The following is a 1,153,433-nucleotide window of genomic DNA, read 5'->3' on the forward strand; positions in this document are numbered from 1 at the left end:
ATAAATCATACTAAGAAACGACACTCAGGTACGTTCCTTCATAATCTAGTTTTTGGATTCGGTGGAACGGAGAATCTTACGTATTCTTGTCGTTTCGTTGACTTTTTCAAATAGATTCAGACAAAATGTGATTTGGGACAGTCGAAGAGATTCTTCGATTTAAAGAAACCGTGAGTAACTTTGAACATTAACATAAAGGAAATTGGATACTTCTGAATATTAAAATACCTTGGTAGCTTGTAAACATTAAAATACATTGGTGTGGCTGTAGCTACTTCTCTTGAAAACAAAAAAAAAATAAAATAAAATCTTGCATCGCCCATTCCGTTCGCCAGATTTAGCACCGTGTGATTATTTTTTGGCGTTGCGACTTTATATAATAACGCAAGGGAAACGTTATAGCGATATTGAAGATATTCGGATGGTTGATGATGGATCTTCAAAGGCATTACATAAAAGGAGGTGCAAAGATTATCCGATGCATTAGCTAACAGTGCAGTTCATTATAAAATCGCAGAAGGAACGTGATTCAAATCAAATAAAACATTTCCCCCAAAGCTATGCCACTGATCTGTCGTTACAAAAGTTCGGAACTAAAAATTCTGTTATTTGTGATAGCAATGACGAAATATAGAATTTGATATCTTTATTCTGCTTATTTCAGGCTTTTGATCATTCGTTGGCGATAATGATCCGTTTCATTATTTTATCATTTGGATATACATACATGTAATCGTTTCTATTAATGCTACGAGTACGATTCTCTTTCAAATTTTAATCATCGTTCGTGTTTACTTGTTATCACTCCAATTCTTTCGTTTCCAATCCCTTCGCTCGTATTTGCTGTACAATTTAATAATTGCTTGATACGATAATTTATAATAACGATAGTACGAATTGGTTTATTATTAGCTAGGCCGAAGAAGAATCGCCGAATTGATATTAGCGTAAAAGGAGGAGGAACTAAGAGAAAAACGATGGAGATTCTGGGAGTGAAATTCGCTCCGTTAAGAGTACCATTAAATCGAAGATTAGAAACGCTCTCAGCCGCGCTTTGGATCCTAATTTTCCTATCTGGATATTTCGTGGGATATATTCTCACCGCCTATTTTCTTTTCTTCACCCAAACCATGCGCTACTTCGTATTGCTTTACTTCATCTGGATGTATTACGATTGGAACAAGTTCGATTTAGGCAAAATACGGTAAGTTTAAAACATTTATTTATTTATTTATTTATTTTATTTGCAAGCTTCAGCCCTATGTTACAAAATGAACAAAAGGAACTACGTTTTTAAACGTAGGAGTGAAGGAATAAATACGGAAAATAATGTATTATAATAACTTGTTAAGAGTTACATTACTGCAAAGCTTGTCGATGAATATTCAAAAAGAACCAGAATTGGAGTTGGCTAGAAATACCATCACACGTCTGCGTCTTCTTCTAGATATTCGAAGATTTATATTAAGATCTTATCATTTGATAAATGTGATTCAGATATCGAATCGATAATATTCCTTCTTGTTACATAAACGAGTAAATAAGAGAATTATAGAAAGAATCGATTAAAATCAGTTACATAAATAGAATAAACATTTTACACTTTTGATTAGATAAATCTTGGTTTATATTAAAGATTCATAGTAATAAATTTATCCATAATATATGCGGTTCTTGTGTGAACTTTTTGCAATGAAAATTTCATTTGAATACTGAAGCCGTTTATTTATACAATCATTGGCGGAGATGTGACTTAACGAGTTGGATTTCTGTACTACAGGCGAAAATTCCTGCAGTGGATTAGAAGCTGCGCGTGGAACCGATACTTCTGTAACTACTTTCCTATAAAATTAGTGAAAACCACTGATTTGGATCCGAACAAGTTGTATTTATTCTGTAGTTTCCCGCATGGGATCCTATCGACAGGTGTTTATGGTGCATTCGGAACAGACATCGTCGGCTGTAGAGAACTTTTCCCGGGTCTCGAATTTAGGGTGGTCGTACTTGATCAACTTTTTAAATCGCCGCTTTTCCGCGAGTATTTGCACATCAACAGTATGTATTATTCACTAATTATTATTTCACCACAGACTGTAAACGCATACACATGTACTTACGCCATTATTCATAAGTATTGCGATACTCTGTTTCATTAACAGCTTTGAATTGTATCACAGTGTATATGAGGATAATTAATTAATAATTCAGCAAGCAGTATTCGTTATCTTTTATAGAATCAATAGATTAAAAACTTTCGTTAAACATTGAGAAACATGGCAATAATGATTCTTACTATTTGTTATATAAGGTACACATTTGGTACATTTAAATTTACATATAAATACTTCTATTTGGTATAAACAGATGAAAAATTTATTTTACTTAGTAATATACACATATACTTTCTATTTGTTCCATATATCTATGCAATACTGCATGGCTCTACTGTTTAAATATCGTTGCTTGAATTTTCATTCACAACCTATCTATTAATTTAGAAGAAATTTCTCCGTCTGATTTACAATTCAGAAATTAAAGAATCCGGAAGGAAGCAGCTTGCCAAGTAACAATATGGTTTTTACATGTTTTAATGATTTCTAACGTTAATTTTACTATTGGATGTTGCATCTTAAATCGAATCATAATATCATTTAATACGAAGAGTAAAATCATTGCACCCTGTCTTGCAAATACATCTCGTCTGAAACATGTAAATATCTGTTGTTTGTTAATGACGATCACTTTTGAACGCGATGTGTATTTTTTTGAATCTGTTTGTGCAAAACAGTGATCGCCACCGGTATAAATTGGCTCTAGCATAAGGGATATATTTTATAAATGAAATACTTTATTGCTGCGTAATTTCCGTTAATGAAATGACAAAATCATAAAACACGAAGTCCAAGTTTCTAACTTTTCTTAAATCATCATACCAACTTTTCAACGATTTCTTTTTGGCGGTTGACTTCTTTAACTTTACATCTCTGCTATTTTGCTACCAAATAACTATTATAATTCAACCATTTAATTATGACTCATTTGAAATCGGAAAATAAATAGGCGCTCTTGCTAGCAGTGCAGAGTGTATAAAACAACAACTATCGACGAGACCTTCGCCACCGTACACGGGAAAGGCGACAGTTCTGATCCCCGGCGGAGCGGCAGAAGCATTCGAATGTAAGCCGGGCACTTACCGCATCCTGATAAAAAGGAGGAAAGGCTTTGTAAAGCTCGCGCTGCAAAATGGGTCGGTATAATCTTTCTTTTCGATCACTCGAATCTGAATCTTATGAGAACTTAAAACAGTAGAAACCTCGTCTCTTTGAACATCGTGCCCGTACACAAATCTGATTTAGCGTGCATGAAGTATAGTCGTGTTAATGTCCTTCGATTAAAATACTCTATTATACTTTGTGTCCTATGCTGTATATGGTAGAAGTATCTCATAGAGAAGACTATAGAAGACCAGATAAAATCCACCCTAAATCGTGCATCGTGATTAAAATTTTGTGGTCACGACACTGCTGATATTCACGCAAATTCGTACTTTTATAAAACTAATTAAACGAATGGAACCTAGGTATAATTTTAGTCAATCCACTGCATTATTATATACCTTCGATATTTTGCATATTCTTTCATACTATGTGACATATTGTGCATTATTGCAATTGTTCCTTCCCTATAGAGGCATAAATATCAGCGGTCTAATCGTGAGTATCTGTTACTTAAAAACCGATGTGACAATGGTGGAATTCGTTGGTTTCAGAAATCCTCTGGTTCCCGTTTATTCATTCGGGGAAACGGACATTTACGATCAAGTGACTTGGCCAGATGGCTCATACATGAAGAGACTACAGGAGTACATTCGTAAGAAAATCGGTATAGCGCCGATTCTACTGGTTGGTCGAGGATTCTTCCAGTACACTTTCGGTCTTATCCCTCGACGGAAGGCAATTACTGTCGTTGGCAAGTATTCAAAGCTGAGAAATATCTTGCTCTATAGTACTATAATCTTTCGAGAAATATAATTTTACGGAAGAGACTTTGGTGTTTGGAATACGTTTGAAAATTGTTATTTTCTCATAGAGAAAATTCCAAGCTCCTTTAATGCTACGTAATTTTTTTTCTCAGTCGGCAGTCCGATGGAGTTACCAAAGATAGAAGTACCAACGAGAGAACAAGTCGAGGAATATCACGAGAAATTCGTCAAGCACCTGGTGAACTTTTTCGAGAACGAGAAACACAAGTACATCGAAAACGCGGATTCGGTGCATCTTGAGTTCGTATAGTCATATCACGAAATAATCATCATTTATAACGGACCAGCGCAGTGATTGTTCGAAGAACCAAGAAATTGTTCAATTATAAACGCACAACGTGTATTTATGTATTAAATAAGTTTTAAGATGAGAAATAGTTGTGCAGAGAATGGACAATTGTTAAGCGATGTAGTCAATTCGATAATTACGTGTCTTAAGAACTTTGCATAGAAAAGAACCAATAGAGTTATGGTATTATGAATAAGAACCGAAGAGCTATACAGTATGTCCAGCTTAAATGTACGCACGTTACCATACCTTCAGTTGTTAGAAATACGAATAAACTTTTGTATGAAGGTTTTATTGTCGAAGAAAACTGTCCAAATTTTGTTCTATCTATTGCTTTGAATCCATCGTTTAATTCATCATCGAATGAAATAACTTTTATACGAAGAGTACGTTTGCATTTTTAATAGTTGAAGAAACAATAGCATTCAGATGTATGTATTTAAACTGAACATATTCCATATACAATTATACTTTTTCCATATGTAATTATATTTTTATATAAGAACATATATATTTTATGAAATGCGGTCGTTGATACTACAATAATTGCACATATGCATAAAGCAGATAACAGAGAATGTAAATTAGAATAGTTGCTATCTACTCTGTGCATGTGATTTGGTGACAAACCTGTAGTGTCTACTTTTTTGTAATATTCATAGAATCTTACGTGACTTCTAAAACGCCCTATTTCTTTGGGCTTCTAGGAAGATATACATAAATGCAATAGAAAAATGCGTTTGCACGAGGTGACAAATAATCACACACATAGCATGTAAGCCTCGTAATTGTCAGTAAGCAAAAAATGACTGCGATCTTTCGCAGTATGGCTGATAAACATATGTACAAACATATTTGTTGATAAAATGAAATGGACCATTTCTTGTATATATAGCAACCTTTGTTACAAACAAAACTGAGTCTTTTATACAAAACATTTATTGTTAGAAATTGTTAAAAAGATTCATACAAATTGTTATGCACTACAATGTGTTACAGTATGTGCACCTATTCGATTCAGTGGTTAAATTAATTGAAGTTGTCGCGATGATAATACAGTAAATACAAATAATTAATCGAGGTATATTTTTCTTTCGGTATCGGTGCACTCTAATAGATGTACACTTTTCCCTTTGGCCCGTTTCTCTTTTCTTTTTTATATTTATATGTCGGAGATGAAAGGACACCGGAGCCTTGCCTCTGGAACTTCGGGAAAATCCGTAAAATTGTAATTATAGTTTACAGTCGTAATTAAACAATTTGCCGTCATTCTTCCCAATTGTACTTGTTTGCGATTTGTGATAATAAACTTGGGCTCCAGGCGACCATCAGTCGCCGAACGTAGCCGCGGTCAACGGGACGGGCGCTTCGTCTAGCAAAGATGTGGAGTTATAGCATGATCCTCATTAAAAGAAATACCAATAGAGGTACTTGACAGTAAAACATTCCAACGGTTCCTTCGGACAATGAATACCAGATGTTGAGGCACTTACACAGCACAAGTTCAGTTAGCCTGAGGACCTTCTATAAAACCTGGGTTTTTTGGTAATTGAGATTTTCAAACGGACAGGCAGTCTTTATCCCAAATTGACCAATTTACAGCGACGTCAATTTCCCTTACTTTCGGAACGAGGGCTAGACTCGACGAAACCGATGATCTCGTGTCTTTGAACACACCCCATCATAGTTTTCTTCTGTGGCATCATTGGGACGAAAATTCATTCTTTCTGGAGATCTCATCGACGAAGGGAGTAGCGCCTTACGATCCATGAGTAGTACACGTTTAAGTTAGAGTAAGTGTATCTTTCATCCCGTTGACCGTGGATTCGTTATCGAACCTAAGACCAACGTCACTAGCATCGCAAGTGCCCAACCACCGCTGTTAATCGTCGAATCGGTTCATACTCGTAGTATCAGGCCGTATCTTCGTTATAACACAACGATGACTAACTCCAAGGGAGGTCTATCAAACGCCCACAACCCTGTTCCTGACTCTTCTCCGACATATATATGTATAATTATTGTGCAATAAACACATTGCCTCAGCAGAAGAATTGTTTGATACGCTTCTGGTACACGCGACGAGAAGTTTGACCTTTTCACTGGAGATATGGAAGGCAAAAAAAAGGGAAAGATATGGAGTACGATTATCTTATTGCTAAAGATATTTTTACTCTACTGAAGCTCTACTCAACATGTTTAACTTTCCCTCTTTTGTTTCTTCTCCTTAAATTAACTAAAAAAATTCATAATATCGGTAATGGAACAATTGATATCGCTGTTATTAGCTTAAGAGATCCTTGTCTTCCTTTTCGCATTTCCTTCATGAAAAATTGAACCACGCATAAATGTTCATATTTTGCAGAAAATTGCTCTACCTATTAACTATCATAATAAGTATTACATTTTTATCTATCACGTAGATAAACATTGCGTACACCCTCCCATCCACAAATTCCGATAAACGCATACACATTCTCAGTCCACTTATCATAAATATGAAAGCTAAATCTAGTAATCCTTAAAATCCTTTCCCCAACTCTTCCGCCCATAGTGTGTTGCAGGCGCCCATTACTCACCTTTTGCAACTACCACCGCCCAGTCGTTCGATCAGTTGGATCAACGGATTATCGATCGATCGGATCGATCGGGACTAAACTGCATCAGACTAGCTGGCATCACTTTTCAACATCTCACTCCTACAGAGGAAGAAAGACGGAGCCTTCTCCTTTCACGTCATTAATTCACCCCTTTTCAAGAAATGCTGCTTAGCTACCGAGAAACACGTGATTGCGTTCGTGAACTCTTGCAAACGCCGCTCAGAGTATACAGCGTTACGCCGAGCCACGAATTTCGTCGCGAGCATTTATCTTCTTTCCGTCCTGCCCTGTGTTCTCTATTTCAACAGTGTTCTCGCGGTGGAAGTCTGTCTCTAGTATCACAACGCACCATAACTGTGTCGTGAACGAGAATCGCCGAATTCGCAAATAGGCAGAGGCTATTTGGCCGTCACTGATAAATCGTACTAAGAAACGACACTCAGGTACGTTCCTTCATAATCTAGTTTTTGGATTCGGTGGAACGGAGAATCTTACGTATTCTTGTCGTCTCATTGACTTTTTCAAATAGATTCAGACAAAATGTGATTTGGGGCAGTCGAAGAGATTCTTTGATTTAATTAAACCGTGAGTAACTTTGAACATTAACATAAAGGAATTCGGAAACTTCTAAATATTAAAATACCTTGGTGACTTGTAAGCATTAAAATACATTGGTGTGGCTGTAGCTGCTTTTCTCGAAAACAAAAACAAAAAAATAAATTCTTGCATTATCCACCCTGTTCGCCAGACTTAGTACCGTATGATCATTTTTTGGCATTGCGACTTTATGTAATAACGCAAGGGAAACATTATGGAAGCCTTATATTCAAGACATTCGGATGGTTGACACTGTCATCAAAGACATTACATAAAAAGAGGTGCAAAGATTATCCGATGCATTAGCTAACAATGCAATTCATTATAAAATCGCAGAAGGAACGTGATTCAAATAAAATAAAACACTTTCCCCAAAGCTATGCCTCTGATCTGTCGTTAAGCAAGTTCAGAAATAAAGATTCTGTTATTTCTGATAGCAATGATGAAATGTAGAATTTCATATCTTTATTCTGCTTATTTCCGGCTTTTGATCATTCGTTGACGATAATGGTCCGTTTCATTATTTTATCACTTGGATATACATACATGTAATCGTTTCTATTAATTTTATGAATACGACTTTCTTTCAAATTGTTAATCATCGTTCGTTTTTACTTCTTTCACACTAATTCTTTCGTTTCCAATCCCTTCGCTCGTATTTGCTGTACAATTTGATAATTGCTTGATATGACAATTTATAATAACGATAGTACGAATTGGTTTATAATTAGCTAGGCCGAAGAAGAATCGCCAAATTGATATTACCGTAAAAAGAGAAGGAACTCAGAGAAAAACGATGGAGATTCTGGGAGTGAAATTCGCTCCGTTAAACGTACCATTAAATCGAAGATTAGAAACACTCTCAGCCGCGCTTTGGATCCTAATTTGCGCACTTGGATATTTCGCGGGATATATTCTCACCGCCTATTTTCTTTTCTTCACCCAAACCATGCGCTACTTCGTATTGCTTTACTTCGCCTGGATGTATTACGATTGGAACAAGTTCGATGTAGGCAAAATACGGTAAGTTCGAAACATTTATTTATTTATTTTATTTGCAAGCTTCAGCCCTATGTTACAAAATGAACAAAAGGAACTACATTTTTAAACGTAGGAGTGAAGGAATAAATACGGAAAATAATGTAATATAATAACTTGTTAAGAGTTACATTACTGCAAAGCTTGTCAATGAATATTCAAGAAGAACCAGAGAATTGGAATTGGCTAGAAATACTATTACACGCCTGCGACATCTTCTAAAAATTCGAAGATATATATTAAGGTCTTACAATTTGATAAATATGATTTAGATAACAAATCGAAATAAATAAACATAAATAAATAAAATAAACATTTATAAATAGAATAAACATTTTATTTTTTTCATTAGACGAAATTTGATTTCTATTAAAGATTCATAGTAACAAATTTTATCCATAATATATGCTGTTCCTGAGCGAACTGTCTGCAATGAAAATTTCATTTGAATACTAAAGCCGCTTATTTATACAATCATCGGCGGAGATGTGACTTAACGAGTTGGATTTCTGTACTACAGGCGAAAATTCCTGCAGTGGATTAGAAGCTGCGCGTGGAACCGTTACTTCTGTAACTACTTTCCTATAAAATTAGTGAAAACCACTGATTTGGATCCGAACAAGTTGTATTTATTCTGTAGTTTCCCGCATGGGATCCTACCGACAGGAGTTTATGGTGCATTCGGAACAGACATCATCGGCTGTAGAGAACTTTTCCCGGGTCTCGAATTTAGGATCGTCATACTTGATCATTTCTATAAGTCGCCGTTTTGCCGCGAGTATTTTCGCTCCTGCGGTACGTATTATTTATTATTTTTTATTCGATCACACAGTGCATGTACGCTTACGCTATTATTCATATGTATTGAAACATTTTGATTTATTAACGATATTTGAAATTAATCACAGCGTAGATGAGGATAATTGATTAATAATTCAGCAAGCAGTATTTTTTAGGTTTTGTAGAATCAATGGATTAAAAGTTTTCATTAAATATTGTGAAACATGGCAATAATGTTTCTTACTATTTGTTATATATGGTACAAATTTGCTACATTTACATTTACATATAAATACCTCTTTTTGGAATGAATAGATGAAAGATTTATTTTACTTAGTAATATGCACATATATTTTCTACTTGTTCTGCATATCTACGCAATACTGCATAGCTTTACTGTTCAAATATCGTTGCTTGGATTTTCATTCACAACTTATCTATCAATTTAGAAGAAACTTCTCCGTCTGATTTACAATCCAGAAATTAAAGAATCCGGAAGAAAGAAGCTTGCCAAGTAACAATATGGTTTTTACATATTTTAATGATTTCTAACTTTAATTTTACTATTGGATGTCTTAAACGAATCATAATATCCTTTGATACCAAGAGTAAAATCATTGCACCATGTTTTTGCATATACATCTCGTCTGAGACATGTAAATATCTGTTGCTTATTAATGACGGTCATTTCGGTATAAATTGGCTCTAGCGTGAGAAACATATTTTATAAATGAAATACTTTGAACTCTTTGTACAATGTACCTACTATACAACTGTTAATATGCATACTTTATTGCTGCGTAATTTCCGTTAATGAAATAACAAAGTCCAAGTGCCTAACATTTCTTACATCATCATACCAACTTTTCAACGATTTCCTTTTGGTCGTTGACTTCTCTAATTTTACATCTCTGCTACCAAATAACTGTTATGATTCAACCATATGATTATGATTCATTTGAAATCGGTATATAAATAGGCGGCCTTGCTAGTACTCCAGAGTGCATGAATCAACAACTATCGACAAGACCTTCGCCACCGTACACCGGAAAGGCGACGGTTCTGATCCCCGGCGGAGCGGCAGAAGTATTCGAATGTAAGCCGGGCACTTACCGCATCCTGATAAAAAGGAGGAAAGGCTTTGTAAAGCTCGCGCTGCAAAATGGGTCTGTATAATCTTTCTTTTCGTTCACTCGAATCTTAATCTCATGAGAACTTAAAACAGTAGAAACCTCGTCTCTTTGAACGCCGTGGCCATACACAAATCTGATTTAGCGTGCATGAAGTATAGTCACTTGTACATTATTGCAACTGTTACTTCCCTATAGAGTCAGAAAAATCAGCGGTTTAATCAAGAGCATCTGTCACTTAAAAATCGAAGTGACACTCGCGGAATTCGGTTGTTTCAGAAACCCTCTGGTTCCTGTCTGTTCATTCGGAGAAACGGATACTTTCGATCAATTGTCCTGGCCAGATGGTTCGTTCGTGAAGAGACTGCAGGAGTTCATTCGTAAGAAAATCGGTATACCGCCGGTTCTACTGGTTGGTCGGGGATTCTTCCAATACACTTTCGGTCTTATCCCTCGACGGAAACCAATTACTGTCGTTGGTAAGTGTTCAAAGCTGAGAAATATCTAGCTCTATAATACAATATTCTTTCGAGAAGTATAATTTTAGGGAAGAGACTTTGGTGTTTGGAATACGTTTGAAAATTTTTATATTCTCATAGAGGAAATTCCAAGCTTCTTTAATGCTAATTAATTTTTTTTCTCAGTCGGCAGTCCGATGGAGTTACCAAAGATAGAAGAACCAACGAGAGAACAAGTCGAGGAATATCACGGGAAATTCGTCAAGCACCTGGAGAAGTTTTTCGAGAACGAAAAATACAAGTACATCGAGAACGCGGATTCGGTGCATCTTGAGTTCGTATAGCGATACTAGTAAATAACGATCATTTATAACGGGCCTTCGCAATTGTTATTCAAAAAACCAAGGAACTGCTCAATTGCTTACACTTGTACGGACTTCTGGGAACTTATATATAAAAGTGATAGAGATAAGCGGTTAAAAGGGGTAGTAAATAATAATCACTTGCATATCATACAAGCCTTTTACCTTTCAATGAGCGAAAAATAGATGAATTCTGTCGCGGTATGGTTAACTCTGTACAAGCATCTGTTGATATCATGTAATTATACATTGTTTGTATATATATAGTAAATTTTGTTAAAAAGGAAACTGAGTGTCCTGAATAAGAAGGTGTTAAAAGTTATTAAAAAAATTCGTACAAATTTATATGCATTACAGTTCATTACATGTAAGTACACGACTTATGCATTAAGATACCATCGGTCAAAGTATTAATTATAAATGTTGTCACGATCTAATTAATCTAAGTATACCTTTCTCTGTACCGGTGCACAGCGTCTGATAGATGCACACCTTGTCCTCCCGTCTATCTTTTTATAGCAGATCGTAATCCGTATATGTATTACTTCCTAACTCAACATGTTTAGCTTCCTTATTTCGTCTCTCTTTCTTAATTTCATTAACAAATCTATAATCTGACTGATTCTAAGGTTGATACCACTGTTTCTTATTAGCCTTAGAGATCCTTGTCGAATTTCGTATTTCTTTCTCAAAAAACTCAATCACGCAATAATGTTCACATCTTGCAGAAAATTACTTCACCTACTAATTATCATCATAAGTATTAAAATATTAATACTTCCTACATTTTTATCTGTCATGTATATAAACATTCAAAATTTTCCATAAATACATAAACATCCTCGGTCTACTTATCATAAATATGGTGTCTAAATCTAATAATCGTTAAAATCCTTTTCCTAACTCTTCCGTCCATAGTTTGTTGTAGACGCCCATTATTCACCCTTCACAATCTGCACCGTCTAGTCATCCCATCAGCTAGATTCGTGGATTATCGATCCAGAGAAGGTCAGTACCAAACCGCATCAAACGAGACAGCATCAACTTTCTTCAGCGCGTTCCTGGAGAGAAAAAACGATGGATGCTTTGCCTTTTTTGACATTGATTCCACTGCGAGAATGCCTGCGTGGCTACCGAGATTTATGAGATCACATTCGCGACCCCTTGCATACGACGCTTACGCGCTGGACAGCGTCACGCTGCTACGCTGATCAACACAACCTGCCAGCATTTCGTCGTGAACATTCATTTTCTTGCATTCGTCCTGCTCGGATCACCTCAACCGTATTATCGTGTCGTAAGTTTGGCTTCGAAACGATCAGTCTTAGACGATATCCAGAGCGCGACCAGATCGTGTCAAAATTGGAAATCCCTGGGCCAGCAAATAGAAAGAGGCTATTTGGCGATTACTGATAACTCCTGCTAGGAAACGACACTCACGTACGTCTCTCGGAGAAAACGTGATTGAGAAGAGTTACAGAGAGTTGCATGAAAAAAATTCAACGTATCTGTAGTTATCAAAATGCGAAATATCTGTAAGTAAAGTTTCTCGTGCATTAAATCGTGTAGAAAGTTTCATTCTTTGTTGTATGCCATATTCATATAACTGATGCGACTTTACATTAAAGTGTTTTGAAAAGGATTATTTCTACGTGTCTTCTTAATGTAATTAAAAAGTTTTCTCGAAGTATTGGAATTGCTTCTCTCTCAGTATATTTCTTACTCAACACGTAGACAAATTCTTAACTACCTTCTCGAATTTTTGGATTTACGAACTATCTACTGTTTGCAAAAATCTAATATATGTTTGTACGCTTTGTTATTCAAGAAACATCTGAGATAAAACAATTCAAGCATTTTCTTCGTTATTTCAATTCTACTCTTTGATCAATGAATCATACAGTTCATCAACGTGAACCTTAACGAGCCGTCAATATGTTTAACTTTTCAACTATGTATTTGTATTCATCTGTATATTTCGTTCGCTATTAAAGAAAAATCTATCTCAGAAAAACACACCAAAAGTACGATAATTTCATAATACTTATATTCTAATAACAACCACTTAATTAACTTCGTCAAAGAAGATATGAATTCTAATTAATACAGAACGAGAACTTGACAAACACGTTCATTATGATATATTACCATACATTATGTATATAATAAAGCTACACGTAAGGTAATGACTACATTATAACATATGCTACTATATTACAATAAATAAATAATTTCACATGAATTAAATAATAGTACTAGAACTATAAATAAAGAATATATTAATCTTAGAATAAACTGGGGCATCAAGCTCTGAGAACAGGCTTAATTAGCAGTTACAATACGGTGCCCCGTAGGATAAGGTATTCTCACTTCTGAATGTGTTTAACGCTAATTGAAAACGCTTTCAGATTCAATTGCTTTCGCTTTCAATTGCTTTTCTATAAAGTAATCAGAACATTTAGAGAATAAAAACTGACAAGAAATAAAAGACCTATCTGTAGAGAATGATTCATTCAAATACAGGAAGTCTCATTTGTTTATACGCTTCTACATTTTCATAAGCTAACATTGACAAAGCTAAAGTCAAAATATTTTTTAAACTAATCGTCTTCAGACAACTAATCATTTCTATATCCAAAAATAATTTTATAATACATTTTACAATTACATCGTTGCGAAATATAAAAAAGTAGGTTTCCTATATCATTTAGGTGCTCCCTATAACATTCTCATTTAAGTTCAGTTAAACAGAAGATACGGTTTCTTTGAGTTGTAAAAATCATTTATTCTACAAAATCGTTCTACTTCGAAATAATGAAAAGAGGCGTGCTTACTCTACTCCAACGAGTCGATTCTATTTCTTCTCGCGTGCGTAGCTTTTATAAATAATTCGAATGCATTGCGCGAACGACACGCGAATAATGTACAGTCATTTCGACCTGAAGACATAAATCATAATTTTTCTCGAGTATAGCGTGGAGTTTGCTCGCTTGAATATCATTAGAACCTACGTTGGTTACGGAGCAGCCGGAAGAGAATGGTATCGGGCGTAAAATTTGATCATGAAGCTAGCTTGCCATAGGAACTCGAAATCAATCACTTTCTAAGTATGGCACTGTGTCGAAGGATTGTGTTAATATTACGTATTCTCGATTGTGTCCATCGTGTACTGAATTTCTATTTTTAGAGAGTATCGTCCACCAGCTGACGCATTGAACGTCATTAAGTGGTTGAAAACATACAGATTTTTTGGTAAACCTTGATCTCTAGACACAGCTTATCCGAATTAAAGATTCTGTTGTTAATGATAGCAATGATGACATATAGTATTTGATATCTTTAATCTGCTTATTTCACGCTTTTGATCATTCGTTGGTGATAATGATCTGTTTCATTATTTTATCACTTGGATATACATACATGTAATCGTTTCTATTAATTTTACGAATACGATTCTCTTTCAAATTTCTAATCATCGTTCGTGTTTACTTGTTATCACTCACATTCTTTCGTTTCCAATCCCTTCGCTCGTATTTGCTGTACAATTTGATAATTGCTTGATATGACAATTTATAATAACGATAGTACGAATTGGTTTATTATTAGCGGGCCCAAAGGAGAATCGCTGAATTGATGCTACAGTAATAAGAGGAGGAACTGAGAGAAAAACGATGGAGATTCTGGGAGTGAAATTCGCTCCGTTAAACGTACCATTAAATCGAAGATTAGAAACGCTCTCAGCCGCGCTTTGGATCCTAATTTGCGCACTTGGATATTTCGTGGGATATATTCTCACCGCCTATTTTCTTTTCTTCACCCAAACCATGCGCTACTTCGTATTACTTTATTTCATCTGGATGTATTACGATTGGAACAAGTTCGATGTAAGTAAAATACGGTAAGTTCGAAACATTTATTTATTTATTTTATTTGCAAGCTTCAGCCCTATGTTACAAAATGAACAAAAGGAACTACATTTTTAAACGTAGGAGTGAAGGAATAAATACGGAAAATAAATAACTTGTTAAGAGTTACATTACTGCAAAGCTTGTCAATGAATATTCAAAAAGAACCAGAGAATTGGAATTGGCTAGAAATACTATTACACGCCTGCGACATCTTCTAAAAATTCGAAGATATATATTAAGGTCTTACAATTTGATAAATACGATTTAGATAACAAATCGATAATAATCCTTCTCGTTACATAAACGAGTAACTAAGGAGTGAAACGCAACTTGATACGTACGTTGGACGAGAATCATAGAAAAAATTTAATCAAACCAGTTCTCGTGCGACTTGTATGCAATGAAAATTTCATTTGAATACTGAAGCTGTTTATTTATACAATCATTGGCGGAGATGTGACTTAACGAGTTGGATTTCTGTACTACAGGCAAAAATTCTTGCAGTGGATTAGAAGCTGCGCGTGGAACCGATACTTCTGTAACTACTTTCCTATAAAATTAGTGAAAACCACTGATTTGGATCCGAACAAGTTGTATTTATTCTGTAGTTTCCCGCATGGGATCCTACCGACAGGAGTTTATGGTGCATTCGGAACAGACATCATCGGCTGTAGAGAACTTTTCCCGGGTCTCGAATTTAGGGTCGTCGTACTTGATCAACTTTTTAAATCGCCGCTTTTCCGCGAGTATTTGCACTTAAACGGTATGCATTATTCATTAACTATTATTTCACCACGCACTGTAAACGCATGCACATGTACTTACACCATCATTCATAAGTATTGCGACACTTTGTTTCATTAACGATATTTGAATTTAACCACAGCGTAGATGAGGATAATTAATTAATAATTTAGCAAGCAGTATTTGTTATCTTTTGTAGAATCAATAGATTAAAAGTTTTCATTAAATATTGTGAAACATGGCAATAATGTTTCTTACTATTTGTTATATAAGGTACAAATTACCTACATTTACATTTACATATAAATACCTCTTTTTGTAATGAATAGATGAAAACTTTATTTTACTTAGTAATATACACATATATGTTCTACTTGTTCTGCATATCTACGCAATACTGCATAGCTTTACTGTTCAAATATCGTTGCTTGGATTTTCATTCACAACTTATCTATCAATTTAGAAGAAACTTCTCCGTCCGATTTACAATCCAGAAATTAAAGAATCCGGAAGAAAGAAGCTTGCCAAGTAACAATATGGTTTTTACATATTTTAATGATTTCTAACGTTAATTTTACTATTGGATGTTGCATTTTGAAACGAATCATAATATCCTTTAATACAAAGAGTAAAATCTTTGCACCATGTTTTGCAAATACATCTCGTCTGAGACATGTAAATATCTGTTGTTTGTTAATGACGATCATTTCTGAACGCGAGGTGTATTTTTCGAATCTGTTCGTGCAAAAGACTAATCGCCACCGGTATAAATTGACTCTAGCGTAAGAAACATATTTTATATGATAAGTGAAATACTTTAAACTGTTTGTACAATGTACCTACTATACAACTGTTAATGCGCATACTTTATTGCTGCTTAATTTCCGTTAATGAAATGACAAAGTCATAAAACACGAAGTCCAAGTGCCTAACATTTCTTACATCATCATACCAACTTTTCAACGATTTCCTTTTGGTGGTTGACTTCTCTAATTTTACATCTCTGCTACCAAATAACTATTATGATTCAACCATATGATTATGACTCATTTGAAATCGGTATATAAATAGGCGCCCTTGCTAGTACTCCAGAGTGCATGAATCAACAACTATCGACAAGACCTTCGCCACCTTACACCGGAAAGGCGACGGTTCTGGTCCCCGGCGGAGCGGCAGAAGTATTCGAATGTAAGCCGGGCACTTACCGCATCCTGATAAAAAGGAGGAAAGGCTTTGTAAAGCTCGCGCTGCAAAATGGGTCGGTATAATCTTTCTTTTCGTTCACTCGAATCTTAATCTCATGAGAACTTAAAACAGTAGAAACCTCGTCTCTTTGAACGTCGTGGCCGTACACAAATCTGATTTAGCGTGCATGAAGTATAGTCACTTGTACATTATTGCAACTGTTACTTTCCTATAGAGTCAGAAAAATCAGCGGTTTAATCAAGAGCATCTGTCACTTAAAAGTCGAAGTGACGTTCGCGGAGTTCGTTTGTTTCAGAAACCCTCTGGTTCCTGTCTGTTCATTCGGAGAAACGGATACTTTCGATCAATTGTCCTGGCCAGATGGCTCGTTCGTGAAGAGACTGCAGGAGTTCATTCGTAAGAAAATCGGTATACCGCTGGTTCTGCTGGTTGGTCGGGGATTCTTCCAATACACTTTCGGTCTTATCCCTCGACGGAAACCAATTACTGTCGTTGGTAAGTGTTCAAAGCTGAGAAATATCTAGCTCTATAATACAATAATCTTTCGAGAAATATAATTTTAGGGAAGAGACTTTGGTGTTTGGAATACGTTTGAAAATTTTTATTTTCTCATAGAGGAAATTCCAAGCTTCTTTAATGCTAATTAATTTTTTTTCTCAGTCGGTATTCCGATGGAGTTACCAAAGATAGAAGTACCAACGAGAAAACAAGTCGAGGAATATCACGAGAAATTCGTCAACCACCTGGTGAACCTTTTCGAGCACGAGAAACACAAGTACATCGAAAACGCGGATTCGGTGCATCTTGAGTTTGTATAGTGATATCACGAAATAATGATCATTTATGAAAGGAAAGTAGGACAAGATATGGAGTACAATTATTTTATCGCTGAAGATATTTATAGTATTTAAAGGAAAATAAATTGTATAATATTTTGTGATACTTTGAATGTAGTTAGTGTTTGGAGACACTGTTATGGGGATATTTATTGGTTTAATAATATTATCTATTAAATATGTTCTAGAAATTTTAGTGAAGAATTGTATGAAGAATTTGATTAGAGAGTATTGAATGTGTCATTTTTAGCTGATATATTTCGTAATTAATATTTGTTAGTACAGAAAAAAATAGTAATAAGTGAAAATGTTAAACCAAATTTACAAATAGACATTTACAAATAAACCAAATATATAAATAATTAATTAGTCCTCTGTAATAAAAAAGATAGCAGAAGAATTAAAATTTGTATGGAACTTAAACGTATAATTCATTTTCTAAGGACCCTTTTGAAAGGATCGCCATAATATTAAACGATAATATCTTATTGCAAAAACAATGGACACACTTCTACATTCAGGTAATGGTACACTTTATTTATTTGTATTCAATAGGAAATGCTCTTTCTTGCAAATGCGTCAACTACAGGAGCCGCCAGTATTCCAAAAATCAAGAACAGTGTACACCAGCCAGCCCTGCGTACGATCTATAAAAATATAATTCTTTCTTCGCATATATATTTTTAACAATATTTACAACTGTTATATATCTCCTTGATATTTTTATTAACATTTCACCTTGTCTTGCCATTCCTTGTTCGCGACGCAGTCGCGAAACTTCATCCTTGAAAAGTGAACCGTATTATAAAGTGGTATCCATGTATTTGGAATTTGTCTATACAGGAACGTGTCTAATCTTTTTCGAAGAAGGAACGATTTCCTCGTTACCAGATCTCTCATCTGAAAATTTTTTACACCTGTACTTAATCTTTATAATATCTGATATCGTTGAAATCAACTTTAATCGATTAACAAATTTCCTTTTCTCCGTTAAATCCTTTAAATCTTGCTACTTCTACCGTAACTATGACATTATTCGAAACTAAAAAAACAAATACACTTTGCATTATTAAAATCGACCTTAATCAATTAAAAAATTCTATTTCCTTCATTAAGCCTCGAAGCTTTACTGCATGAAATAAACATTCGTATGATAATTAAGAATTTCAGAAAAAAGAGAATCACTGTAGGAGGTAAAAATTATTTTTCACTTCGATAGCATTTCAATACGAGAAAAATACCTCGATATAATTGTATATGGCTAGATCGGAACTAGCTTGTGCGTCCTCGCATCGAAGTTCCGTGAACTTTGGAAGAATCAAACTGAAATCTGAGTCGTAGCGTTCCATTAACTCATCCAGTAATAAAATATCCTCGAAACCCTGGCAAAGTAAGAAAATAATTTATAAAAAGACTCGTGAGACCATTAATAACGATGGTTATTTAAGTAACAGGACCAAGATTATGGAAGATATCTTTTATGAAGCTAAATAGACGTGAAATCGAATGAAACTAACCGTGTTCATTCCTTGGGCGTAGAAAGGCACCATGGCGTGAGCAGCATCCCCAACGAGAAGCGTTTTTCCAACGTGATATGGTTTGCACTACAGCGTGTTTACAAAAAATAGAAAGATAAGATAAATTTAATTAAGACTAAATAGATGGTTATCATTCCAAGTACGTATGTACTTGATTAATCATAATTCGACTACCAATACTCATGCGTATTTAACTTGGATAAAAATATATCTTATCTTCAAAATGTGGTAATACATATTTTATCCTTTGTAATTTTTATACCTTTGCTCATCTTTATATAGCTTGCCATGTTTCTTACTTATTTATTAATTTCATACTTATCATAGATATAAATGAATAAACGTTTCCAGTCTAACAGCAACGATACTCGAATGGAATACTATTCCATACACACACTGGATGTTATTATTTAATCAATTCCATACATTTATTTTATTTATTCCGATTTTGTCTGAAATAGTCCAAATGACTAATTCGAATCGCAAAGAAGAGACTGGATAAATTATTGGAACTGGAGTATTAAAAATATATAATCTTGCGTAATTTTCCATTTCAATATCTTAAATATAACGAAACAATCCAAAGCTTTGAAACGTACCTTAATAAGATAAAAATCATCTCAACTAACGCCTCCTTTCCAATTAACAACAAATCCACCCAGACTCACCTTAATAGTAATCAATGTCTTTGGTTCCTTGTCGAAATAATCCTTAACTATCTTCTCCCTTCCAATTAATTGCAGTAGGTCCGGAAATTGCTCTTCGAAGAACTTCAAGAGATCCTGCGGCGTCTTCAACTTGTCCAACGTCGAGAAAGGGGCGAATATGTCACCAGTGAATGTATGGTCGTCATTAGGCAAGGCTATCATCATGAATTGTCCCCGTGGCCAAATATGAAAATGCTGACCACTCATCGCAAACTTGCAATCCAAGCGAGGTTTTCATATTTTCGAGGTTTCGTGAACAATGTCAAATGACTCGTATCTATTCTATTTATTCGTTTCTTTTCTTTTTAAATTATTGTACATGGTATCGAAAATTAGAAATCTAATAGTATGGAAATTTCCAAGCAATATTTTTCAATTCTCTTCAGGATTAAAAATCCGTTTTCCAATTTAAATTCGATTAAGTAAAATCGCATATAGAGGAAATTAATTGAGATGTGTAAAAAAATTGTGGAAAAGAAAAATTGCAGTTACCTCGTTATTTTTCCCAATGGGGACGAATAATTCGACGTAACCATGTTCAATGTATGTTTGACTAAAGTTGAACAGCGGCCTCTTCGCCATTACTCTTCTGATAGTCGAGTAAGCACCATCGGCGCCGATTATCAAATCCGCCTTTACCTCTTCTGTTTTTTGAGTCTTCGTGCTACAAAATTCAACGAGCTATACGTAACGCAAAATAATTTTCTAAATTATTTTATGAAGATATTCTTACTCTAGTATCTTCAGCTTCCCATTATCTAAATCCGCATCCACCACTTTCTTGTTGAAGAAAAGATTCACTTCTGGGTATTTATCGGCAGCTGTTCGACGAGGCAAAATTAAAAAAAAAAAAACGAAGAAAGAATGAATAAAGGATAATTAAGTGTCGAGTTTTGAAATGTTTGATTTGTAGAAAATTTAACATCATTTTCTATTCTTTATCAAATCGAATAAAAAGAATTCCTATCATGTTCATTAAATTCAAAAAATTCGTAGCGATATATTCTACATCTTAACATTTTAATGAAAATCCAGTAAAAAATACAGGGTGGTTGGTAACTGGCGATACAAGCAGAAAGGGGGTGATTGTACGCGGAAAAAGAAGTCGAAAATATAGAATAAAAATTTTTCGTTTGAGGCTTTGTTTCCGAGAAAATCGACTTTGAATTTTCGCTCGGTACGCGTGCGGTGCGTTATAACGGATTTCACTGTAGATCGTTGTCACGATGGAAAAATTAAAAAAAAAATTTTTATTCTATATTTTCGACTTCTTACCACCAGTTACCAACCACCATATATATATGAAGCCATAGCTCGAATGTCCGACTCAACTCGGCTCGTTCAGAAATTTGTTTTATCATTTCATTATAACTTCTTTTAATTTTTAGAAAACATTGTTTCCACCACAAGAAATTAAATACTTCAAAATCCTGCCTGTAAATATTAGTAGAAAATATTGTTTAAAAAAGGCATATCTTTTGGGAAAGCAATCACAAAGCTACTTAAACCTACAGGATTTTTGACAACAGATGGTAGAAGATTTAAAGGTGCTTGTGCAAACCAAAATAAGATAAAAATGCTGAATAGAAAAGGTCTAATGCCTCGTCGATTAATTTAAAGCTGTACGGATTAAAGAATAGAATGCGTAGACATTATCTTGTATGGAAAGTTTCATACGTATTCATGTACATATCAGATTAAAATGGCACTGGGGCGTTTTACGCAGAAGATCGTAAGAGGCACGAGCTAGTAGTAGCAAGAAACTTGACACGCTCGAATTCTTGTGGCTTCACGCACCGCCGCGTTATCGGATATCCAGTCATTTTTCTTTCAACATAAGAGCATCTAGTGTTCGTTCGCGATTCTTTTAAATCAAGATCCGATTTTTATCAAAATGATCGATCCTACAAAATCTTTTGGTTAAATTTAGATTAGAGTTTTGACTGATTTGCCGACTATCCGATTAATCGGTTCTCAAGAAGTCTACACATCAGCTGATTAGTAATCCGTGACGATCATTTTCAAACGCAATTGCTAAACCATCTTTATGATTGTATAATATTACGAAAAGAAAGCGAGAACTTTCTCACATTTTTTATTATACTTATCTTGTTACGTCTTGTTTTTTGTTTTAAGCAGCGTTTTCTTATCACAAAATTGAGAAATAACGAGCGAAGTTCCTAATTAGTTGGTACTTATCTGGATTGTTTCAATAAATGTTAGTTATTATCTTTATCTAATTATTTGAGAGAGAAGGATGTACGTCAATGAATTTCTGAATATTTACTTACCATTTAATAGAACTATGTTTAAGCGCCGTCTGCTGACTGAGTAAATGCACTGCAAAGGAGAGAGAGAGAGAAGGTGCCAGAAACATTCAAAAGTGACTATTGCCTTTTAAATATTATACATAGAAACTGTCATAGAAGAGTAGAAGTTCTAAAAAAATTGCTCACATTTCCGTTTACAATATCGTAAGGTATGTCCTTCAGGGTACCATCCTTGTTGTGGATCATTCTACCATGCATAGCAATGCCATGACTGATCACTGCCTCTTCAAGACCAACTGCCCTTAAAGCTTCCCGCCCTCGGATCGACACAGCCAAGTCAATGCTCTGGCCTCGAGAATACTCCACTCTGGTGTCTAAATGATGACAAGCGAATTTTAATCTTTGCATCTCTATTATATTTCTAAAAAACAAAAAAAAAATGGCAAACACGCGATATTTATTTATCGTAAAAGTGAATACGCGTATGGAAGAATATGAAGGGATTTTAATGCTCCGAAGTCACTTCTATCACAGCAACCGAACATTGAATAACAAGAAGGAAAATACAAAAAGCTTCTCGAAAGCATCGTGATTGTGAGAAATATACGTTTAGAATTGAAAGTTATTAAACAATCCTTGTAAAGTAAAGGAAAATCGGAAATTATCTTAAATACATAAGAAAGCAAGTTATATGCTAATTTAAAATTAAAAAGAAGACACAACAGAATATATATGTATATATAAATAGTGAAAATTCTTAAGAAGTTCACCTGCGCGATACTCGTAAATGTTCACAGAATGGCCTCTTTTTGCGAAATAGCAAGCTGCCAGAGAACCAACCTAAAAGATCAGACTCACTATATCAATTTTCCGCACGAGCTATCTTTGAAATATCTAGTAAAAGCTTTTCGAAATATTATTTCTTTTGCAAAAAAATTATTTTCGAACGTCAAAACACGTACCAAACCACCCCCGACGATGGCGATTCGCGACTTTCGATTGGTGGCCGCCATGGTATACCGTTCTGCACCGAAGCCGCTGACCAACTACCTGTCCTAGCAAGATCCTCGTCTTACCGTACACATTTACTAGCGTACATGGCGAGCTACGTAATACTAATCTCAGATATCGTTGTGAATTTTCGACAATTCCAAGAATTTTGGGAGAAACGCAACTTTTTTTCGGAGGTGTAGAAGGTGCAAGGATCGATCAGACTTACCGTGGATCAAAGTAGATCTTTATCAGAGACAATTTTTAAGTTTCTGAGTTTTGGGAAGTATTTGAGAGTTTAAAATAACTTGTTAGTGGAAAAATGGTGTCTTGAAGTGTATCTTTGGAAGAGATAAGATACAAGAAACTTTGATCTTCGCCAATGTATTTTGCGAAGATATGATTAAAAGCAGGTGTGTATATCTGAAGATATCTTTATATCGATATTTATATCGCTCTAATATCTTTCTCTTGTAATACCTTTAAAATTTAAAGATCTCGTTGTCTTGTATTTCATACGTTTATCGTATAGATTATTTTATAGATTGTTATGTCCTCTTTCTCTTCGTTAAATGCATTCAGAGGTATTAATGGATTATCAGGAGATCATATTTTAATACGACTTGAATTCTGACACCGTTCTCAGTGGAAACTAGTTGGTTCAATCTGACCTTCGCGTATCTATTCAACCGAGATACTATGGTTTTATATACGTAGCGGAGTTAAATCACGAAACACAGAAATTCTCAAATGTCTTTTTAAAATCTTTCGCAGAATCTCCCAACGTAAGAGAAAAAGGAAAGAAACGGAGACTTATTCGATGAAGAAGATAAGCCAGATCATCGTAGGAACTCCGAACGCAAAAGGAAAGAAGAATCATTATAGATCACTCAACCCAAGGAGACCAAAAACCCACCCAATAATTTCCTATAAAACTGAAGAAAGAAAAATAAGAAATTATTCCAATAGAAGAAGAACGAAGAATTCTAAAAAATCATTCCAGAAAAAAGAAAACTGTTAAGAATCTTAAGAAATTATCCCAACGCAAGGAAAAAGAAAAATCCAAAGAAATTATCCGAAATCGAAGAAGGAAGAAAAGTCCTGCTATAGTGGGCTACATTTTATATAGTATACGGTATAGCGTAGTTATAATAACATAAGCTTTGACCGAGTGCGCGGTCCATTATGATTGATCGCAGGTCACAATTTCCTTGAACATACCCACTCGCTGATTGATGCTAACTTTTTATTTCTGCTTGCATTCCGACTTTACGTTGATTTCCATTTATACTATATGGTAGAATAATAACCATAGAACTTATACATAATAAAAAAAAAAACATACATGTTACACGAGAACAATAGACATAAACTTACTCATAAACTAAAACGCATACGTAAGAATCGGTATAAGTGGAAGTGCAAATCCACTTTGACCAATCTTTTCCTTCACGATTACCCCTATTCCTTTTGTTTTCTGCTCTGGCCAACCGCTCCTTTGCGTGGACAGCTAACCGGACGGAAAAGTTCTCTGCTTCGATGCGCTCCCTTGTGGACCAACTGCACAGAGACTCCGAGGATAGACCAATAATCAACCCGAGTTCCGCGCATAGTCTCACTCGGTCGACATCCGTCGGCCAAGTCTCGCATAATCTAACCTTGTATCACTTGCACATAATTGTACATAAAACTGCAAGAATAAAAGTTCTTGCCACACTACTAAATTACCTCAACGCAGAAGAAAAGAAAAATCCTTAAAAGACCATCTCAACGCGAAGAATAAAAAGGGAAAACCCTGACCCAGTGGAACGCAACAAGCCCAAAGCCCAAACAGAAACATAAACCATAATAAAGAAATAGACGCGCGAAAAGATTCTCGCTGGCTCATAGCAGAGATTCGAGGTGCTCCTGGCCGGTCGCGCCAGGGGGTAGCGCGATGAAGCTGAAAACGGCGACGAACGTGGCGTGCCCGTCGTCGTCGTCGTCGTCGTCGTCGGTTTGCTCTGCGGCGCTGTCCGAAAAATCAAAAATAGCCGGTGTGCCAGTCAGTGCGGCGATGTCGACGGCGAACGACGTTTCGACGGTACGGTTCGGCCGGTGGTGGTGGTGCTGGCGGAGACGAAGGAGGAATACTACCTACGGGCCAACGACGATGCCGACGGGATACGCGAAGACGATCGTCCTTCTCGGTGTTTTCGCGGTGTTATGCGCCCTCTTAGGCACCGTGGACGCCGTCGCGAGGACGAAACCGGACGAGCCTCGGTCCAAGGGTAGCCACAAGGACGCCGAGCCTGTCATCGAGGAAGTTAATGCCAAACAGCTCGAGCGACTCCTCAACGAGAAGGACTTTGTTGCCGTGTATTGGTGTAAGTGTTCCTCTCATCCTGGGACTGTGGATGTTTTCGTTTTGATTGGTATTCTTTTCTAATAAGAAATTTCGTGCCAATTTCATTCTAATTTGGTTCCAATTTAGTTTGAATTGCCATTTTCCAACGACAGAAGTTTCGTGGAGCGACTTGGATTCTCTGCTTTGGCAAGAGGGTGGAGCAAGACGATGACGATGATTGCTGTCCCTCCTTCGTTCTAGCGATGTTTTCTTAGTTTCTGGAATCGTAAAATAATTGATTCTGAGGATTTGTCTTGTAGATGCTTGTTGAGGTTTTGCGGAACTTTTAGTAGTTCTGACTTCGATAATTGGAGGGTGTTTGTTGGAGTTTTGAAAAGATGTAGTTCTGAATATTAGATCGATGGTTAATATCTTGTATTTAGGTCCTGTCTTTTAGCTCCGGTATTTTAGGCTGATATTTAGGTTCTATAGTTTCGGTTCTCTATTTGTGATTCATACATTTGTGGGTGTAAACATTTGTGAGAAATCTTAGATTCTATATTTTACGATTATGTAGAATGTTGCGTTGTTAAAGAGACGTTTAAAGTATTTCAAACACAATATAGACTAGAATATATTTCACTATGAACACGTGTTACCTCATACACGCCATCAATAATTCATGAACAGTCTCAACAGAATTAATGAGAATAAAATACTACTTCAAATTTAACCCTCAAGTATCTTATCGTGCTATAACACCCTCCACTCTTTATTACTTTAGTCACAAGCAGGCTAAACTGATCAGCTTCGTCATTTAGTTCCTAAACTATAGTCATTTAATCTCTTTTAATTAAGATAGAATATAGATGAAATATCACCAGATTAATTAACATTGAACAGATTTAAGCAATTCTACTGGCTATATAATCCTCGAAGATCATAGTTGCCAGTGAACAATATTTTCAACGATGTTCCATTCATTTTCAAAAACTATTTAAAGAAGAATGACGGATTACAGACTTTGAAAATTGGAAGATTTCGACGTTCCAGACTTTTTGAAAGGCATTAGGTTTGTCGATTGCGAAAGTGAACTCAGGAAGTACAGAAGCAATGCGACGTCCGCCGACACGTGGCAGCTACTCAATCTTACATAACCCGTTTATAGCCTCAGCCCTTTTGCTTCTGGTACGGCCAGCAAATTCTTCGGGGTACCTCGTGCTGTATGCTCCATCCCCCTTTCTCTTCCCTTCTCTATTTCACTCTCCATTTTCACTCTTGCATTCCTCTCGGTTCAGCGACTCTAAGGCGAAGCTGGCTCTCGATCCTCCTCCATCGCCTTCCAACTTTTTCGCTCCTCTAAAAGAAATCTGGGTTGGAATCGAAATTCTTCGAGAAAAGATTATACTAAATTAAGAAACTACGTGCTTAACGTAGATATTTTATTCTCAGAAATTGGGTTAGAAATGTCCGAGATATTTAACGTGACAGTGATATCACGTGACACACAAATAATTGCTCTATAGTGATAATAATATTTCGAAATTCAATGAACACAATTTGGAATCAACTTCTACGAATTTTCAACTGTCTTTGTTATCAATTAGACAGTAAATCAATCAATCAATAGAAATTTCCTTTACTTTCGTAGATTATTATTTGAAGACATCTATAACATATGAAAATTCTAAACTGACTTCTTCTATCAATTATTACATTTAAATGCCAGATACTTGACCAACAGCGTATTTTTGAAGATTGATGGAATTTATCAGACCATCGCACGAATATTTGTAAAATTTTCTTGGCTGCAAGACGCCTGTTCCACCCTTCCACGTTCTTCGTCCTCTTCATCTTCTTCTTATTCTTGTTCTTCTTCTTCATCTTCGAATTACATAATCCGTGGCGGTGCCGTAGTGGGTGTCGATGAAAGCCAGAACTGCAACACGCGATTCGTCATTGAGATCGTTTTGCGTGCAAAAGACGACAAGTGAGACGTCAATACGTGCACGGTTTAATGTACCAAGGCGGGGACGCGCGTTCACGCGTTATAAATAAATCTCTCGGCAGGAGATTGACGCCTCTGTTTCTCGTTGAAATCGTTGGTCTCGACCATCTTTACCTTTTGTCCTCAACGAATCTCCAGAATGAACGATCATGCCATTCCTGACGATCATGCCATTCCTGACGATCCAACCCGTTGCTGAATCCATTTCGCTGCCTCCATTACAGCGACGTTAATAATCCGCAAAATTGTTTCTTGCGTTATTTTTACCGATAAAAAGTAGAAAATCGAGGAACGTTATTGCACAAATAAATTTATACTCTTGTTTGTTTCTTTCCGAATGAAAAGTCTTCGTTTCAAGTTTTCGACTTCATCGTGCGAGTGCGTTGGGGTTGTTGATAGATCATAGTATTCGACATAATCAAAATCAATATTTAAAGAATCAGTTTGTCGTAATAAGTAATTTGCAAAGCAATATTAACGTCTCGTTTAATATTATTTTTACGTAAAATTCTTCGCAAGGGGTTAACAATGGATGAAATAGATTTTTGAAGAAGACGATTGTACATAAATTCAGTGGTTTCCTTTCAAGGAGATTTTTCATAAGTTCGATGATAGATAGATTTTCAAGAAAATAAATAGATAAATTCGATGTTTTCTTTTGGTCTCGAATTTCAATTTGGGAGAACGACGTTGATGGAGTGTACAATTATATATAGGAGGTAATATACACGTTATTCACGCGGATTGCATTCGCATGACAATTAACAAGTATTAAATTCTCTCCCTTTGCCAAGTGGAGTCGACTCAGTAGGACAAGCCGTCTCGAGGTAAACGCGAATCTTCGCAAGCGTCTGCGTCTGCAATTGAAATAATGTGACTTTAATAATAATTCTCTATCAAACTGTACGTTATTGTTTTTCCATCATTCGCCGTTTCGTGATTACGTCATTCTTTGGTATTTTTAACAAAACAAATGTCAAAACAACGGAAGAATTTTTGCTGTGAATCAGAAAATTATTCCCGCGGTCGAAATATACAGGTTGACGAAAATGTATGAGACAGTAAGACAGGAAAGAATTTTCTAATATTTTTCTATCTAGAAATATATATATATATATTTTATTTATAAATCGTCAAGGCTCTAAAAATAATAAAATCGTAAGAGAATCTTGAAGAATTACGACTTATAATAGTAGAAAAACGAATTACAATTCTCGCATGTTTTGACATCAGAAGGTTATCTTATGTATATTCAAAAATTCTTACCGTAGTAAAATGATTATTCGATAGGACACAATTTTTATGTCGTAACTTTGACCTGTTCTTTTGCGAATTTTTTGCCAATTATTTTCTAACTCTGTGAAAATCCGTAAAAGTGTAAATTTACAAATACCCTTACTATTTTGTTATCTCAGAATCTTAACTCTATATATATATTTCTAAATTTAAAGTATCGGAAAATTCTTCTCATCCTATGATTTCATAGATCTTCGTTACATCCTCTGCTATGCAAATAATTTTGACTTCACACGCTGACTTATTTATCTGTGAGGATAAAATGTACCCAACAGGCGCCGAACGAATTGTTGATCCTACAAAATTTTTGGATACAGCATGTAAATATAGAAGCTGGGAACAGAAGCTGGCACAATAGAACGTTTATCAGAACATGAACAAACAAAATCGTTTGCACTTTCTATATAACACGAAACGCAAGGTAAAACGTTTACATAAAATTTCCAATGCGGCATCCAGTGGATCTTTTCAAGTGGATGAAACTGATGTAACGATTAGACGATGAACGTATCGATTTTGACACTTGGTTCGAGGACAACCGCAGAATCTTTCATTGATACTCCGTCCGCAGTACGAGAACGTAAATTTAGACGCTCGCAAGGTGGCTCGGTGCAATGGAAGTTTAACGAATGCATTAATCACAGAATCATTTAAAATCGTAGTTAAACGCGTAAATATAGAAGCCAGGGTTACCTCGGTACAATACGTGAAGCCTGTATCGAAGCATTGAAACGTGGGATATAAACAGAGTATATGAAAATAGCTGGCACATTGCGTGGATGACCATAAAGTTTTATGACGTTTTAAAGAGAATACTATACTCCTATGTATATTATGATAATTTTGAAAACAGAAAAATATTTGATAGAGTTGCTTTATGATGTTTCAAAGAAACTACTACATTCATATAGGTGTACACATATCAAAATAAATTTGAAAACAGGAAGAACTTTATAGCAAATATGATAAGGTACATGATGACATGATGTGTGATTAATTAACTGAAAAATGGAAAGATAGAAATAACAATCTATTAACCATCGCTTGTTAGACAGTTATGGCACGAAAGCGGAAGTGAATGGTAAATGGATTAACCTTGTACGAGAAATTGAGTGAAAGATAGTGTTACGGCTGAGGCGAAAGCCGATGGGAGTTTATGAAGTTAGTCTGGCTGTGATTTTGTTGCTCCAATGCAAGAGATACGCCGGCCACTGACTCACAGTGTCGTGACGCACACAAATGTGAACGGGTGGCGATCGCGACATATCAAGATGTGTTGCCAGCCGTTCGTTTAATTCAATCGATAGAACTCGCGTACATCGTGCTCATAATTCAACGACGAGACGATGAAAATCGTCGGGTCAAGGAGCTTTTTCACGTATGTAATTGCAAGACAATTCGTTGTAACATGGAGTATGACAATTTAATTAACATTGACAGACGAGATATTTAAAGAAGATGCGTAAACGTTGAGTTTAAGTTTAGAGAATTATTCATCTCTCTGAAGGAATCGAGTAATTAGAAATGATTAATCAGTCAAATTATAAGTCAAAGCTCTCATTATAAATTCAGGACAAGTGTTCTTTGCTCCATAAGCTTAATCTGTCCGCTATAAACGGAACTTTGATGAACAAATTGTAATTTCTTATAAAAAGAAAACTAAATTTTCTAAAATATTATATATTTCTTAAAAAATAAATCCAACAAATTAGGAACTAAAATGTAGTTAATACACCGGTAACAGTGGTTCTATGACGTGGTGTAACAGCTATGCAAGATCGACGTTCTAAAGAAGCTCCCAGTTCTACGATTAATTTTAGTAATTTACCTCGAATCATCTTGCTTTATTTTTTATCGCTATTTTCACATTCAAGATCGAGAAGCTCAGACGAAGAACATTAGAAGAAAAGAGACACAGATTGAAAGGCGCTGGCTGGTAAAATGGTAAAGTGGAGCATGACGAAGTGGCACATGTAAAGATAAACTGTCACCTGGTCTAACAAGGGTTAAAGCCTTTCGAAGGCAGGAGGTCACTGGTTATCCTCTTCGCCTCTTGACAACCTGTTCTTAGTGTATACTCGTGTGTCACGTCTCTCACGTATGTCGCATTCTTCTCGAGACTCTCCCCTGAATCACGTTTTCATAATACCTCCTGACGTAATAGCTAACACGCTAAAAGACGAACAAAATAACCAACAGCAACGATTCACGTCGAAATATCTCGGACGATTGCTATCGCTCTTTGCCAACAGCGAATGATCATGCGAAATCAGATAAAACAGCAGTTTTTAATTGTAGAACTGCGATAAAGTATACAATTTAACGGATAAGATTTATCAACTCTTTTGCTAGGAAATATATATACAAAGTGTCCCATGCAATTAGGACGAGCTATATCTGTAAAATATTCGAAATGACAGAAAATTTTGATAAGTGAAAAAGCATTTCATTTTGAAGAATATCATAACAATTGTATTAACCCCTTCGCTTTATCAAATTCGACCAAATCGCAAGTATGAGAAACGCAGCAAGACATACCCCAGCCAGAAAGCAAATTCCACCAATTAAGTAGAAAAAGAAGCACAACCGAAAGAATCCAAGCCTAAACCCGATTATTTCTCTTCCATCTGAAAAACGGGGCTTCTTTGGCTTTTTCCTCGACTATCTTCGACATCGTTTTCATGACGTAACGGAGTTACTCTGAAAATACACCGGCGCGAAGTCGAGGAGGAACGTTTCGTTGCGGCTCATCCTCGCCTCTGTTAGCCTCCTGTAAAAATAGTCTCTCGAACATCACAAAATCTCTCCCGCACTCTCCCTCTTCTTTTTTCTTTCTTTTTTCTTTATTTTTCTCGTGACGTGGACGCGTAATTATTTATTCGGTGAACTTTTATAGAAAACTCCATTGGCCGGGGTTCTGGTCGATCGGTAGGGAAGGAAGAGCGACACCTCTCCCGAAGCTTACCGTAGCAAGGCCGGCGCTCCGGTAGCCGCCACTTTTAGCACACGTTCGAGTTATTTTAGCGCTTGCCGCCAAGCCTATCACTATCGTCTCGACTGAAAACATACCGTCCTCGACCACCCCACAACCAAGATCGTCCTCGAGTCAACAGTGTTGAGATCGTGCAACTGGAACCACCTCCAGGTAGACGAAAATCTTAATTGGTTCGAGGGATAACATGGTTAGGATGGGGGATAAGGGGCGAGACTTTTTTAACAGAGTCGCCGTGAAGACCCGGACGACGAGCTCGAGATGCGGGCCTATTTCCAGCCGCCGTGTTCTCGCGGCTTCTTTGCCACGTGCACGCCGCTTTTTCTTCTGATTATTTCGTTAAGTTTGACAAGATAAAGAAGATAGGGAGAGCGAGAGATCGTATTTCGAAATTTTTCGATAGAAAACTGAATTTTCTGTTTCCGTTTTTCGAGTTTTGCTTCGACAGAGTTGATTTGGGTTACAGGTCCACTGTGCATTTTTATACATTTGTAGGAGATTGAAATGTTGCGATGATGGAAAAATGCGTAAAAATACACAAAATATCTCAAGTATTGTAGGATGCTCGTTGTTGCATGTAACAGGTAAAACAGATCGCTGATTAGAATTTACTTCTCTAAAATAGAAGCACGTAAAAATATCGATTCGCATAAACATTCACAGTGTAATTATAGTTGTCTATTTATAGTTGTTTTTTTGCACAGTCTATTAAGTCGGTATTCTATTCGTTGCTCGTGTCAAACATAATTACGTTTCATAAAATCATGAGGTTTACGTGCCACTCTTGCACACTAAACTTTCTTTCTACTCCGTTGCAAAACGATACTTCTGATTTATTCTTGTACAAGGTATCATTATTTCCTATCCTTTCTGCGCAGATTTCGTCCGGACCTTGTATATTACGTTTACTTTTTGGTGTTTAATGTAGTAGAATTGTTTAGGTTCTTTGGTAGAGGTTGTTACGAGTTCTTTGATGAAGTACTCTATGATCGAGTGATGTTAACAAATAAGCGTCATATAACCTAATAATAATAATCTAATAAAGAAGTTATTTCGCGTAAGATGAAAACATCGTATTAAAAACACGCGATTTTTACCAACGGATGTATCTAACAAGCGAAAAGGGTTTCGAGGCGAGTAGAAACGATTATGAAAGATCAGACGCGTGTCAGAAGACAAGTGCACTGGAAGAGATATTTCCAGCCGCACTGCCTCGTTTCGAGCTTCCTGAAAGACGAGCTCTTTCCGCCCCGTCAATTAAGGAGAAGATTCCTTGTCCAATCATGTCGATCGTTTCTGTCGCGTCATTAACACGGAACAATTACCCTTTGATCCTCCTCCGAAACTCTTCGACAAGGTACCATTTTATAAATAAACGTTAGAACCACGTAAGTCGTGATTTATGTGCAAATGGTATGAAATCTCGCGATTCATCGATGATTTAGTAGGAATGCATCGAATGAAGAAGGAAAGGTCGGACTAGAAACAGGTAACATTGGCTTAGAAACACTGTTCGCTGAAGAAAATGGCTTTGCTATAGCTTTCGTTCCACTAATAAACTGTTCTGTTTTCACAGCCGCGTGCAACCGATTCGACTGTCGTCTCGAATTTCACTCTCATTAACCTCGAGATTGCACGAGGAATCTGGAAATTTTCGCTCGTGGTAACGTTCTGTTAGTTTAATGGATTTACGATTAAGAGAAACGTGAGAATTGTAACTCCGCGCGATTTACGGCCGCTGAGGCTAGGTCATCGTTTTCAAGGCCGAATATCGCGCAAAGATCGCTAGGAAGGAACGTGGAGCATCTTTCGAAGATTCGACTAGGATCTAAAATTGTTTTACATGACGGTGCTTCGATGATCTTCCTCTTCCGCGTCATTTGGCAGCGCGAGACGGTTGAAGTAATATTTTCACCTGTACGACTATTCTCTCTTTCGTGAAAATAGGAAATAAAGTGGCAGGAATTTACTAGAATATTGTATTCAAGGAACATATTTATTCAAGATGTAGATATTATCATATAACATTTTTTTAATCCCGCGGTGGACGAAGAGAGAAGTGACCGGAAAATTGATCCTCTCGCTAAAGAGAAGAAAACAAAAATGTGTAATCTAAGTTAGTTAAAAATTTCGACACTTTTTATTTGGAGAAACGATACAAAATATCATTGTGTAGCATTTTTATAATTCTTTGGCGAATAAGAAATACAATAGCTGACCCAATTAACAAATAATCTGAGCAATCTAGCTAAACATTTAAAGTTGAAAAAGTGACAGATCTAAAGGTAAAAAATCAATCATCCCCAAAGGAAAGGGCATTTAATCGACATACGTATAGATAATTGAAGATAGCCAATGGGCTTTTTACCCCTAAGAAATAAATAAAACAGCAGGGAAGGGAATTATAAGTTAGATTTTGATCATCCGAAGGTATCGAATAGTTGGCCACCTGTTCTGCGGGTTAATTTAATTATCGCGCTGCCAGGAAAAAGTGAGAATGAGAAAATTGCTAATTCAATGATAAGCACCACTGATCCTTTGCCAACTATTCGCGTTGCTTGGATATATATATATATACTTGCGATACTATAGGTTGTTTATTCAGGAGTATAGATAGTCGGTGGTATGTTTGCTTGAGCATGTCGTCGCTACTTTAATCATAGACTTACCGCACAGTTACGTTTTCCCTGTAATAGCTTTATAGTCTACTCCCGAAGAACGACCGCGTTCTCCTCCGCGTTGTTGCCTTGAAACCTCATTTAAAAATAATTCCACTCAATCATTTTGTCCAAAACTATTCATCTCGAATCATCGTCCCGATCTGTGAGAGATTCGGCGTGGTAAAAGTAGAATTGGAAAAGATGTACACCATAATCGAATATCTTAAGGGATACTTAAAAGGATGGAAAAATGAAAAGAAATGTGTAATCTAAGGGATTCTTAAATTAAAGGAAGGATAGAAAGGAAAACGTAACCTGGATACTTCAAGACACGCTTGGAGGCTTCGAAATGAAAAGGAAGAGGAAATATTTCGCTATATAGAGAACTATGAAATTTATGGTCTTGATGAAAATGTTGCTTTGTAACAGGTAATTCCATGTTTATCCGGCTCGTTTATGATTCTCCGAGATTATTTAATGTCTAGGAGTACAAGTCGGTAATAAAACGATCGCAGACATGCAAAAGATTCATTCGAAACCACATGCTACGAAGGAAAACAGACAGAAATTGGTAAAAAAAACAGACAGAAATGTGCCAAACTCGACTATAAAATATGGCGAGACAGCCGTAAAAAGAATTGTCGGGTAACATTGTTCCTTTGCGCTGGTTAGGGACCATATTGCTTGTACAGGTCACTGCACCTGGTTATTATAGAACTTGACCACGAAATTTTCCATTGATTCATACTCCAATTTTTTAGAATCTTTTTTTATTTGCAGTTCCACTAAAATCGTACAACAATTAAAAAATCCAGAAAGGTATTAAGAGCACACTTTCATTTATAGAATTTAGTTTTTAAATACTAGTTACAAATAAATTTCTGTTTTCTTTCTCCTGATATATATATATTAAAGCCCTGACTTCGTAAAATTTCACAAAGAATGTAAAAATGATAGTTAGAGTATTTTAAAATTCTCGTCTTATTCTACTTCAGAGTTCACAAAAAGATCTGTTTCTATATAAATCAAAGTCCCTTAATTTAATAATAAAATTTTTTTATGCGCACTTATGCTTCTTCGTAGATTATTTGTTCACTAAGTAAAACAGATAAAATATCAACTATAGAGGCATTTAGCCTAACTCTTTCAAAACATTCACAACTCGACCTTGCTCCAATTCAAATACAACGAAGACAGTTCCCCAATTAGAATCTCGATCCATTCTCGATTTTATCTCAGCGAGAAAAAAAAATTAAACGAATGATTTCACACGCGTGAACCGCGGTATCGAAGGAAAATAATCGCGGCACGTGCTGGAACAGCCCCAATGGTGGATACTCGAGGATCACGCATGGGTTTAACTGTTCTGCGGCGCAAACTCGAAGCACCCACGCGATGTCCCAAATCGTTGGTTCATCAAAAGCTCACCAATACCAACACAATCGCGACCCACGCGTCTACGCGAGACAAGAAATACGGCCGATTGAGTAGCTATCTTTAGAACCGGACTGGGACCCTGAAGATATGCTTCGAATGCTTCTTCCGGTATAAATAAAACCATCGACTGTACGTTTCTTTCCCCTTTGCTCGACTAAGATCATTATCGAAAAGATCGTTAAATTTTCTATATACGTTTCTCCGTATCAACTGTTCCCTTTAGTATTTTTACATATTTCTTCTCTTAAAAAATGGTTATGTATGTAATTTATAATTTTATACAATAAAGTATCATATAGATACTTCCAATTCATTTCTACATTACATTGAAAATTATTTAATTCTTCTGTAAATCACGTTGCTCGCTTTTGAAAATTTCCCAAAGGCTTTTAGTTATTTATTATCTCTTAAATTTCAATATTCTATAATTTTACAATTTCGAGTTATCAGACTTCTATAATTTCATCTTCTGTTATTTTCCAAAGTTCCATTTTTCTCCACTCTGAATTTTCTATTTATTTCTTACCCATTTTTTTAATTTTAATTCATTTAACATCATTCGTCAATTTGGAATTTTCTGTAATTTCAAGGTTGCAATTCGCACCATCTCGTAATTTTTAACGATTCATCTAACATGTTAATCCTTAACTTTTCCCACCATCTACCACAAAACTAAAAGGATCACCATCGCGTTTCACAAAGTATCTACTAAACTCCAGAAATAAAAGCCATGAAAACCTGCTTTGAAACAGTACAAAACACACGTTAACTTAAAATTAACCTAATCTCCAGTTTAAAAGCTGGTTTAGAGGCACTCGTACGAATCGCAGCGGTTGTTCATCGTAATCAATCTCGCCTAATCGTTGAGAACAACACATCTGGCCGAAGCACGTCGATCTACAAACAGTTACTCGCTAAAAAATTCAAACACCCGTAGCAATCTTTTATGAATATACACGTTATACATTTTATACAAAACATTGCGGAATCCTAGCATGATAAAGTCCGATTATCACGATTATAGCGACAAAGGTTGAAACAAATGTAAAAACATACATAGAGGCTACGAGATATTTAGTACAAATATAATCACAGAGTAGTACATATATATCATAGAGATCAGAAAAATAATTAAAACAGTCAATTATTCATTGTATTGGTAAACCACAATGTTTAGCGAGCCATTCAAACTGTATATTAATTTCTTGTTAACTATATGTGGTCAATAAATATCTTGTAACTTCTATATACGGTTTCAAACGTTTGCAATATTATCAAGACGGTCGTATTTCATTACTAGACAGAGAGATATTTATGCAAAATCATATTTTTATGAATATATTTTTAAAAATTGAGCCGAAGTAGAGAATCGTTTTACTCGCTAAAAATTACAACCAGTACTATACTTTCGATGTTTCACATATTGTTTTATATTCTGTGCATTCTTGCGCCATCAGATTTTTCATAAATGTATAAAAATCCACAGCCTATTCGTTACGGTGCAAATTTCAAATTATTTTATATATACAACACATACGATATATATATATATATATAATTTTTCTATAACAAGTGTCCACGTACTTTCGTACTCGATCAAAACCACGTATCTGTGCCCTGAAAATACTTGTACATATCAGCATTACAACACTCGATCTTTCTTCGAATGGAAATTTCTCCGATATAATCGCGTCTGGTCCACGTGCCACGTTCTTCGACGTTTCAAGGTGGCGAAATCGCGGAGACACTTAAGCGAGCGCGCGCGCGCGCGCTTCTTCGCACGCAAGAAAAGATAACCCCTGCTACAACGAGAAACAGAGACGACTAGATCGAACGGCGGCCAGTGCCTAGTTTACGAGCCACTAAAAATACAAGAACGAGCGGCCTCGCCGTCCATCGCGACGTTTTACTTTACATTTCGTCTGTGGACGTCTTTTCGCGAGCACTTCTCGCCTTGGGGTGTAAATGGGTAGAAAATTGATAGGTGAAACGTGAGAAGGAAATCTGAAGCAAAAAACAGGATGAGTGTCGTATGGGGGCGACAGAAGTATGGTAGAAAATTGAGAGTCAGAAAGTGGCAAAGAATTACTAGAAAATTAGGCTGAACAGAAATTGCATTTGAGGAAATAATCAAAACTTGCATTATAGAAATCCGATAATTTAGAATTTCGAGAAACCACGGAGGATTGAAAGTTGAAGAATTACGAGGAATTAGAATTGGGAAGAGAATAGACAACTGAGAATTAAACAAAAAATTTCCAAAAGTGCTGAATAATGCGATAAAAAAGAGATTAGATAATATCTGGTATATGGAATTTTATACGAGTGTTGTTGTAGAAAATCTAGAAGCGTGCCCAATTATAAAATCTTTACGATATCACGTCTTTCCAATTACAGCAAATAATTGCGTTCAATAAATAATTGAAATAATTAAATATTAATCTGTGATTGTTTCTCTTTGTCGTAGAAGAAATTAGATAGAGGATAATGTGCTAGAATTTCCAGGGCAGTAGTATCTATGATTCATGATGAGCGAACCGCGATCATCGATACGGTGAGCGTGAAATCGAATTCTAGCATATCGCTTATTTTTCGTTCTCGATTCGACGATCCGTTTAGGAGTGGAACAAGTGGGTGGACACGATAGGAAATAAAAATAGAATTGTTTTGTGTCGCTCTATTTATATTTGTTTGCAAGTCTCTGTTTCACCGGGAAAATCAGTTCGAGATAGCTTTCGTATTCGATGAATCTGAGAGGATTATCGTAACTCTGCATTATAATCCAAACAAACGATTTATCCAAAGGCAAAACTTAATTCACTATAACCATTATTGACCTCTTCTTTCGCATTCACGATTATTTAATTAATACAAAAATCAAATAAGAGTTTAATACGACGAGTTAATCTTTAAGAGTTTCAGATTGCATGTAAAAGTTCTAAGCAATTCAATTTATTTCTATTCAACGTTTATTTCAACAAATTTAATACGCTGATTAACCAGCAAGAAATTCTCTAATGTAACCATCGTCGTAACTATTACCGCACAATTTCTCCCAACTTTCCACCAATGCACAGACAAAGCGAATGGAATAGATCCAATTTAATTGGCACATGTACTTCAACGTCTCGGCTGCTCTTTCTCTCTCTCTCTCTCTCTCTCTCTTTTTCTCTCTATCTATCTATCTATCTCTCTCTCAGACTGCATTCTGCCAGTCTTGCACGCGGAGGTGTCTGCAAGCAGCCTTTAAATCTGCTCATCTCAACGACATGGATCTAACGTCCCAACGAGAAGGAAACGTAAAAGGACAAAAGTAAATAAAACAAACGAAAATAAATAGAAGCAGACAAACGAGGGTGAACCGACCGAGAAAGACAAAGGTAACTTTGTTTCTTCCGTTGCTTTAGATAAGCCCTGCTAGCCACCGCAAAAATAGAATCGAACACGGGAACGCAGTAGCGTATTCAAGCTGCGTGAGAAGAAGCAGTCAGAGCAAAGAAAGAGAAAGAATGAAGAAGAGAGTCGAATCCACCTCTCACAGCCTTTGTGGCTCTATTCTGAGGACGTGGTCGCCAAAAATGGCGACGTCCACCTGTTCGTTCGCTTCCTTCTTTCATGTTCCCTTCCTTTTTCGCGATCCTTTTTGTCTGGACGAGTTTAAATCGAGATCTTGATCTCCTTAAGCGTCAAGATCGGTGAGAATGGATGGAGAAACCATGCGATGGGATACCTTGGTGTCCATATCCAATGATTGTAACCCAACACTCGCGTAAGTTGGTCGCTGCGACGACGAGCAGAACGAATCAGAGCCGGCCAAGAACGCTTGGAACTGGCAAGCCAATGCACGGCGATAAGCATAAAACTCGTGCACGAAGGATTAATTTTCCTTCTTCTGTAATACAAGGCCACTATCCAAGGATTCGTACTGTCCGCAGGGAAATGATCGTTAACCTCCCGAACACCTGCCTCCTACCAACTCACTTCTGACGCCATTCGAACATTGTCGAGACGATTTTTTGGTGAAATTATTTCGACTGTCGATGTTGCTTCGAGGAGAGTAAAATGGTACACGTTTTACCAGGCTAATTTCTTTGCAGGTGGTGAATCGGACGACTTCAATGCTATTTGAAATGTTTAAATGTATCTTATTATACTATGAAAGAAGATCATAAATATTCAATCTTTGCAAATTGGAAATTTAACCATTCGGGTGACCTCTGAACTTTCTAATAAAGGTTTCGATGACCCTTCATTTATAGGAAGATACGATACAGGTGTTTTTAAATAAATATATGTATATGATAAAAAGTACATTGTTCAAGGTAAATATTGAACCTTCGAGCCATCTTCAAATTACAAGTCTAATGTCCCAACTTTCCATTCAACGACCAATATCTTAATTGTTTATCTCCCGGAAAAAAGATTCTTCGTGTGAAAATAAATATTAAGTTTTACGATAAACGAAGGATCTTGGAGCGAAGCCTTCGAAATACCAGTCGAATTAAGAATAAGTGGATACAATTGTCTTTCAGATGCGAGAAGTTGCTTAACATGCGATAAGGTGCTGGCCGAGCTGGAGAAGATTGACGACGACACCGACCACTTCGGAGTAGACTTCGTCAAGATCAACGATAAACGACTGGCCAAGCAGTATGGCATCAAAAACTTCCCCGCCCTTACATATTTCCGCGAGAGAGAACCGATCATCTATGAAGGTTAGATCTTTAATCAACAATTTATACGTTTTCCACATAAAATATTAAATTGTTTAAGAAAAACTGAAAGAAAATAAAAAACGGAAGCTCCTTTTACAAGATGTTCACGCGTACGACGAACAAAAGCGGATAGTAATGATTCCTAATGGCTGAAAGTTCGCCAAACTTTTATTGGAATCCGGCCGCGATCTCGGTAACCTTGCCAGGTATGAGAAACAAGGTTCGAGACTCGCCGCAGTATAGTACTTGACCCAGAATCCGCAGAACAATCGTCGGGGTTCTCGAATTTTCGCGATTTAAACATTCTGTCTGGTTCCAGTAGAACAAACCCGCTATAGTCAGACGTCAACGTCCTATTTTACTGCCTGCTCTTTCTTCGCTTTAAATTTAGATTTCTACTAATTCTAACCCATAATTCTTTATTGTTATTATAATAATATTCCAATAAATACAAAGAATCACTAATATAATGCTACTTCCAAAAGAATTCATATGAAAAGTACTACAAAAATATAAAGAAAAGCAGAAAGAGCTCGTTCTATTATATTCATCCTCTTGCTCTTTTAATCTAAATTTCTACCAGTTCTAGACAACAATTCCTCATGCTATAATATTAAAGTATACTAAATACTATAATAATCTCTTCAGTGCAATATTTATAATACTAAAATACCATATATAATGCTATATATATATACAATTCTATGCAAACTATATTTCCACATTTTCACAATCACACCTCTGCAATAATATCAGAATTCTGTAACAATAAACTAGAAATAGGAACCAAGAAATAACGATCGCAGTTGCATTAAGTTCGCAATGAATCAGATTTTCGCGAAGTCGAGTAGTGAAACGTTGCACTGGTCAGACCACCTTCGTGATCTGGCACTAATCCCACGCGTTGGTATTTGGTGAGGTTAGCCTTTGTAGAACAGCGACGGCCGTGTGCTCGACTTTTGTTCGACATAACCACCCCAACGCGATGCGAAAACCGCTGATGTCGGTCTGCGGAGATCGCCGGCTGGGAACGCGATTCCGGTTGGCCGGTGACACGAGAACAGCCGGCTAAGAGAAATTAATAGGATACATCAAGGAATGCGCGTGTTACGTAACCAACCCGATTACAACGTCGGCGCGTACTGTGACTAGCGGTTTCATTGAGCCGCTCGCTATCTTGAAATCGGTTCGAACGTCATTACAAATTGGTCAGTTGCGTCGAAATTTGTCGCAGGATATGATTCTCTTCTGGAGACATTGCTGAGGATTCGGATCGAATAGAACCGAGAAATCAGTTCCAACGACACGATCATAATTGTATCAGGAAATTTTGTCGCACAGGATGACTCTGAAAATATTATTAGGGGATGATACGAACGTTATATCTTTGATGTAAAATTGATTTTTCAAGGAGACACGGCTTGTAGGGTCTTATGTTAATTGTTATGGTAATTAAGGAGTTTAGTTACCGGGGATGATGTTGATGATTTTTATTAGAAACTTTCAGTGAAATTTTCTAAGACTTTTGTATATTTCTTGTAATGTCGTGTGTTATGAGTTATACATTGTGTAATGCATATATTATACATTCAATGAGTTGTTGTTATAATTGCATATGTACGCTGTAATCTATAAGTCTTCAAGCACTCGGTACATTTAGGATGGAAATAAATAGCTGTTGTTCTACTATGTTATAGTAGATAGGCCGAACTGTAACTTTCTATAATTACTTGCATCGAGTTTATTACGAAAATGACGCGTTCAAGTTTAAAACATTTTATTTTGTGCAGTATAATATACCTTATTTTATGTAATTTTTTCTTCTATGGAATAATATTATGTTCTTTACTGGGCGATATTCTTTATTCTATAACAGCATCGATACTCGTTGATACATTTGTATAATACGTTTGATTAGCCGACACATTTTTCACACACATCATCATACATTCTTACGAATCACTACAAACACAAATGTAAGAAAGTAACAAAATTTCCATCGACTAGAAATAATACGAATAAGTCTAGAAAAGACGATATCCATCCGAGGTCAGGAGAGAACTTAAAAATCGAGCAACTATCTGCTTGAAATTCAATATTCTGCGACTACACGAAACATCCGATCGATGAAAAAGACCGAAACTAAATTATTCGACGAAGAACGATATTCGTCAGAAGCGAGAATTAAGCGGGTCACATTAATGAAATCGGAGGAAGAAGCTCGGAAATTGAACGCGGTTGGACAAGAAACGCGAAAGCAGACCAAAGGACAGGTGCGATCATCAATCGTGCTACATTGTGATCAACAAAACCCGCATTTGGCAACGCAACCTTGTAGATTTATTAAGTAAATGCGCGAGATATAACTCGGCCGTCCTCTTCGAAATAAAACAAGATTGGGGAAAAAAGAGGACCTCGATAGAATTAGTTTTCACCCGGAACCGTTTCGGCTTGATTTTACCTTCGATGATGTAACGACAAGTTGCATCTATTTCCATTGTGGCTAGTGCAACAGATACTATTTTCGACGTTACCAGATGGTAAATAAAAGCGACAGGAAGTCACGATCGAAGATACATGTTATGAACCGATTTATTCTACGCGTAGAAGCCGCGTAGAATTGGTACAGTGTCAATTGATTTATGCAACGGACGTCTTAAGTAACTCTTTTGTTTTGCGAATGAAATGTATAGCTGTGGAACTGATTTTGCAATAAATCAATCATGTTATTTAAACCTGTCCTTTTGAAATATTATCGCGTAGAATTCTATTTACGATTCGAAACTATCCGAGATGGAAAAGTAATTTTCTAGATATAATTGTAAGAGCTTTTTATTTAGAGTCTCTAAGGATGCGAAACCTCTACAGAGATGAACTTTTTGCACCAGAGACTCCTCCATTTAGAATTTTAATAATTGAAAGTGATAAAAGAGAATTTTTCTGTATTAGAGATTTCATTCTGCTATTTGAATCTTTGACAAAAAAAAAGCAATTTGGAAACGATAAAAGAAATAATTTTTCTATGTTAGAGATCTTAGTAAGTGAAGAGTACTGACGACTAAAAATGAATGGAATCAAAAATAAATTTTCTCTCTTAAAAGAAGGTATACATTCTATGTAGATCATTGACGATTGCAGAGAATACAAAATAAATTTTCTACATTATAAGTTTACACAAATTTCCTTCGTCATTCGTTTCGCTTTTTCAGGTGACTTGATGGACGAAGAAAATGTGTTAGATTTCTTAACGAGCCTAGAAGCGATGGATCTACCCGATCGTATCGAGGAAGTGAACGCAATGATTTTAGAGAAGATCGTCGAGGAAACGGACTTCGTGGCAGTCCTATTCTGTGAGTTCTCTTTCCCTCGTAACTCCAACATGTTCTTCTGTCAAAAAAATCATCTCTCTCTCTCTCTCTCTCTTTCTGTCTCCCTCGAAAGCAAGTTTACATACATTTCCCTTTCATCAGGAAGAATGTAGAGGAATCATAAAATCATCTCGAAGGTAAAACGAATCAAATATATTTTTTCAGTCTGCATAAACACACTCTTCTGTACAAAAATAATAAAAATACCACCGGAAATATTTTGATTTCAGCCATGTAAATAATTCATTATCGAATTACGTGCTCAAATATATATGTAAATATGTGTATATCGATATAAACAACTCGTGTACATAATATGCAATATTTTTTCTTATTATTATTTTATTGTCTGACTAATACGTCTGTGCAGACGCTCTGTCAGTGTATGATTACGATTAACAGAGCTTTCATCAGTGTCCAAGCAGCTGAGAAGCTCGGTCGCATTAACATGTCTCGTCTCAAGCCGATTTCTTTGGTTTTATTTTCACTGATATTAACGAGGAGCGAGATTTTTTTTTCAATGCAATGACACCGTTTCGTGATATCGAAATATCATTACAGCGTTACTTTGTAGATACGTTTTTTACCTCATCACGATGTTACGGACCACCGTACATTTCCTTTCCCGCCTTAACGCTCTCTTTAGCTTTTAATACGAAGAAGAATTTTTTACATATCGTATAACAAATCTTTCTTCGAAGTGTTGTAAAAAAACTATACAAATTCCTCTCTATATAAATATTTTTACGTTTTCTTGGAACGTTGTACAAATGCGCGATAAAAATGTTTTTTCGCCCATAAGAGCGCTATGAATGTTCTTCTTTTGTTTTTTCTTTTTTTTTTAACAAAGAAAAATATTTCACGTATCGCATAATCATACCGTTCCCTCGAAACATTGTGGAAACGAGCGATCAAAATTGTTATTTGTCCAGAAGAACTTCGTAGCTGTTCTCTGTTTATTTCATCGAAAAATTTCCACGTACCGAGTAATCGTTTTGTTTTCTCAAAATTCTGCAGAACATCGCCATTAAAATTTTCCTTCGAGAGAGCATTGTGTGAACGTTCCTCTTTTATTGCATTGCGAAGAAAAATATCTTACGTGTCGAATAACAATCTCTTTGTCCCTCGAAACATTGAAAAAATGTACAATTACGATCTTTTATTCGTTCAAAGAAGCATTGTGAATACCTGTATATCGTGAACAAAATTTTTCTTCGTTGGAAAGAGCGCAGCGAAAGTTCTCCTTTTATACTACCGACTACCATCGATCCTTTGTCAGTATTCGTCTTTTTCCTATTCGTCTGTAAAACTTTGTCCGTTGTGGTATAATTAACGCATCGCAAAGATGGATGAATTAATTGAATTTCAAATACAAGAAGCGTAGATGGGTCGCAAAAGAAAACTAACTTTGTACTTTTATGCTTCGATGAGGGTTTCCGGCAATTCGTTCCACTTTGCGATCCGATCACTTACAACATACTTGTAAATAATACATATATGTGAAACGTTCTTGTGTGTGTTGATATCGATAGGTCCGGATACGCAACGATGTGCTGGCGCCGGTTCTAGTAAGTACACATTTCAATGAAATCACTGCTATGAATGTCGCTCAGCTTTCTTTTCGAATGCTTGTACACACACCGTGATGAATCAATTAGAACGTTTGAGAAGAAAAGAAATATCTTCTTTGATTCTTAATGATTGACGATTTAACGTCAATTCGTTTGAAATGAAGTTTCAAACATTTGTATAAATATCAATACTTTTCATCGATGGATGATGGTATAATGATTTAATACAGTATAATACAGAATATTGTGCTCTATTTATCTGAGATTATTATTTTCACCGTAGGTAAGTGTGATATTCCCACAGCGAAATTCTTTTTCCTTGGCTCTTAAGGGTCAAAATTTGTATGTAATAAATATAATAATAAAGCGTATTCTGTATCATGAAGTAAACACTTTGTATTCTTTTTAAACGTATTGGTTCGTCACTAACGCTTGACTATATGTTCCCATATACGTTTTCATTCCTCCGATAAACATGCTTAACCAACTTTCAAGTAACACCGAAGAACGACTGCATTACTTTCAGCGGTTATTCGTCTATCTATTCACTTTAATAAGAAGAATTGAAAACCTAGAGGGAAAATGGTGACAAAGAAGCACGAGTAAAGACGATAACGTGGTGAAGAATGTAGATATATTTCTTAAATTGGAAAAGCTATACTTCCTAGATTAAAAATCAAATGAAATATATGTTCAATTTACTAATTTGTGCACTTAAAGATGGTCACGATTTGGATGTTAGGATGTGTATCATTTTGCATCCCTCCTGCCCCCTTAGAATAGAAGGAATGCGTATGATGACTAAGAGAAATCTTGTATACTAATTCCCCCACAAAATCCTTGCGTTATGAAAAAATACTTGACATAGAATAATTTTTATTCTTAAGAATTACAAAATATTCCTATAAATTATCGTTTGACTTTTTTCAAGTTTCTATTAAATTCGAAAGAAGGAAATGTAAGAGGAAACCTGATTTAACCCGATTTGACCCAGAAACTACCCGACTCTATCTTCCATATGTAATAGCCGAAAGAACCACGAAACCTGAATAACATTGTCCTTTATTTCAAATGGGACAGACAAGCCTGACTGCAAAAAGTGTCTCAAGGCCCTTCAAGAGCTGGAGAATATCGACGACGAGGCCGATCAGTTGGGGATCGGTTTCGTGAAGATCGCGGACGAACAGCTCGCCGACGAGTATAATTTAGGTCCTCTTCCGGTTCTGGTCTACTACAGGCACCAGATTCCTATAATTTACGAGCGTAAGCATTGACGATTTTAAAACAAGCAAAAGTAAATTAAAAATATTTGTGAAACGTTTGAATTTCTAAACAATTGAAAAAACGTATTTTAATAATTTTCTTACCTTGAACAACACGATACTGAAATTATCAAAATAATTTGCGTATCTGAATCTCTAGATCAAGTTAGATTTAAGTTGGAAGATTCTTTTTAATTACATTTTCTTGTATAATACAGTGAATATATTAATATAAATTTACTAATATTAGGACGGTCGATGTTATCATGTAACTGAAAAAAATAAATCTCGATAATTTACTTGCCATGATATTAATCAAAAATTTGTACAGACGAACTTAGCAAAGAGGAAGACGTGTTGGAGTGGCTGGTGGCGAACAAAAGCACAGGAGACGAAGAGGACGTAATCGAGGATGTAACTGCGAAGACTCTGCAAACCTTGATCGGAAATATCGATAACCTAGTCGTTTTATTCTGTATGTAACTTTTTATTCGTCATTTATACTCCATGCTATAATAATCTACAGTAATATCAGTTCTAAACTACAACTATTTATGCAAATTCATATTATTGCAAACGCAATTAAAAAAATTAAATTTCAGCAAAGATTTATTTCACCTATTAAATATTACAGACGCATATGTATTTTTAATAATAGATATTTTATATATTTTTACATGCTTACGCCTTTTATACATTTGTACAATCTTACACATATGTTCATATGTGCATTCTGTGTATTATTGTATGCGTTGTATCTTCGAATTTCTCACAAATGCATAAAGATCTGCTATCCAGTAATCATTTCTTTTTATTACACCGATACTATCTGTTATCCTGTAAAACTTTTAGACGACCACGGTGACGAAGATTCGATGCAGGTGCTGAACGAGCTGGAGAAGATCGACGACGACTGCGATAAGCACGGGATCCAGTTCGTGAAAATTGACGATGACAAGGCTGCGAAAGATTTTGGCATCGATTCTCTCCCAGCGATCGTGTATTTCGAAAAGCAAATCCCGAATCTTTACGATGGTGGGTAGGTGGGTGGAGCAATTGGGCAAACCGACGAGGACGAAAGAAAAGAGAACTGGATATATGATTAGAAATTAAATGAAATGAAATTGGATGATCGTAGGGGATGTCGAGAATGAAGATGAAATTCTGGAGTGGTTGCTGTCGCAATTGGAGAAGGACGAGATCGAGGATGTCACCGACGAAATGTTGGATCGTCTGATCAAGGATGGAAAAACCCTTGCCGTGCTGTTCTGTAAGATTTTTCATTCGCACAGAATCCATTGATTAACTCTGCTACATGTCTCAAATTAATTTTCTTGTCCAATTGTATTTTTCTGTCATTTACGTTTGGGAATAATATGAAACAGATTACGAGATTTCTTCAAATTTTCAACTTTTCTACAGTTTAGATGTTTTATATTAAAGTGCTTCTCAAAGCATTGCAGGTCTTTCTTTTTAATTAATTATGGACGATTGCATGAACCACTATAGGAAGTTATTACGGACTCGGTTGAAATCATAAGTTTCATTTGTTAAAGCAAAAGTGAAATTGAGAAAAGAAAAATTCTAGGACTATAGCAGAGTTAAATTGTACAAAATGATTTAAACACGTAGAATAAATTTTTAATTGATTAAAAATTAATTATTTGATAACAGAACTTAATAATACTCTTGCGTACCTTTTGTTTGGAAATCAATTTTGTTTAAGATTAACTAATTTATAAAATTAATTTTCTGTATAATAAATCGAATAACAACGTTTTATAAATTGCAAATTATCCTTAGACGACAACAACGACCGGAAATCGCAAAAGATTCTCAATGAACTGGAGAACATCGACGACGAGTGTGATCAGATCGGGGTGATCTTCGTGAAGATCGACAACCTAGAGGAAGCAAAGGAATATGGTATTGAAAAAATTCCCAGCCTGCTGTACTTCGAAAAGGGAATACCAACGTTGTACGAGGGAAATCTAGAGGATGAAGAAAAGGTTCTAAAGTGGTTGGAGAATCAACAAAAAACCGATCAGATCGAAGACATCACAGATGAAGTGCTCGATATGATCATCGAGAAGATGCCTCACGTAGCCGTCCTCTTTTGTCAGTGATTAATTTCTTTTTTATTTGAAGATTTATTTACGCGCATTATATAAAATAGATATTTATATGAAATATCATCTTATGCATTGAATTTATTGGATTATTCCTTTAACAGATGACAAGGATCAGAAGAAGAGCCAGAAAATCCTTGGTGAATTGGAGAACATCGACGATGACTGTGATCAGCACAATATAGCGTTCGTGAAAATTTCTGATCTGGAGGAAGCTAAGGAATATGGCATCGACTCTCTGCCTACACTGGTATTCTTTGAGAAAAGAATACCACACGTGTACGAAGGTACTTCGACAATTTTTATACGTTTCCTAAAATTTCCCAAATTTTATATGAGTTGAAACAAAAGTTATCGCGTCCTTTGTAAAGATTCTCGCAGCTTTGTATAAATTTAAGTAAAAAATTTCTTATCATCTTTGAGAGATTCGAAAAAGCGAATAAGAAGAGAGATAGAAATTTCGTGAAGTTTCAAAGAAAGGAATAAAAATAAACTTAAAAACCTAGCGCGTCTTTCAAATAAAAATTATATCCCTCGTAAAAAAGCACTGTATAATATATAACATGTCAGATGAAATAAAAATTACACATAGAAAGCTCCTTGAAGGACTCTCATTCACAATCATAGGCATTCTCATACTCTAGATTAGATGAAGACTAAAAAAAATTGCAATAAATGATATTTGAATTTTGCAGGCGATCTGATGAACGAGGATCAGCTGCTCGGATGGCTACTGCATCAAAAGAAGCACTCGGAGATACCGGAGGTGACCGACGAGATGATGGAGAAGCTGATTGAGACCTCGCCGTACTTGGCAGTCCTGTTTTGTAAGCGATCGATTCGTCTTTCTACCTCCTTTTAACATTCTTCCACTGTTACCGGTTAGGTAGGTGCTGTTGGTCGATCGCGAGCGAAAACGAGACACGAATTGATTCCTTTCCGTAGACGATAAAGACGACAAGCAGGACATGCGTATCCTGAACGAGTTGGAGAACATCGACGACGAGTTGGAGAAGGAAGGAATCGTGATCGTTCGTATGGACAACGATGCTGAGGCGAAGGAGTACGGTATCGATCACCTTCCGACTCTGGTCTACTTCGAGAACAAGATCCCGGCTCTCTACGAAGGAGATTTATTGAACGAGGACGAAGTTCTTGAATGGCTGATCGAACAAAAGAACACTGCTACCATCGAGGAAGTCACTGATGAAATACTCGTCGATTTGATCGAAGAACACGAATACGTCGTCGCATTCTTTAGTAAGTATACTCCTTCACTTTGTTAGTTTATGTTCGTCACGAAAACACAGTTTCGTATAGAGATCAAGTATCGTATAGAATTCCTTTTCATTTTATTACAAATAGAATAAAAGAAAATGTGAAGTGAATAAAAAGAATGGTAAATTTGCACGTTATGAATTATTTTCAATATATGTATCTTTATTTTTAAATCTTATTTTGGTACCTAAACTACCTGTGCAACGTCTAATAATAAAAATTCTTTCATTTATTAGGTGGAGATTGCGAGGATGGTGACGAGTGTGAGAAAATCCTCAAAGAGCTCGAGAATATCGACGACGAGCTGGACGAAACTGGAATCATCTTCGTCACTACAGAAGACACAGGATTCGCGAAGAAACAAGGAATCAAGAATTTCCCTACACTGGCTTTTTTCAGGAACAAGGAGCCTTTGATCTATAAGGGCGACATCGAGGATGAGGACGAGGTTCTTTCGTGGATCACCGATGAAGATACTCTTGAAATCCCAGGGAAGATTGAAGAAGTGAATGCCAAGATGTTGGAGAATATTCTTGAGGAGAACGATTATATCGTTGTTTTCTTTTGTTAGTATTATTACTTTTTGAGAATTAATAAATATAATATTTAATATTATATTTAGCAATTGGTAAAGCAAAAAATTATTAAATAATTTCTCGGAATTCAAATTGAACGATACCACTTTTTATGTCAAATTTATTATCTAGGCATGTGATTATTACTGTGATTAGAAATTAATTTTTATATGTTCATTGATCGTAATCAGATGGCACGAATGATCACGGAAATACTTAATAAATAATTCAAGACAAATGTTTAAAAATATTTAAATCATTTTTCTCTATTCTATAATTTATGGAGTTGATCGATATAGCTTCTGAATGACCAAAATAAAAAATATCTTGTCTACACTAATGTTTTCCATTCCAGATAAGGAAGGAGACAAGAAGAGCCAGAAGATCCTCCAAGAGCTAGAGAATATCGACGACGAGTGCGAAGAAAAGGACATCGACTTTGTAAAGATCTCAGATGAGGGAATCGAAAAGGAATACGATCTTCCTGGTCTACCAGCATTGGCGTTCTACAGACACAAATTCCGTCAGGTTTATTCAGGTGATATGATGCACGAAGAAGCGATTTTAGAGTGGATATTGGAACTTCGAAGTCAGGCACCGGATGTGATCGAGAACGTCGATCGGAAGACGCTACAGGTGCTGATCAACGACGTTGAACATCTCGCTGTATTCTTTTGTAAGTCTGTTATAATGAATAGTTTTATATTCTATACATTTTCAACAGATCTTTCTCTATAAATCTTTTAAATCTCGACTGATATCGTCAAGTTAGAACGCTTTACTTTCATTAGGATTATTTATTTTCATCCCATACTTTTTATTTACTAAAATAATTCGCATTTAGTTTTATTTAGTTTTCTATGTTTTATATTTAAATTTATTAATAACGTGAATAAATTTTCTTATTTCTTAATAACAGCATTTATAGCTATATATATTATAAAATATAGAAGGCCAAATAAAACTATAATTCATAACATTCTAAAATTAAGAATTATAATTCAAATTGTTATGCTTACTTATGACCCAACAATACTAGTTGATGCTTAATTAGATAAAATTAACAGATTGTAGATAACAGTAATCTAAGAAGCTACATTTCCTAAATTAAAGTATCTTTTAGAAAATAAGACATTTCTTTTAAACAGACGATGATAAATGCGAAATGTGCCCGGAAATACTCGCAGAACTAGAGACCATCGATGATGACACTGACAAGCACGGTATACAATTTGTTAAGTCGAACGACGCGAAATTAGCTGCCGAAATTGGCGTCTTCTCGTTCCCAGCGCTCGTTTATTACGAAACTGGGGTGCCCATCATGTACGACGGTAAGTCTCGATTGCTTAATCCTTGGCTTGTTCAATCGCGATCAAGACCCGCACTCCCTTAGTTAGATCGTCTTTGTTTTTTTCTTTCTTTTTTTTTAGTGGTTATTTTTTATATTTCTTTTTGTTTGTTAATATCGTTGAAACAAAGACACGACGAAATTTCTGCTTTACATTCCTCGTAGATATTCCTCTTTGATCTGCATTGTTGTTCTTTCATTGAACTCTCAAGAAAATTTCGATCAATTCTAATTGGATCATATCATATGATGAAAAGTCAGTTTCAGATTTTATTCTTGGCTAAGGTTGAGAAACTAGATCGTGAAACCCCGGTAAATCAATTCTAAGGAAATTGATTCATCGCACAGTAAATATTGTTTTCATTTGAAACAAATTACCAAACGCTTGAATATCAGAAAAAGATAGATAGTATAATGATATTTTCTCAAATTTGTACATCTTTTGCCTCAAATAGTTATCCTTAATTATTAATTAAATTAGAATATTCGTTATCATCACTTGGAAATAAAATTAAAAATAGAGAAAATAATAAGGAATTTCTTTTTGGTACTGAAACAATTTTCAAAGTAATATTTGCAATGATACAAACACTTTCGATAAAGATCACGTTAAATTAAAAAAAAGTAAAAGGAAGAACAACTGACACTATCCATCCCACAAGGTACCCCGCGACCAAAAACCTGGCGACCCCTTCGAAACTATTTTAACCCCCTGCAACCGAACAAATGAAATCTCGGTACACCAAGTGACTGAGCTGATCCTGATATGCGTGTGTGCCTTTTGTAGGTAATCTTAAGAACGAGGAGAGAGTTCTGGAATGGCTAATCGAACAGAAAAGTAAGGAGATTTCTAGGATGATGATTATTATTACTGGTGTACTGTTCTTTGTGACGTTAATCTCGGTCGTGACCATACCACCGGGCTACGAGTACAATACTCGCGCCGTGGTGATCACCCCGATCACTCTGCCACAATCACAATCCCCATAACCGCGTGTTCAGAAAGAACAACTATGATAATTTACGTTTGCAGTTTCTTTCTACGTGTAATAATAACGCTTGAAGTGCTTAAAGTGTATGGTTTTTTCGATTTTTTTCTTTTAAACCGATCGATATTATTTCGATCAAGGAAAATAGAGGTTATTTACTGATAAAATTAAATTATTAGTTATAAATTATTAGTTACTATAATTAAAAATTATTAGTCGTTACATACGAACTAATAATTATTGTATAGAGATATTTGAGGTTTAATTAAACTTAATTGATGAGTTGTTCTTTAAGCGATAAGGGCTTAAAAGATTGGAAGAGGATCGGCGGTGTATGGACAATGAAACAAAAATTGATTGCTCGGTTTTGAGAAGAACAAGAACGAAAAAAGAAAGATCTCACAAAGCTCGGTGAAAAAGATTTATTGAAAATGTCGATTCATGATATAGCTTCTAACGCGCGCGCAAGATCGCTCTGACCAACTGACCCGTTCACAATGCATTTAAAAGCCACACCCGTACAATGCGAATTTCCACTTTTTCTCTTGCCTCCACTTTTTACTGTCTATCTCTTTTTCTATCTTAATGATTATCTTAAGTATCTGTTTTTATGACTCGTTTATTTACTTATTTTATTCGTCACTGTTCTCCATTACCACTCCCTCTATCACATAACCAGCATACAGCAATTTATACACATACGCTCATTTAAACATCTGTCTCGGCGAGAGCGCAACTTTTTCGATGAAAACATGGGAACAGAGCGTATAGCTACTATTAATATGTAATATTCAGTATTATAATATATAATATAATATATAATATATAATATGTAGTATTCAGAAGAAATGAGAATTGATCAAGCTTTTTTTTGTTTAAAAACTTACGGACACGCGATATCTAACCGTTTTGTGATGCAAGATCTTTCTTTCACCGCGTTTCCATTAAACTGTTTCGTCGTTAATCGATCAATAAATATCTAAGAAAATTTCGAAAGCTGAATAATAACATTCGCTTTGCACTTTCGTGGCTACGTAAATGTAAAGACACTTTCAAGAGAAAATCAATCTTTTATTTTATTTTCTTTCGATAATTGATGCGATATTAACCTCTAATTTAAAAAAAAAAAAGATCGCTAGCGACGAAACAGTGTAAGAAGAAAAGAAAAGAAAAATCGAAGGAACTTCCATGAATGCACACAATGATACACGCGAACATGCAGATTGTTGCCTTCGTTCGTACGAAGTATATTACTACTAAATGTATGTTATGTCGCGATCATCCATGTCGGAAACGATATCGATAACAAATTCGTACGTGTTCGTTGTTATAATACACACGTAAATAACGTGATTCATTTTAAGTCGTTAAACGCATGCAATCCCTTGGACCGAGAGGCCGTATCGATCACAAAAAACGTAGGTACACGCTCATTTCCGGCCGCGCAGAATATTATCGATGGCCCTGTTAATACGCAGGTGATGATGATGATGATGATGATGATGATAGTGATGATGATGATGATGATGATGATGATGATGATAGTGATGATAATGATGATGACGATGATGATAATGATGATGATGATGACGATGATGACGACGATGATGAGGATGATGATGATGATGATGATGATGATGACGACGATGACGATGAAGACGAAGACGAAGACGACGACGACGACGATGACGATAACGACGATGATGAAGATGATGATAACGAAGATGAAGAGAAAAATAAGAAATTAGACAAAGCTCTGAAGAAAATCTTGGACAAAGGTAAAGGTAGGACGACAACTGAGGAGGCCGAAGAGGATTTCACGTGAGAGATCAAAGTGTGACGGGCTTTGCGCTGCGCGATATAAAGAATCACAAAATAAAAAAGCAAATAATATACCATATACAATGATATCCCTGCAGAAAACAGAACGTAGAGATACATGTATATATTTACCATCTAGAGCGATTCGGGTTGGCCGTAACAAATAATCTAAAATGAAAGATTTATTTAATTGAAGACATGGCCGTCTGCTCGCCGTTTACGGTCGAGCCAGTGGCCGTAGGGCGTACCTGCATGGAAATTAAAATTCTTCTATTTCTTTATATATTTTTTTTAATTCTTTCGTTCCCTTAACTATATCAGCCTGAATCCTCTCTCCCTCTTATTTTCTGCCCTCCACCGTCTAGAAGTCTTGAATTTCCCTCATTTGCATGCCACCCTTGTGACATCCCTTTTGTCGATGGAGCTACGTGACCAAACACAATGGCCATTTTGAAAATTCTTATCGTACGACTACTGTAACTCGCTGTTTCGTTCGTATATTCATTTGTAATTAGTAGATAGATTACATGCACTTATCGATACGGCTTTCTTCGTTGGTATCAAACTTATATTTTATTTATCTATGTTTCATTTTCTTCTTTTTTTTTTATAGAGGTAAGTAAAGTTGTTGTCGTTGGTTGTTAGAATGATGGTACCGTAGCTCCAGAAGACCTCGATCGCACTTTTACAACCCAACAAATGAAATAACAACAAATTTCTCCAAAGCGAGCCGATGGTTCCTGTTGTAGTTGACAGCTGTCGTCTGCAGCGAGCTCCGAGTCGAAGAGATTCGGACTGGCCTCTGCTTGAAAGAGCGGGGAAATAAAAAAATAACGCGGAGGGGGTTCATTCGGAATATCTCACGACCGATAAATATCGGCGGTGAAGCATGCCAATAATTCCATTGCTCGCGGGATTTCAATAACTTCAAAAGCAGAAAACTCCGATTCGCACGTGTAGATACTTAGGAATCGGATAAAAACATACATAAACTAGTTGGAAACTCAACATAGAAACTTTATACGAGTAATTTAAAATTTATAAAAAAAAAGAGGTATTTAGCGATACGATTCAATAAACTCAATATGATTAAAATTCGAATAATTTGAAAATCATACGAGAAACATGTCACAGTATGTAAAAGTCATCTTTTCTTCCCATTTAGGATTTCATTCTTTTTTATAATTCGATAAAGATTTAAGTGGAGGCTGGTTCACGCTAAAATGGCTGCCATAAAAGAGTCGTCGACTCGCCGCGAGATATTTTCGTCTGTGAGAAATATGCACGTTTGGCTTTTGCTGCGCAATTGGGGTTGGAGTGACACGTTCTCTCTGCACTAGTCACTAATCTCTTTGTTTCTCTCTCTTTATTTTCTCTTCACATCTTCTTCTTTTTTTCTTTAATTTTTCAACCCACCCCATCCGTATTAACTCGTGAAGAGACGAATCAATCAGCCGTAGGCTAGCCAATTTTCTTACCAACTTTTGCTCTCTTTTTTTGCCACACATCTTTGTCTGGAATCAATCTCTCTGTATCTGACTCGTTGTATATTTGCTTACTGCAGGCGACGGCTGTTTCTACATCGGCATGGGAGGTAAAAGCGCGAAACCCAAGATTCCCTCCTATCAGCCCTACCAGTGCTGTCCTGCCAAGGTCGCCCACGGCACAAAAGTCGCCAAAGTGACAAAAGTCGGCCCGGTGACCAAGGACAAGGGCAAAGTGCATGAGAGGTCCGAAAAGCTGGGGCTGCCCGGCCTGAAGCCGATTAACAAGCTCACCGCAAAGGACAGCAGAAAAACTGCCACGGTGTCATCGGGGGTTAGCAAATCGAGCGACCACAAGGCCAAGAAGGGATTCTTCGGAAGCGGTAAATATGTGAACTGGCTGTGGTAATCGCGGAGTTAAATCATTGCCCATACATATCCAGAATCTGATTCAAAGTGACTCAAATCGAATCGACGTTCTTCACGGAAGATTAGATTTTGATTTAATAAAGATGATAATCCATGAGGAATTATTTTGAGGAAGAAAAGGAACATAGGGTGTTCTACGTAATTGGGCAAAACTAGTTTTCCAAGTAAGGTAGAAGATAGAGATACATTTCATGATGCAAGATGAAGTATGTCCAATCTGAATGTAGAGGTGTTTCAAGAACTTCAAAATTACCCCTATTTTTTTTAATTGAACTGCATATTATTTTATATACCACGCGAATTTTTGTTCCCTGCAAAAAAAATATTAAGTCATTTACTATTTTATATTTTCACTTTGTTAATAAAACTAAGTTTGATAATGAAGTAAATGAAGCTACGCAAAAAATTTTTACAAATTGTGGACTATTTGATTATCTTATTGGACAAAAAATTACGAAATCGTAAAAGACAAGTTTATAATTCGCAACTGTTTAGTTTACTAACGTTATCAGCTAGTAAATTATTGTACCTACAAGTAGACGGTTCTGGTCGTGCATCGCCCTAAATTATTTAATTTTACCCCATGAACATTTTTCTACTTTCTATTCCTCAAAGCTACAAGATTGGTCCAGTTGCGTGGAACACCCTGTGTACATAATATGTATTATGAGTGAACTACGAAGCTGAAGGAAATTAGTATCCACGTGGAGAGTGGGCAGTGATTTAATTGGCAACGTAGGAAACACATAGTAGAGGGTATTAGATGATAGAAAAACGAAGTGACAGCCGATCTGTGTGAAGACGGGGGCTGGAAAGAAACGTTGAGTAAGAAAAGGGCCGGCTGACGAAACGTCTTCGTATCTGGAATACAGGTGTGTCGCGCGGTCCATGAAGAAAATCACGAGCCGCAAGTTCTGGACAAGCAAGACGATCCAAGAAACGTGCCTAGGAAAGCCGGTGGGCTGGCTCCTCGGATTCCTCGAATCGTCGGGATAACAGTTTCGCGAGAGTCTCTAGCCTTCTAACACAAGTTCGATCGAACATCTTGTAAACGTTCTAGAGCGTCCGCGCACCGGATATAATATACGTAACTATTAAAACGATTCAACCGCGACGGAGCTATAATTTACAATCAATTTTTAGAGGATGGATCCTAGAAGGATTTTCTAGAAGTTCATTCTGTAACGTGTTTAATTTACAAATGGATCGTTGAGGAATATTTTTTGATTAAATTTGTTTGAGATGTTAGATACGTTTGAATTTTACCGAAGTGATTCGAGAATTACAATTATAGCTCCGTCGAAATATCTACCAGATCCTTTCCTGCTTCCTACTACATTGTGTGTGTCTGTCCAAGAACCTTGTAATCGTTGATCGAATCCGTAATGATAGGAATAAATAAGGGTTGTTCACACGTCGCGACTCGCCGAACTGTATATATACATAGTCGGCTTTGAAGAGAGAAAAATGAAAAAAAAGAAAAAGTAAATGTACCGCGGTAATGAAGAATGTAACTAAACTAGGTAATCTATAAACGAAATTGTACGGGAAAAATATGCCGCGATGAGAAAGGATCGTGAGGATATAGTTTTTCTACGTCTCATTGAGAGTTGGGTCGGGGGTTGTGGCCTGTTGCAGTTGTGGCCGGGCTTCCGTACATCATGAAAGTCTAAAGAACGAGCAGAAGGAGGTGGAGATGAAGGACGAAATTGGATCAGAGAGTAAGAGACAGTAACCGATGAATCGAAGGGAAAAGGAAGATAAAAAGGGAGAAGAAGGGAAGAAGAGAAACCAGAAGAGAAGAAGAGACGAAGATACGGATGAAGAAATATAGATTGTAAAAAAAGATACGAATGTTTCGTTCGTTGAACAAACTTGTTCCTGAAACATGTTTATCGTCATTTTGATTCGTCATCGATATATCGAAGTATCATCATCATCGACGTAATCATCTGTCTGCCCTACGCTCATCGTCGCGAACAAAATATTTTAAAATCTCGTCGCATATCTATAAATCGGCATCGATCATCGAAAAAATCATGCGCCCTTACCCTCATTTAACATATCTGTAATCCCCGAGACACCCTCCTATATTTTTCACAAAAAGATATAGCCAAATACTCACGTGTAAATTTTTCGTAACTAAACTTTTCGTAAAAACGAAAGGAAAAAGAACTGCGAATATAAATCAGCGAACTCGAACAACATCATCGTCACGCACAATTCTTGATAATAAGCGTTCTTAAATCATATCAAAAAACACAACAACAAAGCGCACACGCTTCTCGAGAAACATAAGACTTGTTCAGTCTACGAGGCGATTTTTAGTAGTCGATTTTTAAAAAGAAAGAAGGAAGGATTTATGTGTATATATAATATACATATATAAATAAGAAATCCACATGCATTTCTCGCGCGAACAGAGAAAATCTCGATGCCCGCGTGCGCGTGAATCAAAGAATGCGTTCTAATCAAATAATGGCCGAAACCGGCCATACACTTCGATCGTCCTGCCATAAATTAGTCTTGCGTATCATTGTTCTATTGTTATATCGTCGCGACGACACGATACCGCTGTCCCATTGCATTTTTGATCGGTAACGCTCGCGGAAGAACGGGGTAGGACTTCTTTTTTCTTGGTCGCGAAACGATCGATCGAACGAACGATCGTCGACGATCGAATGGAAGATGTGGCTGTTCGCTCTTGCCGAACGTTTCGTAGTGTTCTACCTAGATCTCGCGGTATAGGTTGTAGCGACGAACACTTTCTCGTTTCGTTTATTATCTTCTCTCGTTGGTTTTAATCCTGGAACCTGAAGACGCTATAGCGATTATTAATTAATATTGTCGCTAATGCAATTATCGTTCAGTCTTCATTTAATCCTTTCATGATTGACATTGATGGATGAAGATTCATCGCACAATCTCTTTTGAAGGCGTCGTGGTTCGATTCCAGGATTAAAATGAATTATTCTTAATTATATAATTCCTTAATCAATCAGCAGATCTCTCAAGAGTATGTTTATGTCAAGTGCAACGCGAGCGACATAGGTTTGTAGCAACTTGATGATCATGACAATCGTATATTGATCTGGAATAAACGACTGCTTGATCCACCATTCGATTTTTCTTAGTCTCATTTCAGACTCGAGATTAAGCTTGCTCCTTATCTCGTTTCAGATTCTGCGCCTACGCGAACCTACGCAGTTAGGGTCTGCCAATCGAATTTACAAAATATTCGTGATTTTTCTTTTTCTTTTCTGGGGTCGCATCCCCTATTTTCCTTTCATTCTCGTTCCTTTTCTTTTTTATAATATACACTGCTACATACACGCGCGATACGATATCTCGAGTTTGTACATAAGTATCATAAATTTTATTATCATATCATAAAACATATGGAAATCACGCGGGAAAAGCATGATAAGTTTATTTCTGGAGATCTTTTATTGACTGATAACATATTGAATTTTACGATCGTTCTTCGATAAAAGAATAATTGTTTAAGGGTTTAACTTGTCATGTTTTTCACCTGTGGCTTTCATATACCTAATAGTACATCGATACACGATGCTGTTCTTATCCTTAGTGCTACCATGATCGTGGCTGCGACATAAACATACCTTCTTTGAAATATTCCTCAACAGTAAAACGTCGAGGAACACGTGCGTTTCTTGTTACGCCAGCTATCACTAATCGCTTTAATCGCTTACTGGGCCGCACGAGCCAGCACTAAACAATATCAAAATCACAAAAAAAGTATATAAAATAAAATAAACGATAGCAGAAGAAAAATCGAAAAAAAAAGGAGTAAAAAAGAAACACATCGAGAATTCTTGTTCTTTTTCTCCCCTTTCGAACGGTTCACCGATGGTTCCGAACGAAAGTTAGGAAAAGGAAAAATCGAAAAAAAACATGCTCACCTTATTTATTTATTTATTTATTTATACGAATGTTTTATTTGTTGAGTTCTGTATTCACTGTGGTTCTCATCGGACGTCAAGTCGAAAATGCCGATAATAATCTGTACAAAAGCTACGTTGATACAGAAGTAACATCGCGTAGACACTGTACTTTTATCGTGGTCACCGATCCACGAGCGCGATAATTAATCAGTAAATGATAATTCGCAATGTGAATTTATAACCCGAAAATTAAGAACATAGATAAAAGTATGAGGAATAGAAACGAATAAAAATACATATATATAGGATATATAAATAAAAATTCGAGCAACAGAGATCAAATATATTAATCAATTTCACACGAGAAATTTAGTCAACAGAGAGGAATTATTTGATTATCTTAATCATCGCGCTGCGTCTGTGATCGTGATTATCAAGGCATGGAATTATTTTACTGCTCGTAAAACGTTTTTGCGCACTTTCTGCCGTACGGCATCCTCGTTAATCGCATAAGAGCAACATGTACAATAATAAAACTCGATAATAAATATGTTTCCTAGTACCAATTAGTATCCTTTTGTATTTGCTTTGCCCGTTACTACTGCTAATGATAGACGTAGAATTCCTCCCTTACCTATAATTTCTCCAGAAATAGATTATTAAAAATCGAAAACGTGTCTCGTGAACGTCCAACGAATAAATGAAACTACACTGTTTCATATGTGACACTTGTATAATAGTTTCTCACGTTGTCCCGTTTGTTTCTATTTAGAAGCTTATCAGAGTATATATGTATATGATGAACTAAAAGCTTGCACTCGACGAACACAATTCACGATACTCCAGCCACACGGTCATCAAATACTCATCGAGGATTTTCAACGTCATCCTTCACAAAAATAAGTGCCAGATAAAAATGCACACTTAAAAAGTGTTTATCAAAATTGAAAAATTATCGTCAATAATAGAGGGAAGAATCGTAGAGTCTTTATCATATCTGAATCGTAAAGCGAGCGATCTGAGATTTATCAGTAAACATTCTCTTTTAATTCCGACATCGATCGATGAACTATGTAACGACTTGTACACGAAGGGTAAGTTTCCTTGAACATCTAGAAATCTCCAGAATTTATTTAAAAACGAAGAGAATAGCCATTCCAGATCTTGAATAAAATGAAATCTATAAAAATCTGAGAGTTGGTAGTTTCTTTGACTAATTTTTTATTTAATTACGTTTGATAACGATGAATAAAAGTTCGATTAAAGATGATAGTACATTCGAGCAACCTTATGATAACTTAGGTAATCTGCTAGACGAGAACGAAGTGCTTGATTGGATGGTGAAGCAGAAGACAGACGAGAGCATCGAAGAGATCGATCGTGACACCCTGAGCAAATATATCGAAACGAAAGAATTCTTGGCTGTCGTTTTCTGTAAGATATTTTTTCTACCAAAAAGATTGCGAAAATGTGCAAAGTCGTAGATTGTTCGCAGTAAGTCACATAATTCGTAAGGCGAATTGTTCGTTTCAAATATAATCGTTATATGGGGTAAGTAAGAATTATCGCGTAGTCGGTAAAATTAAATAGCCAATCGAACGATCTAAAATCGGTCCAACACCGTAAAAAACACAAGAAAAATTTTGTTATATTCGTTTCTTAATTATCCATCCCTCAAATTCTATTAAAATCATAACTTGACACGTTTCGAAAGTTAAATTCATCTTTTAAATGATCGAGTAACAACTTCGCATCGTCTCTTCTCTTATCGACCAAATAACATTTCAAATTTAGAAATCTTATGAGTAAATTACGTGTGTTTATGCATCTGGATATAGGTAATTCAAATGTGCAAAAATATATAGAAATCGCGTGACATAAAAATATACAAAATATTCACAGTAAAGTAAATACACGTCATAGTATTTAAAGAATGAGACAAATCTTTACTGAAATTTCATTTCCTTATTCATAAAAATATGAATGTTCATAAAAATATGAATTTGAATAAACATGCATTTAGTGTACAATTTAAAAGTAAATATGAAAATTTACAAAATGCATGTAGTATGCAAAAATATGGGAAATTACTGGCCGTGATATTTAGCATTTAAAACGAACTTCTATTTAAGTTCCACTTCTTTAATTATATTCGCAAAGATAAATTTGCATAAACATGTCCAGTTTGCTCGTAAATTTCTCCCATAAGAATGTTAAGAGGTTGATATTACGTCGCCTCGAAACGAAAAAAGAAACATCTCGCTCCCGTAGACAAGGAGGAAGATCCAGAGAGTCCTAGGGTGCTCAGGCACGTCGAGTTGATCGACGACGAAGCTGCTGAGTACGGTATAAAGATCGTAAGGATGAAGGATCGATTGATGGCGAAGAAATATGGCTACCGGAATCCACCCGGTATCACGTACTTCCGCAAGGGCAAGAACATTAATTACGACGGGGATATCGACGACGAGGAGGAAATCCTCGATTGGCTAACCAATCCAGAGAACATGGAGCTCACCGATCATATCGAGAGAATCAATAAGAAGATGTTTCACAAGATACGACAGACCACTGATTATTTGGCTGTGTTCTTCTGTGAGTATAGAATTTAAGGAGAAAGTTCGAAGAATATCTTTTAAATCATATATGATAATAATAAAATGTTAGAACAAGAATTATAAATCGAATCGAATGTATGTAAAATTGGGATTACGGTGTTTATTCGGGTAAGATGAAGACGAGAACATTTTAATCGATACTTCGATGATATTTAAATTTGATATCGTAAAAGAAATTTCAACCTATTTGGAAAGTTTCCATTTTATTTCGTTTTATTTCAACCCTCGTGTGAGCAACCAAAATGTTATCGAATAAATTGAGAATCACGTTCGAAGCTTTAATGTTTAAAACGTTTGTATAAATTTCGGCATAAAGATATCCAAGGAATGGAGGATGCAGAACGGTTTTGTGATATTTTTACTGGAAAATAGGAAATTGTTAGAAGGTTGCCCACATTTCGGATTAATACAGTGTGAGAATGGAGAAATTAAAAATCCGGCAAAATAGCTACGATTATTATTTAAAAAACGAGACTTTCGAGCATATCGAACGCGATGGCGCGCGTATGTTTAGACAGCAACGACTGCAAACAGTGTGGCAGGGTATTGGTGGAAATCGAACACATCGATGACGAAGCAGACAACGCGGGAATAAAGTTCGTGAAGATCGACGACAAGCAATTGGCCAAGCACTATGGCGTCTTCGCATTACCCGCTATATTGTTCTTTAAAATGTCCTCGAAGGAACCAGTCATTTATGCAGGTATATTATAAATTAAATTAGCTCGCAAATAAAATGAATCCGAAGTCTATAATTAATTAAATTTTATCTTCGGCCAAAGGCGATCTGTACGACGAAAATCAGATACTGCAATGGTTATTAACACAAAAAGATCCATCCGGAGAGGTAATCGAGGATTTGGAGGGTGAAGAACTTCTGCATTTGATAAGAGAATCGGAATCGTTAGCAGTGTACTTCTGTAAGTCTGACAGTCCTTCAGCTACGGCCAACTGCCAAGCAGGAATGTATCTCTAGCCTGTTGCGTGGCTCTACTATATTTCTAATATTTTTATACTTTTATACTTTATCCCGCTCTTCTTCTATATTTGATTGTAAATATTGTAAATATTATCATTCGGATATTCAGATATTCGTATCCACATTTTGCTTCATCGATAATAATCGATAAAGTCGAGGATCATCTCAGTATAATTCTTTAGTCTCTACAACTTGACCATTAACGCTAGAACTACCAAACATGATTGATCCAATGATAATGAGTTCTGGATGTTCTATTTTCACAATTATTAAAAATATGCAAGTGCTCTTAACAGGATTGATGTTGATTTTTCTGTTTTTCTTCCTTTTTTTTCAATGGACAGCAGTTTTAAAATTCAATACAATTAATGTCAATTTAATGGTAATGTTAATTAATTGTCAATTAACCTCATGCTGTCGAGATTGTGTTCTTATTTAATTCTACAGCTAAACATGTATTTTTTGCATCCTATTCATAACTCAAAAAATTCGTTTGACATATTATTAAAATATTATTTGTCTTAACATATATATATATATACACCTTTGGCTGGACCCAACAGGTTCTCCCCATCTTCGGCTACTTTATATTAAAATATTCCTTTTTAGCCACAATGTGATATTAAAATCAAAAAATCAACATAAACGCACTTATCGTGTTTTTCCTGTGATCTGTGATTATCTATGTGTGTTATATGTATTATAAAATATCGAAGGTAGTTCTAGTGTTAATACCACAACAAGTATACTACTACACATCGAGCGGATTTCCTGTTATCCCATTCTCCTCTTCCCTTCACGCCACGCTATTGATCATATTTCTTCGCTAAAGAGAATAACAACTGACCGCAGCCAGCAACTTGTCTGCGTTATATTAATTCCTGCTCTGGTAGCAACAGCCCAGAATTTCAAAGCAACAAATTCTCGTTCAACTCGGATGAAACGCGACTCGAAACTATACTATGTACATATATACATACATACATTACCGCGAACTTTTGTTACTTTGTACTTGTCTACAGTTTACGCTTAATGTGTCGCAACGATTAACCAGATTTCGTTTTTATTATTCTAAGTTGTCCGTCGTCCTTGTTTTTTGATCTTTCGTTTGATTATACGTTTCGTCACGATCATTGCTACTTGGCCTGTCTTTCTCTTTTTTATTCGTCTTCTTGTCCGTCCATACGCTGTACACGTTGTCTACTAATGCCGCAGGGAACAGAACGCTTTGTGACTTGTGTCAGGCAAAATATCAGCGGAAGCAGAGCCGCCACAAGGAGCGCAGGATCGTCGAACACGAAGCAGCCGAAGAACTCGATGGTACACACGTGAAGACAGACAAAGAGAACAATTGAGTTGCCGACCCGATTTCTTTTTTCTTTACCGTTCTACCAATTTAGAATATGTTGCAGATAGTTCATCCAAGATATTCATGTTCCGTGTGCACTACCCAGAACTCCAGCACCATTCACATACATTTTTGTCCATATTTTTGCAAATACAATTTTGCCAGTGAAATACAACACCGTACATTTTTATCTAATTTCTTTTTTAAAGTGCATGATTTTTTCAGATGGCCACTGCGATATTTTTTATTCGCAAAAAAATTTTAATTCGTTTAATCGCCAAATAATCTAACTACTAAGTTTTAAACGTACACGTGTATATACGAACTTTCATCAACGTCACAATTTTTCCAGGCCAATTTTTTCCCTACATTTTATTACACGTTCACACTGTCACACAGGTGTACCTGCACGATTAGATAGCATGAGAACACTATAGAAACAGGAGGCAGAAACCACCATAGTTACCACTTAGAGACGACCAGCATGCTAACCATTTTGTTTGTCCGAGTTTTATTAGATTTAGTATACGATCGCGAGCTGAAACCATACGAATCTGTTCATCGTTGTTATTTTTTCGTTAGAGCTAGTTTCCCTCCCATAGATAAGACCCGGAGAACGCTTTTTTAGATGATCCAATCAGTTCAATCGATCGATTCATCTTATCATCATAGATCGCTGTACTTCGAGTAGATATCTCTTCGATCTGTTCGTGAATTTTATAACGATATAGTCTCCCTTTAGATGCCGAAGACTGCGAGCAATGCATGGGGATTCTCGAAGAATTGGAGAACATCGACGATGATTGCGACAGACACGGTATTACGTTCGTGAAGACTCAAGTGAGTATAAAAGTGACTGAATAATTTCTTTCTGGATACATAAAATATTTCGTTAGTATAGAAAATATAGAAGAATTTATATTGGAAATACATGTACATAAAATATATGAAATATTTTAGAAATTTGGGCTTCCAGTCGAGATATAAATGGAAAATTTTTATGACATTTTTGTAGGATTACAAGGTGGCAGAAGATTATGGTGTCACGGAATTCCCAGTATTGGTATATTTCGAAAATCAAATACCAAATGTGTTCGAAGGTTCGCCACTTTCTTGTTAATACAACACTACGTTTCTTTGTATTATATCATATTATTTGAGATATTCGTTTGTAAAGGTGATTTGAAAGTGGAAGAAGAGGTTCTGCAGTGGTTGATTACCCAGAAAACAGAGGATCGAATAGAATTAATTACCAGAGTAATGTTAGAGACGTCTGTTGAAGAGACTCAATATCTCGCGGTCTATTTCTGTAAGTTCTAGAGTATTTTTTATAATCATTTAAATAATATACGATACAATACATAAAATTAATGTAATATTCATATAGAGCGAAAACAAAATTACAATGTTACGTTGTAGATAAAGTAAACTGCCATATATGCGAGGAGATTTTGGAAGGATTAGAAAAGATCGACGACGAATGCGATGTATTTGGTATTCAATTAGTAAAAATTCAGGATCCTCAGCTGGCCAAACGGTATTCCATCAAAACCTTCCCTGCCTTAGTTTACTTCAGAAATGGCAATCCTCTTTTGTTCGAAGGTCTCTAAAATTTCCCTTGCAACATTATCAATTCGATTAAACAAAATCGTTTGCATCTTTAAGAATTCACTATTGCATTTACCAGGTGATTTACAAAACGAGGAATCAGTTCTCGAATGGCTGATCGATGACGATAACCGAGAACTAGCGGACGAAATTGAATCTGTGAACGAGAGGATGCTGGAAAGACTTCTCGATGAATCACCATTCTTAGCTGTTTTCTTTTGTAAGTATCACAGAATTTGGTAAGTTTTGACGAAGCTAGTTTCACTTGAATCGTTTAATTTAATCAGACGACGAAGACTGCCCCGAGTGTGACGAAATTATGGAAGCTTTGGAAAAAATCGATGGTGAAGCGGACTTATTCGGTATTGATTTCGTGAAGGTTCTTAGTACGGAAGCCGCAGAGAAATTTGGTATTCTGAACGTTCCGTCTCTGGTTTATTTCCGCAAAAAGACGCCCCTCATCTACGATGGCGATCTCACTCAAGAAGACAAGATTCTACAATGGCTAACTTCTCAAGATGTGTTCGAAATTAAAAATGAAATCGAAGAAGTTAACAAGAAGATGCTGGACAAACTGTTAGACGAGAACGAGTTCCTTACTGTCTTTTTCTGTGAGTAGAGAAGGAACATCCTTGTATTAGATGATGTTCGTAATATTCCCAATTTGACTTCTAGATAAAAAAATCATATTAATTATTCTAGATGAACACAATAGTAAAGAGAGCGAAGAAGTGAACGAGAAGTTGGAGAACATCGACGGAGAAACAGACAATTTGGACATCACGTTCGTCAAAATGGCTGATCCAAGATACGCCAGGAAATGGGGCGTTACCAAGCTTCCTGCCATCGTTTATTTCCGCAAAAGATTCCCCAGTATCTATCGAGGTAAAACTCTTTTTTCTATATCAAGAAGAAACTATGAATATTTTCAATTTCCAATCACAGCTTTTCTAAACAATTCTCCCCTAACCAGGTGATCTACACAAGGAACAAGACGTGTTGGATTGGCTGCGCAAGAACAGGTACCGTCAACCGGAACTGAACATCTACATGTATATGCTGATCGCGATCACAGTCCTGTTTGCCATGTACACCGGCTTCTTGTTGTCCTGTTTCCGGTCAGAACCAGCGGCGCCCACGCCGCATCCGAAACAAGCGTGATAAAAGAAAAGAACGTGATAGGAAAAGAAAGAAAGGAACGAAAGAGTTGAGACTCATGAATTGTTGCTGCTGCGCGAATGTGCGTTGTTGTTGTTGTTGATCCGACTCGCTTTACGTAAGATTGATTAGCGGCCGTTCGTCCGGAACGAACGACTCGTACCAAAGCTCGACGATTCTACGGGGGATGACGATGAAACCTGTCTATGTACTTCTCTTTTTGCTTAGACGATGAACGAACGATTTAAAAGAAATAAATAAATAAAATAAATAACGTATACTTTGCACCGTAATGGGTTCAAGTTGTCCGTGAATTCCGTGAGCGCGTGGTATGCTTGCTCAACGTGGACCAAATCCATCGATTTTCTATAGGAGATTTTAGACCTCTGTCAAATTGAAGAAGGCGCGAACGTGTTGCGAGCGTACACGAGGCAACGTTTCGCGGGAGTTTACTCGACTATAATATTCCAAGCGAATTACCAATTATGTTAGCGTATAAGCTATATACAGTTATACATTATAAGTATACGTTTGCCATAATGTCTCTTAGTTCGCGTGCAAATTACCGTACGGCGACAACGTTGTTTGATATTCTTTTATTGTATTGCTTTGTAACGATAGAGATATTATATTGTATCGTATTCCATTTCACTTTGTATTAACTTTTGCTGACTCGATGATTTTTTGCTGCGTTTTTAGAGTGAATAAAACTGATCGACACATGTGTACACTGTTATTTTGCTGATGTTCATGGAATGTTGCTAGCCAATTCGATCGACAAGCAATCTGTGGTTTCTTTTATTTCTTTCTTTTTCTTTTTTCGTACGTGTTCTTGTAACGTTAACTGTCACCGTCGATTAGTATTGACAGTGGTCTTGTTCTTTGTCTCGAGTGATCACCTTTGGTCCACGTGTAATTAATTGTTCGCGAAGATGATCATCGATAATCCGTACGTCTTTTTGACGATGGATCGCCGTCGATATCTTCTGAATAAAACGAAAGGATAAAGATGTACACGAGACGGGTGAATATTGCCTATCGATGCTCATATAGTCAAGGAAAGGCAAACAATGTTAACACGATCATCAGGAATAAAGATCAAATCCTTGGACCAATTACAAACTGCTTAAACTGCTACTTCTGTCTGCCAATTGTACATAATATAATAGTGTGAACGACGCATTATATAAAAAAAGAATACGACGACTCTTTTCCTTTTACTTTATGTTTTATTTTCTTCTTCTTTTTTGTGCTCTTGTTCTTTTTTCTGTTCATGAAAATCTGCATCTTATTAATCTTGAAACTCCTTGATCTTAAAGTCACATATTTTTCTGTTTCCAACTTATGGATTTTGATCTAAGAAAGTTTTAAGATTAATTAATTTCCGGAAATTAATTTTTTTAAATATATCTTTGAATTAGAAACTTCTGTAATTAAGGCATATATATATATATATCTTTGAGAAAAATTGAATTTTTTAAATATAACAGGGATCACATTAATTGTGTCGTTGCGTAAATTAATTGCCCTATAATTATTTATGCCATTCATGTCAATTATTACAACATATTTACTGTTAATAGTACGAAAAGCAAAGCGCTTTCAAGGTAAATTCAAATTTCAAATTTCCCGCCTGTGCATTAAGTAGCAAGAATTGCAGTCAACTTCAAGCTTAACTTTTCAACAGTTGTGAAGTGATCAACGATCGAGAATTTCTTTACATTGTGGAAGGATGGCGGATACGTAAGTGCTGTTCAAACTCATAATAAAATCTAAAAACATCGATAATTAATACCATCCTAACATTTACGAAATATATTATTAATCATTCTTTTGGAGTTCTTTGTTATATTTATATTATAGTTTTTGTTTTTTTGCACAAGAATGAAAAATTATTACTCGAAGCTGACAAGTCATACCGTTGATCAATATAAAACAATTCATATTTCATCATACATATTAAAAGTTATATCAATTCTTTAATGAAACATGAATTGTTATCTTGCATCAAATTAAATATCTATTATAATTATAATAATAGTATAATAATAGTTATATTTCTTAATAGCATAACCTATATTATAGCTTAACCTAACTTATTATATCCTAAGCTCTGTATATCATGCGACTTGTTGAAATTTATGTGAACAAAATATGTAATTTCTAACTTTGGTTAATAATTTTGTACATAGGAAGAAGGAATCTGAACCCGCAGCAGCTAAAAAGCTGCCGGCAGTGCCGGAATCAGTCCTTAAAAGAAAGAAAACTCGTGAAGCAGTACGAGCTGCGCGTCTTCAAATATCGATTAAGGTAGTTTTTGGAACTGTACTTTATTTTTTTATTAAATGAATGCTTAAATTAGTGGAAATGATTAAATAAATTTTTTAATTCAAGCAACGCGCAAGTCGATATCTGAAAAGGAAACTAATCTTTAAGAATGCCGAAAAATATGTGAAGGAATACCGAATGGTAGAAAGAGACCAAATTAGATTGGCAAGACAAGCTAAGACTCATGGCAACTATTACATCTTTAACGAAGCACGTCTGGCATTTGTTATCCGTATTCGGGGGTAAATATAATTCCTAGCACACTGAAGTTATGATTAAAAAATATGTATAGCACAGTAATCATTTTATATTATTTTAGTGTGAATCAAGTTTCTCCTAAAGTACGTAAAGTACTTCAGTTGTTCCGCCTGAAACAGATCAATAATGGCGTATTTGTGAAACTGAACAAGGCAACAATTAACATGCTTCGCATCATTGAACCGTATATCACATGGGGTTATCCAAATCTAAAATCAGTTAGAGAATTGATCTATAAAAGGGGATTTGCTAAAATAAACAGGCAACGTATTCCTATTACAAGCAATTCAATTATTGAAAAGAAACTTGGTTAGTATTAGTCTAATTTATTGTTGTCATTAAAAAATTAGTTAAAATTAATTCATTACATTTGACAAGTCCATGGGAGTTGTATTTCTTACTCTATTGCTCCCTTCCATCTTGTCAAAAAGTAATAGAATCTTTGAAAAACCTTTTCGTATTTTTTACGTTTAGGTTTGCAACGATTCATACATTTTATAATTACATTAAACAATTCCTTTTTTCAATATATACTGCGATAGTAATATGCGAAATAAATTATTACAGGTCGCTCTAGTATTATTTGTATAGAAGATTTAATCCATGAAATATTCATGGTTGGACCAAAATTCAAGTTTGCAAGCAATTTCTTGTGGCCATTTAAGGTATATACATTTCTGACTGCTCAAATGTCGACATAGGCATGGTTGTGGAAATATTCATTATTCTATTAACCTCCTACTATGTCGTAAAATAATACGAGTTTCTCTTTATGGAACACATGTAATTTTGCGTTCCTTAGTCAAATTCAAACATTTCATTTAATAATCGTCTATGTTACATTATTAATGTCAACCTTCCTGCCTTTAGCTCAACACACCTAGTGGTGGATGGCGTAAAAAGACTAACCATTACGTTGAAGGTGGCGATTTCGGTAATCGCGAAGACAAAATCAATGAACTACTCAGGAGAATGATTTAAATTTATAAAGATCTTGATAAATAAAAATTTAAATAAAACCTGTTATATCGTGTCATATTTTACCTATTGTCCCCTTCTTGTAAACTTATTTGTGTGTACACACTTATTTGTGTACTAACACAACTATAGATATATGTACTCCTTATCCATTAATTATTTATCTGATGATTTTTATATTTTAAATAACGCGTTAGTACAAAGGATTCCATAATGTGTAAATATATAAATGTGGTTATTATTTATTGCTACAATCAGAAAGTTTTCTTCTTGAGAACGTTAAAACAAACGCATGCGCTAAAATATATCGAATAATCTGTGATGCTCTATGAGAGATGGCTCCATACTCATATCTTAGTACAATGTGAGAATGGTGTGTCAAGGCGAAGTGCACTGGTTCGAATCTTGTTCCAGAGATTTTGGATAAAATATTTTATTTTCCAATAAAATATCATTTTCAATGTAGAAAAAAAGTTCTTTAATAAATACTGGTAAGTGCGTTACAGAAAGATTGAAAAATCATTGAATGTTACAGTTAAGTGACAAACTTTCTCGCATATAGTATTAAACGCCTAACCTTATCTTAACATTAATAAAAGGGTGTGATTAATAATAAAAGAATAAATTTTTATATCATTATAATCAACATTTCATACGAAATTAACAAGTCTGTCCCACGTGTGTGTCTCGAGGAAATGACAGTTTTTACGGGTTTTCGGAATAGATTATAGAAAGTGTATTTCACCGTCGCACTTTCTATGTTCGAATCCTGCCCATATCAATTTTATGTTAATAAATCATAGACATTTTTTTCATATTGTAAAATGTTCTAAAATAATAACAAAAAAATATATAGAATGTTAAATATAGAGTTCTAGAAGAATATAGAAAAATTTATTGATCTAATACCCTTTTGGTCCTATACTGTATAATATTTAAAATTACATAATATTTTTCAATATTTTCTATATTTTTAATATTCAGTTAGATCATATTAATAATGAGCAAAAAGACTGTGGATTCTGACACTTCATCTGATGATATGAATTCAGCTATTACTAAATCTATTCATTCAATATCTGATAATACAAGGAAGTTAATGGTTTTTCCTAATATATTACAAAATATTTGTCTCAGTGATTCTATAGGAAAAAGTAAGTTAATCATTACCACAATTTAGAATAAAATAAGTATCTTTTTATTTATAATTTAATGTTCTGTTGCAGATGGAAACATAATGCCTGAATCAGAACTTATAAAGGAAGAACATAAAGATTTTGGGATTTCCACACCCACTGGATATCCAAACTCAAACACTGTGATAAAACCAATCACTGTCATAAAAATTAATAAAAATAATCCAGCAAATAATGCAGATAACGAAAGTTTAATAAATGCAACAGAAGTGCCTAAAATTAATACAAATGAAGAAAAATTAGAACCAAAATCAAATTACATAAAGAAAATGCAGAATCTTAATAATAGTAGAAGGGAAGAGAAGGGTAGCATAGAAGTAAGTAACTCCATAAATATTTCAAGAAATCAGAGAAAATCACAAGAACTAAAATGTACTGCTAAAACCTTAGAAAATAATCAAACTACCTCAACTGATGTACCAAAGTCTCAGAGAGATGACATAAAATCTGAACAAAGTACTAGTAAAAGATATTTAAATAAAAGTTTAGAAGAGAATAAGGAGACAAAAGCTAAACATGAAATTGATGGAAATTTACTTAATAAACCTGAACATGTTTATAAACAAACTAAATATGATGATTATATTACAGTATATAAAAAAGAAATTTCAGACAAAAGAAGAATGAGTACTTGTAATACAGAATCAAAACAAGCAGTAATTTCTAATACTTTATCAAATAAAACTGAAACAACTGATGTTGTTCATCACATTAAATGTAAAAAACAAAAGCTTGAAAATGAAGCTGATGAAAGGAATATAATTACACTTGATTCGCATAAATCTTCTACTTCTGTTACACCAGTTGTGACAAAAAGTTCATTGCCTTTGAATTCCACTAACACTTTTGGAAATTATTCTAATGTTATAAATAGTGAAGGAATAATGAAGGAGGATTATAAAAATGAAATAAACAATAAAAATTTGGAATGTAAAAATTTAGAAAGTGTGGGGTTGAATCATAAGAATGATAATGAAGTACAAATGAAATCAATGAGTACCTCTGTGCTTAAATTTGAAAATGAAGGATCTAGAAAATTAGGAGATGAAAATCTAAATGTTAAAAATACAAGTGTTAATGAAGATAGAATCAATTCATCACTTATAACATCAAATACTTCATTAAATCAAGAAACTTTAAACACAGATTCAATATGTCAAAATAATAGCAATCAAACTTTGATGGTTAGACCAGTACTAAGAAAAAGAGGAAGACCTAGAAAAATTCTGCTTACAGTGCAAAAAACTGCAGACATTTCAAATAAGGAATCACAAGAAAACTTAGAGGTTTTACAAAAAATGAATGATATCTCTACTGAAGAAACGCTTGTTCATAATAACAGACATAGTGAACAATCATATAATTTTAGTAATAACGATGGTATAGATGATAATAGCAGTACTGAAGGTAACATTCTTAATTCAATTACTATTAAAAAAAGTGATAGACCATAAGATACATCTGCAGGTAATCCAGATACATCTACAAGTAGAGGAAGAGGAAGAGGAAGAGGAAGAGGACGAGGTAGAGGTAGAGGTAGAGGTAGAGGCAGAGGTAGAGGTAGAGGTAGAGGTAGAGGATCATCTTATTCTGCATTAGATACTGAGTATATAGAAAATTCGAAGGGACCAATTACTATTGAAAAAGACTCAGGTGAAAATAGTACTGTAACTCATGCATCAGAAGTAAGTTTTATATAAAATATTGGAACTATATGTCATTCTCAAATTACATAAATATATGTTTTTCTATTTCAGGAAACTTTTGTGACTTGTGCCAAATGTGAAATAGATGTATTAAAAGTCAATTGGGATTCACACAATCTGCGCAAGCATAATTATATGAGTTGGAAAAAGGACGATGAACCTATTGTAAATATAAGATTAATATAAATAAATTTGTAAACTTATTATCCTATTTATTAAAGAATTTTGTTTTCAGGACTTCGAAAATAATATTAAACTATGGAGAAAAGTATTAATGACTGCTATTCAAAAAAGAAGGGGTCAATTGTCGTGCGAAAAATGCGGCGCTGTAAAGCGTAGTGCGAATGGTTTTATATCTCATATGCAATTTTGTGGAAAGTCAGAAGAAGTATGCAATTTTTCAATTAAAATTTGAAACATAATGCAATGTAACTATACATACAATAATTTTTTTTACCAGGAAAGGCAAGCTTTGATGGTAAGTTGCCCTATCTGTGGTGCTGTTATGATGCCATCTTCTATGGAAATGCATGAAAGGGTACATAGGCAAACAGCACAAAGTAAAATAAATGAATTGCAATTATATACTGGTACTAATGAAAGAACAAAACGTAAAGCTGCAGAAAAGTAAGTTTTATAAATTGGAAGTTTATTAAAATTTAAATTAAATAAAAATATTCATATAGCATTATAATTACAGAGCAATTTCAAAAATTTCTGAATTTACTGAGCTTGTCAAAGATAGTAATTTACCGCCTGAAAAGAAAATGAAGCCTGACTCTTCTTTGCTGGTATATTACTTTTTTAAAAATATCTTTTTGTAAAAAAAAACCTAATTTATCAAATGAATAACTATATAAAATTAACATTACAGAAAAGTTTGATCAAAATGCCTGAACATAAAAGACCTATACCATCTGTGTGGAAAGGCATGTGGAAGAAAGCATTATCTTCAGGGGGAACAATAAATTGTCGTCAAGTAGGCTGTACTTATACATGTTCTTCTCTTGAAGATATGTGTGAACATGTTTCTATGTGTAACTTCACTCCTGAGGAGGTATATATTACAATAATACTAATTTTATTTCTATGGCATATCTAAAATGCTAACTTTAGTACATATTTAATTTTATTGCAGAGTTATATATGTAAAAAATGTAAATTTTCAACTACCTCTGATGAAGATATAAAGAAGCACGTACTAGAAAAGCATGCAATAACAGACGAAGTTGATAAATATTCAGATTTTGAAGAAGAAGATTGTAGTTCAGATGAAAGTAAGGATAAATTTTATTATAAAATAAGAAGTTAAATTGTTAAGTTCCACACATGATTTTTATTTCTAGAAACATCTACAATGAAATTTTTGTACAAGGAAAAATTTCGTAAAATCAAATGGAAAGAACCGTATATGCTCGGTGTGCAATGGTCTATGGAATTGTAAGTATCTATATCTTTTAGAGTTAAAATATATAATTCTTTAATATGTTTAAGTAACAATCCATATTATTTTCTTTAACAGCGAACAAACAAATTACGAACTTTGTCTATTTAATGACTATTTTCCAAATCAGTTTACTTTATTAAACAATTCCGATATTCTTAAATATTTGCCAGAGCTAGAAATTTCCATGCGAACAAAAAAAGAAAGTGTGTCTAAAACACTGTGTAATACAGAACATACATGGAAGCAATGGAAACGATTTGAAGGTGGTTCAGATGAAGGTAATTACCTAGTGATAAAAACAAGTAATTACTTACATACGATTATTTCACAATGTTCGATATATTAAATTTAAAATAATTTTTCAGGCACTCCAATATTTTTTACTGGTGGACCAGTATGGTCATTAGCTTGGTTACCTATTCCATCACCAATGTATTCTAAGGAACCTTGTCAATATATCGCGATTAGTACTCATCCAAAAATGACAAGTGAATATACAGTAGGAAAATCACACTCTGAGCCTAATATGATACAAATTTGGAATGTCGGGCCTTTGAATCACGAGTTAGTAACAAAAAGTAGAATATACTAGTATCAAATTTCTTCAAAGTAAATTTTTCTTTTCTTTTAGGATTGATAGTAAAACAGAATCTCCTACTTTGTCATATGCTATTGTACACAACAGTGGTACCATATGGTGTTTAGAATGGTGTCCTTCCGGATGTTATCAAGATGAAAGTTTAAATAATTATAAGAATGAAAACAAAATACCCAGTAATCTTAAGCGAATGGGTATGCTTGCAGCAGCTTGCTCGAACGGAAATGTAAATGTTTATTCCTTACCTTTTCCAGAAGAGCTTAAATTTAAGGAGACTACAGACAATGGGTAAATAACAAATTCATCCAAATGGATAAATTCCTGTGCGTGTGTTGCTATTATGAATATATGTTATTGTAGTTGGCCTATATATTCCACTGATCCAGTAATAACACTAGTTGTAAATATTTCAATATATGATAACAATGATCAAAATTGGCAATGTACCAAGTTATCATGGACGAAAGAACACGGACATAAGTACAATTCTTTCACTATATTCTTATCCGTTTCCTAATTTTATAATAACTGACTTATACAATTTCTTTCGTTTTTGCAGTACAATTGCTGCAGGATTTTCAAATGGCTATATAGCTTTATGGGATTTAACATATAAATCACCATTATCAATGCAAAAAAGGAAAAACACATATTTCATAAATGCATTTCAGCATTTTTATGCTCATGGTAATGCTGTGAGTAGTAAGTATATACATATATATATATTTCTTTCTTTTTTACAAAGTAATATAAAATAAAATAACAAGTTCAACAAGAGTATCATTTTTGTAGTGCTAGCGTTAATTCCGTATAATAAAGGAAGATTTCTAGCTTCTGGCAGTTTAGATAGATCATACAAATTTTGGAATTTAGAAGACATAAATAGTCCTCAAATTAGTATGCAAAAGTCTATTATAGTAAATGGTGCATGGATGACACACTGGCCATGTGCTGTTGTTACTTTTGATGATGCACTGGGGTAAGGACCATAAAAGAATATTTTCAATTGATGAAATCTATTTTTTAATATTATATTATTCTATTATAGGTACAACCATACTTATACTTATTTGATTTCATTAAGAGAATATGAATACAAATACTACCCTATTTTACAAACAAATTCTACCACATATGTAAGTAATTTTAGAAAGCATATTTTAGATATAATTAAAAAGTAACCTTCTTTATTTAAAAATTTTATAGGCTGTAGCCACTTCTGACTATGCAAATAGCATTGCACATGGCACACTAGCAGGAGAAATACAAACAATCTTCCCACATGGACTTATATATAATAGAGATATTGATAAAGCTTTAACGAAGAAAAAAATGGTATATCTTTTTGTGTTTAACGTGCTTAAATATTGTTGATAATTTAAACCATTTCTTACAAAGTTAAATATAAATAATTCTCCTAGGTGAGTTCATTTGTTAAAATAGTGGACTTCTTAGGAAAAGAAGATAGTAAAGATGATAAAAAGCACAAAAAGAATTCGAAAGATTATTGTTACATGCCAGAAACTTATGATGAGTGCCAGGATCGATTCGGTATTATTTTTTGTGATAAATTGAAAGTAAGTAGTCTCACTGCGTAATGTATTTTATTTTTTATTGTTTTCAAATTACTATTTTATTCTATTATATTTAAAGGACGTTAAACGTGATGAGCAGGAACAACAGAATGAGGAGGAACTACCAGAAGTTCCGCTTGAAGAATATCCATTCATGTCTGTAAACCGAGTACGTATATCACAACTGTTTTCATTTAATTGATATTTTTATTCGATACTGAAATTAAATAATAAATTCTAGATGTCTTGGAATCCGAATGCATGGAGTTACCTGTGGATGGTAGCTGGTTACCAGAATGGTTTAATAAGATTACTAAACTTCAGATCTATGTCTGTGCCGCGTGAACTAAAAATGTTATTGCCCCAATATGTAAAGTCTATGCTTCATAAAGCAAAAATTACAACAGAAAACTGTTGTTAACGCAAAGAAAAAGCAGTCTTTTATAATAAAATCAAGTATTATGAAATTAATGGCGAATGCGCCTACTCGTTGTATTGTGTAGCAAATTATTTTTTACAATTTTATAGGCCAATTTTATAAAGATTAGCATGCCAATGCTTCAACAAGATTCATTGTTATGTATATATTAAAAGAGCTATGTAAAATTTATTGAATGTATTTATCTTAGTCCACTTGAGAAGCGTTTTGTATAATATGTATATCTGCACGTTTTGTAATTTGTAATATTTAAAATGTGAAACTTCTAATTAAATTATGTTAATAAACGGGATTTTTTACAACCTTGAATAGTTATTAATACAAGCGACCTCAGTTTATATTATTTTTTTACGCTTACTCTAAAGTGTGTGATAATTTTATATAATATTAATATATTACTCTTTTGGCATATTAGTAACGAAAAATATTTTAGTAACTAAAATAGTTTAGATGATCTGTTACATACTAAATAACTGTCAAAACTCGAGGAATCATCCTTTAAAATTAAAACACTTACCTGCATTCATCATTCCAAATTTTTGAAATTCGGCTATCGATATTTTTCAATCTAGCCGCAGAAGTTTTAATACTTTTAAAATATGTAGAAAGGTGGATAAAACATTGTAAAATATTATTACATACTTAAAATGTTTGTTAAATGTTCTATCGAGTTTTAAAATATATTATGCTCCATTTCGCGCCATTAATCACATCATTTGGTACAGTTAGGTTTCGTATATACCTATATACCATTGTCGTGTATATACGCATGCACATTAGTTTGATAAAGAGGTGGGGCTACAGAACCACTAGAGAAGGTAGTAGGGATCACATGTATATACAATCAAACGACGGAAAACGTCGTGGCCAAAGCTAAAGTAGCGGAGGGAAATAGAACATTTTGTAGCGAATTGTGAAGCAGTAACTACTTCAACATTCTTTCTTTGATATTTGAAACGAAGGCAGTATCATTACATATTTAGTTTATCTCGCTGGCGGAAGTTCACAATATCAAATACATACATACAAATTCAATTCGTATAGTAATAAAAAACTATAATTTACTCGAAAACTGCTTTTGTTTCATTTTCAATAAAAAGGAAACCGTTTTTATTTCATTTTAAATATTTGGTGCAAGTAAGTGAGGAATACCTTCTTTTTCTAGTTTTTAAAAAAGTTGTAATGTACAATATGAGACATTCTTTATTCGTTTCGGATGTTTATATTAACAGCACGAGTATGATAATTGTATGTGTCAGCAAGTATAGTTTTACTTCTATATTGTACGTAAAAAGATTTTTCATAGAATTATTATCATGCTACAAAATTATTCTTTTAGAAATGGGTATCAATCCAATGAAGTGGAAAACCAGAAATGTACTGTATACTATTTTAACACTTTTTATCTTTTATGTTCTCTTTGTATATAAGAAAAAACATCATGTACTGTTCGAAGGAATAATAAAAAATTCAAATCCTATACATGTATGGGAATTCGTTGCGGATTTTAGTAATATGAAAAAATTAAATCCAACAATGTATGTAAAACGTTTCTCACCACAGTCTTTTTCTTTCTCTTTTCTTTTTAACTTTTGTTAATATTTACAGAGAAGATTTTAATATTATCGCAGAAAGCGGCAATTACGATCATTGGAAATATTCGGTCGAATATACTGAACATTTGAGTCATATACCAATTATACGAAACATAGCGCATGGACATTACGCCATACGTGAAGATAATAATGGTTACTTGATTACTTCGAAACATCAAACGTGTTTCTTCCCCAAATTTGGATGCTGTGAGTGATCGTTTCTATCGGGGAAAAAAAAGAAGTTCCTTATGAAATTAGAGACCAGTACCGACACCAAATGAGACTTTCAAATGATTTTAATCTTAAATTCTGATTTTCGTTTCAGTGGAGTCGATCTCGCAATTCAGATTCGATCGAGATGGTGCAACGGATACAAAGTGTATCGAAACCGTACAATATGAATGTCCAATTGCATTTTCACCGTTATGTTACAGAGAAGTTATGTATCAACGAGAAGAAATTATGAAAAGATTGAAATTAAAATTCTCAGAGGCTAAAAATTAAAAACAGTTAATATTGTCATAGATTTACTTTTTTGATCTTAAAAAAGTTAAAATATATAGTTTACGCTGCTTTTAAATTCACAATGTACTTATAATATATTTTATATAAAAATAATAATTTTTATAATGATTTTTGTACAATATTTTATATATCGCGCTGTTACTTTATATATATATTTAGTATGACCAACATCAAAATGTAAAATCTCCGATAACAAAGTGACAAAAAAGAAAATAGAGGGGGAGATCAACAATTTATCGAAAACATACACATGAGAGAACCTGTGAAAAGGAAACAGACATTGAAAAGTCTTTCTATTTTTATTTGTATTTATTGAAATATATATCATTCATAGCCTTTAAACAATAGATTTATATTACAGCGTGAAACATGTCTAATAAATTTGAGGCGTAAGTGAAACTAGCGTTCTTATTTGTCGTGCCTTTTTGTTTAGGCTAGTTAGAGGTTAGATCTGTTTTAAATAGAAATCAAAATTCATTGATATACTTTCTTGTTTAACGCCCTCAGCGTGCTTTTTTTTATACATTTAATGGGTTAATTGCTAGCTTGCGCACAGTATTGTCTAACTAGTTCAAAATAACAAAACACGTGATATACCTTGACATTTGTCAGAATCTAAATACACCTACGTCTATTGAATTTTCGATTGTTATTTTTATTATTTGTTTTTGACATTTTGATCAATTACCAAATAATAATTGAATTCATTTTTCTGCATACGACTATATAGAATCAATAATCATATGTTATAATTTATAAGAAACAAATGTATAAAGTCTGTAGCATATTGTTTTCTGAATAAAAAATTACATAAAATATTATAAAGATGATTTAATAACAGTATTTGTGAAACTCATGTTGTAAATTATAATAGTACTTGCAGGTTAAAAACTAATGAAGACAATGGGAATGATGAAACACAATCAAAAGATAATAAAAAAACTGAAAAAGATTTACTAGTAAGTAAATAGCGTTGTACATTCTTTTCATTCAATTGATATGCTCTAATTAAATAGCACATATTTATTATAGCCTTCTATAGAAATTAGTCCAAATGAGCATAAATTACAATATGCATATGCGTTATGGTATAGTCGACGCAGTCCTGGTAAACAATCAAGTATACAAAGTTACGACCAAAATTTAAAATTGGTTGGTAGGTTTGCAAGCGTGGAGCAGTTTTGGAGTCTTTACAGTCATTTAGTCCGGCCATCAGAGTTAACAACATCTACAGATTTTCATCTTTTCAAAGTTGGCATAAAACCAATGTGGGAAGTATGTGTTTAGTGCCTCTTGTACTGTATAAAAATTTATTCTTATTGAGTAATTTTGTTATAACAAATGATCTTTTCTCAGGATGAGGCAAATCAGAAAGGTGGTAAATGGATAGTACGGTTAAGAAAGGGTTTAGTTTCTAGATGTTGGGAAAATCTTGTATTAGCTATGTTAGGAGAACAATTTATGGTTGGAGAAGAGATATGTGGAGCTGTTGTATCTATTAGGTTTCAGGTATGGTAATTTTTATTACCTGAAAATATTAATCTATATATATGTATATTGCGAGTCATTAGGTATTCTTATTTTTAACAGGAAGACATAATATGTGTATGGAATAAGACTGCATCTGATTATGCGACAACAGCACGTATTAGAGATACATTAAGGAGGGTCTTACATCTTCCAGCAAGTGCCTCAATGGAATACAAAACTCATAATGAAAGTTTGAAGAATGTTCATCGGCTCTAAAGTCTTGTGATGCTAACTCAGAGATTCGAGTTCTTTGTCGACTTTCAGGTAAATTATATTCTATTATTATAAAGAAAATCACAATGAAAAAATATGTGTTTATAAAACAGCACTCTTTGTGTATTTCTATATTTAGCTCATAGATACTTGTGAAAAGATGACATTTAGGTGGAAAATATTTTACAACAACAAAATTTAAATGGCCATCTTATTTGATAACACATTTGATTCACAAGTATCCCATTGTAACTTATGTAAATAATAAATACATGTTGATAATAAAAAAATAATCTTATTTGCAAAATGTATATGTGAAATTTTTATAATTATCGTTTTTACTATATATAGTTGGATTATGTTATAATTATGATGTTATAATTATAACAATAAACAATCATTCTATATGCCAAATACTTTTATTTAAGAGTACTTAAAATTTGGAGCCCATTTTACATAGGATATTTATACATTTTTACACGAGATCACATACATTAAAAGAATAAAAGATTTTATATATGTCAATAAATATTTGCGTTAGCGACAGTATATCGTCATGATTTGTTGTGTTTAGACTAGAATCAAGTATATTCAGTAAAAAGAAATGAGGCCCAATGCCAAGAAAACCTAACGTTAATTGTGCTTTTATTTCATGATTCTAATCATTATATAAAACTTTTTTTGTATATATAAAGACAGAAATTAGAACCTTAAAGTAATAATTGTAACCATACCTGTAATAAATGAAAAAATACTGTTTATGTTTTCTTAACCAAAACATAAATAATGAATACTTACCCAATACAAATGAAAATATTAACTTAAAGTTTATGGAGAGATGAAGATAATCAGGCACTCTATTATTCTGCTCTCCTTCTGTAGGTAAGAGCAATCCAACTATGGAAATGATTCCAGCAATCAGTGCTATATAATTTGTCCCTCCTAAAAGTTATTAAAATACTTATTAAAATACTTTATTTTTTATTTAAAATATCTAATTTTTTATTTTAAAAGCATTTATTTTTGTACTTATAGCTTACTAGGAGTAGTATGCAAATTTGCATATAAAAGAATTTTTTAATTAAAATAGATATACTAAAGAAATTTATTCTTATCAGATATATTAAAATTGAATGGCATTAAAAATATGGAGTATTATATGACCTCAAACTAAATAACTAAATATCAAGCTGGTATTAAATCAGCTAGTATTAAATAGTATTTAAATCCAAAAACTAATTTTAAATACTAACTTATTAACCTTTATCCATAACATAATTCATATCTGAAGATAAGTAAATTTCTGTGTTCTTATTTTGAATATTTCCACGAAATAAATCATGTTTTGATCTTGGTGGTTTCAGTGTGTATTCTGTAATTGTAAATAATAATTTTGCCATTCAAAAAAATGTATCATGCTGTTTATAAAAAAATGATGTACATTATAATAATGCATAATAAGTAACTATTTATAGATATTTTTGACTTACTATTAATGGCTCTATTTTGAGCTATAAGAGCATATGATTGTTGCTGTCTAGTTTCATTTATGGGAAGCTGTTGAAACATTTCAGGATCTGGTGTAGATCTTCCAGCTGCTTCTGTTGTGCCAGGAAGTAATTTAGCTTCAACATCTCTTTGTCCTATGGCCTATTAATTTCCAAAGAGTATAAGATTATACTATTTTGCTAATGGAATTATATTTACTCTTATATTTAAACATAATCATTTTATTACATGTTTAATTACCTGTTTAGTTGGATGTTCTTGCATTTGTATTCTAAATTTGTCAACAACATTACAATTACTAAACACAAGAGCTGTATGTCTGACAACAATATCAATACAATATCTTGCTTTTATTGTTCCTTCAGGCTCAACAACTTTATATTTATTTGGTGCAGTACATAATACTGTAATTATAACGAATTATGTTGAAACTTTTACTTGACTATTAGCTCACATAATAACAATATATACCTTTAAATCTTATTGGAAAATCATATGGGTTATACAAAGTTAAGACTTGTTTGTGAGTAGACTGATCGTCTAAAAAAAAAGTGATATTTTGAGGAAATACAAACACTGGTAGTTTTCGTGGAGTTGTAACTAATTGGGGCTGCATTATATTTGTTTAACTTTGTGTCGTCCATGCACCTATAGAATTATATTTGTCATTACACAGATGTCTAAATTTATTGCTTAAGTTTATGTTATAATATATATACAAACTTTATTATTTTAAAACATTCTAAACATTTACTTTATATATTTTAATTTGATTTAGTAGCACAAACTGTTTTTAATGTGTGCTTGATTTGTTATATTTCAATATTGGAAAATTTGTAATAGATAGATAGTTATAGTTAAATGCTTAATATGACTTACCTAAAAAAAAATTAAGTACTTTGTGGATTATTGAAATTAAAAACTTATGTACCACCAAATTTTCGGAATTAATAATAACAATTGCTCAAAATGAATAAAAATAGAAATATATATTAGAGCGTATTTAAACAAACTTTTAAAAACTGATAATTTCTATTATAGTAACTACACTGATAACTATGTAAATGTCCAATCGTGCTTCGTTTAAAAAAGATGTTTAGTTATTCTGACAAATGACTTAAATGACTTAATGAGTTGCGTTAAACACTTAATTAGTTGTATAACAACTTCTGTAAAGTACAATATTTACAAGCTTGTTAGCATTATAGGTCCATTTGGTTGAATACTGCACTGTTGATCTTCCTAGTGAAACAATTATTCATAGTATTATGGTATTCGTCACTCGTTATACATCACTTTTCATTTTCATCACCAACACTTACTATTGTGCGTGTGAACAAGCTGGTTGTGTGATTTTCTCGTCTTTCCCTAGCTTATCATTACGAATCAGTTGATTAATTTCATCAGTCTTGTTAAAAGATTTAAATGGTATCAAAAATCACTTTATCATTCATACGTCATTTCTATTCAAATCAATCAATCGATTTAGCAATAAGGAAATGCAAATACATACTTAAAGATTTTAATACGTGAAATGGTTATAAATGTTTTGAATAACGTTAGAAATTTAACTGATGAAAACTAACGATAATATTAAAAACGACCTATTATCGCCCAGTTTTCTTAAAATTTTACTTAAAATAAAGAATTTTATCTGAAGATAGATTTCATGACAGATTTCAGTAGATTTCCTAAAATTAAAACTTTCCTAATAACAACACATTGCCTATACAAAATTCGGCGATAAATCAATCGTGTGCTGATATAGGGGAAAAAAATACTAGTACGTTTTGTTGGTAACCGTGAGTACGTAATATATTGACAATGCTCCCATGATTTCAACAATATGGCATCGGGTGATCGGGTTTATAAGTAATTGCGTCCGTGCTTACGTTGATCGAATGAAGATATTATCGCATTACTATAATAACGTTGTGCTGACGTATAAAAAAATGATTGATATACTACTTAGATTTTAATAAATAGGTAGTGTACTAAGTATCAGAAGTAATTGCGCAAAGCGATTCTAACCTTTTTCCGGAACTTTCGGTTTCTGAATTTCATCAGTGTTTTTATTTTTCAACATCACGGTAACAATCTATTTTTCCCATAAATATATTTAAACATTATATTATTGTGAATCACTTCCAAATTTGATTAACACATTTCTAAAAAAACATTTGTAATCTTCCAATGAATTAATAACTTTTATTATGTTTTGGATGATATTTATAACAAGCATGGATTTTATTTTCTTTTACATTTTCAGGAGTATACAAAAGAAGAAATCATGGTTAATGTTAATCCCAGAGTGTTCTTTGATATAGAGGTGGGCGGTCTCCCAATGGGTCGAGTGGTATTTGAACTCTTTGCAGACATTTGTCCGATGACATGTGAAAATTTTCGTGCCCTATGTACTGGAGAGAAAGGACTTGGAAAAACAACTGGCAAACAATTGCATTATAAAGGAATTGTTTTTCATAGAGTAGTTAAAGATTTTATGATTCAAGGTGGTGATTTTTCAGTAGGTAATGGAACTGGAGGAGAGTCAATTTATGGTGGAACATTTGCAGGTATATTTACATAAACAGATATATTTTAGCTATTATAATTAAAAATAAATATGATTTATTTATAATAATATTTTTCAGATGAAAATTTTGTTATAAGACATAATAAATCATTTTTATTATCTATGGCAAATCGTGGTAGAGACACAAATGGTTCACAATTTTTTATGTGAGTATTTATGAAAAAATAAGTATACAAACTTTAGTAAAATAATATAAAAATGTACTTCTTAAATAGCATAAAGTAATTGATTAGATTTATAATAAAAAAAAAGTGCAGGATGGTGTAATATGTGTCTTTAAAAGTTATAAGATATTAATGCACTATATTGTTTTACTAAACATTTATTTTGCATGTACTATTAACAAAGATGATCAGCTTAAAGGTTAATACTTATACTTGCAAAGAGAATTTTTGTTTGTGTATGAATTTTATTTTTTAATATTTCTACTGGCTTAAAATTATGTTTCTCTGCTGACAGATGTATACTTTGTCAACCTCAAAGGTAAAGGTAATAGGAATTTAATATACATTTATTTTCATATCTCAACATTTTTCCATGCTAATATATTTTCAAATGTACCCCAACTAAATAACAGGTGATATAATTAAATAAAAGGATAATTGGGTTTGTTAATTTTAGCAAAGAATTTGATTATCTTCTATCACCTCTTGATGTTAATCATGTCATTGTAAAGTTGTTTGGTATTTAATAAATTATATGAAACACTTAATTTTTCCGGCGAATATTGAAAAGTATAGAAGTAAGAATATCTTTGAAGGAATGAATAACTTAGCTATATTTCTGTGTAGTCGTGAGGGAAGGGTCTGCACACCACTACTACAACACAATGACCAATGAAAGCTGGCTCTTTCTGTTCATCTCTCATCCCCTTAATCATATTTTGTTGTTGTAGTACAACACAACCAGCGCCTCACCTCGACAAGTAAGTAACAATAAATAATGTTTTGACTATTAAAAAGATTCTTAAACACTGCTTTCAATATTTAAACGTTAAATTTCTAGTGTCCATGTGGTTTTTGGAGAAGTAGTATCGGGCCAGGAAATTGTTACACATATTGAGGGACTTCCAGTAGACCGCATGTCTCGTCCGTTACAAGATGCGAAGGTTGTAAATTGTGGAGAACTTGTATTGAAAGTCAAAAATAAAAGTATGTTTCAGTTGCTATAAATTGTTATATTAAGAGAATTAATGAGATAGTTAAAATTAACTATATTTATGTTTACAGCAAAGAAACGTGAGACAAAGGATAGCAGTTCGTCTGATTCTGATTCTGATTCATATGCAGAGAAACCTAAGAAGAAGAAAAAAGCGAAGAAAAAGTAAAGTGCATTCAAGCCTTATAATTAAATTAATATTAAGGATATTGCATCTATTATAGAAATATCTGCACTACTTGTTTATATTACAGTAAAAAAAGAGCAAAATCAGAGGATGGTGAAATTCATGATTCAAATGAAGATGACCTTGGACAACCTCATCCTCTTGTTTCGGTTACAAAAATCGATCCTGATGAAATTCCGGAAGTACCAGCAAATAAATTTTTATATAGAGCAGGACCTACTAATAATGCAAATCAGAAAGAATTTAGGCAACACTACGGGAGAGACCGGGTACGATCACATAGAAAAACTGGTCGCATTTTTAAAGGAAGAGGAATATTTGTAAGTATTTGTATGCAAAATACAACATATGGTATGTATAAATTTTGTGAATGAATTTCATTATGATAAACCACTTCTTGCTTTTAAAACTTTCTAAAGTTAAAGTAAAGTAAATGAATAAATAAATATATTTTTAGCGATATCATACGCCTTCACGTAGCCGTTCGAGAAGTGTCACACCACCTCATTGGAAACAAGCTCAAAATCGTACTATTAAGTTACATGAATTTCAGGTATGTGTAGTATATTTAATTAAATCATAATTATATTTTTGTATATTCTAATTTATATTACAGAAATTAGAGAAAGAACGCTTAAAGAAAGAGGAGGAATTAAAGAAACGCGAAGCCGATAGGATTAAAAAATTTACTGAAAATCCTGATGAAGATAACCAAGTAGTGGACAAATTTGATGTCGAAGCACATATATCTGAAGAATTGGAAAATAAAGAAAATGATCAGACAGATGAAAAAAAGAGTGCCAGTAAAAACGCAGACCAGGATCAAGATAACGTAAATGCTAGTATAGATATTAACGATGCTATCACAAAAGATAAAGTAGATGGGAAACATAAAAATGAAAAGGTAATTAAGCGCGACTTACATCGATCGTATGGTGATAGATCGTCACGGCGAGAATCGCGTGATAGAAGCAAAAGGCGTGGAAGTGGTCGGTCCAGATCGCGAGATCGACGGAGATCTCGAGATAGAGATTATGACCGTAGAAATAGTCGTGACAGAAGAAATAGAAGAAACTATTATCCTCGAAGACGAGATTCATATAGGATTAACAGGCCTGGCAGAGATAATTATAGATATTACGATAGACGCAATGATTATAGAAGAACAAACAATTCTAATTCTAACTACGATATGGATATGAATTCATCCCGTTATGATAAAAATCGAAGAAAAAGTGATAATACCTCAGACTCTAACATTCAACCAAAATTTAAACGCCGCTCACGTTCAACTAGTTCTAGTAGTCAGCACTCCAAAGACTAAATTCAATATTTCCTTATTACTTTGTCTGCATAATACAGAAAAAAATATAATTTATGAAGCGAATTTCAATTATCTTTTCAAATTTTCTGCTAGAATTTGTTTCTTTACAGGATCTATGAATTTATGTATAGAAAACACTGATTTAAATTTGTAATAATTAAATCATAATATTGGTTATGGTGTTTAAATGTAAATTTTAATTTTCTTATAATTAGAATAATTAGTATAATTTTTGTACTTCTGCAAAGATGAATACAATGTGTTGAAAGCTATAATTGTTTGATTCTTTACTTCTATACGTTTTTCAAACGAACATAAAGCTGAAATATTTAATACCAAGTATATCTTCTATTTATATAGCATCATATTGTAAATTAAAAGTACTTTTGTAGTTAATGTTTAATATATACTTATAAGTTAAATTTGAGAATGTTTTTTACAAATGAATATCCTATGCTATAATTTCAATATTTTTTGTATGTAATCTTAGAAAATATCTAATCTTACAAATGGAAGTACATATATTTTACTTGGTAAAGCTATTTTTAGCAAGTTACGAAATTTAGATAAAATGATGAAAATATAAATAATTATTGAACAATTATTAATGCCACTTGCATATGATTTAAACGAATATATTAATATATTGTATAATCATTATTCAAAATAAAGAAGAGGTATTATATCCTAAATAAAAAATTCTTAATTTATCACTGCTATCACAAATTCAGTTGCCAATACAAATTATGTATATGTGAAATAAGTCTCCAACGTAGTGTATAAGACATCCTTACAAATTTCTAACTATACTTTTATATTGGTACTATTAATACTCTGAAGGTAGCTTTATATGATGGTAAGTTTTGATTGGCTTTCAAATCTTGTTTACGTTAAAATTTGTGAGTTCAAAAGTGATGTGATTGACAGCGAATAATTAGTACTTATCAGTGAACTTTTCATAAATTTATTAAGATGGTACGATATGCTGCACTTAAAGGCTTGTACGATTTGGAAAAGACCATCGGTAGCGGAGGTTTTGCTAAAGTTAAACTTGCCACGCATATTGCAACCGGCGAAAAAGTTGCTATCAAAATAATGGACAAAACATCATTGGGTGTAAGTGACTTTTAAAATAGTATACATTTATGAAAAGCGCAATAATAAAGTCTAATGAAGTTGCAATAAATCTTTTATATTCCTAGGACGACTTGCCAAGGGTTAAACTAGAAGTCCAGGCATTAAAAACTTTATTACATCAACACATTTGTCGATTATATCAAGTTATAGAGACAGAAAGTCATTATTTTATGATAATAGAATACTGTTCAGGAGGAGAATTATTCGATCATATTGGTAATATCACATATTAATTTAACTTTTTACTTCTTCATCACTTTGCTACCTAAAATTAATAGCACCATAAAAAAATTATAATTTTGTTTTTATTTACAGTTGAAAAAAATAGGCTTTCTGAAACAGAATCGAGAAAATTTTTTCGTCAAATTGTATCTGCAGTAGCGTATTTGCATAGTTTAGGATATGCTCATCGTGACTTGAAACCAGTAAGTTTTACTCCTTTTTTTTATTATTCAATTCAATATCTGTATAAATGGCAAACATTATTATGTATCCAGGAGAATGTCTTGTTAGATAGAGAAGAGAATTTAAAGCTCATAGATTTTGGATTATGTGCAAAACCAAAAAATGGGATAGATTCACATTTACAAACATCCTGTGGCTCTCCAACGTATGCAGCACCAGAACTTATATTAGGAAAGAAATATTTAGGTACCACTTTACTATTCAAGCTTTAATTTGACAATGTTATATTGAAAATGAAGTTAATGTTTGCTTTATAGGTTCAGAAGTAGATATATGGAGTATGGGAGTCCTTCTTTATGCACTACTTTGTGGCTTTTTGCCTTTTGATGATAACAGTATAGAGAATTTATACAGGAAGATCCTTGTAAGACTTTTCAGTTTTCATTAACATTGCAGAAAAAGTGATTGATAATAAATAATTTTAGAGTGGTAAATATGACGAACCATGCTGGTTATCAAACAGTAGTAGGAGATTGATACGAGCAATGCTACAAACAGATCCAAAAAAAAGAATTACTATTCAAGAACTGTGCAATCACCCATGGGTTACAGCAGGATTTCTTAATCCCGTTACATTTGTTCATAAAACTAATGTATATATTTTTACGGTAACGTACCTGTATGTAATACTAATTTTAATTTCAATAAGCAAATACATTTCTAGTTTGAAAAAGATGATGATGTACTAAGTACTATGTCTGCAATATGCGGTGAACATCCTTCAGATATATGGAGAAAATTTATGAAAAGTGATAGAACTGATTATAAAACTGCAACATATCTCTTACTTTTGGATAGGAAACTTCGTGGACTATCACTTCGAATATCATCTTCTGCAAAATCTCATCTTAAATCTGAGGTAATGTATTGTGGTTTAAATATATTTTTGAAAGTTAGCAAGAATTGCTTCATGTTTTTTTACTATTTGTAGTGTGAGGAAGAAGGTAATGGTATTATAACTAAACTTGATTGCTCTCCAAGAAGCAAATCTGTTAGATCACCAGTAACAGATACTATCTTCAAAAGTTTGCCAAAAACGCCCGAGACTAGTAAGTTACATTCGTTTTCGTATGTTTTAAATTGATATATTATGTAAGTGTTATTGTATTGTTTTTTATATAGCTAACGATTTCATGGAACCACATTTGCCTGGTAGAAAACGACTTCGAAGTAAGGAAGGAGATGATGTATATTCTCCTGGTATGTTTCATAAAATTACATTTATTTTTTCATTACCGATACATTTTTTATTCTGAACTCCTATTTATTACGAAAAATTTGATTTATAATATCCATCTCTTTCCATTAAAGAACTTCCAGAACTTTTTGTGTTTTATTGTAGCCATATTGCCTAGTTTTATATGTTTTCTAAAGTTTACTTCTAATTAGGTGGCTAGCATCACCTAATTAGAAACTTTAATTAAAGTTTCCAAGTGCCATAAATTGCTGTAGTTGTGTGAAAAGCAGATAATTAGAGGAGAGCAACGACTTGTGAACAAACACAATTTGGAGTTACAAATAGCTATGTGTAAGAACTCTTTATCCCATTCCTTTCTACAAGATATAATACCTTCTTTACTATTCCTTATCTCTTTTCTCCAGTTCCTCCCAATTTCTAATTATCCATGCTTTTTATATGATTTCAATTTCTCGTGCAACTTATATAACGATTAATAAAAAATTGATAACAGTTCCAGCAAAGAGAATTGCAGAAAAAGATAGGCTTCTTTCTACTCCTACCAATACTCCAGTGTTGGACTCAAGGTATTTGTGTCATAGTAATTATAACAGCAAAGTAATAGCTAAGGAAAGTATTGAGAAAAAAATATTTAGGGGGTCACAGTCGTCTACACCGGGAAGTGCAAGAAAAGTAATAATGGGCTTGGAACGTGGTTTGAATCGTGTACGATGCGTCCTTACGCCAAAGAGACGTGTGAAGAACGAAAGTACTGATCCTGATCAACCTAATGTACTTTCCGGAAAGGTACATACCTAACTCCTTATATAACCGATAATTCTGAATTGAATTTATTATGATGATTTTCTTTCATAAGGGTCTTTGTAATGTATCATCAACGTCCAGTGATGACCCTAAATATGTTCTTTCGCAATTACGTCGTGCTCTTCGTCGTAAAGGAATTATGTGTCATCAAAAAGGGTAATGTCTAGAAATGCTAATAATATTTAATATTTTTACTATAAAAATATTCCCATATAGGTTCATTCTACAAGGAGAAACGGAAGATTGTACAGAAGATTATAAAGATACGATGCGACCATTCTCATCAAGAAATGCTTGTTCTTTCGAATTAGAAGTTTGTTTGTTGGAGGGTGTTTCAAATGAGAAATTAGTCGGTATTCGAAGAAAACGTTTAAAGGGTGATGCATGGGTTTATAAACGAGTGTGTGAAGAAGTTCTCGCTCTGGCAGCTGAAGATCTTTCTACGGAATCAGAAGGTTCGACAGAATCAAAATGTCCTATATAAAGTCTTCCTGATAATCATAACTTTCATAATATAAATATATATTTAAAATAATACATCATGGAAAGTCAATGGGACTATTCGTCTATACTCTGATCTCTACTAATTATATTAAATAGATTTAAAAAATAAGCCAGATGTAAAGAATATGAACGTTTGTATCTATAATTTCGGCAGATATTGTTTACGGCATCTTTGGTAACTACAAATATATCTGCATTGTACGTGTCTTAGAATATAGTTTCTTCTGAGAAGAAACGGGAGAAATATTACGAAAAATATAAAATCTGTAGTAAATATTTCGCCGGTCTTCGAGCGATATAATGGACTTAAAGTCTCAGTGATTATTACAATCATCAATTGTGTAATATTGTTTATACAGTATAAGAGAATTACAAAGAGATTATATTTCTTACGATCTTTCATTTAGAACAGTCCAATAGGAATAAAGTAACGTTAAAAGTAACTTTTAAACATTAAGAGTATTCATGTATTATTAACTGTATAAAAATAATCAGACAATAAAATTGAAAATATATATATTTCTACAAATGAAAACTATTCATATTAATTTAATCAAAGCGGCTGTATAAAATACTAAGAACAAAACGGCATAGTTCTTACTAGACTCAAGTTAGCAACACGAACGGCGATTTCATCTTCGATCGTAGCACAAAGAAATGTCTTAAAAGAAAACTACGAACCTCGGCCATTTGCAGCGGAATATGTAAAGCTCCATTTTGAGTTCACGCCGCAGATATAAAGTATCGCGGCTCGTTTGAACCGCGGCATCCGCACGGGAACTGCTATGGACAGGCAAAGTTATAAAATCACCACAAATCGATCAGCATAAAGTGGAACCGCGTACACTTTGCTTTATGGCAGTCAAACCGACCTTTTATCTTTGGCCGCTCAATAATCGTCGGTACTTGTTCGTAGGCAGTCTTGCCAAGCTCTATTCCGCCGAGGTTCGATTGGCACGCTCTTTTTTTCTCCCTTAAACATCGATCGAAACAAAGCGAGATCCGCAGAAAATCGAGCCGTTTTACTGAAAGAAAGACGTAAACGCGGGAATAAAGGCATTATGATCACGCTTTTGGCACTAGAAATCGCTGGAACGACAGTACAAGCTTCGAAGGTAGTAAATTCGATATTTACATCGCAGACATTTTTACACAATTCCATTCATATAATACGTCTAAAATTAATTTTAGATTGTCTTCATTTTAGATTAGTCGGCGATCTCATGAAATTCTAACAGAATATTTAGAAAACCTTCCTCGTAAGTCGCAATATGCTGCAGTTATTTTTTCGTTCAGAAAAGAGTAATATTTAAAATATCTACATTTTCTTTTCTACCTTTATTTACCTCACAGTATCGTAAACGCTCAACAAATGCAACAAATTGACCGCATTAGATTGCAAACATCTTATTGCGGAAATTTTGACATTTAAATCTACCATTGGAATCGTCGAATCGCTACGAGATTACTTAACTAATTTTCAGCGGAATCGATCGATTTTTCACCACGAGAAAATCACGAGTCACGAGGCAGCAGCCTCGATCCTATAGGCATCGCCAGACGTGTCCCTTCGTGTTGAATAATATCTCGGTGGGGTGCGTGTTTTATGAGTCGGTTGCCGATTAATTAAACGGTTTATTTCGCGAAATTAATCAGACGGTACGGAGACAAAAACCGTGGACGGTATAAATGAAGCAACCACTCGAGACGCGGACCTAAGTCGTCTCTGGGCATAAATTACAATTAACCGTAGCATGCGTGCGCGTTCGCGTGAGCGCACGCACGTGCAACTTACGGTATTAAATTCATCCTGCATTTTATCGGGACGTGGCGAAGAGCATCGCGTTAGACGAGGAACGCCATCGGTGGTTATACTCGATTCCTCCTGTAAGTTTTTTCGTCTGATCCAATCAAAGATGTTTCCAGGCTAATAATTAAGCTGTCTAACGATTATTACGACGGCATTTGCATATCATACGGTAGCCCTCGAGTAACGTATAATTTCTGAGAAAGGAAAATTTCGAAACGATCGATTTACGATATCGATATTTCGAGCGAATTAGATAAAAAATTAGAAACCAGTCTTTGACAACTGCTCGCGTTATTTCACAGAATATACATGTATACGATCGTTATAAATGGATTCCATTCGTTTGGCCTTTTTTTATCCGGCGGTGAATTAATGACATTGATTGGATAATTGTAAAATAACGTTTCAGTAAGAAATCGTTCTTAGACGTACGGAGAATATTAACTTTTTGAAGGTGAAATTATGTTCGCAGTGTATTAGTTGAAAATTCTATTTTCGTGATGTCATGTAACTAGGCGGGTCTGATATATTTCATTTTCCGTCATGAATATAACGGTAAATGATTTCTCGGAAGAAGATGGTTCCTGGTAAATGGAAATAACGAAGCAACAATGTGTGTTTTATCTTTTTCTAAAATTCAGTGATTTCTCAAGGAATTAAACTTTAGATTTTGAAAATAATGTTTAATATATACCATACATTCGAACAACCAATTATTTTTCACCGCTTTTATTTTCTAATTATTCATTCTTATTTCTAATGAATTCTATTGTCCAATTAATTCTCCAATGTATGGAACTGGTTTTACCATCTTTCAACAAGAAAATAAAAAATAGAAATTTAAATCTCCTAATAAGAATATCAATACTTCTTCGACGACGTCGTTCATACCGCGTCTACAGGCTACTACAAATTATAATATAAACTGGACGCACGCAAATAAATATCACCGTTTTCTTATCTGTCCATCGAATTACCTCACGTTCGATCGTTACGGTTGTTCGCAGGGAAAAGAAGGACGCGAGTCAGGCAGTCTGTAGTTGATGGACGTGCGTTATTCACCACGTGCCCTTCGTTCTCGCCAATGGATCGGGTGTCGTACACCGGCTCGTACCAATTACCGTCTGGCCGTCGGTTAATTAAGGATTGGGGCAATGAGGCCCAGCGATGCAGTTTCCGTGATAATGATTATCTGCGACGGTAATTGAGCGAGCTGTTACGCCAGCAAACCGAGACACCATAGAACGTCGGGAATAAAGAAGCAGGAAACCTCTGATATTTTGTTTTTGGAAGATCTTGAAGAAGAAAACTTCGAAACCGGAGAAGAAGAAACGACGAAATTAGTTTTCTTCTTTTTAGTTTGAATATAAGGACGGTCCAAAATAACTGAAAACAAAAATATAGAAATGTAAAAATGATTCTATATTTGTTATAAATAATTGATATATATATATATTGGAACAAATATACTTTTATATTTGAGATATATAATCATTTGATATTTTCCCTTTAACATTGTTCATTTTGTAGTCCAAATTTATTTGACCCCCAAACATATGGAGAATATCCAGGCGAAGAAGGATAAAAAGGATTCTATGTTGATCTTCTGTTTTACATTACTGAACTCTGTAATACTTTGGTACTTTAGTACTTTCTTCGATGCTTCCAGTGGATAATTCATAAAAATTTGTTCTTCATTTGTTTCACTTTAACAAGTCTTCGTCTAAAGATTTCCCTAAAGCATTTAAATTCCAAGTTACATTCTCTTTTAGTCTTTTGTTCTCTTCTACGTAGCAAGTACTAATTCCAAGTTGGTGTATCGTCAAATTAAATCCTCTTATTTATAATTCACCTTTGCAACAGCCTAGACTAATCGTCTTTTCTTTATCTGAATACGTATGTTCCTGAAGCAGGAGAGTTAGGTGAGTAATTCTAGCAGGAAAGAGGGGAACCTCGTGGATAGCCGCGAAGCGAGCCTGCAGGCAAAACGACTGGACGAGATCGGCGTGGATGTGTGCGGACACGAACAGGTACGTTCATAGACGAAGAAAAGGTAAGGGTGGCACGCGCGGCCCGCTTCTATCGCTTCCGGGCATCAGCGTGCTCGCGAGCCGCGGCTAATTGCTCTTTAATGCAAGCGAGCGAGCGAGCGAGCGAGCGCGTTGCTTTTCTTAGACGCCGAGGGAAACTGACCGCCGTCCTAGACGGCTGTAAGAAGCAGAATATGCGAGATTTATGCCGGCCCCCGGACTTTTCGTTACGCTTTGTTTGGAACATGGTTCTAGTTTTGAGAAAACTCTCGGTGCCTCTCTTCCTTCTTTTTAATTGCGACGGATAACTGTGCCTCTGATATCGATCTACAGCTGAATACTTAGATTACAATATCGCTAATAACCGAGGAATACGCGTAGAGATTGAGAAATATCGTAGAAAGTTTCTTGTTTCGATTTAAATCGTCACGATGTTGAGTAATGGTTTTTTCAGAAATATTTCAATCGTGTTACGTTGATGATTTGCAGAATTTTGTCAATTCCTATCCCCACTCAGTTTAGCACTGTTGTAAATTCTTTTATAATATATCTACATACACGTTGACCATGTGCGCTAACCCTCCGATTCTCATAAGCACCAACAGGTGTTCCCTTTTATTCGTTTGACAGCATAAGCAAATCGCTGGCTTATGGGTTCTAATGCACGCTAATGACTTTATTTTAGTATCAATTTCAGTGTGTTAATTTATAGTAGCGTTGACACGGTCTTTGGTTACAATAACGAGATATGGTAAAAAATAATGTATTTCACATGTATTTCCAAACAACTTCTGTGCTCCGTTCGATCTCAATTTTCTTTAAAATCATGTCAAAAACCACAAAATCTATCCATAAAAATAAAGATCGAGTGATTGGAAAAAATTAATCAAAGATAGCAGACTTCCTTCCGATCAATGATACAGAACAGAGTCCCATCCCCTTCTACGATATGTATAGCGCAGGAGACTCTCGAATAAGTCTTAACAAAATCGTTAATGTTTATTCCCCATAAATAGCTGAAGGTACGTGTTTTTATATCTGCCGAGGAAATCCAAGAATTCTCGACGACAAAGAAATAATTATTCTCTGAATCGTATGCCGTGAATTCTTTGACGCTTGATTATACCGTCAAAGGGTCAATGAATCTTTCTACTATCAAGCTGACTTGAAATCGTGTTCTTCTCGTGTTTCGCCTTACGTCGATTCTTACCGTGGAAAACGTGGTTGGTCGCAGGGACCACATCTGCCGAGGTGGGCTAGTTAACGTGCGCTCGGTTCGCGGTAGAGAATGGACGACAGAAAAGTACATAATACCTGGCTGGGATAGTAAATTTTATAAAATAATACCCTCTATGGGGCTGCATATTCATTTTTCCGGAGGGTCCTCCCCACGGTTCCCGGTGTCCGGCCTGAGTCGTCTACATATGTATGAGCTTCTGCTCGACTCCGTTGGTCACGCCTCGGCGAATCGAGCTTTCTGCCCTTCATTTTTCCTGCCTGTGTTATACCCCGTGTACGCGGCCCGCGACCGAACAAACAACCGAGGCTGACCCGAAAAAAGCCGGGTAAACCGGATGATTAGCACTCTTCGACTTCCTTCCTTCCTTCCGTGTGCAAGCTGCATAACGACGCTCGATTTTGGATGGCTTCGAGCGCTCGTAATTTCTTGCGAATGCACGCCGAAGCTGAAGAAAGCTTTCGGTGCACGTTGCTTCTCGTATTGTTTCACTTTTTTTTTTAGTAAGAATTTTTTATTGCCTCGTCACTGGACTACGGATTTTCTATCTTTGCGAAGAGAACGAAAGAGGTGTGATCTATATAGTAATTTGCTTTGCTTAATAAAAGTAGTAGAAATTATGACGACAGCTTCTGACATTTTATATATTTTTCTGCATCATACGCATCCCTTGGATTTTCACAATTTTATATTTATTGCAGACGCGAAAAAATCATCGATCAAAATTCTTATGACGTTATGCGATTAATATAGTATAATACTTGTTATGCCACGTTCATCGTCTGTCTTAATTAATATTAGATAAGAAGAAAAGAAAGAAACATTAGTCCACTCTAATACAGCAAGAAAGTAAAAATCTGCTCATTCACGATTTTGTCATATGGCAGGTGATATGTGCTTCGGACATTCTGTATCGTATTTGTTTCTTAACAAAATTTCATTTTCCTAATTGTTCCAGACACGACGTTTTTTTTCTGGTAACACTTATATAACGATATAAATTTCCAGCTCCAACCCTGTACAATCTTTCACTTTGTTCTGTGTGAAACTTTTCCAATTAAATACACCATTTATGATCATTTTCACACCATGACGTACTTAATACCTAACAATCCACACTTTTAATACCTTCGCAATTGTTTAAACTAACTTTCGATCGACCTCTCCGTATCCTGCCGTGGCGGGAACTTTGACGAGGGTCTAATTGCGGATCGGTTGGTACACTGGCGTCTTCCTTTCGTTTTCGTGGAGAGTTTGCGGCGGAGGGGCGGCCGCTTCTATAAAATTGTAGCCCCTTATCGTCGCAGAGGAAACGAAACATTAAATCGACTCCGACGGAGGGGGCGGGCTGTTTCGGTGGGTGCGTCCGAGATTTCCTGTGCAGACTCTGGATGCTAGGAAGGATGACTTCCTACCTAGCGTACAGGGCGCGTCCATCGCTGCGCGCTGGCGTCATCGAGCTAGATTTATTCGATACAAGGAGGGAACGCGTAACAAGAATTCTCGCGCTGGCTCATCTTATTCTTGCAACGCACGCGATCCAGCGTTGCTTCTTTCCATTTCGATTCCAACTTCCTGCCATGATTCTTGATTGGACTATCTTTTGATATAGCACGAAGTACATTGCGCCTACGTTTGTTCGTACGTGTGTTCGTTCGTGGGTTTTGCGAAGCTCGTAGATCTCGTACTTCGTAGATATCTCTGGAGAAGGAGAACGATGAAATTATTACAAATACTTTGAGATACCTGGTATTTTTGGAATGTTTTATGAATAATCAGAAATCTTCCGTTACTTACGATATTCCAAGAATCGTTCTGTGATTCCAATTTCTGAATTTTATCTTGTACTTATTGTTAAATGGACATAGAAAAAGAAACATTATTTTTAACCTTCGTATTACTCATTTTTATGAAGCAGAAAATGTTATACAACACGAGCTCTGTATAAATTATACAGAAACTCTGTATAAATTGGAAACCAAGGAACTGGAGATCTTCAAGTTTACTACTATCCTTTTATTAGTCTCATTTATCTGATGGTAACTTTACAGATAGTAGAGATATACCTCATAAAGTATTCTGGAATGCTATCCAATATATTCAATCAGAATACAATCTCAATTTCTCCAATCATAAGTAACTTGAACGCTTGTATTAATCAAATCTGACCAAAATATAGAACATACATTGTACGAAGTAGATTAACCAGGAGATCAACATCCGCAATCCTCTCAACACATCTAACAGTAGAATCAGACGATCCGTTTCAGACAGCGCTACTAATGCCTGTACGCACTCGTCGATGACACGTTCCACAACACATGTTTCATATCATCGTCCGCATAACGCGTCCACTGCTCATGACGTCTTACACGCAATCTTTTCTTGCTTTTCTTTTTCTTATTATTATTTTTCCACATAAGCTTGCTCGCAATATCGCGATATCTAAACAAGTTTATCATTAATGCAGCAGTAGTGGCGCATTACTAGGAATTTGTATATAATGGTGCTATGTACATATGTAATGCGCCGGCCCACACATAATGGCGATATCATAAGATACGAACTAATAGCGGCAATTGTATGGAAATATGTATCTATGAATGAAGACACTTTCATTTATGAAACCAGATACTTATGTACCGGACACGGGCGTTGTAACATCCTGCTATTATGTGTCCTTACCTACTGCTCCTCCCTCCTCCACGTCTTTCCTTCTCCGCTTCGCTATCGTCTACCTCGCCTCCTCCCTTCGTCGAGCCACCTTCTGCTACCGTCATACGCTTTTATAGATTGGCGTTCGTTCGATGCTCGAGTTTATGCGCATATCGATGAGCATCGTTGCCCCTTTCCTGTATTAACTTGCATTCTCGCTGGAAAATCCGGATAAATTGGCTGTAACTGTTATCGCGAATCGTTATTTTTCAATTTACTTATCAGATATGTGGTCATTTGTTATATAAATTTCTGGAGGAGATGGTCAGAAGATTTAATATTACAAGGATTCGAAAGTAAGCTTGCGAAAAATACTTCGAGAGATTTGCAGGAGACGATAGCCAGAAAGTTTAACTCGAGGCTAACTTGAGATCAAAGTACGGGAAGAATCTTAGAAAAGAGAAAAGATTTGGGGAAGAATTCTTAAAATTTGGTACAGATTCGAAAAGAAGCGTAGGAGAAAGGTTTATATTGGAGGAATTTCTGGCTGAAGGAAATATACGGAAAATTTAATTTGATAGAAATTGAGGAAGAATCTTAGAAAGAAAGAAAATATAGAAATAAGCTTTGAAGAATTTCTAAAGGAAGAAGATGTATAGAAAGTTTGCGTTCGTAAACATTGGAAAGGAACTTTTTAGAACAGAATTTGAAGGAAACATTTTTGGGGGAAGAAGGTCGTTAGAAAATTTATTTTAATAAGATTTCGAAAAGAATCTCGCGAAAAGAACGTAGGAAAGACACTCGAAAAAAAATTGCTAAAAAGCGATTTTTATATCCGAGTCTCAGTTCATTCATACATGATGTGGTCAGGAGGTACGAGGATTCCTCTGGTTCGTAGATCGTCAAGCAAAAAGGGACGAGCAAGCAACCCTTCATCGAAGGAGGTGGTGGAGGAGGAAGAAGGCTGGCGAAAGAGGCGAAGCCAGTTAGGGAAGGGAAAGGAAAGAACGAGGCTGAATGCGGTGACTGTGACGCTTTCCGGTCAGGTGCCGCCCTGACGATCCTTCTCCTTCCAACTTCCATTTAGATCCACTCATTCACTTACTTTTACCCTCCTTCCTTTGCCTTCCCCTCGATCTCTTCCTCCTGAATCGTCCTCCTCGTCGTAAGAAGGAAAATAGAGTGCACGCAGAGGAAAACAGGAAATTAATCCTTTCTAAATCGAGATCGCGAGTCTTGAAAAAGAAAAAAAAAAAATAGAAGAGAAAATACAGAAAAGACGATGTTTACAGAGTCAAAGTAATCGATTTTAGAAATTCAAATTTTTCATCGGAATTCTATAAATTTGCAAATTGTTGCATTCATGGGTATTCTGATAATTCTTTGTTAAATATTTTTTCGTGTACCAGTCGTTTTGATTCCTTTTATCAACAATATGTACGTATTAGTGGTCAGTAATATTAGCTGAGCACACTTTAACATTCCTAATCACTCGAAAATCTTGCAACAATGAATTAAATAGCCTCTGTGTTAGATTCAGATTTTATTTCTGATTCTCAGTGTGTTGTGAATCGAGAATGATGGATAGCAGGAAACAAACGAATTTCGCTGGTCAGTAATATCCGACAGTTCGCATCAGAAAAGAAGATACCGAACGTTTCTTTCTATTTACCAGGTTATTACCGGTGTAATTATCGCGCTGCCTCGGGAGGCCATTGTCACAATGGGCGTCCGGAGTTTCCCTACGATTATCGTACCGAAAATCTCTCGCTGGCCAACCAACTCCTCGTCAGCTTCCTGCCTGCGACGGACAACGATTATTTGTCGCAACAGCACCGTAAATTCTGCCAGAGAGGAAGGAAAACGGAAAATTAGTCGAAGGAATGACAGCTTTCCATCCTGGTGATCGTCGTTTACCAGACGTGTTGAATGTTTAAATTGAAACGGTTTCTTTTTATAGAAGAACGAACAGGCAGATACAGTTTAACATTCGTCACTAGATAATGTTGAATTTTCGTTATTTTAGGTATCCTGAATTTCGAATACGATCGATTAATTCTATTAACTCCAATTATTACGTTTCATTTCTACTTCTTACGAATCCTCAACCACCACCAACCACCACCAACCACCACCAACAGGTGCACGATTTACCTTTAATTAATTTTCCAACAAACTTTATCCATCTAGATATTTCGATCCTATTTTTCCGTCATATATCTTACATATCCCAGCGAGTTTACTATATCCAAGCACTTTTCAATATTCTCTAAGTCCATCATATTTAGCTATTTTTTAAATATTCCACCCGAATTTTATATTCTGCGATTAAAATACCCACGCTATCTATCTTTCTAATTAATTTGAACTCAGCGTAGCCTAAACTTAACCCGCTCAACCCCCGAACAAACTTCATCCACCTAAATATTTCAACCTTTCCCTCGAACAGAGGGCCCCTAGAACAGCTATAAAACTTTGCACATTAACGTCCCTTTTCAACCCCATCTCTCGCAACACAAAACACACCCTTAATTATAGGACCGTGCGTTGTTTTCGCAAAAGCGGGGCGACGATAATCTTGCACCTCGTTGTAGTTTCTCCATGATTATCCTACCGAAAAATCTCCTTCTCTCGTTTGTGTGCACCGTCGTTGGTCGGCGTTGACTTCCTGTACCTGCCGGGTGGACAATGACCAGCACTTGCCGCAATGGCAACGGGGCAGACGCGCTCCTAATATCTGCTCGGCCGATCTAGTTCGCGGAAGCCGACGATACCTGTGCATAAACGTATGTAGGAACGTATGTTGGTACGTGCACGCGCTCAAACCTTCTCCACTACATACGCAATACGCGACCATAAGCACAGTGTACGTATGTGCATGCGCTCCACTATTCTTTCTTTCCTCTCCTTCCTGTCCCCTTCGATTCGCGTGCGTTCCACGGATACGCTGTTTTTTGCTCGCTTGAATTTCTATCGTCGTCTAGGAATTTCGATGTTTCGGCTTTTATTTTTAATTATTATAGATGAGGTGTGTTACAAATATCGTTTAGAAACTCCAGTTCTATTAAAACGCAACCCTTAACGCTCTCACTGGTCTACGAACTTCAACTTTCCATAGTTGAATATTTCACAGTTGATCACGGTAATTTGCCTGACTCCACATTTAGTTTGCGTTTTATCTTATCACCGATGATTTATATCGCGTAAAATAAGAAGTACGAAATAAATATTACTTATTCTTAACTCAAATACCTAAAATATCGCAAAGTCTGATACGTAATTAATGGTCCAACGATACCAATTATGGGTAAAAACAAGTTCCAAAGTTTTCAAAAACTGTGAAGAAACCTATCCTAAAATTAGTTAGTTTCATTGGATTTGGTAAAAAAAAAGTTCAGTATCTAATCCTAAATAACTTTCACGATTACTAGTAGCACAACAATATTCAAAATCCAGCACCTAATCCAAACCTAATCAACTACTCTCACAATCGTCGATCCAGATCAAACGATACTCGTTAAGGATTAAGTAAATTTCAAAGCTACCAAAAAATCGGAAAAATCTCGACGAAACCTGTTCCAAAAATCACCTGTCTGGTTGGTCGCAGACTCGTCCCAGGTGGTCAGGTTTGCATGCGTCTCTTCCACTTCCTAGAGCGTGCATCCCCACGCGGCTACGGACACGCGTGACGCGTACACTCACCAGGAGGACTCGTGCTCTCTCGCGACGACCGGGGGGAGCACCGATTTCATCGTGGACGAGGGGTAGACGAGGAGGCGGAGGTGGAACACCTCCGGAGAGGGTTTCTGGAAGGAGGATATGATGGCTCGTGGCGTTATGCTCCGCGAACTGTTATGCTCCTCGGGCACCACCGGACCATAAGCTAGGCTACTTCGCTCCCGTACGCTCGGCGCAACAGCCGCCACGTTTCTTGTTATATTAGCGCATCGGCGTCGCCCGACTAAAGCCAACGAATCATCCTCGAATCATCTTCTTCCATCCAGTTCACCAAGTCCTTTCTCATTCTTCTTCTCTATAGTTTTTGAAATAATTCTTGCTCCTCTGTTCCTTAGTTTAGTTGTGCAAGATCGAAAATTTTTCATTTTCTGGAAATAGTTGGAAATGGTTGAATGTTTTCTACGAAGCTGTAAGTCTTTAATTAAGGTTCTATGTTGATAGTAACTAGGTAATATTTTATTCTATATTTACTTGTATACATGTCTGATATTCTTTAAGACGTCTTTATAATTCCGGCGCGATGATTTATAGTATTTGTTCATACGTGATATTCTCTGCGAAATAGTATAATAATTAATTAGGTGTATATAGAACCGTTTAGAAACCAAACTAATCAACTCGATCAAATCTCGTTAACGTTAGATCGTAATCAGACATTTTATACGTTACAGTCTAATAGCGTCTAATTCTACAGAATTCTATTTGAAATATCCTACTTTATCCGGTAGGATAGTCCATTCTACTTACATTACCGAAACATTGACTTTGAAATATTTTCATGTAACTAAGTCGAGCTATGAAAACATATTTACGTAAAAAAGTCTAATATCCAATGCTTCCAGTAACATAATTCCAATAACAATTCAAGTATTTTTACATAAAACTATTTTTATATAACAGCTCGAGTTAGTTATATAAAATCATTATTATTAAATATTTAAAAACGCCCAGAATCCAATGTTTCGTTAATATAAATGTGATAAGCTGTCTTTCCAAAGTAGAATATTCTGGTGAGCAGAATTCAGTAGAGGCAGACGCCAATGGATCTAGGCACGAGCCACGAGTCTGCGTCGAATATGCCTCGCAGTCTCTGACCCGCAGTTCCTCTCTGAGGTACAGTGTTCCGGGGAGGCGGAGGTGGACGAGCATCACGATGAAGAGGTGGAGGAGAAGGACGATGGAGAAAGATGGCGCGGGAGGAGAAGCGGAGGAAGGAGCGTGTTCGTCGTTCAGCATGCGTAAGGAGCGCTGTGTGGCATTATGCACGGGCCCGTAAGGCTGGCCTGAAACGAGCGAATAAGAAAGTAGTTAAGGCCTCGACTGGCGGAGGTGGTTGCACGGATCGAGGCATTAGTTACCGGAGGAGGAGAGGGTCGACAGGGGGAGAGGCCTGCTGCCACGCGCTACCTGTCTCTCCTCTCTCTTCTGATGCGCTTCTCCGCTTCTCCTCCACCTCGTCACTTCCTCCTCCCTCCTCGATCCAAATTTTATACACTCGTTCTAATATACATTTATGTCTTTGGCTGTTTTATTCAAATCCTTTATCGTCGATAGAAAACTTTCTTCCATTTTTCGCTCCACTCTTTTCAATACATTTTTCCTCCTTTTTTACTCGTTTTTCGATTATTCATCGTTGATAGAAAACGTTGATCTTCCATTTTCTTTTTGCCCGCGTTAGACCGTCTTATTCTACTTCTTGAACGTCTTCACGATGTTTTCCTTTCTTGCGTTCTCCATATTTGAATGACTCGAAAAATCGACAGACACGGCTTAGATAATTCAAATATAAAACACGGTACAATCTCTAACCAATAATACAATGAAAACAGTGTTCGTCTTCCCAATAAAGAATGTATTAATAATAACGGTAAATCGTAATTACACTTGAATTTTATATCAAGCAAGTTCCATATGAGGATTAACAGTAGCGATGAATCTCTTCTTAGCTTCTACAACAGAAATGAAGTAAATTATCAAAGGTACGTTAGAATAGTTATAAGTAACATATAACATATACAACATAAGTAATACAATAGTTACAACAATTATAATAATTATATTATAAGTCAACTATAATTACCGATTGAAAAATCTTCTACATAGAATCGTTCCAAATTTCTATCCAATTGATAGAAATACAGCATTTCGTCGTCACGAAGCTTCTACGCTGTCTTTTTCTCTCTTCTCGAAGTCCCCTACTCTTTATGATTCCCGCAACTCTTCCTCCCCGTTCTCCGTGCCATTCCTTCATCTAGCTCGAGCGATCATCCTCCGTGCCGTAATGTGTAACAACGACTCGTCACACTCTGCTTGCCGGCGCACACGATAATTGCCCTCATTATAGTTATTTAAAAAGCGCTGCCGCCTCCTCCGCGGCGATCGAGCCGCGATATAAGGACGCGAGTGCTCGCGCGCCAACGCGAGTTAATCGAGACGATAGTTAAAAAGAAGGGATAGAGAAGAATCGAAAGGAAAGAGGGAACGAGGCAGGGTAAAAAATAAAAGAAGAAAATTGGCCGCGTATGGTCGTGCGCCTTCGTTGTACGATCGTAAGTCTGTCGCGTTACCATAGGCAGTTTCAGTCAGTTTCTTTCCTTTTTGCTTTCCTCCGCCATCTTCCTTTGTCCATCCTCTATCCTCCTCGGTCGTTGCTTTTTTCCACTATCCATCCAGTCAGGCCATTGTTCCGGTTTGGAGGTTTTAAAACGAACACAGTAGGCTCTCTCGATTGTCGGTCGTTCAAGAATACCAGATAAGGACGTGACTTTTTGTATTAATTTGTTGCCTTTTTTATTCTCGCTTCTTTGTTTTCTTTCTATCGTCCGCTTGTACGTCCAGCCTGTTGTATAACACGGGGATGATTCAACGGTAGCTCCGTAATAAGAGATTAATGGGGTTTAATTAGCAAGCGGGATCGCAATTATCATGTGCAATGAAAGTTTCCCGTAATTGGGGAATTAAATGCGCCGCGGTAGATAAATTGACGGAGATTGTGTACCGAGGGGGTTGCGGCCTTTTCGTCCGCGGACACGCGCGAGCCAGACCGCTCGTTAAATCGCGCGAGTCTCTTCTACGGCGACCCTCGATTTATTCATTTCTTTCTTTTTTGTCGTTAACAGTATTCATCGAATCGTCGTGCTACTTGAAACGTTTCTTAAGCATCTTCGTTAGTACAATTGTTTGTTAAGTTTCTAATATTTCTGAATCTTCGTCTCGTTGCTAAGATAGAGCGAAGATGGAATTTAATGCCACGAAGAATATTGTAATACGACACAGTCGAAGAAACGAGTAACCTGATAGATTCGAAGAAACAACCATTTTGAAAAGAGATAATAAACTCGCAACGTTTTCTAGCAAACGTATAATGTTACTTCAATTGTTGCATTATCTTAACTCGATATTAGCTTAACTCGATATTAGCGTGACAAGAAACGCTGTTAATATAAAATGAAACGAAAAGATAGTTTCTGACGTAGGATTGATCGATAACGTATTAAATTCTAAAATTGTTCTTTCACAGAAGACGAGAAACGTAACATGTTCCATTGCTTCTTCGTCTGCGACTTCTATCTATTATATCCGTTTCACATTTGTTACAGTCGAAGAATATCATTTAACGCTATTTGAAGACATTAATGCATTTCTATGCAACATTGTAGAAACCAAGTCGGCCATATTTAATATCTATCCGTTCGCGTCAGAAAGAGGCAGAATTTACTCGACGGCCGGGATGTTCGTGATTTTATGGTCCGGTTGGAACGCGACGGTTGCCACAGCGTTACGAATGTTGCAGCTTTTAGACACTTCGCGCGTTATTAACGGTTTGCCGCGAATCACGAGCCGTGCTATATTTGTGTATACACGGAGCGCCGCCTCTAACGGTAAACGGCCGAGCAAATTCTAGGGTGGGTGATAATTAAACGCTGCACATCGTCTCGGGTCAACCACGTTTTCCTTCTTACGTTTTCCTCCACCTTCCCGCGTTGGATTAGCAAGCAACGTCCACCACGACATCCTAACGACTTCGGTCATCTTTGAAATTATGTCAATTTCCTCGTCAAACCTCCAAGAGATCCTTTCCTACGATTTAATTGCTCAGTGGCGTCGAAACAACCAACGAATGTAAAAATTGTAAATTGTTGATTGTAAAAATGGGCCTCCGTGTCAATTTCCTTGTCGAACTTCCGAGAGATCTTTTTCTACAATTTAATTACTCAGTGACGTCGAAACAATGAACAAATGTAAAAATCGAATACGAATGGGGCGTATCAGCTGGCTGTTAATAACTGGAAGTGGTCCTTTAAGAATCTTCGTAATCGATATCTTCAACGTTACTCGACACTCCATTGAATCTTCGCTGTTCGCTAACATACGCCTCGCATAAATTATTCACGCAGTTTGTGAAGCGAATCTTCCATTCGACTCTAATTTATAATATAACGGCCGGCCGTTTTACCGTTGCTTCATCCAGAATATTAGCCAGCTTTTCCTCGCCTTTGGCGAACGTTTCTTTCGACTCTCTCCTCGTCTCAACTTCGAAACGAGCTCTGGATTAATGGTCAGCAATAATGAAAATTTCTATTGGATCATCAATCATTCGTCTCGTTCGCAGTGCGACAAGTAGATCGTGGATGTTTATGCAAATTTGTATTTTTATAGACGTAATTGAAAGAATGGAATTTGAGCAGAAAATTATTTCATCCATTAAGAATCGTCAAAAATATTATTCGAGTCAGCCAGAAAGCATTATATTAGAATTAATAAGATAAACGACGGAATAATTTTCCGAAATAAAATAATGTACACACGACGATTGAATCGTGACAATTAATTACAACCGAAGATATTAACATCGACCGAAGAAATTTGCCTTTGGATAAGTACAAGCTCCTTCGAGCGCAAGTCGCTTAAAAATTGTTCAGAACCGAATTTGGGAATTATCAGGCAAATTATTTACTCAAATAATTCTACCTCGCTGTATGGCGGCTTCCTTCGGAGTGATAACTTAAAATTTATCTGTAATATTAGTCTCAATTAAGATCGTTCAGGAGAAAGGCTTCCCACGAAGATAAGAGTAAACGAATATTCTGGATCCAGATCGTCGTACTATCAAAGGGAATATTTCCGCGTTCACGACTTCCGCGTTGCTATCTGCAAAAGGAAGGTCTTATCTGGTCGGCATCGTCCTCACGATTCCGACGGACGCGACGCGTGCGATGCATTTTTACGGTTCAGTTTCTTTCCAAAGACTAGCGAAAAATTCCCATTACAAAGACGATTAAAATTACGATTACTCGAGAAAGAGAAACGGAATTGTTAATCTTTGTTCGATCGATCGTATATTATCGTCTTCGAGATAAAAACTATTTAAAGAAGTATAAGTCGTTGCAAAATGAAAATATTTGATCAAACAACGCTGTAACAGGTCGACTACGACGGTGGTCGCCGGTGGCCCACGCTAATAAATTTTTTACATCGATCGAAGCAAGACAAATTTCATGGATCAAATGAAGTTGGACGGTGTGAATAATTTAGATGACATCGCGAGAAAAAGACGTGCAAATACGATATTATATCTTGCAAAAACGAAATGGTGTGGTTTATTTCAATCTATCGTGGCTTCCAGGTCAAAACGTATAAAAATCGCGTGGCAGTCAGAACATTGTATCGATATAACATCACGTGTCCAGTTGAAGGATTAATCTGTATCTAAATAAACATTAGGAGGCAAAAGGAGAATCGAACGTGAGGAGCAAAAGGGAAGCGAAACTGAGCCGGGGCACGGTGAAACTGCGTTTAGCCACGACACCGAAAGAAGCGGGAGCAGCAGCATTCCGCAGGGCATAACTTAAGCGAGCCCTGAGCTCACGAAGAGAAGAGACGGGTCACGACGCCATGTGTGCGGCCTACCAACCACACCCACCACCTATTTATTTATGTCTACCTCACGGCTTTTTGTTCGTACCATCGAGCTTTCATTGCGCCGTGAACAACGCGAACAATCGAGGAGAGCCGCTTGCCCTACCGGAAAAATCCCCTTCCCGAAGGAATCGTCCTTCGAGCCAGCCCGTTTCGAATTATTTGTAAAGCGGCGCACAGAACGCTCTTCTTCTTCTCTCTCCCGGAGAATGGTGCACGCGAACGTGCTTCGGATACAGAAGGAATAACACGATAAAATGCGTTTTGCTTCTGCCTTCAGCTTTGTTTCAGAGTTTGTCTTGGATATTATGCAATGGAATTGGAATTATAGCAATATTGGGATTGACCCTTTCCATTTGCCTTCGTAAATCACTTTTTTCTTCCGTTGCAAGTATTTTAAAAAAGATTCTCGATATCTCCCACATAAAACTGTTCCAACGTATCACTTAGCATCGTCCAATCTGCAGTGCAAATCAACTCTCAATACAAATTACCTGTAAAAGATAACTTTCCCATTCGAATGCCTTGAAAGGTACAACTTCGAGAGCAATCCTTTTCATCGTAGCAAATCGCTCTTCTCTGTCATTAAAAATATCCTGAAAATGAATTCCCAATATATCTTATATAAAATTATATATTCGACTATTCTGTAACATCCAATCGTAATGAAACTATTAGGTTGTTCGAAAAGTGTCTTTCTTTTACAGACCTGTCTTTTACAACGATGCATCTTCATACAAACATGAAACCTAATCTGTCGAACGTTGTGATCTTTATTTTGATAGAACAAAATGGATCATACGTAATTCGATAAAATAATATAAGACGAAAAATGTTGTGCATCCATTATTTCCTTATAAAACGAAAGAAACTTTTCAGACGATCTAATACCATCAAAAACTGTAACTTCCCATTCGACTTTTTAGCCGAAAATACGACAGGAGTACGATACTTGCAAACTCTTCCTATCCTGCTTGTCGTCATACATCGATGTTTCCTTCGTCAAGAAGCACGTTGAGAAGAAATCAGCAGCGATGCCTGCACGATATTTTGCTTTTACTGTCGAGTGGTTCGGGGATCTCGCGCGAACATAAAGTCGATCTTCCGTTTCCGGCGAACATAGAGGCCATTGCCGTGATTTTTCCGTGAAGGAGCATGCTTGACCGGGGTCAGGTCCCTGGTTCTATCGAAGCTACGTGGCTTGGACGTTTCTAAGGCCGCGTGCAACGCCGTTCATGACTTAACACGGTGCTTGGGTTCGGCTGTGCTTTGGCGGTTCAGCCTGCAGGGACAATGCCGCATTGTTTCATCGTCGTAGCTATCTAGTCGGCACGGTAGCGGGCCCGAACGATGTTTATTATCCTCTTGCGCAACAAAACAAAATGCCCTCGGTGTTATATTATCCTCCGGTTCGTGGTCGAATCAGTTTCCCATATAAAATCCACCTGAGATGCCACGGACTTCGTCGTAACTTCGAACTGGCCACGACGAGAGTCTGCTCTGCTCCTTCAGGGTGTCCTTGGTGCTCGTTCAGCACCAAGTGGACTTCGTAGGATTATGTGGAAAATTTAGATACACCGTGGAGAGCCTTTCTTAGCCCGAGGATGTGCCTTGAAGATTGTTCAACAGTGCTTGGACTTCGTTTAATCTTCGTTTTATGTTTCGAAAGTGTTTATGATATCTTGGCGACGTTGTGCATGTTATTGAGACGTTTTACTTATGAATTTAATTATTTTAGCCGCTGGATTTCAAGAATTCAAGCTACGATGTTTTATAATAACATATATACATAGGTGCAAGTAAAATATATAGTATGGTTGAAAGCTTGAAATCGTTATACGTTAGATTAGAAAAGTGTTCAGTTAAGGATCTATTGAGGAAAATTACCATTCGTTTCATTTGAAGAAGATAATGTTAGTTTATGTGGTCTTTGCACGTTAATTAATTCATTCGGCAATGTACATTCGCAATAACGTTCATTGTATCACTTGCGATCACAGTTGAATTAATGAAAAATTAAATATCAAAAAGATCAGGTATTTCTGTAAGGTATGTGCAGCCAAGACCAAACACCTTACGTGCAACTTTTCACAATCATTTCCTTACAATCAATCCATAAATATGCGATTTTTCATAACCGACACTGTCGCAATCGCGAAGATTGACTTTTTCAGACACGTAATCCTCGCAGAAGTTACAAAGATAGCAAGAAAACTACGTTGCAAGCAAAGATTTCCATCGTATCTATTTTAAAACTCGCAATAACGCGGGCCTCGTACAATCAACAATTACCATCGCCCATGATAAATAGTTAATAAATAATTTCTAATTAGCCGGTTTGCACGTTCGTGTTTTCGCGTTTAGCATGGCAGCTAATTAATTAAGGAAACTCTCCTATATCTCACGCATCCTAACTGGCCGCGAGTCCTCCGGAAGATAAAGAAACGAGGAAAGAAAAACAAAACGCCGAAGGAAAATAGAGACGGGCAAGGAAACAAAACAAATTAGAAAAGCTTTAGTGGCCATTGTCCGAGCTGGTGAAAGCGAACCGTTTCCAGATTTGATCTCCGATTAGCCTTGGCACGATTCGATGGATATCAACGCGCGTGTTCCCTCTCCTCTATGCCATATTATCTCGTCACATCACGAGGAAAAAAAAGAAGAAAAAAGAGAAAAAAGAAGAAAAAAAAATACAGCCAGGCAGCAGAAGAGTCAAGAGAATAGAAACGCAGGATAGGAGCGTCGGCCCCCGCGGTTTTCTTATTTCCATGAAAATCGCTCGCGCCGATCCCGACGACAATGCCATTCCGGTGTTTTAAATGCAAATCCGCGAAAGGAAAAACCGTAAGGGCATTATAATTTATATTACTACATGTGGCAGCGGCACTTCCGGCGAGAGAGCATAGGCGCAGTTCCGGTCAGCTCGGCCTGGAGATCCTACATCGCCAGATTATGAGCCCATGCCGCTTTTACAATGGATCGTCTGCCCTGACTCATACGTCAGCCAGAATAATTTCGTTGCCATACGCGTATACACACGTGTAACCCAGGCAATGTCGTTGTCGACGGAGCTAAAAAAAAAAAAAAGCAGAATATATATCGTACGATCTCTCCTACTCGAGTAAAAGTTCCTGGCACGTGTTCTCGATGCTCCCGATAGATTCACAGAGCGTCTTCAATGATTGATGTAAGAAAGAAGCTTTCTGTGGCTTCGTTGTGCGATCGAGGATAGATCGTTGGATTTTTGATAGATATTTTTCGATATTTTTACGAATTGAGGATTAATTTACGATACGATATTTTTACGAATTGAGGTAAAATTTAATTATTAATTGTTTTGCGGTTAGACTTTCGAGTTTCTTCATGGTTAACGATCGAAGAAGACGGTGTTTATATTTTCGATGGGTTTTATGTGTTTCACTAGGTTCGTTGAAATTTTTATCCGCTTGATCGTTTAGATATTTTTAACAGCTGTTTCTTTTTTATGATGTATCGAGGAACGAGCTACACGTGCCAAGGATTTTTGAAATTTGTAGACGTTTCGAAATTTTGATTTGATTATTGGAAATTTCATTTACTTAATATCTGCAATGTATCCGTTTGCCAGATGGTCTAGATATTTTTGCAAATCGATGATTCTTCCGTGGTAAATGGTGTTAAGGTTAATTTTATTTAGAACCTCGGAATTATGTATATTTAATCAAATCAATTGAAATTCATCTATGAATTATCCTGTCTACTTTCTCTCGTTTTTTAACATTTTTAAATCTCTTTTCGTTTAATTCTTTTTATTACTTCGTAGTTATTTCCTCGTCAGTTTTAATCGAGTTTATTTTACAACTTGCTCATACCAAGGAATAAATTTTTTTTATAAAAATAAATTCATACTTGACATTTTTAACAACCTTTATACTCCTACGATGGAAAATTGTATCTAAACAATAAATTGACCATTTTTTATAAAGTCTACGATCTTCTGCACGGTGTTCTGGAACCTGGCGAAGTTTACTTTGGCTTCCTCCGAGGATTTCGATTTGTAAATGGCAGTGGTGTAGGCGGCTGTCAATTCAGTGACCAATGTTTGTGCTCTTTTGGCGGCGGCTTCGATCGAACCTGACGGCGTTTTGATGCTGTGCGCTGTCCTTACGATTTCCTCTTTGATGAGCTTCACTAGCTGCTCGTCGTCCTTCTTGCTCGACGTCTCCGTGGAAATAATATGAAAAATCTGTCTGATGGCCTCGTCCGCTATACCTGAAATAAAAGCTTCTTGAAACAACGAATGATTCGATTTTCCTTTGTATTGATTTCCCTCGTGCAGCTTTAAAATTCGCCGAAGTAACCTTTGATTCTCTCGCTTTATTCTTCACAAGTTACTTCTTTGATTTACTGTTTAGAAAATTTGGCAAGGAGGAACTTCTGCCAGTTTCATATTTTATCGTTTCTTGAAATATTTGGTATTCGACCTTGAATAAATTAATTCTAATGAGATTCAACCTACAAAATTAGTGAAAGCTATACTCTGTATACGCTATTGATCAAAAGATATTTGCACAAATCTGCGCAGTCTACTTTTGAATCATTACCTTCGCAGAATCTGACAGTTTAGAAGACAGTTTTAATTAAAAATCTAGCAAAGTAAAAAACATGTCTATTGATATGTGTAGTACGTATTTCACTAGAATCGAGGAAATTACAGCAGTTTTTTTTTAATCGATAATGTATATAAAATACTGACTGCACTTATTTTTCAAAAATACCGAGAAATTCATTGTAGAAATTCTCTGACAAAGAAATAACTATTGCAATTTTTCCCTGATTCGAAACCATTTGAAACTCCTTCAGTAGAAATTTAATATTTCACGATTTTGACATCCAAGAATTTTAATCTTAATATCGTACAACTTTAATTTCTCTGTCAACCTTAATACTATTCTATCGATATTACTCTGAATTTTGAAAAACAATTCCACTCTTCTACTCTTAATCCTATATTTTGTATTTCTTTAAAAACACGTTAAGAAGACATCTCCAAATAGTTAACCTTCCAAAAATTCCCAATATATTCCAAATATACACAATAGAAAAAGAATCGAAAGATCTTTACAAATCAGCGAAATTTCTCTTATCGTTAACTTTACGAAAGAATCTCATGGATTATCGAGGAAAGAATATATCGTTCACCTGGTGCCGCTATTTTGCCCTCGATCGATCCACGTGGATCAATCCCGCTGGATCGCGGCACGCTGCAAGTTGCAAGAACGATCGTGATCGTTGCGAGCTTTGCCATCCTTGAACGTTCCATCGGTCGAAACTGCGGGTCGTACGACATTCGATTTTCTCTTTTTATACTTACAGCTAGCCACGTTGTAGTTCGTGTGCATCGTCGTATGATGTAAATTGTAATTTCTCGTTCGTTGTCGGAACCGATTATTACGAACGATCCCGATGAGTGTCATTAAAAGGAAAAGACAGAAGGGAAAGTGGAGCAACGTGACGTAGGAAAGTATATTGTTTCGCGGTTTACTTTGATTTTCATGGTGATCCATGGAGGGAGAAGAAGCTACTATACTGGGGAAAATTGCAGCCACGTGAAAGCGCCAAAGCGGTTTGCAACAGTCTACGGCGCGTTTTCGTCGAAACTGCTATGCGTTTTGGATGCTACGAATTGGATTTTAATTGAAACTGATATTTATAGATTTTAATGAGAACAACGCTTTGCCTTTGAGTTAAAATTCTTTTTACATTCGTGGCCAAGGATTTTAATTTAGGATTGTTAGACTTGTTAAACTGTAATTTTTACTAATAACATAATTTTTTTTACTAATTAAAATGAAGCGATTTTCGATACAATTTAGATAGAATATTATTTTAGTAATGTAATTCTAAATAAAGATTAAAGATGCAGAAACAATCTTAGAACAAAAGAATTGCGAACAACTTTATAAAACAAAGAATAATCTTACTCTATTGTGTCATTTAAGTAAACCCAGCAAAATAACCTGAATCTAGAATTACCAGACTCATCAAAACGATGGACTCCAGATTCGTTGATCTTCGAGCTGAAAATTGAAAGCGAAATGGTGGCTTCAAATTCTATCGCGTTTCTTACTGCAACCTCCTGTAATATCTCGTTTTAGTTTTCCTCTTTCAAATTAGGAAGTAAAATTTGCGCGAAATTCTTACGAAGTTTTTACGATATGTCCAATAATCCAGTCGACTTTCCTTCTGTCATACTTCATTCTAGATTTTTTCCTTCAAAAATTGTGACATGAAATTTGTGCCAAGTTATTTTTGTATAATGTTATTGTGTAAAGATTCTATAATATTTCGAACGATTCAGGCGACTTTCCTCGGTTAGGACAACGGGCTCAACAGGTCGTCGGTTCCCCCTCGAAAAACGCAGAACCAGTGCCGATGCTAGCCGGCGGTAAAAGTGCGTGAACATAGGGAGGGAGTGCATCCAGCCATGATTCCTCTTCACCGATTTTTACCCCCTTCCTGTCCCCTGTATACCATACTCCCCCATTGAAACGGCGGCTCGATGGCTCGCGATTAAAGTCTGCAGTGGTTTCCAGAATTCGTGTTTCGCAAAGGACGATCACTTTCACCAACGACGATACACTATGGACTATACACGAAACCATTCTATATACTTTGATTTATCTGTTTTATAATTGCCACTGCACAGTTAAAACTACGTGTTTCTTCGAATTAGTTATAGAATATTTCAATTGTATATTTGAAATGTCGTTTGACAACGTTTGAAACGTTTGAAAATTCTCCGGAGCAAGCTAGGAAATTTTCTGCTAGATTTTTATTCAACCATAATTTCACAGATTCTATGGCTAACTGTTTTTACGTAAAGATTTCAATGAATATTGTGATTTTCATTTAACAGCAATTTCGATAGATCATGGTAGCTGTTCCTGTGCGATGTATATCTATGTGATCTAATTATTTCTATAATATTAGGTTGTCCGAAAAGTTTCTTTCGTTTTATGAGGAAATAATAGACGCACAACGTTTTTTGTTTTATATTATTTTGTCGAATTACGTACGGTCCATTTTGTTTCGTTGAGATAAATACCGTGACATTTCACAGGCTTGGTTTCATGTTTATATGAAGGTGCATTGTGGTAAGAAACACGTTTGCGAAAGAAAGACACTTTTCGGACAACCTAATACAAGACGTGTGATAGAAATTCTAAGCAACTTGGAGATGACTGCAGATTCAAAAAATTGAAATATACAGAAACATAGAGAATGCATGTGACATGCAAAAGTATCGAAAATATCCGAAGTACATTACTATTTGACAATATCTAACGAAATAACGAATCGAATCTGTATTCGTTCTAACAAATCTATTTCACGTTTCCCTAGAAATTCTCATCGAACTTACGGCAGAGAAATTACAGCGAGCGCAGTAAAAATTTAATCTAAGAATGTAATTTAAACCGTTTGTACGCAATTATCGACCAGTTTCGTAATACTATCGGCTACCATTCGAGGAATCAATTGCATCCGAAAGATTTACCACACGAGTATAAGAAACCCGCCATAGAGGGAAAAAAAGAGATTGCACGTGGAAGGCCGAGCGAAGAAACGCAATTTGCACGATCATTTTCCTCGATAAAGGCATCGAAACGTTGATTTCACCGCGTTTGCCTTGTAATTTCCAACTTTTCGACTCGGTTTGCGCAACGAGACTCGCCTCCTCGTACGAGACACAAGAGTGTCCGCGGCTGGGAAAACGCGATACAGTGTCCGATTAGCGTTTGCTGTCGCAATGTCTCGGCTAGGAAAAGCTGCACGCGAAAGGAGACGCCGCAGGATGTCGGGATAATACACATTATAGGCCGGCCATTATTACGCAGGAGCTCCCTGGCTCTTTCTACGTGCGCAACGCCGAGCCGGAAGGCCGACTCCCGCGTGTCTGCTTTTCCTGCATGAATGAAATGTAATTTAAGCTTACTCAAGTACCCGTATTTCCATTCATCCCACATTCGCGTGTTGAAGACTCCTACGTTTGATCGCCATGGGGGATGCACTCGCTCACTCAAATCTGTCGGAGTTTTCGTTTGAATATCTATCGTTTGAATCCATCTTGATTTAGACTTTTTACGTTAGATTAGATTTTTATCAATTTTAAGACAGAAGGTTCGATATCTTTTTTTATATTGTGAGATGCTCCATGCATTTTAGAATTTTTATAGGTCGAGGTACAATTTGGTTCGTGAAAAGTAGTCGGGATTTTGTTTGAACACCTACGCTCGATCTTCGATTTAGACTTTTAGCGGATTTTACGTTAGATTAGATTTTTATCAATTTTAAGACAGGAGGTTCGATATCTTTTTTTATATTGTGAGATGCTCCATGTATTTTAGAATTTTTATAGGTCGAGGTACAATTTGGTTTGTGAAAAGTCGTCGGGATTTTGTTTGAACACCTACGCTCGATCTTCGATTTAGACATTTAGCCGATTTTACGTTAGATTAGATTTTTATCAATTTTAAGACAGGAGGTTCGATATCTTTTTTTATATTATGAGATGCTCCATGTATTTTAGAATTTTTATAGGTCGAGGTACAATTTGGTTTGTGAAAAGTCGTCGGGATTTTGTTTAAACACCTACGCTCGATCTTCGATTTAGACTTTTAGCCGATTTTATGTTAGATTAGATTTTTATCAATTTTAAGACAGGAGGGTCGATATCTTTTTTTATCTTGTGAGGTGTTGCATGTATTTTAGAATTTTTATAGGTCGAGGTACAATTTGGTTTGTGAAAAGTCGTCGGGATTTTGTTTAAACACCTACGCTCGATCTTCGATTTAGACTTTTAGCCGATTTTACGTTAGATTAGATTTTTATCAATTTTAAGACAGGAGGGTCGATATCTTTTTTTATCTTGTGAGGTGTTGCATGTATTTTAGAATTTTTATAGGTCGAGGTACAATTTGGTTTGTGGAAAGTCGTCGGGATTTTGTTTGGACATCTACGCTCGACTTCCGATTTAGATTTTAGTCGATTTTACGTTCGAAGCTTTATCGAAGATAGGAAGTTTGGAAACTTTGTCATTTTCTGCCACGTTTGACGTATTTTACAATATTTCTGCGACGAAACACGGCTTAGTTTATGATTATTTGTCGAAATTTCGCTCGATATACACCGCAATTGATTTAGAACTTTAACGAGTTAAGAAAGTAGAATTTATTGGTTTTAGGTTGAAGTTTCGTGAGAAACAGAAAGCTTAATCTATTTTGTCCGATGTTCACAGTATTTTTCAATTCCTGACAATGGAATACATCTCGGTTTATAAACATTTTCCACGTACAGAAGTTACACGTTATTCTATATCGTACAATGAATTTGTTTCCAACAGAGTAATATATTTACTTACATGAAGATATACATCTCCGTCTAAGAAGAAGAAGAAGAAGAATATCTCTCAAAGACAAATAAAATAAAAATACAAATCGTCTCGTCCATAAAGAAATACCAGGATCCTCGAGAAACTCTACTTCCGGGACCCGATCCACTTCGTGTCTCACGCACCGAACTCTCGTTTCTCGAGGAGCAGACCGAGGAAGAAAGGGGTCTAACAAAGAAAGAAAGAAAGCAACGAAGAAAAAGAAAAAGAAGTAGCGAAGGAAGGGGGAATGAGAAAATCGGCGCACGAGTACCTCGATAGACGGGGTCAAGCCGACTTCGGTGGAAAAGAATGGCAGCGTTTAAACGGGGCTTAAAGTCATCGCGGACGTAATCGGCCCTGTCGATCTTCGGTGGCCCTCTCCGGTACCATAATCCCGCACCGAGAAGCGGCGTCCATTCAGCGGCTCTCCACACAGCCCGATTGGCATTGATCATTGTGTCTCACACGATCGGCTCATAATAGGCCACGTCGTTTCCATCGTTCCCCGTTGCTGATACGAGAATAAAGAGTCTCGATCTTTTCGGCCTCGTTTCTCCTTTACTCTCGTGTTTCTTCTCCTTCCCATTTTTGTATCTTCGTACGTGTGTACTCTTGCGAGTGTGATCGTGAGGACCTGGAACATCGACAGAGTATTCTCCAAAGGGCGTCATCCCGAGTCTTGCAACGGGGGTGCCGCTGATAAGATCGTGATCGATGGTACGAGAGATCGATATTTCGTTTGTTCGGTTTCGGCTGGAGAAATCGAGGATTTTTCTGATTCTGGCCTCGTCTGGATTTTCTCGTATAGTAATTTAACAGCTTAGTAATATCGGCGAATCGACAAGTGACAAACTAAGAATGCAGAGGAGGAATATGACAGATACATTTCCCATTTCTTCATGGGGGAGAAATTATAAAATGTACAGTGGCAAGTAGTTCTGTGTTGTCTAAATTGTTCTTTCGGTTATTTTACTCATTTTGGTTTTGACACTTATTAGATACGTGTGATTCCATTAAAATATTGTTTGTTCCAATAGTCACAGCTTTGATTGTCATCAAACTTTGTCGTCTATATATTCGAATCCAACGGTTTCTTCTCGCTTATGGTCTTTTTCTATCAAAATATTCCTTTTTAGTCATAAAGTGACATGTAAATGGGAAGATTAACCGAAATGTACCGATCATATTTTTCCCTTGTGATTTTCAAACGTACAGTGCGTTATAGATTTCTGTTGCATAAACAGTTCCTTATAAATTTTACAGTTTCACGTGAAATAGAACGATCAATTTGTATAATTTGCAAAATTCGATGATAAATTGTTATTTCGTTACCAAACTTGTTACTGGAATAAAGAGGAATTTATTGACACTGGTAACTTGACTGACTCGTGATTTCTAAAATATCGCTGATAATTAGTTCAATCGTGAAAGATGATTTTGGTGTTGGAATTTTGGGAAAGTTGAAGTCGATTATGCGCCGCAATTGCAGGCTCCCGACGATCGTAGCATCTCGTACAGAGGATTCGTTCTCTATCTTTATTTTCCTTTCTGTGAGAGCCGTTTTTCATTCCTTAGTGACTTTGGATATCAGGAATCTGAGAATGTTGGTTAAGTTTTTTTCGAGTTAATTAATTGAGTCGCGTCTCTGATTTTGGTCGATAATGATCAGACGTCGGCAGTTCGGTCCCGTTCTGTGAGAGAACAAAGATTTCTATATCTAGGTAATCCCAGCTGCTTTCGATTCACCGTGAAGCGAGCAAAAAGGCCAGTGACTCAGCTCTGTAAAGAGAAATCAGGCGACAAATCGATCGCCGGACTTAATCCTACGGTTTCGTCCACCTGCCTCTCAAATCTATTTTCTATATTATCCTTACATCGGCCGAGAAATCCTTCTGGCAATCTTTTACAGTAATTACGTCAATTACAAATCAATATTTACGTTGTACACAACAGCAGAACCTTTGTTAATAATTTCCATACAAGTATATAGATAAATAGGGAATAATTGAGAAGAACAATAACAGAGAATAATTGTTCATTTTTTTCCAGACAAACAAAGCATCACTCTAGCATCTTTAATTGTCGAGTACGTTCGAAATTTTTCTAAACAAGATATTTATCATAATTTTTATATGCGTATCCGTAATTATGTGGCGGAAGATTTACATGTAATTGCAATAAATCACCAACTCGCGGATATCGTGGTCAAAGATTTTATAGAACCGGTTAATTTTCAAATTCAAAAATAAATCTGAATGTAGATTTTTTACAAGGATCCCATGATGTTGCGATTTTAGCTCCCAATTACTATACGGAATGCATTATAATTTAAAAGGTTGAAAAATTTGACAATAGTCGTTCGATTGTGCAATTTCGTCAATTTCAAAATATTCAATGGAATAAGTGAAAGATTACCACGGAGATATCAGTTTGATAGAAGTTTCAGGAATGTCGCTATTTAGCGAACAATCACTATACCACCATAGGTGGGCAGCAGTGAAATAATTTTACAAATTTCATGGCTCCTTTTTCTAGTGGGAGGTCCTGGTGGTTTTTTGTGACGATTAACCCAGTATCGTTGAAACCCATGCCGAATTTCGTCTTCCTGTCCCACTATTTCGAATTAACTCAGCAAAATCCCGTTTCTGTCAGCCCTGCAACGCAGTGCCGTTCTAATGCCTCCCTTTCACTTCTCTATTTTACTCTTTCTCTCTGTGCACGACTGTATATTGTTATGTAACATATATTGTATAACCAGTTATCCAACGTGCGCGAACTATGAATATTAATGGTGGACGGATCATTTGCGAAATTAAATTGCCCACCAAAATGCTCATCCTATAATTAGCCGTGCAGCTCGAGCGGGCAAATTGCAGCTGGTTCGTAAGAAATATCGATCCTCTACCAAATTTTTATCGAAGAATTTATCTTTTCTGAAGATATTTTAGTATAGAATAAATCTCAAAATTTTATCTCTTTCTCTTGTCTTTAACGATTATTAATCGTTTTGGCAAGTAAAGCCAAGGTTCATTTGAATTTCAATCGTAAATTCAGCTGTTCAGAAACTACACTGATTAACAAGTTCGTAAAGTATAGGTTGATAGGCAGAAAAAGGTTTTTAAATATATCTTAGAATTTACTGTTATTCAACTGTTTGTAAAATTTTACTATTCAATTTTGCAACAAGTAAACTTATGGGAGTAAGTCATTTGTTTCTTGAGAATCGAATATTTATTTATTTAATTAATCGTGTATTTCTTGAGACATTGGCAACAAGTGGAGTTGATCAAATTGGTTTCTCGATTGATAACAATACACGTATATAATACTAGAGAAGCAAGGTTTATGAATTTTCAATTCCAGCCTTTGCTCGTCGACTACTTAAAATCATCCACTAAACAACGAGTTAAATTGGAATAATAAATTTTCTGAGAGATTAAAAACAAGAAGAATTGATTTCAATATCGCCATGCTCGTGGTGAAAGGCTACACAAGGAACTGAATGTTCTTTAAAGAGATTCGTTTGCTTATGAAACGAAATTAAATACCTGTTCACTATCGCCCAAGGGAGCATTCGTTAGCGTGGCTTAATGGCGTTGGGGCGGTTCGTTCTCCATGGATTATGGCGTTTGCATCTTCACCCGTCACGAACGAATTAATAAAGTCGCATGGACCTGCGAGTGTGGTCTCGTCTTTCTCGCGTACGTCGATGCACATCAATGAGCATTCGTTACGAGTATCGTCGTTCTCTATTTTCGTTAACTATGCTGATGAAATTCGGAAGTCATCGAATTAATGAATTCCGAGGATGAGTAGAGAACGAAGGGTAATGAGATGGTCGAACGATAAATTACAAAATAATTCTTAAATATTGTCATAAGATCAGATGGTTATTACTGATACTCTGGTACTGATGTCTGGTACTGATAATCGCGGTATTAATTGCTCTGTTGCTTTTATACAAAATTAAAACAAATTTGTTTTCAATTAAGTCGGATTAAAATACTCTCTTTTAATCCTCGAATGATATAAAAATAAAAAAATCGTTATACTTTTTTCGTATGGTTCTCGCACGGAAAGTTTGAACTCCAATACAGTGATTAAAATTTGTCTTTCAGAATTTCTGAAACTGTACTGGTTTTTTAACCAGTTTCCAAAAATCTGTACGATATTATAACGATCGAAAAAAAAGGAACGATTGGAAAGATATATTGGAATATATTAAAAAAAAAAAAATGATTCACCGATAGAGAGATTTATAAATGCAAGTTGATGAAGAACAAGACGAACAAACGATGAAGTTACGTAAATTTGCTTAATACGACAGCTGCACCGTCCACGGCCATTCTTCATCTCGCGTACGGGCTGTTCTTCTAGAAGTCCAGTCAAACCAGTGTAACACGAAGAACGAAGGCAAAAAGTACAACCATTGTTACTAGTTCCTGTTACCGTCTCCCGTCCACAATACCACTGCACGCTTCCTTTGCAACCGTGAAAAATAATCCGGCTTTGTCTATGATGTGCGCCACAATGCGCCACTGGTGCAAGCTATCGTATAGTCGCGGTTGAAATGCCTTTTCAGGGTAAAGTCGCGTTTTTACAAACGTACCAGACGACAAATCACACGTATATATGCATTACGTTGCACGTTGAATCGCGTACAAACGAACGATCTTTAATGACGCTGCTCTGTTTCATTCTGATCGTGGTCCTTTTTTTAACAAGCACCGAACTGAGATTTTAGAGATCTTGGTTCTCTTTTAAAAGTATCCCGATTACGAATTAAATAATTTAAAAAATTAAGATACTTTTTGTTTGCAAAATTAATTAAAATATTTATAAGATAATTATACACGCAAACTTCGTTTTCGATTTATGAAATATGATTTATTCGTCAATTTGCCAACTGTTCCCTTAAAATTACGAGACACTAGGGATAAACATTTTGGATTGCGCGTAAAAAAGAAAATTCCAAAATAAAATGGGGAAGTTAAAAAGTATGGACTAAAATTGTATAATCCTCAAAGTATAAAAGATCAACCACTGAATGTCGATGACAGGAGCGTAACAAGACGCGACCGATGTAGAATGTCTTAAACCTTCATCCACTTCCTTCTTACAATAAAACAAACCGCAACAACCATAGACAAAAAGAAGAGGGGAAAAAAAGGAATAAAAAGGATTTCAGGGAAATCCAAAGTGAAAAATACAACGATCGGTAAACCAGTCGATTCGAGGACGCTTATACATCGATTTATGTCAGGGCTAATAACGCGGAATCGGGGATAGATAAGACCAGAAGCCGTATTGAAAAGCTCTTATTTAATCCGGTCGGTTCGGGTCTCAGCGTATACGAGCCGATTCAGGGGCGAATTATGGGCGTGTGTGAGGGGATTAATCACTGGACTGCGAGATACACGCGACACAGACACGCTTCCCTGCACCTACACGCGCGATTTACACGCGTGGACACGGCCCAAGGAGGTAGACACGACCGTGCAATTTCGAGCCACCACGCACTTACGCAGCTCGTACATTGATCGACCCGATTCTACGATTTGTCACGCCTCTTGTTCCACACCTAGCTTTCACTGCTTTGCGGATCAGAGGGGGCGGACATCGAGTTATTAGCCTCTAACCGCGATCGACCTGAAAAGCGGGGAAAGAAAAGTTAGAGGGAACGATAGAGAGATGGGTTTGTGTCCTGTATGTTCGTTCTTCGATTTTGTGTACGCGTATTTTTCTGATTTCATAGTAATTTTATTATACGAGAGTTTCGTATAGTAAGAAATACCTTTGTTCTTTCATTCTGTTAACGTTTCTCTGATTTCGCGTGTACGAACTCTGTTTTAGGGTTTCGTTTACCGAGAGATATTCGTTCTTTCATTTTACGGATATTTTTCTGATTTTGTACGAGTTTTATCGTACACTTTTGTTTGCTTTTACTTACTCTTACTTGTACCTTTTTACTCACTGTATAGCTTTGTTCTTTGATTATACGGTATATATGTTTCCTGATTTTCTGGTAATTTTATTTTATAGTCTCGTGTGATAACATGAAGTATTGGTGATGACAGTTTGTTAGGAGATAGCTATTTCTCGTTTATATCGTAGAAAATCGAGCATTTCTTATTAATCTGTCTCAATGTTTTGGAATGAGATTCGATACGGCAATATAACGAGGGATGTTGCGAATGTTGATATCGCGAACCTTGAATGAGCTCAAGGTGGAAGTAAATTAAACATATCCAGTGTTAATATGTTTGGTACTTTATTTGCACTTTTAGTATATGCGAAGAGTTTCACGTTCTGATCACGATGGTTGTACGATCTTGTTGAGACTGAATACGGTGTAGTAGGATGCTCTGATGAAGATTGTCGTAGGATGCTGTTGCTACTCTTCCCCGAAGCTCCGTCTCGTCCATATATACCAACTTTCCAAAGTTTATTGTTCCAAATTGTTTATTGCCAATTGTTTACCTTTATCCTGATCCATCGGACACTTAAGGTGTTTTTTAGCCTCTTTATTATTCCCGTGTATTTTACCAAACAATATCGTCAAAATCAACGCTTTTCAATATCTCTTATTTCGAATGTCAACCACGTTCCACCATCCAGATGAAAAATATCCTACATGTAAACCCCATAAAACACTATGGACAAACAACTCAGCACGGAAATCTGAATAATCAACTCATTGGTCGTTTCCTGGTAATCCAACCGCGAAATCGCCACGTACCATGAAAGCAAAAGGGCAAAGGCATTGGAAAAGTCATCACGACAGATATTGGCCAGTAGCCTGAATTCACAGATGGCGAGATAAAGACGAACGATAAGGTAGAAACAGAGAAGAGGAGAAGGAGAATGGAAACGAGATTCGTTCGTGAAAACCATCGAACCAACGTTCGACTATAACCTCTTTATTAATACGAATTGAAACGCGGGAATTGCTCTCGTGCCCTGGCAATTTGCGTTCAAGCTGGTCGATCGATATCCATCGGTCGTTTTTAACAATGGGCATTAATATCGATCAGTCGTAAAGACAGTGCGCGACCGTGTTCGGCCGCGCTTGATAAACCCGTTGAATTATCGCCTTTACGACACCTTAACGCTTGTCGCCGATACTTTACTGCAGCTGTTTCCCTTCTGTTATGCAGACACGTTCCTGTCATTATCGTGTGCGCAAAGAATGATCAGGATTATTACTCGTTCCTTTGATACTTCGCTCGTATTTGTTGTAGATTAATTTGTATTGTTTGTGACAGTCTGTTTCTGACTGCCTGTCGCTTACGTGTATTTTCGTGCCAACTATATTGTGAAAGGAACAAAGTATTCCGAGAATGAGATAACCAGACCGCGGATTTTTATGCAGAGCTACGTTTTTGACGATATAATTGGAAAGATAGAGCCTCGATAGAAATTTGCTCCTATTCAATGTTATAAAAAGCGCACTTTGGTTATTTTATACATTTTTCCATGCTACGTACATTCTGTGTAATTTTGTATTTTTTAATGTGGTACAAATTCATAGAAATCAGTGGTATAGAGATAACTCAAAGCTTGTTAAAATATTCCTGAAGTATTTTTAATTACTCTAAAGATTTAAGAAACCTATGAAATAGAGTGGCTGCAAAGAACGTCTAAAATATTTCTGAAACATTAGCTAACTTCCTTTTACCCTTATATTGCTTATTTAATTTCTTTAACTGTTTTTCAACACTTTCAATTTTAAGAGCAAAAACTCCATCGATTTTCAGCTGAAAGAATCAGTCAGAGAATTTAACAGCGAATGATCTGAAATTGAAACTTTCAGTGAGCACGTACACAGTAGAATTAGACTGTGGTCGAACGTCGCAGTGCGAAGCTAAAATAAAGTAAAGCATAGTTATACTATAGTAGAATACCCACACAGAAAGCTATACTATACTACTATACTACTTCTCAGTTTCATTGCCCCATAAACTCAATAGCAATTTTCCTTTCCTCTAGACATTCTACTTCCCTTCTTTATCGAACCAACTCTCATATTTTGAACTTTATTGTTCGCAAGAAACTTCACGTTCCCTTTGTCTCTTCTTCGTCTTGTGCCCGAACACTTTAAGTTCGAACGTGTGCCATAAAGAAAGCACAAATGACACGAACCTCATCCAGGGCCAACAATCCGTGTCAACTCGAAGTTCTCGAGCATTGATACAGGCCGATAGTTCAGCTCTGATTCGCCGTGGTTTACGGTGCAGTGGGCCAGCGGGAGGCTGCGATACTTTCTCTTAATTTATGATACAAAGCGTGGTGATAAGGGCGCGACCATAGAAATGTCGCATTTCCAGTCGGCGACACGCGAAACGTGTCGAAAGTAAGAGTCGATCGACCGACCATTGATACATGTAGCCGCTGAGCCAATTTTCGTTTCGGTGTTTCACCTTTCCAGAAACTCGTGGTTGATTCATTAAGAAACGAATTTCATTCCGTATATTTAGGATAATAAGTTCGGTTCGTGGATGTGATGACTTCTTGTGAGAAATTTGTAGGAAGCAAATTGCATTTTGTGCGACGGTGATTTCTTGTGAGAAATATCTGCGAAATAAATCTCATTTTGTGGGATAGCGAATGTAGCGTGCGGGATACGGTGATTTCTTGTGAGAAATTTGTGGCAAACGAATTTTACTTTGTCGGATAGCGAATTTGGTTTGCAGCGTATGGTGACCTCCTTATGGGAAATTTATTGAAAACAAATCTCATTTTTGCGGGACAGTAAATTTAGTTTGTGGAATGTGGCAATTTCTCGTAGATTGTTTGTGGGCTGTGTTTTACGTTTTATGGGGGGAAATACTTCTTGCGGATATTCCCAGTTTCTTCTGGAAAGGTGGAATTATTGAACTAAAATGTGGAAAGGGGAATGTGATATACAGAAGAAAGGATGAGCGAATGCGAGGAATGAAGAAATGTGTGGGTTGGAGAATATCAGAATTGGGAAATGAGAAAGGAATATGAATTATGAAACGTGAGAAATACAAGATACCTCCGTAATCGTGATACGACCGGAACAGAGGTGATTCCTCGTACAAAAGTAATTTGTAAAAATACTCTGTTGATTTTTGCACCCTTAAACTTTCCATAAGCGTGTAACATCTCGAGTTCACTAATAAGGTCGTAAAGAGTGGCAAGTTTTTTACCTGGTAGGTTGTAAATCACGACGTAGGTGAATTCACGACGAAGAAGTTCTTGCTAGACATCGATGATCTCTTGTTAACGCGATAAATATCGGCGTTTTGTCAATTAACGCAACACTATCTCGCATAGAAAACACCATAACAACGAATAATTACATACAGGAAATCAAGGTATAATATAAGCTCGAGTCGATGTAGATAAACTAACAGCCGGAAGTAACGCGAGACATTTCACGCGGATAAAGTTGAAATAAATATTGCTAAGGTATAAACCGATTATGAACATAGGTGGAAAGTTGCAATGAAAAAGAAATTGTGTAATACTAGTTTCTGTCGGAAATAGAACATCGCGATGTTTGAGAAGGAAAGGAAGAATAAAAAAGAGGAACTGGATTGGATCCTGTTTTCTGTCCGATGTAACTATAACTTTGATGCGTAGGTTGATACATCCGGTTATTTTATCAACATATTCAAAGACTAAGTGCATACTTGATTTCAAATAGAATGAATAAAATTAAAGGGTGCAAAAAGCGAATGAGGAACTTTAACGGATAAGTCTCATCCAACAAAAAGAAGATAATTAAATATAAATCCCAAAATACGAATATGATAGAAAAAGCGATAAGAAATCCTAATTACGAGAATTAAAGAATTAAGAATTATATGACTTTTGAGAAACACGAGAAGACATAGAACATTGCATCTATGTACAAAAATTACGAAGATATTTCTTTTTCCCTTCATTCAGATGAAATTTACAAGCTTCGCCAAGATCTCTATGCATCTGAATTTAATACCGGAAACGAATATTGAAATACCAAGCGTCGAACTATCGCGAAGCGGACAGGAAGTGGCGCTGGTAAAAAAGCTCGTAGCTTTTTCAATTCCGTCTCTGTTGTTTGCTCGCGACGCCCTCGAAACTTCCGCAAGAAGCTGTCCCGATAATTTCTTTGGAATCCGGTTAATTTTTCCGCCGGCGGAGAAACACCACGGCCGTACCAACATCCACGTAATCCCGTGGCCGAGGTTCTTCCTGTGACCATCGGAATCAGGCGTCCTCGTCTTTCATCCCGCCACTTTCTTGCGTGCATTCCGCTCGGCGCGAGCACGCTGTGATCGTCGCTCTGATCGGTAAAACCGAGTCTAACAACCTGTCCACCGTCCTGTCAATCTATGCCACTATTATGTCGAAAGAATTGTTGGATTTTCGTCATTTCATCATTTACCTATCGGCTTCGCCTTTGTGTTAATCTTAGCGTTTTTACTTTTGATCGAAGGACGAAAAGATCTTATTTCTTAATGTTTTCCGATGTTATATCTATACCGGTTCAGAGATCTTGAGATTCCAAAGTAATAAGAAAATAATCTTTAAAGTGATTTCGTGACCTATTCAATGTAAAGTCATCGAATTAATTTGTAAAGCTAATATTTAGATATCTGTCCATAGAAATATACAAACTAAAATTTCTATTTCCAATATCAGTAAAAAATACGCCTTAGTTAATTTTCAATAGATAATTAAATTTCATACAAATTCCTCGTATAAGTATAACGTTCATATCGTTTGATTTTTCTTCGGAATCTTCAATATCTACACATTTATTCCTTGCAATTGTCAAATATAATTCTGTTTGCAACACGACGCCGATATTTCGTACCATTTACGTACAAAATCTTTTTTTCGGGTAACATGGCCTTCGAAACGCTTCGGAAAAATTCGACTGCAAAATACGGTTTACTTTGATGACGTTCTTAGAATCTAGAACTTATAATCGGGTATTTCATCTTCGCGAAACATCGTTAAATCAGAAGCCACGAGAAGAAGCTGCTATCGGTGTTGCGGCTGTTAGGATCCCTGGATCCTTTATACCATGTTTCCGGTCGCGCGGAGGCCGCACGTGACTTCGATACTCTTCGCTTCACCTCAGCTTGCTACCTGTCCCAATTTAATCTATCCGGGGTCCCGACCAGTGGCGATTACCACTGCTGCAGCTCACAACCGCAGCTCTGTTTCGTCTACACGTGTAAATAATACAGCAGAGGGAATGCTAATATCGATATTATAATACGACGGGTTCATAGTAGCGCCCCGAATTATGCCCCCGTTCGAAGATCGATCAAGATCTCACACCTGAAATCACTTTCGGTTACTCCCGTGTGATTCGTGATTCGATCAGCCTTCCCTTTTCGACCACCCGTTGCACCCTTTCGTCTTTTTCTTCCACCGTTCTGGTTATTTTTTGCGAAGAAACTGGTTTATCTGCTCGAATCTTCGATATCGAAGATTTCAGACTTATTCTTTTATTTTATTTTTAAACAAATGTCAACGCTGAATATAGAAACAATAAGTTGCAGCAACAGCAAAGGAAATAGAAATCCGTGTGGACGGAGAAACGAATATGGTAACTTTCGCGAAGAAGCTTTGCATATCTTTTATCTTTGGTATTTTAGGCAGAGATAAGAATCGAGCGGAGATTTTCTATACGATCGAACGCGGCCCGTTAAAGATGATTATGCAATCTGAAACGGGGCAATTTGCATCGGGAAGCTATTTAGCCGGTGGCAAGGCAACGAGAATAACGGGTTAGGGAGGACGCGCGATGTCGCCGTGGATCGTGACTATGCTAATGACGGATCACTGGGTTCATTCATAAGAGAAGAAACTCGCTGAATGGACGAAAGACCCTGGCTTGGCCTCGGTAGTACAATGTGTCTTGAGAACCGTGACATACAGTGGTGGACAGAATGGAAGTTTTAACGATGAAACGAAGAAGATATTTTAAAAATACAAATTTTACAAAACTGAATTATTATAGTTATAAGCAACGAACGAGGCAATGGCACGTAGTAAACTGACATCCACGAGGAGTTACTCAGCTGAAGGTGTGGTAGCTGTAATTGATTGCGTCGTAACTGTAAAATTAATTGTTCGTTCAAGCGGAGCATGTAGCAATAACGAATAAATAGTATAATATATCACGATTCTCGGCATGTGATCGTTTTCTTTTTTTGCCATTTGGTGCTTGTGCTACTTTGTATCCTTATCAAATCGTTACATCGTCACTAAGAAACAGATAAAAATTAGAAAGCAATTGAATTGTGTTAAACAAATACGTATAACATACTTTCATCACTTTTGATTAATCTTTAAGAATAAGGTAACAAAATGATAATTAATAAAAAACGAATTGTGTCAGACAATTATATATAAAGAGTGGTTGGTAACTGGTGGTACAAGCGGAAAGGAGGTGATTCTACGCGAGAAAAGAAGTCGAAAATATAGAATAAAAATTTTTCGTTTGAGGCTTTGTTTTCGAGAAAATCGACTTTGAATTTTCGCTCGGTACGCGTGCACTTTATCACGTCTCGTTATAACGGATCTCACTGTAGATCGTTGTCTCGATTGACGTTATTTTTTTAATTTAAAAAATTTTAAAATTTTTTAATTTTTATTCTATATTTTCGACTTCTTTTTTCGCGTAGAATCACCCCCTTTCCGCATGTACCACCAGTTACCAACCACCCTGTATATGTATTTAATATAAACAAGAGTCTAAATATAGGGTATCACGATATTAATCGACAAAATAAAACACAACTAGCTATCCCTTAGTATGACTGTTTTACTTGCCGAACCAAATGTATCTGCGTGTAGTCGTGTCTTGTCGTTTCTCACAGACTGTAACATTAAAGCATAAAGTGCACACGTATATTTATATTTGCAATGCATGGCGAATAAATCTCAGCAAAATTTTGAAGAAAACACATCTTCCACCAAAAGAATGTGCAAAACCCACGTAACGTTTCTAAGGTTCATGAAAATTCAGCATATAAACACCGAAATAAAAAGATACACTCTGCAAACGGTACAAACTCTATTGAAACGTACGACAAACCATAGTAAGTCGAACGCGCGACGATTATTGTAGGAAATGTTCGTTTTGTACGTTTTGTCCGATGCACCGTCCTCTTTGTAGCGAGACGAGATCGAAAGTTTTATTGAATAGATCGTTTTAATGAAAGAGGAGAGGATCGTGGTCGGTTCAACAGGTGTTTCAAGCCCGGCAATCGATCGTAGCGTCGACGAAGCTTTCTGCTTCTGGCCATGTCCGAGCGAGCCGACCTCGTAAAAGATGTAGTGAATCGGTGGTCGATAATTAAAGCGACGATCAAAGGAATCGCTTTTCCAGCCGTGACACACCGGTGATTGGCCAGCTGGTGATTAAACGATCTTGTGTCACAGCCACGATTCTTCGTGCTGTTCATGCTCAACCACGTTTCTTATCGGGGCGGACCGAATTGTCCGCGCGAAAAATTGCGCGCCGTGTCACGCTTCGTGAAATCGCATCGCCATCGTGTTCAACGCTTGTTTTTGGACGAGGCCAGCGGCAGCCGACAATGGGAGTTTCTTCTCGAGTTCATCGAGGAATACACTACGAGTTCCAGTTATTCTTCGGGAAGGAACACTTTGCTCCGCTTCAGGTGCGTATTACGGTTAGAAAAATGGAAATCGAGGCGTTTCGATTCTTTAATTACCCCCGAGTGGTTTAAAATCGTTTTCTAGCTGAACAGACAGAGGGGCCGTGGGATTTTCAGATAATTTCACGGTAACATAGAGACTTTAATGAGTAATCGCCGAGAATAAAGCAAGGGCACCAAGATCGACGAAAGTCGATGCCGTTCCCTTTCGACTGCGTCCACAGATCAATTGCAGTAAAATTGGCCGACTGTAAGTTCTCGAATCCTTCAAAAACTCGAGTTAAGATTTGATAAAACACCTGAAATAAGGGCAACAAGCCAAAATTAACATTTTTCCTATCAATGTAATATGCTTGATAAATGTAATGCAAATTATTCTAATTATTTAACCTAGTATATATGTATTACAAAGGGAATAATGATTAATTGTTACATAAACCATCAAATTTAAAACTTCTATAAAAGAGAAAGACATAGATACAAAAATAAAATCCGCTAAGAATAAATTCCAGCTAAGATAAAATCTATTATCTATAAACTCTAACAGAAGCGAATCTCGTTATTCCTATCAACGGTTATCAACGTTTTCAAAATTGCAACACTAAACACTCAGTCCGGCTGTCGAGCTAAACGATATCACAAACGTTCATTGTTCACCGGCTGTGGGGAAGCAAGAACGATCGAATCTATGCGATCGATCGCAGGGTGGAATCACGGGACGTCGACGACGTTACCTAGAAGCATGCAGAGAGCTGTTCGTCACGGTCCAGAGACCGCAACCCTCGGCTCTCGCGCCAGCAAACTGAACAGACTTTGTCGAACCGACGTGAGACAGGTGCGACCGAACACCCTCGTTTCAGCCTTTATCGCTGTTTCGTGCCACTGGAAACGATACTCTATCGTTGCCACCTGCGGACAATCGCTGCCCTTTTCCATCGATTTCCTGTGGATCATGCTCGCCTCGTGATCTCAGACAACCTGTTGAGATGTCTTTTCTGGTGAACTCGTTGGAGAGAGTACTTCTTCTTTTTGCTTACGGCCTGGTGAATTGCAACTTTGTTGCAGAGGATGAGTCGAGAAGAACGAGTCGGATATGTTGGAGCAAAAATGTGTTTGTAGTTTGCGGCTGAAGATCGTTGACTGAGATGCTTCTTCACGTTCGGCTCTTCCTTTTTCAGTGTTTGTTGCCATGGGTCGATTCTTTTTTCGTGCAATTCTTAAGTGGTATCGTTGGTTAAGCCGGTTGCTTCGATTAGATTTAATTCCTCGTAGGCAAATATTTTTTTTTAAATTACGATATATATTATAAATAAAATAAAATTTTCGTATATTCATGCATATCTTTGCTACACTTTATAATAATTCAGTTACATAGACCAGCTAGTGTTTAAGATTGTTTAAATAATGATATCACACAGTATTAAACTCTTCGTTTTAGAACATCTTATAAAACATAATCCTTGTGTGTATATTTTCTAATCCAAAAGATGGGCTAGTAAAGACAATATTAAAGTCATCGCACGATACTGGAGTTCCCGTTCGAAAAAAATTCATGAATAAAACAAAATCAAGGAATCTCGAGAAAAGCAAGGATAAAATAATCTTTGCCGATCTACGATACGATTCCACAAAATCTCCACACAATGGGCGCCACCGACGTAGCTAACCTTCGCTTCCGGTCATCTAAATCATCGAATTCGGAGACGATATCTTACATCTCGCTAAACAAATACCTTCAACGTCCGGTAAATTTGCTTTCTCCTCGCACATCGTGGGTCGTGGATCGTGGACACGCGTCGCCGACGATCCTATCGATGGACAGGTGCGACCAGGTGCAAAGTTGTTTTCAGAAGCGTGCCGACTACGAGCTCCTAAACTTTATCAGGCTGTCCCGGGGCCGGTTGAAACGGGAGCGAATGCGATCAGACCGATTCCTATCTGAATTTGTTGCAATAACTTGTTCGTGTATCTGGTCGTGTCGCGATCCCTACAGATAAATGTCGCCTGCCGGAATTCACAACTCGTAAAGTCGATGACGAGGCGTTGGATTTATCGAGCCTGTTGTTAACGATCACACGATCTTCCAACGTGATCGTTTACCTGAGTTTATTGGCTGCCAATTATTGGCCAACCGACACGCGTGTGATTTTTCGAATGATACTTTATTATGGATATTAATTTCATTAATTTTAAATTATTAAAAATTCTTTTTTCAAATTTACGAGATATTTATTCGTTAATTTGTCAGCAGTGATTTTGATAGATTAGATAGTGTTTCGTATTACATTTATGAGATGTTTCTGAGAATTGGTGTTCTTATGAATATAAAGATATGCTTCATGGTTTAGTTATCACGATAAGTATCTTATCCTGGACTTAAATATTTTTCTTTTTTTCCATGGTTAAATGTCACATAAATGCGTAAACATTCGCAGTTTAGTGATTTCCTTAGGAGATCGGTATTTGTTTAATACTTTGATACACTGAAAATAGGCTAGTACCGAATTTCTGTACCGAGGATTGATAAAATATGGTTTTTTAAATAAAATAACAAATAATTTAAAGAACGTGCAAGTGGATAAATAAACAGTGGATTTAAAAAAACAGAAAACAAGCCTGTCTAGTAAAGTACATTCATTTTACTATACAATAAAATATAGAAATTAGTAATTATATAAATAGCGAGTACAATTACCATTCGATATTATGAAAATAACATCCGATCTTCTCTCTATAACTTTTTATTACATTTCACGATTATTACCCAGGAGAAGAAATCTTCTAAGAATTCTGATTTACTAATTAAAAAGAGTACGACCAAGGGACATTAAGTATCAACATTTCCTATTATCATCGTTCTGATTCTCACAAATTCCTTCGTGTAATAAGATGATCGCCGTGGAGTCTTCGTTGGCAGTAAGTTTAAGCGTTAGGTAATTTTCTTTCGACACGGTAATAACGTCGATGACAACTGAGCGCTTCCCAGTACGACCGATGCTTCTCGGTTGGTTTTGCATCGTTGTTTGCCCGTTTGTCGTGGTCATCATCCGTTAGGAAGAATCACAATTCGCTAAGATCTTCGCCGTGGGAGAGTCGTTCGATCTGGATCACCACGAGAAGAATCGCTTCGGGTAAATCGATCCCGCGGCGCGTACCACCGGGTCTGCGAGGTGTGTCACGGTTACTTGGCCAAGAAAACGTTTAACGCTCGACGAAATCGATGAAAACAAAGTCCATCGTGTTCCGGACTCTCAGCAAATTTTTCATCTCCATCGACCGAGTTTAATTTAATTACGATTCTATTCGAAACCTTATGACTTTCCTAAATTTGTTAATTCAGTAAGCGATCGCTTTATTAATCACGAAATCAAGGATTAACAGTTATAAATTGATTTTAGTTTCACATCAGCTAGTTCCAACGTGAGAGTAACGTAAAGATGGTTACCTGGTCTTAACGTGAGAATAAGGTAACTTACTTTTTTACAGAAATGGAAGAATATACGCTACAGTGGAAGGATAAATTTTTGGATCAATAAATTGTTATGTTATAAAATTTAGATGTCGTTGGCGAAAGTATGAAGAGAAGAATTAAAAGCAGAAGAAGGACTTTACTAACTATGTTGATTGTCGAATGCTCTCGTTGGCTCATAGCATCCGCCTGAAACGAAAGTAGGATGATGCGTCTAACGCTGGGCTATCATTTATACAGAAAACGGAGGTGGCCGAGCACAATTTTCACTTCGTTACGGGAGTGAAATTTCTTTTGCATGCGCCGCGCTATTCCGCGCGGAATCGCGTGCAAACGGTCGCGATGCGACCCGATAAATTCGCTTCGGACGACTCGCGCATGTGCGCCGCAACACCGGCGCACGCGAGTCTTCTGACCGGACGTAATTTCACGTTGGAACGTCTTCAATCTTTCCCTTCCTCGTCGTACGTTCTCCGCAAATAAATTCGATAAATCGAATCCCTTGTGTTGACGATGTTTGCCAAGCATCGGCGACGTTTGAAAAATTGTGGCATTGGAAATTTTATATTTTAGGCAAGTTGGTTTTATACGATTTGCATGATAGAGTGTTCAAAGCATATAGATTCAGTACAGAGAGTTAACTTTATGGTATCTTGAAGATAGAATGGTGTCATGAAGTAAGATTTAATGTTATAGTTCTCGAGTGGGAAGCTTGATCATTCGACATGTTTGTAGACATTACGTTTACGAAACTTTATTGCGACAAATGATGGAATATTCTAGTAGAAAAAAACAGATATCGTTCAAGGAACGACGTCTATCATATTTTCCTAGATGGTTTTCTATATAAATTAATTGATTCCTGGAATTATTAAGTTTGTGATTAGAAATGAAGAATCGATCAACGAAGTAGTTAAAATATTTTAGATCAGTTTAACATATCTATGACAGGCAAGATTACTTTATTAATTCAAATAACTGAGAAAGTTGCTTGGAATTGCCTTAAACATTATCCATTAAATTCAAACTTGAGGACGATTCGAAGAAGATGGAAGAAATTGCAAGTTGAAGTCTGCTTATCATTAAATTTTGATATTAAGACTAAAACTCTGTGTACCTACAACGATCTGTATAATAACTAAGGCGTGCTCGATCAACCAGGTAATTAGATACTACCATTATTTTCATATCCAAGAATCGTTTCTTCAAATCAATCTAAAAACTCACTAAACTCAACAACAAGAAGACCAAAGAACAAGCAACGTTCGAACCGTGGGGTCCACCTGAAAGCCCCATTTGCTTCCACGTAAAAGACCGTTCAACCCAGTAAATGGCAAAGGATACGGTGCCGAACAGGTGCACGAAAGATCCGCCTAAAAAAACCCGTTCAAATCAGTCCGAACAGATTTCGAGTGGTCACATCCTTTATCTCCTTAATCGCTCCCCTCGGCAACGTGTTCAACCTCGAGGAGATTCATCCGAACTCCATCCCCGGATCTGCGTCGTTTCTGAAAGCGGAAGCGGCCATGGTGGCGGTGGCCAGGCCCGGTGACGAAAGGGAGCCAAGGTGAACGAAACGTAAAGAAAGCAGAAAAAGCTCGGAGAAACAGAGAGAACGAGGAACGTCGCCGCCAGGCAACGAGGGGGACCAACTTACGAGGAAGGGTTCTCGGGGGCAGCGACTACGAGGACTACGATGCAAAAAAAAAAAAAAAAAAAGAAATGGGGAACGCGATTCGAAAAAGCGAGACGGAGAATCGGGCCCCGGATGAGACGAAAGAGGAGAAGAAAAAGGGGGAAGGAGAGAAAGAGAGAGAGACGAGGAGAAGCGAGGTGTACGTTTCCTCGGCAGGGAGCCTGGCCAATCGGAGCACGGTGGGCGCCGCGGGTAGGAGGAGACAGTTCCGCGCCGACAGGCGACGTAATCACCCGCGGCCGTGTTCGCCGTTGCTCTCTGGCCCCTCCGGGCCCTCTTCCCTCTCCCTCCGCCCGTGGTTCGGGCCCCTTCAGCTCCCTCCACGAACACGACACGAGAGTGACCCCACCACGGACCCCGAGGAGCTTACGTAGCCACGACGGTCACCGACCAGGTCGCGAACTTTGATCGCGGCTTCTACTTTATCCTTCGATTAAAATGATGCCTCGGCAGGTTCCTTCATTTATGGCTGTAAATGGGATCGTCAAATGTTTGTGGAACGTTTGCAATGGTTACATTGGAGATTTTCATAGGGTAGTTTCAGAGTTCGGCAGCTTCTGATAATGGGTCCTTCATTTATGGCTGTAAATGGGGTCGTGGAATGTTCATGGAACGTTTGCAACGATTATACTGGGATTTGCATAGGTCTGTTTTAGAGTGGATTTGTGAAACAAGTGGAATTGAAAGGATGTTGGTTTAAAGTATTTAACTAGTTGTTTGACGTGGTCTTTAGATGTATGCGGAGAATCGTAGTATTATTTTGGCAGGTTACGTAGGTAGGATTGTTTTACAGTGGTATTGTGAGATTGCAATTATTGGAATAACATTGGTTATACATTTGTAGCAGATGTTTGAGAAAGTCTTTGGACGATGGTTTTAAATCAGTGAATTGCTGAAGAGGTTGAGAATGATAGTAATTTTTAGATATTTGTACGATGCCGTGGTGGTTATTTTGGAGAGTTGTATAAGACTGTTGCATAAGACTGTGTAAGATTGTTTTAAATTTGGATTATGAGACAACAGGAATTGCGATGATATTGCTTAGAAGTTTGAAGTGGATGATGATCGAGGGTTGGTGATTGGTGAAAACTGAGGGAACGTTTAATAATATAGTTACTGATAATAATTGAAGTAAATCGTAAATCTACAGCCTAATGCGGTATCATAAAGATTATAAAGAAGCGTAATAATATATATCAGGATGATACATTTAAAACGACTCTCGATAAAACCCTGTTAAATACTTATTCACTGTCGTTAGCTACCGAGGATTTGATATATGCGTATCAAAAAACGATCACTGATATTACACATGAAGAGACATACGCGTGCTCGTTTACGTCATGTCGTCTTGTGCAACACCTGGGATCAGTGTCCACTATAAACGTAGCCGCGAGCAAGAAACACTCAAGTGTTTGGTCGATTGATAGGAGAGACAGGTTGGTTAAGAGGTCGTTAGGAGGCTAACAACGTCTTTACGTTTGACACTTTAACCAGAAGAAATGTACAAGCTGCTCGTTATTCAGGATTTATTCATTAGCGAAACGCTGTTCCTGTTCCTTCTTATTTACGACGGAGAAGAAATCCAGACGATTTATGAAACTCAATCTACGATTCGTAATATAACTAAGCTAATTAATTTGTAATTTCGTATTTACAATTTTCTTTTGCTTCGGTAGTAATCAATTTTTATTGTAAAATATTACGAAACTTCTTTAAATCTTGAAGCTTAACCGCTTAAGAATCGAGATGATCTCGCGCGCACTGCATCATTCCACTTTATACATTCACGAGGCTGTCTCGTTTCTCAATTTCTTATCCGTTTATTTATAAATATTTGAAATATTTGAAAAGATTCGAAGACTCATCTAAGGCTTAAATATTTTGCCTATTTAAATAATTTGCCTAGAATTATCTAAGGAAAAGTTAGCCAATTAGTATCCACAAGCATCTGGGCCATTTCTATTCTATTTCTACTTTTCCATCCTTGTAGACGTTCTTAATTTTCGCCTAACATATAATTATGAAATGCAATGAGCTCTTAAAAAGAAAATTTCCTGAAAGTTGGGCAGCCCGTTTACCGGCCGATCAATTAAAAATTCTGGAATTTCGAATAAATTTCAGGCAGCTGCCAACGAACGCCGAGACCTTCCTCAACTTCCTGTTCGCCGCGCCATGCCGCTTGAAAATCCGGGGACCGAACGTGGCGGACCGGTTGGTGCCACGCTCGATCGGGGTGTGTAATTTCGTGTTATTTTCTCATTACACTGAAGCAACGACGAAGATGGGATGTTGCCAGCGGCTGCGTAATCCAGTGCCAAAAGATACCGATGAAGGCGTTGAAACGATAAGTAGCGTACCGTCGGACCAAAACGTGAAATGGGACCACCGCAGTCACACTTTCATCACAACGTGAACTCGTCCTTAGTCGATCCTTTATTATTTCAGGATAAAAATGACGGCATTGTTTTAACACACTCGAGACCGATGTATTTCTTACAAAAATTTGTCAAAAATATTTCTGTATAAATATGGAGTCGCGTTCTTCACACCTTCATCACCTGAATTCGTATTTAGTCGATTCTTTGTCACTTTGCGTTAGAAATTAAGAAATTGATGTAATACATTTGAGATCGATGTATTTTTAGACGAATCTTTGTATCTTTTTATACAACTATGGAATTACGATTATTCACACTTTCATCGTCCGAGTTCGTCAGTAGATATTTTATTATTTTACGTTAAGAATTAAGAAATTGGTTTAATACATCGAAGATTGGCGTATTTTTATAGAAAATTTCATATTTTTCTCTATAATTATTGGATCACAATATTCACACCCTCAAGTCGTGCGAACTCACCGTCGCTCGACCTCCTTTCAGCTCACAGTCAAAATTAAGAATTCGTATTAATACACTGGAGATCGATCCAAAATATTTTAACAAAAATCTTTCTGCGTTTCTGTACAATTATGACTAATAATTACGTATAAATATAAAAATTTATGGGGATTACAGAGACCAGTAGTTTCTGAAATCTCCAACTGTGTAAAAGATCATTAATTATTCTTTATTATTCATATAATTCGAAGTACATTATATATATCTTGTAAATAAAGAATAATAATTGATAATGAAAGCAGAATTTTCAATGGATCGTTCAGTTTGTACTTAATTTTTGTAAAAGTTTTTCAAAAATAAGATCTCATGTATTAGATCTGTAAAGGTGACTGTTCACAATGTTATCTATAACAGATTCTAGTTGTCGACAGTGACGACACGGTTTTTCTACTACTTTCTCGGTCGAACCAGGTAAGCCACAAAAAGGAGATAATGGAATCTAATCGATTCAATTCCCGTTCGTAGGAAATTGTTTTCTCGTTGTCCCGATCATACTGCATCGCGTGGCTCAGTGATTTCGTAGCGAAACTGTTATTCTACGCTCTGAATTCACCGATCTTCTCTCCGGTACTTTCTCATCCAACCAACTACTCATTACGCTTACCTATCGGTGAACGGATGAATCAATTTTGTCAATAGGCTAGTTTCAAAAAGTATTAATATTCTATCCAAATGTTCTCAATGGTATATACGTCTTCCATATCAATTAATTTCTTTGATGCTCTATCGATCTCGTTAAAGATAATTCCAACATTTCTCAAAATCAATTAATTCAACTTTCTGATTTCAAAACTGTCCAATTTTTGGGTTCGAACATCGCGGGTTCAAAGCGTAATCATCAATTCATTTTTGCAATTCATGCGTACAGTTTCCGTCAACTTTTATCACACATCTTGACCTGTTATTTTGTTCGGATACTTTTCCTGATAATTTAGATCGATTATTGAACCCCATACGGAAGTAGCAGGTGCCCTAATACCTTTGAACGACAATGTATGTATACACTGCACCTTTAATTTTAACAGCAACTATGTATACTAATCTTCGCTATTAAAACATAATAATAGCTTACGCTTCTCGATTTTACTAAAACAAATAAACATTGCAAACTTTTCGAGGTCCTAATTCGATATCCGTAGTCTGTATATAAATGGCCACTCAATTAAGCTCTGTCCCATGAATTTACATTCCCCTATCAGTCACCAATTATCGGTAGCTAACCACATTACGCCGTGGAACAAGTATAATTAATAAACCGGGCTCGCAGATCCGGGGATAAGAATTCTCGCGAGCTGCTAGATGATAATGAATTCACGTACGAGGTAAGAAGAGTAAAAAAAAAAAAAAGAAAAGTGGAGAAGGAGAAGGGAAGGGAACGGGAAAGGAAGAAAGAACGAGTAAAAAAGGGGAACGTAGTTGGATACACGAGGCTGGCTTGAAAGACATTACCTACCCTACGTCCGGCAGGGCTGAAAGAAAGAAAGAGGGGAAAAAAACGAAAGGAAGAAAGAAAGAAAGGTGCACCTGCTGGCGGTGCTACATTTGCTGACCTACGATTACATCGACATTTGCTCCAGGAATCGTTTTCCCGGTCAGATATCGATCTAAGCGGTTCACTCTGGCTCGCGACGATCCATTTTCTGCTAATCTGCGATCGAGAGTTTTCACGTAATTCGACACCGTTTCGTGCTGTTCTATCGTCGTGAGCAACGCGAATATCAGACATCTTGATGCTGTTTAAGTTATGCCGGGCAGAATGGCGGCTCGCTCGCGAGAGATCCTTCTTCGAGGGATTGATTTGGCTGTTTTGGATAAGGTTATAATGGCTGGTGGAGCCTAGAGGAATTTTGTTCGATGAAATAAAAGTTCTGGTGTACTGATAAGCAACTGTAATCAACTGGAGTAAGAATGTTAGTTGAAATTGTCAGTATTCAGAGTTGTGTTTGAAAAAAACAATAGTTTATATATCGGAAACTGATCACTGGTAAGAAGAGTGGTTGTAATTGGTGGTTTGGATTCGGAATTAGAGTTGAGGGTACGAGGCAGTTAATGTAATTAGTTTGAGCGAAGAATGGACAAGGGTTTTTGAAAGGAAGGTTTAAAGAGTTGAAATTCGAATTTTCAAAGCTTAATTAACCTTTAAATTTCCTTCTCAATCTTATTCATTTTCATATTAATTTCTCGTTTAGTTGAAACACCGTGGATTCTGTCCTTCCGACGATCCAACGATTCACATCGACGCGTCAAAACTTCCATTCCACCGCAAATGAAATGGCCTGCTTTCACTCCAACAGGTACTTCCAATTTCTATTTTCTACTCCTCACCGACCACTACCGCTACGAACATAATCGGCGTCCACAGGGCACATCGTCCACCACCGGTTCACGCCCCTTCACAAACCCAGAAAACACTTCTCTTATCTCTACTGACACGCCAGCAATCAGAATCGATACTTGTTGTCAGGATTTTTCATTCTCTGTTCTGCTGACCGCTTCATTTACACTATCAACAGGGCAATTGGCACGTTCAGGGGCGAAACAACACGTTGCACACCCCTGCGAGCGTCATTTTCCCCTGTCTCATCGAACGTGATGCGTTTATCTCGTCCAGTTGCAGGACCCCTCATCCTCTCAGGTGGCAATTCACGCGTTCACATCTCGCCTCGAGCGTCTATTTCGATCCTCAGCCTATAAACGATCTCTATCCTCCTGCTCGAGCCAACGGAATTATCTCCTCCCTGCGAATTATCCCCGTGTTCCGATGCTTAATAGCCGCGTCCAACTGCCTAATTTGCTAGACGATGTGGATTCGATCCATTACGGACCGTTCGAGAAGATTTACGGGTTGTCGGAAATCGAACACGCTATGATCGGAAAGATATCGCGCTATATTCTTGTGTATTGATTAATCGCGATGACACACGTACGGAATTCTTTTTCCATTAAATATTTTTCATAAAGTAGTTACATTACATTTTGGATTAACTAAGAAAACTCGACGACAAGGTGTTCAAATTCATGATTTCTATTCTAATTGGGTAAAATGAAGCTCGTATAAACATAGTATCGTTGATCCTGAACTTCGGTTGACGATCTTCCCAAATCAAATAAAAAATTCACATATTTGGTAAAACATTTTCCAAGAGCATTTAAACGTATTGCAGGCACCTAAAAAGTGCAATTTCTATCGAATTCCAGAGGACTCGTTACCAGATTGCGGGTATCTATGCAATTTTATAATTTTATCAACATAACTAGAGAGGTACTTAAATAAAAATTGCTTCTGCTCTCCAAGTATCATAACTAATTCCTCACATTTTATATGCTTTCATATATCATTTGTATTCTTACACATCTTTGCATCAAACTTTGCGCCAACTATTCGCAGTCTATTCAAATATCCTCTCGCTATTCACTCATCGAAAACCATCCATCCATTTCCTATTAGATTGTTTCTTCTTAGATCTTAGATACATTTATACAGAAATATTTATTATATCTAGATAAATGTATTCCTAAAGACCTACTTAAAGGCGTCCTTTCGCTCGCGAACGGTCGTTGTCCCTTTATCTTCTCCATATCTGACTCAAGAAACAGAAAGAACCATCCGATAAGAAAGGGAAAGAACCATCGGACAAGAAAAGGCTGTGGCTACCGGTGTTGCGTGGAACGAGCCGGCGACGTGATCGTGACGAAAAGGGACGAAAAGGGCCCCGCCCCTGGCCTGGCCCAACTCGTTACAAGGCGTCAGGTGCCCGGGACCGTTGACGCGGCCGTTACTATCCATCCCCGTAATAACGCATGCCGTTAATAAGAGCACACACCGGGGAAGGAGGAACGTGCGTGTCTTCGAAGGAGCCCTTAGTCGTCGTACGAGCCATGTGCTCACCTTCGCGAACGGTGAAGGGCGTTTAACGGTCGAACATGTCTCGATAGTTCACGGCGAACACCAGCTGATCCACGTGTTCCTCCCTATGGTACTTTCGACCATGTGTTTCCCGCGCTTCCACCCCCGGAAACTTTACGATCGCCTCTAATGGACGATTCTTCCTTTTTTGTTCCTGTTTTCTTTATGAATAGTTTTAAGTCGATGGACAGAGGGTTTATTAGCGAGGGGTTAGAAGTTAAATTAGGTTGTTCGTGTTTTACAAGAGACTGCGGTGTTGGGCATACTTGTAACTTCGTAGTGGAAGCGTTCTTCATGGATATTTTATACGTACGGGTTTGACCGGTCTTATTCATTTCGAGCGGGTAAGATTCCGTGGAAGACGAAAAAGATAAATGTTCTTAACGTGGCAGGGAAATTGGCTTAAAGCAGCCATGTTGCTAGAATTGATCGCTGCCAAGTATGAGTTATATCTAATAGGAATTACATCGCCGATGTTTCGTTAATATATCACAGGTAGCTTCTTCAGGAGTCAAAGAACGCGCTGATATTGTGGAATATGCTCAAAAACCTTAAATTGGAACGATTCTATGAATCCAGGCTGAGGAAACCTGACTGATTATTATCTATAGAATCTTTTGATGCGTGACCTATTTCTTATCGAAGGCACAACGAAAGCAATATTCGAGGAATTCTCGAATCCCACGGCTAATGACGTTTGATAACTCGCGACAAAGAAACCTAGCGAGTAAAGAAACGAAAATACATCTGCGAATGTATATCGCTGAATTCTTACACAGCGATCAATCAAGCCTAACCACATCTCATCTGAAATAGTCCAATGATCGTTCGAATCTAAGTTGAATTCTCCAAATATCTTCAATTTCTTCACACTATTCGACGAATGCGTCTGAAGCTAGTAAAAAGCTATTAGAGTCGGAGGAAAGGAAACGAGCAGAGGTTAGCATTAACGCGGGACCAATCGTCTATTCCGGATATTACAGGGTCGAACGAGTGGAAACGCGACGAGGGAACGTTGCACCTTACACCGCCGCCACCAGCCAGGAGGAACAGGTGCCACAGCTGTTTCAGCAAGTGCAACGAACAGCGGAGGATAGAACGCGGCGGCCGCTATTAGAACTGTTGCAGGCTGGCCGTCTCGACCAAAAGGGGTGCATAACTATCCGAGGTGTTGCGAGCATATACCTTTTTACACCGGCGACCGTTGAACCAGCCGGACAGGATGCGTGTGCTCGACTTTTCATCTGGTACGCACATCGTTAAATAGCCGGCCGAGACGTTTTAATATTCTACGAGGCCTGTCTGCCATCGAGTTTCGGGGGCAAAACGAGGCTAATGTTTCCTCGAATACGTTAAGAATTAATTACGGATATGTTATGTTCCAAGTAAGTCTCGTCTTTATAGATCGTAGCACATTATGGACGTTTATGGAATATTTAAGAATATTCATGGAATATTTTCAGTTCTACGTATATTTATGGAATATTTTCTATGGAAAGTATTCTGGGCAAGATTTTTTTATATTTTCTGCAACGATTTAAGAGCGCAGGATTGTATGAATCAAGAGCTTTCTTTTGCTTCACGTTTGAGACATATATTATCGTTCTCTTGCTTTTTCTTCTTTTAAGATAACTGAAAGATTTCATTGTGCTCTTTCTTTAATGAATTTTTCTTTAATTTGATTTTATTAGAGAAGAATATAGATTTAAATATGTGGTTCGAAGAGTTTTCTTTTTGAAAATTAACATCTCTTTATAATATCGCGTCACAGTCTAGTTGTAATATGAATTATTATTTCTACTCAACAAAGACAGGTTGTATATGTAATATACCTTAATTTGAAGCCTGAAATTGAGAAATATGTATAATACTTGACAAGGAGTTATTTTAAAAATCAGTTAATTACCGTTTAAATGACTACATACTGTGTTGCGAAATTTTAAAAAGTTTATAAAACGAGTGAAAAAAATACATGTTTACCTCAAACTTAAATAAAAGAACAATTTCGATGACACAAAATTGGCGACATAACTTTCAATTACTCACAGCTCCTTTATCGTTCGTACTTGTAAAATGCACGCATACAGAATAATTAATCGGAACCTAATTTCAGCGATAAATTCTGCACGCTGTTTTTAAATTAAAACCATGGACATCACGAGTGGAGAACAGAAAAGATCGGCGGCAGGATATCGTCGGGATATCGCGTTTCCGCAATCGAACTGCCACCGGTCATATCCTGCGCGTCTCGACAGTTTGCCGGAGAAATTTATACAAAAATTCAATGGCCTTCCGTTCGATCCGTTTCACACGCCCACGCGCTTCGTTAGGCTCGATGGACGAGCGCGTTGATTTATAAGCAGCGACGCAGGAATATAAACGAGAAGCAGCGACTTTGGCCAAAGTCCAATTTAAACCGTGAAGGGAGGGAAGTTTTGTACTGTGCACCGAGCGTGGTTCCGCTTTGTTCCGCCCATAACGGTGACGGTGTGAACAACTCCGAGTGGACCTCCCGATCGACGTCGAATTTTGGACACACGAACGTCTTTGATGCAAACTTCGAGCGATCAAACGTCTCTTTTTTAGTCTTATTCGTTCGATCTTCGGTAACTTTCCTACGTCTAACAATTATATTTTCTACGATTTTTAGATTGAACAAATACATTTCTATGACGAGGGGTTGCAGAAGGATATTTCACACGACAGAGTTTACGATTAGTCTTAATGAATATTTTAACAGAGCGACGACAGTTGGTCCTTTGATGTTGTGCCTCGATAAAGAACATAAGATTCGATCTGTGGATCTGAGTCATTTTATTACGCAGTTAACTACATATTCGCGGATCACAAACTCCTTGCAATAAAATATGTCTAATACTTTTTCCAATTCAATGAAATATCTATCTGCCTACTATAATACCTAATAACCATGTGCCTACTAATAAGGCTCGTCACAATTCAATATCGAAGTTTAGCATCTTAAACAGCATCAAACATTCCAAAAACATTTTCCAACCAATTCTTATCACAAACGCTATTGAATGATCCTGAAGACAAAGCTGCACAACTGATCACTCCAATTCAGCAAACCAGTTCCAAAGTGTGGAAACCGCGACGAGAGAAGAGCAGCAAGCGAAACCTACCAACAATCATCCAGAAAATTAAAAAGCGGGACAATCCTCCGTTTCGTTCTTCGATTATCCGTATACTTCGTTGTGGCGTCAGCAGACCAGCTCCAAAGTGTCCAAACCGCGTCGAGAATAGACCAAGCTCTCCACACCTCGCGCGGCGGCGTGTGGGGGCGTCGTGGTACGAGCGTCCACCAAAGGACTTCAAGAAAGTTGCAAGAGAGGGGTCGTTTTCATCATTACCTTCTCCCTCTGCCCCTCGACTATCCTATCTTTCTCTCTCCTTGTTGCTCTCTCCCCCGTTGCGGGCTCTCTTTCCCTGTCGGCCCACTGATATCGCAGAGAGGTCGCGGTAGAAGGGGAGACAGAGAGACAGGTAAGCCTCGGTGCTCCGTTCGAAGGCTTACGCGAACGAAGCCAGCCGGTCGCCAGGAGAAAGAGAGCAAGAGAGAGAGAGGAAGAGAGGCAGGAGAGCTCACGTCCAAGTGGAGGGAGGCCGGTGAAGCGGAGGTGAAGCGCGACCGGCCCTCTCTACTCCAGGGGCCCAGGCTAGTCCAGTCCGGGACAGCACGCCTCCTGCTGCACGCTCCACGAGGTAGAACGGCGAACGTAGACACGAACACGTAGGACGTAAGCGCGGGACCAGGCGACCCGATCCTGTGCTACCACGCTGGCTGGTCTCCCTTCGCCAGGATAACCACGAACAGACATCCTCTGGGATCATTTGTCAACTGGGTCCTTCCTCATCGATCGTCGTCACCCATTCGATCCTTGGTGTCGTCGACTCTTATTAAGTCTCGACAAATCATTGAATAAATCTAGATAAGGAAAGTCTGGATAAAGGAGCAGGATCTCTCTGGTCCACGTCGATTATCACCTCGTGCAGTTGATTATTTCTTCGTGGCTCAACATGCTTCGTGAACTTGGTTCGGGTGTCGCGGGATTATTCCGACTATGTTGATCTGTGGACTGTTCTTGTGAATTCCAGTTTCGAGTTTCGGCGTTGATATCGAGTTGTAAAAAGGGTCGTTCGAGTTCGTCGAATCAGTTCGGAGAACGATACGGTTCAATTTTGGCGATAGAATTCTCACACTTGTCAGCTGTTCGCGCGTTTCTTGGTCGAAGAACCGTGATCGATCCTGTCAGTGGATTTTATCGCCATCCCCGACGGCGATCATCGCTGAACGCTTCCTCTTTCTAACCACCACCGCCCCCACCCCTGACATCACACGCGTCCAGCCACGCGATCACCGGGACCAGCGATCCGGAAGGTTTCGCGCAACGGTGACCAACGAGCCGGTCACTCTTAATGAACATCTGATCCACGGTGATTGAACATCTCTCTCGTTTGGATGTGTCTACGAAGCGTCACCGGTGTCGTCCTTCATCGACGTTCACCGACGGATGCGATGTATGGAATTTGTCCAATTTTTCCCGAGGAAATCCACTAAGCCGTGGTTCATCGATTAAAATAATTGGTGAACCAAAGAAGACTCCAGGATCTGCATAATTAACAGGGCAGTTGTACAAAGTTGGATAAGATCGCAACTTGCATTGTGGATAAGGTATAAAGAAATCGAGTTGAGTTTGTTAGATTTGTTTAATTGCGAAGAACGGTGCTACTGCTGGTTAGAAACTTGAATGCGAATGATCAACGAAGAACTTGCTAGATAAAAATAGATAAAATAAAAAGGCGAGATTTTGTTCTTGTGATCAGGAGAATCTGTGCGGGTATGACAGACGACTGTGAACGGTGCGACGGGCCGCGCGAACGGTGAAGTGTTGCCGCGGTGTTCAGTGAATATTCAGAGACTTCGACGCGCGGTCAGAAGGTAACCGAGGGATACAGGCAGACGGCGAACACGACCACGACGACGAAGCGGTTCGAATTCGGGTGAGTTTGTCATTTTCTCCCGCTCAAATTCCTCATTTCAGACACCTTATTAATTCCTTATTGATATTTCCAAGTTCTAAAGTAGTTAATTAAATTAGAGAGACTCGATTCAACGCGACGAATAATATTTTCTCTATAAGCATCTCTTCTGCTCTTCAACTCGATACGATAGCTGACTGAATTTTCTGATAAGTTTAAGTCAAATATTAGTTGGAATAAGACGATGTACGTATATTTTAAATGATATTTGGGATGCTTGAAGTTAAAGTTTAACGTTAAAATCTCGGAAAATATTAAACGTAGAAACGCAATATATCTGCATATGTAAGAATACGCTGAATGGAGCAACGATAGTTGCATGCACGCAATTCACACGCATAAACGGGCACACATAGGCTGGCACACTCTGTGTTTACATTCGCCGATTATAGGCAACTGCTCGCCTACGTAATAATGATAGATCTATGGACGCGGTTAATGACTGACAAGCTTTGACAAGTGGTAAGGACGATTTTCGAGAAACAGATGCTGAGATGAGTATTCATCGACGCTATTGAAAACGTTACTCGAAAGATATACGTATAATGATTTTCTCTCTTTGGAGGAAATTTTTCTTTATTATCAAAAATGAATCACGAAGCTTGAATATTAAATGAATACTAGAAAATTTGGGGTCGTAATAAGAAGCGGAATTCCTTTATATCCTTTATATATATGTACAGTTACCAACAGTAGCCATTTCCAACGCAATAACTGTTATAAAGTGCAAAAACGCGAGGTCCGCGAATTCATGTTTGTTAAGACCTTTTTTTTCGTAATCTGGATATGTGAAATGGGTCTATAAATTTTCAGGCGTCGTCACTGAATCACTTGGTGCGAGCTTCCCGTTTTAGTTTATCTCGACAGTAGCATATTCAGCGCGGTAATAAGTATCAAGAACAGCTTCGTTGACAACGTTTTTGAGCGCATTACGGCAGAAACTTCGAGATTCAGGCGTTATAATAAACGCCCAACGATCCTGTCCCGCGAGACACAGGCTATTCAAACGGCTTTACAACCTGCTGAATTAGCAAAACACACGGTCTATGGCTTCCGTTTTAATTTGTTGGACGTTTCATACTTTTGAGACGGAGCATTTTCAAAATGAAATTCCGTTACTGAGATTCGATTACTAAGACTGTCGAGGAGAATAAATTGATCAATAACGAACGTACGCTTTTATTCGAATGCGTTGGGCGTTTCATCTTTCTAAGGCGAAAAACCTTCGAGATGAAATTTCTCAACTAAGATTCCATTATTGAAATTGCTAGAGGAAAACACACAGGTTGAATCTTCTTCGCAAAGGAATTTTCCACGAATGTCCACTTTTAATAAAATATCTAACTCGTATATTTTTGGATTTCTTTATTTTTCAAACAATGTCATTTTTCTCCTATCTGAAACACAGATTGAATTTTTGTATCATCGATTATTATTAATCTATGATCCAAGTAGAAAATTATAAAATAGATACAAAAATTATTCCTCATCTACCCTGAAATTGACGCACACCAATGAGTAAAATTCTATCATCGCATTGAACTAAAAGATCTTAGCACGATTTTCAAGTTAATCTTCGTTCTCCGAATAGTCACGAAATAGTTAAACTTTTCGACCTTCTCCTCCACAGAATTATTCGCCGATGAAATTACACAAAACAAAATTAATTGCACTGCACATCGGTTGTGCGAGCTTTTCCGACGATAAGTATACCGGATTCAATCTATAGATATCGTGTACACTGGCCTCTAACGATCCTCTCCAATCGTCGATTTATCAAATGAATATTCATGTAACCGAGCGCGAGATACGTATACTCGCAAGAAACTGCTCTTACCAATGCTCACCGGCAACATCCTCGACTTCCTGCGTCCTCGCCGACTAGACTGTATCTCGGCGCGTCATCGAAAATTCGAACGCGATCAGACAAAACGGATAACGATCGCGAGGTGAGGCGGCCGGTTTCCTTCAACCGGTTCCCATTATTCTCGAGAAATTCGTTTCTAATCGCGAGCCACCCGGGGCATCTGTCCTTTTTCCACCCTTACCAGACTTTCCAAGGCAACTGCCATCTCCGAGTGAGGCAGTTGTTGCGTCAGGTGGTGGTCGTTAAAGACGGACGTTGTTCGCGTTTAAGGGAACAAGGGTTGACAGACGATAGGGTTCTCAAGGGTTCCCGGAGTCTTCGGTGCCCTGGCTTCCGTTAGAATTGATAACAGACATTAGGGCGAGCGATTAAAGTGATTAGTCTACGAGGGGGATGACCGATGTACTACATTGTGTCGTGATGTTCTGTTATAACGACACTTGGATATTTGGATATTTGGAGGTTTTGTAAAGTTGAGATGTTGCAAGCATCGGTAAGTCGTTTTGCTACATTTGCTATATTTCTGATATTACAAAACTCGTATTATTTTAGAAAATTTAAGAGTAATGCAGTGATTTTGTTTTTTAAATTTTGCAGATGAGTGTAGGGGTTCTTGTAGGTTTCCATGCGTTGCTTCTAATACATGTTACGATAATGTTATATTGGTATTAGGATTGTATAATATGGATAATTTGTTAGTCAATGGTATTGCAAAATTCCTATCGCTTTAGAAGAATATATCGTGAACCGAATGAGTTACTGAAATTTTCAAGTGTAGAGGAGTCTTACAATTTTTTATCGTATTGCTGAAAAGTGATTTTATTATTAGTTGTCATAGTTACTGCAATTCTTCGCTGTATTATTCAAAGGCGACTTTGCCATTTGATATCACGCGTAACTAAAATGTTGAATTGTCAAAGAATCGTTGCAATCGTTCACGGTATTATTCAGCTTGACTTTATGTGCACCTGATGGATTATTATAGGGTCGCTGCAATTTTTCACCACATTATTGAAGAACCACTTTGTTGACTCATTTGAGTTATTTCACTTTGTTCCTAGTCGTCGCAGGCTTGTTGCTTTATTGTATTCTTTACGAGTAACTTTGTTATATGACTTAACATGCAACTGAAATATCGAATTGCAATTTCTCATCGTATTACTCAATTCGACTCGATGTGCATTCGTTGTTATAATTTTTCATTATATCGAGCAAGAAACGTCTGGATAACGTTTAGTTTTGCATACAAAGTTCGATTACAAAGATCCAATCGAATTTGCTGATCGTTCATGATCTTTTATTAATTCTATCTTATTCAGTTTCTCTCTTCGGGCTGTTAATGGTCTTATCGATCGCTGCTGCACCTTAGGATTAATAGGTTGCACCGATCGTACAGCGTCATCGTGCATTACATCGCTTAACGATACTTACAATTCCACCGTTTGGATTTTTTAACGCGCCAACGATATTCATTTTGCCGTATATCTTTTCCTCGGAACCTGCGCCACATAATCTCGATTTTCCAATCGATGCCTACCTAACGCACCGTTCCGCGTTACTCTTCCTTTTTCCTCCAACGAAACTTTACTTTTCTCCAACGTAACGATATTCTTCTTCTATATAAGTATTTTCGTAATGAAAAACAATACTGCAGTATTTTGTATGTGGGAACGTGAACAAAGAAGCCAAAGAATTGCAAAATAAAATCGAAGAAAATGAAATATAAATTTCCAGCTATCTATATCTTTTTGTTTTAAAAGAAATTCTTAATTTCCAGAATGTATTTCAAACTATCGATCGTTCAATAAAAGTCCACAGAAATGAAAAAAGAAGACGAAGAATCGTGTCACTTTTATTCATCTTTTGAGTAGATTTTTATAAAATTGAAGATAAAGAACAAAGAAACTTCAATGAAAATCAAGATATGTATAAGAAAGAGAGCAGGTTCCTAGAGATTTTCTTTCTCTTTGAAAGAAAAAACCTTGATGATAGAGTTCCAACAATCGATTATCCGATAAATCAGAAAAATTTTCTAAAGAAACGGAGAAATTCCAACGAAAATGAACCGATAGCGCAAGTTTTTAGCAATTTTCTTCATCTCGTAAATGAAAAATTGAAACTCGAAGTCGTGGAATTTCGGATTACCGATTATTCCGTTTGTCTCGCTTCGTAAGCGTTCAACGCTCGTAATAAATAATGCCCGTCAGCACGGTGGTGCGCGGCAAGTCGCTGGAAACTTTAACCAATCACACGGCAAACGTTCGCCTGACTTGAAGACCATTATCTCAGCTGGACATCCGAGTAATTCTGTACTGTCATTTCGCATCGAACTATACAATTCCTCTCGTTGCGAGTCCGCGACACCGTGCAATCCGTCAAACCTGCTCGTAATCGATCGATCGAGGGTCGCACCTGTTTATCTTCCCGCGACCCGATCGTGTAATTAGATTTCACAATGATTTTTATTCCCGTGTGCTTCTCTATCCATTACCAATCTATCGCTGTGCTTACACACGTTACATGTACACGCATACATTTACACCTAACGTAAGAAAGATTAAGCCACAACCATGATAGATTCCAGAGATTCCACTTAAGAAAAGATACAAAATACGCGCAGTTCCTAACTTTCTATCTATTAATTTTAAATACACGGCTGACCGATAAGAACATTGCAAATTCTTTAAAAAACTGCTCGGTTATTAATGACAGGTATAGGTTGTGTGGACGAGTTTCTTCCCACTTGGACTTTTCTTTCTAATGGAATACCATCCTCGCTTAACTGTTCAGCAAAACCCGTGTTTCGCTATTCTCTAAATCTTCCTGCCTCTCATTTAATAACATTTGAGAATGATATTATAATATTTTGTTCCGCTTCGCGTATCTACGCAAATTTTCCCAAGAAAGAATATCGTGAAAAATTGTTTGAAAGGTTAGAACGATGGCGTAACGTGGCCCGATCAGTACGGATAATCAATAGTCGAGGCTAATCGTGCGATTTTTCGATAGACGCTGCCGATAGCGAAGGCCCATGCAACTTTAATGCGTCGTTTTCTCGAGCGACGCGATCGTTATTGGAAAATTTACGTGCGTCTAGCGGCTTAACGATTCTAGCGCGTCGAGCTCGGCTTCATGCGAGGAGGCCTTCTTCCTGAAAATCCTCTCTCGCCGCACGAGAAATTACACGGGATGGCGAACCGTGGTATTACGCACCTATTACGTGTCATGCACGGGAACCGGAATGCGGTCCCGCCGGTAAAACCGTCTCGAAAACTTCGACTGATCTAATCTGACGTCCATCAGACCGTTCCATAGACTCATTCATCGGCTACAAAGTGATATTAGCGGTATTCCTGGTATGCGTCTAAGGAAGCGATCACGTCGAACAACGACCGCCATTTCTCGAGATTTTGCCATCTTTCTGATATCGGTGAGACTGAAACGCGATCATCCGAGCATTCAGCTAGGATCACTAAGATTGCTGTTTTAATAGGGTTCAAGGTGATGAAGTTGCTCTTTAAGTTTATGGATACTCGGCAGATATCGGTGATTTTTTCTCACTAGCTATCGAATTTGTAGATAATTTGAAAGTGCTTTAGTTTATCTTGTTTGGTTTATAGAGACGTAAGTATTTCTAATCTTCGCGATGATACGATAGTAGGGTCGAACGAGACGATAGTAGTAGATACTTGAGATATTACGCTCCCTTTATATTGTTTCTTTAATATTTGCTTATGAGACATTAATCTTGATCAATCTTAAATATGCGTACCGATTTAAAATTACAAACTTGTTTTTTTCCATATTTTTTGTCCGATTGTAGATTTAATGACAGCGGTTATTCTCGTAATTAGCATTATTTCTCTGGTAGATAATCTAACTCTTATCTAAACGTTATCCTAACATATATTAAATTATAATTAGCCAACAATAAAAATCCCAATGAAAAACTGGTAGAAACATTCCATAACTCTTTCGCTATAGTTGTTCCTTACTTCGTGCAAACCGACATCAACTTGTCTCAACATCTCACTTAAACTTTTTCTCAATTTTCAGACAAAGACCCTCCGAATTACGTTCCAATTCTCCTAAATATTTCTAAATTTCTACCAAAATCCCATCCAATTCAACCCACTCGAACTTAAAGCAACCCTACAAGAAAAAGTTCTTTAAACCTCGCCCAATGTCCTTAAACGTTCCCAAACGCTTTCAAAGTCGCTCCATTCCATCCTAAAATCATTCCCTCGCAATAACGAAATCGGCAGCAGAGAAGCGTCAAATCGCAAACCGTCGGAGAGTGTTCATCGGTTGTCACCGTGGAGCAGGAATGCGGTCTAGGTGGTGGCTGATTCGATCGCGGCCATGTCAAGGATACGGCGCGGGTGCTTCTTCGCTCGTGCTTCTCTTATTTCGTTTATTAGCCGCTCGACCGGCCAGTTGTCCGCTGGTTAATTGCGGCGGCTCGCGCGGCGTCGTGCGGTTATACAGTTAACCGCGTGTGCTCGCCGCATGTGGCACGCTACATCGTCGCCCTGCCCGCGACTCTACCGGGCCGAGAGCGTCCACAGGTAGCTCGAGGCTATTTATAGTCGCCGCTGGTACATACACGCTCGTCGATCTTGCCGTTTTCAATCTTGACCGTTTGCAGATTTTTGCGATTTTTGGAATTTTAGTTGTTCGTTTATTTTTAAAGGATCCTTTTATGGGCCCTCTTGTTCGTTTCATGGAATATTTTACAGTAGTTTTGTCACGGAGAACGTGAGATCGTAATTTTTAAATGATAGTTTTACACAGAATTGATTAGGGGGTTGATGGTGTTTATTTGCGTTGACGACACACATGGTCGGAGAATTTCGTTATTTAAAATCGATTTTAAACGAAGGTTTGCGGCTGATTCTGTTGAGATGGGGTAGTTAAGAGAGTTGATAGTTTTTATTTGGCGATGGTCAGAATCCAAAAAGAATATTATTATTTAGAATCGACTTTGTCATCGCTGTAGTTTCTGTATCATTGTATTCTGGCAAACATATTTACGATTCATATCGATTTTATGATAGAAGCAGTAGATATAATCGGCAATCATTTTGTTCATGGAAATGGTAGATTTGCTACCAGCATGTTATCGCTGGTAGGTGTTTAACTTGTAACACCTACTTCATTTTCTAATTGGAAGGTGTAAATGCTCCATTACAGTCACACATGAAAATGTAAATGCTACGCTGAAATATATCGATAAACATACTTATGATACATAATACTCAGGCTGGATATCACGAGTATCTACTTTATTTATGGAAACAGCGTGCTATGCAAAATCACCTTCGTCTGTTAAGAATTCTAACTAGCTACAGAACGTAAGTACAACGAAAATTCCAAGCTTCGTACATCAATATAGCTAGCCCTAATCTCATCTTCCGCTACATGAGCGCCGGCTGCTGCAAAAATCCTGCAAGAAGAAAGTAAATACCTTCCGATCGAACAGAACCAACAAACGCTCCGCTTTATCTTGGCTCTCCAGCTTCCAGCATCAGGCCGAGCCACACCTGGCCCCGATTGCGTCCCACCTATATATCTATTCCACTTGCAAACCTCCTCAACTATGCGCTCGTTCGGCCGGCCTGCTGCTGGCTAGTATATCTGACCGCGTACTCGCCAGCTACTCGCGGTATCTAAGACGCGGCTAGACTCGCCAGATGGATTTACTACGGGCTACAATCGGTTTTACTGTTGCTCCATGACGCGGGATACCTTTAAATTACTCCCTCCTCTCGTTAACCTCTACTTGTCAGCGACAGTTCAATGATATCTGAAAATGGTATCTTAAACTGGCGGACATTGGTATGTTTTTTGCAATATGTCCACGTGTACGTGTGCAGAAATTAATATCACGTGCAACTAGGGACGAACATCACATATAACTGGAAATATTATATTTGTTCATTTTGATGCAGTCTTGTATATTCTTATACATATATAGTCTTTGCTATGTACTATAATCAATAGTAACAGTAACGTTATCGCGTCCAGAAAGATTCACAACGTTTTTACTCTTTTCGTTCGCCTCAATGTATTTTTAATACCCCGTCAACGTTAGCCTGGTAGTTGAAGTTCCAAGTGATATTTAAACTTTATTTTTCCTTCTTATTTATTTCACTGATTACTTAATGTTTTTATCCATTGCTTTATCGTTATTCGTTGCTATAGCGATTGCTATGGGTTGATCTTTTATTTGTTTATATTCTAACGTAGACTGGAGACATTCCTAACAAATGTTTTTAGTTCTACGATCTACGAGTGTCTGAAATCTAACCAAGACACGTTACTGAATACACTGCGACCAATAAGATTCTTTCCGTATCTGCACTTTCTTTCACGAAATTCCCAATTTATATACTTTCCGTCCCAAAACTGGCGATTCGGCCTTGTTTTCGCTTCGATCGTTTCAAACCGAAAGACGGCTTCTTACCGGGCGTTCCGGTCGTTTTGCTCGCGTCTAATTAGACGTTCGGCCGACTCGCGTTTCTTATGCATTCCTCTAGCTCTAGCTGTTTGCCCAGACGGCTTTTTCTGGCAGGGAACACGCGTTTTCAGCGGAATTACTGTTCTTACCGTTCCAAGAGCGAGATAAATGCCGCTTGATGGACGAATCATGAGGTTTTAATGGCGCCCCGCCGGTCATTCGGATCACCGCGTGGTTATTGCTCTCGCCTCCGACTGGCCGGGCCCGCCGCCGTTTCTAAGACTTCATCTCTCTGTAGAACAGACGTGTTCCGATGGCTTTCGAACCGGTGGCTATCGTCCCTTTGAGTGATCGCTCTTGTTTCGTCCTAGCACCGCGGGAAACGATTTGATGCACGGCGACCTGTTCATTCAGAAAAGCGAAGATTCTTCTTCTTGCCAGAAAATGTGGTCGAGTGGTTTTGCTTGATGGATGTCGTGCAGAGATATTTTTGTAGTCCATTGATGACCGAGCAGTGAAATAACGGACGAAAGTTGCGCGAATGCAGTATTATCGATCGTAGTTTACCGATATTTTTCCTCAGTTCTAACGAAATTTTCAATTTACGTTATGTATCACGAGCGTGCTAATTCACAGATGTCAATTTTCTGCCAAATTAACTTCATAAATAAATTAAATAGTTTCTATATGCCGATATACTTTACGACTTCACTGAAACTTCCAATTTTCTTGCTACATAGAATGTAGTTGAATATACTAAATACCAATATAACACATACCGATGTTCTATCAATTTAGATCCAAGGATTATCTACTTTTAATTCTACTTGGGCTTCGATTCAAAATCCGCAAAGTTAAAACGATTGATGATACGAGCAACGTAATACGTGAAATACAATTGTAATAGTAAAGAGTCTCAACAATGTAAGAAAACGCGGAAAGTCGTAGCATACGGATACTTCAGAGACAGTTTTATCGTAGAAGAGTAAGGCAGGAGGGGCGAGAGAGTCGGAACGACGGTATACTCGCAAACCATTCGGTCGCGAATTAGAAATTAGCTGTCGTGCATTTACATACTGCGCAGGTGGCCGCTTGCAACCAGACCAGTCACTGTTTTCAGGGTAAAACGAGTTCCGTCGCGGAAAAAGGCGGCTTCTCGGCCGGCACTCGAAACCGGTGCAATAAAGATTCATGATCTATAATGTCGTGATATTAGCCTGCGCAACGAAAAGCGTCGAGTTAAAAAATTCGATCTGTTTAAAAGCCACCTGTCGCCCTCTCCACCTCCACTACGATAGAAATGGTTTTCAGAAGCGATATATCGCGAAAGCTGATAAACAGTCGTTGCCTTTGTCGATGATACTAATCTGTTAAAGCCAATGATACTCATCTGTTAAAGCCGATGAACCGATAAACCCTGCACACCAAGTAATTTCTGAGTAATTACGATTTATCAGTTGCTGCTTGGAAGCTATTACCAAGTATTACGAAGGTTTAACGTCGTAAGTTTGACGGACGCAATTGTAGCTTTTGAAATTAAAGAACTTTCCGAGAATTCATTAAAAATTCTTTTAATACGACGTTTACGTACAATAGATTCATACAACACGAAAGAATTGTCTTCGTACAACAAGACAAAATTATCTTCGACCTGTTCGTGCAATTTTCTTCGTCCACTGAATATTCTAATAACACACGCATTATACAAAGCTCCAATCTCTTCAGCTTTGCACGACGACGGTACTCATCCATCACCCCCAAACACAAGCGGAATCCGAGGAACGCGAAGAACGAGGAAATTGTCAGAATACACCATTACAACGCTTCACGATCCCTATTAACGTCACATTGATCGACCTGTTCCCTACAAAATTAACTCTTCGACTCACTGTCAGGCTACTTCATAAACCACATTCATCCTCCCCTATACATATAATTCCCATAGAAAATCAATTCAACGTAGGGTCTCTGTCGACGCTATCGCGTTTCACGGTATCACGACACTGCCATACACGAAACGGAGGTGCGTTTTGCGACGGTTAGGAGAACGTGGAAACGTTCGAGGCCCCGTGACAGCCGTATGAGTAGCATTAATGGCGCGGAGGAGCCGTTTTTCCGCGGTGTTCAACAGGCATCCACGGGGATGCGCGAACCTGTTCTCGGGTGCCTCCTTCCGCGGGGCCCACACATCAGTCGGATGTAGTCATCTGTATCAATCAGGGAGCCGGTACCAAGCCGCTATACACTTTCTTGCGCCGCGTGTTCCACGGGCACGCACACCGCGCGCAGTTAACTCCAATCAGGCTCGATTGCATCGGACAAGTGGAATAATTATTGCCCGGCGTCGCGTTATTGAATTATTAGCCACGAGCGCGGGTCCGCGATTCGCTTCGTAAATAAGCCGCGCCTCCACCACGACGTCGATACCCCCGATTTCTTTGCAGGATGGCGCTCGTAATTCCTTCGCGAGGGAAAAAGTGGCCGGGCAATAAATAAACTCGGGAAACGAGGCGACGATTCGCCCCGTTGCAGACTCAGGTTTATGTACAGGTTCTTGGTGTTCTTGGTTGGGGTACAACGCTTTATTCTTTCGGTTTTTAATCTCAGTTAAATATAGTAGAGGTACTTCGTTCGGATGCAGCACTTTATTCTTCGTGCTTCTAATCTCGGTTACATGTTATTCAGATCGGTGACGTTAGTTCGTTCGAATGGTAGCGACGGAGAGTCGAAGCATATCGCATGCATGTCGAAGCATGAGCAACGAATGAATATAAAATTTTGGGAAATACAGGTAAGTTGAATCTAACTCGAATTGATAGTGTTAGTTATGACCGAGTGACTATAGTTGAGAGATTCAGGTCAATAGATGCCAGGATGATTTTTGGTAGTCAGAAGAAAGTCTGTTGGAATTAATATTGTTCTTCGGTTTTTGATTCTCGGTCTCCTGCAAAGATCCACTGGTTGCCCTTGAATTTTTACTCTTCTTATACAGTTATTATTCTACTCAACTATTAATCCGCCACTCTTTTCTCTGCGTTAACTGTGAAAAACGAGGCTTTTTCGCTGTAGCAAAAATAATACGTCTTCATCCGACAATCGTTAGATCGTCTTTATGTCAACGATTGTATCGTCGAATCTAACGCTAGTAATTGAGTAATAAAATTACGAGTAATCACGGTACGCCGATATCACGCAACGATCAACGAGACCATAGATCGGTAGAACGAAACGACGATTGTAAATCTGCCACCAATTTCTTGCGGATTTAATTAGACACGGCTCATTGAGTGGTAACAAGAAGGGGGTTCTGGTTATCCATATAGGTATATCTGTAATAGATCTACGAACGAGCAATCGACGTGTGTTTTCCTGACATTTCAAAATCATTTAATCTGTCCTCTCACCAGGAAATTATAACGAAAAATTAGCGGGAAAATTCTGGTCGTTGGTTTCGCGATTGCAAGTTTTAAGTGCACGTATTTGCGAAATTAAATGGAAGCACTGCGCGAAGTCAGTGCTGCCACTGTATGAGACGAGCGTAAATATTCGCTTTTAGACGTCGATTTTATTTGCGCGCTCACGCGGCCGCTAAGCGAGTACCACGGCCAATTGAATCTCGTAAATCACTCGGGCAGACGTTATGAAAGCGAGGATGACTTAATGCGCTGTTACGGTAATGAGAGGCGAGAGACGTGTTCTCGTGCCGCTAAGCAGCTCCCATGGTGTGCCTCTTTGTGCACGCTTTTGGGAAGAGGAATCGCCGTTTGATGATCTCGGATGTAGTTGTTGAAGATTATTCTGAATATCTTTTTGGATTGTAATGAGCAATAATTTTGAAGAAATTCTGCTTGCAACAGGAGATCGAATATTTTATAGTATAAAATTGTGAATGTAGAATGTGCAATTGCGTTCTGAATAGATTTTGTAGATAGAGTTGAATATTTTTTAAACATAATATTTTCATTTATATTAGACATACAGCGAAGAAAAGGAAGTTTAACATCGATACTCGCATGTGTAATATACGAGTATTGTATAATAACATTTGCGATATAAATTTTTACGATCTTGGTAATAATTATTTGTTCTGGAATATTTATTACATCTATTCATTGCTCTCGTCGAATATAAATCCGTTTGTAAAATTGTTCCTTCTAACATTCTTTGTGTTATATTCAATGTTTCTTTTGTCCACTAAATTAAAAACAACTTCGGTTCATTTGCGTAGAAAATTGTTGAATCTAGAACCTGTACTCTTTGAAGTTACTCGTTGATAATCAATGTAAAATTTTCCGAATCTGTCCAATTTTCATTGCAAATATAATTTCTAAACAATCTCACATTTCTAAAACTACTTTACTTTTTAACACTTTTTAAAATAAATATGTATCACAATTTGTCTTCGATCTACTTTAACTTTGCAATCTTGACTATCGTATCATATATATCAAACGTCCAACAAGCACATTAAAATTTCCTTTGAAATCCGATGAAGCGTGTCAGAAATATCTGTCGTGCGCGCACGAGACACGAAAATCGCGTTAATTCCAGTGCGGTCGATTTTAATTAATGTCCTGTTTTAAAAAGCCGACCGCGGCATGCGATGCTTCACGCGGTGCGGCGTAGAATGCACACGTGTCAAACGTGATATATTCCCGATGTTTCGATCTAAAACTGTTTACAGCAACGAGATAGCGCGGTCTCCTTCGTTGCGCGCTATGTCGTTGCACCGGCGTCGACCCGTCGATCCATTAGAGATCATAAAAGCGTGTCAATCACGCTGCGCGAGACAGAATCGACTTCCTATTGCGCGAATACGCCGTTCGAATCGCGCGCCGCGCCGCCCGATAATGAACACGTTAGTCTCCTGTCCACGCGTTCAAGTCACCGAGAATCCGACTGTTCCAACTCTGACTCTCTACATTCTCGCTATTTATATTTCAAATCTTTTTCTCCCTTAGTGGTGTATGTGAATATTTGTGGTCTCAAAAGTTATGTAAATTCCACAATTGAACTTTCTGTTGAACGTTTGGAGATTAAGATAAGATACCATAATAGATATTACATTTTTCGATGGTTGTTTTAACGATCTTTAGGATATGGTAGTCCTTTGTTATTTGTACTTTTCTAACTTTACCTTGTTCAGTGGATACAAACATTTCATTTAATCTCTCTAGTTACGTATATAATATAATAAAGTTTCTTACGTGTTTCATCGAATGAAACCCTGACTGCAATAAAAAAATCAATCTGAGACTTCGTCTACGTAAATCAGTCTCCACTTTTACGTAAATTTCCTCGTTGTAAGATATTCTGGATATAAAAATATTTCCACTTCTTTTCATTCCTTTAAACTTTGTAGGCAGTTCGTGCAGACACTTTGATGGCTTGTTAGAAGGAACTTTGAGAGAAGCGGCGCGTTTCGAGAAAGTGTTACGGCGCGCTGTGCGGCGCGACCTTGGCACGGCGCGGAGACGCGCGTCGGAACGTTTCGCAAATTGCCGGAAATTTCCGTGGGAAACTGCGCGTATTCTGCCTGAGAGTGTGGCGACGTGCGCGTAACAAGCAACCAGTATCGGGTGTGCATGCCGGTTAGGCGTATCCCCTGACATGGTCCTGCACTTAGTAAACGTTTCTTCGCTGATTTCTGTCTCGAAGAACAAGCATACTTCGTCTCAAATACTTATAATCGTACCGTGGTACTTTCTAAAAACATTCTCGCTCCATAGCTCCTCTCTCTCCCCATAGTCTCTGAGTAAATTCATTTTTACAACTATTCCAGGACTTTTGTTCTTCATAAATAAGGATAAGAACGTCTTGCGGGCGTCTTCAAGATGTCTGAACATTCTATAAATGTTTCAAGATACCTTCCAAATATTCAGAGCAAGATTCTGTATTCGCAGAGCTCTTGTATTCTGTCAAACTCGCTAAAATATTGATTTCTAATTGCGTCATTGGGAGAAGTAATTACACGTTAGAAAAGTCTAAGTTGAAACTTGTAATGTCCTTTAAAATCCTCGAATCGAACATGTTTGAGATATTCAGATTCGCCTGTAAGAAGTTCAGACTTAAAATAGCTGAGAAATGAACGTATTCGAAGCAACGTGCACTGCGTTGGCATTAAAGATCGTACACCGTGTTATTGAATTCCATGTTATCATTAAAGTCTCGACTTTTACAAAATCGTAAATGAAACCCTATTCTTTCTGAACCTACAAAGGAGTTTAAATGCAGCAGATACAACTCGCAACTGAATCGTTAAGAGGAAGCGCCGAGTTCAAAAGGTAACAACCGTCACTCGATTCAATTACCCTCGTCAGATTTCAGCCAACGAACCGTCCCTCATTGACACCAAAAAAAAAAAAAGAAAAAAAGAAGGAAAGAGAAGGAAAGAGGGGAAAACGAAGGGAAAGAAGGGAATGAGAAAAGGGAACGGCTCAAAGGGGGAAAGGACGTAATTATTTGTCGGGAGGAAGTGACAATTTACATTCCTGGTCGCGCGTCACCGTCTGAAACCCCTATTTGTTGGCTGGCAGCAGGTGTAACGCTCACCCCCATAAATGACCGGATATTTTCCGTGTCGGTACGTGCGTCACCGTAGCGTATGAAACGGTCACAGTACGAATTAGTGCGATATAATGGCAGGTCGTGCAACAAGTGCAACTCATAGGTATCAGGTGCATGCACCATTGGACGAATATGGTACGTTGAACGCGGCCGTTAGAGGATCGGCTTAGCACGTGACTGAGACTCGATTCGAATATACCAGGGAGGATACCTCTTGCGTTTCGTTGCGGTTACGCAAATGAAACGGGAAACGAAAGGGGCGATTCGTATGAAATTATTTGACATAAAGATGAAAGGTATTTGGTATTTGCTGTACTGAATGTTTCTATAGTTGCAACTTTCGTATCTTTTATATTCTACTTGCAAGCGTTCAATGTGTTGAATTACTGAAGGTGAATTTTTTAAGACTTTCAAATCTCAAAGTTTCGAACTTTCAACGACCCTAGTACTTAATTTTTCAAAGCTTCGAATCATCGAACTCTCTGTTTTCTAAATTCCCTCATCTTCCTTCAATCTCCCGCGCTCTTTGAATTCTCCAGTTCTCGAACGTTCAAATCCCAAAAATCCCTAACTTTCGAATTTTCAATTCCATGTTACCAAACTTTCAACTTCCTTTAGTCCTGACTTCTCATTTTCCGTAATTTCAGTGCGTTGAAAATAAATCTAAAAATCTGCCGAAAAATAAAACTTCCCTAATATAACCCGGTGAACCTTATCACGTATAAATACACAGTGAAATCAAGGAAAACCAACGAGTATTTAGAAATATACCGTCCGATACCGTAAGATCGTAGAAGCGGCTGCAGGCTACTATCTTGCTCGTAATTATCAGCGTAACAGTATTAGCAGTTGGAAACGCAAGGGGGTCCCGATAAGGGCGAAGCGCGGAAACGATGATCGGGCGTTAAAGCAAAGCGAGCTGAAGGAGAGAACGAGCGAGAGAATGGTTCGATGCATCGACACTCTCGTGGCCGGTATCAGGTGCAGGGCGTAGGATAGGCGCACACGGTGAACGCAGCCGTTGCTCCGGCCGGGCACGTGAATGAGGTCTATTCTCTCGAACGTATACACGATCGGTCGAACGTCGATCGGGTATCGCGCGGCATGCAAGGAGGCGGGTCAAGATTTATCTAGCAAATAACCTCCTGTTGCTCGCACGTACCATATGTGGCAAAAGTTTCCAGCCGTTGCAACGGCTACCCTCCTTCTATTCGATATCGCGTGTTCCTTTTTCTTAAATTGCTGAGTTTGGAGATCGAGCATTGAGCAATTGGTGAAGAGATTCTAGATTTCTATTAGTTATTCGAAATACGAATTTTTGAATGCCGGATTGATCGAAGTAGAAATAACTTTTGTAAGTTTCCAACGTACCGATTTTGAAGAAATTTTTAATTCTGATTTAGAAGTGTGCATTTTCGAACGTCGAATCGGCCGAATTAGAAATCGTTGAAGTTTTAGTAAATTTTACATCTCGTCTTTTTTTTTAAACGACTGTCGATTTTGCAGATCGAATAAAGTAGAATTTGATAAAATGTTCGTGGAGTATAGATTTTAAATTCCAGATTTGTTAGTTATTCGAGACGGTATTCCTAGATACTGGAGTTCGCGGATTAACAACTTCTGTAATTTTGAAAGTAATGCTTGAAATAGTCAACGTACGAGTGGTTACGAGTTAATCTACAGCTTTGAATTTCAATCTTTTATTTAAATCTTCCTATATATTTCTGTTAAATTATGTACCATTTTTACGAGTATAATTATTCCGCAGCGTGCAAGAAGAGCAAACAATCAATAAAACCGGGCTGCTATTAGCAGGATTGTTCGAACCAACTCGCGTTCCAACGATTTTCTAGAACGGGCAATAACTCGAGCAATAACTCGCGTCCGCGCGAACACATTCTAGGATCGTCTCGAACGAAAGTGCAAGTAAGAACTGTGCAATTAAACGACCCCAGGATCCCGTCGCGAAGTCAGAAGCCCCGTGTGTACACGTGGGAACATTTTCTAACTAAAATAGCTCGCGACAGCCTGTTTAATTACCATCCTTGAAACGGTAACAATCTTTCTACACGCATTTAACTCTTCGTTGGTTCAATAAAGTTCTTTGGTAAAATTTTATGAATATTCAAACACATCCAGCACGATTAAGTGTAGCAGATACAGTATATCTATTGTAAAAGCATTAATATTTATTAGGAACCTTAAAAGAATGTAAATTGAGGTATTTAAAAATAGAAGCTAGAGGGGAAACATTTTCAGAGTATGTATATTGAATTTTCGAAGTTTCGAAACCGCAATGCGTTGAATTTCTACAGTTTCGAGATCTCGATGCATTGCGTTTTCAAAGCTTCAAGCTCGACGAATCGAATTCCTAAAGTTCCGAATTCCTAATGCATAGAATTTTCGAAGCTTCGAGTTCTTAATGCATCGAATTCCCAAAGCTCTGAATTCTTAACGCATTGTATTCCTGCAGCTGCGAATTCTCAGTGCATGGAAGTTCCGAAGCTTCAAGTTCTCAACGTATCGAATTCCCAAAGCTCTGAATTCTTAACGCATTGTATTCCTACAGCTGCGAATTCCCAATGCATGGAATTTTCAAAGCTTCAAGTTCTCAACGTATCGAATTCCCAAAGCTCTGAATTCTTAACGCATTGTATTCCTGCAGCTGCGAATTCCCAATGCATGGAATTTTCAAAGCTTCAAGTTCTCAACGTATCGAATTCCCAAAGCTCTGAATTCTTAACGCATTGTATTCCTGCAGCTGCGAATTCTCAGTGCATGGAATTTTCGAAGCTTCAGGTTCTCAATGTATCGAATTCCCAAAGCTCTGAATTCTTAACGCAATGTATTTCTACAGCTGCGAATTCTCAGTGCATGGAATTTTCGAAGTTTCAAGTTCTCAACGCATCGAATTCCTAAAGCTCTGAATTCTTAACGCCTTGGATTCCTAAAGCTCCGAATTTTCTATGCATTGAATTCCAAAAGCTTCGAATTATAAACGTGTCGAGTTCCGAAAGCTTTGAATTCCCGACATTTCGAGTTCTCAACGCTTTGAATTCCTAAAGCTCGCATTCAATCTTTAAAGCTCCGAATTCCCACCAAATTGAATTCCGAAAAATTTTGAATTCTCTAGGCTCCAAGTTCTCCGCGTACTGGATTCCTAAAGTTTCGAATTTACAAAGCCAGCTACAGAATGAAAAAAGTTCGAAGTATCGTGACGAAACAGTGGTGATAGGTGATGAAAATTTCTCACGGCGGTTTAAGAGTGGCTAATTGGAAGTGCACGCCGCGACAATACGATCGATCGATAGAGGCACGGGCCTCGAATAAAGGTTCCAACAATGACTCACGGAACCTCGAGTTACAGAGACGCTCGATTCGATCTGTTACGACGTCCTTTACCAGATTGAGAACAGCCGAGGTTTGACAAGGGGCATTGAGTATGACCTTATCTTTCGTTACTATATTAATTAGGATCCTTTGTTCGTGCTCCGCGAGACTTTTTTTTAGCTTGGAAATATCGAGATTGATCGGTGAAGAGTGTTCTGAATTGAGGCTATGTGTGAGAGTGGTTTAAAGTAGAGAAGGTTAAAGTCACGATTTGATGAGAGTTGAGACACATTCGTCCAATGAATGCGATTTTGTACAGTTTTATACTTTCCATGTTGATTATTAATTATAACTGGTACTTTAGAATTGTATCGTAGAATTTTATACTCATGGCCAGTTAAAATTCACATATTCGTAGAATTTTGTAGCTGAAATATTTGTAATATTTTATTCACACGACCTTCTAGAATAACACTCATTATTTGAAATTGGGGCATTCCCACAAATCTATACGTTTTATATTATAATTCGTATATTTCTACAACTTTATATTTAATATACAGGGTGGTTGGTAACTGATGGTACAAGCGAAAAGGGGGTGATTCTACGCGAAAAAAGAAGTCGAAAATATAGAATAAAAATTTTTCGTTTGAGGCTTTGTTTTCGAGAAAATCGACTTTGAATTTTCGCTCGGTACGCGTGCGATACGTTATAACGGATCTCACTGTAGATCCTTGTTTCGATGGAAAAATTAAAAAAAAAATTAAAAAAAAATGTTTATTCTATATTTTCGACTTCTTTCTTCGCGTAGAATCACCCCTTTTCCGCTTGTATCGCCAGTTACCAACCACTCTGTATACAGTACTAACTAAAATCAGTATACAGTATACATATTAAAATAAAGAATAAAAGACCTTTTAATTTACCAGAGACATATTCTTGCGAATTCATACCTTCGCTCTCGATATCACGCGAATATTTAACATCTCTCGGCAAGAAAGAAATTCCAAGTTTTTCTGGAATCACCAAGAACCGATTAAAACGAACACGTAGCAGCACGTTTCAAGCGCAGAAAACATACCATAAACTCAGCCTTCAAACACTTTAAACAACTCGCTTCTTAATTGAAGCTCTCTGAAAGAACCGAAACTATTATCGCAAACCACGTGACAAAGTTTGCTTCAACCATACGTTGTACCATTCGTCACGGTGTTATTAAGATTTCTATAATTCGTTGGACGCGTGGGTGATCTTTCTTTACCCCATGGCGGATATTCTGAAGGGGCTCTAACGAGGCGCGGTCTTAACAAGGTTGAAAGGAAATTTAGTGCTCGCTGCACATACCGGTGCTCGTGCATGCAAACTATGGCCGTCTTGGCAATCCTCGCGAGATACAACCTCCGCCACGGTTGCCATCATTAGAAGGTAACTCGTTTTGCAACTCGTCGCGCTCATTTTCCTCTTTTTTTTTTCTTTCTTTCTTGCCTCGGTCGTTTCAGCATTTCCAGGTGTCTTTCGATCATAAGAAGTACACCGTGGCGCACGATCGAGTATTTCGTTATCAATGCAGGTCCCCTTGGCACATATAATGTAATTTCCAACGAGGAACTTCCTCTCGCGGCTTCTGCCGAGAAACCGGCGATCAGACTTCCGTTGTCCACTTCTTTCCTTTTTTTTTTCTTTTCACCTCGGTAGCTACTCGTTTCTAACGGTTTGATGGAACGGGACCCTGGCTCTCGTCTTCCGTAAATAAACTGGATTTTATTATTGGAATTATTTCTGGTATTTTGCGGCATGTTACGTAGGTTGAGGGTCAATTTGTTTGGATAAATATGTGTTTGTAATTTGTAACTTTCAGACGTCGATCAGTAACGTAGCAAGCGAAGCGGAAGATATCCGAATTTTACTTTCCTTCGACTTTCTCTTCAAAACTTTCTCGTCCGTTATCAGTCCCATAAACGCGAGTTATTTTTTGTAGCAATAGAAGTTTTTAACGTCATTTCCATCTTAAATCAACTTACACAAGTGTCTAATTACTATCTTGTTAATCTATATAATATTAGATTGAAACGATATAGCGTCATAAAATCAGCATCACCTGCTGTCCTCGGATCTACATAACTCAAAATGGGTTACGTTATATTTCAACAGACGTTACTAAAATATAGATAGTTTTTAAATATTGGTTAGTGAATACAAATATTTATTCATAAGTATTCCCTAACCAACGTTGTTCTTGTACCTATCGCGTATTTCACGCTTTGCACGAATAAAATAGTTCAGAAAGAAACCGGATATCTGAAGAGATACAAACGCGAAGAAGTGTGAACAGCAGGTTAATTCAAAAAACATCCAGTGTTTGAAGTTCAAACTTCGAATATATCGTTCGAATTAAACCATTGTTTAAATAAAAAAAAAAAAGAAGAAAGAGCGAGAGGAACAAAGAAGAACGTACGAGGAAAGGAAGATATTTCCCTTGTTAGATTTCGCTATGGGAAGAAGCCTGTAGTGGGAGAGGGCAACTTACAGCCGCTACGGGGGTTGTATATCTCCACTTGGAAATTCTGTAGCGCTCTTAACGAGGTGCCGCGCTACGCGAGTTTAGCGCTCGTGGCACGCACCATTGCGCCAAACGGCCCCCTATATAACCAGCCGCTTGTTTAACAATCATTATTTGCGAGATACCCGTTACAATCCGACACACCGGTATCGGGGACAGATCAGATCGAATCTCTTTGCGGCTCGATTCGACCGTATTGTGTTCCTCCCCGCGATCGATTCTCATGGACGACAGCCACGGTTCTGAGAGATCGCCCCCACATAAAACACCCTATACCTCGTTTTTCGGATGCGGTTCTCTGGTTTATAACGGTACGATTTGGTTTGCTTGATGGTTTAGCGGAGACAATTTTTTATATCGAAGCAATTTTCGGGGAATTTAAATAAATTTTATGATAGTTGCGAGACTGTAGGATTGAAGGGATGAGATTTCTTTTGGGAAACTACAGTTCCGTATGAGGGATTTTCCGGAAGATTGTTATCGAAATACACATGATGAGTCCTTAGATTTTTGATATAGAAATGTAGCGTAGGAAAAGTTAGTTTGTTAATTATTTTACGAACGTTGAATTATTCTACTTGCGAGAGATTCTGTCTTTCTCTTAAATACTCGAAATAAATATTTTATTCCTACGTAGATTCAAGTACTAAATTTCAAATTCGTTTAGAAATGCGAGAGACTTTTTAACTGCTGAATTACTTTTCCAAATCTGGAAGATCCTCAACCTAAACCAAAGCCTCCACTGTCTCTGCAAAAATCTTCTCAAGCTTTGGATACTTCTTTAAAATGCTTTGTACCACTTTTCTAAAAAATTTTCCAAAACACGCTGAAAGTCACAAAAGTCATCCGTCGCGTTATGTTCGGTGAAAACGTGTTTACGGTAGCCAGGTCTCCTTTATCCGACGACCTTCGTCCAGTATCGTTATTCTGACCGTCGTCGTCTGGACGACGATAATGGACGAAACAGACAGCGACGAACGAAACCGTCAAAGCGACCTGATTTTCACTCAATTACGCCGTGACGCCGACCGGATGTCGAATGAAAAAAAGAAGGAATTTGACGTCCGCTCGGTGCATCCGGCGCGGGGAACCCGTGACGCAATCGTACTCGAGAGCGAAAGGGAAAGGCTTAAGCGATGCACGATCGAATTTAACTTTGAAATCGATTTATGTATTTCTTACGAACCGAATAAGCTTGGTTCAAGCTTTAGTATTTTCCTACGTTATAACTGACATAGTTATTAGCAGCTAAGCTCTAGGAATTTTTATCTCTGTGGTAATTTGGAAGTTATTCGCTGTATCCGTCATTCCCCGTAATTTTTTAAAAGAAACCATGATGATGGGTTTCGCTATACTATCTAGGAGATCTGAGTTAAAATTGATAGCAGTCAGGTACAAATACGAACACAAATAATGAGGATGGAATAATTTCAATGGATCAGAAGTTTGTAGGATTCAGTTGTGTAGGATTACACGTAGTTTGTACTTGTATGGTGATGCATGGGAGGCATTCATATACTGGAAAGCATGCCCTTGATCGGACTGTCTAATTGCAACCTTCGTATCTCAATTATCCATTAGATATTACCACGAACTATTATAATTTCTTGCTGTAATTATATCGAATCCATTTCATCACACGTAAATTTGAAAAATATTTCGCTAAATAATCTAGCAAATGTTTTACCTTCTACCGAAAGCAACTAAATTTTAAATAAAATTGAATTATACTATATATAGTGAAACGTTGTTTATCAAGAATAATATTCTACTACTATAGAAAACTGACACGAATAGAAACACGTTAGGAAATTGAAAAGTTCGAAATGTTTCTCAACCGAATAATATAATAATTTTGAAGGCCAAAATAAATCTAGGAGAATTCGTTCGCCGACTTAGCTATTTAGTCGAAGCATCAACGAGTACCGGACACGATAAAAACCTTGTCGACTTCCTGTGCCACCCGCCTTCAAGCAAGGTCGCCTTATTACGTGTCAGATACTCCTATCTTACGGGCTAATCAACCTGCCAAGGCCACCCAAAGGGAATCGTTTCTCTTCGATGTAAATTAAAGAACTTCTCATCGTCTAGATCCCATAGAATTCGACCGAACAAAATCACCTGTTTCAAGCAATGATTTTCAACTCGATTTTCCAACAATCTTCACCGTCTTACTTATTGTCGCTTAGACTCGAGTTCAGAATAATTTTCCACTCTCAAATCTCCAAACTCTTAACCATCAAATTTTCTAAACTGTAAATTCTCGAATCCCCGAACACTATAACCTCCGAATTCTAAAATTTTCAAAAATTGTACTTTCCTAGATCATTCTGAACTGCGAACACTTTAATCCCCTAAGTCTCCAAATTGTCAAAGTTCTGAATCCCCGTAGCTTTAAATTCTCAAAGTTTCGAATTCTTAAATCACTGAATTTTGAAATCCTTCATTTCCCAGAGTTCTGAATTTTCAAGATTTCATACTTTCAAATCTTCAAATTCCACTAAGCTAGCAAATTCTTCGATTTTCAAGCCATCTGCATCTCCCTCCCCGTCTAAATTCCATAGTATTCGATCGAGCGAAACATTTTATTTCAAAAAACCATTCTTATTATTATCATTGAAACGATAGTCCCTATCTTATTATTATTATTACTATTATTACTATTATTATTATTATTATTATTATTATTATTATTATTATTATTATTATTATTATTATTATTATTATTATTATTATTATTAGTTAGACTCGAGTTGAGAGTAACTTTTCACCTGAAAATACTTGACTGTTGAGTCATGCCACTTACGTTGCATGGAGCTGTTCTTCTAGTAATTACAACGTCCTAAGGCAGTACTGTGGCAAGGAACTTACGGTAATAATTGATCATAAAGGTGTTACAGAGCAGCGTGATAATACGCTCGTCCAGCTGAAAGCAGAGTTTGTTTTCTCGAGGATAACTCTTCTGGAATTATAAGTCGAGATTGTGCAATGAAAAGTTGTACACATTAATAGTTTTAGCTCTTCTTTCCTTTGGCCAAGATTCTGGCATCCAGTTTAACGCAGGAGATATTTAATTAGAGAGCTCGGCAAATTCTAGTCGTCTATTGCATTAAATTTACCACGACGGCTTTTAAGACTTTTGCAACTTCTTTTTTTTTTTTTTTGGAAATTTATAAGCTAGAATTTTTACCTCTTCAGGATATGAACGTCTTTTATAATATAATTGATAATTCCTAATTCCTCGTATCTTCACTCAAGTCGCTATAATTTCACAAAAACGTTTCCTACTTCGAGACTATTTCCAATTATAAATATGAACTCTCAAACTATCGTTTCAGAAATTTCCACTTTAATCTAATTCCCCACATGTTCCGTCCCCGTAATACAATTCCTCGTATTTTCACATAAATCGCCATAATTTTATGAAACTCCTCCTTTGAATTGAAACTATCTCGATCAGAAATAAAAATTTTGAAGAAACCCTTTCACAAATTTCACCTCAGCTCAATTTTCCAAATTTGATGCCACTACGACAGTCAACTAAACTTTGAGTTAAACTGAATCCCTCAACGTTCTAACTTTCGTATTCTTAAATCTTCAGATCTCTACATTGTAAAATCATTGAAGTTTGAAGACCTTAATTCCCTACAGTTCTCATAATTCTTGAATCACTTTAATTTTTCGGAGTTTCGTAATTTCTTAAATCCTTAAATTTTCCAAATTTTCAGTCCCTACAGCTTAAAATTCGCAAACGTCTGAATTCCCAAATCACTCGGAAATTCTTAATTTCATAAATTCTAAATTTTCGAAATTCCGAGTTCCTACAGCTTTAAACTCTCAACGTTACGAATTTTTCTAAGTCACCGAACTCCGATGTCTGTTAATTTTCTAAATCTCTGAATTTTCAAAATTCCGAGTTCCCAAACTCGACTCTGAGGGCCTTAAATTTCCTAAATCTCCAAATTTTCGAAATTCCGAGTTCCTGCAGCTTCAAACTCTCAACGTTACGAATTTTTCTAAGTCATCGAACTCCGATGTCTGTTAATTTTCTAAATCTCTGAATTGTACAATTTTCCAATTGCCTTCTACGAACACAAACTCGTGAAAAATAGAAAAATAAAGAAAAGATCCACGTTAGAATCTGATCGCAGAGCACGTTGTCCCGTTGGGTCGCGACAACTGCACGCGACCGTGCGAGCGTAATGGAATAGTAATTGCCAGCGGGACGAACGGTAATCGCACGAAGTAACAGCCGGTCGTATTGTCAGGAAGACGAGACGAGATCTCCGGTATCGATGGCCAGAACTCTTCCTGGTATCGAGCGGCGACCGCCACAGGCGTACAGGCTACGAGAACGCGCGTTAACGCGTACGTACGCGGAGCGGATCGGTGGCGTGGCCGATCGTGGCACACGTGTGTTACCGATACCTTACGTGCATCCGTGTCTTTCCACGTGTGCATTAACCTGCTCGTGCGTGCGTGCTTGCGTCTATTTATACTATCGCATATGTTATAGTATACGTATAGCGGTTACACATGTATATATCGTAATTGGTGAATTGATAAAGAGAGGAGTTTCCTGAGTGACGGGTCGTCGTCGTCCTTTCTAGCTTCGAATATGTATAGATTGGCTGTTTCATGTGCTGCACGTGTTCATTAGATGGTTAAGCAGACACGAGATAAAATTAAATTTCAGTTACTAACAATTTTTTATCAATGTCTATTTCTCTAGACATTGGATATTTTTTAAAGCGCTACAAACTTTTGACCAGTTTCACACGTACGATCATTCACATTCGATCGAAAAGATTAATTTTAAGATAGAGAATTTATTGACTTGAAACCTACTTGTCATTAAAAAGTGTTACAAATATTTCGTAAAAAGAAGACGATTTTATTGATTATTCAAAGAAAATATTTTAGTGGCTTGAAATGAACGATTCGTTTAATATAATATATAGACGAAGGATATGATTTATTTTGACACCATGTTATTCATTAAGTGTCGATTATTGTACGTGTTTGATTTGTATATGCTTGATGGAAGGAACAGCATGAATTGACACGTAGAGTGAACGTAGAGGTAAGGAAGCAAGAATGGGAATGCATGAAGAAGAAATGGTAACTGACTGAGAAACCAAGAGGAACTATACTTGTAATTCTGATTCCTCTTTGCTTTCCATTTCGATCAAGTTGATCGAAAACTGATGTATCGTAGATACTTGCTTTGATAGTTAATGGCCATTGCAAAATGTAATTCTGTTTCTAATCAATAAATTAGCCGATCAATGTATTCGAGGTTACAATATCGCGTAAACGTTGTGTAACGTTGTTCAATAATATTCACAACGCAACACACCAGTTTCTGCTTAATCATCCAAGTCGATGCACTTTGCACGCGGATATGTACTTGCTCAAGTAGCTCTACTTAACAACCGCTAGGCTTTCTTATATAATATATAATAACTCGAGCAATCAATACCGTACTCGATATACATAAATAATGAAAATAATAAAATAAGTAATAAAAGAGATAAGTGTAACGATAAATAAATATGTAGAAAGTATACAAATTTCGAAATTTTGTTTATTTTCTAACGAGATTCGACTATTTATAATTTTATCCGAAAACTATAGCAGAAGAATAAGATAAATTAAATGTCCTATTTTTCACAAAGAAGCAATTTTAAAGTCCAGTACATTATCAATTAATTGCACGTTATCAAAATTGTCTCTTTATTTGGTTTTTCCATACCTTGCAAAATTTTTAAGATATTTCTCGCAATATTAAGATACTGCTTGTTTTTTTAATTATATCTTTGATCTTTTAATTATCTTAAATCTCTGTCAACGTATTTCTAATCTTATTTGTAAATCTCTGTCAACATTTATAGGAAACCTGCCATTCGACAGATTTTTCTTCTTTTCGATTACGTCATAGCAGAATCGTCCGGTTTAACCATGAAATAACATTAAAATAAAAATATATACTTATCGCGTTCTTCTGCTGTGCTTTTCGTTTGTATAAGCGCAAATCAGGCTAAAGATATCGATCGGAGGAGTCGAAGCTCGTAATCAACAAAGAAAATACTGCTTCATGTAGAATTAACGTGCAGGATGAAGGAATTGAATCTCGTAATGGGCGAATCGATGAATCTCATCGGTTGGTAAACGACTGCTCGTCCGCGTGTCGTGGAATTAAGATATCGATCTACTGAACCGAGCCTCGCGATTGGGGAATTGCCGAACGAAACTACCTGTTCGCAAAGTATAATATCGTCGTATAAAATCGATCCTTTTGCGTCTTTTTACCGCGTCGCACGTGTTCATTACGTGGTTGAATGATCATCAGCGAGGAAAAGTTACGACGATGCGTATGTTACTTCGTTTTAGTCGAACGATTAGGGGGAATGAGTGATAGGCGGTTCAGATATGAAGCAAGGAAGCTGACGTAAGGATATTTTACGCGGAAGATTGATGACGATCTCTCATCGAGTCTATATTTTTCTATTGTGTATAGTTAACGAAAAGACGTAGGATCTAAGGAAATTTCAAAAAATATTGTAGAAACTATTAAAAAAAATATGGTCCTAAAAAGATCCTCCTATCTCAATCACTGATTTTCCTATAAATAATTCCACAAGTAAGTATAATTTCCGTAATTTTGGAAGTCGAACGTTGCGCATATATTTCCGAAAGTGTATTTAAAAAAAAAAGAACCCGAAAGTAAGAAAGATGGACATTTTTAATAAAATACAGCAAATAGAAGGACCGTCGGATGCATGAAAAAGCTGCGATGCGATTAATCATAGCGGAAAAGGTGTGTAAAATCAAAGATTTCGTACGTGGTCGCACAGACACGTCCCTGGATCGGAATCTCGCGCAAGACAAGACGCGGTCGATTGCGTTAAAGCGTAAAAATAATGGATGTTTTGTGATCCATCCGCCCGTCCGTTCACTCAACCCGAAGCCTAGTTCCAACCTGGTGCGCCGGACACACCACCTCCGCCTTCGTCCTCTTCCTCTTCTATCGTCTGCTTCATTCCATCGAGCTTCGTTTCTTCGTACTGTACCTGACAGCCTGGAGCTCGGCTCGTAAGTAAAATAAGCGTTTCTATCCGTTGCGAGGGCGGCCACCGCCTGTCTGACGGTCCCGTTCAACGCGTACACGCAACGCGCGTCACTTTTGCAGAAGATACTTTTGATGAATTTGGAGAAAATTGGAATAATAAATTCTGGAAACTTATTGGCTTGCTGGTGATCAGGAAATTTGGATATTCGTCGTTTGAAAGAGAAGCTTTGAGGTTGCCGCTCTTTGTGTATTTTATTACTGTATTTTGTAGGATTCTATATTTATTAAGTTATTTTATTCGTTTTGAAATATTTGTGGTACGAGTATGTTTCCTAAGAGGTCGAAAGGAAAGTTTTTAGAAGCGAAGTTTCTCATGAAACGAATGTTCTGAAAAATCGCCGGTAGTAAAATTTAGCTGAGGATACGAAAAATATAGAAGATGGGTAGTCATAGTATAGCAAGATGTAGTCATATTTTAAATTATTGACGTTCCTCTTTATCTCTTTCTACCAGCTTTCTAGCCAATCTCATCCCTTTTGAAATGAAATTGATGGAAGCTGCGCGAAGATTTCTTCATTTTTAACCAGCTGGTACGTTCAGTGGTTTTCACCGACGATTTCGATTGGTTCTCTTTAAAAAGAGATATTTCTGAACATTACCGAAACACGTATAGATATATGTGCAAAATTCTCATTGGAAACATTATACAGATTCTCGATAAAAAAAAAAAATACCGCGAAGGAGACCTAAAAAAGAATACTTTTCACCGTCGTATTCATTAAAAGCTCCTCTCTTCGATCATCATCATCGCCAGAGGAGACTCGATGATCGATCGAAACTTATCATTACGCTGCGTTCGGTGGCGTTCAAAGTAGAAAGGAATTCGAGGCGAACAGTAGCTAAAGAATGAAAAGGAAGAAAAAGAAAAGAAGCTGTGGAAAGAAATCTCGATCAGATAGATAGATAGCCACGATCTATGCAACACCTATGCGGAACAATCGCGGCTCTGGTGGGGCAAAAATAGGCACAGTGACAGCTTTCTTCTCGCGTGATAAATTTACGAGAGACATATAATGCGTCGGAATGGCTGCCTAACTGCACGTATTTCTGCCGCGTCCAAGCTCCACGGCAGCTTGCTTGGAAACTCGACACCTTTGTTAGATTCGTCGTTGTCTTTATAAACTTCTCTTCAGAAGTCCAAAGGCCTGCGTGATTCGCGCGAGTTTCCAAGTCGCGATCATCAACGCTAGCGCGTCGTTGTTACATCATTCGCGGCTTGTTTTCTAATTTGTCGAGCACTGAATCAACGTAATCGCGGAACAGTTTCATGTCAGACGTTAAAATACCAGTGGAAGAATATTTTGTAGATTGCGGCATACGAATGATCTTTCTTCTTCTAATTTGCGATATTATATCCTTTTCGTCACTCGGTTCGAAATTCTCGCAAAGGATTCTAGAAATTCAATTCTATATTTCGTGTAATAGTTTCGATTATTAGTTTAGACTTTAGGCTATTTATTTCACTAATCGTATTAATTATTCAGAAAACCTCGAAACTTTTTTAGCCTTCTAGAATAAAAAAAAAATCCTTATATTATATTTTATATATTCTTTTTATATTCTTCTCAAGATGTCTCCGTTGCATGAAACAATTTTTCGTTAAGCCAAATATTCGAAACCTCTTTCAATGAGCGATTTAGGTAACATTGTCGGGAGAAAGTGCGCAAATACAGTCCAATATTTCGCAAACATTAAATGTCACGGTGAAGTATATTTCAATCTATCGTGGCTACCAGGGTAGAATATGTAAAATTCGGATGGCAATCAACGTGTCGATTGATTCACCGATTACTTCACGTAGCAGCCATTCCGCCGCAATTCGATTAAGTAAGAACTGAGCCCGGGGACAGAGAGAAACGCACAGAGCGGCGTTCCCGTTCCCATGAGCGACACAGCATCCGGCGATCCAATAAATCCCAGAATAATAGAAACAGTCGATAGAGCGGAGTCGATATCCTTCCTGGTGCCGCAGGAAACGATCGCGGGCCGTCGGTCTGCTCTCGAAGTCGGTCATCATCGCCGGCGAATCCAGTTACTTCTCGCGCGCCGACCACCAATCGATTCGTCTCCGTCGGGCATAACCGATCCGTCGATATATCGGTCTTTCCTGCGTTTAGACACATTCGTGAACGCTTCACCTGCGTGCACACCTGGTCGCCTCCGATACCTCTTTTTAGGTATCCCCTCTATGACTGTCGGTACCCTTTGATACTTAAATTTCAATTGTTTACAATCGTACTCGTTTCCTTTTATTTCCTTATTTTTCTGTATTTTATTTTATCTTATTTAGATTAGGGAGGATCGTGAGAAATTTAGTTTGTGAAGATGTATGATATTTTTGGTTCACAAGATTTTTCTGTGTAATTTTACGTTCATTCTATGGACTACATAACGCAGGATGATATTCAACTTTTTAGATCATTTCGACAGAATCGTACGTTTCTGAGAAGATGTCTGAAATTCAGGGAACAATCGTTCGATTATATAATATTTCTCGTTTTAATCGTATGCCAAGGATTTTTTTGAAAAAGTTAGAAGCTTTCCTTGCGGTCAAAATATCAAACTGCACCGGGATTAAACACGTGTATCAAAGACTCGAGGATCGCAAACGAGTTTAGGATACTCTTTGTTTCTCAGAAAATAGAAATTTGCTTGTAGCAAATTCGGTTCGCGAAGGTTCGTTTACGATGTGCAGGAATCGTCGAGTGGAAAATGTTCCCACGGAAGTGAGATCTACGTTCCACTGATCTGTTATAATATAATCGATTTGAATGTAGCTTATTTGGAATTATCGCAGGCTAGGATTTTGTATCGGATCGCGTAGGTTTAGTCACGGTCTGACGCGATTTGCTTGTTAATCGTCACGCAGAGATGTGGTAATTTCATGGGAAAGAAGTTTTTAGGATTTATCTGTGACAGGTACTGTTATTCCACTTCTATATCCACTATTTCTCTGTGCAAGAAAAGAAATTCGCAGCCTATTCCAGTTCGTTTCTAATCGTGTCTTACACGCTTGCCCAATTTGCTCCATTTTTAAATTTCTCTCGTCACGATTCGACACAGTTCGCTGTTTTTCTCGTCCCGAACTTCGATCCATTTTGATGATAAAACCATCGAATAAATAAATAACGATAAATCTGAAAATAAACTCGAAAGATAATATTTATAACATCGTCGCATTTTTATATCCCTCAAGGCATGTGCCGGATCAATATAATTTCTGAGTCATTACTTCGTTCCCTAATCGATCTCTTCCAAACGATTTCGCGTAAACGGAACGGTACCTTGAATCGATCGATCGATATTAGCTTCCAATTCACAAGGCGGGACGATCGTGAAGAAGGGACGAGGGGAGAGGAATGGAAGGTGAGAAAACCTTTGAATGGAGAGGAGAGGTGGACGAGCACAAAAAGTAACAGAGGCCTGCGGTGGACGACTTTCCTATGAAGCTCAGGGTGGAGGACGCGGGGCAGGATGTGCCAGGACCAATCAATTGTACACGCCGGTCTCCTTCTTCTTTCCCCCTCCACCTCGATTTCCTAACTTTTTTTCATCTTTTTCTCGCGGCTCCTTCCATCGAAACGTCAAGCGAACGAAGCCTTTGTTTTTGATCGTCGTCGGTTATTGTCAGAGCTGGCGTAAGGAATTTTCGCGGATGCGAGAAGATTTTAGTACGAGTTTTGTACTTTAAGACACGATGTTGAGATGGTAGGAAGTAACTGCTTGTGAATTATATAGTGGCTTTCTGTTTCTGAGCTGGGTGCAACAGTGTTGGGCGTGGGTGGATGAAACGAGAGTCGCCGGTGGAAACGAAAGGATCTTGATGCGTAGGCACAGGTGTTTTAATGCTTTCAAAACGTGACCTTGCGGAGTAGAGATTTGCGAGGCAGAGGGAAATTCCTATAATGTATCCTTTGCTTCGAGATTTTCTTACCCAACTGGAGATACTTTACAAAGTGCACTATGGAAAAACCAACAGTTTTTTATCTGCCACGAACTTGTAACAAACTCGTACATTATATTTCGAAATTGTAATTTCAATTCTTGAAAAAGAAATAAAAAATGTTTCAACCAAACTACCGCTCTGTTCAACCTCATCTCTAGAATCCTCTCTATCTTTACTTGAACCATTAACCATAGCCTACGCTTTTCTTTCGAAATCTACGCCAATTCTCTATCACGTGCAAAAATAACGGAAACCCAAACCCAAAACTTATCTTCGCATGATCAACCGAACAGAACCTGCGTCGACGTCTCGGCCTATGCCAACCGTAAAACTCCGCACTCACCACCGTTCCAACCAAAGAAGAAATCCTTACTGAGAAATTCTCTGTGTGTTCTACTGCAAAAATAAGAAAGAACGACTTCCAATGCAATATTGCGTTCCCTTGCATCATCGACAGCACAGTCCATTTTTCTAATCATGGATTACGATCGCGATCCAGGAAGGTCAAGAGAAGCGTGCCAATCGAAAGTGTTTCGTATGCCAAGTCAGTATGCGGCCGAACCCGTCGTTTCCTAGCCTGGAAGATCGTGAAAGTGTAAGAAACTGCGTTGCAGATCCACCGCGTGCCGTTTATCGGCCAGGCATCGATAAAAATGCAAGGTGGCACGCGGCCTGGACCTTCACTGCCTGTGCAAGCGGCACGGTGGGCGGACTAGCAACGACCAAGGCGACTGAACTGAACTGGACTAGCGAGATACAACGGGTTCCGATTCCTTCAGGCGCCACGCAACCAACGGAGAAACTGTTTCCTGCGATCGATCGTTGCGCCAATTGTCACCTGATCGTGGCCCGGCGATCATATTCCGATTTTAACGATTGCGGTTTGCTGAAAATTTCCGAGTTTCGCGTTCCGAGGTTGATCTTGGAGTGTTGAAAGGATTTTGCAATTCATTCGGTCAAGGGTTGGTGATTTGATTTGGCGGAGTTTAAGTAGAAACTGTTGCATCTGCACTACTTCGTAGACTAAGAAAACTGAGTTTGAGATTGACGAAGTTCGATATTATTGCGCGAAGAAGCTAAAAGAATTGAATGTTTGTTGAAGAACTTTCTAAGCAGAATTGCATTGTGACGCGTTTGTATTCTTTGTACTAATGAAATATACGTGGATTGATTAACTGCGTTTGTTTGAGAGATGAAGTTAGAACGGTTTAGAAGCAGCACGATTGGAAATATCTTGGAGCTTAGTAAACGATTAAGAAATTTTTAATCGTGACTTTACGAGTTCTGATGGAAATTTGCGAATTTTAGTTGTAGACAAAATTTCCATCTTCGGTAACGTGAACATTTAGAGGTTGCAATTTTATACTGATTTTACTCGAAGCTTCACGAGTTCTGAGAAAGGTGGACAAGGTTCTGTGAATCGTCGAATATGAACAGTAAGAGAAATGGTGTGATGATCAGCAAAAATATATTATGGTAACTACCTTTTTTTACGAATATAATATAAGAAGAATATATTAATAAGTATATTTAAGTGCCGTGGTGATTAATTATCAAGATGGTATATTAATCTTGTGCTCAAACTAAAGAGATAAAATCTACCGCCTGCTCTAAGCTAAAGACGAATGAATCGATGTACGGTGACTTAATTAGACAAAATTAAGAGCAGTCGATTCTCATTTAGAATCCTCTATCTAACCGAACGGAATGAGAATGTTGCATGCATCGAATGTCTTTTCGCTGGCGAGAAACTGGTATTCAAAGTGGACGGGATGGAAAATAGAGGAAGAAGAAACAGACGCAACCGGTCCTTTTTCTAGGCGGGAAAAACTCAGTAGGAAGTCCGCGATATTACAGTTAGCCACGTGTATAATCTACCGATTATCCACCTGATCCCAAGCCTGATCGAACCATTGTATTCGATCGGTCGAAATCTCGTCGACTACAATGAATTTCTGTTTCGTAGCCTTACCGTTAATGCACGCGAATCGATAAAAAACAAACATGGCAAAAATCCATGTCACGATGTCCGTTTCACCGTGACCAGGAAACAGTAGCAGATATCCTACGTAAAATAATCTTTAATCCGAAATAAAAAATATTATTTCTTGTAAAAATATCGTGTTTTCACTTTGGACAATTTTGCTCCTCCGATTTTCACGAAACAACGAAATAACGATGCTAAAGTTTAAAAATTCGTACATTTCTCATGTTTTAAGGCGTTAAAACACGTTTAACGATTGTCTTTTCTTAACAATTATCTATTTGCGTTAGTTATGTAAGAGCGAGATTCTTTCATTATTTTCGAAGATCTTTCAGATTCTTGACACGAGTCTATGGCACTCTACTTGGCTATAATAATCATTGAAGATTCGAATAGATCGAAACATACAGAATGTTTGCTCGTCGTAGTAAAATTATTTTCGACCGTACATAGAAATAATTCTAGATATTTCCGGTAAGATGTACAATTTTAATCCGGATATACTAATCGTTTCAGTGGAAACAAAGTCGTCCGACACGATGTTTCCCGTAAACGTTAACAGGAACGCGACATATATTACACATACATATGCAATTAAGGTTTCTTCTTCATTCTCGATGACGAGGGTAAACGAAAGCCTTTTTTGTTTCATAAACTGGCTAATCAGTGAACGATATAAAGACGCGCAATAATTGAATAACAGCTATAACAGGAGAATAAAAAGAATCGAGCAGAGGATTTTTAATTTACGCCTTTGGATTCCTCGTTTGCTAGAATCGTGTGCAAAGAATATTCGATTGGATGCATGAAACAATTTAACGGGTAGAACGAAGATAATGCCAGGTTGTCGTTAGCCTGACTTTTTCCATAGTTAATTTTACGTTGAGATGCTTTTTACAGCACATCAGGGATGGTCGTATTACGTTGAACGTGTGTACTGTAGTTTGTTTAAGGTTTACAGAAGATACAGAAAGATCGTATAATTGCACGAAATGACAGCGAGTAGGTTACAACGTGGAGTTGCACGAGTTTGCCTTGGACGACCTTTCATTACTGATCGTTAAAATCGTCTAAACGATCACCGTGCGGCCGACGATGAAAAACTGTACCGTTCCGTTAAAAGATATGAGGGTGGCCTTGAAATCTGGCGTACGCCTTCATTAGCATAGAAATCTGTATTGTTTCCTGTGTACCTGAGTGTTTCTGCAATTATCACGTACACAATATATCACAATATACAATGCGATCGTAAAACAGTGTCCTGCGTTCGTTATCATGAAAAACTTTTCCAAGCATGAAAACGTATCGTATGAAATTGTACGTTATACAGCAGAACCTGGTGTATCCGAACAGGTTTGGACACAAGGCAGTTACAATTGTATTCTCCTTTTTTGACACATAAATTAATTTGTATAAAAACAAAAGATATATTAATATACTCGCTATAAGAATATGTGTTTGTGTTGTAGATTCGTATTGCGAAATTACGCTTGATCGTAGTTCGGCGAATTAAATCGATATTAACTTGTCGATATAAATAAAGTTTTACCGTATATGAAATTAACAGAACGATACTTTTAAAAAGTTGAAACGTAGAGGCGACGAGCTTGAAATGCTAAAAATCTTGACCTACGCCACTGTGATTTTCAGCTGAAGATTCGCGGAAGGGAAACTCGCCCGTACGTGTACGAACTGTAGAGCGGAAAGCGCGATTTGGCGGCAGGTATCGAAACGAATCGCGTCGCCCCGGCTCTTTCATTTCTCTTCGTGGCAGATACGTGGCCCCGTCGCGTCGGTTCCACGAGACAAGCGCATAGATGCGACGATCGTGCTTGAAGATAGAAAAGTTGCATAGCTGGTCGAGGGGCTCGGGAAACGGGTCGCGATTCGTTGCGTGCAGAAACGGTCTGGCGCGGACCGCATTAGAATACGTATTCCAATCTGTATCGAACGTTCCGCGTTACTCATATCGCGCGGCTGTAAACGCGTGGGCTATGCCGTATGCTATTTAGTAATTTTCATAACGGCCACAGATATCGTTCCTTGGATGAAAAAAAAAAAAAAAAAAAGAATGGAAAGTGTATCTACGTACCAGGTGTCGAGAAGTGATCACGCAGCGGAGGCTGTTTCTATGAATATCAATACGATTTTTCAACGATAAAACACACTATAGGAATTTTACGGTGGTATTGTGAAGGCTGACACGATTTTATTACACGACTGTATAGCAGATATTGTTTTTCAGATAAAAGATGTCGATACGTACGACTTATACTAAAAACGAAAGTTTTTAGCACTGCGACTATCATCATATATCATATACGTGGATAATAATAATTGAAGCAAGAAAAATGAATAGACAAATCATTTTTCTATCTTACAATTACTAGAAGTTATGGTTCATTTTTCCAATAGCATTTCTTAGGAATCGTAGAATCAAACGTCTGGAATCCATCGTTTTAAATCGCCAAGGTATTGTGTAAGTTTATTGTGTTTGTAGCTGCTTACGAAGCTTCCATGCTTTTTAAATGGCAATTTGATTTTATATTCGAGATTTTATTCACGTAAGGAAAAATATCCCAAATATTTTGTTACTTGAAAACACATCATCGTTATTCGACAGAAATAAAACACAGTCGCTTTAAGAAAAAATATTCAATACTAGGTGTCCTAATGTATTTATAGCCGATAACGTAATATGGTTGCCATTTTATCTTTTTATACCAACGATGCACTCATCTGTAATTACCCTAAGAAAATCGTTCCTAGTCATTTTTATTTTGTTTGTTATCCTCGATCCTAATTTTTTCTGCGCTCCTTTTATACGCGTTTCGGTTCACCTTGAGCCCGTGAAAAGGTAGAAATTCGCAGCCGAAGCTTGTTCCGTGACGTCTCTCGCGGTTTCGAGAGACGTCTACTCTGGTTCAGTGAGCAAAAAGTCAATATTAATTTCCGGTAGCTCTGATGGATTTGTCATAGTTCCACCTCCGGTCACGAACGCCTCGTAAACGGCTCGCCTCGTCCCTCCTCTGTTCGATAAATGGGTGACTGGACCGGCCATTACTGAACGAGATCGCTGGTTCGATCTACGATCGACTTTGTAATTATTTAGATCGCCTGATCGATTTACTATCCAGCCTTTGATACCGTTTTTCTTGTTTTACGAGGTTTGAACTAGTTCGAGATGGATATCCGTGGGATTTCTTGTTGGAGATTTGGTTTAAAAGATTGAGATCGCTGGACGTTAAGTGTTTGAGAGTACAGTATGGTTTGAAAGGAAACTGACTTCCAGATGGAAGTTTCTTGAACAGAAATACCGTTATCGGTTAATTAATCCTTTTGTAGCATAAACAGCATTTGATATTTTATCGCAAGAGTTTTCGTAAACGTTTTCGTAACCAATAATATATCTGTTGGAAGATGGAGATCGGCAAGTACAGTACGGCTTGAAAATAATTGTGACTTCGATCGAAAGTGGGAGGGTGAGGTATCGAGATCGAGCGACTAATCGAGCGTATCAAGTTGCATTAGTTATTGTTCCATTAGACGGAACTCGTTCTCCAAGCAAGCGTTTGCTCTCCGAAACGATAAGTGACATGTCAGGAACGACGTTGGTTTTGCTAATTTGACTTTCGCTCGCACCCGTGTTACGTGCCTGTTTAACGGGTTATTAGTCCGCTGCGATTGCACCGGCGCGTTCGCGTTACCGCTGAATTCTAACATTCAGGGAAACAGATATTTAAGATAACTTTCGAATCTTTCCCTTACCGATATTGTTATTTTAAAACGAAGTTACGAAAATCGTTGCATAGATTGTTCTACCACTTACCGAAGAGTCCATACTAGCAGATCTTGGACGAAACACTCACTTTCTCTCTTCTCTCATTGTGTCTAAGGTATAAGTCTGTTAAGTGAGCCTTACTGAAGAGTCCATACTAGCAGATTGTTTTACCAAATAGTAAAGGAACGAAGACAAACAAGTTAGCCTTTATAAAAGCAATTTAAGATTATTATTGTGAAAATTATACTATTATTTATCCATACACTAATGAAACAAGGAGGAGACGAATTATTTCTCAATATAAGATCAGAATATACAGTTTCTTGTAATTTATCAAATAATCAAGAAGAAAATACAAAAGAATCCGAATTATCTCTCGAATATAAAAAATAATAGATTTTCTACACAATAAAGTTACTAACAATAATTCACAATAATCGATTGAGTAACACATTCGGAATCATTGCGCGTGTCACCGATGACAAACGACGGACGAAGTGTGATACCTACATTACCTGCATGAGAACATAAATCTTCTCATATTTTCACCAGGAAGAATCTTGTCTAGCACAACGTTTAAAATCCAAAAACGATGCGTACAATCTCAACGAGTTCGACCAGTCTCCACCCTTCCGTGTACTTAGAAAGCCATTACTCAAGAAATTCCAAGCCGTCCGGCAAATTCAACCGATCCAACGGTAGATCCCTATCCGTGATCCTCTAGCTACCGTGGATCTCAGCTTGCCTCTGTCCACTAAGAAAAAGATCAAGCAGAGCCGAGTTCTCGATGAAGATAGAAACGTTCGGGGTCAAGGAATCGGCAGATGAACCAGCAGATAATCACGGAACCGGCGTTTATATAGAATGTAGATGTAATCACCGGGCTCGCAGCACTCGAAACAGAGGAGACTCTCTCGAACGCAACCCAGGTTCTGTATCTCTCTCTTTCTCTTTCTTTGGGAAACGAGAGGCCAGATGTTGATCCTTGCCAACGTTGGTGGGATGCAGCTTGGTACCTGTTACCTGCTACCTAGCGTTGCACGATGGGGGATGAGAACGAAACCACTCATGGGATTAGAGCGTGCCACGTGCCACTACTTCTACAGGTGGCTCTTTAAAACTCACTTATCCGCCTCCTTCTCCGAGTCACTCCCTCGCACGCGTCTCTATCCCTTGTGGCGTGCGTTTGCAACGAGAAAAATTGACAGGTATCGGTCAGGAAGATTAATCCTTTGTCGTTGGACCGCCACGGAGGAGGCGCTCGAACTTTGTCTTCGATGTCGAATGACACAGCCAGTGTGACTGCGGTGAATATTTACGTTCGCTTCGACCAGAGTTGGTAGTAGCAGTAGAAAAATATATCTACAAAGGGTTAAAGAATGGATGTTTCGGTCATTTTTGGAAGCTTACGTGCAGTAACATCGAGGAAAATTAGGGATCCCGCGTTTCTTGAGTTCTTCTGTTAGCGACGAAGAAATTGAAAGGAATTTCATTTGTCTAAACTTGTTAGACGACGAACAGTTCCCGTAACAGGATATCGTCTACGTTTATTATATTTCCTCTCTGTGTAGAATGTTTCATTCGACTAATAAGAGTTGACGTTCGGATAAGTGGGGAAATCTATTTACTCCAATAAAAATTTCGCTGCAATAAGTAAACTTCTACTTTGCAACGGTATTTATAAAATTGGCAATCGACGGAACGCTACTTGAGCCGACAGTTTTCCGACTCGTAGACGTGTGGGCCCCTGTAACGCAAAAAAGTAAATCGATCGGCTGAGAGATCTCGTAAGTCGATCCGCTCAAACGAGCCAAAAAAGAGGAACCAGTGGAAAAATCGTTTGATCCAATTTACCCTTTCTCGCAGAAAATTCATTGCTTCTTACTTAGAGGCGTGCAAACCATTAGAATTCCAGAAAAAACACCAAGAAACGGGCGTCGGTATAAACAGGTTCCCCGCAAGGTTCGCGTTTTTACGTAATCGAAAAATCGACAGGAAACCTAATTAAGCGGTATGCAATCGCGAGTTTGCGAGTCGGTCGACGAACCACAATCGCGTTCCGAGCCAAACGATCCACGAAATGATCGTTAATTCTCGTTGCACGTGCAAAGTACCTATCTTTTCAGATTGCTAATCAGATACTAAGGTGATAAGGTTGACGCTGCTGTCGAGATTCACGCGATTAATCGTGCAGTGTGCATTACAATCCTTACGAGCTTAATGTCGCCGATCGTCCCTTGAAATGTGACTTTGTATACCGGCCAATGAAATCTCATACGTTGCGTGTAATAAGCGGTGTGCTGCAGGTTTATGGCACGCGTATATCAGTGAAAGAGATAGTGAATATCTGAAAGTGATATTTGTCATGGTCTTTCAGTAGCAGAAAACCGGAATCAGAGCACAGAGCAAAGGCTAAGAAGAGTTGACTGAGAAATTCTGAAGAATTGGACGAGAGTTACAGTTGCTTTATCGAGCAGAGATACGTACGATGGTGTGATTGAAAGTTCCGTATATCGTTTGATGTGATGTTCTTTTAGGTTGGTTGTATAACAGACTCGAAAGTTTATTATTTTGAGAAGCTTGTGACAGTAGCATCTGTGTCTTTAAACAGTTTATAGTAGCTCTAATTTGATATTGCTTGGTTGTTAGAAATCTATAATGTCAGGAAGTTGTACGATATCTTTAGTTTGGTATTGAGTAGATAAAAATTGAATTGTGTGGCAGTAGATAACGTGGTTTTTCCTGATATAAGATACCGCGAATTTTACAAAGACGCATTTAAAAATGTAACTCTAAGCTTAATTTTTCCAAGAGTAGATATTACTTTAAAAGGGTTGCTATCGAGCTAAATAACAAATTAATTAAAGAATTCCATCATAAATTCTAGTTCGAAAGTGACACAGATTTGTAAAATTATCGGTAGAAGAAATTATTCCATAACGAAGGTATTACATCAAATTCCAGTGAATTCTCCTTATCAAACTCAGAATATCCCGAATAATCATCGAAGAATTCAAGCCATCTCCAAATTTCTCCTCAGATTTAAAACAATCCGTATCAATCGCCAAAAGAATAATTCAAGAAATCGACAAATTTCTGCATCCTAAAACAACTTCACCCGTAAGCAATCTACAGACTCCCTTCCCTAAAATTCAAAACACCTTCGATATAACATTACAACGTGAAACAACGCCTCTACACTGCACGCTATCTGGTCGTTGCATCGGTAGAACGAGGCACGAGATTCTCGATGGAAGTCTCGGGGGACCCGATCGTGCAAGAACGGCCGTGAACGGCACGTGCCACGGCTGGCTCATCCGGAACCGGTGATTCGCGAAACCAGGCGCGTCTTTTCCCTTTTAGCTGGTCCACCGGCTGGACAGGAAGCTGTGAAACCGGAATCGAAGCTCGAACGGTGCCACGTCGCGACAGACGACGCGAACGCACTTACATACAGTACGTATCTGTCACGTGGGCTGCCGCCTCTCTCGCCATGCTCCAGTAGGCTCGTGGATTTTTGTTCATTAACAGGACACCACGCGCCACCGGATTGTCGACCAGGTCGAGCCAGCATCGACGTACAGCGCGCGATAACAATTCCTAGGATTTACGAGTCGATTCCTGATAAACCGTGAAACTACTCGATTCGTCTACGATATATCACTTGCACGATCGATCGATGATTTATGACGTTTCCTGGTGTTAGAGTTCGAAGGTGGAGCGTGCAGTTGCAGCAGCTGTTCCAACTTCGATGGGACATCGTGCAGATTTGCAGGGATTGGCTTGCGAAGGTTAATTGATTTGGGGTGTTCAGGTGTATCGGTAGTGAAGGAGGCAGTATTCGTTAGATAATCAATTTGTGGTTCATCAATTTTGATAGATTTAGCTATTAGCATTTTAAACGTTGACAGTTTACGATATAGTTACTAATTTTCTTGCTGTGATTATTATAAGTTGTTCAAGGGTGGTAAGTATATCCAGCAACTTTAGCAGAATTTATATCTTATTAAAATGTAATGTTAGTTAAGTAGTTGCAATTATTCAAAGAAATTATTCGTCTTACACTTGTTTGTATTCTTAGAAAGGAACACAGTCTTTACGCGTTTTTGCATTTATTGTCTTTTTCCACAGTTGCGCATTGTAGGTTTTGCGCGATTAAGAGATTAGATTTAGTATGCGCCAAGGCAGTGGTAACAATTAATGGAAACTATGCTGTGATGGATATTTTATTCCAATGCAGTCACTGTAATAGTAAACATTTTCAAACAACTACTGCAATTTTAACAAAGTATAGACAAAATTCCTACCTGCCAATGGTTTTTCAAAACCTACGCATTTAATCTTAAAATTGTTACTTGACTTAAAAAGAAATATTGAACTTCTAACTAGTACGAAGACCTATAAATAAATCATGATATTGAATTGATAATATTTATGTAATTTCACGTTTTATGAGCACATCTAAGGAAATAGAATCTAAATGAAGTACCTCGTTTCATCTATTTTGTTTTTACACATTACGCAAGTCTCATAATAATCCAATCGCAATTTAACACTGTAAAGCAAGTTCCCATAAACTCGTGTAATTTAACAGTTACGTTATAACTACATAAATTCTCAAACTTTCAATCTGGAGGAACGATCGGCAGCTACAGATTCGTGTTCGGTTCACGTTGGTCACTGTACCTCGCTATTAATGTAGATATATGCGTTTGTGAATTGCTGGTGTACCTGCACCACGTGCGTCGTCGCTGTGGCCAAGTACGGGTAATGAGGCTAATGAGCAACCACAGTGATCTTTTTGTTTGATGAAAGCTCGACCGAACGCCGATGCTAATCCCTCGCACGCTCGTAGATTACGTCGACGAGCAGGCTACGCCTCGACTGAATATTCATGCGGGCCATCGAGTGTCGCGCGATCATCGTCGCCTCGATATGCCCACGACCATCGTCTCAACTAGCGAACATTGATGATAAGGACGAACGAGTTCGTGAATTCTTCGATCTTTATGAATTATTCAATTCTTCGATCGTAATTCGCTACCCCATCGTTAGTGCAAATAATCGTGGTAGACCCGTTCATCCGTCGATTAAAGCTTCATAAAGCTGCAGTTGAGAAATTATGATGTTCCTTGTGTTTCATCCGAATAATACGCGAGTTGAAATTAAAATATCTTTTGATGTACTAATTTCTTTATCCCTTCACATTACTAAAATATAGAGGTGAGATACGTATAATAACGAGAGGATTCGATTTATGCAAAAGAACCATTTCTATTAACAAAAAGAAAAGAAATGTAGTTGTTGGAAGTACATGTAACATTGTAGATATTAAAAAATATCGTTCTACAAATGTGATACTTCTTAAGCTGTTCATCTTCTACCTTCGATAATTTTCTCTAACTGCACTGATAACGAAGTTATCATTCGAAACGATTATGTGCATCACCCACATGATAAAGAGGAAGCTAATATTTTTTATTCGCCCACTCTTCGTCCAAAAATGTAACCTTCTAACTTTCAAAATCTCTCAATCGCTCCACCTTCATCCTTCCTAACGTCGAAGAGAGCCAGAGAGCGTAAAGGAAGTATCTCTCGAATTTCCAGGAGAACAGCGGCGATGATCGCGCGCTTACGTAAACAGTAAATAGTGGAAGGCGATGTTGGCAGCTTAACTAGTCAGCCACTGGATAGCCTTAGCCACCGGTAGTAGTCGTCTGAACGCTACCTTTCTTCCTGCTCATCTTTCTTCGCCGGCAGCTCGATCCTCCTTGACTGGCGGTAATGGCGGTGCTCTCGGCGCTTAACAACGCGTGACAATATGCATCAAGAAATTGCCCGAGCACCCTGAACGTTTCACAATGGATCCATACCTTGCCTGTTCGCGGTACACCAACGTAGAAGCACGTTCTGAACCGATTGCAAAGCAAAAGCTGAGGAGTCGAAAGGGAGAACTGTGGCGAGTCTCACGCGAAAACGCCTATACATTATGCAACCAGTGGAACCCATAAAAGAACGTTCGACGTTTGGGATAGAAAATGGGATTCTGGAAAGTATTCATCGCTTCTGGAACGTATCCCATGGGATTTCGAGGTTCGGTAGACTCTATATCGACGCCTGGATTATTTTCTTTTCCCTTGTACTATGGTTCGTCGGTCATGTTTATTAATTTATTCGAATCGTCCGGTGGAATCTCTGGTATTCCAGCGATGATCTATATGGCGAAGCGTTCCACGAGGATTCTGTAACTTCCGTGTTGCATTCTTTCTCACGTTAGCCAGTTCGATCGTAAAGCCGGAAATCGGGCGTCGGTTAATACGGCCATCTTTTCCTCTACCGGTCCGGCCAGGTCGATCTGTTTTTAATATTGTTCATGGTGGAATATTAAGCGCTACAGGTTCTAGTTAGTTGTTCGTATAGGTTGAATAGGCCTGGTTGGTATGTGCTGCTTCTTGTTTCTTACCGTGGAATTCGAGGGTTTATTAAGTACGCTGAATGTCCGAGGCTCTATATGAGAAATTCTTTCGCTTTACGAGGCGCTGTGAGATGAAGCTGGTTTCTAATCGATACGATCAGGTGAAATTTGTAATACGATTAAGTGTTTCGCTATCTGTAACTGCGTAAATTTTTAATTCATAATCAACTAGACTATACCGGGAATTCAATGAGAACTATTCCCTTTTATAAATACATTTCTATGGTGGCTCTATACAATACAACTCTTAAATGTATTTATTTAACCGTTTCGTTCATACAAGTAAATTTTCCGATCGTGTCTAGTAACATAAATATCATTTAACTATTTCATTCATACTATATTCTTCGTTAAATATGAGTATGCTTGTTTAACTAACAATACGTTTTCGATATTCATTCCAGCTACGAAACTCAGGAATCCTCACTTAACTATTCCATTAACCTAAACTTATCCTGTAACCTAACACAGTTCCGCGAGTAATCCTAACTTCTCTCCCTTCGTTACAAATCTCATTAGAAATGTGCAATTCTTCCCAAAAAATCGATTAACGTATACAAACTTTTACTTGGACAAACCATCTGTGAATCCAAGTTTGGAAACCTCCTACAACTTCCCTGTAAATAACAATCACACGCAAAGCTTCCTTCCTTGCGCAGACGCTATTCTTTCGTTGTTTGTTGGTTGCGGTTCTAAAATTCCAAATTCTTTCACAGAGTAACCCATCTGCGAAACCCAGTCAAGAAATGTCGTACAACCTTTTCCTAGATAGTGACCGCACGCGAAGCTTCTTGCTCTATGCAAACACGATCGGTTATTGGCATATAGCAGTCTTGATAATCTTAGCAGTCCTAGTGGAACGTAATCTTTTCACGAAAGAACCCATCTACGAAACCCAGTGCAGAAATGTTTCACAACCTTGCCTTCGATAGTGACCACACGCGAAGCTTCTTTCTCTACGCAAACTCCCTGGCAAGATTCTTCTGTCGTTGGCTGGTTGCAGTCCTATTGTAGTACGCGACCAAATTCTTTCACGGAATAACCCATTTGCGAAACGCATCCTAGAAACCTTCTACAACCTCCTTCTAGATAGTGACCGCACGCGAGGCTTCTTTTCCTACGCAAACACGATTGCCTGGTTGTTGACTCGTAGCAGTCCCGGCGAGTTCCGACAGTTAGAGGCTCGCTGTCTAAAGAGAGGGGCTAGTTAGCGAGGTGCGCGGCCGTTCGGGGCTGCCATAAACAATGGTTTTAGCGAGTGCGTACACACAGCCGGACTCCCACGGTTCTCGCAACAGGGAAAACGGGAACGTCTCCTCCAACGAACGAGCCTGGTCTTTACGCGCACTTTGCCCGTCCGACGTTCACCCACTTTGGCTTTAGTTAAGGCCGTTTCTGACCGTGGAGACTTCCTCTCTCTCTTTCCCTCTCAACGATCGTCTGGGCTTTTACCCGACGTTTACTCGGCGTTCTAGCTACATTCCAGCGTCCATTAGGCGACCAGCACGAGCCCCCCTTGTTCGAAACCACGCCGCGGACCAGAAGGTTATCCCGATTGCCTACCAGCTAAACAATCATCCTTCCCCTCTCACCCGTCCTCATTTCCGATAAGTTCCTGCCTTTTTTGCTTACCCCCGGTGCAAACGTTGCAGTTTCTTTGCCCAACGGCGGGAAGCCCTGTCGTTCCGACGTTAGCCGTCCGATAGTTTTTTCGGCGCGGAAACGACGAGATGATCGTCGGTTTTCTCAGGTTTAGACAGCCACAGGACTAGGCGAGTTTCTCTAGTTACCTGAGATTCGAATAGGTGTTGGGTGCGCTCTCTCTTGTCGCTATTTCGAGTGGGATTTGAATGGGATTGGATTTGATACGAATTTGTTCACACATTGTTCATAATATCTATATGTTTGTGATGTTATATGTTGTTAAAGATTTGTGATTCTATTTAGAGTATTTAAACTTAGGGTTTTTTAAAGGAATTTCAGGTTTCTCTTTATGAGGAATTCTGTATCAAACAGGACAAAGTCTTCGCGGATAATTTATTTATAGGATACTTTAAATATCACTTTAAACATTTCAAATATCAAGATGCAGATGTTGATCATTAAAAATAAAATATTAATCGAGATATTAATTAAAACTACATCTGTCGTGGGATACGAAGAAGTATTCCAATTTTTAACCAATCCTTTGCGATTTGAAAAGCTTTTTGGAACTAAAAATTCCGCTTGAAAAAAGGGGGGATTATAAACATTTATGAACGTGCCTTCTCATTCTTATCACGTTCAGCGATCTTCCTTTCTCCATTCTTTATCGTTGAAAACAAAATTAAATAGAAATTTCCACCTTACAAGTGTCCGTAACAGTTCAATATTCGATTGTTCAATTACAAATAAAAAACAAACGACGAGAGTTTGATACTTCAAACGATTCTCAGATCTTACTCCCACGCACAAAAAGAATCACGGATACCTTACGAAAATTGCGGAACACGGGTGCTGTTTGGAATTTCACGGATGACCGGCGAACAACCAATGACAATTGGCTAGTCCAACGTAGCCAGCTCGGGAAGATTTTACGCGATTCTTCGGAGCAATTCTAACCGCGGGAACGAGAGATATTCTCGTCTTTATAGCTACTGATTCTACCGTACGTTTATTAATACGCCGCCAGAGTATCGCTGCCCCGAGAATCCTCGAGTTCCACGAATCGGTTCTAAAGCAAATAAGGGAATTATTTTCTGTTATAAGCGGATACTTCTCTGTTTACCACGTAACTTGACTCTGACGAAGTTTTAGAATAGTATTTGCAATGGCCTAGAAAAGTAGAGTAAATAAACGCCGCCTTTCACTGTTGTATCGTCGGAACACCAACGCGATTACGATAATCTAGCTGGACAATGAAAATGATCTAGAACACCATTGAAATGAAAAGTACATTCTACTTGTTTTAACGTAATGACGACTTCTTTTTGATTGACTCGATCGCGTTCTTGGATGTCATTTGAGAAATACAAAGACAAAATTCTACAAGAAACAAAGTCTTCGATTGAAGATACAATTTGTAAAACTTGACAAATGTATAAAAATATAAATCTGCGCAAACATCCGTAGTCTTGTGACTCTATGGAAGATACGGCGATTCGAAATTTTCCCTTGACAAATATCTGTGATGATTAGTCGTCACCGATAGAATACGAGTACTGTCTATAACCAATCTCCCATAAACTTTCCTTTTCTTCGAACGCTAGAAACGTAGTTACAATTAAAGAACGTCTAGAGGAATAAAAATGTTCATAGTGAATTCAACGCCCGCAAACACGAACGAAACGAAACATTCGATCGATAGTCTAAAAACTAAAATTCCATAAAATTTCCATTCCCTGGAATATTAAAAACCTCATCGCGAACGAGTAGTAACGTTTAACGAAAAATCGGATTTCGTTGGCCAATCGAATGGCCACCAACGAACCAAAAATTCAATTTACACCCTGAAACAATCGAATCATCTCAACTTCCTCCGAGCACGGAGGTCGCAAGAAAAGCAATTCTACCACGGTGGAACCGAAATACGGAGCGGCTAAGCGTCCACTGCTTGGCATCTAGGTCGGCGATCCGTCCAGAGTATCGGCCGAAACGGACACCTCCATTCATCCTTTCATTCATCCGGGGAATCAGCGGTGGCTTAAGCCCTCGCAGGCGGCGGCCTTCTCGGGCCCGTAATAAGCAAAAAAGCAGAGGCCTGCCGGGCCATTACGCGGAGAAGAGCGAGGAAATCGTCGACCGCGGGCGTAAAAAGCGTGGCAAAGGCGATTCGAGCGCGGCTCGACCGCCGCCGCTTCATTTTTCTGCCACTCTCCTCTCCCTCTCTGCAACGCCCGCGACGATGCTAGACACGGCCCGCCATTGTCTACGGTATTCTTGCGCGGGAAAAGACGCGAGAACTACCTTCGGATCGAAACTGTGTTACCATTTTCTTGAAAGGAGGGCGGCGGGGGGGAGCTCCGTGCACCTGTGGCGCGACTAACCGACACGGCGGAAAGAAAACGCGGTAGGGAGTTGATTTTTCATGGGGAAGAAGCTTCTTGCGCTCGCGTTCGAGAAGTCTTTGTTCGTCGGGAATTTGTTTTGTTGCTCGTCATTTGAATGGCTGAACGGACGAGGCATGTTGGTTGAGCAGCTAAAACATGGATCGATGAAGATCCTATCGGAGGTTTCCGAGAGCTAACTTAAGGTTTCGAATTTTTTGAATAGCACGTTGTGTCCGTTTTGCATCCTCTCCGTAGTATCGTTTATGTATTTGTTTAACTTCTGCTATTGCTCTACGTATATTGTATTTACACGAGGATTTTTGAAGTTACGTAATTTGTTAATTACTTTATGCGTATGATTACTTTGAAACTTTGCAATGTATTTATGTAAGGGAAATTGTATTCAAGGATTATAAGGAAATATGACAAAGAGGACATAATTGGAAACAATAAAACGATATGGTTGTAAATTATTTCGAGCAACATCCTGCCTCTGATAATGAAATTAATAACTGATTTATAGCATTAAAGGGAATATTCGTAGATTTCTTAATGATTATTGCACTGATAATTTGTGAATATCGAAAGTAAAGTTTAAAAATGCGCAATGAAACGGTGACTACGCAGTATTATAAAAGGATCGAGTGACCATATGGAGTCACAGAGATGGCAAAAATCGCAAGAATAATAAATATTAATAGAAGAACTCACCAGTGTAGAAAACTACCCGTCATCGTGACGTTGGATGTTCTTCCAAGGTCGTAGCGTCAGCATCCACTCCCATATCTTCTTTGGAACACACCACTGAATCAAAAATTACTTAATCAGAATCGCGCAGTTAACATTTACAGACACGAAGCTTCGAGTACGCGAGCTCGAACGTGACTGCCCTTGTCGTTCGAAAATTTTTGGGGTGGGGCAGGCACACTACGCAGAAGGATATCGAAGGTTGTGTTTACGTGTTTCAAAATTCAAAATACAGGTATATTATGTTTCGAATGTGTATGTTGTTGATTCACAACTCCCCGTGCGCAGCAACTCAAAAGAAAAAAAAGTCGCTTCCTTACTCTATTAAACGCACATTATTTCCGAAATTATCGAGTTAAAAATCTTTTACTACATAATATTCTTAATAAAAATTCATTTTGACCATGCAATTTATTAATTCTCTATTTTCGTCGTATACTAACTTAAAAAAATAATTCTTTATATAGTTAATAAACGCTATTTATTATTTAACTTACTTTGCGTGTTTAAAATTTTCAATTAAAAATGGATTAGATTATAAATTTGATTAAATATAATATTTTTGTAATTCCCCTTTCATTAATTAATTCTGTTTTGTACAAATGGAAAAAGTTTAACGTAATTGGATGTTGAATATGTTCTAGAAGGAGACGAGGGGTTGAACAGACGCCTCGTCCAAATCGACGGGGTGTTGTCCGAGGCGGAGGAGGGTGGCGGAAGACGAGGGTCGGAAGGAGGGTGGCGTGCTATGATCAGCATGGAGCTTCCGGCACATACGACGCAGCATGGTGCTCTTCACCTGGGGGTCGGGGTCGGGGTCAACCCAGGTGACCCAGCCGGAAGTGCTCTGACCGCCATTCATCCGCATCCTCAGGATCCCCTGGCCCTCCACCACCATAATCACGGAGCTGCAACACCCGGAGGTATGCACGAGGACTCCAAGAAAAAACGTATGTTTCTTCTTTCGAATCCATGTCCCCCATTTTTTATTTACTATAAGAATAACGTAGGAAAGTGTTCAACTTGATTTCAAACTCGAAAACATTATCTTAAAAATATTCAATCTTTTCTTCATAGAATGTTACTATTAGATAAAGACACTTTCCTGCGATTCTAGTTTTAATTAATTGTAAGTATATTCAATTATTTTCTGCGTCAAATATTTTTTTTATTATAAATCATTTTTATTATATATATTATAATTGTTTTTATAGAATTCACGAAACGGAATTTCATAAGACGAAGACAATTTCTTGCGATTTTACTTCTCATTAATTTTAAATATACTTTAATATGGCTCATGAATCTGTCACATTTTTTGGGGCTCTGATAGAACTTGTAGGAATAAATTTCTTCTCGTTGAGCATTAGTCCTTCAATGAAATCGATATAGATGAGTTCATGACAATTTTATTCGTCGATTAGCGGGACAAACGAGTTTCGGTACGACGTGCAAGTCGCCAGGTTAATGTTTCATCACGGTAATTGGTCTTCTTCTTGTCCGCGTTGTCGAGTCGACGTCCACCCTATAAAAACGAGCCACGGGTGATGCCGACACTTGTATACTGGTTCTTCGCCTGCCTCTGTGTATCAACACACTTCTGGACATTCCTCACATTCCTTTCCCTACAACTTGTTCTTTCTTCTACTACGTTGCAATCTAAATTTCTTCTGCTCTTTGCCACAACTTCCACTATTTTATCCAAGCATTTTTCCATACGCAGGTAAATTCATATTTAAGATCGACTTAAACGTTCGGTATACATGTACGTATATGCACCTTCCTCTAACTTGAATCTCATAAATACGAGGATAACTTTATCGTAGAAATTTGTGTTTTTATAACGAAGGCGTACAATTTCATTTTGTAATACGGTTTTCCCAATCCTATTGCATTTTATCCTTCGATGTTCCAACGGTTTCGCGTAAGGGGAAATCTATTTCTCGAACTTATCAACTTCTTTCAAAATAGCTACCCTATTGAGAAACTTTCGAAATTTGAGAACGCATGGGCGCTATAATTAAAAATCGTGCAAAAGCCGTGTCTTATTGTTTGAAAGGAGTAGGATTGTTCTTGTTACAGCGAAAACAACGAGACTGAATATGAATACTTATGAATAAAATAACGTCAAATCGTGTAACTTTTAGGATCATAAAATAAGCAAAAAGCATCATTCGACATTGGAAATATGATAAGAAAATTTGATAGATAGATATTATCGCCCAATTAAAATTTCTTCAGAATATTATACAACAAATAAAAAGTCACGGTGAGATTTAAGATCTCTGTTCGGCAAAGCTCTGTAATCATCCCGGAGAACTCGTAATTTTGGGCTAACAAATGTTTCTGACGTTCACGTAAAAGACGATAAAGAGACAATAAAAACTTCATTCGATGCTGTGTGATCATGTACGATAAGAAGCAAACAGCAACATAGTATGTAAGAAACGTCATACAATAATTCGCGGGCACGGGTCAACAGCGCTATTCGATCGAATAGGCACTTTCAAGCTTTTTACTTTCGATCGCGACGTAGCGACAGCTAATAACGCGGTCATATTTTTCGCTTGATTCCAAGTCAATAGGAATGTTGTAGCAGGCAAAAAGCTGGGGGCACGTGCTTCGCGGAAAGCCACGATAAATCTTCGTCCACGTTGCTCTTCCAGCACGATCTTTCGCGATGACGGTGCACCGTGTTCGCTGAGTCAACTTGGAATTCAGGAATACGTTCGATCGTGTGCCGCGGGAATAACTCTTTCCCCGCAGAAAATCGACCTTGTTCCCAGTTTACGTGGACGAGTCTCTGTGCACGGCGCTCTCCGAGCGGTATAAGAGGAGGAGATTTTACGATCGACGTTATACGTCTTCGTGGAAGACGAATGGATCCACTTTCGGACGCGATTTATTTGTCAATTAGCCCGATACCAGAGATGATTTACGGCGCAATTGTCCCGCTCGATAGAGGCTGATCGTCTGTCGAGGAAAATTGCCGCGTTCAGGTTTATGGATTTATTAATTTCGCGACTGGCAAAGGGACGGTTTTGATACGCGTTTTTTTTTCTCATCCTGATGAGATTTAAGTTTTCCGTTCGGCGAAGCCCTGTAATCTTCCCGGTAGGACTCGTAATTTTCGGCTAACAAATGTTTCTGTTCTCATTCGTGCTAAATCTATGTAAAATTCACGGAGACTTCGCGCGTCCTCGCCAGTTTCTTTACGATTAGTCGCTGGGAACTTGTGTCGATGGATTATCTGAATCGATAAGTAGAGAAACGTGACAATTATTTATACAGGTACAATACTAACGTTCAATTCTTAAAACACGGAAGACTTGTTCTGTAAGCGTATTTATCGACACGTCATATATAACAGCAAATTATTTCAGAGGTGGAAAGTATCGATATAATTTCTAAATGGCTCATGTACAATTACCAATTCGAAACTCTCTTTCATTCGCTCTACAAATCATCGAATCCTAGAAACAGTCTCCCAATAATTACAAACAATATGTATAAAAATGTATATATTAAATAAATTTCCTTCTTAAAAGATTCAATCTCCTGTAACAAAATTCAATTTTTCAACGTAATCGTATGTAGTCATCATTAATGGCTACATTTTTGGCTGATAGAGAGGAAAAGTGGAAATTTTCCACAAACTAAATTTGGAATAAATCTCCTCAAGATATCTAATCTCCTTTTCCTCGTCCATCGTCATTTACAATTATAGCAAAAGATTTGTCGTTTTCTCGAGCAGAAACAGTGATTCCTCTAAAATCTCTTCATTAAACCGTAATGACACGCTGCTACGTAAAGGAGCCTGTTATCCGGGGTTGCTTATCCCCGCATCGATATCGACTTAATTGAATCTTATCCTCGCGGGACATCGAGCCCGGGCGATACGTGCCGATCCTTCATCAAAGACCGCCAGAACAAGAGCCGCGTGAAAGGCCTCCTTGTTCCGAACGGAACAATCGAGTTAGCTGAAGTTGCTCCGAGTTCCACGGCAACGATCTTTTCGAGCACACGTATACGTATACACGGTGTGCTTGTCGCGTCTGGTTCACCTACTTCGCCATGAAAAATTCGTTCGATAACGCGTGACTCATGGGAATAGTCATTGAGAAGCTGTCTCGCAGCTGTTGGTAATTCGGACGAGTAAAATGGGATCATTGATTCTTGTGAATGGTCATATACATATCCTTCTTTGTTCTTTAACATTTAGTTTGTTTTTTGGATACGTTGCCAACACTTAAGCAATTCCATTAATGGCAGACAGCATGTTGGATTACCTTCACCTACATTTGCTGTTTTATTATTGCTATTTCTTATTCTTATTAGTTTGTCCTGTTACGATTTTCCTTGTATTTCGTTTTCAAACGTTTTTAATTTATGAAATAGACTCTCTATATTAAATATGACGCGATAAAGTACTACGTACTGTTGGCTCTTCCACATTTTCTTCCTAGCCGAATCGACGTGTAACCATGAAATACCTCTAATTACCATTCTATTATCCATCCTCTATGATTGTCATCCTTCCAAGAATTCTCGACAAATATTTTCAGGCATAAAAAGTCTAGGCGAATTATTCTAGTGATTAATGAATCAGTCAAAGTTATTATTTCCACTGACAAGTAGTATTATCCTCAATTATTTACTTAAAAGCAAATATTGTTATTTGTTTAAAATAAATTACACGCGCTCCTTTAAGAAATCAAATGGCTATTTCTAACACATAAAAAGAGAACTATCTACTATCAAGTAGAACGTAAAGCCTGTATCACAAACATCAAATGAAAAATTACACGAAAAGATACCCGGTACAAATCTCCGGAAGATCGTATTATTATAAATCTATAAAATTACCACGAAAAATCACGAATACTTTCAACCACTTTGATAGTTCCAATTTCACCGAACATATCGAAAAATAATATCGATCCGTATTTGTTTCTATCGTTAACGACGAAATATCGACGAGCTAGTGGATCTCTGATGTAAAATGACGAATTCGACGAAACCACCCTGTATAGACGCGCAAATGCGCTCACAAAGAGCACGGTGAAGCAGTAGTTCTCCGGAACCAGCCGTCGCTTGGTGGACTCTCGTCGTGGTCGAGTCGCGTACACGTATATAGTCGTTCCGGACGCTGAAGAGAGTGGCGCTGGTTAAGGAAGATGAAAGGCTGCCGCCGTGGCAGCAGCCGCTAACGCGGCATGGCCCGTGGTGAACGGCCCCGTACGGGGGAGGGAACGGAGGAAAAGAGGCATCCAGGAGGGGTCGTTAAATCTAATGATATCAAGTATTTGACAGAGAGGGCCGGGATCAGTTCGGAGACCACACGCGCGTGTGGCACTCGCGAGTCTACTCGCCATCAACTTTGTTCCTATTTCACAATCATCGTTTACGTGTTCTTTTCTTGCGCTGATATAATTGTCGCGTTGATAAGGCATTCGAGCGTTTGGACTATTATTCTTCTTGTTGATCGTGAGAGAGCTTATTTAGGGCTTTGAGAAAAAGATTTCAGAAAGATTTCTATTTCTAGGGATTCGTCAAGATTCGTGATTCTATTGGAGTATGTTAATTTGGAGATGTCTTTGGAACGACGATTTCATCTTATCTTTTTCTTTTAGAATTGTAATTGTCACCTCGACATTCTTGTTGGTTACAGGCAAACATAACTTCGCTGCTATTCCACATTTCATGTATTCAAGCGTGAACAGCATGATTCATTAACGTAATTTTTTTACATATACCGTTTCTCATTTCATCGATGTAATAGTACCAGTCGCAATTACTTTGTTGAAACAGAAGATTTACATAGACGGTAGGAAATAAAATGGTTAAATGAATTTTAATAACGTCTAAGCTGTAACATCAGTTGCTCTGGATGTTGTAACGGTGTGATCGATCGCTTATGTGTTTAAACGACAATAATCGCCGCTCGTGATCCGTTCTCATCAGCCAATCGATTTATCAGGCAATCGTATCGCGGCTGATACTAATTGCATTCGCTGACGTTAACGTTAATCAAAGCTCGAAAACATTGTTGATGCAATTCTAAATATTTGTCGTCTCACGCTGAGCGACGTCTCAGCTATTCGAATTAAATTGATCATGCGGGACCACCTCGGGCCATTGTACCTATATCTCGATCGTCGGAGATCGATATCGTTCGTCTTTGCGGCCAATGATGAGCGCCACGTTGGAAGATCGTCTCGATACTGACGGACAAAGACCATAATTCAATGTCTCGATCGGGAATCCACCGATTTCCTTATTTTATCTATTCCTTCTCACAATTTCTATGACGAAATTAATAATTCGATTACACGAAAGTTCATTTTCATTCGTTAGAGTCAGCAGAGTGAACTAGTCTATTTATTTTTCGTAGATATTGTAGCGTCTTGAAGAATTCCTTCAAATTATCCTTTAAATTATTTAAACCAAGTGGTATCGTTCCTCTTAGTGAATTAGAAAATAACGTTCTTCTTTCAGGAAAAGGAAAAAAGCTCGTATATATCTAAACCAAGTATATCACTTGATTTATTGAATTAAGAAGTATATTAAAAAGTTAATAAATTATAATTAAATAAGTCTAATGAAATAAAATAGTTATCGATAAATTAATATTAATGTTTCTTGCACAAAAAGAGAAAGACGAAACTCTGAACTATCAACCACGAGTATATCGCTCCACTTAGGCATCTACTCGATTAAAAGATAATATATGTGTAATAGTTTAGACTTGCTTAAAACGGCAGAATCGAAAGGTAGAAAGAAAGGTACAGGTAGAATTTTCCATCTGTGCATTTCCCCTGCAAGCAATTAGTATCGATAGGGGCAGCATACTCGAAGTACATCCTTAACGAGCGGACACCGCGCTTAATTAGTCGTGCGCGGAAAAATCGTGGCTCGCCGCGGAGCATAAATTGGGTTCCCGTACCTCACCGTGAATTTTTCGTTCGTTTCACGATTCTCTCGCGTCGACCACCGCCGCGACAATGTTTTAATTGCGAATCGACCGGCCGCAGCACCGATCCGACTTCGATTATCTCTAATGGCTTTGCGGTTATCTAGTTGCATTAATTTGTAATTAATACCAGAGCGTAGGTACGCGGTGACCACCGCATGGAATTATATACTTTAAGGACGAGATCCTATCGCCTTGTCCGCGACTTTGTAATCTATCCATCGACCATGCGTTCGTGGTTGCAAAATTGTCATTACCTGACGATTCGATTATGAATTCGAGAGAGAAATTTTTATGGCGATTAATACGTGGTTAATATGTAACGGAGGAGAAACTGAAAAGTGACACTTTTGTGATTTGTTTCCTTTAAATTTTGGTCGTATGGAAGTTGTAATCATTTGGTGATTTTGTTATGGATTCGTAGCGGCACATGTATCAGAGGACGATGCGAATCGAGAGCGACTCATGTTGTTGTTTTGCCTCGAGACATTGTCACCGCCTTGAAACACGAAACGTAACGATAAATAAACTCTGGGTAAACCGTCGATCAAAGACGAATTCGAATTTTCCGACTCTCCCCCGACCGGTATAAATAAGCGGACGCGATCGCGAGCGAATTAGTTATTAACGGTTTCACGAGTTATCTGCGAGCGATCATGTCTTTGCCTTATTCCAAATATATTTGACGGGCAACAGCAATTTTTCGCTTCCATTTTATTAATCCTTTACGCCATCCACCAGAAATTTAAGAGAGAGATCTCTATGGTATATATTTATTTAGTTAAAATACAGGAAATGTGTAATGGTTGCTCTTTTATGGACTGTCTTCTTATGGAACAGTAATAAAGATAGTGAAAAGGTAGTTTTAACTAGTTGAGTCAAGAGGTGTTTCCATTTGCTAAGAAACATTTTGCGAGTAATTTTAGAAAATCCTATTCGATGGGAAATATTCCTGCGAAAAAAGGTAATAAATACGTAATTAAAGGATAACAATCATAGTATTAATGTTATCGTAGAAGATACTTGAAACAGCTGTTACGTAAGCGTAATTAATGCACGGCGATTAACAAAAATTCGATTTTTTTCAAGCAAGCTTAGTTTCTCTCTCCGCCGAAACTCGTTCTCTCGCGACTCGTTAGAAACAAGCTCTACCCGCTTTGTTATTTAAAAACGCGAAACTCTCACTCACCTAAAGCTGCTCACCGTTATTCACATTCACCCTTCCTCACCACACGTTTCTTCATACATATAAACTTGCAAAGAAAACAGTTCATTTTCACAAATAAAATTCACGCCTGGCACAGAAAAATATCTCTGGTGCTGCATTATCTAGCGCTAGTTCGTTGGAATCAGCTCGTTCGAAAGCAGCGTAACATGTCGCCAAGTGTGGAGACACCCGACGTCCGCCATGAGATATTAAATCCTACGTTCGAACATTAATTTCATATGCATCGAAACTGTCCGCCTCTTTGAAGGAATACGACGATGCACGCAACGTTGTAGAACCTGCCCCTGGTACTCAACGCCCCCTGAAATTAACAAGTTCATTTCATAACTCGCGCTTAAGGAAGCGTACACAGTTCATGGTGTTTTGTTGCTCGAAACGGGAAACCATCGACGAGTTATGAGGGACGTAACGCAATGTGGAAGTATAGCTGCAAATTTTTCCCCACTTACGATCCACCTTATTTGTTCATTTGTTTGCTATAGAATGTTTCACTTGGAAAGTTAAATTGGCTCGTTTGGAATGTTACTTCCATACTACTTTCTTTAGAAGGGGTAGATGTTAATGATAAGGGATGAAAATTGTTCTTCTTAATAAATATTCTATTTATTCGTGACGACAAATAACGAGATTTTGATACTGTTTGATCACCTGAATACTGAATATCCGTGAACCATCGGAAATTGTCTTCTTTAGAGTAGTTGATAATTGATCTAGACCTCTGTCTAATCTAGGTGATATTGAAATTTTGATATTTTTGTTACAAATCTTCCGGGTATATTAAATATACAAAACCTGTAGAAAATTCCTGCTTCCTAAAAGTGGTCCATAATTGACGTAGAACTTCAATGAACGATATTGAAGTTTTGGTATTTTTATTACAAATCTTCCGAGCATATTAAATATACTTAACCTGTGGAAAATTCCTGCTTCCTCAAAGTGGCTGATAATAGACGTAGAAACTTAATGGATGATATTGAAATTTCGATTTTTAATCAAAAAAATTTTAAATCTCCTTAACGTCGAGTGTATAGAGATGATACAGCAAATTTCATCTTCGTTAACGTGGTTGATAATTGCCAATAAAAGAGAAATCTATCGAGCTATTCCGAGGAGACGACATCTTACGTGTATTAATCTAATAAACTCGTTCCAATTCAACACTTTCCACAACTCCAACCATAACTCCTAATCAAGATTTATCTCAGCGAGGATGTAATATCTATCTCTCTTTTAAACGCTTCAACTCATACGAAGAAGGAACGTCTCGAGTGATTTTATTGGAAAGGACGATGCTCTTCTAACACCGTGAGTAAGAAAAAAGGAAAAAGGGAAGTATGGCGAGGAATTCTTTGGCTGGTGAGATGCCCTCGCGGGGATTCCCATCGTGGCAACCCCGTAACGGAGTGACTGGCAGCACGTAATATTTCGCCAGCCGCGTCTGTGTTCGTATTTAGCGGAGGAAACGTTCGGGGTTGAGATAGCGGCCGGTTATTTATGGGGTTAAATAAAGGAACACAGCGCGATGCCGCGATACCAGCCGCCAGTACAAATAGGTTGCAGCTCGACTCTGCAGTCTGCTATCGTTGCAAGTTCTCGTGATCTGCAACGTGCAACCTTAGAAGTATCTCTCTTTTTTCCTAGATACTCGCGTCGAACTTCGAGACAACCTTGAATCGCTGTATCAACTAGGCGAATGCTTTGGATTCTCGACAGGGAGAATTGACTTTTTTGGAACACTCGACTGGTAGCTGAGATTTATAGTGTTAATTATGCGCTTGGTATACCGTCATGATTAAAATGTTCGTGTACTGTGTACAATGTTTATACATTTAGAGTAATTGAAATATAAATTGTACAATGTATTTGCTATATTTTCACGATTAAACTGTAGAAGTTAATACGCTTGCAGTGATTGAAATTTTTCAACGTAGAGCGCTACACAGGATGTGAAAAGTATGAATTTGCATGGCGAAAGAATGAAGAGAAATTCAGTCGATGGCTGGTTGGAAGGAATTTCACGACTTTGTCTGCCTTTCTATGGTGCACGTTTTTAAGTAAAGACCCATGAACGCAGAACTTGAAAAGACCCATTGAAAAAGAACGAATTAAGACCCCCACTGGCACCGATTCTACATTCTAATGATGTAATTCTTTTGTTTTCTTTTTTTTTTGAACAGATGACGGCGGTCACGGGATGAACCAGGACGGTGAGTCGAAACATGATATCTTCCTACTTCTTTTTAAATATATAAATTGTCAACGACGACAGTAAGATCTAGTTGATAAATTTAATTGCGGAGAACGACGATGAATTGGATTTTAAATACTGACGCATAAATTAAAACACAATATCTTCGATCGTAAGCGGTCCCTAAATACGCTATCATGCAGCAACGCTGGATCATAAAGTCGGTATTATCTATACAACATCTCGAATACGCAAATCGCTGAAAATTATGTAGAGAAGAATGCTGCTGAAAAGTAATCTCTCTTATCTTAGACTCCTAAATCACGACGAACAATATAAAATCAACGCCCTGTCTACCCGATCAGCGCCTAAGTTCGGCGTTGACACGCCCGTACCGTTATCACCGGTCCCGTTATAATTAAATGCGCGGTGAATCGCTTATCGGACGCGTCTGCTACTCTATCGGGTTGGCGATCGATCTACAGAAATAAGCAATTATCTTCACACGCGTCCTTATCAACTGAAACGCGTAACTTCCGTGACCGCGATCTAATTGGCAAACAGCCTTAATTTCAGTATCGATAAATTACCGCTGCGACTCGTTTCGACGGGATGAACCGAGTTCGGTGACTGAGTTATTAATCGCGCGTCTTGAATTAATTATTTTTCCCCCGATTTTTACACATTCGTGCTCGTGTGCTTGCTACTGAATTGATATAGCCTCATTTGTCACGAGCATATCGTGCACAGAAATCAGTATAACATTGCGTTTTGAAATTGAAACAACTATGGAATGGGATGGATACCGGGCTGGATTATTATTCGAACAGATTAATGCGAGCTTGGTTTATTTTTAACGGATATGCGGATTAGAATTGAAATTGGAGATAGTCGATTATGTCGCATCCTTTCAGAAACATCCCAAGTGAATATAGAAACTGGAAGCGAAATTAGAAGAAACCGAAAGATATCAAATTCTACATACAGGTGTCATCTTCTAAAAAGATAAACCTAAAACTGACGTATATCAAGAAACGAAGGCATTTCATCTACAAAGATGGAGTTTCCTTCGAATACCGTTTCTACGCTTTCGTTAAAAGTAACTAAGCCTACGGTCAATTCGAGGAAACAAAATAATAGAAATTCGTTTATACACTTCAGCGGCATACAATGCTTCCTGCCAAATCTAAGTTATCACTCAAAAATGTCTGAAAATTTCGCAATCAAAATTACAATTACACCTCGGCAGCAAAATTCCTCTGGCTAAAAGAGAGCCGAAAGCAATCACTGGGAAAGCGCGGAAACTGCCAGCACAAAACGTCAGAACCCACCGAGTGATCACGCAGCACGTAATTTCACGAAGCGACCCGGAGCCCAACGCCGCCGGTCCCACCGTCGTCGTTTCTTTTCGAATAAGGGTTCTCGCTTGTTTATCGAGGCTCTCGATCGCGCCTGCGAATCGCGCGATGCGGACGGATAGGTTCGCGATCCACGTCGAGCGCCGCGGATCCGGCGTGGCAGCACAATGTTCGCGTATAATTTATGCCGATGACGTGGAAACGATTCCATGTTCCTACGTACGCTGCACACACGTACGTCGCAGCAAGTAGTGTGCGAACCGCGGTAGGTGGAAGATGGTGGAGGTAATCACAAGTTTAAAGGGTAAACGGGCCGTAAGGTGTGAGGCCCCTCGAGCTCTCTCTCTTGGAGCCGGCGCGCTCAATATTCAACAGGTATTTACATTCGCAAATTGTTTACGTCAGCCCACGATGAAATCTGTCAGGATTTCGTTCCCTCGGCAGCTTAACAGCCTCCACCTTCTCCGCCCTCCTACCTCCTCCTTTTCTTCCTCGTCTTTCCTCTTTGGTCACCTTTGGTAGATCGTATCACTTCGTCTTCGTTGCACTCGAAGATATTCCTCTCTGTGTGTTAGGTCGTTCGGACGTCGTTGGCGTGAGCCTGCCCTTTTCTCTTTGGCTCGCGTGCACCCTTCCTCCCGGCCAGTAATTACATCTGGGTATTAATCAAGCGTACGTCGGGAACGAGAACCGCGAGATCTTGATTTTCGCCACTTGCAGGCGCGCGCGGCCAACTCGCGCAACCCTGACGTAACCCCGAGGTCCGCGCCAGGTTATTAATTTATTGGAGACGCCTGGTTAGGGCCTCTCGCATCGCTTTGATTTATGGCGTTACGATTGTGTTGTAGCCGGTCTGCGTGTGTACGTACATCTTTTTCAATTGATTCGCGGCTCGATTTGTGATATTTAGTGGGCAGACTGGAATGTTACGGCGCTATCGGTGGAATTAATGACAATTAACGAGTAATTTCTGAGAAGTGGACATTTTTTAGAAATTGTCGGATAACTTACAAAATATCGGTAGATACAGAGTGGACAAATTCTACGAAGCATTCGCGATGATGAAACAAATGAAAGTTCGTTCACGCATATGTCGATCGTTTCGGATAAATTCCTCTAATCGAAGGTACGATATTTAATGCTTAAAAAAAACGATGCTTAAAAAAATGATATTTCATATACACCGATCTAGGAGTTGAGGGATGTGTCAGTTCATAAAGCAAACGCTAAACGCTTCCGCTAAAATACAATATCTTAAATCGTAGGAAAAAATCTGTTACACTATATCGCTATATGTACTCACCAAGACTCACCATACTGTCTACAACGTTTCGTCAAAGCAAAACCCTTTCACCGTCCCCGCCATTCTTTCTCTCTCTCTCTCTCTCTCTCTCTTTCTCTTTCTCTCTAGTTATCTATCGAACGTGGCTGGTTGGTTTTTGTTCGTATCTCGACGGTGGAGGACTCATCCCCCGTTAAGGTTTATCGTTGGCCGCTAGTACGGACGCGGATTACACGGCGGGCGTATTTGCGCTGGACGGCGGCGGCTCGCGGTTATGCCAGGCCGGTCCTAATTATAGCGTAACACACAAGCGTACCGTATGCCGCGCTTACGTAATCCCGCGATAATGCGGCTCCAGGCTCCTGCATGCCTCGCCTGCCGATCCATGTATTCGCGCGGCCACGCCGCCATTATCTCTACTCCTAGGATAATGACATCGGATACGACGAGTCGGTCGGCGACGCAGCTAAAAATCCTCCAGACGATACCGCGAGATCCCGCGTTCGATTAAGTCGAACCGGCAATCGCGCTGTTCAGGTTCCCCCGAGGAGACAAGGATAAGGGGAATGGCGGATGTTTGCGTCGATTAATGACGCTTTGTGGAAGGAATTGTTGTAGCAAAAAGAAAGTGCGACAGGGTTTTTGAAACATACACATGTCGAACAGAGATGTAGCGTTGTTCTGTTTTTATGCGTATACCGCGCGAATTTACCAGATGAATTTACGACACAAATAGCGAGGATGCTTCTGACAGAATCGAGGTTACGTATTCAGCTTAACTTTGCGGAAAATTCTAATTTGATGAAATTAATGACTGTGGCAAAAAAAGAGTGCGATCTATCAACCTGAACTTTTCAATTTATGAAACAAGCTTCGTCTCTCTTATCAGTTTGGAGATAACTTCACAACTCGTCCTCGTTTTATTCGACATTCCATCTTTTACATACATAAACATAGTGCCATACGAGCAAAGGCAAGCATCCACGCGATTCGGCTAATAAATACAAATGAGCCGGTGCCAAGGAAATATCGTTCAGTGCGAGAAAGACGTTGAGCATGAAAGATCGACTCCACCGGACGTCGACGGTGATAGCGGTCCCGTGTAAATGATGACCGCGCGAAGAAACTAATGGCCGATGATTATTTCGAGCACGTATTCCGGGTCAGCCGTCGAAAAGCCACGGTCCACCGTGGTATCTACATGCTTGATATCTCCATCGGTTCATGCTTGATTTCACCTTCGAATTAATCACCGGAGTGGAGACCGAAGTAAACTGGTCAAAGTCAGGAGGACCCGTATCAGCAGATTGAAATTTATCTAATTTCCGCTCGTGAACACTTTATTGCTATATAGAGAATGAAAAATAGAGTAATAGATTTGGAAATTATAAATAAATATTTTTCAAATATTAATAAGCAATTTGTATTTAATGCGTATTTGGGTCAGCACAGATATTACGCAGTATTTATTTTTATTACAATTATCAAGTGTTGCGTGATATTTATTATCATTTCCAACGCATATATAGCATCTAGGATACTTTCCAGGCTTTTTCTATTGCTATTTATGTCATTTTTTCCTTCTACTGTACGCGAAACATGTTTCTAAAAAGTTATTCTCTAATGGTCAAAGTCATAAGCAATCTAAATAATTTTCCTGTCAATTATTTTAAAACCATCTGAGTCTAAGATGATCTAGCCATATTGAATCGCGAGAGTTAACCATTTCACGACGAAGATATCGTAGATGCTCGTCTATCGTTGTCAGACGACGTCCTGCAACGATTCAGGAAGCTTCATCCGAAGAAGCAAAGTTTCTTCGTCTCATTCTACGGATGCCCTCGCGCTGATTAGTACGTTGATAACATCGATCTGGCCGACGACCCTTGCGATAACGCGATATCCAGCGATCTCTCTGCCCGCGAGATGACTCATCGAACGAGTATTGCGAGTAGCTTGATGCTCCAACAGCGTTTCCATTGGAAGCTATCATCGTCATGCACGCGGAAATTCAGATGTTCGACAGCACGCCTGTTGAATGTTTCGATGCTCTTAGCTCATTACGCTTTTCCTATGAGAGTCAAAGGTTTTCTCGGTTTATTGGTTTCAAGAAAATGTTTCTGCAATGCGATGAAAATGATTCGTTTTGGAGCGTTGATCGTGTAACTTGGCTCAAGCGTGCTAGGAAGACTTGTAATTATTGAGAAATTAGTTCGAAAGAAGGTTCTATACATCTCGTCATACCATCATAAAGTCTCCTTCGGATTAGTCGAGTTTCTCTGAAAAAATTTCTTCGAATTTAATAAAAGTTTAAGCTGTTGTTTATTTGGTTTGAATGGATCGAAAGACACGCACAACGAACGGTGCACTTGTTAAGTAGATAACGAGGTCATATTTTAGAGCCTTTTCTAAATTCTAAAACTTCGTTGGAATTAACCAAGTGACATAGATTCAGCTAACTTATATTCAATTTTGCGTGAAAGATATTATTCGAGTAATAAACTCATCACCAAAATCCGTCTCAGAATGAAATGTAAATTCTAAGAACTAAGAACTAAGAACGTGAAAACTGCAAGAAAGTAACATTCATTCTAGCAATCGCATTGCACGATCACTCGGAATTGGCAACAAATTCCCACTTATACTTGAATCAGGTCCCCGTGTTCCGTGCAGGAGCAACGTTTGGACGTTCTCGACACGGAGCAAGGATATTTAAGCCCTGTGACCGCCATAAGTCTCTCGACGAAGCGTTTCTGCGATTCGACAAAGTACATAATACGGCCGGTTCAACGAGCTCGCTAATCAACGAAACTGTTTCTCCGCTCGGCTATCTGATGCACACGTACTTACACGGGGCTACGTTCGCCGTGTACCTGCACGGCCGCGTGTGTTTCCTTCTTCGTCGGCGCGTAAGTGGTACGTACCACGCCCGCGCACGCGAAAACTCGCTTGTAACGCGAGTTGAACGAAGAAGAAACTACTATCAGATGGAAACGCGTAGAAGAAGGATAAAACGAAAGAGCGAAAGATAGAGCTCTCGCACGCGGAATGATTTGTATTGCTAAATAATCAGCGCCAGTTGTCTAGGATACTGGTTTAATGACACGCGTCGTGGAGGGAGCCGTTCGACGACACGCTCGCGTATACTCGTGTGTGCACGCGTTCAAGAGCCACGGACCGTAGTCGTGCCAATTTCGACGGGATAACCGCGTAATTTCTGTTCCGCCGTTCGATTTTCTCGAGCGTCACGAGCCCGTAAATTATTCCACGCCGGACAGCGGAGAAACGATCGAACGAACGCGGAATCTTTACCTCGCTCAACACATCCATCGCGCTCTGCGCCTCGAATAGTTTCGAATAATTTCCAATTTCTGCAACAATTTTCGAATAATTTCCAATTTTCCAACGATTTGCCACTTCTGTGGCCCTGTAATCGAACAGCCGTCGTTTATCCAAATATCCGTTCCAAGTAGACAACGGATTTCCATACATTCTTTATATACTTTTACGAATATAATCAAAGAGATGGAATTTAAGTGGAAATTTGTTTCATCTACTAAATACTACGATGATTATCTTACTTTAGGTATTTTACATATTTTTGTATGTTACGTCGTGCGCATTTTTTGCGCCTTCGTACGTTTCACAAATGCGTAAAAATCCGCGCTCTGATTATAAGAGCACGCGTTCGTGCCGTATAATTGTATCGTATAATTGAAATTACAAGTTCGGATAACAGAGACCAGGCATCAAATTCTCGTTCGTATAAACCAGGCTCTTCCATAGTTCGATTTTCCTTTGATCCGCGATTCAGAGGATTTCTCTGAAGGAACGTTAAGGGGGAGAAAGGAATGGTCGTGGAATTCGTATATCTGACGAACGGCGAATGGAGAACGGAGAACTTGAAGATCGATGCAGGAATCGGCGGTTTCGCCTCGAATTCCATCCAGTCTCTTCCCTTTTCCAGCGTGGATCTTGCTGCGTCCCGACGCCTAGATACAATCGGTACAACTCGTGAAGCGGCGTACACATAGTCACGTGTATCTGCCGCTGACTTCCATCGCGTGTGCACGGTGCATGTGTGCACCGGGCAAGGGTGTGGCTCTTTGCTTCGCAACGGTATCATCGTTGGTGCATACCGGTCATCGAAAACGAACTTGCAAACGATTTTGGTTGCTCGTTGGATTTTGGGACGATTTTGGACTTTATTTCCATATACTATGCTGTCTTCGAGATTTACGCACTTCAAGAGTGTATTCATTTAAAAACTTGACGAGTGCGTTGATTCAGACATTTGATTAACGTGGAGTTTTAGGCTTTCCACGAACATATCGAGTCACAAACGTAACCAGGAATTTAATCGAAGGAAACTCTGAAGTTTAATATAGAAGATTTTCTATTGTGATCGTGAGAATATATCATCCGAATGATGTTTACAGAATTCGTACAAGAATTTCATTCCTTGTCTGATTTGAGTAACGAAGGATATAGAATATCGATGTCGTTCGATCATCCAAAAAATTACACGTACCTTGATCTGTGCATTTAACTGGATGGATATTAATTAAAAACTAAAAGTAATATTAAGAGATCACGTATTAAGATTTATAGTACTCGGAATCTTGTTGTTGTATGGAAAAATTCATCGTTTATTCAGAAACTAATTTATAAAGTTAACGATATTGTAATACACAGAAACAGCGAGCTCCCGGTAATATCGCCAGGAAGATTTAAATCATACAGTTATGACAGAATCTTGACATTCCATCGAAGAAATTCTCGTTCACAGAATCCCGACTGACCACCGATTTATCAATCTAATCGTCTAATCCAACACTCCCCGCTTACATCAAGCGTACGTAGCACAATCTATTCAACGCGAAGCCGCCATTTAATTAACAACAAAAACTTCCTGAACCACGGCCGCTCTCGACTCATTTCTCAAAATGACCGAACAACCGCGGTGTACGACTCTCCCGAAAGCAATCAGGCAACAACCACCGCCACGCTAATTACCGTGCCATTAATTTCGCGGGGCAATCGACTGGCTTGCGCCGCGCTTTCCTCGACAAAGTTACTCGTCATAAATTCACGCGGCCAGAGGCCACACTCTCGAAAAGTCACGATCGCCACCCACACGCGAGTCCTACTTAATTCAAAGTTCGAACGTCTCGTGGCCGTTTGTTTAATCCCGAGAATAAGCGCGTTGTTACACTCGAGAAGGTACCTGATTTTCTGCCGACGCCACGTGAACATCGCTGCGCAATGCTCAACTAGCTACGGTAGCTAGGAGAAATACTGCGCATACCATTATCTTCCAATGAACAGTTTTTTTATTAGGTTGTACATTTCATTTCGATAAATTGAAATTTTTATAATCATACTACTAAACGATATTTATCGCAGTTGGATCTAATTGCTTGGTATAATATTCATGCAATGGTGTACAAATACTTTTCGCAGCCACTGTACAGGCATGTACCTTGCGTATCTGCGCAAGCTGCGAAGCAAGTGCGGTTGCCTGTTGTAATGCGAAGGAATGTGCGTTGTTTGGTATAACGAAGTAAAGCCTACTCTAAATGCACGGATAGATACATTCCTATTTATACGTATTTGGACATCTACGTTAGCTTCATACGAAACGTGACAATTAATTCATATTTCGAAGGGAATTTTTTTACATTCTACATTAAGACCATTATACGGGCTTATATGTTTCGTTGAATTGTACACTGTGAACTTATTTATCCATCATTATCATTGAAACATTTCTGTGGACAAGAAAGTTATTTTGACGCTGTAACTACCTTCATGAATATTATGACAGCCAAGGTGTATAGTAGATTCGAGAGAAACCTTCCTTCTCCTCGTCTTCCTATCAAATCCTCGCAAAGATCACCACTAATCTCTCTCTAATCTCTTTATGTGGAGGATTCTCCCAATGTGGAGGATTAGTTAGTACGTGAGATTTAAAGGACGAGATTGCTCGTTGTTGAAACCGTCGGATATATTTAAAATAATAAAGTCGTTAGTACAAAGTATAAATCGCAGAATAAAATCGCGGAATAATTATTCGTTAATGCTCGTCGCGTAACTCGGTAAATACTCATGAGATACTCGGAGATACTCTGTAGATATTCTACGAGATACTGTACGATACTCTACGATACTGTTCGATACTCTACGATACTCTTCTCTCTAATTTCTACGATCACTCTAATCTCTTTACACGGTTCGTATGGAAAAGTTGACCGAAGGAAGATTAGTGTTAAGATAAGGACCGAGGGCCTGTTACCTTAACTAATTAAATAAAACGATGGACAAGTGAATTTTCAATGAAGGGAGCATCGTTCCGATAGATCTGGCTCGCCTTGAATGCATCGCGTCCCGTTAGTATAAATACGTATAACTGAATTCATAGTAGTATGAGTAATACATGAGAACTCGATGGAAATCGATGACACGCGACGTGTCGTCGGCCAGACCGACTGGCGTACGCATAATCGTGTTTTCTTCTTGTCTCCGTGCTAATTATACGATGCTCGTACATGTGCGCCCTTTTTTCCGCCGTTTTCGAAGTAGCTTATTATCATTAATAAATCGAGACGACGGAAGTCGAGTGCTAAGTTAGTGCTATTTTCTTGCTCACCTCGCCAGTCAGACAGTAATGCGAACTCACTGCTTAATTTACTATTAACTTGATCTTACTCGGATGATTCATTCGATTTTATGTAGCAATACAATTCCGAGATGGGACTTATAGAAGACCGATGTGAATAGTTAAGCCGCTTAAATGTTCGATGTAAAGTTGAAATATTCTTCTTTGCATCTTGACCAACATACGTCGCGTTGATTTTATTTGAAAGAAGCTCGTCCTCTTTTAAACGGCGCAAAAAGCGAAATCAGTTACTTCTTGCTGCTCTGAGATGTATACTTTTTCCACTGTACATAGAATTTTTATACAAATTTTCTAACTCCTATAGCTTATAATTTCAATTAAATTATATATAATATAATTTAAATATAACTATATAATATAATTTAAATGAAAATTCTACGGATAAATGCCAATTCTTAATTTTGTATCGCGTATCTAAATTATTAACACCATTTCTACAAGTAAGTAATCAAGTATGAAAGAGTCAAGTAGCGTTCAAATTGCAGAAGATTAATAAAGCAGACTTTGTTTCACACATATAATTTTGATAATAATACGATAAAATTCGTTGAAGTAAATTTATAACGAAATCCTTAGTTCCTCTTACAGTACACGTTATTAATAACTGTCGACCTTATCTTCCAATTGCAATATTTAACGCCTATCCTAGGTGTATTAAATATCTGAAAATTTATAAGCGACAGTATATTAGATGTCATCTTCGACATAAAAGAAAAGCTGAAACTCCAGCGTCACTTTCACAGAGCAAATATAAAGTTCGACCCTTAATTGAAGCTTCCATATCTGGCTTATACGATCAACTTCGCGTCGATTCTTCCGTTCCTGCTATGGAATCGCGATCGTTAACGGATAATATAACGTCTTAGCATAGACGAGCACCTTCTTCCAGACTCCTTGGCTACTTTCACCTACAGTTGGCTCGTAGATCTGTATTATTAGTCGGCCCGTAGTCCGTTATCGATCTCTCGCCCCTTCGTATCGTGCTTATTTAAATTCTTCTTCGCGATGCATCGTTGTCTCGCCTAGCGACCAGTCGCGTTCCAGTTTCACAGAGATAAACGCCGATTAATCGGCGAATCGTTTGGATTCCCGTCCCCTATAAATAACACGTAGCCATGGCGAAACGTGATGTAGCTAAAGGCGGAGAGTTGTATCATCCTTGGTGATTGTTTTTGCGAAACAATTAGAGAAAACTCGACGACTTAATCTTCCGGCGACGATCAAGTAAATTCTCCTTACTGTGAGTGTGATCAAACGCTAACGCGTTTGAGGATTGTCCTTCGTTTGTTATTTATGACTCTGAGATGCAGTGTATTTACTGAGATTTATTCACTTCTTTGTTCAGACCAGTCAACTTTGGAAAAGATAGCACAGAATAATACCACAGATACTCGGAGATTTGATAAAATTTAATAAAGTAAAACGGTGAAAACTAAATAAAATTTATATGATAGGAAGGATAAATCACACTATTGGGAATTTTGGTAAAATTTGTACAGGCGAGGAATCAAATCACGCCGAAGTATGATGCTTTTAGGTATCGTTGAATAATATGGGAAATTAACAGTTTAAAAGTACACAACATTAATGTTAAGAGTGTTGATAATCAATTTAAAAGTAAGAATGTAATTACAAGTTGAAATGCGCGTTGAAACGTTGTTATTAAATTAAGTTATAACATAGAGGAAAATTGAATCGATAACTTCTCTTTCGATATTTCTTCATATTACGTTAAGGTATAAATTTCTGTTAAAGAACAACGTTAATTTGCAACAATCGAAAGGATTTCATTGACTCGCCGGTTGTTGAGCCGACTGGTCCATGGAGCAGTCTGTAGGGCGTCAGAGCATGACGCCATTAACGTAACGAGGCCACACGTTGCACCCTCGCGAGCACTCGACTATATCAGCCCCGAGTGCTTAGGCTCGCAATGAACTCCTAGACCTAGACCTACGTCCAGTTAGCCGATATCTCGCAATTCTACCCCACCCCAAGGACACATTGCTCGAACCACTTTATGTTGTTACATGTTCTTACGTCTTAACCTCTCCTCTACATTGTCCAAAATTTAGATACAAACCCCATCGAGATATATTATTCACCAAAAATTGTACACAACTATACTAACACGCTAATCGTAGGTCAAAAGTTTGGAATTACTGCATAGTATCTAACAATTCAATAGGAATTCAGCTTAGAATTTCGTTACTTCAGCAAACCTTTTCGTTAAAAATCGATTGTCATAAGAAGTCTAAAAATTTTGAAACAGAACGAAAAGTATATTTTCGTGCATATATCGTACATAGAACGTACGTTACGAATCACGAGACACGCGAAACGTGCGTTAAAATTTCTTAAAGTATCGTAAGTCGAAAAAAAGTTAAGGTCAGAAATCGTGACGCTGCAACCCGTAGATTGGAAGCTAAAGGAATTTAAAATCAAAGTTCCTCGAAAAATTCAGTATTTACAGTTTACAACGGTGGGGAAAAAAATGGAAGAGTTACTGGAAGAGCGAGAAAGATCGATGAGAACGTTAAATCCTGTGCAGCGCGATGCAATAAAGTTCCCGGGGCTATGTACTTCGATACGACGCGTTTCGCGTTGGTTTTTTCCAGCCGGCATGTTTACGTTCGTGTGCACGCACGTGTACGCACCACGTGAAACAGCGCACGGCTCCCCCGCCCTAGTTTTCCGCTTCAACTGATTGCGAACTGGTTCTTGACCATCGAACCGTTCGATTAATGGCCGACGCGTTTCTTCCGCAGTTCGGTTGTTTCGTCCGCTCTCAGATTAACGCACTCGATCGACACGAACGGACGCGGCGTTGTGTCGGTCCGCGTCACGGTGACGGCAGTTCCCAATTTTCGTTCGAAATTTCCTCGGATTTTGCGTTGGCGAACACCAATCGCGCGATAGGACTTAATACGAGTGAAAAGAATAAAAAAAAAAAAAAGATTCGAGATGAACGAGAAAAACGGAGATTAATCGTTCGAGATATTATTATGTAAACAAAAGGAAATGATGTGTAGTGCAAGAAATGGAATTGCAAGTGTAATGAAGTTTCGAGTCTGGTGGAATTCATGATATACATATATATGAATAATCTATGTGTGCGTTTGGCCTCGATAAGTGGAAGACAGTGGTAGGTCTTCGATTTTCTTTCGAAGATATCGATGAAATTGTATGTCTGATTACGAACCATATCAATCTACTTAGAGTTGTACGAAAACGCGATTGTTAAATCGCTGTATCTAAGAGGAACAAAAGGAGAAATACAGCGTAGTGAATGATACGTCTGGAGGAGATTAGGTCTGACTATGAACGACATCGATCTACTTACGGCCAAGTTCGTACGCGGTATACTTACGAATCATCAAACGGAAATAAAAGATTGTATCGTATTGAAATATTACAAGTTCTTAAAAAATATTGAAAATCTGAACGTTGTATCTCGATGTTACATTAGTAATAAAATCTCATTAAATTAACGAAGGGTATTAATACAACGAATAGTATTAAATAATATTCAAATATTCATCGAATATTCTATAAGCAGTCGAAGATATTCACAAAATATATTTTATACAGTTTCAAAGCAACGATTTACGAGGAAAGAAATAAGAATAATTCCCAACACGTAGTTAAATCGTTAACGATCAGGACACCGACGAGGCGGCTGCAATTTCAACGACATTGTCGGTGCCGGAAGAGTGTTTGCACACGTATCAACGCGCAAATTGCGTTCAGGGGGAATCATTAGCGCAAGGAAACGACAGGGGATGCGAAGAAATGACGGGCGAATAATCTGATAACAGTGCCGAGGAACATCATAATTGGCCCGGTGTGCGGATCGCATTGCGATTCGCCACGCGACCATCAGAATCGACGATCGATCGTATGCAAATCAATGGTGAGGCACGTGAAACGTGCTCGTGCATGGCGAAAATGCGACGGGTTCGGGACGCGTGTGCGATTTACGATGTCGCGGCGAAACGATCGCCTTGATCTGCATCCTCTCGTGCTTTACGCGTATGCAATTTCACGTGTACACGTCGCGTGTGTTTCGAATGAATTTGTTCCTTAATTTTGGTACGATATCTGCTACTCGTTAAGAATTCTTTTCTGGTCTTATAGCTTGTATTGCTTGATATTTTTGGAACGTCGAGCCGTTGCCAAATTTTGCTTAATGAACATTAAACGATATGTCGTTGAACGTTAAATGAATCTAATAAAAATGGAATAATTCTCGAATTTCCTTTTCTCTACAAAAATTCTAACAGACCACCCTCTCCGCTAAATTTTCTCTATCTTATACCGTGCGAATTCACAACTTTAGACTGCATCAGGTAAAATATCATGTTCGGAAAAACTAACAACGCTAAATAACGAATCCCTAACGGTTAAACTACGATTAAAGTAAATCGCTAAATAATAAGCTATAAACAAATTATCTCATATAATGCACCAAAACACACAGTATTAAGCGCCGAACGTCGAAGAGAAAAAGCGACTAATTGTAAGTTGGCGAGCAACACAGAAAGGCTCGGGGTCAGTCTTCGGATCTCAGAAGCGATCCCGAGGTTAAGAGAGCCGAGAGTGGCCTTTAAGGTTTTACGAGTAGACCTTTGCAACTTGTTCGGAGCGTGGAATTGTCGAGTTAAGCTAGCAAATAGTTCTGGCGAGGCGAGCGAAGCCAGGGTCAACAAACTGCGTGTACCTGTCAGCTATCATCCGCACGCAACGCGCCATAGCGATACGACGGACTCTTAATTCCAGGCTCGGGCATCGTTTAACCGCGCAATTGAATTCATTAATGCGATCGATTTCACGGATTCCATCCGTACCGGTTCCTTGGAAAAACTGCGTAGGCTGTGTGTGGAAATTTGCTACGATTCTAATACGTTTAAACATAGCGCGTGTTTCGCTTCCTTATCGTTAGAAAAGATTCTGTTTTCAATTTTATGGATTAAAGGTGGAAAAAGTAGATGAGAAGAAGGAAATGGCTGGTTGGAGTATAGCGGTAGAAAGATGGAGAAAATTGGCAGTTTGGTTTCTTCAAGAGGTTTTTTATCGAATATATGATAAAAAGTTGTGAAAAGGGATCGACGTCCGATAAATAAAAGTATCTTCGTAGGAACGTAGATATAAGCTGCAATGTTTTATTCTATTTAATTATAAAAGTTGACGGTGAATATTTGAAACTGCTAGTAAATACACAGTAAAAATGTATAAATAATATAGCGAGTTCTTTATTCAGTTTGTTTAGAAGTTGGTAGTTAATGTCAGACGGTTACTGCTGGTAAATCAAATGTGAAATCTGCGTAAGAAAATATTTCACCATAAAAACATTCTTCTCTATCTTATCCATTCGGAAATTGCTAATCGATACTGAATATCTTAAATTCTTAGTAAATAAAAAATACGAATGTCCTTAAAGAAACACGTGCTAATAAAAAGTCATTCTGTTACCATATCAGAACAAACACCGCAAACTACAATCAACCAAATATTTAATACAACATCGATAATTATTTCCCGCGACAAAAATACAAAAATACAAGGAATAATCATTCCCATTATCGCCGATTAACCACGAACATTCTCACAATGGACGAAACTCGTCTGAATCGATGTGAAACGTTCGTGAGACCGAATCTCTGGTCTCGATGAGATCGACTCGACCGGAAGCAGGAATCCCGCGCGGCTGTTCACGGGTCAGCCGGGTCATCCTACGTGCTCGTAACAAATCAGCGACAGAATCAAAAGTACGTTGGCTGTCTCGCGGTCGAATTACGGTAAATTAGCGGGAGTAAAGAGGCGAAGCGGTGAGCAGCAGGTACCTACATCGAAGAGAGAAGTCGGTACACCGCGCCGGTCTATACGGGCGGGGGCAAACATAAATTAAGATGGGGGACTGATTATGAGGCGAGGGCAGGCTATCATTACCCAAGCCATCGTGACCGGTCGACCCTGCAGCCGCGGCTGCTGAACACACCGCCTCGCTCTCCCGGCGCATCATGTTCGCAATCCGCCTGCCTCGTGCCCCGATAATGCCGGGGTGGGAACTGCAAATTATTAATCTCTGTTCCTGCATTACATAGTTCAGCGAATATGAAACGAGTATTGTCAGAGACGCGAAACCACCGATCCCGAAGGAGCCGGCAAGGTGAAACGGAGACCAGCATGATCTTAGGTTTCTATGGATCTTGCAAAAGGGTCCTTTTGTGTCTGTTCGTTGTTGCCTCTTCCTGGTCTGAATATCGATCTTGGTGTGGACCGATTGCGGTAATATTGGCATCGATCGTTTTCAGATGTTTGACCTGGACGTAACCTGAGGAGGAAGATGTTGGGTGTTCCGAAAGGTTCTGATTCGAATCTAACGCAAAGTTGAGTGTAACTTGGTCTAAAAACGTGTGAGCTGAAGCAGGAGGCGTTGGATGTTTCGATAGGTTTTCACTTGGACGTGAACAAAATTTCAGGAAACTTTGACCTCGATATATAAATTGAGGAGGAAGTTGGACATTTGCAAATCCTTTAACTCGAATCTAACGAAAACTGAAAAACGTAGAATATTTTGGAGATTTCCGAATCTCTAAACTTAAAGCTTCCTGACTCGAATTCTGAAAAATTGATGAAACGTGGGGGAGAAGAAAATATGAAATGTTTGTAAACGTCGTAATCTAAATCTAATCTAGATTAGAAACTTCGGATTACTAATGCAAACCGATCAAGTCAGTGTTCTGATGACCAATATCTTGGGCGTCTATCTTGGACATAGTGGTTTGTCTGTGAACGATAATCCTGTTTCCAGTGCATCGTTTCGTTTCTATTAAAAATAAATTACTTTCACATTTACGCAGTATGAAATCGATCTGCATTACTTTTATTAGTTTTTAACTTGCTGATTACAGAAGTTTCTAATTAGCAGTCAATCTGGTAGACTGGTTAAGATGAAACGAGCAACAGAAACTTGAACGAGTTGTGAATGTGAAATTCGACTTAAAGAAGATTAATACCATTCATAGTCAGGTCTAGAATGCTATACTATGGTACTATACTACCTATCCGATCTGATATCCTGACATTGTAAACCTCTTATTTATAGTAGTCTCTAAGTACATTCGTCTCTAAGCCATTCACTCTCAAACTTAACTTTCCATAAATATTTCCAAAACCTTCAAATTATATTATCTGTTTATATATTAGCCCCTAAGCAGTTTCATGCCACTCACGTTTATACTTAAGATTCCACAAACATTCTCAAAACTCTGAAACCTTAATCCGCTCTGATACAGGCGAGTCTCATTCATCGGCTGCCATAAATTTCGCAATTTAAAACACTACATTAAATACCAAAAATCAACCGAAGAACCTTAATTCCTCGCGCAATTTCACTCACGCCATCCTTTCGAAAGGCCGACTTCTGTGATCGCAAAAACACCTGTCTACAATCATCTACACATTCCCCTATCATCAACCGACCTACAAACCGGAAAACCGAGCGAGCAAGCTCGAAATTTCCGATCCGCCTGACTAACATAACGGTTCACCACGAGAAACTACTTGAAATCACGGAAGGCTCGTTGTTACGGAATCGATCCGCGAATTCTGACCAAAGGATCTATCGTCTTGGATCGGTGCAGCAGGTGGAAGCACGCCCACGGGACGAGGTCGCGACGAGGACGATCGAGAAAAGGATTCGTGGTATGTATCGTTTATTCCACGATCGAACGTAAGCTCGCTCGAAGAGAAAGTCCAGGTCTTCTTTTTTAGTAGCGATCGCTAGCTTCCCCAAGCTTGTCCGACAGGCGATGAGGGACAAGATAAAGTCCGTGTCTAGCCCACGCAATATCCACGGCGTTGCTTTTACAGTTTCTTTTCTTTTTTTTTTTTGGACGCCAGAGGCGGCTCCAAGTAGGCCGCTGCTTCCACCTCTGGTCACGGCGATCCTTGTAATTTCCGGTGAAATCCAATTACGATACTTTGCACCTGATCTCTGCCGCTCGACTCCTAGTCGATTCTGCCGAGGAAAGACAAGAGGAAAAACTCGGGGACAAGTTCTCAACGATTTCTTCCGATGAGTCTGTGAATATACTATCATTAGAAGCATTAGAACTCTTCAAGATTATTATCGGATATATAAAATAAACATTTTTTAAATAAAACTCTGCCTTTAAAAAACTCTAATTTTCATTTGTGACTTTACCTCGGTAGATATTAATGAAAAATAGTTGATACTATTTAGCATAGATAAAGGAACGATAATTGAAATTCAATGAAAATTCGTCTTGCATGGACATCTGTGTTCAATGGCTTGTATTACTAATAAACTATACTATAAATTATATTACAAGTATTTCAAGACTACATTTGTTCGACGTTGGGATCTTGAAACTATTGAAAGTATATTATTTTCAGTCACGTCCTACAATTTTGGATATATCATAAAAATATAAATTTTTGCATGAAAGTGCAAATACTTCTGAATGTATAGTGATATGACTCTATAAGTAGGACGAGGATGAAAGAGGAAGAAGAGGATAAGCAGATAATGGGGGAGGATTTATTTGGATTTATTTATTCGAGGCTGATTCTAAAGCGATGATACGATTATAATAGCGTCAATCTGTGACAAGACTCGGAATGAAAATCCTCATTGGGCGTGTGGTCCGTGCTTTATACACGTTCCATCGAGCGACTAACTGTATACATAGTTATCTCGGGGTCTTACGCGTTTTATCGGTCGCTCTAATGGACCCAATGGTTAAAAAGATGCCTCGATAGTCAGATTTTTTGGTGGATGAGCTTTAACGTTCCGCCTATAAATAGAATTTAATCGCGATCGGTAACTCCGTTACGCTTTTAGCCAGATTTTATGTCCGCGGGACAATGCAAATTTTCGTTTCCTTGTTCTATCGGCGATCGATCGATGACTTGGAAACCATGGAACTGACAAGCCTGGTTCTGATAAAGTTTACTGTTTCATTCTAGTTCATAGGTTGAAGAACAAATCTCTTTCCTTTCTAGTTCTAACGCGCATCAAAGGATCGAAAATTATAGTAAAAACCCGCACAGAAGTCCTATCCTAAAGCCAATGACACTAGTCATGCTGCGAAAGCCACATTTCGAATAAATTAAAAAATCAGCACAAATTTAACAAAACATCGAAGAATCTTAAATTATTTAAAAAAAAAAGTACCACGAATATCTTTTCCAAAGGTAATAGCTCTAGCCATCTTACAAAACCCACATTTCAAACGGATGAAAAAATTGCCACACTCGACAATTCCAGCAAAAACACGAAAGAATCTTAAATTAACCGAAAAAAGTCTCAGAGATATCTTTTCTCAAAGGTAATGGCTCTAACCAGCCAAGAAGTGTGGTCGAATCAACTGGACAGGCGTTACCAGGCCGCGCCACTTTTACCAGCGTCAAGAAAGAACGTTTCAATCGAAGTCCAGCGATCGACAAAGCGATCGATCGATCGATCGTGGCGCTCGACAGACCGTGCGTGCCCGCAATTCGCCGTGCGCCGTCACACGATCGACCAACCGACACACGTTCTTACACTCTTACCAACGTGCACGTACCTACTAACTTTTGCATACGGAGCCGTCGAGCGTCGTAATCGTAGCCGATTATTGCGAAATGAAACTCGGTCCGGCAGTCGTGGAGCACGGTGGTAGCTCCTTAGCTTCTATGGTGACCTTTCTCCATGGTGAGCGCCATGGGCCGGCTGTCGACTGGTAAAAGCGTGTCCGGACCCACCGTGTGGGTCTCCCTGATTTAGTTCACGATTTTTGCACGACCAGCGCGAACAATTAAAGATCGTATCGCGATTTCTTTCTTCTGCTTTGGTATACTTGTTTCGTTTCCTCCGGCTGGTTCGAGCACCATACTGGTGTGTTTCGTTCGTTTGCTTAGGATTTAAGTAACCTGATGTTGGATAATGTACGATCGTCGATATTTTGAATTATAATTTTTTATTTGCTGTTTGTTTCCTTAGCTTGCGATCTAAATATGGAAAATAGTAAGTAAGTAAGTAAATAGTAGTTGAGCAAGAATTTAGATTTAATTTTCAATTAATTCTTGTAGGTTCGGATTTATTTCTTTTCTTGCATATAAATAAAAGGTAATTGATATTATGAGAATCTTTTAATTTGTGAAAAAAATTGTGCAGCGAGGGTTCAATCGTTTGGGATAATAGATAGCACGTGATTGTTACGTGGATGGTGCTTAGTGGGAAGAAAAAAACTTAAGCTTTCATTGGGCTTATTTAGAGCGATAATAAGATTTATACACAATTTGTGTCGATTTCCTTCACGTTTTGCTAACTTTTCTACCGAGTACACATAATATCGTTGATGTTGCCCAATAGTTTTACTGCGGTAATGTTGTGATATTAAATAACGTAAAAACATAAGTCAGGAAACATAATGAAAATTCTCAACGAATGAATCTAAAACACGAAAAGGCAACCCAATCGATTTCTTCGACTTACTAACGGAACCGAGTATATCTAAATTATATGTAAATATATCTAAATCAAGCCACGGTGTGACTGACGCAATCCCATGAAGATTTTATAGTACATTAAGTAAATCCAGTAAGCAAATAACTACAATCGCGGATGCAACGCATATATAAATGTCATCGACAAGCTTGACAACTCAGACAGCCATTTCGTCATAAATCTGTCTTAATATAATCTTGATATAGTCAACGCGTGATCACATCGTAAAAGTCTCGTCAAGTATTCGTAAGTTCCTATCAAAATCGATCAAAAGACTAACAACATTTCACATATCCTTGGACGTTTTTCGTCACGACTCGATATATTTTATCACGTGAATATTTTCCCCTGGAATCGATAAAACGATAAAACAGGACGAAGGCGACAGTCGTAACCGACCAAAGGAAAACACGTCGAGACCATAATCTGAATATAAAATTCGAGCAGGATACCAAGTAGTATCAAGTCTGTCCGTTTCGTGGAATTTCGCAGTAATCGACTATACTTTAACGTGAATTTATTTTCTGGTCTTGGCGAGGGGCAATTAACGAAACGTTTTATTTCTTATCGTTCCGCGTCGGCTGCATTCGTTCGTATATTTCAAAATTTAGGAGCGTCTCGCGTGTAAATAATTCCAATACATTTTTTTTTTCAAGCGTATGGAAGATTAGAAGAGACTAGAAAATTTCGCCACAGGGAACGAGTGGGATGACGTCTATTAAGAAACTGGTACGCGAGATTTTCGCTCGAGATCGTCGCAGATTTCCGTCGATCCTCTTATCGATGCCGTCCATCGAGCTAGGCTTTGGTTCGCCGCGTTGATATATCGGTTCGAGGCGATTGGAGAAAAAATCGTTCGTCCACCCTGCGCACGGCCACCGGGAATTATCATAATCTCGTCGTGCTCGCGGATAATGCGGCTGATTTCCCTAGAAGCCGGGAGCAATCGAGCGATCCCGTGCTCCGGTGTATGTACTCTGTAGGCGTGCATCAGTGTGCCTTGGAAAAATCCGATCGATCCGTTAGCAACTTTCTATGGAAGCGTCAATGGCAAGTAACAATAATACCATGACAAACGAAAGTCGCCTTCGACCAGACATTTTTGAATTGATCTTAGAGCGATAGACAGAGTAGAGCGAATATTGATATTTCTGTAGGCACGTGAATATTAGAAACTTTAACACTAGATATAATGGCTCACTCATTTGAATTCTCTTTGAATACTCATAGAACACACATAGGAAACTGTTATGATCTCTACGCGATACATTCGTCACATATCTTACATAGCTTCTATGCCTGTTTTCTTAGATTTGTCTTAAACTTGACCACTATGATCGTGACAGTCATGTTTCGTTATGGTGTTAATGAAATTTTGAAATATCTCACGTAACATAGTAATACATAAAATTTGTCTGTAACTATAATATTATTGCAATATTTTTGCAAATCGCTGCGTCTTCTAGTATTCGTCGTAATGAAAGAAAAATAAAGTAGCAAACTCTCGAATCGTATTTTCGAGATGAAAGCTCTTAGACGCACGATGATTTGCCACGTTATCCAAAAAGGTTCGATCCAAGAATGGACAAAACTTACTGATGTCGAATGCTTAATCGAAATAAAGCTAGGAACGGCCACGAGCTCGTAGGATTGTGATATATTCCACGTACACGGTCCCGCGAGCGCGGAAGCCAAGGATTACAAGTGGTCGTCTTTATCGGGCCAACTTATCATAGACTTTTGTGAGTCGGGGCGGTTATGCAAATAGGCCTCTCTCTCCCTCTTTCTCTATCTTACTCTGTTACTCTTCTGCCCTCTTCGATCGCTGACCGGGTTCATTCTCTTTCTCCATCTTCCACCTGTATTCTTTTTATAGAGAAAACATTCATGGCGTGGCTGGGCCTTACCGTAAGACCCTTCTGGCGAACGCCTCTGCCAACCAGTCCCGCTTTAAACATATGGCCGTGGTGCTCGTGCCTCGCGAAGTCGAATTAGAGGTAACGATTCTGTTCAGCCGTTTGAATTCACCTTTTGTTACAGATTTCAATATGTATTCTTTGTGAAAGAAATTAGAAATTAGTGACTGTGATATCGTAAGATCGATCGATGTGTTCATCTTGTGAAAGATTTATATGAATTTTTATTACGATGTTTCGAACAGATCGGTGATTTTTAGGCAGTCGACTTGAATCATTTACGAAATTCCATCTACGTTGAAATTACTTTTACCTGAACTCGATAGGAAATATAGTTTAGGCACAGCAAATGAATCTTCCTCGAGATTTGAAAGGTTCGATAAAAGGGAAAAAAAATGGTGTTCATAGAATAAAAGTTCACTGGTTCGTCAATCAAGTAATACAAGTTCGATATCGGATAAGTCAATTCATTCGCTAGCAGCTCGATTAATCGTACACTAATCGCAATTTCGTTCGAATAAACAGAATACAGATAAATAAAAATTCATTGTGCATCGAGAATGCTGAGATCACACAAATCTAAAGATCAAGGACGCGAATTACAACTTATTACAGCTTATCAGAGCTATGTGTATCCTACATATGTTTCATAAAATAACAGAAATATCGCGACCATTCATAATTCACAAATATCCCTTTCCTGCGACCTTTAATATCCACTTAATTCCACTAAACCTTCAAATCTTACTTTTATACTATTTCAACAATTTCGAAGCAAAATTCCATTAACTGCGCTATGTATTCTCGCTATCTCACCGCGCAGAACTCAAATCACACGCGGTAGATAACAAATTATAGACAAGCAATTGCCCTGCTAGATAATTAAACTCATTCATAATTAGGGCAAACAGCCAAGCCAAGCTTATTAGTCCACTTTGATAATTCGCGGATTATACCGACGTAATTTCACTGTACATAAACGTACGATGCGAGAAGTGTACGCTGTGAAACTGGTTCCAAATGGGGAGAGGAATCGATGGGAGGATCATCGAGTTACAGTTTCGTCGAAATGGGAAACTTTTAGCATCGTTGGTTTACGATTTCCCTTTGATGCAAACCGCGATGGTGTTAACGTGGGTTTTAAGTCGCCAACGTCGGCTCTGTTGTGTCGTATTAACAAACAATCTCGTAAACAATGACCACTGTGTTTCACCTGGTAAGTGATAGGTGGACTAGGCGGCAAGTGGCAACCGACCGCGTATATGGAGAACGCACCAAGCGAGAATGCATCCGCTTAGCAAATGCATCCGCGAGCCAGCCTGTTACATATGTACCGGGTGACGGAATTGTGTGCACGGTTCGATCGTGTATCCATGAGAATCGGAATAATTCGCTGTGGGAAGGCGATGCAGTCTGGCTGATCTTTGGGTTTATCACAGTGTCGGATTCGCAGATGTTGAACGAGAAAATTGAATGGAATTGAATGGAGGAAAGTTCGGGAAGGAAGATGTAGCGTCGCTTTTATTCAAGCGTATTCAGTTTGACTAACTTTAGTTTGACTTCGGGTTCGTGTTTATTTAAGTCGCGTAATTAGAATTCGAATGTTCGTTCATACAGGACAAATTTGTGTTCTGTATGTTAAATCATATAACAGCGAACAAAGTCGTCTGACTTTGAGTTTGCGTTCGTATAAATCAAATTACTTGACTTCGAGTATATTATATATTTATACGTGTAAGTGAAAATTGTATTTGCAGTGGTACGAACTGCATCTGTTCTTCTATATGACAGAAAAAATTCACAGGAAGTGAATCGCATTGTATCGTGGTATATCTCGATCGTGAAATCGCAAACTGCACTTTCGACAGGTCAACTGATAAGAATCGAGGTAAGATCCTGCGAAGGTCGACACCTGATGTAAGAACGAAACGTGGCGAGTACGAAGGCGCGTGCTCACGCTTGTGCAGGTGACAATCTTGTTTGTGTTCACATGATAAACGCCGCTTCGCCTGTGCCACGGACCTCTGACGTACGTATCTTACGACCGTTCACCAGAGATTGCTACTTGCAAGACTGAGATTTCGCGCCTTTTCTTCGCGTGCAATACAAGTCTCCTACAAGAATTTATATTATCCACCATGTTTTCTTGTATAATATGCTATTCACAGAAAGTAATTTCGCTTTTTTGCCGATGCTTTAGAACGACAAAAAGATTTCATTGAATTTTATGCGGATTATTGAAATATTTATTGGTATTGAAAAACAATGGATCAAGTTGTGATCTGATAATCTGATAAACACGATCTATTGACGAATGATGTCAGGAGGAAAGTAACGACCGACCGAGGTGCTGAACCAGGATTCCAGTACGGATATTTTTATTACCGGACCTAAAGTCAAACGTCGATAAATATTTCTCTTCTGACAAGGAAAACTCTTTACAGAGATAAAAATATTTACAGAAGAAAAGATTGCGAGAAATGAATACAACAAAGAACATTTCCGTCATTTTCAGTTAATAGACCTGATATAGACCTTCGATTTTAATTCTCCGACGATTCTGATCACACGAACGAATAATATTCTAAAATATTGCAAGAAAAATCACGAAATGAAAATATCAAAATACAACAGACTGTCGAATCACGATTAATTTCTCAAGACATAGATACAACCAGTCAAACTCTGGGTTTTGCCTATCGGGCTCCACTGCACGTTCACACGCTATCACGAGCGATCCATACGAGCTGGCTACGATCTAACCAAGCATCCGCGAGCACGCATACCAAAGGCTTGGTTTAGCTGGTTTGGCTAACGCCGTCGTCCCTTTTCATATCCGCGTTAACCTCGGCGCCGTTCGGTTAATTGATCCGGAATACCATTCGAGCCTCTTAACCCTTCCCTTTTCCCTTTTCCTCGTTCCCGATAACCTGATCTCTTCTATTCCGCTGAAGAAGAAGCTCCTGGAGAGTCGGTTCATCCTTTGACTGGGTAGACGAACGGAATTCGCAGAAACAGTCCGGGTGTTCGCCATCTTTCCCATACTGGCTACTTCCATTTTACGATTTATCATCCTTCCTATCGGGGAAAAAGCTGGCTCAAAAGGTAAAATGTTGCAAAATTGTAGAGAATTTCTGTTGAGGGATGCTGAATCTTCGTGCAAGGGTTGATTATCAATAGGCTACGGATCTTTATGTACATGTAAGGAATTTTTTAATGGAAAAATCAACAGAATGCGTATAATATGCAGAAGTATACGAAATATCCAAAGCGAAGTATTTGTTGTGGCGATTGATAGGTAAGTTTCCGCCCGGATTTTATTTTTTAAGGTGTATTCATAAAAATATGAATTTTGCATAAATATGTTCGCACTCTATTTATTAAATATACGCGCGAGAGAGATATTTTTCGTGGATTATCAAAGTCGACTTACTTTTAGTTGATTTACTAGTACAGTGTACTTTGATGATTTGCGTAAGTAACGTTAGTTCTTATATTTTTCTTCTTTTTGAATTTTAATTTATAAATTCTAGTATCTAATATTCCAGTCATCGCGATTAATTATTATAGAAAACAATAAGAAACAGAAACGTCGCGATATACGATAGAATACAGTGGCTACACTCGATTAATAACGCCGTCTTTAACAACAAGGCGAATATCTTATCAGATTTTTTATCAGCGATCCGCTCGGTAACTACCGTTATTTCCAGTTGACAACAGTACCCGAACGATCGCAAATTTATTAATGAACTGCTGGCGCTGGAACGTGAAGCAGATTCGAATCGATTGTAACGAATAACGCACGACATCCCGGAAAATGCCATTTGTCTCAACTCGACCGAGATCGGCTAAGCATTTAAAGACCACAAACAAGATGACCGAACTGTACGAAGGATGTGCAAATAACAGATCTTTTGCTTCTCGTTCGTTGACATCGATTTCTAGTCAATTTGCTGACGAATAGCAAACTGGACTGTAAATCTAACAAATCATCCGCCGTTTTATTGACCAATAAACGAGTTAGTAATATTCTTTAAACTTAAACGTTATTAATATTCTTATTTGAAATTTCAATTGGAGCTCGCGTTGCACGACAAATTGTTTCTCTTCGCGTTTGCCTCGTTTTACCTTTTTCTTCTTAATGTCTTAACTCTAATGTCTTCTTTATTCGAGTTAAGGTGTTTCGAATGTTTTCATTAGACGCTCGATGACTTGGTTTCATGACCGTGCTCTTTTATGTAAGTGTCGAAGTTAGCTGATTAACGTGGAACAAGTGGACTTTTCACCGCGTGCTCCATTCACATGAATTTCCATATAGATTGGTGTTAATGGCCGCGCGAATAAATTGCAATTGCTGACGATGTAAACAGCGTGTAATTACGGACCGCCGCTGCTTGTGCACTCGACGATGCTTCTTTCGTCGGAGAAACCTCTCCTAACGGGTATTTCAGCACTTGTGCTTCTTATGTGACCATAGAATTCGACATCGATACGGTTAGCTTTGATATCTCTCTCAGCTAATTTCTTCTTCGATATTCTTAACCCTCATCTGGTATTGTTGCATTAGAAAATGCAACGCACTTATTTTCGCAGTATTTTATTTTGTCCGGTGTTTTGTATTTTGACGCGATGAAAATGTCTAATGATAAAAATATATGTAAATTTCAGTTAACACTGAATTCTTGTGAAAAAAACGGTAAAGCAGTCTTACAATGGTAAAAAGTATACATCGAACGATAGAATATCATTTTACTATTTTGTTGCAGAAGTAGAAAGAAACGATCCTGTTAGACACAAATTATGTAACGTAAAATTCTTCTATTTGTCTGTCAGATATGAATGGAGATAAAGAACGTCATAAACAGCTACTGAAAGACACAAATGGGACAGGAGAAAACCATCTTACTGTTCCAAGATACACAAACCGAGTAAAAAGAGTACCCTTACTGTTTTCAGATACAGAGTACGCGAAAACAAGTTCTTGTCGCTTCCAATACTCACGAGGGAGCTAATGAAAGAAGGTTCGAAGAACAAACTGACGTACTTGCCACACACCAATGATCATGGATCACTGAGCAATCGACTTTAAACGCCAAAGAATTCTTTTAGCCAGAGATACACATTTTTTAATACGTTACGGGCAAAATACAAAACACAGCCAAATCGCATTTTGACTAGTGAAAATGCAAAATGTATCACAGTAGAAACTTGATTGTTCAAACTAATCATGACGTACTCTGTGCGAATAATCGAATAACTTCGTTCACCCACGATAACAAATATTTATTTTGAAATATTTTGTAAAATTGAATATTAAATAGAAACAAGAACTCTCGAGTAAAAATGTATAAATTTCAGTTTCTACTTTTATTTTCTAGTCTCTCTAGCATCCTTTAAATTTTCCATTTGTCCACTTTCCAACAATCGTTGTTCGACAATTGTTCCGTTGATTTGCCGCCATTGGATATTTTGTACTCGTATTTTAGCCAAACGTTTCGCATTTGTTTGCCATTCCAAATCTGTCCAAATATTCGACTGTCATTTAGCCTCCACGTTCTTCTCAAATTCGTTCTTCCGCCTCTACGCTCGTTTGTTCTTCTCATTTCACGACGACGAAAAGATTGTCACGATGCAATTTCGCGAGAATCCCCTCTGGGCCAGCATGTGCTGCTTATCATAAAACCTCGACTGGCATTAATTATCGCTATAAATTCCATCGCGTCTCCGCAAGGGGATTAATAATTAGACGATTATGGTCGGCCGCGCTGCATGCCGGAAATCGATCGTCGTCCATCGCCGCCGATTTTTCTCTCCTTCGGCGCAGCTGTGATTGTGCGTTCGTTTCGACGACGTTAAATAATTCGCGCAATTAGCCGTGTGTAAAGTGTAACGAACAGCTGGAAGGTGCTTCGTGCCTCAATCATATACCCGCGATATTACGCAACGATTAATGAAGCGTAATAGATCATGCATCGACATTATGGAAATACTGTACCATCGACATCGCTTCTTTAACTGGTTCTTTCTTTCGCGATCCGAGATCTTGTTAGCATTATGCAAATATAAACGTTAAGATTTGTCGTTCCATCCTTTTTCAACTTTATGTTGCGTAGGGCAAATGTCGATCTTGTGAGGATCGAACGGATTAATTTCGAAGTGAATCTTCCGAGGCAGTTTCTCGAGATTTCTGCCAGAAATCCGAGACTAATTTTGAAAATATATTTTAAGAAATGTAAAATTAATAATGAAAATTTATATTCTTATATGTAAATCGTACATCTGATAAAGACTAACTGTTAAACGAAACTTTAATCACCTGAGCTTTCAATTCCATTAGAAATTTTACATTGATTTTGAAAAATTACTAGTGAGATTTTTTTTTTTTTTTGTATGGTATATGAATAAAACAAAAGATGTAAAATCTTTCATCTATATGTGTAGAATTGATTTATACGATAGGGAAGAATAGCCGAGGCATGTTCAATCTTCGAGGGCGATCCAGAAGCAATTACGAAGGCGTCGAATTTAAATGTTCACGGTGTTCCGCGCCAATTGGACACGGGGTTGGTGATCGTAGTTTAGAAACACTTGACCGGACGTGGATAATGGCTGGCGTGGCCACAGAGCCGAGTCCACCGAACCCATCCGTACTGGTACGCGGGTGTACAATAACCGGGATTGCGGTTTCAGGATGATAGGCTGTCACGCCGCGTTGCAAATGATTTTCGGTGGAAGCTGTACCGTTTCCCCGTCCTCCGAATTCGAAGGGAAACTAGTCGAAAATCTCGCGTTCGCATTTCTGTTGATTTCCTTACCACGTTAGATCGCAGCAAAAATTCCATATTTAATATACAATTCGTTTTTTGAAAAATAATATCTGAACTCTTAATGTGTCGAGCGTAAAATTTAAGAATAAACTATGTTTCTAGAAACGAACCCTTTTTATGTTGATAGATCGATGTGGTAATCTTAAATTTCGGTAATTTGTTATTTATCGTATTAAAATTGGGAATTTCTTCGAAGGGAATATTGAGTGGCGTTATCTATTGGGTTGGCAACTAAGTGATTGCGCATTTTGTCATTAGGTTATTGACTTAGTTGCCTACCCAATATATTGTTTCATATAACCGTTTAAAAAGATGCACAATATTTTAAATTAGCGAACGATGATGCGAATCTCAACGAATACACTCAATTTCGATGTTCGCCAAATAACGAAAAAATTACATTTTCTTAAAAAATATTGCAAGAAGAGTTAAGAGTTAGATACTTCTCGAAATGAAACTTTCTAAACTAATAAATGGTCTCCCATAGTATAAGAATTCTTTTCCATGAAAAGTTGCTAAATGCTTCCAATGTTTGATGTTAGTAAAGATTTCGCAATACAATCTCGAACCTACATCTAATATAGCAGCCTAAAAGTTCTAACTTGTTAGATAATATTCTATATGTTTCGTTACATCCATTATATAAAAATTCGTTTCTAAGCAAGATATACTAATGAGCGATTCTTTTGCACAATCTGTCCACGAAACAAGGAGGAAAGAACAATGTATGCCGCTCGAGGTGGTGCTCACCGGGCGTGTATGAAACTTTCACGGGATATTTCTTCTGCTCGTTGCGGTCTCGAGTTTGTTTGCTTAGCGGGAAACGCGGACAAATAACAATTCGCGTTCTACGATGAATTTTTTTTTTCTTCGACAGCATCGACCTTCAAACTGTGTTTGATTGGACACGAGCTAACAATAAATCGATGAGGCGGCGATACGTTCGTTAAAGAGGAAATACAGTGGAGTATCGGATGCTCGCCTATCGCCATGCTTTCTACTTTACGGATACCGCGTTTTCGAACAATTTGCGACAATCTCGACGCGCTCTGGTTCGTTTCTCGTCGAAAACGGAGTTGATTCTTTGTGGAACGACTCGATGCGGTCGTGACGACGATTTGGACGGAAATATATCGAGGTCTCCTTCTTTTTTAATTTGCGGCAATTAAAATTAGAAATCGGTAGAACGGACAAAAACTGTTATGTAGTCATATAATATTAGTTGAAATTTAGAACGTCTCTTGAAATACGAAATGAATAATCCATCTGTCCGGCAATATTTACCCACCATTATGCATTTATCAGATTACTTTAATTATAATTATATATGTGTTTATTGGAATACATGTATTACAACTCGGTAGTTCTACCGTAAATGGCTACGTCTCTTTAACGATATAACTCCAATATCACAGACAAAAAACGCATTGTGAATGGACAATCATCATATGGCTCGTTACGTTTGCGTTGGACACGTGTTTCCAGACAATCATCCCATTATTATTCTGCTCGAAATAATGATATCACGAGCTGTTGTTAACGCTTCGTTTTTTTATCCAAAATGACGAACCTCTCTCAGTCTCGCAATTTAAATCTACAATGTGAAACTTTTTTCAATGCTGCAATTGAAATTGCCCGATTTCATTTGGCTAAAAAATATCGAGCATGTAATGAATTTAGCGGTTCGTTAGGGCGCGCGCCAGCAGCAGTAGACGAATGGTTGGCGTTTCGAGGATGCCACTACTAACAATCCCGATTGTTAAGGTTGGCCAGAAGCGCGGAGCATGCGCTTCTCGCCATGGCTCGTTGAGTCCACGCGAACACAGCGCATTCACGGCTCCTTAACAGCCGCCAACAATGGTCCACCGATCGTCATTATGCCGCGCGTTATTATCTGCCGCTTTATGGCGCGCCAAGTGACACCTGCGCTCGTGGGTGGTAGTTTGGAGTCGAGTAACGAGGGTAAGATACTCTGTGCTGACACGGGATTCTTAAGAAATTCTTGAAGATGGAATCATAAGGAAAAACGAAATGCAAAGACGAACGAAAACTATAAAGATACTTGGTGGCTAGAATGCCTTTAACAAATAAATGTTTTGAATATGACACGATTGGAAAAGAGAATAACCTAAGAAATTCGAGGATAAGATGTGGGATATATACAGGGTGTTCCGTAGGATCGAGGAACGTAGTTTCGAAAAAGATAAAAAACAAGTTATATGCTTGCTATGTAGCCTTATTTTCGAGTTATAGCGACTTTATTTTTAAACGAACTGTGTCTGAATACTTCCACAAATGATGTTCAAAATGAACTTGCAGCTGAACTTGAAATCTTACTCTCTCCACTTCTCAAGGTATTGCTCGTTAAATATTAAATTCTCTTTCGAAATAGGCAGGTGAAATTAATTCAACTGCTTATTTATTCCGATATATATTATCCAAATTTATTCATTTATGACGACTTATTTATTGAATTATTCCAATACGCAACTCGCTATAACTCGTAAACGAAGTCAAATATCTATAGAAAATTTGCCGCCATGTACGCTATTGTATAAGACTTCCGAATATAAAACAGATGACAAACTTACAAAGTTTTTAATAATGCGAATGATATTAATTTAAATGTCGTGTTAGTTTCAACTTCGTGAATATTATTAATATATCTGAAATGTGTAACGTTTAATTCTAAAATCAAATGGAAATATAGTTTCTATGTAGAATTGTTTCACTGTTGAATTGAATGTTACAATCTCCTATTAAATGCTAGAAATCGAAAGCTCTATTTCCACAGATATTTCTAACTATCTACGTTCATATTTCTTCGCTACAAAATCTGAAAATTATAACCGGGAAATTTCAACTTTCGATAGACATACAAAATCGCGCGTATTAAATTATAATTAATTTCTACGAATATTCTCAATCGAATCCATACGTTGCCCTGGCTTCTATTTCTTTCCAATAAAATGTACAAAGTTACAATCATAGCGACTGGGATATCACTAAACTGTAATATCCTGTCGTAGCATCGGTCGTAGATTAAAAAGCATTCATTAAGCTCTTGCACAAGGGAAAAATCGTGGTTGTCGAACGCGTAGCGTAAAACAGCGGCCACGTAGGTTTTATAGCTCATTACGTGGTATGCGCCTCTTGGTGGACCTAACCAGCCGATCAGCGTAAACTATATTTCACAAGGAATATACTTTGCCTATAATACGATAATAACTTCATGCCTGCCGGTTGAATGAGCGTTGAACGTTCGCGCGAAATCAAGAACTAGGATTTAAATAGTGGTATACACGGCTAAGCTTCCTACCTTATCAATTTTTCTTCCATTATATTTAAATATCTAATAATTCAGATATATTACAAAGCGCTCTATTAATTATTATACAATGAAAATTTAAAAATGTTTATAGCTCACGGTTTTTACTTTGAAAACTCGAAGTTATCACGCGATAGCACGTGTGTTGGTTGATAGCTAAGCGGGAGAACGTAGAACATTTAATGAAGACGTCAGTTATGATACAAGTTGTCGAATTTACGACACGCAAACGGTAGAACGTTATCGAAACCGCGTCATGACGTGCTTCGGAAGAGTTACGAGAACCTTAAGGCTAGATCTGTGGGCAGCCTCGTAAATCACGGTACAGTCCATGATCGCATCGAAAGATCCTTAACAAGCGAAAAATCAAACTTCTCCGCTTGCGCGATTGAAATAAGTGAATTAACTTAAGAATTTAATGCCTTCGCTCTTTATAACGACACGCGATCTGAAGCTTATTTTAATTCTCATTTTATTCGTTCGTCGTTGAGAAAGTAAGAAATAAGAAGCGATAATAGCCTGGAATTTCTTTCTTCGGATATAATTTTATATGAAATCGAAAGTTGGACATCTTTAACAGCCGGACCGAATAAAATTTCGCATAAAATGGAAAGAATTTCTAAAAGATAAGGCAAAATTAAATACCTATACGTTAATCTCTTCTCCCCGAGCATCCCTCGTTTCCTGTTCGTCCACCAAGTCGCCATGTTGCGTCATCGTCGTCGTAAATGTCGCATCTCTGGTAGAAAGTATACGAAAGGAAGGGAGGAGAAACGAAGAAGAGAAGCCGGCCTAATAACGTCACACACCTTGACAGAGAGAAAAGGCCAGGATCGTAAAAGGCAGCGGGAACGGGGCGGACATAAAGAAAAAAGAAGCGGTGCAAATAAAAACCGGCTCGTAATTATGTTTACGAGCCGCGGCTGCGACAATAACTGCGAGAAAGAGGGCGACGTAGCCAAAGGATGGCGTTTGCCACCGCTATCTCCGTAATTCCAAGAGGAATCGCTTCGCAAAATGCTCTCTGCTCGGCGTTACGACGTAACACGTACACTCGACTAATAAAAAATCGAACAATATTGTGAAAATCGCTGGGACGATGATTTACGAGGCACCGCGTACCCTTGAGAAACGAGATCATGCGAAGATCGTGGATTCAGGGCTGAAATTAATGGAGTTACGCGAGAGGAACCTTTTGTCAAGGCAGGCTACGATTCGGCGAATGTTTAACCGGCAATTCGCTCGTTTTATTGCGCTCTTTATTATTGACTTGGTGCACAGGTTAACCATGAAAGTTCCACACAGCGTTCGAAAATAAGGCGATCGCGTAGCGATCGATTCCTTTTATTACGCGCTATTTTCGTGTAATTTACTATGCAGGTTCCGCTCACCGATGGAATCGATCAAAGATTACGGTCGAGTACCGCTAAGCTCCGTAGAACTTTCTTTTTCGCAGTGGGAAAGTGGTGCTTAATACTTCTCCGTGGTCTGTGAACAATTTACAATAGAATTGTCTGATCTTTGAAAAAGATCGAAGGAAAAAGAGAACCGGAGGCTATCGTCTAGTTTAGTCAATTATTAGTTTGTACTCCTTTGGCATATGGAAATTCCAAGATACTTTTATCTCAAATTGACCATTTCGTATGGACGAAAGTAGAAATTAGAAGGAACGTTTCAAGCCGAGCAAATAATAGCGAAGCAACTAGCAGAGTGTCGAGTTATTTGAATTAATCTGAACGAGGCTGAAAGAAGACGAGCTCGTGGATGATACGTGCTAGCACGATTTTCAACGCGTATGAATTTCACGATACAACCATAGGTCGAACGATCGATCGTAACCGACGTTTAGGAGTTATCTACCTTCTCTTCCCTTATCTTCGTACCTTGTCCTCTATGTTTTCTTCTTTTCTATGGGATAGTAGGAAGCCGTAGTGGTAGCCTAAGAAGCATCGACGTCCCGTAGATCAGCGGCATCGACCGGATCTACGGTTAAATCCAACCTTGTCGAGCGAAGCCTTTATCCGCCCACGATCTAGCACTCGCACGCTCCTACGATCTTCGCTGTCGCGAGAAGCAGCCGGTGATGATAGCAGGCAAGGATGATGTGCGACGTGCCGGGAATCGCCGTTTTCTTCCATCAGATCGACGATTCTCTGGTCAATGAAGTGAAACGTCGACACCCGTTGGCAAATGAACGGTGGCTCGATTCGATCGATTCGGATCCCTCGATCGAACGATTTTTGCGACAACGAATTTACTTAACGATGCGTCGATGGACAGATCTTATTTTTTGATAACTATTCCTCACTGTTGCGTTTCTCTGCGTTCTTCATTACGGTTTGCTTCTCGATTATTTAAATTTATGTTAGAATTTCTACCTATAGCGTTCTCGTTATAGTCAGCCATAAGCCTTCGTACAGATAATACTTTTATTACAATAGAATTCCGTTTATCCGAACTTGTGGTCAAATAGCTTATATAAGTTCGTATAAAAGAAGTTTATAATATTCTCCACTACCTGGTATCCTATTCGTTCGCATAATACGTTTTTCAATAATCACGTTCGGATTACTGGATTGAATCGGCAAGGATTCTATTAATCAAGCGTTGATTAAAATTTCCAATAAATTAGTTCTACTGCATATTCGCATAATAACAGTTCACATACATGCGATTCTTTGAATATCTATTCGAAATCAAGTCAAATCAAACAGCTTAACTGGAATCCGTGTGACTTGACTGATTCGAAGGAAGCCTTAGTTTCTTCGAGCCAATGGAACGTCCAATGGAAAACGATGATTTTGCAACCACCTGTGCATTATACGTATATAATCAGACCGTGCGCGGGCATAAGTTCGTGAGCTAGGTAATAATAACGACGATAAACAAGCGTTCTAACGAGGCGTCGTAGGTACGGTAAGCGTGTAGCGAAATATCAATGTTATTTTATTGAACACGCAGGCGCACGACCGGCTTAGATCGTCGGTTTACCCTTCGATGGGGATACGGCCGAGTAAATACGCAATTTGCCGACCTTACGCCGATCCTCCGTGTCGTAACAGGTGGAGAGTGGATTCTTTCAGGGTATCTAGCGGATGCTCTGCTGAAGAAGGAAACTCCTAGTTCGAGAAATTCTAAACGGTTTAGAGGTCTAACGCTGCGAGTATTTTAGGTTCTGTGAGGTGTTTACGGCTTTATGATACGATTGTGCGTTTTATGGGTGCGATCGTATTCCTGGATGTTTTATTGAATCTAGCGATGAACTTGATACGCGGTGAATTGTGGTGGATCGGTGTTGTTTATAACTTTCGTATTTGATTGCAGTTTATACGTCGACTAGATCATCGATCATCGTAGAAGTTCATTTATTAAATCGAAATTTTAGTTAGCGATTAATTAAACGAAATCTTGTCGACTGAATGCATTTGTATGATCGTAAAACGCTACCAGATGTTTATACGATGAATCATGGATAATGGGAAGAATCGATTTGTCTTGAATCGATTGTATTTAGTTATACTACTTGTCTTCTCACAAGTACGAATAAATAAAATTCTACCGTATTGTTGATCGAAATTAATCCGTATAAATTTTGGAATTTTGTCACAAGTATACAGTTCGTGAAAATTATTCAAATAATTGACCATTCGCTAATTTTAAATAGCGTCGTTTAAATAATAGAAGTTGACTATGCTAGTCGAACAGTTAACGCAAACACGTCGTTTCAATTCAAACGGAAATCGAACTTATCATCCCATCGATTTATCAAACCGGCGTTTCGCGCGTTGATCGGGCGAGCCGGGATAATCGGTGCGATCGAGCAGCATGATCGTTTTCGTGATTATCGCCGTACAAACAGCGCCGACGCTCGAGATCTCACGCTGTGAGAATCGATCCTAGGAAATCGAAGAATCAGTGAAAAGAGCAGGAGGGAGGCGAGTGAAGAAGAAAGAAGAAGGGAGAATTTTGCCCTCCAGGTCCTTCGTACTTCCTTTCCTTCTCTTTCATCTCAAGATGGACATTTTCTGCGGTCACAGTCGACGATTATTGGTTATTGCGCGGAACTGTTCTCCCCTGTTCCTCATGGGAACCAGCCAAAGCCGCTCGAATCATTTCCGTGTTTATTAGCCAGGCACTCGTCGTTCCTAATCCTCTTTTCAGAGTTCTGATCCCTCCAGGCTGATACGAATGATGTAGATCTAGAAGAAACTTCTCGGATCACTGAGTTCATTCGTCGACAAATTAACACAACGTTACGACGTTTTTCTTAGGTACGCCTGCGATAGAATTTCGTTTGACGACCTGATGCTGAAGGGAATTTTCTAGCTTTTTTAATTGAGTTGGTATTGCAAAGTACTGGAGGGTAAATGTGCGTTGATGTTTGGAGAGGATAGTAAAAGAGGATTTATGAGGAGATAATGGGGGATTAACTTTTTGCTGGCAAGCAAAGTGTATAAAATGTGGGTTCTTCTAGAGTTCTAGGAGAAGTGTTCTCTTCTCTTAAAAAGAATCGAGATTTAATTGAAGAAATTTGACAGGCAAGTGAATCCTGTAAGAGAAGTCCTATTAAAGGGAATTGTGGTACTCTGCGAGGTTTAATAGCAGAGATTTAAACTAGAAATGATAATAATTTTGCAAAGAAGACCTAAACGTCTTATATCCAAATTTCTTTTTTCTTTCACTACCTTCAAGGATACATTATGCATTATCTTCTATATATTACTTTTATAAAAATTGTCCAAGAAATAACCCTCGTTTAAAAGAAATGTCTTATTGATGTAAATTTTCTTTATTGACAAATCTCATCTACAACTCACTTCTATTCTACATTTTTTCCATCAAATCTCAGAATTCTCCTGGATATATTGACACAATCTAGTTCATCTCAGAAGGATATCCGCTATCAAGACGCTCGATTAACCTATTAAAGTTAGTTTATCATATCTAATGCACAAAGCAACCTATCAGTGGAAGAGTATCGCGAGACTTACTCTCGCCGGATCTCCTTTAGATCGGAATCGAATAGCGGAGACGTCTAAATCGACACGCGGAAGAGACCAACGACCGACCGACTGGTCGAACCGCAGAGGAGGGATGCAACAGAAAAACGAAGAAAGAAATGGAGAATGGGATAAAAATAAAGAAGAACTTTGCAGCTCCTCGCGTGACTACGTTCGAACAGCCGACACGTAGGTACACGACGGGACCTGTCCGTGTTTATCAGCCATCACCGACGGCGAACCGCGCCGGAAACGTGGACGAACAGCGGCTCCTACGAGCAGATCGTTTCGAAAATACGACATGCGCCTCCGGGCCAGCTACCCTCCTGGATTACGCGCCGCGATCCACTTAAACGATCCCCGGCCACAGCAAGACCAGATTCGAACATGAATGACCGAACCTTGTAGTGATTCGATTTTTGTACCGAAGGATATGGTTCCGTAGCTTCTGTTTTCTCTTTTTTCTTTTCCTTTTTTTTTTTTCTTTGTTTTTACTAAAGGGCTTGGGGTTGAATTAAACGATACGAAGGACATGGAGAATTAATTTGTTGTTTCAAGGTCATTTTTATTATTGGATGTAGAGTGGTTAGAATTCACTTTTGGAACGTCATAATTGACAAATCTGGGTGATACTCTATGTATCTAATTTGGAAGACTACTTAATGGTTCCTACAATTATTAGTTCGTGTATTATGAGATAATTAATGATATCGAGAACGTGGGAATTACGAGGTGGAGAATTAATTTTGTGTTTTATGATCTTCTCCGCGTGTTGATCTTAAGTTTCACTTTTAAAGTATCATAACTGGTGCCTAAATGTTAGTGTAATATCGTTGATAGTTTCAAGAATTGATGTCAATTACTGACATCTATAGTATAGCTGGCGTGCATTCGCAAAAGTGTGATTCGATAAGACTAAGTACTCACTTACCTAAGTACTTACTAAGAAATTTTGTATGATTTTTACAACACGAACTTCACGATACGTTACGTACCATTACTCGAGTACAATTGACTCCTTTACAAAAACTGGCATTAAATTCAATAAATTAACCACTTGTTCTTTCATGGATTTCACGGGCGCGGTCGATCTATCAAGATTCTCCTTGCTGCGTACAATAATGCAAAAGCGAGTTGTTCGACTCGGTCATAGAATTTGTAAGCGTAACAGTATCATAGCGTAGTGAGCGAGGATACAGCGTTGTTAAACATGAGATCGCATTGGATCTCGCATGTAGCCGCGACTACACAGCGCATCGCATTAAAACGAGTCCGGAGGCGGTGGTGGTCCTCCTCCTGCGCAACCTTAAAGTTCTCCGCACAATATCCTCGAACGTCCGCACGCTCGCTTCCGCATATCATTTTCACGCTGTGGCGCGCGACCGCTCGTTCTTTCTGCGCCTACGTGCTCGCCTTTTAGCAGCTCTCAACGATTTAATAATCATCGCCGAACCACTTATCCGTTCCTCGTTTGCGCGTTACTTCCTCGATTCTAATGCAGTAATTACATGATTAGATGGAAGTCTAATTGGGGCCGTGTTACAGGCTGTCTCTAACAGGAAGAATTAGATATACTCGTTGGTAGTGACTGTTTTACGGTAGGGGAAAGAATTTCTTGTTACAAGGACGAAAAAGTATGCCGTGAAGTTCAGGTGTATCGTTGCAGTTGTTAGAAGTCACGCGAAAAATAATTCACGAATGATTCATGGGGGCTGTTACAGTTTTTTTATGATGACGTTATTTTATCCATACGTTAGCTTGTAAATTAATTTGCTACTTTTACAGCCACTCGTTTTTGTATTTGTATTAATCTTCTCAATAAAAAGTTCAAATTTCTGGGTAGAAATTAAAATTACGACACAAGAACTGGTACTAGATATTTCGTGTAAGGTACGAATATAGCAACGTTCCCATATCAGGATTATTTGAGCGTAAAAATTTAAACGCCAATCGCGTAACCGGATTTACGTAACCCAGACTAGTAGCAGCGACAACGGAACCGGTAGGTGGATTCCAAGCTGTCGCCACTTTCTCGGAATCTTAAAATGCTCCGCGGTCGCAATTGCCTCAGCTTCCTTACCTTCTGAAATCGTCGAATTTAATGGCAGTTACTCTTCGTCGTTCGGACACTCTCGCTGATTGTGAACATTTAACTTATATTGAAAGGAGAAATATTTACTAATAACTGCTACAAAAATGTCATTATTTTCTGTCAATACAATTCCCTCGTAATATACAATTCTATACTAATCTAAATATGCTTGTCGTTCTTTCAACGATTACAATCTTTCACGACGTTTTTCGCGTTTAATATTAATCCTTTCTTTCGATCGAAGGAATCTCAAAGAATTTCTTGAAATAATAAATGGATAATACGTATATATTAATTCAAAAATTTAATTCTAAACACCGAAAAAAGAAAAATAATATCACTTTGGAAATCATCCTAGAGAAGAGAATTCGTGAATATCTACGTAAGAATTGGAGAAATCGCAAAAATAAAGAAAAGAATGTGAAATATTTGTATGCATCCACGATACTTCAAACACGAAACGAAGACACCGAGCTAGTAGATACCAAGTTACCAACGTTCACGAGAAACTTAGCTACAGGAGAACGATCGACAGAAGTCCCCCGGAGACCAAGGACTTCCTCGAAGCTGTCGATCCGCGTCGATGGGAATTTGTCCGAGGGAACGAGGCGAGAAAGCCAGGCGGGGAAGGGAGGTGCCCGCTGGCGGTGGACTAGCACGAGGACGAACAGTAACGAGAGATATGCTATTACCCAGGTTCTTGGTACCTCGATTAATTGGCCTGTACAGTTAAAGGAGAGTCGGGAGGGGGTCCTCATCGATCGGCCGCGGCCCTCTCACGGTTAATTTATTGCCAGGCTGGACTCGGTGTCGTGTTGTCTCGGCCGCGATCACGACACCGCAAATGAAGACTTTTATGCTAAACGACCGAGCCGAGCAGGTGGAGGAGAACGTGCCGCGTGGATCCATTAATTACCGCCGGTTGGTACACGGGATCGAGCGAAGCAAAGCCGATTTCGAAGAAGACGAGGCGCGAACGAGCTGATAACACCGACGATGTTTCACGTTATACACAGTGTTTTACATTATTTTTACAAGTTTACATCGGTTTACGTAGGTTAGCGGGTTGCAGTTAGGTTTTATACGTTGTTTAGGTAGGCTTCTCTTGCATGAATTACAATTTTTTATGAGTTTACTACTGTAATATTGAGATTAGCAGGTTGCAAATGCCAGCTCTGTTGGTAAATGTCAGTCAGTAAAAGTAAATTGTACGATTCATTTAACTTTGCTACATACTTCCAGTCATTTGCGGATCAATGGTATTTTTCTATCGTTCGGACGATTTGTTTCGTTTATAGACGAGAATATGAAAGGATTGTTAATTATGCTGTATCATCATCGTCATTAAGGTCGATCGTTTGCTTTCCGCAGATTTAAATCACGTATCGAACTACGTGATTCTCAAAAGAGTTTAATCAGACGCTTTGGTACTGGAATTAAGAAATTTTTTAAAATAAACTCGATGAACTTGGTTTCTCAGCGATCCAAGTATGAATATCTTCATTTTGTCTGTTTGAAATATAAAAATTCGAAGACTGTAACAATAATAAGTAGACTTCTTTCACTACGTTTTTTACTATGTTAGTATTGTAACAAAACAATATCAAAATTAGTAGGTGTTGAATATGTTTCTCTGATAATTGTCATAGCGAACAACTCGCATCGGTCGATTTTTCAATTAGCACGTGTCCTTTCGGCTTCATTAGCGCGCTTTCACTTCCTGCTGCGGCTCGTAAAACTATCTCCGCGACTAATCGATTCGCGTTTTAGATTAATGCAACCTCGATAACAGTTTCTGCTTGCAGGCATCGCGATCAACGTATAAATCCAAATTCATCGACATTAATATTATCGTGTATTATTATATAAGCGATAGTCTTATTCGAGAAGAAACGAAAAAGATTTTTAATTATGGTAGCGAAAGACCAATGAAAAATCAAAAAATTTTAAGTCTTCTTCGAAGCAAGCTAGATTGCGAAAGATAAATAAAAGGTTATCGATCATAAATATGTTAATGACCAACGATCAATAATATATATGTAGATGTATAATGTATATATGTTCCTTAGAACAATAAAAAATAATTATTTCTCCGACCTTGAAACCGCAAACCAGTGATTGATGTATCTCCTTTCCGAGGATTATCCGGTCCCCTAAAAAAAAAAAAAACATATAATATTTCTCTCAGACCATTGAAAAATGATAACCACTATAATAATTAATAAATAGTACATTCGTCATTTTCGTAAAAACTATACAATTTTATATCATTCGTTCAAAATTATTCAATTTTTCCTGTATCTAATATATCAAACCTTTCGACTCAAACGCAACATTTATCGATTGATGTAATCGAAGATGGAAGATAGAAAAGAAGAAGAAGAGAAAGAGAGAGAGAGTTACGAAATTCAGCGAGCGTCAGTCACGTTCGACAAAAGGATGCAACTGACTCGGTCGTTTATTCAAGCAGACGCGCGTAGATCTGTCGGAGCGAACGTTTATACGATGTCGTGACATAAGATTCAACCGTGAGTGACTTGGTGGAGGCGTGAACGGGGTGTTGATTGAGCGGTAAGATCAGTGGAGCGCGAATTCATCCAACCTCTTTCCCCAGAAGGCAACGGCCATCTAAAATAAACCGTTTATGCTAATACACGGACGGCGGATAAATCGTTTGCAACGCGGCCTCGTCGACTGCTTGAAATTGCAGATAATTTCGACGCGGCTACCGGCTGGCCAGTGCCATGATCGAGTGATCGAGCGCAACGATGCGTGCCACGGGTAAACCGTGAGCCGATATTCGCTCGCTCGTTTCGTTAATTGACGTTCACGGAGCCTTGGTTAGAGAGCAAGATCGGTTTCGCCGTTCAGGAATAACGACACTCTTATTCGTTGCTACTGGAATTGTTACGATTCATATTTTTGATCGTTTAAATCGTCGCTTCCTTTATTATCTTTTATTATCTAAGGGCGCTGTAAGTGGTGCCTAGCACTGAGAACGTTTTTACAATTTCAACGTGGAAACATCCGTACTACGTGTCTGAAATGTAAATCACCACTAAGCCATACCACGTGTTTGAGAGATCGAGGCGCTAATTTACGTCGAGTAATAAAATCGGCTCGTATTAATTGCACTCGTAAAAGTTGAATTACAAGTGAGACAATCGGGATCTAGCACGGTTACGATATTTCCTTGACCTCACCCGATCGATCTCAGGCAGCCCATATCGGCCGGACACTCGGGAAATTACAAGTAACGCGATATATCCGCACTTCGAGAAGGCTGTTGGGAAATAAACCTTTTTCTCGTGGAACACACAGCATGATAAAATATCGTCGAAACTTTCTAAAATGTCGTTCTCGATTTTATTCACCGGATCATGTATCTTATCTTTCCTAACTATCGAGAGATAAGGAAACTACGACAAACTGTTGCGAATTGATTAGCTTTATAAATGACATCGATGCCTTTTCGTGCAAAATCCAACGTTTATTTATGCTTCGTGCAATATTAATTTAATCACTGAAATAATATTTTTTATTTTGTAGAATATTAGAAATTGTTTTTACATAGGCAATTATTTGAGTTTAAAACGGTATATTAGCAACAAGTAAATGTAAAAGCAGCGAATTAATTTACACGCGTGATATTTCAGTTGAGAAAATTAGTACGTTCGTTTCTAGGAAAATTTCAAGGTGCAATGGCAGATACGAAGTAGAATGGCGATGAAAGTTGCAACTTGTAGCTTGATCTAGGTTTCATTGCAACCTATATTACGTTAACTCTCGAGCTTTTGTGCTAATATGTTGACTCACTGTAGGGTAAACCGGCGTGTGTTTCACCCGGAGCACCGTGCAACATTATGAGAAGGTCACCAGAACGGTATACCATGCTCCTCCCGCGGTAATCCTATTATCCTCGACAATGGATTGCGCAATGCGAATAGAAACGTCGAGCCATTTCCATAACTCGGCGACCGAGCTCGGGCGGTCATATACACCTTTCTCCGCAAGGACAGTCGAAACCATATCTATACTTGTTCCAATAATATCTTGTCTTCTCGTGAAATAAATACATCTTCGTAACTCTACAAGTAGATGCAAAAAACAAGGAAACTGCAGCGGACTCTCTGGCTGACTGGAATCTTGAAATTGCCACTCTTACGTATTATTAAAAATGAAGAATGTTTACCGCATAGATAATCATAAGTACGATGATCAAAGAAATTATACGATACCGCTTACAGTGAAAATGATCATCTCGAAGCTCTGAATTGAAATACAATCACCGATATCGACGCACTTCTACATGCTGCAAGATATACAATATTAATAAAATAAAATTAACAAATATAAAATATTATATTATGTATAAGCGTGTGTATTCGTGTGTAAAAGTTCATAGAAGATTATATCTGAAAATTAAGTTCATTTATCCACACGTATTGTATTTATAATATGATATTCTACTCAGCATTGCTATCTTCTTACGCTTGCATGAAACAATTTATGAAAGTGTACTTATACTCAACGGATTAATACCGATCCACGCCCATCGTCTATAGCGGCAGAAGACTCACGTGCGAAGACAAAGTCCGAAGACGAGGTTCCATCACGCGAACCGTCTGACCCCGACGGGCCATTTCTACTGCAACGTATTTCCTCGTATAGCCGCTCTCGAGCAACGGGCCTCGCGGTATATACGAGGGGTCATATCGCGTTACTCGTAATTCCGCCGGCGTGTCCGTCGTCGAGTAGCTCAAGCTATACCAAAGGAAAGCGTGCTGTAGCTCTTACGATGTGAAGGTAGGGTGTGGGGTAAGGGGATCGCGTAGGTAGCATTAGTCGTTCGATCGAGTTGCTCTTGTTGCTTGTAATGCCGCTCGGATAGCGGAATGCGCGAATTCTTTGGAAAGCAACAGGCTGCCGTGGCGCTGGCTTCAGGTGCTACACAGCGAACAACACGATCGACCAGATGGCGAAGACGAAGGTGAGGGAACTGTAGGCGTCCTTGCCTCTGGGGACAGGAACGCGCAGACCCTCCGGAACTAGCGACTGACCTCTTAAACGCCACCTCGAGCACGCCTCTATAGCCCTGATCCTTCCGAGCAGATAGGAGAAATTTTATATCCATCGTTGCCTCCGGTCACCAAGCTTGCCAGGGATGCGCCGTCTCGTGGGTGGTCTCGCCACTTCCATTCCGATTTAAGGCAGTTTGTGATTGTTTTTTTAATGGCGATGAATTGGCGTGGTTCGGGTTTATCGAGGGTTACGTTTAGGGATGACGATGAAACTTTTTTAATCCCTGTTTGTGGTCGTCGTGACAGTTTTGTAAAAATCGAAAATTTATGAATTTTCAAGATTAAAAGTACCGTGAAGTTTTTATTAAAATACCAGCTACATCGAGTTAGCGCGTATCAAGTTGTGGAAATTTCCTAATCTCAAAACTAACCCATTGACTCGATTTCGCATAAAAGGGATGAATCGACGAAATTTCTAATCCTCAAAACTTAATACAAATGGAACCAGTTTACTGAAAGTAGCTGCCACAATTTCAATTTTACTGGAACACCGTAAAGTTCAAGAATTCGTGAAAATTCCCCAACCTTAGAAATAATCCACTATCTCCAAGCTTGAAAACCCGATTTAAACAATATCGTTGTAATTTTATCAAAACCATCTAATGCCAAATAGAAATATTCTCGTGTAAAATCATCGAGCCTAGAACCTTTCTAATTACCCGGAAGCATCGAGGAATTTCAACGAAAGTGACGTACGACGCTCATGTCCGACCAAAGAACGGGTCCAACGGGTCGCAGGTGCATCAACCGCTGAGAAGATCGAAAGGGAGAGTGCTGCCGGTGAGGCCAGGTCATGGTTGGGCCCGGGAGCTACAATTGAGCGTTTTAGTGGGCCTGGTCCGCTTCGAACCGGGTATAATTTGCCTGGCTATGAGGTTCCTCTTCTCCTCCTTCTTATCGATTCAACAACGGCTAGCCGCGAAAGACGCACGATGAAGAAAGCAGATAATTGCCAAGATCGGATCTAATTAGCATGGCAGGCGAGTCCCTGGCTTGTGATGACGATACAATTTCGAGCCGTGCTACGGGGGATTTGTTGAAATTACACGTGCGCACGACTAATAATGCCCCGTGGCCTGCAGAGCGGGCATAACAATGCACGGAGGAGCGACTTAATAGCCGATGTTGCAAGCTCGATATTATTTCTTCTATCTTGTGCCAATGGTGGCCATACTGTACGTCTCGGAAGCGGCTTCTTTCCGAGCTGATGGCTTCCCGGTTTTCATCGAGGAAGTTTCACGGAAAGAAAACCGACCTTTTTTATCTCTTCTGTTGCTTGAGCCGAGATTGGATCGAGTATGTCGAAGAATAAATTCGAATCTGACTAGGACATCTCGCGAATACTTTACTGTGACTATTACTATAAATGGTATGTTGAATCGTTTTTAGCTTGTCTTTGTTTCAGCGGCATAGAAAAGGTATAGTGTGAATTTCATTATACGAGGGAAAATTTGATAGATTCTTTGCGATGTTCGAGCTCTCGCCTTATGATTCTTTCTATGGGCATTTACGTCAACCTTAACAATTCCATGTTTCTTACCGTCTTAATATTACGTCTGAAGCAATTATACACAGTAATTCATCACCGTATAATTTGGAATTAAAGACAGAGTGAAAAGTGATCGTCTTTGCTACAGTTGATTCTGGACATTACAGACCGTCACATTGAATGAGAAATTCAATGAAGAATCAAAAACCGATTCTGTTCTATCGTCTGATCTTTAAGTAGATTCAGTCCTAAGTAAAATAGATTTTTTACAACTATCTAAGAAAATGTGAATGACACTGTCGTGTATAGTCGAACCTCGATTGAATACGCTGAAATTTCCTGCAAATACCTCGATCTTTTACAGCTACAATAAGAAACAAATATCGTGATTCCGAACTTATACTAAAAGTAACAAGTATACGTGTGACTACGCATTGAGCTTGATCCCACTATACTAACGTATTAACTCCGTTTTTATAAAACTAAAGCATTGAAAACTGGCTTAAAAGGAACGCAACGTTAAAGACACGGTCGAAGAGGAAAACAAAGATCCCATCGATGTAACGACAGAGCCCGGTGGGTCCAATACAGTCATTAGCCCGAGGCGAACGGCCTAATGACGATGATGCGCGCAGCTGCACTCTGACTGGCCCCCACGTACAGATCGCGGGCACACGCTCGAGCCGCGAACACGCGCGAACACGCCGCTGCCATGATTTTATTATCGATGCTATTGAATACCGCCTCTCAACTGACCGTATATACATGCTCGAAGCTCCGACGAACCTTCTTCCGGGCTTTAAGGCCTGCTGCCGCGCCTTTATGTAGCGGATGCGGCTCGTTCCCGTTTCTCCCTGCTCAGAGAGAGTCCAGTTGCTGGTCCGTTGCCTGAGTGAACGTTGCCTCATGTATATACCTACACTACCACTCATAAATATACATAAGTCATATAAGCGGACAGTTTGGTCTATTTGTATTAACAATACGTGAATGATATTGAAATGTATGAATTCATAGGAAACTAGCGATCAAAAGCAACGGTTATTATCTTCTTGCAAAATCGATAGATGTATAGTATGTGATATGAAAATTGTTTATTTAAAATTGTATCGATGTTGCATTACAATGAAATACTTCGAAGCGTTAAACGAGATTAAATATCGTCGCCATGGTTAATCGTATAAAATTAATCGCATAAACCACTTTACAACCACTGCAAAACATATGCATCCTTTCTCTTGGTTTAATGCCAAATGACAATAAAACGTTTAACGCTTTATTAATTTTTACGACAAAAGACGATAGCTTTTCAATCGTTGAATAACAAGACTAATTCATAATACCTGGCACATACGAATATCAGTATCTTTCTGTTACGACAGTTTTCATAAAGAATAAATTCATTCTGATCGTCTCTCTACCCTCTGCAATATTTTAGACTAAACATTTTATCAAATCTAAGCAAACATCCACACGTACTTACTTTCCAGCGGTAGCATATACTCTGAGAGCGGCTGGAGATATGCAATCTGTGGTCCTTATCGCGCGACCGAACTGAAATTCCACCAACTGATCTCTGATCCTGCCTACCTGTCGACGATCGGCCAGACGATCGAATCGTCTGCGCGATAAACGCGCGATCCGCTTAGAAGATGTTCGATACTCCGCCCTCGGCACACGCACAGGCTAACGTATATACTAACGTATTCCATCGTGCCGCTTCCGAGCTTGTTATCTCGTGATCATTGCCTCGGACTCGCCTAACGCCTGATAAGCGGGGAGGTTGTTTCTAACGGGACTGTTAATTACTATTTGTCCGACGACGCTATGGTGAAAAGGGTTCTGACATTTGCAGAGACGGTGCCTTTGGTGCCGTTATGAGTGCAATCCAGTTTGGTTTTGTTGCTCGACGATGACATTCGTTTGAGAAGAGGTTCCAGGATGATACATAGTAGCTGGTGTCTTTAAACGTGACACGAGTCTATGTTTCGATTTTATTGCATGCGAGAGTTTGAGAAAATGCAAGATTTAAGAAAGGCACGGAAGGAATTTTAAATACTCGACATTCCAAGAGTGGAATTTTCAATTTCTAGAAAATTGAACCCTTATAATTAGGAAAAATAACAATTTCTATTTCTCATCTTTCTGTTTCTTTAGTTCTTTACTTTTCTCGAAATTACTCAAATTTTGACTTTCTCTCTTTCCTAAGTTCTTTTCCCTCATTTCCCCAGAAATTTTCCAAATTTCTATTTTCTTGCTTTCCAAGTTTCCCGCGCTTTCTCTCTTGTCGCATTCCAGAACATTCTAGTGTCTCAATTTATAGCTTCCTATAAACATCCTCTTTGTTCTGTTTAATTAGCAATTAAACCCGCCAACTGATAATTGGTGTAGGACGTTAGAAACGAAGAGACAAGTATACAGCACTGACTGGAACGCGGTTAACGGCGAGCTTTCGAAGTCGCCACTGGCCCGATATATCATGTAAATAAGCTGTTCGAGCGGTTATTAGCGTCGTTCCGTACGGACCGGGGAGAGAACTCCGGTTGGCAGTAATGAAATGCCGCGTCGGCAGTGAAAATCGAGGAAACGGCCAGGTAAGATTCGCCTAACGAGCTGACAATCCAGAATTTCTCGCGCGACCCATAATCCTGTTCAGCTATTTAAGGACATTGGCCGTTTACGGTGTTCCATGATTTTAATTCAACTCGGTCTGGATAGTTAAAGGACTCGTTTCGCGCGTTTTCGGCTTGCTTCTCTGAGAAACTTGTCCGCAGTTTAAGTTTGCCACTCGATCGAACTCTGTTGTTAGTGGGATAATTTCTGCCAACGGGAGAGTCGTGTATTATATCCCAACATTTATCAAATTTCACATAACAATAGGGTTTCGAACGATTCCCATTTCTGATCTTCTATAATCTATAAGCAGAATGATTTCTTGAAGTTGAGACGAAGAAAAGAATTAAACCATTTGGTTATGTTTCTATGGATTATATTTTACTTGAAAGAAAGTGAGAATGTATCGTTTAACGAAATTTCAGTGTATCATAAGGAATCTTTCAGTCCAGATCTCTACAAGCTGATATCGATCGAATCAAACCGATTTGTTCTCTACGTTCGTCGGGCTTGCCATTTATACGAAGAAAATTCATTAAATGATAACTTTTAGTAGATTCTTCCTTCACCACAATGTCTCTTCGTTCCTTAACATGTCTCGAAGAAAAATTTCACCCAAAATTACCTCCACAGTGACGTAATAACCGAACTAAAGCAATGTATCGATTCTTTCTAGCCACCAAGTCCCTCTTAATAAAAGACCCTCTTCGTCCGCGGTATCTCCGTAGAAATCGCACGATATAACCGTCGGAGCAATCGAGTGCATCATTACTGGTCGGATGATGAAGCTAACAAAGTAGATGAATTTACGAGCGGGCAATTTCTCTCCGGATGGAACGGTACCAAGCTGCCTCGAGGACGTTTGAGTGTCTCTTGCATCCTTGGCGTCGTTTCCTATCGTGTTTTGAGGAAGTCGTGCAAGCGGCTAGCGAACACCGAGATAAGAAGAGGAAGGAGGCGAAGACCGGCCCAAGTTTTGCCATGGGTCTTAAGGACAACGGTTCCGAGAAGTGCAAGAGAACTGTAATCGTTTGCCCCGGCGGCCGTTGCAGCCAGTATACGAATCACTGTCGGCAGAAAAGTAGCAGCCCACGGGCTCGGCAATTTCCGTAAATACACAGTGAAAACAGCATCGTCCGAAAGGGGGAGAGGCCTCTCTCGCGGACAGGCGCAAGAAGACAAGAGAAGAAACGGCTTCAGGAAGTACTTCTAATAGTTTCTTTCCTCTCTCCTCATTCGCAAGGGCAAACGAAGTTGACCGTGTCTCGCGATCGAAAATCGACACTTGGATATCGGACGTTGATCGCGATTCCAAGGGTTTAAACGATCGTTCCGGTCTGCAACACCGTGGGATAATCGTAATGTCGTCGCTAGAACGATGTTGTTCGGTAGTCGTTGGCGGAACCAGGGTTTAACCTTTTGCCACGACTCGTGATCGATCGTGTGTCAAGGATTAGGGAGAGTTTGATCGGTTCTTTATTTGGTTTTTAACTTGTTAAACGGGCACCTGGTCGGTCGATTCGTCGATCGAATTGTCGATCTCTTAGATATCGTAATGTCTTCGTTTCTTGTCGGCTTTGTTAATACTGAAAAGTTCACACCAATAACGGAATAAAGCTAGTTTGTCATAACGTTCCAAATATCTTGATTTCTGTAAATTTCAGAAAACTGTACAGTCTAAACGAATAAATACTGACGAGAAAGATAGTAAACGAATTCTTGGAATTCTCATAGCTACGATGTTTAAAGAAAAACAGAATTGGGTAACGTGAATTAAATGAAAAAGGAACTGCAACTAAAAAGACCGAGAAACAGTCTATTAAATCGTTACGCAGATATTATATCCGAGGGACGTTTTTCGAGAGAGCTCGGTCACGTTCGTCACGGAAGTCAGCTTCCGTCTCATTGGGCGGGCCAGCTTGTTGCACTTCGCCGGCGACAAGTTCCCCGGTCGCGAGCGTGCACCGAGGACGGTCGACGTGTATACGTATCGATAATTTATTCGGAATGGGATGCAAGGCGAGCGGCGCAAAGTCGTGCAGCCTACCGATCGCCGACCGTATGACTTTTCTGGCCGCCGCAGCGGCTCCGCGAACCGAGAAATCGTTTCTCGGATCAGCACCGCTATAAGAGGCGAGGCGACGAGTCACCTGGACGCGTGGACTCCACGATTCCAACTTGCGACTTCTCAATGAAAGAAGCTGCTCGATTCCGTGGAAACGAACGTTCGATCCTGTGCGCTACTTCGTGGAAACGCGAACGTCTCTATCTGAAATTGCCAGTCGCTGCGCGCACTTATGCGAACCGTGAGATTTACGAGCGACGATCACGGCAAATTGGATCCTACTCCCTGTTCGGTTGCTTCCCTGGATGGTGGAACGTTCGATACGACGCAATATATGCGCTGTCGTCAGTAATTCTAATCGCAGCTGTGACGATTGGACATGGGATGACATTTTGAGCGAAATTGAAGGGCAAAGTGTCGAGAGGGATTGGAATTTTTAGCGTGATATAGTAAAATTGATACGTTAATGAGCATTTGAATTAATTGAGAAATATTGAATTTTAAGCGTCCAACCTTTTAATCGCCTCAGACGAGTACTCGACAATTTGGAAGTAGAAAAATTACGAATGCATTTGTATAATCATCATACCAATGGTGGGGCTAACATTTGGAATTTCAAGAAAAACAGGATATATTTGTAAGGAAATTCGATTTGAACTCTAATTTCAAGCTGAATATTGAGCCACGTGGAAGTGAAGCTAATTCATTTCATCGACGACAGCCATTTGCCTTCTATAATAACTTAAGCACTATATCCTAGTGATAAAATTAAGAATGTAATTTAATGCAATTTTCAATTACAAAATATAAATTACGTACAATGTTTCAATATTATTTCACCGATACGATCTCGCAGCATCGAGCACAGCTAATGCTCATTTAAATAAAAATTATCTTCAAATGTATACGTGTAACTACAAAAACCTGTCTGAAAATGTAGAGCATAATTATTAAATTATTCGATCAGGCAGCTGGAAAATAAAGAGTAAAGGCTGACGAAGGAATCGAAAGCTATCGATCATTCGATGAATACGAGCAACGAGACCACTGAAGGAAAAATTAATCGTCGCATTAAGGTTGCTTGACTACCGACGGTGAACGCTTAATGGCAACACCTCTCGAGTATATCCATGAAATAGCGTGGTGCGCAGAGAGACGACCATTAGCCAGGATCGTTGTCGTTACGTTGTTACGCGCTGAATTCATCCGCTTTTTGCCCGCGATTGGGCGGGATCGCGAGGCGCGAGCGGCGATCCGTGCGAGCCTGAATCCGACTAGCTTGTCCAATCTAGCGGAGCAGGGAACGACTAATGATGAAGGATACCGCTTTCAGTTGCGTGGAAAAACGACCAATCGGATAGAAGAACCTGGCAAAAACCATCTGAAATTACTCCTCGAGAGACCCTTGTTCTCGTCGCAGCTGGTTCGGTGAAGTACATTCTCGATGCTTGATTGTGAAGCGAAATATTATATTTAATGACTAATCTTGAGGTCCGCTGCCTTTCTAAATTCATACTCGATTAAATATCGATAGGAAAGTTATTTATTAAATTACAGCATAATGAAGATACGATGAAACGGTTTATTAAAGGAATGATAAAATTCCTTAATGTACGCGTGCATTTGCTGTGGAATCTCGCGAAAGGATATTCTTTCATTGATCGATAGATTCGACAAACATCGATAAGATCTTTGTTGCTTCAATTTATTCGATATTTCAACGAGATCCATTCTCTATTCGTAGTATCTTTCGTCCGTTTCCGATATCTAATTTTTCTGTATTTTCACTGTATTATTCTACAGTTACTTGTACAGGACGAATTGTATAATTTATGGTATGATCATTGCAACGACCTCTTCCAATGTAACTTTAACCCATTAATTGTTAATTTTATATCCAGATTGTTATATAGTTCTATAGATTCTAATTGAGCTACAAGCGAACGATCGATGAATAATGAATTTCGAGATATTCCGCGTCTTGAAAGGGAAAATTCTCTTTCAGGGTTAATTTGATCCGCAAGTGTGGATCATAACAGGTGCAGATTGAAGTAGACGAAAAGGAGCTATGCAACCGTCGATATTGAACGTCAAACAACATATGTAAAGTCGAACAGTTTTCTAAGCAATTTCCGTATGCGTCGTAGTAGAGAAACCCAGTTGCACCAGACAGACAGACACGATAATGTACGAGGCATTTTTCGAATCGAATTTCACGCCATTTAATGCCACGAGCACATTAGCATAGCGGCAGCTCGTTGACTGCTTCTATTTTTATCCTTTTTTTCTTCTTTCTTCTCCTACTCTGAAACGCCCAGCGAGATCTCGTGCACCGGCTTCGAGACAACGATGGTGTCTTAGGCGTTGACTTCACACGATTAGCATTGTCATTAGCATAAATAGTTTATGGGATCAAAGTGTGAGCACAGTCGGAGAAAGGGCAGCCAGAATCGGCCCAGTTCATTCAAGGCTCGCCAAATCGAACTCGATACACACTTCGATTCCGTACGTGTTACGATTCTTCTACTTTGCATTTAATCTGCATTGGATTACTCGATGCGTGATATACGCATTCTGGCTGCTCGAAGGACGTAACGGATGTCTTTGTCGTTCAGTTGCCAGTTTTCGCATAGTAACGTGACCGTGTAGCCTTGTTACACAATTAAGACCGTTTTCAAACAATTATTTCTCGCGCAGGAATGCTGGATACACAGCCTCTGTTGAAACGAATGCTAGAAATACGAATTGTTTAGGAATAAGACCTTTAGGAATAGATTTTCCCTCTTCTTGTTTCCAAGTGGAAGGAAATTCATTTCTGAGGTGATCAAATTAATACTTTGATTTGTTATGGCACGAAGATATTATGGCGAATTATACTAAAATTATATTAAAAGAGACAAATGCTACATACAGATACGTAACACTGCTGCTCTAGAAGTGATAGAGCTCGGAAAAACGCGTTTTTCAAATTGTCACAATGACAAAGTTCTTCAGAGTTTTCATACGATTATATGAAAATGATAACACTGTTGATTAAGCATACAAAGTGTAATTACGATATTCCAATACAATTCATCGTATATATTTTAAAATATTAATCTTCTTTAGTTTCATTGCCTTTGGACCAGGATGCAATATAATTATTATTAATTAAATATAAAATAATTTCTACTAATCGTACATATTTTTATAAAAAAAAGCTAAAAAATCGTGTACTTTCGTATTTTTAAATTTCCCACAGGTGTGTTGTATATAGAATCGTAACTCATCGATGAATGGAAAAATGAAAAATACAGTGGCCCACAAAGAAAGTGTTAAAAGCAAAAGTCAAGAATTAAATAATTTAGGCGTGAATAATACCGCCGGTCGTAGTCGAACGATTAAACAATCCTGGAGGAAAAATGAGGCACTTTCGATGATCGCACGACCCACTGCGAGCAAAACGAGCCGCCATTCGAGGGGAACAATGGGGGCCGCGGGAGCGAGCGCAAGGACGATCCCACGTCGTCGTCATCCCGTGTTTCCCCGACGTCACTATACGAGCAACGCGTGTTACGGCCACGTACCGATCTCATTATGCCATTTCTCCCCCGAACAGAGCTTATCTTTGAAGCTCGATCGCGCAAAAGGGAAAAGCATCGCGATACGAATGCGCGGTCAACGCGTTCTATTAAAACATATCCCTCGTCTATATCTTTGTTCTTTTTTTTCCACAGAAATATCTTTATTTTGGGTAGTAATTTAATACGAAAGTTACCGTGAACTATTTTATCCTGCTCTGCCATAAATTGTCTACTGCTAGACCATACTTGGTCTATTTTTCTACTCTAAACCAATAAAAATCTAAACATTTGAGCCTTTAAATATTTGAGAAGTTGAATATTTGAAACTTTACATACAATGAATATTCAAAATTGAAGATATTTTGTGATTCGATATCTTGGTACGACGTAATGAAAGAAGAGGCTTTTCATTCGAATAGCAAAATACTAACGCGGTCGTACGTCTAAGAAGAATAGTTGGGCGAATTTAATTAGTTGTACAGGGGTTGTGCAACGTCGAGACCGGAGGTCTGTTGAAAGAAATGGAAACTCCGACGCGAAGAGGATATCCACCTGTTGCGTAAGCCAGATGGATTTATTGGTCAGGGCAGATGCAACGTCCAGTTCGATTTATCTTCTGCGGCTTGCTCAACGCCGGGACAATGGCCCTTGGAAATCAATGTCTATTTAACAATTGACGACGGATAGGTTCGTTAAAACTACTCGCTGTAGATAAATTTTGCTCCAAACACATACAATAACTTTGATATAGTAATTTAACTCACTATACCAAATTTCGCGTGTGAAAACTCTACATACATATTATTCCCGTCCGTTCCCTTTTAATGGTTTACATTTCTGTTTCGTTCCTTTTTCTCCTTGAACTTCAATTAGTCCTTAATTAGGTATCATTTATTCCTCAGAAAATGGCATTTCAAATGACACAAGAGCAAAAAGAGTAGCTACTTTGCTCACACATCGTCACGCGATGGTATATGATTCTATTTACCTATTTTTGCCTGCTTTACAATTGTATTGTGTCTATAAAACACAATGTATACCTTAACTATGATTAAATTATTATGAAAATATTATACCATATCAACCTCGCTCGCTCTTTTAATTTCCAATTAATCATAAAGATTGCCATACGCGATTTCAAAGTCATAAACTGCCTAAATGATCAAACTGAGAACTTACGTCTTGCAACAACATACACCTCGTGCCAACGTGAAATCGTAAGCAGGTTTATTTTAAGTGAGTAACCGTGGCGTGGATCATTAGCAAAGAATTCACGAGACGTGGCGCACACAAAGGGGATTCTCATAACGATTTTCCCTGGTGCGTGCGCGCATCTGAAACGAAAACCCGGTCACGAGTAATCGCCATTATAATCATCATATGCAGGTGTATCGCGGACGCTATCGCGCGACATCGATTTCGCAAGGCGTTCCCAAGGAGAGGCGCAATCGCGCGCCTACTTTTCGCAATTGTTTCGAGCGGATCGCTCGAAAAAGGAAGTGATGATTCAACAACGCCCGGCGAAACGTTAGGAAAAAAAACATAGGCTAGCGAAAATTAAAAGTGGACGATTAACGATGACTGACACAGTCGGGATCGTTAATGACCAATGATTACGGCGTATGTATTCAGTCGTTCGTCTAAGTTGGGAAAGTAGCCGAGGTTGAAATTATTTGAACAGTCGAGAATGCCAAAAATGATGTTTAATGTGGGCGATCGTTTGCGTTAATTGTGTCATGGAAATTCTGTCGATGCAGGCAAAGGATTTGTAAATTGATTTGAGTAATGTCTTATGTGGCAATTGATTCTTCTATGTAGTAGTATTTATTAGAAAATTTATGAAACAGCTAATATGAGGTTAGATATTTCTTCTATCAAATTGAATTACGTATGATGCGATTAATAACTGTTTATTATTTATTGCTAATTATTGTAGCAATACTATCAGTGTTGAAATTATTAGTACTTATCTGGTATCTACCAATAATTCAGAGAAATCGAGCGATAGTAAGTAAAAATTCGTTAAATCGTTCCTTTCATCCTCTTCATTTCATTATCTTTGGTGAAACAACATAATTCACAAGGCAACCTCTACAAAATTTCCTTTGATCCTAACTCAGCTCCTAATTCAATTGTCAATTCTAAATCTTAATTCAAATTCTAAACGCTAGCCGTACATTTCGCCTTTTAATTCCATAATTCCAAAATTGCTCAAAATTTAATTTCCATAAAAACCTCCCTCGATCCCAACCTTCGACCTACTTCCTAAGCAACAAACCTACCTGAAAATTACCTAGCTGCTCTCAGCATACATATAACAACCAGAATTTCGACCGGAACACGTTCGGTCAAACAAGCCAGCGGCGTAAATGAGGTTCAATGCCGCGGCTTCCCCTTTCCATCTCGGGCGCTCCCCTAAGTGACGACCTCGAGGTTTCTCATGGGGGGACCAGCCAGAGCGAACTGTACGGCGATGGGAACCGCGAGATAGCCGTCCGCACATTGATTTTCAAGAACGCCAAATTGCAGGAAGCGAGAGGTCAGATCGGTTCGACGGCGCCGCTTCTCGGACCGTGGGGAACAAGTACGCTTGAACTGTACTACGTATGTATGTATACAATGAAACGAGCGCCAAACGCTCGACGGAGGATGCACCTGTGCACCTGCAACCGAGCGCCGCTTCGACTCCAGGGCCTGGCTCGACCTCGTGAGCTGACCAGGAGGAACGCGAGACTTCCGGGAGCAGTTCGTGAGCGAGGGATTTTTCTGGCGGGTCTCCGACCGGCCCCACCGCCCTTTATTCCATCCGACGTAAAATTGTGACAAACGACATCGTTCCAGCGACTTAACGAGCTACGACGTTGCACGCGCCTTCGCGGACCTTGTACGCTCTGGAATTGGCCGGCTTTATCCCGTTGCCGACATTCGGTCAGCTCTGGAAACGAGCTTCGCGAAAGAATGAACTTTGGAAACAGTGCAAGGTGTACAGTGTTGAATACTATTGAAGCGATACTACTGTAGAGGGGAAAATTTTGATGAAGATACTGGATACCAATGGATGGGGCTAGAATATCGTTGGTTGGTTGTAGGTGATGGTTCGAGAGTAATTTTTGTCCCACGTTGATTATTGGAAATTGTATATTAATCGTAGATTGACGAATGCCTTTGATGCATGTTGTATCAGTAGAGTATCTGCATGAGTACTTACTAATTCCATGCACATACATTCTGAAAATTCTGAATGGTTGAATAATTAATGAAAAATCTCCGAATCAGAGACATTTTAATAACTTTAAACAAAATGTTTCACACGCTTAATTTCAAGTCTTTACAAACATGTGTATTAAAGGCTATACGATATTGTTTAAATATTTACACACACCAATGAAAAGAGGACCAAACTTTGACAAACACGCTATTTAAAAAAACGAAAAATTGTGTCTTATAGTTTTAGAAATCTCTCGTTGCTACTTGATTCCAAAGGGATTCGAAATTTCAAGCTACGTTTAAAATTGAATCTAGACAAATCGTATGTAAGGGAACGATCGTCGGTTTCATATTCGACAAACACGGTGCTCCCAGTGGAGCAATGCATCAGAATCGATACAAAGGCAAATCGAGAACACGATCGACTGGCCGTGGCTAGGAAGGAAGGGAAGAGGGGCACGAGGACGAGTGGGGGAGGTCAGATGAGGTTGCTGGCGCGGTGTAGCGAAAGTGTACATAACACGGCCGCCCTAACCGCGCCATGGATTACGGAGCGCGTGCTACCACCACCAGCTATCTAATTGCATTAGCCAGCGCGAATGGCAGCTACGGTTAGAATGACACCGATTTACCAGACTTCGATGACGATAGGATCTCGTCGATTTCGCAAACAGCGCACGGCTTCCGATTCGAATCCGAGCCATTTTCAGACACTGTCCAACCACGATTTTCGATACTACGTTTAACCTAATAAGAAACAAACATGTCAATGAAAGTAACAACTCGTTGATTGTCAAATTTCTGAATCCAATGTATACAATGCAGCCAGTGGATAACGATTGTTGTATCAAATCGTTTGATTTTCAGATCTCTGAATATTTTACACTTTTTCTTAACACACTTATGAAAATCACTTATTACTCGAGTGATACTCCTAATGATCTCCTTCTGTACCTGCTCCTCCAGTATTTTCTTCCTTCCTATTCCATTCCTTTTCTCCTTTTGTCAATGCTTCCTACCCTTCGTTTCTTCATTTGCGTTCTAAGAAAAAAATTCTTCGAAAAATTAATGTTATCTTGGCAAAGCGTAATTCTATCGAAAATCAAGCTCTACAGGTCCGAATAAAAATTACACACGATCACTGTACAAGATCAGAGAACCAAAACCATAGACATACTTTTAGAGCCGCCATTGCTCGAGTTCCAGTGTCCTAGAAAAAGGAAAATGCACCACGTGCGTAACGAACGAGGCACACTTACTAGACCTGGCATTCTAACCGTGGCGATTATTAAAACAATCCCCTGACTATGCTTCCACTTCGCTTTTCATTAGCCTAACGAACTAATTTACGTCTTTTTCCACGTTATGGCGCCCGGATTCCATGGGTGACTCTTACACGCACAGTCGCAGGTAGACAGGCGGGAAGAAAAGCGAAGAGAAAAGAGGAGGCGTTCAGACACACGCGTGTATACACATTGTGGTGTGCAGCTCGCTTGGGAACCCGACACGGAGCACGTCCTTGACCGGGTCTATCGTGTGACCGATCTCTGCACATCACAATGCCCCTGCCCCTTTCCTCGTGCTCCTTCCCTCGTCGACCCTCCGTCAAGCACCAACCAAGCCACCTTATGTCTGTTTCTGAACGCAACCCTGCATAGAATGTCCTCATCTCGACACCAAATGATTTTCGAAACAAGTGGCTTTTCGTTTCCATTTCGAGTTAATATCGCATTATTAATAATGAATTTTTTTTCGAATGGCATATTTTCTTCGTTGGCTATCTCCCTCGTACATAGTTAACGGAATAATTGACAAAAAAAATAAATGTCAGTTAGAATATTGAGACTAATCTTTGCAACATTACTCAAACAAGGTACATGTAAAGTAAAATCAAAGTATCAGGATTTTTCTTCAATTAAACATCCCTGTACGTGTAATTTCTGCGGTTTCCTTTACTTTTCTTTGAACGCGAAATATGATAATAAGTAAGTAAGTAATAAGTAACTATGATCGTCATAGTTTGGATTCGCTTTCAGTTAGATTACTTAATTTTAATCCGTCCAAATGATAGATTCCATTGACGATCTTTATGCCGTAAAACACGGAATACTAATTAATGTGAGATATTCTAAAAATGATTACCTACGTCGTCTGTGATCTAACGATGGCAATTGAGGATTAAGCTAGTAAACGGTTAGGTAGTACAGTTAATCTCTCGATCAATTAATTATAAGAATAGCCTGCAAATTAGATAAAGCTTCTGCAAGAAATTTGAAATATCGGTGAGCTAAACCAGCATGTGATAAGTCAGCAGTAATAGCAGTGGTGTAGAATAAAACTTCCATGCTCCTCTTAATCCTCACGCAGACCCGAATCAGAATTCCTTATTAAACGGCCGCAAGCCTGACGACCAAACTACCACTTCATATCGTCGAACGTATCACCAAGAAGAACAATTTGCAGCGATTACTCATCAACGTGTATAACGCGAGCAGTTCGTTGAGAGTGGCAGATCGAACCGTCCTGTCGTGGATCACGGGCTTGAAACTCGTGTCTCTCCAATTAACAAACGGGCATGGACATTATCTAGCGGGGAGCCGTTTGCTGCCGCGTCGTAAAGTGTTTCCTGGAACGTACTGCGTAGTAAATGAAGATAGGATCATCAGAGAAACGAGGTCGACGCGTGCAAAAAAAGGCGAGCTGTGTTCGAGGTTCGAGCAGAGAGAGCATATAACGCGCGTATCAGCCGAGAGAACGATCGTCCAGCCGGTTAACGCGCCGTGCAATTTGCCCGATATTCGTGTAATTAGAGTGCAAATGGACGACCAGGGTTACTACTCGCTCGTTTTTCTCCCGCCGTCCGTTTTCTCCCTTCGTCCTTTGCACCTCGGACGCGTTCTCGATGAACCAGTAAGAAGGATGAGAGCCTCTGTGAGGCTCATAGCTAAAATAGTGGGAGTAAACTGGGAGTAGTACAGTGTACAGTCCAGAGCGCAGAAGGGGCGGGGAGGGAACGACCGGCTGAGACAATGGAGCATTAAAGCCACGGCGTGGTTTTCTAGACAGGAAATTACAGGGATCACGCGGAGATTGACAGAAAAACGGCCCCGGAGTGCTCGTAGATAGCGAACGCGGCCGGCCCCGCACGATAAACCCCATTTCAGACCATCGCCATAGCACACGTGAGAACCAACCCCTTCGAGACTCGATTTTCTGCTTTTAGGGAGAACAGAAAGATACGGTTCCCTTGAAGTTTTAACAGGTTTTTTTTTTTGTAGAATTTCGTACGAATTTTTTAGGTTGGACTTGGACTTGATGTGTACTTTTGGTGTGGGTGAAATTGACGATGGTACGCGGAGATATGTACCAAGCGTCGGACTCGGTAATTTGCATTGAATTTTTTGTATTCGGTGATCTTGCGAATTTCCAACTGAATTGGCGGTAATTTAATGGCGTGAGAACGTTTTGTCAATTGAGATGGTGTGCGATGATTGAATAGATTGCCTTTTAAGTCATTGTATTTTTGCGCATACGGTGTGATTCAGATGTTTTTACGTTAGGAGATAAACGTTCAGATATGTATGTACGATGAATGTTTTCATGTTACAAAATGATTCTCCTGTGATGTAGCTACGATGTACAACAAATAACTTCGTGATTGGATAATTAGTTAAATGAAGAAAATAGAAAGAAAGGTTAACAAATTTGGGCCAGATTGGATACTTGTGTTTGTAAGAAGACAGAGTGAGCTTTGCAAAAGATCTTCAAACTGGGATGACGTTAAATAATCCAGGAAAGAGGAAAACGATAGCAAAGATAAACCAAGAGTAGTTAAGTAATTTATAAGAATGCCTGGTTCCTCAGATTGTTTAGAAATTGCACGTTTCATGCAGTGTGTGACTGTACCTATTCAACTCCGCTTACAACCAAACATCAAGAATCTCCTACATCAACGAGACTTATACTTCATAATTTAATGACAAACTATATCATTCTCAGATTTAAATTCCCTTAGAAAAAAAATATATCCTCTGTATAAAAAGGAAAATTTTAGTTGGTCTAGTAAAGTCGTTCGTTAGTGTTACAACCACGAACAGCCTGCGAACGATCAATCAGCATCATTGACCGATCCACGAACAGGTGCACAGCTATTTCTAGACCAGGAACCGTGCAAGCATAGCGAGAGGAAGTTCGATAAGTAAATCCTCGTGGTGGTGTAGGGTCGTTCAAGGTCACAGGCAAACCGAACATGCCGACTGCCGATGTGCCGTGTAGAATTCGTGCCGAGACCTGGACAGTGATGTAGTTTCATCCTTCACGTGGATCGTGCTCGTCCACTTTAGGTGATCTCCATGCTTGATCCTCTAACCTAACCTAAACCGTTGACTGCCAAGCAACGCGATTCAACCCTCTCGCTCTCTTAAGAGTCCATCGTACGGACGTTGCATCCAACATTATCACCGTGTACGTCACACCTCCGAGATGAGACGTTGCGCGTTGCACTCTCTAAATCATCGCGGCGATTTAACGGTCACGCGTTAATCCGAGAGGAAGCTCAGTACGTTCGTCGAGATCGCGATAATTAATTTTTTCCGGGCCGAGGGACACTCCTCCGGCGAATACCGCCGAGTTCTATGGAATTCAAGCGGTAGTTATCCGTGGGAAAACGTTCCACTGATTTTCGATGAATAAGCACTCGGATGATCGCTAATGGAGATCGTTCATGGAATATTACGTATAAGTCGATCGTAGATGGTTCTTTCGTGTAATAGGTTTCTGTTTCGTTCGTGTGAAAGTGACATAAATATTTGTAGAATTTTTAATGCAATATATTCGATAAGGAATTTAATATGTATTATTTATTGATGGAAATAATCGGTTAATTCTTCTTTGGAAATTTCAAATTTGATCTTTGTCAGAAATTTTCGAGGCTGTCAGTGTTTAGAATCATTATTAACACGAAAACATCGTGGTATTTATTAAATAAAATTTCTACGATCGTAGGGTTATAAATTTTCTGGCATCACTGAAAAATATTGGAACGTAGAACCCCGTTAATTTAATTAATTCTTTTCAAATGTAAATGCAATATAGTTCGTCTTATTATATTATCGCATTCGTTATTAAAAGAAAGGTTCATCTCAAGAAAGTTACATTACGTCTTGATCTACTTGTTAAATAGACTACAAAACTTCATGATCTTCTAACAGAACATTACAATTAATACAGAGATTTGAAAAAATTACAATTAATAAAAGTATAATCATACGTCGTTTATTCATGTATCTACCAAATGAATACGTCAGTATTTTTGTTTTTTAACAAATGATAATACACGAAAATTCCTACTAGTCTCCATAGAAATTCTACTCTTTTCAAACCTGAATTTCATCAAACTAATTACGAACAATTACAATTCTTTTAACCGCTTATACATATAAAAGTAATTACTAACCAATTTTGTAATACCATCGACTTTTTTTGTAGATCTTTAGGTTCTTTCGAACTATCAGCTTGTAACATGATCCGTGACCATTAATCGCCAATTGTACATTCCATCTTACTATTTTCTTTTTCTTCTTTCTCATTTATCTATACTATTCGTTACGTAGTATTACCTATATCTTAATTCTTATCCTAACTCCATCTTCTGCAGTACTCTGTAACATGCAACAACATGTACCAAAGAGTCCTCTTTCCCGTTACAAATATAATTACAAACAAGTATTATCATTGCTATTAAAATTACGCGCACAGATATCGTCAACAAAAGACCTGCACCTCCGATCGACCTCGATCCCAGAAATGGGAACCTGTCCGCGTAGCAGGATCTTGATCCCCGAGGAATCTTAGGCGCACAGCTCAACTATCTTACACGAGACGTCGATGACGTACGGCGTCGTGGCTATCCATTACCAGGGGGACGATAAATTCACCCTCGCCAGGGTTGACCGGGTGAACCTGAAGAGCAGCGTGTCGTACTCTTCTCGATTCCGCCGGGTGGTGGGTCTTCTCGGCTAATAAAGAAAGCGAAGTGCAAGCGAGAAAGAGAACGATAGCGAGGATGGAAGGGTGAAGGGTGCGGTGGAGGGAGGGGAGGGGATCAAGCGGGATATTGGCAACATTAAGTATAAATGCAACCTACCGAGATTTATGTCCGCCGAGGAGAGGAGAGTGAGCCGCGGCGAGAAGAGAAAGAAGAAGAAGAAGAAGAAGAAGGAGACTATGGAGAAGGAGGAGAAAGAGGATGGTCGTGGTGAGCAGAAGGGATGAGGTCGCCGCGAGGCGTAGCGGAGACCACACGGAGAGCCGGGCCTGCTCGTGGCTCGTGGGGGGCCCTTCCTTCCACTTTCCTCCGGCTCTCTCGTCGAGACTTTACTCTCTCTTACCCCTTTTTTGACTTGGAACGAAGTTTTCTCCATAACGATACTATGGAACAGCGACAGCATAGAATTCGCAGATGTTAAACAGAGAGGCAGAAAGCTTTATCGAACTGTCTTTATAGTCCTTCATCTCCTGGATCTTTCGTAATTTAGAAGTTTCATTGAGAATCTAGAAATTTTACGAGAATATACGAACAGGGTGCTTGGATCACAGTGCTATTCGTTTTAACAATGAACGAACGAACGAAAATAAGAGTTTTGGTGCGAGTCTTCTTGCTATCGCGTCTGTGCGGAACAGGACTATTCTACTAGACAACTATTTGTATTACGCAGAACTCTAAAGGAGACTAGCGAGATGACACGGAGATAAAAGAGTGTTAGTTATACTTACAGTGGCTACAAAGAGTACCTACACGCTACACTAGCATTTACATACTAATTAAGCAGATCCAAGTATATTAAATTTTGTGTAATTTACTGGTAATACCTTCGAGCAGGTCGAGCAGGTACAAAGATTTGATACTATGAGAAAGAAATGTATAAAATCTAACGAAGAATGTTTCGTTGGAGCTGCTGGATGCTCTTCTGCAGTTACTGTATTAACGCTTGCTAATTACTATAATTAATACTATATAGTACTGGAAAGAAGCCTCTTAAGATAACATAGCATCAATGATAATACTTTTCTCTCTCACTCACTGTCGTAATCTTATTTTGTAGGTGTAAGACTGCAAGTCAATAAAACCGTCTACTTCCATATACGTAAAATCGATAATATCATCATTGTATTAAATCTACCTATCAGAAATAATCAATCGAGTCTACGTTCCTCGCAAAGAATGTCTTTCTAGTTCTACACGATGCGTAAATCGCAGCGATCTCTGTCTAAACAACGGACAAAGATGGTTCGATTTCAAGAAGGTTTTCAAGAGTTTCTCGATAGCTCAATCTAGAAGGGTGAGGCCGATCGCACGACGATGCTCTCACTGATGTAACACGAAGGCCACGCCGGATTCCTCTCCAAGGTATTGCTCGTCGTTCACCAGAGATGGTGGAAGGGATAATTACTCGGCTACGCCGGGTATAAACGTTACCTCGAAAATTTGTTGCGAGATATCGTGCTTCATCCCTTCTCTTATTTCGTTCGCTGTTAATGAAACCGTTTACGATATTTCCTCGAACCACGTCTTGTACTTCCGCCGGTATACCCGACGAATAATTTCACCGGAAAGGACGATTCTCCTGGTTTAAGCTCGATCCAGGTCCCGATCCTTTCTCTGTTCCGTTCGATTTCGACAAACGAACGAAGCTCGCTGTAAAACAGCTCTATCGCGGTCGACATCGTGCAACGTGGCTGCAGGGCCAGGAAGATCATTAGCGACCGGCCATTCGATTCCCTCGATCGCTTCTCTTCGCTCGCCATTAGATCGGACCGTTCCATTCAATCCGCTGAGTACGTGCAGGTACGTCAAAGAAAACGACATACACTGACGCTTAAAAGTTTGTAGGCGATTCCTATTTTATATTTCTATACTCTTTGTACCTTAATATTCCGTTTTATTCCTATTTTTATCGCGTATCATAGAAAAGAACCGATGACAGAATGAAAATAACATAAAGTAGCGTTCTGCCCGCTCCTAAAACTGAAACACTTCCGTTTAGTAAATATCCTAACATGTTTGCACAGTACAGTATCATAACATTCAAGGCGTGAAATTTATAGCACTATATTCTCTCTTGTGCTATGCTATGAGAGACTTGAACAGAAATTATAGCTTCTAATCTAATATCGTGTAACGGTAGTTTAGTTCTTATATCTTTAATCGTACGAATATTTCTCATACGCACACTCGCGTATCGTAAACGGAGCGTTAATACGTATTACAATAAAAGAGTAGGATTAAGAATACCATTACACGTGCATACAAGCTTTTGACAGTTAATGTAGCTGATATTTAGAATCGCTCAACGTAGAATCTGCAACATAATAAATTGTACGCGTGTTTAATACGACAAAAACGATCCAGAATAAAAGGCATTCCCGTTGCCTAACAAACGTAGTTCGAAGTCTCGGTACTCGTTCAAAACGCTTGCGAGATATTCTTCCGAAGATTTAAAAGCTACATTGGCAAATATAATATGTAAAATGAAATTGGACAGACACGAGGTGGAGAAACGAGATCGAAACGGGACGGATGAAGAAATGCTGAAACTATATATGACCGCGAGCGCTGCACAGACATAAAGATAACCTGCCATTTGTGCATACGTAACGCGCGATGTTACGCAACAGTTACAGATATTGCGTCTGGTGGTGATACCTGGCTGAAGAGACGATATCAGCAGCGGGACAGAACGCGAATCGTTTTACAGGACGCGAACCGGTTCTCCGTGCCGATGCTATTCAATATTCCACGACTGGCGACTCCTCTCGAGGTTAATTTATCGTCAGCCGCGTTGAAAAACCTAAAGACAAATCCTCCGACCATTTCTCCTAGTTTGCCGCAATTTCTCCAACGAGATAAACGTGCCAAAGAAACTAACCAAAATCGGTAAGGAAAAAGGAAAAAGTAATGAGAATACAAAACTAATTGGTGAAATTTCTTCGCGTTAAAATGCGCGATCCCGTTCTCTTTTATATGTTGCGAGCATGCGCGAGGCGCGATCCGTGATGAAGACATTTAATGGGTCTATCAACGATCGAGATACCGACCAGGCACTCCCAGCGGAAGCACTTCAAAAACCGATCCACCCGTCTATGTCCACCATGAGAGAACGCACGTACAATCTCTCCCCGCGAGCGTCTTCGACCCGCGAGGAAAACATTCCTCATCCCGGCAGCGACGACCACGGGAGACGTTTCTTCTTCTTCTTCTTCTTCTTCTTCGTCTCCTTCTTCTTCTTCTTCTTCTCCTTCGTTTTCTTCTTCTACTTCTTCTACTTCTTGTTCTCGTTTCTCCTCCGTTCTAATGCGGCACAGCCAACCCGCCATCGTTTTCGACGTTAGGAGATGGAGTAATATGTATTTATGGAAGTAGATAACTTTACTATCAGAGCTACTCTAAAATGCAGAAAATATTTACCAGTTGCGAATCTCTTAAGTAATTTAAGTTTCTGCATATAAGAATATAAAAGAGTTTGTCAAAATGTTATTGGCGTTATGGAGTAAATGCATCTGCAGAATCCGAGAACTTCACTATCGGAGTTTCTTGAAAATACAGTGAACGTCTATCAGGTATAAATGTACGTGACGTTTAGTTTTCTCATTCGGAGCGCTCAGAAAGCACACGGTTCGATTCCTGTCTCGATTCAAGCGCAGAAGAAAATGACAATTGTAAACATTATTTTTCCAAAATTCACCTTAAAATTCGCAATCGTCTACACTATCTCGTCGATAAATTCACGAAACTAAGTTGTTCGTTTTACGATATATTGAATATTAATCGCGTACCTGACTAACTATATTCAAAACTTCGTACGAGATAAATTCGATCAGTTTCGCTTCTCAGAGACTCGCATAATAATATAAACAAATTATTTCTCGACATCTTATTGGAAACATTCCTCATCCGAGGAGTTACAACCACCACGGGAGACATTTCTTCTTCTTCTTCTTTTTCTCCTTCTTCTTCTTCTTCTTCTTCTTCTGCTTCTGCTTCTTGTTCTTCCTCGCTTCTAATGCGGTCCAACGATCCCACCTCGGCATCGTTTTTCCTTCAGCCACAGCACGGCAACCGGGCAGCCCTATCTACCCCGGCCTAGGCTACTTAACAACGACCGTTTTAGCGTGTAGCTACGCGAGCCTGCATACCGCCAGCCGTATCAATTAGATTAGAGGATTTATTCGCGGTTATACCGGGCACAAAGTTCTGTATTGGTATGCCTACTCCCAGCCGCGCTGCCTAGCCAGTTGCGATACTGTGTGATCGTGCACGTTCGCGTGTACAACCGATGTGTAGACTACACGATGTGTGGAACAGCACGTGTGTAGAACATCATGTGTGTACGATCTGTGTAGGGTAGGATGTGTGTACCTGAAGCGGCGGTACGTGCCAGTATCTTATTAGGGAAAGGCCCCTACGAACTGTCTCTCCCTTGCTACCCCGTCCACCCTCCACACACGTTGTCCTTCTCCTTCACCCTACAAGTACGCGTACGGAGCAGCGTAAGCAGAGTCGAGCTAAGGAAAAACATGGAAGCAGAGTGTGTGGAAGGTATGCAATCATGTCATTACAGTGTATCGTCTCGGGGAGGGGAACTCTCGCTGTGCTAGACACCGATCCGCCGCTAGTTATTTATATGGGACACCGTGATGCTCCGACACCCGATGTCTCCGACCAGCGTGGATTCTCGTGGTCGAACGTTTCCTTGGAAGGAGGTCTGGCAAGAACGCGTAACGAGCATCGATCTGGTTATTGTGATTCATTTTACGCATCCCTTGGTTGGCTTTATTTTTACTACGTACGTGAGATCTTCTGGAATTGGTAGCGAATTATTTGTACTCGACACGTTGATTTCTTCCGCTGCGATGGAATAGTGGTAGCAGTGAATTTCGTTTTAAATGATAGGCAACGATATATATTTATCTAGAGGATTTTGTCGTTAATATTTAGACTTTTGTGAATTCGAAACGTCTGGATATTGGAAAGTATACAAATATCTCTATTAAGATTCAATGTTGCACAGGTTCCTGGAGTTGAAGATTTTGTTGCTCGTACCGCCTCTTTCTTCGAATTCCCCATTTACAAGTGGAATTTGAGGACATTGTAACATTCTGTTATTCGTTCAGTGATTTCTACTTGATAGTAGGATATTGATTGATTGTAGAAATTGTATTGATTTCGATCGATATTGAATTTAAATTCTTCCTGTGGCAATATTTTAAATTGTAGAGACGTTTCTGTGCAGACGAATTGACCCTCGATCGGTATAACGGTCCGCATCTTAACGGTTACCATCTATTTGTTCTCCCCTTTTATCCGTTTGTCCACTGAATAATAACAGAGTCAGATTTTGACGAGCAAAGTCAAACAGACGACCGCGAGATTTCCCTAAGAACGTCATTACCACAGTAAAGAGTGGCTCTGGCTGGAAAAGTGGGATAACCATTTCCGTTGGGCGCGATCTGAAGAAGCTAAGGCGAGTGTTTCTACGCGGAGCCGATTAAGAGGCGTCCACCGCTCGTTCCCGCATTTATATACGACCAGCAAGGATTTCATAAATTCCATCAATTTCGTGATCAGCGTGCAAGGAATGAGAGCAAACGGAAGGAGGATCGTGCAACGGACTGTTAAAAAGACCGGAACATTTTATAACTTCATAAAGGGGAGCAATGAAGCGTGCTGCAGTCGCCTACCGGTCGAAACGATCGCTCTTTTACGCGTACGGTCGCGTCTAGAAGCGATGGAATGCGAAATAGACGCGAGTCGAATCGGTGAGAAAAATGAGAGACGAAACGTAGCGTGTCGGCTGTGGAAAACTGGCATTCCTCGAGGCCTCATGAACAAATAGACCGATAGCAACGACAGGTCTACGATCGCGTCCATGTAATTAATGTTTCGATCGGGAGAACGATCGCTCGCGGAGGAAACGATTCGTTATTGGGTCCCCGTTATCGCGCGCCGCCGCTTCCTCGATATAATTGAATCAATAGAATTGAGACACGATCGTGCTCGCGAGATATATCGGCGGCCCAGCGTGACCGTTCGTTCGGCCATCGCGTCCGCAGCGCGGAATCCGCCGCCGCGACCACGACAAATTAACGTCGACAGATCCAGCTTCCGATACGCTGGATGAAGAAGCGCGAACATTCGTTCCGACGCGAGGGAAATATTATAGTCAGCCTATGGGCCCTGTTCCATAGATCGCCGGCATCTATTAAACCGACTGCTGCCGCGTTTTATCCTCTGCCAGTGGCCATGGCTAATCTTCTCGTTGCTGTATCTATATTTTGCTTTTTTGTATCGTTGACGACCGTTGCTTCTGTAAAAGTACTTTGGATTGGCTGTATGATTTATTTTTTGCTATGAAACGTTGCGATTGTGGGGGAACACAGACGCTGAGTGTAATGTATTTTGTGTTGAATTGGGCTTCGGTCGATGATTGCATGTGTTTCAGTTGGATGTAAAGTCACAGTAGAATTTATTTACGCGGCATACTTTATATAATGGTAAAATTCATTTACATAAATACTTTACACAAAATCTTCTTCTACCATGTGTACTGCTAGAATATAGGAAAGCTTCTTCGGACAATTCGGATCATATATTTAAGCCGTACAGTAGAATGACGATAAAACTAGTCAGACTATTGTTTCAGGTTAAAAACTAGGACACACGAATCAACTCTGACAACAAGTATTCAATCATCGTTGTTACATATACGAGCGGACGATTAAATAAATGACAATTAATTCGTATATTCATAAGAAAGTTTTTAATAAAATTATATTAGGTCGTCCGGAAAGTTTCTTTCGTTTTATAAGGAAATAATGGATGCACATGTTCCGCTTCATATTATTTTATCGAATTATGTATGATCCATTTTGTTCTATCAAAATAAAGATCACAACGACAGATTAGGTCTCATGTTTGTATGCAGATGCGTTGTTGTAAAAGACGTGTCTGTAAAAGAACGACACTTTACGAACAATCTAATAATTCGAATTTATTTCGAATACATCCGCCCTCTTAATTCCATCATCATCCAGGTTTTCGATTAATAAACGACAGAATCAACAGGTTAAGCTCTTTCTAATAAAAAATCGTCGCTTCAAAGAGTCGCAGGTGTCCGTGGCGCGTGGCCACGATTTTTTTGAATCGAAGAAAAGAGCGGGAAAGGCTTTGGCGCGAGAGCGTTACTCGCGAGGCGTCGCGTGCACGCGTTCGACGCTAGACGACGCACGCACTCAAGCGTGAGATGCGTGGTTGTGCGCGGTTGCACGGACGCGGGAGCGCGGAACCACACGCGTGCAACGTGCCGCACGCACACGAGCGGCGCCGCGTAAACGCGAAGGCAGATAGATAGGGATACGGCAGGAAATGATTTGTGTTGTATCTCCTCGTCCGGCCGAACAATACCACCATGACTCATCCTCTGTGAGCCGATGCCACGAAATGGTCTCTAAAATAAATCCACGCCTCCGGTGCGTGCGTGATTTACAACGAGGGCGCCGCGGCTTTCGCGTAACATTCCTCCATCGAAAGGCTGCTGCTTTGATAAGAACGTATTACTCCGGAACCAGATTTTTCTATCAACATTTTAACGTTCTCTATCGGTCGATGAAAATACGGTAGGGTTAGAGTAAAGTTGCTGACGTTTGATAAAGTATAGTGTTCCATTGGATGATAATGCGCTTGTTCCGCGAGGAATGTATTTTAACGATAGAGCAGAGGTTAAGTAAGATTCTGAAGTTTAATAAAGTATAGTGCTCTATTGGATGATAATGGGATTGTTCTTCGAGGAATGTGCTTTAACAATCGAGATGATTTGTGCTCAGTAGTATATTTTCTTACTATTGTTTTAGCAAAAGATTGTATTCTGCTGAATGGGTTATTGTTTATTTAAATTTTTGTTAAGGAAATTCGAGGATTTGGGAATACAAATTATTTGCTATATTTCCATACAACAGTTATACACCTATATTCCTCTCTAAGAACGTCTTGCACGCACGCTGGTTGCCAACCGACTAGCCTAGATTCTTCTAACATCTGGCAACAGTCTTTTGTCTCCACTGAGTCCTTGACGCCCTCTAACCCTTACACACACACTCTCATGTACAGTGTAAATGTATCACTTCCCTAACACGCCTCCTTACATTTATACTGTACACTTAATTTTATTTACATACTTGTCGAATTAACAAAATATTTAACATTTATCGCTTTCTTTACATTTCTGTTATTTTACATTCATCCATGACCTAAACCTTTCAAATTTCTCTCTACACAGTGCCTTCGTAAAAATATCCGCAGTGTTTTCTTCTGTACTTACTTTTATTATGTTTATCTTATTTTCCTTTACGTACTCGTGAACGTAGTGGTAATGAACTTCGAGGTGTTTAGAATTTTTTGTAAAAGTTCCGTATTTTGCTATACTCATTACTCCAGAGTTATCCTCATAGATTTTTACAGGGTTATCGTCTACATTTACATCGAAGATTTTCATTAGTTCTCTGATAGTCATTACTTCGCTCACCGCTTCCGATAGAGCTACATACTCTGCATACGTCGAGGCTTTTGTCACACACCTTTGTTTTTTAGACTTCCATCCAATTACATTTCCATACAATCTAATTACATACCCAGAAGTCGATTTCCTATTTATATGATCTCCTGCCCAATCAGCGTCCACATAACAATCTATCGTTTCGCATTTTTCATTTCTTTTATAATGTAGCCCTAAATCTCTAGTCCGGTACAAATATTTCAATATTCGCAAGGCATATTTAAAATGTGTCTCGTTACAACAATCTTGAAATCTACTCAGATAATTCACACTATAACTTATATCGGGTCTGGTATTTACACTAATATACAGCAATGCGCCAATTAAATTCTTGTATCCAATGTCCTCTCTATTTATCTCAGCTTTTCCAATTTTTAAGTTGGTCTCCATAGGTGTACAGTACAATTTGCCGTTATGTAATTTATATTTGTTTGCTAATGATTCTATGTATTTCTTTTGGCTTAATCTCATTTCATTTTTTAAATAATCATACTCTATATTTATTCCAAGATATTCTTTTACTTCACCTAAATCTTTCATTTCAAATCTATCAGTTAATAATTTTTTTTACACTTTGTATCTTCCCTTTGTTTTTACTACAAATCAACAAATCGTCTACGTATATTAACAAATAAACAACATTTTCTCCCTCTCCATAAGTATATAGGCACAGCTCTATATTGTTCTTTTTAAAACCTAATCTCGTCACATACTTATCAAAACAATCATACCAGTCCCTCGGACTTTCTTTTAACCCATAAAGCGCTTTCGATAATTTACAAACTCTATTCGTTCCGTCCGCATATCCCTTTGGTTGATTTACATATACCTCCGAGGTTACTTCACCATTTAAAAAGGCAGTTTCTACATCCATTTGCTCAATTATTAATCCATTTTGACAACAATATGATAGCAATATCTTAAAGGTCTGATTACTCGCCACTGGAGAATATATGTCATCGGCTACGTTTCTTTGTTGAAATCCCCTTACCACTAATCTAGCCTTATACCTGTCCTCTGATTTTTTCGTGTAAACCCATTTTACATCTAATACTTCTTTGCCTTTTACCCTTTCTACCAATTTCCAAGTTTTATTCTTATAGAGACATTCTATTTCCTTATCCATAGCCTGTTTCCAAACTTCATTATTTTCGCAACAAATCGCCTCCTCAAATGTACGAGGGATATCTACTTTACAATAATTTGCATGAATCTCGCAAATATTTTCCTTTTCTGGATACCTTACTGGAGTTTTCTTAATACGTGTAGATCTCCTAGGAGTGTTTGAGCTTTCAATACTACTATTATTTTCATCTTTCCTACCTTCTAACTCTTCCTTATCCATACCATCCAATGAATAGTTATCTTCGCTATCATTTCTATCTGCCTCTAATGAATTTTCCTCAAAACCGATACATTTAGTGTCTGTCTCAATGACCTCTACATGTCTAGCTATTGTTATTTTCCCACCTAATAAGACTCTGTATCCTACTTCACTATATCCTAATAGAATTCCCATATCTGCCTTCTTATCCCATTTGGAAACTCTTTTTTGTTCTGGCCTTCTTACAAAAACTTTACTACCATATAGATGTAGATTTTTAACATTTGGTTTTTTCCCGAAGAATATTTCAAAAGGTGTCTTTCTTTCTATAGTATTCGCTAAGTATACCCAGTATGAATAATTTCCATTATTTCCCTAGCCTTAGTTCGATTATTTTTGAAAGGTAAGTTATGCATTTTACTTTCTATACACACCCTACATTTCAAAAGTTCCTTTTCAAATTCATTCGGTATGCCAGTCACTAGCTGCTCTTTACCCAAAATCTCTAAATATTTAAAATTTACGTGTCCTAGCATCCTATGCCATCTTTCCTTTTTACTCATACCACTACGTTCGGCGCTGTTTACTAAGTGCTTCTTCCCTTTCAATATACTTTTTATTCTATATGTCCCATTTTCTTTGAACGCTACAGCTGTAAGTTTATTATCCTCATCTATTATTTTCGCAATATTTCCTTTGGAAATAACCGTATTCTTATTGTCTGTTAGTTTACCTAAACTAATCAAATTTGCGGACATTTCTTTCGCGTAAAATACTTTCCTCATATTTATTTTATTTTGTTTACCGAATGCTTCAAAATAACTTATAACATTCCCAACTTTTGTCGCTTTTATCGGTCTATTATCGCCTAAATATATATTTACCGGTTCTTTTAGGTCGATAGATTTATCGAAATAATTTATATTATTAATTATGTGATCAGTACAACCGCTATCTAATAGCCACACTATTTCGTTCTTACTTATCTCATTCGTCTCACTGCTGTTTGCTGCGTGCGCCGTTGCTATCCATATGCCTGCTCTTGAGTTTCCATGCTCGCCCGTGCCGGTTGTTGATTGACGATGAAAGTTTCCACGTCCTCTGCTCGTATTGCCTTTGTTCCCTCTTCCTCTGCTTCGACCACGTGTTGGCCCATGCCAATAGCCGTTACTGCTTCCCGCTTGGACGCCATTTTGACACTCTCTCGCAAAGTGTCCTAATCTTCCACATCTGAAGCATCCTTCCTTTTTTGCAGAAAAGGCGTTGGTTTGCCTTTCTCCTCGATTGGATTTATTTTTCTTCTCTGCTACCTCTATTTTATTTTTTACATACGCTACCGTTTGATCCTCTTCTTTCAATGCGTCTATTATGTCCGCTATGTAGCTGTATTCTTCGGGTAACGTATTCAGCACGTAATTCAGCTTTTCCCTCTCACTTACTTGTGCGCCCGCACTTTTTAATTCATTGATTAATTTTTCGAAATCGTTAAAGAATGATGCTGAATCACTGTAGTTCTCCAGTCTTATGTTTTCCAATCTCCTTCTGCATACGATCTGCAGTGCCGTCGACTCTTTCAAGTACATTTCATCGAACCTTTTTATTATATCATACGCCGTTTTTCCTTCCCTAACATACTCCAATTGTCTGTTCGATATTGCACTATAAATTATATTAATCGCCTTCAAATCCTTTTTGTCCCAGTCTTCATCGTCTCTTTCGTTCTTCACTCTAGTTGTAACAACCTCGCATTCCTTATATTTGAGAAACATCGTGATTCTTTGCTTCCACATTCCATAATCCTCACCATCGAATATAGGTATCATGATTTCCGATCTCTCCATTTTAATTGATTCTTCTTTTTTTCTTTTCTTACTCAAGCGTTCCTACGTGCTCGAAGTATATTTTTTTTCTGAAAGTTTTTTTTTTTTCTTTACTGAAAACTCACTCGCAAGATAGTAACCACGCACTAAATATCTTGCAAAACTAGTAACCACGCTCTGCTACCATGTTAAGGAAATTCGAGGATTTGGGAATACAAATTATTTGCTATATTTCCATACAACAGTTATACACCTATATTCCTCTCTAAGAACGTCTTGCACGCACGCTGGTTGCCAACCGACTAGCCTAGATTCTTCTAACATCTGGCAACAGTCTTTTGTCTCCACTGAGTCCTTGACGCCCTCTAACCCTTACACACACACTCTCATGTACAGTGTAAATGTATCACTTCCCTAACAATTTTCAATATTCGCCGTTCTATTTATAGATCATACGTAATAGGGATTATTCCATACGCGTAACAACTACTCGATAATTAACTGTAATGCGTTTCTTTCAATTTCTACGATTATCTTTCTATCAAGATTCCTGCTCCTCTTCTATAAATCTCTTATTATATACCGAGTATCGTTGTTTTAAGTTCAATTCTAACAAATAGCACATTCCGATTAACTCTCTCTCTCTCTCTCTCTCTCTCTCTCTCTCTCTCTCTCCCTCTTTGTTAAAAAGAAATCGAAAGAGTCTCTCCAAAAGGAACGTCTTCTATCTTTAATGTCCCCTTTCATTTTCATGGACCCCCATCCGAAAAAAAACTCGAAAGAAGAACGATAAACTAAAAGAAAAATATAGTCTATGGAGGGGAGACGTTCGTAGAAACGTCGGTGTTGCATCGGTACATAATACCAGCGGGGTAATTACGGCGGCTAATGGGGATTACGACCGGTCGTGGAGGAATCGGGCGAAAGAGAGAAGGGTAGCCGGATGATGATCGATACCATTGGTATCATCGCTGCGAGTAATTATGGGCGAGGCTGTTCGAGGAACGAAGAAAACATCGGAAAGGGGGAACAGAGACGGAGAATAAGCGGGAGGCTCGCGTAGCACGAGGGCCACAAGGAGTAAAGAGCAAAGTAAAGGGTTCCTGCGGTCGGAGGCGCGTTGTTGCGGTTAAAGCCATAACACGTCACGTCGAAGCTGCAGCCACTTCTTAACTACCCACCGCGGCTCACGATACGCCGGATACCTGCTTGGTAGCACCGCGCCACGCATTTATAATGTACGCGGCGTGGACGAACCGCCGTGCAGGGGTCAATTATCGTCGGACACGACCGCAGAAACTCCCGATACGCGACGCGACGCGATATCGGCCTGATTTCGAACGCGCGATCCAACGACTTTTCAACGTTCCGCAAAAACACACCGCACCAGGTTGAGGGAGAGTTGCACACCGGGGATTTGGTGAGAATGATTCGAGTCGTCGGGCCAAATCGACAAAAAATCTCTGATGCGCTTCGCGTGATTATAACGCACGTGCACGAACGAGCACGGTGAAAAACGGACCGCAGAACGATGTATCGATTTTTAGATACTTTGAAAAACAGGTCTTCTTGTTCTGGGTTGGTCCTGTGCGGGAATCGACGGTGTCTTCGATTGATTCGGTTTACTTTGGTTTCATTTGGTTTTGGTGTGATTAGAGTGGTTGGGTGCTTGAATCAGAGTGAGAGGAGTTAGGCTGATTAATTTTGAGATGGGAAGTGTTTTGGAGATTTATTGAGAGCGTGAATGAGTTTTGAATAAGTGGGCTGAAAGGTAATCGCGTTTATATTCGTATGAAGACGACGAGTTAAGGCGAGTTACTAAGGATCGATATTGCAAATAACTTATTCGTTCAATGAAACCTCGAATTCGTCGGATTACGAAAGGCTCTTACATCCTTTACTTGAGATATACACTCACATAAAGTAGATTATATCGATTATTGTTTGCAGGATCGACAAAAAGTCAAAGCAATCTGTGCACGCAATTATCGTGCTTCAAAGAATCGGTCTTGACAAACTTAATGGCTGAACGCGCTAAAATACGATGTTTCTATGACGCTATCGCGACCTTCGTAATCAACGAAACTCGACCTGGATTTTTCTTGTCTTCGACGCTATCCTTGGAGGAATTGAAAAAAAAACGTACGATTTCTAGGTTCGTTCTTATGTCTACAATTTCAACTAAACAGTCAGTAATCAACGGATTTTACCATCGATGACAAATATGAGGACATTACTGTCTGAGAAATCTTTATAACAGTCAGCCACGTAAGTTATTTCAAATCGAAGAACAGATAATACACGCCCTAGATTCGCTGATCGACGCTTATATACTAAACTGATACCGTCTATTAAGATCACGAGTCAAGATAACTAATCTTTGGTATTAGTTCACCGTTTCTACGTTGTACTATCCATGTAAATGAACTAAAAAACAAGGGCAATCGAGTAACGTTCGAGCTACAGTAATTTTTCAAATCATAAATTTATTTAAGAGTCTCGAGCAACCTTGTTCCTACGTTTATCACGTTTGTTTACGTAAAACAAAATACCGTAAATAAAGTAGCGTTTAGCGTAGCATTCGTACGATATCCATTTCCATGGGATCATCCAGCATCCCCTAAGTACGAAATTTACGTTCGTTCTATGTAAATAAAATTCTAACAGCTATCGAATACTAAATACCCGTAATATTCATTGCCCAAAAATTAATGGAAAATTGCAAAACAATATCGAAGAATAATTGAGCTATTCTCTTAAGAAATAAAAATTGCACCCTTGATCACAGATCGAGAATTTCACCCATCTTCGCATGAACCTTCTGCTGCCATCTGTGCCTCGATACTTTGATACCTTTCGTCGCTGCTGCCTCGGTGGGTAAGAACGAAACCGAGCATGTTCCGGAAGTCCATCCTCCACGCCGATCTTCCGACTCGATTCGAAATTCCAAATCCTCGATCATCTTAGCAATCGATATTCATCGACGTCAAGACGTCGTATCAACAATAAAGAAAAACTGCACGATGAAAATAAAAGACGAATAAATTGGTATGTAGGAATATTCGTTAATAATTCGTCGATTATCGAGGCATGGAAGATCTTTCTTTCGGGCAATATCGTTCGAACTGTAATCGTAGCCGATCGATCAATCGCTATTTAACCTTCTACACAGTATGGTTTTTCAATGGTAAACGATCCTGTCCTTTCACTGATCGCTTAGAAAGTTATGCGTAAACTGGGAAAGAATGTGGTATTAGATGTATAGATATGCAACGCGGGTGCACTTGGATGTTGGATAAATATTGCCAATTAGAAATGGTAGGCAAGCAGCGGTATCTGGGTTATAAGCAATGGTAAAGTTAAAGGTGAAGCAGATTTAGATATGGCGTCAAATTGGAGATTTAGAGTCTGCCTGTTACGATATTTCGTTTATTTTTAATACGGTACTAATATCGATATATACGACATACGAGTCTGAACGGCGAATAGCTGGCACTGTGTATGATGTAAGGATTGTAAAATGTTTGTAGTGTTAAATCACATGGGAATAGCATAATTAGATACGTTGTAGGATACGAATCGGTTTGCGTCATACCTGGAGCTACATGTGTTTTAAAGGGCAGGAAATCGAACGGTTAAAGATCTTTCATTTATTACTTTGAATTGCGCTCTATTTCATTTCAGGAGCTCACTGTAGCAATTTAAATGGCCAAACCTTGGCAATTATATTTTCTGTTATGATCTTATGCCTTGTTTTGTATTTGAGTGGTTATTAAGTATTCGTGCAAGTAACGCTCGTTTATTGTTAACGTAAAAAATTCGTGGAAAAAGATGATGTCGATTATCCATATGGAAAGCACGCTTCTTACGATCCCCTAGAAGGAGAGGATAAGAGAGTAATAGTGGAAAATATATGATAAGAATCTCTAAGATAACAACTCTCATTTAAGACTGGAATTGAAGTTCGTAATGACAGCCTTAGGTATATGTACTATACCTTCATATCTATTGCAGTGTATTATTATTACATTTTATTAATGTTTTATTAATATTCATAAGTACAGTTGAGTATTTATTATAAATTGTTTCTAATAGGTTAGTATAAACGTTTGTAATAGGCCTCAAGTACTAACTTAAACAGAAAAGAAATTTTACTATATGATGAAACATCGTCAAACCAAATCATACGTCTAAAAGCTTAGTATCTATTCGCTAATAATAATTCAAAATAACGTATATACCAAGTCGCGGCAACTAGATAAACCATTAAACAAGGAACAAGTAACAAAATACACTTTCACGAAGCAACCCTTCGAGCAAACACAGCTATACAATTCTTCCGTCTGATCGAAGTCCACGAAAGAGTCATTCCTAACGGTCCCCATATCGTTAAATGACCTGGCAAGTGTCCACACCATACACGACCCAACGAGAACAAAACGCGAGAGATTAAACGATCGAGAGATCTTTTACGTTCCGATGGTCCCGCGATCGTCGCGTTTTTTTCCAAGCGGATCGGTTGTACACCGTATGGTCGTGTTTGTGTCAACGTGGCGCACGTGGGCGGCGCGATATGAGAGATCGCCTCGTTACCTTCCACCGTATAACCCGCTTCCAGAACTGAGCCTGGAAACCGTACAGCGAAACAGGTTACGCAGATACGCTTATAAATGTTTCTGAGTGCGTTCTGAAATATTACGTTTCCTGGTCGACTAGTTGGGTGTCCGAGATATCGGGGCTCCGGAAAGTCGCCGACCGGCGAATTGGCCGCGTCCAGCCCGGTAATTAAAATTGCTTTTCCCGCGGGCGGTGTGTATTTCAAAGCCGATAACCGACCGACTATTTATAGCGTGCTCGAACATACGGTACACGCCGGTATCTACGGTCCCCGATCGCTTTCCGCGTCAAATCTCTTCGAGAGAAGAGATCGAATCTCTTGCAGAAGAAATACTCTATCATCCGGCGGAAAAATTCGAAAGATACCGCGGGTTATCTGTTCGCGTTGACATTATGCGCTTTGCCAAGGAGAAACGCACCGTAACGGGGTTTAACCCTTCCAGTGTTTAGATTTTTAGATCGTACACCGTCGTTCATAGGTATCCGGATACTCTATTCCATTCGTAGTAACAGTATCTTACTATACACATTTCATACTTATTGTATCATTCTTTTATTCCAACTTCATCTAACACAGTACTATAAATATGAATGAACGAGAATGAATAAGAAAATTTTACAATGGTACAACCAACCACGACGATTCCTATTCTACCTGTAGTTGCTTATTACCAACGAACAAGAGGATCAAAACCAAAAGAACATCCAAAGATGAATCTACATAGAAACGACGAGAAATCAGTGATGCAGACTAATTCTACGGTATCCTCCACCATAAAATAAAAAATTATCAAGGTAAAATTAGAAATGGATAGACGGTTCCCAGCATAAGGATTAATTACCGCAACACCACCCTTCAAAAAGATTATCACGGTCTTTCTCCCTTCCATCCTCCAACCACCGCGTATTGGTTAACTGCATGAAGGCAAATTCCACGGTCGGCTCTAAGGACGCGATACGACTGCGGACGCGAGTCGATTAATAACGTTTCTAATCCCAGCCCTTCGGTAGGTATGACGAATAGGCGCGTTATCCACGCGAGTCCGTGCTGGCTTTTGGCTACGTCCAGACCAAGGGTTAACCCCGTCTCTGTTCGTTCCTTCTCCCTTTCGCTCGCATCCCTTGGTCTCACTCTTCGAAGAGCAGAGAACGGGCGGGATGAAGGGGGTGGCAGATTGATCCGTCACGGAGCGCGAGCACAATCACCCCCATTAGACATTATGTGCCTCCCAGCCACACGTACACGCACTTACGTAGCGCTCACGTAGGTGCCGCGGCGAGCGTGTGTGCGCGAGCGAAGCGTTACCATTGCCGGCCACCGAAATGCATCCACTCTCTCTGTACGTGGACCCTGAGCTATGATACCGGTGCTGATCTACGGCACTGACCACGACGCCGTTGCAACGAATCCGAATTTGCGCTGCCTCGCGTCTTTAACGCCGACCACAAGGTGATTCGCTTCTTCGATTCGGTGGTGCAACGACTATGGTGTTGGTAGGACGTCGTTTTTGACAGATCGGAAATTAGTCGTCGATGCTAAGGTAGATGATACTTGCGTTGTCTGCGAAGTTGATTTTTTGGTTTCCATTGGAAACGGAAAGGTTTCCGACGTATTTGATAAATCCGCGCTGTATTTTATATTTATGAATCGCATTATTGGTAGATTAAGTTGGACTCTTATGTCAAGTTTATCGGTTTCTGAACTTTTCGAGGACTGTTAGTAACCGTTGGTGAAATGCATTGGTTTAGAAATTAAATTTATTAAATCAGTTTTTAACTGCAAGTTAATTTTGTAATTTCTCGTTGAATTTGTATTTGTAACCTCTCGTTATAACGAAGATAATAGTAGAAAGAGAAACAATCAGGACTCGTGTACTAAACAAATTTTTAGCTTCGAATTCTCCTTGTCTGTTTAACTTCTTATCTCTTCGACAAGTTGAAGAAAGGCGGGAAACAGAGAAAGACGTCGTCGTGATTCATACAGTAAATCAATTCCCAGTTATCTATTTTTCTTGCCGTGTTTTGTTTTTGAAAACTATTTGTTTTACCAAGATGCAGCAACTATCTTTGAGATATTGCTAGCAAATCCCTATAAACCTCGTATAAAGAGTCGCTTCTAAAATACACCGACGCTAAGGCGCAGTAGAGTAATCGTCCACTTAAATCTACGAATCGCTGCTTCAACTTCCATTTAATGACTCCGTGGTCACGAATTAACTCGGCCAGAAATACCTGTCCGAGACGATTCCAATCTACCCTAGCTATCTATCACTCATGTTCCTCTGCATAGGGAAAAAGAGATCTCAGATTAAACAAGGCAAAACGTTGTTCCTTCGACTTCCTCTCGATTCTCTCTCAAACGAGCCAAGCGTCGATTCAAAAAATCATTATCTCGCAAGCAAATCGAAATCGTTCGACTTCCTCTTTATCCAATAGATCGATCGATGGTCTTATTTCTTATCGAAACTCGTGCCTACAAATCGTCGAATTCGTTCGTTTTGAACGGTGTTTCTGGTTACGTACATCCTCATTCACGAGTATTAGGATATTTGTTAGTCTCGTGCGGAATGCGATTGAGAAATCAATTGTCTTCTTCTCATTACATAAACGAATCTATGTTGTAATATCTACTCTATCATATTTGTTAAGAATCTTTGTTTTTCACCTCTTTTTACCCTTGTAGAATTCTTCTTTTTTTTATTTTTGCGATTAAATACTTCACAACTCCAAATCACATCTACGGACTACAATCAAATTTTATTGTACAAATATCGCGGATAGAAGACCGCATAGGAGATTTTTGATGCAACAAAAAGACGCAACGCGATAATAGCATACCCCGCCAGACAAGTTGACCGCCACGCGAATTTTACATATTTTTCTACATATTCTTAACGCGTTAACAGCGTAAATAGAACGCGATTTCGACGTCGCGTTGTCCGCGGTTGGAAGGTTCGTAGTTTTCCAATAACTTGTCTGGTTCACCTTGTTTCTCCTAATACAGCGATAAATGTGCTGATACTTATGAAGAGCAGCGTACACCGAGGAAGCATTCGCGATATAAATCAAAATAAATCGGGATTTCCAGGCTCGCATCCTCTTCGATCGCACGAAACGACTCGATGGAAGGTTGAACGAGGATTCGCGGCTAGATTCTGAAAACCGAACGACACGAGAGCGCGCGCGGCGACACGGAGCGGTGCTCACCATTTGCCGCGCGAGGCGAAGCCACCCACGTAGCCCGCCGCTCGTTTGTCATCCGACAAATAGCCTTTCTGCCGGCCGCGTTACACGAGAAGAGTCAAGTACGTGTGTCGACAACGGGCCGCACGCGCGTATATACGCGTGTCTCAGGCGTCGTCTCGTGGCGGAAGGATTCGCGCTCGTAAGATTATTATTATCTTAACGGCCAGGGCCGCTCGCGGTCCGCTTCGACGATATTTCTCGCCCGGCACAGAAATACCTCTTCTTTCCTAGCCATTAATTTCGACGCGTCTTGAAGCTTTGAATTGTCCGTCGAATTGTTGTTACTTGTTATTGAAGTCAGTGAGAGAAAAACGGAAGGTTTGTTTCGAGGAATTCAAACGAAATATCGAATAGCAAAAAGAATCTACTTTCGAGCGGTGGTCTTGTACAAGTTTTATTTTGCGGTGTGTTAAAACTATCGATAGATTTCGGAGAGTTATAATACAATAAAGGGATATCGTAGGCCAATTAAGCTTAATAAAAAATTGGAGAGAATTTCCTACAATTCTATCACTCTTGATACTCAATCAGATTATCTGCTAATAAAATATCTGTGTGTAAACTTGAAAAACGCTTCTAATCTTCAATATTCATTCCAAGAAGACCTGGCACATCAGATGCTTAAGTATTACATCTTACTTCCTTTTCTGCACACAAAGGGTTAAGAATCTTATAAGTCAATGAATTCCCAGTTTTCGGAAGATAGCTTTCTACGTGTACTGTCATATAAAAATTCATTGTCTTCTTTTAGATCGTAAAATCGTGTCATGATGGAGAATCGAGTTGTCAATTAATTATAAAACTAATTCGATGATATGTTTGAAACAAATACCATCTTGCTCTAATTCTTGGCTAATTCGGAGGAACATTTAGCGCTGACAATAAAAAAGGAGACAAAATATTCGCGAGAAATATCGTTAGAGGAGTTCTGGGAAGCATGACATTAGGATGGCGCGACATCGTCCAGGGTGAAAAGTAGGCTGTTCGGCTTTTCGCTGTTCGTTTTCGCCGCGAGATCCTTCGTCGACGTACTTATATACGCGGTAACATCTGGCGACGAAGTATCACTAGGACGTCGTTCGTTCAAAAAAATAAAAAACGGAAGAAACGACACTGGTAAGCGATACGTGAATTCGCTGATGGATTAGACGCTATTCGAGGAATGCCTGGGCTCGCTAGTCAGCCTCCGGCTGATCGATGATTTCTTCGTTCAAGCAGCTCCCTCGGCTGGTAATTATTCGTGCCAACAACGCGAGAATCGCCGTTGTTTGCATTCTCGCGAAATAACAAGCGTAATTTGCGAAACGTTGAAATATCGCGGCGGGGATTGCGGGAATTTCACGCAACACCGAGTACAGAAGTTACTTAAGATCATCCTGAGAAAAAGAAGAACTTAGAATTGAAAGAAAGGACAATCTTCGCTCGTTCATTCAACAGGACTTGCACTTAATCATTTGCTACTAGCATTACGTGTACTATATAGTATATGTCGGAGTCAGGTTGGAATTTTGGGGCGTTCGATGAACCTTTACTTACTTTACCGTCGCGGATGTAGCTAATGTTTATCGGTACAAATGTGCACACTACAAGAGGCTATGAGTAATAGCGGCGATAGGATGGTCGAGATGATGGTGACAACGAATTCAGGTTCGATAACGAATCCACGGTCCACGGGATAACGAGTACAAACGTTTCGGGTAACTTTCTCGATAACTCAATCAGCAATTCGTCCAACGACTAACTAACTAACTCGTAATCCAAATGAAACTGCCCTTTTATATTCCTGTCCCCACTTCTCGGGTCAATCTTTGTTTTTTAAGGGGAGCCATATAATCGTTCCATACCTCTGTCAGATACACGTCCCTCCCGTGACCGTGGCTACGTCTAGTGACCCGCTATGTCACTTCGAGCCCGAACTCATCGTCATGAAGCCAAATTGGAACATTAGAACTATTTCTTATTTTTATTATAATACTTAAGTGTAGCTATAGTAAAAGTCTGGACTAGGTATTGGAAATCGCGATGTTCTTTCATCTCCGACATATATATATATATATATCATAGAAGTATTCGTATTTTCCAAATTGTCAAATATTTGCCAAATTTTAAACGATTGATATCTGTGTATGATAAAAATGTGAAAATACTTATCAATGAAACTGTATGGAGGATCAAGTAAACTTGAGAATGTACCAAACTAAACACTGTATGAGAATGGAAACTATATGGAAACGAAGCTTCATTAATCCAATGTACTGAATTCCAATTAGATAAAATAAAAATGTTGAAATAAATGCTTGTTCGTTTATAGGAAATGTAAGTGTGCGAATATTTGACGTACAAAATTCCCATCTATTAAAACACTTGGAGGGTGACACATTTCTATTTAGATTCCATTTCTTTGGTTGTGCTCATAAGAACATCGATTTGAATAAACAACCGCGATCTATCGATCACGTCGGTGAAGGGTAGATCTATCAGAATCTCGTCGCACCTTCGAAGCTTCGCGTAATCGCGAGGATGGAAGAAACGGCAGTGTTCTGAGAGGGGGCTGGCGTGACAGAGCGAGCACGAGGTGAGATGAATAAATAAGAGGGTTTTGAAAGGCGGTCGCCGTGGCCCAAGAGGTTATTACGTGGCGTCACGCGATGATGTATCCGCGCTGGTTCAGATTGTCTCCGCGAGATGGGACCACCGACCGTGAAATATGCACCAACCCCCGGGTTAAACCCCCTGGAGGCACGCCGCCCACCCTTATTCACCGCCGCATCACCACCTTCGGACGCAAAAAGAGATGCTTGCAGGGTCTTCTCTCCTGTCGAGGGCTGCTGGTCCACAGTCCTGTCCCCTTGACTCGATTCGAATATCAATCTTGCCCGAGGGTGTCTTGATCGTAATTAATGTATTGGGTTTATTTGCGAATAATTCGTGAATATATTAAGATGCAATGGAATAATTCTCTTCGATCTTCGCTACGTTGTCTGAGGATTTCACTGACACTAAATTGTGTAAACGATTCACAAATATCTAAGTAGGATTATGACGATACGATGAAAATAAATAGGCATGCGTAACCATGTTTCTGCCTAGATAAAATTGAAACGTTGATATTGTCAAAAACACCTGTGCGGTTTCAGTAACTTTAGAAATAAGAAATCTGTAACCAGACATTTAGACTGATTCGGTAATTTTTATAATCTGGAAACAAATTCTTTCTCTTGGTTTATTGATAATAATATAATCAAAAAATATTAATCATTATATACATCAAAACGAACTTTACCAATCTCTCGAGAAACGCGAGAGTCCACGAGATGCTCTGATTTAACAGCTTGTCCACTGGCCCATAAAAACACTTTAATTCTCCAAGAAACGACCATCAACGGACGAACAGGGATCGATAGCTTTTAAAATGTTTTGGCAAATCGAGGTGGTCAACCCCGAATAGAGGAGTATCGCGATAGAACATTAGGAGGGATATATTTGGCCGATGTAGCAATAATTTCCATGCATATATACACGTAGGTGGTGCAGTGACGGCACATAGATCACAAGGGCTCGCCGACACGCGACAGCACGTGCTCCCAGCGACCGCTTTTCTCTCTCTCTCTCCCTCTCTCTCTCTCTCTCTCTCTCTTTCTCTCGGTCTCTACCCCTCTGACCCCACCCCCTTTGGCCCACCACGTGCCTGTGCACTTAGGGTGAACTTCATGAGCTTTCCACCCACCACAAACGACAAACCACTCGAGTGGATCCCCCTTGAACGCGTATGTGGCATAACCCTTCTTCCAACCATTACCGTGACGCTATTCATGCTTAATACAACGGATCTCCGGGATTTATCCTTAAACAGAGAAAGTCGAGATGTTGCTGGGCACCAGAGAATATTTTCCAAAAATTGGACTCGAGCATAGGTTATCGAGAAATTCTTCGACACGGATAATACGAGAATGTTGTTGTAGCAGTACCAGTGAAGGAAGGATTGTTTTTGGTTATCCAATATTACAGTATTATTAGTATGGTATATTATAGTATTGCATAAGTATATTTTTGCAACTTATCACAATTATCGATCGATGTATTAAAAAGAAATACGTCTCGGAATGTGGTTATAAAACTATGGCCAACGAAGTATTAATATCTTTCTTTTAACGAGCCTTTGTTTCATTTTTACTGAAATTGAGAATTTTCACTAAAAATATTAGGTTGTCCGAAAAGTGTCTTTCTTTTACAGACACGTCTTTTACAACAACGCATTTTTATACAAACGTGAAACTTAATCTGTCGAACGTTGTGATCTTTATTTTGATAGGACAAAATGGATCATACGTAATTCGATAAAATAATATAAAACGGAAAATATTGTGCATCCATTATTTCCTTCTAAAACGAAAGAAACTTTTCGGACGACCTAATACAATCCGATAAAAGTAAAAGTCACACGAATTACAAATATACGTACAACTTTAATTCTAGAAGTATTGTAACTGCCTCTACGTCCGTATTGATCAACAGCTACTATCAACATCAAACTCAAATCGTTGTAATTTCGGTCGATCGAAAGGCATACGCGTAAATAATAAACATTCTTATTAAGCAGTGGGATACGATCCATTGAATAATCAGTTGGTGGGATTCGCAAATTAGGCGACGTTCGAAGCAGACACGGACAATCATATATTATACCGTTTAAAAAAATAAAAGAAAGGAGAGAAGAAAATGAACTACTTGCATACAAATGATTTTTTATCAGAAATTGACAAACTCATTGAATGAAAACCGACGATGCCTGAAGTGGTAGATGTGATCAAAATATGGAATAATTTTTGTGAAGTTCCACAAAAAGAGAAACGACAGAAAATTGGATGGCCAATTTTATTTTATAGTAAGTTTATTTTTCTCTTATTTATTTACGTAATATTAAATAAATAATATAATATATAAATAATCGCCTCAGTCGTCGGAAAAATCGGAGAAATTTATTATGCAAATTCTTCTTAGTCGGAAAGACCAACACAGGATCGTTATGCTTCTTTCGATTATCGAGTAACCATAATTTCTTCCTTCGATATATTTAGTCCGGTCATCGATATAAGGCTACTTTATTCATTTATTAATAAAATATTATTTTAAAATTACTTCTTAATATTTTCATATACAAAATGTTTATTCAGTAAATCCAGTAAAATATGAACTCGTATGTTATAACTTAATGTACGTTTGTCGTGGTTAATTACTCGTTTAATTAAATTACGCCCGTGAAGCAACGCTTCCCGTCACAGAGACAAGGCCAAAGGAGATTCGAATAATTGTTTGTCGTCAGTCCAGTCGTAAATCCGTACGCACCGCGTAATAATCGCTTCTAAACAAGGGGATGACGGACAACGCGTAATCATATTATGATGTTGTGGCCTTTAGCTCTCCTGGGGACGGGGGAGAGTCGTGTGTTTGATATTTAGCATTTCCCACGGGAAGCTCGAGACTACGTTTTTACCATCGAGAGATTCCATTGTCGTAACATTTACCAGATAACTTTTTCGCCATTTCTCGCAGAAATTTAAGCGATTTCATCTTTCGTCAAAATTTGAAATTACGCTATCCTTTTAACGCGTACGCTACGATAATATTCGAACACCTTGTAGTAACATTATTTGAAAACGTAGAAATTAACGACGAATTAGTAATTAGAAATTGCCATGTGTATTTTTATGCTTCTGTAAACTGTAAAATGTAAACTGTAAATTTAAATGCTTTATCGAAACACATGGTAATGATATATTTTACGATGTGCTGTTCGAACTGTTTACACTAACGTCAGAAGTCTCTATCAGTCTAGAAAAACCTCGTTAATTTAAACTTCAAATTAAAAAATTGGAAATTAAAGAATTTCGAGATAAAAATCTTGTCAACGAAGGAAACTATCCTATAATTACTCGTGAAACTTTTATAGTATAATGTCCTCGCTCTTTAACGCAAAACTTCGTTTCTTAAGAAAAACGATCGCGTAATAACTACAGGAAGAGATCGCAGTGTACGGCCTGTAGCAAGCGGACAAGACTTATCGTCGCGGATCGCAATTTATTTTTGTATCAGGCGGATGTGTCTAACTAGTTTGTCCGGGCGAAAGTAAGAGCCTCTCTTTTCAAGATTAACGATACTTTAGTACTGTTTTAAAGAGGCACCCACCACCCCCGGCAACCCCCGGGACTTTCTCCTACCTCTGGTACTTGCAACCCCCCGAAGAAAATACTTAGGATTAACCTGTTCCACCACCCTCCTAAACCCTCGTCTCCTCCTGAACTCACCACTTCGTTATTTCCTACCGCCGCACTACCCTCGAATGGGAGGTTCAGGGTGAAACAGACGGAGAAAGGAAAAAAGAGAAAGAGAAGGGAACAAAAAAGTAGCAATCGTCGGAACTTGAAAGCAGGGCATTTTATGATGACTACAAAAGTGGTTCGGCCACTGTTAGGGCGGCGAGAAAGAGGGTGGCACGAGCAAGGCGAGACTCAGTTGCTACCCCTACCAAGCTTTTTTTCCGCCCTTAGACGCAGAATCGAGGATAAAAGGAGAAAGAGGAAACGATAGAGAAGGAACGAAGCTGGATCACGATTCTCCCTTACCAGAGGAGAGAACGCTGCAGCCAGGGACTTGAATTGATTGCTTTCATTACGCAAAAAAGTCACTTCCTCCCTGTCTCCCTCTTTCTCTCCCTCCTGCCGTATCTATCCTTCCTTTTCTTCGCCATCTACTTTTTCGCTCTCCATCTCTCGGCATCCCTCGCCTTGCCCTTCGTATTTTTAACTTGTGCCGCGCGACACTGGCGAATAAGTAAGTGTGCTATTTACATCAAATCTCGTAAGTTATCGCCCACCGCCACCGCTATATCTTTCTTTCCCTTTTCTTCTTACTATGTCACGGGTACGGTAATACGGTTAGGGGTTAATCTTTTACGGAATAGTCACCGAATTCCGTGGGATGCTCTCGCAACGAGCACTCCGGGTTTTTGCGGTTTCGAGAGCGGCGAGCCAACAGGGGGATAAATTCGTCCGGTGCTTTTTCCTCTGTTTTTCTGCTTCTTTCCTTTTTTCCCCTTTTTTTGATCGTTCGGACGGACCGTTTTTGCCGCGAACGAGATTCTCATCGGAGACCCATTATCCTCGGTCGCGCGACGGCAAACAGAAAAATAATTCTCGCGAAACCACCACCACGTTTCGGGGACTCTAATTGAAGCAGCTAATGAAATTCCAGCTACGGGCAGAATTCTAATAACGATTTAAGGTGTTTCCCGAGATTTACAGGGTTGTTCGTGATTGTACATAGAGGAGACCGAGATTGCTGATTGCTGCGCTAGGAGATTATTAATTGTTATATGAGCAGAACTGTTATCTGTATTGTGGACAGGTTTCTTGTTTGATAATTCTTACGAAGAATTTTCTTCCAACATAGGTTTTGCATGTTATTGATTAACCTTCTACATACTAAATCTTTCGTAATTTCTTCGATATTGAATTGTTACTTACTTACATATTACTATACATATAGAAAAAAATACTTAACTCAGATATTAAAAACAAGCTTAACCGCTATATCAAATTGAAGGATAAATTTAAAAAACACCAAACGTTGTTACATTTATATAAAATTTATCTAATTAAGGAGTAACATATTCATCTAATTTCTCCAAAAATACATATTTTCTATCTAAAAAAATTTGCACATGTATCCTTACATTCTTCAAGCAATTTATACATTTTTCGAAAAGCGTACGCTAATAGAAGGTGAACGAACCTATTACTCAATCTGATATTCCATTTACAAAACGAAGATCATCGAAATCATAGATTTCGTATCAAGTTTCGCAGTTATCTGAAAGTGCCAATTTTTATAACTCTTCTAATAAATCAGCAAAATACTGCAATATTCTACCCACAGATAACAAAGATCATGCATATCGCAGATCCTACGTAACTCCTACGTCTTGCCAATGATAAATCAGATTAATACAGCGGTTATCCGACGGATTAGGAAGGACAGTGAACCTCCAAGCTACAGATTAGCCATCCAAGAGCACGACGCAGTCACGTTACCCCAATGATCGATGCACCCGGAGCAACGAGCTCATCTGCATCTGCCCTGCGACAGCGCTGCACGACCACTGTATCGCTTGCACACTTCGAATACTGCTATCCAACCTCAAAGCTACGGGTTCCAAGTGCGTGTTTCCCCTAAATTCGACTGCGAATGTATCTCACGTCGAGTGCCGGTGCACTCATGTAGAGGACATATTGCCCGTCAACGCGAACCGAGCCGCTCGTTCGTTCAGGCAAATGATATGCCAAAGTGTAATCTCGAGAGATCCTCCAGAGATTAGGTCGGCCGACGCGATAATGACGAATGGATCCCCGTTGCCGCGGCCTGCTCTTTGTTCCCCGGGATCACGAGCCAGGTGAACCAAGAATTCTTTCGAGGGTTTGTTGTCAGGGGAAGAATCGACTGCGTGATATGGGGAAGCACACCAAGAACTGGTTTAGTTCTGGTTTCGAGGGATTTTCGGTAGGATTTAGCAGGGATTTTATTTGTAATTGGCGGTAAGGGGAGTAAGATTTTCGGTAGTGCTAATGATTTCCTGTTTATTTGAACGTTATGGTGACAGATTAACGCGAAGTATGTATTTTATTAAACAATTTTAGGGATCTGTTTTGAAAAGTCTTTCTCAGAAGGTTTGGTATATTTTAACATTTAGAGAGGATCTAGGAGAATCAAGTACTTAGAAACAGTTTCGATCGAAATGTAATTATCTTCAGAATGCCTATCAGAATACCTTAATAATATCTTACAATATTAAAAACATTCCAAGTAGCCCATATTCTCTATTCCTTGCCAGAAACCAGAAACTCCTCTCTACATTTCGATTAACAAATCTGACTTCAAATCTGGACAACCCAATCCTCGAGCAGAATAATTTACAACTTCCAGCCTGCCGCTGCATCGAAACCACCCCTGAATCGAAACTCATACCCGACGCCCAACTACGACCCAGGAAACGCATCTTTCACACGCTGGAAACAGCTCGTCCGCGCATCTAAAGAAGACGAGGAATCATCGATAGATCCTAATGTACGCCAACATCGCAACTGCGTATTTAAGAAAGCGAACGCACACACGCTCACACGTCCAAAAGACACTAAGATGAATCCAATCCTCCGCGGAGCGGCAATGTTGCGTCGTCGAAGGTTAAAAAGCAGCCGCGGTAACAGGATGCGGTGTCGGCGTGCAATCGATCCAAGCCTCGTCGGACAATCGAAAACGCAGAATCGGCCGGCTAGGAAATTACGGGATCCCCGGCGGCTACGTCGAGTGTCGGATACTCAAGCCGGTTACGCAACGAACCTCGCGTTCGACAAGAGGCGCGTTTCCCGATCTCACGTATCTAATGTCAATGGAGGAGGCCTCTGTGCGTCTCTGTTTCTGCGAGCGAGACAGACGCGACGAGGTGGACGAAACGCGGAGGAGGAACGAACGAGGTGGCCCCCAGTCGGAACGTAGGAATGAAACGAAGAAAGGAGTCATGAAAGAACGCACTCGAATGTAAACCGGACCCTTGTGAGATTCGCGGCCCAGCGGCGGTCCCACCGACGCCGATGGCTGACCGCACCTTCCGGCTGATCCGAGTCGCTCCGAACACCAGACCTTCCCAGAGCGCTAACATTTTAGATAGGTGGGGGGCCCCCTCGCAGACTACCTCTTCTTCGATCCTCGATCGAATCCCGGAGCTTCTTTCCACGGATCTCGATACGCTTTTTTGTATCCGGCTGTAAATTGTGTCCGTTTCATGCACCATTTACGAAGACGATAGGCTTTTTTGGATTTTAATGCCACCTAAGGGCTCCTTATTTCAGTTGCCAGATTCCTGGAATATGAATTCTTGGTTTTGTTTTAACATGGTATTGGATGGGAGAGACGCGATGTATTAGGTATATGCAATTTATACGCTTGGTAGTACTTTTGGGATTAGAAAGGGAGGCTATATAGTTGAGATTGAGATTAAACTTTGTTGCTAACGAAGAGTATAGCGTAAGAGTATTGCGGATGAAATTACGCGCCTTTTTACGGAAACAATTTTTATATCAAACGCAGGTTTTCCGCTCGATTCTGCAATTAAATATGTATTTGTATTATCCTCCAAAATATTTCATAAATATCGATCGTCGCAATATTATTTGAACTCCTGTTCTGCGATAGAACTTCTTCAATCCACCGCTACGTTTCTAAAATACTGCATCTCTGGTCCCACAAAACTATCGTCATCTTTAACTTCAAATATAGTATCTCGTTCAGCAGGTAATAAGAATAAAGGGCTGACAAAAGTAAAATTCCGTATTCTCTCCCGTAATCTTCAATTTGATACTTCGATACTTCGCAAAAAGGGTTAAGCGGAAAAAGATGTCGAAATCGCCTAAGTGTTTTCACTAAAACGTAGAACGCTTCTCTCGTGAGCAACTTACTCGTAACGACAGAGATTTTTTCGCTGAATCTGGATCGCGGTCAAACCCTTCCCATAAATCGTTGCTGAAAGTTTGGCCACGTACTCGCGACTCGCAATAACTCGGCGGCGGCGGATAAAAATCGGCCGGGGGCCAGGGATGAGTAATTCGGACCCGCTGAAGGGTAATTGGAATGCATCGTGCATTGCCTAACTTTCGAGTTATAGCCTGCATAAAAGTGATAAGTCTCTTCCGGCGAGTAAGCATCTATAGATTACCGTAAATGTTATACCACACCGCACGGTATATACACAAAGTTCCCAAGGAAAAGTATCCTAGCGGTGAGCGCGCCGCAGTTTGTAAACCAGTATATCGTCCCCCACCTCCTGTTCCCCTCCCCACACACCCCACGTGACACGCGTAACTTGCGAAGTCCTAGCCCTTTCCTCCCTCATCCACCTTTTACCATCCTCCACGGACTATAGACAGTGTCCACCATATTTTGTCCCGCGACGTAATCAGTCTCGTAATTAACCGCGTCAGAGTCTGATACGCCTCGTGCTCCCTGTATCGTGCGCTGATCGAAATCGATTCATCTTTCGTGATCGTGAATCGTTTAACCCTCTGACTGTGTGATAATGTGACGAAGAGTGCGGAATGAACGATATACAAATTTAGAAGGTTTTTTGCTTTCCCAAGAAGGTAGAAAAAGTACATTGTTAAACTTAGAACGAAGAATATAAAATATAAGGGTATAGGTATAGGAAGAAAACTATAGAAAGAAAAGTGATATAATTGCGATACAATAACTACCAGAAACGATGATCGAGAGACCAAGTGGAACTATCACGCAGATTGGCGGTGTTCGTGAAAACTGTATTGAAAGATATTCTAATCTATAAATAAACCTAAGAGTAATATCCTGTACTATAGCGACACTCTTTGGTAATAATCGTTTCCAATAACGAGCGAACTAAGGTAATCGAAACATTCTTCGATCGTCGACCGGGGGTAAAAGAGCATCGAGACGAAGTGGTCGAGCAGTGAGGTTGGGGAGGAGGCGAGTGTTTCGGAAGAAGTGGAGCGACAAAGGGAAACTCTTAAATAAATAAAATCGATAAGGCGAGACATCGTATCCAAGGAGAGCAAGGTAGAACCTCCCGGAGAGGGACAAGCTCATGAATAAGCAGTGCTCACGGGGGTGTGCGCCGCGTGATTTCGCGTGGGACTGTTGGCGGTAGACCAGCCGGCGAACGTTTATTTCGCAACCTTTGCCTCTTCCATCCCGGATTCTGCCTCTTGCTCTCGCAGCCGGCCTCGCTCTCTCCGTCGCACCGCGGTGGATGCCAATAACGACGTTATCCCGCGCGACGCTCAAGCCGTTTCCGTAGAAACCCCGCGTCACAGAGCCGCCCCACCTCGGCTACACGTGATCACGATCCAGCCAATGGTGTGCGCGGAATCTCGTGGCTGGATGCTGATCGAGGGATGCAAAAGGCGGGGTTGCAGCCCGCGTGGGGATGAAAGCTCGACGATAGAGGCGGGGGTCGAAAAGCTTGGCGAAGTCACGTGTGCCCGTCGCCAGAAGCCTTGTTCGTGCTTTCACGTCGTTGTTACCCGCACGACCGTGCCGCTTTTTGGGGTCCAGCCACCGTGTCACCGCGGCTGATAACGATAACGAGAGTCGGACGTGACCGAGAACCTTTTTGCCTATTTCGGCCACGGGACCCAACTACACGAACTGACGAGTTACCAGGCACAGTCGCTTCAAAGTGTCCGACGAGTATCCAGGATTGTTTTTCATCGGTTCTTTGCTCGTGAATACTTCTTCATGGTTGGATTGTTCTTCGCTCGGATTCCTTGCTGACAACTATGGACGGGACAGAGATGGTTCTTTCGGAGACGATTCGTGCGAACGAGATTCTTGGATTATTTTGAATTGTTTCTAACGATGGACTCTGTGTGTCTTTATATGGAGAAAGAAAGAGATGATTGGTACGATCGAAGTATAGTTGATAAGTGAATACAAATGAAATCTCAAGTGATCCTTTGGATACGATGAAGTGAACTGTGTTATCAGCGAAGAACAGTGTACAGTGACTAACAGCAAGCTAAATGTCGCGCAGATAATCGTCTAAAACTCGTCAATAATCTTCTAAAAGCAGTGTCCAAAATATTCGGAAGCCATTGGAATCTCAATTTTAAGATCCATCGTACATTTCGAAGTAATCGTAAGGCTAAGAACCGTTAAAATCCAAGTGGTTAAAATTCCAACATCCAGAAACTAATTTGAGAAATCGTCTCATTTTACCAATCCAACGATGAAGAGAGTCAAAAATCCTTTTAAGAATTCGATCAGAGTATCATTGTGGACATCGTGCGAGAGTGGAGTTCAGTGATGTCGCGAGTGCTGTGAGAAGAAATTTGAGAGGCCGTAAGTGTCCCATAGATAAAGTTCTAGCAGACGAGGACGGATTCAGCTCTCGATTCGTGAAGATGAAGCGACGGTCGACCGGGTGCTCGTCGAAGCCACCCGTCGTCCGGCACAAAGACGCTCCTGATGACGGTCATTGTACCGCCACGCCATAGACTAGTCTCGGAGGCTACGGTTAAAAAAGAGACGAGAACCATCACCTCTGGAAACTTGCGAGAAACATCATCGTCGGTGGTCAATAGGACCGACCGTCCTTTGGACGCGTTTCACATATTATACGCGACATCAAGAGAGGAACCACCTGGATTCCCACAGCCGACGGCCGTCGGCTACTGAGGGGCCACGATGGACCTCAGCACCGCCTATCGTTACAATCAGAATATGATGGAATACTACACCTGTAAGCTGACAACACGCGCGGTCCTCCGGACTTATTTTTCTATTTTTCTACCTTCTTGTGATTTTTTTCATTTGTTAGAAATCCTTGGTTGCATATTTTTGCTTATCTTTGTTTTAATTGGGTTGCATCTTTCGTGATATCATGGTTAAAGAGCAGATGATTCCGATTTACTCGTAGATTTATTCTGGTTGATTTATTCACAACACTTTTGCAGCAAACAAGATTCGAATTTGCGTCTCGGCCTCGAATTATTTTTGCATAGTTGTCAGGCGACAGTTGTTTGATTAATTTTTATTACGTTCGTCTTCATCGACGAAATTACTGCTTTTAACCTTGCTGCGTTCTTTGGGTCTTTCTAACCAGAATTTCCTTCTATCGTTAAACAATTTTATTTCATTAAACGTAGCTAGTTAAGTAAACAAACGTTAAATACTATACAGAGTTAGTCTATTGATAAAATTGTCCGTTATATAACTAGGTACTTTACACTATCAATTAACAATTAGTAAGAATAGATCAATTTCAGCTAGCGCAAAAATCAGTCTCACTCGCTTAAAACTTGGTACATGAGAAATAGCAAATTCCTAAATAGACGAATTACTATATCCAAGAGAATCTGACAATCAGAAAAACGAATTAAGTCAATTAAAAAATATTTCAAACTCGCGATACGAAGAATACTTAAGGTTTGCCTAGGTTACCGCTTGACCCGAACTAAGTTAGAAGATTCTCTTCTTGTCTTTTAATAACCGTGAATAGGAAACGATATTCTAAGAAGCGGCAAGACACCGCCCGTTTTTACACGGAATAACTTAAACACCGAAAAAGCAGAAAACAATCAACTCTCTTCCCCGGATCGTGAGAGCGAACTTGTTAGCGTAAAAATCGATTTCTCCCGGTATTTTCTGTCCGATCAAGCGGTCCGTGGAATAGAACGAGGAAAGTCGAGCGGACGGTCCGCTTGGCGACAAATTCGCATCGTCGTCGAGTAAACGAGAGTGCGAAAACGAGAAATTCAACGACCTTCGTCCGATCCGTTCGATTCGTAGCGGTACAATGGTTGATGAAAAAGCAAAACCGCACGTCGTTGCAGTCTCTGATCCGCGTAGGAACCTTTCGCGGAACCGTTCGACTACCTCCTATCAAGTTGTTCCTCTTCGCTTCCCTAAATCCTCAGTGAAAGCTTCCGAATCAGCGTAGCGAACGCTCGAAACGAAAATCTCTTCTAGTTTGCGAAAGAAAGAAAAAACTCGGCCACAGAATCTTCTCGTACTTTCGTTTTCTCTCACTTTCTTTCCCCCGCCGAATAAAAAGTCGGTCTTGCTATATCCCGGAGAAATTCACATCGCTCTGAACCGATCCGGCAAATTCGAGGAGAAAAAGGGGGTTAAACCGGACCGAATCGTGGAACCGTGTTGCACACGCTTCCGCACTGTGCGCGGTAAGCAGCGATCGAAAGCGAGAACGCGACTTTGGAAGCGTGTCCGGCGTAATCGCGCGTGAACAGAGAAAAGTGTGAAGAAAACGGAGAAAAATGTGTTGACTCGGTGAACGCTTAACACATTCGCTGATACCGATGCATAGAATCCGTCCTCTTAATTATTTGGAATTTACTTGCTGCACTCTTATTGTAACAATAAGGAGACGCAATCCTTGAGATTTTATTTCTATGTGTTTTAATAGAAATATTTTTAGAAAGACGAATAAAATTGTAAGCAACACGGTTAACATGTTCATCGCAGATTCAGTAGTCGCTATTTACGATGATGTAAGCTAATAAATAAATATCGTACGATATCTGTTTGTATATTGTAAAACTTTGCGTCATAATGGTCCAAGTCAGGATTTGAAGAATTTATATTTAATTACGTATTTAAACTTTTAGAGGTATCGTCCCTTTAATTTCATAATTAAGTTGGTAACTGTATCTACGTTTACATGAGTCGAAAAGATATAATCAATTTTTTCTAATAATAAACTTAGGACACTATTTTATGAAAACTAGCAGCGGACCGTGTTACATACTCCACTATGATTCTCAGCTCTCCATATGTACTTGACATAAATTTTTGTGAATTATTTCTTCACAATTTTCCACTTTTCGATATATATTTAATTTTCTTCAAAATATATGTCTCCTCGAAATCAGCTCGTACGCAGTTAAATGTGCTAATAGAATTATTTTAAAATACAAATGAAATACTAAGTAATAAAGAGAGAGTTACAGCAAATATTATTAGAAAATTGTGAGATAAAAAGATATGCAGTTTTTGCGGAGGAATAATTACATTTTATTATGTCGTAAATGTGTTAAAATCATACGATACACTGATCATTGTGTGAAAGGAAAAAAAAGAAAAAAGGAAAAGTCTTTCGATCGCGATTTCGTCTAATTACAGGTGGAAACGTATTAATTAGGTGGCCACGGTCGCCGTTTCCAAGCGGCGTGGCCGCGACCGTCCGCCGGTTCCGTTCGAACTAATGGCATGATAATAATTATGAAACATTAACAAGAACGGCGCGGTCAACGCGAGTGCATCGCAGCTGAATCGTTCCGCGACCAGTCAGCCAATCGCTTTCATTGAACAGACAAAATTATCCGTGTAATTGCAGCGGAATTTGCTGAACGTTTCAAGACCAGAAAAATTATCGTCGATATTTGCTACAGAGGCAGGTGAAACAAATCAACGATTTTATTTGTAATTTTGTATCACTCTATACTGGAAACATTTTTACGATTTACGTGACATTAGAAAAGTATAAACTTGACTTTCTCTAATATATCGAATCGACTTTCCATGATATCGATGTTATTGACACTGAAATAATCGAGATTAAAATATAAAATGACAAATGAAATATATAAAGTGAATGTAAATAGATTGCAGATGTTCGTGCAGTTGTGGAAAATTTAATTCTCTGCAGTCTGAGAAACATTTGGTGTCTCAATTCAACTATTATTCGTGTATTCGATAAGGTATTTAAGATCTGCTCGTTACTGTGATCGATTTCCATATATTTTTGAGCAATGATATATCTCTAACTTGACGTATTTCTAATAAATTTATAAGACAAAAGAATATGTTTTACGCGTTCATACTGAAAATTACCGAAGAAAATCAAAGAAAGGAATTCACACGATGTACAAGAACGCGCAGGATATTCAATACATAGTACTCTATACTAAAAGGAAATGCTAGAAGATGAAACAAATCTCCATTTAAATTCCATTCCTTCAAGAAAATGTTTAAAAATCCGAATTCCCAGAAACATCCACAGTCTACCTATAAAAAATAACTCTCCAAAAAAACAGCAAATCTGCAAAAATTTCTTCGAAAAAAAATTACGAATACATCATTTTGTTCGCTCCGATACTTCCACTATTAAATTGGACATACGACCGATCGGGCTACGAATTTCTGAAAAATAATACCAGCGGCCCGTACTTTTCCGTGTATTTTTCAAGCGAGCGAGTAATAAAGTGTAGCGTGTTTCCAACGCGCGCCCGGCAATACGTAACGCCAGACCGTAATGTAATACAGGAACAAAGCTGCTGGAGAAATATCGTGTGACCGAGTCGGGAATCTATATCGTGTAGAATTCTTCGTTGATGCTCGCTCGCGCACCTATCGTGCCATGTCCATCGCTCTTTTCCTTCTTTTCGTCATCGCAATACCTTTTTCCTCGCACACCAGAGCCAACATCGTCGTCGAATTCGTTAGTTTCGCGCGTTCCGCTCCAACGACGCGATTAACCAATCGTCAAGGGTATCTAATTGTCGATAGCCATCGTATCTTGATACGTAGAGTACGTCCGATATATTCACGAAAGTATTTGAACATTTGCCGTAGAAGGCTTCTATAAATTTATTTCGAAATTTCATTATCGCTGTAACGAGATTCTGTAAAGTTCGAAAGCGATCCGGGGACGTACATAAAAGTTACGAGGCATTTACTGTAAACATATGTTTACGAAGAAGTTAATATGCAATGAAAAGAACGATTTTAAGATGGGCTGGTTATTGGACAATTTAGGCTAATTGACTGCTAAAAGTATTTTCATGATCTTTGCACTAAACGTAGCTACAAAGCTTTTATACCGTCGATTAGGGTACACCGCGAAGATGTAACGATATGCTTCATGCTTGTTCCATGAAATCAGAATGGCGGACGTGTTAATAGATCGCGAATGAGAAGCGTGGCGGCCCGGAAGTGGTTCGTATCAGTTGGCCAGGCAGCCAGGTCAACTCATTTTGCATCGTCGTTCTTGCAGTCAGATAGAATCGCTATGGAATTAGGAAGCTGACCAGCTTTCTCTGGTACCGAGTCGAAATACCGATGAACATCCGATTAATTCGCCAACTGAGAAGCTTGTTGAAGAACCGTGTCGTTACTGTGGGAAAGTTTGACGGGTCTTTTGGATTGGATGAAACGATATTGCAATAGTATACCGTCATTAACGGTAAAAAGTGCCGCTCGAAACCTGGTTAATTTGTTTTTAACGTTTCTTTGCGAATCGTTGATACGCGTGAATTTTTCTTCCAATCTTTCGTTAAATTCTTTCTCAAAATATTGTAAGACTTCTCGCTTGTTGAAACAGAAAGGTTAGATCATTATGCAAAAAGATCCTACTCTGGCATTAACGAACAAAAAGCATTTCTAATGTCTTAAGAATATGTCTATCATAAAATTGAAACGAAAAATCATACGTAACGCATCACGCTATCACAGGACTGTTCAAACTGTGAAGACATTTTGCAACATTAGAAAAATATCATTGAGTCGAGAATAATCGAAAGAAGACAAATTCTCATACATTTCTTTCGCTTAAACGTCCAAAAGAGAGAAGTACAAAGAAGAAATCCGAAGTTAACAAGCATGCTAGTAGAGCTAACGAAACGAGACTGCACGGTAGCGCATAGACGGAGATTCAGGATAGGAACGCAGCTTGGGGACAATAATAAGCGTCGGTGACGCGGTTGCTGCGAGAGAGCAACGGCACGACAATTCGTAGCACTGGTAGCCCTGGATTTGACCTCCGGGGGTGGTCCACGGCTCTCGAATCCAGGGCCCTCGTATAGTTGTGGTCAGCAGGCGTGACGGCGTGTGTGCGCCGCGTAGGGTGGTCATGGTGCTTTTGCCCCGCGCCACCATCATTCCAAGCGCGACTATCCCCCTGACTACCGGCCACGCCGCGGGGATGCGACCATAAACGCGAAAGCGAATTGATTTGCGACCGGAAAGCGCGTATCGTTTCTAGTAATGATCGCGGATCCCTTCATTGTCTTGCTGCGTCGTGATCGTATCAGTTATGGGGGAATGGAGGAAAAAAGGAGAATCGGTGGTTCACGCGTCGCGGAGCGCCTCGTTTCGCCAACAATGATGCTTCTCATCGGAATGGCCGGATCATCGCGGTAATTAGCCGCGATTGTTTGGCTACGTGGAACGCGTGGTCCTTGGTATGGGGAAACAGAGACTTCGTTTCGCAGAGGTTTTAGTCTTGTCTGCTTTCTGAGGAATTTACAATGGAGAGTTTCGATGCAGTTTTAATTTGTATGAAAGTGAAAATGGTAATTTTGTTGGCTTTAGCGAGCACGGTTGAGGATTGGGAAGTTGACGATTTAGGGTTCGATAGAGTTTCTGGAATTCATAGATCTCGAGGTTTCTGAAGCTATTAGCAAATTGACTGTCGATTGATTGTAACATTTCAAGCAGTCAAGCAGTTACATTCGCACAATTTTGGATGTTTTTGGTTACTGTCGTAATAAAAGTGGGAAGTACTAAACGTATTATAAAATGTATGTATATTCAGGGAATTTTGTTTTTTGATAAACTATATATTACATTTGCAGATAACAACGTGGTATGTTAAAATAAGCGATAGCACTTAGCCACTCTCGACAAAATGTACAAATCTAAACGGCAGTGTTAATGGTAGAGCTGACACTCCGTGTATCAAGCTAATTTATTACACGCAATGTAGCTAAGAATATGTGCCCCTTCATATTTTACAATTTCTTTAAATACTTCCGTAGTCCGTATTACTTTACGACACAACCTAAAAATTAACTTTCACGTGTGTAAAATACATAATAGTGAAAAACCGAATTTAAGTAATTAAAATGATTAAAAAGTTAATTTTCAAATATACGAATACGTACATAAGAATTCGAAAAACTTCGATCTTCCGTGTCTCGTGAAAGTTGGACGATCAGGCAAATCTAGAATTAATTTTCCAGTAGAATAGTCCAGTCGCGCACGGACACGACAACAAGAAGATTCGTATCAGACTTGTTATACTCTACTGCGTTACTGGAGCACGTTAAATCGAATGTCGGCCATTATCACGACTATTTCTTTCCCCTGACAATTCAGTCTGATCTGCATCAACATGTTTGCCAGAGGAAGTCGATTGACCGGGCAAAAAGAAGCAGCATAAGCAAGGGGACGAATCGCGCGGTCCCGTCGCGCACTATAACCGAACAGGCCTGGTTCGTCGATGTTAGGGGTTAGAAACAGCGCTGATCATCAAATCATCGGTGCGCTGGCACGTACACGGGGACATATGTCGCGGTCCAGGACCCTCCATTACGATATTAGATCGAAGTTAACGCGTTAGGAGACCGTAATGCGCGAAAATAAAGTCGTCTCGCGAAGAGAACGAACAGTAGCGTGTGGGATGGAAAATCGAATGTTCTGGCACACGTTGCTTCCATTATTAGCAAATGCACTCGTTCGAAGGGGAATTGGGGAACAGAAAATGTTTTCATACAAGAATGGGTCACTGAAATACGAGGTTTTAGTATATATTGTGTCTAGTGTTTGCCCCTATGTAGAATGATTGGATCAGAGGATCGAACAGAGTATATAAATGTACGTATAGCATTTATTAAAAGTAGCGAGAAATATTTGATCGACATATGCGAGTCCGTTAATAAAGCACGATATAAATAAGTCAAGAGCAAAAACCGTTCGTTTCAGTATATTCACAATTGATAAAACTAAATGAAGCCTATTAACAATATTCTATGAGATTCCATCGTTGTACACAGACAGAAATCATATTTTAACGCTATCGATACACTATCAATTCGACATTCATTAGGAGTTATTCGACTGATCCATGAAGTAACAAGTGATTTTTAGATCATAAAGCTACAAATATTTCGTTGCACGATGAATTTATACCATCTCCGATCCAACACTGGAAGAAATTTTAAGAGCAGCTAAGAAGAAGCTCAAATCGTAAGAAGGAAACAGTTAGTAATCCAAAGTGTAAAAGTAAAATCGATCTTTAATGCTAAGGTCGGTCGCGATCTTTCTCCAATCGCGGAAGTTCGACCTGGACGTTTCGTAAAACGGTATCCTCTCGAGCTAATGCATTATCGATTTCCATTTTCCAGGCCACGGCGGAGTTAACCAGCTCGGCGGCGTCTTCGTGAACGGAAGGCCCCTACCGGATGTAGTCAGGCAGAGGATCGTCGAGCTAGCGCACAGCGGCGTCCGACCGTGCGACATTTCCAGACAACTCAGGGTATCTCACGGCTGTGTATCCAAGATACTGTCGAGGTGAGTACCGACACCGTTCCGGCGCCATCCAGACCTCCGTCGTATCCGTTACAACCGCAACCCCCGTGGTGTCCCGACGGCAACAGACTTGCTTTTTGCTCTACCGTCGTTTGGCGCTTCGGCGATTTCCTCCATCGATTCGTCCATCCTCCTGTCACTGCATCGATGCATGATTCTTCTACGACCGACTGGTTGATGAATGAGGAACTACGTGTTGAAAGAACGAATGACAAGTTTGAATGGTAGTTGACGGAAGATTGGTTTCTTTGCAGCTTGTTCGACAAGTTAGATTCTGAATAGGTATGTTGCAAATTGATCAGAATTTTTTGTTGGTGGAAGGAGACTTAATTTCGTAGAATTGCAATAATTGAGTAGGAATTCATTTGCGTTTTGAGGATAATACACGTTTTCCTTCGATCTTGTTGGACAAATGTCTAGATAACAATTCTTTGAAATTCTTTGGGTTATGATATTGTTAACGACAGATTTCATTTATACATCGTTGATACTATTAATTCTTCGTTTCTTGGAGAAACGCAACTAACAACATATCAAATAATCAGGCAGCGCCAATAGCTAGACTTCGATTAAAAATCATCATAAAGATTCTCTTGTAAAAAAAAAGGAAGCCGTACCAGCTGAATGAATGTCTAATTCGTTAATTCAAGACGAAAGACAAGAGACGCGATGGCGCAAATGATTTAGTGGAGGATCAAATTTTCCATGGCAGACGTAACGCTGTAGTTCCCATGCGTTCGAAGTGGCCAAAGATACCCGAAACGAAGAAAAAGATGCGATGGTCGAGGGAAAGACAGAAAGGAGAGAATAGGGTGCACGAGGAGGCGAGGAAAAAAGGTAGACCAATACTGGTTCGGGAGTGATTTAATTAAAGACGCTGTTAGGAGCACGAGGCGAACGAACCCGGGGACGAAAACTGCGACGCCGGAAGGAAGGAACCACCCCTGTTCCGGCCGCGGTGGGGGGTGCCAGCGGGTGCGACGATATGCGGTTTCCATGTTTTTTCCACCCTCCGCCCCGCGTTACATAACGGGTGGCCTCGTGCCGTTTTGATGGCCCGAATGTCATACGTCCCCGCCGGTAGAATATCATTGTCGTATATAGCCAGCTCTTTCACGTATATGCCCTGTATATGTGTAATAGGCCGGCTGGATTATTTACTACTTTATTGCTTCTCAAGTTACCATCCCTTGGATTTGCCTATCTTTTTTCTTTGGATTTCATGCGAAGCGAATTTGAACAGTTTATTACCCTCGATGCGTTCGGAAATGTGAAATCACTCGTGTTGATAGGTATCTTTTGGGACGAAAGGGATCTTTAGAATAACGTCCGATGAATTTTAGAAGCATTCTCAGCAAGGAAATTTCTATCGAGGAAATAATAAACAAGAATTTCGCAGTATGCAATCCTTGACCTGAGAAAATTGTGAGCTAACTTACACTTTCATAGAAAAATTTCTATGTTCTTGCTATAATTATCTGTAAAAAGTTAAATTTATAACAAACCTGCGTTTATCTTGTTTTTTGGAACAGATATATTCGTATGATATTTGCGTTGTAAATTTTTCAAATATTTTACACGTAGGAGTACGTGATCATCAGTGAAGTTTGACGTCTGACCACTAGATATCCATTCCACTTAAGAATCGGTCGCAATTCGCGCTTTTATAAACAATAAGTAAACGTGAAAATGTTCGTTCCTGGAACACCGACAGGATCATTAGAGAAATTTTCCCATGTGGCCGAGTTCGACGCAGAAAATTAGCGAAATTTATTCAGACGAAATTGCCTGTGGGTCCGCGATTAATCGTAAATCCAGGACGATTTTAATCAAACGCGCGATGTCGAAACGATTTATTGCGCAACCGTATTAACGGCAATGTGTTATGAACAGAAATTAACAGCTATATTAACGTCGAGTAGTGCATTTATTTTTCAATGGATTTACAGCCGATCAGATCGATAAGTCGCGGTGGCGAGCGACGTGTGAATCAAACTTGAAAAGAAAACGCGGTTCAACGGCCGTTGTTTCGCAATCGATTTCCTAATCGCTTATTCAAAAACACCAAGTAAGAATAAATTAAGTCAACCAGGATGGAGCAATTGCTACTTTTTCGCTGGCACTTCTCGCTTTTTCTGAATCTACGCCTGGTAAATTAAAATTTAGAAACCGCAGCTGAAATTCCTATTTTTCTGGCTGTGTTTCGTCAGGAATAAAGAAGTTACGATTAACGCTAAAGTTTCTAATCCACGCGAAAGGCATTGAAAATAATTGTCTAGAGAAAGTAAAGAATAAAAATCATTTTAATATTTCTCTACTTTTCAACGATGAGATATTTATAAATTTGTGAAATGTTACATCTAAATTCCTTATTGTAATAGATTCGATAATTCTAAATTACGTATTTCCAAATATTTCTTCTACATTTCCAAAGACACGAACGTCACGTTTCAAACGACGTCTAACTTGGACTTCCTATTTCTACTATTCGTACGCTTGTAACTTTACAAGGTGCAAAGTTTATAGTCACTTTTTCTAGCGAAACTGCGGTGAAAACGGTCGTAGACCTCGGCGACGAGACGCTGTTAACACCGAAGCTTTACGCAGTCACGCGCCACTGATACGTCGCGACATCGTGTGCCCCGGATTTTCGCGGAATCGCGACAATTTCGACGCACATGTACAAACGAAACGGAAACGCCGGTTCCTGGCTAGGTGATGGTTCACGGAGACAGCGTTGAAAAGTTCGCGCCAACCCTCGTTTGACGGAGAAACGTCTATCATAACGGATGCATAAAGCGGCTTCTTAAAACATTTTTGAGAAACGTTTCTTCAATAATGACTAACTTCTCTGCAGTTAATTTTATTCGACCAATTTTAGCTGGTTATAAAAACACGAATTCCTTACAACATGTATAATTTGTAATAATATATTTCTTTAAATACGATTAATAGGAAATTAAACGTAGCCAAAATGTTCTCCCGAATATAGTTTAGTAACATAAAAAAATTAATTGACTTTAGTCTACATAAAGCTCGTAATACACGGAAATTTTCAAAATTTCTGGGAGGTTAAACTTACCCAAACATCCCTGACACGATCTTCTCTCCAACAACCTGATAGTGTTACACGAAAGAGATCTAAAAGAAAAAAAAAAGAAAAATTGTCGATTGAACTATCAACGATTAAACAGAAAACCAAAATTAATGGGAATAGGGCGAATGGTCATGGCTTGGTCAATTTAAAAAATTGTAATTGCGCAACGTAATGGGCATTTGACGGTAGGGATGAGTGAGCATCGCCATGTGGACCTGGAATGGGGTTTTACGCCAGATATAATCGTAATAATTTCGAAACGGGGCGAAATGGCCCCAACCGTTTAAAAGACCCCTCCGACGCTTTCGACTGTAACAGGTTCGCGATCATTTTTTGTTCGGGGTGAATATTGCCGAATGATACATTGTTGAAACATCGTGACACGATTTAACGTGCGATACAAGTGGTTGCCCCCTATCGAATATTATAGAATCGAATATGATTGTAAGTTTGTTCGTCTCTTACCGTTATCTTTCGAGAAATATTAATGTTACGCCGCGCGACTCTCTGCCTGGCCCAGGTCACACACCGCGGGCCAGACGGACAAATGATGTCCGCTCTTCCGTACGGCGTACCCTCAATAGCCTAAGTACCCGTTATAAACCCGAGTAATTTGCTCGTTAAGGTCCTTCAGACCCAACAAATGTCCTTTTCTAAATCAGTTTCTAAAGACTATTGTTTACTACGGCTTGGCAAGGGAAAGTTGGGTTTTTCCACGTACGATGCTTCCTAATAACAACTTTCTATCAAGGGCAGCTAAGACCCTTCCTAATCCACCAACCTTCGTTTAACCAATTAACAACGAAGCCTATTTCCCTCACTCTCTTAGCCAAAATCGTCACCAACAAATCCGATGGTCCCGTGCGCTAGAGACTGATCCTTAGCCTTCCTCCGAGACAGCATCGTCTCCCAAGAAACACTGATTCTACATCCTTCGAACGGTCAACATCCTTCGAGCGGGTATACACACCCGCAGATCAGTCACTCACTCATCTCGTACATACGCACCAGTGTAACTATCCTCGTTATAAGTTGTGGAATAAACGGTGAAATATAACTTACTATACTGTGTCATATTCATTCAACCACCTCTGTTATCTTAACCGAAACAGGGGAACGACTACTTCGCGGCGTCGATTCACCGAATCGTAGCGAGAATTTACGCCTCTCGCTGACGCGTTTTCCTCGCGACCGCGTCTCTCCGCGATCGGTCGTAACAATTAAAGAAAACTTACTTGTATTGACAGTAAATAAACATATGACAAGTGATGATATGAATAAACATTGCTTATAATTGTATTATTTAAATCTGTACACATTACGTATATAGAGGAACGTATAGATAGATAAATAAATAGTGTTGATAGGTGAATATTCAGAAAACTGTATTCATTCCAAATTTGCAGAATATGCGCTAGGAAGATAGTCAATCCATTTGCAAGGTCATACAACCTGATACAATATCATACAAGATGATACAACAAGACAATGTGTACATCGTTGATTAAGCAGACCTTATACACATAAGAAGATTCCTTTCTCTTAAAGAAACGTGAACGATATTATTATACAAACCGATACGTACAAAATAATATAGAGAATCTATCATTTCGTTATTTCCTCGTAACGGATCTCGATCGAAGCAACGATCCCCGATAATCTGCCAACAGTGGCGGATCGGTTTCGAGCTTTCCCTCGACCGATTATGACCGCTTTCTCTTCGACTATCACATACTCCATAACTGACATCGCTACCTGACAACACCGGTTTCCCCGTAAATCGCTAATTCCTCCGTGGAATTGACAGCGACAGTCGTCGCGTCGATCGAGCCAGTTCGAATCAACTTCTCACGCTTTAACGAGCCGCGTGTACGTCAACCGACACCATACTCCAGCTCAAATGTATCACGCTCAAAAGAAACACATTGAAAATTGACAACGACACCGTTGAATTTCACCGGTCAATGTTTTTTTATTTTTTTATTTCTATTTTTCTTTTTCTTTTTTTTTTTTTTTGTTTTTAAAACGAGCGATGGAAGAGGAAAAAGGTAGAAAGAGACGAAGGGAGAATGAGAGAGGCACAAAATTGGCCGACAGTTTGAACGAGCATGAGTCGACGCCGGCGGCGGACCCACATCCATCAAGGCGGCCCACAAGCGGACCATTATTGCGGGCTTTCTCCCGTAATTGAATTTAAGCACCAGCGAAGATATTATTTAACTAATTAGGCACAAAGGGCGCGTTCACGGCGGGCCAATCGCGATTGACCATCGCACGCGCATACACGCGCCGGGAGGGCTCAATGGAGGGAAAGAAGAGGGAGAAACACAGGGTAGAGGCAGAAGCCGTTTGTTTTAAAACAGCCGGTCGTTGACGCGCCGCTGGACGGCGATTCGTTATTCCGGCATTGGCCGCACGTCGCGGGAAAAACCAGCCGTTTCTCTCTTTCTCCATTCTCGCTCCCTTTGATTCCATTCGATCGGAAAAAATTGGGATGGGGTGCAGTCTCTTTCGATATCGTGGTTTGAAGATTACGTGGCAGTGAGAATTTGTGCGAATGACGAAAGATACGTACTGGGAATTTGGTGAATATTTGTGCTAATTTTGGAAAATTAGCGTACGAGTAAATTAGAACGTACGGTGTCCTGTAAAAATGTAGCCGTATGTGTTAAGAATCTGTGTCATGCGTATGAAACCTTTAAATGGGTATGATCGAAAGGAGTGAGAGTTTTGTATCAGTCGTTGAAGAATTAAGAGAATTTAAAGAAAAAAGAATTTCTTATAGAGACGTCAAGAGCGAGGGTTCGAAGATAACCAAGTAAAAATCATTCTTCATTGTTAGACCGTGAATGCTTACGCAATTATGGGAAATTTAAAATGCAGAAATGTGCAGATTGTATGTAATATTTAATTCGTCAAAGTATTTGTTATAATATTTATAACACAAATAATTGGTGACTAAAACAAGTTTCTATTTAAATTCCATTACTTTGGTTATGTTCAAAAAGATGTAAAATTGCATAAGAATCCGCAGTTTACTTACTACGTTACTTTTAAATATTCTCTTTATTTTCTGTTCTTAAAAATCTGCTCGCAACCTGACATTCTTACAATAGTTTCTGGAAGTGTAGTAGGATCGAATTTCTGGTTGGTTATGGAGATTTCTAAAGGTGATGGAAATAGTAGACGGTTAGCGTTAACGATTTTGAAAAGTCACGTAGACGTAGGAATGTAATAGAATCGCGACATAGATCCATCGAGTTGGTTTCTTTTTTCTTTCTGTTCGCAGGTATTATGAAACCGGCAGCTTCAAGGCTGGTGTGATAGGCGGCTCGAAACCGAAGGTTGCAACTCCACCGGTGGTCGAAGCGATCGCTAACTACAAGAGGGACAATCCGACAATGTTCGCGTGGGAGATCAGGGATCGATTGCTTGCTGAAGGCATTTGCTCGCAAGACAACGTGCCATCCGTCTCCTCGATCAATCGGTGAGTCCAAATTTTCCCGTCAGAATAATCAAAACTGACCAATTAATACAAAATCCAGTAATCTGACCGAGATCTACGAAACTATAAAACTACAAACTTTCGGTTAATTATAAAACTATGAGATTATTTAATAAAGACAAGGATGAAAAGTTAAGGAGTTCGATTTCAAATATGATTACGTCTTATGAATTATCGTTCTAATTGAAATAGATATAAGAAATTTTCCTCTTCTCAAAGTTGTGAATAATTGACCTGCAGAAACTTACTTTATTAGTCGCGGGGAAACGTAATAACTAGCATTAGATGTCGCTAATTATTTCAAGACAACGAACGAGCAAATAACTTCTTCGATCGTACGTTCCTTATAAATTGACTGGAACGTTTATTCGTTCATGGAGAATTCAAAGATGCACAGATATATAGAATATCGAAAATAGGGTAGCTACTTGTTATAACATTTAATAACAGTTTCATAAATCTACAAATTCGCACAAAAATTCCATAATCTACGTAATATACTTACATATTAGCACGAGAATCGAGTCTTTGCAAAATTAAATAGATACCTTCTACGATCCTCGCAAAAGTGCTGACAAAGATTCCCCTTTCATCGCTCACAAACAAAGTTCGTCCGAATCAAGATCAAACCGATTCTTCGTCATCTCAAAATAGATGAACGGATACTCGTCGAGACACGAAATTTATCGTGGAAAACGATTGAAGAAAGCGAGAAGGGCGTGCGAACAGAGCATATGCTTGATGCGAGCGGCAATGGGAGCGATTAGTTATCCTCGGAGACGAGGAAGAATCATCCCCACGTCCCGTGCATCGAGATAAGCGTGTGCAGAGAGCCGGTCCGTCACCCCGATCCTATTGACCTTTCGCAGGTTCCTTCGGGAATGGGGCCGATTAATTCAAGTGTTTTTACGTCGCCCAATAGATCGAGCAACCAGGGGGTGGGGAGAGGTGGCGTGGCTAGGAACACGAGTATCCACGGGTAAAGGGATGCCCTATGGAACGGGGAGTGAGCTCCCATGAGACGGCATTACAGCGTATCAGCACCGCGCAAACTGAGCGAGTGGATCCCCTTTTCGAGCAACAGAAAAGCCAGCACGGTGAAGTACGCGGAAAAGAAAGAGAGAAGCGAACGAAGAGAGACCACTGGGGTACCATTGATCGGCACACATATGTCCCGAGATTTAATCAGTCGCTACTTAAGACCTTATCTCCCGCTTCATCCGACGACCCCTGTACGCATCTACTACTTCATCGTTTCTTCACCCTGCGCCACTTTCGAACACGCCGCCGGTCTGATAATGTAATCGAGCGTAATGCGGATCGAATTGGTTGGCGCAAGTGAAATCCACTAACGCGATTTCCGGCAGCCACCAGCGTTAATGGAAACGCACGCAAATTAGTTGGCCCGCATTAGGCGGAAGTGGTACTCAGGGATATTTAGATGTCTGCTGACGACGGAGTTGAACTTACGAGACTTTGGTCAGCTTGGGGGATCTTGATTTTCAGTTTCAATTCCTCCAGAAGAGGAATTTTGATTTGATTCATCTTGTTCGAAACGTTGTCTCCTAACTATATCCAATATTCGCCAGCATTTACACCACTGTTAAGAGACATTGTACTCGCAAAAGTCTTCATCCACTGTACTGTACATCTCGAATAGTATACACACGTTATTTGGAGAGAACAAGTACACAGCGTCGCATAACGTCATGTTTATTTCTTAACAGATAAGGAAATAATAAAGCAATCCAATCGTCTTGGCAGAAAACAGGTTAATTTTGCAACGAAAGTTCCGTACCATTTTATTTCAATAAAGACAGCCTCTTTGTAAAATGACGGTTTTACAAGACTTTTATGATTGACTGTATACTGTATATTTACAATTCTCGAAGATAAACTCTAGAAAATTCATTACCACGTATATACGAATGTTCTCGAATAATCAGTAAATTCGTCACATCTACGAATAATGTAAAAAAAAAAGCGAACAAGCAGTTGTACGTGCGATCGTAAAATCAAATGCTAAAGTTTCTAAAATACGATAATTTTCCGCCACATTCTTTCGCCAGCCAATTTACAAGAATTTCGAGCTAAATATCATCTGCAGAGCGAAGTTTGGTCGCGCGCGCATATTTCCCATTCTTCCGACGAGGAGAACGTGGATGGTGTCGTGATAGCCACGATAGCGTGAAACGTGGGCGTATGTAGGTACAGGAATTGCTTTCTGGCCGAGGTTTTCGATGTGTCTAGGATTGCAGCGGAGGGTGCGGCGCGGTGGCTTGTTGCTCGAGTGACTCCTCCACCTTCTCCACTCCTCGTTCTATCTCTGTCTAACACTCCGTCTTCTCTCCATCGAAACTTCTCCTTTTCCTCCTTGTCCGTATCCCCGACCCAAGGCCCAGATGGCGGGTATTGATCTGAATCCGGAGAGCAGATCGCCTGGAAAAACTTACCCCGCGGATACTTACCTACCCACCTTTCGCTATCTATATGCACCTATCTAACCTACCTTCACCAACTCACGTACACCGAGCCCGCAACCTTCCGCCGGTGTCTACGTGTAGGTAAATGTATTTCCGCTCGCCGAGCAATGGATAGAAACGCGCCCGATGCTTTGCTACCTGAAATGCACGGAACGGAAAACGTGCTCCACGGATGCCCTTAAGTGATTGTTTACGCCGATTGATCGCGCTCGAGGATCGACCGAGAAATCGATTTTCATACGTAGAAACGAACGTTAATGACTTTTAAGCATTTTGCAAAATTATGGGAATTTGTACGAGAAGAAATGGTTTTCCTGTGAAAGGGTTTCTGTGATGAAATTCTGGGAAGCTATAAAAACTTGGCTAATTCCAATGTCGAGAAATACTTGCTTATTTGATTCAGTAGCGCAGGAATGTTAGTTTCTTAAAATTAACTTTGACTTTTTATGGATATTTCATTCAGAGACTCTCGGTATTATAGAAAAGTAGATGTCTAGGAATTACAGTTTCTTTATAAGGCGAAAAAATTGAGCAGTTAACGCTGTAAATATGAAACTTGTACCAAAGCGATCAAAATGAAATGTACAAGCCCAAAAATGCATCGCGGTAAATTTCCAAAATTTCCTTAAGAGCGTGCAAATTCTTTTTTTGACTATTCTGAATGTTTCGATATCATAGAGGAATGACTAGAAAAATGATAAGACACATCGATGGAGGATGTTCCAGAAGAATTCGTTTAGAAAAAGTCAAAACTGGTGAAACACACAAACGGTTCCAAAGCAAGATTTCTCTGGTCGAAGGGAGAAAACAGTAGAATATGAGGGTAGCGAGTAACGCTGGGATTTCTCCCATTATGACCGTGTCTCGGTTTTTCTAGCTTCGAGCTAGCTTTCGTACGGAGAAATAATGATACGGCTAATATAATGTATTGTCCTGCTTTTGCCGGGGCACTTCGGAATGAGACCGGCCGCGAACGAGAGACACGGAGAAACGAAGAGAAAGGAACCGGGACGTTGGCCACCGCGGTAAAAAACCAACGGCCGAGGAGAGCGAAATAATGGAGTGGCTTTCGCGAAAAATAACAGATATATATCCTGAGTATCAACCCGGGATCTAGGGGCGCGGAAAAACAGGCGAAAAACGCGGCCAAGATTGGACGGTAACAGTTCGAGCCTTGTTTCTACTTTGCTGAATCGACCGAACAACCTTCCCTCTTTTCTTTTCATTCTTTCCTTTATTCACCACCCTGTTACTCTTTAATTTTCCAATTTCTACTAATGACACTGTCTTCCTCAAAGAGACATGCGTGAATTAAATCACTGTTTTTATCGAAATTAATATATTGGATTTCTTCAGTTTGTATTATGTTTGTATAAATGTATTAAGTAAATTAATATTATGAACGGTTCTATCGTATCATCTAATATTTTCATTCTAAGGCTAAAAACGCGAACTTGTATAGGCTTTATTATGATAGAGGCATGTTTCAGACAGACTTTTAAAAAAGATATATAGGTACAAGGAGTGGCAAAAATGAAAATGACAGTGGTTCTCTAATCGTTTCAAACAGCGTATCCTTTTTATTCGTACTGCGTTGTCAACAACGCTGAATAAATCGGGCAATTTTTCTTTTTCCCTTCTATTCATCCATTTTATTCTCGGCCTAGTACCATCCTTCACTTGTCGAATATAACCGAAATATTTCCTACGTAAATTATTACGATTAAAGCGGTGTGATAAACATTAAAAATAATCATATTTGCACCTTCACAAGGAACAATATTAATTTTGTGAAAAGCACCTGCGTGATCTTAATAATTACGAACATAGAAAACCCACGACTAAGTAGTTCTAGTGTTAATGAAAGTTCTTACACGAATGAAACTCCTAGTAAATTGGTAGCAAAGAAACACGAAGAGCAATTCGTTTTGTAATAAACATTGTAAGAAGAAAAATATCACGAAGGGTTGGATTGAATGGGAAGTAAGAAAAGAGAAATTGCTGCGATGGTACAACGGCGGATTTCGGGAGGAAATATTGATAGGCTCAGCTTCGGCTGCGGAGTCACGCTCGAGTAGCCGGCTCTCAGTTGAGGTCTATCTAACACACACGTACACGAAATCGAACGTGTAGAGGCTCGACTCTCTGCTTCTCTATCTCTCGCGTTTCTCTTTACGTTTCTCCCCGAACGCCTTCCTCCTTTCGGCCGCGGAGGAAGTCTCAGGGGCAGATCGATAAGGAGCGAGGTTCGCCCGAGAGCTTTACGCCGGCTTCACAGCCTCCTTCTTCTCGTTTCCTCGACGCAACCCCCGAGACGTCACGGTCTCGCGTGTGCCTCTCGCGTTCGCCCTTTCTTGCGGCTTCCACAGAGTCGATAGTATCGGCCTAAGGGAGGATGACTCCCTCGACTTCCTGTTATTTCATTCGTGAACATTACTTTCATCGAACCTACCTCTTAACCTGTTAGCCAATGACAACTTCATTCGTCACGTTTCTATACGTTAGCTTTATATTCAGACGTATTTTAAATCTTCTGGTGCCAAATTGTCCGAGCTGCAGAACATATATCTATTGATATAATAATAGAATGGCTATAATAACAGAAATATAATAATAATTAATATAATACCAGAAACACGCGAAGGCTATATGTTGGAAAACAAAATAATTTCTGTCTTTTGTAACAGAACAATTTTGATACTGAACGTCTCTTCAACTAATTTCACATCAAAATTATTTCATTTTACTTAAACTTATTACTAAAGTCCAAATCTAGAATCGAAGTTAATGTCTCCGCTATTAACACACGAGCTAACAGGTTGAAGAATAAATTTTGAAACGAAATCGGAATCGTTGATCGTCAGGGTCGATTTATCATTCTCCACCTCCGTAACTTTAATTCGACGTAATGACCAGCATAGGCAACAACAGTTGGTAGGAAATCTGTCGCTCGGAATCTCTCGATGGAATTGTATCAATCTGTCATCGCGAACGTGTAGCAAGCGCTCTCCTTTTTCTCCTATCGTGCCGGGTCAATCTCCCGTGGAGGAGGCACCAGGCTCTGCGCCTTGCTCTCCATTACTTCCATATCATTTCGCACCCCCGGAAACCTCGCAGCTTGGCGCAGGAGCAGCGAACGCCGCGGAGCCATATGGCCGGCTATACATCGCGACTCCAGAGACAAGGGTGGCCAATAGGATGGCTGCTACTTTCATGCCACTTTCGACTTTCCGCTCCGCGTCACCGGTATCTCCCTTGTTCATCTTTCGCTTATTAAATTACATCGCCATAAATAACGCCTGCCCACCGACTGCCTTATTTACCATTCCATCGACTCCGCGGGAGGAATCGTCTTCCCTCTTTGTAGCTGACGAGTCGCCGCACGCTATAGGATTTCGGTAAGGAGGCGAAGCATCTTTCCTTTGGTCCCTTTTCTCACGACACCGGGATATATGACTTTTTCTATAAATTTTTTACTTTTTGGGAAAGTTAGATTTTTAATTGACTTTGAAGCACAGACAAAATTGATAAAATCAGGAGATCTTGCTTCCGAGATATATCCACTATCGCTGTCTGTGTCAATTCTTTGCTTTTCGAAGAAGAGTGGAATTAAAATAATATTTGGTTGACTTTGATATCAAAGTAAAAATTAAGAGAAAAATTACAATTACTGAGAATTAAAATTGGCACCGAGTCAAAGGTGAAATCTCGTGCGATATGACGATTAAGCGCGGGACACGCGGTCGGAAGGAAACAATATGGTGCACCGTGGCGCGGTGAAGTTTCGTTGAAGCAGCCATATTTGCAGAACGAGCGACAGAGCGCGGATAGACCCCTCCTACGTAAAGCGGGAGCACCCTCGGGGTTGGTCGGAGGATCCGGGGATGATGCTCCACGTTGAGAGCTGCGGCGGTGGCGGCGGCGCGTATCCATAACCGTCCTTTGTCTGGATAACGCAATTATTACCGCGTTTCATCATAGCCCCCCTCGGTCGAAATTAGCCTCAAATGAAGTTACAATTACGGTATCCTTCGTGTCCCCGGCGTCGAACCAAGGGAAACGATGCTGCGTAGCATAGAGAAAGAGAAATAGAGAGAGAAAGACGAATTCAGGGGTTGAACGTCGACGACGGCGGCCACAACCACAACAACGAAGACAACGACGAAGAGGACCAGGCCGCCGGCCGAGATACGCAATCCAGGTTGCCGTGGAAACGTCAGAGGACAGACGGAACCGCAATGAAACCGGATGGCCGCCTACTCTGCCAGCCCATAATGCTTCGCCCCTTTTGTTCTTGGCCGAGAGCTGGAATACTAAAGTTATTCGGCCACTGTACCGTCAAAATCCTCCTACCGGACGACTATCGTCATTGCCGTGGCGGCAATCGCCCACGCATGCACGTGATTTTGCACGAAGAACATGTACGATTTATCGAATAATTTTACTTTTTCTTTGCGGAAACATAATTGATATGGAATTTGTGATGAAATTGCAGTAGAAACCTGATTTGCAGCATTTATAATGACTTCTTTAAGAAATGGGTCATGTCCCTGTTGTTTAATCCTCGAAGATCGGAAATGATCCAGTGTTGTGTTACAGTTTTGTTATGCGACAGAATTTCGTTTATACGAATTCATATACTTGAAGGAAATTGTAGTTAGTGTCTTATTAAATAAACTACTGTCGATCGCATCTGTTTGTTTGAACGTGAACTTCCATTGTATGAACCAAGATTTATAGATGTTAGGAACTTTAGTCGTATAAATCGTTCATCCCCCAACAGATTCATATAAGCAAAATTATATTATTATTTCAAACTTTACTTTTATATAATACATTATACAACAGGATCGTTTATATTAGAACGGTCAAAACAATAAAAACCAAGTACAGGATGCCACCAATTAACTATTACAATAGCATTACATCAAAATGAACCAGGCTAATAGACAAACGATTAAATCGTACATTTTTACTTGAAGACTGAATGCTCTATGCCTCGAGTCTGCGTCCGAGTGTTTCGAAATCCTATTTCGGTTGCTTAATTGACAGTTGCCTCTCTGTACGAACGATCGTATCTCGAATAGATAAAGGCGGACACGCGAAGGTGAAATGGAAAGCGGAATGGACGAAGTTAAAGAAACTTTTATGACGCGAGTAATTAAGGAAACCGTCAACGGAGCTCGCAACTCCGATTTAATATCCCACGGTGAAAACATTCGGTTGAATTTCATTGCGATGGAACAATGCCATCATGACTAACACGAAAACTATTACAACGCTACGATATCGCTAACGAGGAAAGGACGGCATTTGCGCGTTGACCGACGATGACTCGCCGATACAGCCGTTTAATAACCCGATGACGCCCGATGATTGACAGTTAATGAACCATCGAATATTCGAAGATTAATCGGCTATCTCCAATGAAGTAATCACGGAGAAGTTTAATCGAATATTATTGCACACGGCGTAATATGCCTCGTGATCGAGCGTGGAACAAAATGGCAACTCACTCTACTACGATTCGCGTACTTCAACTCAGATTTTGCCATCTATGATCTCTTACAAACGAGATAGTGTACACCAAAGTATTTATATTGCTTAGCAGTAGACGTTTTTCTTCTTATTAAAAATTATTTATTTATTTATTAACGTAATATCAATCGTTTCGTAACGTAATCAAACGTTTCAATGCACTTCAATAAGTCAAGATATAAGACGATCTTTTATGTAATTTTTCAAGTAACTTTTTTTATCTATTTTTTCAATGCATCGCTCGTTAAAATAATAGATGTTTCAATGATACATTGTACGCTTTATATTTCTTCTGCCTTCTACGTCTTATTGACATCTCCATACCTCTCACGTATGTTTCTTTTTATTCAATGGTTCATTCATTAAAATCAGTTCATACTAAATATTTAGTAATGCCGAAACACTGTAGCATCTTACGTAAATGTAAAATTTAGATGTCCGATAAACCGAACGAAACTTACAAACATAGACTAAGAATGCTCGTCTGTGGAAAAAAGAAAGCACCGAACGTATTATTCGCACGATAATAGGAATCGCATCGTTTCGTAACAGCAACCATGATCCAACCAACGCAAATTTCCATCAGAAAATGAATGTAAATGGGGTCTAATAACTAGAAAAATGGGGATTAAAGTGTCCCACTTGACGTCATTGTTGACGAAAAGACTTAACCGACAACGACAAGCCATCCGGGGCTTTCCAGTGTCGTGAAGATCATCGTGGCGTAACGCGAACCTTAAAATTTGCATCGAAATGCAAATGACCGGGACCAAATACCGGAAGAATTTGAAGGATCGACAACTCTATAGGATTCGACGACTCTCGCATAAATCTAGATGCCCTCGAAACGCATAATGGCTTGTAGATAGAACTGTGTCCTCTTCGCTGCGTGTCGAGGGGTGAGAGGTGTCGTTCCGAGACGATATATTATAAATCGTGTGTTACATTGTGCTTAGAGGATCCTCGTGACTGTTGACTCGCCGGTATCATTGTTGGGAGAGCGGCTTTTGTTGCTAGTACTCCAGCCATCGCAAACAAACACGCAAACACGCTTTTGGCTAGCTATGTGTATACGCGTTAACATGTACACGGAGACACGTAGAATACAAGTGAGTAGTTTCACGGTGGTTGTAGGGTGTCACAGTTAATATAGTTGTGTGTACGAAACGGGCAGCTGCTGTTTGACAATGCGAACTACGTCCCCAGATATAATAATATACTCGTCCCTGGTACCGACCAAGGGAACACTTCATCAAACTGACTACGATGCGGTACTAGGGTACCGTGCCACGGTGCTCTGCTTTAATCTAACCTATACCTGACTTCCTAACGTGGAGACATAGCTCTCGACACACCCTTGCGGATCCAGGAAGGCCTTACTATCATTCGTACGATTCTGAAGAATCGACTCTGAGATATACGTAACAGATGAGAGTATTATTTCTTCGTTTACATCGAGTTAGCGCTGGAAGTCGAGATCCATTGGTTATTTCATCGATTATTCGTCAGAAGAGAGACATTTTGTTTCTTTCGTGAGGGTGGAACGTAGTTGCAGTTTTTCGTCCGCGTGAAGTTCATCTTCGGGTTATCTCTTTTCTAAAAGAGAAGTACGTAATAATGTTTTCATTTACAATCATTCAGCTTCAATTATTCTTCGAACCCTTCTTCAGTTACGTTGTACTGTTCCCCGAATGTCGATTCTTCTTCCGATTATTCTTCAGAGAAGAAACGTTCCTTTCTTTCGACACGATGAATGATGAAGCAGGAAATTACTCGTAGAGATCGAATATTCCTCCGATTATTCGTCATAGAAGGAAGCGTGTTTCTTGCGACACGGCGAAGCGCGAATTTACAACGAATTACTTCTAGACGTCGAACGTTCCTCTCGTTGTTATTCGTTCGAGAAACGATTCGTCTTCGCCGAGGAGATACAGAGGAGGGAGCGGAAGGAAAGAAAGAGCTAGAGAGGGAAAAATTCGACGAGGTAAATGACGAGGTAAACTGCGTCGATTGGTACGAGCGGGGGTCATGATCGCGGAAAGAAAGCAGAAAAAAATAATTAAGCCCGCCGTGAAAGATAACACTGGCGGGAGAAACGGTAAACCCCGCTTCCTCCTCCGTAGCTTTTGTTCAAGAATCACACCGTACTACACCGAGAAGCGGCAAGTACAGCACGGTCCCGGGGTATATTACAGCCTCTCGAGAGGTGGCGGAATATCAGGATACACCTTTTCCAGCCATTGTGCTCCTCTGAAGGGCGTACAATGGCCGTGGAGCGAGTCCCGTATTGTGTCTACAGCTCAACGAAATAGTTCCCTGCGATTCTCCCTCCCTTTCCAACAACCGCGTTCTCCGATCTTCTTTCTCTCTTTTCCATCTCTATCCTTACCCTGCTACACCGTTTCGCCATCCTCTTTCTCTCTCTCCCTCTCCTTGACTCCTCGGGTTAAAGAGAAAGGGGAGTTCCGTTCCGATGTTGCACGCTCGAAGCATCTGCCCCCGAAAGAGACTGGTAAATCCTCGAAAGCCACCCGAAATCCCCCGCAATCCTCATGAAGATGTATATAATAGCACGTAATAACTTCTTAACCCTGCATTAGTGGCGTGAATTCGTTTCTATCGACGAACTATAATCGAGCAAGTGGTTCAGCGAACGGGCTATTGTGTCTTTACTAAGAATAAAACCATAGTTATGATACTTTCAATGATAGTAAATATATTCCGTTTAGTGACTTTCCTTCGCGATTAATGAGTATCAAAGGTTGAAAGTTCGCGTAGTGCGTATGGAAATGTTACGTGAGCTAGACATCGCTATCCCTGTTACGTTTCAAAATTGCCTCCATGGGATTGTAACGAAACGTATCTAACAAACTACCGGTTCTATCCGTTTTATTCAAAAGCAGAATTCCTGATATATATTCTCTTCTACATTCTACTTGGATTCGATCTTGACCCACGTCCAACATGGAACCCAATGCTGTAATTACACCCTTTCCTCTGTTCAATAATTCTTCCACAAACGGAGAATTTCCATTGGACTGACTTACAAACCAGTCTCGATCTTCTTGTTCTTCGATCTATCACAAATTATGGATCATAAGGGATGATAATGAAGACATGAAGAAAAGCTCCATAGTAAAATCGAAGCGATAAGAGCTGGTATTTAATCCATAGAGATTAACTCCTGTTCGTCGGAGAAAATTTTAGTCCATCCAGCGACGAGCTTCGTCGTCGTCGACGACAACGAAGGGAGAGAACTGTCAGAGGGTGGCGGAGGAGTGGCGCTGGTACCGGTGAAATGCGATAAAGTTGGCGTAGAGGTAATTTGAGTATAAAGTTTTATTCGCAATAATTTAGCCGCGCGTGGAAACGGGGGTTGGTGGAATATAGAAGAGAGAGAGAGAGAGAGGGAGGGTTGGAAAGGGAAGGTAGTAGGAAGGTTGCAGAGGTGCTCGCCCCCCGGGAAGCGTGCAAGAGCTTGGGTCATATATTTGATGGGATACTTGGCATAAAGTCGCGCATAAAAGTAATGCCAACATTAAAGTTTGTGGTTCCAGAGCCGTGGCACGGCTGAACCTCATCCTCTGCCACCGAACTATGCTGCTACTACTCTCGGAACGTCTCTGCGATTTTACGTCGGTCCAGGGAAGGTAGGCGACCGGGGAACGTCTTAAAGTATCGACCTACGTTGCTACCAGCCGTTATGCATCATACGTCATGGCTCGCGTTCGTCTGTAATAGACTTCATCCCCTCTAGGATCCGGAGGATGGTCTGTTTTATGCGATTCTAACGTCAAAGAAAACAATCGTGGATATTACAGCGGCGAATCAATTTCTTGGAATGTATACAGAGTATACTGAAATCGACGTGGTCAAGAATCAGCAGAAGGAAGAAAATAGTTTTATATGAAGAGATAAATGGAAAATATAGGATGAAATTTTTTCATACGAGCAAATTAGCTTGAAAAATTTGTTTCTTAAAATTCATGATTTCTTATCGTATCGAATATATTGCATATATATATGGAGTGTAACCGATGGTACAAATAGGAAGTGGATTTCCAATTAGGTAGAAGCATAATACAGAAATATTAGTTTTTGGAGAAATTAACATTTAGCAGGAAAACATTTCAGAGGAATTTTCTACCACTAATTACATCTTGTATGCTCGTAATATCCAATACGATTATAAATAACTAATTTAAGCATCAATTGCAATTTCAATATCAAATGAATCACTTAAGTATCCGTTTATTTGTTTAAACGCAATTTAGACGATATTCGAACGATATCCAGAAACTTGAAACGAGAGCTATGAAAAGTTGAATTCGCAGAGGCGATTGGTGGCACTTCGGGGTAGATAGTCGAGCAGTTTAGTTCAGGAGTGGCCGTTGGGGAACGATCTGATGGCGCCAGGGGAGGCATAGCTTCTTCCCACGTGGCACCCTCGACACGCTCTACCCTCATAATTCTGCTCGGCCTTCCTCCAGGCGCCACCTCTTGCTTCTCCAAGGCGTCGTAGTCGTAAGAGCAACGAGGAACATCGTGGGGAAGCCAGAAGGACGGAGTGAATTCGCTCCTTGTTCGCTACCGCGAAGGATTGGCAAGCTTCTATACCCATTCCCCCTCGTGAATGGAAACCGCCATGTGATTTTCCAGCAACGACAGTTTTACCCTCTTTCTTACATCCACGGTGGGGCTACAAAGTCACTTCGAAGAGAACTTATTCATAAACCGAGAAAATATCTGATTGGATTAATCGACCTACATCTTATGTTGAGATACGCAAGAGGATTTCGAAGATATGCAAAATGTATCGAATAAAAAGTGTACTACTGAAAGGGTAAAGGTTGATCGAAATTTTCTGGGACGAAGAATGAAAAAGGTTATTCGAAATTTGATAAAAGAATATCTGATTAGATCGACCTATATATTGCATCGAGGCAGAAAACGAATCAATTGGCACGTGTACGATTTTACGAAAATCTTCCTGACTGGGAAATCTTTTATCAAGATCTTTCAACAATACTATCCGGTTAAATGTCAATCGGTCAAGAGCGTAAAACGAAATGAAAGATCACGTAAGACAGGAACGATTTTTGTTTCATAGAATAGGAAAGAAAGTTGAATGATTAAACGAAATACGAAAAATCCGGAAGAAGACTAAACCGAAGGACGAAGAGAGAAAAGACTAAAAAGGGAAAGACATTGTCCTAACGACAGAACGTTGGGGTTTCGTACGAACTTTATTCCCATCCGCTGCTCGATTTTCCCGTCGACATCCAACCATAAAGGACTGTCGGCTAGCTTCAACCATTCTCCCTGTTTCCCTATCGAATCAATACGCTCTTGCTCCTTTTAAACAATTTTCTCTTGCCTGCAGCTCACGCAGAACCGAGAAATAGAATTTTCACTGAAAAATCGACGAAAAATCGTAATTTAAACGAAGAAAGAACAGTTAAACAGTCCGTGTGCTCGGAGTAAATTTCGAATAAATTTCGCGGAGTTATATAAATCATACAAGCTGCGTCTGTAGGGAATCGTTAACGGTCGTTGATACTTATAAATGCATCGATAGCGAACAAAACCGTAGCGAACCCGATGCTAATTAGAAGATAGGAAACGGCTCGTGCACGCCTGTGAGTTTCAGCTCAAAAAGCTGCCGTTTATTTGGCTCTCGAAACGCAGCGTGTGGCAACGGTTCGCACCATCTGTACGCCGATAAAATCTGCACCTGTTGTACGGACGCTTTGGCGTCGTAGCATTTATTAGATCGTCGATCGCGCTCATTATACCACCGGCCCTCTCGTTGTGTTTTGCCGCGTTTCACGGAACACACACGATCCACGATTTCCATCGTTCCTTGCATCGGTCGTTTCGTTTCTGGCTAAATCAAAGCCCCTCGAACCTCTGGTAATTAAAACACGAACCGACTATTAACGTCCTGTTGCAATACGGCTATTGTTCCTTTTATAATACGGTGTTTGGTGGAAAAGAGCGGAAAGAGAATAGAAAGAGCATGGTAAAAGTAGATGAAGATATCGAGGCTCTTTTACGCAATACTTTAGCAATTGTTAAATTGTTGGCTAGTATAAATTATATCCTAATAACTCGGGACCAACTTGATTCTGGCAACCAGACTTTTTGTAACTGAACGCGCGTTAGACGTTTTAAGATTCGAACAGCTGGCGATCAACCGAAGGGGAATAACCCAAATATCTGATCGTTGGGAAATTTTATAAAATATACACTTTCCATTTCCTTATCTTCTCCACCATAAGTACATCTTCGCAAACGTATCTACACGTCCGTCGATCAGAACATACCCAATTAAAACAACATATGCCGATTTGTAACAATTAATCAGACAAACATTACAGAAGCTCTGATCGTATCCGCAAACTGGAGAAAATTGAACTTAGAGAAGATTGATTTGTTTCTGGCGATTTTAATTGCGACATTCTTCGAATCATTCGACAAATAAATTAATCGTAAAACGATCTTAATTCGCCATAAATCTTGTACCATAGTCCTTAAGTAGGTACTTTTAATGTTCGATATCAAATCAACAAATTTACTATACAGATATTGGTATGAGAAGATGAATCGTAATATAAACCGAAGCTCTTGTACAAATTTGGTATAGAGATATCAGAGTTGGAAGGTTGAACGATTTAGGATCGTTGCTCCCGGCGTCACCCCAGAGTCTAGCCCTGATAAGGATCGTTGCTAATTGTTGCGAATTGGCGAAGGTGGCGAACGAACCAGGGAGATCGGGCAACAGGTGTCATCTGATTGATCGCCGTAGCTCGCACCCCCACGATTACCTAGCCCACAAACACATCCACGCCAGAAACGAACGACTTAATGTCGATCCATTACGCGCTCGCCCATTACCGCGCGAAACCGCTGACCTATTATACGCGAAAACCTTTCGACTAATACTACTCCTACTCGACACTAGCACGATCGTGAATCAATCGACATATGCTTGTCACACCTTCAAAGGGATGATAACCATATTTTGCAATTCCCCAGTTCCGTTTATGCCGATCGACTTTACTTATACAAAGATCACCGTAACTAAGCTTCCCCAAACTAATCTCCTGACTTTAAAATCATCATCGACGTCTCTTGCAGCTTCCAAACCTAAGTAAATCTATACAAATCCACACCAAATCTAAACGGTATTGCTCAAACAACTAAATCAATAAAATAACCACACTTTTTAACCGTTATGAAAAATCAATTAAAGCGAGCAAAAAGCTTATTAAAAAGCGCAATTAGCCGATCAACCCTCGCCGAACAGAACTTCCAAAGCTCGACCACCCTTACTTGATCATCATAGAGAAGCTTCTATCAGCTTCCAAAGCGGTTTAACTAGCGGTATCCGATCACTTCCGTTCGTCGTGAACATGGTGAAGCCTGAGACGGCGTAGTCGCTGAACGATCGACGCCTGTAGCGAACGATCTTCGCGGCAGCTTCTTCCGTGAACCGGGCTACCTAGGTACAACCGGCACGCGGCGAGATTAACAACGTTACGCCGTGAATATTCGCCAGGATAATTGATACCGACGTCGTAGGACTGGCTGACCATTGAAACCGGACGCATAATATATCATGGATAATAAGCAGTCGGTGCACGGCCGGATGGTGGGTCGGAAGGGCGGGAAGAGGAGTTGGGGAGGAGGCACGGGACTTCGTTATAGCTCTGTCTGATGTCTACGGACTCCTTGATGCGATTATGATACGCGACCGTTCCGCAGAGTCACGTAGCTATTCTATATCGAAGGTGGAGGCGCTCTGACATGCCTGTCCGGAACAATGGCGAACGACACGCGTTACTTCCGTTGTTGTGTGTTGGTTCACGAATACCAACGTAGAACGGTGGAATGACAGAGTCGTGTATCGTAGAAGCGAGTGCTGATGCGCGTTCGAGCGATCGCGGTAGGTAGAGAGAATGATCGTGCGCGAAGTGACCCGCGTAATCGTAATTAATCATCCGCAACTGTGAGCTAGGAAGACCGGTATCTGTTAGTTTCTAGTTATACGAAGGAAAATGTGCGCACGAGAAAATGTGAGATGCACGCTATCGCTCGAAACCTCGATTTATCATTTTCCAATTCTAATAGAACGGTACATATGTAACGTGTATCGGTAGTTTAATTCTTACATTTTTGTATTCAAATATTCGATACGTATTTTTTTGAAAACATGTTACGAGTACTTGTATCGTAACGAGTACTTAATCGTGTTTTCATTATCTCTGACATATACTGACTGTTACGACCGTTCGCGGAGAGACGCGGTCGCGAGGAAAACGCGTCAGCGAGAGGCGTAAATTCTCGCTACGATTCGGTGAATCGACGCCGCGAAGTAGTCGTTCCCCTGTTTCGGGTAGGATAACAGAGGTGATTGATTGAATCTGACACAGTAGTAAGTTATATTTCACCGTTTATTCCACAACTTCTAACGAGGAGAGTTACACTGGTGCGTGTGTACGAGATGATTGAGTGACTGATCTGCGGGTGTGTCTACCCGCTCGAAGAATGTTGACCGTTCGAAGGATGTAGAATCAGTGGTCTTGGGAGACGATGCTGTCTCGGAGGAAGGCTAAGGATCAGTCTAGCGCACGGGACCATCGGATTTGTTCGTGCCGATGTTATTTAGGAGAGCGAGGGATTAGCCTTCGTTTTTAATTGCTCAAACGAAGGGTCTTAACTGCCCTCGAGAGAAGGTTATTAATGGGGGGAAATTTGCCGCGTGCGTGACAAAAAAACAACTTTCCCTTGTCCTGCCGTGGTAGACAATAGTGTTTAGAAACTCCTCGGGACCAGTTGTTTGTTTTGTTTAAAGGACCTTTTCTCGTAAATCTATGATTTATGGACGGTGCTTAAGGCTATTGAGGGTACGCCGTACGGAAGAGCGGACCTCTGGTGTCCGTCTGGCCCGCGGTGTGTGACCTGGGCCAGGCAGAGAGTCGCGCGGCGTAACACTGACAAATAATTTTCATCAGAAAGCAATCTCTATAAAGCGACCGTATTTATTTAAATAAAGTTTATATGCCTTAATCGCACGTATATTTTTACTTTTTAAGATATTGAGATCATTTCTTAAGACCTTCAGACTGCGTTAACTTTGCAATGAAATTTTGTACCATCTTATTTGAATAAAAATAGCCGTATCGAGAACTCTACGAAGACTTCTTCTATAAGTAACTACAGATACAGAGTATCTGACAAATTAATTCTCAAACATTTAATAGAAAAATCCCAGAGAATATATAATACAAAAAGATCTCACCCCTTTCAATGCAACCACTCTCTTACTCCAAATGTTTCGGAGAATTCGATTCGTTGAATCTAAACCGACCAAGTCACGCCTAATACCCGTTTCCATTACTCGGTACAACGTAGTTAAAACCGCGAAGACCAAGCTGATCGCGGTTATTTTAATGAACAAGTGTAACTCTATACACTATGCTGGACTCCATTGTCCGCAGAATTGTGAGGAACAAAGCGGCGGAGAAGGCGAAGCACGCGCATCAACAACAGCAGGCGCAGCAGCAGCAAGGTCAGCAGCAAGGTCAGCCAGGATCAGGTGGTTCCGTGTCGGTGATAGCCCATGCACCTGCCACTGCAGCGGGTCACCCAGCAGCAACCGCTCCCAACGCTTACAGCATCAGTGGCATCCTGGGAATCCCGACGCACCATCAGGACCCCAATGGCAACAGCATCAAGAGAAAACGCACCGACGACGGTGAGTCATTGAATTCTTCGATGTCGATGATCCCTCGACCCGCGATTACTCTTACGATACCACCGTGATCATTCTCGCGATCCAAGTAATTCGAAAGCCAATCCCATTACGCCTCTGTTCATGAGTATTTCAGCATTCAGGTAATAATTAGGTAAATTTGTAAAATGATTACCTACGTTTGTTTAGGTAATATTTAGATTCGGATAATCTATTAAATATACTGTTTCTACTATAATTTATTACATACCACATAATATTTCACACAAGGTGTAAATAATGTTTGGGTATTTGAATCATCAGAGATTATAAAACTTAAATCAAAATGTCATCAGACATTCACCAAATGGAATACGCGATGTCATTAGTCCTATGACTCTTGCAAATAATATTTACAAATTTTTGTTCTTTAGGTATCTATCTCGTACGAATACAAACTTCGATCCTATTTTAATTGTCTCTAATAATCTGAGTTACGGTTGATGTATAAAAAATATAACAATTATTCGAATTATCACGTTCTGTGTTAGATCAACAGTTATCGTAGTATTTATAAACAGAAATGTACCTATCGCATGAATCAAACGTGGCGTAGTATTCGAAAAACAGAAGAATAATCGTAGTGACGGTACCCGGGGAGAAAAAGAAACGGTGGACGAGCTTATGTAAACGTCAGATCGGATCGCAGAAGGCGTCGCGGCTACATTTCACTCGCGACTGTTGCCCAGGGGGTTATATAAGGCCGAGCAAGAAAGGAGATATCGCTTAGATCGACGTTACAGCCGAGTAAATCGGCACGAGTTTCGCCGGAGCCCCTCGGAACACCGAACAATGGAGAAGTCGGTGTGCTTCGCGAAGACGATGATACCGCAGTGACGTTACATCGCTTGTCCCGCTCAATTTGTAAGCTCCCATTGTCTGCACTCCCCGCAAAACTCGAATTTTCGTCACCTTATTTGGTATCATGCAAAAGGGTTTGTGGATCGTCGTCTTCTACAAGTTTGCAACGGAAACAGGGACGAATATAACGGAAACTTTTCAATTCTCTTCTCGAATCGCGTACAATTTATTTTTTATTTCGGTAAATAGCCACAGATTTTATCATAGTCTTAAAATATCAAACCAATGTGATCTAATATCCATCATCTGATATCGTGATTATCTGATTCAATAACATATAATTTCAAATGGCTTGTGCGTTATTGTTCGCGATAAATTCGGGTTACAACATCCTTTTATTTTCAACTAAGTTTTTTAGAGAGACAAATATTCAGCATTTATTTGATCCAAGCAAGAATCATTTTTCTATGAAAATGCTATTAATCCGTTTCCTAATCTCGGTCCCAATCGACGATCTGAATATTTCGTAAAAGTCTCACGTTTCGTTTTAATTTAACTCGACAGACTAATCGTAGATCGAATTATTAATTTACTCTTTTGGATTTTAAATAAGAATCTCGATTTTAAAGACGAGAGAATCTGTATGATTGATTAAATACTTAAATTTAATCTTCGAATTTAAATCTTCGATCTCGGATCTAATTTCGACCACCAGTTACAAACATATCCAAACATATCCCGACCTTAATCAAACTAGATACAGTTAACGATCGAACGATTTCGAGTGTCGCCACGAACCGACCAAGATTAGCTACACAAACGCGCACATATACTCACACATGGGGAGTATCAGTCAAACGTCGAGCAGCACGTGCTGCGATTCATTCTGCTGTCATTGCGTGAATAACGCGTCCCGAAATATTCTCGACACGTGCCACTCGACACGTGGCCGACGTGGCTTCAGCCCGAAGACTAACTCCGAACCCGAGTTTTGTACTCGTACACTAATCCCGGTGCAATTCGCTGCTCGTTGCTCGGAGAGGTGCGAACAGAAATCGCCGCTAGCGGTCCACTTCTTTTCCGGTCCGAATCGAATCGTCCCAACCCCTTTAAATCGTTCCACCCCTTCGTTGTTTCTCATGATCCGCCACTAATCATCGTCGCATCGTGTTCTTTACAAAATGTAGACTCGTATTTTGGAAGTGGAAGTCAGGTTTTAGGCGTTTTACAACTTTTGGAAAATTGTTGAGTACATTTGGAGGAAGTTATGGCTAGACCGTGGACGTTTATGCGTTTGTGAAAGTTTCGAAGGTGCGACAATGCACAGAACACACACAATACACATTGGAAATATAATTATTGTAAAAACACTTTTTATAATAATATTTATCGAATGAAGCAAACCTCTAGCGAGGTCTAGGAAATCTAGGAAAATTATAGAACACTTATGGGAAACTTTGCTAAGTTGTACACTTAGTTTTTGTGTCAAATGACAACAATCTTTCGTCGGTATGGTAAAAATTCGTGCATGAAATATAGTCGAGGCCAAAAATGATTCAAATTGTCCATGCAGAGTTAAAACCAAAATTCCACGCATTGGGATCGAACCAACCTGCACAAATATTTACCTAATTTTTCTGAAAAGTAAGAGTGGCAAAAACAAAAACAAAAGAGGCTACGAGAAAAGCATTGACGTTTCCTCGATGAAAAATCCCGTGGACGCGTTTCACACGGTGTATACAGAGATAGACGTATCGATTCGTACATCGCGAGGCTCGCGCAGGGATGCCGATGGTACGCGAGTAATTTGATATAATCGGATTATGAGAGCAGCGATATGCGGTCGCAAAAGTGGTCGCATCCGCGGTGAGAGCACTCAGTGTTTTGTGGCCGGCCGAGGGTACGCGTATTAGATTATAAACTTCACAGACCACAGCGGCTTCTATCCCTAGGCAACGACACATTAGTCTCCCTGTCCTCCGGGGAGATCATCGGCGTTATTCTCGCGAGCCTGCGCCTCTTAACCGGCTGGAATTTCAACGAGCACTGCCGCGATCTGCGGTGAATCCTCGTGCGCGATACGTTTTGTGTCTCAGCGTGTAACAAAAAGGGCTATGTCGTTAGAACTAAGCTAAGGAATATCAGTCGCGACATGTGGAATAAATCGGCGTTTAGGTTTTTTTCTTGGTAAAGGATCGGTAAACCACAAATTTGTATTCCTTTTTGCGTCAAGTAAATCGATGGTATCGGTAGGCTCAATTTGTGGACATTCTACGTTTATTTGTACAAGACGCGCCTGATACGATGATACGAACGGTATGAAAGGAATCTTCGTGTTTCAGGCGAAGTGGAATTCTCTGATTCCAATTTAACCGTTTCGGTACACGTGTACTATACGTGGAATGCGGAGACTTCCGTCTTTTGACGGATACTTGTCAGATGCAGTGGAAGATCGAGGAGGGAAAATGAGTGTAATAAATGTGATAAAATCGTTGCGTCGTTCTTGCTGTTTTTCAAACTATTTACAAGTATTAACAATTCGTTATCTTCGACGAACAATTCTATGGTAGAATTTGTAATTGTTTTTCCGAAAGGAATAAAATTCTTTTTGCATGATCTGGAGATTCGATTTACGAGAAACTCTATTCAAATCTGTGACTAGAATATTATTAACTTTTAATATACCATCGAATGGTCACGAGAATACTCGCATATTTGTAGATACATTAATCTGTAATTATCTAATTATTGAAATATTCAAACCCACGTAATCTGCAAATAGTGATATCGAAATTTATTCACTCCTGAAGATATCTCGTAACTATGCTACGTTATACTATAAGATAGCCAATCAACGATATGTTAATTTCCGACTACAATTCTAGACGTATTAGAGAAATGCTAGAAACCGAATTTCGAATCGAAGGTCCCGCGATCAGCTTGATCATGTATCGACAGCGTTATTTATGCGTTCGATAGAGTAGCTAAGACGTGTACTGGAATCGAAGAATCCCGGGGGCTTATTACGAATTTACGAAACAACCTCTCGAGGGAAGCATTGCAATCTATCGGGGCTGTTTGTTGTCGCGTTACATCTGCGCGCTTTTGCCCCATACAGAAATCCAAAAGGCCGTCGTTGTCCCACCCTATATTCGTGGCGTAGGGGACAGCACACCGGGACCAGATTCACCCCAGAGTCCATTATTACCCGTGTATTGTATTGCTTAACATTGACTCAATTGCTTTCGAATAACGCGGCCCTGGTCTCTCGCTCGCGCGTACGCTTTTGCCCTCCACGGGCATCAATCGAATTATTCGATTTACTGCTCTTTTCGGGGGGAGAAACGCTGACCTTCCTTCCGCCATAACTCAACCACTGTCAAATCTGTCAAGGACCAGTGACCGTAATTTTGCAGAAGTTACAAGAATTTGCATTAGACAGCATAACCGGCCGGCGGGCGTAGCTATCGATGAATTTATGGCATCAGCCCGATAGAACCTAAACCGCTGCAAGATTTGCCATTCTCTTCGTAAATATTTAGAAATTTATGAACGCTGGATTCATCGAACGTTAAATACTCGTTAAAGACGCTCTATCGACGGATCTGTTCGTTATTATCCCCTTTTCCCATTTCGTTCTTACGTTCCAGCGAATAACCGAGATCTATTTTAAACGAATTCCCGAACACGTCTACCCTAAACTCTAATGAAATCCAGAAACGTTACACGAAAACCAGGGTCCGCGGCGGGAGCATAGAACGTAGTGGTAGAAAGAGAGAGAAATGGCAGACGATTAACTCGGCCGATCGAATCGTAAAATTCAAGCAAGTTCATGGAAGCCCACGGTACCGGTGTGCCGTGTTTGAAACGGGGGTTTTATAGCGGTCCAGGAACAAACCCTGCCGGTCGAATGGTCGGGACCGTCGGCCGGCCGGACAATCACAACTTGACAGGGAGGTTTAACGAGCCCTATGCTACGTACTCCACCCATCTACCCTCGGATGGTCATTTAATTATTCGAGATACCCGAACGTTGGACCATCTACCCCCACCAAACGTATACCTCGTCTGTTTTCCCTCCCCTTCTACACAGGCTGAAATCGTTGGTTAGTTTCATCCTCCTTCCATGTCCGCCACCCCCGCGGTCCAACACTAAAAGGGTATAACGGTATATGTCCGACCACCCCTTCGCCAATCCACCCACCGATGTACCGGCACTCGTCCCACGTGCTTGTTTCTATATTAAACCGACGGGATGGCCGGGAGATAATAAAGACATATAATGGAATCGAAATTGTTTCTCTATCTATCAATGCCATACACCGTCTCTATGCGCCACCGTTCAACCCGTCCGACAGATTCAATTTAGTTTCGCGTGGCCACGTTTAATTTGTGTCTTGATTCGTGGGTAATACGCGGACCACATATGCTCCCTGACGTAGATAGCCCAATGGGATGGCGTTGGTAGATGCAGAGGCTAATGTAGAGTATTCGTTCGCTGGCCCGATTATCGCGTCCCATTGCGAATACGACAACCACACGGCTAGCTTCTATGATTTCGTTATAGCAATAGTATCGCGTGCCACGATACGTAGCATCCATGACGAGGATGGTTGAACACAGAGACCGCAATGCAGATGGTTTTCGGTTTTGATTGCAGACGACAACCGAGACCTGAGTGATCATCCCGAGGATGACCTGAAGAGACAGAGAACCAACTACAACGGCGACCAATTATACTCGAACGTACGTATCTTTAATTCCATATCTGCTATCCTTTCCTTCTTTCTTTCTCTGTGCCCATTAAACCAGCAAACTATCTAGAAGCATCGGGCAAGAAAGAATCAGGAAGGTAGCTTAACACCTAAGTCAATCCCTCGCGTTTCTTGCGAACAAGTAGCCCGTTCTCCTCGACACTCGAACTTTGCCTGGAGCATCCGGCTTCTGTTGCAGCTATGGTCGAGTAAATGGAGCATCAAGGACGAACACAAGCTCCTGAGTGAGCTTGGAGGCGGCGGAGGCGGCGGTGCAAGCGGCGGCGGTACGAACGGCACTGGAACTGGCGGAGGTGGCGGCGGCGGCGGAGGTGGTAGCGGAGGTAGTAGCGGTGGAGGCGGAGGTGGCGGTGGTGGAGGTTACTACGAACACGGAGGATTCCCCGGGAACGCGATTGCCACCTCCGCCGAGCTGTACGACTCCCTGGGCACGATCAGCACGATGACGCAAGCGCAAACGCCCCATCTCTACACCCCGCCCATAGGGGGCACCATAGGTGAGCGACTCGTTCTTTCTCTGTTCAACATCCTGCACACCCTCCTTTCTTCTCTCACCCCTCTCTCCACCTTTTCGCACAAAATCCCGGACAGTGTGTGCACCACAACCTCTTGTATATAATACCCCCGTGTACCAAGCCCCTTTCCTAGTCGACCTAGCAAACCACCATCATCGTCCCTTCCTTCATCGTTCGCTGGCCTCTCATTCTCCTCTCTCTTTCTCTCTCTTTCTCTCTCTCTCTCTCTCTCTCTCTGTCTATCTCTCCTCCCTCCTCCTTCTTCGACAATATTCCTTCTCTCCATTTGCCCACCTCTTCCATACCTTCCTCATCCTCCAACCTCCCTTTACGTCCCTTTACATCCCTCTCTTCCCTTTACGCTTATTATTGCGGCTTACGTCTTGCTTTGCATACCCATATCGCCTAAATACATGGCTTTAATAATGCATGAGCTGTGCTGAGCAGCGGCTACGGTGCTAGAAGAGGTGGCAGAACGATCCATTCGGTGGTCTCTCTCTTTCTCTCCTTAATGTTATCTTGGCTTAAGGGTATATCTCTAGGTCTCTCTTACCACACTCACTATCCACCTAATCTCGTCTCTTTCGACTCTTTTCGAACCACTTTCGCTTGCGACACCTGCAACTACACCGCGTAGGCTGGTGACAGGGAATCCTGTTCGTACCTTCTCTTTTCTTCAGTTTCTTGTATTTTTTTCTTCTTTCGAATCTGTCGAAACTAGACGCCGCTGGTCTATCGAGTTCGAGACACTTGATCGTCGGACTCTTTAACCGTCCTTTCGTCTAGTCTCTTTCGCTCTGTGCTCCTTTTCTCTCGTTTCTGTCTTCCTTGCGCCGTTTAACGGCGGTCGATCAACGGCGGAGCGTACTGCTTCGAAACGCTATTGAAAAGCAACCATCGACGATGTTCTCTCTCTCTCTCTCTCTCTGTACGCACCAATATTAAACGAGTTGCACACATACGTGTATACACATACGGTAAAGACGAAACGAACTTTCTCCGGGTGGCACGTGTTGCGAGCAACTCGGTCACGCCGGCCGCGGAACTCTTTCGGTCGGTGCTTTTCGGAATGGACGAAGCGAGCCGTGTAACGGCCGCTTCATCTCATGAAATTCAATCGAGGATCTTCGCCGCGGAGATCGAAGAATTTTTGAAGGACGACGCGACCGGGCCAAGTCGATTGCACGGCTTGCTGGCTCTCGCCGTTAATATGTACGAGCCGGACGTATCGATGGTACCAGATCTCTTGATCTGGAGTTCGCGGAAACCGGCTCTCGTCCCTCAACACGACTGTTCGAAAGCGTATTTGGAGGGCGTGACAACGACCGTCTAAATCGTTTAGTGTCTCGTTACGATAATTTCACTGGAAACCTAAACGTTCGTTCGTTGCACGTTGTATACACACCAACCGACTGTAAAATTTCGACGAAACGTAGTGCAGAACGAGATCGAGAATTTATATTAGAGGATGCTTTCACGAAAATCACGCGTGACATTCGTCGTTCCGCCTTGATCGCCAGCCAACGATACGAAAATCGCAAATAACGGAAAAATGGGGATCCCTTAATAGCAGGTGGTACTTTGACGCCGCTCGCGCCACTGACGATGCAAGAACTAAAATTGAGCCAAACATTGGACGGGGCTAACATGTCTCCTTACCACACTACCGGTGAGTTCGCCACCTCTTTAGTTTTCTTACGGTTCTAGTCCGGTGTCACACCTTGTGAGACACTCAAAAAACGTGCGATTTAAATCAATTTAAATCGCTTCGGAAATATTCGTGTCTCTCGACTAATAATATACTACATACGTCATTCTCTTTTTTGTTCTTTTTCCTATTTATTTTTTTCCCTTTTCAAGTATATATGGAATCGTGAATATTGATTCAACTAAAAAGATATTCGTCCTTAATTATCCTATCCTTTGGATCCTTTGGAGTTTTGAACAAAACACCTACGCTAAATATCCAAAGAACATTCTTCGCGTTCCCCTTGCTCTCTGTAACCGGACGTTTCCTTACGTAGAAACGTTCCGAGAAAGTCGAGAAGATCCATAATGTACAGAACGTAATTGCACCCATTTTCCCTTGTCAAGAAATCGCATGTAGACAATTACGGCCTCGTCCGAGCCACCACTCTCTATAAGAAAGTGTTCGTGCTGTGTACGTTGGTCCGTTTTGCCGGAATAATTTCCATGTAACTATCGTGTCCTATGACCGCTCATCATCCCCACCTTCTCTAGACCTATTACTTACTACAGAGACAATTTAATTAAGCTTTAGACGTAAGGCGCTGATCGTTAGCTAGTGCTTGACTCGAATGTCGTGTTGTGTTGTGCATGGCCATAGCAGAGAGCAGTACCGTCGCAGTGTCGTATGTAGGGGTGGGGGCCGGCGGGGGCGAGCAGAGTCCTCCGATTTCGTTGCAGAACGAGACAAACGCCACCCCCGCGGCCCCCAACACCCCCGGAGGGGATCCCGGACTGACGGTCTTGCAGCCGCCAGTTTCTCAACCCCAGGTAGCATCTGCGATACCGCCCTACTCAACGATGCTTCCCAGTTTCGGACACTACGCCACCGGTGAGTACCGAACATAAACCACTTTCTCTCATCCTTTGCTCTCGTTTTCGTTATCGACGGTAAAAAAAGAAACAAAAATGTCCGTATCCATGCGGAAGGTAAGTTAGGGTTCGCCCTTATAGCGCCCTGACTTATCGACCTAGCAGTTAAAATTAGACAACTACGTGGATAAATGGCCAATCATTGCCAACGTGTGTTAATTTACTCTTTGGATACTTTCCCCTTTACGAACTAAGCGAGGAAACGCAAATGGAATCGAGAATGTAAATCGCTTATCCTACGACTAGAGTTAAGAATAAAGAATTCTTTTTGTTTGGTCGATAGGGGTTTAAGTTACCGTCTAACGTGATTGCAATCGATATTTGTTTAGGTGGTGGTGACTATGCATACAGTGCAGCATACTCTCAATACTCGAGCGCACCATATAGCGGCTACGGTTATGGAGCAGCGACAAGCGGGTTGCTCAGTAAGTAAACAGTGAGTATGAGTACCGATTAGATTAGGGTCAACGAAATGTCAAAGTACTAACTCATTGACAGGCTATATCGGTGTCGATGAAACGGATTATTCGAATAACTACGCGAATGCCTGCCATACATATTTTGCGTGCATTATGGAAGAAAAACGGTCTGGCACAATCGGATCTAACTTTCTAAAACTGAAGAAACCCACCGTTATTTTATTACGTTCCAAGATATCGCGGATAAGATCAGGCTGCAAAAAGCTCGCGGAATCGTGGACAGGCCGGTTTCAAAGTAGCCACGACTCAATGCTCGCCTTTCATAACGGACGATTGCTGGCACTTCATAGATCGCGATATATAACTCTGAGTGAAATGCCTGACTATGCATATTCGGTGCATAAGAATGGTTGGAATAATAAACAATTTTTTATCGGACATGCGATACGTTCCTAGTTCGTTTCTAGTACGTGATGTAACACGTGCGCCGTATTCGACACCGTAGAATCGAAGTTTCGCGTACCTCGACTTTTCCCCTTTCTAGAACGTTATTTCGCAATTTCGTCGCGCTCGTAACTAACCTAAAATGGTTATCCCGTGAAGAATGGAAATTCGCTCGCGCTTCGTGCGAGCTAACAACGTCCAGTTGTATTTTAGGTTCCTATTCTTTGTCCAAAATGAATTAACTCGAAGTTGTTAAACGTAATCTCAACTATAATCTTTACCGAGTAAGACTATGAATACAATGAAAGCGTGTTTTGACGAACTATCATTGTGAATATGACAGACCATTCAAACGTGTATACATATGTATACAGTTTCTACAGAAAGTGTTTACATATTCCATTTTTATAGAACCAAATTTTCGTAGTCATGTGAATGTGCTACTTAATCATACGAAATTGACTAATTAGCGTGCAAATACTGTTCATAGCCATTGTATATTCTTATCGGTATATGTATTTCTCTATATGTATGACTCTAACCACAGTCTCATTTATAATATTCATATTTGCAATTCGAAAAGTGACATGGAGGAAATTAATTTTGGTCAAAGAATAATACGCAAAGTATCATAGCATGCAAAAGTAAAAGCCCTGATGGCAGATGGCTCGATGGTATCGGAAAATAAATGACATCTTACTTTGCAGACTCGACGTACTACTACTGTAACGGGGATACGCTGGCGTCTTCCCACACCAATTCGCAGCAGGGCGGCGGATGTAACAACACAGGGCCAGAGAACAGCACGGACGTTGCTAGTCGCTCGCCTTTGGCGGCTACCAGAGCAAGCAGCGGTGCGAGTGCCGCTTCACCGACCGGAAGTGCATGCACCAAGCCGGATCACAATTCCACACCGACGGATCTTTATTTGGCCTGATTAAACGATGGTACAGGAGATCGACTCCAGGCAGAGTGTTTTCCTGGGGTGGGAGGAGCGACCAACGAGTCTAGACGCCATATCACGAGAAACCACGCTGAAATTAAGCAATGATCTCTTTAACTAACTGGTTCAGGAATGAACAACTATGAACCATTATTGTCGAATAAAATCGTTAACACCCGATAACCATGGCGAATTCCCGTTAAAAACAGGAGGAAGTATGGCAAAATGGGCAAACTGTGACCAGATACGCGTTCACGTCAATGCAATATGACATTATTCACGATCGAGTCGCGTGTCACGCTTGAGGATCTCGTATCGATCGATACGAGCGTCGCGAGAGAGATAGAGACTTTTTAAAATTCGCTACGAACACAATAGACGATAATCGAAAACATCAGAAACCATCTTGCGTATACAATAAGCTTACAACGCATGACAGCGCTCAATAGAACAAAACGATCAAACATCGAACGCTGTTACGATTCATCGGATCGATGATAATTGTGGCTAAAAATCGTTGTTAGCAAAACCTTCATCATGGAGTTAAAAACTGTAGCTTCGATGCCGATAACACTGATATTATTTACGATTCCCAAGGGACAGCAACGACTCGACGAGTGTCTGGTCCAGCGACACTAAAACACGATGCTGTCTAGTTACGCGGTCGGGATAACAGATTCGCCCGCATGCGTTACCGACAGTATCGGTACTCATGTAGAGTGCGCATAATCGTAGGTAGTTTAATTTAACGATCCTCAGTTAGTATAATTTCTACACAATGCCCGCGATCGGTCGTCCCTCCAAATGTGCCCGTGCATTGCCGACAAAGATATCGTTGTTAACGATCATCGCGTCACACGAATGTAGTTGGGCACATTTGTTACCGACGGCATTAGAACGTGTACATATATATAAAGTGAAGGAAAAAATTTATATATATATAGATATATATATATATATATTAACCGTGTAAGACAGACAAAGTCACTGCCTAACACGGCACGTTCTTTCTTCTAATAAGCACGACGACCTTCCCCCACCCCCTATCAACAAACGATATAAGTAATATAGTAGATATAACGGATAAGTTTATTGAGATTTTTAAATCAGGAATCGACGTAACGATCATTACTGTTAAGGATATTATATATATTTTTTGTAGAAACCAAAGACCACAGACGGATTGCCGAAAAACAAGAAATGCGTGCGAATCGCGTAGCTAGTGGCTGAGGCAGAGTTTTATGGCGGTTCGAAAGCGACTTGTAAATTGTAAACGAATACGCGAGTTTGCGAGCGACGTACAGGGTCGACGTAAATGTACAAAACAATGAGGGGAATGCAAATCGTGAAATCGGGAAAGCGTGAAAGGCGAAACGAAGTCGTGCAACGTTCCTCGTCATCGCGGTTGATTTTCTCGCCACCACGAGAGTAACGCTTAATAAGAATAGGATGCAAAAGAAAAGGTTACCTCTTGATTGAAACTGCCATCCTTTGTCGATTATAAATCGTCCATAGGCTTTCACGTGCGTGTAACGAATTTCTTTTCGCGGCACGAATCTTTTTCTTTCTAAACTAAACGACGGACACTTCCGTGACGGCCGGTTGATCACAATTATTCCCGCGTTCCGTCCAACGGCTTCACCATTCTCGCGCACCACTACGGAAATCAAGTTGCTTCCGGCATCGCTTCGAGCGGAACGTTTCGAAAAGAGAAGAAAAAGCACAATCACGGAACCGTAATTAACGTCTGACCATCGGACTTTAATGAGAAGTTACGTGCAATGCAATTTCATTATGATTAACGGGCAAAAATGTTAATTCGCAACCTTAATAAGAAAATTTACGCGCGCATTTCCAGCGCATTTCGATCCACGCATACGATATGGGCCGAGCATGCGCAATAAGTTTAGAAGCGCACACGTGATGCGCGCTATAATTCGAATGTTACTTATTTAATACTCTACATTCTCTTCGTTTTAATTCCGGGATTATACAAACAATTTTTATCCGTCTACGAAGATAATTATACGTTGTCCCTTCCATTTCATGGAAATTGGAAGTAGTGCAATCAACATGACAAAATATTTTAATTATTCGCATAAAAATGTTATCCGAATATATAGAGGTGATCGTTAATTAAAATGTAGCGTCTCGCTTGAGAAATCCACCATGAAATTGGTTTCATAGCACAATTCTGTTCGCCTCACAGTTATCTCATAATTGACGAATTAGAATTTCTCGAGTGTATTTCGCACGAACGATACGAATTCGATAACTTCGGAATTTCTTGTTATATTTATTATTTTTTATCAACATTTTTTAAATTCCATTTTATTACGATATATTTATTAACGTTTAAGAAACGATTCGTACGGTCTTTCACCTTTTCCATCGTTACTTTTATGTTCGCGTGGTGTCGTTATACGTATACAGTTTATAAAATCGTGACGAAACGATCGAAATGGCAATGTCGATCCCAAGCGTGCTCGCAACCAATTGTCAGATCGTTCATCGATCCGAGCGTCGGACGAACAACTTATTCGATTTATCTCGTTCGACTTGGTCACTTTATTCTGTCGATCGTCCAAACTATAGGTAAAAAATGACAAATCCACCGTGATTTCAAAAATCGATATTTCTTCTTTCCTTGCTACTTGCGTTTTTTAGGTGTACAGCACGCCTGTGAGTTTATGTTCCGCCGCGTTTGTCATAAGGATGGAGGATCTGTAAATACGATCTCTGATTGCTGAATAATTGCTATTTATAAATTGTCGTATCGTAGCGTTTCGTGTCCTAAAATCGTGTACAGGAAGAACCATGGGTATCGAAATCGGCAAGTCGAAGTGAAGGTGAAAGAGAAATAGAACGAGATGGAAAGAGAGAAGGAGAAAGAAATTGCGATGCCGTTAGTATTTCGAGGCTGCAACAAATTCGAGTATTACATTGTTTCATAAATTGCGATATGCCTGCCAACAGAGTGAAACAATCTTTCTTTCGTTTATCCTCGTTTCACGTCTAGCGTTTTAAAGATACTTCCTGTACACAGCACACAATCGCAGGGTCGAAGATCGGCCAGGTGAATTTGATCTGACATTTATTGCGATTTTTATAATTTGTCGGGATTATAATTGATTAATGCGGACTTGACATTGTTAACCTATTATTATTATTGTAACGATGAGATGATTATGAATTTTCTTTTTTATTATTATTATTTTTTATTCTATCTGCTATTATCGCTACTTTTTTCCCCCATTATTCTCATGATTTATTATTATTATTATTATTATTATTCTAATTATTATTATTATACTATTATCATCACTATTATTATACGATTATTTAATGCCTTTTACTATTTATTAATTAGTATCGACGACCTATGTGTAATAAGTTTTGCCAAAGAAATCCGTCGAATGAGAGAGAGAGAGAAAGAGGGATAGAGCAATATCGCGGTAACGTTTCAAAAGAGCAGCTTCCATCGAATGGAAGCGTTTTAGAAAACAAAAAAAAAAATGGAAGATGTAGAAAGAGGAAAGCACACGATATGTTAACGTCGAATCGTAAATAGAAGAGGAACAATAAAAAAAAAGAGAAAAGAAAACCGTTGCGTCACGAGAAGAATCATTTTCGCGCAGCGTTCAAACGAAGAGGATGTACCCTCAATAGCAAAATACTTGTGAAATCGAGATTTCGGTTTGGATGCTGCGTCCCGTGGACTTTTTATCCGAATAACAAGCAGTTTTATCTCTTTTCTTTATTATTTTATTTTTTTCCCCTTCATTTCGCTGTCATTTCGTCCCGTGTGATATTCTTGTTCTGTGCGCCGCTCTTGCCGAGTCTCGCTGTTGATACTTGCAAACAAAACTCTGTACATCCTTTTTAAATAAATATGAGGTTTATATGAAATTCGTCTCGTGTTGTCTTCTAGCGAATAAAGAAACTTTTATTAAACGACAATAAGCATATAAAATTTTGTTGCAACTGTTTCTCTGCAATTAAAGGATATTTTTCCTACCTACAGTAATAAAATTAAAAAGCAAAAGCAAAAGCAAAATTCTTCTACAAAATTTCGTTTTATATCATATTATAGTGACTAAGATGGTTAGTGAAAGAATTTTAGAATATTGAAAAATAGTTCAGATGTTACAATGAATTAAAGTAACCCGATCAATTATGCGAAGCATGCACGAAGCACAAGCTGCCACCTACCTTAATTTGACTACTTTCTGAAAACACCATTATGGGGTAGATATGAACTCTGCATGTCAGACCTGCCTAGCTGCTCGTCGATATAACAGGTAACGGATCATCGAAAGGTGATACAGATATCTTCCTTACCCATTATGAAAAACGTAGACACAAGTTTCATTACATTGGATTTTAAACTGGCATTGTTAAAGTTTTATTTCACTTTATAACTACATATGTAGTAAACAGATATACATTATGCAATATACAACCTTATAAAAAATTAATTATCTTAAGTATACCATACTTTGCAACCACGCATTTCGTAATCGTTACGAAAATATTGTACATAATTCACGCTTAGGCAATCTAAGTGTTCATTATCCATTAAATATAATTACTACGGTACAGGTAACGCGATTAGATTAACATTACGTATTACATCGTCATGAAGTCCTCGGGTTTTTCACTTTTTGTAAATGTAACTCTCGGCGCCGCCTCGACCGAAACCTGCAATGCGCAAGAATAAATGTTTCAGCAGAGTCCATCGAGATTGCAGCAAGTAAAAGGAAGGACCAAGAAAAATCCTTTAATTTCATTGAATTATCTTAAACAGATTCACGTATAATTCTCTATGAGTACTAAGAAGTACCATTTGAAATTAAGATCACCATCATCCATCGAGTTCTAAATCATCGAAATGCAAATTGTACCAAGAGACGCGACGTTAAACAAATTGTGTTAACGTGATTCTAAGAAATCGATACAGAACAGTCAAGGTATAAAAAAATAGAAGGAAATTTAAAAATTGCTTTTTAATGACCATTATGGAAACCATGAATTTTAGAACATCCATCGACGTTCACGTATAAATCGAATCTACCAAAAGAGAATAGAATTCACAAAATTCAAAGCAGAATGAGTCCAACAAATAAATCGAATAAGACTTCCAGTAGTTCTGAGTAAACACAAATTCTTCCATCGAATGTTCACTCGTCACTCACCTCCAGGACCAAACAGAGCAGAATAACACGGATGATTACAGTAAGGTTTGCCTTCGTGTTCCGAATGACTACCAGGTGTCAAAGTTTTATTACACTTTTCGCATCGTAAGCAGGAACCATGCCAGTCCTTTCCCAACGAGGTTTTCCTTTCAGCTGTAACAAACAGAAAAATCGCGTTCGTATAAGCTTCGTTTAATTTGATATTCACGTTTCGTGCCGTATAAGTCGATTGTCCGCTTTCGATGTCACCGATCCACGAATGATTCACCGGGTGAAATGAAAACGGGGAAATAATTACGTTCGATCAGGTCTATTCGCTTGGCCTCAATCCACTTTGCTAAAGCCATGTACGGCTGCGTTCCCGATAAAGAAGCCTGAACGAAGTTTTATCAACCCCTTGACTGACAATAAGTAAACCGGTGCAAACGGTGGTGATTGTCGGCAAACGCGTGGCATTGCATAATAATAAGCGGCGGAATTGGATAACGATTGTCGCACCACGTGTCGCGGAATTGCCGCTTACCACCGATCCATCGTTGCGTAATGCAAAACCTCAAACATTTACGATATTCGTATTATACGTGGAACGTTTGAAATTATTTCGTATGTCAACGTTTTTAGTTTCGAAGCATTTCAAAGGAATTCTTATTTCTAAATTTAAAAGATTGGACATTGGAAAAATTCTTAACACACGAGAATTTCTAAGATAAGATAGTTCCACAACTTGCGAAATTTCAGATTATCAAACAGGTACGTTGTGAAGTAATTTCAATGTTGTAAAAGATTTGTATAAGAGTGGCAGTGTGTCGAATGGCTTGTGGAAAAATTTCAAAGTTTCGAGCGACTATCAAAGCAACCCGAAGGTTGCCACATAATTTTTAGCGTACAGTAAAGTTTCTGTTATCAAAGCACGTGTTCTTTAAACGTCCTATTATTATATCATTGTATGAAAGTGGCATAGACTGAGAAACAAAAACATTCTATAAACCTACGAACCAAACGAAACCGAGAAATATTCAAAGTATTTCTGAATGCGAAGGAAACCTTCGAGAAACCTTCAAAATCCTCATTATCAACCATTCACTCAGAAGCGAAAGCGTCGAGTAACTTCACGAGCGCGTCATCTAGAAGAGGCACGATCGATCCAAACGTACAATAAGCTGCACGCTCCGTTTGGAATCCGCTAACGCGCTTTCCCTCGACGATCGGAACACAGAATTATCCCCAGGCGGGACCCGAGTCGTCGCCAGCTTCGCCGCCGACTGCTCCATTAGCAATTTCGTAATTATAAAATTGAATGGCTAATTCCCGGCGGAGACGTTCGGTGAACGCGTTCCATTCAGCGAAGGCGCGAACTCGAGGCGTCCTGTGCGCCTTCGCCATGATAAAGCGCGACAGCCATGCCGCTTTACAAAATATCCGCGCTGCATTGTCGCGCGACGAATTCCCACGTGCGAGCGAGTACGCGCGAATTATACGCCTTTCCGGGATTTCTCTTGGAGTGCAAGGGGCGACGTCGCGCGACTAATGGCTAAAGGTGATGTCGACGACGCGAACAAGGAGCCAGCGACACGGCCGAGCGCTTTTGTCGCGCGTCATCGCGCAGAAACGCGGCTGATTAATCGAAAAGAGCGTCGATCCCACGAGCCGAGAGAAAGAAGAGGAGGAAATACGTTTATTATCGGGGGCCGACAGGATTGAGAAAGACTTCGAGTAGCACGATTTTCTTTCCGAAATGTCGCTGTGCAGCTTTCAACGATCGCGTCGATCATGCGTACGGTTGCGTGGCGACCCAGTATCCAGACGAATACGAGCGAACGTAACAAGGATGAAGCTGACTGGTAGCATCAACAATACCTTGTAACGACGAAGTATCGCGTTAGCCGAACCTCTCGAAACACGGATAAAGAAAGCAGCGTGCATTTTCTATCAGGCTGGTGTGGTTCTTGCGTTTGTTTGACGCTCGTACGCGGTTCGGATCTCGGTTGACAAAAGGCCGCGAAATCAGAGGAGCGAGTGTAGCCTTTTTTTCCTTGGGTGCACCGCGCTGCGTCATACCATTACGACATATCAAACCTCGCGGGGAAGACAAAAAAGCCACGGACCGGTGGCGGCCCGGTGGTTGGCATTCAAACGTTCCTCCGCGTCTAAGGAGGAGCACAAAGGACGGTGGTGCCAGCGAGGGGAATTGGAAAATGACGAGGAGCGGAGAGACACGGGAACGGGTCTAAAGGGGTCGACGTCGGGAACCAACGTAGGCAAAGGGGGGGAGAGGGTTCGTAAAGAGGGTGCGAGGGGGGTAGGACAGGCCGCGATGTAGACGAGGAGAGAGAGAGAGAGAGGGGGGGCGGAAGAGGCGAAAGAGCGAGAGAAAAGGGGGAAGGTTGCGTTGGAGGAGAAGGACGAGGAGCGAGTAGGAGCGAGGAGGAGCGAGAAAGACGGAGGAACGGGCAGCTTGCTCGCAGAATGGTACACGGATGAAGGAAAGAGAGGCTGTGGAGCAAGAAGGGTACGCATAAAGGGCCATTAGTTAATTAACTCCTAATTATCTGGCGGCGGAGAAGCGAGTGCATAATCGTCAAGCATTGCTGGTGTGCAGTGGCAGCGCGAAAAGGCAGACAGCGCTGTGCACGGATCGTTGCGCCCGGGCGCCAAACAATCGGCGGCTGCTGATTGCATAGGCTTGGAACATCATCCCCCGCTGTCTTTCCCCGCTTTTCTCTTTTCTTCTTTCTCTTTATTTCCTCGGTAGACCATTCTCCACCTCTTGCACCCCACCCAGACCGCCCACCCACCCCACACCTATCCTCTTTCCCACTACCACGTTTCTTGCTGCGTCTTTCAAACTGCCGATCCGCCGCCTCCATCATCTCCGCCCTCGCCCAACTCACCAGGAAAGGCCGTGAAAAACTTCTCGTCGTAGTAACTCTACCTCCCCCACCGTGACATCATAAACGGGAGGGTTGAAGGGAGGAGGGAAAAGGAAGCAGCTATTCCCTTCTTTTCGTTCTTTCTCTTCTCCCTTTCGCCCGTATCCTCCTCTCTCCTCTCGGCGTCGTTCTTCACCACCACGATCCGGCTATTCTTCTCCAAACCTGTTTCCTCCTCTGTTCTTCTTATTATTACTCGATACTGCTTCCCGAAGCCTGTCCCGTTGTCGCTCTCCTCGCCGCTGGACACTTTATTGTCGTTGCTCTCGATGCAACGTGACTCGGTTTCCTCGTCCGCTTCTCCTATCCACGGTTTTCAAGCTCGCTCGTCGCGAACGCGCGTTCACCCGGGCCACGAAATTTTTGTTCGGCTGCCTGGCTTGTTACCGTCTACGAATCTCCCTTTAAGACATCCTTCCGTGTACGAAATGAATTAACGAAGAACTTTTGCGCGGAAGCCGTTCGTGTCCATCGCTTTCTAAATCTAAAAGAACTGTTTCTTATCGTTCTTTGTGTATTTTTGCTTTTGACATAAAATTCAAAGCGTATGAAGAAACGAGTAATTAAAGAAAACTTTACAGGGTTATTATGACAGTTGAAACGAATGAAAAGCTAAAGACAGTAGAATTGTACTTCTCTGGATATATTTTTAATTACATTCAAAGATTCGTACGTAGCGGAATCTTATTCCCATTTTTACCGTCTTAATATTGTTACTATTGTATTTTGCGTATTTTTACGTAGCGTGTGAGAGCCGTAGGCACGTTAAAATATCGAATAAAGATATCTCAGGGACAAGGAGGCTTTGAAACCCTAAAACTTTCACAGTGACGGCATTCATTGCTGATTCATTAAGCATCAGTTACCAAAAAGGATGCTTATTGTATAACATTTCGTAGAACCTCGATGTCGAGCGTTTCTACCTTTCCTAATAACCAACGGCTCATAAAATCCGGCGAAACTCCAGGAAATCTTTGTTCGTCGAATAGTCAGCAATTCCCTGAAAATCAGTCATGTGTCGACGTAAAAGGGTGAACCACGATTCGTTAAGAAGATTCATTAAATATTCGTAAAAAGAAAAACGACAGAGGATAACACGAGTCGTTTGTCAAATGCCACGAGATCGTTCGAATGTAGTTTTATTTGAAGGCGGATCTTGGTTTTTCAAAGGATCTCTGTTGCGACCGGGCTCGAAAAAAGCTTCTACCTTTTGCGGGTGCACGTTGCCCGTAGAATGCTCGCTCGAAACAAAGAAAATGCGAGTAGAAAGCTGCGAGTGGCTTCACCGCGAGTTCGCTTTCTGCGCTTGCCGCCTACGCGGATCAAGAGGAAGAAGGCCAAAACTTCAAAAGTTACTTTGCTCGAGAATGTAACACGCTGCAGCGTGTCAGCGATTAATTGAATACAAAGATCAACGGTTCAAAGGTCCACATCCTTTTCCCATGGTTAATTGTAAGTTTAAAATAAAATGCGATTGAAAAGCGTAAGGCGTTTGGAACAGGTTTAAAGTACGAGCACTCTTTGGCGAGCTCGTTATGTAAGGTTGAGGTTAAGAATTTAATCATTGATTTATTGGAAGTTGCTTGGTATTCGTAAAATCGTAGATGTACATATTCGTATTTAGCAATAATTTATGGAGCGGTCGAGGTCGACTCGTTGCGAAGATATCGCGGTGGATATCGAGCGGGGAACGTAAATCTTGCATTTCTCGGGTCAATAGCTAGCTAGTGATGGACGTTCTATTTGCTAAAATAATTAGCACGTTACCAATTGCTTGGATAGATATGCAATCCTTTATATCTTTCTCACGAACCAACATCGATCGTCGTAACGCAAACGATCGTTGGCGAAACTTCTTAAAAATCTTTTCCTACGATTGAACACACCACGAAATCCATACGATACTCGGAAAATCCTCATCCTCGTCCTCCAAGACACAGCCACAATGTCGGAATTCGCCCTTTAAATCCCTCGACAGCGATACACTCGCATAAATTCACAGTTAATCAAGAGCCGAGAACCAAGAAGTTGTCAAAATTCCAAGCTGAGTGGCTCGTTCGCTGAAGCAGCTACTAATTAAAGAGAAGCGTAATCTCTCGACGAGTCCACTAAACGGTGTTTCTCGCGCAAATCCCAGCAGCCGGTCGTGGGCCTGCGGTGACAAGCTAAAAACGCGTTCGCGAGTCTTCGATTTGGAGGCCAATGACCCTCTCTCTCTCTCTCTTTCTCTTTCTCCGAACCCCTTTGAAACTATCATCCTCTTCCTCCCGCGATACACGGAAAAAGAGTGTCGTCCCTCTAATTCGCCCGTTGCCACGGCATCCATTCCTCGTACGCCTACTTGGCCCGATCTGAAAGCCCATATACGTAGCCGTCGGCAGCGGCTCTCCTGTATTCAAAAAAATCCGCTTTCAGCGCTAATAGTGCTTTAACGGGGCCGTCTAAAAGGCCGCTCGAAAGAGGAAGCGTGCAATTAAAAGCCTACCTCTCTGAATACGATGGCTCTGGGCGAGCGCGCGAGCTGGCGCGAGCAACATCGGCCGCCCGAAGGGAACGAAAGCGAGCTATCGTTCTGCAGCCACCACGGTGCAACGTTTATCTAAGCGTCCAAGGGGAAGCGCGAGCCTGCCGATTGGACGACGATAAGGTTATCGCGACGAGGTTCGCTGAACGCGAGGACCCCTCGCGAAAAACGACCGCGATAAGCGGAATCGAGCGCCTCAAGGTCGAACGCCACTGTCGTCGTGGGTGTTCATTTGTCGTCGTATGTTTGAATTGGTTTGTTTTGAGTCCGACAAATCGTGGAAATGTGGGTGAATTATCGTGGAAAATTTGAAGAAGATTCTACTGTGGCTTTGAGGCTAATCGCGTGGACTTTAGAACGTTAAACGTAGCGATGGTAATTTCGATAGCTGGAATTTGTCGACTAACGGGAACGTGTGTACGAGTTGGTTCGAGAGACAGAATTTTGAAAATGTTCGATAATCGTGACGAATGGCTATGGAAAAATTATCGAACGCGTGGTATAAGTCGATGGTTAATAGAAAATTATAAGCTGATCTTAGAGTTGGAATTTAGATAATGGGAACGAATAGTAGAGCGATGGTCGAAAGAATTGTCGAACATTCGAGAATAAAAATGAGCATTGTTTGTACGTATATTATACTACCAAAGTGAATTCCAACAAAACGTTTTGCGCGATATTCACGACAGAAGATTACCTCGACGATAGTGACAACAGCGTGCGTTAGTATCGTAATAATTCTGTAGATAATACTAATGAATGAGGCATTATCATAAATATCGAGGACAACTCATAACTTCAGGTTCTTCCAATGGTAGCCATTACGATGAAAATATATGTATGTTCTTGATAACCGATCATTATCATATTATCGTGGATCAAAGTACATATGTTCCAAATTATATAAATCAGTATTTACCAACGATCTCATATAGATCAATATACACCAACTTTCTCTCTCTCTCTCTCTCTCTCTCTCTCTCTCTCTCTCTATTAGTCTTTTAAGACTCAAAATGGTTCAAAGGATCGTACGATGTATTACGTTTGAAAACCTGCTATGCACATTGACGACACGACTGACGACACATAGGCGAACGTATGATATTCGCATTTCATTGCATAAAATTTCCTTCCTAATAACTCGTATTACTCGAAATTCCCATTGCGTATTTACTCGTACACAACGGAACGAGGTTGACATAATATTTGTCAAGGTGAATCGCGAGGACGTACAATGATATCATTCCTGTCGTCATTTCACGCACACTATTGCGTGGATAGCGTAGCACTCGTGACGCGAATTTCCTGCAGCAGGATGTACGCAATCGTACATAGGCGAGCAATTTCGTGGACACTGTGAGTGTAGAATGGGATATATTATAGCCGGATTATGCGTCAACGATTTGCGCGAAATTGGGCAACGTTTATAATTATCGATTAGACAATCCGTTTCTTGCGAAGCTGTCGTTGTGACATCGTATGCGGAAAAAAGATGTAAATTATTTTGAATACTAAGCAGATTGCGAGTATATTTATGAATATTGCTGTCTTACACACTGAAACTTAATTCTATTCGAAATCCGATACACAGACACTTCTAATTTTCTTTTAGTAATCGTCAGACTTCCTATATAGATAGCGATATGAATATTCAATTCAAGCAATAATTGCAACAAATTGAACAGTTCCTCTGTATATACGATAGCGGAGAAGAGATAACAAAGGATAACCAGTACGAGAAACAACATAACTTGATCATTAAGTAAATATAATACACTAAGTATACAAGGTGTCTACTGCAGAAGCTATTGATACTTAAGCACGTAAATAGCAATTTTAAACCTCTTTCCGCCCCTCGCTGTATAGAATACCGCGAAAGTTTGGGGTCTGATGAATCCACAACGTAGAAAGTGTTCACCACAAAATTTAGCGTATAAAATATCTGTATCTTGGAACGTTTCGCAAAATTTACAATAGGATTACGTTCAACAAAAACCAGAATCTGCTGAGAAATACTTTTCGATGAATATTACGCTGGAAGAAGAAGCAAGCACTCACCGAAATAGACTGGCTTGTCGCACTTCGGACAGTTGGGCATGATGGAACGGTCTGGTTCTTGTTGGAACAACTACGGAAGCGTCGAACAGGCTCCACTCAGCAGCGTGGTCAAGCGCGTACTGGGCCCGCGCGTTCTGCAAGGTAACGCGATTCTCTCTAGTTGATTGAGCGTACGAACGTGTGTTAACGTCGGTCGTACATGTGTGTGCGCGTGCGAGAAACCCGTGTTAAGGTCGCCTCGGTTCGACTTCGAAACTGGTATCCCGTCTATGTACGTGTGTGTGTGTATGTGTCCATGCACGCACACACGCACACGTTCACGCACACATGCATGTCTCTACATGAATGTACATGGAGTGTGCGTGCACCTGAACTTGCGGCGGCAGTAGAGTGTCATCGACGCGATTGTGTGCGTGTACCAGGTAAGTGCGCTCGTAACCGCTAACGGTCGCTTTACTCGAGAGGTTCGACTTCTTCGACCGACGAATCGCTCTTCTGACCGACCGATCCCGTTATCCATTGTTGACAGATTCGTTATCGAAAACGCATAGCCAAGTACAGGGCTGTTCATGAGTATTCAGAGATGGTCGGAGTCGATCGGTATACTAGCGTGTATACGTAAATAACGGGGCGGATAGAAACAATAGGAATGCAATCGAACGAGATTGTTGAGGATGGAGCGGATGTATGTACGCAGAGGCTCGAGAAGAGGAATTGGGCTAAGGCCGTGGATAGCGTGGTCGATGAAATAAGAAGAGAGAGGAGTAAGTTGACGAAAGAGCGAGTTCGAGCTTGGTGAAAGATATTAACGTGCATTGAAACGGGTTTGAACGAAGTAAACAATCTTTACTCTTTTAAAGCATCGAATCCTCGTTACGAGTCATTCCGTACTTATACCTTTTACAGATTTTCTTTGTTAATCGATATTTGTCGATATCACGATCCTCTAATTTCGGTTACATTGTATTCGTAGAGGGATAGAATTATTCGAAATATTTCATTTCCAAAATTCAGCAACGTGACTCGCACTAAGCCAATACGTCGTCACTGATCGTTATAACATATAATAGAAATCATTATTTCGAACAATTTCGTAAAGAAGACATATAACGCTAAAATTTGATTGTACTTGTACATTCAGCATTTCATTAATTCATAACTTACGTACTTGATACGTATAAGAATTAATTACATCGTCATTTGACACGTTCTTTATAGGTTTTATAAACAATAGAGCTTTACAAATTCTAAGAAACTATTCTGAATTCAAGCGTTTAAAATGAAGGTAGATACAAATACTGATTGTTTTACAGAAAAAATACTGATCGAACACATTTCTAGAGAAATTCGTATCACTCAATTTTCGAAAAATCGTACCAAGAAATAAGACACGATGTATACATTTTGATACCTGCCGACACCCAAATAGTAGACACACGAGGATCTTGGCTGCTCACTTCCTCGAGCCAATATCTGCGGTGTGTCGAGAACGTAAATAAAACTGGACTACCTCTGAGTGGTTGTTATCGTCAGTTAATAACGGGACAACATATTTTTAAGCAGGCGATAAAAACACATGGGGCACGTAGATTTTATAACTGACCACATCCTCTGATTAATGCAATATATATCTATCTGCACCACTGTTAATTCGACGTTAGTGAAAAGCAAACACGCGAAATTGAAACATAGGTCATAGAACAGGGTGTATAAAAGATTGTCAACCGAAATGAATTCGTACGATGACGATCAATTAAAATTGATCACCTCTATCGAAAACGACGATATAGGAACGGCAATAGAGATCTGCACCACGAGATTCGATAAAAAATTCTTACAGCCTGTTGGAGTACTGCGCGTGACTATCGTTCAGTTGGCTGCTTGGCAAGGGAATATTGAATTATTGCAACTGTTGTATGAAAATGGAGCTGATATCAATGCCACGGACAAAATTGGCAGATGTGCGCTTTTTCACGCGGCGCATCATGGAAACTGCGAAGTGGTGAATTGGTTGTTGGAACATGGAGCTTCCACGGAAAATAGAGTCGGGGTTGATTCTTGTTACAAGAATACTCGTTCACCTTCGAACCTGTGTTTTATTGGTCAAAACGTGAGTACCGTGAATTAAATAAAATTTCATTACTGTGCTACTCATTAGCAATTTTAAAGCTTTTTCGATACATTTATCGGTAGACTGCAATGTTTATGAAATATTTTAAGAGTTTAAAAAATGTACAACATGTACAACTGTACAACAAATGTAAACAGAAATATTTCAATATCCAAAATATAATACTTGTAGTATTATATTATCTAATGAGTGAAGCAAACCTTCGCGTAGGTTCTGTTTCTTTACTTATGTTCGTGAAAATATACATTTTTATTACATATAAATATATACATATATATATATTAATATAATAATATATATATATATTACATATAAATGTATAAAATATACATTTTATATTTTATTAAATGAAAGTACTAATCGATTGGAATTTTAGTTACCTACACCAGAGTGTTGGGGAAGGACACCCATGCACCAAGCTGTGAAGAACAATCACGCTGCGGTAGTCAAGATCCTGGTGGAAGCTGGTGCTGATGTGAACGCGGAAGACGAACGTGGAATCACACCGTTGCTTCTAGCAGGGACCGCAATCGTAAAAGAAGATTTCAACGAAATTTCCAAATTTAATGACATCGTCGAGATCCTCGTAGCAGCGAAAGCTTCGACCAACGTCATCGATCCTAATACAGGTATTATATAGAGGTCGTTAATTATGAAAATTATTAAGCTGATTCAATTTCATTTATTACGTACCGTGTACTGGTCTCTTCTGTGTTGTGTTTGATCCTAATTAGTCCTTTTTATAAACTTACAGGTACTACCGTATTGCATACTGCGACCTCACTAGGAAGTTGTTCGGCGACGAAAAGGTTACTGAACGGTGGTGCGTGGCCTCTTTATCAATGCAAAGGCACAGGAAGTACTCCTCTTCATCTCGCTGCCAGCACGGGTAACCCAGAGGCGCTTTCGATCCTTCTAGAGAGCATACCTTCTTGTGATATCGACATTCGAGATAACGTGAGTCTTTGCCATATTTAACCTTCTATGTATCTGCTAAATTTAACATAATAATCACTTAATTGTGCCATTTCCTTTCTTTGATATCCAGATCAATCGAACACCATTGCATAGAGCAGCTTACCAAGGTCACCACGAGTGCGTTCGAATACTAATCGATCACGGTGGCAATTTAGGCGCAGAAACGAACACGGGAATTACTGTCATCGATGCCATATTTGCTCACATACCAACACCAGTCTTATTTCTAAACGATATTCTGTCTTCCCGCGTTAAAATGAGTTCCGTTGAAAGTTCCGTGGAAAATTCCCAGGTAATAGAAACAGCGTGATTTACTCGTTCTAAAGATGTCGTTCCTCCCTTTTACTGTTTTCTGTATTTTATTGTTTTCTGTTCAAGATCACCATTGACTTCAACGTGCTAGCGCCAAAAGGAGAGCTGCAAATGGGAGTAGTTACGTCCCTTATTGCAGCAGCCTCGAACGTGGAACAATTGACGATACTACAACATCCGCTGGTGGAAACGTTCCTCTGGTTGAAGTGGTCCAAGTTGAGAGTATTCTTCTTTAGTCTCGTCTTCGTCCACGCCCTGCTGGTCTTTTCCCTGTCTGGTTATTCCATAACGATATTGCAATACGAGACTGATTGCGGCCTGTTGCGGAGGATTCTCTCTTCCTGTTCTTGTGTCCTCTTCCTTCACAATGTCGTTCAAGTGCTGATGGTACCTAGGTTCGTCTAGAATCAAAATAAAATTAAGTTTGTCCCTTTGTCATTTCTCTTAGAATTTTAACGTGGGTGAATTTCCTATAAACATCAGATACGTACCTACACCCTTGTTCGTAAGTATCGGGACACTGGCGAGAATCAACAACAGTTAATATGATCAGGAAATCGTCAAACCTGTAAAACTTATCATTTCATTTGAAACGTAGATTCACAAGGTACCAGTACAATTTGATACAATAAAAATAATTTTCACCTTGTCCATCTTGTATATCTGTCGCGTCTTTTCATCAGCATCTTCACTTTATTTATTCTTACAATTACTCCGAAAACCTATATATTTTAGATATTATCTGAGACAGTACGAAACGTGGCTATCGTTCACCTGCGCGGCGATATCTCTGACGATTTCAATGGGTAACGCTTATAGAAGCGAGATTACAGCTTCATCAGGGGAAAAGGAATTACACGATGCTCGACAGCCCCTTCAATGGATGTTGCATTCCATCAGCCTGGCAATCCTGCTTGCCTGGATGCAAATGATGCTGTTAATCGGCCGCCTTCCAATGTGCGGATATTACGCGCTCATGTTCTCCACGGTGCTGAAGAATATTCTGAAGGTCAGTAGTAGACGTAATCAACCAACGTGCGTTTGATTCCCGGTGCGCCGTGTAATAATCGCCTGTTCCTCGCCCTATTCGCTCGTCAGGATCGATCTTGGAGAAAGGAAAAAGTAACGAGGAATCCCCCGTTGAAGGAAGAACTCCCAATTTTCCTCGTTAAAGCGCGTCGAGTCGCGGTTAAACGGGCGCGAATAAAAAGCAGCTACGTCCGACACCGCAAGAACACCGTTTTTCACCGAAGAGAGTCGTTTCAACAGGAGCAACGTTAACCCTGATTTAATGTGCCAGGGGAGGCTTTTTTTCTTGTATCTTTTTCCTTTGCTTCCTCTTTCTCCTTTTCTTTTTTCTTTTTTTTTTTTTTAATTCCGTCTGTATGGCGAAAGATCCTGCATTTAGCCGAAACGAAAGGTACAAGAGAGCGACGAGGCTCTTCCCTTCGGCGAATATCGTTAGAAATGAAAAGCCAAAGGGGGAAGAAGGAAGAAGCAAGGTTCTAAATGTCTGGTCGGTGATATGGCTCCCATCAGGACCCACTTGCCTACCCCTACTTCGCGCAGCCCTACCACCCTCTCTACTTCGCGATTATAACAACGTGCATCTGGGGCTTTTTATTTCCTTTCAGGTTCTCCTAGCGTTCGTCTGCCTGATTGTCGGATTCGCGTTCAGCTTCGCCGTTTTGTTCCACGGGAACGACCAGTTTCGCAATTCCTGGAGGGCCGTCGTGAAGACCGTGGTAATGATGATGGGTGAGTACGAGTACGGGGCTCTGTTCTCGGACGAGAAGAATGGGAGTTCCTTCCTACCAGCCACGAGCAGGGTCGTGTTCCTCGCTTTCGTCATGCTCGCTAGTATCGTCCTGATGAACCTGATGATCGGCCTCGCGGTCAATGACATCCAAGGCCTCGAGAAAGAGGTACGGTCCGTCGATACTCTTACTCACCTACCTTAGATATTCATTACGTAAACGTTTCCTTGGTATTGCGGAATGCTGGACGAATAATTCCATAGTAATATCGGAAATAGCAACGAATCACTAATACATTGACGATCGATGATTACATCTGAAAATCAAATGGGACAAATATAATAAGCTTACTTTCGTTGATTTTCTAATTTTTACGCTTCTTGACAAACTAAAGGGAAGTACTTCGATATATCGTCGTTGAAATAGAAAATAACCTGTCAGGTTCAAAGATACGTGTCTTTTGAAAATAAATCATATATTCACTGAGTATTTCTTAAATAGAATATATATAGTACCATCAATGTTATGAGTAAATTGCGGATGTTTATATAGTTGCAAGAATACGTAGAAGATGCAATTTAGAGTATATGTTATAGTATCTAGTAAATAAAATAAACTATTCAGCCTCGATTCCTTTAGTAATGCTCAAAGAGGTATGAATTTACATAAACGTCTCATACCTTTGAACTAATTTGGAAAGTGATAGAATCGTACATTTAATTCCAAAGTCCATTAAAAAGACAGTTCTACTAATATATTAGTAGTAGACAGCGCATTAAATTTTAAACTGTGCTACCAAGGGAGGAAAATATAGGTCATCATGATCTTTCCCTGTAGTCTTCGTTTCTAATTGAATATCCAATTTAATTAGAAGTTAATTAAATTAATTAAAGCGTGCGACTACCCGTATAAGAATGAATATTGCGTGAATTCAGGGACACATTCGCCAATTGCTGAAGCAGGCCGAGTTTGTGGCTCATTTAGAAAGACTAGTGCTGACATCACATCGAATCTTTCGCCGCAATTGGCTACATCCTCGGTTAGCCAGGCTGCTAGACTCGAGGCGAGGCATTCCCACAAAAATTACGTTCTGTTATCACGAACGTTATTTCCATGAATCATCCCTCGGCGTGCCAGCGAGGCTGAGGGAGGCGTTGTTTCTGCTCGCCTTGGGAAACTCGCGCGACACCGAAAGGTGAGCAACTTGTCGTGCGACGAACGAGTAAAAGTTCGCTCGATCACCATCATTTTACGCTTTAATTAATAATTTCATCCATAACGACCCAAAGTTGCGGCTGGCTTAAAGAAAACGCTGTTTTCCCAGCAGGCGTGAAAATAACAACGGGGACGATAACGTGGAATTAAAAGCGCTGTTGGAGGAAGTGTTGTTGCAATTAAGGGTACCTTATTATCCGTCCGCTATGAGAAAGTTTTCAGTACCTTATAATGCACGAACTCAAACGGGACAGAGGAAGATTGCTAACCAGTGAAGAAATATATATGTATACCTTTTTCTTATGTTTTTATTAAAATATCGACGAACTCTATGATATATATATATATATTTATTTATTACGTATCCTATGGAAATATCTTTAATTTATGATGATTTTGCTTAATTGCAAAAAAATATTTACAAGATGAATATTACGTGAAAACTTAGCCAGATTTAATCAAATAATAGGTAGAAGTATGGCGTATAACCTCTATTGGAACTTTGAAATCACTAGAAAAAAAGAGAGGTATTAATTACGTTTCTACTTATGTCTAAATATGTAACACTCAGTGAGAGGTTTTGTTATTTTTTATCTTTATCTGACTGTTATTCGCATACCTTTAATTATTGAGTGATAGCAGCCGGATTAAGATATTGCAAAAATCTGTGTGTGATAATTACAATAATTGTGCTGTGTTGAAAAATAACAAAAAAAAAGTACCTCGTCGATGGCTTGAGTTATATCAGTTTAGCTCTGAATTACAGATACGCATTGCTAAAGGTCGGTATAGTAGAGGAATAGTGTTATCGACGTAACCTAGCGAAGATTTCATTAGATATTGATCTGAGCATAGATGTCTCTGCGATACTATTTTAGATTTTCAAAGTTGTAACGTACGAAAGTGTCATGGCACGTTGATCGTTTCTTAGCAGGATCATCGAATGTTGTAAGTTGTAGGTAAGCATGTTTATTAAATTTATACCTTAAAATATGTAACATATTTCAAATAGCGGTCTTTTAGTTATTGTATAATTCAAGATGTTTTGTTATCTATTCAATCTTTATCGTATTTGCTTCAATTTTCGTGCTATCCTCAATAATTCTCAAGTTACTACAGTCACGAATAATTTTACGAACAACAAACGCAATTTATGCAATTACATTTTACAAATAATTACATTTATGATAGCATGCAGATTCCTCATTATATTTCAATTGAAACGATAATTAAATAGGATTTTAATGAATGTATGTTTGATACCATACCTGTCACCCTCATCAGTAATCCAACGTATATGGTAATGCGATAAATTTATCGTTGTATATATTTTTCAAATACAATTCATTATTTCGACGAGAATATTGATAAATTGCTTTCAAAACGTTACAGATCACGCCGACAGATATGTAGTACTTACAACATTGTCAACCAACCAATCAAATACTTGTACGATCGCTGTGCTACCAAAATTGGCGGGAAATGCAGGAAACAATGGCTTTCAAAGAAAGGTTGTAATTTCTTCGTATCGAGGAATATTCTGGATATTCGAAATTTAGTAAGTCTTCTTTCCTTCCCCTTTTCTTCAATGTCGCTTTTTTCCATTTTTCTACCTTTTTCCTCTAAATTAGTTCATAACTTTCCAAGAATGTATGGCACGGAACGTGATTCATGCGATATACCTGAAAGTACCGAAGAGTTTCGTGCAGGCAAGATAATTGCAATTTATCGATAAGATTTATGTAGCCGGCAGAAAATTTACAAAAACGTTAATCCAGGCACACGTGAACGCGAGTCGTGTTGGTTGTCCCAGGAATAATTAACGCGAAGGTTTCTTAACAAAGGTACGTGCAGTGATTCTGACATTTGAGGTTATTAATACGGGTATAATGTTTGCGTGCAAATAATGAAGTACGATCGAACGAACGCGTTATTTCAACGGAATATAATGTGTTGTATTGTTCGTACAGGTGATTAAACCGAGGACACGTCATTCAATCTGTCTGAAATTTATCTCGCTTATTTCGATATAAGGCGAATGCCAGCGAATCGTACGCAAACGATCACACGCACTCATGTGACTCGTTCTCTTTGTCATTCCTAGAGATGATACGAAAATCAGCTTTGTTAGCGGCTAATAAGGGGACCCGTGTATTCGTTCAGATTTTAATTAAATACGGAAATCGGATAGGACAGTGGCCAGCGCATACATTACCATAAATTGTCGTTCACCCGCGGCTGTAAAGAAATCAAACGTGCACCTGCCTTAACGGTTGTAACAGAACTGGACGTATTTCGCGACTGCTTTGACGCCACACTTTTATTTTCACGAAAAACGACATTACGCGTGGAATCGTTTCTTGAAATTCCACGCTCGCCTCGAAAGAGAAAGAAAGGAGAAAGAGGCGTCACCGAACAGAATAAAAAGATTACTTTAACAGGACGCATAATTTATAGGGTTGACTTTGAAACGCGCAACCGGGATCGGAGAAAAATTCACAAACGAGTTTCCCCGACCGGAGGAAAGATTTCTAGGTAGAACGAATAACATAGGAGAATTTGCACCTCGCGTAAAGTCATTCACCATCGACAGTATCGGAAACTCGCTTATGTTCGTCTTCAATTATAATAAATTACGGTTTTCAAAGTTGGTAGTACTGGCTCATGCGACATATCAATGTGCGTTTCTTTTTCTTCCAGATTAATTAAGCAACAAGAAATTCTTCGTAGATACGATCGGAATTCGTGTTTACATAGTCGATAATAAAACCTTAATAATTAAATAGAAGAGGAAACCAACGGATCGTATGTCCATTAAAAAACAACGGCAAACTACCCGTCGGTGAAAAGAAGTGGCATAGTACGAATAGGAGAAAAAAGCTCGACGATAAATCGGACGGCCGTAAGTGGAACTTAATAGAAGATAAACGTTTTGCTTATTGTTTGTTAGAATATAAGTCTTTGCGTGTGGTAGGTGGGGAGATAGGAGGATCGTAGCTGGTCCTCTCGCACGACGAAAACGGCACGCAGGAGTTACGGTAGCGGTGGTGGCGGTGGTGGCACTGGCGGTGGGAGCAGCAGCAGCAGCGGTGGTGGTGGCGGTGGCAGCAACAGCCGTGGCGGCGGTGGTGGCGGTGGCGGTGGCGGCGGTGGCGGTGGCGGTGGCTGTGGCGGTGACGGTGGCGGTGACGGTGGCGGTGGCGGTGGCGGTGGCGGTGACGGTGGCGGTGGCGGTGGCGGTGGCGGTGGCGGTGGCGGTAGCAGCGACGATGGTGGCGGCGGCAACGATAGCTACGGCGACGACGACGACGATCACGAAGACGACGATCACGAAGACGACGACGACCACGACGAAGACGGTACTAGGAGTTCGGGTAAATTCGGGTGAGTTCGGGTGGAGTCGGTTCGCCGCCTTGCCTGCCATGACTGGCCGGTCGTGGCCTCGCGGGGGGTGAGGGTGGGGGTGAGATGGCGCGTCGGTGAGGGAAGCCGCGGCGGTGAATCCGGCGTCGTGATTGGTCGTCGCGTGGGAGAGCCGCCCGCCCGAGCTCACTGTGACCGGCAGTCGGCACCGAGCATCCAGGCAGAGCACATCGAGCCATCGGAGTCGGGGCGAGATACGCAAACACGCACCTCGGGACCTAACCACGGGCACGATGGCCGTCCGGCGCGTGCACCGTCAACAACAACAGCAAGAACAGCAGCAACGTCGTCACCGTCGTCGTGGTGCCGTACTCGTCGTCGCGCGTGTTCTTCGTACTTACCTGCATACGGAATCGAAGCAAGAGCAGCAGCAGGATCGCGCGCTCGCTAAAGCATCGTGGCCACCATCGTGCGGATACGTGGCGCGCGGACTATGCGCCTGGTGCACGCAATAAACGAAAGAAAAAGAGAGGAAAAACCTACAACACGTATACGCACACGACGACAACGCACGGAAAGTTGCTGGCAGCGCGCGCGCTAAATACGACACACACCACGGGGTCCAGGGACCACTCTACACACGACTCAACCTACATCACACACGTTCCATCGTTACCTCTTCCTTGTCCCCTCGTTTCCACCGGCCGTGTGTATATCGCACCTCCTTCTCTCCTCCCTTGTGTGCGCCGGCCTTCCCACGCGGTCCTCGTATCTTCGCCGAGATTACGTTTCGGTTAATACGCGAGTAAACGCGCGTCGGCCGTTAAACCTTCGGCTCGTTGCCGGCCCGCGTTTGTCGTTCACGGTGATATACATCTCTTTCTCTCTCTCTTTTGCGTGTCTCGTCGATGATCATCGGTGATATTCGTTTCATCGAGATTACTACCGTATCCTCGCGTCTTTGTGTTTTGACTGGTGGTGCGTTTTTAGTCGTGTTCCGATCTCGTCTCACGGCGGCGTTCTTTTTTTTATACTTACGGTGCTACGTTCTCGTTTTGTGCCCCTCACGTCGAAGGGGAAAAAAGGAAAGCAAAAATCAAGCAAAAGAAAAGAAAAGTGTGCGTTCAAATATATAGAAGCCTAACCTCCTCCGTCGACGACGGTGGCGACGGTGGTGGAGGCTAAGGTGACGGTGACGGTGAACCGTTCTCTGTGTGCTCTGTGCTGTCGTCCTTGCGTCATTCGTATCGTATTGTTCGTTGTTGTGCGGCACTAGTGACACAGAGAAGTACCGAAGGGAGGAAGTGTCTGTCGCGTCGGTGGCGTTCTTTCGCCGCGTAGTCTCGTGCGCGCGTGACAGAGGAGCACGCAGTCCGTGATAGAAAGAGAGGCAGCGCAGCGCCGTTCCGACGGATTGTAGCAGCCTTGTTGAGAAGAGAGAAGAATCTGCCTGTCGCTGTGCGTCGTCTTCTCCTCTCTCGGACCACCGTCTTCTCGTCGAGTTTTGTTTCCGCTTGTTGTTCGCTCGTCGCTTAGTGTGCTATTCTGAACGTCGTGTGTTGAACGATTCGCAGCCGGCACGTCGAGGACCGGCTTTCGAAATTCCCGCGTCGGCCGTATCGGCTGCCTAACCTCTCCTTGGTCCGCTACTCGAGGCGGACACACCTCTTGTGTTAAGTCGCCGAACGACGAAGACAGGAAAGACGGTGGCCGTCGCTCGGCCAGCAATAATGCCGCACGTGAGCAGCAGCGGCGGCGGCGACGATCTCGGCAGCGAAGACGAGGTCAAGGTCTTCAAGGATGAGGGCGAGGACGAGAAGAGGTCCTCCGAGAACCTCACGGAGGAGAAAAGTTCCCTCATCGACCTCACGGAGTCTGAGGTGCGTGTCGATGAGATTCAAAAATTCTCCCTCTTTTTTTCTTCTACTTTATCGTACAACAGATATCGTGTTGTCGTTACGATAGAGTTTTACCTGTGCATAACACAACGTGTCATTCTTCCCTCCCCCCCCCTCTCTCTCTCTCTTTCCGTTTGATCGTCGTGTGCAACGTATCTTCTTCTTTGATCCACCCACTCGATCGTGACAGCATAAGGACGTCGCCATTAAGTGCATGCGTGTGTTTACAGGAAAAGGGCTCGCTCGCCGGTGGAAGTTACGCGACGACGGGCAAGACGTCAGCGAGATCCGACCTCAGCCCCGTTTTCGGTGAGTCTTATTTATTATATCTTACTTTCTTGTTGTCTACGCTAAGGAACTACGACGATCATCTTCCCCTTCCGTTACAATTGTCTCGCGCTAGTATCAGATAAATATTCAGCGATACGAGATACCGGATCGTGATACAAGAACGCTATGATAACTTTTTAAATCGTATCGTGACTAAGCGTTTTCCGTGTAACATTTAACGAGCGAAGTTTAGGCTAAACGCAGCTACTCGTTGTTAGAGAAGTAGGAGATTACAAATCGTAGATGTCACGGTGAGAGAAAAGTGTAAAGAATATACGCACTGACTTTTAGTCGCGATTTGATCGAGTCGTCAAATCGGTTAAGAAAATTTAGTCAATGTGAAACAGAGACAGAAGTTGGCAAATATAAAGTGACTATTATTTCTAATAAATCTATATATTCTGTTTCTACTAACAAACGTTTAAATCTCATTGTAAATGCTGTAATTTACTTTAAATTAGTATATGCATACGTTGAACTGTAAATGAATGAAATTTACTGGATGAATACATTCGCTATATTATATACATACACATAACGCCGTACAATTTAACATGTAATTTAATCTATCAAATCGTTGCGTACACATGTTGCATGTACAAAAATGGAGAATTGTCACGAAGTCACGAAGAACGAATTAGAAACAAAGGAAGATTGATCGACAATACGACACGGTCGAATGTCGTCGGACGTTATTCGTCCCGTCGGACGTTTATCGCGCCCAGTTTCACTCGCCTATGAAATCTGATAACGCGTTATGATATTTTATGCGTGTCGCAGGGGCAGGGCCCTGATTCATATAAATTAACGTCATTGTAGGTGGTTATCTTACGATCTGGTAACGTAATCTACTTGTGGCAAATCGCTTTTACGTCCTAATGATAATTTAGACGCCTTTAGTCTGGTCCCGCCGCCGTAACAGACGGCTGAAATTGTCGGAAAAGCATTCTTGCCGCGCCGTTTCTCTAAACTCTAGCTAGGCGATTAACAATCTAGTCGTGTTCCGATCGTTGAACGAGATTAACGAGCCTGCTACGTATTATCGTTTATTGTAGACTAAAAACGAAAACGCGCGTGTATTTCTCATTTCCGTTTTGGCGCGCTCCCAGCGGAAACAACGCGCACGCACGCATCATCTGCACGCGTTCGACGCGAGAAATTTCGCGACACCCAAACTCTGACGGGATTTTTCAATAAACAGCGAAGATCCGTACAAAGACATAAGCGTTGAAGTTTCATAAATTTTATTTCGATTATCGTTCATTGTCACGAATGGTAATAATAACAGAGAGATATATAAAAAATCAAACTCGACGAATACGGTCTTGCAAATATAAAAAATAATAAACATTTTGGAAGTGTTGGAGAGATTAATAATACTTTGTCCATAATTTATACTCTTTCAAAGCAGCATTAATTTCTCCTGATATACGTACACTTAGCATCGCTTTACACTTCGACAGTAATCTGAAAATATTTGGTACATAAAAGAGGAAGAGCGCAGCGTTAAGAAAAGAATTCAGCCGACAGATTAAACGGACGTGACTTTATCCATAAAGAGAATAAAATATGTCGTTTCTTGGATGGATGTTCCGAATTACATACATGACACGTGCGTCGAAACGCATGAATGAATCTCGCGAGTCGGTTTCTCAAGTTTCTTTATCTGTCGATGTATCCTAACCTTGCGCGTCGTTCTTTCATTCATAGTTTTTATGGCAGAGAGTTGCGTTGCGTTTACGAACTCGCTCTTGTACCTAGCGAATTACCGAAACGTAAGAGTTTCGTGTGATAACGTGCGGTTTTTTTTGTCGGAGGTCGATCGTTTCCGAGAAAGAGTAACTCGATCCCGCGGTTCTGTTGCTGTTTTTACAAGGGCATACGATACTGTTTTCTTTCCGCTGCTTTCGAGTAAGATGACGTTCGGGTTCGCGGAAACGGCAATAAACATCGTATGCTCTCGCTTCGTATCGCGCACTGAAAATTTCGAAGCCATTTATCGACCAATTTCAGACACAGCGCTCTCTTTTGTTCCCCTTTGGTTTGAAACTCTCGGGAGAAACGTTCCAACACGTTTGAAACTTTGTCGTCCCTCGATCCTCTTCTTCGTAATTTTCGCTCGTCCCGAATAACTATCGAAACTCTCGGTGGGTTTAGTTTTGATACACTGTCTATGATTTGTAGAAATTTGCTTCTCTAGAAATTCGGAATCGAAATTCTTATTTTATCTCTTGACTGTTACGATTCTATAGCTGTGTATAATATTTTAAGGAAGAATAAATGAAGGAAATTTTCACAAGTTGGAAACAAAGGATGTTAGCCGCAATTTATGCGCATTTCAAGCTTTAAAGCTACTAGAATAGCAAATATTAATACGATTAAATTGAACTGCAAATAAATACTTCAGATCTTGAAACCTCGTGTAATTGTTGACATTTCCTATCGGTGGATACTATCACGACGACTATAGCTACGATAAATAAATCGAAATGTACATAAAATTCTTCACATGCCCTCATAGTGAAACCTTTCATCTTCTACAATTCTATGTAACCATAATGTACACCTTCCCTTAGTCAAAATGCCCTATGTGGCATCGTTTAATTTTTCACGGTATGTTGAAACATTTGAAGTTTCACCTGTTTTTTACATTATAAGTAATATCATATGATACGGATTGTTAGGAAATAATAATGAAATATTTTTAATTCAACGAGTGAAGGAAAAAGAAGAAAAAAACAATCTACTAAACAATCTTTTAACCATATAGAGTAGATAATTTTTTAATATTTTACTTTTTGATGTTTCTTTTATTATCACGTATAATATTCTCCACTCTTTGTTGTTCGAATTTCGCGTTACATCACACGGCCAGAGGGAAGAGTAATCGCAAGAACAGAAAGTAATCGGCAGGCGAACACGAGGGGTGAAGGGTGGGGCCGGAGGATGAGCGAAATCGAATTGGCGTTGGTTAAAAGCGAAAAGGGTTTTCGGCGAGAAACCGCGGGCAAAGTTAATCCCAATTTGCCGGGGGAAATTGACCGAAGTTTACGGAACGCTATTATTCTCGCGACAGGTTTGAAACAAATTGTAACTCGTTAGCGCAACGGGTATATACAATGAAACGCGCCGGAATCTCTCTCTCTCTCTCTCTCTCTTCTCTCATAGACACACACACATCCTCTCTCTCTCTCTCTTTCCTGGTACTGTCCTCCCCCTGGCTGGACTTTGTCACTGACAAATCGATGTCGTGTGATGCCGTACACGCTGTCACCGTGTTGCCAAAACACTTTAACGAGTTACTGTGATTCCGACGACTTACCTCTAATATCCAACCTAGGCACCTAGAGTGTGCGATCAAAGGATTTAGTAGAAGCGCGTCGTTGAATATTTAAAATTTTTCTTTTTCTAATATTTCTGCTTTTGGAGAGGGCGTCGTGTTCTTTCGATAGTTACGAAATCATGACTATCAAAATTCAAATCGTTCGTACAAGGAAAAGATAGAATTTTCATCTCGTTTAAAATTATGTCGAGTTTTTTTTCATTTGTCGTTGCCATTTCATAGTTATTAAATGACGCTGCTAAAATCCAAGTCGTAAGTACAAATTCAATTTTCGTAAGTACGTCTTCAAGTACAATTTTCGTTCTCTTATAAACTCGATCACTCGACAAATCAAGTTGATTACAAATGATTAGAAGAAATAGTTTTTTCTTTTCCGTCGATTGAATTTGCTCGGGGAGACGTTCGAGGTTTCAGATAATCTTGACGCGATAAGAGGTAATCGAAGGAGACTGCGATTATATTGATCGCGGCTTTATCGATGGTCACTTGTCACTTTAAGACGAGTTATCGTAGATCTTGTTAATCGTTTGTTTGTTATACGCCAGGCGAATGCAGTTGTACCGAAGAAAGATAATTTATTGTGGCGGCGGTTTGAACTGCCCCGATGTATCGACGTGGCGATAGTTTTCGCGAAAATTACTCGCTGTCAAATCGGATATTGCTTTGAAAAGAAAAAGAGATATTGTGCCTCTCCTCGTAGAACGTAATAATATTTTAATCGCGTGCTGATTTACACGCCGCGGTTGCCCTACCGAGTAATAAAGTCTAATTACTTGGAACGGTGTATAAATTGTTGCAATAAAAGCACAGATTGAATTTATCGCTCGATGAAATACGTGATACATCAAACGTTAAGCAAATACGTCTTTTCCGATCGTTAAGTAGAGGTTACACGGGCTTTTTCTTCCTTAACGTTCGAACCTATATATTTCACATTCTTAAAAAGATAACCCTAATTGTTTTAAACCTCGTGTACTTGTTGTCGCCATAAAAACTATACCTGTTTATTTTCCCCTTAACAAAGTGGTCGAAGATCCATGCACGGACAAAGAGAGAAAATGAGAGTTGGTCGCGTACGAGTGTAAACGAATCCGTGGAGTGTTAAATTATTGTAATTTATCTTGTCTGAACGGTAGCGACGCGCGGCGAGCCTTGTGGCACGACACGAAAATCACTTTCTGTGACGTACAATTACGTGCAAATAACGCGGCCGGATCAGAATTCGTTGCACCCGCGATGGACGGACGTGGAACGTAGGGGGGAACGTGCAAAATATTACGTCGGGATCCGTCGTAATCGCTTAAGTGGTTAATTATGGTGCTTCGAGGAAGGCTAGAGGAGGCCGAGGTGGGATTAATCTTGGCATCAATTACTTCACTCTGGACCCCTTCCTTCTTTCGTGTTCTCGTTCCTTTTTACTCCTTTATTTTCCCTTTCTCCTTTTCATTTTTGCTTTCTTTTCTTACGCTCACTGAAACTAGTTTTCCTACAGGATGTTCACGCTACTGAATGGTGCGTGATGCGTCAGATATTTTTTCCCCATTCATTAAACGTCGTTGTACACTCGTACGATCTTTCCTCCGCCGAAGGTCTGCGAGTATTTTTGTACGCTCGTTAAGACGCGTTTTACTCTACAAAGGATCGGCCGTTGAACTTGTCTTGGTTTATATCAAAGGATATTTCTCGAAATATGCACCACTCGTGTCTCGTTTCTTCCATTGAATTTACTTAGGTTTGTGTAACGAGGACTACAACCTGTTTAAAATTTTTTCCTCGTTATTCCACTCCTTTCTTTCGTTTTTCTCTTTTAACGAAGAACAATTGGAAGGTCCAAATTTTTGGCTATAATTTGGTAAGGTCGCGTGAGCCAGGCTCGAGGTACACTAACGATGTGTATCAGTATAATAGCAGTAAACGTAAGGAAGAATGTTGTGCTCTTTCTTCTCCCATCCTCTTTCGTTTCGCGCTATTCTTCGTCTTTCTCATTCTCGACGCGTCGCCGGTGCGTGCTACCGATCCTCCGCTAATTTCGAAATGCACGAACGCGTTTAAAATTGCGTCTTTCGGCGGTGTGCGGATCGACGCGATAACTATGACTTGAAAATTATTATACACAAATAAAAATACCACAAAACCGGCACGATACACAGGTTACACGGAATTTTAATGCAAACATCTCAATATCAATACGAAGATTGGCTGCTTTTCGGTAGTAGGATTCTCCGAGGCTTTTTATTATTCTCTCTCCGCCTCTTCTTCTTTTTCATCCTCCTTTGAAATTAAAATTACAAATCGACGTTTCTACGCAACAGGCAGTGTCTACTTTAATATATACACGGATATTTTATCAGCATTATTTCTGCCGAATTTTATGCCATTCTTTAATTACATTTCACATAACGGGTTTGTGTCGTATAACAACGTGATCGACACAACGCGAAACGTTGCATTTTTAATTCATTTCTGCCAGCGGAATTTTTAAATGCTTTATTTTATTTCTTGCTCGCAGTTATTTCAATGTAAATGCTCGAAATTTCCTATGAAAAATTTCATTTCGCTTGCATTGTTTGTACACTACCGACCAAAAGTTTGCTATCGCTTTTAATTCCATCACTCATTCGAAATCAGCATTAAGAATATCAGAGTAAAAATCCTTCTATTATAATGCATTCATACTAAACATTTTTCCAAGTTTTGCGGACTCGTTTTTATAAACTTTCGACTGACGGTGCAAATTACTAGAACTACCAGAGTAGTAAAATAATAGCAAGACAATTAATTCGTAATATTCGTAATATGTAATAGTGATTTAGAAATCTAAACGTTGAAGCTTTCTTTTGAAATTAATACAAATTACATATAATTTTAAAGATTATAAAAATTCTTTCGACCGAGCGTTCCATGTGAACGATTTTAATAGAGTCACGTGTACAAAATATAGATATTGGGTTGGTAACTAAGTGATTGCGGGATTTGTCATTAGGTGATATTGACAAAATCCGCAATCACTTAGTTGCCAATCCAGTAGTATCGTCTTTGATGTTGAAACAATGTTCAATCAACGGCTTCCTCGTTCGAGATCTCTGCTTTGAGAATCATCCTGTATACGACTTTCATCAACTCGTTGCAGCTTTCTCAGATTCGCGTGTCTGTTGCATGCGCGGGACATTGACTTGACAAATCTTCCGGGCGTTATCTCGACTAGCGATTACGCAGATTCGTCGGATTGCTTGGCTCGTTGCTCGTTGCTCGTTCGGTGCAACAGCCTAACTACCGCTAATTATCAGGCACGGCTCGTTGGGCATAACAATGACTAAGTATATTTATACGGTGTATTATCGCGCGACGTGACGCACCGCGCCGCGCGGGCTGTCGTCGAAATCGGACGGTTATCGTGGGAGAAAATCGTCATCGGGCTTGTCCAAGAGTTACGAAAGAGCGTCGAGCGAGAGGAAATTCCGCGAGTCGCGTTATCTGCATCGACGTTGCGACTAAAAATAAATATTGGAGCGTTGCACGAACCGTTGTCAAATATCCGGTGCCTCACATTATTCCGATTCTGAATTTCTTAAATTTACATGTTCAGAAAATTTCTAGTACGTATATCGTGAAATAAAAGTTTGGATCGTAGTAAAGGAAACTGTTCAGTTGTAATCTTGGTAAGATGAGATTAGAAAATCGTGATTTAATCAGTTAAACAACTTTGCATAATAATTCATGAGTTAAGAATATTAATGAACTGACGCTCTATGCCTATAGGTTTTATTAGACGTTTACGTAAATTCGTATGTTTATGAAGGTGATTAAATAAATGAAGCATAATATACGTTCATATCGCAGTAACAAATGCACGTTCTCGACAATTAGATTTTGCGTTACATAGTTCACACAGTCGACTACTTTCGTGTAAGAATAATATTTACTTTAGCAAGATAGCGTAAAGCTTTATACGATGCGTGCGTAGAACATTATCTCTCGTTCTTCGCCGCCTTATTGCTGAACTCTGATAGAAGGCGTAGCCTGATTGTTCACGCTACGCTACATGCAGATAAATGGCAATGACTTTTAACCACGTTACTGCTTTCCTATACTCTAGTCTAACACACTGTATACTCCGCTCTATTAATGGAGCAATTTGCGCGTAATAATAACACACCCAATAATCTACGATCACACTGGAAAGAGAGAAAATAAAAGCGAGAAAACTGGAATTATCACGTCACAAGTGGTACGAAGCGGGTTCACGATTTCCTCGAGGTTTCGATTTTCCGCCGGTTGGGAGACACAGCCGTTCTCCGTGGTCGGAAAAGAGCGCTCGCGCGCCACCGCGATATACACTTTGTCGCTACTTGGAAACTGCCTCCGCCTCCGGATTGCACCTCGCTGCAAATATCGTATGCAAGCCGGTCGCGCGCGCGACAGAACGAGAGAAAGCGTGAACGAACGTGAGAAGGAGGGTGAGACAGAGCGCGAACGTGTGAACCAGAGGGAGGGAGAAAGGCGGCGGGAACGAGAAGGACCGAGGGGAGAACCATAAACGATGTGTCTCGTTGTGCGAAGTAATTGACGAGTTCGCGTGTAGGCGGTTGGGCGCCTAGATCGCCTCGAGCGTACCGTAGGCTTATCCTCAGAGACGAAAAACGAAACGAAACGAGACGAAACGAGCAGCCCTGATACCGGCCGCGGAGCTGAGAGGCGGAAAGGGTAGAGGAGGAGGTGGTTCGCGCGGCTCGCATACAGGCACATGCTCTTTATACACGTGCGTACATATGCGCTTGTACACGGTTACACACGCGTGTACACGCGAGAGGAAACGAGACGAGAGAGAAAGGGCTTGAGAGTACGAGAGAGAGGACCAGAAATTGACAGAAGAGTCGGTTAGTCAGGAAGAGAAAGAGAGGAGGAGGACAGAAATTGAGAGTGGGTTAGAGTAACCGTGTACCAGAACGAGAGGCAAGTATATGCGCACGATAGAGAATTAGTGAGTGAACGAACGCGCGAGAAAAAGAGAGGAGGAGAATGGGAAGAAGGGAGAGAGGAAAGGAGCTGCATCACCCTGAACTTGCCCGAATACCTTCCCTCCGAACCTTACGACGCGACGGTGTGTATCCGCTCACCAATGCACATGGCACCCAAGCGAGTTCTCTCTCCTCTCTCTCTTTCTCTCCTACCATCCTCTTCACGCCTGCCTCTCTATCTCTGTTCGATTCTCCTCGCCTCCACTACTATCCCGCTCGTTCGTTCGCTCGCACGAATCTCGCTCGCCCTTTCAGCCTGCTTCCTTTTCTCTTCTTACTTCGCCTCCTCTCGGAGTTAACCCACCCATTTCTTACGCTCTGCACCGTATACCGGGTGTCGGCGTAATATTCGAGGATATAGATAGCCAACTTCCGCTGTAATATAAGAGGAGACGCGGAATTATTGGCGGTCGTCATCTATCGGCCTGTTACCGAACGAAGGGAGAGGGAGCCTGGACGATCCGTGATTTAACGTTCTTACCAGGAATCCGCTCGAAATAGACTCGCCATGGGTTTTCTAACACGCTCGAGGAAATTGCGAAATTCCTGTCTTATTCGACTCTCTTACGTTCAAGAATTTTAATTTCGATCTCAATAACCCTGGGCGTACAGTGCAATTGAATTACTATAAAGTACGATATATTGGCATAATATGCCACGCGATACGACAGCGTAGAAAGCAATCGCGTATCCGTTATTCGACGGTATAAATATAAAAGCAACCCAAGACCAGAATATTCTACTCTCTCCGAATATTTCGATAAAACAAACAAATAAAGGAAACCGAGACCCAGTGCACCGATCTGTCTACACAAAACATATACTATTTCCAAGTCAAACATCAGCCTCACGGTTCCAAGTTCCCTTCTCGGATCAAGATGAGATTCCATTGTGACGGAAACTGACAGAACACCCGGTACATGAATACAGACACACCGACTACAGTCAGCATTATACACCTACCCTGACTCGCCTCTACCTACCTACCTGCTCGCTAACGAGCCTACCTGCCGGACTTCTTGCATTCGAAGAGGTTGCCCAAGAAGAGAGGGCCCCATCCCCATGGATTCGGCCAACTACACCCCGCGGTGGTGCTTGCACCTACGTCTTTTATAAACGGTTAAACAAATTTCCCTTAAAAACCAGGCTTTCCTAGAAAATCGGGCCTAGACAGGGGGAAAGAAACGGAGATAGGATCCGAGAAAAATACGTTTGATCTTGCTTTAACGCGTCTATGGGATAGTGCGCGAGATGGCCGGGACTTTGAAAAATTTTATAGCGAAACATAAATTCGATGTATCGACGCCGAGCGTTCTCGATATTCTATCGTGTCCCCTATTCCTTTTTCCTTTTTTTCGGTTACTCGTTGTATTTTTATTCGTTGACTACGATACGCTGTATTTTTTGAACGGGCGCTATTGTTCATAGGTCAGAGGCATTTAGAATATTCAGGATTTATTTATTCTTTTTTTTATTTATATAATTGCGAATTCTTCTCAGTCGATTTATGTTACAGAGTTTTATTTTTTAATAGTAGTTAGGAAAGGAAATTCTAAGAATATGGTTAATATTGTCTCGTCGGTATATCTTCTTTCACCTGGATTACAGAAAATTGGAAAATTCTTAGCACTACGGTCAACTATCCTTTCTTTAAATTACGCAGGTATATATTTTTGTGTATATATCGTTTCAGATTACGAAAATTTCTTTTTATATCCTAACAAGACAAGTTGTCCAACTTACTTTATTTACGTCTTTATTACGTGAGTAATAAGCGTAGAAGAATAATACGTGTTAAGTACATATGCAATCACATTTCGTATTAAAAGTTATAAAGTGAAGTTTCTTTGTTTCACGATAAACTAACTTTTATCAAACACGGTTTAGGATTCCAAGTTGCCTGAGTTCGTTAGTTTAAACGAATGAGAACAAAGTTCCTGTTGACCGAGAAAAGAAAGGGGACTCTCGTAGTTTCTTGTCGATTCGGTAGAATCTCGATCGTCGCGGTCGACTTCTCGTTAGGATCGATAAGCACGAGTTGCCTCGAACGGTTTCCGCTTTCGATGGAGGCCGAAAGATCCGGTCCCTGACCTGCGACACGTGCTGACCACGTGGGTCCTTTGATTCGCGTTGTCACACAATGTGTCACGCAACAGACACGTGACATTTGATCAATTTGGAATAAGTAATTTACCATATCTAAATTGGCGGGGAAATGGAGTCCTTTTTCTACTATTGAAAAATAACATCACCTGTTTTAACCCTTTTGCAGGGTAGTGTCTGAAAGATTTGTACACTCATAACGTGATTATTAACATCTATTTCCTACAAAAAGTTGAAAAGTCATATTTTTTTGTAGATTTTGTAGAGATTTTGTAGATATTTTGTAGACAGATGTTAAAAAAATATTAATCAAAGTGTTGAATTGTTACGAAATTTGTCTTCATTTCGCAAGTAAAAAAGACAACGTCGTTTAAAAGCCATCATAGCTATCCGTGCAAACGTAGTTGATATTACAAAATTGGGATTAAAACTTTCGACGCAATTTGCTCGATACATATTCGATTTTGTCGTATAAACTGCTTTCTTAGGAAGCTCCTCGATTCTAATTTCTCAGTGGCAATATCAAGAAATATTTCACTGCTTCCTCCGATGTGTACTTACTACATATTTTACTGCAAAGAAAGAGTTCACGAACTCTCCAACAATTAGCCCTATACACGCGCAACGATAAACGAATTCACACATCGTTCTCACCTATATCGAGAGGCAGTCGGTCAACAGACTTATCATCGGGGCCAGAGTGCGTCGACAAACATGTTGAACATTCGCGTACCGCGATAAGCGCGTTGCGATATCGCGTGAACAAACATTTCCGCCGCCGCAGATCGAGCTATACATACACAGAGACGGTCCACGCGCCGTGGAATCCTTGCAATCGTCGCGGATCGTAGCGAAAATTCGAATGAGACGTCGCGAGTAACGCGAGCCGTGTTGCACAGCCGCTAATCCACGCGTAGACGCGAGCTAGCAGCGTAATCGCGTGATCCAATCAACGCTGATAACAAGATAAGCTCGGCTACGTTCGCACGACGCGCACCTCCTCGGTATATCGTCGGTCGATCTTCTCTCTAGGGATCGTATCTTTCCTCACTGAGGTCACGTACGGACATGATATTCCCGATTGCTCCGGATTTATGGACGTTCAGGCCATCACCTCGATCATCCACCGATCTCACGCGCTGATCTTTGGAATCTCGCGGCATTTCTTCCTGATTTTATCACTTTTCACGAATAGAGATGTGTTTTATATGGCAAGTGTCGCTTAAATTTCGCGTTAATTGTCGTATAAATTCAAAGAGTCCAGATTCACCACTTCCCGTTTTTTCAAAATTCTGCATCTTCTTCGTGCAGGCGATTTCAACCTTCAAAATCGCGTTATGATAGCAACAAAAATGGGTGTTACGGTTGACGACTCGCCGTACTTGCACGCAAAGTTTCATCATTTTTTTTCAGTTCCCGGTTTCTCTTCTCAGTATCTCGATTTCGATGTATTCTAAATCAGTGTTTCTCAACCTTTTCATGATAACAGAATACGTAAGATATGACACTTACTCATATTTAAAAAAAAATACAATTTTAATAAAATATGGCAATTTATTAATTTATTCAATGTGGCATTTTAGTCGTATTATAATAAGCAAACATTAAACATTGGCGCAGTGAACCTCTCCAAAAAACACTTTGCGATGCATTTGCGGTTCTCAGAATTTATTCCGCAATAATTACGATGCGAACGACTAATTCATTGATCGATGCATATACATGAGGTGAATATGAGACTATTGTACATATGAAAAAACGGAGGGGGGGATGAGAAATGCAGCAGGGTGCGTACGCAAGAAGTTGGTAGATGGGTTTCGCGCGAAGGAAACTGAAGATGATCGTTTAACAGTGTCGCGTAGCAGGATCGCGACTATTATCGCACGACGACGCACGGCACGCGCGCTGTTTACACGAGAACGGTATTCCTTGACAAGATTAATAATAGCCGGAATTGAATAACTTATTACGAGCGTGCGCGACTGCGACGCGCGCCTAGTTGCATCATGGATAAACATTAACGCTATTTAAAGGAAGAGATTCATTCATTGTGTACACACCGTGGCTCCGCGACCGCGTTTCCTGGTTCGGTCGAGCACGTGTCTTCCAGCGTGAACTCGTATACGCTACGGGATGATGTTACACAGGTCGAGACGAATGTTATATTTGACCGGAAAATTTGTTAGTTGGATGGAGCGACATTTAAGAAATTGACGATTAAAAATAATTTTAGAAAGGAGTAGGATAATTTTGGAAATTCATTTATAGAATACGTTATAGGTGTTCCCAGCGAAAATAGCAGGTATATGTACATTTTTCTTCATGATGATTTTGTATTAAATGTTAACGACGATTTTTATTTTAAATGTTGTTAAACTTTTTAGTTTTATATCATGCTGCGATTCTAGCTTCATCATAATATTATAACCTGTGAATAAATGGGATTTTGTGGTACTACAATATTATCTTAATCTACTTATACTGTATCTATATCTTATCTCTTTGAATTTCATCGATTCTTTTTATTTAATCTGCCCTTTTATAAATGGGTAGCACGATAATTCGCAATCAGTGAAAGCTTAGATTTTTTACGAATATCTGGTTTACATTTATATTCTCAGGTTGCCTGTTTTTTCTTTTTTTTTTCATTCTTTCGATTATTCCTAAGTTAGAGATAAGTAGGATCGTGGAAAATAGTTTCATCAGAGAAAATGTTACTAATGTACAGAAGTAGCATCAACAGGGGCAGAAACGAGGAACTTGAGTGATATATACCATCCAGCTCGTTTGTTATTTAATGATAGTTTCGAGTCCATGGCGAACGTATCTGGTTAAGACGAAAATTAATTACAAAACGGTGCTGACCACGTCCTATAAAATCTTATAGGAAATTAGTAGGTCCATTTAGCCGCGATATCACGAGTGCTTTAATCGCAATAAATTGGAATCGTTATAAGCAGGAAGAGGTTTCTCCGACTATAAACTTCAGTTCGTCGTAAAATTCCATTTGTAAAGGCGCGCGACGACACTCTTTACGCTTTTATAATATCGCGGATCGTCTAATTGCCGCCTATAGTACCCTAATAAACGCATTAACGTATTACGACGCGTGTTTTTATTCGACGTGCCGAGGATGAATAAGAATAAAGCAAAAAGGAAGAAAAGAAAAGAAACGAAGGAAAAGAAAAGACCACGAAGGGAGAAAGAAAAAGAAAAAGAAGAAATCGCGCCACCGCGAAAGAATGAAAAAGCAAAAGGCGCGTATGATAATAAGGCATGCCCACCAAAAATACCGGTTTCCTTCTCGGGCCCGTGGTTACGATTCAGGTTTGTCCTGCCTGTTTCCGAGACTCTGTCGAAACGATTTTCGTCAAACAAAGTCGCTCGACCGTACGGCTCTCCAGTCAATTAACGCCAGAAGACCGTCGTCGAACTCTTGTCTCGGTGGAAAGAGAAAGAACCGAGTGTACAACTCCACGGAGCTTCTCCCGAGAAACAAGAAATTTCTAAGGACCGATCGAGCGGGGCAAAAAGCCCCGGTTACGGGAAGAGAAGGGAACACCCGTGTTCCAATCAATCCTCGACCGCTAATTGCAGCATTTCCAACGGTTCACGAGTGCAATAACCATGACAGAGACCACAGAACTTGACTGAAAGTCTCCGGAGAAATTAGAGGACGATTTAACAGACTGTTAATAGATGAAGAACGTCAAAAATTTCGCCTGAACTTTCATTCGATGGACGAAAAATCGAATCTGAAAGAGATTCACGAGTGTAATAACGATGTCAGCGATAACTAAATTCGACCGAGTACCCTTACAGAAATTCCGAGATAATTTATAGAAGACTAAAAGAGCATAATTTACAACCCGATTTAAAATTTCGTTCGGCGGACGAAAGAACGAAAGGTCGAAAATGTTTCGGTACCAAAATGGTCGGCGCGAGGTCGAGGAACGGGAAGAACGACACGGAGATTGAAAAACGCAGAGCGTGAAAGGGGTGATGAAGGGAACGTGGTCGAAAACAAGAGGGACAGAGCTTTGGTGGACGCGAGTCAGTGGAGAAGAAAGAGGAAAGGAGGTGGAGTTGTAATAAAGAGCGAGAGAAAGCTGGCGGATGATCGCATAGAACGAAGCGCGAACGAAGGAAGGAAAGGAACGAGGGAACCAAGAGCTGTGGAGATACATCGTGGTCCAGGGGGAATGAGAAGGGAAGAGCAGGGAGTAACGAGAAAGGAATAAAGAAGGAGGACGGGGAACGAGGTACAGAGAGAAGGGAGAGCACAACCGCCCGTTGAACGAAGGTTAGCAATCTGCGTAGTGTTTTACGACAACTATAAATATGGCTGTAAAGCTCTTTGTTTAGAGCAGCTAGTCTCCGGCTTTCGAAACTCTGCCCTTCTGCTCTGTTAGAGATCGGCCATTTATCCATCGACAATAACGCCAGTGTAACCGATTCTTTCCGTCGAATTCTACTCCTGAATAACCTTTTAGACGAGTTTCATATGGCGATACGTTTATCGCGATTTTTCTATTGGATACGTGTCCCGGAATAAAATATACATAGAAATCTACTCGCGTGATATTCACCTAATATTGCTCGTTGGGTGCCGATCATTCCTTCCTTACTTCATCGCTAAATAGAAATACCTATGTTTATTTTCCGATGAGATTTCGAGGTATCTCAGTGAAAATTCGAATCTCGACTTGGCAAAGCTTATAATTATAAGTCCCAACCTAATTGAAGACTAGTGTTTACGACATTTCAAGTACTCCAGGATCCCTAGAGTAATTAAGATAGCTATTAAGAACATGTTCTGGCGTGAAGCATCATTGTAAAAATGAATCAGATAGAAACTTTGTCTTTTCAATAACTAGATAAAAAAGCTGTTGAAACAGGAACAAGAAAATTTCATGTTCGTTCCATTAACAGGACGTACACTTCTGTCGTATCTATCAAGAATCGCCATGTCAACGTTCCGCCTTGGCAATGCGTAACTTTCTGTTTTAACATCCAATACGTAATTTCAATTCTAAAATGCAACTGCCTTAGATCCTAGCACGTAGTCAAACTCCGTTTCTCGGTCGCGATAGAACGATATCCAGTTGGTAGACGGACGCGTGAGCGATCGGTCCGCGGAGAGACGCGAAGGGCGCGTTTACACGTGAAAATTATCGACGACTCCGCGCCGGTCCATTAAAAAGGAGGAAAAGAAACCGCTCCGTCCAGTGGCATCTGCTAACCATATGCTAAAATGACTGAGCCCGGATAACACCCTGTCACGCTAATGTCAGGTTAAGCGGCGAGAATGATTTACAAGCGGCGAGTTGGAGCGAACCGGCAACGTTACACCGTGTGGCTCTCTGGCGCGCGCGCGCGTGTGCAACTCGCTCGCTCGCTCGCGAGCGCGCTTTCGAACGCTCTCTCGCACACCGGTACCCAGTGCGCGCGATACTCGTTATAACAACGTTATTGCTCGGGCGCAATTAACGTCCGCTAGATACGCCGCGTCGATAGGTTAAACGCGCGAGACACGTCGCGTGGACGTTCTCTCTCCCTCTCGATCGCTCGGACTCGCTCGCTCGTTCGCTCGCTCTTCCACCTCGACGCGTTAAAATAATTTATGCCTTACCGACACTGGCTTCCGGATGTATTCGTTACGGTCGAAACGCGAAGTCGGCTTGATTCGCGGGATCACTTGTCGATGCTGTTCAATTTGCTCGATTTCCGAGTGGCACGATGTGTTTCACGGGTGGTATTCTTGGGGCACTGTAGCCAATTGATTCCTCGATGTTTCGTTGATATCTCTGCCGTGTGTGATAGGAACGATTGCGCTTGTTAGTTCGTGGCATGAATCATTTCGGTACGTTCTGGCGATAAGAGGAATAGTGTGTATTTGGTGGCGATAAAGCTATGGATTCGTGGGTCAGGCTGACGAATATTCTGGAACTACGATTGGACTTTATTATTTTTGAAGTCTTAGCGTGATTGGCAAATACGTGGTTTAATTACCTGGTGAATTTATCGTAAAACTTGAGTTTCGTGGATAGCGTAGCTCTACCAATTCTAATAATATGTTTTACGCTCTTTAACGGTACTTTTATCATTCTCATTATGGAAATTCTACTCTGTCGTTGGAGTAAAAATCGAAGAAGTACACACTTGTAAAATAAAATCTCTCTCTCTCTCTCTATCTCTTGTTTATACTTTCTTATACTGTCCTATTCCGAAGTCACATTGGTCAACTCCAAAAGTGGAATACGGAGAAAGCGATGACGTTACCCTATTTTTCAAAATGTGTCTTCGAATTTATTTACTACTTGTATACCATCTTTTCTTGCGACAAACGAACTTATGGGAACAAGCCATTTACTTTCTGAGAATTGAACATTAATAAATGATCATATATACAGACGATGAATTTGTGGAACAGATAAAAAGCCAAGTTGATCCTCCTCCTCAACTATGTACATCTACGAAAGCAGGAGTGGAATGGCAGGAAGTAGCAGAATGGTATAATAAATGGGATCGGTGGGGGATGGGCGCGCGAAAAAGGTGATACGGCGTGGAGACAAAGGCGGGGGCGAAGCGATGAAGAGGGAGAGGGGCTGATCAATCGGATCCTCTGCCATCCGGCGGTGAGTTAACTAGGACTAAATAAGGTAGCTTGGTCGGTCTCGGTAAATAATTGTATCTCGTAAAGCGACTAGGTAACCGAGGATTTATATGGGCGTAGCCGACGGGGCCGACACTTGCTACTTCGATACACGACGGCGCATAGCGGCCGCCGCTCTTCCCTCTCGTTTCTCTCCTTTACCAACCACCACCATTCGCTACAACCACACCACCTCCTTCTCGTCCTTTTCCTTTCCTTCCAGTAGAAACATAACCTGCGAGTATAGCCGCGGTTGTGCACACGTGGCACGAGGTGGTGGCCGTCGAAGGGTACGTTGTTAATGGTGGTCTGTCCCTCTGGTTGACGTTGTATCAAAGGATTAACTTCAGTCATGCAAATTAACCAGCGATATCTGGACGAGCGGCTAATTATATTCGCTAGATTTTATCGCTTCGATGAGGGGACGCTGGCAGTCGCGGCTTCGTTTCGTTCTAACGTGCTTTTATCCAGCCGTGTTTGTTTTCCTACTCGGCCGAGCAGGCTGAGGTTGATGGAGGTTGGTTTTGGCGTTTCAATCGCTTCTCAGATGATTTTTTTACGAATGTACGGACAGGGGCTTGCAGTGAATTTAATTGGACTAATATCTGTTGGGAAATTTTATACGTTACGTGTTACAGGTTAGCGGTGATAATAAATTCTGTTGCGCAAGAGTACTAAGTTTCGTAATAAAATAAGTAAAGTTGTTCGAGAATTCTCTGAATTACAAGCCACCTGACCGTCCTGTTCCACGGATAGTCGTAGAATATTGTGTACGCAACATTCATAATTAATTCGCGAACATTCGACAGTAAATTATCGTTGAAGAGTATCGCCGAATCTTTTTAAAATAATACTTTTGTTCATAAAAAATTGTGAATCGCATAAATAAAAAATAATTCAAATTAATTATGTTCTCGGTCGTATACTGAAATGCCATGTCGCTTCGTTACTACTTTTCGTTAAAGAAAGAAAGAAAAGGAAGAAAAGAGAAAGACAGAAATTTCACAGAATCGTATTTTCCGGCAACACGAAATTCCTCGTGTGTCCAGCGTATTTTAATGGAATTAAAAAGTTTCCGCGATGCGGATCGCTGCACCCTTTACTCCCACGCGACCGATACAGCGATAGGCGAGTAAAAAAGAAAGATAGCTCACGCGGGAAAAAGGAAAGCCTTGCCCCCTCGATCGTTGATCAACGATCTGGGAAATTAATTATCGTGCACGAAGGAGCCTCCCGGAGATTATTAGTCACGGCTTGTCCGGCGAGTTCACGCCGCCTCGAAGGTCCTTTTGTACGGTCTCGTTCTTTTTCTCGCTCCTTCTCCCTCCCTCCCTCTTTATCCGATGAGTTCACACTCGTGGATTCGCTAATCTTATCGGAACCAAGATAGCGTTGTGCCGTTCGTAAACCGATAAAATCGCGGCTGGCGATCGTCCGCTCTTTAACAGCCTGTCCTCGTTTCAGCAGTAAAAACGTTGGTTCCGAGGGCGATCTCAATAGCTACATACGTTTAATTTATTCAATGGAAACCTTTTTCCGAGTAGATAGAGCGGCACACCGGAAGTCACGCGTCCGCGTGTCCCGTGCCACGCGTGACCATCCTCTTTTCTAGCTTCTATGCCTCCCAATTGCGACATTTCAACCTGTGACTACAACATCCTCGATAGAATAGCGACTGTGTCATTTTAAAGCAGAACTCTTTGATATTAACCATTTCAACATGAATATAGTGTCACGATTATTTTTAATATCTATCATTTAGGTTTGATTAGAGCGCTGCATTTATGGTGTTCTAATATTTTAAGTCTAATGTGGATAATAATTTCAATATTTCTTTCAACGACTCTTTCTCTTCCAATGAAACCCTCTCTCTTCCAATGAATTTCGAAGTACTACCCTTTCTACATTTGTATATTCTACACTTTACGCGAAACTCTGAATTTATTAAAGTTTTCATCTCATTATATTCTTAGCATTTTCTTAATGGATTAGGACATTTTTATCACATTGTTTCACTATCGATTGATTAAATATTATAGAAACGCAACTTTCCTGATTCTCGTGAGTTGCGTCACTACCTTAACGACCCGATCCGATCCGATTGGAGTTGTTGGAGGTTTTTGCGAAAATTCCATCTTAGAGATCGCTTATTTACATGCACCGGGTAACGGAACACGCGTGCTCTCGGCCTCGACGAGACGGAATCAGTGCCCCGGGGAACTGCTCCTTGAAACTGGTTAAATTCTAATACGCCCATTCTCGAACGGTGCTCGAGCGAGACTCTCGAGGCGCGGACGCGATGGCACCAAAGGGGGCGAGAGGAGTTTCGCGGCGGCCATATAGAAGAGCAGGCCCCTAATTTGGGACTTTATCGTCTTGTTATCCTTGCACCTTACGATGCTGACGACCGAGCTCTCGGTGTCCCGGTGTCACTGTGCTCGCCACCTTTTCGTCGATGGTCAAGAGAAGGCGAGCTCTCTGGTCCCGGAGAATGCATCGATATGGCGTACGACGCGTTGGACGCGCGCGTATGACGGAGACGGGGAGAAATCGGTGGAAAGGGGAGAGACAAGAACAAGAAAAGGAAAGAGGGAATGAGAAAAAGAGAGAAATTGAAGAGGAAAGAGGATGCGACAAGGGAAAAAACGATGAAGTGAAGAGGGAGGCGAGGGAAGTATATATATATATATATATATATACATATACATATACATATATATGTATGTATGTATGTATGTACGTATGTATATATAGGATGGTAGAGGAGTGGGTGCCCGTGTGTCTCCTTGCCCCCCCTCCGTGGACACTCGGACCCAGTGGGGCCCCTTCCCCTTCTCCTCTTCTTTCCTCAGGCAGCCCGAGGCCAAGAACGCAGGGCCGTAGGCCCCAACCTCGGTACCGTCGGCTACTCGTAGCCTTTGCGGTGTTGCCGAGTCCTCTTTCGATCACTCGTGCTCTCCTCGCACTCTCGTTTCGACGAGAGGGGGCCCCGGTTTCGCATAAATTACCGCTCTGCGTGCCCGTACGAGAGCCGTTTCGACGTGTCACGTATTATACACACACGCACGCGGCCCGTTTCGAGCGCGGGAGAATTGATTTTAAAGAACGAAGAGAGAGAGAGAGAGAGAGGGAGACAGAGGAGAGAAGGGATTCTCCTTGCACACGATTACAGTGGCTATTACAGTGGTCTGTTCTGGCTTCTCTTGTACACGCTCTCTGTCCATTTCGCTCCATGTCGAAGCGACACAACATCACACAGCACCCTTCTCTTCGTGCTCGCTTTTCTTGCCTCGATTCGACCAGTTTTCTCGGACGAGGGAGCACGCGCGTTGTAGCAACCATCGCGAAATTTATGGAGGACGACGGATCGTTGTCACGAGATCCGCTCCCTGGCACACAGCTGCGCGCGCCAGCAGGTGTATTTGTGTGCTCGTTAACTCGTAATGGAGATTGCCACCTTAGATTCTCCCGACCACCCGTGTTTCCGTTGAATTCTACGTGTTTGCCATGCCCTCTCGGACGTCAGTCTCTGCGTCAAAACGAGTCCGCTTCCGAATCTATTCGTGACCCGCCTAGAGAAAACATTATCGCGTTACAGCCTGTTTTGTCAATTTTGGGATCGAACGAGACCTCCGGACTCGGCGATCGACGCGTAGACCACAACCGCTGATTTCTCAGCGTTTTCTTATTTCAATCTCTCGCCTGGTCACGAGCTTACCGGGAACCGGCTCGTAAATTCGTATACACGTTGAACGACCGAACGTGTCGTGGTCCACGCGTCGAGAATCCGATTCCGCTGTCGCTGAGAGCAGCGGATGTTGGCAGGATCGCTCCTTTCCGGACGGAAGGTCGTCGGACCGAAAATATCACGCGTGTGCACGAGTCGAGGAATTCCTCCGGTTAGTTTATTTCTTTCTGGAAATTACCGCTGGTCGCATTTCTGTGTCGACTAAAATCGTTCGACTAAACAGAAGACGACCGTGCTCGCCACCCTTGCTCCTCTTTTTGTTTCTTCTCGTTGCCTTCCTTTTGTACTTCGCCATAGTACGCCCACAGGGAACACAGTTCGATTCAGTTTGGCGACAAACTGGGCGATCGGGACCGTAGAAATCTTTGCTTGACCCTGTTAAAATTTCGTGTTTGAAAACAACGTTGGTTTTTTGGTGCTGCTACCTGCTGTAAAAACCCACGAAAAAAATGCTCCGTCAGATGGAGCTTATTGTGGCTCGAATGACACGGATCTCGCCGATAGCGAGTCTCGTCACACGCTCGTGATCGACGAGGCCTGGTTTTAAACGTTGTCACGAAGATCTCGGATTCGTGTAGCTCGCCATCGTTTTCAATGCCTGATGAATCTCGAACAAAACCTTTTCTATTTCGATCGACTCTGTTCTTCTTACTCCATTTATGTTTTACTCGCGGTGAAATTATTTATTTATTTATTTTCTACGGAACATAGCGGAAAAGTACATTGTCATATGTGGACAAGCGAAGGACAAACTCCCTATTATAGTATACGTTGCGACGAATGTTTCAAAGATAATAGGAATTGATCAGATAGATCGCTCTTCCGGTGGACGAAGCTGATACGATTAGTTTAGCATTCGATTTGTATAATTGCAGAGATGCCGTAAGCAACAAAGGACAGATTCTTAGATGTCTTCACGGTACATTTAGAGAAAATGTGCTTACAGACACAATGTTTGACGTTATTCTTTTATCGCTTAATGCTCGAAGACTCAAATTGTTAAATATCGTATCATCATCTACGTCCACTGGCAAATAAGGAAGAAGAGAGAAGAATGGAAAATCGAATTAACCATTGAACTGTCGCGTATTCTAAGAGTTAAACGGAAGGATGACTGGAAAATAAGAAAAATAGCGAAGCTAAAGTTATTGACCTTCTCTTCTTCTTTGATCGGTCGACTGTCGAAAGAGATCGCGGTCGATTAAAAACTCATCGGCGAGCAATAACCGGCCGGTTACTTTCCTTTTTTAACCGTTATCGTAGACGCGTCACGCTCTCGCTTTCTTCTCAAGGCGTCCCCCGGTTATCTCGTTTTTATCTCGCCCCATTACCATCGTAAAACCCTCGGCCATGGACGCGAAAGCGAGCGCGCTATGTTTTCTCGTGTTATTACCGCGTTCCTCTCGTACTCTGCTTCTATCTTGATCTGCTTGCGCGGAATACTCGTAAACTATGCGAAACGAGAGCCGGTAAACGAGATTTGAATTCGCGCCGCGGACTTCGTCGGGTTTCAGGAGGAGAAACACCCTTTGGAGAACACGCGACTGCGTTTATAGTTTTCAGTTAGGTTTACGTTTGGTGTATCGGGCAGGACGTTCGTCTCGGTGGACGAAATTTGGATATTTTTCAGAATAGTTTCCGGGGAAGTGGGATTTTTGTGGTATTTATTCAAATTGAAATTCATGGTTTGGTTCAGGTTTTACCGTAAGTGAAAATCAACGTACGTACGTCAATTTACGTACTGAGATCAAGAAATTAGTAGATAGCGGAGTTGATCGGTTTGGCTTCTAAGATATTCCCTTAATGTTATAAGACAAGTGGTTGATGGTAACCAACTTGGAAAATAAAGCAGTTCTCACAATCAACGAAACCCGGCAATGCGATCGACGATGATCGTAATTGGCAATTTTCCGCGCCACGAAAAATCCGTACAATCCGCTGCGGTCGATCGATGGCGCGAGACGACGCGAGAGGACCGGCATGCAGAAGAGGACGCTCTCACTCGGCGGGAATTCGGTGATTCCGGCAATCGTAAATGGTGTTTCGAAGCTGTGCGGACTGGCCAAAGCAGCCTTGGCCGAAGGCGCTGGCACGGCACCCATTGTCCGCGCCGTCTCTTGTTACGAGACGAGACGAGCCAGTCAGAGGGACAGAGAGGTACATCCACCGGAGGAGCCAAGAGCGAAAGACCTCTCCGAGTGTAAAGAAGACAGAAGATGGCAGAGTCGAGAGAGCAGAGAGAGCCAGCCAGGCGGCGGTCAAACAGGCAAACCCAGGCTCTTTCCTCCTCGTTCTTTTCCTTCTGTTTCTCTCCGTTCGTCCCGTGGTGTGCTCGTCTTCTCTTTCTTTTGTTGCTTTCCTTCGCGCGGGTCTTGCCATGCCGAGGACCGTGCCGAGTCAAAACCACCTATGTGCTTGGCGAGGCCCCCGGCAGTAGGTCTGTTGCCTCGAGGCCTCTGCCCTCTTCTCTTCTCTTCAACGACGATCTTTCTCCCTTCTCTTTCTTCCTCTTTCTCCTTCCTCTTTATCCCGTCTCGTTTTCACCAACGTTGGTGCCCTCTTCGTCGTTGTAGATTGCAACGAGGCTCAGACTGGGCCCACATTGACCTCCGGTCAAGTCGGGTTTTCGTACGCGGTTCCCTCTCGCCCGAATCGATGACAGAACTGTTGAAAATTCTCGAGAACCTGCATCCTTCTCGGTCCCAGAAAATTCATGTTTGGAGAGAGGATCCGGTGGATACACGGATATTTAGATTCGAGAAATTCATCCAGGTTGAACCATGGAAATGGAGAATGTGCGTTGTTGTAATTTCTTGGGGATACCACGGATTCGTGTTTCCTGATAGACTCTGATAGATAGACTGTGGGAGTACTATGTTAAAAACCACGTATTCCAACTTATCGAACTTCTTCTTGCTTTAAGGAATTTCATCTGAATGTCTTTGAATTAGATGGATACAGATCTTTGATTTTTTACTCGTTTTGTTAGAACAGTACTATTATTTGTATTTTTCTACCTCGTTATATAACTCGTGTATTTTAATGCATTCTTTTATTTCTACTAAAAGCAAGTTATATCATGTTTATATTTGGAAGAATTAAAACCCGCCACTAGTTGAAATTGATTTATCTTTGTTATCTTACAGTTTCATGATTATTGAAGCTTCTGGTTAAGGGATGATCCGATTAACAGGTTAATTAAAATCCTATGATACTTTTAGCGACCACGGTGAACTATTCGTAGCCTATGTGACATGTACACGATCAGACATACGAAGTAAAAAATTTCTAAAATTCGATGGACGTCTAAAATGGACGTACAGCAGCCTTTCCGATCGGCTCGATCGGTCCGTTTGCTCGATGGCCTCGCAGTCGCTCTTGGATTCTAACCAGCCTAGCACGTCGCAGGCCCCGTGTACGTGACAGTGGGTCTGGCCTCGAGGCCTGTCAGGAATCTCCGGGTCCCATTACGAGGGTGCGCCTACTTGCTGATCTTTTACACGGCGAAAACCCGTTTCGTTGTCTTCGGATGATCCAACGTCTCCTCGCACGTGCGCTTTTCCGAGCGTCGTCTTTCATTGCAGCAGACACCATAGAACTAGTTTCGCCCTCTCTCCTGTCCGCCTTTATATTATGCAAATACCGCGGTGCACGATAATGAGATTCCGTCCTCGCCTCGGTGATAAATAATCGCGCAGCTTTCTCTAATGAAAATCAGGCCTATCCCGGCGAAAATCGTACCGCGGTCACGAACGATCTTCCATCGTTCGTGTTGCAACCTGTGAACATCCAAGAGCGTCGCAAAGGAAATTCTATGGATCGCCACGATTATTTCTAATTGAAAATTTTCAACAATTATGTTCTGACATACAATACCTTTAGTTTTTAGTGTCTTTGCTTTATTTAAGATCGCATACAATGCTCGTAAGTTACTTGATTGTCACGAAAGTTACAGACGTTGCGACTTGAAAGTAGTCGGAAAACGCAATTCTATCCAATCACGCGTCGCAGTTAGGTGTCTCATCGTCGGTTCGTGGTAAATACTATCGTATTTACACGCGATAGTAAGACCCCATGAAATGTCCGGTTCCGGTGATTCGACTGACAAAGGGGGACACAGATTTCCGGGGAAATTCATCAGAGTCAAGAAGCACGCGGTGACTACGACACGGCACTTGTTGCACAAAGGCGTGTGTCTGGAGACGAAATTTCTCGGTGCCCTTTCAGTTAGTCTCTCTCCCCTCTCGTCCTTTTGCTGTCTAATTCCTTGTACACGGACCTCCCGCGTCGAGGGTCACCAGGTTACACGCTGTCATGCATTCCCATTTCGACGTTTTACCGAAAGCTCGGTCCTTTCTGTGCTAGAAACCTGACTCCTACTGGATTTCTTGGAGCCATTCACCGTCAGGCGAGGGCGTCCCTTCTGATCCACCAGATATCTTGGCAAAAATTCTTGCCACGATTCTTCGTAAACGTGCTTGATTCGCGAATACGCAAAGCACATTCTGGACTTTCACTAAAACTTTTACTTGGTAATGAAATTAAAACCGTCTCTTTGGTTTCTTTGGAAGTTGGACGCTATTTCTACAAAATTCCTGAGTAATTATTTTATTACGTTCGTACGTTCGTACGCTGGTCATTCGAGACTTAGGATTGGTACACAGTTTGAACGCAGTATGTATTGTTCGAGGACAATTCCAATGGAGGGTTGTAACTTCCCACTGCGTTGTTTGAGAGATTGTGCGGATTCTTTCTTTTCTTCTCGGTTCTCACCTTTTTCAATAATAAATCGTCTTTAACGATTTACTTAACGAAATAACAAAGCCCATTTTGTTCAGTAAATCTCTTCTAGAAACTCTGATTGCCAGATTTACGATAAAAACGATAATTTTAAAGAATAATTTACTCTTTACAAACGAATACAAAAAACTCTCGCAACATTTAGTCCTATAACATCTCATTTCGTATAACCAAAACCCCATATTTTTCCCTCGTAACCAAATGCGTCATGGTCCTTTATCAAGGGCTCCGTGACTAATTGTAAGAGGCAGTGTTACAGGTTTCACGGGACAATTCTCCAAGAAAATTGCTCCACGAAAATATTCGGCATCTGCGGCTAGGACCAGGCACTTGTTGCATAGAGTATCGGGTGCCGAAAATTTTTACCTCTAGCTTCTTGTTTCTTTTTTCCCTGCGATTTCCTTCTTCGTCTACCAAATCGAACAGGAGGCCCCCTGGGTTGAGAGGGCACGAAACGTTCGTGGACGAGAGGCACAAGTACGGATTTCTATTGACACAGGTCAATAGGGTCTAGCCTGCCGGCTCCACAGGAATTTGTACAGTCCTTTCAGGACGTCGCTTCCAAACTGGTGAAGGGGGCGTCGTAATCCGTGGCTCCTTTTTTTTCTCCTCTCTCTATTACCATCGTATTTCCCCCCCTTGGAAGACGGAAGAACCTGTGATAAATCTGCGAGAATTCTGCTCAGACGAAATCGTATTCCTGGCACGAATCGACTCACGGAATTAATTTCCCTACCGCGGAAAGTTTCTCCACGAACCTCGGAGTTGTTGGTATTGAGGGAAATGAAAATCCTGATTCGTAGATCGATGTTGTTCGCGTAACGCGTAACGGATGTAATATTCTCTTGAGTTTCTTTTTGAAAATTTCTTGCCAATTTTAGAAAATGTTCCGGAGATGCTTCGTATTGTTAGTTACAATATCGTCTTTCTTATATTTCCTCGGGTTTCTTGCCGATTTTCTGTTCTTTTGAGCGAAAGTTCCCTTCCACTATCTTCGTATTGTTACGACAAATAGATTATAGAAATGTGCGATTGAACGTAAAATAACCGAATTATCCATATATTGTACAGCTATTCTTAATCAAAGAAAAAAAGTATTTAACTTGGTTTTTTAAAAGAAATTAAAATGTGTACGTTCAGACTTGTGATACAAGACTAAATATTGTCGCGTCCTCGGGAGATGAATCGAATATTTCTAAAAGGTATATAACGATAGAACAATTCTAGCGTTTAAATGTTTCTGACCGTGTTAGGATACAAATTCTCGGTATCAGAGAGGTCTAAAAAAAAAATGGGCAAGTTCGACTGGCCATGAATTTGAGAACCGCCGGGCCGTGGCGGTGCAGTGTCGGCAGGTCGGTAGGTAGGCATATAGCGTTGATGGACCAGAGCTAATCTAAAAATCGCCGGAACTTCACAATTATAGTAATTTACCAGCCGACAACAAGCTGTACACACAAGCTTGCCCTATAATGGCATTAACGGCACGCTCTTTCGCTCCCGTGTCCTTTTTAACCGGAATCCAGCCCCGATTCGAGTCTCGAATTCCACCGAATGCTTTACGAGCTTTCACGCCATTTCCTTTTCTCCGTTAACGTGGCATTTCTTATTCGCGTTAAACGTAGATACGTGTCCGACGCTTACAATAGAATTCTACTTATCTGAACTAAATTTCGAACGAAATTTTGGTCGATGCCGATTAATTCTGCTGTTCTTCTCGCTTCTTTGTATCTGTATCTCTTCAGGTATCTTCTTTTTAGTATATTCCATTCATAAAGATCATCAAATTACATTGAATACTAGAATCAAGTATTTTAGAACTATATTTTAATAATGTCTATTGAAATATAACATTCTCATTTCATATAGACTCGAAAATATATAGCAGAGTTAATTAAACTTCTGTCTGTCGAATTCAATTACTCCAACGTAAATTTCTATTACGAACAGAGACTAACAGATAATGGGGAAAATTGGTAAAATCTATTTGCACGAGCTGTTTGTCTTCCGAGTGAGTTCTAATAAATTGCATATCCAGTGTATAAGAAATCCTATCTTCGAATCTCATGGATGTCTCTTCCATTTTCTCTACGTGGTTCCAAACGATTCATTTTCTCAAACTTCGCTATTCAGACATTCCACGACGAGCTGTAACTCGGAATACCTCGTGCGTGTCGTTCCGCTCGAATATTTTCGAGACACACGGGACATTCGTTCTTTTATCCGTCGAGTCATCGTCGGGTACAAACGAAGTCTATATCAGCCACCCGCGCCTCGTTACCGAACACCGTGATGATCATTGCAGCCCCTCTCGTCACGAAATTGTAGAGGTAGAAAAAAAAGGAGAGAAAAAAAAGAGAATGGTATGGAGGGGAAAAAGCGAGGGAACGGATAGATTTATCGTTTGTAATAGAGAGAACGGAGCGACACGGCTCGACCCATCGTTTTTCCCGTTTTCATCAAACGAAAATGATCCCCGGCGCAGACAATGCCCGCGAGAACACTCGGCTCGAAATCGAGGGCACTCAGAACATGCGAATCCATAATAATCTCTTCGCGGCTTCCGCTCTTTGCCTCCTCTCTGTTGCAATGGCGCCTTTCCAGGGATCGTTGATGCAGAACTCGCGGGTTACTCTGCGGGGAAACCCGCGGATATTGTTTAAGAACCCGTGCATCGCCCCTCTGTAGGGAATGCACCGCGATCTCTACGTCAGACCGCTACCGGTCCAACCGTATGGAAGCGCGTACTTTAAAAATTGTATCCCTGTGCGTTTTCTTTTTCTAACTTTTATTTCCATTTAGAACATTATCCTTCCTACCTTTCATATTAATTTATTTTGTTCTCCTTCGCCTCTCATATTTTGCCGTTTCTTGTCTTCGTCCTTCTTCTAAAGAATGTCGTGCAATTTGTAAACTGTGTCAGTATTTTCACGAACATCCCAAGTTCGATCGCTGTAGCTTCGTATAAGTTTTCGTACGCACACTTGAGCGATTAAAGACGCAAGCGAAATTTCCTTCTTCAATTTCTTTCCTCCCAAATTTTTATTTTTGTGCGAAGAACCTTCCACCGTTTTCTTATTAACTGCTTGTACAATGTAACAACAATGGTAATATCAATCTCAGAATATCTTCAGATTTTTCGAAACGAAAGCACGCTATAAAAAATTAAACATCAAACATAAAGGAATACTTCCCTGCACGCTGTAAAAAGTCTAATTTCTTCCAGAATGGAATATCGATATTCTATTTTTCTTCGAAATCAATCAAACCACTCTTCCAGTGGCCAAACAATTCTTCTTCCGCATCCATTTCTCACGTGTTCGCTGAAAATTTTCAATGCTCCATACTTTAATCGTCCGAAGAGGAACTTTGGTGGACGACGGGGTCGCGTAGCGCCGGTTCATCTATAATTACCGAGCCGAAGTATTATTCCAACAAGACTGCGAGGTAAACAAAGCCGCGGGAGAGGAACGAGGAGGCAGTAGGCTTAAAAGGAGCGAGAGCGAGAGAACACGATCACGAAGTGTTGGAGAGTCGGTGCAGTATGGAAGGCCGATGGAACGCAGTAGGACGAGCGTGGTGGAGGAGGCATCGCTGATCGTGATGGAAAGGATGTGGCGGGAACCAGGGGGGTTGTGGGGGACGGGCTGGCAATAAACTTTGGCGCGAGGAGTGTGGCGCACATGTGCACTCAGGATATGCATTCGGAAAGAGACGAGCGGAACTCGCAGTCGCGAGCACAGAGAACGAATCTATCTCTTTTCCTGTCGAGTAAGAATTTTTCAACCTTCCCGGTAATATAAAAATTTGAGAATGTGGATCTCGTTGATATTTTATAATTTCGAGTTATTTTCCAGTTTACAGCTTCGAAAGTCTATCTTTTTATCTATCCAGTGGTGAATTTTTCAAGCCTCGTGGTTAGAGAAAAATTCAAGCGTACGAATCTTGTTGATATTTTATAGTTTCGAATTATTTTCGCGTAGTCAGCAAGCGGGAGGTATCCGTTTAATTTTTGCTGTAAAAACTCCGTAAAATAAAATCAATTTGGTATTAATACATGAGCGTCCGCTTCACGCTGGATTTTCTCGCCAAGCTGGATATTTCCCGTAATAAATCTGGTATAGAATATTTCATAAATTCATCGAATCACGCGTTGATGCTTAGTTGTTAGCGATTTTTATTTTCTCGAAAATTTTGGCGATATATAATTTTTTGCTCGATAATGGTTTCTATGGCCGTATACGTGTACGTACGATTCTTTACCGAAACAACGAACACATTTGCAGCGGCACATGAGCCAACGGAAGATTTGAATCGGAAGAGATTCGTATTATTGTGCCTTGGTAGGTTCAAAGGTAAACGAACTCCGGACAAAATATTATCGTCCTTATTTGTAATTGTCAAGTTACATTTGAACCTTTTATAATAACACCAGCCGATACAAATAGACTAAGGTGCTCTCTGGGACAATTATTCTAGCGAGTCAGACAGTCGAATAGCGAGCGTAGAGCTGAACAGTAGCATTGAGCGAGCGACGATTACGAACGGTATACACTCCCTCTGTACTTGTACTTAAAGTGATTTTAAAGTAACTGACAATTACGAATTCCTCACTCGTCTCTTTAACAAACCAACCAACACGTATAATAAACCACCCCACATTTTTTATTTCGTTATTGTGTGGTTAGAAATTGTACTTAAACTGATTTCGTTGTACTTAAACTGAAATTGTGTCTTAAACTGATGTCGTACGAATAATAATTAGTTCTAATAAATTTATTTCTAAAAGTGTAAATGTCGTAAGAAATATCACTTCGATAAGGAACATGTTCATCCCTAAATACATTCACATGCAACGGAATAGCCATCTTAACGCTGCCAACATCTCGTGTTTCAAGCGCAAAGTATTAACAGGATCACCAATGGTATATGATAATCGGGATATATTCTGAAATTTTTCCAAAGAATTCGAAGAATCGTCGCCACTCTCGTTCAACAGTTGTCCTCAGCTGTTCCGATTTATCAGCCTCCAAAATGGCGGCCGCGATTCACTCTGCGCAGGAAGCGTGTTCCAATAAAACGGAAGCTTTACGACGCACGAGTAAACCGGGACAAATTCGCGGAAGATTTAGCGACAATTTTATCGCGACTCTCGGAGCCACGGTTCGGATAAAACTTTCGTTAAAAGCGAAGTCTATTTGCTCCGTTGGCGATCAGCACGGAACGAAATACGATTTTCATCGCGCGGCGGTAAAACGAGGATCCTTCGACGCGATTCCTCGCGGCCGGTATGTCGCGTGCGTGAGCCAGTCGAGTGGCTGCGTGTCGCGTTATTTATAGAGCCGCGTAGCTGACAATTTAATCGTCCGCAGTCCGTGTGAATTGCGCCGATGCGGCACGGTCTTCGCGCCTGTTCGCGTCTTAATAAGTTCAGGCTGTGTCTTTTTCCTTTTCCTTCATCTTAACCGCTCGTGTACGCGGTTTGTTGTTTTGCTCTTCTGTATATTACACTGCGATTCGATGAAATTAAACGATACTTTATTATTATACGCTGAGATGTCATTTTTATAGCTGCAATACATTATATATGCACATATTAAGTATGTCAGATAAATGGAATAGTACTCCTGGTTTTTCACAAATTATTACTAGATACGCGGACGATCATGTACTTACATACATATTGCAGTTGTAATTTACTTAATTTGTTACTATACCATATCTTCTCGTATTCCCATGATTCAACTGTCGATTCGCTCAACAATTTACTCGAGCTAGGGAACGTAAATGCAGGAACATAGATATATGGAGCGATTCATATAACGTCTTGAGAGTGATTAAATATTAATTTTTCACGTTTATTTCCGATCATTGCAAAACAAGGAGGAAAGAATTCATTTCCGCAGAGAAATATATTATAGCATCCACGATCTGCTGTGACTCTGTGAATCATCGTAGACCGTGCCTCTATTAACTAATACATAGTAGCCTTCACAAGGGCCATCAGTTCTAGGAAGATTAGCCATGAATCGGAAATTACAGCGCGAGTAGATGTTCCCTCGTAGTCGATTTCTCATCGACGCCCGTGAAAATGGGTCGTAACGGCGTCGCGACAATTCGCAACGAGAGCAATGCGACCGGATGGCTAGCGGTAAACGGCGATAAATCAGTCGCGCGGCCGAGAACCACGCGGTTAATTAATACTTCGGCAAGGAGCGGTTGCAGCAGCCGCGTGAAACGCACGCGGCGAGACTCGCGACGACCATGAAAGAGTTAATTCTTCGTTCGAGGCCCGCGGAGAGATGATCTCGATCGTCCCTCGAGCACGCGGGACCATTGACCTTTTCCAGAGAACGCGAGACGAAGCATCGCGCTGCGTACTGCCAGAACATATTAAATCGTTCGGTCGCCATGCCGGGCTAGACTCGAGCTCCGTGACTTGGGTCAAAATTCGCGACTATGAATCTCCGTCGTAAAACGAGCGTCCGTACTTCGATGGTTTTGATATTGACATACAGGATGTCTCAAAGTTACTAAATGAGCGGTTTATCTATTAACCAAACTTTGTTTCTTCGCTTTATTTCTAATAACAACAGGATTGGCGAATAAAATTACATTGGTTTCGGGTCGGTCGATTTTAATTTTTGCGATTATAAATATGACATAATTTTTAATCTTAAAAAGTAGGTAGTTCATAAATGAAGAAATTTTAGTTATAGTCATATTCTAATTATATCTGATATTTGATTAAATAAAGTCATATGAACATGTATTGTTTGAATAAGAAATCATCGATAACGAGGAAAATCAATAAATCCCAACTACACGTGAACAGATCTATCATAACAAGGGTAGCGTTTATCTGGGCAATTGTTCTTACATATTATCCAACTAATCGCATTAATATACTACGTAAATACATACACACATACTAATAAGCCTACCAATGTAGAACTGATCTCATATCAATATCTTATTTCTCACCTTCCATCCAACCTTCGCAAGTTATACGTTATGTTTCCTTACTCGATCGCGGATCGGGTGTCGCGGAAGGATAATACTCAGGTAGTTACGTCGATCACCGAGATCATTTGGCTGTTATCGTCGCCGATACTCGCACCGTACAGCATGTCCAGAGCTCGTTGTCAGGATTTTTCGGCCGCGAATCTTCCAACCGTTCTTTATGGCTCCGGTTGTTATATTACTCCATCGGCGGCGAGAGGTTTATGGCGGCGTTCGCGATCCATCGTGGCCGACTTAATAGCGGCCGCTACCGCGTAGCCCTAACCACCGACGGGTGATACTTTCTCTCCATAAAATAATGGCGTTGCCGATCACCTAAAGATACTCGTCGCTCGCCTCTGATAACGATCTTAGACCCGAGGGGATGCGATCCTGATTTCACCATCCAGCCCTTGTGCGCGACTACGAGCAACAGATCGAGAGAGCAGAAAAGAAGAGAAGAAAGGACGATAGTTATCAGTTGGAATCCTGAAAGCAGGTTTCTACCTCTCGAAACGATCGAGTTTCGCAGAACGGGGACCGTGTCTGTTGGCTTCTCGAGCGGGACAGGATACGCCTTCAACGGATCGGGAGAAGAGAGGCCCCGGGACCAAAGAGACGATCGGTATCACTTGGCGAGGAGAGTCCTCCGTCGCTCGCCGACGGATTCTTGTTGCTCGCCGCGATCCAGTTTCGCGGAACGGATAAACTCGAAAGGTTTCTCCGGTATCGTGATCCATTTTCGAACTGTGCTTAAAGGGCCCAGACTACCGGTTGATTTCTAGGGCAGAATTGTAAACTGCGCTAGGGGCGAATGTCGCGTTACGCATCGTTTCGGTGTCCCTCGAACGACTTGTCGAGGTGGCATCTACTAGATGAGCGCGAATTAAGTCCATTAAATGGAACTGGTTTAATGTAGACGTACCAGCGGAAGATGGTTAGAGGAATGCCTGGAATCGTGCGTGTAAGTTGCGTGCGAGTAGCTGCGTTTAATTGGCAAGGAAAAATCAGAGGATGTAATTATTCGGAGACTATTTACGCCGGATAAGCGTGGAAAGATAAACGTCGTTGGCTCGTTGGGTTTTTCACGCCTGTAGCGCAGTGTCTCGCCTTTTAACGCGTTTTTAATTTAACCGCAGCTACGACGTTCCGTTATCATATTACAGATAAAAATGAGGCGAAATATACAATCCGAGCAATTAACACTTTGTTTTATTTTTGTCGAAATTAAATCGAAAATAGCTGTTGCTTGCGTAGGCTGTTTAAGAATCAGGTCTTCGGATCTAAGGTTCGAACGAATGAATTCGCAAGATAAAAGAAAATGAAAAACGAACGAGTATAGATGAACGAATATTTAAAAATCAAGCGCTCGAAATATTTTTTCTCCGAAACTAGTAGTTCGAAGGAAAAAGTCAACCTTCGAAGGATTAAGAATAATTCTGGTCAACGAATGCACGTTTGAGATCTGTTTCTTGATAATTCTTAATAATATTCAAGCTGTCTTGCTCACCTGTTGTTTTTCTCTTGATTTGTGAAACAGGTAAGGTGGATCCGACGCCACATACCTCGTCGTTCAACATGGGCTACCTCGTCTCGCCGTACCCCTACCCCAATGGCGCCGGAGGACCCATTCCTGTGTCTATGGTGAGTGTTCATCATTTTATTGTTTCTCGTATCGTTTTACCTGTTGGAGAAAAGAGCTCAAGGACAAAGTGTCGGTCCGTACAAGACACGACCACAATTTCGAAACACCTGACTTTCCCTATACGATACCTTCGGGAATTATTCGATAGTTTACATGTCCAATAATTTCGTTCGTGACGATTAAAATCGACGAATGTGAACGTTTCGATGAAACAAAACACAAATACAAATAAAAAAGTTGCACAGCATCACCGTTAAGAAATTACAAAGATGTCGTATAGCGTTGCTCTTCCGCATCGGACTTAATGGCTTCGTGGATTATTTTCTTGGATCGGAAAACAGACGTTTTCAAGGCAATTAAAGATTTTAATCGCGAAGAACTCGAACGCGTCGCCGGTCTCGGTTCGTCAGACAGTCGAAGTTCGAAGCGTTCTCCGTGCCCTTTGAGAATCATGATTCTCGTATTGATTTATGGCGGCCACAAATTGGATTCACGATTTATTTACGAGCGAACGTTCGCGCGTCTGCTCGGTCTCGATGATAAAGTGCCGCCTGGAAACGGCGCTTAGGATTGTTTCTCTTTCCGCGACGTCTTTAAAACGATTAATCGTAACCAAACGGGAGAACATTCTGGTGACTTCTTTTTACGCTCCAGAGAAACTCGCGGCGCGGTTCAATGCGCGCGTTCTCCATTAGTTTATCTCTGCTCTCCGAGAGGAAAGAGCCGCGTTAGTGCCGCAAATATCTAAGGGAAAGTAAAAGGGTATCGCATCGTGTCAGCCGCGCGCAATTAGCTGCATTAGCGATTACGCGAATGGAATTCGTTCCGCGTTAAAATCGTGTGTGCGTCAACTGTGTTTTGCGTACAGTGGCGTCGAGAGCTATTCGCTCGGAAAGATTTTTCTTCCGTGAGCGAGGATTTCAGGAATTTTAACGAATATTGAATTATAAGCAACGCGACGGATTATCGAGAACCAATTTTGATTTTTACCAACTTGATTGTATGCGCGTTATTTGGCGAATCTGAATGTTTTTCTTGTGTCATACAGAAAGACTAGGATACATTTTACTTGATTAGAGTGTGATTTAGTTTGTATCGAGATGCAAGTTTACGAATGAAGATTTCAGAATGAAAGCTATTTATCGTCTATTTATTGAATCCTGTTATTTACCGATTAAAAGAGAATATTTGAATACGATTGCGATTGAAAAGTGAGACTCTATTGGTTTTATGGGTGTAACGCTTTTGGATAACAGACAATACGATAAACTATATAGGATGTAACTTCTAAAGTAAACGGCATTTTGTAAAAGGTCAACGTAGTAAAACGTGCTAAAATGTGGTAGAATATATACATACTCTCGAATTGAAATACAGATATAACTTTCAAGATATAAGATTAATCAATTAATCCATGTGACAGGCGGACATTTATTACGCGTTTCTTCTACAGTCTTTAAATTTAATACGATTCGGTAATGTTTACGTATTCTTGAAGGATTATTCAAATTATCGTCTCATTCGATAACAGAAACTTTCCAATAATAATAATATGATAATATTCAAATAGAAAAGTTCTATGTAACGATAGAAGAAAAGTAAGGAAATCTACGAGAACGAAGATTTTTGCACGTCATTGTAGGAGCTTTCGTCACTTTGTACTTGGCTCGGTTTATCGGACACGGGAAATCGGTCGTGCTCGAGAGAACTTGTTTCGCGAATGATTTACATCGAAAGTACGTGACAATAGCGATTTAACGAGGATCGGCGTGAAATCGGAAAAGGGGGAAACGAGACACGCTATAGGTGTGCCACACGGATGTCGACGCTCGTTGTCGGGGACGGGTTAAAAAAGCCGGCTAAAATCGAGAGAGCCTGCCCTCTCCACCCCCTTGTCCTCTTCCCGTGAACCGTCGAGATGAATGAAATTTGCAGATTCACGTGTACACGCGAGCGAATAGCATTGTTGCGCCGAGTGGATTCGCGGGTCCGTTTGCGTTTATCTCTGCGTGTGTATGTATACGCGAGTGTATACGAGTGCAGCGGCGTGCTTGGACAGACGGCTAATTTGACTGCGGTGAAGCATGGCGTCGCTAAATAGTGGGCAAAATTGGGCCGATTCGGTGTTAAAGAGAGCGTGCCGCGTTCAGCATCGTTGATCCCATATTCCTCTGTGTCCCCCGATCCCTTTCTCTCTTTCTCGTTCTATATAACGTGGTTCTAAATTCGCGATACAACCGAAACCAGGTACAATCACGACACGATGGATAAAAACGTTGAAGACTTTGTATTTGAGATAATCACTATTCTGTACTTCTCAATTTACGGAGTTGATCGACATGACTACCAAAAGGCTCGTATAATTGTTATTTCATTTAAAAATTTCCGCAAATAATTTTCACAATTTTGCATACACTACGAGTTGCTAATTTATGCACGATATTTTAATCGATTGCCTTTATTCGTTGATCCCAACAATTTGGATCTACTATGACGTTCTTTACAAGGTCAGCAGGCACCTTAATACCTACGAACGAAGGACGATCCTATACCGAATCTTTCTATCTCACGTGCTTCGAGCTGTTGCGTTTGCTCGCGAAACCAGTAGTAGTACAGGATCCTCCGCGAACCCGTTCTTCCTCCTCGTCGATTCTTCACGGTCGATGAAGCACCGCCGCCGCGAGACGGACATTAATTTTCCGCGATTCGCCTCGTATCGATCATGCTTAACGTCGACGGTCGTCGGGAACGGGTGACGAAGTGATGGTGGTAATGGTTCTTCTACGTTCAGACTCGGAATACGTCCCCTTTTTCTCTCTTCTCCTTTTTCGGCGAAGAAGTATGCTTGTTAATGCGTGACGTATGGATCCTAACAATGTGCGTCTTTTTTTTTTTTAATTTTATTTTTACACCACGGTTGTAACGCGGAGAGAAAGATAAGATAAGCTAATGAAATCTGGAAACCTACAGGCGTCAGACATCAGCCAACTAGACCAGTCATCGCCCGCCAGAGTACAGAGTACTTAAGTACTTAAGACGGTGCTGATATCGTTCCACATTTCTAGCGGAGTCTAGTTGCCCCGGATAATTACCACAGAAACTCGTTCGTGCATCGTATTCCGTAAACGTGGCGCTCAATGCACTTCCCGTGAATTTTCTAATGGAATCACGCCCGTCTACTGACCGGCGATCAACCGTAAATAAAATTAGACCGAGTCGATGCGATAAAGGGTTGCGTGACGTAGCCAAGAACTTCGGAGAGTGCCTATTGAGCTCTCTTCAACTGGTCGGGACTTGATGAACCACCGGCCTACCCAGCGATGGTCAGCAACGCTTCCGACTCGAAGTCGGTGCGCACACAACCCAACCGTCCATCTTTTTCTCTTATTACGTCTGTCCTTCTTCTTCCTTACTGGATATCCCTACCAGAGCCAAGCACCCAGTCTGGTTTCTCTTTCCCTTTCACCGTCCTGCTCGCACCCTTGGCCCGTACCTTGTCTCGGATTTACCTACCTCGGGCACTCATCTTCTACCATGTCATTATGTCGTTATTTCCGACAACGAGCGTGTCTCGACGAACCCTCGTACGCTTACCTCCAACAAAAATGGGCGCGAAAGCAGTTTCGCCCGAAATCCGACTGCAAACACGCGGCTCGTGAATGAATCGCTGTCGCGGTCGATCTTTCGGAACAGGAGCCACGGGACCGTGGACAATCTGTCAATGGACGCTCCCAGTCTGATTATTTCCCTCTGTTTTTCTTCTTTTTTTTTTCTTCTCTCGGTTTTTTTTTTTAATGTATATGTATATGTACAGACTATAGACGTATAGAGAACGTACGATGCTATGGAAGAGACGGTCGGGTAGCTGCCTCTTGGCTCGCTGACTGGTTCTATTGTTCTACCACCACTTGGTCATTAGTTTCTTTAGCCGTAATCGTCGGAAGCGCAGCGATATGCTGTTTCGAATAATTGACCGGAAACAGGGCGCTAGCGATTTCTTTCAGCGAGTGGATGGATATTTGTCTAAGTGCTTAGCAGTGTGATTTATTGAAAAATCGTAAATATTTGTCTGCAGTAAACGTGGTTTACGATCAGTGGCATATGCAGTATATTATATTTTGATTTTATATTATGGATAGAAGTATTTGTTATCGTTGCGTGGAATTTGTTGTTTTCCGATTACCTATGGACGGTTTAATCGATACAACGAGCATCCGCATTAACCTATTAAGGACCAAATTTTTGTTTAACTCACTGGTCAAACGAATTGATAGCTTTATCGAATTACAATCAAACTTTATATACATAGAAAATAAAAACGATATCAATTGGTTTCGAAGAAATTTATTCAGCTCTTTTCAGCTACACTTCCAAATCTGACTCGTAACAAGTTCTATCTTTTTTTTCTATGAAATTATCTTGACAAACCAACTTACTTTATCGTAACACTGGAAACTACAGCGATAACCAATAACATACATACTATTTCACAATTTGATCCTTGATTGGTTTATCCCTGGAACACCCTGTATATACGGTTGATCGAATCCAGAGAACGAACGAGTTACTCCGCTTCATTCCACGATTCTCATTCTATTTTCGTCCCGGTTGGTGCGACAGTTTTAAACCACCGGAGGCCGGAATGAGAAATTCTGGTCTCGTAAAAAACGTTCGGTTTCCCAAGGTGTTCGTGAGCCGATTAGAAAACGCGTTAACGACACGATGCCAACGATTTAGAACGCATTTCCTAAGGAATGTTGGGACATGCGCTATCTCGAAGCCCACGTGCGCCGCCAGCGTCACGAGATCAAACCGTTCCCGAGGGACTATCAAGTAGCTGGTTTGTGTTCGGGGTTTGCAGGTGCGATCTTCTGCTGATTAAGCACCGCGGTGGCGACAATTTGCTAAACAACGCGTGTTCCGTGAGCGGCGCTCTTTGCGGAATACAAAGTGCCTTGGCAACGCCTTTGAGAGGTGGCACCAACCGGGGCTTTCGTGGCCGGGGCTTTCACGATAAAAGGCCGCGCGTAAAATGGCAATTAGGTGACCAGGAATCCGCTGGCAGATTCTTAGGAAGTCGCGTGCAAATTGGACTGCATTCTTTTACCGTGAGCATTTTTTACGCTCTTGTTCTCCTTCTACTTCTCACGCCCTGAATAGTTTCATAATCCGCGCATTGGGTTATGTTCGACCTTCCTCGAGTTGTTATCAGGGTCGTTTGCTTCCCTTCTCGATTGAAATTTTTCCTTAGTGATTTATAGGGAAAATTTGCCTTTATTGAGATTCAAAGTTAGAATTTTTGTTTCTTTTTATTGGACGTTTCGCTATCGTGCGTGTGTTTCGAATTTTGAGTATTTTAAAAATATAGCGCTTCTAAAGTTATAGCGTGATGATTGTTCGTAAGGTTGATCGTGAAATTCTTCAATGAAACACCATGAGATTGACCAACCGTTTGATCATTTATTCCATGTATTGTATACGAGTATTCGCCTCACGTAATAACAGCAAACCAATGACCATAAGAAATTCGTACCTCCTTTCGAAATTAACAAACTGTATTTGTAAACTACAGCCATTTATTCAAAATATATTACAGGTACAGGCTCATGTTGTAAAGAGTCATAGCCTAAGTAGTTTGCATAAGATTCTAAATTGATAGAGCATTTCTTACAAAAGAATACTTTAACCGTCGCAACACATTAGTTCCAGCGTGCAACGTTACGATCGTTATTCCAGGATGACGCGTGTTTCTGGGAAATGCATCGAAACATGCGAAATTCCTATCGTTACCGGAAGGAAGGCAGGCGTTAGCGAGTGAAACGTTGTTCAGCGGGTTGTCGAGGCCTTTTTGCGGGGGATTCTTTGACGCGATGATCGCGACCGGAATAAAAACACGGGCCTGAAACGATCGATAGGCGGCGGCGAATGGACCGCGCGTCGTCGCGAGGACCGCGTTCGCCATTAGCGCGCTAACATTCCGGAACCTTGGCTGTCTGTTGCTTCGAACTAGGCGACATCGACTAATGCTAGGGAAGTGTGGTCCGCCACCGTTTCGTCGTTCCTTTGTCGCGACGCCTAGAATTCGTGCAGCCGTCGAAAAACAACGGTCGTGAAAGAGAGAAAACGTGAAACTGTCGTGTGTTGGTAGAGAAAGAAGCGTCGTGTGGTAGCAGAGGCACAGGGAGGAAACGAACGCGAAAGAGAGGTAAAAAAAAAAAAGACGGAACGAGAGAAAAAAAGAAATCAACGGCAGAGAAAGAAGGCTAAAATACGTAAGAGAGAGAGAGAAAGAATATACGTGTACGCGCACGGAAACGCGCAAACGTCCCACCAATTAAAAAGAACTCGATTCGACGGGGTTGCTGAAAATAACGGGCGTATCGGAGTGCAGTTTCGCGAGAGAAAGGGTGAGAGAGAGATACGAGGAGGAAGGGCGCGTGAGAAGGAAGGACGGAAGGAAGGGAAACGTGCAGGGCAACGGGTGACGGAGATAGAGAACGAGAGAGGACACACAGAAGGGCTCTACGTTGCGTGGAGAACTACGGAACATGACGACCTGCTCTGTGGGGGGGTTGAAACTGGCGCGCGGGGGTCGCGAAGGGAGCGTAGGTTTGGGGTCGGTGGATGCACGTGAAATCCAAAACCCTTATATTAAAACACAGCCCAGCCAACCAGCCACGGCGCGCTTAATTCAAAACAATATAATGGACGCAGCAACATAGCTGTTGTTGCTTCCCTCTTGCTCTCTCTTTCTCTCTCTGTCTCTTCTTTTCCTTACCCCCATTTTTCACCGGTTTCTGGTATACATACGCGTGTAGTGTACTGTATTTAATGAAAGAAGAGGTTCCAGGTTTAATTCGAAGTTTGGGAATGTAACTGTAAAAGATTTTGTAAGTCAGATTAGTTACAGCAGATTTACGAGCTTCTTGTGAGTTAGAAAAAGAGTTCGTTGCTATATAACACGATCAAGATTCCAAGTAGGGAGATGACAAGACGATGAGGGTAAAATTGGCCAATTTTGTGTCGAGACTTTTCCAGGTAGCGATAATTCCAACAAGCTTCACAAAATGAAACAATTGACGGAATTCTCGTTAAAATTGGAGGCAATACTCATGTTCTATTAGCAGCATGCACATAAAGCGTGTACAGACGTTGAAAATAGCGAAGCGGCGCTGTTTCCATGCCCCAGTGTCTAGCTCCCTGGTAAGCTCTCTCTGGTCCCGTTGTCAAGCGTTGTTCTGGTTCCTTAACCAAGCCCGGAGACCGACGCGTCGCTACGACGTCCGACGACGAGGAAGCAGACGACTACGACGACGATGGTGACGATGGTGACGATGGTTTTGTCGTGGAACTGGGCTTTGTCTGTCCGCTCCGGCGGAAGACCAGCGGCATTGTTCTCATTGTTTCGAGACACGAGCGGCAGAGAGAAGGACGCGAAGGGGTGTGAGAGAGCTCGCTGGTACGCACTATGCACGAGCAAAGATGCCCGCGTGATACATGCCTATCCCGCGTTTAGTACTTCATCGTGCCCTTCTCGCACCGTGAGCACCGTCCTCCTTGCTAATTGTTTGCCAATCAGTCCGGCGAGTCTAGCTCGTGGGAAGAGAGTCCGCTGGCTTTTCTTCGCCATATTGGGCAGCATGTTTTCTGCTCCGGAATCGACTATGCCATTCTCGAGCCTAGAGAGAGGGAGAGAGGAACTTCCCTTCAAAGAGAAGAACCCATTGCATTATATCCGTGAGCTTCGTGGCTGCTCGAGATTTCCTCTGGAAATACGCGAACTCTCTATCCTAGTGGTGTACCGTCTTCCCCATTGGTCACGGTCCTGCGATTTAGATCCAGTCGAACGGTGCACGGTCTATATCTTGATCTGTGAAATTACGTTTCCCCTTTGTCCGGCTTTTTCCGCGTTTTTCTCCTCTATCCCTCCGTTCTTGGATCTCCAGCTTTTATTCGATAGGTAATAGGGTTGCCTGGAGTAGTACTTCCTAGCGGCATTCAATTCGTGGGAAGAGTTTTTCTCTTTTTCCATCTGTTTTTCTCCGCCGTTTCTTCCTCTCTCTCTCTCTCTCTCTCTCTCTCTATCCCTCTTCCTCTTCGCCGAAGGAATTTTCTTTTTTCATCTCTGACAGGATCTTTGTCAGATGGAATTCCTGGACAGCAAAAGAGACTAGCGAACAGACACCTCGTGAACCTAGCATTCACGTGTCGATTCATTTTTACACCGAGCTATATATTCTCTTTATGTTGAGAATGCGCGACCTTGACCAACAGCTTCCGACCAGAGACTCGTACGAGTCCCTCTTTCACTCGTCACAACCAGAAACGAGGCAATTCTCTTCCTTGATTAGACAGTGAATAGCGAGGATGACGAAGCTCGCGTGCTTCTAGAAACAGAAAATTCATCGTTCAGACATTCTTTATAGTATCTCGTCATGCTGGTCGATTGGATTTTCGAGGGGCCATTAAATTCCACCGAGTACATCGGGCTCAGGAATTTCGAGTTCCGTTCGTGATCTCGTTATTCGTAAACTCGTCGTAAATAAAGGAGAAGAAGCAAGAAGAAAACAAAAAGATAAAGAAGAATTGTGAAGAATTCTAGAGTCTGGCCGAAGGTCGTCATCTTTTGAATTGTGGTTCCATCGACGATGATGGAGCACGAGATAGAAAACAGACCCTCCCCCGATATCCTACGACCGCAAATTTTACCTGGTGCGAAGGCGCCATTAGTTTCGGTGTTCGTGGTTAAGTACTTTTGTGTTTAAGTACCTGACCGACCTTCTCCGCCGTTGCTCCTCTGTTATACGGGGGCACAGAGAGAAACCCCCGGGGATTGTCCTTTTTCAAGGGATAATACCACATGGGCTGTTAATGCCAAGATGGCTGTGCGATACGCGACTCCATTACGTACGCTCTCTGCCCTTCTCTAGCCCCGTGTCCCTGGAACCCTGCTAATTGTTGTCCTGCCCGTTCATTTAACGTGGGAATATTTGCAAGATGCGCGGTCACAGATACGAATCATCCGCCGAAAATCGGCCCCCCGGACGCCACACCTCGAGATCGCTAAATTCTTCGAAATAAACAAATCTTTCTTCTTCACGTTTTATCTTTTCAGATACCGTCTTTTTCTTTGGAATACTTTACTCGTAAAAAGCGTGGTACACGCGAAGGACAATAAAATTCTATGGAATACTAAAATCAAACGTTTAAAAATTATTTATATGTTAATTAATAGTCGTCGAAATGTAACATCAATTTAGGTTCATGTAGACTCGAAGAGAATTGGCCACAGAGTGAGAATTCATTCCACTTTAGCCAGTTGTACTAGTTGCAGACCTGAGTATGATACAATTTATTTTTAATAAAAATGAAGAGCACATACATAAGTAACGAATTGCCAGTATGTCCAAGATACTGATAAGCTAGACTTAAGTCGTCTTCCCGGTTGACTATGCCGAGACAACTTGTTCTTGTTTAACGTTCCTTACAAATCTCCTAACAACTGTTGTTTAATTTTATTTCGTTACCTTTAATCCTTCTTTATAACCTCGCTTATCTTCGTTTCGTAGAGTTATATATATCTTTGCCGAATCTCTAATAAATCTAACAATAATAGTTTCTATTTAGAAAAGAAGACTCATGCGTCGAAAAAGGAACAAATACATAGAGAGTTTCTGTTTCTGTCGTTTTTTAAATACAATTTCGTGCTTACGACGAAGTTTTTGGCAAGCCAGGAGTTATTTTTGCCGAGGCGGGACTCGCCGCGTTTCGTACGAATCGCGCACAGCTCGACAAATCCTCTGCCGCTCATTACGGGCAGCAATTCGACGAGCATGCGTCACCGAGAATACTCAGCCGGCAGAATTTATTTCCTTCCCGCGTTCACGTTGGACGGTCGTCCATCCTTCGCGGCAAAGAGAGAAAACCATAGAGAATTCTCTCTCTCTCTCTTTTCGTCATTTGACATAATCGGTCGAGCTGGATTTCAGGAATCTCGTTTACCCGACGATATTACGCAAGTCTTACGTGCCTCGTCGCAATCCTTCCGTCTTGGTGGCTGATCGTTCATCTAGCTGAAACGACCTGGCTATTACTTTTGAACGAGTTTCTCGATCTCTCGAGCGACGCTCCTACCGGGCCATGTGCCGTCGTTGCTCTTTGACGTGTTCTCCTTTTGACGGGCGGCAGTCGGGCGTTAGAACGCGAAGGGGATGACACGATTTGAAAGAAGAAATAAAGAGAAGGAGGAAGAAGAAAGAGAACGGAAAAAGAAAACGACGCGTCTCGTCTTGCAGAAGTTGTACGTTCCCTCTTACGATCGCCAGTATGCGAAATAACGTCCATACAGGATCGGTATCTCGAACGTGTTCGTAGAAACATATCGTCGAGCTCGTCGCTGACGTATTAATGGATTTTGTAAATCATTGTTAGGGGCTTTTTCCTAGAGGGATGACAGAACAAATGGTAATCTACTTCGAAAAGAATTTCCTTGATTTCCTTTAAAGCTTTCCTTTTCTTCCTCGACTCGTGTTGGAATTTCGTGGATGAACGAATTCCAGGCGTCTCGCGTTTAAGCTGGTCCACTACTCGTTTTTACTTAACACCTGAGACCTTCTCGAAGGGACGATCCTTGGTGCACGAGAAAAAGAAAAAAAAGGTCTCCCTGCGGCTCGAGGTTGCCTCCAATGACGCGGCTGTTCCTGAGGGACAAATGAGCCAGAATAAATACCCGGGGTGGGCCCCGTGAATATCGGAGAATGTCCAGAGTTAACCACCCTGAAAACGGAAGCCGAAATGTTTGCGATGGCCAAGGAAAACACGGTGTCGCGCTTCTCCAACGGGACAAAACACGATCATCCCGGTGACTTCTTTGTAAATAGCCATTCGCTATCTCTGCAAACAGATCGTTCGCGTTTTCAGCTTGTCAGCTTCTCTTCAGATCCGTCCGAAGATTACGTCCCCTTCGGAACGAGCCTCTTCAAATGATTCGCGACAATTGCGGGGGAGACCAGATCACGCGTGGCAAATTCTTCCACGAGAATGCTATAGGAATGGCTTTAAACCACTCGCCGATGGTGACCGACAGACGCGTGTGACGAGTGCGACCAAAGCGATTTAAATACACCGGAAATATCGGGGTGATCGAAATGGTCAATTTGTATTTTTTATAGAAATTTTATAGAAATTTTTTATAGAAAGGCTTGTTTCCTTCATTCAGTTTCTTTGATATCTACGTATATGTAGTGCTAATTTGGTTAAATATCATAGTAAAGTATGTATATAGTTTCGTTATCGTTCTTCATTTCAGTGCGTGCCCTTATACGTTAAGAGCCACTTCTAAACAGCGAGATCAAGCGACGTGCTTGGACTTACGTTACGGTTACCTTTGAGACAATCGACGTGCATGACATGTCATTTCATCGCAAATGGTTACATCTCTCGTTCTTTTAGTATTCCTCTCTTTGTATCGTAAAAATAAACGCCACGAGCTACTCTGCTATTATTTTGAACAAACCAGGCCAAAAACGCACTCATTTTTCTTTAGAGATAAAAGCCTGTGAATAATAGCGCCGGTAACAATTCCTATCGGTTCCTTTGACCGCTATTAAAATCTTCCGAATCGCAAGATGACTCAATGTTAGACAACATCTATCACCAATGTCCCTCGCTAGTTACGAGAGAAATCGTTAGGAGAAGAAGGGTCTACCTCGGTTTTCACCAGCCAACCAGACTTCGAAAGGGTTCCTCGAGGTAGCAGAGGCTCGAAAAAAAGAAAAAAAAAGGGGGAAAAAAGAAGAAGTAGAAGAAGAAGAAGAAGAAGAAGTTGAAAGTCTGGCCCGATGACGCGGCAGTTTTCGATGGACAAATGAGCCAAAATAAATACCGAGGAGAATCATAAATATCGAGAAGGGTGAGAGGGCTGACCAGGATCGGGGTGAAAGGAACAGCGTCGAAGAAGATGGTGCCAGGCTTCTTCTATGTTCCTCTCTTTTTTTCTCTCCCTCTGTTTCTCCATGCCCTCGACGAATAATTAATTTATTGACCAGAGCCACGCTGTGCTTAGCCTACGATTTTCAAGCCCGCACCTCCTTGGCGCGCGCAACTGAACATTATAAAACTCGTTCCGCGGCTCCCCTCCCCTCTCCGCCCCTTCGCCAGGCTACGAGTTCATTTACATTTAATTGGGAAATCAATCTAGCGCGAGGCATCGTTACACGGAATATTTATAAGGGAGGTGGCGGCGCGGGTAATACGGGTTTCAATTTCGCGCGCTCGCCTCGTTCTTCTTCGGCCGATCTTTCCGCGCGACTTCTTTAATCTCGCGGGGACACGTTCGCGCTCTTTTGCCGTTTTCTGATTAATAATTCAACGTACGATGAAAAATTACCATGGTACACCAGAGATAGCAACGGTATACGATGCAGTGGCACACACGTCTTTCCTTGTCTCTCTTATAACGCATGTGTGTACGATGGTCCTCTTCGTCTTCGTCATCGTCGTTCGTCGATCGTCGACGATGCAACGCATGCATATTAGTCGATCATGTAAAGCATCGCACACGCTATTCTCTCTCTCTCTCTCTCTCTCTCTCTCTCCTTGTACAACCCACTATATTCGTGTGTACCGGCGTGCTTCAAAGTAGCCTCGCCATTATCGCTCGACTGATACGCGCGTATTATACGCAACGTTGTCACTGGCGGCGGTGGTGTGTTTCGCGTTTCTAAATGGAAAACAATCGTAATTCAGCAGCGCGTTCACGCCTCGTTAACGGTGACTTACCGTAGGCCCGTGTGGCACGCGAAAAACCTCTCTATACCCGTTCCAGGTGAGCACCAACGTAAATAAATCGTATTGTTGCGAACTAGCGCGCGCGCACGCTGCTATAAGAGAAGGGAATCCGTGGCTCGGCCGTATGCCACCGTCTGAGAATCTGGGACAATGTCGACCGTAATTCTAGCGGCAGCTCCGACGCCGGGAATGCACTCTCGTGTGCCTTCGAGGCCTGTCCGCGCGATCCTCGCCCAACCGTATATTTATTAATCGATCGATCGACAGATCGACGGCTACCGCTTGCCGGACACGGGTTACGGACAGGATCAAGTGGGTCACGTCCGTCGTGTGGGACGCCGGCTATGGGACTTCTCGACCACGTGACACGGACTAGCGGATCGCAGATAATCCTCGCTTGACAGCTGTACGTTCGTTGATGCCAGTCTGTAATAATAGTAATAGTAATGTGGCTATCTTTATTATATCATATGCGGACGCGACGTGAGTTGGCAGCGATTGACTGTTGCTAAAAATTCCTGTTTCTTTTTTTGAGGTTTAATTTTGAGATTTAGGTGTTTTGAATGTGACGTGTTTCTGCAGTTTTGTCGTGATAATGGAGAGGAATTGGGTATGCTTAATTATAATTGACATAGGACAAATGCATTTTGTGGCAAGATATAGGTGTAACAATTAGGAACAAAGGATTCGAAGAAAAACCGTGTGATGACCCAATGATCTTATATCGGTTATATGTTATTAGAACAGAAAAATACAATTACTCTTATCAAATCTTACTTGTGTAAATTGACGTCGAATCAGCGAGGAAAGCTTCCTCAGATAAGGTACACCAGAGTCGTCAGTCGATTGTCACGTGGGAGTAAATTGAAATTAATATCTACATAGAGATTCTCCTAGATGCTGTTAGGAGGTGCGTGATCATGGAAGATGGTGGCAGGTGGTGGACGGGCAGGTAAGAAAATTTACACCTTGCCGTCGACTTTTGTTTTAACAGAAAATTCAATTTGCCTTGGCGTTACATCGAAGAAACGTTCGAAACGCTCGAAACCCACGGGGAGAGAGGCAAACCTGTTTACAGAAGTTGGTACCACCCGCAGATCGAAACTGCCGTTCGTGATTTAAAGCCAATAACGAAGCGTGAACCGCGAACAAATTGAACTGCAGGCGTCTCTGTGGAATTTTTTCGGCTTTCGTAGCTCCTCGCTCCTCGTAGAGAGAGGCGATGATCGTCGTGCCCGTGGTCGAGGTTGAACGAACCTGAATCACGGAATCCTCGTGTCGTGTCTTTGTTAACGATCAATCTGACTCGTCGAACGGGAACGAGTCTTGAAAAAAAGCAAGATAAATGAATCGTTTCGAAATAAGAATCGAAGAAAGCAGAAATGAAAGGAAAAACGATGATCCGGCGATTGGACACGGTTGCACGTAACCGAGCAACAGAACTTGACTCTGTTTCGCAGAGAATGGGAATCCTTTAATCGAAGTACAAGAACGATCTGCCTCGCCCTTTCTGCTTCTTATTTCTCCACGTGGTTATTTTAAGCTCCTTACCGCAGGAAGTTTATAGCGTAGCGCACGGTTTTGGGCACGAAGAGGCGGTTCCACTTCTCCCTTTGAAAAGACACGAACGGAGTGAGCGTTCTTCAAATAGAAGACACACGTCGTTCGCGAGAATCGTAATCGGTCCCGTTCGAACTTTTCTATTTTTGACCATTCACTGTTCGTTGGCTTCTACAATTTTGCAACTTTTGTCATCGTGACATTTCTAAATATAGTAGAATTCCATCTATCTGAACTCGTCGACCGAACAAACAGTTCGCACAATTGGCATTCGTGTGACAGGAATTCATCGGTTTCTCTCACCATCCTTCACCTCACATTCACGCTATGCAATTAGCTCTAAAATACCCAACGATACCTGATATCTTCTTTTGCAAATCCCCAAGAAACAGAAGGTTGCGCGAAATTCCCAAGAACTGTCCTTTCAATCAAAAGACAAACAGAATTCTTGAAACACGAAGGGGTACCCGTGTAGCCTGAAATTGTAGCCATCCAAAAAAAATCTTTGGAAGTACGCTTTATCGTCCCGTCTCATTGTCGGCCACAATATCGTTCCAACATCCCAGTTTCGTTCTATCTCGTCACGGTTCGTCAAGATCCTTGTAAACCTCGGCATACTTCCATCTGAAACTACCCATAGACTTCTTGCACGAAGGGAAAAGAAGAGACCGGTCAGTTTCGAGAAATCGTAAAGCATAGTTTTTACGACTGGAGGCAGATGAAAAGCAGCAAGGTGGTGGCAATGGGTGGTGGTTGTCGTTGGAATCAGGTCTGGACGAGACCTGATGGACCGTTTCATCGGAACCACACGAAGAGAGGGTGGCAGTTGGAAGGGAGATTTGCGCGAGAGTTTGGCATTTTGCCTTCTTTAAATCGTCGGCCAACCGTCGATACCTTTCGTGGACACAAAACAAGCGCATGCTGGCCGCTTTTTCATTCCTCCAGCGGACAAAAAACCGGAGCGGTCTTGCCGGTGGAAATGTTACTCGCCAAGTGCACACAAATACACCTAAACACAGTACAGATTGTGTAAGGAAGAGAAAGAGAGGGTAAAAGTGAGTGAGAGAGAGAAGGGGTTGGCTGTACCGGCCGTTTTCTCCTTCTTTTTCCCGGCGTTTTGCAATGGAAACGTTCTCGACGGGGCTCGGTTATTACAGCGCGAACTCCCGACAGCCCGTTTCGACTGCGCGCCGCTTGCGCACAGAAGCGGTTCGTGCTCGCGCGCGGTTTAAGGGGCTGTCGCGACCTCAGGAATTTCGAGGCGATAGCGCAGCTGTCGGGGAGCATGATCGATCACTCTCTGTCCGCGAGAAAAGGGCTTCGGGAAAGCTGCTCGTGTACATATACATACAGGGTGTTTCCATTCGAAGATGGATGTAAAATTATATTTTATCAAACATTCCAATTGTCACGATATTCGATGTATCTTTATCGTTCACGAAATTTCCCCATCTATTACCATCTATTCTTAGAAGGTTAATATCTTTGACGTGTTGTTTTCTTTCCAATTATCTTAGTCACTAATTATCGGCGAATAGGATAAAAAAAGATCAAGAGAAACGCACTTGTCATCTTTTTTCCGTGTTCTTCATTTTTCAAAATGTAGAAGCCTAATTTCCAGAAGAGAAACATTCTACGAAGCTTTGTTGTAAACGCTTTATTACAACTGTATGATAACTTGTAACTTTCCTTTACAAGGAAATATCGACAATAACGACAAATTCACTTATAGCTTCTTATAGCTCTATAGTTTCTTATAGCTGTGTCAAAACAAAAACTTTCTGCAAATTTCTCCTCTGGATTCCACTCATACGTTGCGCCCCTACACTCCAATCACCAAAAAATAGAAAACACCTTGTATATTCGAACGAGAGTTGGGTTCAGCAAACGACAGTGTATCGTGATTAGACAAGGTCGAAAGGTCTGGAAGGGGTTGAATAGTAAATGGAAAGTACGCGTTCCTCTTATCTTTAGAATGAAGATTAAGTCATTAGAAAGGTGAACTAATGAGACGACGAGAGTCTTCCATGCGCTATGATGGATCCATCATGAGTTTCTCGATGAATTTCATGAATTTTATCGCTGGAGTTATGGGTGTATGTGATACCTGATACATGATATAGGCTGGACACGACACACAAGAGAAATTAAGAGAGAGAGAGAAAGAGGAAGAGAGCATCAGTCGCTTCGACAAGCGATTAGGTAAAAATAGTGTTTGTCGTTTGTTTATTGGGTTCACCAGGGAGAGAAGTGAACGGATGCAACGAGCTGCACACCGCTGAAAGAGACCGTCGACCGCATTGGCATTTGCATCATTCACCTTGAGAAGTGAATATAGTACGGCAGAGAGCCTTGTGTGTCGCGTACCGCGGATTACGTTTGAAGGAATTTATTGTGCGGTTGGAAACGCAGCCGCGTCCACGTTACTCGTCGTTTGGCTTGTTTTCTCTCCACGCTTATGGAATATACGTCGCATTTAACGGGTAATTGAAGATCAACAGCATTTACAAACGGACTCGTTGGAACGAACCCTAGATCCTCGTGTCGATGACCGTGAAGATCTCAGAAATTTTCTCCTGCGGTTTTCATTTTTGTCTTTCGATCTTTTCTTTAAGATCCTCGTCTACGCAGTAGGAATTGGTTAGGCACACAGTTTTGCCTGTTGATTCTTTCATTTATATATTTTTTGGAGAGAAATTATTACTTTGTCTAGTCTACACATTAATCGATCGATCTATTGTACAAATTAATCTGACTAAACATATGCTCAAGATTTTTCTTAAGAATTCTATTAGTAATATATATTCGTAACAATGTTCTTTTTAGTTCAGCTCTCGTTGAGAATTGTACATTTTCTCTAATTATCAATTATAATGGACAAAATGTAGAATGCGTATACTCTTTATATCAGTGTCTTTGTATCTGGACATTTCCTCATAAGCGTAGATTTACATATGCTGACAGAGTGATTTATTGGTCTACCGATAATAGTATACATATAATGTTTCGAAAAGTCTAATGTAGCGAAGCAGTAGAATATAACACATCACGCAATACTGGGTGTTTCTCAACCTGTGAAAGGTATCCGACTCAGAAATCGTATTCAGTATACGTGAACAATGAAAAACCGCGTACTGCACTTTGTCTTCGGGGTCATAGGCTTTCTGCGAGCAATTCGTTCCACGAATAGAAATAGCATACTCCCTACTCGCCGACTCGTTTATTCCTTTAACACCATGCTATTGCGTTTTTATTCATCCCAACACCTTGTTCGTTGATTCCGTTCGGAACGTTGTATCAAAAATCACCGTGAGTCAGTACGCGATAAACTCACCCCCTATGTAAACATTCAAAGTTCACGTCGAAATAATTCTTATCCATCCTGGCAAACATTAAACAATTTCACCAAAAGATTCTCTGAATCAGTTGCGACCCATTGTTCGTAATGTCTCAGCAAATTCATACATATTTACTCGACATATTTATTCTCGAAATTGTCAAACAATCTTATCAAAACACCTCCTAAACCAATTACGATCATTCCGTTCGTAATACACAGTAAAATATCTCTAGTTGCACATCATTATGGAAAAGAAAAAGAAAGACAAACAGCGTCCTTACCTAAAGATTCCAGATTCACGGTGAGTCGCGTCCCTTCGATCCCGTCAGGGCAGAAATAATTTCGATCGTGGTAGCCCGCGTCAAAAGGCCGCGTTGCTTTGCGGCGATTTATTTTCCAAGGAATCCGTGCTCGTTTGCTCTCTTTGTAAGTCGAGATAAAGGCCGCGACGTTTGATACCGCTCGAGTAATTTCGTCGCCCCGGATGAAAAAAAAAAAAGAAAAAGAGAAAACGAGCTTTTTCACACTATGAGCCCAGCATGCACGTAGGTTCGTAGCGTGAGATTATTGTTATCCGGAAAATAACAGCGTTTCGCGTATCCGCATGGTGGTTGGTGGTTGGCCGTTGCCATCGGTGGGTGCGCGAGGGTGCAAAAAAAAAAAAAAAAAAAAGAAAAAAAGGGCTGTGCACGCGGCGCTGTCCACTTTGTTTGTACGGATCGCAGATACCGAGACGCTGCGTGGAATTATGTAAGCGGCCGGTAACGCAATCGGGACGATCTTCCAATTAAAATATTCTGCCTGGTGGCTTTAAACTCCTTTTCTGGAAAGGGTCGCGACGCGACGGTGAAAACGCTGGCGCACGGCATTACCGCAGCCGTGTTTCGCTTCCACGCAACAGCAGATTCTTTTTGTTGCCACTAGAGAGAGAAGTGGAGAATATAGAAAGAGTAACGTAACAGGGGAAGGAGAGAAGTTTCGTAGCGGTGTAACGAAAAAAAAGAATCGCGCGTTGCCTCGCGGTCTCTAACTACCGAACAAGTTTTCCCTCGCAGCGTGCTCCCGTCTTTCTCTGCGTTTCTCGTCTTTTTCCTCTAACCTAGGGGGGTTGTTGCTGTGCAACGTGTTTCAAGATCAGAGGAGGAAACGAATAGAGGAAAAAGAAGGACATGGGACGATGTAGAAGGGGAGAGAGAAGAAACTAGATAAGAGAAGAGGGAGAAAATAGTGGAAGGGGTGAAAATACAGGCGGGTGGAAAGAAATTTCCCTAACTAGCGGCCGGATTATCCGAGCAGTCGTTTAAAGTTTAAGTCATTAGTCACGTAACTACTTGCTTAATAACTATGAAATTGCGCGCACGTTGATTTTCTCCCTTCCTCTCTTTTCTTTTTCATATTTTCCCCCTTTTTCCACTCTCTCTCTCTCTCTCTCCCTCTTTTTTTTTTTTGTACGTTTTCCCCGTTTCTTTCTCTGTTGTGGCGCTCGCTTTTTTTTGGTTCCATTGAAAATTGCACGGTATCAGAGCGGGGTCGGGCAAAAAGCGACAAAAGCTACGCGCGATACTAGTAAAATTATATTCAGTGTCGCGGGGCGGACGAGCAATCGGCCGAGTGGCATCAATCCGGTTAAACGGCCCTCGATACGTGCGTTCTACCGGAGCTGTTTTTACACGCCGCTCGCGGAAAACTAAATCATCCCGAATGAAACTATTCCGACACGCGCGCGATTCCGCGGCTGCGCCGAATTTCTCGAATTACATTTCGATCACTCGCGTTTAATTTCCACGATTGAAGAACGCACAGACGTGGCGTGTATCATGTGATACTTTAAAGAATCTCGCATTCTTGTTTCTTCGTCTTTGTCTGCCATTAGAATTTCATTTCCTTCCCTTTAGAAATATGTCTCGATCTAGCTTTCTTATCAATCGTCCCATCGATCAAACAATTGTCAAAAATGAGCGAGCAATTATCACTATGATGTATCATTATTCTTCTAAGTGTGAACACTGGTAATGAATAACGTAACTGGTAACGATGGTAATGAATATTCAATGGAACTAGAAATAGATTTGACCCGATCTATCGGATGTAACGTATGCGTCGGTAGATCTAGACGGTCAAAGATTCATCGACGATACATAGTTAGGTTTCCGTACTTAAGACCTATAAAGTGGCACGTAATTACCTCATACATGGTATTCTTACGCTTGATTGATCGTACACATCTACCGCAATATACGTTGGCTTTGACGTTCCACACTGTGGCTGTCAGATGGATGAGAAAATACAATCTGTACAAATATATGTAATTTTATCAGTTAATTTTTATCGGCATGATATCATCGCGAGTATATTTCTCTACGTAATCCAATGGGCTGCCAAAACGCTGGCGATAAAATGAAAAAACTCGTCACGCATAGCCTAAGGCGCGAACGAAACCGATTCTTCCTCCTATTATCCATTTCACCAATTAGGAATCAGCGTGAAACAGCATTTACCGGCCGTCAAAAATGCCTTTCACGCCAATTAGGCCCGATAGCTTATCTTCCGCATCGACCAGACACGAGTTAATCGTTGTAATTCGTGTTCCCTCGTGAATTCGCGATCCAACTCTCCCTACGACGGCAATTGGCAGCGGAATTTTCGAGGAGTCAGATGCACCGAACCGATAAGAGGGAAAGAACGGTCGCGATGATCGGTCTATATTCTATAATATTCTGTATGGTCGTCGGTGCACCAGGAAATTGACCGGGAACATGCACCGTTAAGGAATAAATATTAAACAGCATGACGAAAGCTCACAGCCTCGGCGAGACAAAGCGGTATAATGAAGCGGCGGAAAATGCTAGGGACTCGCTAAAACGATGACAGGGCACGGGCTGAGGGGGGACGAGGGGGGTAGAAAGACAGTGATCAATTGCGATGAAACAATAAGTAGCGACGAATCGTAATGCGGTTTCTTTCTCGTTTCTCTTCATCGTCGTACTTTTTTCTTCCCTTTCCTCCTTTTTCCACATATTTTTTTTTCTTTTGGTCAACCACAGGAGTGGCCTAGCATGACGTCACTTTTTTGCAGGCTGCTCATAATAGCACAGCTTACCAGCTATTACCGCGGCTGGCACGCCCCTCTCATCGTTCACCACCACGCTAATACATTTCTCTCTTCTCTCCCTCTCCATCCCTCCGGTCTTTTGCTCTCTTTCACCTCTTTAGCCCCGGCTAACACACGCGCCTTATACCCCACACCTCGCCGGTGACACGACCTCGCGCACGATTATAGCTTTTCCCGCGGATTACACGAGCGTCGCAGACGCTTTCCCCGCAACGTCGTACGCTTAATGGCCCGATAAATACGTATCTCCCTGCGCCGTGCACGCAGACAAAACACGGACACGCGGTTTATGGATTTTTCAACGGGGAACACGAAAGGGACCAGCCAGGTTTAACGAAGAGGAAGAGGGTGAAGGTTTGGCTGATGGCTTAGAAGAGAAAGGGAACGAGGACCATCGTAAAGATTACGATACAAACGAAAGATGCGAGGGTAAACGATTGCGTGAAAATACGCTAACAGTAATATTCGGCTGCGATATGTTCTCCTGTCCCGTATTTTTCATTTAACGATCAAATTTTTTGAAAATGTTCTGGTATTGGAACATGTGGTAACGAGGAAAGGCAGAAAGGAAACGATTTCGTTGAAAATATCGCAGCACGTGACGATATTGGGCTATAATACTTCGTTTGTCAAGCATTTCCAATTTAAATTGCGAATTTTTTTATGACTTGTCGATTCTATTCTAATAAGAACATTTTTTTAATCACCGATCGATTCCATGTTCTGACAGCTCCTCCATTTTTGTGTCGAAATGAACGATTAATCTCGCTGGAATTAATACGTCTACTTTCTGAGTGACTCACATGTTATACACATGTTACCCGTTGGAAAGGACGTTCCTATTCCCATTTGCACGTCTAGCGCTTTAATTAATTATACGAGGTGCCTAAATGGTTACACATGTGCTTTTTTTTATGTTAACAAACATTGCCCCGATTTATATACAAAGAGAATTTTTAACCTCATTGAAGTTGTGTCGACACGCACCGAGAACACCTTATGACAGTGCATTTATGGAAAACAGATGACAATAAGCTTTTCTGAATCCAAGATTCAAACATCTTAATCCGCACATCTAAATGTTTCCTTCTCGCAGAAATCCACGTGAGAATCAGAATTAAATCCTTAGTACGAAATGTCCCATAATGATGATAGAAACGTTCAATTTATATAAGACCATAATATTGGTGATTTATTTAATTTGTCTGTTACTATTATTATTGAACAAACGCTACAATATTTTATTCTAGGGCGCACGTATAAACTGTCTCGTCAACATTATTCGCACATATCGATTCCTCGTATATGTGAAAAAGTTTGAGCGTTAAAAGGTTAAGCCATGTCTCTTAACCGTGTAAACCCATGTAGTATCCGATCAATCTCTTCAACGTCACTCGACGTTCATTCTCGTCAGCGTACCTCGTATCATTATACTTCCATGGTAATAATCATTACGATAGTATATAGACTCTAACATTCTTCAATATATTACCACTCCACGTATAAAATTTTCTGGAATTCCAAGAAACCTCTAAAAACCTTGTTATGCGGCTCGTAAAAGTTTCTTTTTCTCTTCTTTCTTCATTTTTTTTTTTTTTTTTTTTTTTTGTGGAAGATCACGGGGACAGGACCACGCCTGGGTATCCTTTTAATTTACGTCAGATCCCCAGACGCGAGATCTCGCCCACGTGAGCTTTCTAAAACGTTGTAACCGAAGAGGGGCTAGAAATTAGCCGGTTTCTTCGAGGACCGTGGCGCGTTTCTCGGCTCTGTGTTCGTTGAAGAAAATCACGAGGAGAGGCCGAGCCGAGGAATTAATATTTATAGAGCACCTCGTCACGGCGATTCTGCGTCGCGTTCCTCGGGTCGTTCGCTCGCTTGCTCGCTCGTTCTTCAGCCGCTGTGCGCGTCGTGTCCCCTTTTCTTTCGAAAAACCTCGCGACAATATGTGCCACGCTATGAGAATATAAATCCTCTGTACGCTTCTTTACACAGCGCGCGCGGGCAAGGGAAAAAGAAAACGCGGCCTGTGGCGGATCCATTAAAACTGAATGTGCGAAAAATCGATCAGCCTCTGTGCACGTCGACGCACGTGTCCTGTATGTGTATAAGTTGTAGTTGGTGTACGTCCGCGTGCACGTAGATTGCGGAGCAGGGTAAAGAAGCATAAGCGCGCCGCCGTCGTGCGATGCGCCGTGAATCTTTAGGGGGTTTAACCCTTCAACGGAGCCGGATATTTTTACGCTTCGTGGAAAAGCGACCAGTAGTCGACGAAGTAATTTTATTTCGAACGTTATCGTTGCGTGAAGAAATTCCTCTGTCGAAGAAATTCTGTGTCACGTATAGCATCGTTACGACGACGTGCATCGAACTGGGCTACGATCTGGAAACACGTTTCCAACCAGGCTGTATTTATAGATTGATTATTGCGCTTTATGTCGGGCTTGCGACGGATCGATGACGTTTGGTATTTCGGAGATTTCGATGCCCAGAAAGGGGGTAAATTGGTATACCGATCATAAGTATCGAGACACCTGCTGATATTTCATACAAATTGGGTACGTTTCATTTATCTTATCTTCGATCTGTTATCTCGTTCGTTATGACGTGAAATACCAACTAAAGTAAAATGAAATTGAGAAATTGCCAGAAGTGGATTACTTCTTAAGAACTTATTCATGACACTATAATTCGTAGTTGGTCCAGTATATATCCAGTATCCGATATACAATTCGGAAATCGATTGGAATTTTTTGATCTGTAGCTTGTGTATATATATTATATATACATACACACACACACGGAGTTGACCTTTAAATTCTTTTTCTAAAGGATGTACAGGATGCTTGAATTCGTTGGAAGATTCTCTTAGCGTGGTTGCGCGGTGCATCGCCGGTATTCCATTATACAGGTCGTTGACAAATGAAACGACCGGGAACGCGAAGGCGGGAAGATTTTCTTACGCGGCTATGCGTAAATACGTAAGTGGCGGTGTTAAACGCGGAGGGAGAAGGAAAAAGGAGAGAATGGACAGGTTGTAAATGATTTAAGAATGGAGGAAGAGATATAGGAAAGGAAATGAAAGGGTTGGATTTTACTCGCTGTTAAATGGAGAAGAAAATGAAGAGGAATTAAGTATTTGGTTTCATGGAATAGAAGAAGAGAAAAGAAAAAAAGGGTATTGAAAAATAGTGGAATAAAGAAAAAATGGAGCAAGCTATGGAAAAAAAAGTCTTGGAAAAAGAGATGTCCGAGATAGAGGAAGAAGAAAAAAAAAAAGAAGAGAAACGATCGATATTGACTGAAAATAGCAAGAAAAACAATAGAGATGGGAAAGTTTTTATTTTCTACGCGTTAAAGGGCTACGAATATGTTCTATGTGGTATAAATTTATATATGGGAAGAAAAACTTTATAAAAATTGTCTTTTAAAATAATATGAATATTGTGATACCGACGTTTGTGTTTAAAAATAACAATGATTATTTAGATAATGAATATCGGTGCATTCTTGACCTAATGGTAGATACAGAAATAAGAAAAATCACTGTAAAGAATTTGACTGAGAAAAAAAAATTATGCAGCGCGCATTCCTGAAAGGTGACCTGTAATCACCTTCTTAGCTGTTACGAAGGTAGGTGCGGTTCAATTCTACGACGACTAGGACAATAGAAATGAATTCCAATTGTCTTATACTACACGTAGATTTTCATAATTAAGGGACAGGAGAAGTTAAGCTTCGAGTCTATAGCCGTAAATGGTAGAATTGAATGTAGATTGTAAATTCTACTCCCACGAAGTAAGTATGTAAAACTTCATTAATAATGAATCAACATTTAAATTCTACCTGTATATCGAATCTCAAGCGACGCTCGAAATGAATCCCATCGTTGTTAAGGTCAAATTAGATTTATGGTACTATCTTGCTCAATTAGAATTTAGATTCTAACACTACTAAGGTTAGGTCAGCCTTGGATTCATTGCGTTGGTCAAATCAAATTTAGGCTCTACTAAGAAGAGAAAGTGTATTATCAAGATTAAATTGGATTTATATCTTATCATTGGCAAGGTCAGAACGAATTTGGGTTCCAATAAATTTGCATCCTTCTATGACCATGATTAAGGTGGACTTAGGTTCTACTAAGAGAGGGTCAGAGAGAGAAAGAGATTAAAATTAGATTCTACCATCGTCAAGATGAGAGCGGAATTAGTTCTACTAGAAAAATAAAAGTAAATTAAAGAAGTCAATCTAAATTCGAATTCTACCGCTACAGTGATCAATCAAAACCTATATTCCATCACCAGCGGTACCAAATTTCTACTCTACCATTACAAGGTCAAAGTCGATTTAAATTCTGCTTTCCCTGTGACCAAATATCGTAGAACTCGGATCCTTTCAACATGAAGTTTGCGAATAAATCTACCAGACTTCTGCAAGCTCTCTGCGAAAGTCTCTATACGAAAACCCCCTCCCTCAACTTGCGAGGAAATTCCCCGGCAGCTCGCAACTTCCCGATGGCATAAACCCGAAACCGTGATATATAGTTGTCCGCGGCGTGACGCGAAGATGACAACTCCGGCCGTCTTTAATTAATGACCGTCCTAACTCGGTGAAGCCCGGCCTCTATAAGGGGAAGGAGGGGTACGTCTCGAGGGGTTGGTTTCGTGGTCGCGTGACTCAAACCTCTATTTCGCGGCAGCTCTCTCCAGCTGACTTGTTCTACCTGTTCTCTCGTGTCACGTGACAACCACCCCCTTCGTGGAATTCGAACGAAATTCAACAAACAACTTGACTTCCTCGCTGATTCTACAAACCGGCCTTCCTATGCACTATCCTCTTCATCTAATAACTGGGATTAATATCAACTTGACATTGTACTGTTCGTTTACTTTCATTGTACTTCGCATTGCTTTCGTAAAAATAACTTTTCCCTCAAGTAATCGAAAACTCGAGTTAACCCTCGCATGGGTAATCGGTTGCAGATACTTGTGACAGCTTCCTCGCGTTCCTCTATCATTTTTAGTCGATCATGGGTGTGTATACTTCTGTACGTCGCTGGAACAAAAACGAATATTTTTGTGGGGATTGACGCAGTTAGACATTAAATATGAAGTTATATCGTAGTTTCAAGTAATTTTTTTAAAGTAGAAGTAGTAAATTGTTTAAGACCGTCCTAGGTATGTTAGAGAAAGAGAAATGAAAAGTTTCAAGGATGTGTGATGCTATCATAAAATCATAGCTTCGTACGTGCCATTCCGACTACCTGTGCAAGAATTACGGGAGATACATCAACATAGACGCGTTATTAGCTACGAGAATTTGTAACTACAGTCAAATCGCAAGCAGCTTTTGAATCTAAGCTATTCAATACCAGAACCGGTATCGATAAAACGCATCTCGAACCGCAAAGTGTTAAAGTCCCTTTCGAGTTTCGCGAATATACAATCGAGCGGCAATTCGTACTTATTAGTATTCTTTGTCAGTCGGTTTAATCTGGGAAAAGAACCCAACTCGTTATACACGACAGGATTTCACAGGCGTGTACATCGTATCCGCCGGTTAAAACAGTTACGAGACGAGCCCTCGTAACACGGCACGCGGTTCCATTATAAATTCACGTTTAATCGGGTTTTCGGTATTAATACCCGGTCGATCGTTATTATTCCCGACGGTTGTAATTATCGCCGCGGTAATATTCGTTTGCACGTCGTGGAGTCATTACGCGCCGCCGTCCATGTGATTACATTCCCATCGTTCACGGCTTAATTAAAAGGGAGTGACAATACGACCGTGTGGCGTCTTAATATACCCCCACCGTTACTCTCTCTCTCTCTCTCTCTCTCTCCCTCTATCCATTCTCTCTATGCGTTCCAGCTTGCTGGAATATTGAAATCGAACAGCCGTGTTTTCGAGCATCATCCACGTATTCAACGTTATATATATATATACGTATATATATATATATATATATAATAACGCGAGTTTAAACGCCTCTTGAGAAAAATCTGCCGAGGAACCCTTCATTTAAGATTGTTTATCGATGCTAAAGCCGTACCTCGAGGGATTCGATGGTTTTTTCGGAACCAATACATGGTCGAAAGGGAGAGATGATCGAGCTCTTCGGGGCAATGGTGGAGGTCGGAGGCGATAAGAGCTATTGCTGAAATTTAGCAATATTCTGCTGGGCTCTCTCCCTTTCTCTCTCTTTTTCTCTCTCTCTCTCTCCCTCCTCTGCCTTTCTGTGATGGTGCACACGAAGCGCAGAAAGGGTTTACTGGGTAGTACACGAGGCGCATCTCTCTGCCGAACAGGTCTTTCGATGCTCTGTGTTCCGATGGGCAACCGATATGGTCGCTATTAGTCTCCGGTGCTCAGAAGCACTATACCTACGGCCCATCTCCGGTGTCCAAGTGAAACGGAGGATGAGGCGAGCTCGTAGCCCCGGAACGGGGGTTGGAGGAGAGCGTGTAGGGCTTTTTGGGGCGTAGATAATAGTGAGAGAGTGGCCATTAAGGGGCGAATTGCGTAGCAGGAAGAAGGCCTCCGCGAAACTTCGCACCTGCCTTTCCACGCTTCGGATACATATTCATAAATGGACGCGTTCAAGAGAGAGAGAGAGAGAGAGGAGAGAGACCGTTTAAAAATGCTCCGCTGCTCCTCTTTTTTTCTTTCGTTGCTTCTTCTTCCATCCTCCTCTACTCTCGATCTTCGCGTTTCCTTTTTCCTTTCTTTTCGCCGAAATTCGCGGTACAGCGACAACGAGAACCGGCCAGAACACGATAAACTACCCGGTGCTTGGTTCCGGTTTTTGCGCCCGGAGATATTTGTTAGGTATGTTCTCTCGTTACGATACGCAGGCTGTAAATTCGTCGTTAATTCGGATGCTAATATTTTTTTCGTCCGTGAGTGGTATTCACGTTCCTCGCGAGACCACTCGTCTCTTATAATCTTTTTCTCTCTTTTGGTCGCGAGTGACCGAGAATAATGATATTATTGCGGAGCCGCTTACGGCTTACGGCAATTAAAACTTTGGTAATTGCCGTGGCGAATTATGTAATTACGTAATTACCACGTCGTACGCTGGTCAATTACACGGTGCAGTGGCAGCCACGGTTTTTATATCTTACTTCGATGTTTTCCCACTTTTCGCCGACTCCATTTCTAATTGCCAAGAACGATCAACTGTGATGGCTCTAATTAAGAATCACCTACCGGACGGCTTTATAGTTCCGCCAAAATGAGATCTCGCTGCTTCTGCGCTCTCCGTCTATCGTTTCATTCGATCGAGCATCTACCTACCACCTTCGTTATTACGCCTTTCAGCCCGTCTGTGCATGATTCTTTTTGCTCGCTTCGTTGCTTGCATGCGTTTCACTCGATCTTTACGAAGGATCTTTCTTGTATGTATTTTTTGTTTCGTGATTGGAGTCGATGGTCACGAGTGATTTGCAGTAACAATAGCTTTCACCAAAGAACACGAGTCAACGGTAAATTAATGAATCGAATAAATTAAATCGAAATAGTATTTGATACCTTTTTGTAGAGTGAGTAAACGATAAATCTTCAGATTCAATAATCGATTGGAAATTTTACAAGTGGTATACTATGATTAATAAAAATACTATACAGAATATCAATAATATACAAAGATACATAAAATATTCCTCGGAATAGTAGTGCCTGTTGTAATACTTAATGGCTGAAATACTAAATAAAATATACGATCATTTTATTCAAATAATATCATCTCTCATAAATAGGTATAACGACGTGGCCTGCTGTCTGTATTAAACCCATTTCGTTAAATTTATCATTCAATAAAACTTAATACGTTCTATATACGTTCCAAATACGTAATATTAGTTTCGATATTAATTAAACAACTTTCACATTAGACGACTTTAATTGCCCTATAATTTACAAGTTACGGAATAACAGCAGACAGGACTCCCTCTCCCTCTCTCTCTCTCTCTCTCTCTCTGTCTCTCTGTCAGCGGTTGTTAACTATTCGATCCGCTATCGTGGCTCGTTCAAGAGCCTATTCTCGTAGTGTAGTTTGCGAGTCGTTTCCTCTGTCGTTTTGTTGCAATTTCCATCTAAATCCGGTGATAAACGTGAACGGTGCGGGCTTTCTGGTAGAGTCAGGGCCAAGACAACGCTATCGTTGTTATCGGGCACGTAGGACGCGTGCCCTCTGGCCGTCGCACATGGAGCAGCGTTGAAACGCCCACAGCCTGGAATCGCCCCGACCAGAGAGACCGACGGAGCCCTTCATGGTTAACCGTGGCTGGTGCTACACAGTCGCCTCTTTGTCGATTAGCCGTGCTAGTGAACTCGGGCCGGAATCGAGGCCGGATTTTTACCCGGTTCCGAATACTCGTTGCGTTCTTTTTCCTTTTTTGGAGCGATCTCCAGTTCTCTGCCAGTTCCTGGAAAAATCTGTTAATTGCAAAAATATCTACTTATTGGAGAAAAGAGCACGAGTTTCGTAATAATTAAGTTTCCCGGAAGGGAATATCGTAAAGTCGAAAGTTTACGATAGGAAGCTTTTACTGGTCTCTGATCTTTCGTTTTGTTTTCTAAGAAACTTCTATTTATTTTTGGAAGCGTTTCTGTAAGAAAAGTCGGTAGTATTAAAGCTTTACCCTAATATCGCCTGCTTCGTGTCAAAATTGTTGCTTCCTCACAAAAATCTGAGTTGTAGTACGGAAAATGTAGCTATATTCGCGACAACTTAGAAACTCATAGTTTTCTCGTAGTTACTCGTCTCATTATTAAAATTATGCACCTATTTTTCACTAATCTCTCGGATAAATTTTCGTTCCGACCGTGTTTCATCCTGGCGACACATCGTTCATGCTGAACGCGATAATTAATTCAGCCATTATTTCACCGAAAGGTTTGAGATCAATGAAAGAATCCCTAGTTTCATTAATAGATCCCGCGTGTGCGTACGACTTTCAACGTTTGACGCCGGTGCGCGCGAACTCTGCCCACCTAGGCCAGGTAACAACCGTACAAAATTGTCAAGGGAGGCACGCACGCGTGTGCACGCGGTGGTCTGTTTATATCGGCGGCCGGCGAACTAGCCGCCAAGACTTTATCATTATCGGATGTGACTAATGTGGCATTTAACGCAACCTCTCAGGTTAGTTATTATTATAGCCCTTGGCAACCGGGGCCCTGGCTCGTCACCCTTCCTCTTCCCTTTTCCGTCCCATCGGGTCGAAACGCCCTTTCGACCGAGTCCACATGGCCTCCAGGCCCCAATGCGCTCTATCCTCTCTTTTCTTCCATTCTTTCTTCCTTTTTCTCTCGTTCTCCAACACAGACCTCTCTCCCTCTCTCTCTCTTTCTCACTCTCTCTTTCTCAGGACACGTTGGTTTATTCATTCAGTGAACCGAGGACCAGTCGGCAGGTTTCGGTTATTGTTTCTCGGGTTCCACGAGGGAAAGAGAGCTTGAAAAAAAAAAAAAAAAAAAAAAAAAAGGAACGTGTCCCAGACTAGGTTTGGATCGCGGACTCTGGGGGTCCTTGTTGGTTTTCGACGAAATTCACCGCCCCGACGATGGGACCCATTGTTTTATTAGCCACGAATCGGTGACTCCGTTGGTTCACTACGATAGGCTAGGATAAGATTGCTTGAGTTAGCTATGCCTCGATGACTTAAAATTCCATCTTGAACTTTGCACAGGATACGCTATACGCACTGCGTGGTTTAACGCGATAACCAAAAAATTAGGGAAGTAAATATAAATATCAATAACGAGGAAATGAATCGATGGTAGACGAAAAAAATAATGGTGGAGCGAGAAAGTGTTATATAAAAATTAATAAGATAAGGAAGAAAGTAAGTGTGAGAAATTAGGTAGCTCGTTAAAAAAAAAAAAAAGAAAAGAAAAAAGAAAGATACAGGAATATTAAGGTTATCCGTGACATTGCGGATTTCTCGCATAAGATAAGAAACACGTAATTAAACGATCGAATTTTACAGGAAAAAAAAACGCAAATCAATATCGTGTACCACAGTAGTATAATGGCAAGCCAGATGTCAGAGGGTTCTAATTCGTTTGCTATGATCCAGGCGATAAATCTAACGATATCTCCGTGACAGTGGTGCAATTTAATTCGTTATTGGTTTTGTAATTAGCGATATATTGCCAACCTCACTAGTGTGTGTTCCAGCTACGTTCTTCTAGATGTTATCGAGCTTAAACGTTTTATTACATGATTACCGGCTTTTGTGACAGACAGATCACAGAGGTTCGCGTTCGATTCCGATATTCGTCAAAACCGAAACAAGTAGCCATTTTATCCCCATTTTGCCTGACGCTAAACGCGTCGAAAGACACGAATTACTGTCAGCCGGTTGATATCATAATACGTGGCCTACACTCCCCGAAGCCGCCGCTTTCAATATCGTAATTGAATGTCGACGAAACACCTGGTGATTCGTCTGGTTTCACACTCGTCCCCTGTTCTTAGGCTGCGAACAGAAAGCACACGCAACGATGCAGCTTCGTTGCTTGTGTTCAGCTATATACTCGCTAAGAAACGCGTTCGTGAACAGTGTCTCTTACTTGCAAAATGTTCACAAACGACTTATGGTAATTCTATTGTATAATTTCTTCGTGAATACCACTTGTGGCAAGCCTTGTGAATTCAAGAATAACTCCCGGAATACGACAAAAATATTCTGTGTGTCAGTAGCGACCAAATCTTGTCATGGATATTATATCTCGTTGATTAACAATTCTTTTTATCAGAAAATATTTTATATCCGTATATACATATACATATAGTTAAAGAACTACAGTAGTATAGTATCCTATAGTAGGATACGTTAGGTTAAAAATACGTACGTTTGGATACATGTAAAAAGTAGTAGAGGCTATCGCAGAATATATCCTTGCCATAAAATGTTCTAAATCCATCGTCATAAAAATGAATTTCTTTTCTTTTTCATGGAAATATATATCAATATTTTTCTTCTGTTATTTATCAAGTAGAAGATTTATAAGTTTGAATTAGGGAAACGCTGTGTGTCATAGTAACGAAGATGGACTAAGAGATGCATTCGAAAGTTCGAAGCTCGCCTATGTAACACTGGTGTATTTACGTAATATGTAAATTTACAAAAAGAGCTTTGGCGTAGACGCTTCACAAAACTATCTTTTACGAACATGTCACGCTCAATACCCACACAGACAACGACCTGTTTGCGATTACTAGTGAGAACCCATGTCTTTTGCTTGCTTATTCGTCAGTAGAGCTGTATACCTCGTCGTGACTATACGCCTGGTCGTTATCGAATACTAACGCTACTGTTTACGCATATCTTGCGCGTTATCGTGGTGGTGCGGTGGTACGAAACTGTGACGGTCTTATCTCGTACTATACAGGAACGTTCGTAAGCAATCTCTTCCTTTCTTCTTCTATCATCGAGAAACGAAAGGACGAGCAGCAGGGCCACACGGTTCGTCGATTGTTTGCTCACGGACACCCGGTAGATGGTGGAACGAGTCGAGGTAGCGTGAAGAATCCTCACGCTACCGTGACTGCTAACACGGGTTAATCTTGCTTAATAACAGCCGGATCACAGTGTGTGTCTCGCCCTTTGCCATCGTTCATTATCGTTCGCGTATTTTTTTACGGTTTTGCGTGGAATAAACGATATTAATAATACCAGTAATTAGACCAAGATAATTACCGGGGAGTATTTGTTAATTATCGATTGGCATCGCGGTATATAATACGATAAGGTGGAAAGTAACGAAAGGGAGAGACAAGGTAAGACGCGATGCCATCACTTTTTACGGCCCAGTTAAATCTTACAAAGAAAGAGCGAGATAGAGAGTTCTACATTTCGCTCCTGACTTTACTCGTAGGTCACATCAATGTACTTTCATTATAAATGAATATTAATCATACCTAATTACCAACGGGGGAGAACTTTATCTTTTTCAATTAAACTCACTGGCTATTTACCATAATTTCTTGTACCATACTTCCCTTATGATTTTTAGACGGTCTACCCTCGAACTCAGACGTTTAGGATACTGACTAATTGACAATTCACGCACTATTTTTAAATCTATTTACTAGACAAACAACTCCTTTACTAAACTCCTTTTCACGTATTGTTCTTATCAAATGATCCAGTATATGTTCGTGAATACTGCTTGTCGTATATTTATCCATTCCACGCGACTAACACAAGCGAATTTTACGATATTCTTGAAAATCCAACGTCACAAAGCGAACCAACATATCACGCAAGCTTATAATTTCTCGTACAATCCTTGGCCCGTGATTTTTTTTTATTCCATTCTATCGACGAGGAACCTCAGCGTGTCGAACGACGCGTAGCTGGTCCGTTAGTTCTGCAGTCATTGAATTCGCGACGGTACTACGTCGATTTATTACCCATTCACGGGCCAACGTGCCTCCTACTGGATAAAGTCGGCTCGAACGAGTTCTTTTTCTATGTCTCGAACGTTCGAACGTCGTCGCCGAGCAATTTCTTCCTCGCACATGTTCGGCTGCTCGACTAGCTGATATCGAAGCGTTGTTTGCCTTTGCTTCCCGACAGAGATAATCGTTTACACGTTGCACGCGTGTTAATCCAGCGACGTCTGACAAACGAGAGAATCGTCCAGGTAGAGTCAGTTCGATAATAAGGCCCGACAGTGGCCGACAGTGAAGACGTCTATCCTGATGCCACGCTAATTAGTTTGAATTGCCGTTTTCGTTGGCTGACGTGGCTCCTACTTCCCTTAGTTACAACTGCTTCACGTGGGAGTTTCAGAAGGGCGTGAAAAAAGAGAACAGAATTACGAGCTGGGAAAAGGCAGCCGAGTGATGTGTTGATATCCCGTTTTCTTTAAGAAGGAATTAACATCTTTGTGATTTCAATGCGCGAGGTATGTGTACAATACGAGATTTCAATCGAAAATGTGGAATTAATTGCGTGGGATAGAGAAAGAGTTAGTTCGACGGTACAAATGAAGAAGGGCGTTGTGAAATTTTTCTCAATTAATTTACAGGGATAGGAAAATAATTTGATTGAATTGTGAATCTAAATTATGAATGTTTATGGTTTTATTCTGTACAAGTGTTTTTATTACGCATTTTCGTATGTATATTTTCATGGAAAGTATCTTATGCATTATGCGTACATTACTTTGCTTCAAGCTCATAAGCACATAAATATTCAAAATCTACTTACAAGTGACTGTAAACCATAAACGTCTATCATAATTCGTGTAATAACTACAAGTTGTTGTATCTGTGGAAAACGGAATATTTATTTCTATTTCTATGCTTGCCTCCCTAATCCGAAACATCCTGCAATTTTCCGCCGCGATTCTCCTATGCACCGCGAATACTACTCTCAGATCTCTCGTGCAGATACTTTCATTTGCACTTTAATACCGGCACCCTCTAAATTCACCATTACGAAAAAGGAAGAGCGCGATGAACTTTCGAGGCACCGCCCGGAAGGAACAACCCTATCCCCGTGATGGTCCCGTAACGAATTGAAATACGAGACTTTAATGCGTCCGCGCGAACCTGTTAAGCGGCGAGCGTAATTAGGCCCGACTCTGTAGCCGCGAGTAATTGTAATTACGAAATGCCGCGGTCACCTGGACGCATTAATTTCCATCGTTGAGCGACGCGTAAACGCGCGATACCGGTACGAGTGGTGAAATAAATTGATCGGTGGACGCGTTGCCAGCAGGAAGTCGAAGAAGACTAGAGAGAGAAAGAGAGAGAGAGAGAGAGAGGAAGAAAGAGTGAACACTGTGGAGACGAGAAAAGAGAAGAAACGGAGAAAATAAGAAAAAGAAATAGGAAGGTAACCGTGAACCGTCGCCGTCGCCACATAAATCCTCCGAGCTTATTACAAATACGTAACGCGGCTTACGCGGTTTATCGATATTGATTTATTCATAACCAAACCACATATACGTACACACGCGCACGTTGCATGTGATCCGTGTGTATACAGACACGGTTCGTTTTAGCATCTCGTTAATCTTGGACGCGTTGATTACCGCCGTTAGGCTGCCCATTGCGTTCGTTGCCTGGCGTCTGACGCTGGTGCGTTCCTTTCGCGAAAAGCGTTCCTCGCCCTCCTACGCTAAGGTTTCGCCTTAAATCACCGGCGTCCGATAATTGAGGGGGTCCTTGCGCTGCAACGGCACCTCGTTTCGAGGCGCACCCCGCGAAATTGGGAGAACGACCGCTGGCCGCGCCCTTGTCCCGCCCTTCGTGCGTCGGCGCCAAGCTTCCGTGATCCGTGGCCGGACCCTCGCTTTGGAAACTATCGTCAGAATCGTTCCTCCTATGCCTCTGGTCCCTTCGAACGATCTGGTTCGCTGCTCGAGATTCTACGTATATGTGAGATAATGCAGATTGGACGCATTTGTTGTCGTAGGTTTGGTCGAGATACCTGTTTCCGATGTTTCTTGTGGATTCGTTAGGTTTAAGGTTTTCGTTTGCTTTTAGATTTAGGTTTTTAAGCCTTTTAAACATTACCGGTAAATATAGCCACTCGTTACAAAGCGACTACGAATCGTAAAGCAATTAGCGTTTTCGTAAAACATTAAATTTAAAAAAGATAAATGATTTATTTAGTTATAGGTTTGTCTATCACAAGCAGATGGAACGAGTAATGGCAAATTTCCAGATAAATGTTCAAAATAATGCTGCTGTAAATTATCATCTTTCTTCGCTTTCCAACTTAAGAATTGATCAATGCGGTATATATAATCACTCTACAATTAATAATCACGCGAATATATATATATCATTTTTCTCATAATAATAAAATATGATTATCTACTTCTGGTCGTAATAAACTCGTTTCTGAAAAAGTTAATACCCGTTTTCATGAAATACCTATCTTAATAAACATCATCTTAAAGCAAATATCCATTGACTTACGATCGTCAGTTAATTTCCATGACTTCTTTGGTCGTAAATAAAGATCTACTCGATTGCTCGGCAATAAACAGTTCGAATTAAATACAATCCCTGGCAACGTATACTTGACTTATCCGGCATTGCGGTAATCACGATCTCCGTCATGTCGCCTCGAACCAACGAAAATTACGTTTCACTTTTCCTCCCTTTGTACGCAAGCCGATAAACGAGCGCTGACTCGAACAGCCTGCGAAGTCGCGATAACGATCGCCACTTCTTCATCCCTCTGTAAGCGTTTCCCTAAACAGATGATACGATGGAAGATTACGTTACCGGGTGGATCCCGCGTGTCATTACTCGTGTTGTTGCCAGTGTATCGCGGGCAGGACAAGGCGGGAAACAAATTGTGAAAGGTGAGGAGGGTTCAAGCCAAGAGCACAGGGAACCACCCGTGTGCAGAGAGGCTAAAGGGAGAGGAGACGATCCGCTGCATTTTTGCCGCTTTCGCTCCTTTAATGGCATCGGTGCTTCTCGCAATTTGTTCGGTATCGCTGGTCCCTTGGTATTCCCCGGTGCGCTTCGCGCGTACTTTTCTCCGGTTTTTGCCGATTCCGCTCGGCACGTGGTTGCGCGCGGTCGAAACCGGCGCATCGCCAGACGGATGGCCACCGGACCCAGAAAAACCTTCGTTTTACACGGTGGACCCACGTTAAATGCTAATAAGCGCGGATTCTCTTCGGGGATACGTTGCAATTATCCTCGTGCGACAGGGTCACCGACTAGGACGTCGATACGGATACTTCGTATTTTTGGATTTTCTTATTCGTAGAAATATACGTGCGCTTTCAGCGAAATTAATTCTAATGTTTGATCGTACGTATCTATTTGTACTCGTTTCAAATATCTGTATATGGTGAGTTTAAATACACGCTGTTACCTATTTGGTAGTTGTAATAGCGTTACATGTGAGAGATAGATGTAGAATAAGAGAGAAAAGATCGATTTTTATTAGAGTAAAGTTTCAATATCGTTCTCATCGCAGGAATCAACTCACATTACACTCCAATTACAGTCGAATTACACTTTTATCCCCATACAAAACAGTCTATCATCAGATCTTGAGATACTCGTTCTAACCTTTAATTTTCTCAACGGAAGACACATGTCTGTTGTTCGTGTATCAGGGGTCATGAAATCTCAAGAGAGATCTACATAGATCCTCTGATTCCTGAAATTAGGAACAATTCGTCCCGATAAAATCAGGCTTGTACATACTAACGCACTCGGCGAGACTTTTTCCATTCGTGTAACAGGAGTTCACGTGCAAATAAGATTCAACTGGTAAGAATTCATTTAATCAGCCAGTAATTGTAAGTAAATAGAGTCCGCATAAATGGAGTTGAACCGCATTGTAATACAATGTTGCTATTATTATATGCATGTCGTGAATGGGAGTTATGTTTTTATATGTATATATGTAAGATCGCAGATACTACGTAGTGGTATCAATTGATACAATCAAATCGAGAACTGGACTAGGACTTGAAACGAAGTTAACCCTTGCATAGCGTGAAGTGCGTGCGTAATAAATTCCTGATATACACAATAAACATATAATAAATCTTCCATACGTTTTTCAATTTTCTGACAAGATCAGGCCGCTAGATCTCGATATTAAAGCGACATATAGGTGGCTCTGGCGTCGTCGGTGAACCTTCAATGCGTTAATGACAGGAAACGGGTTGACTATGCGAACGAACTACGGCGTCCGTTTATGGAGGCGGCCGGCAAATTGTCTAAGGAGGGGCAGGAATCCTAAAGAGTCCACCGGCTACAAAGGAACTCGCCACTTCCAGCAGAACTTTTTGCGAACCGTAACGCATACAAATGCAGTCGGACGAGAGAAATGCCGGGACCACGCGGAGATCCTTGAAATCTATCCACGGAATCTTCGTCCTGCTCGGTTCCCGCATTTTTTCACGATGATATGCATGCGCAACGTTCACCGTGCTCTCTCGTCCGTTTAAACTTTTATTACGTCAGATTGTATCAAATACAGTTCCAGGGAGAAATATCGGCGTTTTATTCCGCGTTTCCGCTTCACTTCGTTCTATTTTTTTTTCTCTCGTCGGATCTTGATGCTTGCTCCGCGTGCTTGGAATAAGAATTGCTTCGTTTTTAAGTAATCTTTACTGATTCTTCGAACTTGGATTAAAGTTGCCTTTTAACCCCTTTCCGATCTAAAGATACTTTGCAGTACATGCAGATTATGAGTCTACAGTTCTAGTTTTTTTAAAGTAAAACTTTTGACATTCCATCGTCGTATACTTTCTTGCTCGCCATTCTCTGGATTTTTCTACCGGTTACTTAATTTTCTCTATCCCTGAAGCAAATATAGTAACTGTCCGAAAACTTTCAAACTAATTTTTCACACTGCGAGACATGCACCGACAATAAGATGATACTCATGCAAGCAGTATCCGACTAACGGGAGGGTGGTAGCTAGGTACCGAGCGTTTATTTCTTAGCTAAGAAACCGAGAAAGAGAGATTAAGACGAAGAAGGATGCAGCAAACTTAACGACGCTGTATCTCTCGAGCGCGTGAAACGATCGATCGTTGTTTGTTTTGTCGCCTTCACACGTTCGTTAAAAATCACCAGCGGTGAAAGATAACGAAAATCCGTATCGCGATACTGTATCTCAATCTAAACGCTTCTATAGGCGATAATATACGATCGGTATCCATCATACGCGTATCGTGAGACTCGTATCATAGTGTAGGAGAGCTCTTAAGCATCGATAAATCGGCGGTAACACGCGTGAAAAGTCGCATGACGGGGAGGTCCGCTCTCTCGGTGGTTAGCCTCGGCGTTAGAAAAGCAACTAATTAATTAGTTTGCGTGGCGTGACGCTATCGCGCGCGGCGTGTATCGCGGCGGCGGCGGCGGCGGCGGCGGCGGCTCGTCGCTGGGAGGTGGAGGAGGCGGAGGCGGCGGTGGAGAAGCTGGCTGCGGACTAGGAGGAGGAGACGGAGGCCCTCGGAGTGCGCAGCGTTGCCATACCTCGCGCACGCACCAAATATTTGACGCTAACCATCGGTGAAACACGCTCTCTCGCTGCTCTCGCTCCCCCTACCAACCTTACTAGCCGACTCGAAAACATCGCCGCCTCCTGTTATTTGCATTCCCCTATAGAGGCGGCCACCGCGCGCGCGGTATGCGTGTCATTGTCTCTCGGTCCCTCGATCTTCTCCCGGCCTCTCTGCACACCGTGTGTCTCGCTGCCGAGTTCCCCTCTCTGTTCGTTGCGGATCTTCGTCCCTCCGTCCTTAACTGGCCTCCTCTGCTCGTTCGAGCGCCCGTCGTCGAGCCTCTTCTCTCGGGCTTTGGAGCACTACTCGCGCTCCGATCGCCTCCACGCGATTCGGATGGCCACTGCTTCCTGGAAGCAGCTCCACGATCGACTTCTCGTTGGGATTTTGGTCGTTTCGTTTGCTTGGAAAAGTTGCTGGTTGTCGGATTGGGCGATTTTTATGGCTCTTTGAAGGATTCTATATCGTACGCTGAACTTTGTAGAGTGGAATGACGATCTTCGTAGCTGAAGATGAGTATCGTAGTATGATAGTTTGTTGGATATATACAAATTTGTTTGTTCATTAGTATTTGTACCAACGAACTTTTGCATCTTTTAATATGGGACTTGTACTTTGCTACCTCTTCTAACGGGTACAGTTTAAATGTTACTGTTGTCTCGTTATTGCCGCAAGTCCATCGATTATCGAGTGTTTTGTTACGTGAGCCGAGGTAGTAAGGTTTTTAGGTATATCGCTGTCTATAGTCTGAGGACAATCAAGACTGCAATAGCAACGTCGATACAATCAAATCAAGAACTTCGGTAGAGTTTGAAACAAGGTTACCGCTTACATGGTATAGTCGGGTTAAATCGCTGACAGACACTTTCTCTATCTTTCTCCATATATTCTTCAATTTTTCTTGCAGAACGTTGCGCATTTCACTAGTCACTAGTCTGTCTAATTACCAGCCAAACTCTACATCGAGTAATTCTTTATTTATTCCTTGTTTATCGGCCATTTAATGTCTTCTCCGCAGATTTCCATCAATTCGCCCTTTCATCCACTGAAACACTAAAACTCCGATTCCTTATCAATATAACGACCTCGCCGCGTCCTCCACCGATTATTCCCGGAAAAGCTGTTACCGTTGCAAATCAGATATAAAATACAGGCAATATCGGTAACGAGCCGGTAGCAAAAGTCGGTAGGAATCTGTGGAGAGTTCGTTTTAAAGATCTCGACGAGCCCAGTCTGTAAAGTGCTATCGACGTTGAAGACGAGCACTACCGGCGTCTGATTCCAGGCCGCGGTCTAATCAGTGATATAAAGTACAGAGAGGGGGAGAGAGAGAGAAAGAGAGAGAGGAAGCACAACGTATAATGGAGTAGGTGGTGAATCAATAATCTTCAGCCGCGTTTTCCCTGTCGGTTCGCAAAGAGAGCGCGACCGATGCAGGTTTTTGATTTCCGTTCGATTGCATTCGGCCGTTTGATTCGACCCGTGTTATCGGGTCCTTGAATCGAGTGCTGCCTCAATTAAGTATATTCGCGTGGATATTCGCGGCCGGATAAGCGAATCGATCCTCCTCCCGCGCCCCCTCACACTCTGTTTGCTCTGTCTTTGTCCCTCTATGGGGCGGCGGTATCGTTTCGCGTCAATTGCGCTTCCTGTGTTCGTCGAACACCGCGCGCGCTGAAACATCCCAATTAGTCGTCGACGAACGTTGTTACGTCATTATCGCGAAAACGTCGAGTAGTCATTTACGACTGTTCGCCCGGTGTTTCGACGCTGTACTCCCATTCTCCCTCTTTCTCCTTCTCTCTCTCTGCACTTTTTCCTTTGCTTTTTTTTCGAATACTGACAAAGTATGCTGCGAACATCCTCTGGGTGCTCGCGAAACGCGTTCAAGAAATTGCTGTATCCTCCGTGCGACGGAGTAAAAAACTTATTGTAACTCTTACGTGCTCGTTATGCTTAAGTTTCAGGAAAAAGTACGAATAAGAGACTTGTTTTGTCCATGTGAAATGTATTTCTGAATGTAGCTGTTGTAGCGCTGACATAGTTTGAAAACGATCTTTCACTGTATATAGTAATTTTCGTCATTTTTGTTTATCATTTTAGAATGAGATGTAGAAACATAGTATTATCCTACGATTACCATTCTGGGATTACCGTATCGTATAACGGGTTAATACACGCGTGTTCGATGAATTTTCAAATCCGATTTTCTCAATTTTGTGCTACATTTTTCTCTCATTGTTCCAACCTCCAATTCCCCAGAAACCGGACGCCCGATGTAATTCTTCTTCATTCCGCCCTTATTTATGCCGAGTCATAAAATAATTTTCCTCTTGTTTCAAGCTATAGCGTACGTTTAATCGCGTTAGAACCGTTCCTATCTAACGAAATTCGCGAATTAACGATCTACAAGAAATCGTCCGTAACGTTCGTTGCACGGGGACTCGGGAGGAATTCTCGAGCCGCGTTTTTCGGCGTACTTGCGCACGTACACGCGCGCGAGGCCAGCTACAGTAATTTACGAGTGATCGTTCGTCGAATTCCCCGATGATATTTTGCCTCGCGGGGCCACGGCCTTCTCTCGCGGAGCTGCAGCTGCAACACGGCGTCGTATATCGCACGTTCGCCGATTTCGACACCTTTCGGGGATCGTGGACGCGCCTTCCAAGTCCTCGTGCATCGTTTCGAGTCAGAGGAATGGGCCCACAATGCCGGACGAACCCGTATCGTTGCATCTGAACTGAAGTTTACGACAGAAGCTAAAGAAGGGACGAGAATTCGAACCGAAGACGATGATGAAGGCCTTAACGCCTGACTCGCTCGTGGCAGCAGATGTCAGTCGACTAATTTGTCCGTTCATCGACGTACCTAATTACCAGTCCTCCCGGGGGACAGCTTTCTTTCCCCTCTTATCCTGTTTCGATTGATCAGCTCGAGGTGTACAATCACGCAGATTCTTCGATTTCTGTGCCAAGTGGGGACAGGTGTCGCCGAAGACAGCTGGCAGACGCGATCTTCCGTTTCGAGGGCGGATTTCGGAGCTGTCGATTGGACGATACGTTTCGCGAATGTTGTTGAAATTGATACAGACCGATCGATATGAGTTGATGAGTTAATTGAGATATGTAGAGGCTGGCCTGATTAATACGTCTCCTTCTACTATCGCATATGGCGTGTCCAATTAATTATTTAAAAGGTGGTTGATGGACTTTAAGCAAAAAGTAGCGACGTAAATTTTTGAGTTTTTCGTCTTACGTGTACGATAAAAAGATTCAGAGAGACAAATGAAACAGCACTGATTGAAAAAGAAGTCTGGCTTTTAAGAAAGAAGAAAACCATATCTTACTGTTAGTAGCAATATCGATGATCATTTAGTCTCTAGAAAGTTGACATCTATATCGATATTTTACGGTATTAAAATTGGAAAATTTAGAAGAAACAATGTTGATCGGTTTGTTTCTGGATGATTACTATTGCATCAATAACAGGATTTACAGAAAAATTAAGCGAAATTGGTTGGTGTGGTCAGATTTGAATAAGAAGAAAGAGAAAAAGAGGCGGGGTTGATCGAAGAAGAATAATTGTAGAGATCGTGGTAAAGTCTCGATGGTTACTAAACTCGCAGGAAGCTCGAGACGAATTGGTCCTCGTTTCTAATTCTGGTTTCTCTCTGAAGCTCCTGTGCACTTCGTCAGTCACACTTGTTTAGCGCCGATAATCAAGGTTAATCTAATCAAAGGAATCTTAATTAACCTCGTTAGTTAGGATTTCTTGTTACAGATTCGTTCATGGTTATACTGTATAACATTCGGTTCGCGTTCGAGGCTGGCGATTTTCACCATCTCTCTTACGAATACAATACACAGTTCGTACATCGTAGAATGAGCTGGTAAAACGATTCTTAAACTATCGTTGCTATGAAGATAGTCTTTGCAACATACATTTCTTACAAATCGTAATTTATATTTTACAATTCTCAATCCGAAACATCGAAATCGAAGTTACGATACAAGCTAAATATCCTGACAAATACGTAATCGATTCGAAAGGATTACTATCACGAGGAAGGATTATTATTCCAACTATTTCCTCGACGATTCTTAAAACGTCTATTTAAAGAAAAAAAGAAGATTCTTTAACTTCTTCATAAAGAAGTCTTTTTCAACTTGTCTGCCATGTACTACCACATACTGCCAGTTCTGGCAACGAAGAAGAACAAATTTTAACAGTACATTGTCCACGATCAAATCCTCCACGGTGCACACAGTAAAGCCGCAGTGCAAAAGTTAAATTTTACCACACGCCTGATCAAAACTTTCAAACATCCGTGTATATCCCATGCTACATTCGCTCATAGTGGCGACGTTCCATATTCACGTCCTATTCGAAAACTCCGTATGAGTCTGATTGTTTCACGCGAGCCAGCACACGAGCAACAAACAAGGCTGACGAATACACCATAGCAGTAGGTTTCTGCCGAACAGGAGGACGACTCCCGAAGAGATTGTCCACTTGACGATGGTCGGACAGCACTCGGGACATGCGGTACTTAGAGAGCGGCGGCGGTGTAAGAGGCGGAGGGTACGATGAAAAAAAGGAGAAAATCTGGTAGCTTGTGTGACGTTGGCGAAGCGGACGAAGCGGAGAAGAGAGGGTGGTAGCACGAGAGCGCGAGCGTACCAGCTCTCGCAGAGTGTCGCGCATTTAGATAATGCGTGTGTCTCCTCTCTCTCTCTCTCTCTCTCTCTTTTTCTCTCCGGTTGTTCTTCTCGGGGCCCTTCGTCCCGTCTCTGTTCCGACTCTGCTTCGAGCATCGGCCGTCCATAAAAGCTCGAGGCGTGCATCCTTTTATCCTCTTGTAACTTCGGTGCCTTCGCACTTTTCGTTATGCGGCGGCGGCAGCAGCAGCAGCAGCCTCTCTCCTCTCTTCGGCGGACTTTCGCGGGGGGGAGAGAAGCCGTGTGACGCCATAACGCCGCGCCATTAACAGGCGTAATCGCGCCGAAACATCGCAGCGAAATGCAGCCAGCAGCTGTGTGTTGCTGCGCGCCACACGGCCTGGCAAGATGTCGTCGCGATATATCGCTGTTCCGCCGCTTTCCACGCGGCCAAAATAACCGTCCGAAGATCTCGGTAGCCGATTGTCGACGATGTTTGTTTTATCGACGGAATTTCGGCTAATTATTGGGTTCGAGTTCGTATTTTAGGGCACGGAGAGAGAGAGACAGAGGGAGAGAGAGAGAGAGAGTGGCGAGGAAGAATGTTATCGAGTGGGAAATGGCAGGTATAGGCTTCTTTTTTTTTTATTTAGCCTGTGTTCGTTGCGGTCGGTTTCTCTAAGGAAATTTTTAGTAAGTTCGATGGAATCGTTTGATGGTTATGGCACGAGAAACGTGGATTATTGCTACATCGAAGGAGAGGTGGGAATCTGTATAAAAATATAAGAGCATCGAAAGCTGTGCGAAGAGCTTCAAACTTATTTACGCGCTTCTTGGATAACTGACATCGAGGAATTAATGCGTAATACGCAACTGATCTTCAAATTTTATCACACGACGACATAATTATTCGAAGCTCCTAACTGATCGTAATTTATGAAATTGCCTATAAGTAGTTCGATATCGATACCGGACTGATGTAGACTAGCAATACTAGAAGATCCAAGAAGCCTACAAGAGGATCACGTTGCACATTAAAATCGCACAAATCACTTAATATCCGAGCCATAAATAATTCTTCTCTGAAAAAAGATCGCTCGTCTCTCTCTTCCTATCCGCCAATTAAAAATCAATTTCACGCCGTTGCATCGTCGTCGAACGCGTTATGCCGCGAATCGAATTACCGTCGTGATTTATCTCTCCTAGGTTCTCCAACAACTTGTCGTCGATCCACCAACGATTAAAGACTTTCTCGTTCTGCTGCAAAGCGCAAACCACGTCTTAACCCGAACCCTTTGAGAACGACTATCCTACCGAAGACTCGGAACTAAGATAAACTCACGAGGAGGATATATATCGAAAATTTATTCTCTTCCTGTATGTGTATACGGCTGCAAGCGGTTTCCCGTGGTCGCGCTTCTTATTTCAACGGGTGCTGCTGCCGCGGCGAGTTCTCGTCTTCAAAGTTGGCCGCCTTGTTACTCGAGGGAGCGACCTCGGTGAACGGCACGATTTACGATGGGTAATTACCAACAGGCCAGTAGTCCCTATGCTAGTGCCTAGCTTGTATATCAGCGGCGCAAAGACGCTGGAGGGACGCTTCGATAGTCGTGCTACGGCCATTGTTGCTGTTCGCTGCTAGTTTGCCAGAAACGATGCTGCTCTTACCCCGTTAACCTTGCCTTGCCTACTGCCATTCATTTCGTCGTCAGACGGGAAAGTCTTCTGGGTTCAACCTATTAGGAACCAAGCGATAGTTTGTCAGAATTAGATTGCGAATTTGTACACATTTGCGGGGATTTAAAGATGCAAGATTCATAAGGTGATAATAGACGAACAACAATTTGTTTTATATTATTTTATTGAATTAGGTATGATCCATTGCGTTCTATTTCTATTATTATGTTCGTGCAAAATTCAATAAACTGATATGAAACAAAAAACATTGTGCGTCTATTGTTTCCTTATAAAACGAAAGAAACATTTCGGACAACCTAATAGAATAATCCGAGCACTCGTTAAGCTCTATCTTTTTAGTTGTATTAAAAAAATATATATGAATTTGCATAAAAATTCGTATAATGTTATAAATATTTCATTTTCGCTTATGTTTGAATGTTTAGTATTTATTACCTGGAATTTATTGTCTGAAATACCTCTCGATATCTCTTTATTGCATTATACGATTATTATGGACAGTTAGATTTCTCGTCGCGATTTTTTGTTTATCGAATTTGGAATTTATAGATGCTGTTATTTAAAAGTGGACAAATTATAATCGATAAGTCGAAGAGGACACTCGTTTCGCTATGTATAGGTAGATTACGTGGAGAGTAATTTGAGGGAGGATTTTCACTCGTATTATTAATAACTCAATTTGCTCATGAAGAATTAACTTATAATAAGATATGGGGTAGCATAAGTATCGGTGAAAGTATTTGAGCATTTAAATATCCAACAGTATTAATGATAATATTTAATCCTTCAAAGCATAGATACGTTCGCATACACTGCTTTGATCCTAGTCCAATAAGACAATCATAATATTGTCGATTTAATTTTAAAACGGGGAAATCTGATGCTCCATCTGGATTAATCATAACCCTAGATCATAAAGAATTTGTAATCTAGTTGTAAATGGAGCTGTCTGCGGTGGTTTGTACGGGTAAATCGATTATGGTATATGCAGAAGAGGTCTCGTTACTCTATTCAGTTCCGTTAAATCGACGATTGAAACGGAGAAAATACGCAGATTCGCGGTGTCCGCTGCGATAAATCCCGCTTTAACGAAGTGGACTCCATATTTCTCTTTCTCTCTCTGGCTTTCCTCATTATCTTTGATCGAGTGCCGCCTTTCGATGCAGATCATGCCGGATGAAAAGCAGCGTGCGCGCGCGCGACTATCTCTAAACATGGAATAAAAACGAACTGCAACCGGCCGCGGGTACGTATCGATAATGGAGACAAGAAAAAGCGGCCGGATCTATCCCGCGGTAACAAAGAGACACTCTTTACGACCGGGATTCATTATATCACGTCTACTCGAGCGTCATTCCAGCTTCCGTCTCTGAAAATTGGTGGATCGTTAAGTTTCGAGTGGTCCACTTCCTATCCATCGACATTTTTATTTCCGTGGTTTGCCTACGAGAAATTTCTTACGAATCCTGTCATCCTGAGTAATACAAACGTAGCAACATTATAGTAGTTTTTATCATGTTTCTTAGAAAATTCTACTTATACTTCAAGTTATTGTCGCTTTTCGTACCGCAGTCAGAAAAATTCTCTTTGCGTTATATTCGTTAACGATCGAATCAAACTTACCGCTCGAAAACGTCACTGTTCGTGACCTGCCTGAGGAAAAATTTCAGCCAACAGCGAGCGATTACGTGGAACATGCCACTCGAAAAATGGCTCGTTAATTATGGAAGCATTGTCATTCCGTCGTCGTTGATGGCTCCAAAGGAGCTTGTGTCTCGACACAGGGTACGGTCCACTGTCGTCGACGTCGTCGTTGGGTACGCTTTCGCGTAATTGCATTTCGCCGGCCACACCCCGCCCCTCCGGTTCCCGACCTCGACTCGCCTAATGGTAATATGTATGTAGGGCTCGGTCTCCGGCGCGATCAGCCTCGTGGATCGCAGACGTTGCTCGCTACCAGCAAACTGGATCGTTCGTGACGCGGAATTGCGAAATCGGCTCGCGAACACCGAAACCAAGGCTAGCAACGAGCAAAACCGCGTGTGTTCTGCGCCTCCGGAGTCAAGGTTGCGTTCTCGATCGATGCCAAGAATCGTGCGCTCCAAAAGAAAGCAGATTTCCAGAGACAGATAGAGCAGAGTTAGAAACCAACACAAGGAAATACTGGCAGTTGTTAGCTTTTGTCCGTGTCGTACGACTTTATTGAGACACCTAACGGTATGGAGAATGAATTACGGACTGGGTCGAGTGTCTTTTGTGTACACGGGTTCCTCCGTACTGTACTGTGGCCTGGAACATTTTTTAATTAATGTTCTATGTTGATGAAAGGAGTTTTTCTGTTTCGAGAAATTCTTTGTTAGAAGGGAGATTTTTTTCGTGCAGAGTTATTTGTTTGGAATTAAACGAGTGTACGAGAGAGTCTGGAAGAGTCTGAAGATCGTTGGAAGTTTGCTATAATTCCTTGCTTATTGGATACCAATATTGGAATATTATAATCGAATGTGAAATTATACTAAGCCGAACTTTGTTAAAAATTCAAGCTTCTTCCTCGAAACGAGACCCTAATTCGTTTTACAAATGTAACTCGATATTAGACCATAAGGCACTAAAATTATACCTTCTCATACTAATTCATGCATTTTCTTATATCCAACGTAATTCGATAGTAAACATTTTACTCTTTGGGACGTATAGAGTTAAAAAATACCCTTTTGAACATCTTGATATGCACGGTGGGATATGTTGCAACTCACCTTGAGAAATTAGAATAACTGGAAATACAGAGGTTCGTGTTGTGTCGCACTCAGTTTGTTTAGTTAGGAACATTCCCGGCAAATGTTAGATCAGCCGAGGAGGAAAAATATTGTTTTACGCTTCTCGGTACAAATGCGTAGTTTACCTAGACTCATGTACTTTGCATTGTCGCATAATTCGTTCCTCTGTATGCTTAAAAATTTAGAAGCGAGTTTAGTTTCGGTATGTATAATATTTTCATAGAAATCGTCAAATTGCTGTTTCCTTAAATGCATATATCTACTGCTTGTTACATAAGTAATCCTATTTTTACATACTATAACAAAAGAAAATTTCCGCGCAACTGGAGACTTTTTCTGCTACAAAAATCTGCGCCTCAAAGAGTTAAGCCAATCCAATATCCACCATTCATATCGTAATCTTCTTTGGAATTACGTAAGTTCATAGCTGTAATGTAGGTACCGTTCGAATTTTTGACGAGCAGCCTCCCCTCGAGTTATTCCGACTGACGTCGACCTTGTCTAGAAGTGGCACCTGCCCCGCGCGATTTCACATTGCGTAACAGAGAAACTGGAGTAGTCGTCGACACGCGGCACGTCGGGGGCGGAAGTACAACGGGGGTTGGAAACAGGGCCGAGAGACTTATAGAGAGGCTGTGCGGCGCGCGAGAGTCGAGGTGGAGAGAGTAGCGTAGGTGTCTCGTTTCCATGTGGGCCTCACCGGTCGAACACTATTATTTGGGCCGAGGGTCGAGGGATTCGCGTTATAAGCGAGAAAGAAGCGAGGAAGGGTCCCGTTAGCGAAGGGTCAAAACTCCTCCGCCCTCTTTTTTCGAGGATACCTTTCGTTCCTCCTACTTGGATCGTTGCCTCTCGTTCTGTTGAACGGAACGCGGGGAGAGAGCAGACGATACTTTCTCATCTCGTTCTCGAAGGCAAAGCCCGAAGGCCCAAAGGCGCAGGTATAATATAACCTCCACCTTCGTCTTGTGCCTCCTTGTTGCTCGCAGTTGGTTCCTTCAGCGCGTTTCGGTTCTTCTTTCTCGTAACGCGAGGCTCCTCTCTTTCTTCGGTGGCGTCCAGCTCCTCTTCTCCTCTTTCTTTCTCGACTAGCCGAGAGGTTATTTATTACAGGTTTGGCGTTTATATTGGATTTACACAACTTAAACACCGAGGCCCGGCCGGCGCGCAGCATCAACATAAATATTGTATTTCCCTCGTCGTCGAGCCTTGCCATCCTCGGCTCTAAATCCTTCTACTCTAAATCCAGACCACGGTTCCCCTTAACTACTTCCGTTCTCGATCATCGCGCGGTAGATTTTTCTACCCGTTTCCTGATTTCTTGGAACAACATCCTCTCGTCCCACTTCGAGCCGCTAGCAGTATCTATATTCGCGACTTCTTCTCGATCCGAAACTCTGGTCCATCTACGCGATTAATTGGAATTTACGACGTGTCGACCGTGTTCGGCCCAATCTTGACCACAATGGCGCTCAATAACTCAGCGATACACACCTTTTCGAACCTTCGATCGGACGTCGTGTTCCCTCTATCTCCGGTGGTGCGTCTGATAAAGCGGCGACAGACGGCGCTGCGTTCGCCACTCGTCTCAGATCCAAGAAGAGGAACATCCCCGTGACCGGTTGGCGGGCTCCCTTAAACGGCCGCGCTAACATATTCCACGGGCCAACTCGCGTGGCTCGGCACACCGCGTCGGATCAGTTTTTGCGATAAGTGGTAACAACGACACCGGCTACCACCGCTGCGAGACATCGGTCGCATGCAGCCCACGAAGAATAATACACACGTACGCTTCCTTTCTTCTTCTTCCTCTTTCGCTCTCTTGCCGTACGGATGGTTGCTAAGGCTGCTGCTGGCGCAGCTGCAACAACAACGCGTCCGCGAGTTCTTCGAGTGAGCAGCAATTCCCCAGGCGCGCGTTTAGAGCAAACCAGCCGCGTATAGCAATCATTCGTCTCCTTATCTAGAGACGGCGGCAAACGTGTAGGCATTCATCCATCATCCAGTAGCGTGGAAAGCACTCATTTAGCTGCTGCTCCGCTTTCAGTGCTCCGGCGAGTCCCGCGAGGGATATCCGGCACGAGGCGAGCGCATTCAACGCGAGAGGAACGCGCCCCAGCGCTCTCTCCGCCCCGCTGGCGCTCAGAAGCGCCCACGTTCGCGTATCAACCGATTGCGAGAAGAATCGAGGCCGGGCGAACGGATAGCGGCTTGTTTTTCCTAACTCCAGTCACTTGTTAGAAACAGAAGTTTGGTTACGTTGTCGCTTACCAATAGTTCTATGGCTTATTCTCTGATTGGAAGGAGATGGTTGTCGTCTCGCATGGGAGTCGAGATTTTGTGCACGGGATTTCGTGACGTGAGTCGATAATGTAATCGAGTTTGCTGCGATCGAGGTGGCAGCGATCTGAGGTGATAGTGACCTGCCATTGAGATTAAATGCTTCTGGTGCTGTTCCGCTCATAAGGGTAGAGGGTTAGATTGTCGATTAAATTTGATGGATGGGAAATTTACGTCAAAGACTTGATTCGGTATCGGTACTGCCGTCTCTGTATAGTATCGAGTCGGAAATGGTAGATTACAATCTTCCCATTTAAGATGTCAAACAGGTGCCTGTTATTTGTAAAACCGACTTCTAAAATTTCATTCAAACGTGTTATCGTTATGCGATCATACCATTCTTTAGAAGATTAAATCTTTTGATTACAACGGATATAAGCCCCGAATATTATTTCTGAAGTATAAATAGGAATACGTCTTTCTAGAGAAATTACGTTACCTCTACTAACAAGCTTCGCACGCAGGCTCTAAAACTCGAAACCATGAATATCAAGGGAACTCCATAAATAGACAGAACTCAGTCATTTACAATGCTCAGAAGCTGGTCTATCTCTCGAACCCTCGCATGGTAAAAAGCAGCATCTACGAATAAATACTCGAAACTAAACAGGAACCCGTTCCAACCTCACGAAGCCTCCCGAAAAAGGAATTTAACGAGTGGACGAAGGTTCGCTTGATCCAATCAGTTCACCGACATCGCCGATGAATTATGGAGTTTCGTTCATTGCATCGGATCGTATATATCGGTTACCCGTCGTGTTCCTCGCGGATTCGTGCAGGCGTGGTCCATTGTTTCCCCAAGTACAGGCGCGTTCGTAACGATGCAAGGTGCACGTGCGCCCTCTTGGACGCGTCTCGACCGTTTTATCGACAAGCCCGAATAAACCTCAGATTTATTTATCGAGTCGAGTAACGTGGTTTCGTGTTCCGATAAACTGTTACGAAGTGGCGACGCCCACGTCGAGCTCGTGCTTGCGCCGAGGATCGAACCGAAAGAGAAAGAGAAAAAGAACACGAAGAGATCCATGAAGCGAACGAAACAGAGCTCAGTGCGCGCCTCTCCTCTCCTGTTTGGTTACCGGCAACTACCGTTCGGACGCGTTTCTTGCTTAATCTTATTCGCTCGCGGCAACTCGCGCGGTGTGTCAAGAGCAGCGGCCACATTGTCGCTGGAAAATGTAAATGAACTTTAACCGTTATCCGTTCGCCCACGAGTCCGCCGAGTTCCGCCTCGGAAACCGATCAAACGCTCGCGGTTTGCTGGTTGACGTTGCGCTGTACTTTGTCAGTTTGATGGTGTTTAGGGGTTGGGCGATTGGTAAGTACGAGTATAATAGGCTTTTTCAGTTATTAAAGGTTAATTGGTGTTGTTGGTTCACGAATGATACAAAGGTTAGGGTTAATAATAGGGTTAGGTTAGGTTAGATTTGCGTTGATCAGATATATGACATTTACATAGATATCCTGTTTGTGCAATTGATGAAAGTACACAAAAGCTATTGGTGTAATTATTACCGACATATTGAGATACAAATATGTGTTTATTTTCATCGTCTAACGTATGTTAATACATATGTTTTAGTACACGTTAATTTGAAATATTTCATTCTCATTTGTAATCCACGCGTCGTGTAATTATGTCGAGTTTCCTACTTATGAACAACATATACGATTCTTCTAATAGCGTTCGTTAACCGGTTCAGTTTGCAATTACATCCTCTCATCTGATCTCCTCTATCTCACTGTGTAAAGCATGAGTCTAGTTTGTTCGTGGCTCCATTGGCAAGCCTCGAGCAAAGCACTCTGCTTCCTATTATTATAGCCTCCAACCGATATAGATCATCGATGACATTTGTCATGTAAGGTACGGAATACAAATGGGAACTAAATAGCCTAAAATTGAGTAACGTAACTCAAACCTTATCTCAATTACTCTGATAATAATCATTAGTAACATTCATCACCTAGGACGCGGAATTCAAAGACAAATTAAATAACCTAATGGAAATCTAATCTCAAGTGTCGTGACTGTCTATATCTCAATAATATCGATAGAAGATTAAGATGAACAAATAAGAATGTCATGAAAGAATTTTAGTAAGATCTGCTCTCCGATAAATTTAGACAAATATACTCAAATCAACCGTTTAGTGCTAGATAATCACATTTATAGGAATACTTGTCTATCGATAAAGCCATAAGTTCTCCTTCTAAATGTTGCACGTGAGAGATGGTTATACGCGCGGTGATAGGCTCCACGAAGTGACGGGCCGGTGGAAGGCTCGAAGCGGCCTCGGGACGCTGCAGCGTCCGTCGAGCGGAGCGGAGCGATTCAATTAGCCGCGCGAGCGCAGGCGTTGCAAATCGCAAAGCACGCGACGAATCCGTGAAGTGGCTCTAACGGGCTGCGCGCGGGCTGCGTACGCCCCTGAGTTGGCCGCGGCGGTGCCGCGCACCAGACGCGGCAACATTGTAAACGAGCACACAGAGAGAGTATCGGCCGGTCTCTCGCGCGCGAGAGATAGGGCGACGACGGCATGGAGAGAGTATGAGAGACCAGTAAACGAGAGAAGGAGAAAGAGACAGGCTTCCGGAGAAGACTACACCAAACCAAAACTTTGCTACAACTTGTGCATATACATATAACGCAAACAACAGATAGTTAAGCAAATTTCGCGAACGGAACGGAAGCGAGGAAACGAGAAACGAAACGAGATGATGGCGAGATTTGTGCGAAAGAATAAGCTCAGATCTCGCGATATACGTTCGATGGGCCAAGTTTGCTGAATAGAACGAATGGAGGAACGAGATAGAAGAGAACACCGAGAGAAGACACGCGGATGGACTCGCGCGCGCGAATGTGTGCACACACGTAGTGGGTGTCGCCTCTGCTGCCGCCGACGTCGCTGCCGTTCCTCGTTACCGACGCAGTTGCTGGACGCCCTCCGCCAGCCCCCACGACATGATCTATCAGCCTTTTCTACAACTACTTGTCTCTCCCTCTTCGCTGCACACTCTTTGTCCTCTTTCTCGCGCACTCGTTCGCCGCTCCCGGCGGCGGCGGCGGCGGCGGCGGCACCGTGCTGCTTCTCGCCATCCTCTTTTCTGCACTCTCTGAAGCCGCATCGCGCACATACGCACGCACACACACTTACACGCCTCTTCTTGGCTTGAGAATAGGGAGAGAGAGAGCTTGATAAGCTCCCTCCGCTTCGAGATTTTTTCGGTTCCCGGCTAACCACGGAGCTCTCGCCCTGAAAAGTGGTAATTGGACTCGACGAGTGCCATTCTTCGGGGTTACCCGCGACTGCGAAGACTTGGCTTTGATTATTCGTTTCGGGGTCTGAGTAAGGATCAAGCAAGGTTTCGATATGTTAGGAGAATTTGAGTTTCTCGTTTGGTCGTATCGTTACATGTATTCTACTCGGATTATTGGCTATTGTGAAGTATTATGAAGTCAAGAGGCTGATGACCCAATGTTGTGTTCCTGGTATCGGTTACCCTTCTCTGGGAGCCACGATGGATCCAGAGCACTGGGTCAATTGCAAACAGCGCGAAAAAGGCGGGCTCGCGTCCCGAAATAAAAACTGTCTCATCCTCCATGGCGTTTTCGCGAGAGCAACGGCGAACTTTCTGGACGAGAATCGTCGCTGGCTATGATAAACGTAGAATCCAATTTACTTCCAGGAACGGTCTTCTGTTTCAATTTCGCGCCGGCAGTGGAAAAAACCGTGTTCCTTATTATCTTATGCTTGGATGATGATTGTTAATCTTTTAAATTGTGGCGCGGGGATAAGTGTTAATTGCAAAGCGATTGTATGTTAAGAATGGGTTGAAGAAGTATGGATACCATGTTAAAGAGTAGCCGAGTCTTTTCTTTGATGAAGATGAATATTTAGTATTGCAATTAAATTTATTTAGTTCCTTACATTACTATACCTTATTTAAGTCGTACTTGTGGATGGAGTATGACAAAGGAAAATTGCTTTTGCGAGAGAGTCTGATTTTAGTCTTAATTCTTCAGACAGGGAATTATTAAATACGGATTACGCGTAGTATTTCAATATTTTGCATCTAACATGGTGTTATCTGATTTAAGTATGTACACTTACATATATACTACTAGGAAGAGATTAATATTCTTCAGACTATCGGCCTTCAGATTAATGCCTTCTAGTCTTTCCATTATTTGGTTACTCAGAATGAATTCTGTTTTAAAAAAGTACTGTCCCTTTAAGTTTCATACACTGTGCTTCTAAATTAAAGTTTCCAAGAGGCTCGTACATATTCCTCGTCTATAAAACTGATCTTAAATTTCAGTGCATTACCTCCTCTTCGCAGAAACGTCAGAAAATAACTGATAGAATAAAATTCTCTCTACAACGTAAAAGAGAATCCCTAGAAGGATTAAACAGAAGCAACTACTTCCTCACATATTGGAAGGCATTTGCCTTTTGCATATCTATGCGGTTCCACGGTTCTAATCTGTCTAGAGGAGGGCACGTAGGAATTTAAGCACGGCCCTGTGCTCTTCCTCTCGCGTTGCCCTTCCCCTTTAGCCTCCGTCCTTCGTCCCTCGCGCTCGCCTCCCTTTTCCCGCCGTTCGATCCCTCTCTTCGCCGCCACGGACGTCTCCTTCGTCCCTGCTTCGTCGAGTTGAGTCCCCACCGGACGTACCGTTCAGTGGTTCTCAATCGTGGCTCCTCGTCGCCCCGCTAAGGTTTCCTTTTCCCCACTGTGTATATGCAATCGTGTCGTGGAAGCACGAGGAGACGAGGAGGTGGAGGCCACCTCACTCGGTGTCACGTGCCGGCGAACTCGTTAACTACCCTAACGACCAGGATTCCACGTGGCCGGCGTGGTCTCGTCGATAATTGGCGGCGGCCCGGCAAATTGCCGCTTTTTCGACATATTATATGGGCGCGGGCGTGCAAGCCGCCTCTCGCGACACGCGGATATCGAGCCGTGGTGACCGGCCGCATGGGAGGATGGCGACACGCGCGATAGTTTATGCTACAGATCTTCGGGGAGGTTCCGTGACACGCGACGAATAAATCGCATGACTGTGCGAGGTCTGCAGGAATTGCAGAGCCTAAGAGGTTTTTTTACGGAAGCCGTAAGAGGAAAGTTGGACGAGCGTGGCTTATTCTAAAGGCTGCGACATCTTTTGACAGATGTCGTAAGAGAAGAGTCGTGGAACATCGTTTTGAAGATTTATTAAACGACTTAGGATTGTTTGGAATTGGATTAGGGTTGGATTAGTTTAGGCATACGAAAACCAAGTTGCAAATACGAATATCGTTTGTTTTAGAAATTTGTTAACTATCGGTTGATGTTCTTTGAGTTATAAGTCATTTGCACGATACTTGGATTTGAGTTACGCTTGGATTTAGTTTTCTAATCTGATCTATACGTAATGTTTCGAAAATCACCAGAAACGAAACAAAATTCACGGAAAAGACACTCTCGAAGGAGATCGCGAAATTCCACTCGGAGTACAATTTCCTTCGGTACCTGCGCCATATTTATTTGTCCCGATGTCTCAACAGGCTGAACGGGAACCGATCGACGCGGCGTTTTCCATTTAGCGAGCGTCAACGATGCCGATAATATGTCTCCAGGCAACCAGCGTGTATCAGGGAGAGCGAGCTCGCGCGAGGTCGCGAATATTACATATGCGAGACGCATAAATCTTGCAGCGAGGTAATACCGGCGACGCGGTATGCGCGTGCAGAGTCGAAGCGTTCTCTGGCTGCAGCCAGGCACCGACAAGAGCAAAATCTATGGCGCAGCCCTGTTTAATTCTTAATGCTTAATCAGTGCACCTTATCGCGAACGCGAGACTCTCGCCCTCGCTGCCCCCTCTCTACTCTACAACTCTCTTTCTCTACTTCTCCTGGTCGTGTCTGTCTATTGCCTGGCGAGGCAGCCTTGTAAATAGAAGAAACGCGTTCGCCGCCTATCCAGCATCAAAGAGACCGACACAACGCGACGGTTTTATGTACTTAATTTATGAACAATATACAAGCCATGTCGACCTACCTAGATTCTGGCACCTCTGGTTTGATTTTCGCCTCTAGACTATGTCTCGTTTTCCTTCTCTTACTTACTGGCACGTTAAACGCGGTTCGTGGCTCGTGGGACGTAGACAGTGGTTCTAACAAGGCTGGTGGAAAGTCTCGACCGCCGATAAGGAATTCTCTACACCCTTTTATCATTAATCGTGCCCAACGTGTTCGACGTGTTACCGTGGCATGCCACAGTTATCTGGCCTCGCGTTATCCGCCGCGCGTTGCTCTGCTCGAGCGTGGCCGATTCGATTGCCCCGTCGCGTTGCGTCGTTTGCTGGATGCTCCTAGCCACGTCGTTATTGCGTTATTTCGCATTTCGAACGAGTGTTCACTGGTGGGGGAGATCTTTACTTTGGAAACGTCTAGTTTTTGCAATGACGGAGTAGAATCTCGTTGATCGACTTTCGTCAACTCGAGTTCAGCTGACCATCTGTATCGCTACTAGTTTTTGGAAAATTAACTTCGTAGAATCTGTAATATTGTAAAATGAGGCCCACTGTCCACGAAGCGTGGCTTCATAGACGCGTAATAGACCTATTAATGCTAACAGTGATTTATTGCAATAATTCCATGCAGCGGTTATTGTAAAGCGACGCGCACCTGTCCACGATACAGCAGCAAACTGTTTTCGTCGCTACGTGTTTTCCTCGTGACGACTGACGTTAATATAGTCAGTAACGAGGCGTACGTTGCAGCTATAAACGAGTGTAGTGGTGTAGGATGGTGTAGGTCTTCCTCGTCGCTCGATGTTTTAATAGTAAGACAAAATACATCTTACTGCGCGCTTCGTAGACTGACCACCGGCGTAGACGTATCGCAATGTTTAATAGACGCTTCTATGAAGCGACGCTTCGTGGACAGAGCGGGTTTTACACTTCATGCAGAAGAGAGGATTTTCTGAAACTATACTGCCGACTGTTATAAGCTATAAGTAGACTGCGAATATTTATTTAGATCCTATCATAAAAATGTGAATTTGCACGGACATTCACAGTCCAGCATAAATATTAGGACACGGTATAGAACAAAAATTATGTAAAAAAAAAAGAAAAAAGAGAAGCGTCTATCATGAGACCAACAAACTTCCTTTTACTTAGGTTCTTACGTTGCAAATCAGGTTTACGGTAAAATAACCAGGTAACGAAAGCAGTGAAAAACATGTAATTTGTACCATAGCAGGTGTCTTAATATTTGTGCCCAACAGTTTATACCTTCCTCCATAACTGACCATATAATGCCATCAACCCAGTTTAACAACGGGACGGTACCTTAATTTCGTCCTTCGTTTCGACAGTTTCTTCGAAATCGGGTAAAAAAAAGCGGCTGTTCGCCATTTGCCGATTTCATATATGTCGACACTTGGGGCTCTTGGCGAGCTCCTCGATAGGCGATAATTGGGATTAATTGGAAGGAAAAAAGTTTTTTCGCGCTCAAAAGGACCGCCCTTTGGGGGCGGCCGCCATTTAAATCTGCGCCGCGGATAATTAATTAACCTCGTATCGTCGTCATTTCCATCGGGGTCCGGGCGCAGGCCAAAGGCACACGGACTCGCGCTCGCGCGACACTGCATTATTTTAAAATTCTGTTTGCATAATTTTTCAAACGTGAATAAACGAATTCCACGCTACGCTCGTTCCCCGGTTAAAAAGCACCCTGCTGCCTGTCAGTCTGTCTGTCTGTCTCTCTCCCTTTCTATCTCTCTCTCTTTCCTCTCCTATGCACGCGCGCGGGCAGATTTTCCTCCATCTCTCTCTCTTTCTCTCTTTTTCTCTCCGCGCCTACGCCACTGGCTTTTATCGAGAGCCGTCGACTAACTGGCTTTTTGGCGCATTTTATTATATCGTGTAATGAGTCCCAGCGCCTCGTCACGTTGGTGCCCTGCATCTCAAAGGGACGCCCCATTCAGACTTGAAAAGGGGGCCCGGTAATGACGGCGATAAAATATGACGTGCCTTGCACAGTTTCTCGGCCCTAGCCTCACCTGACGCGCCACAGCCTCCCTGGAGCTAACGAAAGTAGCAAAAGCGTCGAAAAGAGGGTCCGTGCAACCCGTGTGTCCCCCTCGTGTTGCCTTCCCTCTTCTCTCTGTTTAGTCCATTGTTCGGCCCTATCCCATTGTTTCGTTGGAATTTTCGTCGTTTCTTGCTGTTTAACCGTTCTCATTCTTCCTTTTTTTCTTTTCTGTTCCAGGTAAGTGTTCCAGAGACAACGTTCTTCTTCTTGCCCCTTTGCTGGTCCACGCGCGGCAACGATATCCGCCAGAAGGTTGTATGCATTTGCGTCGTCTGGAAGCGTAACGCGATCAGCTACGAACGCGTTTGACCACGATCAAGGCTCGCGAAACTCATAATCGATCGTTGATCCGTGGATTCCGGTTGCAACTCGGATCGTGTTATGCTTCTGGATAGGCGAGATTGGAAGATGGTAGACGCGTTACAGGACAGCTTGTACTTGTAAGCGTTATGTAAAAGGTAATTTTGTTTGAGGCGGGTTTTGTTGAAAAGATGGATGAATCGTTGATTGGGGACCTTTTGTGGGATAGGCACGCGAATGCGGATGCGTAAGATATAATTAAAGTGGATATTCAGTTGATAACCTGTTATTTACGAGTGGGAAATTATTATACCGACATGACAAGTTTGAATACTTGGATTTTTGCTTGTTAATATCTGTCTATTCGTATGTTTGGCATTCCAGTGTATCATGAAACGAGTGTCTTATCAGGAAGTACTTTATATATAATTAGCGCAATGAGAAGCACTTTCTTTCGGCCGCAACACACGAACAGACAAGTACTTTCCACCACTTGTATATGTAATAATAATTACCTAATTAACTAATATAATTACCAGTAATTTTCGACAGCATAGCGTGAACTGTTTTATACTTAACCTCGTAGACCTTTAATGGACCAATTTATTTGGTGAAAACGGAGCTTCAAAAAATGTTAAGAAATTCCCTCCAAAGATATCAAGCTGAATTTGAACAGCTCAGAGGTCGTATCGATCAACTCCATAAATTAACCCTATAAATTAACTCCATAAGAAAGAAACAGAGCAATGATATATATAAAGTCCAGAAAAGTAATGATATTGCGAATACTATTTCTTAAATATTTGTTTCTTACGAATTGAATGTCGATCATGTATTTATACGTTTTTACCGACTTAGAAAATTAATACAAGACGAGATTGATCGGTTTAGCTGGTAAAATGCAATCTTTCCCAAAGAACAATCCTTCTTTGAATTTAAACTCTCAAGATGATTGTTAGACGACAAAGTTTGCGATTCTTAGTGTTTCGTGTTTTCAATAGCGCGTTGTCCTTTACTTAAAAAATCATTCTGAAAATCTAGGTACCTCGAGAATCGGCCGATCTTACGAAACGAGAGATATAGAGATTATACCGGAGAGTAGCCCATGTGGAGGATATTAACTATAACTGGAGCAGCAGGCCATCCCGAGTAATACGGCCGTGGGGGCTTTGTCGAAGAGTCGATGGACTCTTACTTAGTTCCGATATAGGTTCGTCAGAGCGTAATAGAGCAGGAGAGAGAGAAACAGAGCATAGGTCGGGAAGGGTGCATTAGCCTAATCCGACGATCCTCGTCGACTGTGAGAAGAGTATCGTATTCACCCTACCGAATCAATCAGCATCTATCCGTAACGTCTACCTTCGTGGGTGGTCAGCATGAACGGTAGTTTTCTGCGGCGCGGCTATAACGGCCGTTAAGTGTAACGTGCCGCAGTTACGAGCTCCGTTTCGTTTCTCTCTTTCCTCGCTGTTTCTCTTGCCAGTTCGACGATTTGCATAAACTCGGCCAGCGGTATGTTCTTGCTCAAGTACGCGCGAGACTCGCGAGAATTCACTTCCGGCACGCGGATCTCGGACATTAATCGGCCATTAACAGGGTCTAAGAGACGCTCCCATTTGGATCTTTTGGTTCTTCCGTTTTGAAGTATGTTTGCTATCTCATGTTCTGGAGAAGCTGGATTAGATACGGAATTTTTTTAAACGGTATAATTCACGATCGATAAGAATGATAAATATCGTTTGTTTTCTATCGATTAGTTTGAGGTAATAGTAAAACGTCAATGGCAGCAATAGTCGATGTAACGATAATTCGCCATGGATCCCAAGAGACAAGTTACTACGTGCTGCGCTGGTACAATTATATTACAAGAACATGGAACATACGATGATTGTTTCCAATTTTAATTCGTGGTAATAGTAAAAGAGACGACAGGATCGTAGAACGATATCATTATAATTCTCAGAAATTTTACACGATAATTTACTATACTCTGCAATAATATGATTGTGTACGATATAACAAAATATGCATACATTCCTACATCGCAGTTAGATTAACGACTTAATTAAAACTTATCTTCGCTGCTACAACCCCCAGTAACTTCATCCTGGAAACTACTAACATCCACGCAATCTGAAAACTACTCCATTGCACGTACGCAGTCCGGCATTCAAATACTAGTAGGAGTCTTTTATGCGTATATTATACGTACGTTACACGAAACATTTTAAGATACTTCCGTGATCCAGTAGATACCACAGTCGCAAGTAGATCTTATGCAAATTCATATTTTTCAAAATATAATGGAAAAAACAGAACCTTCTTAGGGAAATGTTTCTCCTACGAAATATTACAGCAAACATTGTGCTTTAAATTATACATATATTTTTACGTACCATGTGCATTCTACCGTAACATCGCATCTTCAAATTCACATCTCATAAATACAGAAAAATTGTCAATCTAGTTATAAACAACTGGCACTTGTTCGCCACTATTTCGGTGTTAAACTAGAATCATTGGGTAGCCAAACTTCGATCCATCCCTATGTATAGGCAAAGAGAGAGAGAGAGAGAGAGAAGAGAGTGTGCCTCGTGCGGATAGTGGTTTATATTGCGGTGAGAGCGTAAAGGAGGGGGGTGATAGACAACCACGTGCAATTGATGGGGTGCAAACGGGGTCGACCGCGCCCGACGGCCTCTTCTAACAGTCATATTACGCGGGTGTTATATTTATTTAATACGCGGCCAGCTCGAGGGGGTTCCGACCGGCCGCGACTATTACACGAGTTATTATTTCTGCTGGGCTGTTCATCGGGTACCCTCTTCTTCCCCAATGGAGGACGATACGGCCCCATTGTGGCCAGCCAAAGTGGGCCGTTTTCACGCCAGTTGGGGTGAACACGATACATACTTCTCACAGTCGGTCGAATAAACCCTGAAGGGGGCCACGAGGATGATTTGTACAGATTAGTACAAACTGCCTGGTGGACGACGTTCGTGGAAACCGTGGGATGGAATCAATTGACGGATCAACCTTTTCCAGGACACTCGTCGGATTTCTTCGATTTAACGACCCCTACGTTCGGAGAAATAGGGGTTGGGGCTCTTTTCTATCCACTATCTTTAGAAATCTTTTCGAAGTCTCTAGAATTCTAGAAATCTGTGGAAATTGTTTCGAGGTTTGTCGATTCTCGAGGAACGTAGAAAGAGTCGAAGGGTCGTTTGATTTTACCTCCACAGACAAATTCGGTCATCGACGATCTAAAATTCCTTCCCTCTAAATTTGCTCTTCTACTGGAGAAAGTTTCTAACGTTCGACTTAATGAAACGTTGCATAATGCAGCAGATATGGAGATATGCAGTACGGCTAGAAAAAATATTTGCATATACGTTTATATATAACGAAGCGTTTTTTAAATGAGTTCGTAGATTGCATCGTTCATACTATCGTAGTACGTATACATTTCTGTAGTTTCCTAAAAGTACTGACAAACGATACGTAATTTGATGAACGCGGTACTAATTAATTAATATGCGAATGGTGTAATAAACACAACGGTGTAAGAAATATTTTTTCTATTTACGGTAACCCACTCTGTTCATCGTATTAACTCAATCTTCTTCTAAGAAAATTCATCAAGTCACGAACTCATGCTATTCTGGCAATCGTGGCGTCAATTACAAAGCATATTGCAACCTATTGACGCTGTCAATTGCACGACAAAAGAGACAAGGAAACCAAACAACAAGCCATAAAATAAGACACTTGTAATTTTCCCCTCGATTCTTGCCTGCAAAGCTAATGGTCCGCCCTATCCGAGCGGAACACCCAAATCATCAGGGCGGAAATCGTCGTTGTGTGTCGTAGCTGGCCCATTCGACGGGCGTGACGATTATTCTCGGTGATTCGTGATCCATGATCCGTGAATGGGAGTCTCGGTAAATACGGTGTACCAGGGTGATCCACCGGCTTGCCACTCCGCGGGTTTTCCCCTCATATTCCCCTCTTTCGTCTCTCTATTGCCGAATATGAATATGATATCGCACCCCGCCACTTACGAAATGATTTATCAATTGAGCACCGGCAACCCCGGGGTACTGGTGTTGAAATATTATAACATCATTCCCCCACGGCACACCCTAATATTATCCCCCTTGGCCGTCTGCCATTAACATAACAATGGTCGACCTAATTGCGGCCTAATCGGCGCCAGAGGCTAAACTCTGATCCGCTAATTCTCCCTTCTACCATCTTCCTCTCTCATTTTCTTTTCATCGAAGATTTTTCAATTGGTTTTGGCGTTGTTTTTTTCCTCAGGAAAATGCTGTGACATTTTTAATCGTCATTTTCTCGGTTACTATAACGGAATGAAGTATTTCTCTTCTTCTCTTGTATTTTCTTCTTTTATAAGATCATCGAAGATATTTTTCCTATTGTGTTTTTCGAAGAGAATCGATACATTTCTAATTTTCCGATTTTTCAGTTTCCAAATGATGGAACTTTCGTAGAGTATCTTCAGCTCGGAAACACGTACATATTTGCAGCGTAGTCCGCATTTTTATTTCACCCATTTCCAAGAGTCTTCATTTAACGAAGACCCGCTGCACGTATTTTTACGATCCTCGAGAGTTGCCAACATTTAAAAACATCTTCGCACAAAAGCAAGGCGATCCTCGTAAGCATAAAAACAGCAAGAATAGCGGCACGCACTAATACATTTCCATAAATATAGATCCGAAGCGCTGTTTCCATCTACAAAATTACACAGTTAGCAGCAAAACCCAGTGTACCATTTTCTCTACGATCGCTTCTTAGTTTCTTGCGTTCGATGGAGTCACGTTGTCCACTGTTTCTTCACGATTCATCGATCTGCGATCTCTGCTGTCCGCTTTTGCCCAGGTTTCTCAAACCTGTGGGTCGGCGAAACGGTAACGAATGGAACGCAGCGACGATAGTCAGCGAAAGAGCATCGGCACGAGTTTGCGGTCGCGCGTACTCGCGAGGAATCAGCGTTGCGGCCAGCCCGGCTAAAGAATCTTTTGCGCCCTTCCTCGTGCCCGTTTTCTTTTCGTCGTTTATTCCTTCCCTCTATCTTTCGAGAAGACCACTTACCGCAATTCCAGTCTTACCATCGTGGCGATCCTTTTTTTGCCGCTCGACAATCATAACTCGGGATTTTTCTCGGTTTCGCCCGCCGCTGGATAGATATCCGGCCACGCAATAATATCACCCCTTCTGTCTTTCACATTTTTTTCTTTTTTTTCTTTTTTTTACTGTAGAGCGGCGAAGCTTAGTCTTTCTGATCTGACATTCTGCCAGAGAACAGGAATCTCGCGAGGAACACGAGTAAATGCGAAGGTTTCGTGTCTTGTTTCTGATTCTTCGAGCTATTACATGGTGTCGTGCGCAGGTACAACGTTCTTGGGTTCTTGTCCTGTTGTAATCGAGAGAGGAGAGGTATCATTTTGTAGGAACAGCTATTATCTATCCAGATCTTCTGAATTAACTCTTGATGCATGCCAGGGTAGGCTGATTGATGTTGTTGCGGAAGAAGTCTTTAAGGGAGCTATTATATACTTTTTTTTTAATCATTGTACTAACTTGTGTTGTCGTATTTTTAGTGCAATAATATTTGCGTTGAATTGATAATCCTGAGTTTTATTAGTTACAAATGTTACTTATTTAGCGTCTAAGTATTATTATTATAGAAAGATGACCTTAATTGATAGTACCTTTGGAATTCTACAGAATGCAATTTATGCGTTAGAAATTTTTGTTTATTCTTCGTACATTAACGTTTAATATTTTTTTGGAAATATCCAGAATTCTTTAAAAATTCTGACGAGAATTATGAAAATTGTCAAAATGGGATATTTCGTTGCGTAGAAAGCACCGTCTATCTTTGACAAAATAGTCTGTAGCTTCTACCGGATAGAAATTCTACAGAATATTAATCTCCCTTATTGCGAACTTCTCCCCATTCGTATTTAATATTTATCGCTGACGAAATATCCCAGATGTCTCAACAATTTCTACCGAAAATTCCAGCCGCTCTCTAAACATTGTGACGAACGCACCTAAAAATTCCCAAAGGGACACCATTTCAAAGAAAACGCGTACCCCTTTCGCCAGGATTTCAGTCCTCCACGTTCGAGCGTTTGGTTTTGTTACCCGCGAGTTTGAAAAATCCAGTCGGCATGCAACGTCAAATTTCCCGGCAATTGTCTCGCGTTTGCTATCCTTCGATCGGAAAGCTCATTAACGAAGACAAAGCTTATTGGTACGGCATACTTCACGCTCGATAAATCCCTGTAAAATTCATACAAGCGGCAGGGGCGCGGGTGTCGGTGCTGGCCCGGGGTGACAAGCGGGTGGCAGACGCGGTATATCCGGCGACGCGTTTATGTTGTAAACACTTGAATAATTCAACCCAGAAAATTTCGGGCGTGTTGCAGCAAAGCAACGTCATTAAGTTAATTATCGTCCGGTAATCACCGGTGCGTTTCGCTTTCCACTGATTTTTTTTTCCCTCTCCTCTCTGTACTTTTTTTCCTCTTCCTTTTTGTCCGCGTTGTGTTCGCTGACCGCCTCTCTTGCACAAAGAACGAAGCAAATAAAAACAGTCGCGTCCCCGTGTACCAGGTTGCAACGACGAGGAAGGGGGAGAGAGAGGGAGAGAGAGAGAGAGAGGAGAGCGAGAGAGGAAGATGGAAGGATTGGTGGGAAAAAGAGATAATAGGATGCAACGACAGAGATATGCGTACGGACAAATGAGCGGGATGGGAGCATGTAATCATTGTGGCTATTGTCAACGGTGTCCAATAAATAATCAATTTAACGTTAATCTACAAAGTAAAGCTCGCGTCAACCGTTCCTAACGACCCGGGACACAACGTGCTCTCGCTGATGACACGTTTCGTCGTTGCTTCCATAGCGTAATGTTCCCTTTCTTTTTTCTTCCCCCGTTTTTTTGTTTGCGTGAAATTATAAATCAAGAAGAGTGGAGACAGTGATTTTTAATCGACCACTTTAAAGTCAGTACTCTCTACTTAATTTCTTTCAAGATTTTCGAAACGTGTGATCTTTTTGAAGCTGCTCGAGATTTGGAAATCGTGTCTGTTATTAGTAGACTGCTGATAGTTTTATGCATAAGTCTTATGCATTTTTATGAACACGATTATAAAAGCATAAGGCAGTAACAGTATTTTATCTCACCTTGCTAATATTCTGCAAAATACTTTGCTTTGTGTATTAAGTGTTCCATAAATTACAATACCGTTCTAAGTTTAAACTCGACGTCTCTTTCTTCTCTCGAAAAACACATTCTTAAAAACAGATATTTTTCCTGCAACATCGTGCACACCAAGAGCTAATAAATCTTTCGCAGAAAGAATTTCTCTCTCAGGAATCTTCGATCAGAAATATTATGTTTTTCAGTGTTTTACTATCAATGATTCGACAAATATTATCCTATATAATCAGATAAATCTTTGGCAGAAAAAATTCTCCTTTAGAAAGCCCACCACCATAAATATTACGTTTTTGAAAGTTTTATACAGTATCGATGGCTCGACATCAATTATCATCTTAGTGGAGGGAGTACGACTGTTTTAAATCAACTCGTAGACCTCGGCTCGAAAGCGAGGCTTGCTCGAATCAAGCTGCACCGACCTCGTGAAACGAGCACGCCTCTAAACTGGAACCAATTTACATCCTTCCGATTATTCCTTCTTTCATCTTCGACCGCGGCCCCCGTCCAATTACGAAATATATCCGCGTCGCGCTGCCGCGGAAGCTCGTTCTGCTATTTTTACTCGCGGCAGCAACGTCTTATCCGCCTCTGTGAACCTTCCAAGTAACTCTCAGTGTCTCGGTTCTTCTAGTCTCCTGATCGAGTTATTGTTTTCCGTTTGACAGCATTCGAGGTGCGCCGTGTCGGTGGTCGTGGCACTTGATGCTGCTCATTAGAAAGTCAATTTGTTGGGAGGAACACGTTGGCACGCTTTTGTCTCGCGACTGCTTCTCCGTTATTTTTTTTTGATTGGTTCTAATTGGCTTAAATATTGGTTGAGTTATCGGTATAATGGCGAGGGATCTTGAATTCGTTGGTTTTTCGATGTTCTAAGAGTTTCGATGACTTTACAGTTTCGAAATTCAACAGTTTTGAAATTCCATCTTTCCAAAACTTATGAACCTTAAAACTGCAGGGTCAGAGATTCGAAAATTTCGCTGATCGATTTCAACGCTTCGAGCTTCCAAGTTTCTGCTGTTCCAAGATTCCTAGATATTCAAATTCCAAGACTGCAGGACATCGGAATTCCAAAATTCCAAATCCTCGGAATACCGATATCCTGTAAACTACATAGACGATCTCTCGCTATGAATCACCTGTGTCCTCGGTTCCTCTAACGAGCGTATCGGGTTTCTCATTCTCTCGCGTCACGCCCAGTTTCTCGATATCAATGTGTCTTACGTTCACATTTACTTCCTCAGCCGTCTCTGCACGGTTATTTCCACCTGTGACGTGTTTAATCGACCCACCGATTTCAATATCTTCGCCGAATGGAAGCAGTACGATGCTCGGTGTTCGCGCAACAATCAGGCTCGTACGTTCGCTGTAATTTATCGTTTGCACGCGGATGTGTTCAGAGGCTGCTGGTATCCGTGCTACCAGGGCCTCGGTTTATATCTTTGACGACGTTTACGATGACCACTGGAGACACGGTCGATCCTAGAAAGTGGATGACCACGCTGGAGACAAAGACGAAACGTGGTGGCGGTGTAGAACGGGGGAAGATACAGTCGAACCTCGATAACTCGAATCTCGAGGGAGGAGTTCAAATCTTCGAGTTACGAAAGTTTCGTCCCATCGAATTGTTCATGCAACGGAGCTTTACCAAACAAATATGACTTGATTCTCAAATAATATCGTTGAGTTACCGAGGACTATAATAACTTGTCAGATTGTTAAAATTTACGGTATTTAATTATATTTTACGTTCTACGTGGTAGAAACTCAATGACGAATTTCAACTGTATCAAAAATTCCAAAATGGACCAGTCTAATCCTATATTGTAGTTCACAGTGGTTCAACGATAGCAATTAAGAGACAAGGATTAGAGCGGATTATCTCGAGTTGTAGACTTGAACTTGGTGCTTCGTAAGCTCTGGTGTTCTTATTTTCCTGTATATTTCGATATGTACAGAGTGGCGTGAAAGCGAGGAAAATTGTAGTCTCACAGGCAGTTTCAAGTTATAAAGGTTCGAGTTATCGAGATTCGACTGTACAAGGAGAAACAGAGCTAGAAGGAGAGGGTTTAGGGTACGAGGAAGAACGAAGTCGCGGGCACGTTACGCTCGCATGATGTATCCCCGGTATATGTATGCAGATAATGGATGTGGGGGAATACAGTCGGACGTATAAAGACCCCACGCAGGAGATACGACGGAATGGAGGCCATCTCTTCACCCTCCATCTCCTCCTTGTCGCTTCTCTCTCCTCCTACACTCCTCGGGTACTCTATCTCGTTCTTTCTCGCGGCTGCACTCGTGTTTATATATAGGAAGCAGAAGATCAAAGAGCGAACCTTCGCTTAGCTTAGCATCAACGCCGCTTCGCTTGGGGAACCGGCCCATCGTCACCGAGATAGCTTGGGCGCAGCGGATGATGACGATGGGTGGTAGCAGCGCTGACGACAACGTCGGTGGCGGCGACGATGCCACTGCTCTCTCGACGACGACTTCTGCGGGGGGCGCTATGTTACCGATATGAATGTTATATGTCGTTTGGAGAGTTAAAGAGGGACAGAGGAGCGGCTAAATGGACGATGCCATTGGCCTAACGACCGTGTCCAAGTATCCAGAGATCTATGGCGAATAAGAGATGCAGGGATGAAATTAGAGAATTGGTCGTTTAGGATGTTCGGTCGGCTCGTTCGTTTGCTCTCGTGGAATTTTATTGGGAAACGGTTGCACGCCTCATGGATGTTTTGTAGATTTCACGAGGATCTTCTAGAATCGTGTAGTATCAGTGTTTGAATTGTTGCAAGTTGCAAGTTTAAGATTCTCAGATGTTTATGGTGTTTCGTGTGTTTAGGATTTTTAAGGTTCAACGTTCCAGGGCTAGAACGATCAAATTTAATAGAATCCATGGTTTTCGAATTCCGTGATTCTTGAACTTAAGATCGCGCGATTCTACGATTCTTAAATCCTACGGTTCTGATATTCAATAGATTTAAGAGTTATAAGAATTTGCAGTACGGCACCACTATGAGATTCTAAGAATTCTAAGAGGAATTGTATATTTCCGAAACTCGATGCTAAAAAACTTCTAAAGATTCTAATAGTGAGATGCTGTAGGTCCACCGTACGCGTGCTTATTCTGGAACAAGTATTCCAACCAACATGGAACATTCCCAATCGACGCGTCAAAAACCGTGCATTTTTCACGACGACCGCGCACATCCATCGCGATTATTATACCACCGATACGATTAAACGGTGCGTGAATTTCAACGGGAATTAGCTCGGCATCGCTGTTGGATTAGCGGATAATAGGGTTGTAATGCACGTACTGCCAGTGTTTACGCAGATTGCTTCCAACGTGTGCATACACGTAATCGGCGGTGGTGGTTGCGTAAGTTGGAAATTAACGCGAAATTATTCGGAATAATCGAGCAGAACGCGTCGCGATCGTCGCGTTTCGACGACAGCTTTCGAGTCATTTCGAACACACGTGTAAGAAAAACGAGTCTCTCAGAGATCAAATTGATCAACTCCAGCTGCTGTCAATTTTTCAATTTTATCACACAGGTATATTATTCACACAGGTAATTATTATTATTATTAATATTCGCTTCTCAAGGAACACATTGCTTCTCTGAGTTCATTTATCACGCGAAGATCGGATAAATAATATCAAATTGCAATATAAATGTAACAAACAGAGTTCGAAACACCACGTCTATCGTTCTTTTTCTACTTTGCGAGTCCCTTTGTGTTTAATTTCTTGATTTCGAGCAGCTTGTTAGTTCACTTCCGTTGAAAACAGGCGAACAATCGATACAATTTTAAACAGTCAAGTAAAGTATCATCATCGGAATGTCCAATAATATCACAACCAAATAAAGGGACACTTTTGGTGATATGAAATTGATTAATCAATTTTAAAGCTGCACATCATGTGTTTTGCCTGTGGTTTTCGTGCATGTACAGGCTCGCGAAAGTAATGGAACGTAGAACGTTTCTATAATGTTGTGCGTTACGGTGAAATATTTTAGAATTTCATTAACGCTATAATGATACAAGCCCGTTATCCATAAAAATTTCCACAAATGTTTCAATATTTTCGCAAGCCACCGTATAAACACGCGAAACGCATGGAAACGCGCGGGTAATAGCGCACGGGTTAGATAGAACATTGGCCGAACTTCGGCTTTTTCAACCTGTTCCGTGGACAAATCGGTAATTCGATTCGTCAATCCCGGAGAAAAATTCATTTACACCTGAGCCACAAAAATGATTAAACCGGCCGCGTGCGCGGTCGGGAAAACAAAAACTACAAAAACGTCCGACCGGCCATGAAATTGAAAATCAACGTTTTAAATCACTCTCCGCCCGCCGGCCGCGCTCGCTTTTTGTCTGTTAATCTTTGCGCGTCCGTTGACACCGTGTTTGTCCCTTCGATGCTGTCGACATTCAGGGTAAAGTGTTTTTTTTTTCAGCGCAGAAGAGGGGAGGAGGAGGTGATCGATGCTTTTACGCGATCTTTGATCGCTGACTAGTTTTCAGATCGTTCGAGGATTGCAATGCGATTATCATTAAATTTCTTGGAAAGATTAGAGGGTTCAAAATAATGGTAATATCAAGCAATCGAATTTCTTTATCGATCGTGTCTTTCGGTTACGATATCGCTACGAGTGTTTAAGATATCTTTGAGATAATGGTCTTGATCTTCATTCGATATTTAATCAACACGTTAGATATTGGTAGGAATCGACGCTCTTTGACCGTTTACCAAGAAAGTTCAGCTAAGTTGCGAACGAAAATACGGATTTGTTCTATTAACACGTTGACTGCCACGCATCTTTTCACTGAAATCTCTGTCAGGCCACGCGTACCGCATTACCAAGCGTTCTCTGCTAGGTACTCCCGTCGATATTTTAGTAACGCGAGTAAATAATTTTTTTAATAAACCATTTTCGTATTATTTTTATAACAATTCAATAGTTTTATTATTTCCTCGAGAATATCTTTTCAAATATCTACGACGATCCTTCGCAAGTAGTCACATAAGCACCACCTCGAATATGGGTGACGCGTCCCAACCGGAAACTTCGCTGTCACCCGAATACGGGTGTCGTGGCAGTCAACGTGTTAATAATGCAATAATTATTGTGTTGGCAACTAAGTGATTGCGGATTTTATCATTAGGTGGTATTGACAAAATCCGCAATCACTTAGTTGCCAATCTAATAGATCCCTGGGCAAAATCAAACTCCTGAAATCGAATAATCTCTTCAGAGTAGCAAAAATTCCACGCCAATTTCATTCTCCACGCAGTCACGCGCCGATAAGATGAAAGACGCGAAGGAAAATCGCGACAGAGAGAAACGACGAATACCGGTGCGGCGCGTGCAGCCCTGTAATCGCGTTAGAATCTCGAAAATACAAACACCTCTTGCCACCATTGGAACGGCGTTACAGCGATCGCGCCTGCGTCGCCGGCTAGTTAATGTAATCACGGTGAAAAACAACTCGATATCGAATTTGACGCAACACAAAGGGAAAAGGCTCGAATGAAAAGGATCGCGCGGGGATAGTGAAAGAGAGAAAGAGAGAGGGAGGGGGGTTGAGGGTGGTTTCACCCATCGTGGGTGGAGCGTGAGCGATCTGCCACGAGATGCGAAAAGTTTGATCGCGTTGCACGCGTGGTGCACACCTGGTAATTCGATATCGTTAAACAACGACCATGGAACAGTTGAAACACGCCTCTGATACATGTCCCTTCGTATTTTTCTATCAATTTCTCCAGGAAACTAAACCTACCCTCTACAACTCCGTATTCTGTCTATTTTGCCGCGGAAATCTCTGAAGGTTGCGTTCGATCGACGCAGCCGCTGAATTCTACGGGTTCATCGTTAATTAGAGATCGAGCTGCAGCAGGTTCCTGGAGGCATAAAATCGACGGCAGAATCCGTTGATGACGATGGTGGTGGTGGTGGTGGTGGTGGTCGGACGCAGAGCGTAATCGCTGGATTAATTTCGGGTGAAACTGCCGGCACTCGGGGAACTCGGTAGAATTCGCGGCGGCTGGAAAAGGGGGTGAAAATGAAGCGAACGAACTCGCTGCTGCTGCTGCGTGATGAGGGTGACTGGGTGGAGATGAAGGGAGGAGGAGGAGGAGAAAAGGGGCGGGCGTGGGTTGTAGAGTGGCGTGTACGTTGAAGAGGCTGAATTTTAAAGCTAAATGATTACGAAGGGATCCGCGAGCGAGAGGAGCTCGATGGAGGAAACAGGCGGAGAGAAGAGGAGAGATGGTTAGCTCGCGCGCGGCGTACCAGCACCAGGCATAGAATCGTTTTCCTACAAAATGGAGAATAAAATAGTTACGCGTTTGTATTTATTCATCCCGCGCGCGGCCCAGGCCGGATTCTATTCCCGTCGATTCTCTAGTTGATGTATTCACCGCGTTCCGCCGGCGGAATGAATGGGCGTACACATTCTGCCGCATGAATCGGCTCTTTTACTGGCTGAAAGTTTTCTCGCTTTCAGGGAGAGCGTGCGCTCGCGCGGCCAGGCGCGCGCGAACTACGTAACGGAGGGTGGTAGGGCTGCCGCGGGAGTACACTTTTTCGCACGCATCTATGACCGTGTACTCGCGCAACTCTCGCTGCTTCCTCTCTTTCCTTCTATTTCTCCTCGCAGCACGTCGTTAAAAATACCGTGTTTCAGCGAGCGGTATTCATTTAAAGACCGAGCCCTGCCAATTGTTCGATCCCGTCGTACGTTAATAATTCTTGACTAATGAGTACGAGAATGCCGCGCCCCCGCGCTAAACGGGGTCGCGCGATAACCGCGCTGAATGGATGGAAAAATCCCCGAGAAAAATCCCTGGTACACAGCGATGCCTCGATTCTCGTAGCCCTCTTTCCATCTGATACACGCGAATCCCTTCCTGTGGAACCTTCGCGTATTGCACGCGTGGCGTTGCGAATTAGTCGCGACGCGACTCGTAATTCACCTTCATTCTTCGCACCCACGAAATCTCTTCCAATTGGAAGTCACTAGCAACCCCAGCCGTCAACCCTTCAATTCCTACGTCGATCCTGCGTCTTTTCCTTCTTCCAAGGGAAAAACGCTAAAAATTCGCTGATATCTCGTTTCTACATGAATACTTGTTTAAGATAGGTTCGCGAGAACGTAGACCTCTCTATGCTCGTGCTATATCGTATATAGGATGCAGCATCACGTATAGACGGTGGCTGGCGCGCCTGCATGCGCTCGTCTGGAGACGGGATCGCAACGACGTGCTAATTACACGATGTTCCGCGTAACGAGATGCGGGTCCCGAGGGGGTTGCCCTTTTCGAATTAGATGCCAGCCAGTCGAGAGACGGAAGGAGGAAGGCCAGTCAGCAGCCCTAACAGTTCCTGGTATCCTCTGTCTCTCTCTTTCATTCTACTTCTCCTTCCTAACCACGACTTTAACTGCACCAGAAACGGGAGGACGACCTCCTACATCTTTTTCTCCTCGGCCACTTAAGCGATATCCTTGTTCCATTGGCGCGTGTTTTTTTGTTGGCCGCCAAAAATTCGCATTTCGGCCTGGCTGAAATCACAGGCTGCGCGAGGAGACGCCATCGACCAGGTCAAGCCTGCCCACGAGATCCTCGTAGCCGTGTAATTTATAGCGGAAGAGGTCCCCTCCATCGGAGCAACCGTTTCTAAGCTCCTTAGGTTCCTCTTCCTTCTTCGAGAGCGAGCTCGTGCCTCCATCTCTAAAACGCACAATTAATGCTGCCTGTCACGACCGTTTTCGGGACCTGCCAGAACTGCGGTAGATCCACGTCGATTCGTCAGACCCGCGTGATCTTTCAAAAGTGTTCACCGTGCTTTGATATTCCGGTTGATATTCTTACGTTGGTTTACGTGCACTTTGGATGGATGCTTGTGGGTATGTAGAAACACCCGCATGGGTTTTGTCAGGTCCCGGAGATGGACGACGCGTTCCCTGATGCGTGACTGTAAATAGAATGTACATATTGTGATGTGACTCCGGGGATTCTTTGGTATTCTGGTCGGGGTGCTAGCTTCCTGTAGCTACTCTCGCGATTAATTCCTACAACCGTGCCTTTTGATACTCACTGAATTTACAATGGTAGTTTGTGGTTTTAGAGCGTAGAAGTAGAATGTCAGGTAGAAAGAAGGAAATTTGGTTTTTCTCTCATGATCCCTGTGAACGCACGGATTTTTATTACGATGTCGGACAACGAGGAGACGTGACGAATACGTGCCAATCACGCGCCAACCATTAATATAACATAAGAATTACGAAACGAAATCCATTCTAATACTATGACAGTGTATACTATGAAGAATACAAAAGACAAGACTTTGGAAGTATCGAAGATGGATGGAGGTATAGCGGAGTCCCACCAACTATTTCGTATCAACTTTCCAGTTCTACTGTACTGTATCTTTGGAAGCGATAGTACTCGATATTGCAACTTCCATTCTACGTTCTTCCTTGTAGAGAACCTCCCATTTCCATGGGCTACAACATACTTATATAGAATACAAGTTGGAAGATCCAGTGCTATTCTATTCTTATAAAAGGAAGTATACTACTATCTTGCTAATTGGCTCAAGTTCCACCTTGTTAACTGGCCATAGCCTTCCCTACCATTCCTTCAATGCGTCTATCTATTTCTTTCGTTTAACTCGTTGCAAGCAATACTGCTTGATCGTGCAAAAATACACGAATCCTATAATCTGCTCATAACACGTTCAACTAAAATATTCCCCGCTACTTTGCTTCATAAACGTAATTAGCTAAGACCTTAGAAATCTCATATTATAATTATCCAATCGACGATTGAACGTGTCTTAATTTGATCCTATCTCGTACTCGTAACTCTTAGATAACTCTTAGACAGTTAAATACAATGAAGAGCTGAGAGAATGATCAGGTCAAGGAATCTCCTGCATCCGATTGATAATTTCTGATAAACTCGACACAATCACAGAGATAAGCACTGCAAATAAAACAACATACAGAGATTATTTGCCTGTTGGCCCTGTCCCGTTAATCGTCGTTCCACTTCTGCCTGATACCTGACTGTAGACCAGGGTGCGCGTAACACGGTGCACATCCCTGGCCGTCCTCTCGAAGCCGACAAACAACCTGCTACTACCGACACCGACGATGGAGGTCGCGTATTATCCTCTATTAATATCATAATATAAACATAACTCGCATGTGCGAGCCAGCGAGGCAACGTGCGAGCGAGCCGGGTACCGAGTGGTGTACGATGAAGCGAGACGCAGTTACACCGCAGGGAGACGAGCGTGTAGCCGGGTTGATTTTCTGGGGTCGATCCCAGCCATCGAAGGGGAGAGTATAAACCAGAGAAAGAGACAGAGAGAGGGGAGCAAGTGGCGCGTGATGAGTAGGGTGTGTTACACGCACATTATACCAGGTCCTGGCTAAGTTAACCCCCTCCCGCTCCCTCTATTTTCCATGCCGCCCCTGGTGCCCTGATCCTGCGAACGCGCAACCCCCTCTGGCCTAGTCTGGCTCCGCCGCTCGTTTTATATATCGATGAACCGTCGAGGGTTACAACTGTATCGGGTAATCGTTTCTGCGTAACCGGCTACCCTCGAGAAACGCGCAGGCCCTCGGCTTTCCGCTTCCGGGATGCTGGCAGCCGGGGCCCCAATTCACTTGTTGTGTTCTTTGCTTCATCCGCACTGTATGGTGATGGATTTATTGGATAATCGGTTGGGCGTATTTCAGGCTTTTTTTTTTACACGGATCGGGAGCTGAGGTTATTGGTCGAAGAGTCGTGGGGTTCGTGTCTTTGATATGCTTGCGTTTTCGTGGTTGGTCTTGTAGTAATCTCTCGAGACAGTTGAATTTCTGTAGTTCGTATCGCGCAAGATATTCGGATGACGTATCGTTCGTTCGACTCCATAAATCGAAAAGCATAGAGAAGCGATGTTACGAACGTTGTTCTTTAAATTTATCTTTAGGATCTACGGTTATTTATGTCGTCTTGTTGCAACAAATAAACCTACGAGAGCTGATCTTTTTCTTTCTCGAATATTAAGTATGTGCATACGTAACGAAACTCAGAAAATAATAGGCAATAGAGTTAGATCAGATTTAGAGATAGACCATCGGCATTATTTTAAGATATATTCCGAATCAATTTATGTTCTTGGAATAATGGAGACTTCAGATCCAATTACCATCTGAACAGAAGAAGCTGTAGCTTAATAAAATATTTAGACGTCTAGGTAGTAATTCTACGCTTGGGGGGTGGGGAGATTGAGAGAAAAGCTGGACGGCAGGCGCATATTTTCCACGGTTAACGGTATAGCAACCAGCTATGGAAACTTACCAGTTGGTCAGGTAAAACTCTCACGACTGCAAACTGATGAACATAGCAGGATTAACTGGAAATAAAAAACTGTTCGAGACAAGCGTGAGACAAATCGCTACAAAAATTTCTCCTCGAACTGCTTTAAAGCGAAGTGAAATAAGAAATTTCGCGCCGTTTAGTTTCTTTCCTTTCAAATCTTCAATATCTGGTTTTTAGACAAATATCTTCTTCTTCAAACGTGTACATACCCAGCCAATCAATTTATTATATCTTCAAACTTGAATATAGAATAGATCGGTGATTCGAAAAATTGTAATATTTCAATCTTAAACCGTAAAATACTCAGTACAGTAAAATTGTTACTGCTAACGTTAAAAGTAACATGCGGTTAGATCATTTTTACAGATTTTATTTAAGTAATTTTTGAAAATTCAAGTATCATAAAGCCACAAAATCATGAGGGTCGAATTGAAATAATTTATCCAAATCTTCCAAAGAGGATTTCGAGAAATAGCGTATAAATTACAGATAGAATAGTGCGTGCAATTAAAATTTAGTTCTTAAGAAAATCGTCAAGATTGACTTAACGATTACGCCGGAAACACGCGCAGCGAGTGTAAGGGCTTCCGTTCAATTCTAGTAAATTATGCGAAGCGGACGCCACCCCCGAAGGTTTTCAATGACGACGTGTTCTCGACGCGGTCATTATTGTCGCGTTTCCGGTTTCCTCGAAGAAAAGCCGACCCCATGATTTAGCACGTGCGTGCAACAGTGCACACGTGCACGCACGCGCGCGCCAAGCCCCGATCGTTTTAATTGGCGCGATCCTGGGGCCATTTTGGATTTCTATCCCTGCATAGGCCTCGACTTTTGCTTCGTCGTTGACGAATTAAATAATTCTAGTACTGTTTAGAATTTTATCTGGAAAATTTAATTCTTAAAATCTGCCAATAATTTTCGAAATAAATAACGTAACTTTTGAAAAATAGATGTACAAAATTTCTGTACGTGTCAGAGGCTCGGTACGTTTTGAATTATCTTCTAAGATTTACTCTGGAGATAGAGAAACGTTGCGATAATTTTAGAAATTCAACCCCTTGCGATCGCGATTTAATTTCTGGTCGTTTGACATAATAAACGACAAAGTCTTTTATGCGCTAAGATAAACAGTCATTCAGCTGTACACTGGATCTATAAATGAGCCGCAAACTCGATTCGTATTTGTTCATTGTAGCTTGTAATACGTACTAGGAGTATGACACGTGTTTTTCACCTTTGATCTATAATCCGTAGGACGAGTTCCATAGAATATTAAAAGGCGAAAGAGCATCGCATTCCACGCCGTATAGAATGAAAGTTCATTCCATGTAGTTTCTTTCAACTGTGAATAGAAAAACGTGAAATATTTATACGATCATGCGTCCATGATCTTTGTAATTATCGAAAGATCACAGATCTCGAGTTCAGTAGTCTCCAAACACATGTAAACCCTGTTAAATCACAAATATTCAACCTCAAACCAAACCTTTGCCAAATCCCCGCGACTTCAAAAAAAAAAAAAAAAAAAAAAAAAAAAGAAAAAAAAACAACCTCCAAAAGCATCTACTCTTTCCATCCGGTGGAAACTCGACAATCCGACACTGCGTTAATTGAACGTGACCAATCGTCACTGGTGCCGAGTGCGTGCGAATCACGCGGGAAAAATCGCGCGCTCCCGGCTTCATAGACGCGCATTTCAACGCAAGAGCGTGGATCCTCCATTTACCAATGGCAAATTAAACCGGGGGACGAGAAACGGAGGTGGACCACCCCCGTTCCCCTCTGCTGTGTATGCACTAACGGGGCGAGGGGGAAGGGTAACACAAGCCTCGTGTGACGAATCAACGGGACGAGAAGCATCATCGACTGTCGCGGTCGCAGTGGGCGCTGCACGCGCAACAAAAAATCTCGATGATCATCCGGCCGTCTAACGCGCGTTGTTTTAACGATCCTTTAGAGTCACCCGGTACATGAGCTCCGTGCAGTAGCGCACTTGACTGTAGCACGCACTCCATGCACGCAGGGGTTGAGGGTTGCATACGTTGCGGTATGGATTAGTTAGGCGGACACAATAATTTTGCCAGCACCCACTAGCCAATCTCTCTCTCTCTCTCTCTCTTTTTAGCGTTCCATGCTTTATGATCCGTCTCTGTTCCATGGAAGAGAGTATGGAGAACCGCGCTACGTTTCCAAGGGTGTTCCGCGAATCCCTTTATTCCCAGTATTCGTTTCTATCGTGTGACACGCTCTCCACGCGCCAGCTGGAACGCGATCTGTGCTACAATCTTGATAAATATAAACGTTGATAACCGTGATCGTTGAAAAGTTCAGTCGTTATCAAGAATTAACGGGTCTTCGTGGTTTCCACAGGGTTGTCGTTGGATTTTTGTTAGGCTAATTCTGTAGGCAAATAATACGTGTATGGGAGATACGATATCATCGTATTACCATATGATCGATATCGATGATACATGTAGCTGTTTTACTTGTGGGAGCAGTAAATATCAGCAAATGGCCTGATACGCAGAGGGAGTACAAATATGCATTAATACGTGTACACAGTTTAACAGATGATACGTATCGATTTTATAAATTGAATTTCAGCTGATACAAAGGTTTTCTTTTGTCGATCTGTGTATATACTTCTTGGCCTCTTCTCTATAGATACTTGTGGCCAGCAATGTATCTGCATGTGAAGGAGGTCTGGTGTTTAACATTCGTATCCGATAAAACGGAAGAAGATTGCTCGTTTTACCAAATTTCACCAACCACAACAGATCCTCGATCTTCGTTCGTGTAGAAAGAGAAAAATATTCGCTGTGCTCGTTCGCGAGGGGTGTGCAAGAGGAGCGCGTCCAAAAATAAATCGGAATGAACGTGCGGAGGAGGTGCGCGGCAGCTGCGGACATTTGGTCATATACGAGGCAAAACTTCCGCTTGATAATCTTCATCTGGCTTGGACGTGTTCGCGGGAGAAAGGGAAAAAGGAAGAATACATGGAAGAAAGAAAAAGAAGAAGACGACGACTACGAAGAGGATCGAGTTTGGTGAGGGCGACGGTAGTCCCTGGCGAGATACGAGTCCCGAAAGAAGAAGAAGGGAGTTAAGGACACGTCGGTGTGTAGGGACGGGGGTAGAGAGGCGAGAGAGAAGAAGAAGCGGGGGAGAACCCCTGGCCACCCTTATTAAGATTCCAGCTGTGGAATTCTACCTGCGCCGAGCTCGCTACTGGTCTTAAGTAAATAAAACACGACCGAGCCACGTCGCCTCCGCAACGGCTACGCTCTCTCGCTCGACCAGGTTCGCGTAACTTCTCTTCGTCGTCTCCCTGTTCCTTCGCGAGAGTTTCCCTCTCTTTCTTTCTCATTGATATACATCGCAACGTCCTTCTCCGTCTTCTTCTACTTCAAGCCTCTTCCTTCACCTTCTCTCACCAGTACGACGACTCGATTCTCTTCGTCTCGTTCTCTCTTCTCTCTGGTCCCGACTCTCGACTCGGTTCCATCGTGTTGCTCTTGCCCTGGCTCGCCTCGACTCGTCCACGTCTCGTTTTCTCGTCCATTATTACGGCTGCTTTGCCTACGTTTCGTTCCTTCCTTCTCTTCCTGCCGTTTCTCTCTTCTTCGCTTTCCATTCTCGTTTCTTCTTCTGCCCCTTCCTCTTCGTTCCTCATTCTTCCCGTCTCTTCTGCCAGCTTTCGCTGGCTCGTATATAACGTGCCCCTGTGGTCCGCGAGCCCCGTAAACGCGAACCTTCGGTAGATTCGGTCTGATCGGCCCTCAAGGACATACCAGGATTCCACGAGATCCACCAGTTCCCCGCATACGAACGATCGGAAGCGTTTTCGGGGGCGAACCAGCCCTTTGAACCAGAGACGCGGTGGAATTCTCCCGGTGAATATTAGAACGCGCTGCCTCCGTGGCATCCCTTTCCCCCGATTCTGGACTCGGTTCTCTGCGTGCCACCGGTTTTATCGATGCGTGTACGCTGTCAAGCGATCGGTTTTGTAGTTGCCAACGGAAATTTCGGGGATAGGATCGTGTGAAGTTAAAGGGTTCATGATCTGCAGAAGTTAGATTGTATCAGGGTGCGTCGAGTTGGAATTTGCTTCGTAGATTTGGAATTTCCTAACAATTCGAAGTTTAGTTATTGACGCAAGTTCTAGGAATTCGCGTGATCTTATAGAAAAGGTATAATAAGGTATATTTAGCCATCGAAACAGCATAGAGATTATAGAGAGCTAGGTGTAACGTCGGAATATCGTCTGTGGTTTGTAACGAAGAAACTAATATTACTTACAAAACATATGTTTAATTACTCTCTCACACTGTCTCATATCCTCGATACTCTATTTTATAACGATACCAAGTCGATTGGTCTAATTATACTTCTCCCAACTATGATATCTAAACTCTTCGATCTGTTTAAAATACCCGATACACCTTTGATCTCCGTTCGCTAATCCTAAACGAGACTCCAGACACGCGTCCTTCCAAATGAAATCCGGGACTCGAAGAAGAAAGAAAAGACCTCCGTCTCGGTGTTCGTCTCGCGTCTCCGCGGTCGAGTGGGACCACCATCGGCCGATGACGATGACACAGAACCTGGGGGCTTGTTATTCGTCATGCTTACGTGTTACGTGGCAGAGTTGGTGGCGGCGGATGCCAGCATCTCTTCTGACTCCATACTTCTTCCAGGCCGACGCTGTCCCACGGAACGTTTTTAATATTCCCCTGGGCGATGTTTGCGCCGCTGTCATTCACAAGGATTCACCGGCGGAGCCACACCAGAACCATTGCTGCCAACATACAAACGGACACACACACACAGAGTGAAAGAAGCGAGACCATACATACGAAAAGTGTGGAAAACAGAGAACAAGGAACGAAAGAACGTACAGATAGAGTATAGAGCAGGAAGGGGAGAGGGGAAGGATAGGCGCGAGCCACGGCAACAGACACGTCGTCCTCGTACAATGCATCGGTCCATGACGGTGACGAGGCGGACGCTGACGACGGAGAAGGCTGTTGCTGATGCTGACGCCGGCCCTCCAGTGATGGCTGTGAGCTGATGTGCGTGAGGATCTCGGTGTGTCCCGGTTGCTCGCTCCAGGCTGCCGTGATAACTACCAGAGCTCTACGCGCGTGTCGTCCTCCTTACACGTGTTCCTCTTTCTCGCTCGTTCTCCATCTCACTTTTGCTATCTACACAGGCGTTTCCCGGCTACCGATGCGCCCGGGTATCCTCCTGCGGGTGTGTGCGTCGCGGAGAATCAGAGACACACCGAGGACACACGAATACAGGCCGGCCAGATAAAGAGAAGACTTCCGGGCATAATCCGGAACGTCGCGCGGCAAGGCGCTAGAACAAATCAAGCCGCTTCATTGTTCTCAGCCCCCGAGCCAGCTTTCCTTTTTTCTCTTTCTCTCTTCTCTTTTTTTTTCGTTTCCTCTCTCGCCCTTTCTTTTTCCTTTTTTTTTTTTTAACTATTCCGCGACGATTGGCGCGAACGGCGCGAGGGACGCTGTCAACCGAGCGGAGACGAGGAATTTCGCACAGCTCGCTTTCTTCGGGATGGGTTACAACGTTGCAGGGTTTGGGTTGCTCGAGGAGGCGTTTTGAAGCGATTGGTTTATAAAGTTTTGCGGATCGTGTAGCTTTTTTTGTAGTAGAAGACAGTTTGCTTTGTGCGAAGAGCGATCGAGGTTTTGTATTCTTGATTATACTCGACGGTCTTCGCACGTCGTTCTCTGAATCTTCGAACGAACTTCGAACTTCAATAGTCGAGGTATAAAAATTGACCAAAAGTACTCATCGTTATATTCGTCGTTGGAAATATAACCGGCGTGTCGACGAAATTGAATCTGGATCTGTTAACTTGTATGATATAATACCTACTCGAATTCTCAAGGAAATCATCAGAATCATTCAAAAACTGTTATTCGAATTTTTATTATCGAGGATCAAACCAGTTGTCGCATATTCACCTACACATTTAACCGGGAAAGTACATTCGAAACTACCTCTGTTCCTATTCTACGAATGAAATTCCCAATGGAAACTATCAGAATCAACCAAGAATATATTCATAACAAATATGTGTAGTAATGTCCACGAGAAACTCCTATTATCTATTTTTATCGAGATCAAACGAATTGTCGTACGTTCAGAAACATATTCGTCCACGAAACTCTCAGCTATAGTGATCCTTTTACAGACGTTCTGGCTGGTTCGTAGAACGAAGCATCACGAGCAGAGCTCATCAGGGACTGTTCGTCAGCGTCAATCGAACCTGTCAGTCTGCTCTCGCGTTGTCCACTGGTCAAGCTGACAGGGCAAAGCGACAGAACCGAGCGGAACTCGTAATGCGTGTCCTTTCCACGGCAGCTAATTGCCATTCTGTCTAGAATCCCACGACAACTCTCTGAAGATTTCTCTGTGCGGAAGAGGCGACCGTATAAGGCCAGCACTGTACCCGAGAACAACATTCTCCGCTGCTAATGCAAGCAAATGGACGCTGAAACGCGAGTCTTTCACCGATAACGCCACGCCTGCAACGTAACACGTGAAACCTATTTCGGGGTTGAAGCAAACGCATTTCGAAGTATACGTGTTAGAATGTTCATTGACTGCTTTTCAACACGTTCGGCTAGTGGAAAGTTATTCGCGGCGAATATTAATTTCGTTTTCTTCTCTTATTAGTTTCTGGATATATGTCGGAATGTTTGGAATATTTAATAATAATAAAATGGTGTAGAGAACGAAAAGTAGAAATATGGATGTTAGCTGTGGATGGATGAAACAATAGGAATATGAAAAGAGAAATTTAAGAATCGCTGGAATTTGGAATACTTTGCTGGATATTTGAATAATTCTATATGCGCGTGAAATATTGTTTTAAAAATTGAAGAAATGAAACGTAGAGAAAGTAGACAGCTAATCAAAAATACATGGAACAGGTACTTTTTTAAGCCATCCTCGCATTTGTGAATCCACGAATTTCTTCCTCTTATAAAATCGAAAATTATTATTTTACATATTACAGCGGAAGAATAATTTATTTTCTATCGAATTCTAAAAACTATACGTGCCACGATACCGTAACAACCAGCAGTATTCCCTACGAAGTAGCATAAGCTGGAATAGGAGTCTTCTTGAACAATAAATCTGTAGAAATCTCAAGCGATTTGAGCGATCCATCGAAACGTTAGGAAACTCTCGAAAAAATCTCGAGTACGTCCGATAACGTCGGATACTTCGACTGGTAGAAAGCCAACTTTGCTTAACTGTCCCATAAAAAATGCGTAGGACGAAGGACTTTAGCAAACGGTGGGGGAGCGGCCACCGTGCTCGACGATGGGCCAATGGGGGGTGCAGGGTACCGGTATGCATTGTGTGTCCTGGCTGCGGAGGAACGGGAAGAACCCGAGAAGGTTCGGGACTTCTAGGAACTGCGAGGTTACATTCAGACTCGAAACGACGTCTTCGCTAAGGAGTCGTTTGCCATTTTGTGCCAGACTACCACATGCGGTTTTTTCAACGTATGCCAGGAAATATCTGGAGAGACTATCGAAATGAACCAGAGAAATCTTGACGTTAGTTCTTACACAGGCGATCAAAATTCTACGGTGATTCGATGAGAGTACAAACAAACTGGAGGCTTGAAACATTTTTACGCAGACTCGCGAAACTATTGGAATTTTACGGAACACTTTGAAATCTCATTAGCACTGTTGTGAAATTCGTCAAAGTTTAAAATAAATTAAAAGCTCTATAGACAAATTGCAAAATATATATATACATATATATTTAGTACAAGTGCGTTTCTCGCAGAGATTACAAAAGTGTTTAAAGAGTAGATAAATTATCCATTATATTAATGATTTGCGTCACACACGAATCATTCCACCCCTCAAAGCGTTCAATGTTACACGGAATATACCTCTCTCTTCTTCGCCGGTTATTATCCCATTAAAAGAAGCCCGGGAAATATGCGATGCAGATTAGAAAGATTTATTTAAAATTCGTCCCGTCCCCCCGCGCTACCCCTGGCGTTTTTTATTTTCTTGATTTTTTTCGTTTCCCTTTCACGTGGCGGATAATAGCCAGCCGGCGTCACGAGGCAGAGAGAAAGAGCCGGTCTACGAAGCAAAGAGATGAGAAATTTCCGGAGATTTATTATAGGGAGCAGAGCAGACGAGAGAAAGAGAGAGAGAGAGAGAGAGAGAGCGGATTGAAGCCACGCAAGGTGATGCCCAATCAGTCTCCTCGCTGCTCCATCACGATCGAGGGTGCGCGGCTCACTCATACACGAATCTCGACAATAAAAGTCTTTCCACACACGGATGATACGCGTCGTACCAACGTGATATTGCCCGCTAGAACAGGATAGAGATATATATATATAAAAAAAGGAAAGAAAAGAAACGGGAACCCTTGCCAGGGAGAATTCTCGAGCTCCGCCTGCCTACTTTTCTCTGTTTGTCGCGATTCATCCTTAATTCATAATTGCACGGTCTACCGTCGTTGATTGAAGATTACAGCTGTCTCCTCCTTCGAGCCTCGTAGAAGAGACGAGGCCCTCTTATTAATCACAGAGCAACCTTCCTCGAGGACTTCACCAAGGGTGGAAAAGAAACACGATTTCTATTCGCTAAACGAGGTCAGAGGAACGGGTAACGGTGAAAAAAATGGGGGTTAGCTCTACCATGAAAATTCTTTGACCCCAGCATGGCCAGTTGGACATCCGGTTTCGTGTTCTTTTGAATAATTTCGCTATTTCATATAATTTCATGCTGAAGTCAATCATTTGTATATATTATATTCGATTACTTCGTTACAAGTTACAGTAACCATAGCCTTACGCATATTGTATGGAATTTAGTCAATTTTTGTAAATCTGTGTGGAATCAGGCGGTTCTCAAGAATTCTCAATACATTCTCCGATCTATTCTACGCAACCTGAGTACTACACAGACACAGGCTCGTTCTTGAAAAATAATGCCCCGGGTTGGCGCGCGACAACGTGCCCGGTCGCTTTTCCATCTCATTTACCTTTGATCGACGGGCATCGGGAGCGAGAACGAGCGAGATCTACGCTAAACAGAGCGAGTCGAAAGAATAAACGGAAGGTAGCGAAGAAAAGGGGAAAAATGCAAAAAATAAAAGAGGGAAAATAGTAGTAGGAGAGAACGGACCAGGCATAGAGCCGGTGCTCTGTACAGCGGGAGCCTGGTATTTTGGCAAACTACCGCCGACAGCGCTCCCAGTTTGAAAATCAATGCCACCCTCCGCCTCCGAACCGGCGATATGGTGTAACGAGCGCACACAGGCCCGTGAAATAACGTAGGAAAAGAAAGGTGGCACCGAGGGGTGGGCGCGCGAACAGCGAGAAAGAAAGGGGTGAGAGAGAAAGAGAGGAAGAAAGAAGAGGGTGGTTGTGTGTGGCACGCGCTGTATATATCGGAGACGGGGTACTCGAACGAGAACGTGCACCAATGGCGGGAGGCTGGGTCAGGAGGGACGAGAGAGAAGAAGGAAAGGGTGGTAGGTCGTTGAACATAAAAGTGGGCACAGAGCGAGTCACGTGTAGCACAGCGAGCGCATTGAGACGGATCGACAGGAAAACCGTGGCCGGTGTTAGAGCTGGCAGTGGTGTAACAGAAGCGGAGTTGTTGGCTGCTGTTGGTGCACCAGCAGCCTCGAAGAGCATAGGTGGTGCACGAAGCCAAGCTAAGCCAGCAGCCGGTTGGCTGGCTGACTGGTTGGTTGACTGACTGGCTGGCTTACTTGCTTGCTTGCTTGCTTGCTTGCTTGCTTACTTGCTTACTTGCTTGTGCTTGCCGTTAACTTCTCTCTTTCTCACATTCCCTCTTCTCTGTATACTATACATCCTCCTCTCCCTCCTCTCAATGGTAGATGCGTAGCTGCATTTCGCTCTCGCTCTTTCCCTAGCGATACTCACGAGTCCCCCTCCGGGTTGCGCCACCAGTAATTGCTTCCTTTGAGTAGCTCCGGAGGTGTAATTTAGTCCCCGACCAACAACCTTAACTAATTAACACACCGAGTAGCGAGCGAGTAAGTGAGCGAACGAGTGACGGAGAACGAGCCGCGACGGCTTGACTGACGGACTGGCTGGTTGACTGGCGGCCTGGCTGCCTGACTGATTCCTTCTTCTTCGTCTTCTTCTTCTTCTCCTTGTTCTTCCCTCAGTTTCTCTACCTTACTTACTACCTCTTTCTTTCTTCCTTTCTTTTTTTTTTTTATTCATCGACGGGTTCCCCCATCTTTTCCTCTCCTTTCATTCTTCCTTCGTCTTCTCTTTCGTACTCGTACACTTCTGGATACCAGAAGAGGAACACATGCTTTCCCGATGATCGAACTCAGACGAGAGAGGAGAACGCCGCGGGGCGTGTTCCTGCCGCTTCGCCTCGACAAGGGGCGCCTTCGACTTCTCGCTACTCACCACCTTTTCCATAAGTGCGGCTCGTGACCTCGCGTGTCGCGTAACCGCGCCACTCGAGGCTAATCAGTCGTTGGTCGGGCTCCGATCGAACCGGCCGCACCACCGACGCTGTGTTCGCGGCTCACGATAATTACGGGTGTTCTGCGTGTTGCTACACACCGTCGTCGTCGGCCTTTTCATCGCGACTCCTTTCAGAACGAGCCAGCTTCACGGGAAGGGGGCTTGTTTTTCTCTTCTCTTTCTTTCGTCCCTTCGTTTCGTTCTTCTCCTCGACTTCGACTTCGGATTCGCTTCACAGCCCACGGCGCATTTCACCGCCGGAGAATCCGCTGAAATTTTACTTGTCCAGCTTGTTGGATATCTTGTTTGATCAATGAAGGATGAGGTTAGGGTGGCTGGGCAAGGGAAGATTTTAATACAATCGGGGCTAAGTAAGTTTATATTTAGGAGTCTTATCGGGAATTCTTCAGTTTATTAATTGTAAGAATATCGTAGATACATTGCAAGTTACAGGAAATGTTTCGTAGAAAGTGATCTCAACCATTTTGACTAGGAAACTACCACAAGTGGGGAAATTAAAACCGTTCGAAAACGTCACGATTTTCGTAAGACTATGAAATATGTATTAGGTTGCCCGGAAAGTTTCTTTCGTTTTATAAGGGAATAATAGACTCACAATGCTTTTTGTTTTATATTAGTTTATTGAATTATGCACGAACATAATAAAGAACGAAATGGATCATACCTAATTCAATGAAATAATATAAAACATAAATTGTTGTTCATCTATTATCACCTTATGAAGCGAAAGAAACTTTTCGGACAATCTAATATGTTTCTTCTGTAATAAATTTCGACTTTCGTCTTTGCAAGCAATCCTATCATTATAATCATCGAAAGCTTCTCCGAAATGAAAGCCCATCTACTTACCCCATCCGCATAAAAGTCCTTAGAATATCTCGAAACAAGCAATGCCATAAAGAAACGCATTCGAATCCGCCACTGTGTCTCATTTTCCTCCACACCCCATCCGCCAATCCGGATCAGTTCCCCGAATCCGTAACCCTTAACGATGTTCTGGGTGCACCTGTCGTCCAGTGTGGGCTCAGCCTAAGTATCCTCTTCCTCTCGCCCTTACCTTTACCCAGCAGAGAGCACGCCAAATTCTCCAAGCCGACTGGCATCATGTAAACCCCATCGCCCAGACTGCAGTCTCCGAACCAGTGAACCGCAACTTCATACAACGAACAGAGAAAAAGCCGGAGGAAAAGAGAGAGGGAGAAAGAAGTACGGAGACCTCTGAAACCGCAATGGTGGTGGGAACACTCGAGGTGTGCAACGATGCTCGTATTTAACACCTGATTAAAGTCGGAGAGAGGGGTAGCGTTGGCGTGACCAAAGCGATCGTTGCGAGATGAGCCTGCCCCCTTCTCGTTCCGTCTTTGCTCGCTTCCCTCCTTTCACCTGCCCTCCACCAAACCACTTCACCGGTTCCTCTTCACGGTTTGAGGACATAAGGTGGTCCAGTCGGTTCATCGTCTACGTTCGTGTATATTCACCTCGTGCTCGTTTGTACGCGAATCTCACTCAGGTTTGGAGACTGGGTGGTGGGGATGGCTGGGCCTTAGGGTGGGGATGGGGCCTCGAGCGACAGCGTAATCACCCAGACGAACTACCACCACGCCATAGCGGGCCATGGTGTGGCCTCGCTGCCAGTGGCGTAGCCGGAACGAAACGGGCGTGTGTGTCACCCGAAAATTGCGGCCCGCTACGTAGCCGGACGATTTACGACGGGGCCCTGGGTTTTTCGTGGAGATACACAGACGCAGGAGACGCGCGCGTGATTCAAATGTAAATCGCGCGTCGATCGGGACGCGGGATACTCGAGGCCTCTGTGCGACGTCGGCGCCACGTGGATTGTGTTTCGACCGACGCCTCCTGCAAGAGTTATCGTCCCCCGACAGTTTCTCGCATTCCTTTTATTTCCATCGTTTTCTCCACGGTGTGGGTGAAAGGTCTTTCGGTGGATAGTCGGTTTTGGTGGAAGGGATTGTATCGGCGAGTAGAATCCTGATTTTGACGAAGAGAAGTAGTGGGGCGGAATTTCAGTTTTGTCTAACTCGGTACTGGATTCGAATGAATATCTCGGCAACAATTTGCAAAATGAATCGGGGAAGGTGGTACGAATTTTCTTGATGTTATATTATATTAAACGTTCGTGGTATTGGTTTTTTCAAAATTCTGCTACGATTCAGAAATTTGTGGCTTTCGTGGTTGAAAATTGTTCTTAATTTTACTATGAGAATATCAGTTTGATCTCTGCGTTGTTCGATTACTCATTAAACGGATTATGTTTTTTAACGATCTTCAAATTACGTATTCGTTAAGAAATTCGTAGCTATATACGTATTTATCTTTGAATATGACGGAATTTCTAAATTAAGCTTTGCTGTACTCATCGTACGCCTACGATGATTTTCGATCATCGAACTCGAAAGATCGCGGACGCTTCTGCGAAGACGATGCGTCGTTAACGAAGGCGGTCTCGAGTCGCTGACGGGGGCGTGCTCGCGCGTGAAAAATTGCCGCCTGAAAGCAGAAACGGATTCCCGCGTTTGACGAGGCTCGGAAGGACACGCGTGTTCTTTACTTGCTCGCCACGCTCTCTCTCTCTCTCTCTCTTTCTCCCCCCCCCTCTCCTTCCATGTGTCCTTGTATTTCACGCGTTTTCCCCCACAACGCTTTTCTCGCGGCCCGGAAATTAACGAGGGAATATTTCATTTTCAAAGGATCAGCGCCTGAGGAGCGCGTCTCGCTGCAGGAGGGCAAAAGAAACACGCTGACAGGGAGAAAGGGCTGTTGAGAAAAAGAGATTCGAGCGAACGAGCGGTTTGCCACTTTATTCGCGACAAGCTCCCTCTCCTTCCCCGTTTTTTCTCTGTCTCTCTCTCTCTCTCTCTCTCTCCTAGCTATCTCATCTCATCTCGTCTCCGTTTTGTAATCATGAATTTTGTCGACGACGTCATTAACGTGGATTAACGGCCGCGTTAAGAGAAGACTCGCTCCGCCTTCCGCGGGGGACGGCTCATCGTAATCGTCGTTTGCCAAGATAATCCACAAGGGTTGCTCCTCCAAGTGTTTCGAACCTCTTTCTTCGAACCTGATAATGGAACGAATGCTTAAAGTTTATGGTGTTTCGAAATTCTTCTATCCAGAGAATTCGAGGATTCGAGGAATTGTTTCATACTAATGAAAATCGGGCTAATATACGGTATGTGTATTGGATGATGAAGCTAGCTGCGATGTTGTCTTCAAAAAGCCTATAATTTGTATGCACAACGTGGGAGCTGCTACGTTATATTAAAAAGCAGCAACCGTATATTTATTGTGAACGTAAAGTTAGATAAATGTGTTCTACATATATATACATTCGTGTGGTGATGCTGATTTTTTTCAAAATTCTGCCACGATTTAGAAATACGAGGATGTCATCGTCGAATATTAAAAATAAAGCCGATGAATTTCTTTGATGGCATCGTATTAGTCTGTAATTAGCATGTCGACAATTTCGAACGTACTGTGCGAGCAGTAAATAAAGAGATCAAAGTACAAGAGGGATATACTTAAGAAGGAAAATGATGAAATTTCTTAGCGTCGTTAGAAACTCAAATTCCGAAACATCAACCTCCATCCCTATGACTTCACGTGATCGCGATTAATCGCCGCAACCCCATAACTCTTCTGCAAACGAACCCGCCACCATCAGCGGGTATATCTTAGGGATCGGTGCACCGCGGGGCCGATGATTTACGATGCATATCGCGCGGCAACGAGGAAGCGGTTTAAACGGTCTCTCGTGGATCGCGGCGGCATTGTTTTCCGTGGCTGATCCACGATCGATTACGTTGGATGCACGGAGGAGCTTCGGTGGCCTCTACGTTCTCGCGGTAGACCTTGTCCAGGGACAATAACACCGAGGTCGTCGACGAGTCGAGAAAAACGAGTATAGAGGGGAACGATCTACACATCGAGTTCCTCTTGATCTCCATTTCGAGGCGCGGCACCCAAAGATTCTCGGCGAACGCGTGACGTGTGGGCCTCGATTTTCTTTTCTCTCTCCCTCTCTTTCTCTGTGTATACAGGGTGCTTCAGATAGCTGATGTCAAACTCGAAGAGTACGTAGCGCTCAGGAAAACAAACGAAAATGTCTAAGCGAAGAATTGTCATGCAGATTGCGATATTCATAGAAATATTTAATCATTGAAAATATAATATTCTTCGCTTAGGTCTCGCAATCTTTACATGCACTCGCAAAACCACGAATTTGTATAAATATTCGCAGTCTGTGTATGTAATGTTCCTGATAATATCTCACTGATAAAAACGTCTTACGACTACGAAACTAATGATTGGACTACGGAGTTTTATTCATTTCCACATTTTTATGGTAGTAGCTAATAAACTGGAATTTATATAGAATTTCCTCCCACTTACTGAATACCGCGCATTATACTGTTCGCCTTACTTTAGATATTTTATGTAGTCTTGCGTATTATGCGCATTCTGTGCGTTTTTCACGCTTTTATATTCCCCAGGAATGCACAAATATCCTCAGTCTACTAACGATATCTCGATCCATGTTTATTGAGAGCTTTCCGGTGTTCTGCGACACCAGCTTTCTGAAACATCTTGTATTTCACGGCCGGCTATTCTACGCGCCAGGATCATCGTCCACGTCGAAACAATGCTTCGCGTGGGATCTCGTTGGCCGTAGATCATCACGACCGTGCCACTTAATACTTCTCATCTGTCTTCGCGCCGGACCGGCAACGATCCGCACGTTTCTTTTACGCAACGTCGCCTTCGCTCTTTGACCTTTCCTCGTAATTAAGGATCGGTCTCGCGCCGGAACGAGATACAGTATCGGTAACCTAGTTCGCGATATTTCTGTGGTTTCAGGAGAAGCGTGTTTATCGAAGCGTTTCAAATTTGATCGCTCTTACGTGCTCATTCTGCGTGAAACTATTCAGATTTGATAGTTTTTTCAAAAGCTGCAATTGGTGCAAATGTCTTCTTCTATCATTGGAGCAATGAAATTTCAGGTATTTCACGGTTTATTGTAGGATACTAATTTCATTTTAACTGATTTACTCGTCGCGATAGCGTTGAGCATCGGTCTCGTTCGCGACCTTGTGTCGAAAGCTGACAGGATGGTCAGCAGTGGCGCTCGCAAACTGCGACAGATGTTGCCCGAAAAGATTGCGAGGGGGTAGGTAATGGGATCCATGCGCCAGCTAGAAAGCGAACGCTCGTTTTCTGTCTGCTCCGTGGATTCGGCTTTGTTCCTCGTTTGTGAATCGATAGATTTTGCTGAGATATTAACGAAAGGAGAACATGTTCTTTTGTTTTCTTCGAAACACAGCAGAAAGATCAAGTCGCAATATCGTTGAAACTTGTGTACAAATCGAGAAAGTACCAAATATCATCCACCGCAGTCCTATAATTTTTATATCTCAGTATCGCTTCTGTTTCAACAAACGAGCATTTTGACAAAAACTTTAGCATATTATTGAGACAGAAGTCTCGCACATTGAGAAAAATTCCCCCATATTTTTCTAAAACTTAAGAAATTTTTCAAGAATAAGGAAACGCGATCGATACGGTAATACCATAGAAGACGTAGCCAGGCTCGATAAACATTTTCAATATGCACCGCAATATTTGAACATTTCTCGATCTTCTCCAACACCATATTCTCCTACTTTCAATCATCGACATTCGACGGTAAAGTCTCTATCCCTTCCCTCTCGATCTAGACAAGCAGTCCATCAGCGGGTTAAAAAGTCTCTCCATCGAGGTGTCAATCATCGATTATCAGGAATTACGGGGCCGGAGAGTGGTGGGCGTAATTAATATTTCTTTTCTTCTTTTTTCTTTCGCCCGCTGTCGGCCGTCCGTCAAGGTCCCTCGACGCGTACGCCATTGAGACGGGCCCTGGTACACTCTTCCCCGGCCGCTTGTTCGCCGCATTAACAGGCATGACTTGAAAAATGTGGTTCCTAACACCGTCCCGTCCCGTCCGTCCGTCTCGGTGAAACGACCGACGAGATCGTATTATTAATGCGTCTTCTTGCCTCGTTTCGCTGATAGCCGAGCAAAGCAGAAAGAGAGACAGAAAAAGAGAAAAAGAGAGAGAGAGAGAAGAGTGCGGCTCTCGGGGGCGTCGCGGATGATAGGAACAAATTACGAAATCCAAAATTGGCGGGATTACGAGCGATCGTGCCGCGAGATAATCGCCCGAGACCCCCTCGTGGGCCACGATAATTGAATCGCGATTGAATTCACGGATTGAAAAAAAGGGGAGATGCTCGGTTCATCTTTTTTGTCAGATTCACTCGATGCGTGTGTATAGAGTGCAAAAAGTGGGATTTGAAAGAAGCGAGACTCAAATAGTAGAATTACCAGACTGACGAATAGAATGGTAACTTTTCATGAAACCTTTGTAGCTCTGTAATGTTGCATTTTTGGGTAGGAATTATTGTAAAATACACAGTAGTGGAAATTAAAAAAGAAAAAAAACAAGGAATGTAAAATAAAATGGTATATAGGAATTTGTTGTTTTAAATATTAGGTTGCCCGAAAAGTTTCTTTCGTTTCGTAAGATGATAATAGATGAACAGCAATTTCTGTTTTATATTATTTTATTGAATTAGGTATGATCCATTTCTATTATTATGTTCGTGCATAATTCAATATGCTAGTATAAAACAAAAAACATTATGCGTCTATTATTTTCTTATAAAACGAAAGAAACTTTTCGGACACCCTAATACCTGGTCTTACGTTAATATCGTTATGCTTCGATCGAAATATTTGTGAAATTATTGGAACAATTCTATTCCAAGTTATACATTTTGATATGTTCGGCACAAACTTCTGTCGTTTAGTTTTAGTGTTAATCATTTCGAAAGTATACTAGAGAAATGAGTGTTCCTGCTTTACTGGAGCTTTTTACAGAAGCCTGCCTGGTTGATGGAGCATCTAGGTTCAAACTTTGGCTTCTTTGACGCAAGTTTCCCTAGCCTTGAACTTGCGCGTTTAAACAGCGATCCTTAACTTCCGGGCGAAGTTCTGCCAGCCTTGAACTGCCGGTTTTAACCTGCCCTTCTCGCCTCTTTATCATCGCCAGCTTCATATCTCTTGCTAAAACAAACTACACTCGATGGGCACGCTTCAAACATATATTTACATATATATCTAAGAAAATATTTTTCGATCTAGCTCCTCGTAAATTTTGAGGGATCTTCGATAGTCCTCGTGGGCAGATGATCACGATATCTTTGCAATAATCGTTAAATCGAGATCTTTAATAGGTATTATTGACAGTTCCACGTATCATTTCCAGTATAAATTATACACACAAGGGAGATTAGTTAAATAATAAATAATCAATTGTTTGTACGTGTTCAATCTGCCGGTAAAAATTTCAGAAATTAATATTAGGACTTGACATTCTACACTATGGTCGTAGAATAGTCGTACATTATATTCAACTCTCTATCAAATTAATTCACAAATAATTCTTGTTAGATGCGGTTTGAATTCTAAAATTCTTTCAATTACGTAAACTCAAACTATTTATGAAAGTTTAAAATTGTCGATCTCCGCATGTTGCTACGTTAAGCCATCATCAATTAGCCTTGAAAGATTTTCCTGGACGAGCAACCCATACGACGCGTTCAGTAACCGCGTAAAAGGTCAAAAAGGAAGGAGGAAGCTTCCCCGTGATAAAGAACAGTGCGTAACACCGTTAACCCTGGTACTCCTGGTTGCAACCCCCATTGAGGTAGTCCCCGAGCGGGCGGCACACTTCGAAGAAGGCATTGTTCCCTGACCTGCCCTTGCCCTCGAGCCGGTGCGCGGCTTGTGTGCTTCGTGAATTTCTTATCGCGCCCCTATTGTCCCCGGCTAAAAGCCTACTACCGTGTAACAGGAAAAGGAACTGCAAGAAGAAGAAGAAGAAACTCGCATCCTCTATCGAACCAAAGATCGCGCGATCTTGTGTGGCTCCACAATTTACGTGGATGCAAAGAGGGTGGAATTGAAATAAAAACAAAAGGACAAGTCTGTCTTCTGCCATTTATTATGGAACGATCGTTTTCTGGAAGGAAACGCGACGATTTGACGAGGGGGCGGAAAAGCACATGACTTTTCAACGGCGAGAAAAGTTTCCCTTGATCGGTTCGCCTGAATAATGGATGCCGAATCGAAGCAACTTGCATTCTCCGCCGCTGCGCCTTTAAACATTCAACCCCTCTTACGGCTTCGAACATTCATTGCCTTCTTTCCTGACGTTCTATCCATTATCGAGTACTGTTTCTCTTCTTTTCTTTCTGTTGTTTTTCTTCTCCGTGTTTTTAAATCCTGAAAATTCGAGATCGAGAGAATCATCCGATTCGTAGCGCGACTCTTCCTGTTTCTAGGCTTGGCAAATCGCTCGAAGCGGTCGCTTTAGACGGATTTCCCGCGGACCACAGCCGTGCACAACCTTCGCCCGTGAATTATTCAGCGGGCAATTTGGCTCGCTGAAGGAGAACCCCTATCGCCACCCTGTACGACGTCAGCCGGTTCAACCCGGGCTCTCCGTGTTTTCGTTGGCACCCCTGCCGCTTCCGGCAAGCCTGCTGTAAATAAAGATAACAATTGACGCATAAAGGAAGCGGTCTTCACGAGCCTCGAGATCGTGCACGATGTGTGGACGGGCTTCAGGAAATTTGTTTATACGTTGAATATGAGAAGGGTGGAAGAGGGTGTGGTAGTTGGAGGGTCAGTGCGATATTTGGGTCTTTTCTAGCGAAGCAGAGCGTGGAAAATGTTGGGAATTCTAAAGCTTCGGTAGAATCATCGTCGAAATATTTTGAAAATTTGAATTTTGCAAATGGGGCTTCAAAATACGTACGAATTTTTTCTTTCTCTGAGACGCGATGATTACGTTTCTACATATTTCCTATGATTACTCGTCTACATATTCTCAGCAACTACTAGTCTACATTTACGCGCATAATCACTTGTAAACTGCGCATGTTCATGCACCCATGAAACATTGACATATGCAAAAATATCCAATGTACGCGTTATACCAAGATAGTAGTAGCGAAAGTGCAAAATATCCAAACCAAATGGCCCATTCCGATAATCGAACGACGAAACAAGTCTCCGGGATCCCCCTAACTGCTACCATTTTACTTGTATTCGCGAAACTGCAAATTCGCTGAAAACTCCGCAATCCAGCCACGAGAAATCACAGGACTAATCCTCGGCAAATCCGAAGCCGTAAGAAACCTTCCAAGCCACCCCGAAAACGAAGTATCCCAGCTAACTCACTTTTCCGCCGTATGGAACATATTTCTCAGGGTACGGTTGTTCCTTCGACGCGGTGAAATCCCGGCGCAGCAACGATGATTGATTGTGGGTGGTGGATTACCCGAGGGATTCCACGCCGCAGGTGGAGAATAGGTTTCGTCGTCTTTTATTCCCGCACGTCTACGTTGCTCGATGTTTGCACGCGTATTCCTCTACGTGTGCATAGACTTGCGTGCGTGTGTACTACGATGGCCGTGTTGGTTCCGTGGAGGTTAGTACGTGCGACACATCCTCGATGTGGCATGTAATCCGGGCCAGGAACATTAATGTTGCATCGAGCGCAGGGGACGACTTTGTGCGGTGGACAACGCGACAACTAAACAGGCATTATCCTTGGCCCATGTGCACTTGGCTTGCCCGAATCTGGCCGCGCCTCCCTAAAAGCTGACCGCCACCCCTTGCAACTCCGTCGACTTTCGTACGTCACGAGCCACCGTGATTTCTTTGATTTCTGATCTACCCTCTTGCTGCACGACGCTTGACGTCTTTTTTCGTGGGGTAGGTTTATTTCTGTAAGAGTGCAGATTCATGGGGTCGTTTTAGGTTTATGTATTATATGGTTATGTTATATTATATTATGTATTATATTATGCGTTATTGGTTTTTAACATTATCAGCAATGTTCGTCAGTGGATTCCTTTTTGCTGCCTAGTTGAACTTTCTCTTTTTTTTAATTTTACGACATTTCTTGTTTTATGGAAATTATGATTTTTTTCCTTTAAAATCTTACTTAGGTAAGTGAGGAATATTATGGATATTTATACCCATATACATATTTATACAAATTTACATATATTTGATTCTATAGTAATTTCTGTTAATGAAGGTTTCCACGAGGATAATTATGATCCTCTTTTTCTTTTGTTTTTCGGCTATATAAAAAGTGCTGTTGTTTCTAGCGATTAAGGATTTTTAATAGCGACAATAAATTTCAATTAATTTGAAGGAAATTTGTTGGAAAGTGGTCAATGATATAATATTGCTGGTATACTTAATACTACATTTAATAATATAATTCATTCATACTAACCTTAATTCCGTCAGAAAGTAAGGGTAACAAGTAATTTGAATAACATGTTATTATTAAAAGTGATTCATAACGAGCTTTACTCGTTCCTACTTCAATTTCTACATCCGCGCTCAAAATTTCGCCGAAAATTATACTCCACGCACCAATCATGATAAATACAATCCCACTGCTTCTGCGTGCCTCTTTTTTCTTTTTTTTTTATCAAGCTTAACCGAGCAACCAGCGATCAGGTAGCAGCTTCTTCAATTACACGCTTCTGACGCGACGAGCAATTACCAGTTTTGCCGGAGCCGGCGGGCCTCGAACAGTTTAACATGAAAGATCAGTAAATTGCCGCTCTCCCGAGAATCTCGATGCTAATTAATCGAAATCCTTTCTGATTCTCACTCAATTATCACTATTTCACTTTTTTTCGTTTTTTTTTTTCATCGAAAAATATCAGCGTGCGTGTGTTACTGTCTAGACAAGTTAAGCAAGAACGAGCAGTTAATTCTCTATTAACGCAGATCCTAAATCCTTTTAGTTATTTTTAGTTAATGGATGACTGGTTAGAAGGTTAAAAAGAATTGATTTCTAGATGGTTTCTCGTATCGTTAGTCGACGTGTTCGTCGTCGAACGAGACACGACGTTAATCGTATCCTAACGCGAACCGCGGCTTGTTTCGTCGGTAATTAAACGACGCGCATGCTTTGACATTAATTATGTAACTTGGAAATTGAATCCGACCGCAAACCCGGCCGCGCGTTTTGTTAATGCCAGTTACAAAGTAACCGGCCGTAAAATTATTCCGCGACGCCAGTTGGTTGCGTGGTGCCGTTTGAAATTCGACCGCGAAATTAATCGTCGAAAGCGAGGATTTTTCAGTTGTCAGCGATCGTCGCGTTGTCTCTGTGAGGTATGTCGATACGGTTACCAGTTATTCGATGGAATTTTCGCTGGTTCTAACAAAACGATGCTCCTATCGAAGAAATGAAAATGTTATTGCCGTCAGCGACATTTTAATACCTAGTATCGAGAAAGTGAGTTTACGAGGGTTTTATTATTGTAGACGGTAAATATAATGGGAAAAGAAGAAGCTATTGAATATATGGGAATTTATAATTACGAAGGTATAGGGACGAGTTTCAATTCAGAGACGAGGAAAGCGCGGCAAAAGAGGAAAGACGAGAGAATAAGAAAGGCGAGGGCAGAGTGGAGGCGGAGGAGACGAAAGAGAAAACAAAGGATTAAATAAGAGGAGTAAGAAAATTAAAAGAAAGGATAAGGAAGATTGCATAAAATATTAATCGTGTACCTATGTAATGAAATTAAAAAATTAATAAAAGGTAGAGTTGATCAGCTTGACTTCTGAAAGGCTGCAGTTGACGTAGCTTCGTAAAATCCACTTTGTATTTATCATCTATTTTCAAGAAGCTTGTATCTTCGAATCTATCGAATTGTTCCTTGAACTATTTTCAACCATTAAACCACTGAACTTCTATTCAACCAGTAAATAACATCAAAACAAAAAAATCAACAAAAATGGTCTTATCATATTCTTCCTGCGCGATCTTCAAGTACAAAAACACACCGATTCTGATTTGATATTAGGTTGTCCGAAAAGTTGCTTTCGTTTTATAAGGAAATAATAGACGCACAATGTTTTTTGTTTTATATTAGTTTATTGAATTATGCACGAACGTAATAATAGAAATATAACGAAACGAATCATACGTAATTCAATAAAATAATATGAAACAGAAATTGTTATTCATCTATTATCATCTTATGAAACGAAAGAAACTTTTCGGGCAACCTAATATATTGGGTTGGCAACTAAGTGATTGCGGATTTCATCATTACTACCTAACAACAAAATCCACAATCACTTAGTTACCAATCCAATAGTAGTACATATATGTACTTCGAACCAGCTTACACAACTTTAAAGCGTCGTTGTTTCTGCATCTCACACGGCCTCGTAAACGCGTACGTACCTATTCCACGGTGGGTGTGGACAACGTTTTACGGGAGTACGTCCTCCTCTCTTCACGCAGAGCGAGATAAGGGCGCAAGAGGGAAAATTACATATCGAGAACTCCCTGGCTTCGTTCCCGCCCTCGACTTGCCTTTCCCACCCCTTTGCCACGCGTCCCCTGTCCACCACGTTGGCCCTGGCGTGTGTCCTCCAAACGGAATACTCGATCGCGATTAAACATACATAGGCACACCTTCGTCGTTCACCTTTAATTCCGCGCGCGACTCTGTCTTTTGCTCGGACTTGCCATCCACGACGAGCCATTTCTTTTCCCTCTCTGCTGTTCGACGACGAGACCGTTCTTCACGGTTCTTACCTTCGACGCGTTTCCATATGTCGTGCACGATTCCTGCCGTATAATCTCTCGCCGCGTTAGGAACCACCCTTTTTATTGCGCGACCCCTTGATCCACCTAGCGAACATTATTTGATCGACGACGTTCCAAATCGATTTTTAATCCTAACAAGAAGGTTCTTCGTCTCCAGGTCTCGGATTCAGTGACACCAGGTGCTGTCATTTCTTTCGGAGCGATCGGAGAGGCGTTCGATCGATAGCGAAGGTCAAAAGTCACAGAGTTGTGCCTTTTCTTCTCTTCTTTTCTTGCTTTCTTCTTTTTTTGCTCCGCTGGAATGGTATTATTCGTTTGGGAAGAATAATGCTGTTCTTTCAGGTTCCAGAGATATTTGAGATTTACAGATATACGTAATATTTAGGTACAGACCTACGGTGGCTACGAAAAGTAATTGCGAACACGTTGATTGTACAAATAACCCTGAATAACATGGAACGATACTAGATATTCGTTAAAATACTCTAAGAGTTTACGTATTCTTATATCACGCGTAATAAATGTCCGTTACATCGTAACAGAGATACTTCCGTTTCCTCTTAACAAAGGTGTTACTTCTATTAGGTCGTTAGAAAAATTTCTTTTCTTTTATAAGGAAATAATGGATGCACATTTTTCGTTTTATATTATTTTATCGAATTACGTATGATCGATTTTGTTCTATCAAAATAAAGATCACAACGTTTGACAGATTAGATTTCATGTTTTGTATAAAGATGCATCGTTGTAAAAGACGTAGTCTGTAAAAGTTCCTCTTAACAAAGGCGTTACTTCTACCATTAACCGTTACACACATTTGGCCACGCGTCGCAGCTTAAAAACTCTTCTATAGTTTACATATAAAATTACACGTCAAGAGCTTGAAACTTCTCCGTATTACCATCTCCAATACTGAAACTTCAATAATCAACCCTAAACGAACATGCTCCGCTCACCTTTTAAAGAACTCCAATATCTCAACAACAACATGCACGTACCTCCCGGAAGAAGTCACTGAACACTCGAACGTGCAAGGGAAAATTGCACTGCGCTTTAAGGAAAATTGACTGGAACGTGTTCGAGCGGTGCACCATACGGAGGGGTTGGAACGCGACAAAGACAGAAATAGAAAGGACACGAGGAGAAGGTAAAACAGGGACCGAGGGATGTTCCGCTGTAGAAGAGGGATGAAGCGGATGAGCGTGCGTAGCAGCGCGCTAGTGCACAAACGGAATTTTTGATGGGGAACGATCCGTTATTCACGGATCTCTCCGAGGCCATTGTATACGATCGCCCCGGTGTCGGGGGTCTCTCTTGGCCGTCGAAGCAAACTGTCCTCTGGGGTTGATCGATGCTGCCTCCGGTGTGTCGAGCGTGAACAGAAAGAAAAAAGAGAGAGGAAGGAAAAAATCGCTCGAGGAGAACAGCAAGCTCGGTAGTAGACGAGGTAGGAGAGAGTTTGATAATAGCGCGAGATATCGAACATCGATCTCTCTCTCTCTCTCTCTCTCTCTGTCTCTCTCTCTTTCTCTCTTTCTCTCTGTTTTTTTGGGGGTGGGTTCGTTTAGGAATTCGGCCCTCGGTGTTTCGCGTCCGCTTTGTGTCCGCCTTTTGCACTGGCTCGTTACGTTACCGTAACCGGTCGACGTCATTCTTTTCTGACACCGTTGGAACTCGATCTTTCCACAGTTTAGTCTGTCAGAGGCGCGACAACGAGGCGTCGGGTTTGTCAGAGACTCTGGCCTCGTCCAAGTGAGTTTTGACGCTATCAACGTGTCAGCAGGATGGCTCGTGGGCTGCAGCTGGGTTACATGGATATTGTTTGCGATTGTTTGCGGTGCAAGTTCTCCGACGTTCTAATGATCTTTTCATGTTGCTGATCGATCGTTCGTTTACGGTTGGTCGATATAACGAGGATTGCCAGATCGTTAGTATTAAGTACACGATAATGTTTCTCATAAGTTTCTTCGTCCTAGTACCACAAAGTGGAATAGATGCTTAACTGTTTAGAAATTGAACGATGGTATCTTCATGGACCCAGTCAGCTGAACAAGTGCGTAAACATTCGCAGTTCGAGCATGACTATCTGTTTTCGAACAATTATTAGAATCCATAGATCCTATCATCGTTGAACCGAATTTATCATTATGAAAACGAAGCAAGTGTTAGAATCCCCGAAGTCTTCGAAATATGGAAATTTAATACTTTCCCTTTACGATTATGACAATAGCTATATTATTCTATATTCACATCGCTAATCAGGTACGATATTCGTTCTAATATTAGGTTAAAAGTCGCATAAAAGCAGAGAAGACTAACACCAGCCTGCCCTACAATCAGCCAAACACTCTCAACTTTCCAACCCCATTTCCAACAACGTTCCTCCCTGCCTAGCACTTGGGCATGAAAACCTCCTCAAGCTAAATCCGACCAAGTCAAAGTCTCATGTAATCAATATTTTATGCCATGCATTATCAAACCATTTCGGCGAGAGTCGAAATCCTCAACGGCATGCAAACGACGAATTTTCGCTACCTACGCTCTTCTTAAAACAAAAACGGACAAAAGAAACAGTTACAAAGATCATGGTGATTTACGACACGGTTATCGACTTCCTCGATCGCCACTCGAACCACTGCAAACGTTTACCGACGAAGAGAAGCTTTGGAAAGAAACGAGAAAGAGAAAGCATCGGAGAAGAAGAAGAAGAAGAAGAAGAAGAAGAAGAAGGGCTCGAGGTCGAGGCGAGAGGCAAGCTTTTCTGGAAATCGTCGAGGCGTTCTACGTGGAATTCGTATAAGGTCGTGAAAGAAGCAGAGCCAGGGAAATACAGTCGGTCTCCTCGCGCGCTGACACGCGGAGGAATGGCTGGGAGCGGCGTTCTTGGAATATTAATAACGATCGGCCGCGCGTGTCCACGCGTACTCGCGCGTACGCTCGAGGATCGTCCTCCATTCGGATCCAACGAATAGAGTTATTTCAGTCAGAAGGATATTTCAGCCGAGCTGGGTGATTTGTCTCGTAATTTGTCAATTTCCTTGATGAGCAATTTTTAAACGATCTACGTACGTCTGAAAACAGACTGTTTAGTTGGTTATTAGTGGCGTGATAAATAGCGAAATATATCGTGCGCTTACATCGACCACTTGACGGCTGTAATTGTCTACTGGAAATTTATACCAATAGCGTCAATATTCTCGGTTGCAATTACGATAATTTAGTAGCCTGTATTATTCTATTTCTTGAAGTTATTTTATCTTGCATTTCATTTATTTTTGTATCAGGCCGGCAACTAAGTTGCGGATCTTGTCGATACCATCTAATGACAAAATCCGCAATCACTTACTTGCCAACCCAATATATCTCCTCGCTCACTCGGATAGTTCTATCATATTCGACACTCTTTCTCGTTTTTTTATATTCTCTGTTGCTCGATCCAAAGTACGCGATGTTTTCTCACTCTTTCGTTGTTATTTTAAAGACCAACGATGTGTCATACTGCACGAGTTTGCTTACTGCGTGAAATATTCGAGATTGTATTTAAAGAAGGAACTTGGCGATAACACAAATAGCCCTGCGTATATACCTTAGCGTATCGTAATCGTGGCTGCATAATTATTTGCACGGATGCCGCTATTTTTGCGCCATTATAGGACGTAGGAAGGGGAAGGAGAGGGTATAAAACGAGGCAGAAAGGGGTGGCGCGTGTTGCGAAAACTTTTGTGCAACCCCTCTCTGTAGAGAGTAGAGGGAGAGAGAAAGGGATGACGAGTTGCGCTTGGTCAGTGCTCGGAGCGATATTTATATTCGCGGCTTTTCGAGTTTTTCGCCCGGTATCGGGTTTATTTTATGCCGGATTAATCCCAACCCGGCGACGATAATTCGCCACGGTGTTCCATAATGCAATTACGCTGTCCGTATAAATTCATTTAATTCTGTTGACCGATGTGCGCAACCGTATGCGACTGCTGATATTATGACTGATATTAATTCTCGTTTCCTTTTTTCCCATAGGCTTCGTAATTTGCTTTTCGTATTTGAAAGTTTGAAGATGTTGGATTTTGGAAGCGGAACGAATTTCGTTTATAAAGTTGGCCGATTTTGGGATAGTAAATACGAACAGCAAGTAACATTTAAACAATTTTTCAGCAATCGAATAAGCAATACAAACGATTATCCCATAACACGTTGATCACCAATGATTACGGATTATACTGTGGCGTCGTGATTTCGTCGTTTCCAAAGGCAACCATCGCCGTGCTACCGCCAACGAAAGCCATCGTGTTAAGAGAAGAGAAAACTGAGTCTCACGTAACCACCACAGCACTTCGGTTCCGAAGTCAGCGTGTTAATCTGTCACGTTCAACGTTACTCGTAAACAAATAATCGAGATTGTTCTTACGTTTGAGTGCATGATTTTATTCTTGACGAGATATCTATGTGTCTACTGCTAAAAATCCGTGAAAGATAATTTTGCAAAGTCTGAAAGAATGATTGGAAAGACTCGAAGCTGGTGAAAGGGTTAATCGAGGCTCGCGGGGGCGTGTTACGTGCGAGCGGTTAAAAATAGTCAGAGGCCGATTACGCGCCGTTCCTGCCGGTTATTTATCGACGAGCATCGTTAATGCATCGCGCGGAATGCCCAGCGAGACGCGCGATCATCGATCGCATTAGCATGCGGCTCTCGAGCGGCTCGCGCGCGTCGATCCAAGAAACCCGAGTCCCGGGAAAAAGTCGAGCTTCTCCCGAAGGTGTGCGCGCGGCTTCGCATTCTCACGGCGCGATCCGGGCGCAGGAAGCGCGGATAGAAAGAAACGAGCGGATTATACGGGACCAGAACACCGACTTACCGGTTTTACGCGTTAATCTAGCTGGAAGCTGATCGAGCCAAGCTGTTTCTTGATTTCCGCTTTCGACGCTGAGAAATCGAGTCGGCGAATAGCGATAAGGAGTTGAAAATGAAGTCTTCTATAGAAAATCCACTGTTCGATTAACTTCGTTCCTAGAACTCGGGTTTTCCCTGTTTCTTTACTTTTTCTTCTTTCCTCGTTTGTCGAATATTTCTGTTTACTTTATGGAAAGATGTGGATCTCGTTCGAGCGACAATTAATAGCTTCGTAGAATTGTACAAGTTATTTTGCGCGGAATTGAAAAGAGGAAGAGGAAGTTTAATTAGAGTTCAGGCTTAATCGTGAACTCGTAATTCACTCGCAACTTGGATAGAACAACGTAGAAGATATTCGCGAATCGTCGTTTCCTTCTTTTTATTTCGTCGTTCGTTAGTACGTCACGAACGTTTCAAATCGATCTTTCAGTTTTCCATCATCGGTCGTTACAACGAAAAATAATTTCGAATGGAATTATGCTTTTGTTTTCTGTATAAAAAATTACCGCTCACTTCCTCCAACTTCGTTATCATGCGAAATCGCAAAATTGCAATTTCTCGAGCAGAAAATTCAACGAAAGGGTGCAGTTTTCGCTCGTTAGTCGCGCGTGTAAGTCGACACGGAGTGCACGGTCTCGTTGACCGCCGTCAGCGGACCGTGAGCTCTCGGAGGAGGATAAAAACGGATGACCACCGCCGCGCCGTAGGGAGCGTCTCGCAATTAGACAACTAGTTTTGCCGCTCAGGTATACATCGTCGGCAATAAGCAACCGGTGTAAACAGGTGGAAATGCGCGAATCTCCTTCTTCTTTCGTCCATCGTTGCATCCTCGTTCAGGTTACCTTTTTGTTGTACGATCGGTCGAACGGTGGAGAATGTTGGTAATGCTATGTTTTTGATGTAATGACAATTTGGAATGTACCAATTACCTTGCGGTAGATTGTGCTATTACGTTCGTGAACTTGTTGAATGATACGAAATGGAAAGCTGCACTATAGTAGAAAATAAAAATATTGTTATTTATGTACATCGTGTACAAGAACATTAATTATTTGATCAGTTTAGAATGTATTTTTAAACGAAAGAGTATTTTTTTATTGACAATAATAATATTCTATTACTGATGATCATGTTCCAATAGAGTTGAATAATTTGTTTTATGAAAATTGAAAAATGCAACGATGAGTTTCAACGAAGTTGATTCACCCTTCTTCCGTATAGCCCGCATTTGCACATATCACAAATACATGGAGTTCTACTAATTTATCTACCAATTTATAGTTATGCCAATTACTATTCTCTCGCTAAAGGAAAATTTTTCTCCAACCACCCAACAAGAAATTTCGTAACAAACTCTCTTCTCGGTGCTTTGCTTCAACGTGTCTCCTCATACGAAGCTCGACACAGTGTGCTTCTCCATGAAGCGTTGCGAATTACTTTCGCGACGAATCCTCTTCAATTAGCGCTACGAAACGGCTGCACACGCGTGCCATCCACACACACACACACAAACTCGCGCGCGATGCACATGGCGGTTATACGTGGGTGCAAGGTTAGAGGTGACCGTGCGCTCCGCGACACGAGAAGCCTCATTATTTTCTAATGCACTTGTTAATTGACCAATCGCGGGAAGCTCGCCACCCACACCGAGCCGTAGTCTCCTCTCTCTTTCTCTCTGATCGCCTCTTCCTAGTGTTAACCGGGGCCGGAACAATTTAATGATCGGCTCCCGTTTCGCCTCGATCCAGCGATTATTACGACGCCGTGCCTCGCGACGCCGCTTCTCAACCTACCTTCGACCTTCTTCCACATTTTTCTGGACATCAACTTATTCGTGATACGTACAGTCCTGTCCATAAGTCACCGGACACTTGCTTCCTCTCGGCAAAATGATCGTTACTGGTTTCATGGGAAACTCGAAGATCGATCTAACGTGCTTCGAAAATAATTCATCGATCGGAATTTGTTGTTCGTACAAGACCATTAAGACTATTATTTACTTATTATATATTATATATATTAATTAAGACTATTTGGAAGGACTACAATTGTGATATGATAATAATGCTTCACGGTCTCCTACTCTGAATTCTACGAAAAGAAATTTAGATGAATTTCATAGGAAACCCGTTGTCGTTGTTTCACTCTTATTTATGTTCTAAAAATTCTAAAATTCTCTTGAGACTTTTATAAGCGTTGACACGTGGAAGGTTATATTCTCCAAATAATTCTTAACCTGCAAAGCAAGTAGAAGCACGATATAGGCTATTTCATACTACAAACTCATCCGTATCTCAATTTAATCGAACGTCCAGTGATTCGTGGATAAATAATAAAATCCAACTAAGACACTCAGATTTTAGCAGATGCAAGAATCATTGCGCCAGAAGTGTGCGACTATCCATTCTCGTGACTTCTGGACGAGAGTGTACCGTAGAATAGGGGATGTTCACCTCTTTCGTCGCGTACACACGATCGAATGCACCGTATTCTGGTGAATCGAGAGTAGAAAAAGGAGAGACCCTCTTACCTGCGCATCATTTCGTTCGAATGGCCGGGAAGAGCGGAGCGGAACGAAAGGTTCCACGTTTTTTCCCTTCACGATTCGAGGATAAATCACCGCGATTACCAGGGAAACTGGGATTTTTCGGGGACTGCGTTCCAGAGTGGTTGCCCACTCTTTTTGCTCTGTTTTTTTGTGATTGTTGTGGGAATGTGTGGATGTGTATGCAGATATAGAAGGTTGTTTTCTAGTCAGGTGGTTCAGTTTGGAGTCTGTGAGGGCGGGATAGAAGATTTGGTTAATGGGAGGTGGGTCCTTGCTGGCTGGAAGAATGAAGCAGTTGGGGTGGCTTTAAAAGTGATCGATGAGCTTTGTAATGGGCGGAGATTGGCCTGTTTCAGGAACGATCTAGTCAAGTGGACGTTTAGGACGAAGTTCCCAAGTGTCTGATAATGTGACTGAAGATGTTCGTACAGTGACTGAATCTTCGTTACAGAGGAAAAACTTTCACGAGTACGTTCATATTCTTCGCGCCTGATCATACGCAACACCTATCAACGAGCTTCATATTTTCATGTTTCTTGCGAAGTCGTTTTAACATCTTCGTGTTTCTATTAATTTATTAATCTCACGATAATACACCGTACAAAATCTACGACTGTACATCTCTCCAACACTGTACTGGGAACACTCTAACACTCCAATTATGAAAATGTACGAGAGACAAGTTTTAGACGAAGAAAATTCTAGATGAACAAGCATCCTAGGATTAAAATCTATTGACTATCTCAACAGTATATAACCTTTAACACTTTGCTTTGCGATTGTTCTAATAATTATTTAAACAATCCTTACTCCATCACCGTTGCAACATCGTAACCAAAAAGTTGAAGCCAAAGTTAGTATTTAAATCAAACGTTGTTACAAATGCAATCGTGTGATGGCGATCAAATGGTTAAACGTTCGATCCTAATGATAATCCTTAACGCAATGGATAAACGTAGAAAGATATGACAATTAATACTGTAAGTACCGTGCTTGACGATCATAATTTCCCTACCAAGCAAACCCGCAAACTTGATCAAATTAAACTAACTCGTTCCCTCGACAAGTCACCATACCACCCCCCACAAAGGTCCCAAATGACCTTGTCGATGATTTCACGACCTGTCTCGCGCTTGCGTTCCATCGGATCATCCATCGATTCATAGAAAAGGGAGAGCGTGTGCGGTTGCAACGAAGGCACGGCATCGTTGCGGATGGACTTAAGTTAGCAGCACGACAGACAACGGATGGAATAATGACCCGCGTCCCCCAAATGACGCGAGATGCATATTTAATAGCTCACCTACCTACTCCACTGTCTTATTACTGCGTGTTTGTGCACGTGGCTCTTGAACGTGTGTGAGTGTGGCCGCGCGCGCACGGACTTAACGAAACGACGGAAGTAGAGGGAAGAAGACGAAGAGAAGACGGATAGAAGACCTTCCTCTCTCTCTCTCGCTGTTTCATCGTGGCTGGAGAACACAGCACGACCCAGAAGAGGAAATAAAGCGGCCAATGACGCCGCTTGTCCTGGTGGATGCTGCTCGGCGCGTAACAGTAGAAACAGCTTCGGTCGCCGATTAGAAACAGGGAAAAATAGTGGTTGTTGAATGCCCTTGCCGAGTGGGTTAATTAGAGTGACGATTATTGGGATTTTTAATCATTGGGATATCGCGAAGATTTGTTGCATTTCCAAATTCCTCGAAACGTGGAAATTTAACAGCGCAAAAATACACGGAATGCGCGTAATACGCAGAGGCATACAGATATACGGGGTGGTTGGTAACTGGTGGTACAAGCGGAAAGGGGGTGATTCTATGCGAAAAAAGAAGTCGAAAATATAGAATAAAATTTTTTTTTTAATTTTTCCGTCGAGACAACGATCTACAGTGAGATCCGTTATAACGAGACGTGATACAGTGCACGCGTACCGAGCGAAAATCCAAAGTCGATTTTCTCGAAAACAAAGCCCCAAACGAAAAATTTTTATTCTATATTTTCGACTTCTTTTTTCGCGTAGAATCATCCCCTTTCCGCTTGTACCACCAGTTACCAACCACCCTGTATGAAATGTACAGAGTTTAGCATTTATTATAAATAAAAGAGGCGTCTATTTTGTAAGCAAGGGAAATTTTTTGTTTAGGCCCTATTCCTTTATCTACTTTTATAAAAGTATGAGTTTACGTAAATATCCACAGTCCAGTGATTATATAACTTTCTATAACTAATAGGTCCTCCGAGAAGTTTCTTTCAGTTTAAAACATTTTTCGTTTTCTATTATTTTATCGAATTACGTATGATCCACTTTATTCTATCAAAATGAAGATCACGATGTTCGACAGATTAGGTTTCATGTTTATATAAAGATGCATCGTTGTAAAACATGTGTCTGTAAAAGAAAGACACTTTTCGGACAACCTGATATAATTTATCTTTATTCTAAGAACATTGTGATTGAGTAGAATTTCAATTTTATTTTAATTCGACGATTGTTACATCTGTTAGATTATTTTTGAGTGGATATTTCTTAAGTTTGCGGGAAGTAGGACAGAATTTTTATTGAACTCTGTTTAGTAGAAGAGGAAGATTCCGTTGGCTAATTGTACGATGTTGCAAGTAAAGTTTAATCTCGTTTGATTAGTCGACATTATCACCTGGAATTCCTCGAAATTGTAATGGATCTATGTTACACAGCGCGGTTTCGTCATTTCTGGAAAGCGGCGGAATTTGTGAAGGGTACCCATTACACGTAAAGGTACGAAGAAAGAAAGATTCCTTTGCGATAAGAATGGTATCGGTGTTAATCGCCGGCAATTATGAGTTTACGTCATTGACAAAAAACGCGTAATATCGGGCTATCTCGACTGATAAAAGGAACGATCCGTAACAAATCTGAGAATTTAAAAGTACGATTTGATCGTTCTGATACATCTAATCTAATCTTCACGTTCATACAGCGTTTTATATTTCCTTTTAGAAATATTACGAAAAAATTTTGACAAATAATATTTTCTAGTTCTCAAGTGCCTTTATCTTCGATTTATAGAATTTTCTTATGAAATCTATCAAGTAGATCGTACAAAAAGTTGCAAAGGGAACACTTCCATTATTTTTTTTTTACAAAGCTTTATCCACATTTTTGAACACATAAAAGTATTAAAATCGCAGAGAAGTATTGCTAAGCCTTTCGAATATCAAATATTTTTTACGGTACCTACAGTGTAAATAATTCTAACAATTCCAATACTCTTTCGCAGTGGAGCTTGTTTAACTCCTTTAAATATCTGTGAACTTTTTATTTTGTACTATTTTATTATCTTATTTTATTTTCAACTATTTTGTCTGTAAAATGGAAGTCAGACAGATTATGTCACGCGAGAACTCCAATCGACAGAGATTAAAAATTAGATCAGCTCGTTTGATTTACAAAATATTGATATCTTCAAGAATTCTTCCACAGTCTCCACTGTTTTTATCCCTTTCTCATTTTTCAAAATATTGAGTTGGCAACTAAGTGATTGCAGATTTTGTCATTAGGTGGTATTGACAAAATCCGCAATCACTTAGTTGCCAACCCAATAGATGTTGCTCGTACCTTGCTTCTCTTTGGCTGTTGCAAAGATTCCCACTCACACACGGGGCTTCGGTAAAGAGTATCAGCAAGTAGGTGTGCATCGTCACGCTTCATTCCTGCAACCTTCTTCTTTTCCCTTTCTTTCGAAGCTTGGCTCCTGGGGGTCGGGGATATCGAGTGGCCTTAAGTGGTTTATCGCTCCCCGGGCCGTCTTGTTTTTATTGAATGACGAGTCGTGATGCGATTTCGCCTGAGCGAATAACCAATCGATTTAGCCGAAGACATTAGGAGGGCGTCTTCCGGTAAACGTCTTTTAATTTCCTCGATCGTTCTCCGCCGGGAAAACCAGCCGAGAGACAACGTGAAATCAAAGCGAATTCAGTTTTGTTTTATTTTCGGGTAACTGCGCTCGCTGGATTATTGGTCAACGGAATTAACTAGAAATTAATTTCTATGTTTCTAGCTTTAGAATTTCGCAAATTCCAACGCAGGGATTAACTTTCATATTTTAAATTTGAAATTGCTGCGAATATCGCAAAAATTCCGGGATAGAAATCCATTTCTGCATTTTTATTTTCAGACCGTTAAATGTATGTATCACACGATTCATAAACTAATAGATTTTATAAAAAGTTGATATTAGTAAAAAGTCAAATATTATCGTTTAAGAGAAGAAAGTAGAAACGGAGTAGAATGTTTGATCGGAAATTATTATAAAATTCGATAAGCGCGTATAGTTAATATACAAGAAAAAAATTCGCATCTTCTTACTCTGAATTATTAGGAAATTTGAATGCATGTATGTTCGAGATGTATTCTATTTCTATAATAAGCAGAGACAAGTAAATACCAGTTGAAAGTGGAGGAGAAGAAATGTACGTTGCATGGAGAAAAAGAAGGCTCGTTGAAGCGTTGGAGAAAAGAAACGATAGACAGAATGAATTTGAGCGTCGAAGAAATCCTGGATAAAGATGGAAATGTGAAAGCAATAAGCTGGTTGCGGAGAATAGGAAGCTAGAAAGAGGAGAACGAGAAGAGAACACAGAGAGGACGTAGAAACGGAACACATGGTTGAAGAAAAATGCAATTATTGATATAAGTATAAATGGTATATAAGTAGTGAATGGCGAACCGAATGGAAGTGTATTGGTGAGAATGTTCATATAAACATAAAGTGTTTAGTATTAGAGTTTAGTTTTACTTTCAACCTTGTTTATCTTTATACATGCAAAATCAAGTCCAATTTTTGGGTCATCAGATTGTAATAAATAAATAAATGCATGCACGTTCTTATTAGGTTGTCCGAAAAGTTCCTTTCGTTTTATGAGGAAATAATAGACGCACAAGGTTTTTTTGTTTTATATTATTTTGTCGAATTACGTACGATCCACTTTGTTCTGTTCAGATAAACACCGCGATATTTCACAGACTTGGTTTCACGTTTGTATGAAGGCGCACTGTTGTAAAAAACACATTTGCGAAAGAAAGACACTTTCCGGACAACCTAATATTTATTATACTAGGCGCTTCTTCGATGAAAAAAGTACAAAAAAAATGTCTTAATCCGCAACACTCGAAGAAACACAGAGCGTAAACGGCACGCATCGTTTAATCGTCGATGATCAATGGCGTGATCCATGGGAATTACAAGGGCGTTTTTTGCGGGGTGAACGATAGTATTCGCAATACGATCTGCTTTCCGCCAGATCAGCGGAAATCGGTGAATTTACGGCGGACCGAGCTTTGCTCCGAGGATGAGCTGGCTTTATTAATCTGACTGACAAAGAGCTTTCGCATTTTCGTAAATACTCGCAATATCGGTGACTCTGTCGCGCGGCCACGGTGAAGGGGCCACCCCATACGCGCCCCATTGTTGGACGTCAATATTTCTGAAGATGCGTCGCTTCGTCACTCGAAGGGATGGATAATACGAAGAATAGGAGCAGGTTTCAGAAGAAATTTCGAATCGCAATGGTGCGTCGGGAAGGGTGGTTTCTTCCGTCGAGATTCAGAAACGATCGTTGGGTAATAAATTTCCAAGAATGGAAAGATCGAAAGTCTCTAGTTTATTCTACTGAATTTAGTATAGGTACTGTCTTTGGAAAATAACAGAATTGGAAATTGAAATGATTAAGATCATTTAAAAAAAGTAGGAAAATAGGAGGATGATATATAGTATAAAAATTTATAATTCTTTATATCATCCCTTGGCAATATGTAAATCCGTACAGATTTTTTTCTTCAGAAGTATAATATTACAATATTAATCACGTATACAGATAAAAGGTGCACTTAATCAGACAATCTTCTGAAAGTTGTGACTTGGACAACTTGGAAAGTTGTGAAAATATAGTGACTTGGATTTTTTTCTTCTTTATTTTCTGAATTTTTGTTGAAATAATTTTTTCATGTTACCTATTTTACCCATAATATAGTATCGTGTCTTCAGAATTTTACATAATCTTTTAAATAGAATAATTACAAGTTAACGTGTATTAATTCTTCCATTCTCTTTTATTTGTTTCAGGTAAGTGTGGCTGACAATAGCAAACCAAATGATAACATCTACAATTTTTCGTGAGTAGAAGACCAGAATCTTCTGTCGATAACCGTTAACTCGAACGGAATGTTCTACTTTTTAAGCTTCTTCAACCTATCCAACTCCTAGTTGATTGTAAAAATTTGATGAAGTGGCAAAAGACTAATCTTGATCATCTAACACACTGTCACGTGCTACGACCAAAACTACCTTCGCTTATCTTCACGTTAAACGTTATCGCCATTCCTACACCATTTTCGCATCGATTATCATAGTCGCTACGTTTGAACCAATTTTCGGTACACAATAAATATCACGATGGCGAGTCATGATAGCGTGTTCTATAAAGAGAATAACAGAATCTTTGATATAATATAGAAATCCTCGGTATAAATCTAACTGAAACAGTTGTAATAGTATTACGACTCAATAATATTTCTATAAAATCCAATAATATCAAGATTCAGCCAAATGACTCGCATCATTATCTTTCAGATAATTCCCTGTTCCATCGTTACGATAGTCTCCTCTAGCCATTAAACGACATGAAAATCAGAAACTCAACGAGTTTCAAACTGTATAAACAGAATGTAAAGAAATAGATCCGAAACAGAAATCGCTTTCGTTCGTTAGATATTTCTGTTATGTACATTCCGTGCATCTTAAACCTTCAAACGTTACAAACTCTTCGATTCTTATCACCTTCGGACGCTATTCTCACGCAGAAAACAGAAACTTCATCAAAGAAGTATCTTCACGCCTATAGATCGCACCTAAGCCAAAGAAAAGTGTTAGAATACCATCACGTATCTCCAATCGGAGCTGCATCGATCTCCAGTCAGGTACGAGAGATCCATCGATTACTGGTCCCATACCAGGTCCCATTAGGATCGTCGCCCGCGATTTCTTATCGTTGACCGTTTTCTTATTCCTCGCGAATGTTCGACGACGCCAGGGCCTCGTGCTTCCTGCTTGCGTGTCACCGCGAGAATCCCCGTTGACAACGAAACCCGTGTTCCCCGTCCCTATCGATGAATACTTGATAGGGCCGTGTCAGCGTGCCACGACGCGTATCCCACCTACAAGATTATGCGGCACCGACGTCTATTTCATGCGTGACGAGGCTGCAATTTGCGAAATGCCACGTATCAAGGGCGAATGACCGGCATTTGCACATTTCAACGAGAAATGATGTATAGGCGGGCCTTTGCGTGTCGTTCACGCTGGTACAATATCTCGAATTTGTGTACGACTCTCGAAAAAATCGCTACAAAATATTTTCCTTTCCATGTAATTGCAGTGCATCGGTTGTACAACGCCAGCGTGCTGTGATTGGGACGATTTTGTTTTGCCTATATTTGTCGTTACTTTCGTTTGGATTTTTGAAAAAATTGCCAGAACAAAAGTTCTCTAAAAAGTCCACGTTCTTATTACATTTATCGCATCCGATTGGTAAGTTGGAGTGGGCTTGGATTGGCTTTGGATTAGATTTGCATTAAGCTACAGTTTTGGATCATGTTACCGGTGCAACGTGTTCATACCGTCGAGAACATAACGAGTAAATGACGAAGAGATTTGAGCTACGTTTCAATCGATTTCACCACGTTTAGCTTCTTCTTTCTATGTATCGTCCAGAACGTTGCGAGGATTGAACATTCTTTTCGATTTTCTTACGTTTAATTAGATCCAAATTTTTGATTAGATTCGAATTAGGTTTGGGCAAAATTTCGGTTGGTTGCATCGTGTTTAATTTATAATTTACTTATCTGTAAGGTTATGGTGCTCGAAAGGTTATGGTTACTTAATTTTGTACTGTATTTACTACATTTAATTATAGGATAAAGGATCACTGATAAAATAAAGCAGATGATACAACGAATGCAATTTAAAGAGCGAAGTTTGCGACATTATTTATTAGGTTGAAAGCGATCGGTTCTTGGATTGATAATAACGGGTTATTACGGTTTAAGAGGGTTCAAAAGTGTCGTAAAAATCATGTACCACCTTTTGCGTGGTTGCGTGGGATTAAAAAATAATGTTTTATAACAGGTACTTTACAACCTATGCTTATAACCTACTGTGCGAGTGCGTGACATCTTTGCCTTGAAAATAAGTTTCACAAATATAGTTCTACAAGCTTCGCGTACGTAAATTACGGGGAGTAAGAGTCATTAAAATTTTAGCGATCACGATTGAGATATCGATATATATAAATATATCTATAAATATAAATATATATATAAATATATATATAAAGATATATATATATATATATATATTTATACAACTATCAGAAAATCATTTTCAATTATTCAGTACATTAAACCCCGGGGAGATTAATTTCCAAAGTTGTCAATGCCCATTAATTCTTTACGATTCTACATTGAATTGGAGTCAATATCAAATAGCATCATGTTTCTTCGTTCTACTTCTTTCGTATTGGCATCATATTTACGTTGATTCTATGCTATCAAATTTCTGTCTATCTTTCCCAACTTATCAATGTCCATTAATCGTTTACGATTCTTCATTGAATTGGAGTCAACGTTAAATAACATTGTATTTCTTTTCTTTGCACTAGAATTCTATACATATTGCATTCTATCTTGACTAATCATATCAAGCTTTGTTCAGTCTGATATATATATATATCTACGTAAATGTATTATTAATTACAAAAGTGAAAAATTATTAAACAAATCAAGACACCTGTACACACATATAGATATGAATGTTCAAAATTCGTTTAATTCGACGCAACACATTTGTATAATACATTATTGATGATACAAATAAAGGACCATAAACAAATTATGAACACCGTTCGAAAGTAGCTTAACGAGTACAAGTTCACTCAACCAAAGTGTGTCAAGTAAAACCGCGAAGGGTTAAAAACCTATGCAATCACGAACGAGCGAACTTAACGAATTCCAAATTTCCTCGTACAACCCCTGCAAGCCTTTATTTTCCTATTCGCTGTTCATTCACCTCGAAATGGCTGACTTTCGGTGACTTTACATTTCTTAATACAACCTCAGACCTTTTTTCTATACCAACCAAACAAATCCAACCAAAATTGATCACCAACAATACAGACCAAATTTGTGCATTATACGTATGACCACATCGAGCAACCCACTTGAGTGACAAAAAAAAACCTTCACCCTAAATACACGACCGACGAGGCGAGCCACGGTTATTCCGGAATAATAAAACCGACCCGTAAGGATCTTTTGACAAGACGGAGGGTTTCAACGGGGATATGGATTTCGAGCAAATATTTGGACATGCCCATCGCCTCGAGTATCAAAAAAAAAAGAAGGTTGCAGGTTGGAAAAGTCGAAGAAAGAGAGAATGGGTTTGGAGGACAGTGTCCAGTTGCTTAGCGGACCACGATAACAGAGTTAGCCCCGGTTTCCATTGTGTGCAGGACTCCTGCAATTTATAAACCGCGCAGCCGTGTGAAAAAGACGAATTCTGCCCCGTTCGACATTTTCCCAACCACCGTGAAAGAACGAAAGGAGAAGAGGAACGTCATGACGGTATTGTATGGCTGCCATGAAGAAGCAACGATGCGTGGTCGGATCGAGAGATTTCTCGATTCAATGGCGCCATGGTCCTGAGGTCCTCGCGCGTTCGATCCTCTCCCGGGACTAATCAGCCGTGTCTCTTTCTAGGTTTTGCTCGGTGTGGTAGACTCTCGAGGAGGCCTGTGCTTTGACCGGTTTCTCGCGGGCAAATAACAAGTGCCACCTGTTCGAGAAGTCGAGGATTTAGGCGGAATTTGAAATGTTCAGCCAAGTTTGATTGGTTTGATTTCAGTGGATTTTTCTTCTTCTCTCTTCGGATCGCATAATATATTGAATATTAGCATGACTTTGTAAAAGTTGTCTTCTAATTTCTTGAGTCGAATTAAGAGAAACATTGCAAGATCATGTTATATATGGTGGGAAGGAAACTCCTGACATGTTATGTATTTCTGTGTGCTATTGTAGCATCTTCTCGATGCAAACATTCCAATGTAAAATAGAACGCGCTGTCATTTTGTCATTCTGAAATTATACATCCTCAAGCATTTGTCCATGATTTTCCAAATATAGAAATGTTCTAATAATACCAATGTACAGTCGAATAGATGTTTCTCAATTACCATATATTACACACACTCCGGTTCACCTGAATTCTCTTCGCGAAAACATTTTCGTTGCCCATGCGGGCCAGAACATAACGCCAGACAGGGAAAACTCTGGCGATCAAGAAGACACCACAAAGATCTCAAGTCACCCCCGAACCTGTGGTTGCATGTGTGACTCCATGTTTGCTTTAACGTCGCGGCGGTTCCTTCGTTTCCTCCTCGACTTCTCTTTTCGCCTTTCCCCTACTGTCGTTCATCTAGTGTTTGCTAAGGGCACACAACTTGTGTTCCCGCGCGCGTTGCGACGCGCGGAACCTCCAGTTTTTAGCCCCGTGTTGTGCACCCCCTCGGTTTTCGAATCCCTCGACGCTACCACAGAACAGAATCAGAGAGAGAGAGAGAGAGAGAGAGACGTCGTCGAATAATGTCGTTGGGGTAGCGAACGCGCGGATCGACGGGAATTTATTTTTACGAAGTATGCAGCGAGGGATCGTGACGCCAACGCTGGCTCGTCTTTGATGTTCGAACCGACGCATAGGCATTAGCGTATAAATATTTAGACCTGCTGCTCGTTGCTGCACCCAGGCCGTCTCTCGATCGACTTTCACCCAACGCGCGATATCGTGCCTTTGTCGAACGCCTTTGCCTGATCGCCGTTTTCGAGGGGCCGCGTTTGACTTTCTTCTTGCCGGTTGGTAGCCCTGCTTGCGCCGGGTCAGCCTGTTTGACGCGACTCCCTGGCGCCGCCGGTCTGATATCATTTTCAAACGTGGATTCCATTGCTGCGATTTGGATTTCAGAGCTGAAGAGAGTTGAACTGTGGTACTTACGGTAATAATTTATGGGCTAAGACATTTTTCTCCATTATATGCATCGATTAAATTGGTGCAAATGTAAGTTTCAAGTTTTGCATTGTTAATCATAGCGTAGAGAGGAGATTACAAGTATCGCTTTGAGAATGTGACGGATCGGTATCAACAGGACGCCGATCCTCGTTTATCCGTCACTGGTTAACGGTGGATTGTTAAAAATTAGGAAACTTTGATCCGTGAATTGATCACTTTGTCTTTTACGATAATTTCTGAATTTTACTTGAAAATTCATGATGGCAACGTCTTTATACAGCTGGCAATATCACACTCCTGACACACTAAACTCTGCCCACCGTAACCTCAAACCACAATTCCGCAAGTTCCTTTCGATCTTCAAACACCATCTGTAAACCATCAAAATCCAACCTCCCAAAAATCCACCTTTACTCGTCGTTGGGAAATAAGCTGGCTCCGTGCTGTCGGCGTTCCACTTTCTCGCGTCGTTCACTGGGGAGGTGAGAGAAAAGCAGTAAGCGGAGATTGGAAATGCCGGTTGCCACCGTGGTGCCAGAAAACGAACCAACACCGCTATAGATTCGAGGGTGGCTCGTGAAGGGACGTATGCAGGGTGAGGGGATGGTTAGAGAGTCCAGAGACGAGAGCAGTTCGACGACGACGATGACGACGACGTCGACGACGATGACGAAAAGAGGGGACCAGGCAAGGTTGAAGGTGGTAGCTGGCGACTGGAGGAGATGGAGGCGGCAAGGGAGACTGGCTCGAGGTGGAAGAACGGGGCTGGGAGGGTAATTACGAAATATAAAGGGTGGGCTGGCCCGCGCCACCGAGCCAGGCAGGCAGACTGATGAATATTTCACCGCGCTGCATTAGCCAGCGAGAGGCGCTTGTGTGTGTCTCTTTCACTTTCCATACAGCGTCCCCCTGTCCCCTCTCTTCAGCCACCCCCGCTTTCCGCCCCCCTTTTTCGCTTCTTCCCTCTCCAACCCCTTGTATTCTTACAGAGAGTAGGATTCTCGCGTGTGCAACGCGTGAGCGGACCGCTCAAGAAGCGCGAATGGCGTAACCGACTTGGCCACTGATGGATTCTCGACGGTGGTTCTTTGGGATAGCTGGTGGGGGTACGGATGGTTAAACAGTCTTTTGTGACTCTTTTTCTTTTTTCTTTCTTACCATACTCAGTTTTTTGGAGGATTTTTAGGATAAGTGTTTGAGCATTTCTTGATGGAAGATTGGAATCCATCTACTATTCGCGTGCGAGAATTTTAGATTTGATCTAAAGCTTTTAGAACGATGATTAATCGTGGCGAATTTAATTCTTCATTTGAAAAGTTTCTTGTAAAGTAATTCGCATATGATGGAATTGAAAGAATGAATTATAGTTATAATGGAGAAAGAGACGTCTAACTGTATTCTCATAGAGGGCTGTTAAACACTGTCATTTTCTATTTCATATCATCTTGCAGTCAGAGGACATCGGTTTGTACTTAAAATCGTGTCTTATAGTCAGAAACGATCAGACCTTTACTTAAAATCATACCTTACGGGTCAAACACCTAATGGTGTTTTCCTTGGTAATCCCTGTACTCAAAATCTTGTCTTCCATTCAAGAAACGCCATCCTTTACTTACAATCACTCTCCATTGAAAATCACATCTTACAGACAAAAATCGTTACCCTGTACTTAAAATAATGCTTATAATTAAGTCACCACCTTCTACTTAAAAACGTGCCTAACCGCCACATCACTTTCTACTGTGCTTTATACGGACCACTGCTTTCTACTTGTCTATTGTCGTGTCTTGCGAACACTACCACTTTCTACTTACAACTGTGCTTTGCAATAACCATCGTCTACCGCTTTCTACGTAAAATTCTATAGAATACCATAAAACTTTCTTATATCTTCTATCTATATAATTAAATACAATCACTTTCTATTTTAAATTACGTCTCGTATCACTCTCTAATTAAAACCAGTATTTCTCATCATTTGATTCTAATTCAACATATACCCAACAGCATTGCAAAACAGCCCTTAATTAACGCTTTCCTACCACCATCGATTTCATGTTATAAACGATCTAAAAATTCTTTCGATAAACCGCCTCTAAACCCTTTCGTCTTGTCGTTCATACAAGTACTCTGATTCGGGCAGAGATTGGAGATCGAATAACCCAAACAGTCACTCGAACCAGGGCGAACATTCCAATATTCTACGATGGGGGTTGAAGAATCGTTGCTCTGCGTCGGCCAAGAAGGAGCCCCGGAGTCGACGACACACAGGGGTGGATCCGGTAGGGGCTGAGCAACCGGTTTTCGATGGTTCCTCGACGTACGGCAGCCACAGCCGTACCTGCCCCTCTTCACCTTCGAACTCGAGGGACGCACACGCGCACCCGAGCCACGGCCACGGGGGTAACGCGTGCACATCCACCCTTTTGGCAAAAACCCTGCCAGGCCAACGGGCGAACCTATCGACGGCAAACGGACTACCACTTCACGTCTGGCGACCCTTCCGTCGTGCACATTCGAATTTATTGGCGCGTGTTCGAATATTCATAAAAAAAAGGGACTCCGCCGTCGGAGCAACCGGGTTTTTCGTGCGTCCACCCCCTTTTTCTACGTTTCTCTCCGCCGCTTTCCTCTCGTTCGCGTGCTTCCACCACCCCCTTTCAGCCATTTCCACCACCCTCGCCCTCCTCCCATGACGGCCATGAATTATTATACGAATTTTTGTTCTGATTTCTATCTTTTTCTCGTGCTACTTATTTTGTGCTTTTTTCGCCGTTAGCGATGAAACATTTTTTTGGGGGGGAGGCTGCCATTGGTATTCGTTGCGTGAATCGCGATCGAGGAAGAGATCGTTTCCGAGATTTTGACCGTTCATGAATCTATGACAAATTTTAGGATGTTGAGATGTACGGAATGCACGTAATGTTTGGTAATATGTAAAATATGCAAAGCAAAGTATTGGTTGTAGGATTTAGTAAGCGAGACAAGGAACAAATATCTAGTTCCGTAGTATGGACAAAACGTTCAGTGATTTTGGTTCCATTGATCAGTCGAGGGTCGTGTGCTTGTAGATAGAGAATATGTGAATGGTTATGGTGATCTATGAGTTTATTGACGCGCTATACTGTTCGCAGTTGCCTTAGAACCTTCAAAATGATAGAACTCATACAAATGAATTTTTCATTTTATTTAAAGAGGAATATTTCATCACTGCAATTACCGATACGTGCACTATATTTGCGTTTCCAAAATAGTTAAAGAAATTAATGAAAAATAAAAATGAAGTAACCAACGCACGCAGAGTCGTAAAACGAGTTAACTGCATTAATTCGACTTTTACGCGGGGGAAAAAAGCACGCGGATCGTGGATAGGTACGGTGCAGAAACACGCGCTCGAAAACTCGTTTTTCGAAAATTGACCGCTCTTTTTTTCACTAGACCAACCCTTCCATGTGTTTCACAGAAGTGTATATGTGTTGACGTTGTCCCTTATCCATCCCGACTGTCAATCTCCCATGGCATTTTTCCGGTTGAAAATAATTAACGCCATCGACCGGGCTGTAGTTATTAATCCATTATCAATCTTTTTTCCCCTCTTTTTCCCTCCGTTTCTTCTTTTTTTTTTTTTTCTCTGCAACGTGAACGAGCATGCGACTCTTCTCGCTTCCGCGAATCTTTGGCGGGAAAAAAAAGGGATCGAAAAGGGACACGGAAATTGGACGACCCGACGTTGTCGAATTTATTTTGTCGAGGAATCACAACTTGTTTTTTCGCTTGGAGCTTGGCTGGCCGTGAAATCGCTAACTGGCTTTTTATTCGAGCCGCGTCCACGTCGCGGAGATTTATACGCACGTACGTGTCCGTTTATTATGCACGTTCCGTGTGCGTGTCAAAGGGTTCGGTGACGCCGGTGGCTCGAGAACCTAGATTGAAAAATGACTCTCTCACCCCTGCCGCGTTTTGTGGATGATTTTCAATCGATGTATCGTGATAACGGCCGAGAGATCTTTGCTCTTTGTTCTTTTCTTTTTGTGAAATATGGTTGTTGTGTGCACGCGATTAATGCTTCTCAGATATCTGACGTTATCGTAGAAGAATGTGATGTATAGACCTCGTATCTTTATGCAAATTCATAGCTTTATGAATGCAAAGTGAAATCTAGTTTATTCGTTAAATATTGTAACAAAGCGTAACACTTTGAATATTTCATGTATTTTTTAATGTTATACGTTTCGAGTGAATTCTATAACTTTATATCTTTTTGTAAAATGCATCGATATCTAGCAGCGATATATTGAGTATTGAGATTTCCAAAGCACAGATTTTGAAATAAAGATTCAAAAAGGTTTAACAAATTGTTATGTAGAGGCTTAAAAAAAAAGTTTGTTATTTTGTTACCTGTTAAATACAAGCTCAGCCTCATAAGTGTGATCACCTTTTTGAACTCAATCAATGACCATTGAACAAAACGTGACAATTGTTCACCAAACAAGATCAGATTTCGAATCGTTCAACGAGTGCTGTCGATTTCCCTTCATTTTTCACGATTTACTGATAAATTTGCCTGGATAAACGCATCAAGCAAATAGCACCAATTCTCTCGGTTTTCCAGATCCTAATCTCGACACGCTTCACGCGTGTCGTGTCGATAACATCTGGTGTAAAATTGAAGGGCTGCTTTGCTACGTTACTGATTTTAATGCCCCTGTATTCTTCGTGTTTCGAATAGGTGTACGTTTCTTTTTGATCATAATATGATATACACATAATAGAAGCGAAAAGCCATTGGAAGAGTTTTTCAATCGAGTTCAGATCCAAATCACAATTCTTCTTCGATTTAGATTCATTTTATTTTATATATTACGTCGTACATAAAGCTTCCAATTAGATTTTGAATTAAAACCAGACATTGATTAAATTACATAAGAAAAGTTCATAAAACATAGAAATTCACATCTCTCAATTACACTGAAAAATATTACATTTACTATATTATAATTCCTCGATCTTAAAATTTATCCTGAAACTTAATCCAATCTGTCTTCATTTGACCTTAAACCTTCACCAAGGAAAGTAATTCCTAATACCTCAGACCTTCATTTTCATTTATTTCACATCACGTTCATCGCTCTGTAAAGTGTCGTAATTGTGGATCATCGTCCCTTTCGTTTCGTTTCTTTCTCCTGCGTGTGCTTATCAAACCAATAACTGTACTATTTCCTTTTTTTTAAATCAATAAAATTAAATCGAGGATAAAACGAGGTAGTCTTAATATTTGTAATCTGAAATCGGTTTTCCATTTCTTGCGTTAATTTACCAAGGAAATTGCTATCTTGGTCAGTTAAAACATGTCAACGCTCAAAATTCCAAACACTCTAATCAACACCAGCAATTCTCGTTCCCACCCAAACTCTGCCGCCTAGTTCAAAACGACACAGTCCAAATATTTTGTCGAACGAAAGAACGCGGCGGAAGCTCGCTATGCAAAGAACCGGTTGCAGAATCCCGAAGCGTTGCGTTCTCGGATCAGCCACAGCTGCGTGGTCGCGTATTTAGATAACGGCAAGGGTGCGTGTAAGGGCTCGTCTCGGTGGTCGTCGTCGAGAGCACACGCCCCCCTTTCCTTTCTCCCCCTCTCTGTCTCTCTTTACTTGCATGTATGCGCGCGGTTGCGAGCAGTGACTCAGCTAGCGCCCGTATTTTGCCAGCGGAATTCAAAGGCGGGCAGGCTATTGTTTTTGGCAAAGATCAGTGTGATCGGTTCGCTGGTCTTCCGCATGGAAAGCCTCTCCCTGCTGCATTATTTGCTTCGCTAAACCTAAAGAGGTTCATCCTATCCAGGGTTTGTTCCTCCTGCCTCTCCCGCTACTTCTTGTCTCTCGTTGTCTCTCTGTCTCGGCTCCCGGTTTCCGTTCTGTCTCGCGTTCTTTGCTCGTTCGAACGCAGCCTCCTGTTTTTCCTCATCGCTCTCCTCTTTTTTCCTTCTTTTTTTTTCTTTCTTTGCACGCCAGCGTTCCTCTCGTCTCGCCGATTAGCACGATCTGGCCAGAGAAATAATAGATAGGCGTAGCTACATCGACAACAGCATGTTGCTCTAGCATTTTTAGAAGTAATTAGCGTTTCTCGTGTTTACGTGCTCTTTTCTTTCCTGGTTTTGCACAGAGGTTGTTTTGATAACGTGCAAGATAGAGGGAAACGGAGAATGGTGCATCCAACGTGGGTGATCTTCGCGTGAGATTCGAGTTACCCCGCAAGATGCGATTCTATGTTTGAAGCTGCTATGTTTTTAATTTCTTTCCGAAGTCGATGTCGATCGAAACTTTCATCGTTGCCGCTACTATCCATCCAAGACCAATTGTAAACGATGAACCTTGCGTTTGGCCAAGGACGATGTTATTTTGCTCATGATTATACGAAGGTGATGAAGTTTAGGAACCAGATGGCGAAGCGAGATTCGCTACAAATCACGCGAAATATCCTGCCGAGTTCTACCACCGATATAACCGTCATCGTGAAGACATCGGTCGAACCAATTATCCATCGATCAGTCCTGTCGTTCCACCTTTTCCACACACCCCCCCCCCCCCCCACCCCACCCTCACCCCATCCATCAACTAATAACGTCGCACAAGTTGTGTTTCGAAAATAGGGGAGGTACAGGCGTAATTAACCGGCCGAAAAGATACTCGACGATGAAAGGAAGGTCGGCTGGCAGGCGCAAAAACTCTGCCGGAAGTGTATTCGGCCACGTAATCGGGGTACACTCGAACAAGAAGACGACGAAATCTCTGTGGAACGAACGCAGACGATGCCGATGGAAGGGCTGCTCTCTGAGCACAGCCAGATAGAGAGAGAAATGGCGTTAGTAGGGGAGGTTGGACCGGGCTGGATGGTCGACGATGATGGCGGTGGGATTCGCGAGAAGCGTGGAAACGCGCGCGGCCTCTTCGTGGCCGGCAGAATTCTGTAGCGTTAATATAGCGAACGCCGAGCCGAACTGGCGAGCTCTTTGCCACTCCACCGAGCAGAAATTGATAGGATAAATTCCGGGTCTGAATTGGCTCCGTCGAGCTGGAAACCCTGCCGCCCCTCCGCCCCCTTCCGCTTCGTCCTCCTACACTCGACGCTCTTCCTTCCCCTCGAGCCGCCATCCCCTTCTCGATGCCCTCAGAGTTTTGCTGAACGTCGATGGCTTTCTTTTGCATTTAAGGGGGTCGATTTGACGGGGTTTCGGATTTAATTGTCGTGCAATCTATGAAGCAAGCTGAGGTTAGGAATTTTCTCTTCAACGTTGCTTTAACCAAGTTACGGCGAAAGAGAATTATAAATGATAATACGTAAAATAAAAAATTTTTTATTTTAATATAGTGTGTGTTGGTGACTATATATAGGGATGGACTAAAGGAAGCTTATAATTTGCGCTTGCACGTGTGGATGGTAGGAAACGTTGAATTAAATAGACATTTTTGGTAGCGTACGTGTGCGTTATTGTATTTAGAAAAATATCTTATCGTTATCTTTTTGTGAAAAGAAGGTTAGTAGAAACCAATAGCAATACCACTGTCAGTATTATAAATACACCGTTTCAGAGCAATTCTAAGTTAAACAACCCTTTATTCATCTACAACAAAGTACTCTCCTCCTGTATCAAAATTTACGAACCAGATGCTCCAAATGGTTAACTAAAACGCGACTAAACTTCGTTCAAACTGCTATGCTTCAGCCAAGCACAAGGAAGTTCAGCAGGCATAACCCATGACGCGTTATTTCGGAATACTCAAATTTCATAGTTGTAATGGAAGGTCTGCCTCCTTTTTGTCTACCAATGAGGATCATCGATTAGAAGGAATATTTATATTTGTACGAACACAACTACAGAAAATTCATTTCCTTTTCCAAATACTGTCGAGAGCAGTACCTCATATTTCATAGGTAAACGATCGAGTAATTAATAATTTTCTATTTGAATACTCTTTAAATATTATATATGTATAACATTTATATAATATTTATATAAAATTCTTTTTAATATTACTAGATATTATATTCATGGGTTTCATCAGCCTTCTACTAAATTTAGGTATTGTAACGAATGTTTCAGATATTTTATAAGATACTCTTTAGAAATTTAAATTTCTACATAATCAATACACAATACCTGTCAATACACGATCTTTCCATTAACCAGCTCAGTTGCGACAGGAACGTCAAGGATTCTTCGGCGTCAGAAACGCGTTGGCCGACTCATTAAACGGTTCGATCTGCTTATTACAAGTTGCATGTGGATACCGCTGCGAATGAAGCGATCATCCGCGAGCTAAAGGTATATTTAATGAGCCAGCTCGGTGTTAAACTGGTTTCAGACAGCTAACCGCGCATACATTACAACTGCTTCCTCTTCGTTCTCGAAACGATCCCGTTGGTGTCGCGTTCTTCGTCTTGGCCAGACGCGAATAAAGATCGATCGTAGATCCCGTGAACAGATAACGCCTGAGGAAAGTCGCGAGTTGCACTGACAACAGGCTGACGTCCTCTTGGTTGTTGGATACACATGGACAAGTTGTCGGTCGCTCGTCGCGAAGATAGCGACTTGTAACGCGCCGAGGAAAACTCGTCGCCCGATAACCGCCTCTGACGTGGACATATATGGACACGTGGATGTGCAGGATTCTGGTGTGCATGGTGTAGGTTAAACTGATGTAGGATGAGTGTTGAAAAGCGATAATTGGATGTGAGTGGGATGAGGAATTTTTGAAATATTTATCGGCCGTAGGATCTCTAAAGTTGATAGAAGGTTAGGATTTTACGGGTAGAAAGGGGATAATAAGCAAATTATAGAAAATCAGAACACAGAACTAGAAAATCAATGGAAGATTAAAGTATAAATGTGGTATTAGAAATTGATAGAAAACTAGAGAAAAGCTAGGAGGCAGAGAATGAGAATTTGAAGTTGAAATTTACAGAGAACGAAGAAAAATTGTAAGTAAGAGATCGAGGTAGTTTAGATTTCGTAGTAAATTGCCGCGAGAAAGTACAAGAAAGTACAGTTCTTGCCGTACAAGAAATAGAAAATGAAGATGGGAAGAAAATATTGGAGATCAAAATTGAAAGTTTCCTACGAACGAAAAACCGAAGATTCGTGTTTTCTCATCCAACAGAGCCATCCGCGATCTAAAATTTACTTCTCTGCGTTAAAAATTTAATTCGAAATATTCCAAACTATATCCCTTGATAGAAAATTATAACGTTACCGATAGCCAAGACTGAAGGAATTATCCTCAACTTAACCAAACTCACCTCCCGCTCGAAGCTCTTGGTCTTCCTCAAACATCCCAAAACCTGTCCAGGGGACATTATGCATCCATTTTCAATACGCGTGCCCAACTGTCGCGTCCATTATGCGCGCTTAATTAGAGCACGACGCGTACGAGGTATTAAGCAACCCTCCACCTCTGTCCCAGAGACATTACGAAAAAAAAGAGACATCGACGAAGAGAGAGAGCCACCCTGTCAGTCAATAGTCCGAACAAGATACACCCTGTGTAATCGTGTACACAGAGGAGAAGAGATAGGGTGAGAGAGCAAGGTGAGCCAGAGACACGAGGTCCAGGGTACAGACGATGACACGGAGCTACCGGGAGAGAAAGGCCAGCCCTAGGGGGTAGACAAGATTATAATCGGTCCCATTATTGTGTCATCGACGTCCCGGGGGGGATTTTTCCGTCCGACAATGCAGTTACACTTTTGTGCATTTAACATCCGTGCACTGTCCCACATACAATCCTCCCCCAATAGTGCGTCCTCTTGTCTCTTCACGGTCAGGACCGAGCAATCCACCCCTTGATACGCGTGTTCGGCAATCGTATGGATGGAGCACGGATCTGTGATAGAAAGAGAAAGATGGTAGATCGGAGAGACTGGCAGAAGTTCATCGGCCCGAATTGGGGTGGCTCATCATCCTGCTAAACCGAAAAAAAGGGATCGCCGGCTATAATCCTACCTGCATATGATGTTCTCAGCTTTGTTTGCCACGGTCACTGCGACATACGCGTTCATAGGGTGGTGCACTGGGGTTGGAGACGGGATTGCCCTATTAGGTTGACGAAATGTACTTAAACGGCGCTCAGGGCTAGCAGAGGGGTTGCAGCGATGTAGCTGACTGATGAAGGTGTATGAAAGATGACGACGATTTTACTAGGAAACCTTTCAATTTCATCGTTCTACGTAGAAATGAAAATTTTACGAGGCAATTTCTTAATTCCTTTATTATTTTGTATCGAGTGGGAACTTTCAGAGCTAGGAATGCTTTCGAGTAGAGGGATCGTATATTTGAAATTGGAAAGAGAGGAGAAGTGAAGAGGAAATGTGTGATTGAATGGACATCGTTGAATATTCTAACTAATGAAAGAAATTGTAAAATAGAAGAGGGGGGAATGTGCGAGCATTAAGATATAGATATAGTCGTTTTCTTGGCTTGTACTTTTATAATTTTCAATAAATATCGATATAGGTCTATTCTGAAATTTTGTATTATCTGTTCCTCGTTTTTGGAAATGTACGATAGAGGAAAGTTTCTTTATACCTCTTCTTTAAGTAAGATTTGATACACGAGTGGTTGTAAAGGTTATTTATAAGGAGAAGTTCGTTTCATTTAGAATGAAAGCGAAAGGATTACCAACGAGGCACGACAGGCGTCGCGCGAAAGGAGCGTGCCTCTAAGTGTGCATAATTGAGCAGCAAAGGAATTCGAGCTGAAGCAGTTACTTTGTTCCAAGTTCCAAATAAAATTTCAGTTCGTCCCGAGTGCGAATAGTTTGATAACAACGTCAGTCAGTCAACTTTCTCCGTATCTCTTTGCTACCGAGTTCTCCTCTTTCTCCGAGGAGTACAACGATCATCGAGCTTGAAATTAACGTTCAGTTAATATAATGTTTAGAGTTTCCAAGTTTTCCTTCGTATCGTTCCGGAAAACTCAAAACTGTGACGTTTATAGCGTTCGATGTTTTTCTGCGCCGAATAAAAACAACAGATTTTTTGTATTTTACAAGATGATTCGATTCCTTAAGTGAGTTATCAGATCAATGTTAATTTTTTCGAATGTATTTACTATTGACGCTGCTTCCTTTTGAAAATCACCAGTTTGTTCGCGACCCACATACACAGTGACCCAAACTTTCTCTGGTGTTCCTCTCAAAGCCACTCTAAACTCAAGTAATTCCCATATTCTTCGCAGTCAACGTAATCCTTTCCTTTTGAAAATAGATCGTTTATTCTATTACTTATTTTACTAAGTTGCATATTGATCTTCACGACTGGTCAAGTGTTTCGTGACCGCTTGTCTAAGGATATTAGGTTACAGATACGTTAGAGCCACAGCTTACCAAAGGAAGACCTTTGGTCATAAGGATATAATTTACCTGTGTCATATCCGAGAATGTGAACTATAGTGTGAAATCTGTTATTAACAATCCTTTTATAACAATATACATGTGTAATTTTACGATCAAATTGATAACCATCGTTTATCGTATACATCCAACAAGGGTACTTGATGATAAAAATCCAAATTCAGAAGACGCGGCCAAACAGATATTAACAATCAAAATATACGATATCATATTCTACATGACACACAAAACATGTACATTTCACATTTCCATTAAGTTTACAAAAATAAATGAACAAACCCGTAATCACTTGATACGCATCAAACAATGATAATACAAATTTCACCTAGACATATCATAATAGATCTTACGTAAATTAATAAATTTAGAACTTTAAAATTTAATAAAATTAAAAATCTGAGATTTAAATAAAGTCTAAAAAGTCCAATTAAAAAACTACACAAAGTATAAAACGCTATATATAGTATAGTACCATACTGCTAATATTTATAATCAAAAATACGCAGTGTTCGCGAGACAATAAATCGTTATCACGTTATCTAAATCCAATCGATCTTCCATATCTCTATTCCATAGAAAAACACGTATTTCCCACATAGAAGAATCGTCAACCACGAAGGTATCCGTTCCAGACGCTCGATTCTATGGGTGACACCGGTAATACGTAGGGCAAACCCCGTAACCGGGTCCGGCCATATCTAATAACCGTTATTGTGCGTGCGCGCGTATGTTGACAGTGGTAATGCGGCGTGTAATAGGGCCGACATGCGAGACGCGCGCGTGCCTCCCATATATCGTCGTAGACCGCGGGTTATCGAGCCGCTCGTCCACGGGGAAACGTCGATCGCACCGGTCGATCGCCTGCCGGACCATCGAGATGCTTCCGATTAGTTAATCGTGCGTCTCCCCGTCCCTGTATTTCCGTTTGACTCTGTTGATGCAAATATTGTGCGTCACGTTGGGTGTTTGTCGTTTCAAATCGAGATCCGATCGATATTTCCAGGTGTTCCTATCATAGCGAAAATGATAATTCGCATATAGTATTGGAAGGGATGAAATTTACAAATGAGTAATTACTTTGTTCGTGTAAATGCAGAGACATAGATGTTTCCTAAGTAAAATGTTTGGTTAAATGAATACAGGTGATTATTTATGATAGATTTACGATTAACGAATGAAAGTGAAGTCTAATTACACGGTTTACTTCGTTAAACCCTCGTGATTCTTTCATGGGGTAAGTATACCAGATACGGTGCTATTGACAGACCTACTACCTTTAAATATGATGTACCGTGACACTTCAATCTTGCGATACTTATAATAATCATGATATCGACAATGATATTATCTATCTATGGAAAAGAACAATTTGTCCAACTCGTAAAACAGCAATCTACGCTAAATATATGTATGAAATAAAATATTTATAAAACCATGTAACAAATAAAATTCTATTTAACCACGTTTTCCTATAACCGTAATAGCCACAATACGAGCAACTGAACAGCAAAGAAAGAACAAATTCGAAAACAAAACCGTAAATATCTACTTTAAACACTTATGTAAAAACTTATCATACATCTGCCTATAACAGACATTGCAACGTGACCTGAGTCCATAAACCGAGCTTCTTCAGGAGCCTATCTTCGCTCTAACAAATCTCACCCCTCTGTGCTCGCACCTTCTCTCCCTCTTTCACAAAAATACCCAGTCTCAGGCTATTTTCTGCAGGAATATTGGTCGATCGGTCGATTCGCCGGTAATAAGCCGGCCAATTAAACGTTTTACTCGGCGATTTTGTTTTCCACGCGTAGCACGGGGGCGTGCGACAGCTTCATGGATACACGCGGCTGCGCGTCGCCCCCGTAGCAGAGTGTAAACCGGCCCACGGTGGGCAAATATAAACGGTTCATCGTGCTTAGTCCGAGCGTAGAACGCTTGTCAACATGGGAACGGCAAACACGGATCGGGACGGATATAGATAGTATTGCAGCCGAGCAAATAATTGCAACTCACCCCCTCCCCCTCACTATCTCCCTCCTCATCGTTCGGAACATCCCCCCCCCCTCTTGGCTGCGTGAAACTCGAACGCGTGCATTATGTAAGGCTAAGCACGCGAGAGACATCGTGTACGATCGCTCCCCTTTGAGTATCTCTAGAGGAAGAGGGATAGAGAAGGAGAGTGAGAGAGTCAGGGTTACCTTCCTACCGTGTTCCAGCCATCCTCTTGTCTGCTGGTAGCAGGTCAGATGATGACGTAGGACCAGCAGCGTCCTGTTTCTAGATATTGTAGGGTAGTTATCGCAGGACGTTATTATTATCGGATTGGATACGTGTTTATCGTTATACATTCTATTACATTAATGGTGCTTTTGTTTCCTTTCTCCTTATCGTTCATTGATTTTATAAGTTGGTCATGAGCGGAAAGGGTGAGAGTAGATGAGACTCTTGCTTGCTTTTTCCTCTAATGGATTCATCGTTAATTGAACTTTCGTTATTTACAGCGTTATATATTCATTTCTTTGGTTCTGTTTGAGAAGCAATTTATAATTAAACTGTACGTTTATTGATAAACATATTTCCTTGCGATAAAGCTTACGATAAACACAATCCCTTAATTAACATATTTGCATTGATGTATTGGTCTACTCTGGAAGCTAATTAAACCAGGGGATGTAATTCACTGACAAAACTACAAGAGAAAAAAAGAAATGGCAAAAGATGCAAGACTTTCCTAGATTAAAACCAACTCTCCTGAATTTGCACTAAGACAACCACTATCTTGTCGCAACTTTTAATCGCTCCATTACACTCCCATTAAATTATTCGCCACCGTAAACGTTAAATTTCAACGATCTAATAAAAATACGACATACTAGCCCTGCACACCTTATCAGATAAGCCCATGCACTCCATTCGTACCCCATATGATATTAATACCGGCGCATGTTTTAATACCTCTTCGCGTCTGCTTTCAGGTGAGTCAACGTGTTATCTTAACGAAGCCGAAGCATGTATAGCCATACGGTTCGCGTAAGTAATTATTCGAAAGCACACGCTATTCAGCGGCGTCCGGTCGACGAACTAGTTCTATTAGCGAGGACAGGAAGCCGTGAAACGCGGTATCAGCGGCTCTTCCGCGGATTGACTCGCGCCGTGAGCTCATAAATCCGCCTCTGGCCAGGGAGTCGCGGCTGGTACGCACGATTTTCGAGCGGGTATACCGTTCGTTGAATGGCGGAATCGCGATTAACGTCGTCGAGGCCGCGCTAGTTATCTAGATGCAGAACTATGCGGCGAGACTCAAAGCAACCGGATTAACACGTCGACTTTCATGCGGTGTGTCTACTATTAAGCTAATTCAGCCGCGAGCCTAGCGATGTCGATCGAGTTTGGATTTTGCGGCGAAACCTCTAGCATTTCGAGCTTTCCGACAGAAAGCTAACGTTTCTGGAATAGTTAGGCTGAAATTTGAAGTAGATGCTATTGAAAACCACATATATGTTTGGGTATTCGGTATTCAATTTGTTATTAGCGGATTAAATTTTTATGCAACTTTATATTTTTATTGCTTACTAAAAGTAATAACGAATACTCCATGGATATTTTATACAGTTTTGCGCATTTTGTAAAAGCGCGTAAGAAACCGCGATGCATCTCATCGGAGTAAATTAAATTAAATTAGCATGGCAGCGAGGTAGCCAATTTTACTTTACAATTTCTCGGAAGCGTTCGATTTATTTGTATTCCAGATTCAAATGGAATTGTTAACTTGTAGTGATATATTCCACGTTTTATAAATAATTCGAATTTTTGATAGAATCCTTATAAACGTGATTAATCCTGTTCAAGAGGGAACGTTGAATTGGAATGAGTTGAAGGAACGCGATGGATGGTATCACTCACGAGTGATTTCTGAAAGTAGAAACAAATTATGGTGGTAAATTCGTGAAGGGCCCGTGGCAATTTGTACCCTATTAGACAAAAAGGAGAAAAGGGTCCGAACCGGGAAATACCAGTTCCTGAAACACTGACGAACACCTGATAATTCGGGTTTCATTCATAAGTCGCTTCACGAAAACAAGTCTTAGAAGAGGTTCGTTCGTAGGCGGTGATCGTAACTTTCATTATGTCGTGTTTCCCAAAAAGGACTGGCAGAAAATTATATCCATCGAAACTAAAAATCATCAACTTCCCCTCGCTTTCTCGAACCTAATAATCTCGATTTCATTCAGAAGTAGACCGTCTGAATTATGCCCGTAAGGATGGCCAATTCCTTGAAAAGAACATCAGTTCCTGGGATCTCTCAAATAAATCACTGTTCTAACAAAAGAACAAAAGTCTTCGTATATCTGAATGTGTAATCTAAGCAAACCGTAGCTTCAAGTTTTTAGCAACGTAAAATGATTCACACTATGAAGATCGTCAACTTCGGCATTACTCCTAGAAGCGTACGTTGAATATTGTTGACCCAGAAATAATTTACTTACCACGTATCTCAGTAAATATCGCATTTTTCCTCAAAAAATTCAAGTGCTCATATTTTTGCAGCTTTCAAACAATTTTTAAAATCATTCTTCAAAATATTTATAATAATAATATATACACTATAGTAAAAGATTAACTGTAATTCAACGTAATAGAAAGCATCTTTTTCATCCTCCACTTCACTTCAAAACAAAATCTGTCGTCGTCGTTTTTATCACGTAATCATACTCGTCCTGATTTCGGAACGACGGCACGGTTTTGTCAGGGTCGGTAGCGCGTCCACGTCCGGTGGATATTGCCGACAATCCACGTGGCGCTATTTCGTTCACGTACGCCGGCACGCAGTAACCGATACACCTATGCGACGCCTGCGTGAAACCACGGGGGCGGAGCAGGAGGAAGGCAGGACGTGCGCGTGCAAAAGAGAGACAGTGAGAGTGGATGAGGCACTAGTAGCTGCTGGCAGCACGATAATGAGCTAATGAGCGGTGTCTGGCGCTCCGCGGCGCCGTAATTTTCAGCGTGCAAGGACGCCGCTAGAGACTGCTTTCAAGTTAACGTGACGACGTCCTTTTTTCTCATTATTCATAGTCGTCTTCGAGTCTATGATTATCTGGTTAATTATCCTTGCTCCGGTTTGTTTTCCAACACTTCGTCTTTCAGCCTTTTCATTTACGACGGAATTCGATTTTTTTTCCCCCGATAACTGTGTGACATATATAAAAAAGAAAAATGAATAATATCGCAGGTGAGAGTTTCGTACGAGTAAGCTCTCATTAGAAGTTTAATTAGAAGATAAAAGATAGATCGACTTTGGAACTGTAATTACGTTTGAGTAAATATTTGGCAAAACGAAAGGAAACAGTTTGAAAGGGAAATAGCAAAGCTTATTAGAAGTGTGCATATTTGATATGAAAACAATTCTTCTTTTAGGAATGCTAGGCTATACTGTAATTTATCGTATATTCGCATAATGTCCATTTTAGATTGTGTTTTCTTACCTATATTGTACATCCGTACGATAAAATATCTAGCGATACAGTGTACTTTTATTGTGAACTATAAATGCTTGACTATTGTTCAACCGATTATATATTAATTTATCTCGTAGCTTAAAATTAAATCTAACAGAGGATGTATTGATTTGGAGAAAGTCAAGCAATGGAAAAGAATATGGAAAATACAAGGATAAAATTCTAAGAAAACAGGAAGAGAAATTATGGAGAAGGAATAGAAAGGATCGAGAAGAGATTAGGATCACACGATATTCTGTCGCTAATCGTGTTCCGTTAGGACGTTTCAGCGACAAGAAAAGTGTCCCGGATGCTCGATACTCGAGAATAAAAGTGGCTACATGAAAGAAGGAGGAGCGTTTTAATGGTGGCAAGAGAAAAAAAACGAGAGTTATGTTAGGTGATAGCAGTGCGCTAAAACCGTATGACGAGCTAAAGAGCAGAGACTGGCTGGCTCAGACTACACGCGTGCTTCCGGCAATTATCTTCGGGGTTTGCAAGGTCGCGGGTTACCGTCCGCTTTGCGCCATTTAACCGAGCTTAAAGAATTGCTAATTCGTGTTATCGTGCAGTTTCACGATTACTAGTAATGATAGTTTCCGATACTTTGCAGTATCAACGTTCCTCTGGCGGTTGAAAAATTTCATAGATTCTCGGAATTAGAAAGTTTCCTGAAATATTAGAATATTTCGTTCTTTGTGATGTTAGTTTTGTCGACTTTTAAGAAGCGAGCAATACGATCTATTAATTTGTCTAGAATTAAAATTATAATTATAGATCTTTTATTTTAATTACAAATTTGAGGAATAATAATTATGCTATGAAAATATCTCTTTCATTTTGTCTTCAGAATATAGTAACGGTATAATTATTATTAATAAATTATACTGTACATGTTCGTACGTTCAATGGGAATGTGTAAAGGATTAACAATATTGTTGCAAACGTATGAAATATTTAAAGCGAAACAAATTTCTATTTGTAGTAAAATTGCATAGAACTTGACAATCTATTAACGAAATACTCCAAAACAGCCAAATGTGAATTACAGAGATACGAATACATAGGTTCCAAGTCACGTAGCATGATACTGAATTAAGTTAGAATTATAATATGTATTTTCGGTTTCTGGAAACGAAAATAGAAACAATCTATTCCACGATGTCTCTCGGCGCTCGTTCGAGGCGTGTAACGCGTGACATACCGTAGAAGTATACTCGTTTATCGGGTAAAAAGCGTTGTTCTACGGCCACGAACGTTTCCGTTCTTCGTGATCACCGGGAGGCAAGAAGCTCGCGCTCGAGTTGCGTGAGAACAAGCCTGGACGGGACGATGGAAAGAAATTTTATGGCTCCCTCGAGTCTACCGATTGGCATCGCTATAAAAAACCTACCCCTTTTCACCATCTCTCGCTGGCCAAGTTCGCCACACTCAGCCACACTTAAATTGTAAGACTAGGCTAATGCCGGAAACGGGCACCTTTGCGTTCGCACTTCGTATCGAGCGATCAGTTCGACTCGTATCGTAGAAATCAGCTGAAAGTGGATTAACCGCTTCCTGCAGTCAGCGATTCGAATAGATTCGCGTTTGAGGAAAATCGTTGGAGTTTAAGTGCGTGCTTCAATTACGATCTTCTTATTGCTATTTTTCTTCCATTAATTCGAAAATTTTGTATTTGGAGATTTTGAGAAATGAATTAATCGTGTAAGGGGTAATTTAATTTCTGATCCAATTTCAGTCGATCTTCATATTTTACAGATTAATTTACAGATTAAATATTATTTCTAGATTTACATTTAGCAAAATCCGAGGAAATATCGAGAATTTAAAACAGGCTATTTATTTTAGCGTTATCTTATTTGCTAAAGTGAAATTTTCTTCTCGATTATAGTACTCTCATTCGTTAAATAATAACTGTTTCTATTCTTATGATTAATTCTATTAGATTTATTCGCGTATATCATATACGAGCCCACAAATCCAATTGAAGATTTGGTCAGATTCCCATTATAACAAGTGCGCTAACACTTTAAAACAAGAATATGCATACCATCGAACGAAGATACGAAGAGGGTAGGAAGTTCTTCGCGGCAAGAAGCCAGATTCGCCATACGCGTCACTTAGCGTGGTTTTTACTCACGGAGACCAGTCGTAGTCAGAGTCTTTGACCCAGATGTTCCCATCCAGGACGGAAGAACACGGCGTGTCCAGTTCAGGCTTGCTTTTCACCTCGTCTCACGTGACGAGAGAGAAACGGGCCGCCGCTCGTGGGTGGCCCCTGGTCCACGTCCGCTGCATGCTGCCCGTAATTATAGGTTCCTTATTTACCGCCTGTTACACACTTCGTTAGCACATCGCTTATAAAGTGGTCGTGCACCACTTAGTAAGATCGCCGACGTTGCTCTTTCTCGCTTTCCATTCAGTTCTCCTAGCTGTGAGATCGTGCAGGTTGTAGAATGGTTTAAAGTTTGAAGGATGTTGAAGATTATTTTTGGAAGACCAATGGGGCTGAAAAAAGCTGCGATAGTTTTTAGTCTTTTTTGGTAGATTCAATGGAAGTTAATTGCTAACGAATTCTTTAAGATGACAAATTTGTTGAAGGGAGTTTGGGGCTGAGTTCGTGGAGTATTGGCAAGATTCGTGAATGTGGTTCTTCTTGGTGACGAAACTACTGAAGGAGGTTTGTTTCTGGGAAATTTGGAACATACAGAGACAGAAGAGGTTTGAAAATAATTTGAGAACGTGTGATGAACGAAGCAAAGACCGGTTTCAAAATGGAATTAAAAATTGTATATTCATCGTTATTTCTTTTGTTCACTTTCAACAAGGTTAGTGTTAATTTGATATACGTTCCACAGTTGCGTGATCATTTGCCTAATCCAATCCTATCAATTATCTACTTTTATCTTCCTTTTCAATTTGTTTTCTACCTTGTAGTCATTTGAGATTTTAGGAGTTTCAGAAGAAACGATCTTCGACGACCTGACTAGCTTAATTGGGAAAGCACTCATGGACAAGCGGAAGATCCGGGTTCAAATCCTGGTCCAGGAACACACCCGATTGGCCGAATATTTTTCTCCCTATAATCTCTACACCTTCTAATACATAGCTCTCCAGCCATAAAGGTGTACCCGTGCAAACCTAACCTCTGATCGTTCCACGAATCTAATCGCGAACAAGCAGAGAGTGTCCCGGTTGACCGAACCCGATCACGGAGAGCGTTCGAGCTTCCTGGTTATCGAAGGCACGGCTCGATCGCCACGGAATGCGATCGAATGACGTTTTTAGAAAGCTGATTTGAATAGAATGGAATGTCTTGGGTGTCCCGAAGGGAATTCGATTACCTTGTCGCGCTATGGAACGGGTCGTGCGTCACTTGAAAAGGTGTACAATCGTAAATATGGATGCTATCCTAGGATCTGTGATTCCAGAGGGTGTTTTATTTTTATACTGAGATTTCTGATTGCTTTCTAAACATATCTTTAAATCTTGGTTCAATTAATTCGGTTAATGGAAATGATATCGAGTTTGATTAAATCGACTCAGTTAATTTAAATGATCTTGAGCCTCTTTCTCCATTGAGGAATTTCCATTGAGGCTTCGTTAATTCCGTTAATTCCAATGATTACTCCTACCAAGTTCGTTGTCGAAATTGTTAAGACTCTTTACGATTAAAAATTACTCGAATACTACGTGATACTACTACGATAAATTGTAGTAAAGAAATGAAAATTTAGATTCTCTCAGGAACCTGTGGTTTGCAATTCATTGACAATTAAATACGTACACTTTTCATACGATGTCTATCATCCACGATCTTCTAATCTCTCCTTAAGTTCGCAAGAAGCGAGCAAGAATTAAGTAAGACAAATCAAAATTCAACAAATTCACTCACGTCTTTACGAGGCTAAAAAAATGTAATCTTTCGACAACTAAGAATAATTTCAAATGTTCTAATAAATTTAACGAAGAGAATAAAATGTAAATCGTAGCAACGATAGAAGAATTATTTGAAAATAATTCCAAGCGTAGATAACAGAAAGAACGACGAAACGTTGGCAGAAGACGGAGAAAAAGTGCGGAGATGGAAAGGATAGGAGGAATGACGGAATCTTCGCCAGAGGCGTTAAGCAGGTCGTGATGGCTTGGCCGAGACCTTCGTGAAGGCTCGCTGGCAAGCAGGCACGTCACGGTTCGGTAATAATCACGACGGTGGCTGTATCGCGAGCGTTCGCGGAGTAATTGAGAAACGTTCTCGTGTTCGACCACGTCTTGGCTACCGTTCTCGTCGAGGCCCGCCGCTAATAGGCCAGTTGGCACGCACGCGATTCATTCATAAAATCCAGCCCGGATTACTGTAACTTGCCCCGGGATCTTCCAATAGGTTAACGAATTCGGTTCTTTATTTAACATAATTCTTTTTCTATGAAAGCTTTATGTTTTCGTTACCTAAATTGGAATATGCCTTTCAATTTTGTTCTTCGTCTCTCATTTTCACTTTCGCAGTAGTTACGTTGAATTAAGAAATATCATCGATCATAGTACAGACAGAAAGAGAAGAGATTCGAGTGTAAAGATACTTTTCAATACGATGAAACTATTTATAAAAATTCTGGTTCGTTACATACCGTTCATTAAATTAATATTCCTCCACTGTCAAATGTATTCGATAATTTCTGAAAAGAGCTGCATCATGGGTTGTGAAAATGAACATTCCTTTAGTTAACGATACGTACTTTTATATAATTTCTATTTTCAAACTCGTCACGCAAGAGATATTTATTGAAAGTTACGTAATAAATATGCTATAGAGATACTAACAAGCGTGGCCAATTAATCATAAACCACACAACCAGCAAATTTTCCTGGTCTATTAGTAAAAATAATTCAATCTTTTGATAAAAGGCAACTAACAGCGGGAATATATTATCTTCGAAAATGGCAAAGTAATTAAAATACATTTATTCTGCTGTACGAGCTCTTTCGTTACATAACAATAACTAAAGATCATCGTCTATTAAATATACCGATCAGCAATATCGAATTGACATCTCTGGCTTCGACTCCACTTTCTACCATATCTCCTTAATTCGTCCATCTCTTGCCAAACTCAAGAATCCAAACAAAAATAAAAGGGAACTGTCCGCAGAAAGCAGCGGCACTTGATCTTCATCGAGCGTAAAGGCGGAGCCAAGACTGCAGTCTTTTCAGGCTTCGCCAGAAGTCGACAGACACCAAATGGAGGAATAGTACTGGCTCGTGATCCGAGCCGTGCAACTTCCTCCATGCATCTCCCTCTTTTCTCTTCTTGGTCCTTCGTCGTGTTTTTCCTTCGTGTCGGTAATGAGGTTTTAAAAAGAACTCCCTGGAAAGACCATGGAAACAAACAGCAAGAAGAGATGGATAGTGGCGACGTTCTACGAACGACGAACGTCAGATTAGACGACTCGCGACGTTTCTTCCTCGTCTCTGAATCCAGCTGAATCCAACGAACACCAACCACCGTCGTCGTCGTTGTCGTCGTTCCTCTATTTGTCGTTGTTGGAAGGATGATCAGCGACGCTACGTGTCGTCGGATTGTTAGTCCGCGGGCATTCAGGCAAAACTTTCTTGGGGGGATAATTGCGATTGTAATTAAAATTCTCGGGGTGAAAAGGAGCCTGCAGCCGGTCGGTATCCGCGCAGAAATGAGCAAGAGAGGAGGAAAGAAGAGCAACCGTGGGGTGGAAAGAATATATATATAGATATACGTATATAGATATAGATATATATATATAAGAGCGACGATGTCGAGGCTCTTCTCCTAAGGGGTATGAGAAAAGGAGAGAGAGAGAGAGGACGCAACCCGGTTGTTGGAGCGTCGACAAGCCGGAGTGCCATAATTGGAACGGTCGCGTGCGCCTGCCGCAGGACAATGGACTCGTCCGAGTGCAAATTATTAACGCGCCCCTCTCTCTCTCTCTCTCTCTCACTCGCTCTCTGCGTCTTCGTTTCTCCGTTCATCCTTTGCACCGAGTTTCCCGGTTCCTTCTAGCGCGCACAGCCCTCTTCCGCAGGCTTCCTGTTCTACCACGAGGCTGCGCTGCCTCGAGAAAATCTCGTTGGCCCACCTGCTCGCCCGTTGGAAAATGGAGACAAGTTCGAAGGTTCTGAATGACGAAGGGTTCTCCCGAGGGACGTTGTATAATTCCTCGGGTCTCCAGTTGGGCTCAGTTTCCTTGCAATGGATAGAATTCTTTCTTCCTTGGGCTGTATTTTTTTTTTTGTGTTAATTATGTATGGTTGAGAGTTGTAGAGGATTCGAGGTAGCGAAGATTTGGAAGTGACTTTGATTTCTTTAGAATTTGAGAGGTTTCTGGAAGTAGGTTAGACGGAGATTTAAGTTTTGGAATTAATCGCGGGAAATAGTGTTCGATAAAATGTGGCTTGGTTGAACCGTTAGTCTTTTTTTTTTTATTACATGAACATAGAACTTCGAGGTACTTTACAGCAGTCGATATTTGAAATCATATAGAGAATCATCTTAACAATTGTATATAGAATTAAATAATACAAAAGGTAATATAACAAATATTCGGAAAGCATTCTTCTATTTACAAAGAAATATCACAAATCATAGACTCTTACACCTATCTGAAGGAAAGCCTCTAAACGCTTAACGAGTAATACGAGCTTGTCTCGCGTTTCAGTAGAGTAGGAGTCGACTCTAGTCAGACACGCCAGTATAAATTAAATTCTGACACCGACGCTACTTCTTCTCGATAATTTTTCCATCAGAAGCTTCGATCTAACGATTCATCGCTCCTAACATACTATTTCTAAAGAATTTTTAGAGAAAGATCTTCGATAAAAAATATCAAAAATTCCCCCTAAATTTACATCATCCGAAACAGTAATAAAAAGAGGGAGAAGAGAATGACCGACGATACGGAGGTACAAAATCGCGCTTTCGGGGGCAACGGTATCAATGCAAAGACTTGGAAGACCTGGAAAGTTTGGCTGGTTTGGTGCAGCAATCCGGCGGAAATCGGAACTGATCTTGAATGCACGCGAATTCGTTGAAAAGACGATCGCGTGGGCTGGTCGAATCGAGAGAACCGGTAAAATAAAAAAGAAAAGGAGACGAGAGAAAGAACGTGCAAAAAGGAGAGGAAAAAGAGAAAGAAGTAGACCGCGAGCTTTGGCGAGAATACCGAAGAGAGAGGAAGAGAGCTTGGTTCGTTCTCGATACTTGCCAGTCGAATGGTCTGTGCCCGCTTTGTTTATCTATGGATCAACGTCGAGAGAGAAGCCAATGGATACGATGGAAAGAGAGAAAGTCCTAGCGGATAGAAAGGGACGATAGAGGCGAAGAAGAAACAGAGGAAAAGAGGAGAGTATAAACGATGAAAGAGAGGAAAGATAGAAACGTTCGGGGTTGGTTCTCTTTCTCGCGGCACAAATCCAAGTGCAGAATCCTTCTGACCCCTTGTTCACCCCCTCCACCCTTGCACCCTCTCTACCCGTTGGTTACCCCGGACACCGACTCTTCCACGGAAACGAGTGAATGGCGTTGGGAAGACGAAGGAATGCGAAGTAGGAAAACTAGCCGGGGATGCGGCTGCAGGCAGCTAGGCATAGGCGCCCGTTTCCACGCTGGTTTCGAGCTAATGGTGTGCCGGGCGTGTGCGATGCTTGTGTTGTGTTGGCAATGTGCTCGAGCGGCGGCGTCGGCGTCGGTGGTGGTGGTGGCGGCCAATCAGGGGTGAGTTCCATTTAAACCGCGCTCAGGGTGCTCAGCCGCGGCTGAAAGGCATTTAGCCAATCCAAAAGGCCTCCCCTTTCATTAGACATCTCACTTTGTCTCTTTCTCCCTGGCTTTCCGAAGGTTTATATTTTAAATGCTAATTGCAAGTTTTTAATGGGCCGTGCCGAGGCCTCTGGCTTCCCTCATTGTACCTGACCGCGCGCGAGCTACGCGCGTTCAAGGAACGCTCAGCGAGAGTGAGAGAGAAGGCTGTTCGATACATATACACGGAGAGAAACTCGGTTGGTGAAACACACGTATAAAGAAGAGGATAGAATACACACAGAGAAGAAAAGGTAGAGAAGGGGTTTACGATTGAAAGGTAAAAGCGAGGTAGAAAAGGGGGTTCTCTCTGCTTCGGGGGAGAAAGAAAGCGGCAGGGAGAGGATGGGAGAAAAAAAAGAAAAAGACAGGAAAACGCACACACTCGCATCATGGCCAGTTTATACGCGTAAATTCCGCTGCTGGGACGAGAGAGGAGCCTGACAAGAGGGAGGACGAGCTTCAAGCAGAAACCGCTACCGGGGCGCGCGGGTATTTGTTCCGCCGTCGGTTATAATGAAAAAATTACGGCTTTTGCAGCCATTACGTGTACGCGCGTACACGTACGCGCTGGCTGTGCACCGTGCTAAGTCTGTGAACGCCGAGAGAGAGCGGCTACGTGCGTGCAACCGCGTTCATAATTTCTTGCCCCTCGCGCCCTCCGGAACCAGACCAGCTCGAATTAAGCGCGGCGCGAGCACACGCGTGACGCCGCTCCTCCCGCTGACGCCAATTACCCAGACACCAGCGGGCCCCTCCTTGTTACCGCCTCACACCTCGACGAGTTGTCTTCTTGGCCTTCGTGAATTATGTTAATAAATCGGCCGAAAACGGTTCCCTGATAGAACGTTTTATATTTGGATCGTTCTTTTTTCCTTTTCTATTTTCTTCAAGATTGGATTTCTCGTCTTCTTCGTCGTTTTACTACGTTACGAAGAGTTTAGGTCCACAATGTCGCGTATATTTATCTTCTAGCATTTTATATTTCATAAGTACTTCTCTTCGCGAAACGTAACAGTTCTCTCATTTTTAACAATGGCATCTGACGAAAGAGAGAATCGCGAAGAATTTTAATTTCATCGGTTTTGAAAGAGTTCTCACTGAGATTGAATAAGGGGGAGGTCAAGCCAGCAGGAAGCTGCCTCTTCGGAATTCCTGGTTCTCATAGTACGCTCGTTAATTTCGTTACTCGTTGCACGTACGTAATTACCCAGGTTGATCCGCATGGGATGCGACAAGTGCAGGAAAAACAAATCACGATTTAACACGCGTTCACCCTCAGCCTTTCGTTCTTTCTTACCATCCATATTTTCCAACGCGAGGGAGGTTCATCGACTCGTTCACCATTCATAAACTCCGTGGAACATCAAAAGGAGGTAGATGTCTTGCCATTTGTTCGACTCTCCCAGCGCAACTCTCCGGCTCTATAGAAAACACGTAAAAACGAAGAAACTCCGCAAGATGCACATCCGTATTACTACGTACGTCTGCCAACTTCTACGCGTGTTCGTTTTCAAATTCGCACCGGCCTCCAACAACGATACACGAAATAAGAACGTGGAACGACGCAGCAAATGGAAAGGAAGGATAGAAATAAGCATGTTAGAGAAATGGAAGAAGCCTGAATACGAGAAGGAAGTGAAACGAACGAGCGCAGGAAACGGACAGAAAGAAGAAAGAAAGAAAGAAAGAAAAAAAAAGGCGCGCGAGGAGGAGGCGCGGTCGGGTGCTCGCATTATTAGCACGTCGAATGCTCGGAAACTTTAGTTAGAAAAGCACATTCATATTTCAGGTTGAATGGCATTATGAGAGCGAAGGGACAGGGCTCCGCGTGAGCGTACGATAACGAGGTTGCCACGACGCTCTCTCGCCCAAGGAGCTAGGAACTGACGACAGAAAGAGGAGCGCGTATGCAAGGGTCTCGAAAAATAAAAAAGAGAAAAGACGAGGAAGAAAAAGAAAGAGGGACAACGACATTGACAGGGAGCTACGACGTCGACGACGTCGATGGGAGCAGGAAAAGCGGCGGAACGAGAGGGAGGGAGGCGACTTCTTCAGGATCCTTCCTTCGAACTACCATCCCTCCCAGAAACCGGGACCCGCTACTGAAAGGAACAACTCGCCGCGCGGAGGAAGAGGATTGAAAAGTGCCGCGACTGAAAGCCCGATTATTTTCCGCTCCTTGTCGTTCCCGCCTAATCAGCGAATTAAAGCAAGCCTGCAGGGGCCAGCATCTGTCTTCTCCAACTGACTGTGACTCTCTCTCTCTCTCTCTCTCTCATCTTTCTCTTTCTCCTATCCGTTCAACAGCCACGCCATGACGAGGAGACCAGGACGTCGTCGAGCAACTCGCGCAAGTTCGCGTCTTTGCCTCTCCTTCTATATTTCTGTGTGCCCATCCTCTTCAACAGGAAGTCGATTGTGTCGGTTTCCACGGCCACGGACGACGAATCGACTGCAGAGGAAACTGAGTACCTCGCGGGATTCTACGAAAAGTCGCGCTGGATGACCATTGTCGAGCGGGATCCTCGCATTCGAACTAATTTTCTTTGGGCTTTCGCTCTGTCGAATTCTGGCATGCTCCTGATCGCTACCCGCTGGTAGAATGATTTTTCGGTTAGGCTAGTTAGAGAAGAGTTTTGGATCGTTATAAAACGATCAGTCGACTTTCTCGTTATTCTGCCTGTTACTAACGTTCTAAGCTTATTATCACTGGAACAGAGTATTCGGAAGCTTTCTAAATTTTTGATGGAGATTTTGCAGGTTTACTACAGTACTTTTTTGGAAATTTGAACGAGTGTTCGTAAAACGTACGAACGACGGCTTGTGTTCTGTTCCAATGAAAGGGAGATAATCGTGGAATTTGAAAATATAAGCAAAGCGTATGAACGAAGGCTTGTTCTCCTCCATTGCGTTATACATTTGACTATACATCTGTCATTTTTACTTTATTAGTACAATACAAACTTTGCATTGCGAGCGTCGTTAAATTCCAATTTGTTTCTCTTAGAGATTGCTCCTAGTCTGTAGTAAACATTCATCGCATCAAGAAGCAAGAAGTGGAAAGCGGTTTAAACGACTGAAAGAAAATAGATGGACAAAAAGAAATGGTTGGTTTTGGACGCCTTGGCTCGAGTCTTGCATTGGCAACTGGCGCGCGCGTTTTAACGGTTCGTGGGAGTTTTCACGCGATAGTCGACCTGGGCTACTCGTGTTTAATGTAAATTCGCAAATTGGAGAGGGCCAGGGTAATCAACTAACCGCCAACGAGTAACTCCGGTAAACTCATTGAAATAGTTCATAACTTCGCCCGCTAGTTTGAGTTTCGGGGCTGCAACTTCCACGGAATTTCCCACATCATACCGACCGACCGACTGGCCCGGCATTGTTACGACGTTCCTCCCAGCAACTTCGCCGCAGTTCTCCACGATTCACCGGGCGAAATTCGCGAAACGCTTCCATTCCCAGCGAACGATCAATCGAGACGCGTTGCCCAGAACCTGTTACGAATGACTGACAAACGTTTTCCCCTTGGCGAGATTATTGGATTATCTTTGAGATTGACAAGATTTTGGATAGATTGTTCGAAGAATAAGTAAAAAAGTACACGAACGTTGCTTAATTTAGGTTTTCATTCTTACGACGAAGAATGAAAAGCAACGTTCTTCATGGAGATAAAATTTGAAGATTTGGAATAAAATGCTGAACAGACGGTTTGGAAACAGGACGTGAGTAAACAGGAGTACGAAAAAATAGGGTGTCTTATAATTTATTAATGTTCTTAAAAAATATATTTATAAATGTTCGAGATTTGGAACACGATTCTGAATAGATAGCTTTGGGAATTGTGAATGAATATGATAAACGAGTGGTTTATAATTTAGAATTCGATATCTATTGGTGTGTTAGATTTAAATCAAGATCGTGGATGGGTATCTTTATTAAGGTAGACGAATGAGGAAGAAAATAAGCCTCTTATAATCTACGGTTTAAACAAAAATGTACTTCAGATTTGTTTATTTATATTCGCAGATTGTTTGTTTGCATCTCCCTTTGCTTGTCTACTTACGTTTCTAATTTGTTTTACATTCCAATACATTCGTTTACGTTTCAGTTTGTTTGTTTACGTTTCCCTTTACCATTATTTGCACTTCCAGCATTTTCTGCTTATACGGGAAATATAGGGCGATTTCGATAGAGAGAGTCGCGCGTATTATCAAAGAATTATGAAGAGTCTGAAATAATAAATTAAGCATAGTCAGGAAATATTAATAACACGCTGAGCAGAAAATTATATACAAAAATTTCACACGCAATTGTACCTCTCTCAAAGATATACATCAACTTTGGCAAACCTATTGCCAGAAGAATTGCGTTCATTTAGCGGGATAAATATAAAAACGTAGCTATTATCAAGATTACTGTCAAAGAATCGAGAGTCACATTCGAATAGTATCGAGCTCATAGTCATTTGTAACGTGGAAACATCGAAAGAGGCGCCTCTGAAACATCGATGAAAGACCAAACTGTCCAGAGGACAGCTGACCGAACTGTCTCGTGCCAATCGAATCGATTCGCGATTGTTGGCGCGATTCCAGTCACCCTGCTGCCTGCAAACGAATAAAACCGTCTGTTATAGTGAAAGAGAAACGAAAGAGCGCGAGAAGTTGAGTAGCATTGCGTGCAGCGAGGTGTGAGAACAAACAAATAAAATCGAGATGTTTGGCCGTTCAGTGGAAGCAATTTCTTATCATAAGTACTTTTAGGAACGTTATCACCCGTGAGAGTCGAGTACTCGTTAATGCCTGTGACTGCAAATGCGCTGACAAAGAATTTGATTTTCGAAATTTCTATTTGAAGCAAATACGGTGCTAGTGATTTGAAAAAAGAAAGAGAATTTTAGAACAGTCTTTTATCGACAAACTTTGATATTTTGTCCGATATACTTGAAAAAGTTCAAGTTCCTTTTTTCCTTGATACAGTTTTTAGTATAACGTTCTACCGTACCTTTTCGAACGAATCGATTACCTTCGTATTCAGTTATTCGCGGTGAAACGATAGAACTAAAAAGCAAATACCCTGGTTGTACACTTCGACGACGAGTACAGGATCTAAAAAAAAAACGTTGCCCAGGTCCGAATAATCCGGTCCGCGCGAATGAAAAATTTGAAACGTGAAACGAGACACTCCAGAGAACAACTACCAGAAACAAATTATCCACCAAACGCAGTGTCTCTACTCTCCTTAATCCACCTACCACTCCTTGCTCTCCATTCCAATCTATTCTCCACGTTCCCTCGCCCCTCCTCTCCTGCTTCGCTATTTTTCATTATTTTTTTTTTCCTCCTCGCCCGCTTTAATTTCTCTGTTCTCCACTCTGCCTCCGCTTCCACGATTCTCTTCCTCTTTCTCCTCGCTTTCCTCTCCGCCCCTTTTTCTTCTCTCTTTTCTCTCCTTTCTACGTTCCACCCCCGCCAGGACCCTCGGCCACGTACACAAAGCCCAACGGGTCTCCTGCTTTTATTATACGAGATACGAGATAGCCCCAGACCATCCCCTTCTCCCTCCTCGCTCTTCTGGTCCCGTGATCCTCAACCCCCGTTGATCGCCTCTATGTGCGCCGTAGAAACTCACGGCGATGTCCGTGCCACCGTGTGCGAGCTCTATTGGCAAACTTTGCGAATCTTGGATCACGCCGGATTAGGTATGCTCGCCAATATATCCCCTGATGCCCATGGAATTCTATGGGACGCGGCGCCGCCTCCAGAAGGGAGCGAATAACTCTTCTCGCCAAGAGTGTACCGCCTTGTCCCGTTGAAATTGTTCTCGTACGAACAGCTACTTTAATTTTGTTGCGAGTTGAAAGGGAAGAATAGGAGGGGTATGGGGTGGGATCGAGAGTTTGGCGAAAATTAGGTTGGGTAAAGCAGCATTTTTGGATTCTTATGACGATTGGTTTAGGCTTCTGGAAACTTTATATTTTCGTAGAAGGCAGAAGACGCTGTATCGTTTTTGGTTTTGAAATTTGAAATCTTCGGTGGAAATTAGAACGCAGAGAGGGGAATTTTTTGGTTACTCGTGGTTATTCTTCGCTTGGAATTTGGAATGTTTCTGTAACGGGGGCAAATTGGAAACATCATTCGGTGTACTTACGTAACGAAATTAAGAAAGCAATGAAGAGCAAAGTTGATCAATTAGGCTTTTGCAAGGCTGATATATATGTGCATATAGTCTACTTATATCGATAAGTAGTCTGCGAATGTAGGTACAGACATGTAGACATGAACCAGCATTCGATCTTCCAAATATTGTGGCATATTTTCTTTCGATGCTTTACATCCGCGTGTTTACGACCATAATAAAAGTATCCTCTCCGCTAACAATGTTCGTGAAACCCAAACCAGCAAGCATAATACCGAACAATTAATTAATCCAGCCCATTATCGATGAAATTGCATTATCAGAGGATTTCTCAGAGTAATAAATAAAATAACCGGAAAAGCGATACTTTATTCAAGAAACCGTGATATCATCTACAAAAGAGAACCAACAAAAAACAAGATACAAATTCCAAACAAAGTCGAAGAAATTAAAAAATGACTAGGGAGAGATGTACACGCGCAGAGGTCCAGTGAAGGTACCAGTTTGGTGTCCTTTCCAGAGAAGGAGAACCGAGTCGTCCCTTCGAGATTAACAAGAAGAAGGAATCGAGATGTTACGAGAAGAAGAAGAAGGACACAACGAAGAGCGGAGACGACAGGGAACACGGTACGGACGCTGAAGAGAGGCTGGTTTCAATATACTAAGAGCGGATCCGCAAACCCACAGTCGACGGCCAGTACCCCGCTGTTCAACGTGGTTGTTGTTGCTTGCCGCCTGTCGCTGGTGCTGCCTCCAGCACCATTGTTGCTGCTGCCTTACTCTTGCTCCTCTCTTTCTTCCTTCTTCCTTTCTTTTCATTCTTTTTTTTCCCCTTTCTTTCTCTCTGCGCTCGTAGAATGTCTGCTCATTGTGCACGGCGGAGCCCATTTATTTACGTTTCTGAAACTTTTTAATCTGATGAGATAGTCGGCTGCTCTTGGCTTCCTTAATTCTGTCAGGGACATTCTGGACCCTCCAGCTACCAATCCTAACGTTTCTGGACTCCTGCTCGGACGATTTCTTGGATTGTGTGAATTGAAGTCGTATAAAGTCTGATGGGATAGTGACGTGCAGCGTTCGCTTTGAACTATAGCAATGGCACATGCTTGTGGTAATTGCGCGGTTAGGTTTGGTTTGTTTATTGAAATTTCTTAAAGCAGACGAATTCTGTTTATGTTATGTTATCCCCACGCAAATATCGACAGATTCTTCACTGAGATATTATTCAGGATTTTCAAGATGTAAAGTTACCTACGTACCAATCGTTTCGCGAAAGATCAGAAGTTTTGGAGTAGCGCTGTAAAGAAAGATGGAACAAGACACTGGGTGCGTCAAGTGATTCGGATTTACATCTCCAAGTCAAATTGAAAATCTTCTCGTCTGGCGATAGTTTGCGGAGGAACTATCTGCGTTTACATAACTCGACGCATAATTAAATAGTGAAGATTGCTTTGACGATTAAATTTCCATCGCACGATCCACGAATGAAATGAAGGATTCACACGTACGTGAATGAAAATAACAACGTGAATTGCATCGTCCTCTGAAATACAAAGAATAATCATAGAGCATAAAACGAGCCAGATTCGACGGAACACTTCCGTTTAAAAAGCTGACTATTAAATTTAATTCGACAAGCGTAGAATTTTCTTTGGTCCCGATTCGGGAGTCTTCCTCGATCCTTACGAAGGCCAAGGGGGCGGGCAACAGGGGGTACGGAACAGCGATACGGAATAACAGCGCGGGCGGCAAAGGCGGACTTAAATCGATTAGAGGATAGCCCGTGAGATGGAATCGGGTATGGGAAACTGATAGAGCAACGAGATTGGATAGAATGGGAAGCCCTGCAAAAGTGGATGAGAGAGGAGCAGCATGCTGTGCCTCCCTTCGCAACGTTCCAACGACCGTAGATCGTCTACGAGAAGTTGGCCAAGTAAATTACGCTTTCTTTTCCCGTGATCCGGTTGTACCCACCCTCGATTCGTTCGCGTGGATCTTTGGCAAAAATTCCCCCGTGAAATATGAAATATGCGGCTTGATTTATCAAATTCTTCGCTGTAATCTATATCCTCCAATGCTTTTTGATCGAACAGACCGAAGTCGTTCCGTGGTAGATCTGTAGGTTCTATCGTAGTGAAAAAATAATGAGAAAATTTGTTACGATTGTACACGGAGCAGAGTGTGATAAGAAAGTATGAAATAAAATGCAAGACGTAAAATAAACGTAGAATACAGTTTGTTTAATATTTGTATTATATCAAAATCTTCCGATAGAATTGGAAACATGTTCAACAAGTTATTTAAGTAGTTTCATAATATATTTTATTATTATGTCTATTACATACGGTTTTGTAGCGAGATTCTGTACAAATTTTCGTTTGATTTTCACTCAGTCGTCGTTCATACGAACTTTTACTCTTACGTGTATTTATCCTAAATTTCTGTAGCCCTTGACGAGGGGAAGTTCAAAGATTCTGACATTATATATTCTATGTTTCAACCTTAACGAGCCAAAGAGAGAAGAGAATTCCTATGCTTTGAGTTTACAAATTTCAGACTTTTCAATTAAAAAGCACGAGATCCTAAACCCAGAACCGATTTTCACGCAAACCTGCGCCGATTTCGGCAAAAGTACGTTGGCCGATACGCGCAGCGTTTTCACAGCATCCAACTGTGAATAACGAAAGCCTTGCTCTCTTTATTTCCCTGCTCATCCTCTTTCGGTTCCTTTGCTCGAAAAACGCTAGGGGAACAAAAACGACGCTATGTAAAATTCGATATGCGGTTTTCAGAAGTTCGCCCTGCAATTTTCACGGGGCAAGGGACATAGGCGAGAACGCGACGACGAACAACGAGCAGAGAAAGAACCGTGGACATGGATTTCACCGTATAGAGAAGGATAGATAGAACGATAGCCAGCTGGGTGAAAGAGAAAGAGAGAGATCGGCCAGGCTCGAAGCTGTCCGGGTGCGAAAGCCAAAACCGCAGAATGAAATTACTCCTGCTCAATCGTTTATAACGGCAGGATAAATGGATTAAACCGTCGGCGCACGGCTCGCAGTTTATTTGTCATCGTGCGCGCAGAGGTCCGCCTGCCGGCCACCTGGCCGTTTGTGTACCAAAAGTCGCGCGACCTTGACATCCAGCTACGCTTCGACGATTTTCGAGACTAGACCGCTCGCCGAGTCAGTTTCACGCTGGATCGCGTACCGTTCTTAATGATTCTCGGAGCTCGTACGAACACGTTAAGTAATTTAGTCGAGTAGCCACTCGCTACAAAATAATTTGCTGCAACAGTTCTTAACCTGTGGTCCGCGAACCCACGCCAGGCTACGAAGTAGTCGTACACGCGAGTTGTGATCGTATTATTCGAATAAAAAGTGCTCTCTAAACTTGAAGACAAACAGTTGATGGGTTTTTCAAATACACATGCGACGACAAGGAATTTTTTAAACGAGGTCCGTGGTAAACGAAAGGTTCAAAATCGCTGGTTTAGTGGATAGACGGTGTCTGGAGTTAGCATAGTTGAGTTACAGAATTGAAATGTTACAGGAATTTTAACGTTCACGCACGGTAAGTTACTAAATGACTGGCCACTCAGCTAAATCGCTGATTCTGTCTGCTCGAGAGACTTTCGATTTGAAAACGTTGTGCGAAGTGGAATATCTGTGAGATGTGAGAATATATTAGTGGAATTTTAAGAGTGGAAATGTGAAATGGCAGATTTTTGAGATAATACTTTCTGTTAAATCGAGCAAGGCGAACGAGGACAATCGTGAAATTTTGGGACACAAGAGAAATTTTAGGAGGTATCGCAATTCCAGGAGGTATGAAAGTGATCTACGAAGTATGATGAAAACTGTAACTGTACTTAGTAATAGTTTGGGAACTTTGAAATTTAAGCTTCTACAAGTGTTTTGTCAACGACTTATGAAACTAACTGTAAGCAAAGTTGCACCAGCGAGTACATTTTCGGGTCGTGAGCCGACTTCGTGATATCGCTGAGTGAAGCAGGTGTTGCAACAAAGCTGGCACACTTCGTAGTATCGAGTCGGCTTTTCAAATAAACGATTACGTGAGTAACTTCGTGTTATTGTAAAAGCCAATTGAACAAAACCCTTAACGGGACTTTGTAATCTTTGTGAACACCCTAAAGCAATATTCAACAAATCGTTTCAAAATTACTTTAAAGTTACACAAATTTTTTTAACATTTTACATTAACATTTATATAACGCTTTAGATTCGTATCGTTTAAAAATTCATCCTCTTTTTCACTTTAAATTTTTCGACGATTATCATCGGCGATTTTCGTTGTTGCGCCTCTAAACGGACGCATCAAACGATCGCTAACAATAAGAATATTTATAGATTCAGAATCAACAAATTTCGCAAATCCTCCTTCCTTTTTTCACTGTGCATTTTTTAAACATTACCAAGATATTCGTTTGTTCTGGTATTGCTAAATGCAGACGTCGAACGAAAGCCAATCTAAAAATATTTATAGGTTCAAAATTATTTCAGAATTTTACAATTTTTTCACATAGCTTCACTGCCTCTTTTCTTCGCTATTTCCAAACGCTATCAAGACATTATTCCATGCTCGCGTTTCGTCTTGAATTTCCTTAAACTGCCATCCACGCGTCGCGAGAAGCAAGGAGAAAAGAATCATTTAGCTGGCCGCGGGGAGAAGCATTGAAGGTATTACACGTGTACGTAACGAACGAACCGGTGAAGTGAAATATCACAAAAGCCAGCACACGAGGGCTTTTTCATCCAGAGGGGGAGACTTTCCGTTTGCGAGCCACTTAAATGGCCGAGGAGGCAGGGTATATGCATTACAACCCCCTATAAAAAGAATCCTGCGTACGATAACGAAACCGCAGCAAGCTGTAAATCCCCAAAGTAATCTCCGCAGAGTGTCGTGTTCCCGTACTGTTTTCATCCGTCGAACCGCGACTTTCGATCCATATTCGAACCGTTCATTGCCACTTGACGTTGATCACAATGTATCGTTTAAAAAAAATTCGCCTTTCTATTCGGTGAAATAGCCTCCCTGATACTCTTTAAATATCGTCTTGAGTAGTCTGAAATACAGTATCATAACTATGATTCTAATATTCTAATATAATTTCAAATTTCGTGCCAAATTGCTGACTACATCCTGCGTTATAAGTCATACATTGCAAATATGTAAATGTTTTCCACGCTAATAAATGTAATATCTCTATTGAGATATGTATAATTTTGTGTGCTAGACTAGATTGTGCGTAGTAGTAACACACGTATGTGAATACGATTGTGTAGAAGTACGTGTGTGCGCGGCGTCTCGAAAAACAGATGAATGTAACTGTTGGCAGTCTGGTATGGAAGATGGTGAGACAAAGAGACTGCTGAGACGCGTGCAAATGTATATCTACGAAGATCCTGGAAATCGTTTATTAAATAAATCTAAGACTATTTTAATATGAATTCTAAGTGTAACCTTGGTGTTCCTTTACTTTTATTTCGGCAATTAAGATCCACAATTCTCAACAATCTCCACAGCGAAGTTCTTCAACCTTTATGAATGAAGGAATCATCTATCACGCCGACGTGGCAAAATTTCTACCTGAATAAAAAATCTACCTGTCGCAACATTGATCAAACACACCTGTGAAAAAGTTCGTATCGCTGGATTTTCGAAAAAATCATAGGAAAAGAGAAGGCAAGATACATCTGTCTTAATACCTGCCAATAGCCAAATACAAAGCACACGAAGGGGATAGGTCTTGGCTGCTCACGCTGCTCGAGCCAATATCTGCGGCGTGTCGAAAGAAAACTCTTGGCCCCTTCGGTCTCCGGCAGAACAACGGCCACGGCGGCAGAGATGCAGTAATGAAAAACGCCCGCGAAGGGATGGCTGGTTGATACGAAAAGGTAGATAGGCGGTGGCAGTGAACGAGCTCTCCGGCTACTATGGGGTGTAGGGGGAGGAAAGGTGGTGTAGGACGAAGAGGAACAGGGGGTTTTGGCGGTGTGTTCATATCTGAGCGCGTGTGCGCGCGCGAGGGGCGGCGAACAAGGGCGCAAGAGTAGCCTGGGTATTGTTTGAAATGCGAACACTTAGTAAAGCGGCAAGTGAAAAGAGACCAGATGAGAGAAGGAAGGACACTTCGGTTTGCTGGGATATGGTGTGCGTGCCCGAGGGAGAGAAACAGAGCCGTAAAATGGGAGAAAGAGAGGAGAAAGTGCGCGTATTCCACCACCCCCTCGGCCATCCCTCCAAACGAGTGATCCTGGCAAAGGCTTTTGCTTTACGCATTGCAATTTTCCTGTCGGAGCTTCCTACGCTTCTCTCGTCTCTCTCTCTCTATCTCCCTCCCTCCTTCCCTCTTTCTCTTCCATATATTTTTTATATTTTTTCCATTCTTTTTTTTCCCGTTTTGTGCCTCGTTGAAATGTTGATGGTAACGCGGACACGGCAGCGTTATCGCGAAATATCTGTAACTGCGGACGATATTTTTTTTTAAACGCGCTTGTAACGCTGCACGACGATTTTCTATAACCGTGAAGCGCGCGCGCGCTTCATCGGTGTACCCGGGGTGTAATGGTGTTGACCGAATGGCTTGTAAAAAGTATTCTGTCGGGCTGTGTTGTTTGTACGACGATTTACGGATTGAAGTTATTCCTGGTTACCAGGGCGTTGATCGAATCGGTTGATCCGTTTTACGGGTTTGTTTCATTGAACGAGTGGATGGATTTTTGGGTCGATGACAGATATCCTTGTCGAAAAGTTGTGGCAGAGCATTTCTAATAGTCGTCCTTGAAATTCGACAAATTCTTATTATTGCAATATACATCGTCATCTTCGATGCTTTATCTTTCGTACAATACTTCCATACAATACAATACTTCCATACAATATCTATTTTCATGCCAATAGCTTCAAAATGAATATATCGGTCGAAGCAATTGCAGGCTTGCTACTGTGAACAGTCCCATCGCGTCGATCAAAGAAATAAAACGGAGAAAGTTGCTTAAAATCGATAGATCTAATAAAATGGATGGTTGAAGTATGAAAAGATCTATCGTAAACCACTTCGTGCACAGCTTAATTAGAAAGAACGTTTTTCCACCGTATCTTCGATAAAACGCGTAACCTGAAACGTATTAACACTTCACCAGTCCAATAACCCTCCAATACCTTAAAATACGTAACACGCGATCTACCTCTCATTCACGAAACCACCAAGTAAAAACCATCATCCCCTTAAAGGAAGGGGGCGAAAGAGGAGAAAGAAAAGAACGACAGTCGATTATATGCTCGAGGTTCGTCGAAGCGGGCAAAATCGAAGGGAGGATTGTCAACCGAAGCCCCAATGGGCAAACCAGCCGACGTAGCGGAAATCCACGGTTTATGGCTTTCATAAGCGGACGCGGGGACAGTCGGTCGCGGGAAGAGCGTCTTATGGATCTAAAATCCGCGACGTTTAAGTGCCGCATCCTCTTTTATATGTGTATGTGCCGCTTTACGTCACATCGAGAAAGAAGGACGTAGAACGACCACCACGAACAATGTTGAACGTCGTCCGCGTTTCAACAATGATGCGCGCGTTTCCCCGCGGTATATTAAGGCCTCTTTTTAATGCACGTTGTGCGCTGGCGAACGCGCGGCTGGAAAATGAGGAGAGCGAAATAAGGAGCGGGGGAGAATGAGATCGCACAATGGAAGACCGGGGAAATCGTTAGACGGCTTAACCGCTTTGATTCTCTCGTCCGCCCCGCTTACTGTAACGAACATCCTCGGGATAGACTAATTTCTGGCTGCGGTTATGCCGCTCCATCCGGTTATCGGCGAATCCAGCTACGTTCGTTTTCTTACGACCGTTTTGGCGTCCTCGTTGGATCGGAGGAGAGATAATCGGGGAACATGGGTTTAGTTTGAACAATAATAATTAGGAACTGCAGGGAAGGAATCTGATGGGTCACGTTTCTTATTTTTTTAGAGAGAAGAAGTTTTAAAAGCCAGTACCTTGTTGATCAATAATGAAAATCTTACGAAAATTGAAGAGTGTTCGTAGAAAATACTGCAAGTGACAAGAAACGAGCTTTTCAGGAGGAAAAGAAAATTTGTGCATTAACGTAGTCGAAATTCATGAAAAAGGGAGGTGTAAACTTGGATATTTCATTCGTTTAGGCACATGACATAGGCAAAAGTGAAGAAACAATTAATTATTTTATTGGCATTTATATTTTTCTCTATGGAGAAGATGTCGTGATACCGTCTCCTAGCATTATTAATAACTATTTAGGAAATTTTAGGAAATTGCACCTAAATTTCATACCACAGTAAATACGTAGAATATTGTTGAATAAGAAAATCGAAGTTTTCCAATTTTAGCACTTTCTACTTCTAATAGCATTTTCTACAAGTACTCGTCGATCGTATTCTTATTTGATCCTTCAGATACGTATGCATGCTGATTTTGGAATAATGGAAGAAAATTCGTGGTAATTTAGCAGACGAGGCTTGTTCATTTGATGGATATAGTGATACAGAGGATTTTCAGTAAACATATTACTCCAACGAATATATCAGGATACGATGTGGTCGAATCTCGTGATCGCATTGCAAATGATGCTGTTTATAGTTCGTATCCAAGAGAATGTAGTTAGAGGCGCGCTTGGTCTATTTGCTATGATTGCTGGAATTGTCACATTGCGCAATTACATCAATGTGGAACATGGAATGAGTAAACTTGGCACAGGAGTAAAGGTTTACAGTGGTGAATAATTATGACGACCGATACGATAAGTTTGAAATCAGCAAATTTTCATCGTAAACGTTCATACATCTAGATTTTTCCTCGTTTTTATTACGAACGTATAGATATCCAAATTATAAAATTTTTAGTAACAAGTTGCAGCTATATGAGAATAAAAATAATATAGCGATAGATAAACATCGGTAAAATGTAAACATTAATATACGTCTAAATGAAAATCCGTAGATGAAAGGATCGTAATAGGAAGAAGCGTCCCTTTCCTATATCTTTCCTCATTTGTACGACGTTCGAACGAACTTACGGGGTGCTTCGAGAACACCTCCCCAACTTTGCTCACGTTAAATTCACCGTGACACACGATTCGGTAGCACGCACGGGTCTCGTTCACGATATACGTTCCCTCTACTTTACTGTAAATCGTCGTAACCGTTCAAAAACGACGAGTAAAATCGCCGAAATCTAAATAAGATCAATTGGCATTAATTTAGAAGAAAAAGAAAAAAATATTGCCGATTAATGGTAATGCCAGAAGAACCGCCATTTTATTTTTTGGCGAGCACGTACGTCTCCGCTTTTCTTTTTCCGCCCTCCTTCGACAAGCGCGTTAGGGGTTGATGCTTGCTCGCGCAGCCCCATGCGTCCCCTCGTCCTGCGATTACTCTATCGGCTCCTTCGAACTTGCTACGTGGATAAATTCGAACATCAAAGTCTCCTCTTAGAGTCTCATCTCGAGAATAATGAAAATTGTAAAGTACACATTAAGGAATCATAACAAGTGGATTTTGTAATCATGTTAATTCGTTACTTCAATATGCAAATGACTTTCAGCCTGTGAGAAAACTTGTCTATAAGATAAGTTGTATTTTGTTAGTCATTAGGAAAAGACACGTTTGAAATAGTTTTGTAAAAAAACACACGCCTAGTACGTCAAAATTCGAGAAAACTTTTAAGAATAAATTTATTTATTTAATTAATTGATTGATTGAACATCGAGCGTGATTGGAAATAGGTGACTCGGAGTTGGTTTCTTAATTCGTTTCTTCTTCAAAGTATTACTAAGAATTTGTAAAACGTGAGATAAATCTCCACTTATATTCTATGTTTTAATTCCATTCATAAAAACCCGTAGACTACTTTCACGGATGATTTTCCTCTTCCATAAGACGCTATCAATATTTAAACGATAACCTATCTCTAATAATCTAGATCTCGAATTGCAAGTTAAAATACCGCCTCGATTACAACGTGCGCTGGGAAACGGTCGCAGAATGCAAACACACAGCGTAGTCGTATCAATTATTCAGAAAAATCCCGGGGAAAAGAGCGGGCCGAGCGGATTTGCAGGACTTAACGAGAGGCGCGGTCGCGTAACGAGTAGTAGCATACGACGACGTATCCTAATCCACGGCTGTACATACACATGCAACTCAGTCCGCATGAAGAAAGAACTCGCAACGAGACCTGGACAAGCCGCGTGTACTTTGTTCAACTAACGAAAACGCATCATACCCGCAACAAGTAAAATTCAACAAGTGAAAAACGAACAAATGAAATCTTTGAGTATAATCGGACTGACGAGTATTCGAACGTTTCGTCCAGTGTCTAAAAGGCGTGTTCCAAGCTTTTTTTTTCGTGAAACACGAGGCAACCTCTGGAACGTTGACCGGTTCTGTGTGCTCTACGGTTCTCTAGCCGCCTTAATCCCCAATCAACGTCGGCCTGAGCTGAACGTCGGTGCAGAAAGCGAGCGTTTGCCGAATTAGCGAAACCCGAATCCTCTGGCAAATGCAAATGGTCGACCAGGTGGTTTCATATTCCAAAGGTTGTGCTTGCTGCGGAGAGAGCGAGAGAGAGTTGGGTCGTGGGAGGCACGGTGGTTGAATTCAAGGGGGTGTCTGGAAGTCTCGCTCATTAGCGGCGACACAGCGACGCTGTGCCGCGCCCCCTTCCATCCCCTTCAACTGGCAACGTTACTAGCGATTCCCGTGACCAAGCTGATCCGGTATACACGGCCGATCCAAGCTTTCTCTTGCTGCCCGGACCCATTCCAAAATTCCTTCTTCCCGCGACGATTCGGTTTCGAAATGGAATCGGTTTCGTATGCACGAGATGGAAAATTGGGCTACGAAATGTCGTTGATAACGTGTAACATCTGTAGTTTTTTCTGTCGGAGTTACAGATTTATCGAATGAATTATTTGAACACGATCTACGCAACATACATTTATTATAAATTTATATTTATTTCGTTCAAATTTCTGATAATATTCTAGTTATTGAGGATCCTTCGGTCGACTTTGTTACACATTTTGCGTGATAAATACGATCGATGAAGTTTGGTCGAATAAAAATTAGAATAGAAACTAAAATCAATGTTTTAACTCAAACTACCCTGAACTCGTATAATCGCCAAAGCTATGCCAATATTTGAATCTATTCCCATAACACGTTCTAAAAATTCATTCATCGAGAAGTCACGAATTAGCATACACATCAGATCTTACAATAGAGATGAGGCCGATCCAGAAGAAATCGACCGAAATCTCGTCGGGTGTGTATTTAAATACATAGAAAGGTAGGGTTAACGACCCAATCACTCTTCGAGGCAAGCAGCAAGGGTGGGGACAGAGGAGGAAGAGTCGTTTCATTACCGGCGGAATTAAATATGGCATCGATGATGCGTCCCATCGGTCGGCCCGGGCAAACATGCCTGGATTTCCTTTGAAGAATCGCGAAGCACTACTTCGCGAGGCCAGCGGGCGGGGAGAGGTGAAACGCGCCGCGAAATATGCATCGTTCGCGGCTAGTGGAACGTTTCGTTTGACGGAGGACGAATTCTGCATTAAGTAAGTCAATTACGGCTGGAATCGATAATTACCGAACTAATTGAACGAGCCCTTAGCGGGTCGCCGTGTTATTGATCGTTTCAACGGAAAACTCGAACGCCCCTGTTTTTCCATGCAAGTGCCCTCGTCCGTGAAAACGTTCCTTAATCTTCTTCCCCCCTTCCTTATTCTTCCTTCTTCCAACTCTTCTACATCTTTATCTTCGTTTTCTTTTTTATTTTTCTCTTTCCTTCGTTCTTCCAGCGAGCTGGAAGTGGCGCGATGACGGTTGATGGCGGGCAGGAAGTGCGGCAACTTAATTGCCAGGGCATATCAAACGTGCCAACGTCACAAACGAACGCGGCAGGCACGCCGTGGCTTTCGCATAAAAGCAGCACTTGCTCGAGGAGCGATTCAATAGGCAAGGAGAAACGTCGTCGGCCCGCGTTGACTCGTTATATTAAAAGATTTGTGAATAGCAAACGAGGAAAAGAGGAATACAGCGAGGGGTGGGAAGGTATAAAGCGGCCATTGTACCAGCAATTAAAGTAGCTGCACAACCGACTCGCAACACGTCAACGTCATTGACTGTTGCCCACTAATTTGTATTCGAACGAAACGCGCGAAATAACAACGCGGCCATTACGTGCCATGTCGGCTACTGACGAGAATGACGACTATATGGCGATTTGTTCTCGCGCAACTGTACCCATTCTTCGTCGAAAGAAAGAAGCTGGTTCTAGCTTTTTGTTTCCTTAGGTTAGAAGATAGAAAGTTTGTATTGAAAAGAAAATAGAAGATAGAAAGTTCGTACATTGTATGTAGATAACTTGATCAATTTATTAGGTTTTAGAACTGTTGTTTTAGTTATTTTAAGAATCATTTTTATCATAGCTAAAACCCTTGTGTCTTCTATCCATTACATCGGAGAGTTTTCAAACGTTCAAAAATATCGAAATTCATCCACCTTCGTCACAGAGGAATTTAAAAAAAAATTTTTTGTATTTGAAATTTTTCAAAATCTGCCACCTTTCAAATCGAAACGATCGCAATTCCGGGTCGAGGATTCAGCAGCACGTTTAATTAAATTTTCGTTGCTTCCACGATCGGTGGTGGTTACCTTTAAAGAGCAAGTCCTGTGTTTTCCGCGAGAAGGAGACGTCTTAAGGCTCGGAGGAAAGAGATCAAAACAAATCGGCTTTGGTCGGGTTTCCGGGAATCGAGGCCTAAGGGTGGACGTCGTCGAGGGGTTATTCTTAATATTTGTAAGGTTTTCATCTTGCCCTGGAAAGGAAGCAGCAACAGCAGCAGTCCTCTTTCAGAGGGTGAGGGACGAGTTGGAACCCTCGAGCATCCCTGAAAATACGCAAATCCCGGATTACAGGCGAAGGGCGAAAATATGGGATGATCTTCGTTTCTTCGTGCAAACGGTGTGGCAAAACGATTTGTTGTCGTTTGGCGAGAAACGTATTTCGAGTTCTAGGGGGTTAACGATGATAGAAATGAAGACGCGGGGATGATACGAGGAGGAATTAATTAACGAGCGTCACCGCGGCGCATGATCCGCGATACCAGCGAGGCTCGATGATTCTCGCATCTCGATACAGGTCGTGCCACTTTGACAATCGAGTCGTTAAATTTATGGGGAATCGGATTGAATAATTAACGAGGGCTCGCTTGGGTCACATAAGCCCACCAACGAGTGCAATATTAGCTGAAAAAATTTGGTACGAAGACTCTATACGTGTTTTCTAATGCCTAGATTAATGTACTAACGTATAATTGAGGATATCGTTAATTCACACAGATTACTATTTTTTCATGAGTGGTAGATTTTTAAAGAAGAAACGACTATAACATTACTGACTCTATCTACTTTTCTACTATCTACACGCTACAATTCTTTCATTCGATCCTCCCTAGGACGTAAATTCTCCTACGCTCACTCGACACCTGTTTGGTTACATTACGAATGATGGATAATAGAATGGAGAATTGATCTTGTTGGTAGAAAGTAGGAAAATGAAGAAAATTATCGCTTAAAAGCCGAATTTACTACAACTATGAATCTCTTGAAATACTTCAAAACACCTCGAGGTTATTACCTAAAAGTATGAAACATCTTAGATACTCTTGCCTGAGAGTCTTCGACAACGATCAAGTATCCTAAACCATCTTCGTCATATTCTTCGTTCGTCTGAAATACTTGTATTGATGTTTCCCACTCAATCCATGAAACTGACCTATCCAATAACTTGTACTATCTTCCAGTGACATCTTAAACGAACCAAAGCTTCGCTAAAACCACGTGAGGCAAAGCTTCAGAAGCGTTCACGGATTTCACGAAGCAGGAATATTCTGGATTAAATTGTCGTGATCTTCGAGCCAACTATAGAGAACGGCGGGGGTGGAGGACGTTTCCCGGATTGGCGAGGGGTGTGTAATGGGTGGGCCAGTGGAAATTTCGTGGACGGGCAACGCTTTGTGGCGACCGAGTCCGCGGACGTGACAAATGGAAACCGGTGGCTGTTGGCAGCTCGTTCGTCGCTCGCTCTGGCTGGTCCGAGAATGACGCCGCTGGTTGTAGTTACCGTTGATGCTGCTGCTGCTGTTGTTGTTATTGTTGTTGTTGTTGTTGTTGCTACTGCTACACGGAGAGGTTTAGGCTGCCCTGGGCTTGTACCACGGTACAAGGCTCACGGCTACGTAACTAATTACCTGATCCTACAACAGTGAACAACTGAGCGAGTTCATTGGCGAGGAAAGGGACGAAAGAGGAATGAGATGGGGTCGAGGGGAGTGAGCACAAGGCGGGTGGTGTGCTGCTCTGTTGCTGACACCAAAGACTTCTCAACTTCCAACCGACGCTCGACTCTCTCTCGACTCTCTAGTGCCAGCCATAATACAACTTCACTGCGTTGTGCGAATACATTTCTCCGTAAACCACCCTGACCACTTCGAAACCCAGCCAAATCCCTCGATGACCGTACCAGAAAGTGGAAATTCACGTGTGGATAATGGCAATTCTTAGGCGTAGGGAGGTGAACGTTCGCGAATATTGTACGTTTGGATTGGAATGGAAGGGACACTGTTTGTTAAATAAACTGTTGCATCTATAAATTTCTGCATCTATGAATAGTATATTGTGTTACTTTACGTAAATCCAACTGGCATCACCTGTGGTTTATGATTTCGTCCATATAATAGAAACTTACATTCGGATAAATAGATTCGACCGCGAAGAACAAACTTATTCTAAATTTCTAACAGAGTTACTAAATCCTGATGTGACGTAATTTCAATAATGACAACTTACTACCATCGCCGATATCCGAAGTCAGCCTCGCATCGAAACGCTACGCATTTCTCTTACTTTCCGTGACTTCTTTCTGAAAAGAAAACCAATTCTTCCCGTCGTGCATCTTTCTACCCCATTTCGAGTTCCTCGAAGAGGCAGCAGCCAGTCCTGTCGAATTGAAATCGCGCCACGTCGCTTCTCTCTTCCACTCTGTCGAATTACTACTGGGACACGTGGGGCGGGAGGGGTAGTTCGCGTGCGAACGGTAATTCGCGAAAGCTTTCATCCGTTAAAATCCGAAACTCTCCTAAGGCTCTTACATCGGCACCAATTTCTCCTCCACGGTCCTACTATTTCCCGTCTAACATGTGTACGCGTAAAATACGTGTCTTTCTCTGCACCAGCAAGCAACGAAGCATCGTACGTCATGTAATCACATCATCCTCCTCGAACGAGCGGCCGCGAACCATCGAGAAAGAGAGAGAGAGAGAGAGAGAGAGAGAAAGCTCGAGGGTTGGCGGTGGTGCTTGCTGCTCGGCCCGTCCTTAAACCGGAACGCCGTTTGCCATGGATTGAAATCACCGCAAATGGATCCACCGGGCAAAGGGAGAGAACCGGTCGCCGGCTGTCAGAGAGCACGACGACACATCGTTGCTTGTGGAAGGGCGGAAAAAAGAGAAGCAGGAAATTCCTTTTCAATGACAAAACCATATATCGGTGGCTACGCGACATATAGCAAGTTCCTGGCCACATCAGACTGACGCGTTGTCATATCGACCTCACTCCAGAATGATAGCAAGGTATTTATACCGGTCACAGAGTAGAAGGGTATATCAGGAGCTCGAAGCTGGGCGAAATACAATGGAAAACAAGGTACGAGATTGGGAGAGGGAAACATGAGGATCGATCCGATTTTACAATCTCGCGGACCATCCCTTTTCTCTCCTTCTGGTGCTCTCTGTGTTGTTGTATGTATACGTGTGTTTGAACTACGGCGCAAGTCTGGTTACTTTACTTCGCGTGGCCCGTCCGTGGGCCACATCGCGTGTGTATACCTGTCCCAGGAATACGCTGCCTCCTTCTCCGGGTTGGCGAGGTTTGTACACACACGAATCACGGCGAGGTAAGCCGACGTGTCGCGACAACCTGCATGGTAAATGTTTAAGGTTGTCGCCTAACGATCCGGACCTGTGTGCTCTTAGCTCCGGGACACGGGCGTCTTAACGCGCTCCGGATCACGCGATGGTGTGAGGGTTGAAATCGAAGTGACGATTTTAAGGATACGCTGGGTGTGGAAATTTATTCTGGACAGTTAGATTTAACTGTTTCCGAGGTCTTGCGTTTTGAAGAACGTTTTAAGAACCGGCGTCTATGTTTACGTAGCATCAAAAGAGTACCATATTATTTATTGAATAATGGAGACAGTTTTGATAGGGAATTTATTATTTCATGATACGTCGATAAATTTGTCAATTTGTTTAACTTGTTGACGCCGGTTATTGCGAGACGGACAGTTTACGATAAGTACAAACTATAGAGATAGCGATATTATCAATTAATAGAAGATCGAAATTTTGAATTCTAAATCGATAAATAGGCTACAGGTGTGATATTTATGGCAATTTGAAGGTGTAATTTTAATCAAGCGTCTTATTATACGTAAACGAGTGATATGTACGTACAACAATCGAAGTGTTAAAAAGGCACTTCGTTATTTTATACCTTCGATGTCTTCTTTACAACTTCTCCATATTATGTTATCCCTCCTCGAAGAGTTTCTTGAAAGACTTCGCATCAGCTACTTTTTTACTCGACAAAAGGAGTAAACTTAAATATACTTGTTCCTCCGCAACTAAAATACTCTCCCTTATCGATCAAGCATGACATCATCCTCGCAAGAACATCGTAAAAGAACCTCCTATGAATACACTTTTCTTCCCTTCCACTTCCACGTAACAACGCAATCAATCTCCGAGTAACCGATCACCGATTCACCTTAAACGTCCAACCGCACGTAATTCTGCCCATCATTAGTACGCAACATATCATCGAGCCAGCGCCATTCTATCTAGATCAGGGTTGGGCTGAGTTACGTAAATCGCCGGGAATCGCCATCGTCGAACCGTCAAGAACTCCTCTATCAAACCGGCGAAACGCGATAGAAGGTATCCGGGGATAAGAGCGAAAAGAAAAGGGAAGTCGCGGGGGCAGGAAGAGGGGAGGGGGTGAATGGAGGAACGGTGGTGGATCGATCGTATTTTCCAATCTCGGCGGAAACCTATCTAGCCCGGAAAGCCCGGCAACAAGCAGCAAGCACACAGCCTCCCCCGCGCCTCACTACCCCAACGACTGTATTTGAATTCCAGCGCGTAGCTCGGACGCGCGCGGCGCATAGAGCATAGAAGCAGCAGCTGGTTAGCTCACGGCCCTGTGTACCGTTCTCTCATCCTAGGGGTGGCCGAAGAGGAGAGGATATATCGGTGGCCATGGTGTGTCAGACCTGGTTCCTCCGATAGCTTGTGCACCAACACCAACATCCTCTCTCTCTCTCTCCCTCTCTCTCTCTCTCTCCCCCTCTCTTTCTCTCTCGTATATATATACATACACACACACACAAAATATATGCGATATATACATATATACGGTCCATCTCTGCAGTATCTTGAGCCCCGCGATACCGTCTCCTCTCTTCCTCTTTCTCACCCCCTCAGCCCTCAGACCACCATTGCTCTCCATCTCTCCTCTTCTCTCCCCGTCGTGACCCTCTCTCTGCTTTATGTGGGTAGTTGCGGCCGGTGCTGCGATTGAATGCTAGGAATTTCATCATGAGTTGAGTCGTGGAGACGGCGGCGGTGGCGGGGTACGACGTCGGCGGAGCGAACCGACGACCAGAGAGAGGAATCGCGGGGGAGAGATACGCCGCCGTCGGCGGAGAACCGCCCCCGGGGTTCCTATAGCCCCGGCCGATCCCGAGGCCAGCGGACACCAGCGGCTCTCTCTGTACGAACTAACGGGGCCAGAGTCGGCAGCAGCAGCAGCAGCAGCCCCTTGCTTAGCAGCCGGCCGCTTCCAATCATGATTCCACGCTCCACCGTTTGAAGTCTCGATTGAAAAGGGGCGGAGGTTTGACTAAAGAACGAATGCTACGCCGGGGCTAGAGCGTCCGTCGTCTCGTCTCTCTATCCTGGAACGCTCTCTGGCCCCAGAGCTAGCAACACGCAACCGGCCCACGGGACGTGGATAATACGACAGATATATGTATAGGATGATGGGGATCTCTGCAGCGAGAATGATCAATGAGGAGATAACGTCGTCGATAGAGGGCTGTCGATGAATTTGGTGTTTGTACAGGTTCACGATGGTTACTGGATTTCGAAAGATTTTTCAAGGATTCCTGGTTCGAGGATAGCTGAAAGAAGTTAGGATTCTATGTTATATGAGGAATTAGAATCATCGATTTTTTGGCTATGATAGTAGGTTATAAATGATACATCGTACTTGGCCTTGTAAATTCAGCATGAAATCGTGTGCAGTTCAATTAACATCTTGGCTTTTAATATCGTATTGTGCTCATGGCACTTTACGTTCCGACAAATGTGATTTCCTAACAGAGTTTAGTTTCAGTTCTAACTTCTAGCTGCAAATCTTCAGATTATGAGATAACGATTAAATAAATTTGCATCAGACACGGGTATCGAACAATGAATAATTAATGATCATTTAAGTAACTACTAAGCAGCAGGTAATTGTGCTGGAAGGATAAATAGGCTCGTACTTATAACCAGCTTGATAAGACATGGAGTTTCAGGAATTTCAATTAGCAGGATCAGACTTTGCGTATTCAAATAGCAGTTCGATAACTCCGACCGAAGGAGCGAGTAAAGTTTATAAATGGAGCTGCAGCGGTAACTTCAAGTTAAATCCGATCATTTCGATTTTGCGGCAGCATTCGATAGAAACAACTCGGACGCTGTTAACCCTGTCCCAACATCGACACGCAACTTTGTTTCTTCTTTCGAATTACCATAAACCATCTCATCCAAACAATCCCGTACGATCACAGCTAAAGTCATTGAACTTTCCTCTAAATCACCGAACGAACATCATCCTCCGCTGATAATGCTTGCCCCTGGAAAAAAGCTCTGCCACCCCATTACCGGTCAAAGGTCAAACCAATCGCAATCACAAAAAACGCAGAGAAGGAAATGAACGCACGCAAAAGGAGAAAGAGCTACAGGGAGGCTGGGGAAGAAATGAAAACTCATAACGCGAGCGCGTAGTCGAGCACTCTATTAATCAGCCAGTAGGGACCCGGAAGCGAATCACTGCCACAGTTTCGATCATAATCCAACGATTCTTCCGCTTGACCCCGTGTCGATTCATAACGCGCGTAGATCGGGAAACGCCTTATTAGCGAAATGGGCTGGGGTGGCTCTCTCCAACCGGGGTCCTTGGAAATAAAAAAAAAAAAATACAGGGAGAGATCTCTCTTCTGGGGTATTGCGCTTGATATACACGCGAGAGAAAGAAAGACACGGGTTCTCTCTGTATCATTGTGCTGGATCTCATCACAAAGAGTGGCGATAGCATCGGGCCTGCTGTCGATCTCGTTGCAACCCCTCCTGCGCAACCCCTGCTTCTGCGTTCCGTTTCTTCGTCCATTCATCCGTGTTTCGGTTCCCCTGTCGCTTTGCAGAGACCCAGCTCTATATACGTGCTGCGTTTTATACGTGTTTACGGAGGCTGGTGTGCTCGTGATGGAGGCGCGTCCGGCAGGGGTGGGTCGGTCCGGGTAATCCGTAGGAAATTACATATTATTATGACATGTTATTAAACGGGTAATAACGGGCCGATGGACGGTGCGCCAGGTGGCCCAGAAACGCCGCCGCTCTGATCGAGCTTGCGATAAAAATCCCCTGGTTGTTATATTGCCAGGCACAATTTAGTAGATCGTGAGCCACGCTGCTGGATGCTGTCACTGATTCAGCGTTCGATCAGTGATCGTTGATCGTTGATCGTGCGAGCTTAGCTGAGAATATGATTTCGTTCCTTTTTCTCTTTTTCTTTTAGATGCAAACGATTATTTAGGAGGATGGAACCTATTCAGGTTGGCCCTAGAAGCTTTGATGTATGGTAGATTTCTTTTCTTATTTAAATCGATATATTTTCAATATAATAGCATAGACTAGTACAATGGTATTATATATTTCCTTGAACTTTTTATTTTAAACTTTTCATATCTTCGTATGTTCTTTCTTCTGTGTAATTTTCCCATGTCTTCGTTACCTAGAAAATATTTAGAATATCGAAAAGATGAAGTCCGCGTTAGAAACAACGATCCGTAAGAGAATCTTCCACCGATCACGCTTTCCGTGCTCCAGCTCCTCTTCCGTGTTTCACGGCCGTTTCTTTCGGTCGTCTGAAGAAGAAAATGAACACGAAAATAGGCTCTCTCCTTCTTGTTGCCTCGGCTGGATAAAGACCGCGGAGACGAGAGCAAAGAGAAAAGAGGCGCTCCGGCGTATCGGGGGCCGCACAAAGTGCCGGAGCTAGTTTGCGCTATAATCTACTATCTCGTCGTTTGCAATTAACTTCTCTTGATGATGTCACGTTTCGTTCGCGCCTCATTTCCAGCCGTGCCGTATAACAATCTGCCGCCACCCCTCCTTTCCAAGGGGTCGATCCTTTTAACGCTCGCTTCTAAATTTCGTAATCAAGTTTTTCCTCGTCGAGGAAATTTGCGAATCTCCCCGCCTTCTCTTTTCCGTTTCTCTCTCGTTTTCGCCTCGTTCTTACCACGGTTCCACCTTTCTGCGAGATCTTCCGTCCTCGTTTGTCTCGCTCAACATTTCAACCACCCCCGTCTTCCACGATGGATACTACCCTCTTCCCTTGTACTTTGATGTCAAGCCGTGAACGTCACCAGCCGACCGTTTAATTTATCGGTCGATGTGTTTGAAAGCCTCCTGCCCCCGTCCCACCATCCCCTTCTTCACGCCCATCAGACACATCCGTTTTTGGATCGCTGTGTCGACCGTGCTCCACTTCCTTCTGCGCCCGAATTTTTCATCCCCTTCCTTTTTCTTATCTAGCGAATCTATCTTCCGTTCATTTTTCACCCTAAATTAATCCCAATGACACACAAATACAATTCATATGCGAGAAACTCGCTTCACAGATCGCTTTACAACGACGTTGTATAATATTCATCGTTTGTGGTGTAGAAAACTATATTCTTTAAAGAAACATTCCTAAAGTCTCCTTAAACCAGCCCCCACTCACAAATCATTGTCTTTTCCCTTTCTCTCGAATGGAATCATTTACGTTCCGTGACACACCGATCTATCATCTTCGTTTCCTTTTATGTCCACAATTTTCAGTTGCTCCCCGAATCTTGTTCTTTCCGTCGATATTTCTCCAAAAATTACACTCCAACGTTTGCGACTTACAAAATGTGCCAAACTTCCCTCGAACAAATCTTCACTTCCTCGAAGTCACATCTTATCGACGACGCAACAAACGATAGGGCGCGAACGTCAATGTTCTACGAGCCAAGAAATTGCCCGCCAAAAATTCCGATTCCCTCGATTCACCCACCGCAACAAAATCCACCCTACTCGTCCACTTTCACCTGGAACACTCATTCTTCGGCAACTAACAGGTAGCGTTAACAGACGGTGGACGAGACTGCTGAGTAACTTGTCCATTCATCGACGGAATCACTTGTACCGAGACGAACAGGTATATTAGCAGGTAGTGGCAGTTGCCTCGGCCCGTTGGCAGCCGCCGACAGCCCATAGGATGTATAACCCCCCGCGAAACTTTTCAATGTCGCCGGTTCTCCACGCTGTTCAACCGCGTCTGAGGAATCGATGATACCGAAGAGAGTCGACTGGTTTGTCGGCATCTCCCTCACCTGTCTGCCTTGCTTGCTCGCTCGCTTGCTCGCTTGCTTGCTCGTTCGTTCCAGCTCGTCGTACCGGCGTATAATTTACTCGGATAGGCGTGAGCTTGGATTTATGATTAACGAGCGACGCGCGACGACGCCCCGTGAAAATCAATTACGAGCAACCGCGTTCGACGTCGTCTACACGCGCGATTTCCTTCCTGCAACACTGATTCCGTCCGACTTGCTTGCTGCCCGCTTCTACTTCCTTTTCCAAGGGTTTCCAATGAATCGTTCGAGTTAGGTACAATTCTTTTCTTATTAATAAATTCAATAATACACCGATGCCAATAGAACGAGCTTGCGAAGGTAGAGAAAAAGCGGTAGATTTAGTATAGTTTTTAAAATAGGATATATAATTAAGGATTGGAGAAATTCAGGAAATTGTCCGATGATGGGTGATCCGTTTTAGCATTGTTTAAGTTGAGGACAATTTTTCTGTCCTTGTTTGTAAAACAGGAGTGTGGAATGTGATGTGAAATAAGATTTCGTATGTAGTTTTTATAAATGTTCAACAAAAGTGAAGAAATCTTCGAGTAATTGAATTCTCATCGAAACTACCTTAGTAATTTGTAAAATATATTTATGTAATTCTAGAAATTATTCCTTCAACGATCATCATTTTATTAATGGTTATTTGCTTGATTGTTCGCAAAATTTGCGAAAGTTTGTATGTGATCTCAATTAAGATTATCCTACCAATTCCTATAATTGCGAATTTACGGTATTCTAATCATCCAGTTCGTTCTTTTTTCGCGCGATATAATCGACTGTACGAAAGAAGTAGCCAATTTTTACCAACACGCGCCTGTATCCTAAATCGTTCAGGCAAGCGTTTTTTCGTCGTGATTGGATGGAGCTTTTTAATTTCGTTTTCGACGGTTCGCCGGAAGTAGCGTCGCGTGTCAGGCAGCCGCTGGCCCGCTGGAAAATTGATTTTCCATTAAGAGGCGTATAATTTGTACGCCTATCGGTTCAATTTCGATTTCCGATAATTAATCTGTGTACGCCTGCAGCCTTCTCCGCTTCTCAACTTAATCGTCCTTTTCGAGCATCCGATCGCCACGAAATTAACGCCATATAGTCGTATCCAGCAACGAGATTCAATTTTTGAAGAAATTTAGAGGAAAGGGAGGATCGGGCCACCTAGTGAGATCGAAATCGATCGATTTTCATACCGGTGAACCGGGGATTAAAGCTCACCTGTGATTTCAATGAAATCGTTCCCTCTTCGCGCGAACCGCAGCGATTTTTCAACGACCGCCAGTCGCGCTTTCGAAAAAAACAATGCAGCCGATATTCGTTCCCGCGCAAACAACACCGCTGCTATATAAAAGCCACGGAGAGTTTTGCGATAAATAAACTCTAGACCGACAACTTCTTTCCTGCCCGTACTGGAATTCATTAACCAATACGTTCACGATTTTTTCAATTTCGGAAAACCCGCGTCAGAGCTCCACGAGAGATTTTCATCGTCGACTCTAGAACATAAGGTCGCGCTTTTCAAATTCCATTTCCCCTGACATTAAAACACTACGAAATTCTGAATCTCCACGCTCATCATTCCCTGTATATAAATTTGATAAACCAGATAATTTCTCATCTCGATCATCGTCGTCATCGCGTTCTCAAAATTTAAAATCCTACGATTAACTTGCGTGCCAGTTTAGATTTCTTTTGATATCAAAGTATTACAGAATTCATAACACCCCTGCAACCAACCCCCTGCATAAAAATCCATTAACCAATCCACCCTCACAGGAAACTTCCCCTTTGACACGCTTTTCAAGATTCCCAATTTGAGCCGTCGTTCCTTTGCTAGGGAAACGGAAAATTGGGTGACCTTGACGCATCTCGGTCCGCAAGTACACTCAACCGCCATCATCGCTTCCGGTGGCGATATTAACGCGGCGAAAGTTGCTACAAGTTTCGACGGACCAAGTGCGCCAAATCGAAACGCACCGGTCGAAGTGTGCCAAAGTCAAGGGTAAGACGAGAGAACAGCGTGGCGGAATCGGCGAGGAAAAGCGAAAGTCGGATTCCTTTTGGCGATGGAAATGTGCAGAATGTCCTGTGTAACACTTAGGACTCGCTTGAGAAATGGATTTTACGGCTGAAAATGATAGAGAAGTTCGCGCAGACGCGTGTCCTGTTTGTCTTTACGAGTTACGATGAGATGCGTAGAGTCGTATTAAAAATTTAGACTGATACGATGACGATTAATATAAAAAAAAATACTAAGAAATTAACATAAATATTGTCGAGAAGGCTAATATGACAATAATAATATCTATTTGTAATTGCCAGAAAAATCTTTCGTGTTACATATCTCTGGATACTGCGGAAGACGAAATCAGAGAAAAAAGAAGAACAATACAGGACAACAAGTGGTATGGATAAATGAAAAAGAAGGGAAAGAAAATGATAAAATGGAATATGAAATTGGTAATTATTTACGGCGGATTATTTACGTTGCGTTAATTATTTGCGTTGTAAGCTGATAGTTTGTAAAAACCTAAAGATAACAAACGAGAACGACGATATTACAAAACTGATTAACAATTACATATAAGCGGATAAGACAATTGTATTTGTCATAATTAGTCCGATAGCATTGAAGTTTAACGAGAGTAGGAAATGAATATAAATAAAAGGAAACTTATTTCATTACACATAAATGGTAATACTTTTTATATATCGAACATGTAAATTCTTCGCTGTCTATAAGGTTCCAAAGGTTATCGTGTTTTGCTGTATCCTAATATTTATGAACGAGGGTATACATGTAACACATTCATATATACATAGAAATAATATATAATATATACATTATATACATATATGTGTGTATATATATATAGGGGTGCAGAGCCATGGACCCAGAGGCATAGCAAGTGGAGCGAAAATCAGATTTGCTCGTTGTCGCCTCCACCCACGAGCATCGCCACCCACCTACCTCCGGTCTGCCGGCTCCATTCGAGCCACCCCCACCTACCACCCTATCGTTCGCCCCTCTGGCCCCGTTACCGGTCCACCCTCGTCGCCACCCTCCCGCCCCGTGCCTCGAAAGCTCGAACGAGCACCGCCCTTTGATCCTGCCGACAGCCACCCTCCTCAACCCTCCGCCGCCGACCTAACTCCATCCCCCACGGTTCCCAAGCCCACCAACTAAACCACCCTTCTTCCCCTTGCCTCATCTCCCTCCATCTTTCTTTCGCAAACGTTTCGTTTCCTTCTTCGATAAATTTTCTCGCGGAACACCTTCTTCCATCCTCTTCTTCTTCTTCTTCTTCTTCTGCTTCCTTCGTTGGCTTGATCTAGTTTTTCTTGGAATTGAGAACGTTTTGAGAAACTGGGTGATTAAATAAGATAGATAAATCTTATGATAGATAATTATTAGGGTTTATGCGAGTTTTCTGTGTTGTGAAAGCATCAACGAGGAAGATTAGTTTGCGGGAAGAATGTGAATTGACAAGGTTACGTAGCGAAGGAGGGTCGGGAAAATTGAATTTATTGGAGAATTGTAAATTGGTAAATTTATATTGCGCAAGAGTATTGGAAAGAGATGAAATGTTATAATTTATCGGGGATTTATAAATTGAGAAAATTGTATTACGCTGGAATGTACGAGAAATCCTAATTCATTGGGACAACTCATTAATAAAATTTGTCGGAAGAACGTCTACGAGATCCTATATTGCGTTAAAATTTTACGTAATTATTGAAACATGTAACCTAGCCACTGAGAGATCCTAGCCACTCAACTTTACCGAATTAATTTTCTAATAATAAAAGTACAAATCGAAGTTTCCAACGTAACAGTGAAACATTATTGATCCAGTTCCTGTAACATATGGCAAAAAAGTAGTATGGTAGTTAATTGTCTCCTCTATGGGGTTGCAAGACTTCCTCTTTACATCTTAACCACTGTACGCAACACAATATCAGAGAAAATTAAACGAAGAAAAATCATTCACCATAATATATACGAGAACTTGGTAAAATTATAAATTACCATTAAAATATAGAGATAAATCCTACTCTCCCCTCAAATTAATGAATTTCAAAATAAAAACATCATAAACCGAAGTCTCCAACGGCAAACCATAAAAATAAAACACTGTCACACAATTTTCCAGATCAGTCCGCGTAATATTAAAAGTGACCGTGTAATTTCACGATTTGCAAGTAGTAATTTCGCGATCGCGTTCCGCCATCGCGTCAGCATCCGCCGATTTGCCCGGCGTTCGCCGAAGGATTTTTCACGAAAAATTGTTCGGTTCGGGCCGTTCGCGCAGTTTGCCGGTTCGGTTTGAAGAGGCGGCGAGCGCGGGAGGGAATATTAATTTGCCGCGCGTTGCATTAACTGGTTTTTAACGAGCAGGGAAATTGGCGGCGGCGGTGCGCGACGCGAGACGGTCGCGTTTAACAAATTAAGTTAATGCTGTTTTTGAATACATAAATAAAACGGCCTTTTAACCGGCCAATTTCACCTGCGCGCGTTTCCCACCCCCGCGTGTCCCCGGGAAAGACCCGGGGAGCCGAGCCGAACAAACGGAACGGTGGAAAAAGAGTTGAAAGAAAACAAAAACCTTCCGGCTCACCCCGTAAACGCGCTCTAAAAACGACCAATTAATTGCACGGCGTAAATATCCTCTAAATATATGCCTTCTATAAATTGTTCCTTTAACTTTCATCCCACGTTCTTTTCATTCGACTACCCTTCCACGCCCCTTTCCCTTCATCGACCCTTCGTGACGTAATTCACGATGATAAAATCGGTTTGGTTGTTGTAGATGGAAGTTATAATCTGGGAGTATATGAACGATATTGGTGGGAGGTTTGGACCTAATGCGATATTTAAAATTCAAATTAATATTCCAATATAAATCATTGAATATATTATTTAATGAAGTTTACTGAAGTAGGAAATTATCTGAATATGATTTACTTTGATCTTAATATAATTACCTCTCGTTTGTTGTTCCTAAAATAAAAATAATAAAATACCTGAGATAATCCACTGTTTCGAATATTGTCACGTTTAATATTTATTTGAAAATAAAAATTTCACCAAGCTTCGTTCGATGCGAGTTATCTCATAATATGTCGCAGAGTGTATTTTATTCTTTTTATTTTCAGATTGAAATGCTTCCCGCAACAACAGCTGAGAAGAATACGATAATGTACTTTTGTTCGTTTCCTGGTTATCTGAATTAAAGTTATATTCGCATTTGTATTGGGTTGGCAACTAAGTGGTTGCTGACTTTGTCAATACCAGCTAATGACAAAATCCATAATCACTTAGTTGCCAACCCAATAAATACAAATAGAACAAAGATCATTGACAACTGTGATTATAATTCTAGTTGTAATTATCAAACGAAACGTGGTTAACGTTAGAAAGCTAGGGCCGAACTTTCCATAGCAATTCATCATTTGCACCGTTTAGTCTTACGGGCCCATTTTCCTGGATATCCCCATCATTTGTTTAATTCGCGTTTAAAAAAAAGTTCGAGAGAGAAGGAGGAAAATATGGGGTGGGAGGTTGCCGGAGGCAGGGTCGAGTACGAAAGAGTGACCGAATAATTTCATTCTTTTTTCGGCGGGAGAAGCTTTTAATACCCGATGGTGAACCGGTTTTTAAACGGTCCGGCCTGAGTCAACAATGACATTTGCCGGTGAAAATGCGCGCGAAAAAAAGAGGTGGCCAGTCCACGGGTATTTAAATGGCCATTGGCAGATTACCGATATCGGCGTACTGCTTAGTTAAACGAGTTACCGCGAAAACTCAATACCAGCGCGCTGCTCGTGCACAGAGAGTGGCAGAGAGTGAAAGAGATATGGCTGGTAGGTGGGGTAGGTTGAAGGGTTGAAAGAGAAAGACAGAGAAGATGCACAGGAGGGTGTAACCAGAACTAGGAGAATCGAGGAGGCGGTCTATGTACGTGATGAAATCACATGGCATCCGTTACCAGATCCTCGAAAAATGGTATTATTTAGGGACGATTTACTCGTTAGCGCGTTGTGCAGATTTAAATGGATCATCTTCGGGATACTAGCGGATTATAAATGCACGATACACGCGAAAAATAAGAATTTATTTTGACGTGTGTTAATGATGGGAGAGATATTCATCTCTTTCAGGTCAAATCCATTAAATCTACCTTTTATGAATGTTTGATTTCATTGATGCTTTAATCTAAAGGAAATTGACGCTTTAATCCAAAGGTTTAATTCATACAAAATGTCCTCCTCTTTTTAAGTTCTGCTCTTGGCTACAATCTTCATACAGTTTTCCAACGAAGGCCAAGTGTTCATATTTTCTAGCGTTTCTTCTAACTGTTCTTGACGCATTCAGTGAAATACCGATGTTCGTTTTGATATTGAATTCGAGTATCGCGAGTGTAATTTATTATGACGAATAGAAGTAAGAATAAACATTGAAAATATTCTGAAGAGTACCACGATACTAGGAAGGATGATTTTGACATGGATGCTGTTCATTTTACGAATATCATTGTGAGCGATGGGATAGTGAACGTATTCCGTATTAATTCAATTTGGCACGAATGAAAGTATTTGAAAAATCGACGTGGCACGCGAATTCCTGATAAGTCCCGGTATAAACGTAAATTCGAAGCGCGCGACATACGAATAATACAATTATGCGTAAGCAATATTTCACATGGAAAAAGGATTTGAAAAATATTGAAAAATAGTTGAAAATATCCTATGTTCGCTATTTTATACCTTTTCCCAAAGGGAAGAGAAAAGGACGCCGAATAGAAAGTTTTACATCCAGCCAAAAAAAAAAAAAAATAAAAAATAAAATAAAAATGAAAAAATATGACAAAAAAATTTCAACGGTATACCATGAAGTTTAATTCTGTCAAAACAATCGCTGTAAAATAAAACCGAGAATTCTCCAACAATATACCATGCACTAAAAAAAAGAGTGAATTCTTCCGAAACAACACGATTCGACGAACTGATTTGAAATGACGCCGATTTCTTTCTGGTTAACAGCCATGCAAAAATTCCCTGCCACTTACGTAATTAACGCGATACGCCAGGAATTTGCATCGAGATCGCCGCCATCCCGAAAGAAAAGTTTAATACGTTTGTTGTGCTCGCGCGCGCGTACACCTTTACATTAGTTTGCACAAAGAACTAGCGCGGATCAAACGCGTGCGCCAGTTAATAGAGGTTCGTAGCAATTACGGGCCCCAAGCTCGCAGAGCTTTGCTACATTTTCGTTCACCGGAGATTTCCTTGACACCGTGCCTGATAATCTTCTCTGTCTCTCTCTTTCTTCCCTAACTTTAGGAAAAACCGCGCGTTTTTTTCTAAAAACTTCACCATGTTCTCTCATTGCGGCTTTAAACAAGAAACGCCAAGGATTGCGTGAAAATTTTGTAAAGATTCGATTTGAGATTTTTTTATACGAAAGAATATACTTAAAGCTTGAATTGCATTTAGATAAATTTAGATCAAGTTATATCGAGCTAATAAGTCGAAAAAATTGTTACAATATTTATATGGAATTTTATAGCTTGCCATAATAATGAAATATACAATTACGGGGTTGTCATAATCGAATTGCGGGCGAAATAAAAATTCTGCCATATACCCGACATAATGTATCTCTCTTCCATATTATTCCCATAAAATTCCATATTGTAATCAGATTTTTCGTTTATTTATCTAACCGAAGCGTAACTCAAGTCCAATGCCTAGAAGTACGATACACGCTATCAAAAGTATTTTCATCCACGTCTCGGTAATTATACCGTGCAACTGCAAAATTAACGATATTTGCGGCCATATTTATTAAGAGTCTTTTACTCGTTTTGATGAATACTACGCCCCTGAAGATTGGCACCAACTTTCTGAAACACCTCGATGTATCTACATGCACGTACGCATACATACGTAAAAGGTTTCACGTTTCCCGGTAATTTTTCTTCCTCTATTTCCCTTTTTCAGCGAGAAAGCTCTCTGTCGGTTTCTCCCTCTTCCCTGGTCCCTTCGCCTCTCCGTGACCGGAGGAGGCTCGACAAAGAGGAGAAACGGAGAACGGCGCGAAAAAGCGAGCGTGGTACGTGTATCCGGTTGGCACACGGCCGTTACACCACCGTAGGCGCGAGACGAGCTGAACCGCGGAGTCGAGGAAATCTCTGTAAACGAAAATGTATTAAGCGCGGCCACCTAAGCTCGTAATTGCCACGAGGCTCAATTAACTTGCGCGCGTTTGATCCGGGGCCCCGGTTGTACGCCGTCAGGCAGCCGCGATCGCGTTTTTCCTTTTGCCACCCCCTTTCCTCCAGCCGCTCCTCTCTCCTCTCTCTTCTTTTTCATTTTTATTCCACGATTTCTACCCTCCTTTCCGACGCTCAACCCTCGGAATTTTCCCCGGAATTTTTGTGGCCCCCGGAGTCTATTTCCTGCTGCGGATTTCCAATTCCGGTTCTTTCTATATATTTCTTTTTTCTTTTTTTTCTGTTTTTAGCAAGATTTCGTTTCCTTGCTTTTTTCGTACCTGGCGAGGGCGAGTTGGTCGATTTATGCGAAGGATTGTTTAGAAATATTATTTTGAGAGCGTCGATAGAATCGATTTGGTAGTTAGATCGAGATGAAAGAAGGACTGAGGTTCTAATTCTTCGGTTGAGCTCTTGATTCTTCTTTAAATTTGAAAGTAACGTGATGGAATGTCTTAAATTTGTGAAGATGCGAAGATCTGCAAAAGACTTGATCAATATTTCGTCTGGTTTTGTTAGCGCTCACTTCGGTCTTAAAATGTAACTGTTGTGTGGTGCGTTGAAAAAGCTTGGAATATTGTGTATTTTTTAGCGGTATTTGAACTCGAAGGATTAAAGAAAAATTGTATAGCTAGCTAGCTGAAAGATTTTCAAAGGTGGTATTTTACAAAAAAAAAAAAAAAAACGTAATACCCAGCGAAATTTCAATGAAATTGCACAGCCTTTTTGATGAATACTTTACGCTCTTGAAATTTACCACCTATTTTCTAAAACACCCTGTATACGCGCGACTAAAAGGCCAAAGCAAGGAAGGGAAGAATTCAGAGAAACGAGCATTAAGAGCCGCACTGCATGGACGGGCAAGTGAAAAAAAGCTGGTAAGATGATTAAAACGAAAAAACAGTATGGAGGTGGGACAAGAGCCACGGTTAGAAAGAATGGACGTAGAGAGTTAGCTGGCACTAAACGCGCGAGATTGGACAAAGAATAGGAGAAACCGCGGAGAAAGTGACGAAAAGTGAGAGAAACAGGAGCGGAGAAAAAAAGCTACGAGTCGAGTTTCGACGAAAGAAAAAGGAGTGGGTGTACGGTATGTGTGTGTGTGTGTGTGTGGATGAAGGAGGAGGAATAAAGAGGTAACGGGAAATTGCGCGCGAGGGAAAACGGCGAGGAGAAAAAGGTGGAAGAGATCTAAAACCGACGCGACAGAAACCTCGTTTACGAGGAGCCGCGATTTCGCAGATCAAACGCGGCAGCCCGTGGAGGTGGCTGATTGCTCGGCATCCGGGACACACCGTCGCCGTCGATCCTCTTGCTGCCGCTCTGCCTCCACGCTTCAACCGTCTTTCGACGCTCGCGCGCCGCAGAACGTTCTCTTTTGCGCCGCCTGGCTTCCGGCGCCGCTGAAACGCACTTTCTCCCGCGTGCACGCGACGGCGAATACCAGCACACGCGATGTTTAGAAAACAAAAGGGAAGTAACGGCGCGCGTTTGCCGCCGCTCGGGAAAAACCGCTTTGCGCTACCCCTGCGATTATAATTCGCGTATCGCTGCAGTATGCAGACGGATAGCTTTAAAGTCGGCGTTTTCTTCGTGCTTTTATGGTGTATTTTAGGTGTATCTTTGGTGCGTAATTTCCTCTGTTATTTCAACCTTTCAGAAGGCGAACTGTTCGACTCCACTTTCGATCAATACGAATTTGCAATTTTCTCGTTTTCATTGCACGATTAACGTTCGTATTCTCCGTAAACAAATTAAAAGACGATATAAAACCTTCAAGAAAATCTTCGTCTTTTCTGTTTATATCTTACGCTTTATTCTTGTTTTGTGTGTCAATAACTCGAACTTCATAATATCGTATTCGAGTCGTTCAACGAGAAAAACAACCTCTGTTGAAACGAGAACGAAGAAAGAAGGTTATGCTTGACGCGCGAGCACGCCGGTGGAAGAAGGAAATAAACGCGAAGAACCGCCGCTTTTCCAACTTGTTCTTGTTTTGCACTTTACAATCTCTTCCGTTTCGCCGAAAAACTGCCGCTGAAAAACACTCGCTGCCGGGAACGTCGCGTTGCGAAAACATTTCTTTCCGCGTCGAAAAGGCGAAGAGTAGAATAGAAGTTATGGACGAGAAAAGGTAAGGGAAAATGGATGTGGCTGGGGGTTGTGTGCGTGGTCTTTGATGCCATTCTTGCTCATCAACCCCCGCGTATCGCCTCCCTTATATTCCCCCAAATAGGTTTTTCAGATTAAATAAACTGTTTGCACCCTCGAAGGCAGCCGACTTTTTCCCGAACACTTAGCAAAGTGAGCGAACCACCTCCACCTCCGCCCCCGAATCAAAAGCTTTTTCTACGTTTGAAACCGCGGATTATACGGAAATGCCTCTTTTTCGCCTACCCTCTCTCTCCCTCTCTCTCTCTCTCTCTTTCTCTGTCTCCTCCTTCGTTTATTTCTCTTTCTATTTTTTTATCGCACATTTAACGCGTACCTTTTGTGACACGCGGCGGGAAAGGGGTGGTCGAAGGAATGCAAATGACGTTTAAAATCGAACACATCGCGGTTACATTAATATCACAGATATTATCTAATCCACTGAAATATAGTCATTCATCATCGTAACGTTGCTGTAGATTTGAAAACGAATTCCTGCGGATTATTCGACGCGCATCGGCGTTCTCTTTTCTTTTTCTTTTTTTTTTTTTTTTTCACGGAGGCTATCTCGAATTCTAGCTCCATTTTCCCAGTAATTCGTAATATGAAGGGGCCACTCTATCGCGAATATCGTCGGTCTAATTAAAAGGTTTCCGGCTGATTCTCGCGGCAAATTGGCGAACAAGCTGCTGAGCCGAGACAAAATTTTAATTAGCATCTGGTCAGCCCCGAACCAGACATTTTTAACGAATTAATTACCGTCCACTTGTGTCACGGTGCACGCTCAATTTCCCCGTGAATTAACCACTCTAACTGCCTATATAGTCTCTTTGCAAAAAAAAGGAAAGGAGAGGGGGAAATGGTAGAAATTACGAGAAATAAAAGATAAGATGATGGCAATAGAGGAAAAGAGGAGGAAGCACCGAGAAAAATCTCCGCTTTAAACAGAGCGAAGGATACTTTATCCGCTCGAAGTGCATGCCGGGGCTAAACGCAAGGTAACTTTTCCTCAGGGTTACGACTGCTTTCGATGCACGCTCTGGGTCCCGTCATAAAATAAAGTACAAAGTTGCCAAGCAGCCACGGGGTTGGTTAGAACAGGAAGCGAAGTGAAAGTGGAGAGCATCCAGTTTTCTGAAACTTTCCGTTCGATGCACCGACAACATTATATTTCTCCAGGAAGTACCACTTTTTCTACTTTATCTATCGCGATTATTCTGAATTATTAAGGAATATTGAGATTTAAAACGTGAAATTTAAGCGGCTATTTCATACCTTCAGAGATTTTATCGAGATCCCAGAAGGATGGAATTAGATATCTTATATTTCGCTGTATTTATTTAAATTATGATTTTTGTCATATCTGATAAGATAAATGTCATATCTTGACACGATTGGATCTTTGGATCTTTCGAGTTTATGGTTGAATTAGATAGAAATTAAACGTACATATGCATGTCGGTATCCCTCAGGAGATTAATTCGTCTTGTTTTAATGAGAAGTTGAGAACAGAATTTAACTGAACGAGAATTAGTCTTCGTATTCTTTGTTCATCGATGACAAATTAAATTTAAGCTGATTCATATTTACATATAAAATCATAGAAAACTGCAGAATATCGGTGACTAAGAAATTATATCTTGAAATTTATTTTGCAATTTAGAATATTATTTATGTAATTTTTTTCGCTACAAATAGATTCGTCAAAATAAATTTCTGAGAGATTAAACGATAATTACATATCTGATAGAACGATGAAATATTAAGTAACGGGGAAAATAATATTATGAAATATAAAATAAAATATGAAAGTACCGACTAGTTTAACATCCGTTAGATTTAAATTCTGTTTGTCAATATTCTCCCTGTAATTAAAAATTTAATCGAAGTTAACCGTTACAAAACATGCAGTGGAATTTTTTTCTACGCTTTCATTCAAACGCTGAATTATTTACAAAAATAAATGCCTTTAAATAAATAAATCATATCGCACGTTCGTGGTTTATATCGCACAGTGTGCGGTACGCAAATTCAGGAACATGTGACGGTTACTTGCAATCAAATGAACAAACCGGGAAACCCAGTGAAATCAGTTGCAGTGGCGAGGAAAATTAGAGCGATCTGTAGTGGCGAATTCTGCGGCTCGGTGAGAGTTGTATCAGCAGGTGAAATTAGGGCGATTCGCAATTCGAAGTGGCAGATTCCGCGGAACGCAAATAGTTCCTGACTTATGACCGAATGGACCGGAAGAATTACGCAAACCTGACATCCGCTAACGCGATCGTTGTAATTTCAATACAGTTTCAAATTAAGATGAATTTTATTCATTGAAATTGCATTTACGATGTATAATTAACTTTTTTACAATCTTATTTTATTTATCGTACTTTTTTAAATACAGCATTTAATCAATTTCAAAATCCCAAATATAATAAGTTCGATGAAAATTCGAGATAAAATATTGCACATTACCTAAATTTCTTATTATAAAATTCTAATTTTTGTTCTATTCCACTCTAAAATTTCCACCTTGCGATATTTATCATTTTAATATTTATTATTCCATATTTATTTGTTATTTCCATATCACGCTATATTCCAATACTTATAGTACTACGCTGAAAGTAAACAATTATTCAATAAAAATCAATGACAGTCGGTAAAATTTCAATAATCCTATTTTATTCTCTTCCACTCTGAAATTTCAATTTCGCTATTTACCGTCCTAATAATTTACTGTTATTAATTCCCTGTTATATTTACCATTTTATTCGTATTCATTTCATGTATTTACCGCGCTGTTTCGATATTATTCTACCATATTCAAACTAACAATTGCTCGATAAAAATCTCTGATAATCACCACTGGCATCTCGATGAAAGGAAACATTTAGGAAAACGCGAGTCCTATTCGGGGCCCTGTTGCGATGTTAATTAACAGCAGGGAGCGTAACCATTAAAGAAGCGATGAAGGCCGCGGGAAGAGAGGAAAACGGAAAATTACAGGTTCCCGTGAGTCCCGTGGAAGCGAACGATTCCGGAACGAGGCGAGCACGGGCCATTACTTTTGCCCTTGCATTTTCACGGAATATATAATTACGTAATGCCGGCCTGAGAAGATTTAGGGGAAAGAGCCCTTTCGTAAGAGGGTTGGCGGACACTCCCTCGTCAACGCACGCGCAGTCGATGCTCATTGTGCGGATCCTTTCTAGCCCTAAACGCGAAAATTATATAACGGTTATCCCGGCCTGAATTTTTATTCAAAGGAAAATATCTCTGGATCGTTCATAATATCGTATAGATGTCGTTTAAAACTTCGTACATCCTCTTTTGTTCGCTTGGTGCATAAAAGGGACAAAGAAAACTCTTGTTGGATTCAAGCTTCGATTAAGTTCGATGACTTGAAAATATTATTAAACGTATGAATGTTATGAAAATTATACGTATCGAAAACTTCCCTTGGATTAAAGTTTTTAACGGGTTGTAGATATTATCGAGTGTATATATTTTCCAAAAATTAAAGACACTGAAAGATCTCATCAAGTTTGGAACCTTGTAATTATTTTATAATTATACGTGAATTTCATGGAAATTTCAGGTACTTAAGTTACAATATTGATTTCAATTTATGTTGTAAGTTTGTTAGTTAGAAAATTTTGATTATCTAATCGCTGTAGTATAAAAATTAGTCTAATGTAGCTGTTGTATATAATTATATATGTTTATTTATCGCAAGTTTAAAAAATTCCCTACTATGTTATGCAATGAAATAAAAATTCAAACTCCTCTCAGAAATAGAATTTGTATCTAAGGATTAACGATCCTCTAATACTTAAAGGTTTAATCGAGATTATGAAAATCAAGAAGCGTAGAAGATATTTTCAATACGAAGTTGCCAAAAGACAGAAGCAAACAGCTACTTAACGCGATTGAAATCTTCCTGTTTGCGATCGGGCACGTTTCAGTCCCGGCGGCTGCAATTTAGGTACTCTTGTCCTCCCACTTCATCTCGTGAATAGCTTCTTTTGTACTTCGCCTGTCCGAAGTAGAGGCACGAAGCGCGGCAAAGGAAAGTGAAGAGAGCAGCGTACGAAGGCGAAGAGAGCAGCCGGCGAAGCAACAGCTAGCTGCTGCCGGCTTTTGGTTTTAAGTTTGTCACAGTTATAACTCGCGGCCACGGCTCCGCGAAAGTGGGTTAAACGAAGTTCCATCGTACTTCCTCGTGGCACGGTTCGTCGAACAGCCGCTGATGCAGTCGCCGTGGAAAGGGGAGAGATCACAGGGAAGAGCGTCTCTTCATCTCGCGGCTGGCGATCGTCGATTAAACTCCAACGTTCTAAATCGAGGAAGACGCAATCTTCTTCCTTTTTCCCTTTTTCTGTCGAACGGAACCAAAGGAAAGGGGAAAGAGACAGAGAAAAAGAAGAAAAACACCGTTGGCGGGGGGAAAAAGCTAGAGGATAGGATAGCTGGATCGAAGCATAAAAGTCGGAGAATAAATCTGGAAAACATCAGAGAAAGGGGTGGTGGGTCGAATCGAGGCACGTCAAAGGGAGAAAGTTGCTAGATCCTAAGTGGCGTGCAAACAAGACCAAGACGATAACTTTATTTACGCAGCTTTATGCACCGGGTGTCCGGAAAAATGACTTTTAAACTCGCCGTTGCTTCTCGAATCGCTCTTTTTAGACCACCAGCCTCTTCAACCGCGCTGCTTCTCTAGCATGCTCCGCCTAAACTCAGGCTAGCTGACGACTCCCCAGGTACAAACGGTCGCAATGGAAAGTGGGTTAAAGACGACGTAGTATACTCGTCCTAAAGGGGGAGGAGATTTCACAGTGGTTGTTACTCTTCGGTGACGCAGAGAACAAAAATACTGCACGAGGGGGTGTAACAAGAGAAGAAAAAGAGGAAGGACAAAGTGAAGAATACTGAAAGAGGAAGAACGATACGGAGGATCGGCATAAAGAAACAAAGATAAATCGTATTAACGCCTGTCTATCCTCTGGACCACGCGTACACGGCCACTTATGACCACCCCTTGTTCGACACACGCAATTTCGTGTACATAGAGGATACATAAGTGGTATGTATATATACAGATATACTGGAACAAGAATCGAACCGTATGTATGTACACATGCGGTCATACATACATATGGATTATTGTTGATATATGTCTATATATAATATAGATATATGTTCTTGTAGATACCTCTGTACAGACACGTATATATATTATATATATATACAAGCATATTTCTCGTATAAGAAGACCCAAATGATGTATGTACACACAAACATGTATCACACTTCTATATATAAATATGTTTATATACATTAAATACATAGGTATATGGATTATCGCTCGTATATACGTGTATGTGTGAATGTATGCAGGAGGTATTTGCACATTCCATAGGTTCACAGACACGCGGCCGATATATTTAAATACGAGAGAGGGTGGTTGTACGTGTGTAAGGGCGCCGCTCTACGTTTGTGAGGAACGTCTGGACGCAGGCGCCGGTAGCCATGGCGACGATTCCTTCGGATTGGCCGCAGCTTCCACTTGAATCCCCTACGTCGACCCCCGCAGCCGGCCTCCGGCTCTGACGTACTATCCGCCACCATCGATAACCCCTCTGGTTCGTAGCTTTCTATCTTACTCGCTCGTTCGTGGTCCACCCCCGTCTCGTCTACGATCTCCCCTCTCGTTCTTCTCGTGTCCGTTCCATCGTCGCGCTCCCTCTTCGTCGTCTTTCCCAGTTTCCTCCTACGTTTCGCTTTCGCCCACGTTTCTTTCCACGGTTTTCCACCTTCCTACGTGGGAACTCGACAGAGAACTTATCTTTGGTTTGTTCGGCCTTCACATCGTGGTTTCTGAGTTTCTAGATTGGACTCGATACTCGAAGTTTGGGAAACTTCCCAGGTTTTATTAAGATTGAAATTGTTTTATCTGTTTTGTTCGATGATTTTTTGAGAACGCAGGTGGAGAGGTTAATGGCAGCAGGTTGGATAAGATTTTGGAAATGGGGTCGATTCGCATCGATTTCGAAGATTTCTGTGTTGTGCGGGATTAAATGGGTGTTAGAAATATGTAAGCCAAGTTCTCTCTCCGTGGCAGCGAACAACCGAAAAGTAATAGAAATATAAACTAAGATTTTATTGAAATAAAGGATGTCCTGAAATTATTCAGGGAAAGTATATAATATCGTGCCAATAATATTTCGATGCTAGGATAAGAAACAAAAAATTCGTAAAGGAGTCAGCGTGCTATTAAATAAATTCGTTGATTACTGTCTTTGATAAAGAAGGTTCGTTCAACAATGGTCGAAATGACGAAGATAAACAGTCCCACACTGGCGATTAATTAACTCGCATTGCATTATTAGCGTTATTAACGTGCAGCGCTGGCGACACGGCCGGCGCAGATAAGGTCTGACCACTTCCGGGTGCGTGGCGACCGCACGCACGCGGAAACGCGACCAGGTGAAACGCCACTCGGACCAATTAGCATTCTGCTTAATACGAAGAAACGTGCGGCTTCTTGTTCGCACACGACCCTTTCAACCCCCGTTTCTGGTCGCGATTGTACTTGCGCGTCTCTCTATCTCGAACACAAACTTCGCCTGTTGCTCGCAACCATAATTGCTTACATTCAGCCTTGTTCATCGATATATTCATTGTAAAAATAATCCGGATATCGAGGAATTTTATTTCAATTTTTATTTCAATGATATTGAAAATATTAGATTATTTATTGATCTATTGTGACAGATAGGGAGGAGACCGAGCTGATTTTTTGAAAGTTTCTATTTTCGAGTCTCCTTTTCTTGTATTCGAAATTAGGAAATTCTTTTCAAAATTCTCCTCAAGTCTCACTGAATCGACGCTTGAGAAACTACTTGCAAGTGGACCTTATAGCCGTGTCTCGATCTTTTTCCAAATTACAGGATTTCTATTATTCAAAATCTCATTGCAAAGGATACGTTTAATATAGGATAACAAATAATTAAATGAAATTGAACGCGACAGAATATTTGCTCCTTCACATACGTAGAACTACAAAGAGGATTTTAAGTCGACTGGCGATTTCCAGTAGAGTTTCGAAACTTTATTTCAACAAATACGTACGTTATTTATTACAAGAATATGGAAAACTATATTCAAACTGTGAATAGCATTTGAAAGTAATTTATGGAATAAGAAACCGTGCAGATAAAATAGAAAGAGTTGGATTAAGACAGTTTTCACCTGCAATTAACAGGACTGCTGCGAACGTGTGCAGTGAAAACCGGAATCGTGATCGCGAGGATCTATTTTTTTTTTTTTTTTTTTTTAAGAGGAAAAATTGAAAACAAGATTACTCGTTGCAACTGCCGACATAATGATTAACGCGTCCCGCAACCCCCGTCCGGTTTCACGATGGCTCGAATGTGCTCCCGACGTGTACCACGGGCTAACGAATATCCTCGTCGTCCGTAATCACCGTATAGAACGAGGTTTTTTCGCGACGCGAGAAAAATGCGGTTAAATCGTCGGCCGCTCGTGACGGAAATAATGGTAAACGCGCGAACGCGGCGCGCTCGTTTAATTCGTGGCGAACGAAAACAGCCTTTTCGCTCGTCATTGTTATCGAAAAAAGCCATAACGTATCGTGGAAACACGCGAATTCTGTTTCCAATGGTGGGCATGGAATTTCGTGTATGTAAGGATACAGGTGCACACTATGTGATAATTATTATTATTATAAAAGGGAATTTGGCTTGGAATTTTACGTTAGGTGTTACTCGATTGTCATTTGTATACATTTGTTAAATAAAACGATTCTAAATCTGTCGAACAAACTTTTCTTCAAATTACCAAGATTTGCTTCTCCGATGTTTTGTCGAATATTATATAATTTGTTTATTCGGATGAAATTTCTAAAGATGCAATGAATTACCTGCGAGTGTCAGACACTACTAACAGATTCCAATTGACAAATGATATAGTATCGTATATGAAATTAATAAAGTGTGTAAGCTATCGTTAGGAAATCTTCAAATTATCAGAATATCAAGGAATCTTCTCGTAACGAACTAAACTTTCGCAAGAGATCTAAAATGGTAGAATGTCAAACGATCTTCCCACGACGAAACAAACACAATGCAATTAACGAACAATAACTAACACGGTAACTCATCCATCGCCGGGAAATTTTCTCCTCTCTATCACAAGCTCGATTTTCGGCCGCGGCCGTGCTTTCAACCCATTTTCCTTGGTTCCTTTAAATTATCGGCTGGTATACGCGTTCATTAACGAGCTTCGTTCGTCGTCATCGAAACGTTTACCACCGCGACGACGCTGCCTTTTACCTCGTTTCGTTGTTCCAGCTGCTCTCTGCCAAGAAAGTGCAAGAGTAACTGTCGAATTGTAAATTGCTTCTGCATTATGCGTACTATAGTACACGTATATATAAATAAATAAATTAATTAATTAATTAAAAAGAAATATATACTGGTTCAAAGAAATATTAAACTATTATATACAAATATACAAAAATATATTAAATATATCGAACGTTTAACATCGAAGATTTGTTCGAGTATCGTTCGAGTTCGAAAGAATCTGGAATTTTATGTAAAAGTTACAACAAACATTTGTTACAAAATTACAGTGCGTAAAAAATTAATGTACAGCGTGAATAGTGGTCTTCAATAAACAATTAGTACTAAAAATGTGTCTCAGTAAACATAGTGGTTTTCTAATATAGCGAATAATTGATTTTATATATTTTTTGAAAATCAAATTGAATTTGGTTTGACTTTAAGACACTTCGTGAACATATTTTCAAAATGTTAGGCTATAAGAAAATGAAAGACAGAATTGATTTTTTCAACCCGTCACAGTTGGATAGATCCGTTAAGACACCGAAATCGTCCATTGATCTCGCGAAGAATGCGACGCGGAAGCGAACACGATAATTAATCCTTGGTTCGCTTTGCGTGCGTCTACGCGAAGGATGCGTGCGGATGCAACGACACGGGATGCGTTTTAGTTGGAAATACTGTTTTAGAAGATCAAACGGTTAATTACTCGAGAAACTTCGTTTCTTGCATCGAAATATCTTATCGTCATATTTTATCTAGGTATTTTATCGTTGCTAACATCTGGCTACTTTCTCAGAAATGTTATATCATTCTAAAACTAGCAAACTTGTCGAAGTGACGGATTTGAGATTTGTTGTTCCTCCAATTGGGCATAGGTGCTTTCAACTTTTGACCTTTTTGAGATTGGTAAATATCTTAGCTTTATTTTATCTAGGTAGTTTATTATTGCTAACGTCTGCGAGTTCCTCAGAGATTTTTATTTAAATTTAGAGTCATTGATCTTGTGAAAATATTGAGTGAGATTTGTTGTTGTTGCAATTAGAAATGGTAAGTGCTTTTGGGAAAATTAATTTTGGCTTTTACTCAGATTGGAGCGCGATTATGTGTACCTGTTTAGTTTCGTCGTACCGTTTCAATTATAATTATCTGTACGTTGTGAAATTTAATGTATGCACATTACACACGTTGCACGTTCCACTGTTAACTCCGCTACTCAGTTCAATTTTAATTTTAGTATAATTGAACATTTTCTAAGTTTCAGGAAAATAGGAAACATCGTTGATATCTGTAATTTCGACTTTATTTTAAAAATCTTTATAAAACGTTGAAACGTTTTTAGATCATGTTAAACAGACATTTAGCAAAATTTGCTCAAACAATAATCAACAACTGTATAGTAAAGCTATAAATAATTTAATGATGAAATAACATCGAAATATTTATCCAGTATTGGCAAAATTATAGAACAAATTTATTTTACATCAAAGAAACTTTTACCTATATAGATTCTCCTGCCAATTTTCAAACTCGAAACTAACTCCACTCCAACTTATAAATTCCACGAAATATCATTTCAAAACGATGCAGTGCAGTATGATGTTCATCAAACTCGGAATAACCGCTTTCCAAATATCACATGCTATCAAGCTGATCTGCTAGACGAGGCTATCGATCATTATCATGCGCGAGGAGACCAGTGGCAGGTTGCAAACCTCTAGAATTACCGTAGCCGGAGAGTAACCGAATCCAAAGCGGGGACGAGGAAACATGTTTGCAATCAAAATTCGAAAAGAATCTCGTCGCAGGATCGAATCGGTAATCGTGCAACGCGAGCACGCTGCTTCGAAATGCGAGAGAACATTCGATACCGGAAACGAAGATGCTCGAGATGGCTGCACCATCCGCCATTCGATGTCTGATCATAATACTCGTTGAATTAAAAAGCGTTAAATACATTTTACAAAAGATGTTAGCAATAATTGTATATATCTGTATCGTATATTAGCGACGAAGAACGTTAGTGAAATAATTATGCAAGTTGAGATGGAGGTATCTGTAAAAAATTAAACATAGAAGCAGGGCAAAGAAAGAAATTGAAGAAGAAACGACAACGTCTGGCTGGAAATACAAGGAGAAAGCTGAGAAAAGACGAGTATTGTTTCGTTCGAGGGGTTAGAACAAAGGTTTAGGAAAACTGTACCCTGCGAGCGGAAAATGGGCCACGAGGACGTTTCAAGTTTTGATATAATAGATGATAGAATAAATAGATCGATTATTAGACTAAGAATGTTCGTGCATTTTCATAGTTTTATGAAACTTTTAATTTTGTATGACAATACATTTGACTTTAGATTTTACATATATTTTTTTATACTTTTTCATATCAAGAACAAAATATGAATTTTCAAATTAATACCTATAAAACAGAAATTCTGCGAGGTAACCAAAAATGAAAATAACGTTAGTATAGAAAAATTACTCGATAATTGCAATTAGTTTCGAAAGAATCTAAAGAATATATTGGTAAATTCAGAATTCATATGAGATTCAGGATTTATCTCTAAAAATTATTCGATTCGTCGTCTAGGAGGAAAGATGGCGTAAGAAGGGGCAGATAGTTGGATGCATATACAAGTAGGGAGGTGCGTGGGTGGGCGTACATGGATGGACCGTGTGCAGTCGAATACGTCGGTAAATATGTGGGCCGTAACTAGGAAGCTGAACACGCGAGAACCGTGTTCAGATAGTCGTCGACTCAAAAAAAAAAAAAAAAAAGGAAAAGAAGGAAGAGAGAAATAGAGGGAATGAGAAAAAAGAGTAAGAAAGAGGAAAAATGTGAAACACCGATGCAACGCCGGCCATATACGGTATGCTCGGTTTAAATGCGCACGCTCAATTATTTCCCAAGATATACAGTAGTCGAACGAAGAGGGAAAACATTCGTTGCGTTATTACTTCCCCAGACTTTAATATCACTCCAGTTTCTTTTTCCTTTTTTCCTTTTTTTATTTTTCCACAGGAAATGTAATCAGATTTTGCAATCGATATGCACCGCTACAATTCACGTGTAATTTAAATTGTAATTTTAAAGTACAGTCGAATTGCATTTCGATCGCATTTACCAAACTTTAAATCGTATTAAATTATGATTTCTCATTTCTAAGTAGAAAGATTTAGAGAGAAAGTAGAACCATAAAAAAGGGATCCACATATTTCTGAACTTTATACGTTATTGCGCTAGCAAACGCGTATAATTCTACATAAATATGTTTTATTGTTAATTCATAAAAATGTAGGGATTCATAATATGTGAATGTACATGTGTTTACAATATTGCGTGTAATTTTCTATATTTATGTCATTTATGTGAAAAAAGTACACAAAAAGTCCAGATATCCACGCAACGAATCAAAACTTAGAAACTCGCATCGATTTATCTGCAGCAATTCATGATATCCACACAGAGGGAGGAACGAATTGTCACACAAGCACAAATATGATACGCGATGAACGCACAGCGGCCACAGGTGGACGTACGATTAATCCTTTCTGGGTAACTGGTTCCACGGTGAAACCAGAAATTTGTATCCCCTTTCCAATATTTTTTTTTCTTCTCTCTCTCCCTTCTTTTTTTTTTTGTTATTCTTCTCCCTTTATTTTTCGGTGGCAACGGTTCAATCGATATTCGAAGGGAAAATCACAGCGGGGAAACGGCGAGGGCGGCACACACGCGCGCCCGTCTGTGTTGTTTTTGCAAAATCCTCCGGAACGAGAAGCTCTACGTTCCAGAGCCTGCGAATCGTAACAGAGGGAGAGGGGTTGGTGACATCGAGACACGGAATCGGACGATGGAACGCGTCGGCGGATGGAACAGAATTTCGAAGCGCGTCGGTTAATGATTTATTTTTACCGAATTTACAGAGCGGACTGCATTTTTCGCGAATTTATTAAAGGGTCCGACGCGGACGTTTAATTGAAAAAGCCCCGCGCGCGAATTTACTGTTAAATAATTGTTGTGTTTTTCGACGCGCCGACCGGAACGGCGGCGTAATTTCGCGGGCGCGAAAAAACGCAATCTCGCCCAATATTTGCCAGTGGCCCGGTTTTTCCGACGATAATTCCATCGTTTCGACGTTTAACTCCGATCAACGAACTTATCAGCCGTCCTTTCTTCTCTCGTTTAAAATCATCTTTTAAGGGACGACCTATCATCGTGAGATTCCATAGGAGACGAAAATGGTGTATACGCGACGTGTCGCAAGGACAAAGAGGAAATTACAAGACCGATTGTTTTAACTCTAAACACCAACGCCGCGAAAGAGCATGAACAAGAGCGAGAGGGAAGTTTCATGACAGAACAGTGGCGAGATCGATCTTCGCGCAAGGGTTTGAACAAGGAATCGCAAGGTACGCCACGCCGTTGATGCAAATAACCATCGAGAGATAAATACTCGAAAGCATATAGGGGTAAAAGACACACACGCGACTAGTAACTCTTGTAACAAACAAGGAAGAGGATCATATAACCAAATGGAAGAAGACAAGATAATGCACGGTTTAAAGTATAACTACAGCAAGAGTACGACGTCCGCCGGTCGTATTACCCATGAACGTGGTGGTCGTCCGCCACGGAACGGTCCTTCCACCCCGCTCTCGATGATTCCTCTTCCTCCCCCACCACAGATTTTATCTCTTTCTCCTTCCCTTTCTCTCTTCTCGAGCATATAACCACCCCCGCGACGAACACGGTCTCGCTGCTCGGCAGAGGAACCCACTCCTCTGCAACCCTCGTGGCATGGCCCTGGTCGACCGAACGAACGAGGGAGAGAACCCTTCCTCCCTGCCCCCAGAGCGCCTACGCCTCCCGCGTTGCCCCGGCAACCCCAGCTTGGGGTTGGCCTCCGCCTCCTCCGTGCTCCGCGGCTCCATTCACGGCAACCCCCTCTTCCTCGTCCCTTCTGTCGTTTCTGCAGAACAGCTTCTCCTCGTGCCACCACGGCTACCAACGATAGATAAAGAGATATATACGGAGCGAGAAAGAGAAGTAATCTCTTCCACCATCCTCCTACGGTCGCGCTTCCTCGCTTCGCTACCCTCCTCGGCCACCCTGCTCGTCGAAGCAGGCTTCCACTATGCTCGGTCCAACCCCCCTTGCACGCCTCGCTCTTCTTCGCCCTTCTACTAGCCTCGTTTCGCGCAGGGAAGAAGCGAGGAGAGGAGAAGAACGTCGTCGTCGTCGTCGTCGTCGTCGTCGTCGTCATAGTCGACGACACGGCGACACGACTTCGCCACGATCGTGTGTGCAACAGCGTAGGGAAATAGGAGAGAGGAAAAGGAAGGTCGAGGGAGGATGTCGGCTCCTCTGGAAGCCAACCGGATTACCGTATCTCGAATAATTCATGCATACTCGCCGTACGAGAACCAGCCACCACCTTCCACGGGCCAATTTCAGCTTCCAACCCCGTGTCCCAACTTGTGTCCGGTTAAACGAAAGAGGTAGAGGCAGGGTTAGACGAGAAGCGAGTAGAAGAGGAAATAACGGAGAGAGTGCAAGCGGACGCCACGTTCTTCGCTTGGTATAATATTATCGTCCTTGTCCGTGGTGACGTGTTCGCGCTGTATTGAGAAAATATTATCGATCGAGTGGGAGTGAGATAGAGCGGACGCGCGCGCGCGCGCGACCGCCCCTGCGGGGGCGGTTGTGCCGCCCGCGGAGGGTGAACGTGAGAATTTCAACGTGGTCGATCCCGCTTCCCTCGATGGGACGACGATGCGCAGTTCGGGGACGTAAGCGAACGCCGAGCCGACCGGAAGCGGGGCGCGCAGGTAATCGGGGAAAGGAAAGTCGGAAGGGCAAATTGGGATTGTTAACTCGTGCGACGAATGCAGAGCGAGACAGATCTCGTCCGATATTTCGCGAACTGTCGTCTTTCATAATTTTTAGGAGATCCTATAGAATTTTTAGATACATCATGTATATTTGGGTATAATAGGAAATCATTTATGACATATTTGTGGCTTTGCCGGATAGTAAGAGAAATTATCGATGTGCAGGTGGGAAGAATTCTTATGTAATTATGATAAATGTGTTATTGAAATTAAATGGCTGTACATATTTTTTAAATGTGTTAAAGCGGGATAGAAAATTGAGGGGGATTTTAAACTGAGAAATATGGACCCGTATATCGAAATGTCTTTTATCGTGTCCAATGCAAATAGCAGATTATGGATGTTTATGAAAATTCATATTTTTATAGTGGTTCGTTTTAATCTCTTCATTCCGTATACTTATACATATTGTGTAGTCTGTACGTGTTGCAGAAATTTTTTACAGGTTTATAAACGTCCGCAGTCCAAAAATCAGTAGAATGAATTGCATATAGACAGACAAGATTAGTCTTGTACTGTAAATTGAAATACTGCGGACGATCAAATGAGATCTTATTTTTGGTACAATATAATAACATCAAAGATACGAATTCAGTGAAAATTACTCGTAAACAAAAATCGGGAAACCTATTACAAGAAATTGAACATTACGCCAATCCTAATATCCAATTTTTATTTATTCTCTGAAAGATGTACCAAACCATAATTCTTAGTTAACCGTTTAATGTCGAAAGGTCCTTACGCCATGAAAAACGAGAGCCTGGCTGCACGTAAAAGGTTCCTTTGCTCGCACAGTTCCGTTCACCCTATACTTCACGATAATCTAACGAAAATGATCAAGCGTTAAGGGTTAATAATTACCAGCCCTTAACGGAGCGCAAATAAATCCTGCAGCAAACCCTTTCATCGGACCATAAATTTCCCCCAAGCAAAAAAACTGAGAAACGTTGTTGCGTGCGCGTGTTCGTAATTTCTCCGACGTGTCGCGTGTTGCACCTACGCGGCTGCTCTGGTGCAGCCGAGCGAATCGAATTTCCACGTGCGTGTCAACTGCGGAAGAAACACGTGAAGGAAGAGGGAAAAAGGAAAAAGAAGAAGGGAGAAGGGAGAAGAGCGTGCGTGAGTTTCTCCCCGCGTCAGGCTGTAGCTCCCAAAAGCGACAACCCTCTTAACGTCGCCGAAGCAGTTTCTTACGATGTTACGTGGATGGAAGGGAGGGGTGGAGAACACGGCTGCTCCTCCGACGCTTTTTCTATCTGAAATAGGGTGAATCGAATTGACGCCGCGTAAGAGGCTGAACGACGCTCGTATTCGATCTTCCGGATGGAGGAGTCGCGAGTATCTCGCGATTTCTTTCCACGAAAGGGAAACACCGCTTCCGAGGGGGTTAAATCGGTGGTAAACTCTTATTCGGTTCGCGACTACTACGACGCGGAAAAGGAAGAGAAACGAGATGGAATCTTTATTGCTGGAATACCTATGTTTTCCTCTTAGAATTACTTTGCCTGCTCGAGATATTTCGTCCTATTTCTTTATGATAGCTGATTGGTAAACCGTAAATGAATGCCTGTTAGATTTAGAATTAGTTAGGTCTAACAAGATTGATTAGTCAGATTGAATTAATTTCGAATTATTTTGAAATTTTCTCGAAGGACGTTAGTTCGATCTTTTAATTGCTAATGGTCGGTAAATTGTAAGCAGATATTGATTAGATTAAGAGATAGTTAGAACTAACAAGACTGATTAGTTAAGTTATCTGTGGTTTATTCTTGTTTCGATAAGCAAGGAAACTCTTAATATTTAAAAAAAGAAGATTAAACAACGATTCTTTCTTACATTCCTCGATCTGAAAAACTACTGATAAAGAAACACAGAATAGTATTAAGAAATGACTCATAGAGCGTAACAGGCTAAAAACAGGCTGTCGCTGAAACAGAGGCAAGCAATATCTCGCGACAATTCTCCATTATTCTTTCACAAACGTTCCTCCGTACGTTTCACTCTGCGATATACATATTTCTTTTGCCAGCGGAACGTTATCGCTATTGCGAAAGACCGTGTCATTAATTTCTCTCTGTCGATACACGCGCGCGGTGTCACAATGGAGGGAGTGGAAAAAGGGCGTGTAGATACGCGATTATCGTCTTTAAAACGCGGTTCCGCTCGGGTCACTGGCGGTACATGGAAAAGCTCTCTATATCAGGCCTATAACCGCGCGGATTGACGGCGTTCCGGCACAGATAACCCAATTAAAAGTTACGCGGCGCCTGTGCATCGAAGTTTCTGTGTAAAGAAAACGCGTCGCCACTCGCCGACGAACACAACTCGCGTGTTGTATCGTTCGGTGATTCGGTACACTTTCCCCGCTTGACTTAAAATCGCGGCAGGAGAAACGGGTACGGCCAGTTTCCTTCCTGGGGTGTGGACACTTGTACACCACGGGGGCACTCTCGTATTTTTTCCCTTTTTTCACTCTTTCTTTCTCTCTCTCTCTCTCTCTCTGTCTCTTTTCATCGTTGCTATTTTTTTTTTCTCTCGACGGTGAAACGCGCGACTTCTCGCTCACGTGATATCGGTGTACACCGGTCGTGGATCGTGACTAATGGTTCCAATAGCATTCTTGCAGGGTTTTTTTAAAGAATCTATTTTTTTTTCTTTTTTCGTTTTTGTGATAGTTAAGCGATAGTTGGTATTTGGACCAGAGAATGCGAATTTATTAACAGGAAATCGAATTTGTGCTTTGAAGAATCTTTAGGAGAATCTTTTACATATGTGCCTTATTGATAACGTCACTTCACTTAGCGTATCAGTAAAAATAATTCAACATGAAATCCATTCTTTTCTTATAATATCCATATCTTCGTACGAAGGTTTTTTTCCTTTCATTTCATATATTTTCAATAGAATCAATATTTTGCCTAATCTTTTTATCTCATAACTGTTAGTTGATTGGAATTTAAATTTGAAAATATCACGTAGATACATATGTAAGAGAAGAATTGTGTAATGCGATGTATATCGATAGAAAGTAAATATTCTTTTATTTGATCTGAGACTTTCGTTCGCTAACGAAATTAAACTCGAAAGATTGCAAACTGAAGGATTTTGAAACGCTGTACTAGCGCACAATGCCAGCTCAAATGCGCAGCGTTCAATCGAACGAATGAAAAGCGTCGAACGATTTCCGTGGGAGAGCCGCGCCGACTAATGCCGTACCACGCACGGTCCGGATCTACTGTGTCGAACAAAGCGGTTTTAGCCGCACTGTCTAAGCTTTAAGGGCCATCCACACACCACTTCTCGTCTTCGAGATTTATGCAAGCTCTGTTTTGCGTGAGTCATCGTTCTTCCGATCCTTTTTATTCTAGTTTTCGTCATAAACTCAGAGAAGAGAGAATGAAAATTCGCCGATCTACGGCGAACTGCAGTTTCTAACATAACAAAATTCTTTTGGTCAATTTGGTCATTTTAAGAAAATTGTTTTTTTTTTAAGTAGTACACTACAGACGCATTTATAAAAAAGCTCACGAAGTATCAAGATACTTTACAAATTACTTTATCGAAGTATGTTATAATTAAGCTGTGTTACACCTTGTCGAAACTTCACAATACTACAACTTGCGCACCTAAGATTTAACAACTTTTTATACTTTTATTATAATTTATTTATATTTGTTTCTTGGTATAGATCATAAAAACGTGTCTAGAGGAGTAATTAAAAATTTAGACTCGACGAAATTATTCTGAAACCCAGCAGATTATTACGATCGATACCGCTTCTGAAAGGCTGTAATTTCCTACTTTATAAAAATCTCATTGATCTTCAGAAATAACAAATACCAGAAAATCATACTTACCGAGGGTTACCTCTAGGAAATTGTCAGAAACTTGTACAGACCACTTTTACGAGATCTTTCAACTCCAACATCCTGCGTCTCCGAACTTCGATCTTCCTATGTTTTCCACACATTCGACAAGATGAAAATCCTATGGAAATTTTAACAAGCTCTCCGATCTTTTCCACCCGCACGGTAAACGTATCTTTCCCTTCAGCGATTCGAGTCCATATCGTTTGCAACGCTATGGGAATCTCGATTTTCCGTGGATGAATGGGACCGTCAGGTGTCGTATGGACGGGGCTTTAGATCGGATCGCGGCGGCATGCGAGACTCGAATTCCGGACGTGGAGGAGACAACGCGTACCGGAAAGTAATCACGCATATACCAGCAGACCGGGCTACAGAGAGGAAGGCCGATCGATTAGCCTGTATCCGCGATACGTACGCCGCCGCCGCGCACCGCAACTACGTGACAAATATTATCGCGATCGACCGACCAGCTGCGTTTGATGTGGACGCGTTTATGAAATGCCGACACGCCGATAATCATGCGCGACCAGCGCCCAAGGCTAAATCCGATTTGCAATATTAAGCCGCTGCCGTGTTCCCCGCACGCGGAGGACAACGAGGAAGCGAGTGTACATGCGACGACAGTTTTTCGGCCTTCGGCTAATTAGCGTGGCCGATAGGGGGCCGTGCTACCACGCCGATCGCACGAACGACACGTGGTCGAGATCGTTGATAAAGAGAATCTCCTATGCTCCCTGGAATATTGGTTGATGATATTGAGGCGAGGACGCAGGGGATGGCGATGTTGAAATTGGAAGATTTCGTAATTAGCAGTTATGACGCGAGGGGACCGTCTATCGGCAAGTCGAATGGAAATTTGGAAATTTTTTGTGATTACGATCTGAAGAACCGAGTTGCGAGAAAATATTTGTGGGAAAAATTTGTGAGAATCGTGGATTGAAATTGGAAGATTTTGCGATTAGCAGCTACGACGCAAGGGGCAAGTTTTTCGTATTAGTAGAAGGAAAATTGAAGATATTTTGAGACTTTCACATGGAGAACTGATTACTTTAGGAAGGAATTGATGAGTGCGGTGGATTGAAATTGGCAAATTTTGTGATTTGGAATTAAATATAATTAGGAAAATTGGGAATTAAATGAGAATATTGGGAAGCCTTGTGTTTTATGGTTTGAAGAAATTGATGGCTAAGAAACATGTAAAAAATGTTCGAAAATTTCACGTTGGGGATGCTGGATGTTGAAATTGGAAGATTTTGCGAATTGATATAATAGTGTGGAAAAAATTCACGAAATATTTGACGAAATTGATGACGAATGGAAAATGGATATAAAGACTGAAAAATTTTTTGTAATTACGATCTGAGGGAGGAATTTGTGAGAAATTTGATAGACATAGATGAAAAAGGTGATCGGACGATGTGGAATATCACAGTGCCCGATTATAAGCCAGAAAAAAGGTGACCTATCCACCCGGTTCGCTATCTATTCACTTTGGTGAAACGATTAATTGAAATCGACGCCGATAACGACGCGTCGAGTGTTGGCTCGAAGCTCGATGGCGTCCTGAAGCTCCATTAGCTTCGAGTGTCTACGTTCGAATTCAATTTTTACCAACCAACACGGTTTGAAATTTTAGTAAAGCTGTTCCTCAACCGTAGCGTACATTTTTAGAAGAAGATAAAAAAATCCCTCTTCCATATATTTGCGGCAATATTTATTAAAATCGTTCAATATAGAAATTGATACTCTTAACTTTTCCGTCGAGGCACCCTCGAAATTAAAAACGCTCGCGGTATTATAAAAATGATAGGTAGTAAAAAAAACGTACTACATATGTGTTTCCAACAAATTGCCCAATTGCTCGGATTTTCTAATACAAAAATTGTATCCACGTTTTAAATAGAAATTGCACGTCTATTAAGTAAAAACATTTTTTACAATTTCTAAGATCGTTCTCATCATCATCTGACAAATGCATATATATACAACTGCATGAAAATAATATCTTTAAATGTCATTAATGAACCATGAATCTTTATGAAATTATTATTAGAAATTTAAATATGCAAAAATATGTAAAATCCGCGAAATAAGCTTCTCATTATAACAATATATAAAAATTAAAACTCTGTACATACAAGTTTGGATGAAAATTCATACTCTAATTATCAAGGTTCTAATATCTTAATAAAGATAAACGTAACATATGAAAAAAGTAATTAACCGCGTAATTAAGTAAATTAAATTAAAAAGTAATTAAAGTAAATAATAAAGGATTCAACCTATAAAAAGTCAAACACCAAGTACTAAAAATCTTCAAAAAAAGAAAAGAATGAAGCCAGAATTTAATAAAAACGAAGTTCGATATGGAGAGTTCCTAAAGCGAATGTCTGACCGGTCGCGTCTTGTTCCCCTGAAAACGAAGCATCGGACAATATGCGGTCTCGAATAGCTCGGTGCGATGATCTTTCGCTCCAGTTACGAAAAAAAAGCCTCGCGAGAGTCTACCTCTCTGCCGTGCAAATTGGAGCACCGATAAACGTGGCTCGCTCGATCAACCCCCTTTCCAAGGGGAACGTCTATTCCGGTAACTACGTTCTGCGACACGCAGACGGGTACACTCACCCCTTGTGCACGCTCTGCGATCGTCGAGAGCATTTATACAGGCTTAACCGTGCACTTTTCTCGATAACAGATAGTGTTTATTGGTTTGTTGCAATTTATTATCTCTCCACGAATTTTCTTCTTTTCTTTTTATTTAAGGTTTTCGATACGAGTGCTTGTTGACAATGTGGAACGTTTTAACGAAACGATTACCGATAGAATTTAACATGTATACATTATGAAGTACGTAGGATTTGTATTATAGTTTGAAAATATAACGAGATTTTATTGTCAAATTGTACTCGAAAGGGTATGTTCGTGCGAATGTAAAAAGTCAGTTATTAGATATCAAATTGAAAGGTTGTTCCAAGATTAGAAGGTTTAAGTATAATTTTTATTGGCGTATATAATATCATCGTTGAATACTTGTTAGTCGTGAACCTACTAGTACGACCATTTTCCGAGTCAAGTATCACTCAAAAAGATAGGTTAGGATCTCCGCAGTTTCTTCCATCTTTGTCGAGTCTTCATTATCGCTAGAAGGTAATTCGAGATCTCTTTATAAGCAGCGAATAATCACGAGTATGTCATTGTACGATGATGAACGAAATGGGAAAAGTAGATTATTACGATTAATTCTCTAGATACTGTTGAGGTTTTATCTCGCAATAGAGAGAGGAAATGCGTGGATGAATGTATTATAGGATTTCTTTGTTCAGAAATATTAGAAATTAGGATTTCTAGTGATCTGTATCCTAATATGGTAATTTATTGATAGATGGATTTATTACAGTGGAAAACGATAATTATTTAACGTGAACTTAATGCGGTAATGTAATATGATTGCGACAACTCTCGACCGTCGATTAACGACTCTCGACACTTGACTCTCCGGTGGCTAACTGACGACCAACGACTGCGGTGCCGAAAATATATCGATGGTCGTTAGGCCTATTGAAGTCTTCCGGCCCTTTCGGCTTGTCGACACTTGCGCTTTATCGTCGACATTGTGTGTATGTCGGCGATCTTTCCGCGGTACTACAATAGAGACCAAAGAAGCCGCTGGAAAGAGAACCGTTGTGCCAGGGCCAACGAACGCGTCGCGTTCGTCGCTAGTTGTAGCTTTCGCAGGACTAAGAAAAACTAAACACTGGAGAAGATGTAGAGTTTTCCTAGAAGTGAGACCCACTTCAACAGATACGAAGATGAATTTCTCCAAATCCTATAGAGTCCTCATCGAGACGTACTCTTCAAATTAAAATTCAATTGCCAGTTCCTCTGTCGAAGTCCTATGATAACGTCAATTGTTTTAAACGTCTTTTGAACATGCTTTCTACGATTTCATAAATACGTTCTACCAATCTACCAAAGTCGGAAGCAGATGAAACTCCACCGACAACAGAATTTCGCCTAAGAAGATTCTAAAATAGGTCATCGATTACTATTCACGTTCATCCACCTATACATCACCAAATCCTCGAACTAACCTCACCTAACTTATCATCCTCGCATCGTTAAACACGTATGTACCTTTCTCGCTTATCATGGAAATCTCTTTCATGTACACCTCGTCAGAAATACGTACGTACAATGAAATAACGACAGTGTGAAATAAAAATCACAATCTACAAACAAACCTGAAACCGCAAACATTACAAACACCAATCTATATATAATTCCAAACTGCAACCTACGAAATTAGAGAGAAAGATAAAGAAGCAATATGTATAAACGATGTCACCATGAGATCAATGAGCACCGCGACTCGATACGCTAATTCCGCTGGCTGTTTTATCTTTATCACCAGAGAGAGAGAGAGAGAGAGAGAGAGAGAGAGCGAGAGAGAGATATTAAACCTTCTCCGAAGCACTTGGTGACTGTACATCCGGCGGTGTATTCCGTCTCTGTCTCGCAACTGCTTGCGAGTATTCCCTCCTTCATCCTCCTCCTGCCGCCCAGTTCCTCCTGTCGGCACTGCTGTACCTCTCTCTCCTGCTCTCGCACCGATTTTCTCTTTCCGACTCTCTCTCTGACTGGGTACCCGTGGCGCGCGCTCGCCCGTGTTCCCGTTCTCTCGCTCTATCCGCCCCCGCCCCCGTGGCATGCCAACCAACGAGCCGGGGCCGCTTTCGCTTTGTGCGCGCCGGGGCGGCGGTACATCAAAGCCTTCTAGTTCCCGCTCCGGCCTTTGACGGCTGCGTCGCGGCCGCTCGCTCAGTCATCGCTTGGTAGGCGAAGCCGGCACGCCGTGGATGAACGGTCGCGCGCGCGCCAACGCTCACCGAATCCGTGGGATTCGCAGGCCACCGCTGGCCAGGAGATTCCTCCGCCGCGGGAACGCTTCCGCCGTGGACGATGTCGCCCCGTGGCAGCAAGTGCACGCGCCTCAACGCCAGGTCGACCTCCAAATCGAGGTCTATCGCTATACGTGGCGCTAATAGTCATCAGCCAAACCATCATCATCATGACCAGCAACGTCGACAAGCCGAGGTAGAAACAGGACAGGCAACGGACGTGGCTGACGAAGAAGAGAAAACCGTTAAAAGTGGCCAGTCTCAGAATGAAGGTACCACGACGACAACAACGACGACAACGACGACGACAACGACGACCAGAACGAGCAAGTCTGCGGTGGCAGCGTGCGAGGGTCGATCGTCGTGGGCGGCGCGCATGCGCCAGCCCCTGGAGAGTGGCCTCGAGCCCCGTGAAAACGGCACCCTGGTGCAACGATGGCCGACCAGCAGACAACGCCGCCGCGAGCGGATCGCTACTACCGAGGATGATCCCAATCAAGGCGATGGTACGGTATCTTCGTCCACGTCTCTGTCTTCGCCAGCTGCGTCCTCCTTCACGGACGCGTCGTCTAGAAGGTCTATCTCGCCTCCGTCGAGCATCTCATCGCCGGCACACTCCACCTCGTCTACGTCTACCGGAGCTATCTCTCGGGAGAATAATTCAAGCAAAGATAACGATCGAGGAAATGATCGAACGAACGAAGAAGCAAATACGGTGGATTCTGGAAGGTACGGTAACGAGTCACATCAAGATAGAATCAGAAAAAGGAAACAGGAGAGACAGTGTTTCATCAGGTCACGAAGTGTTAGAGAGGTGATAACGGAGAAATCTGCGGTTGCTACGCCATCAACGTTGTCTACTTGTGTTCCTACTTCTTCGACGGTCTCCTCTTCCTCGCCGTTCTCCTCTTCTGTCTCCACGACTTCCGACAAGGTCACGGAGCAGTTCACGCAAGCTAATATAAGAGGCTGCCCTCCGGTCACTCATTCGTCCGTTATAGAGAGCCTGAGGAACGCTCTGGAAAGCTACGACCGTAGTAGAATCTACCTCGCACATGTGTCCTTCCTGGATTGGCGGGACCTGCCTGGACGACGTCGCGCCACCTCCACAGCTGGCGATTCCGAGAGGGTGTGGGTGGTGGGGGCGGCGGATCACGAGGGCCACCACAGGACGCGACTGCTGGTAACCGGTCGCCATTGGCGGCCACGTTGCCTCAGACGAGTCAACATGCTCAGCCAGCCTGTGATCTACGCTGGTGGTGGCAGGGGTTCTCTCACGGTGGATCTGTTCCTCTGGTGGTTCCATCGAGAGTTTGCCGTGACGGCGATGGCCATGCATCCCGACGGAGCTGTGTTGGTCGCTGAGACCGCGGATTATTTGCCACAAGAGGCTGACTGCGTGGCTGCGGATGGATTAGTCAGGTTGTTCGTGGTACCGAAAGATTGCCTCGAAATGAGGATCGTAATTAGAGAGTTAAGAGTCAGACTGGCAACGGGTGTTCTTTCCAGAGCCTGCTACGGAGTCCATCGGAAAATCTCCAATCCTAATAAAGAAACAGATACTTTAACCACGTATTTAAAGAGATTCACGTTGAAGGAAGCTTTCGCCGATCTGCACAGAGCATGGCTCAGCGTCAGGTCAGAAACCTTCGCAAGAAGTTGGATCCTGCCGCGAGATCGCGATGACCCCTCGATCGGTTGTTCGAACAACATCATCGGCCTCACTTTATCGTCTCGGATACACGCGTCTGATCAAGAGGAAGACAGGATGCTTCTAGTCGAGCTGCAGAACGTCGCTCGGGAAGTGGGTCTGGAGGTCAGCGACGACGAACTGAGCAAATGGATCCTCGACGACGAGAGCAGCGAAGCTTGGTGCGTCAGGAAGAAGGAGTTGGAGGAGGATCATTGCCGCGGGGTGAAGATCGAGGCGGAAGAGAAGTGGGCCGATTACGAGGGCGGGAAGCAACAAGGGACAGACGACGAGGAGGACGAGGAAGAGGAGGAGGATGAAGACGAGCCGACCGCGGAAGAGACCGTCGGTCTACTGTCGAGGGTGCTGACTTGGATGGAGCGGGAGCCTCTCGATCCAGGACTATTACTCGCTGTCAGATCGATGCGCGATACCGCCGCACTCATGGTAAGCACCGACTGATAAGAGACAACCACTCGACGAGGTATCGATCGCCGCCGCGAGAGTTGAAACCTCGGTGGGGTTGAGGCTATGCGACCTTGCGAGCCTCGCGCCGTGCCTAGATTGAACTAATTCTCTTCTCTGCTCGACTGTTAGGAAGAGGAAAAGAGAGAAGGGAGAAGGGACAAGAAGGGATGAGACTCGTCGCGCGAGAGGACGTTGAAGGGCCACTCGAATTCGGCGATACGTCGTCAAGCCGGCGAATGGAAAGCCGAACGAGAGAACGAACCCTCGAACGTTCGAGGAGCGCGCGCCGCTGCCGCCGTCTTTGCAAATTAATGCTCGAGCTCGTCCTCTCGATAAGCGCGCTTTTCCCCCTTCGAGAGTTTATTGAATTGTATATTATATTTCCTCCTCGACGAGAGAACGAGGGCTTTTTAGTCCTCCGTGTCGTCCTCCTCGCCGATGGGACGACTCGTCCAATGCCGTCAAGGACAACGATGCTAATGTCTATGTTAAATAGGGAGGAACGGAAATGGTACTCGACAGGGGCCGATCAAAGAATCGGATACTACCTTTGTTCGATCGTTAAGCCAACTTGTTCATGATAGGAAGGTTGTGGTAAATGGGATGGTTTTGATGGTAACTGGCTGATCGTTGTTTGATCAAGGATAACTTTATAGTCACCACTTGATCAATCGGGGATTCTTCGTTTTTAGGGATCAATTATGATATTAGTCTTTTTATTTTTTAACCTCTACGATCCGTTTTAATTATACATGTTTCGCGTTCTTAATATTTCAATATTGAAACGGTATCGATATTTTTGAATATTCCAATGTTTGAATATTTTAAATTTATATTTCTCAATGACACGTGAACGGAGAAATAATCCATAAATTAAAACCCGATTAATCTTCTTCTACATAACGCGTCGATATCTTGAAATTTCGAAGTTCAATTAGCAAAACAGGCGGCGCATCATCGATCAAACGATAGGGGGGAGGTGATGGAGAAAAGAAATCAATTTATATCGTCTCACGCAAACACCTGTCGATGCTTCCGGAGTATCAATTAATTAATTGATATCCCCTGGCGGATTGCTAATTACCTGGCTGCATTAACGAAGCATTAATCAACACCGTATTAATTAATTACTCGATAACGATAATGCAACGTCGACACGCGAGGCTTGTACGCTATACCGTGTCGAAAACGACGCCGGATATATACTTGTTTTCGATTTCACAACGCCCGTTCATGCTAACCGTTTCCCCTTTCTCTGTTTGATTTATAGGCGAGCAAGATGGGCCTGGCGGGGACGCATCCGAGCGGTTTGCCCTTCTTCTGCCCCAATGGGGACCACCTGACTCAGCCACCGCCTGCTCATATGGGAATTCCACCGTACGGGACGCTCGATGCGGGTAAAGCAGCCGCAGCGGCAGGTGAGTACCGAATATCGCCTTTAAATTGTATCTTCGAACAGGTTCAACGATGGTTACATCGTTTTTTTCTTTAGTTCTTTCTTGCAGCAGTGTATTGGAAATTTTTGGAGGGGGAATATTGAACTCAGTGGTCGAATTAATGGTTCGAGTAGGATTGAAATTTACACGGGTACTTTTAAATTTAAAACTGGAAATTTCAAAATTGTAGAAGTTGGAGTTTCTGAAAAATGAAATATTCATTCAAAACGGGCTTGATCTACACGGAGAGATCTTTTTTTACTTTAATTTTGCTAATCTCCGAATTCTAAATTCTTCATTTCGAAGAAGTGTTTCGGTGGTCTTCAGTTCTTGATAACCACGCGATAAAAGGGAGTAGAAGTTTCGAATCTACGAGATTCCGAGAGTACAAATTTAAACATAGAAATTTAAATTTCAAAAATTCAAATTGAAACTTCGAAACTTCGAATTTACATTTCAAAAATTCGAATTTTAATCTCAAAGATTCTAATCTACACTTCAACAATTCACATTTACATTTCAAAACTTCAAATTTAAATTTCAGAAACTCGAATTCAAATGTCAAAAATTCAGATTTAAATTTCTAAAACTTGTGAAGATTCGCATATCGGGTTCAAAAACGTGTGTTCAATCTACGTGCATTCAATTTTTACATCTCTGAAATTTCGAACTTTAAAGTAACAAAACTACCAATAAATGTTTGCAATTAGAAAAAAGTAAGATCGTGTTAATTTTATGAATACAATGTGGCCATAAAGCTATCGTGTAATTGTTAAACTCCAAGTGAGGCATTGGCATCCAACAGCACTCCTCATCCCTTTGCCTCTTGATTCTGGAAGTTAACCTTAAACCATCATCAACTTTCCGCAAAACATACACAGAGAGGTTCCACCCCGTTCTATCGGTTGAATCAATAATTCTTTTACGAAGTTAAACCACTAGTGTCGGCGCAAATATTGACAACTCTCTCAAATTGTAATTGATGGAATACTTCTCTCGTTCCCTGTAATAGAGCAACACGGTCTGACTAGCGGTAAACTCTTCGCGTATCATTTCACTGTATCGATCCGCGCAAATATTAAACATCGTCCCTGTCCTAGACGAACAATACAAACAGGTTTTGTCTGCGGCTTGTCTCGACCAACAATAAGCAACGAAACGATTCAAATGATAACATGTTTCATCGATGCGTTTCATCCAAACCGTACTCAAATGAGCAACTTTAATTCGAAGTTTCGTTTCAAGAAATTTCTTTACTTAACACTCGAATTATCCAAGCGAAAGTAAAATCACTGAAATCAGAAACATTAATCCGGTTGCTTGTTTTTAAACAAAGTATCTAGCTATAAAACGAACTCTTCTAAAAATTAGTTTTTAAAAAAAGTATAGTAATATGGGAATTTTTATCTTCAAAATATCGATGTCGAAATTTCCAATCACGTAGCCGGAAGCTAAAAAGATGCATTCCGTTCTTACCCACATAATTCCACTTCAAATCAAGCAAATATACAAGCAAGAATTCTCTTCGAAAACAAACCAACAATCTCCGCAGCCTTCGCCGTATGATAAAACGATCCAGCATTTCCAGAAGCCTCCAAAGAAGAGAATCTCCTCTCAAGAGTCGGCTACGTACATAGGCCGGGTTAGCGAGCTAGCTGCACAGTGTCTTTTGCTCTCGAGGCAAATTAAAACACGTCTGTGTCTCTACGTGGTCTCGTTTGGTGGTGGTCGTGCAAACATTGGTATTCCTGCGGGGTTCTAATTGAAGGAATATTTCTTATCGAGTGAAGGGTCCGCTGTCGATGCCGCGGCTCGAACTCGGAGGGAGAGATATGGAGAAGTAGGAAGAGACCGGGCGTCCCTAGAGAGGTTAACAAAGAAGGTTAGAGGGAGACGAGAACGGAAGCGGTGGTGGGATAAGAGAGAGAAGAGAGGCTCGCGAACTGGCGTCAAGTAGGAGAATAAGAGGAGAACTCACCATTAGGCTAATCAGCCAGGCATGCAGCCTCCCTCTGGCGCCGGGTCAAGGGGGTTTCAACCCGCCTCTCTATTTCTACAGCTTCTCTTCTTCCTACTCTCGTTGCACCCGCCCCCGAGACCGCCTCCCCTGCCTCTTTTGGGAACCCTTCGCTATCATCTCGCCAGCCAATGTGGATTAATAGTCGATGACCGGTGTATTTTCTTCGCGTACCAACGGTCTTCACAGATAACGATAGTTACGGTGGTTACATATGGTATCGGTACACCATTGTATTTACCCTGCTTATGGGATATTTACAGCTGCGAAAATAATGCATAGAATATACATAATAGGAATATGAAAAATGTATAAAGTACAGTACCCGTTACAGTATTTAATAGGCGAAATAAATATCAACATAAGATCTATGAATGAATAATAATAATAACGAAATGTAGAACCTGATCAAAAGGATAATTATAATTAAGGATAATTAATGTCAAGTATGGGTAAGAGGAAGCTTGGGAAACTAGTAAATAGTGGTAGATTTTGATGGTGACACGGAATTTTTCAGGCATACTTGGCCTGTTTTCTGATTCTTTATTTTTAGGAGGAGCGCGAGGTCGAGAGAGATGAGAATCGGTTTTATAGCATCGCGTGATCTCGCATTAATTTGCGGGGAAGTTGTTAATTAACTTTCGAAATTTCTTAATCAGGATCATCTTGCACAGCTGAATTAAAGTTAGTAGTAAAAGCAATAGTATGAGTAGTACTATTTTCAAATTAGCCTTCTTTTTAACCCCGTAACTACCACAAACTTCGAAATCTTCCACATCCTTTGACTTTACCGAAACCACCCCATCCACCAATTTCTATTACGCTCCATTATCCTTACAATACGTTTCTCTCCCTACAAAACTAAAATCGCCGAAGGAGAACGATTCGAATTCGGTTCGTCTCCACCTAAAGCGATCGTTTCAACTTACAACAGCGAAAGGAGGGAAAAAAATCGAGAGAAACGAAGACAGAAAGCCGACCCGGAGATTCTGGACGTGTCTGCGCGCGTGCGCGCTATCTTTCTCTTCTCTCCTTCTGCCTCGGGCCTAGTTCTCGCGTCACCCTCTGCTCACCCACGTCCCCTAGGTCCCTGGAATATGTAGATGGGGTTGATAGCGTTTATGCACGACTACGAGTTCGTACGGCGGCTCAGGTTCTTTGTCTTGCAAACGAGCGAGCATTTTGTCCCCACCCTCTTCTCCTCCTACACTTCCTCCAGCTCCTTCCTTCCCTCTAAGCTCGAGTTCACCCTCGTTCTCCTCTTTCCCTCTCCTACAACCACCGAGAGAATCTTCTTCCTCTTCGTTCCTCTTCTAGGAAGTTCTCGGCTCTGTTCAGCCACCACCCACTCACTCACCCGTTCTCTCGTGCTACGTAGCACCCGACCAAGAGCACTGCCACCACCTCTCTCGTTCAGACCCTCCCCTAACCTCTCTCTACTCCTCTTCTGCCTCCTCCCACGTCATGTCATCTCTTCGTCCCTGTCTTCCTTCCCTCTCCGTTCCTTTACTATGTCTGTATGCGTGTTACTCACTATGCCTATCTTTGTCTAACGCACTAGCTTGCTGATTTTCTCACTTTATTGCACCATTGCTTGCTCGTGTGTCCTCCCGGAGGTTCGTATTGTATGTACGTGTTACTCAACTATGTCTATCTTCGTCTAACGCATTAGTTTCCAGATTTTCTCTCGCTTCGGTCCACATTCTACTTCGCTGTGCGTCCTCTTTCGTAAGGTCGCTCTGGTATGTCGCTGTGTGTTACTCATCGCGTATATCTTTGTCTAACGCATTGCTTTTCGACTTTTCTCTCGCTTTGTTCCATGTTCTCTCTCTCTCTCTCTCTCTCTCTGTTTGTCTCTCCAGCGTTCGAAACCAACCAGTCGACGTCTATGAAGACAGCCCCAGCTCTTTCTCTCGCTCGATGTTCTCGCTTTCAGGAATATATTTCTAATTAGCTGCACTTTTATATCTTCACCGCATGTTTATTCCAGGATTCCATGAAACAGAAAAGAGTTGTGTGATGACAGTAAAGGTGGGCTTTAGGGTACCAGAGAGTCGAGAGCGTCGAGTCCCTGCTCCACCATTGATCCGCTTAATTTTCCTCTTCTCACACCACCCCCTCCCCCAACGTAGGCGAGCTTTCTCTTTTAAGTTTTCTCGCTTTTTCGTAGTACTTCCGTCGATTCGAGCTTCCGTCGCGATTATCAGCCGCTTCTTCGTACTGTTCCTCCTGTTGCCTTTTTTGCTCTGATAGTTCTGTACATTTGGTTGGTACGATTTGGCGTGGCCAATTTCCGATGTAGATAGAGTTTCAGAGGTTTGGCAATTGACTGACTTGTTAGGTTTGAATTTATGCTAATTTATATGCAAAAATAGTCGTGCAGTTATGTTACAAATTATACAGGCAAGTTAACCCTTTCAGTTATCCTTCAATTAGCTAAACAATTTTCACCAATGGCACTCAAACAAGTGTAATATTGTTCAACCCTTAAATTCCTCCGAACAATTGTTATTATCTTGTGATGTACCAACTGCGTATCTTTCATTAAATCTTACATGAATTCACCGTTTTAACAAAAATAATAATACGAATATTAATATCAATAATCATATTCCCCTGTTACCTAAACCAACCCGGAATCTCTCCTACACAATAAGCATCATAAACAGCTGCGATAATAGCATGTAGCAGTTACGATTGTTCAAACGTACTACTGGCAACTCACAAAAGGCACCCCAAATAATTTGCACCCTATTCCGTTACACAAGAATAAGCCACACTAACTTCACGAATCTTCTCTCGGAAGCAAATCAACCCAGTCGATTAATGGACATAATAGAACGTCAAACAAGACCAGGAGGAGTATCATAGCCACCCCTGTGGCACCCCTGCGCGCGCGTGTTACAAGCAGAAAGCCACTCGGCCTCTTTCACCGGTGGCTGCGATTCTTCGAGCACCGTAATCCTTCACGAGTAGGTTCTCCAGTTTTCTCGCCGCTTCGAGCGGTCACTTTGACATCTTTGTCGGGCTTTCCACGCGTGTGTCGCGGCCTCGCGCCGCCGTAAATACACTTTTCCTCTCGTTCGAGTGTTAAAATACCACTTGAACGTATCGTCATCGCAAGCAGACGTCGAGTACCTCGGCTCGAGTACGCGAGTCAGCCCGAGAACGAGGTCCTTCTTTCGCGAAAGTTATTCTTTCGGCAGCCCTGCACCTTCGAGGGGAGAACCAAGTACGCGCCCTTGAGATTTTCGCGGATTCCTACTAACGATCCTCTCGTTGGTTTCAAGATTAGAATATTAGGATCGTTGAAACCGCCTTTTTTACGAACTACATCTTACGCAATATTGTTAGCGAAGTTTTGCGAGTCGTAAGTTACGAGTTACCAAAGTTAATAAATATCCTTACACCATACGATTTTCATTACACAACAGTGTAAGAAGTTTACTAATGAAACGAATGAAATTTTACACGGAAATTTGAGGAATTCAAAGTTACTTGATTATCCTGTTGATTATCCTAGAATTTGTAACTTGTCAATTCGTTAATAATAGTAGTTGTGTAAAATTGTTCGTATCAAATTTCCACATAAAGAAATTTCTAGGTAATAGTTATCTTAACGTTCAGCGATTCAATTATACACACGTATATACGTTTTCACAATAATCTCCATTTCATACTAGTCTTTGATATCGAGACACGATTAAAGCAGCAGAGTCTGCAACGGTACCTATGCTAACCCTCCGTCTCAAAAACCATCCCTTTGTCGATTTCGCCCCGGGAAACGTGTTTCCTCCCCTGCGGAGACAGGCACGAACCCCATAGTTCTCCACCGGTAACTATAACCGATTAAATGTTAACGATATCGTGTAATAGTCGCAACTAAATCAGTGAAAAGCAAACCACAGAATTGTCCGCTCTCTTCTACGAAATAAAATAGGAAGAAAAAGAAAAAATAGTCGAAAAGCATCGAAGTCGTCGACCGGAGGGAGAAGGCAAGGAATAGAAGCGGGACGAGGGACGGAAAGACAGAGAATATCGCGGTATACGGAACACCGGGAGCTCGAGTTGTTCGAGAATAAAAGAGTAATTTTCCGGGTGGTGAGACCCCGATAATGGGGTTGCAGACTGCCGAGTCGACTGGAAAGTGATTAAGCACACATGACGGAGCCCGCGGACTCGCCAGGATATTACGAGCCACCCCTTTCAACCCACCCGACCTGGCCCCCGCCTCCACAACCCTCCGTAGGTTCCCTTATATCATCCAGTTCTTCTTCTGCTCTGCACTCAGCCGCGGTTCGTACTTCTAATTCTCGTCCCTTACCTTGTTCGTACACGATATCGGACAGATAACGACCCCTTCCTGCGTTTCCACGAGCTGACTGAACCAACCAACCCCCTCAGACCATTTTTCTCTTTTCAGTCTGCGAATCGAGTCTCTCGGTCTCGATATCGACTCGTCTGTCTTCCGTTTCACGGCATCGATTCTTCCGGGTCCAAGGAGATCGGCTAGCAACCCTTTACTTCGAATGCTAATGAATCATCTTCGATCGTAGGTAGTAATCTTACAGGTTCCATTTTAGGAATAAAAGATGGAAGTTAACAGAGAGATTAAGATGATTCTTAAGGCTGTGTAGTTAATTCGATATAGTTGTTATTAAGAATGTAAGCCTCGGTTTGAATTGGTTTGTTGGGGGGGGGTTATTGGTAGATTAGTCTATAAGTTGTTGATAATGGAAGTAATTAGAAAAATAATAGAATAGAAGCGCAAAGTGGAACGTATAGGTTTAAGTAGATCGTTCTGCAATGGACAGACAAATAGTAAGAAGAAGGAGATATAGGGAAACTGTTATTAAAGGATTGAGAAACGTTTCGAGGAATAAATTTAGTTATGCATAGACAAGAATACGAAGATTAGCAAATGTTGATAATTAATAACAGTTAAACTGTACATTGCCATAAACAAAGTATTACTTGCTCTTCGTTGGAAAGAGGATAAACACGCATTGAAAATATCAATGGGATAATTCGTCTATTCTTCTTCATCCTCCAATTATAACAAACGCAACATAGGGTATAACAAACAAGAAAACATATAACAAAGAATATATCAACATACTAAACATAACAAAATATTACTTCATTCCTCGTTGAAAAGGACTAAACGTGTATTGAAAATATCAATGACCAATTATTCGTCTAACTTCGTCAAGAGATATCGAATCAAGAAAACGGAAGAACATAACAAAGAAGATACAAAAATGTCATGATATATATAACAAACAGACTATACCAAACATAACGTACTACACTTGCGATACAATCTACGCTAACTTTCCAAAGTTCCATCAAACCGTACCACGAGTCTGCCAAAATAACACCTATCATCGAACAATCTGCCTCGCCTCAATCCCAAAACCATACAACGCTTACAACGTCCCAAAACGCTCAATTAGCCGGAACTTGCTCTAGCAACGTGTTCCCTTAAGCTTCGATTTTCATCGCGCGTCTCTACTCTCGAAACGTTGCAAGCAACCCTGTCCACTAATCGAGAGCCACAGCATCTCTGCCTCTCTGTCTCGTCCAACGATAGACACGGTCGTTATCCGGACACTGCAGGGCTTGGAGTGGCCCTATCGTAGAAAACCACGCGTTGACCGATTTCGTGCGCCACCGGAGAGTCGCGCTTGTGGGACGGTAGCCTTCGGGACATATTCGAAATGCAAAAAGGAAGAACACGAAGGTGGGGTGAACCGGGTGGAAGGTGGAAAGAGAGTCCATCCACAGTATACGAACGTTATAGAGGGGCAACGACGACGCAAGGGGAGGAAAGAGAGAAGTATTGGCCTCGTCAAGCGGTTTCAGGGCTTGCCGATATTCCGGCCGCTTCTCGTCGACCCTTATGAAGCCAATTACACTTCGCCTCGCCAAAGGCACCCCACTTATAGGCGGCAGTCGACGTTTCTGGGGCTCTTCGGGGGCCGCGACCGGTTCTGCAGCACGTATACCGGTTATGTATTAGATACCGCCACTGTGAAAGCTACGCGCACCCCTTTTCCTTCTACCTACGTCATCAGCCTCGTGTAACGACGATCCGGGGCGACAGTGTGGATACACGGGGTTTCCAGTAATTATCGATAGGGTGGAGTCTGGCTTCCAACAACAGATATTCAGTTTTTTTTTTATTTCTTCTTTGCTGGATGGGGCTTTTGTTGGTTGGGCTACTGGTTGGAAATTTAAAATGTAATTATCGGGATTTTTGAGGTCGTTATTGGTACATTATCGGCGTACAAGAAACATCTTGAAGGCTTCTAATACGTTTCGAATCGTAGAGAGTAACAGTGATTTTCATCCTCTGATTCACTCGCGTAATATCTCCATTATACGACGGTCCGAGATGATAGTGCGGGCACAGAAGGTTTTCCATAACAATCAACAGAGTGGAACGAGTTGAGGGACGGATAGCGATCTTTCTATTTCTTTCCTGATGGGTTATGGAGATCTTTCTGCTTGGAGAAACTAGTTTTAGATTTGGAGGAACTGATTGTACGTGAGAGAATTCTGTTAGGGAATTTTAATACGCTTCGCGTCAGTTCTAAACTTGGAGTAAATTGGGCATATAATTTCAAGAACTTTCAGAGACACTTTAATTAATAATTCGCGCTATTTTATTTACATTTAGATAAAATCTTTTCCTTACTATGGGGACAAATATTTCTTACAGAACGTGTATAAAAGATTTCGTCTCTTCGCATAAACGTTCCTAACATTCTCTAATGTATATTCTACGAAATACAATTGAGAATCATTTACGAATATGATATGGAATGCAAATTGTTATCAAACAGACTTTCTTTAGACGGATGATAGTGTCGAACGTCGAGGGGACCGTGGCCAGCGATCAATGTCCGCTCGCCGGGTCATCCGATTTGTGTTTGTAGTGCAAAACGGCTCGATATTAAATACATAGTCCTCCTTTTCTCCAATAGGATCGTTCTACTTTGATCTCGTCCATAATAATGTTTATCCTGCATCCGTTGATGCGAGGCCAGGAGACGCGACGCCGTCGGCGTACCGATCAACCCCATAAAAATATATCCTCTCTAGAAAGTCGTCCACAATGATGGCAATTAAACATTAAATAATATCACTTAAAATATGTCACTAAATGAGATTCTTTAATTACAAAAAGTTGTGTTTCTTGAATTTATAGAGGAAAATCCTTGGATTTATAGTATTTCAGTAATTTATACAATTTTGTTATTATTATTTTTAGATAGACAATGGACTTTGATACAGCTATATATCGCGTTTCTGATTTACTATTCAATCGTGTATTCAGGTATTTGCAAATTACAATTGCAAGAATTACTCCTCGACGTTAGCAAGTGTACCAATATTATTCAATTATTTAAATTTCGATGTTACTATTTAGAAAGCACTTCGATATTAACAATGGACAATCTTATCTTTATCCAGTACGATTATTACTTCATATACAATTTCTAGGTCCATAACAAAATTCACGAAGTAAAAATCGTTCGATAGAATTGACCACCCGCGGTAGGCAAGGCAGAATACAATTTTTTCTTAGGAAAGAAAAAAGCAAACTAAAAGTAAATACCAAAAAATATATTGTATGCTTGTTTTAGGCAAAGGTCAGAAATAATGAAGCGATATGATAACGTTTAAATATGATTAAATTTGTGTAGAAGTTCGAAAACGGTCGATTTGACCGGCGCTGATAAGTTTAGTATCATAAGTTTAGTACTATATAAGTTTAGTATAAATTTAGTTTAATCATGTATAACTTGCATTAATATTTTTCAATGTCCCCGTTGTACATTTTGCGATATCGCTTGGCATATCCAGTTACTTAACATTCGTGACAAGATAAAGGAACTTTTGAAGAGAACGGAACAACAGCATCACTGATTTTTGTTGCAGGTCTGACGAGAGCACCCATGTATCCCTTCTCCACGGGTCAATATCCGTACCCCATGCTTAGTCCGGAAATGACGCAAGTCGCCGCTTCCTGGTAAGTCAATATACCACGATATAAAACGTCACCGGCAAAAAGCTGCTTAAACGAATCTCATTACGTGTCTCTCGTTATGAAATAACAGAGATAATTAATCTTCTTGTCGACTTTAGGTACCAGAATCGGAATATTACAATTTCCCGATAATTTCACGTCCCCGTCACGATTAAACGAAGAGCCGTTTATCATATTTTCGTATTGTGGGAAACGTGGATAAAAGAAACGGATCGAATATCCACGATACGAGATACGCTTAAAGCGAAATAAAAGTTCCAAGGATTCGAGTTCGATGACAAGTGGACCGATTTACATGAGAAACGTCCAATTTCTCGAACAATATTATAATTCTACCTTTCGCGTACTAACGATTCAACCCTCGAACGCGCCACTCGACCAGGATAAACGTGATTTTTATTTAACCTCGCAGATATTCCCCTTTTCAACCCTTCCTTCCTTTATTCTTTCTCATCTTCCGATTGTGCGTTCGTACTCCGTCGTTGAAAAGATTATTTGAGTCAGCTGTGCCCCGTTATTTTAAAATTCAATCTTGAACTTCGCACAGAATTATGGAATTTGCAAATATATTATGAGATGCTCAAGACCTTTCAGAGAAAAGCTACAGGCGAAGAACAGAATAAGTTGCACTTTTTACAGGGGAGCAGTTACATCTCGTGTTATAAAGGTTGCTTTTTCATTTCTGCTTCAACATTTTTTTAAACATCGCTCGTCGTAATATTCAAATATCGAAGATGTTAAAATATCTCTTGCTTTGATAATTATACTTAATAATTATATTTCGTTTCCGCGAAACTGTATCAACTTAGCAGCTATCTTTGAAATACTTACATCTTGTTTTCGTTTTCAATTATGTCATATTTTTCTGCTTAGTCAGACAACAACATTAAGATGAGAAAACCAAAAATATGTCCGCGATCTTCAAACGCTAATCGCTCGAAAATCGTTCACAGCCAAATTTGGCCAACTACAGCACATTGAATTACCTGACTTGATCCAGGTATCTTACTGACTCAAATAATTCTACCGTATCTAAAGAGAAGAAGTTACGAATCAAAGCGTTGGGGGCAAGAAAAATCAGAATTTCGAGAAGAATAGGCCAACAAATTTCTCGATTCAGTTCTCGTTTTTCCGGCCGAATCACGGCTCCGTTTCCTTGGTCATCCTCTCAGTTCCGGTCTATTAGATCGCTGGTGAACGACGTAGTCGCCATCGTCGCCGATCCACCTATAACGCTGACCGCATGAACCAACCCTCTTCTAGAGGCTGCCTCCCTCCTTGTTATTTGCTTTCTGCTCGAATCGTCCTAAATTGAGATTTTCCACGGGTGATTAGGCTCGTTCTTCTCAATTAGGAGGGCGGAACCACGCTTTTCCCCGGCGATCTCGAGCCATTCGTCGCGTTCGAGGAAGTAGCACGCCGCGAACAGCTTCCACAAGGATTTCTGGTCGAGTGGAGAGGCAATTGCGGTGGAATTTTTGTTTAAAGGGCTAGGAATTTAGGTTTGATCGTGTAAATTGAAGTTTGGGAGATTCGTGTCTTTTTGGGGAGTATTGTCGTGGAAAGAAGAAATGAAGAAATGGAGGAAATTTCAGTTTGAAGGAGTAAAAGTCGTGTTCAATTTTGTAAATTGTAGTTTGAAGGATTTGTCAGCCTTTTTTCAAGAGATTGTAAATTGAAGAAGAAACGAAATACGATGGCGGGAATTTTGAATTTAAGGGTGAAGATTTTAATTTCGTTGAAATTTATAAGGAAATCGAATGTCCAAGATTGCTTTCTTTTAGAGGGATTATTGCAAAGTGAAGAAGAAATTATAATGGAAAATTCAAAGCATAATTCTGTGAAGCAAAATTTACAACATTAAATATCTTCCACAATGATTTTTGTGATAATTGAAATAGAATCGTAATAGAATGAATTTTTACTTCAGAGATTGGAGATTCAGAGATGGAAGATTAGCATCGTGTCGGAACACTTCAATAAAAATAACGAAGACACATGCGCCAAGGAAATTTGATTAAAAAGATTGAAACTTAAATACTATTTTGGTAACAGAATTTAAAAAAAATCCCATGTATTCTGTCGTCTAAAAAAGTCAACTTGTTGATCTGCTGCTTTTCTGAAGAATAAGCGTTACAGTTATTTTGCCAACGCTTTCTGTATATTCAGTTTCGTGAAATTCATTCGTTAACCGTTCTCCTTTCTAAATAAAATTACATGGTAATCGAGAAGGAAACGCTTGAGAAATCATGAAAACCGCTCTAACAACAGAGACTGTACTGTACGAAGACAATTACTTTCAGACTAATGCTTTTGTTTGACAAGCAACGATTTCGTTTCAGGCACACACCGAGCATGTACCCTATTTCCCCGGCAAGCACTGGTTTCCGAAGTCCATATCCCACGAGTTTGCCCATCACAAGTTCTAGTTTACCAAGGTTAGTAGGTGATCGAAATCGGATTTCTCAAGTTCATACAAACACTCTAATTTCTGTTACACATTACTTCACTCCGCGTCTCTCTACGTCTACACAAATAATTTGATCGATGAACGTTTCAACTTGCATCCTGCAATAAACTTTCGATATTGCAAATTCAGTTATCTGCACCAACCATCTGCGTGATTAATTACGAATTATTTAATAATATTTGTAATATCTGCTTATTTCGAAGAATCTTATATTGTTAAAATTATTATTATTCCTTAAACGGTGTTGACACGTTCAATTAACAATAACACTCGTAACTTTCTTACATTTTTTACCTCATCAGGGATGAATCTATTAAGAATAGAAATCGTTCGATTGTTTTTATATCTTCTGTAATAACTCTAGAATTAAGGACAAATTATCTAATATCCCTCAAGAGGTGAAAAACACTGAAACCATCGACCGAACGTCATTTCTAAAATCATTGGTACTACGAATGTTTACGCATTTATGTAAAGCTTTAAAGATATTGGACTGTTCCAAAAGCTTCTTTCGTTTTTTAAGCAATTAATGGATGCGGAATATTTTTTGTTTCGTATTATTTTATTGAATTATGTATGATCCAGTGGAACAAAATGGAAAAGTTTCAAGGTTCGAAAGTTTCTTCCGTTTTATGATTCTATTGGATCATACATGATTCAATAAAGTAATATGAAACAAAAAATGTCACGCATCTATTATTTCCTTATGAAACGAAAGAAACTTTTGCGACAACCTGATACAAAAATATCGAGAATATACACATAGAAAACTGTACAAGATATCCAAAGAATGAATAAAATATTCGAAAATTTAAGTTTCGTTAAGTTCAGAAAAGTTCAATTAGTTGTGCTCGTGGGAGTGTAAATTCGCATGAGCATTCGTAGTCTAATTATTACTGCGACATCGTAATAATCATTCGATAATTCTCCAGCGTGGCAAAAATAACGAAATTTTCTGCAACTTTTTTCAGTGATCTCTACCGGTTTTCGCCGACGGGTCTGATGCCCCCGCACCCTGGACTTAGTCCGCACGCACACGCGTTGGCGTCCCACGCACTGGTATCCTCGGCGCCGAAAACGGATCATTCCACCCTGGATCACAATCACAGGTTCGTTCCTATCGATATTTCAGCGACACCTACGTCCATTCCACCGAATCAAACGATATTGTCTCCTTCAATAACCTTTTCCCTATTCCTTTTCCCCATTCATAACGTATAGCAGAACATAAATATCGATCCTTCCCTACAATTGACACAGTCAAACAGTTCGCCGTTACCGTCTACTGATCGGAAAGATATTCCATCGGATTAAACCTTGGAGTAGTTCTAATCGATACTGACAATTAAACTGCGAATATTTATGCAATTTCATAGTTTTGAGAGTACAATGAAAAAAAGGAAAGAAAAGGAAAAAATAGAACCTCGGTAGAAAATCGTTTTACCTACCAAGTATTATAGAAAGCACCGTACTTCGCACGTTTTTTATACCTTTTTCGTATCGTGCGTAATCTTCCATCCTAATAATTTCAATAATTGAAAACAAATCAGAGTATACTTGTAACGTATCAAGTATCGTAATTCGAGTGGAGTAACCATTCGGTTGTTTGGAACGATCGGAGTTGGTATGAAATTTACGAGAGAAAGTTTCGAGGGAAAAAACGAGAAGAAGCGTAGATACATCGATATATTGCAAAGAGCAGCTTGTCAAAGGTATAACACGGCTTTCTACAAGCCTGATGCTTTGATCGCATTCGCTGGTAAATATCGCAGTCGGGGGAAGCATTACCGAGGCCAGTCGATAATTTACTGGATGCACGATGGATACGCCAGAAGGGTGAAACTAAACCAGGGGACTATCTCTCTTTTTCGTTCCACTGAACCAAAAACCAATATCTCTGGACGATATCCTCTGTGTACGATGATAAAACGAATCCTCGAACGAAACATTTACCTACAAGGATCTTTCATTGTCCTTGTCATCGATGGTGATAGATAACGAAAATGAACATGAACGTAAAACAGACGTAAAATATTGGTAGAGGAAAACGCTAAATCGATAATCGAATCAACGTAAATATGTGATGTGGTTTCCCTTCATCGGTTGCTAACTATTTAATCTCCCTCCATTGATAAAGAAAAACGTTTCATCGGTGGATAAAAACAAAAGGTACGCTACAAACGAACGTCAATGAAGAGACATAAATACACGATCGTTACCTTTTATCAGCTACTATTTCATATCCTTTTATCAATAAAGAAGACTCTTCGTAAATAGATGAAGAGAAACACTATATTCGAACATAAACGTAAAAACGTAAATATATAACGTTTCCCTTTTATCATCAACCATATCATACCCTTTTATCGATAAAGAAAGACACTTTCACCGATACGCACCGGATAAATCAACCTGCACGTAAACTTACAAACATGGATATAATCGATGGTTCCTTTCCATCGGATATTACTTTATATCCTTTTATCGATAAAGGAAGACACTTGACCGATTTACGTCAGATAGATGTCTATCTGGACATAAACTGAAAAACGTGGATATATATATATATATGGTTGCTCTTTATCAGGTACGATTTGATATCCTGCCATCGATAAAGGAAAACGCTTAGTTCGGCCCGTCCGTTGATAAAGAAGCGTCGACTGGCAGTGTATCACGGGTTGACGGATAGTTTCACTGACGACCATAGGGGGTAGCACGTCACGGGGTGTTCAACCCCTCGTACAGTCGTTCCCCCTTCACCGTCGAGCGACGTATAACACTTATTGAATGACTCTCTTCGCACAGCGTCTGCGCCTGCTGGCGCCGCCAGCACCGCCGCCGCCGCCGCCGCCGCCGGTTATGTATTGATCATTACCCTCTTAAACAGATTTCTAATTTGCATTAGTACCCGGCCGATCGCCTGGCCCGAGCATCGTATACAAAGCCGCATGGTCGCGCTTCCTACATTCGAGGCACGCGTGTACAAGACCGTACACGAGACACGCCGTGTGATCAGCTGGCAGCTGCTGCTGGACGACGAGGGCCGTTGTTGAAGAGGGGAGCGTCGCGTGCCGCCGAAGCGTCGGGACGCCGCGACGGACTTTTACGAGCCGCCTCGTGAACCTCGCGTGCTCTCTTGTCTTCCATTTTGACCTTCGATCCAGCCACGTGTCACGTGATTGAAAATCAACCGTTCATTTGATAGCACTAAATTTCTAACGTCTGTAGATGATCGTGATCCGGAAGGAAGAGACCTGCGAAAGAAATACACTGTAATACACGTGCTCTCGGGCTCCGCTTAAACTGGATGCTTCACGTTGGAATATCTACGCGGGAGTGAGACGAGGTCACGGATCGATCAGACTCACGTGTCAGGATCGCAAGAGCAGATGTCGAAGGTTTCCTCTTGGCGCTTGCATTTTCTTTTCGAATAAAAAAGGGAATATATATATACATATATAAAGAAAGAAAGAGACAGATCGATAACGAAGATATATAATAAAAGCAGCTGATCCGTGGAGACTAAAGAGAAACTGTCCCTGTGCAGGTGGCATATATCGTTCCGTGTGGTGGTGGTGGTGGTGGTGGTGGTGGTGGTGGTCCCAGGCAGAGAGAGTCGCGGCGGGGGTGTGAGGGTGCCGATGGTAGCGCCACGCAGCCCGCCAAAAAAAGGCATCACGCAGGGAAAGCGGAGAGAATGCAATCTTCACCCCCCACGCGCGAATTATACATCGGCGGATGGTAGGGTGTCGTTGCTGCGGAGCCATGAATCGCGATGATGGCCCCACGGTGCAGCCCTCCACCCCGCCGCCCCTTCCGCACTCGCGGATAATCAATCGTCGTAACACCGCTCGGTGATTCCACCGACGCCAGGAACGACGCATTTTCGCTGGATGCGGGATAACACAGGGTGGTGGAAAAGAGGCACGACGCGGAAACAGACGGTAGTACCAACCAACAGCATACCAAACATATAGAAAGACGAGACAGATTCTCTTCTTATTTTTCTTCTATCATATTTTTGTAACACTGCCGTGTGCTCGTTCCGTGTGGAATATAAAGTCGTGCCAGTAAAAGGGAGAGACGATATAACCGCGCGCGTGTGTCCGAAAGGAGGAGGCAAGCCGAAGGAAGGAAAATATCGTGTCCAGGGAGTAAGGTCTTTTTGGACAGAGAGAAACGAAAAGAATCGTCGAGAGGAGGTTTTGTTCTCTTCTCTGCCTCTTCTTTTTCGGAGCTGGTGAGAACCGAGAGGACCAAAGAGCAAGAGAGACGAGGATATATACCGACGGCGGAGGGCCCGTGCACGAGATGCCGCCCCTGGAGACATTTTACCCTGCGATTCGACGCTCATGAATGTTTGAATGCCATCCGCACGACGATATGGAGCGATTCAGATGGACGATACGCGACGCGCAGACGACGATGAGTAAGACGTGGCGTGAACAGTGCTTGTTCGACTGCTTCCGGGTTGACGCGGTCACTACCGGTGTCGTCGTCTCGAACCAGGCGCCGTTCATGTCGGTGTAGACGTTTTGGGGGTAAATGTTGTGCGTGTATGTGTGCTGTTTACAACAAGGACTGTTCCGTCGAAATTATTCGCCGACGTGCGATACGATGATAGAACACGAAGACGCGAAGACTAGGAGCGTGGTGGAGTGTAAAGCAACGAGGGGCTGCGTGAATACCGATGTTCTCGAGTTTCTCGATCCTGTTAGGATACGCGAGGCAACGTGCTCCTACGACGATGCTTGCAACACTGACGAATCGGCCAGCGGAAGGATGATAAGACGTTGCTCGAACCGCAGTGTCGATCACTGCGTGATGAACGTTCACGTGTACGGGATACTTGGCACGCGACTAAATAGATTAGAATAGAATAACACGAAAAACGAAAGACTAGAACGTAAAACGGGGGGAAATAGAAAAAGGAGAATAAAACAGAGTAGAGGTTGTCACACGCGGTGTATCGCGGTTCGATGGATCAGTTTCGAGCGTGCCGGTGGGTATAAACGGGGACCCACGAGTGCGATGGAGCCCGAGTGTCTGGAGCCATTGAACCTGGTGATAAAGAAGGACGACAACACTGAGAGCGGGCCAGCGACCAACGTGACGATCGAGGAAGGTAGCAGCGAGGCATCGATCAACAGGATCGACGAGGAGAAGTGTAACAATCCTGATCCAAGCAAAACGATCGAGGAAAACATGACGATACTCCAGGACGCGATGAAGGCTGGCGAGGCGGGCTTACCCACGGCCGATCACAAAATCCTTACGGCACTCTACATGAGCAGCCTGATGCAGATGTCGAACATGAGCCTGCCAAGGAGCGTGACACCGCCTCCATACGGTGCCCAGCACAACTTCATGCAGCTGCTGGCAATGGTCGAGGCCAGACATCGTATGTGGCAACAGATGAACTGGCCACTGCCGCAGAACTTCCCCAGGAACCCGTTGACCTTGCCCGCCCAGCCGTATTTTGATGGGCCTACGACGAATCTCACGGAGCAACTGTGCAATTCCCAGAACTCCACGCCGACCTTTCCCCTATCCTGCACGAAACCCGACCAACAACCCCTGAACCGCGACTCGAAGCAGCCTTACTTCAAACGGTAACGATGGGGATGTTTGATGAAATACAAATTGCTTGTAGATTGATATCCAAATGGGGCAGAGAGAAACGAGGAATTTAGTTTGTTTACTGGATGGAAAGGGATTTTGAACGATGATAATGATCTTGGAACGATGGAAATTTCTAACATTTCCTCGTTCAACCCCCCGTTAGCGTAATAAGATAAATAAAAGTTCAAGATGAACGGTTCAGAAAATAAAAGAAAAGAAATTGCATAAATTTGAATAAGTTTACGAATTTGAAATTTTAATTTATGAATTTTAATAGATTCGTATATCTATAGTACTATAAACGTGACACAATGATGGCTATTTCCCGTAAAAAGCTAAAATTGCGTGTATGAATAAGCGTTAAATGAATAACAGGATAAGAAATTTAGTTTGTTCGGGAATCGTGTCGATACAAATCGATAGTAACGTAATTTTTTGGTATTCTGTTGATAGGTCTACGGTAGAACAGAAGAATTCCACGTCGTTACCGGCGGATAACGCGAAAGCACAGGACACAGGGCAACAGAATAATCAAGGTAAGGGCTCGTTTAACGGATCTGGGCTTCTGTGATCAGTTTACCGTTGATTTTCACACTGTAGAGGCCACCTCTCATACCCGTCGATGATGTTTGACAGATAAAAAGAAACCCCATATAAAAAAGCCTTTGAACGCGTTCATGCTGTACATGAAGGAGATGAGGGCGAAGGTCGTGGCGGAGTGTACCTTAAAAGAGAGCGCCGCGATCAACCAAATATTGGGAAGACGAGTGAGTAGTATGGAACTATACTTTCGTTGATAAGTGTTTGTATAGTATCGAAGAAACTGTTGCATCAGGGTTTGTACGATTTTTGAGTTCACTAAGAAATTTTTATGAAATCTATGTCTGTTTGATATTCCTTTTCTTTCAGTTCTAGTTAGAATCACGGTTGTTCCTGTATAGGATGGACCATGATTCGTGACACGAGGGTAAAATAAGTTGAAATGGAAAAATAGCTTTTCGAAGTGCGAAGCTCTGTCTTGTAGGAAACTGACAGTGGAAAGCGATAAGCGATAAATGATACAGTTACTAATGCTGTTAAATATAGTAATAATAACGCGATAATTATAATTGGAATACTATTAGCAGTAATTTGTTGATAGGTCACTTTGCGATATTCTGCCTATTTAGCTTTTTAAATATTAAAACGTAATCAGTCGAAACTGATAATTGACTCTTTCGTATAAAGATTTCAAACGATGCATTATTTGTGGATTAATTTGTGGATTATATTGCCTGTGTAATAAATTTCGAGAGTGTAACAATATTTAATCTGTCAGAGGAAATATTTGACACAAAAGAGTATCATTAATTACTCAGGTTACTGAAAGTATCATACATGAGCACGTACTTCCAATTGACAGCGTGACAAAAAGCTATTCGATCATTTTGATTTATTTTACATTACGGAAACTTGATTATACCACGAATTACGTCACATTTTGTGTAAGTTCTATTTAAATTGCTGTTAACTATGATGAAATATTTTGCATACAAGTTTCCTTCTTCTTTTTTTCATTTCAAGACTACGAAAAAACGATCTACATGTAAGAAAACTTTCAGAATAGTTAGTTGCTGAAACACCTTCCTGTATCGTTAGTAGCAATGGAAAACATTCAGAAATGTATTCGAACGAGCCCTGATGTAAAGCAGAAGCGCATCAAAGTCAAGATTTTCTTCCATATTTCTTCCAAACGATTGTTATCCATAGATTATAGATTAAAAGGATTTAATAGAGGACAAATGTCGCAAAGCTTTTGTGAGAATTCGATAGAAACTAAGTGCCATAAAAATGAAAAAATCACGTTGAGTATTATCGAGGGAGGATTGAAGTTTACGTGTAAATTGGAGCAACGAAATCGGTAATATTGATCTGGAAGTAAAATCTTGACTTGATGGAGCACGAGACGATCAGAATCCACAGAGCACCCGAAACCACAGAAGGTGTCTCGAAGGACGATCGAAAAGCACAAACAAAAAAAAAGGAAAGAAAATAAAAAGTTGCATGCGTTTTGTTAACTCTTTCGTTGGATCCGCGAGATTGATAAAAAAAAAAAAGTATCAAAGCACTAACCGTATCTGCTAGTAATCTCAGTACGACTAGATAGCTAGATTAGAATATAGAATAGAGAAAAAGAGCATCGTAGGTGGGATCTAAGGAAGTGTCTCGTCGATGTAAAGAGGGGGTAGTTTCTTAGGGGATGGGTTCCAAACAGAAATTGGGTCGGCACCATAACGAATAAAGAAAAAAGTAAATATGTACACTTCTCTCTTGGTGTGTGTATCCACTCTGTGAGGGTAAAAACGAGTCGCTAAAGAGTAATAATAACAAAAGAAAAATACAGTAATACGATAATAAATTTCCTTTAAAAAAAAACTTATCGTAAAAAATATACACGTGGAAAAAAAGGGACGTGAATAATGAAAAAAAAAAAATAAAAGGGACACACGGTGCACGGATAGATACTGTGAGACTGTGAATCTGTGAATCTGAATTTTGGGGGTATGACACGCAGTGGCACTCGCTAAGCCGGGAGGAGCAGGCGCGGTATTATGAGGCGGCCAGGCAGGAGCGCCATCTCCATCAGCAACGATACCCCGGCTGGAGTGCCAGGGATAACTACGGATACGGCAGCAAGAAGAAGAAGAGGAAGAAAGAACGGTCCGCAGATCCCACCGGAGGTACCACTTTCCAGTGCTAGAACAGCAGGCCCTTAATAATTCATTATAATAATAATAATAATCATAATATAATAATAATAATAATAATAATGATAATGATATAATAATAATAATAATTCATATAGATTATCTATTACTGGTTGACATTGAAACGATCAAAGTCTCTTGTGCAAAGTTTCATTCTGGTTATTATCTTCTTTTTTTTTTTTTTAATATTTTTTTATTCTAACGAACATATATTCTACATTATTTTTCGAATTTTTTCCGGTCTATCGTTCTTGTTCTTTAAGTGTCCATTTTTTTTTTGTATTTGTTTCGTTTATGTTCCTCTTGTTTGTTCTCTTTGTTATATACATATATATATATAGTTTTTTTTTTTTTTACTTTTTTTTCAATTCTCCGATTTTTCGTTCATTCATTTTTATTTTTTATATTCCGTCTTAACATTTTTCACTCTTCGACTCGTGCGGACTTTTTTGTTTTTCTCATTGTGTTCAAATGGAATACCGAGCGGAGCCCTGTCGAACAAACACACGGCGCCACGTATACGCGTGCACGCGCTCGCGTGAATCCGCGCGCCGGAATCCGCGTGCACGCGCCTACGTACACGTGTTATCCGTTCTTTTTTTTTCGACTCGATTATATATTGCATATTATTGGGTTCACATTGGATTGTCTGTTGGGGGGCGGAATTTTTCTTGGCGGATTCATATGCGGCCGAATCAATTGTATGCGCGGCGGCGCAGCAAACAGGGAAAGAACGGAGTCTCGCGGCATGCGACCGATCATTAACGCAGATTCTTTTTTTTTGTGTATCTGGCCAAACTCCCTAAAGCGGTATCCGTTCACGGAGAGACAAAAGAAAAAAAGAATGTGAGAAAAAAAATGGAAAAAAATATAGATGGAAGAAATGTCGTTGAACGAACGAACATAGATCGACTGTGATTAATTCGAACGAGAGCGATGACGTACGATGATGATGCGAGGAGCCTTAGGTATGGGATGTCTGGTAGAGCCCCGGGGAGGAATCCGATTCTCGATCGATTTTCTCTTCACGATCATTTCGAACGGGACCGCAGTGTTTTCCTTATTGGCCCATCGAGACGTGTTGCGATAAGAGTGAATTTTTGGTCCAGCGAGAACTCTATGCTGATCCTCGACGTCCTTTCAACTATTTATCTCTCTACTATTCTTTCGAACGATTTGAAATTTTTTTTTTTCTACGATCGTGAACGGTAAGTGAACACGTTTTGTGATCGTAATATCCTTTCTATCGACTCCTCTGAAGGACGTTGAGTGGAGGAGGATATGAATACACTGGAAAAAGGGAAAGAAGTGAGCTTGAAATGTCTAGTTCTAAAGGAGGAATGGTTTCGCTTTGAAAGCGGAAAGGAAATTACAATTTCTTTTTAAGATAAGAATTGTTTCGTGTGTTTATTGCTTTGAGTAGTTATGCTCGTGTAGTGTAACGTGTGATTATATATATAGTGGCACTTTTTCAGTGTATAGACCAGCCAAGAATCCTCAGTTTCGCTGGACCCGCGTGTACTCGCGAACAAATCCACCGTATTCGCCGTATCGGCGATTCTCTCTATCAGACACCCTGTATCGTCAAAGTTCTTCACGCTAAAAGTAACGATACGATGAGTAGCGATACAAGCGAGGGGGAGGGGAGAATCTAGGCTGTTCTTCTAGCACTTTAAACGGAAAGTAGGGACCCCAGTGTTACTGAATCTATGCTCGAGCAAAATAATGGCGACGATGCGTCGAACGAGCATACGTAATATACTATATACAAAGCGCATACGAACGAGATAAACGAGATTTTTTATTATTTCACTAAAAGAAATGATGCAAAAGACATATAAGCGAACAGTTTAAACAAAAAAGGAAAAAAAATACAAACGAAAGATGCAAATTAGGGTGGCGGTAGTAGCATTAGTGAATCTCTTTTTTTTTCTTCTTGATTAAAAATAATTGTTTAGCCCACGGTTCATGCACAATTACAAATAGTGTTTGGTTCTCTCTCGGTAGTGGCACGCGCTAGGGCGAGAGGAACAGGCCAAGTATTATGAGTTGGCGCGACGGGAGAGACAGTTGCACATGCAGCTGTACCCTGACTGGTCTTCCCGCGCAAATACCAACCGAACTAAGAAGAGGAAGCGCAAACAAGACACAAACAGTGATCCTGGAGGTACCCACATGCCTCACTCCACACATTCTTACAAGCTCCCCCCGCCCCACGAACAGCAACAACAACTACAACTACTACTACTTACTACTATTACTACTATTACTTACTACTTACTACATACTACCAACACAGCTACAGAAATTTATTGAAATATATTCCCCCTCCCCTTTTTCAACAGCCCCCCACCCCCTCATTATTACATTATACTATTATATAATTATTATATACATTCTTATTGCTACACTACATTATGTTGCATGTTTTCCCCCCGTCTTGGGGTTTTGGGTCGATATATATATATATTATATATAATACATATTCTACATATATGTATATATATATACGATTATATATTAATTATAATTATTACTATATTATATACATGCACACGCATATATACCTTCATATATACATATATATGTATATGTAACTTATATCTATTATTGTATATGGTCTTTCGTAATATATTTTTTAGTTCCTTTTTGTCTTAAATAACGAACGAAACATATAGAGAAAAAAAATTATATATACATACAAAAATAGATGGAAGAGAATTAGAAAAAAAAAAGATGCAAAAAGAAAGAGAATAATAAGAGAAAATATATAATGTTCGAGAAAAATATAAAAAAAAAAAGAATATATAGTAATGAATGATCAACACTCGCGCGAGCGGGCGTGCACGTACGCATGCGCACGTGCGTGCCAACATGGTGTTCGACAGATTTCCATTATATATATTGCTCTGTCAAGTATATAACGGGAACGAAAAAGTAAATGGGACACGAGCGCATTCAGTACACACGTACACGCACATGACACAGCATTTATTAATTATTAATTACGTATACAACTTTGGGGACGCTGGCCATCTTGCATTTTTACAGGGACCTATACTCCGCAATCAGACAATCCTAAGCGTTTTTAATTTTCACTCAGTCTCTCTGTGTTCACCTATCTTTTTTCTTTCTTTTCTTTTTTTATTTTTCTTCCACTTCTTTCTCCTTCCTTTTCTTCCGCCTCTACCCTCTTTCTTGCGCTCTTGTCTTTTTCCTGTATATCTTCTTTTTCTTCTTTTTCTTCCACAGTTCTCACTTTTCTTCTTCTTCTTCTTCTTCTTCTTCCTTCCCTTCTCCGTTACTTTTTCATCTTTGATACGCTAGTTTCGATTCACACCTTTACCCCTTCTTCATTTTTTTCGCTCGCCATCACCTTTGATCGTTTCAACATTGCCTGTCGACCCCTGTTAATTTTTTCTCTAATTTTAATCTCTTTTTTCTTTTTTTTTTTGTATTAAGATTGTACTTCGTTGACCCATTGCCCGCCTTTTTTTTCTTCGTTTTGATTCTTTCTATGGTCACCTCTAAGCAATCACTCAATTATTCTCGACCCTTACATACGAGTTGTTTCGTTCACGACGTTCAAGCGCTCGAACGTTTTTTCTTTATCTTTTTTTTCATATATTTTCTAATTTTTTTCTTAAACTTCGTTTTTTACATTCATCTTTAATATTTATTGTCTAGAGCTTGCGTTTTAATACAGATATCACGACATTAATTGAGTAGATATGATCTTTGATCGTGTTTTTTACGCCGTTTTTAACGTTTTTACGCTGCATGCTATTTTTACTCAGCTTGACAAAATATCTCTTTTTTATTTTTTTTTCAATTTTTTTTTATCGATTCGCAGAGTCCTTCTTCGAAGACTACAATGTTCGAAGTTGAAGTAATTCAAGATTTCTCGTGTAGATCGAGAATCAACGCATATGAGTCACCGGAGATTTGTCTATTCTTAAGATCTTAGAAACATAGTAGATCTTTTATTGTAAACGACTAATAATCGATAGACTGAGAATCATAATGACGCAAGACAGAGTCTGAAGAATTTGAATTATTTCAAAAACATCGTCCGCTTAATTTCATAATCAGCAAAGAATTAAAATATTTCATTAGAATTTCCAATACCGAGACACGTCTTCAGAATTTCAAACAGTGCGTTCAACATTTTATAACCATAAATACAAAATACTGTGTTACGAGAAATGGTAACGAACTACGTCACTGTGATTCTCAGTCCATTCAGAATTCACCTCTCATTCTAGTAATTTATTAATCAGCCTATCAAGTGTCTGGTGACTTATGAATAGCAGTATGCATAAATCAACAATAATATCAAAAAATATTAATGTCTTCCGGGAAGGTCCTGCCTCACTGGTATATTGTCAAATTTCTGGACCATTTGAGCTTGAACTCGCAATTTCAAATCACCTTCCGATTCTAAGTAACCTCGACTTTCTCTCGATTCTGCAGAAAGTCACGAAACTTCGAACGAGTAAAGCTCAATTGGTCGCGATCGTTCTGTTGCACGCATGACTAGTTGACAAACGTTGAATTCGTTCCGTATTCTCAACAAGTTTACATCGTTGCATCGGTAACGAGCCATTTCGCACTTTGCAAAGAGAATATTACGTACAATATTCGTAGAATTACGAGAATGACCGTTGCTAATTTTTCAATTTTTTCCAATCAAGCAAACTCTTTGCTCTTGAAAATTGTCTTACAATTAATTCGCAAAACGATTGTAGACGATCGTTCTGTCAATTACCGTCATCCGTTCGATAAAACGAGGGAAATTCGATGATCCATCTCTCTCTCTCTGTCTCTCTCTCTCTCTTTTTATATATATATATATATATATATTTATATGTATATATATATATATATATATGTATGTTATACGTGACATAGAAAAGAAAAGAAAACAAGAAAGAAAAGAAAAATAAGGAATAAACGCCACCCCAGCCCTTGTTCACAGCCGAAGATGCTGTACAGTCAGCTAATCGGTGCACGTTTCGCATTTTCTAGGTAACAACATGAAGAAGTGTCGCGCCAGGTACGGATTAGACCAGCAAAGCCAGTGGTGCAAGCCGTGCAGGTACGTGTGCATCGTGTAGAGGGTTTTGAACTCGTTGCTTCTTGAGAGGAGAATTTATATAACGTCATGTCGACAAGCTGCGCACGCTGTTCCGGTCGTGTGTACATACGTATTCGATCTTGAGAAGTGTTGAGAAGGAACTAGAAGTCTCACATCTCGGTTTCATAGTAGTGTGAACACTAGAGGAAGTTACTTTTCTTTCTATGCGGTGAATGATGGTGAACGATACGACGAAATACTTGGCTACCGTGCACGAGTATCTTCCGTGGAATGTTTTGAGAAATTTCCGATACATCTTCTTTCAAGTCGTTTTCGAAAATTATTCAAATATTCGTGATACCGTTGTATGACATTTCTACAACGGCGTAAAATGAATCTTATTTAAGAACGATTAGATATGTAAATGAATTCGGTACCTTTGAATTTATAATATCTATTTCAAGCGAGTATTTTAAATTGAAATATCTTTAATCCGAAGATGTTTGGTATATGAAGTTCTATGAAAATTCCAATTCCAATGACATTTTATATGAAATTTTCAATTACCTTTTGCTCGTATATTCTGTAAATTGAGATTTATTTTAAAAGGCATCAAATTAATTCGTAAAAAATAATAATTGGAGAAATTAGATGAGACGTTGAGGTTCGAAGATAGAAGATACTCGTGCAGGTAGCACGGAGTAGCCGGGAAAAGATGTAAAATACAAGTTGACAAATCGCGGGCCATCACGTTCGCCGTTCGAGACTTGCAACCCGGGCACGAAAACTAGTATCTCTCGATTATCACCACTTCTTACTGTTATCGTCTTCTACTCCGTTCCGTCATCCACATGTTATCGTGGAACTTGAAAAAAGAAAAGATGAAAATAATCAGAATAAAAAAAGTCCAAGTTTCGCCGCGAATATAAAATTTCAAAAAAGAAAACGAAAGTGATGCGACTCTGATCACTTGAGGTACGAATCAGATGAAAAATAAGTATTCGAGTCCTCGCGATGAAAATCTAGCTTGTCCGTCATTTTCTCGGTGAGATAAAAGGAAAGAATGCAAAGAGAAAAAGAGAACGAACTAAAAGCGACCGTCAGAAAATGTGTCTTCCAAAAAGAAAGAGAAATTTATAATGATGATAGAGTATAGAGAAGAATCGAAGAGATTGAAAAGGCGTATAAAGATGAAAAAAAAAAGAGAAAAAGAAAGAAATGTTTTTCTCGCACGCTGCTGGATCGATTCGAAAATCGACGTCGTCCACTTGTACTTTGCTTGTAAATATCTCTACTAGATACCACACTGTAGTTTATTGCGGCATCACGAGCCACCCGTTTTAGCGCCACTATAACTTCCGTTCTCACTGTACGTAATCGCACAGTGCGCCCAAACGCCCCAACTGCCGGCTGGGTTTGTGAATCTCATGGACCTCATTAAAGGGGCGATGACGAATCCCAACCACTGTTTTTTACGATTGCAGTTGCAATTTTTCCTCATGCTGATCAAATCGTGTTCAATCAAAAATTATATAAACATCAAAAGGGAAAACATGATACGTCAGATATTTTCCTGGTTTTGTAAGAGTAACCATTTGTGTAAATGTAATTTTTAGTTTGTACTTCTTGCGTATATTTTAAACACACGGATAGTTATAACTGGACTGTAAATTCATATTTTTTACGAGTATAATTAAAGAAACAGAAAGATTTTCTCTACCAGATATCGTAACGGATACTATAGTTTAGATATTTTATACGATTCTGTATACCATGTGCTTTCTACGCATTTTTCCACCTCCAAATTTCCTATAGATGCAAAAAAATCCAGTCTGGCTATAACATCAATTATATCGTTGGTTTTGTATAAAACTTGGTAAAGAAATATAGAATCAAGCAAATTTGGGCTTGTCATGTTTTTCCTGTATCATCTTCATATTATAACAGACGTATAGAAATGAAATAAAAATTGTAGTTTTGTCAAACAGCACTTGGCTCTCGGACATTCCATTCGATCATGGTATTGTTCGTCTCCACTGTAGCTATCAAACCACAAAATATTTTTAACACACATACCTATAGAGTACATCGTCGAGAGCATCTTCGACACAGTGGCGGCCTAGTGGAAGCTTCATAAGCATGGACCAACTTGGGAGACATATTTTCTGATCAGATAGACCAGAATCGCTGACACGTTCGCCTCGTTTCGCGTCAGACGAATATTCCATTCTTTACGGATGATTATCCCTCGAGGCGCCAAAGTAATCCAACTTTATACGAATTTATCAGTAATTTATCGCTTTAAATTTACCAAATTCGCCAATAAACAAATACCAAAGTACATCAAAAAGTTACAAGAATTCTGGTACCTCGAACAGGAAACAATCGTCCGATCATCCATCGTGTTATTCGCGGTCCAATAGTTTGATAATTAATCGTACAAGCGTATAAAACGGAAAAGCGTGTAAATCGCGAGGAAAAACAGGGTTAAAAGAACGGAAAAAAAGAAAAAAAAAGAGAAAAGAACAGAAAAAGAAAAAGAAAAAAGAGCGAGTAAGCCGCGAGTCCGCTCGCGCAGACAGGTTTCTCGCGTGTCGACGGACTCGGGCCGATGCGTGTGGGTGACGACGATACGGTGTGGGATTAAGGTGGGATTAAAGTGATAACGTCGATGCGACGACGAGCGCCCCTTTAATGGCTGGTGGTTGGTTTTGGCAGCCCAGTGGAGCATGGAGCGGGGATGGGCATCCACGCGAGCATAATCCATCACGGTGTGGGAAGTAGCGCGGGGGCAGGGGTCGGGGCTGGAGGCGGTGGAGGGACAGTAGGGGCAGCGTCTGCCCCTCCAAACACCAACACTGCCTCCAATGCCTCCTCGCCTCAGCAAGAACCCACTTATGTTAATCTCTAGTCAAGCCTATCGCCTCCCTTCTACTGCAACACTTCTTCTTAAACAGTGGTCAGTCCCGACTTAAACCTATGGGCGTAGCTGGCCCTCGCTATGCTCAGCCAACTCTCCTCGTTGCCCGAAAAAGTTGTGTGAAATAATCCAAAAATGTGGAAACACAAAATTAAAAAAGGAAAAAGAAAAAGAAATAAAAAAAGTAGAATAGAGAATAAAAACTATAGTAGTATCGTAGTTTACAGATACTTTTTACAGAATGTACTGTCGTTATTGAATGTACTACTATTTTTGACGTATTTCTTTTTAGTTGTTTTATCTTCCAATTTGTACTCGGGTAATTCATCTTTTCTGTGTACACTAGCAATTTGAATATATAATAATTTTTGGATTTATTGGGTAGAGAGAAAGGAAAGGGTGACAAGTGTTGAACACGAGCTGGCTGGCTGGCATAGTGAGCGGCGCAGCTAAGCTCTAATGCTCGCATTGTTTCTCATTGTTGTGGCTCTTTGCAGCTTATTATTGTTACATTTGATTTACCCTCGTTTAGTTGGACTTTACTCAGTGTTGCCCTTAGCATGGCTGGTCTGTAATACATATAATACATCTATATGTATATATTATATATATATATACCGTCTGTGTTTATATATATAAATATATACGTTGTTACGTACGTCCACTACGTGTAACCAAAATATATATTATTATTATTCTCTGTTTACAACAAACATTCTTTTCGTTTAATTGTTATGTTGTTCGGTTCGGAACGTTTGGCTATAGAGAAGTATACAATATACATACATATAATATATATATATATGTATATATATATTACTTATATTTATTATAAATCTGATTTTAATGGCATGACAGTTCGTGTACGGTAATTATTACGTCAATTAATGTGTTGGTAACGGATGTGTTGGATCTTCTTCGTTTTTTAATTTTTTTTTTTTTTTTTGGTCATTTTCGTTTACTAGTACGTATTATACACATGGTTTCGTCTTATTCCAATTTTTATCTCCTGTTTTCTCGATTTTTTGTAATATTTGTTTCTTTACCTTTGACGTTTTTTGTTCTCTCTGTTTTATTTTAGTTTTCATCTGCTGTTTATTTTATGTAATGTCGTAAGATATTATAATTGTTGCATTTTAAATAATCGTGTCACAGCCGCGTCGTTATCCGACTCGAGGCGGCCGCCGTCTGTCCCCTTCAGTAGAACGGGACGCTCGGTGATCAGACCAAGTCTCGAGCAAGCTCGTACTATGATCTCGAATTTACGGCGCGATCTCTTTCGCTTCGTAGAAACTTGGATTGGAGTTCGAACGTGTTTTACTCTCGGTACGTGCTTCTACATCCAGCTGTTATCTTTTTGTATTGGAAAAACAACTTTTTTATTCAATTCAAAAATAAACACGGTGCATTGACGCATCCAAGAAGAATATTTGGAATTAAGAAGGATTTAAGCAAATTAGAAAAGCGAATAAAATGAAAAAACTGTGATCTGTGTCCATTTAACGGTAGAATTATCAAGAAAATTTTAGAGTTTTTATTTCCGCTCCTGTCCTGTTTCTGAAGTTAGAATTAATGTATCGATGTATCGAACTTCATTAAAATTATATTTTTCTGCTTTTCTGTTCATCTGAAAATTTATTACATAGCTAACATAATAAAAATATTAAATGTGACAATAAAAAAACTAAATATCTTAAAAAATTTAACGCATATACATAGCATGAAAAGTTTTAAAGTTTTGGATCTTCTTTTTTAGAACACACTACATTCTTCCTATTGTTCGCTCAAAATTAATTGGCCGCTCAAGACCACTTGCCACGTGCTTCAACTTTCTTTCAAATGGTCTTTGAAACAATACGTAGGCTGAAGCCAGCACGAAGCGAAGATACAAGAAACATAGAGACAGAATAGCTAAAGTCGTATAAGCGGAAGGCTTATTCTTTAGTGAACGATCGAGATAACAAATTTTACTTGAAATTCCTTATCCAGAAAATTAAATTATTTGTTTAATTAAGCAGCTGGATGATAGTACGGGTGAATAACGATCGAAATGTAGAGAGGTTCGATCTCTAACGCTTTTTGAATCCAGTCGTGCCTGCGTACAGTTGACGTCCTGCCCCAACAACCGTGATTATCGTTCACATAATGAACACACGAAAGAAAAAAAGAATTAACTGGCTAAGAGATGAATAATGAGAGCCAATGGCAGAGCGATAAATGTCTCGACTGCGATGCAGTTAGCACACGAGGTCGGTCGGGCTCACTTTTCGGGAACTTTGCAGTAGCAAAATAGATAAAGATACATAATATGTCCTTTTCGTTTCGTACTTATAAATCGCGATTAATAATTCAAATAATGTAAAAATCAATGTGTGGAAAAAAAGAAAGAAAAGATTTCTCGCGATCGAAATAATACTTAGAACCGGTTATCGTCTCTCTTTTTTCTTTCTGTTCGTTTCCATTTTCATTTCCGTTGATTTTCTTCGATATGAAACGGAATAAAGAAAAAGGAAGGCCAAAGGGAAAAGATTTTGCTATGATCGATCGAGAAAGAGAGGAAGAGAGCGTGCCATTTCGTTGATGAAAGTTCCAAGTTCCACGTAACATTGATCACATCGATTCACGCGGGCACTTTCGCGATTTCTTCTTCGGGAAAAGTGTGAAAAAGATACAAGAGAAAGAGAGTAGATCATCCCGTGAGCTATCTTTTTTTTTTTTTTTTTCTTTTGCAAGCTTGATTCCGTGATCGATTTCTAGACGACGCCATAGAAAACAGCGTTACAACGCTGCTCGGGACACGTAGTTCTCGCCTGCGGATTAAAACTGCGTTCTCATCCCCCTTCCCGACAACCCCACCTTGCCCTACCCTTATGCCCATTTGGCAATTGAATTTTTTTTGTTGAGACTTTCGTTTTTCACGTATACATTTATTACACCACAGTTATTTGCTTGTTACGTGTCTGAACTTTTTGAGCATGGCATTTGCAGCGAGTGATTCCGTGTCGAACAATCAATTACCAATGCTGGCCGCGCAGAGATCTCGGTCAACGTGTTGTTTAAAATAGTATTATTTGTGGAATAACTAGCTAGTCAGTTGTGTACAAAGCAATGCTTTTAATTTCGAATACGCTCTTTGCCGAGCATATTCATTTTTCTGTAACTTGAGAAATTCGTGACGCATTTTCGTGACACATCATGCCGAAGACTCGGCAACGAACGCGTTAAAAATTGCAAGCTTTCCAAGGCGTTAAGAGCCGAATCGCAAAATTTAAACTTCTATAAAAATCCAAGCGAAAGGAAGAGATAAAGAGATATCTCATCGAACGCCAGTAATCGAGATGCCTGCGCGGTTAGTCCTGCTACGACCACGAGTGACGCATGTTCTTTTAGTTGGTATAATAATATTGGATGTAACCTTCCATGGTAAGCTTCGAACGTCGCTGCGACAACAAAGAAAGAAACCCATTCATCTAAACAGACAAAACGGAGAAATTTAAAAACCAACAACTAACCAAACACAAAAATCGAGCAACCTTCGAAGCTACCTTTATTTTACGTATAACCACACCACCGCCCACCCCAGAAAAGCTTGCAGAACACGTAAAACTAATCTCCGACTGCTTGTTCGCAGACGTAAGAAGAAATGTATCAGATACATGGGGGAGGGAGGAGACGGCGACGGCGAAGCGGACGGCGAAGGCGAGGACGATCATTCAGAGGACAACCTTGGCAGCGTGGGGGAGGCAGGCACTCCCGAAGATGACGAGTCTCTGAGCAGTCCCGGGGGTTTGTCTGCGTTGTCTAGTCTGGCTAGCCCGTCACTGGTGTTACCGTCGCCCTCGAGCCTAGCCAGCCCGTGTCCCTGCCCCTTGACGCCCCCGGTGCCGCCACCGCCTCTGTCCAACCATAGCAGCCAGACGCACAATCAGCCGGCGCAACCGCCGCCGCCGCACCGTAACCCGGTCGGTACCAATCCCCACGATATCAACAATCCCCTTAGCGTGAACCAACTGACCGGACAGTGTATAAAGAGTGAAGTGGTGTCGGCGCCGTCGGGCACGTCCAACCCGGCGATCAGTGTTACGTAGCCCCGGCCGGAACCACGTGACAAGTCTGTTGCTGGCACCGTCATTGCGTGTGTCCTCGACAACAGGGTCCGTGTACGTGTTGAACAAACGAGGTGCTGGACGATGTGGACGATTATTACTGTCGCGATCTGGGCGAGCACGAGCACGGAGAAAGCGGCGGGGTGCTGCCTCTTATCGAGATCACCTCCGATGGTTTTCTTCGTTGGGATCCTCGGCAAACAAGAATCCAGGTTACGAAGGATGTCGGAGGTGTTTAGAGAAGGTGCGCTTTGTACTTGGCCTGATCGGATAGGAGGTTGCAAGTCGAAGCGGAGGAGTGTCAGGTTGGAGGAGGATCGTCTTCGATGATGGAGGAAGGATGGTTTGATCGGCGACAGGGAGGAAGCTGGAGCTTTTTCTGGGGAATAGCGTTCAGCCTCGAGATGTTCGTTCGCCCGGGGCTTCACCCAGTTCCATGGAAACTGGGCAATGTGAGACGTTTACATGTGTAACGATGATGGTGTGAACGAACTGACGGACAATGCGAACAAACGATTGAGAATTTTGAGAAAAATACGATACAGAAATACTCAGGACCAAGTGTCTGGCTGTAGTCACCCACTCGAGAGAGAGAGAGAGAGAGAGCGAGAGAGAGATTGCTAGCGTGTTTCAAAGAGTGAGAGGCAGAATGGATCAGAGGATTGGTATGTATGAACGGGTGCGAGAGAAAAAAGGAGTGAGATATGCGTGAAAGGAGAATACAGGGTGGCGATAAAAGTGCGCGTGACACAGCTTGTAGTCCTTGTTACGTTGTGATGCCAATGACTGAGAGGTCATGTTCCTGTGCCAGGTACTATATTCTATAAAATAATTATACCGCAGACGTATAACTAAAGGTTAAACGAGCGAGCAAGAAAGAACGAAAGGGAAGTTTGAAGATATGTATGTATCGCGTATGCAAGGTAGAATGAAAGTACGATGAAAGGATGACGAAGAACAGTAAGAGAAGAGAACAAGAGGAATAGATGATGATGATGAGTCAAGAGAGCGGGACAGTTTTCTCATCATTGATTTTATTCAACCTCACGGTATCAAAATACCTATTCTTCTGTATGTAATTTGTTATTTTTTTAAAAGTCTATACACACACACACTGTGCGATTGATTAGCGTGTAAGATCTCTTTTCTTTCCTTATTTTTAACCGGGAAATCGTTCATCTTTTAAGTTCCCCCTTTTTTCTTTTTCTTTTTTTTTTTATATATATAAATCTATGAATACTTCACTCCATTCTTTTCCGGTCCAACCATCCCTTTTTATAGTTTCTTGTGGATTGGCAGGTGGAAAATTGAATTCGTCTACGTATGATTCTCTAATTTACTTTTCTCGGTCGATCTCCATTGCATAATAATGATAATCAATTATTTAGAGAACTTTAAAAAGTCTCAGGAGTCTTAACTCAACTTGACAATTAAACGAAGATTCTCCTTCGTGAACGATCTGTTTCGCTTTTCGATAACAATATCAATCTTCTATATTTACGTTCCTGTTAGAATAATATTAAATTCAAGGAACTAAATTATACGGAAAGATAAAAGTATATAAAGAAATGAAAGATTACGAGCGAACAAAGCCGAGCACAAGCCAGCGCGTGCTTTAGAGCTGTTAATCGACCAAGACAATAACTATGAGACTGTTCTGGCGTCGAACGCGTGAACCAGAGCTTCCATTAAAACGTGTCCGAGGGTAGCCTTGTGCTCGTCTCCGTTCCTCTTTGATCGTTCACGATCGTTCACGATCGAGCCAGAAGGGGACAAAGATACACGCAGACGCGTTGCATTATTTATCAAGCGTCGTCCTGATCGAGCGAAGATCGTTTCTTCGCGCGTTCGCTTCTTCCCCTGACCAATCCGTTCCTCTTACTCTTCGCTTATATTCGTTTTTTCTTTTTATTTTATCTTTCTTTTCTTGATTTTTGTCTTATGATCTTCCGCGCCAGGAGTCGCGTCGCCTCCGTAGGAAATTACAGAATTAATCAAACTTGATTCTTCGCGACATACCTCATTGGAACGAAGAAAATTTTCTGTAAAAAGCAAATTATAATTTTATTTCTTTTTTTTTTTTATTTTCGTTTATTTCCTTTCTTGTCTCCCACTTTTTAATTTTCAAATGGACAGAGATCGAAGATCTTTCTCCGATCTATTCTTGCATAGAAGAGGAAGCGTTCTATTAAAGAAAAGTTTGTTTAGAAAATTTCTAAATACATGGACAATGGAAATTACGAAAATTCATCGATATTATTTAATGATTGTGATTATGGTATGATTAAATGTTTGTTCATCCGGATGGTTGGAACGATGAGTTTCCGCTGTGCTTTCTTTTGCCTCATTATTTTAATGACGTGTTGTTTTTATGTGTAATTAAGCGGCGATGTCCATTGTTGTTGTATAGCGGAACGATTAAAAGAGAAAGAAAAATATTTTAGCCGATCGAGCGACCGTTTTTCTTTTTTTCGTGTTTTCAAATATTTTTTCTGTATTATTCCTTTTTTTTCTTCTTTCTTTTAATCGGGCTTTTGCGTTTCTCTTTGAATCCTTGTTACTGTGAAATAATGGCGCGAACCGATTCGTGAATTTTATATACGTCTCTGCACACATCGCGACGACATGTTTGTATTTCTCGTTTTATATCGTCATTTTGTTTCTGTACTTTTCCGTATTGTAATCGAGATTCACCGACGATCATCGTTATTCGTGTGCAAGAGAAAGAGGCTGACCGTTGCACAATGTTACGTTTGCGTTTTCATAGGTCTCCTTTTTTTTTACTTTTATCTTTTCGATAAAGCTGGTTGTGATTTGGTTTTATTTACAATGATCATGAATTAAAGATCCCTTTTCTGTTCGTTCAACTTTACAATCAACATTTTAAATGTTATTTTAATTTGAACAACCTTGATTCAGTTTCAATAAATTAATCAACAATTCTGCGAAATTATTAATCTCCGGAAGCTATTCAAAGATATTTCCATTGTTCTCTTTATCGTATACCATGTAGCCTGGAAATATCGAATCCTCGGTGTAATCTCTTTCATATTTCTTATAAAAGCAGTTTAGATAAAAATGTAAGAAGAAAATCAGATGTGACGAGATAAAAACGAAAAGGATGAAACGAAGAAATGAAGCACGCGCCGAATAAGAGAGAAATTGCACTCCCGGAAAACTATCGAACATTTGTTTCTTTTTCCCCTTTTTTTCTCTCGTGCGTTTTCATTAGCGGTGCAGCTCTTATGTACATAAGATATAGATACGTTTGTTTAAAGGTGCATTTGTTACGTCTAATGGGAATGTGCAATGGAGGACTGTAACGATGAAGAAGACGAAGAAGAAGAAGAAGAAGAAGAAGAGAAAGAAGACGTAGACGAGGAAGAAAAAAAAGAGATGCGTTATGTCGAAGTCTCGCGAGCGTATGTTTTAAAAGGAAAATAAGAAAAAGTGCGCGACAGAGAGAGAGAGAATGAAAGTGTATGTGTGTGTACGTATGCGTAAAACGAAAAGCAACGTTAAAAGGAACATTTTTCCTTTCTTTCTTTTCCTTTCTTCACTGTACCTCATTTTGTTTCTTCTTTTTTTTTTTTTTTTTTTATACATGTATATGTTCTTCTCTATTTCCACGTTTTTCTTCTCGATAAAAATCTTGACTGAAGCGACCACAATTAATGCCTGTATAGCGAGAACGTAAGATAAAAAGCTTGTAATACGCGTCGACCGAACATTTAAACTTGAAACGTGCCATAACGACATCATGCCAATATTATAACGATAATACAATACTTTTTTACGATTTACGATCCGTTTTCGAACCTCTAGAAGCCTCTGTCAGTCGTGTACGAAACGGTTGTTTCTGCGTTCACCACGGGTCTGCGCCTCTTGGTTCTTTTGCCGTGTTTTTACCTCGGCCACCGATTTCTTCTCTCCCTTCATTGCCTCGTTCCCACTCGATCGCGAACGCCTCTGCACGCGATCCTTACATTCTAGCGTCACGAATCATGAAGATTCTTCGAGATCCAGCCACGATCCTCGGCTACCGTGCTCTGTAAATTGATAAATACTGTCTAATATTCCTAGAGGCTGATCCAAGGTTTTGCATAGTTCGACGAACCATCGTGAGATTTTGAACACGAATCTCTGTCGATGATATTTACCGATTAAATCTCTATATAGCTGGTTCGTGCTGAAACCGGACAGTGAAGATCGATTGCCGTTTCTCATTTTAAACTGGAAATTAAAAAGTAGTGGTTGCGATAAATATATTGCGTTTGTACATGACGATACGTAAATGAAATAAGTGTTGAAAAATGTAGACGTATGTTCGCGCAATTTCTCTTCTCACTGAATAGTTTTCAAATTCTCAAATAAATTCTCAAATTTGATCGCAATAAATGACAAAAGCTTACCGTATTACGTACGAATAACCAAGACAGTCAAACGCATGCTTCCCTAGAGATATCATAAATTTCGATCGCAAAGAGTTGTACTATCCTCAAAACATAGAGATCTTGTATTCAATTTTCAGAAACAGAGATATCTTGTAATTTGTATTCTTTGAGTATTAAGTTTCAATATTTCAATCCTATGGAATGAAAGGAATGATCTTCGGATTTTCAATTTTGTCAAAAAAAAAAGAATTCAATATTTATGTCGAACATACTTGGAGGCTAAGAGAACAATAGAATCGACAGCTAGAAAACGGTTTGAATCGCGGATCGAGATACGATCGAGCGGACGAGGCTTCAAACGAACAAGTACGGGCAAGGACGACCAGCGGTTCACGGAACGATCGCGAGAAAGAAAGAAAGAGAGAAAGCTATCGAGCGAGCAAGAAAAGGACTACCGATTGTACTGACAGACGTTAGCCACAAAGAAAAAGACTCGTTAATCCGTGTGATGTATTATTCCGTGTGTATATCGCGTGTATGTATGCGTGCGTGTGTGCATGAGACGATGACTGGTGTGCGCGAAAAACCGAGTTACGGGGGCAGAGATCATCCATGAACGTGTAGACGCTCGTTTTCAACGGCAGATAGAAAAGCATTTAAACGCATTTCCTCGTTGAACGACGAGAGAATTACACTTGTAACCGCGACACATTGTCCATAATATCGTCCTGACTACCGCGCATTCGTTCCATGATCCGTTTATTCGTTCTCTCTATGGTGATACCATAAATAATCTATCGAAAAAGATCTACCATGAATACATTGTGCGCAATTTGAAGTCAGTTTTACTCGTGGTAAACAGGCGAATCGATGGGAAAAACGGGTGGACAGTCAGGACGATTATTTTTACCGAATCAAAACCCGCGAGTCTGTCGTTCATTCGAATTCTGCCCGCGAAACTCGGCGTTAATTCACTTTGCGAGGAACGAGACGACGTCACGAGGGTCCGTCGTGACCCCCACGAGTGGTCAGGGACGGGGAAGCTATTCCTCATAGGTAACATTTTAAGAAAAAAATAAGGAGGAGATGGAGAGAACGTGTTCGTGAAACGAAAGAATGGTAGATAGGAGCGTGATAAATGTGGAATAGCTTCCGGGATCCGCTTGTAAACACGGCCTACAGACCACGTGAGAAACGTCATACGAAAAGTCACTCGGGAACGCCCTAACTGCTAGCGATTATGAATCGTGTTTCTTCTTTTTCATGGCGAGGAAAAGGAAGAAAGTTCAGGCGCGGTTAGGCTCGTCTCGCTTCAAGGAGTGCTTGTAACATATTGTAAAGTATCACCGACAGTTCTCAGCTGCGTTGTACAGTGTTTTCTAAGTATCTAGTTTATATAGCGTGTAATTGAAGAGGATACATTGTATTTACACTAAATAAGTGATCTGTATCAAATTCATTCTCGTATAGCCTGTACTCCTACTCATTGTAGATGCTAAAAGTGATTTGTGTCATAAAGAAACCTATAAATAAAATTAGCAATTTGAGAATGTTGTCGACCGCGTCGATTTATTGTCTGTTTTCACCTTTGCTTGCCCGTTCTTCGCGTCCAAGTCAGTGTGGCTGCTAAAGACGCAAGTGTCTCGCTTGGGAAAATGTTTCCAAGTATGTAATTACATACTAATCGTGTTTCTGATCGAGAGTGGTTTTGAAATGACATTACACGACTTGATTGATTTTTTGGACAAAGAACGGTTTAACACGTAACGGGATACAACTTTGATACGATTCTAGAGAAATTATCGGTTCTATCTTGGAGTTTCAAGGATAAGCGAGGCGTACCGGTTTCTCTAGACCGATGCTCGCATTGAACTGCGATGAAACTTCGTTTTCGATTATATTATTGAACAGTTGGTGGAAAACCAGGAAAGAAGAAGCAAAGAATGGAATGAAAATTAAATAAAAAGTACTAGTCTTCCGAAAATCCTTGTTTTTCTTCAAAGAATACCTCATCGTTGTTAGCTACCATAGCACGATATTTTTTTTTTTTTTTGGACCATAAATATGAATTTTATAAATGTGTTCAATTTATAAAATTATCGAATTAATAAATAAAAGAGAACTTAATAAAATGTTTCACGAATGTAAAGGATTAATAATCAATCCGATTTATTCAAAACATATTCCAAACATGAATGTGAAGAACAGAAGACTGAACCTTTATTACGATATAGCTAAACAAATTTCCCATTTAAAACCAAAAACAGGACAAAAATAGGTAATTCTCATCATTGAATACACTTGGGCGGACATTGGGTCTTTGCGTCTGAGAAAAAGTACAAGCTCAGCACATTCACAGCGTTCAAAGTGTACACGTTCGGTGTCTTCAAGTTGCAATTAGTTACAAACACCTTGGCCATGTTCATAATATTTTCACACTTCATCACACAGGCCGCACCATCGAAACTGGGCCTTCCCTGATCATCTCTGGCGCAAGGATCAAATAGATAAAACTTGCCATAATGCTGCATCACTGCGACCGCCATATTATTTGTATGAAGAATCCCAGCACAATTCGATCGGAAGAACATGGCCAAAGACTCAGACAAATCAAAGGTATGCAGCAATCCAGCTGTAGTATGATTATGAATATGTATCGTAGCTCTAAAATCCCCAACAATGAAGACAGTCAACAATTCACTGGGAGATAAGTTCCTGTTCCCTGAAAGTGTGGCTCGTACACTGTCCGAATGTAATAAATCTCCGTATCTCAAAATAGCGTCGATTAATTCAGGTGTCCAGGTAGATGGCACGTGAAGAAGACCAACCACAATAGCCACGGCAGCGATTGCTGTACTTTGGAAGCCTCTTGTATCCGTACTCCAAATTCTATGATGCATGTGCAACGTACCACGAAGAACACTGAGCTCTTCATCCACGATATTATATTCTGTAACTGTCTCCACATCCAACGTAGTATTCTTCTTCGCCCCTACCATTGGAATTACTGGAATTGGCGGGCCTGTGCAGTCGAAATATGGTCTGAAACCAGCTGGACATGGTAAAGGTTCGATCATGGCGGTCTTGATAATAACTCTACAGATCTCGTAATGACCATACTTTTCCTGTTCGTCGATGTTAGCGAATAAAACCTCGTAAAGTGGTTCTAAGCAAGCGAACCACATGACGCACGAGGTACCATAGAAATCTTGGAGACCCTGATCGCTTCGTGCACGAGGATCGTACATAAAGTAGACGCCCATATCTTTCCAAATAGCCACTGCTCCACGATCAGTCACCACGATTCCAGCACGATTTTTCTCAAAGAACAGAGGTACACCCTGTTCGAGAAGTATCGGTGGTGGAGGTGGAGCTCGAACCCTTTGAGGTCTTCTACTCCTGGTTTTTCTAGTTCTAGCTCGCCTCGTTCGTTTTCCCTTCTTCTTCTTCTTGTCCTCAGGATCCGGCGGAGGAATCGCGACTATTCCAGCCACTGTTCCTGACTCTATATCGGCTGTCAAAATATTAACTCCTACATAGAACACTCTGATAATGTCTTTCGGTTTCACACGAATTATCGTTGGCTTTGCTTTTTTCGTTTCTCTGTGAACATTGATGCCCATGGCTAAAATTTCATCCATAGTCTTCTTCGTCCAAGTGACTGGGTTCTTCACTACAGACATCCCTAGAGCAACGACGCAATTCGCGGCTTCCTGTTTGTTTCTTAATTGTTCAGGGAAGATCTCGTCACCTTGATGATAACTTCCTCTTAAAATTGCTCGAGCTTCGCCACGAACTCTTCTGTAAGCGTTCAAAGGTGGCAGATTCGAAGGACGAACAGCAGAACTAGGGTCGAACTTCCACGGTGGAAGCTTGTTCCAATTGACCACGTCGATAGCAATCATTTCATAGTCGCCTTCGCTTCCTAAGAAGTTCTGAAGATACTCTATAAGAGTGGCAATGTTAGTAAAACGTAACACTTTGGGTCTCACTAGTACTGTCTCGTCTGAAGTGGTCGTCCAATCTGGTATCAAAGCATAGTAATCGTTGTTGAATTTCCAAAGAGCAATATTTCTGTTCGGACTGATAGTCAGCGCGCCTGACTTGTACTTAGAGAAGAAGTTAGTTATCCCAGTCTTTAAATCTTGAACTTTAGGTGGCTTGGCTGTCAGACTCCCAGCTTCGACGCAGTCTTTGATGCTTAAATTTATTCGACGAGACGAAAGGAAGAACTCTGTCATAATATCATTGATCCTTGGAATGGTACCCCCTCCAAGTCTATCTACACATTTTGAGTGTAGTTTATCTCCAGTCACTATAACCTCATCGAGCACAGCTTGCGTCCAGTATCTCGGTTCATATACTTTCGCAAACACAATGGCCATCACAGCAATGGCAGCGGTTTGGTTATTTCGATTGACTCTCTCGAACTTCATATCGTCCATACCAATTGTGCCATCGATGGTCCATACGCCTTCTGTCATTTTAGGGAAATGATACCACGGATTGTCTCCTGAACTCGGCTTCGCTGGACGTTCTTCTTCAGCTACGCGTGTCTCGTATGCGTTATCCAAGCTGACCACGTCCAAAGTGAAATCTTCACCGGTAGCAACCGCTGTAATTGCGTTAGCGAGTGACTCTATGTCAGTGAACCACATTACAGCAGCAGTGCCGTCTCTTTCGCGAGGCTCTCCTCGAGTATCTCTTCCTTTAGGATCCATCGTGAAGAATACTTCGCCTTCTCTCCAAATAGGCATTATTACGTGATCTTGCCTAAATATTCCCATAGCGTTCATTTCAAAGAAAGTCTCCAATTGCGACTGTAGATCAGTTACCTTGCCAGTAACAGTGTCTTCTTCGAGGCTAACGTATATTCTATTCACTCCAACAGCGAAATCTTCGCTAATTTCACTAGGGATAAGATAAGTTCTTGGAGTCTCTTCCTCCTCTGCTCCTTCTGGAAGATTCTCTAAATTGTCTGTAGTAATCTTATCACCTATTTTAAGAATATCGTCCACCACTTCTCTGTACCATAAATGAGGATTATATAGTTTGGTCATTCCTAATGTTGCCAAGGCACTTCCAGCTTGCTGTTTGTCTCTAGTTTGCCTTTTAAACATCACTTCGTTAGCTTGATTAAAACTCCCTAGTAAGATAGCTCCATTGTCACCCATGTTGAAATAATTGTTCAAATCAGGCTTCACTGGAATCTGTTTGTCTGCTTCAACTTCTTCTTCGGTCATTTCTTGACCTATAGAAACGACTTTCATATTATGAATGGCGAATTCGTTGTTTGTTTCTGAATCCTGGCCAGCATTCGTTTCGATTATACTCGCCAGAACAGACAGATCCAAAGTTCGAATTACACAGGCTGCGTTCTCTTCATCTTCCATTTCATCGATTAACCATAAACCCTGCTTGTTTCGAGGATTAGGATCGAAACAGTAATACACGTTCTGTGGGACCATTTCGTCCTTTTCTTTTACTTCTTCTTCGACTTTCCATACGGCCACGCTCATATTCTTCACGTCAACGATTCCATACTGATACTCTTCGAAAAATTGGTTCAAAGCTGAGACCAAATTTGGAACATCGGAATCGGCTGGTGAAGTCAAGTCTCCAACAACAGTTCCTTCTTCCACATCAATTTTTACCTTTCTATTTTTAAAGTACAGATTCTTCTTCAAATTTGGCACGAAGAAATATCGTTCAACATCTTCACCAACTTCCATAAGCGGATTACACCAATTGTAATAAGCGTCTCCTTCTCTAACTACGGTGTCAACGATCTCGTTGGTCCATTTCGCGGGCGGTGTTTCCCTAGCAGCAACTAAAGCTATCACTGGCATAGCCAGTCCCTGAATTCCTCTACTTTCGTCCTCAAAGCCTTCGTCGTCGTTTGATATAGTTCCCTGAAGAACCCACGTTTCTCCTGGCGTTCCCGGCTGGAAATCGTGCCACGGTCTGGTTCCAGGAACGTCATCTGGAATTGTAATATGTCTGATGGTAAAACGATCGTTTTTCTTCGCCTGTTCCAAATTTTTCAAAAATAAAGCAGCCAACGCGTCGGTAGTAGGGAATCTTATCACACAACAGTTGCCCTTTTTCTTTTGAGAATTCTCAGCCTTGGCGCCTTTCCCACCCTTTTCCTCTCGAATCCTAACTCCAATCACGTCACACTGGCGAGGGTCAAACATATAGAAACAATCATCTTGACTCCAAATCGCCACGGACATGGAAGAAGATTCAATTACTCCTTCTGTATTAACCAGAAAGAATTCTTCCAAAGCTTGTCTCAGATTCAACACAGTTGGTATCTTGGAAGAGATCGTTCCAGTGACCGTGATCAAATCTACGTCTATAACCAATTTTCTCCCTTCTAATTCGATTTTGATATCGTTCAAATCAGGAGCAGTCATGTTTTTCATCATTGGCTTGGCAGACTTCACCTCGGCGTACAAAATATCGCCCAAAGCCAATATTTCGTCTAACTTTGGCCTTAACCACGTTTTTACCGGATGAACCTTCTTCATGGCGATAGCCAGAACACAGTTTGCTACATTCTGAGCTCCTTTGCCTTTGTACATCTCACTGTGCTCGTGAGTCAGCCCGTGGAGAATCGCCATAGAACCCGGAAGCTCCCTAAACGTCGATGGTACGTTCACGTGCATGTCCTCGTAACTGTAACCAGTATCAAATTTATTCTGATCTACGAGAGGATCTGTTGCAAAACGCTTATCAATACTGTAGTTCGAAATGGTAATTTGTAAAGGTTCCCTATGAATCTTAGCTGCTACAACAACCTGCTTCTTCTGTCCCTTTGGTACCGGTTTGGTGCAGTCCATTTTATTCTCATCGATGTCGACAGGATTGATAGTTCTTAAAACGCTTCTATCGACGTACAAGCTGCTCGGTAAACGATCAATATATCCACGACCTACTTCGGTGACCTTCAACACAGTCACCTTGTCGATGCAATATCTGGAATCGTATCTCTGGTCCATACTCTTGAGGAAATGATCGCGAATATCGTTCAGACATTTGAATCTCATGACACAGGCTACACCATCTGGATGGTGAACACCTTCCTCGTCACAGGGTGCTGGATCAAAGAATAAAAAACCGATTTCAGGATGACGCCACATGGCCATAGATGTTCCTTGAGCTGTGATTACTCCCGCGTCATTATTCTGAAAGAACTTTTGCAATCCATCCGCAAAATCCGGACAACCGACAGCTTCACTCAACAAGTTTCCATAAATTCCTGTCTCTTCTACGCAGACTAAGACTTTGTAATTGGAAATGTAGAATTCTGGATGGACAAGACTGGCTTTCATATATTCGTTATCTTTTACGTGATTTCTCATTACGCTGGTGCGGAACACTTTGTCTCCGTATTCCAACACTTGGTCTACGTATTCTTTCACCCATTCTTTCGGCTCGAATAAACGGCCATAAACGATGGCTACGATCGATGCTGGAGCAGCTTGACGACCACGGCTTCTGTATTTGAAGTGGCGATCGTTCATCGCGTAAGAACCACGAAGGATCGCAGAGTTCGGCGTCAAAACACGGAATTTATGCCATCGTCTGCCAAAATCGAAGCGTGCTGGCTTTTTCTTTTTTGGAAGAGCGTCACCCTCGCCGGATGTCCCCGGTCCACCCTTCATCCCTGCCTTCTTCTCTGCCGCCGTGTCCGTCATGTTGTTTCTGAATTTATTTTATCGGAATGCTTATTAAAATAATTCTCTTTCTATTAAAATAATATTCGCATTTCGTTGAAATTTCTACGATAATTTTCCTAACCAATACATAATTAAGAGATGAAAATTGAAAATGACGAGTAACTTGCCTGATAGTACTACTTTATATAAGACCAATTTTAGCATAAATTTCGAATAATATTCATCTTTAACAAATCAGAATGAGTCGACGAACGTGGAAGGTTTTTTGTAAATTTTTACTTGAAAATTTTCCTTATACATGTCTGAAAAAGATTGCTGTCACGAAGAACGTGAATGAAAAAAGGGATGAAAATCGGAATTGATATCGATAGTCAATCGATAAGGAATAAGAGACGACAAAAAGAAGGATCTATTGTCTTATAAAATTTATTATAAGTCTTCTTAGTCGCTTCACAATCTCGAGGATACTTTATTCGTTACGAAACAGTATATATATATATATATATATATCTTGTGGTATAAAATTATTTGTGTTCGACTTACCTGACAAGCACCTTACTGCTTCTTTCTAAGAACAGGCGCACAATACACACAATATAGAGAAATATTTTAACATATAATATAATACAAATAAAAATGTGAGAAAACGTATGAAACCCAAAAATTTCCAAATATAAAATTTGCTAGTCTTTGAAGCTTCCGCATACTATAAAAAAGGTACAAAATTATTTGCTTGCGTTTATAAATTCGAACGAAATATATCAATAGCGAATTGGAGTATATCAATGAATTATTTTTTCATTTCTTTTTTCTTTACTATAGGTCATTGATGCAGAAAAGCGGCCGTTGCAAAGTATATACCTGGAATTTATTACATCAACATATGAAAAAACGTAATAAATATTATAAATATAGAATATAAAGTACAAAGTAAAATCGATCAACTTGCTTTCGTATTTATTGTTACACGCTGCATGGATTCATGCAATGACGTAGTGTCCTCGGTTCTCCTTCACAATTGAACAATCTTGAAGACATAATAGTAATAATAATAAAATTAATAATAATGATATTAATAATGATAATAATAATCATTATTCTTATGACAATAATAATATTTATATATATATATATTCTTTTTTTTTTCGTTATGTACATACGACCTATAGATCATCGACAACGGAAACCAAGGTTGTACATATTTATCAGCCATAATCATCAATCGTTGATTAATCACGAATAGAATAGGATTCGTATTGATATTTTGTATACAGGCACAGAGAGAGACAGAGAAAGAAACACGAATAAATTCGCGAGTCATTGAATAAGCCTATAATTTAATCGTCATCAGAAATGTTTCACTTAGATCGATGAACAAAATTGTTATTTTGATTCGTTTAAATCCCGATCGAAATATTCGGATCGCGATTCATGGGCAGAAGCTTTCTTTTCAACTATAATTTTTTTATATTTACAACATATATATATATAATATGTATACGCTTAACTGATCTAATAGGATTATTGTAACAAGTTACCAAAAAATATCTACACAGTAAAAATATAGATATATATATATATATGTATATACATATATAAACGCACATACACAGTATGTCGCTCGCTCGCGCTCGCGCACGCGTACGTGCATATTCGTATCTGCTTCTTTCTTCCTCCCTTTCTTTCTTTCTTTTTTTTCTTTCTTTTTTCTTTCTTTAATTCTTTTTTTCCTTTCTTTCTATCTTCTCCTTCTCTCCCATCATTCTTTGATACAACAGTTTAGACTTTCTCTATAATTATCTTGACTCCCTTCCATTCACTCAAGAAACGTACATATACATATATACCATCTTTTGTCTTTTTCTTTTTACATTTACCCACTTATCATGTGTGCGTGTAACATCATGTATCCCCTCACCCGAGTTTGCGTACGTATAGACGCATCTACGAACACGTGCATCATGGAGCACATTATAACGCGCGTAAATACGTGATACACTCGATGAATCGTTTACTTTTTTTCTGTTTGGCTGATTCGATTGCGCTTATTAATATCTTTCTGGCAGATCGTGACGCGGTTACTCTACTGCTCTAACTTGGACTGACATCGCTTTCTCCTCATAATATCAGAGACTCGTGGTATCTTTAGTCTATGCAAGTTTCGTTCATGTATTATCAGTATTTATCTGTACATATGTATTAGTTTCCAAGCATGTCCGCCCAAAAAAGAACAACGACGAGATATTTTGCAAACGTATTTAGATATAATAGGCATAGTTCACACGTACGATAATCAGCGTTTAAGATTTCTGTTGACAATTACACGCTACGTGGTCTCTATGTAATAAATCGTTTCAATGGCCCGTGTATACCTATGCACACGTCCAAAAATATATATGTATGCCTGAACGATTCGTTTTGTCTTTTTTTTTTCTTTTTTTTTCTCTTTTTTCTTGTTGTTTTTCAAGTTTAATAACATCGTCGAGAATATTGCGTCACTTAAAAGTATCGCTAAGAACCACATTTAATCTTATTAAAATATATATGTATATTCGATACTCGCATCTATACGAGTGTTTTAATCCCCTACGGTCCATTGTATGTCATTACTATCAATTTCTCAATCGTAATTTTAGAAAGCACCACATTTGGTAAAACGACTTAGAGAACCGGAAGATTCTATAAATTTCATTTAAATAAAGCAGACCATAGAGGGTTAAGGAGAAATATCAATGGCTGCAATGGGCACGTTATGCGAATCGTTTCACGAATATGTCTCGTTCCACGATCGTAAACTAGCACAACGACAACTCATGTCTTTTCTTTTTTTTTTCGTTTATCATCACAGACGGAAAGAGACTTAATTATATAAGGGCCAATAAATTCTATTCAATTCATCTCACTCTGACTATTCTTTTTTCGCAAAATGTCTTTTTTCTCTCTTTTGTTCTTCTTCTTCTCGTCGGTCGACCGTCAAATTCGTTCGACCGCGCGCGCATCGAAACGGAAAAAGAGTTATGAAACGAGAAACAGGATCATCGGCCATACGTGTGGTTGTTCGCATCTATTTCGAAAGATGTTACGCACTACGAACGTGCGTTACTGGAACGCTGACAATTCAGGCAACGGATAACGAGATCTTTGCACGAGCATTAACAATAAATCACGTGTGCAAAAGACAACAAATCGCCGGCAATATCACTTAAACTATTCACAGACTTCACAAGTTTAACGCTTTCAATCACGACGAAGAATAATTTCCTATCACTCTTCCATCGTGCAATTATTTTCTCTGCCTTTATACAGATAATTGAGATTCGTTAAAACGTTCTTCGTTTACGTCCCTACATGGCTCAGTAGAGATTTCAAAGCGTTTTTGTGCTATCTATATCTCGGAGGAGAACTACGATAAAGCCGAAGAATCCTCCAACGAATAGAGGGGAGCAAGAATCGTGAGGAATTATTGTTGCGAGTTTACGAGATGCCAGAAAAACAGGAACAGAATGAAATCATACAAAGAACGAATTATTAGAAAACACCTTTGTTAGACTTCATTTTGTTATAATTATTATTATTCAGAGATTCATTAGTGACAACATAAACTTTCTTTGCACGATTCGACATCTCAATATCTTCACATATTCGTGACAACATCTGGTGTATGTAAACTGTAAAGACGACCTTATTCCGAGAAATCACGAATTTTATTGACATACAGAATAACACTTGGCTTCTAATCATATTGACCGTAGGCAAGAAATTTCACCGATCTCGAACGGGAACACATTGCGACGCCAACGCGTCGATCAAGACGCTGAAAATCATAGCTTAAAAATTAGAACAAGAACGTTCGAAAACTATTCTAAATACTGTTCCGGTTATGCGCGTATTCTATTGTCGCCACAAAAGAAATTATATTCTCTGCCACGCTACCTCGAAGAGTATTATATTTTCCAACTGTTCTCTCTGTACTTGGTCCCACGAAATTGCACGATTATTGGTTGAATTTTAAAACTATGCCAATCATCCACTAATTGTTTCTACGATAAAAATGCTCGTTTAAAAAGGGGCTCCAATTTCGAGGGAAAGTTCTACAACACGGAAAACTAGAATATAGAAAACGAACGGCAATTGACCGATTAACGAGTTCGAAAATTGCGATTTATTCGGTTGACTTTCATCGGAATAAGGCATGCCGCTATGCATGTAAACATAAAGAAGTTGGTTGTTTTTGAAGTCGAAAGATTAGAACGCATTTCGAATAGATTAGCCAAAGGAAGGTCTCGCGGCAAACAAAACTTCCATATGTTTTTCTCTTGTACCTTCTTTTTTTGCTATTTTATTGAAGTGACGCTTTTTTTCTCTTTTGTCAAGTTTTCCAATGCGAGTCGTTGTTTAAAGGAGTAGGAGTTTATAAAACAAATCGCCTGTTGCTTGTTAATGCTACGTTCAACAAGACAGTTTCGCATTTACCGCGCTTGACCGGATTATTGTAGCGTAACTTCTTTCCTTCTTTTTTCTTTTTACATCTAAGTATTTCACATTCGGAGTATCTGAAAATAGAGATATCTAGCATTTTATTTTATACACTAATTTGTTGGTAACTCTCGAATACCTCCCTCTACGTGAATTCATCATGAGACTAAATATCTCGATCTATCGTTTATCTAGCCTCTTACAATGTATGTATAAGTCGTATCAAAATCAAGAAAAAAAAATAGGTTTTGCGATTGGACGATAACGAACATGACGGTACAAGCATCTGTTTTCACTATCGTTCATGTTTTACAGTTTTTTGTTTCCTTGTTGCTGTCAGTTTTGCTTTTTTTTTAAGGAAGTGAACACCGCAAGTTTTCGTCAAGTCTCAAAAGAGCAAATATACTCGTCTACAATGACAAGAACTTGCACACACATCTCTCGCACCACTCTCTAGTAAAGCTTTATCTTCACATTTTTGTAAGCCTAGATACGTATACATATATGTTTATATATATACAAATTACAACAAAGTAACTCCGTTGTTTGACAGCCTCTATCGCGAAATCAAAGACAGACATTAACTGTCCCGATTAGGGTGCTTGGCAAGGAATCGTCGAGGCCAGGGTAAAGGCCAGTCGTATTGTCGTGGCACCGTGCCGCCCACGTTTTTCTCGAAATATTTAAAAATAGGGAACCACCAGAGTCGGGCCAAAAAGTTGTTTGGTTCATATTGCTGTAAATACATTTCAATATGTTCTTCAGTTTTCAGAATACATTATCTTTGTCTCTTTCTTTTCTTTACTTTTTTTTCTAACATAAAAGTAGAGAGAATTCAACAAAACAATACAACTTACCTTAAGATGTGAATTATTAGCTAACGTATGATAGATATACCATAAGCGTGTAGTTACGTAGTATGCTATGAGGACGTCCACGGTATAATGTCCGTGAGCCACCAAGACCATAATTACCCCAACAAAAACAGTAATGCCCGCAAGCCAATGAATTGGTTGACACCTTCTTGGAGAATCTGCATTTTTAAACATTCTTCTAGATTCTAGATAATACTTCTTCATACTTCTTCTTTTTCTATATAAATACCTAGCACATTTTAACAAAACATAAATGTCTCCATAACGTAGAGAAAATACTTACACTCCTTTATAATCAGGTAACTAAGTACAAGCACGACTGTATGACCGCTGTAAATGTAGTCCCCGCAGTAAGTGTGCTTGCCATTTATAGACAAGCCGAAGCCAGAAATGAGCTGCAAAACCCTTTTTATAACGAGGAGCGGACTCGTATTGTTTGCTTTAGGACTGCAGAAATACGTTTTGCTGGCGACAGGCAGTACCGTCACGTACATTGTGATACTCCTCATCATGTACAACAGTCCCATCAAGAGAAATATTCGCCTAACAACGATAAACCTGGAAGAATCAACATAAAATTTTGTAAAATAAAAATAATTTTAAATATTGCCTACAATGACATCCAAAAATTCGAAAATTTAATGGTATCTTTTTAGCTTAATTTAAGATAAAATGAAATTAAGAAAATGAAATAGATCTTGGAAATTTGAGCTAAAGCTAAAAGGATAACCATCTAAAAACTGTTGCAGTATATTGATACTAGAATTACTTGTGTCCTATTTCTGACCCAAGCCTGTCGAGCAAAAACTTTAATTTACACGTATCGGTTTCATTGATGTTCGTGTACAATACGTACCTATGTTTATGAAAAATAATAAAAACCATCGCTGAGTTGGACATTATCATAATTAAAACTTCCGACACGTTAAGGGCCCAATCCTGAGCGGCGACATTGTCCAACACTACATCCGGGAGCGGCCCGTATGTATTTCGATCAGGGACTCGTTCGTGGACCATTGCAAGGGACGCAGTAGTCAATATGAAGTTCACGACCATGAACAGAAATGCTGTAACACCAATTACATTTTCATTAGGACAACAAATATCAAATTTCTAAATAAACAAGCGAATTGAAGAAGAAACCTTATCAGCGATAACTTGAGATCAATTGAAGTGTGAATTATTCATTCTAAAAATTTATAGTAACTTTGAAAGCACAATAAAATAACTTTGAACGTTCTTAACCTATAATTCATCAGACTTACTTTAAAAACAAATATTATATCTCAGAAATAGAAAAATATAAGGATTGTATTTAAAACTAAGCTACTATTTTACCACGTGAACATGAATCATAAAAACAATTTTATAATTTGCTTATATCATAATACTTATCATATCAATATGTACATAGGTTTTAGTAGCATATGTATATTTTTTCAAATTATTTTCCAGATAATCCAATCATCTATCGATGACAATTCGATCATTGCCTTTAATCATTGACGTAACTAATACAAAACAACATTCCAGAAAACTATATAATAGTGCATCGTTTAGCTTCCAAACAATAGTAAGTAGCCAACATGTATATCAGTCGGTTGAAAATAAACTGGTGATTCAAGCATGCGGGTCACCGCAGTTAGTCGTATATCGTGCGCGCACGATACAGCACGGAGGTAACAGTCATCGTGGCGCAATTTATCCTTCTTTCTGTCGGTGAACGTACAGCTACTCCACTTTACGCGTCTATGCTTCTCTTGTTCCGAAATTTCTAGCCGACAACTCTCTCTCTCTCTCTCTCTCTCTCTCTCTCTCTCTCTGCCTGCCGCTTTTCTGGAGAATACTCTTTTCTACTTTGATACAACGAATAACAATATACTCCAAAAGTAAAACGCGAGCCCATGCTTACCAGATGCACCATATACTGGGTGTATCAAGAATTTATAAAAATTTGCACACCTTTTTAAGTTAATTTCAAAGTTAATTTCAAGATCAATTTGTTTGATCGATTTTTTTAAAATAAAAGATTCAACGACCTCGTATGAAGTGGCATTATAATAATTTATAATCGAGCAGTTATAAAAGATGGTTCATTATTAAAGCTTTCCGCCCTTATTATGAAGGGTCTCTGAGAATGAAATTAAATATTCTATAGATTATTAAAATGACTCTTTGCATTAAATTACCTAGCTCGCCGTCTTATTTTACGACGAAGGAAGCAGGCAAACATGCATTTTGTTAAGAAAACGAGACAAATCTTCTATCATCGTAAGAAACTATTAATTATAACGTTATTTCGAAGACCACTTATCTTGGTACACTGGGTATATTAATCAAAAGCTGCGTCGTGAAACCTGGCACAACAATAACACACATTCAGAGGAAGTGGCACAGTGCCAAAATTCAGCTGGTGCTCTGGCTTCCTACCAACAAGGGAAAAGCTTTTCGAAGTCCACCCTCAAACTCGTTTCCTACATCCGCAAACATTCATGGAACAGTTTACAATTTAGTCTCCCAATAAGTTACGGAGGACGACGAAGAAATGGATCTGCGTCATTCATTAACATACCGGGTGATGTATTAAGACATGCATCCTAATGACCATTTCTCAAATTGAATCCAAACTTTCTTTACATCCATAACGTGTATCTTCATATGTAGAAATCGCTATAAGTTAAACTTAGCAAAGTTTGCTTGATCCTACATATAAACTAGAAACATTGTCTGAGATAAATCATATATTTATCCTTAACCCCTTAAAAGCAAAGATAAATTATTAATCAAGTTATTAACGACAATAAGTAAAACGAAACACGTTTACGAATAATGCTTTCACCAGTTGTCACATCGATAACATGAAACGTGTGCATGATAATACGGTTGAAGAATCTTGTCACGCAACGATCTAGTTCAGAAGCAGAACGAACTTAACGGACACCGAAGGTAGTCCGTTCTAATGACTCCATCGTTTTGGATTCATCGTTCAAGAACACATGATCGGGCATGACTCTGCATTAGAGCAGCGTCCGAGCAGATCTGCATCGAAATACCAGGCCACGTAGCGACCTCGATCTCGATCTCCACGGACACCCCGTCGTGTGAATGAAGCGTACATACAGGAGAGGAGACCCAGCCCTAAAGAGAGCTCATTGCCGACGAAATTACAGGAGAAATTTTTCTCGGCTCTTCTCTTTACATAACTCGTTGGAGCACAGTATTCTGTTTGAAGTTGCTTATCATCCTCGCAGTATCTAATCAAAATTTTGTCACGTGACAGATATCGCTAGATTGAACGTTGGTCTGCAGTATAACGACGGCGTTTTCCTCGCACAAGAAACTCTTGCAATTTCATAGTGGACGTAAAATCGTATCTTCATGGCTATAGAGGCCTTAAAATCCCATCTTCCAAGTTAACAAGTGTTCTTCACGACAACTCTTCTTGATCGTTATGAAGAATCTCTACACGCCTGATACTATTGTGAACGATACTCCTAGAAGAACAGCGACCTTCTTTCTCAAAAGGATTAATATTGTACCTCAAGACATATGTTCGACACGTGTACCAGACTATGTAAATGGGAAGTATAGAAAAGGTTCTGAGTTTATCCTTACCAAGAAACGTTTTCCACTTCTCTTTAGGAAAACGGGGCTCTTCCCGAAGAGGCGCGGGTATGTCGAGCTTAACGACACCATTTCCAGAGCCATTTGGTATGCCAGGATGCCGGCTAAGACTGTCGATCTTCTCGTCCTCGTCATCCACGTAATAGTCGGAACCAGATGCCACCCCGGACCACTTATCCTTGCCCTTGGTCGGTGCACCAGGTAATAATGGCTGCCGTTGATAAACGTCGCTCGATTGTGCCATTCCGTTGCTACTTCCATCAACCGTCGCCTCCACGTCCCTCTCGTGGCCCTCTCCGGCGCCCAATGGTCGATCGAAGCTTCCGTAATCACTGTGCAGACTCGTGACCTTGGGGTCCAATACCATCCTGTGAACAGAAAACGCAAGCATCATTGCAATTGCTTGTCGTTCCACGTGCCGATTTACTGAAAGCTCTTTCACGAGGAGTCGAAGGATTCCACGAACGATTCAATTATTTTTATTTTTCGAAAGCAAACCAGCAAATCTTGGCAGAGATACAAAGGTTTCCTCTTTCTGGTTTAGTTTCTTTCTATGTCAGTCTGTAAGATGAAAGGTAAGGTTGCAGCAAACGATAGTATGGAATTTTTCGGTCGACAATTATATTACGTAACATCGTAAACGATTAACTACCATTAAATTGGTGACTCCTTGAGATCGTGAAGTTCTTCGAGATTGTTTATGGTAAGTCGAGAATGTTTTCTTTCAATTTTCGGTTTTTTAACCGTGAAATATTTCTTAAATAACGCGCTGTCTCTTCTTTCTCTTATTCTATACGCTAGAAATAGCATAAAAATAGTACACAATAAAGATTTATTTTTAGACTGCGATACTATACCATTTCGTCAGAAAATCTTATTGCCTTTGTTCAACAAAATTGCATTGTTTTAAACAGCACTTATCTACAGAAACCTGGTGTATTTATCGGGCATGCGTTATTAATATATTCTTTATCTTTCAGAGAACCGAAATGAAGCTCCGGCTCGAGATTTTCTAATCGAAGGCAGACGTGTACTCGCCTGTGGGGCTTCGTGAAAACCGCTGAACAACTGAACAATTTAATGGCGCCACGGAGAACGATCAGTATCAATCTAAATGCAGATGAACCACGATTATTTATAGACAGCTTGTACACTGAATTCCAAACCGTCCTATATAGGAAACTTCTTCTTTGCCAACTATTCGATCAGGCTAGACATCTCTGTCACAGCTTCCTACCTACTTTTTAACAATCTTTTCGCCTACCAAGAAAATTCGTAGCTTGCTCTTTGTAAGCAAAAAATCAGGGCAAGCTGTTTTGTCTGCGTCGCTCGATAAAACGTTCGAGAAGCCCGCGTTTAACCGGATCGTTTGACGCTGTACGATGCAGCCGGTATAACGTTCTACTTTTAGTTATCATCGCGCTGCTGGAGTAAAAGGTTATCGTGTTAAGGATACGTGTCGACGTGGCTTGCTTTAAAAGCAACCGAGCCAACCAGGCTTTGAAATCCTGGGTTGGGCGAGGCCAACCAGATATCCGGACAGGAAGTTTGCGGGAAGTGCAAAGACGTTCCGCTGATAGTACTTAGCGTCCGTGATGATGGACGGAAATGTTAACCGTTACTAGCATAACATAGCAATTTGTTAGAGGAATACAGTGGCTCATGAAGGTATATATGTACTTGCATACTCGTAGAAACCTTTCCGAATAACATTATGTGCGTTGTATAACACAAATTTTTTGATATACGACGCGATATCACGTTTCTATCGAAGTATTTGAAGTATCAATACGGTTATCATTTTTATATTGTTGAAATTTAGCACAATTTGATGTTGTATAGCGTACGATATGATAAGACTATCACGGTCATAATGATAAAGAACCAAACAAAAATGTTGAGTTTGAAGATTGAGGAGTTAAGGAAATGTTCCATGAAAATGTATAAGAACAATAAGATATTTGTTAGAAACATAGTACGTACAACATTGATGAGCCTCAATATTTAATACGACCATTGTTTTATGGATTTATATCCATTTTTTTAACAAGTATATATTAGTAGTAAATGTTTTCTAAGTTTCATATACGCTTCCAGGTTGATTTCAAATTCTGTCAGTATAATCATGATAGTACTAATGAAATGATATGTTTTGTATAATACACATAATACATCGTTCAAATATTTCGTGAGTCACTGTATGCAGAAGAATAACACATTGTAATACGAAATAAGAAGAGAGTACAAAATGAAAGAATGAGACAGGAGGTATGTACAAATTTCTCTGGCAATTTAGCTTTATAATTTATAATTTCGAACGTTAATCGTTCGACTCGGTAGTAAATTCTTCCGAAAATTATTTCAAGACGGATCTATTATCTGATAATTCGAGTTTAATTAACTCCAAGCCAGGAGATTCTGCTCGTCGACAAGTAATGTGAATCATAGTTAATTACTGATTTATCTTTCGAAAAGGCGAGAACTCGTTCGAAAATGCTATCCCTCCTGATGACTCACTTTTTCTCATCTTTTTCTGCGTCCGAAAGATCCTTTGCTGTTCGTGACGAGGCGTAAAACGATGCGAACGAAGAAAAGCTGATCCGTGGGTGGCACCGACCGATAAGGTGATTTCTTGTAGGCGGATCTCGCGTTCTGCGCGCTGAATAAAGCGATAAATCCTGCGCAGATAATTCGATGGCTGTTCGAACGACATGAAAGCCAGCGGTACTTTATACCGTTTGATAAGACGAGAAATTACGTATCAATGCCAAAATAGCACAGTAAACTGAATTATCATAGAATATTATTTTCAATGTGTACGTCCATAAGAAGTAATACCAGCTAACAACCAACGTTTATGTAACTTCCTGCGGATTTGTGAGAATCTCCAGAGTCTCGGTAAACGTTCAAATGGTACATTATTTTTTATCTTACTCATTCGTCAAATTACTCTTAGTGATTGGTCGTTTGTAACATCGATAAAATCTTTTTTTACTACGCTTGTGAAATTAACGGCAATTAGGATCGTAGGCGGCAATTTATTAACAACAACCTCTAGAGCACGAAGAAGGAGAAATTCCAGAAACAATATCCCGACTTTTATGTGACCGTTCGCAGAGGAACTCAGGACTTAACCTCCGTAACCCGATAAGCGCCCAAATGAGACCTTTACGACGTCACGTCGTTCCAAACCAACGACCCTTTTGACCCAACTGGAGTTACTCTATCGACGAGTTGCTTCACCACGTGGCAACCAAACTTCTCGTAACATTCGCCACGAGTGCCTCATGCTACTCGCGATAATCTCCACTTTATCTTCGTATTCCCTATCGGAAGATCTGGCATGAGATAAAGAGGAATCTGGAAAATTATTGGACCTAGATTCGAATCTCCATCCATCCCATTTATCATTTTTTGAATAGCCACTCCAACCTAGGTAGATATTGAAACCCTTCCACTTTACCTTTGGAACTTCCGATCGCATAAATTTTCTTAGATAACGTTGGATACAAAAAAAAGAAAAACGACGTGAAATGACTCACGCGTTCATTTAAAATTTAGAATATTTTTTTACGACAGCGAGAAAAACTAGTAAGTTCAAAATGTCGAGAATGGTCAATGGTCGAAATCAATTTAAGTGAATGAGTAATATACAAATGAATGTTTAACTACAGAAACAATCACTAAAAAATGGTATACAATGAGATTCTTCGTAGGTAACTTTGAATAGTTGCGAATATCCGGAATTTCTGTAAATAGTAAACGTAGTACGCTGCGAAAGTTCAATTTATAACAATTTAGATATCGATCGCATAACAAGTGCTTTCTTTCTCCATAGTTTTACGACATAAATGCTTCCAGGATTCCACAAATCCATAGGTCTCGATCAACTTAACTTGTATATGAGTCACGTCCAAAAAATCTCAATAATCTACAAGACATCCATGTTGAGATCGAATGAAATAACGAACAGGTCTACCTCGACATCGAATCTTGTTGAATTAATCTCGATATCCTTGCTCGTTCCTATCGCGTTCTCTTTCACGAATGGCACCTTGGTTTTCGCGAAGGCCGCTCCGAATAACTGGTTACTAAGCGTGGATAGAAATATTCTTGATCGAGCAACACGCGAAAAAGCATGCGTCAATTCATTTCTGCTTCGCGATCGTGGGCGTTGCGTTCCGATTCAAAGCTTTCCCAACTTTTTTTCTCCTTCTTCCTTTTTAGTTTCTCTCTCGAACTGCTCTTAGCGATCGAAAGACTAAAAACACCGACAAGGATGCTCGACCGGGATCTCCTCGATTACTTCCTGCTCGAATGCCTGTATCGAAGCTCGTCGGAAACTGGGTCATTTTTTGCCTCCGTTGTCGACCGTTCGCATAAATTACACCAACTCGCGAGTAGTGAAAAATATGTCACGTTACGCCGAGGAACCGACTGCCGTCTTAATATACGAGGTGAGCGATAATTCGTAGCGCAGATACAATGGAACTCCCTTTGTAAGAACGAAACTTTAGTTAGCGCCCGATCAATCGATTCTGTGCACTTTCTGCGCTTTCTTCTTTCCCAACAGTTTAAAAACACAAGCAAAATGAATTTCGAAGAATACACAGTTTAAAAAGAAATTGATAATACACGTGGACTTGACTCATATCACTGATATCACGCAGTGTACTATTTCTGCCGCTGTTTATATATATGTTTCTTTTTGTATAGATAAAATGGTTTATACAGTGTTAGAGCTTATTTGTCGAGCTATTTGTTCGAAATGTTGACTATTGATATTAGAATAGATGATTCGTTACCATCACCTATTCTTATTGTATTCACCGAAAAAGTAATTACTAGATAAATATTGATAACAAATAAGCCTTATATTTGAAGTGGCAATCTATAATCAAATTCCAAACGTCAATTATCGATGAGGTGTACACGTGTATTCGATTGACTTTCAAATGCATCTTTCTCCGAAAGAACCTTCAATGCAATTCTGTTATTCTCTGCTTTTGCCTTATTTTCAGCCATAGAATTTCCCTCACCCCACTTATACCACGATTTATGGACGATGATATATAAACCGGTGCGCAGTGCAGTTCCGGTTACAACGGAGAAATCTTGGATGTCTAAAAAAGAAAAAAGAAGAAGGGATTCGCCTCACGTCGAGTGAAATATAACAAAGTATTCCGAATAAGTTGACTCCGTTGACTTCCGGTGCTTCAAGTCCCGTACACACAAAGCATGCTTCAAAATTATGTAGATTATAAATGACCCAATTCCCATCTCGCAGATTGTACTCGCAACTGTTGCCGTCCTTCGACGATTAATCTACTTCTGTCATGCAAGTGTAACTCGCGGAAAATGCTATTTTCCGTTTGTCGAATAAACAAGCAAATAAAATGATAAATGCGTCAGGGATTCTAAATTATGCAGAGAAATACGAATCTTCATACAATCTACTGTATCGTTTCAAAAACGTGAGAATTTATTTTTTGTAGGCTGCACAGCGTTAGTTCTACTGTGCTTTCATGCGCGTTCTTTCGATTTTCCGACCGCGTGCGTAAGTATTTAAATTTAGTTCCCGCTGCTATACGGCGAGTCATTGTTTATCGGCTGACGAAAACGTAAGAAGATTAGTCAAGTTTAGCCGAGACACCATGTATATATTTCCTGTTATCGCCGTCACGTTAGTTCATTCAGAGTCGTATTGCTAAAAAACGATTACGTGAAAAACATTGTCGCGGTGTTTTAAAAATATTATGTAAAAGATTACCATCATAACTGCTTTTAAATATGCGAACTATCGATTACGAGTGTTTCTTCCGAGAAAGATAATACATAATTAGCATTCTAGCGTTTCATTAAATTTGTTTAGCTTACAAACTTTTATCGACGACTTAGGCAATTAACATCTTAGTGGACAATTAAAGAAAACGACGAAATTAACTGCGACATGAACATTTTTTTGATTTAAATAACAGTACGACTTCCACCGTCATTCGTAACTATTAAATACTTTGACTATTAAAGACACAATTTTGATGAATTTCTCAGATGACTTTGAATGTTAATAATGACCAGCGTAATCCTCGTAACCTTCAGAAGATTTTACGCGCCAGGTACGCAACAATGACATAATCCTTATGGCCCTCATGATCTTCGAGCGACCTTCGATCATCTCGACGATCTCGTAATGCTGCGTCCGAAAATTTTACAAAACAAAAGGGATACCTTTGTTCTAACGGAAAACATATTGACACAAAAATCACCGGAAATATGTCGTCTTGTTTTCACGACAGTTACTTATAATCTAAATTATTGCCAAAACACGCCGCAACAAACAAAATTATACCGCTTCCACCTTTTTATGACACACTTTTCCTTTGACAAAGAACCCTGTAATATAATAATATCAGCTTTAATAAGCTTTAAAAAAATATAGGTTAATCAATAATTTAGTATATGTTCCATTTACGTACAATGATATTCTATGTGCCAGTAAACCTGAATGGTGCCAGAAGAATTATCGCAATCCAACGATTTCCCTAAAAGTTGTCTTGGTACATATCGTACTACTAATCTCCAAAGGATTGAAATGAAGAAAAGAATAAGAACGAATCACACGAACAACTAATTTCCCTGTAGTAATTAAATTAATCACCCCGTAACGAGAGCAATAGTTCGATCAGTAGATGCCGCGAATAACACGATGACGCATGGTTATAATTAACGATGAGCGCGGGAACGACAAAGAAATTATTGTCCGCCGATGGGAGGCTTCCCAAGTTTGCAGTTCGTATTAGGGTTAAACCTGTCAGCCGATGAATTCGTATGATTGCATTTAGCAAATCGCAGGAGCAAAATAGATCGAAGTAAACCAGCCGGCCGGCCGGTCGGCCGGACAACGTGGATCTTTTGATTCAGCACAGACCGGGTAAACAGAAATTTATTAATCCATTTACACACGATGATGCTTTAAACAGTCCTACCACAGCTTTTAAGATGATATTTTAGTAGTCGATGCAAGTGCTTCTAAAATTACGCGTAGCAAGACTCGATGCTTTTCCGAATTAGTTTGTTTATCTAGTAGACTGTGAACTCGATTGAAAAAATAGAACTAAGAAGAGAAGAGTAGAACAGGGATTCGTTTCATCCGTTAAAGGTCAAAATGATTACTTTACTGTATAGCACTATACTTTAGATGTTATATATATTTATGTATCTCTAAATTTCCTGCAGATGCATGAACATCCGCAGTATACTTACGAGAAAGCTCGTAAGCTTGCCACTCGTTAATATCGAGTTCTTCGAAACGTTTCTCCAAGAGATATCGATAGAATAGAAAACGAAGTCACAAGTAACAGGATTTGGCTCAGTTTCAATCACCTAACTCGCTATCGTGGAAAATTCAGGGTGGAAAAATACCACGCTATATGGATAGATGATATTTCAAATATATTTAGCTATGTATGAAAGTATTTACGAAATATCGAAGCAAGTATATTTATATTTGTTCAAGCTTGAACATCACCTTGATCCAAAGAACCAAAATACATCCAAGACCAGTCAACGCTTGATCCTATCTATTTACTTGTGATCAAAGATAATTCTATGCTCTGTAGAAATAGCAATTTATCATGTTAGATCAAAAGACCGATTGTATTAAAAAATCCACGTACATGACAAACCAGGCGATGCTTCCGGGAGAGAATTCGCGTTTTCGACGAAAGGTCACGTAATTCTTCGTGGTAAGCCGAACAAAATAGCTTGAGCCGATTGTTCCCAAGGCTTTCCATTCTATCCTTTTTCCACGTCGTTGGTCGATTTCAAATCGATATGAACATTCTCGAAATTGAAACCATACCATATCGAGCAACTTTTACCGTCAACATGCCGGGGAAACCCGCATTCTTAGCGCATGACTGTCTTTTATCGGATACTGAAGCCCGAGGAGTCAAGCCGCTATTATTTTTTCACACAAATCTTTTCGAAATATTTATCACCGACTTCGTAAAATACAACGACAACGAGTGATGTAACCAGTTATTTCCTATCGATTCGATGCTATATACAAAAGAGGTGTATAGAACTGTCGGTATTAAAGACACTTTAGCAACAGGTTAATAAACCATGGGACTGTATAATCGTATTTATTCCGAAATTAAACGCGGTGTTTCGTCCGATGACTCTTTGCGTAGCCCGAAATTTATCCTTCGATCGAGGCTCCCACTTGCTACGTCAACATAATTAGTTGGACCGTAATAATCATAAGGAACTGTCGTAAAATTAAGCAATTCGATTTAACCATTAAGACCATTAAATGGTATAAAATACCTTCGAGTCAAAATGTTCCTTATGGTTATTGTTCCATCAGGTAAAAAGTGGGGAAACGTGGGTTTCCCACGTTTCCCGAGACTTGCAAGCGACCGGTGGTGGGACGACCAACACCCAGCAACAGTTTTCCTCTGCGACAGCGTCGTTACCGAACTTTACTGGATCTACGACTACAGAACAGTGAACATCTCTGCACTGGGTTCACTACTTTAACTCAGTCAACATATATCTAATTAATATGTATATATACGCAACGAGCGTAATCATCTTGTCTACAATTGTTGTTGGTATAAAGAGTACATTATAACCTGTTACCTCAGCGTTTTAATTAATTCAACTACCTCTATTATCTTAAACGAAATAGGGGATCGATCAGTTTCGTGGCGTCGATTGTAAAATCGTAACAGGAATTTACGACTCTCGTTGACGCGCTTCCTTGAGATTGCGTCTCCCCGCGAATGGTCGACAAAAACACACGGAGGAGTAAAAGTCGTGAAACTTTCGCGTGAAAGACAAACAGCCTAACTAGCCGATAAAAAGAGTACTCGCTAAAATAACGGGACGTGATGGAAAAGGAAGAAAAAATGTTGTCAAGATATCTATTCTACCAGCGTGACTGAGAAAATTATAAAATAGAAAAATATTTCCATGTTTTACGTAGATTCTATATTAACGCGTATTTCAATTACCTTCTAACGTCGAGCACTATGCCAAATGGAACATCATTCGCACATCTTATCGAATAACTTTTCAATTGCACCGCCTTGTTTTCCCAACGAATCAGTAATCCTCTACTTCTAACCGTAACTGCTTTCTCATGAACGTCCATGAGGCAAAACAGACTAATCTGATTCGTTCCATCAAATGTCGTTCCGTCATCATGTTCATCATCCTTCGAAGCAATTGCAGCACATGGACTGCTCGTTGAACAATTCGATCGAGCCCAATCGAGCAAGCTGAAGCGATTCAACATCGTCCACGGTTCGACTCACACGTTATTTAATCACCAGAGCTAAGAACTTTAAAACCGTAGCAAGTAATATTTTCGTAGGCCATAGAAATACTGACGGTTTAATCGTTGATAATCCGCAACATCGTTGTGATGCAGACGGTGACACAGAAGATACAAACGAACCATTCGCCTGTATAGGTATCGGGCTTATCAACTCGAACATATCGCAAAATGCACAACGATAAAACATAATGTAAATAACAACAAACGATTACTCCGATCAAACTTTCCACGAAATGCAGGCGATGTATCTTTTCGTCCAATCGGCTGTGAAACGTTTACACGTGTCGAATACCGTGAAATCGAGCAAGAAAAATTAAGATGACCAACTAGTCCAAAATTATATATGTATATGTACTTGGGTCGTTTGTACAGATAAATTAGAATTTCGAGAGAAGACAGAAGAGAAAACGAATTAAACGGTGTTGATCGAATTGGAAAAATAATTCAGGGAATGAGCCGCTTCGAGAATGGTAACAATGAAAGACGGAATAAATATTTATCGTGATCTCTTTCGCGAACGATCGTTGCGCTTTCCAACGCACAGCAGAATGCATCGAGGGTAACTGGCTTCTTCCACGAGCAATTAATTTTCTTATCGTTGCCAGGCAAAGTTTTCTCGATACAATGAGCCGATTAAAAACCGTCTTCGTGAACCGATAGTCTAGCTAAACGATTGTATAGTCAATGCGCGCTCCAATTGGTCGGAGATATTCCTTTTCTTTCTAGTTCTAACAAGTGTTTTGGTTTTGGAATTGCATATTCAAAGAAAATTCGATATCTCTTGCTATCCTGTTAGTTTTTTATTAAAACTGAACAGTATTGTATACAGTAGGTCAGATAGCTTTCACTTGGCACGATGATGACAGATTAAGAATGTCGTAAAACAATTAGCTTATACTTTCGACAAATTGTGGAAATGCAATTTTATATAACTTCTGCCGATAAAAATATATTGCAGAGTAATATTGAAGATGGGATGACTGACACATATATAATTTCCTAGCGCCATTCGATAAATGTAAAGAGACAAGATGAAGAAAAACTATCAATTTATAAGCAAAAACTTCCCGTCGACATATAAATCCTCATTTAATTCTAAAAAAAGAAAAAGAATATTTATATTATAGGTAGCTAGGGAAATCCTAAATATATATAACCGATAAATTGTCAACTTAAATATATCTCTCACAGTTTCCTATGTGATTACTAAGTACAAGAAAGATTTAATTGAAATAGTAGTCAACAACAAAGTAAAAACGAACAGTAGAAAAACAGATTGTAGCAGACATTGATCTAATGTTAAAGTTACATAAATAACCCCTATACGGTATGTGTTATCTAAATGATCGGTTACATTACTGATCGATTATATCCGAGTTAAACTTGCGATTGCAATTATTATCTGGACTTTGGTAATTGCCACATACCTAAGCAACATTGGCGTAACGTCGCGTGAAATCAAGAAAGATGCAGCCAACGAGGTAAGCAACAATCGATAAGGTACAACGCAGATACTATAAGAGGTATTGATCCAGCTGCATATTTCCAGATCACCGCAATTCTAGAACGACACAGACGTAGCTGGCTTGGACAAGAAAAATCCAGAAGTTTATACAATTACGCAACAATTCACCATATTGAGCTGCAACATGTGCACAATCACAAAACAGCCGTGTCGACGTTTGGCGCCGTCGTAATTGTCCAAATAGCTGGTCGCGCGCAGAAAGCATCGTAAAATAATATACATATTCCGAATACATTCGAAGAATTCTAAAATTCCAAACAAATTACTAATCAATCGATATTAAATAAAATGAAGAGTTTATGTATATTATATTTATAGTTTATATACAGACCGGCCGTTTCGAAACGATAAGATCATCAACGGTTCAGAAGATAATAAAGGCAATTAAAACCAGATTACGAACTATTTTAACTGAATTTTTTAGCGATAATAATGATTCATGTCTGATAATGATCAAGAAAACTGGTAAGCACGTCAATCTCGGCGTTAATGTTAAACAATCGTTCCTTAAAAGTATACAAATTTCGAAACATTAATAGAAAATTTTCTGAAATGATAATGAATTTCTTAACGAGTTCAATGTTCTATATGTCCAATACATCTACTTCTCAGTGCATTAATCATAAGAAAATAGTTCAGCAGACGCGAGAACGCAGTATGACGAATGTAAAATGCATCCAACAATAACGTCATCGCGACAATGATTCCGGAACGGCGCGGAAACTCGGAGTTCATTGTAAAAGATGTATTTACGTCACACCCGATCTGTGACTCATTTCCTCTTTCCCAGTAATTGATTCACAGTTCCACCTACAATAATTGACATTCGAATTTTCTATTGCAGGCTCAAACAGATCGATGAATCGACAGGTGCACAATTTACAACGAAATTTAAAAAAGAAGAGAATATTTTTCCAACAAAATATTTTTCTTTTTATCAAGTTTTATATTTTATTTTCAGTGTATTAATGATATGAAATTCAATGAACTTTAACCTAAACGATTGTTATGTAAATGCTATAATAAATATAATGGTATGCAAATACCTTTTCTAGTCACTATTTATGTACAAGTTCCCGTGAACCTGTGGCTCCTAATATTTCCTATATTTAAAAATAGTTTTAATCTGTTTCGAAGTATCAGATATTGCGTGGTCTCTTATCGAAACAAGTAATCACGATCACGTGACCAAACAGTCTACGTTCAGAGAATCTGATATAACTTTAATCACGCTATCGCTATCACATTGTATTTGACCTCACCATTTATCATCGGTTCAACGATTCCTAACTCAGTGCTCAATAATGCACGCCGTAAATTCAGACCGCACCGTACACGCGAATTGCTTCCTTAAGACTAGTTAAACTATCCTGATACTTGTTTACCAATGTCATACACACCTCTACAATTTAAACGATTAATAATTTTGCATATATATAGGCTATTGCGGCATACATAAAGTGGCTCACGAAAGTATTTAACTTACTGTAGAAAACTTTCATGTACATATTATGTGCATCGTATAAAACATTTTGAAACTTCATTAACACTATATATAATGAGACGCGACTGCCATGATCATATTAGTTAAATTTAAAACTAATCTGAAAATGTATATGAAAATTACAAAGTATTTACTGCATTTACTAAATATATAATATACGGCATGAATAGCCACCTTAAACATATAATAAGTGCTACAAATGACCTACCTAAATATCGAGGCTTATTAATATAATGGATAATTGATTGCATAAATACCTATCTCTGAGTATAAATACGATCTCTGAGAAATATTATATATACTCTATTTACTATTATATATCTTGTAACTTTCATGTACATTATCAAACTTATTTCGAACTCCGCCAATATTAACATGACAATTGTCACTATAATGTTAATAAAATTCGAAAATGTTTCATCTTACATACATAATATATTCATAAAATATGTCGTGAGTCACTATATACATGGTACTGTACTAACGACGGTCCCAACTTTTCATCAATTTCCCGCATATTATAGGTACGTATCGATTTCATTCTATAGACACGGTTTCAAGTATGAAGCGTTGTCTCTGACAAATGCAAAAATCGTGTAGGGTGAGTCCTACTAATTGTTAGACGAACAAATAAATCAATGCCAATAATTCACAACCGAGCGAATCGTATCAACTAGTACAGCAAATTTACGATCGGTTATATACGTTTCTAAGTTATCTAAACAGTACTATAATGTTTTTAAAAAGTAAACGATAGTTCTTTTCGGACAAACTCAACTTTGCTTCACCTTGACACTCTCTAAACTTCAAAACACGCAGAAACAAGTTATAGCGCAAAAGTCAACAAAAAGCGATATTTTCAATTTTTTTTCTCTATATGTAATAAAGATGTAATATTATAAACTTACATTTTGTGGTGATACAAAAATACGTCGTATTTCGATATGAATATTTTTTTCCAATTTGCATTACACAATTGAATTATATTAAATATATTTGTAATCGTTAATGACATTGTTTTGGCTTGAACTTCGATATGCCAACTAGAATATTTGTCAGACCTTGCCAATAAGTTACACTAACGCATTGTGTCGCCTCTATCGATCATTCCTCATTTTTCAAACACACGTTTTCGTAACACATACAAATCTAACTACAAACAAAAAATAATTACTTTCTTACGTAAGTTGCCGATGAATAAACGATGCATTCAGGAAAGACTGTCGACGAATAGTCACTGATAATACGCATAAGTAACAAATGTTGTTGATAATACGTATCAAAATTTATTGGACGTACATATTGCAAATGCATCAGTATCGATGCGAGAAAAAAAAAGAAGCGAAACGAAATCTGTCCAGCAGTAGTTCTATCTACTTACATGTCCAGCAAAATAACAGTTTGCACCGGTCTCATGTTCGTATGCTACGTAAATAATACTACTAACCGACAGAGCTTGATAATTAAGCAAGAAAAAAGAGGAAAGACGTAAACAGAGACCGAAATAGGCACAATATCCACAAGAGAGGGAAACACACTAGATACGTTATGGTACGTGATTATGGTAGACTAGCGACCGCATTATTAAATGTAATACTATAACATCCTTATGTGCAGCTCAATGTGGGCACGATTAGTTTCCTTAATAAACCAAAATACTTAGGAATCGAACAAACTACTGTTTCGTATACGATCAGAAATTTCATTGACGCGTAAACATTGAGGGAGTGCCAGTAAATAGGTTGGCATTCGTCGAATGCATTAATCGTGAAATTGACGAAAAAAGAAAATATGTGTAGGAAAGGCAAAGATCGTGAAAATATATATATAATTACATTTACACCGTTTCAGGAAGATGAAAGAAGTAAATTTTGACACATGTTACTGACGATACTTTACGTACTTGATGTCTCGAAACTTTTCGACGAAACTTAATGGTAATCGTTCACGTAAATCCACACCATTAACAGAACTTGATTTGTCACTTGCACAAATAAGAACGAGATCACCTTAAGACTGTCATGATTTCCGTGACGAATGTCCAGCAACACAGCTTTAAGCGAAGGAGTCCGAATCGACTGTACCAAGGTCTCGTGAAAGGTGCGACACCAAAAACTACCCGAATCACGTAACTGCGACTACATTACTCGGCCAGGTTCGAAGGTCCCTGCACGATTTACGTTACCGACAGTACTTCAAATAACTTTATTTTCAAAGAAATATATAAACACGAACGTTCTGGCAAATCTACACTGTTTAAGCATACACATATCGTCAATAACAGGGACTGTAACTAAATTCATATCGAAGAATCAAGATTTAAACGTCGAATACTTCTCACGGTACAATTTTTGATTTACATTAATTAAGTGAGAGTCAGAATTGGCCGTACAAGGTTTCGTGAGAAGCACGGACGCCAAAAATACACTGCGAGAAGTAGCAACGTAGGTAAGCAACTGAGAGTCAAATGATTCGTACTGTTCTCTGGTCAAGCCGTTAGGTGCACGTGTACCCAGAGAAGCAAACACGCACGCGCGCATTCGAACATACACAGGTGGTTCAGAGGGATCTTGCCTTTACCTCGTCGCCCTTCGACAGAGGACCAAGACCGATCGATCACTTGCTTCGAAGAACGCACCACGCACGATACGCCAATTCTAAGAAAAATTGCCGTTCTGCTTTTTTAACACATTTTGTTTTTAACACTTCACTTCCAGCTTTTCGTTGCACTTCCGAAAATTTTGTAAGAAACTATACAAACAAACTAGGAAGCGATTATTAACCTTGTTACCGGCTCCTCAGCTACCAAACTATTATATTGGGTATAGTTCTCATGGTATGTATGGTACAAGATCCTCTTAAACATGTAAAGCCGAATAATTATAATTCTTTGTCACTAAAACTATTGTAGAATTATATCTTTCGTAGAACTACTCCAACTACCAGTCGACTTACATGAAACACGGTAATTATGAACCGCGGTTAAGGCGATTTCCCGGAACATGGGAGACATGAAATGCTTGATGTTTCACCAGCAAAGACCACAGAGAAACTACTCGAAAGGTTCGAGTTTGACGTATCACAGGAAACGAGGACTTGGATGGTAGGAGAGTTAGATCGAGGCGGGTAAAGCCCTGCAGCGTGCATTAGGTTTTATGACTGCCAAGGTCAGCTGCTTTCCATAAGAATGGCGCCGTGAACATCTCAACAACTGCAGCTCAATTAGTAGAGGAACAAGCACCAACTTAATCCAGATATGATTATCATTCTTCCATAAGAAGATTTTGCAAGATAAATATATATATTCATGTTTTGCGATTTTCCAATGTTTACGCAGCTCAACGTTCTTCTGGAAAGATGGAACATTATCTGACAATAATACAAAAATTGAATTAATATATTCTATTTAGAATCTAAATAGAAGAAAAATTACTTAAGAAATACTACAAGAAATGCCACATTTGAACATATGAACTGAATTGTAGTGATAATGGAATTAACGTTTCCTCACGTGCGCCCTATATATATGGAGCTCTCGAATTTGCTCTCAATATAGAAACTCTGTAAATTACAGTTTTATAAATCCAGTTATAAAGCAAATAAATTTCATGCTTCACTTCAATTAAAGTTCCTGAGTTAACCGTTACAACTCTAAATAACAAATTCCTAAACGTTTTTCATAATAGAAAATTTGTATGTATCAACTGTTACTTCTTGTGACAGAAGTAACAGCACATCACGATTGCTTGAAATTAATATTATGGCGGTTATCGACCAGTTTTCGAACGAAACATCTGTCTAGGGGAAAAACATAATCAAATCACGTGTTCGCCCACACGTGCTGCTACGTCTTACAATTAGTAATAATAGATACGCGTAAATTTGTTTCTTATCTTCATCAAAAACAGCGTATATAAGCCTGATTAGCTTTTTATACATTATTTTTATTACTGACATTATTATTTAATAACATCTAATAATTGTATATTGGAGCAGATGATAATGAATCCAATCGATAAGGTAGTAAGTTTGTTTATAAAAAATCATTATGCTTGAAGTAACAATATGATGATATATAAGAAAAATAGTTGGATTATGCGTGAGAATGACATAGCTATCTTTTAATGAGTTAATATAGATGAGTTAAATGCATTAAATTCTTCAATTCACTGAACGCTGATACTACAATAATGCATCCTATCCTATACAGTATACGTATACGTAACGGTTTCATACTTATTTCGACGAAAGCAACAAGAAAAGCATGCACGATACAATTCTGAATTTGTATGACTTGCATATTTATCGCTACAAACATGAACAAACATTATTATTAATATTTCGAAACATTAATAAACTTAAGCAACACTGTATCGATACTAATATGTCTGAAAAATATTACATTCCACACTGTTACAACTTTATATAACGACAATGCTATATTTACATGTAAAGTGAACAATTACTCTAACTACTTTGAAGTGTTGGAGAAGACATAAGTAGGATAGTACATACTGCGAACTCGAAACAAAATTGTGTCGTACGTTACAATATTAGAATAAAGATCATTAATTTTAATGCATTCATCATCGCGACACGATTGTTTACAATCTGGAAACGTATAAGTTCGAGACACACTCGTTTTATCTATTACGACAATACGTAAACGTTGAGAAAAACAGTATCGATATCTGTAGACCAAATATCTGCATACCTTGTTAAAGCACTGGGCAATTCAACCTTGACAGGCAATCTTAACTTGTGCATTTTATTTCTACGTATGCACACACTACTTTACGATTTCAGTTTTATCTTTTTTTCTTTCACTACGAGCAACGTGCTACAGAAGCGTGCGATTTACGACAAACGATTGTAAGAAAAAACATAACCAACAAACGTGGGTCTCGACTTTCCTCGGATTGGACAATGCGTTCACGCGTGAGTGCAACAGAAAGGCAAAAAAACACATGTATCAAATAACACGTAAACTAACCAACAATACTTGAAAGGGGAAGAATTCAAGTGAATAACTTTTACATGGACACTTGGATGGCTAACGACTCCTTTCTGGTTCACAATCTTTCAGGGATGGTTGAAGACTAGATCTACGACGCAAACTCATATCGCGATCACTTTATCATTTCAATTTAGATGACCGGCTGTACGATGTTCGTTCATTACACTCACTGCCCACACTCAACGTTTTTATGGGATCCACTGTGTACCATGCAGTTCCAGAAAATTGACACTTAAACAAAAAAAAAATTGAAGATGGCGTCAACCAAAGGGCTGTGAAAATGTAAAATGAGAAGAACTGGTCGAGAAAGCCAAAGCGTTCTGAATCATTGTTGCATTTTCCTTCTGGTACAAGCCATCACATTCTTTAAAGCGACACGCGCATAGCGGCGATTCCTGTAGTCGATTGGAGTTTACTACCAACAGTTGTTAATCGTTGACTTTATCGACTTGCGTTTTAGCGGTATATTCAAATGTATTTTGAAAATTTTCTTATTCGTGTATTCATTTTCTATGTCATCGCAAAATTAATTGTCAAATAATTGTTTTAAAGCTATAATATCTATATTTAAAAAACATAATAACAAATATTTTTGTATAAAAGTCTATAAAAATATAAAATAAATATGTATCTTAAATTTACGCTATTCGTATCGTTACGCTTACTTATCTTTTAATAAATGAACAAAAAATTGAATCTTTTTTTTAAAAGATATTAATTAGAAAATACTTACAATTAAATGATTTCCAATCTAATTTAACCTTACAATTATTATACTTAGAAATTAATGATAGTTGATATCCGTTTCTAACAAAATTAACGTTAATATTGCTATATAATAATTGGTCGCACCTTTTGTCATTCATTGGACTTAACTTTAAATGTTTGAACACAAATCTCTTATCATGACGGATATAATATAACACAATACAATTATCTAACACGATAAGAAGACATTGATGTTTAAACATTATATAGTTAAATAAGCTTAACATTAGTGACAAGCACTAAAAGCATAAGCAGCTTGTTCGGAAATCCGCGTTCACTTACTTACCTAAGCAACGCTTTCCTCCAGCAGTAATCCGTTTCGATTACAAGCAGCTGCAATTTCATCATATACGTCGACGTTGCTCAAGACATATAATATCGTCGAACACGTCGATTGATGCTCGTTTTCGAACACCAAATTTAGAATATTTTTTCAACTTTCTGTTCACAAATTGTATGCGTATGTTTCTGTTCAGGGCGCGACTCGTGGACGACCTAATTCACGGCTTATCGATCAATCAAAAACAAAGTGCTCGTACACGCAGAGATAGACGAATAACTAACGGCAAAGGAAACACATCGCGGACCTCTGTAAATTCCTTTTCAGTCCCCGAATATCGTCGCACGTTGTTCCAAAATTTCGATCACGATATATACATATATATCGCGCACCAGGACATACCGCGACGGAGCTTTTCTTCGTCTTTTCTCTCTATATCTTCTTGTTAAATGTCCTTACGATCTCGTAGGCGTTTAACTTTCTTGAAGAAATACTCCGCGGATGGATACCACGGTCGCATTTCGTCTCGTTACAGTGAAACTTGAGTTGTGAACGAAAAGACAGTGGAGCTTTCGTCGAGTCTCCACTGGAAAGCCCATGAGCGGCGCCGCGCACCAGGTCATTTTGAAAAGCGCAAGCGCTCTTTCATAGATCGCGCTTTTCTTATAAGCGACTCGATGGACTGATGGCAACCACTGACGTCATTGCAAAAAGGAAATTCATTCAGGAATGTTCGACACCTCTGCGTCTGTAAGGCCAAGGACCTTTCCTTAAAAACTAGTAGCCATCTATAATCAAGCCTCTTGAAAAATACTTTCATATAAGCTGTAGATCGTGATTTTATTCGCTATGATATTTTAGGACTATTTTAAATTATTTCATAATATTTAGTATATAATAGTACTTCATTAACTTGTTACGGATTAGAATCTTTCTTAGCCAGTTGTTGAGAGAGGCATATATTTAAGAAATTTTGAACATCTCTCTTTTCTATTGAGTGTAAGTAAGATATGGATATGCCCATACCCAAACACATTTGTTGTATATTGTAATACTACATCTATCGTAAGGCCGACTGCACGAAGTTAGTACCATGAACTACTAAGGTTTAGGGATAGTAGTGGTTTGTTAAGGAAGTACAATCGCGTCCTTATTAAAGTGGCACTACTGTAAATACAAATTCCTTTTTTAGATTTATTTTACGTGAATTGTACTTATTACAGTTATATATTTGCCCTAACCTTAATATTGATGGAATATGTGAATGTTATGAAATAAAATAAATTTCTTTTATGACAATTATGAAAATTAAATTAATGTTTATAAAAAGGTTATGATATTCTTTTAATATTATCTTAGTTGTAAGATTGTACATAGTGCCTGTTGACATAGTAAAATTATAATTGTGTATTTATAAATATGTCTTCGTGAATTATTGAATATATCTTTGAATTAAAGATAAATTTGAGTTGTTCATTGCCTTAAATATATATATAATAATTTAACTATATTACTATATTTGATATATCAATGCATGAGTAGATATTCAGAAATATTATCTCTGATTTAGAAATTCGTAATTATAGGATAAATATAAAACCGATTTATGATTGGTTAAAGAAACAAACAACGTACCAAACGGAGTTTGGGTTTAGAAAGAAGAACCAATCAAACAACGTGTTTTATATGATCGTGTTGTCCGTGAATGTCTACCTTATTTTAACTTTCTGCCTCTAACCTGAGGGACTGCAAGTAAACAATAATCAACAAAGCAGTATTGTAAAAAATCTATATATTAATTGTCCTTGTCAGTCTAAATATATAGTTAAATTCACAATGGTATATTTTTGTCAATATTCAATTATTTTTTATAGTGTTTCTATGATTTATCTCAAAGTAAGATAACCTCAAATATAATCGAGATTTTCTTCTTAGGATGTGTTTCTAATGATCCGACGAAAAAATATGACCATATTTACCGATGCCAAGGATAATACCACAGTTCTTGAACTTAAAAAAATTATAGAAGGTGAGGAATTCATAATTTACATATATTTAACTTCAGACAATCACATAATGACATTTCACAAGAGAAGGTTTAGTTACTCTTCTTTCTTCCGTTTATCTAAATTTTTATGAAATGTATGAACACCTGTCGATTTTGAATTAAAATAATTTAGGATCAAATAAAACTGCCTCATAGGTATATTGAAAATACCACCTGTGAATCAACAGCTGTTCAATAAGGACAATGTTCCAATGTCAGATAGTAAATTTTTATCTGATTATGGACTAACATCATCAACTGCAAAACCACAATGTCCTGCATTAGTAGGATTAGCTGTGCGTCAAGAAAATGGTCAATTTGAAGCATTAGAGATGACACCATTTTCATTACCACCTGATTTACCAGATGTTATGAAATCTCAAGAAGCCAATGGACAAGAACAGTCACCTTGAAACATTGTGAAACAATTGATGATAAAGTGTTGAATTCAATACAATTTTATAATTGTCAAATATTTCCAAAAAGGCTAACAGCTTAAGCGAACATGATGTGAATATTAGGTACATACAACTTTATACAAATATTAAAAGTGTCCTGAGGCTTTTTAACTTTATTAAGTGAGATTACTATTAATTTTTGAGACTATTGTTAACTTTTTCGTTTTTGTTGTTTTCTTGTGAGCGATAATCGAGTATCTTATACTTGATCATTTGACTGAAAAAGATAATAAAAAGTAAAATTTATAATCCAGTACTCCATTCAAGTTTATTACAATCTTTTATAGGTACGAAAATATTTCAACACTTTGTTATTATTGCCAAGATAGACCAAATACCTCAGTCACATGTAATTTATGATTGTAGATTGTATTTTATCTTACAGTGTTTTAGAATATTTCCAGTCAAATCCACTCTTATTTGAATACATATTCTAGCTTATAAACTTCCATGAATTTTTTTATTAAGCTTGAAATACAGATGCCTCAAATTTTGTAAAATATATATAGCAATATTACTTATTACTTAAAGCGCAAAATTAAAAGATATTGATTGTAAAAACTTTGAAGATTAGGTTTGACAGTTACAGAATAGAAATTTGAAAATGTGATAAATTATAAATAGTGTACGTAATTTTAATGAATTGATTACATTTGATACATTACATCAAGTAAATAATCATTTTAGTATAAAATACAATACTTCTATCAATTATATTTTACTATACCATGATACCTTTTTAACTTTACTTACATATATTCGTTAATTTATTTATTTGAAGAATTGCATGTATATTTATTATATAGAATTATAAACTTAAAAAATTATATGCAGTTTATATGTAATGTATGAATACATTTAATGTATTCATAATATGAATGTTATATTAACACATTTAACATATAAAATGCTCTTAAATATATTGGGGTATCATTATTCAAAAATTACAATTTAATGCATTAAGTAAGTCTAAATTGCTTAAACTAAACTAACAATATTTTAAAAAAATTAAGATGTCACTATAGTGCAATAAGTTAATTTAATTACTGTTTTGTATACATTCAAGCAGGATGTTATTAAACAATGTTTAATACTGTAGGCAGTTTTAAGAGAATTTGAATAACAAGATGTTAACATTTATAAATATACCCTACTACAATGGTCGCCCATATAAATCTACATATCTTGGAATTAAAAGTAATAAGTAATCAAGCATATAAACCAAGGCAGTTGATATCTACTTAAACATTTAACTTGCTATACATAAAACATATACATAACGTAACATAAACATGGAATCATAAAGTTTGTATGAAAGTATGCATGAATAGTTAAGCCAAGCAATTAACACATTCTACTTTAATAAACTGAATAAGGCACTATTTAATACATTTTTAATACACATATAATTTAAGTTTCCAAATACTGAACGTTTAAAATTTGTAGTGCCTTTTATAAAACAATTAAACAATTTTTAACCATATAGGGATTAATGTAAAACGATAAACAACTATGTATTACTTCATAAAATCATCTTGATTTGTTATGTTCTTGCTCTCTTATTTCAATTGTCATATACAAGTTTAAATATAAAATGTTAACAAATCTCATCTCTAGTGCATAAAATGTACAATGTTTACTTATAATTAATTTGAATAAATTTACTAATATCGCTCAATGGTACTTATACTTTAGAATAGACTTTCATTATTGTATAAACTATACTCTTTTTTTTATATATATATATATATATTCACGTAATGTAGAATATGTAAACATTACTAATTATTTTTGTTTTTATTTAAGAACATTTCCATAATAAATTCTTTATAATATTCTTTTTTACTTGGTATATAATGACCACCTTCATGTGTTATATTTGTCTTATTTATAAACATTTCGCTAACCTCCTCTGCCATTTCTATAAAAAAAGAGGATATGAAACAGTTGTTAATTTTATTAATCTACTAAAAAATATCTTTTACCTGTTGGTATAACTTGATCAGTCCTCCCATAAATATGTAAAGAAGGTATGCTTATTTTTCCATCATAATATATTCCATGAGGTATACATAATGATTTGAATCCAGATATAATAATTGCAAACTCAAACTTTATCTGCAACACTACAAAATAATTAATAATATTTAATTTATATCCCATTGAATTAATTATATTTAATTTAATCCCATTTTATAATTACTATATTTGTTTAAGTGTATATTTAGACTTACAATTCTTTTGTTGCATAAAACAAAGTAGAGTAGCAAATGCTGCACCTTGTGAAAAGCCTAAAATGCCATCAAAAGGACCAAATTTTTTAAATGCCTCTTCTATTACAACTATACTTTCTTCAAAACCTACAGCTAAATTGCTTGGAACAACTGCTTTAAATATGTGATCTTTCGTATTGAACCACCATCCATATGCTATAATATTGAAAATATTTATTTTCTAATTATAAATACATTAGTTATAAACACATCACTTTCAATATTTAATTTAATTCGTAAAATTCATAAAAAACAATACCATCTTCTTCTGTATCGATATTAAAGTTACTTCTCATTGGAACTTTATGTGGGGCTCTTAAAAATGTAAAATCAACCTCTTTTTTAAATCCTTTTCTTAAAGAGCCCAATTTTGTTTTAAAAATAACATCTGATTGAGCATATCCATGAATTGCAAGTATCTAAAATATATATAAATACATATATATAGATATATTATAAAGAATATTTTTATTTATATACATACATATATACATACTAATATTAATGATATTAATTTCTTACTCGCAACTTAGTTGTTGAATTATCCATAATGACATTAATAAATCATTTAATTAATATCAAATATGGGATATATATTTAATTATATATAGTTTTTATATATTTCTTATTAAGTTAAAAAGGTTATAAAACACGACTTTTTAAATGTTAATCGAAATGGTTAGAAACAATTTTATTTCATTCATAATAAAATAATTACAAATTAAAATGCTTTCCAAATAAATTTATTTGGTTGACTATAAGTGACTATTGACTCTGGAAAATTATAGAAAAGAATATAATATATAACGAAGTTAGACAACATTCAAACATTTAAAAACTAGATTAAGTTCAATTTGAACTATACAATCTAGTTAACTGATCAGTTACTGGCTTACTGACTGGTTCTGGTTTACTGACCACTAGCGGTTTAACAGCAAACGCACGTCCGACCGGTTGCTCAGGCGCAGATTCTCCCTGGCGCCGGCTCTGTTTCGGTTTAGACTGTCGGGCGGGAGTATCTGTGCTTTTCGTATGCTCAGATAAAATTGGCCGCTTTTTGTTACTATAGGATAATTAAATTGAATAAAATCTTTTGTTTTCATAATATTAATACTAAATTATATTTATTTTATCTATTACAACGGTTTTTAGTTCAAATGTGAAATAGTTTAATATTTTTTTAAAGTATGATATCGTTCGAAACAGTCGCCTTTATGCAGTGGAACATTGCAAAATTTACAAACAAAACATGTTCTGCTTCTTTTTTTTTGAACTGCACAAACTCTGCATTGTCTTTGGGGTTTTAGACTTCGACCGCTTGTTACTATATTTATAAGTTTATGTTTTCCATAATTCGACAGTCTTCCGGGATGATCTAATCTGGGTGCTCTCCTTGTGGGTTCGGAATTAGGTAGATTGTCATCTTGCTCCGTAAAATTAGTTTCACCATCTTCTATCCATGAAACTGCGACTTTGTGCAAGAAATTCTTGTACGTAATATTTTTTCCGTTTAGGATTGTGTATACTCTAAATGAATTAAAAAGTGCACAGTTGATAAAAAACATTACAACCCGTTTAGTCCATTTTTTTGTTTTTCTAAAAATGGAATAATATGCTAGATATTGGTCCGCGCGATCTACGCCCTTCATATATTTATTATAATCTATGATTGAATTAGGCTTTTGTATTGGGACGTCTGATCTTTTACTTTTGCTTCTGGATTCCGTTAATTGTGCAGAATGTATAGTTGAGATCATATTGACATTTCTTCTGCCATTATTCCATACTTCTAACAAAATTTGATGATTCCTACGAAATTCGTACTGACCTCTTGAAAGTTGTATTGTTTTCAGTGATCGAGGAAGACCTCTATTTTTTCGAATGGTTCCGCACACTCGCACTTTATTTTTCAAGAGAATTCTAGCCATTTTTACACTGTTATAGTAGTTATCTTGATAAATCTGGTGCCATATGTTCTTATACGGTTCAATAACCGCAGTGTCTTCTAATTTTTTGCCATCAGCAGCATACACATCAAAGTTACATACGTATCCTGTGACAGCTTCAGACAGTACTCTCACAAGTATTCCGTATTTTGTAATTTTTGCGGGATTATACGTTTTAATGGATAGCCTACCTCTCCACGGAATTATAGACTCATCCAAAGATAATTGTTGACAGGGTTTATATACATCGTTAAATTTTCGCCTAAAATAATCAATAACAGGCTGGATTTTAGCAAGCCTATGTGAATCGTGAGGAATGTTGTCATTGTTGCAAAAATGCCAGCTCTGCATTATTTGCACAAATCTGTTCCTGCTCATTACTTGTGAGAAAAATGGAGTTTCTATACTTGGATCAGTGGACCAATAGTCGTAAAGAACGTCCTTTTTTATTTGTCCCATTAGAACTATTAGCCCTAAAAACTTCTTCATTTCCGGTACCGTTATATCTGTCCATTTTTTCGCTTTTGATGGAATTTTATATTTTTCCATAACCTGATAATGATATCTGTTGGATTCCCTCACCAAGTGCTCGAAAAAGTCATTTCCAAAAAATAAATTGACATTGTCCGTCACACTTTCTGGGGAACTTGGTATAATTTTTAGGCCGGGGCTACCTTCGAAAGGTTCCAAAATTATTGCTTCGTCGTTCGTTGACCATATATCATCGTTATTTTCAACGTTATTTGCATTGTCTTCAACGTTATTTATCTCATCATCTTCTGAATCACTATATCTTGGTGGCAATACAGAACCTCGCTTCCGAATAATTGTATCACTGCCATCACTTTCGTCACCACTATTACTTCTTGAATAACTGTCAGGACAATCTGACAGATCATCTAAATAAAACTCTCCAATACCATTCTTTTCGTTCATCGCGAACGGTAAGTTTTTCGAATTGGTATAAAACTGTGGGAGCTTACACAGCAACGCAACTGACGCAACTGACGCAACTGAGCAAGGTACCTTAGTACTAAATAACAAATTACTGCTCATATAATGAGAAAGATTGTTTATCGCCATGGCAACCGATTAACTATAGGTAGGCTATAGGTTGGTAAGCGTCGACGACAAAAAGCCGATTAATAGGTTATCGGTCGGTAAGCGTCGGCGGCAAAAATCCTATTAATCGGCTATCGGTCGGTAAAATGTTAAAAAATAAGAATATATAAGAAAATAATATCAATTTTATCAAAAATGTAATTTATGAAATTGTTTCAAATTTTATGTTAAGATTGCCTTAAACTAAATTAAAACACGGAGTAAATTAAAAATGATTTATTGATATTAAAGAAATCATAAATAAAACATGAGAAGTCATAAAGGTGCCATATTTCTTTTAAATATGAATTTTAATAATAAACTTTTTAAATGATCTTTTACTGAAAATAAAATGGATATTAAGTATTCATTTTCTTTAAAAATGATCCCATTCATGTCAAAGAAACAATATTCTCTTATATCATTAAATAAAAGTATTATCTTTAAAAATAAGATAGGTACATAATTTACAATGATGTCCTTAATGAATTATTTAGATATGAATGTTTAAAGATCATTAAGATCTACAGCTTCAACTTGTGCACTAATATTTTCGTCATTTTGGCTATCTTCTTCAGTTTCTTCTTCAGTTGCTCTAGGAAAATCAAGCTTTGCCCATGACCCAAGTTCTGCTTTCTTTAATTTAATCTCTACTTTAGTAGGAAGCATATTGACACTGCTTTGTGTAATATCAACAATCTATAAGAATGAAATTTTACAGAAGTTAATATTACGGAATTGTTTCAAAATATTATGTAAAGATTTTAAATACATACTCCTCTTAATTCTAAATCAAGATTATATCTAGAGTTTTCTTCTATGAAGAACAAATCTACAGTTAATCGTATAGGATTCAATTTAATAGATGATTGATCTGGTTGATATTTCTTAGCATAAACTGAAATTACAACAAATGTGCCTGTTTGATGCCAATCCATTCTGCATTTAGCCTTCTTACCAGTATTCTGAAAAATAATAAATTATTTTTTACATAGCAAAGTTATCACAATATTTAGATATAGTACTAAAATCTATACCATTGAAAGACATAAATAAAATATTTTCAAAATAAGAAGAAACATACTTTAGAAATCCATGTGTGCTTTCCTTGTGCACACCCTGGTTGTTCTAAAAATGTAGAGAAGTCTGTGGTTTTCTTTTGACAACAAGACCAATATTTCATTCCTTCGTGGAAGATAGGAACACCAGGATGATGATTACATACTTCATCATCAGAGGCAGGGCCATTGTATGTAGCCTTACATGAATTATTCTTGCAACTTTGTCCAATTTGAACTTTACTTTCACATATGTTTTGTGATATATTAGAAGTTAATCCTTTAATTTGTTCTAATAAAGCAGGTGACACATCTGGCATTAAATTGACTTGTGGGGTTTCAAAAGGAGGCCTTTCTAAAGCAGATCCATTGCTAAGAGGTTGAGCAATTACTTCAATTATTTCATTCCATTTTGATTTATCAACAACAGGCTTTTCTGGCTCTGCTGGTTTAATATTTGAATGATATGATTTCACACATCCCTTGATATTTAAAAATTCCGTAAAGTCTGTACATTTCTTATTACAACAAGACCAACCTTTATAGGCATCATGAAATACTGGATACCCAGAGTGGTAAATACAATCTCCTGAAAAGATGACAATAACAATAGTTGTAAAGCATTTTGCATGATAATATTTCTAACCTAACTATTAATAAGGAAAACAATTAACCTCTGAAACTATATTATATTTCCAAATTTTCTAATGTAGCTTAATATACCTTTAGTATAACATACCTTCCTTATTATCTTTCGGATCAAATTTTTTGCCACAGCCACGATTATAACAAGGCAATAAATTTTCTTCCTGCGACATTTTTAACTTTATCTTATTTTAACTTAGTTACACACGTTGTATAGGATCACAAATACGAGTACGTCAAGCGTATAAGTTACACCGAGTACACCGAGTAACTAGTACACACTGTAAACCTTCCTGTTTTTACAATTTCGAAAAACTTCTAGCATGTTCTAGAGAATCTCAACTTGTTTTTAAATAAACCATTTGTAGAAAAAATTAGAATCAATTGCAATCACACTATACAATACACATATTGCCATGAAAAATATAATAATAAGACAGATGCACTAACATTTATAACAATTATTATGCAGCTTTAGCAAATTAAAGAACAATTTTTGTCAAAAGATTACTTACATTGTTCAATACAAACCTCAATTTGTAGACAGTATTTCATCAATAAAAAATGTAATAAACATTCGAAATGTAATAAAATTGATTAATTAAATTTAAACATTGATTTTATTATCTTCTTCATGTGCATTGTATTACAGTCATTATTTATTTTTGTCAAATATGAAAGACATAATAAATTGACATTCAGCTTACTTACACTATATTGATAAATTCTCTTCATATAAAAAAGTGATATCTTTCTTATATTTGAAACTTTACATAGTTACAATTGATCACCACTGAGTGAATACATTTCGAAATCAAGCAACAATTCTATGTATTCTATATTTTAAGAAAAACTGTTTGGAGTGTGTATCGAGATTTGAGAACGTAACATAAATAATGCGACCAATGCAATCTAATGTATAACGATAAAAAAATGCCTTTACTATGAATCATAATCTTTAAAGTATTATTTTAAGTGACTATTATAATAAATAAAATTTAATAATATGTGACATTTTTAACAAATATGGAACTTCAAAATATATTTCTAATATATTACGTTTTATTTACTGTACAAAACACATGTAAGTTTTTTTATCACATATCAAAAATTATATATTTAATTTTATAATACATTAAATTATTATGTATCTTATTTCCAACTTATACAATTTAATATAATATCCAAATAGTAAAATACGCTTTTTCAGATGGTCTTCATAGAAATTTAAAGTATTATGAAACTCTTCATATATCCCAATTGCAACATAACATTGTAAAACGGGGTATTCAGCATAGTTACCATCCTTATAATAAAATAAACGAATTAGAGTTTTACTCCCATGGACGATACTTTCGATTAATTTTAACACCAAGAAGAGAAGTTATCCATTCCAAATTTAAAGCATATGAAGTAAATGGTAATGGAGAAGAGAAGACTATACATTTAGGTAAAATAGTATCAATATTTATAAATATATTTCTTAAGTTTCTAGAATAAGTTTCATAAATGATTAATAACTTATTTTATTTAAGATCATGAAAGCTTTTATCATGGACGAGTATTTGGTGAAATTGACTCTCATGCACAAATGCATATTGACAATGGTGTTCTTACAGGCAGCATTACAATTTCCGATGAAACATTTCACATTGAGGCATGTAGATTAACTACATGTAGATTAACATGTAGATTAACTTAAAGAATTAATCTTTAAGTGGTATATTTCAACATAGCTAATAGAATTTAAATTACAATTTATTTTTGTTATCTATTATAGCCATCTTGGAGACATCTTCCTCATTTAGGGAATGAAACAATGATTATTTATAAATCATCAGATGTTAAATTAAGTTGGGAACATTTTGAACATGGAGAAGGGCATACACATGGTGCTCCCAAAACTTGTGGATATGTAAAAGAGGAATTAGGTCAATTTACTGTCTTAAATGAGAATTATATTAGAGAGTATTATATATTTATATAAAATTTATATTGTAGACATTTCGGTAAATAATGAGGAAGAGAAAGGGGTAGAAGAAAAGTCTGATTCTAAATCACATGAACATTCCAGGGCAAAGAGACAGACAGAAACTTATGAATATACTCCAACAAAAACAAGATGTCCATTACTATTAGTTGCTGACTATCGTTTTTACCAAGAAATGGGTGCTAGCAGTACAAAAACTACAATTAATTATCTAGTAAATAGTTGCATTACTTAATACAAATATCAAATAATTTGTTTTAGATAATAATTTGTTTTTATATATGTTTTTAGATAAGTTTAATTGATAGAGTACATAAAATTTATAATGATACTTTATGGCAAGAAAGACAAGAACAAGATGGATTTAAAGGAATGGGCTTTGTCATTAAAAAGATTGTAGTTCATAGTGAACCAACTCGTGTAAGAGGTGGTGAGACACATTATAATATGGTTAGAGAAAAATGGGATGTTCGCACATTGCTTGAGGTAAAGCAATTCATTATTTAAAATGTCATAATTTTAATTAATGATTGATTGGCTTATATAAATTGTACCTAGGTTTTTAGTCGAGAATATAGTCACAAAGATTTTTGTTTAGCTCATTTATTTACTGATCTTAAATTCGAAGGTGGTATATTAGGATTGGCATATGTTGGGTCACCTCGTAGAAACTCAGTAGGTGGAATTTGTACACCAGGTATATTAATGAATATTTTTTATCTATTTATAGACAAATCAATATAAACTTTAATGTTTCATTTTAAATGTTCCAGAATATTTCAAAAATGGTTACACATTATATCTCAATTCAGGTTTAAGTTCTAGTAGGAATCACTATGGACAAAGAGTTATCACAAGAGAAGCAGACTTAGTTACTGCACATGAATTTGGTCACAATTGGGGCTCTGAACATGATCCAGATATAACAGTAACTTTTTTAACTTATTTGTGATTTATCGAACAGTTTTAAAATAATTAGTCTAACAGAAATAGATTAATTCTCATACATTAAACAAATGATATTTTTAAATAGGAATGCAGTCCAAGTGCTAGTCAAGGAGGTTCATACTTAATGTATACGTATAGTGTTAGTGGATATGATGTGAATAACAAGGTACATCTAATTAATATAAAACCAGAATAATATGATGCTAAAAAAATATTTATCATTAATTATTTACGGGTTAGCGTTTTTCACCATGTAGTTTAAGATCTATTAGAAAAGTATTACAAGCAAAGTCAGGTCGCTGCTTTTCCGAGCCAGAAGAATCATTCTGTGGTAATTTACGGGTTGAAGGAGATGAAGAATGTGATGCAGGATTGCTTGGTACAGAAGATAATGATGCTTGTTGTGATAAAAATTGTAAACTTCGTAGAAGTCAAGGAGCAGTTTGTAGGTAATTATCCATTGTTATACAAATTTCTCTCTAATCTATTTTTTGTAGATTAAATATCTTTTCTAAATATTTAATATTATATATCTTTCCAGTGATAAAAATTCACCTTGTTGTCAAAGCTGTGCATTCATGCCATTAGGTGTAAAATGTCGCGATGCACAATATGCTACATGCGAGCAAGAATCACGCTGTACAGGAGCATCTAGTGAATGTCCTAGATCTCCACCAATGAAGGATGGTACAGGTTGCCTTGAAAGAGGTCAATGCAGACTTGGAAAATGTGTACCATATTGTGAGACACAGGGTTTGCAGAGTTGCATGTGTGATACAAGTATGGTTTTTATATACTGCTACAAATAATAATCAAAGATATTATATCTCTATATCACATATTTATTTGTAGTTGGAGATGCATGTAAAAGATGCTGTCGAATGAGTTTAAATGAAACATGTTTCCCCATAGATCCACAAGATATTTTACCTGATGGAACACCATGTATTCAAGGCTTCTGTAATAAGGTATGATTGAAAAAATTTTAGTAATTTAAAAGGATCTTACTACACTTTGTACACGTAATTATAGAACCTATAAAATATTTCTAGGGTATTTGTGAAAAAACAATTCAAGATGTAGTAGAGCGATTTTGGGATATTATTGAGGACATAAACATTAACAAAGTTATGCGATTTTTAAAAGACAATATAGTAGGTGCTGTTATAATTATTACTGCCATTGTGTGGATTCCCACTAGCTGCGTTATTAGTTACATCGACCACAGACGAATTAAAGAAAGTGAAAAAAAGTGGCGTTGGAAGCACACAGATGAACTTATTCACCCAGATGAGCAAAGACAAATTATCCGTATTGGTGGACAACGGCAGAAGATACCCCAAGTTACGCAACAATCGTAAATGTCTTAGCTACGATTATTTCACCACGAACGTGAAAGTGTCGTGGTTTATAAAATTCTAGTCATAAATATCTTCAATTTTTATATTACAGATGGTTTTCATTCATTATGTAAATAAAGAATGTTTTTAACGTAAATGATATCAAAAATAAATTTAATAATATTAATAATTAAGCGAAAATTTTATCTACTTAACAGTAATATATGTATACTTATATAATTTTTTATTTATATATGTATATGTAAAATTTCCATTAGATTTTATTTATATATTGTAAAAGATACCAAAATAAATACCAAAATTTTTAACCAAATTGAATTTCGGAAACATAAAAGAGTATAATTTTTATTCGGATTGTCAATTTGAATGTCATGTTCATCTTTTCAAAAGCACGTGCTACAAATCGTAGCGCTAACCTCTAAAATTTTGTTACGTGTAATTTTGGTAACGTATTTCCTCTGATACATGATACCCTGAACCTCATAATTGCATCAACGTACCAGCCGGTACCAAATAATTTGTGAAGTAGTGTTCAAATTTTCAAAAAAATGATAGAAAAACTTCCGGAAACGATTAATTTTCCAAAAGAAGAGGAGATCATTTTAGAATTGTGGAAAAAGTGTGATACTTTTCAAAACTCTTTGAGGTTGTCGAAAGGAAGACCAAAATATTCGTTTTACGATGGTCCACCGTTTGCCACGGGATTACCTCATTATGGGCACATACTTGCAGGAACAATAAAAGATATTGTGACAAGGTATGCTTATCAATCTGGTTATCACGTGGAAAGAAGATTTGGCTGGGATACTCATGGTTTACCTGTCGAATTTGAAATAGATAAAACATTAAATATAAAAGGTCCTGATGATGTTGCTAAAATGGGTATAGCGAACTATAATAAAGAATGTCGAAGCATTGTAATGAAATATGCAACAGAATGGGAAACGATTGTAGGTAGAATTGGCAGATGGATAGATTTCAAAAATGATTATAAAACATTATATCCTTGGTATATGGAATCCATTTGGTGGATTTTTAAAGAATTATACAATAAAGATCTTGTATACCAAGGTGTTAAAGTAATGCCTTTTTCTACGGGTTGTAACACTCCTTTATCTAATTTTGAGTCAGGGCAGAATTATAAAGATGTTGTTGATCCTTCTATAGTTGTATCATTTGCTATAGTAGATGAACCAGGTGTTTCTCTCCTTGCCTGGACTACTACTCCTTGGACTCTACCCAGCAACCTAGCACTTTGCTGTAATCCTACTTTTGAATATGTAGAAGTTAAAGATCATTCATCTGGTAATGTTTATATTATATTAGAGTCAAGTTTAGAACTTGTTTATAAATCTAAAGATTTTTATACTATACAAGGTAAAAGGAAAGGATGTGATTTGAAAGGAAAGGTATATAATCCTCCTTTCCCATATTTTCAAAATCTAAGAGAGAAAGGTGCTTTTGTAGTATTAAATGATACATATGTCACAGCAGAGACTGGAACAGGTATTGTTCATCAAGCACCCTATTTTGGAGAAGATGATTATCGGTGTTGTTTGGAAGCTGGTGTCATAACAAAAGATCAGGAAATCGTATGCCCAATTGATAGTTGTGGATGTTTTGTAGAACCAGTACATGATTTTGTTGGAAAATATGTAAAAGATGCTGACAAGGATATCATTAAATATCTCCAGATAAATAAAAAATTAATTCATAGTAGTACTACTAAACACAGTTATCCATATTGCTGGAGATCTGATACACCACTAATATATAAAGCTGTACCCTCGTGGTTTATCAGGGTAGAAGCCATAAAAGATAGACTCATTACAGCAAATAGTAATACTTATTGGGTGCCAGATTATGTCAAAGATAAACGATTTGGTAATTGGTTAAGAGATGCTCGTGATTGGGCTATTAGTAGAAACCGATATTGGGGTAACCCAATTCCTTTATGGATTTCAGAAGATGGGCAAGAAATTGTATGTGTAGGAAGTATAGCAGAATTGGAGGAATTGACTAATACAAAAGTAACAGATATTCATAGAGAAAGTATAGATCATTTAACTATACCATCAAACCGACCAGGATGTCCACCTTTACGACGAGTACCTGAAGTATTTGACTGTTGGTTTGAATCTGGATCAATGCCATATGCACAAATGCATTATCCTTTTGAAAATCGGAAAGAATTTGAAGAGAATTTTCCAGCTGATTTTATTGGAGAAGGTATTGATCAAACTCGTGGATGGTTTTATACTTTATTAGTTATATCAACAGCTCTTTTTGGGAAAGCTCCATTTAAAAATTTAGTAGCAAATGGTTTGATACTTGCATCTGATGGACAAAAGATGTCTAAACGTAAAAAAAATTATCCAGATCCCGTGGGAATTGTTAATAAGTATGGAGGAGATGCTCTTCGTTTATACTTAATTAATTCTCCTGTTGTAAGAGCAGAAAATTTGCGTTTCAAGGAAGAAGGAGTTAGGGATATTATAAAAGATGTGTTCTTGCCTTGGTACAATGCATTTAGATTCTTAATGCAAAATATTGAAAGATTTGAAAGAGAAGAAAAAATTAATTTTATATATGATGAATCTAAAAAAATATGTTCGAATAATATAATGGATAGATGGATTTTATCTTTTACACAGACATTATTACAATTTTTTAAACAAGAAATGCATGCTTATAAGTTATATACTGTAGTACCTCACTTGATAAAATATATAGATAATCTTACCAACTGGTATGTAAGAATGAATAGGAAACGTATAAAGGGAGATGGTGGTTCAGCTGATTGCCAACAAGCTTTGACAACTTTGTTTTCTGTTCTTTATATAATGGTTCGCGTAAATGCGCCATTTACACCATTTTTAACAGAATTCATGTTCCAACGATTAGTTAAATTACTTTCAGTATCTAAAACTAACATGGATAGTGTTCATTATCAAATGATACCAGAATCTAATTTACAATTAATAGATGAAAAGATTGAAAAGGCTATATCTTATATGCAAACTATAATTGAACTAGGACGTGTTATCAGGGATAGGAAAACAATTCCTGTTAAATATCCATTACCAGGAATTGTAGTAATTCATCAAGATGCTGAAGTATTAAAAGAAATAGAATCTCTGAAATCATATATTCTAGAAGAACTTAATGTAAAAGAATTAACTGTTACTACAGATAAGGAGAAGTATGGTGTTAAATTGAGAGCAGAACCAGATCATAAAATACTTGGAGCCCGCCTTAAAGGAGAATTTAAATCTGTTACTCAAGCTATTAAAGAGCTTTCTGATGAAGAATTACAAATGTTTGTTGCGAAGAAAGAAATTACTGTCCAAGGTCATAAATTGGAAGAACAAGATTTACGACTGATGTTTAGTTTCACGGGACCAGCAGCTGAACAATTGTGTAAACAATATGAGGCTCATAGCGAAGGAAATATTTTAATATTGCTAGATGTTACTCCTGATGAAAGCATGCACAATGAAGGAGTGGCAAGAGAAGTAATCAATAGGATTCAAAAACTGAGAAAGAAAGCTCAATTAGTTCCATCAGATGAAGCCATTGCATATTATGAAATACAAGATCAAGATAGTAATTTGGCAAAAGTAATTATCACTCACAAAGATTTTATCGAAAATGCAACTAAAACTCCACAAGAGAATATATCAAAAATGTCAAATGATGCGAATGTAATTATAGAAGAAATGCAAAAGATTAAAGGCATTGACATGAAACTTGTCTTAGTAAAAACTAAAATAGACGAAATTGAAAACAACAAAATAAATGTGGAACCTTTTTTAAAATATGTAAACATTGAACTTATAGGTATAAAGCCAAGATTTGGAGCAACTAGCTGTGTAGGAACTGTATTGTTAGAAACTTCTAATTCATTAGTTCCTATTTCTTACAAACAATTAAAACACGAAATTGAGTTAATATTCGGTATTTATGATTGCGCTTATAATTTACACGTCGACAATAAACCAGTATCAGAGGAAACAAATATTTTATCATTACATAAACAAATAATAAAAGTAATGAAAATAGGTTTTACTGAAACTGAAACATCTACAGTATTAAAACAACCAGTTTGTAATTTTATTAATATCAATAGCACATTAGGGAAAGGTACTATTCTCCTGGAAAATCCAAAAGGAAATTTTTGTTTGAATAATACAATGTTAAAAGAACAATTAAATATCTTCTTTAATAAACTAAGTGTTTCTGAACCTATACCTAAAGTGCTAAACGATTTATGTGGGAAGACGCTACAATTAAGTTAACTTCTATTTAAAAGCGATTTTTCATTAATTATTTATCTTTTATTTACGTACCTCATTTTGAAAATGTTTTTCAAGGTTTAATAATTCCATTTAAATTTAAATTAAGGCTGGTACTAAATACATTATAAATCATACATTGCATATTTAAATATTAATTCTGGATTGGTGGTAACTTTATTCATGTATTATATTTATTTATTTTATATAAGACTTTATAACTTGTTCAGTTTTTGTAAAGAACAGTATGTAATTGCAACAATTTTATAATTAAGAAATAAACGATTATTATATTATAAACCATACAATATACAAATATACCTTTTTCTATTTAATTCATTTTTTAATATTATTAGATTCAAATGAAAAATAAATTTTTATTTACATAAAATCAATCAATAAACTATAAAATATACTCATGTGAGAAAACATCAAATAAATAACTATTTATTTCGCATTTAATAAAAATCGTGATAGTACCACATAATTTGATTTTTCTATAAACTACTATAGTACAGTGTATTGCAAAAGTAACGATAAATCACTGTCTTCAATGACATCATTGTCCGAAAAAGTAACGAATTTTCTTTTCTGGAAGTAATATAAAGTGTATCTTCTAATAAGTTGCAATTATGATTGCTTATTACATTATGAGTTATGTATGTACACACTGTTAATGACTTTAATTTTTTTTTAACAATTCACGTAATGGTACTTAAAAAATGTTATCATTACAGGTAATTTTCATTCTAATGTTAGAAGTTTTGGAAGATTATAAAAGTATAATGATTTTGTTCTAATAACTGTAATTTATAATAGTTACAAAGCATATTCAAGTTTAAGTCACATATAGATAATGTAAATTTTAAATTCAATAAAAAATATAACGAATGTATAAGTATATAATAAATTTTGCATTCAAAATGATATAGTGCCATTGCAATTATCGTTTATAATATTTATTATGACTAATTCAACAGTTCAATAACATTTACCGAAAATTAATTTCATAAATATGTCTATTTAAATGAACAGTTAGTAAAATAATAGTTAGTAAAATACTAATCGTCCAAATTTATTTAATGTTATATGTATATTTCCATTTATAATTGTGATATTTTATATAAACCCAAAGAAATTTTCTTATTAAATTAAATATATAAATAAAAATATTGAGCTTAATGCACATAAATTGATTTCAAATTTGAAATGCAACCATACTATCTAAGTATACCTCACCTCTTATTCATGTGAATTCTTTTATACATTGTTAAAAATCACAATAACTCTTCATGTTCTTCTTGATGTCAGGAACCAATGTGTTCAAATGATGTTACACTAAAAAACACATATCGACGTTTACAAAATCATGTTCCGATAATAGTAATATCTTGATCAGTTTCTTTCTTATAAGTTATAAGTTCACTCAATATTTCTCTTGTCTTGATTGAGAAAGATATTACTAACTAATGACATAATATTAAAGCTACTGACATTGCGAAAATTGCAGTGAGGGCATACAATGCGAGTGTAATACTCGCAGTAAAAAATTGAGCATAATGGTATCGGGAATACCAAGCAAAACCTAACATGACAGTCAAAATGATCACTAATGGTCTACTCAAATCCCATTCGTTATGTACTGAACTAATTCCTGTACCAACAGGAATCTCAGGAAATGATTGAGGATTAAAATATATTGATGACGAATTATCTAATGTTGATGCTTGAGATGGTACAGGATTTGGTCGTGGTTGATGAACCAAACAATGAACTACACAATTGTTATACAAGCCACATTTTTCCAATGTTTGACTATCAGGTTGCAATACTCGACCATTAAAAACTAAACGCACTAATTTTTGTGCATCAAGCTCCGTTTGAAAATGTCTCCTGAAAAATGCAAAAATTCATTATATATATTTCACTTATAAATATTTTTTAACATGAAAAATCTATTTAAAAAAAGAAATAATAGAAACCTCTTAAAATCCCCAAGTAATTCTTTCAGGCTACCAGTAACCATTTTTTGATCATCGTTTATAAACTTTAGTTTTATGCTAATTTCATTAGTGTCTGAAAGATTTTCACATTCATGTTCTATGGGTTCATTACACGTTGATGTTGATATACTTGTCTCTTTAGGAGGGTTTATTTTGGTTTGTTCTTTCAACTTTGTTGCACTATCATTAAATGAATCCATAGCTTCAATAAGTACTTCCTCTGTAGCTGTTGCTTCAGACATTCTATGTGTGTCAGGAGAAATTTCTCCATTTGTGTCTATTGTGACAGACAATAAATAGTTCTAATGTTTCTATTATGTTTTTAGAAGTATTTTTAAATATGACATATCACCTGCAATAGATGGTTCAGGACAACTTTGTGAAGTGCTATTACCATCATCTGTAATTGGTTCTATAGTTTCTTCTTCGGTTACCTCCAAATTTGGAGGTCGTGTAAATGAGCTTGCATTTTGATGAGTAGCTCTAAGTTCAGCAAGACGTGTGCGTGTTCGATGTATTACAAGTACTGTGCGTATTAATGGTTGATCTGTAATACTTGTGGAATACCAGGCAAGCCATCCTACTAAGAGCACAACCACAACAATGCAAAAATCTGTTACTTCATCTCCTACACCTTCGATCAGAGTCATTTCTATGATCTAAAATTAACCTGTATAAATAAATATAAATATATAATAACAAAAATATTAATACCATTATAGAAAGTGAAAAGATTAAATAATCATGAATGATTTATAGTGATTCATAATTCATCAAATATGTTTATATTTGTTATATATATTATGTTTGTTACATGTCAATTGCAATTATAAAATATTACATATTAAAAATACTTAGAATTATATTATTCAACTTTCATACCACATAACAATAATGCTACTTCCTTAAAAATCTTTTCATGCATATATTGATAATGAACAAAAAAAAAAAATAACCCTGATTTCTCAGTTCAATGTCTTTAAGGTGAAATCGATATTATTTTTTCTACATAAGTTAATATATGGGAATAAAATTCCACAATAAAACGAGTAACACCTTGAACAATTATAATAAATTTGCATTACTTTTTCAATATTTTCGAGAGTAGTAAGCAAATGTTATTATACATTTTAAGGAAGTTTGAACATAGATAGTAATTTAGTAATTTCATACGGTTTACTTTATATCGTAAAGTAAAGTTTCCGTTATCCCATATAATTCTTTGCCGTCTTTGCAAATCACTTATTCTTACCTCAATTTATACAAATTAGACAAAACAGAACAAAATTAAAGCTTCACCAAAACCACTTATAAAAATCTCATCTACAAACATCTGGAGATGACGTAGATAATTTATGACAACCAGCGACATATAAGAAGGCGCGAATTCTTTTAATTATTTCAAAATGATATATAATATATAAGGGTATAATTCGGAATTACTTTTTATATTCGTATAGAAATCAAAGTGATATAATAATATGTAACGAGTTACATCATGTTAGTGCTATATGAACCTTATATATGTAGATACATGTATTTATAAACTTGTTTGAAAAATTAAAAAATAACGTAAATTTATCTATTCCATGCGACGTTCTTATCATAAAACAAAATTATATTACTTCATATTTATTAAAAATAAAAAAGCTTTAAAATGTTGTGAAACTTTAAAATGTAGTATAAAATAAATGTCATAGTATTGAATACGTGTAAGATATGCATGTATACCATATACCTCAGATATAAGTATGATGTGTGTATCAAGATATACTATTTTGTTCGATCTCAATCACATGACCTACACGTCAAAATGGCTGAGCTAATTGCGGTACCGTTGAAGAAACCGTCTGATGTTGATGTAATTAAACCACTTACAAATATTATTAAATCAACGTATAATAACGCAAACGATCAAAAAGATTATACGGAAGCAATCGCAGATTTTAGTAAATTAAGGAATAATGCTTTGTGGCGAGCTTTCGAGAAATATGAAAGTTCTTTGGAGGTTATATACAGGTATGACTCATCTTTAATTATTATTTTAATTTTAATTATGACAGTACACTAAAAAATGTGACTACTTTATTATAATCTGCTTCATGAAATTTGCATTTAATACGAAATATTCCAATGAAGAAATTTTTAAAAGCAACCGAAGATTAGTGATTCGTGATGTTTTATTAAGTCTGCACTTTTGATATAATTTTGATAAATTAGTGTTGAAAGATATGCAATTATTATAATATAATAAAATAATATCATTAATAATTAATAAAAATTAATTTCTAAGTAATGACATCTTTTTAAATCAAATTTATGTTTTCTTCTTTTTTCTAGTTACTATGATCAGTTGTGTGCGTTGGAAGGCAAGATACCTGCTCATGAATTACAAATTCCATTTAAGTGGAAAGATGCATTTGATCGTACCATATTTGGTGGAAAACTCAGTTTAAGTAAGATATTTTAAATATGCTTTTTCATAGATTCTTAACTGATTAATAAATAAAGATAAGATAAACCTCTTACTGATTACATCAATATTTTGAATTATATTTCAAATAATATTGGTTTTGTGATATTTAAAATAATATATGATATTTGATTTTTCAGCAATTAGTACATTAGCATATGAAAAAGTTTGTGTATTATTTAATATTGCTGCTTTGCAAAGTTCAGTTGCAGCAGCACAGTCTTTAGAAAGTGATGAAGGATTGAAACTGGCTGCAAAGTTATTTCAAGTAAATATTTTAATTCCATTAATTAAATACGATATAATTAGAAAATGATATAAATATTCAATTTGCTTTGGTATAAAAAATGATTCATCTAAATATTGTATAAATTTTAGCAATCTGCTGGTATCTTTAATTATCTTAAAGCAAATGTTATGATGGCTATTCAACAAGAACCAACACCAGATATCAGTCCAGAAACATTAGGAGCATTATCTTCATTAATGCTTGCTCAGGCTCAAGAAATATTTGTACATAAAGCAATCCATGATGCTATGAAAAATGGGATTATTGCTAAACTAGCTGCACAGGCAGAAGAACTGTATGCGGATACATTAAAATTATTTCAAAAGGAGATTTTCAGGGCATTTTGGGATAAAGAATGGGTTCCTTTAGTATGGATTTATAATTTTATTTATATGGAATTTATACAAAATATATAAAATAATTGTTCATAACGTAATAATAATAGATTGCAGGAAAACAAGCTGGATATCGGGCAATGACCGAATTTTATCAATCATTGGTATGCAAGAATAACAAGTTAATTGGAGAAGAAATTGCCAGATTAGAGGTAAATCTTAAAAGTTGGTAATATATTAAATATGTAAACATAAAAATAAGTCAAAATTAATTAAAATGCACATTTTTAGCATGCTGTGGAATTGTTTAAAGCTGCGCAACAACGTTCAAACAAATCCCACTTATTCCAAGACTATGCTAACAAAGCACAGAGGAATCTAACAGAAGTAAAAAAGGATAATGATTTCATTTATCATGAAAGAATACCAGATATAAAGTCTTTGGAACCAGTTGGAAAAGCTAATGTTGCAAAACTGTTATCAATGCCTGAAGTTCTTAGCTCTAACTTTAAAGGTTTGTTGTATATAATAACAAATTTAAAGAATGTTTTTTAGTATAATTTCTTTTATATATACATTATATAATTTTAGATCTTTTTGCTGATTTATTACCTGTTAGCGTACATCAAGCATTATCATCTTATGAAGTTCGTCGGAATGAATTAGTTAATTCAGAAATATCTAAATTACGCGAAATGACACAAATTTTAAACGGGTATGATGATTATGTAAATATATTTAAATGCTGACTTTTTATTTGATGTCTAATAATTATGTTTTTAGTGTGTTGGCAAGTTTAAATTTACCAGCTGCTATTGAAGATACAAGTGGAACTGAGTTACCTCAATCTGTATTAGAGAAGGCTCAATATGTAAAAGATGCAGGTGGAATTCAAGCTTTGGAAAATTCTATGAAAGAATTGCCTGATCTATTACAAAGAAATAAAGAACTTTTGGACGAGGTAAAGAAATGCATGGATTATATACTTTTTTTTTTCGATATAACTGTTCAATCATTACTGTTTTTATAGTGTGAACGAATGTTACAAGAGGAACGTGAGTCTGATGATCAATTAAGAGAACAATTTAAAGAACGTTGGACAAGAATACCTAGCAGTCGTTTAACAGAGCAATTTACTATTACTCTACGGAAATATCGTGAAATTATTAATAATGCTGTATCCGCTGATAAGGTAAACATGTATGAATATATGCATGGAAGATGACTTGTAAAATAATTATTTACATCAAACCTTTTAAGATAATTATTATATCTTATAGGTTGTTCGCGAGAAATATGAAAATCACAAGGAAAGTATGGAAACTTTAAGTTTGCATGCAAATGATTTGATTAATGCTGTGCCAACTGGATTGGCAGTTCAAGAAACCAATACTGTTGTTCAACTTAGGAAATTAATGGAAGATGTAGGTATCTTACGCAAAGTTATATTTTTTGTATTATTTTTTTAGATTACTTATGCTATTAATTTCTTTTAAGATTGAAACACTAAAAACAGAACGCGATGTTATAGAAAGTGAACTGAAATCTGCTATTACCGATATGAAAGCAACGTTCTTGTCAGCACTTGCAAAAGATGGCGGAATTGATGAACCAAATTTGTCAGTTGAAAGCATAGGAAAAACTTATGGACCTTTACAAAAACAAGTGAGAGATAGCGTTGCTCGCCAAGAACAATTAATTGCTGAGATTCAGGTATGTATAAAGGATTACAAAATTATATTGTAATAATTATTTTGCATATTTACAATATTTCCTATGATACATACTAATTTTAAAAACAATTTTAGATGTGTCATACACAATTTACAGCCGAACAATCTGGTAGAGGTAGTTCAAGAGAAGCAATGTTATGTAAATTAGCAGCTGCTTATGATGCATTTAAAGAATTGAAAGGCAACTTAAACGAAGGTGCTAAATTTTATAATGATTTAACACAGGTAAATAGCTGATCATAATCCTTTCATGTTATATTAGAATTAAAATTTATAATTTCTTATACTTGTATAGTTGCTAGTAGTCTTCCAAAATAAAATATCGGACTTCTGCTTTGCTCGGAAAACTGAGAAAGAAGAACTACTGAAGGATTTAACAACAAATTTGAGCCATACTGGGCCAACTCCAACTCCTAACATTCCATCTCATCACGGAGGTATAGATTAGATTTTTATAAATAATATTGCATGTATTCTCTACACAGTTTATTAAAAAAAAATTTTAATATTTAGCAACATCCGGACAAAGCCAATCAGGAATAGAACAAAGTGGATCATCGCAATTACCGTATCCTACGCATTTCCAAGGTGGAATGCCTATACCGTATGGACCTGGTCCTACTACACCATATCCCACATATATCTCCCCTCCTATGCCTACAACGTATAATCCATATGCAACAATGCCTTATCCCGCGCAAGGTGATATAAAAAATGCAGAGTCATTCATATTGTTACATGACATTTCGGAATATACTTTATATTTGGAATTTTATTTTTAGGAGGTTATAATCCGTATCAAAATATGCCTCCAGCTCCTTATGGTGGATACGCAACTCTGCCACGTTATGGCGGTAATCAACATCCTCGCCAAGGACATCCGTTTTGAAGAATGAATAATATTTTATATACGTATACTGTGATTGCATAATATAGCATGCGGAATTTATAAGAATGAAAAAAAAATGTATATGATATAACGTTATGAAAGTTAATGCGAAATACGTTTCAATCTGTCCAATATCGAGCAGTAAAGAAATTATACGTTGAAAATCAATTTTGAAGAAATTATATTCCTTGATTGTTATTGTATTTCATGCAGTTGAATTTTGATATAGAATGTATTACTACGTAATATGTGTTAAGCTTTAAATGTTGCTTCAGGAAAAGAAAAAAGATTTAAATACGATAATGCTCGTGCAATTTATAAATATATTTTGTAACATAATATATTGTAGTCAATGATTATAATGCCTACAAATCGTAATTATTTCATTGTTACTAAAATTCTAATCTTTCTTGTATTTATAAGCATACAATCCTACATATTAGCAGTATTTCAATGCATAACAATTTGATGATGTTTTTATTCTTAAATTGTATATGACAATTCTCTGTAACAAATGGAAACAATGTAAAATTTTTAAATGTGATTACTAAGGAACTCCCTACATTTACTTTTGATTTTAATAAATATTTATGATACGGCATAATATTTATACATATACTTTTTTCCTCTCAATTAAGAAAATAAACTGAAAAGATTCTGAAATAGAGATTATCTTCCTAATGCATATGTATATATTTCTGCAAAAGCCTATCAAATGAATCTGTATATGTCAGAAGATGATTATCTGCATATGTCAGCAAATGATCACATACCTAATTTTGTATTCTATACGGAAGTAGACGAAGTTGTTGAAAGTGAAAAATTATGGCATTTTTAAGCAGGACCTTTTTATCAATAAGTTTATGTGTTCTGTTATTTCATATAACTGCTGCATTTAGTAAATATTCTGTAGAAGCAAATAAACCGAAATATGAAGATCCTTTACAATTCCCAACCTCTCTTCGTGAATTGGACAAACCATTTCGTATGGCAAAATTAAATGTACTATGGGTAAAAGCGAAAAATGTAAGAATTAATATATTACAAAGATATATTACTAATATATGTAAAAATATATAAGTAAAAATATATATATATATGTAAAGATATATTACTAATATATGTAAAAATATACACATACAGATTAATCTTTTTTGTAGCGGTTGACAGATACAAAACTGCAGTCAATATTCAGTGATCTGAAAATCCACGATAAAGAAGAAATTGCGTATAAACATTTTAAGTCTGAAGGAAAAGATCCGAATGGTGAAGAAGAAGCACGTTTAAGGAAAAAATTAATCGGTAATCTGGAACAAAAGATGACTTTAATATATTTATAACATGTATTTTGTATTGAATTTTTGTTTTTTAAAGGAATTATGAGCACTTATGGGTTATTGGAGTACTTTGAAGATACAGAGAACCCAGAATTATTAAAGAGACATAAAGCTTTAAATGATGGTAATAATTATATTTCCAGAGATGTTTTTAAAGATAGCAGATTAAACAAACTGTGGGCTAAAGCTGAATTGGCAGGCTTTTCACGTAAGTGCCATGTAAGAGAACTATTTACATTTTTAATCTCAACATTGTTTAATTGTACTTAATAAATATAATAAAAATATAGATGAAGAACTACAAACTCTAAAGGAAGAGTTTCAACATCACCAAGATAAAGTGGATGAATACATGAATCTTTTGAAAGATGTAGAAGCTGGTGATCCAGAAACATATAAAAGTTAGTAATTACATTATATGTATATTATAAAATACAATAACTGAAAGTAAGTAAAATAAATTTCATATTTGTCATTTCATATATACAGACAGTCTACATCATAAACCAGAGAGTTGGAATGAAATAGATCACAAGGAAGAAATTTCTAACAAGATTCCTGAAAAAAAGTTAGATTATTTAGAAAAAGCATCTTTACTTAGGTATGGATATTGCACATATATAATTAGTATTACAAAAATATAGTGGATATTTCACTACTTTTGAACATATAATTTAACTTTTAAATGTATAATTGAATTGAGTAAATGTATAATTTCAGAGGAAAACATTTGGAAATTAGAAATGGATTTGATCGTTTGGATAGATTAACTGCAAAAGGACCAAATCATAAAGAATTTATAGAACCAAAAGTTCAAGACTTATGGCGTATTGTATTAAAATCTCAATTCTCTCCAGAAGAACGTGCTTCGTTAAAGGTATTTATATACACGTATAACTATTGGTATTTTATTTCTATACTTGATATATTATTGATATTGTATTTTATTATTAGGAGGAACTGTTACACTATGAAGGAAGATTGTTGAAATTACGTCATTTACACACGGAAGCTGCTTTAGAAGCCGCACGTCAAGGAAAACCGTATGATGTAGAAAATTCTACTATGGAACATCATATTAAAAAACACTCGAGAACTGTTCAAAAGCTTCATGCAGATCTTGAAACAAGGATTTTGCAAAGACATTCTGAACTATAATATACATATCAACAAATTTACACAAATATTATTATTACTTTTATAATAGTTTAATTGTAACTAAAAGTTATTTTAGTAGTTTTAGTAGAGATATTAAAAAGTTTTTATACGAATTTGAGATTTACAAAGATCTAATTTGAAAATTGTATTATTTTATATTGCATGTACATGATATATTTTTAAAAATAATTACATACATAAGAGAATATTACATAAATAATTTATATGATTTTATCATGTTTACAATAATAAAAGTTATATTATCTAATTCATACATTAAGCTCTTCCCTAATCTCTTGTATTAACTATATTTTACTTAGTAACATATGTTACATCAATATTGCTATGACAATTGTTCATAGATTCAAACTCGCTTTATAGTGGAAATAAACAATTAAATATTTATAAATGCCTGTAAACGATTTCTTTCTTTGGAATATATTGATTATTAACGAATAAAGCCCGGATAAATCAGTAATATAATGGCAACGGCAATAAAAGATCGCACTATTCCTACTATGGATACTTTGGTTAAATACGATAATCCAGTCTTAGTTACAGTCCGTCCAGAAAAGGTATAATGTTCACCAATAAAGCAAATACCATTTTTCTTACTATTATCAAACTAGTTATATCTATAATTTATTAAAAATCATCCAACATTTCTTATTACAATAGGCACCTAAAGAACAAGCACCCAAAATCGGAGTAACAATCTGTAAAGTTGAAACCACTATTCCTACGCTTGATACAAGACATGAAACTTCTGAAATTCTCAATAGAATTTTGCCACCCAAACAATGGGAAGAGGATGGTCAAGTTTGGACTCAAAAAGTATGGTATTTTTATGTTTTGATAAATAATGTACTACAATTTGTAATATGTTATTCCATATCAGATATCAAGTATACCAGCAACAAGACTAGATGTTATTAATTTACAAGAACATCTAGACATGAAATTGCAACAAAGACAAGCAAGAGAAACTGGCATTTGTCCAGTACGTAGAGAACTTTATACGCAATGTTTTGGTAAAAGTCTTTAATTGGACGTTAATTTTGAGTATCATATTATTAAAATTATAATTGTTTAATAATACTGTTTAATAGATGAAATAATACGCCAGGTGACAATAAACTGTGCAGAACGTGGATTACTTTTACTTAGAATCCGAGACGAACTTAAGATGACATTAGCTGCATACCAAACTTTGTATCAAAGCAGTATTGCTTTTGGTATGCGTAAAGCTTTACAAGTATGTACTGTTTTTTTTTAATATACAAGAAGATGTACATTAAGAAATGTTATAATTTCAACATGATTTTTAAAGGCTGAACAAGGAAAAGAAGATTTAATTGCTGCTGCAGATGAGCTACAATTACAGAAGGCTGAATTAGAAAAAACAGTTATTGAATTAAAACAGAAATCTGAACAGGCTGAAAGGAGGGCAGCTGAACTACGGGAAGCTGAAGAAAAAAAGCACATGGAAGAAATACAATTTTTGAAAAAGACAAATCAGCAACTGAAAGTAATATTTATATACAATTTTTATATGAATCCTAGACAACTGTAAAAATTTCATTGCTTAGCATTATTTTTATTTCAGGCACAGTTAGAGGGAATTATTGCGCCAAAGAGATAAAATAAGCATAAATGATAATGCACGATAAAAGAAGATACATTATTTTTTATGAATACTTTCAATTCCATTTATTTTAATTTCGTAATAAGGCCAATATAAAAACGTTAAGATATTTTATTTATTTTCTTATTTCTTGAATTAATTTGCACTTACATATATCTTTCGTTTACAAATCTGTTGAACATTGTAAGACGTATAAATGTTGTTCGATAGAAAACATAGATAAATAAATACATTTTTAATTTGTCAACATATAGTAGTACCACAAATATTATGGTAATAGTTGTATGAAATGTTTTTTGTCATATTGTATAAAATACATTTTTTAAACTTTATTATTTATATAAATTAGCAGCTTCAGTTTATTATTCAATATAACCAGATATACTGTATTATCAAAATATAAAATATACGTGGCAGAATGTAATATTTCTTTTTATAATTAATTATTAAAGTAAAGACAAATACAAAGATTCCAAAAGTACATACAAATTATGCCTATTATTGGATTTAACGTCGATGTAAAGTACTTCTAAAATAGGAGTTTCCAACTGTAAGTTTATCATTTATAATTAAGAATAATACAAGTTCATAACATGATATGATTTGTCAACATGTTATAGTGTTAAAAAATGGTGGGATTTTTAAAAAATTCACATTCTAATTAATTTAGTTATGAATTTAATTTCAGAGAACTGTTTTAATAAAATTTTATAATTTGTTAAAAGTAATTATTTTATACGATAAAATATTTTATACGATATTTAACACTATAATTATTACAATGTTTTCTACATATTATGCTACTCGTAATATTACAAAAAGGTTTCAAATCCTATTTGAAAAGTGTTTACACTTTAAACCGTTATAAAGATATAGTTAATGTTGGCACATTATAATTTTCATACAATTCCAGAAGATTATGCCAAGACCAATTATAATGCTGACAATAGGCATTAAACTATATATAACAGTTATTTGGAAAAAAGATATTTTGCATATATTTTTTCTTTTACAATCTTATGAATAATTTAATAAATTGGTCCCGCTCCTTTAATCGCACTTTACACCGCAGTTAATAGTATACTTGTCTCAATTAATGTTTACTTATGCTACATATTTAATTTTATATGTATAATTTGCAAAGATCTTAATACTAATAATATGGTCTGTTTCACTGAAGAATGTATATGATCTATATAAAATGATATTTTTATATTTAAGATGAATCATCTTACTATTGCAAACATATGAAGAATACAAAAAGTTATATCTAAAACACAAATAGTAAAACTATTATGATTTTCAATTTTTTTTACCTGTATATGTTGCAATTTCAACATAGGTAAATATTTTGAACTATATGAGATTACAAATATTATTGGTTTATATTACCAGATAATATACCTACAAAGTATTTAACATTATCATAGAAGTTTTTATATAGAAATTATATTTTTTGTAATCTCACACATACATATTTATTAGAAGGTACTGTTATAGTCAGCCATAAAGAAACAGCATATATTTTATATATTCCGCTTCTTCAATTGTAGTCGACATTTTATTCTTTTAATAAAGTTAAGATTTTAATCTTGCTTCAAATCTCCGCTATTTTTACATCTATTTGTTACATATTGGCTAACTCTTTTTGTGTACTTTTGAATATGCGAGAACATTGTTTAATCATGAAATTATTGAATATATTGTGAAATAAAATATGTTAACGATAAAATATAGCTATCGTTAGTATAAATAAATTAAAACAACAAAATTTTTAAAAGAACGAAATCATGAATATGTATAGTAATAATATATTTTAAACAATTAAAAAATTTAATACTTGGTATTTATTACATTTTAGTGGCAACTTTGACATTAGAATGGATAATAAACTTTAAATAAATTTCTTCCTAATGATGAATGATCAAAAACTATGTCGATATTTAACAATGAGATTAAATATATGTGCTTTTTAAAATGAATCTTAAAGTATATCAAAACAATTTTACATAACATATATATTAATATACTTATCACTAAAGGAAAATAAATAAAATACTTTACAAACCACAACAAATAGCTGTAGTTTACGTTATTTTTCATTTTTAAGCTAACTAATAACATATTTTACATATGTCTGAAAACCAATTGTTTATTACAATTTGATTAAAATCTTTTCATTTGTATATTGTTCGTTTCAGTGACCAAAAATACTGCTCCTGTGTTCCTATTTAAATTGAGGAATTGCTTATATTAAAATATATTATTTAAACTACGAAACAAAACAAAAATTGCAAAAAGGAATGTGTATCATTTTATATAGAACAACGAATATTGAATCACATGAATTTTTCGTATAAACCGATTTCAGTAAATATATTTCATAGGGTATATGATCATAGTACTGACTGTAAAAATACTACTTTGATATTATATTCTAATTTTTTCACCATTAAAATACTTTTTATCGGTATTACGCAGGAGACAAATCTTATGAAACAAGTATAAAATACAAATTCTATGATGTATAAAGAAATAAGGAAATCGATTGCGCTAGTTACAATTACTATGTTGCACCAATCCAGATAAAAATATGATGCGATAATACTAATCACACATGCATTATTTCACTATGTTAATATTAGAAACATAGCACGATCTATGAAAGAAATAAACATAATTCTGAATATACCTAATCAGTTATGTTAAATAGTGAATATGAAATTATATTTTATGTATTATGTATATATATGTGTGCTTCAAAAAAAGCAGCACGCAATGAGGAATCTTTTAAATATTATATGCACCAATATAGTAAGGATTTGAATTCTGAAATGCATGAAGTAGATTGATGTAATGCAAAGTATGCATTATTAGAACACACTTTCACAATGATATAATAAAAAAAAGAAAATATTTCACAATCGTTCTTCCATATGTCTTTCTTCATTTTGCACCAACATTTTTATCTGAGGTCAATGACGACCTTTTTTCGAACGTTTTCGTTTCTTTTTCTTTGAAACAAGAATAGTATTTGCACTTATTTTAGGAGCGGCATCTTCAGTGGCACTTGTAGGTATAATTGTTTCAGTTTTCTCTTGCATGGTATTCACATTAGAAGGCTGTCCAGTAATTTCTTCACTTTCGCTTTCAGCATCGCTTGCTCCTGTTCCGATAATACTTTCTACTTCATCTTCTGCATTACTTAGTTCCAATGATATAATTTTTTCTCGTAGAGTTTCAACCTAATTACATAAATATATACATTGCAAATGCTGAAGTAGACCAGAGAAATTTCTGCATTGATACGTGTAATTATTAATTTAATTACGATAAACGTACGACATATAACGTACGACAAAAAAAATATATTATAGAATCGGATGAAACTTATAACATTTTTACAGTAGTAGTACTTGATATATAGCAATACCACCAAAATAATTATAGTAAAATATTATTTGAAAAGAAAATACCTTTATACATGCTTAAGTAAGTAGTGGATAAGAAAGATCAATAGTAGCATTACCAATAGTACGAGAAGAGTTTGTTAGTGATCAGTAGAAATGAAATCAATTGCTCAAGGTGGTGCAGGTTGCACTTCCATGGTCAGTGCTGGATTCTTGGAACAACAAATACAACCATTGAACCATTTCCATTGGGTTCTTGTGCATTAAAGCAAAATATTTTTTAAAGCAGCATGCATATACACACACATGATTATTCTAAAATTATAAATATATGAGCGCACACACACAAATAAGACACAGTTCACAAGCAACACATATTCTCTCTTTCTCTCTAAAAAAATACTACTTTATTTCCCTTTTCCCTTCAAACTTTTGTGAATATCACCTTTTCCTAATTATGTTAATTGGAGCATTAACATAGTGCCCCAACAAATCATGATCTGCCATATTTTAATTTGATTTTTGAACTTCTTTTTATTATGTCATTGCTTGTACTAAAACTTCGAATTGTAATTATATTACACACCATAGTAATTTTCCAATAATTTTAATTAGTTACAGTATAAGCTTCCATAACAATATTATATTGGTACTTTTTCATTCATCAATTAAATGCCAATGCCATATTGAAGTTCCAGTACAACAGTTAAAAAATTGAACTTCACTTAAAACACGTCTCGAATCGATGATGTGAACAGATAATATTCGGTGCTTAAATTTTGTGCAAACTCTAGAATTTATAATACCTGTCGCTCAATGAGCTTCTCGACGTATTCGACTGTACGGACACGCCGTTCACCCGTCACCTCATCCACGTATTCCTCGGTACGTCGAGTGACCTTCTCGTCCACTACTTTCTCGGATTCGCGTATCTCTTTAGGGGGACCCACCTTGCTGCGTACAGCAAGTTTGGGGAAATCTGCACTAGACGGCCGTAACGTAGTGAACTATGATAGTAAGACAGACAAAGGGGGTACCACTGTAGTTAACATAACATTGTAAATGTACGAACACTAAGTTAGAACTACTGGCGAGCAAAGAAGTAATTAGTAGTACAATAAATAAATGCTGGTTAATCTGTTTTAAACACATCGTTAGATTATGTTCATTGTTTTAGTTTGCTGGTGGTATGACTAGAGCAAAGGTACATTACAAATGCTTACATCGGCTGTCTTTTCTGTTTCAGGAACAACAGTAACAGCATCTGTAGAATCCTGCGTAGGATCTGCCTTATTTGTAGTATCCATCATTTCACTCATTTTCTTAATTACCATCTGTGCTTGAATAGCATCCTGAATATAACCATTTAACATGCAAATAAATGTAAATACTATTTAATATATGAATTTTTCAGGTGTGAAAAAGAGCATTATAATTACCTGTTCCAGAGATTTTAAACGTGCTTGTCTCCATGCTGCACGCTTCTCTGCCCTTAGTGCTCTTTGTTCAGCAGGACTCAAATGACTTTCTTCATCTTCATCAGAAATTATACCCTATGCAATAAAAAATTGAATAAGAAACATAAATATTATATCCGTATTAAGTCATTTTAAACATTAGTGTCTCAACAAAATTATTTAAAATACAGAACAATTTGGAATATTTAATTATGATAAATGAGGAATTTGAATGATAAAAATATATTTAAAAAGTAATACCTCCTGTATCAGTCTCTCTTTCAAGCGACGTTCTGCTTTTGCTGTCCTTACACTGCTTGGAAGATTCTGCAGAAGGGGGATCGAACTTCGCGAACTCAGTCGGCTACTGCAAGGTAACGAGCATGCACACTGACAAATCATATACATGTGCCACAGTTTTAATGTTTATTCATTAAAAGAAGAAGTACAAAAGCAACGTTCAATACAAAGGCTAAAAAAATATTGTACGACTTATATACAAACGAGATAACAATACAAAAAAATTAGACTACACCACACATCAACTATAAATCTACGAATAATGTGATTGGATCGGTGCTAAGAGATTCCAAAGAAGAATTATTTTTATATTATGGATTTAAGAGGTGATAAGACATTCACATAGATAAAAATGGAAGCAAGTATTAACATTAGATAAATAATAATTATTCTTTGGAATCTTTGAAGTGCGCTTGCAATGCGTGTGAAGAAAATGTATTAAAGCGTGAAGTTTTTGTGAAAATTATATTCCGATGTACATAATTTTTATAAACTTATGATTTGGTCTTATTGAAGAATGAAACATGTAATTATAATGTGCAGTAAATGCCTGTGTAAGCACAACCACAACCTGAACTGCAATGTACAATGTGAATGTGAATTTCATAAGCCTATGTACAAATACACGTTATTTTATAAAAAAAAAAGCAGTCGCTAATCCCTAGCAAAGTCATTTATACGATAATTATAATGAGCATGCACGCTTTATGATGAAGTAACAACTACAACAAAAGCACTGATATAAATTATATATACATATAATATTCATCGCAGGTATAAAAAATACTGATATATACACGATGTCCAGTCATTTTGTATGAAACGTCGGAGTACTTTTTAAACTACAACTTTACTATAAAAATACAATTTTACTAAATATATAAAGAATATCTATTTAAACTAACAATTAATACTCGTAAAATATTTGGTAATTATATAAACACAATCATTTTTCAATTGAAAGATAATTGCCTGTCTTGTACAATACACGTATAATAGACAGATATGTTTAGCATCTTACAACTGAAAGATAATTACATTATTTCATAGTTTCATATACAGAATACGTACTACAATGGAAAAAAATGCTATAATACTCATTTATGTAAAGCAAATTAATTCTGTTCTCTTGTTCTTTTTAATACATTACTACAATATTTTGTATGGGCATTATTTAAGAAGTTATATTGTTGCAAAAAAATTCTATGGCCGAGTAAAATTTGTTGAAATGAGATTGTATTATTATATAATTAGATTATTAGATATTATTTTTTAGAGCTGCAAAAATTTCAAAACATCAATTTTATAGCCATCATATTTTTTAGCATTAATGCATAAAGTATGCAATTTTTTACTAAGCAGTATATTCTCTTTTATTTTTCTTGTTGTAATATGCAGACACAATGAAGTGGAAACAAGAAAGAAATAATAAGGTAAAAAAATTTTAATAATCACACGTTCAAATGCGTAGAATGAGTACAACTTAGCTTACTTAGGTCGCCGGTTATCCTGATCTTCTAATGTTTCCTCTAAATCTTCCAAGCCTTCGTTTTCATCGAGTTGAGCCCATGATTTTAATTCATCCCGCGTTAGAGTAGCTATCTTTTTTTCTGAAAATGCACAATAATATTTGTTAATTGTACGAATTAAGAATTTAATAATATAATTAACGAATACTGTACCTTCTTCTTGTTTCATTTTTTCAACTTCATCTTGACTTAGAAAACTGAATACTTTTTCTAGAAAAATGATAATGAATACAAAAATAATATATCGTATTTACGATTTGTTTATATAAATATATAAAATAATATCTACCTGGCTTAGGGGAAGGTTTCAAATGTTCCTCCATGGCACTTTCAAACAATTTCTTTTTATCGCTAACTGACATCTTCACTAAAGGTGGTGTTGGTGATGGTGTTGGTGAAAGCTGTATTTTGAAATAACACATTAATATTTGATAAAAATAATCCTTATAAAAATATAAATTTTAATCTATCTTTTTTATAACAATTCCACTTTCAATATGCACATTTGAACCTACTACATGCATTTGATTTATATTTAAATAATACCAAATAATTTTGTTAACACGGGTGTTACAATTCTTATGCAATAAAATTCTGCGATTTAAACGCTCCAACATTCTTGGTAAAGAACAAGGAAAGATAGTGCATTAGATTTTTTAAACATGCTTCTTAAAACCCACCTCAACCTGATTACTCCCACCAACAGAGCGTGCGTTCTGTCGTTTATCAAAAGGGACTGAAGTGCCATAATCTCCTATGGATGGAGGAGCAGTCAAAGGTGTAGGAGGAAGTTTGGAACGAGATGAATACTGAGTACTTTGGATAGGATTTTGATAGACTTTCTTATAAGAAGTAATTTGAGGATCAGAAATATATCTATTATCATGCAAAGATGAAGGATATTCATTTGTTGAAGTTGGATAATTAATTGGTTCTTTTCTAGAACTGGGAGGAAGATCAGCAAATGTAATACTACGTTTCGGTATGGAACTTTTTTTCTTTGGAGAGGGCAAGCTTTGGACAGCAGTAGTGCGATCGAAATTCATTGATGAAGTAAGAGTAGAGACCGGAGATTGGGGCGTTGGACTGTCCACTGAAGTTCCATCTCTCTCTTTGCTCAGTGACTGAGTAAATAACATGAAGATTTGTATTAGTAAAGTTAAAATAATTTTCTACTGGAATATAGAATGCAGTAAAAATGCGAAATTATTAGTTAGGCACTATGTAAATATACAACTATATACAACAGATTAACAAAATAATTTCTGACAACTAATTGATTAACAAGAAATAAAAATGTGTAATATTTATATCATAATATAAGAAATTATCAAATAAGAAAACATTTCTCATTTCTGCATCCTTTGAGTTTAATAAATTTACTTTTTATAAAATTTGTAACTATACTTCAAAAAACAGATTTATTTCCAATACTACATCTCATACAAAATCTATATTAGAATTAAAAAGGAATCAGTTTTGAACTTATTCATTCAATATTTTTCTTCTTTTACCATCTATACATTCAATATTATATCAATTGTACTATTATTGCAACAATTAATGCAGCTTTGCGCATAATTTTTATTTGTATACCCTTCCAATGATTTTAAGTATATTAAAATCGACTTTATAAAGTTACCTCATATTTGTACCCTCTATCCATCACCTTTTCATATATATCAATGCACCATAAGATATTCTGAAATGTCATAACTAGGTAACTTTTATCCCAAATTATAATTCAATAACAGGAACTGTGATCTTTGCGTTACTAAATATGAACATGAAAAATGTATTCTCTTGTAGTTAATAGCACTAATGGGATAAAATGCAATTCACTTTCAGAAGAACCTGTCGCATTGATACATTTGAATAAAGCACTGCATGTATTTCATCTTTATGTCGGTCAACTGGAACTTCAACATTAACATATATATATAATTCTTTTTTTATAATTAGATAAATACTATCTTATCTTTATACTTTGTAATAATATATAAACATCTGGTCCATTAGATTTATATCAACATATAACATTTATAGAACATTCGTAGAATACAGTACATTGATTTATATTTTAATAATGATATGAGTTTACTGTAGAAGTAACCATCCAAGAGTGCTGGCATTTATAACTTACAAAAAAATGTTAGATGCACAAATACCTTATCAAATAATATTTTATGTCTCAATAGACATTGTATTTCACTTTTGTTTCTTTTACTTTAACTGTACATTATATAGTAATATAAATAATTAAAACTTGATATTTTTGGGTACACTCCCTATTTAGTGATACACGCATTGATTATTATCTTTGTTTTCAATGATATACAGCTTTAAATGAATGAAACATGAAATGAATTGTGAATTACAACATAAAAGCTATCCTCTACGATATAATAATGCTTACATTTCTGGTAGTAGTAAAATATTCTAGCTTAAAATAAAAAAGACAGTTCTAGTATATTTTCTACATAGTATACCAAAATATTTGTAAAAATATCAATAAAATTAACTACTGATTTTTTCTTAACACTATATAAATAGAGAATACTAAACAAATAAGATCATTAAAAATAATATATCAAAAGTACCCTAAATATAATAATTTGGAAGTTATTATTTTTTTAGATAAGAATATAGACTCCTACTTCCTCAGTCATCAAGTCGTGTATCACGAAGGAAAAAGTCAATAATGCCTGTCTTCAGTGTGATGTAAGTTTCAAGTATATTATTATAAAAATTTATAGAAACATAATACACCTGTTACTTGTCACTCATATTGGAACAGGAATTATTTGCTGTCTTATATCTTTTCTTACTTTCAATAATTCTTGATCCAGTACCCAGAAGTTGATCTAATTTTTTTAAGCTTAATGAATTGCAGTAGTCGTCCAACATACGTTTCCAATCTTTCAAAATAGATTATGAAATAAGTTTAAGAATCAATGTACAAATATCGCTAAAAAATATTCGGTAAATACGTGGGAAGTTCTTGTCGTCTATGACATCTGTCTACCTATCACAGAAGTATCTTTTCATGTTCATCTTTCAACCGATATTCATGAACGAAGGAGTGATGAATATGTACACAAGAGTCTGTAGTTAAAGACGATATCACATTTTCGTGATGATTAAAATCTTGACCCCATTCTTGGACCAAAATAAGAAACCAATCACAGAGAATCAACCTAGCCAGTCAGCATATTCGCAATAATTACACTTAATGTTATAATGGCAGTATCAGTAACAAACGGAGTAACGATAGTTAAATTGTACAATAGTGATACTCATGAAACGCAATAAACACCATGATTATGCGAGTTAACGACATGAATTCCTTAGAATAATTTTATTATGGCACAGTCCCGCGGATTCAGAGGTATGGACGTAGACACAGGGAAAATGAGTAGAGGGTCGAACGACTCACTCCTGTTAGAGGGCAGCCAAAGTAGCGCTATCACCTTCCACTGTCTGCAAACATGTGAAACATCTCTTGTTTTGCCGCTCAGGAGAGCATGCGACGCTAAGAACACTGACAAATGTACATTTCATGCGTCATATATTAAAAATAAGTAATAAGACTTATGATGAGTGTATGAGTACTGACAAATAATAAAACTATTTGATATCAAATTGAGAAATTCATATAAACTTATGTAAAATGTACAATCATTCGAAGGGCAACAAAAATTAAAAAGTTAATATTGTTTCTTCTTTACAGATAAATAAAAATTAGTAATTTGTTATTAGATTATGGTTTCTTATTCTTTTCACAAGGTGTGCAGAAATAAACATATAGGTCTATAGTATTTAATAAGAAGAAATAAAGTATGTTTATGTAAGAACGAACGTCCATGCTTATGCTACCATATAAGAATGTACACAAGGGGAAGAGCAACGTTTTTTCTTTAACACCACATTGTACCATAATAATATTTCTTGATCAAAAGTTATTTATTTTTTCAACTTCTCTCTATATTTTTTAATTTGTAAATTGAAATTTTCAAACGTCTCTCCTTTTGTTCCAGTGCCATTAATAAAATGTAGAATATTTTGTTAATAAATCACATGTATAATATATGCACCCATGAACATATGTATACGTATATGTACATATAATATGAGCAAATAAATAAATAGTGCTCAATAAAAATGTGAATTATTAAAGTCATGCATCTTGTGTAAACGAAGCATAAAATCAAAAGTAGCAATCTTTTAATTATTTGTAAAAGAAGAATATAAATAAATAAAGAGGTAATAGCTATATAAAGTTAAGCATCCATTTATGCAAGAACCACCATTATTTATAAATATACATTGAATATTTAAAATGATTGTAAGGTTTAATAAAAAAATTAAACAATATAATTCCACAAAAGAATTCTTAAATATTCAAATACTATAGCTATTATTATTATTATATACCAATAAAAGCAAACTACTGCTTGCAAGTTAATTTATATTTATAGAGACATGCAGATATAGTAATATTTCAACTTAAAATTTGTATTATTTTAATATCATGAAAGATACTTACATTTGTATTTTGAGGTGCTAAAGTGTGTTTGCTCATCACAATAGTGGTTGTTTTGAGATCTTTTGTACCACCTGGTGACTTTGGTGGTACAACCATGTCAACCGGACTACTTGATTTGCTTACTAATGATTCAGCTGCTCTTACTACATCTAATACCTGTTCAATTTGAAAATATTCAACTTTAAAGTTAATATCACATTGATTAATAAAAATTGCTTATATTGTTTAATTTCTTTAATATTGGGTCTTACTTTTTCAGGGGTAGATTTTTCTCTATGTTCAAGCAAAGCACGTTCTCTTTCTTCTTGTTCCCATGCTACAAGTTCAGCTTTCATTTCTTGCTCTTGTCTGAGAGTTGCTGCTTCTTCATCATCGCGATCCAAACTAGATATACTTTGTGATAATGATTTAGTACCTTCTGTTGCAGGATCCTTCAATTCCTTGGATGACCTAGATTCTTTAGAATCTCTACCATCGGATAATGGCAATACTGGTTCAATTTCACTTTTATCATATCCTTTACAAACTACTAACGTAATTGTGTTTCCTGAACACCGTAATATATTTACTGCTTCCTGATGAGTCGCACCTAACAGCGACGTCCCATTGACTTCTAGTAGTCTCATTCCAACCTAATATCAAAAACATAGTATAAAAAATTATTACATAAAACTCTTATTCTTATAATGAGAATTAAATTTTACCTTCAGTCTTCCATCTCTTTTAGCTGCACCACCTGAATTGATTTTGGATATAAACACCCCTTCATCTGTATGATCAAGGGGATTTCCTTTTTGTCCTCGAAGTCCTCCTTTAATGTGCATGCCCAATTTTTCGCCTGGTTCTTTTGTAATAACTAATTCCTAAAATATTACATTATTTTTAAATATACTTTTACCATCTTTTACATATTGCTTTGCTTACTTTTTACAAAATATTTCCTAGTTTTATTTTCAATATAATATACTTATAAAAATTATGAATACATAATGTATGACTGTTGTATTACATAATTCTTTTAATTTACCATAAAGCATATAAAGCAAGTAAAAAAAGTTTTAAATTCTATATAATCTCAGCCTAGGCAGAAAAGCAATTGCTCGTGATTCAGTGCTGAGCTTACTTGCAGCCTTAACAGAGGGCAAAGCGTGGTATCAAAAAATAAAATAATAACAGGTCAAATTAATTGAGTACTTACTGTCACAGGGATGTACTCTATTTCGACCAGCTTGTAGGACAAATTATAAATAACAGCATTAGGAAATGCCACAACAAAACAGTTATAAGTGAAGCACTTGAGTGCCAGTTTGCAAATGATAAACATTTCACTGGTGAATATAATGCATTAAGTATCAATGAATGAACTGATTCTATTCTATTATTTATTTAACTGGCGATACTATTTTATGTATATATTTAAGTATTCTAAATGTATGCGCGTTTACGAATTTTGACTAGTGTTGACCCCAAACTTCAATATTAAAATATTGTAAGTTCTGAGAATTAAGCGTGATAACATTAATTGTGAATTTGTGATTTATAGTTACATTTTCATAAGCGTGTTTTATTGAAAAAGCTATATTGTAATTAAGAAGCAAACCCTCTATATATGTGCAATAACTAACAAGCAGATAGTAATTAAATTATAAATAGCTTACCTGATAATTTTCTGGTAGTGGATCATGTTGGACAGTAAGCACTATTTGATCGCCTGGTCGCAAAAGTTCCATCACAGCCTCTTGATGAGTAGCTTTTGTTACATCAGTACCATTTACCTTTAGTATCCTATCACCCATTCTCAATTTACCAGATTTTGCAGCTATACCACCAGGCACAACCTAATATTAGCACAACAAATGTATATTATACAAATTCTGAATATTAACAAAGATTATCAGAAAACTTACATGAGATATAAAAATTCCAGGCTCTTTTGCACCAAATGGAGTACACGAATGATCTGTACCGCCAATAATACTGAATCCTAGGGATCCTTCTTTTACAAGAATTACGTCCTAAAAATTAATATTTAATCATTAAAACATCGAATATATAGAATCATTATTTCGTTTAAATTACACGTGTTAATTATTTTAAAAATATAATGCCCTGGATATTAAAGAATGAAAGATGGAATTTCATAATAGTGGAGGATGCATATAATTTGGTATTTGATGAAAGAATATATATTTAGCTTATACTACTTACCTATTTCCATGCCAGAGAATAAGCACCCGAGGTATAAAATAATATAACATTTCATACAACCAATTCCTACCAAATACTTTAATGTATGGTTTGATAATGCACACACAGAGAAATTATATTTACTGAATCAAATCAATAACGATCAATTTCAAATACATAGACATGCAATGAAATATAACTTGTCATAGAAATGAAACGTACATATGCATAAATAATGTCCATAACAATGTTTAAATTGCCCTTTTTTAAATAACGAATGATGTTATAATTTATTTCTTAATTAAACATGCATGAGAGGAAGAAAACCACTTGACCACCATTTTTCAAATTGTAATTATTCCGAAGTTAATTAATTGATTGCATTGGAATATGTTTACATTTAGTAGGACTGCGATTATCATCCTAGCATGGAAATAAGTTAATACATTACAAATACTAAATACTTAATTTTTACCTAAAATATCTAAAAAGTGCAAACTATTCCAGTACCGAAGAAAAAATAATTATAATTGTAATATTTAAAAATTATAAAATAAAACTTCTAAACTTCCTTTTCGTTATGGTTTTTGTTAATTGAAAAGATAAACAATATATTTTCAGCAATTTGTATTACTTTTTTCGAAATGTATGTGCAACATAATCCATGCATCTAGCTACCAAGCACATACCTCAATGATTACTGGTGGTACCAATTGATTTTCAGTCACCCTAGTTACGACGGTCTCGGTGAGAGTGCTCTTTGTGATGGTCTCAGTAACTTTACCAAGTGTGGTAGGAGCCGGAGGAAAATTGACGTCTCCAGGTAGATTATCAGGCTGCTTTATTGTCACTGTCACGATAGGGCCTTGATGGGAATCTGGTGATGGTGAGGAAGTAGGGGGACGAAGGAAATGAGCAGGTATCATGGCCTGAAATTCTTCGTTGGTGATAGGCTTCGGTACCTGTATGTCTTCCTGGGGTGAGGTTGACCTAGGTTCTGTAGAAGACGTGGGCGTTGAGCTTGTAGTTGTCGTGGGTGTAATTGTAGGTTGCGAAATGCTATGCCTGGGGGCAGGTTGTGGATGTGGTTGGCTATTTGTCGGACTTGGTGATATCGAAGAAACGTTCTTAATATTTCCTGATTCTGTAACACCATTCATTTTCGGTAGCTCAGTAGTTTCAATTTTCATAGGCGGAGGCGTTTTCGAAGTAGGACTTGGCGATAGAGTCCTATCAGCATCGATAGAACGTCGATATCCGGTGTAACCCGGTCTATTTGCTATATAACTATTGGCGTTATATAATCCTGTATATGGTCTAGGTGCACCGATCACTCGTGGTGACTTTTCAGAAGGTGTTACAACTGTGGCTGCATTTGCTTGCGAAAGTGGAATTTCACGTTCAACCACTAATCGAACGAATCTTTCCAAACCTGTTAATAAAGCAACTGCTTGCTCATGTTTGGCTCCTCTCATTTCAACTCCATTAATCTATAAAATAATTCCATTATATGAAAGATAAACAATTATAATTGTATTAAAAAATATTTTGTGTAATAATATTACACTTACAGATATTACTTTGTCTCCAACTAATAATTTACCATCTTTTTGTGCCACACCACCATCAGTTATTCTTGAAATATATATCGCCTAAACATTATATATTTGAAAAAAGTTGCTAAGCATAATTAACGAAAGAAATAAATATAAAATATTTTCATAAATTAAAACTCTTACATCGCTATTGTCTTTGAATGGTGGAGAACCCTCTCCACCGGCAATACTAAATCCAAGTCCATTTTGGTCCCGTATTAATGTCGTGTGAACAAGAACAGATACCATTGGTTCATTACCCGCCTTTGTTGATGATATAGGTTCAGGGATTTTCTTAGACTTATTAAAATAGAAATTTGTTGATCTTTAAATTTTGCACTTTAGTTTAAATTGTATATGTTGCATCTATTAAATCTAAAAAAATATATACCTTAATAGCATCATGAGGTAAAGCATCACCATTTTCTAAATTATGCGGTAAACCTGTAGATGAAACATGAGACGTCGCACTTGGAGCTCTACTGGTACTTAAACTAGAGCACGCTGAGTCTTTTCTCGACGATACCTGTTAAATATAATGTTAATAACAGCATAAATGATTTGCGTTTCATAAAATAGTACCTGTTCATATGGTGGCACTATCCTCGTAACTTCTCTTTGAACCACTAACACAAGGACACGTCCACAAGCTTTCAAAACTTCTACAGCATCATAATGACCTACGTTTACTACTGAAACACCATTTACAGACAATACTTTATCCTCCACTTTTAAACCTGCTAAGTCTGCGGGTCCACCTATAAAGGAAAATATAATGACCATATCATGAAACTTTATAATTGACATATTCTACGACTGAAAACAAATAGGTTTTTTATCTCAATTTTTACCTTCCGTGACTCTTGAAATAAAAATGCCTTCATCATCACCCTTAAAAGGGGTTGAACCAATTCCACCAGCTATTGATAAACCGAGACCACCTGTCGTTCTTTCGATATGAATTTCGTATTGTTCTTCTCGTACTTCTATCGTCGGCTCAGCATCAGAAATCGCACCTACACAATAAATTTCATTGGCGTTACTACTTAATTATGTAATCGGATCACGTTTTACTAACTTTTACCCTTTCTTTTTTTTCTTACAAAACATCTATATCTTTTTGGCATTTTTAACTATACTTTTTATTCACAATATAGAATGTTGATGAAATTTTTAATTGAATATTTTCACTTCGCAATTTTTTTCTACGTGTGTACACTTGCTACATCGAGTTTGATAAATAACTAGAGTTTGATAACGGATAAGTGATAAGATAGCAGAAGCAGAAAGGAATATCTTATCATGGACTATTTAATGCCAGTGATTACGAAGCAATGATGCTAGGAAGTTTAGGAAGATTCGTTATTTAATTCAGTTTACGCGGAAAAGATATATGTTACCTTTTCAAGTATTTTATTTTATACGTGGTATATGAATTATAATTTAATTTAATTTTGATAAATTTAAAGGTGATATAAAGAAATGCAACAGGTAAAAGGTGATATACTAATTGTAGTTTTTTTACCTTGACTTTGAGCGTCAAAATTTTCTGTGGGTTCTGCAGGTGCTGACGTGGATGTGGAGATTTCGTCATTTTTCTTCGTAAGTGCCTACCACATATTAAAAACTGTATAAAATTCATCGTAATTATTTAAGTAGTTTTAAACATGTTGCTTTTTTTAGGTAGATAATAATTACCTGTGCAATAATGGAAGCTACTTTTTCTTTATCTATTGCTGTGTGGATTCGTTTATTTTTCAAGTGATGCGGAGTATCTCTACGATGGAGTCTATTTGGTCTATTTGAATCACCACTACCATCATAATCAATACCTTCTACGATAGAAAATTCGACATGTCTTTGTGTTTCTTCATTTTCAGATTCTTCCTCATCTTTGTCATTTATATCCTTTGATTCAGATATTGAACCTTCAGTCCTCACATCCTAAAAAAATAATTTTTACAATTTATAAATCAGTAACAAATAAGTAAATAAATAAATAAATAAACAAATAAGTAAATAAATAAACTAGCATTAACATAAATACTTACAGCATTAGATTCTGTAATATATTGATTAGTTAGAATTATTTCTGGTTCATTGCTGGACTGAAAATCTGCATTATCAGCTACTATTCCAGGTATGGTTTCTTTTTGTGCATTTTCTATAGATTCAGGTTGTAATGATTCTTGCTCTATAGTCTCTGTAGTCAAATCGTTGGACTTTGTTGAAATATCAGTCTCAGTTTTATCCAAACCAAATGTTTGAGAAACATCCTGAAAGATATTATTAACAACTGTTACAAAAAGATTGTATATGATATCTCGAAAAATGAAATTAATAATTACCTGCTCATCTGTAGATGCTGATCGGCTGTCATTTTTTCCTTTACTAAATAATTTATGAGCTTTTGCTTTTAATTCTTTTGGATGAGGGGTATTTTGTCGTACGAATGGTGTCTGAAATAAGTGCAAACGTTGTATTTACGTAATTAAAAAAAAAAAAGGTGAATGGTTAGAAAAAAATAGGCTTTTGTTTCATCTTTTGTTATAATTTTAATACAATGAGTCGTAAGAATAATAACGTTTCCAACACATTAAATACCTCGAAAATACTCTGAACTTAGATATAGCAAATCTAAAAAGTCTAGAAGATTTCCTCATATGTAACGTGCTCACCTCCTTATCAGTTTCCGGAGGTTCATCCGTAAATTTCACGGAATGCGTTCGCGACGCTTCTTTTTCTTGCCAGCCTTCATCATCGCTACTACCAAGCTCACGTATTTCGCCATCTTGAACAACATTTCTCATACCACCAAGCATACCAATTCTTCCTGAATCTAAATTACAAATCATGCAACATATAATCCATAAAGTATAACTAAATGTACCAAAATATACTTTCATGAAATAGATTTACTAACCATCTGGATGGATTTCCAATTGTGGCAAAAGAAAACAAATTAATACTTCTTGCCCTGTTTCCTCATCAACGTCTGTCTGAAAAGTAAGCATTGGTTGTGCTTGATTCTTACTTAACCATACTGCCTTTAAGTTCAAATTGATCAAGGAATATGGCAAGTACTGCAATCTGAAAAACGAATATCATTACTAAATATTGTTAACAAAACATGAAGAAATTTAGATATTTAAGATTATATTATATACCTATTGCCTGAGACATCCAACACATGAAGAGCTGTACATTGTCCAACTTCGATAGGAAGATATTGCAGTTTGTTATCTCTTAAAGACAGTACACCCAATTGTTTTAAATTTCCTACAGAAAAATAATAACATTCGATAAAAAATTATTTTTAATGTCATAAAGTAATATAAATAAATATTAACATAAATTGAAGTTCTAAACGACACTTTTCTTACCGATTTCCGTAGGAAGCGACTGCAAACTGTTTCTATCTACATTTAAATTGTTTAGATTATGAAGTTTTCCTATAGTTACAGGTAGTTCAAGGAGAAAATTTTCCGTAAGAATTAATTCTTGTAAGTTCTCACACCTACAACGAGTAAACGTCAGTTTTTGTTATCAAGTTCTATGGTATCAAGATCCTTATAGGAGAAAAAATTAATCTCACCTGCCTATATTTGAATTTAGAGTAGAAAGCCTATTTTGATCGACTTTAAGTATAGTAAGTTTCTGTAATTCTCCAAGACCATCAGGCAATTTTTCAATAACATTTTGCGATAAATGCAAATCTGTTAAAGACTCTAAACCTCCTATTTCTTCCGGAAGATCTTCCAGACGGTTTTCAGATACGTCCAGGCATGCTAACGTTTTCAATTCTCCGATTTCCGGTGGTAAATGTTGCAATTGATTATGATCCAACCATAATTCTTGTAATGCTGGTAATTTTCCTATATGTGCTGGCTAAAACAAAAGTCCCAAATTTATAATAGATATTATGTTAATAGACAACAAATATTCTATTTTGTCCATAATTTCCTTTACAATGGTTAATTCAATATCTATCTTACTAAAACTTCAATGTCATTGTCACCAAGATCCAGCCGCTCCAATTTATAAAGTTGGGAAAGCGATTCCGGCAAGGATTTGAGCAAATTTTCTCTCAACTCCAATGACTGCAACGCCTCCAAGCTGAGAACAATCGGTGCACAAACTTGTTAGTACTAGACACGATGTAATTCAATTAAATCATTCTAAGCTTGAATGCAATTAAAGCGAGTTCTTGTTGCTATTACCTTCCGAAATCAGGCGGCAGATTCGTAAGGGACATATCATTGAGTCCCAAAACAGTTAAGTTTCTTAATTGCACAAACCCTGCTGGAAGTCTGCAATGACAAATTTAATCCTTCTTGAATTTTGAGAATAAATGTTTTCAACAGCTTTTAAGATGAAATATAAATAGCTGTGTTTCAAACGAAAAGAGATAAATGTTAGGCAAACCTATTGACCTTGGAATTGGATTACTGCTGAAATCCGCCACCTGAAGTGCCCGTAAATTCTTGATGTTCTCAGGAATGTCTGGTATATCTAGAATAAGAAAGAACACTAAGTAATACTTATGTTTTACATCCGATTTGAAAAAAATGATTAAAAATCTGTATATCTAGAACACATTATTATAAAAATTCTTTCTTTTTTTGCATGAATAGAAAATACCAACATGGCCTAAATATAAATTACATAAAAAGAAAAAATCAAGGAAAGTAGATGTTTATTGAATTCATAACTTTTCTCTTGTTTCAAAAAATTTCCATGGCCACACGTAATTCGAAGAATTTTCTTTACGAAGGAAACAGTTTTGATTCACTCGAGCTTTATTTTTTCGACTCGTCATACATGTTGTATTGCAAAGCATATACGTACAAATGGAAAGCTTTGCTGATAATTTCATGTTTCTTTTATATTCAACCCTTCGTTGGGACTATTCAATGAAGAAAAAGTTTAAAAGAAATCTCAACCTCTAATTAGCAGAAAACCGATTATCAGTCAATAACAAATTCCCTCATTAAAAAATAAACGCGACTCGTTGTACTAAACACTGCTATTGCATAATAATGCAGGATGCTGCATCGTGGATGAAATAATACCGTGCACGCATTCCTCCTGTTGTTTTCCCTGCAAGGTCGAAAAATTTCACGAATTAAAGTGAATGGCAAACCGAACGATTTTAAACGTAGAAACTCTTCGTTATAACGTACGGAGTTTGGCTCGAATACAAAATAATATTTTAAAATTTCAACGTGTATTATCTGTGTCTTAATAATATAATGTATATACGAAATAAAATATAAAGAATAAATCTCAAGCTTCTCATATACATACGATTCGATTAATCAGAATATGCATATTTTATAGCGAAATATAGTAAGGTTTTCATAAAAAAAAACAAGTTTCTTGAAAAATTTATTGTGCGATTAATTATTCATTATGTATGCTCCTTTTATTTCATTATAACTGTTAACACACGTCATAATAATATCAAATTATGACGAAAACACGTGCGTTTTTAAACGTATTATGAATCATACCGCGATTATGCATTCTCGAGTCAAGAGATGAAACACGGAGGAAAAGGAGGAGAGGAATGGAGAACCGTGTATCGCATAGCAAACGAGCCGATAGGCTTTACGAGCAAATCGAACCTTGGAAAACCGCTAGTTACTTTTAACACAGTGGTTCGCAACTACAGAATGTTATCATAGCTGTTTTAAACATATTATCGATAAATATGTAATTCCTAAACTGTTCTTTTATTCCCAGTTTAAGTATTTCTATGTTATACTTCCCCGATTTCGTCAGCTCTAAAATCAAGTGTTAAATCTAAGAAAGGAAAACCTTTTGAGTTAATAACGCCAAAGGCGTAATAACGCGTGTGTTGCGTGTAGAAATGATCATCTGCATTTTCATTTTTTCCATACCGTGAAGATTCAAGTTACTTTGAACATGATTCGATATATGAAACTCAAAGTTTTTGACAAACGTTGAATATTGGTCTTCAAAAAATTGACAAGTGTTGGAGTCATAATAGATTTCAAAGTTTAAGGAAGTTTAGCAGATATTAAATACCTTATATCCTATACATAATCTTAATACTACGTACATATGTATTTAAGTATATATCTTATGTACTATAAGACATGTACTATATTGAGTACCCACTGAACTTTTAGAACTTTGACTCCTATCAAGACTTCCAATACTTCCAAGACTTATCAAACTTTTAATCTTTTTATAGCTAATGAGAATTGTTTTCTACGAATGTCCATACCGTAGAAAACAAAAATCTGAATTTTATTGAATATTAATTTCATAAAATCTGTCAATAGGAACCACAGCACCCACCTATCTCTATTTGCAAAAGGACTTACTGAAGCTCTATGTCTGTGGTTAAAGACTCAAGACCTATCAAGATTCAAAATTGATCGAGACTTTCCAAGGTTTTAACTTTTTAACCATCGAGTTATATTCGAAGAGATGCGAATTTTTCTGTATAGACATATATTCCATCCGATTCAAAATATTTCAGGCTGTTCATTACATACATGTACACACACTGCCTGTCACGAATGCACGCACGGTGTGCGCGCGGGTTGAACGTAACGACAACGACGTGGAACAATTACAAACTAACCGTGATTCCGCCAGACGGAAGAGACAGACCCCTTCGTTCATCGGATCTCTTTGTTCCCAAAAGGATGTTAATGATCGGTGAACAAAGGTATATGTCTGAGGACTTTTATAGCGAGGAATGGATGCACAAAAGAGACAGCCTCGTAATATGCTTGGCTGGAGTTTGAACGATATCGAATATGTGGCGACCCGTTATCGATCGATAACTTTCTGTCTGGCTACACACCGTACGGCCAAGGAAACGATACGCCATCTCATGGGTTTTGTGGTTAAAATATCTCTGATCGAGCGATACGATTACCGTTCTATATATGTATCACTATTAACGCACGTGTGTACGCTCGTGCGTGAATATTTTTAATGCGTCGTACACCGCTCCGCGAGCGATTTCGAACATTTCCGCGGCGAACGATGACGACGACAATCATGCGCAATATCGCCCGTCCAACGATGGCAATTTTTTAAGAGCGTTTACATGCACGTAATATACGATGATTGATTCAAAGTACGTATATCGAGGTCAGATTATAAAAGATGCTGTCGATGAGAAAATATGTTACGCTGATTACGCTGATAGTGGATGGGTTTTCTGGCCAACCAACATTCTGACAAATACGTCAGAAAACTCGAACAGCTACCGTCGTTCTTCGGATGTTTCATTCGTCAAAACGAAAGTTCGCAACGTGCATTCGTTTTGAGCATAAACTGCGTACCCACTGAGGCAACAGTCAGGAACCTGCTGTTAGTGTTTCACGTTTTGAGAAAATGCTGCATGTTTCTTCGTATTTCTGTTGCCAGTAACAAAAGTCGCTGCTTGCTACCTATTTCCGGTTGGAGCGATAGGGTCAGAGAAAAATTAGAAACAGGTAGCAACAAATTGCAACAGAAACAAATAATTCTTCGGTGTATACTTGTTGGCTAGAAGCAAATGCATTGAAATCGGAACAAAACCCAAATATTCCTTTAATTACGTTGTTCTAACGTGGATAAAATCTCTCTGCAGGTTGATATTTGTTTAATACTTTTTAAAACATGCAGCAACGGGCAACAAAAAGTTCCTCGTTGCTACCTCAGCGATGATTCAGCTTTTTGCTGTCACAGTTTTTCCATCGAATAAAACGCGGCGCGGATTTAATGGGATCCCAGAACTACTGATACGTAATGCGTGCTCGATAATTGCCACAGCGCTCTTTTTAAACGACCAAGTAAAATAGTACAACGCGATTAACCGATACCAACAATGGCGCTTCCTCTCGTCGAAAGAATGAAAATGTTTGCGGAAAAATTACTCACGTTTATTACAAAATCGTTTCCTACCGCGCCCTACGGCGATAATTCGCTGCCACGACCGTGGTTACACCCTTTTCGTTTTCCACCGGACCGTTCGATTTTTCAGTAGTTGCGGAATCGCGCTCGATTACCACGCCTATGGGCGACTGCGGTAACTTGTAATTAAGCAACCAGTAAATAACACAAAATAGCTTCTCTCTCCTCTGAACGTGTCGGCCACTGTAAACATTATAAATAGCGCGAAACATCCACCCTCGGCCTTTGCAATTTACCTTGGAGGAAGAGGAGGCCACGGAGGCCGTGTAAAACGCACCAGGGTGGGGAAGACTAGTCGTCACATGTGAACACGCACTAAGTTTGAATAAATAGAATTCATTGTGGTGAACATGAGAACACAAATCTGTTTTCTTACTTAATCTGTAATACTATATTTTCTCTTTATTATATGTACATAGTAATTTCTAACATGAATATAATAATAATAAAAAAGAGGGTAGAAAGAACAAAAAAAAGAGAAAGATGTAAAAATAAATCTACGCTGAAAGCTAATTATAGTCTATGAAACACAAATTTCTTTCCATCCATCGCATAAACAAATTTCATTCTATAATTCTTTCATCTATCTTTAGATCCGTCTTCCGGCTTGCATCGCTTCATTATCAGAAGCTAACCCCGTGTATAGTCAAGACTATATCCGACACAACGCTGTTTACGCTCATCAAGAGACTACTCGTTCGGTCTCGCCGGGAAGGAAAAAAAATGCAATCGGGTAAACAGCCTTTAAAGCCGAAGCTTTCGTGACGTGTAATTTTATGCCGTATAAATCGCAAGAGATATTCACTTCTGTGGTTTTCTGGCGCGGATACGCAACAGGGAACAGGGGTAATATCGCGGTAAGGGTAAGAGATTACACAGTGCACGTAGCCTTTTTTCCCCCTTACGTAATATCCGCGGCACACGTGAAGGAATTGATCGAGCGATCGTAACGAGGAAAAAGATCTCGCCGACTCGTTCAATCAGTGATCCATCGCGGGTTCGTTGAGATTCAGCATTTATTAATATTACTGCTACACGTTTATCGAATAACAATCGCGGGTGATTGGAAACCATTATAAATCGTCTCGAATAGGAAAAAAAGAGAAAGCGGGAAGAAAGAGAGGAATAAAAGGATGAGACGAGGGTAACGAGGGTGACATGTCGCTTTGCGTCGCGCCTATATGCGCGATCTACGTTCTTATGTAATAACGTGCAACACGTGAACGCGCGATGAACTCGTTGGAAAGTTCGCGAGCTACAATTTCTCCTACGCCAGAAGTGATTCGTCCCACATTTCTTTTTTCTTTTTCGAAGGTGAAAGACATCTTCTCAGCAGAAAAGTGACGGAGGATGTTATCGTTTAATAAACCCGAGAATCTAAATGAGGTCGTCCATAAGAAACGTAGAGGTACATTTACTGTTAGCTCGTAGAAAACGGTACTTCCCAAAAAGACAGGAAGGAAATACAGTTTTATCGTGACTACATTCCAGTCACGGTCGATTGATCGTAACTCCACTACGTGCATTTCATAATACTATTTTATTTCGTGGTAATATCTGTAAATCTAGAGATCAAATGACAAACGAACCATTTTCATCAGAAAAGGATAAGGAAGTGTTTGGAAGCCTGCAAAGCCGAAGGTAATATCGAACTATCGCAATTACCGATCATCCGTCGCAGGGAACATCAATTTTCCCCTGTCTATATGTATTTCCCCCTATTCTGACCGTTTAGATTTCGTTCCAGCATAAAAATAATCATCTTCCCGTTGGGAGAAAAATCATACACGACAAGATGGAGAAAAAAAAGAGGAAAAGAATTCGCTGACTGGCTGCATTCCAATCAGTCGTATCTTCTGCGTGCGTTGCACCTACACGCGAGTGCAACGCCTTTCATTAATGGGGTGAGTTTTCTGAACCTGTTGCTATAAACTTATATTTCTTGCACGCAACGAGTTTTCACTGTCAACCAGTCTTGACTATTCCAGATCCTGTATCTGAATCTGGAAACCGTACTCTGGTATACGTATAATGCGTTCTACCTACGGAGATTAATGCGAGAAAAATACGTTTTCACACAGCGTTTTCCTCATGATTTATTTACGAATATTTCTCTTATCCTGTAACGAAATTTTGCTATTTGTCATTTTTATTGTTTTGAATAATCGTTCAGGGGACTTTTTAATATTCTTTCGATAACTTTTTTGGAGAGATCTTTGATAATATTTTAAGGTGTCCTGTATGATTTTTAAATAGCGTTCTCTAGCGTTATTTGAAATATTTGTTAAAGAAATTTTTGTGTTTTTCATATTTTAGGTTCTTTATTAACAGTACCTAATTTGAAGACTAGCTTCTGCGGTTTGATATTTAATTTTCCGGCAAGGAAATCACGTAGTGGAAATCAAAGAAATTCCACGATTAAAATCGAGTTCGGAGAAACAATTCGCGAACAATAAAAGCGATGCAACGCAACACTCAACTTTCTCGTTACAAAGTGAACAATGCATTACAGGAAGAGTCCGTAACTAATTCGAATTTCGCAGCGGCGCTTGTTTCTAAGAAAATAAGTAAAAATGCGTTTAAATCAGAGGCAACGACGTAGAAAAACACACGATGTAACTTTGCAACGGAATCGAAGCGACTCCGCACGCAACTTTGATCACCGATAATTAAGAACAATCGCCACCGCTCGTTACAGATAAATCGTCGACGGTATTTTACACGAACTTCATTGTTCGTCATTAAATACATTTACTACCGTGATGCTACGTATTTGTACGAATAACAAATTTGAAATTATGAAATCTAAGCAGAAGAAGAAATATGTAGTAGAAGAAATATCAAACAAATTGTTGGAAATTTTTTCACAATTACGATATTAAGAAATTAAATAATGTAATAATGTAAATAGGTTTAAAAAAAGATTGTAAATGAAATGCATTAACGTTAGAAAATGGAAATAAAAATAATTCTACGTTCCCTTCACAGAACGTATGTAATGCGTAGTCATTTTTTATTAAATATCTATTATCATAATCTATATTTATTGCAAAAGCAGTTACTTCATAATTATGAATATGTATGTTTGCAGTATACATATATTAGCATTACTCGCATGGTCTTACACGCAACTAGGTCTTAAGCAAACAGATTTTAAATTAACATGCAAATAAGTATGTGTAATGAGAGGATTTACAAGATAAGAGAAAACAGACGAAAGAGCAGGAAAATTGATCGTTAGGAGGATACCAGTAGAAATTGGACCATTCGACAACCTGTACGCATGGAAATGCGCCTGTTCACACGCACGTGCGTGGGTGGTTTAATCAAGGGGCAAGTTTCCTGAACCCGAACCTGTTGCGGTCGCGGTTTATCTCTTCTATGATCACGCAACGAGTTTTCACAAGATCGTGGCACGACTTGTGTGCGATACGCTTTTTTTTTACATACAGGTTTCCTTTATGAGAGCCATAGAAAAGAGAATTCGCCGATTAAGAACGAAAAAGAAGAAAAATGTTGCTTTTCTAACGTCGTGACTCGTAACGATGCTCGCTCACTGAATTTTGCACGAACCGGAAAGCGAAGATAAATAATAAATGCGAATGCTGCATTGAGGCGAAGTATAAACGGAATTTCCCCGGGGCTGGAGAACGGTTTTCATTAAAATGAAACGCGCGCAATGAAAGTTGTTAATCAAAGAAAAGATGTTCGTTTAGTTTTGTTTTAACGTTGGTTTTGGCATAAAATCCTTTGGACAGCAGCAGATTTTTTTTTTTTTTTTTCGAAACTTGATGCTGTGGTGTATTCTATGGCGACATGTTAGAATAAACTTCGTGGAAGTTATACATTGTTACATAGATGTTTGTTAAAAGCTGATTATACGTATTGCTTTTCTACGTATATTTCATTGAATTTTATTATTTTGACTATATGTATATTTAATAAGTGATTAACAACTCAGCATTTACAATATTTAATAATTTATATTTACCAGCTTCATCCCTTTCTTTCTTTTTCCTTTTTCGTACATAAAGGTTTCCATTTCCCTGGTAACGATATCTCACACACCGAGTTTCAGCTTCGGTTCAATCATACACATAGAATGTCAATGTGTATGTACTGTGTTTATTATATGTTACTATATTAAAGAGGGAGTATTATAAAAAAAGGATTTAAGACTTTGTGAATTAGATAAAAAGATCCAATTAACATTTTATTTTTCCTAATTGCAAGTGTTTCGTGCGAAAAATAACAGAGGTAATAGCAGCTTTTTAAAAACAGAAATTAAAATAGAAATTAGGTATTCGAGAAAAAGAGAGTACGCTGGTTTCTCCCACAAAATGTTACCACGCTTACGTTGATTTATTGTTGCGTGCGTGTAACCGAATCGCATCGTCGATTTTCTGAATCGAAAATTCTGAATTCGAATTACAAACGGCGTAACATTAACCGGAACGCATCTAATCTCGCGTAATTTAATTGTTACTTTCCCTTGTTTTTTTCGTGACGGTCAATGAACCGTCTCACCCGAGCGTATCGCATTAATTGAAGCAAGTGAAAACTTCGTGTGAGGCTTACACGAGACTCGCCTCACTTTAACATCGAATAAATGCGCGATAATATCAACGTAAATACAGTGATGCAATCATTAATCAATGACACCGCTTTCACAAAATAAATGTGTAATTTTCAATTGAATGATTTTACGTTTCTGAAATTATCAAACTTCCTCGACCTTCCTGTCCAGATTTTGTTAAATTTTGTTAAATCACTTATGATCGCAGGATATGCAAAATCTTCATTCCGACGTTCTATTTTAAGATAAATCCGAAGGCGAATGGCGTAGTTTGTGAACAACGATTTCATTTTATTCGACGCGCACAACGTAAGGTTTGGCAAAACTCCGAATTTAAATAAAATTGTTTGTTACTAGAAACTCACAGGGGAGAACTGGCCACGATTCATGCTTCAAACGATTCAATTCTGACCCAATAGTTGTAGGAGATAAATACCCGAATTATGCAAGCTGATGTTATCGTAATAAGCTTCCCAAGATTTTTCGTAGTTGTATGAGCATATTATGAGATTATTTTTCCGTCCACGAGCTTCAGATAATCAGGAGAATATAATAGATTAAGACACCTTAAAATTGTAATTCTATAAAAATCTACGTTACCTCTTGAAACATGAAATATGTACATGAAATTCATTGAGGAAAATTTAAATAGATATTGAAGATAAAATTTGATTCTTCCAGTTTAGTATATTTGGAATTGAAGGCACCCTTTGTTAAAAAAATAATAGACGTGGAAATAATAAAGTATTTTGTACACTTAATTGTAACGTAATACGCATAAATGGAAATAATACAAATAATTGTATATTACAAAAAAACGTATATGTACGTTCTTTAGCAAATGATTCATACCGACAAAATTGTAAAGAAATTTTTTTTGTTGAGTAAAGAATAACAACGAAAGTGACCAAACTCACAATGTTACATACTGTAAGCTAAGCGAACGACGCACGTTTTATTTACATATTCAACATGGATAATGGATTGAATCTCGTTGCATATGTATGCTACTATTCCAGCAACTACGAGGGTTGTTCCTGGCCGTTGATTAATTTTCAAACATACACACAACCTCTTAAAAATCAACATAACGCTTTCGATGCAACCAGGTCCTTCTTACGTACTGCGAATTTTTATTTTTTCTTCGTTCATTTAAGCAATTTTCCTTCGTGAAACGTGTCGCGAAAATTGCTCGTATACGTGGACGTTTTAATTAAACTGCACGGTTTCACGAACACCTAAATTTAGAGCGGTATACTGGGAACAGCCTCGACGCGGGACGCGTCTCCAGTTGTCAGTTTCCACTCGATTGTTCCTCAAACTCGTCCTCGCGGGCAACTTGTTAGCCATTAATGAGGTCAACCACGAAGTGTGCGCCAAGTGTGAGCGAGAAAGTTGCCCGTACAATTTATAACAAGTTTCGCAAATGTTCTAGAACCGACGCGGAAAGTTCGCTTGTTCCCCTAATCGTTCCGGTCGTCTCGTAACATGATAAAGTTAATTAGTTTATCGAATTATGTAATCTCTTCGTTTAAGTACGTAGGCTGATGGTTTTTCATTAAGAAGCAAAAAAAAAAGAATAAATGTATTCTATGTATGTAGGTACTATAGTATACATGTGTATCATATTATTGTATGTACCTACTACTCATCACAGGATTGCCGTTTATGTGCACGAAGACGCTATAAATAATACCAATTACGTTAACTACCCTTTCTCGTCTCGTGTACCTACAGCTCGAATGACTAAAATTATATTTATTCGGGATATCATACACATCCTGGCGTTATTTATATTTATCTCTTAATTAAGTCCGTCTAATATCGCACACGTGGACCACGTGGAACGCCAATCTCAATTTCACGGTCTCGTTAGGTGTCCACGGACGTATAAGGTGCGATCATCCACTATTTTCTCGTTTATTTTCACCTTTCCACGTCCGTACATACATACATGGCCGTTTCGATGGATCCTTAGAGCTGAACAAAGCGGTTCGATCGAAGGTACGAACACTCTAGGGTGTCTCGAAAAGTGGGGCACTTTTGTCGTCTCTCCTCCTCTCTTTGTCTTTCATTCTGCCTCTCAAAAGCGACGCAGAAATATCAATCACTAGCCCAGATATTGCGAATCGTTTTATTCAATGCACAGAAATCATGTCCGCGCATATGCACGCGCGTGCAAATATCGTTGACCATTCTTTCCTTCTCTTCTATACTCGTATCACGCTCGAAACAAAACACGCGAACCGCGACTAGATCTCGTCAGAATTTTGCCAGGGGAGAAAAGAGGGAATATACACTCTTCTATTGGAAAAGCTTTCACGTAACTGCACAAGGATTTTCGAAAGCTCGTGGAATCGTCGAGCGTTCTCTTCGTTTTCATTTGTAACTCGATCGATGGATTGGTTTTTTCAAAAAATACACGCGTGTAATCTTTTTCTAATTCGTTAACGTTCAATGGGAGAATATCGTACATTATAGCTGTACGTATAGGATGATTTTCTATTTAATATATAATATTTAATATAATTCTATTTAATATATAATAAATTTAATAACATTCCAATAATTAAACCTACAATTAATTGATATCAGAAATATTTATATTCAAAACTATAAAACATTGGATGAAATAATAAACTTTAGGACATCAGTTAGAACAGAGCGACACGAGCAATGAAAAGTTTCGGCCAGTATCGATCCAGTCTGAAAACTGTTGTCGTTCTCGACGTTTCGCAAGAGACACTTGCGACGATCGGTGAACACAGTGGAAGAAGCAAGGTTGCAAGTTTAGAAAACGTGCTCGAAAAAAAAGACTTGCAACGCTTTTATACACCGCGCGAGGTTGAAGACAGAATGAAGCGGTGTGTCGTCGCCAAGAGTCCCGGCACGTTTTGTATAACTGAAAACGTCCGGGAAGCCAGCGTGTGTACGCGTTTCGCGTAACCTGATTGTAGCGTCTTATTGAGTTTCCACTAGCAACTTGGTATGCACACCAAATGTCTTCAAGTTGATACGTTGACCATCACGAGACCCTATGCAAACTCATTTTCCACACTGTACAAGCCGTTTGATACTATTTCTTCTGAAATGTAACTGTGTCTTAAAACCACATGAGAAAGTAGGGAATAATAGTAGCATAGTAAATACAGTATTTGTATGCTTTGCTCTATGATTATGTATTATTGATCCATTAAATGTTTCCAACATTCCATGCGTTTAAAATTTAAAATTTCAAATTTAAATAAATAAATAAATACATGCATACGATCTTTAAAACTTTTAATTTTCAAATTTCTGAGCTCTTAAATTTCTAAATTTTCCGATTTTTTAATTTTCAAACTTCAAAGTTCAGAAGTTTTAAATTTGTGAATTTTCCAAATTTTAGATTGTCGAATTTTCGAATTTTTAAACTTTCAAACCTTTAAAATTTTAATCTTTCAGGTTTAGAAGTTTTTTAATTCATTAATGTGTAATAATGTTTACGTATCTTCGAATTGTTTATTTAAATAAATTCTAAGGAAATAACTTAAAATAGAAAGAAAAATAACTACATAATCTTCTACATCTGAGAATTCTAAACTGTTGCGTATTTCTTTAATTCCATTCGAATTTCTAATAACAATAAGAACTAAGACCATCATTTGCCTTTTCAATAATAATTTTATAATATTCGAATAATTTTTAGCGCTAATGTATATACAATTTGGAACTTGAAGGTCCCTTCACTATACCTGTGGGAATAATCATGTAATACAGATGAATTTAATGGGAAGCTATAATGTTTTTACGTAAGAGAATTCTTTTTACGTAGAGGGCGAAGATTGCTCTTTAATCATGCAAGCGCATATATGAAATGTATACATATGCATAAATACGCTTTTTTCTGTGAACAAACTTCACAATAACTGTTTAGAAGAATCTTTTGCGCTATAATTTGTCCCTCATGCGTACAAAGTTATACTTCGTTTATCGTTGCATTTACGAGGAGTGGAAAGACAGGCAGGTATATAATCTTTGATAACGTAGTATATCTCGAATTTTTATGTGCAAGTACATCTATAACACACATTCTGAGATATCATTTTATTAAAATGTTCCCTTTTTATTCCTTTTTAAATACTTAATTCTATTATCATACGAAAATTTAAGTGATTCTATTCACTTTTCTATCCTGTTTGAAATTATTGATTACCCGAATTAGGAAATGATCAGCAAATGCTTTGCATTCTGACTGAATCCTAATAGGATTACATGACGTTATATAACTGGAATTTTTGAGTATTCGGGTTTTAACTTCGATTAGGAGAGAGTTAATAAGTGATAGAAGTCACGACTCGATTCTAATTGAGTTTAAAATGTTTGGTACGCAAAGTGGAATTCGACCTAAGAAATTCTTATAAGAGCCTTTACATTGTACAAATCTTCAATCACCAGTAAAATTTTAAAGTAAAATATACAATTGTTCGTACTCGATTCAAATAGAAAAGATCCTCTAAGAATACTTTGCTACAGCCTTTGGGTTATTTTCGGCTCGATCGTACTTTTCTACAGGAAGATTCGGAAATTAGAAAATTTTATAAAAGACTTAGAGAATTTGTTAAATTTGAGAAAAATATGGAAAACTCGTTATTGATTGATGCTAACGGTTTCATTAAAACATTAAAGGTTTCCTTTTCTTGGTTGAAAACTAAAACGATATGAAAAGATCGAGACTGGGAGGCATTATATATGTATATACAAAATTTGAGAGCCATAACAGGGTTATATAATAGAAAATTTTCTGCATACTTTCATCGATCGAAATATACCTGGTAAGGGAAATTACTGGAACTGGAATCTGTACGCGGATCGAAATCGATGATACCACATGTGAAATATAAACGTTCAAACATTCTTCGTGTGACTCATTTAACTGACTAGCGCTTTCCTCGTTTTTTCCTTTCCACGTGTGCGTAATCTTTTTACTGTTCTTGTCACACCGTTGATAAAGTGCCACGCCATTATAGTACGTGCGTAGTTTCTTCAAGCAGTTCAACGCAATCTTCACGTAACTGATTTATGTAATAATTATATCGTTCGTAATGTCTGTAATAATTTCTGACAGATTAAACGTTCGCATTAGACAAAAAATAGGAATACATACTCTCATCCGTAAGTCACAGGAAACTTGCAAATTTTAAACATAAAATTTAATAAAACAGATCTGTAATAAAATCAATCATTTTTTAAATATATGGTCAAAATATATATTTGAATTTTAAAGCTGCAATATTTTTCGTGCTCAGATTTTAATACATATTTTTCACTGGTTATTCTATTTTATTTTCAACCAACACGCTATTATTTTGATCTAAAATATTTATTAAAAGCAGATTGTGAATTATTTCTTTTTTATTCTTCAAATAGTTTTTTAGCGGACTGTATAAACGTAAAACATTTAATTATTTCTCAAGCAACTTGAAAAGTTATTAACGATGTTCATCAAACTAAGTAAAAAGAAAATAATACTTCCTGTTTGAAACCAATCTTTGCTTCTCTTTAACACAGAAACGAGGCTGAAGTTTCGCAAATATAATAAAACCCGAAGTGAAGTTGATCTTGTTAACCAAACTTCGCTAGTAAAGCTAACAGACCAATAAACCAAGCCAATTAGATCGAAACTACTTTGTGGTCGAGCGAATAAAAAGTATCTTTCGTTCTATTTCTACTTTCTCATGTTACATGCATTGGTTAACCATAAATTGGGCTACCGGACAGGTACAAACGAAATTAACTGCAATTTTATCTGAAAAATCTATAACTAGGTTTTATAAAATAGCATCTTCTTCGAACTGGTAAGCTCCATAGAACTTCGTTTTTATCGGCATTGGAAAGTGATTATCTCTTGAAATAGTATCACGAGACAAAATGATTTCGATACAGGTGCATCCGATGGCACAAAACCGATGGAATATGAACTAATACGAGGCCACGTATACGGGAAGAAAGCGTCCGGACAGACGAAAATTTATGATATTGATTATCATAGGAATGCAATTTATTACACAAATTGAATTCGATGTACAACAGCGACGAGGGAAATGTCGGGATAAAACGGGATTTATACTGCACGCTGTTGTACAGGGTGTCATCGAATCGATGCAAGTGACTTTAAACGAGAAAGTAAGTAGCAAATACGAAGAGTAACTATGTATTTTCTGGAAAGTTCGTTCTCTGAGTAGACGTAATAAGCTTATGACGAGCTATTTGGGTAAATGAGTTTCATATAATAAGCTTCTTCACGAAGTAAATTTCGAATAAGCTTCAAACTAATAGATGTTATTATAAATTATATATACGAATATCAGAAAGCTCGAGATCACATGCTGCTTTGAATGTATAATTATAGTTATTGAATAAAATTGTCTCTCAGAGAGCAGAGAGTAAGAAATTAGCTCAAGTAGAATAAGGAAAATTATAGGTATGTGTACAGGTATAATCATTAGATTAAGTAAATTAACATTGTAAAAACACTGTAAACGAAATCTTAATTATAGAATATAATTATAGACTAATTATAGAATATAAATTATAACATAATTATGTAATATACACCCGGTATATTCTATAAATCCGTCCTTACGAAACGCGACACACTCTTGTACACAAAAAGGAAATAATTCGATCGGCGGCTCGCGAGCTGAACATTAATCTTGCAGCGTATTGCCGTCTCTCCTACCTCTTCCTCCGCTTTCATTATCTTTGATCCCTTTACCTTGAATTTTGCTTGAAAAATTGCCGTCGCTTAGCACGAAGGAAAAACGATGAAAAGAGAAGCAGACCTCCATTGATCGATAACGGCACGAAAAGAGCCAAAAAACAGAAAATGGTAATTATCGAGACTTCGAAGGGTCAAATAGAAGATGGCATATCTAGAGGGTACGGCTGAAACTATTTTACATGCTAACAGTAGTTGGTTCTCTGTGAGAAAATATTGAGATAAACTAAAAGCGTGGATAATTTTTTTCATTTAAAGCTTAAGTTTTGAGAAAATTAATTTCGAAAATTCGCTGTGTACACACGCACATATGTATGCACTTTCATAGTTAAATACGTTATGTTAGAGAAGTGCACAGATGTGTACACAATGAATTTTCAAACTCAAGTTTCTCGAAAACCAAACTTCAGATAAAAGAATTTTTTCCTCCACTCTTGAGCTGCTTTTCCATACAAAATTTTCTCTTATTTGTTTTTATAATATGATCTTTCCACCATATCCCATAGAAAATACAACAACGAAAACGATGCATACTGAACAAAAAATCCTAAATAGACGTGGAACTTTCAAACAACATGTTCGTACATAATTAAAACCACAAACTACGCGGTATTAATTAGCAGAGTGAAGTAATTATTGCAAAATTCCCGACACGATTAAATGACGAGAATAGAGTTTATCGAGTGGGACGAGAATGTCATTATTATTCCCATCCAATTTGTTTCCTGATAACAAACTACAGGGGTTGACCTTTCGAAATTGTACGAATAACTTTTATTAACCATTTCTACGAATTGTTTTTCATCCCACATATCAACATTGATTATTTAGAATTGTAGACCATGTTCCAGTCCTAAATACATTTTTCGTTTCTTGATAAAGGCTCTGAACAAATACATACTACGATAACTATATATAACTATAACTATATAACTATATATCAATAATAACTTATTATCACGTAAATTACAGAAAGAAAAACTAATTTTCTCAAGAGAAAATACTCTACACAAGAGTAATAACAGGGTATGTATATGTATACAAAGTGTTTACGCTATTAGTTCGCAGTGTTTCTTTCATAAGTGTTAGGTTCGTGAGAAAATTAGAAAAGATCAAAGTTTTATTATTTTCTACACGTGATACGATAACCTAAATAGATATTCTCTTAAACTTATGTTGAATTAAATTGATCGATATAATTGTTCTACATCGAAATTGGTATTGAAATTTGTTACATCATGTACCTCAAGATGAATTCGAGGCAAAATATTATATTTTCCAATTGGAAGGAAGATTCAGTTCCAATGTACATTTTTGCTAATAATAGAATAATTACAGACTTCTTTAAACGCGCATAAATCTTTGTACGTTACAGTAATGCGATTTTTTCCAACTGCGCGACCATAGATCAAGAGAATTGAATTTTCCTTGGCGCGTGTATAGTGAGACACAAAAGTATTCACATTCTCGCAATTATTTAAATCGGAACTTAATATTAACACCAAATGCTATCTTTTACTAAACTAGATATACAAAACAAAAGCTTAATTACTACACCTTGCTAATTTAAAAAAGGACTGCGCTGAATTTTCATTCATGACAGTCTTCAAGAGCAAATTTGCCTTCGAAAAATTTAATTGTAGCTCTTACCATGCAAAGTGGCAAGTTATTCGATGATTCGACTGTTTGAACGACATTTTTTATTAATTTGTCATAGCGTGTCTATGCGAGGGAATGTAGGATTACTCAACGTAGAGACCGTGACACTTGCTTACACATAGAACTCCGCGTCACCACCAGACACAATGTGTGTGTGTAAATACGTGTGGATTAACGTCGTGTTTCACGTGTACCGTCCGTAAAATTATTTACTACAAGATCTCGTAATGTTGTCACAGCCTTAAGACGATGTCGTCCCGTTCGTACGTCGTCGCAAAATCGCATGCCGATTATCCACGTCCTGTAGTACCGTCTAGCATCCCTCGGGGACTCTTTACATGTACTTGGAATTTCAAACGACCCAGCTTATTGCAAATTTCAACGGTATGTGGAGATTGTGCATTTACAGAGTCGCCAAGTGGAAACTATTAATGATTCATCGTTCAAGTTACGTGAATGAATTTCACGATCGTTTCATCCTTGATTTTTATTGCCGCTTGAATCGAAATAGACTTCGTGGAAGCTGGGTGATAAAAAGATTATGGCAAGGATAGATAGGCGCGTGATTTTAAGGCCCTTTCAACAGATGAAGGCAGGAAGAGAAACTTTTAGTGTGCACTGACCTTTCGCAAGGTGGCGATAAATTTCAATAAAAATCACACCTCCGCTATTAATACCAATTGAAAGGGAATAAAAATTCCATTTGACACGTTACGAGAAGCCTTTCGTCCCTTAGCAACCCAGCTTAGATCCCAAGCAACATTACACAAATGGGAAAGGGAACTTTTAGTGAAAAATTTGTTTCCTTCCGAAAGAAATCTTCGTTACGCAAGACACGTTCGTGTAGCGTTGATTTCTTCTTAAGGCGTAAAAGATGTAATACATACGTGAAAAGTTTCTACGTATGTACCGGCTGAGGATTACGTACGATATATGACCTTTTTCATAAGATTCTATCTAATAGATATAAAATAATTCGTAATGTTTTATTTCCGCATAATTTTTGCAAAAGCTGCATTACCACTTTTCGTAAAATAGTACTTCGTGTTTATTCTAGAAATAATTTCTTCTGAGAAAAAATATATTTGTTGAACTCGTGGTAAAGAATGAAATTATAATTTAATTAATTATAGAATTGAACGAATGGTCCTGTTAGAAATTAAAAATTGTAATAACACAAATTCTAAAAAATGTTCATTTACATCAGAAAAATTCTTATTTCACCTTAATATACTTCGTAATGAAATCGTTGCAGAGAATCTCACGAAGAGAAATCCAAGAATATATTAAAGGATGGTTCGTCCGTAACGAGAAGAAAGAAAAGGTCAGTTACTACGAATTCCATTTTCCTGCCGCGGTAGATCCATAGTCGCGATCAAATGCAACGCAACAACGAAGCTTATTTGATTCGACGATGAAATTCAACGTGATTCGTGCCTCTCTGACACTTTTTTAAACGAGGTGAATCAAGTTTGAATCATCGCGTACACTGGGAAATTGGGATCTCTGTGACTAAAAATGGCGCAAAAGGAAGATAAAAGAGGTACAATGGGGGAACTGTTATTAGCACAATTATTTCGATGACTTGCTGGACACAGTATCGACTTTTCAGCTCGTCAATGCCTCCGGTGGAATTCTTCCACGGATAAAACGCGACAGATATTTCTGTACACTCGTGAATGTACTTCTTTATTGCACGCTTCGATAATAATAGTCAACTAAAAGCAGTTTCATGCAATGAATTAGGTATCAACGATGGATAATACTTTATTAACATTTCTGGACTGTTCATCGTCGGCATGATGTTTTTCAAGTTTTTCTACCGCCATATGGTGATGCATACACAAGGCGTTTCCAAATGTAGCGTGAAATATCTAACTTTCGTTACGCAGTGAAACGCCAGAACATGTGTCATTCTTCATTTTCTTCGTACCCTCCCTTTTTACATCTTTCTTTTCTCTTTTTACTTTTACTTTCTTCCTTAACTAAGAGAAATTGTAAAATCCATAAGGGCAAATATCGTGGTACATCAATTATTTCTGTCAGGGTTACACCATTTTAGTCTTCAAGGACAGCATTTTTCTTTTTTGAACTGAGCGATGTACAATAATATGACCTTGAAATCCAAACTGAATTTCTTAAATCCATACTCTGTGCATTATTCTAGTAAGAAATGAAATAAATAAAAATCTTCCATTTAAAGAGATAAACGAATAGACGGCAAGCTGCTATAAATTTCTCGCTCGATTTCAATCTGTTAACTGAGAAGGATAAGTTGTTAGGACATAAGAATTTCTTTATTCGATGATTCTATTTATCATTTCATTTCTCTTAAAAATAGATTATATCGTATTTACATTCGTAGAAACTGATTTGTTTGTATTAACATTTGGTCCCGTAATTACAGAGGTTTCCCATGAAAGGATAATGCAGTTAATAAAGACTTGGCTGAGGAGTATCTTTCGAAAAACTAAAAAAAATTCAATGATCCGAATTTACACGAAATTCTCTTATTATCACTTTCAATCACGTTTCATTTTCAAATCTTCTCCACCTAGAATTAATCCCTATAATCTTCTCTTGTTCCAAAGAACGCGATCTCGCCCTGAGATCGTCAGGTCGAAGGTTAACCAGCAAAGTTGCCAGCAGTGGAAGGGTCACATATTAAATTTCGACAGCGATCGCATCATATAAATTGCTCGTGACAGGCTGTCACGACTCACTATACAGGAACCAACATATCTCAATTCCTCCTGGAGTAACGCTAATGGATACTCTCTTCATCGATACTAGAACATGCCATCATGTAATTTGAAGTAGATCAAAATCAGAAGAAATGTCACGACTTATTGATGACTACACAACTAATCATGCGTACCTTATTAAAAATGGCCTTCGTTTATCAAGGATCAGCGACTAATTAGCAAAGGTCAGCATCAAGACGTTACGAGGTTCCATGAAAGAAGCCTCTGCTTCCTTGTTTAAAAAATATCAACTGATAAGCTCGACCTTTCGTGAAAAATGCTAATAATGCATTTAAAGCGTGCACAGGATGTTTGAAAATGCGTGATCTTTATGGTAAAAAATTAGGAATATTATAATAGTTACGAACTACGATGTTCTTCTGGTTCTTTGAGTCTCTAGTTTTTGAGACGCGTTGGTCAGCGACAGAAGACAATTAAATAGCCAAAGAAGTATTTACGAAACAATAAATCGCCACAAATACAATCGTCAAAGCACTGATCTCAAAGGAAATGAATACCATTAAAACCTCCTTAAAAATAAAAAGTCACTCACGTTATAATCAAAATTCAGTGAAAATTTAATAAGAGTTCTTCGAACTATTTTCGATTCACTGAAAATTACAAAAGAAACCATTCATATTTCAACAAAAACGCAATAAAAACTTCATCAAGATTTTAAAATACATCGTCGATAATATAAAATTTTTCATCCACACAGCTGACCCATTTATAATCAAATAAAATAAGAATAAAATTCCATCATTTCACACTTACTTTTCTATTACCTCCCCTCCCATCTTCCCAACCTCTGCAGCTAGGGATATCAATCTCATAAATCCGAAAAATCCTCTTCAATGTCCAACTATCCTCCACAAATTCCACAACCTGGCGAGTTTCATCAGCCGCTTCCACAGCCGGCAAACTTTTCGCCATTAAATTTCTTGCACGTTCAACGTTCTGTTCAAGCCGGGTTGCGTCCGAAAAGCCGCAATTATGAAACCCCTTCGACGTTGATCTATCTAGCGGTATTGTTAGCGAAGAGAAGCGATCGCGAAAAGAGGAAGAGCTGAAATTATTCCGCCCTGGCATGCGCAACATTTCAAATTGGCACGATGTTTAGGCGTATCCTACGTAATTACCGTTCAACGTATACTTTCGCGTAAGATATTTGTCAGTGGGATTCACAAAGTTCTTCGATCTTGACATTTCGATGGCGTATATTCTCGATCGTATTTTCAACGCGCTCGAGAAACAAGGGGCGAGGATACATGAAATTGTGTAAGAAGAAGGGAGAAAGGATAGATTATTTACTTTTCGTGCAACTAGTGTAACTGTTATGCTATCGATGTATGCACGTGTCGAGTACAGCGCAACAATTTTCAGGAAAACAACAGTATCTCTTTCTTTATGCGCGTCACGAATAGTTAAGAATATTTGGGTAAATATGTATGTATGTATGCATGTGTGTACATATATTGGTAGGCTAAATACAGGTTTAAGTATTGATCGGCTTTGAAATTTTGTTCAATACGGTATTTGGAGTTGACGAGACTTTTATTGATTACGTCTTCGAATTCGACAAAATTTATATCGATCATGGTTTTTGAATTTATTAAAAATATTAATCATTCTGCTTAGGTTCCATTTCTTGAGTTCTATTCATAGAAATGTTAATCGGTATAAATCTTAGCAGTCTATTTAGGAGCGCTGTGTTTTAAATTGATCATTCTGGATTAAATATCACGTTTAGTTATACGATTCATTCATGCTAATAAAAACTGTCTCGTCTCTGCTTCTGGTTCCAGAATTATCTCAGTGAAATTTTAAAATAGAAATCTTCATGAACTCCATTCCTTTCCCCCCCATAAAACTCCTCCCCTTAAACGAATTCGAGTCTCAGACGCAAAACGCTTGAATAGAGCACGCGTTCCTTGTGTGTCGTATATTTTTATATCGTAATAACAACCATCATAACCAACCTAAGGTAAACAGCAATTCGTCCAATCTACCAAAAACCAGCTAACCTATTATGTAAAAAAAAGAGCTTGAAGGTTCCATTTCCTTTGAAGATCATTTCCCTTTCGAATCTCCAATAGACCGCTAATTACACGATGAATCCTTATGCAAACGATTTTTAACGTTATCGTACGTTTAATTGAAGGAGTCTGGGGGCTATTTGTTAAGCTGTGCCAGTTTCAAGCCACTCGGTTACTTCCACGTTTCCCCGTCCATGGAGAAACAGAAGGAAAGAAAGAGAAAGAAGAGAAGCACGGATCCAGCAAGAATGCTAAGAGCATTCGAGGGTTCGTGACATTTCAATCCCTCGTTTTTTTTTTTCAAAGCTTCCAACGGAATCGTTCGTCCGCTCGTCTCTTCCGGGTGCTTAATTCCATGGTATAGACTGACTATAACGGCAACCCACGCGATTTTCGCGATTAAATAACGAATGAAGATCGGGTAACAGAATTGCTGGATCACGATTCTTCGCTTAAGACGATACACCCTACTGCCTGCGGAGAATACAGGTTCAAAAAATGAAGAATTATCATCGTCGTACATTTGTAACATAAGAAATTAATTTTGGGACATACAACAGATGGAAAAAGATTTCTGTTTCTAGATGGATCAAGAACATTTTGTTTTTATAACTTATATGAAATATATAGCACCTTTTAAACTAATATTACGTTGTGAAATGAAATATTCATAGAAGTGGATTCATTGTGGATTTTTATGTATTTATGGGAAATTTAAAGATACAAAAATGCACAGAATATATGTACTCGTTACGATATCTAATAGGTAAAATAATTTTCTATCTGATATCTACAAAAAAAATAATTTAAATAATAATGTCTGTATGTATGTAGCGAAGTCTTTAGCCTAAGTGGAGTAGCCAATCTTCTTTCTTCTCTTTTAGTTCTTTCCGAAGAATGGGTTACCAGATTAATTTATAAAAAGGAATGAAAGTAGACATTCTTCTCGGAACTTCTTAGATCTTATTTTTAGATCTTATTCAATCACACTAATACTTAAGATTCCTTCTATCCTTATTTTTATAGCCAAACTAAGCAATTAGTCTTGTAAATCAATCTTCTCCTCCGATATAAATTAATCAAACGATCACTCTTAATTACGTACCTACTTTGAACATCGAAAATTACTTTGATTAAGAAGAAAATCTCCTTTCTCCAGTGAAATCTTAATCGCTATTTCGCTACAGAGAAACCTTTGCAGCAGTTGATAGAAATCAGTCTCAAAGTTTGATCTAAAGCTATGGAAACATCCTGTGCATAATGTAAACACGTTGAAACCAGTGAATTTTAGAAAAATAATTAACAAATTCCCCGGAGAAGGAAATACGAACCAGAGAAAATATTTTCTTTATTTGCGAGAACGTGCGAGATATATACGTGGCAATTAATAGTTTTATCTTTTTGTTCAATTCGTGGACGCGATGGTATGCGTTCATCAATGTCACCACACGCGAAGGAAATTTATTGTTCATCCATGTCGTCACGTGGTGATCCGCACGTGCTACTACTTAGACAAACAGGAATTTTTAATTAACCTGCGCCATGTAAAATTATCAGACTCGCTCTGTTTGCCATTAAATTCGCGAAAAATTAATTCAATAATTAGACTACCCATGTTTATGTAAATTTATATACTTATGAACAGAACGAAGAAAACGGAATAACAACGAATAATTATGTTTTAGATACCTTTTATATCTTTTGCGAATTATGTGCATTCTGTGCATATTTGCAGCCTTAAATTTCTCATAAACATTCGCTGTCTGCCAATAATAATTCCTTAAAAATTTTCTACATATTTCCGTATAACTTTATTCGAATTAATTTTATTTGCAATTTCGTTGAAGTTATATTAAAGAAGCCTTCTTTTAGTTGGTTTTATATCGATAAACACACTGTCGATGCAACGCTCACAAACTACCTACAGCATCAGCTAAGTGGCTCAAACCTGAAATTCCATTTCGTGGTAATTGCATCAACGAGGGGCAATCAATCCATTTAAATAGTGTTTTCAGACAAATTTACATACCGTCGTGTCCTATAATTTCATACTTTCGTAAACTGACGAGTTTTGCAACTTTGATGCAAGAAACATGTTTGAATGTCAACTATCAATAAGCGCTTAATCGTCTGTAGTCTGGAAGTTTTATTTATTACTACAAGAACGTAATTATTAATATAACTATTATTATATTTTGAAAATTTTATTTATCTATCTACTACTACTACACTTATTATAATTATTAATATATCATTATAACCAGTAACGAACGATTTACTTATCGAATTTTTAATCAAGATAAAATTAGAAATACTGCGATTAACGACACGCTACAATTTTCTTCTCTTACAAGTGAACAAAATTCGGATTATAGAGACAAGTTATAAAACATGACGATAACTAGTGGAATTATTCGATAACTAAGGCTTTGTCTTAGAGAGGCGCTTTTAATAAGCATATTGCGGTATATTGTCATCGTGAGTGTTATTAGAGCTGTCATAGTACCGGTACAATAAACTAACTGGAACCAGGAAATAACCGATGCCGTGATGAGTCGTCGCACGTCCATGATTCTCTCGTGGTTACGTTCCCTCGAGAGGATAGACGAAACAGGAAATAATTTTTCGAAGAATCCAGCGTGCTTCGTCACGAAAAAGCCAGTTTGACCAGCCTTTTCACGTGGGAGTACTCCAATGAACTCGATAACCAGCGGTATTTACATGTGTATAAGATATGAAAGACTTTAAGGAAGATGATTATCATCTTACATCACTAATGGAAGACTAATACACAGAAATTGGAACAGCTAACATCTTCAGTGTCTTCCTTTATGTTTATTCTGTTTAATTCTTCGAGAAGGAAGCAAGTTTCTTTATTTCTTTTAACATTACTTGAGATAGACAGGCTGGAATATTCTCAGTTTTATATAAATTTCATCCATCGTGACCCAATTTCCTTCTTTCTTTCTTTTTTCTTTTTATATCTTTTCCTTCTTATTGAACTACTCTTCTTGGTCCAATTAATTTTTATGGAGCGATGAAAATAACAAATAAGTTTAACGAGCTCTGTTTATAAAATAAATCTGTGAAATAATATTCTCCAAACGAATCATCGACATTTATATATTCGTATACGCGTAAGATCTTATCTTCTTTCAGCTGCAAAAAACGTATTATATAACCAAGAAGTAATTTTACTCCAAAGAAACGATTTACCATTTTTGGATTTCGACGATCGATACATTATCCGTGAATTATCGACGGACATTCTGGTATTTCGTTATTTGTTGAAAAATATCACGGTTTTAGAAGAATGCTTATATTCGCCAGCACGATATTGAAATAAAATAAAGGGGGCCGAACGGCCAGGCTACAGCGAATTGTGTACAATCGATAGCTCTATACGTAGCTCAAAATAACTGGAGGATCAGCTACTCAAACAGCTTTATCGCTCATTCAGGTGTCCAATATTTCAGAAGCCCCAATACGCCGTGGAACTTGAACATTCTATAAAACAAGCACACGCGGTGTTTCTTTAAATTCCTCGCGTATTTCAACGAAGTACAAATACTTTAAAAAATAACTCGACAAATGAAAATCGTCAAGCTCCAGGTGGAATTTAAGACCGGAGGATTTTATCAGTCCAAAAGACAGCCGGATCTCATCATCCACCCCTATTCTTTCAGGTGCCATTCCGCCTCCTTTTTCCACGAAGAATGTGATCAACAAAATGGAACGCAAGAGAATAGATTTTAGAAGGGGAACTTTCAAATTCCAGTTCCTTTTAACACATTCACAGCCGGTGACGTAAAATTGCTTATAGTTATTTGTATATCGCAGGGTATTTCTAAAATTAAGTTCACGGCTAGAGCTGTTAACGCATCTTTTGCTTACAAATTTTGCTATTTAGAGATAAATGCCGGAGGAAATCTTTGGTAACATGATTTAAAATCGTCGTATTTTGTTTGGCAATCGACATATTATTTAATTGTTTTTATTCTTCAATCGTGTTTATTTCCTAGAATCTGTTTGAATTAATCAGAAACTACGTGCTCTTAGGTATGTACATACATAATATGTAGTAATATCTCTCAAAAGATTAAGAAAATTAGATATATAACGTTTTATAATTCCTCTGCCAAACACATCTAATAAACGTTATCAAAAAAAATGTTTACAGTAAAATATTAATTTCTAATATATTTTATATTGTAGTTATATTATAGTCTATTATACATAATAATTTGTATTATAACATAAATAGTAAAATAAAACTAATAGAAAAAATGATTGTGATGAAATTACTTTCTATTTCTATCAATATAATCTTGAGACAAGTTTTATTAAAAATTCTAGTTGAAATTCGAATACTCTAATTTAAAATAAACTAGAATTTAGGTAAGGAAGTATGATTTCTCTTTCAGCTCGACTGCCGTCATCTGTTCTTTCCCCGGTGTTAAAATCATACTAAATCAAGCCTCTTTTCTTCCCCAGGGAACAGGACCGGTGTTCCTCGTGTTAATTCGCACACGGTGCAATCCTGGAAACGCCTAATCCCATAGAAAATCAACCCACTTAGTCCAACAGTACACGAAGCATCGCCCCCGAGGTAAAGAATTCCAGTTTATCATACTCGTGGAAATTAATGTGCCCTAATATCGAATTACTATACCACATCCAAGACGCGACAACTTCGAACATTCTATATTTGGTGAACGTTAGTTCCGGTCTCGTAGGGAATGCCATTGTGTGTCATTGACCGACGACACAGATCTTCCATCTGTGCGCGTCATGGCTGGCAATAAAATGACGTCCTTGAGAAGACAGAAGTAATATTCGCTCGATAAAAATCACGAGAAGAACGGGAGAAATGAAGAGAACAACGAAATGTTCCTTAGTACAAGACTTGGTTCTTTCATTGTTCTTTATCCTCGTAAAACTAAAGAAGAAACATCGATCGATGATCGAATAAAAGTCGCTAAATGGATTCTTCTCTGACGAGTGGTCTCTCCGCTATTTTAATAGTGATTTAATCCTTTGTTGGGCAAATAAGGGAAAGAAAATGTACGAAGCCATAATGTTGGTTTTTCGGAAGCAATCGTGTTTACATTTTGCACTTGCACTTGCACTTGCACTTGCACTTTGCATTTACACTTTTCATTTGCACGTTGCATTTGCGCTTTCCGCTTGCACTTTGCGCCAACGTTTCGTAGATATATGAAACTGCTTCAAGTCTGTCCCGAAGAAGTGGATTGTAATGTCTACGAAACGTTGGCGCAAAGTGCAAGTGCAAAATGAGGATGCAAAGTGCAAACACGATTACTTCCGAAAATCTAATATCGTGGTATTTCACCATCGAGAAAGTTTGAAATGTAAATTAAATAAAATGAAAGTTAAAAATGTAAGAAATTGGTTACGATCGATATGGTTAAGGTTTTGTAAAATTAAAGTTTTAGGTTTGCAAATAGTCGCACTTTCTACCCAATCTATTCTAATTTTAATTTGTCCAATTTCCAAATTAAGTTGACAAGAAATCGTAAAAAATGATCAATATACTGTTGGATAGATTAAAATAAACCTTGGTATTTTTTGGTTTTATTACAGTAAAGCCATAAAGTGACCCGATGGAAGCTTCTCAAGCGGCTAGAAACACTTTGAGAGTCTCCGAGCATTATGAAGTTCAGGTTGTTGGCGAAGAGAAATTTTTCGAGTGGTTTCTTTAATGTTACGAGTTTCAAAGTCGAAAGATGATGTCTAAGTTAAGAACTACTCAAAGATCCGTAATTTTAGAACAGATCAGTTTTCTTATTCCAGGAAACTGTTCTTAGGTCAGTATATAATCTTTCTTATTCTTGTTCGAGGAAATTCTTCTTCATTTAATGTATGATCTTTCTTTCCCCGAGGATATTGTACTTACTTCAATATAGAATCTTTCTTATTCGAGGAAATTGCTCTTAGTTCGATACATAATCAATCAGAAGTGGAGATTGCATAAAGGCTACTGTTAAAGCGACTGTTTGATTGAGCTGATGGACAACGATGAAGAGATCTTATCGATGAAATCGTGACCTGTTATCGATGTATCACGATGGTGGTCACTCGAAAACAATCGAGTGACACGAGCCAATGACCACATGTCCATCGAAATTTGGGTAATCGATTTCCCCTTATCTAGTTTGCGTTACCTATCTTCTCTGTATTCAAAGGTAACTACATACGTTCAATCTTCAGTGGTCGTACAATTGTATCTTTAAATGATTACATTTGTACGATCATGAAATAGCAAATTATCGGTAAATAATAATATAAGAATTCTAAGAATTTTAGCAGTTATTGCGAAAGAGAACAATCGATGACCTACGGAAAGCCCTTTTATCTGGTTTGAAAATCACGTATGTATGCAATGATCTTTTTTAAGAAGTCAATAAAAATTCGATAAAACTAAGAAAATCGATAAAAACTTGTAGGTGCAAATTTTTAGAGTGTTTATCTTGTAAATTTCAAATTTTTTAATATAAGCCACTAGCAACATGTAAAAAAGAATGAGAAATTGATTTCTGAATTTTATATAAAATGGACTCGAAATGGACTTTTTTGATCCATCCACGCTTACATTTATCACGATATAGCACAATTAGAATAGTACAAAGGATCTGTTACTGCGAAGTACGGAGAATTTCACAGTTGACCATACCGAATAAAAATTGGAACGGTTTCGATTTATCGTATGAATGAAGGCGAAAGGACAAGGTACAGGCGAGTGAGCAACGAAGTTGCATGCGATTTCGTTTTCGAAAATCGCTAGGTCGACGTGGTGTAAAACCGGCAGAACGTTTTACTTCGCTGGAACTCCAGCTCTCGACTTTCATTGCGAACAAAAGAATTCATTTTTCAGCATGTACAATGCCGCCGCTTATTATACACTTTGGTATTGTTCGAAATTTTTTTTCTATTTTTTCTTCTTCTTTTTCTCCTTTTCATTTTTTTCTTTTTTTTTCATTTATTATTCGACCGTTTCGACTAAAAATGGAGGCTGTTAGTTCGATTTAGACCGTTAAACGTTCCCACCATTTCGCGCCAACTTATTATACGAAGCGATTAACGAACACAAACTAATGAAACAAGATATGTTGAATGTTCGAACTAATACTGAAGAGTACGTACATATTTGAAATATTTACAGATTACGTACTATCGTTTAGGTAACGGTGAATCGCTTAATTGAAGATATTGGAAGAATGAGTCAGGTAACCAAGAAAATGAAGCCAATTTCGATTAAACTTTAAACAATTATCTAGATAATTTTGTTGCTAAATTAAAGTTTTAATTAATTACATAAGCGATTTTAGTAATGAGGCTCGTTAGTGAAAGCTCTTGGAAGAAATCGTCCAACAATTCACGAACGCATTAGCAGAGTTATTTTATTTTGACGAAACAAATTATCCCATTAACCATTAAGCTATTCTACCAAAGGTTTTCATAGAAGACATGAATCTATCTTATGACATTCTCATATATATCAGTTATTTTATATTTTTATAAACCTTGTAAGGCAATGTTAATAATAAAGAATAATCTATAACATATCTCTATGAACAATTTTTTAAATATAAATAAAATATATGGACTATGGATTTTTGAAAGAAAAGTTTATATAAAGTTTTTCACTTAGTATATCAAAAATAATATCAGCAAAAATAAAATCATGTTATTGGGCAGTAGAAGATGGAATCACGAATTACAAAACGTTAATGGCAATCGAAGCCCGTTATTCCGGCATGATGAATGAAAAAATTTCATTTTACACAACGAATAAACAAACATGCGCCCACAGGCACCGTGGTTCGAAGCTAATTACTCGGTCGGAGATGTGTCACGCGCGCATGTATGTAAGAAAGAATGCAAAAGCGGCACGTCTATTGATAACGAGGCCGACCGCGCATCAGGAAGTAGTAATTACGCGAGAGAATTTATCTATAGCGCGTATTTTCATTGTACCTTTAGCGATACAGTCAAGAACACAACACGACGTCGTTTGATATTTACACTCCTCTAAATAAGCCAAATTGATCAACTTTACTTTTTATACATTTATCAATTTCATTACTCGGGTACATAGCTAATATTTAAATAATATACAAAGACAAATGAGCTACACAATGATGAGTTTATTTACAGTAAGATGAGATGCGTAATTGTAAATTGCAAGATAAATTTGAAAAAATTACGTTTGCAACACATCACCACTTTTCTCTGTTTTTTTAGTGTATAAGAAGTTGATCAGAATTCTGAGTGGCTCATTTGTTGTCCATTGTTCATTCACGTGGTATTTATGACACATTGTATACGTAATCATAATTAACATACTGTCAACTAGATAGCTTATATGCATTTGAATGGATGTTATTTAAAAGCTTCCTAGATAGGCCGTGAAAAAATCTCATAATATCGTAAAACGAAATATAAGATACGAAAATAGATTAATGTTTCTTGTGAATAATATTGTAATGGAATTGATAATATGTTAAATATATTATACTTATAGAATGTGATAAGCAGAGGTAGAGAAAATATAGTATAAAGAGATAAATGGCTTTAGGAATTCGATTTTTTTTACTCAATTTGTAAAATGGGATTCTTTTTTCAACAGAAGTACTATTTCTTTTACGATACAATGCCACGTGACAACGTGGCCAGCAAACTTGAGAACGTGGCCTACAAATATGCGAATATTGCCTGCGAACGTGCGAACATTGCCTGCGAACGTGCGAACATTGCCTGCGAACGTGCGAACATTGCCTGCAAACGTGGTCTACGAATGTAGGAACCTGTTCCACAAACCATACGTATTTTGATTTGCAAACGTGGCCTGCGAACGTGAGAACGTTGCCTGTGAACGTGCAAACGTGACCACTGAATTTTGATTTTTGTCCCGAATCCTCATACAAATGCCGCACTGTACGCCATTTCGAAAATTTAAAAATGACGCCACTACGTACTCAACACCTAGAAGATATGAACAAATAAATTATTGGAAATAGATAGGATATATCTTTAAATATCTATATACAGACCAAAATTCCAGTTATAAAATATTTAAAATATCAAAAATTAAATATAAAACTTCAAATCAATATTGTTCTTAAACTCGAGTCCTTAGGAACGCAAGGGAATAGCCGCGAAACGTTGACAAGAGCGTCGTTTCACATTCAAGAGAGAGATGTCCAGTGAAGCGCAAACTAAGGTACGAATGTTACTGAGTATTTAGCGGCAGAAAACATTCCAGGGAGATAGTAGTAGAAGAAGAAGGGACCGGTGAAAAAGAAGGGAAAAAGTCTCCACGACTGTATAACAGCAATTTTCAACCTTTTTTATCTTATGGTACACATAAACTACAGTGACTACAAGAAGTATTTGTATCCCACTGCACTTATCTATTATGATTTATATACTAGTTAATTAGATCCAACTAAAATAAATTGCATATCGTTCAAGAGTAAATATTTTCATATGATTAAAAAAATTTGATACTACCATAATGAAATGTAGAATCTAGTAAAAGATCGCTTCATTAAAAAATGAGGATATGTACAAATATTTTTTGTAACCGCTGTAATTACTAAAATTCTACGGCACACCCGAAAATATATTATATTTGGTTCAAGACGGAACACTGACACCGGGGTGTTAGTTTCTTTTTCCTTTTTCTTTATTTCTTTTTTTTTTTTGCTGCTGTATTTTTTATTTAATAATCTAGGGGAAAAGAAATCAGTAACCAAATAACTAGGTATTACGTGCTTTTAAAAATTCTCGCGGCGCACCTGTGGACCTCTCGCGGCACACTGGTTGAAAATCGCTGCTCTACACGGTGCATTCCTTCTTTGGCCGTCACGTCGTGCTGCATGTGAAGTAACGAAGTTTCCGTGTGTAGTGTGTATATACGCGGGTGGCGAGGGACGAGCATAAGGTAAACATAAAAACGCCGAAGTGGAACGGTAAGTAAATCCAGCGAACAGCGAGAAAGGAAAGGCTTCCCTCTTAGGAAACAACTTCGAGGCGGGACTAAAAAACGCGTTTCAACGTGCCTTTCGAGTTACGAGCCGCTGCATCGTCGTTAGAAAGTAAACGAGGCGCCGTTTACTATAAGAATGTGTGTCTTCATCTTCCTGAATCGATCCTTGAATCGAAACGTTCGATCGATCGATAGTTAGGCCTAAAATGACAGTGTGAGCGACCTCATGAAATTATAAATATGTTACGGAAGTATAAACGAACTTTAGAATGTTTAATTTTTGTTTACCTTTCCCAATTTATACATTTATAAGTTTATAAAACAGTAGAAAGAAAGAGTTCTTTTAGTATAATTGTATGTGAAGTTACTAGACAACTCATAGTATCTCTATTTATTTACTAGAAAAATAAAGCAGAAAATTATGTATATCAGTGATTTTATTTTACTCAAACTTAAAAATTGACTAATATTTAGATTTATTAATTAAACCCTCGAAAAAAATGCAATAATCGCCGTTCTCGAACAAATCAACGATCGACATATCGAAAGTATGATCGAGAAACATCTGATATCGACTATAGAATCGATATTCCTTATAGAAATCTTACTTTTTATGATATATATTTTAATTGTTAATGAATTGTATTAGAATAAAATACAAATTATAGTAACTTTGCACTATATACGGTTATAACCATAACGTTCAAAATTTATTTTTTTGTATCACAGAAAGTAACAGTCAATCTGTTAGATCATCATAGTCGGTGTATTGCTTACGCCACTCTAACCGGCAGTATAATGTAAAAAAAAATACAATGATAGCGGTAACTTGCCCATAAAGTATTAGTACCAGCTACGATTGAATAAACCAAACAAAAGAATGCACTTTTAGTATTCCACGCAGTGCAGTGTAATGTTTCAGAAAGGAAAGATGTGTTAACAATAAGATTTAATAAATTATATAAATTTTTCGTCTAAATATAGCGTCTATACAATTTTGTAATACTTACAGTTATTCGTAATTCTTTAATTTTCAAAATTGGGAATAAAGATGCAATATTGGCGATAAATATATATATTTTTTAAATAAAATTTATAACCACAATTTCTTACTTCCTATTTATATGTAATAATAAAGTTACATTAAGAAATTGAATTTTAGACACAAGTCAGAAATGACTCACCCCGTCCATAGTATGCTATTCGAGGGTTAATATTTGACACTGGGGCACTGTTTCGCAGTTTATCTACCTCGAACATGAGGTTCCATTAACGGTCCGTCTCGTTTAACTCTACTTTTCTTTATTCGACGCCTTTGTACGCACGTTATTACACTCAACTTTCTCATTGACAATCGTGTCTGAACCATGTACACGTGCTTCGTTAGAAGCCATGTACAAGCAGTGCTTTGCTCACCAACCGTGTACGAAAAGAAAAATAACCGGAAAGACGAAGATAAAAACAGTCCAGGAAAATGTTTCATTCCTAACGAAACGTTGAAACCGGGGATCGACCCTTTCCTATCGTCGTGGACGCCACACCGCCACAAAACCGCAAATGACTAAACTCACAGAAGAAGAAAAAAGAAAAACGTGCACTCACCGTTCCTGGATACATCCAACTCCACGAGATTTTCGAAGTTCTGGATATCTGGTGGTAAGCGGTGAATTTCATTGTCACTCAAGCCTAGCTTTCGTAGCTTCTGCAGCCGAAAAAAATTCTGGAACGAGGAAAGACACAATAATAAGCGTATTTGATAAGAAAATAACAACAATGACAATAAAAGCTACCCTTTACGCCATAAGTAGTGCTTTAGACAGCACCCAACCCAGTAAATTAACTCAAAGAATTGTATTCTGGTTGCTAATATAATAAAATAAAAAAAGTATTAGCTATGCCGTACACATTCTTCGCCGTTACATTACAGCCGATGGTATGATACGTCATGGGCACAATAGCAAGAGGAAAAGAGATACAATGAGAAAAAGATAGAGCGAGAGAAGTAAGAGAGGGGAGAAACGCATAGAAAGAAAAAGAGATACGGGTTATAAGACAGAAAAGTTGGCATGTAGCGGTATTTGTCTACCTTAGGTAGATCACGAATGTGATTCGCGTCCAGCAGGAGCTCTTCCAAGCTTCTCGAATATCGTAAAATATCATCGGGGACGCACGGCAGAGAGCAATGACGCTTGTCAATGTATTCCACCTGCCTGTTACACCCTTTAAAAATCGGTATGCAGCGGAACATGGTATTCCTTTTTTTCACTATTAATCACGTTAAAAGAACACCGAACATAATTGTCCCACGTTGGTTCACGGCGGCACACGATGCTATTTGCACATTATTCGTCGAACGGGGATTAGATTAAAAGAAACTAGAAGGAAAACGAGCGGCACCGACACACACTTTCACGCCCTACTCGGCTTTAAACGCGCTCTCGGCTTGTGCCTCGAAGTCTGACGTCATCACGTCTCCAAACCACTGATCACGTTGCTCTAAAGCGACACACAACAATGAGCGAATACGACGCTTTGAGAAGACAGTTCCCCCACTACACCCTGTTCGCCATAAACTTACTGCACATATAGATGGGAAATCTTAAATAGAATGTTCAGTTATAACTATACGCTCTGATCACGGAATCCGTGATCGGATAGGAAATCCGGATAGGGAAAATTGTTGAGGATTCGTGATTCTAATTTTGATAGAATTATTAAATAGAAAACTCCTTTTTTGAACATTAACTCTTTAACTAATAATACTGAATGTATCTAGAACTAGATTATTTCTGCTACTGCTTAATTAAATGTGTCAAGTTTAAAAAATCAATTTAAATTATAATTCACCAGTAATTAGTGGCTAGTAGGACAATGGAGAATCACGTGACCGGGTATATTTACCTCTCTTAACTTGACTTAAACGGAGTATAGATATGAAATATGTACTTATAATCGAGAAGGTACTTTAACTAAGTTTTAATTATGATACTTAGACGATAAATTAAAAATATTTGTATGTTGGAAATTATGGAATATCTTTTATTCTAATAGGGACTAGTTGTTTTGAAAAATGTCGTTATGCGGCCTTTACAAGTTATGTTTAACTTGCATAATACAATCTGATATAACATAATGTATTTTATTTATGCTGCTAATTAATTTAGTAGTCTAAAATACTGGAAATACATTTCAATAAATATTCAGCAAAATATAATTTATTAGAAATGATTAAGCTGAAATCAGTACTGAAGCCGAAGAATTCTGATATTTATTTGTATAAGACTAATCTTTTATAAATAATCGAAATCGTGTTCTCTTGAAAGAATAATTATACCACGAATATTATTTAATAATTCTATATATGTCAATTTCTCAATATTTACGAATATTTTGATTTTTACCGATAGATGACACAGTTTCTTTCTTACCAACTACCTTTTCATTTCAATTTTTGTGACACAACCGCAAGAGTGCATTGTCAAGTAAGAAGGGATGAAAAGTCGCACTTCAAACTTGTTTATGTTAAAATTATTTTTAATTACAAATTTCATAACAAAATAAAATGTAAATGCACATAAATAATTCGGAGATCTTCTATGAAATGTATGAAAAAACTAGTTCTTTCCACAGCTTAACTCACTTTGCATACTCCTTCATGTGACATATGTTATTTATTGATAATAAGTAGGACACATATGTATAGGCTGGTAAAACTAAGAACTTATTTGCATTACATATTCGGTGAGTTGCCATTTTTTACACTTGACCTTACAAATTATAGATATTACTATTGCTTCGACTATATAATAATCAGATCCATAAAAAGTTATTATTCTTAATAAAATTATTATATTATCTCACATTTTTTTTATTACAGTGTCAGATCTATATTTTCAAACATATTCATTCCAATATGACTATTGCATTAATATCAGAATATCTGGAAACACATCAAGGTAGAGATAAATTTTTGAGAACATTGTCTTATATGGCAAAATTTGCTACGTTGGGCACATCTTCAAATGAAACAGAAAAGAAATTAAAAATATTTAGCAGTCAAATGAGTGAATGCAGAATGATTTTAGGATTATTAGATGACATACCAACCATTCATTATGCAATGAAATATGGATGGGGAAAAGAGGTATATATATTAATGAAGTAAAATATACTTACAATGTAAAAGAAAATAATTTCTGCAAATTGTGTTTCATTTTCTATATATTAATGTAATGTACAAATGTATACTATTCTTCTACAGGCATATAAATTTCATATGTCATCTAATAGGAGCCAGATCGGTTGATCAGATGTGTGGAATTAATGCAGATTTTGGTGGATATTATGTTTGGCCCAGTAGAACACACTTTTTGGGCTGGCAAACATAAATTGATTAAAATTGATACTGAAGCATGGAATAATGCTTCAACATGGTTCTGGATAATTTCTCTGCAACTGTCATTATTAAAGTATGTTATACAGAAGATATAATTAAATATTGTACTTAAACGCTTTGATTATATGTATATCTTTTTATAGATCTCTGCGAAAATTAAAACAGTTTAGCAATTATAAGACGCATCTTAGTAAAACTAACTGCAATACAAGGTAAATTTAGGAACACTATACAAACATTTTTATACTGATATGATTAATATGATGTTATAATATCAATTATTTATTTTTATTTTATATATATAATATTTATTTTTGAACAGAATTGCCTTGAAGACAGTAAGCAGACAGAGGTGGAATGAATTACTAACTTGCATAAGATTAGTCTTAGATATAAGTTATGCAGTTAGTTATCTGCCATCTGGCACATTCTGGGGAGGACAGTTGAAAACTTGGCAAGTTGGGGCACTTGGAACATTGTCTTCCTTGATTGGTTTGTATCAAGCTTTAAGTAAACAAGCCAAACACAAAAGTTCATAATATCTACAGTTAAGAATAAGGTGGCAAAAATTGTTACAATTATCAGTATGAATATATTTTTTTATTTCTGTTAATCAATTTATATAAGAAATGTGTAATAAATGTCAAATGAATCGTAATTAAAAGAAAATAAATCTTAATTGTTTAATCTTTTTATGTAATTTAAAGCACAATTTTATATATTATGAAACAATACAATATTGTTAACATAATAAAGAACAATTTATTGTTTTTAATATATCAATTTTGTGTTACAAGGTATGTTTTAACAAGGATATATGCAGTAGGAAAAAAGCTAAAGCAATATAAATTATTGATATTTCGGATAAAGCTTACTTGATTTTAAGCTAATTAGTATTTATATATGTTTACTATTGATCGAATCGCTTTTACATGTTATTCGAATGTATTTGTAAATTATAGATATAGGTTCTATTATCAATAAAAGTGAAAGAATAGGAGGCACTTTCTGTATGAACATAAATAAAAATATTTTGCTACCTAGAGCACGATGTAATCATTGCCTCGCGAGTGGTTAAATCTCTTAAAAGTGTTAAGAAAACTTGACATTATGCGTACCAGTAGCAGTCTTGTTTCTTTAATAATAGATCACCCTGTATCGCGTGGTTATCAATGATTTAAAAATAATTTGTGTTTTCCACGTTAGAATAAAATCTATGGAGATTATATTAAAAGGCACGACTTATTAAAAGTTTGTAAATAAGATAATATTTCCGATAAAAGAGCATCTTTAAAATTTCTGACGGCTCATTATTCATTATCTTTTCGCCGTTAATTCGTTAGTTTTTAGTCTAAGAGTTTTTGTCGTTCATTAGTTTAGAACCATTCTTAGGCATTAGCAAAAACTGATCTTTTGTTTACTAAAAACTTTATGATTACATTCGAAGCTTTTGTAGAATATATGTATATATATATACATATATTATTTTGTATGTTGTATTAAAGCACTTCATAGGAGTATTTTCTTATGTATATAATAACCATATTGTTTGATAATTGTATTTGATGTAACACGATATATTTTTTTTGTATATTTGTTCCACTTCCTTAAACCAGGCGAAATTTTAATGACTCAGAAATATGATAAATTCACCTTCCCTTTAATATGTGTTAAGTAATTCAGTACTATAGCAGTGTAACTTGCAGTTGATTATATGAATTTTAAATTATTTAAATCTTAAATTTATACTTTTATCTTGGATCATCATTAATGTATGATCATCATTAATGTATAATCTATAATTATTTAAAATAAAGAATATAATATATAAATCATAATCACTATTATCATAAATATTGAATATGAAATATTTGAATAACATCGTTTTATACTGTATCTGTTTCAGTAATTTTCTAAAAATTGATAATCATAACTTGAATTTTCTTCCAGTATAATTTCAAATTTCAGAAATTTTAAGTTCCAAATTTTAGACTTTAATTCACCTTATTTTTGCCGATATTTATTCCCTACAATTATTCCGAACTTCTTATAATTTTTTTTTAATAACGAGGATATTTGTAATTATTTGCGACAAGAACCTTCAATTTGAATGAAGTACTGTAATTTGGATTAATTTAAATATATCAAAATTGAACAAATTAAATACAAATTAATATGATTAATATAATTTGTGTTATTAACTGATATTTACTTTATGATTTTGTTCATACTAACTATCAAATTCTCATATAATAACATTTAGTATCTAGCAGTTTGCATAAGCAGATATTTTTAAGGCCAGGAGTTTAAAAAGGGCAGAAGGTTCATTTGGAGGAATTATTTTCTCGAACGATAAAAAGAAAAGGAACAAAATGATGAAACAAAAAAGGAGGAACGACAAATGGAAGTCTATCTGCAAAAATATGATTTTTAATTCACTCAACAAAATGATATCAAAACATCAGAAACGCGATTAGAAGCAATATTGCAAAATCTTCTTGAAAGAAAATACATAACATAATATCGTAACAAAAAATAAAAACAGAATCAAATTACTACAATCCGCTCCAGAATCGTAGACCATGTACTTCTCCATTTCGTCAACAGTTAAACAGTCCCTGTAAACGAAGCTCATAAAGGCTTATCGCCTTGGCTAAGAGTATAAATTATGATTACAATTGCCATTTTGGTAATAACCCTTACACTGTACAATGTAACGTAAAACTACAACGACGGGCGATATCATCGACAAATGTCGGTATATAGCCTGGGTTCTAATTGGTACTCAAATTAAATGCGTTCTTCGCAAAAAATAACAATAATTAAATGAACAACTCCTCCTGCCGCTAGAATTCCACAATAATCTAATCTCATCGAACAGTGTACGATTAAGCGTAATATTTCGCCGATAGATTATTATAGCGGCGCGTTGTATTTTTGTGGATTTTTTAAACATTGTGAACTCATTCCTTCTCTTGTTTCGCTTCTTTTTTAACGATCGAGTGGCTTCCCATTTTATCGTATAAAAATTATTGTCACTATAAAAGCCACAATTGGACCCACACGGATTCAATGTAAATGCACACTCGTAACGCATAATTATCATATAATGTGATGTGTTACTCAATGGCACAATTATTGCAATAAAACGATCAACAAGAGAACCAGTCCCTAAATAAACGTACTAAATAAAAATACTGTTTGTTGAGAACGCGACTGTGGCCGCGTTCGAAATAGGAACTTTATGAGAAACACGATTTTTATCCATTAGTCTCTATACCGCGGACGTATGTGATAGTAACGATAATAAACAAATCGTTGCATTTGCCGATCAGCTGGTATGTCCGGTATTTCAATGCATATCGTCAAACCAGCTGCCCGCAGCTTTGCGATAAAAAACTAAGTTTGCACCCTGTCAGTAAGTCAGCTAGCGCAACGTCCTTGCAAAAACAAATAGTCAAAAAAAAAATTTTATCTGACCATGGAAGAGAAGCTCAATAATTGTACTTAAATAGTGGGATTATTCGTTCCACGAGACCAGGAATTTACGTTTGGCGATAATCCGACCACTTGATTTGTCTTTGAATTGCGCATTAAAGGTTTATGATGCCACATTGATTCCATTGAGTGTTGCCATTGCCAGCAACTGCGACAAAAGTATCGGAAGCACACCTACAAATACGATAGAATATAATAAAATATCTTTTATATAAAAAGGATAAAAAATTTCTTTCATACCACTTCACGACAAAAATAGGGTCCCTGTTGTACAGAGCACCCTGAACACATGGAATCTTCTAAATATGGATCAACTTGCACCTATTAAAGACAATAGATTGTATTATAATTTTGTTCTCTTAATATATCATAAACATTTCATAAAATTACGCGAACCTTTTTTGTAAATTTGGCAGTTTTTATTTCTATGAAAGCAGCTGAAATTGCTTTCATGTATGAATGTTTTGTACTAAATGTAACACGGCCAGATCCAATTGGATATTTATGTTTGTCAGTATCAATCCCTGAAATTAAATTTTAATCTTACTAATATGCATCTAATAATCGAGCTATGTCGATTTTTACCTGCATAAATAACCCCACGAAACAGATCATCCATAATTTTTGCTAAACCAGCGGCAGTTAGCATACCATGAAGAGCACCAACAAATACTGTTTTATGAGGATCAAGTTTTTGCGATGAGGATTTTACATAATTACTATCTTCAAGAATCCAAGGTATTACTTGTACCTATGTCAAAATTATTACATGAATATTATAACTCTTAGAAGAAATGGAATAGAATTTTACTAAAAAAGAAGTAATATGCACCTCTTTTGCTTTCATACGTTTAGATGATATTTTGTAATACCAACTGCCACCATTGGTAAAATCATGTGTACAACATGTCAATAAAGTTCTCACCTTAAACAATACATATATGTTGTAGCTCATTAAAAATAAATAAATTAAAAAAGAGATAAAGTACTAAAAATATTACGCTACCTGTTTCTCTGACTCAAATATAATATATACATATCCCTTTGGCTGCGTGGCAGACTGATCTTTTCCCGGCCATTCCACTCGTATTGGACCAAACTGCTTGAAAGTGGCGATTAAAAGGGATTCGGTGATATCCCAAGGTACACCACCAAGGAATACTTTAGATGAGTAACCTGATGGTTTTTGAGTGCGTTGCGGCAATATGCCACTCCAAGTACAAGTTGGGTCACAAAGTGCTGAAATAATAATTTTTTAATGTTGCTAACACATCCTCTCTTCTGTTTCTTGTATTTTAATAAATGAATTATTACCAGCGGCACTTCGATGAAAACGTGCTACACGTTCAAGCGAGAGCTGTGGATCCAAAATATTTATCGGAGGTGAATTCAGGGCCATCATATGATTTCCAGTGGAACAACAGCTTTTTTCGTGCGACATAAAAGAATTCAGGAAACCTCCGTTTTGATTCGATCCGTAGTGATGACTTCGATTGTGTCCATGTGAATGATGATGATGTGTCGACGAGTTTTGATGGGATGAAGATAAATATTTTTTCACTGCCATTCGTTGGAACGCGGCTACTCTATTATTTGTGCATAAATCCACTTCCGGCGACATCAATGAACCCAGAGACTGAGGGTAACATTCGTGTGACGATGAATTTAACGATAAACAGTTCTAAAATGAAACAATTTATTTCTCCCTAACCTTGATGAACTTAGGTAATTATTATCTATAACTTAAAAAAAATACCATTATATCGGATAGAGACCCATCCACACTACCTATACCACTCGTGTCTGAGTCCGCTGGTGAATTCGATCTTGATCCATTGCACCCCATCACATGTGGATACTCGAAAGTAGGACTACTGCAGTCGCTGTTATAAATAAAAATGACCAATTAGTAATTGTTTTTATTATAATTATACGTGATAATAAAAAATTAATTAAGAAATACCTATAAGGTGGTGACCCACGAATGGGTCTTCCGTAATAAGGAGAATGAATGGGCGATGAGGGTGATCCCACATTCTGCAAAGATCCTCGACTTTTCGGTGATGATGTTGTCTGGTTACTACTGTTCGTAGATGAGTACGAATAAGGATTCGAATACAGACTACCAGGTGTGCTAGGGCTACCAGGTGTAGTAATAGAACTTGGGGAACTTGGAATTTCAAGTATCGATGAGTTCGAGCAAATTCCGCTCCTATCATTGCCCTATATTCAAAAATATATAACAAAACCAATTAAAAACTTTTTAAATATATATTTCAATCCAAAAAATCATCTTCTGATTATAAAAATATCTCGAAAACATTCGATTTATTACTTGTAAGCAATAAGAAAATATTTGCGTCTTCTTTGCCAAAGAGAAGCCTGCTACACCATTATTGGACCGCGTCCAAAATAATGTTGCAACGTAAAAAACAGGAACAACAGGGCACGCAATTACAAGTTCACAGAAAAGCTGAGGTCAAAGAGAAGCGAAGATAGAAGAAGAGTGAGCTGTGATAGAGCCGTTTGGCTCAAGCTTGTAAATTCTTGGCTACCCTGGAATTCGGGTCGCACTAACGCGCGCGGCTATGCGTAATTTATTTTGCCCAACGTATTATATGTCGGCTCTAATACGCGCATTTCGATGTCCTGCCGGTCCTTTATGTACAGATGCATCCAGCAAATGGTGAAGGTAATAACGTTAAAGGCGACGAGAAGAGCCTGATAAAATGTCCATTAAAGTGTCTGGTCGATAAGGCACGACTTTCACATGGGTCTCTCTTGCTTTTACCCCTTTCGACCGCGTATAGTACTATTTAACTATCGCTGCAATTTAAATTGCAATAATTGTCTATTATTATTTATGTTATTTTACAAAGAAAATAGCTTTTAACCCATTGATAACATGACTGATAATATTTATCACTGTGAGAAAAGAAATCCATTAAAATATTGCTGTACGTTACAATATGTACTTAGTTTTGGATTTCTCCGGTTGGCTCTAAAATTTTACAAAATATTATTTTTATCGTCGCAGACTTTATTATCTCCATCCGTTATCGTTATTTGCACTATCCTAAATTGATGTTAGGAGGTATTGGTCGCAACAAAATATATTGAAAATCGATACATCAGGTATCCAGGAGGTCCCTATTGTGCAAAAAAATTAGCCGCGCCACGGACGGAAAAGGAAGTTCGAGGAGCAGTTGGAGTCACTCCAATGAGGATAATCATTGTTCCGGTTATTGCATTGGCAGCCGGCAGACGTTTCAGAATACTGCCTACTTCATTTCTATTCGAGATTTTCACTATCATATCCAACACGTGACGTTCATAAATTGAAAGAAAAACATTTTAAGGATCTTCGAGTTCCTCGTACATTTCGAGTAATTAAAACGTATTCACAGAAATCATTAAATTATCGCTCACGTATAATGGTCCTTCTAGGACCTTTGGATTCAAAATAAATTTTATTAATACAGATAGGAACCTTCCCAACCATAGAATGAAGACCATAGTTGGGTCTTCATAGAATTTAATTAAACTTAATAATTACTTAATAATTATTTTATTACGCTATAGATTATTTAATTTTTATTTTATGATTTGTCGAAAATAAAAAAACATTATTATTTACGAGATATTATTACGAATTACTGAAAGGGTAATTATCTCTGATAAGTATGACGTAAATAGCGAAATTACTTGACCTATATGAGACTGAAATATCTCAGGCAGTTGGGAGAATCTTAAGCACAATATAAAAAATAAAAGGAAATGTCACCTGATAATGCTGAGAGGATCCTTGATTGCGACCCTGATACTGATAATTACGGCAACCGGGAGACGCAGTTGTTGACTGGCTGCCTAACAATGATCCCCGAGGTAAACCCAGTCCAAATAAATCCGAAATTGACATGTCTCCTAACGTGAGGGAAAAAATACAAAATACGTTGCCGTTTTAAATAAAATCACAAGAAAATACGACACAGCGCAACGAGGACTATCGATTGACAAACGACGAACGTACGCGCTCGTTAGTTTTGAAACGACCAAGCAGGCGATTAGAACAAATTTTCTTATATCTTGAATCTTTAAAAAAAAGAAAAAGAGAAAACAATGTAACTCGTTAAGCAGATATTGGAATCAATAATTAAATTTATACGAAGATTAGTCATAAAACTGATGGTAGTTATAAAAAAAAAACAAAGGTCTTTGATCATTTTGTTAATAATTGTAAAACAGATTATTAATTATAGTGAAGAGAGATCGCGGGGGCAGATTCTCGCCGATTTTATCCTTATCTAATGAATCTAAAAGTACATGATTTACTCATATAAGATAAAAAATACATTTAAAATACCTTCTCTATCTTTGTATCGGGTAAAAATAAATAACCTTATATTCACATAACAAATCAAATAATATCTCCTATCTCTGTATATTATTTGATCACATTCGATCGTCAACCGTATCCATCATAACAGAAGGGCTAACAGCCAATCTGTGAATTTATCCAAAAATCAAAACAAGACGGTCACATACGATTATATAAAAATGGGACAAAGGAAACGGAACTTTTACCATCGATATTGTTGTTCTTATTGGGTTGCGTGCATGATGCATCGTGTGAGTATCCTTGGAAGTTACTCGCCGGCGGAGAGTCTAACAGCAAGTTACCGATGTACTGTAGCTGATGTAGATGCTGTTCTCGGTCACTGTCGCGATCTCGTTGTTGTTGTAATTTGTCGCGATGCAACTGTTCACGTTGTTGCAGCTGTATGTGGTCTTGGTCGCGTGACGCTTGCATTTGCTGGCCATGCGATATATCATTGTTCCAATCAGGTGTGTCGGATATTTTCACTCCATCGGCATCACACGATAAATCTAGCTGCAAAAGAGAAAAGAAAAGAATCAGTCGTTAGAATATTTCAAATTGAATGTTTGAAATAGAGACAAAGTTTGTCTCTGGTTAAATGACCACGTTTGGTATGTTTGGTATTGCGATAACAAGGTATAATGTTATAAAGAGATAATAGAGGAACACTGTCACCATTTTTCCTTCCATAGTGGCACCGATTGAATTATTATTCGCTTTATTTTTTCTTTGCGAACAAGTAATTGAAAACAGATAATATACCACTAATTTTTACGATTGATAATTAACTGTAACGCGTATGTGAGTAGACGCTACAGGAAGTATGGACGCTACACGGAATGTTTAGAATTGCGGGGTTCACTACGTAAATTATACACATATTTGTATTTCAATGTTAAGAAAACATTGTAGAAATTGATGCTACTATTTTTATCTAATTTGTAAAGTCTTTTTAGTAGCGTGCTTTTGATTAACGGCTATTCGAATCGATCGCGTCGCTCGTTACGTCAACCGATTTTCCTTGCGTAATTTCCGGTAAAAGTGATGAAATTTCAGAACTTGCACGATTCCCCGGAAGATACACTACACGGAGAATTAGAAAATGATTTCGAACGCTAAAAAATGTTTCGTTCACGTTTGAAGATCGTGAAATTTAATGCGTATCACCTACCACTGAATTCCTCGAAGTCATCGCTACGAACGATATCAGCAAACTATGCTTCGAGCTTTCGGTACAGAATAACGAAAACAGGAGCCTGAAGGACGCCACTCCCAGTTTGCGTTCGAGGAATTCGGAAAAAAAATTTTGCAGGGCAGGGGAATACATCGAGGCATTCTAGAGGTTCAACGAGAATTCCAAACTTCGTAGAATTCAACTTTGTCAAGTTCAAAGGCGTACTAGACATAAGAACGCTTATAATCGATTCGAATACGTAATTATCATTTCGTATTACATCAGTTAACATTGTAACATTTACGACGCCCTTAAAATTGTATAACATTCTGACACGTTGAATCATACAAGGGTTGCATTATTGGTATCGATAATTTTTACAAAAGTCATATATCTCTATAGACATTATACATATATATATATATATATGTATATACATGTAGAAGGTAACAAATATAGGAGAAACCTAGATATCTGAAGAGAAATTTAATTACATCACGAATTGAAAGATGAAATTAGAATATTGTAAGAATGTTACATAAGAACAGGAATATATATACGTATAGTGTGACGAAAATTTATATATTATATATGTATCATATGTGCTAATACTTATTTATGGTTTCATATAAAAATTACATTCTTACTTAATTTAATAATTTTTTGGTTTACTAATCCAACTATTTGCAATGATATAAATTTTGTCTTAGTACATAGTCCTGTACTATGTTTGCGAAAGGTATCGTACATCTTCGTAGAATTTGAAGACAGACAGTTTTTAAGAGAAATTAAATTGCAACAAATTCTTTGTTACTTCCGTTCAATACTTTCAAAATGACTGACGAAGGGTTAAGGACAATATCAGAAGACGCAACACACATATGGAGAGAAAGGGGAAGAATATCAGCGTACGAAACGCAACGTGTTTTGCACGTGGACGCGTTGCGGCTCAACGTACGATTCGCGTGTTTGTTTACAAGTGAGGACGCAGGACATTCCTCGTATTCGGTTTTATATTCTATGTAGGTTCTACGTTATAATTATCACCGTGTACCAGCACATAATTTACATGACAAATTTTCCATTCGAAGCGACACCATAGTACTAACGAAATTGTAAAGTAGGTTACCAATCGACCGCATGAGAAGTCAAAGAACGAGGTCCATAGAAAAATAAGGCGTAATTAAAACAATAATACGTAAACGTGAAAAAATAAATACGAAACAATTAGAAAAAAGGGATATAAAATTTTTATAAAGGAATATAACGACTTACCAATTGCATTAACGTAAGCATGTCGATCTTTGATTAAGCCTTGACGAATTTTTCAATTGTTCTGTAATCGCTGTTCTCCACTGAATTCAAAGTGGTAACTCGTAACGTACTTCAATGAATTATATAAACTTGATATTGCATATAAATTTAATAAGATTTTTTTCGATTTAATTTAGTAGCGAAGAATCAAATACACGAGTTTTAGTAAATTGTTTAATCAACAATTATCGTGTTACATTAAAAGATTTTTGGGATACTTTAATCCCACCGGGTTTGTTTAATTACTTGCCGGGGGATAATATTTTAATTATTTCAACTCCCAAAATCGCCCATTTATAATTAATTTATTGGTTCTTTGAAAGTAAAATTTATTTTCTTAGGTTCAATTTAGTGTCGATACAGAAACGATGGAGACGGAACGCCCATTCTTCTCCACATTGCTCCACTCTGTGAACTGAATTGAAGATCTCTATTCCTCCCTTTCCCTCTTTCACCCGCAGGTTCCATCTTTGGAAACCACCGGCGCAGTTCGCGAATGCGCGCGATTGTGGAATTTTATATGTGCAATAAGATACAAAATTGTATCACTTAATATGTAATATTTCAAATTCAGATTTTATATATTGGCGAATAATATGTTAAATAAACAAAAATTTTTGAACCTACAAATTTGGTTTAAGATATTAAATATTTCTAATAAATAATTATAGTTACAAATTTTTAAAGTTACTATTACATGTAATATGATTTTTACTTAAAACAATATAATAGGTTATGTAGGTAATAAGGGTGTGCGAATACCCGAAATTGCAGAATTATGTCGGAAAATTTTTTCGAGTTCGAATCAGAATCTTGGAAGTTTGTCGATACATAAACGTATTCGGGTATCCGTTAATCTCGAGACCCGATTTGCGATTCGGAATTCAATGCTTGATTCAGAACATAATCTTTCTGTCATCTTGTACTTAAACCAAGTTTAAGGCAAACTTGTACTTTAAGTTTAAGTATGTACCGTTAAACTATGTTTAAATACAAGATGACAGAAAAATTATGTTCTGAATTGAACATCGGATTCCGAAACGTAAATCGGTTCCCATAATGACGGGTACCCAAATATGTTTATCTATCGACGAAGGATCTCGATCCAACCCGAATCAAGGCTCAGATACCCGCACATTTCTAGTGGGTAAATATTAATTATTTAAGCATGCATGCATCAAATTTATATACAAAATGAGTAGAATATATAATAAAGGATAACTCTCTGAACAAAAAAGGAATGTTTGTAGCAAACCAATTGCTTTATTACATACACAAATCTATTTATCATATAAAAAAATTTGCGCATTTTTACTATTCTATATGAGCAGTCGATGAATCCAACATTTCAACTTCGGAACTAATGTCAGTGGAATAATTCACAACTACGTCTCGCGGATTGCGTTCCACTTTATCAGAAGTATCTTCAGTTTTACTGGAATCTTCTCCCCATCCGGAAAATAAATTTACTCTTAATTTATCAATATCTTGACTTCCTGACCCAGCTACATTATTTGCATTTTCTAAAGGTTCTGCATTATCTGCTTCTTGATGTTCAGTTGCAGGGTACTCATATTTTGGAATATCAACTGGTGCACCTAAAAAAGAATTCATTTATAATCAGATATAATGTACATTTAATAAAATACATTGAAAACTGAACATTTTTTGTATATACCAGGATAAGGGGGCGATTCTTCTATAAGTTGTTCCATAACATAAGTTAACATAGTTGTTGTGAAAGTATCATCCCTCCTGAGTCCAAGAGCTCTATGAAAAGCATCAACAGCTTCTTGTGCATTTCCCATTAATGCATGAATGAAACCCACTGCTGAATAAGTTGATGCATTTAATGGATTTAACATTAATGCCTGCAATCATTATTAGGAAATTTATCTGATAGCTTGTAATTTAAATTGACATTTTAAGGAAAAAATATGTTTCTATGTCAATTAAAATTTTTTAACCTGTTGATGATATTCTAACGCCTCTCCGTATTTCTTCATTTTTCTACAAGTATGACCCAAGTTATTTAAAAGTGCCTCCCATTTACTAGGTAGAATAACATCCTTTAGACCACCTTGAATTCTTTTCATGGCTTCCTTAAACTGCCGTTCAGCAGTTTTGTAACTGTATTCGATGAAACGACAACTCTTGATAAATTAGACAGATTTCCAAAAACCGGGGAAGGGTGGAAGTACACTAATCAGGTTGCAGAGTGAATTTTGAACCTCTTTTTTGCATATTAGAATAACTCAATCTCAGGGATAATACTACAACAGACATCATAATACTTACTCTAAATTATAAAAAGATATAACTCCCATCTCGTGTATAACAAATGGATCGTTTGGAGCTATTCCTTGAGCCTGTTGGAAAAACTTGTCAGCCAATTTAAGATTATTTGTTAATCCGCATTCAAGTCCAATATATAAAAGTGGCAGGTGACAACCTTTCATTAATTGAGAAGCCTTAAAATAAGCAGCCATTGCCTGATCATGTTCATTTTCTACTGCAAAGGAATGACCATAAGCTAACCAAGCAGGACCAAATAATCTGTCCAGTGCTGTGGCTTTTGCTAAATATCTTCGTGCTGGATCACTTTTTCCTATTATCAAAACAATGGAATATCTTATAAAGTAAGAATACAAAATAATTTTAGAATTATCAAATAGAAATCATAATTACCTAGACTATAATAATAACATCCAACAGCAAACCATGCTAAGGCCATGTCTGGATATAAGTCAACTAATTTATGTGCTAAATAGAATAAAGCTGAAAAATGATTATATAATGTACAAAATTTCTTTCTAATTGCACATTCTTTTTTTATATAGGAGTGCAATATAATTACCATTAGTTTTTTTTAGTTCTACTAAACAGGCAATATGTACTGGTAAGCATGAATTATGATATGGATCTTTTTTTAATATTCTAAAATATATGATAGAGATTATAAGATTATATAAATTCACATACATACATAAGAGGATATATTACCTTTCTGTGAGAGAGAAACATTTGTGATAATCACAATTATAATACAATCTCTCTGCTTCTGTAACTTCCATATCCAAATTACCTAATAATCTATCTGTGACAAGAACTCCCATAACACTACATGTTGCAAGTGGTTGCTTTGTATTTGGTTCTTGATATTTTTTCAATTTACTTTCATATAATAGTCGTAAGAGCTCTGCTTCAGCTTCTGTGCATTGTTCAGCAAAGGGAAGAGATTCCAGAAGTTCTTTTTCTATTCAAATTATATGTATCATAAAATTACTTGTATGTATTATTACATTACATTAATACATACACACTTTAATACCTTCAGCAGCTGAAAGCATTTGATTTTGAACTAATGCTTCAAATGCTTGATATGAATATACATCACAATGTAGAGCTTGTTTGTAACAGTCAGTTGCTACTGCCCTATTATCTAAAGCTTCATATATTCTTCCTTTCACGTACAATATTGAACTGTGTACCTATCACAAAATACAAACTAATCTATAAAGTTCATCACATTACAGAAATAATATTTAAAAGAAATTATGAAGAACATTATTTATACTTAATCACATTTTTTGGTGCATCTTCTAATATATCTGCACGATCTCCAAAACCTGACTGTGTTATGTTTGTACATACTTCTGATTCTTTAATAACCTGTAATGCTTCATTGTATTCTTTTGCTTCTAACAGACTTCTTACTGTTAGATAATGACACATTACATCTGTCTATAAAGTAATATTAATGTAATTAAAAAAAATGTATATAACAATGTTATGATATTATTAAAAGTTTCAAAGTTATAGTTTACCTTTTCCAATCCACGATTTCTAATAAGATGAGCAGCTCTATGATATTGTTTCATTAGATACATACAATGCGCTAAGGTGCATATATCTTTAGGATCTTCGTTACTTAATGAAACAACTTTGTCTGCCCAAAATAAAGCAGCACTATAAAGATGCTGTAAACAAACCAGTAGTCAGTTTTTTTAGTAGTGTACAATAAATCAATATCTTTTAAAAAGCTTGATAAATTTTGATACTTTACCAAATCAATGTACGATTTAATTAATTTTCTACAATTATCTAAGTCAATATTCTTATTGTCTAATAAATTATGCATTTTCTCGCAATCTGCATCAACACTCTGTCGCGCCATATTTAATTTAAATTTTGAAGGTTAGGTATTCCTTCTTTAACGAATCAACGTTATATATACCAAGATACTTGTAATTGAATACAGTACTACAAGGTATTCCTTTCATATATAAAAATACTTGTTATTAAATTGTTACAATCAAATTCACATTTCATAGAACATTAGATAATCGTATAGAGTCGCATTTGCATAGACTAAACAGTTTACATTTTTAAACTATACGACGATACAACAACAATAACACGCATGTTGTCATCATCGATCATTTCTACGTAAACATTTCTGATAATGTTATTGGTCAAAATATGAGGAAATTGGACAAAGCATAATATGTGGTGCTGCGTAACAAAACATCATTCTGTTTCAAAAATTTCTCGCATCCGGCGCTGTGGGTCGCGATCTAGAATTTTGTGCGTCTTTTCCTCACTGGAATAATTACAAACAAGGGTAGTAGCGAATTAGAAGATGGCAAGAAACGAATGAATCGCGTGCTAATGCAAACGAAGCTAATCGAGTATAATTCGCGACGACCGTGTAACTCTCGGTATTGTCGACGTCCTCGAGTTTTCGGTGACGATATATTGTCAATCTTAACGATAATGTGAGAAGCTAGAGCGAAGCTGAAAGGGGGGTAAGAGTTCGGCGAACGGAACGGCCAAAAACTCTTGCAGGCGATGTCAAACATGCGGCGACGAATTTCGCAGAAAAGTCTACCAAACCGACGGCGTATTTCGGCCAAGATTTGTCAGTGAAACTAGTGCCAATGAGTGTGAATATATGGCGGCGCGAGTACTTTTACTGAGCATCTTGTTTACAGAAGTGCTAAAGCCCGCTTATGCCGCAGGTGCGTCTCCCTTCTCTCCGTCAATCTAATCTGTTTATATTCGCCAAACACGCTGGACCACGCGCCTAACGTTCGTTCTTTTGTACACTTATAGATGATTACAATCTTGATACTTTTTCTTTTTTTTACGAACTGTGCATTATCTGATTAAAATAAGAGTTAAAATTCGAACATTTTTGATTATATAGCCTTTTGAGAAAAATGATTATATTTCCTAAATATTTTGTTTATATTACTATGACATGTATGAAAAGAAATTGTTGTAAAACAAATAGTTTAAAATATTTAGATATTTCATTGGTAAAAGATTATTTGAATTATGATATGGTAGATTTACTCTAATGATTTAAAATTTGGATTAGTATAATTTTACATGAATATATCACATATCATCTTTTTTATACCAAAATTATGTGCAAATTATCATCTTTTTTTAGTAAACAAATGGGATATATGTCCTTTTTTTCTGTTCCTAATATATAAATTAAAACATAAATGTGGCATAATATACTATATATAATATAATAATGATTTTATAATCATTATACTTTGAATGTATTCTATAAATTAGTTATGCTATAAGTTAGATTCTCCATTTGCAGAATCATCTGATAATTTTATGTTTTATTTACTTTATATTCTATTATATAATATATTGAATCTCATCTTTATAATATTAATAGAGAGGGCGGGGGGGTGATGTAATAGCCATTTTGAATGTGACAGTTTATAATATTCAAAATATATTTTAACACATTATTATAAAAATTGTAAGCTAGTACATTTTTAGATAGTGCTTTATGTTTTATACTTTAGGTGTCAAAGAAATTGGAACTGGTCTACATAACAAAAACGTGTCAAAATCAGAAAGTTTCAACATTAGTCCAACCAAAAGTTCTGGCATAACATTAGAAATTCAACCCAGTGGTCATGTGATATTAGGAAAAAAAGGAGTTACACTTACTTGTATAACTGGACCAAATCAAAATATTTCTTGGTTACACAATGGAATACCTGCACCACCATGTGGTATTGCACGTTGTACTATTCTCAAGAATGGTTCTCTTCATTTACATAAGGTATATATTGAAAAATTTTATTTGTTATTTATATTAAAATTAAATCAATTAAGTATTTTATTTTATTGTTATGATAGATGGTGCAAAAGTTTAAAGAAAAAAACTCTACTACAGTTAACTTTAAAGATTATTACAAAGATGAATATCGTTGTGTAACACGTACTAATTTAGGGCTTCTAAGATCATCTCCTACATTTATTCACATAGCAGGTAAGTTTTCTGTTTAACATACTGTTATTAAGCGTCCTGATTTTATAAATGATGTTAAAACATATAATTATATTTGTTTAGAACTTGCCCATGTATTTAAAAAGTCACCAGAAAATATAACTGTACAAGAAGGTGAAATTGCAAGATTATCTTGTTTAATAGATAGTGTTCCTTTTCCTCCTAATATCACATGGCAGCATAATGAAAAAATATTGTTGCCCAATCAGAGTAATTTAAAGTAAGTAATTTTTGTCAAGAATTAACAATGAAATTATTTTTTATATTAATTGAGATTATTTAATTTGTAGTAGTAAGTATATAATGGTACCACCAGGTGTTCTGTATATAAAAGCAACGAAGTTATCAGATGCTGGTTCATATAGGTTTGTATTTGTACTAGTATCATACAATTATAAAACAATTTGTGAAATTAAATTAGTAAAGAAAAAACTATATAATATATTATCTATATTCACAGATGCATAGTAAATAATGAATTCCTAAAGAAAACCAAAAAAAGTAAGGAAGCAAAATTAACTGTTATTTCACGACCAGAGGGTAATGGATCACATATACCACCATTGTTATTTCCACAAATTTCATACAATCATTGGTTGTTAAATGGATCAAATCTTAGTTTAGTATGTGCTGCATCTGGATATCCACCGCCACTTATGATGTGGTCATTTATTCCTCGCTATACTGGTATTTGATATACATATATTAACCATTTGAGTCCCAGGGGTCATTGAAAAAACAGGGTCGAAAAATCCCGAGCAGCGCGATAGCGCTTGTCTTAATCGATTGCGTCACAATAGCGTTTGTCATATTTGTTACTTTATGAAATACATCTATATTATTATATATGCGTACAATTAGTTTATAAATATTTCAGGTTTTGTCCAATAAAAATTATTGCGTTCAAATGTACTGGAACTTTTCAACACAAAATCTAAACAGCGCGATCGTGCTGCTTGGAACTCAAACGGTTAATAACATTATTTATATATAGATGATATTTATAATACACAAATGTAGTGATTTATTCATTTTTAGGTAATCATAATGTTGCACAACCTCGCATTTCGCTTAATTCTAGTATTGGTATTACTATATTGTCACTAGTAAATGTGAGTGCATCTGATGCAGGAGTTTATGTATGTTCTGTAAAGAACTCTGTTACAAATAATGTGAAGATTCAAGTAAGTTATTAAAAAATATTATCAAGTATGAACATAGTTGTTCATAATTTTAATAACATGCTGCAAAAAACATTTCAGAATGTAACAGTGGATATATTAATACCACCATCATTTGTGAAGATACCTACAAATCAAGTATGTCCAAATGGGAGAACCGCAAGATTTGAATGTCAAGCACAAGGGTTACCTGTGCCTAAAATATATTGGTTAAAAGATTCATTGAATATAACAATTAATGGTAAAGTTATTCATTACAATATTTATTTATCTTCATATTATAATATGTATAATTTATGTATAAACTGTTTTTGCAGGACGTAGGACTATATATACAAAAGAATTTAATAAGATGGAACTTGCAATATCAGCAACAGTTCCATCTGATTCTGGTATTTATCAATGTGTTGCTGTAAATTCTGTGGGAGAAATTTGGGCCGCAGGTCGGCTTCAAGTAAACACATCTCGTAATAGTCCTGCTGCACCTACCTCTTTAAAATGTCGTGCTCTGTCACCCGTTAAAATTTTTATTTCCTGGGAACCACCAAAGTCTCTATCACATAGCAGTATTAAAGCTTATACCGTCCATTATAGTCCCGTAGGTAAGTTTAAACGATTTAATATGCATAGAAATATTTATATAATAATTAGTTAAATATTTTATATAGTGGTTAGTTAAATATTTTATAATGTTTTCCAATATCTTATATGTGGTGTTCATCAAGAAGGAGGCAAAGAAGAAGTTTCTCCACCTGAACCGGGTAATTCTACGTCAGTAGAAGTGACGAAGCTTCTTGAACCATATACTAATTATTCCTTCTACATACGAGTGTGGAACAATTATGGTCCTAGCGATCAATCAGCCACCATTTTGTGTTCTACAGCCCCAAGTGGTGCGTTATTTTTTAATGTAAATTTTATCATAAACGTAATGAAAAGCCAAAGGTACAGTTTATTTTCTTTATTCAGTTCCTAAAGGTGCACCAAAAGTAAACGCGAATATACTTAGTAGTACAAAGTTAAATGTATCATGGGAGCCATTACCTAAAAAGGAGTCTCGTGGTGTTGTGGTACAATATAAATTACAGTTGAGACTGCATGAACATCCATCTTCTCGGGTTCTTCACTTACCCGCTGACGTGGATTCTTATGTATTTTCTGGTATGTATGTAATTCTTTTTGTACAGTCTTTTGTACACTCTTTTGTATTAATTTTATTTGAAGATTACTAATCATGTTCTTGAAGATTTAATACCTGGAGCACAATACGACCTACGAGTACTAGCCAGAACAAAACAAGGTTGGCCTAACGTGAGCGAATCGCAATTAGAGTGGATTACTGTAACTATGCCACCAGCTGAATCTAATCAATTTATTATCAAAAATGTTGTGGATGTACAAGTATTAATAATAAATGCTTCAATTGTAAAGGTTAGTATATAAATTTTGTTAATCAAATCTTTTTAATATTATTGTATTATTGTATATAATATATTATTTATTATATATATCATATGTATATATATATGAATAATATATATGTATATATATGCATAATATATTATATATATTATATGATAATATTATTATATATTATATTGTATTTCTATAATATTGAAATAAATTTTGTCATGTTAGATGAAATGGAAAATAAATGTTAGGGAAAATAACATAATTGAAACGGAATTTGATCTTTGGCAAATTTATTGTGAGAATCAAAGTGGACATAAATTAGCAACTATTTTTTTACCACAAAATGTTACAGAATATGTATTTACTAATCTTGGTAGGTATTGGTCAGAATCATTTCCAAAAAATTATGTATATGTTATGTTCTTCTTTAATTATGTATTTATTTTTTGTTCATAATTAGATGTAAATGTTTCTTATACAATGGGCTTATGTATGATAAGTTCTGGTGAAACAACAGGCTGTTTAACAAAACAAATACATACTATTCAACTTGATACAAGTAAGTATATTATAAATATAAATTTTATTATAACATAAACGAATTAATTGGATATATCATTTTTTTTATTAATCAGATAATGTACCAATGGCCTTGGAAGCAATTCCTGTTTCACCTACTTCCATAAATGTTACATGGTCCTTGAATGGTGTGCATGAAGTGAACTCTTTTGAATTATGTTATCATGCAATTCATGTCGCAAATTCAGATGGTCCTAAATGTTTTATATTGTACGTAATATAAATTATGCATAATCTTTTTTCATTATAATTTCAATCAATATCTTTGCACTAAATATTTTTAACATCCTCTTGATAGGAACGATACAAAAGCAAATATTGACAAACTCAAACCATTTACATTATATCAGTTTAAAGTAAGGGCCATTCAAAATAATACAAACCAAAGCAATTTTTATAGCGAATCTGTAGAATGTTATACGAATGAAGATAGTAAGTGTAGAAATACATTATACTATTTATTTGTACGTTCGTATTACAGAAATGGTAATTTAACAATTAATTTCAGTCCCTGGCAAAGTAGAAGAAGTACAATGGTTTTTAGTAAATAATACAAAAGTACGAATTGCATGGAAGGAACCAAGTAATATAAATGGTATAATACAAAACTATTTCGTTATATATACAATGGACTTAACGGATTCAGCCACAGCATGGAGAAATGTAACAGTACTTGGCAATAAAACATCGACAACTTTACCTGGTCTAACTCCAGGAAAACGGTATTTTGTCATGGTTCAAGCTATGACAAAGGCCGGTTATGGTAAACCGTCAGATCCTATAATCATTATTACTGGCGGTTCATCAAAGGTACCAAGTCCTCCAGATGAACAAAAACCACCACAAAATACAAAACCTGATCAGAGTCTTGGTAAACAAACTTATTTGCTTCAATTGTACAAGAAGTTAATTGAAATAATAAAATTTAATCTTATAATTATTTCATATTTACTTATTTTAGGTGTAATTCTTGGTGTAAGCATAAGTATTGGATTTATTACAATTTGCCTGTGCAGTATATATTGTCGAAAAAAATGTGAGAATGCTCGTATTTTGAGAGAAAGTGCGCAATCTACAAAAGGTCGTGCTTCGGTACGAAATGGAAATAGATGTTGCGCGGATCAGTCTTCTACATCAGTGAGTCAACAGATGAATACCAGAATAACACCTAATGAAATTGAACTTGCTGTTCTTTGTCCCACATCTCCAATCACAACTAACCCACATTTAGACACGAAAGTATGTAAATGTTTTTTTGTAATGTATATGAACATAAGCTTATATTTGGATAAACAATTCTATGAAAAATATCATTACAGGGTGGCAAATCTAATGGAATTCTTGAATCTTGTGTAAAAGAGCCTTTATTACCATCATGGGAAATAAATGGTGAACCGAAAGATATTCATATAACAAAAAATTCTCAGGTGCGAAAAATTTTCATTTTGAATAATACAAAATGATTAAATAATTTTATATATGAAACTAATATATGTCTTGAAATATAGTACAAAACAATGGACAGTGTTGTCTTAAGTACACAAAAACAAGAACAAGAGCCAGAACAAGATTTAGATGGCACACAGCTTACGGTGGTCAATTGTACTTTAGGCAGTAGCAATAGCAGTTTAAATAATAATTCTGGTTGTCCAGATGGAGATACGTCCTTACCAAAACCTATATGTATATCTGTTCCGGCGCTTGGACCAAATGGATGAAACCATTAGGCAATATATTTGCGTGTTCACATTTTCTTCCTATGCTTCCGTGCAACAGGTAGGATGTAAAACTTTTCGTGCAACTCGAATAATTTGATTGCAAGATGTATATACACACAAAAGTACATACATATGTATGTATGAATTACAAGAACAGAATTCTCAAGGAAGTTAGAAGCAATGCAAGTTACTATATTTTACAAGTTTAACATGGCATAACTTGTGAATAAAAATACTAACGCATACATGATTAATGTAAATAATAATGTTTTGAAAGTGCGTTGAATCTGGACACTTCAACTATTATCTTGTATATAATGTTTGAAAGCAAGTTATTATCGATAACACAGTATTTCTGCATTAGCAGTTCGGCAAGGAATCTAGTAATTTTTAGATTTCATTTTGTATGAAATAATACCGTGGCACAGATATATCATGCAAATGATACTTAATAATATTCATTAGGTAACTTGCTCATATGTATATTGACATCTATTAAGAAGAGTATGAAAATGAAAATTAAAAAAGAAGAGTATGAAAATGAAAATTAAGCAAGTGGGATGATATGAAAATTCTTGATGTGCACCTGGGTGTCTGTTAATTATGAGTATGTTCATAAAATATCATATTTCGAATAATAGTGAAAAAGTAAATAATGCATTCCTTCACACTAGAAGACAAAATTATTAAATATCCAAATTACGGGTATGGCCTAATTTATTTCATGATATATATTGCTTTTATAGAGAGCAATAGTACTGATCATTCCAAAATCTTATGTTTTCCATTAACTAAATCTAAATTAACAAGAGATGGTTCTTAGGTTCTAAGAAATTAAGAAAAAGTACTATATAATCAGATTTTATGTATTAAAAGTATAGTCTAGGTTTTTCTTTTATTACAAATACTGTAAGTATACATATAGCATCGCAAATCTTGGCAAATATTTATTTTATTGAAAAATAAGACGTTGACAAACATTTTTAAAAAGTGTAACTGAAATGTCCATATTATATAATTTAGCAGAATCTTTTTTATACTACAAGTTTGATAACTGTATTATACACTATTGAGACATTTGAGAACAGGAAAAAATAATAATGAAATTTGTAAAAACAGCATTAAGATTTTGTAATATAAAAGAAATCTACAAAAAGAATCGAAACAATTTTAAATCATAATATTAATTTAATCACTGAAAATGTATAATATAATATATGTATTTTTTCCTGTTCATATGATAAAAGAAACCTTATGTTGTACAAGATATTTAAAGTTAACTACATCATACAAAAGCAAAAAGTGAAAAATGCGAAAGAAAATTATAAACATATTCCAGACTGGTGCATGTTACCATGACAGAAAAACCCAACACAGTACCTGATAGAATAAGCTATATCTTTTAGAGTGAGACGTAGATATGTCATGTTATTATTGTACCTCCATTAATTGTTATTTATTACATTTTACATTCAGTACTATTTTAAATGATCACATTACACTGAATTTATGCAATAATATAGTCACTACAAGCACAGTATGAAATCATGTAAAAATAGAATTAATTCAATCTGCACATGCTAGAGATTTTACCATATATTTATTACACAGAGTTTTACATCTTTGTACGAGATAATTTGTTAAACATATAATTTAAAGTCATTTTTGAAAAAATTATTCTGCCTTGTGTTGAAATGATGTTGCTATTAATAGAGATTTTTTATATTGTATATTCTATAACTAAACTTTTTTGAATACAACTCATGATTTACCTATTTTTATGAAAACTCAGTACTAGTGGATTACTAAAAAATTTCACAAGATCTGATTGCAGTTTTATGAAAATAAGTAACTTCATTTAAACACTATTTATGAAATTCGTTACATATTCTACGATCACGATTATTAGAATCTCAATTAAAGATAAACTATCATAGCTATTTACTGACTTGACAGTTCTACAACAAATTATGTTTGTTATGAAACATAAACATTTCACAGATAGAATGCCTGTTTTGTGATTTTTATTTAAATGATTTGTTTTCCATTTGTTATCATATTTAACACGACCTGTTACATTTTATGTTACTGACATATAGTAGTATACTTTTATATTTGTTGAAGGTATTTGTTACTCTTCTTAGAGTTAAATAAGAAATGAGAATTGATATATAATAGTAGGCAACTAGTAACTGATCGCTCATGAATTCATTTTTCTTTTTGCATTAAAATTCTTAAAATATTTTTAAATATTTTTTGCACTGTATGTATATGTTAATTATTAAGCTTGTACAATTTTCTAATATTAATGGAATTTTAAAAAAAGAACAAAAAAATAGTTGTAAAGAAAAAGGTATTATTTTTAAGGGAAGAAAAGATAGATCAAAAGCATTAATAAAGAAAAAGAGATATAATAATTAATATGGCGACAAAATATTCCATGGCAAATATTACGCATTTGTCATTTTAAAAAATGTTTTGATTTTATTGTATACAAATCTTAACTAATGTTTATAGAATTAAATTGTATTTTGATCATTTTACTTTTTAGCAGCATAATGTACTGTATTTGTTAAGCGCGATATTGTTCTGTCTGCTATGAACGTAATTTTAATATAAAAAATCATTTATTTGCGTTAATTTGTACCTTATATAAAAAGTTTTCAATTTATAAGACAACATTCGTAAATTTGAAATGGATTGAAACGTATGGTGTTGAATTGGTATCATAATATCTTTGATTAATTGTGTGAATGTGATAAGTTTCAAGCTTTGTAAAAAAGAAAAAAGAGAAAGCAAAAAATAGAGTCGCCGTGCTGTTATCTGAGCGTTTTATTTGCTTCAAAAGATTGATTACACAGTATTGAAATACAAAGCAATAAACATTGTTATCTTTAGGCTACAAATAGGAAACAGCAAGTATTGTAAATGTTACATTTAGAGTATAACGATTTATATGGAAGAAAAATATTAGAATTGAGGCTATTTTGATTACAATTTTAAAAAAAGTATTTGTTTATCTTATAAATTATTATATACATTGATTTAGAAATATCATAATCTATTACTTTACTGCATTACGCTAAGCAATGTTTCGGATATGCATAAGGTATTATTCATACTACTTTTGTTATTTATGCATCAAATTTAATTTTCTATTATATCATTTGAACTTGTACCTTTACTAAATGATAAGGAGCATAGTACATATTATTTCATTTCACTTGCAATAGTTCTTTCACAAAGTAACAATCCAATAGTATTGGCCATACACAGACAAAGTATTAATTATGTTGTACGGCGACTCTAGTCAAGTAAATATACCTCCATAATTGCCACCCTATACAAGGGGTAGGTATGTTATATTACTTAATTTTAACTTAACCTCAGTACCTATTACACAGCACTATAATTTAGATTTACACGATTTACCTCAAAAAATTTATTACAGTGAGTAGATATAGCCAAGACATTATACTTTATTTTATATAAGATATATATGAAAAAGCAAACCCGGTAAAAGAAATTTGATATTTGTATCATTGCCGTTAATTATAGCACTTATTCTATATCGAGAAAACTTTATTAATTTATTTTTTCATAAATCCTTATCATTTTTTTACTGGAACATACACGATTAATGTATTGCTATAATTATGCTGTTTTTTAGGGTGCAGTTACTTTGTAAATATTTTTATCTACGATTGTATATATATTATCTGCAGAAAATATTAAAAGTATATATTTTAATATATTATGTATAATGAACTACATCAAATTATAATCTTATTGTTTAAAGTATTAAAACGATACACGAAATATTTAATGATATTGTTGACCCTTCTGATGCAGTATCTTGTTGTAACCAATGATTGAAATAAAATTAAAACAGTGTATCGATGTTGGTTGTGTTAAAATATATGTAAAAAATAATGCCTAACCCTAGAAAAACATTCAGTTACGAAGAACTGCGAAGGTACAGGTAAAACAAGTGAATAAATGCGTAAATGAGTAACTTTATTATCAAATTAATAACAATTGCTTCAGAATAGTAATGCTATTAATTTTACTTGGCAGTTATTGCCATTTTATTATATATTATTTTGTGTAAAAATTATGTTTACCTTTATATAATAAACTTACTAATTTTTTTGTTTGGCGTTTAGAAATATTTTCTAACTTAATTAATATTATTTGTACTTGATTTAATACATTATATAATTTAAATATATCTAATTTATTAAATTTATATAACCATAAGATATTATTTATTTGGAATAAAAAGATTTCTAAGTTATGAGTCACAGCTTTTGGAAGATACACGTTAAGTGGAATGCAATGGATATAAAAACACAAAATCCTTCTACTTCTATAGATCTCGTTAATTGTTTAACAGTTTTTATTTATACTCCCAGTCTTGAAAAATTCAGTATAAAAAGCATTTTGGCGATGTACATAATTCTCTAAAATATTTATCCAAATAACATTACATGTTATAATATATCGTGTTTAGGCATGTAAATAGTCTAGTTTTATTCTTCAATATTTTTCAACTTAGTTCTTCCTATAATGTCGAAACTGACTAGCAACCCTAAGGTGCAAAAATTTTATACTCAAACTATAGTAAAATTAAGTACATTAATTCCTACTTTATCACATTTGCAATAGGCTTATACATGAAATCTTCATATTCCATCTGTACTTTTTTATAAACTCGACTAACAATATTTGTTAGAAGGTAAAATACGAGTAAGGTGTGTAACATACAATAGAGTATGTAACTTGCATAGATTACTAGGCACAAGGTGAAACGCTCCAAATGTTATTTCATACAAATTATTGTAAGCTTTTTCAATATTTGATCTTGGCAGTCTATATTGTTGAAATTCATAGAACCAAGGAATGTGGAAATATCTTCATGTTTACATAATCATCAAGAACCTATAAATAAATAATTGACATAATAATATTCCTCATCAGAATTTATGTTCTCTTAGTCACATAAATAATTATTTACCTCTTTCAAAGCATCTTTTGTGAGTTTTGGATAAAGATATGTAAACCCAATACTCGATAATTTTCCTGCCTGTAAATACAAATGCTTATTATAAAGAAGTTCTTGATCTATGTATGGAGACAGAGGACTATTTTCCACTCCATCTTTATTGCAAGCTTCTGCCCAAGGTCCCATATGTTTGTCATTGACTTCTTCAACAACAGAACTCATATCTGTCTAAAATAAATAAACAAAATAAGGTTTTTAACCCACATCAGAATTAAAACTTGCATTATAGTTCAAAAAAATTATATCTGAATTTCTTAGTAGTAAGAGAAAAAAATAGTGTAACAAATTTTCTTCCATACTTTGGCTAGTGTAGAAAGTGCAGTACCCCAATAATCATGATTGATATTAAATAATTCTGAAACTATAGCACTGATTGATCCTTGAGTTGAATCACCTTCATCAACAACGTTATATGTTTGACCTACAGTTTCTGGCCTATTTACTACATGCCAAATAGCCCTGGCTACATCCCTCACATGAACTGTGTTCATGTGAAGATCTGGTCCCCAAAGTAATTTCATCATTTCTCCCAAATGTTTATAAACAGCTCCTACCACTAAACGTGGTGCTACATAGGGAAAATTAATTTACATATATGAAATATTTGAAAAAATTATTTGTTCATTTTCTATTAGGCAATAAATTATTATTACCTAATCCATTTCTATCACCACAGCCATATACTATGGCTGGTCTAAGGATTGTAAAGTTTAAATTTGGTATGATTTTTAAATCATTCTCTACTTGTAACTTATACTTTGCAACAAATGTCCATGGTTCTCCAGCATCTTCTTCTTTGAGAGAATTCTATGAAAATATTACAGATTACTAATCTTTGTAATAGATTGTTTAATACAAAAATATCAAAGTTCACATACTTTGTCAGAGGTACTAAAATTACCAGAAGATATTTCTACATAACGATCAACTTGTAATTTTGCAGCTTGTTGAGCACAATTCATACTCAACTTATAAATTCCTTCTTTATATACAGGATCAGTTTGACTGCTCTTTGTTTCTCCAGCACAATTGATTACAAAATTAATCGGATTGTCAGATAAAAATGCATTTTGACAAGATACTACAAATAAATATTCAAACGCTAATCATAAAGTACATGTTCAACAAAACTATTATTATCGTAATTGTTTCGTTGAAAATAGATAAGCGCCCTTATCAAACTTTAAATTACCAGTGTTGATTAAATTTGCGCTCTTAAATTCGAGCAAAGGATGCTCGAATAATTGCTGATGTTTAGTATTCAGCCAAGCAGTTTGCGGCGGCACTTTATCCACTACACGTATAAAGGACACAAGATCGTTATCCAGTAGATATTCCACGAGATTACGTCCTATGAAACCGCATCCTGTTTCAACGATAAAACTTCCTTTTAGTTGTTTTGTTTGTCACTTCCGCTATATGCTATCATATGAAGTAGAATATGCTCACCTCCTAAAATTATTACTCTTGGCTTTTTATTAGAACCAGACGTTGCCATAATTATTTGTCATTTAAATCCGTTATTCCTTTGTTAAGTTTCGTCCGCTTTTGTCAAAGTAAGAAGAACGTTATGCGTTATGACACTTCATAAAAAGACTTCAGTTAGCGATATGGTTATCAAATCACTGTGCGACCAGCCTTCACCTAACCTCAAAAATATGCCGCAAATAAATGTGTTACCACTACCACCGTTCTATACCGATGCCTTTCGTCAGAATCATCGATGCTGAATGTAGTTTTTGATTGCCTTAAGTTAGAGGAAGACAGAATCATGAGGTACCGTTCACTGACGATTCTCGGTTGCAGTTTAAAAGTGCCTTCTCCTAAATCGCGCATCAATCACTAACAAGCAAAATATGAAGAATACCTACCGAAAAACGAGATTATGAATGATCAATATGCTACTGGCCGAGTTTCAAAACTGATGCAAACGCGGTCGATAGAGATACTTCTCTACCTTATCGATATAGCGATGATGTATAAATTATAAGATTCATCTAATAATATTTATAAATTTAAAAACATATTTTTCTTATAAACTTATAACATAATGATGTATATATATGCATATTATAATTATTGTTTTCATATAACACAATATACACATTTTTTAAATGGACTTTGTGAGTTTTGTTTTTCCCTCTTAACTTAGATAACATATTGAATAGTTCATATCTTTATTTTGTACGTCTCCTACGTTTTATAAGAGATAATAAAATTCAAACTGCAAAAACACCAAGCGCACCAACTTTTTATCAGCGTGGTAGTTCTATTGTGATCCATTAGTTCATGATTAATCTGCGGTGCATCTGGCATGTAGCTTTGCAACTCCTTAATCTTAGTTGATTTTTACCAATTTTTGCGAACGATATTGCATCCAAGGTGTATTCAAAACTAAAAAATTTGCTTGCTCATTCTTGAAGCTAAATGTAATAACTCGAAAGTGACTAAAATCGAAATGTTCTAGTGGTTAAAATATGACATAAATCCATGGTGTGTGCGTTCCGACATAAACGTGGGAGAGGAGAGGAAGAGAGATGTGTTGGTGGATGAATTACTACAATTTGCTTAATAGCTAATAGACTCAACTTCTTTATTTTTCTTTTTTTAATTTGTTACGGTTTCGACGTACTCATACGGGAAAGATGGTGCCGTAGAAAGTCATATTCGAGAAAGAGACATGCACGATGGTGTGGATTACGTAGAAATAACCCAGATGTGACGGCTAAGCGCGAATCCCGGACCTTGCGCACCAAAGTCCGGCGCTTTAGCCACGGTCGTGAACACCGTGCGTCTAGACTTTAAAAATTTCTGGTATGCTTTTTACGATCTGTTCACGATGTCCTTATATGCGACGATACTGCCATATCTCATCCTAGGATTGTTAGGTAATTGCTTGTTCCCATTATCTTTCGTTTGACAGTTGCATCCGCGAGTTAAAATACCAACTGACGTGATATTTTCCAGGGTTCATAATACTATTTCCTTTCACCGAATGCATTTCGAACTGTTACTAAATTTTATGCGCTTTTATGGACCGATATTATACATATGTTTTATGTTTATGATATGTTTTATGTAGTTTATTATCATATATGCATTTAATCGAATGACAAGTATCCAGTTCAAACTTTTCATTTTCTTTTGTTTTTTAGTACAACCTCTAACAGGAGATTTTGATCGAATGTAATAATATGAAATCAACTAGACATTTATTTCTTGTATATTCTTGAAACAAATAAAAGAGTAAAGCTGTATTTAGGTATAAGAAAATAACATAAATTTTTTGCAATTATGAGTAATGTTCCTTTTTTTTTTATTAAATTTACATAACATTATTAATGTTTCTGCAACTGTCAATTTTTGACACCATTATACAAAGTATTAGTTTTCTTTTAATGTTAAAAGTGTGTGAAAAAATTTTTAATTTTTAGGATTTACATTAGGACATGATGTCAAGGGTTCATCAGTTTGTGAATTTTATAATGAAACAATGTGTGCAGAATCCCAGCAGGAATGCTCGGGAAGAGAAGAATGTGGGCCACATGATCCTGGCAAAAGAAATCACTGTTATGTGCTATGGAAAATTGACAATGTTACTAAGAAATCTATAATTAAATTAAAGGTAAACAGAAGACATATATGTATAGTTATATTTTTTACTAGTTTTTTTTGCAATTGTTTGTTTTATCCTTAACTGAATTTTCAGGGATGTTTTTTGGATAGTAATGATTGCTATGATAGGCCACATTGTATTGAAAACAGTGCAGAAAGAAAAAAGGAATTATTTTTCTGTTGTTGTGATGGTAACATGTGCAATCAGAATTTCACATGGGATCCACATCCAACTTCTTCTTCTAAACCTATTCAACCATCTGTTTTTCATGGTGGATACATACTTTAAATAATATACCATATTAATTGAAATATTATATGATTATATATATATATACATAATTATGTTTCAGAATCAGAACCTGTTCCAAACACAGAGCAACAAATAATAATACTTGTTTTATCAATATTGATACCTATGCTACTATTTGCTATTGTATTGCCATTATTATATTGGTGTTACCGACGTCGGAAGTCGGGATATTTCAACGAGGTTTGGAAGGCATATGTACAGATCTCTTAATTACTTAATGTTATAAATCTTTTGTTTGCGTACTAAATTACAAACTATCCTTATTGTATAAGTATTACATAAAATGATTTTTGTAGGTACCAACACTAGAACCTCTGCCACTGCCGCAACCATCTCCTAATTTGGGATTGCGGCCGATACAATTGCTTGAAATAAAAGCTCGTGGTCGTTTTGGAGCGGTATGGAAAGCCCAATTGAAAAATGAGATTGTTGCTGTTAAAGTATTTCCAATACAAGATAAGCAATCGTGGCAAACTGAACAAGAAATTTTCAAACTTGCCCACATGGATCATGAAGATATATTACGTTTCATAGGCGTTGAAAAAAGAGGTGATAATTTACAAGCTGAATTTTGGTTAATCACTGCATACCATGAAAAAGGTTCACTATGTGATTATTTAAAGGCAAATGTTGTTACATGGCCTGAGATGTGTAGAATAGCAGAATCTATGGCAAGGTAATGTTTTAGTATGAGTTTAAGCAATATTTCAAATAATCTTCTTTTGTAATGAAAATTTTAATTTATTAGGGGTTTGATGCACTTGCATGAAGAAATTCCAGCCAATAAAGCAGATGGATACAAACCTGCTGTGGCTCATAGAGATTTTAAGTCAAAAAATGTTTTGCTTAAAGCTGATATGAGTGCTTGTATAGCAGATTTTGGTTTAGCATTGATATTTCATCCTGGGAAACCTTGTGGAGATACTCATGGACAGGTATATATATCTCATATGCATACATTTATTATAACATGTAAAGTTCAACATATTTGTTGTCATTTGAAGGTTGGAACAAGAAGGTATATGGCTCCAGAAGTTTTGGAGGGAGCAATTAATTTTACAAGAGATTCATTTTTACGAATCGATATGTATGCTTGTGGTCTGGTGCTCTGGGAGTTAGCTTCACGATGCACTGTACAAGATGTAAATTCTTATTTACATATATATTGATTCATTAATTATTGTATTATTGATTACTAAGTTGTGTTATGTCTATTTGTTTCAGGGACCAATTGGGGAATATAGATTACCATTTGAGGATGAAGTAGGTCTTCATCCCACTTTGGAAGATATGCAAGAAAGTGTTGTGCATAAAAAAGAAAGGCCAATCATTTTAGAAACATGGCGTAAACATCCTGTAAGTAAATTTTAGTACATAATGTTGTAAGCAGCTGATTTTTACTAAATTTTTCATTCCTTTTTAAGGGACTGCAATCAATTTGTGATACAATGGAAGAGTGCTGGGATCATGATGCCGAAGCACGTCTTTCAGCTTCTTGTGTAATGGAAAGGGTTGCCACATTGAGTAGGACGCTTGTTTTAAATTCGTCAACGTTGATACGAGTTGATAATACCAACGAGACTATTAACACTAAGGAATCTAGTATGTAGTTAATCTACATGTATTATAGTTTTAGTTAAATTGCACAACCATTTTCTGTATCATAATTTTATGCATACATCAATGAGGAATGTTAAAATATTGCATGCTATTTTGTAATGATTATTTTTTATCTTTTTATTGGTTTTTTTCTTTTGTTTTAAATTAAAATAAGTTTTAACCCATTTGCATCCAAGCGCGGCTTAATCCGCGCGCTGCGACTGTCTTCTATCACCAAGATAGACCAATGCTTTTTTTTATTTTCACTTTAATCTAAATAGTTTTATTTTAAATAAATAATTTTTACTTTTTTCCTCTGTTATAAAGAATGTAAGATGCGATGTTTGCGAAGTAACATTGTCTACCAATCGTTTTGAACAATCGTTTGGTAAACTCCATGAAGAATTCGGATATCATTTACTGCACCTACAACTGACCGCGCGCGGTGATAGGAACCAGTCCTCTTAAGTATGCCATGATGCAAATGGGTTAATGTTTTAAAGTAACGTAAATCATCGCGAATAAAATTGTTTTCGTTAATTAGATACTACAGTATCAAGTAGAAACATTTTTACGAAGATAACTTTTTTTTAAATAATCGTTATTTATTAAATGTAATTATTGTCTCAATGTAGTACTCATCTCTGGATTACTTGTATATAAATCATCCGCGTATATATATATATATATATATATATCACTAAAATTTTATAATTAATATAGTTCATTAAATATTAGTAACTATTTTATATAAAAATTTGGAATCAATTGAATCAATTCTTCATTCGTATTGTATACGTAAAACTAGGAATCTACGATGAGAAACAAAAACTTCATTGCTAAATTTACATTTCACTTATAAATCTCATTTAAGTAAAAATTACAATGCAATTAGAAATACTTCTTTATATGTACAGTATTAATGATAAACATAAATGTTGAGATTTTTATCCTTTAGTTTTTGCCGAAATGAGTTCGAAGTTATTGTATCAAATGATAAAATACATACTATTAATATCTTTTTGTTTGTTTATGCAGTTGTATTCCTCATTGATATTAGCAATCGCGCAGTAATAGGTCAGAGATAACAAAATGAATTAAACACTAGCCAAGATGATATTCAATGCATAATTTTTATCTGTAAAGTCTTATCATATGTGAATTGTTACAAAGATAACTCAACAATTTTATACAAAGTACCTGGTAGAAACAGTCAACTTAACTGATTGGAAGCCATGAGGAATTTATTAGAACTTCTGCACGAGGTAGATGACTATTTTAATTATTTTGCATTTTAAAGAGTATAATATTTAAGGTGACTAATTTATTTCGCAAAATAAGATTTTTTCCATGATCTCTTTTAATTTTAAATAATATATAATATAATGTAAGAAGTGAAGAAAAATTTATTAAAAGCACATTGCGTAAATACATAATGATATGTATTTTATTTATTAAATTTAATAATTTTTTTATTAATTCGAAATATATAAATGTACATTATAAAACTATATTAAACAATCAAAATTGATACTGCATACTGCTCATGGATTAAATTTTATTAAGCCTAGTAAAAGTCTTCCTTATGTATTTTACTTTTAAGTATAATGATTTCATTATAGCAGCACACAGTTTTCTTGAGGAAAGTGATTTCTAATTATTATATACATGATCTAGCTTTGAAATAAATCTTGCATCCAGTGTGTTCACAGTGGTTATGTAAGAGAAGTCTTGAATACATAATTTTATATATATGTATGTATTATTTATATGTTGAAATTATTAAATGAAACGGAGCATTTTGTATGAACCAATTTTCTACGATATGTACAATTTTTTTATGGCATATATTGTCTAACTAAAAAATATTTTCACTAGATTCAGTTTTCACACACAGATACACACAATGTTGTTTTTCATATTATAAGTTTTATATTATAATTTCTTCCAATTTTATTGAAGACTGTATAACGAGACTGGATAATCTTTAAAATGGTCGTGAAAATATTTAATTTATTTGTTCACTAATAATTCCGTAATAGTGGTCTAAGAGCAACAATATAGAATTGTTTCTAAGAAAACGATGGTTATTCAAGATGCACGTTTCGGACGATACTGTTTTATTTAAATAGTAATTTGAATGTATCAATTCTAAATAAATGATTTCTTTTACTTGCTCTGATTTATTTTAGTTAAAAAAGTTAGTTAAAGTAAGCAAAGTTCCATTACAAATCAAATTTATGTTATAATAGTCTTTTATTTTGTGAATAGTCAAATTCTTGAACTTAATGAAAGTTGATATGATCAAGATTGGATAATTGCATTACACAAGCTGTGATAATCAGTATAAAATTTAAGTATTGTAACAATAAATGAGGCCTAACTGAATTTTAGATATGTTCTATAATTCACAATTATAATTTCTCAGAGCAAGTAGAGAATCGGTAGGTTGTTTTATCTCTGATGTTGGACTTTAGCAGTGCCAAAAGGGTAATATATGCACACACTATAGCTTCATCTTTGTATATTAATTTGTAGCTAAGTAAGATACTGAAATCGGTAACATGTACCTATTAATCTTTAACATGCAATGTTATAAATGAGAAATTAACCTGTAATTGATTATATACTATTTTATTAAATTTTATTTTATTTTTTTATTACTTTCTAAAAAAAAGCAAGAACTTTATGTATAATATTCATCTTTACAATGCAATATAATTATAGTAATGTTGATTTATCAAATGAATCATAGTTTATTTAGTGGTTAGTACACAATTATTTATCACACAATCTCATATATGGAAATCAATTATGGGTTAATTACAACACTATCTAGAATTTAACAAATTTTTGGACTTTTACATATCGAAAAGCAGATGACTGCATTTATGAAGAAATTTTTTATTTCATATATGCTGTATATGCTGCGAATTTTATTTGTAAAAATTGTGTAATAGGAATGTTATAATCTCATCATTGCTAATTGTTATGTAATTACATAATTCAACAATATCTTCGTGTAAAAAGTTAGGAAACAGTGCATTTGACAGAGAAATCGGTCTATTCTCATAAGACTGAATTATGAATAAAACAGTTATCTACAATAAAGAGAAAAAGAAGAATGTTTGCAATTTTATGCTGTTCAGCATATATTGATTTTAAGATAGTGCAATGGTGAGGTAATATTTTGAAACACATTGTATATAAATAGATACACAAGTCATAGACATGCATACAACGTATCACGTTACATTGCTTATCTTTTATTGAATCATATCCCATGAATATATAAAGAATTTAGGTTTTAATATTGACAGTACCGCAATGGCATTCCAGTCACATATAATATATTGTATATTAATGTAAATCAATATTATAATTTCTGACTTCTAAGGCTATAATAATTCTTATTGATGTCGCCAATATAAATTAAGAGATTTATTCTTAATATTTTGTTATTTAAATTACTTTTTTGCTATTTGGTTACATCATATTTTTGAATTTTGTTATCTAATCCCATATAAAAGTACTGAAAAATGTCATGAAACATAACTGAAAAAATATACTCCAGAAAGGAAATTTTTATTTAGAAGATATTAATTTTACCATTTAGTTATATACTCGCACATTAGTCCAATGCAAAGTTTCTTTGTCTCGTGAGATATAAAATATCTGATAAAATCATATTTGTAAATATGATGAACGTTTTTTGTAATATTTAGTATTAAAGTATCAAAATACTTCCGATACCATAATTTGTTTCATATCATACATAATATATGTACATGTGTAATTTAATCATATTGTCTACTTTTGGCATTGTTGTTACTACTGATATACAATTTTGAGTAATTCATTGTGTAATACATTTTTAGTAAACTTTGTTTGATTATATATCTTTTGTTTGAATTGCATTGTATTATAAATAGCCTAATCAGACATATTTTATATCTGCATTCAGTCTAAGATAGGAGATCTGTAAATAGGATTTAGTGAAATGTAATTTTTAGAAATAAGACCATTAAAGAAAAAGGTAATTTCTTACTTATAATTTAAGTATGATGTGACTCATAGCAATAGAATGTTCCTATGCACATTGGATGTAACTGTTTTCAAAATTATTATGTAGTAACAGATTTTTGTAACATTGGCCTGACAAATTTTTTATACAATAAGAATATACAAGAAAATGTTATTTCAAACGAACGAAATAATAGATGAAATGTATCAATTCTAGCAGAAATAATCATTTCCATGAAATTGTATGCAAAGGAGTGTTGGTTGCAGATAAAGTTCCTCATCTGAAACGATCATGGTATCGATCGTGGACATTAACATTATAGAAGAGGGAATAAAAAAAGCGGTGCTTGGAAAGATAATATAAAATATAAAATTTTTTAATATCTAAATATGTAGATAACATCGCTTTTGTTTGTAATAAAATAGCGTTATTAATGTGTTAGGACCGAAAACGAATTACCATTTGTCATACCATTACAACTGTTTATTTTGTCTATAATGTAACATATAATATAATTGCATAGTTAAAAGCACGCAAAATAAACATTTTAATAAGTGAGATAATTAAAATTGGTTTACCAAAGTTCGCAAAAAGCAGGAACATATTTAAAAAGCATATCTAATAAATATGAAAAGTTTATTTATAAACATATATTTAGTAACACGTTTTTTTTGTTTGCCGCTTATTTTAAGCCATAATTTTCTTTTTCTCAGATACCTTTAATTGTACCAAATCTGTTTAATTTGCACAAATAGGTAACATAATTTAAAGTAATTCAGAAGGTATTTAAGAGTTTTAAAGAATTTATATTTTTAGACAATGCGGAGCAATATTTCTTTTAATTTATACACTATATTTATTATTTATATTTATTCGTTTATTTACACTACCTTCATATTCTAAATAAATAAGATGCCTTACAGGGAATATACTGATATATGGAGGAAATATACAGGGATACAATTACAATTTTAGATTTTATTTGATTACATTGTATGCTTCAGCATACTAAAGAATACATGAAGCAAGTAAAAAAATGTGATTGTTGCGAACCACAAGCACGCGATGTAATAATTTATACACCAGATAAAACTAAACGAGATATCTGTTAATCGTGCGATGTACGGAATAGATAAGACTAAAATATAAGTTAGAAGATTAAAAATAAAATTCAACGTTATCGCACAGTCGCATTAATAAACTTACCTATACACTATGATCACAGTTACATTCATAATTATTGTAAGTTATTACATGTCATTATCGTCTTTATCATCATTATTATCATATTTTACTGTATATATGTACATTCTGGTTATAAATAGGTGTATGTTCAATTAATTAAATATAATCTGGTTTGAAAGCCTATGACTAGTGATACCTATTTTCTCATCAATGACAGTATGACTGAGATAATACTATCGCAATCCGATATAAATGAAGCTTCAAACAATTATGAGTAATAACAATTACTATATCATAATTTAAAAACAATTCTATGCCTCTCCTTTAATACACTGTACACATTTCTTCTTCATTTCATCGAATATCTTCATAACATTAAAGTCTTATATCTTTGTTCCACTTAAATTATTTCTCTGTCTGCTGATATTTATTGGGGCTAAGTCTGAATGTTATACACACACATCCGCGGAACCAGACCTTTTCGATCACCTCTGGCACATAACAACCACTTACTATCTACCTCTAGAATTACTTTCAGTTTTTCTCCTTCCGCAAATGCAAGATGCCCATTATCTGATGGCATTCTATGCGTGAGTGTGCGAACCTCTCTGGAATTGAGATGCGCGATCTGTTATTTTACTAATCTATAAAAAGGAAACAGAGAGGACAACCAAAGATTAAGCACTAAACTTGAAATAAAATAACGAGTATAATGAAACAATATAATAAAGATTATAAATAATATGATAAAATTGTACAAGAATTAATAAAATGCAAAATAATAAAAACAAAAAATATTATAACTTTTGATAATTAAAAATTCAATGGATTTGATACACTTAACAACGCATTGAGCGTATCCACTTTTTCTTTACTTACTTAAGTGGCTTTTTTGTAGGATGGTTTCTTGTGGTACTACTAGTAGTAGGTCGTGGTAAAGACGTAGACGCTGCTCGCCTTTGAGGAGACACTAAATGTTTATCCTTAGACATTACCCCGTAAGACTTGTACGGTAGCGAACTAGGTCGTGTTAAATGAGTTCTTGTTGCTCCTACAATTTCCTGATCCACTCTACTAGTACGCTTTGTTGCATCTTTGTTCCTTACTTCTAGTGGCTTTTTTGGAGTAGTTTTCGTCGTTGATAACATGACCGGTTTTTTCAACGATGGAATTCCCGAAATGGGAGATTTTGTGCTTTTAACAGGTCCTGTTGTTGTATTCGATTGTTTTACCGGAGAAGTAAGAAGCCTAGGTATTTTAGATTTTCCTACACTGGTAGGCGTTCTTGTGGGTGACAAGGGTGATGATATCGGTGGTTGAATTTTTGCATCTTCTTTTCCGACCATTAATTCCCATTTTTCTTGGAGTTTCCTAAATTTCTCTTCTCCGGATATATTGTCTTCATCATCTATTTTATTTTCTGAACTATGAGATTTTCTCGATATAGGTTGTCTATTCGATGCTCTATTCAATGGTGAATGTTCTAAACTATCAGTATAATCTTCGGAATCTTCGGAAGCCAGTTTATCGAGAGCACGAAATATTTTCGAACCTATAGGATTACTTAAGCGTTTTTTAACAGTTTCCATATCTGACTTATGTATACCACCAGGCTTATCGTCGTAGTTTGTATAAGCGACGCACGATCGTGGACGTACTTTTCTGGGACTAGAAACCATTGCACATGTATCCGCCGTTTTATCAAAATGATGTTCGTTTGCAGCAAGGTCGACATTTCTAAAGTTTACAGCCTGTGAAATATTATTGTAATATAGCTTTAATATTATTCTTGGTGATAAAAATTTTAACAAAATAAATATTGGAAATTATTCGATAATACTAACGTTTATTGTATGATTATTTAAACTGCCGAAACTATTATGAAGTTGACGATATTGATATAAAAGATCAAGCTGAAATGGGCAAAACGCAAGAGGATTTAAAATATGTAAGAGAGCATCCACAACTTCTCGTGCATTTGCATTGGCCAAAGCTGCTACAAATAAACTGTTATTATTATAATGTTTCCTTAAGATGGATTCCCTTGTACATAAATATGCAAACCATGCGTCCAAAGCTCTTAAACTGTAAAGTTTATAATTCGATTATAATATAATCATAATACATGTATATAAAATGTGATTTTTTTATATTGCAATATTAACTTACTTTAATAAACCAAATACAAATGCATGAAACTTTAGCATTCCCTCAGTAATAACGTCTTCACCATTAATTTTTTGCACTAATTCATTCAATGTTTTAGTAACTGGACCTTGTTGAGAAGATGCTTCAACCACTTGCCAAACACTATTTGTTATTGGTCCAAATGTTGAATTTAAATGTGATTTCAATCCATCTGACATGATAGCATACAAAGCTGGACATAAGTTGCTAACACAGATTTGAGCACATTCATTTTTGTCATTGTAATTTTGTCTACTATGGATTGATTCAGTGTTCCAATATTTCAGTAACAAATCTACCGCTTTATTTACGGATAATATCATTTCTGGAAATTTACATGTATTCATAATTTATTATATTGTATCGTAAAAATTAAAATTATGTTAAAATTATTAGTAATATACTTACTTCTCTTTTCATCTAAATCCAATTTATTATCTGGACTCATTGCTCTTCTTTCATCTGTGAATACAATATCTTTACTTTGTTCATTTGTAGTAACGTTTAAGTTACCCTAAAATATTTTTCAAAAGTTAAGCACGTACGAAATTTAACACAAATAATAATAATACAAAAGTCAAGTAAAATCACCTTATTGTCTAAATACTTTTTCCTTTGGTTTACGGCAAAACTGACAGTCTTTTTCTGTGATTCTATCATATCAGTAGCTTTGGTAACATCTTTATTCATCCTGAGAGCTAAAAACTTTCTTACATACGATCTTAATTTAACATCGGGATCTTCAGTATCTCCATCACTACTCTGTGACGAGAAACCGCTGCGCTTCAGAAATTCTTCCAGTTGTTTTACGTCGTCTTCGCTATTTTCAGAATTTTCAGTCTCTAAGTCTCCGGTATTAGCTATTTCATTTACTCTTTCTGTATGATATCTTTCTTCCGTCTCATCGACATCTTTTTCTGGATCAGCGACTCGACCACGACATGCTAATTGTAAATCATTATTCATATAATATGGTTCTTGTAAAGACATTCTCTTATTTGTTTCAGGTGATTGATCCTCTATTTCTTCTACATCTCCCATTTCGAACATGCTATATCTCTTACTTGCAGGAACCTTACTTTTCCTTAAAATACTTCTGGGTAAAGGTGGTCTTGGTGGTACTTTACCGCTAGAAAATTCGGATTCACGATCTCCATGTGGTAAAGAAATCGATCGTTTTGGAAAAGATGGACAGGCTGTTTTTGTCTTACTAATTTGCCTATGAATCTTTTTATCATTACTTACTAAACTGGCCTCAGAACTAATACTATCATAACGGTAAAGATACAATGGATTGGTTGCATTATTTAACGTTTGTTGATTTGTTGAAGAATCAGTTAATATTGTAGAAGATCCTCGATATCCGGAGGATGGTTGTGTCGCAGTACTACTAGTAGAGGATGAATTATTTGGTATGATTTCGCTTATAGTACGAGTTTTATGACGCATTGGAGGGGATAAACAAAATAGAGGCTTCTTTGTTTCTTCGTGAATATTGATATGCCTCGAAACTTCTGGTACATCGTGCAAAATTTTCTTGTACTCAGTAGGCAAAAGGAATGTTAACGACTCCCAGTCTTTAACATGTGAAAATCCACGTTGACGTAACGTGTCTATATCATTACATGAGAATGGTCTACCAGATCTACCAGTATGTTTCCAGCTAACTCTATTTTTTCCAAAACATTGTGGCTTTAAAGTTACACAATCTAACTTTGTATCTTTAATATTGAGAAACGATAAATCTGGTAAAGCGTAATTCGGATATACAACATAAACTGGCTTTTTATTAACAATCGTTTCTCGTAAAGATGGATTTTCTTTTTCTTTTACAGGTGGTATATATACTAGTGATGTTTGGACTGAATTATCCTCTGTCTCAGCTATTGCTTGAATACCTGTAGTTTTGCAAATTGGATATTTCTTTTCTAATGATTTGACCCATGCAGTTTTTCGCTGATGTTCGAAAACGTTAGGAATAACATCAATGTCATTTTGGTCAGCATCATTATCGTGTGTTAGATCTGATTTAGACATATTCTCTGATAGCTCTTCTATAGATGCGGATGATATCATTTCATCCTTTTGTTCACTTATCGTTGATGTATATTTTGGAATGTCGTTAAAGCTGTCTTTCTGATTTTCCGTTTCTTGATTGTTATGTTGATCACTTTTAACCCAATTAATAGAAAAATCACTTTCTGGAACTTGACGTTTAGGGATATTATTTATATTTTGCCGTTGTATTTGCGTATTTGTATTAGTACCACTATCACTAGCACTATTGTTTGTAGGCCATCCATTATCACTAGCAGAGTCTGATTGATCCAATGTAAGACTCATTCCTTCAGCACTCATACTTTTTTGTTTCATAAATAATTTTACAAGACTTAAATTTTGCAATTTCTTTCCTGTTGAATTATGTTCTCCATTATCAGAACTTTCTTCGTTTATAGACCGACTCATTACAGATCCTGAACTATGTAATTGTTGTACGTGATTATTTGATTCTGCAGAATCAACCTGTTCCAAAAATATTCAAAAGTTATATTATGAAATATTTTCTTTAGAATTTGAATATAATATGTATTTAAAACTTACAGAAAAATTGAGAGGCATATTGAGATGGAATTGTGTAGCTTGAGTAAGATCTGGCAAACTTTGACTTCTCTTATTTGTTACAGATATGATATTTTCCACACCATGTGAAAATTCCGGTATTGTATTATTATTGCCTGACGGATGACGGGTTATAATTTTATTCATAGAAGAATGTTTCAAATTGCTCCATGTTGTATATATCTTAGAATCAGAACATGCCATTGATAAGTTTAATACATTTTTCAAATCCGCATTTCTCTTATAATATGGTTCTACAGTTTCATAAGCTTTTTGCTGTTTTTCTATAAAAAGAAAGTTAACAGAATTAATTTATACATTACTTATACATATTTTAAAGCATTTACTTTTATACCTTGATTATCAAAATCTTGTGAACCATCTGAATACATTGTAATACTACCCTCAAAAGCAATAGTATAGTTCTCTTTATTATTTGTCTGACATGTTAGTAGCATATCCTCACAGTCCAGAGAGTCGACGCTATAACTACCCCCTGGTGGTAGTATGGGTGTCTCTTTCAGAGGAGAGAAGAGTAATGATGATTTACATATGGAAATTGTATCTGTTGTTGAACAGGCGGAATCTTCTCCCTTTAATACAAAGAGTGATTTTAGAGTAGATTCTACACATTCCTAAATAATTTCATGCATTTTGCAAAACTAGCACAGGTCATTTTCATGCATTGTATAAATTTGAGAATTGGATTCATTAATTTTAATATTTTTTATTTCCTATAGTTGTTACATAATCAAATCAGTTTATAATTATTTCTTTTATTAATCATGCAGAGGAATTGCAAGCAAATCAAGTTTTATTTTCATGTTAAGCAAAATTCATGTCAATATAGATGTTTTTATATTATCTTCAGTATTAAAGAAACATCAGTAAAAGGAATTCAACATTCTCAGCCATTATCATACCTGGCTGCTGGTATGAGGGCTGATTGATGAACCGATGTCAAGTTTTTCCATAACAGATCCAGATATACTGGCATATCGTTCCCTTTGATAGTTAAACTGCCATGATAATGAAGATATAGAATACTTTTAGAATATTATTTACAACAACAATGAAGAAACAGGAAATATCTTAAAATGTTATAACCAAAAACCACTATTAAGAACCATTTATAAATTAAAAAAATAACATTTACCGAAAGATACCTCAATTTATCAATGTTAATAAGACTAAAAAACATTAGTTCTTATAATATCAAGAAAGATTTATATAATATATTTGCTTGCAAACTATCCACAATGAAAATAATTGTTTCTGATAATTAGATTATATAACTTATATTACAATATAAATAAAAGATTGTATAAAATGAATAACATACATAATAATGAATTTTGTTTACCTCTGAATGCTGAACTGGATCTGTACACATGACAGGCAATGCTGTAAGCAGAGTATGGATATCTGCTGTACGAAAGCTTTCCATATCAATTTCTGCCAAATTAGCATCCAAATTACGGGCAAGGTCATCATAATAGCCCAGATCTTCTCGAGAATATGAAGCAGAGAGTGAGGATAATACACTTGGATGAACATGAAGCCCTCCATCTCTGTAACTAGCAATTTATATAAACATAAATATATATGTCTACAATATATAAATGTATTATAACTGTTATTAAAATCTTACCCATAATCAATGAACCATTGATACTCCACATTGTCCTGCACAAATTCAGAGCTAATTAAATCATGTTGAATAGAATCTGTTGCAGGATTGGAGTTACAATCAGATCCTGGTGTTTGTGGATCTTCCATCATTGCAGCCCCTTTGCCTGCACCTAAAATACATTATGCATCATCAATAAGCAATCATTAAATTATACAATAGTTAAAAAACCATGAAAAACAGACCATATCTTGCATAGACAAAGTGCTTTTGTGGTTTGTTAAACATGTTTCTTTTTTTCACCAATATAACATTGGAAATCACGCATAACGCAACGATTTCTGTTACTAAAAGTTACGTGGATTGATCATAATTAATGTATTTACATTGTTTATACTCTGATTACAGCTCATGACAGGATCCCAAGTCTGTCAAACCTTTATAACGTTGTATTCCGCGTGTCACACAAATCATGTAGGAAAATAAGGATTTAGCGTATGAAACTGAACGTGGCATCGGTGTTATTACATTATTACAAGAAAAATAATGGTACATGATAACCATTCTTTATTAATGTAACGCTCACATAGTCGTAGTATCACGGTAATGGTAACGAATTACATTTCTGGAGCACCACGGTAGATCACTTACTCCGACATTATTGATAAAGTTATCAACGATGCACTGATAAACATGTCAGGAGTTTCTCTTCGTGCACCGTGGAATGTTCACGATAGATAAAGAAGTGTCAGCCAATGACGTCAGGCTAAGGTTATGGCGGACGCATTTGAGTAAATGCGCTCGTGTCCCGTATCGGAGATGATCAAGGCTGCGCGTCATCGAGACAGTTAAGAGGGCGTGCTTTAAGGTTAGTTGTCTCGTAATAAATAATTAATTAATCGACCGCAATGTATTAATTTTAGTTTGGGAAATCGATGATGCTGTGAGAGATACATGCACGACGTAGATAGCGATGTGCTTCGAAATGATTTGAATCACTTTGAATATGCACGTATGACAAAACATTAGAATCTCTTCGAACAAAATTCGATATTTTTGAAAAACTTCACGATTGAATCTTAAATCTTGATATATAGATATTGAATTTCTTAAATCTTGGAGGCATTTAATATCTCATATGTATGATCTTTTATAGTATATTCGATCTTCAATATTTTATATAAGATACATAACATATAAAATATAAGATAGACTTTTTTGAAGATTATGAAGCCACCAAGGCTTTCAAGAATTTTAAATATCGAATCATGTTCACAGTACATAGTAGAAATGTTCGAATCATTTCGAAATTCAAATGTAAATGTTTATTACTAGGTATTAGGCACATAACAAATAATTTGTTTAGGAATTATCGAAACATCGAAATCAATAATTGGATAATATTCTATAGAGATGCTTATTATTTGTTAAATATGATTAAAAAGCACGAATTTCATATATAAATTGATTAATAATATTTCATACCACACCATGCAATATGATGAAAGTAATTAAAAACATTAAGTAAAAGTATAAATATCCTACGTGACTTAACTTTATTATATGTATGTACATGTTAGATTTACTTCTATATTTAGTATCAGATACATATGTAGGCGACACAACAATAGACAAAGTTATAAACATCGCAAACTAGATATAGTAAGATAGTTCATAGTTCACTGTCATTCATAGTTAACGACTATAGTTAACAACTCAATGAATAGCCATACACGTTTTCAAGAATCTTCAATTCATCTTCATAGACAGACTAAAATAATGCATTGATATAGTATAATGAGAAGAAAAAGAGAAAGATTGTTTTGAATACGAGTTCCAAATCGTACCTCGAATAATTCTTTTCCATCGCATCGCCACGGTCGCTTGGGTTTTTTGTTCTACAGAAAATATTTACATTTGATAAATGTTATCCGAAAACACTCATGCTCACGACCATATGGCGACAATCCGCCCGTCACTCATAGGACTTAGGAATTCATTTTAACTGCGCCTATGGACTATGGAGTACGATTGCTCATGCGGCGCATGAGCATTACCAATCCAGCGTAAAGGGTGGGCAAAAGGAAATCGGATACAACACGCCTGAATTAAGGCTATGATACGATACGTTAGATTTCTTTTGTCGCTTATCGGAAACATTCACATTTGAGTAAAAGATTCTTTCAACATTCTTCCATAGAATCATTGCTTAAAATTCTACTTTAATTCGCTCAGATATGCTAATAAAGTCTTTGTGTTGATATTTCAATTCATATTTCCTAGATAAATTTTCATAACATATATATTTTCGTAATTCTCAGCTAATTTAACTATTATGTTAGGAATAACGTAATATTTCATTTATAGTCCTTTTTAGTCAATTTAGATTATTGGATTCCACTTTTCTTCAATGAGAGTTGGATTTTGCTAATTTATTTAGCTTTTAGAATTATATGAAGTTTAGTGAAATTGAATTATTTATAGAATTATCATAAATTACGTCAAACTGACACCTGTTCTAGAAACTATAGATGAAAAAAATTTTCAACTTAAGAAATATTTTTATACAAGCTCTTTGGTAGACAAGGAAAACCTGTATGCAAGAAAATACCCTCGACATATCGGTCTAAGTTACAAAAATATTATTGTTTCTTGCTTAATTTTTATGTTTCTTTCTTCTCTCATGTATTAAAGTCGCATTATTTTACTGCTTGTCTCTTACTAGGTTAATACCACGAAGAGTAACCTACTAAAATGTTTCAGCAGTACAAAAACTTGACATTGCTAAGTAATTTGTTTTTTGTATTTTTGCGAAGCTTTAGCTAATTTTATTTCAAGATGCAACTTAAATATTATTAAATTGAGTAAACGTGATATGGTATTAGATAGTTGAACCTGTCGAAGGTTGTACATATGTATCTGAAATCTTAATATCAAGTGTTAGTTGCGGTTTTACCCGTCTGAGGAAAAATCTTACATCGTACTTCGTTCGCCAGTGTCGAAGGTACTGGATAATTTTAGCAAATCGCAGAAGAAGCGAGGGAAGAAATTCAAGAGCCAAACTTCGCGACTCGACGAAAATTTTACGCGTGAACTGATGAAACTTAACCCCGCTATTTTTTTGCCAAAGAGATTGAATTCACTTGGCTTGGTTTCCATTTGCAATTTTTTCATGACCAAATAAATCAACAAATCTATTCTAATTTAATAAAATTCTTCTTCTGTACATGATTCGACATTTTTTCATATTCGAATTTATATCCGTACTAGTACCAATGTTTCTTTAAAATCTAGAAACATTATTTCGTACTATTTGGTTTTGTTTTAAAAAAATAAAAAGAAATTTTTAATGACCTTAAATCAAATGAAATTGTGATGCGTATATATTATGAATCACCATACGATCATGTTGCGCGTACATATATACTTAAACGTTTCGGATGTCGTACAATTATTTTTGCCTGTGCACACATGTAAAATACTCCCACACCGAATACGCTACCCGAAATAGTGGAACAAGGCGTCATTTCTTACATATGTAGCCGTGGGAGAATTTTAAATTAGAAGACATTTCTTAAACTTTTCCAGAGAACTTAACAGTAGCATATATGTTTCAATTACATATCTTGTATGGAAATGCAATTCTTCAAACTGTGTGTCTGAATTGATGTTATTATTCTATCATATTGAACGATAGCTATTTACTAGTGACTGTTAATACGCGCAGCCTTGGATAATAAAATAATTTCAACATAAGTTTACTACTTTTTGTATATTCCATGCTTTTTGTAAATGAAGTACTTCAAAAAAAGGAAGATATCTGAAGAGATGCAAACGTGATGAAGAAGCGAGGAAAACAGCGAGGTTAATGATAATTAAACTGGCCAAACATGAAACAGAAGCAAGAAGATCAAAATCATATATGGATTTTATACGAAGAAAAAATTTGGGACTCGGACCTAAATTTTTCTATTACATACATATTAGATTACTACTTTATCAAGTGAGCTGTTCCACTCATTAACAAAATTCGTATTTATAAGCTTAATCATCGTTGTCGACGAGTATATTCAGATATTAACACCTAAACATGAACTAAAAATATGTTACATATAAAGCATAATGGATTTTCTATATTCTTACGATTATAAAATAGGCAATTGCATTTTTCATTAAGTCGTCGGTAATACTTTCGTTCCTTCCTCGGTTTGCCATAGTAGAGATGTGGCGGTCGTGCAGGCGCTTGGAATGGTGGACTTATACGACCCACAGAGAACTCTGCTATTTTCATGATGACGCACAACAAAAGCACTATCATCATTTGTCAATATTCAGCGTTTTTATTGTTCTATCACGTTACAACATAGTAGTAACGCTCTCTCACTGGTTAACCAGTTAAAAGTGTCTCACAAAGATTCTCGAGAGAAACTCGATCCAAGCACACGCGTTTTAATAATCTAATAAATGAATAATATTTACACAAAGGTTTATTAATCGTTCAGATGCGAGTATATCGAAGCTTTTTTGTTCATCTTTTTAAAATGTTCACTTTTCATTATTCCACCATAGACGCATATGTATGTACATTTATCACTTCAAAGTTACATCACGAATGGGAACAACTCCCGCGACACTCCACGGTCTTCCGTCGCTTTCCTATATGGAAGATATTTGCACTTTGATGAACAAAATATGCACGCGTAAAACACAGTCGATTACACGTCTCTGCTCGAGCCGATGACACCTTTCAAAGATGCCTTTGTTTATAACACACCACTTCGTTTCTACGTTTACATCGCGAACAATGAACAGGCATATCGTCGTAGTTGAACCCACGTTTCCGGTTTTACTGCCAGATAAACGCGACGTCCATGCGCGAAAAGTGTGCAACCGCACGAATCTTGAAGAATTCAAGTATCAAACACTTTACACTGATTTCTACTGCGAAAAAGAGATACATATTACAATTGTTAAGTCTTATGTATTTTGAATTACTTGTCAAACGAAATCTTTGTTTACATTTTAAGATTAAACAATTCTTACTAAATACACGAAACAAAATGGCGTTTCAAATATTGTAAGTAGATTAATCTTGTAATAGCACACCGATGTCTTTCGTGGTCCAGAAAAATTCTTTATATTAATAAATAACTAATAGATAAAAACTAACTAGAATTATAATTCCATAACCTTATTCTTACAAGTTTTAAATAAGATATTATTATTTGTTATAATTATATGATTGTTTAAAATTTTATATTTTATGGATTGCTGTACGTGAAGTGAAATGTAGATTTTAGGAAGAACCAAAGAATTAAAGAATGTAATATAATGCAAAACCGGAAGTTGGTTCAAATCCGAAAGGACTAGGCAAAATAATTATAATAAATAAATAACTAGTGATTTATTTCATCTCTAGTGGATAAAAAAGTATAAGTCAGAATTATTAGTTTTACATAGTAGCATTTACAATATTACAAGGTATAATATTTAAAATACAATGTAAAATCAAGTATTATATTTCGAATATACGTACATACTATTAGAATCTCAGATACAAGAGGGGAAAGAACTGAAATTTACTTGTATTATTAAAATCATAAGCAAAAGACAGCAATGAAGAATATATCAGCATATTCTGTTTTGACCAAAATATGGCTTATATTCTTTTGCTCGTTTAATAGAGTTATATTGTCATATTTGCTACAGAATTTTCATACTGATATTTATAATTTAGAAATAGTAAAAAGTTATGAACTGCATTCTAAACAGTAAAAAGTTCAGAATTTCTTTAGTATCTGCAGTCATTAAAGTAACATATCAAAGAGGCGTGCCTATCAAGATGACTCATGGAATTTGACAAAAACCACATCTGGGTATCAAAATAAAGAGATATGTTAGATATAGAAATAGAGAGATATATAGTTTAAACAAAGGTACGGAAGATTAAGAAGATTTGCGAAACATATGTAGTTTTGGCATCGGTCTAATATTCTAGAAGACAATAGTAATAATAGTTGTTACGTCAGTAGACGCGTTCAACTGCCTAAATTGCAACAAGTGGTGAAGCAATTGTTCCGAGTTAATCGAACGTTAAGATAACGAGGGTTCGTCGGACCGATTAAAGCTTTGAAATACGAGCAAAAGATAAAAATTGTTAAAATGTTGAGTCACACTGATTGTCTGAAGATTATTGAAGTAACTGACTCAGCGAAATTGCTTATTGTAATGCATAAAATACATAGATTTTTTAAGTTGCTGAAAAGAACTTATCGATAATACATTATCCTAAATTTTCTTCAGTCTAATATGAACTTCAAACTCGAAATAGTGAATTTAAAAAAGTAGCAATTATTTATCAATTGTATTTGATGAGACGTGTATGTATTCAATGAGAGTAAAGAGTATACAATTTGTTTATACGCTGATAATTTATCGATAATGTCGAACGATTAACCTCGCCGGTGTCATAGTAATCGAATGCAGGCTAAATGTAGATAAATAAACGTTCATTATAGTAAGTATGCGCTCGACGAACCTATCGTTGCATTACATACACTGTACAAATTTCTACGATAAAGTATGTAGGAATGACGACCTAGTAAATCAAAATTAACAACAATAGTCTATGCTTATTGTATGTTTTATCATATGGTATGTTGAAGTCTCTTCAGTTCGATGTGACATTGGCTAGCTTAAACTACATAAAAAATGCTCACAAAATTTATTGCGATACTTTCAAATATTTAGTTGAAATTGTCTTCTATCTATTTGACCATTGTCAAATTCAAATTGCATAAAATATTTGAATCAAATGCGACATCGTTAAACATAGGACTAATGTATATGCCTGCTGCGGAAATAGTTTCCTCACACCTTTTGTCATGTCAAATAAACTTCTCATTTTAGTAACTGGAGTCACACTGGAGTCTTTCGTGCCTTGTCTTAAACTTTTTACTGTTCAAAATATAGCCTATATTTTTTGCCATACTTACCTAACTTATATGTAAGTATGAAGATTTTATTGAGAGTAGAGATGGTCATATAAAATAAATCACTATTTATATTTATTAATATAGAAAATTCCCTAGAATCATGAAGGACTACGGACGCTACTGTTAGGTTAAGTATCCCTTTTTAAATGAATCTAAATGATCTTCATGAACTTAAACACTAATTGTATGAGACATTCAAAAACGGAAAGACCATCTTCCGCAAGTCATACGTTCCGTGCAATACTCTAGCAAAAGAGGGCGAACCTGTAGTTCCTCGTAAGAGTTCTCATGAACGTATTACACAAGAAACACGCAAGTACAAAAATGACATCCTCACACCGGATGCTCACATGATTCTCACGAATTCATCCTTTCCAAAATAGTTTGTTTATTCACTAATCGCCAAATACACCATCACATGTATAAATTTTTCTAAAACTGCTGTTTGTAAAACGACACTGGACACAAACACACGTTTGCTTGTTTTCAGATAACAGGTTTAATTCGATCTGAAACGATGGACACAGATTGTGATCGATGGGCAACACAATTTTTCCACGTTTATTTTGGCGGAATCAGTTTCTGGACCGCTGTCTGAGTCAGACTGCTCTAACAGCGTGTGTCCTGCGCGGGAGAGCGTTTGCACACGGCACGACACGACGCGGAGTTTAATCTCTATTAATAAATACCCGCTTTGCCTCGGCCAGAATAGAGAGCAGCTCTCCACTGCCGGCTCATTGAATGCATACGAGGTGTTTCATATCGAAGTTCGTAGCAAACACGAGTTGATTTCGTCTTCAGTTAATTTTTATCGACAGGTTCACGGCGAGAGGTTAGATTACGATAATAGGGAAACAATGTATGACCAAATTAGAGCTTGACATAATTTACGGCTTTTTCATATTCTGAGTTTAAATCTTGTCAATTGTTAAAATTTTTCAAAATTTATTTTTTTGTGTCTTTGTAGAATAAAAAAATTCGATGTATATCAGTTGATCACCAGTTCAAATTTGAGTCAGCGCTTGAACTGCTGTTACGAAAAATCGACTTGCAGAATAAACGTTAAAAATAGCTTAAAGGAGCTTTTCAATTAGATAGAACGCGAAATTTTTTGGATTGAATACGGATGTATTTATGAAAAAGTACAAATTTCTATGCAGCATTTATTTTTATTTTATTTCTGTTATAGGTAAGTATAAATGATATTTTCAAAAAGAATTATTAATTCATATACGTAAGTATTGTAATGTTAGCTCTGAGATCTAGGTGCTAAGATATCTAAATATAAACAATTTAACAAATTGATAAGCTCTTTCATGAATATAATGCATTTTCCGATGAAACAAAATGTAAGGAAATTACGTATTCAATATCTGTATTAATATATGCATAAAATTGAGAGAGTTCAATATAATTTAAAAATCGTGAATACAGAATTAAGTAATTTTTATGTCATTGATTATTCTGTATGTGTTACCACACAGTTACCTTTAAGATTTTAATAATAGTAAAGAAATTAATTCCAGTTCGCGAAATACAATAGAAGATCAATAGAAAATTGATCAAGATAACAAAAATTAAAGAAATGGGTAGAAAGAAACAGGAGGACGAAAATAATCACGTTTGTGTCAATCGCATTACAAGCTTTTCTTTGTATGTAGTACTGTAGACCAGTACACCATAATGCAATCACTTCTAGATACTTACGAGAACAATAAGGCATTGAAAAAGAAACTACCACCCTTTATATATCAATGACAAAGAAATATTCATGTTTTGCTATCCTTAATGCGTATGCGCAATGAACATGTTCAATAAAGTACATAAATGAATTAAAACAGAGTAAATATCAATTTAGATATGCCCGAATTCTCACGATAATCGCAAAATAGAATTATTTTTCAATCATCTTTTTGGAAAAATAATAGGTATATCTGAGTTTAAAAATAATTAGTAAACTGCGGAAGATGCATAGATGTACACATTGCATATAATCGCAAAATATACAAAATATACAAATTTTGTCGAGAGTAAAACAGTTTTCTATCTAGATTCTATCTTTTTAATTATAATTATAATTATAATTCATAAATTTGCATAAATATCTATAGTCCGATAATTAAACATCAATTATCATGAGAATATAATGTATTTGATTTTCATAGATTGATCTACATTTGATATGGGTTGACAGAAGCATAAATTACGAAAATGTATAGTATAAACTGAACTCACCAACGCGTTCTCCGTTGCCGCAGACAATACCCGTCGCCAAGGCCTGAAAAATATGGTCACATTATTAATCCTGTTTGCCGGCGTATTGCCAATATACGTAATGTTAAAAAAATGAAGGCCGACTGTTCTTCTTTATTGTATCGTGTTACCATGTTAGAAACTTTTCCAGATTGAAATATAATGACATTTAGGGTTGACTGAGTTTTCGTCAAATTCAATATTACCTCTGATATTTAAAATATAGTGACATATTATCGACGGAAGTAAGGACGGCGTGGTTTTATTGAATTCTTAAGTTCTTTAAGTTCTTAATGGTTAAATAATCTTTCACTAGAACACCATTGAATTTGAACTGAAGGGTTGAGACAAGAAACCTGCATTCTTAAGTTATTTCATAAGTAGCAAGTTATAAAATATGATACTATTTTTGAACCTTCACAAATGCAGCGAAGCAGTACCTTGGAAAGATTGCAATGCATTCTCCTTTTCTTAACTTGAGAACTAAGATAAATATTGTAAAGAGGAGAATACTTCTCGTTTCTCTGTTTTATAATCATTATGTATTATGGGACGATCTACATTAATTGTTATCAAATTGCATATTATGAACTTGTCTCTGTAAGCTAACAACAGTTGCATCATTAAAGCAAATATTTATACTTATATTATAATTCTTTTTCAACTAGCAATTTGTTTAAATTTATTATGTTAATACTATTTTTTCATTATTGTTTCAGTGATAGAAAAGGGATATTATATCGATAACAAAATTCGTATATTTCAATCAGAGATTAGACAAAAACATAGATGATAAAATCATCAGATATGTGGGCATTCTTTTGCAATTCCGAAACACGTTTTTCTTTCTACAACCCACATGGCTTTGTTCTACTCTTTCCTTTTCTCTAGAGGATACATGGTATATCCATATAAATCTCAACGAGTGAATAAAGGCGGCAGATTGTAATTAGCAAGAAGAACACGATATACAGGAGGCTGCGAGCATTTTTCCGACGCAAGCAAACAAAAAAGGCCGAGTACTCCGGGGAACAAGGTCACTGGATCCTAATAAGAGTTCGTGCCTAAATGAGAAACGGATGAATCACTCCTGTTACAATTATCTTCAGCTACTTGAGCTTCGTAAATTGATCCTTATCGCCCGTATCTCTAATTTCATATAAACAAAATCGTGCCAACAAATGGTAAAAATGATAACCCCAATCTATTATACATATCGTACTTTGCAAACTTATCATTGCTTTAAGTTTCACAAAAGTGAATTTATTAATGCTAGAGAAAGATAATTTCTGAGCAGATCTTTAATTGTATTTATTTAAAGAAAATTTATAAATACTAAGCAAGTTTTAGTGAATATTTCGAAATGTCGAAATAATTGAATATAACAAACTAAAGATTTGTGGAGTAGGTATCAATAATTGGGTAAATTTTTCAGATACAGCGTATTGATCGGTATATTTGCACAAAACGCAGTGCAAGGCAAAAAACTTCTTGATTAGAGTAACCTTCACATCGATTTTATGTGTAACAGAGGTCAATGACGTATTAGGTTCAACTATGTCTTACAATTAGGAATTTACTAAGATAAGGAGACAACTAACAAGAATTTCTCGATCCTATTTCATTTACTAGATAAACGTCACTGCATTCCTACTTCTGATTATGTTAATACACACACAAGGTGTATATTAACCGGAGAATAGAGAAACACACGCCCACATTCTTCGGTGCTAGAAAACGAGTCGATATTAGAGGCGGCCTAAAGTACTCACGTTCATGGTGAAGGGACAGCTGACAGTCGATCCACGTAACACTTAACACTACCACGAATTATGACATCGTGTAGAATTCCAAGAGAATATCACTGTACGATTATATAGTAGTCGTATATGCATGTCACTTCTTAAAAATCACTCGAAGATGTACTTTCCGGAATGCATATTCTGAGTCATTCTGGTAAAGAGAGCCCCTCCCTGACTACAACAACCCCTGTCTAATGTCGAACGCGCATGCTCCCGAATTTACGGTCGTTTACGAAGAAAGGGGATGATTCTGTTTCGCACTTACGTTCTCTTCGCGTGCGTGGAGTTTTAACCACTAATGTCTCGAGCACTGTTGTTCGGCTTGATGCGAAGGGCGCAATGATAATGAACCGTCGATGGTACGGCCATCCCTTAATGTTTTCGAGCTATGCTGCGCATGCCTAAACACCCTCTCCAGGCGTCGATGATCGAACAACTGATCTATAGCTTCCTATTTAGCTCCAACAAATGTTTTTCTGAATACTTTTGAAAATTGACTAATCCATGTATTGATATTGCTTATGCATAAGTAATCGTTACGAAATAGTGAATGCTACTGATTAGCAGTACTGATTTTACGATACTATTTTCTAAGCAAGAATACGTGATCGTACCGCGATTGCGAACCGACTTCGCCTTTCATATTGATTTTCTGCGCTTTGATATCCGTGTCCAGAAAGGCTGTTACTTCTTTGCACGACCTGCACCTTATGCTTAGGGTATATGTGTAGATGAGAACGATTGTAACGAACATGATACTAAAAACATTTACTTATATGACTAATGTCTTGTATACAGCGAGATATTTATAAAAAACTTGTTCAACGATGGAATAAATACGCGCTAATACATCGTTGAATATCAAAAGATCTATTATATTCAGCTAATCTGATTGTTTTCATTGTTATTATTGTCAAGAAAAGAATTTAATGATTGTATTATATTTTATTCATGATATTGGAAAATTTTATAGGTAGTGATTAGTATAGACATTAGCATTAGCATTAGCTCGTTGGTAGATATTAGTATTAAAGAAAGAATTGCTTTATTACTATTTCATTTTTATTTCATTTGAACGTTAATGAATTTTTCAGAATTTATCAATTAGATTTATAAATTAGAGAGAAATTTTTATTTTAAATTAAAATTAGTTTGTTAATTTGACTTTTTTAAATTGGTACGAATTGTAGATGTAGTTTAGTTAAGCAAATGCTATAAATGCACGCATATCCATTCATTCATATCTATGATTTGACAAAATGATCAATGGTTCTCAATAGCATGGGCAACATAAATTAAATTTTTTAATATTTAAAAATTGATGCATATTAATTTTGTACCAGAAGAATACTTTATTAAATACCTTTATACGGTACAAAATAAATACTTTTATAAAAAATATAAATTCTCAATACAGAGAGTACATCGTATACAAATTACATATACTTATGTAGGTATCATACATGGTAGTATTATGTAAGAAAAATATATATGACATTGGTTTTGTGACATCATTGACGTTGTGATAGTTACACATTTGTATAATTACTCATTCATCTTACAATTTTGTATAAGTGATTATGTACAAGCCTTAGTTTGAAAAATATGGTAGATATAGTATAGACTAATAAAGGTACCATTGAAGTACATGTCCTATAAATTTTAAAAAAAGGGAGATACTTCTCGCTTTGTGCGTTTATTAAAACCTTTTTGTTTTTTATAGTTTGGCATAGTGGTAGAGGAACTATTGTACTTGGTATGCATGTTACGACATTCCTTTCTTATTTTTAAGACTAATATTACTCTACAAAAATAATACATATTAAGTGTGTATACATATGTACATAATGCAATGAAAATTAAATAAATCCGATTTAGAAGATATAATTGAATATAATATATCCACGCGTTAATACTTTTCATTTTGTTTATCAAGCTCTAATTTTCTTCTTACGACACTCTCTTATGTATACTGCTCAACTGTATCAAGAGACTAGTATTCACACTATATTTCCGAAAGTAGCCTCTGTTTTTTTTCTTTTCTTTTCTTTTACAATGAACAGTAAGGAATGTACAATATTAGATATTGTGAATTAATAAATGTCTTTCTACACGAAACGGTCCGTAACAATAACTTACACAGGCAAATATTACAAACTAAATGCAAGAATAAATATACGTAATATGTAGATATTTTTAGCGTAGAGTGATACCATTAAACGTATCGTCTATTTTTTGGTACTTTGCGACATCTTTGTCTTCCGAAAATCGCAATTATACAAATAACTATTATTCCTATCAGCACTGCGCCCACGGCCCACGCTGCCTTACTAGTATTTGTCTTTGGTTTATTGTCATCTCCTATGCCTTGGGTGTCAAGTGATTGATCAAAAGGAGCCTCAGTTGTCACTGGTTCTAGTGGATTACGATTTTCTGGCTTTTCGACTTGTTCATATATAGGCGACTTAAACTTTAAATCTTTGCTCGAATTAGTCACAATATTTATATCGCTCTTTTTATCATCCTGTCTACTTGGAGACTTTCTATTTATTATTTCTGTTTTTTTCTTTATAGTTTGTTTCGAAGTGGCAATTGTAGTGGTTGGCGGAGCATTAGTAGTCGTGGCATTTATTTCCATAATTAGTTTCTTTTCTAGTTCATATAATTCTGACTCTTTGGCTGTAACTGCCTTGTATTGAAAATCCTCATACTGCTCGTCAATGAAATCTTCCAACGGCGAGAAAAATGAAAGTAACGAATCCAGTGAAATTTCATCTATTTCTAAATATTTATTGACTACTTTCATCCAATCATCGGCGCCTTGCTGAATCATTTTTCTGTTAAAAAAATGTCCTTAATTTCCTTCTTACAAAATTGTTGTAAAATTTTTGTTTATAAGTAGTACTCACAAAAAATTAATATTCATCTGTTTTCTTACAATCGAATCATATCTAATTTCTGTGGATTCCATCAGATATTCATACAACTGAAATGCCAACATTGTACCGACTAGCTTTCTGTAAGAAAGTAATATGCAATAATTTATCGATACATCAATGTAAATATGTTATTGTCTCGACATTGTTATTACTACTTACGGCAAATATGGTTTATTGTTCGTGATATGATCATCATTTAAAAATGTGGGTAAATTAGATCCATTAGATTTGATTCCTTCATATTTTTCCCTAGAATGAAAATTTTAACAAAGCTTATTAGTATTAAAAAAATCTCTTAAAATATATTGAATATAATCTTAATATTTCAAGCAATTGGTACCTATATTGCCACCAAGATGATATTAAATCTTCAGGATTTGTTAAGTTTTTTTCAATAGCATTGATTCTCCACATATCTACAGATATATAATAAGCAATCCGCGGTAGCGTATTCAATGCAGTAATCATAAGAGATACAATTAAATTTTGATCATTATTGCTAGAGTCATCGATAATATGTGTGTAATTTAACCACGCAGGACTTGCTGCTAAAATACCAAAGAGTTCCGACACACCTTCTTCTAGGGCTGCAAATAAAATGTTAATACCATTTGTAATGAGTCAAATATGTATTTGTTGTTAATATCTTACCTGAATATCGATTAGCCGTATTAAGTATCGGAGTATCCTCGACAGATAATTGATTGAACACAATCTTTCCTACGTTTTTGTGAGTAGAGAGATAATTACTTATAGTAGGTTCAAAGCAAGTAGATACCCTGTAATGTAAAGATTTAAATTAACTGTTACGTCGCGTGGCATGGCTTGGTAAGAGGCTTCCTCCTCCTATCTTCATTCCTAACGTTAGTCATAACCAATGGGCATCGCGGTTCGTTACCCTCACTTTCCTAACGAAAAGTGTGAGCAACGAATCCGCTTTCTTCATACAACAAAGACACCCACTCCGAGCTTTCCTCCGTAATCACACAAGAACGAACTTCACTTGTTCTCACAACTACAGAGCAGTCATTTGATCTCTAGACTTATTCCACAGTAACATTCGAGTAACAGTCAAAGCTCATCAGTAACAGTTAAAACTAGCTCGAGTTAAAACATAGTTCGAGGAAGGGAAGGAGTCAGAAGTCAAGTCAGCAGAATCGCCAAGTCGAAGATAGTCAATCGACAGAAGATACATCATCATAGTCGCCAACACGAAACGAGTCTCAGGTCGTACTCATTCGTAGTTTGTCATTCCATATACGCAACATTGTATCACATTGAAGTTATTGGATTATTGAAAATATATATTAACCTGTTAATATCAGCGTTATATTCATTCAACCACCCTAATTATCTTAACCGAAATAAGAGATCGAACGATTCGTGGCGTCAATTATTCAAATCGTAACGGGAATTTACGACTTCCGTTGGCGCGCTTCTTCGAGATCGCGTCTCCCGCGAACGGTCGAAAGTACATTAACTTAAGTAATAAAAAATGACAATTTTTAAAACATTTACTTATAAAGTACCTCAAAACAGCATCTTTGCAGAAATTAACTAATTTTGAAGGGCACTGTCCATAGAAATAACTATTTTTCCAAAAATCTGCTTGTGGCGCTTGACTTAGTATTTGTATACTCATAGCAGAAGCAATTCTGTACAGTGTTTTCGCATGGAGTTTCTAAAAAGAAATTTAGTTATGCTTTCTGTACAGTTCATGTATCATTGAGGCAACAAACGTAATTATTACCTTCTTCCAAAGATTTTTTTTAATATTATACATAAGATCTGGATAAGGTGTTACATCAACTGATATAGGAATCCAATCGTTTCCTTGCAAGGTTCCTTTTGGAATAAATGCAACTTATTTAATATATTTGTATTATTCATTTGAGAGTGTAATTCAACAGTGTTATAGTTTACCAAGTAAGTATGCTGGTATTGTATCATTCATAGCAATATCATACTTCTGAGATAAGCTACTTATTACGAATTTCAATATTTTTTTATGAAGATCGACAATCCCATTCCATATATATTCAACTTTATTATAACCATCACTATATCCACTTAAAAGTTCCCAATATTCTTTAACATCTTTGACACCTAAAATTGAATAACATTTTTACACTTAATTAAAAATTGTCAACTTTAAAGTGTACAAAATACAATTTATTTTCCGAAAATATTTACCATTTGCTTTGGCAGCTTTATCAACAAGTGGTAGGATGGCAGAGAAATTTTTAACTAATGAAGCTAGTTCTTGATGCCATGCTATCCAAACAGTGTTTTTATTTCTAACATCATTACCACGAGACAGTATACGTTCCACATCTAAAGTTCTCAATATATATGTGATTAATTACCATATAATTGTGCATCTGTTTATGATGGATTGAAATTTCTGTTACCTTTTCTTGTGTGATTATTTAAAATTCCTTTATGAACTGTAGATAATCTCAGCAACTCTGTGGTCCCAGAAAAATGAACAAGCTACAAGTAAAATTCTATTAAGTTTATTTAAATAAATGTTTTTGCTCAAATAAAATGAAATCTCACGCTTTTAAAATCTTCAGTGTCCAATAAAGCATCGCCTATTTTTTCAGCAACATCATACTTGTATTGTAAAGATTCATCTCTGATATCAGCTTTTGAAATGTTACCAACTTCGTCTTTTTGTAAGTTCTTGAAGGAGGCATAAGAAATTAATTCGTCTTCCTATAAAAAAATTATTGTATTAATAATTTTGCATATTTGTCGAATTATTAGCATATTTATACATTATTTGCATATTTGTTGAATTATGTATTCTGTGCTTATAATTTGAAAAACATACCCATTTTGATAATGTTTCATTCGATGGTGAATTAATAAATTCCCATTCCGCTTCAGCTGTACTCATACAAGTATCCTCGTAAGCGAATTCGGTTAATTTTATGAAAGCTTTAGTCTTTTCATCTTCTACGGACGCAACCACATACACTATCAGATTAAGGATTATGCAAACCCATTTTGATGGCATCCCTTTACGGTAAAAAAAGAAGATATTATTATTTATAAAAATAAGAAATATTTACTAAGTCGTAAAAGAAAATATATTAAAAAATATAAATAGAGAATTGTCAGTTCATTCAATTTCTAATTCTAATAAGATACTTGATTATTTTATTATAAAAAAAATGGATAGAAGTAAATAATTAAAATATGTCTTACTCAACGCGGGAAATTTTTAAATGTTAGGCATACGCGTATGATATCTGTTAATAATATCTGCGCCCGTTGAGGTATGTTTTTGTTATAAAACATTGGTTTTTATGATAAAAACTGTACATTGAAACGTATTTAAATATATTTTGTCAAAGCAATTACTTGTTCTTAAGCGACTCATTTCATTATCGTCATCCTTTTCTGTGAAAATTATATATGTAGCTTTCGTAATCATGAGTCAATTAAAGTCTAAAGTACTTTCCCTTCTATTTTTTTTATCTTCACGAGTTCAACGAATGAGGTATTCCACAATTTATTATGGGTAGTATACTTGATTTTTATTTATAGTTCAAAAAAGAGATCGCGAATTAACACATTAATTTCTGACTACATCGATTGATGCATCCAGATCCGTATGTATTTTATGGAAGTATGGTGTATTTTATGCTCTATACAATTTTCTAAATTAGACAAAAGAAGAAGCAGTTGTGTTTTGAAGTTGTATGATCCTGTATAAGATCTCGAATTTCCTATTTTCTCTTATACGTTTAAAATTATTATTTTGGGTTTTGAAATATAGAAACTTTAATACAGACTTAATGCATTCTAACTATATATATACAGGGTGGTTGGTAACTGGTGGTACAAGCGGAAAGAGGGTGATTCTACACGAAAAAAGAAGTCGAAAATATAGAATAAAAATTTTTCGTTTGAGGCTTTGTTTTCGAGAAAATCGACTTTGAATTTTCGCTCGGTACGCGTGCACTTTATCACGTCTCGTTATAACGGATCTCACTGTAGATCGTTGTCTCGATGGAAAAATTAAAAAAAAAAATTAAAAAAAGGAAATTTAAAAAAAATTTGTATTCTATATTTTCGACTTCTTTTTTCGCATAGAATCACCCCCTTTCCGCTTGTACCACCAGTTACCAACCACCCTGTATATTCCTTCGATACTATATATATACATGAGCTATTGCTACGTTTTCTTGGAAGATCAAACGCGATTTTATTATTCATAGAAGTCGGCATAATAATCATGAATCGACCAACTGTACGTAGTCACACCATATTCGCATATTTAATTGCTTTCAATTTGATACCATGCTCAAGCAAATAATTCTGTTCATAAAGGTCGTCATGGGAACTTATTGACACCTTGAACTGAACGACCATTGGTCTATATGTATATTTTAATACGTGAGTAATATTTACACGTCGTGGACGGGAAAATCGAGAGAACGCAGTGAGAATTGATGCACTTTCTATTAATTAACAGACAAACGAAAATGAACTTCATTACTCACTGCTATATAGCTTGGTGGCTTGTTTTTTACTGTCTTTATTTTTTGTTATTTGAATCTTATTGTTTTCATTTATCTTACAGATATAGTAGTAACATGTATAGTAGTAACATATTATAATAGAACTAGTAACGGAAAAATTTCTTGTCATATCTAATGATTAGAAAAATTCATCTAATGTTGCTTTTTATTAAATACGTAATTGCGTAAATATGTTGTGTAATTAAGCTATGTATAAAAAAACGTTCATCTAAAAGACAATGGAAAGCGTCACGATGATAAATAATACATTTTGAACCCATGTACATCAGGGTCATCAGACTATAAATGAAATTTCCCTATTAATCATCCTTTGTTTATGATTAGAACCATTATAACAAAGTCCAATGAAGATCTTTTTTTAATTAATTAAAATGTTATGTGGTATGTATTATATGTTAACTATTTAAATGCATATGACAATATATGTAAATAGACACATACATATAAGTCATTTGAATGAAAACTATCGTAGAAAATAATGAAAGGAAAAGACGTCAATTTGTTTTGTTTAAATTGGTTCAACCGGTACTGGGTTTCATCATTATGAATTCCTTTAAAGTGTATATTTTTTCATATAATGGTAAATGGACTCGAGTCATGTAAAAGCTTGAAATACATGACTATCCTTAAAAATCGGGAGTCTCTATAAATACGATAAACTTTTGCTACACGAAAAGAAAAGATTTCAAGGAAATCAATTTTAAAGAAATCAATGGATATTATTCCGAATGGCACTGGTGGCGAACTGGGACAAAATTTTGTGGGTATTGCTAGATGAGATAATAGGACTGAAATATAAAATCTTGGCATTGGGAAATCATGCGTTCCGAAGATACAGGTACCTAAAGATATATATATTAAATCCTTGCTGTTATTAAGTTGGCGACAGTGTTTCTGGCAAGATTTACCTAGCCCAAACCACCACCAATACCCCTGTTTAAGAGGAAGTGATTATTTTTTTTACTCATTGAACATTTTTAAGCTTAATATATACATACATATATTTATCCTCCAGCTATATACATCATTTATCTTCACATTATTATACTAATTGCCGAACATGGCATTTAATAGTAATAAAGATCTATTATATAAGGACCTATACTTTTTTCACACACGATTTCTTGACACTACGATCTTATATCTCAGATCTACTATCTCATACCATGATATCCATCAAATTTCATCTTCATCGACGACCGGTACTTTCAAAAGTACAGCCAGATTAATGTTAACGAAATAATGACGCATTTTTATTATAGATATGTAACGTAAATGCTTTTTAATGAAATATTTCAGACTCGTAAACAAGTATCCGCGCATCAAAATTAAGAGGAATTTGCAAGTTGCCATGTGTGCGCAAAAATAGTTGTGTATAACAGCAATAAACCTTCAGCCAGTATTGACTAAATGCTAAACGCATTAAAGGCAGAGCTAATTTTGTTTTATTTTCCACTTAGATTTAGGCGACGAGTAAATACAGAAATTGTGTCTATATATAAACAAAAGAAAAAAGTTTAATATTGATCCTCAGAAATCGACATAACATTTAATTACGAATTTAGGACATTTACAATTGATTACCAAAGACTACATAAAGTCTACATACTACTTAAACTGGAAATATCGTAATAAAGAAATTACTCTAGTAATTCTTATTAGTATCTAATTTTTTATTAATTATTATTAATACCTTAGTATCAAAATAGATTAGCTTGTAATTTTTCATAGAAATTTTATATAATCTTCTACTCTATAACCGAATATTCTATGGTTATACTCATAATTGCTTTTTGGTCAAATTTTTCACGTAACTAATTGTAAGTTACTAGACGCTTAGAATTTTAAGCACAAATATCTAAAAATAAATCATTTCAAAATAGCTTAAAGTTTTGTAACATTCGATGTGTACAACAAATTATATCCAGCATCGTTCCAAAGGTGATTTGCATATTCGTGTCTCCACCTTGGGAATAAGACCAAAATAATACTGTGTTAACATATAACTGCAACGATTTTCCAACAACTAAATACGTCTTTAATTTTCTTTTTATAAATCAAAGACACAGAATTCAAAAGGTGCATACATACTTTCATAACTTATTGTACGTATTAACACTAATGTTACGTGATTTCAATAATAATATTCCGATAAACAACCAAACTCCCATAGTAAATGGAATCCAAATATAAATAGTGCGAAATTCAAATTATTTTTAAGAAACTGTTTTTAAAGTCGTTTAGTAATCTCGGAGTATATTATAGATTTTATCTTGGAAAGATATATGTATTACTTCGTTTTCTTCGATATCGCAATCACCGATTCAATAACATTGACTAGAGAAGTACAGAGCAACGAATTTTCGTTCCGCTTTCGTCTATGAAACTTGATCGATCCATCCTCGAAATCAAACAAGTTCAATGAAAATTGTAATTGATATGTTAACGACTACTGAAGTTGTTTTTTTATGATTAAGATAAGTTCATGTGCATCAATTATGAGTGACTTTGAATAACGGAAAATTTCTTGCATTTAGTTCAATTAATACATAGTAAGTGATGCAACGCACGATATTTGACGCATTGTTATTTTTGGCTCAATTACAAATTTTTAAGCTTTTATATTTTTAACCTTTAAAATTTACATTATAACAGTATTTTAAAGCACTATTTACATTTATTATTTGCATTGATGCGTTAATAATTGTAAAAAATACTTATATTTGACATGTATATATGTTTCTAGAACGACCTTAAAGTCTTTAGAATACGAATGGTACTAAAATATATGAATTCAGAAATAATAAATTATTATGAAGTTTAGAATTGAAATAAAAATTAAAAATCTTTGTCTCATTTATGGTATTCTTGAATAAAGTGTTCAAAATAAACGATAAAATTTATTTAATTCAAGGTACAAAGAATAATCAATTGTGACTTGGACCATGGTCAAAAGACTAGATCTAGTTTAAGTTTCCTGATCTTGCTCACCTTAGCTAGCCGAGCGTCGTTTCGCTCGACGTTCACGTTTTCGATTTTGTTTCCGATAAGTGGCTTCGATTTGTGTGACGAACAAGGATCAACTGCACGTCAGAATGCGTTCGAACACGCAGAGCAAAAGAGTAAACGCACGCACACACACGTGGAGAAGTTACTCGCGTCCCTCTCGTTGGAATGTTTTCTATTTTTCGAAAAACCAGAAGTACGATCAAAGATTGTCGTAAAAAACGTAGAATGATTAAAATCGAACAAAAACTACCGCGGATATGCACAGTAGTTGATTGATTATCTCACTTTTATCTTACTGCAAGTAATATACAACTCATCACATGTATACTGTATGACTATGATCAATATGACTATTTGTTCAAAGTTCGCACGATCCAAATTCCTTTACATCATGCTAGTCGCCTCGACAGCATACTCAGCGTACTGTACTGTAGGTAGTGTAGCGTGTAACGTGTGACGTATACACAGTCATCGAGAATATAGTTATATAGAGTATGTCATTCAATGATTTCGTGATTTCTCAAGTTAGAGTAGAAGTGGCACAGACGAGGTACATATAAACCAAGCTAGACTTGATAGATAACGCTTTTTCACGTCTTATGTTTTGGTCATATAACGTCTTTATCATTTTCGTGTCACATACGACATTACCGATTAAGTATAGTAGTGACTATAGAGATGTAAAGACAGAGTGCGTTAGCGAGCTGAAAAAGCGATATAGCAAATGTGTAAGTATAACATCGATCAACGAACTAGCGTCAGTGTGCATGTCTGATTAGACAAGACAGAAGACACCTCTATGTAGCGTTCTTTTTCTATTCTCCTATCGCATCCACTTACACATTAACATATGACTCATGTGCTCTATCTTTATATCTCTGGTAATAAGACCATAGACGAGATATAAGCACAGACATAAGACACAGGAATAGTGGATCCCCACTGAACAGGATTACGAAGAACTTGTCCTAATTGAACTAGTGAGGTCTACTTCCTATGGGGGGAACTACTGACTAATGTTACGAAGAACATCAAATTATAGGTTCCAACCCGATTCGAAGTACCAATCGGGCAGGGCCGCAATCCTTTAGACTCTGCAAGCGCCATCGGCGCGATAATAATTTCCGCGACTGGACATGAGCAGCGAGTAGTCCTCGACCAGTAGTACCGAGACAAAGGTGTCCTTGAAACGACTTACGAATACAAGGAATTATCAAATACACGTTGGCTCACGCGCGTCCGGGATACGCAATTATTCAAAGGAATTGAACAATCGCGAACCGATAAACCGCGAGAACAATTTGTTCCATGTAAGCGAGAGGCCCAAGAGAGAAGAAATTTTTCGTTTCCGTTTCACGTGTTCCAAAGGGAAAAGAATTTATATAATACTTCAGTTTGTAATAATTATAGTTTTCCAAATTCTTCTACAAGATTTTTTATTTTTCTAACCCATCGTAGTATTTTATAACAATTTATCAATTTTCTTAACTTAATTCTAGGTATATACCGTTGTCCAGCAATTAATTATTAAATATATAAATTTAATATTTTCACGCACACCATTCTGTTTTACTTTCTATTATAAAACTATGTTAAAGTATTGTTTTCGTTCAATTATTAATTTGATTACTTACATTATTTTATTTAACAACGTCTGTAATTTGTATTTAATATACAGAAGAATTCAGTTTATTTAAATCTGTCATATGACAAATACTTATATCCTTACTACTTACGATTTCTCGTTCATATAATAGTTCAGATAAATGAATCTAATGACCAGAAGTTTATTTATTTATGAGTTTTAAGGTGTTCCCATTAAGAATAAAGTCAGAGAAGTTTCTTTAATCGACCACTGATTAAAGTTTTGTTTGAATAAACGGACTAATTATAATCGTCGCGATGCGACACGATGTTACAAATTGTAGAGGGCGTGAGAAACACTCTGACTTTTTTCGAGGTCGGTATTTCAGAACGTTAGATACGAAGCTTCATTTAATGTCATATCTATCCTGTTCTTTGTCAATGGTAGAACATTTGCAATGGTTAAAATTGGAACTAAGTTTTAATATGACATTATTTTTAATTGAATTTTATCATATAAATTAATCAAGTGTCCTTTTTAATTTGAAGTTTACGCTCGACTTCTTTATTCGTCATCATTAGCAGTAATAATCAAAACAGCATGTGGTTTTTTCTGTAAACTCCATTTTTATTTTCTAAATATAAAACTATCGTACTATATCACATAATAAACTATAATACACGTATGTACGTGAATGATGCAGTACCTTAACATAAATACTATTTTGATAAAAACGTACAACAGATCGATTTTGTTCACGTGACGTACTTTCTCGTAAAATGCATGATCTACAGAAAAATAAAAGAAACGATACACATATATGATATCTTGTTGGTTTCTCTTCGCGAGTATGAGACTTACATCGATTTAAGAATATCGAACACAAGATGAAACTCATGTCTCGGTTTGTCCAAGAGTTACATTACATTTTGTAAGTATAATCTCTTGTCTTTTTTAAATTTCTCTATCGTATTCGTATTTTCATTCAATATTGGTAGTTTGGAAATAGTACACACAAGTAGCATTTGTAATACTGATACACATGAACAGACACATGTCTGTTCTACATTGTCTATTGTTAACCATTTATTTATTAAGTACCGGAGACTGTTTGTACTAGGGTTTGAAATAAAGGATAACAGTTTTGAATTATCGATCGGCAAGATCAACTGAAAAGATCATGAATACCAACATTTACATTCTCTATTTGCATTTTGTATTTCTGATTGAATAAATAAAGTTATCCTTTATTTAAAACGCGCTTTCCATGTCGAGTAAGTGGATAACTTCGTTTGTTATTAAGATTTTGGTTTCTCTTTCTCATCTTTTCCGTCTTGTCTTTATTTCAGATTTACCGCGTAAACGCGATAATAAGGTTATATTCCGGATCTTTTCTCATACCTTAATAGCATTTTGTACGTTAAATGAAAAATTTCTTTCGGTGTAAGTTAGTTATATGTAGAAGTTATTTCAGTATAACTGAAAAATTTGTTTTCTTAACGATGTACGAAATATACATATTATGTATATTCAATGGGATATTTTCCATAGTAAGTTCTGTGTTATAAATGGTCAGATTCGAAAGCTGTATTTGCGACACCGTTCATCGTAGGAACTTCTGGCTTTTTCTCGCCAACGACTTGCCATTTCATAGTTTTCGAGTCGTTCTCTTCTGGTCCTTCCTTGCTCTTCGCTTTCTTCTCTTGCTCCAGCAATTGACGATCTTTCCTGTGCTCCGTGTATAACCAGCTGTCCATAAAAAAATTCATGTTAGCTCTCTAACTTCCTGTCTTATCAAAGACGACAATTAATCAATCTATTTTTAAAACGTATAATTAAAGTAATTAGTAATTGTATATATTAGTATATATTATAATTGTATATATTAGTGAGCAAATCTAGAAAAAATGTTCGTAATATTTCCTCCTCTTTTATTATCTTTTATTATTTTTCTCTTCCTTTACTAACTGATACTTCTATAAAATTATTTATTTAGTGACCATGAGGATGTCTCGAATGGAGCACATTCGAAAATGGTAATTTTTCACGACATACTCGAAGATTACACGAGATATAATTGCCGTCGAGAGATGATCTACGAGCTGAAAGAAACTAGACGGAAGTAGCAATATTAATGTGGTATTTAACTGAATCCACTTTGAATTGTTCATCTGATGATTTTCCATGAGTGAAGCTCTCCTAATGAACATGTAAGTTACTCTCATGTTTTAATATATAATATTAACGCGACCTATTCAAAATTAGCTCACGACTCACATTCTGAATATCTATGATATGGAGGACTTGCAACCGGTAGAACTTACAAGAACGCGACGACGGCTGGCATGGTCATGCAGGCGCCGACAATGAAGAACGTCCCTGGAAACGTTTTCATGGTTGCAGCGTAAATGGAACTGTACATAGGCCCATAGATGAGAGGCATCAGAGATTCGCAGACACCAAGCAACGAATTCACCTTGCCTGCAAATCAACGAAAATTCAGGTATACGTCGTTATTTAATCAATATACACAGTTTTCTTCGCTTCTATGCATAATCTTGTGTACTCCAAACATTCTTCTGTAGCGGAGCCCTTTGAAATTTTTATATATACTTCTTTGTTAATACTTTTCTTCTAAAACCAAATAACGAAGAAAATCAATTTGCACATTACGAATATCGCTAAAATGGCACCAATGGAATATAAAGGGTAAAATCTTTAATAGTATCGTAGGATCATAGTATTGTGATTATATTACTTTAAGTTAATATAATTTAACATTATTAGATCATACTAAAATAGACTAAAACGAAATGAATATAAAGTCTAAAAGCTTAAAAGTATAAAAGAATATAAAGTACGCTAAAATTGAGTAATTCAACTGAAATTCTTATGTTTGCCATATATGACTCATGATACTGGTTAAGTCTTAATATAAATGATTAAGATAACATCTTAGTATATGAGATAAAATACCGGTATTAGAAAAAACAGGAAGAAAGATGATCTCGAGAATAGTTGGATTGTTAGCTAGACAGGAAAACGTTGTTAGACGTTATTCCAGCTGAAAGGAAAACCCGTGGAAAATTGCTTAAAAACGGTGTCGATTTGACACGAAGATACGATGAAACAAGATTATCCTATTTACGCAGTTCTAAGAAAATGTACGAAGGTAAAAAGGCGTCTCAAAATGATCCGATTAGAACGAAGGCCGCTATATCACGCTGGACCAGTTTATATAGTTTCTAATTCATGGTGTCATGTTTCGCGTATTTAAGTGCAAATACGTACGTTTCATTACATATACAAGGTATTTCATGCAATGAGACCAAGTCATAGCTTTAGAACGGTAGAGATTCTACTCAACAAACGAATGTCTCATTTTTTAAAACAAAATGGAGAGATAATTTGGAATTATTGAGATTATAAGTGATTTAAGTGAATTTTTGTAATTTAAGGTGATTTAAAATTCTTGGAATTAAAAGCGAGATCTCTGAAATTAGATGACTTGACATCTTCGAAATTAGAAGATATTAGAGTGTACGCTATGTTATATACTATTTCAAACTTTTATATTTGTGATTTAAAAATGACATTTCTTTTTCTATTGTCTATCATTTTATAACTATATGTTTGTCCTTAGTTGTATGGAATATTTTGGTATAGGATGCTCTGATCGAGTTCCTAAAGAATACGATCTATTCTTTAGGATTATCTATTAGAAATATCTATTATTCCATCGCCGTTTTCATGTTTTATCAAACTTGTATAATGCCAAGTTCGTGATACATGTATTTCTGTCATACCTGCGTAATATGCTTCCGTTACGTGCCTAATTTATTCCAACTTTACAAAGGCCTTATGTAAATTGAGCATAGATGTTTTACAAATTATATAAAGGAATATTTTTAACACTTGTATCATAACGTTCACGTAACGGTACCTGCTACATGTTTTTCCGATCTTACAAAAAAAAGACGCATTTGTTTCAATGTCAGTCTGCTATGCCAAGGTAATAAATCTGTATTCACTTACCGAGTTCACTTGTAGATACGAGTTTAGATGCTATCGATCGCATCGCTATGAAAGATGTACCATTCACGATCTCGACGATAGCCGCTGAAACAAGGATGTACGAAAAAGATATTTTACCTTATTGATTCCCTTTCTTGGAACTTAACGCATTATCAATTTGTGTAGGTAAATGTGCCATCTTTCACTGTAGAATTTATAATGAATTTGACAACATTTGAAAAATTATAATTCATTGAAAGTAAAGTATTGCAAAAAAGATCGGTAGAATAATATTATTATATACTATTATTAATATTACTTATATATTATTATACTATATATACAGATATACAGGGTGGTTGGTAACTGGTGGTACAAGCGGAAAGGGAATTCTACGTGATTCTACGCGAAAAAAGAAGTCGAAAATATAGAATAAAAATGTTTTTTTTTTTTTAATTTTTCCATCGAGACAACGGTCTACAGTGAGATACCGAGCAAAAATTCAAAGTCGATTTTCTCGAAAACAAAGCCTCAAACGAAAAATAGTACTATTAAGTTCGTATAGTAATATTTTTTTATGTATGTATCATGTATATTTATAATTTTTTTCGTATAATAATATTTTCGCACCGTTTCAAAGAGAGAACTGTTACTCTTTAATATTATTCCATTTGTATTCAATTTTCACGTTAATAATTTTCACAGATTCTTATCTTAGAAATATGCATTTTCAAAAGAGTTTAATAAAATATACTTCATGCTACTGGTAATGCGTTAATGTTCGAGATGTTTATTTGATTTAACATTTATGTGAACATTTACCTAAATAAATCATCCAGTCCGTGATTGCAAATGCATAGACGAAACCAGCCAAGATCTTGCTCATGGAGCTCATAATCCCGACTATAGCATCGTCGATTTTTAAAATGTGACTGAACACACCGACAGATACCGCGGTTCCTATAAATAAAAATAATTTCACTCTTGAAAAGTGATTAACATGATAAGTACTGTGAAGAAGTTAAAATCACTCCTTTCACCATCATCCAAGCCTCTAGCAGAATGATTGAGAATGCTTAGTTGATTGATAACAATTTTACTTGACACAAGTACAATTTTTGCATCTTTCGGTTTCTGTCAATGAGAATATTGCAAGGTTTAATGATCGTACGATAGCTGTTCAGTTATGAAGAAAGCAAATGACTGCAAAAATATGTAAAACTAGTTTCTTTTTATTTTTAAATAATTATAAGTTTAATATAAAAAGGCAGTAAAATACAAAAGGCAACTCCGTTCATTAATTCACGTTTCAGCCTCATAGCTATGGGTTTCGAGGTTTCTGTGATTTACTTGAGAACGATGGCCAACGATTTCGTTTCGTAACAGTGCAACCTATTATATAATCGATTTCCGTTGTTTTCATGGATAGAATAGGCCAAAAAGAGTGACGTACGAGTTTCACGTGAATTCGTCAAGGTCTTAAAAAAAAAAGAAAGAAAGAAAGAGGGAGAAAACGTTTAGAAAAAGTGCAGTAAAAAAGTATAAAAGTACCATAATTGAATAGTGAACGAATTTTAATCTACCAAAATTATTAAAATTATTAAAATTATTTAAATAGAGGAAGGAAAAATCAAGGCAGTAAAGATTACATTAGAAGAGTATTTCCTTGTAAAATCGATCTTATTGGAAAAATTTTCTACTAGAAGATATCTTTTAGGAATATGTGTCCTTAGAAACAATTTTTTTTCGCGAAAGATACTTCTATTTGAGAGGCAGTTATCGCCGAAAAAGATTCTATTTTTGCAAGAAATATGATTACACTCGTAACAACATGTTTTCTGCGTGGGATTGTATTTTATTAAAATGCAGCTTCGAGCGTGTAAGGTATTCCAGACGATCGTTAATTCCTCGAGTTTTATTCATTCACGTGTTTCCTCCAATCTTAAATAGCATTTTTTGCTTCTTTCATTAATAATCACGTGTATCTACGATAATAATAGGGTATTAAATGTTATTCTGGAAATTGTCGGAGGAATTGTTATCTTCCTTACATTGTCTCCATATTCGACCTTAATATATTCGATTCTCAGATATTAATCTTTTTATCAATTATTATCAACTCTAGCGAACAAAAAATTCTCCTTTACTTAGAGTAATTGATAATTGACATGGACAGTTATCAAGTTTACTCATAAATACGCGATAATGTATTGATATACTATCGATGAATCATCATGAGTTACGGCGATTCTCGAATATTTACTCACCGATTAAATTCGTCACCATGGCGAACGTGGTGAACATGCTGAACATAACTTCGTTCCAGTGGTACCTGTATCTCATGTAAAGATACATCACTGCCATTTCACCTATAACAACAATTATCCGTTTTAGCTCTTCGATTTTCACTTATTTCGTACCTCTTAGCGAATTAAAAATCTAAAAGAATAGAATAAATTGAATAATAGTGTCCATAGCTCTACCACGATCTTATTGTTATATCTCAGTTTTACTCTTTCTTTAATTTTGTTTGAATCTGTTAGATTTTAAGGAGAACAACAAGGAATTTTGTTAACAATAAAAGAACACTATTGCAGGGTTGACCCTGCAAAGTTTAAGATAAAATTTTTCTTAGCCTATGAATTATTAGTATTCATTATTAACTTCACCAAACTCAGTCAAATGATCGGTTTCAAAATTTAATTTAAAATTCTACATTCATTGTTATTCCTTTTATTCTTCTAACTTCATGTAAATTGTTATATTAACGATAATTGGGAAATTGATTAATCAGATAATATAATATAAGAATTTACATAAAGTTTGATGAACAAAAGCAATAACAACGAATGTATAATTTTAAATTAAATTTTGAAGCCGATCATTTGACCGGGTCTGGTAAGATTAATGTTAATACTTAATTATTAATAACAGGAAGGCATATTTTCGAACGGTTCTATAAAGAAGACACGTATTGAAATTTGAGACCTATTTTAGCTAAAACAAATACGTTTATCGTTTATTTAATTAAGAATTTACGAAGGTACAATATATTCTGTATACGAGCGTGCGAAAGGGTTAAATAAGTTTGAATTCTGAATAACAAGAACGATAATTTAATTTACTCTAAACTACAATCATCCCGTACGTGTTGTAACTTCGCGAACCACGGGTTACAATGTTCTAAATTCAATGTAGGTGGAACGATTCCGCTTGCACAGCATGAAAGATCATGGTCAAAACGTTTTTCAGAATTGGCAGCTCGCGTTCGCCGCTATCTCTGCAATGTTGCTTCATCGTTCCACTGTACGTAATGGGCCTCGAAGTTGAAAATGACACGCGGAAGGCCGCTTAAGGTTAGGCGTTGGAACAAGCAAAAAGTTATGCCCGTTATGCCTGTCACTTTTTACAGTTGAATAAATTATTGCCTTCGAGAATTGATCCACGAAAGGATCAACCACCATTGGCGTCTCTTCTTCGATAGAATATTGCGATACGTATACAATAGCGTGCAAAGGTTTCCAATCAGATAGATTTCTCACTTTATACTCTAGAAAATGATATTTTACCGAATTTTATCTAACATCCTGTAACTTGTATAACGGCGTCTATTCGTTGTATTATCTTCTTTCGCTTATTATGTTCTTAAACTGAACATTACTTGGAATTCTGTTTGATATCAATTCTGGAACAAGATGCGAGAAATCTTCCTCATCCAACACTTTTGCATATCAACGCAATTATATATGTAACTTGCCTAGAGTTATAACTTACTAACTTAGATAACATTAATGAATCGATAAGTTGACGAGTTGTTGGGTTGTTGGTCTTTGTTACCTGAATAATTTCTACGATCCTACGATTTTATGTCGGATAGGATATTAGCTGTCATTTTATTCGGATATTATGAATAAATAGGGGTCATGACTCAAAAAAGAGTCATGAGTCAGAGTTGTGATACTCTGACATAATATTGGATTAGCAACTAAGGCATTACCACCTAATGACAAAATCCGCGATCATTTAGTTGTCAACCCGATACATGTAAAATTCAGTCAGATCACGTCGACAATAATAATGAAATCTTCAACATCATACCATGATTGAGCGAAGAACTGAAAACATAATTACGCGTGTTTCGTCAATTGTCTCTGACATTTTGAAAAATATCGCCTGCTGGAGGAAGCACTTAAAAATGCTGACTTTATCCTTTCCATCTTCAATGGCCATTACGAAATTTACTTTTTCCTATCTACTTATTTATTCTCCGGACTTCCTTTACTCATAATCCCATTGTATACGAATGCATGCAAATCTCTATCGACAGGAAGCGTTTAAAAACGAAATTACGAACGATTAATGATCGATAAAAATTGCAGAATTTTATGCGATGGACGATACGAGTATTGGAAGAAAAAGAGTTATGTTTTTTAAGTAGAAAAGTAGATAAATAAATTCCAGCCTGCAAATGTTGGAATAATTTCTTCGAATTTTTAGCTGCAACAATCTATTTATTTCACTTCGTATTTTAACTTCCTTTGATTCTGAAAATCTCCATTCCTAGAATTTACATCATTTACTGTTTCGGATCGTTGATCTTTCACAGAGGTAACTGGAATAACTTAATAGTAGTTGAACCTCCGGGTGGCTTGAGAAGCTATAAACACAATCAAAAGTTATTCCGAATGATTTCGACGCGTTATTAAGCTGTATTACATAAGGATATACACGGCGTTACACAACAAGTTCGTTCATCAGGCTGTCGAGTTAATCGTTTCCGTCGAGTTTAGGCTATTATCACATCATTGCTTTGCTTTTCTCACGAACATTCCTTCAGAATGTCAGAGACAATTCCACGATTGTATTTTTATCGATCGATTCATCTCTCAAATTTTATGTTACTGGATAAACGCTGGTTTTTCTTGAATTCTTCATCCTCTGGAAATTCATTTCGCACAGTATAATTAGACTTAGATATGAGTTCGGTGTAATTGTTTTAATCATAGCATAAGCGCTTAAAACAATAATGTTGGGTTTTCAACAGCTCGTCATGCTGGTAATTTCTCATTGAAACAGTTTTGTTAAATATAATTCTTCGTCGCTTGAAACAAAAATTTTAACTGAACTAGAAAAAGAAGAAAGGGGAGAAGATCGGCATGTCTATCTGGTTTTTGAAAAAATTAATCGAGCGAAATGATGAAGAATATAAATACCAGGAATGAACATTTCCTGTACAGAGAAGAATTCCGTTACCTCTAAAAATTGCAACACTAATTTCTCAATACGATTTAGAAATAATTGGCACGAAAAAGAAAAAGTCGACGAAAAGAAGTTGGTACAAAATTGGTCACGTTCCTTTCCACGAAACTCGTCAATTATCTTATTGTCGTCGATCTAATTTGCATGCAGACTACAGCGCGATTTGTGTACCGACTTGTGTAATTTCATTTAATTCGAGGATCACATTTGAAGACCGTAAGGAATGTTGAAAATTGCTCGGAAATTATCATAAACGGCAAAGAAATTAAATCCAAGTTCTAACGCTAAAATAATTATGAAAAATGTTCTGTGGCCAAAGAAAAAATGCCAGTTACCGTATAATTGCGAAGTGTCAAGAAATGATTGATTCTAAATTCTTGCACGATCGTACCTTGTCGATCTCCTTACTAAATGTTATTACAAAATCAAAAACTTTGATAGCAGAGAATCTAAACAAAATATAGTTTTCAATTAACTCGTCCGAACTTTATCTCTCATCTTTCGATCTAACTGAGATAAATCAAATGTGAAACGATCCAAGATACGAATCTCGTTGTACGATAGTATAGTGTAGTATAGTAGCGCCTAGGATATGGAAGTTATAAATCAAAACGTAAAGTGAAGACATCGATCGATGTTGCATTGAAATTTAAAAGGGAAATGTATGTAGGAATTTACTTTGTGTTTCGATATAATGAAGATCAGAGAGCTAAGATTGCTTCGTACTATATTTCGTTTCTAATTTAATTCATTTATTCGTTAATGAATCAAGCAATTACGATCAATAGTGATTAAATAAGGACGTGAAAAGAAATTTTAGCAATAAAAAAGGGTAATAAGGCGATAACCTTAGAAGATAGAGGATATGATAGACAAAACAACACAAGGCATAACAAAAAAAGAAAAGAAATGTATTGTTGAAAAGAAAATATATCGCAAAGAGATATGGGAAAGAAAATTTATATAATAAAAAACTAGATTTTTCTATCAAGAAGACTCCTAAGATTTCTATCAATTTTCTTCTTCTCTTTATAATATATATACTTTGACACATGACCGATTTTCCTATCTCGTTATATCATAGAAGTTACTATAACCCTTCAAACCATCAAGATTAGACCGATTTCCGACGGTCAAAGATCTGAAATTACATCAAGCTACTTAGGCCATCAGACCGCATTAGCATACGTGCGTATAGAATCTAGTTCTAATAGGTATGTTGACTTCGCAGACGCACTACCGGTCATAAATTTCAGGCCACTGTCTTTATTGTCTCGCTTTTTATATCTACGGTCTCGTATCTTCCTTCTATTTTCTTCCCTCCTCCTCTTTATTTCTCCGTTTCATTTTCACGCGTTAATTAAATATTTAAATGTTTCGTTGTAAAAATTGAAGAAATAGATTCCCCCCTCTTCTTCTTTATAAGTGTAATATTTCTTAGTGCTGTGGAGATTTTAATACGTTAATTAAAATAATTGATTTCTTCGGTATTTTTAATAAAAGATTCAAACGTTTCATTAGTTTATTAAAAATTTCTTAAAAAACGATGAAATATACTTATAGAGAGGTATTAGAACGTCGTGTAATTTCAGTATGGATTTCTTTGAAACAAACGTGGATTTGTGTTACAGCAACAAATTACAAAAATATCTAAGTATCGGTTATCGTTTCCATTCTCTCGTCCTTCGGTAGCCGTTCCTGTCGATAGGTAATTGCAATTAATACCGTGAAGAAGGTTTGTTGATGGTTTTCTTTGATCGATAACGCGTTCATGTGCGAACCAATGTCGAAAGGTAGTACACTTGAACTCGATCGAATTAAACACTGATGATTAATGAATTAGCGTACGTCAATTGCACGGTCCAATTATACAATGTTTCGGATAATTGATATTAATGTACCTTCTGTAATTGACGTGTCGATAGATCACTTGTCGTACCAATTCTTTAATCTCGTATTTCTAGAGCGAGAATCATTGTTTATTACATTTCCATAAGTTGAAGTAATATATAATAGACGGATCGCGGATTTTTACGAATTTACGTAAAATCTAAAAATGCACAGAATGCATATAGATACGTAAATCTCTGCTTAAGTTCCCTCTCTTTAATCGTTTTCATAAAAATATAAATTCGTATAAAAATCTGCGATGTAAGAATAAATATTGTACTTCTAAACTTTGCAGGCTAGTTTATTATATTTCAAACATGTGAGACACATCAAGACACAAATTCGAAATTCGACCAAGTTCTCTCGACAACTGAACAAGATTTCCTATCGATAAAATCTTTATCTGCGATTCTTTTTTGTCATTTTAGAAACATACATTTGTTAATCTTCCTTTTGTAATGTCAAACTGAGGACAATATCGCAAGGAAGACAAACAGAAACCATAGGAATATGCACGGACGTCTAATTGTTGGCCTTTCAAAATCAGGAAGAAGGCCATTACACGAAATTGTTATAAGCAGCATGATTACCCAGTGCTCTTAGCAAGACGAATAAAGACGCAACGAAACATTATAATGTCCGGCGTATTAGCGGTCTAATTAAATTATGACAAGGACGCTCGCCTTGAATTCCCTGTTGCAATACGAATTCGTGATGCGCTAATAATCCGTAATTGACGGATGGAACCGTATTGTCGTTCGAGATTAGCATCGTAACCATTCGGAGAAAATGGGGACACTAAGTTCACTCATTGTTCCGATCAAAAAAGTAATTGATAAAAGAGATAATCACGGTAAATTTAATATTGGTTAAATTAAGCTACATTTTCATTGGATTAATGAGATAATTATCGTCCAGATACGGCAAAGATGTGTATTAACGTTCGTTCGAGATATTTGTATTTAAAATATGGGGAAAAGATAAGTTCAATGGGGAAATATATATACATGGACGATATATAGAAACAAATTTAACATAGATATTACAAGATTGCAATTGAGAACTAGATAGGCGTATGCTTATTTAGATATTCTTATTTAAAAGCAGGAGAAAGATGAAGATGGTCATTTTTACGGAATAAGAAGAATTCACAGAAGAATTTCCTTATCGAAAAATCTGTCGAAGAATAAAAGTCGAATGAACATCCTATAAAAAAACAATAATTACGACGTTACAAGGACATTTGTTAGGATCGTCAAAGAACAGGACAATTAATCACACTTTCACTAGCGCCCCTGCGCGATCTATCGCAATTTTCATGTTACGTGCGTATCTCTGCTCATCGTATGGAATATATGTAGAAACTATTGGAAACACATAGCACGGACTACATCCATCTACTTGCTGTCGATAATTACAGCTCATTACATCTATCTCTATCTCGTTCTACCTCGAAAACCCCGACTTTATCATTTTTATACCGTACCTAGCAGTTTCCGCTGTTTCTAGTGGCCTAAATGTTGCAATTACCTTTGGAAACTTCTGTTGGTTACCGCAATAATACTAGCGAGATTAACGAGAGTTATGCGAAACTTTTCCTACTTTCACTCGTCCGATACAGGCTTCGATACAAGAGTTGATGAACAGGAGATCTCTGAATGTTTGATTGGACGTGTGAAACTTCTTCGATATGGAAATCGTGAAAGTTGCTGGAAAGAGACGTTTAGCGAAGGACAAGTATTTGTTTGATGACGCGCGAATTTATCAGGTTTGTAAACAATCTTCGAATAAAATTGTAAATATTGTAGTAGTAACTAATATCCGGATCGTGAATCTTTGTAAATTTAATTTTGATTTGTAGGCAAATTCTCAGTGGTTTATTTCAATGTCTTTCTCTCGATAATCATTCGATCAAAAAATACAATAGACTCAAGGAGACTTACGCATTAGATTAAAATATTTACAACGTTATTTGGAGATTTTCAGGAGCTGATTAAAACGAGACTTTTCGATTCAACATATAATTGTATTAGATAAGAACGATCTACCTCTGAGTATTATGGTGCAAAGGGTAAACGTAGAGTAGACTTAGATACATAACAGAGTGATCGCTACATATACACACAGGCCACAGACCACAAGAGAGAAAGGAAAGTGTAATTACGAACGTATCAGATGCAAGGGTTGGAATATGTTTTTGTTAATGAAATTTAGAAAACTAGCTAAACTAGTTTACGCTCCGCCGTTCTGGATCAATTCGATCAAATTTTTGTGTAACTTTCGAGATAACGAGTTAAGAAATTCTTATAGATTTCAAAATTTCTGGCTTTCATCCCTTGCCAAACTTACGATACGAACTAGCAACCTTCCTATCACATCGAACAAATAATTGTTACGTCAAACGTCTAATACTTTCATCAAAGTAGAAATTCTTATCGTGCAGATTTAAGGAAGAAATTTTACTTCCGCAAAAGTAAAAGTCTAATAATTAGATTTATAGATTTCATGCATTTCATGCATTCACACAAAATGCGAAAGTATTCAATTATACTTTGGAAACACCCAAAGTAAAGTGCCAAGTACCCATAAGAATTTAAAATAGGTACAAATTCCTATTTTAGTTCTACTCTCGCGATCTATTAGTAGTAAGAAGAAAATAAATAAAAATCTTACCGTAAAGTGGACCAATCACAACCATAACGATGACCATAAGCACCAACACCCTTTTCTGCCGATTATTTCTACCCTGTTTAAAAGCAACACGAAAGGTCTCTTCAATATGCTTGAACGCGAAGAAGTCCAAGATCGATGCGCACACGGTCATCTTCTTCGTCTCCGTTTTTTCCGCCTTTTGCAACAAATGGGGTTTAGGTGGCTCCTTAATCACCACTAACCCATAAATGAAGCTCAACACGTAACACACGGTCGAAATACCGAATACACCATAAAATCCAATTTTCAGATACAGTATTCCGGACAATGCCATTCCGATCGGTACACCAAGCGACAAGAAAACATTTGCAGCACCAATTCGAAGCGTCCTGGACTCTACCGACGTGATATCCGCGATATAACTGAAAACACCCATGAACATGGTGAACCAGCCTCCCGTTAACGCTGGCCAAAGTGCTTCGAAGATACCTGTGGCTTCCATAGGAACCTCGTGAAAGAAGTAGGTGCACAACAACATACTAACGCTGCTTAAAAATTCACCAATGATAGGTAGAAGCATACACGGCTTCCTCAATCCTGTACGATCGCTCCAGGCACCCATGAAGAGGATCAAGATGGTAGGTAAACCGCTAGACAAAGCTGTTTTCCATGTCTGCATGCCAGCAACCAGTTGTTGAACAGCAGTTTCTTCCATCTCATAACCAGTCGTGTTCCTTCTAGCTAATGCTGTGCAGACTTCGTCAGGATAAGCCAGATTCACTCTACACGCTTTTTCCAAGCTGAGATTCTGCGTGGCCAGAGAAGCTAGCATACAGGGTATCACGTAGCAGGCGATCATAGGCTCCACGGTGATATTACTGGTGAAGTAAGACCATTTCTGGCGCAATGTCATGGACTTCCAGACCAATGCTTTGTCAGATACTACCTGGTTTCCAGTGGTGTCACCACGTTTCTTCTCCATCGTCGATGAATTATTCGTGTCAGCCATTTCCTTAATAAATAAGGGCAGACTGAGCTATGTCAATGGTACTGAAGTATTCTTCGTGGTGTGCTACGTTCCTTGTAGAGTCTGCGTCATATAACTCGCTTTGCTCCAAATTTTTGATAACTGTTTTCCAATGCAGATCCTTGGTGTTGAGTGAAACTTCCAAGAATTTTCGAAGATAATTAAAATCATGCGGATGGATGCGAAGATACAGTCTTGACTGGTACCAAATATTCAACCGTTCTCCACGGATTTTAATATGGTAGATTTTCTCAATTATTCACATCGTCTGATAATTAGTTCAATTGAACGATTCTTCCTTTTTCGATACTTCTTCGTTGACTAATTACCTCTGGACCGATTTTAGGTGTACGTATTCTTCGAAATTGTATTTATTCGTTGATATACCGGTTGGTTGGATTTCAACCGGTCCGCGGGAGAGACCGTCTAACTGTCTACTCCTGGCTAATGCACCATTGTGCATTACGATACGCATGTTACCTCTTTTCCCTTCTTCTTCCTCTCGGCCACCTCCTGCTCCGTGCTGTTCCTCCACCACCTCGTGTTCCCTCCATATTGTCCCCTCTGAAACTCTTCGACGATCCTACTCCACGTGCGGGGAGAGTACATCCGAGGGTACATCCACCTAGCTGAATATAACACTCGTAACACGATGAAACGTCGTCGGTGCGAATCGTTTCTGCGACGATCGACAACCACGCGCTAACGTCCACGCTTCCGGTTCCGCTCTTGGACGCTTTTCGGGTCAAGGTTAACTTTTAGAGTCGATGCACGAGGGTTCCTTTCAATTTTACAATTGCAACGGAGGGTTTTTGAGATTTTATAAGAGATTGTAGGCAACAGAAATTTCTGTTGAAATTACAGACAATATTTTAATTAGCTAAGAAAATACAAATTCTATTGAGATTTTATAGGGTTTAGGAAATTTCTAATTTAGACTTTGTTTCGTCAGAAAGATTTAAGAAATCATCGTGTAATCATACTGTAATGTATTAACGGGAATTGTAATTTGTCTATAGATATGAGATTTGATTCTTCAAAATTTTATAGAGATTTCATTTTCTTTTTTATATCTTACGTTAGCACGAATTGTAATTTATGTATAGAGGTAAGGTTTTTAATTCATCGATTTGTTTCTGTTTGTTTTCATATGTCCCGAACGTTTCACTAGAGTCAGATGAATGTGGGTCAAGCGCGAAACTCTTGTTTGTCTCGTCGAATATCACGTTCTTTTTTCATCTTTATTAAGATTATGTCGATGTGTTAGAAGTATGAGGACAACCAGTCCTGATGTAGTAGCGTTTTTAGAATCGGTATGTTGTAAGAAATCCTTCCACAAAATTCATACCTTGTCTTGATATTGCCTTGGGCAGGCAGTCCTTCGTAAATCTCCTGACAAATATCGAATGATGACGCAACAATTAACAAATTACTAATTAACTAAACGATAAATGTATTATATTTATTTTCGATAAAACTGACCTCAAATTTTGATGTATTATTGGTATTCTTTAAAAAAATCATCCGCCAAGATGTGTTTCTCTTATCAATAATTAATAAAAAATAATTTTTCCACAGATTAAAAAAGAATTCAATCTTGAAAGAGTTAATTTTATCAACGATGAACGATTCAACGAATCAACGATTCCTCTATTTCATAAAAATCCAAAGCAACTCGTCGCTTTTCGTCTATTTATCCTACTAACTGCTAGAAAGGATATAAAGGCACCCTGTTATTCTGATCGTGGTCGAAGATACGCGTAAACATAGCGAGTACCGTTGAGTGCGACTTCTCTCGATAGGGCAGTACCGAAGAGCCGTTTAAATGTAGCAATTTGTTGATAAAATAATCATATCTGCCCGTCTTGTCTTCTACGACTAGATCCTATTTCAGGCAGGGCCGTGTCCTAACCCTTCTGAAGCCATATAGAACGATAAATCAAAGATTGTATTAAGTAGGTATATACTCAACGACGACGATATGCGCGCCGGACCTTTCTGGTCCCGTAATCACGTTTTGTTGGGCGACCAATTGCGACGAATTGGCAATTACGTTCCTTCGTTCCCGCGTTGCCCGATGGCCTCAAGATTTTTCTAGACCATCGAGCTTTCGTTGAAATTTGGTCATTGCCGTGATATCTCCATTCGCTAATGAATAAGTAGCTCACAAATATAAGTGACGATATCTCTTTTGGGAAGAAAACTGGATATACATGAATTCTAACAGAGACACGTCTATGCTTCTAAATATTAAAATACATTACTATATGTGCTCATAAAAATCTGGAAATTTATCTAGTTTTCTGGACAAAAAGTGCAATTGTAACATTTTCCACTCAGCTTCATAGATATTCATCGAGTTTCACTATCAACACAATGATTTAGTATTCGCTATGATCTAATCCTTTCCTAATGGAGCATATATATCCAATGAGTGTTTCTGATCTCTTTACTTTTAATTAATCCAATATACGTTATAATGCAGTCCGGTAGTTCTAATGTTCTAATATGTTCACAATATTTTTATTCATCCTATCGTTCATATGTCTCACTAAATTTTTATTTCTACCTACAATTGGAGATTCCTTTATGAACTGCTAAATTACTTTAGAAATTTGTTTGGAGAGACAATGGTAGTTTGACAAAAGATTTTCTTTTATTTCAGCGTGATCTAGTCAATGTCTATAAACCTATTCAAGCTATCGAGTCTTACATGTCCGAATTTTGAAACTATCAGTCTAATTATTATCAATTTCTGCAAGGAAGAAAAATAGAAAAGTTTAGATCGAAAGAGTTAAAATAAGATATTCAAGGGATGTTTTATAGGAATTGTAGGGTTGAAAAACGTAAAAATGGCTCGTGGCAGGATTAAAGGTGTAAGTTACGGCCCTGGCTCTTAAGTCGATAGTCATAACGCCGTCAAGTGAGTAATGCTCGTAATTCAAGCAATGCTATAAAATATTCGATTCAGAGTCGTAACAGACCCGTTGTTTTCGTGTTTCTCCGGCACGTCCGCTGACATCGCGCGCTTCATCTCGGAACAGACCGGCTCGATGATCGAGCGACCAACTGGAATCCGGTCATCTCGTTCTTTCCTTTCATCCTGCACGTTTAAGTCGGTTAATAAGACCGTCGGTTGTTTAACGTAGATTAGTCTTTCTTGCAAAATTCTGTGTAAATTTGTAAAAAGATACAATTCTTTACTTAATTTTTTGGTGATATGTAACTTTTAAATCAAAAGTTTAAATATATCATTAAAATTTATACAAAAATTGACTGAAATATATCTATACATAGTCTGTGTTAATATTATTATTCATCATTGCAACCAAATATTCTTGAACGCATAAAATCGTTCCATTAACAACGCCAAAAGAGCTACATTTCCTAAATTCATTCCTAAAGATGATTAATATCTTTCGATAAGTCAGAATGAATTACTTCACATTTAGATACGATATTTAACAAATAATTAGTATCACCATTCTTATCTTATCGACTACATTTCAATTTTACATTATTTTCAAATTCGTGTGGTTTGGATAAGAGAGATTTTACAGCAAATCAAAGATTGTGAAAGAGAACAGGTAATAATTTATTTATTTTGAGAGATGATTAATGTGTACAATTTCAATAAAAATGGCATATTATGTGGCATATCATATAAAGAATGCTATTCCCATTAATAAGAACTGACAACCTTAGTTTTATTATACTCAATGAATTACGAGCACTTCGTAGTCTTTGAAAGACAATTCCTCGCCGTCGAAGGGGATGTATAAGCATCCATGGCTAGGTTGAACCTGTAGGAAACAATATTTTCATTAATAGCCTCATTTTTAAACGTCCTTTCAAATTCAAGGTATTTTGTTCTATTAGATCTAGCGTCATGTTTTTTCTTGTACTTTTTCTTTTCTATGTGACACTGATCAATCTTAATTAAGATCAATGTTACATTAGGAATATAAATTTTCTGTACGGTTATAGGAACAGTAAACTCCGACCTTGCCAACTGTTTGGGATCCATTATGGAGAACACGGCCAACATACAGAGGTTCTCCATCGGAGGTCTGTCCTGCGATCACCGCGTCGCCTGGGATTGCTCCGTTGGAGGAGAACTCCCATTCGAATTCTCCTTTGCACAAAACCTACAGAAAATAAAAATCAATCGGTAATTAATTTTATTAAAATCTTATCTGAACAATCTTTTTTCATAAGTCACTAAATACAATTGTTAAATTTAAATATCACATTGGAAACACAATAATTGAGTGGTGTAAATGTTCAACTGATCAATTCTATTTTCCGAAAGTTTCTCAGTTATAAAATATCAGAATATACATAATTAATGTACATAATAATGTAATTTTTCAGTAATCGAACGATTAACTTCGATGGAGTTACAGTTTGATTTTTGTGCGACTCGATTATCTGAATACTTTGACAGTATTTTATATTTCTCCATGGATTGGATGATAATAAGCTCCTTAGGCGATTATTCAAAATAACTTCTTATCTGGAATGCAAAATATTTGATGAAGAGTTTGAATGATCTGTTATGATTCATGAGATGTTTTGCCTTGCGCGGACAGACGAGTGAAAACGTAAGGTAGTAAGTAAGCCATTTAAATGAAAGAAAGATGATTACATGAGAAATGCAAGTAACGAATTGTTAGTTTTAGCTTTTCAAAATCCAAGGCAACCGCGTAATTCGTAATCGCACAAACTAGCTAAAGGATGATGCAGATCGTATAAACCGTATTCCAATCCCGTGCCGCAAAACGACTTCGCCTTGACACAAAATCTCGATTCCGTGTTTGTGTGTGTAAAGAGGTTGATTATATGGTTACACCGGATGATTAGGTTCGTCATTGGAAAAATGTATTATTTATTAAAATCACTCGACCGAATTTCAGTTTCCCGCTGTTTTTAATTTCCTCCAATCGCTGACTCTCGGAATAAAAAGTTAAGATAGTTGAAGATAGCGGAAGATAGAGGAGAATGTAAAAGAAATAATTGTTAATACGCCATATTAATATATTTCTCAATTGAATTTCATATAAAGGATTATTTTACAATATCAAGAATGTTTTTAACTTCATTGAAAAGTTTAGAGACTATAGCAAGTTCCCTTGTTAACTTCAACTCATTTTGTTAATGTTTTCTAAAGATGATCACTCGAGATAAATTTATTTTGCGGAATTAATTTTAGTTTTCGGTCTTCTAAATTATTAGTGATTAATGAATGGTCGTCTATAAAAGACTGAACGATTTGAATGTAATGATGCGTAGCGTTTTGCGTTTGACTTACTTCGAAATCATGTTTCTGGTGTTCTTCTCCATTGTGACAGACATAGGCGATATTTTTATCGGGGATTACTTTCGCTGGAATCATGTCACCGTCGTGGAAAGCTCTGCCGACGTAGATGGTTGACCCATCTATGTCACGACCTCCGGTGACCGCGGTTTCCGGCAAATTTTGCCCTGCGCTTCGATTAACCCACCTATAAGCTTTGATGAAAGAAATTTTTTTAATTTACCAATAATTTTTCTTTATCAAATTTATATTCTTATCTATAATTATATTTTCTTTTGACTTGCATCGGTTGCGTAATAAAAAACTGATATTTACTTATCGTAGCTATAAGTTATCTTTTTCTTAAGTACCTAAATATAGTGTAGGTAAGTTTAACGTTAAAAGCTATATTATAAAATAGATAGGGGCATATAAATAGTATGACTGTAACCGTAATATGATTCATATACGATATTGCAAGCAATCGTCATTTCTCGATAAGACTTTCCTAGAATTCAATTTCCCAAGTGATAAGAGAAGAACAAATAAAAGGTGTCTGGCGCCCATACGTATAAATGAAAATAAAAATCTGAATATGAAAAAAAGAAAAGATAAATATCGGCATTTATAATGGAATTATTTTATTCTTCGTTATTTAATGTTCAGAATTTCTGAGTGAATATTTTTGTTACATGTAAACAATGAATGTAGAATTAAAATTTGGATATCTTTTAATTTATTGGCGATAAGTATAGGATTAGTAGAAGAGTTTAAATTTTTAATTTCCCAAATAGAGAATATGCTGTTGAAGATATACAAGATATTTTATTTTTATCCTGCCAAACGGTGTCAGCATATTCTACAGTTAAAAACAAGAAAAAAATTTTATGTAAACATGGGGTAGTAAGTGCTTTGCTATTTGTATTTACAAGAGCTGACGACCATTTAAACAAGAACTTCAGTAAACATAACTAATCGATCGAGTGCGAATCCGTTCACTAGTAATTTTAGTATTTTTGTTATAATTTCGTAATAAATTATTTACAAACCCATGTTTATATAACATCTTCTTCTTATATTTAATTATACAATATACTGACAACATTTGGCGGGATAAACATGAAATACTCTGTATCGAGATACAATTATTGTCTATTAATGAAACAAGTTGATATAATGACATGATTTGTATAAAGTTATATTACAGCTTACCTGGCATCTCTGAACCTGATACTACTGAATTTTCCAAAAGAGTGATGCTTATCTGTTACCTACACCTGATTAAAAGCAGTTGTAATCTTATCACATTCTATATTATTTGCATTCTCTTTAAACCGTATGAAACAGTTCTTTGCGGAAAATACCATAGATTGATCAATCATATCTTAGGTAGAAATTTCTTATCGATATTAAATAATTTTCGATGAAGTATTAAACATTTCATGTACACATTTTTATAATTTTAAATGACGTTCAATTGATTAATGAAACACATTAAATGTATAGGCAGCTTGATTTAATCGGAATTAACTTTTTGAATCATTTGCTGTAAATTTAAGCTTATTGGTTTTCTACATAATTTACATTGGGCAGAAAATTTATACAATGTTATATAATTGATTGACAATAGATCTCTTTCATTAATTTTATTATGTACATACATTAATTTATTTACTTACACAGAAATACAAATTATTTTTTATAAATGATATAATAGATTAAAATATATTCCTACAAATCGGACATGTGGGCTTCTGACTTATACTAAACCATTTATACTGAAAAGCAAAGTGAATATTTCGGCATTAATCATACGAAATTTTATTAAATATTAAGGATACTAAAAACTTACCAGGCATGAAGTATGAAATTTCTTGCGACATGTATGACACGATAATTTTGGTATTTGATATGTGTTTATATGAAAAATACTGAAACATATGCAACATTCTTCTACACCAGCAAACTTCTTGTCTAAGTTTCTTTTCCATAATGTGAGTCCATCCCATACGGAGCCATTCTATAAAAAGGAAACAAAATACAAATTTCCTTAATTGTTTTATGCTTATAAACATTAATTAATTAATTTAATTGACTAATGTTGATAAATTATTACTTGATGTGTAAGAAATATGGACAATTGCATGTGACAATTCCTCCAATTCACTGTACCACCCGCGTGTTGTCCAGGTTCAACAGTAACTGGTCCCAATGGATGATTAGGTGACAATACAATATTAAGTTCCAGTTTTGTATCATCCATTTGATACAAAGCTACCACTTCGCGGAATGTTGGATGTACCTTCACTTGCATGTTTTCGATGCTTTGTAATTTATTGTTGAGAAGTTCCTCTTGACAAAGCATAGGACTAACATAGTGAGTTGTAATCTTATCCACGGCGGCACTGACTCTACTGTCAGCAGTACTCCACCATTGTCTCACTAACACTGGTAAATGTCTTAAACTATTCGTGTATAACCAACATACGATATGGTCAAGTCTCCATTCTGTCCAACTTTCTATGAGATATAAATGAATAGATATTAAAACAAAAGTTATATATAACAAAAGCAAAAGGCAATTTAAATATTATTACCGAAAAAATCTAGAGATGGTTCAGTAGAAAAAATTTCCATTAATTTAGCACCCTTGTTCTTATTGTCTTGAAGCACTTCCACTGGCATTAATCGAAATATGTTATTTAATAAATTAGGAAAAAAATTATCCCTAAAACACATATATATAAGTATTGAAACCTTAATATTAATTGGAATTAATAAAATCCCTGAAAGTGAATTTTCAATTGAAAATAAGTAACATATTTACTTAAGTATCTCTGCATATTGATATAGTAAATCTCCATGAGCATTTGCACACATTTCTAGGACGATAGCCCATGATAATAAATATCCGACAGTATAAGTATAAGAATCTGTGTATGGTTGAATAGTACAACTCACAGTATCACATAATCTAGGAAAATATCATAAATTAAAAGTTTGTTTTCTGTGAATAAAGAAATAACTGAAAACTTACTTGAAATCCATTAGAATGATATTTACGATATTTTGCGTATTCTGAAGTACTTTTTCCATTTTTTTAATGTTCAGGCTATTTACATTGAAATTTTCTAATTCAGCAGTATCTTTGTCTTGTTGCACAAGCACTGGTACTGCGTGCTTTAATATATGATATGCTCCTAATTGTATACTAGCTATGGGAGACTGAAGTAATTTCAATGCCAGCTCAACAGTTGTTGTGAGAGGTATGTAACTTTTGAAAATTACATTTCCATTCACCATTTTTATAGCTTTTCCTAAGTGATCCAACAATAGGACAGGTTTCAAAGCTGTTGTTTTTTCATTATACGAATCTGAAACACAAAATATAGTTATAAATTGCAAACAAAAAGTCAATGACTTAAAATTTAAATCATAAATATACCTGCGTAAAGCATCCAACAGCGAACAATTCCACTTTGTGCATCACTGACGAGAGCATTTCTCCATTCATCTAATATCTTTGGTGACATGACTTTTATCTTTTCCTGTTCATGCTTGTTAATTAAATCTTGCACTGCGTGATAAAGTTGGCAAATGGCTACTATCATTGTAGATACCTGTAGATACCAATATAAATAAAAATAAGCCAAATTTATAATATACATTATTTTCAGACAATATAGATAATTAGATGCGCACCTTAAAATTATTAATATTTTGTTCTGAATTAGTAACAGAATGCGGCCATAGGATTATAGATATTAATATAAAATTCCAATGTTTATATGTTAATTTGGATGGAATTTTCTTTACGAGTTCTGTTGACAATCTTATAAGTTCCAAAGGTATATTTAATTTATCCCAGGAAATTTCAGAAATTTCACTGTAAAAGAAACATAAAAGCGTTATATATTTTTGATTTTTAGAAGTTTGATATTTATGATATAAAACACATGTTAAAATACATGTTATCATCTGGTAATGAAGGATTGTTTTCCACAATTCTACAGTACTTCGAAATATCTTCTTCTTTAATCAACATGGTTCTTGTCAGTATTAATTCAGAAATATTATCATCTGTCTTCCATGTATACAAGGTATTATCCAAATTTTCAAATTTGGATAGAATCTAAGATAAAATTTTCTGTTACTCTATGGAATTAAAAATTAATTTTAAAATTAATAGTGCAATACCTGTAGCCTTTGAAGCATTATTTCTGCATTTAGAGAAAATATGTCACTACTTTTGTAACATTCAAATAATTCCTTAGGTTCTTTGGTAGGACATAATTCTGTACAACAAAAGTATATTATATATGATAACATACTTCCGTATTTCGAAAAATTCCTGCAAATATGATCAAAGTGAGTAATATTTTATAAAATAATTCTCTTATTAAAAAGACTTATTCAAAATACATACATTGTTATATAATCACGAATTTCATTAAATGTATCTTCATTAATATATATCTGCAATTGTTTAAAACTATCTTGTACAGTCACTAAAGTTTTATTTACATTATTATAGCATTTGGTCTGAAAATAATTGTTCAGTGAAATATTAATTCCTTTCTTATTGAAATTAAGTGTTCCTATATTACAAGCTATGACTATACTTACAGATTTGTAATGTTTGGAGTAAAGTTCGCCCAAAATAATCGAATATATAACAGTAATTAATAAATTTGTAGCTCCTGGTAAATTCAAATTGTGTATCAATAATTCTTCAGTACTGGATTCTTCCGTTTTACATTTGCTAATTGATCTCAAACATAGATTATTTAATAAATTTATATTAAACAATGCCCATTTTAAGCAACTCTCAGTATTATCCGTTATTGTATTACTGGTTAAATCAATAGACATACATTTCTGGTGAATTTGTATATTTTGATCAAGAGATGACACATGCAGTTCACCAGTTATTACTTCACCATATATGATTATCCCAGTTGTTTCAGCTATCCATGTTGTGATATCAGAATCTGTTAAAAATGTTAAAATAATTTCTTCTGCATAGAAGATTCCACTATCAAGTATAGTTTCAAGAAAATCAACGGCTATGTTAACCAATATTTCTTTATCATATTCTTCATTTCTGGAACATAATGAAAATATTATAAAAAGTGGATTAAAATACTTTATAAATAATGAACATATTTTCTTACCGATTATATATCTTTTTCCACATAGAAGTCGCAAACATTTTAGTCAAATTAATAAATTCAGATCGTGAAAGTTCTCGAACTGTTTTCAAAAGTCCTTTCATCCATACATCTCGCATTGTATCTATCAGATAGTAGTCAGAATTATTACTGAAATAATTATGTGAACGCAATTCGAAAAGGGTTCCTAATATTTGTATTGCTCCTGCTGTTGTTCCCTTATGAGAGCATGCTAATGGAACAATACAGCAAATTAAATAGGTGAAATCTAACAGATACATCTCATCTATTTCATAGAATGAATTGCAAAGTATAGATATAATTTCATTGACCGCTTCTTCTTTTATTAGCAAACCTAAAAAAATATATGTATATGTAATATTTATCTGTATTGTACTAACAAAATGCAATCAAATTAAATAAATATCAAGAACTTACTACCATCCTCTAGAGGTTCAAAAGATAACAATATAAGATTCTGATTTTTACTTGAATAATTGCTTGAAGCAATTTCCTTTGCTATTTCTATCAATATACTATTAATCTTAGATTGTGAACACCATTTCTGTACTATAACATCATTTCTATGTTTCTTAGATAAAGCGCACTGTATGACACTTTTTGTAGTTATAATATCATCAAACTGAAAGCAAATAAAATGTACAGTGATATATATCCTTTTAATAACACATAAAACAATGTTTATCTTTTACCTCTATTAATGATTTTAAAATTTCGTTTTTTTCAGAATGATCCATGTACTTCATAAGATTGAATATTAGTTCTATTATATGGTTAGTTTCTTTTGATCGTTCCAATAACCAATTTTGTAAAATTTCATTACAGAAATTAAGTAAATTAATTTGCGTTTTAAGAAAGTCGGATAAATTTTTAAAAAGTTCATCGCTTTCAAAACAAGTTATAAGCTTGTTTAGGTATGTGACATATTGTTTTTCACGTTTCCCAATAATGTGGTTAAAATATTTTATGCAAAGGGAACTGACAAACTTATTAAGCTCAGCAACAAATTCAATATCGGTATCATTTTCCACATTTTGTATTTGAGATTGAGTTGTTACATTCTCCTCCGGATTACAAAATTTCACCTGCAAATTTTTCCGACACTGCTCAGGGGCTGTCCTTAATATGTTTAGAAATTCTATTTGAGAATTATTTGTATCTGGAGTATCAAATGTTTCGGATTTTTCGTTGGCATTTAAAAGTGAAGTGAACAATATATCAAGATTTCGCCAAAATTCTTGTATCAAACAAGAATAAAGTTTATAATCATCATTGTGCCGATTTTTACTCCAATATCGTATTAAATGAGTAATTTCACAAAAAAATATTTGTTTCATTGGACTATTTTCTTTCAAACACATTTCTAATGATGGTATGAGCTAAAATAATTAATCAATTAGTTATAAATATTCCTTTTGTAGAAATCATCACGGTAGTACATAAGTGGATAAAATAAAAACCTGTTCAATGAGTAGAGCATTACATAAGTTTCGATTATTAACATTTGAAAATACTGTATAACGCAAACATTCGGTGAACGATGTCGTCACCGCAAGCATCTCAGAACGGCTCATTTGTACACTTTTAACGGAAAATCTGGAAAAAATTAATGAATGCTGCGTAATTTAATATAATTAAGACACTTAATTCAATTGATTAATTAAATACCCTTGTCGCATATGGTTGAAGAAAGATATATACAAGTAATGAGGATCAACATTTAGTTTTGGAAATTGACTAATAAAGGGTAATAAATTCGGATAAACAATACTAGCGCAACATTGTACACTTCGTAAAACACGCCATAACGCCGGTAATACTAGTTTCTCAATATTTACTACAGTGTACCAGTCCTGAAAAGATAATATGTCATTTAATGTTGTAAACTCATGATGTCAAAAACAGTATAGATAATAATCATTTACCTCTATTTTGTTTATAGTACTAAGCATAGATTCCCATACAGCCGTCAACAATGCAGGTTCTGTTTCATCAAGATTATTTATGATAGTTGTTACAGTTTTTTTTGTTTCATTTTGCAGTAATAGATTAGCATTCTCAATCATTGATGTTAGTACACTAAAGAAAGCTGTTTTGACTGGGACAGAATCATTTTTAGCTAGCTTCCAAAATTTGTTGCTGTTTATAATTTTATTATGAAAATCAATCATATCCTCAATTTTTTGGATAGGAACTTTCTTCAAATAAACACTGTATCCATATAAACTAGATATTAGCACACTCTGATATTTTAATTCCATTTCCTCTTTAGTAAGGTTCCTAATAATAAATTGTAACATAATAAGTCCTATAATCTACATCTCTTACATTTTTTAAAAAATATATATTTGCATAAGAAACATACTTTTGTATAGATAAAGTCTGGGCATTATGAACAGTAATATTATCACAAATATAAGTCAAGATTTCATGTTGACAATGCACAATGGCATCAATAACTTTTTTTGGTGGAAACGTATCCTATATGTAAAAAATATTCACCTTAAAGTAGATATTAATTTTGGTAGTTTCAAGTTTTTATTATTAATAAATTATAGTCACTTACATTAAATGAATTACTAGCAGCAGATGCAGCTGGAGGATATGTATCATATTGAGAAGTGAACCAAGCTCCAGCTAGCTGTTTCAAATACATTGCTATACCCCTACCTACACGTTTTACAACAGCTGCGTGTGCTAACTGTACAGTTTCTCTTACTCTGTGTTCTATATCAATTGCTAAGGCACAATACAATCGTGGCCAGAATGGTAACATTCCTTTCACAGCTGAAATTTCTGAATCTTTACACAAAATAGCAAATTCTTTTAATGCCTGAAAAATATCAAAAATAAAAATTTTTAGTCTTCAATATTTATTTTTGTACATAATAGAGATAATTGTTTGTCACCTTGCATTTTGTTGTTGAATCTTTCTTATTCATTTTTTTTAGTACTATTTGAAAATTATTATCAACATTATTCATTTCAACCTCATTTGTATTGCAAAGTGCTAAACCTGGTAATATAGGTACGTATCCTCCATCCTTTACAGCTGAGAAACCAACAAAATTTGGCATCGAAGTGCCCAGGAGTTCTGCACTTCTGCTGCTGTTTGATGGCTATAAATGATAAATAACAATAATATTGAAATGTTTGTAATAATGATTCAAAATTTTCATTGACGGATTGCATCAAAGAATATAAAAAATTTTGATATAATGATTAAAATTAAATAACTATTTTAAAAAGATATGATTTTATACAATTGTTATTACTATATAATTTTTTTATAGAAATATAATAATTTTGGATTAAGAAAAATTGTTATAATAATAAAACTTAACCTATAAAATTTTTATACAAATTAATCTTTTCAATAAATATAAATTTTCCCTTACTTTTACATTATTTTTGGTTCGTTGCGCTTGTTTATTCTTTCCCATGATAATTACAAGAACAACAAGAAACAAGAAATATTGTGACTACACATAAATTTTGAGCATTCACTTTCGTACTAGTATAACGTTTGGAACAGCTGATCTATTAATGCTTGTGCACATGTGAATATATTTTTTTTATTGTGATATACTTTTTCCCATTCAATTAAAAGCTGAAATTGTGCGTAATTTTTATTTATTTGTACGTCTTAATAGTACTATTTTATTAAAAGATAATATGTATGAAAATCTCGTTAAATCTTTTAAAAGATTTAAAAAATCTAACAAAATATAATGATATATTTATATCTAGTATATTATTATATATCTTATATATGGTATATCTAGCATTGTATCGAATATTAAATTAGGAAGGATTATTTTATATTGTATTAAGTAAACAGTAATTACTAAATATACTTAAAATATTTTGAAAATTTTTTAGCATGAATACATTTCAATTTTCTATTACAGGTTAGGAAAATAAGGGAGATGAGTGTTGGAAACAAATTGAGTCAAAGGTTGCTATTGTCATATTGTTCATTTACTTGCATTTACTTCCCTGGCATTCTGATATTACTTAAGTTAAATGATAATTTGTATAATGTGGGAAAGTATAAATTCATTCCAGTACTATTGATTCTGCTTTTTGCAGAAGTAATCAAATTGATGTTTCCCATGTTTCACTCTGAAACTACGCTTATAACAAAAACTGAATTAAAGACATCTTCAAGAGCTAGAAGAACTTGGTCTAGATATCTAAAAGAAATTTTCAAATTTCTGTTAGCTGGTTTCCTTTTATCCATTGTATATTACATTATAATCATATTGTTTGGTGCACCAGTATTCATGCATCATGAAGAAACTACTATGCTCACTGCCACACTGACTACACTCACATTTGTTCCTGCAAGTTTGCATTTAGGAGTGGATGGTGCACTAGAAATAATAACAGGAGCACAATCACAGAAAGGCAATGTTCTAGTAGATGCTATAAAGACAAACATTCAAGCTACTCTTTTAGGCACATGGTTGGGTGCTATTGTGATCCCACTAGATTGGGATCGACCATGGCAAGCTTGGCCAATTCCATGTGTTTTAGGTGCTCTCCTTGGCTATACAGTTGCACATTTTATTACACTTGTAAAAACATTACCTATGTTGGCATTAGATAAGAAAGTTCACAGATAAATATTAGTGATTGTGCAAATAAATAAAATTGAAAGTGATAAATTCCAATTGATAAATGTAACATTTTGTACATGGAATAATTTATTTCAATATTGAGACGTGTTTATAATTAATTGATCTCTTCTGTATTATTATAGTTTTGAAGCAACTTGAAACTAGTGGAGAGTGATTGTGCATTTTGAATGATATGCAATGAAAAATTTTTTAGTCTTTATTAATGACACCAAAATTATTTGCTACTTTATACAATGCAATATAAAAGATAAACATGTTAAGAGGATGATTTATAAATCTATGTACAAGTTGTAGAAACAGCTAAACAGAATAAAAATTGTACCGTACAAAGTGGGCTTTATCTCCGATAGAAGTCATATTAGGTCAAATTATATAATGTTTCTGATGTAATAATTTGATAATGTTTGAGATTAAAATGTTGTCAGAATAAAATTTTGTTAATAAAAATCGTTATATACTTTTTATTGAAATATTGTGTTCAATAAATTACATAAATACAAATTTTGCTAAATACTACCTTTGAAATATGCTAATCTTCCCTCTAATAACAAATTTTATTTTTTCATTTAAAAATTCATACAAATTTGTACCATTATTTTTATATAATAGGATGTTGATATATTGGATAATACAAAATTATTACAGCTAGATTGTGAATAAATTTATTTGAATTATATTAAACGATTATTATACATATTTGATACATTTATAAATTATTTTGAAGTTATAAATTGCATTAAAATTTTGTATAGATCTTTGTATTGATTTTAGAGTACAAATTTTTAAGCACTAGATGTCAGTAGCATTAAAATAACGACCTTCAATTTATTTCATTTGATTGCTGAACGTATCGTGACCGGTGTGATTAATATTCATCGTAGTACTGTTTATTCAACTTTTGCTTCTTTTTACACCGTTTATTAACTATTGCATTTTACAATAATGTCGAACAAAGCTGGAGAGGTATTTATTTCTTTCTGACAAATTGTTTTGTTCCATTGTTACGATTAAATTGAATCTAAGTAACTCATTTGTTACAATAAATCGTTACATTGAAATAATTTTCGTTTAATCAAAAAACGGTTATTTTAAGAATTATACATACCTTTTCATATTCTTTGATAGCTATTTATCCAAGTTAAAGATAGCGATCAGTAATTTATGATCAAATAAATAACGAATTAAAATATTTTTGTATGTTAGGTAATCAAATGTAAAGCTGCCGTAGCGTGGAAGGAGAAACAGCCTCTCTCGTTAGAAGAAGTTGAAGTTGCACCACCAAAAGCTCATGAAGTAAGAATTAAAGTTGTAGCTGTAGCTTTGTGCCATACTGATGCCTATACTTTAGACGGGTTAGATCCAGAAGGAGTTTTTCCTTGTGTTCTTGGTCATGAAGGCAGTGGTATTGTTGAAAGTGTTGGGGAAGATGTTACCGAATTTAAACCTGGTATTGTACTACTGTTATATTATTTATTATATTATATATTATTGCATATTTACTAACCACTAAGAGATATCATATATAAATTACAGGTGACCATGTGATTCCATTATACATTCCTCAATGTAAAGAGTGCAAATTCTGTACACATCCAAATACAAACTTATGTAGCAAAATTCGTGTTACACAAGGCAAAGGTGTAATGCCTGATGGTACTTCTAGATTTACTTGCAAGGGACAAACCCTTGCCCATTTCATGGGTTGCTCTACTTTTTCTGAATATACTGTAGTGGCAGACATTTCTCTTGCTAAGGTACTTTTATTTTATGTAGGTATTTCAAAATTGCTTGAAATAATTTAAAGACATTATATAATTCAGATTGATCCTATTGCTCCACTTGATAAAGTATGTTTGTTGGGATGTGGAGTATCTACTGGATATGGTGCTGCTGTAAACACTGCTAAGGTAACACCTGGAAGTTCATGTGCTATATGGGGATTAGGTGCAGTGGGATTGGCAGTTGCATTTGGTTGTAAGCAAGCTGGTGCCAAGCGTATTATTGGAATAGATCTGAATCCAAGTAAATTCAAATTGGGTAAGATAAAAGAACTTATTGAAGTTTTGCATGAAAAATGTTGAGAAATAATAAAAAAAATTTATTCTTTCAAGCTAAAAAGTTTGGATGTACTGAATTTCTTAACCCTAAAGATTATAGCAAATCAATTCAGGAAGTGTTAATAGAATTAACTGATGGTGGACTAGATTTTACTTTTGAATGTGTTGGTAATGTGAACACTATGGTAAGTTTTAAATATTGAATCGAAATTTTTAATAAATTGCTGGGTGGCTTTCTTAGCATATTTTTTATGTTTAGAGAGCTGCATTGGAATCTTGTCATAAGGGTTGGGGCACATCCATTATAGTGGGTGTAGCTGCAGCTGGTCAAGAAATTAGCACTCGTCCATTCCAATTGGTAACGGGACGCGTGTGGAAAGGGACTGCATTTGGTGGATGGAAGTCCAAAGATAGTGTTCCCAATTTGGTGCAAGATTACATGGCAAAAAAATTAATTCTTGATGAATTTATTACACATACTCTTTCGTTCAATAAGATTAATGAGGGATTCGATTTGTTGCATTCAGGCAACTGGTAAGTTTCAATAATCTGCGTTTAACAAGTTCTTTGAAATATTGATGTTATTTTTTGATAATAAATATGAATTTTTTTTAATTGCAGCTTAAGAATAGTGCTCAAATATTAAAAAAGATTAAATCTTTACTAGGTTTTATATCATTTGTATTTCAATTATGGCTTAAAATATTTGATATTTTGTAATATATACTTTTCATGAATAAAGATAATATATTTCTGCATAAATACATTCTTTTACTTCTGTGTAGTTATTTAGGTTGAAAGTAATCGAAACCTCCGGATTTCTACAACAATCTTTATTCATAAAGAATTCTTACAGCCACATGTACAATACCAATTTGGTGAAATATTAATAGTAGCTCCGGAATGAAGTAAAAATTCTTTACGCTTTGATCAGGTGCATACCTTACAAAATCATCACGGTACGAAGATCATAGACGATGATTTTCCATTGTATATAATTATGTATATACAATATGCAAGACTTTCGGTAAAACTATGTATGTTTGCTTGAAGTTAATATGCTTGTTAATCTAGGTCGACGGTATAATAATAATTCAGGCAGAATATAAATTGCGCTCAACATAGCAAAGAGTATACACGTTAATTAATTAATTCATCGCGGACGAGGTTCCCGTACACCAAATGTTTAAATGGCACGGAGAGTTTCTACGAATTCTTATTTTATGTTACTTTAAATGTTTCAAAGTGATGCGGTACCTATTATGTTATTCGTTAAAATGCAAAAACTTTACTCTCACAGTTTACGCAGAATAATAAAACGTACAATTTAGTTTCGGTGTGAATACTTCATAATGATGTTGTCTATTTCATATACCATCGATCAAATGTTTGGAAAAAGAATAGAGATTTGATTAAAATATAAGTACTGAAATTCAGAGTAGATGTATCTCTAATCAATAATACATCAGAGCGCTAAATGGCTCGAATTTGATCGAATACAACGAAACAATGTGTACCCTAAACTTGAAAACTCAATCTCCATGTTTGTTCTAGATGAGAGATAGGTATAATTTGCACTGGCTATTCCTACGTAAATTGCCATCTAATACTAGGGCATATTCACATAGTCACACCGATCAGTTTTCTACGGGTTACATGTTATACTCTAGTACCTACGGTGTACCACACACTCGTTAAGTAAAAGTTGTTAAGTAAAAATGCTTATAATTACAGTAAACGCAGCTAAATCACGACGTGTTTGTTAAACATTATAAGAAAGTTTGTTCTTTAGGTATCCTCAATTGTTACAATATAAATTATGTAAAATTATTGCAATAAAAAAGAAATATTTTTTCAGCAGTAGAAACCAAGTCTTTATCGATCCTAGAAAAAGTCAGACATTAATTATATCCATGAAAATAGTGCTTAAAAAATGATTTGCTCGTCGTGATTGAACTACGGTTTAGTAGTTAGCGAGTATGAAATAGGTCATCCTTTTTTATGCAATATATCTTACACTAAACCTCGCAACGCAAGATGGCTACGAGAGAAAAGACAATTAAAAAAGGAAAGGACAGAATTGGTGAAGAAAGATTAATCGTTTAGCGTGAAGAAAATAAATAAGCGTAGCGACGGAAATCTATATTAGTTGTCGGCGTACGTTTTTTCCTGTGTTAAGAACCAGCGAAGGTGCTTTATTACGAGCTCAATTAAACCTATAAACTCGTGATTCGGACTATGCAATTACTTTTTCCGTTTAATATTCTACATTTTCAAGCGTGTGCATCTCTCTAAGAGTGTGTTAGACGAGTCCTTCGCGTTCGCTGACGATCAGCCAGGTTTTCTCTCTCAGCCAGCTTGTCTTCGTCCGCTGTATTATCGTAAGTCATAGACAGTATTATATATATATATTTATATGTATATTTATATATATATATTATGCTTAGACATTATAATTCGAAATATCGTTAATCTAGCGCGGTTAGAAATCATAATTACATAGAGCATTCTTTTTCTTTTCTTTTTCTTTTTTTGTATCTCTTCTTGTTAAAGGTATTATAATCTTTATACGTCGTGGAGTGGACATGTGAATTTTATCCGATGGAGAATGAGCTTCTTTTCCTTCTTTTCCTCTTACTTCTTCATCTGTCCTTTCTCTTTCTTCCCTTTCTCGTGAAACCTCTAGTTTGTATATGCATAAATAGTATATAATTATATTATTTATAGACGAGTTGTGCATGGAGGTACCTCGACGGGCACACAGGGTACAACGTATCTCATCAAGGATCATCGATACGATTCTTTCATCGCGTCGAACATCGACATCTCTTACCGTGGTCTTTGATCAAAATAGAACATCACACAAGATTGCCATTGCACGATGTAGCCCCTTGGTTATTGCACTGTACAAACTTCCTACGATTCTCTGATTCAGCAGCTTCTTAACCCGTTTGGCACTTGTGTTTTCGAACAGATTAATTTGTATTAACCGTAAACGTAAAATGACGAGAAAAATATCAGAAAAATAAGACCTTTATACACAGTATTCTTATTTCAATTCAATCTATAAATAATCAATCAACAAATCGCTACGGGAAATTAATTGTTGAAAAATGATCATTCCCGGGTTAAGGATCATGATCAATCGCTAAAGAGGACGCAATTGAATTCGTGCAATCACGATGCCAGAGGGTGTATCCGCTGCTCGTGTCACATCTCGTTAATCCTCGTATTTGTTCGTTGCTTTTCTGACGTTTTCTTTTTTTTAGGCTCACGCGTGGGTCGCAGCCTTCGCCGACCTGTTTCACTTGAAGACACCTCCAATCACAACGGCGATACTCGAAACCAGCGGACGACCAGGACGAGCGTTCCCCGTTCCCCTTTACAAGGGGAAACAATGTCGTCCGGCTGTTCGACATCACGTTAAGGTGCTGCTCCCGTTGCTGTTGTTACTGGTTGATTCTAAGGAGTCTAGAAGTCCAATGGCTGATCGGCGGAGCCCTCAAGATCCTGAGCAGAATCTGTACCACCATCCTCGTCGTCATCCAGGTCCACGCTGTTTGTCTTTAATCCTCCGTTGCTGATCTTGTTCACGATCGTGTCTGAAATATCGGCAGGTTAAGTATAATCGAATAATCGTTGGAAAAAGTATTTTTCTTGGCAATCGAGGAACACTCACCGCAATCTGGCTTGCTGCCACGTGTTCTAGTTCCAGCGAATTCCACGCCGTGAGGATCCACGCACCAGCAGAGTCCTAGACCACGGTGACACTGGGTGCTTCGGTAATACCCTCGGGAATCGCAAGCAGGTGCAACGTCGGGGGATGATCGCTTGCGTACAGCGGCGCAGGGACGTTCAGCCTTCGAGAAACATCCGCACCATTCGGGACCATTCACGAAGATGTCTCTGGAAATTGTCGAACGTGATAGATATTTGGTGCTTTACTTTATTATTGTACAGTGATGTATTGGTTTCTCAGAAAGGGATTCTTGTTAACTTTAATTCTCAGATTGCGATGGCTAAATCATTTAAAATTTACATATTACATTTGGACCGTACAATAGCTCAAATATAACGAGTTACATATCACATAATCTTGATTTTTTAATTTAATTAAATAAAGAATTTCGTCGCGTTAAATGGGAACGGGAAAACAAGATAAATGTTTATTGCAAATTTATGGAAGTTAAGAAACTATGCAAATTTTGATTAGAGTATCAAAGTATATTACTTTCTTATGTAGATATTCTGTCATCTTATCCGGATTTTAAATCACCTAATCATAGCCACTTAGTTAGTCAACTAATCGAGCCACCGAATTTAATCTTCATTTCAGCTAATATCCTTCATCCGGTAGTTGGATCTCCAATGCCTTTGATCTATTACATTTAGTCCTCGTCATAGATATGAAAGTTACATGTATGCCGTATATGTATTATATATCTCATTAATAATCTTACACCAAGAAGCTACTATGAATTTATTATTTAAGACGATCCACAGACTGGGTAACAGAGTTCACCGTGCCAGAATGGCGAGGGAAACCTTTCATGGAGACTACATAACAATCCCCTAACATCTCGACTTAATCTCTATACATACTCTGCAACAGAGAACGGAAATTCCGCTTCTTGAGAGTAACAAACGCAACGTGGCATCGTTTCTTATTTCCCGGTTTGCATGCGAGTAAAAAGCAATCGACTCGGAATGAAAGTTTCACACACGGTCCATGTGTCTGCCTCTTAACGACCAGCCACTCCGCTCCGTAGGCACGTACGCTCGAGACCTATTACGCTCGAGCGTCAAGCCCCTCGAAGGTATTAAAAACTGAAAGGGTTTCTCTATCTTCTTCCCTTTCCTCCAACTCGCCCTGTTTCTCTTCGTTCCCTTTTCAGGTCACGTATCCGCGGAGTTTAATGATTTACAAGCAACGGACGACGGGATTACGTAAAAAGGAAAAAAAAATAACAAAGAAAGAAGAAAAATTCACCGCGATGTGACAAACGGATTACAACGTGGCGGAGAGGTACGTGGATGGAATAATCGCACGGGCGGAAGTCATCTTCTTACCCGTCGGTGTCGCAGCCGTCGAGGAACGGTTTCAGACATGGCTCGTTCTGATCGTGTTCCAGGCCGTACAACTCGGAAAGAGAGAGCCTGCCGTCGTTGTCACTGTCCAAGTGTCCGAACATCCACCTGACCTCGCTCTGGCAACCGATGGGGAAGTGACCTGGAAATGGTACGGGAATGAAATATGAATTCTGATGGCCGCGCGCCTCTGCAGACAGACGCCACCAATGAAATATAAATATCGATGCATCTACAGGTACACCTTGGTCACTTGTATTTTATAGTAAATGAAAGTAACTCGATCGAATACAGTTACGCTATCTCAAGCAAGTGTTTGAACGTTTATCATGGAGAATTCTTAAGAGGACGTATTCTATATATGTGTCGTATGAAATATATTGAAATTTCATTAGAGCTATAGCGAGCCGTGACTGGTGTATCACGTTGGTCAAATTTGAAAGCAATTTGAAAATGTATACGGAAGTTACGAGTTATTTATCGCAAACGTGTGTTCAGTAAAAGATTAGCATACAATATGAATAACCATGTCATAATAATAAATGTCAAATATGAACCTACTGAATAACGATATTTATTACTATAACGAATACTTTTATCAAGTTTTCGAAGTTTTTAAAGGAATTGGTTAAAGATTTCTATTTTCATATTTAAATACCATTCAAGAGTGTTTAGTTGGAAACGAAAGCGAGTAAAACTCTACGATACACGAAGTTGATGGAAGATCCTAATAAATAAATGGTCTTTGATTTCAGTGATAAGATTAAATGGAGATGTTACAAACTGGAAACAGTATCGACGGAGATAGAGCCGAGTAATCGGTAGATCTGAAGTGGAAGCGATTCCTTTGAACGGGACAATTCCGTGCTGGTACGAAAGCGATTGTACCGAAGTCGAATAGCGTGCAGTGATGTGAGGCAGTTCCCGCAGTTCCAAACTACGCCGGATCGTAAGCGTTGTAATGTCCAGAGGCCACCCTTTTCGTGCGGAGCAATTAGTCTCTTGTATATTCAACTCGATCGTCGAGTTTCTATAACGAGAGACTTGGTCATTCTCGACGGGTCTATTGACAACTATGTTTCTCCAAATAACGTTAAACGTATCGTCAGTCAACGAGATAAGACAATCTTGCCAGTTTCTCGAACAGCGGAGAGATTTTGTAAAAATTTCCTGTCTTCTTAGGATCGTTCATCAATTTTCTGTATTGTGGTATTTAAGTAGCTTATATTCGTAATTAGAGCACTTTTAGCGATAAAAATGTGAAACGAGGAATTTAAAGGAAGGGTGGTGTACAGTGATAAAATCTAAAATTAATTATTAAGCACTTTTTGAATCTTCGAAATTTTAATTCTAGAAAATTTCATTTTTCCGACATTTGCCCATAAATATCAAAGCACATTGTTACAGATATTACAACAAAATTTGAATCAATTTTTATTTTCATTACGTTTTTCAAATATGTCAAGTTCTTTTTGATCGCGAAAACTGTAGTATGGGTTCAGAAGTTGGGACACGCATGTCATGTCCATACTCGTGACTGCAATTATTATTAAATGAAAACGTTCTACTCGTTGACGAATTATATATATATTTTGAATAAAAAAAGACTTTGTTCCATAACACGGACACAGTTAGCGTTTACTGACAGAAAAATCAACAGTAATAAACCATGACACTATATCTATAATATCGAGACAGATGGTAATTGCATCATGAATTATTTTTTATAAATTTCATCAATTTTATTAATTTTACAGAATAGCGAAATTATCGTAGTGCCTGTTCTAGTTACATTGATGACTTTGGCTTGTTACAAGAGTCTCGCTATCGGTTCTAGGGTCATCGCGACTGGATTACTCTGTTTGATGATCGTTCTAATCGGGATCAGTGATTTAGGAACTGTTTTAACGAGCTTTCACGAATCACCAGCTATCCGATTTGGGCTTGACAACTTGGGAATCATCTCCATAGGATTTAATGGTCTAGAGACTATCTTAACTCTATAAGTCCCCTATTATATCACCGTAATTCTTTCAAAAGGAAAGTTTTATTCACTTGACAATTGTTCAAATAACTTAAATTACATAACAATGGAATATAAAAGTATAGGGTTTCAGAAAATATAAAATTTAAATAATTCACATTATCTTTCCTTCTGCTGTTTCTGTAAAATGTATCAAAAAATTGCTATCACGTGGAAATTAACGATAAGATTATTCTCCTTATGAATGAAAACCATAGCAAATTTCAAGAATCTATTCGTAGTAAAATTTTGTTCTTCTCTCTGTTTCTTGAAATAGCAGAATTTTACTTCTTTAAAAAAATATCTTTCTTCGTTTCTATATCTCTCACAAATTTGCGAAGACAATCGCCGGAAACTAAGGAAGCTTTTCATTCGATTATTGTCGATCGGGATTTATTTAGAAGCAAACTAGTTTGCCATCGTTGCACATCGTTCACGATAACACGAATGACTACAAGAATTTCGATGGCCGTTACCCCTGTTACTAATTTGCTGCGCCACGTCATCGCATGTGCAGTTCACTGATAATTAGAGCAACTTTTAGCACGTCACCACCGTTTCCGTTTCTACCAGCTGTTAAGCAGAACACGCGGAGCAATTATCGTTACAGTGGTCACGCGATTTTTAAGCCCGTCTATTGTTTACGCGACTGAAATTAACTGAAATTATCGCTCGGCAGGAATATTTTACTCATTACTCGAGAAACAGATCGGCTATCTACTTCCAAAGTGTAATTAACGGCCACTGGAGTCTTTTTAATCCTTTTTAATTCTCCCTCTCTTTCTATTTAATGTTTCTCACGTTATTACGATATATAGACCACTCAACTTACGTATACATTTTTTCAATCTATTGCTAACAGTAGATGATTAAATTTCTCTAGAATAAGATGAAATTTAGAATAACGAAAATAAAGTGACGAAAGTTGTAGGCCGTTGCATATCGTTTGTGCGCAACATCGAAGGTTAATGTTAATTAACATTCCTCGTAATCCGATGAATATATTTTTCGTAGTTAATGAAAAATATTATTAAAAAAATTAATTAGGATAGCCAAATGGAAGGAAATCGTAAGTTCTTCTTGAATTACGTACGAAAATCGAAAAATGTTAAGAAAGATTTCAAAATTCGTTCAATATATAATATTGGACATTGGTATAAAATTATTGCGTCTTCTAATATATAGTTCATCTTTCTATTACCTTTCTAATTATTTATCATACGTGTTATACGACGTTATTTAAATAAGATAACCAATCAACGAAACAGAATGACGTAGAGAATCCACGGGTCTTACCACTCACCGTAGTAATTATCGAAATTCAATTGAAACGTCATATTGCGAAGTATAAACTCAAGATTGACCTAGTTCTACCGTCTGTATATTCGTACCTTTTGGTTTAGGATGCGGTCGACGGTGCTTAGAGTCAGCCATCACGACGGAGAACCAATCCAACAAACGATTCGCCATTGCGGGTTTGGATGACGGCGGGCAATCAGAGTTACGCGATGATTGGGAGTTGTACGTTGATTTCAAAGGAGATGGTGTCTTCTCCATCACTTCGTTGCTCATTAGATGCTTGTCGTCATATTTACTTCCAGCCAGTGCCTGAAACATGAAAATGCAAGTAAACAATCGCGTTGAATTTGTATTAATTATATTCTCCTTAATTATAATTCATTACAGTAACTGATTAAAATTCTTCTTGAAATGATAACCAGAGGAAAAGATGTTGTAAATTTGCAAATCAATTGCCTCAATTGTGAAAGGTGAACGCTAGGAAAAATGATAATTCTAATTCCGTTTTTTCAGATAGATACTAAACAAGTTTAAGTGTATTAATGATTTTTTTATGTTTTTCTCAGGTTTGAGAAATTTTTTAACGATAGGCAAACAAATAAGATTATTTTTGTACTGTAAAAGAGATACGAAATAATTTTAACGATTTATAACGTTTTGAACGATTTTAACGATTTTACTGTTCACCGAATAGAAATGAAAAATGAAATGAAAATATGAATATGCAAGGAACAGAAAATAACGTTTTTGGGTTTCTTTTCTGCTACATATAAGGCTTATTTATTATTTACACTATATTAGTAGATATAATCTCCTCACTGTTGCATTTTTTAAAATATCGTTTGAACATCTGCGTTACGTCACGAGTTGTATCGTTTTGAATAATTAAACGTCTCGTTACTATCGTCCTAGTGAAAATTTCCACCTCTGAGCGGTGCACTTTTTTCAGAAAAAGTTGCAAATTTGTTGCAACCATCGAGAAACAAAGGAAGCATCGCTGATTCCACGGAGAAATAAAGCTGCACCCGTGCTTCGTTTGCGATTAATCATCAACGGGCTGGAATTCATAGGAACCAGTAATAACTTTCTACCCTAATACAATCGTTGTCCGTTAATCAACAATCTTTTCATACGAATTTACATACACGCTTTTAATGCGTTGTTCAATGATCCTTTGATTGTAAATTCGAGCCTGATTATGTACGTTTGAAGCAACTCGTCGAGATTAATAGGACTAGCAATGGTCAATTAGTAATACGAGACGTAGCATTTATTGAAAAATGGTTTACATTATGCATTAATAACGCTGTGTTTTCAGACGTTTATTGCGCACGCGTTGTGAATTAAAAGTTACGAGGTGCTTTTCGCAAGCTCTTTTATGACAATTCATAAATAAAGTAAACGTGTACGTGCAGAGTCCGGCCGAGTAACACGTAAAAGATGATATGTAAAAGCGGGAACGATGTGATTCTTCGCCGTGAAAACAAGAAAAAAATATAGAATCAAATTTTTTCATTCCCGGCTTGGTTTTTGAAGAAAATCGAGTTCGAAAATTTATCAAGTATACTTGGACCGGACTAAATAATCGACGGGAGATCATTCTACGTGCGAGAATAAGTCGAAAATGTAGAATACAATTTTTACGCAAGACGCTTTGTCTCCGAGAACAAAAATTTACAAATTTATCATATACATGTACTAGGCTGATGGAATATTAAATCAACGATTGCAACGTAAGATTTGATGTAAGAAAAGCTAGCAATCGATAAACTATTACCAAGAAACGTTTCAATTTTTATTGTTTCCTATAAAGTAATTTGTGATTTGTATCACGGCGAGGGAAAAAGATATAAAGGTTGACAAGGGTGATCATTAACTATACATGTAATTTCGGTGTAATGTAAATGTAACTACGCGTCTGATGCACGGGACCAGGATAAAAGGTCCTGAAGCATCGAGGCTTTCGTGCACGAGGAGTCTCTCGTTTTTCACTTCTCTTCTCAGCTCTTTGCGCCATGAACGTCGAGCTTGTACCGCGTTAATTTTCTCCCCTCGGAGAGTTGCTAACAATAAGTAGAAACGACGTATCTCGCCTCCGGCCCATTCTAAATTCCTATCTCACAAATCTTGCCGACCTCGCCACTTTAGACACGCTGCCCTCCCCTCGTAAAAACAATCGAGCTTCGTCTTCATTTTCCGTCTCTTCCTCCTCTTTTCTTTTACCATCGCTCGCCATCCCTTCGTTCAACCCTCGAGGGCATGCTTTCGATGCTTCCAACATGCGTTTATGGTTTTCCATTCTTCTCATTCAATTTTCTTCTCCGAAAATTACGTCTCTAGTTGATTTGTGGTGTTCGAAAGAGCCTACTGGCTATTTTGGATTTTTATGATTCTTGGTACACGAAGATCAAATCGTATCGTAATTCATATAAATCATATTATAGTCAATGTGCTTCCAAATTCCTCGTCTGATCTTCTCACTCATCCTTTCATACTTTATTCTTACGTTATTCCTCACCTAGCGATTACACATCAAGAGTTTACGTTTGAAGTTCTTCCTGTTCTAAAACTATTAGGTTGCCCGAAAGGTGTCTTTCTTTTACAGACCCGTCTTTTACAACGATGCATCTTTATACAAACATGAAACCTAATCTGTCGAACGTTATGATCTTTATTTTAATAGAACAAAATGGATCATACGTGATTCGATAAAATAATATAAAACGGAAAATGTTGTGCATCTATCATTTCCTTATAAAACGAAAGAAACTTCTCGGACGACCTAATATTGTTTCACCGCTGCCTGTTTGCTTATTGCACCTTCTAATCTTCAGCAAATCAATGTTGTATCTTATATTCTACGCTGTATTTACGTTGCGGAACACTGTTGCGGATCGTTGCAATTCTCCACGCAATTTTTCCACGAATGCGTTACTATCATAGTGGAAGAAATAATTATTCTGAGTAAAATAATTATTCATCGGTACTCTAATGTACAACACAATATAGTGTATTGCACTGCTGGCTAATAATATTTATCGAGAATCAAAAGATCCTACCTGTATACACGTCGCAATTTTCTCCCAAATCTCAATGGAAACGTCTGTAAAGGCGAGTAACGCCGTGTCAAAGTATCTCGTAAGATCTATATAAACGATAATTTCTATGAAACGATCCTAAAACGATGAGAATCACCGAGGATTAAAATCGTTGGACGGATCTGCTTTATTCGTGGCATGCACGTCGTCGAGTCTTACGGGGTTGCAACCGTCCGTAACGATATTACGGCTCCTCGTCGTCTGGCGACGCTTTCCGTCGGATCGATGGGAAAGACGCCTCGTCTAGGCTGCTCGAAAATACGAGCCATCGACTCGTGGCGGCTTACGGTCGACCAATGGCAGCTTCACCGCCATTGAAGGATGCTCAACCTTCTCGTAAAATAAAGGATCGAGGCTCGATTTTCGCTAGACGTCTTTGGAATCGTATCCTTATTTTCACTATCTTGACCATCCTCGACATTTGCCTTAACTATTTCCTATCAGAACGTGAGCGAGATATAGGAAATCGAAGCTCGCGTATTTCCTTCTTCTTCTTTCCCCTTCTTTTTTTAAATCGACGATTTATTACGACTGCTATTTATTCATATTTTCATTTAGATATATAACATTTAATTTTACTATTTATAACTAATGTTTCTTGAATATAGAAAATGTTTTAAGAGACACGAAGAAATACAAATTTCAATGTTTCTTAAACGCGAAATGACCGATTTTCCGTTGGGGAACAGGCAAGAAATTGAGGAAATCGATTTTAATTTCTGAATTAGAGGGAGCGGGGACCTGGTCGGCGAAGAAAACTGGGCGAATGATAAAAGAAAAGTAATCAAGAGGGAGGATTCTTGGGTGGATTAAAGACGAGCGACGTTTCAATTTGAAGAAACACAACGGCGTTTCGTTGATCCTTTAATTAGCTGAGGAAAACTCATATTTATCTCGCTGATGGTGTATTACGGATGGTCTAAACCTCGAGACGGCGGAGGGGGCAGAATCTAGAATTTCCTTTCGAGGGATGATAACCCTACGTTACCGTGGAAACACTGAATCAATAGCGGGACTAGTTTATTAACACGCTGAAGGCTAAAATAACAGATCTAACGGATCCCCTTAATAGACCGAAGCTTTAATCAGAGTAGGTAGCTCTGTAATCTCGTGGAAAACACGAGTTTACGAATTTAGACATTTTCCAAGTGTTCCCAAATTTGATATTTAAGAACGGCAGGTAGCAATCACGAGACGTTTAACATAAAATTTTCTAAATGTCTGTCGTATTTTACGACTGAAAATCGTCAATCCTTTAATAAATGATGAGAATTATTTTACACATTAATCGAAGTCGCACGTACATGTTCGACGTTATATAAAAATACATTCTCATTTCTCGAGTCATACGTGGAGTTTTTATCGAATACGTTGATTTAATAAAACGTGCCCGACATGAACAGCGAGAAACGTAAATATTCACGAATCCTGATCCATGTGTGCAAGAGGTGATATAAAAAAGAGGTAAAATGATTTTATAAAGCAAACACGTAGTTTATTTAACTTTACTTCTGTATTGAAAATTTTGCTCGCAAGCTGCCAAATATTTTCGATGCTTTCATGTTTAGAATTTTATATCGAAATGGTTGACAGGATGAAAATGAACCAGTTCTTCGCTATTCGCGAAATTAATTCTATAATACGATAGCTAATTATACGTCATATTTTTCTTCATAACAAGCTATTATCGGAAAGTTATTGCATCGAAAAGTTGTTTTAATTATCGCGAGGGAATCGCGTCTTTCGAACGATATTTCAATCTCGTCAGGTTGGCACGCGTGATTAAGCAAAATTATACAGGGATATCCGCGTTTAATAATCCGGTATCGTCCGTTATGTAAAATTAGTTCGATAATTGGTAACAACCTCGACGATGGACCGTGATCGTTCGATAATTTCCCTCGATCTTCCTCGTACACGTCCAACGAATCCGGCTTATGAAAGATAATCGATGCGTCGTATGATCCTTTTCGTTACGTATTCGACAATCCCCGGCTAATTTTCCCCTGTACTTCCAGATTCGGGAAAATTCAATGCCACTCCGCCGAACGATTAATTAATCGTTCGGTTTTGTTGTTGATGAGCGTTCATTAGCGTCACGCGGTAGGTAATTTCCCCCGCCCTCCCTTTTTTTCCCCGAGAATAATTCTCGTGGAAACGTTGATGCGATGTAATTAGTGTTACATGAATATTTCACTGTTCGAGGAAGTAATCATTTATTCGTCGGTTTATTTAATTATTCGAGAAAATATATATCAAGATATACGCGTCTCGTATGGAATGGATTTTATCATAAAATAATCGAGCAAGATATGAAACAACGACGCGTTAATCGATCAGGATTTTGCATGGATAAGGATCGTAAATATACAGCGTTGTAAAGTTGTAGAGATCACGTGCAAGGATCCGAACGAAAAGGAGTTCGTACGCTTCAAGGAAGTCTTAAAGCGAAGAGATTTAAATTCGATGGAAATTTCATAGTTGTAAAAAATCTCTTTTTCCAAGGATCATGTGCGGTCGAAGGTGGGAAAAAGAATGTCCCAAAGTTCATCGAATGATAACAGTGATTTGATACGATCGAAGGAAGGATGCTAAGTAACTCAACCAATCGTACTTATCAGAAACTAGTTTAATTTCAAGGGGAAGTCAATACCGGCGTCTGAATTATCCCATTTCTTTCACCCTCCTTTTTTTTCTACAGGGAAGGGAGACAGTCCGACGTGATAAAGAAACGGAGATAAGTATTAATTACCGGCGTGGTGAGGAATAATTTAAGAAGGCTTCCAGGATTAATTTTGCTCCCGTACAGCTTCCCGAATTAAACTCTTCTTATCTCTCTCTCTCTCTCTGTTTCCTTTTCTTTTATTTTCTTTCTTTCTCTATTTCAAGGTCCCTTTATTCACCAGCGTCCCTCTATACATTTTCCTTCAGTTGTTTATCTTCAATCTTGCCGCGCGACTTATTGTTTTTCTTCGTTCTCCTCCGCTGTTTCTCCCGTAGAAGAAAGAAATAGCACGGACCAATAGGAGAATCCTGGCGGAATGGAGCTTGAATCTTTTATCGTTTCTGTTTTGCAGCACAGAAAACGGGCAAGAGGTGTTTTTATACACAGAGAACTCGGCCAGAGACACGTCTGAATGGTTTCATCCAAATGTGCCTGTCACTTTTCAAGATACGTGTACACTCTCCAAGTATTGGGTCGCGGAGAGATGAAAAATAAGAAGAGCACAGAGAGGATTAAAGTATAGGCACCTTACGTGAGAAATCGTTTCTTACTGGCGCAGAAAATTAAAGATATTGATTCGATGCGAGGAAATGAATTTTAAAACAGAGTTATAGTCGAATGGGATTAATAGACGGCATTGAGTTCGAAAAACATGGATATTTTGTTAGAAAAGGAAGAGAAGGAAAAGCGATCGAAAAGGATTAAAGAGCGCAGCATCGCATTAGAAAAATTGTCTTTTGCTGAAGGAGGATTGAAAATACAAGAAAATAATTGAAAGATCAAAGATTAAATCTCTTCCTTTCTTTCGTTTTCTTTCTTTTTCTTCATTCGTCTCGAACATCTTTCGATTCCACAGTAACAATCGCAGGATCCATTTTCTAAATTTCATCCAGAATGATCGAATATCTTTTCCCTATAATTATTATCAATTCGTAAAAATTTAATTAAAATCCGATTAAAAGCGAGCAAAAATCTTCCAACCGATATTGCATTTCTATTTTAAAATGGAAATTTATCGATCTCGTTGAATTTCTGGCAATTTCACCGTCGATCGAAACTGAAAACAGTGGTTAAACTCGAAATGATATTTACTGACTACGCAGTGATAGAATCTTCGAGGCTGCGAAGTGTCGAGATCAGCACGTTGTCGAGGAAAATGCGAAACTACCGGCCCAAGAGCTGGTGGAGATTAATTAAGATCCTCGAAAGGAAATCCGCGGACGATGGATTTCCAGATTTCAGGCGAACGTTGATTACCGAATCGCAGGCTGAACTTCGATCGCTTTTAGCCAGGCCTTGCTGTTCCTAATCCTTTCTCCTTTTTCTCTCCATCAGACTTTCACAGAACTTGGATCTATAAATCCTATAAATTCTCGTTCGAATAATTAGCGGCCGACTAGAATTTCCTTCGATTTTAACGAATTTGCTATTCAATGATAAAATAAACTAAAAAACACTCGTAACAAAGAAACGCGCATTAAGGATAAGTTCTCGTTTGAAAAGTTAACAAACGATTAAGATTTTCTACCATTGTAATGGATTGGATACTATTCAAAGATAAAATAGAAAAAGGAGACTTGTGCAATAAGGAGAACCATCTATCGGATTTATTGGAAGAATCTGGAAGATCTCAAAGTCTTGACATAAAGAATCTCCACGTAATCTTGACATCATAGGATGGCGTAATTTACTCAAAAGATTGGAAACTCTACCATAAAGTCTAAATTCTTCGATATGAGAAGAACTCTTCGTGAATGTTCACGAACGTTCGTAATTCGATCGTTACGTTTTATGTGATACCAAAGGAAGTCACAGTACCGTCAAATATTCTTCGTTCGAAATCTGAGAAAATAATTTCCTAGAAAAATTTGTCACGCAAACCTCTGTGATCGCCACTTCGTTCGATTACATTCACGTTCAATTAGACAAAGTAGCTGTCGTCGTTGATAGAGAAAGAAAGTTACAAAGTGAACAGGTCATCATCCAAAGAAAAGGAAATGAAGAAAGGAAAAAAGAGACACAGCGGGAACGACTACTAAGGAGATGAAAACTGGCCATATTAGAAAGGGACAATACGACAGATTTTCAATTTAAAAAGGTTTTTTTTCGAGCAACGCGACGGAAAGCTTTTGTCCAATAATACCACCGGTCTTCCTTTTCCATTCTAGTCTCCGCTTCACGGGCTCTTGTCATTTGAATAGATTAGTCGATTCAATGAACATTTCACCGCGCGTGTTGCCTCCAACCGGTCTGTGTCTTCCATTCTCGATTTTCAATGCATTCCCGCCTTTGTCTTAGTTACCAGATTCCTCCGTTCTTTTATCCAAACCTCCGGCGTTTCACGGTGGCTGTATTGTCTTTTTAAAAATACCGCTGGCCGAACTTCATTTCGCGCTCGTTGGTAAAACGTCGACTGCGAGTAAAAAGGTTTGTCTCGTTAAAAGTTCTGTTTCGCCCTCACAATAAGCCCGGATTTTCGTGGGTGCGCTCGCCCCCCGCCCCCGATGTTAAACTTTCTTCTATTTTTTCTCGCTTCCTCTTTTTTTTTCACTGTTCTCGAGATACTTTCGCCTCGAAATTTAATTTTACTCGATCGATCCTGTCTCCGTTGGAAGAGGCGAGCGGACGGGGGAATACAGGGCTCGAAACTTTCCACTTGCCTCTGCCGAACACACGGCGAACAAATTTCAATCGCGCGCCCTGGGTGACGTTGCACAAACAACCATCTTGCTTCTCCGTAGGCTCATTATATTAATCGCCGTCTCGATGATTTTCGCGTCGCGAGAGATTAGAAGATGTAATTTCTCAGAATTTTAGATTTTGTTTTGCAAACATGCTTTTCGAAGTATTCGGTGAAGTTTTGACCCTTTTGAATCTTTGAATCTTTGAATCTTTGAATCTTCGAATCTTCGAATCTTCGAATCTTCGAATCTTCGAATCTTCGAATCTTCGAATCTTCGAATCTTCGAATCTTCGAATCTTCGAATCTTCGAATCTTCGAATCTTCGAATCTTCGAATCTTCGAATCTTCGAATCTTCGAATCTTCGAATCTTCGAATCTTCGAATCTTCGAATCTTCGAATCTTCGAATCTTCGAATCTTCGAATCTTCGAATCTTCGAATCTTCGAATCTTCGAATCTTCGAATCTTCGAATCTTCGAATCTTCGAATCTTCGAATCTTCGAATCTTGGAATCTTGGAATCTTTGAATCTTTGAATCTTTGAATCTTTGAATCTTTGAATCTTTGAATCTTTGAATCTTTGAATCTTTGAATCTTTGAATCTTTGAATCTTTGAATCTTTGAATCTTTGAATCTTTGAATCTTTGAATCTTTGAATCTTTGAATCTTTGAATCTTTGAATCTTTGAATCTTTGAATCTTTGAATCTTTGAATCTTTGAATCTTTGAATCTTTGAATCTTTGAATCTTTGAATCTTTGAATCTTTGAATCTCCGGCTCTTCGAATCTTCGAACCCCCGAATTTTTGAATCCTTGAATTTTTTAATCTTCGAATCTTTGAATCTTTGAGTCTGTGACAAGAAAGAAACTGAATAATCTAGAAGTTTGTACGAAGAAGTGAGTTATCCAGATTGCGTGATTATCGTTTTCTGTCGAGGTAGAAGCGCGGTGCGACGTTTGAACAAATGTTCCACATGAAAGCCCGCGTCTGGAATGAAAATCATAAAAGTGAAGTGTCCCCAGTGACGAAGGGCTCCGTTGTCCTAAGGTTTCTTCAAGAATGTTCCACGAAGAGGAAAACAATGGTAGAAAGAACGAAAGGAAGAATAGGGGGAAGAAAAGAGAGAGGGCGAATGGAAATAACCTTCGAGAAGATAGGAATAAAGTGTCGCGGAGAATACGAGAATGTTTGTCGGCTCTGTTAAAGCGTTGATTTAATTAAGTCGACGTTACGACTACAGGACGTTACATTTATCGAGGTGGAGATGCTTGGAACATCTTGGCCCCGCGAACACTTTGCGGTTTACTTTGCCTCTGGCTACTTTTTACCGCTTCATTTCCTTCTGCTCTAAGTGGAAAAAGACTATAATATAAGGTCTAGATGGAAAATTGAGCGAATAACAAGTTCTTCTGTTTTAATTCGTTATCTTTCAATCTTTCGTTTCTGTTTTTTCTTCATTTATTCGAATGAAGAGAATATCAAAAGAATTGTGAAACACGTACATACGATTTTTGGATTTTTATATTATTTAACAGTTAAATACTTTAACATGATTTAATGAAAGAAATAATATATGTATGTTGGGTTGAAAAATACACAGACGTGTTTTAATAATTTTAAGTCACCGTTAAATGCTTTATAACATGTTTCGCCAGCAGGAGATTTCAGTTTATGAATATATAAAAAAAGCGCTGTACACATTTCACCATTTCGCTGTACACATTTGCAGGGGAATATATTAAATCCGCGCACGTCGATTTTAATGAAATTTGCACTAGAGGATAGCTCTTGGTAAAATAAATCTATTTTTTCAGCGTTTGTCGACGATCCATATTAAAGGGATGAGAAATTTGTTCAAAAACAAGCTTTCAAAGAAGATTATATTTTTAATACCGTTTATTTTCCATTGAAATCGTATTTTCTAAAATATCTTTCAAATTGGAATATAATTGCAATAGACATATTTATCTAGTCTTCGCAATAGAAATAGAAAAATTGTTTCGAAATCAGGTGGCAGGAATATCGCGATAAAAGTTATAATTCACGATGGAAAATCTGACCTTGACTAGCTACGATACCTTCATTAATTACAGAATTTATCTCTCGTTTCGAAACGCATAGAAATAATTAATTTAACCATAAATTTAACCACAAATTTGACCATATCTATTCATTAATTTTCTCCTTTCACGAATACAAATCTGCGATCAGTTAATCATCTGCTTGATTTAACGATCGAATTATGACGTCTCATACGAAGCCAAAAGGTGTTCTAATATTTATGAGCTCCACTTGTAACGACAAAGAAGAAATAATTTGAAATATCCAATTTCCTACACTACTGCCTCTTCACAAAAAAAAGGACGACGAAAAATAGTCGGTGCTCTCGCGTCGTATAAATTCGACGTTTATCGAACTCCGGTATTCGCATTGGAAACGTCGTTGGCCGGCTGTGAGGCGTAAACTATTTCCCAAAGAAAGTTATGATTTACCGGCACAACACGCTAATTTCCGATTCCGGGCGTGGGGCTGTAGTTTCCGTGCTAGGGAATTTCAGACGGGTCGCCGCATACGCAAACAACCCCCTCGCCGGTTTAGACGCTCCTCGCTCGGTTCCTAACTTTTATTTATTGATATCCTGCTCGTCCTTTTTGCTTTCCCTTCTTTCCACTACGTTATTTATTTCGAGCAGCTCCGCGACGCCCGCCTACACTCCACTTTTCTTTCTGTTTCCGGTATTATATACGTCTTGAGAAAGAAGCAACTGAAAGTGAATATGTTAAGGGACTTCAGAGGGATTCTCATACGAGCGGAAAAATCGAACGATGTGCAGATAGACGTATCGATCTTTGCGTTGTAAGTTGTCGCGTTAAAAAATTGGGCTCTGATAGCTGTAGTATTCAGACTGAAAAATGTTCCACCAGACTGACGCTTTTTAGTGGATTTTGAGGTCGCTGAAGTCGAAACTGATGATCGTTGTTTGCGGACACAGAGCGTAAGACATCTTAGTCGACTAGTCGATGTACAATATCCTCGTGGATTTTGAAGATACACTTTTTTTTTTTAAATTTCTCTGTATCGTCACGGTCTTAGGCGGATTTCTCCAGTTAACGCCTTTATGGTGTCAAATGTTCATAAAGTCGAATTTTCGAAACCATTCACTTCCGTCAAAAACGATCCTCATTTTCGCCATAGCGATTTAAAATATCGTCGAAAACATACGTTGGGATAACAAATTTTTCAGTCTCGATACACTATACTTTATCCAAAAATTGTAATTACCTTTGCATTAAAAAGATCATCGTTGTGCCGTAAATTTCTAATGATTAGACTGTGACTTTTCATATTTTCATTAACATAACTTTAGAAGTGGAATTTGAATAAAAATTTGTTTCATCTATCAAATATCATAATAAATACTCTATCTTGGATATTTTATATATCTTTGCTTATTACATTGCATTGTGTGTTTAGCAACGAAGATGAGTTAGCATAACCGTTGATTTTTTATTTTTACTTTAAAGTTGCATCGTTAAAACTTCGTTAAATGTCACGAACGAGGGCGACACTTCTCTCTTAGCCCGTGACTGAACCCACGGTCCCTCGTAAGTGATTTTATTCGTCGCACAGCACGCGCGCAACCCGAAGAAGGCGGCGATTTATCGGTGATATTCCTGCATTGAATTGCGAACGACGACGATAGAGGGTGGTTTCCTTGTTAACGGGATTCGAAGGGTGAACCTCCATCCTACAGGCTCGTGCAAAACTCATAATCACGCATAAAATCAACATTCTGTCCTACGTGATGTTTCAACGAAACCATCGACAACACTCATCTCCAAACTTATTGAATCATTCTGTCGACAACATTCTTTTTCCAATTACCAAATTGAAATTGTTTTTAGTAAACAATTTTCCCTTCTTCAGAGCGTTTCAATGAAATCATCACAAACTCTAAATTTATATCGAACTATTCTCTCAATAATATTCTTTCTGCAATTGCTAATTGGAAATTGTTTCTCTAATATTCTTACCTTTTCACGCAGTCTGTTTCCTAATCCTTAAATTTCTTCAATTAACATTTTAGCGTCTTTTTTCGATGTTCTTTTCGTCAAAGGAAAAATCTAACAGTTTCGTCGGCAGTCGTCGTTAAAAATCTAATCTAATTAGTAGCGAAGATGTCGAATGGAATTATATTATCAAAACTACTGCCTTCTCGGTTTTCGATTTCCCACGACGCTACATCAACTTCGAAACAAAGTGAAACGAAATCTACCAATTTACGAAGCGTCGAATCACTTTCTTCGAAAGAAATTAAAATAAATCCACGGATATCGACGGAGAACGATCTCTGACGCAGCGATAACGTGTTCAGGAAATTACCAGTCGTTCCACGTGACATGCAGATCCTCGATCCAACGATGAAAGACACCATACCGCTGCCTCTTCTCTTGGCAGCTCGAGCTCCGTCTATTTATACGGACGGAAAGGGCGGAAATGGGGTAAATACGAGAGGCGGGATCACGGAGGGCTGTTGGATACGTTCAGTTTGTTTTTGCCCCGGTAACAAAGGTTCCGCGTATTAAGTTGACGGGACGGGAAAAGGGGAAATGCAGTTATTGTGCTACCCTTGGATCGAAATCGCCTTCTCTCCAGAACAGCGTGACGAACGTTTGAACGGAGGGTTGAAAAAGAGAATAGCAGACACGACGACGTGGACGAGAATCGTTGGAATTGCGGAAAGAAGTTTCGAGTTTCAAGCAACTAGAGTATTCTGATTTGTTAAGGGCTTAGGGTTTGATGAAGATTGCGGCAGAAGCTTAAGGAATTATATTACAGTATGATAGAACAAGCAACATACAAAATAGCGTACAGTGTAAATCCGCTTGTACGTATTCGCACTTATAGGAACAAAATTTTAGTAGCGTTTGATAAACTGAACTTTAGCTCAGCTCTTATTATTTGAACTACCACCGAGTGTCAATCCACCTATATGAACGTGTAACAACAAGACATAAAGAGTGAGAACACGAGTTATGTAACACGTTCATATGCTTTGCAATCGATAGAAGTTTGCAACATTATCATATATTTAACAGGAAATATCTCGTGGAATTCTCTGATACGAATACGAACTCCTATTAACTGAACGAAAAGTTATAGATGGTGGGGAGAAAAACTTGTTCCCTGACAGGTTGATATAAACGGAGTTCTACTGTGCATGAAGATATACTTATTATCTTTGAATTTATGGGTAAATGGTCTTTATAGACTAATTTATGGGTAACAGATTTACAGTTTTTATAAACTATAACTTTATATATAATAGTCTTCCTACAAGAGTTTTTTTTAGTATGAAATAAATGTTGCAGTTTCAAGAATTTTAATGTGTAAGGATGCATGTTTTATAGTTGAACTTCTTATGATACAAATATTAAGAGGAAAATTACTATATGAGTGTACTAGAAATAAGGTCTTCGAAAATGGTTCAAGTCTGATATACCAAGGACTAAAACATTGAATTACGGCAAATTGCAATATATTTACATATTGCACAATAACAGACACGAGCTATATTAAATAAAAAGTAAGAAACGACGACGATGTTTATTTAATCCGCATCTGATTTACCAAAATTCTCCAACGACGAACAACGAATCTAACCAAAGTGCAAGTATCCTGCTCTCAGGACGAGATATTAATATCCAACGGTAACTTGAGCAGTAGCTGAAATCATAGAAAACATTGGGAACAAGAACGAGAGACGAGAAAAGAAGTTTGGGATAAATGGATCCGTCTGATTTAGATTTGCGACATCCATTGAACCCGCGTGACAATGAAAATCGTAAAGATAATCGATACATAAATTTTCCCGAGTCGAGAGAATGGGTGGAGAGACGTAAAAAGGAAAAGGACCCGCGTAAGACACAAGAGGGGAAGAAAAAGGGGGGAAAAAGAAGTAAGCAGAATCGACTGGGTCGCGTAAATCAAGGGGTGGCCAGGTCGATTCCACTGCAACCCCTACGTTCGTGAGACTTCTATCACTGCTGGTGTTTTATCGAGCGGTTCCCGTGCCACAGCCTACCTTCAACCTTAAATTACAAGGTCGCCGCTATAGAAAGCCCGCAAAGCACAGGTATTCCCTAGCGTGTAAGTCGTCGTGTCAGGGACGAAGACTCGAACGCTGTTAACGAAACGCTATCGTGTTTGATTCGAACGACGCACAGGGTGGTTTGTACAGAGTGCTTCAAGGTTGAGCACTTTTCGGAGTAGACGATGAATTTTTATTCGATAGATAGAAATATTTTCATCGAAAGAATTCGATGATTCTAATTTAAAAAATTGGTAAATTTTCATTCGAGAATGTTTTGGCGAAAAACGTACTGCTTGTTATCCATAGCTGGAAGATTAGATTATACGATATCGGGGGTTAAAAATTGGAATATGTTGGAGTACGATCGTTGGAATCTTTAATCTGCAATTTTGTCGAATTAACTGCCAATTTGTCAGATTTTTAAGTGTAGGGGTTGTGGATGCTTTTAACGACTGGAGATTTGGAATTAGGGATCTCGAAATGGTGGGATTTTCAAGTTCAGAATTTTATGGCTAAGGATAGTAAGATTTTATTGGTTGGAATATTGACATTTTTATTCTGATTGTGAGATAAAAAAAGAAAAAACTGTGGAATTTAAACTGGTAGATTTTCGGCTCTAGAGAATCGTATCTCTAAAATGTAGATCCTTAGAATTTAGGTTCCTGGGATTTAGGATTATATATCTTGGGAGCTTGAAATTTAGCGTTCTAAGGATTAGCACCATGGAATTTACGAGACTAGAATCTAAAAGGATTAAAGACTCTATAACAGGAAATTTAGCTGCTCGGTATTATTTTAACCTAGATTCATCATCGTTATCCAACTGGAAGCTAACAAGGTGTGTCAAAACATGTCCATCCTCTCGTCAACAAATATTTTTCTCAATTTCAACTTCTCATTCTGAAAGGACGAATCAAGCTATTCTTTTGACTTGTCTGTGTCGTTGACTTAGTCCGGTATTTTATCAATATTTCTTTAAAGAATTTCTAAATAAGAGACAACCTGGACAAGTAGGTCAGGTAAAAATATGTGCTACCTATTCCAGACATATCTGCTGAAATATTTACGGAAATTGATTTATTGCATTGATTAGAAACTTATATCACATATTTATAAATATATGAATATATGTATTTATAGACATATGTCTATACATTTTTATAACTACATAAATTAGTTTTGACAAATTCTAATACAAAGTTACAAATAAAAATTGTAATAAATCTCTTTATAAATCAACTTCTGAGGGAAATTTCACCTTCGAATATCTTACAAATGCATAGAACGCACATAATGTGCAAAAAAAGAAAATATAAAACAGTGAAACAGATCTTTGCATAGTTGTATTCATGAAAATAATATAAATTCGCATAAACTCCACTAATATAACAAATTATGAAGATTTCCACTACTTTTTAACTTTCTAAATAGGAAGTAAGCTACTTCCCACGCATCAGTTCAAAAGCGGATCATCCACCTTGATAAGCTATAGATAATTGTCGTGAGACTCTATGACGCGTATAGTTTCACCATTTCGTCGGATGAAATAGGATAACGAGTATGATTGAAGACGGAAAGCGGAGGAGAATGTTGAGGAGTAAAGGGGTGGTTTCGCGAATGGTTAAATGGAAAGCGATTTAAACCCCTCGGACCAGATTTATTTTGCAATTTAGCCTGACAGTATGCTGTTCATCTCGCGAATCTGTGATTTCCAACTTAAATAATTCATAGCCCCTAATACGAATAGTAATGACGGCCGTTTAAAATCCCTGTCCCGTTGAAATATTCAGGTCGCGAGAATTTTCCTCCATCGCCTCCGTCGACGAAATAAACGAAACCATAACTGTTTACGTGACGATTGAATTAACGATTGTAAATCAAAACAACGCCGGGAATATTTCAACGAGAGAAGGACAGGGTGAACCATTAATTTGAATCCCGTTGCTGACCAATGGGGATAGGTGGAAGCGTGGAAACAGACGATCATTGTTAGAGCGAGTGGTGATGTTGGAATCAGAGAAATCGAAAGAAGAATTTGGTCATTTTTGTTGCATCTTTTTTATCTTTCTTTTTTTATTTGAAGGAATCCGTACGTCTGGCATTTCGTTCGATATTTAGTTTAGTAATGCGACAAGTTTAGTTACGCTTTTAATTTGAGATTTGAGAATTTAATGGTAGAACCGTTGATCTTTAATATGTATCAATATAGTATACGTACGATGTAAAAATAATTGGACATGTGTAGTCAAGATTAATTTTGAAATATTTAAAAAAAAACGATAAGAGAATTTTAATTATCCTCTATTTCATTTTTTAATCAAAAGATAAGAAACTTTCCACCTTTGAGTCTTAGTTTCTTAATCATAAATTAAGAAAATTTCCGTTCATCTCCTTCGTTAACAAATACATTAAAAAGTAAGCATATTATTTTTAATGCTCTCCTTTCTTCACCTACTAACACTTCCTTCACCTTTTAGCACCTTGCAAGAAGAAAAAAGATTGCCGTTTCTTCTTGCACCCTAATAAAATTCCCATTTCCAGTGTGTTCTTTTAAAACCCGGATTCCCAACCTGTATAAATATTTTCGTGCCTATCTAAATATTTAATAAGAATTGAGTTCTCGAATACCAATTTTCAATATGCTTTTACCTGATTAAAAATGCTTTTTTCTATATACACAATCTTACTCGAATTGCGACTGAACAAAGCTACTCTCTAGATCGTAAGATTTTGGCAATAAAAATTTCCGGTACACGTCGAAATACGATTAGACAATTCGATTTCTCAGCTTTTGTTCGAATTAATTGTTAACTTTTTAAACATTAAAGAGCTGGTGTTTTTTTTTTCTAAGAGAAACTCCGGAAGAATATCGTCACGAATATCGTATAAGGAAGGAACAGAAGTAGGAAGGAACGCGATGTCTCGAAATGGAAGATGTTTCGCGAACTAGCTCTGAAAATCGCGATCGTGGCGATAATTCGCGCGAAGCACAGGGTTGGATGCGACGCGATTCAGCAGAATCCGAAATCGCTGACTGCCACGCGGTTCTGTTTCCCGTTCTCGCGGTTTTATCCGGTGCTATCCCCGGTGGCTTCCGTGTTTATGCCACGCGAACCACCAGTTTTGCCGTATCCTCCTTTCGACCGGTTCTCTCATCCCTACCAGAGACGATTATACGTCATAATTTCCGTTTAATTGACTAATATCCTCGCCACGGCGGCCAACAACCGGCCGAAAACGATAGTCGGAACACGGTTCTCTGTATATTAGGTTACGTTATAAGCGCGAGGCATTATCGCGTTATTACAACGGGGTGAAAACGCCAGTTGATCTCCTACGTATACACCGCGAATGTTGTAATTAAAATTTGTTGCTCCTACCGTGTTCGGAAACTTTGATTATAAAGGTTGATTACTGGTATAGGTGGTAAGAGATGTTACGTTAGGTTATTGTAAACTATGATGGAAGTTTCGGTTGATCTGTTTAATGGATAGTACACGTTACATCATGGGGTTATTACGGGTATTACGATATCAGTTCAGCGGCTACTGGTATCGGATAACCCCACTTTTGATCTTGCTACGGATACATTTTGGCGGAGATTGTATTAGATGTTATAGGAGCTTGAGGAAAGTTTAGAAGTTAAACTACTTTGGTAACCTGTTTTTCGAGCAGTTAACTTATTTGGAATCGTTTTAGCCAATTGACGAAAGTTCTATTAGGATATAACTTCATATTTGGTTTAGTAACATTTATATTTAGTACGTTCCGAAAGAAACGAAATTGCACAGAAGTAGTTAATCCTTTTAGCTGATATTAGATTGTAACAGTTACCATATATATCATAAATTTGAATCATCATTATTGAAACAATACAAATTGCAATAAATATCGTAAATTTAGTAGAATCTATTTGCAATGACGACTCTAGACAGTCAATCGATCTAAAGTCTTCTTTAAAAGGACAACAGTTAACGAAGACGTGGGAAATCTTACATTAGAAATAAATGCAAGTCGTGAAACAGGTCTTAGAATAAAATCGAACTTACCTTGGCACGTTTGGTGTACTTCAGGTATTGATAATGATGATTATCATAGTTGAAGACATGAGGAGTCAAAGTGATGTCACGGTTCCGCGACATCTTGCCAGAGAGTGATTTCTGTCTTTGCAGCTGCATCTTCTTGTTGTGTGCACGCAGGTCGGCCGCTGGAAAATTCAATTCGTAACGTAGATTTTCATAAACCAAATGCTCGATGAAGCAAAAATCGTGGGAAAGTTCACCGCTGAAAATTCGGAATGGCGAAACGAAGACTCATTAAACGCGTGTAAATAAATGAGCATTTGCATTCGACACACGCGGCGACAAGCTTTCCCATGATTTTTAAACAAACGCAACGACACTGTCGGCCACAAAGCGATAAAACTCGGTTGTCGACGTTTACACGGCCGTTTCCGAATATTTTATGCCTTGTCCGCCGTAGCTTTATTAGCCGACCTGTGTTCGTTCGCATCGCGTTTAACTGCCAATGCTGTTTTCCGCCCGTATCTACAATTAAACATAAAAACGGAGGTGAAATGGAAAGTATTTAAAATAACATTCGACAACATCGAGTTAATCTCTGAAGATATCTCGAAACGTTCGTGGATGTGGATATTTTCCAGTAATTTCATTCGATCGATGTCTTGAACATACATACGTGTATTGCCACTTACGCAGTTAGATTGACGTTGATAGATATTTTAACTTCCGTTCCTCGAATACAACCGAACCATCAATTCGGATTTTCTCAAACAATACCACGATAATCTATTGTTTCAGAGAAATATATGGATCCCTTCCATTATCTTCAAACTGTACTCTTACTTATGTTAAACTAGATTGATGTTGATGGACTTTATGCATCTCGATTTCTAGAATAACATAATTGAAAATTCAACGTATGAAACTTTAATGGACAACCTTAACAGGAAATATCGTAGGAAATACCGCAGAAAAACATTGTACGATATACGCTTGTCATCTCATTTACGATATTCCATCTGATTAATTAAGCGATGTGTCAAGTTCATCTTTGTATATCGAGAAAGAAACGAAAATGATAGAAATGTTTCTGAACTCCAAAGCGTAATACGTTTCCTTAGACTCGGACTCGTTCGTTCCTCATTTCGAGAACACGCGACCTCGTACGCTTTAACAGTGACATTATTGTTCTAACAGGCAATTATGAATATTCATAGTAGATGTGTTTGTCCGTGGAAGCAGGCGGAGAGACGCAAATACGAGCTCCACTGCTAAACCGACAATGCGCGGTTGCCTATGAATAAACTAACGAATTAATTCCGCCTGTAAAATCAGAAAACGTTCGCGCGAATTCGAGATTACGAACGGTTCGTTAAGGTAATTAAACGTCTCCCCCAGCCCTATACACGTCCTATTTTCAAAATATATAATAAGAAAAAAGAATATTGCAATTCATTCATTACAAAAAAAAGGAGAAATAAAAAAAGAAATAAAGAAATAAAAAAGGTTGTTCTGAAAAGAGATAAGAAAAAATGTTTCCATTTATAAACGTGTGAAAATTCGTTTTGGGAAATTGATCGGGGACGTTCTCCGGTTTGATACCGCTATCGATATCGATTCTGGATTTTCGATACGCCACAAAGGAGTATCCTGGAACCATTAATTCGCCTCTCAAAAGCTGTCTGCGATAAATCAAACCGGCTTTCTGGATAATAAATCGAGTTTGCATGGCCTATATTCGCCTTTCCCTATCTTTCGTGTATCCTTCATTCCTGTATCCCTTTTTACGTAACATCGCGAAAGCTGCGTTTTGTTATGCTAATTCAATTTCTAACTTTATTGCAATCCATGAATTTTGTACGTCTCGATCGGAAAGAAGACTTTTAACGTATTAGTCCTAAGACGTTTCAAGTTTTAGTGGGTTTGCTAATGTCTCGAATGAAACGTGAATATTTTCTTTTAATATTTTGCGTCTTATGGTTGAGAAAAGCACGGTCCGATCGAAAATGAACGCAGAGAGAAAATTAGCCGAAGCGATCGAATGCAACGTAATCGGTTAATGCTAGGAGAGAAATATCAAAGTTTTTCGGTATCTCGAGTATTTTAAGCAGATTCTACACGAAGTTGACCTGAATACTTGGCTGCACGCGAAGAGAGGATGTCGCGGATAAATTGCCCCACGCGAGTTTCTTCAAGGCTGAAAGAACTGTAAAATTCTTCTACTTTAGACTTTCACGGAAATCTAATTTTCAACTCTTGGTACTTTATCTTGGCGGAAACTACTGTATAAACTTCTACATCTCCTCCAAAATTTTATATCAAGTTAGATATATGTAGTTTTTATTCTGGACGCTTTAAAAGGGTGCGCTATGCAAATCACGGCACGCGAGTTTTTGTGAACCCTGAAATAACTGTAATATCGTTTTACGTTAAGTTTCGTTGGCGTGTTTGGCGTGTGATTAAATTCAAATAGAATTTATGTAGAAATGATTAAATTTATTATATAATACTACATAATAATATTTAACTACAGAGTACCATCTATTTTCGTGCGAGTTTCTACGTAGACTGTGGTAAAAGGAAATTTATGTTATTTCAAAATTAAAACGTTCTTTCTGAAATGGATAGAATTTCATACTAAATGGCGTCGTACTAATAATTAAATTATATTCTGGCATGAGAAACGTACATGTGATACGCCACGCTCAAATGTCATTTGACGCCAAGGGGTTGATTTCTATTCCGATCCCATATAGATGATCCCTATTTTTAGAGTAACTTTTTTTTAATATTAAACTTTATGAGAATCAGGTCATTTGTTATTCGTTTATCCACATACATATTTTAGAATATAAAAGCTACATCTCTATTGATTTTTTGATTTTCATGTCGCTTGAAGGATAAAAAGAAGCATTTGTATCTGTCGTAGCTAACAAGAGGGGTACAGCTAACACAAGTCTTTAAAGAACCATGTATAATAATCCACTGATTCGTTTGTAATAATATACAAAATACAGAAGACACAGGTAAAGACATAAATAACATACGTCGACTCGAAATCAAACTAAAAAAAGGAAAGTTTCAAAAATATAAAATCGATTGCCAATATATTGAATCCTAAAATTGGTCTTTTCATATACAAATGAATCTTTACCAAGAATCTCGTACACAAATCCTTCGTCCCAGTAGATTAGATTCGTTTTCATAGTTGATGGAATTTTACCAAAATAACAACGAAACTAAACGAAACAATACTCGATCTCTAATTTCTCAAATATTCTATTATTCCAAATTTTTCTTCCATTCAAATTCATTGATCAAATAGCAACATCTGCTCTATTCGTATCACCTGTTTTACCTTTTAACTTGCAACAAGGCTTGTTCCATAAGCAGTTTGATACGTAAGAACGATGTTCACGCGAGCTCGAACCCACTGACACCGATTTCCAGCGTTTAGAAAACGTTTCCGCGACGAGATACACGCGATCCTCACCTTTGCAGGGGCAGAATCCTTTGCAGGCGATGCGAACTGACGTGTGGTGGATGCAATTGTGGTATTCCAGTCGGCATGGCGAACTGTACGTGCGATTATCGCTTCCGCAAAGGAACGTCGGCTTCACCACAGGACATTCTTGACATCTGGAACAAAAGGGGGAAGCACGCGCGCGCGCGTCGTTAAATGAAACTGTTCTCCGCGCAACGCTTTAATTGCTCGAGTGCATTTCCCTTCTATTTTCCCTTCATTCTCCATTTCCATAACTTTGTTTCCACCGCACGAAGTGGACGATATTAAAATACCGCGAACCTACGCTCCCTACGAGCAGATTCTCACATTTTTAGATCTTTCAGTTTCCCCTCTTTTAACGATCTTCCCTCGTTTTGATAAACTTTCGCTTGGTAATAGACTTGCAAACGCGGTATTTTCCTGCTTTGCATTTGTCGTCGTTGATACGACTGCAATTAGCGACTCGTTGTTAATATTTCATTTCTGATAATAAAAGCAACGTCTTAGCTTTGATATTACAAAATCTGTGTTGTCTCTTTATGCATTTTTCCATGTCTCGACTAAAGTATTAGCGTTTGTCGGTTATAAGATAGGAGACGTGTTATTTTCGTGCAATGGATTCGATTATCAGTTTATAATCAGCCGTGTCCACTATCAAATTTCCAATTTGCCAAAGAGAGAACAAACGTATAAATTTCTTTAGATTTAATTACGAATAGTTAATTACGAATTTCCAGCAAGTAGTTGAAGAATGACTTTAATATTTGGATCTATTCGTTCATTCGCTCAAACTGTGTCGATTATACCATACAAGGATAATAACCAAGACAAAGATGATCATGCCCTATTCGTTAAATAGAGGAATTTTCTTCCAAACAAATCTACAATGTTTCCAAAACAAGTCGAAATAGCTGGCTTTTAACGTAATACGATAAAAGGCGATTCAGAGGAGGTTTTTCATTAGCGTAGCATAGCTTGATTAAAAAAGTAAATTACTCTATTATTCCTTTTCGTATCTGTTTCTTTTTTCTTTTACTAGAACAAAGGGTAATTAAATGGATTTTGCATATAGCGAGGAGCGTTCCTCAACGTAATAAAGGAACTGTATTAAAAACTAAATTTCGCTTTTCAGCCTGTGTCGTGTATCGTAATTATATAACATAATAACGTCGATAAAGTACTGGGAGCAGGGATGGTTGAGTTCTTTGTCAAAATTCGCTCGCCATACCCTCCCTCGCGTAGGGCGGAAAAAATTCCGGAATTTCCGTAATGCTAGACGAGAGAGAGAGAGAGAGAGAGAGAGAGAGAGAGAGAGAGCTTCATAATCGTTAAGCACTGCATCGTCGTAACACGAAATTACCAGGCTGTAAGGGTTGGGCGCCAGTCTGCGCGCACCAACAATGTTGCACGTCTCGTGAACAGGGATGTCTCGTAAACTGAAATACTATTATAATGCGTTTAGCGTGCTCGCACGAGCGGCTATGTTAATTATAATTTTATAATATTACTTCCTGCATATATTATGCCATTAAATTTTCTTTGCTTAGAATTCCCTTAACGGGACAGTGAAAAATGTTCCCGGCACCGGCAACCACTGGGAAACACGATGGCGCATGGCAGAGAGCCAGATAAATATTGCTGCGAATCGTGTAACCTGTGAACATCAGTGTATTCTTCCTGTGTTTCGATAATGAAAACATCCTCGTGTTTGGAATTTATTCGTTAGGCGATAGGCACCGTGTGAATTAAGTGATTTATGACCGAGTTGATGATGTTTCCGTTATTCGGGATTTTGGAATTCTTTTGATGGAATGGTTTTTGAGATTGGATCGACTGATCAGTGAACAACTGATTTAGTTAGCCTTCTTAACTAGATCATCAAAATTATCATGTGATTATCGTAGATTTAAATAAGTCGTCGTGTACAATCAGATCATGTTGAATCTTCCTAATGGAACGATACAAATTGCCATAAATACAGGGTGGTTGGTAACTGGTGCTACAAGCGGAAAGGGGGTGATTCTACGCGAAAAAAGAAGTCGAAAATATAAAATAAAAATTTTTTTTAATTTTTTTTTTAAATTTTTCCATCGAGACGATCTACAATGAGATCCGTTATAACGAGACGTGATAAAGTGCACGCGTACCGAGCGAAAATTCAAAGTCGATTTTCTCGAAAATAAAGCCTCAAACGAAAAATTTTTATTCTATATTTTCGACTTCTTTTTTCGCGTAGAATTACCCCCTTTCCGCTTGTACCACCAGTTACCAACCACCCTGTATATTGCAATAAGTTTCTTCAGGTGTGTAACTGATTCGTGGAAACACTGATTCTATCGTTACACTCGTTTCGCTCTCTCACGTTTCGCATCAATTTTCTTTGTAATTTTCAATCATAAATTTATAATAATTGCTCTAATTACAACAATTTTCCTCAAGTCTTTAACCAACGAAGATATACGCGCGATATTTACAAAAACTGATTCTACCGTTACATTCGTTTCACTGTCTCACAAACAATGTAATAAAGACAATGATCTTTCTTCTTTTCAATTATAAACTTATAACAACTGCCCTAATTACAACAATTTTCCTGAACTCTTTAAGCAACGAAGATATACGCGCGATATTTAGAAAAACCGATTCCACTCCTCGCTCGTTTCATTCTCTTAGGCACCACATCCATTTTCTTCGCAATTAACCAGTCAAAAAGGGCAATGATCTTCCCACTTTTCAACCATAAACTTATAATGCTTGTCCCCGATTACAACGATTTTCCTGGAATAGCAGGAGCTAATGAAAACGTACATGCGATATTACAAAAACTTCTTAATTACATCCATTTGATCGAGCCATAAAAATTTCAACCATAAATTACAATCTCTTTTCCGCCCTGCAGAGAATCCACTAGGCGCTTAATCATTCCTCCGTTTCATCCTCCATCTTTAATCCTCGAAACGAAAATAAAAGGAAGAAATTACGCTCCTTCAGGTTGCGTCAGCTGAAATTCTCGAGCCGGTTTCTCGATTAGCAAGCTCGAATCAACAGTTGTAGCTACGAAGAGCACGGTATAAATGGTACCGCGTAGAATTACGAGCGGTTATGGCGGCATAATAAAGAAGGGTCGCTCTGCGGATTCGGCCACAATGCCGACCCGCTAGGTTGCGCCTCGAGAATTTGTGGTTGTCGGCAAACGCGTAATTAGTTTAAACCGAGTAACGCGGTAATTAAGCCGGTTTAACTCCTTTATCAAGACGGCGGCCTGCGGCTTCTCGGCCACCTCTTCTCGTCGTCCACGAGAATTCGCCTTCTGACTCGAGCTAGGTGACTTGCAACGCTCGTGGACACATTTCTAAAGGATGAAAGACAACGAAGCTTTGATATCAGGAAGATTCGATATTAATATTTCAGGAGCAAATGTTCCATTCCAGTTGTCTCTGTATGTTTTATTAAAAAAAAAAAAAAAAGAATCTTGTAGAATGGTTTGTATAAATAAATTTTCAAGAATTTATCATTTATATGTCCAAATATTTGACGAAGATACTTTCTTTGGTATAAGAGAATAGAAACAATTGGAAAATTGGTTAATTAATACCGATGGATTGTTCCTTGGTGATAGGAAATTTGTTTGGCTAACAGACTGTTTAATGCATTTATGGGAAGTTTGATAGTGTAAGAAGGTGCATAATACGCGTGATATGCGAAGATATATGAGATATGATGTTCGTTGGATTAACAAAATTTTTCCTCAAGTTCCATTTCTTTTGTTGTGGCGATAAAAATAAGAAATTGCACAAACGTTCGCAGTCTAATTGTTGACAACAGAAAGGTTCAAAATCAACTCTATCCAAAGCAAATATATCGATCCTTTACTTACTCGATAACTTCCGAAACCACAATGTTGGCTGTAAACAACGTGTACTAGCATCTCTTCAGTCTGTTAAATGGAAAGTTTTTGTCGAAACCGCGAGACTAAAATTGTTACTTATCAATTATTCGATCGGTTCGATAACGTCAGAGTCGATTGGCCACGTAATCTCGATACCTGCTTCCGGGAACGAATTAATTCGCGCGTGCGTTCGATTGCATTCGTGCAATTTCGTTCGCTCGATGAAACGAAACCGCTGGTCGTAATTAATCGAGCATCGTTACAGATTGTTAATCGACGATTTAATCCCTGGCTTGTTTTGATGGGAAACGAATGGTTCTTTATCCGTTCTTTAAATATCTTGAAATTTGTCCTCGATATGAAATATAAATGACTATTGTTTCATATTTGTTTTAATCGCATAATTTTCGACTAATTTTTTGATCTTATTTTGTTCATATTGTTTACAATATGTTTCCCATTTATGTCATGTACAGTAAAATGTTAAACATTAGACATTTGTTAATTGAAATTGAATCTGTAGCGGCACATGAGTTAGAGGACAATTCAAATCACGTTGTTGTTTTGCCTCGGGACATTGACACAGCCTTGACGCATGAAACGTAATGATAAATAAACTCCGGGCAAAACAATGTCGCCGCTACATGTAACCGCCGAATAAAGACGAATTTGAATTTTCTGACTTTCCCCTGACCAGTATAAATAAACGAAAGCGATCGCGGGCGAGTAGTTATTATCTGAGTTATTATCTGAGTTATTATTCTAGTTATTATTCGAGTTATTATTCGAGTTATTATTCGAGTTATTATTCGAGTTATTATCAGAGTTATTATTCGAGTTAGTATCTATCAGTATCTACGAGTATCTTTCTGTATCGACGAGCTATCTACCGAGTTATCGACGATTATCTAGCGAGCATTTACTGTTAATGTGTTAATTAGCTTTTTGTCTACTCAAATCCCTCACCATATCTCGCTGATTAATTTTTTTAATATATTAAATTACATTCTATTAGGTAATCGAGTTAGACCTGGATCAAATATCAGAAATAGATGGGATTCTTAGTAATTTACGTCAAGGACGTCCACGACTTAACATTTGGGTCAATTTGGCTGTAGGTACCTCGAATTATAATAGATATAATAGAAAAGCTACAAGACATTAAACATATTGTATTTCATTGTAGCTTGAATATTACAAACAACATAAAATCGAACATTTCATTAAAATACTTGAATCTTCTTGGATTGATGCTGCTATTGATTATTGTAACTATGAACAAGATCAAATGCGTGCGTTGGATATGTTGGCTGCATATTATGTGCAGGAAGCTAACAGAGAAAAGAATAAAGCCAGAAAGAAGGATCTATTTGCAAAAGCCACTCTATTATATACAACTGCAGATAAGATTATTATGTATGACGAGGTATATATCATTTTTAATATTTTATTTGATGCCCGGAAATATTTATGTATTATTTATATAATACTTCCTTGTGCTATAGAATCATTTACTTGGCAGAGCTTATCTCTGCCTCCTGGAAGAGGATAGGATGGCTCAGGCTGATGACCAATTTAATTTTGTACTAAGTCAGTCTCCAAATAATATTCCTTCCCTACTGGGAAAAGCATGCATAGCGTTTAACAAAAGAGATTACAGAGATGCGCTTGCTTTTTATAAAAAGGCATTGAGAACAAATCCAAATTGTCCAGCTGCTGTGAGATTGGGGATGGCGCATTGTTTTATGAAATTAAATAACCAGGAAAAAGCGTATTTAGCATTTGAAAGAGCTTTACAGTTAGATGACCGATGTGTTGGAGCATTAGTTGGACTTTCAGTACTGAAACTGAATCAAGGACAGCCTGATAGTATCAAAGCAGGTGTTCAAATGTTATCAAGAGCTTATATCATTGACTCGACTAATTCCATGGTGTTGAATCATTTGGCAAATCATTTTTTCTATAAAAAGAACTACATTAAAGTACAGAACTTAGCCTTCTATGCATTTCAGAATACCGCGAACGAGGTTATGCGTGCAGAAAGTTGCTATCAATTAGCCAGAGTATTTCATGTTCAAGTAAGTGTACGATATAAGTAAGTTTACATATATACATACTTAAAATTTTGAAAAATAATTTAACTATTTCAGGCTGACTATGACCAAGCGTTTCGATATTACTATCAGGCAATACAATTTGCGCCTCCAGTTTTTGTATTACCATACTTCGGCTTAGGTCAAATGCATGTTTATCGTGGTGATGCAGAAAATGTAAGCATAACGTGTTATATATATTATTATATACTATATATGATAGGGTAAAACTAATAAATTTTACATACACTGTTTTTAAATCACAGGCAACGAAATGTTTCGAAAAGGTGTTGGAAGTGCAGCCAGATAATTATGAAACAATGAAAATTCTTGGATCTCTTTACGCAAATTCAAGTTCTCAATCCAAACGCAACATTGCTAAAAACCACCTTCAGAAAGTAACTCAACAATTTCCGGATGATATTGAAGCATGGATTGAATTGGCTCAAATATTGGAGCAAAGTGACTATAATGCCGCCTTAAATGCATATGGTATGGTAACTCGGATTTTAAAAGAAGATGTCCAGGCAGATATACCACCAGAAATTCTAAATAATGTTGGTGCTCTACATTATAGGTATGTTTCATATTTCTTTATTTTAATTTATTTTATCTGCTATCAAGGTTAAAACTTATTACTTTATCACAGACTTGGAAACTTTGAAGAAGCTAGGAAAAATTTTGAGGAATCTTTAACGCGTTCTAAAGCTGATGTCTTACACGATCCTGTATACTATAACTCAATTACAGTTACGACGACATATAATTTGGCTCGTTTGAACGAAGCTTTATGTATATTTGATAAAGCAGAAAACTTATACAAATCCATTTTATGGAAACATCCAAACTATATAGATTGTTATTTACGACTTGGCTGTATGGCTCGAGATAAAGGACAAATTTATGAAGCGATTGATTGGTTTAAGGATGCTTTAAAAATAAATAACGAGCACTCAGGTGCATGGTCTCTTTTGGGTAACTTACATTTCGATAAAATGCAATGGGGTCCTAGCCAGAAGAAATTCAAAAGAATTTTAACAAATCCAGAAACAAGTACCGATGCCTATTCTTTGATTGCTTTGGGTAACATTTGGTTGCAAATGTTGCATCAAAGTAGAAAAGATAAAGATCAAAAGAAGCAATATCAAGACAGAGCATTGGCTATGTATAAAAAGGTATGATACTAAAAAATAATAAATCTTTATAAAATGAATTCGTATATACATATATAGATATTGAAATTCATAGGTTTTGCAAAATGATCCTAAAAATATTTGGGCTGCAAATGGAATAGGAGCTGTACTAGCGCATAAGGGTTGTGTAAATGAAGCTAAAGATATTTTTTCTCAAGTTCGAGAAGCAACAGCAGAATTTTGCGATGTATGGTTGAATATTGCGCACATTTATGTAGAGCAAAAACAATTCTTTAACGCTATCCAACTGGTAACTTTCCGTTTTGTATGTAATACGATATGATAACGTTTCGGCATCTATTTTATAAAATATATCTTTTTACAGTATATAAACTGCCTTCAGAAGTTCTATAAATACCATCATGTCAAAGTTTTGCAATATCTTGGAAGAGCTTACTTTAAAGCTGGTAAATTAAAAGAAGCAAAATTGACATTTTTAAAGGTGAGCCAGAAACATTGTGTCATGCTCTGATATCGTTAATATTGATTAAAGAATAATAACTAATCAATTTCATTATATCAATTTAGGGAAGAAGAGTAGCTCCACAGGACACTGTTTTGTTATACAATGTTGCACTTGTCCTTCAACGTCTAGCGACACAAATTTTGAAGGATAAGAAGTCCACATTAACAACAGTGCTCCAGGCAGTTTCTGAATTGCGAATCTCACATAAATACTTCCAATATCTATCAACGCATGAAGGTAAAATTTGGCAACTTGCGAAAGCAAAAGCAAGGTGCTGTCAAGATCTTTTATCGCAAGCGCAATATCATGTTGCCAGAGCTAGACAATGGGACGAGGAAGAAAAAATGTTTAGGAGAAAACAAGAAGAAGAAAGGTAATTATATCAACATAATTAGCATATGGAATACATCAAACATCATAATAATGATCTTGTATTAATGTATAGACAAGCATTTAAAATGCGACAAATGGAAGAACAACGGAGACTTGAAGAAATGCAACGACAAAAAGAACAGGAAATGTTACAGAAACGTCTAGAGTACATTGAAAAGACAAAGAACGCTTTGGTATTCGATGCAATGTCTTCGGAAAAACCTGGAAGGAAAGGAAAACAAGCACGCACTGATCAATACGTTAGTGACAGTGATAGTTCTGGAAGAGAGGAAAGTCGGGAGGAAGCTCGTAGACAAAGGAAACGCAAAAGAAAAGCAAGTGAACGTAAAGAAAACAGGGTCAAGGGTAAAGTAATGCGCAAGAAAAAAATGGGGAGTGGAGAAAGTGGTAAGATAGTATTTCATGATCTTCGATTATACGCGTCATTAATTTGCGTTTTTCAAAAAATATATATTTTATTTCGCAATATTCAGGTTCAGAAAGTGATCGACTCAAGCCGAAACGTGGAAGAAAATGGATTATTAAGAAAGACAGAGCATTTTGGAAAAGTACAGCTGAGACTGCAAAGGGAAAGATGCCTTTATCGAAGGAAATTACATCAACGAGCGAATCTGATAGCGATTTAGGAGGTTTTAAAATTGCCAACCGGTAAGGATCATTCATTTTATGAGAATGAGGTGGTTTATTATACGTGTTGGGTGATTTATTAAAGAGATCAGTGATAAAATTGTAATAGTTAGTGTATATTAAAATCACTTTAAGTACAAGTACACAGATAGTGTATGTCGGTCGTTATCGTCGCTCGCTCAGTGCTACTGTTCAACTTTACCCTCGTTATTCGACTGTATAACTCGCTATAATCATTCGCTATAATGATTCGCTATACTAATTCGCTATACTAATTCGCTATACTGATTCGCTATACTAGTTCGTTATACTAATCGTCCTAGAGGGCATGTTCGTCTATCGACCGATAGTATCACAAAAAGATTAAATGTAACTCCGGTTGACGATTACAAATAACGGCGATAATATTTTGTCCGGAGTTCGTTTAACTTTGAACCTAGCCAACCAAAACTACGTTGACTCATGTGCCGCTACAAGAATATAATATACTGAGGTATGTAATAAATAAATTAATGGCGTCGTTAATTTGTTTTTCAGAAGTGAAAGCCGTAACGAAGGTCACGTACGCAGAAACAGACGAATTATTTATCACTCAGAAGAATCCCGTGCATCGAAATCTAGGTCTCGTTCCAGATCGAAATTTAGAAGCCGTTCTAGAAGTAGTTCACGATTGGGATCGCGATCACGATCACGATCACGATCAGGAATTCAATCTCGATCCGTATCTCGTCCACGGTCTAGATCTCGTTCAGGTTCCAAGTTGAGAAGTCAATCGTGTTCGAAAAGTCCGTCGAGATCCAGATCCGTTGCAGAGAAAAGTGGTTCACGCCCGACATCAAGATCAGGATCGTGGAAGAGGCAATCGCGATCAAGATCGCGTAGTGGTTTGAGAAAAAGTGAATCGCAGCCAAGATCAAGGCCGGGTTTTGTAGTTAGTGCACGATCAACATCGGGTTCTGTAGCTAGTGCACGATCGAAATCAGGCTTTGTACGTATTGCACGTTCGAGACCGGGATCTAAAGCTAGTGCACAATCAAGATCGGGTTCTGCAGGTAGCGCGCGATCAAGATCGGGTTCTCCAGCTAGTGCACGATTGAAATCAGGCTCTCCATATAGTGCACGTTCGAGATCGGGATCTGCAGCTAGTGCACGATCAAGATCGGGCTCTCCAGCTCGTGCACGATCGAAATCAGGCTCTGCACGTAGTGCACGTATGAGATCGGGATCTGCAGCTAGCGCACGTTCGAGATCGGGATCTGCAGCTAACGTACATTCGATATCGGAATCTGCAGCTAGTGCACGTTCGAGATCGGGCTTTGCACGTAGTGCACGTTCGAGATCGGGCTTTGCACGTAGTGCACGTTCGAGATCGGGTTCTGCAGCTAGTGCACAATCAAGATCGGGTTCTGCAGGTAGCGCACGATCAAGATCGGGCTCTCCAGCTACTGCACGATCGAAATCAGGCTCTGCACGTAGTGCACGTTCGAGATCGGGATCTGCAGCTAGTGCACGATCAAGATCGGATTCTGCAGCTAGTGCACGTTCGAGATCGGGATCTGCAGGTAGCGCACGTTCGAGATCGGGATCCGCAGCTAGCGCACGTTCGAGATCGGGATCTGCAGCTAGTGCACGATCAAGATCGGGTTCTCCAGCTAATGAACCATCAAAATCAGGCTCTGCAGGTAGTGCACGTTTGAGATCGGGATCTGCAGCTAGTGCACGATCAAGATCGGGTTCTCCAGCTAATGTACCATCAAAATCAGGCTCTCCACGTAGTGCACGTTTGAGATCGGGATCCGCAGCTAGCGCACGTTCGAGATCGGGATCTGCAGCTAGTGCACGTAAAAGATCGGGTCCTCCAGCTAGTGCACGATCAATATCGAGTTCTGCAGATAGCGCGAGATCAATATGGGGCTCTGCAGATAGCGCAAGTTCGATATGGGGTCCTGTAGCTAGCCCACTACCAAGATGGGCTTCTGCAACTAGCACACGATCGGAATCAGGCTCTCCACGTAGTGCACGTTCGAGATCGGAATCTGCAGCTAGTGCACGATCAAGATCGGGTTCTGCAGATAGCACAAGTTCAACAGGGGGTTCTGCGGATAGCTCACTATCAAGCGGGGGTTCTGTAGTTAGCGTACGATCAAGAGCACGCTCTGCACGTAGTGTACGTTCGAGATCGGGATCTATAGCTAGTGCACGATCAAGATCGGGCTCTCCAGCTCGTGCACGATCGAAATCAGGCTCTGCACGTAGTGCACGTATGAGATCGGGATCTGCACCTAGCGCACCATCAAGATCGGGTTTTCCAGCTAGCGCACAATCGAGATCAGGCTCCGCAAGTAGTGTACATTTGAGATCGGTTTCTGCAGCCAGTGCACGATCAATATCGGGTTCTGCAGATAGCGCAAGATCAAGATGGGGTTCTCCAGCTAGCGCACTATCGAGATCAGGCTCCGCACGTAGTGTACGTTTGAGATGGGGTTCTCCAGCTAGCGCACTATCGAGATCAGGCTCCGCACGTAGTGTACGTTTGAGATCGGGTTCTGTAGCTAGCGCACGATCAATATCGGGTTCTGCAGATAGCGCAAGATCAAGATGGGGTCTTCCAGCTAGCGCACGATTGAGATCAGGCTCTGCACGTAGTGTACGTTTGAGATCGAGTTCTGTAGCCAGCGCACCATCGAGATTAGGCTCCGCACGTAGTGTACGTTTGAGTTCGGTTTCTGCAGCTAGTGCGCGATCAATATCGGGTTCTGCAGATAGCGCAAGATCAAGATGGGGTCTTCCAGCTAGCGCACTATTGAGACTAGACTCCGCACGTAGTGTACGTTTGAGATCGGGTTCTGTAGCTAGCGCACTATCGAGATCAGGTTCCGCACATAGTGCACGTTTGAGATCGGGTTCTGTAGCTAACGCACCATCGAGATCAGGTTCCGCACGCAGTGTACATTTGAGATCAGGTTCTGTAGCTAACGCACCATCGAGATCAGGTTCCGCACGCAGTGTACATTTGAGATTGGGTTCTGTAGCTAGCGCACCATCGAGATCAGGCTCCGCACGTAGTGTACATTTGAGATTGGGTTCTGTAGCTAGCGCACTATTGAGATCAGACTCCGCACGTAGTGTACGTTTGAGATCGGGTTCTGTAGCTAGCGCACCATCGAGATCAGGTTCCGCACGCAGTGTACATTTGAGATTGGGTTCTGTAGCTAGCGCACCATCGAGATCAGGCTCCGCACGTAGTGTACGTTTGAGATCGGGTTCTGTAGCTAGCGCACCATCGAGATCAGGCTCCGCACGTAGTGTACGTTTGAGATCGGGTTCTGTAGCTAGCGCACCATCGAGATCAGGTTCCGCACGCAGTGTACATTTGAGATTGGGTTCTGTAGCTAGCGCACCATCGAGATCAGGCTCCGCACGTAGTGTACGTTTGAGATCGGGTTCTGTAGCTAGCGCACCATCGAGATCAGGCTCCGCACGTAGTGTACGTTTGAGATCGGGTTCTGTAGCTAGCGCACCATCGAGATCAGGCTCCGCACGTAGTGTACGTTTGAGATCGGGTTCTGTAGCTAGCGCACCATCGAGATCAGGCTCCGTACGTAGTGTACGTTTGAGATCGGGTTCTGCAGCTAGTGCGCGATCAATATCGGGTTCTGCAGATAGCGCAAGATCAAGATGGGATCTTCCAGCTAGCGCACTATTGAGACCAGGCTCCGCACGTAGTGTACGTTTGAGATCGGTTTCTGCAGTTAGTGCGCGATCAATGTCGGGTTCTGCAGATAGCGCAAGATCAAGATGGGGTTCTCCAGCTAGCGCACTATCGAGATTAGGTTCCGCACGTAGTGTACGTTTGAGATCGGTTTCTGCAGCTAGTGCACGATCAATATCCGGTTCTGCAGATAGCGCAAGATCAAGATGGGGTTCTCCAGCTAGCGCACTATCGAGATTAGGTTCCGCACGTAGTGTACGTTTGAGATCGGTTTCTGCAGCTAGTGCACGATCAATATCCGGTTCTGCAGATAGCGCAAGATCAAGCTGGGGTTCTCCAGCTAGCGCACTATCGAGAGTAGGCTCCGCACGTAGTGTACGTTTGAGATCAGTTTCTGCAGCTAGTGCACGATCAATATCGGGTTCTGCAGATAGCGCAAGATCAAGATGGGGTTTTCCAGCTAGCGCACGATTGAGATCAGGCTCTGCACGTAGTGTACGTTTGAGATCGGGTTCTGTAGCTAGTGCACCATTGAGTTCAGGCTCCGCACGTAGTGTACTTTTGAGATCGGTTTCTGCAGTTAGTGCGCGATCAATATCGGGTTCTGCAGATAGCGCTAGATCAAGATGGGATTCTCCAGCTAGCGCACGATTGAGATCAGGCTCTGCACGTAGTCACGTTTGAGATCGGGTTCTACAGCTAGCGCACGTTTGAGATGGAGTTCTGCATCTAGCGCACGATCAAGATTGGGTTCTGCAGCTAGCGCGCGATCAAGATCGGGTTTTGCAGCTGGAGTACGATCGAGATCAAGGTCTCCTGGTGGTTCCAGAAAAGTAGCTTGGCGATCAACGTCAAGATCATAATCAGGATCAAGGAGTGGTTCACAGTCGGGGAGACGTATATCAAGAAGCAGAAGCCGATCAAAATGTAAATCTGTGTCAAGATCTAGATCGCGTTCCGGCTCACGGTCAAAGAGTGGCTCTTGAAGTCGCAGCGCTAGTGGATCAGCAAGGTAAATAAAAAGAACATCAAAATACACTCACCGAAACGAAATATAGCTCCCGTGATACCGTGATGGCCACATATTGCGTTTATTTTATTCCAGCTCTGCTACTTTAGAGTCGAGAAAATCAGTTTTGAGCAGTGATGTTGGTTCCCGCCATTCGAGTACAGATCGAGGAGGTGGCGGCGAAAGCGAATAAACGCGGAAAATCCAACCTTGGATTACTTTTTTAAGTGCCAAATTTATAAAAATGAAATATATATAACTTTCGCGATATATTTGTTAACACACGTTTGAAAGGACCGTTCGAATTGAAACAGGATTGTTACGCTAAGATGGCAATTGGCAATCGTTCGAGCTTACGAGTAGCTTCGATTTATCGATCGCTAGAATTAAACGATCTCTAGATGGAGCGACTTCAGTGTTTCGGACGTAATATTTCGGACAATTGAATATTTGTTTTATGTTCGAGAGTTATAAGAACACCCCGTAGTTTTAGTCGAAACCGTGTGTTTATGTTCTTCACATTGTATTTAAAGCGAAGTATTATTTCACGATACAAGGTAATTTTATGTAAAATTATTACGATTTTATCTAGTTCAATGTATAAACCGTTTTGCTTTCTAATTAGTTATCTGTTGATACTTTGTATGATAAACAAATAGTTTTAATTGTTATTGTACACTCACATTGTTTAATATAAAAGAAGATATGTTAGGGTTGTGTTAACAACCAACGTATTGTTTTATATCAAAAATTATAAATAAAAGATTATAAAAATTGACGTTTTTATTATGTCTCTCTGAAATGTATTACACAATTAAAATATTTTATATATGCACGATTAAAGTTTTTTATGTATCAATAAAAACAATTACATGAAACAAATGATTAAAGTTTTGTAGAGGTTAATAATATTGGTGCCACTTCATATGTCATTACGTTGTCATTACATATTATGTTCAACAGTCAATCAACTTAACAACGTATTTATAATGCTTTTTAATTCAATTTTTTCTACTAGACATTCATCTAGATCGTCTGAACTCCTTTCTGGATATTTTCGATCCGGTTTCTAGAACACATTTATAATTGTCTTCTACTTGTATACCTGCATGTTTGGTACTTAGAAGGAGGACTCTTACGTTAGGTTTACTTTTATACGCAGTAAGCGTGCAGTTTTCTGATTTATATAAATTTGAGGAAAGCAAAGTCATCTTGTCCTTTTTTCTCTTGAGCATCGAGTTTCATCTTTCCCCATACAAGGGGAACCATTCAAAATATGTTTTGTTTGGACGTCAACTGCAAACCAAAATTTAATGCCAAATTTATGAGGCTTATTCGGCATATATTGCGTAAACCTGCATCGGGCTTTCGTTGGAAATAATTGTTCATCTATTGAGATATTTTCATATGGCTTGTAACAAGCCTGGCTATTACTTATAAGTCTGTTCCATATTTCGGGTATCAGCGCAAATTTATCTGTTTGTAATCTTTCGGAGGCTTTCAATGATCTCGCTTCATATGCGTCCCGGGCATATAGAATTCCTAGAAAATTACGTAACTTAGCAACTGTGATTGTCCGTCTTTTTTCAAAACTCGATGCGCCTCGGTTTCAGTGCAATCTTTTATCTGGTTCCATTATGTGTCTGCCAATTATCAATTCGAAAGTACTAGTTACACAACCCGACATAATATTTCTCTTAGCACAGCCAGTAGGTCCTGCGATATCCTTGAATATCATACGAACGGGCGTCCTACCTCTAGATCCGCCTGCTTTCAGTTTTATCCACTGTGTCCCATCAATCGCAATTTCAATTTCACCCATTACATTTTGGGATGTGCTTGGAATGCTCGTCGTTTCATCCTCGGAGTCAGAACTAGAAGAAAATATGCATCCTTTTCTTGTTACGATACACTTTCAAGAAGTTATCCTCTTCACTATCCGAAGATCCTTCTATCTCTCCACTTTCAGTGTATTCAGAACTTTCACTGTCAGCTTCGCTTTGGCCTAATTCATATTGATCTTCTTCGGAGGTATCCTCAGAACAATCTTCATTGATATTGACAATTTTGTTCAATATCTTATTATATTATTATCTTATTATATCATATATCTCCTGAATTTACTCATGATTGCTAGAAAAGGTGGATTGGTTAAAAAAAAGAAAATACTGTGCCCAAATTCAATTATCCTATTGTAAATAATTACAATAAGCGAAGACAATAATGGGAAATGTCTACAATAACTGAAACTTTTGCACACTGTCTTTGAAAAACGATTTGTTTATGAAATCAGCTAGCTCGTCAATTTGACGGGTTTCGTAGAGATAGGTACACTACATACAGATTTCAAAAATTCGAAAGCCTAGAAAAAAATAATTGTGTGTATAAATTCCTTAGATGAAATGATTAATGTACGATGAAAAATGGTTTAAATTAATGCTATGGTTTTTGGGATGTTTCATTTCGAAGTTTGAAATCCGTCAAATTGACGGGTCCCGTAAACCTAGTGTTAAACATCTTTCTTTTCTCAGGGAGGAAGATTAAGGTATTAAAATAAAATGAAAAAAAGAAAAAAATTGCTGCTTTTATGCTGAGAGAGAAATTACTCGAAATATTCTCGCTGAATTTTTCAAGCACTGTGCTTTGCAATAATTTTACGGTAGAAGAAATACGCTCGTGACCCTTCTTTGCACGGAGAACACAATTTTCCCTGGAGATGGTTTTCGGGAACAGAGAAATTCGAATCGAATTTCGTTGCACACTGGCTAGAATGTTCATATTTATGTAAACTACTAGTCGCCCTCCTTTTCTCTATACTTTTCTCTGCGGACGCTCGCAAACTTACGTCTGAAATGTTTAAATTTTGAACAAGAATTCGCCACAAAATATTCCTTTTCTTTCCCTGTACATTTTCCAGGACTGTTGATACACACGTGTAACATATATGCGTAACAAATAGCATTCCAATATTTTATATATTTATCGCATCCAGGTTGAACACGTAGCACGAATTTTACATTTAACATCGCACATTTCATATCATGTCCAAACTAATTTCCTAATAGTTTACCCTGCTACCTAATAAATTTAATAGATTCCTATCACAACGTGTATATTAGGTTGTCTGGAAAGTGTCTTTCTTTCGCAAACGTGTTTTTTACAATACACCTTCATACAAACGTGAAACAAAGTCTGTGAAATGTCGTGGTGTTTATCTCAACAGAACAAAATGGATCGTATGTAATTCGACAAAATAATATAAAACAAAAAAGGAAAGATTGTGCGTCTATTATTTCCTCATAAAACGGAAGAAACTTTTCAGACAACCTAACACTTTCATATGGAATAAAATCAGCGAAAATATACCGCTCAGAACAAAATACTAAACATGTAGCTTCAATATTCCAACAACTCTAATAATTCGCTGTCTATCACATTTAATATTCGCAAGCTATAAACGCATCCCAAACAGCCACGATCAGACCGTAATTAGCCTACCCTAACTTCAAACAGATTCACGTCACGGATTAACCTCTGCACCCTTGCTAAACCTTGCTTTTAATGGACGTCGAACGAGAAAGGAGCAGAAGATAAAATTGCGAGAAACCAGGCTGCGGTAGAATAAAACAAGAAGTCTCTTTTAGCTTCTTGGGGGAAAATGCTCTTTCGAGAAGACCCGGGGACCGAGAGAAAAAGCACTCGTCTTTTCACATTATGCCGGATGGATTTTCGTCTGTCCGACCACAGTTTCAACGAGTTCTTATCGCGGCCAGCATCGCCGCTACGCCGACGCGTACCATGGGTTTTCACGAGGACGTTTCGAGTGCCTTTCGCCAGTTTTGAGGTCTCGTTTGAGGCTGACGATAGAACGCGCGAAACGAGGGAGACCGGCCACGTTACGAGCCTTAGCCAAGTGAATTTACGCGCCACTGTTACGTACCTTCGCGTTTCCCAAAGTTTATCCCTGACGAAATTGCTCGACTAAAACGTGCCGATAAGGTTTTAAAAGCCTGATAAGCCCCGTAAACGCTGGCCGGAGCCGCGGCGAATCATAGAAGCGTTTAATTCTTCGCTTTTAATTTCGCCGTTCGACGAAATGTTTATTCTTCTGCTTTATGGTGGATGCGCCGCATTAAAAAGTTAAAATCCATTAGGGTGGCTTAGGAAGTTTGCTATCGTTTAATTAGTACTTTGCCTTCATCGTTTCTCATTCATGTATATTAACGTAAGGGTATTATGTTTCATACATAATACTATGGTATGTAATATAATAATATAAATATGTATAATACATAATTAATGCGATTAACGTTTTAATAAAAAAAAAAATTTCGGGATTGGGGTCGAATTTAGCGACGTATTTAAATACTTTTCCTAATTATGTTTCAAAATTTCTTGCTGTCAAAAAAAGAAAAATTCTTTTAAATAGAGGCCAGGTGACAAGAAATAATTGAATGCGAAGTTATCGAATTCAAAGGTAATTTTTCGTTAGAAATGTTAGAAGGCAAATAAAAGAGAATGGATGGAGGAACGTAATCCAAAGTGCCGTGGAATTCTTTTAGTCGACTATTTACCAAAGAAGATTAAAATAAATGTTTCCTGATACAATATGTTTCACTTCCATGGAAATGGAATTTTCTCCCCCCGAGATCGAATTTTTTCGTAGAAAATGTTTCCTCCGATACCTTCTTCCCACTTTGAAGCAAACAGCTCGACATTTGTTTACCATTCCTTTCATAAATCTAATTGAGATAAACATACAAAATTATCTTATTTACATTCTGTTTGCACATAAACGAACGTGTACGATTAATAAATAGCATCAAATATTTTTCTCTTTGCAAAGTACGAAGAATTCCGATACACGTTCGATCGTTACACAGTGACCTGTGATAGTTTTCGTACATCAAAAAATGTTATAAAATTTCATAGCTTTGCACAGGTACTAATTTACATACTTACTACATATATATACTGTATAGTCATATAAAAATAGTTTTATTTCAATAAAAATAGTTAGCCTTTTCATAAAGTGTACAAAGGCTTTTGTGGATAATTATAACTGAAAGGATATAAGATTTCCAATTCAGCTGTTAAATTCGTATCTTCCTAAATTCTTCGATCGACAGGGACGAGGGAGAAAGAAAAGCGGAAGCTTCGTTGGTAATGAACGTGCCAATCCGTCTTTAATCCAAGGCTTCTATATCGATCCGGCCCGTGAGAAGCACGAAACTTCGATCAGGTGCTATCATTGGGGAAAAAAAGTTTTGGTCCAAGCCCGGCGGTCTTTCGAACTCTTCTCTCTCTCTCTCTTTTTCTTTCTATGAAATTTTCGTATTTGAGGCGAAGGTTGTTTAACTTCGAACGTTTGCCGCGAGGGTACGAGAATTTATTTCGCTAGTTTTAAAAGAAAAGCTACAATTTTCGTTCAAATCACGCGTAACGACAAAAAATTATCTGCAGCAATTTCATTGGGAATCAGCTTAACGTTCTTTACGCTTCTCTTAGTAAACTTCCATTACAAAATTCTTCGTTCTGCTTATCATAGATTTCTTTTTCTCTGCTAAAGGGAAATGTAGCTTCTGTCGTAATAATATTCAACAGCAGAAAATCAAAAGTTAGCTAACACGAACTTTCCTCGCTTCATCAAATTCGCAATATCGTTTACGCTAAAACCGATCCATCATTTCTCACCCTCGAAACAAAAAAAAAAAAAAAAAAACTGAAAAGGGGGAAAAGAGAGTTTATCAACACACCCTGAATCCCATTCCATTCCCCGTGTTCTCGTCTCAATTTGTATTCAAATTCCCGAATTTCATTCACTGCCACTTCCGTAACTACACGAAGGCCCGTTTACCATACTGTATACCCGAAGGAGTTTCCTCGAACCAAACAGAACTCGTACACAGCTCGCCTACAACGTTTGTAGCGCGTTTTGCACCCCCTTACAAAGTGCGTTTCGCTTAAAAACCTGTCACCAGCTAGAATATTTATTCTCCAAAGTCGAAGCTCGCTTTCTCTATTGTGTAGTAATGCTCGCTTAAATTTCATTGAACAAGTATCGATTCCGTGCTATGAATACCGTGCAACCGCCTCTCGACAACGAAAGAGAATGCATCTGACGAGAACAAACGAGCAAGACGTAATACCTTTTTGCTTACTATCCCTTGCAATAAGATTTCCATCGAATGGAATACACAGCACTAAGCCGATTAGAAGTGCTGAAGTTTTCCTGGAAAATGCGGAACGTCACGATATTGTATAAAACATACGGCAAGATCACATTATGCCGATGTGAAATAAATGGGAGAAATAATATAAATTTTGATGAGGGGATGACAATTGACGAATTACTCCAGTTTCTGCATTTTCAATGTTCCCAGCAATATTTTGTCTGTTCGTTATTCTTTGCTACATAACAAACGAAAACTCTGATTTCTATTTTCCATTTATCTATCTATTATTATTAGAATTTAATTTTACTAGGTAGTGTCTTGTTACAAAAATTTTAATATACAGTAGAGCTTCGGTTATCCGAACTAAATGGCAGACAAAAGGGTTTGCGGATAAAGGAATTTCAATGCTAATACAGTACTTACTTTCCCGATATTCATCTTCATGTACATATTTAAAACAGAACATAAATGTTAATAATAGCAATGCAAATAATGAAACGAAGTATAATTCGATTCAAGATTTATGCTATGTAAAGTTACCTTCCTTTCCCACCTCCTACCATCTTAACTCTATTTTTAAAGTCTCAGATACTTCAAAACCTCGAGGAATATCATCATCGCCATTATATTCATGTTTCAATTCATTAATCGAGCCGTAATACAACGATGGTATTATGGTCAATTGAAGAAGATTCATCAGATTGAAACCGTTCTATCACGTCGTTATCACAATCACCTAATTGTCGTATTATATTCAACGCAGAAGGAGTTTCTTCCGCATCTATCGTAATATTATCTTTCATTTTTTCCTGCATCGTGTCTCCAACGTATCTTCCATGCTCTTCTTAGCGCCACACATTTGACGTCCACTCAAGCATATGCCAGCATATAACAGTAAACTTTAAACATAATTGCTTGTATCATCTTCTCGTCGGTAGTATCTTTGATCGTCGATAGAAATTTTTCTAGGAGATCGAGCCTTTCACGCGCGAGACTTGTTCGAATAATGGAACATTCGCATAATGAGAACTCGGATAACAGCAGTTCGGATAATCGAGATTCTACGTATTATTATATTTTGTTAGCCAAGTTTTTGTTAGATTTACAGGGATAGTATTGGGTTGCCAACTCAACATTTACCGCCATCGTTATTAGGTTCGAGTTGCACTGACTCAAAGATAGTCGAAGTTGGATCATCGAAATCGAGACACCGAGCATCGTCTAAGTCAGATCATTTGAACATAAGCGAAAGAATTACGGTCGATTTCGGACGAACGCCACTACGTTGCTGTACTTCTCATCCTTTTCCGTACACGGCCGATTTTTATTTCCCGTGACGTCGCCACGCCGGAGCGCATTACGATCGAACGACGGTTTGTTCGGTCGAACACGCATTTTCGAGCACGTTCCCGTACCCTTACACGGAACTTTTGATTTACGCGAGCACCATGGAATTCCATGAATGCGAAATGTAATCCTCTGGCCGTTCCTCTTTCGGCCCCTTCCTACACCGCTTCCATGATTCTGTCCCATCGCGTTCCTACGTCGCTATATTTCTGGCAGTCGACCGGCCCACGGAAACTTCGCCTTTCAATCGGCCCAACTGGATAACAAACGACGTCGAGCCGTCTTCGCGACGAAATACGACGTTTACCGATGGTTCCCCTGTCTGTTCGCTCTCTTTCGCCAAACATATCGGTTTGATGATAAAGTTTCGCAGGAACTTGCTTGCTAATGTCTTTATAAGGCTGCTTGTTTACGATGTGAGGCGAGGAACGAGGTGTGGTTGGATCTGGCGGGATTGGATTATTTGTGTTGGGTAGTTTTGGCGATAAGAAGCATAGGGTGTGTTCACTGTATAGGAAATATCTATCGTGATAGGAAATTTTGTTCAGGGAGAGAGGAGATTTCGAATGAAGAAAGTAAAGAATTATTTGAGAGGTCTCGTATTGAAAAGTATCGTGTACAGAATGTATGGTAGTTTTAATAAAAATTCTTTTTAATAATTTGAGATTTATAAGGAACAAATCAAGCTGAAAAGACGAAATATTATCTACGAAGTGGTAGAAAAATTCCTTTACAAAAATTCTATAGCTAAATGCGTGGAATTTATGACCTCCGATTAACTATCCTTCGCGAACGATCCTTTCGTGAAAATTAAACCAAACGTAAACTCTTTAATCATCCGTCAATTAAGAAATCCTGCACGACAGAAATCATTGTGAGAAGAACGAAGAAAACCCGATGGGATCTGAGAGGGACAGAAAAGAATTAGCTGAGAAACAATTCCACGCAAATTAGTTTAACGAACCGAATTCAGCGAATAATTAAAATTCCCGCAGAAAGAATTCGTCCATTGGCATAATACGTCTCTGTGGGCGATTCTCGCAGTTTTTTCTTCGCCAGTAGAAAAAACACCCACAGAAAACTGTAAAGTTCGGTTAATGGACATCGAGAGTCCGCATTTAGGATGCATCTAATTGTCTGTCCCGTTTCCCTGTCGTTTTCCGTGGCTCTCAAAGTGTGATCGTCGCCAAAGGCATGTTCTAAAGCGAAAAGAAGCGAAAAAAGAAAGATAAAAGCAGGATGACAGCTTTGTGTAAGATACAGGTGGATCGTGGGAAGCAAAGCTGCTGCTTGGTAAAAAGTGATATCATGGTTTTACGAGTTTGCTGTTAATCAAAGTGGTCTGCCGAGTATGCTTCGTTCAAGAAAATGTAATATAACGTGTATGTATTAAGCGTCGAGACTGATATTCGTATAATTTTCTATAATACGATGCAACTTGACGTGCACTGGAAATTATTATTTTTATTGCGTGCATCTAATTTTCATCCACATCTGGCGAAGACTTTATTTGATAACGTGATTCTTCCGTTCAATGTTATTATTCTCGTTAGTTCAGCTTTTGGCCATACCGTTTAACAACATAATTCTTGTACTTAACGTTACTCCCCTTAACGCCAGTTAATAATTTTAATTCAGCTTCCGAAGAATTTATTCGATAACCTGGTTCCTTGTGTTCAAAAGCATTCTCTTAATTGCACGCTCGTAGCTTTATTTCCGCTTTTAGTAAGCTCCGCGTTACAATATAATTGTTGCGCCTGAAATTACTCTCACCACATGGTCATAATTTTACTTCATTTTCTACTGACTCTGTTTGGTAACGTAACTTGAATTCTCACGTATATCCTGCGCTCCGATCGAGTTTCCATAGATTATATTTAAGTGCAGCAAATTACTCTCGAACGTTTTAGCCAATTAATAAACTGCCACGAATCATTAACAGAAGATCGTATATTATATAAACAGCTTGCAATCACATCGTTTTAATCGTAGCGTTCGTTTCCTGCGAACTTATTTAAACGACGAAAGCATTTTCCGCGGCAGCGCGATTCATTGTTAGGCAATTAAATGGCCGACAAAATGGAAGCAGAAACTTTCACTGCCGTTTTACATACGAGTGTTTTCTTTTCTTTTTCCTCCTCTTCTTTTTATTTTTATGATCGTGCAGTAACAGCAGAACAGTTCGACGTAAATGTTAACCGCGGCACGAAGGGGAATAGGAAAGCCTTACAGCCCAGCGTGTTTAAGTCGACCAAGTGGAATACAAATGGAAGTAAAATGTCCGCGTAGCTCTATTATTGGCCGGGCCATTGAAATTTTATACCGGTTCGATGCATATTAAAACGCGGAATTATCCCTGGCTCGTAACTTGGCAAAATAATAGGGCTCGAGTGTTCGACGTCGAGTACCTGCACGCGTAACTTTCAATCACGATTCACGTTTTAATGCGTATCGAACGCAACAATCGTTCCACGTTCTTTTTGCGATACCTGTGATACGAGGTGATTTTATTTTATTGTATTTTCCGTTCCGTTTTGTTTCGTTGATAGTTTCTAAACGCGGTTCGCTACCAACGAAACACATAGTCGCGGAAATGGTCACGCATGGAAATATCTAAAAATCGGAAAATAATCTATTTCCACGGTGCAATTTCGATGAAACAATATCAGGGGAAAAGTGGAAAACAATCGGAACGTGTTTTAGCGTAATTGCAGTATTAACGAATAAAGATATTCGTTATATCTATTGGCCGTGATACAATCGTTTTCGAATCAACGTGTGCTTTTTTCTATCGTTGAAAGATTTCCTATGTGTAGAAAAGATACGACTATTTTTATAACAATTTCTAATCAAAACGTTAATGAAAACGTATTTGTCGCTTTATATTCACAATCTTTCAAAGTAAGTAAAGTACGACAAATGTATTTTTAGATCCTATTCGTCAAAGAAAAAGTACTTCTCGCGAACAATGCGCGGACAATATTCTTTTCACAGAAAATTTACACGGAAGACGCTCGCTACGCTACGTTTATAGTTTAATTTACAAGCAAACGTTGCTGCGTTTACACGCATGGTATCGTATCTGAAAAGGATCAGCGAACAACAAAATCTCTGGGATCATCGCGATGCTTTCAAACATTTCAGCGTTCTTTTCAGCGACGATTTCTTTCCGTGGAATACTTTACGTTTCACGGCGGTAAGATTCGAGAGTTTGCTCGTAGAATCGTCGCCTATTCTTCTGCCAATTCCGAGGAAAAGAAAGGTGAAGCGTCGTTCCAGTAGAAAGTACAAAACGTTACTTTGTCCTTGTAATAATTACCGCGAAAGGAAGAAGGTAGCTCGTGCAGGCTGAATTCAAGTGGTTAATGGCAAGCTCGTGTAAAGTTTAAACGTTGTTAACCCGATTTCAATGTGGCGATCGTTATCACACGGTGAATGGATTTCGAAGTGACATCTCTAATCCATGGCGAGTGATCCTAAAAATATCTGAAGAATCTGATCGTTTAATTCTTCTTCAATACTTTTTTAATTCTCAAGAAGCTCACGTGTTTTCATTTTCAGTTTGTATTACGTATAAAAAGTATCATTTTCCTCGTTTCTTCTTTTATATATCTTTTCTTTAATCTTTTTTTTTTTTTTTTTTAGCGAGGATATTATGGTGGATAGGTAGAGTTTACCGGATAACAAATTTGGTCGTTCATCGTAGCATGAATTTTCGATTTTTCGTAAAACTGGCGGGTAGCAGAGACGGAGGCCATTATTTCCGGGGAAATTAAAAGTCTGGTTCAATTTGTTTCTTGTTCATCGCCCGGAATATTCCATTCTGCGGTCGCAACAACCGCTGTGTATAAGAAAATACTGTAATTACTGTTTCGTAGATATCCTCGATTTCCAGGAATATTCGATTGTTTCGATAATTTCGATTAAAAAATTCCATCTACGAAGACACCGCTCCTGTCATTCAATTTATTACGTAAAATCTTCCGTTTGTAAAATATCGGTATAAAAGTGTCTTATTAAAAGAACACATATTCGCGTACTGACGATTGTTGTCTAACTGCAATTATTAAATTAAAATAATATCATCGCGCACGATCTATTGATATCTACTTGAGTGAGAACATTCTTAAGTAGAAGAAACCCAGACGCTACTAACGCAAACCTATTGGCATCATCCACCATCACTATCTCTGTTGCTCTTGAAAACCAATGATACAACAAACCTCAGGCGAAGCTTAGCGAGGATCACAATTTGAAAACGATTTGAACTTTCTCACAATTTCCTCGTAATTTCGAATGAAACGCAGCAGAAACTATGTAGTTTCAAATTTTTCAAAATTTAGTACAAGCGTCATTTTTCGACCATTCGTAACGATCTATTAACATCGCTTCAACTTTCTCGCAACTTTTGCCGGCCGTTTCAGCGAAACGAGAAACATAACAATACGAACACCGAAATAAAGCATACAGTGGCGATTTATCGGTCGTTCGTAGGGATCGATTAACGAATAACAACCGAAACCGAATCCAACAGCGCACTGTGTACCGGGCGACAGTGCATTAACTAGGTCCCGCGAGCGCGTGGCAGCCATGGCCGCAAAATACGCTTGGAGACCGCAGTCTATTGCAGTCGGAATTGCATGTAGCGGCATTCATTTCGGCGTCCGGTTAGGGACACGCATACACGACGATGCAAAGCCTAATTCGTGCGAGTGTCATTGGCCGAGACGCGTGCACAGAGAGACGGCAAAGGGCAGCAAGGAATCCAATCGGCTAGACTAATTCGCACGGTGGCTCGTCGATACGTTTCCGCGCGCAAACACGCGGTTTCCGCTTGAAATGAGCCCGCTGTTAATCCTGCACCCCTATATACAGGTAATTCGGTGTTCGTCGATAAATTCCACCCAGTTGTTTCTCTGTTTTTTCCTCTTATTTCAGTTCGTTCAGCGAATTGCGTTATTCATTGATCAGAAGTTCCTTTGGTTGCAAAATAAAAGATTATATATATATATGTGTGTGTGTGTGTGTGTGTATATTGTTAGTCGATGAAGAGGAAGGGATATTGATTTTTTAATTCGATATCTGGGGATCAGTATTTGTTATCGATGAAATTGGTCCCATCATAGAATCAAATATTAATTTTAATCCTGTGTCAGTGTAGCATGAGAGTAAAGTAAACTCGGACAAGTCAGATACGGCGCATTATGAATCGTGTATTTTACATATCATTATGTAGAATGAGCAACGAGAGTGTTAAAATTTATCGCTTGTGAGAGACCGGCGAGATACCGTACGTTTGATGGGAAGTGGGAGAAATTTTGTCGAGTAAATAATTATTTTCTCAGTTGTCCGTCTGGTGTACTTCTTCGTTTCGTTATGCCGTGAAAAGGCTAATTAGGATCGTTCTTGCTCCTGTAAGTTACAAACGAATGTAACAAATGTTTCCATACATTCGAATTTTATAATGCTATTTTTTAAATAATTCACTATCGTAGACTCGTTAAGATAATAGAACATAGGAAAAATATGAAACGACGGCGAATACGATACATCGCATATTTTTTAACGAGATAGGCGTTCTCAAGTAGAACAGGCTTATAATTAACGTGACGTCGACCACAGAGTAGAATAGGTCGACGCGTAATCAGACACTAGCGAGGGAAATTTAATTTTTACTTTCCTACCAAGCTGTAAATACTGATCGAGATTTTGACAAGAAAACGAATACAAGATCCTAATCATCTACTTTAAACACTTTAAAAACTGTTTCTTCGCTACTTTTAACAAGAGAGGAATGTTCCAACGCGTTGCACTTTCAAAGAAATTTCTGTTTACGACGTCTAGGACGAGTTAAATTTTTCCGCGGCGGCCAGCGGACAGGTAGAAATTAATCTTCCGCGGTGCCACGAAATTTACGACGCTTGTAATGTCGTCCTCAACCGCGCTCGTACAAGTGTCTCCTGTAATTTTTCAGCACGTCACGATATTCCTCTTGATGCGACCCAAAGAAATCAAAGGAATTCGATTTATCCGTTGAAAACGTTATTTCAAGATTTTCTTTCTTTTTTGCTTTTTTTTTTACGTAGAGATGAATATCGGATTCTATCTTTGTCTCGTGCAAATAGAGGAAATATATATCGTGTAATTCAGATTATACTAGTCGTTCGAACGTTTATACGTCATTAAATATCTATCGATCTTTGTCATCTGTATATTCAGTTTATAGAAATGAAAATATTTTACTCTGTTCGAGCGTTCTTCGTTTCAGTGTTCGAACCTAACACGTTCAATGCGGAAGACGTGAACGTACGCGTCATCGGGATTTCCTATTTTCCTTGCGGATGACGCTTGGATAAATGGAAACACGGTATAGAAAAATCGATTTCCGCCACCAGGGACTCTCTTCGATTTTGTGTGCCGCATTGTACGTGTTGAAAGCAGGGATTGAACGAAACTGTTAACATTTATAAATAAAATTTATTTACCGTGTCGTAAAAGTTCAGTTACAATTGTTACTTTGCATTGCGTTAACTAAATCCTAAAGGATCGTATAGCTTTTTAACAGATATTTCAAGGTAAAAATATGAGAGTTAGAATTAGTTTTTAATTAGCGTTATTTAAGCAGTTGGAAGCAGGATAAGTACAGAAGAGAAAGCAACTTCTGATTTTTATAGATATATAACTGTTTTATTTTACTAAGAACAAGAGGACAACTGAAGAGAAGAAAAAGCAAAGAGTAATATATCGTATCTTCCAAATTACTTTCATTGGATAATGTTCGTCCTAAGATCACCAAGAACACTCGGCTTTAACTTTTTCAAAGCAAAATAAATGTTCTTGTTATCTGGAATTTCTTTCTTCCTCTACGATAATAAAAGTTTCCAATTAATGCTAAAATGTGTGGAATAAAAGTTTCAGTGGATACGCTTTATAATAACACAATTGTCTACAAACAGAGAAGATAATAGTCCAAAAATTTCATAGCAAATTAGAAATTCTCTTCCCGGTGATAAAACAATTATTATTTCTTCACTCTTTTTACTTATGCTCACAAAGATAGGAATATGCATAAATATGCCTGTCCTCTATCCATTAAAAAAAAGCTGCCCAGTTGACAGTGCAAAATATCAAAGAGTCAACCGAGATAAAAAAAACCTCCATTTCATCTCGTCACGTAAATGCAAGAAGCTAAGAAGACCATCGAATAACCCTGACATCCAGTCCATTTCCAATTATTCACGCCTCGGGCGAACAGTAGAAGAACAGGATTGATTTTCCTCTTGTCCCGAAAACGTGACAAGGTTTCCACGAGGCAAGAAGAGGCTTTTTAAATCGATAAAGAGTCCAGTGACCGCGAGCTCGGCACTGCCGAGTGCAATTTTACATGCCGTTTGTTTCGACGAGCTGCCAATTCAGCCGCAATGAAGAGGAACGAGAGTCGAAGAGAGAGAAAGAGAGAGTGGGAGAGAGAGAGAGAGAGAGAGAGAACGAAGAATGACGAAGAAACGAGGGCTCACCTCGGGCACGAGCGAAGCTTACTCGGCAATAAAGACGAGACGAAGCCCTCTCGTCGCGGAAGGGCTCGAGAAACGGTGACAAAATGCGCGCCACGGATCCCTGATGCTCGTCCATCATCGTATTACCTGGCTGCTTATCGACTGAAGATACTCTTTCCGCCATTTGTCCTTGCTACTACGTCGTTCCACTTTCCAGAAACGACCAGCGGAACCGTACTCCGTTGGCAGCCGCTGTCGAAACGACGTTTCGTCGGAATTTTTCTTCATTACGTTGTACTTTTCAGTGTATTAACCGGGCCGCTTCCGAGAATATAATTCTAGGTCACAAGGAAGGTATCGAAATCTCATTAATTTTCCCTGACCGACAGTTTCTTAATTTAATTAGGTTTCCACTCCACTATTTCTGGCTTGAGCTGGAATATTTTTAGTCGTTTTATGAGAGATACTCGTGTACAGGCAATAAAATCAAGCGATTTCTATGAATATTTTTTTAGAATAACTACCGAATATGTGCGACTAGATGTTTTTTCGATGTAAATAGTCTTCAAGTGTAAATTCTATTTTTCTATTACAGTTACTCTTCTCGTTTGCCGTAGGTATATTATACGAGTCTTTTGATCATCTTCGACGATGCATCCATCGTTGGCGCGTAGCGTAGAATCTGTCACTGTCGTGAGAACGCAAAAGCGAGGAATTTTTCTTAAGGCCAGATGGTTCACACTGTGATTGAACTTATTTTTGAAAGAGAAATATGAAAAATTGGAATGTTGCAACGTTTAGAAGAAAAATTTACTTCTTTCGCCGGATAAATTGAGCTTGTATCGTTTAAGAACATGCGAGTGAGTAATTCAATAGGAATTTCAGGTTCAATCTCTGGGGAAATTTCTAACGAAGCGAATAAGCTTTATCTGGAATTGTTTAATCGACTAGTCAGCGTGCGTGCCAGTTAGTAAACGATAAGAAGAACTGAAACAGGAAAAGATTACTTTTCTGCTTCAAGACTACATTTACATCCCAAAAAGATCCAGTGTCTCATATAATTTATAATTAGCCGTTAGACACAATTCATAAAAATCACTCGCTTTTATCATTAATACGTGAGAATCCTCCCTTAGGAATTTTTCTTTCCACCTTCAGCGTATAGTCTGTCGTCTTAATACAAAAAGACGTATCTAGTCAAAAGGTGATTTTTGAGAAAAAGGACTTTTACTATTCAACAACCAGACATCGATTTCGCGTACTTAAACTGTTATATCTTCAAGTTTCAATGCAGATACGGCTTTCTTATTTAACATACGTACAGATAAACCAGTGCTATCTGGTAGTAATGATTTTTGGCTTAACAGGCCAGCATTATACTGGCTAATCCCAATCGTAAAAATACAGTTCGAAATAGTATTGAAAGTATTGAAATTTCTTCGCTCTTCTCCAATTAAAAGTTGCATAATTTGACTCTTATTCTGTCACTTTCGATCTGCGAGTAATATTTTTAATTATATTTAAGAAGTAGCATTTTCTATTTTCAGCGTAGCATACAGCGCGCTGGAAGTATTACAATATTTTCAATTTTGCCTGATCGAAAGTCTTTTAATTCAGATTTTCTTCCGTTATTTGTGGAAGTAACAGAGGATGTAACGTATCCTATTTTCTATTTTCAGTTTATTCTACTGAGCTGTTCTATGGATATAATTCTAGGTTCTATGAAAGTATTGAAATCTCTTCCGTTCTCTTTGATTGAAAGTTTCTTAATTCGGCTTTTACTCTCCTACTCCTGGTCTGAAAGTAATAAACGAAGTAATATTTTACTGTTCAAAGTAGTTAGAGAATAGCCGTTATAAATGGTCCTATCGCGCAAACCAAACGAAAGAGTTACCGTGCTCCAAGAGACACAGCATAAAACGCAGGAAAAGTCATTAAATCTTTGTTTCAATAATCTCTTTTATATCAACGAGACATACAAAAGATCTACACGTATATACTGTACATTTTGAAATTCGCGGCTTTTTCTACGATCACATTCGAAACTTTTGAATAATTCCCTCGAAAGTTTCCGCACATGACGATTTCCCAGAATAATTCAAGGTTCTCGGTGGATAGCCGTCGCATTGAATATCGCGCAGTTATCCCAAAGCTTCGCCAAGGCTCGCGAGTTGGGATCATAAAAATTCCATTATCGCCGCGATTTTCGTTGCGCTGAACGATACGCGTGGCCGCATGCGTTCCAATTGTAATGAATTTCCACGGGGCTGTAATAATGGAATTTTTACGGTGTTCGATCGTCGAAACAAATCGACCAAACAGTCTATTCCTGATGGGAATAATGGAAATCGTATTGAAGGTGAAAAAAGTAGTTTCAGCTCTTTGCGACCGATTATTTTTATTTCCTCCGGACGCGCACGTGCAGTTCAAGCTTCTTTGTGCGAATCTATTTTGTTATTTTACTAAACGGTAGATACACGATATTTATAAACTGTCTGATTTATTTGTAAAACAGAAAATAACGATACTTTTCGTCAGCAAAGGGATCCATCTTTAAAACGTAGGAAAATATTACACATACGATACATGTTGTATACGAATTATACAACGTGTTAAAAAATAAAATAAAAATGTCATGAAATGAATGTCGCGCAGTGTCATGAACACGTTTGATGAAAATGTTCCATCAATCTGGAATTTACAAATTATGCTTTCTCCATGTAAAATGTAATCTTTATGAGAAACTTGACATATTTGTTATGGAAATATCACATCTTGCGAATTGCACATTCTATCCAAAAGTTTTCTTTCAAATTCTTCCCTTCAGATAGCAACGGTTATACTGAAACACCGCCCGCTGCTTCTTTTATCTTTCGAATTTTGCGATACTCGCGTTGCGATATTAATAACATTATCTACTAATAATTGACAAAAAAGAAAAAAAAACAGAACAAGATATTGCCCTCACGGGATACCTAAAACTTCTAAACCTTTACAATCCTCCGTAAATCCAATCGACTAATTTACCAAAAACCAACAAACTAAAATAAAATAAAAATGCAACGCGCGCGAGAAACGGAGAAAATATAAAACACAAATAGAAAAACACAAAAAGGAGAAAAAAAATAGTGAAAAAGAATCGTCGGGAAGATCGTGAAACATTGCACACTGCATTTAAAATCGCAAATGTCTCGAGTTTACCATATCGATGCATCTATTAGGCAATTCCAACGACCAAAGAGCGCACAGAAGCATCGTACGAGCGCGACCAACCGCCGTTGCATCGCGATGTTTATAAAATTTCATTTTCTGCTCGCACTATCGTTTCAACGCAACGAGGATTGTTTCACTTGGGAAGGAAGAAGTGGAAACGGCATCGATAGCCGGATGTTCGTTCCCGTACGGGGAATCGTAAATACACGTTTCGCCGGGCCGAAAGCCTTTTCCCCTTTCTCGTTCCCGGAAGGAATCGAGCCAGGAGAAGCAAAATAGGGAAGAGGAAAGGAAACTATCCTTTACGGTGAGTCCGGGAATAACTTCGGGCATTAAAGGAACTCCGCGACGTCTTTCGAGTGTTCGCCGCGTTTCCGGCGGTCTCCAGGAATGGACGCGTTATTTTCTCTGTTCACGGTGCTTTTAAGGACTTCTACTGAACTGTAAATTGTGAGCGGGAAACGTGGTTCGCTGGAATCCTTTGATAAACGATTCGGCGAATTAAATGTAATTGACCGGTGTAGGAGACAATCAAGAATGATAATAGTCGTTGTAAATGTGATTAGTCGAAGTTGGAAAACTTGTTACGGCGGAAAAGTTTGGCACGTTGCGATTTCAAAGGCAGTAATGGCTTTCTTAAGTAAGCAAGTGTTTCGTTATTATATTTAATCTTGTTCATTTACGCTGTATTATTTTTTACATTTACACCGATTCTGTTTGATTATATTTAGCAACGAAGGTTACGATTGTAATTGATATTCTTGTCTTTTTTTTTCTTTTTTAGGGTACGTAGGGAAAGATTTTGTTTCGTTCAAAATGAAGGGAATGTTTGCAATTTTTGAATAAGGGAGAAGCTGAAAAATGTTTCCTTCTTTTAAATAAATGATACGATGGAGTGATACAATTTTTTATAATATTGATTGTAAATAGAAATTTCGAAGTAAATGTTAGATCTCGCGATTGGTGAAATTTATGGAATTGTCTTGCGTGTCTGTCGTATTTCGTGTGATAAAGAGCGATAAACATAGCGGACGTTATTTGGCAAGAATAATAAAATGATTTATTAGCAATAACGCGTCTCACGCTCAAACTCGAAGATCCGTCTGCGAAAATAAGAAATCACGATCCATTTTATATCCGTGTTTACGCGCGATCATTTACGATCGCCGATTTATGGCCACCGCTAAAGTTTCCTGCGATTTCTATTCGGAAATTAAACGATTTATATTTATTAGCTGCAATCAGCTCGCCAGTAAAAAACATTCTGCTGATACGTCGACGGAATTCTCGTTATCCTCCCGTTAATATTTCCACCGACCGATATTCCATCCAATTTTTCCAAATATTTTCATCTCTTATCGTTTCTTTTCCTTAAATTTATATACCGATTTTATTTAAGAGTTCTAAAGCATTTTCGTTCAATATTCCATTCGTCAATATCAATTTTTCTCACCGATCTATATTTCAAACCGTATTATTAATTTTTGAAAATATTTCCGAGTATTCTATTCCTTTGCTATTTTTCAATCATCAGAGCTTTGTACATTTACTCATTTCGAAACTACCGCCTAATCAAATAAGATTGGGTTTGGATTATTTTTAAGGAGAAAAACGCGTGATCGCGAAAGAGCAATATTTCACGGCCGGGCGAAACTTTCGTTTTCGAAAGGCCGTTAATTATAACAAAGAGACGCGTAAAAGGAGAATGGTAGAATACAGCTCGTCTGAAAATGGGGCAGCCAGGATCGTTTCTGTGAACCGGAAAGCGAAGCTCGCTAAAATCCGCTTTTAGACTAGCGGAGAATATCCTTTAGTCGTCGGGCAGAATCGAGCCCGTTTCGTTCACACTATGTTTCTCGATCGTTTCAAAAACAATTCCTCTTTCGTTTCCTATGCTCTGTGACAGTCACTTGTTTTCTCCTCTCTATTCTTCTTCATACATTCTCCGATTAACTTTCAAATAAAATTCTAAATGAAATTGCTCTTTAATTTCATCGTTAATTAAATTACTGTTAACTAATACATACAACTTTCTACGACTATTTTCAAGATTACATATATATGTATATTCGTATATAATAATTATTCCTTCTGGGTTGCAATATATGTTTTAATCATTTGTTCTATCATTTTCTATTTTACCTACTATGGAATTTCTTATTATGGAATTAAATAAAGCAATTGCGACGCCAATGGGGGTGAGATACGAGCATAACTTTTCGGTAATAATTCTCTTCTTTGGGTTGAAGGTTCTCGAGAGCTTCAAAAGACCGCCTTTTTGTTTCGAAATTAAATTAAACGTAAAAATGAAAAACTTTTAATCTCTATTCTCTTCTACTGAAAACTGTTGACATTTAGTATCACCGCTCTTAATAAAGTGGACTATATTTAGGTAATTTCAATAGCCCTCATCTTAACTGCGTTACTCGGAGATATTCTACTTAAGGATCGCGGTAGAAGTATTCGCGCATATTTAATAAACTTCTGGTCAAAATATTTTACCAACCGGTGGATAATTCCGCGTACAATTCAAAAATAATTTGCATACAACAGAAGCTTGAAATTTTTCAGGCTGCTATTATAATTTTTCCTCGTATATCGTACGGAACGAGGAGGAATCCTGGCAATGCCGCGGAATTCGCCGGAAAAGTCGCGTGCCAGTGGACAAAGGCACATTAGGGGCGCGGATAAGCGGCCACTCCTCGTTAACGATCCTCGGTACAGTTTTCTGGCGACGTTAAAGCTCGTACGTGCTCGCCAGTCTTCCACGTGACCTACACCGACCCCTTTGTCGTGGATTTCCATTAGAAGATTCTTTTTTGGTAACAAAGGAGACACTGACATTCGTTGCAACGACGTTTTAAAACGGATACGTGAAATGTGAAACATATACACGAGTACGCGAATTTATCGAAGTTAGCAATTTTTGCGAAAATGACGCAATTTACGGTAAACTTTCTCCAGTCGCTTTTAACAAGCTTTACTTTATTACCAAATTAAGACATTAGTGGTCACAGCTTGAGAAACTAATATATCAGGTTGTCCGAAAAGTTTCTTTTTTTTTTATAAGGAAATAATAGACGCACAATGTTTTTTTGTTTTATATTAGTTTATTGAATTATGCACGAACGTAATAATAGAAATATAACGAAATGGATGATACCTAATTCAATAAAATAATATAAAACAGAAATTGTTGTTCATCTATTATCGCCTTATGAAACGAAAGAAACTCTTCGGACAATCTAATAGCTTTTATTGTTTCATTGATTAAACGTCAAATTTAAAAAATTGTTTCGTGAAAAAGAAAAGAAAGGAAAAGGAAGACTACAATGAAATACTAAAAATTGGGGCGAGTCGGTGAACTGTATAATTACCAAATTTTCCAATATTGTTTGGGTAATTCTTACTGAATTACAATTTCATTTCTTTGGTCTATATTTGGTCAATTTTTTAATTACGTTCAATGTTAATTTTGTTAGAATTGGTTTCTTGTATCGCGTTAGAAATATAGAAACGCATTTTCAAGCCTAACGACTGGACAAAAAAAAAAAAAAAGCGGAAATTTCAATATTCAGCTCGAACATTCTATCTTCCCCTGTGCGAGGATCGTCCATAAAAACACGTCACAGCTTTCCAGTTTAAGCCCTTAAACGGAACAAAAGCTTGGCGCGGTACACCGGCCGACAAGTAGAACAAACCATTAAACACCTTCGAGCACAATGAAATCGCGCGTTCGACTGCGCGTGACAAGTAGAACAGGTCAGCGGATCTCCGGGCGAGTACAATAAAACCGTGCCTGGTCGGACACTACCACACAACGTCGTTCCAAAAATTAACCAGACGTTTACGTCCGATGATGATGTAGTAGATTACCATGTTTTATAGCATATACGGAGAGCATTGGTCATTTCTGAATAAAATTGATTATTCGGCCGTTTGTGGTTGCTAATGAACATAACTATCAAAATTAATTTTGCCTTTGGTAATGGCAAAGATAGGAAATCTGAGATTCCGTTATTTCAACGAGTTTGTTCTAACGTTAAAAACAGATACGTCTGTTGGATAATACAACGTACAAGCTAAGCTTACGGCAATGAGATGGCGTTCGCGTGAAACATCACCGTTCGCCACATTAACGTGCAATTAGGCTCGTTTCTCGCTCAACTTTCGCGACGTTCCAGGTGGGATTTCCGAAGGATACGCTCGGAACGAAACAGGAGTAGCGAAAAAGGGGGCGAAGAATGAAAACGGGCGGGGAATACAGGATAAAAATATTGAAAAAAAAAAAGAAGAGAGAGGAACAAAGTGGGAGACTGTGGATGGAAAACCCTCCTTGCTCTGCTCGCTCGTGCAAATTTAAGTAGGAAGAAATGTTTCGCTGGCAACGCTGGCTTTTTCTACCTGCCCTTTTCTCCGTTCGTTCATCTTCCGTCTGAGCTGTTTTTCCCGTGGAATTTTTCTTTCTCCCGCGACCAAGCTCCCTTTCGAAACCTTCTCTCTCTCTCTCTCTCTCTCCCCCACCCTCTTACCCTCACTTTTCCTATATCCTCGTCAGAAAACGTCGGGGTAACTCCTGTTTGACGTGGCTTCGCGCTAAAGTAAACGCATCCGGTTTCACGTGTTCCTCCAACAACGCTCACCTCTATTTCCGTGTTATTCTTCTTCCGGCCCTCAACGGTGTCGTTCGAAATTCATTTTTTATTTTTTCGCGAAGTTGTACCGCGTATTCGTACGTGTACACGGATACGGGATTGTCTGAATTTCAAGGGAATCCGACTCGTTTCGAGACAATATCGAATTCGGCCACGGCACTCTCTCTCTTAGTCGACGCGAAATTGTTACGTCCCTCGTCTTGCATATTTCATCATTCGTGATGTAGCTACGTGTTTTGCGAGTTTAAGTCGTGAACGTTATCGTTCTCTGTGTTGCTTTTTGCAGCAACTCGTTGGATTAAATACGATCGCTAACAGTGTCGTACGTATCTGATGGTTTAGGATTCATTCAGCTATGACCTTAAAATAGGAAATTAGCAAGGGAATGAAACGTCAGATGGTTATTGTTTATGGTAGCAGTGCGTTGAATTATTAAATATATTGTATATAGGAGAAATTGCTGGACGGTTCGTTGTCATTCATTATATAGTAGGGATATGTCGAGGTAGTTTCAGTAGTAGAGGAACGTGTACGGTCAGACATTGGAGATGCGGCACCGTACGAAAGCCTTGGGAATTTACATCGATTTTTTGGATCGTCATGTTTCTTGGATCACCTTGTTTCTTGCGTTGGAAGCTTCCTTTTGCACAAAATGAAACTACGAAAGACAATAGGTCGATCGAAATTTTCGAGAATGCAGAAAAATACGTAGAACGATAAGAATCCTTAAACGATTGTCTATAAAGGAATGCATTTGTCAAGAATATTCCATGTTTCATTTTTTTAATTTCATTTCTATAAAACGAGCTTCGTCTGTGTAAAATAGCTTCATCTCATATAAAAATGGAAATATAACAAAATTGAAAGTTGTACGCGATAATTGAACACCTAACACACTCTACAACTACAAATTATTAATTAGTAAAATATATCCAAAGATATCCGAGTCATCTCACCCCCCAAAAAGAAAAAAAAAGAATTCTTCCACAAACGACTAATTAAAAGGTTTCCACGAAACCTATCCGTTTCCCTGTGTCGAAAAAATTCTCGGAACTTGTTTCCACACGCTATGAAAACCATCAAACGGAGCACTCGAGGTGGAAACTAAGGCACGGCACTTTTTTTCAGGTGTGGATGATCGCATTGAAACTTAAGAGGCACGCATCCGTGAAAACGTGACCCATAAAGCTAGCCTTTTATTCCATCGTGCCCCATGGGGTCGTAGGTTTGCGTTCGACACGCAAAGAGAACCAGCGAAACCAATAATTTCAGCTTAATGTCTCGTGAAAAACGAAACAGAGGCCGCGTCTGCTACTCGTCCATTTCACGTTTCTCTCCTTTCCTACCATTTCGCATTTTATTTCTCTCTTTACACGCGTGTTCGTTCTCTTTTTGTTTCGCATTCTTCTTCTATTTGTTTAATGTTTTATCCTCGTTTTAGCAAAACACAATACGACTTACGCGACATGGAACAGAGAAACCAATTAAACCGAATTATTCGACTATTCGTTACACAGAATTTCTCTATTTTTTACCACAAAATCGCTCAGTCTACGCACACGCGGGCACATACACGAGCATTCTTTCCTATCCTCTTTTTATTTGCCATCGCATAACTCGTGACGAAATTGAAATAAATTCTACCGATAAACGTTTGTTTTTTCTTTTTATTTTTTTTTTATTTAATTCCTTTCGAGTTCTATAAGAAAATAAACGTAGAATATTTGTATTGTTCGAAAACTAAAACTTTCGATATCGCGATTCAGGTGTTTTATTCTCCACGTTGAAAGTTTGTTGCTTTCGCGGAAGATACTTTACGCGTCCAGGGAAAAACAACGGCGGAAGTAGATTTTTCACTTCCCACTTTGAAATTGAAGTCTTCTTCTCTTTTAATAACCAGGCCAGGTGCGAACTTTTCGGACTGGTTCGTGTTACGAAAAGAAATTTCTTCAACTTTTGGAAACTAACGAAAACAGTCCGTCGTCGTTCCAATCTTTCACCGGATTCTCTATCTTTGCTTCGAGTCGCTCGAACGTGTTATATCATCCCGTCAGTGACTCGTCTGTCATTCGGCTGATTTTCATCTGGCACAAGTGTTTCATTCGAGATATAAATTAATTAAAACACGCGTTTCTTTTTTTCTGGTAATTTAGCCGAGCGCAACGAAATTCTTTCAGCTCTCGGCGAGAAAACGGGAAAATAGAATTTTAAATTAATGTAGTGGTCGGAGTAAAAATGGTGAAAATTTTGGGAACAAGGGGAAACACGATTTCATATTTGTATCTATCATTTATTTATATATCTATGTATATAATAAATTTTCGATGCTTTGGAAACATTGCAAACTGGGAATTTATTAAGATTTTGGCTTGTTAAAAGTTTCGTTCGTTAACTTGTTAAAAAATATTAAATCAATAGTGAAATTAATAAGCGACAACTGAAATACATTAACGCTTTATCGACGGACCGGTTAACGCGTTAATTGAAAAATAATCACATTGGTCATCTGATTAAAAAAGAAAGACGGTGAAACACCGAGTATAAAATACATCTAAAGAATCGATAGCATGTAACTATATAAACGAATGTGTAACAAATACGATTCAATAAAATCTCGTATTGTAATATAAAAACGAGATGTGTAATTGTTTCAAGCAATATTTCATCTGAATAATATTAAACAAATAACGTACAGATAATAACAATCCTCTCTCTCTTTGATACAACCTTTCAATTTCATATTAATTTCACATTAATTTCATATTAATTTCATATTAATTTCATATTAATTTCATTTGATATTAATATCGCGCCTCGTCGATAACGCGATAATAAAAGATAATTAATACCTAGAAGCAATATTTTAATAGCGATATCGAGTTTCGGATATTCGTAATAATTCACTAACTACGCTAATCTGGATAATAATTTAACGACTAGAGTAGATACTAACTTAAGCCGACGTGTTAAATACTTACTTGGATTCATCCTGATCTTCGTCATCGTCCTCGGAGTCAAAGAAGGCATCGTCGTCCTCTGCGTCAACCGAAGTTTCCGTTCTCATTCGTCGGTTCTGTTGAACCGCCCGGGATTTCGGGATTACGATGTCTCTGAAAAAAGAAGAACCAGCAAGTAGAAACGGTCTGTGTTTGATCTAGCTCTTGAACCGCGTTATCCTTCTTCAATTGCTTTTGCCAAGCCAATGCGCTTTTTCCACTAAATTTTACCACTGAAAGCTGCGCTTTTATTTTTATTCTTCAAATCCACGCGCGTAGCAGCTGCAAAAACAGGGTATTTGTACGCAAATTACAACCTTGCTTTGCAATGAAGCTGTTTTTTTTTTAGCTTTTCTTACCTACGTTTCATTTCCAATTTTTATATTTCATTCTCATTGTCAATTTGTTATGGTCGTACGAAAGTACCACTACATAGAACGAAATTTAATTAATTAACACGAACCTAATTAATTAGCACATTAAATTCTATGGTAAATACTACGGCGTAGAAATATCTCTCGTAGCTACTGTACATAATCTCGAAAAATATTAATAAAGATTAAAAAGACAAGATTTCTGTTTCTAGGAAAAAGATATCGAATTAATTCCTGCTCCTGACTCTCACGCAAGAAACACCGAGAATCCAGACATGTTATTTGAAATCGCTTCAGTTAATTAATCTAAGCAAAAATAAATGCAAATGGTTAAAAGCAGATTTAATATTAGACAGATCGGCTGGCGCTAAAGACAACGCAACCGGTTTCCTCGATTCGCGTTCTCGGGGCGAAAGAGGTCTGGCGAATTTAAAAAATTTAAGCGGATCCACTGTGTCAAGATACCGGGGTCGCACTCTGGAAATGGAATAAGTTAAAAGCGATTTCTCTGGCTACGGAAAATGGAACGCTTTCGAATATAATTTCTCGCCGGGGTAGAATGGAGTGCGAAACGAAGAGGAAGAAGAGGCGACGGAGGAGAATGGTAAAGAGTGACAGAAAGAGAGAAATTTTCCTAGGAGGCCGCGTGAAAAATTTCTATCGTCGATAACGACGTTCAGTTTGCACGGTCCAATGGAAGATTTTTACTCATAACATGTTTCATGCTGCCAGACTCGCGTTTACGCGAGAACTCGTCGATCTGTACCATTCTCTGCTCCTTAGCGCGTAATATCTCCAGCAGAATATAAAATTTTGCGCGATGAAAGAAGACGGGAAGAAAATTAGAAAAGAATTTTAGATGCATCTTGCGAAGATGAAATAACCGTTTCGCGAAATCCACAGTTCTAGTGTCATCGAACGACGTTCAACGATGTCTAAACGATGTTTTAGAGTAAAATAACGATAGATGAAAATTATTATCTTCGATGTATTTTTCGAGCGTTAGGACGACGTTGACGAGAGTTTCAAGCAGCCACGGGCTGCTTTTCATCGCTGCAACAGAACGTTGAAAATTGTTTGGGAAACATTTTGCAACGTTTCGACTAAATTTCGAGCCTCTGTGCGGTGTTTAAAATCGCCGCAGGCTGCCTTTTAAAAACTGAAATAATTCTAAACGACTACGACCAACGTGTCAGAAGGATCTCTTTCATAATTCTACAATTTCATACGAAAGAGGACAAGCAACTAACCTTTTATCATATTACAATAGTAGGTGATAAAATTTCATTAATGACATCTCGGTGCAAGAAAAATTCTCGACCTAAGAAATTCAACATATTTCACACCACGATTCACAAGCTCTAATAAACTTCCTTGATCACTACATATTTTATTAGCAAAGCTGCTACTGTTAATTAAGAGAATTTATGAATGTGCGAAGAGAATACAATAATATCGATAACCAGCGATTCGCAGTTTATCAAATTCCGCTAACAATACCTATCAATTCAGGAACACTCTAATTACAACAAATTCGCCAACTGATCAAACATCGCGACAGATTCCGCCACCAAATGCTAATCAAAAGTTATCAATTTCTTCGCTGGTTTCATCACCAAACACGTCATCGTTATTTAAGAGAATACATCAACGCGCGAACAGAACACAATAACATTAACAATTAACAATTCGTAATTTACTCCGCTGTAATAATATCAATACGGCAACGCGCTAGTCCTAGCAAATTCACAAACGTATCAAACTCGGTAATCGATCCGCGACACGTTTCACGCTGCGATTCGCACTCCACCGAATCCCAATCAACGCATCCGAGAAACGTGATATTCCCCGGTTATAATACGCCAATTATAAACGATCGAATTCGCTGGCGATTGTTCGTCCTGTATCCCCCATAGGCACACGAAGAGAAGAGCATCGGGTACGCGGATCGTTCTACGCGTTAATTGGCCATGAAAGGCCGTTTAATGTCTCGCGCGGACCGTTCAAGATAAATTCCAGGGGCCGCCTGAATGCCTCCATATCCACGTGGAAACCTGCAATCACCGTTAACTGGCAATAAGCACGCTCGGAAATCAATGATCAACGTCCCCGCACCCTCCTCTCCACCCACAACAGCCGACGATCTGCACGGTTTAATGCCGTGTTCCATGGATAATATCGCCGTGATTAATCATCCGTCGCGACCGCGTCAACGAATCCGCCGATTCCACGAGACTGATCCTCAAACAGAACCGTTTATTTCCTGTTTATTTCTTCTCGGCGAAACGATGTTCCGGATTCGAGTGGCACTTCGCCTCGATCGCGCCATACTCCTCGGCTCTTGCCGCGTTAGAAGGCAGAAAGTCGAAAACTTTCGACGCGATTAAATGGGATTGAATGGGATCTACGGGGCTGGCAGCTGTTTGGTTATTGGGGCGGAGAATATTTTGCAGCGTAAGTTTTGCAAGTTTTAAGAGGTTTCGGCTTGTAATAGGTGTTCTGGGGGAATTTGATGGCACGTTGAGCAAGGGCAAAGGAATTTCGTAGATTTTATAGATAGGCTTCGAGGTCGGTGTAGCATTGGTTAATTCGTAGAGTGGATCGTGCAAGGTATTCGGTTATAGGAGTTTTCGTGTTCTTTTTATGGATGAATCGTGATTGTAGGGAAGTGTGAACTTTTATTTGGATTTCGTATTCCAAATACGATTTTAACTATCCAAGCGATTAGTTGGCGAAACAGCTGGCAATCGCCATGTATAGGTTTAAATTTTCGCGTTCTCGTGGGTTTGCGTTACGTCAATCGCTGTTCAGAGAGGCATCCAAGTTTCACGCTAGTTAGCTTCTAATTAGAATTTCGAATTCCAAAACGAGGATATGGAGGATCAAACGGGACAGTTATCGGAGATAAACGTGGCAACTATTTTTAATGAAATTTACGAGACCTCGAGTCTGTTTTGCGTAAAAATTGCTTTATATCCTGTTGCTTGACAGAATGCTTTTAGATTTTGGATCTATCAGATTTATGCGTTTCAACGTACGAATGCTTACCCTGATTTCTCAAGTTCCTTCTTGGAAACGCACACAGCGGTGAACGTATCCTTCAAGAGGCACAAGTCCTTCTTCTTGCAGTTCAGCGGACGACAAAGTTCACCTGAAATCAGCAGAAAACCATATTAAGGGAAAGATTCCAATTATCTAATACGATTTTCAAATTATTCGTCACCAGTACGTGTAATTATTCGTCGCCGTAATACGAAAGAATGTACAGCAATAGAAATATCCGAAGTAGTGATTTAAATAATTTTTATAACGGTAATTAAATATTAACTGTAATATTTGGAAGATAGAGGAGGTAATTATTCGTTTATTAATTGCGTTTCCCACAGCGAATTCTCTTCGTTACATCAATTTATAACTACAAACCGGAACTGATTACATAAATCGATCTTTTGTTACGGTTTACGGTCTTAAGTACAACAAACCAATTTAATTCCCAAGACTTTCGAGTCTCTGCCATTTTTAACAACACTTTCTGCGTCCAATCGATTTCAATTTCTTGAGAGTTGCATCGCAACGCCGTGATCGTTTCGTTTTATAGAATACCGAGAGATAAAAAGGGAAGAGAAAAAAAAAAAAAAAAAAGAGGAAAGAAAAGGAAGATCCAGGAAGCATCGAAGAACGGTATTGACGATTGTGAACGCGGCTCGATATTAAAAAGGCGGAAAAATTTCTCGTTCGGCGACGCTTGTAAACGACGTCGAAGACGCGGATTCACGTTCGTCAGAATTAAACTATAGCATTCGTAGTCACGATCGACGACGTGGAAAAATTCTGCCTTTCTCTCTCCTTCCCTCGTACGTCGATATTACGCCTCGGCCTCGTAATCCGCCAGCGTATTGACGCCTTGGAACGCGCGCAGTTTCGCCTTATTAAATTTTAAGACCGCTTCCGGCCGAGGAATACCTACCTGATTTCCTCGCGTTTTACGATATTGTTCGCCACGAACGTTCGTTTCTTCCTCGCAGAAAAAAGTCGGAGAGGATTTTCCTACAGAGAAGAATCGACGCGAATGACGACGATAATGCGACGATAATGGTGGTTGTTGATAATGTAATTTGAAATTGGAATTCTATTTCGTGAAAAGGGTGGCGCTAGAAAAAATTGAATATCGATCTCATAACGAATCAATAATCTTTCTGCAATTTAGAAAAGTCGCGCAAATATCTGCAAATAATATTTCCAAATATTTCTTATTAATGCGAAATATCCACGATCGTTCTCTTTTTCGACGCTACGACATGAAATTCACCATTCATTCCGACCTTCCAAAAAGTATCTAAAGAAACTTGAACAAGACTTGCACGCGGAACAACCATCGTTAAACAACGAACCTAGAATTTTTTATCTCAATTATCCATTCTTCCACGCTGTAATATGAAATTCACTTTTCAAATTCTACATTTTGAAGTTTCCAAACTATATAGATGTCTGGCAAACAAAAATTCTATGCCAGCAACTATCGTCAACGAGGAGTCGCAAATCCCCAAGCAATTCCAATGGATCAATCGGCATCGACTCCGCCCAAAAATCAATTTCTCAAAGGCGACCGGTGAAAAGCCTTTTTTCCCCTCTGAAAGGTCGAAAATGGATTTCGAAGTCGCGAAAGGGTTACGGTTGATCGGGTTTGTTGGAGTAACCAAGCTCGAAGGGTAGAGGCGGAGGGAGAGAGAGAGAGAGAGAGAGAGAGAGAGAGAGAGGGTGAAACTAATTCTGTCGTTGAACGCAAGGAAGCAATTCGGGATTTTCACCGGGCGAAATGATTCGTTTCTTTGATGTAGCGTGCCGTGGCCGAACGTTCAATGGCCAGGCGCAATTGCATTCGCGTGGAAATAGTCGACAAGCGATATTGGTCGTTTCAGAGAGCATACCGCATCGGATCGAATTTCTCTCTTCTCCATTAACCCCAAGCCCGTGAACATGGCTCAGCCATCGCGCATCTGCACTCGCGAATCGCGATTACCTTTTCACCTGTAAAACCGATAAGGATTTGTCCTGACGTACTATCGTGATTCTCTGATCGTTGGCTATTCGTGTTCGATCGTTCGACCGGATCGGCGTGTCCAACGACCACGTGAGAATTTTTTTTCGGCAAAATCGTAACTCGGTTGCAGTGACAACCACGCATGCTTTTCCTTTTTTCCAGCGATGGTCTTCGAAATTTTGATTGATCGTCGCACGTGGAATGTTTGCATTTGAGGTTTTTTAAATTGACGATTTAAGTGGTGCATGGGTTCGGAGGTTTTTCAGGTGGTAATTGATCGATGAGATTTGTATCGTTCTTTCTTTTATCATCCTTTTTTCTTTTTATTGATGGTTTTAGAAATTTTGATCGACGGTTCTGCGTGGAATTTTTGGATGTAGATTTCCTTTTTAATTGGTGAACCAAGTACTTTTGATACTGCATCGTTTTCGGTCGATAGTTGATGTATTCGATGCGTGACATGTATTCTCAGATTAACGACATTTTACGGTTGAATTTCTATTTCTGGTATCTCGATTGACAGAAAGATATTCCTACCTGTTAATTTAATACATTTACGCTGTTTATTTAACTGTGTACAAATTTATTTCTATTCATTCTATTATTTCATCTTTATTTCTATCTGTTCTATTATCCTATGGCTAGTTCCTCTGCTAGCTGTCTACTTATATATGGATTTGTACTACTTACGTGTCTACCAATCATTTTTACATTTATTATATTTACTGTGATGGATTTATTCGTGATTTTTACTTTGAAAATTCCATTCATTTAAACGTATTCTAAAACTTATTTGAAGATAGATAAGGAAAATTGCTTTATACGTTCCTCTGCTTAAATTTCATTTGTCCGATCTATATACTGTCCAATTTCACTGATTCAACTACAAATTGTCGTGTTCTACTTGTCCAAACAGGAACAGTCTCATTTCATTTGACTGTAGAAGGTGTAGTTCTAGATATGCGATCCATTCTAAGTGTCTGACTATATACAGGTCTATTTTACCTCGCCAGAACAGTCTCCACGTTGCTTTTACGCGACTACTGTACTTAATGTAACCTCAATGAATTCACGGATATTCGCATTCTAAACAGCGACTGTGAGGATCTCCTTGATTTGAGTGTATTTTACTTCCATCGAGAAATTACGTCACCGTATTTTAAAACAGTACATCAACCTGTTTTACAAAAGCTTTTTCGAACCATTCAACCGAGAGTACCGCCCTATATACACATATGTATACGTTACATATATTTATATATAGTTCTACTTTTTAATCGTATATATCCTTGACACCATGTTTTTTACTAAAATATTTTTTTAACATTACGAGCTCGTTCTTTTAGAATCACAGCTGCGTTAATCTCTGCTTTTATTAATATTTTATTTCACGCGGATTTTTACGTAAACTTGAACAAAAGTTCGTTTCACCAGCTAAAAATTGCAAGGCATATTCTACCTCCGATATCTTACGTATCTTTATATATTGCAATAATAAAATTATGTCGTTCCTGGATTATAATCATAAATGTTCAAGTATCATTTCACTCAAAATTTGAACGACTATTACAGACCCCTGTTTTCTTTAGAAGATTATGCACAGACTAACCAGCAACTCCACCGTCTTATCACTTGTCAATTTGAAGGCACCAGCTCGTCCTTCTAAATGGTTTTCCAATGGTCTCTACGCTCGTCTCAATGTTTGTCGTCCCATTCTGCCCAGCATATACTTGCTAAATCGTAGAACGAGAGAAATTGACCTTTCTCCGGGAAATATAAATAAAAAATCTTAAAATAAAAATCTTCGCTGTACAATGTACTACTCGATAACGAGGCCGAGTTTCTCCATGTTAAATCAGCTCATCTTATTGTCTACGTTTACTTAATTGCTCATTCTTCTTCTACTGTGTTTCTTTCCTCTGTACCGTTACTTGCTCATTTGTTATTTCTTTTTCGTTTCGTCCTTTCGCTTCTCTTCTTTATACCACTGTGTATTGTCTTTGTACTAAAAAGAATATTTAACCCGTTTAAGAATAAATTAAACTAAATCAAATTAAATTAGATTAAATTAAATAATAAATCCCAATAAGAATTTTTCTCAAATATTTCTCTAATTCACATTCTCCGTCTCTCTGGGCGAACATCCTCAATACAATGGCTCGAAAACATCCATCGCAAACAAACAAAGGATTGGCGTGAGATCGCGATTCATTACGCGTCTAATTAAAGGTTTGTCTCGCGATGTTCGAGTTCTCGTCGCGTAATATCCGCTGGAAAGGAGGCAGGCAGAATTAAAGTGGAGCTTGGGCGCGAATTAAGGAGGCCTCTCGGTCCGATTTCTCTGACTTAGAAGGCCATTTGCATCGGTACACGATTTGAAAAGAAAAAAAAAGAGGAGAAAAAAGAAAGGAAAAAAAACCTGACCGTTCAAAGGGCTCGGTATCGAAGTCTTCTTCTCGGTGCTGCGAACGAACCTTTTCGCAAATGGAACGCCGTTAAAGAGCAGGTACCTCGAGGAACGGTGTAATTGCGGCAAATGGAGATTGGAATACCGAGATCGATGGCATTTTGTTGGATTTGCGAGATAAAGGCGTTTGATAGACAAAGGTGTGCTGTGTTCCCACGTACAGCGGACACAGGAACTTTTGTTCCGCACGATAATGGGAATTTTGGTGCGAATTGGGAGGTGAATTGAATTTTTGAATTGTTCTAGTAGACGAGTTAAATTGACGTTAAAACGAGTTAAGTTAATAGTCGTTGTAAAACTGCGCTGACGTTAAAGGTTTTACAGTTTAGAGGGTTGAAACGAGTATTTTGAAACGTTTCGGAAGACATAAGGAGCTTTACTGTGACCATAGAAAATTTTAGGTGAGCGTAAGTGAATATCTAGGAACGTCTAGTTTTCATAGTTTATCTGGCAGTGTGTGTGATATATAAAACTGAGAAGGAAAGAATGTGATATTGATACGATGTACATATATATATCGTGGCAGTAAATAATGACAGTTTTGTATTTTAGAATCGTTTTCTATCGTTAAATTGGATTTAGTATATTCATTTATATTTAATTAAGGATTTAATGTAATTTATATTTTATTTGACGTATCGCATAGAACTGTTCAAAAATGCCATTTTTATATGGTACCAGAGACAGCGAATAAAAAAGAGTTCCGATATATTTTATACAAGGATCGGTTTTATTTTTATTATTTTGTTCGAGCGTAGGTTTAAAATACTATCACTGTTTTTATACTGTTAAATCGGTCTGCCTCGTGTCTTTTTGAATTCCATGCTAGATAATTTTATTTCCCTCTCTCAACTACTGCGCTATTGTTCTTTCAATTCTGTCCCATTCAATCAACTGTTCAACCTAATTTTTCAGGTGCAAAGAACCCAATTATACGTTCGAAGGCTAACAATTTTCAATTTATAATGAAAACAAGAAAAAACAACGAAGAGTTTCTCGAAACATTGGCGGATATAAAAATTCGAAGATTAATACAACAGTTAAAGTTCAATGTTTCTTTTATAAAAGGTACAATAAGCGAATCTTCGATATTTCTAAAACATTTCCAATGACGAAGATTTATGTCAGATTCGTAGAAATTCTAAACGAATCGACAAGACGGTAATCCGTTCGCCGGAACTTTGCGTGCCGCTTCAAAGAAGGCGGAAGACAATGATGCGAGCCGACAGTTTCCACGTGGGGCTTCGCGCCGAGTGAATTGGATCCAACGTCTCTTCGACGATTTCTACGGACGTTTGCTTTCTGACAGACGTCACGAACCATCTTTCCAAGGTAGATTTATTGCGCTTGGTCAGTGAAACAGCTCGAGCAACATGGAAATTTAATAGGGTTTCGTGCCATCTTCTTGTTCGAACCTATTCTATCTTCGACTAATTCGTGCGTGTACATGTCACAATATAAATTGCAGCGAAATTTCAGTTGCTCTAAATTGTTTCCAGTGTCTACATTTGAATATGTTAATCGATACGATTAACGTCGATCAAGTAAAATTACTTCTGTTGAAAAGCCATAAATTGGCTATGTTTTTCATCTGTATAGCTGAAATATAATAATAAAATCATGTTTATTTGGCGATTCGTCAAATTCTGTTTTACGATCATTTCTGTGTGACGTTTTGCTTATTTAAATACCGCTTTTCGATATATCGAAGTTTGAAAAAAATCGCAGATACCGAGCGGAAGCCAAATAAATCTGCAAATTCAAAATTCCGATAGAAACTCTACAGCTCGAAATCTTGCCAATTCTTCGTTCGATTAATTTGCATTTACCCATTTTATTCGCAAGATCGGTTCGCATGAAATCTGAATGAGACAGCGAATAAACAACTTCCTGTCCACGGAAGTAATTACATCTATGCTTGTAATATGCTAATCGAGGCAAGTTATCGCGGACCACGTTCGAAGTTCCTTAAGTCGGTCGACAATGGACCGTGGCGTGGATTCCGCGAGGGAACTTTCGAAACAAAAATCGGCTCGGTGGAATCGTTCCAAGCGAATTAGCGTGCTCACCGGATACGACGTTCCTTTGCAATTATAATACGCTCAATTCCTCTACCACCTGACGTCGTTCCAACCCTCTTTCCCCACGTTTGCCATGCAGAAATTTTACTTTTTCTTTGTTCACTCACGCGTTCGTGTTTCAATTTCGCGATTTTTATCGTCGATTGATAATACCATTGAAACAGAATCGATCGTTCGTAACATCGAGATAGATGAATCCTGACAAATAATGTGTTTTTTTTTTTATACAGGAAGAAGTGTTTTATTTGTTGCAGCGTTCATTTTATGGACACGATATTCGATATTTTATGGGATATTTGATACTTGGTCCGAAATTGTTCCATTGCTGGTTTTTATTTGTGGGAAAGTTTGTATGGTGGATATTGCGATATTTGTATATAACAACGACAAATAAGTCGTTGAACTTTGTCATTTATATTTCGTATAACCAAGGAGATTATTCTAATTCGAAAGATCGGTTTTATTTTAATATGATTATACACTGAAGATTACTTGAATTATATGTAACTTTACATATATATGATACTTTCATAGTACCGCGTCATTAACGCAGGCATCGGCTTATGTTTCACAATTTCCGAAGCATAAATTACCATTTTCAAAACGAACCAAATTTTCTCAAGCGTCGATGAAAAATTTAAACGTGAAATACTTATCACGAAACTCATTCCTCAGAAGATGGTAACCGCTTTCAGAACAATCTAACTAAACGCCGAGCCTCATTAACGTCAAGGTCAGTCACGTTAAAAAATTAACGAGCGTGGTGAACTCGCGTCCACTCAACCCCGCGGCGTAATAGCTTCAAGAACCCATTAACCCCATAAATTATCCGTCTATCTTACTGTCGAATGTACGATGACCCACCCTCTTCCTCCCTCCCTCTCTCTCTCTCTCTCTCTCTCTCTCTCAATATCAACCCTTGTCCCTTCGAAACCGCATTACGATATCGATTATAGCATATATTACGCTACTGACAATTACGGCGCACAATGCGGCCCAAAATGGTCAGACTTCTGCGTGAATTAGACGTTGCAAAACGGAGATAATGTGCCGATCGATCGTGCATTTTGCCTGACGAATAATCGACGATGCTAATGGCCAAGATGGTGGGCTAAGTCATCGACGATAATGTCGGGTCTTGTTTCAGGTCGAAGGAGTCATCCGAGTGAATCGATGCTCCATTATTTGACGAACGATGGCCATCGTCCAGGATGACGCGCGTAAACTGTTTCGAGTAAATTGTTTGGTGGATGAGTTGGAAAAATTTGGCGTTATCGGGTTAACGTATCTCTCGACTAATTCATCGCGATCACGCAATCATCCAACGAATCAAGCGAACTAAGGATCCAAGATTTACGGTCTAGCAGTAAATCCGGCGGTCCAAAGACTTGCTCTCTTCCTTCAAGACCAATAAAACAGTCAAGCAAACTACTTTTACAATTTGTACAACGAAAAATAACGTAGCGTAATTCAAATTGAAACTAGACAATTCACACGCGTCTTAGAAATAAATCCCACGATCTTCTAATAAATTGGACGCTCCAAAAAGTCTACCTTTCCTTTCATAAGCCGACGAAGATCAAATCAGTCGTTGAACGAACAAAATACCTGAAAATTGTTATGAAAGTAACCGAAGTAACTCTAAATATCAAAGCGAAATAACGACAAACGCGACTAACTCTGATACAATAAAATCCCTCCGATAGTCTGATACAAACGATCACATTCCACGATATCCAATCACGTATTTACATGTAACATATGTTGATATCCTCGATTTTTAGACAGGGACACGTTCGCCGTGGCGAACGCCGATCAAGATAAAAGCAAGATAATCACGCATCTAATTTCATACGTGCCTATTACCACGTAATATATAATTAGCTGTCCGTAAGGTCGGCGTCTGTGGTCCTGCGATAAGATCGTATTATTATCTCGTAGTCACGTTTAATCATATCCGTAGTAGAAGTGGATTCGCTATATTCCACGTGGCTCAGGCTGTCCTATACCGCTAAGAAAAATATTATGACCGGTGAGTAATAGCGATTAAGTATCCACTGATAAAGACATAAATAATAAACAGTATCGTGTTGCGCGATAAAGTTAATCACGATTCACGATGGAACAATGTAACGAAGGTAATAGCAATTTATAACGGTTGGTTCGCCACGGCTCCTTGGTAATTCTCGGAATGCGTGATGATTTAGAGGCCAGATTTATGGCCAGTTGTGCGAACCTTGCTATACGAATATTGCGAGGGATACCGTTTTAATCAGTCGAACGAGGGAAATCAATGGATAAGGAAGTTGCTGGCTATATTTAGATGTTTCTTGAATTTATGCAAATTTTATGCTGAATCGTGAACCTAACAATAGGCGTCTTGGTTGCTCTTTGAACGATTCTTCCAGCATTAGATTTATTTCATTGGAAATATCGCAATATCTCTTGAATTTATGCAAGTTTCCTGTTAAACGTATGTATCCAACGGTGTTTTGGCTTGCGTGTAGAGGATTCTCCAAGTTAGCTGGTAAATTTATAGATAATTAAAAAGATGAAAAATCGTCTGGTGTCGTTCTTAACTCGTTAAAGGGAGGAAATCGATGGATCGAGATTAGAGTGCCAGTTATAGTGAGATATTGTGCTTGATTTGTGAAACATTTATGTTAAACAGCGCAAGGCACAGTGTTTTACTTTATATTTGGGATATTTCTGAGAAGCTTATAGTTAAGTAAGAAGAGAAAATTCGGTTGCTACAAAAGTCGTAAGAAAATTATAATGTTTTTCTGGAGATTATAAAAACTTTATGCTGAACGGTGGATGTATTATGATGTTGTCACACGCTCAAGAAGACCACCCGCTCAGAAACAGTAATAGGATAGGCTAGACATCCTGCATACCACAGCCATCGAAACAATAATCAAATAGTAACGGAATAGGCGCCTCTGAGATGCACCAGATGACAAACCCTCCAGAGGGTCTAAAACCTGAGTATAAAAACCCTCCAAAATAAGCGCTCGCCCCAGTCTGTTAAAATATTTTGAGTCAGTCTCTTGTAATACTTTGAACCATTCTGTAAAACTTTGAACCGTCACTCTGTTAGATTTGCATAATAAATTCTATCATCATATATAAAGTTCAATTTCTTCATCTTATTCGTGAAACGTTCGAACTGCAACGCGAGGAGATCACCGGCGATCTATCGGTTTCGTGATTTATTGTGTCTCCGACGTGACAATATCACAGTGTCACAAGTTTAGGTAATAAAATAGTTAAGAGAAAGACCTAAGACATGTAATAGGAGAATGTGAAATAACGGGAGGACCAAAGGACATAGGAAAACGCTAAACGAGACTGGAGAAGGTTTAACAGAACTGAAAGCAATAATATAGAAGAGAAGGGCAAGCGACAGGAAAGAGGCACAGCAAGGAGGCTAAAGACCAAAGTTGCAATAGTCATTAGTTGCTAATTTATAGTTTGTAATTTTAATTTCTAGAGGTAGAATAAGTAAGGTAGTGCAATAGAATAGAGTGGAAAAGAGGGCAGGTAGACATAATAGATGTAAAACCGAAAGTTCGTCCAAAGCCGAAAGGCACGGACTAAGCAACAATAATAATGATAATAAATAGTTAAGAGAAGTGTAGGTATTTGATAATTAGATAAGTCAGACAGAAAATTGCAACGTCGAACGATGTATGTGATAAAGTTATATAATAATAAAAATTTCTACGTAAATTATAGGTGGCCAAGAAGAAAGAAGTTTCCTGTTCAGGTAAATTGTATAGGAAATTACAGTATTTGTGAAACTTATGGAAATCTAGCCTTCAGGCCGGATATAATGAAACATTGCGAGAGACAGTACTCGTCTTTGTATTTAGAAAATTTCTGTCAAGTTTACGAATGCTTCAAAGGAGAGAAAAATGATAGCTATGCAAGTTAATTGTAATAACTCTTGGAAATCACGTAACTTTGATGCTGATAGCTGAACGTAGTAAATTATATTGCTAAGGGCTGTTCTAGTTTCAATTTAAAGGATTCTTGTTCATAGCGGCTAATTTAAAACGCAGAAATTTGTTTATACATACAAAAAATTATATTTTTTATGACGAACGATAAGTACATAAAATAATACTTGCAGAGTTATACCATTTCATCTACCATTTCGCATCTAAATAATTTCTATGAAACTTTTAAATGCTTCAAAGGAAAGTTGCCGACGAGAAAATAGCAAATTTTCCAAATTTATGGTAGCTTCGCGTTCGATAAAAGGCACGCTGAAGAATACTTTATTTTAGACAGCTCATTTACAATATTCGCGAATTCCAATGAAAAACAGAAAAATCGATATCTACGATAGAAAAGTTTCAGAGAAGATTACAATAGTCGCGTGATTTATAGAACTATCACAATCCACGATAACTATAGTAATAATTCTCCCTTCAAGAAACTTTCGCTTCTAAAGAACCAACCTCCGACTACTAGAAAAGATCCGAAAGAAGCAGAAAGAAAAAAAAAAAAGATCCAAAAGAAAATAGATATCGCTGACTGAATAACTCAGGAAGAATGTACGAGGGCAAGAAACACGTCGCACCGCTTGCGATATTTCGCGAAGACACACCCCCTGGTCCGCGAGAATTTCTCAAGGAAGAAAATTCCTCGGTCACTGCTTAAATTAAGCGAGGAAATCTGTCCTCGTGGCTGTATATCAGCGAAGAGTCACGACGTGCCGCTGCATCCGAATTAAGGATGCGCCCACACATACTTAGATTCGTACCTAACGGTCGCGCAAAGAACGATGGCTCGTGTGTGTATCGCCTGAGGCAACGAAAGATAAACGGGAAAGATAAGGTTGGTGGAATGGTGAGCGTGGACGAGCTCGCGGGAAGGATCACGCGGTTATTCCGGTTTCGATACACGATTAAATTATATAGATATCGCGTAATTGCTCGTATCGTTACGCCGATAAAATTTACGAGCGGCTGGCACGGCTGTTATTGGAATCAAAGTAACAAGTTGTACGCGCGGATCGGGAGCGGCCACGCTTTTTCGACAGCGATTTATGCCGCCATTAAAATCAGACAACTAGTGTCACGCGAGACGAGATTTACAGGTTGAACAACGTCTTTGCCGTTTCTTCGATCGTACGGACTGTTCGGCATTAGACCGGTGGGTTCTGCACGTAGAAATAATAAAAAATGTTCTGTTTCATTTCGTTTTCGAGTTACAACGAGTTTTATCGTTGGAATAATTCCATGGAAAGACGAATGTAGTTGAACTAATTTCGCCTATCTGGTCACAAACAGAGCTCGATATTTAACGTCGAAGCTTGTGTTCTAATCTTGTGAAAGTTTCCAATCGATGATAAATCGTCTTCGCGTTCTGCGCTCGTACGCACGCAGGTCATCTTGAACGCAGCTTGCGAGGATACGCGAACTTTCTTTTTATCGTTTTCGTGTGTAAAACCACTGCCGAAGTGTGGTGCTTACGAGCCATCCTGTATTCTACGGAGAAGTAGCCACGGAGAAACCATAGTTTCCGTGTAATATTTGGTAGAGGATTAATTAGTGGCAAGTTGACATAAATTTCGACAGCTTCAGTTATTAACATTTTAAACGATAGTACTTTGTAATATAGTTATCGATTTCTGTGTTTTTGTGGACAATGAGTATATTACTGATGTTTCTTTAGTAGAATATTGGATTTTACTGCAATTTTGCGTTAAGTCAAGACGCAAGGTGTTTGCAACTATTCCGAGTTACAAAGAAATTCGTTTTTATATTTTTATGGTTACTGTACTTTCTCCTATAGTTGAGCAGCTCTTCCTATTGTTAGTTAGCGTGTGCCTTTGTTTCAGCATTTAACGTATGAGCGACAGAAGGGGGAATTCTCTGGGTTAATGTCTTTTTCTCTTGTTTTGCGTTTTAGGAGGTTAATTCTTTAGGTGAGTTTGTGATTATCATCGAACGACGTGGTCGGGTCACTTTATGTTTGAAGAAGAATGGGAAGAGTAGAAAAGTTGGAAAAGAATTTATGACGTTGGATTATGTATTTTAATATGTATATTTCATATGTATATTACATTTTATAATTAAAAGTATATTTATAAAACACATCACTATAATTAAATTTTTTGATATACGTATCGTACCTTATTCTCGTAATTTGAAATTATTTGTTTCATTATGTTGATATCACGTTCATATTAATATTGTCATTAATTTCCTGAAATTAGAATTTTCCATTCTTTTTAATAAGAAATTTTTATTTATTTACCATTACTGCTTCTGCTGTTTTAAAATTAATTATTCGATGAATTTATGAAAGAGAAAAAAGATAGATATTTTTTAATTCAGAAAATTTTGTCTGTTATCATTCACCGTTAAAAGGAATCACGAAATTTTCGATGCTACAAGTTCTTTCTATTTCATTTTCAAAATCAAATTTACGAATAACAACTTTCTGCTCGTTCAGCATTAATTCATAGGTACTTCATGTCCCAACATAAATGATTCTACTAGATACTTTTAATCTAACACTACTACTCTTCCTCTTCTATCTTTTTCCACTTTACTTTCAAACTTCTTCTTCAATTTTCTTCCAATCTCTTCTCTCAATCTACTCTGCGATTCCCAAACAGGTCACGAAGTCTTGATTACGTTGCAAATAAAAAATAGTCTATTTTCCAGAAGAAATGTATTTTTATAACGATATTTCGCCAATCGCGATCCGCACGAAAGAGTTCGATCGGGAGGTGGGCGTCTCAAGATCTTTATAAAGTTTCTTCAAAGTTCATGCAACTTCTTACTTCATTGATCTATTCTCGTAGCGGATAGGTCAAAGATTAAAGACTATGTGCTACTTCTCAATCATCCCTAGAAATATTTAATTCCAAATGCTTTCAGAATCCATCGCGAAAACCATTTGCCCTAAACCACTAGCCATTCGTCCTCGAGAAAGCAGAAGACAAACACCAGCACAAATTGAAACCGAACATCAACTAACCAACTATCGTTAGAAAAAATTCAGTTCCAAATGCTACGAAAAACCATTTACCTCAAACTATTAACCATTGACCCTGGAGAAGACAGGAAAAACGAAGATTAGCACAAATCGAAGCCGAGTATTAATTATCCAACCATCCCTAGAAATATTTAATACCAAATGCTTTCAGAATCCATCGCGAAAACCATTTGCCTCGAACAATTAACCATTGACCCTGGAGAAGACAGGAAAAACGAACACTAGTACAAATCGAAGCCGAGTATTAATTATCCAACCATCCCTAGAAATATTTAATTCCAAATGCTTTCAGAATCCATCGCGAAAACCATTTGCCCTAAACCACTAGCCATTCGTCCTCGAGAAAGCAGAAGACAAACACCAGCACAAATTGAAACCGAACATCAACTAACCAACTACCGTTAGAAAAAATTCAGTTGCAATTGCTACGAAAAACCATTTGCCTCAAACTACTAACCATTGACCGTGGAGAAAGCAGGGGAAAAAAACACTTGCACAAATCGAACCCTTCCAACAACCCCATCGATTATTCCCTCTGATTTGCAGTAATCGCCGGACTGTTCAACCCCTTTCCACCGACGAACACGTGACATTCGTTTCAACCCCCTAAACGCAACCCTGCCACGCTTACGTTCGGCCGCAGCAAGAAGAACGTAACGCGGTATGCACAAAGGGCTAACCGACGCGACGGGGCTATTATTATGACCAGCCTGGAATCAGCGGCCGGATCCGCGGTTATTTCCGGCGAAAGGGGACAAAGTAATTGCGGCGGGTATACCGGCGATTGGACGCGCGCGCGGCTCTCTCGCCTCGCGATTCAATTTAACGAACGAACCAGTGGAAAAACGTCGCCTCCAGGAAGGGGACAAATCTGATTTATCGATTCCTCTACCTTTGTTCTCTGACTGCTGCTCGGCGAAATTTTCCAGCGACTCGTGTGGAACGCGTTCATACTTTCGACTTTTGACACACGGCTTTGAGTAAAAGTTGGCATTATAATATTACCATCGTACTGCGTGTAATTAGCGGACTGTGGATTTTTGCGCGCTTATGAGAAATTTAAGGATGCGAAAATGCATGACGCGCAAAAATGTATGAAATGTGCCAAGGTACGGTACTCATTACGATATTTAGCGGTTGGAACGAATTTCTGCCTGGGTTCCGTTTCTCTGATCGCGTTTATGGAAACGTGAATCGAATACGAATATACACAGTGTGATAATTTACTGGCAGTGATTTATACGTTTGGAACGTATCAATCCTGATCGGAAGATAATCTTGGTATACAGAATGTTTGCGAAATGGTGATAAAAGCGGAAAAGATGTGATTTCTGTGGTAGAAGCGAGTCGAAGATGTAGAATAAAGTTCTGTTATGTCTTTCAAAATCCTTTTTCTAATAAATATTTATTCATTTACGATACTCGTACAGAGACAGTCTAACAATTTGAAAACGAAATGGAATGCATAGTAGAAACAAGTAAATATGCATCATCCACCGAGTATACAATACTCAAACCCGCAAAGAGTGTACAGAAACGTGCGAATACAAATAAGGTGAAAATTAAAATAATTTCATTAAAAAATAATCCATAGATTTTTCCTGTCTAATATCGATACCATGAGATTAAATGTAAAGTAATTTTTCTTCGTTACACACAGCTCAAATACAAAACGACGAATGATCAAAAACTACCTACGAACAGTTAAACAAATTTCAATAAACCGGTTCGAACAAAAAGTATGATACCGTTTGCACATGTTGGTAAATGAAAGAAATAAAAATAGCAGAGGGAAAAGGAAGAAAGGAAAACAAACATATGGAAGTAAAAGCAGTGAAAGGGCGTAACGTGATGGACGGTACGATAAAAGATAAAACGGCAGAACTGTAATCGTGGCAATAACAGAACGAGTGCGCACGATTACATTCATTCTTTGTGTGTCGTTCGCCAAGCTGATCTAACAGCGCAATTTACAAAAGAATTGTATTTGTTTCGTTCGTACAATCGCGTAGCTCCTTTACTAACGATTCAAAACGGAATCCTCTTTCTTTTTGAGAATGCAGCACCGATTCCGCCTCGTATAGTTTCAAAGACGCGCTCTCCACGGTGAAACAAATTTGCTGAAAACGAAAAAATAAAAAAGAAAAAAGAAGAGGGGGAAAAAATAACACGGGCATGGAATCGGACGCACTCTGTGTATAATTAAAACGAAAGGAAAATATGCGAGAGATGAATGAATTCTCGTTGGTCAAAGTAATTGGTTCTATTATTGGCAAGGTGAAAAAATTACTTTACGTACCTTTTGAAATGTTATATCAAGGCGGAAATTGGCTCAGGAGAATCATTTTTTATTATGAACATTCTGATTGCAACTAGGAAAATATTTTTAGAAGAGTTCTTAATGAGACGTGTGGACATGTGATGAAGGATCTAGGAATTAACAGCAGATGAAAATGATGAAATTTGGAGCAGAAGCAGAGATACTTTGGAAACGCGTAACGAAGAGAAAAGAAGATAAATGGAGGAACATAACTGAAAGATACGTAAAAGGGAAGAAAGGGATGAAAGCATCGAAAGTGTTTCGCATTTTTATCGTAAAATCACTATGGAGTTTTTAGATTACAAGGGTAAAGGAGCGCGATATTTATTGCTGGTAGAGGAAAGAAAATAATCACAGCAACGAACGATAGAAAGAAATGATTAATTAACCGGATAGATCGAGGAAACCGCGGCAAACGAATTTATTTGCGGATTATATTGGTGCCTAGCAAATGTTGAATATTTATGGAATCGGTACGGCAACATTGTGCGCATTAAACGAGCACAGCCCTGGAAACATATTGGCCGGCCTAGGGACGAGAAAACACGATAAATATACTTTTCATAGGATTTTTCTGCGTAAATGACAGAACGCGTTGATATTACGTTTTCCGCCGGATTTATGCTTTCTTTTTCCATCGATAAATTCGCCACTAGCTTGGTCGGAAAACCATAAACGATACGATGGTTTTCAATAGTGACAAACGAAGAATACGTAAGCTTTGTCCCGAATTTGAAACAATTGAACATTGAATGTGTAATCAATTTCTGGTCTCTGCGAGGTTTTATGGAGTTTAAGAAATTTGAGAGATAACAGGGGAATCTAAGAAAGTTTGAAAATTTTGAACGATGCACCCTTCCATAAATGGTTTCCTCAAATATGATAAAATATTTGAACAATAACTCGAGCATAGAGTATAGTATCTGTTTTTTGTTTATTTTTTTTAAACCATTTGCATTACCAACTACGACTTACACGTATTCTATAAATATGTAAATAAGTCAATAATGTTTGCACATTTAATACGGTGCAGTTGCTTCACTTTATTATTTCGTTATTTATTTAACCCAGACCTTCTCTTTCGAGTTTGCATAAAGAATTTCCGGATTTACGTTATATTACATTCTTTAATTCATGGGTTCTCTTTAAAATCCACATTACGCTTCATACGTACCAATTCATATAATATGAAATTTCAAACAACCATATATATTTTGTAACAAATGAACTTTACTTTAGTCGATTAATTAGCGAATTTAATTGGTAAATAATTATGTATCTTAGTTATTAATTAGTTAGCGAATATTGTTTTCTATACTTCTGTAGCCAATGCGAACAATCTATTTCTTTTAGGAAACTTAGAGTTTGGAAAGTAGAACAGTTTCATCGTACGGTGCGTATGGAAAAGTTAATCAGAAGCAAATTTCGTAACAGTATTTGCAACCGTGGCACAAAGTAGCTGGAAGGAAAAGAAAAAAGTTACGTATCCCTCGGACCGATTAACATAATTTTCCTACCAAAGGTTCGCCGAACTTCTTGGCAAACTTTAACGCACCCACCCCCTCTCGCTACCTTTTTTCCTTTCTTCCTTCCTTCTTTTTTTCTTTCTTCTAGTGAGAGAATTTGCACTTCAAGAAGTGGGTTAGCCCCAAAGTTCGAAGTAATTGGCTATTTAGCCTGGGAATAAAAAAGAACACATCGATGGAGCGGGTAGAATAGAAGCGACTAACTTTCCACTCAGACGAGTAACAATGATTTCAATCGTTTTTCAATGATAAATTTCTGATCGCGCCAGAGTCGTCAATTAACAGATATCGCGATTATTAAATTACAACGTACGGTCTGGTTTCGAGGATATGAAAAAATGGGCAATTTGGTGGCACGTTAAAATTTGATTAATTGTTACAGCTTTAATATGTGAATAATAGCGTGATTCGACATTTAGCTGGTGATCATTACCGGCTGTTTTATGTAACGTTAAAATATACAGTGAATTGTAAAATATTTGCACAGTCACCTCTTTATTTTCATATTTATATCTTAATTGATAAATATGAATGTAATAAATTTTACGAGATCTAGCCATACTTTATTCTGACCGTAAGAAATTGGATCCTGAAGTTAATCCGATTATTTGATAGATAAATTTCACTGAAATTCGATTCGTTCAATTGTATCAATAAATTTATTCTTCTATATATTTATATAGGATAATCATTTCAAAGAACGAGATTAACAAAATTTTGGTTATAGAGCTGTTAATTAACATTAATATCTCGATTCTGAATATTTTATTAGAGTATTCGTAAAATTCCTTCAAATTTGCTTCCAGCAATTCTATGATTTATAAAATATTCAATCTTTCTTTCTCTCTCTTTGTCACTACACTAATTTTAAAATATAGATGTGATTAAAATTAATTAAATTAGAAGTTATCAGGGAGAATACTAAATTTAGGATTAAAAATATTTTTTAACGAATGCAACTACATCAAGCTCGTCTCGTTGTATACAAAGCTTTATTTTCATACCTAATTGAATATTCGATACTTACTATTTGGGTCGTGTATCCATCTTTTCTTATCGCCCACTTTCATTATACGCGTATCATCCTGTAACAAAAGAATATTTCCAATTAAAATTATACACCTGCAATATCCTTCTCCGCTCTATTTCGCTAATTTATTTATTTAAAACATCTCTGAAGGTATTTTTTCAATAATCCGCCGCGAGCACACGATTTTACATGAAATCCAATAATGAAATTCTCTTCATTGTTACGTAACAACGAGTAATCCGCGCTTTGCGTAATCCGAGGTTACAAACACGAAAATGATAACAAAGCTGGTCTGTAGTAAAGAGAAGGAAATGGAAGCAAACGGAACGATCGTTGCTTCCTTCGAGACAATTAAAGCAAAACCCATTTCCCGTTCCTCGAATTTTCATAAATCCTCCATGATCTTTTCTCGATGCAAAGTATGCGTCGTAAAAGCAGCGTACGCTGGCTCGCGAAAATATTCAAACACTTGTACAAACGTTCCATGAATATTTTACGTGTATTATACGGAACATTTTCAAAAACTCATTAACACTGTCACGACATTCGACTGTAATTATATCCGTAATATTAATAAGTTTCGCTATTCAGTAGGGTCATCTTTTAATACTTATTATTAAATACTTAGGATGAATATTCACTTTGTAAATTCATAGTAAACGTCTCGTAACTTCAATAAATCAGATTCATTTCAAATTTTGCCAATATAATGACGACAGTCGTGTCTTGTTGCAACACTAATGAAATTTTGAAATCTTTTATAAAACATACACGATATTCACATGAAAGTTTTCTATGGTAAGCGTTCAAATAATTTCGTGATTATATCTTGTTTAAAGTGGCATTTCAATGAAATATATATGGCACATTGGAAGATCTTCAAGACGTATTGAGATCACTGATCAGAACAAACTTGTTGTCTTGCATGCATTTTTAGATCGGTTTCAGAGAATTTGCCAACGTAATCGTGTCGCTTGTGTCTCGCCACAGTGACGATGAATCTATACGCATAATATGTGAATTTTTCTATAAATAAAAATTTTGTATAAATGTTGAAATACTTTCACGAGCGAATATACTGCAGCTCGCATTTTTAGCACGGCCGGTATCGAAGGTCGTGGCTCGTGTCACGAGATTCATGGTTCAGCCTTGTCCTGCGCCAACAGTCTTTCGTCGAGTACCGCAACAACCTTGGTTGCGGTCGTGGGCGAAACGACCAACAACGATCGCTCATCACGTGCATAAAATTCAGGGTTGCGCGGTTAAAAACGAGTCGTTTCAAAGTTTAGGCCGAGGTCGTCCCGTGCTACCGAATACCAAGAGTGAAACGAAGGGATATCGCGAAACGCTCGCGTGATAGTTCACGTGCCAGTTTGCAACAATTCCAGGATAATATCTGAAATACCGAAGGAGAAACTGGCTTCATCATCTAGGCTATATTATTGCTGACCAACAGTTTCGAACGAAACTGAGTGGAGTTCGAGATCTTTCGACCGTGTTTTCCGAGAGGTTGCAGAAATTGGAGAGGTTGCGGACAAAATTCTGAGAGAGTGCTTGGTGAATTCAAAATTACCTTCTATAACTCGTGTTCTTTCTAGACATCGTTTGTTGTTTTATTTTTCTCCTTTTCGATTTTCTATCTTTTCGTCCCTTTTACGGTATTGCTTTTTCCTTTATTTCCCTGTTTTCTTTTTCGTTTAACGTTTCTTTTCTTCAATGAATCCTATTGCTGCGTAAGAGAAGAGAGTTCCTTTCATATTTTTCCCTTTCTTGAACTGTTTGCTTCTCGAGAACTTCTTACGGGACGTTCGGAGGATCAATATTATGATCAATAGTATCGTAAATATTTAAGATTCTCAGCATTATCGTATGTAAGAAATCCTCTAGACGATTAATGTAAATATATTTCAATACAACGTAGAGGACCTCAAATATTGACAATAATATTGAACGTGTGAACGTTGCTTTAACGATTCTTATACTCGTATTTTTACTTTACATTGTTTGCAATTATTTTCCTAACTTCGCGGTACTACAATGATAGCTGATCAATTTTTCTCACTCAACTACCTCACTCTCACACTGTCCTAATGATATTCCACTGTGCACAAGGAAAAATAAAATGTAACATTTTTAGACACCGATTTACAATATCCATTTACCGAGTGATATTTTAATTTTCATGCAAATCGCGCCCACGCTTTGTACGTGGCATTTCGGTGAAAAACGTTCGCGTACTCGCGTCCGAATCATCAATTTACCAGGTTTCCGTTAAAAGTCGATTTTTCTGCTACTTTCTGTTAAACATTCTCACTGCTGTGTAACATAACGTAACAAGCATTAACGCGTTGACTGCTGATGACTCAACGTTGACGTCATGACCTGGAAGGTGGGTGACGGCATGTTAGCGTCACGCGCAAATAGCTTTGAAATGTCGTAGGAAAGATCGACGAGTTTCAAAATACAAATATTTTAGCGGCGATGGAAGGCCACGCGAATTTCGCATATTTTGTTCTGGCAGTCGCAATAAATTCAAATACACTGGCCGCAAAAAGTATTTGTACATACCATTAATTTCCAACGAAACACTTTTTATCAAGTTTCGCATTTCATTTTCATAGCATTAAATTTTTGTAGTGGCATGAAGGTACTATCAGATGATACGAAATGTAATATACCGGGTCTTAATTAATTACAAACTTTTGTACAAATACTTTTTGTAGCCACTGTAAATATACACCGTAGCAACACTTCATTTCCACGAAATATTATATTATATTTGCCCACTTATTTTCAAGAGGACGTGCATTTAAGGGGTGTCCTGAACTAGAATGTTCTAAAATAGCGTCTTTTTGTGATTTTTTTTTTTTTTTTTTTAGAAGGGAAAGAAAGAAATGAAGCTATTGAATTTTGAGGTATGGTTTTATATATATTTAACGAATACAAAAAACTTTTTTTAAAGTAAAGAAGAAATTACAACAGATTTCTAAGATCCATCTCGTAATTCTTGACCGAAACAGAAAACCAAAAAAGGATTAAATTATTATATATTTTTCTTCTCGATGAACTAAAAAAAAAGCAGAAAACAGTATGAAATTAAAAATTTTGGCGGGTTCAAAGAAAAAATGTGTTTTATAAAAAGAAAAAATAAACTTTAAGGTGCTACGACAATTATTTAAATAAACTTTTTGACGAACTTTTTTAGTTCATCGAGAAGAAAAATATATAATAATTTAATTCTTTTTTGGTTTTTTGTTTCGGTCAAGAATTACGAGGTGGATCTTTCCCGCCGATTGAAAACTGCAGCCCATGAAATAGGCTTAGAAATCTGTTATAATTTCTTTTTTTACTTTAAAAAAAAATTTTTTGTATTCTTTAAATATATATAAAATCATATCTCAAAATTCAATAACTTCATTTCTTTCCTTCCCTTTTAAAAGAAAAAAAAATTCACAAAAGGACGCTGTTTTAAAACATTCTAATTCAGGACACCCCCTTAAATCATTCGCATTGTTGAACATTGCTTGGTTCACGAAACTTATCTCGATAATTCTAAAGAATTTAGCGAAGGAACGTGCATTACCGATGACCATCGTCAACGTGTTAAACAAGAGAGCCTCGCTCTCGTCGCGTTTCACACGAGTATGCAATTAGAACGGAATGATATTTTACAATTAGCAGGATAACGGTAGTTTCTCGAGCGAAATTCGAAGACACGAGGGGTGCCGCTTCAACTATTTCGCCGCGTTTCGGACTTTCAAATTGCCCTGCTGCGAATCGCTGCAAACGACGAGACTCGACACCCTGTAATTATCATCGGATGGAATAAGGAATAGCTTAGCTTGTGAAACGTGGCGCAACGTCGAATTTACTGCAGCCAAACCATCGTCCTCGCCTAGAAACGAATTCCTTGTCTCTGCGAGTAATTACAGTGATCGGGAACGTTGCTAATGCCGGCCCTCTCGAAATTTATTAGACACCCTTCGTGTATTTTAACAGGGGGCGTGAAGAACAAGACGCTTCCTTCTGTCATGATTTCCCTGACTCTTTGCCTTTGAAATCCGAATACATCTGAATGACTTTGCTATGAAAATTCTGGTCACGTTTAACGGACATTGACATGTCCAATTTATCACTTATATTTCAAAAATTATCAAAATAATTTCTTTAATCTTCTCGTATAATAGTTTCAATTAATATTTGAATATTCTAACAACTAAAACTCATAAATATCTCAAATTGGTCCAAAATGGACATATTGGGTTGGCAACTAAGTGATTGCAGATTTTGTCATTAGGTGGTAATGACAAACTCCGCAATCACTTAGTTGCCAACCTAATAATTACGAAATTATGCTCCTCGTGTGTTAAACTGTACGTATTAACTGTCGTGTATAGACTTTTGTGTCTTCCTGAAGATTAATATTGTTTATAACCAGAGTCGTAGAATATTTTTAAAGCGTGATAACGCGTGTGTGGTGTAAACGTGCAGTGAACCACTGTATAGCAAAGACATCGACCTTTTGATGAAATTACATCAGGTGACGCATTATTTATGAACGATAGTGTAGAACAAGATTTTCTTGTGTCTTTGAGCGTCGATAAATATGGAGCGGACGACGAGTTTCCCCAAACGACGAGCGGAACACTCGGCATTCCGATTATGGAAATGTCCGTTTTCCCGTTGATCAATAATTAATCAGCGACGTAATCAGCTTTCGCGGAATCATCTCTTCTACAATGCATGGAATTATGTCGCTGTCAATCCGAAAATATGCAGCCGAATAATTCGGCCGCCTGCTGATCGAGAATTAATCATTTTATATGGGCTACGCCATTGTCATGATTCCCGGGCTGGTTTCGAGCATTCGAGGTATTAATTTCTCAAGAAATTACGTCAGTCAGCGGCCCATGTTGTATGCATAGTGAATTGCTCAGGTTCATGGCATAATTTTATTATCGATTAGAACTGAAACAGCTTTTCCAAAGAAACTGGGATCGGACAACTTTTTGGAAGAATTGGAATTAAAATTGAAGTTTGTGGTTCAAGGGGAAAATTTTTGAGAAGAGTTTAATAATTCGCTGCGGATCAAATGTTCATTATCTATTTTATGGGAGAAGAAACAATGTTTGTAGAACATCGAGGGATTTTTCATGAATTTCCATTTTTGTTCAGCATATTAAGATCAAAAGAATCAGAGATTAAATTCTTCCTTTTATACATACAATATATATTTTTGGTCTGCTTATTAGAATATATAAATGGTTCTTTCAATCAGGTTCATGAAACAAGATATACGATGAGGAAGGTTAAAGATATTTTCGTTTAAATAAGACTACAATAATGAAGATAGTCGCATTAGATGCTCAACAATGTTGGTTAAACAATGTGCCTTAGGTGCAATACACAATTGCGTTACATTAACAGCAACAACTTGTACCATGGACTTCCTCTAAAGCCTCTAAGAACTAATTACCCTACAAATATTAATACATAACTGTGCCTCATAGAAAGCTACCTAACTTTCCGAGATTGAAGGTATTAAAATTACAAAGCAACTTACAAAATTATCATTGAATAATAAATACTACAGAAACAAAAAGGGTAGAAAATGAAAGAGGACAGAAACTACAAACTTATCAACAATTTCTACACATTCGACTCCCTTCTGGAGCAAAGATTTAATTTCTAAAATTGTTAATACACATGATAGTGTTTAGATTCAGAAATTCAAAGTTGCAGAATTATATACTGAAATGTAATGTGAATAACAAATAAAAATTCTTTAATTTCTCATCGATAAATTCCACACACGTTTGATTCTCTCCTGGTGCAAAGGTTTAATTTCTAAATTATCAGTATGAAAGAATCCAGATTCACGAATACAAACCTCTATTCACCACGCACACCGAAACGTAAAATTTATATTCCCACTAAAAATTCTTCAATAAAGTAGTTTATAAAATTGTTCAATTAATTTCCGAAATTATTAATATCAAAAAATCCGGATTCGCGATATCAAAGCTCTATTCATCGCGTATACCGGAACGTGAAATTTTTATTCGCAATAAAAATTCTTCAATTCCTCATCGACAAATGCTACACGCGTTTCGTTCTCTCTACTGGAGCAAAAGTTTAATTTCGAAAATTATTAATACTATAGAACCTGAATTCACAAATTTAAAACTTTAGAATCATCGCGTATCTATCTATCCATCTTTCTATCTAGAATCACAGCGAAACGTGAAAAATTTTTATTTCTAATAAAAATTCCTCCAATCATCTCGATTTCAAGATTTTCCAATTGCTCATCAATAAACTTGACACGTTCGACTTTTTACTCTACCATCGAATGAAATTTTCGTGCTACTTAACTCTCGAGGCTCGTACGAGATCGCGTATCGATCCACGTGAATTTAACAAGGTCGTTCGCCGGATACACGAGGATCTCTTCCGAGGGGGTAGATGTGCGTCGTTTCAACTAGGTGCATAACCTCCTATCGCATCGTTATTCCGTTACTCCCGGTCGAGATAACCTGCCACTTTTCGCCCGACGCGAGCCGACTGAATTATTCGTCGAGCCGAAAATGGCCTTTCAAGTCTATGAAGAACTGCTTTTAGGAGCAGGTCTCACTCGTCTACGGTGTATGCATTCCCGGGCACATGCTCCCGCGTTAAACAGTACCGGATAACGTTCCTCCAGAGACGCGCCACGATTCTTCCGGTTTCATTCATCCCGTTACGCTTCTGCTAACCTTCTCGACTTTTTAAAGTGCTTGCATGATTTTTGGATATACGACGATTGCGAGTAGAATGATTTCTCTCTGTTGCCTAAAGTTAGAACATTAGATTCGCTTTCTTATTTCGCTTTTTGTTGCTCGGAGAAATATTTGATTTTAATATAGTGTCGTGAAAATGAGAAATACTCGGGATCCGGAATGAAGAAATATCGTGGAATTTTCTGAAATTTAAAAACCAACGTAAAATGACTGAAAAAGACCGACAGATCTTAGTTCTTTGTAGCATCGAAGAACAGCATCTATCGGATGAGAACGATGTAAATATATTGTCTAACGGTGAATATTTTCGTATGTAAATAATGAATGAAATGCAGCAAGTATGCCAAAGCACGTAACGAAGAAACAAGAGAAAGAAGCAACAAGAGGGAAACAAGCCTGTTGGTACAAATTACAGCGTAGTGGAATAAGTAGAGACGGACTGTGCGTAGTCAGACGGTGTTCTCAACGAAGAAACTCTAGAAATAACGGAGATGCAATTAGAAAACTCTTCAAATAACAAAATCTAACATCATAATTGCAATATTTCATGAATTTCTCGTTCTAAAAGTCATTCGTTTAATTTCCCGTTAATTAATTTCGAATATTTCCTAGCAGATTCTGTCTTCAATCTTGTTTCCTCGTTTCATCTCGCGCCCATCGCGTCTGATTACATTCAACACTCGCTTCGTTATCATCTTGCACAGGACAGGATATTAGTCTGACGTCAAGTAAGTCGAGAGGATCATCATCAATTAACATGCTTACTTGAAGCTTGTTCTTCTATCAACAACGAATTTTTTTCCGTAAATCCAAATTCGAGACGCGAGCAAGATTTGTAAGAAAGAAAAAGCGAAGGGGAGAATCTACGGAGGAACTGGGCCACGGAAGTTGGCCAATTAAGTGCCTTTCCACAGCTCTAGCTACTTGGTCTAAACTTGTTTCGAACCGCAAACGCGTGTCTGGTTTCCTTCCTAGGTAAACGACTCGTCGGCGAAACAAAACATTCCCGACGAATCCCTTGTTTGTTTTAGCCTTCGTTTGTCCGCAGCTAAAATATCTCGTGATGCAGTTTCGTTCGTGAAATTTTCTTTTTTCACTCGTTTGACAAACATTCTTTGAAGTACGTATAACGATAAATAAGATAAAAAAGTCTGATGTGGATTTAGCAAAATTATTTCCCATCGTCCGAGGACCCCTATAATACAGAGACTAATAATTTTTCACAACCAACAACATTTATTTTTATATGCTGCACGTAAATTAAGTATTACGCAAATCTGCGAGCATATTTCTCTAATAGCTTAAAAAATGATATCCGGATAGAAATTTGTTTCAGCAAATATATTACAACACGCATAGAACTCTTTCCATCTTTGCACTGTTCAATTTTCAATAAATCATAAACATTCACACAATTACCATTAACTTCTTTACACCCAGTGACGAGATGATTTTTTGAATAAAGATCAATCGCGTTATCTCATCTTACCCTATCGACGATTTCACTAATTTGATTAATTTCGTTAACAAGATTTTTCCGTTATTAACTGTTTTTTACTCCGAAGTTTTTCATATCAATGGAATATGTATATTTTCTACCATCCTTAAAGTATAGCAACGATACAACAATGCCAATAACAATAGCGACATTAATATTCGTATTAATAGCAATAATAGCCAGCGTTACGCGGAAAATAAATGACATCGCATTACGAAATATCCAAACATGCGAAACATTGCACGACGTCACGTCGCGAGATATTTCGTGCACGGACGCGAAACGCTCAAACACGATCCAAGAATATTGCGAAACGTCCCCTCCGATCTAGAGATCTTCTCTTCTGGTGGCTGGCAAATATCTCTTTTCGTCGTCTGGACGTCTAGAGAAATGATACGTGGAGGGGAGAGGGTTAAGAGAGGTTGGAGAGGCGCCAACTGGAAGCGTCCTGTAAAAATGGCCCTGCACGCGGAGAACGGCATCGACATTTTTATAAGTCGATTCCACGTACCACGTCGACCGTGTCTACGGTTTTCCGCAGAAGAGTTCACCGGGGAGGAAGGTGAAAACGTGTGTCTGGAAATTGTGCACGAGCTAATTGGGTCGGGAACTTTTCTAGTTTGGCGTTTTCGCGTTTCCACCCTATGATGTCTCGTGTCTCGCAATTGCTGGCCCTCGTTTTGTTGGCTGCATTTCGAGCAGATAATCTACGATAGTTTAGAGATTGGATAAGCGTCTAATAGTTCGTCGAATTGTTCGGCACTGCCGAGGAATTTGGAAACGTTTCTCCTGTTAATTTCTCATTTGGTAAAGTGGTGATCTGTTAAAGCCAGCAAGACGTTCCAAGTTTTAGAATTGTCTCGATTCAAAGATGCTCTTCGGTTCATTTATCGTCATTGCTTGTTTCTGCACATAAAGTCCATGTAAAAACAAATACGCAGACGAGATGTGCTATAAACCGACATATCACGGTGAAAATGTAAAGCTTAGCAAATGTGGACATTGACAATGAGCGATCAATGTACGTCGGATTTTAGCAGAGATATCGATTAACGATAAATATAACAATGTCTACTATTCCTAATAAAAGCGTTCATCTACCGGTCACATATTTATTACGCGATATTATCACGCGAGATAGCGATGTTTATTAGGCAATCTAAAATTTTAAGCGAAAATTTCACGATAGAAATGTGGAAAAACGTTGTTATAACTAGGAAGCTGTTCAATGCCAATGTAAAATATATCGCGATATAATAATACGCTAAAATATGACACAAAGGTATATCTTTACGCGGACGATGGTCGACTGATATAACACGAAAAAGACATTTACGTGACGCTGATACACGAGTCGCTCGAAAGCCATGTTCTGATTAACTCTAAAAATCGGAATGCATAGACGAACGACAACAACGAACGATATTCTTTGAAATTAACTCTACTACTATAGTCTTCGCGTGCTATCTCATTATGATAAATAAATTAATGAAAATAAAATATCATTTTCCAGACGTTGGATATTAATCATGCGTCATCTGGATAACGCAAGATTAATAATTACACGAATGTTACGCATAACAATGAAAGAATTCTCGTCTGAACGAAAATATCGGCACAAATATCATCGGCTCGTCGTATTCTGAGCAGTTCCTCTTTAAACATTCAATCTGCAAAGCGACCCAACGGAACGATCAACTTTTTCCCCGCTATTAATACCTGCCCCTTTGCCTGCCACTATATTAAAAGTGAGTGGAACAGCGTCCGGGACGAGGCGGTCACCGTAAACGCGAAACTTTACCAATTAAGCAGACTGTCGCGCGCCTTTTCACTGTTATTCTAGGCTCGAGGGTCGGGCCTCGATCACTGCCTCGAAAATTCTGTGCCCCGTGATTATCCGCGGTCGTCATCGGTCATCGTTTCCCTCAAATTCACCCAGGATCGCCTACAACCCGCGCCCCTCCCCTATTTCAAACTATTTTGAAAATCCGGCGTTCGATATCGCAAGTGGTAGCAAAGTCGGGTTAGCGAAACGATGCATCAAAAATTTAATTATAGTGACACGATGATCGATTGTTTCTAACTTTCAATCATTTCCCCGTTGTAGTTTAATCTGTAAAATATAGTTTGTTCATGGCTTGTCTATCTTAATAGTTTTATCTATGATGGTAGTTTTCTGTCATAGTTTACGACGCGTCAAAAATTAAATGACCGATTAGCTTCAAATTCCAGTGATGTTCCTCTTGCTATATAACTCGTTTATAGTTTGTTCATATCAGTGTTTTTGTTCTACACAAAGGCACAAAAGAATTTGAAGAAAACAACAACTTATTGTCCAAATTGTCCCGACCAACCTCAGCTATCTCTTTTCTGAAAGATACCTCGAGTGAAATAGATCGTACGCGAAACAAGCGTCCATCGTTGGCAACCTAACGTAGTATAATTCTTCAATGAAATTGATATAAACGTCTATGAAGAAATTTGATCACATCTTCCTCCTCGAAGATGCTTAAAAAATCTTGTTAAATATTATTCTTACGAATCTTCCTTAAACTTTGTGCTCGCAAGTTGTTAAAAGTGTTGAGAATTTTGGATCTTAATAGCCGAAATAATGGTATATGGACACTAAATTTACACTTAGAATTTATATTAGAATAGTTATATATTTATTTGATAAATGATTTCAAAGATATTCGTCGATACACACTTGCACGCGTCTCAGCACTTTCTTCCATACCAGACTGTTCACCGACTGAACAGTTTACATTCCTTTGTTTTCGAGACGCCGCGCACACACATACTTCCACACACTGATATTCACATACAGGTATCGCTACTACGCAGCTAACTCAATAAAAAGATTTTATCAAATCAGTTTAGAAACAAATTTAACTATTATAGTATCGCGGTACTCGACGCGAGTCAAAAATATTCTCATTTCTTGTGATCCGATCTTCCGCAAAATTTGCTAAGAATAGGAACTAGTCGTTTCTCGTCGATTTTTCGGTAAAATAATGGCGGTTGCCGGTGGATCTGCGCAAAGTGTCGAGAAGACGTTAAACCGGCGTTGCCGATAATCGGATGGAACTGTTCGGTGGCCACGTCCACCAGGACTCCGACCGATCGGAGGTGACTTAAGGCTTTGGCCACGTTTCAAAACCATTTCGTTGCCCTCACGAGATAGAGTCGAAGAGATTTCTCCCGTTGGATCCTCTGCAATTAACCGAAATCCTTCGACCCCTTGCTCGGATTTATGATAGAACTTGGTGGAGCCGATCGACCGATCTAATTGTGGGGTAGGTCAATGATAGAGATCAATTCTGTACGTGTACATTATCGTTCTATTTAGATGTTAGCTGATCTGTCGTAGAATTACGTTTGACTAAGACACTGTAGAGAAAAGAATCTATCCAATAGCTTTGTTTTCTCTTATTGTATGTATTTGATATTGAAACACGCGGGGAATAAAGGAACACAAGGGGGTTGAAAGTGCACGAAATTATAGAAGTTCACGAGCTTAATTTATCGAGCGGACTGTTTCTTAGTTGGAAATAATTTTGATCAATAAAATATTATAATATAATGATGTCTTGCGAATAGAAACATGATATAGTACATTCTAGCCGTGGCAATTATTTCTGAAAGATGAAGAAAAGAAATTATTTCTGAATAGATGAATTATCACAGCCAAGATATTAGAACTCTAGTTAACGAGTTAGAAAATTTTAATCTCATGTAAAAAACATCTTGTTAGAACATTACGAGCATTTCATGCTCGTTAACACGAAAGCAGGATCTAAATTGTATCGTACAAAATTTTGTTCGATACACAAACGAAGAGAATATTTTTTCGTTAGAAAAATCACGGTTTCATCGTTTCCACATACTATCTTCGATTAGTTAATTTTTCCGCTCTGTGAACTTACTGATTCACGCTCCAATTACAACCAACACCGAATTTTCATTTGTCCCGATTTAATCGATCGAGTCACGGACGTGTAAAGGGCTATTTTCAGACACGGCGTACAAAGTAGTCGAAGATCTCTGAACGATGAAAGCAAGTCGAACGTGTATTCGAGAGCATTCAAGGTTTCGATCGATGAAACCGATGCAACCCTGTACCGATAGTTCGATGAATATCCGTGTCGAATTCATCCTCGTTGCTCCTTTTCGACTCTCGACCTATTCGCCAGTAGATTTGCTTTTACCCCAAAGAATATTTTGTTTCTGTCTGTTTCACCCTCTGTGTTGCACCACGATCGAGCGGTTCTCGATGTGCGATTTTGGAAAATCGCGTTGGATTTTCCACGGACCAGACCTAAACGGATTATTCTCGAGGATTTGCGCTCGTCCTTCTGCACTTCATCGAATCTGTGTCTTTCTGGATTATACGTATAGAAAGGAAATATCGATTTTAGAGTTCTATTTTTCTTTTTTAAAGAGAAGAAAAATATCTTTTTCGAGGGGCAGAACGATCATGAATTTCAGAGTAATTTCAAGTAATAGATAAACGAGCTTCCTACGTTATCGAATGAATTACACAGACTGATGCAAGTAGCTTTGGTAATTAACACAAGATAAACAAAATTATACGTCACGTGAAAAGCAATTTAACTCGGATTAGCCCTTCACAAAACATCTTACTTTAAATCCCACAATTACCTAAGTGATTTATGGACGAGCTTTTCCATATACGTTTTCGACCAAACTAGACTAGTAACTTTGATAATTAACTCGAGATAAAGAAAATCACGCACCACGTGGAAACTAATTTAATTTAAGTAAACCCTTGGCGAAACATGTTTCTTTAAATCGTACAATTACTCAAACGATCGATCGACAAGTTTCTACATATACGCTTTCGAATAAATTAGACTAATGCATTAACTTTGATCATTCACCGAAGATAAAGAAAATTATACTTACATACGCGAACACCGATGTAACTGGAATTATCGTTTCGCAAAGTACATTACTTTAAATCCAACAATTACTTCAGTGATAAATGAACAGGTTTTTTCGAATAAACTGGATTAAATTTCACAATTAACCGGAGATAAAGAAAACTACAAATTGCACGAAAACCAATCTAATTTAGACGAGCCCTTCAGAAAACAGCTTGCTGTGAATCCCACAATTAGGCGATCGATAAACGACCTTTTGCATATACAGTCTCGCACAATTTGATAATTGACTCGAGATAAAGAAAATTACACGTTACACGAAAACCAATCTAATTTAGACGAACCCTTCGCAAAACAGTTTGCTCTGAATGCCATAATTAGGCGACAGATAAACCACCATATACCTATACACTCTCAAACAATTTGTTAATTGACTCAAGAAGATCATCGTGTCCTACTATCCTTCAACAAAACTGCAAGATAAAGAAAATTATACGTTACGATACTTTCCACCAAAATTATCCCGACTTTTCCCAAACACCACCACCGACCCAATATTCTCCCAAATATCGAACGAAAATTGTAAGAACTGCGATCTCTGATCCAATATGTAACCAATCGCACGAACGTCAAGTTACAAAAGTCAAAAATCATCCTGACCGACCGTTCTTGTTCCTCGGTCGAGTTAAGACAAACGAAGGACGAGCGGGGAAGGACAATGTAAGTTAATTTGTCAGAGAGCAGCTTTTACGCGGAGAAAGGGGATTCCGTTGCCGTGGAACACAGCTGGACACGGGAGCATCCCGGAGGTAATGCATTTTGTAGCGGAACCGCGCGACATTCCTCCGCAATTCGGTCCACGGAGATCGACCACGATGACCTCTGGCCTCGTGCTCGATCAACCGAGGTTGCCCGCCTCTTCTCTTCTCTACGCCGGCCACCGTTTCGTCCTTCGAAACGAATCGATTTACTCCTTCGTTGCATTATCCTAGTGCATCGACCGCTTTAGTAGAAACTTCGATTTCCGCTCGAATTCCGAACATAAAAGCATCCGAACGAGGTTAAGCCGAGATACTCGGTTAAACTTGAACAGGTTGCGAAATGATTTATTGAGACTTATTTGAGAAATCTGGTTTGTTAAGGTTGCATCGAGGTTTTCGGTTTGGATACGTGCTTGGTAATTGGTAATTGGTTTGGAAGCGAAGATGGTTCGATTATCGGAGGGAGTTTGTTTCTGTTTTGGTTTTCACGTTCGGCTTCCTGCGAATGGTCAAGGCTTTAGTTTGTCGTGGAGCAAACAGAAACAGGGCTGATGTTTAGTTAATGGGTCAATTTGTAAGCCTGCTCGCGTGGTTGTTAAAGAAGTACATGACGTGTAAAGATTACTTTGTGAAGTTTCTAAGCTTTGAAAATTTCTGGAAAAATTCTTGCATCGCAAAGGGATGAATTCTGTTGTTCAAAATGATTTTCTAGAGATCGTTCGAAATTCTAAAGGGGAACAATTTTGCTGCGTTTGGTAGAAACACGTGACTGGTGATAACCATTGTATGGAGAAATGAAAGAGCTAGCGTTAAATTTCTTATCACCTTCTAATAGATTCCGTTTGTTCCACGTGACGGGTGAGTTATGTAAATTGTTACACCTGGATATCTTATTTTTCATTCTATGTTTTCATTTTCAATTTTCTGCCTGTACGTGGAGAAACGTAATTCGATATTTTGAAACATCATAACGCGTACATCGACGGAAAATAAAGTTCTCAGGAAATACGAGACTAACAAAAAAAAAAAAAAAAAAAACAGCCGAGTAATAATCTAATTACGTGTCGTGCGAGTAATCGATACATACTGCGCCGTACATAAAGCCCGAAGAAATTATATTCTGCGCTTCATCCTCTAAAAACTTAATGGATAGCATCGCCCTGTCGCGTTCCGTATGCCACCCAGTCTAATACATACTATGCAAAAACGTGAATCAACGCGGCTCGTACTAGATAAATGCAAATATCTAAATCTACATGGCCTGTCTTTCAAGTGTTAAAATTGATCCAAACACGGTAGGCTGACAAATTAATTCGATGAATGTTACAAAACGTAGTTACTATTTTTACATTAGCAAAGAACAGTTAAACAATTACATAATACGAACAAAACAGATTCGTAACGTTTCAAGAAAATGTTTACCATAAAGTTGAAACCAGTTTAAAGTAATCACGCATACGAATAACAATTTTCTCATACTTCGTTCCAGCTTCAGATAGTTTCTCACACCAGTAAGAACACGCAGCAGTGTACAGTTAAGTATCGTTACACAGACACAAACATACTCAAGTGCCGATACAATGATTACTCAAACGCGTATCCTTTGTATTAGGTTGTCGGAAAAGTTTCTTTCGTTTTATAAGGAAATAATAGACGCACGATGTTTTTTGTTTTATATTAGTTTATTGAATTATGCACGAACATAATAATAGAAGTATAACCAAATAGATGATATGTAATTAAATAAAATAGAAATTGTTCTTCATCTATTATCATCTTATGAAACGAAAGAAGCTTTTCGGGCAACGCTGCTTGCGACGCTGCTAAAATCCAAACTCGAAAGCAAACGAGAGCCTGCAACCTTGGTGACCAAAAATAGAGCGGATTAATCGTGTAACCTTCGAAGTTGGATGTGATTGTACCGACCACTTTCCATGATTAATACCCCGCGTGTCCCGCCAGGGTCGAATAAAACCGTCTATTCGCCACTGAATCGCGTTCCACTTTCCTTCGTGCGTCCGTTCAAGCGACTTTCGCGGCCCCTCGCCAAACGATAAGCACGCTTTAATCCAGTCGCACCGGAAGAACGTGCGACGACGCCACGCTGCAGTTAATTAGAGGGATTTAACCCTCGCGAGCCTTGACGTACGCTCGACGGCCAAGCTTTATTTATAAACGCGTACGAACAGAGTGGCTCGCTAAAAAATGCTGGCCCTGTGTTGGGATCGATAGGGATGCGACCGTGTTTCGGTCACTCGCCGCTAGAGGGACATTCGAAAGGGGAATCCTAGAGGCTGAGAGGGTTTCAACGAGGTTGGATCATCGATTTTTACGCGTAGCTCGAACGATCTCGGGTTTTACAATATTTAGATAAGTTTGAGATGGAAGAAAGGAAGACTGGTTTATGCGAAATGTTTGTAAGTGGACGATTATGTGGAATGTTTTGTAGAATTAATCGAATTTTGTTAGATATTGATTTGTCGATTGCTCGACCTTCCTCCCGTATCTCGTGTCAATTTTTCACGCAAAGGGTGACGTTATACTGGCATTTGTAGAAAACTGGACCTAACACTACGTGACTTTTATTTTATTAACGTGAAATATAATATAATATGTACAGGGTGCGGTCGAATAACACGTACAAGTATTGGACACGAGGTGGTTCCTTATGAAAGAATGAGAACAAAATATGGAATATAATTTTTTCATTTAAGGTTTAGTTTTCACGTGATCAAGTATACTTGGAGATATATATATTTCGTTTTGATGAATGGAATAACACGCGATAAGAAGGTATGACGATATTTGTTATAAGAAAGACCCTATATTTCACTTCACTGCTTCGTAATTATTGCACAATTGCGCACTCATTGCACAAGTTCCTTCGAAATGTAGCTAGACGTGTACGGCTTTGAATATCGAAATTTGCTGTGAACATGATGAAGAAGAGGTGTTGTGGCTTCTCCTCGTTTTTCTCTTCGTCGCGAGACAAAGTTAAGAACGGTAAGATCGAAGCAGTACGAAGTGGAGCACGTGCGAATGAAATTCGATTAAGCAGAATTCGTGCGGATGCATGTGAACGACGAGGGACAAAATTAATTATTCGTGTTCGTTGCACTCGTGTCTTATCGTTATGTCGATTTCATACAGAGATATATTAAGTTGCGAAAATAAGGGACGCGTTAAAATGAGGGTTGAAATATTTAAGTAATTTTGTTTGAAACACTCGCACTGTAAATTAAATAGAAATATTATTTTATACAATTGGATATCTCTGCCTGCGATATCAATTTCCTTCATTTCCGCCAAAAGCGTCCAAAGCTTTCGTACAGATTACATCAGCAAGTTTGATGCCAAAAATATCATCGACGATTCTAATGGCTAAGAATTTGATATTCAGATACCAGTAAGAAATAAAGCTTTTTAGAGTATCCGATACTTCAGTATACTGAAAGTTAGAACGACGATTAATCCCACTCGAAACTATCATTATCGATATTAATAGGCAGACTTTCCGATCCACAGGGAGCACCATCTTTATAGGGGTAGAATCGAGCGTGCGCTATTCCATAAGTGTAATGGGGTTGTCGTACACATCGCGAAGGGTGCCATGGGGCTAATGCTTTTACGCTTAATCCAGATTTATTTAAGTTGGATACGCTTGTAATCCGGGAACCCGGTCACCGGCCATCCGTCTTTCTAATCTCAGTTATCAGGCAACTGCATTTCGTTGCCGTTAATCCGGAATATACATCGGGCGCCCTTGTATTTTTCATTCTCGACCCTTACTCTGCCGATAAAACAGCGTCTTTCCCTTTTTCCTTGCACGTTGGAAAGGAATTCCGTTTCCAACGTTACCGCGTATTTCTTAATTTCGATCAATGGTACGTGATTGTTAGCAATATCTACCGAGTGTGACATTTTAAAGCGATTGTCTTTCGATCGTTTATCGTATCCTCGGCAAAGTAAACGAAAACGATGGACAAAAACACTGAGAGATTTAAAGTTTATTGAGTCCAGAAAATACAGTTTTAGGTACATTATTCACAATAAACATGAATTTTTGTAATGGTATGTTAGGCAAAGGTACCGATACGCGGCGGTATGACATAGCCATGCTGTATTATGTGTCAGCGCTTTACATTTTTCGTTGTATGATACAGTTTTTGGGTTTAAGTCTCTGGGGAGCGGAGCTTTTTTATGTATTTTTTTTATTTTTTCTGTCCTGAAAACTTGGTCGATGGACAAAAACACTCTGTAGGAAGAAATGACCAATTTGCCAAGGTGCAGTAGAAACGATAAAGGGAATAAGTAAAAGTCTATCGTAGCAAGGAATGCTTAATTTATCGAGACTCCTATCGCACCTTTTTTGTGAAGGTTGACTGATAGAGGAACGAGTGGATGAATTTTTAATAGAAAAATATATTGAAATAAGTACAAGTACAGTGTATGTTGATCCAGATCCTCGCTCTTTCACTGTTACAATACAATAGAATGTAATAGGGAGCACGTTCATATATTTATAGCAAAGGACATTACCAAAGAAATTAACTTTGGCGTGTAGCTCTAGCTGAAGGCTACAAGAAACAGCAATATAAATCAGCTTATAGTTCTTTTGTTTCTAGACCTTGCAACCCAAAACAACATTTATATTCAAAGGCACAAAAATATGGACCTCTCCTTCTTTTGAACTGTTTTGTTTGTTTCGCTAAATTCTATTCTCTTCGTAACAGCGGTTTCCATGTCACGGGTGTACGAAAGAGAAATATGTAGAATTTTTCTTCAAGTAATTACTTTAACAATTTTGTCACAGCAAACATCTCGAAATACCAGCATCGCAAAGTACCTTCGAGAGATGAGATTCTCCAGCAAAAAGGATTCTTCGTTTCTAAAAGATTGTCCTTAGCTCTGTGGCTGCGATAACGTCGGTCAGAAGTTGATAACGTGAGAAAATATTATGCAATGCTCGAATGTTAAATATAGTTTGTAAGTTATAATTTGAATTAAAAATGGGAAACTCGAAAGAGGAGAAAAGAAGGAACATAAATTACGACTGTATATAGATTTTAATTTGATTTTATTAGATATCTATTGGAGGTAAACTGGGAAAACTGGAAATGACGTGTATTTTGGTCGCATTGTGTACAGGAGAAAGCCACGTAACGCGGTAATGTGTTCGCGGCGATATTATTTTCGCTGGAATAGAAATTGGGCCAGCCTCGCGACGAAGAAACGAAGAAACGCAGCGTGAAATTAGTACGAACGAAGAAATAACGTGTACTGTTCGTGCCGCTTGGAAGAACCGCGGATTAGAAGAACGAATTACTCAGACGGGATTTCTACGTTTTATTCGCCAACGGCGAATATTAGTATCAAACGTAACGAATTTCCTCGTAAATTGTAATTACAGTTGCAAAAGAAGATAAATACGAAAATTAATTTAACTTGAGTTTAATAATGCAACTGGTTTCTACACTTCTTTAATTCTTAAATGCTGTTAAATGCTGCAAAGATACAACTGTAGAGATGTGTAACGCACGAATCGACGCAACACGCGTCAGCAGCAACGAATTAGGTTAATTAAGTCTTGAACCTTTGTACTTCGATCTTCTGATTCTTTAACCTTTTATCTTAAAATATAGTGGACAGACGACTAGTCTTATCAGTAAATGAATTTCCTTTGGATAGTCCTTATGGGCCTGTGAGTAACAAGATGATTCGAAGGGTAACGAGTTAGGAGTATAGGTCAATGGAGAGTCAGACGTAAAGGGGAGTAGTCCCGTGTTCAGTGATCACCGATGGCGTGTTCCTGTTTTACGACATATCTGGTAATGGAGATACACGAGAAAATTTATCCAGAATAAAAGATACAAACAGAAGCACCCGAATATGGAAAATTGCATTTAGAAAATAGTTTCTGGCCTTCGATTTTTGAATTTACTTAAACAAATTTATTAACCTAATGAAATAATAATAATAAAGAATGAAAGACTTTCTTTCTTTTTTTACATTAACATGAACTAAACGTTCGCGTCATAAACCTCGAGTATTCTTTCGCTGCTGAATCTTCAGTACACGCTACGCCATTTGCATATTACTCATAAAGAGAATCTAATGCCAAGATTTATAATATTTTAACTCTCGCGAAAGAAACTAGAGTCTCGTATAATTCAATGAAAATTTTAACCAAATATATGGTAATATTACGAAATTCGTGGTAGCGACAATCAGTCAAAGGAAAGTATAGAAAATTTGAAGGATCGTTAAAGAAGAGAAGAAACGTATTTCCGTGGCGAAAGATCGAACAGGTATACGAAAGGAAAATGGAAGACGCGTGACAGGCAAAGGAATAGGAATACAAAGAAATTGGGCGGTGCCAGGGAAGGAAGGGAACGGTAAATGGCGAAATGCGGGCAACTCGACGAGTTAATTGCGTCGGAGTGAGCTAATGTAGTGGATGTACATTATCCATAATTTACGCCTACCTCGTACTACCGCCAGCTTAACTGATGTAAAATGCTCGGTTATAATTTTCGCCTCGCCACGCCTCGAAAGATCACGCTTATTTGTGGCTTTCCCCTTCGAGAAGTAGGAATCGTGACTGCGAATACATCACGATCGTTCTCGTTTTCATATTACTGGTTTAAATCGGTGTCGAAGTAGGTTTCCACATCGCTAAAATTTAGGAAGATGAGAAAATACCATAAAACACTGGAAATAAGTTTCAACAGAAAGCGATACGTTTGTCATTTTTCAAGAAATAATTTTTCTCCGTCGATTCTATGATTCTTGACAGATCGTCTTGCTTGGACAGATGAAATATAACAAACGAGTAACGATATAACAATTTTAATTACGCTTTCGCTTTGAATCTTAAATAGAATAAATCGATGAATTAATAATGGAAATACGTACAGTAAGATAACTATGGAACCGTGTGAAGAATATGCGAGAAAAATATTGGGTTGGCAACTAAGTAATTGCGGATTTTGTCATTAGGTGGTTAGGAGCAGAAGTCAACAATCAAACGTAACAACAATCGATAATCGGTCGAATCTAGTCCTAACGACCACCTATGATAATCATTTCTTCTGGTTTTCTTCCTTTGCGTTTGTATTGGAAATCGAGGCCAGCGTAGATCCTTCGGTCGATCGAGTCGATAAAGCTCGTTCCCGTTCGAATCGGTCACAAAGCCTCGAAACTTTCTACGACCATCCATCACGGACCGACTGCGGCTGAAACGACCGGTTTTTCGTCCATTTCGAATCCTATCCGCCTAGACAAATCGCGGCCATCTGCTTCTTCGACGTGCATCCGATAGGTGCGAGCGTTCAGTTTCTCTCTTTCAGTCGACTTTTTCAATTTTCACTTTTCCTATTTGCAGGAATTTTCAAGGTGCTATAATACATCGATATACAAGATCTGCGGATTACAGCAAGTTGAATACACTACGATAAATAATTAAAAACGTATATATACTGGCAATTTTTGCAAAAGTATAGTTTACCAAGTGTCTACTGATGCTGAATTAATTTATAAATCGATAAAGAAGCTTCATAAAACAAGAAGACACCATAGTCTTATAAAATGGATTCATATTTAACAAGGACCGTGAATAAATATAATATAAACCACGGAATATTCATAAAAATTGATAGCGTCGAATTACAAATAACACGTGATCGAAGATACAATCGTTCAGCCAGTGACGGTTTTGCGAGCATACTTTCTGACGATTTTACAAGGAATCTATATAAAAAGATTTAGTTTATTAACACTAGAACTGCCGATAGTTAAGACAAAGCTATTTCTACTAAAACCAGTCAAAATGACTGGACTTTCAAAAATATGTAATAATAGAATATTTTTATATTTATTGATCTATTACTTTCTTACAGAAGGAATTCCATGTTATGTAGTACATTTCTGGTATTATTAATCCATCTGGGACCATGATCTCTAAACGAGGGTTGACACATTTATAAAATTGTAGAACCAGTCACTTTCACTGGTGTGATATTTATAGTGTTAGCATCTAGCGATCTAGCGATCGATCCGCAATTTTCCTGATAACTGATATCATCATATCGAATGATACGCAGTAAAAATTGTAAGAACGTGTGGGAAGTTGTGCAAAACGAGGAAACTGATTAATTGAGGTTCGACAAACAGATTGCAGCATCCTTTTATACTTCGACAAGTACCAGTCATTTTGACTGGTATTGATATAAGCAGCTTTGATACAAAATTATTTTCAGTTTAAATACATAAAAAACAAAATAAAATTCATTATAGTATTCTTTTAGTTATCGTTGCGAAAGTCATTACATCATCGCGGAAAAAAATATAACATGAATTTTTAGGAATTTTAAAATAAAATTGTAAAACCAGTCAATTTGACTGATGCGGTGGCTCTAGTGTTAAGAACGTCTTCTATGTGTACGAATGCAGCCGCAGAACGGTCACTGGCTTACGCTTTTACGTCCTGGGTCACGTATCGTTCGTCATTCGGTTGCTCGCATCATCTATCCTAACGTAAACACAGGCGCGCGTATGCACACAGATGCGCAATGGTCTCACGTAATGTGCTTGGAAAGCATGTCTTTCTGATAAGAAGACCGCAGTTGCAAACGGGATTTATCGATAAGCGGAGGATCAGAGTGTTTTAGATGGAGAAGCACGATAGCTGGAATTCCACGATTGTTGAGTTCGATACGAAGCATTCTGCGCCCGCAAGGCTCGGCAAGCAAGATATCAGAGTCGCGGCTGTCTCGATGGAAAGAAAAGTAGGACGAAGAATTCGATAACAAGGACGCTGAGGATCGTCGAGTCCGATACCAGGCACATCAAGATTATGAGACTCGGTACGGGAAATACCAGCCTTGTAGAATCCAATATCGCGGAAACTAGAGGTTATGAAGGTCTAAAGGAAAGACACTTGGTATAACGAGATGTAACACAAGGGAGAAAAATCAAGATTACGAGAGTCAATATTGAAATTACAGCCTCCCTTATCCGAACTAATGGGGAGAGACGACAGCACTGTTCGGACGATGGAATTTTCAGATAATAGGACGAATAAATGAAATATTTAGGGATCATGTATTTTTATTTGCCTGCTAAATCATATAATTCTTCTTTCAACGCAAGCAACCGCGAAGAGTTATATTCTTTTTATGCTTCGAACCAGCGAGGTCCTTTTTCGAATGCTACGAAAGTTTCGGCATCAAGAGGAATACTTCTCATTACCATTTTCTGTTTCCATTTGTATAAAATCGTCGTTACTATCGTCTTTATCGTAGTGGAACCATTTCATTACATCGGTATATTTAGTGTTGTTCTACCGTTGCCAGCATCAGACGAACGTTTGCATGCAATTTCCAATATCGCGTTCTTGTTTCTTAATGTCCGTGATCGTGGCTCTTCCAACATCGTGTATTTTTCCTAATTCTCTTCCAATCACGCCGCTTTCCAGTTTTTCGATTATTCTCGTGTTTTGCTTGGACAGTTAGAACGCGATTAGTCTCATACTAAGTTCTTGTATTTAGCATTCACCGAATCGGATAAAGGAAAGAATATATCGTATATGAACGCTAATAAAATATGTGCATATTTAAGGGGACTCTACTGTATTTGAAACTGGAGTCCTGATGCATTATGTAGCGAGATGTTACTGCTTTTTGGCATTGAATAATCTAATTTGACGCAATACAGTGAAAAAAATTATTTTTCGAAAAATTAAGATGGAAAATATACAACGAGATACACAACGGAAAAGAAAAACGATGATTCGTCGATACGCGTAGTTGATGAAAAATTATTCAAATCTGCCAAAAACATCGTAGGTAAATGTATAACATTTCTACGAAAAATGACGAGTTGTTCATTTTGATCATTATGCAGTTAACGTGTCACATAATCCTGAAGTTAAGTATTTTATGCATGGAATCCGACGACCTCAGGAATTCTTCATATGCATTCTTCCACGATTCTGATATTTCTCGCGAAGGAATGTTAGAATTTACGCGGAGCGAATCGGAGGTGTTCGGTCTAGTTATACGGAGTGATAAATGTGTAAAACGAATGATGAGAGAAGAATATCTGCACCGAATACTCGAGATGGCAATACGCATCAAAGGTCTGAAAAAGTGTAAATGCCTTTTGAAAAATATCATATACAACGAAACGTGGAAATAAATAAACGGAGAATGTGCAGGCACGAGCATAAACGGCCAGAGAAAATGGATGCAAGCGTCAGTTGAGTAGGAGTCAGAGTTGAGATCAGTTAGTTGGAGTTGAGAGTTCAGAGCGAGTGTCAGAATTTTTGACAGAGCAGGAGAAACTTTCACTATGATATTTAGTATCTAGTTGCTGTCATATTAGTTACGTGTTAGTAACATTTTCACGTTTGATGTATCTAACCACTTGTATTATACAAGTAGAAATTTGTTTCTGGTAAAATTGCTCCCAATATTGGAAACAAAATTATTAAACAAAAGTTAATATTCCATAGAGAAAGAATTTCTTCTCGCACGTTAAAAAGCCATTTGATTCGAATAAAATGAAATATACACTTAATACAATTGCATTTTTCAATTTTTCTATATTCCAATATCTTTATCACGTTCCTTGATCCATCTTTTCTATCAAACTTCGTCACCTACCATACCGTATATCGAGTTGTACTATCTTTTTCGTTGAATCTGAGTTTCCTAATCCCACAGACATTGGAAAATTCACGGCTCAACATATTTCTTCTATCTTAATCGTCTACGATTCTGCATATTCTCATATTTTCTATTTTATCATCAACAGTAACTTACCTATTCCTCTATCCTAAATTCTATAGCTTTGAACAACCTGAATCCTCGACTTTAGCCGTCGCGTTGTAGAATCCGATGCCGTGACTCTAAAACCTCCACCTTCCACTTCCATGATCCTAAGATTCTCGCTATATAGTCTATTCCACAGGCTGACGGTCCTCAGCATCCAACTTTCGAACTGGAGCGCGCCATGCCTGCATGCCATTTCTCCGATTCGAGGCTCCCATATCAAACCGCGTCACTATAGAAATATCCCAGACCACACAATCTCGGTCTACCGTTAACTATGTTCAACTACACGGCTGAGCTGGACGGTTGAACGTCATGAAACCGTAAACCAGATGCAACTATTTCTAAAGCACTGAATCATGTGCAGCAATAAATCATTTGGAATTCGAAATGATTAGCCTTTCGATAAACGAGTCGAAATTCCAAATAATTAGTCTCTCGATTAATCAGACAAAATGTCAAATTATTAGCTTTTTGATAAGTTTGTGAAAATTCGAAATAATCATTTTGTTAATAAGTTAATCAGAATTCTGAATATTTGAATTGGCAAGTTTTGTGTTTATGAATTTTGTACTTCGATAATGCGGCAAATTGACGATTTGAAATGTTCAAATTAATTTCGAACATCGAGCTTATTATTTTAAAGGATACAACATATTTTTTTGACGGTTTATGCCATTCGATGCGATATTTCTTTACGATATCTCGAAATTATTCGTGGAAATAGTCTGAGCGTTCGGACTATCTCGGGATGCATGCGCATGAATTTCGAGCAGGCGATCGTACCAACGAGCCACCATTAAATTCGTTGAAATGAACGTTCCACACGAGCTGTAAAGACGTAGCAGCTATAAAATGTGCGTGCCGCGGCTGCAATTGCTGCATCAAACGTGAGCATTAATTTAACATACAACATCCACTTTCTAACTTGCAGTTTCTCATTCTAGCCTGCAATTCGAGCAACAAAATACCCATAGGTAGCACCTAACGTGACGTATTAGTTATAAAAAAAGAAGAGAGCATAAATGCATGGATCGTGTTAGTATCAAGCAAATTTTCCATCAGAATAATACACTGATAATACATAGAATTAGAAGTCAAACCGATTAACTTCACGCTTTTGAATAATTTCTCAATTTTTGTATTCGCGACCTTAAGATACCTACAGTTAAAGAAGAAATATCCAAATTCAGTAATAGATATAACATAAGAATTAACAACAACCAAAACCCATTAGTCACTCAATTACTTGACACGACGGATCAGATCCGCAGGCTAAAAAGACATTAGATTTAAACATTAGATTCAGCTGGAACCAAACATACGATAAACATTTATTATTCACGTTATAGTACCACGGCAAAATAATTTACTTATAATTTTCAATGAGAGTTGATTGTAAACTACTTCCAAATAAAAAAACAATTTTTTTGTATTAACAGTCTTTAATCTATTATATAGAATAGCAATATCGAATGCTATCTGACCAACAATTTCAATAATTATTTCAATTATTGCAAAATAAATAAATTATTACAAGTCATCTACAAGAATTCTACAATTCACGAAGACAGATACCAGCACACACCATTCTCTGCTTTGGTCATTAAATTACAGAATATTCCAAGTATCGTTTCTAATCTGCTTCAAACAGACATCAGCGCCGTATTCTAAATTATTTTAAGAGTTTCTAAAATTCATAAAAGTATCCGATATTTCTCAACTTCGATTATTAAGACACCAAGACTCGAGTTTTATAATTTAAGAAAAATTCACACGCAGGTTGCGTTTCCTAAAAATCGCAAAAAGGCAAAGTATACGGAGATTCGGTTCTAACTGGTGGAAACGGGTCTTCCGTAGGGGAGACGGGACAAATGGACCAGAAATTGGCGCGTTTTCCCGCGGGTTTGCGGTTCGGATCGTCGCGATATTTCAAATCCTCGTGCCACACGCGCGTGCACGCTCCATGGCGAGCCGTAAAACATAGCCAGCGTTCCTCGCGCGGATCGCGTTGTCGGGAATGCGCGGTTACATGCTACGAATGAGTTACACAAGGCAGACACACAGCTGTTCCAACCGTTTCTTCCACGATCAGACGCTTCCAAATAGTCCGACGTGGCTGATTTTATTAGCAACCTTTGTGCCGCTTGTTCTTCCTCGAGCAAACGTTGCTCTTTTTGTCTTATCGAAACTATAAATAAACAACGTACCTCGGTAACTCGAATCGAAAGGGAAGAGTTTAAACCTTCGAGTTGTTAAAGTTTCCATTTGTCGAAGTTCTCGAGTAAGTAGGCAATTTTTACGAACGAAAGTTCGACTTACAGAGGTTTTGTTACGAGTTAAGTGTTCCGGTTTATAGATATCCAAGGACGCAAAGATACGTAACAAATAAAAATTAAAGGTAGAAATTGTGCATATGCGCTTTTCACTTTAGTGACGAAAAACAATCTGGAAGAAAAGGGATCACGGTACGCGGTAACTTATAGACGCGAAGCTCGATGTACAGAGCTTTTCTGTTATTTTAGTTATCTAGTCTCAATTAGTCTGTGATTTAAGTTACACGGGTAAAGTAACGCAGCTAAACGAGGAGAAAATAATCCGAGGTAGAGGAAGTTAATATTTCGACTTACAAAGATCTTCTTACAGCAGAGAGGAAGAATAAAATTCTAGTCTTATGGAATTTTGTCGGATTATAGAGGTTCGTAACTACGAGGTTCTATCGTAACATTGAAAATATCATTTCTCTCGAAAGCACCGCCAAACGCACGTTACTCTCGATAACCTACCGTTGATTAATAATTTTTTCATTCTAAATGATTAATATTACGAACGAATAATAAAAAGAAGCTCGAATAACGTTAAAAAGAGGAATACGAAAATACGTTCCTGTCTTTGCTCATTAACATCCCTCTATTATACTTCGAGAAAGCAACTTCTACCAACGTCAGCGAACGAGCAAACGTTTCCTGGTGTTTGGCTTTGTCCGCGAATCTTCCTACAACGTTTACACATCGGAATCTTGTCGCGATTCTCTCGAAAATTGTCTTACTAACTCGTAAGAAAAAGGAAAAACATGGATCGATCGCACTCTCTCTCTCTCTTTCTCTTGCGTTGCTTTGCATGTGTATCAAAAGCGTACATTGGCGCGCGCGAAAACCTCGCAACGAGTAAAACTCAGTCCCGTCATCACAGATTTTCCATATCGTGGACCGCTGACGGACGTAAGCGAATATTTTTGCGCGTACGCGCCAACAGCACGGCCGGATGTACATTTTGACGGACGTACGTTTTCGCCGGAAAATGAATCGGCCTCGTCGACTGTTTCCTCCGCGAGCTTTCGATCCGCTCTACCGTGTTGGTAAACGGCTCGCGAATCGCGCGAATAATTTCTCCTCTCTGGTTATAAACAGCCAAGAGAATAGATGATTGACAAGGAAAATTTCGTTTCGTACGGTTATTCCGCTTGAGAATGGGTTTGTTTGGTGGATGAAAGTTTCTTTTGTGCAACGGAAGGTTTTGTATCGTTTGGTTCCTGAATGGGGCTGATATTTTTTTCAGTAGCGAAGAAATGTATTGAAAGTTGGAGAGTCGATGGAATTTGTAGGGATTACTCTTCTTTCGTTTTAGTTCTTTATTACAATATCGCATCATATTTTAAAGCTACTAGCGATCACTTATTGGGTTGGCAACTAAGTGATTGCGGATTTTGTCAATACCACCTAATGACAAAATACCACCTAATTGCACATATCGCATTACTATATATTATTGTACGACGTCGTAGAATATTTCTTTCTTTTATTTCTACTTAATATTGCATACCTTAAGTCCTAATATTTATTAGAACTAATTATTATTACTATATATAATTATTAGAATTTATCTGACTAATATATTTTTATATATTTTAGTTTCTTATTGCTAGTTTATGTTCCCTTTATTATTTTAAGTTGTTCTACAAAGGATATATAATTTTTTTTTGTTTAGACGTTCTTTGATCGTAGAAGGACATTTATCTTCTAGTATATGTTTATATTATTATATAATATTATATATATTATATAATAACTAATTATTATTACTATATATAATTATTAGAATTTATCTGACTAATATATTTTTATATATTTTAGTTTCTTATTGCTAGTTTATGTTCCATTTATTATTTTAAGTTGTTCTACAAAGGATATATAATTTTTTTTTGTTTAGACGTTCTTTGATCGTAGAAGGACATTTATCTTCTAGTATATGTTTATATTATTATATAATATTATATATATTATATAATAACTAATTATTATTACTATATATAATTATTAGAATTTATCTGACTAATATATTTTTATATATTTTAGTTTCTTATTGCTAGTTTATGTTCCCTTTATTATTTTAAGTTGTTCTACAAAGGATATATAATTTTTTCTTGTTTAGACGTTCTTTGATCGTAGAAGGACATTTATCTTCTAGTATATGTTTATATTATTATATAATATTATATATATTATATAATAACTAATTATTATTACTATATATAATTATTAGAATTTATCTGACTAATATATTTTTATATATTTTAGTTTCTTATTGCTAGTTTATGTTCCCTTTATTATTTTAAGTTGTTCTACAAAGGATATATAATTTTTTTTTGTTTAGACGTTCTTTGATCGTAGAAGGACATTTATCTTCTAGTATATGTTTATATTATTATATAATATTATATATATTATATAATAACTAATTATTATTACTATATATAATTATTAGAATTTATCTGACTAATATATTTTTATATATTTTAGTTTCTTATTGCTAGTTTATGTTCCATTTATTATTTTAAGTTGTTCTACAAAGGATATATAATTTTTTTTTGTTTAGACATTCTCTGATCGTAGAAGGACGTTTATCTTCTAGCATATGTTTTATAGACAGTTTAATATTAGGATTATCGCAGAGTGGCTGTTACATTGAGGATTATTTTTTAAAGAATCGATGGAGGTAGAGGAACGATTGAAACACACGAGCTATGTAATATTTGATGCAATAATCAGATCTGGGCAAAATTTTTCTATAACTTTGACAGGCACGAAACAGTTACAAACACTAATCTGGCTACCGATATCTTTGTTAATATCGACATATTAAACCCCCCAATTATCCAAATTTCCAACTCGCCAGACTTTGCACACACATTGTCTGGACATTAATATTATCCGAATATACTACAAAACTCTTCTATAAATTATATTAACTTATCTAACCAATTCCACCTAGTATCTCACATATCTTTATCTTCATCCTTGTTTGTCGAGTCTACAAATGCGTATTATTATCAACCCACCGGACCGAATATTGCACCAATAACATATCTGAATTTTCCGCCAATAATACCGCGTGAACGTTTCCATTTAGCCTTAATAAAGACTCAAGCAGTCCATCTGAAAATTACGAGAGCCAATAATGACGAGAACCAACCGATGCAATATACGTAACAACTCAACAATTTCAACACTCTTTTCCAAATTTTCTACAATTTCTTCCAAAACCAAAAACGACGTTCTAAAAACAAAGAAGAAAAAAAGAAACAGGAATGTAAATTATTTGTAAATCTACGTTTCTCTTTCCTGTGTTTCATCAATAGGAACAAAACTACGTAAGAATTTGCAACAATCGTGGAAACAACGACGTCGGTGGACTACAAAGGATTAACGAGTAGCCTTTCGCCATAGCTTGGCAGCGTTATCACGTGCACACATAATCGTGTGTACGTGTGACGTGTTGGAAAGAGCGGAAGCGTCCAAGAAGGACACCGGAAACTCCCTTTTCGACGATACGATGTAATGCAAAAGTTTGACAGCAGGCGAGAACTCGCCTTACTATGCCTCCCAACTATCCCTCTAATCCGATTAATCTAGAGAAACAGAGGAACACGCGCGTGCGAGCGAGCTGCACGCTTTGCATACGTCTGCCCGAATCGATATGCATAATGCATGCACAGTAAAAGGTAGAGAGAGAGAGAGAGAGAGAGAGAGAGAGAGAGAGAAAGAAGAGAGAGAAAGAGGAATAGAAGGCGACGTCGATTCATCGTTGAGCAAGCAACTGTTCGGATTTCATTTTCGCGCCTATCCTATCCTATGTCACATATATTGGCACGTGTGGCCAGCGGAATTTTTCTTCGTTCGTAACGTAGCTCCGGTGAGAGGTAACTGGAAGGTGAATATGTACTCGAAATTGTAATATCGAAATCGTTGAACTGGCTAATTATCTTCGTTAATTATTTCATCTATTGTTATTTTGTTCTTAATCCTTGCCTTGCGGCTTAAGAGCGTTTCTCATTTACGTTCCATTCGCATACAGTATGTGCTTAAAGCGTGATTATATTACTATACACAATTACTTTGGTATGGTACAATTTCTTATTGTACGAAGAAGAAAATGAGTTAGGATAATGAATAACAGACGTACAACTAAGAAAAGGAAAGAAATATATAAATATATAAGGAATTAGGCGGACGAGGGACGTTAAATTATAATAGCACGCTACGGGTTAAATAATCGCAACGCTGATCGTCTTGACTTATGGCAAAGTCCAAAGATGAGATCGACTCGTTCGGAGATGCTATTTGCATAGTTGCGTAATCTGGTGACGTGATCGCCAAATCTGAAATCAGTTAAGAAGATGTGAACCAGGAATACCAAAGTATTGCCTTTAAAGAACGTGAGCAAGCATTGAAATTAATCAGGTTGAAACAACGGAGGACTGACGATCCGATCGTTGATGATTTCAAATGAAACAGAAATGTCAGCAAACTTTCCTCAGTGTCTTCCAGTGTCGGTGGATTCAATACGCGAAATACGAGGACATCGATAGTTTATGTAAATTCTTAATTTTATTATTTACATACAGTCTAATTATAACATTAGAAGTAATTCTGATAGATTGCTGATAGATTAGATTTCTGATATTTCGTGTTTATAATTACCAAAAGCCATGAAATATCGAAAATGTTTCCGATAATATTAAATAGTATTTTGATACAATTAAATTGCTAATTCGCTCTTACGAAACGTTTATTTCCTTTCGTCGTATTGCTTCAATTCTATTTCAACTACGTACGACATATTTAAGTATATACTTAAAGATATATTAAAAATAATTCTGGTGTTAAGAGAATACACAATTCACATACTCATCCTCGTGTGTGTAGATTTTAGGTCCTACGAGTGATCAATAACTTTCAAGATATTCTATACTCGAATCTTGTAGTGTCCGAAATAGTTGAAGCCGTCTGCGGCATTGTTGACCTACATCACTGAAGCGTCGGTAGATGGAATGGTCGAGTATTATCACTGATTTTCAGAGCGTCGAGAGTTACACTCGTACATCGTGCATTTGTGTAATAACTAGTCTGTAACATCTCCCTCTCTTTGTATTTTTTTTTTCTCTTCAATAAATAGCTGGTATATGTTACATTTTTATATTCGCGATTCACTACTGTTATTTTTAAAACGTTGGATATATTGTCTTTCGACTGCTAGAACATACTATGATCAATTTGTATTCTTCTTTTGCGTTTTTGGTTAACAGAGTATATGAACTGTATAATAATAGAATGTTTATTCTTTCGTGAATTTTGCAGATGTCAGATTATCAGATCTTTCGAATATTAAGAAAATAATAATATTCGCGATATAAGCAAAACAGGAAAGGGTTAAATATTCGATGAAAAAAAAAAATAGAAATATAAAGTTAGATTGCATCGATCAATAATAAAGTTTAGTCGTTGTTCGAACAACTAGAAGGGAGAATTTGTTCGAATTCTTTCTCATTCTCTTAAATTCTACGCGATCACGAGAACAATGGTACGAAAAAATCTGTTAAAAAACGATGCGGCGAATGCGACAAACGCCGGCTTGTTTCTGCTGTAAAATAATTCGACGGGAATTCAATTCCTTTCGCCGTCCTGTGTTCTCGCATCTTTTGCTCCCTGTCGTTCTCAAATTACATCGCATTGACGCGGAATTACAACACGTGTAAAAAGCAACGGGAGGTAAAGGAAAAAAGACGCCGAGCAAACAATCAAGTTGAGCTTTCCACGGGAAAGTCACTGGGCTTTTCAACGCGAAACGTTTATCTTCGACACGGTTAACGAGCCACACTTTTCCCAGTATTAATCCATCGTAAACATCATTCTTCTCGAACCGGTCGTTTTTTTCCTGCCATAAATTTCGCTAAATTCTTTTTCCTTTTTATCCGCAGTTAAATTCATCGAGGAGCAAATTGTTATTAAATTATATCTTGCAATAAATAGATCACGTAGTTTATTGAATTCTACTAAACATTTTGTATAAGAGTATAGTAGTAACTTAACGAACAGTTTTTTCAAACGAGAAATTTCAAATGAAAGATAATAAACTATATTTAGTAACGATAAAAATAATAATAATGATATTTGTAAAGACAATAACTTATGATAATTTAATTAACGAGTATCAAATATATTACATTTTCTCTAAATTTCGTTAAACTTACCACCCTTAATTTACTCAAAAACTACCCCTGTTAACTTTCTACTCTCAACTGTAACAACTTGATCCATACAAACTATGAACTCAACTCTATTCTTAACTAATACACTCGCTCATATTCCCCAACCATTTATCGTCGTACACGTACTCTACCTCTTCCATTCGATACTGTCATTTCTAGAAGACATTCAAACACGTTCGCACCGGGGTAGTTCACCCTTCGTCCGTGCTGCGGTCTCAAGCGCTCACTCACTCCAAACGTTCTTCCTCCGCACCTCCGATACTCTGGGGAATTTCGCGCGTGACATTGTAGCGATAGATAGGAAATTTTATAAAAATATATTCTAGCAATTCCTTGACAGAAACTCTTTTATAAACTAAATATATATATTTGTGAGTGTATTTCGACTGTCATATTCTTCCAATAGCCGCTTCAAAATTACGATTCGATATACAATACACAGGAAATTGATGAAACGAGTGAACAAGCAGACGATGGAGATAAATACGCGACGAAAATTTGACGTCGGGCATTTGCTCGCGTTATTTAGAAAATAACGCAGCACGGCTAGCGAATCGGTGAAAGGTTTTTGTTATCGAGGCTGAAATGTGCGTCGCTGAAAGCGCTCTATAAATAAATATTTATCGTGAGATACGTAACGAAACGTTCACGAGGCCGGATATAAATTCGACGGGAAACTCACGGTCCGGCGGAAAACTTCGATAAGCTTATCGCTATATTTACTAGCGCTGCAATAACTCTGGAAAATATGCGCCAGGCTAAAAAGGAGGAACGAAGAGAGAAGAAAGAAGGGGTGGGAAAACAACGAAGAACTAGCTAGGGGTAAATTAACCCCCGATACACACGGCCAACACTTTTCGGCTCTGTTCATTCTCCACGACGTCTATAGCGATCGTGATAAACTTTTCTCCTCTTTCCTTGATTTTTTTTTTACACGCAACTTATGTTCAGCATGGAATTTCGCAATGATGGTAACTGTGAATATTTGTGCGTATTGAGATATGTGAGGTAATTATCGGCGAAGGTGCCCACAAGAAATACTCTTGATTTTCAACGATAACGTTTATCAAACTCTTAACAATTAACAACAAATAACGATTAATAAGAAGTAACGATTAACACTGAACTCTCAAGAGTCAATAACCCGTTTCTCTAATTGTGTTTGGCTTCGCTTAACCTTTCGTATTTCGCAGCTTGGGGCAGAATGAATCTTTTGGTTCAAAACCAAACAGATTCTTTCCTTCGTTGCCCCTCGATATCCCCACTACGCGCGCGTTTATTAGAAATCCGCAACGGTTGCCGCGTATGCATTCTTCCGAATATTCGGCGAAAGAACCGTAGGGATATCGATGGTATATTAGGTCTGTCAGCCTTACGATTTGAAGGTATAGCCGCTTTGTGTCGCGAAGCCGTTGCAGGAAATTTCCGTGGTCGACTGCCGCCACAAATGTATAATTTTGTGTGCTAGACTAGATTAGCCGCGTGGTAGTGACACACGTAGTAGTGATATGTGAATATGAGTATATGGAAGTGAGGTGGATATAGATCGTCATAGTGTTACTTGCTGATGCATATGATTTTTGTCTTTGTTCGAGTTGGGGATTTTCTTCCAACCATTCGGACTGCTGACTTCTTCTCATTTAGGAATCGTGAAAAACAGCATTATGAGTGCCGGGGTTCGAACCTGGGTCTTGAACGTTCGTAACCAATTACGCTAGCCACTGCACTGCCGTCGTCCAGCTGAGGATAGGGTCTTTGCGTAGCAAGCCACGGAACAGGAACCGTTGGAAAGTTTTGCTGTCGAATGTCGCTACAGAAGTATGTGTGTGCAGAGCGTCTCGAAAAACAGATGAATGTAACTGTTCCGTTGGCAGTGTGGTATAAAAAATGGTGAGACTTGGAGTAATGGTAAAATTAAATAAATCTAAAACTATTTTAATATGAATTCTAAGTGTAACCTTAGTGTTCCTTTACTTTTATTTCGGCAATTAAGATTCACAATTCTCAACGGTGTAAATTCATATTTTATACAGTTTAGAAAATCGTGACCTAGGTAGGCAATTGTTTTATTTGTGAAATATTATAAAAAGACTGCTATATTTTTCGAGTTTCTTACGTATATCTGTGTATCGTGCAGTTGTGGCATTTTAAATTCATGAGCATTCAAAGTTAACTACGTAGCGTGCAGATTTTCTCTGAGATTCGAAAATTATTCTCGAATATCATAGCAGACAGAAGACTATAAGTATCTTAAATATTCTAATCTTGGAATATGAGAAAGGTTCATTCTAATTGCCATATAGTTTGGATTAATTTAGATTCGTCCGACCTAGAGAAATCTCGTGCGCTTTACTCAGGCATAATTTAAGTTTGATTTAGTCCGGTCTACTCTTAACCGAAATTTACTTTTGCCTGATCTACTTTAGCCTAAGCTTAGTTCAATTTAGTGTAGTCTAGCCTAATCCACTCGCTCGTCCTAAGCCATGACCATTATCATAACACGAACTCGCATTAAGACAACATTATACATCTGTCTTAAATAAACTCGCAATCGCTTTTCTACACGAGTGTTGCATGCATAAAATGGCTTCTGAACTATGTCAGTTTGTAAGATTCTCATTAGAAACTAGAAATTTCTTCTCGAATAAAAAGTTGTTCTATATACGTGCAAATTGAATTCCAAGAAAATAAGAAATTCAAAATCCACGACATTATCCGATTCTATTTTCGTTCGACCAATTGAGAAAAATTCGTTGAACTTCTGCAAATACAAATGTCCGTATTACACGATGCGAACGAAACTCGCGAGTAAATGAAAATTCCACAACGAAGAAGCTTTCCATACATCTAGAAATGAAACTTTCGGCAAATAGAAAATTGTATAAGCTCACGACATAAATAAATTACAGTTTTATCCAATAAATTAGCCAAAATTCTATGGACCACTCGGAATACAGAATTCCACGATACACAGGAAGCTTCAAGCGAATATAAATTTTGCAATTCATATCACGAACACGAAATTTAATCAAACTATTACTCAAACAGTCTCTTTAAACGAAGCAATCTGCTGTGAAATAGAAAAATCCTCTGCTACAAACAAAACTCTTATCAGGCAGCAACTTCACGACCCTCGCACCGAAAATTTTTCCCAACGAATCACTCGAAACAAAAGGGCGAAAGGAAGAGTTCTCCGAAAGACGAACTTTCCACACACGCGAACCAAGCTTCAACTAAATTAAAACCTCACGATTCGTTCGATAAGCGAATTGAACTTTAACCAAACGAAACAATCGAAATCCATCAACCTGTCTCCCACGCTGCGCACACCCAAAAACACACCATCTCATGCACACATATGCAAAAAAAAAAAGGAAAACTCTTGAATTCCAGGAGCAAACAGACGAGGCGTGTGATAGGATGGCCACGTGTCGATTTCGACTCGGGATTGGTTGACGATTGGTTGCCAACAACCCGTATTTTCCCCAGACAAATCAATTCTCTGTTATACAGTGACTCTTATTAATATTCGAACACTATGGTATTGACGTTCAACGAATAAAATTTATGTTTCTATTAACCAGAAAAAGTATTGCAATTTGTTATATTAAAATGCAATTAATTCATTGATATTATTACGAACGAATATACACGGTGGTTGTAAATTCGTCGTACAATTAAAAAACCGGGCAGATAGTAGGGCGCAAAATAAGATAAAAATCAAGACACAAAATTGCTTGGGAAGCTTCATTTTCGAGAGAAGCAAGTTTGAAAACTTGTCGAGTACATGTAAATTGCTTAATTCCAATTAGACAAGAATAGACAATTGCCAGGAAATTATTCTATCGGCGAAAGTAAGTGGAAAATGTGGAATAAAGTTTCCTCGTTTAGAGACGAGCCTTGTTTTAAAGAAAATAGAGTTTGAACATGTACTTTGCCAAACAATTACACGCGTACTTGGCAAATTTTCAAACCCGATTTTCTCGAAAACGCTGCCTCGCAATTTTATTGCTCTCGACTTTCGTCTTATTTTACTTTGTCGTTCATCGTTTACGGAAATAACCCGTTAGGCTACACGAAGTTAATATACATATTTGCATATAAAAAGATAAAGCGACTGCGGCTACAACTATAGCTAGCAAAATTCAATTTCGTGATAGTAAAAACTCGACTTTTTCATAGTAAAAGAAGATTCGAAGAATATATCAATTACGTAAAGCAGAATATCAGTATTAACGGCCGTGTGATTTACGTCAATGCGGTGAGCAAACTCAGTTTTACGAGGTTGAACGTAGAAAATTTCACGATGCCGCAGATTTCTCACAGGAACATTAATTTTGGAACTCTCCACTCTCCTCCTCCACCTTTCTCTCTCTTTGGGACAGTCTACGAGTTCATTAAACATTCTACGTACAAATAAAATATCGCAAAACTTTCCTCCACTTTCCAGCGTTGTAAGGCCACCATCAGACAACAGCATCGATCGATAGCCGTGGCAGGCGATAGAGATATTCATAGAATTTCTATCCTATCACGAGAATTTATGACCACCGTGTATATACAGAAAAACGTACGAGGATGAAAAAAAGAGAAAATCTTGCGTAGGAGGAGCAAACAGACGGGACGCGTGACAGGGTGGCCACGTGTCGATCACGATGCGGTGAATCGCGACGGTGGTCGCCAACAATTCGCGTGTTTTCCCGGGACAAATCAATTCTCGATAGCCGCCGCCGTCGCTGCGTCAGGCTAAACTCATCCGGAAATGGAGAAGCCTCGGCGAGCCGCTTTTCCGTGTCGATTGCACTCCGCCAAATGGAAATACCTGCTCCTTCCACCAATTCTCTGTTTCTGCCCTCTGTCTTCCTCTCTTACTCTTATCGTAGGTCACCGACACGACGACAACCACGAAATTGTGTTGCCGCGCTGCGGAATCGATTTATCTACATGCTATCGAAAACACTGGCAAACGTGGCCCACTGATTCTCCTCTTCCACGCTTTTCTCTGCTCCGGTTTCTCTGATCGAAAACCTCGTTCAACGATTTCTTATCGCCGACAGAAAAGGTGAGATTGTACGGAGACAGGCGCGTTTACGGTTGGTTTTTGGAAATTGGATTTCAAGTTTGAGATTGTTGTATCGGCAGATTGGTAAAGCAAAGGTGCAGGATTTTCGAGGGGACAAGAGTCTCGCTGGTGATGGATTTGGAGAAGCGTGAAAGGGCGGCGAGGAAAATTCGATTGCTATTCGCTTGTGTTTGAGAAAAAGGAATCTCGAATGGAATGATTTGGAGGTGTTCTTCTCCCGCGAACCAGATGCTTACGCGAAAGGAGCTTTTCAATTCGACGTTTTTTGTCCGCTGCTTCTACTTACATCAAATGGTTGCGCGCTCGAGGATTGCCTTTTCTTGTAATAAATTGCTTCCCGGACATTGGTTTTACAGAATGCAGGATGAAAGAGAGAGAGTAGAATATTCTTTCGCGCAGAAATTACTAAGATTCGATCGATATCTGCTCGTGTTTAAGAAGCAGGAATTTCCATTTTCAATGGAAAAATTTGAACGTGTTCTTGCAGGAAACAGAGGTTCGCGCGAAAGAAGTTCTTCAGGTTGCAAGTTCTTGCGTGGCTCGCTGTTTTTCTATTTGTATAAAATAGCACCACGTTCGAGGATTGCGTTCTCTTCCAATAAATTGTTTCCTGGACTGTTTTAGAGAACGTTGGATGGAAGAGTCTTTGCGATGGAATCACTGAGATTCGATTGCTGTTTGCTCGTGTAGGAGGAAGAAAAATCTTGGATGGAAAATTTTGAAAGTATTTTTCTATGCACGGTTGTAGAAACAGTGCGTTTTGTTGATTTTAGATTCGAAGAAGCTCTTTATGGAAGAATCGGTGGAATTCGATCGTGTTTCGAGGAGCTGGAACGTCGATGTCAGTCCTGAATCGAAAAATTTCAAGCTACTTGTCCGCGTGAAAAAATATTCTCCTATTTGTATAAGGTGCCAGTTTGAAATTCCAGGATTACGTTTCCTAGAAAACAAACATTGGAAAACAGAGTTGCGTTGGCGTTAGTTTCGGAGAACGTAAAGCGACTGAGTGAAGAATCTCTTTGTATCTCTTTGTGGAGAATTCGGTGAAATTCGAATTGACGTTTGATCGTGTCCCGTAAAGGTGGAATGTCAACAAATTTGAAACAAAAATAGCCGCGATAGCATCCATTTTCCGCGTGAAAAGCATCCGTGATTTGAATGAAAAAATCCTGAAGGCGTAACAATTAAATTCTCTCGTTAAACGATTATAGATTCTCATATGAAATGGCTGTTTTGGATAACAGTAATGTAACATCGAATAAAGAAAAAATCCTATATTAAATAAAACTCCGCTGTTCATAAATCATATTCGCGTGAACTTTTCTCGTTAAAGTCTTCGAAGCGATATTAGCCTAAGCTCTTCTATAGCCAGTCCATGGAAACTCGCGTATCTGGCTTTCAAACGCGCTTATTTCGACGATTCGCGATCAAAGAACCACGCGTTCGAATTTTCCCTCGGGAAAAAAGGGAATTTTTTCCCAAGCAGAAAAGAGGGGGATGTTAAAAACCGGTGACACAGTTTTTTCATAGAGTCCACCGGATCGAATATCAATCGGAGCCGGTGAAAAGGGACTGGGATTTTTCGAAGGGCAAAAAGGGAAAACACGCGAGAGGAGAGAGAGAGAGAGAGAGAGAGAGAAGTTCGGTATGGAGAAGCATTCGGGTCGGATATGAAAGTGGCGATAAATCGAGCATGAAGAATTCAAGGCGGCGTAATAAACGCGATAGGATTGTCGCGGAAAACGGGGTAAGAGTCGCAGTTTTGCTGAAACTACGCTGGCCTGGAGAGAATTTGAAAGGCTGTAGGCGATTTCCAAGCTCGTAAGAGCACAAAGGAGAGATACACACGGTTTATTGGATCCCAGGGCTCATCTTGTCCGTAGAATGAGAAAGTAGCGACATGACGGGTCCATGAAACGATGCCATCTCGAGACTTAATCCTTCGAATTCTGTCGTAAAATTGTTAGCCATCTAGCTATTGCGCCGTAAAAATTAAAGCTAAGTAAGAAATCGCAGAGAGCGTTCCCTTTTTATATAACATCGTGGAGAAGAATTTCGCGACCAAGTTTCTCTTCCGAGTAAACCTCCTATGCGATCGATCGGGAAAAGCACGTTTCATTGATCATCGCGAAGATTGCAAATCTAAAATTCTTCCAATTTTTCATTACGTTTCACATTACGCTATATCTCTGCGATTTCCTCTTCGACGCGTACCTAATAAACGTACCGGCCATCTTTTATATTTTACGACACACCCTATCAAACGAATCTGCGAGAGAAACAACGTCGAAAGAGAAGGAAAGACGGCTCTTCGGGACGAACGTGTTTCTTGAAATTCAAAAGAGCAGTAGCCGCACTCCGCTGTTAAAATTTTGTTTCGTACCGCGCTGTATCTCTGGAAATTTCTTCTGAAACGCGCACCTAACGATCCTTCTCGGTTCACGTTCCATCTATCTTCGACGTTTTACAATACGGTCTGCTACCAAACGACTCTCGAAGAAAAACAATCTCGAAAGGTAAAGAGATGGGATGTTCAAGGGAAAATATATTTGAGAAAATTCGCGATTAAACCGCGGGTGCATCGAACTCGAAGAATCTCTCGGGGACGTTCGCCGCGGGAGACAGAAGGAAATTCCCTGGCGAAGAATATTCGACGTCAGGACAACCGGGAGGATTATAATGTCGTGGCAAAGGGAGCACGGTCGATCGTTGGGAACGCAGCAATTTGTAGTTTGCGTCCGGGACCGTGAAAGCGGATTTACCTTTATTAGGGGAAACGTCGTGGTATGGCCGTGATCTTCCGCGTCTTTGTTCTTCCCGCGTTTCTACGCTGTCCATCGACTAAGATTCCGTACGCAAAACGTCACTGCAAAAACCTTGTTTCCTCGTGAAACAAGCGGAGACAAGAAACGACTGGTACCATGTTTTATGGACAATTCAGCGCAGCTCGTTACTACAAGATATTATTCTTGCTTTATCAGAGGTTTATTCGTTGTATTAGAATTTTATTAAAGTAGTCAAGATAGAAAGCTTGGCAATTATTAGAACGATTAAAATAAGAAATTTACGATTTTTCGTTGAAATTTTGTGTAATAGATTACTGTGTTTTTGGAGATTTCACATGATAGCGAAGAAATACTTTCTCATCTTTTCCTTTCCCTTTGTTCGTAAGATAATCTCGTTATGATTCAAAAGAACCCGCTGTTACGTACGCAATAGCAGGAGAACGATGGTTGTTCACGATGGAAACTTGGAAAAGTACTCACCTGAAACAGAGGACGAAAAGAAAGTTATTATTGGTTTTAATATAATAAATTTTAATATAAAAAATTGGTTTTAATATAATAAAACGCGATTTTAATATTTTCTACAATTTCCACTATACATTTATCCCAATTTCCTCTTAAATTGACGTTTCTACCTATTTCACTAGTCTTTCCACTCTTATATTTCTTTCTATTATAAATATATAAATATAGAGAACAAATTTTCTAACAAACAAGCTATCCTATCGAATATGAATTATTCGACAAAACCTCTCTACCTCTAAAATACAAAAGGAAGGGAAAAAAACCTTATTTGACAAAAATATAAAGCTCTTTCGTTGAGATAACTATAAACGATCCATTCAACCTACGACCCTTATTCGAACCCAAAATTTCCGACAAGCTTTGATCCTGGCCATCTTGCAACGTCTCGTCAGTCCTTCGAAAGCTTCCAAGCTCGTTACAAGCCTCCTTTGATCAGTCCTGAAACCCTTTTTCCTCTGTCTCTTTGAACCCAGTCAGATCATTCGGCAGTAAACCGGTGTCGCTGACAAACCCAAGCTAAAACCTGCAATGCCGCGTCTCCTGTTTCGTCCTTTGCTTCTATGAAATTTCGCGGACGAGGGCCATTTACGCTTGTCCCTATTCTGTTCCGTGGGGTTTAGATCGTAGTTCGTGATACCGAAGGCAGAATTCTGACGCAGTTAACCTTCGGGACGTCTCCAAGTAGAGAGCACAACGTCCTCGTCTTATTGGACACAGTCACCACTGTAGGGTGAATCGACTTTCGACCGAAAGGACCCTCTCGGTCGATCGAAACATCCAATTCGCGACAGTTACTGTGCCGTAATAAGATTGTCCGCCTCGATTTCGTCGAGTCGACTTCGCAAACTCGAGATGACACGGCGAAATTGCTCCTACGTTGTTTCGCCCCCGCGTTTCCACTTGGCTCTCGCCGTTTTGTTTTTCTTATAGGGAAAGTTCTTAACTTGGTCGTTTCCATTCAGTCGATGTGAGGTAGTTATAACGTGCAGGCGTATCTAATAAAACAACGAGTAGATGAATTTGTAATAGTCAGATGTATTAAAATAAGTACAGAGATAGCGTATACAGATAGTTACGTCCGGTGACTCTTTACGTTCGAGGTGGCCACCAGCTGTGCACATAGAATTAAGCGGATCGCAATAATCCTAAGGAACTGTCATAGATCGAGGCTGACTTGATTTACCGTTAAGACTGTCAATTGGTGTTACGTCTGGCGACACTCTACCTAGACCAGGCCACACACCGCGGGCAAGATGGGAACCAGATATCCGCTCATCCTTACTGTGTACCCTCAATAGTCTTAAGGACCCATCATAAATCTCAGGAATTTGCTAGCTAAGGTCCTTCAGACCGAACAAACATCTCTTTAACGAATCGTTTCTAAGGCTTATTGTTTACTACGGGAAGACACGGGAAAGTTAGTTTTTCTCACGCATGACACTTCACACTAGCAACTTTCTATCGAGGACGGCTAGGACCCTTCCTAGTTCACCAACCTTCTTTTATCCAATCAGAAGCAATGTCCACTGCCCTCACTTTCCTAACCAAAATTGTCATCAACAAATCCGATGGTCCCTTGCGTTAGACACACCCATCACCAGCTTTCCTCTGACACAGCATCGTCACTTTAACTCACTTATTCTTCATCGTTAGAATACTCAACACGTCATTACCGAGTTTCTATCCTTAAATCAATCACTTACGTAACTTATACATACGCATCAGTGTAATTATCTTCTTCACAAAGTTGTTGGAATAAAAATTAATTTATACCTGTTAATTCAGTATAACCTCAATTGAACCACCCCTATTATCGTAACAATTGGCATAAAACATTTTCGAGTCAAGAGGTTCCTTATGGTTATTGTTATTGTTATTGTATGGTACCCTAACCGCCGCTCGTGGCACTACAGTGTCGCAGATAGACCGTCTTATCTGACCGACGAAAAATAGACCATGTAGCGGCAAGTGCATAGTTCATCAAGTTCGAGAAACATCGATACGTTCAACGTGATCGTTATCTTATCCAACAAAGAAGGAGGCATACGTGATTGTCACGTGAACTCGAGGGTTGGATGATAAAATAAAATAGCTGAGTCGTAAGACAACTATCAATTTTGCTTTTATTAAACTTTGTTATGAATTCAGCAATCACAATGGAATACACGCCGAGTTAACACACATAAATCACAATTCACTCTAACAACTTTATGTAAAATCTAGTTACACTGATACGTTAAGTACGCGACTGGTCTAAGGGTAGAAACTCGGTAAAAAGATATGTTGACTATTCTAAGGATACAAAATAAGTGAAGTTTTACTGACGATACTGTGTCTGGGGAGAGCTAGGGGTGGGTGTGTTTAAGGACACGGGACCATCGGATTTGTTGATGGCAATTTTGGTTAGGAAAATGAGTAGACGCCGCTTCCGATTGGATAATAAAAAGGTTGGTGGACCAGGAAGGGTTTTAGCTGCCCTCGAGAGAAAGTTGCTAACGGAAGATACCGAACGTGAGGAAAACCAACTTTCCCGTAGTAAACAATAAATGTAAAAGGGGCACTTAAGATAAAAGATACTTGTTTACTCTGAAGGACCTTGACTATGAAAAATGCCAAGACCCATTTAACCCATTTGCATCATGGCCCTACTTAAGAGGACTGGTCCTATCACCGCGGTCGGTCGTAGGTGCAGTAAATATATTCTTTTTTTATTTAATTCTTTACATTCACAGTTTGTCCAGTTTGGACATTTGGTAGAATTTTTTTAGCTGTTTGATTATCATGTGGGTGGCTACCCCCAGTGGGATACCATCTTCGGATAACTTTTTCTACGGCCATGGGCCGTTACAGATGTTTAACACTGTTGTTTATATGCGGGTTTGTACGAGCCGAAATGAAAATTGTATTTCGACGGATGTTACCGAAATAAAGTAGCTTGAATGGTCGTTGAAATGAAATAACGTAAATAATCGTTAAAATAAAATAGCGCAAGTACAGTTGGAATATTTGGTGTTGGTACGCGATTTTATGATGTATTATACTTTTATACGTACTTTTATAGTTAGATGAATTCCATTTATTTGGCCAAAGTTGGTGTATGATTGAACCAACTCCGAATCAACTTCTACCGGTTGAATACATTTAGACGAACCCGAGAATCGCTCTGTAAGAGAGTTTTCTTTTATCCGTCGGTATATATTTTCGCTATATTTTCCTCTCTATCTTCTTTCTTAAACATTTCTGTAGTTTATAACTAGTATTCGCCAAGACTGGGAACTAATAATAAATATCGCTTGAAGAATGAATCGTTGGCCGTAAATTTTCGTTAGCCGAACAATTAAAAGGAAGAAACGGGATGATTTAAACGGCGTTTAAATGGTAGCCAGCGCCTGCGCCAATGTTGTCGGAGCGTTTCGATGTGCTCAGAGAATTTCCCTCGAGAAATTCGCAAAAGAACGCAGCTACTACGCAGCAGCTTCTGGTAATCCAAGTGCGAAAGCTGCAAACTATATTTCTCCTCCCCCCAACCCCCATACAACTGTAACGAAACTCTTTACAAATTTCCTTCACTTGGAATAACTTTCATGAAAAAGTATGTTGTGTCTTGCTACGCGAAACGATCAAATTTTCACTGCGCGAAACGAGGAACGCGAAGCTTCAAATTTTCGAATGGACGAATTAAAAATGGTAATCTCCTAACGGTAAATACGATAAATTGGAATTATTAGAAGAAAATAATTCTATAAACAATTGAGCAGTTTTAAAAGATTGTTCATTTTTTCAATTTGAACTTTGTTTTCGTTGTTGTAACTTTAGCTATGGCAAAGTCGATGAAACAGCTATTACACAGCGCTGCTCTCATATCGCTATAAAAATTTCCTCCGAGTAAAGATCTCTGTTTCTTTTTCGAAACTTTTTCTATCCAGATTTCTCTAGACATCTTCAATTCCTTCGTTTTTCCATTGGGTCATCCCATAAGTACTGCCAGTTGAGTTTCAAACAGCGAAACTCGTTACGGTCCAACTTTTGCAGAAGGGACATAGAAAACTTCATCGAAAGACTGGAAACAATTGTTGAAAATTGGAGAAGATACGTCACCGACTAATCGTTGATATACAATCGTTCACTTCGAGAGAAAACACACGGCGAACACAGATCGAACGATCTAATGCTGCAAGCCTCGACGTACAAACGTAAGAATTACAATTTCAATCTGCAATTCGCTTACTCTCGCGAAACTTTCGACGATTCACCTTGAGACTTGCTGAGAAATACTAAAATTACTAAAAATCCACAAAATTACGGATACAACGATGGAAAATTCAGAAGCGTATTATCAGAGTAGAATTAAAAACAACTGTAACATCATCGTACAACTATTATTCGGTTCATGGGAGCACGCGTGAACGACGCAGGGTCTTTCCCTACCCAGCCGTTAATTTATTCGTTCGCGTGGAAAAGCGATATACGGCGGCACGATACAGATCGTTGACTTCCTTCTCCTTTTTTATCCTCTCTCTTCCTCTGCCTTTTTTCTCGCTAGCAATCGCTGCGACCAAACGCGGAGCGCGGCTTATTCGTGCGCGAGACACAATATGAAATATGAATGAAATACGCCGGCGCTGATAAGACTGGCTAAGTGCAGTCTGAGATTTAAAGTGTAGCAATTCTGGGCGAGCAGCGATCTCGCGTCTCGATAAAACGAAGCCCTGGCTCTGATAACGCGAAGGAAGTGCGCTACGCGACGAGACACCGGCAACCAAAGAGACCAAAAGATACGATAAAACGAAAGGAATAATCGCGAATGAAATTTCCTGACTGTGCTTGGCAATTCTTGCTTCTGTTTTTGATCGCGCGATAGAATTTTGATTCATTGTGCGCGAAGATCGTTGATAAAAATGTGCAGCGACGACCTTGTTTCTATGTGTTTTATTTTGACGTTACTTTCTGATTAAATAAGAGAATCGCAGCCAGTTAGCTGTTTTTGACGAGTATACTCGTCACGCAGAAATGGCGATATTTCGTGTTACGACGAGCCCTGTCGATGATAAAATTAAAAAATAAGACAGTAGTTTCGTTACGACTTAATTCTATATCATAGCAGCCACGTATACTCTCAATGTGTTTGACGAGTATACTCGACGTCGCTTACGTTTTGCGATACGCTTTATGTGCACACTTTTTAATGAGATCGCGACAGCTAACTTAAGGTTAATATAGCACAATCGAAAGTGAAAATAATTTGATAGGTTCTAGAAGATAAATATTTCAAAAATGACGTAGATACGTTGTCGAAGATTTTTGAAAGGCGAGATATAATTTGTTGATATTTTAATATTACGACATGTAGTACTTTGAAAATATTGTTGCAGAGGATGTAAAAATACAAGAACACCATGAAATTGGACATTTCATATGCTACAACTTAATATTTATTTAAGTTCTGAAAGAACTTGTTATAGACTTTCAAGTTTTTACGCGTACGTCCATCAACGTGAAAATTAATACGTTTAGCCGGAATATTTTAAGGTTTCCGTCTACATTGCGTCGCTTTGCAAAAATCGTTGTAACTTTTCAAACATGATTTATCTTTTCACGAAATTTGAAGACAAGACTTTTCGATAGTCACTTTATTTTATAAATAAACGTTACGATTGAATTTTTTATTTTAAATAAAGCGTGTGTATTCTGCGATATTACAATGCTCGTAATTTTTTATAGTGCGATATTTTTCGAAGCGTGTACATCTGTGAAAAGCTACATTGCAATGTTTGCAGATGTAAATCGTTGTGCCGCGTTTATTATATTTACTGCACACGCGGCGCCGTTTCTATGGGTGGCGTATTTTTCCACTAGTTTTCATTCTTCCTGCTATATGTTTTTTCGTGTCTTGCATAAAACTACGTGTCGAGTATAATTACAGATTCAGTTTAACTACGGTTAAAACTATCATTTCTTTAATCTGATCGATAAGAGACGCCACATATTAGATTTATAAACAAGCGACATTTAACGCACAATAGGTAAAACCCTATTTATGTCTCTGGCATTTCGCCAGCAGTCGACTAAAATCATGCTTTTACGAACTTTTGTTTTAGACCACATTTCTCCGGACGTTGACGTGTTAATATCTGAAACCGTACAGATTCTTCTATTCGAATTGATTTTACTCTCAGTTTCTACAAACGTTTCTTCGACTTATTTCGTCAACAGCTTTCCTTCAACCTATTAAATTGCTGTTGGCAACTAAGTGATTGCGGATTTTGTCATTACGTGGCATTGATAAAATCCGCAATCACTTAGTTGCCGACCCAATATTTTTCTAGTAAAAACGCACAGTTTCTCGACAATAGTTCCATCAAATATCCTCTTGGAAACGAAGCGAGCCAATTTCCTATTCTGCCAAAAATACATAAGTACCAAACAAAAAAGAGGAAAGATGAAAATAACAGACAAAACACAAGATTAGATCGAAGAAGCTAAGAAGGAAAATGTAAAGAAGCATATCGCGTTTTCGCTTTGACGCGCTTGTTGCAATCTCCTTACAAATGGAATCCCGTGACTCGGGTAACATCAGAACGTACCGCATATAATGAATTAAAAATAGAGTAGAGAGCGAGGCAGATAGAAAACCGGAATTCACGGAATCCCAGGAGTAATCAAAGGGACTCGATCCTGTCTTGCGACTGTACAAACGAACGACGTGGATGAAATTTAAACGACCCGCACAGACTGCAGATTCCGCGTGTCTGCACCCAAGCATCGTCGTATTCGTCGTCTTCGTCCTCGGTGCACCCAACGGTGCACCCTGCTTACAATTAAACAAAAACTACCTCTGGTGCGACTTGACGCGTGCTAAACGAGTTTTTCTTCACCCTTGTCTACAAAAAAAAAAAAAAAGAAGGGAAGGGACACGCTTACGTACGCGTTGCAAGCAACTACAGGAAGAATCTTTCGCAGAATATTACTGACGAGAATAGTTTGGCAATTTGACAGTTCAAAAAAAAAAAAAAAGAAATTTGTGATTTGGTATAGGATCCGGATTGCAAAATTTATAATTCGAGGGTGTTCTTTCGGAGTTATTTTGGATGACAAAATGCTAAAGCTGAAAATGAAGATCGTTTTCCAACGGATTAAGAATTGGAAAACTCGTCCATTTGGCCGACAAGGTCTTAACCTTGGAAATTTGCGTAAGAGCGTGACCATACAGAAGGTATGGCAGAATATATACTGAAGGCAGCGTCCGAATAATAAAAAATGGTGCAAAGTCAACGGATACTTACGATTGAAACACATACAGAGTAAGCCATACGTATGGTAGGTCAAGAGCCGGAAATTCTAAAAGAGAAACTGTCAAAATCCACGAGGGCATAACGCATCAACAGGTTGACTAGGATTTTTTACGTCTTATTCCCGAGAAAAACGACTCTCATTTTCGGCTTCGGCGACCTCAAAAATCCCTAAAGAGCGGCATTCTAGCCGAATATTTTGCGATCTGGACGTTATGCCAGGGGCAAGATTTAAAACGTTGCAGAAATGAGAATACGAGTAAAAAAAGTAGGAACTCGGTAAAAAATTTCTTCGCCTACCAAATACTATAGAAATACTTCCTATGTATTATAATTTAATTAACATTTTTCATATTACGTGCATTCTCTGTATTTTTGCGTTTTTAAATCTTTTCATAAATGCATAAAAATCAGCAGTTTGCTAATACCAATTTTTATTTCAGCCAACCCGTTCCTAGAAATAATTTCCTTGCTGTGACGAACAATTGTTTCGTTATTAACGTATTACTGCACGAAACTAAAAGATCATTAAATTTTGCACGAAAAACTGCGGGTCTTTGAATCGCTGTGACTTTGTGAAAAAATGTCGCACAACGATCTACCTGGGCTCCCTTTAAAAAGCAGAACCTCTATCTTCGCGTCCCTGAATTGAATTTTTTTTAAACATTCTTTTATGTTCTAAAACGGCATGAAGAACTGAAGCTGCCTTTTTCTTTCTCAAATTTGACAAATTCGGATGCGATTAGGTGGAACTGTAGAATATTTAGCAAGTCCGCTAGAACAGCAAGGAAACACATATTAATCGTGTAAAGATTCGCGATGAACCAAGAGTATCTGGAATTTATTGCTCCTTTATTCTTCCGGGAACAGCGAGATGAATATTGATATAGAGTGGGAATGGCGGGGAATTAAATTTTAAGCTTCTTCCGAGCGAGGTTGAGCGAACGGTTTAAATGGATTTGTAATTGGGGCGTTAGGAAGACAGAGTTGTGGTGAATGGCGAGACTCGCCAGGGATTTTGCCAGATATTCAAACAGTATCACAGGAAAATTGAGTTTCTTAAGCAAAAAATCTACAGAGATATGATAACGCGTTTATATTAGAATCTTCTGAAGTTCGAAGATAGCATAAAAGTATCGTTATCGATATACGATATACAGGGTGCAAGCGGAAAGGGGGTGATTCTACGCGAAAAAACAAGTCGAAAATATAGAATAAAAATTTTTCGTTTGAGGCTTTGTTTTCGAGAAAATCGACTTTGAATTTTCGCTCGGTACGCGTGCACTTTATCACGTCTCGTTATAACGGATCTCACTGTAGATCGTTGTCTCGATGGAAAAATTAAAAAAAAAAAGAAAAAAAAATAAAAAAAATTTTTATTCTATATTTTCGACTTCTTTTCTCGCGTAGAATCACCCCCTTTCCGCTTGTACCACCAGTTATCAACCACCCTGTATACACTTGTGCATATGCTGTGAATTGGCGGGAAAAATTTGAAGACGCGTAACACGGCTACTTCTGTCCAATCTTCCTGAACACATAATTCGTTCTTCCATTAACCCAACAAAATTTTTATACAAACCATGCGGAGGATGATTGTGTGGTTTGTTGTTTAAATAACGAGATAACTCGCTGTTGAAACCGTCAAGTGTATTTAAAATAATAAATAAATAAATACAAATAACGTTCGCGAAGACGCTCGTACTAACAAATTTGCTAAAGACAAAAGTGTATAAGTCGCTAATAACATCGTTTTGCACGCAGTTTATTTATTATTACATCACGTATGTCATAACGATATTGATACTCCGAGAGAAAACAACAACATGATTTGAATTGCCCTCTGTCTCATGTGCCGCTACAATCGCAAAGAGCAGAAAAAAAGCAGATTCAATTATTTTTCTAACAAGCAAAATTAAAACGTATCCGCCATACCCGACACACGTTAACCATTTAAAACGTACGAAAAATTCTCTTCAACCAGCAAACACGAATCAAAATTCTTCCATTATGAAATCCACGTACCCTTACCCGTCCTGTAAATCCTATTTCCTCCGGAGGATCGCGGAAAATCCGAGCCGAAATTCTCGGAGAAATCTAATCAGCCGCCAAAGCAGCCTTCGCGCGACCCAAAGGTAATCGACCAACGACCATGTAATAACCTACTTTCCTGGCTCTCCTTCCACGGTATGCCAAGTTGCTTCGTCTTTTACGATGGTTCGTCGTCTCGTTCGTCTCGAGTCCCATCGTTGGATTCACGGCGCGGAAAACGCGTAACGCGAAATTAACAATAAACCGGCGTTAAAGCGTAGTCGTAGAAGACAGACCGTGGAGGGGTGGCCAGGCATCGCGACGCCCGCTTCGGTAAGGAATGGCGGCGTCGCGACGTTTTATCGCTGCATTTATATCGACGACCATTGTGGTGCAAAAAAACAGCCGCAACAACTAGACAAGACGCGAGACTTGTTTCGGGATAAGGATTATCTCGAGGAACGCCAAGAGGCTGAGAGAGACGAGTAAGGCTGAGAAGGATTGAAGAGGGTTGGAAACGTCGATGAAGAATGGAAGTACACAAGTTCGTGGATTTCGTAGACGTGAAGGTTCGTCGAGGATGACTGAAGAAGGGGTGTTGGTTGAATCGTTGAGTTGTTTGTTGCTGTGAGGCGCATCCAGCTCTTCTTTTCTTTCTTTCATTTTCTTAATTTATTTATTTCCAGCCTTATTCACCTTGCAGAGTTATTAGCAATTACAGCTGTCCATTGTTGGATTTCATAGGTTTATGCGATATTATATCAGACTAGTATGTTTTTGTTTGGTCAGAAATGTGTACAATATTTCTAACATAAATTGATATTAGCTAATTGCTAATATAAGTACGTAATATTTACATCGTGTTAATGGCACGCTGATGTACCTATGACATTTGTCAGTTGTAACGAATGTCGTTACTTTTCTGCGGCTAAATTATGGGAAAACAGCGGATTGGGAAGGTTCGTGTCATTTGGAAACTGTAGAAGCCGCTTTGTTTCTTCCTTCTTATTTAGCATCTTCTTCAGGTTGCTTGGAACATTGAGTTGCTACTATACGTTTTGGAATTTTGAGCAGCTGTTTTGCAGTGACTTTTGTGTCGCGAATGTTACGCTTTTTCGGTTCTCCGCGTGTGGAATTGTCAATGTGATAAGCAGGTAATTACAATTACTTAAGGTGCAAGATGCAAGCAAACGAATAGAAAGAGCACGTAAATACACAAATTGAAAATTCGAATAGGGTAGAAGGTGGTTTATCCGAACACGTCAGCGGACAAAATAGTTGAGAAGCTGCTATAACAGACGTTCACGCGTATATTCATTATACGAATAAGTGTTTTACGAAATTACGCTCGATCGTAGTTTGGATAAAAGAAGCTTAGCATTAAGTTGTTCGGATAAACGAGGCGCGGATAAACGAAGTTCCACCGTAACGTTTCTAGCGAGAAAAAAAGGTTGAGAGGAAAAATAAAAGTACGAGTTTGTAGATGTCGAAGGATGTTGGGCAAGATTGAAGGAAAAGAGATCTTTTTGAAAAAGAGATAAGCCCAAGATGCAAGCAAGCTAGAGCGAACGTAAACAAATCAAACAGAAAGCAAAGAAACAACAACTAGAAATAAAAACAGAAAAAGAAGTGTGCGAGTAAATTAGCACAATGATCTGTAAATTTGTTGTAATTAGCGCAATGAGAATTTTGTCGCGTATCTACCAAAACTTGGAAGAAAAGTTTACTTGGTCGAAGAACCGCGTGTTATACGACGTTCACCGCGATCGTCGCGTTGCCCGAACACAAAGTCGCGTTAATTAATATCAGAGGAACAAGGAACGCTCAAGACCGGAGATTCGCCACCAGAGGCTTTTCAACGATCCCCGTCAGCTTCTCAATGCTAAATTAATCCCTTCGCTGGCGTCGATCACCCTCGGGACGCTTCGCTAAATCGCCAAACAATTAACGCTTCTCGAGAAACACTTTACACGCCCAAAGCAATTCCACTAATCGACACGCTAAAAACAATCGCAACTCTCGAATACAGTAACTAGAGTACTACAGCAGCTCCTCCAATTCGTTTCGTTTCAGCTGTTTCTAAGAAACCGAGCAACACTTCGTAAATAGTTAAGTATCAGGCTGGAAATTGTTCGAAGTAGCTGCTATATTATACTACTTGATCGTTTATTTATTTCTCTGATTTATCGTTCAGCGATAAAAAACAGACAGGATATCTGTTTCTAATGAACGTACTCTCCGATGCGGATTAAAATTCTCCGAACGAAAGAACGCGGAACACCTATTTTTAACGTACTTGGTCGCTAAAGTAACGAACGATACTCGCCAAACGTTGCTGAAAGTGTTCTCGAGTTTCGCAAACACGCGAATTCGGAAGATTAAAAATTCCCAAGCTGCGCGGTACGAAAATTAAAAGATTCATAAGTTGCAGGACACAAAAGTGGAAAAATGGAAAAGCTCGCCAACGACGTCTCTAATCTCGTTGCCACATTTAAAAGTAAAAATAAAAAAGGTTAGAAGTTCTAACAGCAGCCACGGAATTACAGAGAAGAAGGTTTTGCCTTGCGAAACGGGTCGCGTGTAAAAACAGAGAGCAGAGCACAGACAGAGCCAGGCAAGTGGAACACGGCAAGTAGTATTCCTAGAGCTAGCAGGTCGGGCTACCTATTACTAGAACAAACGGGGAAGACCAGCTTCCAACGGGCCAGATAAGAAGCATCCCGACGACGAGAATGAGGATGATAACGAGTTCCATCCGCGTTACCGAAGACTTCCATCCCGACTGTCGACGTTCCACTTCCCATCTGCCTTTCTCCTGCTTCTTTCTCCCCCCTTCTCTCTCTCTCTCTCTCTATCTCTCTCTCTCTCTCTGTCTCTCCTTCATCCGTCTTTCCGTGGGTCCGGGGAACGCGCATCTTTGCTATTAGGCGAACAATCGGACTGTGAAACGCATCCGACTTGAATTTTACTCTGCCTTTTTTCAACGATTGGACCTTGTTAAGGAATACGGTTATTGTTGGCGGAACGGTCGAGAGGATCTTTGTATCCACTTTTCTATTGTACGGCGCGGTCGCTACAATGGATTTCGGGATTCCTCAGTCGGTTATGTCGAACGAGGAATACGAAGGTTTGTTATTTTCCCGAATGACGGAGTTTCGAGTACGAATAACTGGCGTAGGAAACGTGAAACGTTAAACAAGTGGTAAATTGTTGGAGGGTTAGAGGTTATTGGGATAGTAAAATGTTGTTTAGAATGTTGGAAATTACTAAAGTAACGCAGTGATAGTGGAATGTTGTTGGAATTACTGAAATAATAGAATGTTAGTAGGGGATTGTTAGAATTGTTGGAATAGCAGAACATTAGGAGAATATTAGTGAAATTAATATAATAGCAGAATATTACTAGAATAGAATGTTAGAATTATTAGAGTAGTTGAAACGTTAAGAGTAAAAATCTGCCAGTGATCAAGTTTCTGTTGGAAACGTACTTGCATGATTTTAGAAGGATGAATCTATAGTATCCATATTGGCATTAATCTCAGCTTGATCGGTATCTTTCTTTTTGAAATAAGTATCTCGTCGCTCTTTTCCTATTATCTTTCTATGCATATCGTTTCAATTTGACTTTGCACATAAAAGAACTTTTCGATAATCGTAATCGTTCGTTACGAAGCGTTCCTTGCAGTATTTAAAAAGTGAAATAATCTTCTATTCTAAAGATACGAATTCGCTTAAAAATCCATGATCTTTCTATTATCAACACTGACTAACAACTCCAGCGGAGCCAAAAACTTCTCCAAAAAAACCATTGTTGGAAAAATTCAATCATCCTGGGCAAACAACGTCTGAGCAACCCTCTCGTCGAGCCGAACGTCGCTCCGTCGCTCTATCGAGAGACAACAAACTGCCCCTATCATTTTTCATCGTTTGAGAGGCGACAGAGTGTTGGAGATGTAGGACACGCCATTAGACGAGCAAACGAAGGCATCGAGTTCCGTAGCGTGGAAGATAGAAAGCGCTAAAGGGATATACTTTGCGGTGGATATTCTTTACATTAGAACTATCGCGATTAAAGAACATACAGCGCTCTATTATTTTTTTTTTTTTTTTACTAAAATTTATTTCGCAACATTTAATTGAAATTTACGGCAGAAAATTAAAGTAAAACAATGATTAGAAGATAAAATTAAATGATAAAAATATTGATCGATAATAAAGCGAAGGATATCGTTAAAAAGAAGCATATGAGAAAACTAATTCTTTTCCATATATTTTACAAGAAATTAAATTCAGAAATTCCTCGAACCACGCCATCGTAAATCTTGTTTCGTTGGATCCAATTTTTGATTCTTCTAATTCAAATACAAAAGCGATCTTACGACCCGTGAACGAACCTGTCTCGAGTGCTTCCCGCGACGAAAATCCCCCGTGGCATCCACTTCGCTAACTACCGAGTGAGTAATTAGACGGTTAGCCACGAATTGAGCGGAACGTGCAGCTATTTGCAGGAAAAATCGACGATTTCCTCGCGGATTCGGTTCGGTTCCGCTTGGACGGTGAAGCAATTTGGCGAACAAGAGCCGGTCGAACGCAAGAGAAATACAAGACCAAGTGTCGAGAAGTGGAAGGTTAAACAATCGGGAAAGAGAAAGGTAACGGAAGGGGCGTGAAAAGAAAGAATTCAAAGACAGAGGAAAAGACTCTTGAGAGACGAGTCGTTTGAATCGTTCTGATGTGATTAATAGAATTTCAAGAAATGGGTGAAGATAATGTATCAGGGATTAAGGCAAACAAACTTCGAATGTACAGAACGAAGTTCGTATTTTATAATCGTGTAATAGTTGAGAAAGAGATTGAAACATAAGAGAAACGGAATTTTTCGAACAAATTCTGAATTCTAAAAACGTCAAACGAATTTGACGAGCGCTGTGACAGTGAATGTTATCGTCGATATTTAAGGTCGTTCGCGTTATCGTACGTAAGAGACCCTCTAGGCGATCAATATACGCGAATTTGTCAATACAATGTTGAGAAGCTTCACGCGTTGAAACTGGCGTGGCCCACCGGTGGACCACAGATCTGCGCATCTATCTGACGGATCACCGGTGAGTCGTGGCTTTTTTTTATCATCGGCTGGCCTGATCCAACAGTGATTCACGCCATCTACGTTCCAAATTTTAATTTACAAAAATGTAATTCAACAAAAACTGGAATAAAATGCAAATGCCACTGGAGGAGGCGCGCGTGAAAAATCGCGCCGGCTGGAACGTGTTAAATATTGACAATAATATCGATCGTCTGAACGCTCTTTAAAAATGAATAAATCTGTCGCACACTGTCGCTCAATAATATTCTAAAATAATCATTCACGAAGGTAACCGGCGTAGTTTATAAAACTAGAACAGACGTCTCAGGGAGCGAAATTTTCCTGTAAATATTGTATAATCTCAATATTGGCATTTTTAAATGTTTAAGTATTTCAAAGAAAAAGTGGAACAGAAACGTAAAAGTGGAATGCCACTCGAACCGATAATTCATTCGGCGCCGTCGGTCCTTTATGTTAATTATTTCTTTCGCGACGGATAAATTGGAAAACGCTTCACGGCTCGATTAATGCGTTGTTTATTGAAGAGCACGTTAACGACGCGAAACTATCATTTTCCGAGGGACGCGCGTGCAACCGAAGCGTCCACGGATAAATTGGAAGCCGCGATCGAAAAGTCATCGGGCCAATTCAGGCCCCGAGGTTAATTAGCGAACAATCAGAATTCCTCGGTACTTACGAGCCACGCACGCTCTTTCATCCTCTATGCAAGCACTGGAAAATCGATATCTCGATGCCACGCTGTGAACATCGTTCGACAACGAAATTTACCAAAGATGATAACGATTGCTTATCGTCCTGATGGATCAGCCTGGATTTACTGCTCGAATTACTAGAATAGATAAACACTTTATGCTCTACCGTTCTCCTATAAATTGCTGAACGACGGGCCGAAGATCACACTTCGAATTTAGTCACGTATTTGAACTTTCAGAAATATCATCTCTTTAGTATCATAATTACGTTACAAGTTTACTAGAGGGAGGGCATTTTTACAACGTCATAACTCGAAGAACGACAGCGAAAATAAACTTGTATCGTAACGCGGTAACCAGCCCTGCAAATATCAAATTGCCAGGAATCGATGATTTTCATATTTATGCGTGTTCTGTAATTTTGTATGGTAAAATGGTTAAAAATAACGTATAATAAAAAAAAATACTTCACGATATATATTCTTCTTTTCTATTCATTTTCTCTGTTAATTATTTTTCGCACCAAAGATCCCAGGGAAATTATTCCCCGTAATCGATAAAAATCCCTTCCCATTAAGCTTCCAATTAATGCAAGAATCACTCGAACGCGACAGAAACGAAAACCAACAATAACCGGGCTACTCGAAATCCACTGAAGTTCCGCCCGCCCCCCTATAATCACCACGGGAACCCTCGATGTCTCGGCGCGCATCATTACCATCCGTCAGCCAAATTAATACAAATTAATCAAACGCGATATAACCAACAATTAGAGCATGCTACATCGAAAATATCATCTCGTAGTACCTGAAGCCAGTCATTTTATTATTTATCGAACACGCGTTGCCGACACGAATCAGCCGTCGGATATGAAATTGGACGTCGACGAGGTTGGCAAGAAGGGCTGGAGGGGTTGGAGGAGGGGGTTAACCAGGGGCGTACATTGTATATGCATCCAGCATAACGAGGGTTCGCTCGATGGAGCGATTGAAATGGCTGGGAATTAACGAAACGACCGCCGAACTGCGCGGACCTGCATTAACGAGATTAAAGCCACAAGTACCAGGAAGCTAGCCTGATGCGTTTGCCTGTGGAGTGGCGCAAGGAACCAGCCGGAGAATCAACGAAAAAGGAGAAAAAGGGAAATGCAAAGAGAGAAGGGCTTTTGGGAAGGTTGGGCGAAGGTAAAGAGAGAAATAAAAGGAGAGAAATGGATATGGAGGAATGGAACACGGTTGCCATGATGGTGGCCAGCGGTGGAACGATATTTGCAATTAGCCGACAGTTGGGTTTGATGATAGTTTCTAAACTTATTTCGTGTAACTGATATCTGCGTGGAATCTGGTTGTAACAAAGGATATTCAGACGGCGGTATGTTGTTAATATTGTTAAATGAGAACGTTTAAGCTTGATTCATTTCTGCTGGTTTTAGCTGGTGCGAGTAGCGAGCGAGTAGAATCTCCGAGCTGATGAGAAAGTAAACGGTGTAATAAAGAAGGATATTCATTGCGTTTTAAATATGCGACGGAGATGAGTTGAACCGAGCTACAAAGAGGAATGGTTGTGATGTGGTATTTAGTCGATAGTCAGATTGGAAGAACAAGACTTACTAGATTAGTATATTAGTATATTAAAATACTAAATAAATATAATGTAACAATGAACCTGGCCAGGATTTACGATTCTAAAATTTGTTCCACTTTATATTTAAATACACAAAACGGATGTTTCAACATATACGTATCATGTATTTAGTAGCTAATCTAGTAAGATCACTATCGATGTCATTACTTTATATCGTTACCACAAATCTACATATCTAGAACGATATATCACGTCTATACAAAAAGCCAGTAATGTCTGGTTAAGCGAAGTAAGCATCTACTTAAGCGATCGGCTCCTAACATCTGCAATAGAGCAGATTAATGTACTACTAACTGTACTTGGTCTTAGCCATCAGACCGAGAGTAGAAAGATAAATACAGTAACAAGGAGAAATATTCGTCATAATACTTCAAACACTCGGGGGGAGAAAATGAAAAGAGAGGAAATACAGGAAACATGGAACGAAATTAAACAGAGAAGAAAAGAGACGAACACGAGGCACGATGCTAGCCAGCGTTATAGCGATAATTTATCTTTGGCCGACGTTGAAAGGGATTCTCAAAAATTCCACCGCGACTCAACGCGGAGAGCTTTCAAATTTTTCGAACCTTTCCATTCCCTCTGTCTGCGTGGAAACTTTCACGCAGAATTTGCAAATGCGGCGACGCACGTGCCAATTTTATCTTCCTCTCTCCGGCTCGTTGGTGTCACTTATCTGTCTGTCTCTTTACACGGCGGGCTTTCCAACCGACTCATTAAATATTCTATCGGCTGAATCGTTTATGGAACGCTCTAATAATGATTGGCGTCTGTTTATACAGAGACGACGCCGTCTGGCGTGGTCACGCTAAAAGGGAAACGATGTAAATCATTTCGATCGCGTTCCTCACTAATTCACCGCTTTTAAATAGAAAACGCCCGGCCAATAGGTTGGGCCTTGTGTCGATTGCTGACTGGATTTTTCCGCCTCTCTTCCCTGCCGGCCTATCTTTTTTCCGATGTAACGGTAACGTGGAAATTGTAGCGCTGATTGAAAACGATGGCTCGTTCCGATCTGCGTTTCGAATTGAACGTGATTGCAATTTAAAGTTTCCTTTTTCGAACGGCAACTTAATGGAATATTTGCTCGATAGGCGTGTCTCATGTTAGGTACTCATATGTTTAACTAAAACACTCTGCTTGATACTGTTGCACGATTGCTGTTACGAACGATTTTATTGAGAACTACTAAGACAACTAAGAAAATGACGGTAAAATTGAACAGCGTAGACAGATTGACACGTTCTTCGTACGATGCTGTATATAAAAATTGACTTCGGAAATAAAAAACGTACAGACATAAAGAGTAACCAGACAAGTCACACTGATACTGGAAAATGATTATTCTAATCGTTTCTAACAGCGTGTAATTGTATTACTGGTACATGAATCGCTTAATGCAAAAGCGCTGTAGGTCGAAAAACTTGATCATCGAATAATGAGGGATGAAGCAAAACTTTTTTAAGGGGTCGAGTGGGCGATTCTTACACGTTCTCTTATCCACCGAGAAACTAACGAAGATATATTTGCGCGACTTCTGCACAAAACAGAACGAAGCTCTCGAGATGCTCTGTTAAAGCAAATGGGCGAAAAATTGACTTACGACACTTTTACATTAAACGACTCATGCAGTGAATTAATCGCGTAATCGTAAATGATCGTAGCAATGAAGAACGTCGTAAACGATACTATGTTGTATTCAAACTAGGAACATTTAAGCTGTTACTTTAAACTGGTGACAAATAACGGAGTCTGCTTAAGAGAACATTGGATAATGGAGCGAGTTCATCAACACATAACTGGAACTCCAATAATACGTACGGTATTCTAACTGTCCGTCTACATAATTCCTTTTCTACTTCGAATATATATGACTGGAAGTAGTGTGCACTCAAGTAGGTATCCTAACTTTAAGTATGTAGGAAATAGCATCGAACAGCATCGAACAGCTTGCTGCGATGTATATACAGAAACTATGAAAGAATTGTTAAAAATTTTGAAAAACGATACTTTAAAAAGATACAGGTATTTTGTATAAGAAAACTGATCAGGAAAATCAGACATTTACGTAATTGAGGTGCATTAAAAAATCTAGTTACGAAGGGTAAAGAAGAATATAAAAATCAACTCCAAGTATCTGTGCAACAATGTAACAATGTAAAAAACATAACAGAACATATGGACATATTTTTATATAAAATATAAGGACATCAAAGACACTGAACAATTACTCGAATTACTTTAACAACATGACTAATCTAATCAAAGCTTCAAACAAATTTCGCTCCTTAACGATTCATCCGTGTGAAACTCAATCACGCCTAAAATATTATTTTTTCATCGTTTTCCCGAAACAGATCGAACAGATAGGATGGAGATTCCATATTCTATTTTCAAATGACACGACAGACTCGTTCTCTCTCCGTGTTATTCTATAATTATCCTGGCGGGAGGATCAAGGGCGTACCGTGACGATCCTTTGAATAAACCAACCAGCAAAAATAATAATAACCCTCTCATATGCGGCGGAAAAGTAGAATGTGGGTGATAGTTTTGAAGAGTGGAAGATGTCGACCATTCGTTCGCCATCCTCCCCCTTTTTTGCCCTCAAAGGGTTCCGGATAAATGGCGAGAGATCCGTCGAATGAATATATTCCAGGTACTTACGGCGAGTAGGGTGCGCGCGCGCAACGCAACGAGACCTTCCAATATTCATTAAGCCGGGTTTCCAACGCGCGTAAGAATTTCACGAGACCGACGTTTGTGTTCCGCCTTGCGATCGAGTCTCCCGGGAACCGTCGTTCGTAGAAATTTACGTGGTTACCAGAAGCTGTCGAAAGGCTGCCTTAAGCCGCGTTTCCATGATACGCTTTCGTTTTATCGAGTTTAGATAAATTTGCGCATCTTCGTGAACAAACACGAAAAACATCGTTCGTGAAGGAGGGAAAGTTTAATTATCAATCTATCGGAGCCTTAATCGCGTTTCCATGAAATGTTCCTTAAATTCGTTTCATTGGGTTTATAGAAATCCGCCGCTTCTCAGTGGATAAGTATGAAAATAAGGTCCTTTGTAATGAAAGATTCGTTTAATTGTGGGTTTAATTCTGAGCCTATCGAACCTTGGGTCACATTTCCATGTAATTGTCTACCTATACTTTATCCGGCTTAGATGAAATTCGAATATCTTCGTGGACAAGTATAGAAAAAAAAAAACAATTCTACGAAAGGGATAGAAAGAATTAGGTAATCAATTTTGAGTTTAATTCTAAATCTACTGGAGCTTAAACCACGTTTTCATGAACGCTCTCTTGCCGTGTTATCGGACTTCAGCGAATCAATAGAACTTGTAGACGAATAAGCAAACGAATATTCTCGACAAAAAGTTAAAGAAGTTATTGAATTATTGGCTTGGCTTAAGAGACCTTAAGCCCCATTTACATGAATGACCATGTTCACATTCGGTTGAGCGTGATTAAATTCGTATATAATTCGGCTGGATGAACCGAGCGATATTACGAAGATTAACAGTATTGTGGAAATTCGTAGAATTATTGAATCGCTGGTTTAGAAGAACTTAAGCCGCGTTCACATGGCGTTCAGTTCGATTCGAATTTGCGAGTCTGTTTGATGAACACGAAGATCAACGTTATCCTAGAAATTGGTAGAATTACCGAGTTATCGGTTTCGAAGGTCTTAAGCCGCATTCGCATGAATCATTCTGTTTAGGTACCAGCTATCATTATCCCTATTTAGTTGGGAATATTCTGTCGAATAATTCTATGAAATAGAACTATCGAGGAGAATGTTAAAGCTTCGTTCTCGTGAATAACTTCAAACTTCAAATGCTGTTAGCTTCAATACATTTCATTGAATCTTCGTTATCATCTTTTGAATGAACTATATCTTCAAATCGCATCGCGTCCAACTTCATTTTCATACATTTTCCAAATCCCAACTACTCAATCATTCAACTGAAACGATCTAATAAAATAAAACCACTCGTTCCAAGTATAACGCGGCATAAATAGGACATACATTCGCTATTATTCTCGATTAAATATCCGCTAAAATATGTAACACGCTTTACGACGTCTATTCCAAGAAAAGCGGATCATCTTTTCATTCGGACCAGATCTGGTCCAAATAAACCCGAGAATAGACGTTCTTCGTCGCATCGTGCAAACATACAGATATTTCTTTCCCTCGTTCGTTTGAGAACAGCCTTAAGCTTCTGTCGGTAGGACATGGAACTGTCCTTTAATTAATTCCTTCGTCTAAAGAGAAGAGTCTTAATTCATCGACGATTACCTTCAATTTTAACTTTATGAGTTCGTTGTTAAAAACGTGCCAAATGAAATTGCCGTCTCCGTCTTGTATACACGCAATTATACTGCATCTCTTAACAGCAAAAACTACCCTAAAATTGTCAATCCTTATACAGCTACGACGTGAAATTTAACGGTACGAACGTATACAGAATACTATAAATTACATTTAAAACAAAAATTGCTATTTACTAAAAATTGATTAATCCTATTTTTAAATTCTTTAAATTCTTTAACTTTAAATTTTTTAATTCTTAATACAATACTGTAAAATATATAAGATACTTAATCTATAGTACTCGTTGGAACGTTTAACACGTGAAAAATGTTAGCTTCCATCTATTTAATTTAATCCATAAAAATAGGACTTTCCTTAATATCCGCAGTCGACTTACTAAATGTAGTATATGGGGCAAAATACAAAAATTGAATTTTTTTGAATGGCTTAATAGTTACCAGATTAACTAGATGAAATTATAAGTAATTTAACGTAGGCTGCAACGAAACAAGATCATAAATTTTCCAAGGCACGCTCCTCGAAAAATGACATTTATTTCTATCAAGGTGGAAGGGGCTTTAAAATAAAATACGAACGTGGACCTTGTTAATCTCGTAAAACACATCTCGCATAAAAATATGTGGGAGCTAATCTGACTCGTAAATCCACCTGGACACCGGGGCAATTCCAATTTTTGCGCTCGCGTGTGCGCGTGTCGTGTCGTCTCGCTTTATCATCCGGAATGTTCCAGCTATTCTCGTAATCACGCAGAAATGTGTTGCACCGGAAGCTGCATGATTTTTTGAGCGAACGTTCGCTCTGTGAGAAACCACCGTGATGGTCGGCCATTTATTTTTCTTCCTTTCGTTTTGCTGGAAGGAACGTTACGCTACACGTTGCCCGTGAGATAATTTCCTTTGTTCGAGAGATATCGCGTTAGAGTTTTTAGAGGTAGCAATTCTTTTGGAACTAACAACCTTTTAATTCGAATCCATTCTAGAATTAGTCAATTTTCTTTCGTTTTTTTTTTTTTTTTTTAAATCAGTAATAAACTTCTTGGATTAAATTATGCATTAAATTATCAAATATGTACACGTGTAACGAGCGAGTTGTAGAATTCGTACCGTCTATTAAATAACCAAATTGCGAAACTTGCACAAAGTGGTGGTGATTATTTTAATTTCACAGAAGCTGAATCATCGTTCCAAACATTCAGAAGTATAATTAATCAAATGCCTGGATTATCAAATTTTTTGTATAAATATAATTTGAACATCCATTAGTTTCAAAAACCATCATATGGAGGACCAATCGGTCGATACACTTTCGCAAATCGATCACGATTCAAATTGAAAATCACTTTTCTAGGAAAAACGTATTTTAAAGATAAATTCACTGCGTGGAAAATTTACATATAAAATTCCAGTTATATCTATCGCAAAGATAGAATATAACTCTGAGGGGCACTCAAGAAACTTCCCCTTACTTTAACGTGACTTTACGAGCAAGCTGCAGCCAGGACACCCGTATATAAGGGTTAGACGAGTGAAAATATCGCGGACCGCAAATCTAATGGCTAATAATATTTCTTCTACGTCGTAGGTTGCAGGTCAACCGTCGTACCATGGTCGTGGCAATAAATTGCTAATCGACCTGACGTTCTTTCAGCAATTTCCGGCCGATCGCCATTTTCTCCTCCCGTGACCGCGTTCACCGACGTTTTACTCTATCGCGCTGGACATTTCTATATAAACGCTTTTCCGATACTGTCGATGCACGCTTCGTTATGAGCGTTACACTTCCATTCTGCCTCGTCTACGGCGGATCAGCCTTTCCACGAATTCCTTTCGTGCACGATGGATCGTGCCAACTATTCTCTCGATCGTGAAAAAGCAACTAGAACAGAGCAACTGTTCGGTTGAAACGCTTCGTCACTATCAAACGAAAGGTACTTGTTGAAGCTGCACGTTTAATTTTACAAAACGCTAAGATGTTTTTCTTTTTCGTTTTTCTAACGTTTACGTCTTTTATTACACTGTAATTTGGCATATTTTAATTTCAAATCCTGCGCTCAACAGAAACGTTCCAAGAACCACAGATGCGAAGAAGATACTTGGCATCTTTTTAAATCTGTCGCTCCTTAATTAATCAACAGCTATAAACATTTATATCTTTACAATTCTTCTATTACAACGACAAACGAGCTTTTCACGACACTATCTTCTACTAAATGTAAAATTCACTTAAAATTTACTAAAAAAAAAAAAAAAGTCCACCAAAATCTAAGCACACGCGAAACAAATAAACGCTGTCATCATCCATCGTTGTTACCATTGTGATAAAGATCTCCCAGCGACGTATCAAGTGGCAATACGCTATCCACCTGCTATTTATCTCCTGAAAGAAGTAACTGTAGAGCCAGTTACGTTGGAGGTTGAAAGCAGGTCAGTTGACGGGTAATATCTGTTGGAAAAATAGGAGAAGACACCGTTCGACTTTTAGCCCTGGAGCGCACAAAGGTGAGCGAGCGCCTCTTTCTCCGCTATAAAGCTGATTTCAACGCCGAAATCGAATCCCTGTTGGGCAGAGCGGAGAGGGCCGATGGAATTCGCCCTGGTTCTGGGCCACTTCCGTCGCCAAAGCTGCAACCCTATTCCCCGTGGCCCGGAAAAAGGGGTTTTATCGCGGCGTTTCACGAGGCCGCGTCCGAAAGGAGAGTTTCCCGATAATGGATCGGCCGGGCCACTGCATCGAAACTTATTCAGCCGGTTCGACGCGCCAAAGTAAAGGGCAACTTGTTCGAGGACCGGCAGAAATAATCTACGACCAGGCTGCCGCTGTTGGTGGCCGTTATCGAAACGAATTTTCCAGGAACAGAGGACCCTGGCTTTTGAATTCCTCCAAGCAGTGGCAGTATGGTAGCTTTTAGAAGGTCTCTTGGTTGGCTTTATGGGAGAGCCATGGGGGCTTGTGCAAGAGGTATCGAATTATATGGAGCGAGACGAGAGACGAAGAAACGGGGAAAAGAGAACGACGATATTTTGATTCCTTTTGGAGACGAGGACGTGTGGGAAGATCGTGCGGTGTTTTTTTTTTAAATTGGACTGACAGGACTATAATTAGCTTTTAGGCAGACTCTTGGCTTAATTTATGGTGCGAGTAATTTGAAGGTATCTGCGTGAGAAGGATCGGATCGTGCGTAGAGAAATGAGGGGCAGAGAAAGATATTTTGATCGCGTTTGAAAATTCTGTCTTTAAAAATCGCTGTGACAGGAACATAGTTTTTAATTGGATTTAGGAAGATGTTTGAGTATAAGTGTTGAGTGCGAGCATCGGATTGTGACAAAACGAAATGATAAAAAATATGCAGCCAACTATCTCAACTTTTCTTGGAGATAAGAAAGTGTTCGAGATTGTAGGCTGCGACAACGATGTATAATTTACGATATAAGCATCTTCAGTTTGAAGATCTGGTAACTAAGTTTACGGTAAAATTAATTTACCACTGTCTACCAATCAAGTATCTAGAAACTTATGGTGCAGGATGTACGTAGTTCCTCGTGCGCTCGTGAATCAGTGGAAGATATCGACAGGGATGGTAAGGTGGTCTCTTACCCTTTCTGACAGGGTCACTTCTTCTCTATCGGTTGGGCGAGAACGCGAGGAAGTTGGGCCTGGCAGGAACGCAATCCATCAGGATCCTGATTTCCGTGCTATTGGCAGGGCTCGATCGAAATTCTCGTGTCAGGGATTTTGATGTTTTCTCCTATTTCTTTTTTTATTTCTTCTTCGTCTTCCTCCGTCTTTTTTTTATATTGGCTTTCTCTTATTCACCGTTTTATCGGAAAGCTTCCCTTTTTACTCTCGGCGACGCTCTTCTGTCTTTCGTTTAACTTTCCAATCTTCTCGGCAAAGCAGGCTCGCGGCGAAATTGACGTGATTCCTTCGATACTTTGTTTAATTGGTTTTCCATCGTTTCGCGGGAACTTCGCAGTATTCCTCTTCTTCCTTGATTTTTTCCTTCTTGTACGAAGGATATTCAGAGTATCGAGGAAATATCTCTGTGGTATTTATTTTCCTATCTAGATTTTGTAATGGCAGCTCCAGTCAAATATGTTTGTATGTCATGTCGATTGAACCGATTCATAGATGCATTTTAGTTAATAAATAACTATCTTATCCTGGTTATTTAATCGATTAATTATTTAGCAGGAGTGATCGATAGTGCAGGTAACTGTAAGTTCCCGAGCTAACTTTCCGCGGAAACTGTAAGTCTCTGTTGAATAAGTTATAGGATAAAATATACTAATAACGAGTACAGCGCAGGTCCCTCACTTAATAACACAAATTCACTCGTTTATTTTGAAACTAGTTTAGTAATGTATACATAATACTTATTTTGTTAGCTTTTCGGTAAACATTAAAATCCTAGTAACAACCGAACTATATAGAATTTCAAGTACGCGTGTACAACAATTAACTTCCAAACTTTATTGCCCTGAAAGTAAATCTTTATTCAATTTCTTGAAAACCAAACTATTTAAGTATACCTTTCATTTTTACCATCTTCAACATCTTTATTCGTTCCTATCTTTGGAATATTATATTTGATTTTGCTGAAATATTTATATGTATCTCTGAAAATGTTCTTATTTATTTGAACTCCTTTCTCCGTTCATTTCTATATTTATCAATGTTATATTCATAATTTTAATTTAATTCAACCTACTTTATTTTATCCATTGGTATCTTTCAATATTTACTAGCTGCTGAAATATTAATTTCCATCCTGAAAAACTTTCTATCTATTGCCAGCCATTGTTTTAATTATTAATTATATTATTAATTAGTAATTACTTCCATCCCTAGAAATCTTATTTATTCCCACATTCTTCTTTTATCCGTGCATTTTGTACATTTCATAATTCAATCCTACTGTTTATTTCTACCCTTAAAGATCTACCTATTTAATAAATTACGAGATTTCTTATTTGCAAGGATTAAAGAATTTAAGTATATTTTTCAAAGTTTTCTAAAGGAGTTCGAAGAATAACAAAATTTTCTATTTGTTTCTGCTCCGTTACCGAATCTTTCCCTAACTTCATCGAGAGTTTCGACTCACCCCGTACGCAGCTTCGTGTACGCCTGTTCCAATAACGTTATACATCCCCTTTACACTCTCTTTCACCCTGGCTGATCGTGGTAGACTTGCATTCTACACGGTGGGCACCTATCGTTCAGCCTGGTATTTACGCGGCCGCATTAGCCGCGAAACAAGCAAGGAATCTCGGCAACGTCCGCGCAATTACGTTTTCTCGCGACAAGTAAAGTAAAGAGGGTAAGGTTGGAGATTTAATGACGCTTTGTCAGTTTTACCGAGTCGCTCCGTGGAAACTCGAAGAATTTAATGGTCCGCGAGCTTCGAGGTCGGCTCGTTAACGGAACATCGTCGCACATGCCTGTTCGACACTTTCTTCGTGGCAAGTTACGATGAAAAAATTGCATGCACGACGCGGTTGATATCTTTTTGTTCTCGAGTATCTTACTTTTGATTTCGCGAGATCCACGCGTCCCTTCATTTTTATTCGTGCGTTATAAGGGCAGAGGTTTCAACGATAATTGTCAGCATCGCTTACATTCCGCTGTCGAAGTTGCACAACGTAGATTCTTAAGGGTAGCAGCGACATATGAGTACGGCTTGATCCATATTTTTTAATCGTAAAAAATTGTACGTTTACTCTTTCTAATTTAAATATATTAACGTTCGAGCAGAGACGCGCCATGTGTGACATCTTGTTCGTTCGCAATGTGTGTTAAGTGGTGCCATAAATTGTGCGGCAATTGTCGAATTCTTTAAAATCTACGCTCCTCGCGGAGCTTGCAGATTCCCATTTACGCTTTTTGTACAACAACGCTGTACCTCTTACGGTAAATTTGGTCCTATTAACCGACCGTGTATCTTGGTCAACAAGCTTCGCGACAAAAGTGGTATTTTTCATGATTCTGTAACAGCCTCGAAGCGAGCCATCGTCAACAGCTGTTACTTGTAATCAACTATTCTTAATTGTTATTTCCTTCATCCTACTTATTGTCCTCGTTTTCCATCCGCTGTACTCGTCCCGTATTTTTACGTACGGTATTTAACACTTTACCGACCGATAGCCTATTAATCGGCTTTTTGTCGCCAACGCTTACCAACCGATAGCCGATTAATAGGTTTCTTGTCCCGACGCTTACCGACCGATAGCCGATTAATCGGTTTTTTGTCTCCGACAATCTTTCTTATTATTTAAACAGTAGTTTGTTATTTAGTATTAAGGTACCTTGCTCAGATGCTTCAGTTGCGTTGCTTTGTAAGCTGCCACAGTTTTATACCGATTTGAAAAACTTATCGTTCGCGATGGACGAAAAGAATGGTATTGGAGAGTCTAAACCGAAACTAATCCGGCGCCAGGGAGAATCTGCGCCTGAGCTGCTGGTCGGACGTGCGTATGCTGTTGAACTGCTAGTTGAACTCAGTAAAGTGTTAACGTTCTAAAGAGTGTTTGCCGTTAATAAATGTTTCAATAATTTTACAATGACGAGTAACATGTTAGATTGATTTAGCCTTCTCATATCGTAGGCATTTGGGAAAGTCGACAAATATCTGTATAATATAAAAATCAAAATTTGTATTCACGTATGTATTATTTTGTCCGAAAAGTTTCCTTCGTTTTATAAGAAAATAACAGACGCACGATATTTTTTGTTTTATATTAGTTTATTGAATTAGGCACGAACGAAATGGATCGTACCTGATTCAATAAAATAATATAAAACAGAAATTGTTGTTCATCTGTTATCACCTTATGAAACGAAAGAAACTTTTCGGACAACCTAATACTTTCTGTAAAAGTTCTGTACCGTGCGACGTATCCGCACCGAATTTCCTACGAATATTCTTCGACACCTTGGAAAAAATATTGTAGGGGTTGCCATCCCCCAACCAACCCTAAGGCCTCAATAATTTTCAATAGTTTTAAGGGGGAATATTCGAAGGATCAATTTTCCTCGCACGATGGTGTGGACCCTGTCTGGATGATGTTAACATTTATTGTCAAAACAGTAGTTTAAAAAAAACGGGAAGTGAATGTATAAAGTGAAATTTGAACAAATAAGGATTTGGAGGAAGATACGAGTATTTTGAACAGAAATTTTCTGAAGATTTATCCGCTGAAGAAAAGACTCTTTACAAAATGCTAAATACGAGGCACACGCATAAAATTCACATCTTAAATGTGATCGTGCAGAAATTCAAAAGGACAAATTGCGTGGTAGCATAAACGCAAAAGATATCGACGACAAAGGAGTATTTTATTTTTCTTTCGATTTAAATTTAAAGGGCGCAAATAACTGTACAATTTATATTTTAAAATGTATACCAGATATATAAATTCTTTTTCGAAAATTTAAGCAACAGTAGCTTCCTTCTATGAATCCCATCGTAACTGTATTATCTAAGGTATATAAATATACAAATTCATTTTGGAATATTTTAAGAAACTCGATGATCGAGAACAAAAGAACGTATCACATGTTAAAATTTCCTACAAAAACATCTGTCGTACAACGATACGATAATCTCCTTCCTTAACCAAATCTTTCGCGATAGTTGGAGTATTTGGTGAATCCCTGGAAATCCGCGACTAATTCCAACATGTCGATGCCGTTGATTGATTAGCCAGCCAGCCGCTAGCGAGATTCCGTCAATACTGTCCGTCAAACCTCGGCAATATTTCTGTCGAGGGGCCGTGGCAAATTAAAAGGCGAATCGGCGTTAATTAATGCCGCTACGGAGCGCAGGGGCCACACGAGGGATAAACGGCCGTCACGTGGAAAAAGAGAGAACGTCAAATATTTGGCCGATTTAGGGTGAGGAAGGAAAGTCGAAAACTAGCCAGGAAACAAGCAAACTCTGCCAATCTGTCCGATATTAATCGAATTCCCTCAAATATTGACCGTGCCGATTTACTTTTACCATTGCACTGTACTGTCTTTTGGCCACAAATTAGGGGATGGACAAGCGAAATGCTGATTTTCAATTCGCGCGTGTGTCCTCGTATCGACGAAGTTTGTGCGTTCGGAAGTATTTTCTGCTAAAAATCTCTTCGTAATTGCAGAAATTCTGCTATACTAACATTTGATATTTTAATCAGAAAATTAATGCTTGAAGGCGTAATTGGGATATGTTTGAACGGTGTTAGATTCCAAAGAATCGAAGAATTTTGTTTTATCAATTTCTTAAACTTTCTTTTCTCAACAAAGATTCGTTGATCTCGTTGATCTCTTTCTGTGGATCATAGACTTCTAACGTAGAGTACTAAATAAAATAGAATTTGTTAGAATCGTTCAATGACCAATAGATGTTCCAATGCTTATGGTGAATTGCGTCTAAAAATATAAAGAAGAATAACGTGTATATAATTTGTCTCCTAATGTACAATATACGATCTACTTCGAACGATTTCTTTGAACAGAGTCCAATTTAGAGATTACATATTCTTATCGGACGAGTTATTGGATTGCAATGTTCAAACTTCAGCCCAAGGTAAGTCGCTTCATAAATTCCCGGCCCAAGACATTTGCGGCGAACGGTGTAGCTTTCTCGTTTTGATGGCGGATCTCGATTTATGCGGGTCCTTGAAAAACGTGTAAAACCAGGAGATCTCTATATTTTAAAAGGAGCAGCGTCGTTTCTCAAAAATGTAGGTCATCTCGATTTATCTCGAGGTGCGGAACTTCTTAGACAGTCTACGTAACGGACGCGAGAGATAAAAATTAGGACAGGATGGTGGCAAAGTTTCCCAAGAAATTACCAACTTTAAAAAAATCTCCGAAACAGATGGGTAAGTTTCCTGTCGAGGCTGCCGACGTAGGATTACGACCACGGAAAAGAGTAATTGCACCGTTCCAGATATACTTCCACGTGAATGATCATAAATCGAGAGAGTTCGGATTACTTAAAACATCGGATATATACTCGAAAAACATCGTGCAGCTATGTTATACTATGCTATATTATATATATATATATACCGTGTAATAGTTATCCTCCTTTTTCGAATAACAGGAGTTTTTATTTTTTTAATGAAAGTCTAAAATTCCTTAACGTGGCTGTAAATTCTTGATGCTTTATCGATGAATCCTTCGTAATCTGGAAATCTTTTAAATTATTTTTTAAATCATTCGAATTTCTAATTTTCTCTTACTTCGAATTACTATAATTTCTATTCTATAATAATTTTTCTTCTCAATTCTTAAAGCTATCAGCTGTCGATTAAAAAGTCTTCGTAAATAAACACACCGGTATCGTTTGGAAATTTGTTTTAAAATATTTCTTAATTAATACTAATTGCGTAACAATTCCTCCTTGGAGTTTAACGATTTCTATAACATTTCCTAGTATTTCGATCTCACGAACTTTGTTAACGTTTAATCAAAAAAAAAAAAAAAAAAAAAAAAAAAAAAAAAAAAAAAAAGGAAAGAAACTGCCCTCCAAATTCTAGATAAATTCGATGAAATTTATAGAATGACAAGAAACGAATTTATTGTTATTACATTTACAGATTGTCACTGTTGGAACTTAGCTGTCGGCAATTCAGACGATCCAAAAGTTGTCGATTCGCTAGAAAGTCGCACGTGTTGCTCCAAGGACTGCTCTTTCCGGCAGCCGAGTACAATTGCCATTTCAAATGAACGACACGGTGCCACTTTTAATCGAAACGCTCGCTCGCTGGTTCTCTCGATCCGGTAAACAAAGTTAAACTCGTTTAGCCGGCGCGCCCACGACGAGAATTGCGTCACGATGGAACGCACCAACGATCGTTGGAAAATATCGAGAAGGTTGTTCGACAAAAGCATCCATCTCAATGACAAAGCATATGTCGCTGTTTCGATTCTTACTTTTAATATCTCGCCTTATTTGTCTTGCACAGATTCATAATTTCCACGTCATTAAGTTCGATAAACGTATTTTAGACGTTATCTGAATCTGAATCGATTTTGCCTGCCAGTAAATTACAATTATAAATATCTCGCTCTCTATTAACAATTTTATAATTTTATAATTTAATGTCATATTTTCGTCAAGTAACGAAACAGTCATCCAGCATCTAACTATCTTTCTACAACGTCCAATTAGTAACTTTATAAAGGGCAGAATAATTAATCGATATTATCTAAACCATAATTTTATTATGATAATAATAATTTTATTACAATAGAAATGTTATTATACGACTATAGCAATAAATAGAATAGCAAATTCTTTCATCGATAACTTTGTACTTAGATTAAACTTGGCCAGATATAAACAGAAGCAACGATCGAACAAAATTATCTCACAGCCATTCTTCGAAAATCGTACGAGAGTCAGAGTTAGATATGTTAATTAAATCTTTATGTTACGCGCGCTATTACCTAGTTCTTTTTGGTTGTCTGACACCTCAAATAAAATGAATGTTACGGCCGTTCCTCTGGAAAAATATCAGCCGTATCTGGGTTATCAGAAGGTACGTTAACGAACGAATAAATGCGTGACCGAGTCGAAATCTGGCTAATCGAACATGTAGCAAAAATTCACGATGATACGCGCTCCCATTACGACGTTATCGTTGGCAATTGCGCGATGGCTGCTCAGCTCTTCGGCTTTTGAATGGAACATTCGCCGAATTACCGCCATTCCCGTGATATACATATTTCTCTATTTAGCTCTCGTAATAATCGAGGCTCGCGGAGCCGAGGCAAATTAAAATACACAAATGCGCGACAGAGATCTATTCGTTTCACCTCTGTCTTCGCACTGGCTGCCAGGTTAATCGCCGCCGATTTCAATGAGGATTTAAACGCCCGTGATTTCCTCAGCAACTCCCAACGCGTTCAATTTATTCCGATGTTGTGGTTAATTTCAAACGTTTGCCGTTCGATCAAAGAACCGGTGAAAGTGATTGTTGCGAGCGGATATCTTGTTGGAGGTTGTTACAATGCAATGTGATTTATTTCAGTGTGGATTTATGGCTGATACTACGTTCGTTTAACCGATTACATAAGGATCGACGTATCGCTCGTGCAAACGCTATTCCCACAATATCTTTCTTTTTTCTTTTTGTTGATTTATATCGTGAAACCGTGATATTATGGCGTTCATGAAAAGAAAGCCTAAGAATATGGTGTATATTTTCATTGTCGTTGGTAATTATTGTTTCAGTATTATTTAGTAGTTATTAATAAATTAGTAGTTGATAATAATTATTCTTCTTTTTCCTTTGTTGCCATCATTCTTCTATGTGGATCGTGTGATTTTATAAATTTCGAGTAAATTCGAGGATTAATTATATTTCATGATATAAACTATATCTTTCAGAAATCATAAACGTTTTCTTGTTTCTGGTTTGAATGCCAGACTTTTGAAAAGTCTCTATTATTCTAATACGTCCTTCGCAATTCTTTATATAGCTTTTATGTAACTGTTGCGTATTATTCCATTGTTTCGTCGTTAATGGATTGAAGTTACGCCTTTACCCTGCATGGTTTCGTAAGCGATAGCTTTTTTTTTTTGGTTCCGTTGATACGTAACGAGAACGAAATCGGAATGAAAAATACCATTCCAATTAACCGCGTCTCAGAAACTTTATTATTAGTATTCTTTGTCGTTATTTCAACTATGAGATGTTAAACGATCTCGTTAGTTTTATGTAGCGTTATTCTACGTTGAGAAAAGTGGTCAGAAAAAATGGAAAAGATCGTTCGTCCGAGGTATGGAATCAGCTGGGCTTAAACATCGATATCATCCGCGTCCTAAATAGCATTATGAAAATCAAAATGATCAAATTCGAATGCTTGCTAAACTGAATCCATTCTCTACTAGTCCGGTGCTTAATTTTCATTTATTTATTCCGTACAATCGAGAATCATGCAGAGTTTCCAACGGTCCATTGGACAATCATTAAATAATAGTTTGATTGGCCGTTGAAAACGCGCATGCAGTTCTTCATGTTCGATCACGTTCGATCACGTCGATTATTCTAGACGATGATCGTCCGTGACGTGAAACCAATGCTCGCGCGTAATGTCCGCTTTGAAACACGCGACGTGCATACCGAACGCGTTTACATTGCCCCGGCTAAATTATAATCTTCGTTCACGGGCCACGAATTTCTACTAACAATTTGCCCGCTCGTGATTATCCGCCGCGTTAATATGCTGATTAACCGTCTCGTTATTGGCCTGGACAGAAACATCGTGACAAAACACCGTTACACTAGCTTGTAATTTACAACTAGTACGTACCAAGACTTCCTAATACACCTAAAATACTGATTCTGAATTCGTGACGCGAAGGACATCCGGGAGATTCACCAAGTACTCTTATACGTCGGCTCAAAATGAAACGAAAATCAAGGAAAACCAACGATAATTAAATTACGCCGGATGGTGTCATTTCCGGGACAATGAGATCTGAAAACTCGTCGAGTATTTGTAAATTCGATGAAATTTCTAGCTGGGTAGCAGAAGGTAATCGGCACCAGATCATTCCGTTGTGTTTACCGTTAATACATTTCTTTGTTTATTTGGATGAATTTTACAATCAATTCTCATTGAGAATTATAAGTAAATAAATGTTAATAAATATTTACAATAATCTTATAATGACGAGTAACGTGTTGCATTGATTGAGCTTCTTCATATCGTAGGTATTTGAGCAAGTCGACAAATATCTGTATAATATAAAAGTCAACATTTGTATACATGTGTGTACGTTCTGTAAAATGTTCTGTACCGTCCAACGCACCAAATTTGCCACGAATATTCTTTGACACCGTAGAAAAGATACTGTAAGGGTTGCTAACCCCCAACTAACCCTGAAGCCTCAATAATTTTCAATAATTTTAAGGGGGAATATTCGAAGGATCAATTTTCCTCGCACGATGGTGTGGACGTTGTCTGGGTGAGGCTAACATTTATTGTCGAAATAGTAGTTTAAAAAAAAAACGTGAAGTGGACGTGTAAAGTGAAATTTGAACAAACGAAGATTCGGAGATGATTCTACGTGTGAAAATAATTTTCTTCGTTGTTAGAATTCTTCTGCTTTCATTCGTACAAGCTTGTTGTTGTTTCTTACGCGCTTCTATTATCGCGATTCTTTCTCGCGGTGAATTTCCACTGCTTTTTTACCGCTGCAGCTCTTTCTTTGGTATCTTTGCGCTATTCTTTCCGTTTCTGTAACTCCTGTTCTAGTAGCTTTACGCCGCTGTTTCTATCGCACTTCAGAGTCTTCTTTTGCTGCCATTATACCGAACCTGTTTTACTATTCGTTCCTGCCTTTTTCTGGCAATCAGTTACAACTGCTTTTCTCGTTAATAGGTGAACAGCTTTCTTTCTTTCTTACCTACCAATTGTGTCCCCTTTTATTACTCCTGTTCTTTTTTTATTATTATTATTATTATTATTCCATTTCTTTTGCCGTCGTTATGACTGAAATTTCTCAGTCCCGGTGTACTTATACCGCTTTTTAAACCCTTCTTCGTTTTACTTCGTCCTCCCCTAGAAACTTAAGACGTTCCCTTTGCTGAAGTTCTCTGTAGAACCCGCCACCATGACAGAATCGTTTTCTGAAATGTACAATTTTTTCCCAAGTTCCACCCTCATTAGGCTACGACATACTCGAGGAGTAAGAGACTAATAAATTCAGCAGACTAATGAATTAGCTCTCACCATTGTACCTGATGTATATTATTCGTGAAAATACCTGGGACCAGAAGAGAATTCCTAAATTAATCAATAATCCCTATAGTAATCAAATAATTGTCAAGAATGATTTCAAAGAAAGTAGTCGTTAGAGACTATCACTGAATGGGCATGAGAAAGACGCTGATCCACGTGAAGTATCCGAGCAAAAGGATAATTAATAGCTTAGAGTATTCGGTATCAGAAGAAAGATTTAGTTCAGTTCAATTTAATTCGATTCGCTCTTGAAGGATCCGCGATCATTCATTTGTAGATGAGTTTCGACGAGGAATCATTAGTCCAAGATAGCATCTGGTGATTATACTCTGTGCTATTTTCACATATGACTGTACTTATAAGATATACGAGCATCCAGCAGACTACTGATTATTCCAAATGCCAAGGATCTTAGTTAATATTCCAGATATTAATCATTCGATTTTGCCAATATTAAGCGAATAAATGAAAAAGAGTTGAACGAATGTGGCGATAATCGATCGGAATAAAACCTAGACGACCAAGTGCGTCGCTGAGCGAATTAACAGGAAGCAGACAGAAAATATAAGCATCGAAAACGTGAATTAGGGTCGCTTTGAGTATTCGCTAGCCTTCGTTTAATCTCTGTCGAAGTAGGTGAAATATCGCAAGCGATGCCAAGTATCGCTATATATTCACTTTAATTCACAATCTCATTGACTTTCAACCGTATTACGAAAGCCGTTCTAACCAGAGGCGTTGCACTTGAAAAAGGAGAACATTCTTTGACTGTAACACGAATAGTAGAATCAATTGAGCGAACAATCGCGTCATATTGTTTTAAAGTTTCTGTTTTAGGCAACGTACTGAAGTACGTTACGCGATGTTACTTACGGTCGCGAGTGCGCTATACCCTGCAGACACAAACGTTAAAAATTAACAATACAAATTCCGATAGGAAATAGAAGTTCTCGCGTCAACGTCACGTCTGTGACCCAGTTGTTCTGAAAAGCTCGTTCTTCTCCAATGTTTCGCGCGTAATCCAATTTTAATACGCAATTACAAAGGTATAATTGGTACGAATTTGATAATGCATAATAACGAAGGGTCTAGGTACTAACTCGAAATTAACGAATATACGATCATTCCGACGTTTTAGTCACGTGCATTTCGTTATAATGGCCGTAAACATTTCCGCCACGATTGCTCGCTAATTATACGTTATTATTAAATGGCATGTACGACACGCGCGACAATTGACCCGCACGAACCTAACCCGAACCTCGCTCGTTATAATGTAATATATGTAATACGCCACGTAATATATTTATTTTTCAGGATACACATGAGCGTGGATAATAAATATGTACTTGCAACGTGTTAAAACCTGTACTTAACGCAACACCATTTATTTCAACAAAATTTTATAGTTAAAGCCTCGCTAGATTAACTGCGATTCAAGTTTCACTGTGATCAGAATGTGGGTTATTGCTGTGTTAACGAAAAACTATAGCTAACGGGGAAAATTCGGATAAATGGACCTTTGTCGGGTGCGTCTCGTCTTCCTTTTTTTTTTTTTTTTTTTTCTAGCTTTGTTAAACTTCGTTAAAATACTTTATGAATACGAGCAATAAAAGATGCTTTGTGAGTACAAATAATTTCTTGTATCGTTGCTTCAGTTCATAGTTTGTACACTTTCAAAGCTGTTCATATATATTAAACTCTATTTCTTCTATGTTTTATTTTCGTTCTAACATTTTAGAAAAGTATATTCCTGTTTGTTGTTGTAGGTCATAGAACATAAGAAAAAGATTCGACTGGAATAAATGAAATATTCTGCATAGGTATATATCGAATGATTCTCTCGGATGGATTATTTATTGGTAAATGATTTCAAAGAACAGATACGATACGAGCTACGAGAACAAACATGATACCTATAATACACGTAAATAGCGGCTCGAACGTCATCAATTCGTATCGACGCTAAAAATATTTCCCCTTTTCTATTTTCAGTTGAGCAATGCTCGATGTACTTATCGACGATCTGTCGACGCACAAAGAGACTCGACGAAAAATGGTTGTTAAACAGCGCGAAAATTCATGATATTCCGACAACAGCGACGCGCATTTCCGATCACTATTTCCACCACTTTGGCAATCTCGTAGTCCCCTTAACAGAGGAAAATTCCCAACTACTTGGGTAATTGTGCAGTCGATGGGAATTCGCAATAAAAGTATACTTTGGATCGAATTAACCAAATTTTTCAAAATTTCACAAGCTTCTATCTTACCAAGCTTCGCGATTTTTAAAAATTCCTTACAACTTCCAACGCTTGAGAATCGTCGTAGTCTTTCTATGGGCCTCAGAATTTTTTTGGTTCGATATTCTATTTAGTTGCCTCGAGTTTTGCTGTTTCCCCAAATTTCTCATTCTCCGAGCTTCTCCTATTTTATGAATTTTCCAATTAAACGACGAACTATCATCATCGAGACGAAGCAAAGGGAAGAGAGAGACGAAGTGGAATCGCCGAGAATAATGCCGCGAATAATATCTCGGAGGTTCGATCATTAATTACCGCGGACGTCAGGAAAACAGAGAATTCTTGGCAGACAGCTGACTGGTTTTTCATTAACAGGTGAATATTCAAAGAGGAAGAGAAGGAGACGTGGACGATCTCTTTCAGAGAAGTTGACCGCGCTCTTTCGTACGTGGAACAAAAGACTCGGTGAAGGGTTTGATCGTCTCGCCATAGAACGAGGATGAAAGAAATCGTCGAAAAAGCTCTCACAATGAAGACGATAGTCTCGAAAGCGCGTCAGGCAGGAACTTTCGTATAATTTCATTAAATTATCAGTTTCATTAAATAATCAATTTCGTTCGACTATATGCTGTTAATAAAAAGGCATAGATAATTTGGTCCTTAGCAACGAACCCAATCTACTGCTAGCATTGAGATATGAAAGAAAAAAGGAAAAAAGGCATAGATAATTTGGTCCTTAGCAACGAACCCAATCTACTGCTAGCATTGAGATATGAAAGAAAAAAGGAGAAATAATTGTAATCGACTCATTAAAATGATAAAAGAACAAACCAATATTACAACTTTGACTGCCACGTTGGTCGCATACGACCGACCACGGTTTCTCCTGTGACGCCACGGTGGTCGTTGGTGACCGGAGCTTAAACTTCTTACAATTGTAAAAATTGTACGAAAATTGACAGTTAGGGCATTTTGAATATAACCGATAAATAGAAGATACTTTGAAATAAAAAGTGCCCCATTGAACGATTGAACATTTTTATTAGAACATTAATAAAAAAAAAAATGAGAACAAATCTTGCATCTAACGGTGCACTGTGTTTGCATCCATATCTTTGAGGGGTAATCTACGAATATTATTATAAACACAGCTTAGAAAATAATCGTAAATGCTGCTTTATAATCGTACAATTGAAGTTAGAAGTGTGCACATACCTTACTATTATACATAGAACGAGCAAATATCGTTTACTAATATCTTCTATACGTTTCAACAATATATTCTGCACGTTTTGCTTACGACGAAATAACGAATGCGAATGGTTTGTTGAAATAAACGAAGCCTTGTTGTAATATGTCGCTATCGACTGTTACCAAGGCGCCACGGTGGTCACCCGTGACCACCAATAAGATAAACGGTCCATTGGGCAAGAATGTTGTCTTACATCATCGATTTATTACTATTTTGTCAGTATATGCTTTGAATAATAAAAACACTCGCGTGGCGTCCTCAGCGAAACATGTGATTTCGGCGTGGCAGTCAAAGTGTCAAGCATCGAGCCTGGTCGCATAATCTGCAATTACATACACATAATTCATTTATTCAACGGAGGACGAAAAAAAATTTGTGAGGATTCATTCGTCGCGAGGAATATTTTCATTCGCGCGTAGGAGCGTGCCAATGATGAAGTGAACAAAATCACGAAACGTGAAGCACCTTGTTTTTAGCGGCTGGAATTTACGAGATTTTCAGTGTTCCATCGTGCTTTTCTCTCTCTTTTTGTTTGCAGAAGAATGTTACGTCTGCATTGAAACGCAAAGCCCAGTGCCCGAACAAGCCGCGTACCAAGCGCCGTGCTCGTGAAATACACACGATTTTAATAAACGACGATCTCACGTTCGAATCTTTTATATGCGTATATCATGGAAATTCGCGACGCGATTCATCGCCCCGCAAAATTCTCCGATCGATGAATTAATAAAACTAATTGAATTCCAGGGAGACGCTACGCGTCGATAGAAATTACCGCGTAATGTCGTCGAAGGGTGATTAATATTCTGATGAATATCGTGCGACGATAGTTGCCTGTTATTGTTACAAGCGTTGCAAAAGATCGCGCAATATCTTCTGTCTGTACGAAGAAATTGAAATTATACCGATTCGACGTGTCGATATAATAACCTTTTCTCGAGTACTGTGCAATAATTTCAATTATTTCTTGGAATTTTCAAACGTCGCGAAAGTCTCATTTACGTTACATTTCGATAAATTCCATCAATTTTGGATTCAATTTGGAATAGAATCAGTTGGAACAGACTTTTTCTTTCATTCGCTACCGCTGTGCTATCAGATAATTCCATGGGCTGATTGATTAAATACCAGCGCGAGTAAACAAAGAAACGCGATTCCCCCGGGTAATTTTCATTATCCGCGACTTAAATCATACCGAACTCGACTCGTGTATCAGCGTGATCTCGAAACGTTGATCAAATATTTCAACGCGTAATTCTCCGTATAAACGGGATATTGTTATACCGCGATGCAATTTAAGCAGCTGTAAAACAGTTTGTTCTATCATCCGCAACCATCTAGGATCTGCTGTAAAATTCACTAAAGCATCGCGTGTCGTTCACCACCCTCGCTATTATACGAGAAAGAATAATTAAATATGGTAATAATACATGTGCTTCTGTATGTACTGAACGAATTAATGTCTTAGTTTCTATCCGACTCTCGTGTTTATCCAAGAAATTAAAGCATATTATACACTTTATATATGTTAAATATGCAGATTAAGCATTGATCATTGAGACTTCATTGAAATTTATAGAACCGTTAGTGGTATCAATTACGAGAAAAAAAACCACAATCTTAAATTTACATCTTTATATATTCTTTTAAAATAAATCATTTTTATCCCCTTCTGTCGAATGAACAAGACAACATTCATAACGATAACGAAATTCGAGAAGAAGAAGAAGTTGCGAAGCGAGTATCTTGGCTGAATTAAGCGACTAACTACACCAATTGAGAATTAAACGATCCTAACTCTGAGCTGCGTCTCTGTAAATTCTAATAACCGAAGAACTTTTATTGTCGTGTATCGGATAGCCGAGAAGAAGAGAATAAAATTGGAGAAGAAGAAGTACCAAAGGAAACGTCTTGGGAGAATTAAGTGCGTCAGTGTAATGGATCGCCTGGCAACGCAACGGCACGCGTCGCCATGCAATCATGAAGCAACGTTACAACGTAATATCCGCGTCGAGAGGGTAAAAAACAGGAGAAGAGAGCAGGCCGCGGGGTGAAATGAATTTTCTCTGCAACGCTCGCTTGTATGCGACGCACGTCGCCGCAACCCCGTGCTTGCACGTCGTTACCTTGCTACGTGTCAGAAAAGTGGCCGCGAGATCGACGATCCACGACTCTCCTCGAAACCGACGTCGACATCCAACTCAAGATTCTACGAGAAACGACGTATCCTCGCAAGTGGAGAACTCTTGGGGGAGAAAGAAAAAAAAAAGAAGAAAACAAAAAAAGGAGAAAGAAAAAGGAAAACGTCAAAGCATGCAAACGGTGTAATTCCATCCCCTGATGACTTGGTAACAATTTAAAAATCGCTTATGCATGCGGCAAGCTACTTTCTCGCGAGATCTGCATTTCATTAACTCGTTCTTTGTTCACTAGTCAAATGTCGGTGGCAAGAATTTTTGGTTTCTTTGCGAATTAACAGCATTCAGATGAAAATTAACTGTCACAAGTTTCTTATACGAAGGGACTGTGGGAGGAAAAAAGGGAGAACGCCAAGCTTTAATTTCATTGCTGAGCAAACGGAAATTTATTTTTCGATATATAATATCACGAGTTCATATTTTCTCGTAAATTAAATTGGAACATCGTTTCGTTTTTTATTTTATCCCGCGCTATTTCCAACTTTTGCGAGCCCCGAAATATTTCGCCTACTTGCTTTTCTTTCACGTTACCCATTTTTCCCCCACCGTTGTACACCTCAATTTTGTATAATTACCGTAAAACTCAGAGAATTTTAATTCGAAATCGCGACACAGCCAGCGACAAAGAGCGCACATGGCAGCTTACGAAACAATGTTAAACTCAAAATTCGTTAAAATTGACGTTCCACATTTTTTCGCTCGTTGATTCTGTGCGCGTAAACTGGGAATTTTTGCGTAAATTAATATCTTTGAGGATATAATTAAAAAATTATAATCTCGATAGAAAATTGTCTTACCTACCAAGTATTATTTGAATATTTTACACACTTTTTCCTATTATCTGCATTCTGTGCAATTTTACATTTTTAAATTTCCCACAAAAGCAGAAAAATTCCCAGTCCGCTTGTATACAATTAAAGTAATATTATCAATGAAACTGTACAAATTACAAGTTGTAGGTTTCCAGCATCAACGAATACTTTCGTAAGAATTTTACAGAATTTTAGAAATAATCTATGTGGCTCTTAGTGTCTTTTCAAAAATCGCTTACGCCTTCGGGGAAGTACCTCTCGCGTCAGTGACACGCATTCATTAATGCTGGCCTCATTGCATAAAATATTATTGTAGAACTGGATATCAATAGGGCAGCAAAGTTCTACGCACGAGACGATCCTTCGGTCGAGATTAGTGCACCATCCTCGAAGAAACGTGAAACGTACGGCGTGTACTTGAAACGCGCTAAACATCTCGATTCACGCTTCGACAGCTTTCAGAAGACGCGACCGGGTGCGGTACATCTTCAAGAAAACTCGAACCTATTGTTCTGAGGATAATTGAGAGGCTCGAAGGTAAAATGATACGAGTGACAAGATGATCAATTTTATTTCTGGTAATGGAGAGAAAATTTCTGTATTAGAATTTAAGCTTAAGCGGATTAAAATTCAAGAAACTAGAAAATTTATTACCGAAATCTATGTATTTCTAGGATTATTTACACGATTCATGCGCGTACAATTCTTTGATAATTGCTCGTTCGTACTTCTTTAAGCATCAACGTTCACGCTTTTCGTCGCTATGCTCATCATTTGCATTACAGATGAGAATGAAAACGACAGTCAAAAACGAAAGATCGTGATCCACAATTGATGGATAAATCGATCGACCGATTCCATGCTAAATTCCCAATCTATCGATCCGCAAAATTACCCGAAAACATCTACGCTTCCTCTGCTGAAATACCACGAACAAGCTTCCATGCTCAAGCTTCGATTAGCATTCCAGCAGTGGCAGCGAAAGAGCAGGCAAGAGAAAAAAAAGAGGAAGAATAAGTAGAAGATTCTTTGCCGATATTTCTCGTAACGAAGGATCGCCGAGTACGAGGAATTTCTAGACAGATTTTTGCCGCTTCGTTGCACAAGAGAGACACAGAGGATGAAAAGGGGGCGGTAGAGAAATGATGGAGGAGGTTTTCCGCGAATCGATAACGAGAGAGGGCCTCTCTGCCTTGCTTGCCTCTGGTACCACTCTGAAGAGAGAGAGAGAGAGAGGGAAAGAGAGGGAAAGAGAGGGTCGAGAAGAGAAAGCAGCCAGGAAAGGTTGATAGGTGGGAAAGGTTGAGACAGGACGAACCAGGAAAGAACCTTGTAGAGAGGGAAGAGGACACGAAGATGAAGAAGAAGATGATGAACACAAGCGGAAGAAAAGGAAAGGTAAAGGAAGGTAAGAGAGGTAAGAAAGAGCGAGGAAAGGAAGAATGCAAAAAGTGGAAAAAAGCGGAGCCAGCACGTTCGTACGGTTCTATACGCGGCGGTGAATCGGTATGCAGATGTGTGTATTGTGAGCGCTTGTAGGGTTGCTTTCCAAGGAGGTCGCCCGGGATAGAAACAGCTATAAAGAAGACAGGAAACTCAGCCTGGTAGAGAGACTGGCGCGTTCCAAGGTCGAAGCATCAAAGATGCTAGCGTTAAAAGGGTTCCTTTCAATTTTTAGAAAGCTCTCGCGCCTTGTTGTGCCCCTAACATCTCGCTGATGCATACGTAATACGTTTCCGTGTAGTTTGCCTTTCTGTCGTTTCTCCTGTTTTCTACTTTCTTTTCTTTCTTTTCCTTCGTCTTCCTCTTTATCATCTTTGCGCGTTACAAGTGGAAGATAGCGGTTGCGTATACGCGAAATATGGAACGACTTCGTGCGCGATCAACTTGTCTCTGGTAAACGCGTATATACGTACGAATAACGTGAATCGCGTGTAGTAGAAATTAGAATCGAGATACAAATATTTCTATATTCCAGATTGGTGAAACGTACGTTATAGCTTGTTTGCAATAAATCCATCTCATAGAACCTACCAAACGACGGTCGTTCGTTAATCATCGCAGCACCCACGCTTGTCGTCCGCGTCTTTCAAACGTTGACACGAAACGAGACAGCGAATAATTCAACCGTGTTCGCCCATTAAGAATCTAGAAATTAGGATCATAAAGCAAGTGTTTCTCTATTTGAAACTATAAGACTAATATACAACTCATTTGGAATTAATCTACCTCGAGCTATCTTCCCCCACTTGGAAGCTCATTTAGAATAATCAAGTATTTTTCATCAATCATCGCGTCGCTCACGTGGCATCCACGTCTTGCAAGTGTACGCGAAACGAGATAGCAAATAATTCAATTGGACGCCTTCGTTCGCGATTACGGTTCTAGAAATTAGGATTACAACGCAAGTGTTTGCATGCTTCAAACTAAGAACGCGCGATCTACAGCTCGGCCTGGAATTAATCTACCTCAAGGTATCTCTCTCTCTCTCTTGACTCTATTCACACTGCAGATCAACCATTTTTCACTAATCATCGCGATCATCAATCATTATTCACGTCGTCTGCACGAAACTAGACGTCGAATAATTCGATTAGAAGGTATTACAAATTACACGTGCTGCGTTCTCTCTCTCTCTCACTCTGTCTCTCTCTCTCTCTCTCTGCGACACAAACGAATCCATAGAGTCAACCTTATTGGTTACATCAGCGAAGGTAAGTAAATACCTGTCGGGGCTTCTCCTTGCTCCACTGGCGAGGGATTATCTTCAACAGGACGTTGTACGAGAGAAAGAGGGAGAGGCAGATCGCGTATGGCTGCCACTATCGTCAGCTTTAATCGAATTCAGCTGGCATTCTGTGTCAAACGTATCGGCAATATCGCGTTTCTCTCGGGGTGCGAACTGACCAATCTTAATAACGACATATCCACCATTATAAGGTGTGCGTATCGCGTTTCCTCACGCATCACGACGCTTCATTAGTCCACGTTTCATCAACTCGAAGCTGACTAGTCGAAGCCTGGGACTCGCGATTAAAACTTGTACCTGCAGATGTGTATTTACGGAAGCCAGTCGGTAGATCGATGTGACTGGAAGCTTGCGCAGCGTGAAAACTGGCAACTTGAGTAACTGGATTGCTTTGGATCCAATCGTTATATAGTTGCAAGTTTCCACAGTTATTTACAGACAGACGACGATTTTGTAGGAAGTTCGGTGCAAAGCAGAAATTGCTCCAGCGAATAAGTAGAAGTGGTTCGAGCGATGAGTCCTTAAATTGGGCAGACTGTGGCTACAGTTATAGGAGATACAACTATAGGAGACAAATTTGTATATAGAAATACAATAGAAAAGGAGTTCACGAATATTCGAAAGTCGTTATAAGGGTAAAAAGATTGTTGCGTAGACCGCAATAAAAAGAAATTTACAAAACCTATAAATTTTACCACAAGATATTTGTACCGCTTTTATAGGTATCGTATATGTTGTGACGCTTGTTGTTCTCGTTTTCGCAAAGAAAACTACACGGAACATGTGTATTAAAATCTGCGTATTAAATATACGAAAAGCTTCAAACCAGTTTCGACTAATATTAAGACGAATTTAGAAAGATTGAGCGACAGTGGGGGAGAGTCCATCCTACCGATAAAACGACTTTAAAAAAAGATTGAACGATGACGAAGAAAAAGAGGTATCTGGTTGACGTAGATTTATGAAGAACAGGGGGAGGATAAAATACGATATTTCATTATTTTTTAAACATTACTTTATCTAACTTGTAACCTATGAAAAATTGCAAGCATCGCAAGATGACTCGCACGACTATTTCGTCTTAAAGACTCGTGTGCGTCATTTCGAGTGAAATAGTAACAGAGGTTCGTGTTTTTGCTAAATTTAATAAATTTAAGGGCAGAATTCCATGGAACTAGCGGAAGATACTCGCACGGTGCTTCTTTAAGGGTTATAACGTTTCATAACTTAATGCGAGGACAATAAAACCGAGATGACTTCTGCAGCAATTCAGACATGAACGTCATCCGGGTCCTGGAAGAGAAACGCGCGCTCCATTCAGGGAACGCCGGCAAAACGAACGAGCTTCTGACAGAATTTCTTTATGACTCGAGCGTTTTCTTGCCGTCGAACAACTACCGCCGAAGAAAACAAGGTAGTTCGATGAAACTTCGAATGTTGCCGATCCTCCAGCCAACCAAACTTCGACGTTCTCAATAGGACGGGTAGCGATAAGCGGGTAAACAGACGTTGAAAGACTTCCTGAAGATTGTATCCGACAATAGTAAACTCCAACACCGAGATACTATTGTTAATGAAATTTAAAAATTTCTTGATCAACTCGTTAAGGATTCGACGATGAACTAGCGAATATACAGTGCAAGTTGGGTAGATGCAACATTATGGAAGAAACAACAATGAAACTTGGAAGATTCGATGGGTTGAACATTAAAATATTTACAATCTTGATGATGGGGAATTTCAGAAGCTCAGATATTTGAAAATTTTGATGTTTGAATATTCGAGAATTTGGATATTTGGAATTTTCGATACCTGAAGATTGAAATATGCGAAATGTTAAACGTGCAAGAACTTGAATAATCGAAAGTCCCAACACGAGGAAATTTATTTCGGCCTGTAATTCGATTAGAGTTGGAAAGCCAGAAGTTGAGGAAAATACGCGGGAATTTGTTCGAAGGGGAGCGTGTTTAATTGATTCAACCGCAGGAATTGCTGCACCCACGACCGAAAGACGTCATCCTAAATTGCATAATCTTCGGGCTGTCGAGCGTGTTCTGGAGACAAACCAAAGCCCTACGGCTCACGTACACCGGTTTCTGGTATTGCGTGCGGATGCTCATTAGTGTTTCTACAATAATTCTGATATCGCTTCGGTCGTTCTCGCTAGATTCATCGTTGAGGCTGCGTTAACGACCTAACCTGGTATTTTCAACGCAGATCCGCGACTGTGCGGGATCGTCTCTATGAGTTTCTAATTGTCAGCAACTTCCAACATGCTGAATTCGCGTTTGAAATAATTATATCCACGCTATTATCGTCTTAGGTTTTTAATGTAATCGTTGCTTTCTACTACTTGATTTTCCCTCCTAGTTCTTTAACGCACGAAACATCGCGCATACGTACATATCGCATCTTCGAACGTAGCGGCTCTTGCACCTGAAAACTCATTTAGTTGATATAACGATATAACGGGCGACCAATTTTCCGGATTTATATTATTCAGACGTAGCGGAACACGGGAAATGCTACTACATTTTCCAAGTTTCTGGTCATGTCTCGTAAATATTTATCCTTGCTATAAATATTCATGGTGAAAGATGATGAAATAAGATAAATCCTTCCCGACGAAAGAACAAGATTAAAACGAATCCGCGTGAACAGGCTCTCTTTAGTAAACTGAAAATCAGGTTAAGTAAGTGACTTTATCGCTTCGCTAACTGCTATTCGCTAAGAGAAAGTTCGTGTAACGAGCGTAAAATCGTGGAAACGACGTGAAAGGATTGAATAGAATACGAATGAAACAAATACCTCGTGATCGAGATCGAAAATTTGTAATCCATTTCGCAATTATTCCCGTGACAAAAGATGAACGCTTGTCAAAGGAAAAACGCAACAAGGAAGCAAAGAGCGCAGAGATACATCGGCTTCGTGGGATCAAAAAATCGAACGCCAGCCTTTGTCCCCGTTGACAGGGAAAGAACAACAAAAAAACGGCGTTGTTCCGGAGTAAAGACCGCTCGTTAACCCTCCATTGTTTTCCTGTCCCGTTTTATTAGGCCACGGGCGGGATCCACGTTCGAATTTCGCGCCAATCTCTCCGCCTCTCTCCTATTCTTCGGTTACCATCGCGCTACGTAATTCGAGTAAAACTTTGATCCCGTCGACGAATCATTATGACAAATAAATGGAATTTTCGTGATTCGCGTTCAAGTTTCGCGCCAATTTCTTCAGTTGCTCGATCTCTTCTACTTTCACCGTGCTAGGCAATTTGATCTCGCCGAGGAATCATTAATTCGCGGTAATATTACACGTCAGTTGTATCGTTACGTCAGTTATTTTTAACGAATCGAACGACAAATGACTGATACTTCCGAGATCGACTTTCGAATTTCGCGCCAATTCCTCCAGTTCCTCGACTTCTTCGATTTCCACCGTGTTAGGTAATTCGGGTCAAACTTCGATCTCGTCTGCGATTCGTTGCGACATAATTCGCGGTGATACGTCGTTATATAAGATTTTTTTTTCTTTTTTTTTTTTTTTTTTTTTTTTACGAAACTAACAACCAACGAATCGGATTTTCGTTACGTCACCGGCGAAATTACTGTAAAACGGCTCGATATAAAAGGCAATTACGCAAACGAGGCGTTGCGAATGAACGAGACGAGAAAAATCTTTATTTATTACATGATCAACTTTCTCGTAGCTCGAGATGATGCGTTCTCCGGTTGTTTTTCTATCCAATTTCCTTTCTTCATTCCCGCCCCCCCCTTCCTCTTTCTCTGTGTGCTTGGTGAAGGGGATGATGAATGAACGAACACTTTGTTGCATGCTTACGTAACGTTATCGATCATCCCTGGTAGCTTCTTTGTACGAAAGAACGTACTTCTTCCTGCGTAAACAGTCGCCGTAATTTAGAGTTTCTCCGGCGATAGTTTTTGCTATTTGGAAAATGAGAAGGGAAAGCCGCGGAGAAGATAAATCATAAACGATTGCTGCGTAATATCCACGCGATCCATTTCTTTCTGCGTGATTATTTCGAAATTTTAATATATAAATGAAAATAGAAAATCACTCGTTCGATAGTTTCATTCGATTTCGGTATTTGACACTTGAAAAAGTTTGCGCTACAGATGGTTGCAAGATACTCGTATTGACGTATGACGTATGACGTATTGAAATAGAAATAGCGATACGGAATAGCGAAAAAGGTGGTGTATTTACTACAACGAATGGAAAAGTTGCGGATCACATAAAGCTACGTACGTTTACATACAGGTTGATCTTCCAGTGAAATAATTCAAAGGTAAAATACATTCCAAATCGAATCTCAAACAAACAGTTTCACTTTCTAGCTCATTTATCGATAATTTTATTGCTAACGACACCTTTAATTTGACGACGTTTTAAGAAAATCTAATTCAATTTCCAACCTACCAATTTAATCGCCAATCAATAATAATAATTAATAAAGGCTCAATCTTTTCCTTATAACATCGCACGTTTGTCTTATTCCGAAAAAAAAATATATATATATATATATTCGGCCTTTAATCTACTTGTACGAACCTTTATAATCTGGGCCTGATGTTTGAAAGCTTCCCTCGGGAAGGGGGAAAGAGAGGCTTGTTTGCTCAAGAAAATCCAGAAAATCAACAGGAGATAATTAATTAGCTCGAACACGAACTATCCGGCGCGCCTACGTCTGCGACAGAACTGGAGCACGAATAAATTCATTATCCTTCCGGTGTAGTCGATGTCGTGCATACGAAAAATATTTTCCTAACGGAGATACGTTCCACTGCTACCGTGGTAATTTTATTTACTTCGTCCGGAGAGAGTGTTAATACGAAACGACAGTGAAATGTCTTCAAAATAACTGAGAAAATGGCGAAATTAGTTATTTTCACTCTGGAAAATATTTATTTAGGCCAATGTTACTATATAAATGTCTCCTGCGTCAATCGCGCGAATTTTACAAATATTTCTTTGCTACGAAATGTCGATTAGAGAATTCAAAAATTCTTGCAATGAAATTGTTCTAATTTTTTCTTTTGAATAATTTGTGCATTAGAAATTTACCAAATGCGTGTTTCTAACAATTTTTACGATGCTCTTTTTATATTTAAATAATACACAATTCTTGACAATTGACGATAGTATAGAATCTCACGTCGAACTATGTTTCAATTACGTTCGATCAATTATATTTCAAAAAATTTTCTGAGTCGACAAATTATTTATTTTTCACTGAAAGAAGGAGAATTAGTTGATCTGTACGAAATATGCAATTGTCGTTGCAATAGTGGCATAATAACGTTAGGACGATGTTAATTATTATGAAGTACTTTTATTAATGATAATAAAGCAATCAATCTAATTAAATCAGTGCAACACAAATGTATCAAGGGAAATATCTACAGTGGAAATTGTGTAGATAAACTTGGAAACACTAATATCGAAATGGCGGGCAAATTCCTGAGAAATCTAACACAAACCTCGACTACCGATGCTGAACACCGAAGACCTAATTACCTCCTATCACTATCCCTATGCCAAAGCACTTCTTATCTACCCCTCTTAACTGAATACCATTATCAACTTAACACAACATTATACTAATTGTCGCTACCCTTGATTACCAGAATTTCATTTCAATTTGATCATCTAATAAATTATGCGACCAACGAAAATTAATTTTCATTAAACGAAGACAAATATCTTGCGATACAGTGTTTGAACAAATTAGACGCCAGAGACTGGCGTTTCAATAACCAGAAAGAAATATGAAAGAAATCGACAGTAGAGAATTGTCATTTTTCTCTAAATTCTGCTCGGTTTCTCTAACGAAACGAAGCCTGTTTCGCTCCGACTGATATTTTTACTCGAATTTTAGCGTCTCTCGAATACGCTTGCTTTCTTTTCGACTATAGAAAATCGTGTTCGGTAATATAGAGAGATGAGCGTGTTTAGAATAATTTCTGAAATTAACCGAACATGTTGTAAAAGAGAATAAATCTGCGCGAATTATACAAATTCCAGCAGAACGTTGAGAGGTACGACACGATTTCGCGAAACGAGTTTTGGTGTAATTGAAAAGTTCAGATTACACGGAACGATTAACGTGGCTGTTAACAAAATCGAGTCCTGCTGACACATTATGTTAATTAATATTCCGATAAGCAGTTCGTTCACTGTGAATTCGCACAATTTGCAATATCCCGTAATGAACTTCCAAAGTGTAATTCATAGAACACGTGCGCGTGAATATCGCGAATATTTATCCAGTATTAATATATTTTGTTGAAATACGAAGCTCATCGTTCCATGTAATAAACGTCGAGAATTTTACTACTGTTATCGATAATATTATATACGCGTACCCGATCGTTCATGCCATTATAATAAAATATCCATTACGCAGTTCACAATTTCCTCTAGTTACGAGCAATAACGTAATTGTCTGGTTCGTGATAAAAGTAAGGATATAGTCATCGATCGTTGCTGATGATAAATAATCGATCAATTTATAATAACAATATGCGATTCCTATTGTCAACTTAATATAAATAATCATACCATAACTATCGTCTTCTCACTACTTCGTTATCATCTGAAACATAAAAATTCTAAAATTGTAAAAATACTCCCTGCAGCTATAAAAGCTTCCGATTAAGAGACAACCTGATCGACGGATAAAACTATCAGCGTTTTCAATATTCAATATTCAATACAAAATTCAGAAACTATCAAGAAACAGGGAACCATCCAATTTGACAATAACTTAAAAAAAAAAATGTCAAAATCCTTCCACATAGAAAAAGAAAAGAAGGTTGCACAAACGAGCTAAAGGAACGCGCGCGCGCTGAAACACGGTGAAATTCCCAAGCGCTTCTCGCTACGGGCAAGAATCACGAAGGCCGATACACGTTTCAAATATTTTTCAAGCGAAGAATAAGCAGGGGAAACGCGTATTTCGAGAGCGAGTGGTTCAGGGAGCAGCGAGAACTCGCGCGGATATCGCGTTTCCATTTTCACGCCAACGTTACGCCCACGGCGGTTCCGCGACCCCGTGAAATTCCGCGGTGAAAAATTTCACCCGAGACTAGTCTCCCTCTTCCACAGAGTCAGTCATATCCGGCACGGTGCAAATTTCCTTACAGAACCGCCGGCGGATTACACATCGCGGCCTGCTTCACGCCGAGAAACAATTCGCGACGCGCCTATGTCACCACCGCCACGAAACGTGTCAACGCGAATCGAACGTATTTTTCGATCTATTACGAGACGACAGGGTTGGGATAGGAATGGTAGAGTCGATTGAAAAGTCGTGCAAGTTGACGGGGTTGAAAATACTTTTTCGCTCGATTCTTGATACGTCGAGAGGGAATTCTTTATTCGAAGTGAAAATATTTTCCTTCTTTAAGGATCTTCTCCGATTAATTGTCTATAGGAATAAATTTTGTCAAGCTTAATATCGTTTTTGATATATTGACAGAAGCGGTGAGTGGTAGAAAATTTGGATCAAAAATCGACTAGGAAGTCACAGGGGTTGAACGCTATTTGGGTCGGCGTTGACTAAATGTAGAGCATTTTGTATTCAAAGAAGTGTCATTGTCTCTTTTTCATCACTCGATTGAATACCTCACCGTTCCGCTTTGCTTTTCCTTCTTGCGATAAAAACAATCCTCTAAAACAGCTATTTCATTATAAAGTGAAGGCGATCGGTGATCAAATTTATATCGAGACTTAGCTGCACATCCAATTCTTCCTCGAAATATCTCCCTTCAAGCGACAATTATACTCGTCTCGAATTGGAAATGAGTCGAAGAAGCAGAATTTAATGAAAGAATTCGCGATGGATGGATTTTTGTCGAAGCGCGGAGTTAAAATAATTGATCGAAAGGGGTCGGTATTTTTGCGCGGGAAAGCTCGCAAATAACGCGGGGAAACGATGTCCCGGGCGTGTGCATATTTTTCCCTCCGCGACCGAGTTTCTTACAACTGTGATACACACGAGACCGCGTTGCGTTTCGTGTGTGTACCTATGCAACCGAGCGGGAACGCCGGTACTTTCGGAGTTCGTCTCGTTAAAATACTGCCGTGTTTCGGACGTAAAAACGCCACCGAAGCCAACTCCTGTCCGCGTTAGAATATAAAAACCGGTTGTGGAACGCGCATAGAGAAGCGCATTGGACGCGATAGACCGTGGAAACTGCTATTTTCTCGCTCGTGAATCAAACAAGGGATGGAAAAGGGGAAATATACTTACTAGTCGTTGTAACAAGGGAGCCAGAGAAAATTTACCCGGCGTTACGCGCGCAGCTAAACTTTTCAGATGGGGTGAAAGGGGAAGAGAAAGTCTACGGTCGTTACGCACGCTGATTTTTACGCCATTAATGGTATTAAAATAAATCTAGGAAAATTGTATGCTAAAGAAAAATATACGTCGTACCGATGCATATAAATTTCTTAAATATACATAATTCAATGCTTATTTTCCAAGTATTTTATTATTCTGCTACCTATTTAATTTTCACTTCTTTCACTCGATCGTATCTACTTATTTTCTTACGTTTCGTTGATAAATGATTCGCTTGTGCTGAAGCACAGTTCTTTTGCACCGTGGTAGACTTTCGGAAAATTTATAAAAATTCTGAGGACCTTGTTGGTTTGTTTAACGTACGATTGTTTGTTAAGTCGATTTTTGTAATAAAAATAAAATTTCCTGTAAATACTCAAGAGGGTGAAAATGCTGTACCTAAGACTATTCGATTTAATTCTATCGTCTAACTGCTTCACTCTTTACATACAAATTCAATGAACAACGAACAGTCTGAGAACAAAATTCTTCTTATTTGAAACGCGAATATATCGATTTGAGAAAAATTAATGGAGCATCGCCGTTCAGTCGGCAGAGGCAAGTTTGCAACTTTCAAGAGGAAAATTATGACCGAAATAAAATACTGGGAACCAATAGATTCGCGATAGGTCGTGCAATTTGCAATGGATGAAAGTCACGACCGTCTCCATATTTCTCCACAAAATGTTTTCCACGTGTTTGAACCTCAACTTTCCTCCCTCCCGTCCACGGTCCTCTCGATAAAACTTTTAATAAGTTCTCGACGAGATATATATACATCGGTGATTCCCTACGGGGGACCAGCGTTGTTTCCTCCATTACTCTATTTATACATTCTTGGTTATTCGCGTTGAAATTCATACGATACCCTCGCTCCTTCTCTTTTTTCAAAGATCAAACATATTTTTCTTCGAAGAATGTAAATATCCAAGTTTGGCGAGTCGAACAAGTATTTGTATAATAGTTAGCATAGAAGAAACTTTGATCATATAAAATATTTTGTATTAGCACTGTCACGATCAAAGTAGTCAAATTTAAAAACAGCCTGAAATATGTACGTGAAAGTTGCAGAATTTAGTAAAAAGTGTATTTAATAGAAAATTAAAATATTACATGGATATCTATCTTAATGGGCATAATATAAAATAACGAGGTTCGTTAATTAATATAGTAGATGATTGACTGGTTAAATAATTTTATGATCTCTGAGAAATATATGTCGTTGTCTGATATTTCATTCGATTTGTAGCGTTTCCAAATCGAAAATAGTTCTGGGTATTTCTGCTATCAATTTGAAGCATAAAAGACAGATATTGATTAGATGTCACGAAAGCCAGATAGCAAAGTTCAAAGTATTACCTCAAAAACAGACTGTAGAGTTGTTTCAGACTTTCCCCGATATATTATTTTTCCACCAAATATCTCGTAGCTTCTACGTATGTACGTTTTCAAATTTGTTCCAAACTTTACCAATACCGACACGATAGTCGAGTTTCGTTACAGTGTTAACGACATTTTAAAATGTTTCGTACAACACACACGATATATTCATAAAAAGTGTCTACGAATCTTCGCGAATATTTTCGTGAAAAGTCATAATCGAGGATCGTATCGACTTTTCTTTCATTTTCTTTTTCTTTTTTTTTATTCTTACCGGCAAGATATCCTCGTTACAAGAACATGATTCAAAAGAACTTACAGTGACGTAGATAATAGCTGAAGAACGGACGGTTGTTCACAGTGGAAACTTCAAAAGATACTCACCTGAAACAGAGAATTAAAAGGAAGTCATTGTTAGTACAGAATCCTTTCTGTCTATTCGGTACGATCGCCGGCAACTTATTAAAGAAACTTAAGACGCTTCGTTAACTGGGAAAATCCCAACGTGCTAATTACGTACGGTGGTCCTTTTAATGATAGTTCGCCAAACTAATTACATTTGAACTGCTTTTAAGAAGATAATGAATTCCCAAAACGTGCGAAAAGTTCCGAAGGATAAATTTCATTGCAATTTACGCGAAGGGTCTTTTGAACGTCGGTTGATACGATCGTTACTCCGGCTGTTCCTCGTTTCTTCTCTCGAACGCTTTCTGAATTTTCTATCCAATGATTTCTCATTAGCACTTTACCTGGCTACCTTTGCATGCAACTTTTTAATTGGCTATCTTCTTTTTTCAAGTTCTTGCCGCTTCCACATATTTTTCATATTCGTGTTCAAATTAATAGAACGAAATTCAATAGAAATACCTCAACGTAAATATCGTTAGTTGACCATTAAACGCAGTGGTGAAAAAGGAAGGTTTAAAAATTGCCAATAAAAACGTGTCACGGCAAGAGTCAATCGAATAGTCCATGAAAACTGTCGTTGCAAATGATCCAATATAAAAATTAATCTGTCTAAAAATCATACAATTATAGCGAGAATCGATTGAATAGATTATGAAAACGCTTCGTGTCTCGTTACACGTCCCATCGTCCCATCATAATGCCACACAAACTCGTGTAGACACGTGTCTACCTCAACATTCCATTCTCTCGCCTCTGACGAGAATTCAATCGTATCGCCGACAATAGTCACGATACCTCTCGTCGTCACCTCGAAACAACCAAAGAATTTCGAACAAACGATCGGGAAACTACGCTGGTAATTCACGTGCTATTGGCTTGGCAACTAAGTGATTGCGGATCTTGTCATTAGATGGTGTTGACAAAATCCGCAACCACTTAGTTGCCAAGCCAATAGTATATAATACCAGAATATATGGCCATAGCAAGTATTATTCATTATAGTATTTACGTACTAGTTAATTAGAACCAAGTATGTTAAATTTCGCATCATTCGCCAGCACTTTCATATTATAACTATCGTTGCAGTACCGTTCGCGTGAACTATCGCTCGACTACTTTGAAGTTCAACTGGACGCGATCGAGTTTCACTGAAGCGTAAGGATGGCTCGAGAAAAAAAACTATAATAGACGCATAGACCTGTAGAAAAAATGCGCGTCACTTGTCGAGGCTCCATTACACAGCGATGGTGGAAAAAATGGTTAAACTTGGGCTGCGAGTGGACCTGGAATTGCCTGACTTGGCATTTTCTTCGGATGGACAGGATGGCGAGAATAAGCAATTGGCGAATACACGTTTCGAAGAGGGTTAAAGTCCAACCCCTACTCACCAGTCGGATTAGGTAGCGGCGAGTTCTGAAACTACCACACTTCAAGCAAAGGAGGAAAAGTATGCTAATTCCAAAAAAATTCCTTGGTTTTTCCTTGGTTATAAACGGTCGTCGATTGCTTATAAATTGATTCGACGGGTTCATGATCGCGTTGTTGCGCTGCGACAACTATACAAATTTGACAAAATGTACAGTCAGAATCTGATTAAAGGACGCTTCGGTGGGAAATAAAGGTACGCGTCGGTGGCTTTCGTAGTTCCTTACGCGATAATTCAGCGTAGTTGAATGCAGAAAGTGATCCGTATTGCGCGGGTGCAGGACGTGCCAGGAATCGCGATTTCACGACCGCCGTCACGAGTACAAACAGGCTCGGGGAATTCGTTGTATTAAGGACGCGTAGTCGTTGCCTCTGGGGCTAATGTGTTTACAGATCCGCCAATTGTAAACTACACCGCAACCAGACGGGGTGAATCAGTGTTGCGCAGCTGTACCTGCAGGTCGCTACGATCAAGAGGAACAGAGGAAGAGGCCCAACGAAATTCCCCTGTTGCGCGTTGCTAACGATACGGTCGGGCTCGATTCGCCATAGTTAAGCGTTCGTTCTAAATTCTTCATCGAACAAAGTGGATTTATCCTTTGAAAAATTAGCCGCAAAATGTTCGAATCTACGTTCGAACTGGATATGTACAACTTTCAAGCTTCTTCTCTCTCTCTCTCTCTCTCTCTCTCTCTCTCGCTTTCTCCCTCGTTTGTTTGCATCGTTTGGTCCGCACGCGCCATCGTAAATCTCCGTTTTACTGCGTAACTTAACAAATGGCGGTAGTCGCGATTGATGTACACGAACACGAGACCTGACTTCTTCGGGACGTTAGTTATCCCTCCGGGAATTTTCAAAGGGATTTTAGTCTGTCACGGATTTTTGCGTTTGATTGATTTGGTATAGTCTGATCGAGCTAAACGATCTTTCAGGATGGGTTTTCCGTTTTGGAATTTTATCGGTGGATACGCGAGGAATGGTAGCATGATTTTCGACTATGTATTAGGTTGTTTCTTTCGTTTTATAAGGAAATAATAGACGCACAATGTTTTTTGTTTTATATTAGTTTATTGAATTATGCACGAACATAATAATAGAAATATGACGAAATGGATCGTACCTAATTCAGTAAAATAATATAAAAGGGAAATTGTTGTTCATCTATTATCACCTTATGAAACGAAAGAAACTTTTCGGACAACCTAATAGCTTACGTATGAATAATATGAACAATATACGTGTATAGGTGCATTTAAAAGAATTACATTCGTACTGATATGCAGTGTATCAGATTTGTAATGGAACGTGTATTAGAATCGTATTAGAATGGAACAGAGTGATTGAAACGTCGAAATAATTCAATACCTTGTATGCTCTGGCTATACACGGCAAGTTGAGTCGCATTAATTTGCGATGGGGATAACATAACGTCGTTGTAGCCTAGCGGACCCACGGTATCGTGCCAAGTGTTGGCGCAACTTCGACATCTATCGACGCAGCTGCAGCCCAGCGTTGTAGCGAAACACGAGCGATTAAGACAGTATTCTGTCCAGGTTAAGCTGCTCAGATTAGGAAGCCTAGACTCTGTTAGTTGGGTGTAAGAACGCCGGCTGACATCGCGTTATACGTCCATCGATTTCTCTGTCGACGACGTACCAACGCCACAAAAATACCGCAGAATACCAACTTCCCTTCTCTCGTGTTCTTGCGTGGAAAGTAAAGAAACTTTCGTATCGCCTGAACTTTCCCACAACTTTCAATATTGGTATAGCAAGTATATTGATTTATAAATTATTTGTTTCGAGAATTTTATATTGTGTACACATATTGAGGTTTGTGGTTTAAAGTTGTGATTTTTTTTCAGGACCAACGATTAGGATATGTCCGTGTCATTCACCGATGATCTTTAAAATATTTGTATTTTTTTTGTTTTTCTCATTAAGCGTTTCAAACTTTAACGAAAGTTTATTTCAATTGGAAAAATGGAGTATCTGCGAAAATACGCGAAACGGGTTCCTGTGTACCTTTTAATATCCGTGGACGTTTTACCTGGTTCAATGGAAAAATATAATAAAATATAATACTTTGTTACCGCAGCTGGTATTTATACGTATTTACTGTCCAGTAAATTTCTCAAACACTGAAGAAACACTTTATACGGACACAGAATTTCCTAAATATTTTAATATACATATATATAATTTTATATACCTCCTACAAACATCTGTAGCCAACTAACGATCAACCAACACACCGAAAACCCAGTTTTCCCTTAGAAGAAAATTCTTTTGTTCGAATGCCTTGGAATGAAAAGTTGGAAGCTTTCAATCTTTGCACAATCAAGCCTTTTACCACAAATTCTGTTCGAAACTCGTATCAACTCGGTGAAATAATCAAACGAACGTGAGATCAGAGGAGGCACCGTTGTAAGAGCGAAGATTTCTGTCAGTTTGCTACGAACGTAACGAAATAGAAGCAAAGTCCTGGGTGTCGCATAATATGCAAAATCCTGGCGCATGCAAACTAGGGCAGATCTGTCTGCTCCTTTTTCTCCGTGGCGTGAAACGCGCTAAATCCGTGTCCATGTTCACGACGCAACAATGGAGATGCAGCACGTCCGCAAAAGTGCATCGCACCTGTACGTACAATGCGGTCCCTTCCTTTCTCTCTGTACGTGACACGCGAAGGTCTATCCAGTGGCGTACTCTCCAGTCTACAAGGTGATAGTTTGGTTCTAATAATTCTTGAAACGAACGTCTTAAACGACGATGGACAAAGTGAAAAATGAAAATCGATATCGTTGATTGAGATTCAGAAAATCGATGAAACGAGAAGGTTTCAAGATGCAGCGACGATTGGTTTGGTCGAATCGATTTGTATCAGCTTCTAAGACACCGAACTGTATCAGTTAAGTATTAAAAATTTCGATGTTTCTTTCGTTTATGTTATTTTACTGAGTATTTTTTTAGAAAAAAATCTCTTAGGCAAAAATAAAGGATAGAAGAATGCGATCGCGTTGCACCACGTTGAAACGTTGTTTTGTCTTTTTTTGTAGAATGCGAAACATCCTATAAACGTGCTATTTTTGCTATCAAGTTGATCATTGAAGAATCAGTCGGAGATGAAATTCATGATTCGAGAATAGAATTAAGAATTGCTCGACAGAGGCGCGGAGCCTCTTTCTCTCCCGCAAAAACTGAAATATTCACGTACGTACGCATATTCATATATTTCCAGTACATACGCATAATATGTACTATTTTTATATCTTATATCAATTGTATATTATATCTTAAAATTTACGTCTGTTAAATTCACTCGTTGTAGTCTTCGCTACGAAACCATTAGACGCAACTGTCTTCGCCTGAAATCATCGCCGTATGTATCGAGCAACAAAATCGAATTCGAACATTTGACAAACTATTTGAAGGAAGAAGAAGATAAGAATTCATTTGTTTTTACGCGTACGCACAGCTATACTGTAGCTATGCAGCTGACAGAGACACACTGGTCGTTGAATGAATTAATTTGTGATAAATGTAAATAGAAAATGAAATTTGTCAAAAAGAAAAAGAAATAATGGAAACCGATGCAGCATTGTATGGATTCAATTTTATTAAACGTACATCCTATTTTATTTAAAACGTTACATATATTAAAAACCTACAATTCGTATAATCCACTTTTGTACTTTTGTACTTTTGTAAATTGACAACGATTGAAGTTCGATATTACGAAGAATTTGAAAACTGAAATACGAAATTATGTTACTTGACATTTAGTTCAGATCAACCGATAGATTTTCCCATAACGATTCCCGCGATATATTTTTAATTAACGAACGTGTCAACTTTCATACGTATTATTTTTCTTCTTTTTTTCCATTACGAAGTTTGGTTTCCTATTAGTATTTGTGTATTTTAATTAAAATCCGTAAACATTTTTTCAGAATAACTTTCTTTTTCCCCTCTTAATGCGAGAAACGGAGAAACGTAATTCGAACGCGAGTCACGAAACCTAGTTGCAACGAAACAATTGAAATTACTAGGCGCGACCGTAGATTGTTAGCGGAAACACCCTGTATATTCTTCGCGTACTTTAGATGCAGTGCATGTGGCGTTTCGGTTTTCGGAGGGTTTTACGCGCGAACGTTGTTCTAGCCGCTCCAAAGTCGTTTTCTTTTTCTTCCTATTCTTTTAACTTGCCCCGCTATAGCTTGCAATTTCACGTGAATTTTTGTAAGCCAAAGTGCAGTAACGTGCGACCTTAACATTAACATGCTCCTATACCAACGTCTCCGATAAATAAAACCTTTAAATAAAACACTCTGCGACCCTTAAGAGATACAAAGGTATATCTCGTTGATCAATTTACTTTGCATATATTTTATATCGTATTTTATAGTTGATGAACGAGTGGCAGATTTAAAAGATCTTCAACGTTGAAATGTCTGTAAAAATGACATTTAAGACTGAGATATTCGTTAACCGTAAGATTATTAACGACCAGACAGATTACTCTGTTTGAGTATCACGAATAAATCATACTTTATCGTTATTTATTAAAATAATAAAATCCGTCGAAAGAAACGTGTAATTTGTGATAACTATAAGAGAAGAGAAGTATTTTACGTATCTCGGGTCGGAATAAACCCTTGACACCTATCAGTTTCACACGGTAAAGATAAAACTTAACAAAAGAGCGCGCAATTTCATTCGGAACGCTCCATCACAATCTGGGCTATAAGAATTGAATTTATCGTAGTTAGATTGTTTGCTCGAAGAAAAAACTGGGAAAATGTCGTGCGATGTTTTAATTTCCAAAAAATATTATTTCTCGGCCCCTTGCCTGTGTTACAAAATCCCAAGCAAAATCTGCAGATTTATATGAACATCGCCGACAAATGTTTATACCGAGGCACTTTTTATTATCAGCATTTTTCCCAGGGGATATTACCACGGGCCACAGATTATGCCTTTAATTTATGTCACGCCGCAATTATTCGCGCGATTACGAGTGTCGCGCATTATTCCTCGCATCTCTGAACGAGATCCGATCCAACGTATGGTGGACGAGTTTAGTCGACATAAAAAAAAAAAGAAAAAAAATATGAGACCGGTTGAAAAAAAGAAGCTAATTCGCCAGACTCTGTACTGCATCGAAATAAGCTTCTTCCGCGCGTATATCTTTTTTATACGCGTTGGAAACAGCGAAACGTTCGTACGCTGTAAACGCGAGCATTTTATGCCGTGCATAAAATGTTCATATCCTTTCGGATATAATTTTTCGTCCGGTCTGTTTGTCCAAGGGAAACGACAAACGGTTTGATCGTTCGTAAAATTTCGAAATTGTTATGTACAAGTTAAAAAAAAGCATCGATAACTGATATTCGCTCGAACCACCCCCAAACACGCGACTGAATTTTCAATTAAAACGGCCGGCGGATCGATATTGTTTAAAATAAATGGCTTCGCCGAGTTGTAATCCCCGGAACGTTCCTAAAATTTCCGCTGAAATGTTCTTTTTTTTTCCTCTCTCGTTCCCTTCGGTATCAGCTACGCGCTAGCTGAAAACGTCGACATTGTTATTCACTAAATAACTCGAATTTCTCAGTGTTCTTTGTAAAAGTTAATAGTTTTGTCGCGAAACAAAGTTTTCCATGACGAATACGAAAATTGGTAGAATCAAGGCGAATGAAGGGAGTCAGAGGTGAGAGAATTTTTCGTGAATCGATTTTCTCAAATGCAATTTGTTATGCTTATAAATCATCGCCACCTAGGCCAATCTTTAAATCGCTTAATAGATTGACGTTTAGTTGAGAAAGACACTTTTCTACGACGAAAATGAAAATTAACAAAGAATGGTCGACTCGAATAAGAAGGACTGTAGTTGATAAAATTCAGAAAGAATTGTCATACCCTCAAATTTCATACTACTTTTTGCAATAAAAAAATAACCGTTTTGTGATGAACCTAAAAATTCACGAAAATAGTTCGCTGTAATTGACAAAATTAAAGGAATTTTCAGCAAACCAAAAACTTTCTCCGTACAAAAACTTCGCCCAATACATCAATTGCCATACGTAATTTTCATCAATTTCAGAGTTTCCGATATTCTTACAAATACGTAAGAAATCAATACGTCTAAATTACAGTACAATAATTTCCAGAACTGTTTCTCTTGAACTAAAGGAATCACGGATGACACAGGTTTTCAGCCGGACCATTCTTCCAAACGAAATTCCTCTGGATCTATAAATCCAGGAGATTTAGACATTCGGTATAGTTATTGTACAACGCGTACGTCTCTCTTATGAAACGAAAGAGAAAAAAAAAAGGAGGTCGGTAAATATGCGGCGCGTGTTGCAACGATTTAATGGGAGAACTCGTGGCGAGTCTGGACCCGGCACAGGAAGAACCGCGCGGGAACAACTTTTCACTGAAATTTCATTTCGCGCCGGGAAAGAACATCCGCTCGATATCCGCGCGGCTACGAATTATCGCCAACTTCTCGCGTTGGATGTTTCGCACAATAAACCCCGGGAGTACGTATTCTCCGTGGCAGCGGACGTTAACCAGATACGCGCGAACAATGGACCTGCAGCGAAAAGTATTTTTTTCAAAACGAAGTCGCGCAGCACGCTGAAAGAGCGGCCGTGTCTCTTTTCAATCGATTTTCGTGGATTTTTCACGATGTTCGATTGAAGATTTATGCGTGATTGGAAGCGTTCGTTAAGTTCGTTACTGTCTGGTGCGTGTGGTTGATAGATAGGAGAGGATTTTCGTGCACTGAGAGACGCAGCGTGCAATTGGGAATTCATTCTTCTTTATAGAAAAGAAACGGCACGCGGAATGATTCAAACTGTCGGCTTTGTTTTAAGTTTCTACCACTGGCGCAACGTCATAGTCAGACAGCTCGATAAATTGAACTTTTTTAAATGAACTTTCCACCGATATTTTCGGTGATGTTTGAGAATTTATTTTGCCGATATTTGTGTCGCCAGCAGTTTTATTAATTCTAATATATATGTATATGAATCTCTTTGAAATATGTCGTGTATTTCATTATGTCGACTACTTACTACTATAATAAATTACATTTTCGCGTATTCTTCCCCTTTATCAAATTTTTAGTCCCTTGAGTAGCGAATTTATTTGTGAATCCTACTCGTCAACCCATCAACCTCTAAAGCAAGTTTAATTAAGAATTTATTCTATCAGTAGCTTGTACGAATTGTTTACTGCTTTCTATTTGATATTCTACAAAATTCTTCTAATATTATCGCTATCGCTTTTGCTACTTATCGTGGCAATTTGAATTTTCTACAGATCTGCATGAAAAAATCAATTTCGCAATTCGAAGCATCAGTTGCCTCTCCTCGAACATCTATCCGAAAGGAAATTCCACATTTTCCACAAAAACTCAGCGAAGTGAACAATCGCCAAACAATTTCTTTCGTCGAAATGTTCGACCGACGTTCTGAACCGTCTTCAGCCTATTTCCCGGGTCAATTAAGGTCACTGAGAGAATTCGCAATGATCTTGGCAGTCGTAAAAATTCGCCCGCGTTTTGTCAGCATTTAGCAAGTTCTTCGCGATCGACCGGTATAACTTTCGCCGTCGTTCGAACAAGAACGAAGGAACTTGGAATTTTCATTGAGTCTAGTCGCGCATTATAACATCGTCAACGACGAAGTTTCCCTTAATGGTGGCCAAGGGAAAAACCGTAACGCGAAACTTTCCGCATACATTTTCGGTTGGCGACGCGTGCATTGGAAAGGTTCACCCAATTTTTAGGCAATTACGCGACGAGGGGCAGAACACGGGCATAATTGCCCCGCAGGGCTCGTTAAAACTTAGAATACTAACCGCGAGATACACTGATAATCGCCAAAGTATTGGAACGCTTACCGTAGAACATTTTTTCTCAACGCTTCGTGTGCTTCGTGCGAAAAATTTCTGAAATTTCATCGCTGGTATAGCGAAACAGAACTATCGAGATTACAGCGATCGCAAGTTACGAGGAGTTCGTTGCAAACACGTGGCTGATTAATGAAAAACTGATATAGATACGGTACGAACAGTTGCTTTGAACTTAATACGAATGAGGCGCTCGGAAACTACATTGACCGATTTCATGAATTGAAGAGGCGATAATGTTACAAAACGCTGCGTTTCTTCAATTTTCCTTGGGATTTACGATTATTTGTGTGATGTTCTTGCGATGAACGAATTATAAAAATAAGTCATTCCATGGATCGATCGTGCTTTAAAATAATCGTGAACCGAGCCGTAGCTGAACTCTCGTGAAACGAGGAGACAGGCCTGTAGTCATCGACATCTGGCTGAGCAACGCTCTTTCTGTTGCAGATTATTAATCGAGAGATAAGAAAATAGACGAGACCGGAGACGCCGGTTGTCGACGATTAATCACCCCGTTAGAACGCTGGGTGTCTTTAGGTGCTGGTTATCTACGACTGGCGCGGATAGACCGAACCTTCAACGGAACGATGCTTTGGCATGATGAATAGCTTTGAAACTGGAGATGCAGTTCTGTGCCGGGTAATCGATTTCGATGCAATTTTTGAGGCCCAATTTGAATCGTTTAGATATCGAAGAAACTGTTGAGTATAATACTTTTAATTAAAAGAAGTTACACTTCTTTAAACTTACACTCAGTAAAAGAAGTTACTCTGAAAACAGAAGCTTGGAAAATTTTATATTTCTATCTATTCTCTATTGTATTTTGCATCGTAATACTTGACGAGAATGGAAGAATTAAAAATTGTATTACGTTTGTATACGCAATTCCATAACGATTGGAAGAATAGAAACCTTAAACATTCCGCATTTTAAAACTAAAGCAAAGAAAAGTGAACACCCGCTATCGTATTTTATATATTGGGTTGGCAACTATGTGATTGCGGATTTTGTTATTACCACCTAATGATATTTTCAATATTTTCAATATTTTCAAACAATATTATGGAATTTCAATTATTCATCTGATCAGATTCGAAAACTTGTCAAAGTACTGTAGGGGTTTATGTGTAGAGGATAGTTGGTACGTGAGTTGTCGAAACCGTCGAATATATTTAAAATAATAAATTAATGTACAGCCTATATACGTGAGTCGTTAGTACAAAGTATACATTGCAAAATAAAATCGCGGATAAAAGCTCGTTAATGTTCGTCGCGTAACTCGGTAGTACTCAGCGTACTCGTGATATTCGTAGATACTGTTAGATACTCGGTATATACTCTCTTGCTCGCGATCGCGTCCGTTTATTTATACTGGTCGGGGGAAGTCGGAAAATTTGAATTCGTCTTCATTCGACGGTGCATGTTTCGCCCGGAGTCTATTTGTTCTGACATTACTTGTATCCTAACGATCTTGATACTCCGAGGTAAAACAACATGATTTGAATTGTCCTCTGACTTATGTGCCGCTACAGTACTAAAGAACTTTTATAATAAAAAATTTAATGATCAGGTATTTTGCTGTATTATTTTCGTACAGCGTCGATTCACTGCAAAAATATTATATCAGATATTAAAGGTAAAAAGTAATTTTTATGTTTATAATTTATATAAATTTATCTTTTTCTCAGTATTTTGTAATTTGTGTTATTTTAAAGTATATCCATGCATAATGAGGAATATAAATTCTTGCATCCAAAGTTTGTGATAGGTGTGTCGAGTAATCCTTTTAAAAATTCCAAAGAATTGCTATGTATATCAGAACGGAATAAGAAGATTTTGCTCAGCTACAATATTTTATAACAATACAATCTATTATTGAGTAAATTAAGTGATTGTGGATTTTGTCAACACCACCTATTGACAAAATCCACAATAACTTAGTTGCCAACTCAATATTAGTATACAGCGGTTCAACGAAAAAAAACAAAAGCTGTAAAAATTCCGCGTCTCTGTTTTATTTCGTATATTAAAACAGCAGCGGAACTGGGGGAAAAAACACAAGCTTTGGAAATTCTGCGTTTCAGTCTATCCAACCGTCTCTTTAATAACAACCCGATAAACCGCGTCCGATTAGCCCGAAGAAAGATCGATCGTCGAGACGCGATACCTTAAACAGGTCGCCAGGGTAGGCAGGGTAGACAAAGAATTCCAGGATCAAAGAAAGTGTCGCGCACGCCGACGGTTTCCGGCGCGAGGAAATTGGAATCCATATAAAGTTCTTAAATTAGAGTCCCGGACGAGGATGTAAGTTGTAACGTTGCAGCACTCGAACAGGTCCAAGTTTCAATTTCAGAGGTTCCTGCAAGTCAACCTCGCGTCGTCGCCTCGTTACGAGCACAGTTTCCAACTCATCCACTCTCGGCCCGCCTGTGTACCGAACGCGATTGCCAAAGGTTTTCACTTGAAAAGTCGAGACTCGACGATGCGGATTACTAACCGAGAACAAATACAACGGTAAAACTAGACGCATCAACTTTGTGGGGCCGGCGATTCGATTAAAACTAACAAGACGATGCCCGAGTTTCTTTCATCGTTCGGCTGTGACTTATCGATTGAAGATCTTCGCTTTGGAGTCGATAGTGTCGATAGATCACATACTATTTTGGTATTTTTAACCAGTCACGTGTTTTTAACCAGTATACTCGTGAAAATATGTCACACTCGTCGTGAAGAAATGGCAACATTTTGTGTTATAACAAGCTCTGTTAGCAATAAAATTAAGAAATAAAACAGTCGTTTCATTATAACTCACCACAAACGTAACAATCACACGTACTGTGTGTTTGACGAGTATACCTTTGACGACACATGTTAGGTATTTTCAAAAAGCTAACTTGATAAAACCGGTTGATAAAACCGATTCTTGGATTATTAGGCGAAGAGAAAATGAAACGTGCAACTTTTATTTTTATAACAGCATTGTTAATTGAAATTAAAGTTAATGGAGTATTTCTTTCGTAAATGTTAGAGGTAATCACGCGGGAATAACAAACTATTCAAACAATTTGTATAACTGAAACGAGTTTCATACGATTTCACAGAGTTATGAGTTACTGCTCCGGAAGAATCGACAGAAGCTTAATTGGGACGGGACTACGGCATAGTTTTAATTAACTGTTCTGGTAATTTGTAATATCAATTTGGAGATCGACGCGGTCGGGATCGCATCGAAAAACCTAATTCCCTTAAAACTCGGTACGGACAAACCATCCGACGCTTTTGCACGGCTCGTAATCTGTTTGGTTACGTCTGACCAATTTAAATGCGCTTCAAACACGGTCGAGCCTGAAAATCCATTTGAAAATAAGAGAGCTAACAAACGGAATTTCCAACTTTCGCCTCTGATTTCGTTGGATAGTGATTTCAGTGTCTTGATCAAATTACTTTGTAAAAATATTTCAGCAGCCATTAATTATTGTTTAAAACGCAAAGGGAATTTTGATTTTCGGTTGAAGCTCAAAGTTCAATTATGCGAATAAAATTACGTTTTTTAGATTGGAATATATCGGGTTGCAACCTAACAAAATCCATCTCCCAATAAATTTCTCTGCATAATCTTACGATATGATCTTCGATCCAATCACGACGCTTTCAATCACAAGTAACCAAAAATTACATCCATAAAAGTTTATTTTCTAACAAATTCCCCTATACAATCATACAACCATCGATCCAAATTCGCCCACGTAGAATGAACTTCTTCTTTTTCAAACACACCCGAACACAGTCAATCAAATCTATTCGCTGATAAATTCCTGCAATCGTGAAACCTTGAATCCAATCAGAACATTTTCAATTGCGAATAACGGAATAACCAGAACCACAATCGTACGAAGACAAAATTTCTATCCTAACAAATCCCCTATAGATGTAATCACACAACTTTCAATCCAATCGCATCTTCCACCGCGAACGATAAATCAACTTCTTCAAATCCATTGAAACTGATAAATCCCGCGGATCACGAAACCTTGAACTCAATCACATATACAATTGCGAATAACTAAAACCACAGTGATACGCAGATAAAACTTATATCCTAGCAAATTTTCTGCAGGCGTAATTATACAGCTTGAAATCCAATCAAATCTTCCACCACGAACAATGAACCAACTTTTTCGAATCTATTTGCCTAATGATTTTCTCCAATTTATGAAACCTTCGATTCGAATAACGCTGTGAATAGCGAAACGAATAACTGTAACCTACATCGGTACGAACACACGTGCATCACACGTGGAAACGCAACGTGAAAACAAGGTAGCGTTCGAATCTGAGACGATGTATAAGCTGTAACTCGCGAACGATACCGGCGGTGTTTTCCGTTTACGGTGGTTCGGGAGGTGAGCGCGGAAAATCGATACGCTCACGCCACTCCCTAGCAAAATAACCAAGTTGGAATTTCTGACCGAGCCTCGGCAACGACATCGTGTTTATGCAGATGCAGCCACCCGGAAGCGTAGCACACGGAGCAATAACGTGTAATCGACCACTTGCCATGCCTCTCCACCTTCTTACCATCCACAAGATCGAGCTTCGACGTATCGACCCCATTCAAACACCCTTACACATGACTTTCTTCGCCTTCGTGCCTCGATACCGAACGCTGTATCGTTCAATTACGCGGTGTATCGAGGAAGGACAAGGTTGGAGGAAGTTGGCGATTGTTTGAATAAAAGTTGGTTGGTGGAAGGCAAGATAAAGTGGAAGTAAGCCTATTTGCTTTTAATCAGGAAATGGGAAATGAGTTCGTGAGACGGTTATTGCGGAGAATTTTAAGGTAAAAGGGCTGTAGTGGTATTCTATGTGGAGTAAAGTAATTGTGAAACGCCGTCTGAATTTGGTAAAGTGGAATCGAAGTTTGTTGGCTATCCTTGCGCAACATTGTTAGTGAGATTCTCCAAACTGCGAGTTACAAGTTATTGGTGTTAATAAATTTTCCTACATAACGGACATTTACGTGTAAGTTTCCTTGAATATTTTTCCATTACACGAAGGGACAGTTGTAAACAATTATTCAAAGATATTGTACAATAATTTACTAATACATTTAATTATATTTCATCGTACAAACGAACCTCCACCATCATCACAAACAAACAGTTGCCATATGTAACAAATAAAGGTTCAGTCTTTTTCAGAGGAAGATACGTAATTTGCAATCAAAATCCTTGAATATAAACCATAGTATTTAATACAAACATCTGCATGTTTTTCTACGATATCTTACAAAATTAACATCTAATAACAAGTAATTCGATCCATTGACAAACTAACCAAACAAGATCCTGTCAACCTTTTTCCAAAAAGGTTTAACGAAATAAGTAAAAGGTAGAGTTTGCAACTGAATTCTTCAGATCTAAGAGATGTTCTATTGAAATGAAACCTTATCTATTTGCCGGATTATCAAAGCACAGTATCGAAAGAGGAAACGAACCGACTGAAAGTGAAACGGAATAGAAAATTCTCGGTTCGGGCTGATCGTGTGCTTTCTGGCGGTACGGTGCGGTGCCATAATAGCACCAATTACGAGCAATTTCGAGAATTTCGAGGCGCGTAACCGGGGAACTGATTAATGGGTACCGACGGTGCTGTGGTGTATCGATAACTTTACGCTGGATTTGTCGATGCGACGAGTATCGATGTAAAAGCCCGGCCTTTCCCGGGCTGAAAACACGGTTTCGAATTACGGGTCAGGCTCGTTGCATCAACGGAGCGTAAAAATTACACGCGTAGAATGAAAAGCGCTCTAATAAACGCGATTTCATGATAGGGGGAAGCAAATACGAAAACCAGCCAGCTGAATGGAAATCACGAGACTCGTCCAGCCATTTTTTTCACCTACCATCCTCTTTTCTGGGCATTTCTCCTTTCTTCCTTCTCTTTTTTCTTTTCTTTTTTTTCCCCATTTTTCGCGAACAAATCGACACAGATGGTTAGCTGAAAGGTACGCGCGAATAACGCGATGATAAATATCGAAATACCTGTCCAATAAACTTTATTGTTACGATTAACAAGCTGTATTTCATTAACGATGTACTTTCATTATAAATTATTGAACGCTGTTTAAGTGATTAATTTTGCAATACTATGCACACATTTGTCTATTTTCTTATTTATAAGAGTTGATCGACGATCTCGGATATTTATACAAATTCACGTTTCTATGAAGTTAATTAAAAAAAAAAGATGGACTTCGGAAAATTGTTTTGTAATTTTGTCCATGTAAACTATACTTTGTAACAAATATACTGTGCTTCTGATAATTTATACGTCTCTGCATATTATGTACGTTCTCTGCATTTTCCCAGGAATCCATAAAAATCCGCAGTCTATCGACTAACGCGACAAAACTAGAAATACTTGCATTTCTCTGAAAAAATTCCAAGCTGAATTCTAAGAAAACGAACGTTTGTAATAGAATTGTTTCCTTCACTTTTCTGATTTACAAAATTGATCAACGTGGAATATTTCTAAGTGACGTAATTCAGATCACTTGCGATACTTTTATGAAAGCGTGTGAATCGAGGGTCAGTCGCATTCCAGACGAAAATCTTTACGCGATCAACTGTGACGGTATATTCTATTGTGTTGGAAACTAAGTGATTGCGGATTTTGTGATTACCACCTAATGACAAAATCCGCAATCATTTAGCTGCCAACGTTGTACTGTTAAGTCAGGCATAAATTATGCAAACGATGTTGTACGCGATGAAGGTACACTGGCGAGCTTCGGTGGAAGACGCAACTAATTTTATTCATTAATCTAATGGGACAAAGCTGGCCTAACGTAAGAGTGTGACTCACGTGTAACGCAAAGCTAACTTCAATTTAACTCATTAGCTAGCAACTAGAAGAGTGTACAGAGTACAATTACACAGAGGCGTGGGTTGTGACGTGCGCGCACGTTCCTATGTCAAAGAAACGTTGATGCTTCGAATATATCAAGGTAAAACAGCGTTTGCATGAAATTTTTTAAACGAGGATGCTCCATACAAAATCCATTACGTACCACTTAAATACCATGCTGAATGCCATTACATGAAAAACTATTTGTTTTCCAATTCGTTGAATTCGTCTACGAGTTACGAGGTTACGTACCATGTAATTGATAATAATCGTGGCCATATTAAATGCGTATATATTTGCAGTAAATATCTTGCAATTTCTACTTACGTGCATTCCCACATTAGTTGCGAATCTTACCAGTATAATTACGACGATCGTGTCTCGCTACGCTGCTACTGAAATTTCAAAATGTCTCGCGTAACGCACGTCGTATATGGAAAAAAATTTACCACGATAATTATTGAAATACTACCGCGAGTCACTGCAAGTATATTTGATTCATGATATCATTCTAACGAAAGTATACGGCGCTCTAAAAGTATCCTCAGGGCATAAAAGGTTAATGACCCGAACAAATCCTTCATTTCGGAAACTGGCTATTTTCTAGCGCGCTCCTTTCGCAAGATAGAAACTTGTCGGTCTCAATGAAAATACCGGTATCCATTGGTGAGAACTAATAAAATCGTAATAGCAATAAAAAAGAGACAATTACGGGTCGAGATAAATTCACGGATTGCCGGGACCGTGAAGCACGAGGAACTTTTATTGGCCATAAATGGCACCGAAGAGCAACGGGGTTCTTTATAATTCTCTCGCCGCTTCAGAACCGAGTAATAATCGAGATTTAGAAGGTAAATGAATACGACATGGCACAATACGATCATTTACGTCGGTGTGACGCGAAAGAGACGAAGTTAATGGCGTTCGTGGACCACGGAATTGGCCGAGGAAGCGGAAGAACCTGCCATTAATTATATACGGAACACTGGTATGAAATATCACCTCGGCCCACCACTTGCAAGCCTCTCCCCACGCCTCCACCCCAGGTCTACGTTGCACTTCGAATTGGCGAATTTTGCAAAAATTACGCTTTCCATCCTCAGTTCGCGTCCCGGTTGAAAAATGCGCGCGGAGATATTGAAATTTGCAAACTTGGAATTCCATTAAAAAGTACGAAAATTAGGAGAAAATGACGATTTCATATCAATTGGAATCCCTATTGGGATTCTCCTCTTTTTTTGCGACTCAACCTCGCTTCGATCGAGGGAAAGAATTTCTTTTTCTTTTTTTTTTTTAATTGAGGCAATTGAAATCTCTGCGTGGAGATTATTTTGCAGCGTTACGCGCAGTAACGTTATACGTTGTCAATCGAACTACAATTACAACGGGGATGTTAAACGTATGAGAAAAGTTAAATTTATTTTGATAGTAAGTTTGCGTAATAAGATACTAAATGACGATGAAAATGAAAAACCCGGTTTCTGAATTGTTTAATTAATTTACTTACCTGTTCTAGCCTATTTTTTAACGAAGCCTTTGGAACTTTATGCGAACTATATACAAGTATTTATAATATTTATATAGACAAAGAGATTTTAATGTTCGAAGAAAATGTTTGGCAGAGACTTAAAAGGAGCAAATCAGACGTATCGATAGCGAGTTTCCTCAAACTTGGATCACTCAATGACACAAAGAACACAGAAAGATCGAATGTATAATGTTGAAATTATTAGAGAAATCAATGTGAATGTAACAAAATGGCCAATGAAAAGTCAATAGGATCGTAAAAGTCAACGTAAGTTTCCTTTCATTCGATTGGCTTTTAAATATTATTTTGTAATAGATGGAAGGAGAAGAGCAGGTCGTCGCAAAGACGAGACTCAGACGCCATTATGACGAGAGTCCGTAAAAGTGATCCCGTAAGAGGGGATTATTATTCGCTGTGTCACGAGGCGAAAAGGATATTCGATCAAAGCGGATCAAGGGCCAGACGCAGATATGTCCTTGTGCTGTCTGCAGAAGGGCGAATCTCGATAGACGTGGAGAAAAAATTAACAGATGTTCGTGTGTCTGTCGCTAGATTAGGGTGAATGACATTGTGGAAAAAGAAGAAGAAAAGGGTAAAATTGAGTCTCGGAAATATAGCCTTTTACCGGTGGGTTGCTAATTGCAATTTCATAATCTCGAATATTCAGGAAATCCTTTAATACGTAAACTGTTACTTCTATATATTTTTCCCTGGGACCCGCGATAGAATGAAATTATGCTACGTCGTAACGTTTCATTTTTACAAAATGTCACATCCCGCTGTTTTCCTTTGACAATATTATTTCTGTTACCTAAGACTATGCGGGCATTAGCAGCAATTTACTGTACAACAGTTTCGTCGCTCTCGCTCGTGTCGATCAAAAGTTTTGTAGCGACATATGCGTCTTAGAACATTTCGATACGAAAATGCCTCACGTAGTTGTTTTGCCACAAAGGATTAACACTGTACGATGCACATAATGTAATAAACAAACTCTGGACAAAGCAATTCCGCTGCTACGTGCAACCTACAATCGGCGACAAGTTCAAACGTTTCGGTACCCCCCTCGACCAGTATAAATAGACGACCATGTCCTCCAGACACAATCAGTCGCACGAATTAATATCAGTATCGATCAGTATCAGTCAGTCAGTCAGTCGAGCGTATAAGTCTCTGTCTAGCGAATCAGCATAACAATTAGTGTCAGTACCGCAGTATCGCGCAATCTCACAACGAATATCATTGTATTCTATATTTTAAAATATTTGTAAATATAATTAATTAAATTAACTCGTCTTGTTATTATCTTAACCAACAACACGTCACATCGTCTACCACAGTTTCTAATAACAAGAAGTTCGTCCTAAAGTCGCGTTATCCAATGCGCATACGTCCATATAAACCATAGAGATATAGCGTGGGCGTGCTGAAAACCTGATATTGCAATGGAAAGAGAACTCTGCATAGAGATCTCTTGTGTCCTTGTCTAATAATGCACGCGTATTCGTACAGTAAATATGTAAACGTAACAGCAAGCAACGAGCGACCTCAATGTGCATGCCTGATTAGACCTGCATATAAGGGGCTTATATGCAGCGTTCTCTTTCTATTCCTACATCTGAACCACTTACACTGTAACAGATAACTCGTGCACTCGTTTCTTATATCTGTACGATGGGAAATAAACGAATGGCCTTTTCGTGAACGACGAAACGGTTGCGCGACAAATTGTTGTCGCTAGTACCCGCATAGCCTGACATTGTTGACGATCTTCTAGTCCATAAAATTTATCCCGCTCCAACCTATTAACTGCGGAATTTAGTTTCAGAAATCCCTTACAGGATGCGCAGGTAAAGCCAAGCAACGATGAGTATACACTGGTCGAACGCAGAGCAAATGATCGTACTATAAATTTTACGAAAAGAGTAAAGCAAAACGAGGAAGGATTATATTTTTATTCGATGAAAAGTTGACAATTCGTCGTTGGAAAAGGTACATTGTTATTGGAAACTTAAAAATTGCCAAAAAATAATAAAATTGGTAAACAAGAAAAATTGAGGAAGAACAATTTTGAGAAATTCGATTGATTTCAGTGTGATATTGTTCAAAGCAAGGTGGTAGCACGCCTAGTGGCACTTCGCAGGTCGAGCACCAATAACGTGGCTGCTTACGGATTCTATTTTTTGATCAGACGGTATATCTTCGAAGTGGATTCGCTTTTGATGCTGTAGCTGGTATAAAGTTACATCAGCCGGTATAAAACACAGAACAATTCGGGGAATAACCAATATACGTGTCAAAGAGAACAATCAAACAACCAAACTTTTTTTCATAAAATACATAATAGGTTTACTGAAAGCATAAAGGAAACATACCACTAAATGTCATTTATATTACTTTTTACTAAAATTTTCGATTTTTATAGTAAATGGTAATTTTTTATTTTACACGATCAATATACACGTCAACCGCACCGAAATAACTTTGCATTGACGTGTATACACGTCGAACCCAGTTAATTGGTTAATAACTCTAGTTAAATAATCTGGTAACGTGGTTTACCGACGACCAGTTACCACCGTGCTAGTCGACCCGTGAACTTCATTCTGCACTCTTCCTGCCCCGTAACAACGTCTTTCGATAGGGAAAATCGACTGGAACACACGGTATTAGAGAGCAACGTGGAGTGCATTAGTGGACTCAGCCGCAATTCGGAATTGTCGCGACCATTAGGCGGTCAGTCGAGTGGCGGCAACTTCGCGGGACAGCCAGTCTGGTTGCATCACAAGGCGTAAAAGGGCCGCGGTTCCACGGCATGTTCGCACGTATTACGAGTTTCGTAATAATGGCACGCGCGCGTGCAAATTGCGCCAACACCGATGTTTCTCTTTCTTTTTTTCTTCTTCCCTTCTTTCTTCCTTTCTTCCTTTTTTCTTCCTCCCCTGCTGGAATGGGACTGGGGGAAATTAAACAAGCCTCGTTTACCACGAAACGACCAGCCGAGAAAGAAACTGGGACGCGTAGCTTTGTGTCGCGACGATATTCTTTACCTGGCTGCCTATTCGACGATGGTAAGACAAAAAATCGTTTGTTCTCACGCTCTGACGAAGACTAATTGTCTTTAACGTGTAGGATGATTTACGATTGAAGATATTTTCTTCGTCATTGCCACTTTTCGTCCAGTTTCTGTCCGAGTGGAATTCGTATTGATATTTATAATGACGGGAATTGATACACTATGAATTTCTCTTATCCATCTTGAACTATTTGCCGAGGTAAATCTTGCGTTGCTAGAGACGAATAATATTTTCAGGAGAAATACCGATAGTAATTATTAACCAAACGAGCCATTGTATCGGGTGAAGTTCATTATCTTTTCTCCTAATGTTTCCTATTTTTATAATCTCTGAACGACGCTTAAAACGGTCCATATTCGAGTAACATATTAACTTGAGTCGGTACCATAAAAGATGCAAAGTTTATCCAGGAAGTAGTCGAAGCCCGTGTGCGATCTAAATTTTAGTCTCCATTTTTCTTTACCGAACGTGGATTCGCGCTAGAATAGCGGCCGCAATGTTTGCAGTGTTAAATAACATTTCAGTCGGTTGAATTGGCTGTATACACAAGCTGCGCCGAACTCGAGATACAAATGTATCACGTACGAAGCGTGTTTCCTCTCAACTTTTATTTTACCCCGCACGATGTAACTTTAACTTGCTCAAAGGTGCTTCCAGGGAATTTGCAGCACGTGCTGCGTTTTCATGCTTCCGGCAAGAAAATTAATATCCTACTAAAAATTAATTTCCCTGAACATCCGGAGGAGTAATCAAAAATTACGAGACACGGAACGAAAACAACTCTCGTCAAATTTCCTCGTCTTTTAGATAATAATTATCAAATTTGTCTACTTTTTGGATAACAACGCTCGTGTACATTCTGTGCGTTATATAAAACATTTTTATAAAATAATCTTCGTTTTTTCTAGAAAAAAATGCAGACCCGGACAAGGATTATTCTTGCACGAGCCTTTAATCAGCTTTGTTCATAATTTCAGGAAGAGAAATTATCTGAAGACTCGTAACGTTTGCAAACATAAAAAAGTATCTTAGCACTTGATAGTGGGTCTGGTTAACCAGAGCAATGGATAAAGATCGAAAGAAACGATTCTCTGTATCCAGAGAAAATGGGGCGCGGAGATTGCACAATTCAAATCGGTTGTCTACGTAAACAACCCACGTGAAAACCGCCCCAGTAGACAGAAGGTGGAGTAACAATGGCGAATGTGCAACTGTCGCGACTGTTTCATCTTACTTTCGGCCCTCGAGAGTCAATGCGAAAGAGATCGGATGAGACGCTTTGTGGAACGCTGGAATAATGAAGCGGAACTTCTTCCGCGGAGGGAAAGATACGACTTTTCGCACTGTTTTTTCCGATTTTTCGTTCCGTTCCTTGACATAATGAAAGGAAACGAAGAGAACGTACAGTCGGTGAAAGTTGGTCTTCGAGAATTAGTGAGACACGATCCAAAAGCAAAGAAAGACAGCGATTCCAGGCACATAGAACTTAGGTAAAAATTCAAATTTCATTTATAAGATTCAGTCGTATGGTATCCATTCAAAAATCTTTCTTAATATTGTTCTTTAGAAAGTATTTTAGAAAATTGTGTACGATATACGATTTGATAAACAGGTTTTATAAATACGTAATTTCCTACTTTTACTTAATGCACATATATTACAAAGAACTTTCAACTTTGTACACTGGGAAAATTTGTATAATACGATCGATCAACTTTAAGCTTTTCAACCAAAACATGTTGTTTCAGAAAGGAAACTTATATAGTAGTAATCCGCAATTTTTGCTTGTTATCCGTTAAAATGACGTAAAAAGTGATTTTCATATTAACAATATTGCATTAGCACTGTCACGGTACGTAAATGATTTTTGGAACCTGATATTCGCATGGCTCCTACGAGACATTCTAAATACACATCATTCGCTGTTATTTAATATTTCAATTTACGATCTCGCTACATCAGTTCTGTCAACTATAGCTCTATCAAGTTCGACATTTCATAATAATATTGCGCCGTGTTTTTCTTTGGTATATACGATCGACAAGAATAAAGGAAGAGTAGATACAAATTTGTCAGCGAATAAATTACGATCCGCGCGAATAGAATGTTTGACGAGATAGAAAAAATAAAATTCATCAGGATATAGCGAAATTGAACGGCGTTGAATGAAATTTTCACTCGACTGCCGTGGCGAACGCAATTTCATCAGGTGCCGCCTCAAAGGCTTTCGAAAAATATTAAAATTTATACGGCGATAAGTTTAAAATTTACATACTATTTTGTAACTTCTGCCACGGCCACGGGCACCCCTTATAACTTCGTTTAGCGCCGGAGATGAAACAAGTAATAGACTTGGTGTAGAGGTAATAAAAGTGTACCGCGGAATAAAAATTTCAAAATTTTATCTATCTCGCGCCCTTCCCGGGGACAATATCATACTATTATACCGCCATCTAATCTACATGCTTTAACACTGTGATAAGGAACAGGCAATTCATCGGGCGAACGCACAGAGATCAATTCGTCGCCTTAAAATCGTGAGTCAAGAAACATTCAGGATTCAGTAGAAAAGAAAAGAAAATGTTGTTTGTATATCAAGATGTGAATTACAAAGGAGAAATCGTCAGATGGAATAATAAAAATTAATTCAGAAGAAAGTAGGAAGAGAGGAGAACAGGAGAAGAAGGACCAAAGAAGAATAGAGAATAGCTGCATACTTATAGCTTTATATTATATTTTTGTATTTTTAAATTTTACGTTGTTGGAGATTCATATTTTATGTTTCTGTTTGCATTTGTATGTTATTGAGATTTAGACACTGAGAGAATGTACATACACAAGTATGTAAAGGTGTAGAGAACATAAGAGATATATACACATAGCGAGATTGAATTTAAGTTGCAGGTTTTAAGTTTAAGAAAAAATGTTCAGAGAAGCTTGCTAGTTGGAAAGGTAAACCATAAGTGTTAATCAAAGAGAAATATAACTGGAACTCTAACGGGAAGAGGGGAATATTCCATGAAAAATAAACGAAAGAATAAAATAAGTAAATTGGACAAATAAATTCGTAACGTTGAAACCGTGAAAGTAGAAACATTAGACATTCGTTAGAAAGAAATATAATTTACGTATTGAAACTCGAGTTATAATTTATAAAGGAAAATTTATTTAATTCACGATCGTATAAGAAGGTTTGTTCGTAAAAAAATACTCTTCAATTTTTCTATCACGTTTGAATCTATATGCTTTCGCATCAAACTTTTTACTCAAACTTTCTACTAAAATCAGATTCGTAAACTTTATTTACTTGCATACCTGAAGATCTCGGAATACATGAATAAAACCGTTCGCGAAAATTCTCAAAAAGAATACCCACGATCAATGTAAATTCTCCAAAACACAAGAAAAGAGATTTACTAGAATGGACGAATAGGGGAACCGAGAAGTCCGCAGAGTCCATTCGAAATTCCACGGGCGAACAGATCGAACGAGCGATCTGCGAAGCCATCGACCGAAGGATCGCTCCATAACCCGACCTCTAACCTCCGTGTCTGCATTTATATTTTCGCTGCACTTTCCGCGAACACGGAACCATCCCTTTGTACCGCAACGTCGTTCGATTGCAGCAGACGTACGAAAAGAAACACAGTGGAGAAAACAGAGGAACGATGGGAAAAGTGAATGACCTGGTAGATTCAAAGATTACAATGAAAGGCTTTTAAAAATAAAACTTCAAAAAAACAAGGGGTAAATCCACGATATTTATAACAAGCTAATAATATTTGTTTAGTTAGTTCAATTTGATTAACGATAATCTACGCGGTTGACGTTATCAATAATTTTTAAATGTACGAGTCACTGACAGAGACATGTATTTAATCCCACAATCAAATGAAAAGATAGTTCTGATATGAAATTGTTTGATATCTAAATTGCGGATTTCTACGCACGATAATTATATATATAACATCTATTGTTCTATTTTTATCTCTATCGCATCTATCTATCCTATTTCTTTAACTACGTTCGTAAAAATATAAAAATAACGTTGAAGTTTAAAATTCGTTTTTCTACAAAGAAACGAAGAATACGACTTATGTTTTCAGCTTGTGATCTTCGTAATTAGATAGAGTATAATTTAATGTGATATCAAACTGTCAGGTACAAACTGTCGAAGCGACATTTCGCATGCGCCAACGTTAATACAACACCTAACAAGCGAAGATACGAGGGCAAGAAAGATACGAAAGTTTCTGAAGCACGCAGCGTCGCCATGCAGACGACTAGAGGAAGAGACAGAGAGTCATAGAGGGGATGTTGAGACCGGAAAAGGGGTGAATGCGCGGACGGAGGGGTCAGTGGCTGGAAAAAGAGGGCGAGAACCGAACATTCTCGACGTCGTCGTCGTCGTCCGATGAAAAAGTCGTTGGCGGCGCCCGCCGGTCTGGCCAATATTTTACTATCCAACACCAGCCACCCCTGACTACCCCTTCTGCATCCACCCCTCGCGCCACCATTATCCGTGCCGTTTCTTTCCCGTGGCGTGGCCAATGGCGGCGAAAAAGAGGAAACGAGTCGAATCCGACCGAATGGGATAGAGAATACCGGAAAGTGTGGTTAGGGGTGGAAAAAGGAGAAAATTCGAGGGAAGGTTGCGCGGAACGCTCGATGAAAACGCCCCCAGATCTTTCGGTTTCTTCTCTCATCGCCGATGATGCAGGATGCACCAGAATGAACTTTTCGTTCGCCACTTCGCTGTCCAATACGAGCAAGTAACACGCTATCTGGTTTTTTGAACAAAAACTGATACTTGTTGAAGGTGATAACACTTATTTTCGTGAATTTATCTGTTAGAGGCAGCTAGTATAAATAATTGCAAATTTCCAGATAAATTTAAAAGAATAGAGTGTTTAGAATCGTCGTTATTCTTTGTACTCTAATTTGTAGATTCGATCGGCATGGCTTCTGAATAATTGAAACGGTAATCCGAATATCACGAAATGAAACTTTTATGTACCGATATCGACTTAAATTTATAACAACGTTCAACTTAATTTCATCACTATCAAGGGTATTTTCTTCTATAGAAAATTTAATTTGAAACGAACCGATAAAGTGAGGCAAATTCAGGGTTGCAACCCTTCGATTAAGTGCTCGAACCTTTGCTTCTCTCCCATTCTCCGTAGTGCCATCAAAGTACATTTTGTTCATCCATCCGGCATTCTCTTCGGACGGGCGGTGCCTGAGTTTCTTAATTCGAATTATTTCCCTGGTGCACCCAAGTGCGCCCATCGCTCGATTATCCGTACGGTCTTCGACAAAACCTGGTCGCTCGCGACTAATCACCCGATCCATCTTCCTTGGCATCTGCGCTCCGAAATAATTTTCCCTGGCTCGCGAATATCCCGAAATACTACTGAATATCATCGATGCGATTTTCATTGTAGACGAATATTATAGAGCTTCGCCAGACTGAAACAATAGCAGAAAGCGTTTGCTTTCAATTAACCCGCATAGCCAGTACATTCCGAGCGCTTCCCTCGTAACGCGTACGCTGGGCTAGTTCGATGGTAATATAAATTAAAACGCCCTTAATCCGTCGATACGACTCCCTCTGGGCTCTTCGTTATGGTTCACGAGCTAAGGATTCAGATCAACTTTTTATGATCGCCGAAGGGCTCTTATATTCTGGTCTGTAACGTTGGTTACGATAAAAAATTAACAGAAAAAAGAAACATTTTTGTACGAATAAAATACACGGGATGGGACAGGAACTACTTCGACAAATTAATAACTCTAGTAAAAAAGTTTGGGTAAATAAATATAGTTCGAAGAGGGTACACTGTATACGTACTTAATAATTAATTTGTATTCGCCTGTATTTTTAGAAATTTTTAAGGCATCTTCGATCTTTCTCAAAACGAAAGTCAACTTCTTGCACAATGTCGTAGATACAGCGAGGAAAAGATCGCGTTTCGGAGATCCGAAAATTTAGAAGATCGAAAACCTGAAAGTTGGAGGATTTGAAATCGCGAAGCTTTGGAAGTTGGCAAACATTTTAAAAACTTGGATACTTGGAAATGTGGATATTTGAAAATGTATACATGCGAAAGTTTGGACATTTAAGAATGCAGAAACATGGCATTAATGGAACGTTAGCTCTCAATGTATTAAGCAAAGTTTATGAAGTGCATCCTTGCGGCTCGGGGAAATTCACAACCGACTGGACAACTTGATATTTCGCGTTTCAACTTCCCTTCCGTGGGACCCGTGGAAAATTCGACGTGACCGGTCCTTTCACGATGGTTCCTCCGGCAGTTTTCCAAAATTAATCAATCGCGATCGATCGCGACCGCCCACGACGAATTTCCGATACTGCCCGGTGAACGTGACCCAAATTCCTGATAATTCAATATACCCGCGTACATCCTCAATATATGTCCGTGCATCGGCCCAGACACGCTGCACCGTGTACACCGTTCACGTACTCCCTTCCTTATCGATTGCCTGTTTCGAGAATTTGCCCGATTGCACGCCAAGATTATTGCCTGGAGTTTTCATCGCAAACAGTCAGCGACTGTGTATATGGTGAGTGGAAGTGGAAGTTATGCGAATTCTAAGATTTCGTAACAATTTTATGGGAGGGATTAAAACGAATAACATATCAAAAAAAAAAAAATATATATAATCCGAAGAGAAAAAATAGTTGTTACATACTTTATAACATATTGTATAAAAACAATGGATAAAGTGTTGTATAAAAATTACTGTATAATAATAATAATAAGATTCTGTAAAATATCGTATAAAAATCATACAAATTCCTATATTCTACGATTCCTGCTATATCTATGGACAATTATCCATCTACTATTTATTTTCGAAATTTTTACTTATTTCTTGTTTTCCACCCATAAAATTATAGGATCCTAAGATTTTCTAGAAAACTGTTAATATATCATTTTTCAACGAGCCTAGACTCTGAAATCTGATACTTTCTCTAATTATGGATTCTCTAGCGTGAGAATTCACCAGCCTGCATGCTAATTATCAACCACATTTTTCCGTTGTAAACTACAAACTTTCTTAAATCCTCCTTTTGCTTCAACTTTTTGCCTAGAGCCTTCCACGTAATTAAGAACCACCACAAGTCACAATATTTTAATTCAAACGTTTTCAAATTTCTAATTCTTCAGAATATTAAAGAAATATCAAACGAACGAATATCTAAACTATCATCAACTTCAGACTATCAACCAGAATTCTAATTTCTTGGTATAAAATTATTTAAATATTACATAAGTAAGCAAACCTAGAGTATCAAACTTCTCTCGTTTCTAAACCATCGCTGATATTTTCGCGTACATTATCCGGAATCAAAGCAGCATCCAAGGCCATCGATTATCTAACGTTTCGATCGTTACATACAAGGCTCAACCAAGGATAACACGAAAGGTATCACGATTCGAGGAGATTCTTTGGTTTGGCGTGGGTGTCGAAGATATTTACAGGTGCGTGTCCACCTGCGTGTTCACGGAGGTAGTCACGCTATCCTGGTAACACGGCGGCACAAGGAAGGGGAGTACTTATCACGTTCTGGGCTGGTTCGTTGGTTACCATCAACGCGTCGACCATGTTACAATTTTATCGCGGATTATATTCTCTAATGAGGAAGGCGGTCCTTTTATGCCCCTCTTTTACGCACCGTTCTGTCACGCGACAACCCCTGCAAACCAACCCCGGCTGCTTTTTTAAAAACCGGCTCGTTATTTTCTTGCGGAAATTTAACAACGTCCTCTAACCACTGCTGAGACTTCGCCGTGTATTTCACAAGTTTCGTACACGCTTCGCTATTAAGCGATTCTGAGACAGTTCTAGTACCGGTGATATTAATTTCTTTTTCTTTTCTATCGGGTTAAGCGATTAAGGGTGAAGCAGTGAAATAATGCGTGAAAGTTGTGGTCACGCTATGTTATAGAACGAATTATGTGTAATGGAAATTTTATACGTATATAATTAGCGAAGATTTGGAAATTAGAAAATTCGTAAGATACAAGTATTTAGGTAGTTTGATTCTTAAAAATTCGGAAATTTCAATATTGAAGAATTTGAGTTTCTGGTTGTTCGAATATTCAAAAATTCAGGAACATGGGATTAATGGAGCGTTAGCTCTTAATGTATTATAAACAAAGATTTATAACTTTAATTTACGTATTTGCCAGATGCAACTCCGCTGTCTTATTGTATATGGTATTTATGAAAGTTCATGCACGTGTTACGAAACTACAAGCTGCAGAAGTTACACCATTTGTCTGATAAGCTGCGCTAAATTGAATAAACAAGAGAAACTTATCTGTACAGATACAGATACGATTGTATTCGATACGAAAGAGATAGGTGGCAAGGAAATAAAATCATAACCTACGGAAATATACAGTTCAGATTTTTATATAACGATGTAATCGATTTCACGTGATCTCGTGATGCTTGAGATCGATCTGCAACAAGTTCCTGTCTATACTTTCAGTGGTTCGTCGACGACATCGGAAAGGATGGCAAAGATTTACCAAAGCTCAACGTGAGAGTGCCTACAAGCGTTACAACGTCTATCGAAGTTCCCGTCCTAACAAATTCCAAGCCTGGAGTTCGCTCCTTCGTTAGAACTTCCTTTTACTCTTCAACAAGTACAAGCAGTTCCACGAGTTCTAGCAGCCAGTCAACAATATTTTCAAACTTTTTCCTTCCTAACTCCAGTAAATTAATCCACGATTATTCCCCTCAATTTCATTTTGTACCACTAACCATTCCCGTGACATTCTCTAAGACTAAGTTCGACAACTTAACCGAACTCGGTTTATTCGCTTATTGTCAAAGAATAAGAAATACAACGATCAAGGTAACGTCGTTCCGAGTTTCAATTTCTAATCGAGAAAACTCGAGAATATTAGAAATAATAATCATCGGATCACGATCATTTTCCTATACCTCTGAGGATACGTTAACTACGTTAAATCGTTTCATTTTGCACGCTGTTTTCCACGATGTCGTCGCGACGAAAGCATACCGGCAAGATTCCGCGAAAAGTTCTCTCTACGATGATCCTGCGTGGCAACATTTTCCGCAACAATCTTCGTTTCCAGAACGTTCGAGTTATGTGCTCCGTGTTTTTCATGCCTTCCTTTCATCCCCTTTCTTCGAGAAACGATCGCGCCTTCTTAGGCAAATACTAGACTATATTACAACATGCATACTATAATATGTCTTTGATACGAAAAATTCAATCAGCTTTTCTTTGATCTTCTACAGTGCTGGCTCGAACAACACGGAGGGGTTAGGGACGCCGACTGTCCGCATAGATGGAAATCCGCGTAGTTGAGAACATCCTCCCTCATCCGTCACAGAAGACCGAAGTACATATCTACATATACATATGTATTCTTCCATTGCTTGAACATATATTTAGACACATATATAATATATACATACATACGTACATACCAATACGTACACATACCTTACATATTTTTTTATTGTCGATATGGAGAAGAAAAAAATGGAATTCTACTGTTCGAAGGTTTAGAGATATCAAATCTCGTACGTAGCATATTAAATAGTCAGTCGATTACGTTGAAATATTTCAGAGACAAGAGAAATATTACGACACTTATCGTTAGACGTAAATTGTGAATTGCGACTATATGAGAACATTTCGCTTTTCTAAATGACATATCGGTCTCTTAAGCTATTGAAATTATTATTATACACTCGAACAAAGTATCTTAATAATTGATCAATTTTACTATAAAAAATAATTTGACCCCCGGGGTTGCAAACAGCTTTCTTTTCCTTCCATAACGTTCAAAAACCGTGTTAGTTAGCTGATTGGATATTTAACGATTGGTTAGATCCTTTCTTTTTCATGATCCCGGATATTTTCTTGCCAAGTTTATTGGTTTTTCCTTAGCGAACAAAATACACCGGCTTATTGCGAATAAGAAGCGTCCCAAGATCCTATCGAGCACTGATTCCGCAGCATTCGAGATTACATACTATGAATAGAACGTTTCAGGTAAGACGGCTCCCCTGTACTTTCACGATATTGGAAAGCTGATCCCGCAAGACGATATCACTGAACGTTTAAAATTCACAATCAGACGCTGGCGATCTTTTTGTCAAGCCTTGTGCTAAAGCTACCGGTAACGCAAATCAAATTCCTCTTTTCTGATAAAAATCCATATCTCTCGAAATATTCCTGATACTATTTAATCCCTCAGCGTATATCAATGCAGGTAAAGGTTATTCGATTCATTTCAACGTCTTAAAATCCAATCTTCAACTCTGCGTAGGATAATCGAACTTAGTCGTATATGAGCTTTTCATAATCATTTCTATCGTTTATCGTTTTTATCGCGTCAAACGTAAAACAACGTTTTAACGTCTTCTAAAGGAAGATAGTCAAAAGATAAGCGCATTAATTCGTCGCGGTTGATGGTTAAAAACACCGAAAATTCAAGATGGAATGTTCGATATTAAATCGAAGATCATACCTTTGCACGGTATAAACTTCGATTGATGAAGGTCTTCACAGAACAATGGTTCATAAAAGCTTGCACAATGGAATATACAAATTGACGTTGATTTCCATGACAAAAGAAATTCTCACTTTTGTTCCCTTATACGATAGAAGTTTCTGTAATATCGGACTATCACGTTCGTATTAAATTCCTGGATGTATTAAATTTTTCCATCTCGTCTTCAATTTAGTCTTCAATTTATAAATTATTGGATTGGCAACTAAATGATTGCAGATTTTGTCATTAGGTGGTCATTGACAAAATACGCAATCGTGTTAATAATAATATTTTCGTAATTATTGTCATGATAAAAGTTTTATCGGGCGTGTGAAGATCGTTTGCACCGAGTGATAAAGAAATATATACGCATATAATTTTGAGTTTAAAATTGCAAAAATGCACGATACAAAATATCCAAAGTATAATACCTGCTACAATATTGAGATTCCATTTGTTCAATCAAGTTTATAAAAATACCGATGAAATCACATGTCTGATACCCAAAAACCACAGAAATCAGTGTCTTCGTCGAACAAATCTTTGGAAAATTAGAAAAGCATCGGTCTAGCGACGATACGGATCGCGAAGACAAAGAAACCGGGTGAAACTTCGACATCGGAAGTACCAGCGGCAATTTAAGGGTTGTCGGCCCGTTGAAGAGCCACGCGGCGAATAAAAGCAACCACGTGCACCTGACACCTTCGAGATTCCCTCGACTTACCGTACCACCGCGAACTCCTCTCTCCGTCTCTCTCTTGAGGTTTCAAGGATTTACCTAGTACGGAGATGGTTTACGGATTTCGCCAAGCTACCTAAGGATCCGATAATCTCCGGCGATCTCGAGTGAATGGGAATTTAGCGAGATGTTGGATCGCTGCTTCATTTTACAGAACAATGGTGCTTAGATCTTGTTTTTTATTCAGGAAATTCGGACGAGAGTTAGGTTGCATTAGGTTAATCCCCAACTACAGATATCTGGATTTTTAACATATTTTATTTATATTACCTTTGTGTACCGTAACGATACGATACTTTTACAATACGATTTTTATTGTATATATTATATACAATATATAATTTATATTATAAAAATATTATAAAAATTAAATATTGGAATATTTCGGCTAATTTTAAACAGTCTATACTTATGAAACTTTCAAAAACCGTAGAACATCATGTAGCTTAAAAGTTACGTACTTTTGTACGTATACTTGTATGTCTTGACTCTCGTTTTATTTAGCTGATGTTATACGTTATATTATATAGAGAAAAATTTTCTAGTCGCTTTTATATTTAGTGGTTACATGCCTGCTCACCCATTTATTCCTGAATAGTTTTTGCGGGTACTCGGTTCCTTTAAAGTCTGTGCGAAAAACAAATTTGCAATATCACCGGTACACGGAGCAAGAAGTGACCTATGAATATGTCTATTTGGCCCGTTCGCGGTTACACGAGGCCATAAAGTAGACGTTGAATACGATGTCGAGTAAAAATTCCTCCAATAAAATAACCAAAAAAGCAGCTTTTCTGACTAAAATACTCGAACAGGCATAAAGAACTCCCAAGTGCATAAATTCCATGCATGTGAAACGAGAGGACGTTATGCACTTTTCAAAGAAACTAGCACTGTGTACGTGTGTGCGTACATCTCTCTGTGTGCAGATATTCTTTGCGCTTCCTAAAAAAAGGCCAACGTAAAATGCATCAATTTTTCGAAGCAATGATCATCAGTAAATACAGATTTTTATTAATATTGATTTAATAGAAATTTAATTTATGCTTAATCGTGTACATTTTTTCTTTTTACATTGACAATTAAATTTTGGATAGGAAATCAATTTATTCTAGTAAGGTAATTTTTTCGAATTTCTTCGTTGGTCGATGCTCTTTAATAATTTCTTCAAAAGTTACGACGTTGCAATTTTGCTAGTACTTTTCTAAAAATCGTTTCTATTTTTGTTTCTGGCCAGGAAAAAGTAGTCGTGGGAAACCTAGCGTTCGAAAACTGGTTCCACATTTTTGGTTCTTCATGGGCTCGTCTACAAATAAAGAAACGTTCTACAACTCCTAATCCTCTTTCTACTTCTCGTAATCTCCCGATCGGAAAGAATCTCTTTCCAATGGAAACATTCCCAGGAAACAGACCGATCCTAACTTCCACTCTCTTGAAACTACAAATTCGATAAAAAAGAAAAAAAAAAGACGAGCTTCATAGGAAACGACACGAAAATTACGCGAAGATCCAGCGAAATTTTGTAATATTTATTTCGTTGAATGTAAGAATCTCTGAAACGTTATTCGTAAGTTTCATATACAAGGAAACACGCGCCACGAAAACATTGGTGCGAGTTCAACGAGCGTGATCGAATTAAGAAGACGTCAAAGACGAGGATCTCGTTTTGAAAACGCTAAAGTCGCTCCTCTTACGCACTCAAATAACTCTACAAATCATCGTATCTTCTCAAAACGAGGGAAACCTCGAAAAATAGTAAAACGTTCAAAGTAATGCCAGTGTAAAGTACAAGATCGCTCTTCGCTTCTTCCATATATATCTCGAGTAATTTAAGTAAATACCATCAAGGTAGCTTAGGGAAAATACAGAAAATTAAAGAGAAGCTAATATACAAATGAGAAAGTCTTTCTTCAGCGACGCGACATAACATCATACGTTCCTTGAGAAATGTTTGAAAAGGGCTCCTTATCAACGATCTTATTCGTAACGCGGTGCAAATAATAACAATAAATATCTAAACTAGAAAATTCAAAAGAAGAATCGGTACGTAAATGGAAATATATTTTTCCCTGAGAATTTTTAAAAACAGACAACGATAGACGGAAACACCCATTCCTAACATCCTTAACGTATCGATAATAAGTCAAATCGAAACTTAAGACAAAATTACTCCAAACGAGAAATGCTTCTCCCTGAGAATTTTTAAAGTAAAAACGAAGAACAATCGGTTGATAAGATACATCTAACACGCTACTAATCAGAAAGAAATGAAAGAGAAAATCTTTTCTCTGAAAATTACCAAAAAAAAAGAAACAGTCAACAGAAGAATCCTTTTCTTAACAAAAATTACAACGCGTTATAATGATAAGCATAGTAAAAAATTAAAGCGAAGATATACTAAGTAAGTAAACCTTCTGTTCGCGACACGGCAAAATTTTTACCCTAAGAGATTTTAAAAACGGAAAGCAATCGACAGAGGGGCCCATTTCAGCGAAAATTATTCATAACCTCGGTAATAACAAGTTAAGCGACTGGAGTTGTGGTTAAGCGAAGATCTTGAAATATGCAGGGCGTGGACATGGCCTAGCAAATGCGCGAACCGTTGCGGCAAACAAAAGCGATAATTGAAAACGCGTGGACACGGGGGATAATTAAAGGATGACAGACGGCTGAGTCATTTGATGATACCCACGCGGGATAGAAGAACGCGCGTGAGAACGAATCGCGGATTACGACACTCGACCGAGGCTTTAACGGCTATTAAAAACGAACTTCGGAGAAAGGATTATGGGCTGGATTACCAGCATCTCTCTAGTATAAATACTGACCTAGATACAGTGTAGTGTTCGCTTGATATTTTTCGAAAAATCGCGAGCTAACGAGATCGATTAGAAACAATGGGATTCTTCGTGTCGCTAGCGACGTTGGGTTATGAAATGTAAGGTTTATTCGCGTTTAAACTGCTAATAGATTTAAGGAGAATATTCGCATTGTGATTTCTTGTGCCTCTGGCTCATGTTCGCATTTCTTAAAAAATTTTCTAGCTTTATTAATAATTGATAAAACGTTTTAAGTTGTTTCTTGAAGTTTTTTCGTTTTTTATGGATTCTCTATGGTCGTGTCTCGAGTTTTAATGAAAACATATCTGATAAATGCAGAGAAACCTTCGGAGATCTTAAGAAGGCGAAGCTAAATTTAAAACTGACTACTAAGGATTCCAACTGCGTCTCGTAAGTAGAATCTACATTAATAAACAACGTTGCCTGTTTAAACATCTTCTGCAATCCTACGGTCGTTTCAAGTACATGCAATTCTAAAGTTTCTCGATTTCTTATCAAAATACTATCGTCAAAGATATTGCATGCTACATAAAAAATAGAAATATAACGCTTTAACTTTTTTTATTCTTAAGTGAAAGTACTTCTCGTTGAAGCATACTGTTATCAAAGGAAAGTTTCAGCAATTGAAAATAACATTTTAATGATATTCATTAAAAACTACACAAACGAGAGTGAAACAAGGTCATGGCGATCTAGATCTCACGAATACTAAACGTCGACAGGAGTAATCTGATTAACACGTATGAAACACCTATATACGTACACAAGGAATAGGCGGCGTTTTAGTTTCTCGTCGTTGTGTCAGGGAATTTAAATAGAACCGATAACTGACCCGATGTTAGGGCACGAAGAATATCCAAGATAAAATGGCCAGTGGCTAATTAATTTAAGAAAACGGCTACGAGAAGTTGGCGACAAATAAAGCAATACAAATGCAAATCATCTAGGAAGAGGGTGAGAGAGAGAGACGTGATAGCACATCCAGATTGCTCGAAATATTTTTCACAGATTGAACCTATACTCGTTGTTTTTTATGCACTTTTTCTGTTTCGTTTTTTATTTCTTCTCTTTTCTGTTTTTTGTATTCTTTTTCCTTTTTTTTCTTTTTTAATTTCCACGGCCGAAAACCTCTTTTTCCACCGCACGAACGCCCCGAGACGAAATAAATCCGACGACCTACATAAAACAAAATCTCGTTCGGCCCGATAGTGACTCATTGCAGCTTCGCGTGGAAAGAAAATAAAAAGGAAATTAGAGAAAGGAGGAATAAATAAATAAATGAATAAATAAATAAAGTTAATGAAACGAGTGTATCAAATCACAGATACAACGCCTGTTCCCTGGTTAACGAGCTATAATTTTGACAAAGAGAATCAACAGTCCTGCCCGGCGATCGCATTCCATCAATTCGTTTATCATTTTCCACATACCGAGAGATACGCATAGAAAATCTTAATTTTTGGCTAATCCTTCTTCGGTCAAGTCAACTTTATTAATATTTTGTTAATCTTCTAACTCTTTTACCATTTGGTCGTAAAAAGGAACGTAAACCTTTCGAAAGCAGGTGACAGAAATCCACGATGTTTTTCGAAAAACAGAGAATAATATTAGTTTGAGACTCTTAGATTAGTTTAACTTAATTAATATTACTCTGCGTGACTCTCTTTAGTTGGGATTTATATTACTTAAATATTAAGAAGGTGATAAAATCAAGTAAAAAGTTCCAACAAGTAGAATTCGTTTGCCGTGTAATGAACTCTACAACTGCTCTTGTACAAAACACAGAAAATCTAACTTATCGTGTTTTTCACTCGTGATCTACGTATAACACAAATCATTGTTCTACGTTGTATAATAAATTTAGAAAAAGAAAGAATAAAAGCTTAGTAAAAGCGTGTTACAAAAAGTTCATATTTAGGAGCATTTAACTACGTAACTTCACTGGGAAACTCGGATTTTATGTAGCCGGAGTTAGATTATAGTTGGAATAAAGTATGAGAAGTACACAGCGTTCAGCACAATATCCCTGCAGGCTTCTAAAACCGTGCACCTTACACATTTCGCACATAACCACATAGCCTACTCCCTACTCATATGCAAATCAATAATCCTGTCAACTCATACGCGCAAAAAGTAACTGCAAACCCTATCAATCCACCTTTCATCCACTGCGTACAATCTCCTCTATCATACGCCATACACTCTAACCCATTCCAAACCGATGACACAATAAGTAAGTAGGTACATCATATATTGTCTAATGCAAACGATGACGCATACGTTTCTTAGGAATAAATCGACATTAACGTCCGAGGAACTGTCCAAGAGATGACATTATAAATACAAACAGGAGGTAATAGAGAAATGTTTGTAAAAATGAAAATAACAATTGATTTGATGTTAACTCATTCGAAGATCTAATACGAGCTAATTAGAGCTATATTTTTATTAATTTCTCGATTTTGCGCAAGTATAACTTTCTGAAGATAGACGATTTTATGAGTAGAAAGACTTGTTTGTCAATAAAAAAGTGGAATATTTCTCAGCAACTATATATCTTGTGTCTAATATTCAAATTCTACATATTACCACGTGAAACGTTTCAACTTTACGCTCATACGGCAAATATTCAAATTTCTCAAAGATCGTAACTAAAAAAAAATACCTAATCTGTCCTATCTAACGACGAATAAGAAATGGAGAATTCTGTCAAAAGAGGCGCGATACGATAATAACTCTGCTGCTCAGATATCCAAATCCTCCGAGTATTAATAACGTCGTAAGTAGGAAAAGAAAAAAAAGTAGCGAATTTTCTCTAAACTGCCATTGCTGTCGCGTAAATCTCTATCATAGATCGTCCTACCTAACCTACTTGACCAGCGTGGTATTGAAAAACACTCCAGAATGAACAAATATAGTTGAAATTGTCCAAAAAGATCGGCCGAATTTTCTAGTAAGAGCTTGGCCTCGAACGAGCTGATCTTCCTAGCCGATCGTCGAAATGGAATTAAAGAACGAAGCAAGAAGCAGACAAACAAGCCTTTAAAAAACGAGATCAGAGAGAATGCGCGCAAACCAAGAAGGATCGTGTTCGCCACGCCTTCCCCGGAGCAGTTTCGCGCAGCCATAAACAATAAGCTCGCGAAGCGATCGGCAAAGCCGGATTGCAAGGTGAATGGATGTGACACCGAAGGAGGAGAGTTGGCAAATGCTGCCAAAGGTGTCGGTCGGCATTCCTCGCGTTCCTGCCACCTGCAACGTTCGAGCCGATTTGCTCCACCTGTCTTTGCTGCATTGCACCAGAACGCAATGCACACAAAGCCCTGGCTTTCATAGTCGATGATCGTCCAACGGGTTTACGATTTCTCTTGACGCATACGAGACTCGCTGTACTCGCGGAAAAGCCAAGTGCTGAGTACCCGCGAGCTGAAATTTTTTAATCCCATGGTCGTCGATGGAAATACGTGGAACCGAGCGTGTAACCGGCGAGATATTTTTTGCAGGAGGCGAGAAATTTGGAGCGAATGTACGGGCTTATAGGATTAGGGTAATTTTGAAGGTTTAACTTCTGAAGAGATGGTTTTCGGCTATTTAATACTCTGAAGGGTGGATTTTGCAGTGCTTGGTATACCGAAGATCTTCAGATTTACAGATAACAGATTTCCGATGTTTGGAAATTTCGTATTCTAAAGAGTTTTGGCTGCCCGTAAACAGCAAAGTAGGTTCTCCGATATTTCGTATCTTAAGAAAAATGTAAGTTTCTAAATAATTATATTTTCTATGCCGAGCACTGTGAAAGATAAGCGTCTGGAAAGTTTAGAAATAACAGCACATAGAAAGTATGTAAATGAAGAAACGAAAAAGGTTAGAGGTTAGAAAGTGCGTGTAAACGATAGTAACAGAAGGTTTGAGAATAAAGTTTGAATAGGGAACGATTCTCGAATCGATCGCTATTGTGTCGACGATAAAACGTTTCGTGTCAACTTGTTCGATGTAACGTTTTAAACGCTTCGAGTACTGTCAGATTTCATTTTACAGGACACGAATTGTAAAATGGCCAACAGAATCCTCCATCTGACATCAATCAACGATATCGTTCTTTTTTATTATCCTTCACGTGTACATCTCTGCTTAAATCAATCGTTCAACCCACTGTGTTAACTAATTTAAAGAAAAGAACTAAATTCACGCACAGCTTGTTGCCATAATAGAATCGAGTCATATTTGAGTCACGAATTACGTGGAAAGCACAACATAGTCGCAAAATACAAACTCCATGCGAACATTTCATTACCAAAGTAGCAAGCAGTTAACTCTAATACGCAGACACGCGTAGAAGATCATAAAGCCAAGGAGTAAAACCTCAACCCCAAACAAAATTCTAAATCCTTTCAACCCTCCGTAACAACAAACGAAATTATCTGAATTAACATCCAAGAAGCAAGAACCGTGAGAGAATAAAGCACGCAAACGCATAAACCACCGAAGACTGCGCTATACTCCTTTGCAGTCCCCGAGAGACAAACTACAGGTAGCAAAACTTAAGTCACAAGCGTGGTTTGCTTGCGACTTCCGGTGGATGCCGCGGCCAATTACCGTGCACCGGTGGCAAGAAAATTGTATAGAAACGAAATTCTCCGAGATATTTCGTAGCATTCGGCGCCACTTTATCCCTCGCTAAGGGGTTTATAAAAGCTTTCATGGTAGTTACATCTCGCGCAAGTTTAGTAATCGCGACCTTTAACTCTTTCACTATGGATACATCCTCATAGATCGTTCATTTCAAACAATTGTTATACAACAACAATATATAACAACAATAGCCGAAAACAACAACTAGGATTCTTACACGCTTATAGAACAATTTGAAGATGCTAGAATACACAGAACGCACATAATATGCACAATTACCTATATAAAACATACGAAATATTTCACCCTTCGCGATTGTTGCCAATTATCGACTAAAGAGCAACCGGTCAGGTCAAACCGATCGGTCGATATCGCGTACCTCGAATGACTTAACGCTCAAGGTGGAGGAGGTTTAATAGATCGAGTGTTGAAGTAATCCAGCATTGTATCTGCACTTATTGTATAACGTAAAGTGTGATGTTATGCACGACGGTGGTAAGATCTTGTTGGGAGTGAAGTATCTCACCGGTACGATGTCTGATGATGAATTGTCCTCCTACGTTGCTGATTCTCTCTACCAACCGTTGGATTTCGCTTGCCTCTCGTGCCCTTCCGACTAGTCCTTCCCCGGGGTTTTATACCTGACCTCGGAGTCATTAGGTTTACAGCTCGGGGAGGACATATAATTCGGAATTTCCTAAAGAAGGGAATGGGCCTGTTCGTGCCATAAACGGACGGCCACTCAAAATTCCGAACAGCGATATTTAATAGAAGAAAGAAATCTCTATTTAAATTCCGTTAATTATTACGCCATTTAATGTATATTAATGTATCAATTTAATGTAATCAATCTAAAGATAACAATGTTCGTTATACGCCAAGAATTAATAGTCAGTATGTACCTTTAAAACGTTTAATTCTGAAACACGTTTTTAGAACAACGTTCGTTTGAAAGATGCGTATAGAAAATCAAAAACTCGAAGATAGAAAGCACGTAAATATGATAAACTAATGGCTTAGAACTAACTATCCCTAACGCTTCAACAGAGTCGAAAACGAAGATCTCGCGCTTCTCTAGCCGCTTGATTCCCTTCATGAATAAATTCGACTTTATGAACATCTTGGTACGCGTAACGGAACGACCTATAAAGGGCGTATTCACGTTTTCAAAGAGCGTGTGTGTTCGTCATAAATACCCAGCAGAACCGGTATTCGAATTACGCGGATGCGAGGATGCGGCCGCGATGCTTCGAAATTTATGAAAAGCGTATTGAGTTTTTAAAGGGTTCTTAATGACCCTTTTACCCCTGTAAAACTGTCGGACTATCCTCTACCACCGTTCTAATTTTTCCTCTTCGTTTCTTTTTCTTTCATTTTTTTTTCTTTTTTTCCTTACTTTGACTCTCTTTTTTTGTCTTCGTTGGAGTATGCTTTGCTCTTATCTGGAGTAAAGCAAATGAAACAACGAAGCGTCTGGATGCTGACCCTCGGAATTTTACATCAAGCAGAGATTAGCGACTAGTCAATGGGAAAAGGGAAAAGGCCGTTTTCTGGGCTCGAGATAGTCGTGAAAAGTGGTCGGACATTTGTCGGATCAAAGATCGTTGTTTGAATATACGAATAATCTAATCTACACCTTACTTGATATTTTTGGTGGCTGTTAAACGTGATGATTTACTGCTAAATGAACGATACCTTCAGAAGTTAAAATAACGCAATTAAAATTCTAATTTTCACTTCAATAAAATTTTATCTCGCATCATAATGATCTTCAATCCTCTCGAGATATATATATAACTATCGTTTCAAAAATGTTGATCCGGCATGGAAAAATAAAAATTTCAACTAAAATCAAATTCCACCGCAGAAACACAGTTCTCCTTTGTCGCGTCCAACGATAATCCACGTGCACAATGAAATATTACATAACTAGATAAAATGATCGATCTTTGAATTTTATTTTGATTACCCAACATTTAACTGTTCCTACTTAATTAAAGGAATAAATCCGTGAAGATAAAACATAACGTTTAACTAGATTAGTCAATTACAAAGATACATAAATCCATAAAAACTACTTCGCTTCTCTAATTCGTGACTACGTGAAACAAGAATAAATAGGAAACTACAGGGTCCTCGAACCGCGCGATGATAACCTAACGCATAGTATAGCCATTCAGATTTCAAATAGCAGACAACCGAGAGGGGTTGTAAAGGAAAAGGGGCTTGGAACACGAAACACACTCGGTCGAGTAGCTTCCAGGACAAAGGAGATAATCGAGTGATCTCGAGTGGGTCCGTGACTATACAGGGAGAGACAGAAGCGCGGAAAACATGCGAGAAATGTATGCGTTGCAACGAGAACTCGCGTGACAAAGTCGAACACCGGGGGTTGCTGCGCAGGGTGGAAATATCCACGGACAGGAACGTTTCAATCTCTCCAACGTTGTTCGGCCGTGAAAGTTCAAGGTTCGCGGCTGAATAAACGTGCAAATAACAGTAATTATGGAAATCGTGCCCGGGGAAGATTATACGATGGAATTATCTTCTTCTTTCATCTGGATGGAACGCGCTATCAATTTTAGTAGTCGTAGAGATGTTGAACTTTCGGTAGATATTTTGAGTGTCGAGGAAATTATACAACGAGGGAAAACATGGAACGTTTCGTCATTTCAGGACAAAGGAAGCTTCAAATCTCTTCAATCCATTAAGCAGTGAAATAATACGTATAGAAAAAAATTATTGAACAATTATAAATGGAATAAATTGCTTTTTCGAAGTACGTGAAACATATTCGAATGATAGATACCTATCATCGCTGAAAAGAAAAATTCTATGGTTCCAAAAAAAAAAAGAAAAAAATACAAATATTTCGTCATAAACCACCAAACGCAAAACACTGTTATACAACATCCTATGCAAAGCAGAGTTGCAAGTATAAAAATAAACTAGAAGAATTACAGGATGGTAACGAAGTAAAGTTGCAATTGCCTCGATCAAATATGCATCATTCGATATCTATTATTATTATTATTACGTTCTCGTGACGGTGGCGTTGTTCGTGTCATAAAGTATGAACGAAGGGAACAAGAGACATTACTACTGCGACCAGAGAGGGGGTGGCTGGGGTAAGTAGTAATTTATGAGGAACAATAGGTCGTGAAAAAGAGCGGGTGCAACCGGTATGCTCGTTTACCTTCGCGCCACTAGGTCACACGGTATTCTCTCTCCTCGTGACGATCGATACGAGAAATTCTTTTCCATTACGCCACAGGATAATCGATTTTCTCTTCGATACGATGAAAAGCGTCTGATATATACGTGTGTGTGCCTATAAACCGCATCCCACCAAGAAACAGAGAGAAAGCAGAAAGCAAAGAGAGGATGAAGAGAGAGAGAGAAAGAGAGAGAGAGAGATTGTGGTTCGCGACAAGGCTGCGGCTCGATTATTGAAATTACAAAACGGGAGTAGCACGATCCGCAATAACGTGGCTTTAATGAACGTCGTTTCGTAGCATGCTCGGTGAAGGCAGACTTCTGCCGCCCGTCTTTCGTATAATGGAACACCTGTTCACGTGGATCGTGCATGATTCCAATCGTCTATCTTTAACCTACAATTCCCATAAGCACCTACTGTAAAATAAGGAAATTGATAGTTTATAGGCCCTAATTTACGCCAGTTCCTGGTTTGCTATATATTTCTGTACGTTTGTAATCGGTTGATAGGGTGCTTCATTTTGTTTATTCTCGGTGGCATAATTGTGAAGATACTGTACAAATTGTTTTGGAAGATATTCATGGCATAATGTGTTACGGTATGTTAAAATTATGTCAACAGTTAAGTGGAAGATATTTACCGAAAATTAATAAATATTTGCCATACGTGGAATATTTTATTTTTAGCTGAATATTCAACTTGTCGTTCATCGTCATACGCAATGGGAAAATATGAATATTTAATATAATTGGAAATATCTTGTATGATTTTGTTTAAACGATAAACCTTCTAGTTGTATAAGTATTTTCCTAAATTGCGAAGAAATGTCCACACAGGATATTTCAAATTCCTGAGAAATGCTGAATCATGCAGTTCATTACGAACCTCGACTACAGATATCGAATGGCGAGAACTTAATTAGAAACTATCGCATATACACAGTGTGTCGCTCTCAGTAAATATTAATTTTATATTAATAATTCCTAATTCTTGATTTACAATTCCCGTGTCAATCCTGACATCCTGAAAAAAAATCCTAAAAAAAAAAGTTAAAACACTGAAATTTTAATACAAGTAGCAATCATTTTCCTTTCCACTTAACATTTTTCCAAAACGCTTGCTTGTCCATACAGAACGTGTTAATGTCACGATAATGATAAGAGGATCTTGAAATTTTCACTCGACTTTTAATCTCCACTTTCAGTCAAGTGTTAAACTTCCGAGCTTTTGTTTCCAGCGCCAAGAAAATGTAAGTGCCGCAAAAAGAGGCGAATAAAAATTGAATTGCGATTCCGCCCGGATGTTCGATTCTACTTCCATCTTCAACCGAGTCCGACAAGTTGCGAGTGCAAGAACAAAAGAGAAGTAAGTTTCCGCTCGAGTACGTCGGAATATCGAGGCAATCGTTATCGAATCAAGCCTGATCGATTGGCTTCGGTCACGGTAAATAAATGATAATCGTAATTCGCATCGAGAAGTTCCTTCGAAGCAGCAGGGGGGACGGAGAGCAAAGTTACCATTTCTGATACGCGATCGATTCTGCTGCGCATCATGTCGTAGCCAACGATAAAATTGAAGGCTCGCGATAAAAACTCTTGTTCATGTTTGTCTCTTTCCAGACGATATTCGTCTTTAATATTTCTGTTCGATAAATCTTAATTTTCTTTGGCGAGATATTCATCGTTTAAATATTCATTGCGCGATTGCTGTGAGTGTATCCGTAATTATATCATAGAAGAACTATGTTTGATTGAATCATCAAGTTGCGGAACCTTGACGAAGGTTGCAGAAACTTGCAGAAATCTTTTATGAATATATTACGCGCTGTACGAAGCATTTTGAAATTTCATTACCACTGTAATGAAACTCGACTGCCGTGGTTACATATTAATAAAATTTGGAACAAATCTGAAAATATAAGATAGAAACTATACGATATTTGGTGCAAATATATTTCGCAAAAATCAAAAAGTGTTCAAACAAGTAATTATCCATTATGATCATATTCGACATTCATCGTATCCTTCGGATGACTATTCACGTTGTATGCTAATTTTTTGGTAAATATATGTGTGCAATAAATATCTTGCCATTCCTATATGCATTTTCAAATTGGTTTCAAAAAATTTGATCAATGTAATCATGACAATGGTGTCTTACTACAATCCTAATGAAATTTGTAAATGTCTTTTATGTAACACATATAAAATGGACATAAGTGTTTTCTATGGCAAGTGCTCGAATAAGTTCGCGAGTATATTTCTAATAGTCTGGTAATCGATGACCGTGTGAAAAAAAACGCGATTCGTATGTTCACCCCTTTCGAAACGAGACTGCAAACAAACGATCGTGCGGAGAAATTACGATCGTGGATTGATCGTGTAAAAACGTCGACGAAAACGAGGGTTAATTTATACAAATTGGCTGAGCAAAAAAAAGGACGGGGGAAAAATCGCTCGAATAAACTTGCTAGTGAATCGACAAACACGATGAAATACAGACTTCTTCTAATTAGAGACCAGGGCCGTTCCAACCGGTTACGCTTTAGCCAGTGTATTGTCTGAATAAACAGAAACGAAATTTGTATCAGCATAATTAGCTGGATCATAGATATCTGTATCTATCTGTGTGTTGGTAGAATCGTTAAAAAATTGTTGCGATTCAGCCAAACAACTAATTTGGCAAAGAGTGCTCTGCTCTGTAAGTAGTGGATGGGTCTAGTTTTACGTACTCACTTTTCAAGAATTTTTATATTTATTTTATATTTTTATATTTATATATTAATTTTTTATTTTTATATTTATTGCAATTTAGTTTTAACTTTACATCCAATTACGTGAAAATTTAATCCCTCAAAATTTTAATGAAAATAATTCAATTCGCTTGTAACAAAATACAAGTGAGAATACATCTTCTATAAGATATAGGTCTAGGTATTTTAGTAGTATAATCTATGGAAGCTCGAGTTCATAAAAATGGTTAGTTAATATAATCAGCTATGCATAACAAATAAATATCGATACCTTCAAAACATTTAGAAACATATTTAGAAACGAAATTCGTATCTCTGAAAATTACCTTAAATCCAGAAGCAATCAACCTTAATTACCCTAAATCATTAGATAATTAATTTTACCTTCCAGTAAATACCTAATGCTCAAGGTAAATTTAACCATTCAAAAGTCACATCGATCGACTTCATAAATTGCAGACTAAATTGCAAGAGAAGCTTGATACACTTTTCAAAAATTAGGATAAATAAATTTACAGAAATAAATCAGTTGTTTCTGAAGAAGTCCTATACCAATTACGTTCCTAGATAAAATAATTGTGAAATTCACAAGAAATAAGTCGCAAGTTGGTCGATGTGATTTCTGAGAGGTTCGAACAATCAAAAAATACCTAACTCTAATAACCGACTGCTTTATATAGCATTCTGCAGCATTCCCACGAACGGAAATGCAGTATTTGCCCGCCTAACGTGGAAAACGCGAGTTGCTCGCGAGGTAACGAGGGGGAAGCAACGGGGGAAAAAAACGCAATTATCGTGAAAGCGAGGCGTTATTGGTAAGTGGTTCAACAGTTTCTCACGGAGGGCAGGCGATGCGTGACGCGTGTTCGCGCGCGCGTTGCTCGCGAGTCGAAAAATGGCGATGCGGATTGTAAAGAAGAAAAGATAAGAGGGTCAAGTGTCGGTGGGTGGTGCATACAGCCAGCACCGGGTACAGAGAGTTATAACGTTATAGCAATGGGAAAAATTGGGGCAGAGCCACGCCGTTCAAAATGCCGCTTCAGAAATTTAAAGTGCGCGCGATATTAAGCTCGCGCGCGCAATGAAACGAACCTTTTTCGGATCCGAGGCTCAACAACAATAATGCTAACTGGCCCAGTCCCGCGGAAAGATAAATGCACACGTGCAGTCTCTGTTCCTGACCTTGTTTTCCAATTCCTTCGAGTTGCGGATATTAAACGATGGCCGCGCAACACGAAACGATCCTGCGAATGTGTCCATGTGTCTTGGAGTGTTTACATCTTGAAACCAAGGCCAGAAGCGTGAGCCTAAAACGCAGCGTAATATGATACGAGTAAATAACCAAAAAAAAGTTTTCCTATTTGTTGACGTTCGAAGTACCTCGCCGAACGCGCAGTTTAATCCCATTATATTATTTCCTGCAATGATCAACAGAAATGGCGCATTTATGCTTCTATCGCGTGGAAATATTGAAAGAAGGAAGTTTCAATTGAATATATATGATTCGTTGATAGGATTCGTTGTTTGGACGTGTAGAAAATCAAATATGGCGTTCTAAGTTCATCCCTAACGTGGACTTCGTCGATAAAGATACATCCTGCATGGAATGTTCCGCAGCACGTAGGCGGTACTCAAATGTGAAAAATAGTTGACCTTACACGGTATAAATAATTCTATAGTTGCAATACGAACTTCTTGCTACATTGATAACGTCAATTCGCTATAGAAGAGCGATATGATACAACGTAAAAAAAGTGAACTTCTCCAGACATTGATTTGCAATAGAAAATTGAAAATAGAGAATTATTGGTTACTCAATTATTTAGTGCTGGAAATGTTTTCTATCTTTTACGATTTAATTAATTGGCTTCGGATTTCACAATCTAGAAATATATTAAAGCAATCCTACATTGAATTATCACATTTTCATTAAACGGTATAATTCTATTATCGAATAATTATAACATTATCATCCTCATAAGTAGCTCGCTTCCAGTGTCAATTTATACAAACATCTGACAATTGACGATTTGTAAAACGTGTCACTCGCCTAGCGAGCCAGCGATACAATCGTTCGTACGTAAAATAAAAAAGACGTAGCAAGGGCTAAGTTACACGGTGTTTCTTTCTTTGTCTTTGTTACTCGACTCACTGCATTGCAGTCGAAAGCACACTTCGGGCTAGTACTCTAAAAGATTTACATGTGTTCAATGGCATATGGTGCACGCACCATGGAAACACTATGCGTAATGAAAGATGTACGTGCTTATGCACGCGCGTATATTATACATGCATAATTATTTGCTATCATGATGTTTATCTAACCGAGATCGGACGTATAGAAAGCGACCACGCCACGGTCCAGGAAAAAAATAAACAATTGGACCTATAACTCGCATTAGACCACTGATCCAGTTACGTGAAAGTAAAAGTGGCTGCATTGCGTGCTCTCTAGCCACCTAATGAACTGCGATTATAAATGTGTATTTTATGGACGCTGTTAAAGAAGGTTGCCGCCAATTATATTTCGTTATGAATATGTGAAGACCATGCACGAAAAAAATAAAGAGAAGTATTTCGATATGAAACGAAATGAAATGAAAGATATAAATCTTTGAGAATAGATGATAAATTCACAATATTTTGTAAGAAACGAATAATACTACTATAATTCTTATGTTAGTTTAGCTATATCAATATTAATCCGCACAAGCAATGTTATTAATATTTCTGAAATGTTCAAAAAGCTAAAAAAAAACACATATTCAATCCCAGAATCGAATTAGAAGATGAGATTGATTGACGACATATTGAATTTTTAAATTGCTCCCCCCTAAAAGACGATCATATTTTACACCTGTGGTCTTTATATACATATAAACGAAAAATAACAAACAATTTACTGTTCGTTGAATCCTCGATACCTTGTTATAAATTTGCTCGGTTTAAGAATCGAAAGATTGTATTCACATTCGATGGATAATGAGTTGAAAAACAAATCATAAGACATACCTGAACCGCGAGATGAAAACAAAAACAACGTATTATTTCATTCAGCGACAGCTTTACGATGTGTTCAACCTTCGACGGTCATTTTACAGGAATTGTATCCTTGGCGACACTAACTAACAAATTCGATCGAACTTTTCAAACTATCCCGTTACATCTTATGACTAACTTCGCGAAAAACATAACCACTTCGCTAGAGAATCGCGAGTTCGATCTTCGTCCTATCGATAAACGAACGACAGCCAACCGACGCGTTCCAATAAGAATCGTTTTACCGCGTCTTCTGTTCCACTAATAAAACAAAGCATATCGCGTAAACAACACGCAACACGGATTCAAACAACAGAGACTCAATAGATTCACGATTATGCTTTTCCGTTTCGAATCATTACACGGAAACAAGAACCAGCACTGGTTGTTTTTCAACCCATCGCGCCTTTTCCATTGAGTGGTAAAAAATAAATTTAAGCTATTACTGAATAAAATTATTTTTGTTTCCAATATTGTACTTTTCACAAGTATAAACATCACTTTCTATGTTCTTCGTAATAGACTGTGGATGTTTATGCAATTTTATATTTCTATGAACATAACTAAAAGAATAGAATGTAAATAAAACTTTGTTTTGTCCACTGACAATGTCATGTGCATTCTGTAAATTTGTGCACCCGTATATTCTCCAAAAACGCATAAAGATCCGATGGCCAGTTACAAATAAGAAGCACAGGAATACGCCCCTGATCGATTTCATTATTTATTTACTAGAACTGCTATATGGCCCACTATGCAGTGTATTAATGCGCTTGTCGGATCTCCAAAACGCGACGTGACATGTCAGCTAGCCGGTGGCGGTCGTTGCGCGACAAGGGCAACCAAGAAACGTCGTACAATCGTAAATAACTATGATTGAACTTACCTCTTCGGCGAACTCAAAATCTCCGTCGAATTTTCGTTTGCACCTCGCCTCGCTGACTAGAACCAGTAGCATCGTGGCCACGAACATCCAGGAAAATCGCATGGCTCTTGATCCCGCGGGAGAGCACCGTCCACCGTGAACCAACGAAACGAGGAGACGCCGCGCAAATTCCCGCAAAACACGTGCACCGTCACACGATTCGACAACTAAGAACAATAGAATCTGTCCGCGAAACGATGACAGGAAAACGACGTTGAAAAGGCGCGCACGTAAACTCCAACACGTTCTGTGTTACCCGTGTATCCCGCTAAGCGGAAGCGTACAGTTCGACGGTCGAACGAGTTGTGACTGCGCGAGCTGAGTTGAGGCGACGCCGCACTACCACAGACGCGTGGCCGCCTATTGGTCGGATTCCGGCGAATGTCGGAGAGGGACGCTGGGGGCTGCGGGCGGTTACCTATATAAGCGGGACTACCCTTCTCACTCTGTTCCTTTTCCACGAGCTACGGTACAGCTACGTCTACCTCAGCGAGTCTCCGGTAGCAAGATTCGCGCGAGCGCGTGGTACACTGCGCCAGTCAATACCTCCACTTGCTCTCTCGGTTCACCTAGCCGGTATCGCCAGTGAGTTGACAAGAGAAAAAAAGGGCGCGGGGAATTCGGCAGGAGGGCACCAAGAAAGAATCCAGTCCCCATCCAGCATCGGATACTCGTCCAAACTGACCTGGCAAGATTCTCCTTTCTTTTTTTTTTTCTTTGTACCGTTTTCTTTCTTTTTATTTTCTTTCCTCTTATGTACTTTCTTCTTGAACCCGCATCAGATTAGAGACTCTTTGACGAGTGATTCTAAACCAGAATCTCCTTAACTCGACACCTCGTTGCTCGAGGTTTCATTACGTTCGATGACGTATCGTGTTTTGATAGGAGTCGAACCGATATTCGCTAAAATCCTTAGGGGTTTTGTTGTATTATTTGGAAATGGAGATGTAATAGGGCGAGAAAAGAATATGTACGTATTACCTAAAAATGATCTGAAGATGGAAACACCTTTTTCGTTTTCAAAATTGTGGAATTAAAAGTTCCGTAATAAATGATCCGGCTATAAATGAATCTAGTTACTTCCATTACTTTCTAGATTAATGCTTGAAATTAGATGTTATAAACAATTTATGGAAGGAATTAGATTTGACGATGATTGACATCGATTATTACATCTGTCGTTCGAACTGATACAAAAAATGGCGGGAAGGAATCGGAAGGGTGGGAATGAAAAGTCGAGATGGACAACCTATCGGAGAACAACAGTTAAATTATTTGTCAATTGAGTGAAATCGCGCGACGAATTTCTGAAACGCCTCAAAATCGACGCCGTAAAATTAAATCGTTACCATTATTGAGCTTTTAAAGGAAAGTTAATAGTAGAATGGTGTGTATCTACGTTATGGTGGCTATACTTTCTGGAGTTACGTTCAAGATTTTAGTAACGCGAGATACAAGTGGCAGGTACTTTCTATCATTTCGTTAAGTTTCATCCTTTCTTTGAAGGTACTTAGAGACATAAAAGCAGGCCTGTATTTCGAGTGAAAAGTTGTCGTGGCAATTTGTCTTACTATTTTCTTACCGTGCAACCTGGACTATATCTTAACCCCCGCCCACTTCCCTGGCTGCTGAGCTATTTTCCTCGGGTGGAAGTGCACGGACACTTCCCGTGAGAGTAGAAACCAGGAAGACAACGTCGCGCAGACATCTCTATAAAATAGATCGCATCACCGGGAAATACAAAGGGGGAGATGTTACTAAACCAACTCGAAGAGGTCGCTACTTTATACATATTTGTTAAATATTGCCTTCTTTCCGGCTGTCTTGCTACGTTAACCGCTATTTGCTACAGCGGAATCTCGGGATTACGATATTACTTGATTAATATTTCTTTTTGATATTTATTTAACTTTGCCCTCACAATGAAGAAATAAGGCCTGGTTTACAATAACCATAGTACAATATATGCTTGCTTATTTACCCATCTCATCTTTCATACTCTTTACATTTACACCAACACTTTTGAATAAGAGATTGAAGTTATAACAAAGAACTATAATATTGTACAATTCTATATCTATTCATTTTTCTCTATGAAATGTTAATGAAATTTTTTATCTTTTTTTTTATCTTTAGAGAAGTTTAAAGAGATTTAGATATTAAAATTGTGAAATTCTGTATGTATTATTGACTAACTTGGTTTAAAATTGCTTTTAATATTTGAGATGGTTCGATTCCTCACTTCGATGTTAGATCTCGCTTCTCTTAGGAATTTATTGTACCAAAGGGCCAATTCGTCTCCCCGGTTCGGAGATGTGTGTCCTGCAGAACGATGTATATTCCTCGCGGCTCATATGTTTAGTATACTACGAAACAGACTCAAATGTCTCCTCAGAGACTACTTCATCGCGGAATGTAGTAACTAAACACGCATCTTCGACACGATCACACAGTATAAGTAAGATTCTCTTTATAATTAACAGCATTTGTGCCTTTATTAGATATATCAGTAATTTAATTCCAACTCAGCTGATTAGTCATCGATTTTTTAAATCTATTAATCTAAGTATAGATTTCAAGGTAATTATGTAAATTTTCACAATATAGTCTCTTCGTTCATTTCTTTTCTTTTTTTTTTTATATTTTCGGAAGTAGGAAATAGGTGTACAGGGTTTAAGATCTTTCATAGAAAATATGAAATTTAAGTCGCAAACTAATTTATTGTATCACATTGGATCTGTAATATAACAAATTGTGGGTGAAAAATAAGTTTATTAGTTTAGAATACCTTATTCCTGAATATCTATGGAAAGCCGTGTCACAACCTTTAACAAGAGTATATTTAATTCCTACTGCCCATTACATCTATGTGTACGTACAGTACAGTAACAAGAATATTTCAATGCGTGGTCAAAAAATAAGGAACTTAAGGAACTTTGTACACATACTTTCCAATTTGATAATTACAAACGTATTAAAATAAATAATAAGATAAATAATAAGATACTTTCCAATTTGATAATTACAAACGTATTAAAATAAATAATAAGATATATGTATGTTTGACTGCGCATATAAGTTACTTGTTTCGGTACTGTAAGCACATGCAATAGCATTTAAATACTATCTATAACTATCGAATGTATTAAAACTTATGGTGTGGGAGCAATACGCGGTATTCCATTATGTGCCATAAAAACAAGCAAGTGTATGTAAGCATCAACAGATGTATTGATGTGAGAATACCCCTTTACTCTCACTTAAGATGCACGTAATGCCATTTATCGACTGAAATCAAATAGCAAAATATTTTAATAGCAATCATTTAATATCAATGTATACAATACATATAACAATCAACAACACATATAGAGAATAAGTAAATAACGAAACTTTTTTAGAATTAATATCTTGAATGTGTTTATAATTTATGTTGTAGTAGTTCAATGAAGTAAAATTTATTAACTGTAAATAAATCAAGGCTGCGTGTTATTTGAAGTTAATTAAATAATTGACACAAACAAACGAATATTTGTAACTTACCAATCGGATCTATTGCTTGAGCCTCCAATGTTTCTGGAGCCTTCTCTAGTATTTCTTCTGCAGCCTCTGGAGTTATTTTGAAGGGACTGTCTATCACGGTTGTATTAGTGCTGTGCAAATTGTTTTTATTTGTGTAATTTAATGTCTGAAATGAATATTTTTGTTCGAATAAAATATTTGGGGAATTTACAAACCATACAATTCCTCCTGCAGGAGCTTCTCGTTTAATGAGATTCTGCCAATGTTGATTTACTTCATCTATTATATGCAAAGCAAAGTCTCTTGGTTTTGCCTCCCCATTAAATGCAAATTGATTCTCTGGTTTACCATCTGGTATCTTATAAATCTTGAACCATTCAATTGTAGCTTTCATTAGACCAGGATAAAGCTTTTCGATATCAGATACATCTGTAAAAAATACCATAAATTGCTAAATAAATCAGAGTATGATTAATCTAATCATCAGCTGTAGAATCTTAATCTTACCATTCATTTGATCTGCCAAGGGGTCATTGACATCGATAACAATAATCTTCCAATCAGTTTCACCTAAAATTAGTAAAAATAAGATAACATATCTGAAAAAATAATTCTTAATTATTTATTCAATATTACACACCTTCATCAATGAGAGCAACACAACCCAAAATTTTTACCTTCAAGATCTCTCCTCTTTTGGCAATCTAATGACAAGAAGCATTTTATTAAGTGCAAAGTAAAATTTCTCATTAATTGACTTTTGAGAAGAATTCCTTACCCTATATCCTATTTCAAGGACATCAATGGGATCATTATCTCCTTTACACTCAGTAGCTTTATCCATGACGTCTGGATTTTCCCATGTCTGTTTAAAAAGCATTATTTCTTGTGACTACTTTATATTGCAAAATGCCTTACAAATTTATTTATCAAAATATTTAAATAAAAGAGAAAAGTTAATAGAGAGTATATATAAAACTAAATAGAGAAAAATTGAGCATTGTACAATAACCACTACAGATAATATGGTCTTGAACCCAGACTAAGAGTTTACATAAGCTATGATAAGACATTGTTCACACACTTGAGTGAATGTGCATGGATAGAAAAATGTATATATGTCTACACCACGCAATCATCATTCATTTTACTTCAGATTAGAGCTAATAAAATTGATGATATCATTTTATAACCATTAGAGAATGTCACAGAAGGGGAAATGCATCATCTTTATCATATTGTAATTACAAATCTCTTTGTACTCTAATTCCTCATATTGATAACCTAATACTTTGATAATAGTTTCATCAGAGGATTAAACTACCTGTGGTAAAGCCCCATAGTTCCATATGTATCCATGATGAGGAAAACAGTTGGCAACGTATCTCAATTTGCTCTTTTTAACATCTTGCTTGATAGGATTTAATGCTTCTTTAAGATTGATCTCCATCTTTGCATTTGTCCATCTTGGTATCTCAACAACCATATTCACTATTTTATTAGCTTCATCAGCATAAAGTGGAATGTCATGCATGGGTGAAATTGGGCCAGTATCATTTCCTATAATACATATAGCACATAACTTGTATATAGAAATATATTTCTTCATAAATCTGATTTTCTTTTTACAAGAGCAAGTATTCAAAAAAATACTGTAAAAAAAAATTAAAGTTTAGAAACAAGGATCTGATATATATAAATAAAATGCGCTAGGGAGTATTGGGGGAATTTAAACTGATATTAAAAGATGATAGACTTGATTTTCCAATTTTAACAGAGGAATTACGTCATACGTAATAACGTAATAAATAAAAATCATAGACAAGCGTACAATTTTTTGCGCAACACGTATTAAAAAAATGAAGACGAACGCGCAAACCTCAAACTTGAGGTACCTTCAAACGGATCACCTTCAAACGGATCACCTTCAATAATAAGAACTATAAACATATGCGACAAATAGGAAACCGAATATTTTTCTCTCACTGAAAGCATCCGATCCTTTCACCAAAGCTAAATATCACGTTCATATTACGCGGAACTCGTTCCTATTGAAATGACGAAACTCCTACTCTAAGAATGTAAATACGTTCAGAAAAACATTGGTTTTTTCATACATTAAGATGAAAAAAATGCGTACGAAAAAGTAACATGTTATGTACACACGTTCGAAGAAACGTGTTCCACACTCAGTGTGTTAAAATATGCAGTTTCAATATTCAAGTTGAAAATGATACAAAATATAAGAGTCATGTTATGAAGAACACGAGGTCGTACGATGATATGTTCAAAAATTTTAGTGAAGTATCCGATGACGACATATTAACGGTCGTTGAGACAGTCGAAAGATCACGGTTTAGCTTTAAGGTTATGTTATTCCATACTTACTGAAATATATTCTGTAATCAGTGCTGTTCGGTGCACCCCTTTCGACCGTGGTGTATGACATTTTCCTTACGTATTTTTCAAACAGAGAACACAGTCGTGACTTACTAACAGTACCGGTCACTGCTAATCTGAGCGAAGTAGCAAGTTTATTTAAACTGCGGCAACGTAACACGTGCGACGTTATCAACGACATCCTGACATCTAACGTCTATATTACGTAGCAGGATTTCTTTTGTGATAAAGTTCTGCTAATCTATTATCACTAAAATATTTTTTTTACCTCGAAGACAATGGAATGGTAGCGATCAATTTCAATAGAAGTTTTACAATATCGTGGTATATTTTTTACTTATATATCACTCTAAATTGATATTAATATCGACTACAATAGATGTGAAATTTCAATCTGTGATCTTTCAAACGGCGAATCAGATATAATGATAATCGGTAGTGAATAGTATCAATGAATTTTTCGTGGTCACAGTCCATAGATAATCTCTAATGCATTAAACGTAAAATACTTATTGTTATAGATAGCTGTACAAACGCACCTAGTCCAATGATATTTTGATTATCCCGCCCCTTAATCATCTATTTAAATGTAGTTTTAATTCCTACTACTATCACCAGTGTCAGAATCTTATTCTACGCTCAGTCGGTAACATTGAAAATGACAAAAAAAAGGTCGGTTGCGGGTGATCGTAATACAGAAAAATATGTTACCGCAGCCTCGTCTGTACATTTTTGTATCTATAAACATACATGTCTTACATACGTGTCTACATTCTCTATTATTGCGAAAGCTACTTAGTGATTTATCAACTATGACAGTGTTTTCCTATGAACATTGAAACGTTCAAGGCGATACAAAAGTAATGCACGTCACGTACACATGTATCTACATGCATTAACATACGAACAGATTTAACAGTATAAACTTTTTTATTTATCATCATAGTTTGGGAATTAAAGTGTTTTGTAAGTATGTGTAATCTCTCACTATACCTTTACCTCAATGGAAAGTTCTCTTACATCTAATTAAAAATGCAGAAAGGGAATATTTAACTGCAAAGTGATAAAAACTTTGAGGCTGCACGTGATTGCCTGAATATACAGAGAGATTTTAACGAATAAAAAATAGTTTTGGAAGATGGGAGACTTATCTTGTCTTTTATGCGCTCCCTGTGTCCGAACTTCCAGAAGCTCTCTATCTTATGAAGTATTTTAGATTATTCCGAAATTTGGTATGTACATACATAAGAAGTATACGTTCTACGTGGAATATTTAATCAGGCTCTTGATATATCAGAAAGAAAATTTATAGAAACTTTGCAAAAGTTGATTTATTATTACCAAAATTAATAGAAATTTAATTAATGTTCATTTATCACCTTTGTTAGGTAGCGTAACACTCTACCTGGACCTGGTCTTCGGATACTTACTGCGTACCCTCAATAGTCTCAAGTCGCGAGAATTGATTGTAATTTCAACAAATAAATAAAAAAAAAAAAGTAGTCTCAAGTACCCTCCATAAATCTCAGGAATTTCCTAGTCGAGGTTCTTCAAACCGAACAAACATCTATTTTCCGAATCATTTCTAAAGACCATTGTCTACTACGGCTTGACAAGGGAAAGTTAGTTTTTCTAACGTACGATGCAACTTTCCTCCTACTAACCACTTTCTATCGAGGGCGGCTAAGACCCTTCCTAGTCCACCGACCTTCGTTTAACCAATTAACAACGAAGCCTATTTCCCTCACTCTCTTAGCCAAAATCGTCACCAACAAATCCGATGGTACCGTGCGCTAGACACATACGCACCAGCGTAACTATCTTCTTTACAAGTTGTTAGAATAAACGGGATTTATAACTTACTATACAGTGTTACATTCATTTTGTGTTACACCGAAGTTGTTGGATTGTGAAAACATATAATAACCTGTTAGTGGCAGCGTTATCTTCAATTTAACTACCCCTATTGTAATATCGTAGAATAGATTTGAATTAGAGATCGGTTGAAAATAGAAAAAAAACCGTGTACGTCGTCCTTCTGTGGTTTCGTTTACATTTAAGAGCGCCTATGTGACTAAAGTCACCTAGTTCTTACAGAGATATGAGAAAAACAAGAAACAACGTTAGAGCAGAAGGACGGTTTCGTGTTTCAAGGGCGGACGACCGAGAGGTCAGAGTATGCGAGTCGAAAAGCGAGTGTGTTGCGAGAGTCAGAGCTAATTGAGTCGTTGAAGAGTAGAGTCGTTAGAGGTTTCGAGTTGTCGAAGAGTAGAGTCGTTAGAGGTTTCGAGTCGTCGAAGAGTAGAGTCGTGAGAATTGATAGAGTTGTTAGAGAGAGAGAGTGTGTGTGTTAGATTCGTTGTGACGAGAGTGATCAAATAACTGTAAAGTTATTTGATATAGATACGAGTATTGCATTTAGTTCCGTTAAATAAATATCGTTCTCTGTCCAATTTATATCTGTATATTCAGTTTAATATTAATAAATTGTAAGTAATCGGAAAAAAATTTCTATCCTTATTTTTCGATATTACACTATTATCCCAAAAGAAATAAGGGATCGAACGATTCGCGGCGTCGATTAGCAAATCGTAACGGGAATTTACGACTCCCGTTGGCGCGCTTCTTCGAGATCGTGTCTCCCCGCGAACGTGCGAAAACAACCTTTACGTATCTAAGTTGTGCAGATTTGACGTGCGTAAGAAATTAGTGTCGTTTCAAAGTTACATCACATGCATTTCAAGGCTATAATTCTTGACGTACAAAGCAATATAAATTTGAGCTGTCTCTTATCTCCACAATAAGAAAATCTAACTTTACTTTTCGTATACGAAAAATGATATTTATATAACATTAATAATCGTATTATTGCATTATCGCTTGGAGAATGAAGTCAAGGTACGATGTGACCCTAGTGTAAACGCCAGGATATCCAGCTGCGGCGCACTTAAAGCCATAAGACACAACACCTATTTGATAGAAGGTGAATTTCTTTGGTAGCATCAGTGGTCCCCCGCTGTCACCCTGAAACGGTCGTTACATTTTTAATCAAGGTTACTGAAATATTTCAATCGAAATATATTGAAATTATACTTATATACAGTAATAATCTATTATTAATTTATGTATTGAAATATTCCAATTTTTAATGTATATGTTATATGTATTTTGAAAAAAACTAAGATTAGAAGGAATTAGATTAAATACCATAATGACGTGTGAGAAATGGGCAAAACTATTAAATTGTGTTTATCTATTATTCTTAATGTTTAAGACGTCAATTTGATGTTGATTCGAATAGACGTGTTTTCAGACATTGTATAATTTATGGTAAAGCTGTTATTTAATTACTTGACAAGCATCCTTTCCGCCCTGAGTGTATCCGGCGCATAATACGTTATCAGTGACATGTGCAGTAGCAAATCTGGCATAAGAGTTCTTGCATTCGGTGTTGCTAACCACTGGCACTTGTACTTCCATTAAATCATCACTACCGGGTCCATCTGCAAAGAAAATGAGAAAGGTATTTAAGACGGGAACTGTTTCATTTTATTGGAGAATTGGTATCACTTACGATGTCCTACTGATCCCCATCCAGCAATGAAGGGGTAATAGCGCTCGAAGTTGTTATTTCGAAGGTTATCCTCTACGGGAAGACAAATGGGATATACGTACTCTGAAAAATAAGGCAATAAGTGATAGTGAGCGAAACGAATGAGGAAAAGTATAAGAAAGAATTCAACATATTTTATGCTAATAAATATAGGCAACTTAACAATATTTGAAGACTTACCTGAAAATTGCACCTGCTCCACCAATTTAAGAATGGCGATATCATGTTTGGTTACCCCGGAAATATAATCAGGATGTATTATTTTAGATTCGATTTCTATTTGAACAGGATGCGCTCCGTCGTCATTTCGTACTAGATTTAAGTCACCGATACGAACCACGTACAATTCATTGATTTCTGCACAATGTGCTGCGGTTAAAACATGCCTAGACGATATCAGGGAACCTCCGCACTTCCATAGTGGTTCAAGAACTGGGTTTCTGGGATAATGAAAACCTAATGCAGCGATCCATGGCCAAGCGCCTAAAATGCAATAGTCATAGTTGTGAATATACATAATTTTTTCTCACATAATGAGGAACAACTATTATTACCTATTCGATATTCGATCATACAGCAGACGATAAGTACATACGTACCAATACTCTCAAATAGAGATTTGATAAAGACAGAAATTAAATTTTTATTCCAGTGGAATACAAGTTATTAAATAATTCTATATAATTTCTATTTGAACTATACTGAACTATAAAGTTCAAACCTGTAATTTCTGCCCTAACAGTTTTTGATCTCTATCCATATTATTACTCCTATATCAATTTTTTATTTCAAGCAAAAAGATATTCTTCCTAGCATGAAATAAAAGAAAGAAATAATTCAAGTTAATAAGTAGAGTTACTACCGATAAAATCATAGCATTATTATTCAGTCTAATTGAAATGTACATTGATGTGCTGTTTAGTGTCTTCAAAGTTCATGCTTCGTAACAAATCGCTTATTATTAATTGGAAAAAAAGACGTAAAACGTACCAAGTTCAGCTGGTTTACCACCGACCACCCTGGTATGAGAGACATTGCTAAAACCACATTGTGGTGGACGCAAAGGCCCATACTCGTTTTCTACCAAAATTCCTCTGTCCCCCCTGCTTTGTTCGTTCGGACAACAAACGATCGGATTATTATTCTCGTATTTGCACACTGATCGCCTCAGAAAATCGGCAGCTGCTTGGCCCTGTGCCTGCAGCATTTCCAGCAGTGGTTTACATACTCTGATGCCAAGACACTTGCCTGTTTGATTGTTCGGCGTGGTACATTCTGGATCAAACAATTTTAAAATGATACATTTATAAAAAAAGAAATTATTATAACTAAGAAATTGACAATAGAGTGACGAGTTAATTCGTCTTTTCTGATTAACTTGTCAAATAAAATTTGTAATAATAATGTGTATATATATATATTTTACATAATATTAACCGTTACTGTTGATATTTCGTTCACGTCGTATACAATTGGATTACGTGTTTCTCCTAGAATTAACAATATAGTTACATTGCGGATACTTCATTCGTCTTCGTAAGTTTAGCACGACATAGTTATTAGCACGATGACAATACAAAAATAGAAAATATGAAATCATCATATAGCATATAGCAAATCGGCATATAAGCATGTAGTACATTTTTGGAATATCTTTGAATTATATTTAACTTCATTAGATATTAAATAAAAGGCTTCGAGGATTATACAAATGTGAATTTCTGCATAATGTTCTCTTGTGTCGTTACTTTTACATGCACGTTAAATCTTAAAACCTCGGAATAACATAATCATAAACATTCTTGCCACGCTCAAAACGCTTATGTTAATTCTCATGAAGTAATGTTATCATCGGATGGTTTCTCAGAACCTACAGCGAAGGATACGTATTTGCCTTTGTGTAAACTTCGTTGCGCAATTTCCTGTGCAAGATACAGGCTACATTCCCGAACGAATTTGAAATTAGCAATATTGAAGCGCGGTACTCGGAAAGACGAATGTACATGGATAATTGTATGCACTAATCAACGATACGGTTATAATTGCATGCTTGATAGAAAAATATCATCGTAAAATTGATATGATTTCATGGAAACGCGTCTAACTTGGTATCTCGAAAGTATCTTAAGCAAACTAATTAGCGTGCCTGTTATGTCTTTTAAAATGTAAATTAACATGTAACAAAGAAACCTTCATCAATTTGATTCGCTTCAAACTGCGCAAATAAGTAGTATAAATAATATTTGTGATAGATTTGGCATCAATTCCATGTTTCCTTTAATATTTGCCTTTAAAAAGTCCAATTCGTTTCACGATTATACAAATTACTAAAAAAATGTCCAAATTAGTAATTTATTTATTTTGCATTAATCGTGACATGTTAGTTGCATTATGTTATATGTAAACTACCACAGAGGAAAAATGATAATCTTTCAGTTATTAGTTTTCTGATTTTAATGTCATTTTATGAGTACTTTAACACGAGGTACTTGTAAATGAAAACAACCAATTAGGTCTAAGAACATAAGCCTGTTACCAAGACTCTTATTAAATTGAACAAGCTTTTCAAAAATCGAACGTGTATATTAACGCGAACTTATTATTTCACTGATTTGACTGATTTGACTGATTTGACTGACATCCGAAATTGGTGAGATCATATGAAATTTTGCTTTTCGCGGTTCGGTGTATAAGAACGCGTCACCGATTGCTCAACTTTCGATATAAAAAGCGGATCAAGTCTACAGGATTATCCTACAGACACGCATTAATTCGTAAGAGTTAGTCATCATCTGGATAATAATTATCTGAAGAAACTTTCAACGTGAAAATATAAAATTTTCATTGATTACATATTGCGTTCGCCATAATTGAAAAAATGGTAAACCTTCGATCTCATCTTTCTAATACACATTTTCTTTACCTCGTGATAAATAAATTCTTGGAAATTTAGGAAAATTTTCAGTGATCATTTTAAGGAATTTGACAAATTTCCAACGAGACTATGTGACACCGTTAGGTAAAAGTGATTCAAATGTAGTAGCGATATTAAACGAGAAATCTATAAAGGTGTCATTAGAAATTCTAAGAATGTCTCTGCATCTTTATCTTAGGTATTACGCCAATAGTTTTCATTACCGTGATGTAATATTTATCATGCTTATTTTGTACGTAAAACGAATCATTGGAATATTCCCGAAGCTAACGAAGCATTTCCCAAAAGTTAAACCGAAGAAATTAACGCGAATAGTTAAGTGAAATTTTTCCATTAACTTCCTGACCAACCGGCAAATAAAAAATCATAAAAATTGTTTCAATGTGTTGAGGTCACGCATAACTTCTTTTTTCATTGACGATTACCAAACAGGTAAAATTTCGAAATTGTACGAAGGCCAGGTGACCAGATCGTATTGGAATTTGAAGTGCATGGAAAAAGACAACTCGAAGTACAAACCTTGAGCTGACGCCACGTGAACTAATGGATGCAGAAAAGCAATTAACGCCAAACATCCGAACAGCATCTTGGAGCCCGTCATTGTTCTGAAATAAAAGAAGTGACGAATTAAAAAGACGCAGGACTAATAATAATAAAGGAAACTTAGTTCGTATTATAAATTGAATTTACATCAGAAAAGAAGCACGATCAAGCGAAACAGATCGTAGAAATGACAAATATCATCGATATACGTTTCAGTGTAACTTCACTTTTGAAAATTATTTAGTTTAATACGATCGTATTCATCGCTCTGAAACTTTCATTTGTGCAAATTACTAAAAAGCAGCATAGTACTCTTAGTAAAATTAACGTTGATTTTTGTTGAGTTTGTAAGATGACTACAAGGAACTTAGAGAGGAAGTACAAATAGGGAAATCAATAATTTCAGATGACTTTTAATAGAAAAATCTGGATACTTGTAAATATCAAAACACGTTTCTATACGTACACAAGAAGATTCAGAGATTTATATCAAAATTCTCTACATAACTTCGAATCTTATTATGTTTCGATTCCTACTTACCAGACTAGTCCTGGAAAAAAGATACGATTGTACTGACTTCCAAGTACCTATTTATACCATCACCTTGTCCTTTCACTTACAATTGTATATTATACGGTATATTTAGTTGCACACTATAAGCCGATAAACCCAGTACTAAAATTTATAAAATAAAACTAACGTGCTAACAGAAATAAAAACTTAACACATCACATAAAAGTTACTTGCACGATAAAAACTGCTTGCTCGTGTGGCACGTGCAACTTTAATTGAACTTAAAAGTAATTGATCTGTAGGCACGAAATTATCAGAAACCAATCACGGTAAATCTTACGAACATTCTACTTACACACTTGATGGCTAACTGAGAGATGCCAGTCAACGATGCTCACTTTTACGAATATTTTGTAACGCTTCGACAATGATACTTCACGCTGACGCTATCATACGCTAATAGTATGTGGTACCTCCTTGTATATAGTATTTACGCACTCGAGAGAGATTCTCATTTCGTTATCCCTTCTTCGGCATTCAACCTTCTCTTTATTATATCCCTACCATGGATGCTCCGTATTTTCTTACGAATATTTCGATGGAATTTCCTTTGTTGCCACATTCGGGGAATCGAGGATATCTTACGATGCCATTAATCAAAACATTCTTAGTTATAGTTCACGATAATCAGATTATTTATATCATAAATTGAAAAGCCTGTGCCGCATAACACGTTATTTTAGACGCATTTGCATAGCTAGTTTTCAGAAAGCTGGGGATATACGAATCATTAAAAACGTAAAGGAATATTTCGTTGCCATTCTGGGAATCTTTATATTCCATATAAACGTAATAGATCTTTAATATATTCTGTACATCATCAATATAAGTTTTAATCATGCTGTTTGAATTTAAATCTTCTTACTTTTCTATTTTTGTGCTGCGTCTTTTTAATTTCTCTATCTTTCTGTGTTTTCGGAAAAATTACTTGAAAGGTTAAGAATTGCTTGCCTTATTTTATTTTCGATTAGTTAGGATTTGATTATTCCAGGTAAGGTTTATTATTTATAACAGGTTTTATCACTTGTTTATTATTTAGGAGTTTGTTATTTTAGGATTAGTACCTTTTAGGATTTCTTATCCTTCGAGTTTCTCTTTCAGATATCTAGGTCTATTTCAAGATGTTTTACTACATTAGGATTATTTATTCGATTAAGATAATTTCAGAGTTTCACAATGTACAAAGAAATAATCGCGTGAAATTTAAATTTATGCTTTAAACGTATTAAACACGCGGTAATTTCAATGTCCATAACCTCGAACGTGTTCTGATTAGTTGTGTCATTGTCTGTGACATTGAAATCACAAAAATCCATTGCAAGTGTGCTGTCATGCAATGTGGATGTAATTGGGTTTTTTGGGTATTTCCTGTATCATCTGATTTGTACAGTACTATTTTAACGCAAGGACAGGAAACTTATTATATATTTCCCGTCCATTATTTGAATCGTTGTGAAGTGTAACGAATTATATTCGATTCGAGGAGATGTTAATGAATTACCCATTTCATATGTAATTACATGGAAATAAAAATCATTGCAAAAATAATTGATCTAATGACAACGGAATTTCCAATATTTTTTTGTTTCGTCACGTCTTTTTCATAATATATCTTTTATAGGTACGTGATTTATTAATCGTTCGAATGGAAATAATTATTCGTATAATATTCAAATGATTCTAGCCATAAAATAAATTAAAACGATACCTGTCAATGATATGCAATCTGCGTATGACGTCAACCTCGATCTATGCTTATACAAGAAATTTTATCAATCAATGACTAGATATACAATAATCAAATATTATACAATTTCCTGAAAACCTTTAGGTGTTAATATTAAGGTGTTAATATCTTTAATATTTGCAAGTTATTGTTTAGCGCTAATTAGTTGGAATGTAACAAGTGGTGTACCAGAATTGAGATAATTAAGCCACACGAACAATCTTATTTAGATCTTTTTAATTTTTTAATTCTCTTTTGCTCTAATACTTCGTAAAATTAATCTTCATTAGCTACTACACTTCATAGAATAACAAGAGATAATTTTTCTTATATAACGTTTCATTCATAAAATCTATCATTAAAGTATATCTTCATAAAAATATCATTCCATACTAACGGTATATTTGGTGTCATACAAGACAACAGTTACCAGTGATGACATATGTGACTTTATAAAGATATCTCGTTTTATTATATATTAAAAGAATGAGTACTTGCTGCTATATTTCAGATGAAAAAAGGAGACAATGATTTTACAGTAAAATCGTTCGTTTACAACTGATTCATTTACATTTCATGATAATACTGTGCATTCTGAATATGCTATGATTTGGTTTAAAATAATAAATAGTCCGTTCTTGCATACTATTGCTCCAGCTTTACTTGTATTCTCGATATTGGTATAAATAGAAAGACAATTAATGTCGTTCGAGTCTATTTTCGGATCATTTATATTACGTTTAATCCATATAGTTATTATATGAGACATAGTATCGTAAAATTTGGAAGAATAAAACGTTCGTACAGGAAGTACATTTTATGGAAAATTTAATAAATCTGTGTGTACACCTAAAATACGAATTAATGATGACTGATTGTTCATAAGTTTATATACGTTATTTAAAGTCATTCAAAGATATCAATTCTGCTTCCTTTTTTATCACAGGAATAGTTTCTCATTTATATGTGTTCAAAAATACATATAACCGCGCAATAAATGAAGTATATGTCACCTACAACGAAAAAGAGTTTTCCTATACTTAATATTTCCTTTATATACCTATGAAAGTCTATTCTTCGCGTAGTATGAAATTATGAATAAATCTGGAATATTGTTCAATCTGAAAAGAAAAATAACTTATTGACATCATTCATTGATACGAGATTCAGAATGTTTGTTTTGTCTTGCAGAAAAAGAAGGCAGCCCTTTCTTTTAATGTGAAATAGAAAGTGAAAATTTGAAAACAGATTTTTTGGAAATTTACTTGCAAATATCGTTTTCAATATCGTGATTTTCTTCCCAATGGTACTGTACTTTCAAATTTTCCAGTATCCCTCTAAAAACAAAAAGTCGAACCTCGTTATTATTAACGTAGGCATTACAAGGAAGAGAAGTATTAGAAAGCAGCTCCTTTTTATTATGGATTTCTTTATAATCATGTAAATAAGAAATTCCGGAAATTTTTTCCTAAAGAATTTAATTCTTGTGTTTTGATTGATAATTATTACACTACATACTAACTTTTCGCATACTGTTCGCGTCTAACCATTTCCTAATAATAACTACTTCAAAATTACATATGTTCTTGCACGAATTCAAAAGTACGTATGATACAATTACAATTGATTCTAAAATAATAATTATTTAAAGATATTAAGATACTAATTAAACGTTTCACTATATTTCAAAATCTGGAACAACAAATTTTTATTTATAAAAAATGAAACTGTGTTTATATATTCTTTGTCAAGATGCTATTTCTTATTACCATGTCGACATTTTTTAAAATTCATTTTGTTATCTCTACTCAATATGAAAATTCATATACTGCTTAATATTTTTTACATATTATGCATCCACCGCATGATATCTCCTGAAAAATCAAAATATTAATGTTATATTATTACAATGCTTCTTAAATTTCAATTTTTGACAAATTTGAAATCCAATATATTTTGCACAATTATTATTTATCAAAAAATTCTAAGTTAGTAACTTTCTTTTCAAATGGCAAATAACATATACTTTGACTTACCTGTAAGTTTTTGTTCCTAATCATCATTTCCTCTTATAGAACATCATTATTGTTCTTATAATTACTACCAGTGTCATAGATATTGTAGTGGCTACAACTGAATTAATAGAAAATCATAAATAACTGTGTATAACAATGACACATAACTTTTACTTACATATCAGTCGATAAGGGATTACTGTGATATCCTGTTGATGTTTCTTAAGGCACTTGATTAGGTGTGATACGGTATCATTCCTTATGGTATACTGTAGATAAGTATTTTAGAAAATAACAAGAATAAATCTAAATTATTCAGAGGTTCCAGTTTCGGCTTAGACATAAATACAGGACCATTTGCAAAGAAGAAAGGGTGCGTTTCTACAGCCTCGTTATAGTAACCATGAATACCAATCTCTGAATTACTGGTTACTAAACATAAATATCCTATAAAATTTAATATATTTCTTTAATTTTTAATACATACATGAGTTAGTAGTTCTAAATTATGAATCATCCTACCTGTGATATTACACTTTTCCTTATAATATCATCGCTCAAGTGAACAACATTAAGATCATGTAAACCATGTCATCCTATCTTACTGTGAAGATACTTAGTTATGTTATCTAACATTATAAAAATATCATCAAATTCAAGTCCTTTTATTCACATCACATGGCCACGACGATCTGGTTCTTCGTTATATAATGTTCTAAAATTTGTCGTATATATAGGATGTACAAACCGTGATATCAAGGTATCAGTTCTTCCTTCCCAAGGGACAGTTTCATTAAAATTCTGATAGAATTAAAAATTAATTATTAATATTCTAACAATCATATATGTTAAATACATTATAGTCAACGATATATACGATTTGCTGAAGGACCTTCGTATTTTCTCATTAAAAAATGTTTTGGGCTGAGCTGCGAACCACGAATGCATCGTCGTCTTCACCTTTTCATCAGCTTTTTCGGCATCCATCTCGCACAAACTTTTTAAAACCCAAATCTGTCTTGCACTATTGCATAAGCAGAGCCGTGGCTGATTTGCAAATGATTTGCCACATTATCCAGTGTCACTCGTCTATTCCATAGAGCATAAGTTCATGAGAACGTTCAATGTTGTCATCGTGGATGTGGATGGGCGTCCAGCTGTTTTTTCATAACACCTGTGCGATCTTCTTAGAACTTTTGTGCCCATTCGAACACACTTCGTGACAAAACACTTTCTCCATAATGTGCATTAAATCTTTGATAAATATAGGCATCAAACATAGCCTCCGACCACAAGAAACGAATCACAGCATCCTGCACTGTTTTCCTGCAAATCACCATTGCAAAGCGCCATTAGTGGGAAGTCACAAACGAATTGACTTAACACAATGAAACCTACACAGCAGCATTGAACAGGTATGACGTCATATGAAGAGTGCAGATGAGTCAATATGGTCGACAGAAGTTTTAACTATCTGGAGTGCGGATAAATTTTTACTGAGAGTCGTATAGGAATCTATAATCTGTAAGTATACCTTTGGCTGAATGGAAATTTCTCTTACATATAGTAAAAAATGCAGAAACAGTGTATTGAATTCGAAAGTGATAAAAAATAAGTGAAGTTTCGAGGTTGCATGTGATTGCATGAGTACACAGGACGTTTTTAGCGAATAAAAAATAATTTTGAAAGACACGAGACTTATCTTGTATTTTATGCACACTCTGTGTCCGAATTTCCAGAAGCTCTCTATCTTATGAAGTGTTTTAGATTAGCCGGAAAATTTTGTATGTACATACAAGAAGTATACGATCTAAGTGGAATATTCCATTATTCTCTTGATACAACAGAAACGAAATTTACAGAACTTCTCAGAAAGTTGGTTTATTATTACCAAATTAATAGAATTAATATACGTTTATCATCTTTACATACCTAAGTCGTGGAGGTTTATCGTGCGTAAAAAATTAGTGTCGTTTCAAAGTTACATTTCGTACATTTTAAGCCTATAATTTGTAACGTACAAAACAATGTAAATTTGAGCTGTTTCTTATCTCCACAATAAGAAAATCGAATTGTATTGAAATTATACTTATATACAGTAATAATCGTCTATTGATTTGTGTATTGAAATACTCCAATTTATAATGTACATGTTATATGTATTTTGAGCAAAACTAAGATTAGAAGGAAATTAGATTAAATACCATAATGAGGTGTGAGAACTGGGCAAAACTATTAAATTGTGTTTATCTATTATTTTTAATGTTTAAGACGTCGATTTGATGTTAATTCGAATTGACGTGTCTTCAGATACCGTATAGTTTGTAGTAACTCTGTAACTTAATTATCGTACAAGAACCCTCTCCACCCTGAGCATGTTCGGCGCATATTATACCATCATTCATATCAGGTGCATTAGGAAATTTGGGATAAGCTATTTTGCATTCGGCGTTCTTAATCACTGGCATTTGTACTTCCATTAATGCATTACGTTGTGGTCGTCCTACGAAGAAAATAAGAAAGATATTTAAGACTGGAACTGTTTAATTTTATTATAAAATTGATATCACTTACTTTATCTTAATGCTCCCCATCCAGCAACAAGGGGGTTATAGCCCACGAAGTTGCTCTTTCGTAGGGGCTCTTTCGTACAAATGGGATATATGTACCCTGAAAAATAAAAAAATAAATGAAAATGCAGGAAACGAATGACCAAAAGTATGAGAAAGAATTGTATACGCTTTATGACACAATATATGTGTACAGTAAGAAATTTTAGGAAACGATTCTCCATTAATACTCAATAGCATATACTCAACAATATTTGAGGACTTACTCGAAAATGGCACCTCCTCCACCAATCTAAGAATGGCAATATTATGATTGTGTATGTTTTCTATTCCATCCATATGTGCACAATGTGCTGCGGTCAAAACATGCCTAGCCGATATCAGGGAACCTCCGCACTTCCATAGTGGTTTGTCTGGGTTTCGGGGATTACGAAAACCTAATGCAGCGATCCATGGCCAAGCGCCTAAAATGCAATAGTCATAGTTGTGAATATACATAATTTTTTCTCACGTAACGAGTAACAACGATTATTACCTATTCGATATTCGATCATACAGCAGACGATAAGTACATACGTACAAATACTCTGAAATAGAGATTTGATAAAGACAGAAATTAAATTTTTATTCCAGTGGAATACAAATTATTAAATAATTCTATATAATTTCTATTTGAACTATACTGAACTATAAAGTTCAAACGTGTTTTTTCTGCCCTAACAGTTTTTGATCTCTATCCATATTATTACTCCTATATCAATTTTTTATTTCAAGCAAAAAGATACTCTTCCTAACATGAAGTAAAAGAAAGAAATAATTCAAGTTAATAAGTAAAGTTACTACCGATGAAATCATAGCATTATTATTTAGTCTAATTGAAATGTACATTGATGTGCTGTTTAATGCCTTTAAAGTTCATTCTTTGCAGTAAATGGCTTATTATTAATCGGAAAGAAAGACATAAAACGTACCAAGTTCAGCTGGTTTACCATCGACCAGCCTGGTATGAGAGACGTTGCTAAAACCACAGTATGGTGGTCGCAAAGCCTTATACTTGTACACAGTTTTTATTAAAATTTCTCTCTTCTCTTTGTTTGGATCGTTCGGACAGCAAACGATCGTAACATTGCCCTGGTATCTGCACACTGATCGTCTATAAAAATCGGTGGCTGTACGGTACTGTATCTGCCATATTTCTTGCAGAGGTTTACATTTTCTGTAGTCAAGGCACCTGCCTTCTTGATTGTCCGGTGTGGTACATTCTGGATCAAACAATTTTAAAACATTTATACAGTTCAAAGATGCGTAAGAAAGCGACACCGATTACTCAACTTTCGAAGTAAAAAGCCGATCAAGTCCACCGGATTGCCCTACAGACACGTATTAATCCGTAAGAGTTAGTCATCATGTTGATAATAATTATCTAAAGAAACTTTTCACGTGAAAATATAAAATTTTAATTGATTAGATATTGTGTTAGCCATACTTAAGAAAGAAAATGAAAATGAATGAAATGAAAGAAAAGGACTACCTTCAACCTCATTTTTTAAATAAACACTTTGTCAGTTTTGCGGTAAATAAATTCTTAGGAATTCAGGACAGTTTTTAGTGAATCATTTTGTTTCGACCGTTCGCGGAGAGACGCGATCGCGAGATAGCACGTCAACGAGAGTTGTAAGTTCCCGTTACGATTAAATAATCGACGCCACGAACTGATCGATCCCCTTATTTCGATTATGATAATAAGGGTAGTTCAATGAAATTCCACAGAATTAACACAAATAAATTAATGTTTATTTCAACAACTTATTAACTAGAAAGATATAAATGGAACAAAAAAAATGTAACTGCGTTTTGGTTGATAAGTAATGCGCGACATACCACATGTGTTGACGGTTCGACTTCTCGAAAAGTTCTGAACGCCTTTCGATTTTTTTCGTTTTTTCTGGAAGGCGACCCCCACTACGTTCGAATCACGCCACATTCTTTTACGCGAGGTAAAATAACGGCCACGAGTCGACGTTTCTGGAAGTCGCCCTGCTTGATAAACCATGCGCTTGCCACTACAATGTTTGTTTGCCGGGCAGACGCGACGGTCCGTCTGCGACATTATAGTGCCGCGATCGATAGTTAAGAATATGACCTATGGTAAGCCGCATGGCGTAACATTCTCCCCCCGTTGAGAGGGTAACGATCAAACTAGCGAGGTGTGGTTGAAGTTCCCATCTTAGTTCGTCTCGGTGGCTAGTTGTTCGGGTTTCTCGAGATCGGGTTGAATTGGCAGTGGGACAAGCCTTTTGACGGCCCGATCCAAAACGCTCTTTGCCGTCTGAACTGTAGCTGTCCGGATGACACCATCGGCGCCTGGATGAACCTTGATAACTCGGCCCTCGGAGAGTTGTCCTCTCTGAGGATGACGATTGTGCCCTTTTGGATGCCGTGTCCACCCTTGCTCCATTTATTGCGGTTGGTTAGCTCGTTCAAATACTCCTTATGCCAGCGGTTCCAAAAATGCTGTTTAAGCTGTTGGATATGCTGCCATCTGGAGAGTCGGTTCGATGGAATGTCTCTGAAATCTCGATCACGTAAGCACATTAGTGAATCGCCAATGAGGAAATGTCCGGGAGTGAGGACTAGGAGATCATTTGGATCGGTGGAGATAGGAGTTAGCGGGCGGGAATTGAGGACTGCTTCTATTTCTATGATAACAGTATTCAATTGTTTAGAAGTGAGTAACTCGTTGCCGGCTACACGCCTGAGGCGGCGTTTAAATGACTTCACCGCTGCTTCCCATAGCCCACCGAAATGCGGTGAATGAGGGGGAATGAAGCGCCATTCGATTTGTTTGTCGACTAAAAATGCGGTTACTTTTTCTTTGTGATCGTCCGATTGTAATAAATCGTGAAACTCTCGTAATTCGTTGGTTGCTCCTTTGAAGTTGGTGCCGTTATCAGAATGGATGGTGGAGCAATACCCTCGAGCGATAAATCTGCGAAGAGCGGCGATGAAGGCTTCGCTAGTGAGATCGCCAACGAGCTCGATGTGTACCGCTTTAATTGCTAGGAATACGAAAATGGCTTCGTATACCTTTATCTGACGACGGTTACGATCTCGTTTTTCTTTGATGTGGAACAGCCCGCAATTATCGACGCCGACGTTAGTGAATGGGCGAGATTCCGTTACTCGCGCCTCCGGCAGATTACCCATTATGTATTCTACCGATGGTGGTTGAGCGCGGCAGCAGCGAACGCAGCCTTTGATCGCCCGCCATACTTGACTTCGACCGTCGACGGGCCAGTATCTTTGGCTTACTGCGTATAACGTAGCCTGCGTTCCGGAGTGCATGTGGATCTTGTGCTCGTGTTCTATGATGCGTGTTGTAACGGATGACTTAGGTAATACTATGGGATGTTTCTGGGCGAAGGTCATCGACGAATGACTGAGTCGACCCCCGACTCGCAATATTCCTTCCTTGTCTATGAACGGATTGAGTCGCGTGAGCTTACCCTTTATCGCCGCGTTCCGATCTTTTTGGAGTGTACGAATTTCCTCGGAGAAATGGATGTTTTGCAACAATTTTATCAGCTTATTGTGCGTTATGCGTAATTCGGTAACAGTTAGGGGTGCCGCTCGGTTCTTTTTCTGTTTCCAACGGAGGCAACGAGCTATGATTCGTATCAACTTGGGCCAGGATGAATACCTTTGCAACAAACTGTAATCGGCGGGGTTTGCGGACAGACAAATCGCCCCTTTCTGCTCCGGTACTTCAATTTGCGGTGTTAGCGCCCATGTCTTCCGACTGGTAGAGCCATGCAGGACCGTGCTGCCAGATGGTTGGGCGCAGAAACTCTTCGGGTGTTTGGCCGCGTGATATTAAGTCCGCGGGATTGTCGTCAGTAGGAACGTGGCGCCAATCGTGGATGCTGGTTTTTGTTTGAATTTCGGAGACTCTGTTAGCGACGAATGTTTTAAGGGTGTGAGGTGATGTATTGAGCCAATGGAGGACGATAGTGGAATCGGTCCACTAGATAGTTCGAGTAATTTTGTGTGATAGGGCTTGTTGTACTGTCGACATCAGGGACGTAAGAAGGAGTGCTCCGCTCAGCTCGAGCCGAGGAATGGTCTGGTACTTGAGCGGGGCGACTTTCGATTTTGCGGTTAAAAGTTGGGTCCAAACACGGCCGTTGGTGTTAAGGGTTCGGAGATAAACACAGGCTCCGTAAGCCTTTTCGCTGGCATCGCAGAAACCATGCAGTTCAATTTCTATTGCGGACTCGATTATTGCATTGCGTGGGAACCTGACGTTGTTTAATAAGGGTAATTGGGCATAGTACCTTTCCCACTCTGTATGTAACTCGATCGGAAGTGATTCATCCCAATCGATTTTCGACGATCATATTCGTTGAAGTAGCATCTTGGCCCGAACAATCACCGGTGCGAGCAGACCGAGCGGATCGTAAATTTTTGCAATCTCCGAGCTGATGATTCGTTTCGTGACTCGGGAGGGCGTGGGTTTGACTTCGACCGAGTAAAGAATAGAGTCGTCGGATGAATTCCAAAACACCCCCAGCGTCTTCAAGTTTTGCGAGTCGCCCAAAAAATGTTGGTGATTTGTTTCTTCCAAGGAAAGTCCGTGTAATAAGTCATTATCGTTTGACGCCCATTTTCGTATGTTTAAGCCGGCCAGTTGAAGTAAATTGGTGAGTTCTGTTCTGAGCGTGAGGGCTTCGTCCTTCGTTTCAGCTCCGGTGAGAGCGTCGTCGACGTAGAAATCCCGCTGCAGTACCTGTGCTGCACGTGGAAATCGATGTCCTTCGTCCTCTGCCAGTTGCTTGAGGCACCGAATAGCTAGATACGGGGCTGCGGATAAACCGAACGTTACAGTGTCAAGCTCATATGTTTCTGTTTCTCCACTCGCGCTGCGCCATAATATCCTTTGATATTTCCGATCCTCTGGTCGTACGAGGAATTGCCGATACATTTTCTCTATGTCGCCAGTGAGTACGTACTGATGAGCGCGGAATCTAATTAATATACAAAATAAATTGTGAATTGAGTCGAGAATATAGGATTTCCCCATTTTCATGATTATCGTGATTTTTGTATAAATATATTTTTTAAGATACTAATAATTGGATACTTATAAATTAGTATTATCAATTATTTTGCATTTATAATTCCGCCTCTAGTATAAGTGTGTGACGGATGAAAAGAGAGAGAGAGTGCGTTTCGTCCCGGGACTACCGGTGGACTCGTCAGTAAGGCTATGCCCGGTAGTCCCTGCCTTAGATGTAGAGGGAGTCTCGCTAGGTGCGGTATTTGTATCAATCGCTTGTATATTAGTTAGACAGACAGACTCGTTGTCGTCGTAGCCCTCTAGTGTTGGCGGTTGGTACCAGCGGATCGCCCGGGAGGTGTTGCGCCGCGTTGATGCTTCGTCCTGTCATTGTCCTGTTGATACCGATCCGCCACAAGTGTTAATTGAAAACTAACTTTATGTTTCAAAAAGTACTAGCAAAGTCGTTGAGTAACAAGCCACTGATGCTAACACAAATAGCATTGTCGTAATTAAATATTTCTAAATATTCATTTTTCATTTTGAACCTGTAGAAACAATTTATTATATATACTATTAGCTAAGTAATTGCATATTTAATTAAGTCGAAATATGAAACTTAGTTATTTTAATAATTTAAAAAATAAAAAACTGAAACATTTCAATTTAATTTATGGTTGGAACAAAAGACAGTTATTTTTCATTAATTGAAATATTGCAATGCAGAGTACTTTCCAAAATACGCCGAGAGTATTCCTGATGGTGAAACGAGCGTTGCTTCATCGAACGCAGCTAAAGAAAACAACATCTATGTAGTTGGTGGTACGATGCCTGAAATAGAGGGCGATAAATTGTACAATACCTGTACTATTTAGGGTCCCGATGGAACTTTGATAGCAAAACACCGAAAGGTATTATGGCTTTGAATTTGAAAATATTGGGGTGAAGAAAGTGACTCTATCTAGGAATAATTTAGGAATATACATATGTACATACGTATACTATAACCAATTCTATAATTTACGGTTTATAAAATACGTTATGATACGGGAAACGCCCATTTTTGTTGTAATGTGTAATATAAATTTTTCACATACGAAAATACTTATTTTTTCTCCTTTTTAAACATTATTAAATGATAAGATTTTTTAATAAAAGAAAGTGATAAAAACGCTGTCAGTTATTAAATAAAAAATAATTAAAGTTTAGGAGTTGGTAACTTTGATATTAAATTACAAAAGTTGCAGCAATAGAATTAGCGACTACGATTTTTATGTTATTAGGTACATCTATTCGACATCGACATTTCTAATAAGATTACTTTTAGAGAGAGTGATTCACTCAGTCCTGGTAACTCCCTAACGACGTTCGATGTGAAGGGCTGCAAAATAGGTATTGGCATTTGCTATGATATTAGATTCGAGGAAATGGCACGCATTTATCGGAACAAAGGTACAGTAACTTAATCGATCAATACTTAACTAGCAAAAAATTAAATATCTTTCTTAAATATATTCTATATAAAATTAATATAATCTGTAACTCTGTATAAAGAGAAGCTTAATTTAAAAAACCAGTATATTTGCTGAAAATGAAACAAATAAAAGAATTAAAAGCACAATAAGAGGACTATCCTCGCATATTCAGAAATGATGGAATGTGAACCGTGCAAGTACGAAGTTAATTGGTATTCGGTGGCTTCTTATTTCCTGCTTCTCTGGGTTAGGTTGCCAAATGCTGATATATCCAGCGGCATTCAATATGATCACTGGACCACTGCACTGGTCATTACTTCAGCGTTCCAGAGCGAATGATAATCAATTATACGTTGCCCGCATATCACCGGCTCGTGTTCCTTAAGCAAGTTACGTCGCATGGAGACATACACAGTTGACCAATCCCTGGGGAAAGATTCTTTACGATTTGGAAACTCAAGAGAATATGGCAGTCACCGATATCAAAAAAAAAAAAAAAATTTCAACAAATAAATAAAAAAAAAAAAGTCACCGATATCGGTAATTTACAGCTTAAAATTAAAAGCGAGAGATCCATGATGTAATTAATTTTTAGTCTCGTTAATTTATCGATTTAGCCATCTTCCTCTGTATTTGTTGAATTTATTAGTAAGCATTACTTATTACTTCGTATGTTTCTTTTTTCTATCAGATCTAAAAGTTGTTGAGGAAGTAAGGGCTCAGATACCTACATTTTCTCAGAGACGTACAGATTTGTACGACACTGTCTGTAAGAAGGAGTAACTCTACACTAAAACAGAAAATGTTTTTTTATAATATTTCTACTACAATATCCTTTTTTTGTGAATTATTACTAATTTCTTATCATTTGTACTAAATGAATGACTCAATTAAGAAAACCAAAACGTTATAAATAATAATCTGTATATCTTGTGTATCAACATGTAATTGGATATTATAATAATATAGGAATGCTATAATAATATAGGATAATAATATAGGAGAATAATAATATAGAAAAAAATACATGCTTTTAAACACCTTTAATATCGATCACATAAATTGTTATAATTCACAATGATTACGCATACATAAAAGACCCCTTGATAGTAAAATTTACGATCAAAAGGCAATTACGTATCGTTTAACAACATTTAATTTATAACACCTTTTAAACATTTAGACAGATTAACACATAACACTTCTTATATATAAACATCAATTTATCAGCTTGGAGAAATTGGTCGATTAATACCTGTTTGATTGTCTGTCTCGATGAAAGACTTAAAGAGAGCAAAAACATGATAATGCCGCTAATATAATATTCCTTCTTTCTTGTATCTGTCTGCCTCTCAGGTCGTTTTACTAATTACAATAAGTAATTTCGACTTCTTTGCGCTCTCTTTTAACGCATTCGAGACCGAAAGAAATTCATATCAGTCAGTAGGCAAGGGTATAATATACATATTTTATATATAACTTATGTAGTAATGTATATATCATGTTAACTTCATATTTTTTTCAATATAGAATTATTATATATATATATATATATATATATATATAACTGTACATAATACATTATAGAATAACATAGTATATAATTTTATATTTTAAAAATATGAAGCATACTATTTAAGATTGTCATCGATTTAAAATCAAAGTATGAAAAGGATACCCTGGAGAGAGTAAAACGCAGAATCATTCTAACTAAACATTCAGATCATACCGACACCTAGGTATCGTCTTACAGTTAAATCTCGGTCTCGAATGGATTAAAATGAAATACATACTTGCAGCTTCAACATCTTCAATATCGAGGAGATTCAAACTTTACAACTAAATGTAAATTGCGATGTAAAACAAAGCGATGTAAAAAGGGAAAAAGGAGGAAAGAAGGAACAGGGAAGCAAAGAGAAGAAACGAATTTTTCATTTTCTCGAAACTGGATCAAGTTTCAGGCTGCTCGCCAAAGAGTCTGTAGCTAACGAGACAAGATTAGACAAACCACGCTTTAAGATTGCCACAGAACTATAATAATCCTCGAAATCAATACGATTCGTCGATCCATCGCCTGATTAAAAAATGAGATGGGATGAAGCTCACTAGTCGGCCTTTGAACTTTCAATAGCGCTTACGGCTCGTATACTCTAGTTTGAATGCTACAATGTAAGCCAAGTCAGCTGTAACTAGCGTTCGCGTGATTGTCGCTATCTATTATTCACTCGTTACACGTTCACCAGATAAACGCGTCTACCGGTTGACATTGTTTTCTGTCCTGAGTTTCAAAGCAATTATGTTGCTTCGTGTAATCAAATCTCGCCAAACTAACGATAAGTTCTTGTTTGATCTTACACAGTTATTAAAACTATACAAGTTAAACCAATCTAGCCTAAACAAGTAATGTCGTTATATATTCTTTTTTAAATCTATATATTGTTTAATAAATCGCTGTTAGGATATAGTAGCTGACAAAAATATTCGGACAAATATATTTGTAGAAACATTTTAGGAGTGTATTATGCATAGTGGCACTATTTAATACTGTACTGTGACTATCATGGTCGTGTTGGTATTATTCGAAACTAATCTGAAAATCTGTATGGAATTTGTAAGATATTTAGTACGAGTACTGTGCATTACTGATATGTACACAACCGAGACGAGATAATGAAGGTACTGCTCTCCATCGTTCATTGCTACGCGTTGCTAATAGCAACGTATAATGCATATATATCTCGCAAAGACCATAAAAGTACCCAATGGAACCACGTTTAATATTTGATAATAATGTCCCATTACAGTTTCGTTATTTTCAATTAATTAAACACGACCCTTTTAGAAGATAAAATACGTAATACAAATCTACTCGAAATCTTTTGAACCTTACGGACGACTACTTATGGTCTTTAAAAGCAGCAGGGGTTAGCAGAATATTAACTGCGGATTTTTCTCGGACCGCAGCATGCAATATGAAATATGGTTATTAAAATGTACACTGGAAATCTCATATCCATAAGATACTCGTGCTTGTAGAACCTTGAAAATGAATTCTTAATCCAAATAGTAATTTTCGAGTTACCGTTTGTGAAGAAATCTTTTTCTTTGTTACGTGTAATAGATTATTTTTAAGTTTTAAATTACATTGGTAACCTTCTATAATTTATTACTCGAAGGTGGTAATTTTTTCTTAAATAGTTTGTTTTTCCTATAATTATTTTACTACAGAATCCTCAAAAACATGATGTATGTATATATATCCTGAAATATTATCAGTCTATTGTCAAGTTATAGAACATTATGGAAATTGCCAATTAAAGTCATAAAAAACAAAAAATAAGGAAGTTCGTTAAAATATGTGATTTTCCAATCAAGATATAGAATTTATTCGAGTAATATAGATTACGGTAGAGATGGTGACGGTAACAATGAGTGGACTGATTCTTCGTGCGAAAACAAATTGGAAGCGCAGAGCGATGTATTGTTTCAGCGAATATCGATTTTAAAGCACGGTTTTAAAGTACGTGTGCGTTTGACTAGGTGTGTTAATTAATATTGCTGTCTGATTTTCGATATGTAAATACAATATCTACATATCTTTAAACTTATGATAATTGAACTAACAATTTTTTTAAATTTAAATTAAACTTATGATAATTAAACAAACAATTTCTTTAAATTTAAATTAATATTTATCCTTTTAAATGCAATAATTTTTTTTAATAATAACTTCACGCGTAAGTCAGCTGCGCACATATTTGATCGTTCTTTAAAGCTTGAATCTCTGCGAAGAGAAAAAATATTTCAACCAACAAGAACTGGTTCTACGTTTTCTATCCATTTCCTTCCAGATAAATCTCTCTATCTAAAATCCTTATTTCCGTATTTCCTTGAAAAGGCTAAAGTCGTTTTGTATAAAATCCAACGTAGAGAAGAAGGAAGATCCGCAAAAGATTCTTTCAGCTTTCCCTATGTTTGAGCTCGAATCAAAGCAATCCTATTCCCAATAGGGTGACTATGCGTTTAACTTCTTATAGAATCTCTCTGATTCCGTGTGATACCTTCGGTGTTTTTGAAGTATGTAATTGATGTCGTAACGTCAACGCTTTGCAGTGCGAATTCAATTTTGAGTTGCAATTTCCCTGTTTGCGTGGCAAAAGCATAAAATCGATAGCGCACGTTTCGATAAACACGTTTTCTTTGCTGACGGCGCACTGTAAATATAAATATTTGAATAAATATCGCGAATTTCATGTTGCTAAAAGATTTATACTATTTATTCGTAAATAACTGTTGGATATGTTTGAAGTTGAAACCACTGCATTAGGTCTTTTTTCTTGTTTAAAATTATTTGTATTGGTAAATTGAATGAAAGTTCTAACATGTAATTTGTTCTTCTTTTATAAATAGTTTACAGAGGATAAAGCGTGGGTAACTCACGACTGTCGCGATCATGACACTATACATACCTATGTATAGCACGTATACTAAGCTAACTAAAATAGCAAGTCAGAGAAATGAAAACTTAGGAAAATCTAAAGGAAGATAAAACGTTCGAGCCTTGCCAGGAATATAAGATGCTAAGTAATCTTCCTAAGTAATCTCCTCCAGCTTTTTCTAGTTTGATCAATAATTATTAGTACATGTTAGGAAAACAAATAGAATTTTTGTTCTCAAGCGAGGTATAATTTAAATTTTGTATGTACACAAAAATGTTAAATATCTGTAATAAACATGGTATAATCAATTTTTTTACATAAAATTATATTGTATAGGCTATTGTTATTTAAACATTTTAAATTGGATGAAGAAAAAAATGACGCAAATAAAACGTAGGACATTTTAATTAAAGAGACTAATATAGAGATTTATCTACTTAACTGTGATTAAATCATCTCCACTTAACGCTCTACCTCTTCTATTAATTATGCTTCGTTAAACTATGATTACAGAGGATGGGTTTTTTGATAAAATGACATTCTGACAAATATATATAGATCGATATATATAGATATAGATAGACAAATATATAGATTCTTACAACAGTAGTTATGAATGAACAGTAGTTATTGTATCAATTCCGTTCTTCAGAAGCTTCATTTGTGAAAAGACAATTCGCCAGAATATGGATTCACTGTAGTTATAGCTATAGGATTTCAATCTAGTTGACAGACTTGCTTTACGTAGAGAATATCTGTCTCTTGTTCTACCTTATCGCGATTTTCTCCTCATCTTATACGCTTTGTCGAGCAAAGTAATATTGGCATATATCTCGGCTCTGGTTACAATCATTAGTTTCCGCCTAAACGGTTAGAATCACATAGCTCGCGCTCTACTCTCGTTTATTCAACATTCAGGCCATATGGTCGCATGCGACGAGTTTTATGTTAATTCCGACCGATTACAATACCTTTCTTTCGTTTACAAGGAACGACGAGACTGGCAGTTGCGTGATTTCCAATGCAAAAGCCGCGATATCTGCACGATAACCTAACCTGAACCGATTTTGTTGTACTATTCTTATGTGGACTTCGTTTGTACCACTTTCGTAACAAAAATAGAATACGTAGAACACAGCATTCCGTTATGCGATATTGTCGATTCCTAACATCCGAAAAATCAGAGATAATTTTTTCCCTACAGTTGTACATTTGTGTGAAAAATTACGAACGTAAAGTTGTTTGGTGCATGCACAGTCCTTCCCTCCCCTGCATTTGCGTGGACATGCTAGAAGGATTCACTTTTCCACGGTGAAACTGTATGTATTATAATTTCATTTTTACAAAGGTCGAACATCCTACTATGCATAAATTTAATATTAATATAAGCAGGTTTCGTGTTAAGTATTACATCTGACGTATAAGCACACGTGTGTACGAGCTTTGGTTTTAAATGTCTTATAGTAGACACCGAAAAGATTATTAAGTTGGATATCTGACTCAACATCAATATTTTACTAGGAGATAACATGTTAAGAAGACGTTGGTGGATGGCATGGGAGATGATGAATGAAGACATACTTCTGTGAGATACATAAAATAGTAGTCAGAACGTATTTTGGCGCTTGGGGACAGCAACAGCATTTTTTTTTTTTTATTTATTTGTTGAAATTACAATCAATTCTCGCGTTGAGAATTTTCAGTAATTTTTCTGGCGTGGCGCAGTGACATGGCTGTTTATTTACAATAAGTTAATACTTATTATAGATAGGTATAATTTATAAGTATTATAAGTAAGTGCATATGCTTAATTTGGATAATTAAATGAATCCAACGTTTAGGTCTAGCGGGTAGTGCCCCTTCAGCCTGCGAATCTGGTCCGTCGTATCGAGTAGTCCAGTGATTAGGGGGTTTCGGTGTTTGTTGACTCTTTTGCTATATCTGTCGCTATATTTTGCTATTTCCTCTTTGACTGTAGGTATCTTGAGGTCGCGATGGATGGTTTCGTTGGTAACATACCAAGATGCGTCTATTAAGGCTGTTAGCGTTTTCGATTGGAATCGTTGTAGTATTTCGATGTTGGAGTTACTTGCTGTTCCCCATAGTTGGATTCCGTAGGTCCAGACAGGTTTTATTACGGTCTTGTAGAGGGTAATTTTATTCTGTATGTTTAGTTTGGAGCGTCGGCCCGTGAGCCAATAGAGTTTTTTTAGTTTGTCCTTTAGTTGCTTCGTTTTATCTGAGATGTGTGTCTTCCACGTTAGTCTCCTGTCCAGGGTCATGCCCAGGTATCGGACTGTGTCTCTGCTAGGAACTATTGCATGGAAGGTACTTGAGGCTATTGAGGGTACGCAGTGAGTATCCGAAGACATCTGGTTGCCATATTGCCCGCGGTGTGTGGCCTGGGCTAGGTAGAGTGTTACGCGACGTAACACAATCAAAATTCGAATGAACCACCCAACGGAACGAGCATCGATCCCTATAGAATCTCTTTGAGCATTCTTCACTAAGGAATTGTCGTCTTTTACCCCATTACGTTCTTCCATCACAATCTTCGTAATGGTAAATGAAAAAGTAAAAGTTTTTAAAACGCGATGGCGCTATCACTTTCTAAAAGCGTCGTCTTTACATTTCCGATGACCACGGGCACATCCGACTGCCAGATATACAATGTATTATAAGAGTATCATTACCATACTTTTCATGAAAAGAGCAATTTTTCTTGATAACTATACTCTGTAACATAGATTGAAGTCGCTGATTTGATCCCTCTGATATCGTTGTCTTATGAGAGTCTCGCCTGGTCTTGATTGGTTCTGTTGACTCTTAACGTTGTGAAAAATCGATTCGTTGTGTACCTTTTTTGTATAGAGAATTATTTTGTGGTAGAATATAATGTTGTAATATTTGTGGTCTATACTTTACTAATTTTGTCACTGAGCCGCTCTTTGGTTCGTTGAGCGATTCATATTCCGCATATATTCCGTACTTGCTTCGCTTGGTACTTTTATAATTTTCGCAGTTACAATAAAAAATTTAATTCTTAACAGATTAAAGATTTAACCTCTTGCTTTATAGTGTACAATAATTTTTTTTTTTTTTTGTATAGGTTATGTGATCCATAGTTTGAGTAAGTAGTACATATATATATATATTTACGTGACAAGCTTTCATTTCAATCTATATTTAAGATTAATATTTTATCAGTTTCTGTTCGTAACAATATCGAAGTAGTCAATAAGTTTGAAGAGTATAATTAAGGAAGTTATGAAGCAAGAGGTTAAGAACAAATTCTGAAAGAGGTTATGTACAACTCAGTAGTACTGCTTTACATTACTTTGCGAATTACTTTTCAAGCATAAAAATAGTTTAACAGCCACTTATAGTTACTTCCTTACCATTACATTCATTAAATTCGTTTGATTTTGTAAACAAAATAACCACGCTGACCAGTCTCTTATTTAAAATAGAATTATTTTGTCATATATCCAACAGTTTACTTTCTCTTCGCTTTGTCTCGTATTACGACTTTATAACGGTGTTTCTTTAAACTTTAAACGATCGTAATAAATGTATTTACGGACGATGACTGATATCTGGTCTGTCTTAAAGTTTCAACTAATTAGTGCCCCGTTACTTTGGACGTTATGAAATGTTGTATAACCAAAGACTTATCTTCTCTTTTGGTAGTTGCATAAGAGAAGACTGAGCCATTGAAACGCTCGAATAGATTAGCTGATTCGCTTAACGTATTTTTACTTCCGACGAGCTAAACACAAGAGCAGAAAGCACATAAGGAATAATACAGAAACGTCAAACGTATACAGAAATATATTTCGTAAAAGCATTAGTACGTAACATGTCTTTATAATTCTATTTATGTATAGTAAAATGGCTTGTATCCATTTTCATGAATTATAACTGACATTTCAAAGCATTCATGTAGATATGTAACTCTCGTTAATTAATAATTTAACAATGCGTCATGAAACGTATCATTTTCGTTCCTTCCTTTGTTTCGTTATACACAGGAACGAATTTGTAAATAAAGATGTATAATCAACGATAACATATGACAGCGAGTATAGTAACTGTCAGCAAAGGAAGAGGTCGGTAAAATGATTGTGGTTGATTTCAGTGTATCGGTAAATAAGCTTTGACAGACGTTGCCGGGGGACTCGGTGTCGGTGAAACCGCGTCGATGAAATGATTGTCAGTAATTTAAAGATAACCCAATTTATTGATCTGTCTCCCCTTCATGGCGTTGTACGTCTCTCTATAAAACATATTCTACCTCGGAGGGCTGAAAAATTTAACTTGGTCTCACTGGACTGGACTGTAAGTAAGAAAATTGAAATGCAAAATCCACGTGTGAGCGCAACGGTTTAGATGGAAAGTTCGATAGGACAGTTGTGTATATTAGCCTGAAAGAAAGCTCGTGGCTTCGCACGCAACACGTAATTTCCCTCGCTGAAATAATCCTATTACAACGATACGATTTAAAATTTTCCTTAACAGACCTCGCAATGTAATTCTTCATCTACAATTTTTTATTCGGCCTGAAACAAGAGACTTTCGAAGTCTTATAGAGTCTCGCGAATCTAAAAGTCAGGTTTCAACGTATTTTCGCGTCTTATTCTATAATACTGAAGACATTAAAGGTGTTAACGATTATTGTCTCACTATGTACGTACATCAAACGAGTACTTACGTAAGAGACGAATGGAAATGGAAACAGCCGAGAATAATTGAAGATAATTTGAATACGTTCCAGGCTATAATACAATTTCTCGTGAACCGTAATTGATTCGCAGAAGGGAATTGCTGCTTCTCACGACTAGCAAAGTGTTTCGCAAAAAAAAAAAAAAAAAAAAAAAAGAAAAATGGTATCGGAAGGATAGAAAAAAAGCGGTGGCCTACATCAAGCAATCTTCATGCCGATAATGCATTTATTATTCAGTTCGTTCATTTTCTATCGCGTAACAGACACTGGGATAACTGACAGAACGAGCGTATAAATCTTGCATCTCTCAACCTGACTTCTCCCAATTCGTATACTTCCATCCTTCGTATAAGTGACAATGAATCAGAAGAGTTTCATAGCAATATTGAACAACATACAGTCAACTACAACACCATTAGATACATCCACCATACAGTCAACTACAACACCATTAGATAACAGCAATACAATAGATTATAATTTTCTACGTGTCATTGATTCATCATCATCATTTTCCATTTTTTTAGCATATGTAAAAACGTATTTGACGTAATCTTACCTCGCTCTTTGAGTACAAAAATCCATTTAAATGAAACAAAGGGAAAAGAAATAAGAAAACAAACACTCACATACGAATCTTCATTACATAACTCTATGTACTCCTCGAGGTATAATTACTCAGACACGTTACAGCGTACCTTCTTCGTTCCCTGATGGCTGATATTGATCGTTGACGTTTATAATGAAAGAATTTCGTCAACGGCGCCATCTGGATCCTTGTTGAAAAATTAAAATAGCCGCAACAGCACCATTAAGCTCATCACCCAGAGTAGTTCTTGTTGCTGAGTCGTGGAGGAATTATTATCATCAACGACATAAACTATACCAGTTCCGGTAACGTTCTTCAGATGGTCCAGGCACTCGAACTCGCAACATCGCTCTCCAACACGGAATTTCTTGCATGTCTGTAGTAAAAAGAAATCGATCAATTGTACAGATCAATCGTCACTCGACTGCTCGAGAATTCAGGTCATCCAGAGAATAGAATAGAGACGTGGAAAAATGTAGTGCGATCATCGCAGTGGGAGGAAATAGGGGGATAGGGACCAAATGAATGAACGAGATGTTAAGGACAACTGACGATAAGTTCTTCTTTTGTCGAGAATTGCATGTTTGTGAATGGTTTGTGGGTGGTTAGGTGGAGAGAATTGAAGAGTTTGGAGGTGACTGGAAGAGTGTTTTGGGCAAGGTAGATTGCAGAATGGTTGCGGTAGCATTGTGTTAATTATGGGTTTGTACATGTAATCTTTGTATGTATCACTACATACAACCTAACGTATATTTTTAATAATACATCAGAGTTTTAGTTATTTCATAGCTATGAATTTTATACTCTATAATCTTGACGTTTTATTTCACAGAAGCGTTTGAATATCCATAAAAATTAAATGAACCAATGTATTCATTATCTTATAGAGAAGATATATTATTTTTAATTATGTTCCAATTATTTATCATGATCCTGATTTCCTTATTCTGAAAATTTGAAAGGAAGTTTTGTAGTTTGATACTTTCAGCGACAAAGGGTAATTATACCTCGAGGAGTACATACAGTTATGTAATGAAGATTCGTATGTGAGTGTTTGTTTTCTTATTTCTTTTCCCTTTGTTTCATTTGAATGGATTTTTGTACTCAAAGAGCGAGGTAAGATTACGTCAGATACGTTTTTACATATGCTAAAAAAATGGAAAATGATGATGATGAATCAATGACACGTAGAAAATTATAATCTATTGTATTGCTGTTATCTAATGGTGTTGTCGTTGACTGTATGGTGGATGTATCTAATGGTGTTGTAGTTGACTGTATGTTGTTCAATATTGCTATGAAACACTTCTGATTCATTGTCACTTATACGAAGGATGGAAGTATACGAATTGGGAGAAGTCAGGTTGAGAGATGCAAGATTTATACGCTCGTTCTGTCAGTTATCCCAGTGTCTGTTACGCGATAGAAAATGAACGAACTGAATAATAAATGCATTATCGGCATGAAGATTGCTTGATGTAGGCCACCGCCTTTTTTCTATCCTTCCGATACCATTTTTCTTTTTTTTTTTTTTTTTTTTTTGCGAAACACTTTGCTAGTCGTGAGAAGCAGCAATTCCCTTCTGCGAATCAATTACGGTTCACGAGAAATTGTATTATAGCCTGGAACGTATTCAAATTATCTTCAATTATTCTCGGCTGTTTCCATTTCCATTCGTCTCTTACGTAAGTACTCGTTTGATGTACGTACATAGTGAGACAATAATCGTTAACACCTTTAATGTCTTCAGTATTATAGAATAAGACGCGAAAATACGTTGAAACCTGACTTTTAGATTCGCGAGACTCTATAAGACTTCGAAAGTCTCTTGTTTCAGGCCGAATAAAAAATTGTAGATGAAGAATTACATTGCGAGGTCTGTTAAGGAAAATTTTAAATCGTATCGTTGTAATAGGATTATTTCAGCGAGGGAAATTACGTGTTGCGTGCGAAGCCACGAGCTTTCTTTCAGGCTAATATACACAACTGTCCTATCGAACTTTCCATCTAAACCGTTGCGCTCACACGTGGATTTTGCATTTCAATTTTCTTACTTACAGTCCAGTCCAGTGAGACCAAGTTAAATTTTTCAGCCCTCCGAGGTAGAATATGTTTTATAGAGAGACGTACAACGCCATGAAGGGGAGACAGATCAATAAATTGGGTTATCTTTAAATTACTGACAATCATTTCATCGACGCGGTTTCACCGACACCGAGTCCCCCGGCAACGTCTGTCAAAGCTTATTTACCGATACACTGAAATCAACCACAATCATTTTACCGACCTCTTCCTTTGCTGACAGTTATTATACTCGCTGTCATATGTTATCGTTGATTATACATCTTTATTTACAAATTCGTTCCTGTGTATAACGAAACAAAGGAAGGAACGAAAATGATACGTTTCATGACGCATTGTTAAATTATTAATTAACGAGAGTTACATATCTACATGAATGCTTTGAAATGTCAGTTATAATTCATGAAAATGGATACAAGCCATTTTACTATACATAAATAGAATTATAAAGACATGTTACGTACTAATGCTTTTACGAAATATATTTCTGTATACGTTTGACGTTTCTGTATTATTCCTTATGTGCTTTCTGCTCTTGTGTTTAGCTCGTCGGAAGTAAAAATACGTTAAGCGAATCAGCTAATCTATTCGAGCGTTTCAATGGCTCAGTCTTCTCTTATGCAACTACCAAAAGAGAAGATAAGTCTTTGGTTATACAACATTTCATAACGTCCAAAGTAACGGGGCACTAATTAGTTGAAACTTTAAGACAGACCAGATATCAGTCATCGTCCGTAAATACATTTATTACGATCGTTTAAAGTTTAAAGAAACACCGTTATAAAGTCGTAATACGAGACAAAGCGAAGAGAAAGTAAACTGTTGGATATATGACAAAATAATTCTATTTTAAATAAGAGACTGGTCAGCGTGGTTATTTTGTTTACAAAATCAAACGAATTTAATGAATGTAATGGTAAGGAAGTAACTATAAGTGGCTGTTAAACTATTTTTATGCTTGAAAAGTAATTCGCAAAGTAATGTAAAGCAGTACTACTGAGTTGTACATAACCTCTTTCAGAATTTGTTCTTAACCTCTTGCTTCATAACTTCCTTAATTATACTCTTCAAACTTATTGACTACTTCGATGTTGTTACGAACAGAAACTGATAAAATATTAATCTTAAATATAGATTGAAATGAAAGCTTGTCACGTAAATATATATATATATGTACTACTTACTCAAACTATGGATCACATAACCTATACAAAAAAAAAAAAAAAATTATTGTACACTATAAAGCAAGAGGTTAAATCTTTAATCTGTTAAGAATTAAATTTTTTATTGTAACTGCGAAAATTATAAAAGTACCAAGCGAAGCAAGTACGGAATATATGCGGAATATGAATCGCTCAACGAACCAAAGAGCGGCTCAGTGACAAAATTAGTAAAGTATAGACCACAAATATTACAACATTATATTCTACCACAAAATAATTCTCTATACAAAAAAGGTACACAACGAATCGATTTTTCACAACGTTAAGAGTCAACAGAACCAATCAAGACCAGGCGAGACTCTCATAAGACAACGATATCAGAGGGATCAAATCAGCGACTTCAATCTATGTTACAGAGTATAGTTATCAAGAAAAATTGCTCTTTTCATGAAAAGTATGGTAATGATACTCTTATAATACATTGTATATCTGGCAGTCGGATGTGCCCGTGGTCATCGGAAATGTAAAGACGACGCTTTTAGAAAGTGATAGCGCCATCGCGTTTTAAAAACTTTTACTTTTTCATTTACCATTACGAAGATTGTGATGGAAGAACGTAATGGGGTAAAAGACGACAATTCCTTAGTGAAGAATGCTCAAAGAGATTCTATAGGGATCGATGCTCGTTCCGTTGGGTGGTTCATTCGAATTTTGATTGTGTTACGTCGCGTAACACTCTACCTAGCCCAGGCCACACACCGCGGGCAATATGGCAACCAGATGTCTTCGGATACTCACTGCGTACCCTCAATAGCCTCAAGTACCTTCCATGCAATAGTTCCTAGCAGAGACACAGTCCGATACCTGGGCATGACCCTGGACAGGAGACTAACGTGGAAGACACACATCTCAGATAAAACGAAGCAACTAAAGGACAAACTAAAAAAACTCTATTGGCTCACGGGCCGACGCTCCAAACTAAACATACAGAATAAAATTACCCTCTACAAGACCGTAATAAAACCTGTCTGGACCTACGGAATCCAACTATGGGGAACAGCAAGTAACTCCAACATCGAAATACTACAACGATTCCAATCGAAAACGCTAACAGCCTTAATAGACGCATCTTGGTATGTTACCAACGAAACCATCCATCGCGACCTCAAGATACCTACAGTCAAAGAGGAAATAGCAAAATATAGCGACAGATATAGCAAAAGAGTCAACAAACACCGAAACCCCCTAATCACTGGACTACTCGATACGACGGACCAGATTCGCAGGCTGAAGGGGCACTACCCGCTAGACCTAAACGTTGGATTCATTTAATTATCCAAATTAAGCATATGCACTTACTTATAATACTTATAAATTATACCTATCTATAATAAGTATTAACTTATTGTAAATAAACAGCCATGTCACTGCGCCACGCCAGAAAAATTACTGAAAATTCTCAACGCGAGAATTGATTGTAATTTCAACAAATAAATAAAAAAAAAAAATGCTGTTGCTGTCCCCAAGCGCCAAAATACGTTCTGACTACTATTTTATGTATCTCACAGAAGTATGTCTTCATTCATCATCTCCCATGCCATCCACCAACGTCTTCTTAACATGTTATCTCCTAGTAAAATATTGATGTTGAGTCAGATATCCAACTTAATAATCTTTTCGGTGTCTACTATAAGACATTTAAAACCAAAGCTCGTACACACGTGTGCTTATACGTCAGATGTAATACTTAACACGAAACCTGCTTATATTAATATTAAATTTATGCATAGTAGGATGTTCGACCTTTGTAAAAATGAAATTATAATACATACAGTTTCACCGTGGAAAAGTGAATCCTTCTAGCATGTCCACGCAAATGCAGGGGAGGGAAGGACTGTGCATGCACCAAACAACTTTACGTTCGTAATTTTTCACACAAATGTACAACTGTAGGGAAAAAATTATCTCTGATTTTTCGGATGTTAGGAATCGACAATATCGCATAACGGAATGCTGTGTTCTACGTATTCTATTTTTGTTACGAAAGTGGTACAAACGAAGTCCACATAAGAATAGTACAACAAAATCGGTTCAGGTTAGGTTATCGTGCAGATATCGCGGCTTTTGCATTGGAAATCACGCAACTGCCAGTCTCGTCGTTCCTTGTAAACGAAAGAAAGGTATTGTAATCGGTCGGAATTAACATAAAACTCGTCGCATGCGACCATATGGCCTGAATGTTGAATAAACGAGAGTAGAGCGCGAGCTATGTGATTCTAACCGTTTAGGCGGAAACTAATGATTGTAACCAGAGCCGAGATATATGCCAATATTACTTTGCTCGACAAAGCGTATAAGATGAGGAGAAAATCGCGATAAGGTAGAACAAGAGACAGATATTCTCTACGTAAAGCAAGTCTGTCAACTAGATTGAAATCCTATAGCTATAACTACAGTGAATCCATATTCTGGCGAATTGTCTTTTCACAAATGAAGCTTCTGAAGAACGGAATTGATACAATAACTACTGTTCATTCATAACTACTGTTGTAAGAATCTATATATTTGTCTATCTATATCTATATATATCGATCTATATATATTTGTCAGAATGTCATTTTATCAAAAAACCCATCCTCTGTAATCATAGTTTAACGAAGCATAATTAATAGAAGAGGTAGAGCGTTAAGTGGAGATGATTTAATCACAGTTAAGTAGATAAATCTCTATATTAGTCTCTTTAATTAAAATGTCCTACGTTTTATTTGCGTCATTTTTTTCTTCATCCAATTTAAAATGTTTAAATAACAATAGCCTATACAATATAATTTTATGTAAAAAAATTGATTATACCATGTTTATTACAGATATTTAACATTTTTGTGTACATACAAAATTTAAATTATACCTCGCTTGAGAACAAAAATTCTATTTGTTTTCCTAACATGTACTAATAATTATTGATCAAACTAGAAAAAGCTGGAGGAGATTACTTAGGAAGATTACTTAGCATCTTATATTCCTGGCAAGGCTCGAACGTTTTATCTTCCTTTAGATTTTCCTAAGTTTTCATTTCTCTGACTTGCTATTTTAGTTAGCTTAGTATACGTGCTATACATAGGTATGTATAGTGTCATGATCGCGACAGTCGTGAGTTACCCACGCTTTATCCTCTGTAAACTATTTATAAAAGAAGAACAAATTACATGTTAGAACTTTCATTCAATTTACCAATACAAATAATTTTAAACAAGAAAAAAGACCTAATGCAGTGGTTTCAACTTCAAACATATCGTAAAGATTCTTTACGATTTGGAAACTCAAGAGAATATGGCAGTCACCGATATCAAAAAAAAAAAAAAAATTTCAACAAATAAATAAAAAAAAAAAAGTCACCGATATCGGTAATTTACAGCTTAAAATTAAAAGCGAGAGATCCATGATGTAATTAATTTTTAGTCTCGTTAATTTATCGATTTAGCCATCTTCCTCTGTATTTGTTGAATTTATTAGTAAGCATTACTTATTACTTCGTATGTTTCTTTTTTCTATCAGATCTAAAAGTTGTTGAGGAAGTAAGGGCTCAGATACCTACATTTTCTCAGAGACGTACAGATTTGTACGACACTGTCTGTAAGAAGGAGTAACTCTACACTAAAACAGAAAATGTTTTTTTATAATATTTCTACTACAATATCCTTTTTTTGTGAATTATTACTAATTTCTTATCATTTGTACTAAATGAATGACTCAATTAAGAAAACCAAAACGTTACAAATAATAATCTGTATATCTTGTGTATCAACATGTAATTGGATATTATAATAATATAGGAATGCTATAATAATATAGGATAATAATATAGGAGAATAATAATATAGAAAAAAATACATGCTTTTAAACACCTTTAATATCGATCACATAAATTGTTATAATTCACAATGATTACGCATACATAAAAGACCCCTTGATAGTAAAATTTACGATCAAAAGGCAATTACGTATCGTTTAACAACATTTAATTTATAACACCTTTT

The 1,153,433-nt window shown here is 38.3% G+C and overlaps 47 protein-coding genes and 9 long non-coding RNA genes across 140 annotated transcripts; 31 read left to right on the plus strand and 25 right to left on the minus strand.

Moving 5' to 3' along the window:
• The first annotated feature begins 977 nt into the window (after positions 1-977).
• Positions 978-5,416, plus strand: LOC117162707 (2-acylglycerol O-acyltransferase 2-like). The gene is made up of 5 exons (XM_033344570.2): positions 978-1,204; positions 1,781-2,055; positions 3,061-3,247; positions 3,770-3,969; positions 4,135-5,416. The coding sequence occupies exons 1-5, from the start codon at positions 978-980 to the stop codon at positions 4,290-4,292; spliced, it is 1,047 nt and encodes a 348-aa protein (XP_033200461.2). The 3' UTR covers positions 4,293-5,416.
• Positions 5,417-8,274: 2,858 nt separating this feature from the next.
• LOC143302369 (2-acylglycerol O-acyltransferase 1-like) lies at positions 8,275-11,641 on the plus strand. The gene is made up of 5 exons (XM_033344561.2): positions 8,275-8,551; positions 9,087-9,361; positions 10,326-10,512; positions 10,756-10,955; positions 11,121-11,641. The coding sequence occupies exons 1-5, from the start codon at positions 8,325-8,327 to the stop codon at positions 11,276-11,278; spliced, it is 1,047 nt and encodes a 348-aa protein (XP_033200452.2). The 5' UTR covers positions 8,275-8,324; the 3' UTR covers positions 11,279-11,641.
• Positions 11,642-12,512: 871 nt separating this feature from the next.
• Positions 12,513-18,091, plus strand: LOC117162704 (2-acylglycerol O-acyltransferase 2-A-like). The gene is made up of 6 exons (XM_033344565.2): positions 12,513-12,831; positions 14,903-15,194; positions 15,693-15,967; positions 17,020-17,206; positions 17,450-17,649; positions 17,815-18,091. The coding sequence occupies exons 2-6, from the start codon at positions 14,968-14,970 to the stop codon at positions 17,970-17,972; spliced, it is 1,047 nt and encodes a 348-aa protein (XP_033200456.2). The 5' UTR covers positions 12,513-12,831; positions 14,903-14,967; the 3' UTR covers positions 17,973-18,091.
• A 130-nt stretch (positions 18,092-18,221) lies between these two features.
• Positions 18,222-25,334, minus strand: cn (Kynurenine 3-monooxygenase cn). Its single transcript, XM_033344559.2, has 11 exons — positions 23,468-25,334; positions 23,276-23,345; positions 22,692-22,879; positions 22,527-22,575; positions 20,969-21,056; positions 20,728-20,899; positions 20,197-20,448; positions 19,508-19,594; positions 19,232-19,372; positions 18,729-18,890; positions 18,222-18,637 (listed from the first exon to the last, which is right to left on the minus strand). Exons 1-11 carry the CDS (start codon positions 23,516-23,518, stop codon positions 18,539-18,541), a joined length of 1,359 nt encoding a protein of 452 aa, XP_033200450.1. The 5' UTR covers positions 23,519-25,334; the 3' UTR covers positions 18,222-18,538.
• Positions 25,335-25,416: 82 nt separating this feature from the next.
• Positions 25,417-69,921, plus strand: hlk (hulk). 3 transcript variants are annotated; one of them, XM_033344549.2, is made up of 28 exons: positions 25,417-25,861; positions 40,747-40,929; positions 44,139-44,279; positions 45,830-45,865; positions 46,949-47,131; positions 47,462-47,605; positions 47,983-48,165; positions 48,269-48,400; positions 48,934-49,248; positions 49,364-49,546; positions 49,955-50,086; positions 50,205-50,519; positions 50,774-51,103; positions 51,468-51,788; positions 52,261-52,443; positions 62,391-62,522; positions 63,360-63,683; positions 64,221-64,409; positions 64,489-64,626; positions 65,901-66,005; positions 66,776-66,873; positions 67,049-67,133; positions 67,211-67,342; positions 67,453-67,635; positions 67,721-67,861; positions 67,929-68,252; positions 68,344-68,526; positions 68,615-69,921. In XM_033344549.2, exons 1-28 carry the CDS (start codon positions 25,432-25,434, stop codon positions 68,800-68,802), a joined length of 5,433 nt encoding a protein of 1,810 aa, XP_033200440.1. In that variant the 5' UTR covers positions 25,417-25,431; the 3' UTR covers positions 68,803-69,921. The 3 variants fall into 3 exon arrangements, with proteins under 3 accessions (XP_033200440.1, XP_076476565.1, XP_033200442.1); XM_076620450.1 differs by lacking the exon at positions 65,901-66,005 and having other exon boundaries at positions 64,489-64,666; positions 66,774-66,873; XM_033344551.2 differs by lacking the exon at positions 65,901-66,005.
• A 529-nt stretch (positions 69,922-70,450) lies between these two features.
• RpL7 (ribosomal protein L7) lies at positions 70,451-72,411 on the plus strand. Its single transcript, XM_033344566.2, has 6 exons — positions 70,451-70,542; positions 70,992-71,109; positions 71,194-71,369; positions 71,447-71,694; positions 71,953-72,050; positions 72,256-72,411. The coding sequence occupies exons 1-6, from the start codon at positions 70,532-70,534 to the stop codon at positions 72,364-72,366; spliced, it is 762 nt and encodes a 253-aa protein (XP_033200457.1). The 5' UTR covers positions 70,451-70,531; the 3' UTR covers positions 72,367-72,411.
• Positions 72,412-72,722: 311 nt separating this feature from the next.
• Positions 72,723-79,608, plus strand: LOC117162700 (uncharacterized). Of its 3 annotated transcripts, XM_033344552.2 has the most exons (22): positions 72,723-72,854; positions 73,348-73,517; positions 73,590-74,966; positions 75,027-75,244; positions 75,317-75,430; positions 75,501-75,653; positions 75,726-75,892; positions 75,966-76,056; positions 76,140-76,322; positions 76,404-76,542; positions 76,612-76,705; positions 76,788-76,990; positions 77,078-77,276; positions 77,344-77,598; positions 77,671-77,790; positions 77,870-78,012; positions 78,103-78,289; positions 78,359-78,446; positions 78,517-78,645; positions 78,732-78,887; positions 78,964-79,053; positions 79,126-79,608. In XM_033344552.2, the coding sequence occupies exons 2-22, from the start codon at positions 73,364-73,366 to the stop codon at positions 79,303-79,305; spliced, it is 4,440 nt and encodes a 1,479-aa protein (XP_033200443.2). In that variant the 5' UTR covers positions 72,723-72,854; positions 73,348-73,363; the 3' UTR covers positions 79,306-79,608. The 3 variants fall into 3 exon arrangements, with proteins under 3 accessions (XP_033200443.2, XP_033200445.2, XP_076476566.1); XM_033344554.2 differs by lacking the exon at positions 73,348-73,517; XM_076620451.1 differs by lacking the exons at positions 78,359-78,446; positions 78,517-78,645; positions 78,732-78,887; positions 78,964-79,053; positions 79,126-79,608 and having other exon boundaries at positions 78,087-78,253.
• Positions 79,609-80,138: 530 nt separating this feature from the next.
• LOC117162676 (uncharacterized) lies at positions 80,139-81,498 on the plus strand. 2 transcript variants are annotated; one of them, XM_033344507.2, is made up of 4 exons: positions 80,139-80,460; positions 80,663-80,861; positions 80,932-81,125; positions 81,244-81,498. In XM_033344507.2, exons 2-4 carry the CDS (start codon positions 80,665-80,667, stop codon positions 81,420-81,422), a joined length of 570 nt encoding a protein of 189 aa, XP_033200398.1. In that variant the 5' UTR covers positions 80,139-80,460; positions 80,663-80,664; the 3' UTR covers positions 81,423-81,498. The 2 variants fall into 2 exon arrangements, with proteins under 2 accessions (XP_033200398.1, XP_033200399.1); XM_033344508.2 differs by lacking the exon at positions 80,139-80,460 and adding an exon at positions 80,463-80,571.
• A 922-nt stretch (positions 81,499-82,420) lies between these two features.
• On the minus strand, positions 82,421-86,157 carry LOC117162674 (motile sperm domain-containing protein 1). Of its 8 annotated transcripts, XM_076620576.1 has the most exons (9): positions 86,018-86,157; positions 85,885-85,937; positions 85,575-85,592; positions 85,167-85,343; positions 84,936-85,099; positions 84,677-84,836; positions 84,448-84,558; positions 83,985-84,128; positions 82,421-82,741 (listed from the first exon to the last, which is right to left on the minus strand). In XM_076620576.1, the coding sequence occupies exons 4-9, from the start codon at positions 85,309-85,311 to the stop codon at positions 82,662-82,664; spliced, it is 804 nt and encodes a 267-aa protein (XP_076476691.1). In that variant the 5' UTR covers positions 85,312-85,343; positions 85,575-85,592; positions 85,885-85,937; positions 86,018-86,157; the 3' UTR covers positions 82,421-82,661. The 8 variants fall into 8 exon arrangements, with proteins under 8 accessions (XP_076476691.1, XP_076476688.1, XP_076476692.1 ...); XM_076620573.1 differs by lacking the exon at positions 86,018-86,157 and having other exon boundaries at positions 85,885-86,005; XM_076620577.1 differs by lacking the exon at positions 85,575-85,592 and having other exon boundaries at positions 82,422-82,741.
• Positions 83,052-90,232, plus strand: Moca-cyp (nuclear cyclophilin protein Moca-cyp). 4 transcript variants are annotated; one of them, XM_076620571.1, is made up of 9 exons: positions 83,052-83,237; positions 86,965-87,268; positions 87,347-87,434; positions 88,184-88,213; positions 88,294-88,439; positions 88,518-88,611; positions 88,701-88,953; positions 89,091-89,186; positions 89,250-90,232. In XM_076620571.1, the coding sequence occupies exons 1-9, from the start codon at positions 83,199-83,201 to the stop codon at positions 89,955-89,957; spliced, it is 1,758 nt and encodes a 585-aa protein (XP_076476686.1). In that variant the 5' UTR covers positions 83,052-83,198; the 3' UTR covers positions 89,958-90,232. The 4 variants fall into 4 exon arrangements, with proteins under 4 accessions (XP_076476686.1, XP_033200385.1, XP_033200386.1 ...); XM_033344494.2 differs by lacking the exon at positions 83,052-83,237 and adding an exon at positions 85,989-86,123; XM_033344495.2 differs by lacking the exon at positions 83,052-83,237 and adding an exon at positions 86,450-86,785.
• Positions 90,233-90,386: 154 nt separating this feature from the next.
• On the plus strand, positions 90,387-94,556 carry LOC117162746 (maternal embryonic leucine zipper kinase). Of its 2 annotated transcripts, XM_033344675.2 has the most exons (13): positions 90,387-91,073; positions 91,160-91,310; positions 91,410-91,519; positions 91,592-91,745; positions 91,817-91,923; positions 91,985-92,152; positions 92,224-92,418; positions 92,491-92,608; positions 92,682-92,759; positions 93,251-93,323; positions 93,393-93,543; positions 93,614-93,717; positions 93,778-94,556. In XM_033344675.2, exons 1-13 carry the CDS (start codon positions 90,930-90,932, stop codon positions 94,043-94,045), a joined length of 1,821 nt encoding a protein of 606 aa, XP_033200566.1. In that variant the 5' UTR covers positions 90,387-90,929; the 3' UTR covers positions 94,046-94,556. The 2 variants fall into 2 exon arrangements, with proteins under 2 accessions (XP_033200566.1, XP_076476685.1); XM_076620570.1 differs by having other exon boundaries at positions 93,251-93,543.
• A 5,222-nt stretch (positions 94,557-99,778) lies between these two features.
• On the minus strand, positions 99,779-103,882 carry LOC143302417 (uncharacterized). 3 transcript variants are annotated; one of them, XR_013059041.1, is made up of 6 exons: positions 103,470-103,882; positions 102,903-103,032; positions 101,828-102,043; positions 101,329-101,739; positions 100,940-101,229; positions 99,779-100,843 (listed from the first exon to the last, which is right to left on the minus strand). It is a non-coding gene; the product is annotated as an uncharacterized LOC143302417 (long non-coding RNA). The 3 variants fall into 3 exon arrangements; XR_013059040.1 differs by lacking the exons at positions 102,903-103,032; positions 103,470-103,882 and having other exon boundaries at positions 101,329-101,587; positions 101,828-102,389; XR_013059039.1 differs by lacking the exons at positions 102,903-103,032; positions 103,470-103,882 and having other exon boundaries at positions 101,828-102,389.
• Positions 103,883-106,022: 2,140 nt separating this feature from the next.
• LOC117162766 (uncharacterized) lies at positions 106,023-112,196 on the minus strand. Its single transcript, XR_013059061.1, has 3 exons — positions 107,616-112,196; positions 106,894-107,484; positions 106,023-106,818 (listed from the first exon to the last, which is right to left on the minus strand). It is a non-coding gene; the product is annotated as an uncharacterized LOC117162766 (long non-coding RNA).
• Positions 112,197-113,440: 1,244 nt separating this feature from the next.
• LOC143303005 (uncharacterized) lies at positions 113,441-116,755 on the minus strand. The gene is made up of 3 exons (XM_076620615.1): positions 116,636-116,755; positions 115,464-115,705; positions 113,441-114,525 (listed from the first exon to the last, which is right to left on the minus strand). The coding sequence occupies exons 1-3, from the start codon at positions 116,739-116,741 to the stop codon at positions 114,448-114,450; spliced, it is 426 nt and encodes a 141-aa protein (XP_076476730.1). The 5' UTR covers positions 116,742-116,755; the 3' UTR covers positions 113,441-114,447.
• A 33,389-nt stretch (positions 116,756-150,144) lies between these two features.
• sv (paired box protein shaven) lies at positions 150,145-353,197 on the plus strand. Of its 8 annotated transcripts, none has more exons than XM_076620607.1 (12): positions 150,145-151,509; positions 201,070-201,375; positions 210,804-210,833; positions 314,170-314,335; positions 320,740-320,937; positions 338,480-338,736; positions 344,234-344,319; positions 344,527-344,845; positions 346,434-346,532; positions 347,211-347,441; positions 347,812-347,907; positions 349,053-353,197. In XM_076620607.1, the coding sequence occupies exons 2-12, from the start codon at positions 201,174-201,176 to the stop codon at positions 349,280-349,282; spliced, it is 1,914 nt and encodes a 637-aa protein (XP_076476722.1). In that variant the 5' UTR covers positions 150,145-151,509; positions 201,070-201,173; the 3' UTR covers positions 349,283-353,197. The 8 variants fall into 8 exon arrangements, with proteins under 8 accessions (XP_076476722.1, XP_076476723.1, XP_076476724.1 ...); XM_076620608.1 differs by having other exon boundaries at positions 347,214-347,441; XM_076620609.1 differs by having other exon boundaries at positions 346,437-346,532.
• On the plus strand, positions 222,853-224,340 carry LOC143303057 (uncharacterized). Its single transcript, XR_013059042.1, has 2 exons — positions 222,853-223,275; positions 223,350-224,340. It is a non-coding gene; the product is annotated as an uncharacterized LOC143303057 (long non-coding RNA).
• Positions 353,198-353,664: 467 nt separating the features above from the next.
• LOC117162715 (cysteine-rich protein 1) lies at positions 353,665-362,153 on the minus strand. The gene is made up of 3 exons (XM_033344582.2): positions 361,996-362,153; positions 354,484-354,636; positions 353,665-353,989 (listed from the first exon to the last, which is right to left on the minus strand). Exons 1-3 carry the CDS (start codon positions 362,033-362,035, stop codon positions 353,946-353,948), a joined length of 237 nt encoding a protein of 78 aa, XP_033200473.1. The 5' UTR covers positions 362,036-362,153; the 3' UTR covers positions 353,665-353,945.
• LOC117162716 (uncharacterized) lies at positions 358,963-361,988 on the minus strand. The gene is made up of 2 exons (XR_004465297.2): positions 359,899-361,988; positions 358,963-359,802 (listed from the first exon to the last, which is right to left on the minus strand). It is a non-coding gene; the product is annotated as an uncharacterized LOC117162716 (long non-coding RNA).
• A 1,072-nt stretch (positions 362,154-363,225) lies between the features above and the next one.
• On the plus strand, positions 363,226-368,725 carry LOC117162713 (transient receptor potential cation channel subfamily A member 1). 2 transcript variants are annotated; one of them, XM_033344580.2, is made up of 9 exons: positions 363,226-364,105; positions 364,503-364,755; positions 364,881-365,083; positions 365,175-365,396; positions 365,483-365,811; positions 366,152-366,425; positions 367,051-367,341; positions 368,109-368,368; positions 368,498-368,725. In XM_033344580.2, exons 1-9 carry the CDS (start codon positions 363,725-363,727, stop codon positions 368,661-368,663), a joined length of 2,379 nt encoding a protein of 792 aa, XP_033200471.2. In that variant the 5' UTR covers positions 363,226-363,724; the 3' UTR covers positions 368,664-368,725. The 2 variants fall into 2 exon arrangements, with proteins under 2 accessions (XP_033200471.2, XP_033200472.2); XM_033344581.2 differs by having other exon boundaries at positions 363,227-364,105; positions 368,501-368,725.
• Positions 368,726-371,831: 3,106 nt separating this feature from the next.
• On the plus strand, positions 371,832-655,114 carry LOC117162770 (protein pangolin, isoforms A/H/I/S). 3 transcript variants are annotated; one of them, XM_076620447.1, is made up of 12 exons: positions 371,832-373,631; positions 373,880-373,958; positions 408,189-408,292; positions 615,986-616,133; positions 626,116-626,206; positions 628,567-628,662; positions 629,666-629,803; positions 634,770-634,852; positions 634,953-635,083; positions 636,871-637,036; positions 642,092-642,161; positions 648,692-655,114. In XM_076620447.1, exons 1-12 carry the CDS (start codon positions 373,482-373,484, stop codon positions 649,146-649,148), a joined length of 1,713 nt encoding a protein of 570 aa, XP_076476562.1. In that variant the 5' UTR covers positions 371,832-373,481; the 3' UTR covers positions 649,149-655,114. The 3 variants fall into 3 exon arrangements, with proteins under 3 accessions (XP_076476562.1, XP_076476563.1, XP_076476564.1); XM_076620448.1 differs by lacking the exon at positions 636,871-637,036 and adding an exon at positions 639,071-639,230 and having other exon boundaries at positions 371,834-373,631; XM_076620449.1 differs by lacking the exons at positions 371,832-373,631; positions 373,880-373,958; positions 408,189-408,292 and adding an exon at positions 612,595-614,694.
• Positions 632,308-634,310, plus strand: LOC143303093 (uncharacterized). The gene has a single exon (XM_076621108.1). It carries the CDS (start codon positions 633,726-633,728, stop codon positions 634,308-634,310), a length of 585 nt encoding a protein of 194 aa, XP_076477223.1. The 5' UTR covers positions 632,308-633,725.
• Positions 655,115-655,763: 649 nt separating the features above from the next.
• Positions 655,764-661,948, minus strand: LOC117162767 (uncharacterized). Its single transcript, XM_033344706.2, has one exon. The coding sequence runs from the start codon at positions 661,261-661,263 to the stop codon at positions 655,849-655,851; it is 5,415 nt and encodes a 1,804-aa protein (XP_033200597.1). The 5' UTR covers positions 661,264-661,948; the 3' UTR covers positions 655,764-655,848.
• A 3,807-nt stretch (positions 661,949-665,755) lies between these two features.
• On the minus strand, positions 665,756-689,212 carry LOC117162768 (phosphatidylcholine:ceramide cholinephosphotransferase 2). Of its 12 annotated transcripts, none has more exons than XM_033344709.2 (6): positions 688,667-689,212; positions 670,212-670,588; positions 667,453-667,663; positions 666,880-667,154; positions 666,579-666,754; positions 665,756-666,457 (listed from the first exon to the last, which is right to left on the minus strand). In XM_033344709.2, exons 1-6 carry the CDS (start codon positions 688,726-688,728, stop codon positions 666,302-666,304), a joined length of 1,257 nt encoding a protein of 418 aa, XP_033200600.1. In that variant the 5' UTR covers positions 688,729-689,212; the 3' UTR covers positions 665,756-666,301. The 12 variants fall into 12 exon arrangements, with proteins under 12 accessions (XP_033200600.1, XP_033200603.1, XP_033200605.1 ...); XM_033344712.2 differs by lacking the exon at positions 688,667-689,212 and adding an exon at positions 687,633-687,934; XM_033344714.2 differs by lacking the exon at positions 688,667-689,212 and adding an exon at positions 687,589-687,934.
• LOC117162771 (uncharacterized) lies at positions 670,584-682,081 on the plus strand. 8 transcript variants are annotated; one of them, XR_013058854.1, is made up of 6 exons: positions 670,584-670,923; positions 671,201-671,888; positions 672,043-672,195; positions 672,318-672,488; positions 672,696-674,677; positions 675,242-675,624. It is a non-coding gene; the product is annotated as an uncharacterized LOC117162771 (long non-coding RNA). The 8 variants fall into 8 exon arrangements; XR_013058855.1 differs by having other exon boundaries at positions 672,767-674,677; XR_013058856.1 differs by having other exon boundaries at positions 674,448-674,677.
• Positions 689,213-690,340: 1,128 nt separating the features above from the next.
• On the plus strand, positions 690,341-691,614 carry EloB (transcription elongation factor elongin B). The gene is made up of 3 exons (XM_033344539.2): positions 690,341-690,499; positions 690,596-690,689; positions 690,864-691,614. The coding sequence occupies exons 1-3, from the start codon at positions 690,497-690,499 to the stop codon at positions 691,118-691,120; spliced, it is 354 nt and encodes a 117-aa protein (XP_033200430.1). The 5' UTR covers positions 690,341-690,496; the 3' UTR covers positions 691,121-691,614.
• A 1,329-nt stretch (positions 691,615-692,943) lies between these two features.
• On the minus strand, positions 692,944-694,341 carry LOC117162694 (esterase OVCA2). The gene is made up of 5 exons (XM_033344538.2): positions 693,961-694,341; positions 693,698-693,857; positions 693,400-693,594; positions 693,151-693,291; positions 692,944-693,086 (listed from the first exon to the last, which is right to left on the minus strand). The coding sequence occupies exons 1-5, from the start codon at positions 693,985-693,987 to the stop codon at positions 692,947-692,949; spliced, it is 663 nt and encodes a 220-aa protein (XP_033200429.1). The 5' UTR covers positions 693,988-694,341; the 3' UTR covers positions 692,944-692,946.
• A 2,366-nt stretch (positions 694,342-696,707) lies between these two features.
• mora (cysteine and histidine rich domain containing protein) lies at positions 696,708-699,041 on the minus strand. The gene is made up of 5 exons (XM_033344780.2): positions 698,900-699,041; positions 698,283-698,469; positions 697,570-698,132; positions 697,262-697,450; positions 696,708-697,184 (listed from the first exon to the last, which is right to left on the minus strand). The coding sequence occupies exons 2-5, from the start codon at positions 698,359-698,361 to the stop codon at positions 696,993-696,995; spliced, it is 1,023 nt and encodes a 340-aa protein (XP_033200671.1). The 5' UTR covers positions 698,362-698,469; positions 698,900-699,041; the 3' UTR covers positions 696,708-696,992.
• Positions 699,042-699,131: 90 nt separating this feature from the next.
• Tace (ADAM 17-like protease Tace) lies at positions 699,132-702,656 on the plus strand. 2 transcript variants are annotated; one of them, XM_033344777.2, is made up of 13 exons: positions 699,132-699,272; positions 699,399-699,638; positions 699,724-699,845; positions 699,969-700,119; positions 700,190-700,392; positions 700,470-700,664; positions 700,737-700,875; positions 700,952-701,106; positions 701,212-701,292; positions 701,367-701,575; positions 701,668-701,906; positions 701,979-702,094; positions 702,179-702,656. In XM_033344777.2, the coding sequence occupies exons 1-13, from the start codon at positions 699,215-699,217 to the stop codon at positions 702,485-702,487; spliced, it is 2,217 nt and encodes a 738-aa protein (XP_033200668.1). In that variant the 5' UTR covers positions 699,132-699,214; the 3' UTR covers positions 702,488-702,656. The 2 variants fall into 2 exon arrangements, with proteins under 2 accessions (XP_033200668.1, XP_076476669.1); XM_076620554.1 differs by having other exon boundaries at positions 699,158-699,272; positions 699,381-699,638.
• A 263-nt stretch (positions 702,657-702,919) lies between these two features.
• On the plus strand, positions 702,920-707,082 carry IleRS (Isoleucyl-tRNA synthetase). 2 transcript variants are annotated; one of them, XM_076620582.1, is made up of 2 exons: positions 703,116-703,244; positions 703,325-707,082. In XM_076620582.1, exon 2 carries the CDS (start codon positions 703,366-703,368, stop codon positions 706,783-706,785), a length of 3,420 nt encoding a protein of 1,139 aa, XP_076476697.1. In that variant the 5' UTR covers positions 703,116-703,244; positions 703,325-703,365; the 3' UTR covers positions 706,786-707,082. The 2 variants fall into 2 exon arrangements, with proteins under 2 accessions (XP_033200667.1, XP_076476697.1); XM_033344776.2 differs by having other exon boundaries at positions 702,920-707,082.
• Positions 707,083-707,856: 774 nt separating this feature from the next.
• Positions 707,857-710,150, minus strand: LOC117162799 (transmembrane and ubiquitin-like domain-containing protein 1). Its single transcript, XM_076620584.1, has 4 exons — positions 710,038-710,150; positions 709,138-709,455; positions 708,765-709,062; positions 707,857-708,675 (listed from the first exon to the last, which is right to left on the minus strand). The coding sequence occupies exons 2-4, from the start codon at positions 709,433-709,435 to the stop codon at positions 708,249-708,251; spliced, it is 1,023 nt and encodes a 340-aa protein (XP_076476699.1). The 5' UTR covers positions 709,436-709,455; positions 710,038-710,150; the 3' UTR covers positions 707,857-708,248.
• A 420-nt stretch (positions 710,151-710,570) lies between these two features.
• ALiX (programmed cell death 6-interacting protein-like protein AliX) lies at positions 710,571-715,110 on the plus strand. Its single transcript, XM_033344758.2, has 15 exons — positions 710,571-710,804; positions 711,126-711,241; positions 711,399-711,526; positions 711,637-711,915; positions 711,993-712,094; positions 712,174-712,396; positions 712,474-712,597; positions 712,666-712,843; positions 712,913-713,074; positions 713,163-713,306; positions 713,380-713,595; positions 713,691-713,840; positions 713,911-714,052; positions 714,129-714,317; positions 714,398-715,110. The coding sequence occupies exons 1-15, from the start codon at positions 710,599-710,601 to the stop codon at positions 714,502-714,504; spliced, it is 2,466 nt and encodes an 821-aa protein (XP_033200649.1). The 5' UTR covers positions 710,571-710,598; the 3' UTR covers positions 714,505-715,110.
• Positions 715,111-715,247: 137 nt separating this feature from the next.
• LOC117162792 (alpha-2-macroglobulin receptor-associated protein) lies at positions 715,248-717,267 on the plus strand. The gene is made up of 7 exons (XM_033344772.2): positions 715,248-715,530; positions 715,665-715,806; positions 715,879-716,049; positions 716,132-716,242; positions 716,331-716,442; positions 716,562-716,718; positions 716,796-717,267. The coding sequence occupies exons 1-7, from the start codon at positions 715,330-715,332 to the stop codon at positions 716,997-716,999; spliced, it is 1,098 nt and encodes a 365-aa protein (XP_033200663.1). The 5' UTR covers positions 715,248-715,329; the 3' UTR covers positions 717,000-717,267.
• Positions 717,268-717,406: 139 nt separating this feature from the next.
• On the plus strand, positions 717,407-718,895 carry Dnali1 (Putative inner dynein arm light chain, axonemal Dnali1). 2 transcript variants are annotated; one of them, XM_033344773.2, is made up of 6 exons: positions 717,407-717,574; positions 717,678-717,833; positions 717,898-718,030; positions 718,109-718,254; positions 718,330-718,527; positions 718,606-718,895. In XM_033344773.2, the coding sequence occupies exons 1-6, from the start codon at positions 717,482-717,484 to the stop codon at positions 718,639-718,641; spliced, it is 762 nt and encodes a 253-aa protein (XP_033200664.1). In that variant the 5' UTR covers positions 717,407-717,481; the 3' UTR covers positions 718,642-718,895. The 2 variants fall into 2 exon arrangements, with proteins under 2 accessions (XP_033200664.1, XP_076477260.1); XM_076621145.1 differs by having other exon boundaries at positions 718,330-718,895.
• A 1,544-nt stretch (positions 718,896-720,439) lies between these two features.
• On the minus strand, positions 720,440-771,903 carry scrib (scribble planar cell polarity protein). 8 transcript variants are annotated; one of them, XR_013059108.1, is made up of 35 exons: positions 771,483-771,903; positions 770,999-771,116; positions 738,102-738,180; positions 737,889-737,978; positions 737,664-737,784; positions 737,264-737,556; positions 737,052-737,185; positions 736,836-736,947; positions 736,592-736,758; positions 736,347-736,507; positions 736,017-736,127; positions 735,720-735,944; positions 735,367-735,612; positions 735,194-735,278; positions 734,520-734,684; positions 734,251-734,426; positions 734,060-734,194; positions 733,813-733,968; positions 733,645-733,725; positions 732,763-733,563; positions 731,794-731,901; positions 731,545-731,724; positions 730,591-730,749; positions 730,138-730,518; positions 729,887-730,042; positions 726,021-726,464; positions 725,630-725,741; positions 725,494-725,550; positions 725,304-725,421; positions 723,773-723,878; positions 723,494-723,607; positions 723,278-723,406; positions 722,861-723,061; positions 722,174-722,266; positions 721,752-721,889 (listed from the first exon to the last, which is right to left on the minus strand). XR_013059108.1 is itself a non-coding variant. In XM_076621140.1 (34 exons), the coding sequence occupies exons 1-34, from the start codon at positions 771,642-771,644 to the stop codon at positions 721,620-721,622; spliced, it is 5,880 nt and encodes a 1,959-aa protein (XP_076477255.1). In that variant the 5' UTR covers positions 771,645-771,903; the 3' UTR covers positions 720,440-721,619. The 8 variants fall into 8 exon arrangements, 6 of the variants coding, with proteins under 6 accessions (XP_076477255.1, XP_033200651.1, XP_076477256.1 ...); XM_076621140.1 differs by lacking the exon at positions 722,174-722,266 and having other exon boundaries at positions 720,440-721,889; positions 733,036-733,563; XM_033344760.2 differs by lacking the exon at positions 722,174-722,266 and having other exon boundaries at positions 720,440-721,889.
• On the plus strand, positions 734,994-735,696 carry LOC117162795 (uncharacterized). Its single transcript, XR_004465320.2, has 3 exons — positions 734,994-735,159; positions 735,233-735,270; positions 735,352-735,696. It is a non-coding gene; the product is annotated as an uncharacterized LOC117162795 (long non-coding RNA).
• LOC143303107 (uncharacterized) lies at positions 751,081-765,598 on the plus strand. Of its 4 annotated transcripts, XR_013059111.1 has the most exons (6): positions 751,081-751,339; positions 751,736-752,022; positions 752,111-752,350; positions 763,879-763,993; positions 764,989-765,212; positions 765,329-765,598. It is a non-coding gene; the product is annotated as an uncharacterized LOC143303107 (long non-coding RNA). The 4 variants fall into 4 exon arrangements; XR_013059113.1 differs by lacking the exons at positions 763,879-763,993; positions 764,989-765,212; positions 765,329-765,598 and adding an exon at positions 757,196-757,328 and having other exon boundaries at positions 751,114-751,339; XR_013059112.1 differs by lacking the exons at positions 763,879-763,993; positions 764,989-765,212; positions 765,329-765,598 and adding an exon at positions 755,860-755,874 and having other exon boundaries at positions 751,186-751,339.
• Positions 771,904-772,857: 954 nt separating the features above from the next.
• Pex11c (peroxisomal biogenesis factor 11c) lies at positions 772,858-774,479 on the plus strand. Its single transcript, XM_033344546.2, has 5 exons — positions 772,858-773,137; positions 773,274-773,540; positions 773,687-773,865; positions 773,936-774,004; positions 774,115-774,479. The coding sequence occupies exons 2-5, from the start codon at positions 773,310-773,312 to the stop codon at positions 774,329-774,331; spliced, it is 696 nt and encodes a 231-aa protein (XP_033200437.2). The 5' UTR covers positions 772,858-773,137; positions 773,274-773,309; the 3' UTR covers positions 774,332-774,479.
• Positions 774,480-776,202: 1,723 nt separating this feature from the next.
• orb (polyadenylation element binding protein orb) lies at positions 776,203-784,575 on the minus strand. 3 transcript variants are annotated; one of them, XM_033344545.2, is made up of 12 exons: positions 784,118-784,575; positions 781,875-782,181; positions 781,075-781,214; positions 779,254-779,513; positions 779,047-779,173; positions 778,605-778,971; positions 778,297-778,529; positions 778,123-778,215; positions 777,876-778,041; positions 777,687-777,814; positions 777,531-777,611; positions 776,203-777,464 (listed from the first exon to the last, which is right to left on the minus strand). In XM_033344545.2, the coding sequence occupies exons 1-12, from the start codon at positions 784,136-784,138 to the stop codon at positions 777,300-777,302; spliced, it is 2,088 nt and encodes a 695-aa protein (XP_033200436.1). In that variant the 5' UTR covers positions 784,139-784,575; the 3' UTR covers positions 776,203-777,299. The 3 variants fall into 3 exon arrangements, with proteins under 3 accessions (XP_033200436.1, XP_033200433.1, XP_076476868.1); XM_033344542.2 differs by lacking the exon at positions 784,118-784,575 and adding an exon at positions 782,840-782,923; XM_076620753.1 differs by lacking the exon at positions 784,118-784,575 and adding an exon at positions 782,344-782,468.
• An 824-nt stretch (positions 784,576-785,399) lies between these two features.
• Positions 785,400-788,612, minus strand: Cdc16 (cell division cycle protein 16). The gene is made up of 11 exons (XM_033344636.2): positions 788,223-788,612; positions 787,984-788,136; positions 787,742-787,900; positions 787,488-787,647; positions 787,160-787,412; positions 787,014-787,093; positions 786,845-786,934; positions 786,455-786,764; positions 786,124-786,286; positions 785,835-786,027; positions 785,400-785,754 (listed from the first exon to the last, which is right to left on the minus strand). Exons 1-11 carry the CDS (start codon positions 788,331-788,333, stop codon positions 785,471-785,473), a joined length of 1,956 nt encoding a protein of 651 aa, XP_033200527.1. The 5' UTR covers positions 788,334-788,612; the 3' UTR covers positions 785,400-785,470.
• Positions 788,613-788,723: 111 nt separating this feature from the next.
• On the plus strand, positions 788,724-799,528 carry LOC117162760 (protogenin B). Of its 3 annotated transcripts, XM_033344700.2 has the most exons (20): positions 788,730-789,177; positions 789,994-790,256; positions 790,334-790,466; positions 790,548-790,704; positions 790,775-790,849; positions 790,945-791,171; positions 791,523-791,668; positions 791,747-791,906; positions 791,983-792,267; positions 792,391-792,558; positions 792,635-792,826; positions 792,912-793,096; positions 793,304-793,451; positions 793,539-793,637; positions 793,714-793,867; positions 793,956-794,089; positions 794,166-794,528; positions 794,619-794,896; positions 794,977-795,084; positions 795,166-799,528. In XM_033344700.2, the coding sequence occupies exons 1-20, from the start codon at positions 789,111-789,113 to the stop codon at positions 795,373-795,375; spliced, it is 3,552 nt and encodes a 1,183-aa protein (XP_033200591.2). In that variant the 5' UTR covers positions 788,730-789,110; the 3' UTR covers positions 795,376-799,528. The 3 variants fall into 3 exon arrangements, with proteins under 3 accessions (XP_033200590.2, XP_033200589.2, XP_033200591.2); XM_033344699.2 differs by having other exon boundaries at positions 788,724-789,177; positions 792,394-792,558; positions 794,166-794,896; XM_033344698.2 differs by having other exon boundaries at positions 788,725-789,177; positions 794,166-794,896.
• A 232-nt stretch (positions 799,529-799,760) lies between these two features.
• Positions 799,761-802,318, minus strand: LOC117162762 (uncharacterized). Of its 2 annotated transcripts, XM_076620941.1 has the most exons (8): positions 802,090-802,318; positions 801,890-801,985; positions 801,633-801,806; positions 801,319-801,521; positions 801,094-801,247; positions 800,740-801,008; positions 800,393-800,608; positions 799,761-800,316 (listed from the first exon to the last, which is right to left on the minus strand). In XM_076620941.1, the coding sequence occupies exons 2-8, from the start codon at positions 801,936-801,938 to the stop codon at positions 800,263-800,265; spliced, it is 1,119 nt and encodes a 372-aa protein (XP_076477056.1). In that variant the 5' UTR covers positions 801,939-801,985; positions 802,090-802,318; the 3' UTR covers positions 799,761-800,262. The 2 variants fall into 2 exon arrangements, with proteins under 2 accessions (XP_076477056.1, XP_033200594.1); XM_033344703.2 differs by having other exon boundaries at positions 801,890-802,318.
• A 419-nt stretch (positions 802,319-802,737) lies between these two features.
• Positions 802,738-810,442, plus strand: put (activin A receptor type 2 punt). Of its 2 annotated transcripts, none has more exons than XM_033344701.2 (9): positions 802,738-803,328; positions 803,875-804,065; positions 804,150-804,327; positions 804,409-804,563; positions 804,665-805,044; positions 805,117-805,303; positions 805,373-805,510; positions 805,593-805,724; positions 805,793-810,442. In XM_033344701.2, the coding sequence occupies exons 1-9, from the start codon at positions 803,280-803,282 to the stop codon at positions 805,976-805,978; spliced, it is 1,596 nt and encodes a 531-aa protein (XP_033200592.1). In that variant the 5' UTR covers positions 802,738-803,279; the 3' UTR covers positions 805,979-810,442. The 2 variants fall into 2 exon arrangements, with proteins under 2 accessions (XP_033200592.1, XP_033200593.1); XM_033344702.2 differs by having other exon boundaries at positions 804,409-804,548.
• Positions 810,443-810,949: 507 nt separating this feature from the next.
• On the minus strand, positions 810,950-828,970 carry LOC117162758 (uncharacterized). 10 transcript variants are annotated; one of them, XM_033344692.2, is made up of 13 exons: positions 828,633-828,970; positions 826,843-826,885; positions 817,634-817,784; positions 817,346-817,559; positions 816,906-817,001; positions 816,338-816,575; positions 815,965-816,266; positions 813,955-815,886; positions 813,772-813,877; positions 813,346-813,688; positions 813,021-813,261; positions 812,056-812,927; positions 810,950-811,784 (listed from the first exon to the last, which is right to left on the minus strand). In XM_033344692.2, exons 1-13 carry the CDS (start codon positions 828,636-828,638, stop codon positions 811,613-811,615), a joined length of 4,716 nt encoding a protein of 1,571 aa, XP_033200583.1. In that variant the 5' UTR covers positions 828,639-828,970; the 3' UTR covers positions 810,950-811,612. The 10 variants fall into 10 exon arrangements, with proteins under 10 accessions (XP_033200583.1, XP_033200580.1, XP_033200581.1 ...); XM_033344689.2 differs by lacking the exons at positions 826,843-826,885; positions 828,633-828,970 and adding exons at positions 821,756-822,550; positions 824,872-825,136; XM_033344690.2 differs by lacking the exons at positions 826,843-826,885; positions 828,633-828,970 and adding exons at positions 821,756-822,268; positions 824,872-825,103.
• A 1,020-nt stretch (positions 828,971-829,990) lies between these two features.
• On the minus strand, positions 829,991-839,606 carry LOC117162749 (angiotensin-converting enzyme). Its single transcript, XM_076620729.1, has 14 exons — positions 839,449-839,606; positions 839,146-839,335; positions 834,438-834,625; positions 834,161-834,319; positions 834,013-834,094; positions 833,795-833,935; positions 833,525-833,707; positions 833,352-833,446; positions 833,131-833,282; positions 832,253-832,380; positions 831,942-832,188; positions 831,761-831,850; positions 831,572-831,679; positions 829,991-831,499 (listed from the first exon to the last, which is right to left on the minus strand). Exons 3-14 carry the CDS (start codon positions 834,621-834,623, stop codon positions 830,878-830,880), a joined length of 2,193 nt encoding a protein of 730 aa, XP_076476844.1. The 5' UTR covers positions 834,624-834,625; positions 839,146-839,335; positions 839,449-839,606; the 3' UTR covers positions 829,991-830,877.
• A 1,003-nt stretch (positions 839,607-840,609) lies between these two features.
• Positions 840,610-856,067, minus strand: LOC117162750 (putative peptidoglycan muropeptide transporter SLC46). The gene is made up of 6 exons (XM_033344680.2): positions 854,585-856,067; positions 847,030-847,131; positions 845,585-845,722; positions 844,784-844,867; positions 843,073-843,229; positions 840,610-842,497 (listed from the first exon to the last, which is right to left on the minus strand). The coding sequence occupies exons 1-6, from the start codon at positions 855,570-855,572 to the stop codon at positions 842,311-842,313; spliced, it is 1,656 nt and encodes a 551-aa protein (XP_033200571.1). The 5' UTR covers positions 855,573-856,067; the 3' UTR covers positions 840,610-842,310.
• Positions 842,736-861,077, plus strand: LOC117162756 (uncharacterized). The gene is made up of 5 exons (XR_004465306.2): positions 842,736-842,958; positions 843,050-843,251; positions 854,874-855,083; positions 859,578-859,761; positions 859,965-861,077. It is a non-coding gene; the product is annotated as an uncharacterized LOC117162756 (long non-coding RNA).
• On the minus strand, positions 859,162-862,258 carry LOC117162755 (uncharacterized). Its single transcript, XM_033344687.2, has 4 exons — positions 862,099-862,258; positions 860,902-861,101; positions 859,595-859,738; positions 859,162-859,393 (listed from the first exon to the last, which is right to left on the minus strand). Exons 1-4 carry the CDS (start codon positions 862,103-862,105, stop codon positions 859,307-859,309), a joined length of 438 nt encoding a protein of 145 aa, XP_033200578.1. The 5' UTR covers positions 862,106-862,258; the 3' UTR covers positions 859,162-859,306.
• Positions 862,259-862,517: 259 nt separating this feature from the next.
• Positions 862,518-869,638, minus strand: Ltn1 (E3 ubiquitin-protein ligase listerin). 2 transcript variants are annotated; one of them, XM_076620727.1, is made up of 22 exons: positions 869,477-869,638; positions 868,988-869,197; positions 868,645-868,911; positions 868,444-868,559; positions 868,004-868,358; positions 867,747-867,931; positions 867,539-867,674; positions 866,771-867,457; positions 866,496-866,700; positions 866,061-866,412; positions 865,513-865,990; positions 865,313-865,428; positions 865,084-865,237; positions 864,903-865,018; positions 864,589-864,772; positions 864,332-864,506; positions 863,924-864,260; positions 863,714-863,860; positions 863,484-863,614; positions 863,003-863,406; positions 862,739-862,906; positions 862,518-862,664 (listed from the first exon to the last, which is right to left on the minus strand). In XM_076620727.1, the coding sequence occupies exons 1-22, from the start codon at positions 869,519-869,521 to the stop codon at positions 862,605-862,607; spliced, it is 5,028 nt and encodes a 1,675-aa protein (XP_076476842.1). In that variant the 5' UTR covers positions 869,522-869,638; the 3' UTR covers positions 862,518-862,604. The 2 variants fall into 2 exon arrangements, with proteins under 2 accessions (XP_076476842.1, XP_033200567.1); XM_033344676.2 differs by having other exon boundaries at positions 864,855-865,018.
• Positions 869,600-871,191, plus strand: PIG-F (phosphatidylinositol glycan anchor biosynthesis class F). 5 transcript variants are annotated; one of them, XM_033344683.2, is made up of 2 exons: positions 869,600-869,696; positions 869,990-871,191. In XM_033344683.2, exon 2 carries the CDS (start codon positions 870,008-870,010, stop codon positions 870,704-870,706), a length of 699 nt encoding a protein of 232 aa, XP_033200574.1. In that variant the 5' UTR covers positions 869,600-869,696; positions 869,990-870,007; the 3' UTR covers positions 870,707-871,191. The 5 variants fall into 5 exon arrangements, with proteins under 5 accessions (XP_033200574.1, XP_076476849.1, XP_033200575.1 ...); XM_076620734.1 differs by having other exon boundaries at positions 869,614-869,638; XM_033344684.2 differs by having other exon boundaries at positions 869,616-869,717.
• A 336-nt stretch (positions 871,192-871,527) lies between these two features.
• Fdh (alcohol dehydrogenase class-3 Fdh) lies at positions 871,528-873,540 on the plus strand. The gene is made up of 7 exons (XM_033344682.2): positions 871,528-871,684; positions 871,925-872,168; positions 872,255-872,475; positions 872,542-872,758; positions 872,833-872,963; positions 873,038-873,312; positions 873,400-873,540. Exons 1-7 carry the CDS (start codon positions 871,664-871,666, stop codon positions 873,422-873,424), a joined length of 1,134 nt encoding a protein of 377 aa, XP_033200573.1. The 5' UTR covers positions 871,528-871,663; the 3' UTR covers positions 873,425-873,540.
• A 56-nt stretch (positions 873,541-873,596) lies between these two features.
• On the minus strand, positions 873,597-1,110,294 carry Cow (Proteoglycan Cow). Its single transcript, XM_033344681.2, has 10 exons — positions 1,109,933-1,110,294; positions 964,432-964,489; positions 946,001-946,103; positions 942,561-942,692; positions 903,302-903,447; positions 899,836-899,993; positions 881,281-881,497; positions 877,849-878,008; positions 876,458-876,684; positions 873,597-876,380 (listed from the first exon to the last, which is right to left on the minus strand). The coding sequence occupies exons 1-10, from the start codon at positions 1,110,032-1,110,034 to the stop codon at positions 876,250-876,252; spliced, it is 1,434 nt and encodes a 477-aa protein (XP_033200572.1). The 5' UTR covers positions 1,110,035-1,110,294; the 3' UTR covers positions 873,597-876,249.
• LOC117162781 (RNA polymerase-associated protein CTR9 homolog) lies at positions 906,064-916,888 on the plus strand. The gene is given in 15 exon segments (XM_033344733.2): positions 906,064-906,117; positions 908,218-908,316; positions 908,389-908,628; positions 908,708-909,280; positions 909,353-909,472; positions 909,562-909,872; positions 909,945-910,470; positions 910,544-910,738; positions 910,814-910,930; positions 911,017-911,327; positions 911,400-911,734; positions 911,821-911,995; positions 912,512-912,892; positions 916,432-916,698; positions 916,792-916,888. Coding segments are annotated over 15 exon segments (3,801 nt in total).
• Positions 1,110,295-1,112,671: 2,377 nt separating the features above from the next.
• Nurf-38 (Inorganic pyrophosphatase Nurf-38) lies at positions 1,112,672-1,116,089 on the minus strand. 3 transcript variants are annotated; one of them, XM_033344635.2, is made up of 8 exons: positions 1,115,882-1,116,089; positions 1,114,818-1,115,053; positions 1,114,272-1,114,358; positions 1,114,134-1,114,197; positions 1,114,001-1,114,063; positions 1,113,709-1,113,922; positions 1,113,515-1,113,624; positions 1,112,672-1,113,259 (listed from the first exon to the last, which is right to left on the minus strand). In XM_033344635.2, exons 1-8 carry the CDS (start codon positions 1,116,072-1,116,074, stop codon positions 1,113,228-1,113,230), a joined length of 999 nt encoding a protein of 332 aa, XP_033200526.1. In that variant the 5' UTR covers positions 1,116,075-1,116,089; the 3' UTR covers positions 1,112,672-1,113,227. The 3 variants fall into 3 exon arrangements, with proteins under 3 accessions (XP_033200526.1, XP_076476847.1, XP_076476846.1); XM_076620732.1 differs by lacking the exons at positions 1,112,672-1,113,259; positions 1,115,882-1,116,089 and adding exons at positions 1,113,294-1,113,436; positions 1,115,389-1,115,539; XM_076620731.1 differs by lacking the exon at positions 1,112,672-1,113,259 and adding an exon at positions 1,113,295-1,113,436.
• A 2,519-nt stretch (positions 1,116,090-1,118,608) lies between these two features.
• Positions 1,118,609-1,124,012, minus strand: LOC117162728 (venom serine protease Bi-VSP). Of its 3 annotated transcripts, XM_076620730.1 has the most exons (8): positions 1,123,854-1,123,980; positions 1,123,526-1,123,660; positions 1,122,961-1,123,046; positions 1,120,497-1,120,781; positions 1,119,687-1,119,989; positions 1,119,468-1,119,569; positions 1,119,245-1,119,396; positions 1,118,609-1,118,917 (listed from the first exon to the last, which is right to left on the minus strand). In XM_076620730.1, the coding sequence occupies exons 3-8, from the start codon at positions 1,123,040-1,123,042 to the stop codon at positions 1,118,759-1,118,761; spliced, it is 1,083 nt and encodes a 360-aa protein (XP_076476845.1). In that variant the 5' UTR covers positions 1,123,043-1,123,046; positions 1,123,526-1,123,660; positions 1,123,854-1,123,980; the 3' UTR covers positions 1,118,609-1,118,758. The 3 variants fall into 3 exon arrangements, with proteins under 3 accessions (XP_076476845.1, XP_033200531.2, XP_033200530.2); XM_033344640.2 differs by lacking the exon at positions 1,123,526-1,123,660 and having other exon boundaries at positions 1,123,854-1,124,012; XM_033344639.2 differs by lacking the exon at positions 1,123,854-1,123,980 and having other exon boundaries at positions 1,123,526-1,123,847.
• Positions 1,124,013-1,126,389: 2,377 nt separating this feature from the next.
• Positions 1,126,390-1,132,596, minus strand: LOC117162666 (venom serine protease Bi-VSP-like). 2 transcript variants are annotated; one of them, XM_076620735.1, is made up of 12 exons: positions 1,131,751-1,132,596; positions 1,130,841-1,131,239; positions 1,130,405-1,130,456; positions 1,130,136-1,130,333; positions 1,129,874-1,129,969; positions 1,129,614-1,129,802; positions 1,128,177-1,128,625; positions 1,127,822-1,128,100; positions 1,127,478-1,127,746; positions 1,127,321-1,127,417; positions 1,127,054-1,127,158; positions 1,126,697-1,126,976 (listed from the first exon to the last, which is right to left on the minus strand). In XM_076620735.1, the coding sequence occupies exons 2-5, from the start codon at positions 1,130,859-1,130,861 to the stop codon at positions 1,129,875-1,129,877; spliced, it is 366 nt and encodes a 121-aa protein (XP_076476850.1). In that variant the 5' UTR covers positions 1,130,862-1,131,239; positions 1,131,751-1,132,596; the 3' UTR covers positions 1,126,697-1,126,976; positions 1,127,054-1,127,158; positions 1,127,321-1,127,417; positions 1,127,478-1,127,746; positions 1,127,822-1,128,100; positions 1,128,177-1,128,625; positions 1,129,614-1,129,802; position 1,129,874. The 2 variants fall into 2 exon arrangements, 1 of the variants encoding a protein (XP_076476850.1); XR_013058979.1 differs by lacking the exons at positions 1,129,614-1,129,802; positions 1,129,874-1,129,969; positions 1,130,136-1,130,333; ... (1 more) ...; positions 1,130,841-1,131,239; positions 1,131,751-1,132,596 and adding an exon at positions 1,126,390-1,126,405 and having other exon boundaries at positions 1,126,550-1,127,158; positions 1,128,177-1,128,653.
• Positions 1,128,700-1,137,872, plus strand: LOC143303022 (uncharacterized). Its single transcript, XR_013058983.1, has 4 exons — positions 1,128,700-1,128,823; positions 1,135,652-1,135,836; positions 1,136,209-1,136,377; positions 1,136,652-1,137,872. It is a non-coding gene; the product is annotated as an uncharacterized LOC143303022 (long non-coding RNA).
• The last annotated feature ends 15,561 nt before the right edge of the window (positions 1,137,873-1,153,433 follow it).

The sequence above is a fragment of the Bombus vancouverensis genome, chromosome 8, assembly GCF_051014615.1.
Source record: "Bombus vancouverensis nearcticus chromosome 8, iyBomVanc1_principal, whole genome shotgun sequence".
Taxonomy (NCBI): Eukaryota; Metazoa; Arthropoda; class Insecta; order Hymenoptera; family Apidae; genus Bombus; species Bombus vancouverensis.

Bases quoted from the DNA above. Each gene is read 5' to 3' on its own strand.
- LOC117162707 (XM_033344570.2), top strand. From the start codon at position 978: ATGGAGATTCTGGGAGTGAAATTCGCTCCGTTAAGAGTACCATTAAAT. The intron at 1,205-1,780 runs GTAAGTTTAAAA...TCTGTACTACAG, and splicing joins TTCGATTTAGGCAAAATACG to GCGAAAATTCCTGCAGTGGA. The intron at 3,248-3,769 runs GTCGGTATAATC...CGTTGGTTTCAG, and splicing joins AAGCTCGCGCTGCAAAATGG to AAATCCTCTGGTTCCCGTTT.
- LOC143302369 (XM_033344561.2), top strand. From the start codon at position 8,325: ATGGAGATTCTGGGAGTGAAATTCGCTCCGTTAAACGTACCATTAAAT. The intron at 8,552-9,086 runs GTAAGTTCGAAA...TCTGTACTACAG, and splicing joins TTCGATGTAGGCAAAATACG to GCGAAAATTCCTGCAGTGGA. The intron at 9,362-10,325 runs GTACGTATTATT...GTATATAAATAG, and splicing joins CGAGTATTTTCGCTCCTGCG to GCGGCCTTGCTAGTACTCCA.
- LOC117162704 (XM_033344565.2), top strand. From the start codon at position 14,968: ATGGAGATTCTGGGAGTGAAATTCGCTCCGTTAAACGTACCATTAAAT. The intron at 17,207-17,449 runs GTCGGTATAATC...CGTTTGTTTCAG, and splicing joins AAGCTCGCGCTGCAAAATGG to AAACCCTCTGGTTCCTGTCT. The intron at 17,650-17,814 runs GTAAGTGTTCAA...TTTTTTTCTCAG, and splicing joins GAAACCAATTACTGTCGTTG to TCGGTATTCCGATGGAGTTA.
- cn (XM_033344559.2), bottom strand. From the start codon at position 23,518: ATGGCGGCCACCAATCGAAAGTCGCGAATCGCCATCGTCGGGGGTGGT. The intron at 20,900-20,968 runs GTAAGAATATCT...TGAATTTTGTAG, and splicing joins GGGAAGCTGAAGATACTAGA to CACGAAGACTCAAAAAACAG. The intron at 18,891-19,231 runs GTATTTTTCTCG...AAAAATTTTCAG, and splicing joins CCATATACAATTATATCGAG to ATGAGAGATCTGGTAACGAG.
- hlk (XM_033344549.2), top strand. From the start codon at position 25,432: ATGAAGCTGAAAACGGCGACGAACGTGGCGTGCCCGTCGTCGTCGTCG. The intron at 40,930-44,138 runs GTTAGATCTTTA...TCGCTTTTTCAG, and splicing joins AGAACCGATCATCTATGAAG to GTGACTTGATGGACGAAGAA. The intron at 47,606-47,982 runs GTATGTAACTTT...TAAAACTTTTAG, and splicing joins TAACCTAGTCGTTTTATTCT to ACGACCACGGTGACGAAGAT.
- RpL7 (XM_033344566.2), top strand. The intron at 71,110-71,193 runs GTAGTTTTTGGA...TTTTAATTCAAG, and splicing joins GTCTTCAAATATCGATTAAG to CAACGCGCAAGTCGATATCT. The intron at 72,051-72,255 runs GTATATACATTT...TCCTGCCTTTAG, and splicing joins ATTTCTTGTGGCCATTTAAG to CTCAACACACCTAGTGGTGG.
- LOC117162700 (XM_033344552.2), top strand. From the start codon at position 73,364: ATGAGCAAAAAGACTGTGGATTCTGACACTTCATCTGATGATATGAAT. The intron at 76,706-76,787 runs GTAAGTATCTAT...TTTCTTTAACAG, and splicing joins GTGCAATGGTCTATGGAATT to CGAACAAACAAATTACGAAC. The intron at 78,290-78,358 runs GTAAGGACCATA...ATTCTATTATAG, and splicing joins ACTTTTGATGATGCACTGGG to GTACAACCATACTTATACTT.
- LOC117162676 (XM_033344507.2), top strand. From the start codon at position 80,665: ATGGGTATCAATCCAATGAAGTGGAAAACCAGAAATGTACTGTATACT. The intron at 80,862-80,931 runs GTATGTAAAACG...TAATATTTACAG, and splicing joins AAAAAATTAAATCCAACAAT to AGAAGATTTTAATATTATCG. The intron at 81,126-81,243 runs GTGAGTGATCGT...TTTTCGTTTCAG, and splicing joins CTTCCCCAAATTTGGATGCT to TGGAGTCGATCTCGCAATTC.
- Moca-cyp (XM_076620571.1), top strand. From the start codon at position 83,199: ATGCTAACTCAGAGATTCGAGTTCTTTGTCGACTTTCAG. The intron at 87,269-87,346 runs GTATATTTACAT...AATATTTTTCAG, and splicing joins TTATGGTGGAACATTTGCAG to ATGAAAATTTTGTTATAAGA. The intron at 88,612-88,700 runs GTAAAGTGCATT...TTTATATTACAG, and splicing joins AAGAAAAAAGCGAAGAAAAA to TAAAAAAAGAGCAAAATCAG.
- LOC117162674 (XM_076620576.1), bottom strand. From the start codon at position 85,311: ATGCAGCCCCAATTAGTTACAACTCCACGAAAACTACCAGTGTTTGTA. The intron at 85,100-85,166 runs GTATATATTGTT...TTATAATTACAG, and splicing joins TTTTCCAATAAGATTTAAAG to TATTATGTACTGCACCAAAT. The intron at 84,837-84,935 runs GTAATTAAACAT...GGAAATTAATAG, and splicing joins AAGAACATCCAACTAAACAG to GCCATAGGACAAAGAGATGT.
- LOC117162746 (XM_076620570.1), top strand. From the start codon at position 90,930: ATGGTACGATATGCTGCACTTAAAGGCTTGTACGATTTGGAAAAGACC. The intron at 92,153-92,223 runs GTATATATTTTT...ATACATTTCTAG, and splicing joins CATTTGTTCATAAAACTAAT to TTTGAAAAAGATGATGATGT. The intron at 93,544-93,613 runs GTACATACCTAA...TTCTTTCATAAG, and splicing joins CTAATGTACTTTCCGGAAAG to GGTCTTTGTAATGTATCATC.
- LOC143303005 (XM_076620615.1), bottom strand. From the start codon at position 116,741: ATGGCAAAGCTCGCAACGATCACGATCGTTCTTGCAACTTGCAGCGTG. The intron at 115,706-116,635 runs GTGAACGATATA...CTTTTATTTCAG, and splicing joins GGGCAAAATAGCGGCACCAG to GTATAGCGGACGAGGCCATC. The intron at 114,526-115,463 runs GTAAACTTCGCC...TTTTTTTTTTAG, and splicing joins AATCCTCGGAGGAAGCCAAA to CTCCGTCGACAACGACATTG.
- sv (XM_076620607.1), top strand. From the start codon at position 201,174: ATGATCAGCATGGAGCTTCCGGCACATACGACGCAGCATGGTGCTCTT. The intron at 338,737-344,233 runs GTGAGTCATTGA...TTTTGATTGCAG, and splicing joins GAGAAAACGCACCGACGACG to ACGACAACCGAGACCTGAGT. The intron at 347,908-349,052 runs GTAAGTAAACAG...CTTACTTTGCAG, and splicing joins AGCGACAAGCGGGTTGCTCA to ACTCGACGTACTACTACTGT.
- LOC117162715 (XM_033344582.2), bottom strand. From the start codon at position 362,035: ATGCCCAACTGTCCGAAGTGCGACAAGCCAGTCTATTTCG. The intron at 354,637-361,995 runs GTGAGTGCTTGC...TGTTTGTTACAG, and splicing joins CGACAAGCCAGTCTATTTCG to CTGAAAGGAAAACCTCGTTG. The intron at 353,990-354,483 runs GTGAGTGACGAG...TGCGCATTGCAG, and splicing joins TGCTCTGTTTGGTCCTGGAG to GTTTCGGTCGAGGCGGCGCC.
- LOC117162713 (XM_033344580.2), top strand. From the start codon at position 363,725: ATGAATTCGTACGATGACGATCAATTAAAATTGATCACCTCTATCGAA. The intron at 364,106-364,502 runs GTGAGTACCGTG...TTGGAATTTTAG, and splicing joins TGTGTTTTATTGGTCAAAAC to TTACCTACACCAGAGTGTTG. The intron at 365,812-366,151 runs GTTCGTCTAGAA...TATATATTTTAG, and splicing joins CAAGTGCTGATGGTACCTAG to ATATTATCTGAGACAGTACG.
- LOC117162770 (XM_076620449.1), top strand. From the start codon at position 612,619: ATGTCGCCCCGTGGCAGCAAGTGCACGCGCCTCAACGCCAGGTCGACC. The intron at 616,134-626,115 runs GTGAGTACCGAA...TTTTTGTTGCAG, and splicing joins TAAAGCAGCCGCAGCGGCAG to GTCTGACGAGAGCACCCATG. The intron at 629,804-634,769 runs GTTCGTTCCTAT...TTCTGTTGATAG, and splicing joins ACCCTGGATCACAATCACAG to GTCTACGGTAGAACAGAAGA.
- LOC143303093 (XM_076621108.1), top strand. From the start codon at position 633,726: ATGGAGCCCGAGTGTCTGGAGCCATTGAACCTGGTGATAAAGAAGGAC.
- LOC117162767 (XM_033344706.2), bottom strand. From the start codon at position 661,263: ATGACGGACACGGCGGCAGAGAAGAAGGCAGGGATGAAGGGTGGACCG.
- LOC117162768 (XM_033344707.2), bottom strand. From the start codon at position 679,524: ATGTTGAATCGCTTCAGCTTGCTCGATTGGGCTCGATCGAATTGTTCA. The intron at 670,589-679,240 runs GTAATTGAAATA...TTCTGTTCACAG, and splicing joins ATAGTGCTCGACGTTAGAAG to GATGGTATTGGACCCCAAGG. The intron at 667,664-670,211 runs GTAAGGATAAAC...TTGGTGTTACAG, and splicing joins GAAGTGGAAAACGTTTCTTG to CATTTCTGTTCATGGTCGTG.
- EloB (XM_033344539.2), top strand. The intron at 690,690-690,863 runs GTGAGGAATTCA...ACTGCCTCATAG, and splicing joins ACTTAAAAAAATTATAGAAG to GTATATTGAAAATACCACCT.
- LOC117162694 (XM_033344538.2), bottom strand. From the start codon at position 693,987: ATGGATAATTCAACAACTAAGTTGCGA. The intron at 693,858-693,960 runs GTAAGAAATTAA...TATATATTTTAG, and splicing joins ATTCAACAACTAAGTTGCGA to ATACTTGCAATTCATGGATA. The intron at 693,292-693,399 runs GTAAGTCTAAAT...ATTATTTTGTAG, and splicing joins TTTTATGCAACAAAAGAATT to TGTTGCAGATAAAGTTTGAG.
- mora (XM_033344780.2), bottom strand. From the start codon at position 698,361: ATGTCGCAGGAAGAAAATTTATTGCCTTGTTATAATCGTGGCTGTGGC. The intron at 698,133-698,282 runs GTATGTTATACT...TCATCTTTTCAG, and splicing joins TCCGAAAGATAATAAGGAAG to GAGATTGTATTTACCACTCT. The intron at 697,185-697,261 runs GTATGTATTTAA...TCATTCTTATAG, and splicing joins TTGATTTAGAATTAAGAGGA to ATTGTTGATATTACACAAAG.
- Tace (XM_076620554.1), top strand. From the start codon at position 699,215: ATGGAACTTCAAAATATATTTCTAATATATTACGTTTTATTTACTGTA. The intron at 699,846-699,968 runs GCATGTAGATTA...TATCTATTATAG, and splicing joins ATGAAACATTTCACATTGAG to CCATCTTGGAGACATCTTCC. The intron at 700,876-700,951 runs GTATATTAATGA...TAAATGTTCCAG, and splicing joins AGGTGGAATTTGTACACCAG to AATATTTCAAAAATGGTTAC.
- IleRS (XM_033344776.2), top strand. From the start codon at position 703,036: ATGATAGAAAAACTTCCGGAAACGATTAATTTTCCAAAAGAAGAGGAG.
- LOC117162799 (XM_076620584.1), bottom strand. From the start codon at position 709,435: ATGACTCTGATCGAAGGTGTAGGAGATGAAGTAACAGATTTTTGCATT. The intron at 709,063-709,137 runs GTGATATGTCAT...CTGTCACAATAG, and splicing joins TCCTGAACCATCTATTGCAG to ACACAAATGGAGAAATTTCT. The intron at 708,676-708,764 runs GTTTCTATTATT...TGCATTTTTCAG, and splicing joins TTACTTGGGGATTTTAAGAG to GAGACATTTTCAAACGGAGC.
- ALiX (XM_033344758.2), top strand. From the start codon at position 710,599: ATGGCTGAGCTAATTGCGGTACCGTTGAAGAAACCGTCTGATGTTGAT. The intron at 710,805-711,125 runs GTATGACTCATC...TCTTTTTTCTAG, and splicing joins TCTTTGGAGGTTATATACAG to TTACTATGATCAGTTGTGTG. The intron at 711,916-711,992 runs GTATGGATTTAT...TAATAATAATAG, and splicing joins ATAAAGAATGGGTTCCTTTA to ATTGCAGGAAAACAAGCTGG.
- LOC117162792 (XM_033344772.2), top strand. From the start codon at position 715,330: ATGGCATTTTTAAGCAGGACCTTTTTATCAATAAGTTTATGTGTTCTG. The intron at 715,531-715,664 runs GTAAGAATTAAT...TCTTTTTTGTAG, and splicing joins TATGGGTAAAAGCGAAAAAT to CGGTTGACAGATACAAAACT. The intron at 716,050-716,131 runs GTAAGTGCCATG...ATAAAAATATAG, and splicing joins TGAATTGGCAGGCTTTTCAC to ATGAAGAACTACAAACTCTA.
- Dnali1 (XM_076621145.1), top strand. From the start codon at position 717,482: ATGGCAACGGCAATAAAAGATCGCACTATTCCTACTATGGATACTTTG. The intron at 717,575-717,677 runs GTATAATGTTCA...TTATTACAATAG, and splicing joins TTACAGTCCGTCCAGAAAAG to GCACCTAAAGAACAAGCACC. The intron at 717,834-717,897 runs GTATGGTATTTT...ATTCCATATCAG, and splicing joins GTCAAGTTTGGACTCAAAAA to ATATCAAGTATACCAGCAAC.
- scrib (XM_033344760.2), bottom strand. From the start codon at position 771,644: ATGTTCCGCTGCATACCGATTTTTAAAGGGTGTAACAGGCAGGTGGAA. The intron at 726,465-729,886 runs GTAAGTATCTTT...TTATTTACTCAG, and splicing joins TAGCACCTCAAAATACAAAT to TCACTGAGCAAAGAGAGAGA. The intron at 725,742-726,020 runs GTGGGTTTTAAG...TTCAAAATACAG, and splicing joins GTGGGAGTAATCAGGTTGAG to CTTTCACCAACACCATCACC.
- Pex11c (XM_033344546.2), top strand. From the start codon at position 773,310: ATGACTATTGCATTAATATCAGAATATCTGGAAACACATCAAGGTAGA. The intron at 773,541-773,686 runs GTATATATATTA...GTCATCTAATAG, and splicing joins AATATGGATGGGGAAAAGAG to GAGCCAGATCGGTTGATCAG. The intron at 774,005-774,114 runs GTAAATTTAGGA...ATTTTTGAACAG, and splicing joins AAAACTAACTGCAATACAAG to AATTGCCTTGAAGACAGTAA.
- orb (XM_033344545.2), bottom strand. From the start codon at position 784,138: ATGCTTACGTTAATGCAATTG. The intron at 779,174-779,253 runs GTATTTCTTAAT...TATTTATAACAG, and splicing joins CGTGGGTCACCACCTTATAG to CGACTGCAGTAGTCCTACTT. The intron at 778,530-778,604 runs GTAATAATTCAT...TTATTATTTCAG, and splicing joins TTTTCATCGAAGTGCCGCTG to CACTTTGTGACCCAACTTGT.
- Cdc16 (XM_033344636.2), bottom strand. From the start codon at position 788,333: ATGGCGCGACAGAGTGTTGATGCAGATTGCGAGAAAATGCATAATTTA. The intron at 788,137-788,222 runs GTAAAGTATCAA...GTTTGTTTACAG, and splicing joins TTAAATCGTACATTGATTTG to CATCTTTATAGTGCTGCTTT. The intron at 786,765-786,844 runs GTAATTATGATT...TTTTGATAATAG, and splicing joins ATGTTATTATTATAGTCTAG to GAAAAAGTGATCCAGCACGA.
- LOC117162760 (XM_033344698.2), top strand. From the start codon at position 789,111: ATGGCGGCGCGAGTACTTTTACTGAGCATCTTGTTTACAGAAGTGCTA. The intron at 791,172-791,522 runs GTATTTGATATA...ATTCATTTTTAG, and splicing joins ATTTATTCCTCGCTATACTG to GTAATCATAATGTTGCACAA. The intron at 791,907-791,982 runs GTAAAGTTATTC...CTGTTTTTGCAG, and splicing joins ATTGAATATAACAATTAATG to GACGTAGGACTATATATACA.
- LOC117162762 (XM_076620941.1), bottom strand. From the start codon at position 801,938: ATGGCAACGTCTGGTTCTAATAAAAAGCCAAGAGTAATAATTTTAGGA. The intron at 801,522-801,632 runs GTAATTTAAAGT...ATTTATTTGTAG, and splicing joins CGCAAATTTAATCAACACTG to TATCTTGTCAAAATGCATTT. The intron at 801,009-801,093 runs GTAATAATAATT...TTCCCTATGTAG, and splicing joins TGGTGATAGAAATGGATTAG to CACCACGTTTAGTGGTAGGA.
- put (XM_033344701.2), top strand. From the start codon at position 803,280: ATGTCCTTATATGCGACGATACTGCCATATCTCATCCTAGGATTGTTA. The intron at 805,045-805,116 runs GTAATGTTTTAG...TTAATTTATTAG, and splicing joins ATAGCAGAATCTATGGCAAG to GGGTTTGATGCACTTGCATG. The intron at 805,725-805,792 runs GTAAGTAAATTT...TTCCTTTTTAAG, and splicing joins AAACATGGCGTAAACATCCT to GGACTGCAATCAATTTGTGA.
- LOC117162758 (XM_033344689.2), bottom strand. From the start codon at position 821,933: ATGATGATAGTGCTTTTGTTGTGCGTCATCATGAAAATAGCAGAGTTC. The intron at 817,560-817,633 runs GTAAGATTTTAA...ATAAATTGCTAG, and splicing joins CAATGGTTCATTGATTATGG to TTACAGAGATGGAGGGCTTC. The intron at 816,267-816,337 runs GTATAAAAGTAA...TTCTTTTTATAG, and splicing joins ACAAGATTTTGATAATCAAG to AAAAACAGCAAAAAGCTTAT.
- LOC117162749 (XM_076620729.1), bottom strand. From the start codon at position 834,623: ATGCCATCAAAATGGGTTTGCATAATCCTTAATCTGATAGTGTATGTG. The intron at 833,708-833,794 runs GTAAATATTTTC...ATTCAATTTTAG, and splicing joins TAAAGCTGCCAAAGCAAATG to GTGTCAAAGATGTTAAAGAA. The intron at 833,283-833,351 runs GTAATAATTACG...ATTTCTTTTTAG, and splicing joins AAAAAAATCTTTGGAAGAAG to AAACTCCATGCGAAAACACT.
- LOC117162750 (XM_033344680.2), bottom strand. From the start codon at position 855,572: ATGGCTGACACGAATAATTCATCGACGATGGAGAAGAAACGTGGTGAC. The intron at 845,723-847,029 runs GTGAGTAAATAT...TTTTATTTATAG, and splicing joins CATGGTGACGAATTTAATCG to GAACCGCGGTATCTGTCGGT. The intron at 842,498-843,072 runs GTAAGTTCTACC...TTTTATGGACAG, and splicing joins CCAGCCGTCGTCGCGTTCTT to CTGGTTATACACGGAGCACA.
- LOC117162755 (XM_033344687.2), bottom strand. The intron at 859,739-860,901 runs GTAAGTCAAACG...TATTTTCTGTAG, and splicing joins ACCAGAAACATGATTTCGAA to GTTTTGTGCAAAGGAGAATT. The intron at 859,394-859,594 runs GTCGGAGTTTAC...TGTTTCCTACAG, and splicing joins GATCCCAAACAGTTGGCAAG to GTTCAACCTAGCCATGGATG.
- Ltn1 (XM_033344676.2), bottom strand. From the start codon at position 869,521: ATGGGAAAGAATAAACAAGCGCAACGAACCAAAAATAATGTAAAA. The intron at 867,932-868,003 runs GTAAATGATTAT...TTATCTTTTCAG, and splicing joins GTACTATAAACAAAATAGAG to GACTGGTACACTGTAGTAAA. The intron at 863,861-863,923 runs GTAAGTTTTCAG...ATATTTTCCTAG, and splicing joins ATCATTCTAATGGATTTCAA to ATTATGTGATACTGTGAGTT.
- PIG-F (XM_033344683.2), top strand. From the start codon at position 870,008: ATGAGTGTTGGAAACAAATTGAGTCAAAGGTTGCTATTGTCATATTGT.
- Fdh (XM_033344682.2), top strand. From the start codon at position 871,664: ATGTCGAACAAAGCTGGAGAG. The intron at 872,476-872,541 runs GTACTTTTATTT...TATATAATTCAG, and splicing joins CAGACATTTCTCTTGCTAAG to ATTGATCCTATTGCTCCACT. The intron at 872,759-872,832 runs GTAAGATAAAAG...TATTCTTTCAAG, and splicing joins TCCAAGTAAATTCAAATTGG to CTAAAAAGTTTGGATGTACT.
- Cow (XM_033344681.2), bottom strand. From the start codon at position 1,110,034: ATGCGATTTTCCTGGATGTTCGTGGCCACGATGCTACTGGTTCTAGTC. The intron at 942,693-946,000 runs GTAAGCATTCGT...TTCTTTTTTCAG, and splicing joins AAGGAACTTGAGAAATCAGG to AGACATCGTAATCCCGAAAT. The intron at 881,498-899,835 runs GTAAGTTCGATT...TTCATGTTTCAG, and splicing joins AGTACACCAAACGTGCCAAG to GCACTGGCTGGAAGTAAATA.
- Nurf-38 (XM_076620731.1), bottom strand. From the start codon at position 1,116,074: ATGTCGTTGATAACGTCGCACGTGTTACGTTGCCGCAGTTTAAATAAA. The intron at 1,114,198-1,114,271 runs GTAAGGAATTCT...TCTTGTCATTAG, and splicing joins TCCTTGAAATAGGATATAGG to ATTGCCAAAAGAGGAGAGAT. The intron at 1,113,625-1,113,708 runs GTTTGTAAATTC...CAATTTGCACAG, and splicing joins CCTGCAGGAGGAATTGTATG to CACTAATACAACCGTGATAG.
- LOC117162728 (XM_033344640.2), bottom strand. From the start codon at position 1,123,042: ATGACGGGCTCCAAGATGCTGTTCGGATGTTTGGCGTTAATTGCTTTT. The intron at 1,120,782-1,122,960 runs GTTTGTACTTCG...TGTTTGATCCAG, and splicing joins TCACGTGGCGTCAGCTCAAG to AATGTACCACGCCGAACAAT. The intron at 1,118,918-1,119,244 runs GTAATTAAATAA...CGACCGTTTCAG, and splicing joins GCGGAAAGGATGCTTGTCAA to GGTGACAGCGGGGGACCACT.
- LOC117162666 (XM_076620735.1), bottom strand. From the start codon at position 1,130,861: ATGGTAAACCAGCTGAACTTG. The intron at 1,130,334-1,130,404 runs GTAATAATCGTT...ATTGCATTTTAG, and splicing joins TATGATCGAATATCGAATAG to GCGCTTGGCCATGGATCGCT. The intron at 1,129,970-1,130,135 runs GTAAGTCCTCAA...TTTATTTTTCAG, and splicing joins GGAGGAGGTGCCATTTTCGA to GGTACATATATCCCATTTGT.